This window comes from Anser brachyrhynchus, assembly GCF_964034855.1.
Source record: "Anser brachyrhynchus genome assembly, chromosome: 18".
NCBI lineage: Eukaryota > Metazoa > Chordata > Aves > Anseriformes > Anatidae > Anser > Anser brachyrhynchus.
Genome location: NC_137711.1, coordinates 5093717 through 6247149, shown reverse-complemented (window position 1 = coordinate 6247149; position 1153433 = coordinate 5093717). Strand labels below are relative to the sequence as shown.

At 40.2% G+C, this 1153433-nt stretch overlaps 11 protein-coding genes and 7 long non-coding RNA genes across 51 annotated transcripts in view; 10 read left to right on the top strand and 8 right to left on the bottom strand.

Moving 5' to 3' along the window:
- Positions 1-26758: 26758 nt before the first annotated feature.
- On the bottom strand, positions 26759-228121 carry CA10 (carbonic anhydrase 10). 2 transcript variants are annotated; one of them, XM_080560449.1, is made up of 11 exons: positions 227887-228120; positions 227125-227267; positions 226785-226872; positions 190854-190928; positions 148929-149071; positions 71400-71585; positions 39070-39165; positions 38530-38602; positions 31261-31415; positions 28740-28914; positions 26759-27960 (listed from the first exon to the last, which is right to left on the bottom strand). In XM_080560449.1, exons 3-11 carry the CDS (start codon positions 226843-226845, stop codon positions 27938-27940), a joined length of 987 nt encoding a protein of 328 aa, XP_080416575.1. In that variant the 5' UTR covers positions 226846-226872; positions 227125-227267; positions 227887-228120; the 3' UTR covers positions 26759-27937. The 2 variants fall into 2 exon arrangements, with proteins under 2 accessions (XP_080416575.1, XP_080416576.1); XM_080560450.1 differs by lacking the exon at positions 227125-227267 and having other exon boundaries at positions 227887-228121.
- Positions 149098-182368, top strand: LOC308179785. 2 transcript variants are annotated; one of them, XR_013940535.1, is made up of 3 exons: positions 149098-150426; positions 151494-151585; positions 181594-182368. It is a non-coding gene; the product is annotated as an uncharacterized lncRNA (long non-coding RNA). The 2 variants fall into 2 exon arrangements; XR_013940536.1 differs by lacking the exon at positions 181594-182368 and adding an exon at positions 168245-168792.
- Positions 228122-248781: 20660 nt separating the features above from the next.
- LOC308179790 lies at positions 248782-303211 on the top strand. The gene is made up of 3 exons (XR_013940541.1): positions 248782-248813; positions 289508-289610; positions 296667-303211. It is a non-coding gene; the product is annotated as an uncharacterized lncRNA (long non-coding RNA).
- A 59261-nt stretch (positions 303212-362472) lies between these two features.
- LOC308179777 (uncharacterized protein) lies at positions 362473-371907 on the bottom strand. Of its 4 annotated transcripts, XR_013940524.1 has the most exons (5): positions 370502-371907; positions 369957-370092; positions 369792-369848; positions 368537-368635; positions 362473-367372 (listed from the first exon to the last, which is right to left on the bottom strand). XR_013940524.1 is itself a non-coding variant. In XM_080560469.1 (4 exons), the coding sequence occupies exons 1-4, from the start codon at positions 370636-370638 to the stop codon at positions 368630-368632; spliced, it is 336 nt and encodes a 111-aa protein (XP_080416595.1). In that variant the 5' UTR covers positions 370639-371907; the 3' UTR covers positions 368524-368629. The 4 variants fall into 4 exon arrangements, 1 of the variants encoding a protein (XP_080416595.1); XR_013940523.1 differs by having other exon boundaries at positions 368537-369848; positions 370305-371907; XM_080560469.1 differs by lacking the exon at positions 362473-367372 and having other exon boundaries at positions 368524-368635.
- Positions 371908-476773: 104866 nt separating this feature from the next.
- On the top strand, positions 476774-893175 carry TOM1L1 (target of myb1 like 1 membrane trafficking protein). Of its 4 annotated transcripts, XM_080560434.1 has the most exons (17): positions 476774-476868; positions 543278-543520; positions 543894-544043; positions 666639-666826; positions 823565-823718; positions 877122-877271; positions 877725-877844; positions 879658-879765; positions 880367-880483; positions 883607-883740; positions 886933-886993; positions 888307-888427; positions 889283-889379; positions 889882-889942; positions 890761-890848; positions 891121-891193; positions 891927-893175. In XM_080560434.1, the coding sequence occupies exons 5-17, from the start codon at positions 823662-823664 to the stop codon at positions 891991-891993; spliced, it is 1254 nt and encodes a 417-aa protein (XP_080416560.1). In that variant the 5' UTR covers positions 476774-476868; positions 543278-543520; positions 543894-544043; positions 666639-666826; positions 823565-823661; the 3' UTR covers positions 891994-893175. The 4 variants fall into 4 exon arrangements, with proteins under 4 accessions (XP_080416560.1, XP_080416559.1, XP_080416558.1 ...); XM_080560432.1 differs by lacking the exons at positions 476774-476868; positions 543278-543520; positions 543894-544043; positions 666639-666826; positions 823565-823718 and adding exons at positions 867873-869066; positions 869163-869247; positions 871471-871549; XM_080560433.1 differs by lacking the exons at positions 476774-476868; positions 543278-543520; positions 543894-544043; ... (1 more) ...; positions 823565-823718; positions 880367-880483 and adding exons at positions 867850-869066; positions 869163-869247; positions 871471-871549.
- Positions 645774-650373, top strand: KIF2B (kinesin family member 2B). Its single transcript, XM_080561280.1, has one exon. It carries the CDS (start codon positions 646856-646858, stop codon positions 648851-648853), a length of 1998 nt encoding a protein of 665 aa, XP_080417406.1. The 5' UTR covers positions 645774-646855; the 3' UTR covers positions 648854-650373.
- LOC308179781 lies at positions 823725-835343 on the top strand. The gene is made up of 2 exons (XR_013940529.1): positions 823725-829122; positions 832972-835343. It is a non-coding gene; the product is annotated as an uncharacterized lncRNA (long non-coding RNA).
- Positions 893176-893314: 139 nt separating the features above from the next.
- Positions 893315-970433, top strand: STXBP4 (syntaxin binding protein 4). 5 transcript variants are annotated; one of them, XM_080560389.1, is made up of 24 exons: positions 893315-893855; positions 896661-896757; positions 898878-898990; positions 906516-906589; positions 906778-906873; positions 907422-907491; positions 908359-908433; positions 911779-911864; positions 912518-912647; positions 913213-913345; positions 916062-916168; positions 916574-916757; positions 917203-917281; positions 920024-920118; positions 920611-920707; positions 922501-922613; positions 923302-923388; positions 924484-924549; positions 930914-931090; positions 933312-933428; positions 934064-934113; positions 934737-934874; positions 953309-953366; positions 954941-956464. In XM_080560389.1, exons 3-24 carry the CDS (start codon positions 898953-898955, stop codon positions 955070-955072), a joined length of 2202 nt encoding a protein of 733 aa, XP_080416515.1. In that variant the 5' UTR covers positions 893315-893855; positions 896661-896757; positions 898878-898952; the 3' UTR covers positions 955073-956464. The 5 variants fall into 5 exon arrangements, with proteins under 5 accessions (XP_080416515.1, XP_080416516.1, XP_080416514.1 ...); XM_080560390.1 differs by lacking the exons at positions 893315-893855; positions 896661-896757; positions 954941-956464 and adding exons at positions 897479-897649; positions 967402-970433 and having other exon boundaries at positions 934737-934870; XM_080560388.1 differs by lacking the exons at positions 893315-893855; positions 896661-896757 and adding an exon at positions 897479-897649.
- On the bottom strand, positions 894029-897425 carry COX11 (cytochrome c oxidase copper chaperone COX11). Its single transcript, XM_080560457.1, has 4 exons — positions 897049-897425; positions 896805-896960; positions 896134-896259; positions 894029-895679 (listed from the first exon to the last, which is right to left on the bottom strand). Exons 1-4 carry the CDS (start codon positions 897352-897354, stop codon positions 895497-895499), a joined length of 771 nt encoding a protein of 256 aa, XP_080416583.1. The 5' UTR covers positions 897355-897425; the 3' UTR covers positions 894029-895496.
- On the bottom strand, positions 937264-987854 carry LOC308179784. Of its 4 annotated transcripts, none has more exons than XR_013940532.1 (3): positions 986301-987854; positions 944907-952930; positions 937264-937932 (listed from the first exon to the last, which is right to left on the bottom strand). It is a non-coding gene; the product is annotated as an uncharacterized lncRNA (long non-coding RNA). The 4 variants fall into 4 exon arrangements; XR_013940533.1 differs by having other exon boundaries at positions 937264-949869; positions 951843-952930; XR_013940534.1 differs by having other exon boundaries at positions 937264-951981; positions 952730-952930.
- A 143-nt stretch (positions 987855-987997) lies between these two features.
- HLF (HLF transcription factor, PAR bZIP family member) lies at positions 987998-1023910 on the top strand. 2 transcript variants are annotated; one of them, XM_080560437.1, is made up of 4 exons: positions 987998-988398; positions 989428-989763; positions 1016312-1016532; positions 1019670-1023910. In XM_080560437.1, the coding sequence occupies exons 1-4, from the start codon at positions 988293-988295 to the stop codon at positions 1019883-1019885; spliced, it is 879 nt and encodes a 292-aa protein (XP_080416563.1). In that variant the 5' UTR covers positions 987998-988292; the 3' UTR covers positions 1019886-1023910. The 2 variants fall into 2 exon arrangements, with proteins under 2 accessions (XP_080416563.1, XP_080416562.1); XM_080560436.1 differs by having other exon boundaries at positions 988047-988398; positions 1019667-1023910.
- A 2421-nt stretch (positions 1023911-1026331) lies between these two features.
- On the top strand, positions 1026332-1034646 carry LOC308179789. Its single transcript, XR_013940540.1, has 2 exons — positions 1026332-1030300; positions 1031055-1034646. It is a non-coding gene; the product is annotated as an uncharacterized lncRNA (long non-coding RNA).
- MMD (monocyte to macrophage differentiation associated) lies at positions 1034097-1052609 on the bottom strand. Its single transcript, XM_080560448.1, has 7 exons — positions 1052269-1052609; positions 1046144-1046225; positions 1039586-1039746; positions 1038671-1038745; positions 1038180-1038281; positions 1037302-1037371; positions 1034097-1036385 (listed from the first exon to the last, which is right to left on the bottom strand). Exons 1-7 carry the CDS (start codon positions 1052592-1052594, stop codon positions 1036185-1036187), a joined length of 1017 nt encoding a protein of 338 aa, XP_080416574.1. The 5' UTR covers positions 1052595-1052609; the 3' UTR covers positions 1034097-1036184.
- Positions 1052610-1057173: 4564 nt separating this feature from the next.
- Positions 1057174-1078117, bottom strand: SMIM36 (small integral membrane protein 36). 5 transcript variants are annotated; one of them, XM_080560474.1, is made up of 2 exons: positions 1077035-1078117; positions 1057174-1057215 (listed from the first exon to the last, which is right to left on the bottom strand). In XM_080560474.1, exon 1 carries the CDS (start codon positions 1077454-1077456, stop codon positions 1077127-1077129), a length of 330 nt encoding a protein of 109 aa, XP_080416600.1. In that variant the 5' UTR covers positions 1077457-1078117; the 3' UTR covers positions 1057174-1057215; positions 1077035-1077126. The 5 variants fall into 5 exon arrangements, with proteins under 5 accessions (XP_080416600.1, XP_080416599.1, XP_080416596.1 ...); XM_080560473.1 differs by lacking the exon at positions 1057174-1057215 and adding an exon at positions 1057229-1058356; XM_080560470.1 differs by lacking the exon at positions 1057174-1057215 and adding an exon at positions 1058373-1061106.
- Positions 1063440-1087050, top strand: LOC308179786. The gene is made up of 4 exons (XR_013940537.1): positions 1063440-1065668; positions 1066048-1066324; positions 1068838-1071719; positions 1085767-1087050. It is a non-coding gene; the product is annotated as an uncharacterized lncRNA (long non-coding RNA).
- LOC308179788 lies at positions 1080300-1082471 on the bottom strand. Its single transcript, XR_013940539.1, has 2 exons — positions 1082352-1082471; positions 1080300-1081282 (listed from the first exon to the last, which is right to left on the bottom strand). It is a non-coding gene; the product is annotated as an uncharacterized lncRNA (long non-coding RNA).
- A 38135-nt stretch (positions 1087051-1125185) lies between the features above and the next one.
- On the bottom strand, positions 1125186-1141633 carry TMEM100 (transmembrane protein 100). Of its 13 annotated transcripts, none has more exons than XR_013940518.1 (5): positions 1136603-1138649; positions 1134739-1134834; positions 1133821-1134005; positions 1129585-1130089; positions 1125186-1127991 (listed from the first exon to the last, which is right to left on the bottom strand). XR_013940518.1 is itself a non-coding variant. In XM_080560466.1 (4 exons), exon 3 carries the CDS (start codon positions 1130025-1130027, stop codon positions 1129623-1129625), a length of 405 nt encoding a protein of 134 aa, XP_080416592.1. In that variant the 5' UTR covers positions 1130028-1130089; positions 1133821-1134005; positions 1136603-1138619; the 3' UTR covers positions 1125186-1127991; positions 1129585-1129622. The 13 variants fall into 13 exon arrangements, 5 of the variants coding, with proteins under 5 accessions (XP_080416592.1, XP_080416594.1, XP_080416590.1 ...); XR_013940519.1 differs by having other exon boundaries at positions 1136878-1138649; XR_013940514.1 differs by lacking the exon at positions 1125186-1127991 and adding an exon at positions 1134086-1134194 and having other exon boundaries at positions 1128778-1130089; positions 1136878-1141633.
- A 3450-nt stretch (positions 1141634-1145083) lies between these two features.
- Positions 1145084-1153433, top strand: part of PCTP (phosphatidylcholine transfer protein) — a 17487-nt gene continuing 9137 nt past the window's right edge. The window contains exons 1-3 of one of the 2 annotated variants that reach the window (XM_080560456.1): positions 1145084-1146296; positions 1149496-1149613; positions 1153208-1153287. In XM_080560456.1, the coding sequence (XP_080416582.1) occupies positions 1146069-1146296; positions 1149496-1149613; positions 1153208-1153287 (426 nt within the window). In that variant the 5' untranslated portion in view covers positions 1145084-1146068. The remainder of the gene's footprint in view (positions 1146297-1149495; positions 1149614-1153207; positions 1153288-1153433) is intronic. The other variant, XM_080560455.1, reaches the window with a different exon arrangement.

The following is a 1153433-nucleotide window of genomic DNA, read 5'->3' as shown; positions in this document are numbered from 1 at the left end:
GTGAAGGTTTGTAGTACGTTTAAATGATTGTCCCTGAAGTGTTTGATGGGTGGTTCTGTGACTTTACAAAAATAAAAATTTGAATCAACTGCAACTTTGGACATAACGTTCTTCCTTTACGTACCTATTTTCTGGCTTTGGGGAGAAATCCTAGCTGTGAGAAATAACGGGAAGTGAGTCAAAACCATCTACCAGAGAGGGGAAGGTCTTATTTTGACACTGATAGCCATCCATGTCCTCACAGGTTGTTCTGTTCTCACATGGGTGAATGTGCAGTTGATGGAAATAAACAGTAACTGCCATCCACTATTATTTTTGTTTGCTGAGCAACAACTGACGTAAATGGCAGGAATGTACAAAACCGACTTAGCTGACTTTGAGTTATAAGATACGGCTGGAGATTTCATTGGAGTTAGAATATCAGGGACTGATTGAAGACCTGGGTTTGCCTTATCAAATTGTGCTTGCGCTACCCCGTTTCACTTGCTGTTCTTCCAGTCTGCCTACAAGCCTGAGTAGATCTGTGATGTCTGTGTTCTTGATGAACCATCTGGAAACTAAAACTTTGATAATCTGGAAGTGTTGGAAAGATTCAAAGTCTGTAATGGATCATTCTTCTAAGCCTTATGCTACTGTGCAACTGATTAATAATCCTTTGAATTGTTATATAACACTTTGTTATATAACTACAAATTATTTACACCTAAAATAAGAAAATGATGTTTTATGAGGCTCAGGTGATTCTCAGGAAGTGATATCATCTAATTCAGCGTGACTGACTCACTAGAAATGTCTCGTACTGATGCACTAAATGGGCGAAGGGAACACAAATACTCACAAGTGCTACTGAAATGAAGACATAATTATGACTAAAATATGTTTTCATGTTGTCTCACACATTCTTATGGACAGTTTTTATAGTTTTTTAGTTTCTATGTTCAGCTTAGTGCATCGAAGTCAGATTTTCTATTTAGAGGGTATCAAGCAATACTGTTCGCAGTCAGTCTTTTCTAAGCCAATACATGTATTTTTCTCTGACTGGGTTATATTTTTCTTCAAATTAAACAAAATGTTAAGTGCTTTGAGAGGATGATTAAACAGACTGCTTTGGTAAATGATTCTGACCTTGTCATTTACTTTAAAAACAGGCTGTACATCCAGGCCATATTCTTGTTCCATTTCACTGGGGATGTTCTCCACTTAGAGGCTGTGCATATATTTGTTATAAGATTTTCCACCAAATTGAAAGCTGTATGTAAATAGCTGCCTCTGGAGGAAGGATTTGAAAAGAGGAGGAAAAAAAAAGGCATTGAGTAGTTCTGGCAAGGTACACCAATACTGTAGGTGAGCGTAGGAACAGCAGTGGCTTTTTTCTGAAACTTGAAAAGAATATATTAACGGTTCTGTAGTAAAATCCCACTTTACAACAACAACAAAAAAACAATTAAAGAAACAGCCACAATGCCTTGAGCCTTGTCCCTCTCCAGTAAAATAACAAATATATGCTTGTCTTCCTCTTTTTTCTTCCTTTTTTAAAATTCCTAAAGCAGAACTCTTTCTGTACCGTCAGTGATATAAAGGGCACAACAAATCTCAGATATGTGTTCTGAAGCCTTAAGAAGTTGATTAGAACAAGTCTTGAATGGTAAAAGAGGTAACAATTATTAAGCCTTGTCATTTACAACTTTTTCTGTCGCTCCTCATCTGCATCCCAAAATTTGGGTTTTAAGGTAAATAGATTGGCAGCCTAATCAAGAGCACAATGTAGTTGTTCTTTTATTTTTCTTTAATGAGTAAACATCATATGAATTTTGGAACCCTTATGAAGAGAGAGAGTTTAATATTTTAAACTGTCTGTTTTTCATGTTGCTTGCTAACCAGAGCTTCAGTTATAATCAATGAGAAATTATTCCTGAACTTAGAACCTGAAGTATCTTTCTCTATCCAGTTTTTGGTAACATTTTGTTCTACAGCTAAATGATAATTTAAGTCCGTATTATAATTAGTGTCACTTGATTTTCAGAATGTTGAACCATTAGAAATGCTCTAACAGTTTAAAAGATTACGTAGTATGTAAGCCAGCTGGCAAAAAAACTAAAAATGGAATATCTGTTGTGATGCTCTTGGAAACAGCTGAGTCCCCTCTTGTATTTGGGTGTTTTTTTTAGGATTCTAATTCCTTCATAATACACCATATGAGCTGTTTTAATTGAAACACATTTTTACATTGGGAGATGTTTTTATTTTCCATCTTGACATTTTGAGTATTTGAGATGAGGAAAACTTCCAGTGTAGTACGCTGTATTCCCCCCTTTCTTTTCTTCCTGAAGATACCTTTGTGTACCACTCGAGTTGTTTGGTGTGCTCTTACCTATTCTTTTTTTTTTTTTTTTCTGTTGGATGGACCAGGCAGAGTCTCATTCTCATGAATGAGTCTCACTTGAATTTGTGAATGAAAGGAAGTCTTATCACAAAAATGAAGTCAAGCTGGGTAGTCGTATTCAGCTCAGTGGAGGCACTTGGCAAGTAGATTCTCCTCCATGGTTCAGATTGTTCAGATTTTATTCATGATCCTGGCCCCTTATTCATAGAAGCAATTCCTCTGAAATCAGTAACATCGCTAGTGTGTTTACTTATCCGGTGAAGAGGTAAATTGCCAGTTCATTCTAAAGCAAAAGTCAAAACTTGGCTTATTTTAGTATGCTAGAGGGTTAGCTTTGTAGCTGCTGTGCACTTAGTTTTTCCTCTTGAATTCCTCTGTAAATTATATGTGTGAGTCTGGTTATTTCTTAATTGTAAGCTGGGCAGGTCATGGGCTGCTTTTGTCTTACAGTCATGTACAATCAATAATACAGCAAGTAACTCCTGACAGTTATTAAATGAATTTTGGCATCCTTCTGTTGGCAAATTGCTTGTGAACAGATGGCAAAACTTTAAAATTTAGTAAAACATCAAAGTTTTTCCTACTATGCCACCTGAAACAATCAGATCTGAAGTCAGTTGGGTAAGTGTAAATTTACTGCCAATGTGTGGTGGAATAATTTATGCTCTTCAGTCTTCTAGATGACTTGCATACATAACTAATATGAACTTTATGGCAAAGGAGGATTTTTATGAGAGTTAGAGAGAGATCTCTAGTGGTTAGCTTTGTGGCGGTGTGTTGGTGAGTTCAATCTGTATTTCATGAACTTTGTTTCCCATGCTTTTCACTTAGTCTGATCTAACTTCCAGTGAAATAACAAGCTGCCATCTTCAATGAAAAATGCATTTATTCAAGTTCTTTAATGTGTATAGCATTTCTGTGATGGCATACACCAAGCCACGCTTCACAAGTTGAGTGCTGTGGACAGCAAGAGAGGGGTAACGCATCCTGTACCCCAGAAGTTGTCATGAGCTGAGGTGTCAAATACATTAATTAAATATACGTTCAAGTGATTGATAAACACTTTGAATAGTATTAAAATAACAAATGTATTGATGTAAAATAGATGCTTTACCCTAATTCTTCTGTAAATCACTGCCTGTTAACTTTATTCCACTCCCCTGTCCTGTCTTGCAGTTGTTGCAGTGTAGTACCAAACTGAATAAATCCCAAGCTATTTTTTTAATTAAGCGTGTGGACAAAATCTTGTTTGTGAGCAAAATTTATAGACAAAACTATTGGCTGCGTAAGTTATGACTGTTTTTCTACTTGCATGTATAAATTATTTTTGCCTATGCACTAGGTCAAATACATCTACGTGTGAGTAGTAAACTATGAAATGTTAGTTTGGCAAGCTGAAAAGGGAGTGTCATTAGAGAAAGCATATTACCTTTTTGCATAAAAGAACCCCTGGCTATTCTTTTTCAATGTATTTGCAGAGCAACATTTTAGCCATTCATCTCTTCACACACAGTCCAAATAGTCCTCATGGATACCAATAATGGAGATGGAAAACCCTCTGCTATGTGTCGTTTTGAGAGTTTTGAATAGAAAGAGAAGCAGTTCAGACTGAGACACAAAGAAAACACAGCATAGGTGGTGTGTTTCATGAGTAAATTGACTGCAGGACCTGCATTCCTCCTAAGCAGCTCTTTTATTCCTAGTTTTGCCCAAGAAAACCTGCAGCCAAATTTTTCAGTGAGGTAATTTTAATTGTAGATTATCCTTGATTAATTTTTTTTGTAGTAGAGAGAGTAGAGACTTCTGGATGAAATTAAGTGCCATTGTATACTCGAGAGAAGTCTGGTTTAAAAAAACATAAGCTTTTTGTGCATTGTGTGTGTTTTTGCATTGACATGGAATTGACATTTATTGTTGACTCCATTGCTGATTCATCACTCAGTATGGAACCATCTACAAGACAATCACAAGCTATGGGTAGTCATTTATATGACAGGTGGACTTGGATGAGACTGGACTTGAAATTTAGAGGCTGTGTTGGTAACGTAACACAGATGCTGTTTCAGTGCTGAAGGGAAAGCCAGCATGGCCATGTCAAGCGAGAGTTGCACGAAGCAATTAATGGTGTGTATTTCCATTCTTTTTTGTACTTCTGTGCATTTTGAACAATTTCAGTCTTTTCAAGTTCTAGGATACATCTCTGCATGACAAATTTGTGATTATCTAATCCAATTTCCATGGTAAAAAGGTAATTTCTTTATCCTCTGCATTACAATTCTTATCCATGATTTGGTAACTCCCTGTGAAGGACAGGTTCTTTTTCAGGGTGCTTAAGTCTGATTCTAATCTAATGTAAAAATCTAAAGGAACTAGAAAGTTCATAAAATAATACTTAAACTAGCCATAGCCATATGTATTGTTTTAAAGTAAATTGTGAACAAATTACTTCCTGTGACAATGTAATAAGCATAGCATTAATGATCTTGATAAACTGGAACTTTTCAAGCTGTGATCGTTGTAATTCAGATGACCAATACTGTGCATAGAGAGGGTGTGAGTGTGGATCTGCTGAGTGCATGCACTGCTGCACCCAGGATCACTCCTGGGATCTGATTTTCCAAGGGAGACTGTGAAATAAGGACAGGGTTGGGAGGCTGAAGAAATGGAGATGTGACCTGGCCTTGGGGGTCACCGAAGGGTTGGAGGCTGTAAGACAGGGTGAAAGCAGGGCCCATGGTTATGGGGTGGAGGCTATGGAAGTGGTCTTGCGGAATTGAAGCTGAATTGTTTTGAGAGGCTTGTGAGATGGTGCTTTATTATTATTTTAAAATTAACTATTTTTTAGGACTACTTATAGCCCAGTGTCCAAGTCTTGCTTGGAGTGTTGCTCTCTATCACAGATCATGAGTACGATCTCAGTGCACTTCCAGACTGGTATTGGAGCCTCTAGTGTCTACTTTGCTGTCTAGCAGTGTTCACTTTGCTTATGAGCATGTAAGCATTTTCGGCTATCAGCTCCAATTTTTCTCCTCCCCTGTCTCCTCAATTATGCCACGTAAAATTGTAGAAGATTTATCTACTTTCTCTATACTGTAGGATGAAGGCACCTTCAGAGTTGCAGCTAATAATGCAGCATCTGACAAAATCTCTGCCCTGGAAATATATGTGTGTCCTTGTGTGTGTAGAAAAGAAAAGAATGGTAGGCAAGAAAGGAATTAAATTAGTTTTCTATGAACTTTAGAGGTCATACACAGTCATAGCATACTACATATAACTGAGCTCTTGTGTGCAGGGAGTTTTATAAAGTTCAGATTATGTGTTTTAAATGTAATCACATAAATGAAACAATAGAGGAAGAAAAAAGTAACACTAGTCAATTCTAAACACAAATTCCAAGTGCACATTGAAAACTGCAATTCTTTATTGAGACTTGCCACCCAACTCCTAAATACTTTAAGGGCTTTCAAAGACAACATGAATTCTACTGCTGAGTTTCTAACGTATGATGGAAAAAAGTAATTTAATATTTTAGGCCAGATCATGTTTTCCAGCATTTAGAAATTCTTCTGAAACAGAATGGTGGGGTAGGAAGACAGTTGGGCTGTAATGATCTTGTAGATGTTTCTGCACCCTGCCCAGCTGTCATGTCAAAGCCCAGTCATTGCTAATAATTTTTTCCTGCCCTGCTGTAACCCCTCATGCCTGTCTGTTCTTCAGCTGTCCATCCAGTACGTGTATGATGATCTGTTCTTAAAATGTGCTGAATATAGTGGCAAAGTGGTCTTGCTAGTCTATAGCCGAAGCATATTTGGCATATACTTCTCTGTTGTCACACTATTACTAGGTGTATGCTGTAGGGGAATGAAACAACAGAAAAATACAGAAATACAAAACTAGTTGAAACCTCAGGAAAAAGAAAAAAGTAGTTGCAGGGATAGATCAGCAACTACAGGCTTGCAACAGATTAAACTATTGCTGGAAAATATATGGCTTCATCTTAGGCACTGCTTCAAAATGCTGCAAAAGGTCTTGACTTGTGGTAAAGTTAAGGAAAAATAGGTGACTTTCTGTCTGTGAGTAACTTAGCACTTACATGAAACACTTGATTTGAGAAGTTGAGAGCACCTGACAGATGTTAATAAAATCTCATGACCCTGCTGTGATACAGCTGTATGGCATTCTCCCCATCTAGAAGATGGATGTTCCCTAGTGTAACAAAACCAAGTGCTTGATGCGGTGTGTTGGGTCTGTCTGTGAACTTCTGAGCACAGCAGGATGACAAACTTGCAAAATGGGATATTCTTTGGAAGTTTTGACACTTTCCAAGAAGTCTCTTGATTGTTCTTTTAATCTATTTTTATTTCCACCGCCATTGCGCTCCCTGCTGCCCCCCAGTATGTTCTAGATGTAGTCATATTTTCCAGCGGTCTTCGGTTAGCAGTAAAAGGTTTCAGGGAAGAATTATGTCACATTTTAAAAATGCTGTCACTTCAGTTTGTTTCAGAACTGATACCAGGGTGTCAGAGAAGCACTAAAATGTTCCTAAAATGGCTCTAGAAGTGTCTTTAGTATTTGCTGAAATAAATGTAATGATACTCTGAAGCGTATAATAGGTTAGGATTTTATAGAAATCTTTCTTTTCCTAGCATTTGTTGATCTAAAAGATTCTATCTTTGGGGATTCCTTATAGGTATTAAGCATCTTACATTTTATTTAGGTCACGTTGCTCAGCCTTTCTTGTTTTGCCTGTTTATATCAATACAGACTCTACTGTTATTTCAGTCTGAATGCTAAAGGAAGCACCAAATCCTTAGTAGCAGTCCAAAATGAGTATTCTGCCCCACTTAATCTTGTCATGCAGTGTTCATAACTGAACTAACAAGTATACATACTGTTTCAGTTAAATTACTAAAGCTGTGGTTTCAGGAACACTCTAAAAGACTGCAGGTGGCACTTCTGCTATTTGCTTCTGGGCTCACTTACCCCCTCCCTTTGCACCAGCAGAGGCGTTTACTTGGGGAGCCAGGTTAAAATTAAATACATGAATTTGGTGGAGGTACTCTAATTTGGCTTCTTGATCTAGTCCCAATGTGTCACAAATGCTTCTAGATACTAGGGTCTGGGGCAACGCTGAACAATATGGGGAGGGAGCAGGTAACTGGAAAAAAGCTGTGATCAAAGTTGAAAGCTCCTTCTAACTTCAGTGTTGGCTTATGCAGCTTAAGGTGTTTGCAGAATCATTGCTTTGAAACCATGAGCTCAGATGGGCAAGGTCTGTGCTGTAACTACAGTGATGTTTGGGTACAGGAGCAGAGCAAAAAAGATCTAAGTGTTGAAAAGGGAGAAGAAAAGAAGCCAAAGGTGCTGTATGTGTAGAGCTATAAAGAGCTAAATAGGAGTGCCTTGATGGCTGATGTTGAAGCATGACCAGCCTCTCCCCCCTCAAATCTCTTCTGCTGTGGTAAGAAAGCTTAAGCTGTTTAAACTATGAAATCAGTGTTTAAATACATTGACTTGAAATCTACATCTTCTTTGTAAAACACCTCTGAAACTTCTTATTGTATACAACAGAAAACTAGACTTTGAATGATTTCTAAACAACTTAAATTCCACTTTCCAGCAATATATTTTTACTTCCCTTGTTGTATAAGCTACATTATAAATTAATTGCCTTGAAGTATGCAGATTTATACAAGTTTATTGCTTTGTACCTGGTTTGCTCATAAACAATTCGAAGTATGCTGGTATAGAAACACTGCAGATAATTTATGAAGTATGAATGCAACTAAGTGTTTTTGTGGGACTTGTTTGGATCATAGCAATGTAGTAGTTTGTTTGAATACATTGCCACGGTGTTATCAAACTCATGCAGGGTTTGTAGCTTTTTCCTGCAGCTCATGTTGTCTTTTTTCTCTTGTATCTGCTAACTGTAACCTCTGGCTATTTAGGATGAATTGAAAATGAGGATGGAAATGTATAAGCATATGTTCCTTAAATGATGATTACAGACAATAGTTTGGCAATCCATTTTCTGTACCAATGCAATTGTTGTGAAGCCAGATGGCTATCAAAAATCCTAGCAAACCATAACACTTATTGGTTTGCAGGATTTATTTTCAAGAAAATGAACGTGATGAATATTTAGCAGAAAAGTTGCAGGAAATATTAACTTTTATTTAATTTGAGCCATGTAATATGTTACCGTATGGTAAGTTTTAGTATGGCACTGCTGAAACAGATGTAGGCACAATACACCATCCACCTTGGTATGGTAATTTATGCGGGCTTGTGTTGCACTGCTTGATGTTCTCCATTCATTTCAGGTACACCATGAGCTGTAATGTTGCACACCACGTGAATATTGGTTTTGTGCTGTCACCGAAGTATGTCTTTGGTAGACCTTAGCACACCTAAGTCTTACTTCTTCTATTCTTTGATTTTTAGGTATAATTATTTTTTATAAATAACCATGTATAACAAAGATGCTACAGTAACTTAGTACAAAGGGTTCTTTATTAGCTTTTGGAACAGCTGAATGTCAGATTAATATGTACCAAGTCATTATTGCTTTGCAGCAAATGAGAGAAAACTACAAGTCAATTGCTATAGTTACTGTATGAGGCTTTCTGTTTAATTAATAAAATGTGTTGATATATTCATGTATTTTTTTTTTAAATGATAAAGCAATATCAAATCTCCTTATAGTAAAGAACACATGCAAGGATACTGCAGAGAGAGACATAATTCAATGATATTTATAACTGTTTGAAAACCCTGTAGGACAAATTCTGTGAGTGGCAAGTGAAGCAGGATGATAATGCTGAACTGCAGCAGGGTTCAGAAGTAATATTTATTGTGGTAGATTCTAGATGCACCTGTGAAGTTGAAGGGCTGTTTGCCTTTTTGCTTAGAGACCTGAATTTTTCCATTTTTGTTAGGTAGCTGTTTCTTACAGTGACGAATTCCCTTCTGAAGTAGTTAAGTAATCTTGCATGGTATAAATCACAGTGCACCTCTTACAATTTCTTCTTTCAAATACTAGATACGTATATTTCTATGTAATACGTATTGGGTTTGATCTTGCTGGCCAATGTGAGTTCTGTAAAATCAGATATCAAGTAATGCCCCACATGAAATTTTAATTTCTGAGAATGCTTGCTCAGTGACGTGTTTGTTCTTATATATAAATATGGTCAAATACCATGAGGCTGGGAACAGGGATGATATTAAGCTTGTTAATTCAAGGGCATAACTTGGTGTTTATAGTAAAAGGTGGTAGTATTTTTTTTTAGCCCCTGACGTACTAAGCATAACTGCAGCTACTATTAGCTCTTAAAAAATTAGAATTGTAAAAGTGGTCACCAAATAGTACTCGATTTTGGCTGCAATAGGGAGAAAAAAGTATCCTTGTTTACACAGTAGACATTGTTTATACCCACCAAAACAACAGTCACCTTCTGTCTCTGTTAGGTCACTCCTCACCTAAACATTCTATAAAAGTAGTGTTTTCTCCTAGAATTTGAAGTATTTGAAAGAACTGCTGTGTCTTTTCCCTTAGATTCTTCTTTCACTAACATAAATATTTAAGTTTTAGTTACAACAAAGCAAAGGCTTTAACTTCAATGGGAACTTTGAGGGGATGGCCTCCCCTCTTGCTTCAAAGGAATGAAGACCGCAGGTTCTTGGTGTATGAGAGGCTCCAAGCCATTAAACCAAAGGACGTTTCTATGCCTGTGAAAGAAATCTGATCTTTCATGCTCGGGACAGCTAAGGTGCTCAGCTCTATTCTGAGTGAGTGCAAGGGAAGCTCTGGGCAGTGCCGTGTTTGCAGTAGGGCATTTGATTTTTTAATGTCATCCAGGTGAGCGCCTGAGTGTATGCAGAAGGACATAAAATAGCTGCTGGGGGGGTTGCTTGATACTTCCAACTTTACTGTGGATTTCCTGGCTAATACAAATGAAGTGATAAACCATGTTGAGCAAGTGATTTATAGCAGGTTGGAGTCCAGCAGGGTGATTATATCTAGCACTTGAGGGAAGCAGAGGGTATGGAAATAAATGTGTCAGAAATATAATTAAATGTTTTGTGCTGCTGCCGATAGATGTATAATTACAAACACCACCAATATCATGTACCTACAGGGAGGAAACAATGAATAAGGCTGCTTTTGTCAACTTCTCACTCCATAGGAATTCCCCAGCTTTTCTCTTACCTTACAATCATGCTGTTCCCTTTTTAATTGAAAGGGAATTATAAAAGGTTTTCTCTAACACAAAGTGGAGTCATTCCAACCTATACGATTTTTTCAAAAGACAGTAACAAACAAAAAACCAAACAAACAAAATCTCACCAACCCAAAAAACAAGCTGTCAGCTGGGGTAAAGTTGTAGCTGAACAGACTGCTATTTGCTTTGGGATTGTTTGCCATGGCATTAACCTAAGCAGTGAATCTGGATGCTAAGCTTGACAAGACATCCTTGTTGAATGCAAATAATATGTGATAGTACCCTTCTGAATCCTGAATTAGATGATGAGCAGTACAATAACTTGAAGCTATCGTGTACCTGGATGTCCAGTCCTTCAGCCCACAAATACTTAAATGCTCTTTATTCTAAGGTCTTTGCTGTGCTGTCAGCAAAAACATAAAAATAAAAATTTGATATAGTGGTTCAGGCAGAGTCAAATACCCTCAGTGAAGACAAGATTTAGGCTTTTTGGAATGACTTTCTTTCTGTTTTTCTCTTCACTGTCCATTGTCTGGACTTGTAGTTCATCTGGCCAATCAGTGCTCCTGCAAAATTTTTCTTTTCTTGGTTTGAGTTTCCAAGCAATAGAAGGAATGATGTTCATCTGGAATTCTGGCAAAATGTAAATACAGATTCAGTTTTTGTGTAGCCTAATCCCATCCATACCCAGGATCAATCAGACTTTAAAAAAGACTTCTGCAGTGACAGCGTACAAGCATAAATACTGTTTTCTTGGAAGTAGCCTTTTGATTAATCAGAGTTGGGACTGTGTTAGCTAGCCATAGCCACCGTGCCTCCAGAATAACTAAGAACTCGCTGAATCTTCTGTGCATTTGACTTTGCCATTGCACTTGAATTAAAGGTCTGTGATTATACATGCTAAATGTTTGAACAAAGCGTATGTTTTACACTTTTTTTTTTTTTCCTTTTAGCTGAATGAGGAATACAGTGCAACTAGGATCTGGTCAATGCTTGTGAAGTTTTAAAAGGAAGTATTCTTTTACTGTTCATAATTCCTGGTGTAGCTCCTACTTTAGTGGAAGTTGGAAAAATCTTTCAAGTGTTATTAAATCTAAAATGAAACAAACAGGCTGCATAAATATCCTTGATATTAGAGCAGATTTATACTGCCCACTTACATGGCACTTTGAGTTCCACATGAACAATGATTTATTCTATTTTAGGTTATGGTTAAATTATCTTGAAGTTAGAGATGAGTATGTAGAGATTCTTTTTGTTAGGTATTTTATGCCATATAGAATTAAATTGGAGATCGAAAGATGGACAGGTCATAAGATCCTATGCTTCAATTTCTCAATGCTTTGAAATAGAGTAGGAAGGTTTTTGTTCCCTTTGTTTGGACAATTTTTCGAGAAAGTGTGGTTGCCACATTGTTCTGTTCTAAAAAAGAGGGTAGAGGGGATAAATAAAGTGTTTTAGCCAGCAGTGCATTGGTCGTGATATTTATGGTTCATCTGCTGGCTTACCTCTTAGGACACATCATTAGCTCACATCTTAGAGTGATTGTAAAAGGGTGCGCAGGTACCCTAAACTCTCTTTCATCATCTCCCCTTTGAAGAGAAGAAGTAGATCCTTGCAAACTGCAGTTTATTTTCTCCAGCAATTGTTTGTAGCAGTTCTTAGTGCTTTCAACGTATGCTTTTAAGATGTCAGTTTTGCTACAACACCTTTTGATTTGCTTTGCAGCTGTATTTACTGAATCCTTCAGTGACGAAGAAATGGCTTCAATATTAATTGTGTTACTGAGCATTACCCTGTGTACTTACTGGTATCTGAAGCATAACTTCAGTATATCATACAGTTGGATAGACGTACTGTAATAAAAAATACATTGAAGTTATTGAATGCTTTGGATCTTTTAGTCACAAGAGACATTGCATTTAGAAAGGGAAAATGAATATCCACTCCTCATATCTTACTTATAAACTACATTGCTTTGGGGTCTTAAGATGTAGTAATTATTTTTGGTAATGTAAGCAACAGTAGAATTTATTATTAAGTTTCCTATAATAAAAATATATTCACAATTTTTAAAATAGTGTTTCTCCATATGGGTTCTGTGTCTAAAGGTGCCTTTTGTACTCAGCTGATCTTGGTGTATAGAAATGTAGAATCTGAAAAGTATAGTTCTCTTCCTTAGTGAAATATCAAAATTAGCTGTATTAAAGCTTAAAAAAAAAAAAAGATTGATTTAATTAAAATATTGTTGAGCTAGGAATTGTGTGGTTGCTGAATTAAGTCTGAGTTCTCAACCCTCCTTTAGAAAAAACAAATGAAAAATGTGTGTCCCACAATATGTTTGTGTATTTAAAGGAGGTAAGGTAAATCATCTCCTATAGTGACTTTCTCTTTTGCTTTTACTCTCTAGGTGCCTTTTATGCAGAGTGGTGGTTGTATTTGTTCTTATAATGAAAGAGTGATTGTAGTTCAGTAATATGATACTAATTGATAGACTTCAGCCTAGTTTTCAACTGACTTCTGCCTTTGTAACAAAGCATTGACTTCATCTTTTCAAGAAAGGGGACAAAGACCCAGAGTAGAAAGTGTGCTGGTCTTTTATTCATCCACTGACTAGATGAAGAATTTAGCGTGGTATTGTATCTCTCTTGTGTAGGAGATGAGAACTTCTGTGCTTGTCTTAAATCTGTTTTGTATTTAAGTGAAGGACTCTAATCTTGATTCTTGTCGTTTGACATTGTTACTGGTACCAAGAGTCACTCAGTATAGTTAGCCAACTTTGCATTGTTACTTTCCACTGATTTCTCTGCTTCTGAAAGAAATTATAAGATGCTCTCTTGCTTAAAACAAACAAGACCCCATCAAGTGTTTATATTGAAACAAACCGAGAAATGCTATTTTTGATTCCTCAGTAGCAAAAATCTTGAGAATAAAAGTTGCATCCCATGGGGTTCAAGCCTTAATGCTAAAAAGGGTTATGGACATCAGATATGTGGGAGAAGTTGAGGACATGACCTATTCCAAAAGGTAATGTATATGGAATCCTAAGGAGAAGGAGGAGATAAGTGCAGAAAGCAAAGAAGATTGAAGGTCAGCCTGATCATGCTTTCAGTGTATGTGGAGAAAAGCATATCAGTGACAAAGATTTGAACTTTTCTGGAGACAAGACTTAAAAGCCTTAATTCAAACATCAGTTCTTTCCTCTACGCTGAGAGCATGAAAATCCTTCATACATACACATAACGTCATCAAGAAAGGAGAAACTGAGACAGCAACAGCTGTAACTTTAAAGGAATCTTTCCACTTTATTTTTTAAAGACACATTGGGGTTAGCTTAGGCTACAGGGATTTTTAATCAGAAAGAGTTTCTGGCAGATGTTGACCCTAGCAAACTGCCCAGCCCAGACCCTCTTCCCTTTCATAATAGGATCAACCCCTGTTACTTTATTTCAGTGCAATCCACAACATTCTTCCATGTCACAGCTGGCAGGAGATGGAAGCCTTAAAGATGTTTTTTGTTGCATGAGCAAACAGTTCTTGTTTTTAAGCAATGTATTCAATATCTTTGATCAAAATGCTCACTTGCTGTGTTTGAGACCTCTAGGTGTTTTAGTTACTGCCACATACTGCTTAGCTTAAGCTGCCTTGGTTAGTAGTAATACAGCCAACCTGAAGTCCTTTTTCAGGTAAAGCTAGCATGAAACACATTTCTGAGATGAAAATAGGGCCCTGGAGGTGTGTCTTGAGGGGAGACATCATTTCAATGTTGGGTTGAGACAGTGCGTTAACAGAATCACGCCCATTGAATTTAATGTGTTTAGTCCAAACTTGCAATGAGGTGTCCATTGTCTTTTTTTCTAAAAAGGAAAAAAAAAATAAAATCAAGCTATCATCACTGTGGGGGTATGATGTATTGGAAACTTCTCCATAAATGTTAGCAGCTGTTTATTACAAACATTGCCATCTGTGGTAATATCTGCACTGTGTATGTGTACAAGCCTACTGTGGTTGGTTGTTAAAGGGTCAGAAACTACCCACAGTAACTCCACAGATTTTCACTTTAACGCAGACCAGTGATGGCTACCGAAGTTACAATGAAGAGGTAAAGATAAACGTTCTCTAGAGCTGGCACTGTTTTTTTTTCATGGTCATTGAAAATTAAAAGTCAAGTGTCAGGAAAAAAAGTGTTTTAGTAGGTTTGCTCTCAGGCTGAGAAAAGCTATTCAATGAAAATTTTTGTGTCTGAACAAACTGCCATATCTTTTTTCAAACAAAAATAAAACAGGCAGATACGATTACATGTGAAGGCTCATCCCAAATGAGATTTTGTTAACGTTGCTAAATCTACTTGATCAGATGTTAAGATTATTAAGGAATTATGAGTGCTGTGCAGTCATCGTGATAGATTTGGTTTGAACTTGAAAGCTGTTTTGTTATTGAATTATGTTGTTGCTCTTGACGACTTGTCTGCCTTTTTCTTAGTTCTTCATTTTGCAATTAACCCCCCCCCCCCGCTACCTGAGCATCATATATTTGAGAGCTCTAGTATATATGATATTTTGACTCTGGTTTATATATTGGAATGCTTATTAGCTTAAAGAGGTATTTTTGGGAAATGTCATGTAAATTTCTGTTTACTGGCTGTTGAAAGGGAAGAGGAGTGCCTATTTTTCCTATAGAAATTCAACCATAGTATTTTTCATTCTGGTGATATTTGTAGTGTAGTAAACTAGCAGTGCCGAGGTATGGTATTTGTAACACATAATTACAATTTTGGTATAGCATGGAGATGCATAGGAAGTTATCAAATTAAATAATTCATTGATCTCTCACCTTTCCAAGTCTCGGACCAAAAAGCTGGATATTATTTGAATGTAAATGACCCATTTAAAAAAAAAAACAAACTTCATTGGAGAGGAACAGCTAATTGTACTATAACAGAAGTTAAAATGTATTTTCTCCATTGAATTTATTTACACCTTATAGGATAAATCATCTTTCTCATTATTTGAAAAGCTTTGAATAACTGAGGGAGAGAAAATAAATGTACAAAAGGCGACTTCTTGACAGTCTTGTCAATATACGTGTTTGGAACTGACAACATGAGAAATTATGGTATCAACCTAAAAAATGAAAATCCTCAGGGCTCTGAAAACACAAGATGAAGACAGTCGCATTTGTATGCCAGAGCTATGATATATGAATCCCTCTGTTATAGAAAGATCAGCGACTGCCACATGTATGGTGCACTCGGTATGAGTGTGTTTATAATTCAATAAAATGTTTTCAGGGGAGAGCTGGCATCTCTTTATTAATGCTAGTTCCTTAGCAAATGAGCACACAGGTGGATACAAAATCTCAGTTTTAAGAGAAATTTGTGGTCACTTTTAACTAGCATAGTACTGTAAAGTGCAAGATATTACCTTGATGAGATTTTTCCAGACTTTATCTTGTCCTTTAGAATGGTGTGTGAGGTTGTGGAAGGAAACGAATTTTCTTTGAAGGAATTAAGAAACAAATGGGACTATACAAGGAGAAGAAAATTTGACATGACAGTGATCCAACTTTGTTTTTAAAACTAGACTGTTGGTGGGTTTGTCATAACATAGGCACACTGTGTGGAATTCTATGGTAGCATTCTGTTTCACCTGCTTGCTAGGACATCACATGGATTCTGCAAAGCTTGTAGGTGCCTGGGATTTGCCACCCAGGATTGTTTCTAGGGATAAGTGTTGGCTGATTCAGTGGATGTAGAAGAAAAGGTTCTCCTTAGTTGTAGGTGATGCAACTAGAACTGAGGCTGTATTTCTCTCTCACTTACGCTTGTTTTTGTTTTCTGCCTTCAGTACTTGAACCCATGACCATCTGCTTCACACAACAAAGCTTCTTAAAACTGGAGATCTTGCTTTGTGTCTGGACAAACGAGAGTGGAGGATTCAAAGTGTTCCCCCACCTCTAAAAGTTGCGTAGACGTGAATATTTCTTAAAATTATCTTCAAGTAAGATGGATCATTTCACTTACATTAGTCTCCTTCTTAAGCACTTAACTTGCATACTTCTATTTTTTAACCAAACATTGTCTGTCCTCCCCTTATTTTACCAGTATGAAACAGCATCTGGAAAGGAAAGTATTCAGTGGTAATAATAACATTTCTAACTCTTACTCGTGTTTATCTGAATCATGTGCCATAGGAATAGTTTCCACTGTTTGTTTTGCAGTTGTTTCATATTACTATTCTTTCTTTATCCTTGAACTTATGCTTTTGTTTTAAGGTATTGTTTTCCTTTTCTCATAGTATTTTGTTTTTGTTTGTGGCTTTTTTGAAAGACTTTTCTGAGCCTTGATGAAACAGACCTTGGTGTGCTTTGATAATTTTTTCTTAATATCTGTTCTTGCTCAGCAAGCTTTCCGTTGTGCTTATCTTTATGATCACTGTGGGGGAGAGAAGAGATGCAGAGAAAATATACAAGCAGTGAAATGAACTGGAAACGAACCTTTTGGAAGTGCAGCCTGAGCATAGAACTTGTTGTTTGGTTGGAATTAGTTCTTTTGGCCCTCTGTCCTAGTCACTGAAGTCTATCTTGGTTACCTCACCTAGAAAGGTTGGCATGCAAGGCATATAGAAAATTCACGTCATTATGTAAATGCCAGCTGTTGTTACCTACGTGTTGCTGCTGGCTGTCGTTTGATAGCTCAGCTCTTGCTGGTTGTGTAGATTGGGCATTTCCTCATAGGATTGGATGGGGATTAGGTTTCTCTCTGTCTTTTTGGAGTCCTGTGTATTTTTTTCCTTTTAAAGAAGTGGGGGGAGTGATAGGAAATGCTGCCCTGTTCCAGTCACATCTGTGCTGTGAATCTCCCCAAAACTTTATAAGAGCTTTCATTACTGCAGTATCTGAAATATGTGGTTGTTCTTATAACAACCCTTCCCTATTGTGCTAAGGCTTTTTATCACATTTTTTAAGGTGCGAACAGAGACATAAGAGGGGGCAGTGATTTGTCACAGGCTGCAAGTACAGCCTCTGGTGGAACAAACGTCTCGCAAGCCCTGGGCTGTGGGGAAGTCCTAGAAAGCTGATTACTTCTCTTGAATGACCATATTTCCTATTGCTGTGCTGTCAGCTTCTCATTCTGTACAGTTCATATTATAAATAACACTCCAAATGTTGAATATTTTAAAAGATGGCTTCTCTTGCTGGGATCTATTCCCATGAAAAATACTGATGTCAATTGAGACAAGTCAGCCCTTTCAGTTCTTTTTTTTTTTAATAGTATACACTCTGGGTTCTTTTTATGTTTTTTTTTTTTTTATCAATATTTTTCTAAAACATTAATCATATTTGATCTTTCCACATCTTTTAGGTTACTTTAAAGGTAAGAGGAAAATTATGAGTATTTTCATGAATGAGTACCTTTAAGCAATATTCTCCATATTAAAAAGGGAAACAGATTTATGTTAGTGTATTTATCTGTGTTAATATAATGCCACTGTTTCTAAAGATAAATTAGAAAATATATTTAAAGTGAACCTGATTTCCAGTGACTGTGCATAATAAGTAGACAGGCTAAACGTAATTACATTTTTTAATGCACTGAAATGCAAGAATGACTTGGGATGTTTAAGTGAAATTCATTGAAAACTGTGGCAACTATGGTAAGTGCCTAGACTGAATTGTACATTAAAGGCGAAGGTGTTTATATTGTAGCAATACAGTCTGCTTTAGGAAGAACTTGCAAAAAGATAACAAGTAACTGTATGCTGTCTGTACCCAGTAATTTTGTCATATATTTTTAGCAGCACAGTGATATATTCATTCTTATGGCAAATAGAAACATTCCAATAAGATATCATATTTGTTAAGAACTTACTGGAGGCACAATGGAGTTGACATTAGCATGAGTCAGATTAAGACTTTCACATAAACAATAGACTGAGCTTTTGTTAAAATCGTATAGAGGATGCTGTTTTCAGAAGAAAAGCTCCATACAGCAAGTACCAAACAACCCTTGTGTGAAGCTAGTGCTTTCAAATCATAAAATATAAAGGAAATGGGTTCTGTTTTCTGAATTAATCAGGTGTAGGGCCTAAATAATAGCCACTCTTCAACACTCTTCAAATTTTTTTCTCACCTTTTTTGCATTGCTAGACTAAGACTGACGTTCAGAGATGATATGAAGTGGGCCTGTGTGCTGAGGAAAACCTGGACAGTGTGAGCTTCTTGTACCTCTGGATTATGAGGATATCACAATGGTCCAGGCTACACAGGGTATAGTGATTTTCAACATTAACCTCCTGAGTAGCGGAACTTTAAGCCAACAAAGCCAATATTTGGTTAAAGTATTTCAAAATATTCTTTTCTATGCATACAGCATGTTTAATGTGCAAACAGACCTGGAAAGTAGATGTTGCCATCTTTAAATAAACTCTGTAGTTTGTGAAGTTGGAAAAAAATAGAAAGCAAAGCAAACAAAAGGCAATTCAACATAATCCTGAATTTCAGTAGTATGCCACTATGTTATAAAAGATGCAACAGGGGGCCTGTTTTCTGTTACTTCTCTTAGAAACCGATTCAAGGTCATGGTTTGAATAGACAAGTAATTGGATTTGAGACACCATATGTTATGGGATGCTTATGACATCCCTAATGAATGTTACAGGGTACTATTTCTTCCAAAAAAAATATGTTGACATTAGCATTAAAATGACTGTTGACATGAAAACTTTCATTAAGAGAAACAACATGAAGTCAACCCCCCTCTGGCCCCCATCATAAGATGCCCACTCTAGCAATGCAGGGGGGTTGCTTACCAGCTCTGGCCTGTCACCATCACTCACCAAACTTTACTGCCCTTTCACAGTATCTTCTGATTCACAGTGACAAATCCTAGACCGTAAAAGCAACTAGATTCCATTGCTGTGTGTCTCTTGTTAGTCATTTCACAGTATTTACGGAGCTGCTTGCAGAGAACATTCCTGTGTTCTGTTTTGTAAATCAAATAAGGGTTAATTCTACTAAAAGAAAATGTATTTTAAGCCTGTAAGGTTTGGAGAAGCTTTTGTTTTGTGTTCATCTGTTTTGGTGTTTTTGGCTTTGTAAAGGATGGAGTTGATATCATTAGGTATGTCGCCTTCTTCCTGTGTAGTCTAACTTTGAAGAATCTTTTATGTAAGGAACCTTAATGTCATTTTCGTGGACGTGTTCTTCCCCTAGATGACCCAAACAAATGACTTTCTCTTTAACTTGTGAAATTGTTTTTTTTTTAAATAAAAACACCTGCAAGTAAATAACAAATATGAAGAAAAAACTTGATACCTTTATTCTGAGGTTAAAATTGGAGAGCTAATAAAAAAAATAAAAATCACATTAGCCATGCACATAAATATCATAAAAAAAAAAAAGCACACAGTCTTGATCTAACCCCATTCCTGCCTTTAACACAGTTGTTTCCTTTCTTATCCATCATATGTGGGTAGCAGGATCACATAGTCCTTTCCAGATCACAGCGCAGCATCAAGTACATGTAAATAGAGCTCTGTGCTCTATTTTGGCACTACTGAGTGCAGTTGCTTAAGGCTGGAACAGAGGTAAGGCAGGCCAGGCTGATTTGCTGGCTCCCAATACCTAAAGTAGCGTGGGCAGTAGCACAGGCAAGCTTTAACTAGCTTATGTGTTTTGCTCCTCGAGATAGCTGAATATTACATGATGGAAGCTTACATGGAGATATTGAGGCATGGATTCACAGGGAAGCAGAAGGAATACCGCGTATTCCTAGTGTTGTGCCCTGATAATGACCGTCACTGCAATCTCTGCTTGATTTTTGTGTGCACGTGTGTAGTGACACTGGATCGTGACAGCATGTCCATGCATCAGCTTTTTGATGTGTTTGTGGGCCACACAGCCAGGCTGCAGGAGACTTGCTTTCAGGCTTGCAGCCTCAGGCACTGGCCTGTGCAGATGAGCCTCCTGTGCCATGTAACTCCTAGGAAAGCATAACAATCCTGAATGTCTGTCACAAGGGTCAGCTGGTAGCTTACCATGTAATGATGTGAATTCTTGCTCAGAGAATTGAGCTTGCTATTTGCCCTTATCTTGGAGGTACCCGCTGTTTCCATATGCACTGAAAATCCAAACAGTGTTGTAATTGCTTTTTTTTTTTTTGAGCCAACCTCTTTTACTTAGTTTGGATTTTTTATTTTTAAAAGATACAGCTAATTATTCTTTAAACATGCTGAGTCAGCCCAATGACAGACAGCACTACATGAACATTTCAGTTCAGATCATTTCAATACAGAATCTCTACAGCAACATTTCTTAGGGTAACAACTATGTCCTCTGGTATTTTCCATTCTTACAGAAGATGCATTTCATACAAAGATGGTTCTGTCTGTTTTTAAGACAAGGTACAGATAAGGAGCTGGGGGAAGAGTCTATTCCCAGAATTTGGAAGCTGGGATTAGCCTGTACCTGCTTCATCATATGTGTTCTGAATTATGCAGTGAGGCTGGGATTCATCAAGGTTTTTAAGAGCCAAAGTCCTGTTGGTTTGAGACCTGAAATCATCTAACCCGAAGTTACAAAAGTGGATGTTTAATTGAATTAGTTCACGTCCTTTAAGGAGTGGCCACACAGAACAGTTCCTCTTCCCACTGCTTTACAGCATGGCTGAGTTTCAATGATTTAATTTTTAATGCAAGAATTTTAGCTGGCCATCTGTGTTGGAGGAATGAGGACTGTATTTGGGTGAAATATTTGTCGATGGAGCTCTATGTAAATTTTTCTGAAGCTCATAAAACCCAAATATAAATAAATGTTTAATGAATGGGACCTTCAGCGTGGCAAAAATTTGGCATGGATGTCTGAAAATATCACGCATTGCTGTCAATTTTTAAATTATGCCTGAAAGAAGACAGAAAGCTGAAATCGGCTCGCTGCTGTATTACTGTATCACTAAGGAAGAAATGCAGCACAGGGGCAAGTCTTTTTTTTTTTTTCTTTTCCCTCATTGAGATTCTCCACCATTCTGTATTTTGCTATTGTGCTTATGACTTCATGTTGTCTTAACATACCTGCACAAGATTTTTATCACATTTGAATAGTTAATTCACTGTTCGCCTCATCATTCCTACCTTTTTACTATGTATAGTTTACAATCACTCATTTTACAAGTTAAATCTGGCAGCTATCCAAAAGTCTTTTAGACCTTAATCTTGAAATGATAGCATTGTAGAAAAGTTCCCTTTCAAATGGTTAATTGCTTTTTAAAAAAACACAACCTCTTGTGTAGATGTATACATAAATACCACCCGCTTGTTCTTTTGCTTTTGGTCTAGTCATCAACTTTATACTGATCTTGGTACTGGTGGGAGAATTTCAGGCCTGTTTCTTTCCATTCTGTAGCCCTTGGATGGGGGAAGTCCATTTTTTACTGCTTTCCTGGTACTTCTTTCTTTTCTTTTGCTGGGGGCTTGGTCATTCCACAGCCAGGTGTTGGAAATTTCCTGCCACTTTTGGACAGATGGACCAAAAATAGTAAATAGTAAGCCCTGAGTCATCTTGAAGTGTTCCAGATCTCCTCACGTGTGGGAAAAGTAGGTGAGATAGTACCAGCAACCCTTTTTTGCGTGCTCTTACACACAATGCAGGCGAGTCCGGGTGCAACAATCACAGTTACAATGGTACATAATTAAGTCGTCCTTCATTGTTAATGTTTTGACTGCTCTCTCTTTTCCTCAGCTAATCCTACCATCGGTGAAATATGAGTGAGGTCTGCTTTGCTCTTCAGATGTTAGTTTTGCATAGGTTGTGTTCCAAGGAGGCTGAACTAAAGCAAATGTGTGCAGCGGGAGAGTAAGGGAAGCACAGCGTGAGGTATTTCTGGCAGTCTCAGATTTCTTTGCAGAGCACTAGACAGTCACAAAATCACCTGCTGTAGCACTGAGGGTGCACATCCAGAATGGAGTAGAGGAACTGGGAGAGACGTTCAGAATGTGACTCAGCATTGCTTTTCCCTGATCACGTAAATACATTGCCCGTCTATGCTTCAGCGTATGCCCTGGGTTTGAATAGTGGAATGCCATAGAAAAATGTGATCTCTTTTTTCCGAATTTCAGTGACTGTCTCCTTGTGCTGGAAATAGCTAGCCAAGGCTGAAGGGTCAGAGACTTAACCTAGGTGACCGTAGTATCTTGCAGCTGTAACTTTGTTCCACCTGGATTTGTTTTTGATCCTCGCTCTTTCTTCCCTTAGAGGGTGGGAGCTTCTGTCTAAATTCATAGACTGTGTCAGTTTTTTTCCCTCATATTTCTAAGGATTTTTTGCTCTATTTAAATGCTAAGGGTTATTTTCCCCTCCTTAGAAGATTTATTATCCTGTTTTTCATTTTCTGCTCTGAGTATGTGTTTGACACGTCTTTAGTTATTAGAATAGAAGCCTGACACTGTGGGAAACAGAAAATGTTTGCCTGCGTTAGGTTTCACATTATAAATGGATCTTGTTCTTTACCATGCAAACAGGCTCCTTGAATAATTTTACAGTATGCTGTTGAGAACTGTGTTAAGCCATTTACTAGTAAATCAGCATTTCTTACAGCGAACTCTGTTTTGTCAGCCATTACATCTAGGGAATAAAATGTAATAAAAATCAAAGTTACAGCTGATCTTCCTGAAAAATTTATACTGTTTTGAGTATAGGAACAAAGCATCTGGGATATTTTGGGCAGTGTCCAGTGCTTAAAGCTTTGAGCTGCAATAGAGAACATGCCTGAAAACATCTGCCTTTGTGCTGCATTTTCAACGTTTGTTAGTTTTCCCTCTAGTTCGTGACTTTGGGGGAAAGCTCAGCTCCTGAAAGGAACTGCTGTATAAGGGATACCCAAAATATTGGAAGGGTTTTATTTGCTTCTTATCTTGGCTTTCTGGGTGAAATCATATCTGATTTTCCAGCTCATCTTCACCAGTTAATAGGGGTAGCAGCTCACTTTATTTTTTTTTAAATTGTATTTATTTTATGGCAGTTTAAATGTACAAGGAAAGCACTTGTTACCAGCAAGAGTAAATATCAAGAACCTTGCCAACTCTTTTATTTCTATGGCAGTATTGCGGTCCTGTGGGGGTAAACCTTCCATGCATTGCTCAGAGCTGCTGATAATTTTAAGGCTTCTTTTGGAAGTAGCCAAGTGCGAAACCCTTGGAAGACCAAAATGGGGGCACTAACAGCAGGGTCTGTCAGAAGCAGAAAGATGCTGAAGTATTATCTCAAGTGTGTGGCTCTTTCTTTTTTGTTTTGTTTTAATTAAAAACAAGTGTTTTGAGAAGTCCTATGGTTTGAAACACTGTTGGATGCAAAGTACTTAAAATAACATCAGCTGCTGGCAACCCATTTTTCCACCAGGCACCCCCAGTTTCTCAGGTGCCTGACAAACTAATGTCATCCAAGCAGCACTTGTTAAATGGCATTTCTTAAGGCCATGGTATGGAACTGTGTATGAACACCCAGGAAGCAGTGCTATTCATTATAACAGAAATTTGCATGATTTTTAAGTTCTGATTTTTGCTGGCCAATTTACCTTTTTGTTTGGGTTTCTGGATCCACATAGGGGAGGACAGCCTTGCACACCTCCAAGGGTCATTGTTCCTAGACTTGCTGGGGGCAGCCAGAAGCTTGATTTTGGGTCTCAGTGTTCAGCACCTTGCCCCCATCTTCTTTCAGGGTATATACTTTATAGAAAAGTGAGTGGTTTTAAATGTTGAGAAAGGGTGGGTTTTGATTCAAGTGAGTTTGTTTCATTCTGAAACATCCAGGCTTCCAGGCAGACCCCTGAGGCGTTTACTCGCTGCTTCGGCTTTCAAGGCTGGAATAGAATGGCAGGACAGAAATGCACGGTATCTATAGGTACAGTTATACTGAATGATTTTTCATGTCTTCATCACACAGGTCCTATTTATTTGTTGGTTTTTTGTATAGAAGTAATTTTTTGCTTTCAATTAAAGGAACAGCTAAGCTTATCAAACTTGGCTAGCTATTACACTTTTTTGAACACTACTTGAAACAGGCTTTTTCAGAACAGTAAATTTGAATTTCTTCATTTTTTTATATAATTATATAAGCTTTAAGTTTTGTACCTGGCTAGATATTACGGTCTGTGACAGCAGAAGATCAAATTTGAGCGTTCACTCTGTGTTATGTTCTTAATGTCTGTCACCATCATGCCTTGGCAACATGGTCCTGCTTGTGGCGGTGATTGCTTGCACACCACTGCCAGGTTTATGTCCCGTGTCAGGTTCATGCCTGCTCTGAGCCTTTTCACAACTGAAGAATCTTGTTTGTGATCTGAGCAGCTCAGGCAGGGACGGTACGGAGGCCATGACAGCACAAATTCAGTTCTTACCACAAAATACTGAGTTTGGGCTTCGAGTACAGCCAGACTTCTTGTGAGCACCATGGACAGAAAAGACTCAAGTCAGAGGTTGCTACTTGCATGTGCTGCATGGACTCTGATTACCAGAAGATTGTCTGTGCCTGTTGTTTGTTAGTGATGCTTTATCTTTTTGCGTAAAGGCTTTGTGATAGGCTTTGTGTGGCTTTCTTTGGATGCCCAGTGTCTCCTGACACAGAGGAAAGTGCCCAATTTGAAATGCTGGAAATCAGATGTCTGGATATGAGCACCGCTTAAATGTGCGGGATGTACAAAATGCTTGATTCTAAGCTTTGGTTTGGTCTATTTCTACTGCAATCTGTTACTAGAACAAAAACCCAAAAAAATCACACCAAGATGGAGTTTATTGGTTCACTAAATGGACTTGGAAATGTTGACAAACATATTTGCAGTGTCCTGGTATGATTGCCACGTTTCTCTGTTTGCAGGGTTTCTGTATTGCAGCCTCACCTAATCCAAAGCACAGCATGACTCCTTCCTAGGACTAGTCTCTTCTATCATATCTCTCCCTACTCTTAAATCCCTTCAACCAGCTTTCAGTAAAATAGCACATAAGTTTTATTACTTAATAAAAGTTTCATAATGGAGGCCTGGCTTATCTTCCCTACCTTCTGTCACTGACAAACTTGGATCAACAATTGCCAGCTATTTGTCCAAAAAATATAGATTGAGCCATTCTAGACTGTACTCTCAGTAAGTTTACTCTACTCTTAATAATCCTACGAGAAGCTTTAAAAAAAAGTATTGGAAACAATCTGAATACCACAAATTTAAAAATTAAATTTAAGATCACTGTGGCATCTAAAAATATTAAATGCATGTGACTTGTGCTATACTTAGTTTTTATTAGCTAGGTAAATTGAAGGTAGTAACTCTTGCTTTTTCAGCTGCAGAATTTGACAGTATTAACCTGCAATCTAATGGTTACTGTGTGGCGCTTCTGTGGTTGTGTTGTAGATTTTTCAGGTTGCTGCAGTGTTAAGCTGATACATGCAAGCCATTTGAAATGCTCAAACTGAAGAAAGTTAGGGATTGGGTACTATATATGTGCTAATAGCATCCTGGACCAGGGTCATCAGCCCCAACTCCTGCTACAAATAAGGCATCAGTGTGTCACATCCCACCTGGGCTGACTGCCACCCTTCCAGCAGTGATTCTGCAGCTTTCACTGAGCAATTCAGTTGTTGACAGCTTCCAGGTTCCTTACAGGCTTCCCCCTATGTCAGTGTGCCTACTTTAAGAGTCCTCTGACTACCAACCTGTACATGTACTCGCTTTCCTGATCTTTCCCTTTCATGTCACAGATGAAATCATACAGTTTCCAGCTCACACACTGCAATCTTTCCAAACTGCTGTCTGCAACAGACTGCAGAGTTTCCAGTCCGATGCTATCCACGCTGTTCTCTTTGGCCAAAGATGAAATAGTATGTTTGGGCATGTTAAAGCTGCAACACAGACTGGGCCTCCAAGTTCTTTACAGCGTCCAGTCCCCTCAAACTTCTCATAGTACGTATTTTTCAATTTTGTACGAATACTTCGTAGTCCCTGCTTGGTCTTTTTTAGCTTCTTCATCTTTTCTGTGAACTTCTACTGTCATCACGTGTTGCAAAGTGAGTGTTAGGAACTGGATAGCATGATGAGGTCTGCCCACTCTCCAGAGAAATAAACAATTCAAAACTTCTTAATGTGCAAGAAGGCCAAACATGCGTTATGTGAACTTGTTAAACACATTTATTGAGTTCTTGACAGTAACCAAACACAGTGAATGACCATTATAAACAAGAAAAAAGGCATTCCCTTTTACTTGGTCAGCTCCTGCTTTATCTGTAAAGAAAATATATTCCTTTCCGCTACCAATTTACAGGGTTGAATTTGTCTCAATAATGGACTGAACAGGGAAAATGGCAATTTGAAACTGAGATGTTTCTTCTGCAATCTGCTTTTGAGCCTGGCCTGGCACCTCTTAATGATGGACCATACAGCACAGTCAAAGTAATGCTGGCTTTAACTGCATTTGCGATTGCCATTAACTAACTTCACTTGGCTGCAAACAAATAAATGAAGTTCTTTTTTTAAAAAAAATAAAGAGAAACAAATTCACAAACAGTGCAGCCACAAATATTTAGAGGCTTATTTCAGAAAGAAAATAAACCAAAGCAAGTTTACTAAATTAATTTGTTAAACACATTTATTGAGTTGTTAATAGTAACCAACACAACGTATGACCTGTTGTAAAACAAGAAACAGAAAATGGATCAATTCTGATTTTGGCAAATCCTACTACAGATATGTGACAAAGAGGGAAATATTTCAATTTCCTTTATATTCTGCAGTGATATATTTACAATACTTATCTCTCAAAGTCTGTCCCTTTTTAATTAAATGAACAGAAGGATCATAATCTAGAAATAAGTTTCCTCTACAGTCTTCTTGTTCTGTCTTGTCAGTATCCATTAATGATTGTGAAATAATGAGAGCTTTCCAAGGATTACTTGGCACACAGAACACAACTCCACTTTGATGCTGCACCGAGCCACCTTTTTTCTTTTTTCTTTTATTTTGAGGGAGAGGGGAAAGGAGGAAGAATTTCATATATACAAAGGCTGAAAAGTCTTTTTTTTTTTTTTTTTGTGAAGCTAAATTAGTTCAGGAAAACTGTATCAAAATTGTAATCACATTTACTGTAATATTGTCTTTTTACTTTTTTTAAAATTACCACCGATCATATGAATGAATTTTTAGTTGAGTTTCCAACATGGCAGCTTTTTTCCTACAGCATGCTTCCACATGCTGCCGTGAACCCAAAGAGAGAGTGAGGTTGGGTGCATTCTAGATTATGTCAATTCACAGTAGTAGCATTCCACTGAGGTTATGGGTTCTGCCTGCTCTGTCTTACTTGAGGAGCCATTCATTTACTGAAAGGAAAGAGAAACAAAAACAGTTATGCTTTAATAAACCCTACATATGAAACTGGCTAGATTTAATGCTCTTTTAGAAATTAAACAGATCCAGAAAAAGCCAGGAGACTTGTTTTCCTCCTTTTCTTGGAAAAGTGTTGCATCTGAATGATGGTTTCTCTGCAGCACTGCAACTCAGTCACCAGCCGTTCAGTTATTGGCAAAAAGGAACTTTTACACTTTTATTGAAAGTAATAAAAGTGTACGTGCACAGGCTAAAAGATGTATAGGATACTCAATGGAGAACCCCCAGCTGTGGCAGCGTAAGGCGTTACCAGCAGGTGACTGAGTTAGTTCATTTGTTTAGTGTCCACTGTGTAATACAAAACTTTCCAATCTGGGTGTGCATTATGGGGGTACACCTCCAAAGGGAAATTTATTCTTTTGTCTGTGATCAGTTGGCAGCAAGACTAGCTCATCCCCTGTTTTCTTTCCAAGTGGCTAACAGAACAAAATGCTCTTTGTAAGGTGAGAAGACTTTAAAATCAGGCTAGAAAGCTGAAGGCCTGTCTCATCTGCTCTTGAAAAATACCAGATGTCCCCAGCTGCTTTTTGTCATGGCTTTTCCTGGATGTTTCTGGGCAAATTTCCTCTTCAATGTCAAATATGCAATGTTTGACTCATACCGCTAGTCCCACAAGATCTGGAGTTTCATTTGTGTTTATCTGTACGTTTTGTTACGCACTTGGATTTTGCAGTGTGAGCATAGAAAGGATTATTCTGGAGGTGGAACATACCTCTATACTGTAGTTTCTGTGCTCTATTGTTTGGGCAATCTTTTCCCTGTAAACTAAAGTTGATATTGGTTCGGATACATCGATTGTTGAGAGGCTGGACTGGTCTGAAATTGTCGCTCATGCTCAGAAATATCTGTGATGGCTGATTCTGGCTTAGCAGTCGTAAAGAATGCATCTATACGAAATACAAAACATGGATTTTTAGTGCTGCTCTTTCCTGTAAGTAAACAACATACAACACTATTAAATCAGCTACTTAATAAATCCAAGTTAAACAGTTTCAGTGATTTGTAGTCAGAGGTGGGCTGAAAGAGTCAACTCGAAGTAAAACTTCCTTCTGCGGTCCTCTGTTTCTAAGCCCCATTTTAAACAGAAGTAGCTAGTTTTGTGTGGAGTAAATGAAAACGGTATGAGGTGTCCTTTGCTGAGCAGGAAACAAATGGAATAGGGTACTGGATGCTATCCATGCTCTGCTATCCAGAGTGCTGGATGGCAGCAGCTGGTGCAGAGAAAATGAACTTGATGAATGACAAGAGAATTTCCTAGAAGTTCTGTAGCTATTAGTGTAGCTTCCAGTTGAGAAGACACAGTTTTGGGTGATGATGCTCAAGGGCTGTGTATGGCCATACATCCAGTCAGGGTGGACAGGGTAACTGACAGTCATGTTGCTGAGGTCCTGAAATTAATGATGTTAAAAAACAGATCCTCTCTCCATTGACACAGGTGTATTTTGATAGTCTGTGGGATACCTATACAGTTTTTCTAGTGGACTCTGGCTTTCTTTTGAGATGGTTTCACAGATCGGTAGAGAGGGAATTACGGGATCACCCAGGATTTCCAGGTTGCCCAGCTGCGGTAAATGCAAACTACAAGCAGACAGCAATGGTTGTTGAACACATGGTGCACCTGTACCATAAGCACGTTCATTGGTTCAAGGCAAACCCTTTCATACTTTGTGTAGGAAACTAGAAAAAAAAAAAACATAAATAATTCCCCCTGCAATTTGTTTAAAAAAATTTTGGTTAAAAATATTAAATATATTTTTTATATCCATGTATAATTGGAATATTTAAGAGGTAGCAAGTTGATGCTTTCCTCTAGGTGGTAACTAAAAAAAAATAAAATATGCTTACATGAAGAAATCCGGTAGCTTCATTTTAGGTACTGATAATCTTTAGCAGCTTGCAGGGAAAACTTGAGCTGTGAATTAGCTTTTCAGTCTGAGTACACAATGTAATTAGTAAGTATTCCATGAAATCAGTTTGCAGCACTAACGTTGGAGATGTAACTAACCAGTAAACCGTGACAAGGATCAAGTGTCATGAGGTTATACTCCAGAGACACTGGTGTAGGCTCCAGAAATACTGTTTTGTACAGTAATGTTGTAACTAAAAATATTTCACGTAGGAAATTGTTCAGGTTCCCTGTTGGAAAAGTTCAGAATGCACAGCATGGGTCTATCTTTGTTCAACCATGTTATTCTTCCAAATTACTCATTTAGAAAAGGAAGTGCTTTCTCTGCATCTAGACAGAACTGGGCAGAAAGAATATCACAATGATAAAACATTTCTTGGACTTCGTAAAGGCATCTTATTTACAGTGTTAATACTTTAAATCTAAATGTAACATGTAGTTCTTTTATTTTCCCTCACTTCACTTCTCAGGCCAGGTTTCATCTCCTGTGAGCTTGGGACACGCAGACTGTGGTTCAACGGTTCCTTCAGGATTCTAGTATGTAAGAGAAACAGACTTTAGCTCAGCTCACCATTCTGCAGGCAACTTGTTGATGGAAGCTCCAGGGCAGAGTGGAATTGGTGCTGATTTGGTGGTTTTCTGATGTTAGGCCCTGGATTGTGAGCGAGTCATACAGAAATGCAGTCTTCATGGCTTTTCCACTAGTGTGTTTCCTCAGCAGCGTAATTTTGACTATGAAATTAATTGTATTCCTTTTGCATAATTTTTTGTCCCCTTTCTGCTAGGGTCTTCAATTTGTCAATCTGGCTTTTCTGCAGATACTTGCAATTTCTATCCTGCTGTCTTATTCTGTAGTAGGAAACAGTGGCTGAGTGATTTTTTCAAGACAGCCCCATGTATTGGATCTCTGTCACATCAACATGCTATTGACATGTGTAAACACAACTGTCACTCATGATTTGGGTGTTTCTTTCTGACCTTAGAATGGTCCGGGTTACCCTTCATAATGTCAGTTATTTTTGTACAACACTGCTCTGTTTGTTTCAGAATCCCCATTCACAGAACTGTAACTTATCAGGAGACCGTTTGGTTCGAACCCTCACTGAAAGTAGGGCCCACCTCAAAGTGGGTTGTTGTATAGATATTCAGGTAGCTTTAAATAGTTAAGATTTTTATTTGCCAAAAGACTCTTCTTTGCTTTTGTAATCTGTAGAAGTTGCAAGCAGAGATCCATGCAGCAAAGGGTTGAATCTAATTTTATGTATAAAGGCATAGATATATGTTTAAAATGTTCTTTGTACCTAGACTAGATCAAGTAATTTTTTACCTGCATCCTTGTTATGTAGACAGGTTTGTTCATTATTATCCAACTTGCTGTTTCATAGCAGGGTGGAATTGTCATTGACCCATCGTATGTAATGAAACTAGAGGTCTCTGGATAAAGTTCCTCAATATTAAGCCCCTGTAGTAAGTATGCATCATCTGGAGAATAGAGGGAGGAAAATAAAGATAAAACAATAGATTGGAGGAGGGAGGAAAAGGTATTTACAATTCTTACTTCAAAATATCATCATCAGTTTACTGATACATGAAACACATTTCTGAGTGCTCCAGCAGATTGGACAAGAATAAGTCCCACGAATTCTTTCATCCTGCTTGGGTTGGATTGTACTCTTAGATGCCCAGCACACCCTCTGTGGGAGTTTCATGCAAGCATTCAGTGTAACTCTGAACCTCCTTTAGGAACTGGAGTTAAATCCTTCTCAAAGTTATTGATTTAGATGCAGCAGTCTTTGGAGAAGACTTACCATACTTTGGAGTGCTTTACAATTTTTGTTCAGCAAGGCCTTGGGAAGGCCAGGAGTGTTAAAACTTCATTGCCTTTCTGCCACAGGAGGAAGTTGAAGTTAATGCATGATAATAATAATGTTCAATGAAGTCTGGTTGCCTTTCATGTGCACGGTGGGGGGCGGATGCGGTGCTAGCTCACTCGGAATGCTAAAATCAGGGTGGAAAAGTATGCTGGAAAGCAGCTTACTAGGGGCCCTGCTTCTTTCATAAGCCACTCGGGGAATTAATGAGGTATCCCTCTGCAACAGAATTCACTCTGTGGGCACCTACCAAAATAAAACAAGATAGGGATTTATCTGTTAAATCATCAAAATTCCTCAGTCTTTTTTATGCTATGGACATTATTTCCCTTGTGTAATGCTGGCCTATAATATTTTTGGCAGTGCTATCAAAGTTGGATCTCAGATTTTCCTGCCAAATCTTCATCTGTAGGAGTTCCTTAATAGGAAATACTCGGGAAGAAACACGTTTAACTTCTGATATGCTACTGCCATCGTGCCTCTCAGAGGAATCTGGGCTGGTTACAGGTAGTAATGCTGTGCAATCTCTGCCTGCTTTCACTTGCATGTAGTGTTCAATATGGCTTATTTGCAGAATGAGCACTAAGATGTGGGCAAGGAAGGCTGCCTTTTTAGGCAGTTCCCCTTTCAAGACACAAGAGAAATTGGCACTGATTTTAATTGAAGACAAGGATGTAAAAATGAAATAGATTACTGCTTAAACTAAAGAGAAATGTTTCAAGTCCATATTTTCAGTCAGTGTCAATAACTCAGGCATTCCTGCTGGATTCACTGGTATTCTTCATGTGCTAGTCACTGTAGATTTAAACAGTTTTTATTTTTCATTAAAAAAAAAAGCTGATAAACAATTCCTTGGCTATTGGGAAAAGAAGATTGTAAATGGAAGCAAGGAAAGAAATATGGATGATCAAGGAGAAGCTTGTAAGAATGAAGAAATAAAATAGAAATTTAACTGGAATTTAACATATAGCTGAAGGACAAAGCTTAGATGAGCAAAATGCTTGTCTCAAACTGTCTAATGGAGGAACACAAAGGACTCTACTGCATTGGGCAAAAGAAAAATCCAAGTACAGAGGCAAAACAAATATGACTTCTTTATTTTTATTTTGACATAGTGTGGTCGACATGCTGCAGCCTTCCAGGGTATAAGTATTAGTGACTACAGCGTCAGTTCAAGTGTCAAGGTGAGAGTGTAGTATTTGCATTATGTTGGCCAGTGACTTACAGCTATTCTGTATTTAAAATGCATTCGTTATTTTAGGAAAGATAGTCTAGGCACGTCCTTTCATGTTTATTAGCAGTATGGCCCTCTGCCACCTTCCTGCGCTTCAAGATAGTTGCCATGCCGTATAGCTGGATGCCCAAGTAAAGGGGAAAGTACTGGCTGTGTCTTACAGGTGACTGGCACCTTTGTTAACGTGCTTAGCCTTTACTGCTCCATGGCCTTGGTTATCAAGTCTGGTTTTAAACCCGAAATTTTCCAGATGGAAGTACAAAACTATTGCTATGGTACTGCAGAGCCAAAATGCTGTTACATTTTAACAGCTAGAGATGACTGAATACACCTGTGTCCTAAAACATTATTTGCACTGCAGCAGTAATTTTTCTAGAATTACATGAGAAGAGAATGAATGCATTTTTTCAAGCCAGTGCCTGTTTTCAATGAGTCATCACACTTCTTTCCCTTCTGCACACGAACATCCTGTTCATTATTTATGAGCCACGGAGACTGGTGTGTTAACTCCAAATGGCATGGAGTCAGTCTGAATAGATAGTTTCAAACTCTAAGAACCAAATCTGCTTTGTCATATCCATATTGACTTCAGTTGGACTAAAATGATTTAAGTAAGGTACAATTTGCCCTGAAATATTTACATGGGGATGGAAAGCTAACTAAAGATTAATGCAGATTGATGATATGTATTTTTGGTGCATGTTACATTCTAGTTGACTAATTTGTATTCAGAAAAGTGCACAGATTATTAGCAATAGGTCTACTTACCAAAAAGCAAGGTACAGAAGCAGATTTACTGCTGGCATTAGTGCAGGTAATCATGGGGATTTTGGAGTTGCCTTGCAGAGCATTAATGGAAAATGTAATTGAGTATTTTGATGGGGGCTTCTAACTTTAGCCTGTAGATTTAGTGTGTTTAGTCATTCTCAGAATATCATAGCACTCTGGGGTGGAATATGGTAGGTAACAGCATGGGAGCAGTGTGGGGCATGGTGGTCCTGCTCATTCAGGCAAGTCCAATGTATGCCAGTGCTCCGAAGATGAGGAGAGGTGGTTGTCTCTGTCTTACTGATTTTTGGATCAGCTGCTAGTTTACCTTGCTTGCATGCCGAGGACCTGCAAAATGTACTGCGCTCCTTGTGTTAGCCATCTTCCCCACCAGCTTCCTGCAGTGGAGCTGCATCAAATCTGATTAATTGCCTCTGTGTTCACTTGGAGTGTGTTTAAGGAGAGTCAGTGGATTATACTAGGTGTCAAAATCTACCAGGCGTAATTAAAGGAAAACTGAAGGAGAAAGTATCACTTAAGGAAAAAGGAAAATGGATGTGAATGAAATGAGTTTGGCTAAGTAGAAATGGTACTCATTCATCCCTGTATGTGGGTTATATTCCCAGTGAAAGTCAGAAAACTCCATGGGAATGGCCCGAAAAGTTTACAGAACAAACATTTGGTTATCGCTTTTCACATGAAGAGCTCTGCTCTTTTCCTTTCCCAACAACTTAATAAAAAAAAAAAATCCTGTACTGGAACTGAAGCAGAACTTGGGGGTTCTGTTAATACTAGGCTGTAACACTTCAGTGTGTTGTCTTTTTTGATGATATTTCCTGCAAGTTTGTGTTCAAGATGGTTGAAAACAGTGGGTGATAGCTTGTCAGTAATAAACTTCCTTTACTAAACCTGCTCAGCCTTTACTAGATTCTCAGCATCATTCCTCTCCACAGCCCACACTGTTTATCTTGATCTGCTTGTGCCTTGGGGTGATTCCTGAACTCACGAACTCTTCTTTATAAAAACTACATTTCATTAGATTTCAATTTCATTTATATAAAGGCCTCTGACAACTTTCTTAGCAAATAATAGAAATCCTCTTTTATCCTTAGATTTGTAACAGGTGTGTGGGGTTTGCTTTCATAGCAAAAACGTGTGTTCTCTTTAAAACACCAGTACTTCTGGGGTTTCTGTCATTCAGCTAATATATTCCCTATTTGATTTCTAAGTTCATACGATAATTCAAAATGGGACACTAAATAGAATAAAGGGTAAGGTATGTAGAGATCCTCAGTTATTTAACTCTGCATCAGAGTCTCTCCATTTACCAGCCTGCACAAGTCGCGCAGACCCAGGCTGAGAGTAGCAGCGACTCCCTTGAATGCCCAAGGTTGGTCTCCTGGGGCCTGGTTTGAGACAGCCGAGCTTTTACTGCTTGTGACAGGAGCTGCAGGAGCTCAGTCCTTCTGGCAACCTGCTGAAACGTGAACCTTGAGAAATTAGGAGTCATATCTCCAGATATCTGGATCTTAAGCTTTTTCAGAATAATCTGTTAAAATTGGAATGCTGTTCGCTTGTTATCTATAAAATGGCTAAAGATTAAATTTGAGGAAATTCAAAATTTTAGAGCTCTTCTGCCTAGCTGGGTATGTGTGAGTATTCTGATGGAGAATGATAAGCCCAAATTTCAATGCAGAGTTGGGGGAAGATAAATTGTTACTACTTTTTAGTGGTAAGCAAACGCTGGGCGTAGCTGTTCTGAAAGAAAGGTAACTTATCCCCTCCAATATCACACTTGAAGTAGAATATTAAAGCAGGTTTTCTTTAGAGAGACTCATATAGCTTCTGAGCAAAGTCTGTTTGAAAGAATCCTTGTTTCAACTACTTCAAAGTGGTGTGATCACAGAATAAAATAAGCATTTGAAACCTGCTTAAAAGTTCCTTGGGGTCCACTTTACCTCACTGTAACCATTAATTATCTGAGAGTAGAAATTCCCCTTTCAATCTACATTGCCCATGGAAATTTCATGCAGCATAGATCCTCATTTTTTGCTGTTATTTTAAAAGAAAAAAAAATCAGCAAAAACCATGCAACTTTAGTTATGTTATTAACTATCCTGACTCTAAACTATTCTCTGCTTATCATTTTCTCCACACCCTTATTGAGCCTGCTGAGTATTGCCTTCAGGAGTGCACCCCTAAAACACAACCTAAAAACCTCCAGCTGCTAAAAGCAGAACAGAAATCCTTGTGCTGTAAGAAGTAAAATTAGTTTTCAGCAATGATGCTATAATCCATCACACAAGACAACTGCAAAATTACTTTTGATAACACTCTTATGTTCCCAATTTGCACTAAAAAGTTCCCGGTCAATACTTGTTACTACAGTAAGTAACCCAGTGCTCTGCAGAATGGGGTGTCTGTTGTATCCACCAAAATTTTCAATTTAAGACACGCCTGTTAGTGATAAGTGGTTAGGAATTAGAGCAGTTCCAGTACACTTTGATTTAGCAATCTGTTATGCATTCATCTCAATATGAAATTTAGCAAACCAAAATTGTGTGATTGGAATTGCATTTTCTTTTAGAGAGACAAAACAACCAAGGAAAGCTGTTAGGATGCAGTCAGTCCCAGAGTGAAGGTGCGTCTGCTTACAAATGCAGTGCAAAAAGAAAATATTTTGCAGTGGGAGAGATGTGCTTGCCTGCTCGTGGGGATGGTGGTTGCACACTCATTCATGCAGCAAAGGAAAGGTGCTGCTGGTTCCTTCCAGCTCTGTGGTGTGTCATATCCATGCCTGTGGCCTCTCCTCTGCTCTGAACCACCGTAAGTTGTCCAGTCTTTGTTCTGCAGGCTGGCTCTTGGAGCACACGTGGCCCAGGAGCACAAGAAAAGCTGTGGTGACCATGTAGATGAGTGAGATGGGGTTGCTGTGATGGGAAAGATGAGGCAGGAGTCTTCTCTTGCTCAGTGTGTAAGACCTGGCAGGTCTCTGTGTGTGCACATGGGGAAAATAGCTTTCTCAGAGGTTCACTGTCAGATCTTCTGGCTGGTCCACAGAAAAAAGCCGGGAATACATAATTAGGGAGTGTAAGAGCCTGAAAAAGCACTTACAGCCTTAACCATGGTTTTTCCTGTCCCTCCCTGCAGCAGTGATGTCAGGCAAGAAGCTCTTACAGAACAGTATTGCAGTGTTTTTGTAAGGAATCAAGACTGGTGGTCTAAACTCTGGGCTAATCTCCTGCTGCTTCTATGCAGAGAAGAAAACACTTCACACAGCTGCAACAATCTGGAAAAAACGTTCTCAGGAGAATCCTCTGTCACATTCTTTCCTGTAGGTATTGTGGAGAAAAGAGCTTTATCATAATAGCAGCCTCTTATTTTCACAAAGATGTACCCAGGTTTGTTAAATGGAAGATGAAATTAGATAAAATTAAATGGGAAGAAATGTGTGTTTATAGTAGAGGGCGTGGAACTTCAGAATGGGTTGGATTTGCTCCGTTCCTCAAGTTCTGTATCGTGAGGCAAGATTCGGTCTTTCTACTGTTCTTTTGCTCAGGAATTAGTGGGTAAAATTCTGTGCTTTCACTTTACGTAGGTCTCTAATGCATAATTTTTTCTTTATGTAAACATTGTGGGACTGTAATCTTAGCTTTGCAGGAAAAGGAAAAGATAGAGTCCAGGCAAAGAAACCCAACTGCATACTTGAGGGAGGTGTACAGAAACCTATCCAAACATTTCCATCATGTCGAGTTCAGGGACTTTTGTGGAAATTAAATGGACTTTTTTGAGTTCTCTGGAGGTTCAGATATGAAGACGTAAACTGCGTATAGACTGATAGAGCTGGGAACTAAATCCTGCCGTCCTGATATCCAGTCTAATTCTAGTTATGAACAACTCTGTCCTACTCTTTGTAGACATGGCAGACTTACATAATATTTTTATTTGCTTATTTTGCTGTGTACTTTTACTGTATCATTTAGCTTATTAACTTAATGGCTGCTTGGAATTCAAGTGAATATTTGACAAAGGGAATAAGGTTTTCAGGAGAAAAGGTTTAATTTGTTCCGTTGAGATCTATGTATTTTTCATGACTTTCTCTAAATTACCCTAATTTTCACTGACATTTAAGCTCCAGTTTTCCACATTTAATATACTAACATGGAATTATTGAGCATTATCAGTTGAAGGCTTTCTAAATGTGAATACAACAAATATATATGCTATGTTGATGACCTCTTTATATATCCATTATATGCAGCAATAGTTAAATAGAGATGACATTTTTCTGAACAAAATGAAAGCGTTAATGAGTATTAAATCCACAGTTGCATGTTAAAATAGGTAATGATGCAGCATCTTGACATAATTTGATTTGAAATAATCCATGTTGCTCTGCATGTTACTTCTGCTGCTAACAGTAAGCAGTTTGTCCTGAGTATTGAGTGTAGTGTATATATATATTTGTTAATAAATTTGTTAATAAATTTCATTATTTTATTGCTTGTTCAAACATAAAATAGGCTTTGAAGTTCAAAATTCACTCCATGAACTGATGACCTTAGATTTCTTCAAGTTCACAAGTTTATCACAGAGTCACTGGTGATAAAAGCTTTGTGACTTTTTCCCATAACGAAGCGTCTCTTACTTCAGTGGATCACTAAATATGTTATTTGACACTAAAAGCATATAGCTGTTAGCCAACGTAAATGAAAAGACTTACTTTTATACGTTATTCTTGTTATAGTGTCTCTGTTAAGCATACGATTTAGAAATGGATTTGATGATTCAGATACCTGTAGAAGAGAAGAACGTACAGTGTCAAAACCTTCAGAGAAACATGCCTTTTCTGCAAATGTAGCTGTACTTCGTCCCCTTCTTCCATCCCAGGACCCCAGTCTACTAGGAGATGCTTACTTTTAATTATATAATTCATCTCATGCTTCATAAAGGAATACCAACTTGTGGAGTCAGTAACTTTAGTCAGAGCCACTAAACTGTTACAAATGATGTTTATGATACTAGTTTTTTCTTTCTTTCTTTAAATGTTATCCCTTATCCCTTTTCATTTTCCTTATGTTACTTTGTAAGTGCTTTTGAGCAGGGATTGTGTGTTCAGTTCCTAGGGTGATGCTGTCTCCATATTCTAGATCGGAGCCCCCCAGGTACGGCAGTAATGTAACGAGGAGTCCAGGTCCTAGATTTGCAGTTTGTGGGAAAAGTACATCGCCTACTGTAGGTGTTGATAACGTTAAATACTTACTTTCATAAATATGGAAACTACCACCAACCCATTAGGACTCTTTGCAGCTTCTGTGACATTTGTGTACAGCTCATGGTTGTAGTGGATTAGTTGAACCTAGAAAACAGAGGAGGGAAATATTACAATTAAACAGTAGTAAATCATTCCGTACACTGTTTGCAAATACTTTATGTACACCACTTGGTTTGTATTAGGATCCTATCAGCATTCAGGATATTTTGTAACAGTGCAATTTTTCAGAGATTTGCAGCATGCATGATTTTAATAATTTCAGTTACCATCTGGCTTCAACTGGCACAGCACCAACATGTTTTCTTCTAAATTGCCAGTAAGTGAATTTACCCACATCAAGTTATGAATTGCACTGCAGGGGTTGACATCATTTCCCCATTGCAACAGCACTTGCCATAGGCATCAAGTAATCCGTACTTTTCAGCCTGAAGCCAAACACAGGGGAGTCAGGGGTTGATATATTTGTAGAAACATATGGGATGCAGGGTTGGAACTGTTTAAAGCAGTACTTGCAGAATTCAAAATACTAATATTCATTGGCTCCAGATTTTACAAACTTGGTTACAAAAGCTCCTACAGTTAGGTGCTTACTGTATTATTGTTAACCAGGTTCTCCTTAGCTCCTACAGCTTTCCTTCTGCTTGCTAGTTTTATAATTTGCTGGAACTCATCAGAACATGTATTTTAATTTATGAAGGTATAGTTCATATCTCTCTCTGAGTAGAAATACATTACCCAGAACAACTCTGTTTTCATTTTTTCTGAGACCACTGGAAACAGTTACAGTTTATGTTGCAATTAGTAGCTTTTTTTTTGAGATGAACAATTTTAATGAACTCATGTGAGGCAGATAAATACTTCTAAGAAATTGGAAGACTATTTAGCTTTCCTTAGCCTGCAGATACATTATCTAGTTTTCAGATGTCCATTAGAAAAGAAAGGTCATTGTTCTGTTCATTCAGAATCGCAGCAGCCTGATGCACGTATTTAAAAATCAGGTGCATTTTCCATCTACTGGTGTAAACCTAAAGTTGGTCCAATGAAATCTGTAGACTCAATTTGATTTATATCTGGTAGTCATTTTAACTAAATAAATGGACAAAGACTAATGCTTGCAGCAAAGGAATTTTATCATATAGGGCTTTCCATGTTTGTAATGAGGAAGAAACTCCTTCCTCCATCCAACCAATCAACAACAAAAAAACACCACAAAACCCAAACCCACTGAAATGTTGTCTAGTGACAGCACTGGTGATTTTGCCTTTTGGATGAATGTGATATCTGGAGCATCACTACTGTAAAGCAAAATACAACTGCAATGAGTTCTCTCTACAAGAATGACTTCCCTATATAATCTGCAATGTACATTCAAATAACAAAGACAAAGCCTTGCTATCCGGATATGTTCACCATCGTGTATGCTAGCAGTGATCAGAATGATAACAGCATCCCAAGTTATTTGTAACCTACACCATTATTATCTCAGTCTATAACAAGTTGAGAAAAAAATGATGCCTGCGAACTCTAGGAGTATTCAGACAGTTCTACTTCCTACGCTCTGCCCTGACTGTAAAATGTACTTTTCATATGTTATATGCAAGTTACTCAGAATCAGATCTTATAGGAAAGATTTCCTAATGTAAAAATCCCCCAAGCCTTGTTTGCCCCCTGTTCCAATCCCTCAATAATGCAGTTTTAGTGCTTGGGCGCTGATGCAAAATGAGCAGTGGAAATTCTGAAAGAAAAGAGAGTATTTGTATTAATAAGATCAGATCTTTGGCACATAGTTTTATTATTTACAACTAATGGCTCAGACAAAAAAAAAATAAGGTAAGGGTCGAGATTACTGCTAGCATGTGTTAATTTTGGTTACTTCTGCCCTCATTGGATTGGGAACTGTTGGTCGACCTTTTTACAAATCACACAGTAGGCATTTTTTAAGGCAAACAAACCAAAATGGACCAAAAAGTAAAATGTCAAAGTAGCCAATGAAGTCATTACTAAATTCTGACAGCTAGGAAGCAGGACGAATGCAGTAAGTTTTCTAAAGGTCTTGTGAAGAATTACAGCATTTACTGTACAGCACAGAGACATTGCAGACTCTCTTGTGAATTACTGGGGAAATAAGGGATGAAGTCTGCTTTAGACTTGAATTGCTTCTGTACAAAGTTCCAGAATAACAATGGATTAGATAAACCAAGCTTATCTAACAAACCGAAATGTTTAGTGCAGGAATGGGTAAAAGGAAGGACCACATTCTTCTTCTACCCTTAGAAGCCCAGAGTCGATGTCAAGCTCTCATTTTTACTGATGGGACTTATGCAAATACAATTCCTAGTGTATATATGCCACATACAGGATACGTGTCTCAGACCCACGGCAAGGACTCTAACACGTGGTGCAGTTCTAGGAGGACGCTTAGCGCTGCAATCAGCAGTACGGGGTGCAGCAGTGCCCTGGCTCCAGTGGAGACCTCTCTCAACATCAGCAAGACACCGCTCAGTCTGTGCAAAGCTGGCATGCAGGCTGCAGGCAGTCCATAGGTGGTTGTGGGAATGAGTTAACACACTTGTAACAATTAGAAATTAGAGTAGTTATTTCCTTTGCAGATCCCACAGTGATCTCTCCGCCGTACGCTGCACTGTCTTTACAAGGAAAATACTTGTCGGAGAACTTTGTCATTCTTTACTAGTGCTGCAAGTGGTTTTCATATCAATTTTTCCATTCCTGCAGGTCTGTATGTGTCTGCCCCACTCCACCTCTCCTTATCACACCTCAGATTGGTTCTGAACAGTTTTGGAGAGTGTATTTGAGAAACCTGATTTCACTACAGTTTGAGATCGTCTCCCCTCGCTAAGCGTTGTTGTTTCTCAAAGCATCTAGTGCTGAATGAAGACTTCTTTTCTTCTGAGAACTGTCACATGCTTTATGTTAGTTGTATCCTTCCTCCATGCACCTGAATCAATTTTAAAGCTGTTTCCATGGCACCGTGGTTAAGTTCATTAGTTTTTTTAATTAAAAAAAAAAAGAGTGAAACAAGATTGCTGATGCAAGGAGACAATTTTCAAAGTTTCTCACATGGAGGAACAGACTACTTTAAAAAGGTACAAATGAATGGAAGTATCTTAGATACAGAATACTGTATGCAGGATTAAAATATAATTCCCTATTAAATTCTTTCATTCCAGAATAATTTCTTCTAAACTGCCTGAAATACCTATAATCTTGCAGTCTGCATTAAATATTATTAGCTTTTTCTATGAAGGTGAAACCACACAACTAAAATTGGTTGTATGTGGAAAATCTCCCTTTTCCAAATGATGACATTGTATTAAAAACAAAACACAACAAGAGCGAACTTGCAATACTAAAAGTCCCCTTTGGTTCTGCCTTGAGTTTCAAGGCTCAAACACAATAAAAAATCTTGTTATAAGCTATTGATTTTCTTTGGAAGATCCCCCCTTTAAGATTAATTTGCCACAGAACAACTTATAGCTCTTTGTTTTCCTCAAGCAATAGAAGTTCTATTTTTCAGGGAGTAGAGAATTAAGATTAATTACTCTCATTTTAGCCGATGAAAATCCAGAATGTGCCCTTGTTCCATCACCCAAAAATGCGCACTGGACCAGGAGCAGACGCAGCACTTTTTTAGACAGCTGATATTGGCGGTGCTGGGAATGTCAGCAGGAGCTGGCTACAGTACGGTAGGGTTAATTACTGAGCGTGCACTGCTCAGCCCCGTGGGCATCTCTGGGGCAAAATAACAGAGGCTGATTCTATGGCTAATGCTCTGGCTGCTGTGGGGAAAAATCTACCTCCCTTTCTCAACACACATGTATGTGTGTTTGGAAGGGTAATAACCTCTTCTTTGCCTGTACTTTGCTGAAGATTAGCCCTGCACTCATAGTACTCGTATTGTTTGCATGGTACTAGTTTTGCTCTGCAGTGCGTTTGGGTTTTTTGATCCTTCACCCAGGTGAAATGTGCATCTTGGGGCCGAGCTAGCAGCAGGATGTCTTCCCTGTGGCATTTGGCCAAGGCTCTGTGGCTAAGCAGAAGGAGGCAGTTTGCTGTGGTGATGATCGTGGGTGCTAAAGATTCCAGGGGTTCTTTTCAGCAATCTTTTGGCAATTTTTCTAACTTGAGCAAAAACCTCTGTGAATTACAGAACTCAGTTCTAGGATGCATGCGTAACACTTTTATAAACGTCAGATCACTGCAAGATGCTCTGCTGCAGTGAGGTATGGAGAAATATGAATTTAGGATATTACAGCATCACATTTTTTGGAAAGTCCTGTTAGGAGTAACAGAAATAGCCTTTTTTCTCTCCTGGAAATGTTATAATTGAGTGCATAAACATTTTGATTGGTAAATGACAAGGGTTCTAAACCGGGAAGTGAATGGCAGCAGGGAATGGGTAATCTGTAACTGCAATACTTGTATTATGCTGTGCTACCTGAAAAACTGTTGAGACAACTGATTGAGAGTGAGCACAAAGCACATTTCTAGCACAGCAGGGAGCAAAAGCAAATGAAATTGCTCAGGAAGATGAGTTCAGTGTTTGTTTTGATTCAGTGGCCAAGATCTCATTAAGGAAAATAATTATACATTTTTGATTATGTGAAGTTAAATAAAAACAGGAAAATAAATGTAACTTTAGTGTGGCAGACGTCCACTAACTAAAATAATTTTAGGTAAAAAATGAGTTTAAAACTCATGAATAGTGTTGGATAGTCCTATGTTAAAATATATTTGCCATTACAGGTTTTGTCAAACAATTTGGAAAGAGCAGTAACAGCATATCACCTTAGAGTTATTTAAGGCATTAATTTTGTCAGTCCAACCAGGTGTGAGATCTGAGGTCCTCACTTTGTGAGAGAGTCATGGAATTATAGGAGGGGCTGCATTGGAAGGGACCATTAAATATCTTAACGGGACATAGTCCAAGCCCCTGTCAGGAGCAAACCAGTTCTTTTCAGTGTCCTGATTCTAGGATGTGTAATTTGTGTGGCCAACAAAAATATCTTTAGATTTGTCTTAATTAAATTAGATGCACCTCGTGCTTCATGGAAAGGCATAGCACCATCTGTGAGAACACAAACTAAGCTCCTCAGCACCCGTAGTCCTGATTTGTCTCGTTTTGCTGGACCAGTGCCTGGCAGTGCTCCGCAAACGTACAGTGATGCAGGGGAAATGCTCCTGTCTTTGGCAGGCGCTTAACAACAGGACTAAGTATCTCGTGGAGTATTCAAGAAAGAAAGAAGTTCATCGTAGTTTGTTCATAGGTAGGCTTTGGAGATGGATGTTAATGTTGTATCTTCCTGAATTGCTGTAATGCTCAAACCTTGTTTGTTCACACACACTTCCTCCCATGTGAGGAGAATAGATTAAACTTGTACACGTTTAATTACTGCATTTTGGTGGTTACTCTTGGTCTGCTCAAGGCACAAGTCGTTGCAACTGAAGTGGGACAAGAACTTGGACGCTGGGCGAGTTCTCAGTCCCTTCTTGCTTTCAGTTTGCCTGTTCAAAGTAACAGCTGGAGAGCTGGGCTGGTAGCAGGCTCAGAAGAATGTTGTTAAAACAGTTTAAGAAGATAAAAATTAAGATTTATGGTAATTCTTTTTGGAAGAAAACAAAAACATCATTCTTCATGCACAAGGTACTCTACCAAGAAATGTTAGTACCTGCCAAGACAGTATTACCCCCATACTTATTAATTAACCCATAACTGTACCGATCTTATTTCACATGTCTGAGCCCACAGCAGTGAGGTGGTGTTACATGCTTGTAAATTGGTAACATAAATTTCACTTGACCACATAGACTTCCAGCAGTTTACTTAGCATTTTTTCAGAATACTTTGGTTTAAGATTAAAATCAGTTTAAAAGATTTTAGTTTAAAGCAACTAAGGAAAAGTGCCCGAACCATTTGTTTTAAATATTTTTTCTCTCTTTTCTATCAAAACTCAAGTTCTTTAGGCTGTTGCTGAGAAATGTTGTTTTTTTTCTGTACTGCTTTTGACAGTTATTTCATGATTTAGAAGAAATGCCTAGAAAATAGTGGTTTAATAGAAAGACTTGTCATCTGCGTTTATAGCAATATGCCAGCAATTGTATCCTAGATAAATAAAATATAATTCTCTTTTCTTTAAAAGACTAAGCCTAAGAACACAAGACAGGAACTCAGTTTTGTCCTGTTTATGAGTATATAACTGCATAGAAGCATGTGCAGAGAAATGCAACAATGCATTCTGCAGTAAAGTGGAAATGCAGTTTAGAGTTAACTGTACCTGGCTGTGAAATCTGCTTTCCTAGAAATAACTATATCCTAGGAATTAGCGCTTAAACAGCAAATGGTGTCTAACACTTCATTAGACCAGTTGGTAACAAGAATGAACGTGTAGTACCTCTGTTCAGCAAATGGTACCCAGTGAGACTTATCCAGGGTTGCACTGGAAGTAGTTAACGCTGTGTTATTTTCAGCATGTGACTTTTTTTTTTTTAAAGTAACATCTGCTCCTTTAGGTTTAAAGTAATTATCTCTAGTTGCAGACATACAATTGAAAGGGAAGTAAGAGTCGTGAGGTTTTGGGGCATCTGTTCGAAGGTGCTCAAACTGGGTGTTTTACCGTACTTATGAAAGAGAGCAGTGTGAATCAGATCTGAAGCAGGCCAGCCATTTTGGCTGCTGACCTGGTCTTTTACACCTGTGAGGCTACTAACAAAGCAAAACATACTTATCATATACTTATCCCTTCTGCCCTCCTGTTCAGTAGCTTGTTTATAGACAAACTGCAGCCAGAAAATAAAATAAAAAATAATCATTGACCTGAATGAAGTGTAGATGATCTAAAAGTATTTATTTTTTAAATATTTTAGTATGCTCTTGATTTCTTTTGTAAGCCTTACTCTAATGGATTTGCAAACAGGAAAATAAGCTATTTTAGCCAATATCTAAAACTTGCTTTTTCCACATGACTACAGTAAAAACTACAAACTCACCAGCATAAGAGGCCAGATGGGCTGTGCGTGCCTCAGAATTTATTAGGACTTTTCACCTATGTGCTAACACCAAAAAGTTAAGTAGATGATAGGCTAAAAAAATAAGTGCAAAAGGTGACGGATTGCTGCCATCCAAATGCTGCCAGAACTGTTCCAAGTGTCACAATCATTTGCACCCTTTCCCAGAGAGTAGGAAACACAATGAAGCAAAAACCCAAGCTGAGCCCCAGAGATACCTACAAGTGTCTGTGATGCTGGTTGCTGTGTGACATTAGGGGAATTTTTGACAGGGCAGTCATTGCTGAAGCCTTCCACTGCTGATTACTCTTACCACGGGGTATTTTTGGCTGCCCTGCAAGTCCACCGCTCTTGTCATTCATTGTTAGCAGATGAGCAAGAGCTCAGTAAACATAAATAAATGGCACTGTTCTGTGATTCACTTTGTGTGAGGATCAAAATTAAGTCTTATACTCAAATGTTTAATGTTGATTATGTCTTGGATAGTGTGAAATTTCACTGCAAGCTGTAATTTGGCACTGACCCAATCCATCACCAACAAAACCTGCATCTTAAGAGACAATAGAGGTAATGTGGGGGAAAAAAGGCTTAGATGAGCCTGTCATCATTCCTGGATTCGTGCAGGATTTCTGACTAAATGCTACATTTAAATTGTTTTCTCATTTTAAATACAACAGATGCTCAGACACCATGATGATGGATTCAGTATAAATGCTCAATTTGGGAGATTGTCGTATAACAGAGCTCTGAATTTCTGGGAGAATTCTGTATTTCTTTAGCAGTCAGTCCAGAATGCAGCAGAAATTGGTTCCTGCAAGTTAAAAACATGGCAAAATGGCCATCAATGCTATTTTTGTTGTTTGCTTTGTTACCCCAGGATAGTGTGTCAAAAGGATGCTTGCGCAAAGTCACTGCACAGTGACAGAGATGCATTAAGTTCAAACCTTCCCTAACAATGTGATACCACGACGGCTCTCAGTCTGCCTTGCCAAAGTGGGTGGGCACAATGGGCAAGAACAGAGAAATGTGACAGTGATGGATAAAAGAAGGAGCAAGAGTAAGTCAATACAATTTAGGCTAGCACAAACCCAGTTGTTGTTCTAGGGCTTATCCCTTTTGACCTTATCTTACAACCCAGGAGGCAAATAATAATAATAAAGAAGTCAAGCTTATTATACCCCATATAGCAACATTCCCAACAATCAAAGAAAAGGTTAGCGTTAGGATTACAAACCAGAAGCGGAAACTAAGCAATATATTTATCAATTTTCCTGGCTACTCTTGAAGTTAAAAATATGTTATTAAACCAAGAATATAATTTTCCAGTGGCAAAAATAAAGTGTAGGATTTTATATATAGAAAATGACAATGAAGTGTACATATGATGAAAGCATAGAATAACACTGAGGGTACATTTTAAAGAAGCTATCGGTGCGATGCGTCTGGGGTCCACGTAAGTCCTCGCCCAGCTTGTTTGGGCAGCGGCTCCTGCCTGCCTCCCCGAGAGCTGTCTTGTGTGGCCCTGTGTAGGGTGGGAGGGAAATTTAGCACAGGGTGTGTGAAAATTGGCTGCTCTTGCAGGGAGGAGGAGAAGGAAGGGAGATGGATCTGCTTGCCTTTTGGGAAGAGAAAGCAGTGCATAAATGTTGAGGATGGGTATGTGCATTTGGGGAGATCAGCTTTCTGTTTTAAACTAATGGGGTTGCAACCATTCGTTTAAGTAGTAGTATATCCACTAGAAGTTAAATGTGAAAGCACACAAATGGTCTTATGGGATCTTTCTGAATGATTTATTGGCATGGGCATTTTTTATTTTTTTAAGAATTTCCTCACCCTTTAGTGATTGGGCTGCTCCCATATGACCTGAGAAATTTAGGTTCAGCTCCGCTCTCTGCCTTAAGGAAATCTTCCTACCATTTCAGGTAGGAAGGCTTCAGCTTGGCAACCCTGAAGCAGGAAAGCTGCCCTTCTCTAGTAGCAATGTTGTGAGATGCTCAGATGTAACTTTAATGGCACCAGGAAAAGCATAGAGAGTACCAAGACAGATAATGAATGTCATATTATGAAGTTCAATTTTTGTTATTGATCTGACTGTATGTAACACATCACCCATAAAAGGTGCAAAAAGGAGCTCACAATAAAGTAGTCTTGGCAGAAAACTGCAGGATACTTGGATTTTCAGCATCTTAAAGAGCAATAACAGAGAAACACAAAGCCTGATAAAAGGGAGAAAAAATATGAAATGGATATAATTGTCAGCGATCCTACCATTAAATCTTTTAATGTAAGCTGAAGTTTCAAACACACAAAAGTTTGAGGCAGCCCTGCTTGACACACAATAGCCAAAAGCATTTCTGGAATGAATGTTTTATTGAATTATTGAAGTTCCTTTAGGATGTTAATACTGGAGTAGATGAGATGATATACCACAGAGTCAGATTTTTAAACATCATTTGAAGAAATCTCACACCAGGATTTCCTGTTTAAGGTGTAGAATCAGAGATGGAGAGGAGAGATGGCACAGATCTGCCCTGCAGGCAGAAAATAAGTTGTCATTCCCTCCCACCCCCCCAGTATCTTGGAGGCTTCTTTTAAATCTAAGGAAAGTACAGCTGTCTTTTGTTGTTTATGTAAATTGCTTAAGAGATTTTCACCAAGTAGTATAAAAGGTAAGTTTGAAGTTGAGGAATAATGAGTACAGCCAAAACAAGAGGACATGAATTATCTAAGAAAATGAGATAATACAGCTTAAGGCAGACAACTATAAAATTACCTTGTTGCTAAATGAATTGAGTGACATTATACTCAGTAGGAAAGATAACTTGCACTTAGAATTTATGCTCTAAGTCAGTTATCAATTATAAAGTAAGCCTTTCAGCTCTATCTGCAGATTTGGTAAAAGAAAGCAGGATATTGGCAAACTCTACTTAACAAATGCAGTACAGCATAAATTAAAAGGGCACAAAATGACACACAGCAGCATTTGTTTAGCATAAGACCACATTCTTCTGGGTACCGTGTAAAGAGTACTGAGAATTACTCTATGGTAAGAGCGGCTCAGTACAGCCACACAACTACAAATCAGTCCCGTTTACAAACAAACAGAGGAAAAAGATGATCACAGAAGCCTTTCCTGTAGCCTTAATTATACTGCAGCTGGTTGAAGTTCAAGGATCTAACAGTGGTTTTCTTTGTTAAAGGTATTTTCTGCAATATCCTGTTTTATATCATCTCTCAAAGCTGCTTCTCTGCATCCACGACAAATAAATGGCTCAGCTTTGTGCAGACAGCAAAAGCTCTCTTCTTCCCTTTGTCTCAAACTTTCTAATGACATATTACAGCACAGCAGCAATGTTTTTCTGAACTCGTTGGTAATTGTCACCCAGACTAGCTAAACACCAGTGACCTCTGCTTCACAGTTTGTCTTGCCTGTATAACACATGTGGTTAGCAACAAGAAGACACCTGAAAATCCCATCTAAACACCAGGAAGTAAAGCTGAGAGTTAGCCTCTGTGAATATGCCCTGAACCTACACTTATTCACAAGTTTTAAAATTGAATAAGTGAAGGTCAGTGAAAAATAATGAGAACCAATTGCAGCTCTTACAGAAACACGCTAGCTGCTGTGTCTGTTTGTGGGCTGTTTGAGCAGTGAGATGCGAAGGCTAAGCCAACAGAAGGGCGAAGAATGAAAATCGGTTATGCAGACAGGTTCGTCATGAAGAATTGAATAGCACTTTAATTAGAAATCAGTCCAAGGGCTGAATGAACATAGAGGGTGAAGCTAGGGTGCAACATCCCTAACCTTTAAAGCAGATCTGCCTGTTGCGCGTTGAGGTTTGTGGAACGGAGGCTTGTGAGCACAGACTGCTTTGGGGCTCCTGTGTGTGTTTTCGTGATATAATCTCTGTTTCATTACAAATCTCGAATCTTTAAACCGGTAATTCATCTCTTCACTGGAAAGGGAGGTGAGCACAGCAAAAGCACTTCAGATCTGCAACATAAGTGTTTTATGTGCCGTTCTTTAAAACATAGCTGAGTGCAAAGAGTGCTAAGTCGTTTAGAACTCAAAGTGTGCCTCATGGTCACGACGCCAGTGAAAGGGGCAGCGATAAAATCATGCTTATCATTTGTATCAGCAGGCTTTCCACATCAGAGAATAGAAGTCAAAGCTTTTCTTCCTATTAGAAAACACAGTCTGTATTCATTTGCAAGACAATTTATGTAGCTGAAATGCTGAAAATACTGGCATGGGAATACCTGAAAGGCCAGATCGATGTTTTTCCTTAATGAAAGAAAACCAGGGAATGTGCCGTGCTCCAAAATGTAAAACTCCTGAAGAAATCTTTAGTCTGTTAGACTTTCTGCTATTGGAAGAGGTGAATTTGGGTGATGATCCAATTAAAGGCTTTGAAATTTGTTTTGTCTATGCAGGAAACTATTTCCTGCTGGCGGACAGCCTGGCCTCAGCCATGTGAAAGCAGCTCCTTATTCTTCCTGGCAAAGGGCCTGGCCTTCAGAACGTCCCTGTGACTCCCATGCCAATACCCCACGCTGTTTACTTCTCGCTGCTTCCAGTTCCCACTGAAAGAACTACAGACCCCTGAAACACAACCTGAATGGGGGTCTGCAGAGCCACTGCCACGGGGAAATCACATTTGAATGAAGTGAGAGGCTGCGAAAGGAACAGCTGCAGCTGTGCCATGACTGCCTTTCAGCGTGCCCCATCCCAGCGCTCTTTCCTTTAGCAACGTCACTGATCCTAAGTGAGGAAGAGAGGCAAAGGGCAGTAGATGGTGCCTGTCCCTCTCCCCCCCTCGGCAGCAGCCACCCCTACCTGCCAAAGCACCACTGGCACGATAATTGTCTTAAAGAGTGAATCGTGGGTCGTGTTTTCCCAGTGCAGCTAGGGGTCTGTGTGCTTGCAGTGTGATTAGTGCTGGGCTGTGGCAAATACCGCGGTTAGCTTTGGGCCCACGCCAATCTCATAAAATTGAGCAGGCACAAATATTTACAACTGTTGGAGCATGGCAACTGGAATGGTCTTGCTCTTTGTTAGATGTGCAAGAAAAGATCTTTTAATTCTAGCAGCATCTCTTGTGGATTTTGTGTTATTTTTACCCCAGGAAATTATTATTCACAAATTTGACCAGCTGTGGTTTCTCCAGTTTGTCTTGACGCTGCACCTGCTACCTCTTCCTTTATTTAATTTCTTTGTTATGTACGTTATCCTCTGATGTGGCTCTTGCACAGCAAAAGAGAACCCTTCTGTTAGTGCATAGATGAAACGGAGCTGAAAATTAGAGCAGATAAAAATCGAGCTCTTCAAACTGTAATGTTAAGAACTCTTCAACCAGGGTAGACACCTAATTGAAGATAATGTTGACTCTATCCATGACTTCATTACTTTGTCAGGCTTATATCATTAAGCGTGTATTTGATTTCCTTACGCTGCAGTAAACAATTTTGTTGTTGTGATTATATGCTGCTTTGTAATGACTGGAGAAGTTGCATTGTACTTTAAATGTAGATAGTGCTGTCTCTAGATCTTGAGTTATGGAGCAACACTGTAATTATCGTATTACCTTGCTAAAACATCAAATTATTTGTCAGTGATGCAAAAAAATTGGAACCTAAATGTGAGAAATTATAATGGGAATCGGTACTTTAACAATATCAGTTTGCTAGGCTGTTCTGAGGAAAATATCCTGTATAAATCCCATATAAATTATAGCAATGGGGACTGTATATCACTAAAATGATACCTAACAAAAGATTGATTTGTGATTTTAATAAGTGTAGTGTATATGTGTAGTATGAGTTGGGCTTTATAATTCATTTCAATATATATGATTAAATTTTACTGCATAATAAGTTTCAAGCTGCTAATGCTATAGCCTTTGTAAAGCCAATTGCTGCAGGTTTAAAGGGGGAGACAAAAACAAATGAAAAGGAAAAAACTATTCTTTAAAAAAAAAAAGGCATTGAACTTTGAGCCCAGCTTACACTGAGGATTCTGTCTCCAGTGTTCCCTGATCTTCTCAAGCCAAGAAGTTCCCGAATACTATTAAAAATCACAGGTTTCTCTGCAAACAGCATGAGTTTTTCCTGGGAGAAAGGTTTTAATAATTACAATTAGCCAATACTGACGCACAGGAGATTATTTGATCTTGTTTAGAAACTGACACTTTCCAGAAGGAAAAAGAATGCAATCTCTAAAATCATTTTGTGGGAGTCAAGTAGAAGAAATTCACCTCAGAAGAAAAGAGGGCAACTCACCAGGGAAATAGTTTTGCTCAAAATAATTGTGAGCTTGAACATCAAGGTTGAGATTTTTAGGATTTTTCCAGAAAAAAAAGAACGAAACTGTAAGACTTGCAGGATGAGATGTAAAAATGTTTTTGTTACTGCTTCAGGGTGTTACAGCTCTCAGACACATCATATGAAGTTGCTGTTGGCTTTTGTGCTTCAGCCCAAATTTCGATTTGTCTACTTTTGCCCATGTAATTTCAACTAAAACCACCTGTTTTATCAAGTCAGTCTGTATTCCTGCACAGAACTGAAAATGTCCTCGTACCTTTAATAGGCTGAAATTTTGCCCTAGTAGCCCCTGCTACCTTTGATTACTTCCAGCAGATGAAAATATGACATCAGAAACATGCCAGCGGATGCACGTGCCCAGTAACAGCAGGGTTCCTTTTGGGCTGTGTGCCTTCCAGACTTCCCTATAACTCAGGCTGTGTTATTTAAGCCCATGACATACTCCTTGCCCATATTCTGACCCACATATTCCTCTGCCTTTATGAACACCAAACTTGTCCCCTGCCCTCCTCTGTCCTGTTTCTTCCTGTCACTTAAAATCCATCATTCTTCTAATGTTAGCACTGTTATCCAGCTGTGGCATTCCTCACTGCGCATTTCCCAGAGAAGCAAAATGGTCCTTGAATATATCCTAGTTTCCTTTCGCGGTGGTGTTAAGAGGTTAGTGAATATATGTCTAAAACCAGGCTGCTGCTTTTTCAAGGACTATCACAGTGGGAAAGCGCAGCACTGCTGCTCTGCTGTCTACATCATTTGGAGGATGTCACAGGTTGCTCATGCAAATGTTTCTGAAAGCACAGAAAAATAAGTTCTAGGTGCTCTGGCAGGTTACAGCATCACACCTCTTCTTTGTGCTGCCAGACTTTATCTACGCATTATGCTTTTTAGCTTTGATGTTGCGTAGTTAGAGTCATTAAAGGTCAGGAATGGAACAAACAAATAAGAAAACATGTTAATTGTTTTTTTAAAGTATTATTCTCTTTTTATCATAAGAGCAGAGCAACATTAGCATACAATCCAAGTGTGTGGTGCTGCAATTCAGAATTAATGCTCTAGGTGCTATAAAAAAACCCTCAATTTTCTTGACCTGTTTGATTACCCCTGTTTGATCTCTTTCTGTGGCAGAATAAAGGAAACATAGATCAGCTAAAAAACTGGAGAGGGAGGCAAAACAAGACTGGATGAAAAAGCAAACAAATGGATGTGCAACCAACTTTTCACATTTCCAAATTTTGGAGCACTAAACTTTGACAGTCTGTAATATTATAGCTAAGTTATTTGCGTTATCTGAAGTGCTACATCATACATACGCTGTTTGTATTGAATGAGAAAAACAAAACAAAATCAGCAGTGACACAGGACCTGCCTTTACCATAGAACATAGGCAGGACAACGTGCACAAGCTAAATGTATTCGTACTCTGAATAATGATGTGAGACTACTGCAGTTGTAGTTCTGATACATGACCTCGTGTCCTTATTATTTTTGCTAAAACTTCTAAGGTTTAATTAAGGAACAATGAAACAGAATTTACTTTTTAGCATTTTTCATGCTCTTGCTGTGCTTTGCGAGTGAAATAGTCAATACCCAGTAGCTGCAGAACATCGTGGAGTTGGGGCGTGGCAACTGCCAGCAGACATCAATCCTCCTGGCAGCGCTGGGAGTTTTATGGATGGCACAGGGGCAAGTTAAGCTTGCTCACAGGTCTGTGCACTTTTATTCACTCCTTATCCTTGCACTGTTCTCAGCCAACTGAAAGTCTGGTGAATAAACAATTTCACAATGGATAAAAGTAGATCTACACTGACACTGCCATGCTCTGTAGTTCCTACAACTTGCAAAGACCCTGATAAAACACTTGTTCCGTTGGCTGAGGTTCAATCACAGGTCACTGTTGCAAAGTAGGTGAGACAACATTATGTGGTATTGAATTGCTCCATTGCAAATGACTTCTGCATTATCTGCTTGTATTTTCCAGGAACTCTTTTCCCACTAAGTACCTTTGACCATTCACTCCCATCTATGCTGCAAAACCAAGCTCTAATCTCACTACAGGCAAAACTTTTGAACAATAACAGCAACAAAAAATTAGAATGAGGATGCTGCCATGGCAAACAAATCTTCAGTAAATGATACAGACTGGTCAGAGACAGTAGTAGCCAGCAGCCAGACTTCTGTCAGCTCCTCAGACACTAGCTTCCTCGCAGTTCATCTACTGTTAATAACAAACAGGGAAAATGGTTAAAATAACTAGCAGCAGTAAAAGCAAAAATGCCTGTAGCAGTTCCATAGTACAATCTACTTAAAATAGGAGCTTCTTCCATTGCTTCAGAATAGGAGGAGTAGGAGATTTTTACATGAATCAAAATACCTAAGACATCCTAAGAAAAAAAAAATAATATATATATATATATAATACATACATATTTTTTTTCCACCTAGCCAACTTCCACCTGGTCCATTCACTCACAGCAGCTCAGCGCAATTGCTGCTGTTATTGTTTTGTAAACATATAGCTTGTAGCTCTCGCTGGACTGACCACTCTAGAAAACTTGGCCCAAATCCTTGAAATCTGATGCATTGCAGCAGGTCACATAAGCAGACTTCAGATTACAAAGTCACTGTTGGTCTTTCTCAGTCAGTGACAGTTTTACTGTCTGCAGCTCGAGGTGTTCACAAGGCTTTTTTATTTACATAGTGCCATTGCTGGCACCATAAGTTAGATTTCCAATATGAATTAAAATTACGAGGGAAGACTGTCGTCATTTTGCTGTCACTGCTGTCTTGTTGTTTGTTTTGTAGAAACTGATATGGCTTCACTTTCCACATAAATGATTACTGTAAATAATGTATACAAATGGAATATGTGTATGTTAAGGAAAATTTGCTTTATTTGCTTCATTAATAGCAAAGTGATAAAACAGTTCTTTAGTTACAGACCTACTGATTAGAATCAATCAACATCTTAGAGTTTGAACGCTGTCGAGAAAATTAAATGGTTCAATAAATCTGAGATTATACTTTCAAACAACAATTACCGTGTATTTAGAAATATTTTAAATTATATTAACTCTATCAGCATTTCCTAAACTTTGAAGACGCATCTTCGTAAATTATTCTCACTGCTTCATTGACTTTTAATATCGTCAGTGCATTTCAAAAGAAAGTACTTTAAGGCTTACTTAGCTTGGCATATTTACCATGCTACAGACTTCGGTATTTGGCAGTGTTTTTATCTGCCTCTTTAGCTATATTTATATTACAAGTTTGAAGGTCTAGAAAGCACTTGATCTGAGATAGCTGCAGGTATAGATGATAAAAGGTTTTCTGGGTGGCAGAGTGTTGTGCATATGTGATGGGAAATTCATGATTGCCTTTTAATGGATTTGGATGTTGTAGTCTGCACAGGATGGTGTGAATTGGGGTGATTAACTTTTGTTATAGAAATAATTACAAGATCTTCCTATTCAAGGTAACCCATGAATGAATTTTGAGGAAGCAGGTAGGCAACGTTTCTGGGACTTTGACTACATCACGACATTTTGCGCTTTGCTCTTTGCTGTGCCATAGCCTGTTGTCATCGCTGCAGTTGACTCAGCCTCTCTCTCAGCCTACCCATTTGTAAAATCTGCAAAATAATTATACTGCAAGGTAATTGATAGTTAATGGGGAACGTGTTAATGACTGCAAAGCATTTGACAAAAAGCATTACAAGGGATATCATTATTGTCTGCAGCGAGCAGCTATCAGCATTTGTGAATATCCATGGGGAGCACGATGTGACTGCTTCCAAACCCGTCATATCTGAATTCGGTTTTTGGTTCGGGCCCAACTCTAAACAAAACAGCAAACTAAAAGGAGACAGATGGTCTCTTCCAGCTCTTTGCTGCACTTTTCTTTCCCTCTCACAAACATTAAAGGACAGATTTTCAGCCGATATAAGATGATACAACTCGGTAATTCTCTTAATTTCCTAGACTTTCCCCACTTTTTTATTTTTTATTTTAAACAATGTAGGTCTTTAGATTTAATCACAGGCATTCGCTTTGAGTTATAAACTGCCATTTTTAGAGCACAAACTAAGGAACACCGTCTAGCAATACACTGGTAAAATCAATGTACTTCAAGCTAGCCGAAGATTGTTTGATGATCACAAGTAAAATATTGATGAGTTTACAAGATTATTTGAAAGACGGATGGCATCACAAAACTGATGCGTTCTTCTGGGCTAGCAAGGAATTCTGTTCATTTTAAACAGAGGAATTTGTCTAAAAATAAGTAATAGCACGGTCCTTTTCATTTTCTCTTCAAACAGTGTTTCCATTTTATTTTAGAAAACTTAACATTTTAGGTTGTAAGATTGGAAAAATTGGTTCTGTGTTGTGCCCGAAGTACTGTGAGAAATTATTTGGTAATATATTATGTGTTTGTAGTAAGATTAAATGAATATGAAGGTTATATATAAGATCATAGTGGAGCCAAAACTTTTTAAATTTATATGGGTCTAAATCATCGATTCAACTATTTAAAATCCTGTTTTCCATCCTGCTTTCCTGGAATTGTGTCCAACTTTGTCATGCTCCCAAAAGCTACAATTGCATCATAAACATGCCCTACTGTACTTTTATCAGAATACTGTACATTTTATCAGAATGCCTTCAGTTCCACTTTTTTTTAATGGGGCTGATAATACATAAGAAGATTTATGGGAACAGACCCCAGAAATGTTGCCTGGAAACTCAAAATTCTAGCAGAAGATTTCCAGCTTTCTTTAAGGCATTTGTCTTCAGCACTGAATATATCTAAAATGTAGGTATGTATTTTCAAATAGGAAAAAGGATACTGAATTTTAGTTTTTTTTTTTTTTTTTTTTTTTTTACCCTGCCATTTTTCATTTCATCACTTGCCTGGATTTTTAGAAGAAAATCCTATGAGAATGAAAGAGATAGACATTCATTAGAATCTGGGAGAATAAAGGTGATTTTTTTTTTTTAATTAGCTGCCCCAGGGAATAGCTCTGCCAGTTAGGATGGAGAACAGTTCCTCTATTGTGCCTTTTGTGACTTAGGAATAGGAGATAGGGAGGCTCTAAGCTACAAATCAAACAGTGAAAACCCTCTTAACTGAACACACCCTTGGGCTTCGCACAGAATAAGGCCTTGGAGTAATCAGAAGCAGAACTAGTTGGGATTTTTTTTTTATTATTATTTTTTGCTGAAACAGTGTTTTTGCTGGAAAATGCTTATGTGTCAAAACCAAAGTACCTTGTGGAGGGAACTTGATTTCAAAGAACTTGCTGAAACACAAACAGAGGCTATGGGAAACCTCCCCGATTTCCTGCAGGCTTGTCTAGTGATTCAGCCAAGAGCCTGGGCACCACCCTAGCTTATTTTACAGTAATTTCTTGGTTTTCCTTTGGTGTCCCTCCCCTCAGCAGGGTTGGAAGTGTGCATAAGGGTTTGTTTGTAGGTACAGGCAGATTGTCAAAGGGATGATCTGGGCACGTACAACATGGGAGCTTTGAGATTTCTGCAGAGAACTCTGCTTTAAAGCAGAACAGTTAGGGAAGCAGGAAGGCACATGGGCAGGGATGAATTGCACTGTTCAAAACCCCAGCAGCAGCTTTCTCCCTAGCTTGCCCATTACCCACCTCCCTGGAAGCAACTCACAGCAGCCACTGCTCTAAAGGTAAAAATGGAACAGTATGTGCCAAAACCTGATTTAACTGGAACAATTTTGGTGCAGTAATTTGGTTTTCAGGCAAAACTGGCCCAGTAGATCAATGTCACAATACTCTTTAGAAACAATCCGCAAACCTCAAAGCCACAAAGTGACTTCACAAGGAATTCTGATTCACACAGAATCAGAGCTCTGACGATCTCTTTGGCTGTTTGTTTCTGTGTTTGAAGCATGGGCATGTCCTGATAAAGGCAAGTGTGATATAGAGGGTTTTAAGTTTCACCCATGATGGGTTGTTCTGCAAATACTTTATGTATTTTTAATTATGCTTTTATTGGGAGCATATTTTTCTGATATTCTATTGACCTTTCTCTGTTTTTTATGTGAAGAAAGCAAGAAATGAACGTTACCCTCAAACCACTTGACAGCTGGAGTACACTTAGTTCTAAGAAGCCTTTTATCCTTCTCTGAATCACATTTCCTTATTTCAGACAAGTGCACCAATTCATCGTGTATGCATATTACCATAAGTTTTTTGTTCTTGCTGCTTCTGGAGAATCTAGAACCAAATCTGAAAGCCAGAATCCTCTACTGCTTGATGTAATGATTTATAGCACAGTGAAAAAGTGCTGCAACGATACTTTGGTGGACTGGGGCAGGAGGAAGAAACTTCGCGCTACACAACCTCACTGGGGTGTTTCAAACTTCCATGGTATGAAGGAGAAAAGCAGCAGGTAATGAGAACTGGGTGGGTGAACTCTCGCAGCCGTGGATGCTGTAAGATTAAGTCCTGAATGAATGTGAAAAATAACGGGCCTCTGAAGGCAATGTCCGCCTGCTTTGCTTTGGACACAGACTTCAAGTTATCTGGCTGGGTTGGAGATAGTGGCTAGGACTGATAGCTAAGTCCTCGATCGCTTTGTGATTAGATTGTCAGAGGACCCGAGGAACTAGGAAAGCAATTGCTAAAGGTGAAAAGAGCAAAAAATCATGTAACAAAATATGCCCAGTGTATAATGTTCACATTGAATATGCCTTCGAAATAATAAAAAGCCCTAGTTTTTATCCATAGGAATTATGTATTTGAGAAAATATTACAGCTGCTTCTGATCAGTCCTATTCTGAAGGTTAAGCAGATTGGCTGTGTTACTGATTCTGTTATTAGCAGAATTTCCTGGGCCTAGATGGCAGCAGCATGTTCATATGTTGATAAGAAAGAGTAAATAAAAATTGAGATGATGGAAAGAGATGGACAGTAATGGACTTGCCCTTTCTAGCTAAAATCCAGAACTCTCTTTGCCTTTGATATAACTTCCAGAGTAATAGCTTGTGTGTGGTGCTTTTCTCATGTGCCCGTGGCAAATTGTAAGTTAGAAAATGTGTTCATGGTAGTTAGAGCAGAGGAAAAAAAAAAGGGGGGTGGGGGAGAGAAAAACCTACTGTAAAGTAACTTTCTTATTCTGTTAATTTCTGCTGAGTTTTAATCCAGCAAATCTTGGCAGATGTGTGAAATAATGTCTAGTAGTTTATCCAGAGATAAGAGTGCAAACAGGTAAAGGTGAAATGTTAGAAGATAAATGGAAAGAAAACGGACTTCAAGAAAAGTTTCAACCTTGTCAATTCTAATTCTCTGTAGAGTTAACACTGATGCTATTGTGCCTGCTATTGCATGCTAGTTTAAAGACAGGTGTGCTTGAGAAACTGGTGTAATAGTAATAACTTTAGAAGGACATGCCTGTAAAACAATAACCCCAACTTAAGTTTACTTCCATTTATTGTTTGTAAAACATCCTAATCCATTATCTATTACAATTATCTATCACAATTTTGTCCAAAGAAAAGAGTGTTTTAAACAATTTCTTTCTCAGTCTTTACTGAAAGCATCAAGAAACTAGGTGGTTAAAATACAATACCTCAAAGTTGAAGTATTTTGACTTTCTAGGAGGCGGCGTATACCTGTGTGCTTTTAATTAAGGAGAGGTCTGCAGTGATGGTGGAAGGTCAAGCCAGTATGCTAAATGAGAACTGTAACTCTGCAACCTCACAGCGTTCCCTGAACATGTAATAAAAAGTCAGCTAGAATCGACGTGATTTAGTTGGCTTTTTAGTAAGGCACTGTAACACCTCCTAAGAAACTATTAAACATAAGGTAAGGGACAAAGACCTAACAAACGAGGAGCTGAAGCTACAGAAATAAACTGAAGGTTAGAGAGTTAACGGTAAGGCTTCACAGCTGCTACTGTATATTAAAAAAAATAATAATAATTACCAGGGAGGAAGGAGACTTCAGGCCCCTCCCTGGAGATAGACTCCTGGGCTCATTCAGTCTCTGGAGGCTGTGCTCCCTGCCCCATTCAGGTCCCAGGGAGTGAGCAGAGCACCTGGGTGGGATGTGGAAGACCTCTTACGCCGTCTTTGCTCCTTCCTTTGCCTGATTTGGACATGAGTGTGAGCTAGGAATTCCTGCCTCCCCCAGGAAAGCCTGGCCAACAAGCTTGAAGTGTACAGAAATGGGGTCACAACTGCTGTCTGAAGCGCTTCCATTTCTACAGAGTAACCTCAAAATTACTGAAGACAGCTTCCAAAGTGAATCCCCGCTCACTGGGCAGTAAAGGCTGTTCTTGCTCTCTCTGGCCTTTAAGATCAGCTGCGTTTGACTGTTCTCAGGTATGAAAAAACTCAGTGCAGTCAAAATACATGTGGCTGTGTGAGTGCCCAGCACCAAACGTGCAGGTGTCTGGGGAATTTCACTGGGTTTGGTGGTGATGGATCAGTATCTTGAAAGTGTTCTGCGTCATCTATTACTTGACTTTGGACTCTTCTGTTACTGGTCTGATAGCCAGCATTCATCCTCCAGCCCACAGACAGTATCAGGTAAAAGAGACTGGGCTAAAAAGATTTTATAGTTTTTGCAGTCTGAGGGCAATGGTTAGTATGTACATAACGAATCATACAGACTTACCCAAGGCAAAACTGCACTGTCTTCATTAGAGTTTTGTCTAGGGAAATGATTGCAGTAATTGTTCCCCGTTTTTTATTCTTTTGGTAAATTGCAAAGATGATAAAAAATTCACATATGCTAGCTTTTTATTTTCTTTTGCGGTTGTCCAGGAACATTGCTGCAAGAACTTTTGCATAAGGAATTAGTTCGATTCCTCCTTCTCTGGAACATTACATTAAATGTATTTGGGGAAAAAGTTAAAATTTACAAGAAGTATAATGGAAAAATCATTACCAAGTAACATAAAACCCACTGCAGAATGAACACAGTTTTTTTGGCTGCAGAGGTAAATTGCTCTTTAATTAAAGAAGAATCACCCCATAGCAAGTAAAGTCCCCCCAAGCAAATTATAATAATTCGGAATAAGGCAAAATGCATACTTCATAAGTGACACTGGAGGTTTAGAGGGCTGAATGTTTTAATGTCCCAGTGGTTTAAAAGAGCAAATCCTACAGCTGCTACTCTAAGCAGAAAAACTCCACCTTATTGCTTTATGATGCTGGATTTTAAAATTGAGGCACCAAAGGGATTTAGATTATAGTCTGTGACAGACTGTGCTCTCAGTACATTGACACTCTCTTCCACTTCTCCCTCCTACCCAAAAAAGAGAACAGTTGGTAACTGAAAAGTAAACATGAGCAAAAAAAAATACTTATTACTAAAGGGATCTGTTTCACTCAGTATCTAAGTGATTCAACTTTTATTATTCCATGCAGCAGATATTTTGTTGTGTTGTTACATTAATACAAACTGACATTTTCATAGAGCTTGCAATTTGCTTGGACAGTTCTTACAGTTCTCCTAATGGATGAATAGAATGAATCCATCAGATTCAGAAAAGTAGTTTCCAAAGAAGAAAAGTTTTCTGGCAAGGAACACCCACATATGTGTAGATAATGAAAAAAAAATGCAACTCTAAAAATCTGCACATAAGTTTCTTAAATTTCAATAAATAGCAGATAGTGTCTGTGGAGCCTGTGTCACAAAATCTCAAAAAGCAATATACAGAAGCAAAAAATACTGGATTTCAGAAATGGAGCTCCTTATACCAAGCCTAGAATATCCTACATAGAATCCAGGAAGAATAACACTGAGAAATATAGGGAATTTGGGATTTGGGTGCTTTCAGAGTTAGGTGATGGAACAGCAAACATTTGCAGAAACATTTCTGATTCTTGCCAAAACTGACTTGAGAGTAGAAGTCCTATCACACATGAGTAGAAGAGGATTTTAATACCGCGTAGCAGCTGGTACCTTAGCCTCAACAGCTTTCCATTCTTTGCTTTAAGAATAACTCATATACGAAATTTTCTAATACATGCATGTTTAACAACGCATGTGCCTTCTATAAATCAGTTAATAATTTAGAGAAATCAGGTGATCTCAATATTGTTAGTTGTCTGAAATGTTAAGCTATTCTATTCCATTATTCCAGAAAGACTTGATGCAATTTGTTTGAGGCAAAGTCTAAATAATCAAAATGATGACACACTTATATAAATGCGAGGAGGTTCATTTATTTGATGTGATAATGAACTATAATTTTTCACCTGCACTCCTGGCCCCAAATATCACACTAATCTGATAAAATGTAAAAGTACAAACCTAAAGTTCAAAATCCTGTCTGAGTACCTGAAATTTAGTCCCAAATTTTATAAGTGGTTAAACACTTGTTCTAAAGCATTCAAACTCCAGATGGCATCTAATGATTGTTTGGGATTATAAAATTAAATGACTGTTTCTTTCAATTATATGTTATCATTAGTCTTCCTACTGAAAGAAATAAATACGTAATTTTCCCCACATATCTTTTCCTTAGTTTGTGTCCTGCAAAGGGCCATAGCTGCAGCGAGGCCCAATCCCGATTCCCTGTTTGTGCAGTAACTGCACTTCTGTGGCTTATACACCAAGAGAAACAGGCTATTACAATTCATTTCAAATAGAAGCATTAAACTTTTCCAGTTTTGTCTGTGCATTCAGACTTAGATGTATGATATAAACTGTAAATTCTTCCCCTTACAAAAAAAAATCAGTCAAAAAAATCATTTGTATTTCCACTGCTAATCAAGTTTCGGGAAGGTGAGAAATAGCATTAATGGTATTTATGATTTCAGAAGCTGATTGCACATGAAGTAAAATTCTTTATTGCTGATATAAAGTTTGAGCATATATAATTTGATTTGGTGTAATTATTTTTTTCCCCAGGGAAGGATAAAACAGGCTATTTCTAGAATCTAATTTTCCTTTAAAAATGGCAGCATGACTACAACTACAAAGTGTAAGACTGACTGCAGGATAGAGGCATTGCCAGCTATACAGCCATTCCGAGGAAACAGCTTTACTTGCTGCACTTTTTTTTCTATTTATTTATTTTTCTCTTGATGGTCAGCAATTTATAGTTGCTATACCTCCACTTGATTCTGTAACTTCTCCTGGCTACTGAATATTGGGATTTGTTATTTTATGAGCATCTACTACCTTTGAAGATGGCTCTCTATAGCCAAAAGTAGTACAGGGAGGAACATAAGAACATAAGTTAAAATTCAGTGGTTCTACTTCAAAAGTGTTAATGATGAAACTGTTTTTGAAGGTCACCAAGGATTAAGGTGCGTTTTTAGCAAGCAGCCGGTGTAGGAAGCACACTGTATTTTATTGTAAAATATGCCATAAAAAAATAATTCTTTTCATATTTCTGGAAATTCTGCTTTCTTGTGGATTCCAATAGAGTAAGTTCAAAAGGAGAAGCTTCCTTGATAAGAAACACTGACTGCATATTCCATTTTAAATATTGTCCATTTGCTGCTTACAAAATATCTGGATGTCAAAACATTATTCTGACTGCTGCTTTAAAATTGTTATTACTGCCACGTAGGCATGGATGTTCAGACAGTTCAGTTACTGCCTGGCTTTTCACCCATTTTCAGCTTTTGATTTCAAGGAATCTCTGTCATCTCCTCTCTCCACAATTCGTTCTATAATTCACATAAGTGTATATAAATGAAAACCTGCCACAGAAAAATAACACCAAAATCTAATGGAACATGAAATCAAGTAAATGGAATTCGGTACAGCAATTAGTTTGCATTTTAATCTGCAGACCTGTTTATTATCTGTCAGCAAAATAACCATTAAATGTGTGTAACTCAGATGCTTTGAATTGTTTAAGAAAGAAAAATAGACAAGAGTCAGAAGAAAATAATATGAGAAATCTGGGAAATAAACCTACCATTGCAATTTGCAGTGCTAGATTTTTCTCGGAAATTATTTCTGTATCTCATGAACCCTGCAGATATTTTGTGGCTTAGATGTCCCTTTCTATTTCCCCTGTAGCCACTGGGGGTTAAGTTACTTGTTGGTATGTGCCCAACACTTTTGTATCCTTCAGTTGATTGTTGTGTATTGTTTCATGTCGTGGTTCTGGAGCAGTATGATCCATACCTGACAGGATCCACACCGTACAGCGAATTGGAGTATTACCTTTATCTTCCCTTTCCATTCATACTGTACTGCTGTCACCTACTGTGCTATTCCTGGTTTCAGGTGCTGTAAACATCACCAACTCCTTTGCTTTTGCTTAGCAACTTGCTTTATGGTATCGCTGGGAAGTATTCTGGGAACATTTAAAAATAATTTTGATGAGTTTCACTGTATAAAATAGCATAGGTTTCCACTATGACTCCCTGCAAGCCTTGCTGCCTGGATTATCTCACTGGTCTTTTCCTTGGACTGTGCCTTCCTCCCCCACCCCCCAATGGACCACACTTTTAGATCCGACAAGATTTAAGGCTGTCAAGAGGGGTGTGTGTGCGTGTGTGAGCACGTAGTATTAGAGGGGAGACAACCTGGGCACTGCCCTACTAAATCACATCTCTGTTAAAATGCCTGATTTACTTATAGAGCCAACTGAGTGCAAAGGAATTTCCAATGGACAACTGAGAGCTCAGAAACTGGCAGACTACAGCCAGGTGTGAAATAACCCTTGTGCTGATATCGCTCAATCCTGTTTTCTGTTATATTAAACAGCAGCCCCACCCAACTGAAAATATGAAATTGATTTGGGTTTAGAAAAACACAATATTCATGTGTTAATGAATAAGCATATCTTTTGGACTGTAACTCTGCTTTTTATGTGCATGAATATGTTATAAAACTTGTGGTGGAATCCACCTAGAATCTTTAGGGTGGACAGAGGTGCACTCTTGCACTTAATGCACGCGTTCGTCTCCCACTGATTTTGAATTACTCACGTGAATAGCCTCCTTATCCTGTAGTAATGACAATACCACCACCTCTTCCTGATTTATATTCTGTTCCTCTAGCAATTTAATTCATTATCCTATTGACTTTCTCCTCTGAAGCTGAACATTAATCTGAAGGTTATAGAGATTTTACTAAACCACCCTTCCATTAGACATGTGTTCCCTCATCTGGTACTTTCCTCAGAGGCTGATTTTTCAACATTAATCAGCACGGGAGTACAGTAAACTTGTCTGCTGGCTGAAATACTTAAAAATGACCTGTATCATTTCATAGACAATTTCCAAAATGTAACGCAGATGGCCCGTGGCAACTGACAGATCTGAATTTCAGACTTTTTCTGCAGGTTGTTGGCAGGAGTGCCCGCGGCACGGGGCATAGCAGGGCGCGCTTGCGCCCTGCCTGCTGTGGGAAGGCAGCTGTGAAGAAGCAGGAGGCCTCTGTCCTCTGCGCCCAGCCTCAGCAGACCTGGGTGAGGAATCTAAATGTTGGGTACGGAACTGTGTGGAGAAACATGCTTTTGTGCAGAATGGGCACATAAGTCAGCACCTGAGCCAAATTTCACATGGGAGTCACAGCTGAACATTTACTAGGTGACAAGTTTTGGAAGAAGATGGGGGCTTTACCAAATGAAAGAAGACGCGGGTGGTTTGCTTACAGTTTCCTCTGACATACTAATCAGCCATGACCTGTTGTGTTTTGCCTACATAACTGAAGTCATAGTTCATATATGGCTACATCCTGTCTATTTCGGTAAAGTTTTTCTGTTTGCTATAAGCAATACCAACAGAAGCAATTTGAGGGAGACTATTTGGAACCACACAGGCAAATCAAAGGTGTACCGGAGGTCTCAGTGACAAAATCACTGCTGCTGATTTAACAATTGAGACCGTTCTAATTCTGCAGCAGGATGGATTAAATTATTCCAGCTGGCCTGATGCTTCTCATAGGCTGTTTATCTGTCAGTCCTGCTTCTAAAAATATCAGAAGTTGGATTTGCAACACTGATCTCTCTGATAAGTAATCCTTTAGTATCATTAGAAGTTCCCTACTCAGGGAAAGTTTTCCTGATTTCACATAGAAATCAAAGCAGTAGGAGAAGGCTGGTATTTCAGAATTTCCATGCTTCTTCTCCCACTCCTGTCTTCTTATATTTTACTTGGTTTTCTTAGGGGTTATTAGCAGTAGCAGAAGTAAATATCTGTTTCAAATGGTGTGCATAGAGTTCACTTACCTAGTTAGTGTTCTGGCTCTCATTTTATTTCTTATTACTGTGTGTTTATAATGTGTCAGTGGGTTTTCAAAAGGTAACTTGGTGGGCAGAGAAGGAGTTTTTTTTTTTTTTAATATATTCTGGACTACGGCCTCTTGTTTGAGAGTTTCTAGATATTGAGTATGTGAAAAGTGCATAACCCCAAATAATTAAGCTCCTTAACTTTCTTTTTAAAGTCTACTACTACAATGCATTACCATAAAATGATTGGAGCTCTCCTGCAGCATGTTTATTTATTTATATATATATATATTTTTTTTTGCTTAGGAAACAAAATGGTGTTGATTTGTAAGATTTTGCCACATAGTAATATTAGAGGGGCCTATTTTCAACATGAAGCTTTTGGAGATTCAGTTACCTGATCTATTTAATTTTTACTCTAACAATGTAGACAGAGCTTGAACAGCAGCACTATTCTGCCATATTTTCTGCTTCTTCTGTCTTAAAGAAGGGTCTTTTGTTAAATGATACAGACTCAGAAGGATTAGAAGCAGTTTTGCATAGAGTTATTAGGCAGCAGGCAAGATTGATTCGTGTCCTAGCTGGGGACCTTGCTTGAGCCAAGATTTTCTTTTAATTGTTATAATACAGTAGGATGCTTATGCGAGGAGTAGAGAATTGAATGCACTCAGCTATGTATCTGAGGGACAAGCAAATGCTCAATTTATTTAAATATTCCAAAGCCTTTCATTCTTTCCATGTTAGCAGTGTCAAACATATTGTCGATAATCTGATACACAATTTTAAAGCCCTTCTACTCAAGCTATTTAAGCATTAGTTCAGTTATTCTGTCTATTAAAGTTATAATTACAGGCTAAAAGGTAACCAGATTATTGTAGAGATCTCTCCTGACAGCCTTTAACACCTAGTTAGATGTTAAAGCCTGGAAATTACAAGTCTCTCAGTATCACTCAGACACAGTACTTCTTGAAGCAAATTGCTATTTCTAGATTGTTTCTCATTCCATGGTACTGCTCCAGTGCTCTCTAGCTTGCTCTGAGTGCCTGTGCGCTTGTGGAACATCTTCATTAGGCAAAAAAAAAAAAAAAAAAAAAAGTTCTAAGAACAAACCTCTTGCTTAGCATGGATCTTAGGTTGGATTTCCAGATGTGTAAACACACTGCTCCTAGTTCAAGATGTGCTGAGGCTGTCTGACAGCTTCTGCCTGCCTTCTCTGATTTGGATTTCACTTGGTGTGTTTGAGCCAGTCTAGCAGTTTGCCAGTGCTGCTGCAGAGGCACTGCTCTTTTGCCCAGCTGCCACCCAGGGTCCCTTTTCTCTCTCCAATACACTGACTTTAACGTGCACTGGAGAATTCAGCATCAGTGAAAGTGAGGGGACAGAAATGGATGGGGGGAGAGAGGAGGAGGAACAGCAAGTTGATTGTGATCTACTCGAGTGCATCACACTGCTTGAGTAACTTCATCCCTGGGCATTGTTTCCATGGCAAACTAGAGGTTGCAGTAAACTCCATACTGATCTTGTCCAACACAAATAAGAGCAGCAGCAACAGAGCAGTGTTGTGGGTGTTAGTGTGCAATTAGCAACCAAACAGTGTAATCCTGCAACGATTTTTCTCTGCTTGCCTTCACCTGCTAAAGCTCAGGGTAGCAATTCTTCATTGCTGTGGTTACCTGCACAAATTAAACTAATGCAGTTATGCAGTTATTTTTCTTTATCCCATCTCTTCTGACAGTATCACCCACCACAGAAGTGATAATAATTAGCAGCAGTGGACTTGAAACATGTTACCTTATACCGTCACGTACTCTGTAACCATAAAGTCAGGTCTATAGTTTCCTTATTATAGTTGCTGAGAGCTGTAAACATTACAGCTCCTAGTGTTGGGAGCTTATTGAAAATCACTTATTTATACAGACAGCACTTGTATGGATGAATGTATATCCGAAGAACGTTGTCAGCTGCCATCCTTCACTGAAAGTTTGCACCCATGCTAGTCAACATGATTGATTTGACTCTGTGCCTGTACTTTGGAAACAGTATGTGTTTTATTAATAAAACTTAACTGTGTAGATGCAGATCCACATTAGTAATTAATACTTGATCTTACTGGAGCTTACCTGTCTGGCTGCCCACAACAGCTATCTGAACCTTTGAAAAGTACATCCTTGAAGGATAGAATTCATCTCAGCATCTGAAAAGGAGGCATCTAGTCTAAGCTACTTGGCCAGCTGCTTGTCTCTGCTCCGTTGTCAGGGGAGATGCATTTCCACAGGGTGATTTGTCCTGTCCTAAGAGATATGTCTCTGGCTGTCAGGAATGATCATCCTCTGAAGATGCCAATCTCTCTCCATTCACTGCAGGAGGAATTCAGATAACTAGATGAAACCTGCATATGCTGTGGATCCAGCTGTGCGTGACTTACTGACTTACAGTGGTTTCCACTTAGCTGGATTTTATGCTTTTATTAATAAAAACTTGAGGTCTCTGTAAGCAAATAATACCAAATTTTAATAACAAAATGTATTCCTGCAATAAGTCAGAAGTAATAAGAAGGCAATGATCCTGGTCTAGAAACTCCTGAGGGAACACTGAGGGTAGTGGAAGCTAATCGTGCTGTCTCACTGCTGATGTTGGCAAACCAAGTTAGGAAGCTGACTTTTCTGCTCAGCCAGTAAATGGGCTGGGCACTGCCTGGAAAAGATTCAGGGCATTTAAACAAGGGCTCCAGCTGGCAAGTGTGACAACATAGCTCTGCATCGTCTAAGGTTCAAGCTCAGTGCTTTCACTGAGGACTGTGCTATGAACTCCAGCGGCTGTTCACAGGCAGTCAGGCATGCCTCAAACGGGTGGGCAGCTGGGTCAGCAGCTTCTGTAGCTGTCCCAGCCGAGCAGCTGCTTTGCTACTGTGCTCTCATCCAAGAAACCATCATGTTATTTCCACTTTGAAGTCTCACTGCCTCTTTTGGTATTTTGGTGTGAACCTTCTTTAAATCAGTTAATGATATTTCAAGCACAATAGGGCAGTGTCTCAAATATAGCTGTTTAATATCTGGTTGTTTCAGGAATCAAGATTTCCTGTGGCCATGTGGATGTTGTTTAAATTAGTATTATCCTGGCTACAGGAAGAAGAGCTGAAGGAGAATTAAAATGTCATAAACTGTCATGTCTAGTCTTCAGAAAAGAAAGTAAAAGTCTTTCAGTCCAGTGCCAGCTGCATTTATTACTGTACTTCAAAACTTCTGAAGCCAGAAGAGCCTAGTTAAGTATTAAGTATAGCAAACAAAATAAGTGCTCTACATGTTTACTTTTGTTATAGTCTATGAGTGATGAATTTCTGTCTTGTCTACTCCTTTAAAAATATCTGAAACCATACTGATATGTCATATCAAGTGCCTGGTATGTTTCAACCCCATTTTTGCTTTCTTCAGTCAAACAGTTTTCATTTGGATAGCCTTCTTCTGTAAATCTGTTTGGCAAAGCAAAGACCTTATTTACTACAACACTAGATCCTAACTTTCAGCTCTTGAAGGAGCAATACATTATAAGTCCACTTATCAGAACTTAAACAAGGCAATGGGAAGGCAGTTGTGTAAGGCATGAATAATTTCTTGAAAAAGCTGCCACTGGCTATATTAATATATCTACACAGCTTATCAAAGCAAATAATTACCATCAATTACAACATTATGTGACAATTCTGCAGTTAATGGCTTACTCTTAAATAATGGCCTACTCTTAAATAACTGCTGTTGCACAATGCCAAAGAAATTGCCATGCATTAATTGTCTCATCACCAGAACCTGTGATAGACAGCGCAGATGGTAATTTGTTTATTCTTCCCTAACAAAATAAGTTCTTTACTATGAAAACTATTCATTTTGGTCTTCTGAAAGAATGGTAACAGGGTACTTAAGAGTATCTTTAAAAATAATCCCTACAATAATTGACACCTACTCTGAAGCATTGCCTTATTTGTGGAGCAGAGTTGCATGCCAGTTCACAGTCGTGGCACGGGCTGATGGAGGATGGGGTGCTACAAAACCCGAGTCTCTTCTTGCTCGTACGTATGAAGAGTGAAAAGATTCTGCTTTGCGTATCAGAAAATCTGCAAACTTTCCTATATATCTTCAAATAGTACTCCAAGGCTAAAATGTTTATCCGACAGAAGTAATGAGCTGTCCTGCAAGTAGTTATCAAGATCATCTAATTATAGTCTTTTCTGGGACAATTACAGATATGCATTTAAAAGATAAAGTAAGTACTGATTCTGCTATTGTTTACTTGTGGGGTTTATTTCTTGAGCAGAGCAGCAGAGTTCTGTGGAACCATCAGTAAAATTAAGTTTCACCTTATTTCTTACATAAATTGAAGGCGGAACAATGGTCAATGTAAAATGTTACATGCCAGTGAGCAGTAAATCAGCATTTTATCAAAAAAAAATAGAGCATCTTCAGTGTTACTTCATGGTTAGTCTTGTATTTGCATTTACTAGAGAAATAGAGGACCGACCAAAGCATACTCAATTTTTTTACTTTTTACTTTTTACTTTGTAAGCTGTTTGTTTGTGAATGTATGGTATCTATGAGTGCAATTAATACCACGGTTTCATTTTTAGATATGACTCATATAGCAATGCATGGGCCAAAAAAACCAACACAGCCAACAACCAAAAAATGAATTTCTCACGGATAAAGTGGGGATTTTTATGAGTACAAATTAGTTTGCAAATACCTTCAGGCAGAAAAGGAAAGCGTGCCCTTTCAGGCTGGTTCATTTGTAACTCCACTTGTGCTGACATACCTCCCCAGAGAAAGCCTGTCCATTGAGTAGGTGCTCTGATCCCTGGCTGTCTTCGCTTCCAAAGTGTAACCGGATCTCCTCGAGGCGGTGGCTGTATGTCATCGGCCCTCCAGAGATGTTGACCAAATGCTCTTTGTCTAATCGTAGAGATACGTGTCTCCCTGTATTATACATTGTCCCGCTGACCTAAACAATATCAGAGAAAAAAAAAACACATTTTGTCAATATCATTTGTAAATCCTTGAAACCTGTTACACGTACTTCAAGCTTTTGCACCTTACACACCTTCATTTAAATGTAGCAATGTCTCTTACTGTTGTGAGATGAAATACACAACCTGAGGATATACTTCAAGTTCTGCTTTGAACCTTATACTGTATATTCAAATATTTTGCTAAATCTATGTGTACATGTTTTATCCAGGGGCATGTGGTTAACACAATGTATAGGATTATTATACTTCTAAATAAGTAGGCTTTTAGAATATTTTTTATGTGAGATCTGAATAATGACTTCATTACAAAATTTCTCCACTGAAAATGGGTACATTTCAGCTGGCATAAATTATTTAAGTATACTCGGAACAAATCTGAAATTTAACTCATTTTTTTCTTCTTTTAATATTTATAACAAAGTTATCCAAAAGTAAAGGTGCTACAAAAGCAGAGATATAATTATTCATAAAATAGGGAGCCCTATTCTTCCTGGTGCTGCAGGTAAAAACTTTCATTGTCCTTCTCTGCAAGACCCTGTTACGAATGCTTTATGTTTGCAATTGACAGGTATTTTAGACATAGTAGAACAGAATTAATTACAGTTTGATCATATGTTTCCAGTTCCTACTACACCTCAAGTAGCTATAATGCACTTTAAGATTCATCTTTATTTTTAAAAAGACTGAATGCTACGCTTCATATGAAAACTGATTTACAGTTGCTGTAATGAAAAAGAAAATGATTGTAGAAATGTTTAACATGGAATATATTTCTGTCATATTTCCCACTGCCAGGAAAGGTTCCTATAGTAAGAAGTTCCTTAACTTATGCCATTAGAAAGTGAAATACGCCAGCTTGGGTTAAAGTAGAATTGTGATTTAAGAACATTCTGCATGGATACAAATGGTACACTTGAATAACATTCATTTACTTTAAGAGGAAGTGCAGCAATAATATGCTTTGTTGCATTTCAATTTAAAATTAAAGACATGACTATTATGTATTATATCCTGTACTACATCAGTGCTATAGTAATTAACATTGCTGCAGTGTCATTTTATCTGTAATACTAATTACGGAGTTTAAATGACGTGTTTTGTTGCACAGTATGTTGTAAAAAGTTACACTGCACAGACTGTGCAATAGAATTAAATGGATGAGATTAAAACCGCTTTTGATTATCGTAGGTTTTTAAACTTTGATACAGATGTTCTATTTTTGTTTATTCCAATTGAAAAATAAGGAGGAATATTTTTTAATGAAAAGCAATGAACACAAATATTCCTATTCATTTCAAATAAAACACAATGATTTGGTTTGTAAATGCCCCTTAGTTTTCTGCTTGACTTTGCATGCATAATAATTAAATACCAAGTTTAGTTTAATAGGTAAAGAAGGTCAGTTTATTGGATTCAGTTTCAGTACACTGCATATGAATGACATAAAATTGCTTATCATAAGTAAGAAATGTAGTTTAAAAACAAATAGGGGGAAATGGTTTAAAGCCTCTTATTTGCATTCGGAAACTCATGCTTCGCTGAACACTCAGTTAAATTTAGAAACTGCAAAATATTCAGAATTCATTTTCTTACTTAAATTGCTACAAATCTCAAATTAGGTTACCATTATTTTCTCTCTCAAGGTAAAAGTGACCCAAATAACCTCTAATATGAATCAAATAACTCTCTGTAGAGCAGAGAGGGGAAACGATAAGAAACAAATGCATGAACAGGAGTAACATTTGTCTTTCTCGTTTTCCCCCTCATAAAAATGCAGTGCTTGTAATGAAATTGTATTGACTCTTTTAAAACAGAATTTCTCTACATAAGTGCAGATAAAAAACACCAGTAATGAAATGAAGTATCCGACATGCCTCATTTCTGACCTGCAGGGAGGGACGGACACCTGAAGTCAAACTGTAAGAGCCTCCTGCATGGACATAGAAACTTGTCACCAGGAAGGACAAAATCTAAGATCTTCAATGTCAAAAATGCAAGGTTTTGCCCCTTTTTTGAGCCTTTTCTGGCTTAAATGAAACACTGGCTTTCTGGTTGTGATTGTGTGCATGGGGTAGAGCAGCCACGTACACGAATCCAGATCCTGGACGCAATTGCACCGATGTGACCCTGCCCATTTCTTTTCTTGAGAGTGTCAAAGTCCCCCACCCTTACTTGTGACTTCTAATGGGCGTTTCTGTTGAGGGCATTTGCTCACTACAAGGAGAACAGAAGTGTCTTACATTTGCCATTTACTTGGAATACATACAGATAAAAGATGGAAATGTTAAGGAACTTTTTTAAAATAAATAAATAAATAAATCTGGAGACTTTCTGACCCTCAGTGTTTGTATAATAAGGCAGTGCCTGCTTATGGGAAGCGTTAACATATTGCTGTGTGAAATTCTCTATTGCAGTTCAGGATATTGTCTGGTTTATATACAAGCTCAACATCTTATGACCTTTAAAAGTGTACTTTTTAGTGTAACCGCTTACAGTTGTAGGACATAGTATTGCTTAGTGCAATCACCGGCTTGCAAGCTCAGAGTCTACAAATGCATTACACTCAGTAGGAAGGTGTCATGCAAGAAAGTAAGAAGTTTGCCTTGCATTTTTTTCAGCAGAAAACATTCTATGAAGAAGTAGGTTCTGATCTTATTATTTGAAGCTCCTGATAAATAGGGCTTTTCTATATTTTATGGTACTGAGCCTTTAAAGTGATGGTGCACAGTCACTTTGGAACATCAAACTCAGCTGGTCTTGCTGGCAGCAAAGTTGCGTGTGGTCTTGTAACAGGCCTCAGGCACAGAAGTCGGCTCGGTGGTATTCTCTGTATTTTGTACATTTTCCTATAAGATACGCGGTAGGAAGACAGGGGCGTCTTCTGAGAAAGATCTTGACTTAGCCTGATACAGACAACAATACCTACTACTCCACAGAGCATAGAATTAAATTTTTATACCTTTCTGTGGATCGGGTAAAATGTTACAGAGTAGTTTAAAAGGGTAATATAAAAGATCTGTTAAGATCTGTATAACTATTTCCTTAATTTGTCAAATTAATTTTTGGTGCTAAGACCTTCACAGTCATGGCCTTTGTGTTGCTTCTTGCTCTGCTAGTAACATTTTTGTTTTACCTTGATGTTTGACTTAATATATTATATTTTAACTTTACTAAAAAATGTTATGTAATGATAATTACATAGCAAACAAGCTTAGGGAAAAAAAAAAGGCAGTATTTCCCCCTCCTCGTTTTCAAAAGGATCGATATCGACGTTTACTTTATCCACCAGAAATAAGAGTGCACTAAAGAAAATATATATCAAAACATCAGTAAAAGTCTGCCTGAGAAAACAGCTGCATCCAACATTTTCAAAGTTAACGATCATACCACATTCTTAGTTGACCCAATTTTCCTCAAACATTGAGAAGTATTTCCAAACAGGTAATTTTACCTATGGCAAAATCCCCAAGTAGAACAGAGAATGTTGATGGGCTTTAGCCTTAATTGTGGAATATTTCAACTTTGGTAGGCTTTAATTAAATTATTAACATATTCCTGATGTAGTTATTTTCTATTTAATCTCATTCATTTTAATTCTTGCTTCACAGAGCTTTGTGCACATAATTCCCCAGCAGCATTATTCTCTCTCTTTATCTTGATGCAAGGCAGGCACGTACTGCTAATATATTCCATACTACATTTCTAAGGAAGCTCTCAATACTCATGCAGTACCTGTGTAACCTGCTAGGCCTACGATCACAAAGAAGTCCAGAGTCTGCTGCTTGAAAGGTGGAACACAAGTAAGATCAGTAGAAGTGCTTAACTAATAAACACAAATTCTTTGATGCGCGTTTATTTTGGAACTGCAAAGATCTTTATGACCATTAGAAAAAAAATTAACTGAAACAATCTTTCCTAATGTTATTCTTCAACCCTTCACGTATGAAAACATTTCGTGGTGTCCTAGTTAACCATCTATCTTGCTCACTTACTGTTTTCTTCCAGAACTAGTCCTGAACTAAATAATTTTCAGAACTTCTTTCATGTCCTACATCTTTACATTTTAGTCTATGATTAAACAGCCTTCAAAACCCCATGCAGGAAAGGTGACAGAAAGAGAAGCCTGTTTGGGGGCGAACCCATGCTAGGAGGGTAAGCAAGGAGTGCAAGAGGAAAGGCGAAGGAGCTGAGATGGATTCTTTGCCTTTTAGTCCCATACTACGGCAGCAGCTGACTGTCACCTTTCTTCAGCAGGCTCTCTGCTTCCCAAGGGTCTTGACAAAATAGTGAAATAGTCTCTCGCTATTTTGGATTTATTCAGGTAACAGTGGTCTGAAGATCAGTTCCAAGAACATTTTTTAACTTGTATCAGTACCTGCCAGTGGAGCAGCACTGAATGTAAGGAAGCGAGAAAATCAATTGTGTATGGCTCCCTGCTATGGTGTCCTTGGATCTTATCTGTGGTATTAGACATTTCTTTCTTTGGGATGAAAATAGGTACAGTCAAAGAAGGCCTAGCGCTGGGTAGGGAAGCAAATCACTTAGTATTGAAGAGTGTTTTGAAGGTGGTGTAATGCCCCAGTTTTCTACCCTGCAATAGCCACATTTCTGTTGCCTGCCAACTGGCTTCTGTACTTTCCTCCTGAATGCTATGGTTTATGGAATACGACAGCAGCTCTGCAAGCTCGGGGGGGTGGGCTTTCTGCCCCTTTACCAGCACCTGAGCTGTTAATGCCACTTGCTTTGTCTTGACTTCACTTTCTGCCATTCGGTGTCAATGTGGTGAGGGCAGCAGGTGACCCGGATCCTACCTAAGGGACACATCTTGTGCCAACAGGTTTCTGCTCAACTTGTGGCCCTAGGAGGCTCATGGGGGGACCAGGGCTCCATGGAGACATTAAAATAGTAATATTAATCTTTCCCTAGTATCTGCCATCTAGGGGTCCCAAGGTGCTTCACAAATGCATAAATAAATATGCAATTGTCTTCTGTCTCCCAGGTGTCAGTAAGCTTTACTACTAGGCTGTACTGTTTTCTGCCTGGGGATTGTCCTTTCAGCAGGATTGTCCCCTCCAACACTTCTGGCTGTAGCTCAGGTCACCCAAGCTTGAGTTTCTAAGTACAGCAGCAAATGATTAATGTTTTGTTGTTGTTGTTGTTGTTGTTTTTGTTTGTTTGTTTTTGTTTTTTTTTTTGAGTACTCCAAGCACTTTCATTTAGTGATTTTTGTTGTTGTTTGTAATATCTTGACCAGATGCTTTCTGTGATACAAATATTGTTCCCATTGATTTGGATTGATTGTGCTGTAGTAAGCTGCTTGTATCTCTCTTGTGCAAAGCAGAGACTGCTTCAGAGTTGGAAAAGAGAGTTTCCGTAGACTCCAGGGCATGTCTGTGATTTGAAATCTGACTTTAGGACTGTGACTGAGCATCACACCAAAGTAGGAGTTGAGATGTGCTAAGGCACACTGCTTAGTTCTCTGCACCAGGATTACCTTCCCTTATTTCAAAGCAGCGCCTAGAGAAGAACATACCTTTTCTTAATGTTGTGCTTATGGCATCCAGTTAGTTTTAGAAGTAGTTTTATGCTGCTGTTGTGATTTTCTAGGAGTTGTTAACAGGGGACTTATGATGGAAAATAAAAGATATTTCAGTGATATTCTTCAAAGGTATTTAACAGTTGTTTAAAAAAGTATAATTGTTTTTAAAGTCTTCTCTTAAAGAAGAGATTGATGTTAAATAGGAGACAACTGTTGTGCAGATTTTTTACAAACTGTCATGGAAAATTTCAGAGCTCTGTCCTTGTTCTGCAGTATTTCTGTACGCGTATGTAAGGATTGTATTTCTTTAACTGTTTGTAAGCAATTGCTTTCTACAGAACATTCAAGTGCATTTGATGTATCTTTGTACATTTGAATATTTATTCTTCATAACGCTTTTTCCCTGCCTTTATCTTAAGCTCAACATATGCAACATTATGTAAGGAAATTGTGGAAACACTGCTCATATAACATCATTTCCAGAATTATTTCTGAATAATTCTGAATTATTTCTGAATTTTTATTCAGCATAATAAAGAACATACTTTCTCGGACTTTTAAATTACGATATTTTATATATTTGCATATAGATGTCTTGGGGCTTTAGACATATATATTCAAAGTATTTCATGCTTATATTTTAAGGTAGATTCTAGCTGTTTTTCCTGCAACCTTTCCCTGCTACCAGCAGAGAGCACTGTTGACCCATACCATAGAGCTATCACCTCTATACCATTGGGACTTCCACGGCCAGGAAGAAAATAAGAACTAAAATCATTTGGTTGGTTGGTTGGTTTGGTTTGTGACACGGCTGTAATCCGTGCCTTCGGTTTCAGAAGTGGTAGTTTTGGCTGTGGGACAAAAGTGTGGAGTCTGTCACATTAGTCAAGCAGCTTTCTTCTGGTCTACCCCCCTGTGTTTGGAGGCTGCAGGTTCAGCAGGTGGCTTGGAGGCCACCAGATAAGCGACATATCCAGTGTGCTTTTTTTTCTGGAAAAAATACAGTGTTCTGCTTGCAAAAAAAAAAAAAAAAAAAAAAAAAAAAGAAAGAAGAAGTTTTCTGGGTGGGAAAAAAGTTAGAGATAAGGAAATCCCAGAGTTTTGATACAGTACCACGTACTGGGAGGGAGCTGCAGCGTCAGTGCTGAGCTTTGAAGAACAACAGGCATCATCATCAATATTTGATTAAAAAGGTCTGTATGAAGAAATGTAAAATGTAAGAGAGAAGGGTAAAGATTAAAATAATCTTTTCATCTTGCAAGTTGAAAAGTTTTAAAAAGGAAATGATGTTAATGAGTCCAATTAATCTATTTACCTGCTTAACATAACGTAGCATGTTTCAGCATATGGCATGACACACTTTTTTTTAAAGCACCATTTTCAGTAAGAATCTCTGCCATTCACTGATCTTCAGTTTTGCCTGTTTACTTCCCTTAAGTGTCTGATCTGTAAAAATCTTGGAGCAAACCTCATAAATTAAATATTCAGGCTTACTGGCTAATGAGCACAATATGTCAATTTTCAGTGATCAAAATAATGTGCTTCAATAATGTATACACCATTCTGTAACGAAAATATAATTTTAATAGAGGACCCGCAGGGTCATGGTTAGCCTGAGATAATTATATGCCACAGGATGTGAAGGAATGAAACTGCTCCTAGGACATTGGTAATACCCCACAGAGTGTATATGCCACATGCTGCCTTTTAGGGATAATAAAGTGTTTTATTATATTTCCGCTACTACATTAATGCAAAGGTTTTACCTTGTTAGTAACCATGAAGGCTAAAGCAGGTGCAGCAGAATGTATGGTGTCTAGCATTAATAATTGTTGTATGTGTGTTGATGTTTACTGCTCTCCCTTATTCTAAAATATTCCAGCTATATTTAAACCATATGTAGCAGATAAATTAGATCCCAGAGCTTTCACTAGATTTTAAAATGAAAATCGAATTAGTGAAATAGACGAGCAGAAAAACTGGCTTCTGTGGCTGTACAGCTTCCACCATTGCTGGCTGAAGCCTCAGGGACCAGTAAGGCTTTTAAGTGCGGGATATATCTTGATTCTGAGAGCTTCCTGCACATTGGATCCATTATATGCTGTTTGGTGTGAAAAAATAAATCATTAAGAGTGTTTTGCTCTAAGAAAGCAGGCTGGATCTCAGTGTCCATCTTCTGCTCTGTAGTATCCTGAAACCTGCAGCCTGAATACTTGCAGGGAAACTGAAGCATGGGAGACGAATGTGTGAAAACAAGTTACCTTAAAAGACAGTGTAACCTCAGAAGACTTCTTTGCATGCAGCAGAACTGTGCAGTATCAGTGTAAACAGCATGCAGTTACTCAGAAGGTAGGGTGAGAATAATCAGGTGTATCTTCAGCCAAGTAAAACAGCGAAGGGATTGTGTTGAGTTCGAGTTAAACGTGGTCATACGCAGAATGGGGCACAGCCTCCGTCCTGAGATCACTGGCAGGGATTTTTAAATAAATACCTGGTAGTGCTTCAACAGCAGTCACAGATGTGTCTTCACTATGGTAGATTCCGGAGTGACTTTGGTTTATTAGCAGAGAACTTGGGTTTGTTGTGAAGTGTCGTGTGCCTGTGTCATGCTCTGGTGTTTAAAAAAAGATGTTTGGGGGCATTCTAAACCAGACACACACTGCATTTAACTAGACTCAGCGATTCACAGCCCTGTGCTTCTATAGCCGCATTTTTACCACTGATGACAAGACTTATCCTTTGGTGTGACACAGTTACAAGCATTATATGGAAGAGAAAGAGGGAAAAATTACATTTGCATGCTCCTTTTTGTTCATTAACCTTATTTTAGAATTAGGCTAAGTCAATAAGTAATTGAGAGAGTAACTGGGGCTTAGAGAACCCATTACCTTAATTTAGTCTAGCAATCTGTAACAAGATTTTAGTTTGAAGAATCCGCATTAAAAACTGTGTTAGGAATAATTTTTGTCTCTGATGAAAGGATGTCAGAGCTGCCTTTTTTAAACCTAAAGGCTTAAGAACATTTTCAAACTGGTGAGAAATCCAGACAGATGAAAACTCACCCTGTCCATTTTAAAGGGGGGCTTAAAATGTAAAATTGAGTATGTTAAAATCCCGAGGCTCTAATTAAGTCACTATTTAATGAGTGATCTTGAGATGCACTGACTCCCGGTAGCTGCCTGGATTTCAGAGCTCTTTCTGCAGAGTGCTTTTGTTGAAATGCCAGCGGATTTCCAATGGAATCCCGATCGGATGGAAATTTATAGCACCTATATTGAAGTTAGTGGTTCACTTCCCTTATATTTTTCTTTAGTAAGGCAGACTTTAGATAATATCTCAGTTGATTGTATATTGATAAATGTATCCAGACTTTCTAATATCTTCATTTTGCTTGTATTTTCTCTTCAGTGCTTCCTTTCCTAATAAAACTTTCAGAATTTCCCTGCTGAACAGATGAGGTATAGCTAGTTGATTGATTTAAATTCTTTTTGAAACTGTTGCTTTATATTCTACTTTACTATTTGCATGTAGCGTTAACAAGAAGGCTGCACTAAATTAGTCTGGGAGATATTTTTCAAACTAAGTTGTAAATAACACTGTAGTAAAGTGTAGATTATTAATACACTGACTACTTTATTTACCTGCATCCATCCATCTATGCATACATATATATGCATCTGTCTCAAAGTATGTATTTGTATCTATACATATATAGAAATAAAATCTTTCCTTTTTTTACTAACTTCTGTGGATAGAAAGAGAAAGAAAAATGCCTGTCCTCACACCCAGGCCTGGATTAATGAGTTGGCAAAACCTTCTTGCTGTGGTGCATCCAGAGCATTAGCTTGCTGTCCGAATGACTGAGAAGCATACGGCTTTCTGAGCAGGGTAAAAGATGTGCATACAAAGTTCATCTGTTTTACACCGCAATCAAAACATACCATTATTAAGTTTAATGATACAATTTTACAAGAGCCTGAAAACCCCATTTCTCTAATTCTTTTTGCTGCTAGGAAGCTCTACGTTTCTATGCCTCTTAAGTTTTCATAAATCCTCTAAATTAATGAAGTGGCCGCTGCTGCTTTTTGATATCCTCTGACCACTTGTTCTGCTTTTTGCTGGGATAGAGCTCGTTTTGTTCCCAGTGCTGGTGTGGTGCCGTGTTTGGGATTTAGGCTGAGAATCACGTTGGTAACACCCCGATGGCTCGGCTGTAGCTGAGCAGTGCTCACACGGAGCCAAGGGCTTTGGGCTCCTCGTGCTGCCCTGCCAGCGAGGAGCCCGGGGGTGCCCCAGGAGCCGGGAGGGGACACAGGCGGGCCAGCCGACCCGGGCTGCTCAGGGGGATGTTCCCCACCACGGCCTCAGGGCTCAGCCCTGAAACTGGGGGGGCTGACGGGGGGCTGCTGCCACTCGGGGATGGGCTGGGCGTCTGTCAGTAGGTGCTGAGCAATGTCGTTGTGCATCAGAGAAGCGTGGCAATGCTTCACTGAAACTGGAAATCAGTGGAGATGAAAAGAAGAATCTATACAGCTCAACTTTTTAGCCAGGAAAGGGATAAAAGTATTATTAGCTTTTTTAGCAGAAGTGTAACAAGTTTTTGAGAGCAGTGTATTTCACAAGTTGCTTCCCAAATCACTGCCAAGGAAAAAATGCATAATTATTGCAAAACAATTTCCTGGGCCCTGTATCTCTGGAGGTAAACTAGTATTTAGATAACTTGAAATTTGACCTCAATAAAATTCATTATGTGTCAAGGCAAATCCTTTGTGACATGCAAAAATCATGAGCTATTCTGCCTAGTAGCATAGTATGCTGTTTTTTTAGTTTTTTTTTTTTTTTTTGAACAGAAGGGAGCTGTTTTGTTCTAGTTCTTTAAAGAAGGTGAATAACTTAGCTTTTCCAGTAACAAATATTACTGTTTCTGTTTAACAGAGGACCGTTTTACTTTACTCATTTTATCTGCCTCCAAAGCATTCGTGTAGCTTTTTATGTTGAGAATAGAGGAGCTGCAGTAGAGGTAGAAATAAAAACAGGCAAATCTTATCCTGAACTTACTTTTGTTTTCCCAACAATGCAAGTTGAAAAAAAAATAATTAAAAATTGGATCTCTCTAATGCTGATAGCTATCAATTCTAGTTTAGCTAGAAAAATCTCCTCTGTGTTTCAGCATGCCTCTAATTCAAATGTGTCTGAATTCAATGTGCAAGTTGGATGGAAGATGGGGAAGTTTGGTCTGCAGCATGAACTGGAGCTGCAGGCTGAATGGCAGCACGGGGACAGCCCTTGCCTCCTTTGGTGGTTCCAGACCTGGGGTTATGTGGTTATTTGTCATCATTCCAGCGGGTGTAGATGTGAAATTCTTCCACTCAGAAAGCTTCCTAAGGCTTCACTTATGAGCACTATTCTGCTAAAAGTTGCTCAAGAGATTTTGTGTTAATTCTCCTCCCATTCCACATTACTTGCTGTGCTTTTAGATTGCATGGCTAGGGGGAAAGAGCTGGTTGTTTGATATTCTAATCTTCTGTACATCTCTACATGTAGTGGAGTCATGAAAATTAGTATTTTTACAAGTGATCAAAATGACACAATGTCCAGAATTCGAAGAATCAATTTTTTACTCTTATATCATTCCCAAACATGTCCTATTTTATGCAGTGAACGATGCTTTTCCACTAGCTCAAATATAAAGAAATGATGAGACACTATTCTGAAAAAGGCTATTAGAAAAGCAATTTTTCCATCATGCTAATTTACCATCGGTTTCCCTCTGTTTTGCTTTGTCACTGTGCTTACCAAAATACAGATTTTTCTTGCTTTGCAAAGGAGTCCATGGGGAAAAGACAAAAAGGGCTGATGGGATAAAGTTAGCTAGGAATCAGCATAGAACTGAATGCTTTTCCAGTAGGGGTACAATTTAGCCTAGGTAGGGTCTTAGCTTTCCAGACATAAAAGGCAAGTTCACTTTTAAGGAATGTTTTATCATATATAGTCTAAAGAGTTTCAAGAATGTTTAATCTGTTGAAACAAGTTCATTTTTATTATCTTCCCAGGAAGAATTTTTTAAAATAGTGGCTTGTTGTCAGTTACGAATCAGCATTCCATTTATTAACAATTGCTTTTCCCCTTTTTTCTTACACCTTTTTCCTTCTCTACAGCGTGCAAACCACAGGCTGAAAAAGCTCGCATATGCTGCTGAAGTGGTATCTTCCCCACCTCTGGGTGTTTGCACACACACTGGTGTGTTCACATTCCTGTTCCTGATGAGTTACAGCCAAGAAGTTGAAAGGTACCAAACATTTTATTTACAATGTAAAGACAACCTTGCTCTCTTTATCCTAGACGAAGACATGTTTTAGAGTTCACTCTTACAGATTTGTTCTCCTGGCCTGCAGAAAAGGAAAATAGTTTGCGTGCTTATGTTGATATGAATTAGATAGAACTTCGGTAGAAGTTGGACTGGAGCTTTCAAAAATGAAGTCCTACAGATCAGAATAAGTATTTCTTACAAGGCATTAGTGAGAATTTTAGCACATATGGTATTTCTAACAATTTGATATGCGCTTAGATTCTGAGTAATGGGTCTGCCCATGAGCAACTGAAATTTGTGAGGAGTACCAGTTTTTAATATGTAATTGGTGACTGATATAGCCTAAAGTAAAGATAGGAAATACTGGTCTACACTCCCTGATGTAATTGAAAGATTTGTAAGTCTAACGTGGCTTATGTCTTATTATTTTCACACCAACTATTTCTAAGTCTAGATGATGCCTAATAAACAACTCCTTTAATCATCTTTAAAATGACAAACCTGTTGATAAATTGAATTTTCTCCAACAAGATATTGCTATATTGATTTTAGTACTCCATTTTTAATAAGCAGAGACTGTTCAGAATTGCTTGCTATGACAGTCTTGAAAGTAGGGCATCAACTGACTTGGCAAATGGCTGAATTTATTGGGGAAGTTTTTGCTAGAACTCTAATCCATTATCCTTTTATTGTTGACATTAATTTGCAATAAGGACACTGGGCCAAATCTGCTGCAAATAAAAAATAGACAAGTATGTCTACCTAAAAGTTTCTGCGGTACATTTGCTCTTTTCAGGAATAAATAACATATCCTTCTAACCATGCCTGAAGTCACCAAATTAAATTCTGTACATAAGCAGCCTTCCTGCCGACTCCCATCCCTAAGTATGGGCACATCACTCACTGAGCAAAGGGCTGCGGCTGCTTAATGCGGCTGCTGTGGTTAGCGTGAGCAGCAGGTATGCAGGAGTTTCTAGACCCTAGCGCTAGAGGTAACATAAGACAGCAATGCTGAAAAAAGGTGATGCTTTTTTTCATAACCTGGAGGTGAACCACCACGGTAAGGGAAGGAAGATGCTATTTTCCTTAATTGCAAAGTTTCCAACAACTGATTATTTTCATGTGTAGCAGAATAACTTCAGTGTCTTCACCATATAAAAGGCAGGTACATTCTTACCTCTGGCCTAGATTATTTCGCTAGAGGGTACACAAAATACTTTTAAGATAAGTTACGGCTAATCATATAACTCAGAAAAGGTGATGGAAACCCAGTGGCTGGGTCAACATGTAACATTTAAAATATTGCTTGTAATTGCAAATGCATTTTTGTTATTTATCTTTCTTTTCTGTGAACATGTGACACAATAATGAATATAATGGTGTTTTCAAACATCGTATGCTCAGTCTACTTACTGAAAAGGGGTTACTCGCCTTAATGACTGTTTATATTTCTCTTTGGTTAAATTGGCAGAAAATTTATTTGAACATAGCATGTCTATTACTAAAGAAAACATACAAGATGGAAACAATACAAAATTCTTGCACCCTTTAAAATAGAATGAAATAAATGTAGAAACAAACATCCTAAAATGTTTTGGTTTGAGATAAAGAAATATTTTTGATATTCTAACTTCCACCTCAAGTGTGAGTGTAGCTGGTGCATTAAAACTGTGCTTTTGTACACGTACAAACCCATTCTGGGACTAAAAGCATATCCGTAATTATCCAAATACATAGGTGCACATTTGCATGTCCAGCCAGTGGTATGTGTGGATATTTATTAAAGCATTGTTTTCTTTTTTTTCCTACCAGCTTATGCTTCCCTAACCAAAAAGGAAAAAAGGGGGGGGGGGATTACTGAACAAAATGTGATATACACAAGTTGACAACTGACAATGTAGTAATGGGTATTGAGTAAAAACCTGAATAAGAATGTCATGGCCAAACCACCTTTAAGGGATTTCAGGTTTCTGGTTTAAATACTGGAGCTTGTTGTCTTTTTCATTTATATATTAAAAAAAAGATTTAATACTCCTAAATCCCTGCCTCTCATCCCTTGTATGCCCTGTCAAGCAAAAGCAAAACAAAATCAAACCAACAACTTCTAGAATAAAAATTCTACCCTCTAGGTGAGTGTTCCTCAAACTCTGAGCCCTGATCCCTTCACACAGAAGTGGAGGCACAAAGCAACAAATGTCAGTAACTTATTTCCCCATCAATGTAGGACTGCCAGCTACCTTCACCGGTTGGCAGCAGCTGAATCCCTTCGAGGCAGTGGTGTCCACTGTGGGACCTGCAGACACGAGAAGACTGAAGAGCCCAAAGTGGTCCACGCATGCTGAAAGCCTGAGGAATACCGATCTAGGTCAACTTTTTCCACGTTCAGGCACTTTAGCAGACGTGACCTGATTCTCAGAAGTGCTGAGTAAACAGAATTCTATAAATGATAACGTTTCAACAGAGAGGGCTGCTTTTCGTATAACAGAGAACTCCTAAATATGTCCCTTAGGTTATTAGGAAAATGTTGATCCTAATGTTTTCATCTGTAGTTGTGTGAAGTGATTTTTTCACTTTATCTTTCAGTGATTTGGTTAGTTTGGTCCCCTTTTTACTGTCCTACATACTTGTGTAGTCTGCACTGTTATAATTGTAAGTCTGCTTTTCCTAAAATACCTGTTCCTATGTACCTCTGAAACAAGTTAAATACGTGCAGGAAGATCCCTAGGGTTTTCTGTTCTCCTGGGCAAAAACATTGTCTGTTCTGTGTCTCTATTTTTTGTGATGTTTGCAGAAGAATTTCCAAATGTTTTTTGCAGTATGCTGCCTGAAAGATACCTCAATCCTGACAAAACATGTAGCACAGGAATGTATGTTTTCTACCCAACTAAAAATGCCCCGTAAATGCCTTTCTTTTTCAAACTGTAGGGCTTCATCCAAGCTAGTGAACACATTTTTCTCCTGATAAAGGCTGTGCAGCAGATTATAAATTCTTATCTTATCTGAATGTTAATCTGGTAGTGCTGCAAGAGCATATGACACGGGAGAACCTCAAAATATAGGCAGCACTGACCTACCTTTAGTGTTCTGAGTTTAAAAGGTTGAACATATCCTTCTGTATCTATACCACAGTTACAGCCCTGAGATTCTCCTACTGAAATTATCAGAAGCAAGATCAGGTGATAATTGTCCAGATGTAAAAAAAAAAAAAAAAAAAAAAACAAACACAAAACAAAATGAAAAAACCTATCCATTTGGAAAACTCTTATTTAACTGTAGGGAAACCTAGAAGGTTCTATAGAAGGAACTTTAAAAAAGCCCATTGTGATTATTCTCCAGGATTCTGAAGCTATTTTGCAACAGTATTTTACAGAGAGAGAATAGTCTAACATAAATATGTCAAACATCCCAAACTGGGAGACTTCAGATTCTGCTACAGAATATCTGTGGAGGAAGATATTAAGAAGTCCAATAGAAAAGATTAATATTTCTCCTGTTAGGAATATAGGGCTCCATCATTCAGCATGCACTGCTGACTACCTGTCTCGCATCTATATTTTTTATATTAGTAAGAGAGTCCTATCCATTTATTTTCTGTATTCACATCATAAATTAGAAGATGCTATTCCATTAACTAGTAAGGAAAAAACCATTTTGGTTACATGTGGATAACCAACCAACATGTACTCAACACAGTTACTTGTGGTATTACTGTTCTCTTCTTCCTGAAATGTGCCTCCTACCCTAGCCACAAGGTATTCAGAACCCCTTACACCCCCTCACCCAGCCCCAGCATTTCTATGTACAAAGCTTTATTCTGGAATAAATGCACGAATAAAGTAGCAGCAGTTACACTAAAATGATTGAACAAAACCTCGTGAAGCACAGAAGAAAGTATGGCTTAAAACCCGGGATGACTGGGTGAAGTCCGTACACTTTTAATTAATATTTCAGCTGGATATATCACCCCAGACAGAATAATCCCCCAGTATTCCAGTATGCAGCTGCAGTACCAGCTAGCCTACTGACATGCTGTTTCTAGCAAATCAGGGACCTAAGGCTTAATCTACATCATCTAGAAAGCATGTGTGCAGAAAATGTGTAATGCCAGATCTTACTACAAAAAAGAAGATTAAGGCTGAAAAAGGATTAGAAATTAATTAAGGAGCTTCTTCATGTTTCCCACTATCCTTCTGATCTGTTACCAGCCTATCTTCAGAGTCTCTGCTACTGATGCAGTTGTTAGTGAGCGTTCAAACCACAAGCACTACAGAGGATTATCATTATGCTTTAGGACGAGCTGTGGCTTGGGGTTTATTTCCAGTTCCACACTTTCAGATTTTTGGCAGGGATCAGTGGGAGAGCTGCAGAGTCGGAGCTCAGGTATTGACAAGGCTTTCAGGTCTCACACCACCGCCAGCAAGCGGCCCTTCTGCGGGTGGACAGGGCTGCTGCATCCCTGCGGGACTGCAGCAGGAAGCTGATGCTCTGAAACAGCCCCAGCTGGTGGCAAGTGAAGTGGCGGGGGGACAAGTGGTTCAGGACCCTGAACTAACAAAACAAGGGGGAGACACAAGCAGCTCTCCGATCACTGCAGGCTCTTTAATTTTTCAAAGTAAAGCAAAGTTATTCCTGTCCTCAGTTTTGTGAGCATGACAGCTATGGGATTGTTTAGCAACCTACAATACAAACACAACATACAAGTTAGGTGCTAACATGAAAACCATCGCCTCTTAGTTGCATTCAAACTTTGTGGTGTGCCCTCTGAAAGTTTTCATCCACGTGTGCTCTACTTATACAGTAAGATTATGCACCAGAGAATATTTCACTCTGATTAATATTAATTAGTTCTAGTTAATATTAATCATTTTAAAATTAATTATGACATTTACTATGCAGACAGTTTCTCACTTATGACACGGGGTGTTTCTATTTTCTGAAACTTGATTATATTGAAAAATTCAACCTTCACCCCACTGAGGCACAGCAATCATTATTTTGTTTGAAATTCACAGCTTAACTTGCACACAAATGGAATTAACACCGCATGACTCTATGAGATATTCTAGAAACAGGGCCCTCAAGCTTGTTTCAGTGAAAAATCAAATGTATTTTATCACCTTTATGAATACATAGCTATGAGCAGGTTCTGAAGTAGAGAGAGAATCATATACACTGACAGCATTTATGAAAGCAAGTGGTGATAAAGGAACAGTAAACAATTTTTTGAGGAAGGTGAGAGTTTCGTTTCAAATGAAAACTCTAGAAATGAGCAGGGAAAAGCTGACTTGTCAAGCAGAAAGCCTTTTAGTGATTACGTCTATTCTAGCACAAACAAACAACACCCCCGAAACCCGCCCCCAAACTCATGCCATCAACATATTAGACAAACTCAAAAATAAGCAGCGTTAATGATGTCTGCAAATTACTATTGATTATTATTGCAGGATGCAGCGAGATTCAACATGAATTGAGACAACATCAAAGCATCCATTTCTTCTTACAAAACTTTAATAAACGAGTAATTCCATACAGCTGTCATGCTCAGCTCTGCAGTACTTGAACATTCCCTTTTCCAGGACAAATTCACAGGAGGAGCCTACCCTCTCTTGCATCCATCTCAAGAGTTGTTCAAATTTCCATTTTCAGCTGCAGGTTACCACATTTCCATATTGCTATGAGCTGGTTTAGCAGAGCTGAAACTTTCTTGTATTCTAACTTTTCTGTCACAGTGTTTGGGGGATAAAGCAGGACACTTCTGCTTTTCATCCACACCGGCACATTCATCAGATCCCACAAGGCCGTCCTTCTCTCTTTCCTCTGCTTAGCTTACTGTCACAGCTACGTGCTGCCCTCCTCTCCGTCTCTGAAGCAGAACGCTGAAGCCTTCAGGCTGGGTTTCCATAAGACAGCAGTGCTGGACTTACTCTGCTTCCATGAAATAGCAGTATTTCAGAGAAACAGAATCAGATCAATGGTGAGCATGTCCATGCTGCGTGATGGAGCTCACACAGGCAACTCGGAGCTGCTGCTAACAGAAGCAGCCCCAGAGCCAGAAACAAAACGATCCTGCTGGCAGCTAATTGGCCATGGTGAGCCGATACCAGAAAGCTCTTCAAAAACAGGCTTTGCTGAGACCTGTGCAGCCCTGGATTCATACCGCCTGTGACACGCGACCTGTCTTCAAAGTACTGTTAAATTGTGTTATCTTTGATAAGACCCCAATATATAAAATATCTGTGATCTGTGCAATATGCTGGATTGATAACTAGCAAAGCTCGCTTCTATTGTTTTTGAAGCAAAATCCTATTTACAGAAAAGCCTGTCATTACAGAGAATCCACATACTTTTAAAGAGAAAAACATCTGCTTACTACTAAAAATATATGGGAAAGGATAACTTCAGGGAATATTTAACAATACCTGCAAAATACAGAAAAGGATTCAAATCTGTTTCCAGTATCACATTTAAATTCCTATGAACTTATTCATTATGGAAAATACAGCTAGCAGCTGTTCCTCCTTGTCTTCTGACATTAAATTAGTAATTATTGTGTGTCATGTGTGTGTGCAAATATTTATTTACCATTAGGTTTGTTTCTCTTTCCCTTTTTTTTTTTTTTAAACCACCATAGCTATTCAGCTATTCTAAGTCTTCTAACAATTATGTAAAGATGCCATTTGGGAACCCTAAATTGTACATTTTCTCCATATGTGGCACACCCAACCTCCTGTTCTCACATATACATATAGATGACTGCATCAACGTATCTTACGTTTCATGCAGTAAACCAGTTTCTAAGAATTACCATATAAACATCAGGTGAAATATAGCACTGCTTAAAAGGGCTTCGTTAAAATGTATTTATCCAATAACTTCTGTCAGCTGGAATGGACTCTAGAAAGCTTCTTGCCAGTTATTTCCATGGAGTCTGGTGTTCTTTTTATCGGTGTCAATGGGAAACTGAGTGGTTCTTCTCTCTTTGTGGACTTACTGTAGTATAAATCCAAAGGCTTCAGTATAGCTACTTCTGATTTACACTATTGTGAGAAGAGATTCAGATCTATAGTTTATAGATGAGAATTTTTAAGTGACCATTGAAAAGATAAAGTATTCGATATGCACAGCAAAAGATGCCTTCTGAAGATAAATAGTCATTCTTTATGTATAGTTCACTTGTTTTTCTGCTTTGAATACTCAGTCAATGATCATTTATGGCAGAGTGCATATAAATCAGCCTTATGAGGTATTAAATCACGTTTAGGGTAAATTTTCAAGTTATCCTGACTAATACAGCTGACAAATTGTGGGCGTGTTTACTTGTACAAGTCAAGTGGCAACTCTTCCCATGGTGGCATATGCACACGTGAATTTAAGCAAATACATTTGCCTAAAAACTACAGAGGTCATCTGGCAATTTGGTCCACATAGCTAGCCCCTTATCTGAAACACACCACTTCCTTGTGTCCAAACATTTTGTTTTTCTTTAAGATTCAAAATTCCTTGGTGATTTTTTTTTAGATGAAATAACAAATTATATCCTGGCAGCACACGAGATCTGAGGATTATTGGCAAGAGGGGCGTTTTGCAGACCTGTGCAATGTTGAAGAATTCACAATAGGCTAATTAGCATGCAGGTCGTCCCGAAACAAAAAGCCAGGTTTGGATTCAGAAGCATAGCAAGATCAGCTGAAATCAGCCTGTTTCTTCTGGGGAGAGGGGCACCACTCTGCCCTCACTTCTTGCGATTTTTTGGGTGCTAAGCACAGCTTGAGATCTTACTTGGTTTTGATAGAAAGACCTCTTACCTTAGGGTGAAATGACATCATGCCAGCTCCATAACATAGGGCACAGACAGCAATTAGCAGTGACACCGTGTGCCATCCAATTTGTGGGGAACACGAGTATCAGCAAAGGTCCAGAGAAAGCGCTCTGTGTAGAGCATTGCACAGCACACAGCTGAGTGCCCTGAGCATCCCCCTGGGTGTGTGTTCAGGAGGGTGAGAGGCCTGGGTCTACCACTTGGCTGGCAGGGTCCTGGCAGAGTTAGGGCTGCCTGATAGACCTTTATGTTTAGAATTTCAGAAAGTAACGTACATATGAATAAACTATTGTGCAAGTTAAGATGTAGGATGGCTGTAGAGAGCCATGTAATCTATGGTTCACAGATTAAGATGTGTAATTTTACATAACCCTATGTATGAACAGCGCTATGCAGTTAAGTAGCTTCCTGCTGGGAGAAATGTGCAGTGAGAGGTAGGGTGCATCAGGTGGGGTAAGGTATTGAAGGGAAGCAGCCCAGGCAGGCATCATCAAATCAAAACTTGGCACAGCAATCTTACTCAGAGTTTGATTTCCCTTGGCCTAATGCTCCTCTGCCTGCTGCACCCTGCAATATGATGTGCCCTTAAAAGCACTTTATTTTTTGTTTTGTTTCATGTGGACTCCCACCATCTTCATATTCTAAATATATATATCATAAATATATCTATAAATGTATTTTTTTAGATCTGAAATGATGCCTTTATTCTAGAATGTCTTTATCTGGAGACTATGTAATAGTTTACATGGGTTTAAATTTAATGGATAGGAAACCTAAGTACAAAGCAGACAGATCATGGCTTAAGAGGGGCTGTATCAGTGTTACAAAATGGATTCGCTGTTAGATGAACTGGTACAAACTGAAGTGTAGGCTTGGAGTTCTGCTGGCATCAGTGGGAGCTGGGGAAGATTCAAGCCCAGTCCTTTTCACTCAAATGATGACAGCAGAGGCACGTATCATTTATTTCATTTATCAAGGGAGAATTTAAGAGGCCTGATCACTCAGAAAACGCAGGCCCTTGTCCTCAGCTGCACTGAATAAAATGAGCCTTCACCGAGCTCCTGGAGCATCAGAGTATAGATGGCTAAAGATTCCACCCACATGACCACAAACCTTTCAAAAGCTGGCAGCTAACAACAGGCTGCTCTCTAAGGCAGAACATTTGTGTTTGGATTCCCACAAGGTTTTCCTATCCCGTCTCTTATTCAGGATATATTTTGAACTGCTAGGGACTTAAATGCCAGCAATATTCACAAGACAGCAATCTCTACATCAATAGAGATAGTGCAACTGGGCTAGCTTTTCAAGTCCTGAGAGACATCATAACAGCATCCCTGTCTTGCCTTGTTCCAGGCAGCTGAATAGAGAAATACAGCTGAAAAACAGTCAAAGAACCAGAATTTTACTAGCAAGTGAATGGCATCAGTCATTCAGTGTAAAACTGTGTGCTTCTCAGAGATCTTAAGGATTCCATCCCTGTTCCTAAACACTCAAATGAGGTCAGTAACCTGACTACATAACAAACTGTTTGATCTTTAGGTGTAATAATAAGAGAAGGTGACATGCTCCTGCATATTGAGACAGAGACTCCCCACTAGCTAATGTTGGGGAAGAATTCAGTAATGATCTGAGTAGTATGTAGTACTTCCTCTAAACATAGGCTGTGGTAGATGGTCTTTGTGCATTTGTTATGCATGTTAATTCTGCTTAGCTTTGTGATATCCACTGTCTGATTAAATTGTGCCCTGAAGTAATACTAGCATAAAGCTGTAAGTAGTTATTATATGCAGCAATGCCTTAATTGAAGAGCAAAACCATTTACTGAGATTTCTACAACTGCAAAATATGTTGATATTACTGGGGAAACAGCTATTTCCAAGCTTCAATTAGGAAATTACATTTATTGATTAAGGGCTGACATCAAATAACTTGCAAAATAGACAGCTAAAGAAGCACTAGATCAAATCCCTCCTTGCATTTTCTGATTTCAGTCAGTACTTTTTCTTCCACTATGTGGAATTTGGTGATACTGTCACACTGTATTTCACAATTTGTTTAAACAACTAAAATAATAATTGCAACTCCATTATTTTTACAATGTTCATATGGCTAAAGACTTAAATAAACATGTTTAAATCTTCTAAGTAGGAATGGCAGGAATGTATGTAATAGAAGCAATGTGGGGCAGAACTAAAGGATTTTAAGGAAATACATACACTGCTTCTTTGCACAGTGCAGAGGTGAAGTCTGTAAGATCACCCAGAGCCCCATCTGCAGCTTGTTGGACACAAGTCCTCTCAAGGCTCAGTTGTTGAAGTTCACCATCCAGCTCCTTGCAGGGAAAAGAGGTGGAAGGTAGCTTCTTCTGGAGGAAAACTTCCCTTCCTGCCCATCCCCAGTCCCTGGAGAATGTCTTGCTAATGTGTGCTGGGCTGACAGTAACAGATAAGACCATTAATCATAATTATTTGGATAATTTTCTTCCACAACTATAAAATGGTAATGTAGAAGAAAAGACATTTGGAGGATTATTTAAAACCAAAACCAAGCTAGTGCCTTTTATAATACTGAACTTGTACAGAATAGTCAGGTACATCTGACAATTTATAAAGATATCATTTTTTGCTTATGCACTCCCTAGGCAACAAATTATAATGATCTAGAAAATACTCTGGAAGTGTCTAAGCAACAGAAGAAAACTGAAAACATTTACTATATGACTAACTGCATTAGAGTAATTGAATTTCCCTAAATGAAGAGGAAGAATTAAATTAATGGAGCAATAGTTTGACAAGTTTGGCTTCAGTTACTAGACATAAGCAAAATCATTACTTAAGCATATTGTTAATTATGTTCAAATCAAGAACAAATTGAGTGATAGCTGTTAATTAGGCTTGTGTGCACAAGAAAATAAGGGAAGCAATAACATTACAGCAGGCTATAAATATGTACATGTGTTTGCACAATACTGTTATACAGATGAGATGTGGGTGTGGGAGAGGGAGTGCTGGTGGGTGTGCACACATGGAGACAGGGAAGCAGGCACCCTGCTTGCTTTGTTTCAGGATGAAGTTGTTTTATTTTTTAATATATACGAATGAACACAGGATGCAATTCTGCCATCAGTTCACTCTGGGCCACTGATTTACCCATTTTTCAGTTAGGCACGCCAGCGAGGCCATGCAGAGCAGCTTCAGGATCTTTATGAAATGCAGCCTCATGCATGCAGCTATAGCCAGAGGCACGGATCTGGGTTCCATGGGAGGTGATGGCCTGGTAACTGGTGGGTCACGAGGCTACAGTCCTCTAAATATTTTGGATGTTTAAATATATAGCATCCTGCAGATGTAGTAAAAGGACATGTATGTGTTCAGATGGCATTAAAGTTTTTGATAAACGAAAAATAATTTCCTGTGAAAAAATATGTATCAGCTTGTATGGAGCATCTCCATATCCCTGCCTGCTTTTCTAACCTGCAAGTCATGCTAGAATGCACTTGGTGTCCACATGCATACATGTACATAAAGAGTCTAGGAAACAAAAGATGAGCTTACATTAAGTGATAGATTCTGTGAAGCATGCTGTTATTTGTATATACAGGCTTCTTAATTCAGCAGTTTAGCTAGAAGGATGGTAGCGGACATGCAGGCTTGGTGTGCCGCGTGAGCAGGGAACGGACATCAGCGTAATCAGGCAGACATCGGCTGACCTAAATCTGCACGGCAGCATCGTTGTACTCACAGCGAAGGGAACAGGACAGCTTTGTAGCAAGCATCATCTGAGAGAAATGTCTTAGGAATTTTGCATTTGACTTCTTGAAATTTCTGTTCTCAAAGTCTGGGCTGACTTGTGATCTGCGTGATTCTAATAAAAGTAAGGAAACAAATAAGTTTCCTTTGGGGGAAAAACCTGAAAGTGATATGCTTTTGTGCCTTCCTGTGTCCTTTTCCCAAATCCCACTCAGTAGATTTTCACTCACTCACTCACTAAAGAATCGTAGTCTTTCTATTGCCAGTTACAAAAATGCCTCCTGATGCTTCCTGTAAGATATTTCTCCAGTAATTTATACTTGGAAGAGTTGGTGTACAATTTGACTGCACCATGTAAAATAAGCCTAAATACATAAATAGGATGATACTAGCTTCGGAAAAGGTGAATATTCTCTTCATTGAGTGTGCCAAACCACAGCACTAGCCATGCAAATCAAATTGATTGGAATGACCCAGACTTCTTTGCTGTGCTATAAGAAATTACTACACAGGGAAAACTTTATTTGCTGTGGATAGACAGAATGGGTAAACGGGCTGTGTATGAAGGCTACTTATAAACTGTTTGGTCTTTTAAAAGATAGCTCAGAAATTTAGTTCGCAACTATTCAGTGGGACATGAAAATCCTTAACATTTCTAAAAATTACATCATCGCTCTAGGGTAGAAGAGATACTACTCCATATAATAATAATAGAATTAAACATACAAACAAGTGCCAATGAACAGTGATTGCGGGAAAACAAAATGTTTAAAGACATCACATAATAAAATTCTCAGCCATAATAGTGCATGACTAATTTTTTATATTCTTCTGATAAAAAGTCCTTCTGGTGTCTGCAATTTTGCTCTTACTACTTTTGTTGCTTCCCATTAAATTATGAAGGTGGAAGAAAATGAAAGGTTATCATTAAATTGCACGAGTTATAATTTAAATAAAATGTCAGTCAGTGTTAAAATAGTTTAAACGCTGAATAGACATTGATAGCTAAATTATTGTACAAAAACAAGCTATCGGTGGTGAAAAGACACTTTCCTCCTCCCTAGTGTCACTGGGCACATGCTCTGCATTAGTTGGGAATTCTTTCCTTGTGGTCTCACTCCTGACCTTTCTTTGTCAGGTGCTCAGCGAAGGCAGGGTCAGCGTTTCTCCACCTGCAGGACTCCCGTCTGCTTCAGGACAGCTCAGACCTTGGCCTCCTCATCACGCACCTGACAGACACGGTCAGTTTTTGAAATGCAGTTTATTTTATTGTGACTAGTGGCAGCCTGTAACTCATAAATGGGAAAGGGGGAGCAGTTTTGAGAAGCACCGCTCAAACTCTTTCATGTGATAATAGTTCAGGTGCTGTAACTTGCACCTTTGCCTTTTTGTCTGCTTCTCTGTTCAGCTGCCAGCACAGCAGGTTCAAGCTCATGTTCATATCTTCTCCAGTATGTGGACAATACTTGTGCTCTGACCAGTTTTGAGGGATATCCAATGAGGGTAAGGTTTGCAGAAGCATTTTGCAGGAACAAAAACCGAGAACAGAGGAAGCTACTGGGGGTTCAAGAGAGTGGTGGTTCAGTTACGGTGTTTGTTAACTGGGAAGTGAGCTACTTCAAAAATCCGATCAAAAAAAAGATGTGCATAAAATATCTGTCATTGCCTCTTAAGTATCCTGCTAAATCTAAAGACTGCTTCAAAGTGTTCAAAATTCCATGAAACATCCTGATAAGACTGTGGCTTAAGAAGTGATTATGGAGTGATTTTTATGTGACTTTTACTGTTTTCACATTATACTTTCATTTTTATTCCCACATCCATCAGCAAAGAGCAATTCTTTTAAAACAATAAAGGCTTCATTTTGTATATATCCTATCCTTAGACCAAACTGCAGGACTTTAAACAGTACATTAAACTGGGGAGGCCTGTTACCAGCACTCACTGAAAATCATCTCTTTTTTTGAGGGAGGGATCAAAGAAACAAAATTCCAGTATGTACTCGAGATACTACTAGGAAGTGTACACATCAAATAATATGTAAATTGAAAATAAACAACTGATAAAAGTTCTGAATTATAGCCCATAATATTAAAAGTACATTTTCTAGAGTTGCTAGCAGTAAAGAGAGGCAAAAACATTTAAATCCAAGCACAGCTCCCTTTTTTCTCCATAAGAACCAAGCACAGCTAAACTAAATTAACTACGCATTAGAAAAGAAAGAAATATAAAGATTGAAGGAAGAAGTAGTATTAAACTATATAGCGTACATGTAAAGTCAAACACAAGGCAACAAAATTTCAGCTTTATGAATGTGAACGTCTAAAAATGTCAGAAGGAAAGTAAAATTTTCATTAAATACTGTTAGTTAATGATAATAGGCAGCTCTCTTCAGGGGAAAAACAACCTACAGCTAAACAATGAAATTCAATTAGCGGTTACTACCCAAGGTTTATAAATACCATGCTCTCTTGGAAATGCACAATCATGAATTCTGATCCTTATTACCCTAAAGTAAATACAGAGTAGGTCCAAGAAAATTATGTGAACTCAGTGTAGATACAGACTGCCATAACTGGAAGTAGATTGGCTGTAATCTTTTGCTGGTAATTCCCACTGAGTTGATTATGCTGTTTCAAAGGCAGTCAATGATGTGCTAAAAGGAGAGCCCCTATAAAAATGTCAGTGCAAACAAAGGGAAGATTAGGATGATTTCCCCAAAGCTGATGGAGTTCCTGATGCTCCAGATGCTACTGTGCTAAGCAGCTAAGGACTTTTCTCTGGTACCTATAAAGGGATTTCTGAAGAACAAATGTTTTGCTAAAAAAAATCACTAAATTGCACAAGATCGAAGGTATTTTGAAGGCACTTCCCAGGGTGGTGTCTCACCCTGGAAAGTCACAGTTTTCCACTTGTTTCAAATCACTCAACACCTAAGTATAATAACAGTATTTGGAGGAATGTTTCCAATAGACGTGCTAACTGCATACCACTTCTTTGTGCTGCTGCGTGCTGCCTACTGGACAAGCTTATCTCAAGCTCAAAAGGAAAGTGGTTGAAATAATAACAGACTGAAATTGAGGGCACACTTACGCTACAAACTGTAGTGCTGTGAACAAACATTGCCAAAGTTGGCTAGTGAAAACATTCCAGCCACAGTAGTAAGGATACCCATGTGAGGGTTGTTTTTAAATATTGCTTCAGTGTAAATTTTATCTGTAGGATAAATTTGAAATCCAAGGCAAGGCACCAAATGCAACACAAATAAAATGTCAGCAATAGATTTATGTTGGATAACAAGGAGAAATCCAAATATTAAAAAATATATATTCTGCTCTCTTTCTTAGTAAGCCTCTGAAACTTACCACAAGGCATAGAGTAGCTTTTCCTAACTGCAAGATCTTGGATGAGAAGATGTGCTGTCTCAGATATCAGATGTTTTGGATTGCTGGAGGAGGGAGCTTTCTGGCAGAAGCATGTTTTTCAGATGCATCTTTGAAAGCCCCTGCCTCCCCCCTCACATCCTTGTCCTTGCTGTCTCTCACCCACAAACTCTGATGTAAGATTTTTTCTGCTAACTTGTTGGGTGGTTCCACAGATTTACTAATAGTCTAAGGTCAAAAAATAGTTTGGAACAATTGCGTCTGTATTAGTAAGTAGCACCGTATAAAAGGAACAGGTGTGTTAGGCAAAGTGGTGTGTGGAGGGTTAGCCTGGGACAAACTCCAGTCTGGACCCAGGCAGGGAACACCCGGGTGTGGCTGCGGGGCCCTGGACTTGCTTTTGGAGCACCCAGGTTTTGTTCAGTCCCAAAGGAACCTGGCTTGCACGCTCTGAAAACACAAGTGATGTAAACTAAGTGTCAGTAAGTGGAGATGAGCAGATTTGCTTCCAAAGCACCCTCTTGAGCTGAACTACAGCTCTAGAGTAGATGTGGATTTTAAAAATTCCAGATGACTTTTGTGGGACCGCGCTGTTAAAACAGATACAGTTTTTTGCTGAAGGTATTGACCTGCTGTTTACAGCTATTAGAAAGTCTGGGCAATGCTAGCTTGGCAGCTACAGGTGATTATACAGTTACCAATGGGTTATTAAATCTCCAAATCAATGCCTCTTCTTCCGGAAATGGATTAAAAAAGTTGGGGAGGTACAGAAACACCTAAGGGAATTATACAGAAACCATCCTATATTTTTTAAAAATCTAATTAACTGTAAAGTAATTTCACTCCACAGAGACCATAATAGCACAGACATAACAGAAGAAGCAGTAATTTGTTTTCCTGCCTATTGATTTCTGGAAGGTAACTGGAAGAGGCAGGTATTTTTAGTCCATCTTAAAAAGATAGTTTATAAGTAAAGCTTTTTCAGCGCCCAGGGAGAAAATCTAAACAACATTTAAATGTCTTGTTTTGCTGCACGCTCTCTTCAGACTTTGAAGTTTCATCAGTAAGCAGGGATACATACTTTAGAGATATAAAAACAGGCTGGTGTGTGCTTTGGTGTTTTTTTTTCCGATCCACCAGGAGTATTGACTTTACAGCCCCCTCTTCCCAATACCATATTGATGGAAGGTAGCTCTGCAGGCCTACCCAGTCACCTGCAGAGGTGCTCAGGACTGCGTTTTGCTGCTTGTTGTGCCGTCTTTTTTTTTCAGTTACACTGTCACTATTTTCCAAGGAACACTGAAAACATCTGCCAGCGTTAATACTGGTGGGAAGGCCTTTCCACCCCGAGCAGCCGCCTGTCTGTTTGACAGGGATGCTCACATACCCGCTCCGCAGACCGTTAGGAAATTCCAGGAGCGCTGAGGCACATCTCGTGCTGGCCACCACCGCTGCTGCTGAGGGTTGACACCTCCACTCTTGCAGAGAATGGCTGCCAAGGGGTGGCAGCCTGCAGTGAATTGTACATGAATCTGTCAATATCATACTTAATGTTACAATTTTGGTGCTCCTCAGAGACTTAAATCACCAAGACATCACCTCATAATTTACTGCAACAGAAATCTTTTGTCTAATATTAACCAAATTCTGCTCTTCTTTATGCCCTGTTGGGTTTGTTTCCGAATCATTTCATGCACGTACAGGAGGAACATTGCTGATGAACCTGATTCTGCTCTCAGTAATAGTGCAGGAATATTGATTTAAACACTGGTGTTCTGGCTTTCTCTCAGTCTAAGGGCACTTGTAAACACAGAAATTTCGAAGAATGGAGTCCCAGTCTCAAAATAAATACAAAATCCCTATTGATTTCGCTCAAGGATTTTAAAGCTAGAAGGAAGATGTGATGATAAAGCATAATATGGAAAAGGGGGTAATTTTAACCAGCGCATCTTTTTCAAGATTTGAACCAGAAATCTGTCATAGTTTAGGCTTTTCTGGGTCAGGAACCACTCATCTACTCATCTGCCACAAGGACAGTGTGAGCTAGATTTGAATATGTGAAATGCATGTTGTGCTTCAGATTGCTGTCAAGCATTCACAAAATGCATATGTAAACTTGGAAAGGATAGCAATATCCTTCCTGGTGCTGCCACGTCACTCTCTCCTTGCATGCCTTGATAACTTCCCTCACTGGTCTCTTAAGGACTCTCTGTTTAGCAACCAGTTTACGCCACTTTCCTCGCCCTCAGCTAGGGAAATGATTTAAAAACTGTGAGTCTGTGAGAAAGGAGTTTGTCATATCTTGAGTTTTGATTTTTCAAATGAGTTTCAAAATGCAGCTAGCTACTTGCATACCAGAATTTCTATGCAGGAACATGAGCTGCGACTCCATTGTTCACAGAAAAGCAGCTGCTTTGTGAAGACAGTGAAAGAAAGGGACAAGGTGTTGCACTGCTCAGAAGTCAGCAGTGGTTGACTGCTGCACTGGCAGGTCAGGTTTCAGACAAAGTCTCTAACGTTGTGAGGAATATGGTGTTTCTGAAAGGCCACATATTGATGCTTCTAAGCAAATATTTCATAGAAAATATATTTTGCGGAAAATGGGAAGTTACTTTACAAAGATTACAGATTACAAAAAAAAATTAAACAAGACAGTTTGACAATCTGTCTTATAGTTTGTCCACATCTAATATATCAGGTGAGCGTTTTCTCTCTAAACAAAGTGAGCTTTCCAACTCAGTGTCACAGCATCCTTGGTTGTGCTGTAGCCATAATTCTAGAATAAAAATCTGGTTTGATATTTTAAAAGTCACCTCTCTGTTAAATTAATCTGCCAAAGTCTGACTGCTGCAGTTAAACTCCCTCCCACAACTTATCACCCCCATATCCCCTCAAACACACACAGCTACTCCAGTTGTCCTATTTCTTGCAAGTAATAGGTTTTCCTTTGCATTTAACTCAGCGTTTTAATTTTATTTTACTTTCTTTTGAAACCGGAAGGCTACAGTTTCCCTAACCCTAATTTTTGTTCCATCTGCATCTAAACTTCAGGGTAAATATTCAGTGTTATGATAAAGTGAAGCACTTAGGGAAAAATTCATATCAAAAGTCGTGTTTCTCAGAAGTAAAAGCTAATATGCACTTTTGGGAGAAACATTACAGTTGCAATCCTGTGCACATAATGCGACTATTTATCATTGTTTGGCACTTTCGACTGGATGATTCAAGATTTACTTGATAGTTTTGAGACATTTACAAGAAGATAAAGGAGAAAACATTTGGTAAAAGATGATCCCATACGTTATAAATAATGACTTCTGTGGTGTCACCATAAAATATCTCATAATAATGAACCAAGGTGAATAATTCACACAATTTTCTATTGGCTTGAAAAATTAGATTATTTTTCAGGAGCTAAATGAACAATAAATTTCAGTTCCAAACGAGCAGCTTTGCAGATAGTCTACAGCCCTATGCAAATATCCATGGGTAAGGGAAATAATGGCCAACAGAAGTGCACATTGCTGGATGTTGTTCATATACAGTATGTCAAAGCAATAGGACCATATAAGTCATGGGTAGGGTATGCTCCACCAGTTTAATAATTTTTAAGGGCTTTTAAAATAATTTTCATATACTCCTAAAGTGGTCTGTCAGTTTTGTTAGAATTATAATTACTTTTCCAATGACAACTAAAGTATTAAAGCACTGCAATCAATGAGTTTGCTCAAAACTTAGCCTTTATTTTTCCAGAGAGGATTATTTTCCTCGCAGAGTGGTTGTTGCCATAAGTTGTTCAATAAATGTGAAGATTTGTTACTGCATTCAGTAGCAAATACATTCTTGTAAAATACACCTAGGTGCAACTAAATAAAGGTAAAGGCCGAAACTCTTCCTTTTTATTGTCAGCAAGAATGACAAGGTATATAGAAAGCTCAGAGGTTAATACACTAATAAAAGGAAAGTCAACCCCAGTGATTTGGTCTGATACATTGTCTGCTAGGTCTGTGTAACTCTATCCAGAAATAAATATCCTATTTGTTAGAAATAATGAGTATTCATATCAGTGTCCTTCTTGAGAATTGTTACATACAGATATCAAACTGCATTTGAATTACATGCTAGGAAACTAAAGAAGGAAATTTCAATTTTTATTTTTTAAATAGCCATCATTTTTGCAGGTTTAAACCCCAAACATGGAAAGCTAGCCTATTCATAGTAAAAGGACAGTCTACAAAATTAAAAGAAATCTTAAAAAAAAATAAATTTTTTGTTCAAGAAACTGATTCAATACTGCCTGCTGTATTCTAGAATTATGAGTTTCAATGTTTAGTACTGAAGAAAGACCTAATATTCATTAAGATGGCATAAAAATATAAGTTTGGTTCCATGTCACACATCCTTCATCTCCTCCATGTAACCAAAATTTTCCAGTAATGAAACCTTCCAGCTGCTCTCAGTGCCAAGGGAGCCAGGCACAAGACCGCTAGCTGCTACTGGAGTGGGCAGTAGGCTCCTTTACCTTATCTTCTCCCCAACTCAGAAAACAGGAATTTATCCTTCATGTTTAGATGTTTCCATGTAGCTGCAAAATATACCTACCTGCCTCTTCACATTTGGGGTCTGCTTTGCGTTGCAGATTTGCTGGAGGAGGATTAGAAGCAATCAGAATTTCACTCATGCAACTGAGACACTTGTCTCAGTGCATGTAAACACCCGGCAGCAACCAAGCTGAGCACAGAGGAGGTACAATACCACATGCGCAGCAGCCTCCAGCAGCAGCGGAGCTGTTCAATGACCAGCATGGAAAGCTTCACACCATCAGCTTTCAAATTCTCACGCTGCCTCTGCATCAGCAAGTCCATCAGTAAGTAGTATTTGGGTTAATAAGAATTTGTTCCAACTGACCACTGGCTTCTCTCAGATCTGGATGTAAAACCTTTCTCCATAGGGCCTGCCTATTGCTCAGCCTGTACGTATACCTTCATAAATTCTCTTCCTTGTGAAACCATTATTATTAATATCCTATTTTGACTCATAAAATTATATCCAGGTTTTGATTTTCTGGTTTAAAAAAAAAAAATATATATATATATATATACTTTCCTTGGCACTAACCAAGAAAAAATCCTTTGAAAATTAAAAGAAGTGGTTTGCTTGAGATGAATTCTCTAGATCTTGGCACAGCTACAGAAATAATTCCAGGCAAAACAGGCATCCACCCTACCCCCACATCTAACAACACTTGACAGTAGGAAAACAATTCAGTGCAAACAGAACCTTTTCAACTGCCAGGAATGAATCCTGGCTTACTGAAGAAAAAGAGACTTCTGCCATTGATTTCAGTGAAGCCAAGTTTTCTTTCCAGGTCATTTGAATCCATGTCTCACAGCTGGTTGCCCAGGTCTAGAAGCACCATGGAATGGTTTTTGGCAGTCACACACAGAACTAGAATATCCAGTGTCTGCCTGCTACTTTGGCCCGTGCATTTCATCAAGTCAGAGCTGGTGTCGAGCCGAATCAGGCTGCAAGCTGCCAACACAGAGAAATTTCCCATTCAGAAGAGGGCTTTTTCAGGTTTATGTGCACTACCAATCTGTAGGCTGTTTGTGTCTGGAGTCCCAGTACAGTGGCAGCTCATTGTGTTGATGAATACAGAATCTGCGTGATGCACAGCTTCTCTAAGTAACCACCAGTTTCTTTTATTTAAATATTAGTAAAGGTAAACAAAACTGCTTGCAGCTCTTACTGTATACTGCCCCTAGGCATAAAAGAATGTCCTCTGTGAACACAGTAGTAGAATACAGCAGGCTTCATATTGAATATTTCTATAATTAGTAAGTGATTTTTCATAATTTTTTTTCAGAAAGAGGTAGAGCCTACCTCATGGTCAGTGTTAACCTCATAAAGTCAGTAAGATGCCTGTTACTTTTAGCTTTTTATTATATTAGAACTATTAAGCAGTTATACAGATATTAAACGTGAGTTTTTCAGAGGAGCCTGAAGAAATTACATGTAATCGAACTTAAGCAGGGACTTGGTAACCAATTTTTAAAAAAATCTATCTAAAACGTACGCATTTTTGTGACTCCAAAGGCTTAAGAAATACAGGCATCTGATTTATCCTATAAATAGAATTTTACAACATCCTAGAAGCATCTAATTATTTTGGACCAATATTCTATAAGCTATAAGGAAGATTCCCCACAGCATTGTATCTCCCACAGTATTTTCTCATTTTGACTTCTTTGCATTTAATTCACAAATCTTTTTTCATCCTGATGCATTTCCCTTCCCAAGAAGAAAACCTACAACCCTCTGTTCTGTGTACAGGTAATGCCATTATGTAAAGCTTTCCAATCACTTACAAATTTTTGTTAGCTTTCTTCCCTTCAACACCTTTGATTGCCATTAAAAATATTATCTTATTATTCTGCAACAAGAATTCAGGGTGTTCACACGTACGCAGATATTATTTGAACAAAATGTTGACCATGTGATTTCCTGATATAGTGTACTACGGGGAATAAAAATAGTTTCAATAGTCTCTAGTCCAAAACCTTAAATGAGATTTAAGGAAATGTGTGGGGTGATCAAGCTGCTAATGCAAGAGTCTGGAATGACTGTGTTTCCAGTTTGTATGAATTTTTTGTTGCTAGCTCTCAAGTGAAACAAGCTGTTTCACATTGTAAAGTGTACTCTTTTAATTATGTTAGGACAAGTTATGTGTGTTTTGGAAAACTCTCAGAAAACAGGATTTGGAAAGATCTCTTGAGTTTTCACGTTAGGAGGCTTATCAAAAGTATATTTTTCTTTATATTCTATTCTGTCTGAAAAGTTACTGTGGATGATCTTGCCAAACAAAACATTTCCTGCTCCGTAGTTTAGAACAGAGATAGCCATTTATTGTAGAAAGAATTTGATGTTTAATGTAGTTGGATTCAGTGCTTCTCTGCTCCTTTCCCTTCTCGTTCACTCTTATGCATACAATTTCTCTGTAAACCTGTCCCAATGACTTAGGAAGCATAAAGAAAACAGAAAAGCACCCCGTTCAAATCTGAAGTTACTGCTTACAGCTTAGCTTTAGCTGCCAAAAACCTGAGGTGTTGCTGGAGAGTCCCTGAAATCCATCAGGATTTCTGCTACTGTTACTGAGTTCTGATGGTTTAGATGAGTTTAGACGCCAGAGTGATAGGTGGCTCTATAGCTACAAATGGAGTACTGCACCAGGAGAATTGCTTCTGTTCATTTAGCCATCATTGACTCAAGATTTGGACACTCAAGGGAGCAAGGTACTCAGCTGCCATTGAATTTCAATTACAAAATGGTGCCCAGTTCCACTAGGGACTTTTGGCCTAACTCAGCCTAAATTTCTAGGACCCAAGCCAATGAGTGGTCAACTGCTTATCAGCTGCTCTGCACGCTCTGAGCACCTCTCTGAATCCTCGAGTACATTTTAATGTACTCCTTTGCATGGGCCTGTGACAGGGGGAATCAGCTGCCGTTATTTACTGAGCTCCCCGAAGGAATTTGTGAATGAACTGCATTAAGAAGCTGCTGATACCTTGTGGGAAATCTCTGAAACACATCTTGTTTGAAATCGATTCTGTATGTGGCCTGTAGCATATTTTCTCTATTTCTTTTCTTCTGTGCTGGAATCCTTATGAGAAAAGTTGTTGCCTTTTTGGGGGCAAGATTTCCATTACTGTCTCATCTCTGACTCAATTTCCATGTCTAAGTATATGCTGTTTGAAGCAGCAATTAATGCAAGCTCTATTCCCCAGAAAGAAGAGGTTGGGATTTTGCTCACAGGGAGGAGGAATGGAAAATAAAGGAGACGCCTGCATTAGCTAAAAAATTTGTCAGCTTGTCTGATGAGGGTGCAAGAGAGACCTAAGAGAATGAGGAGCAATTTATTCCCTTCCCTGTATATCGCAGCTAGACATTTTCTAAACATTTCTTTCAATACTAGTAATGAGCCAAGAGCGTTTGAAAGTAAGGCTGCATACTGCAGTACTGAAGTATGACAGTAAAAATGGCATTGTTTAATTTATTTTAGTTTTTACAACACAGCATAGCACAGTAAGTGCATTAGATATTTTGGGATTCTACCTTCTCACATTTCACTGCTGTTATCTCAATAAAACAATATTTTAATGAGAACCTGCCAAGAATATTAGATGGGACCCAGGACCCTAACTGAGTTTTTCCTCTTCCATGTGACTACAAACGCTACAGCTATGGCTGGACAAGCTATGCCTTCAATTACACATAAGAAAATGTCCTTTCTTTAATTATATTTTGAATTACTGCCCCAAAATGTCAGTAAGGTGGCAGAGTAACCAGGTGCGCAGAGCCTACAGCACTGTTTACGTGCCATAATGGCTCAGGAGCTGGGGCACTGGTTTGGCAGTCAGAGGCCTGGCCAGCTCTCCAGAAGGGCTTTTCAGGAAAACTACGCCTTTACACCAACGTATTTAAGTTGATACAGAATCAGTAAGATACACTTAAATCTGTACTAATCCCTCACTAGTTAAATTTGCATTTCAGAGATGAAACACTTTAAAATGAGTATAGCGGGGCATAAGGAACATGATTCCTCAATTTCTTGTTTTTGAGGGCAACATTGACAACTGAACAAAATAACGGCAATTGCATTACAAAGGTTGAGGTGTGCGTATGTTTCTGATACTGAAATTATAAAACTGATGCAAAATCTTCCCTTGCATGAAATACACAAAGCAATAATGATAATTTCTTAATGATGGAAATTGCATTTTAGGATTAAAATCCAGTCCTAAATACAGCTAGATAATGCCAGTGATTTGGGACTGTGTGTAATTAAAAGGAAAAAGATCTTTGCCTTCTCTAAGAGTGATCAGGGCAAATCCCAGTTGGTTGCAAGAGTAACAGCATTTGGCTCTTTGTAACTGAGAAGTCTAATAAAAAACTGCTTTATCCTGCATTTACTACCGAGGTTCATACAGCTGAGCTGAAATCTCTAGCAGCTTTATTTTTGTTCAAAAATACCACTCGATATTTAAAGGTGTGTTACAGGAATAAGCTGCTCCTGTTGCCTGATCCTGTGCTATAGCTCCCTTCGGAGCCACTATTGAAATAAGATCATCTTCTAAAATAAATGAATACAAATGCATAAAAACATTAAAACATATGAAGCTAAACAGTTTCTACCATTGGAGTATTACCTGTAGGGGTGCTCACCCAAGTGATTCAACATTTATCCCTTCATTTGAAGTTGCTCAGTAAGTTACGTGTTCCTGTGTGCTTAACGCTGAATGCCTAAAGCTGCTGGGGGACCTGTGTGTGCAGCCACCGCAGCGGTACTCACCCCGTCCTTCTTCTGTAGGGAACTTCAGGGCTGGAGGCACATGCTGCTCACATTGGCTGAGGTACAGCAGTGCCAAGTTAAGAAAACTTGACAAACTATATATGCAGTATCTCTTTTTAGCCAGTGATTTCCATTTCCACTGACTACTCATACTGAAAATACTTCCTTTCAAACCATCACATTGCAACAATTGATAGGACAGTTTAGAACTATTCATTTGCAATTAATTCAAGCATTTAATTTCGGTTTTTTGAAAGGTTTATAGGCCCCAATGACCATAAATATTAATTTTATTCATACACATGTATCAGAGCCTTTCCAGAACATGGCAAGGAGCTCAACACCTCTAAGCAGCACTTCAAAATAGAAACGAGCACTCCATTGGTACTGAGAACGTAGTAATAATTCAAAATTTTTTTTTAATAGAAAGGCTGATTGTAGAAACAAAAAGATGCAAAATGAGTTTAAAGTTTCAAAAAGATTGTAAAAAGGGCAGAGGAATTTTCACCTTTGGTTTAAGTGCACAAAGGGGATGAAGTGAGTGAGAGGGAAGAGTGGAAGGAGGCTACCAAAAGCCAAATACCTTTTCATGATGTTTTTTCACTGCTTACATATTGCTTCGATAAGTGTATCTGACCGTTCTCAGGCAAATTCTCCCCTAGTCTCTCTTCCTGGTGGTTCCAAACTGAACATACAGTCGAACATAGTAAAGACCAGCATAAGTGCACTAAATCGAGAAAAATTACACCAGAAATTATTTCTGTCCTTTCAGTCTGCTTTTTACTACCTTTTGACGTGATTCATCCTTTTATTTTGTTTTTACATCTTCGTGTATTTTCTTTTTCATAAGTGATTTTTCTTCTATTTTAGAAAAATATACTGGCAACATGACTTTTAAAATTACACAAAAGTACACACAGTGAGAAGCCAGAAACATGAGGCTAGAAAGAAAACATATTTTAAATTGCTATCTTATTTTTGAGTTCTGAATGTTACCTCCAGTCAGAAGCATTTTAAAGCTGAGAAAGAATTGGTGTACACTTTTGAAGTAAGTGTCTTGGAGAAGGTGGAAAAAACAGAAGCATTAGAAGAACGAACCCTTTCACAGAAGAATCGTTTACAATTTTTTTTCTGATTATCTGTGATAAATGTCTACTGCCTATTATCTTAGCTGGAAACTCTAACAGTTACTGTGGCACAATGTAAAATAATATTACAGCTTGCTGACATTAATTTATCTTGATTATTCTAATAATTTTATATTTTTATTGGTGCACTGGAATGCAAAAAAAAATGCAGTATAATTTAATTTTCACCATCATATGTGGGGAAATCACTGGAGGCATTAAAATGATGAAAGAAGAGATATGCTAATACCACAAAAAAGGATGCAAAAATGATTTATGTTACTTTCTTCTCCTATTTGCAGTTCATTAAGTCACTGTCTTCTTGTAATGACCAAGTGAAAATTAAAGTACTTCAGAAAAGAACTTTAGGTTCAAGCATCATTAGAGGAAGAGAAATGGGTTCTTTGATGAACTTGACTGCGGAAATCTATAGAGCACAACTTAATCAGACTGCACATTGATCTTTGATGCTAGAAGGCAGACGTAAGATTGAACAAATCATTTTAATGCATATTTTTCCTTTAAAAAGTAGCATATGATGCATGAGAATGATTTATATTTAATATACTTCAAGTTTATAAGGTATAATTGTACACTGCACTTTCTTTTTTACTCACTTCAAACCAAAACCTAGAAAAAATAGGTACTTATAAGGTTATGCATTTCCCTGTGCATTCTGTATTTCAGAGGATCTATGACTTTGGGAAACTGTATTTTTTTTTTTAAACTAATAAACTCACAATTCACTTAAAACACATAATTTCCATTCCTTTGAAACGTGAACCATGAGTTATACTGTCAGTAGATAACTGTGGATAGTAAAAATATCTTCAACCTATTTGCTTTCTCTTCTCCAAAAAGATTTTTTAACAGCTTAATTAGATGGTAGATTGAATTTCACTCAGGTATTTGTAATGCTTACTTTCTGAGGTTACTGCAAGCTGAAGTAAGGCTGAAATCCATAGAAGTTGGTCCTCTGGAAAGAATAATACAGGGTTGCCTGCATCACTGTGGTAGGGGGTAACAGTGATTCTGATCCAACAATTAGTGTTCAGGAGAAAAATGTTTAACTTCTAAGTTACAATAGGAACACAGAAGAGCAGAATATGAATCTATATGTTTTCATTTTTTTTTGCCCTGTTGGAATATGAGAGGTGAATGCTTCCCTTTCTAGAAGGATCACATAACTTTTTGTGGTAATAGGTGAGAACATATGCCCATACTTAACCCATGCCAGTAACTCACATTTTTATATACGCTTTCGTCCTGAAGCATCCCATAGTATTATTCACACCTAATGAAGTGGGGTATGAATATTTCACATATTTCACATCCTCCACTTGTCAGTTCCACTCACAAAAAGAAGAGGTGCTAGCCCAGCAATAATAGGCTTTAAGATATCCAACATTCTGGGGGGAAGTTAGAGTTCAGAGGCTAACCATTTTGAAAATCTTGTCACTATTCCAGTTGATTGTTTTTTTTTATTATTTATTTTTTATTGGGTGGCAGTGTAGATAGAGAAGCTGGAGCCAAATGCATTGCTGCTATACGTTGCTGTAAAGTAGCTGTACCAGGACAGGATTGAGCTTTCTGAGCCTCTGGTATTTTGTTCTAATTATGCTTCATTCTTGAGAATCTTCCCTGAGCTATCATCGCAGAGGAAAAGTCCTCCAGTATTTTGAACAATTTCTAAAGAACCCTCTTCCTTCCCTCCCACGAAACTGTGATTGCTAGTCAGATAAATATATAAGAAATTAAATAATTTCTAAAATTACTACCTCCTTTTTCACTTTCAACTTCTCCAATTCCCCCTATTTTATTTGCTGCTGAACATGCCCATTTGATAGAGAAATCCCTTCTCAGCATAAACCAATACTGTCTTGGCAACAAAGCTGCTTGGTATTAAATACAGAATGATGGAGATAAATTTTAATCAGGTCAACGTGCTCTAATTACTATAAATTAGATTTTATTTCTGTAAGCAAGCAAACAGTATTATTTAGATTATTTTTAAAAAAGTGCTTTAAACAGTCCAAGTCATTTTGAAAACACAGATTATTTTAAAACAAAATTACATTATCGTTCTCGATGTGTCAATAACGTTCTGCAGAGTAGCATTTTTCTGAGAAAACAAGTCATACAAACCCCATGAAATTGAATTTAATACTTGTTGATACCAAACTTCCTAAAATTGTGAAGAAACAAAGATCAGGCATGAACAAATAGCAAAACTGACCTATGTATATGAAGTGTACAGTTCTTAAAACAGTGAGCATTACCTGTAAACCATCTCTTTTCAGTGGATGAAGTACTGTAAGCAGCACTACCACCAATCCTGCAGCTGGATTCCCTTGGCTGGATCTTTGCACCAGTGTAACCTCTTCAATTATTCCTGAGTTCAGAAAGTGCGCTCCACAGGACAGATTTTTGTGCCAGGGAAGCCACATTTAATGAGCAAAGATGTTTATCTAGAATCATCTCAATAGCTGCAATTTCAGACAATGTGAAAACACTTTGCAAGTGGTATTACTGATCTGCCAGTGACAGATTTTACACAGCAATATCCTACACATGGTCTTTTTGCTCCAAATTAGATACTGAACATAGATTTTTTTTTTTCTTCACAAAGGTTATCCAGTACTTTCCCAAATATGAAACTAACTAAACCTGTCTTTAATTTCAAGCTAGGGGAAACGTAACAGACACAAAATACAAATCCCATGTGTAACGGGTTTGTGTGGCAGAAGGTGTAGCAAACACTTGCTTACAATTTAATACAGATACTCTTACAGTCAAATGGTAAGGTTTCATATTTAGATAATGCCAAGTCTTGATTGTGGCAAGCAAGATTTTGTTTTCCTGCTAAAGTAACAATAGGCCTGCGTCTTATGGTTCCATTTTTGTAACAACAGCTAAGTACTCTGAAGGCATTGAGAACGGTGTGCCCCAGCAGCTTTCCTAACTGTTCAAGCCTGCTCTGGACTTACTTATTGCAGGCATTGTGCATCGTTAACCAAACCTTTGGAATACAAATAGGATGAAGCAGAGAAGAATTTAAGGCTCCCGCATAATTTAAAACAAACTTGTGTAAAATAAAAGTATGGAGATAGAAACAAAGTGATTTACGAGAAATTTATGAGCCAAGAAATGATTTAAGTTGCTTAATTTTTGCCCAGATTCTGGTATCAGTAGTGCTGTCCTTGACTCCCATCTTCTTCCCTCCTCCCACCTTGGCTTGTGGGAATAAAGTAAAGGATGATGTGAAAAACCTTTAATTTACAGCAAGTGAGTATGTGAAAGCTTAGGAAAACTTTTCTTACATGCTGCGTGAGCTGCCTCAAACTAAATGGGTTTCCAAGAACCAGAAACAGTCAGCAGAGACACCAAAGTGTAGCAGTTGCAGGAGCTCTGCCATTAAGAGGTTCTATGGATGGTCTTTGCCTTTGATGGATGTTGGTATCAACAGAGTGGAGACACTGCATTAACTGGCATCACACCGTTCCTGAGGTGAATGCAAGAAGTAAGTATTCAGGAGGCCCAAAGAGAAAATTTGGCAAGCTGAACATAGGTTTTTACTTCTACTTTGGCAATGTCACATACAGGAGTACTTGGAATATTTAATAGCCAGCCAGAACAGCAAGTGAAATCAATAGGTAGATTGTAAGCATATAGCATGGAGCTCTTGTATGTTCTCTATCAAGTACATTTAAATACTAAACCCTTTGCTATCTTCAGGTAAGGGGATTGGTGCCTTACAAGCCCTCTCTGTAATGCTACAATTCTAGTTCACAGCTGTGAGTGACAATGACAAAGCTTTCCACTATCCTTCTGCCTTCTTCCATCATGGCGTGTTTGTCTCTGTCTGTAACACTTACGACTATTTTATTAACAGATTTTCTGAATGTTACTCCATGACCAGCTGAATTTGAAGGAATACAATATTTGTATTGCATAATAAAAGAGGGGATAATTTTTATAGGTTTTATATGTTAGGTAATCAGCTTCAGAGATGATCAAAGATTAACTTTAAATGGATGCTGCTAAGAAAGATCTTCAGTCTTAAATCAGCTTTTCTGCTTTAAACCTTTCTCTTTAATCCTCAGCTTCAAGTAATTTTATAAATAGATAAAATTGGAAAATCTTTTAAACTATAGATGTATAATGTAATCAGATGAGCCTCAATGCTACCTTTTCTTTACTCGAGATAACTGTAAGAAAATGTAAACAGTTTGTCTTCGTAAAAGGTGCACTTTGCATCAGAACAGTGTAAAATTATTAATCAACAAAACCTGCATCATTTTAAAAAAGCGAACTAAAGCAATGTAAGTCCTTTCTCCTAGTGACATAATATTTCTGAGGTGCTTCTGTGTTAGGATTTAAAACCAGAGGCTGTACAGTGACACCAGCACCTACCAGCACATGTGTACAGCTCCAGGAGACTTTTCAGCTACAGTGGCCATGTGCCGTGCTGTATTTCTGCCGCGCTGCATAGTGCATGTAGGCAACCCGGCAGGCCCAAAGGCTGCAAGGTGCCACAGCAAAGATAGCCCCTGGCAACAATTACCTTGTGTGCAGTCTAAATGCTTCTGCAGTTACATAAATATTTGAAAAATGAAATCTAGAAGCTTTTTTTGGAGGAAACAGTTTGTCTTTTTTTTTTTTTCTTTTTTTAAAAAGTTTATTCAGGTATTAGGGCCAAGATTCATCTTGCCTTATTTGTTACTATTCATACCTAATTATCTTTTAAATAATTGTCTTAGCTACCTGTATACTTATTGGAGAGTGTCAGGTGCCTATCATTCACCTATCTTTGATCACTGTGTTAGAGTAGGATAAATTACTGCTGGAAATGCCCCCTCTCTCTGCATTGTTGTAGCCTGAATGAAAGTGGTTGGTTGAAGTACAGCAGATGAATCCCACTCTAGGAATCAGATCATTAACTCAGTTGCACAAGTATATATCTAGAGTAATTTGAACTCTTGCTGAATTTATGCTGTGTGACCCAAGCCAATCCAAACCTCAGTATGCTTCAATCAACTTGAGATATGCAGCTTAATAAGAAAGGTTTAAACACAGTTTGGATATGAAAACATATCCTGAGATCCTTGCCGATTTGTGAAGTTTCATATTCACAGTAATGAATAATAAAAGCAATAATAATAAAATGCTTTCCCTACTGCCAAAAAAAAATCACATAAAATGAGAGAAAGTGATTGTAAGACATGTTGTTAAAGGGGGGGGGAGGGGGAGGGGGGGTAGCCATGATTTGGAAAATATTTTATGCAAATTTTAATTACTTCTAGTGTTACTGATAGCAAGGTAAGTAAAAGGTAAACAGTTTCCAGAATATAACGGGATCTTTAAAACTACAATATTCTAGTATATGGAAGTGGTAGACCTGATTTTACTGACATTTAAATTGGGTTTGCAGTGATACCAGACCACTAGTTTAAATGCAGTTATTCCTGATGTGTATGAGTGTAAGTCAGAATACAATCCTACGCGTTTCTTTGTTTTGACAGTACGCATATTTTTCCATGCAATTTAAATAATAAAATCCCCTTTCCTTCTTACGCACTGGTCACATCTCATGAAGTCAGTGAATACTTCACAACTCCAGTAAACAGTAGAAAAGGCATTTAGAAGACAAACTATACATAATCATTAAAAAGACTAAGCATAAAAAACTACCAGAGCTGCAGGGCAGCAGTAATATTCACAGACAAACTCTACATTTATATTCAGCAATAAAAATAAAACCAGATAGAAACTGTCACATCCAGTGGTATGTAGGCTAGTCCTACAAAAAACAGACTTGAAAGAAATGCATACAGATGGTTATAAACTGGTTTTTGAATGTCATTAATAAAAAACAAAAGTTGCTTTGAAAAATGTTATAGAGCCCACTTAAGTATTGTATGTTAAAGCATTCAAGATGAGTGCTACAAGACTCGTGTTGCTAGGAAGAATGAATAAAGTAGGGTTGAGAAGAAATTTCAGACTGAAAATAAAATGCATTCTGTTGTGTAAAGGGCACCTACATGTACAAGCATGTTCAGGAAGGCTTCTCCTCTTCAGCATGCGTTGATTCATATAGTGAGAGAGCAACTAAATATTTTAACTGGATATTTTTAACCTCATATAATAGCAAAGTAAAGTAGCATCACTGACAAGGAAAGCAAAGGAACAGGGGCTTCCTGTCAAGGCTGTTGTGTCTTTCATATTCTCAGAGTATTTTGAGTACATCAGGAAAAAAAAGATCAGTTTGCAGGCATTCTTCGGCATCGCTCCTTACAGAACACTGTCCAGCTCCGTGTTGAGACTCTCAGGCAATAAGAGCATCTGCCATTTTGCACGGGAGACTTTCATAGTCCAGTAGCTCTCACTGTTGGAAAGTTTTTCCTGATATTCAGCTTCAATTTTCCATTAATTTCTTCCCATAACTCCAGTTATGTGCCACTTATGGCTCAGCAGTGTAACCGAGGATCACAGTCTTGGTCTTTCCTTTTACAATTTTACTGCCTTTTTATAATTAACAACCTGCAAAATTCTCTGAGGAGATACTCAGGTTACCGATCTGAAAAGACAAGACATTTCAATGCCTTGGGATTGTTACCTGAGGCAAGATAACATGCTATATATTTCTCTTCTGAGGAAGGGCATACTGACAGGCACGGGCTCTGCTGTCCTGCCTCTCTAACTCTGCCCATGGGTGGCATGAATTTTTTGTTATAATACACATCTAGGGCTAAACTGCACTCTGGTTCCCCTTTCCAGAGCTGTGGGCGAATATGGTGGAAACCAAGCCACTAAGCAGCAGTACGTAGAGCTGTTGTGATGGTTCAGAGCAGACAAGTAACATTTTAGTTTGCTTTAAACCTGAATCAGCATTTGAATCAAATGGAAGTGCTCAGAAAGTTTTAAATCCCTCCTCTCCCCCCCCCCACCGTTTTTTAACATTTTTTTTCTTTTTATCTTGCATCATCCATCTAGTGTCAACAAATGCAATCCACAGAAACAATAAAGGTGCCATGGCAGCTAGCTTAATTTATTGCTGGTGTTTGAATCTCATCTTGATGGTGTAGAATATGTTGGACTATAAGGAAATACAAACAAAAGCAGAAAGGTAGCAATTATTCATTCTGCTGGCAAGGTATATAAGTCAGGCATTAAAAAATGAACAAAGAGCAGTAAAGATTCTTTTGCAAAGCTAATACAGGTTTCTGAATTTCTGCATTATCAGGAATACATTTACACTTGCTACTTCCACTGGTGACTAAACAACTCTAAGCCATGGCACATTTGTCTCAACCCTTTTCCTGCTGCTCCCATTTTTATCCTCTCCTTGAACAACAGAGTATTCCTTAATAGACTCCCAGATTAATTATTAATGCTAGTGTTTGTATTATAAAATAAAAATGGAAATCTGGTCTCCTCTTTTCAGACATAACATTTTTAGCCTACTACTAAACCTGTGTTACTTTAGCACTTTATTCATTAATGTTTAATAGAGTTCCAGTGCGTGTTTCAAACATCCTTTACTCAGCCGTACTAAAAACCATATAAGAGAACTAAGTTTAAAAACGTCCCCTAAAAATCCAGTTCTTGTTAACCTAAAAGCAAAGGAAAATGTCAGTGAAGATGAGTGATACTTTTGCTTATTACTGCTAGGCAGAGTTTGATTTTGAGCCATTTTGACTTTAGCCCTGTTTGGATTAGACAATTTGGGTTGGGGTCAATTTGTAACTTACGGTAGAAGCCTGCAAGAGAAAAAGCAATGTGTTCATCCAGATAAAATATTCTCACTCTGCTTTCCAAATTCCTAATCTCTGTGCTTCATCAGCAGTTTACTTCTTACTGAATCTTTTCAACACCGCAGTTATTCTCCACTGTAAAACTTTATTACCAGATTGAGGATGGCGGCCAAGGAAGCCAAAGCCCCAGGCAGGGCTCCCCTCCCAGCCTGCGTGCACTCCTACTGATGCAGCTTCTTCCCTCTCCTGTTCCCCCCATGGAAAAGCGCTGGCATCAGGCACCAATGCTCTTCAGGGCAATAAACAGCATTATTGCTTTGATGCTTGTATTTTACAGCTCAGTGGAGCAGGTGCAACCTGGAAACAATACTGCTTTATCTTGGAAAGTCATAGCACTTGCTGGTTTTCAGTTTTGTTATCTCAACTAATTTGCTTCAAAATGCAGGATGAAACAGAAGGAGCAGGCAGAGCTGAGAAATATTTGACTCTGTTTTAACCCTCATAAGAACGTAGATTAACCCAGCTTAGGGATTTGTGGAGCAGTTTCAAGGTGAGTATTTCAAAAGGTCTCCCTAACGAAAAACCCTAAAGTTTCAGGTTCAAAAGAGATTGAAGGATATGCCCGGTGCTCGTTACTTGTGAGATGGGTTTGGAAAAATTATGTGAAAATAGTTTTGGATAGCTTTTTCTCAGGTATTTCCCTCTTTTAGCAATGACTACAAAAGAGACAATGTGACCCTTAGATTTTATTCAGCCTTTCCATGATATGTTCGGATTGTTTCTATACGAGAATCCTCCGAGAGTATCAAGCTGAAAGCTTGTAGGTGTCTTTTTGCTTTGTCTTAAGATAAGTTATGGGAGTCAAACTAGGACAAGAAGAAGCAAATCAAAGGAGCCTGACTGTGAGTAGTTCTGAAAACTGCCTCAGTATTTCTGTACTTCTGTTAATCTCCAGTATACAATCTTTGAATCTTTTTTTAATTTTTGATGATGTGTTTGTGGTCTCCACAAAGCAACTGCTCACTATTTGTATTTCTGTTGTGTCTAGGGACTGCTAACATAGATTGGGCATTGCTGCTACTGAGTCAGGCACCATGAAATATGTAATACTATTTCCCAAAGAGACTGCTTCCATTATCCGTTTTTCAAAACAACTGTTAAAACTCTTCCTGTAGCTGTCTGCCGTCTCAGCTCATTCTGGAGATGTATTTCTCAAACTGATACTTGAGACTGCTTTAAGGACTGCTGACATTGTATAGATGAGCACCAAAGAACAGTGGACAAAGACCACTGAATTGAAAATTTTCCTTCCACTAGTATACATCAGGAGTGACATTAATGTCTCAGCTGGAGGTACTGATGTGCATATGATGTGACCCTCTAGTGTTTTTGGTACGCAGCTCTGCTCCCCTTTCCTTCTTGAACACATCAGCTCAGAGTCTGATATCAGCAGTACCGCTAATGTGACTACTGTGACTTTACAGCCCTGCAAAAAGTGAGATAATGAGTTCAACTTTATTTTAATGGGTTTTTATTTTGGATAATCTGTGAATATATACAGAAGCTCTACCTATACAAATGCATAGAAGAGCATCCCAGCATAAATATATACCGAAAAACAACCTTGTTAAGAACACACTAGCTTTCTGAGAAAGCAGTGATAAAGAAAATACGTATAAATGATGCTATGGTTAAAACACATGGCTAAGTATATGTCGCTTTCAAACCACTCATTAGAAATGCCAGCTTCCTTTGTAAACACCTGCTTGGAAACCTGAAGAACCATACCACAAAGAGTCTGAAACAAGTTTAGATGAACCTGGAGGGGCTACAAGGGAATGAGAGTTCATACAGGCACCACACATCTAGCTCCACTCAGAAAAAACGATTTGCATAGCAGGCCACTGGATGAATCAGACTGTTGACATTTTCATGTGCAGAATTCCAATTAATTCTGCTGTTCATGGAGGAAATACTTGCTTTTAAAATGGACAAAAATAAGAATACTCAGCTGATGCCCATCTGTCATGAACATGGCAAACCCGTGGGTGATAAACCCATGGCTTCAACTTACCAGTACCCCTCCAAACCATGGCAGCTGCTCTCGCATCATTCTAAGATTTTCCAGATCTAGCTGGGAAGTTTTGTGATGCCAAAATTTTATTTTTTTTTCCAACTCTCTCTCCAGCTCTGCAAAATTCCCAGCAATCTTGATTTCTCCCTTTACTTTCTCTCCCTCTTCTCCCCCACCCCCCTTTTTTTTTGGTCCATTGTCAGCTTTAATGTGGCAGCTGAGTAGTGTGTGCAGGTATGATTTTACTTCCCTCAATTTTCCTGTAGGGCTGACAGGACAAATCTGCTCAAGAAGGCAGTGATTTGCCACTTGCGTCTCAGTGGCAGGCCCTTGGCTTTTGCATTATTACAGTGGTGTCTCCCGTTATCCATATAAATATAAGAAGCTGTATTGGCTTGGCTGGTTGGTTGGATATAAGAATAAGGAGCTGATAATACAGGTAAAAAGAGATACTTTTCTTAGGACAGCTTTTACAGTTGACTACAATGGGCTCAGCTGCTGTGGCAAGATGTCTGAAGTAGTACTTGAGAAGACAGCAGTAGTAAGAAATGCATCTTGAATGTCCATCTATTGAGGTAGGAAATGTGCTATTAGCACTAGACTCTTTTATACTGTGTTACGCTCTCAGATAAGAGACCTGGTAATTATCTATGTGGACATAGCAGTGGACATAGGGACTGAGATCTGGATGTAAGGTTTACAAGTGCGTTATACTCAATAACTTCTTTACTAGTACCTGTGATGGTCTCTCTGTTCTGACAGTAGGAAGTTACAATACCCTCGGGTGGCTGGACATGATTACAGATTAGGAGTTTTATCATCCTATTCTCAAAAGGAATGGAGATAAGGATAAGCCTTTTACTTGTAAACTGTTGGTGCTGGGTCTGTAAGCGTCAGTGAAAATGGATGGAATTAAGGAGAAAAAGGACAATCATTCTGCAGATGGGTTTACCCTTCAGCTTCTTCTGATGTTTCTTCAAAATGCAGATAAAGATGCGGCCCCGATGCAGCCTGAACAATGCCCCCTTTTCCCAAAACTCTGTCTGCCACTGTTTTTCCATAATTTCACCTCTATTATTCATAAGATCTCTTTTATATTTTCCTGCTTTCAAGGTCAGAATTTTGAAAATTGAGTTGCTGATTAGGGAATAGTTTGCCTTTTGCAGATTTGTATTGTGTCTTTAACCTTGATCCAAGATGAAGACAGCAGAAACAGCCCCTGCAGGGAATGTTTAAAGTGAATTTCACTGCACCTGGCATAGAGTCTACACTTTTAAGCGCTGAAGTGATTTTGGATTACATAATGACAACTTGCAGCAAAGGCTGCACACAGGCGCAGGTGGAGCAGGACACATATACAAAAGGTGTATAGAAGGCTGCTCTGCTAGTCAAGTTCATCTTGACAGACGGTTGCAAACGCACAGAGGACAGCTCTCCACACAACCAGCAGGCCGCTTCCATTAGGCACTCGTTCTTTTCTCAGCCTGCATGGCCACTAAAAATAGCTTTCTGTTATTATCTGAAAAAACACTGTCTTTCCTGTTCCTCTGCATTTTCCTGCACTACATCTGTTCTCAGTATTTCTTCGCAACTGTCCCGTATGAAATATAAACACTCCTGTGACATTCTCCTCACCAACTGGGTCACCAGTTTTAAACTGGAATATTAGGGAAATGTAGAAAAAGATAGAATATTTTGTTCTACAAATGCCCGTAGTTCCAAGGAGACATGTCTGTAACCTCTCTGATCACCTAATCAGTCAACTGTCTGCCAAAAAGAAGTTGAGCATAACAAAATCTAGTCAGTGGTAAGATGAACAGAAAAGTGGAAGAGGTTCTTATGGGAATTCCCTAAAAACACAGATTTCTGACATTTGAAACAGCTGTGAACAAATAGGTTTGGTCTGTGAATATTCAACAAAGCTGACGTCTGTCAGCTCAGCAACGTGACATGCTTAGCCCAAGCGTTTCTAAACACATCTGCAGTGTGAACTTTTTAACGTTATATTAATTCAGTGAACAATGGAAACTGATAGTGTCAGAATACAACTGTAGTTGTATATCTCTGGATTTACATCAGTAAATGTCTGTATTTCAGGGATTTTAAAAAGGCTTAACTCATGTTACGGAAGTTTTTTGGTTTTTTTTAATTAGCTATATATGGCCTATATTTTAAATGGTTCTTCCCTGAATTTTAGACATGTGAAATGGTTCCAACTCATTATGAACCTGAAATATGGTCGGCATACTTTTCTGAATGAATTATCAGGCAAAAATATCCCACAGTACCTTCTGGAATGCTTATGCTCCCTTGACAGCACAACTATTGATTTCTTAATCCTGTTAAAAAGGGGGTGGTGGCACAAAAGGCATGGTATGTGGAAACACCTTGTTTCACAAGTCAGCAAGGACACTTGATTTGTGTCAGATTAGCTGTGGATGTATTGCAGCAAAATTTAAGTTCCAGTGAAAATCTGTAGTACTGAGCAAAGGTTTGACAGAATTGTATTCGCAGCTCCCTGTAAGATGTTTCTGGGCCCCATTCTGATATTTCATTCCTCATTTGAATAATTCATTGAAGTAAACGTAACAATCTGTATAAGGAAGAAAAAGGTGGTTTGGGCCTCGCATAATTCGATTAATCTTCTGTAAATCAGAATATGCTAGACTTAATCAGGTTTATATTTCAGGTAGAGCCTTTTCAAGTCTACTCAGGGGAGTAGCTCTAACATGTATTACCAGTGATGTCAAGTAGGGGGGTGAATCTGTAAGTAAAACAAAACAGAAAATGCAAATATCTTCCAGAAATTTGAAGAGCACCCAAGAATTATTGCCCTGATCATCAAAAGCTGCTAGTTAATTTTATTTCCTAGATGTGTAAATAAATTACCATTTTCAGAGATGCTTACATTTCAGCCACCTTCACTGTTCTGAAATCATATGTGTTTAAAAGAGTATTTTCCAGTCATTTTCCAAATACAAGGCCCAATCCCAGAAATACTCATGCAGGAAGAAAGGCTTATGGGATTATTTATCATATACACAAATTTGAAAGAATGAGCCTCTTCTCCATTGTCCTAATTATTTTTCATAAAATGAAAATCTTATTTTGACAGGTGTAAACGTCCTTCTCACTGAGGTGGAAGTGGAAGACCAGGCCCACCAGAGGAAACCTACCTTGCAGGTAACATAATAACTGTAATTGAGCGTAATATGTCTCCCTCCTGATAGAATAAGGACTGATGAGTCATCCTTGCAAAACTTCCTACAGTCAATTCAATTGCAGTAATGTAAGAAAGTTTGTGTCATTTACCTTGTGCAGGATGCAAATAAAGTCTGAAAGCCACTTGCAGTTACTTAGACTATGAAGTGCAGAAAGGAGGAAAGATAAAACAGAAGAGAAGAGCAGCCTTGGCTACAGCAGTGAAGCACAAACACTCCTCCAATTAGCTATACACTCTGAATTTCTGTAACAATCCATAAAGCTGCTCTGGGCTTCAGAAAAATTTCTCTGCATTCTCTCAAAGCCCAGGCTGTGTGCTTTAGTGGCACCTTTTGGTCCCTAGCACTTAGGAAATGAATATGCATGTGCAAAAAATAAAAAAAAAAAAGATAGTATCTTCTGTAAAGTGTGACAGTGACATCCATCTTAAACTCTTGCTGGGGGGCGTTGGGTTGTGTGTATAAGCCCTTTCTTACCCACTGCTCCATGTGTGATGCAGGTATCGTCCCTCTGCTGGCACACCCCGCTGCAGAGACGTTTCCGAGCAAGTAAACCTGCAGCTGCGTCAATTTTAGCTCAAGTCCTGTGCTCCCATCCCGGCATGCTGCCTGCGACGTCTGCTGTCACACCAGCATTTGACAACATTTTGACAGTGACAATTGTTCTGTTAAGATGGGGTCTGACATTTATCCGTTGAGGAAGCTTCACAGGAAAGCTATAAAGCCCTCTGGTGAGTTTGAAAATCTATCCACCTACATTGCAAGCAATTAATACTTAATCATTATAATCTGCTTGTAAAATAGGTAAGTACTGTCATTCGCACTTCTCATAATCCAGCCTAAACCACTTCCAGGGCTTTTAGATGCTAACTGAGCAACTCAGAAAAAGCTGTGCTGCGTCTGGAAGAGAGAATCCCTTCCTAGATAAGCAGACAGGTCTTTTTTCACCTTCCAATTGCTGGCTGCGAAACACTTTGAAATGGATGCTCTCAGGTCAGGGAAGGTACTGAATACAGCCTCTGATGTCTGCTGTGCATGTTCCGTGTATTTTCCAAATATCATATAGGAAAATCTGGGTCAAACGAGATGTAAAACACTTTTCTAAATTAAGCACCACGTAAACAAGTGAAACTCCCACTTGCATCAAAAGCAGTTATGCTCACCTAAGCAAAGCTGTAATTTGGCTCCTCTACCCCCAAATATTCATATCTTAAGCAGTATCTTTTAAGAGAAAAATACTGTCTTGAAAAGTTGGCAAAATAATAAAAAATGCACAGGGAACTCACATTCAATATGAAACATTTGAAAATATTAATTTCTCTCTAGTTCATAATCAGACAGCTTATTTACATCAGAAGTGTAAAATGAGCAATGAACAAATACAGGTTATATAAAACGGAATAATAATAAATAAATAAATTTAAACCATACAGTGTACTCCTAACCATTTCAGAATCATATAAAGTAGAACTGCGTGATGAATCACCACAGAATTCACATTAAAAGAATGGATTTTTTCCATATCTTCCCATGAAACTCTAACTTTATTCCTCTGAAAGTGCTTTAATGAACTCTATAAACTATTTGCTTGGCAGAAAACTATATAAAAATGAATCACCAGCTATATAGAAAGGGGAAAATTGTAGCATATACAAAATACCAAAATGAAGAGACTTGCTGTTGCTTGGGATGCATATACAGGAATGGGACAGGGCTTGCTGGTAGCACAGCAGCTCTGGTGGTTCTGTGGCTCTGGGAAGCCTTACAAGGACGTTCCTCTAGAGTCACCGATCTGTCTCAAAGGAGGACAGAGCAGCCTTGGTGACCCTGTTAATACACTTCTGAGAGACATTACTTGAACGTTGAGCTACTGGGGATATTGCTAGTTGCAATTAGCATGGAAGAGCAGGAACAGTCTGACCAAAGAAGTGCAGGGAATGGAAATTAAACCAAAACAAGCGAGTGCTTTATTAACCCAAAGTTGTTGTTTTAAAGGAATTTATTCGAAGATGCAAGTTTCTGAGAAAGTGGAAAATATTCATGGGAAAATGGCTTGCTTTTCATCGATGACCTTGAATGTCACTGCTGGTTACCCTTGGCAACAGCCAAAGAACAGCTGGGTTTCAATAAAAGGAGAATGCAAGGGAGAGCAAGGACCAGTGTTGCCAGTGAGTTTAATTATCCACTTTCATGTTTGTATTAGTAATTGGTTTCTGGGGTGTTGGGCTTTTTTAATGTTTAATCCATATGGATGGTAATACCCTCTGCTACTGCTGTTCCTCACGCATGGGTGAGTGCTTTTGTGGAGACGAAACATGGAACTCCGCAGCCACCTGCAGAGCTTTGGGAACACCTGCCTCTGCACGAGGCAGCTGCCCCCTCCGTGTTGTGCTGTGTGCTGCCTCTACAGGAGGCTGTAGGCTCCACCGTGTTGTGATTTGCGGTCTCAGGTAGAAGCCGCTGTCTATTCACCAGCACATTTAAGAAAAAAGCAAAACACCTTTTATTTGAGGGAAGACATGCCTGTATACCGGGAAACCCAGGCAATGCAATGGCTGACACCAGGCTTGGTAAGCACAGTGGATGTTTCAAGGTCACCGTAATTGCCTATTGTGCTTTCCTTTTTTGCCCTCAAGAAATAATCAAATTAATGATCCCATTTCCTGGCAAATCCAGAAACTCTATTAATTTTAGTGATTCATCCTAATACAGTGATCACTGCCAAGAATTTATTTCTGTGTTTGGCGTGCAGTGAAGCTAATGTAATTTGAAAATTATAACATTGTAAGATATGTAGTGACATAGGATTGATTAAAAACACAATTTAAATGGATCACATGCTTGCTTCCCTGGAAAGATTAGTAATGGCCAGTAGAAGAGAAAGAGATGAGACTGAAAACAGCAAGGGCATGGATTTTAAGCAACCGAGACTCCACGTTTTGGTTCATCGTTGTTAATCCAGCCTATAACACATATGGTGATGCTTTTAAATCACTGTGCATGTTTGGGTGAAGACATTTTATTTGAGTATGAGCAGAATAACATCTAAAGAAGGTGTTCAACCTATTTCTAACAATAATCTCACTCTTCCCATTGCTAATTCTACATAGTTACAAGCCCACAAACATCTTGGCGATCTGCAGTCTTAAAATTAATCAGCTTTAAGGAAAGCTGGAATCGTTTGTCCTAAACAATTCAGTCATGTGATTAAAAGGAAACAGGTGTGAGATGCAAGAGTCAGAAAAGAGATTCTACTTTGGGTTTTTGTTTTATCTGAAAAGCCAGCCATCTCATCTGTTGCATTCATTCTCCTTTAGGAAACATTAATCTGCACAGATGGTGAAACCTAGTAATCTCTGCTACCAGCTGCAGAGTGGAATTTTTAATGAAATGGGAATTTGAAGGTTTTCACAGAAAGCACTAGAATCACTCCTATTATTTCCCGTGATGCCCAAATTACTTTGACTGTTATTTGACATCTACTGTACTGTAAATATAACAGCCGCATAGCTTCGGTCATAGCCCAAATACAATCATTTCAGAACGGCCTTTGTTGTTTACAAAAGCCAGATGCTGAAAGCATTTCAGTCAGAGAAATGTCATCCACCATCAGCACATCTACTACAGAAAGCTCGAGAACTTAGAACCTGTTATTTGGAACTTTATTTTACCTTTCTCTGAGATTTAAAGTAGTTTTAGCATGCTTGTAAGCCATGAAGCCAGAGATCAAACTTAAAATAAGATTTGTAAAGAAAGAAGACACCTAGAAAACACACAGTCACTGTCAGTTTTTTGGCCTTGTGATACAAAGGTTTTAGCTAAAGAATGTCCTCCAGCCCTTAGGTTAAAAACAACAAAAAAACAGTCCCGATCCATGAGGAGAATCATAAAGTAACAATTTGGGGTAGCAGTCCTAGTCAATAGTTACTAATTCAACCTGTATAATATGTATATTAAAGCTATGAAGTCAGAGCCATAAAGAGATATGAATTTTATCTTGATGTTAAGGTTAACCATACGATTTCTTTGCAAGCTTACACCTTTAAGAAAAGCATCAATTTCTATTAAAAAAAATCCTATAGTATTTATTTGTATAAATAAACACTAGCATTACAGTGCAATTGATCAGGTTCACTGAAGTGAGTAGGTATTTTATGCATGTATGCAGGGCAGCTGCTAGTCTTTGAAATTAAAGTTTATGAAGTTTCCATTCTAGTTTCCTTTCTGATGTGTATTTCACCACAACTTTCCATTAAGCTAGTTTCACTTCAGGGATTGCAGTACTATGCTCTATTGTAGTTACATTTAATATAGCTACAACTGAGGTTTGCATTTGTATCACAGACAGCACACGAGGTATATGCGTGAGAGCAGTCACAAAGGCCAGATTATTCTTGAGTAAGTTTACTTTGAGAAAGTTCTGGAAGAGTTATAATGAAAGAGGAACACTCATAACTGTGAAAAGCAGTAGGAACTTTTCTGCCAGAAGGATCAAATCTTCTGATAATACCTGGGTGCACCAAAACTCTCCTTATTTGTGACCATGCAGGAACATGGAGGAAAGGAAACGTAACAGATTAAAGGAAAGAAGTCATAAAATATACCCAGATTTACTTTTTTTTTTTTTTGTCCTAAAAAAAATTAAACACCTTTTTGGGGAAGAATTTATATTTAGGCTCCATTTCTGAGTAGTTTATTAAGGGTTTGTAAATGATCAGCACAAATTATGAGTATGGTAGAGTTCTAAGGTGTTCTATATAGAGGAAGGATAGTGCAAAATGTCTGCCTCTGGGAGCACAGATTCATGCTCTGTTTCTGCCTTCTCAGCACAGTTACCTCAAGTATTGCTGATAAACCAGCAAGCTTTTGGGAATAAAAATTTATCCTGCCTTTCTGCATCACAAAATTGGCAAATTCTGACATGGGTGAGAGCCAGTATTGCTCCTTTGACTTCAGCAGAAATGAAACCATTATGCCAGACCTGATTTGTTCCTTTCAGTCCGGAAAGTGAGAGACAGAGACAAACAAGCACCAAAAGGTGCTTCTGAAGTAAGACAACTTCAGGCCTAAGCTCTGAAGCCTTTGCTGCATTATTATGAACATGAGCATATTGTACAGCACTTTAAATAAGACATGTAAGTTAGTAAGGCATTTACACCTGGAGACTTGGGACTTGTGTTTTACCCGCATTTGCCTGGTTAATTTGGTCAGAACCAAAAGGCCGTAAGTTCACAAAATAACCTAAGGGTAAGATAAATAGTTTAGAAGTGAATCAAGTAAATGATTTGTGTTATATGTGTGCACTCTCCATGCCAAAGGTACTGTCAAAGTGTTGAGTCAAATCAAATCAATCAGTTAAAGTGCTATAAAATATGAATGCAGAAGGAATAGATGAGCTCCTGATGCGAATAAAAAAATACTCTATAAACTATCTGAAATAAATCAATCATCCTTTCACACAGCAAATACAAAATGCAATATACTTCATATTAACTGTGGCTGAAGTGAAAATGCATTCAGACGAAGATAAAATATTGGATGTCTATTTAATCTAGTGGAGGACAACATTGCCTTAAGTGATCATTTACTTCACAGAAGTCAAAGGGTCAGAATTTAAAAGTAATTCAGTCCTTAAGATACAAATAGGCTCTTGAAGTGATTTTGAAAGACAGACTCATTTTGGCACTAACTTCCCTTAATGAAAATGGGGTTTAGAACATTTGTAAATCCTCATTAGGTATGTAACTACCTTAAAAAAATGGTCCTAGACCTCTTAGAAAGTTTCCTCTGAAGTTTCTGTAATGGAAATGGCTTTATGCTTCAGAAAAAAATGTTTTAATAGAATACCTTTATTTCTCTTGAAAACATTCTTTACTGTGATATTTACCCCCGTAGTTCAGAAAATAGTCAATAAAGTACATGCTTTTCAGAATTCATGTTTTTAATTAAAGTGAGCGACAAACATTTTGATGGAAAGCACGATGGAGAAAAGAGCCCTAACAAATTTATTTCGAACAAAAACTCCCACTAAAAGCATCTGATTTTTCTGACTACTCGTCAGAAAAAGCATTCTTTTAGGTATATGTAATCCACTAGTCAAATGCATGCATGAAAAATGTTGATTTTCAGCAAAAAGGAGAATATCCATTTACAAAAACAGTTTTGGTTAACTCAAAATGATTTAAAAATTATAAAATACAAGCCTCCTATTCTATTTCTTTCAAACATGTTCCATCTATTATTCTGAGTATATTTGAAAGTATACAATAAATATAAAAAAGCTAATTGATATACATGACAGAGATTGGTAAAATAACAGTAAGAGAACAGAGACTGAAGATTAACCTTTGTGAGAAAAAATTCAAAACAGTCTGTGAGAGCTTCTTTCCTAAACTGAAATGGGAACAAACAACTCATGTTCCTTTTAGAAGGAAAGGAGGTTTCTAAAGGAAAGTCAATATTTTTACTCTCACTACTCTTATTTCCAGTTCTAAATGCTATGGGTGAAATACTTAACACATCTTCAGATGACACCCACCTTCCCAGAATATCCACACAAATATCTGCCAGTTATATTTTTTTCACATTCAGTGACTTTTATCTCTTTCTGCACTTCATCTTTTCTGCCTTGTGCAGATACAACATGTGCATGTTTTCCAGAAATGGTACAGCACAATCTGTGGATGAGCAGTTACCTTTGAATGTATTCCAGTGACTGTAGATTAAACACATTTTTCCTGTGTGTGTTTTTTCTTATTATTCAGAGTGTCTGCTCTGAATTTGCCTTCTCAAGGAGTCATCAAAAAACAGGGTATTCATCTGCATCCAGTTCTTACAAATTCCCCAAAGGGCTACCATGATGTAAATGATCGATCTTCCTGGTTCTCAATGAGGCTAAAGAATGTCACGTCTCCATATTTAGCCACAATTTTACTGATTCGGGATCTGGCCTTTTAGCTTTAGTTAACAGGGCACAATGGATAAAGATATTCAATAATAGATCTGTGTTTCAGTAATACTGGTACAAATCCAGATTTACACTGGATTTGCATTTATCTGAGACAAGAATATAATGTACAGAGTTTTTTAAATACTATTAGAATGTTTTTGTATGGGTAAATATTAGTTTCCATAAAAAATGTTACTCTTGTAGAAATGATTAAAGGACAAGATGAAAGACAAAATCCTCAGTCAGCTGCTATTTGGAATTGCTAACCAGATTTTTTTCTGACTATCACTTCATCTGATAAATTCTGTTTTGCAGCATATGGCTTCAATCTAAGCTAGTTACCAAAATTCTATTATTCCTTTCATATTTGCCTTTTGTAGAAGATAGAAGGGCAAATTTATAAATGAGAAACACTGTGCTGTAATTCACAGCAATAAACAGTAAAAAGGTTGTCTTTGTCACCCACTCCAAAATATTACATATTCCTTCCTCAGATTTTAAGCTTCCTTCCATTCATACTGTATGAAATTATAGACGTTTCATGAGAGTTACTGACCTATGACTTACTTTTCTGTTACGCATTTTGTGCTAGCTGTTAACTATAGTATCACGTAAGTGTCTAACTTGCACAAATAGTCATGGTAATATGTAAGTACTATGATGTGTGCCAGTAAGTTGGGGCTGAAAAATTGCAAGTGCAGTTAGTTAGATTGTCTGTATCTGATAGGGAGACCCACCGAAATATGTAAGAGTATATCAAATGACCTTCTGTTGGAATAATAATAAAAAAAAAGATTTTAAAGCAAATACTCTTGATAATAATATGTTTTAGTAAATTTTAATTGCTTAAAATGCTGTTCAGGTTTTGGTAACTCAGCATTACAAAAGCGATGCAATTTGTGTAGCAGAGATTCCCTAGCATTGAAAATATTGTGGCTCATAACAGTCCTGCTTCTAACCACCTCCTTTAAGTGACTAAATGTTTCTGGCTCCAGCATTATTCTTAGGAAATCTTTGAAGTGGTGAGGAAAGTAGAGGTAAAGATAACACTGAAAAAAAAACCACCAAACACAAAAACAAAACAACACAACAAAAAAGGAAAGCATGAAACAGAGACAAAGGGAGTAGCAACAAGAGGAAAAAAAAAGGAGTTGGGAATAAAGGGGGCCTCTTGTGGGGTGGGGAGAGGAGGCAAGGACTATCATCAAGAACCTCCACGGTGATTTAAAGAAAGGCATTTTACTGCTTTTATCCCAAGCAACTACACTGGAACTATCTCCTGTTACACCATATCTGACACAATGAAAGCCACCCGCGTTATTAAAAATGAGAAGGAAAGGATCTATTCGGTTACATGAAGGCAGCACTACAAAATTTCCCAGGCCTTGCAAAACAAGGTAAAGAAAAGCTTTTATTTAACATTGTGGCTTGTTGAGCACAGCTTCTCTTTGTGACGTGTAGCCTTGCTTACAATAAACAGCTTTTGGGGTTTTCAAATGCCTCAGCTTTGCTTCAGTGTGTTTAATCACCTGCAAAAGCTGTTTATTGCCTTGTATACTTCCCCCATCGTGAACATTATCCTTTAAGTATAAGGCTTTATGGTGAGTCGAAACAGACCAAATGATGTAAGGGTACAAGGCGGTATGAAAGCTATGTGCAAGCACAGATGAAATGAATCCATATGGGGACTACAGACTATGAAAGTAGAAAGATAAGCTATAGTAATGCAGTGAAATGATTTCACAGGCACTCTGGTTATCCTTTAAAATGCACCCTTGTTTTTGAGAGCCACACTGGCAATCTCATATGCAACTATCAAAGAATGACGTAGGCATTCAAAGAAAATTATGATCATGATAGACAAAGACAGAAAGGCTAATAAAGGACACGTGTACTTCTGAAGGCTTCAGCTAAAGTACATTAAAACAGATGCAAAAATAATAATAAAAAAGCAGAACACTGATTAAGTATTTAAATGAAAAAATGTGGTATTACATAGAGCACTTCCTTTATCAATAGAGATGTTTGTAAAGCACCTTCTGAAAGGATATCAAGACCAGGGACAAATAATCAAAGGCTTTTTATAAAAAAGAATAGCTTTTGCTCCTGTGAAAGGCAGAGAGAGATTGTTGAATTAAGTTCAGATATCTTTAAAGTTTTTTTGCAGGTACTTTTACTTTTGGTTAAGAAAATAATATCAAAGCATCTAGCAACTGGGTTGCTGCTGAGTTTGGTAACACCGATACAAAGTGGTAGCCAGCATAACATCAAAGCAATGACTGTGACCTACCTCTCTATTTCACAAAAAATATCTAGCATCACTAGAATTTTTGATTTCTGCATGGCCACTGTTTATGGAGAAGAAGAAAAACAACAAATTCAAGTGCATTAAAAATGGGAAGAGAAAACTGACATAAATTGTAAATTGAGAGAAACATGCTGGGCAAAATGACCTTGTCTTTAATGTCCTGAAATATTCCCACAGAGAAGGCATTTTACAGCTATTGACAAGCAGTTTGCCAATTCTTACTCAAAAGTTATGAATTTACTGTTCCCCTGTGTGTCTTTATGTTTTGTTTTGTCTTTTTTTTAAATACTAATCATCTCAAGGCACTATTGTCTCTTAGAGATGGAGCCTGGATTTCAGTGTCTAATTCTGGTTACTCACTACATGAAGGGACTTGGACTTTTAAATTAAATAGTACTAGCTCAGCCAGTAAGAGTCAAAGCCATAAATCTTGCAATACATGTTTATATTGTGCAATGTTGCAAAAATAATTCAATCATCTTGTTTTTTCAGGAAAAATAAATAAATATATTCATTGTAATTTCACTGTGCTTATAAGATGATCAGTTGAATTAGTAAGCTAAAAATTATGACATTTGAAATAAGTAGTGTTACAAATGCTAAACAAGTGGTGTAATTGCAAATTCAGCACGGGTTTCCATAAATTCCAATCCATTATGAAGAAAATATATTTCCAGTGAATGCTTCATCCTTTCATCTCATCAAATTCACTGAAAATTTGTCTAGCTACCTTTAATTTACAATGCATTTACTCTGAGTTGTCAAATACAGTCTGAACTACTTTATATTCAAGAAATGAAGAGGAAAATAATTATTTTTTTAACTGTAGCCATCTAAAAAGCTAGGTTTTTCTTAGGAAAAAAAAAAGGCAGGCATTTCCACAGGGTATTTTTAGATGTCTGTGTTAAAGCAGAGGAATACTAGTCAATGTTTTGGGAGAGAAACTAGAATTAAAGCAGCCGGAATCTGTTCAACAGACACAGACTCAGAGCAATGTTGGTTGACAGAGCTTTCTGGCATTTTCTAGTCCAACCTCCTGCCTGCTCCAAGTGGGACTATTGTCAGTCCTACATCAGGTAATCCATAGCTTCATCTAGCTGAGTTCTTTTGTTGAAAAGGAGAAAGGGAAGAGGGTTCACCTTCTACCTAGTCTATATACATACATCTCTCACTGACCTCAGTTTAACAAAGAATAGTCCTCGCCTTTTCCCTGTGACTTTTGCACACATTTGTAAAAATATTGCATAGATATGTACATATCTACAGGAAGGAAGATGCTAAATTTTTAGTTGTGGCTAATGAAATCCTATAAACAGCTGCAAGTCCTTTGCCCATTCAGTGACTCATCCATGCTCTGAAAACCCCCAAAAGCAAAACCTGTGGTAATTCCATTTTACCAAAACAAATTGGGATGCAAATTGTACTCACAGGACTTCATTGCATATATTATTACAATGAAGTGACAGCTTTTGGTTACAACTGTAACCACACTATCTACTTCTGATAGAACATTTTTTTTCCTGCATTTCTAAATCCATCAGCAGTGAATGTAGAAAAGCAAACCAAGTGCTTAGAGCTAATTCCTACTTGTTGGGTAGCTATACTGAACTTCCTCTCCTTTCTTAGAAGTCATACTGGTAAAGCCATATTTGTTACTATCTCTTGCTAGCAAATGAATTAAATTTACCACTTATCCAAGCATGAAATTATGTTTTCAATAATAATTCAATAAAAGCTGCATAAGCTGCAAACAATTATATATCTAATTGAAGAATCCTTTATCTCCAAAAGTGTCCATTTTAGTCATTAAATAAAGTGTGATTGCGTATCTATAGAACATCAAGAAAGAAAGCTGATCGCCCACTTAGCTGCAATGAGACAATGGAGGATGCAGGTAGTAAAGCTTATTGATTGGGCTCAAAATACCATAAAAATGTAATGAAATGTAACTTTCATTTTGCGAAAAATTGCAAAGTGCATCTCTTTAATGTTTGTGGGCTCTTGCTACCATAGCAGATCTTGAGATGAGAACTATCCTCATTTTGGAGCTGCTGTTCCAGTTTCCCTTTTCTTTGCAGCTAGTTTCTGCCAGCTCTAATTGGATGCTGGTCCTCATGCACTGTACAGTAGTATCATTGTTTTTAATAATGTTTGATGTGCAGAACTCCTCTCTCTTTTTGTCTTCTTTCACTATTAAAAAATGATTGCAGCCAGACTAACAGTAATTTTTATAAAGTTCATTGTAATAACTTGACACACTCAATTTTTCATCTAGTACAGCTGTTGGTTTAGAAAGATGATGGCAATGACAAAAAAAAAAAATATCCCCACAACCTGGAAGCTTTTAAAATAAATTTACTGTTTGCATAGATTCAAATTCTACAAGACAATGTAATTTCTTCCTACACTGCTTTAACAATTCTTCCCTTTAAGGTGTCAGGAAGATAAGTGGGTGATAGTGTATTGATCCAAAGCTGTTGCCTATAATTTCCCTCTTCTCAAAAATGTCACACAATTATTATATTTCTTTTTGTATCACCAATAATGCCATGATAATATTCAGTTCTGCCTGCCAATTCATTTTAGAAGTCTCTAAGGACCAAACTGGTTTTATAATTTGTAATTATGGAGGGCAGTTAAAACCTCTCCTGAACTGCTACCCAGAAGTTTCTGATGCATCCCTGGGAGGAAGCCAGTTTTATCTAAAGAACTGTCTCCAAAGATTATAGTAGAGGATTTGTTACTAAAACTCCCTCCATCATCAAACACTCGAGAACAATCACAGAAAAATTGTGTTCTATCTGATAAACTGCTTTACCACTGTGCCAATGCGACTGATTGACACTCTGGTTGGACAGGACAGTCACTCCATCGTATCTCAAGAGATCTACCTTCTAAGGAAATCTGGACTCAGCTGATATATCACTCTTTCATAACACTGGATATGCAGAACTGCTCTCTCTTTCTGCCTCTTTCTCTCTCTTTCTGCCTCCTCACCTATTAAACAGTAATTGCAGCCAGACTAACAGTAATATTTATAAACTTTGTTGTAATAATTTGCCAGACTCAATATTTCATCTAGCACAGCTGTTTTATTCTCCCATTACGTACACCAGATGCTGTAATATTGTTCCTAATTTATGTGTGGAGTGTTCAGTTAAAGGCTGCTGCAGAGTTCCACACGGCACCACACCAGCTTGCAGCTCAACAGCGTGGCTCTTTCTCCAGTAATCACCTCTATGCTGCTCACAGGAAAAGAGTAGTCCCAAGCCTACTGAAGATAACAAATGGTATCTGGTGGAAGCAGGAAGAAAAGTTAAGAGCTGGCATGTATTTTGCACTTCCCAGTAGCTCTTCTCTTTAGGAATCTCTTTAGTATATGGCTCACTGCACATCCCTTTATTCATGTGAATATTTATGGTGTACTAAAGGACAAACAATACTAGACAAATGATTTTAGATGTTGAAATGGATATGTGGTTTTACAGCTAAAATACTTTCAGGAAAAGATGAGGCTAAGTAGAAGAGGATATGAGCAAAATCCGCTGGCCAAAAATGCTTAATCCTGTCAATGTGATAATCAGCCCAGAACTAGCTGAGGAAAGACTCTGGACTGAGAATGCCTCATGATTAGCAGAGATCTGCAAATGAAACAAGTTTTTACCCAAAGAAAGATGTAGCTGCAAGTGAAATACTCCCTCACAATGATTTCTGGGTTCTTATTAAGTGCCTTGTAGAGGTTTTCATTAGCACAGGCTTCGATGAACAAAAATTTTGGAGTTTGTTGTCAAGAATATATTCATAGCTGTGTTTCCGATTTTATAGTTTTTGCTTTGATTGTAGGGGATGAGAGGTAATTGTTAACAGTCCAGGCAGAAATGCATACAGTATGGTAGTCATAGCACAGGAAAGGCTGGTCTTTCATGAGGGTATTATGCCTTCACTTGCAGTGGCAAGTATTTATCATGAAAGTGGTCTAAGACTTCTTTGTGTGAAATGATTTCTCCTCTTCCTATGCACTGTTCTGGGAGAGCAGGAACAGGAGGTGATAAAGCGGCTGGACACATATAAACATCTTGATGATATTTGCGGTGAAATTCTAAAGGGAACTGAGCAAACCTTCAAATTCAAATAGCATTTAAAGAACCTGACATTTGGAAAAAATATCAGTCCATTCAAATACCCTGAGCTGTTTCAGCAGAAGTTTTCCCCAAACCAAGGAGACCAATGCAGAGATGCCCACCATGGCTCTGTTGGAGCTCTGGACCAGCTGGGCAGTACCTGAAACTCAGCTGCCCAATTTTCATTATTTGAGCTGATACCTTTGCTTGTTCTTCTCTGAACTAGCTTGGGTACTTCTAAGCAGATTCTCCTGTAGTGCACCTTTGGCCTGTGAGACTTATCACATAACTGTATGAGGATTTCAGCTATGACCTTGCCCAGGATGAGTATTGTAGTCCTTACACATTCTTACCACCTTTGCAGTGGTTCCCAGAAAGCTTTGTCATGCTTAGCTCCCTGACTTGAATTTATCACAACCGTAAGAAGACAGCACACAATATATGTTCAAACGCTGCTGGATCTTCTAAACAGATGAAAACTCCTTGGACAAGACACAAATCTTTTGTATGCTGTTAAGATTTTTTGTACAAGCAATGTTACATTCTTATTAGTTTACTGACTTTATTTTGCTTAAATATTGAGTTACCAGTGCTGCACTCCCTGAAAGATACTGAAAACGATGCATTTCTGCTGGAGAAAATAGCAGCCAAACACTGATGTGCAAAACTACAGTACTAACAGCTGCAATCTACAGGATACAGAATTTCTTTAATATATATCTACCTTTGAAATTTCTTGTTTGGCGCATAAATCCCTAGCTTCTATAGCTCCTGCCTTCATAGACACACATGGCTTTCAATAAGATGCCTATGATACCACAAATAATTCATAATAATAATAACTGGTTTTGACCTGTTTTCTACTTTCCCTTCAGTAACTCCTGTATTTGCTGGCCAGTTTCATCCAACTTTGACAAAGAAGAAGATATCTAAGTGTTCTGTGGAAACTGCGTAGAAGGAACCAAAATATTTTGTCTTAGAAAAAGGTAGGTAAAATGAAGGTATTAGAGATTGCTGTTAGCAGCAGTCAACTGAGCAATCAGCAGGTGCATTTGCAGTATGGCTGGCACAAAGAGCTTGGAAATAGCCACAGCATCTGCTGCCTTTGCCTTCTAATGAAGGGGATTTGTGAAGTGGTAACAGGGGACAGAAGCTATAAGGAAGCTAACGTGATTCCATAGGAAACAAGGCTTCATTATTTCTTCTGTTTATGGAACATTTAGTGTTAAAAGAAAACCTGCATAACCTCTTGCCACAGAGAGCTCCCCCAGAAGGTCGAACTAAATACAAAAATCATTCCACTAATATGTAGCCACTTCAGCGACTAAGGGCATTTGGGTGATAGCAAATGGGCACTAAGATGGCACACAACTTTGCACAATAAGAGACGATGATTCCATATGAAATTTGACCACAGATGCTGGCATACATCTCCATGCTTCCAAACAATATTCTTCTAGTATACTTGTATTTATTTATACGCTTACACCAAGTAGTTTGGTGTAAGTTCTATAGAGCCTGGATACAACAACCATCTTGTCATGGGTAGACAGTAGCTTCCTTATAGCGAGAAGATGTCATATAAACAAGATAAAGCACCAAAGGTTTAAGCCTGAAGTTGAGATTTAGAGGCATGGATTTAGTGTTGTGTATCTGTTGAATCTGAGAATCTCTCCAATATCACTGCCTTCTGTCCATGTCAAATCCTTCTTGGTAGTGAGGTTCTGGGTGCAGAGTTTCTCTCTCCAGCGTTCAAATCTGTCCCTTGGCAACATACCGGGAGACCTGTTTAGCGGTATTTCTGCACTTCTAATTGAGCAATACCTGGTAAATGGCCCCAGATGTGTCAAGTAGGGATTTACATTCCAGTCTGTCTTCAGGCTATAGGAACCATGGCAGACTGTCATTTTTAATAACACACTGAAAGAAAAGATCACGAATGTACATTTGCATCGAAAGCTGAAGTCACTCGAAAGTAGCTATTAATGTCCATCACATAAATAATATGCTTTACAAAACTAAACACAAAAATACAGTTATACGGAAGGGCTCTGATAATATCAAAAGGACATTTGTGTGACTAAAAGTAATGCACATTTTGATCTCTCTCTCTTTTTTTTTTTTTCCAAAGGCTTCTTTGCACAGTACATTTGAACACTATTTTGGGTAGAGGTCTGAAATAGTCCTAGATGAAACAGGACTAGATGAAATACTTAGTTAAGGCTAAATCCTTAGTTAAGGCAAAGTGTCTTCAAAGGAGCTTTTATGTGCCACCTCAGCACAGCTGTACTGCCCTTGGCATAGCCCTGGAAGCTGCTGTGATCTAAATTCATCTCTGCGATGTATTTCTTTGCACTGTTTGTGTGGCAGGGAACAGAGGACTGCAGAATGCAAGAAGAGGGATTTAATGCTATCAGTGGCCAATTATGATGTTGATATGCTGCTTGCTGGGGCACAGTGGAAAGTATATGGGAGTAAAGGATATACACCCATTCCTTTTTCCTACATATCCCAAGGAAGTCACAATTTGTCCTTATTAATCCCTGTCTACTTTTCTCCTTCTTGCCCCCAACCCCAATAAATATCTCTAATGGATCAATGTGGCAACGTGCCATCTAAGTAAGTGTATTCTGTGCAACACCCTCTTCTGCTGAACAGCTTCCCTGAGACAGGTGGCACTGAGTTGTTAAGTAAGAGTGCAGTAGATTTTTTTCTTCTTTTCTTTTGTGTGGTGTGTCACAGGCTAGAGATTAGCACTACTTAAATTTATATGAAGTACATTTTCACCTTGGTACCAAAAGCAGTTTTGAAATAGTCAGACCTTGCAAATTCATAATAGCGACACTGAAACTAGGAGTCATCTTTCTTGAAAACACAGAATTATCTTTTAATAGTCACTACAGATGCTCCAACTTTCTTGTGAAATGATCCCCTCAGGGAATATAAGCACCCAAATGAACTTTCTTCAGATAGTTTTAAGTTATGATGCAAGTTATACAGATTTAAGTTAAAGATAACTTTCCAGAAGCCATCCCTTTAGCCATTTTACAGCATTATTCAGAGCTGGGGCTGATGCAACAGAGACTAAACATAAATTCAGAAAACAAACAGTTTATTGACTTTCTTTACAGATGATGCTGTTTCTTTAGACTGATGCTTTAATCAAATGTCTTACAGTGAGTTTCTGGATTCTGAAAAATTCTGGAAAATAGACTGCAGATGAAATCTTATATGCTTGTTCACTTTTATTTGACTGCTGAAATGATGAATGATAGGATACAGCCTTTAGGAAAAAGGTAAGGTGAGAGTCTCATACACGTACAGACAGAAAGATACATATAAACGTACTTATTTTTCTTTCAAGACAAATGTTGTAAACTGAGATAGGAAAGACAAATTGGATTCTAGAGAAAACTCATGAAAATGAGATTGTTATGTATTTGGATTTTTCTACTGATGTGCCAGAATTCTACACTTTCTTCTTTTATCCAAGTTTAGAAAAGGAGACATCAAAAAATGTTTCTTTAATCATCTTCTCCATATTTGTCAGTTAAAACAGACTCCCCAGTGTTTTTTGGCAGACAAGTTTAACTTTTTTTTTTTCAGTTTAGAAGCTAAGATTTCCATTGTCAGACTTAAATCGACAGTTTGGGACTGTGTATCGTTCAGGGACATGAGCAATAACTTGATAAAGAAGCTGGGTTTAAAACTATTTAGTTATAATTGCTTTCAGTTTAAAGGTACATACACTGAACTATTTATAAATTCAAACACTTACCTACATGACACAGAGGGCTGCCACACATCTTAGTAATAATACCATTGAGCTATGATTTTCTGTCATTTTCTGTACAGGAACAGCATATCCCAAATAAAAAAGGGTACATGCAAAGGATTATTTTCTCTTTCCAATTTCCTTGTACAGCTTGCAGTCCTCTGTAACACATACTGCCTCTTACATTAAAAACAATTTCTTGCCCCCAATTCGTGTACTTTTTCTTCCCCTGCTTCAGAATCATTTACTGATGTTTTTTTCTCAGCCTGTTGACTGACACACAGGTTAAATACCCCTACTGTTTCACTATCCAGTTCCCAGTTGGATGAGGAGCTGCTGATCACAGATTTGTTTTTAATTATTAGACCACTAATTCACTGGTGATAGATAATTGACCACTGTTTCAGTTTTTGCCCCTACCCTCCTTTCTGGCATCAAATTCTAAAACACCTTGATTAATTCTCCTATCTATAAGCAAACTGCCTGCTTCACCCTTCAACAATCAGTGATTAACAGTATCAGGAGGAAGAACAACGAACTTGCACTTCTCTCTAACACTCAAAGTTCTGAATGGCATATCTGACTACCACAGCAATTTGTATTTCACCCTGACAGCAGTGTTATTTATCCTTGTCTTCACTAGCTTGCAGCAGAATTGACATGTGTCTATTATAAAGTCCCTACTCCAGTTGCAAGACAGGCAGAAACCCCTGCCAAAAATATGGTGGTTTCTTGCTTACATTCAGTATAAAACAATGTAAGGAGATGCAACTGTGAGAACTGTTATCTGCTGTGCTTGAGACAAAAAAACAACAACTTTTAAAAGCACCAGTCTTGCAATTATTTTGTGCTAATTCTCCAGCCACAGAGCAGGTTTACTTGTCCTTAACTTTCTTAACTTTTATGTGAATGACCTGATGATAAATCTGTGTCAAACAGATTAGTTATTTCCTGATTGTTTCCTTATTTGAGATCGCTGCAACTCAACAAAAACACAGTTCATAACTTTAACCATCAAGGATGAAAGTAAGACCTAATGTACAAAACTAAAGGGAAACTTTTCTCCAGCTTCTTTAGGGGCTGTGTCTGATTCCAGTTCATTGGTTGCTGGATCTCTTACAGCTCATACTTCACAGCTGCAGCCAACAGGCCACAAGCTATCGCTGTGCCTGCTGTCTGCGTAACTATTTGGAAAGCTGACTTAGCACCTTTCACCCACAAACAGATCTTCAGCCAAAATGTATCTGCTGGCTACATGGGCAGCAGACACGTAGCATACATCATAGCCTCCTGTTCCCCCACATACAAACAGATTCCCAGCTACACTCCATTACAGAATTCCAGAGCAATTTGTTAATCATCTTCAGGAAAAATGGCTTGAATATAAACACATATTCGATGGGTGCAGGCTATAAAGGCTGAATGGCTAATAGTCAGCCTTGCCACCAACTGCCAGTGGTGAAGAGCCAAGTGCATTGTCAAGGTAGTGTCTTACATAAGCACTGTCTGCTATGCAGTATACTCACCTGCCAACTAGGAAGCTGCAAAGCTCAAATGTTTGAACTCACATAGGAGAATAAACTAATATTGAAATAAGAAGAACTGAAGAAGAATTATTTATGAACAGTTCAAAATAATTATTGTAAGTTCAAGTTGGCCTTACGTTGATTACAAAGAGAAAAAAGAAAATCTGTGTTGGATGCCGGATAAATTATTCTCAAATGTTTAAGAAACTGTTGCAATGCTGTTTTTAAACACAGATAATGTTAGCTACATTGCTGTGTAGTTATTTAAAATTCAGAATATATCACCTTCCTTAAGGACATTCATGGCACTGGTAGCAATATAACGAGTATCACACATTTGCTTAGAAAAAAAAGTCTCCAATATATATAACCAGGGATCATAAAAGCTTCTTTCCAAAGTGCAGTCTTTTGCCATTGAATTGAGAACAAAAAGTCATAAAACTTGGAGGCCATGATTTACCAGGAGGGAAGGTACGTGGATTCTCATTAGTTCTGGTTGGCATGGAAAGTGTTTTGCTTTAATTGACCTAGTGGCAGCTGAAAAATAATCTTACATATGCTAGTATCTTCTCCATATATCTTGACATCGATATGATTCATTCCCATTTATTACATCAGGCTGTCTATAAAAAGCATTTATTTAATATTATTCCCAAAATATCTGCTTGTAAGAAAACATTATTATATTTTAATAGGTTTCAATATAATGTCATACATTAATTACTGTATGTTTTTAATGAAAAGAAAGGGAAGGAAAATGAAAGAGAAAGAATGAATCTGAGACCAGGAAATATGTTTTAACAATGCTAAAACACAAACTGTATTCCATTTAAAGTACGTAGTGTTAGGAGACTTGTACACCTTTACTATGTGAGCAGTGCAAGAGAAAAAAAAATCTTCAGCTTTTTCATATAGCGGTTATAGCTTCAAGTACAGCATCAAGTACAAAGACAAGATATGTTACTTTTACTTCTGCAAGGTTTGAAATAAACATCTAGGTTTATAAATAGACTTAAGAGCAGGATGAAATAAATCCAAATAAGATACTATCAAAATACAGCACAATGTATATTAGTAGATAGAAAAAGACCGTTTAGAGCAAATTTTTACTTTTGAAAATTCCTTTGAATATATCAAAATATTTAGAAATCAGAGGCCAGCTGCTACTTCAGCCACCAAGGTACTTCTCTCCAAGGTACTAGAAACTTGAAAGCAATTTATTGGAAGAAACAATTGAAGAAGGAAAAAAGAAAGCGGTGGGCAAGACCTATGGCTGGTGTCAGTTAGCTCTGCTTCAGTAACAGCACTGACTTTTTAACCTTCTCATGGTTCTACTGTCCATTGTCCACATCAGCAGATCCCCTCGATGTTTCAGACAACATCACAAATTTTATCTAGGGTTTCATCAAATAGCCTCAAACATCCCACGAATGTTGCAGACTAACTACAATGTATGAGGTGTATCTGCCCACACATTTGTTCAGTTAAGTTATTGCATGCTTAAATCAGCATAGGAGAGGGTAGATTTGCCCCCTTCTTGTATATGTACATATGGCTTTTTCCTGTTAATGACATGGGAAGTGCATGCTACATGCATTTCCAGGTTTTGCATAACCACCTTTGCAAGGATACCATGGGTTGCTTTTAATTACTACATAATTGCAGCTGAGATACCGTTTGACATATCATTTGAAAGATGCTGCTGTCAGAATCAGGCATCCTGAGATCCAAGCCAGGGTACCATATAGCTTGTGAAATAATCCCATTAAATCACTTCTTCCTGCCATATCTAGGCTTTCCTAGGAAATTTCCGAAGGCAGACAAGTGAGTTTGTTTTATGACACTGGACAAGATTAAATGGCAAGAAGAGGAATTGTATTGCAGCAACAAAACCTCCATATTATGAAGAAGCTGTAGAAATGCATTCCAGTGCCCTTTTACAACTCCTTCACAATGTCAGTGGTGTTCCACCATCATAGACAACCAAAAATTTAGGAAAACACAACAAGATGCACATCTGAGTTCCCACATATTCCGAATTAATTCAATCTTAAGATAGGATCACTGAAGTGATAAGGAAGCAGAAGACCCTGTAAAGAGACAGATCTAGAACCTAGATAAATGCTTTTTCCTAAGTACTTCTGAAAAGATACAATTTTTTTCCTGTTCTAAACAGTGACGAGGACTAACAAACAACAGTTGCTTTAAAGTGCTAGTTTCATGTTCACTTACTAATATATCTGAGAACACGCAATGCTGTAGAAGTATTAGAAATCATTTAAGCAGCAATACTGTATCACATTTTTTATTCATTAAAGTTTTTGATGTTTGCATCAGACTTTTGACTTTCTAAAGCCACTCTAAATCAAAACATCATATTAGTAAGCTCTCTAAAAATTCATCACAAATCAGTTTACAGATGACATTGATGTCTTATTGCTATCCATTCCTCCTGGACCATTTCTAACAATTCATTTTTTATATTCCTGCAGTGCTGAAATATGGTTCACACCAGTATCTGTCCTTTTAGTAATCACCAAAGCAAAGCTTGGCAGTTGTCATATATTGCACTCTTGAGAAAAATGCTAGTAATACTCTGAATTGATTGATCAGTGTGGAATCAGAACTAGCTGGCAGAGAAACCATTAGCTGATTTCAATTCATAAATCTCTTCTCTCCCACCCTATTTTAGTTTAGAAACTGCTAAATATTACCATTATCTTGTGATGCATAGGATGAACCCATTATTTATAAATACATTAATTTAACTAATGTGTGATTGCATTCATTAATGCCCTTATAAGTAGGCAGACTTATGGATTTTACTGAGCAACTTTCATTTATGTACACTGAGCCAGCGAATGTATCTAACAGCCCTTGGCCAGCAGACATCAATCTGTTCATCTCCCCAGAGGTCAAAATCAGGCACAACGTTCTTCCTTGTCTTAAAAACAAAGTGATTTTAAACAGAACTTTACCTGCTGTAAACAACAATTTAAGTCCTCCAGCGTGACCTAAAATGATTAGTAACACAGGGCGTTGCTTACGTGACAAGGTTTAATTAATTGGCAGGGATTCACATTGTGTCTAAAGCAAATGCTGTTACTTAACATGTTTTAGGAGAAAGAAAAGAGAAAAAAGTATGGCCAAGAACAGGTAAAAAACTGCTAGTTGGTTAAAAAGATTTCCTGAAGAGATCTTAACATCCCATCAATAGAACTAAGTGCACTATCGCCAAGTACTTAAAAATCTAAAGGCAGAAGTGGCATACATGTAGTTTGAAGGTGAGTGTGAAATTACCCACTGGAACTTACAGGGAACAAGTTTTGGGGGAACAAAGGCAGAGATCTTGGAGAAGAGAGACTGCCAGCACTGGTGAATGAAGGAGGAAATCCCAGCAGAGGACTAGGTCAGTGCAAAATGAGGAGATTTGTTCATCTGCTACTAACAGTAGTACACACGTGATGGTCCAGAAAGCCCTGCTTTAGAGACTGAAATCCATAGTGCTTGCTGCCAAAATGGCACGAGCCTGCAGCAGCTCGGCAGTGAAGTTATTCTGTTGTACTGTGCTAGTTGCCTTGGTGTTTATGTGAATCCAAAGAAAAAAAGTAGAGAAAGTAAAACTGTATTTTCCTTTGTGACAGAGTGGAGAAGTGTGATTTGCATATTAATAAGGGTTTGTATTGTTTATTAAAAAGGGCTGTTTATCTGAAAAGGGCTGCATGTTAAATTCACTAAAATGGATAATCAAGAGACAAATCTGGGCCTGAGAGAGAGCTGAAACTTTGGGAGTTTCCTCAAAAGCAGCATTTCTTCGGGGGAATTTATCTGCATGTAAACTCATTAAGTATCTTGTGCTGAGATTCTGGATCTTGAAATCCAATTAGCTGTATCAATGATATTCAGCCTTGAGGACCTGAAAAGCTACTTTCTCAGGAAATGGAGAAGCACAAACATACAAAATAACACAGCACAATTCAGAATAACATCTGACTACTCTTGAATTGTAAATTGCATGAGCTGATACTGCACTGCAATGGTTTAACAGCATATAAAGCAACATACTGTTGCTCACTGGATCTTTACTGTGCAAATTGGATCAAAGATATATTTGGTAAATTGCACTGCAATCCCATTTGCTTCTGAATGGATTGGGAAGAAGTTTCTTCTCAGCCTCAGGTCAGAAGTATCAACTCACCTGCTGGGTAACAGGCCACAGGCTCCTGGTAGGCTGTGGAGTAGGTAGACAGTAATGTTCTTCCTTCATACTCTCCTTTTAGACCATTCCTTTTCTTTAGGAACACGAAAATATATATATATTTTTTCCCCAAGTGGTCTAAAAAAATGCAGGAATACCTCAATACAGTTTACTAAAGTGTCTTCCACTACTAATACTGAAATAAACTAAACTCTCTGTTGAAAGAGGCTAGAAAGGTGAGAATGTAAAGTGAAATTCTCAGTCCTGATAAACTGAGTAATGGAAATGGTTTGGAACAGTTTTGGTCTGTTGTTATAGAGACTGAGAACTAAACAGGTAACTGGTTTACAGAAATTAAGTAACACTCTCCAGCCCCAAAAAATAAAGCCGCAAAAGAAACTAGTGGTAGGGAATGAAAGAGTTCAGAGGAAATACTAAGTGAGTGAGCAAGTTGCCCAGCTGAACGTTACTTGAATTGCTCTAGACTGGGCTTGAATTCTGTTCCTGGGGTTGAATCTCTTCTGTTCTTTCTTAAGTTAATTAAAAAAGTGAAGAACACAAAGTAGAAATGTGGTTTTCAAAATCAGAACTCAAATAAAAACGATTTCTATGTTAACAGAAGAAATCTTTGTTAAAAATTTGAAGTTACTGTTTCAAGAGTAACTGGTATGAAAACTTCCTTCCCTCTAGCTGCTCTCCTAAGGCATGACTCCTCCAGCTCCCTTTTCACAAGCCATGTATAATTTTGTCTCTGTATGCAACTACCTGTCTCTTGTGTATTTAAGCTAGTTTATTATAACTTTGATTTGAAACCATATCAACCACCTTTTTATTTATTCATTTTTCTTAGGATCAGTTCCATAAATTTCTTTAGTGTACAGCATAATCACAGTAAAGTCTTGTCTAAGAAATTCCCTGGCTGCTATACCAATTGGTTCATTGCCCTGAAACTGAAGTGCTTCAGCCCAACTGAAACACACCTCAGTTTTTAACGTATAAAACACATTACCAAAAAAGTGAGCATAAATATACTACCTGCCAAATCAACTCCACACTGAAGCCTTAACTATGAGAAAAGATTTTTTAAGGCATAAAATTGCAATCTTTTCCTTAAAGGAGCATTTTGATTCAGCCATTTTAGAACTATCTCTAAAATAGATTAGCCATAACTAGAACAAATCCTGTTCTCATAACACGATAGAAAGCTATCACTGCTCGACAGCAGCAGGATAACATTTGTAAGATAAGAATATCTCATTACTGATATAACATCTCCCAGGCCCTTCATGCTTCTGATATTTTATTAATAATCAGACATTTGCTTCATCCTGAAATGGGATAAAAACCAGTTAAATTCTTAGAACTGCTGAAGACATTAAATAGTCTGAAACTCCTTGCTTTGATTCACTGACAATGCCCATGTAATACTGTAGTTTATAAAGAACCTGAAAAATGTCATTCTTTACATACATAGCAAAATTGATACAGCTTTTTTTTTGTATCAAAATGAAAAGTCTCAATGCATTTCTGTGTATAAAGCAAAACGTGCATATTCCCCTGAAATTTGGACCATAGTTGGGAGCATTACTGTCCTTCAGTAAGTAACAATACCACCATTTTCTCCTTTCTCTGAGGAAGTTTACATCAATTCTGGTCTACGTGCACATGTACCACCAGAAGCTCAATGGGAAGTACATCTACAACTTCCTCGCGAGGGGGAGTGGAGAGGCAGGTGACCTATTCTCCATTATCACCAGTGATAGGACCCGCGGGAACGGTGTTAAGCTGAGGGAGGGGAAGTTTAGGCTAGACATCAGGAAGAGGTTCTTCACCAAGAGGGTGGCTGCACACTGGAACAGGCTCCCCAGTGAAGTAGTCACTGCACCAAGCCTGCCTGAATTTAAGAAGCGATTGGACTGTGCACCAGTCACGTGGTCTAAACTTTTGGGCAGACCTGTGCGGTGCCAGGAGTTGGACTTGATGATCCTTATGGGTCCCTTCCAACTCAGGATATTCTATGATTCTATGATTCTATACAGAGCAAATTCCCATCTCACATTTTTTTCCAGAAGAAATCTAATTTGTCAAGACAACAGGAGAAGATAAATGATTTTGGAATATCTTTTGTTAGTCTCTGCTAGTTCCAATATTGTAAGTCACAGCGCTTTTTCATTTGCATTGCTCTGTGTTACAGGGACTGAATAAAAGAACTGTCCACATAGAATAAGCAACAAATCTTTAAAATACCATTTTAAACATGCCCACGTAGGGAAAGAAACAAACAAAACAGAAAAATTAGGAACTAATGATTGTTTCCAAGTGTACTAACAGACTCTACTAGGAACAAGATGTTTAATTTGTAAAATAATTTGAGATTTGAAAAATATAAACCCTCCAGTTGGATGAACAGAATTGATACATCATTTTTTTGAGGATTGCTCTTAAACTTCCATACTGTGAATGTATTCTTTAGTAAAAAAAAAATATAAAATCATTAAGGATAATCAAATTAATTTCAAATTAATATTTCACTCAGCATGGTAATTTTGGAACAAAGTATATCTCAGAAATGGAAGTGGCTGATTCTTCCAGTGCTGTCTGCTAAAATTTGTCTGCACCCCTAATTTTTAGTAAGTATAATTCTTTAGTAAACATAAAAGGGAAGAATGAATTAGTACCTAACCTCAGCGATGCAGAAAATCATTTTAAGAACCATGTATGTAAAACGTCCCTAAATATGCTACTGGTATGAACAGGAGACTATTAAGAGTGAAACATACTTGGGATCCAAATCTGCTTTCATTGTTTAGATTTCCTAACTTGCCACATTTTTTTTAAGTTATACACTGACATATAAAAGTTTTAATTCTGCTTATTAGCTCTGAGTCAACAAGCACAAATGCACATACTTGAGTGTTTTTTAAATTCATAGCCATAAATAATTTCTCGTGAATTACTTTGACCTATATGCATGTATTAGCACAACGCTACAATATCTGAGTTGCAAAAACTTGTAGAAACGTCACTGAGCTTGAGTTTTTTACTACAATAAAAAACTTGTACAAATTTTAGCTTTTACCATAACTTAGATACAGTATAAAAAGATCACTAATGAGGACCTATCAGTAGTATTCTGGTGTGTACACATACCTCAGACACCAATCTCCGCCTGTTTGAACAGCATGCATAGCTTCCTGAGCCACAGGTTAGACGCATTAGCTAACCCAAGATGACTGTGGTTGCACACCTCATTTTTTTAAGATAAACTTCCCAAATCTGTTTAAGCAAGATAAGGTTTCTATATACAACATTTAAAAAGTATTATTGGTCAGAAACAGAGCTTAACAAACTAGTCAGCCATGTCAGTCACTTTTCAACAAGGAATTACCATGCTGATTTTATCTGAAAAAAAAATTTTTAAGCTGAGAAAGTCTTCATCAACCTATCATTTCCATCTGATCCAATATCTTTGGAGATTTACTTATGATCTATTAAAATAAATGTCATTTTATTTTCTAATTAATGTATGTCAGGATATGTCCAATAAAAAAAAAAAATCTTCCTATGAGTCTAAGTGACAATACTCTCCAGAACACAGAAACCAGGTTATTTTTTGAACATGTTTATCTGCTTGTCCTGTGCCTGGATATGAATCACACAGTTCCCTTTATTTCTTAATACAAATAAAGTCATTCATCCCTTCCTACCCCTTAAAATGATGTTACTGCAATGTTATCCTGATTTAGATGAATAAAAGAAGGTTCTGGCCATCTTAAACAACGCTTTTAGAATAATGGCTTTAAAATGCCATTCAGGGTGAACACCAAATTTAATTATAAACACGCAGTTTCTAAAAGTGAGATGCTTTTCTTCCAGACAGCAGAGTTTCATGTGAAATTATAAATATGGGCTAGAAGACATCTGAAAATGTATGGCTGCTCTCTCTCCAATGGTGAATGAAATTGAACAATTTGCAAAGGATTGCGTTGCTCTTATTCTGCCTCAGATCCGACTGAGACAGAAGTGTAAATGCTTTAGAAATATAAAGTACAGCAAATGTTTGTAAGTCTATTAATGTCTTGTTTTTATACCGGAACATGATAGAACACCTACCTTTCTTCCCCCTGTGTTTATGCGAAGTGGTGTTAAGAAGGGATCAAAAATCATATGGCTGGTTTCAATATTGACAGGTGACTGTCTTTTCCCGACAGAGCAAAGATTCCAAGCTGAGTTCACCAAACCCCAAAAGGAGGGAACTGTAAAACAAAAAAAGTGCAAGTTCAAGAAAAGTCTGGAAAAAGTAGAGAAATACATGCAAGGCAGATAGCCAGACAATTAAACTTGTCATGCTCTTTGCATGCACACATTGGAAATGAACACTGGCAAATTCATCTAGCACTTGATATTTAAAACTTCCTACACAAAGACCAAAATATATTGTTTCATATATTTTTGTATCAGGAAAGAAGGTGTATTTTTTTGCCTTTATGAATGTACCTAGCTGTAATCCCAGATTCAATTATAAATAGCTTCTTTGTTGTCAGTCTTATAGAATATTTACTTAGCAATAGGTATGTGACTCATTTGTCCTTATGCTAATTTTACATACATACTATGTGTCATTGGACTGAAACCATTCCGTTTTACTCAACTTCATAAAAGTTTTTATATTTAGTAGAATTCATTAAAAAATACAGCTTAATTGTAGGAGAAACGCATAGTGTGATCCCAGAGAACAGGCCTGCTCTCTAGACAGGTTCTGTTCATTTCTATTCCATTCACCCAAGTCTTTCTTAAGTCAGAATAGGATCTAAAAAAAAATCTTGTTGAAAAAGCCATGCTCTGGCGGTGATGGTTCCTTCCCTGTATGTGCAACGGTTTGGAACATGGAGGAACCCCTGACTTTTGACAAGCTGAGTTACTTTAAAAGGTTCTGTGTCCCTGATTGGAAAAGGAAGAAATGTGATCTGATTAGCTATATACTGCTTCTCATCAGATAACCGCAGGTTGAAGGTTCCTATTGCATCTAATCTGCAGTTTACAGACAATGTCAGCCTCTCATTGGATGCTGAAAAAATCCTGACTAAATGAGCAATAAGCAACTAATAAAATACAGGGAGACAGATTCAAACTTAGGTGCACACTTTATCCCTGTCTAAAGTATATAAGGCAACTTTGACTTTATCAGAATTTTTCTGTGTGGTTTCGTGTAGCAGGTGGGAATTTCAGTGGTGCTCATGTTGCTGTTCTTTGTTGGTTTTCTTTTTTCTTTTTATGTTTTGTTGAAAGTTTTCTTAACCTTCGAGCCTCTCAGCATTCTTCTAATCAACTGTGTGACAAAGGCTACAAACCCAGGCTGGGGGAAGGATCCTGTGGCTGAGCCCCTGGGGCAGAAGCACAGGTGTTTTGCCTAGAGGGTGGAGGTGCACACAACCCATCGCTGCTTATAAAAAGCCTTCTGGTTGCTACAGCCTGCTGTTTGGAGGACTTTGTAGTGTGAATACTTGCTTCTGCCTGCAGTTTTTGGTTACTCTAGTGAGAACCTACATGGAGCGTTGCTTGGATTTGACCCAGATAAGTCCATTTGCAGTGGACTTAATGCATTGGGAAGGTATTTCTTTGAGGGGAGACAGGAGGAAGATCTATTCCAAGTACTGTAGCCTCAGGACAGTGGCTGATACTTGTGCTTTTGTGTTATACTTTATAAACAGCTCATTTTTTGCCCTCAAAGTTTAATGTTGACCCAATCAAAGTTTAATTTTAATCTGTAAGTTAGTATATAACTTTATGTCTAACTGTGCTACAAAAGTAAATAATCTTTAGGATTTCTCAGGATGTCGTTGCACAGCATAGCTTTAGCTTAAGTATCTACACAGAATTGATGAAAAGTGTTTTGCAGTGGAGTATCAGCCTATTGCAGTAGCTTACAAGCTATCATTCATAGATATTATTTCTTTTACAAAATTCCTGAAAGCTCCTTTTTCAGTGAAAGCTTTTTCTTTTTTTCTACTAGTCTCTAGTCTGTGTGCGCCTGCACCTCCTCTGTTTATTCTACTAGTCAATTTCTACTTCCATGGGAAATCTAGGTAACCTCGGGAGTTTCCAGAGTATACTAAGCAATAGCACTAATGCACTGAAAATGAATAAAATAAATGTAGTACAGTTTAAAGTAAAACAAAGTACGTTTCATTATTTATGTGACTTTTTTTAAGGGAAATACCATAGGATCTCAGTATGGATTTCATCAGAGAGAAAATACCTCATTATGCAGAGGCCTAAATTAAGTCTTGCTTAATTGAGATGGTCAGGTTTACCTTGATAGATCCCACTGTGGTGTTAATTCAAACAAAATATTAATGATGAAACTGTAGAGCTGTAGGTTCAAGAGAGAAAACATTCAAAAGGAAATATGTTACTGAGATGGTTTCCAAAAATCTTTTGGGCAAGAATACTTCTGGTATTGTTAAAAGTGCGTAGTTCTTTAGCAATCCTTTTAGAAACAAACAAGCCAGACATGGTAAGGGCAATAAAACGGTAAGCTAAATAGGGCAGTCCATTATCTTCAAGTTTGTATTACTTAAAGAACTTATGATGTAACTGAGATTGTCCCAGAAGAGCCATGATGGAAAATATCTTTTATGAGTGGATATTTCATAATGTCCCTTCTGTTCCTGACAGGTCAACTCTGCATTCTGTGCACTGCTGGTCATGCTGGCCCACTGCTGGGAAGTCAAGGAGGTGGAGCTCTGACTTGACGCAGCACACAAAAGGTTAGTCTTGTCACCCAGACATATAACTTTGTGCTGTTATCTCTGATGTCTTTCTAAATGCCTGGGAAGCTTATGCTTGAGCATCTCCTCAAGATGTGCTTGGTGCCATCTCTATTATATACGGTTGGACGGAAAGTACAGTAATGGTAAACTTTCCTCTGTGATCAGAAAGACTTTGCTTATGCTTCAACCAAAGGTTAATTAGGGAAGACTGACCTAAGTGTGCACACCTAAGTTAACTAGTGGATGGGGATATCATGCAATATTAATGTCTAATTATATTTAATTGAAGTAATTGCTGCTTAGATGCTCAAAGTAATAGAAAAGTATTCAGAACCATGATGGAAAAATCCCAGCAGTATTCATGTAGAAAACCAAGGCTTAAATTAAATGTAAGTACTGAATTAACTGATTAGCCTAAAGATATTAGTAGCTGAATTTAGGAAAACATAGCAAAATATTCATTATTCTATCATTCCAGGTTAACTATCAGGGAAAGTTCTACTAGAGAGTAGGTCCTTAATGAAACAGTACCTCCTTCATCACCATTACGTGCATTGTATTTCCATAAATATCTGGTCATGTGTGAGTGGGAATATGCTGCATCTTTTTGTGTGGACCTCTGAAGCATTCTTGACAGCAGCCCAGCTCCTGTGCTGTCCAGCAGCTGCTCTTATAAGTTAGTTTGCATGCAGCCCACACAGGAGTTTACAATCTCATTTACAAGATTCTCCAGCTACTGGTCCTTCTGCCAAAAGTTTCAGTATATTGATCATGTCATCTCTGCCTTTGTCTATAAATCCTCCTAAACTTACACTGTTTGAGCTCATTTCTCACAAACATGTTACACAGATATGAGGTGACAAGTTTTTGCCTGACCAGTGTCATGCCTTCAACCTTCTCATAACAGAAAGAAAATTGGATAAATTCAAAGTCTATTTACTTTGTGTTTGTGCACTATGGACAACAGGTTTTGTGTGTGTTATGTGGGAAGGAGGTGAGGGGATCACATTTTATTATACCTATGCAAAAATTGCTGATATCCTTATTCATAGCCTGGATCTTCTTGCAGCTGCTAGTTTTTTCAATTTACTGGGAACAAGTTATATTGAGATATGAAGATGCTCTAGTATCAGCATGACACGATAGAATGAGGGATTCTGATGGCTTTCACCAAAGCTATGCATAACAACAGTGAAATAATAGCAGCTAGAACAATAAAGTAAGGATTGAATGCAATTCTCCTAGTGATCACTGCTGTGGATTTGCCTGAATAAATGCATCTCAAGAGGAAAAGCAAAGCAATGAAAAGGGTGTCCCATAAGGACGCCCTTTTGTAGGTACAGTGAACTCGCAGATAAGTGTAATCATACTGTCTGTAGTGTGTGTTGGACATGTAGCAGTATGCACTCATGTTACACAACCACAGAACGGCTGAGGTTGGAAGGGACCTCTGGAGGTCATCTGGGCCCTGCTCAGGAAGGGTCACCCAGTACCAGCTGCCCAGCACCATCTCCTGATGGCTTCTGAATATCTGTAAGGAGGTAGAGAAGGCAGTAGTAACAAATCTCCACGCTCTGAGATGAGAGGCAGAAATTTTCCTAGTATGGGATCAGGGGTGCATGCTGCGTACTACATCTGAAATATTACTTGATCTTAGAAAAGATGTTAGATTGATAGGTCTAGGTCATGAAAGGGTTGGGGACAGGTAAGTAGTCTCCCGGTTTATTTCTCTGGCACTGGAGGGCTTACTTACAAAGCAGTTTGAATTCTGCCCTGTCCTCTTTCTGCATCTTGCTCTTAGCAAAGCCACAAGTCTAACCAGAACTTCTTTGAGGTGCTTTCTGAAGAGTCCTTGCGAGGCACTGGCTGAAAGAGATTTGGTCTAGCTCAGAGGAGAAGAGATGCAACCCTCAGAGTGGGGGACAGCTTGGCACTTCTTGCACGCATGGCTCTGGGGGCAGAGTGCTCCTGGGGCTCATCCTGTAGTAAGGCTGTTCTGGGCTGTCAGTTTGCTGCATGGAAATCCCAGATGTTTTTCATTCTGAAATGACTCTGACTCTCTGTGTGACTGCAAAGTTCTGTAATATCCAGGAAATACCCCAGTGTTTCTCACTATAGCTTCTGAGTAGGACGCAGTAGCTGTTCTAATACGTTCCTTGTTGCCTCATATAAGTAGATGAGATAGAATTGCACCAGAACAAATAGAGGATGTCTGGGAGAAAAGCATGATAAAAAAATAAAATAAAAATAAAAATGACGTTTTCAGTGACAGAACAAGCTGAGACTATTCTGGCACCAACCTCCTGTCTACCTCATGTGTCTTACTGGTCTGATCTTGCTTCCTGCACTGGACGCTTGGAATAAGTAGGACAGTAAAATCATTTCGGCATTGTTTTTAACACGTGGTAAGGGGAGCATTTGCTGTGCAAACCTTTCACTGAGGAAGCAACCTCTGATTTAGACCTGAGCAATGCAGAGACTCTAGTTTAAGACGCCTCTATAGAAGAGGTGCTCTGTATAATAGATACTACTATACTGAATTTAATATTTTCATATATAAATTAAAAACCCTTATATAGTGAATTTTTGTGTAACCACTTTAAGAAAAAGAACTAAATGGTAAAATGGACACTGGGACTGCTGGAGTGTAAGCCAAACTGGGTGTTGTGTGTTTATTCAGAGCCTCTGTTTAAATAGGGTCAAGGAAAAGTCAGTGTCAACAAAAATGAAGAAAGCAGCCAAAGTAAGAATCCTTCAAAAAATGGTGTTCAAATAAGAAAAATGGAAAAAATGATAACTCTGACATGTTAAATATAAAACTAAATAAGACAAGTCAAGAGAATATATTGAAGAACAATTTGCTAAAATCATAAAAACCACTAACAACTTCTCTCAAGTGTATGAGAGGCAAGGATCCTGTCAGAGTCTGTAGGACCAGCTGGTTGTTGCAAAAGAAGCACGCGAAAGATAACGTAGCAGCAAAGCTATATCAATTCTTCTCCTTATTGCTTACAAAGGTGCCTAGGGAGGTTCCCTCACAGGAGCTTCTTTATGGGGAATGAATCTGAGAAACTGTCTCAAAGTCGAGCATCAGAAAATTACTTTTAGTATAAACTGACAAAATAAACAAATTCACTGAGGTCAGTCAGAACTCTTGGATGAATACCATGGTGACTTGAATTGCCAAAATCATCACTTAAAATCTGTACTGCTTCAGAGGATTAAAAAGTAGCAAATAAGATCATATTTTTAAAGAGACTTAAGGAGTCTTCTACTTGCAGGTCTCCAGACCTAAAAGCAAACAGGCACGTGGAATTAATTTCCACCTTTTCCCTCCCCATGGAGAACAGGACTGAAGAATTGAGCTATTTGTTGCAGAGAAACCCTAAATAGCAACTTGCTGGAAGCAAAAGGAAATATTGTTTAATAGTTGCTTATTTTTCCCAAGGCTTCTCCTACTGGTCACAGTCCATAATAGGAGATGAGATCTAGACAAGACAGTGAAGTTATTTGTGTTACACTGAGACTATAACTTTCTCCTTGAAATTTGCCCAGCTTTCAAGAGCACAGATTTTGTGAATTTAAGTTACTCTAGAGTCCACAAGTTTAAACAAAAGGAGTCAACTTATTCATGCAGCAGTTCTTGTTTATATATTTAAGCTTTACCATCAGCCTTGGCAATAGCATGAAACACAATCAGATTGTATTTGTGCAGCAATTATTCTTGCCCTGTGTAATTACTGGTCCCTCAGATAAAATCTCAAGCTACTTTATTGAAGCTGGGAATTGAAACCACAGAGAGAATCAGCTATCTATGTACATCAATAAAGCAGTCCATTAATTATTTCCACCTACTCAACGTGAAGAAAATTACCATACTAATGCCTCTGGATAACCACATGACCTGCTTTGCTTCTACATAAAAGCCAAATGTAAAGTCATAAAGGCTTTGAGAGATAAATCAGGGACACTAAAGAAATGACAGAGTATAGAATGGCATTCATGTAAGTAATTGGTCACAGAAATCTCCAGACCGCAGTAATATCAGACAGTATCATAATGGCTTCAAACTTGAGAACTGAAAGTATTCCGATTTCTTTTTAACAAGCAAAAAGTTGATAGCTGAAATACATCACTGAGAATAAGACAGCACTGCCATTATCGAAAAGAAATAAATTTTTTCACCAATAGATCTTGAAACGTATCAAAAAATAGGAATCATGAAGAACTCAACAGCATCATACTAGTCGTTCCATACTGGTCTGTTCGAATGTCATCTTCCCTTTGTATGAAAAATTCTCAATGACGGGAAGTTCAACAACTCCACTGGCTAAATGAGGGGGGAAAAAACTAGAAAGGGTATATGAAAGGTTAAGATTCTGGAAATATACTTTTTAAAAGTGTAGCTTTAATACAGACACCCTGCAATACTCTTCTCAATTTACCTTTTAAATTATAGCTTCTCATTTCTGCCTAATTAAGCATTTTCTTCAATTAAAGATATTACCCAGAAAAAAAAGTATTTAGTAATCACAATTAGTGACCTCTAACCTTCCAAGCTTTTGCTTATTTTCATGTACACATTTGGGATAGCAGTGCAGATAACACCACGACTTCCTTCATCACACTGATAAGAACAAAGTAATTCACATTTATAAACAATGTTAATGATAAGGTAGAGAGCAGTTATACAACAGTATGTAATTAGATCTTGTGTCACAATGTGGACAGTTAACACGTATCTTAAAACTGTACAATCACACGCTACTTCAGCCTTTCCCAAAATACAGGTCAGCTACTTAAAAGGTACTTAGAGATGCCTTTCCCATTCTCTCATCTTTTGCATTATTAATATGGCAGTGGTGTGTCTACAGGCAGAGGTATGTCCAGGTCCAAGACTAAGCAGCTTCAGTAAGAATTTTCTAGGGTCTTTGTTACTACTGCTTTGAAAATGCAATGTGCTTTCTGTTGTTCAGAAAGGAGATACAGTCTTGGGAAAAACTGTTTGTCTCTGTAACGTTAGTGAAGTTTGCACTGCTGAAAGATTTAGAATAACTATGGCAAGAAATTAAACTGAAAACAGGTTCAAGGACAGTTTGCTTTAAAGGTTAAAGAAACTGAGCTGTTTAGTGGAGACAGCACAGACTGAACTCTAGTCTTGGATAAAGGAAATCCTTCTTGGTAGAACAGCTAAAAATTAAAAGATGGGATGGGGGGAAAGCACCACCCTCTTCCCCTTTTCTGAAAGAACACAAGATACTGAGAATCCATGTGGTCTGGATCCCTGCCTGCCTTCCATTCAGTTAAAACATTTGTCTCCCTTATGTCTGCCCATAATATCCCGGTGCCTGGGATGCCTGTATGAGTAACTAGCTGCATCAATTACCTGCCACTAGCTGGCAGCTTCTCATCGAGCCGGGTCAGTCTCTCAGTGATCAGTCACTGCCATGGTTCAACACATTCCCCTTGAAGCAGGCAAAGAACGAGTTGGCAATCACAACTGAGTTAAGTTTGCCTGATGTTCATTGTAACTTGTGGGGTGGAAAAGAGGAAGAGTTTGTCCTGGATTTAAAGGTAGACTGAAAGGGCAAAAGAGCTGTGATGGTCATTCTGTCCTTTAAACTGAAATGTAAGATACCCAGGTTTTGAGCATCACATACCTCTAAGCACAACCTTTCCTCTTCATGTTTCATCTTTCATTTTTCTGTTTGTGCTGTTTTTCATTCTGTAAATCTGGGGACTTTGTTGCTACTAAAATGAGTGACTGATCTGAGGCAGGGTGAGAGCACTAAGGTTTTAGAGAAGATCCAGAAGAAAAATTGAAGAAAGCTTCAAATAGATGAAATTGGGACACAGTAGAAAACTGTTCAGATAAAGTAATTTAAAACGTTTTTTAAAGGAAAGAGACTGCTTATTCAGCAATTATTGTCTATAGGTTGTTTTATTTTAATGTCTTTGGGATATTATTGATCCTTTTTCTAAAAAATAGAAATGAAAGAAGGAACAAATATGCTTTCTTGTAATGTTTTATTCTTCCACAAGTGCTCTTTCTGGAGTACTGGATACTGCAGTGCTTCACAGCAGACTTACTAAAACTCTCTGCTCAGGTAGTAAGTCAGAACCTAGCTATTTCTTGCCAAATTGAACATCCGCATCTGTTGAGCGCTTCACTTGTTCGTTAGCCTGGACATAACAAGCATCATGTTCAGAAACTGCAGGGCATTACATGATTCAGTTTGGAGAAGGCTGGCACGGAAACTTAAGGGCAGTGTGTAAGGAACATCAGTAAGGGTTAAGTAGTCCTGATCTCTAAAACATTTGTGGATGACAGTGGCCTCTTGAGAATTACTTGTAGCTGTGTACCACAAGACTCTTACAGCTAATGACAGCACGTAATGCAGAAATGTCCTGGCTCTGCTGACTTGCCAAGACAACCGAGGAGCAAGCACAGAGCTCACCACTGAGTGCTGCAGTTCTTATCTGTAATGACAGTTCAAGACAGTAACACTGATGTTCTATGCTCTCATATTTTCTAGAGTAATCAGATTTCTCTGACCCCATTCCACAGGGCTATGGCCCTGCCTGGGGATGCTGTTTCCACAGTGAGTTTACCAAAGCTCTAACTTTGATTGTTCTTGGAAAGGCCAGAAGTCTTTAGGACAGCTGACTAAATGCTCTTACAGCCTGAAAATATTGTTGGGGAAATACTCATCTATTAGAATTCCAACACAGTGCTGCCAAGCCACAACTCTAAACAGAGCCATTACTACAAAATGTTTTGGGATGGAAAGAAACCTTGGCCTCTCCTTAGCTGCTACATCAGACCACTCAGCTAACTGCTGTCCAGGAATTGATCTTCCAAGTGATCTACTCATTTTCCTAACTGCAGTTATGCTCTGAATCTAGTCACTGCTTTCTTAATGATTTGTACATGCAGCACGTGGTACATAGCCTCTGCAGATATGCTTCTGCTGCTGCATACAGAAGCTAGAGTTACCTAGGAAAACCTGCATGTGTAGGAAGAATTTCACTCTTACACTGGGTGATTCAGCTCAAATACTCATGGCTATTTCTGCTGTGCTGCATGCGCAACCAGGAGAAGCAGAAAAGGTTTAGTGGTCCCTCTGATTTAGGGAGAACTTGGTTGCACAGGAGCCCCAATAGCTAAGCATCTTCTAGAGGACAGTCTCACTTGCTGCCCTTTCCCCTTCCTCCAGAATAGGTGTTGTATCCTACTGATCTCTAGATTTGACAAACTCTTTACATAGGAATTCCTGTCTGAGATGTAAGTGGATAGCTGAGTGCAAGGGTATTCTTCTGGTTGATGCCACATTATCTGATTTTTGTATTCTGTATGTGCACCAAGGGACAAATACGCTGCATAGGAAATGTAACGATTTTCTACCCAACAGATCCCTGCATCATCAATCAGCTGAATGTCAAATGGTAACTAGTATAGTAAGTGTAAGGCTGGTCATTATTGGCTTAATTTTCAGAAATGCTGAAATATATTCTCAGAATTCTCTTAAATCAGAGAAAACAGGACAATGTGGAAGGTCACTTTCTTGAAAAACTGGGCCATTTACATAATCTGAAAATTCTATCTGTGTGCTGTCTTGTCCAGAAAAAATCTGTACAAACATAAATACTGAGAAACTGCTTAAAAAGGAAAGAAACTGCATTGGTACAAGTCTATCTGCAAGCCCCCAAACAAACCAGAGAAGAATGAAATTAGCCATTTGTTGACGATGAATAAAACGTACCAAAAGCTGAAGTGGCATCTCATGTCACTCACTTCCTCTTCTGCCACTGCTTGTTAGAGTTACTCAGGCAGGTTAGTCCCTGGTCCTGTTGGCTTCTGTAGCAAATGCCAGGCAAATACTACTTGTTTACTCACGGTTTTGCACACCTATCGTTCAACCAAGTTTCTGTAAGGAACTTGCCATTACTGGGAGCTGTTCTACTATTGGATTAATTGCCATATGTGTTGCTCAAATATACTGCAACTTTGTTAATGACAAGGTCATATTTCAAACCTTTTGGTCCACTAATGCATTCGGCTTTGAATTCTGCTGTGAATCTGAGCTCCCAAACAACCTTGCTGATCTTGCTGAGGCTGCTTTTGAAGAGAGATGCAGTGCATGAAACTGCTGAGTTCTGCTGTCAGTGAGAAAACATTTTGAAAATGTATTGGTTTTCACAAGGCTATGAAGGTTCTTAAATACTCACCTAAATGTGTATTTAATGACACCACTAAGTGTTTTCTTATTTACTTTGAAGTTTGTGTATTTGCGGTTAAATACAGAAGAATGTTCTGCAGCGCTGCCATCAGACAGGCAACTGGGAAGACTCTCAAACTGGTTTTGTCTGCAACCCTCCCACCCTTCTCCAATAAAAATAATCTAGAAGGGAGAGGGGGAAGGGAGCCAAGCAAATTAATACTCTGGCATTGCTTGAGAGTGAAAAAGGAAATAACTCTAAGGAGAGAGTGCTGGATGTAAAAGGAATGGCTTTGTGCAGGAATGTATAAAGCAGTGCAGGGGCAAGGCAATAAGTGTGGGGACAGTGAGTAGGTGGGCAGGGTACCAGGTGATCCACTGCTGTTCCACATATTTCTTAAGAAAGCCTACAGATTTCAGCTGCTGTAGACTTAGCCCATAGGGGTTGAAGTTTATGTTGAACTTAGCACAGAATATGCATTTTCATCTATTTTGCTGTTGAAATTTTGAATCAACTCTGGAAGGAGGTAAATATATATATGTGGATATGTTGCAGTTACTAGGTCTTTGGTGCTAAGAAATCTAAGTATGTAACACCAGGGCATACATGATTTTCTTAATGCTTTTTTTTTTTTTTATGAAAAGGCCTTTTCAAATGCTACAGTGAAATCTTAAATCAGAAGATGAGAGTTCAATGCCAAAGTATTGTCATAATTTCATCTAAAAATAGCCACCAGAGGGCAGACGGTGTGTTCATAAAAGGTTTGTGTTGGGCCAGGGAGCTGAACTGGGCAGGACCCTATTAATGCATCCTCTGGGTTCAGCGTCTGCAGTTCCCTTGTAAATGGATCTTGGGATGGATGGGGGAGAACAGGCCAGGGATTATATAAACAAGGAGCTGGAAGAGGGCAAGCACAGAGGCTGTGCAATAAGGCAGGGCTGTGCAACGCAGCAGCCTCCCAGCTGCTGGCGGGAGGCCAGGAGATACGTGACTGAGCATCAGGTCAGAGAGCAGACCCACAGGACAGCCTGTTCAGACAAGATTACTTGCAAACAGCTCAAAGAGACTGTTAGTGTTAGCCGAGGTGCCAGAACATTATGGGTACTCTGAAGATGGAGGCTGAAGGAACTATCTCCTCTCAGCGTTGTAGGGTGATGCTATCACACTTTTGTGGGATTCTAATATACTGCTGATGCTGTTTCTAATCTGGTCATGCCTGATGTCCCTGTTAACACATACATACAAAGAGTATGTTCCCAGAATAATTCGGAAGCTTCTGACTGCTGGCAAACATAATTCAATCTAGCAACTGAATCATACGATCGAATTTGTTCTCAATGTGCCAGTAAAAAAATTGACGCGGGCTATTGGCAAAGAGTGGACACTTCCTCTTGATGTAAGACAGGATCTGTAATAGTGCTGCAATGCTGTCATCAGTGCTTGAAAATGGAAATGCACCACCTCACATAAAGCCAACAGGACCAACTGAGCTGTGGACACCAGGTCTGTGATCAAGGTTAGATCAAATAGCTGCCCCAAGGAGAACCCTCTATTATTTCCACCTAAGAACTCCACAAGTTATGACTGCAAAGCTGTTTAGCACAGCAGTAATCCTTCCTGAACCCTTCCTTAGCTAACTGTTTTCTTAAGCTGTGGGTGTGTATGCGTGCCTCATGCTAGTGTCAGTCAGAGCACTACAGAAAAATGCTGCTCATCTGACCAGTACTGGTAGGTGGCACGAGTTTGTAAGGCAGTAACTGTGTGATGCTTTCTTTGCTTGCAGCGACTTATTTCAGTTTGTGAAAACTGACAGTAGCAAACATTAGGTATGTGAGAAATATAGCAGTGCACAAGCATCATCCAATCTGCAAGGTAACTGTTCCACATTGAAAAGCACCACAGCAGTACCACCATGTTTTAGCAAAGCAGTGGAGAGACCACTCAGAGGTCTGTTGCCCAGAATGCAAAATTGTAAAGCCACTCACAGGCACAAAAACTATAATCTACTTCTCAGAGTGTCACAGGGAGAACAGACAACCTGTAGCTCTAGAATGCTCCCGACAGCCTATTTCTCTCTGCCAGAGACTGTAACAGCTCAGAAAGAATGAGTATCAATTGCTTCCAGGGGAAGCATGTAAAGGATAATGTATGTTGCCTTTTTGGCAGCCAAGATTCACCAGAAGATAGTGCCTTGGAGGCTTTATTACTTGTGACCTTCACAGAGACCCGAATACATCTTATTTTCTGAATTATTCCAGCCTGTGGATACAGCATTTGATGGTCTTTCTAGCAGTATAAGAAAAATCATACCTTCCCTGAGAAAGAGGTTTAGGGGAAAGAAGTATTAAATGGTTACATCCAAGTGGGACAGAAAACTTATGGCTATGTACATGGAAAAGGCTGCAAAGGTGATTAATGTCAAAAGTACTTTCTAAGGGTTCTGAGCTCCTAAATCACTCCAAAATTCATTAAGAATATTATCAAATACGCTGGGTAATCAACAAAACATCATTTGCAGGCAAAAATTGTAGCCTCATAACCACTGAAAATGTAAGTTCAAGTTGACTTCTTTGTAACAGACTTGCTACCATTTTTAGAAATCAAAATACAAACTAATCCTGGAAATATGACCAACTGAACTAGTAATTCTGAAGTCTTGGCAACTATCAGATTGTAACCTTTCCTACCTGGTTTTCTTTTGGAAGCAAAAAAATTTGAGTGAAGTTGCCACTTGGTTTTTCAGTTTTATGTTGAATTAGTTGAATAAACATACTGAAATAAATGTTCTTTGTACCAACAGAGAAATTGCTCCTGTCTAACGATCATTTAGGACGATAAACTGGTTCCATACGGTTGGCCAGTGTCTATCAGTGCTCCAGTCTGGCCTTAACACTAGCAAAAAATACAGTACTCATTTTTAAACACAAGCTATATTAGCTGAATACATTTACTGTTAGTTGGCATGATTTTAGTTTGTACTTTCAGTGAAAATGAACACAAATTATTTATGAACTGAACATTTATTTTTGTATAACAGCCTTTTGTGCTTTAGATATATGGCAATGTGTTTTACTATTGTGCACTTCCAGTAGAAGTAATATTCAGAAGGCTTAGTAAGTACAGATTAGCCACCTTTAATGTTCTTACTTCTGTTTAAACTTGGTCTAACACAAAGCTACCAAAGCTAAGTCAGTAATCATAAATCCTATTACAATTGCCATGTACAAATACCCATTCACTACAGATGAAGTTTACTCTCAACAAGTTTTTCCAGCATCATCTGGCCAAATAAAGAAAAGTAAATACCAGGCTTACAATCAAAATTGTATTTCTTTCTGGTTCACTTCATTGAATTTCAGCACCGTCCCTGGCAGACGGGAAAGGGAATGGAGAGACTTGACAGGACAAACAGTTTTTCCTTTAGGAAAAGCTTTCTATGTTCATCTCACAACAATACATATAATTATTTTTCTGTCTGAGCTTTAAGAAGGGTATTTCAAGAATCAAAACAATACACTTCCTAGCCTGCTTTTCAAACAGCTGTAGTGGTGCACATTGAAATAAAATCCCTCTTGGTTTGCATTCAGCCTAGCGGAAGAGCAGCAGTAGGTTAGCAACCATGTTATGTGCAGTGACTGAACTTACTCCAGTACATTTGCATTTTTTCTTTAACAGAAAAGATTGAATATGTTACAAGGGAAATGGAGAGGAAAGTGCTTGTTTCAGGAATATTTTCTAAGTGGAAAGTTGAGCATGAATCGTAAAAATAAATAAAAACTAACCTCTTGGCTAGCATTAGGAACATTGTCTTCATAAAGTCCTACCTGAACAACTCAAAAGAACTTTGGCTACATAATTGTGGTACAAGAGAAACAGGGCAAAGTCTGAGTTTCCCAGCTAGGTAATTATCATTGGAAGCTTCATCTACATCAATAGTGATGCTTTTTCTTTGTTCTGCGCTATTAGCTGTTGTCAGTTAGGGCAGCTGATATATCTATTATGGTTCTGAAGAAAACCAGCAGAGCAATATAATGACAATTCCTGGAACACTTATCACTAGGCTACTACCTAATGTACAAGAGGAGAATTCATTTATTTTCTGTAGCATTAACTGTGGCCAATTTCATAGGAAAATAGTCTCTATACATCATTGCTTGGGACTTAGTCCAATGATTTGCTCCTCAGTCTTGAGATTAAACTTTTTGCTATCTTCACATTCAAATGTAAGATATTTCAATACCATAACAATGCTTGGTGTTCTTGTTAATCTACTGATTTGCTATGATTGTGGTTCTTGAGTAATAATCACGCTTTTGAAGCCTCAGTGTGACTTCAGTGGCAACACTTACTAAGTTTGAAGATTTTAACAGCTTCAAAAGGAAACAACTTGAGCACTGAGTATTTCCTAACAAGAAAGAAGTAGTAGCTAAAAATATTACTTGGTTTTGCAGAAAACAGTTTTAATCATGGTGATTCAAAATGGATGTCTTGCAATGTCTTGCCGTTTTTTGGTTTTGCTTTTGTTTTTTTTTTGTGGAAGAACATCTCATTTTAGACTATCTAAAGCACCTTCTCTCCTTTTGTGCATGTTTCAAAAAATTCTGATTAGTTCTTCAGCAAAACAGTCTTCAGTGTTGTTTGCTTCAGGAAAGCCATGGTTATCAGGTTATCTCAAATTATCTTTCTTTTCTGGGTGAAACTTTTTTTTGTTAAAATACAGTTAGTGTTTGTAGTTAAATACTTCCCTGAGCTATATAAACACTCTGAATACACATCACTTGCTAAAAGGTACTAAATTATCTACATCTAATTGCAAATTTATGCTCAATGTCTCTTACAATCTCTGAATTTCCCCTTTTTAAACTTCTGCTTCTTGGCATGTTTCTATGTTTGTTATGTAGCTTATAAAATCCAAGTGGACATAGCCTTTTAAGCAGACGGGATATTTGCAAATGGCTAAGGAAAATACTGTATTTTTGTTCACACAGTTGGGCTTGCCCGTTTTTAGTTTCTCTTCCTTTAAAAACATACACTGCACTTTGCAGGATGAAAAACTCCATAAACTGTAACCTCTGGGAATTTTCTTCTCTGATACCACCTGAAGTTTCCTGCTGCTATCACTGGTGGGAGGATTTTGTGATGCACTTTAAATCAAAAGTTCGTATGAAATGCCTGGATAAAGCAGTTCAGATGGACTGCCTAGTGTACAAGTCTGCAGCAGCCATCACCAACCTGCCTGGGTATCCCTAAAGATGCCAGTGATTACAAAGCCTCCAGTTCCAGAAGATTCTTTGAAAAAGTAGAAAGCACAGTTTTTGCAGCACGAGGAAGTTTCATTAAGATCTCTTCTCCCTCAGGTGACACTTTCTCATGACTCTTCAAAAGTCTGGAAATGCTCTATAACTCATTGAGCAGATGAACCTCATTTTTTGCAAAAACAAATATTACTTTCAAGGCAACTGAAGCTGCATAAAGCTCACATTTAAAACTGGTGTTAACAGTGTATTTTAAAACAAAACAAAACAATTTTGATGGACTCAAGTTTTCTCCCAGGAACTATTCATTATTTGCATGTTAGAGGTGTCTCCTTCACACATACATTAATTGCCCACATAAAAGTAGTCACGAATTGTACTTCCTAGTACAATGCATGGTCCTTCTGTAACGGCCAATGAGAAAATCACCCAGTGAACACACTCAAACCTAGGAGGAGAAAATCTCTTCAGAGATCTGATTTGAACTCCATTAGACCACTGTCACAATGTGCTTTTGAGTAACATGTCATTAGGTTTAGGACAATTCCTGCAACTTGCCAGTCTTTATACAAAAACTTACTGAGATGCACAGGATATATTTACTTTACTTTTAAGCTGTTTGTTCTATGTTTATTTTATTTCTATAGCCTCAGGTGCATCTAATTTTGATTGTAATAAACCATCTACTAGGCAGATTTTGATGAATTATATGGATGACAGACGAATGCAGATAGCTTGTCTGTTCTGTCTGCTCTCCTACGGAAAAATAAGTCTTTTAACTCAGCTATCTTTAAACATTTTTCTTTAAACTTAAGCAGTATGTCCCAGGATGTTCTGTGGCTAATACTCTAGGAAAAAATTTTCAAGATGGAAGTGTTGAAACTTAACCACTTACCAGTCTGCACACACATCCTGCTATTTTGCTATGACTGAGGCTTAAATTGAAATTCCTGAGTTTGTCAGTAGTTATTAATTTTTTTTCCTAGGTTCTCGTTATCATTTGTACATTAGCATTTCTAAATTACAAAGAAATTTGGTTAAATTTTGCCTTATCAAATTTCACAGAACCTCAATTTGGCAATGACCAATCTGGCTGCTAGCTGTACAGGAGCAGGTGGCACTAGGTACAATTAATAGATTTAAGATTCAGTATGCTGCTTTTCACCCCTTAAAAACCAGGTAACGTTTCAGGCTTAGGCTCAACATCAAACTAGCTGTAAAATTAAGGATGCTTCCCTGAATATGGTAAAAGTGCCTTAGAGTCAAATACCTGCCACAGCTCTTAAGAAAGCAAAATGTTCAAAACCACAAGCATGTTTCTAATTACCAGTGTTGCCTTTTGCCTTGACTTTTCCAGAAGGAGAATAAATTGTGATGCCAATTTGGGGGGTATTTCCCATTTTGTATCTCTGAATCTGTCTCTCTCTGAATTCGGGCAACTGCAGAAACTAGGTAGGCTTGTTCAAGTTTTTTCATTACCAGACTGATCCATCCCCCCTTAAATGCTGACAAAATCTGTCATTTTCATCTGCCTGTTACTTACTGTACACATATTGCTAGTTAAAATTATCGGTAAAACCGGCTTGCAGCTTATCTGTTAACACTTGCATGCAAACCTGTCAGTTCTTCACATTAAGATACATTTACTCTTTTCAAAACACATTCAAGCTGACTACTAATTCTTCAGTCCTTGACTTCATAGGCAGTATAAACTTTTAAATGGTAATTGAGTCATCTTTTGATGAGCTGAAAGGGAGAGCAAAGTATGATGTTGCCAACAGCACACTGTTGTTTGCTCAGCAGTAAAGTTTATGGAGTACTGCTTTATTCAGACAAATTATTAGGTTCAGTACAGGTGGTAGGTGGATGACACACAGTCATGATGTACAGAAAATCCATACCCATTATCTAGCAGCAGCATCTAGCCTTGGGATCTGTGAATTTACAGCTGACTTAGGAGCTACGACCAACAGTGACACTCAGCGTGCAATCTGTGCCCCTCCCCATGGAGGGCATAAAACTCACCAGTACAAAAGGTTGGCAGGAGGATCTACTTTTTGTGATAATTACTAAAATTGAGATTGTCTACTGTTTTTTTACGTTACTATTTAGAGTACAGATGGGAGAATGGGGGGTTTCTGTATGTCCTTCCACATCATGCACCATATTCTTTTGCTGCAGGGAGTTTTATGAACTTCTTATTCTTTAGTTTTTAAACTGTCTAAATCATTCATAATTACATAGCAGTGTATTTGTTGCCAGCTTTTATATCATTGGCAAATATAACCACTACCAAAAAAGCATCCTGCTGCAATCCATTCATAACCAAGTTTTCTCTTTCCATCTTGAAATACTACTTGCATTGGCACATTTCATTCTGTTCTCAAATTCTGAACAGTAACACTGTATTTTGATTTTTTTTCTGATCAATCTTTTACTTTGAATGTCACCAAAAGTGTCTGAAACTTAGAACCATTTTCTAATTCAGTTTCTCCTTCCTCTGTTGACTTTAGTGCTTAAAACATCTTAAAGCCTAAGCGCCTCTTAGTCTAGACCAGATTTTGTGTAGACACTATACTTTTTCCTTCAAATGATAATTGTTTCTTATACTTTAAATAGAAGGTAAAAGGGTCAAGTATGATTTAACATCAGCAGATTCGAATGTTTTTCCAAAGTGGATGTTGTTTTTTAATGCTCATTTAAGAGTTTAACATTTATTACCTGTGAGGTGTTTGCAATGTCATCACCTGAAAATCTGCTCCCTTTTAAAGGTTTTTCTGATATTAGAGCAGGAAATACTTGCTGCAAACTTAAGCTTTCTTCTCTGTTAAAATTCCTATCAAACTCATGGTATAGAAGACAACACTAACTTTATGAAAAAGATTCTAAGCTTCCGAGGCTCTGATTAAATAGAATCGTACTGACTATTGAAAAGGATTTGGTTCTCCATTACTTTCTCAGTTTTTAAAATATATCCAACTTAGCATTAACCATCCAACATTTTTGGATGAATTGCCAAATCCTCAGACGGCAGTACTTGGTGAACATATAGCATAAACAGCATTCGTCCTTATTTGGTACTTAATACATTTGGGTTTTCTGTTCATCTGAGAAAAGTCTGGTTGCTGTCTCTTGTTCTTATGTATTGTGCTGCACTTTATAATCTTCTTATCCTCAACAGACTTGATGCCAAAATCAGTGTTAGAGCTCCCAACAGAATGACACCTCTTCGAATTCAGCCTTGTCTGATATTTCACCTCAAATCGAGGAACTGAATGGTTATGGCACCTTTTCTTTACTTGGATTTCACACACTCCAGATGACAGGAATTACATTCAAAAGGCAAAGCAAAGGATTAGAATCTATTTTTGCAGAATCTGTTCAAGTATGACTTGCACATGCCTCTGTCCTGCAAAACATGTTTCTGAATGATCTATAGTTCTAAATTCCTTTTAAACAAAATTTCCCCAAAACTTGCGCTGTGGGCTCCTCACACTGTCAGGTAGGCCCCTGTTGTAGGCAATAATATATTTTTCTGACATCTTCATTTCTTTCCTTCTGTTAAGATTAAAAAGAAATATAAAAAATGCATGCCTTTCTGTAGTTTTTTCTATAATGTCATTTATCTTATTCTGATTCTCCTGACAGTTTGTAATGCTTCCAGAGCTTACATTTCAAAGAACTTTTCAGCAATTCAATCTCCTTTTGGGTGCCGTGATCCGGCCTTAATTCACCCAGATGAAACATGGCCAAGGATTTTGAGGAGCAGCAGAGATTTATTTCAGTACAGTTAAAGGTGGAATAAGCATCAGGCTGCCTCCACCTTCAGCAGTTCTGTAAGGTTTGGCTTAGTGCTTCTGAAGTTTCCTAAATGAGGTTGGCCACAGGTTGCATTGAATGTGATATATCCCCCCAAAACTGTTTTCTCAGCATCTAATGGGGCAGCCGTATCAGCTTCGTGAGAATCAAATTCAGTAATGGCAGAGGAGAAAGTATTTTGGAAACCTTGTCTCTTTTCTCTTCCTGGGGTGAAAGTGCATGGAGTACTACCAGCAGCAAATGGCACAGTTAGGGTTAAGTTGTTGTAACTGAGGATGAGATCCTTGCTATGTCTACAAAAGTAGACAGCAATAGAAATGTTCTTTAGAACAGAAGAAGAAATCAGCAATCTATTTTTTGTGACTAACAGAAATCCCTTTATGGCAGCCTATGCAACAAATTAAAGTTGATATTTAAAATTATTATTTAAATATATATAATAATAAAATATATAATAAAAATATATAATAAATTATTTAAAAATTATGCACTGAAAGCACATGGAAACACCATTTATAGTTGCTGCTCAAAAACTTGGATGATCCTAAAAACATCATCAAGAAAGTGGTAAGAAATTTAACTTATTCTACCATTGTACACTAATTAAACTGTTTAGTGCAGAGATCAGCATAAATAAGGAATTAGCAAACAATGATGAGCATAGGATGATTTGTAATATCAGTACATTGATGCACTGGGCTCAGATACTGTAATTTGATTGGCAGTGCTTTATTAAGTTTTGGCAGCATTTAAGTAGACTGGGAGTGCTGTTATGAAGCTCAAGCACATTAATCCAAGCTCCAGCTCTCATTAATACTGATGAGTGAAGGCAGTTAATTGAATTATGTATGAAGTGCCGCTGATTAAATAATATTTCACTCCTTGCTATAGAATTAACTCTGCTTTATTAACAGCCACTGTTGTCTCTAATAGTGAATGTCAGAGGGACCTTTTCTCAACCATCCGCTTTCATTTTTTTAGCCATCTGTTCAGGTTGCTTATGTGTTTTAATCTTTTCCTATCATATTCTACTTGTACTTGCCTTCGAAAGAACTATTTGAGATTTCCAGAAGTGTTGGTATGATACTGGAATTCTTTTATTCCGTTATAGAAAAGGTTTAGATTAAATTTTTCAATTCATTTGTTCTCATTGACAATAGAAAAGGATTCTACAGATTGTAGAAACATTTTTGATGCTATCTTATGAATGAAATATAACAGTAACTGAATATTTGTTTTGCTATGTTGTTGATTTCACCTTTTTTTTTTCTGCTTTGAAGTATTACATATAGAACCAGGGACACACTGTTGATGAGGGAGAGAAGGGAAAAGTCCATACACAGAATTTGAAGTCACAAAGAAATTGCAAAGCAGGGCTTCAGAAAATAAACTAATATCCTCTTAGGAACTCTTCTGAACAACTACAAGAATTACTGTCTTCACCAGTTGGCAGATGTTTACAATTAATCTCAATGGAAAGACACCTGAAAGAGATCTCAGCTATTTAGCTGTTCAAAGACAACATGGCAAAACCTAATTAGGAAAGTGGCAATGGCTTATAAACAACAATAAAAGCCTCAGCATTGTCAAGACACAGGAGTTACTCCTGGACTATACTGTCAGAAGGCCAGATCGTGGTGTTCTTTCAGCTTTGCAAAGAGATGTTATGAGTTGGCAAAACATTTGAAATGATATTAACTTAAACTGTGTACTAACATGTACATTAAAGAATACAGAAAGCAATATGCAAAATGCTGAAAGTAATAGCTTCTAGTTAAAAATAAGTGTTTTTAAAATATGCAATGTTGGAGGTCTGATAGAGAACTATTTTATTTTCAAAGCAAAAGATGCATACCTTTTCCATGATCAGCCTCAGAATATTCTAAGACTAATCTTTCAGGTGATTGTCCTATTCCTGGACCTATGTAGAAGGTTTTCAGTGAAAGAAAATGGAATACTGTAGTGCACAAGTGATGGTAACAGAACACAGAAAATTGGTGTTCTAGTATATCAAAACACATGTGCAATGTTTTCACTATTTTATATTACTTTGTATTCCGTTCATTTCTTAAAGACAATTGAGGTACAGTCTTTTTAATGTGTATTTGTAGAATAGAATGCCTGATGCTAGTCCTTTTTTATAGATGTATTAGTGTTTTGGTTTTTTAATTCCAGTGCTTACACTTGTGTGTCCCCAGAAATACAGAAATACAATTTTTCTAATTAAATTAAGTGGATGTTATAACCAGGAACCAAGATGGAAATGCTTATAAGATATTGTTTAATGAAAGTAAATCAGATATTTCTTAATTCAAACGGCAAGAATACCAACAATTAGGATCAGAGGGTACAACAAGGCCTCTAATTAAGGTTATTCACTGCTTTGACACAGTTTTCCCTTGGTACTCTAATTATGATGTACTAAAAGAAAATTTCAAGAATAGAAATACTGCCACTGAAACCCTGTTTCATGAAACAAGCTTGTATTTTGATATTGAGATGTCTTTTCCAAAAGAGCTAAGTGATGTGCATTTACAGTTATGAATAATGGAAATGGTCTGTGGATGGTGCACTGAACTCAGAACCAGAAAATCTGGGTTCCTTTCTACTCATCTATGAAGTCTTGTATAATCTGTATGATAGATGTATATAACTGACATGCTAGTTTGAAGCAAGTCCTTTCTCATGTGGGAATGATAGTCTGTGTTACAACAGCTAGGAATATTCAATGGAGGGAGACAAAAACAGTTAAATCAGGGCTAAGGGTGAGATTTCTCTTAATTCACCAAGCAACTCAGATATGACACATGCGAGTCTTTCAAAAAAGAGGCATAGCCGTAATGCTAGCTACTTGCCAAAGAGGACTAATCTTCAATCTTCTACTGAAATATGATGGTGCCATAGCCAGACTAAAAAGTGAAAAATTCCACTTTCACAGTACTGTGAAAAACAAAGTATCTTAATCAGCAGACAACAGGAGGTCCCCCTCCTAAACCATAGATGATTTCTGTATTTAAAGGATGGATCCAAGGAACTGAGTGCAAGGACCAAAGGCCCTATTAAAACTAGAGCTAGAAAATTTGTTTTTCAACTTAGAATCTGAGTCACTTTGCCACTGTAAAGTTTGTCTTTTACTTTGGTAGATATATTTGGGAGAAGAAAGTTTCTTGAAAAAAAGAGACTGGATGATGAAATAACTTTACCTTGGAGAGTGCAATCCCTATTGTTTGGGGATGAGGACTTCCAACACCAAGAACCATTGGCTAAATCCATGCAAAAAAGGAAAAAAATGGTTACCTACAGAGGCTGGAAGCATGCATGCCCATAGAAAGTCCAGATGTAATTTTCAACCGCCTATGAAAATATTGATTTTGGAGTCACAGGCTGAGGAACGGATGAGGAGGAGGCAGATAGCCATCTGTGGAGGAAGCTTTGCTTGCTTCTCCTAGGTTCCAAAGATCATGAAGTGCTGTTGAGGCTGCCAGCTGGGCTGTTGCCATGAGGCTTCTCTGTTCCCTTAAATAATCTCTGGGAAGTTTGCCTGTGAAGTCATAGCATATATCCCAAAACAAGTACCACTTGATGTATCTTCACTATGAAAGCCTGCTGAGAAGCAGGTTTTCTTTCCAAAGATGTTCAGACTTTAGGTCTTCTATTGCCTGATACTGTTGGGGGCAGAGCAGTGTCTAGGGAGTTGTCAGTAGTACTGTAGGTCTTAACACCTGGTGTTTTTTCTTTGATCATTTTGGATTGACGATCAGGATCACTTCCACATGTTTCTCCACTAGAGGGAAATGGAACCCTCTTCATTCTTGAAAAGAACCGAATATTGAGGTTTTCTGCTCTTATGAGCACATTTAATAATTAATCTCATTGAACTAACCAGATACGAACTTTTTCATAACTAAGCTGCATGTTTTCTCTTTTCTGTTCTTTAAAGAACGTTGCTCAAAAGTCTTATTAGCATAAACCAGCAGAGGACCTGGTACAAGCGACAAGGCTTTAACCAGTTGATTAGCTGCAATATCTACAAAGTTGATTAGCTGATTAACATCAGTTGCTTAGCTGATTAGCTTCAGTATCTACAAATTAGTTTCAACAGTACGCTAGTCAGTAGCAGAAGGGCAAGAAGCCACACACTAAGAACTGTGCTGTCTTGTGATGAGGCCATGACAGTGCAAAACCACTGCTGATAATTTTGACATCACTGTGATCGTATACACAGGCTTCTATCAGGGGTAGCTTAAATATTGCGACATACCTTAAGTACTTCCAATACTGTCTTTTGCTACTGAATGGCAATACCATGTAGAGCAGAGAAACGAAAGGGTATCTGAAAACCTCAAATACAAGAAGACAGCTGGTTCAAATATAAGTTCAAAACATAATTCTTTTGGTCAAAGATGCTTTGGGATGCTTTCAAAACAGGGAACCAACCTATTTTAATAAAGCATTTATGATCAGCTTGAAAATGGAGATTAGAATGGGAGATACATACTAGTCTAACATATTTATATATTATGCCCACCTAAAAACAAGAGGATAGTCATTTTTACTCATCTATTTTTACTTCTATATCTCATTACTATTATTTTGGCTGTGGTAGAATCCAAAAGCAATTCTCCAAAAACAGATTATTCCCCACACCTGTTATGCCAGGGCAAATCTGAGGTAAAAAACTGAGAAGAGACTTAGTCCCACAGCCTCTAAATTTAGAACAAGAAATACCTACAGAACATGGTGAACTCAGTAGGTGATTCATTTCCTGTAAAAGATGATTCCTAAAAGCTCAAGTATCTCCAGAAGGTCACTCCCACCTTCAGAAAACATACACAACAACTTATTTTTAGAGTTCTGTAGAAATGCCTTGCCCACACAGTAAATTGGACATATGTTCTTGGATTTAGCTGCCAGTTTTGTTAAATTCTGGGCCTACTGTTTTTACTAAATAAAATTCCCATTTATTTCAGTCAAAGCAAAACCCCATTTTGCATAAAACTATTGCTCATGGACCTAGCAGTTAGAGTGAAGTCTGCTGTTGACGTTCTTATACTTCATGGTGGGTTGTTGGTCCTCCTACAAGCCCATTCCTAACTTTAGATAGTGCATCTGGAAAGGATGTTGGATTAAGTGTATGCTAACTTGCATTGCTAAATCAAAATGAAAGTGGTTAAGTCTCTTCCTTTTGCTTTCATTTGCACAATATGGATATGCAGTTTCTGTAACTGAAATGTTACAAGAAAATCCTCGCTTTTCTGATTAGCCCTGTTAGCTCTCCATTGTGTCTGCACAGGAGTACTGCAATAGTGGTTAGTTTATAAATGTGGGATATAAATACCCAAATTCCTACGATCTTTTATCAAATGAATTGCAGTAGTAGATTCAATGCTAGTCTATTTCAATGTCTCTCCCTGGAAATCTTGTCTACTACAAAATCCCAGAGAAGATAGTCTTTAAAAATTAGTGTACTTCATCTTTGATCATTATGATCTTTTCTTCCTCATTTATTATCATTTTTTTAAAATTCATCTGTTATTGTCAGTTTCCCCTCAAAGTCTCTCAAGTTCACTATTTACAGAACACTTGCATTTATACTCTTAATTCAGTGGGCCCTCCTTTAAACATCACCAAATGGATTTCCTGTTGTTAAAAACATATGGAGTAATTTGATTTCAACTGAGTGAAAGAATTTTTTGCTCAACTGTTTCCAATGATAGAATATTGTAATTTCATCCATTACTTCTAAACCAGATTCATAAATTGACAGCAACTGACATGCGTATTTGATCTCTGCTCTCATTAGAAACGTACAAAAGTTCTTACAGTGTTCACCTTAAAGTTGGCATGTACTTTTGTATATGAATGTGAAATCGAGCTGGTTTGTCATTTGAAGGTTCAACAATCTATGTTTGAAATTTAAAATCAGTCCAAATCCTGAATTACAACTATTGCTGAAGACATTGTTTTGGATACAGTGCTCTAAATTGTTCACAAATGGCAGTGTACAAGCTATCCTTAAAATAGTAGGAGCATTTTGAAGGTACATGAAGGTAACTATGGTTGTGCATCACACAGTCTGGTACCTGAGAGCAATGAAACTGGAGGAAAAAAAATAAATCTGGAGTAAGAATTCTTTGGAAATAATGAAAAACAGGTAGACTAAAAGCTCTGGACAGGCATCAGAAGTTTCCAATATGGACCTCTCTTTTTACATCTGCAAATAAGATAATAGGCTTTTGCCAACTATTGTTTGGCTGACATTAATGTAGAATTAAATACTCATCGCTTTATCATATCATACTGATTTTCTGTGGCTTATTTATAGAAAACAAAATTTTAAAAGCCCAAATCATTTCAGGAAAATATTCCCTGAAAATGTAAAACAACGACAACAAAAAATTGCATAGATATGGTGACTGATTCTTGATGGGACAGAGATGGGAAAAGTTGTGCATCTCAGTAGTTGTTCCAATTCTTAAAAGAAATAAAACCATGATAATTTATTTGTGCATCTTCATGCAAAGATGCCACCTAGCATTCAAGGAGCAATTTATTCATCTCCACATAAAATTCCACAGAACTAACCCTCATTTTATAGTATAATTTACATCTGCTGTTCAACTACTGGATTAATTTCTGTCATAGAAGTGTTTTCTGCTGTTGTTACACAGCTGCAGATCTTATATAAGGAATGCTACAGATAAATGTTGTATGTGTCAAGCACCTCAGTGATAAATGTTAGAAATGTTTTGAATTATATACATATATGCACCTATATACATGCACACACACTGCAGAGCCACATAGTAGAGTAATTCTGAGATGGAACTTGAAAAACGCACCTAATTATCAGCATGAATAGAACAATTAATTTAAGCTGTTAAAAGTTTAGTGGAATTTAATATTGTGATCATCTCCTTTGGCTTGCACTAAGCACTGGCTGGTTGGAGGTTTTGGCTGTTTAAGAGGAAGAAAATACAAAAAGCAGAAATTGATCATTTCTTAGTGCAATGCCTAAGAATACAGCTATTTCTACTTATTCATTGGACTGGGCAGGTTTGTGAACACCACCAGCTAGCTAATGTCTCTGCTGAAGCAACAGGCACTAACAGAGGTTCTCAGGATAAAAAGTCTAGCTGAGCTCATGGTAAGGTTAGACTAAAATTTGATCATTTTTGTTAAGCTTGATAGTGAATTTAGACTCCAGTCAATTAATAGATTTGGGTGTTAGCTCAGGCAGCCAGTGAGCAGATGTAAATATATTTGGGATTATGTCCATTCACAATATGACATTTTCTATCTATTTAACAGTTACTTGCATGCGAAATATGTCAGGAGAGAATGTAAAATAACATGGCATTGTGAGATTGTCTTAACTCCAAATGGCTATGGGTATAGTGTTATCTTGGGGTCACTGAAAATATCTGTCAGGAAGCAAGGAGGACAGTTAGGGAGTCAAAATGTACCAAATCCAGAGATTCTGTGAATAAGGACACTTGAATCTAGTCCTATTTCTTACAGTTTTGCTGTAAAAGGAAAGTGCTTTGCTAAAATACAAATTTGTCTGCATGTTTAACACTGCAATATGGGGGACTTCTAGAAGTCACATTCAGTAAAAACTCCTTATAATCATAGAAGAATATATGCTGGGCTAGACAGCCTAATGCACTGTTTCTGACAGCGGACTCTGGATATAAAAGCAAATACATCAAGCCACAGAACAGGCTATTTGGAGGGAAGTGGAGCTTTCCTTTACGGACACAAAGACAGAAGTTCTTATGCTATTCCTTTTGTACAGAAAAGTATGACTAAAACTTTCATTTACTGTCTCTATACTGGGACAGCAAATGGCAGGGTTTTTGACAACTGTTCTATTTATAAAAGTGCTAGGATCATTCAGAACGCAAAGAACAACCCAGTAACCCTTTTTACACCTCAATCCCTCAAACACAGTGTTTGCAGACAGGTCATGTTGCAAGATTTAGCATGCTATTTCTCTGCAAAGGCAAATGTAACACAGAGGGTAACATTCTGTAGTTTAATGCAGTTTAGGAAATGTGACTGTAGGTGTTGTGATTGGTAAGCAAAAATACATCTATTAAATGGCTTTGAAAATATTTCCTTATTAAAGCCAGCTAACATTATTCCAACAGCTTTATGCTTAGGAGCCTGCAACTAAGAATCCCCCTTTCTCCAATTATGAACAGCACGCTCCACAAAATTCTCGCTGTAAATATATGGCCCAGCAACAGTAGTATGTATTAAGCAGTGGAACGTGTCTTTATGTACATTATGCATGAAAACCGATGCAAGCTCATGTTGCAGAACAGGGTCAAGCAGCAAATTGAAAATTAAATGCCAGTACTCAGTAACAGCTTCCTGAAGGGTGCATTAGGAACAGTTTACCAGAAATCTTCCCAGAAGGAGTCAAGAAACAAGAATACCTTTCACTTGCACCTATTTCTTCTGCCTTTACTGCCGCCTAGCAGTCATTTAATTTTCTCTGTATTTCCATTTAATATGTGGCAGGGTTTTAGGGGTAGGGGTTTAACTTAAACTTCAGTTATTCACACGAGTCAACCCCTACAAGAATAAAGAACAGTCTTCCAGGGACTAAATTTTCACTTAAAGATGATTTAGATACTTTGAAACTCTGCAGTGAGAATTACGACGGTCTTCAGGCACTGAATGATCCAGTAGGTGCCTACTGGGATCATCTTATCTTCTTCCCTAAGAAAGTTGGATGCTAAATTCCCAGAGCCTTTGAGAGACTGTGCATCTTACCTACTTAGCTCCTTTCCCTTGTCCAGTTGTTTGCATTTTAAACCATTTAAATAGAGTTTCTCAATCTGGCCATCAATCTTAAAAAGCCACTGGGACTTAGATTGCTAAACCACTTCTGAAACTGAAAACTGTTAGACAAAATTATCCTGTGTTTTAATCTGGACTTTCTAAATCAAGAAGTGTTGCTTATGAAACTGAGTAACTTTTCAGTATTTTAATATTCATGTTCTGGAGCTTCTTCATGTCTTTATCTTTGCAATCTAGTAGTGATTTAGGTAGAGTTTTGATGCAAAACCCACACAAATGTAAAGTGCTTATTATGTTTAATGGATACAAATAACCATAAATACTCATGACGTGATGTAACAACCTGGGAGCATTTCTGTTATCTTCAATAAATACTTGTAGCCCTATATGCCTGCTTAACTGTGTATTGGTGCCTGTCTGAATGTACTAATAATTCAAATAAGGCTTTAAGAAGAGTAGTTACAGAGTCAGCAACAAAGGAGAAACAATGGTAAGGCAGACAGGAACCTGAGCATCAGTAGTACAAGCAAAAAGCCCTATCTCTTTCATTTCAATGCAATTTTGCCACTTTAATCGCTACTTTCCCTTTGGTCCTTTCCAGAATTCCAACACTGTGTTACATTGAGTTAGATGTGTAGGAAGAGAGTCATGTCTCTGCTCACAATTCGCATCTCATTTCACATCTCAGTAAATGTATCTTCATTTTTTATCTTTTTGGCCTCTAACTATTATTTTACTTAAACTACGCATAGGAGTTTTATGAAAAATACTGTAAAACAAGTTGGGATACAATGTTTAAAAGTCTATCTAAAAACAAATTTGCACTGGATGGCATTCTTAATTTGGAAGCTATATCTAAGCAATTGCCAGAATAATGTGACTGCGGCCTGAGCCAGAGCCTGTTCAAGTCAAGTGGAAGACTTCCACTGATTTCACCAGGCTCTGGGGTAAGGCACCGTCTTCTTACCATTAAACTCTAGAATTAAAAAGCCACAAGTCCAGCCTCAAAGCAATATGCCCATAAACATGAAATTACAATGAGCAATAAAATCTTGAGAGATTAGTTTCTCTATTACTTTAATTTATACTCTTGTTAACCAATTTAAAATGCACATTAAAGTACCAGGTAATTCTAAAGATGTCAGTATCTGGATAATAGAGCCTGGTGAGGCCATGCAATGTAAGTGTTCCAGCCAAATCCTATTAAACTTCAGTCATTTATTTCCTCTTTATTTTAAGAAAGCCTAATTTAAAAGTAGGAAGAGAGCCATTTGAAGATGCTTAACTACTAGACAGGCAAAGCTAAATGGAATCAGAACTCGCTCCTGGGAAATGGCCCAACATGCAATAGTGAATGGGTATTCTGTAGGCATGGCCTACATAGTCTTGGTTGAAAATACAGCTCAGAAAGCTTAACTACATCATCCGGGATGCTTTCTTCTACGTTATATGCTATATCCTGTGAGTCATACAGAACAGCTAAATTCCACTGTTCTAAATTGGGACTAAAGCTGGGAATTAGCCATCCGTCATATCTGCATGTTGTAGAAACGCAGCTGGCTCATGACAGAGCCTTAACTACATCTGAGCATCCTATTCACCCTATATGGTTAGTGCTCCGGTACCAGTAGAGTGATCCCAGGTACAAAGATTCCTTCCATTCAGCCTCTCCTTCCCATGAGAAATAAAGGATACAGTATTAAAATGTGATATCCTGAAAATGTTTACACTGCAATTGCATTAATAATGTACACTAGAAAAAAAAGAGGTGGATACCATACTGCACAGCTGTGTAAATAAGTTAATTTCACTCAAGGTAAAGAAGTTGGAGGGAGTTTTTTAAAACATAGCTATCATAAAATGAATGCAGTCTTGTAAATATTGATGATTTTTAAAAGAACTCATTTCTGATGTCCTTATCAAAGGGATGGAGCACTTGACTCAATAAGCAAATCCCACTGGTTTCAGTGGAAACTATTTTCAGACAAAAGTAATAACGCAATTTTCAAAACTAGCAGTGGCTGGCTTTTGTACAGACCACTGTGGCAAAGACTTGCTTTCCAATACTATAGTGGTTTTTTTTTTCAAATAATACCTGGATTCCAGAGACATTATTGAAATAAATACAACATAAAGTCTTCCTTGTAAGCAAAGAAGAAAACTTTCATCTCTTTACCATCTGATGATTTTTACTGAAGTACCAGTGTTTAAATGCTACTGCTTCTCAACTTTCAGGTTTTTGAATTGAAACATAGCAGCTGTGCAACTGGCTGTTGCTTGGCCTGCACCTTTCTTCCTCTTCCTTTCCACTAAAGCTATGCCATACTGTGAGATAATGCCAAAACTTAACTGTGAGTAATCATGTAACTTTCATCAACTCTATTAAAAAGAGTCTTTGAAATAAAAAATCTGCTAATGGGCATGAAGTAGGTATGCCAAATTCACAGTGCCAATCCTGTTGGCTACTGTTGCTTCTCTGTTGGGACAGCTGTACTGCTTCACTTTAGGCAGCCAAAAGGCACGGGTTTCTCCAAAGGACCTGCAGGAACATGTTTTTTCTTTTCTAATCAACAGCATGGTGACCCTAGACAGACTAGCCTGATGATAACAGGCATCTCAAGTGGTTGGTTAGTTCTCCCAGAGCCTGCATTGTTACCTTGAACTCAGCTTATCTTTTCCGTTACCTACAACTCATTTAATATTTGTAAAATGACCTCTGTAAAGATCTCCATTTTCCACATAAATCCCCGTAACTGAAGCTCCTGGTTATTAAAGACATACAGAAAATAAGTTAAAGGGAGGTCATAAGATGGTCCTAAAAAAAAATATTTCTCCTTTGGGGGGCAACATCTATCAGCGATATGTTCTGGTGTCAAGTGAACGACTTCCAGCATGACCTGGTTATTTGCGTCACATATTTCAATATTTTTCTCTTTACACCAGATCCTGAAGGCTGTAGGCTGTGATGTTGTCTACATGCACTTGTGAATTATAGCAGTGCCATTTGCACAGCTGTAGTTAACGACCTGTCAGGTTTCCCATTATGATGTTACGCTGTTATTTTCAGGGTTTATGTCCTGACTATAAAGTTGGTGACTGCTTGGTCTGGAAACACTAATGCATTTTTGTACATTTTATAAATACAAAATGAAAAAGTGCCCTAATAAAAAATCACACTCTATTCAGAAAGCAAAAAGTGGCAATTCTAAGTAATATTTTCACTTGTTGAAAAAAAATAATAACATTAAGGAAGCTTCCTTTTTTTGGCCAGAGTCATTAATTCTAATGCGATTTACAGCTCTGAAAAGGGTCAGCAGGTAGCTGGAAATGCATTATGTAGGTGACTGTTTTAAGGTGAATTTCTTTGTAAGACATATTAAATGTCTTGGTGACTGCAAATAGCATGGATCCACAAATACCATGGTGGTATGATGTTATATGATAGCTTTATTTTAATATGTGTAAGTAACAGCAGTAAATTTTTGCCAAATAATCATTCCACATACTCTTAGGCAGGCAGACACGGCAAATGATGAGCATGGATTTTGCTCCTGAATTTGTTCAATGGATGCACGGTTCAGTGAATTCACAACTGACCTTTTTAGAGAGGTGCTACATGAGGAGGAAATTTTCACTGAGTACAAATGAGTGGTTTTAGACTATCAAGTCAATAGCAATCCCATAATTGAAGAGTAATCCTATACATACATGCACACGCTGCTTTTGGAAATAAATCTCTTGCAGGCTACTGAGTAAATACTATAATATTACAGTCCTCTGATTCCATATTTACAATTTAAATTATAGCTGTCTGTAAAGAAAGTACTTGCATATGGTATGACAGATCTCCTTTAGGCAAAAGTGTCATTTCCTTTTCTTTTTGACCTATTTCTCCCTTAGGCAGGGGACTGGATTTCACAAGGAAGTTTTGTGAGCAACAATAAATCTTTCATTGATGAGAAGTAACCGAGAGAGCATGCTACAACAGACCATATGCAGTGTAATGGTGTGATCTTATTCCACAGAAGTTTATTTTAGTTATAGATAAGTATGTGTCTGCAATTAGTATTATTTTCCTCTGTATGACTTGGCAAATTCTACCCCAATGACACTAAATTGTACTAATAAGATGTACAAACTGAAAATGGCATGCTGTATTAATAGGAAATCCTCAGTGGTGCTGGGTTCATCACCCATGTTAACACTCAGGAATAATCTCCCTGAAGACAGTGTAATAAACTGATGTAAATATGCTCACCAAAATAAGAGATGGATTCCTAGTTGTTACTTGCAAACTGTAACTCTTAAAATATACTTCTCTTCATCAAAGTGCTTTACAAGAGTGTTTTTGTAAGTGGGATAATGACAGGAGGAGTGGTGAGGCACTCACTAACTGTTTCCATGCTAAACTATGATCCCTCCCGGTTCTATTCCCCCCCCTACAGTTTTCTAGAAGTACCTAAGCAAACTTAAGCTGCAGCATTGTATCCCTTCTGTGATTAAATCCAATGACGTGCCATTACAGAAGAACAAAGAAAAATACCGTTTCTTGGTACTCTCAGTGACTTCTTTCTCTATAAGGAAAAGTGTGGATTATTAATTTAGAGAAGTTCTTTGGGTCTCTGAGATTGAATAGCCACTGATTCTTCTATCAGATTTCTTTGTGCTTCAATTCTGCTTCTCTAGGACATGGATACCATCAAACCCATATTGCTAAAGGGTGATATGAACTACTGATACCACAACTACTGTGTAAAGAGTAGCCTGTCATGGCATAAGATAAGAGAAGCTTACTGAATGTAACAACACGTATACTCAGCGGCACCAACATGCGGGAGCTTTGCTGGCTGGCACTTAAAATCGTTCTGAGCAATCCTTCAGACAAAGTAAGGATTTACAAGCTTTCAGTTATGACTTAGTCATGGACTACTGCTTTTATATTTGCAGCTTGTCAAGAATACAATAAACCTTTTCTGCTATATACCAGTATTTATATTTAGAATTCCTTCCTTTGATTTTAGGTCACAGTGAAGAACCTAAGAAAAACACTCCTAGTATCAGCCTTATTATTTCAGTGCAAACACCCAAACTTTAAATGATAGGTCTAAGGTCCTGTACAGCGATGATCGATTCTGTAATGCTTTTGACTCCACAGTGTGTAGGACAGCAGACCTTTTGGATACTTCTCCTTGTTCTCCTGTTTGAGGGTATAAATGTCAGCCACCATCTCTTAAACTTTCTTACATCTAGAAGCCATCTTCCACACAAGTTGTGATAGCCCTACCATCTACAGCTGTCACAAAGAATTAGTTATTTAGTTGTTCTTTCTTCTTATAACTCATACTAGTGTCACTGTAAGGTAAACAGAACAATTTCAAAAGAGTGGGAAAGAGGCATTTCAACTTCATCGGAAAGTAACTGGAGTTACTTTTCCCCAAATTGGCATCTGACCTTACAGTAAAGTGTGAGATGCAGTAATTGACAAGGATCTGCAGATAAGTGCCTTGAACATCTTCCATATTAGGGGGGATATTGCTTGTGTCTTAACAGAAGAAGCCTGCAGGTTCATTCAGCAGGAGAGGTACAAGACAGCTGGTAACACAGCAAGATACATCAGGCTATCCAGTGCAGTATTTGTTATAAAGGGAAGGCTTGACCTTTGCAGTACCTGACCGTGGCTAGAAATAGACAGGCAGACAACTTGAATCATTTGGTCTTTTCAGCATAATAAAGCAAAGTCCGAGACACATCTGTTACATGCAATTTTCATTCTGTGGATGTTAACTGTAAATTAGGAACAACAGCAACAAAAAAAAGCAGCCAAGAAAGGTAATTAGGCTGTTGATGGGAAAAGGGATTGGAGACCACTTCAGCAGAGAACTGTGGTCCAACCACAAGTACGGCAAGGTTTAAAATCTGAGATTTTCAGAGATCTTTACTGTGCTTAGTTCACAATAGAATGCCCTGGAGAACTGTGTAATGTCTTGAGGTCCTGTTTATCTTCCTCTGCATGGACTCAATATTTTGTTATAGTCTTCCTTTACTGCTAAGCAGAACTAATGGAGAAAGTGATAAAAAGCTGAAGTTGCTTTCTTCTGATTAAGAAATATTCTACCTATTACTATCAAGCATAGAACATCCATAGACAGAAGGTTCTCTTTGATTCTGCCTGCTCACACTACCCACCACTGCAACATTAAAAGTCCACAGGCCACAGATGAGGGAAGAAATCAGCTATGACTGGGACAAATAGTTTATCACAGTTTTTATAATGTATTTTGATCAAGATAATGTGACTAACACATACTTTCCCCATCAGTCTCTTATTTTATTCCCTTTCATTCTTGTCCTTCCTTCCTTTTGCCATACTACCAGAAAGGGAGTTTCCAAAAACCCCTCACTGCCTGTCAGCCTTTGCATCTCTGGACAAAACACCATCCAGAAGGCAGTAGTGGCTGTTTTTCTTCCTGGTTTGAGGCTGACCACAGTTATTAATTCAGGAAACAGTCTCTCAGAAAGCATCGAGGGAGATATCTAGGTAATTCAAAACTATCTTGAAATGAGGAACCGATTAGAAGAAAACTTCCTGTGCAGATTGGAAAGCCACTGCAGATGTTGGATATAGCTTAAAAAAAACATTCCTATTTAATGCAACCATCTTTGTTGGCATGCCCTTGTAAGGGCTAGCCACAGCCAACAGAAATGTCAGCAAACAGGGAGTTCATATCAGCCACAGTGGTTTGTGCCTTTGAAGTTTGTTTTGTACTGCTTACATGGTAGATGAGAATTCAGGATTCAGCTTGGTTGACAAACCCAGGGAAGGATCACTACCAAAGCTTTTAAGACAAAGCCCTTAATCCTGCTTAATTACTTAGAGTTACTGGACAGACAAAATACCACTGGGCTACAGCCAGATGAATGAGCACCTTGTGTGTTCTCACTGGAACTTGCTATGAAAGCGCTGACGAGCTGAGCAACTTGCCCCTAGTGCACATCCCAGAATGCTGTTAAATTTAAACTTCTGTTCAGCAGCAATTTCTTAAATGAATAAACTAATACCATTTCTCACACATACAGCTTCACACTTAATGTCAGCTTTGATTTTTCTACTGCTGCTGTGATTGTTATTGAAGGGGAACATTGCAGATCACCACCCAAATCGAGTATCTCATTATTTCTCCATCTATTCATGAAAGCAAGCAGATTCAGATTTGTATTAAAAGCAGGTAAATACATAAAACAACTCATGGTATTTATATTTGCTTAAAGCTTTGTGTGATCTAAAGTTCAGAGACACAGCTTGAGATTGTTAAATACACCTTCTGCCATAAGGAAGTATGGCATTGTTCTTAGTTGTATCAGTGACCTGCCAAGGGATATTTCATCTCACAGTAAAATGTGAGCCACTACATAACACGAGTATTGGAGGCTTTGCCAGGAAAATCTAATGCACCAAACCTTTGTCTGAAAAATTCAGAATTTAATTCAGACAGTACCCCAAAAAACCTTTCTTTCAGTAAGAATAAAAGTAGACTAAACCGGGAGACCAGGTTGTATCACATGGTATTATACTTCCTTGTGAAGGTATACTATTATGTAGAATCATAACCAGATCCCAATATGCTAAGTTCCATATTTATTCATATGTTTTCATATTTAAGTTCAGGGATAAATCAAACCATTGAGGTCTAAGTTGCCCTCTAACCAGCCTCTTTATATCTTTAAGATAAATACTCAAATTTTCAGGCTGATTCTGATGGTCTCAGTAAGCACAGTGCTACTACTCGTGGGAGAAAGTGATAAAAATGATCTCAAACTCAATGCTGTAATTTGGTTTCAATTCAGAAGATGAGCAAATGATGCTATATCTGGTATTAAAAATGAGGTCATCAAATGTCCACTGTCAATAATTTTCCTTTCTTCTTCCAAGTTAAAAGCAGTCAACTCACATGTTCCTTGCTATTTTAAAATAATAGATGGTATCAATTAATTCAAAAATGAGACTGGCTTTGCTTTTTATTGTATTTGACTCCCATAAAACAAAAAACACTACTTAGTTTCCTTTCTGATTACAGTATTTGTAAACAGTCCATTTTTGCAGAATCACCGAAGTAAAAAAAAAAAAAATCTATTACAAAATATATTTCCTTCAAGCTATCTTTAAATGACAACCAAAGCTGAAATATTGTATATACTAACCTAAGTTCCAATCAAATAAATGAATGCTTTCCAGAATCTATGCTTTATCACCCTGCAGAAATGAAGTATTCCAATATATTGCTTTCTAAAAGAAAGACTGCTATTATTGTTCCAATAAATAATTATATATGGCTGGTTAATTCTTCAGAGTTGGCACTAGACTGAATGATTTTGAGAGTGCATGCAGACTGTTTAAAACACTATTGTAGCTCAGACAGCACCACTGTTTTCACTGACAAGCAAAATGCACCAGACGGTGAGCAATGCTACAGCCTCCTTAAGTCCCAAAATAAGACAAGAAGAAATGTTACAGTTAGTATATAAGGGAGCAATGCGGGAATAGCAGTCAGTAGGTTTATGTTTTGTATTATGTAAGCAGCCAAACTAAATGAGTACTGACCTCAACATATAAAATAAACGTTCTGAAAAGCTCATGCACTAAGCCATCCTCCAGTTACACAGGAGTTTAAGATGTCTCTGGGTGTGAAGTTTCATACCTCAGTTTCAGGCCTTGGACAAATGGTTCATGGTTCTTACAGTGACCTATCTGTCAAAGGTTAGTTTTGAACATGTACATAAATTTGTAATTGAAAAGAAATCTTAATGACCACACAGGAGATACTGAAGACAGTTGAACTGCCTGCACAGGCCACAGCAAAAACATATTGATAGAGCAGGAAGTTTAATACCAGGTTTTGGCACTCATGACCACAATTGTTGGATATTTCAGGCTTCTTTTTCCTTGTAAATCACTACCAAATTCATGAATTTCCTTCTTGGAGGGAATTTCTTAGTGCTTCACAAGTCCTGGCCCTGTGTTCCTTTCGAGTCATTGTAGCTTTACCAGCTGGTCTATGTTAGGGCATAATCCCATCAACAGCAGTCTAGCATGAGCAGCATTAATATCTAGCCGTTTCTTCCCTTTTACAGTACAACGAGTTACAAAAGGAACTATGAAAAACAGATTTCTCATCTCAGAGAAATGGGTAGCCTTTGATTTGGTGATCTGTAGCCAGTAATGAATCACTGCGGAATTAGATCTTTATCTGGAGTGAAAGTAATTTTACAACTTCTAGAATACGGAAGGAGAAGAAAATTATCTGCTTCAAAAAAATGGCTTCTTCCTCATAGCTAAGATCAGCATTATCACCATGTAAAGTAACTTCACGCTTGCTACGATTCAGTAAGGGTCACGAAAACAGTCTCTTCCCAGGGCAAGAAACACTCATGCCCTTCTATTAACATATATTCCACAAATTTGGTAACAGGATGGAGTTTTGGCAAGAGAAGTCTATGACCACAAATTAGGTTTAACCACCTTTGTATTTTATACATACCACAGCACACTATTGTGATGTTACAAAAAAAACATGAACGTGATCAAGAGAATCAATACAGTCAGACACAAGAGTATCAAAGGTTGTGAGCATGTATCTGAAGTACAAGAAATGGTACAGAGCAGTTTGAAATATTATTGCTTTTGCCACCCTGAAAATGCTTGCATGACTGCAATACACAACATATTGAAAGTCACAGCAAAGCTCAGCCAAACAAAGGATATACCAAGAGAAGTATTTTAACCCATCATGAACTACTTTGATATTCCATACAAAGTCTGTGTAGTGAAAGTATGTAATATAGATCATTTGATTATTATGCAAATCACCAAGCTGAAAGAAAAGTACCCATTCTTCATCCTTGAACATTCCCTGAAGTTTAATTCAGAACTTAATTTGCATTCAATTAACATTTTAAAGCACTACTTCCTAGTTTGTTTGCCTACGTGATTTAAATCATAAGAGCAGTTCTTTGCTTTTAGGAACAGGTGAGAGATGGAAAAGATCTCTGGTATGCACAGAGACCCAGCCAGCCACTGAGGCACCCCCCTTCCTGTGCTGAGCAACTCTGCACCCTTAGCAAGTAAGGCTTAGCACTAAGACAGACCTGAGCCACAGTTACTATGAGAAAACTGAAAAACTTGACAGTCACCATCACTCTCTTCTCAGTTGAGCAGTGCAAGAATGGGGGGTTGAGAAGACACTGTGAGGGGCCTTGTAGCTCATCTCTGCTTATATCTCCTCCTAGCTGTGAGATACAAATCAGTGATTGTAACCCACTGGTTGATAACATGTAATTTAAGCTGGGAATTCAAGATTCTGGGAAAAATAATGTGTGCCGCTACAGGTGTTATGATTGGAAAGGGATTTAAAATAATGTTTCTAAAATCTGTCCCAGAATATACAGAGAGGGGAATGTAATGAAGTATGGTTTGATTTTATGAAATGCTCAAAAACAAATTTGTGCAGGATCCACAGCATTAGTTAGGACCTGAAATACATCCAAAACAGTATTCAACTGAAAAACTTATGAATGGAATATTCTAATGTAGGCACTTTGTGGTATACTCCTAAATGTGTACTTACATAGCTATAAATGAAACAAGAAGTAATAGTGCAAAATAAGACAGTGACTTTGCTTTGAAGTAGGCAAACAGTATTCATACAGCCAAGGCCATGACAAACTCCATCAACTCATCCTGAAGTGTTTCATAGTACAGTTACCCTCAATTAGTCATCTCTATGCCTGTGGTTTCTCCCCCAAGCAGATAGAGCTATATTTGTGTCAATCACATTGCTTACACTGACAAAAGATGCCAATTTTGAGCTGCAATGACAGAGGCTTGGACAAATACTCCTTTCTAATAGCTTTTGGGGCAGTAACTTCCAGCACAAGGACAGGACAAACAGCTGTAGAAGGGAAACATCTTTGCACATGGCTATAGCTGTTTGCTTCAGGCGCACCAGTCAGCACCTTCAGCTATAGCTCCTCAGGCTGCCCATCAGCTATCACCTCTCAGGTGTTAATTAGCATCTCATGTGAGATCTGATGTGTGACTGCTAGCATTATGTATGAGTTTAATATGCACTAACATATCCTTTGTGATGTGTTTGTCTGAGATCATAGCCATAAAATGAATCATTGAAATGCTTTAAATGTGGTTGTCAAAGACTCCAAAGTTGCTGAAAAGAATTAGTTGTTTGTTCTGTAAAAATTTGTGGGAGTTCTCTCTACTGCTGGGGCTCATAGGTTGTAGAGTTGAATTTGAAAGACGTGTGACGTTCTGCAGGGAAGGTGCCCCCAGATTACCCTTACTTTCTGCATGGCTACATCAGTGAGCTGTTCATGATAGTCCTTCTGGACCAATTATTCTTGATTATGTATGCTAGGTTAGTCCAATATTAAACATGCATTGGGTAATTCCAGGTTCTTTCAGAAAGGATGTCTTTCTCTGCACTAGTCTAAAAGGTCTTCCGTCTTGAATGTCTGAATCATGACTGTTCCCTCCTGATTCTTCTAAGGATATTCAGCATGTTCCCAAGCCCAAATTTCTCATGGTATTAAGACTGGAATACCACAAGCATCTACATGTTCTTCAAAGCTTACTATGATTTCCAGGTTTTCTTCCCCACTGTTAACATTAGGAACTAAACATGCACACACTGTAGTGTATGACAGGCCAAATGATTCTCAAGTAAACCTGAAAAGCAGCTTTGTATTGCATCGATATGAAATTAAGCTCTGGGCTTGTAGATGTTGATTTTTATATGTGTTTTCACATGACTTTCCATGCCAGAAACGTCTGCATTGAAATATTTCATCTAATTTGCACTAGCATTCCTATCGAGATAATCAACATTTTGGATATTTCTAATGACTGTCAGATTGTATCTGTTGTCACAACAGTGAAAATATCTATGATAGATTAAATCAACAGATTCTTAGGAATAGTTCGTATCATGGCAAAGTAATGTGTTCTAGTACATTGATGAAATAAAGATCGTGTAACAGTTTTTATGGTGCATTCATGACAGAACTTGAAGCACTGTTTCAACTTATAATACATAGCTAATATAAATAAATTAATACATGTTTGTCTCAATCACATTGAAAACATTGAACAAAATCAGTGAATGTCTCTGAGTATACAGTGAATGCATACTGAGCAAGCAATGAATAGAAAATGAACATTGCTAAAGTTTCCTGTACGCCCCCTCTAGTGGAAGCAACTAGTCAAATGGAACAGTAAAGGCCCAAAAAAGTCATTTTGTTTGAAAGGAAGAATAAAATAATTTAGAGAAATGGAGCACAAAAAGATCAGGTATCAAATGAGAGTCAAAAACAAAAAGAAGTGAGTCTAAGAACAACTAGTACCTCAGCCAGCTTGAATCCTGAAATGTTAGAGAGAGAACTAGAAAAGAGCAAGCTAAGGCCTAATCAGAGCGCAGGTTATTTAAGGAGCATATATCATTAGGATTCCTGGTATAAATGTTTTGGAGGAACTCTACCAGTATTGAGAACACTGGGCTACTGCTATCCTGAATTTCACTTCTGTCTATCAGGCAAATTCAGTAGGCATTGCTCATTTATATCCTTTTAGCTACCCACTGATTATTTACCATTTACTAAATCTTACTGAAGCCAAGTTAAGGTTTCGTCTTTTTCCCCCCCCCAGTGTTTCTTGTTTTGAAAACCAAAAACAGTGGAAATTTGCATGTTAGGTTCATGTTTCAATTATGTTGCTTGTTGTTTTCCTAATACACTCTATTTATAGAAATGGGATTGTCTAAAAGTGATAAAAGTGACATCACATAAGCACAGTCCTGCTTTTCAGTCTTCCCTTTCTCTTTCCTATACACAGAGTGCATTCACTGTGAGAAAACAGGAATGTCATCAAAGCAATTTCTCTTTCCCTGAAAACAGCGATGGTCTTCAGAGCATATATTGCTAAAAACTTTTCTACCTTTAATAATAATATGATGTTGATTACCTGTGTACTTCACATCTTTGCAGTCTATTAAAAAACAAACCTAAAAAAACTACGCCACCCCAAACCCAATTATACTAATTTCCAGTGGGGAAAAAAAAAAAGAAAAAAAAAAAGATTTTTAAAATGCACTTACCTGGAACAAAGCTTCCCTGGACCACCTCCTTATAAGCCCACCAGCCCTCATGGATTTTTGGTGAATTTTGTTGAGCTACAAAGAAATAAACAAATCATAAAATTAACACAAGGCATAGGAAGTATTTAATTACAAGAACTTTGGGAACTCTAAATAGAATATCATCGTCAACAGAGGAGCCATTCCTTAAGTTCCCAAATGATGTCTGTTCAATTTACTGAATTATGTTAGTGCCTCTATCTTAGAGCACCTTTTCCCTGTTTCTCAGACAGTAAAACATACCTTCTGAAGAACTGATCACTAAATGTAAAATTTCAAATAAAAAGTGAGAATTTGTAACACTTGTGAACACTTCTGTGCCAACCATAAATTCAACACAGTATAAAAATGCAGATAGAAAGAGTGCACTGCAATCATTTTTGGTAGTCAGTATCGGAGCCCAAGTTTGTAGACTGAGCAGCAGTTCTCCCCTTCCCTTCCCAAACTCTCCAGTAACCTCTCACTTTGAATAGGAAGAAACGAGGGAGTGAACTGCAGGCAACAGCTGTATCTGTAACTGTTTCTCCTCTCATCCCATCTGCCCTGAGTTCCAAAACTAGAATGGAAATGGGTAACCCATGGCTTTACAAACATTGGCTCATACTATACTGCTCAGGCAGGAAGATAAGGTTTTTCTGCCATCTTCTCTGTCCGCAGCGTAGCACCCACTGGTTGTCCCCACCCCAGTCATACTGTAAGCTAGGCAAGATGCTTGCTTCTGTTACCTATGACGTGCAACTCTACAGCACAGTGCAGTTAAACAATAAAAGCTTTCTCTGCCCAATATTCTGAATGCCATAAAGATAAAAATCTAAGCTTTGGATAATATTTGTCCCTGATGAGACCATTGCTTAAACAACTTCTTTACGTTCCCTGAGAAGCAAAGAATAAAAAGGTCTTGACCACTCCATGAGGTCATTGCTTCCTTTTGACTTGCAGGAAATCAGCACTGGCACAAATTTTATGGTTAAAATATAAAGTATTAATACAAAAATACACAATATAATAGTTTCAAAGCATATACAGACACAGCAAGACGAACGTTCAGTTGATTTCCATAAGACAGCAGATCAGACAATATGCAAATGTTCTGCCATCACTTGTGTTTTGCTTGATGTCTTCATGTTTAGAGCAACTCTCTTTCACTGAGCTACAGAAAGCTCAGCTAGGTTGTGTATTATTAGCTTTTTTTTTTTTTAAATCAGATACTTTCAATCCCTTGCGCTAGGTCTAAGAAATTTTAACATCTAGTACACAGCTACAAAGATGCTGGATTTAGCAGCTTTCTGCTGCAGTTTCATTTCTAGATCACATATTATATACAGAAGGCACAATTACCCTGGGAAAAGTTCCAATATAATAAAATTGTTGTTGTTGTCATTAAAACTTACAAAGAGAATGTGATATTCAGACTAAAAGGGATAAAAGATGAGGACCACTACACACTGTTCTATCAGCAACAAAATAATAGTTATGATTTAACTGACTGTAAATTGCAGAAACAAAAGTAAAGCTGAAGTTAATTAAACATACTGACAGAAGGCCCAACACTTTCTGCTTACCAGAAGCCTAGGCACACAGTGGAATGGGGTACTTCTGGATGTAGAATTCCCTTTGCAGTACTCACACTTGTGCCATCAGTTGAATGGTGACATGTTAAACTGAAAGGGCTGCCATACTGCGTACTCTTTGCCATCTGCAGATGACATTACCTTCACTTTTTAACCTCTGTATCACTGTGTAGAGAACTCAAACTGTGTCTGGCTTTGTTGTGCTGGACTACACTATAAAAACATTTGGAAAATGGCAAATCCCAACCCACAATCTAAAATATCTGAGCAGCAAAATATTCATACCCAGTCTGAACAGTGATTTTTGGAATCTCAGCACTGGTTCACAGAGGTTACTTTTATGCTTATGTGCAACAGAAGGCCTTAAAGATTTCAGGATGCTTCAGCAATAGGAGAGAACACTAATACGTGAGTCCCAAAAAGCACAGCAATTATTCTTCCACTTAAAATTCCCCAGAAAATTAAAGTGCATTCAAGTCATTGCTAATACACACATCTAAAAAGCTAGTACAGCCAACCGGGCAGCTGCATTTTAAGATTTTTGCCATATTTTTAAAAATCTGTTGCATTAGTATGGAAACAAAGACTGCACGAGATGAGCAAGAAAATTAGATTATCAAAGCTTTGTACTAAATAATTGGATGTCTGTGCAATCACTTCAGCTATCAAAGAAGACCATGACCTGGCATCACTCTGCACTTCCCCCAGATACCAGATCCTTATCTCTTCAATATACATGAAAATGAAACATACAAAAACGAATGCAATAAGCAAAATAATCTGCTTTTCCACAGCTATACAAAATGCCTAAGATAGAGCAAGAGCACTGGTGGGCTACTGCTGATTCACAGAAAACTGAGGCCACTGAGGAAATTGAGAAGAAAGGCACATTGTTGTTCTGAGGGAGGAGCTAGGGAGCTGCCCAGTGCCCTGCCAAGGCCTCCTGAAACCTCTATCTTTTATACCAGTTCAGGCAAAACATCCTGCAGTAACAGCACAGTGACTGAACACTGATTTTCACTCTGTCGTGCATATGAAATCTAGCTTGGTGCCAAAGATTTACTCCGATTGATCCTGCAGGGACTTTGCTTAAGAAAGAAGATTTATAAAGCTCTCATTCCTCTTACTGCAGAAGGAAAAGGGACTGGTAAGGGCAAGAAGCAGTGAGTGTCTTCTGAGAACTTCTCCTAACCCATTACCCAATCTGTCTTTTGAAAGTGGGCAAGTGGTCTGATCAGAGGAGCAAAAAAGCTGTTCTCTGTTTATGAAACAGACCCATACCTGGATTAGCAATAGAACAAAGGAATATAAAATTAGAATGAACAGACATATGGACAGTCCTTGCTGGGAATCCTATCTGGGCCACTTACACCTGATGCCCATACAACACAGGGTCTGTACAATTGGTGTATCAGTGCCCATCTGACAGCATGGCACTGTGCCTGGATAAACAGGTTCAACCTTATGGCTTAGGAATTATTGCCAAGGAAAAGGATTGTGCCACCTCATGACACTGCAAATAGCAAAATTCTCTCCACATCCTTCTTATTTCAATTAAAGAGAAACTATTGTACATCTTATTGCAATTCTCCTGCTTGAGGACCGTAAAAAGAGACATGCGTGCTTGCTTTGTGGCTTCTGGTATTCCTGCGTGCCTACCCCAATAGAGAGGTGCCTACATGGCAGCTCCTTTGTTTTGGCAGGACTTGTCACATAAAATACTGGGGAGGCAAAAGGCCTAGAAAGCATTTCTGTGTTACTGGAGAGGGTTAAGTATCTAAGTAAAATAAATCATTTCCAATACCTCATGGACTTATGCTTTTACTGCTGATTTCAAAATACCTGGGGTAGGAACTTTTAGAGAACCTTTACGTGCCTTTTGATTCCAAGAAGCATCATTGCTTCTCTAAGGCATCAAAATAAACAGGCCAAACCAAAAAAACACTTCGCTGTTTGGAACAGATCACAGGTAGCTCTGCAACAGCTATGTTAGCATCAACAAGGTATTCTGCATTAGCAGGGAAGATCCAAAATGCCACGTTTGTCCAAAGTGCTAGAGCATATTGGAATGACCTCCATTTGCTACAGTGTTCTCTCCCTCCTACTGAAATCACTAGTGTCTGAGATTAGTCATCATGCGGATATAACACCATTATGTCAGACCTATTGCAATGCAGCTGCTGTAGAGGAGACAGGATATTTATTCAGAGCAGAAATGACGTGTTGCTTTCATTTTGTCAGGTTATTGGAGGTCTATCTTATTGTGGAGTGTAAAATTAAAGGCTAACCTCTGCAAGGTGTCAAGCATTTTCGTTTCCTTGTGACTTCCATGTATAGGGAAGCAGCGCTTCCTATATTACAGCTACAGTGCTGTAAACACAAATGCCAGATGATGCCAATGCCACTTAAACTCATCAGTTACCTATGTCTAGCTTATTGGTTAAAACCTGTAGGCTTGCAATTCAAAGAGGAGCTGTGTACTCAGTAAAACTGTTTTAAAATCATCACAAAACAGTGTACCTGGTGTACCCAGTTGCTGAGTACAGCATGCAGGTGCTGAAATACCTGCACAAGAAGATTCAGAGATGTCTTCATCTAGTTGGATGGCTAATGCTAACATAATATAAAACATAATAATTAATATAAAATTCCCCTCAATAAATATGTCTATTTGGATTAGATAAATAAGTCATTCTATGATTAATTATTTACTTTCTCTATTTAAGCAAAAGATAGAATAGCTTGCATCTGATGCCATCCACACCTGAGCATAAGCCAGCAGCATCCTGCCAGATCAGAATTCTCCATTCCTTGACTACCATTTCACACAGATGAAAAATGCTGGACTGTGGAGAAACCTTTTTGTATTTGAATTTTATTGATCTGAGCTCTTCTGATTGATATATTAATCAATCATTCTGTATGTTTCTCTCATAACAGTCTTGCTTTTGATGACCTGATTAGCATTGCTCTGGCATTAAATACATAAGAATATATATTTAAACAAAAAAAATAAGAATAAGTTTAATATTTCTTCCTAAACTTCATTTCCAGAATGGTAGGTAATGTACACACTTTGTAATTATTTTAAATTCACAGTTTTAATTGCTACATTTTATATGGATCTTTTGCACACTGTTAAACCCAAGGATGGGTTGCCCAAATTCTGGAGGGAACAGAGACTTGCTCAATCTAAACAATCATTTTTGGCATCTTGAATCATACAAGTGCCAGCTTTTGGCTCACACCAACAAATGCCTCTTAAAGCAAATGGAATAGACATGTTTAAAGTGGACCAGACAGCAGGGAAGCTAAGCAGATGCAATTAGCTTAAGATTCAGCCTTCTAAAATTAATGTTCACTTTGTTTAAAACAAGTCTGTACATAATTGTAGCTATTATTTAAGACATTTTATGTAGCCTTTTATATATTAAAAAACCACAACAAACCTAACAACACATGCACTTCAGGCACTATATAAAGCATCATTTATAGATGAATACTTACAGGACATGAAAGGTTAGCCTGCTTATGAATATTACAGCCTACATTGTATGCATCACCATACGATGAGGGAGGAAAAACAAAACAAAGGATTATAAAGGGATCAATAAATAAAATACTTTCATCAGCTATGCCAGATTTTTTTTTCCTGGATAACATTTTGCTCAGAAAACATGCAAATGCTCTTTCATTAAGTTAATACTTTCCAATTCCATAAATCCTTCTTCCACTGTCCCCATGTGTAAAAGCTCTCACTGCTGCTGTGAATTGCAAACAGTATTCAACACAGGCAAAAGGGACGTGACCTGTTTTTATCATGTCTGAGGGCAAATGCAAGTACTACCATGGGAACTCTGCTATGGCACAGAGACTTGACTATTCTCTGTATTTTCTACTTATTGTAATTTTGTGTTCCAGTATGGCTATAATTAAAAACCTGGGCCAAAGGGTAAGATTTCATACCAGCAGGCTCATATGTATGCAGGCAGTAGTGACAAACTACATGGCATAATACCGCAATATAGCTAACAGCTGCATCTACTCTCCCTGTGTAGTTGGCTTTTGATGAGAGCCACCAAGTGTCCAGAGCCACTAAATACTTATTGAAGAACCTTAAACTAAGATGTTTGCAACTACTTAAGCCCAAAGTAAAAGGAAAAACATTCTTCTTACAACACTGTCTAACCAGAACTCTACAAGACTTTGGTAGTATCTGGCAATAGCCTGGTTTGCAGGACGTGCAACATGTATGTAAGGCTCAGCTCTGTTCTGTGGAGAGGCAGGTCTTGTGCAGGTATTACTCTCATCCCTTCTGGTCAAATACATTTGTAAACCTTTTGATTGAAGAATTTCAAAACTTAAAAGGGAGGAAAGGGGCAAAGGTAAGGGATAGCCAGTCTAGAAGCCACTGCGCAGAATCAGCAGGAAGGGCTTCAGAACTTCATTTCTTCCTTTGTTATTAATCCTGCAGGTGAGTGTGCACTTCCACTTACCTACCAGTAAATATGAGTTGTAATACTAGTTATCATCCTGTTGTGTTCGAGAAAGGAAATGGCAGTATTTAGTAGAAGGGATCACATGAAACTGTGCTTATTAGGTGCTTGTTAAAGGCATCGGTATAAATAGATGGTTTTCAGTGGTCCTAACTTGTAATAAGCACTTTTTCATAAAGGTTATATGCCTAACCGTGCAACCATTATTTAAGTTCTAATATATTGAAGTAATATTAAATTTAGTTGTATCTAAAGCTTTTAGTCAGAAAAAGTTGAAAGCACTTTGACGTACTCCTCCCTGAGCATCTAAATACACCAACGTAAATGATGGATTGCCTGCGGGGTGAATTTATGTCACTGCGCCCAATTTAACATGAAAACTGCATACTGTTCCTAACTCCAGTTGTAAAACATCAAACATCCCTGTAAAGACATCCTTTTAATGTGACTAATGCACATGTAAAATATGAAGTCCACATAATGTCAAAGACAGTATGTTAGCCCTCTCCAATTAGTTTTTGGCATTAATGGCTGGAATGCTAAGAAGAAGCAAGACATCTTGTGATATTAACTTCGGAAATAGCTCTTTACATTGTGCTGCATGCCCTCCACTTCCATTAATTTCAATGCAGTTTGGGGACACTCAGCAACTTCAAAGCAACGGCCTCAATATCCTTGAGCCTTTAAACTTCAATACATTATTAATGCTAAATTAATAGGGCTTCCTTTAAAAGGAAACCACTAAGTTCCTTCCACAGGAGCACACATGATATTGACATCTCATCGGGTTTCTGACCCTGCTTGCTCTCTGTACTCTCTAAACACAAAGTTACCAACCAGTAACAGAACAAACAGTCAGAGACCGTCCTGTTAAGTGCCACAGGCAGTTTTTTTTTTTTTTTTTATTCTTTTCCTTGGCTACAGTAAAGAAAAATGATTTCTTTAGCATTCTTCCCGTGAGGCAGCTGTGCCCAGAATTTAATATTTGTCACTGCTTAGGAAAACTCAAGGGGAAAAAATAAAGGTCTTCCAATTAACCTCAAGACAAACGGCATGGCATCAATATTAGGTGCTTGATCCTACAGAATACACAGCAGCCTCATATCACACTGAATTCTACAGCTTCATGAAACCTCCACAATGTGATATGGGAACATTCTGGAGGGCTATATCATACGCAAAGAATTAATAAATGCTTAACCAATCATATTGCAAATATTTCTACAGTCTTAACAGTGGGGACATACCTGAGAAAGAAGCAAGAAGGCTGCCTTTAATCACCCTTGAAAACTTAGCAGAACTATAAATGACACTCTGTAGGCCTTACACACATTACTCTAACTCCAGTTAATACCAAATGATGCACTTTCCTGAGACGGGAAGAGTTATGTTCTCCTGGCTAACAAAGCTGCATATAAACAACTGCAATAACACAATGTCATTCAAAAGATAATAGAGGGGAGGAAAAATTATTCTGATTATGCTGAATTGGATTCAGAGACCTAGATTTCTAGGCATACTGGGGTTGATAGTCAGGGCACTAATCCAGATCATCTCACAGCTCACTGGACTACTGAAATCCTCAGCACTTAAACCTTATGTCCTGATGTTTTCAGAGATCAAAAAGTCAAAAAACGTTTTTCTGACCATATAATAACAGCTTTGCCACCATCAAGAAGAAACCTAATGTCAGAGGATAAGCCAAGATATGGATCCATTTCAGGCAGTGGTATCAAGACAGAAAATTGAACCCATCATAATGTGACTTTCTTGCAATTGCTCTTCATCAGCACTTCAGTTTATTCGTTTCTTAGCAGAAAGTGGTTCTTGGTTGCAATTACTAGACATTTCTTAACAGAATACAAAAAAAACAAAACAAAACAAAACATAACTTTCTAGCTAATTTTTCTGAATTTAAAAGTGACAGCCTTTATGCTAATGAGTAGTAGATTACACCATAAATTCTTTCAGTGGTGTTAAAAAGATTGTGAAGTATTTTTCAACATAAAGTATTGTTTCAGACTGACGTAGATTTTGACTTGCTCAGAATAAAGCTTCTACATCGTGCAGACTTTCAGAAAAGCCTGGTTTGTGCATATCACCATCACTACACATGACAAGTGTAGAAGTCTTAAACAGCAATGAATTCACTAAATTCCCTTTAAACTGCCAAAAAGGGTTAGATTCATTGGGTTTAATTCTGTGTGCAACCAAACACTGAGATGCCACAAACTGTCAAAAACTCCAAGGCCCATGTTAACAATACAGGGTTTATATATACATTTCCTTCACTCCATTCCTGGAAAACTGTGGAAAATCAGTATATATTACTGGAGGCAAGAAAAAGGACTGAAGAAAGATATCTGCTTGTGAGATACAAGGGCAATTCAGAACAAGAAAAGATTTTTTAGAGACCCTGAAAAGCAAGGAAAGACTGGTCCTGCATCATAAAAAGGTATTGAAGGTCACAAACTGAGAGTATACTTACCCACTATATCATTAATGAACCCCAAATCATTTAATAAAACAAAGTGCACAGCTCAGAATCCCTGAAGTATTAACCTGGCCACAAGACAAACATGAACACTGTGTATCAACAGCATTAACTTACTTTGCATAAATTAAATTTATGATACCAGAGGCAACTTAGTAGAGAAGAAAATAAAGTAGTCTCATCAAAACCTCAATCCACTTACTTCCTTGTAACCTAAATGATGGAGAGTCAGCCTCTATCAATAAAATGACATGCATATATTTCACCACTACCTGTTTATCCTAAGTAACCGTCAATGTTAAGATGAAACACTATCCAAACTTAGAAAAAGTGAAGAAAAGCAGCTTTTTTTCAGAGTTCTAAACTTAGCAGCAGGAAACAACTGGGGAAAGTTGAACTGCAGTAGGAGAACCAGAGGAGAAGCCAAAGGGAAAAAACATTTGAGCCAGATCAGCTGCCAGGGTAGGACAAAACAGGTAAGAAACAAACATCTTACTGATCTCAGTAGCCAGCCATGTTGTATTGTATTGACATTCCAATTCCTTAATTACTGCTTAGCTATTGCAGTGATGATGACCATATAAATTCCCGAACGTATAGCTTTTAGTGGTTTATTTTGAATTATTTTTGAGAGCAGGCATCGCTCAAATTCTCCTCGTTTGGAAGCATTGCTTGTTTATCTCCCTGGTCCAATGAAGATGGGGAAGAAAATAAAAACTTTTATTTTTTTTTTAAACTTCATCATGCTCCCAATCTTGAAAGAAGACAAATCACTCTCTCTGCCTCTCCTCACCATTTTTGCTTCCCTGCAGTTCTGTGGAATATCCCTCAGAGATTACTTCTATCATCCATCTGTCCATAGTTGTATTTATCCACTGATGCTGGACAAAGTCATACCCTTCCCCCTCTCTGGACTGATTCCTGAGATAGCAGCATTATTCTGGCACTCTGCTACTATTCTGTTATTTAAGAAACATTTTCAACAACCACCCTATTCCAAGCAACAATACACTTGGCTAGAAATGATGCAGCTATGTCTACCTTAGGTGACTGTAGAGAACAGTTTATCCTTCCAAACCTTACTAAATTTCTTGGCTTCTTGGTCCTTGCAAAGGTGTCCCCTATTCATCCTCCTCAGCCACTTCTTCAGCCATTAGTCGAAAGCAGCGATATGCTTCTTTCCTCTGTCTCTTGTTCAGTTTTGAAGTTAAGATGGAAGACATTTCACACTGGCTGCAATACCTGTACCTTCTTCATTTTGCTGTTTTAGAATTTTAATCACTTTCTAAATTTTTGATGTAGAAATCCCAGGTAGGAAAAAAAAAAAACACCTTCATTTGGTTATCTCTGTTGTTCGCAGCTTGCTCTCCTCATCTTTGAGAGATGAGACTTTGGACAAAGATAAAAGAAATAAAAACACGGAAGGTAAGAATTCAAAAAATATATTTAGTTTAAGGGAACTGTATGGAGAAACATGCCACTGCAAAGATTTCATCAGGGATTTCCTAGCCTTCCTTCTTTTCATCTGTGTGTTCCTGTTTCTTCCAAGTCAAAACCCACAGAAGTTTCAGACAGTCTTTTATATTTGCCTGTAGCAAGAGGAAAGAATTTTCTTTAGTGAGGACAAAACCAACTCAGGACTGAAAATGGAAGCTGTAGCTTTTAAATGTGTATGTTTCCCGTCTTATTGGCCTTGCATGTCTGAAGCAGAGATGCCTGGCAGTTTCCAGTGTCCTTTGAAAACCAGATAGCATTGCATCTGCTACCCAGGTTTCCTCCATATTTTATTTATGTTTACCTTTATTCTGAAAACTTCTCAAGGTCTGCTTCTGTGCTAAACCTTGTTATTGCTCTATGTTTCATCTTTGGCCGAGACCTTGACTGAAATGAAAAAAAAAAAAAGAAAGAAATCCTAGAAGCTGTGAAAGCCCTGCCTCCTTCACGCTCCATGGGGCTGAACTGGTGACAAGCTGCAGATGGGATCATCCCAATAGCTCAGCCACAAACACCAACTGCCCACCATCCAATGAGCAAACTACTGAATATGATGGCAGTACATGAAAACCTGAAAGTACATGAAAGTCCATCGATAATACTCACTGCCTACATCATTTAATTTATAAACATGCTGAACAGTTATCCATCTATTGATATGAGTAGATACCCACTAAATCTCTACCTAAACGCAACCACAGTGCAGTACTACAAAGTAACATACTACCTTAGCAGTAAGCCCATGAGCCCCAGAACAGCAGCTTTCAAAATACCAGAGACAGGGAAAAACATCCTCAAATGCAAGGCAATTCAGAGAAGCTTTCCTTCTTTCAGTTAAGATCCTTATTATTTTAAATTTTTATCAGCGAATGCTTCAAAGAACAATTGAGGGTAACTCTGGCAAATTCTTCTATGCAGCTGCCTGCAGAAAACACTACATACCCTGGAGACACAGACATCCCATACCTGATTATGCACAAATAAATGCCTGCTGAGCTTTCCACATATGCTGAGCACTGGAGATGGGAACAGAGAACAGTAGGATATGCAGAACTACAGACCTAGTCCATAAACATAGCATCTAACAGAAATCAGGCCCTGATGTCCTGTACTTGCTTCTTTCTCTGTGTTTCAGCCTGTCACTTAAGCCTTTGATTTATGTATGCAGAATTGGTTGCAGGTACAGATGAAAAAGCTGCGGCCAAGTGGCGTGCCCACTTCAAAGCGTCTGCACTCTTGAAAGGAAATTACCAACCACATTCTGCTGACAACTGGCTTGTTGACATTGCCTTTACTAGGATTTGCCTGGAGTCACACACGGCATAGATATCCAAGCAGCTGCAGACTGCTCTGCCTGTCAGCAGTACCAGGCTAACTTGGCTCTACAGCTGCAGGATTAGACCTGGTCTGTGCCTGGGCAGTTAGGAGCACAAACAGATATGGGCTGGGTAGAAATGCCTGCGGATGTCAGTGACAATGCTAGCAGAAGTCAGACTTCTGGAGGAACTACGTTAATTACAGCCCTTTGCTCTTCCCACTAGAACGCACCAAGTTTTATATGTAACATCTCAGCTACTCTATAAACTCTAAGTCCACTTATAATAGCCTTCTGAATGTCAGACAAACTATCCAGGAGATTGACAGGATATTTGGAATAGGGAAATTAACAAAAACAAACTTTTGTTTGTGACCCCCCCCCCCCCCCCCCCCCCCCCCCCAAATTAAGACATTTTGACATTAGTCTCAGATATTAAAATCATCACAGCAGCAGCCAGGAGAAACTGACTGAATGCTGCACATCTCAGTTCTTCCCTTAACACAAATGCCTGCTGAGCTGTTCGTGAAAACTCTGCGCTAGCCACCAGGGAAACGCAGTGAGGGCTGATGAATAATGCATACAAATCAAAGTCCATTACATCTGGCAGGGTGACCATACAATTACGCAATGAACAATACTACTGACTCTGTAAGCTTGATTTTGAGCCCCGTTAGACAGATGCTAGGGTCAAAATTGGATGACAAAACTGGATGCATGGAAAGGATCTTACACCAGGGTCCTTTATCCAGCTCTCAGCTTCATACCAGGACAGGTTCACTGCAACTGGCATGCTACGATGCCAGGTTTTCTCTCAGCTACACAGACAACGGAGCTACAGTACCAGAAGATGCCAACTTATTTTACATTTAGTCAGACTGATCCCCACCCTTCCATACATTCTTGGAGTTGATCCAGCCACATACCTAAAAGGAATCATGTGTTTTCTTAAATCCTTATGGTACTGTGTATGTGGCATCTGTTTGTTTTTTCCCCAACACAACTTTGTGCAGCAATATGTTGATAAGACTGCTCTTATTTATTTTTTGTACTTTTCGCGGCACCGAAGAGTTGTAGAGGTCATATGCTAGAAACAGCATAAAACACAGAGGACCATCAATGTTCAAGAGCTTACGAGACCCCACTGGGTCTGGCTGGAGAACGAACAGCTTAATTGTGACTGTACCTGCTTTAAACTATTCTACGGACCTTCATAAGTTAGGACAAATCCTTGCTGTATGCATCTCCAGTTTGTAGTGTTTGCCAAAGCCCTGCCTTCACCTCCTGGTTCTGAAAATCAGGCATGTTTACGGTCTTCTTACTGGTACATCAATATACATAAGGAGCTTGAGTCTGTAACTCGCAGTAATGCAAGCAGCCCATGTAACTCAAAGGGATTTCTTGTACGAGTAAAGATTAACAAGATTTAACAAGACTGACACAGTGCTCTGCAGAACACAACGTTTTGATAAATGGTGCTCTTGTAGCAGCTTATTCTAGGCCCATTCTAAAAGATTCAAACTGATAGGAATTATTCTACTTCAGATAAGCTCTGAATAGAGTTCCAGAACACACATCTGGAGGGAGACCCATCTGTATCACCATCTTTCTTTTTGAGTTTGGATTTCTTTAATTGTGATTTCCCCAACTGCAACCCAAGGCAGAAGTGAAGAATGTGGCACTGGGCTTGTACTATTGCTACACAGCTCAGCTGGTTGTGTGGCTGTGCCATCAGCAGGCTTGCCCAGTGGTGTGTATTTCTTTTACAAACAGTCAGCATTTCTTTTCATTATTTTCTGCCATTAGAGGGTAGCCTGAGTGTATGGGAGATGTCAAGATAGTAAACAAAACAACCACCTCTGATATTAAAGAAGTAAGTGAGGTCTATTTACTCCCCAAGAACAGAAGACTACTTAAACAAAAATAATCAATTTTAGGTTAATGCTTTCTTAAAATACGGTTTTCTTCTACGACAATCCAAGAATTGTCAACATTTACACAAACAGTTGTTGTAGGGCAATATTTATCCTAGCAGTCTCTGTGGGGATAACAGCTGTTTGAGGTGAAGATCTACTCCTTTCCTTCTTCCCCACCCCAAAAACAGCACATAATAAAAGAACAAATTTTCTTCTTTGGGTGGGATTTAGTTAATACAATTGCAAAATTTTTTGGTGAATTTGGCATGAGTAAAATGACACTTTGTTATGACAGGCATTTAGCAAACTATTTTTACCACATTAGGATATCAACATTTTCTTTCTTGTAATTCTTTTGCTAGCTATTCTATGTAGAAGAAAAAAAACAACCAAACAAACATGTAAGGCTTTGTGGACCATCAAGCTATACTACTGAAAATTAAAACAAACAAAAACCCAAACGATTAGGCATTCCATTTTGGAAATTAACTCAATAATCTAAAAGTGATCACTAATCACTTGTCATCATACATCTTTAAAGGATTTTTAATTCACAATTATAGACTTGTCACAGATCAGAGGCTAAGTACACATTAAAATGTTAGGCCATAACTGTTCTGTTTCTGTTCAGCACAGTGGAAATCCACGGATAACACTACAGCAATTGGAATAAGTGTCAAGGTGATACAGATGCCTAGCAAATTTTAACTGTCTCAAAAAGCACAACAGTTCTCACATCATGTCACTTCTGATCTCAAGTGCTAATCTTTCTCTTCTTCCCCAAGCAACTTTTCATTCATCTCAGGTTTAGAAGAAGACAAAGAAATACTAGATATAGACTAATTAAGGAAAATGTTAAAGCCCAAATTCCAAACACCTGCTGAAACACCACCACCACTTTCCTTCCATCTGTGTTCAGCCATGTTCTTGAATTTAGTGCAGTATAATGTGCACAAGTGCTATAGTGAAATGGGGTTTGGCACTAGAAAATGATGTGGAGGACATGCACTGGCATATTTTCTTAGGACAATTTTCCCCCACATACAGGCATTTTGCATAAAAGCTGCTTCTTCATAATTTAACACCCCCTACTCTTCTCCTTGGCACTGTTTCTCAAAGAAGTTAATCTGCAAACCCAGAAGCTACAGGAACTCATCTGACATCAGTCAAGAGAAACTAGTACAGTACTAGTCAGATTAGCATTCCAGCTATAAACACAACCTTAAGTCAACATACATGAGATCAGAATCAACTTACAATGCCAGCACAGACATTTGTGCTGGGTTTAACTAACGCAATATAAAACTGGTATCATTTACACTATTTCATCTTTGAATATCAACTAGCCGTGTGCAGCCTTATCTCACGTAAATCTGCAGTAAAAACAATGGAAGATTTGGACCTGGAAGCCTCAAAACCCTCGAGGTGTCTTTTTATTGCTTTATAGTTTGTCTGGGAAATTATTTCTGTGCAATGTAGTGCAAAGCCCTGTGACACTGATTCGGCAGTGAGATATGAGTCCACTCTTTGACTTACCCAAAGAGGGTTCTGAGCAGCAGCAACTCTTTAATGCTCTGCAACAATTAGGGGAAAACATTTTGACATACCTGAGCAAAAGGTACTACAGAAAGTTCTGTTTAAATGAATTATATTTCTCTAGGCTTTAAGAACCACAATCCCTCCTAATGGATTAAAAGGTGAGATATTTTACTTAACCTCCTACCCACGCTGATATTAAAAGGCTAGCATAGGAATTCTTTAACAGTCCTCCATGCATTACAAGACCTAAATAGTCTTTACGAAGGAAGAGATTTCCAAACTTCACTCCAAATCACAACGGAGAAGAGGATTGCTACACTTCCAAAGCTCTAATAGCACTGGGCATTGCCTCGTTCTGTAGAAAGCGCAAAAGCTGTCTTTTTAAGAGCCTGATCCCTTTCTCCTCCACTGCAGTCTGGTCAAATGTAGGGTGACTTGAACAGAACAAGATCGGAACCCAGATCTGCACCTAGCAATTATGTAAGAACCTTGTGGTTCTTAGGTTAGGTAAGTTAGCAGAAACTCAGGGGAGGCAACACTCGGAATCATAGAACTGACTAAAAGGAGGGGACTGGTTTTGCTTTATGCTTTCCTTTGGATGGCTATTTGACTATTTTTGTCAACCTTACACTTGGGATGGAGATAGAAAGGCAGCTGGTTAGACTCTCAGTGTAGAAGAAAACCCTGAAAGGCTCATCATTATCTGAAGCCAACCCAGCAATGTTATGAAAGGCCACTTCAGTCATAGTCTTCCTAGCATTTCAGGGTAAAAGTATCGTGTTTTTTTTAAACACATGATTCAAACTCCTAAAATGTTTGATTCCTGAGCACTCCTGAGGAGGTGGTGTCCCCTTTTTTTACAAATTAATGCTACAGTCAAAGAAAGATACTCCCCAGATCTGCTTACCCAATTTGTGGCCTCAGTGTACAATTTTTACCATGCTTAGACTTGCACAGCACTTGATACATACAAAACATTTCTCCCATTGACCTCTTTTAGCTGTATCTCCTCAGCACTTCTGCAAATGGGGCCTCAGGGGAAAGAGGAAACATATAATTAGTGACCACCCTTGAAAAGTTTGATTAAAGTGAGTTGCCAAGCAACACAAACTCTGGCAGAGACAGGGATAAAATCCTATTCTCTAGAGAAGCCTTAAATTCCTATGTGACTATCTTTTCCTCTTCCTGCAGTCCCCTCTATTCACTGTGTCCCGCAACCTCTGCAATAAAATGAGAAAGTGCTAAACTAGTAACCGTTGTGCAGGCAACAATACTTCTGTTATTTCATACTTGGAGTATTAAGATAACTTTATATTGTGAGAGTGTATAAATTCCTCACTTGCCTCTCCCCTTCTTTTATTTTAGAAGAAAACTAAAAAAAGAAAGAAAGAAAAATCTACCAAATGGCATAATTCTAATATCTACCAACATGATCACAAGGTTAGGTCTTTCCTCTCCTTGCCATACCTGTCTCAGACCTAATTTTCTTCCTTCTCTCTCTGCCTCCCCCATTCCACAGCACCTCATTCAGGCACAGTCTCCTCCGCACCGTCTTTTCGTCTCCCCAGCCTAGCCCCAATACAGCTGTCTTCACCCAGCCATCCAGTCCCAGTTACAGCAGGTACCAAAATCCAGCCCAGAGCACTTCATCTGATAAACATGCGGGCTTTGTAACTTATTTGAAGCTTATGAGGGAGATCTGATCTTCCCAGATGCTGATTCCATTTTTATCACACTTACGTGTACATGTGTGTGACATGGTACACATCTGTTTACAAATACGCATAATATTTAGCACCATAATAAACATTCATGCACTTTACGTGAAAGTAAGAACAATAACAGTTCAGATCAAATAACCTGGGAAGCAACCAGTAGATGAGATGAATACTTCCTTTAAGAGCAGGTTACAGAGGAACTTGTGGGAGGGGGAAACACCCAGGGAAGTGAGCACATGGACCAGCAGCTGCAAGAAGCTTGAGGAAAGGGGCAGGCACTGCACTCAGCAAGGACACGACCAGGGACAACAGCTGTTGGAACACATTCTACTGAGCCCCACTGATTGTTAGTAAAGGTCCTGAATGTAATCCCAATAGGAGAAAACTGTGAACCAGTGCTTAAGCCTTAAGGCCTTAACACCCATGGACTGTCCTTGCTCACACTGACATGCTTTCTCTGGCAAAGGATTCTCAGAGCTGCTCCATCCCCCTTCAGCCCATAACCTGTATGCATTTTAAAGAGAGGCAAACAAGTTTGAGAACTGTTTATCTGCAGTAATAGCCATCAGCAAAAGCTTTGGAAAAAAATAAAAATAAAAATAGCCAGCCAAGAGAGATCCTTTATCTAAGACCTTCCAGCCATTGCAGCCAGAGGTTTAGGAATCTCCTGAGCCAGGGGTTGCACTCTATTAACCTGGGAATAACTGAGAGTACCAATAATGACTTCTTGCTTCAAGTTCCTTACTACTTGCAGAGCAAAATAAGGCCCCCAGCTCTCATCTCAAGGAAGAGACAGCCTACAGCTAGTGCGCGTCAGACGTATATTTAGCGAGATCAGTGGAGCTGAGCTGACTTACTGTGTACAATATCAGTTAAGCTGGAGTACTATCCAAAAGCTCCAATTAGGAGGAGAGCTCCATCCTGTCAGGCACTAGATAAATACCTACAGTCATGCATGCCCTATCCCAGGGAGACAAGCTAGGCTGCCTTCATATGCTTCTAATTGGGCTTTCCTTGAAACAGATCCCAAGTCTGCAACATTTGCAGAATGTAGTTGTTTGTTTACTCCACTGGACTGGAACATGAGAATTACTCTACTCTACCCCTTGCGAAATGCAGGCCTTGCCAACATAGCAAAGGATAGAACTCAAAGTCTAATAAGAAGGTATAAAACATACCTTCATTCTCCAGGCTCTAGGTATTTGACTGGCTCATCAGCATCTGTCCATCATAAAAAAACAATAAATAATTGTATCAGCCCTGTAGGCGCAAGAAACAGGACATTCATAGTTCAGGCATCTTCAGCTGCCTGCAGAAAGTTGTTAGCTCCATCCAGCTCTCTCAGGTGACATTTTGGCCTTCCTCTTCTTTCAGAGAGGAAATAGGGGAAGAAGGGAAAAAAGAAGAGACAGTGTACATCTATATGCCTTTTTTATTCTGCATCAGAAGGGAATTGACGTTTCTCTGATGGCCCACTGATAGCTAATTTGCTCTTGAGTCACCCCTTTCTGACACAGCCTTTCACTGTGCTTTTTTCATTGTCATTTACAGATTGTTTTAAACAGCTTGCATAAGTGTCTTCAACAATGTAGAAATGCTGAGCATCTAAATATGGTATGAGATCCATACTGTGATTTACATCATAACTCATCAACTCTGTTAGAGGAATCATTAAGCTCATCATAAATATCTTCAAAAAATGGTTTTGAGCTAGATAAAAGAATGAAAACAAAACCCAAGTCCCAAGTCCGAATTTCCGTCTTGTAAATAACAAGCAGAACATTCTCTTGGGGGCAGTGGGAACTAAAACTAACTGTTGCCCTTCTTTGGGAACAGCTATGTTAGGTAAGGCACAAGGGAAAAGAGGCCACATAAAACACTTGTAATGTTTCAGCATCACCAGAGTTTAACCTGGGAAAGCTTTTACTGGAATGCTTCCAACTCTGCCAGCTCTTTTTTACATAGCGGATTTTATTCCACAGCTGAAGACCTTCAAAATAACAAAACTATGCAAAGGAAAAGCAGATTGACTTTTTGGCAGGAAGTCAATGTGCAAATACTAATGAAATGATCTGAGTAAGCAGTCAAACTCCTCAAAGGTCAACAGCTACATAGTGAAGAACTTTAGAGCATTTATGTTATTAACAATTTTGTCTTTCAGGATTCTGACAGTTTTTGTGCTCCAACTTACGGGTTTAAAATCAAGATCTGATGACTGAACAGTCAAGCTCTCTATATTTCTATCTCTGTGATTCTTCAGACAAAGAGATTATCTTGTTCCTATGGAAGCCACCAGGCTCCTGAATGTTTAGGACCAGAACTAAAAGCAATTAGGAAAGTGGACTATCATCAGTGCTCTTTCTCATTTGTTTCTGACAAAGTGCACTACAAAAAAACTAATCCCAGTGCCATTTTCCATTGTCTACAACCTTGCTATTAGTATATATCCTCATTCTTTTACCTATTCCTCCATTCTTTTTTTTATTCCATCCACCACAACCAAATGCTTTTTATCCCCCTTACTGGTCTACTCCTGTCCTTTCTCTCTCCTATCTTAGAATTAAGGAATGGGTGCAAGCAATGACAGGAGGTGAAGAGAAGAAAATTATGCTCAGGAAAGCAAGTGTATGACCTCATACTCCCTAAGCTTTGAAATACTTTAGGTTTAAAATATGTCACTTCTATTAACAGTACATGAAAGAACATTTGCTCTACTCTTGGTTGGTATCATCTTCTTAAGTTGGGAATTTAAAGAATCTTTTATTTTTTTGATGCTGCTTTAGATGGCCCCCTCTTTTTGCAAGTCTCCATGAGTATAACTTTTGCCTCTTAAATCACAAGGAAAAAATGTGCATGTAAGGTTAGGCGGTCTTCCTATTTCATGCTCAGAAAGTACACTGGATAAATTTAAACTCTATTAGATTCACTTTAGGCCCTTTCCAAGTAAACACCCTAAATTAATACAAACAAGGTTTATTTCATTTTAGGAGTGCCTACACTACTTCTTGTAGCCTTTTAATTAAATTGATGTATTTAAAATCACTTTTTATTTAGGCTTCGCCTACAGAACATGAGACATCCTTAGCCAACAGAAAATCATAAATAAAAATACAAAATACTAGCAGAAATTACTGAATTTCCAATTCTCACTGCCCATTTAAACCAGCTGAAACACAAAAGGGTTGAAATGGTTCTTTCTGTAAAAACAGTAGGGGTTGATATCATTTCCACTTACTGTACTACCAACTTTTTAGCTTCCTTATCCCTAACACAGGTCAACTATAAAAGAAATGTGAACTAAATCTTAACCTTCCATGACCCATGGAATCAACAACAGCTTAACCTTTCTGATCCAACACTTACTAAAGAAAAGAAAAGATGAAGAGAAACAAGATGGGAGCACCCTATTTCTGGCTATATTGATGTGCTTGGGATTGCTGGTCAGATCCCATCAGTTCCAAATCAGAGTAATAAAGAAGCTGAAATGAGACTTCTTATCTGCTAGTTGTATTTCAGCATCTCTCACCACCAATCTGAAGCATACGGAAAGCAACTTCCATGCTGGCACGATGCCCTTCCAACTCACACATCAAAGTGCTGTCTCTTCAGACATTGGAATTGAGAAGGCCTAAAAGTAACATCTATGTATCTAACTTATTTAAAGAGTGTCACCACTGCAGGAGAAAAAGAAGAGCTAAGAATCACAGAGAAAGCAATCTTAAGGAAAAGCAAGCAGATGTAGAAGGAGGTGGGAAATTAATACAGGTATCTAGGTTTAATGCCCAGCATTAAGAACCTAATTTATATAAAAGGGACGAGTTGTTGGCTGTAACACTACCAAAGAATTTATGGCAAGTATGAAAGAATCACAGGCACCTTATCCAATCTGTGAGAAAATGGGACATACCTGGGCTTGGCTAAATCAGAAATATTCGATCAATGTATTTTTAACTCTACTGCTATAGTATTCAAAAGACACTGATTGTGAAAACTGATCGTGAATAGCACAGTAAGTTCCAGGCTTCTAAGCACTTACTGCAGTAACATGGTCTGTTTCCCAACATCTTTGCAGTCCTTGGAGAGGTGTAGATGCAGATTTAATGAGCAATGCATACCATCTGTTAATATTGCCTTTAAGAGCAACTGAGAAAAAAACAGCAATACCAAGAGTGCAAGAGATGGCAGAAGCTTTAAAAAATGGACCATCCATAACAGGGTTCTCTTTGCATGACTGCTGTAAAAACAAATCCCCCAAAATGAGCAAACTACATGTTTATTTGGTAACTGTTAGAATATTTAAGTCAGTCTTAAATCTGGATTAGAACCATGGAATAAACATTTCAGTTAGCAGAGCTAGTGGCCATATGACTTCCAATTCAAAGCCTAACTTGCCACACTGATGCATCCCAGATCCCAGGGCCTGATCCTGCAGCACACATGCTTTGAGCTAGCTCCTTTATCTTACAAAACAGAAAAGATCTTTCAAGTTGCACTGATTTACATAAACACAGGATCTGTTTGCTTGTTATTTTGCACTCAAGCCTAGAGGGTAAAAACTGCTGTAATTCTAATAGAGTAGTATTTCTCACTAACTCACTGGGGTTATAGCTACTTTGGATGCTAGACACTGGACAGTCAAGCCCCTGGTCCCTAAAGTGTCTAAACAGAGAAAGATAAGTCTGACAGCACAATACATTTTCAGCTATTAGATAGGGCTACTCAACTTAATCTCCTGAAGCCATTCAGTAGACAGTCACAAACAGAGGGATACAGAGAAACTACTTGGTGTTGCTCCACTCAACAAATGCCTCATTTGTCTGCAATGTGAACCTGATCAAGTGGGAAGAACTGCTCAGTGGCTGGCCAAAGTGCTAGCTAAAGATCCTACTGTGGGGCTGTAATTTAGAGCCAGGTCTAAAACCCTTGCAACATGTGGCTGAAGCTTCAAAGCCTTTCTGTGGAGCTGCAAACATTACTCAGACCCCGTATGTTGGGAGCTTATATAATGCCTAGTTCTCACAAATTAGTCTTCTAAAGAATATCATGAGACCTTGTATTTATATAGCACCGTGTATTTCCGTTTTAAGTAAGAAAGAGGACACTTTTCATTTTCACAATATCTGTTCTCATTGGTCTACTCACCTCAGTAGGTGTAACAGTTGTTTTCATTTTGATGATGAACTCTCATTTCCTGAAGGATAAGGACTGTACTTCCTAATGGCTGTCAAGACAATAACTTCTTAAGGGATCTCGCCTCTTTCATATAGTCATACATTTCAGTCTTACGTTAATATTTTTCTCTTTTTCAAGTGAGTTTTGAGAAATTGCCAAAAATCCATTTGAACATTTCAGGTTTACTTCCACAGTCCCAGTTTTATTTGAATACACTATTCAATCTGGAGGGAAATAACAGTAGGTCTGTAGTTTGCATGATGAGTTTTCTTTGGCCTAGTTTATCCTACATAGCTTTGTGACAAGAGCAGACATAAAAGCTCTTTGCAGTCCTTAATCAAGACATACTACTACTGTGATAACCAGAAAGCAAAAGGATAAGCCAAATCACCAGGGTTCAGAAACAGAGATGGTCACATGAAATAAAATGTTTACTTTAATTACTAGAATTCCCTGACAGAGTTGTAAGTTAATTATAAAGTTAAAGCCATGTTACCTTACTTTATGTTAGTATAAACATGTAGAATATATTTGTAGTAAGTTAATAATCATAAAATTTTATGACATAGTGACCCTTTAAATCAGAAATGCATTCGTTTTCAGTGAGTTTAATGGGTAATTAATTTATACTCCCTTTTCCCAAGCAGATTAATGCAATTGCAGTTAAAATGCAAAAGCATACTTTCCTATGACTTTTCCACATCTCCTGCAGTGAACACAAAAGCAAAATATTTCTGCCTGTTTTCAGCATATAATGATAGGAATCAAAACCCCATTCAAAGCAAGACATAATTAGATGATAATTTAAGCATGCTTCCTGTTAAAGAGTAAGTTACGTTGTGTTTTAAACAAACACCAAAATCTAGTTGTTTAAAGCTAGACTGTTGTCATTATTTATTCAATCAAAACCCATTTCATCTTCTGTATGTCATGTAGAAATTGCGTCTACACCAATCTGGCAGGCACCAGGTACTCAACTCCTTTCATCAAAGGAAATCATATTTAAAAGAATGTATTTTACATTCTCCTATAACAAAATCAAACTCTTTTTTTTTTTAATTACACTTTTAGAATGGAGTGTTTCAGAAAATTACAAACACTTGAAAGCCAAAACAATTCCAATTTGCAACTTTAAGCACAGATGTGGTAAATAGGGCCCAAAACACATAATAAGGGCCTCCATCACTCTGCTTCTCTAATATAAAACCATCCATTCAAATTAAATGTCCCCAGAACTCTCCCAGCCACTATCAATCTGATTTCTTCTGCATGCTGTTCCCTCTCCCCTAGTTCCAGTCCCCTCCATATTGTACTGATGAAGACCTGATAAAGCTCTCTTCATGCCTCTTCTTTATAGATCCCTGCTGAAAGCCAAACCACTACACTGTAGTGCCCAAAATTTCCTCATATGTCTCTAAATGGATGAACCATTTCTTCATTGCTTTCCTCTTATTTTTTATACATTGTTTATCATCCGAAGAAAACTTCTTACACCTGCACAGAAGTAAGTACTGAAATTAAGCCTAGCCACGCTAGATCTCTGGGAACAGCCCTGAGCCCTACTAATCCAAATCCTACACTGTTTTAGAAAATAAAATTTCCCCAAAGCTCTAACTAATTTTGCATTTTGCTACATCTTCAAATGCCAATGAAATCCACCTGAAGGTGGATTTCCACAGAGGGTGGTGAAATCCACCAGCACTGTTAGCGACAGACAGACTGAAGAGAGGTAGTGGATATTTTGACAGTTAGGAGCAGTGACCACCACTTCCTTGTACCAAGGAAGTGAAAGCAAGATCTAATTTCTGTTGTTCTTACTTGAGCTTCTACTAATAACAACTCATCTCTAAACAAAGTAAAACTTTCTATGTCCACATTCATTTAAAATGATATAAACTTTTACTGTGCTATAGAGTAATATAAATAAAAATGTATAAATTCACTTCCATTCAGGAAAAGCCCAGATCAGCATCTCAAAGAGCAATAGATAATGGGATACTACTAACACCAAACATCAAGAAAGACAGTTAAAAACATTACAAACCGTATCTCAGTAACCTAACAATCTATAGGTTCAGTCAATTTAAAAGATCTAGGAACAGAGGTTTAGTGGATTAGTAACAACAGACCATTAATCTCTGCAGCCTCAATTTTAATCCAGCAATGACCAAAGTGATTGAAAATCATTCTGACCACATGACTAGCAAAGCTTCTAAGCGTGGTTCTCTCACATACCTGAATCCCACAGCAAAGGTCACAGGGTGTTTTTAATAGGACTTTTTACCACGAGACCTCTGCTAAATACTTGACTAAACTCAATGCCAACATTTTTGGCAGAGTAATTCCATTGCATACTACCTCTAGGAACTAGGAGCTGATCTGAAGCTTCTATTTTAGACTTTATTTCAGTTTATATTAGCAAGGCTTGTACTTCCCCACCCTCCCCCCGGCAGAATATCCAAAACACATTTGTGTAAAACAAATACTTTTTTGTTTCTACATAAGACTTTTAATCAATGTGTAGGTATTGATGACTGTCATTCCAAGCAAATGCCAGGAGATTATTTCTGTAGCGTTTATATAATATGAGTGAAAGTAACATCCAAAACACTTAAGAGTTTTTTAAATGAACTAGTATTATGCTATGTACTCTGTTATTATACCTAAGAATGCTCTATTTCCAAGATTTTAGGTTCTGGGGTATTTAGTGACTAGAATCGATTTTTAGATGTCCAGCAATGTGATGATATTATGTGATCAAGATACAACTTCATCTTTTGGTCCTCCAGAGCAATTACCAGGAAATCAGTAAAGCAGCCATTGAAAGGGAGACCTTTCAGAAATGATTTATATTCCACTGTTATGTGCTGCGTTCTGAAATCTGAGTCACAAGTTCTTTTTCAGGAACGTTAAAAGGAAGATGATGACTATCTTGTCAGATATGCTCTTTTATTACTGTGAAGTAAGGAAGTATTTAAAAACATGAAGACATAGAAAGTCCCAGTCACAAAGAGTAATGAAGTTAAAATGGGAGAGGTAGGAGCACAAGTTATGAGAGTTATGTTTTTGTGTAGCACCAACTAAAACCAAAGCAGGATAATGGCTGGAGAAGAAAAAGGAGAAAGTTTGCAGGTTCCAAGCCCTTTGATAGTCACAGACCAAATACTTAAGTATGATGTAAATGTATTATAGAGCTTTATCTATCCATTTTTATAAATAGTGCAATAGTTAGGTAAACTTTCTTACCACAGTATAAATTTATTCTTAACACCACATATGAAGCCTGACCTCATTTAAAACATGAAGAACTTTTCAATTGATACATACTGACTATGCTACCACCTTCCCTCAGCAGTAGATAGGCAGTGTTTGGTTTGTTTTGTAACAGACAGAGGGATAGAATGAACCACACGTTTTTTTATATATTCCCCATGAGAAGTTCCCTGTATCAGCTTGACTAAACTCTGCTTTTGCAATTTAGACCATCCCAGCTGCTTGCACAAAATTGGCATGAGGTTTACCCAGGCACCGCTGTCCAGCACCCGGTATTGTGGGTCTTCCCTCATCACACAACCCAGCGGTGCACACAGGCAGCCCCACCGCCCATCCCTCCAGCAGGCACATAGGCAACCCCACAGCCCAGGTCTCTACACAGGATGTCCTCTTTATATCAGTACTTGAGGTCTGATCAAAATAAATTTAAAATTTGTACTGGAAAATAAGTGGAACAGAAAGTCACACATGAAAATGATTGTGTACTGTCACCCATCTCTTGCTATTTTTGTTTTTGTTTACCACAGTCTAGGGGTAATCTATTTACTGTTGTGAAAAATGGCATCTGTATCATTCAGGGCATCCATGTAGAGAGAGTTAACTAATTATAATGCAAATAATTTTAATTCTGATTGTACTCTCTCTTGCTATGTTAGTCATACTAGCAACGTTCACATCTTGACTTTACCACACAAAGAACTAATATGGTTTTACCTAGATCAAAACTATTTTCTATACAACTGCTTAACTTAATCAGCGATTATGAAAATTTCTGCTCATTTTAGCTGGGCATTTCCAAAGATTTTGCATTACTCGTTTATGATACCACTGCTAGTCCTTGATTCAGCAAAGCATTTAAGCACATCCTTATTCTAAGTTATTTTACACAATTGCATATTAAGACTCAGATGCAGCAAAACAATTAAGCATGTCTTTTACGCTTTGCATTTTGCTGAATCTATGTATTAAAGTATAACGATAAAATCTAAAAAGGATGAATAAGTTTTTAGCTGACAAGTATGAAAACACATTAATGTTACCTAATAAAGGTAAATCGTATTATTTATTACTCTATATTGCATCCCCTTCCACAGTGAGCTAAATACCCGTGACTCTAGAGCAAAGACACAATTACAGACTGGCAAAGATGAACTGTTAACACCTTGGAGAGAGCCAAGAGGTTTACTGAGGATAAAAATTATGCATCTGTGGGTAACTTTAAATCCCACTTGCAATTACTAACTGCCTCAGGATCATCTGGGCAAATGAGAGAAGACTGGAGTCCTTGCAGATTACTTTGCTTTCCAGCAGGCATGAAAACTTACTACAACAATAAGATACCACTTATAAATATGAATATTAACAAAAAAAATATATAAATAAATGGTGAAGCCAGGCGAATATACTGGAAAATAAAAAGCAGGAGTTAAGACATCATGAGCAAAATGCCCTGAGGCCACAAAATAAATTCACGTATATATATGCACAGCATATCCAATACTAGAGCAGTAAGTAAAGGAATCTGTTGGTCTGCTGATACCATGAACTCCAAAGAAAATGTAGGGCCAGAATCTGCGGTGCCCTCAACCTTCTGTTGTTGCTTACGCCAGCACAAGGCAGATGTGAAACATGAGGCATTCACGTAGGTGCTGCACTTCAAGGAACCTGTTCATTACTCCTAGTCACAATAAAAACTTAAAAGAGGCCAACTGAACGAATGTTAAAAATTTAAGCAGAATTTAAATAACATGTTTATGGAAGAACCTTGTAATATAGGACTGAATTTTACCTTAGTAATACACTAATTCCTGGAAAGCATGCAAACCAATTTAAGTTAAACTCTAATTGATGTGTTTCTTAAATACACCATAAATGTACTTCCTCATACCTTCACTGCTAGTATTATGAAGGAAAAAAATACCTTCTAATGGACAGGCAGAGAGAGGAGGAGGGATCCAGACCCTGAGAGAACACACCAGGCCCCATGCCGTGACTGTTGCATGAAGCCATCCAAGTTTAAACACCAAGGATAATTATGGTCTGAATTTTTGGGTAGACCTATGTGGAGCCAGGAGTTGGTCTCAATCATCCTTATGGGTCCCTTCCAACTGGGGATATTCTATGATTCTATGATAAATCTAGCTGAAGCAAACTACATGAGGCAAAGGAGCAGAAACTACCACAAGCTCATAGCCCTTCAAGTTTTGCAAGTTTGGAAATGGTTATTTTAAGTTTCTCGGGGGCAGATTTGCCTGGTTTTCATCATCCAGCTGCAGCTGTCCCCCTTCCAGTCAGAAATCGAGAGGCAGCTTAGTATGTACCTCAGAGAAACTGTTTCCAGGAAGATGTTTCCAGAAGGCATTTGCAAGCACAGGAAGCGCCACAGGGGGCAGTCACCTGCCTGTGGGGCACAGTGTCCCTGAGGTGAACAGCAGGTCCAGGGAGAGCCACGCAGTGCAGCCACCCTCCTGCCATCACCAGGCACAGCTGTGGCAAGGAGAGGAGACATGTCCCCAGCGAGAAGGTCCGCTGTCAAGCTGATTAATCCAGTCAGCGAGGCGAGGTGAGGTGAGGAGCAGCAGAGCACGCATGGCTGAGGGGCAGGCGGGGGGCTGAGGTAAAGGCAGTTAGTCCTGCGCCACAGAGGCACCACACGTGGCTTCTCTTGCCACAGCAGTCTGAGCCGAGGCTATGCGGCTGTGTAGGATCAGAAGTGACATGGAAGGGAGAGGCAGATCCTGGGGGTGCTGGGGTGAGGCTGCAGAGCCCGTGGGCTTGCCCCCCAGGGCCTGTCAGCACCATCCCTCCTGGCTCATGGGAACCCATGGGCTCCCTCATTTCACTGAGGTGATTCAGTGTCAGAGCCTGACCAGAAACAAGGTTTAAGAGTAATTCTAGTGCTTCAAGGTGGAACTGAGAGTGAAAATGAATTGTAATTAAATATTTATATTGCTGTTGGGAGATTTGTCACACAACATTTTACCTCAGATTCTCTGTTGTGGAAGTGTGACCAACACTACTTACTATCTGCAAATTCTTCTAATGTTTACGAATGAACCACACCATTGTTTTTTTCTTTTTTGTTGAAGTACAACCCAGTCTCTTCCCATCCATTACTTTCATTCTTGGAAAAATCCAGACTGCACAATCCCATTCAGACAAATCTGCTGATAGTGGCTGTTCACACCCTCCAAAGCATCAAACACCTTTTCTTTCAAGCAACAGTTGCCCTTCCTTTCCATAACTAACTGCAGCTTCCCCTATGGGAAATTACATACCTGCAAATGCTATGGCTTTCTACCCATGTATGAGCAAATAGCTTATTCTCCATGTAATTTCATTTTTAGAGGACTGTGCATTAAAGTATTACTATGATTTACTGCCAGCATGCACCAATCTTCAGTACCACCTTTCTCTTAAAGAGAAAATTAGAATCAGTTTCTTTTTTTCTGCCACAGTGGCAAATGCAAATTAACGCTCCTTCTAGCAGCCCAAGTATGTCATTTGGCCAAACAAAATTTAGCTGTGGCAGTAGCAATCCTTCCCACTCCTTCAGTTACCCAACTGCCAGAAGAGCTATCAGGCAGTTTGCTGAAAGGCATGGTCATTCCAACATCACTTTGAACGATGCAGTTTTGGATACTCAGGCGCACCAAAAGGCCTTTCAGTATTGCTCATTATCTTGCAGCATTAAAAAGGGGAATTCTGTAGGAGTCCTGCTATGCTAGTCTTTCTACCCGTGGCAGAACAGAAAAACTCCATTCTGAGGACTATTCTTGAAGCAGAACAGGGCATTATAGTAGTTAACAGTAGGAAAGAACTTAAATTGGAAACAACCCACAAAACTGACAAGATGATTTTGCAAAAAAACACATTTTCCCTCTAAATCCATCTACTCAAACATTACTTCCAAAAGCTAGAGATGTCAACACATTTAGAGTTTAGCTTCCTCCTCCCTGCATGTGCTTAAAAGCCACTTTGGACCAGACAGTGCACAACTCTGTTCCATGCTTAAAAGCCGGATGACAAACATAGGGTATTCTGAGCTTGATCAAGTTAAGCACTTGATACAGAAAGCAAGAAAGAATGTCAGAATGAATAGATAACATTATGGATAACACCCATCTTTATTTCATTATCTTGTTAAAAAGTACATTCTAATTATTATTTTTTTTTTATGAACTACAGCTGCTGTGATATTTTTCTAGTAATAACATTACAAAAGATGACACTGTGGGACATATTAATTTAGTATTATTTTACTACAGAAATACAGATCCACAAATCTAAACCACAAGTACTTTTGTATGGAAAAATACACCAAACAATGAAAGCATCTTTTGTTTAGTTCTGCCCATTACTTTCATTAGTCTGGGTCTGTGTGAACTAATCACCAATCATTTTTCAAGATAAATAAAAGATAAAAGGAAATATTTTAGGGCTGTAGCCCTGGGTAAAGCTGTACATGGCACCCCATTGTTCTCAACAGCAGCACGGAGATCTGCCATTTAAAGCTTTTCTCATTGTCAAGCATTAAGTTTTTGAAAGTTGTAAGGCCCAAATCTCATTAACACTAAAGCCATTTATAACATTTTCAGAGTTACAAGGTCTTTTAAAGTGGGTATAAATATAGGTATCCTTATGCCTTCTTACCTCAACTGTCAACTGCTAAGTACTGCATGAAAACCTTTCCCATATTGGTAAATAACTTAACACTGCCTATGACACAGCCAGTACTTGCCTGTATCACCAGAAAGGTTACTATGCTACACAGAACATAGGTCTAAAATGTTTCAGTCATCTATTTTTGACAATAATAACTTCCTATTATATCTTCAAGACCCAGGGGAATTTCAGTGGAAGACCCTTGATAGCTTTTTAACAATCAACTGTTAAATCAACAATAAAACATTCTACCTTGAATTCAAATGTAAACAGTTTGGGCTATAAATTACCCTATTACCCTGTTTCTAAAGAATGTATTTCCTAATTATTTAGCATTACTGTTTCAATTTATCTATCACAATGGAATTTTGTTCCATTTTTTCTCCACTGTATGGACAGGCACTTTTGCACCTTCTGATGGCATTGGGGGTTGGAACTATGATGATCTTTTAGGTTGCTTCCAACTCGAGCCATTCTATGATTACAATGGAAATACAGTCATACTAGACAATATTGTCTCTAAACAAGTCATTAAAAACTTTGTTGCCTATTTTCTGTTCCTCCCAACATGATGCATAGTTAAGATGAAAGGAAGATAGGATCAAAATAACACTTATCACAATATGTCAGTGTTGTCCATAACTGTCATCTAGTTTTGTCTAATGCTTGAGCTGGTAATAAGATGATGTTAAACAGGCTTATATAGTCTTCTATTAACAGCCCAGATGGACCGATCTTCATTCTTTGCCATGTTAAGTTTAGCAAAAAACAATTGGTAACGGTGAAAACAGCAGTTCACTCCTCATCTAAATGACAGCCTATCAGCCAAGTGGGAAAGCAATGCTTTGACCAATAGCAACAAATCAGAAAAGCAGCCTTTTATAGTAGGCAGAATTCCTTGTTCATTGTTATACAAGGAATATTCATAATGCAGATGGCAAGCCCTTTCAGTCCTTCCTGAACTCAAAATCTAGCTGTAACAGACTTTAAAACAAAAATATTTTCAAGAGCAAAATTTCTCTCTAACATCAGCTGTATCTTAAAGACTTAAAGAATACCTTTAAATTGAGAGTGCTTATTTGAGTTGGGGTTTTATTCTTGTTTTAAATAATTTTGTTTTGGAGGCTTAGTATGTAGATCAATTGGATTACCAATGAGGACAAGAGGTCCCTTTGAAAACTGGATATATTCATCACTGAGATTTGGAAAACAATAGCAATGATTACCAGTTTCTTCCCCTCAGTTTATTGGATGGAAAATAGCTCAGCATAATATGTGCAAAACTATTCATAAATGTTCCTTTCTACTACCTTTACATAGGCTAAAAATATTGGTGTTGTTTTGACACTTTAGCGCCTATCTGGTCACGCTGTAGCTGTAAAACTAACAACAAAAATAGAATGATGAAAAACACGGGACACACGCACACACAAAAAAAAAGTAAAGCAGACATTTATAGGAGACTACAAGGCTATTTCCATAGAATTCTAAAGCAGAAACATCTTCACACCTTTTGAAAAGGCGGCAACATCTCTGAAGTGAGAAAGCATTCAAATGATAAGAAACTGAGAGTCTTTGGATACAACATATGGCCTCCATCCTGTGTTTGAATGTGAGCAGGAGGATTGAGTCCACGTGGATTTTCAGTAACATCAACAAACCCCATGCAAGCATGAAGGTTTGCCCACACACATGAAGCTGTGGAGACAGGATAAAGCAGAAAAGAATACTATAGTGGATCGGATGCCAGAAGCTCTTAGTCACCAGATGCACCAGGCTGCATATTCCACATGCCTATGCGCCTAGTGATTGCTTTCCTCTCACATATATCTGTGCTATGAATAATTCCTTCCCCTAGGATATCGCATTTCTTAAGAAAAGTGCCAGAAAACGCTATTTCTGTGACATTATTTGAGAATAATTAACGTGGTTTCAACATTTTTGTCCAAACATAACAATGAAGCATTCAGCATTAGCTACCAGTGGACATGAGAGCCTTGGTATTCCCTTCTACAAGCACACATGCTGCCTTGAATTACCTCCAGTTGTATAAGGGCAGGAGAAGAAGAGTTATCAGACCTTACACATCATCATTCAATAGCTAATTCAAGCCCTGGCATAATTTAGAGATCCTATAGGACATCTCTGTGTTATGCCAGGTAATAAGAGCTCAGAGACCGAAGCAGAAGCAAGATGGAAAATGAAGTGCAGTTGTGCTCCAAGAACACTCATAGACCTCAATGCCAGGAGATGCTCAATACACAGGAGATTCCTTGATACCCAGAAGTTTTTTAATACCATCATAGTTGTTCATGAGACGTGATTTATGACTCCTGTGTGTTCTGTCAAACAGGCTGAAGCAGTTATATCATAGAAGGGATGTGCCCCTACCTGACTTAGGATGACAGCAAAGGATGAAAATGCTTTCAAATAATGAGAGCTGTAGGGCTTGCATGAATTTCATCCATATTAGTTCCCGCAAGCCAAAACAGTAAGAGATAATATATCAATTCATAGGAAGCCACAAGGATGTTGAACATGCAGGTTCTGTAAATCATTTTGTTGATGGATTAACAGAAAATGTACATAGATATCTTCTTAATCAATGCCTACTATAGTAGCACTTCCTTATTTAAATGAAGTATCCTGCAAGGGTTTGAAAACAGCATTCTGATTTTTATCCTGAAATTGATTTTTAATATGTAGAATCACAAAGAGTGCACACGGTTTATACAAATGACTATGCAAGCAAATGTGGCAGCCATTAAGGGATCAAAAACATCTCACTTACAGCTGAGAACACTGATGATAATTAATCTTAGGTAGTATTCTCACCCAGGAAGGATATTTTGGTCATCATACCAACAACTATAATTCTTTTTCTATACAAACAATATAGTCCTCATGCTGTGATTATCTGCATCTTCAAAGGAACAACAACCAGAGGGGTCTTATTTCAGCATTCTATGTACAGGACATCTTCACTTCAAATACTCTGTGTTCCCTTTATGCTGTGCTATCATAAAAAGGAACAAACCCTCAAAAATCATAATACAAATCATGACTAGTTTTCCTCAGAGACTACAACTCAAAGGAATAAATATGCATCATGACATAGAAGGAAAGAGAGGGCTTTTATTTCTTTCTAAAGGACAGAAATTGTTTTCCTGGTCCTTCAATGTATTCTTATTTCTTGTTTGCATCTGTACAAAGAAACTAGACTCTCCTTTCAAACAAACAATTTCAAGTAGCAAAAGCCTTAATTCAGTATGTCAGGAGAACAAAAATACTCCGTTTACGTTCACTGATACATCATTTCCCAAACATACAGGGTAGTAATTAAAAAATATATATATATTTGTAAATATCAGTACCATTTCTTCCAAACCAAGCAATCTAACATACACACAGGTAACTGACCAATAAATAATATGTTAGGTATAAAATATTTTGAAAAAATATATACCTCTTTTTAATAGATTAAATTGCTTTCCATATTCTAAGTACTCTGAAGGTACTACCAAAACTTACAGTCGTACAAAAATTCACGCAAGACACCAAAAAAACAATTGTATGTTATATTTTCATTATTTAATCTAATGAAGATACAGTGTATGTATTACATTCAGCACATTTTATGCGTAAATGTCATGTAAATACATACCAAAAGACAGTGTGACGTTACATCAAACCTATCTTTAATAAATAAGTTTACTAATAATGATAAATTACTCATAAGCCAACTTAATAGTCAATTCTGTTCAGTGACTAACATCATCCCTTTGAACAGCAGCCCTTAAAAGGCCCTAGTCCAAATATCCACTGAAATTAGTAGGAAGGCCATCACAGGTTTAAATACACACTGAATTTAATCTTTGCTAATGTTCAGGAAAGATCCACGCACAGAAGAACAGTCTTCATTGCTGAAACAATTAACTCACTAAGAAAAGAAAAACGCTACCACATTCCTTAATTCACGTTTCTGTAATTTGCAGCAATGTGCTCAAATAGTGTCTTTTTTAAGAAACATGTTGAATGAACGACCAGTGCTGAAGTGCTAAAAATACATAGTTCTGAAAACCAGTGTTAAGCTGCAGCAAACCTTAAGAGGCTTCATTACACTTTCTCTTACTTAGACTGTTATCCAAACATCCCAGCTATATAATATGCTACAAAACGTAGTGTAAAAAGGATGACAGATACAAAGCATTAGTGCCAGTCAGATATCTACAAATCTTAATCCTTTTCACCAAGATGACGAAGGATTCCTGAAAAAAATAAAAATCCCTAAGAAGAAAAAAAGGCTAAATGCATGCATTCATCCTGTGTGTGGTTTAAACAAATTATCTGAAACCACAGCTGTAACCATGAAGCAAAAACATCCTCATTCACTTATTGAATATATTCCTCAAAAAAAAAAAAAAAAAAGAAAAAAAAAAAGAAAAAGAAAACAGGCTGCTTTTAATGCTAGAGGGAGATGGAGGGTGCAGAGAGCCCCTGCAGGACTGATCCCACTCTCGGTTTCAGATGCCTGGGTTCCCATGTCTGAAGGTGAGAAAAAGAGGGGGGAAGCTTAGGAAACCCTGGCAGCTAAATGCGTGGCATAAGGACCTGCACAGAATGGGATAGCTTTTTTCTGTCTCGAGATATTACTGTCAGAATGGCCAAAAAAGGGATGAGAGTTTGTTTTTCCATTCTCACCGTGGTACTTACAGAAGTGCCTAATTTGAAGGGAACTGTACAGGTGGCATATCATGCTGAGCTAAATAGATAAGTGTGAGATTTAAATGGCAAGAGGCAGCAGGTTTTGCGGTTCTAAAGAGCGAGAAAGAGAATTATTCTGATGGTACCAGTGGGCACAAGTGGAAGGTCAGCTTGGGGTGCTGCCAGCGTCACCTGGGTGGCTGGTGGCAGATGGTGCTGGTCTGTAGGGATAAAAGAACTCGCGTACCCCGCAGGCTGAGAGCAAAAGAATTTGCTCAGGAATACAAGAAGTTTTGGGGTAGGCGCAGGCAATACAAATTAATGTAGATGCTGCCACCCCAAATGTCAGTACCAGTGTCACCAGTCCAAGGGTTGCAGGGGTGGATCAGCCGGGCAGTGCTGCAGAGAGCGCAGTCAGGCAGGCGCTCTCAGGGTGAGATGCTGCAGGCGCTGCTGGCTGGGTGCTGGGCCAGGCCCGTGTCTGCGCGGTCCCAGGGGAGCTCCGGAGCTCCCTCTCCCCAGGCACCTCCCGAGGGAGACTCTGTGATGCCCACCAGGATGCCCCGCTGCCCCCCTGCAGCATTCTGCCTGCTGTTGCTCGCGTTCCCATTTCTTGACTTACGCAACAACTCGGGGGCAGCAGCCGCCTGCAGGGAAGCGGAGCAGCAGGAGCCGCAGGCAGCTGAATCCCCACGGGGCTCCCCATAGTGTCCCAAACTAGAAAACTGGCCACCTCCCCTCCACTGCCTCCTGCAACATAATTATTCCAGCATGACTGACATGACAAATTAACAAGGCAGCCAGGGCTTTTGCAGCAGAAGGGAGTGTTTTCCCCAAGAATAAATTGTTCCAATCCTTTACGCTAGACACCCAGCCGTGCCTATTCATTAATTGGACAAGCTCTGGTGACAACTGAAATTACCTGATTTCTACATACTGGAGAGAGAGAGAGCATTTCAAGCTTAACATGAGAAGCCTAAAGCTGGAATCCCAGCCCCCAAGGCGTTCTTTGGATGGGCTTATTAAAAAAAAAATCATTTTAAGAGCATAGGCACAGCAAAGCTCCCGTTTAAAAGCAGAGACACGTTCGTTAGTATCATTCCTCCCTTTGCAGTCCCTGAACTGTGGCAGCAGAACATGACAAGTCTGCCAATGAACCGCAAACCTTGTAAGATCCGCAGATCAACCGAGTTTAAGAACTTCAAGAACTATGAAATTCTGAGAGTACTGCGATGGTGGGATTAATTATCACAGCCATTAGCACATTAGGAATTTTAAGCATCTCCTTAACCAGCACGCCGTGGTTATTTCTTGCAACCAACGTATCATAACCACGAAACAGGTAGTGGAATTAAGGGGGGCACTATGGTTGGGGATTTCTGTCACGTTCCACACATGATATGTTGTTCACGCATTTTTTGACTACTGATTTGACTTGGATGTAGCGGTACCTCTTGCCCCTTGCTAAGGGAAGCCCTGGGTACCCTGAAGGGTATTTCTCCCCCACACCCGCCTTTTCGATGCCGGTTGCGTACCTGAAATGCAGACGATGAAATTCGCTTGCAGAAGAAAAAGCACCTCCCAAACAATTTCCATCCTCCGATTCTCATGCCAAGTGCATCCCTCGGCGAAAAAAAATAACAAAGATCAATATCGCAGTTTGAACGATCCCAGCAATTTTCCTTTCGGACTTGCAGCCTGTATTCCCCAGATGTGCTGACAACACATGTCCGAGCTCTGTACGGCTCAAGCGAGATCCCTTCCCTTCCTTCGCCCTCCAAAAAAGAGCACGAAGCCGACCGCCAGCACAGGGCTCTTCCTCCACGAGCGAGTAAAAAATCCACCAGATTTCCCAACAAGACATAGACCACAAACCCCAACCGATCCGGTCCGGAGAGTGTCTCTATTCCAGGGCGGCCAGACGCGAGTTACCCCAAACTCCGCACGGCTCAGCGGGGCGCTGCCAACATGCCCGGGGCAGGGAGGCGGCGGAGGGAGAGGGCTTTCCTCTCCGGCTGCTACAAAACGAGCGGAAAAAGATTAATACCCGCTGCAACGCCTTCTCCCGCCCCTAGAGCCCGGGGAGGGCAGCCCGGAGCGGCAGCCGGCTCGGCTCCAGCCCTGCCGGGCTTTTTCTGCAGTCCCAGCGAGCCCAAGCGGCTTTCCGCCGCCCGACTGCAGGGGTCGGGCTTGCCCCGCGTACGGGGCTGCCCTTCCCCGCCTGGGCTGGCCCCGGACCCGGTCCTGGGTCCCCCCCCGGGTCGCCCCCGCCTGTCCCGGTGGGGCTGGGGGGGTTACATCGGCTCTGCCCCCCCCGGCGGCTCCGAGATGCCCCAGCGGGGGCTGCTGTCAGCAGCGGGGGCTGGTGCGCAGCGCCGGCCGGCTCCGCTGAGGCTGGCGATATTTTCAAACTTGTTTAAACAAGGAGGGAAAGGAGAGAACGCCGAAAAATAGCAAACTTCGGGCGGGTTTGGCGCTGGGGAGGCAGGCGGAGCGGACAGCCGGGAGTTGGCGAAGTGCTGGCGCTGCAGCGCGGCTGAGCGCATCCCGCACCCGCCGCGCTCCTGCAGAGGCACAGCCCCGCTCCCCGGCCCCAAATAACAGCGTCCCCTCGGGGGGGGGCAACCTCTTACTTACCCCAAATCCTCCCGGCGGTTAGCTCGCTCAGCTCACCCGCTGCGCCCCTGCTGCCCGCGGTCCCACAAGCGAATCGAGGGCAGGCTCGCAGCCGCTTTGCCGCAGCCGCCCCCCGCTCGCCCCCTCGAGCAGCGCGGAGGTACCGGGGTCGGCCGCCCCCCCCCCCCCCGGCCCTATCGCCGACTATTCGCCCATCGCCCCCCGGCCGGGAGCGCGCTGCGGGATGCCGCGGGGCGGCAGCGCCGGGCACGGCGGGGGCTCGGCGCGGCGACGCGCACGGGCGGGGGGCGGCGGCGAGCGCGGGGCTCGGAGGAGGCGGTGCCAGGGCGGGGGGGGGGCCGGGGGGGGCTGCGGCGGGCACCGGGCTGCTACGGCCGGAGGTGGGGGGGGACACACAAAAGGAGGAAGGTTCCGGGTCGCATCGGCTGTCCGGCTTCCCAGGGATGTTCTAAGAGCTGCTGCTCACTTTGGTTTAAATGTGGATCCATTTTTTTTAATTATTATTTTTTATGCCTTTTTTTTTTTTGCCCCAAAATACAAGGGCACCTGGCTCGGGGAGGGGTTGGGCTTCCCTTTCTGCGGAGATGGAAACCGGCAAGGAGCTGGGGAGCCGCGGGGCAGGGGCTGCCCCTGGCAGGCTCGGACCGGGAGGGCGAGAGGGGTCCGGGGATGCCGGCTCGGGGCAGAGAGGGGCACCTGGCTCGGCTTCCACTGCGGGAGTCTTCGTGAGCACCGTGTGGCAGAGGGAGGGGAGGGAGGGAGCTGCTTTGGGCTTCCAACAGCTCCCCCAGCTCCTGGCAGGTACGCAGAGGTCGCATTACAAATCCTCCAGCGGGGGATGCATGCATAATGCAGTGAGCATGGGGTGGCTTATAAACAGCACTCCAGCCCGGGGCATGCTTGTAAAATGCACCTTTGCCTGGATTCTAGCAAAATGGGAATGCCTGGATCTCTGAATGGGGAAGGAGAGGATCTTCAAGAGACGAAACCACAGCCTGGGTTGTTATTTTCATCGGCTCTGAGAAATGTGTAGGAGTCATAGGTTTCAAGTCATCCTGACAGTATTTAATTGCAGTAGATCAGGTTCCTTGAGTGATTCAAAGACACTGGATGGGACAAAATCATCAGTATTTGAAAGGAAGAACTGGACTGCAGGTGCTTAGTAGTCAATATAAATTCCTGTATTCGTTTTGGCAGTTTTTAAGGTAGTATAAGTGCTCTTTGCACTGCAGTAGCCTCTGCTGATGTTTACTCTCTCTCTTCTGATGGGTTAAAAGGGACCCAGGGTTTTAACAAACTATTTGCCGTCATCTGGGCAGTGAGACCAGCTAAGTGAGGCTGGTCAGGAGCCACTGTCATTCAAGGCTCTAAGGACAAATGACTTAACTTAAAGAATTCCCATAATGTTCTATGGATTTTCAGTAAACAGTGGGACTGTGTAGCAAGAGAGATTTCTTTCCTTGATAGGATTGCAGAATGCTGGGTTTAGTTTGAATACTTAAATTGAAGGAAGAGGGAATTATCTCTCTTTAGTAAAATTAATGTATAGGAGTTAGGGAACTGTGGGCGAGCAGGCATTTATTAAGGATGTCACAATATAGATATGCCTTTGGGCACCGAGTTAGTTGTCCAGAAGCACCAAACTAGTAAAGATTTTTAAAGAGGTTGAAATATGATTTGCATCTGGTTCTTGAAAAGTTAATGAAATAAAACTGCAGGGAGCCCTTCTGAATCATTCCTTTAGCATCACATTATCAAATGAAGACTCCAATAAGCGGAAGAAACAATTATTATTGGACCCAAGACCTTGTTTGTTCAGCATTCTGTGATTTCAGAATCATATAAAATAGCATACAACTCTTTTTTATCCCTTTTTTAAAAGCCAAGTTAACATCTCCTGCTCTGGCATTATGAAAGGAATGAGTGTCACTCTCGTCTAGACATATTTAAGCATGCCTTAGGAAATTCTCTCTCATTGATGCTCACTAAACTCCTTTACTTTAATTGATGAACATTTCCCATGGAGTTGGCTGTAAATTCTCTTTTGGACTTTCCCAATTCATTTCTTAAAAGAGCATCCCTATCCAGAACACAAAGAGACCCTTATCTTTTATAGTCATATTTACACAGTCACCCTTGTTCCTAAAACAGTGCCCTTGAAATTATGGCCTCATATGTGGGGAAATGAATGTCTCAAGCAAGTAAGAAATATGCAGGATCAAGATGCAGATGTGAAAGGCTAGCATGTCTTTTAACGTCTGTATTGAAATGACCTGTTGTAAAAGCGTGTGTTGTCCATTAAGCCAGCAAGGAATCTGACTGGTGACAAGAGAGAATGCCAAACCCTATGCAGCAAGCTCATATTTAATGGCAGGAAATAAATAAATAAATAAATAAATAAATAAATAAATAAATAAATAAATGAATGATGCTGGCTGCTAGCAGATAGCCAAAAATCCCAACTACATTAATGTTTGTTCATCTTTTTAGTCTGGTATGTTTATCCTATCCTCCTCATGCAATCCTCATGCTTATTTCAGTGGCCTGAGATAAAGAAGTAGTTTGCGTCTTAGACCAGCGAATCTAGGAGGAATGAAAGGCAAGTTGAAAATTTTTGTCACCTGGAAAATATAGTAGTGAGCTCAGAAAATATACACTTTTAAAAAAAATCTAGATAAATAGTAATGAGTTCCTTCTGCTGTTGTTCACTTGCTCTGATGTTATTTGACTGTCAGTGGCCTTAAAGCTTGGTTTTGAAGTCATTATGGCTGCATTGGCTGCTGCAGCTCCACAGGAAAGCTTCCTTCAATGAAGTTGAATGGATGTCAATATGGGCTGATTCCAAAACCCACTGAAATCAATTGAAATATTTCTGCAGACTTCGGTGACCAGGCTCTCACTGCCAAATTTGGCACAGTGTATTTGGTCCCAAGAGAGATGCCTTAATATAGTATAGTGTATTTGGGGGAGAAGGAAAAGTTACTATAGAGCACAATGCAACTCCCCTGCGTTTATTGGTGTAGTTCAAAATAGACAAAAATGCTAGTTGTGGCATCATTTTTTATTAAATGACTTTCCATTCAAAACTCCTTCTGTAACTCACTAAAATGAAGGGGTTTGGTATTTGCTGCTTTTATCTGATTTACATTCGTATTTGTACAGTTGGCTAAACTTCTTAAACCTAATCTTGCCAGCCTTTGAGCTGTACTGAAGTCATTGGACGACTCGTGTGCCTAGAGGTAAAGATGACTATAAAGTGTTCTTAGACAAGTCTCTGAACCACGTTCATATATTTTAATTGTGAGGATTTTACTGTCTGGAAGCTGTGGCTGGGATTTTCTGTCAGAATTTAAAAGTACCTAACATATTAATTACAAGCCAGACACTTAGTATCTTCAGGCCTAAGTTACAGGGAAATACTTTTTGTTTCAGCTATGCTAACAGAGTTCAAAAAGTACTCAAAAAATTCACATGCTTAAAGGTTTTTATACCAACGTAAAACATTCCAATTCAATAAAACAAAACTATGGTTCGTACCTTCTCAGAGGAGCCAGCATTTTGACTCATTTGACACAAAATGAGCTTGGATGGGAAAAGATCAATTGTAGAAATCGTTTTGGGCTGGGCAACTTCTGAACAAAATGGGTTGGCCGGTGGCTCCCGCTGTGTCGATGGAAGAGGTTGCTGCCATTCATCACTACCGAGCTGCCGAAGGTTCCCACTGAGGTTGTGCAGCAGCTTGCCTGTGCACTCCCTGGCTCATTTCTGTCAAAGTAAGTCAGATCAGCAAAGGCCTGCTATTGAAGTTGTCTGAAGCTTCTGGCATGTTTCCAGCAATTAAGCTGGAAACAACAATTCCTGCTCAGACTTGTTTTCCCCTGTCCCGGGGTTTGCTGGCCCCATGGCAGGGTTGATGGAAGAACTTGTGAGTCAGCTTCCAAATTGCCACTGGGAAGAGGCTAGGATGTAAGCATGAACCAAAATCAATGCTAAATCAAAATCAAAGAAAGGGCTATCGCTGCAGTTCACTCAGGTGGAAGAAAGCTCAAGGGTCTCCAGATCCAAATGGGGATTTGAAGATCATCCAAAACCAGCAGTCTATTAGTGTCCAGCTTAGGGAACCTCACCAGAGTGTGTAAAAGAACTGGACCCTGACCACTATTGAAATGAAAGTGGTTCCTTGGAATAAATTATCATAGGTATAGCACTGAGCCTTGCTATTGTAAATCATTTGAGTATGATACTGTTCTTCCTTGTCTTAAGTTTATCCTATATTTCCACTTATACTCCAGGTTGGACTTGCAGTAGTAGTTTTTATTGCAATTAACTAAATTGTTTGTAGAAGTAAGACAAAAAGGACTTTTGAGTTTAGGCTGTACATTTGAATGTCTTTCAGTGCGAGTTCCAAAAGACTTCAGATAAGGCAGTAAAATATCATAATAAATAGCAAAACCCTTCCAAAAATTTTCTATGCATTCTACGCAAACATTTGAAGTTATGATAAAGAATAACACACAGTTCTTTTAATATAAGAATCCAAACTTGTCTACTCGCACCTTCAGTTTTTATTTATTTCCTCTATAAAGAACTCCAATCTTAGGAAATGAGTATGGGATTAGGAAAGAATTTATAGTCCTGATTGTGCCAGCATTGACTATAGGGCTTTGGATAAGCTTTCTGTATCTCATTTTCTTGCATTTATAAAACAGGCTGCAATTTAGCAAGGAATTCAGTAAGACCTGGTTAAGAATTTGCAGTAAGAAAGGTGGTATTGACTTTCGCCACTTCAGGAGTAAGAACAGCTCACAAGTGCCCAAGCTCCTCTGAGGCTATAGAGCACCACCAGCCAGCAAGTAGGGAGGCAGTGAGGAACTCAGCCAGCTTCCAGGCCTTCCTTCCTCAGCTCTTGCAATTTTTTTTCAACACTGCTCACTCTCTAATGCACTGTGTGTTCCCTTCTCCCCACAAAAGCAGCAGCACTGTGAGGCCTGCTGCATTGGTGGTCCAAATCAGCCAAGGAGGATGAGGCTTAAAGGCTCTGCTGTAGCCCTGCTGGGATTTCATCATCGTCAGCAGTCTGTTGCCTGTGACAATTCCCTGCTTGTCTACATGTGAACACAGTCTTTGTAGTCATGTGCCTTATTCTAATCTTTTAGTTAGCCCCCTCAATTTCCAGAGATGCTAAAGTACCTTCTTGGTTCAGGTGTTAAGCGAGTTAACATTAGAAAGCCACTAGCAATAGGTGAGCTGCTGACAGTGTAACTATAAATAGTCCTAGTGCTCCTGTTCCATATATTGTTACTGCCATGCTTTCTTGTATTTTCTGAGAATATCTTCAGTGCTTATAAATAGTGCTGACCTCACTAAGGAAACTGATAAAAAATTTAATGTATCATTGTAAAAATACAGCTTCTAAGAATCCATCAGTGCAATGGACATTAAGGTAATTATTTTCTTGTATTGATGGTCTTTATCAAAACCGAGATGGAATTTACATTTTACTGGTAGAGATAATGATTCAATTTATTTGAAGTTAAAAACACCCCTAACAAAGGAGTGAGGAAAATGACTGGCAGTTAACTATTAAGTCAATCAATGTGTTTTTCCCATGACTTAGTCTATTCATTATCATAAAGACTTATTTTCAGTCCAAATCTCCTTCTTCATATCTGAACTCCAATAAACAATGTTAAGACATCAAGTATTCGTGAAATAACATTCTTCTAATTCAAAAAGACATATGTGAACTGCAGTGATTTAGTTTTCCTGGAAGTGAGAATTTAGTCAGAAGAGTGTTTAAAACCTCTTGCTGTCTTGCAGTTCCTCAATAAACCTCAGTAGGTTCCTAGGAGACTTAGCAGCTGTGCGCCCACAGGAGTAGGTTTTTCTGAGTAGGAAAGTGGAGTGGGAAAACTGTTTTTTTTTTTTTTCTTTTTTACTAGTATCAGTCACCAGATAAAATTGACTTCAGGTGATGCAGTGATTACAGTTCTTGTAATATTCTTATTTCCCTCAGCTGGGAAGTGTATCATTGATCTTGCCTTTAGAAGTAAATGAAAAGCTGAAAGAGCAGTGTTTAGAGGTAAAGAGGGGTTGTTTTGAGTGTAACTGACTGCAGTCTGTTCAAGAGTGGTGGATGATAAGCTGGGACATTCTTTTAATCCAGCACATGGATTTGACTAAATGCAGAGACTGTATGGACTGATATAAACTATGCCAAATGCCTTGTGTTCCAGCAGGGTTCTTCTGGCAAACAGCAGTTATTGGCCTGTATGGGTGCCTATGCTGTGTCCCCTTTCATTTAGCTGCACTTTTGGCATCACAACCACAGATGGGCTGGGTTTAGCACACTGCTGGGCTTTGCCCCAGAATCCATGCATGTTTGCCACCTTCAAGGTAAGTTTGGTTTGGAAAAAGGGCTGCAAAGTTGCTGTCATGTACCTCAGAAAGTCACTTTGTGTTTCTGATTGTTTCTAAAGCTACCTGCAGTGGATATGGGAAAGAGAACTTCTTGTTTTCCGTTTTTCTGCCACAATCCTCCTCTCTTGCAAGTTTGAATTAATTAAAAGATCAAAAGCAATATATATTTTTTGATATCAAGGATTCTTTGTCATCTCAATCTGGAAGAAAAGAACACATATCTTTAAAATGATTCTGATATGGATCTTACTGGTTCCTTATTACAGATTCTGACAGTCAATTGTCACCTAGTGCCTATTTAATATAATTTCTTATGCCACATAGAACAATGGTGATTGCACTATCAGATTAATAATATATATATGTGTGAGCCAAGGCAGCTATGTTGTAAATTTTCAGGCTATGCTCCTCTCAGAGTGGATTGAGTAGGGAGCTCATGTTTCTTGCTAGGAAGTAAAGGCATCTGTTCGCAGGGGATTTCTCCTATTGTGCTAAAATCTACTACCAGGGCATTTGGAAGGAAAGAGGTAAATTCTGAGCATACCTTGTTTCCTGCATGACAGCCCAGTGAGAAGTGCAGGAACTCATTAGAAGTTTTCTCTGCTGAGCTCCGTGCTTGAACCTAAAGGACATATATCTAGTAAAAAAGTCGTGTTGCTTGGTTTCTTTGTGTGCGGCTATTGTTTAGGTTTGTGTGCATGTGGACAAGGAGACACAATCTTGTTAAAATTGTCTATTTATATTCACTGTTTTTTATATTAATGCATGAACCATTTTGCTTTCTGTGGGAAATGCATTTTTTTGTTGTTGGTGGTTTTTGTAATTACAAATAGCAATTAAGAGGGAAAAGGAAGAACACAGTAAGTAGTATTGTTCTTGTCTCTTTCTGGATTCTTTCTTAGATTTTGTAATCAAGGTTTTTGTTAAACAGATCTTTATTATGCAAGAAAATACTTCTCCAGTATTTTTTTAGGCAAAAACAGTTAATATGAGTATTCCAAAAGCAGAGGTTAATACAATCATCGTAGCATTAGATGTTGTTCCCTGCTACTTTTCACATGTTGCAAATGTCCATAAAGCATCAATTATGGGCCTGAGCTTGGTTCCATTACAGCGAATGGGAGGTTTCACCCTCTGATTTTTACCACATTTCCTTTGAAATTAAGCCTCAGTTCAGCCTTTTGCCAGCTGGATAACTTTCATCACAAAAGTAATTCAGCAAATGGAATTATTCATGTGCTTAAAACAGATTATGCACTCAATTTTTTTTTTGTAGGAGGCATCCTGAGGCACAGCGTCTCATACTGCAGAACTGCAGTTTATAGTCAACAGACTGGAATAGCTGCAGTCTGCATGGCACTTCCTCAGCTGCTGTGTGAACCAATATTTTGTGTTCATTTGCAGCATTTCAGAAGAAACTAACCCTCTTGTAACGCCTTCCCTTAAATCTCACAGGCTCTGGGAAGAATTACTTGTACTAATGCTTTGTTTTCAATTGGTTTTGTCTCCCTTAGTTTTCCTTTGTAAAATGGGAATAATCCTCACAAGGATGCAAAAAAAGGTTAACAGTTAATGCTTGCAGTAAGGTCTGAAGATAAGAACCATGTAAGTCCTAGGAAAAGATGTTACTCAAAAAATTTCCTGGCTGGCTGATCTGCAAGTGCTGTCAGTAGAATTACAGGACCTGTGAAACTTATGCATTGTATCTTTCTAGAAAGAGAGTAGGGGAATTGGCACCTAACACAATTCAAAGGGTGAGAACGAGCCCTCAAAAAGAAAATAAGACTGTTCTGACTTTTAGAAATCTTTATAAACGTCATTTAGTGTCATTTTCAAATACCTTGAAGGGATCATAAAACTTTGCTCTTCTCTGATCATTGTACCACTTAGAAGAGGAAAGGTATGAACAGCCATAACCCTGGCACATTTTTAACAATACTCAGGACCAAAGGGGATTGTAAGATGGAAGCTTTGATAACAAAAACATAAAGATGTCATTGTCAACTATCTCAAAATATACGCGCTTGTTGTAAATGTCACATAAGCCTACAGCTAAGTGATGGATCACAGTTTCCTATGTTTTTGAAGTACTCATGTTGATGAACACTTTAACTCCTTCACGAACAAGTTATTCTTTGTCCCAAAATTTGCCTTCTGTCCTTGTGCTTGGTATCACTGAAACAAAATGCCTCATTTAATACGAGTCAGTTGCAAATACAGGCTAGAATTTCGGTTCTGCTCTGCACAGAGAAAAACAAATACTTGGAAAATGTTTGGTAAAAAACACGGATAATACCATAGATCACTTTGCTAACAATTAGATGAAATATTTCCTCTTCATTAAAATAATAATGGCAGTAAGTAGTAAGCTAAACTGAGTATCAGAGACCTAAGGGCTAACTTGTGCCCTAGTATATGTCAGCAAAGTATTTAACCATAAGATTAAAACTAAGCAATTGAATGTAAGCATCCTTGTTCAGCTCAGCACATGCTAGACTTCTTGGCCAAGTAAAAGGCATACAAAACTGTTAAGAACATCAGATACGTCAGGATAGATCTTGGCCCATTAGGTCCTGACCCAGTGATCACTCATATTTGCTTGTGTTTGCCATCAGACTGGAAATTCCTTCTAACAGGGATGTTCATTATTGCGGAGCCAGGTCCTATTGGTGATCTGGAGGCCTCAGAGGTTTAAACACTTGAGGATTGCTATCTTCTGGTGCCACCAAGCCCTGCTTCGTGCATACTCTCACTATGTGACATGGAGAACATGCTGCTTGGTTTTCTACATAATTAGGTAAGTCACATGCACACCCTAGCCCATAGAAGTGGAGATTAATTAATTGTTTCAACTTCTCTATCCATACTACTTCTGAGCTCTGCTCCTATTTTTTTATCTCGATCACCTGTTCTTCAGTCATCTTTACCAAAACCAAGAGTCAACAGTCCACTTTCCTTGTATAGTTTGCTCAGATAAACTTGTATTTTTTTTTCTCTGGAACTCTTGGACTTTATTTTGTTTCTACTCTGTAGCAGGCCAGTTAAAAAGTATAAACATCTCTAAACACAAAGAAATCATCTCTCAATAGAGAGCTACAGGTGCATAATATAGAAACCACGTATTGCCAAAATTTATTAAGTTCATTAAGTTTTTGGAAAGAAACTTCATCACATATTAAAATCTGTAATCCCAGTAAATTAAAAGATAATTTGGAAATTACAGGCTGGTGGGTAGTGTAACTCAACTGTTAAAAATCTGTTCTACAGATTGCAAGTCATTAATAATTAGTATTACAAAACCTATTACATCTTTGATTGGGGGGAAATGGACTGAGGCTAGTATTACATTATTCAATTAGATTTGATTCCATTTGGTGTGTATTTTGCTTTATTTCTATTGCAATCTGTAAAAGGATCATGGTAACAACCATCCAAAATGTCAATTAATTTGTGTATAGAGCAAATAGCACACATAATAATTTCATCATATAGTGCAGCTCTGTTGACTGACAGTGGAAGTGCTGCTAGGCTTACTATGGTTAATTAGATTTCTTTATGCATTGTACAGCAGCGTTACAGGCATAATTTATAAATGAGTTTATTAAAATTTCTATGTTCATAGAGTGAAAGCATGTTAAACTTTCTTAAATGTTTATGTTCTCACCTTTACACACTTTGCCTGTTCACTAGGAAAATGTAAAATGTAATACTATGAGCAGGGTGGGCTATATCCATCCAACCTCTTCTCCTTTCTACTCTTCTCCAAATTAAGGCCTTAATTCTTCACTCTGAATTTTGTTCTGTGCACTGCTCCCACATTTATTACCATCGCTTTCCTTGGGATACATAGCATCTTTTGTTCTGATGCTGCATCTCCATTAGTCTGAAGATTTAAATTCCTATCCTCTTTACTTTATCTCCTTTCACGTGTCAAGTTTTGTTTACTCTTTTATTTGTAATAAACCAATCCTACTTGCATAAAACTAATTTATTCCAAAAAGAATCTTAATGCACCATGAAACTAACAGGAATATTGTTCTCAAGGTGCTCAATAATCTGACACAGCACACAGACTATTTTATGGTGGTATTGCTATGTGCAATACCATATATAACATTCTGTATTACTTGATTATTATACAGAAATCATCCATTTTAGAACCTTGATCACTAGACAAGTCCTTTCATCAAAATATCTGTGCAAAAGTAAACATCAAGGTTGGGAGGGATATCTTTAAGATGTCTAGCACAGAGTTCTTGAAAATTCTGCTTGGAAACTGCTGCCTCGTGTGAGCTGAACATTTCAGACACAAAACAAAAAGGAACTGGCCAACAAGTTTAAGTGCATCTATTTGTTTCAATCATTTTCCTAGGTGCAAAGCATTGTTATACAATTTTGCTGGTTAATCTACCTGAGATTCAGGAGTATGTGTAGTAGTTGGTAACTTATGGATGTAGTCAAGCATTACTTTGAAATCACCATAGTATGTAAAAACTGAACTGAGCCTCAGTGACAAAAGTAGTAAGGAAGAGGACAAGTGAAAGACCAAAGCAAGGAGGTAACTTGTTCTTATTCTGGCCACACATATTAGCAGTACTGTAGTAAGTGAATCATTTTTATATTTAGCCTGTTGCACACACAAAAAAATCCTCCAGTAGAGGATTTAGTAACCATAATTGAAACATTTTTCAGTAAATTTCATATATCCAAATCCATTGCTTCCTATTCAGCACTACTATTTTACTTTTGTCCAGCCTGTTGTTTCATGCATGGCATGGTTCAACAAACTATGAAGTCATCCTTGTAGATGGTCTTCAGAAAGAGAATTGGTGACATATTCTTTGTTACTGGGTTTGTTTTAAGAAGTTGAAACGTAGCAACTCTTTGAACTAAGCCATGTGTTCTGCAAACTAATAAATGTATACAGTAATATAGCATAGCACAGGAGCCTTGACTCTCAGAAGTTGTTCATGATGGGAGATTACTAAGAGTACTAAGAAACTAAGAATTCTAGTACTAAGTACTCGAATTAACATGGCAATTCCTTACAAATTCCTGTTAGCCTAAGAAGGAACAACCAGGAGTTTGCAATGCTATTGTGATATGCTTATGGTCAAGGTCATTGTTACTGATTTTTCTGTGCTTATAAACAGTTTAGACATGAAAACTGTTCGTGACACACCACAAACTAGGTCCATATAGACGTTTAAGTGCTTAAATCCTACTGGGTAACAGAGCTAGTTCACTGTGATTAATAAAGCTCGCACCCATTTTCCCCTTAGCATCAAAACCCCGATTTCAGAAGGACAAATCTGAATCAAATGTCCCATCTTCCTACCTTAGACTAAATGGTCTGATAACATTCCAGCACAGTACATAGATGGGTACTTCATTTTTTTTTCAATATACATATGCAGACTTGTGCATACAAACTGGAATGGAAAAGAGGTTATTTTTATTGCCTAAGATATACTTGTAAAAAAAAAAAACACAACACATTGCTATATTTATTTTAACAGAGCTAAATCTGCATATATATTTTTCAGTCTTTGAGGCCACTTTCAGGAAGACAAATGTTGCACAGGGAAAAGTGGAAGAACTGGTGTAGAACTGCCCACACTACAGATGAGGAGCATGACTACAATATTTTCTGGCATGATAATGAATTACCGGGTACTTTAGCCGAATTGTCAGATATGAGACCTTAGATCCTGCAGGGAGCAAAGCTTTCACATGCATTATATTTGCATCGTAAAAATATGCTTCTATGAATATGCCTTGTAAAATTCATGCCCGTCATTCTTGAATCTGAATCCAGTTGCCTACAGATATTTAAATCACTGTTGCTACTAATAGGCTTCTAGCACAGGGACTTTCTCTTTTTTAGAAAGCAATAGCAAATTGGAGGGAAAAGAACTCTGAATTTTTTTGTGAAATAACCCAATTTTGCAGAATCGACCTGCCTTCTGCTACCATGGCATTTTTGCTCTGCTTGTTTGAGACAGTCCTTTCACCTCTGCTTTATTTCTTCTGCCTGCATCGAGTCCCTGTGGATGACAGGCTCTGATGTACAAAGCCTAGCACAGCTGGGCCCTGCTGTCATCTGATACTACTTTATGAAATGCCGCTTCCACTGCTGAAATTGCAAGTCCCATTGCTTTGACCTGTATTTCCCTGACAAATGCTTGGTGTATGGTCTGTTTTCTGGTAGCATTACTCATGGTCACTTTCTGTGAAAATAGTCATAAGCTATGTTTTTATGGCCTTCTTAGATGAACCTCCAGGAGGGGCTGTGATGTAAACTGAGGTGTGGGCACACTCCAATTTGAGAATCATCTTTCTACCACTTAGAGGTGTGCTAGTGGCCAGTTAGGGGAAATTTATTCCCTCCTGGAGATGCTTACCTTCCAATTGACCTCTGCCATATGTCAGAAGCTATAGTCCTGTGTCAGACACAGCATCATGGAAAAGAGGATTCTGTGGTGAGGAAAAATGAAGATGCTGGAAAGGCACCATGAGAATGATCCCAACTCATGGGGTTCTGTTATAACAGTGAAGACAACTGACTAAGTGACAACTGTCATCTCTTCATTTACCCTTCTGTCCCACTTTATGCTGTCTCATTGCTGCATGACTCTTCCTTTTCCCCTAAAGATGTGTAACCCAGAAATTGCTTTGTGTGGCACTCCAAAAGATATTAATTCACTACTGCTTGCTTTGAGTTCCCCACTGTTTTTTTGGAAATTCCTTAATGTAGAACACTTCTTGGAATCCCTCATGCTTTCAAGGAATTTCCTAGACCAAAACTTTCCTAGAATTTCCCCAGAACTTACTAATAATTCCTAGTTGTTAAGCTTTTCTAGCACTTTACTGATGGAGAATCCTTCTAGGAATTTTTGAAGAGCTTCTCAAATTTTTCCCAGTGGCTTTCCGAGAACTCATGGATCTAGTATCTCTGTTATGTTTACGTAGATCCCCTGATACCTAAAACCCCAGGAAGACCCTAGAACTCTACTGAGATGGCAACTTCTTGATCCTTGATATCTAGATCCCTTGGTGTGACTACCTACAACCTGTCCCACAACATCTACGTTTCATCTTACAGTTTTATGGAACCTTCTAAAAATGCAACATGGTGAAATGATTGCTTAAAAAAAAAAAAGACAAATTAAGTCCCATAAAGTACAAGGACTGTGACTCTTTCATGAGAGACATTATTAAAAGAGAGAAATGAACTTTTCCCTGTAGTTTACAAGTTACTAAAACTGGGGATAGCAAAAGCAGGAAGTATTGCCAGAAAGGAGAATCAAAACAGTTCAAAAGTATGGTATGTCACAGGATTTGAGTTAATAACATCTCCACCATGCAGTGAGGGTGGAGTTGCTGTTGATAAATAAAGTACTGAGAACAGGCCTGTAGTCAGAGCAGAACCACAAACACATCTGAAAGGATGAAAATGGCGTAAGTTCAAAACACACAGGCCTTCATTCCCATGTCACGTAGTATGTGACTTGAATTAAGAGCTTACTCTTCGCCCCTAATGTTCTCATTTTTTATTGAAGAGGCAATACTCCACAAATAGTAAGTGTAGTATCAAGCAATAGAAATAACACAAAAAAGCACAGGAGAGGACTGAGATATATAGACAGAATTGGAGATAAAACACAACCATATTAAAGTCACTGTGTTAAAAAATAAGTAGACCTGATTTTCTTCTGCATGGGAGCTTCCTTATGCCACTTTGTCAGAATAATGGGGCCATGAAGTGTGTATAACTGTAATTACTCCTACTCCAAAGGTCCTTTAAGTTGACAGACTGGTATAAATGGAGCATTGTATAAATGAGAACTGAGTTCCTTGTGGAGTAGATCGCATGTTCCTCTGAATTCCAAATGTATTCTAAAACTTTAGGTAGAAAAGTGACAAGGCTATCTCCCTCTATGGAAAATATGTGTATTTGAGAGTCAACATTTTTTGTATAGGAGAAGTTCATTGGGCTTCACTGTGCAACTTTGCCCTTCGTACAAGTACGGTCACCTATGCAAAGGCGGTGAAAATCTTGCAAAATCATACTGTTAAAATTCTGTAGCAACATTGTTCAGCTGTGACTGTAAAAAGACTCAGACTGTGAGATCTTACATGATCCAGATCAATTCAGAGGAATGTTCCAAGACTCCGGAGAAAACTGAGCAAAAAAAAAAAAAAAAGGAGGGGGGAGAGGACCCTGTCCCAGAAGGGCGTTAACCCTTCTTTTCTTTCAAAGGGTCTGCGGCTACCATTCCAGTTGATTCATCTGACAGTTGTTCTGAGACCAAAGGATGCTTTAATGGGAGATTCTCTCTTTCTACAGTTCCTTTCCAGACTGAAAGGCTGGCCTTCTGTGGCAGCACTTCTTAGGTATCAGAAGCATCAAATACTGCATAGAGCATGTTCTCTACTTACATAATAAATAGATGGCCAGCCTAGAAAGATGCTTTTAAAATCATAAGATTTCTCTAGGGGTAGGATGAGGTCAGAGGAGCTGGGGATGTAATATGTTTCCAACAAGGAAATTGAAAAGCAGGTGAGAGAAACTGCCTTTCAAGATTCTCCTTTATTATTTCCCTTTCTTCACTGAAATTCATATCAGGACAAGACCCACACAACACTTAAACAATCTTGTAAGTCTGCTAGAGTATAAAATGTGCTGATCTGCTCAGGTGAATTGTACCTACCGTGTCTGTATAGGTTAATGAAATCTAATCCTGCACTCTTGATAAAATCCATTAAGTAGTGACCAGCTGTTTTAGCTGGAATCCCAGCACTGCTCTATCTCCCCTTCTCTCCCATCTGTCAGTCAACAAGGTTTCTCAGGGAAGTTTTCCATTTTTGAGGTTGAATTCTGCAGCTCTGCTGCTTTTGAATAATTTTGAATAAATAAATAATTGTGTAAAACACAAAAATAAGGAGAATTTCTGGGACCTGGTTGTCAATTTGTTTTGGACTGTTTTATTCTGGGAGCAGTCCCTTGAGTGTGTATGATAAATACAAACAGGGTTATACCAATTATTCCCTATATTGTTTGGAAACGTTTCCTGGCTAGCTAGAGCTCTTACTGCCTTCTCAGTCTAAATACAAGAATAGCTGCCCTGGAGTCTTTAACAGCAAATTTCACCAGGTAAATTATCCTGATAAAAGTACATCTGGGAATTTGAGAGATCACCAGACTTCCGGCCAAATGCAAATTTATATGAGAAGTGTTAACCACCTCTGATTAGTGCTTCTGGAATTTTAGCTTGTGAAATGACTGCCAAGCCAAGATGCACCCACCAAAATTCTGTTCCTGCAAAGCACTTAGTCATGATCTGAAGTTCTTTGCTGAATTGGGACTTGAGGCTGAATAAGTTTTAAATGGAAACATAACCTCGACTGTTACATATACACTGGTAAGTTATGTAGAGAAACTTCTGTTATTATATTTTCATTCAGACAATCCAGCAGAATTAGTTAAGAGGAATAAACCTGCCATCACTGACAGGCCCAGGGGATAATCCCTGATTAGCAATGTCCTCCAAGGCCCATCTTTTGGTATTAGCCTCATTTTAAAAAAGGAGGGTTTGTGTTACAAAAGTGAAATTGAATAACATCCTGCAAATAAGTCTGAAATATGTACAGTCCAATTCTATAGTAGTCCTACCTACTTAAAAATATATTACGCAATTGTGGTGTCTCAAAAAGCACTGCTTATCTACAAAACAGACAGTAGGAACAAGAACCTGTACTTGAGAGTACTTTGGTGAGAAGAAAAAAAAAGGAAGCGATAAGGAAAATCCAGCCACTGCTTTTCTTTCTGCTGGAGAAATAGGAGAAATAGTGACGCTATGATCTCTGACCTTTTATTAACAAGGCAGTCTCTTCCAGAGGACAGTGATTCATTGCAGGCCACCTTATCTGCATTTGAACACTCTCACCTCCAAGGCATCCCTTTGTCATATACTGTAACTACAGATGGCAATAGATTCCTTGTACTAGCAGAAACAGATCCGTGAAGTTTAAAGTGCTGCTTTATCCCATCTGGAATATAGAAGAACCTTTAATGAGATTTAGAAAATTATGGATAAAGCCTAGTTTAACTTCTGTAATAAAACATACATCGACATCTCTAACTAATGTGTATTGTTGCGGTGTAAGCCTATAGAGAATAAAGGGTGTCCTATTTGCATTATAAGTTGATAAAAGGAATATGATACAGTATTTGAAGGTGATACAAAGGCTGAAATTTTCTATGGGAATAAGAAAGAATAAAATGACTTTTTTGATCTTGCCAATTGTATTTTGCAAATCAAACATTGGACTGTCAATGATAGGTAAAAGAGTATTCCTTACACAGAATGGGTAAAGGGATTCATTCTGACTGCCCTTTCAGCCGAGGTTTGGTATGCAAACTACTAACAGTGACACTCTGAATTATCCAAATGAGAAGTAATCATGGTTGAGACACCATTTAATTTTTTTTTTTTAAATATGAACAACACAAGTAATTGTGTAGTTACAGTTTGAAGGGGAACTTTTAACCTTGTAAATAAAAGGTTGTTTTCTTTTATGATATTTACCTAGTTCCTTAAGTTCTGGATGACTTTCGTTCCCACCTACACCTATGTATGTTGCTTCAGAACTAAGTGTTGGATATAAACGCAAATGCCCCATGATCCTATCTGGAGCTAATAGCTTTGCTACTTCCCTTCCCTGATTTACACATAATCAGTATGTGTAAATTATGTAAATGTCATTGCTGTTTCTTCCTCAGTACAGGCTATTTTCCCTTTGTTCCTAGTCACAGCTGGTTAATTGCCACTATCCAATCTGGATAGCTCATTTTAAACTCTCCAGATGTAATTAGGATTTCTAGTACATTCATATTAAATATTTTATCAGACATAAGTTATACATTTATTCTTTTAACGTTCGTGACCTATGGTGCATTATCATTAGCTGCACCTAAACTGGAGGGCTTAGGAGTGTCCCATAACTTGAAGGTCTGGGTATGCTTCCACACTCTATTGCTTGCTTTCTACTTCATGACCTTGTTTTCATCAGACCAAAACCCAGATGCAAATAGAGCAAGAGCCATGGCTCATTTCAGAGGTTTCCCAGTTTGGCTATGGGAAGACTGTTCTCGTTGTGAAGTGTGCCTCTTTTGTCATTTAAGTTTGGTGCCTAGAGAATGGATGTGACATATCAGCTAGAATGACAGAGCAGCAAGATGTCACTTGCTCTACATCTGATTAAGACAAACTTTGCCATCAGAAAGCTGTAGAAATTAGCTATTTGTAGTTATACCTATTTCTAATATGCATGTGAAGAGATGGCTCACATGGGGACTTCTGAAGGGGACAAGGCAGAACAGTGTGGAATATTCCTAACAGGGCAAGAATCTGATTTTGCTACCAGCAGCAGGTAAAGCTGATTCCATGTAGACAGCTGAGAACGTGGGAAGTGCAGTTCAATCTCTGTTGCCACTCTTCTCTGCCTCCAAATATCTGCCCTCTTTGATTTTTGTCTGTATTTCTTATTATAATATAATCCTATGTGTTTTTGAGTGTGTTTTGATTTAGTGGTCTCCTTGGGCACCTTCTGCTCTTGTGAGTAATCCTTACTCATAAAGAGCTCAGTTACAGTCAATAGTGGTTTTTTGTTTGTTTTGTTTTTTGGGGGGGAGGAGGGGAGGAACATTACTCCTTGTATTTACGAAGATCTATTCTTCTGAATAAAGATTTAGCTTATGGTAAATAATGCCGGCAGCTACAGTCCGGTTCCAGCTACACCAACTCAAATGAGCTGAAAACTCAACCCCCTGTCAGTTTTCCAACTTGGAAACTAAATAATTCCATAATATTCAGAAAAGTTTCTCCTCCTAGTAGATTATGAATTTTCAAAGTGATGCTTAATTAGTCTTGTTAGTTGTTAAGAAAGTGTGGAAGGATATCATAGGACTGGTAAAGAAGAATAAACCTGGGTATCACAAAGTAGCCAGGAGCTGGGAAGCAGAATAAACAAACCTCCATGCTTTATCTTTTGTATGACAAAATTCTTTAATTCAATTTGCACTACACACCCAACATCAATACAGTGCTAGCTGGGTAACAAGGGCGGTGCACTAACAAAGAATGCGACTGAAAGACCACAAGGAATCCACATACTTTCCTTACTGTTTGAAAAATGTTGATTAAAACTGGTGGTCATGGTAACTTCTGATGGGACATAATAAAAGAAGCATATTGTCCTTAGTCTGTAGCCCTTTTCTTTAACTGAATATATAGAAATAGATAGATAGATATTTGATAATTTGTGTTTTCTAGCTCTTCTACTAGTAGGATAGCGGGTTTGGTTCTGGTAATTACTGGCTGCCTTCTCTCTGTTTTTGGACTTACAAAGTCTGCCACATTCAGGTGACAAGCAATTGAAGAACTGAACAAGCTATGTCATTATATTAACAATATAGTTCATAAAGCTGTCTAGGAGAGAGAAAGTCAAACAGACAGTGTTGTTTTTTTTTCTTTTGGTGTGGATTGTTCTTACATTTCCACGAAACAGACATAAGAATGAAGCCCCCAGCTCTGCCATTTCCTCCTGGCTTCCAGTGACCCTTCAGGGCTCTCTGGCCATTGCTGTCACATTTAAAAAAGGAGCCTCACTTGCAGGATGGTGTGAGAGAAAATTAATACAGTCCAGAATTCTTATTTTTTGAAGGATTACTGGGTGGTGTGATATATTTTATCACACTGATCTTCTTCTGGCCTGTCCTTTGCGTGCCTAGGTAGCTTCTGGGCCAGGGCAAATGCTCAGTTAGGTGCAAGAAACGGATGGCAGAGCCCTGTCGGACAGCTCTTGAGCCCTTCTGCTTCTCCTTAGCCCTGCATCTCACTTGGGGGGAGCATGGCATGGAAAGGAAGGGTCTTTTCTTCACATTGATGTTAAAGATGTTCACAAAGTGCATGTAAGCACTTACACGGCTTTGTGAGTTAGGAGGAGCAGCATTACTTCAGCAGTATTTTTTAAAGTTTACGGATGGGTGTATTGTGAAGGAGAGCTGGTTTCATCCCTAGCTGTGGTACAGCCTTGCTGTGTGACCTTGGGCCAGCCACTTAACACCTGTGTTTCCCTATTCCCCGCTGTGTAAAATATTGCTGATGCTTATCTAGATTAAAAAAGAGCAGTGAGGCGATGTTCATTAATTATTGTTGGAGAGTGTTCTGAGATCCAGTCCAATAAAAGCATAGGATACAATGCTTTGCCCTTCTAGAACACATTCATTTGAGGAGGGTAAAGTATTATATCTTCCACTTTATGTGAAAAGAAAGAAAACTAAAACACCACTTGGAAGCCTTATTTTAATTGGCCTTTGGTTTTTGTTTTAAACTGTACCCAAGGCTAAACTCACAGGTTTTTATAAAACACACAAAAAAAGATGGAGACAGGCACCTTATGTGATTTGTATAAATAGTCTAGGAATCTGCTCCCAATGGAGTCAGGCACCTAGCATGCTTGGGTGGCTCCATCAGTCCCAAGAGAACACCCACCTACATCCTTAGGTGGCTAATTTTCTCTGTCAGTCTAAGCTGTAGATTTACCATTTATAATGCTTAAAGATATAGAACAAACGTAGGGAAAAAAAGTTGTGAAACTATTCTACAGTATAGCCCTCCATGCCATATTGGATTTTTGTAATATTTTGTAATATGAAGTTTGGGGGTGAGTCATTAACATTTTGCCCTTATTTCTTTCTGCACAGTGTACCGTTTCATTTCTGAATTGCATTGCTATTAGGGGAATGTCTTAACCGATTCCTTAGATGTAGACTCTTTCAGTACTACAAAAGCTGAACAGGTTGGAAAGCTCTTGGATTCTATCGAAGAAGTAGAGACTGTAGAAACTATTCTAAGATGAATCAGAATAGATCCATTTCTGTATTTTCAGAGGAAAATGTAAATATTTCATGTATTCTTCATGAGATAAGTATGTGCCTCCTTTGGATGTGCTGGAAGGAAATTCAGATTCTTTGGATAATTCAAATTTTTAAGGCAGTAGTTTATCAATTATTTTTGTATTTGAAAAAGAGAATAAATTTGTTGCACCAAGTTCTATTTTTTTTTCTGCATAGCAATGTTGTAAGGAAAAAAATACAGACCCTAGCTAATGTGACAGTGAGCTGTAAAAGTCTCCTTCCAAAACAGACCAAGGAGAGAGGAGCCATCAGTCCTGCGTGGCCTTCTGCACTGTGGGAAATAGGGCGTTTTATTACAGAACGGCAGGTTGTCGCAAAAGCTGATGCCACAGTCACTTCTTAGCTTGGCAGTTACAGAGTTAATTTTCTGGGACAGTATTTTCCCAGGTGGAAAGGCAGCAGAGAAGAGAAGTGTATCTGGGAGAAGAGGTATTGGGTGGTTGCATAAATGCTTCGATTGGAGCCAGGTGGGTTGGATTCTGAGTGCTATAGGAAATTCCTGGGCAAAGCAGAAACAGAGATGGTTGGGTCTGTATTGTTTTAACTATTTTGAAAACCTTCTATAATGCATGTATGCTTCTTTTATTTTTATTTTATTTTTATTATTATTATATATATATACATATATTTAATTTTGTCTCTTGTTGCCCTTCCATGGATTTCTGCTGCTCTGCTTTTGAATTGCTCTGTGGGTAACTGGTAAGAATAAGGGAATTAATGGTTGAAGATTGCAAGCTGTTGAGCAGGGTGTTTTCACTGGGAGAGCAGTGCTAACACGTGGTCTTCTTAATGTTTTATTGTTATAGATACTTTAAAAACTCGTATTCAAGACACAATGCTATTTTACAAGAAAAGTTTCTTAATGGTTATGGTATTCTCTTAAATGTGGTTTCTTCTGCAAATGTGTGTTTTTACTTTTTAAAAACTATTAGCACAATATGGGAGTGCACAATTCAAATGGAGAACTCTGAATGCTGGCATAGTACGTCAGAACAGAGGGAGTCTTCTCTTGGTATACAGCTGCATACTGCCATATGGCTGATTCTCTGGGAAAGTTCGTGTTGGTGGTCATGGGGACTTTGCCAAGTGTGCAATTCAGTGTGATGCTCTGCTTGCTCTGGAGAGAGCCTCTCCTACTTGGAATTGGAGAAACTCTTGAGGGAGGGGAGAGAAACAGGGAAAGGTTATTATGAAGGTTGCAAAGACTTGCTTTAAAGAGAGTTTTAATATTTGTGTACATATCTATTTACATTTGCACGTATATAAAAAGGCTATGGTGTTTTCCAGTCCCATGAAGATAAGAGCTTAACAGTAGTTGCACTGCTACTTTACATCCATTTCTGCTTTGATGATTATAGGTTCCTGCTCTGCTGTTATGTTTTGGCAGTCAGTGAGTCTGTGCATTCCCTCCCTTCCTCCACCATGCACCATTTCTTTCTTTGTGAGATGTGCTGGGAGTACAGTGATTGTTATCATCCTGAATACTTAGTACCAAATTAGATGTTTTTTTTTTTTCCGGTCGCTGCTCTGAGCAGCAGCTGTCTTGGTTGGATAATAGCTTACTTTGTTTGATACAGTTGGATGAAAAATTGAACAAAACAGGGAAAAATCAATAATTCTCCCTGTAATGAAAGGGATGTGTATCAAGGATAGTTTTTGTAGATATGTGTGTTGAATCATCTCATATGCGACCAAATATTAGGTAAATTCCTTCTATTCTTATTCAGAGGAGTAGTTCCAGATAGTCAAGAAGTGAACCTAAAGAACAGAGTTTAACTTTCCTTTCTGTACTATAGCTCACCAGAACAGGTACTGATAAATTTTTTAAGTGGCTGCAGATGTTTGGATATTTAGTATAAAAGAGACTTGATTTATCCCCCCCCCCCCCCCCCCCCCAAAAAAAAAAACCTACTACTCAAAAGTGCATGGCCTGTACACCTCTAAATTCATTTTGGAAATTTTAGGCTTTAAAAGACAAGTGTTATATCTTACACTGTTTCCCCAAAGAAATTGTTCGGTGTCTGTTTGTTATTATTTAATATTTGCAGTTCTCCCATTGCCTTGGATGTAGTCAAGATTCTTTGGGAGGGATGGGGAAGCGATATTTCTGAGGAAAAAAAAAATGACAGAAAATGTTAACCTTTTCTATCATTCACTTCCTTCCACAGACAAGGGAAGCAAGTTCCCTTCGTGTTTCGATTTGCTTCTTTTCAGGTTAAGTAAGACAAACAGAGAGGTCAGCATGGTTTTCTCCTGGTCTAATGCTAAACCTACAGGAGCTGTCTGGTGTGTGAACCCGGTGGGTCAACGCGGGTGAGCTTGTTCTAAAGTCTTGAAAAAAGAGACAGTAAAAATAATATAAATAACTTGGCAAATAGCAAGGAGGAGAAAGATTATTAAAAATATATGTAGAATCCAAAAGAGTCCAACAAATCTTGGAGACATATCACTTGGACAGAACCTGGTGCAGACACAGCCAGGTGGAATAAGGACATTTTCTTTATTCTTTGTTTCTTAAATCTGAGGGGGGGGGGAGGGGGAGAAGCCCCAAGACTAACAAGAGAGTTTGAAAGAGACCTGTGAAATCTTTCTTTCTCTTGTCCTAAAAGCCTTCCTTGTCCATGCTGAGGTTAAACTGATCAAGAGCCTAAATCAACAAGACCAATATGAGTGTCATGAGTGTCCAGGAAGTCATTAAGGGTGGTGTGATATTTTTCAAGCCCTTTCCTAACTTGGTGTTTCTGTTTTAATAGTACAAATTTTAAGGACAACTGCATGTGTGAAGTGAAGGTGCCTTTTCCATTTTTATTTTCCTCCCTCTCTTCTGTCTTCCTTTTAGAAATCTGTTGCAGACTGTCACCTCTAAATCATGCTTAGAAGCTTCTGATCTCTGCAATATACACTACGGTGGCTTGTGCCACTGCTTTCTATTGTAATATACTAAGCCATTTAACACATGGTTGTCCCTTCAGTGAGCTGCTGGAAGGCCTTCTTTAGCTTACAGTGTTTGGGAACTTGAGGTCTTGACTCTAAATGCAGAGATGATTCTAGTATGCAGAAAGCAATTACCAGCCTTGGAACCTGTCCAGAACGGTGAGGTTAGCAGCATTCCTCTTTTCAATAGTGCCCTGGTAATATTAATAATCAAAAGCTCTGTTAGTATATCTTCCTGGAGACATGCATTCTAATAGGCAGTCATGGTCATATACTTACTTTTCTCAGTTTTCATTTGAATATATATGAATACTTTTAACACCAGGCAGAGCAGGTTGAACAGGGAACTTGCAGATAGATGTGCAGCATGGAGACTTATGGAATACATGCCATGATAAAATGGGAGCAGGTAAATTATGGGTGCTGTAGTGTATAATCTGCACTATTATCATAATTGCTATCTGCATTATCTTCTGAATGGAGATGAAAATATTTTATATAACAGAATTAAATACCAGTGTTTGTTGTACTATATTTAATACTTTCATACCTGATAAGTAAGTTATGCTGTAAAGAATAACTCAGGTGGAATTTAGATCACTGCTTATAAAAGCTCTGAGATGCAATGTCTGAAGTTTGAGTGTTGCCAAGGCTTCTAGAATACTTTGTAAATGCAAGACCTTGAAATTGAATAGAAGTTAATTAAAGAACGCTACTAATGAAATAATAGGGTTGTTATTCTCTTTTACAAAATTGTTCCAAACTATGACTCTATTCCACTATCCTGGTGTTTGTTGTGATTAAATGTCTTATGGCCAATTAGCTCCTAAGTCTCGGTGTGCCATCCTGCTATAAACTATTTCCTTGTTTGTGTACTGAAGTGGGTTTTCTGCTCTGGTGCACTTAGCAGTAGTCAAAGGAGGTGTCTTTGAGTTTTCTGCTCACGAAGACCTCTGTGCCTTCAGCTTCACAACAGGCTATTGGAGTTCACAGTTCTGGGGTCAAAAATAAGCAGCTCTATGTGTGGGATTTGCAGCTGCTGATAAACAGCATTTATCTGGCAATTTTAAGAAAACTCTCTTGCAGTTGTATTTCGGTTCTTTCTAATATGTGACTCAAATGTTAATGCATTACATCAAAGGCCTGATAACACCTCAAAGACTATCTATGGTTGCGGCCTTTCTGTACGGACAGACTCAGTCTCCTCTGTTGGGGCATTTTCCTTGTGTTCTTCCCAAGATTTGCTGACAGCACAGGTTCTTGGTGGGTGTGGAAGACTCAGGCAGGATAAAAATGGTAGTAAAAAGCATAAATCTTACTTCTTCTGCAATAGCTGGGGATGAGTTCTGTCTTCTGGCTTTGTTAGCAAGGTTCTCATGTTCATTTTGCATCAACAGGGAAGGAGAGTAAGATGAAGAGGTTAAGCATTTAATCAGCCACAACTGTCAGGAGATGTTACCTCAAGCTCTGATGTTGTGCGTGCTTCCTCTTACACTGCCAGTGTCACTGGCATGGGTTTTACTCATGTATTTTGTGCTGTTCAGATGAATACATTTCAAATTGGTCAGGTGAAGGATATGGGAGAGAAATGTTTTACCCTCCATGTAACCATCCATTAAAGAAAAGAACAATCAAGATAAACTCATGGAAATGGGTGATAGAGTTGATACTGTACAGGAACAGCATGGGGTCTCCTGTGTTCACAGACACCGGTGTGATCCCTGCAGTAAAGCTAGAGTACCGAGTTTCTCATGGAGTATTAAATGCATATTTTACCCTACCTTCAAACTGGAAAATATCCAGTCACTCATGAGAACTGTTCACATTTTATGTACCTAACTTGCTATGCCTTTATGGCTTGCAGGCAAACTTACTGTGTACGTGGATGTCATGAAGCAAGCGGAGAGGATCTCACGCCTGGTTACCTTGCCTGTGTCATGTACGGACCCAGCTATTTCCATCCCCCTGACATGGGTGGGATGAATGGTGTTCTTTGGTTAGTGTGTGCTTCACCCTGAGTGGTGAAGAACTTCTGGAGAAGGTAGGGGAGGTGTTGGTTAAACCACGTACCCCAGTAGTTGTGTACTTGTGTTTTGGTGTCTGCTTAACACGACAGGGAAGTAGGAAAAAACTTGGAGGACCAAAAGCAGAAATGTTATGAAAAACAAAGAAAAGGCATCCTACTGTGATGATTGAAGTCGTCCCTTTTTCTTCATAATCTGCTCTGCAAGGAGCAGCCCTTCTGCTATGACTATTAGAGATGCTGCATGTTATCAGACCCACTGCCTGGAGCTCTTGGGACAAAGAGGTTTGTCTGTCTCACTAGTTACGGTCTGTTCTACTAGCGGTTGCTGGCGCGTGCTTGTGATAAAGCTCTTTGTATGCAAACAAAAAGCATGTTACGCTTTGATTCACAGGATATTAAATCTCATGTGGGCTCAAAGGAGCAATTTGCTGTGTGGCACAGAATGACCTGTCCAACTGTAGCTGGTGACCTTTATCCAAATGCAAAACCTTCTTACAAACATCTGCCTTAAATGAGGAAGATTTCTTGAACACTAATGTTGAATACTTAAACCTGGGGAACTGTAATGCATTTTGATTAAATGAGAACAGTTCCTGTAAAGTTTTGGGAACATTTCATTACCATATTACAAGCCACAGTAGAAAGCAGTAGGAGTTGGTTAGCTTTGTTCACTTTTAGATTTTCTTCCCAGTTACAAGCATGGATGCAGCATGCCCTGGAATTCTGGTGCTCAGGTCTCCAAGGACTTACCTGGTTACTGAAGTTTAATGGGTATATAAATGTCGTGCAACAATTGGATTCCAAAGGGCATGTAAAAATCTTGAATGGTATATAAACAACCAAAGCTGGATCCAAAGCTCATTGAAGTCAGCAGGGGTTTCCTAAGTAGGCTTTGATAGACGCTAGTTCTGTCACCTACTGATTTGGACATGTGTATGTGTGTCTGTTACTCCCCCCATCTACGTGGGTCACACTAAAGACGCGGGACTATGCCTGTGTGCTTCTAGTATAATATATGTAATTTTTATATATAATATATAATAATTTTACATATTTCATGACATTATATATTCTGAAATAAACTGAATACCTCATTTGGCAAATAAAAAACTTTATGAAGTTTGTGAATGTTTTTCATCAAATGTGCTAAATATCCAGTAGTTACTTCCATGTAAGTTCAAATGAATGAGATTGTTAGCCTGAAGATTTGAATGACTTGAATCATCCAAATGCGCAGTTAGGGGTTTATATTTTATCAGTAGTTTGTTAGTCTATAGTTACATGTGCACCTCTTTGCTCGGCTAAGCAGTTCCTTCCTGCAGGTGTTCATCCCTGCCTTTCATAAAGGGGCTGTACAGGTTAACATGCAGGGCCTTGGAGCAAATGGGTGGGCAGGGCAGCTGCTGCTCAGGCTGTTGTGGGGGGCAGTAATGTCTGACTGCGGTTTTGTTTCCTTTGGATCACTCTCTTACAAAACAATTAACAAATGGATAATATAATTCTTATTCTTTACACTTTTTTTTTTTTAAGTGATCACTGCAGACATAGTAGGATGCATTTGGAATGCTTCAGACTTTTTGTCTAATGTGCCTTTTTCCTTAGGCTTGTTTTCCTTCTTAAGAAAGATGAATTGTTGAATATATTTACATGCCGTTGTGCTTGCAATTATGTATTCGTGGATTTTTTTTGTCTACACACAACTAGCTGGGCGTAGATACCCATTTTTAATAAGAAAGTGGCAAGATTCCAAGACATTTTTTATAAACAGAAAATCAGAAAACAAAAAAAGTGTCATTCTCCCCAAGGAATTACAAACGGAGATGAGGCAGATTGAGGGCAAGCTTGTGGTAACAAACAACTTCTGAATAATTTCATTTCAGATACTCAGTGATGACTTTGAAAACTTTGCAGGTAAAACACAAACTTTTCAAGTAAAACCAAAACACATCAGATCAACAATTCCCTGTGTGTGCATGTTCATTTTGTTTCTTCCGCTTTGTTACTGTGCGACAAGAAAAATCTCAAATCATTCTGATACCCTGTTCATGCAGAAAACTTCAACAGTTGAATGTATTTCTGTTCTTAAATCAGACTTTATTTTCTTAATTAAATCTCAGATCTTGTGCAATAGTTTTTCTTGGTTTTGTGAGAGGACGGTAGCATTGAGATATTTGGAAAGAAGGCTTGAGAACATGCGATAAGCTATAGAATATTGAGTCTCTTGTTCTCATTGTTATCCCGCACAGCTTTGAAAGAAACTTTGGCAAAGTTCTTCGTGTATCTGAAACTTTTTAAAGGTGGTTATATAGTTAACTAAAGGTTCTTCCATGATGCTGGTCAAATTGGGAATAAAAGCGGTTTTTTTCAAGTCTACAAGCTTGCGTAAGAAAAGAATTCTCGAGTCTTCTTACCACCTCTTAGAACTAGGCTCAAGTTGTTTGTTCCCTGTCCCCTCCCCGTCCCCCTTTCCCCCTTCAATGCAGGGTCCTTTGGTTTAGTGAGACCGGTGGAGGGAAGCTGTCTGGAGCTGGTTTTGCCCGTTGCATCTGGCTGATCTACCCTAAGCTTTGTACGTTGGAACATTGCGTATCTGCTGTGGAGGAGCTGGCTGAAATAAACTGCCTTGCAGTGCTCGTCCAGAGGTAGTCAGCAAGCTCCTGACCCTGTTACAGGAGCAGCCGTGTGGCTGTTTAATAGCTCCATCCATTAGGCCTCACTGTCTTGGTTGTGCAGATGTAATCGATGTTCTGACCTCTCTGTCCTGAAGTTATCATAATCTTGTTTCCTACTGCAGACTTCAGTAGAGTATAAAGTATTTCTAAATTGGCTAATCTTTGGCCAAAGTTGTTTGTAAACCCATGCAGATCTCCTAGTGCCAGCTGTTGCTTCCACTGTTAATATCCCATAGCTCCTTCAGGCCAATGTCAGCTGGTAAGATATTTTGCTCGTTAGTGTTGAATTCTGAGTCCTAAAGCAGGTAATTTTTTTTCCCCCTCTCAGCACATTGTGCTCATCTCCTGGATGTTGTAGTGGAGTTAAAGCAGCATTCATAACTCATCTCTCACTGCTTTGAAGAAGCAGATATAATCATAGCAGAATCAAAAAATGAATGTTAAAAAGGAGGCAAAAGGGTGAAATATATTACACTGATGACATTATGGCAACATAATGAAGAAACTGAAAGGCACAAAATGAGATCTTATATTTTCCTTAAGTTTAGTAAACCCATTCTTTTGAGCTTTATGGATGTGATGAACATCAATAAGATTGATTAAAAAAGGCTGTAGAATGTTAAAATTATACCACGTTGCTTGCAGCTCCAATATTATTCATGCTTACAATGGGCCATTATCTATACGCTGTTCTTTACAGGGAAAATAATAAATTAATTGCTTTCCTCTGTTTTTACCTTGCCCAAAGCTTGTCAACAACTTGTCTTTAAAGATTGCTGCAATTACCATTTGCATAGTAAAATCGGCTTCTTCAGCTGGGCAGAATCTTTGCCATAAGCCTTGTTTTTTCTGAATCATTTGCTCTGCTTGCTTACAGCACACAACCTGCTGCAGTTTGATAGGAGCCATAGGAAAGGGAGTGTAGCAAGCGGCAAGGCGTACTGGGGACAGACCTGTCAGGGGTGGCAGGGGCTGGAGGGACAAGGACAACTGAGCTGTTCCAGCTGAAGCTGTTAGAAGCCTTGCCATTACTATTGTAACAGAAACCAAATCGAAGCCTATGGCAGCCGCAGGTCATGTGGCACTTGCTTTGTGTTTTGCAGGAAGTTTGATTATTTAAGCCTTAAACCTCATACTCCCATTTCCGGGCTGCAAGGAGCTTGCACAGAGAACGAGTTCCCCTTGGCTGCGTATCAGAAAAGTAAAATCTGTTTTCCTTCCAAAACATTTCTTCATCTGAAAGAATAATGAGAAGGACTAGAGATGATGTAAGGTTGATTTGAAGAGAAGCAAAGCTGAGGAGGAATGGTCAGGCTGTATTTATGTCTATTTAACTTAACAATAGGGTTGTGTTTCTCGGAGGAGAATGCTCACATGAGGCAAATGTAAGGGGATTAAAAAGGGAATTTAATCTTTCATCAATTTCTCTGTGGAGCTGAAAATGTTTGGGTAATTAAACTGTTTACCTATGTTTTGTGTGCCTGCTGTTACAGCTGGATGTTGTCACCCTCATTTTTTCAACTGTATAATTTACTGCATTAGCAACTTGCTGAGACTTGCAGCAAACACATCTACCCTTGGAACGAGAAGTCTTTTTGTACTTCGTGCACAGGCTTCAGGAAGCCTCTGAGGGAGAAGGATCATTTTGTTTCATATGATATGTACATTTTTAAATTATTTGTTCCGAATTGTGACTGGGAAGGCAAGAGGAACGCCTCTCCTTTCAGATGATGAAGGGATACCTGGGCAATTGAAGAGCTGTAGGGAAGCCAGCCAAGACATTGCTCAGAAACCTGCTCCTGCTACTCTGAGTGTCTGACTAGATACCCTGTAAACTAAAAAAGGACTATGTTTTATTTGCATCATGTGCGTGCCTCGTGATTTCCTAAGGTTAACTTGGGTAGTATCTTTTCTGAACAGGAGGCTGTTGTGCTCCTTCCACTGCTTTTTGCGTGGCGGTGTCGGGAGGGAAGGCAGCCAGGCCCCAGTGGGAAGGAGCCGTAGCAGGCACAGGCTGGCAGGGCCTCCTACAGCTCCCACAGGGCTTCACCCCCTTCCTGACCCCTCAAGTATTCCCTTAATATTTTTCACTCTGTACCGCCACCTCTTTCTCCAGTTCTGTTTCGCTTAGCCTTTGCTGTTGTTTTTTTTTTTTTAATTTCTTTACCTGATGTTTAATAACTCCTCCCTGCACCTGAGAGAAAGAGCTGATGCTTGTCCAAGTTTGTTTGTGTGATATTATTTTCCTTTACAAGAGAAGGTCTTCAGGGCAGGAAGACTTCTCTACCCTGGGTGCCTAGCATAATGGATTCTATTTATGACCGCCCCTTTAAATGCAACTAATAGGCTTAATTAACAACATTACTTGACTTGAAAAATCAATAGAAAATTAACCCTTACCACTCTGAAAACTCAAAATTAATTTCAAGAGCTGCTATTTTTAAAGGAGTCCGCTGCTTACAGCTAAAGAAAAGCATCTTTGGAAAGTATCAGTTTGAGAAGTGGGCGCAGTTTCTCCTTTCTGTCTTCTCTAGTAGAAATAGAAGCGCTCCCTTAGCATGTAAATGCCATAAGACACTTTCTTTTCTGTTTGTGTTAATGGTTTTCACAAGATTTATACACAGAAGCAGATATGAAAACCACCGTTTCACACTTAACTTGCTTTCATGTGCCTCCTGATGCTTTATGGGAAAGAGTGCCAAAGACTGCCAGTGAAATTAAACTTTTAGAAGCAGGCATAAAGAAATGAGACTTCTCAGCCACGGAAACATGGTTGTGAACATCTATGGCTTCTCTGTGAATGGAACAGCATCTAGAAAGCTAGCAAGCCAGAGTGATGGAAGGCAGACCAATCTATTTACTGAAGCTGAGCAGGATAAGATATGTATTAACGCACAGGAAATATTTGTATGCATTTAAGTTCCTTGAATAATCCCTGAGGAACAGTAGTGCTGAGACAGTTCCATGCCAGTCTCTGCCCCAGGCTAAGGAAGAAGAAGGAAAGAAGCACGGGACACTGAACAGTTTATGCAAAACCTGAAAACCAAACCAAAATAGCCCAGCAGATTCACAATGAACATCCTGGGCAAAGACAAGCCTGAGCCAACCAAACTCCTTTTTATCCTGATATGATGAGATACTTGCTAGGTGGCTTTGCAGATATCTCCTCTAGGCTGTGGCTGCTATTCCCAGCAGGACTGCTAATGCAATATCACACTGAGAAATGCCCGTGCAGCACCGTATAGGGGCCTTGAAATGCTTGAAATACGAACCAGGACTTGCTGGTACTGTGTCTGATCTTGATACAGTTTGAACTGGTAGCTTTTTTTTATTATTTTTTTTTTTTGCATTACATTTATATTAAGAAGGGAAATTCGTGTTCTTTGCTATTAAAAGCTTGTATGTATTTTTCATGTGGAGGCAGACTTGATTTCAGTGCTTATTTACTAACCTTGAAGTGTTTTTTTGGTCTGTTTCTACGTTACTGTGTATGTTATTCTACATTATTTTCTCCCTACCAAAAATCATACAGAAAACAGTTCAATTATTCATTTCAACAGACTTTGCAAAGTAAGAAACCAAGAAAGAAAAACTTCTATGGAGTATACTGTAATTAAAAAAAATAAATAAATATACTTATAAGTTGCTCCTGAAAAAACAGAAGCAAAACCAACCAAACAGTGTCTGAAGCTTGAAGCCCAATCTGTTTCTATTGTTAAATTGAAAAATACTTGGTAACTTCTAAAACTTGTGAGAAAAGCTGTCTTTTCAACTACAGCCAGTTCTGAGCCAGCTGTGCTCCACCGTGGGCAATGCCATGCTGATTTTATTCCTCGTATTTTGGAAGGTAGGAGTCAATGAGATATGCAGGTTTTAAACAACACCATGTGGTAGCATTGTACAAAGATACTAATTAAGGTAAAATGATTCTGGTAGAGATCATGCAGACACATAAAAGGGAGTAGTCCTGGGGAAACAGAAGAGTTTATGAATACTTATTTGGATTTATTGCATCTACAAAACACATTAGAACCCTAAAAAATGCCATACCTATAAAACTGAATGAGCAAACAAACTGTATACAAAGGTACTTAAGGTTGCTGAGGGCCACCTTCTTGAAAGAGAGAAAATAGGAGGAAAGAATTATATGTTCTTTCATGCTGCAGTGGTGCTGAGAGTCATTTGTTTGAGACTCTGAAAGCTTTTATTCCTCCTTGCGTGCGGTATCAATATTCATCCAAGTTTCTGCACCTCATCCTCAGCACAGGAGCCTTGTTGCAGCATTTATTTTATTTTATTTTATTACTTTGGGGAAGCTACTTTACCTTTATGTCAATGAGGATATTGCTAGGGGTTTGTTCAGCAGCTGATCTGTGCAAAAGCTCAGCAGTTCAATTATTTATGCTCCCTTTTAAGGGAGATGATCAAAGTAGTAGATGGGGAGCCGGGAGTGCACCAAACCAAGGAGGAAGCAAGTGAATGTGGACAGGAGCACAAGAAAATTTCCTTTTCTTCCTTCAGTCTGATCAGAGCGTAGGGAAGAATCAGGTTGGAAAGCAGCTGGTTTGTAGTCTCTGTGCGATGGGAAGCTCTGGCTGGTGATGATGACAGAGCCTTGTAATGAGAGGGCTCATGGCTCTGTTGTGTCCACATATACCTGAAACCTTCTGTGCTGAGAATGAAAGGGGAAAGGAGAATCCTGGCATTTGGGTTTAGTTTTAAGTGATACCTGTATGGTACAGGAATGTAATTACCTACTGTAAGCCCTGTTTTCACTTATCCCAGTGTTGGTTTTGTTATACAGAAGTGTGAGAATAGGCTGCATTATGTATTTGTATCCGGGTAAAATCTGAACTTTAGGAGCTTGTTAGCTTGTGCCAGTTCTCTCTGTTCTTGGCTTTTAAGGACCAAGAGGACCACCATGTTCATCCTGTCTGCAGTCCTGCAGGTGATAGGTTTCATGTAGTAATTCTTGGAACCAGACAGTAACTTCCAGCACAACTGGACTTTAATTTCATGGCTTCTGCAAGAGCTATTGCCAGATTTAACTACAGCATTTTACAGATGAAGGATAAACTTCTTCACGAGGCACTTCTTCCCTAACTGTACAAAACCTTTGAAAACAAACCATATGTGCCATGCTGTGCAGTTATTATAAACAAACAAAGCCCAACAACAACAAACCAAAGAAAAAACATACCAACCCTTTTAGAAATGTCTGTTGTATTTTTTGGGGGGGTAACCCCTGACCAATCAAGAGTTTAATTCTTTTAGATCTGGTGGCATCTAAGCTTTGGACTGGGGAGCTCTAATACACTTGTGCTCTTTTAATGCCTAGAGAAACTGTTTTTTGCAAATATTGCAAACTGTTGGCATTTCTGGCCTTCAGCAGGTCTATTTCCTCATTAGTGTGTTTTGGTTTTCCTTCTGTTTTGTTTTGGATTACACTTCAAATCTACACATCTGATATAGTTTCGTATCTGTTTTGTAGGTGGCAGCTATTTAATTTAGGAGAAAACTGTCTGCTCTGGAACTCTGCAGCTCAATTACTAGTTGTTTCTAATAGAGATGTTTATGGGAATTGATGCCTACTGCTTTCTCTAATGGTTCTACAATTCAAATTGCATGTAAAATATTTTTACTTTACTATGAAAAGTATTGCCTCCTTCCTACGCTAAATTGCATTGTTACCTGAAACTTAACATTCTCTTATTAAATGCTGGAGTGTTTCAGATGTTTCGTGTATTGGCTTCCTGAAGAAATGAGCCCTCTATAGTTTTAGTGTTCTCTCCTGCATTCAAATGCTTTCCCATATTTTATAGTAACTTTGAAGCATTGTTTAAACTAATCCCTTTGCATAAATTGCAAGCCATGAATATTTCACCATGAGGAAAATAGTCAAGTGGATCTTTAAAGGGGGAATATGAAGATGGGCTGGGGTGAGAATGAGCAATAAAAGCTTTTCCGTCTAATGAACATCTAAGCTTTCTGAAAATATTTTTCTCAGAGCAGAGATGTAAAGTTCAAACCTTTGAATGATTTGTGAACTGAATCTAAAAACAGTATGCACTAGGTTAATCAAAATTCATTTAGATATCAACTTTTTACACTTGGAACAAAGATTAAAAATACCCTACAATTTTGAAGTCCAAATGAAGAAATGTGTCGCTATATGTCAATACATGACTTTCCAGCAACTTAGTTTTTCTGCTTTTTTCTTCCAGAGCAGAAAATTCATCAGAACAATAAAAAATAAATCTTAAAACTGCTTCCACAAAATGATTAGCAAATAAGCATTTTTTAAGAATTACTTAAAAATTAGAGTAGATCTGGCTGAGATCCTTCGGAAAATGATGCAAAACCATTTGACCATTAACTAAGAACTTATTGTCTAGCATCTCCTTTGGTGATCCCCCCCCAAAACTGCCTGTATGTCTTAATCTTGAATGTTTGGTAATGTTTTGATGTTAGCTGCTACAACGTATGCGTAGTTCTTTCCCTTACCAAGTAATTTTATGTAGTCAGTCACATAAAAACTACCAAATATCAGACGAGATCCTTAAAGAATAAATGAAATATTACACGGGGAATTGCTTCAGCCAGGAAGAATTTCTCCTGAAAAGTGAACCTTGCTAGAGGAATTGCTGATGCCTCCCCCTTCCCAGCAGCAGTATATGGCACTCAATTTAGCATAGGAATCAGCTCATCAAATCACTTAGGAAGACAGGTGCTTATGTGCTGCTGAATAGAAGCTCTTGTCGTTGTCTTTTCTTGCTTCATCTTCATGTAGAGAAGTAGAAAGGAATTTCACGGTTTCCCAGGAATGCTGCAGCTGATGCCAATGCAAGGATCCTTGTTATTAGGGTGATTGCCTGTCAAGTGCGCTCACTCTCAGGCTGTAATGACCTGATGCTAAACACTTTGAGCATCCAGTGTCTGGCATGCAATTATTTGTTTGTACGCTACGTTCCTACCATGCATTTCAATCGATATTTTACTGAATTGGAGGCATTGTCTGAAAAGCTGAAAGCTATGTGTTTTATGTTAATTGACAACATAACGTCTGAATTTAGAAATACCTGGCATGAAGAAAATGTAAACCAGGATGATTGTGTGATTAAATAGTTGACTTTTATATTGTATATTAGTCATGCCATCATCCAATTAAAAGGATAATGGAAACAATAGTGATTTTTAATTTTTAAACCAGTGTGGGCTGTGTTAAGGGGATTATGGAGCTTTATGAAGTAATTTGCATAATATAATGATCGAGAATAGAATCTGAGTCAAAGCTGAGCTGCACATGGTAAATTAGGCAACTTTTAATTTCTCCTTGAGATAACTTCGGACAATAAATTTTGAATATAAAATGCAATGGGAGCGTCTCCAAGTTGCGAAGATGTTTGCAGAGCATGGTTGTCATTTGTGCTCTTCCAAAAATTCCTTTCAGGCCAGGCTTTGGCTTTAGCATGTGAGTATTGAGGTCAAGATGGCTGGCTGTGGGTTATGTGCTTTACTGGACTGGACTTTACTCTTTCTTCATCTGAGGCTGATCTAAATAATAGTGGCTCCTCAACGCCAATAGCTGCCCCTGTATCTGCTGCAGCCTGCTCTATGCAACTGTTGCTTACTACCATTAGTGAGCCTTATTCTCGTAATTAACCTGGTGATCTGCTGCTGCGAGATGGATAAAGATGTAGTAGTGTGGCCTCTGATACCATTGGCAAAGGTCAAAGGAGTTGAATGCGGATGTTTGCCTATGTGACCAAAGAGCATCAGGCACAACTCAGTGCAATCTGAAGTGCCATGGGAGAGGTGTTGCATCTCTTTCCCATCTCCTTTGACGTTGACAATAACCACTACTCAGTCTATTCAGTTCAATTCTGTTCCTTACAAGACAGGGTATTTCAGGTATTAGGTTGTTAGTGCAGTGGAGCTGACGTTTTTATAGCAAGGCTTTTTGGTCTTGCTTGTATGAAAGTCTCAGCCCTCACATAAATCTTGTCAAAGGCAAAATGTTTTATATGTTGCATAAAATAGCTGCACATCTGCTGTTTTTAATGTTTGCACATTCAGAACTCCTTTTTTTTTGAAAAAAAAAAAAAATTTGTAACCCAACATTTTAGATGTCCTTATTGTTCTATAATTCTTTAAAATTGTCTGATATTTTTATTCTGAAATTTCTTGATTATTATATCATGTCACAGGGATCATGAGTGAAACTGACTGGCAACGACCAGATTTATACCAGTACGTTAATTACCTAGATTAAATGATCCCAGTGCTCAACTGTATCACAAAAGAGAGAAACAAGCCTCTTCATTTTTAACAGGAAATCCCTAAATACAGCAATAGATTTATAGCTTAGCTTCTCTAAATTCATCACTCAGAGTTTTGGTGGTTTAACACAAAGATGGTCACTCTGGGGATACCTGGCTGAAGGAGGGTCTGAATTACTACTCCTGGAAGGGGATGATTTAAATGGCTTCCTCAAGTTGCAGGTGAGGCATTTGTAAAGAAGCCCTAATGATGTATAAAACTAATTGAAATGTAAAGCTGTTGTTCCTGATATTCTATTGCATTTGACAGTCTCTTTCCTCCTTCATTATTATATGTGAATATAAGGAAGAAAAAGAGAGAATGGGCTACCAGTCTGCCTTTTTTTTATTTAATTTCTGAGGCTGATTCTGCATATTTTTCAGTGTAGAAATGCTAGTACTATAAAGAAGATACAAACTGCCTGAGCTTATCTGTACAAACAGATACAAAAATAGAAGTGCTCTCTTTCCATGGAGCTGTGTTGGATGGTAGGGTGCATTTTGCAGAACCCTGGCTTTCAGAGCAGTGATACCACCTCCTTCCCTGCTCTCACCAGTAGCTGATTGCTGTAACTCGGAGGTGTCAAAGGACGGGGACATGAGGATCGGTGTCCTCTGTGGTTTGTTCACAACTCAGAAGACTGAGAAGTTCTTAGTAGCCCCAGTATTTTAAAGCATATAATAAGTGAACTGTTCAGTGCTATTGGAAAAAAATTGAGCATGCCTGGATGTGTCCTATTACAGCTATAGAAAGCAGGTGAGAAATGACCATTACAGTCTAAAAATAAAGCATTGCCTGAACATAGCAAGAGCCATGTTAGAGGAAGATGTCTGCAGAACAAGCTATGCACCAATTTTGTGCACAAAGAGCTCGAGTCTGGCTGCTATGGCACTGGCTTGCTGGGATTTCACAACATGAGGTGTTGGGGGGGAAAAAAGGGGGAAAATCAAACAGGTAAAGTTATAATGGGGATGTAAATGGCTGCAGCCTTGAGGAGAAGGTAGCAGATCTTTGTTGTATACTTGCATCAACAAGCTGCAAGTCTGACTGGGACTGGTGGTATGGTTGGTTCACAGCTCACTAAACCTAGTGTGTGTAATTATTTATTTGAGAGAGAGTGAGGCAGTAAGAGAAAAGATGCCCAAATGTGGGCTGTGCTCTGGGTCACCCTGGGGAAGGAGGGAATAAAAGCTCTGTGGAAAGGCGGGGGGGGGGCAGACTGGAGGGACTGGGGCGTTGGGCAGGAGTCTGCTGGAAAGATACTGTGATCCCTGAGAGGGACGGTGGGGGGGTCAGCTCTGGTCACAAAGCCAACCGAAAGCAGCACCTGGAGGAAAACTGCTGCAAAACATGACTGAAGGGACCTGTCATCTTCTTCGGTGCTGTCAGAGGGGTTGTCTCTGATCATTTTAGTTACTTTGTCTTCTTCAACAGATCTGATACTTCTTTATATTTAAGGGCTTATCTTCTACTTTATTGTTTATTTTATTTTGTAATAAAAATGTGGCTTTAGAGACTAGGAACTTTTTCCTGTCTTTTGGTGCCTCTGCTTAAAGGAGAGAAGGATGGGAAGAATAAGTCTATTTCCAAGTTTTAGCTGAGTTACGCCATCAGTCAGCCCTGGAAAAATCCTCTGCACTGTAGTGGAAGAGAACCAGGTCTGTGAGCTGACATTTCAATATTCAGTACTTTTGAAAATACATTTGTTTAAAGAGGCTGCTTTAGAACAACAACAAAAATTCAGGTTCCCAAAATGATATTGCCTGGGACTTTCTTTTCCCAGACCGTGGGCATAGCTGGCTGTTGAGTGACGGATGTCCAGGGAAATTTGCTTCTTGCTGTTGTGATGTGAATAGAGTAGTTCAGTTGGAAGGGACCTACAAAGATTGTTGAGTCTGACTGCCTGACCGCCTCAGGGCTAACCAAAAGTTAAAACATATTAAGGGCATTATCCAAATGCCTCTTGCACATTTACAGGCATGAGGCATCAAACACTTCACAAGGAAGCCTGTTCCAGTGTTTGACCACACTCATAGTCTAGATGCTTTTCCTGATGCCCAGTGTGAACAGCTGCTGTCCCCTGGTGCTGCGTTGTGCCATTCCCACGTGTTCTGGCCTTCGTTACCGGGGAGAAGAGGTCAGTGCCTCCCTCTCCGCTTCCCCTCCTCAGGGAGCTGTGGGAAGCAATGAGGGCGCTTCTTAGCTTTGTTTTCTCCAAACTAGACCATTCAAGTGTCCTCAGCTTCTTCTCATAGGACATGTCTCCCAGAAGGAAGGCGTTTACACTCATCTCTGCGTTAGCCAGGCACGGGCTGGAGTTTTATGCTTTCCTTTTAATCTTGTTCCAGCCTGGCATCAGTCTCAGAGTGAAGAATCGAGGACACCAGGGACTGCAGATAGTTTTGAATAGCCTTGACCTGATTCGCTTCATGCTTAGAAAAATACAGATATCACCCAGGGCACTGAAAATTTCAAATCAATGATTTCAAAGTCACATCAACTTCCAGTGACTTCAAAGGAAATGGGACTTGACTGCTTTTACTCCTCATCCTAAGAGTACATATTGGATTTCTCATACCACTCTCTTCTGCTCCCACAGCTGATAAAGCAGTGGTGCCATACAGTGCTTCTCTTCATACCTGCTAGCCCCACAGCAGGGCAGCAGGTGGTATGTGAGCAGTAGGGGAATCGAGCAGGGTTCAATCTTAGAAACAGTCATGTTGGAGGCACAGCAAATGGATGACTTCCCACAATGAAACATTTGGGTAATCCATTGCCATCTGTCTTTATTCTGCAAACCCACACAATTGGCCAACACATTCAAAATATCACCGCAATGTATTTCTCAAAGAGAATCTAAAAAAAATGAGATTTAAACCTGATAAAATTACCTACATGTTTTTTTTCCCTGTTCAAATTTCTTTACGTTCACATTACTGTAACGTTTTGTAAACTAGGCTTCTCTTGGACCAAAAACCACTCTGCAGTGGGAAGTGTAAATGTATGGTACCTTTCAGAAATGCTGTAATTTTGTTAGGTAACAAAATAAACTATGATAATGAACTACTTCTTCCAAGTAGGCTGAAAGGTAATGACTCAAGTCTGTGTCATATTTATTTGGGTATGGATGGTCTAGCACTTAAAGCGGTAGTATTAGCGCTTGTGCTCAGCTATCTTGCTCCTTCCCTTGCCTAAAACATGGAAGAAATTTCCATCTTCTTTTCATTTACATTAACTGAATGCCTGTGCCACAATTTTTTTTTTTGTGGGGCACATTCAGAATGAATGGCAGCAGCAAGTCAGATGACTTGCACAATCGAGCTGTGGGACCGCCATTAATTCTGGCTCATCTGACCGCCTTCTGTCTTAGAGGATATTACTGGGCAGTTAAGAGGTAAGGAGGATAAAGGAATGTGCTATTGGAGAATTAGTAATCCTTAAAGTTTCTTGAAGGATGGGCAACTTGAAAAAAATGGTTATTCTGAAATCTTTTCCTGTTCTTGGTTACAGCTTGCCTAGTAGCTTTGCATCTCCATGCACCAATTTATTAAAAAAAAAAAAAAAAGAAAAAAAATTAACCATTCTTTGTATCTTGCTTATGGTATTTTGCTGTAATTGCGTTTAAATGAGACAGAATTCTCTGAAACAAATGAAAGATTCTTGTGGCCATGTAAATATCTGCTGATAGATGTCCTAGAGAACTCTGAGCTTTGTGTTGTTTGTGTTGTATGCTCCCCGCACTGGACACTGTTCCCCTTACTACTACAATTGCCTAATAAACCAGGTTCTCCCCTTTATGGTTTTGACGTTATTTAACATTTTCAAAATTAAATATTCTAAGGAAAGCTGGGCTAAGATATGAAGGAGAACTGTTTGGGGGAGTTTGCTGGAAATCACATCAGGTAATCTTCAGTTTTCATAGTCTGTTTTTCTCCCATACCAGTTAGGTATCTGAGTATAAAACCATTGTTTTCTTCACAAGAGTGCTGGCAGCTATTTTTACACATCTGATTATTCTAGTATTCCTTCCAGCCACCTCCCATTAGTTCTATTACACTTACGATATGGTCAGATTTAACACTTTGGAATGCAAATTAAGTTATTTCTATCAATAATTTCATTTTCTTCATGCTGTACTACAGTGTTCAAAGTGGGCACGTCCAGAGCGCTTCTCAGGCAGTGCCCTCTCCAGTGGCAATGTTGGGCCCATTGTAAACTTTGTCTTCTAATGCTTCAAAATCAGCATTAGTAAAGAGCCCACTATTATATTTCTAAGAAGAAGAAGAAGATAACTGCCAGCAACCTTTTAGAAAAATAAATTTAAAAAAATCCACGTTCCATGCCTAATGATACAGTTTTAAGATCTAATGCCTCTAAACCTTCTAGGAATGAAGTGAAATGCTGTGTAAATCTGCTGAAAAGCAAGGTAATCCTTCCATTTTGCTGGTGTCTGGGAACCATATTTGTCTCTCTCTAGAATGTGCAAGATGCTGGACATTAAATCCAACACACTGAGAGCTTTGAATCCTGCCTATCTTGTGTCTTGGAGGACTATAGTTAGGAAGGAGGGGGGGCGGTGAACTATGGAAGGAAGTAAACTTTGGAAATATAATCTTTAAAAAAATTAACTTCTAGAAAAATAGTTAACTTTAAAACTCCCTGGAGTTAGGACTGTTACTACAGCTGAAGTGGGAAGCAGAAATGTCTCCCTATGGGAGTTTTTCTGTACCATCCTGATGAGCAACACCTTTACGAGGAGTGTACAGTTGCAACACTTACAGAGGTATGTGTCTTGCATGGCTGCGAAGGCCTGCATCTAGCTAGGAGGAGGAGGAGATTGTGCACTTCTGTTTGGTAAATTCTGAGCTTAATTATTGTCCAAAGGAAGAACACATCCAGTTGTGCCATTTGTCAGACCTCCGGGTGGCTGTCTTGGCATGCAGAACATACTCTGGAAGGTTAAAATATGTAGAATATTTTTAAAAAACACCACCACCACCAACAAACACAACCACACAAAATCATAGACCTGGTGCAGTCTCTAACCCTGTTCAAATATGCAATGAAAAGCTTATTTTGTACATCTTTCGCTTTTAGACAGCTAGGGAAATTAATGCTCTAGCCTGAGGCCTCTGTGTTAATGACCCCTAGCTATGCACTGATGAAAGGTTTTGTACATCAAGTTGCTCCTTACTGCTGAAATTTTTGTGGAGCTACCTCCTTTTATGCTGAGATCTTTAAAACTTAAAATTGTAAATGTATCAAACGTTGGCATTCTTCTGTTTCCGTCGTCCCTGTTTGCATTGAAATGTGATCATATTGGAGCAGATGTTTACTGGGGAGACGATCTCTTTTTCAGAGTGATGTTTATGGAGTCTTAATTAGTCTGGCTACTGTGCCCTGAAGATTAGGGTACTCCCCATAGATACAAAATTATAAAGTAGACTTGAAAGAAAGCATGATATCATGATTTTTCCAGCTGCCTATGATTCAGTAAACATCTTCCCCATCCCCCTGCTTTGTATCTATTGTGGATGGAGAGGAAAAAGCTCCCTGACTCTGCCCAGTATTTCTGGCAAGGCACTAACTTTACTAAAAGGCTCATTTGCTTTTCCAGTACAAAGCCCTTATGTTGATGCAGGGGTCTGTCTGCAGAATTGCTGTTCTTCTTTTTCTCTCTCTGTTCTACCCTGCTTTCAGTTTTACGGCATTATCTTAACAGTCCCTGGCCAGGTCCGAGAACAGTGGGAATACTGGCTTTGCGAAGGATGTTAGTCAAAATAAGGTACTTAAAGGCTCCATTTGGCTGTAGGAGGAGAGCATGCCCTATGGATCTCTGACAGTATCTTGGTGTTTGCTTGAAGAAAAGAAGAAAGTGAGTAGAGAATTAAGCATCTTGGATCAGTTCCGGCCTCAAAATAAGCTCGAATTTTGTTGACTCTTACAGATAAAGGTGCTTCAGACCTTATCCTGTGCACAGTATTCATTTATCAGTGTGATCATTGACACAATGAAAAACCACTTACAAAGCAAACTTGAATATAGGCCAGAGGAAACTGAATCCAAGCATGAGAAAATTTATAGCTCCTAAGGCCAAGAAGGACCCTTCAGGCTGGTTAGTCTGACTTCCTGCTGAGTGATTCATGTTTATGTGGACCTCAGCTTATTTTCCTAGTAAAAATGGCAGTTCTTTTTGTCCTTTGCATCAGCTGTAGGATAGCTATTAACCTCTTGAACTGGTATTGTATGTAAGGTATTGGACTATTTTGGTGTAGGTTAGAATGCTCTGGAAGGCTGTGTGTACCTCTGGGATACGCTGGCATCTCTCTTTCTAACGCAGCAATGTCTCAGCTACAGAAAGTATCAGGTGAGGGGGATTTCAGGGTATTTCTAATCAACTTGCACTAAATGAGGTCCTTGGCTTAAATGAATCAAGACATGAGTGCTAGTACAAATCTTACAGGTGGGAAGTCTTGCATTTAATTTACAATCCTTAACCATGGTATGAAGATGGACTTAATTTAGAACCAGATCATGATTGTTCTTAACATCTTTTTAATTACAGTTGTTCCTGTTGGAATGGGCGGTGGTGATTTTAAATGTGAAGTGCTCTGTTTATTGCATATGAACAGAGCTCAACTCAATTTCTTTTTTGAGAGTATTTTTGGGATGCTTTCTAAAGCACTGTGAAAACATTAATTCATTTCTGATTATCAAAGTTGTGTTTTTGAACACCATTTCCTTTGATCGACCTACAAGTATGTTTGGTTTATTTGTGGGGGAGCATAACAGGAAAAGGATGGTATTTGGATTAGTTAAATTGAGTTGCTGATCCTCTGCCTCGTTACAATTCTAGCCAAGTGAATAATATTAAAACTGGGGCTAAAAAGGGACTTTCTTATATCTTTAATTGATAGTCTGTTTTAGAAACTTGTTTACACTTAGTTTGCTTGCACAAGAATCTTATGATACTCTTCACAGACTCTTTGATCCCGGGATAATACAATATATTGATTTACTGACTGAAATTAGAGACTCGAAAACATGCTTTAATAAGGCCGGTTGTTTTTGCATGTTAACAAAACGAACATGATAGGCAGAACAATCAGCAGTTAATCACTGTTAATACCTCTGCCATTCATACAGGTAGCATTAATCGATGTGTTTGGAATGCAGCTTGTTGTCAGGAATTTCATATTAATTTAGAACTGAATGCAGAATAAAAGCTCAGTGCTACAGGACTAGACTTCAGCATGTCTGTATCACTGTACGCTACCATGTTCTGGGTACAGGAAACATAAGCGACTGAGTTGATCGCACTTTTGCTTTAATGTTCTTTGTAGCATAATGAGTGGGATGCGAAAGGGAGAGTTATCTGAAGAACTGCCTGAATTAATGCAATATTGTGGTTTGAGACTGCAAATGAGAGCTGCTCAGTGGCTGGACAGAACAGCGTGCAGCACCGTCCTGTGTGCGTACTCGCGAAGGATGCATGTTTGATCCTGAAGCTCTGCTGGCTCCTGTGTCACCTTCACCCCCAGCTGCTCATTATCTCTGTGCTGATTTAGCTCTGAGGGTTGGATGAATACTGCCACACTCCTCCCACCTGTAACAGCAAAGAAGTGTCCTGTTTTGATATTCATTCTTTTCTTTGTTGGTAATCAAATACTGCTGCTCTTTAAATTTGCGTAGTCTCGTCAGCTTTAAAATTAATATATCTTTATGATGGGTGGGTGAATTTATGTCTCAGTTGTTTCAGGCTTCTGACAGACTTAACTAATAAACAGGTTATATGCTGCTTGACAAGCATATGCAGATGCTAGACACTCCATAAAATTTATATTAAGAATTAGTTTTTGGAGAACAAGCTACCAGCAACTACTAACCATTTCAGCTGCTGACTTCTGGTTCTCTTACTGCTTGGTCTGTTTCTTTCTGGACAGCAGAAGGGCCTGGCAGCAGCTTTCTTGGGAAGCCTGGAAAGATGCATCTGTGATCAGGGTGTGCCTTGAACATCGCTGTCTGCTTCAACTCTCAGGCGTTTATACTGTTGATTAAATTTTAAATAAATAAATAGTTGCCATTTTAATCACAGCTATGTTCAGAGTTCTATGAAGAGGTGGTTTTGACATTTTTCACACCTCAATGTTTAATTAAAACACACTTGAAAACAAATAAAGAATTGGGGATGACATTTTACAGGAGGAGTTACCTGAGCAGAATTAGAAGGCAGACTTTTGGAAGCAACTATTTAGGATGTGGATGAAATGTACTATTTTGTGGCTCCGAGACACCTGTAAGAATAAGTCTCAGCAGAAACTAGCAGAATAATCAATATGATAAGCAAAAACTTTGGACAGTACAATGTAAGCTTAAAAAGTGGCAGGTATTGCCAAAATATTTTGAATAGATTTCATTTTCAAAGCTAACCCTTCCACACCCCAGTGCTCTGCACAATCAATACCATAAATTAACATGCAAAGCTGCCAGAAAAATGACAGATGAATCTATAAGCGGTGTGAGCTGACTGTGTGGTTGCAGCCGGAAAGAAACGTGAGCTTCTCTAGCAGTTCTGTCGGACAGCTCTGTTGTAGATTTAGGGTAATTTTTCTACTCCCAGGGTAAGAGCTGTGTCATTTGTGACACCATGGAGTTCAATTAGGCTCCATCTACGTTAAGGTGGCACTTGATGAAAACGATGGTTTTTAGTGTTGTCCACAGATGTCATGTAAAGCGAATCTATCAAATTGTAATTGGAAGAGAAATCAAGTCTTAAATAATTCTATGTGGCATCTTCGATTATATTTAATAGAGGATTTTTTTGCAGGCTAATACAGCTGAGAAAATAAAATGAGCTTGATTTAAAAACTCTTTTAATAGAGGTAGATTCTCTGTGAAGTTGCAAAGAGATGCAGGAGGAGTACAGACCCTTACAGCCTCGCATCCCTCAGCGTAGGCCAAAGGACATTTTGCTTATAAGTGGTATGAAATAAGAGGCTGCCATGTGGTGATGGCAGTATTTTAAAAGCATGTCTAGCTAGAGCATAAGTTCTGACACTTCTGGAGTTAGAAAAGGCAGTTTTGCTAATCACAGTTTGTTAGGGCTGACAAGAAAGATGCTTATTGTATGTTTTCATTTTTGCTTTATGCTCCCCTTTTGCCCTGGTTGCTTGACTGCAAGGCAAAGTTGGCTGATGCTAATAGGCATTTAATAAAATAATCATGACAGAATAACCACCGCACTGACATGTACCATAGCCCATGTTACATTCTTCAGGTTTTCTGATAATGGCCATTTATGTTGATGAGCTCATGTGTTATGATGTGAAATAACAGACTCTTACATGAGTCCCTTTTACACTGCTGAGGTATTCCAGGAATCTGTTGCTACACCTGAGGACAGATCCCTACCCGAGTTCAAATGGCTGCAGAAGTGTTGACAGCAGTGGTGTGAAACGGGGGCAATTCCCATTAATGTCAAGACCAAGGTAAAGTGGGTATCTCGAAATCTTAACTGTGTTCATGGGTCAGAAAAATCCCAACTCTATTTCCATGAAACTAAGGCAGTGAGATGCTCAATGAATTGCTAAAATGAAAATCTGGCAGACCAGAAACTCGATCCGAGTTCTTTCTGACAGTTAAAGGAATAAATCTGGACTACCTTTCTCTCTTATCGGAGAAAATGTTCAAGTGCAAAGCAGATTTCCAATAGCTAGAGCATGTCCAGAGCAATGTAAGGTCCAACATTGCTGATGCACTTGCTCTGACTTGCAGCTGTGTTCTGCTACGCGTGCCTGACCTACACTTGCCACAACAATTATTTTTCAGTTATCTCACTTTTCTTGCCACCAGATACTTAGAAACATACTAGATCAGCCCCTGAAGTAGATTGCAGAAGCAGACTTGATGGTAAATTTGGTAGATCTTGTTTTAGGTGAGGGATCCCTCATGCAGGAACTCTGCCATATCTAACTGATCTTATTTAAAGTCTTCCTTATAGAGAATCTACAACCCTCTTCAGCCAGGTGTGCCAATACCTAAGTAACGTGTCATTGAACGTGCTCAGAAACTTTCAGCATTTGACCTGTATTAAAATCTGTGAAAACAAATTAAAAACAAACAAACAACAACAAAAGAGTAAAATGTGCTGTTTGACTTCAAGATTTTACATTATTATAGTCTTGGAGTTTTTTGTTATGTGGGTATGATTTTTTTTAGCCTTTTTTTTTTCATGGCTTTATCGTTTGTAGCTTGAAATTAGTGATAAGTCTCTGATCTAACCTCCCTGCAAGAAATATGACTCTTAAAAGTACACTTATCCTGTTTACTGTCTGTTTTCATGGCTGCATTTTAATGTTTTCTGATGGTAGTCTACATTCTGATACATACAGTACAATCAAGGGAACATATTAACACACCCAGAGTGAGGGAAGACATTTACCCTATACTGTTGTAATGTCTGTTGTAATTCAGAAAACATTATCTTAAAAACCACAGCTGCACATCAAATTTTTCATATCAGTCTTCCAGGCCTGATTATCCTTCAATTTGCACCAATGTAAATTAGCAATAAAACTGTTGAACTCATTTGAGCTCTGCTGGAATAAAAGTGGTATAGGACAAAAATAACTGGTGTTTAGAAATAATTGAAACACTAAAATAAAATTTATACATTTAAAATGTATGTTGACTTGAGAAAAGGTCCTGGCGATTGAGTCAGTAGACTTTTATTTAAAAAATATATACACACAACACACACACGTATATAGTCTGGGATTTTCATTCTCATGCTTGTTGTTTCACAGAAAAAAAGGCTTTATTTCAGCTTTTTTGGAGTACCTCTTCTGCATTTATTTTTATATTGTTTTGTAAAAGTACATGGACGTTTAATCACTTTCTCAGTGAAAAACAGATTGGAAACCACTTGAGTGGGTTTCTCCAATGTCCTTTTATTCATGAGGGTTAAAAACTGGCAATCCACCATCACATTCAGAAGCAATCCAGCTCAGTTGTCATGGAGATAGCCAGGATGTTAGCGATCTGTTTTATTATTTAAAAACCACTTCCTTGTGTGCTGCTTCTTCCCTCTTCCTTGATCCTGAGATCCATCAGGCTCTGAAAGTGCAACGTGCTCTTGAAAGTGATTTGCCTTTTAAAAAAATTCCTTTGGCAGGAAGAAATATTGAGTCAGGGTACACATCACCCTTCAGCTCTGAGCCTTACCTGCTTGTGCCCTTAGGTTTCGTGCTGGAGGATGCTGTGGACCTCAGTCCATGCATATGAGCAGTAGCCACGAGTGTGGAGTGCTTTGTCAGTTTTGATACCCTCGTGTTCCTACGTGCATCTTCCTGGTGCGGGAGGCAGGGTTATGCACTTGCTTGTAGACTGTATCAGTGGTAGAGCTTGACGTGCCCCCATGGCCCAGACCCTGATTCCCCTGGGGAGTGTTAGGTTTTTGTGCCCAGGGAGCAGGGCTTCTACTGGCTGACTGCTGCTGGCTGAGCTGGAGAATTTGGGATGAGCCTTACTTTATGTGATAAGGTTAAATGTTTAATGATATCTGTAATTAAGTTGTCATTAGCTCGTATTTGGTACCCTGAAGCAAACTTAATTTAAAGCTTGAATTACCAAGACTGCTTATAGTTGACAAAAAGAACCTATAATCGTATATAAAAAACTAAAATAAAAATGAAACACCAGTCCCAAGATATGAAAGATGTTTTCCATGTGTAAATAGTGCATGAGGTGTTGACAAGTTTTAAAACAAACAAAACAAACCATAGAAATTGGGGGGAGATAAAAAAAAAAAAAGTGTGTGTGTGGGGGAAAACAACCAAACAAAAAGCCTTCATTTATGGTACCTGTCCTTGAAAGGTACCATGTAATGTTTCCTTATTTATTCATTCCACTCCACTTTGCCCTCCGCCATTATGCGGGCTCCAACAAAGAAGGTGACCCCCAAGTATTCAAAACAAGTCTGGAGTAATATACTAATAAAAATTCATGTGGTGTTTTTTTTTTTTAAAGAAAAAAGCAAAGCTCAAACCTTTGTTCAAGGTCCATTAAGATGTACAGATCATTCTACAATACTTTTGTTAGCAGATTCCTTGCTTGAAAAAGGCCTGCCTATTGTGTGATGAATCCCCAACAGTATTATTGACTGTCTTGTCCTCTCCAAAGGTAGAAGATAAAAGAAATAGTAGCATGGTGGAAGGATGATAGCTCTTAAGTTTCATACGCAGCCTAGCATATGATACGCATTAGCTTTTGGCAAACTCTATTTGACCCCGTCTCCTTTGGCCATTCGATATCATTGAAGGGGTCTATAACTCACAGTGGAAGTAAATGAAAATGCTAGCAAAGGTCTACATCAGCTTATAATATAATATTGGAGTCTTAAACAGAGCTCTTGTAAGGCTACTGTGATGAAGTAAAGGGCAACGAAAAATAGAGGTACGTGTGAACTTAAGGACTGGAATAATTTATCACGCCTGAAAACCCTTTTGCAAGAAATGATCATTTCAAAGGGGACACTTACATTCTAGCAGGTCTTTTCTCAGCTTTAGGGGCTAAGGGACTAATGTTGCTTAGGAACAACCTGAATATTTAAACACTGGTTTAAATTAAAATACTGCAATTCAGTTAATGAATACCAAGCTCCGAAACTCATTTGTGGACTAGTACACCTTGTCTAAAGGCTGTCTTGGCTTGCAAGGGTATGAAACCATACAGCAGCAAGTTCTCAACAGTTCAGATAAGCTGTAAGTTTATTCCTGTTTTGTTGTCTACCCATGAAAACTTGCTGACTAGTGTCATACCCTTTGTATTTCAAGTACTGTGTATACTTTCAAGGCTATGTAAGCAATTGGGCAAACTGAACTGTCACGATTTGGTGCCTCTACAACTTGAGAGCCTCTTCAGCTGCAGATAGCAAGCATTCCTGCCTTTGAATCCAGATTCTCGGTTTTCCTCTTCACGTTGACTTTGCATAATGCTGAAGTGCTGCACAATGCTCAGTGAACTGCTGTGACTTGGAGCATTGGAGGGCTGAGAAATTGCTGCTCGGTCTGGAGGCATGATGGACTGTGAGGATGCGTGCAACCACAGCAATACCTTTAGCTTTGCATCTTGATACTGTAATTCCGAGAGCTTCCAAGTCATCTAAAACCCATTCAGTAGCTGAATTGCAAGTATTTTAATTAGGTTGATAAGCATTTTCACAGCAAAACATGCAGGGGCTTGCTTCCTACCCCACGGCTGCTCAAAAGAAAAGAAGGGAACAGTACAGGTGATGTGACTACTTGGCATCCTCCTTCTCCTCAAACAATCTTTGCCTGATGTTGGAGGATAGCTCTCGCTGAATGAAGTTTCTTCTCAGGGCTATTAGGTCTGTGGCAGGTCTTTCCGATATATCCAGTTCTGTGAAAAGGATCTTTGCATCCTCGTGGAGGGTGGTTGATTTTCAGTTGGATTTGCCTGAAAGCACAAGTGCTTTTCCAGCTCATTTCTCTTCTGTGTTCTGTTGAAGGCTTTCTAATTATTCAATAAACGTATTAAAATGGAAAGGAAGAAGGGAAATCTAGAAGATAAAGGGCTTAGAATCAGCTCAGAGAAAAACAGTCACTTGTGATAAATGTAAGGTAGTTTGTAATTGATCACAGTATTGAAGAATTTTACCTCCATTAGCTTTATGGGCTGTTACATGCTTTCTAATCTAAAGTAAAACTAGATCCACGTGAGCTTTTTGTAAATAAGATCAATCAGGGCTCCTTTAAAGATTACCAACATGGTGAAGACATTTTTTCCAGTCATTGCTCTGCAGCCCTACTCGTATGGATTGCTGGGAAGTTATCTCTGCTTTCTTGTAGTGACTGGGGGCACTTCTGCCCAAGGTGTGGGGGTGAGGAGGAGGTAGGGGAGGGGAGACTTGGGCTTTACCTTATGTGTATAGTAGGAAAGGCGAAGTAGAATTTGATGAGCTCTGTGTCTTCAGTGAACACCACAGAACTTCATAGGAGACAGAGTTTAAGATCTGGCCAGGGTCCAATAAGTCTGGAATATGAGATCAGTATCAAAAAGACACGATTCCCCTAAAACGTGTACAAAAGTTTACTTTTTTGATTGCTTTTTTTTCTTGTGTGTAGCTTCCTATTTTCTTCTATGAGAAAAGGGATGAGTGTTCTTTTCATTTTTCTATTCTTGCCTTTGTGGCTACATTTATGCTTCCTGCTTACAGTGAGTACAGATTTCAAACATCATACTTAGTGCTTATTGCTATTATCCATCAACACAGTGGCACACAATTCCACTGATTTTAATATAATTGAAGCAAATTAATTTTAATAACTAAAATCTGAACATTAGCATTAGTTGAAATGGGAATAAAATTGCTCCCATCTCACACTTAAATTACTGCTTCTTTTCATAAATTTTAAAACAGCTGACTCTGAATTCCTACCTGCGTTTTGGGGGAAAAAATTATTACCACTATTTTTTACCAGGGATTCATGCCGAATTCTGTCAGGGGCTGTGGTTATGCTAAAGATGAAGTGCAGCAAGAGGGCTGACTGCTGCACCAGGAGTGTACAGTGGAGACCATTACGGTGTGATTTCCTAGTCCATAACTGTGCATCCCCAAAGGGGGGAACGTTGTTTTACCTTCTCAAGTGGTGTGAATGGATTGAACTGGAAAGAAAAATCAAAGCTTTCAGTCATTAGAATAAGATTTTATGTCAGGTTTTGTGGAATTAACTTGGTTTATTGTTCTTGTATAAAACCCTCAAACTGTTTGGAACAAAGGTCAAACTACTTCCAGCTTCAACTTACCATAACAATTCCATTAGGAAGTTTTGGCTGATGGTTTTTTCCTTTAGTGGAGAGGACATTCTCCTGATACTTTTATGACAAAATAACCAAGTTCTCAAAATGCTCTCATTTTGGTCTGATCCTTGCTGTCTCTTAGCAGTCTGATGTTCATGCAGTAGGCAGTGATCTACAGTTTTGAGGCTCACACCACATGCAAAAATAAGGGAGTTCTCAGTTTGTCTCCTTGCTCTATTCAAAAGAAAAAGCAAGTGAAAGACTTGATATTTTAAAACCATCTTCAGATTTCATTGCCCTGTTTTTCTATTGATATAGGAAGCCTCTGAATGTATCAGAGCTGTGGAGAACCCCTGTTACACTGCCAGCCTGTGCTGTTAGCGGTCCACATTTACAGATTTGGAAACTGAAGGCAAGAAAAGCTGGAGCTTAATTGAATATGGCTTTTCTTATTCAGGCAGACTGTTTTGTCTGCTTGTGTTGAACTTTATGGAACGTGTCTGTATTCAACACGAAAAATGTTTCTGCACAACTTGACGTCTCTGCTGTTTGGTATTTCACTTCTGTGCCACATTTGTGGCTCTGAGCAAGGCGAGTCTCTATCTGCGGCAAATAGCTTTGTCTGGCTGCTTGTATTGATTCGGGAAGTTACAGTGGGTGAGCACATTAGCAGAACTGTGTATTAGTAGAAAAATGTGGTTGGAGGATTTACTCTGGTTTCATCCTATCATGACCTGGTTGATTAAGCAGGCGATGCTCCAGACTTGTACCTGTACTAAGGAACTGTGCAGCCCTCTGAGGGTTGTGTTTTGATTGCAAGCATATCCTGCTCTGGCAGCACACGTTTGCACAGGCAGGACTCGCAGCCCGAGTCTGGGCAACCCTACTGAATTTTACATCGTGGTCTTGTGGTTTGGGGAGATGCTTCCCTGTCTCTGACATTCTGTAGCTTTTCTATAAGTAACTTAATCTCTCCTGCTCACCAAACTGTTTGCAAAAAAGCAAGAAATATAAGTCCGTGGTTTTGATGCAGACTAACTCTTAATTTGAGTTGAGCTTGACAATAAGTGTACCTTATCTCTGCTGAAATTAAGTGAACCTTGGAAGATTTTCTTTGCTGCCCTGCTTTCCTCAAGTGTAAAGGATACACACTGTTGGAGCGGTGGCAGAGGGGATCATGTGGCAGATGATTCTTGGAGCGAGAATTAGAGAGTCCTTGCACATGAGAACTGCTAGCAGTGCAATAGCATTAAACTTTAATGGCTGATGTGTGTGTGCATGAAGGGAATAGGCTGGCTTCTTAATTTGGGGTAGTGAATGCTGTTAACTTCCTTCATGTTTATGAAAATTAAACTTTAATTATAAGGCATTTGTTTTGAAGTTAATTTCTTTCTCTTTGCCTTTGTGCTCAGGTTGAGAACTGGAAAGCGAGATTACATAAATTGTTTAATTTAATTAGTAGTCTCATGGTAAATGTTCTGCAGAGCACTAGTGACTGACCTGTGCCCTGACATTATTGAACTATAAAGCAAATGCCCATGAGAAGAAACTATGGCAAATTAATGGATTTTCTAGCAAAAGCTGAAAATTAAACTCTTCTCTCATATAATTGTTTCTACAGAAATCCTTGTATTATTGTATCTGAGAATCTCTTACCTGAGGAGGTAAAAATTAGTTTATTTCAAACTCGTTATTGAACAGAGGGTGTTTTGCTTTATGAATCACTGCACCATGGGGGGACTGAAGAGGAGAGGCAGCCCCAGCTATTGGCCCGCCTGTGGCTGCAGAAGCTGACTTGATGGAGCCTTTTTGTCAATGGGGATCTTCCGCTCTGAACCAGGTTACCGGGTCTGTATCCTCTCTTCTGGCGTTAGGATTCAAATTCAAAAAGTGCAATTCAAAAATTCAGCTTTATACACACCAAATATCTGTTAATATCTGTTAAACTCTGAAGCACAGTTCCTGATTAGTCTTAATTGTTTGTACTTGCTGGGAAGTGGACTGGTAGAACTGCATTCTGAAACCTTTCAGTAAGGCTTAACCTGATTTACAACTCATTTATTCCAAAGGGAGGGTGATAAAACACCTCTTCTGACTGGTTTCTAATAACTCTAACCATTTAAGACATGGGCAAAATGTTGTGGAAGATGACGTGAATTTCAGCCACTTCAATAGTGTCGATTCACTGCAAAATTATTTTTTATTTTTTTTAAATAAAATCTGTACATGAAGCATAAGAGTAATCAATACTCAGGTGGATGTTTTAATGTGGGTCACAGTACAATTACAATTAATTTGGGTAATTTTTCTTTAGGGATCTGTTGCTAATAATTAATTTCTTTAATTTCACAAAAGTTAGTAGCATCTCATAAAGGAAATGCAAACTTTATTTTAGAATAAGGAGGGGTAGAGGTTTGTGTCTGAATGTGACTCTTAAATGTCATCTACCTAGGAAAACCAAGCCATCTTCTACGGTAATTCTGAAAGAAACCTGTGATAATTCGGTTTCAGTAGAAGATTAGACGGATGAATTTTCATCCATATTGAAAGCTCAATGGTAAGGAGCAGAAAGCCCGTCACTGCTTACGAGTATTTTATGAGCTGTGTTTTTGGTGTGTGGTTCGATTTGGCTTTGGCTTTTGTTTCTGTTTTGTTAGAATTTCCACTACTTCTTGCTATCTTGTTATCTCTTGCAAGGCTCCTGCAATGCTGGAGGTAATGGCGCTGATGGATAGACTAAGGAAGAACGTTATGTCTTAATGATACATTTAATGAGAGTGTAAAAACAACTTGGTATTGCTGCATAATCTCTCATTAACACTTTTACAAATCTAATTGCAAAATGTTTTTAAAACTTTGAAACCTTAATCTCAGACATCTTGTCTTCAATTCTGTTATAAAACGTGATGGTTTAAAGACTTCCCAGCATCCTACAAAGTGATCTTAGAGTTTCCCTTTCTCTAAAAGTATGGTTTCTGAAGACATCACCATTTACTTATTTACATCAGTTTCTTCATTGCATCATCAAAAAGCAAAATATGTATTATAGCTTGAAAGCAGCACGCGATGCAGTGATCAGAGAGTGGAATGAAACGGGGCTTTTGAACAGATTTTCCAAGAAGGTGCAATGAGGCTTCTCAGCGTTATCATTAGGTGCCAGCCTCATCCTGCTCTGAATTCTTCAAAGCAGCAGGGCTGTTGTTTCCTTAAAAGAATATATCTGCTTTTAAAGTAAGAGATTGTTAATTAAATGGTGAAATTTGCTGCCAAATATTGATAATATTTGAAGCGCTAAGTCAGGTCTTGTCAAACAGCTCAGCGTGCTATTTCTGGATGATGAAGGCCATCTACCAGGCTGGACAGACCATGGCACTGCCTCCTCCCTTCAAGCTGCCCGGGCTTGGAGCAGTTTCCAGGCTGGGAGCTTGAAGGTAAATCATTAAATCCATTGAGTCCAACGTGCATCTGCTGAGACTGCTGATGCTGGAGAATGAGGGATACCAGCTGGCTCCATGACCAGAAGTCAGCTAATTTCACATGCCTGCTTCTCTGGGTTGCTAATAGAAATGTTGGCATTTACCTGCAGGAGCTCCTGTGCACTTGTGACACAACTGTCACCTCATTTATTTTAATGGCAAACGTTTAGGTCAGCAGGTAGACATACATTATATATATATATATAATTATTTTTTTTAGGATGTTGGTACGTATCTGGAATAGAAGTTGAACTTAAAAGAAAATGCCATCCAATTTCTAGTACCTGAAATTCCAAAAACTGAGGGAGCTGTGTGTGTGGGAATTGCCTTGCACCAGCCGGGGAGATTAGCTTGGCTCTTTCAATTAGATTAGAAAGCCAGAGTTAACAAACCTCCCCCAGGAGCAAACAGCTGTGGTAACGATCACAATTTACAGTCGGGATTCTTAGGACTTCGGGGAAAAATGGGACAGGAGGGGAGAAATCTGCCCGAGTGCAGGAGCTGGCAGTTGTCTAGGCAAGCTTTAACTTCATAAGGCTTATCCAATTAATCCTTGTGACTCCTTGGCTCTTCTGCAATACCTAGCAGGTGGGCTTAATGTACTAAACAGCCCATGAGCAAAGGAGAGAGAGCTCATGGTACAAACAGTGTAAAACAGCTCCCAGCAGAGTGCGGAACTGGAGACAATATCATCTCCTCAACATGATGCAGTTGTATAGCCTCAAACAGTACACTTCTGGAGCACGCTGCACAGTAACTGAATGAAAGCCCTTAAGCAAACCAGGCAGAAAATATAAATTAGCTGAGAAGGCACATATATCTGAAAAATCGATTTAAATCCTGCAAGGCCCTTGCCAGCAGGACCACACACTCAAACTTTTCAGATCCAGCAGAAATGTTCAACACAAATGTATTTTTAAGTACTAGTACTAAATAACAGACTTCTGAGCCAGTGATCTGGAGTTCACTGAATTATCTTCTATCTCAGTAAGGCACATCAGAAATGTTCATAACTGGGCAGCGTAAATGAATGCAAGTTTCCATCTCAGACCCTTTAGAAATCGAGTTCTGCAAGCCTTCATATAGTACAGTAAGATAAAATTATGGCTTCACTAATGTTTTCCATTAGCTGCTATCTGCACCACTGCTGAAAGCATTTGTGCCTTTTGAATAGGGTAGAATTTGAGGCATAAGCAATGCCTTGTAGCTCCCAGCACTCCTCTCCCTTCCCTTGTGCAGGGTGCACTGAGGAGTGTTTGCTCCCTACTCGCTTAGCAAATGCTGAACACTAGAAATCATTGCGATGGTTATTAATCACTGAAAATCAGACATGCCCCAAGCAAGAGTTAAAGTGAACGCACAGCTCGCTTTATCAGATTTATCAGATGTCTGTGCTTTCAAAGTTCCAGTAAATTGCTCTTGAAATTGGTATCTGTACACAGCCATAGCTTGAGCAAGTAACTGGAGGGGCTTGGGCTGAAAGGATGGGATTTCCAGGGGTGGCACAGGAGGCAGCTGGCCATTCCCACTGCTTGTGCTCTGCCTACATGTGCCGAGCTCCTGTCAGACTCCGTACAGGCAGCATATATTGCATATTCTGGCCTTATTCAAACACATGCCTAAGTAGGAGCTGATTTTTCTTGTTACTTTTTTACGTTTGGGGGTGAATTCATTTATTAGACTTGACTTAGCAAGTTTATTAGTTTGCAGGGAGAGGAACCTGGAGAAGAGATACCTGATGCTGGTATTGCAAAAAAAAAAAAAAAAAAAGTCTTCCATTATGAAAGCAAATGGAGTAATGGGAGAAAATATACTGAGGTGACAGTTTCTATTACTTCATATTATGTGAACTAACTTCTAGCTATAAAATTAAGGGTTTCCTTTACAAGCGCTTCTGAACAAATACCACTTTTGCTCAGTTTCCTTACTCCTTCCAAAGGAGCCTAATCTCTGTCTGTGGCATCCTCCTTCACACGATAGTGATGTGGAAGATTACTGGGTGACACTGTAATGATTATGGAAGCTGAGCAATCAGTAGATGACGACAGCTTCCAGTTCTGTAGACAGAAAGTCCTCACCCACACTAATGACAATATTAAAAAAAAAAAAAAAATCCACAAACTTCCATCAGTGAGACTTTGGGATTCTTGAGAAGAAAAAAAAAAGGAAGAAAGATGTAGAACTGACTTACTATTGGACTTTTGATTGTGTAAAGATGGAAAGTGAAAATACAGTGAACTTCAGCAATCTACCAAGAATACTAGGAAACAAAAACAAGTACTGAGTTGCACTTTTCTGGTTTGAATAATATTTTGATTTCCCAGTTGCCTTTCACACCCACCTCCATCTTAATTGCTAATATTTACTGACCCAGATCCTTCAGAAAATATCTAACAAATGTGTTATAAAAAAGACAGTTTCTGCTTGCAGTGATTTTGTTGGCTTGGTGGTTGTTCTTCACTAATTAAAGAGAATAGCTCGTTATGTTAAATCTCAGTTCAGATACAGGTAATCAAAAATTTCCACGCTAAGGTTTCGTAACTGATGCTTATCCAGAGTGAAAATGCAACAGACCTGTTAAGAGTGGAAACTGGTAGGTGTCTGGAGGTATCAAATCATATAATCTTTGAAAAAGCTCTTGAAAATTAAACACGTTGAAATAAAACATTGATCAGAATAAAACATTAGCAATCCTGTTTTTGAACAATGTGGCTTTGGGAACATTAGAAAACTTTGGAGATGATTATTCTTAAGGAATCTATATGTATTTATGGAAACAGTATTCTTCAAAGTCTTTTTTTTGTGTGCATCCTTTCTTTTATACCTCTGGAGGCCTTAAATGTTGAGGCCCTAGAAGCCATCGAATTGTGATTATGACAATGATGAATGGACTGATGATGTAGTATTCACACGACAAGCAAGGCACCTATTTCTCTAAGGCTTTCACTGTAACAAAGTAGATGGTTTCAAATAGCAAAAAATCTGTTGCAATGTGATGGATTCCGTATATATGAAAGTCTTGTCTATCTTTTCCTATTTTAACATGTCCAAAGGAAGAAGAAGAAACAGCAGCCTTTCCCTAGACTCTACTAATAATGACTTAATAAGGGACTTAGAATGCAGCTGGAGACTCAAAGCTACGCTTTCATACCCAGGTCTCTTCGACTGCAATTTTGATATCCACCTTACATTTGAATTTTATACACAACAGTACATGCCAGCCACAACCAGCTATAAAAGTGTCATTACATTATATTATCAACAGTTTTGAAAAACCGTTTTATTTATGGCACTTTATAAACTGTTACTTCAAGAGAATGGCACTAATGTTTACAGCAGTGTTGTCTAATCTCTGTGGTCTCCTCGGCGTGGTAGTGAGGGGCACAGGCTCTCACTCCTTGTCTCCCCATTTCCTTTTGACGGTGAATAATCTTGTGCAGCCTGGTGCTGAGAGGGAAATAGCGCTGATCCCCAGGCACCCTCCACCAGTCAGGAGTTTGCAGAAGAGCACTCCCTGCAGCCTTTATATTCAACTCTCTGAGCACATTTATTTTTAGCTTTATATCATCATTTTATGCCAACTGAACAAATAATAAACAAATCCTTAAAAAGACTCTATTGTTCCTTGCTGCCAACCTGGAGCAATGCCAGAATCAATTTGAAGAATTGCCTCGACATCCCATTGTGCATTAAATTGAGGGCACACTGCTCTGCCAGCAAGGTGGGCAAGGAGAGGAAAGGCAGGTGGGGAACCTCTCTTGCTCCTCTGAGTAGCCCAGTCTGGCCCCCTCTGCATCTTGCTCAGTTCTCGGTGCCCTCTTTTGTCCTACCCAAATGTTCCTCTGAACAGTCCTTGTTGCAGAAATACTCAATGGGAGGGGGCAGAGTTTTGCATGTCATCCCAAATTGCTTATCTTAATTAACATTTAGACAAGAGGGTGTGGTTGAATGAGTTTGGGGACAACTGAAAATGTTCACCATTGTTTTCTCATCATGTTTAACTGTACTGTGTGTATGCTATAAATAGGATGACTGGTTTTGTTACTGAGGTCTGACAGTTTTTCACCATTCTAATGAAGGTACCCATGAGCCCATAACTTGGGCTTTTGCTGGAAGAATAGGGGAAGAAAGAGCACTTGTGCAATTCAAAGCTTTGTCCCTTAAAAACTAAAGACTACCCCAAACCTTGTATGCTAACCTGCTGATGAGAGAGAAGACACACAAACCCACAGACTATCAAAGCAAACTCCTTTCCATTATTCATTTCGCAGGCAGTTCACTGGTTAGCAGCTTGCTTTCAGAGCTTCTGGAACAGAATTTTTGCTTTTGGCTTGCTCAGAGCCTTGGAGAAACAGGCTCCAATTACTAACTGTCCTGGTTTCAGTTAGGACAGAGGTAATTTTTCCTCCTAGTAGCTGGTAGGGTGCTATGTTTTGGATTAGGATGAGAAGAGCGCTGATAACATGCTGATGTTTTAATTGTTGCAGAGCAGTGTTTACACCAGGCCAAGGACTTTTCGGCTTCTCGCTCTGTCCTGCCAGCGGGCAGGCTGGGGGTGCAGCAGGAGCTGGGAGGGGACAGACCCAGGACAGCTGACCCAAACTGGCCAAAGGGGTATTCCATACCATCTGACGTCATGCTAAACAATATATAGGGGTGGCTGGCCGGGGTGGGGGGGCCGGCTGCTCGGGGATAGGCTGGGCATTGGTCAGCGGGTGGTGAGCAATTGCGTTGTGCATCACTTGTTTCGTACACGTTATTAGTAGTAGTACTATTATCATTATTATTGTTGTTGTTGTTATTATTTTCCTGTCTTAATAAACTGTCTTTATCTCAACTCACAGGCTTCACTTTCCCGTTTCTCTCCCCCATCCCAGAGGGGGGAGGGTGAGTGAACAGCTGTGTGGTGTTCAGCTGCCGGCCGGGTTAAACCACAACACTAACACAGAGACGCCTCTCCCACTTGTACTTGCAGGTCACAGCTGCCATTTACTCAGCTCCTGCCTTTACATTTATGTAAGGTATTACTGCTAGGTTTGGGCAGTGTGTGTGTATTCATGTTTGCTCCTGCCCCCGGATAGATTGTTATATTCCTCTAGAAAAACAAGGTGTGTGCTCTTCTTACTTCAAAGTAGCTGAGCCATGAGTACAGATCATGGTTACCAATTCATCTTAAACCACCTTATTAAATATTCCAATTGTTTGTATTTTTTTAAACTGCCAGATAATTTTTTTCATTATGTTGGGTGAATTTTCAAGAAACAGCCACTCATCCAATTCAATATATACATATATATCTATGTATGCATATATATGTATATATATTTAGAGATTTTTTTTGGCTACTTTTATCTGAAATACGCATCTTTTTCCTCAACCCTGCAGTAACATTCACTACTTGATAAAGAGCAGCAAACATAAAAATGTAGCACTTTTACATTATTTCTCCTCTTCCAATTAATACGTGACACACCTGGAATTACTAATGTCATTCCTGAAATGACACTTGATGCAGTGAGAGTGCTTGATAAAAATCTTGTGCCCTGCTTAGACCCTGTTTCTGGGAATACGTGGGCCATGGCAAAGAGCATGCTGGCTTTAATTATACTTCAAAAAATGAACTCAAATTGCACTAATTGTGATGATGCTTTGCTGTCTGATCTGGTAAGATAATGAATAGCAAAGCGTAGATGGATGAGTACTGCCAGGAAAGATGAGTTGCAGGTGCAAGTTGCAAAGGTTGGGGTTTCAGCTCGGATGCTGGGGTGTGGGTCCCAACATGCATAGCCCCGTGCCAAGTGTGGATGGAGGATCGGCTCCAGCGAGTCCTTCCTCCGAGCCCCGCTGGCTGTTAGCCAGTGCTGGGGGCAGAGGCTTCACATGGGAAGACGGGGTTTGAGCAGGGTTACAGTTCCCTAGTTCTGACTGAATAGTGAGAATGAAGGTGGGGTTGGTTGGTTGTTTTTTCCATTTTGCTTTCAGGTGACGGTACTCGAGGGAATTTTGACTTTTTTCTTTGGCATTTGGCAAGCTGCCTATTTTTCACATAACATAATTAAAAACCTGAGCATTCAGTCTATGTTACAAAGGAGACTAGTCCATCCTCTGGGAATAGCCCTTTTTTGTTTATGCATAAATAAGCAAAGCACTGTGCACAATGGCTGAGCACGGTATATTTTGTTTCAAGAGACCTGGAGTGCCCACAGCTATACTTGACTTCAGCAGGAATTCTGTGTTCACTTCTTCTGAAAATTAGACCCTTTGTTCTTTTCCTAGAGCAATGACAATTTGTGTCTCAAAAGTAAAATCATGCTGCACCATAAGCTGCGGTTATAACAATATGCTTGTGGTTTTGTGAAGAAGTTTGCAAGTTAAAAAAAAGAAAAGGATTTTGAAAACATAGTTTTGATTAACACCTCCTTCAAGATTTTAAAATCTTGAGAGTCTTTATTTATTTATTTATTTATTTCCTAGCCAGTATTCCTAAGGGGGACTCTTCTCGCTCTATTCTGTTGTAATAGAGCAGCAGTAAAAAATGGGTTGCCATTGTGTTTTAATAATGGTCAGAAAGCTCTCTAGGTGCTTCATGGAGCAGAGCTGCAGGAAATGGGAAATGGGTAGTTCTTATTTTATTTTTACAGGTACTTTTCCTTGCTCTTACTAGTAATTGTTTGAGAACAGAATAAAATTCAAGCGTGTTGCCAGATCTCATAAGCATGAATGTAGGCACCCGAACAATTTCTTTGACTATTCAGATGTTCTGTGGTGGTTTTCTATAAAAAGAAGTTGTGCTCATTTCTGTGTCTAAAGTTTGGATGGGGGGGAATGTTTCCCTTACCGAGGTTATGATATGTGTTCGCAGTTACATTCCCACATTGGACATATGGAAACGGGTATGTTCACAAGGGCTTATTTCTTGGGAAGTAACATTTACCCTCTGAGTTTTGCTTACCTTTTAAATTTCCCCTAGGTATCCTTGTCAAGAAGTTTGCTGGATGGCAAAACCGCCTCTCCTGCGCTATCATTTTGTGGTAAAGAAGGTTGTGTTTGGATCACATTCTAAATAGGCAAAGGTGAGAGGACCAAATCAATGTGTGTGTCAGACTATCTCTTGGCTTATCTCTAAGACCCATACATGTTTCAGATTCTTATCTTCTTTCAAAATGTCTTTATTATTGACTGGGTTTTCCTAATCTGCATGTGCCCAAAGTACAAATACAAATTAACTAATAATTGCATACTTAAATCACTTACATTTGTTGTCTAAGGAGATAGTAAAAGAGATTATCTGGGGTTTTATTCCTTGAAGTGTTACAAACTGACAGTTTCAAGATCAGAAGCACAGCACAGAGTGAACCTTGTGCTAAGGACAGAAGATGGAGTTGGGGAAGGACCAGATGTTGGCGCATTTTACAGGGGTGGAAAGGGAGAACCAGTAGGAGGGAAGGGTGGCAGCACTGAAGAACCAGTTACGTTCACGTCATGCTGTAGAGTTGCATTTGGAGACTGACCTGGTGCTGATGCAAGCTGTTATATGCATGCAGAAGGCATGCAGCGGTATGTATCTATCTATGTAATACAGAGCCTCGCCTCTGGACAGAGGATGCCCCTGGTCCAGTGATCTCCTCCCAGGCTCGCAGCCCAAGCTTGCAGGTGCTCATAGTTTGAGGGTATCTGCAGTTTGCTCTGTTACTGTGTGATATGTACATCGGCCTGGAAACAAGGGCTTTCTGCAGCATTTCTACCAATGACTATGGAAAGAACCAACTAATGATTATTTATCAAAGACTGTGTTATTCTAGAGTGGCAAAAAGGATGACAACAGTCATGGTAGGTGGGATTGCTCCTTCTTCACAAGCCTTGTGTCCTAAATGTCTTAAGCATTTGTCCATGGAGTTTTGTCATACATACTCTCTATTTTTGGCACTTACTATTACATTTCCTAAGGCAGACTAAAGCTCTTTTAACTCACTTCTTTTACGTCAACACCACACACCTGGACCTTCTTCAGGTTGCTGAAATATGCAGTTCTAATAGTGCCTAAGTGTAACACTCGCTGTACATGCTGGCTGCATGTCACGTTTTGATGGATGCGTTGCGATTACTCTTAAAACAGTAAAATTCAATAACTTTATGAAGCTGTTTACATTGGTTACAAATAGTAATTACTGTTATATAAAATAATTAGTAGTATTCAGTTGAACTTCCAGTGTTTTTACTTGAACCTAATTCTCAGTGTAAGACTTGGTCACTACCAGTCATTTCTATGTTAATTTTAATGGGTTTTTAATAGTAATATGTAAAGTAAATGAACTGAACATTTCAGTAGAGATCTGGTAGAATGAATGGAAATTTCAGAATAATCTGAGTGGTATGTTAATTGCTTGGTAGTTACATTAAACTGAATAGCAAAGTGAATGGTATTCAAAAGAAGCTGAAAATACTCTTCTGACTCCAAGATGGCATGTTAATTTAAGTTTTAAAGGCTTTCTAATTTAAATAATTGTGTTAAATTTTACCGTCTGTCATCTTATAAAATCAAAGTAATGAACTTAATAGCAGAGAACATATTTGAAAACATCTTTGTTGGAGCTGACTGAAAATTTTAACATAACTGGTTTTGATCACAAATAGTAATTTCATCAAATAGAAATGTTATCAGAAAGCATGATGATTTTTTCAACAGAATAAAGTAAAATAATTCCTTTAGAATTTTTCACTTTCATGTTTTTTGAGATTCGCAAAGAATTTCTTTGGATGACTTCTTAGTTCTGGTTCTATGATAAATATCCAATTTTTTGTATTGATTTGATACTTTGAAATGGATTACTTTTGGAATAGAAATTTTATGACAAAGTTAAATCATATTAATCAGAATAGTTCTGTATTTTGTTTAGTGGCATGGTGAAATAACCAATATATTTGACTAGAATTGAATTTCTGAGTTCTTGAACCCATCATCTTGGAATAGGTGTTGGGATATAAAGCTTATCACTTTTTTTTTTTCCTTTCCTGTGAAGTGCTAGGCATGCTCCTTGACTGTTCTTCTCTGCTATAAAGCATCATGTGTAGAGAATTAAGAATGAATGAGGTAAGCACATAGTTAACGAAGTTCTGAAGTGCCTTGCTGAATTTCGCTTTGAGGGGAATTAGCTGGAATATGTCAGGCAGTAGCGATCATAAAGGTATAGAGCGAAGTACTAAGCTATTACTGAAAAATTACCATCTTTGAGATGTTTACTGTTGTAGCTAGCTAACTGCACTTAGCTCATTGGTAGCTATGTGAAATTTAGTGGTTTGCAATCAATGTCTAGCTTGCTGTAACGTTTTCATCTGAAGCTAAACCACCACATATACTTTGAAAAATAAGCAAAATTCACTGTAGGTTCAGGATTATTGCTTAATAGTGCCTTCCTATTTATTTTTGGTATGGAAAGTGGAAAGATTAAATTTCATTGGCTTTATTTACAGAAACAGAAATCCTTGCTTTTCATGCCTGTCACAGCAAATTGGTTTATTAGGAAAAAAAAAAAAAGAAGCAAAGAAGTTGGAGTAAATATTTGCCATTTTCTGCAGAGAAAAATGTTAACCGTGGAAGTATTTATTCACACAAGAAACCTGGTCTAAGTGTTACATTTATGTACTCACGATAGAGATGGTAATCGTGATTGCTCATCACACCTTGTGCAGTCACTTCTGTTTGCCTAAATTAACTGCATCAGAGCAACAGTGCTGCTGTGGCATGGGCTACATGAGGGACATGAAGGAAAGGGGGATTCCCTTCTGTATGACAGTTGGCTTAGCTGTTTCCTGGTGTTGTCTTTGGATTTTTGTCTGTGCACATTACCAGCCAAAACTAACCTTCATTGCAAAACCGACTTGGTACATAAGTAGATATTAAACCACTGAGCCCATAAATTATTTCTGTTTGCTCGCCTTCAGTCTGTGAAGGCAGATACGTAATATCGTTTTGGCACAAAAGAAAGTCCAGAGTGTGTTTGGCTGGGCCATGGCCATTCATGCTGCTTTAGCTGATGATTTTACCGATGTCCTCCTGGAACAGAAGGTTTGTCTAGACTTCAGTTAACAGTAACATCAGTGAGCGTCCCAAAGTGACAAGAATGAAGTCCCCCGAGTGGTTTGCAGATGCTTTGCCAGCATCTCCTTTGTTGTCGTGTTTCTTCTTGTTTTCTTACTTTCCTTCCATTTTTGCCATTGTTTAAATGAGCTTGCAGCAGCTTTTAATTACTGCCTTGTAAAACTCAGTTCTGTCAGTTCATGTGATGTTTGTTGAACTTTTCAGATTATTTCGGGTCTGTGGAGCTTATGCCTGGTGGGACTTGTGTGGAGGTTTGGGCTCATTAAGCCTTTGCATAGCAAAGCCAGTGTGGAAACAAATTTGTCAGACTTTATTCACCTGTAACTGCGTGTGTGTGTTTGATTGTTGGTTTTGGTTGGTTGGGCTTTGTTCTGTTTTTTACCTTCAGTTGGGCATCTCTGCATGATGATGCTTGTAAAGGGAAGTGATAGGACTCAAACAGCAAAAGAAAATCTGACACTGAAACCACAGAGTGTTGTGACCACCATAAAAATCAATTGGTAATTCTTTGCAGGGGCTTGAAACTCATTTTCCATCCATTTACTCTATTTACTTACCCTCTTTCACTGTGCTTCATCACCACAGCATCAAACACAGTTGATCAGCAAGAGATTTTACGGATGAAAATGAAATGATGAATCTTAGAATATTTTCTTCTCTCATAATTGTGGTAATTAGAATCTAAAAAAACATTAAAGCATAGTTCTGATGTTGAAAGCTGTGTTTGAATTGAGCTTCCAGTCTCAAAGTGATTCTTTTTGCCCAGCTCTTTGTGTTCCTTCTTACAGTAGATCAGTCCAGATTTCCATATTCAAGCATACTCAGCCTTGCAAAATTTAGCTTTGGACTTAAGTTGAGAACTTCCTAACAGTTTCTAGCTTCAAGTTGGTCATGGGATGATTCAAAACCTAAGTGAAAGATTTTGCATACCATTGCTCTTAATGGATCCAGACTGGGAAGACATGCAATGCAATTTCTCTGTTATTAATCAATAGCAAAACCAAATTGCCCTTGATAGTAAGGATGTTTCAGGATCATTAGAATGATCTTCCTGGTTGTTTTACTGGCAGTGTCTGTGTTACAGCATGGTTTGATTTTGCTGCCGGCCAGGAAAATTCAAATCTACTAACTCAGTGCCTCAAGGCATCAAAATTGTGTTTGTTGGGTTGGGAATGAGCTGGACTTGGTGCTGCTGCAGCGAGGGAGATTTGGCCTCATTGGGAGTGACTGTTGATGCACCCCCTAGGTAAGCAATCAATAATATTGATCTGCCTGGGTGAATTGTGTGCTGCTTGTGAGGCAGTGGCACATGCTGCAGACTAATAGGAGAACGAGCCGGCTCACCAAGCTGCTGCTGGCTTGAATTACAGGAATTAGAAGTGACGGATGTTGGGAAGGCTAAAGGATTAGCTACTACCCAGGTTAGTGCAGTCTAATCAGGGACTAAAGATGATGTATACACTTGGCTCTGCTGCCCAGTGCCTACCTGGGTGGTACACGTGGACATGGACCCTTGGAGGGGACTGGCATCTTCTACACTTGTGCACCTCAGGTGAGGCAGTGTGAGCTAGGTCCCTGTAAGGCAGCTGCGGTATCGCACAAAGAAAACAGAAAATGGAAGCTGACAAATTGTTTCTCTCTAAACTGAATATTCTAATAGCTTTTAGTTGCTTTCATTACTTTCCACGGGTACAAGGAGAGCTCTAGTATAAATATTAATATTATGAATGAAACATGAGTCCCTTTTATCTGAGTAGGGTCTTCAGATTCACTTAGTTTCTTTCTGGTAGAATGATTGATGGAATGTCTCATTCAGAACCAGACTGACAACAGAAATTATAGTTAAGGAATACTCTAATTTTTAAAGCGTTTAGCTTAGATGTTAGTAAGAGTTGAACACTTTTTAAATGTTCTGAAAATAATCTCTGCTAACACAATCTCACTGACAGTCATTAAGAAAGCTTCACATATTGGCAAACTTTTCCTTCTTTATTTCCCCATCCTGCTTCAGAATCTGTTTTTCTTTCAGTACAAATGTGCTATTTATGGAGAAGCTTTTGCTGGGTAATCGAAACAATTTCGTGATAAGGAACTTATAGCCACCTCTAATTCCAGTGTAAGGAGGAGGATGAAATCTCTACACTTGAATATACTTTTGATAATTCTTCGGAAGTACAAACAAATATTTTACTCACCTGTGCACAGAACTTATATGTGACAGTATCTAACTTCTTTCACACCCCAGATAGCACAGGGTGCTGACAAGGGCTGCAGATATTTGCCAAACAGATGTGACCACTTTCTCCAAAAGCCTGTTGATGTGCTGGCACTAACTGTAGCTAAAAGTGACTTGTGCCATAACTACCTCCTAGATTCTGTCATCTGGAGCAGGAATAGTCTGAGATCGAAGTATAGAAGTAACACCAATTCTTTGAAAAGAGGACAAATATAAATTTTTATCAAAGCGGCTAATAATTAAAGATGCAATTCCTGAAGTTCTCTGCTATGAAATCTTTAAGAGGCTCTAGAGAGTGTATGTGGCTCTACAGGAGAGAGCAGATTTCAGTAGTCAGTGGTAAAAGCCCTGATCAGGGGTTACATGGCTGAAACTTGTCACCGTAAGGATGGAGATGATCTTTCTGCTGAATCCTACTGTAGTAGAACATGGTTTTACTCCGTGGGTGGAGCAGCTTTCTGTGGAATTTCTTGTAGAGTCTCTGTATAATCAGCTCCTGTGTCTACTCCCCAGAAGAAGAGGTCTTTCTGATAATTATTTGCTTTCTGTAGAGAATGTATTTCTTTTCTTCACAGGCAGAAATTTTACTCCAAAAGCACCTAGCTCCCCAAATCAAAATCTCACATGATCCGTTCATTCATTCAACTAGGAAATACAAAATATACTTGCACGTTTTTCCACTGAAAATAAGAAGTGTGGTAATAGGGTAGTTATGTTTCAAACACTTTTGCGTATGCATTAAGACATGTATAAATTTACTTCCAGTTTAAATACTGATGTGCATATTTATATTTGTATGTGAATGTACCTGAATGCTTGTTTTTTTGAACAGATTTTTCCTCTATGGTATTGCAGAGCTTTGAAAAAATCAATTCTTTTGAGTTAAAGCAATATTGCTGGAAAGAATGATCATCACTGGCTTTAATGTGCTTAGGAACTAAGAGTTGTATGCTTGATCAGTCATAGCAGAAAGTCTTTTGAAGGGGGATAGGTATTTTATTTCAAGTTAATTATTTTAAATGAAAATCATACTAAGGAACAGCTAGCCAAGACAATATATGAACCTCGTAAGATAGGTCATGGGTTTTCCTGTCAAAAAATGTCATATAACAGACATCTCTTTTGACAATTTAAGTGAGTATATGGCATCACAGTCTGATTCTTTTTACTACCGTGATTAGTTTGCTTTAACTTGGATTTTGTGATCACATTTTATAGCCATTACATAGACTGTGTTCTCTACGTGTATTTATATGTTTAAAGCCTCATCAAAAACTTCTAAAATAAAAATAAAGCTCTAATAAATATAGCATTATTACAAGTTCTGCAGGATTTGATTTTTATGGTAGATTATGTATTTCTAGAGCTACATGATGGAATTAAAAATATATATTTGATATTAAAATACATAAAAATTCAAGATTATTTCTTAAAGGTATGAAGCAGAAAACAATTATACAGTTGTTAGGTAAGTGGAGTACCTGTAACAGTAGGAACAGTATTTTCATCTCTTATGGAGAGCTGTGTTGGCAGGATGGGCACTAACAGAATCTCTGCTGATATTGGACTGATGAAAAGCAGAAGTATAAAAATGAGGCTTAGTGCTGTGTTCAATTTGAAAAGATGTCTGCACCCTTCTCTTTATTCTACATTTTCCTTACAACATTCAGGCTTTCATTTAAAAATAACTTTCTCCTCCTTTCCTGCCAGGAAGTTATCAGCTATCCTTGTGTAAATCTGTGCTGACACATGTTAATTCAACCTTGCTGAGAACTGTCTACTTTTAAATTGCAGTGGCAGCAAATCCATAAACTCTAGAATTTACTGAGGGTCACATCAGTATTAAGATGCATCAGCACAGCAGTCTCAAACCCTGGTCCTGCAAATGGCCATGCTTACAGGCAACCAGCTGAAGCCCTGGAGAAGTTACGAAGTTCTTCCAAGGACAGAGCTGGAGCATTAGTCTTCACAGAACACGAGCATATTTATTCAGTGGGAATAAAGATCTGGTTGGACCTTAGTTCAGCTGTGTCATAACTGAACGACATTAAAATGCTTAGGGTCAATCTTGGAGGTGTGCAATATGATATTTAATACCTTGTGCAAGTCTCTGGTCCTGTGTATAATGGCACTGGTCACATAAAAGGTCACAAATGAGCCCATGTTAGGAGTAGAAATATCCACTAGAGGTGCATATATGATCATATAAATGAGCGTAGATGACCACAGAGATGAACAAATCTCACAAGCTGGCTTCTTGGCTGCCCATTGGTGCAAAGAGAACAGATTTTAATAGTTGGCAAATGAGACTTTTAACCTAATCACAACAAAGCTGTTTATTTGCTACATCTCCTGAGTTTGGCAAGGTTATACACGGAGAATTAAAAGGAGCTTATTTGAGATAAGCAGTGAACAAATGGGTAGTGAACAAATAGATGAGGCAAGGAGACAGCACTGGTCAGCCTCACGCAGTCACTAGCTACCAAATTTGCTGGGTATTTTTGGAGGGGTCACTAAAAAGAAGACTGATTTTTGTCTGTGGCTGCTGCACAGAGCCAGTCCAGAAAAGCGCATAAGCTCTGTTTAAAATCATTCCTATTTAGAAAAGCCATCAAGTTTAAATGCTTAGCTTTTAAGTATTGCTTAAGCCCATTGGCTTCAACAGGACTTAAGCTGAGGGTCCTTAAGGAACGGGGATAATTCACTGAATCAGGGCCACAGAGAACAACAAAAAAATATATTTTCTCAGGTACTGGATGTACTTCAGTTCTCCTCCAGAAAATATGCATTGCATGCAAAAGATGTTGCTTAATTTTTGAAGTAAGTAGAATCATAGAATCATTAAGGTTGGAAAAGACCTTCAAGATCATCTGGTCCAAGTATTTTTAAGCAGTGCAAGTGCTTGCAGTGTTGAGACCATAACTTCCAGGATGGTTTAAGTACGCTCTCTAAACAAAATCAAGACTGACAGTATATCTGAATGAGGAAAAAAAAGGGAGGGGAGGGGGGCAAGAAAACCTGTATTTTAAAACTGTGAAATCTTGGTGTCTATATGGATAAGTGCTTCATAATTCAGTAATAATGTAGTCATGCATTTAAAAAAATCTAGGATTAGAAAAGCATGTAATTACTTTTTCACATTTTGCTTCTTTTCCTATGCACACACCAGACCTTCCTTTCCCCAGCTAGTTGCTATACAGTGAAAGGTTTAGAAAACACCTGAGTGCAGGAAGATATACAGAAGGTAGAAACGTGCATATGCCTCTGTTTGCAGGTAGAGTTATGCAATATGCTTTTCAAAATCTGTTTGTTTGTATGTTTTTAATTGTACTGCAGCTATAATCTTCCTTACATTATATTTATTTATATAACAGCAGTCCTTTATCTAGCCTTATCAAGAATAGGGTTCTTTTTCCTTCTTCATCCATTGGCCTCTGATGAGCTTTTTTTGTGTCCTTTAAGAGTCTGGAACAGAGTTTTACCAATGGTGCTGAAAAAAAGGCTAACCCTTTATAGCAAGTAATACATTAATTTGTCCTTTCTGGAAAAATGTCTTCGCCTGAGGCCCTGATTCACCATGCTCTGAGGAAGAAAGAGTATTTTTTCCACAGGAGTAATGGTCCAGCCAGGGGAATGTCACTTAGCACCAAGGGATGTCAACATCGCAGAGCATTTGCTAATTTCATCAAGATTAATATAATCCTTGGCACTTGGTCCTAAATCATTGGCGACAGCTCATGGCAAAATGGGAAATATCACAGGGACCAATGACACTTTCTACAGCTTTCCCTTCAGCAATAACACTTCTGACGTATTTATCTTAATTAGCAGCAGCAGGAGAAAAAGAAAGAAATAGAGACAGAGAGAAATTTGATTGAATTTGAGAAAGATCATAATTTAGAGTGTGTTCTCTGTACAATTCCAAATGTAGATTTTTGACAGAGAGAAAGGAACACAATTCACTCAAATGAAGGGCAAAAAATGTCATGAAGCTTACTGGAATATATTTCATAATTTTTCCTTTTGTTAAGCATTAGCTCTAAATTTGAAATAATAAATACATCAGTATGTAACTTGTTCAGAAAGGCTTCCATTCCTTTATAGTAAAATCTTCCCAGCAATGGAAAAATAACAACAACAAAAAAGCAGTGTCCTTGCAGGCAGCTGAAAACTGAATATTTCAAGTTGTTTAAGTTTGAAATGCCTTTAAAATAAAAAATAAATGGGTGGAATGAAATATAAAATATATTCCTAGATGATTCAATTATCCCATTCTGTTCTGTGTTTTTGGAGTATCCTTACTCCTACAGCAGTAAGTGTAGGGGTGCTTCAGAGCAGTGTCATGAGGAGCTCAGCAAGCCCTGTCTGTTCATCCCCATTTCCAATGATATATGGTTGTGAAAGTGTAAGGTCAGTCAGTCTCAAGTACTTAAAAAAAGTACTTTTTAAAATTAATAGGATGCCTGCTTTTCAATCCACCAGGCTATCTCTAATAGTTTATAAACATCTATAATTTTGAATTGTTGAAATTGAAGAAAAATAGGAATTCTGCTGCTCCCAAGTCTTAACTTTGTTCTTCAAAATTTCTAAGTGAATCTTGCCCATCAGTGCTCTACAATGTGGGATTTTTTATTTTATTTTTTTGGTCCTGTTAAAGAAATAGAACAGCACAGAAACAGTTGGAAAGAGCAACAAAGGTACTGGAAAGAAAGACTGGTAAAGGGATGAATGAACAACTATAAAGAAGGATGTTCTCTGCCAAATTACTGGAAAAAGTGGTTTAGGCCTTTATAGAGGCAAGAGTGGGCAAAATCCAATAGCTCAAGATGTATAAGATAAAATGGTTCTGAAAAGCAGTTACAGAAGGACTCTACAGTAATAATGGCCTTATAAAACCCCCTTTCATGTACAAGGTTTTGAATTGCTTAGTCTGACATGCCTGTGCAAAATGAGGTACACCTCCTTTATAGAGGCGCCGATGGGGATTGCTGAATGCAGCTGGACGCACAAACCCCGCATGTACCTGTATGTTACCTGTATTGCTGTGGTAGCTTGCATATATCACATGGTAATTATACACCTAAGGTATCAAAAAACCTGCACTCTATGGGAAAACTGAGTTAGCTGAGGACTAACTTAGTGTGTAGCATTGCTGCTCACACCAATATTTCTGTTCCCTGACTAACTGGATTGTTTCTGGGAGGTGAGCAATATTAAAGTCATCTTTTTTCCCTGCTGTCAACTGTATCAGGTGCATTTTCTCCTCATTGAGAAGTATCTAATAAGCTCAGATCTGCTCACTTTCATCTTTTGGAGATACTGTACGTACATTGAAGGCCATTTGGTCTTGTAGACAGATTTCTCCTCCTGTCACATGCTTGGGAATCATAATATCCTGACCAGCTTTACCTTGGGAGGCAGATACTCATTATTACAATTCACTTGCCAAATGAACAGATCTTCTTGCAGAAACCGATTGAGAATTTATGCATTTTAAAGCAATAATCTTTATAAAAAGCAAACTTTCCCTGGGGAAGAAAAAAAGTGCATATGAGAATAAAATGTTTAACCATGCAGGTTATCACTGGTAAGTGAACTGTGAATATTTAAAAAATAATAATAAAAAATCCCAAAGCCAGCAGAAGTGTTTGGGTGTGATGCTCTGTACAGACAGCTGGCTGGGATATCTGTGCAGATGAGTCCATATGAGCATTATCAAATGTGTGAGCAATGGAGAAACGTCATGCTTAGCCTATTCTGAATTCTACTTGAATTGAGCAGACTATTTTAGGTATTAGAGTCAAGGCATTAGCAGTTTGTAACACCTTAACTGGTGGGTTCACTTGGTGGGTGGGAATAGACAAATGTTTTCAGCAAGCAGCTCAGTCTCGCTCAGTGAAATAAAATTGAATTTGGCTATCTTGCTAAAAATGTACTTGTGGATAATCCAGCTAGCCTGTATCATGACTCATTCTCAGTCCCTTGTTAGTGGGATGTCACACTATGGATGTGACAAAAGCCGTGGTGCTACTGCAGTCGCAGAGGAGAGGTCTCCCCTTTTGCTGTGAGGGTGTGAAGAGGAGGTTGGATTCCACCAGCACTGGTTCAGGCTTTGGGTTTCAACTATTGCCAGAATTTAGGTCCCTTCCAACCAAAGTTGTTTGAACTGATCCACTTAAGTTAAACAGTTCCAATCCAGCAAAATATATGGTCTGGTTATGGGAAAATGCTGAGCAGACTGGCATCGTTAAGTCTGAATGAACTCCTGTGTCTTGAGAAAACTCAACAGATTGCAGCGTGTGGAGAGGCAAGGTACTGCCCTGCTGCTTTGCTCAGATGCAATTTCTAGAATCATTTGGAAATCCCAAACCTGCCCCTCTGTAGAGCACATCTCCACGCTGCAGGTGCAACCACACCGATGCATCCCTGGTGTCTTGGACATGTGCTGGGTGTTGGGAGAGCAGTGCTGTGTGCTGTGCCTATAGAGCAGTGCAAAGAGGGGGTGCCTGTGGCCTCCTTGTTTGCAATTCATTATAATTAAACATTCAGAAAATAATCTGGCTTCGCTTTGGTGTATATCTTTTGTTAGGAATACTGGACCCACGTGAAAGGAAAGGAGAGATGTTTATATGTGTTCCTGAAATTTCCGGTTTCTCCACTTTAGCATTTCTTTGGCATTTCATTTGAGATTCTTATAACTTCCTTTGTCGTACTTGAGATTTATGTTCTCTTGCCACTTACCCAAGTGACTTTATTTTCATATCTGTCAGTTTGAGATGTAACACACAAAAAATCTGCCATCTAGCAATTAGTCTTTTGAAAAATTAATGCTTTTTCAAGACATACAACAGGACTGATTTTTTCTTAGTGGCTTGATCTCAATCTTAGGCTAGAATAAACTCACATAAACTAATAGCAACAATTAAAATCTATTTCTTCACTAGAATGTGCTTCCATTAATCACCTCAATTTTCTTTCTATCCTGTTCCTCAATTTGGGCTTTTTCAAAAACCTTCTTGTGTGAGATCTGATTTTAGTTAAACACCTATTTAGTACTTTATCAGCAAAATTAGCTTCCAGTAGAATGGTGATAAGGTCTTTAAGGCAAGTTGTGCAAACATCTAAAAGAAGACAATTACACTGCTTTTTGTGTTTTCAGTGAACTCTACAGTAAAATATTTGCTCTTATTTTTGAACAACTTGTATTTTAGTTTCCTGTTTGATTGACTGAGTGACACAATTTGGATTTGATTGCATCAGGATGCCTTTTTTCCCCACCTCTACTCCAGAAGTAGATACAGGACTAGATGAGTGAAAAATAATCCCTGTGGCCTAAAAAATAATTAGTGAGAGACTTTAAAGCGAGAAGGTTCACTGATTAAATTAAAATTCTTTGCACAATCACTGTGATTTTAGAGATAGGCAACAAAAACTAATTTTACAGTCTAGGGAAGGACAGGTTGAAGGTGTGCTCATCAAAAGAAACAAAAAAAAAAAAACAAAACAAACAAAAACCAAAACAAGTGGCAGAAGATCATATTGCAATATGAGTTACCGTGAGACCTGATGTGAAACTTAAGTGCTCCCACACTCACTAAGACCCCCATTTAGGAAAACACTGAAACGAGTGTAGAGCTATGCAAAGTAATTCTTGATAGTTGAGGATGGTATGCCTAGATTTGTAAGGGGTCGACCAGCTAACCCTGGTCCCACCTGAAATATTTGGGATGGACACTTTGAGGATTTCTTCTTTAAAGCACATAAGCCTCTGACCTGGAATTGCTACAGCAGGGTAGCTGCTTTATGCTGCAATAATTGCTATGGAAGTAGTTCAGCTCTGGTGAATCTGAGATACAGGGCATCATGCACCCCATACGTCACAGGCGAATATTGACCAGGGATGTTAGTAAGTGCCTGTCGCCTGCACACTCCACACTACGGCCTTGTCCCTCTCTGTGAGGGGGCTGTGCGATACAGGGCATGGATAACTGTGTGTACTGATAGAGCATTGCTCTTGTTTACATCTGGTGGCTCTGCCTTGGGTAAATCAATCTGTACTGCTTAATTATTCTGTAGATTTCCAGAAAAAGCACCATCGGATTTGAAGGAGAGGGAAAGATTAGCCTGACTTCAGTGAACGGGGGTTGTGTGCTGGTGGAGGAGGCACAAAGGCAAGGCTTAGGGCTGCTTCTGGAGATGCTCCACGGGGCCTGTGTTAAGGGCTCAGGTGGAAATTAAAGGTGCTGTGGGCCCTGTGCTGGTCCTTTGCACAAGGGTGAATTTTTCCTCGGGCATGGAAAGGGGCTACAGTTGCTGCCACAAACAGATTTCTCATTCAGCTTCTGGTCTCTTCATGCCTCACAGGTACTCCACAGGGAGCCTCCTCTGCTGTCGGCTCTGAGAAGTGGAAGGTTTTGTGCATATATTCAGTTCATTCTGAAATCTCAGATGTCATCTCCTCAGCCCATTTCCATAATTACTTATGTGGAACCACATCTTGCAGCCATGATGAAAATGGAAAAGAAAGAAAGAAAAGAGTAGGAGTTAAAAACAAAAGAAAGAAAAAAAGAGTGTCTAAAAACCCCACTAGTCTCTGTCTGCCCAAACCATGGAGCTGATGTCTTGCCTAGGGGAATCTGTGCAAAGATCTTAGTTCTGTGTCTTTTTAGCCTCATTCCAGAAGTCCCGATTTCAACTTGTGTGAGATAAAAGAGCATGTGTTTTTCAGTATGTTTTAATTAGCTGTGGTTTTCAGAATCTATAATTTATATAACTTTAACTATGAGAATCTACTGACACCGAGTCAATTTTTTGGATTTTCGCTTTTTTGGGTTTATTATTTGTAAAGCTCCTGGTTTTTAATATTTAAATAATCATTCTTGACTTTGAAATCGTTCCACATCTTCCCAGTTCATTTCTCTCTCCCATGTGGGCTGGACTCCCAGATCTCTTGTGATTTGTGGCAAATTTCCCACAGAACTCTGTGACTAACCCCAGCCTTACCAGTGTGGTTATTGCCTTGGTGACTGCTGGAAGCTGTACGGCACATTTGCAAAGGGAACTGACTGGACAACACGTGCTGCAGCACCCCCTCCTTTCTGTCCTCTCAGGATGCTGTGGGGTTTTGGTTTCATTCTAGAGGTAGTGATTAACTATAGTTCAGTCCTATCACTTTGGGAAGCAAATAACCCAGTCCAATTTTTTTTGGTTAATTGATGGGCTGAGTAGTCCATAGCAAGTGTTTTAATTTTGGTCTGTCTCTGAAGTTATTAACATTACAGAAATTAATTATCATATGTGCATAAAATTGCCTTAACCAAATTGCATTTCTTCCTGGGAAGATTACCGAGCAGATATCATTCTATTGCCGCAATTGTACTGTAAAGGCAAACGTTTGTATTGTGTTATCTCAACTAAACTTAGGAGTCTATAGTCTTGTTTTATTAAGTGTCTCACACAGATTTATAGTTTCTTCTAGCTTCGTATCAAGCTCTTCTCTGCAGGGAGTGAAGAAAATATTTCTAAGCCTATAATGTTCATCTTTTCCTGACATGCTTTATTGTGATATTAATTATATTTAAATAACATTCATTAAAACTGTACTTGTCCCTTCAAGATTTTAAAATCGGTGTCAGGGAAAATGAAAGCCTTTGTTTCAAATTCTCTTTCTGATTATCTTCTCTCTAATTGACTTTCACTCCTTTCCAGTCAAGTTTTAATTTCCTTGTGTGGCTATATAAAACTGTCCAGTTCTATTTTTCTTTCTTCCATCTTGCTTTGCATTTCTGGCCTACTGTTGTGTAACTGATCCATTTTCATTGCCTACTAAGTACTGTGCACAATGAAGACCCTAGGATGTGCCTGTGAAAAAGTTGTGGTCAAAGCGCTCTTTGCAGACCGATTTTTATTTCATATTAATTTTACTTAATGGATTTAATCCTAGATTTGTTTACTAGTTTCAACTATAAAACCCAGAAGATTTCTGATCCCCACTGAGGAAGAGCACATGTATGAAACTGTGTAACTTCACAGTCAACTGTGAAGAGGTGTAACACAATAATACCAAGACATAATTGAGATGCATTGGATGTTTATCATGACTATACTGACAAGAATTTGATCACCCAGTGCCATTTAACAGACTGTCTCCCAGAAGTTTGTTCTGCTTTCTAGGTTGTGTTAATGGTCTGACAGAAGTTCAAAACTTACTGCACATCTTGTTGGCAAAAAACAAAGGAAACAAAAAGCCCCAAACCAAAACTGTAACATGCAAATAGATACTTCATCAATGTATTCTTTAAAAGAGGAGTTATCAGTATGCTTTGTATTTTTAAAGGAGGAAAAATAGAACCACTAACAGGACACCCGGGTGTTGTGTCTCAGCTAAACAATATTCCTTCAAAAACATGCTTCTACTTTCATGGTGTTTCTTATTCACGGCTGCCAGATCAGAGTAGACGTACCTGTTGATGCTGACCTGCATGATAACATCCCTGTGAAGTTCAATAGCTAACGACGTGTCAGCAGACCAAGGTGCACTTTGAATATAAAGTCGGCAGGGAATTAACTGGGGCTTTGATTCCTTTGCCATCTGGTGGTAGTGAACTTAGCATTCCCTGAGGGGTGGGGAAGGAGTATTGCTCCTTTTGCGGTATTTTGCCTACTGGAGAAAGATACAGTTGATTGAATGGAATGCTTAAAAACCATTGCCACATCTGAAAGTATTATAAGGAGGAAGATATTTGTAAAGATGAAAAGAAGTTACCTTAATGTCAAAGTCAAGGCACAAAGTAAAAGTCAAAGCACAAGTAAACTGAGAGAAAAGGCTGTCAGAGAATGAACTCAGTCTTCATCGTTGATAAATATTGGCTTCATGAAGTACAGTGCAGGATGCAACATCTCCAAGGCAGAATTTTTTTAATACTTTCTTTGACATCACAAGGAGCTGTTGTATTCCACACTACATCAAATATATGTTTGCCAGCAGACTTTATTAACTTATTAAATCAGCAAGAAGAAATAGCCACTTTGTTCTATTTAATTTAAAACAATAAAACTAAATAATAAAAGTGTGGCTTCATAATGTAGTCTCATGTTAGATAAGAAGGTCCTTTATTCAATATTAGAATTTCTTTCAGTATTAATGGAGTTTTCTTTACGTCCATATGTTTAAGTACGTGACACTACATAGGGGCCTATATGTTTGATAGCATGTGCCATATAATTAAATGTGAAAAGTCTTTGTTGATGCAACTAATAAGGTTCTGAATTTAAATGCACACAAGTCTATAAAGTGAAACTTATACAAAATTAAAGAAAAAAGGAGACACGATTATTTAGGTTGCATATATCGTATGTGAAGGTATGATAACTTTGATAAGAACATCAAGCTTGTATTTTCATAGATTCACAGAGCTTAAAGCCCTGCCTACCCTGTTGTGTCCTACAGCCATAGACTTTTTCCAGACAACTTCTGTATTAGATTCATGTTGTCCATGTTGGGGAAATGTAAATTTGTGAATTTATAAATGAGAATTTGTAAATTTAATGAAGGTCTGAGTAGTCTGTTGAGCATGTCACCCTAAGATAATGTTGAAAACAGAATTTAAAGAATGGGGTGACATGAGGAGTGATAAGAATATCCAGAACTAGTAATTTTAAATCCTCAGCTTCACAATCTAACCTGTCCCCTAACTAACTGAGGTTTCTCTGTCAGCCGGTCACTTCACTGGTGTACCTGAGAGAATTTCTTGTACTTTCCTTCCAAGTCACCAACACTAGCTGGACTTGGACAGAAAAAAATTGTTTGAAGAAGTGATAAGGGTCTGATCTGGCAGTTGCTTTGATATTATGCTATATATATCTGGAAGAATTACATCAATTTTTAAATCCCGTTCTTGATTTATTTCATATGCAATGATACTGATAGCCTAGAAATCCCTCCAAAAGTACTTGGAGCTTAGCTGAAACACAGGGATGAATGGCATGAGGGAAGGTTATGCGAGTCAAAGCCTGAGTTTGGACCATCAAAAAAAGCCTGTGATCAGAAACAAAAAAAAAAGGGACTTGACTATCTGTTTGATTTTGACACTATATCCTAGAAGTTAGTGAAGTCCCAGTCGTTCCTATTGAAATATCAACTCCTGTAGCTTGAGAAAGCATCTAGAATTATATACAAGTGGCTTGGCTCTTCTGTAAAGAGAAGACCTACCTCATAATTCTTATTTCTTGAATTCATGTTAAAGCCAACAGGAGCTCTGGATACCTGGTGCCATGTCAAGGAAGTGCTCCGTTTGCCCGCTGCAACTCTGAGCTCAGACTCTTGGGTTGTAAATATGGAGGAACTTGTCAAATATCTTGTTTTGGAGCATGAATGTGTTTGTTATTCTCAAGTCTGTGACAGATTTGGAATAGCAATTTTTTGAACTGGCAAAAGCTTTCAAGAGCACCAACAGTAACAGCGTGTCAGTTTTAACAGTGAATTTGGTGTCTTCTGTCAATTTGTGAAACCCCTGTTATGTTATTTTAAATGTTTCTATGTTATTTTAGGTGTTTATTTTTGCATTTGATATAAATGTCTTGAAAATATTTGGAGGCTACAGTTCCAGCTTTTCGATTTATTCTCATGCTTTACTTAATCCACCTGTTTTTCTGCCTGTTCATGTAGAAGTCTGGAGCAGACACAAATAAATATGAAAACATAGGTGCATTGTAGCTTTATTTGTTCTTTTCAATAAATATAGTTTTGATCAACTTTAATACTGTGTTTGATGCAATAGTTTCTCATAACAGCTTCAGGAGCTGAGACTCCTGGTCGATGCTCCCTGTATGCTATAAAACCTGCATCTGAGCCTTCTGCAAAGTTTATAGAAATGGGGTTTGCAAATGAGATACTATTGCTCTGGAATAGTTAGGTGTTGCTATTCTTGCATTATTTTCATTCGCACAAAAGCATGCACAGCTAGGAGTTAGGTCTGCTATCAAAAACTAGGGAAGGGATTTTCTACCAGCACATGGCTAATCAAAATATAAAATACAGAATACTGAAAAGGTCACCATGGCAAACAGCTGTATTGTATTTCACTGAATATATTAAGCATTTCATTTCTAATGTCTCATTCCAAAGACAAAGATTTTAATGAAACTGGAAAATGGCATGAAGCTATTTTTATCTGGGTGTGTGTTGCAAAGCAAATAGGCAGTTTCAGAGTCAGGTTGCTATTATTTATCAAGATCTTTGAGGCCACAGGAATCTAACTGAAGCCAACCACGTCTTACATAAAATAGGCAGGTATTTGATTAATTTATTGCTTTTTTATTATTACTCAAAATAATTAACACTCGCTGCTTACAGTAGTTCCCTCTTTCCTCTTATTTGTAGTCTGCTTTTCAAAATGAAAGATGATTTCGGGAACCACAGCCCCTCTACCCAAACAGGAGGATCACTGTTCTTCACGGAGTTATCTGAAGTGCAGAGGGGTGATTACAAGTCTGTAATGGAACAGCTAGATGGAAAACTCCATTCCTTTCCCAGCTTCAGAACTCTACTTTTTGCCAGGTTTGCAGATGCTTTTTGAATTTTACAAGTACATTAGGAAATAAAACAAACTCGGTGATTGAAATTAAATGCCTTAAAGGATGTGCTTTTTATTTGTGCTGAGATCTCACTTAATGCAAAAGATGTCTCTCAAAATTCCTTATTAGTAGCTTGTCATGCAAAACCATGTACCATAGCCTGTCTCAGGGAAACAGGATAGTGAGCTGTCACCCTCCTGTTATGCTTTCCTGAGAGCCCCGCAGCCTGTCCCCCTTGGGCCCAGACACCTCTGTGTTCAAAGAGTTTTAAATGTGCCACGTACCATGGGACAGGAGTATCTGCAGCAGCAGTATGTGCCTGGTAGGTCACCATGTGGAGTGGGAATGGAGCTCCTTGCTCATCTGGCCATGTGGTTGGATCCTGTGCGTGGTAGAGCTGCTGTTAAGATGGATGTGCCTTGCTTGTGTGTGCAAGGAGGATGGGGATGTAGGCCCTGCCTTGCCCTTGGTTGTTTGTTGTGCCCAAAGGATTAGGTTAGAATTGTCCATAGGTGGGAATTACATGGGCAAAGGCTTTTGGTGTAGAGTACCAGTGTACTGCACGCTTTGTTTAGCTTGTCCTTCTTTCCTAAGAATCAGTAGAGATTTGATGAGGAGATATCACATTTAAATTTAAAAAAAAAAAACACAAGAAAAATCATAAGAGCAAATATGTTTTGTTTTATTGCTATATTTGTAGCCTTAGGTTACAGATTTGTGAACAGAAAGAAGTCTGGTGAGGATAAATGTTGTCTACTAGCCTGTTAAAAGTACACATCTACAGCGCAGTTTCTTTATGCTGAGATTCAGCTGATGTGGAAGTGGTCCATAGCATTCATCAGCCTGACAAATGCTTAATTGGATAATTACTAGGGTGAACAGGGATATTTTTGAGCAGTGATTTGACATGTTTCTAGTGTATCTACCTTTGTACTCCTCCCTTCCGTATAATTATATAAGAGACTTGATTTTGTTTTGAGTAGTTATAATTAAGAGTTCAGTCTGTAGCAGCTATAGATTATTCATGAATCGTCCTTTCTCTTCTGACAGAGAGCAAATCGTGCCACCATCTCAAATCTTACAGCAAATATTTCACATTTCCAGTCCTACTGGGACAAATGCAAGAAGCAAACATTTATTTTTCTTGTAAGTCAGGAAGCAGTCGTGCTGCTGGGGAAGACAAGGTAATGACATGTGCTCCGTGCTGTTTGTCATGTCCCAAGCTCCAGGGATCCAGGTTCTGCTCACTGGGCAAAACCATCCAGCAACGGATACACCTGTAATTGTAAAGAACGAGGGATCGTTTCCAAGAAAGCTGAATGTTTCAACAAAGCCCGTGTAGGTAGGTGTGCTGGAATTACGAGCAGAAAACAGCAGCCGTTTTGGCTGGAGTGCTGCAGAGCAGGGGCTTCCAGGACTCGGGGACCAGAGATTCCCACTGTTACCCTGGGGGAAGCCGCTTTCCACTGCCTGCAGAGAGCGTGCGGGGGCATTAGCGTGGCCAGGCTACAGTCGTTTTTTGTGGAAACACTCCAAAGCATCCCAACTAGTTTTGTATGCTCAAAAATCCTTGGTCCTTTAAAAATAAATAAACCCCAAAGAAGCCATGTTTCAGTTCATTATGTGTACTGAAAATTCCCCTTCCAGTTTTTGTCTGGATATGGATCTTTTGGGGACTGTAATAATGTAAGGGCAGTGTTCCTTGTTTTTATTTTCTGTTGTAAACTCTGGAGTCGTTATTTCTATATGTTGTTACACTGCTGGTTTATTTAACCGACATTTGGAGCAGAGAGAAGGCAGGTGCACTAATGTAGGTGGGATTATACGCTAAATACTGAAGACTGGCTGGAGTTCTGAAATTTGCCTCTCTGTGAGGTTTGATGAGCCAAAAGTCTCTTACTGAGCCTGATGAGGTTTTGTGTACATAAGGGCTTATTACTATAAAGCTAGTTATGGACTAAGAGCACAATCTATTTGGGGGGGGGGGGGGGAATATGAGCTTAATTAATTGTTTAAAATGTTTTTTTCGTGGCTTTCCTGTACAATTATTAGTGTCTCTGACATTCATGATTTTGAGACTTTTACTGAGGGGTGTGCTGTTGCTGCTATTGGACAGAAGAGGATATTTGCTTTCAGGCTTTGTTTTTTAAATAATGGTTCTATTTATTAATTTATTCTGTCTTTTTTTCTTTTCCCTTCTGATTGCCCCCTTTCTCTGCCAAAGATCAGTCTATAAAGTGTGGTCCAACCCCATCTGTAAGCTAAAAGCTGGGGACCTGAAGGCAAAACCGAACAATTAAAAAGAAATTAAAAGGATTTCTGAAGTTGATGATGTGGCGATTTTGTCATTTGGGGAACTGTTGATATATTTTATTCAATGTGGTTGGCAACAGTAATTTGAGAAAATGCTTATTTTGCTTTGTTTTTAAGACATCCACTAATTTAATGTTTTTTCTTTGAGTAACCTTTTGATGAATTATTGCTTATCTTCTATTTGAGTTGAGGTTTGCTGTGTTGTTCTGCTTTACTGTCCCCTGTGTCTGACCAGTTCCCTTGACATTTTCTTAATGAACCTGTTTTCTTCACACACTTATCCAGGGAATAAGCGTACTAAGTTGATACAGTGAGAAATGAGTGTTTGCTTTTCCTGCTCAGCTGATAAGATTTGTGTATTCACATGTGCAGGTATCGTGCGGTCTGCAACTGTACTTTGTGTTTCTCATGCATCAATACATAGGGAGGCAGACATAGTTGTGAAGTATATCCTTTCATTTTATTTTCTAATCTGTTCTAGATAGGTGCAGCTTGAGATGATTCATTTAGGAAATGGGAAAAAAGTGCACTGCGGAGTATTTTCGATGCCTTTGGTGGGACAATTTTCTTAAGTTTCTTGAAAGTTTTAGAGGACGTTTAAGGAAAAAAAACAACTTTGAGTTTAATACAAACAAGCGACCCATCACCCCACAAACTCATATGACTTACACTAAATAGATGTGCTTCTTAAATATTCTTTTTCATTATATCAACGACAAATTCTGTAATTCACTTTGATTGCAACAGATGATCTTTGCTTAGTTATGGAAGATGTGCACTAAGGAATATTAGAATAGATACACTGTTTCCTTCATCCTGCCTGCTTCTTTGTGTGGGTTGACTTAAAGTTGTCTCTGTTCAGGGATTTTGATGTTCACTTAATATACTAATCTGTAGATTTGAGGCCTCAGATTGTTCATCTTTTCTGCTTTACTGCAGACTGTTGTTTACTTGCTTCGCTGCTAAACAGTGGCCGTGCAAGTATAATGAATGCATTGATTAATCATTTCAGTGTATATCATTTGTATTCCAAATTAAGTGGCTTGAAGAAAAACTGAGAACAACTTTTATTTATTTATTTATCTTTAATTGTTTCTCTTGCCAGAGCCTGAGCTGTCAGCACCCGTCAATCCTACAAATCCATCAGGCACCTACTTCTTCCAGCCCCATTCCTAACCAGAAAAGTCAAACATCCCTACTAGAACCAGCAATAGTATCTAGATACAAAATTTACATGTAAAGAAAATTCATTCCCACTCTAATGTCTTTGAAGGAGAGGACCTTAGGATAACACAGTGTTGTGGTTTAACCCGTCCGGCAGCTAAACACCACACAGCCGTTCGCTCACCCTCCCCCCTCCCTCTCTGGGATGGGGGAGAGAAACGGGAAAGTGAAGCCGGTGAGTTGAGATAAAGACAGTTTATTAAGACAGGAATATAATAATAACAATAATAATAATAATAGTGATAATGATAATAGTATTAATAATAATAATGTGTAAGAAACAAGTGATGCACAATGCAATTGCTCACCACCCGCTGACCGATGCCCAGCCTATTCCCGAGCAGCCGGCCCCCCCACCCCGGCCAGCCACCCCTATATATTGTTTAGCATGACGCCAGATGGTATGGAATACCCCTTTGGCCAGTTTGGGTCAGCTGTCCTGGGTCTGTCCCCTCCCAGCTCCTGCTGCACCCCCAGCCTGCTCGCTGGCAGGACAGAGCGAGAAGCCGAAAAGTCCTTGGCCTGGTGTAAACACTGCTCTGCAACAATTAAAACATCAGCATGTTATCAGCGCTCTTCTCATCCTAATCCAAAACATAGCACCCTACCAGCTACTAGGAGGAAAAATTAACTCTGTCCTAACTGGAACCAGGACACACAGGAGGAGTTCTCTTTCTTTCTTTCCATGTTGGAAGAAGCACACACAAAGCCTGTCACCTCGGGGTGTTAGCAACTCCCAAAAGGTCTGAAGGCTCAATACAGTGTTTCCCTGTAATCTGGATGAGTATTTGGGTGCTCAAGCATTACAGCCCAGCACCAGTTAGGTAACTCTTTCACCTGCAGACAGTCTCTCCAAGTGACCTCTGGAGCCTTTTTGAATTGTCCTGGAACACGCTGCTATGAGTGCACTGTGCACTTCAGCTGGGGAAATTGAGACACAGAACAGTAAAGTAGCTATTAAAAGAGCTGGGAGTAAGACAGTTCTCTTGACTCCTTGTCCTGGGCTCTTTTCAAACTCTGCCAGACAAATAGACCCTAAGCACTAGATTCACAAATTCTTCTCAAGTCTTTCACATCAGCAGTCAGTGTGAGGGCTATCAGAATTGGGCCTTTGTGTCATCTCAAACCTGTTTGTTTGGGTTTGTTAGGTCTCAGAGCATAGTAAAGGCAAATGAGACAGTGGCTTTCTTAGAAAACACTATTTCACCTGACAAAATGTTTCTCTACAATAGCAAAGAACAGGTTTTATTTCTGCCAAAACATCTGCAACCAAATGGACAAAATTTATCTGTAGCTTGGCAGCCAATATGCATTATCCTCAGGTTCCTTGCTAAACTATTAAAATTAATCAGGTGGCAAACTTTCATTATGCCAGCTCTAATAAACAAGAAATCCAGGCTCCTAGCACTGGAAACATCAGTAAATAGAGCAGTACAATGAGGTGTCTGAGGAAACTCTCCAAAAGCTAGTCAAATCAAATTAAACTGTGCATATACCAAACTATTTATTTTTATATTGAATCTTTCTTACAAAAGTATCACAACCTATTATATGCTATATAATAAAGTGCAAATGCCACCAGTTTGGGGATGAGACTTTTCTGTGTACCCCTTTGGCAGTTCCATCAGCGCTGATGGTGATGTGGGAATCAGCATCTATGGGTAAATTATAAGGAAGTTAGGCTCAGAGAACATGCTTTTCTTATTAGATAAAGAAGGCTAAATAAGGCCATTGCCTAGGAATAGATTGCGATTTGACACAAGAGTCAGGAAAATGCAAGCAAAATTAATCAGGCAGCAAGAAGAGATGCATTCGGGGCATTGTTTAAAATAATAGAGTTAAGATATTGCGCTCACAAGGTTCTCAGGTCAAACGGGTCTGGAATGAGGATAGAAAAGCTGAAACTCTGGCAGTTAGAATCTGTTGGGAGCGCACAGCACCAAAAGATCAGTGAATTACTCAAGTACTGGATGGGTCCCTATTAGTTTAGCATCAACGAATGGAAGAGAATGAATCAGAAAGCATGAAGCTACTAAGAGACCTTGAGGTATTGTTGACTTTAAGTGCCTGAAAGTTTATGGGAACCTCTTTGAGAAGTATGACTGCATCTATAAAGCAAGAGAAATAATAGGTTGTAGTTTCTAAAGGAGCAAGGTAAGCCAAGCAGAATTTTATGTTCGTATGTGGCCATCTAACCTCCTCGGGGTTTTCTGAAATTTCTGGGGAAAAAACTACTCAAAACTATTCAGGTTTCTGGGATCCCTGGATTTAACCAAAGTACCCAACAAAGAAAATACTCTGAGAAGCTGATCCCCCCCCCCCGCCCCCAAAATAAATAAATAAATAAAATAAAAAAAAAATGCTGGGTAATTCCTGTGCTTCCTGATGCTCAGTCAGGGGAAGCCCAGTATAATAGGGTTTTTTATAATAGGGATTTTTCTGTGTCTGAGCCTGGCAAATTTTACCAAAGGTGATAGACTGAGAAGCAATGCATTTGTTTCTGGCATGCCTGTGAGGAAACTCATCTGTGCATGTGCAAGGCAGCCAATATCCACATGGTGGATTCAGGCAGTCCTGGCACCACCACCAAATCCAAAATAAGAGATCTGCAACACAGGGCTGGAGAGATTTGTTCAGGAAATTGGGATTAGCCTCAACAGCTGCAAAGTCTTTGTGGTTGGCACTTGGGGAATGATCAACTTGCTGCAAATGAGGGCTCTCACCTGGCAAATTAATTTCCACTTTTAAGTAGATCCACCCTGAGTACTGACTGAGTCTGGCTGTTGCGTGGGTTCCAGCACTACCTGCAGGTAGGTACTGCTTTGGTGCCACCTGTGCAGACTGCTTTGGAAATGAGGCAGAAGCTGCCTTCTTGTTTGTTTAATAACTGAAACTTTTAGGCACCAGTGGGTGCATTTATTCTGTTTTTCTTGGCACTTGCACATTTATTTGATTATGCTCCTCCCTTACCATGAGTGTTGATGGAAGGTGGCAATTACATTAATCATCTGTGCTGTCACCCCTTGTTTTGAATCTGCTCAGGGTAAGTGCTCTTCCCAAAATTCTGTGCAATCTGTTCCTGCACACGGAGAATGTTTACCCAGCAATGCAGGACCACCTCCAAAGCAATCTGTGAATTTAGTAAAGTCACCCACAAAGAACAAGAAATAGATATTTTTGTGTATGGGACTGGTAGCCAACACTTTCAGAAAACTAGTCTAATAAGAATTTTCTCTGGTTTTGGGAAAGTTTATCTGTTTTCCCCAAAGCCTTCTTGGTTGTTGCACAAGATGAGAGAGCCTTTGGGTTTAATGCAAGGCTGCCCATTGCATTCAGAATACAATAATTTCACATGTCAGTAGTTCATGGAGGGGTTTAAAGTTGTTGGCTTTTTGGGATAGGGGGGTGTGGTGTTTTTTTTTTTTTCTTCCCAAAATACAGACTAGGTATTTTGTGTTATTTGCAAAGGAGACTCTGACAGATTGGATAGAAGATCAGCCACTCATCAAGTGACAAATTAGATGATTAAGATATTTGAGTTTGCTTTTGGTTTGGACATTAAACAAATGGAATGACTCATACTAAAAGAGGACTGACTGCTCCGCAAAGTGTGCGTGGTAGAAAAGGCTGTGCTTCATCTTGCACAATGTGCTGAGCATATCAACAGCCCAGGCTGATTACGAGCTGGTTTGGCTGGCTTAGGAGGAATCTAGTGAGCGGGGGGGAAACCCATAACGCCCTGATCTGTTGGTACCTGAGTCTCTGCTCAGAAAGTTTTGTAAACCTGCCTTGTGGGGCAGACAGAAGAAAAAGCACCCCGTAAAAATTTTGTGTCCTAGAGAATATTCTCCTCAGGGATCACAAAATGGGATACGGAGAGTTGTGAGTAGCTTCAGGGAAAGGGAAAGTGTTTCAGCGTCCCGTCTAACTGGTATGGTAGGATTTTAGCTGACACTGGAGAGCCAGTATCCCCAAGCATATCACAGTCAGCTCAGTATAAAGAGAGAGGGATTCTATTATTTTGCATATATGTATCTTTCAGTTGCTGCAATGGAAAAAAAAAAAGGTGGAGAAATATTGGTGGATCCACTGTTAAGATGTTCAGGCCCTGCAATTTCAGGCATCAATTTAATCATGCTGATCAGAGTTAATGTGCTGGTCTGAAATGAGATAATACGTGGTTCTTAAGAAGGAAATGTTGGCAGACTGGAAGAAGCTGGATGGCTTTCTGGAAACATCTTTCTATATTTCTGATCTAGGAGGCACGGTAACCGATGGAGAGCCCCCTGCCAGGCCTGCTCTTTCTCTGATCAAAGCCCAGGAACTCGGCCCTCCGGTGCAAGGCAGCACTCATTTGGTTGGCTGCCAGTCGGCAGGGTCTGACTTAGTTAAGCTCTGGTTTCTGAGAGTCAGTTATGCTGCACCGAGTCCCAAGCAGAAGTTCAATCTGGGCAATGAAATAAAATTTACTTGCAGAACAAGCCCACGATGTTGGAGAACTAATACAATACAGACACCCATTCAACCTTGGGCAAGTCTTGTCAAATCTCATAACTTAAGCAACTGCAGGTCTGCATGAGAGACTGGCAGAGAAAAACACTGGAGCAGGAAGCAAGGCAGATGGTTCGGCTTTAAATCAGGTGCGCCCCACCAGCATGATGTCCTGCTACATACCAGCTCCTAGGTGTAAGGTTATATTCACTGTGCAGTGTAGCTGCAGACTGGGAAGATGACTTTGCGTTTGAATACTGAATGGTGACTTGGGAGAAATAAATTTGATTTGTGGCTTTACCACAGGCTTCCCATGTGAGTAGGCAGCTTTGCATGTTGCTTCTGTGCTCTGTGCCTCAGCTGTGAGTGCCATGCAATTAAAACCTGAGCTGCTCAGCTGGAAGAGTGGTGGTACCTTGAAACACAAGATAACCATTAATTTCTTCTCTTTGTATGGGAATCACAAAGCCCAGCCCTGAAGTGCTATTTTTATTGTGGTATTATCAAGCTGCCAACCAAGAATGAAGACCCAATATAGTGGGAACAACACAATGGGAGAATGAGACTCTATTTTCCCCAAGGTATTCGTTGCTTTAAAGGCTCATCTAAAGCAGAAACTTATTCTGGTATCAGATAAAGCATAAATAAAACCCTGTAAACCAGTACAGCATCATAGGGATCCTCTGATGCCAGATTAAGAGCAACTTCTTTTTGCTTGTATTTTTTAGTTTGTTTTCAATGATCACACTTTTTTATAGGACTGCTGTCAGTGAAATAGTTTAGACTGGCATGATTTACCTCCATAAACCCAAACGTATGGAGTATTCTCTTCATCTCTTAAATTTCAGTGTGTTGTGCAGCTGTTCTATATTTATATATGTGTGCTTGTGTGTGTATATATATATATGCACACACAATCTATATCCTTCCAGAGCTGGCTGTATTTTACCCGTGAGCAAAATGATTCCATAAAACATGCTCTGTAAAGAACCTGAGAGCAGAGCCTGAGAGCCTTTCAAATGACACATGCTCCATCAATGAATGGCCAGTTGTTACGGTGGGTTTTTGTGATACACGAGAGAATGACAAGATGAATTTTTCCAGGACAGGGATAGAAGGGCAGGAGGCAGGTGGCATTGAAATGGCTCCCAGGGAACAGAGGGGAGGGACGAATCCTCCCATGATGTAAAATAAACTGATTCATTTAAAAGTTACTTCAAAGACCTGACCCATAAGCTGCTCCAGATGCTATGACTGATGTAGTAGCTATTAGCTGAACCTGTTCTACAAATCTTCATCTTTATGATAAGCAGTTTGAGCTTCTTCTGTATTTTAATATTTGTATAATATGATTAAAAACATGAATTTAATTATTAGGGAGAAATTACGTGGTTTCTTTGTTAGTATAAGGATGTTGTGTCCAACCTAGTTCTGTATATATTAGAAAGGAAATAGGTAGGGCGGAGTGTAATGCAGTAGCCAGCTTTTAATATACTGTGAGCTGCTTATAGGGTGAGAGCCATTTGTTCCAGTGGTTATTTTCTCATTGTTTACATATTCAGTTGCATCTGCTTCTAAATAAAACTCACAAACTGATCTTAAATATTTCTAAGCCTATAACTATGAGGGCTATATTTTTAAAAGCAAACCCATCTGACTTAAATCAATACATTAAATAGTAGCATTTTAATTAACTCAGAAATATTTTCCCTTATTTATTGTCTTTTATTTTTCCTCTCTTACCTAGCTCTTAAGAGCAGAATGTTATGGGTTCCCCATGGAATTCTGTTACTATAGTGAAGGTTTTCACTGAAATTTGAACAGACAAACCCTTAATGGTATTGAAAAGTTTTCTGCCAAAAATTAAGTATTTCCAGGATTAATGGAAACACCCATTCCAGTGATTTGCTATATGCTATTCACTGTGCTTTAATGCCTCAGCAACTTGATTCAAACTTTCAAGTGTCTGTAGAGCGGTGTTGAAGATATTTCCGCAATGCTTGTTTCATTTCACAGAGCAAATCTATTCAAATAAACAGTATACACAATTAGGGAGCTTTATTTCTCTGAGATACAGCTACAGGACATAATCCTGAGGGAAGGGAAATTCTCAGCTCCTATAGACTTCTGTTGCTTCCAGGTAGCAACAGAGACATCTGACAGACAGCAAAAGCAAGAATGATTCAGGAAGTTGGAATACAAATAATTCTCAAATTCCATCACGTACTTGACTCAAGATACTTAATAAAGCACCAGGGAAGACTTCTGGGATTATGATCCTCGCATGGGAGGAGATAATAAGAAAACAGTGGCATCTGTGCAGTTCCATTAGGCAAATTCTTGGAATTTCATTAATGGAGCTTTAATGAGCAGAAGACATCTTGTCAAGGCTGATCTGCGTCTCTGGAACCTGGATATCAGCAGTTTATGATGGCCCTAATCTTCATTCTCTGAAGTCAATGGCATTGTGATCATCACTTATTTCCTGCACTTCTCACATAAAGTAAGTCTGTTTGTACTTTATACAAGAATTAAGGGCTTATGAAAAGTCTTGGCTGACAGCCCTAGAGACTGAAATTCTGTTTATTCATGGAGCAGGCTGAGCTTAACTGAGAGTAGTTCTGCCACTTCATCTCAACCTGTTGGGCTGGGACTCTCTCTATAGGCAGGAAGATACCTCAGCAGCAATTTCCATTCTCTTCTCACCTCTCCCAGAAGTGTTAAGGGAGGCTTCTAGCTACTGAGCACTGTTATTTTTCCTGGGCTACAAACAAGGGCAGAAATAAATGACCTTCTAAATTTAATTTATGAATATATATGTTTTACATGTCAGCAAGAAGAATGCATTACTTTTGTTATGGATATTTGGTCCTGTTCGGACAAATTTCCTCTGTCTGCATGAGAAGTTGAATTTTAAAGAGCCAGGTTTGCAGACCACTGAAGAGCCCTCAATGCTAATGGATTTCTGTTGCGACCAGCGAAGGGCACACTGGAACGATGACCTCTGGGTGAGAGGTTCAATATCCTCTTACCAAACCTCTGAGGCCTCCAGTCATATTGATGGATATCTTTTCATGTTGCTTAGATATTAACTGTATACTAGAGAAGAAAAACCTAAGCCATAATCTGTGAGGCAATAAACATCTTTGAAGACAACCAGAAAAATATTAATAAGTTTTATTAATATTTCTAAATAATAATACTTCAGTGGAGCTGTAAAAAAAGCAATGCACAGAATATAAAAATCTTAACAATTTTAAAGTGAGAGTTTTAAATATCCTTGGGGAAACCGACTGGAAGTTCAGTGGTTATTTAGAGTTTGTATAGTTTTGTATGAGGATGTCAGTTCAAACCCAAGTATAAGCTATAGATGCCTTAGTCCAAAAGTCATTCATTCGCTGGTAATTTGCCCTGTGACAGAATAAAATGTGAGAATTTTTTTTTAATGGGATTAAAATAATATTTCGGAGTGGATACATCTTGGGTTTTATGAGCTGCAATAAATGCAATTGAAGCTGTAACATTCATTTGGAAACAAGTAAATGTGTACATGTGTTTAGGAGGCAGAATTTGGTAAGCATCAATTTACAGCTGGGTCGATACAGTCATCTTCCCTGGGTTTCACGGCCGATCGGTAGCACTTCAAGGAGCTGGGAGGGATTTCTTTCTGTGAAACAGAATTGCATAGGAAGAGTGGAGCACGTTGGGGGATTAATATCAGGTATGGCCTGTTCTAATTGAATCACACACCAGTGCTTGCTCTCAGGAGAGAGGCTCATCCAAAGAAATGCATCTTGTTCACAATATTCAGGTAGTATATTTGAAATTTGCTGTTCAACATCTTATATTATAAGATCCTTATTTTTATGAAAAGTTTGAGGTATTACATGAACAATATATATACATAAGCCACTTTCTCCTATGATCCTCAAAATGTACTGCATAAATGCTGGTATCTCTTTCTAGAACTTGAGCCTAAAAAAGAATGAGATCCTACTGTTGCTCCCAGGTAATGGAGTTATTTTTTCAATGTCAGTGATACAGACTAGTATTTCTGGCATGCTGACAGACAATAATAAAGGTCATAACACTTGCTGTCTCCAAACTCCCAGTGACTTGAATGGGAGTTTCAAGTGCACAGTATTGAACTGAAGAATTATGGCTTGAGAGAAGCGTGTCTGCTAATAGTAATTTCTGATAAACACCAGGTGAAAAAAAAAAAACCCTAACGCTTCTGGAGAAAAGCAGAAGAGGGAGAGAGTGGAAGCTGTGTGCAATTTCTTCATTTCTGCTAATAATATTTAATCCTTGCACTGTGTTTTATCTGTGGACTTTGGATAATAAAGATGCAAGTACCATAGAATAATTTTAGGCACAGAAAAATGAGTTGATTAATCCAAGTCCTTTGATAGATACAGGAACTATTTCTCCAGCTTCTAGACTCTTGTGTAGCCCCAAGAGAAAGCCTAGGGTTTCAATGCTTCCTGTGCTAATTTCTGTATAATTAAACTAAAACATTTTGTGACAGTATGAATTTTTGAAAACTTTCTTGTAGTGATTTTGTTCAGGTAAGTAAAAAAGTTTTCAAATTGTTTTATTTATATATATATATATATACACACATGTATATGTATGCACACATTTATACACATATATATAAATGCCATTTTCTTTTTTTTCTTTCTTTGTTCCAAGTTAGTCAATGAATAACTCTAGATAAATACGATAATCTTACCAGATGTGTCTAAGGTGGGCAGTGGGGCTAATGTGCAATGCAATTAAATTATATTTAACAAAGCCCTTAGAGCTGCAGCCTTTATGGATGGATGATGATGGCTTGAAGATCTGCACAAGTTGATTCAGATAGTGTTTTTCCTACACAAACTAACTAGGGTAGGTACAAATGCTATTATGTAGCTGATGTAATCAAGCATAGCTTGTTTTCTACTCCAAAACCATACTTTCAAAGTTGGCTGTCAATGTTTTTCCAGGTTCCAATTGTTTGTCACTGAATGCCATTTATTGCAGAAAACATGATTATTTTCTCAGCATTTTGACAGGAAATACAGGGGAACTGTGAGTAAAGCTTCTAAAATATTCCCATTTTTCATCTGGGTCTGTCATGGAGTCAATGAATGACTCGAAGGCTCCCACCCTTCCTCTTCTCTTCACTCCCTCAGGCTCCACATTACTCCCAAGATCCTGGACACAGGGGAACCAGTGAGGCTTGGCTAAACTCAGGGGTGGAAAACAAGAAGATGAAAGGGGACTACACACTTCTTCAAAACTGTGAACCAAGCCTTATCTCAACTCTCTGAGCATCAGCAGAAAGGTGGAGAGAAGAAAAAGCACAGCCTATGGTTTCAAGCTGTATTTATCCACTGGAAATGGAGAAGACGCTAGATGGGATGTATTTGAGATGTTTAATAGATGCTGATAGAAGATATTGTGCAGTACCTGACATAAGTTCTGGGATTCTCTATTTAAATTGTGTTAGAGACTGGAATGTGTACCACAGTGCTTATTTCTTTTTTCTAATATCCACAGTTAGCTACCTAAACTGCTGTCAAGTGGGTGCAGGATTGAAAGCACTCCTATTTATACAAATAACCAAAAGCTTTGTGGCCAGGGAGAGAGAAAATCAGCTTACGCTAATTATCAGAAGCCAGCAAGGTAAGGCTTGCAGAAGGTAAATTTGTATGTCTGCTGCTGTAGAAATTGGTGCTTGTGGGGAACCTTTTAAAACCAATTTTCTCTGCTTTGTCTTGCATGCAGTATAATGGGAACTCTGTTTTCAATGAACAGAAGAGTTTGTAGAAAAAGATAATAAATTTAGTCATTTTCTATTTCATGGCATTATTATACATGTTTTATGATGACTGTACAATGTTTGCCTACCTAGTTCTTCCTCTGTCTTAGAGTGATTAATCTTTTTTATTCCTGGTTGTAAATTGGTTTGTTTCTTTGGGCTCTTGTTTTGTCAAAGGGATGTTTTGACACACTGCTGAGCTAAGTGAGATTATCCCAATTACATTTGACTGATAATATTTGTTGTCTGGTGCCTTCCATGTGAATAACTGCATGGAATAAAATGCTGCCTTTCATTTCTGTGTGATCTTGCTTTACTCATAGGCAATTTGTACACAAATTAGGATCTTTAATGCAAGAGATTAATTATGAAAATCAGTGACTAAGGCCTGAGATCAACCAGGGGTTTAAACACCCTAATCACTAAGAACAGGAATAGTAAGTACTGATGTGGGACTCTGGTATTCAGCTCCCTGTTCTTCCTGTGCTTATGGATGGTCTCTGGGAAGTCCCTCAAGCTCTGTGTCTCAGAAGGCACGTTTCAGTATTGAAAAGTGTCTCCTCTGGGGAGGGTGAACCTTCCTTAATTTCTGGATAATGCTTGCTTAATAGGGAATGTGTGAAAACAAACCTAATCGTAGTTTTAAACTGACAGCGGAAGTGCTACGGATGTACAGAAAAAAATTTCCTGGTTAAGTTTGGACTCTTCTGAGAGTGATCCAGGTCATCTGTTTGGCTTTACCAGTCTGGTAGACAGACCCGTAGTGCCAGCTCCCAACAAGAAAATATGCCTTTCCAGGATTAGACAGCTAATTTTTAGACAGCCCTAGGATAAGGGAGGATGTTGAAGACTAATTTATTACAACTCTATTAGCTTTTTCTAAATGAGAGCACAATTAAAAATGTGGCATTATTTTTAGAAAGTTACTGCTAACTGTTCTTTTCAGCAATCAGATTTTCCATTTTCATATTGTTGTGACATCTCCTATCAGGGTATGGCAGTTGCATGAATTAAGTTAAGTGCTGTTGTTCAGCTTGATTACAAGGAAACTGAAATATTCTCCTCATGGGCATTATCTGTCATATTGCTAAATACAAAACCAGCATACAGCTCTGCCTCATTCTGTAAAAGCCTTGCATGCCATGCTCTGAATGTTCTTCTGTGAGGTTCTGAATGTCTCACTACTGCCAATGTCCTCTTAGTCCAATACCTCGTGGTGTTAGACCTTATGGCTGAACTACATGTGGATGGTCTGATATCCTGCTGGAGAAAGTGACAATCTGGGACTCACGCTACAAGAAAGCTTTTTGGCTCTCAACTGGTGCAGTGTTGGAGACAAATCTCCCAACTGCAGCTGTGCTTGATGGCAGGGGAATGTGTAAATATTTTTACTTCTAGTATTCTTCAGTAGTAGCATGCCTTTAACGTGACAGAGCCCCCAGCAGTTTGGGGGTCCATTGCAATCTCAACACAGAAAACAAATAAGATGGAGACAACGGAGCTGTTATTCCCTTTGATCAAATGGAAATTTGAAGAAGAGGGGAATTAAATGACTTTAACCAAGTCACGTGCTGGATCTGCAGCAGAACTAGGAGCTTAACCCTGTACCAACCAAGCACAAGACATCAGGTATTTTCTCTGTTTTTTCCTCTTAGTAACTGTAGCAGAGAGCTGGAAATTCTTTGCAAGCAACCAAAAAATAGGTATGTCTTTTAAATAAACCAGACATTTTTTGTTTTATCTCTTTAAAAAAAAAAAAAAAAGGAATCGTTGCTTAAACTTGTTAGTTTTCTATAACATCCATGGGTTAGGATGCCAATGGGGTACATTAGCCATCCAAGTATTAGTACTGGAAGTGTCTGATGATGGGGAATGGATTGCTGTCCTGCAACACGTGGATTTTGTTGTGTCTTGGATTTCTGAGATTGCTAAAGTCTTTTACAGGAACACTCTTCAAATACTCTAATCCAGCCCCTTCAAACATGGAAATGACTTTTGCGTTCCTCCTGAGGAGGATGCAGGAAGTGTAACTCATAGCCTCTTGACATCTGTAGGCAGATGTTCCCCTCTCAGCTGTAAAACACAACATATTCATAATCCAGGTGGCAAAACAGAGTAAAAATTTTCCTATAATCAATAATTCCATTTATGCCCCCAAAGTCAGAGTCCTCACTTTTGTGAAGCACTTGGAGGTGATAAAAATATTGAGATCAAAATATTGTGGTTGTCTTTAATGATCTAAGTCTCTTCAAAAGTTTTGCAGAATTGTTTTCTTTCTGTCCTCCTTGTGTCATCTTTAACATGGCCTGTGTGCTCATGCCTTCTGTGCATTGTTTATTTAATACCTGTCCTCGTTTCACTTCTATGACTGAAGAGTCTATTTTAAGCCTCCCAGAATCTTTTCTCCACCTGGTTAGAGCCATGTTATTTTGCGTGCCCTGCTTTGAAAACATGTGCCTCAAGAATGACTCAGGGTCTTGAGGAGTTATAACATGGAGGCATAATAGTCCCCCTCAGACTGAGAAAATTGGCTGCTCTCAACTGTAAAAGCATGCTTTTGTTTCCCAGCTCATGCAGACCGTATGTGCAAGCACTGGCTAGCCTTACATTTTAAAAGAAAAATTGCACCTTTGAAATGTTTAACTGTTTGTGACAACCTCCACCACCTGCTTTATAAAGGATCTTTACATCAAAGAGCACATAAGGCCAAAACAAGAGAACTGATTCTTTTAATTCTATATCTCTGCTTTGAATATATTTTCCTCTTTCCTTCCTTCCTTTCCTTCCCCAGTGACCCAGTCATGATTTCACATTGTCCCCCTGGTCACGCACTCCTGACAATGTGGGCATTGTCTGGCTTTCAGGGTAGGACTGAGACCTGAACTGTGGCTGACTTTTATGTAAGTGCTGACTAAATGAGTTGACCCAGGTTGAGGTACTCAGAAAATAAGGCAGTGTATGTGACATACGTAATAAAAAGAGATTTTTGTCTCCTGAATGATAGGATTCCAGGAAATGAAAACTTCATTGCGACCTGATTAGAAGCCTACTTTCTATTTAAAGAAGTTGTAATTCAAACAAGCTTTGAAATGAATGAAGAATTTTGTACTTTGAATTTTCTGCGTGAAGGGCTTTCAATTTTGACTGTGTATGGTTAATAATACCTGGACAGAAAGCCTCTGTGCGGTCACATTCAGGGGCTGATGGCTATTTTGCAATCGAACTCTTAGCGAAGGGCAGAAAGGTTTGTAAGTCAGCCCCTGAGGAAGTGAGCGAAGTTACTCTCACCTTGTACCTCTGCTGTCCATCTGAAAAAGGAGGGAGTAGCTGTAGAAAATTGTTGCTTCCTCGGTGTGTGGGTGTGCGTGTGTGCCCTGTGCCTGTTGGTCAGGGGATGGAGCAAGGAACTTGAAGCTGTTCCTGAGTGCCTCTCAGCATGTTTATCTTCAAAATGTCCCTTGGAGGTGGAGTAGTGGTTTTGTTCCCACTTCCCACACAGGCTGCGGGGTGGTCTGCGCCCTGCGGGCTCTGTGGAGCAGTACTTGAGCTGACTGAGTGCTGGAAGCAGCGTGCCTACCTCGCTTCGGCCCTTCTCCAGAGGAGCAGGGCGTGCTAACCTAGGCAGAGCTTCGCAATTGTTATTGGTGCTTCTCAGGTGTCTGCTGCCTGCTGCTTACACTGCAATTGACAAAATCTCACTGTAAGTTGGTGCCCGTGTGTGGAACGCAGCCACTTCCCCGGCTCCCTGATCTGTACGTGAACATCAGAGCATCATCCTGGCTCTCCAGTCCGGCTGCGGGCACGCAGCCGGGGAACGTTTCTGTGGAAGCTGTTTCTTTCTCCTTGCAGGAATTAAGTCTCAGTCCCTCTACTTATGTCAAAAAGCCTTCATGCAGTAGCAGTCACGTTGTAGGCTATGAGTTGGGGTTTGTCTTAGCTTGAGTACTGTAGTTTCTTATACTATTAAGTAGGAACCTAATGTTGGTGCCTTTTCAACAGGTGACTTAAGAGTCTGATGTTAGCTATTCTAAGGAATAAACTGTGCCTCCTTTTGAAAACATGTAGTGTATTTATTTAATATTGACCTATAATCTTAGAAATGACTAGTCCTTCTGCATGGTTAACTTGACAACTTACAAGACCTTTCAGAAACAGCTAAGTGCTTACTCTCTGTAAACCAGCATCTTCTAAAGTGGCAAAAGATGGATTCCTAGATCATTTCAAAACAACTTTTAAAAAGCTAGGTGATTATCCTCAGAAGTTTAGGAGTGTTTCTACACATGCACTGTTTTCAAGCTGAAAAAGAATCCAACTGCTTAAAGGAACGAATTACAGCTATTAGCTAGCTTCAAAAAACATTACAAAAGGTGAAATAAAACAAAGTATTTTATAATAAACAGCATTGTTTCTTATCCAGTCATAGTTACTTAGTTTATAAAAGATGTCCTTGGTGTGGCAAAGAAACTAATGGATTGACTTACGTATTTTTAGACTGCACCCTCTGCTGTAGTAGTTTTAAGAGAAGCTATTGAAGAAGGAAGAGGAGATGAGAAAACTCTTAAGCCAAAAAATGAATCCAATGCATTAGTTTAACTAAACATGCCTTCGGGCTTTTTTTTTTTCTTTTCCCACAGGAGTAGGTAATCAAGGTATTCTGCTATGAAAAGTGCTTTGTTTCAAAAAGAAAAGAAGAGGGAAAAAAATCACTAGGGAGAGCATTAAACTTCTGCTTGACATATGAAGGTTTCAAGGCAAGTGATAGGCAAAATTTATGTGATTAATATTCTTGCTTTCATGCTGCACTCTCTGTCCTGTGACCAAAAAATTGGAGTACATTTTACACACCATTATGCAGTAACATAAGAACAGGGTCTACTTTTATTTTTTCTTGAATGCTTGTCTAGTCACTGTTTGCATTTTTTATTCCTTTTATGTACTGCTGTGGGACATTAAAATACACCATATTCCCTTCAGAGTTGTATAAATACTGAAGGTTAAATTGTACAAATGGTCTGTGTCTAAACACTTGATATCAAATCTATGCAGCTTACCAAGGAAGATGCTTTAGAGAACCAAATAAATCTCTTAGTGTTCATGTGCACATGTGTATTGATACAGATGTATTGTGTCCTTACCCTAGCCTTCCTGAAGTAAGAAAGAGCTCTGTACTTCCTGTAGTAAGGGACAAGTTTTGCAAAATGACAGGGAATCAAGATCCATGAAAGTCTGGCTTCCTCATGGTTGCACTTTGTTCACAATTTGCAAACTTGATTTTAGAACACATCTGTCATTAACTGCAGGAGAAAATTTATATTGCAGCCATTGTGACGAATGTAGAGTAATAGTAAACAAAATGAGTTGATGTCCATTCTGTTCAAGAAAGAAATCCAAAGATTTATTGTTACCTGAATTACAAAAGTGTTCCTCAAAACTTTTTCTCAGTGGGAAATAACACAGGGATTATGCTGTTTAACGGTTAAAATGCTGTCATACTGCAGGACAGCATTTTGACTGCTTGATTATTACTATTTTTAAATAAAGAATTGCATATACAAGCATTAAAAGAATAATATTTATCTCAGTATTGGGGATCTGGTTAACAATTTTGATTTATAAAACTTGATTTCAATGCTGTTAATAAATTGTGGGTAAAACTAACCGATTTCAGTTGTTTTACAAAGTAATATGTATACTCTTTATAAAACAAGCAACTTTTTCAAAATACTAATAACTATGAACCAAATTCAAACTTAAAATGATTCACTTCACTTTTTTATGGATCGTTGCTAACCGTTGACTTGCAATACACTAGCAGACGAAACCTACCTAATGCAATAATTTGTATATTCTAAAAATAAAGTTACATTTTAATTTGAATTTTAATCAGTTCTTGTTATTAGATCGGGAGTAGAAAAGGAGCCTAACAAGTGTTTTAGAATCTCTCTGCCTTTAAGTGGAGCTCTCAGAACCACGCAGCAGCTCCTGGAGGGATTTCTTTTTATCTCATTTGGAATTACATTAAGGGTGTGTACGTGCATTCAGAGCTCTTGGAAATGTGATGCTCAAAATCCAAAACCTACTGCAAGTTATTAGCAACAAAAGCCATTCTCTTCTCAGATAAAATATGTAGTATCCATATCCTATAATTCAGGATTTGGCCTATCATTTCAACCAGAATCAAATCACTCTAATTGCGAGAAGCAGTTTGCTACAGGACCAGAACTGTAAAATTCAGTATTTTTTGTACTTCTGTGTTGTTGATTCAGCTTGTCTGTATAAACAAGCCCAAGAATTCAGATTGGAATTGTCAAAGAACAAAAGCATTTCAGTATCTCACAGTGTGGAGCAGGAAGGGGTTTTCAAATTTGGTTCAAGATGGGCTCTTATGGCCTTTGGATTCAGCCTGTTTTCTCATCATGAACTCCAACAATGCAGTTGTTGGATTGTGGTGCTGCTATTTGAAAGAAAGAAAAAAAAAAGAAAAAAAAAAGCTTGATTGTACTTAATTTCAAAACCAGGGATGAGGATAAAAGTAGACATTGAAGTTATTCAGAGCTCTTGGTAAGGTTTCAGGGGAAATCACCTTCTTCCCTGCTTGTAACAAGACAGGCACGCTATTCTGTTTCATATATGAGTTTAGCATGACACCAAAAACATCCAAAAAAACACAACACATCTATGATTTATTTAGCTGAGATCAAAGATATACAGCTGCAAAGACTCTAATTAAAATTTGATGATGCAGCAGGCAGGCTACATCTATTATTTAATTTGGAGGTTGTGATCTTACACAAAATTAGCTGCCAGATTTCACTTGCACTCTTGGGCTACAAATACACTTGTACTCAATCATTTTGATATGAGGTTGAATTGCCAAAATTTCACAACAGATCCTTACATGTCCTATGTGGAATTTATTGTCAGGAAGAGAGCTAATAAATTCCAGCGCTGGACCAGCTGAAATCCATTTCTGACGACATGTTGCTTAGCACTAACACAGTTCAACTTGTTTTGCTCCAGGGACCAAAACTAGTGTGTTTTGAAAACATGGCTGATTACTGAGGCATGTTCAGAGTGGATTCAGACACAGCTTTTGACCTTCTCAAACTATTTAATGAGTTTCTGAAATAAGCTTTAGAAAACTTTTTTAGAAAAAGTTCTAGCTTACTGAATAATTCCAGCTGTTTCATGAAAAGAAGCAGCATAGAGGTCTACAGTCTAATTAACACTCTTTCTTGTTTTCTCCTTTTTCTTCTTTAGAATAAGAGAAAACATTTCCTTTCTACAATCTCATGATAGAAGACCAGGTAAGAAATTACTAAAATAATGAATTTTCATGGAAAATTGTTACAAATCAATCACATTATGCATAGCATTCCCTTATAAAAACAAGAAGCCCTTGAATTTTGGCTAACCTTGTACCAAATCAAAAAACAACCCTGGAGATTAACGTCCTTACCAATAGATATGATTTCCATATGTGGGTGGTGTGTGTTCCTCTAAGCAAGGCTTGTCTTTAGCTATGCTAGTAGCCAGCTAATTTAGGTATGTGATGCTGAAGCAAAGGTAGAATCTGGTGTAAAAAGCCCAACTCTGATCCACGGGCAGCCAGCTCTGTGGAATGGGACCATCCATTCTCCCTCTAGCCTTGCACTCCAAGTCAAGCATGTGCTAATTGGTCCCATCTCTCAACCTTGCTTTGTGCCCGTCTTCAGAATTATTATAGTTTCTCTCTACCTTGCTTTGTGTCCATCTTCAGAATTACTATAGTTTTCACATCAACAGTGGAATTTTATCTGAAGTTATAGACTGGCAATTTTAGTTCTGGTTATCTGTTCCACTGGAGATTTAAGCTAAGTTCTTTTATACTATAAAGCAGCACTCACATGGCTGGGCACTTCTTTTAGTTTAGAAATGGCCATCATTAGCTGTGAGAAAGGTAGCTTCTGCTTCTTAGCTGAAATTGATGTCTGTCTACAGGAGTATTCCTAGTTCACTTATTTGTGCTATTGTGTGAGAACACTAAGATGCTGCTATATAACCCAGCTCTGCATCTTTCAGGGTGCGAGAATGGAAAAAAATCTTGCCTGTCCTAATTTCAACTTCAGACCTGTACTTATTTCTCTGCAGCCACGACAGGGATGGTGATGACTACAGAGAAAGTGTAGCGGGACTCTGCTGTTTGGCTCTGAGGTTTAAGGAGAACAAAAGTAGGCTGAGAAATATTGATCTCACTTTCTTTAATGCTTTTACTGTTTGGTCTGGGAATTTGTTGTGAAATACAGATGATGTCACTTGTAGAATCCACAGGGTTTACTTGAGATCTGGTACCTTCGCTAAGTGCATCAAGGGAGTCTGAGAGAATGGCTGTCCTTCATTACTTGCTGAGATACTCCTCCATAAATCTCATTTCTTTTATGACCGCTGAATGTGTTTGTACTTCTCTTTTTTGAAGGTACCCAGTGGCCTAATTTTGGCTTTCTTCAGCTAAAAACCAATCCAAAATCAAACCCAGATGTTAAGATGACTTTTTTATATTGTTTTTATTTTTATTTTAACAAATAAGGTAGAAAGAAAGTTCTCTTTGCTGTTATTTTATTTCACTGCAGAGAATTTACACAAAACATATCACAGATTAAAAACAGGTTAATCATATCAATAACAACCTTCAGATTTCAGATTCCCCTGCTTAGGTATAAGTTTGGGGGTTGGATAATTAGAAGGTCATTGAGTCCTCTGTGTTTAATGTGTCAAAACAGAGTAGAAGGCAGAAATATACTTAGCATGGAACTACGGAAGTTAATGGTTTTGAGGAGGATTTTGCTGATTGGCAGACTATTTCCATGTGAGTTTAATGCTGTTGAAATATGATGCAAATGACTGAAATAAGAGATTTTAATAATGTAGAGTGGGCCTAAAACAATACATATTTTTGATTACTGGGCTGTTTTGTTTGTTTGTTTGTTTAGTATTAGGCTTAATCAAAGAAAAAACAAATTTCAGTTAATGAAAGGAAAAAAATGTGACCCAAATCTTTAGGGAGATATAACAGTTAATTGGATTTCAAGTACTGTAGCTACATTCTCAATACTGTTCCATTTTCTTTTCAGGATTACAGTTGTTTAGTTCCATTAGCCTAAATGCACAGGGTCAGCTTTTAAATTATACTGCATTAGTCTACCAGTTTCTTTTGCCTTATTCTTACTCTTTTGCCTCCATGGCTCCTCGCACAGCATTGACCTGCCTTGGCAGAGGTCGCTTGTCATAGCCACGAGAGAGAGCTGCCGCTGGAACTGACACTGCTCTGCCTAATGACTCCTGCCTCCGTTCTGAGCCTCCAGTGTGTCACTGAGAAGTTAGAGCTCTGCCTGACTCTCAAAACAACAAACCAAGGCTACTATTTGCTCGTTAAAATTAATGTATACCAACAAACCTAGTCTTCCAACTGAAAACAAAACAAAACAAACCCCTTCACTTGGCAGCACTCTGTAACGTCTGAACACAAACGAACAGATACTTCTGATTTATATTAAATTCCAGATTAACAAGAGAAATTATTAGGTGTGATGTTGGGATAAATTTATGTATCCTAGAAGAAGCATTTTCAGTGCTGGGAAGGATAGGTTCTTCAGCAGGGCAACTTATCAGGGTTGCATGTCAATGGCATCATGCAAGGCTGTTATTTGCATGGGGTGTTATGGCTTTCCATATCATGGGATTTGTTAAAAACATTGACTTTCAGTCTTTGAAACTTGTTGGCATTTGATTTTGACAAATACCAAGTACTTTGCCAAATTTGATTTTATTTTTATTTTTTTATGAATAATTCTCCCTTATTTTCAGTAAGCTCTCTGCATGGTGAAAAACAAGAGTAATGGATTAGAATGATGTTGGCCGTTACATTCATACTTCTAGAGTAATTGCAAAACAATTTGATAAAATATCTAGCAGATTTTTTTCACTCAATTCCTCCTTTAAATTTCCACATCCTTAAAAAAAGAGAAGCATTCCACCAATATGACTAAGAGTAAACACAGGTAGCAATGAGAAGAAGCTACAAAAGCACTATGAAAGTGCCAATCTCTAAAGGCAAGACATTTAGTTTACCATAAGTTTTAAAAAATGTGTCAGCATTGTTTCTCTTTCAAAGAAACATACAACGCTTCAGTGAACTTGACATCTTTTAGAGCTGACCCTATTAATTATTTTTGACTTACTGTGTGCTATACATCCCCAGGGATTTGCAGAGATCAAGTACACTATTGTCAAGGGCTTTTATTTCTCTTTCAAATGTACTTGTGTGTGTTGGAGAGTTTACATGTAAAACTGTCTATTAATGAGTGCTATGTGATAGAAGGGTTTAAAGAAATAAATGTATCCATCTTGAGGGAGAAATATGCATAGCAGATTAATAAAATGCACTTTAAATGTTTTATCTATACTGCTGAGAAGTTCAGACAGCATATAGACTACAATATCTAATTTTCCTGGAACTCTTGAAAACTTCTAGGACCAGTTCTCCCAGTAGAAGCAGTCTGGAATATGTTCTTCAACACAGAGGACCAAATTCTGTTCTCAGTTTCAAAATCTTACTCCAAATTAACATCGGTGTGACTGAGAACAGATTCTCTCCCTGATATATTGTTTGTTCTTTGGAGACCAGTGACACTGAGAAAGTGATAAAGGGATTGGCATATAAGGTACACAGCAAGAAGGGTAATATAAGTTGGGGAGAGTAATGAGTTGAGAAGAAACTCACACAGATGCTGAGAAAATTCTTTTTTTTTTTTTCCCTCAGTCATTCAAGGCAGAAAAGATGTGAACAATAAGAAGAAAAAGAGTGGTAGAAGGCAAAACAATAAAAATGTGCCTTTGTGCAGTGGAAAGTCATTTCCCCAACTCCCACACATGCACAGGTCTAAAGAACAAAATGTATTGCTTCATGTTTCAAAAAAAAAAGAAAAAAAAAGGCCAGAACAAACTAAGGTGTTTTATTTGGTTGTGTTTTGTTGTTGTTGTTGTTGTTTGGTTGTTTGTTTTTAGTGTATTTTATATCTATAACCATCTATCTATATTTATTTTTTTGTGCAAAGAGAGGTTCAGCTTGGAAATTAGGAGGAATTTCTTGGAAATTAGGAGGAATTTTGTCTCAGAAAAAGCCATGGGAATGGGTTGCCCTGGGAGGTGGTAGAGTCACTGTCCCTGGGGGTGTTAAAGAAAAGGTTGGATGTGGTGCTTAGGAACATGGTTTAGTGGGTAAGGGTGGTGGTAGGGGAAAGGTTGGCCTAGATGATCTTGGAGGTCTTTTCTAACCTTTATGTTTCTGTGATATATATATATTGATATATATATATATATAAAGGTAAACTTATATTTTTTTCAATAATTTTGCTTCTCTCAGAAATGCAGCTGAAGGCTAGGGTGCCATGATAAAGATAGCTTATATCCACAATAAACCCAGCATGGTTCTGAGTTTAAACCCTAGCCAGAGAAATCTGTCTAGGCCTGGTCTGAGCCAGGCCATACCTTGGCATAGGAGGATTTGGAATACAAGTTGACAAAATCAGGAATCACAGTGAATTGCCTTACCATTGTCAGATAACACTGATTTACGTTGCAAGACTGAACCTAAAAGAGAATAAGGGGGCACCATTACACTGATTGATACAATACTTAGCAGTATAACATCTGCCTTTTTTTTTTTTTAGGTTTTATAATTCAGCTGACAAGTCATGACATACCTATATGACTATTCTCAGTTGCCAAGAATGTGGGAAAGCATCAGTATAAATGTACTGGAACAAGATTGACTCATACAGCAATACAGTTTTGCAATACAGACTACCATTTTGGAGTCTGTTCTGTATGGATGGTCTCTTAATAAGAATTTTCTTACGTGAATCTGATTCCAGTGTTCAATCACTATCTTTTAATTGTTCCTTTTTTTTTTTTTCCCTCTGAGAAGTACCATTTCCACCTCTAAGCATTATCCAATTCATCATTTAGAAGCAACTGCTATAAGTAAAACGGTTAACGATCTGCTAACGGTTGCCTGTAGGGTTGCCTGTGCCAGAATTTTACCCTCTACTTAAAACAGCAGAGATGAACAAAAACTGAGTGCTACTGCAAGGAAAACATGGATTTCTAATGGCATCTTTATAATCAACTGGCAAAAACATAGAAATGGCATTGAAGTAAATGCACTGTACGTCTTACAAGTAATTGTGTGATTTCCTTTGCATGCTATACTGCAGGAGAGGAGATGGCAGCCCATGATGATAGTACAGAAGATGCACTAAGTCTGCTTTCATGGAGACAGTGGATTAACTGGAGTATAGCTGAGTAAATTATAATCTGTGTTTTACCTCTGTATACCTTTTAATGAGCTCTACAGAGAAGGACAGCATTACGCTAGCCTAACACCTTACAGATTTCTACTTGATTATTCACTATAGTGATGGGGTATAGTCTATAAGACTTCTGTCTTAGAACCAAATAGGTGATACAGAAATTCTTGAGGAATACTAAAACTGACTTTTTAGAATTCAAAGCATTGGCTCCTGTCTACCTGCTGTTTGTCCTTGTGGTCTGAAATCCAGCCAGCCTTGCTAGCAAAAGCTAGCAAACTACGTGCAGCTGGTATTCAGGCTTCATGGACTGACAAAGGAATGCTGAGAGAGCTTTAATGTTGTAGACCATGAGCTGAGTCAGTGACCTACTTCCTAAAAAAATGAACATAGAAGAGATTAGGGAACAGAGACTTCTGAAGAGTTATATTTGAAGTATTTAAATTAGTTGATGGATCAGCTCTGAATCCATACAACTATATTACAGCCACTCAGAAGAAACTAGCTATAAAGAGCACGGTGGATATTATTATCAATCAGATAGCTTCACACCTAAAAACAGATCTTGGCTAGATTATAAATTCTTTTTAAACATTGAAATACTTCAGGCTTTTTCTCTGATGGCACTTGTCATTAGTATTGCTTCTTTTTAAACCAAGAACAAAAGTTCACCAAAATGTTGTCATTAATACTATGTGAATCATTGTTTAATTAGATTTTTCAACTTAAAGTTCAGTACCTTCTTTTAAAATAAATTAGGTTGGCAGAATAACAATACTTTGTATTTTTTTCTTTGCATTTTTCTGCTAGAATATGCTAGAGCCTTGCTCTTCATATGAAGTGTTTAGTTTTAAGTGCAGTGTTTTAGTTTGGGATTTATTTAACATTTTAATTAAGTACGTATTAAAGTTTGCATAAAGATTTTTTTTTGAAATTGTACCGTTTTACTTTTAAATGTTTTTAATGAATGCCTCAGCTGAAAGAGATTGAAGAAAAATCAAATACTTTCTGATTCTCTGAAACCTGCATTTTTCAACTGAAGACAGACTGAGTGAATACTGTGAAAGACCCTAATTCCTGAAAGACTTCTTTCCCCCCACATTGTTCAACCAAGGTATGTATAGATGATAGAAAAAACAAAGTATACAAAAACAAAACAAAACACAACAAAGACTAAAACAAAATGAAAAAAAACCTCAATCCATGGGAATGAACTAATTCTCCTGTCATTCAAGTAGTTATAAAACAAGCCAAGCATATCTGAAGGTGAATGTTAATGACTAAGGAGGCTGACAGATGGTCCAAATTGTCTTTAGGTGGTTCATCATACTTTATTATTCTCAGAAAATTGTCTTAGATAAATGGGTATTCAATGTTAAATGGATTTTGGGGCAATGTATGGGTCACCTTTTGATTACGGTCAAGCAGAGTACATTTGATAGATTTCTGCCACTTCATGACTGGCCACTTTTTTTTCAGAGGTTATTAGTACATACTAAACTCCACAGTTGTTTCCTTAACTTAAAACCAAAGTGTCATTCCACAGAAACCATGGTTTGTATTGAAGTTTCATGTTCACGACATAGTGAAATTTTCATACTAATACGGTTGCTGGTAGTGCAGGATCACTACTGCAAGCATTGTTATCTCAAGGGAAGGTCTGGATCTTTCATAGAATATTTTGTATCTTGATCTTTTGGATATTTTGGATCTGTATCTTTCATAGAAGATTCTGGATCCTTCAAGAAATGCTTTAGCATTGCAAAGGACTGAGACAACCACATTCCTGTTTTCTAGGAGCAGGAACTTTTTTTTTCTTTTTGAGTAATGATTGCAAAAATGTATGCATTGCTAGCTAAACAAATGAAACTGAAAATTAGCTGGCTAGATACCAGATGCTAATACTGATACGACAAAGACTTTTCTTTGGTCTAGAGAAAGACAAGTAAGAGTATCTCAGGAAGAAGAGATGGCTTATCCCATGACATCTTCCCCTTCCCACTCTCAGCCGTACTTGCCATTGATGTAAAGTGTGGCTGAGGTCTGGCTGCAGTTTGGAAAGACAGTCATTGGAATTAGAAACATAGCACCTTTTCTCTAGCCAAATTTGTTTGTCAAGAGGTCAACAGTCACCCACTTGGCAGTAGTTTCCTTCTTTTCAATACAGCACAGATCCCCTAGTTACTGTAGTAATGCACATGGAAATTAGGCAAACCAGTATTTACAAGACTTAAGTTTTATGTGTTTTGCAAGTACCAAAATGTAGGAGCAACAATTTACTTGTAAAAATTGTATTTATGCAGGGGGAAAACAAGCCAGCTTTTTAACAAACTCCTGTCATTACATCTGTATGTCTACTTCCTACTTGATGGGAGTAGACAAAAAAAACACCCACTGACTCCAGTTTTGCAGTGTCACAATTCTAGGTGTCCTCTGCAATTGTATGTTATTTACCAAAATATTAAAATATTACTGTTGCATAGTGTGTAACATGTATTAGGCTTCCCATTAATGTATAATATTGTATCTGGCATGCTGTGCCTTGAATTCTTCTATCAATTCACCTGTGTAATTGACCAGCGTCTCATGGGTATAGATACTGCATTTCAGAGAATTTGAACTCCTGCAAGCTGGACAGTAAGATAGTTCTGGCCAATTTAATTATGCAAATGGAAATTCAGTTTCTCAGGAATATATTATCAGCGTTACTTCAAAGACTTGCATAGAATTCTCTCCTATCATCTTTTTATTGGTTCTTTTTCTTTGTTGAACAAGAGAAAATGAAATATTACAATACATTGAGAAAAATTGGTGAGAAAATAAATGAGCTAGATACATTTTCAAATGCCTCCTGTTCCAGTTAGAGGGTGGTAAGCCAGGAATAAGGAGATAGCAATTTTGCTCTGTCTTCCTTTCCTGTTGTGCACATATGCTTTTATGGAAAAATTCTTTGGAATTTAAATGGAAACAGCATTACAGGTATTTTAAATCTCATCACAAATTTAATAGAATGTTGAGGCTGTAGCATTCTAGTCTGTATAAAAAACTTTTTTAGAAAGAAATTTTCTCATAAAATCTTTTGTTCTGCAGAAGTTATTCTTTACAATTTTAAAAGATTCTACATTAAGCTACAAGGGTAACAAAGCTAAATATTTCATGTCCTTCAAAAACTAGCATTTTGAAATTAGCGTAAGAATTCAAGAATGAGTGGCATTTTGCACTACGTGGAAACTTGGAAGTTGTATCCTAATGCATATAAAGTTCTAGGAATATGAAATTAGACTCTGTCCACATTAAGTATAATTATGAACTTTGGCAAACTGGTGCAGCATCACTAGCATAATGAAATTAAATACATTGGGATATTTAGACAATTGTTTTATAATTTATTTTAATATTTTGGTGAACTATTCTTCTCTTTCCCCATGGTTTTCAAGCTTTTGGTCTTTTCTTAGTTTTACTAGGAGGAGACCTGAGAGAATCATAGAAAATCCTGAGCTGTAAGGAACCCATGAGGATCATCGAGTGCAACTCCTGACTCCATACAAGGTAATCTAAGAGTTAAACCATGTACCTAAAAGATTCTTGTCTGAACACTTCTTGAACACTGACAGGCTTGGGGCCATATGACAACTTCCTGAGTGAGCCTGTTTCAGGGAAGAACTTTTTCCAAATATCCGATCTGAACTTCCCCTGAGAGTATCACCCAAATGCCACAAGAGTGCCTGCTTGGCATGTTGGGGCTGAAGAAACTTCTCTACCTACTCTCTCTTTCTCTGCATTAGTGCAAGACAGAGGCAGTCACCTGCATAAACTTTGCAAAGTAGACTTATTTCTGGGACTGATTTTTTTTTCTATTTAAATTTTTAGAGTTGTATTTAATTAGTGCATGATTTCTTTTTGAAAGTGAATTCTTTTAAGTCATTTCTAATCACTCATAGAAGTGGACATATTTATCACTTCAGGTCTTGTTCTCAAGGAGTGATGGTAACCATAATTATAAGTGCAGGTCAAAGCTTATAACATATCCCAATAGCTTTGAGTGCTCTAAAGTCATAAAATACCTTCACATTTCCATTTTTATAGTATGAGAAAATCTTTCTACAATGTAAGATGACTTGTAGGCAATCAACCTGTTTCATGATCAGTCAAGAAGTGGACTTCTAAAAGTCTTTAAAGGGCAGGACCACAATGTTAACTCAGGGCAGAAAAAGAAAAGTTTTTTGCTGTCATAAACTCAAATTAAATTGTTCTGCCATTGAGACTAAGCTGACTGAGGGCCACCCTCTTGTGTGCTGCTTTGCACTGGTCAATCATTAACAGTAAGATTCATTTCCCCTAATTTTAATGGTGTAAAAATAAATTATCTTAAATAATTGCTTAAGGTCCCTCTTTAGTAGAGGAAAAAGTAATTCATACCTCCATAGTGTGAATTGTGTCACCTAGTAAAACACCTATGTTAGTGCTCTCTGTAATTCCAGTGAGAAACTAAATGAATAATGTGGATTAGGATGCTCTAGTTAGGTGAAGTAAAATGACTAGATCTCTGTGCTTTGCACAGAGATTATGGATAAGCTACTAAAGATCTGTTAGCTCTCTAGAACAGCCGTTCTCAGCACCTTGGTGTATTTGCATTTTACTGTGGTTTAGAACCAGGAGAAATGAAGAGATATGAAGTAAGACTTTGGCAGTAGTTGCTTGAAAAAAAATAAATAGTGAGTGATAAGTCATTTAATACATGATTTGCATAAAGATTAAGATGTGTTCCTTAAATTGACTTGTTAAATCCTTACTCATTTTATAGATTTAGCTCAAGTATGTATAGAACCAATCACTTGCTTAGCCAAGAGATCTACTTGGACTGTTTTTGTAACCTGACAATCATGTCTGTTTTGTTCACATGACAGGCATCTTTCCAGTTATTTTTTATTACTAATAATTTCACAATTTCAGACCGTCAGGCTAGTGACTAAGCTATTGGCTTCTGGGTTCTGTTTTCTTTACTGCCACCGATTGCCTCTTTAATCTTGCATTCCTTTGTCTCTGTTTTCTATAGATGATGAGACTTTTCAGCACAATGCATCATCTGGAGTACTGAGGTACTTGTTGGCTTTTAATCAATCATCCCATTTTTATTTATTAGTCCATTTTCCGTTGACACTGTATAACATAAGGCCTTCCCCAATGAGCCGGTAATGAAACCAGTAGGAGCTGTGGATAATCAGTCCTTGTTTGAGAGGTAGTCACTGTCTCAAAGAATTGTGCTAAGAAAGTAATTATAGCCCAAACTGTGAAACTCTCAAAGACTTTTATGAACATCCTATTTTATATGCACATTTCAATTTACAAGGTTCATTTGAATCAGTGGCTAAAAGGAATAATGCATAATATGGGTGACAGATACCCAATACTTCAGATTTACACATTCAGTTGATTCCTTAATGTCACTATTCAGTGACACCATCCATTTCTTCATTGTCTAGTTCATTGGTATAGTATTTTTGATTGAAAGACAGTTTGACACTCCTGCTTTTCCCCTGTGTGGGATTCTCTTACTATATCATACTCCCTTTTTAATTTTGCACCAAGAATCAGTGCAAACCTGGAGAAGAAAGCACAAAACTTAGTCTTCATAAATGCATGACTGAAAAATGTTTTTAATGTTTAAGATCAAGCAACTGGTGACAAAAGCTTGCTGGTAGTCTGCTCTTTAACATTAATACAACCTTTGTGATACACATGTATAGGAAAAAAAGTACTCTGTATTGTCTGGCAGCTAAACATCTTAAACCACTGTTTTGCTGTCTGTATGCCACAGAAACAATGTTAAAATGAGATTTAGAAGCCAAAAATCTGCATACCATTTAAAGTAAACTACATGTTAAATAATATTTCTGCCAGCCTTTAAATTGGCAAACATACCCATCCAGTTCTTGTTAAATATCATTAAAATATTATGCTCACTGAGAAATATGCATGTTAATTCTTTATGATAGTAGCTAGACGGGCCAGTCTTCAGATTGAAAGTAATGTGCCAAGACTGAACACAAACCACTGAGAATACCTCCCCCAAAAGGCCTACGGAATACAGGGAGGGCAAAAACCAGACAGACACAGAGACAGGGAGCAGAGGGAGATCAAGAAAACAGCATTGGCCAGCATTAAGTAACGATCTTAGCACAGTAATTGTCTGATGTCTGATTTTGATAAGCAGGACCATCTTGAGTTATTTTTACAGCATTTGCTGCTAATCAGCACAAATTTTGGAGGTGGACCTGCTACAGTATGAGCGGGCCCCAGCCCCTCAGGGCCTGCGGGCCCACCCCAGTGCCAGTCTGGGGCCTGTCCTGTCCTTGCCTCTGCCCAGACGAACGTCACCCTGCAGCCACAGTCCCTTAGGGGTGGCTGCGCCCCTTTGAGCATCGAGTCGTGACCCTGCACCCTTGAGCATCTGCAGCCCCAGAAAGCCCCAAAGCTGCCAGTCTGTTTGGGATTTTTCTCATTTTTTTTTTTGTGTCGTTTTCGTCTTAACGCTCTTTCACATACGGAGACAACCTCTCTGTGTGACTGATTGGAACTATGGAGCCCGGGTGTTTCTGGAGGGCTGCTGTGGGGCTGATAGGCGGTGGCGGTGACTGGCACTTGTCCCGGCCCTGTCAGCCGGCAGCTGCCCGCGCCCTCCCACCGCGCCCCGGAGCCGCCGCGGGGGGGAGCACGGGGAAAGGCGGTGGCAAAGTGGAGCCTCGGGCCTCTCCAAAGGTATTGGGCATTATGAAGTATTCTGAGAGGCAGATTTAAGAAACAAAGCGAGTTATGATTATGGTAAATGTTGGCAAAGCCATTTCCCTGCAGAAAGAATTGCCTTACTGTAAATTTTGGACTATTAAAGATTTGTTCTTTCACTTCTTACATTCAAATCATTATTATTATTTTTGTCAAGAAATGCTGCCTTACATAGTATTTGCCTACATGTTCAATGTCTAATTTAAAACATATGAAAGGCATGAACACACAGTCTGGCAGTGAGCAGTTAGTACAGGCCCTGTCCTCCTGATACTGCGCTGTGGCGCAGGTAAGGTGCAGGCCGCTATGAGAGTGGCAGGCTGTGTACATGATAAAATAATCCATTTTCTGACAATTACCATTTGTAATAGAATCATACAACATTAGGGAGAAAATAACATGTAATTCAGTAGTAATTACTACTAGGATTTTAATACTTGAGCTCAGACCTTGCAGGGGCAGAGAAAGATTTTCAAGTATTTTTTGTTACCATCCTCACTGCAGCATCAGATTAATACTGATATTTTTTCTGTTATCAGTCATTTCAGCCGCTCAGTGCTAGTAGCACTTGAAGTAAATACCAAAATAATGCCTCTTTAACAGACATATTTTGCAGAGTATGTTAAGGGACCAAAGCCAGTTATAAGCTAAACACAAAGCATGGTGGAAAGAATGGAAACGGTGAGAAGGAAAACGGCACTAGCAAATTAGTTAATTTTTATTTTATTTTTTCCCTTGCTGTGGTAGTGCCTGGGACTGGCTCAGAGACTGGTGTTCTCTTGCGAAAGGTATTGATCTGGTCACAGGTTAAAAGATTGGCACTACCCTGCCAAACTTACGGATTTAAGCAACAAAACCAGCAAAGAGTCAGGGACGGTAAATTGTATAGGTGACCAACTGCAGTGCAGAGATATTAAATTATGTGCCCTTTACTGTCTGGGCAGCAATGGAGTATTTCCACTGCAAATTGCAGTATGGTGCTGGGGTACCTGGGCTTTTGTGACCTGTGTATATAGCATCAGAAGCAGCTCACATCTGCATATGTTTCTTAGTTAGAAATGAAGGCCCATCACTGCTGTTACAATTCAGAATTTATTTTAAGAGAAATTATAAAAAGTATTTTAATTGTACTGTTATACATTAATATTAAGTCAACCAGTGAACTATAAGACAATTACTTTTTATGGTTTTATCAATTTATCATAATTTTTACTTGTATTTCATCAGCATCCACCATTCCCGAGTGTTATCAGAGCACCGCTTGAGATAGGAGCTGCATACAGGAGTAGTAAGTTGGTCCCTACTCTGAACACCCTACACAGTAAATAAAGCATGCCCTACGTGGAAGGAGGAAAAGAATTACAGGTTGGTCAAGTGGTTGCACTGCAGCCACGCAGGTATTCTAGCTGAAATAGTTACATCTCCTGGTTTGGCCGTGTGCGCATTCTGCTTTCGTGAATCAGAGCTCCCTGGTGAATAAAATAAATTTTCTGCTAATATATTTGTCTCTTAAAAGATTTTATTAACTAGGTTTCAGCTAAGGAATTGCAGTTTAGCCAGGCATTTATAAATGGTCTTCTTCATGTGGGATTATGTATTAGGCTATTCGGCAGCACATGATTTTTCTGCGTGTTTAGATGACTTTAAAACTAAAAGAATAAGTAAAGAGTATATGTGCAATATGCTTCTTCATTCAGGTTTTGAGCTAAATTATGTTTTTTTTCAAAATCTATGAAAACTTTTAATTTACAAATATTTACGTACATATTCTGGTAGCATTAAGTAATAAAAACAGTGAATTCACCACTTCTATTCATAATAATATTATTGAATCAATCTTTGTATCATACAGAAGACTGCAGTTCTTAAGATCATTAAGGATTTCTGATACTTTATATCACAAGAAAGGAAGAAATTATGGGAAGTTTTTCAATGGAAAATAAAAATATATGAAGGAATATATATATAAAATATAAAAGATATAAAATAGAAAATATATAAAAGAATATATGTTGCAATGTTTTTCAAGTGTACAGTTTACTAATTTTAGCAACCTGTAAAAGGAAAACCAAGAAAAGTTATACACCAGTCGAAGTAGCAATTGTGTATTTACAATGAATTGCTCATGTTTGCCTCTGAAAATTCATAACCTGAGGTAGAACTGAAAAATGAAAGAGAAAAACCAAGCATGTACAATCAATTGATGTGCTGGCTAGCTACCAGAACGTCTTTATTTTCAATAACCATGTTCAACCATGTTCTATATCTATTTATCACTGAACTCATTGGGCAGAACAAAAAAGGTGCTAATGTTAATACCTCATGAATATGCACAAAAAATGTTCCCTTTTGGTTAAATATCAACATTTGTACTAACCTTTTTGTTCTTTTGTGTTTAATAAGAAAGAAAGATAGTGGGTGCTGTGGGCTAAGACTTCATTAACATTGTTCTCTTGGGTATTCTTGACATTTAATTTGAAGACACACGTGAAATGAATGTAGATACTGTATTTAGTATGCATATTAAACGTCTAAAAAAGGCAAAAGTAGTGAATGTACAGAAATTCCATAGACTTTTTGAAAGGCAGATCCCCATTTTTAGGGAGAAACAGTGTCTGGTGATCAAAATGAAGTGTCACAAATGTTTGCTGGAATTCAGAAGAGAAGATGGAAGTTCCAGATCAGTGCGTTTGCTAAACATGCCATTAACATGAACAGCACATCAACATCAAGCCTGTTTAGCTTACAAACCTGTTTTTTTTGCCACCAACAATAAATTTAGTGTACCACTCTGTTTGGTGTGAAAAAACTCATGAGCATACGGAGAAGATGTGGATCATCCTTCAGGGTGAAGACATAAGGAGCAGACAGACAATGTCAAATAATTTCACATATTATAACAACCCACTCGTAGCACTTCTGCGTGTGATGAATATTGTTTAAGCCTGTCATCTGATCAGCACAAGCACGTATGTATGCATGCTCATGTATATGTGTTTCATGTAAGATACGGAGTTTTTTATAGTTCTTGAATATTTTGGTCCATGCCAGTGTCCCATCTGCAAAGCTTACAGCTGCCAAAGCTGGCTACATTAAAGTTAACCCTTTTAATTCATGCACAGAGACTGCTTGTAGAAATACTGTGAGAGTGGAAAAGATGCAGAAGCCTTTCCATCTCCTCAGCAGGAAAGCGTCATGCCTCAGTACAAAATGCATGTAAACCACCTACTTGCAAATGATGTAAGTGGTAGAAGTGGGTCCAGAAAGTCCAGTTCTGTTGATGGCAACATGCAGAAAGCAACTCACTCTTACTTGAGTTTGCCTTAGGTACTCAGCCTGTTTTCTGCAGGGTTCTCAATTAGTGTTGGTTGGATGTCAAATGTCTGTTAATCTGCTTTATCTCCACGTCTTCAGCTTGATTCCAGGAGAGAATGGAGCCATTCCCTCAGGAACAATGCAGGAGAGTAATCACTTATAAAAAGGTTTCTGTGTATCCCAAAGTCATTAACAATTGTGCTTGGCCCAGGAACTCAAAATTATTTATAGTAACTATGTATTGACTTTATATAATGATTGTGGACTTCAACCACATTAAAAAAAAAAATAATCCTTTGGGGTAAGTACTGGTTTGCTCTGTGTGTAATGCCAGTGCTCTGGCAAAATTACTCTCATGTGTTCTAGATGAGAAGATAACTGACATTAGAAAGCAGTCCTTGTTACACCAAACTTTGTTTTTATGAGTTCCCACATAAATTTAGCAGGTGGCCCATGTAATGTAGATGGAATACTATTAGCTGTAATGCCCTGATCCTGTCCTAGGGAGGAAGATGTATTTTCTCTTCTAAAGTTACGATCATTACAATTATTTTAAGAGAAAAACTCTGGGAAGAACTCACTGTTTTCCGTGTTAAAATACATGTGTAGTTTGAAAAGAATGATCTCTCTCCTATTTTTCAGTCTTAGGTTTGAGGGAAAGAGAAGTTGTGACACTGACACTGTCTTGATGTGTGGGCTTGTCTTGGTTGAATCCTCTTGTGTTCTTGCATCTGTTGTACAGTCTGCTAGCTCATATAAAGGATTTTAAAATACAATCACAAATGACATTTTATGAGTTTTCATCTTTTTTGAAGAATTGAAGTTTTGCTTGGCTTATACAGTAGATTTATTTCTGATATCTTGGAGAAAAAAATACTTAGAAAACTGTATAAATCACTTCTAGGCAAATAAATAAAAATTTCTTTAGGTGACACAATATATCTAATGTCTAATTTCACAGACAGCCATATGTTATGATATTGAGATACCAGCTTTCAGTAATGCTTGTATTTTCAAGCTTCTCTGTTTTCCTTCTCTTGCAAAGCTCAGTGCATTCTCTAAAGAAGAATAAATGTTAATAGTCTCATCTGAAACATGAGAAATTGAGGCATGAGTTGTTGAGTAATAGTCTAGCATCAAACATAGTATCAGAAGAAGAAAAGGAAAAGTAATGAGATGGTAACCTAAATGCTTGGGGTTTGCCATCTCATTTTGAGGATGAAATCTGAATAAAAATATTAGCATTAGGTGTTTAAATATTCTTCTTAGAAAATGAAGCCAAATGAATAAATACAGTTGAATAGGGGGGAAGAAGAGTATTTTCTCACAGAGCTCCCTCAGACGGTGTCTGTACGGAACAGCAGACTGCTTGTGTAATTTTTAAGAGTCTGAGGTTCATATGGAGACCGTCTATGTGAACCTGAGGCTAACACAAGCTTGCGAGTTAATGGTGAAGAAGAGGAGATGAGTAGATTATTTTTCACAGGGAAGTTCAAATAGTTTACCTCCATATTCCCTCTTTATTTCCTGTTCCTCTTTCTTCAACTTGGAGCGGAGAGTGGGTAAATCTAGATTTGTCCTGAGACCCCAAAGGGAAGAAGCAGTACTGTAACTTCTAAATTTATGGTAGAACTCTATTTAAAAGATGATAATTGTATCAACATAGGGAGGAAGATACCATGACTACTGTGCTCTGCAATGAAAAACAAGTCTTGCCCTGTCTGTAGTTACAATGCTAAGTGGGTTTTCATCTAATGTGCAATCAGAGCGCCCTGTGTGAAAAGAGATGCTTGCTGATGATCAGGCATTAGAGAAACAAGAGTGCTCTGCAAGTTTTAAGGGAAATCAGGTGAAATCTTCCTCCAGATGCCGTTGCTTCTTTATATGCTATATTGCACCGATAGCATACAGTGATAAATCATCTGTCATGCCGCTGTATGACAGAATACATTTGTGATGAATAATGTCCTAAACACAAATTTCATTGCACCATGGTAGAATTTATCCATCTTATACTCTCCTTGGCCTATACCTACGTAAACCCATCAGGCATGATTTTGCACAGTGCCAGGGGCACAGTATTGTTCCCATGTTAGGGTGATTGGTACTCCGTGGCCTCTGAGTTACCTATGCTGTGTTAATGGGATGGAGGCTCAGAGATAGGCTGAATAGTTCATCACAGCCTGAAGATCAAGTTGTGATGGGGTAGAGAACTTGACTGAGGGCAAGGATCCTTTATGAGAAAGCTGATTCCAGTGACTGCCCTTGCTTACAGAGTATCCACATAGAGCACGAGGCAGGGCTGCCCAGTTGTGTTCTGCAGTGCAATACAGTACGAGCTCTTGGTGTCCAGTACCTGGGGACATCAGGAAAGGCAGAGATGATACATGGAGCACATCAGGAGGAGGTGAGTGAAGCACTTCTGGAAGCTTATGTTTGCAGACAAATTCATTTGCATTTACAGAGGTGCAGTAGGATCATGAGAATTACCTCTAGGTTTCCAGGTTAGCTGTCTGTAAGCCTTGGTTTCTGTTCGTTTCATTAATGGCTGGATCTCAGCGTTGCTAGCTTAACTAAAATTTTTTGTTTGGTTAATTTAATGTCGAGAGTGTAGTCTCGGAAGGGAGGGGCTATACCAACCTGTCTTTTATATGAGGGAAGTGTTCAGTTGAGTCAGTTGAAAAATAAATGTGTGAACTGCAGAGTATCCCCCGGGGAAAGTGAGGAAACATTTTCCAAGTCTTACATTTTTCTTTAGTGGCTTCATAGAGTTGCACATGGGCTTGAGCTACCTGTTCCTGAACAAAAACGCGTTATAAAGTTCCACGGTCTCTTGCCTGCTCCTAGCAGACACAGTAGGTTGCTTTCCTGAGTTACCTAGGACTATACTGGGCTGGAATACCAGTATCTGAGTAAGGGAGAGCATTTGTGCTCTCTTCTGGGGGCTAGTGAAGTCTTGTGTAAACACTTGTGAGAGGAAATAGGGGCCATGCTGTCTTTTTCTTTTGACTTCTTTGTAACTAAGCCACTTGCTAGCAAAGGATTTGGGATTCACAAGGCAGATGCAAATGAATTTTCCCTGGGGAAAAAGAGGTTAAAGGCAAAACTTGAACCTGGGGAGGCAGAAGGAGCCTGAATTTCAGGTTGCTCCCTCGACCCCTTTCCCCTGTGCCAGAAGCTGCTCACATGCAGTGCATTTTATTTCCCATAGCTCAAGGCTATGCCTGAAGGCACCTTTTAGTATTACCCATTTATACTAAGGCTACACACCTGAGACTATCCACAATATTTGAAAAGATTTCACAGAGTAGAAATCCCCCTCTGCCTGTGGTTGTCTAATACAAAAAAAAAAAAAAAATCCAACTGACTTTGTTTATAAAGGGAATGTGTATTTTAAAAGCAAGGTTGCTTCCAACCTGGATTAACAGAAACATTCAAAAGCGTCCTTAAGAACAGCAACATCTTGCCACACCTGACTTCCCCCCACTCTTAAAAAAACAGGTTGTTTCTGTATATTTAAGTTCGCTAGACTTCCTGAAACATCTCCTGCTATTTTTTTTTTTAAATTCAGTCTATTTAATATGCCTGCTAGTTTAGAGATAGTAAAATATTTAAAAAAATGAATCTGTGATGCTTTTTTAGAAGGAGGTATTTTTATAGTGGCAGAATGATAGAAAAAGCTATCTGCTACAGACAGAGCCCCTTTGATGGGGAAAATTCAATCAGATCTTTAAAAAGTGCTTTACCAGAATTCTGCGAATCCTTTCTTCTCTCTGCCACTTTCCTGAATGTCTGCAGTTGGTACGTTTTGTGCTAGTTCTGTACGTAGGAGACTTGGGAAAGAAGCTCATGTGATAATGTTATTTTCTTTTTTGAAACTGCAAGAAACATATCTACCAAAATACAAATACTGTCTTAACATAGCTTGTTTTGTAGCGTTAAACACTAAAAATCTTCTGTCATATGTGAATGACTGGGGGCTTGTTTTCTCCCAGTGTAAGAAAGGGCAAGGTGCATAAACCTGCAGCTGCAGCAGAGCAGTTAAGGTGATAGGAAGCGTCTGGTCACTGTGCAGTCCCAGCCCAAATTTGAAGGCGACTTTTGCTTAGACAGGGTTTTTTGGCAACTAGTTTCCTAGTTACTGTCTTTTGTTGATCCCTAACTAAGCGATGATGCGACATTAGTAAATGCTGGTTGAGAGAACAGGGGAAACAAGTCCATGCCACAAAATGGCTTCCCAGGCTAAGTTGGGAGTAGTTGCTCAGAGTGAGTTGTTATCATTTCTTCTCCACCTGCTGCAATTCTGTGATTTATTACCATTTCCTCTGTGCTACGATGAGCATTAGTTAGGGCTTTGTGCTCATTCATGTGCAGAAGCAGTGTTTAAGGTTCTTCCATGAGGGCAGGAAGCTGCCAGCTCTTCTTTTAGTGAGGAGCATTGCTGGGTTGTCACTAGCCAAAACCTATCCCAGGTGGGCTTTCCTCAAAAAAGGCCGTGAACCAGGTAGGCTTCACAACTTGATACCCGGAGTGTGTATGTAGACTAAAGGTTTTTGAGCCCTACATGTTGAGGTTGCTAACCTGACTTTTCTGTGCTTTTGAATTCATTTTTTCATGTCTGCTCCTGAAGTGATGTGAACCTCCTTGCTCTGATGTGGCACCTTTCCCATGCCTGCAGCTTAGCTTCTTACCATCCTTTTGATAAGGAAAAAACAACAGAACAAATCCCTTTATGCAGTGCGAATGTTTTTGAGCTGCCTAGTAACTCAAGGCTGTTTTGATGGGAGGAAGGTGGCTTTAACAAAATGATATTCTTCAACCTAGGGCAAGTTTAACATCACTGCTATTACTAAACAGTTGGGGTTCTCCCCTTTCACGTGTTGCCCAAAGCACTTCTCAGGCTTTCACCTCAGCCTTACTGCAATTTTCCTAGGGATTTTTGCTAGTGCCTCTGAAAATAAACTGAAACATTAAAAAAAAAAAAAAAGTAAACTTGTTCTTTTTGAAGTCAATAGGCAGTCTTTAAAGGACTTGCAGTGTTCCCTGAAGTGCTGCTAGTAGAAACAAAACATATGGAAATAATATTGTCTTGGTACAGACCTCTGTGTTAGAGCTCAGACCCACTGATTGTGGCATTGTTCTCAGAACAGCAGAAAATCTCGGGTTGTGAGAAGATCAGGATGAATCCGTTTCACAGCTCTGAGTAAGATTCCTTTCTCTTTGCCTTATCTGAGCCGTACCTGGACAGGATAAGTAGGGCCACACAGTTCCAACTAGTATAGTAAAAATATCTACCTTAACATGTAGACTCTTTCCACTTTCCTCTTTCTGTTTAATTATCAGAAAGACAGAGATCTGCTGCCCTTTTCTGGGACCAGCTTCAGCCCACCTGGCTTTGTTTCTTGAATTTAGCTGTACTCAGTCACAGGTGACTTTCCTGAATTCTGATGCTTTTATGGTATGGTAAGAGATTAGAAGCAGATCCTATTATACAGTTAGAAGTCCAAAGGGCAAGCTATTAAGAAATGATTTTCAAGGAAGAATGTTAATATGCTGGATGCTCTATGAGGAATGCTGATAGGAGAAGGGAAATGAGGAGGAATTGAGAATAGTTGGCTGCTGCTGCATGCTATGCTGGTACAGAACTGCAGAAGATTGGTAGTAAGAACATGTTAAAACGTGGCATAGAAAGAAAGTATGTATAAAGGCTCGAAGAGGAGGTGTGTTTGCCAGTAGAGGAGGGCTGTTTCAGCTTCACAGAAATGGCTTTACTCCTTAGGGTAACAGTGCAACCAAAGAAAAGTTCAGGAGAGGAAGTGAAGAAGATACTACATCCTATTGAAACTGCAGGGGATATCCCTTAAGGTGAATATAGCTACCCATGCTGATGTTATCCAGGGTAATGAAGTAAACGAAAGGATCTCACAGGATTTGTATTACCTCCAAAATCACTCAGTCCTTACTGGCCTTGAACAAAATGATGCATCCTGCATCGCAGAACTTTCATCCTCATTAAGGCAAGGGACTCCACAAGGCCAATGTGTTAGTATGACTGTCAGGTTCTAAAACACTGAAATGGTATGCAGCTTCCCAGTATTCCCAGATACGTGCAGGAATACTGAGAGCAACTATGGTGAAATTGTTCTGAAGATTTGTGTCAGGGAACCTGAGCTTGAGAAAAAAGTATGTATTGTAAAGCTGAACAGAATATTCCTTCCTCCCGGGGAATATCGCACTTTAGGTCTGAATGAGTATTTTACTACCCATTCTATTAGTTTAAACTCACAAAAATTATTCAGCTTCTACTGTTAGAGACAATATTTGGCCCCATGGTAGCTAAAACAGGAGATAGTTTATTGTTGTATGTTTTTAAGAAACAGCTGTTTCTAGTAGCAGGAAGGCAATAAGAAAACAAACAAGCAACTCTGGTTCTATTTTGCTCCAAAAGAGGGTTTCACAGAAAGAGGGGGAACATGCTGTGTTTGGTAAGTGTAGCTTGCTGTCATATTTCTGCTGAGGATGAGTTAGGGAAACATGCATGGTGGCTCAAGCACCATGTTTTTGGCTGATTTTGAAGATGCTACACACCAAACAGAGCGGGTGGCCTCTTGAGGTAGGTGCATTACTAATACAGATGTGTATACAATGTTCTGCCCCAAAGCACTGAAAGATGGAGTACTCGTACAAAAAGAGGAACATGAGAACAGGCAAAGTGAATTATGTGACCGACACTACTTTAGCTTGTTTTATGGAAAAGAGTGTGTTAGGTAGAATGGTCACTTACTAACTGGTGCTTGATACTGCTAGTGATGTTGGATGATGAGTTCATCGAAAAAACCCCAAGCTGACTCGATATTCGTGATTTGCTCCCAAGACAGTGTACCAGTTGTGCAGCAGACCAACCTGCTGACGTTACTTGGTGGTAAGGCTTTGGCTTCTTAGTTAAGATGTTCCTTTTGCAAGTACGATGTGTAATTTCTGTACTGCAGTTTTGTTTATTTTACTGAGCAAAGCAACTTTGGTACCATAATGAATTCTGCTAAAAAGTGCTTATCTGATTGGGCTCAACTTGGCTGGTAAAGAGAACAGGCTTCGTACAACACCATGTCAATTATTTCCATTCTTGTTAGGAAACATGACCAAGAAGCTCTGAAAGCATAACCTCATATTGCGCTTCTGTTTGTTACAGAGATTTCAACAAATCCAGACTGTTGCACTGGCTGAAAAGAAAGAAAAAAATACATATTCTAAAATGCTACAAACACACACAAAAAAAACAGGATAACACTACTTCTTAATACAGCAGCAGTAGCTGACCCGCTGTATAAACAGAAATCAGTCTGCTGCTGCCCATGTTAGTTAAGCACTCCAGATACAGCAATGTGCAGGTACATTTTTCTCTCAGATAACAGAGTCTTCACTGTGGTGGTGTGTTTTTTCACCACTAGCTCTGATTCCCTTCAACATTTGATATCCAGCAATGCTCATCGACCTCCAGTAGTGCTTTATGGGTTATTTATTGGTCACTGAATGTGTCCTTTGTGGTTCTCTAATTTAATTGGATTTTTTCTATTTACCTTTGTTTGTCTCTTGTATATTGCAACACAGTTAATTGCATGTGAAAGTACTCCTAGAATAACTGTAATAGAAGCTAGAATATTAGGTTGGTTTCTCTATCAACTTATCATACAACAGCATTTATGTACTACATGCTTTTTTTTATGAAGAAGCACTAACACAGAGCTGAGTGGAGTGTGGAAACGTACCATAAACTGTTTTTTGTTGTTTAGATCAAAAATTCTATTTGAATATTGCCCTTCTTACTGCAGCCTAGTCCAAGCTCACTCAGCTTCATGCCCCTTTTCTCTGTGGCTTTGCAGTTATGTATCTGAGTGCTGTTCCTTGGTATACAATGAATCTCCTTCCAATGGTGATTAGTTTGGTGACTAGCCTACTTAAGGATCTCTGGCTCACAATATTATTGGTCCTTGTAGCTGAGTTTATTGGTAATATTTTGCATTCAGAAACATGGTTACCGTAATACCCCTCTCAAATTGCAGTCTGTGTTATGTTATGGCCTGGGAGCTTGCATCGAGCCATAATCTATTGGTACATCCATCTCAGACTTCCATGAGCCTTAGGGCGTCCTTGTGACCCGCTGAGATTTCTCTGAGAAATCTGACCTGGCTGAAGCAGCTCTGCCAAGCTTCTGCCAAGTTCTGCCAATATCAATTGCATGCCATAGGCTTTTAAGGAAATAGAGCTGTATTATTTCAGGCTGGCATGGAGAACATGAGCAGGGAAAGTATTTGAATGTATTTGCAATTATTTACTTACTGAGGTCTGTTTCTGTAGGGGAAAAAATCTCTAGGATCTCAATAAAATCAAATATGTTCTTTTGCCCTTTCCCAGTCTTGCCAGCAGCACCTCAGTCAGCTGTAAAGATACCTTGGTGATGCCTGCCCTGTACTGAGACACAGCATTTATTAGATCTGTGAGCTGCTGCTGGACAGTGGATTCACGATTGCTTGAGGATTCCACTGGTAGAAAGGATATAACAGACCTTTCCATGCCTTGGGGGATAAATTGCGCTTACTTGGAAGCTTCTGAGTCCCACCTACCAAATTCTTTTGATAGAAAAGGTAGAATGGAAGTAACTGGGAACTTTCTGGTAATGAGAAATGGTAATTTTACATAAACCTATTCCCCATAAACGCTGCATGGAAGACAGGGTGGAAGAGAGAACAGTAAGTACTTGCTGGTATGAGCGAAGCATTTGCTATCGCAAAGGTAATCGAGTGTTGCTGTTGACGGGAGTGTTAGATTAGAAGCCTGAACTTCTGAGGAAGGTTGTAGCTCAGGAGCATTTTGACCCGAAAATGTCCCAAATGCCACTAAAAAGCTGAACACTGATACCTTCATGGAGACTTCAGCATGTTTTGTTAGGTCCTTCTTGAGTACAAGTTACGATGTTTTAGAAATCTTATTGGGGGGCAAGTTTCTAAAAATACCCTTCTCCTGATGGTCTCTTCCTTGTTTTGATGTATGTAGATGTGCAACAGACAAAAAGAATGCAAGGCATGCGTGGCAGCTGGTTCAGTGGGATCAGAATAGTGGAACAAATGTCAGAATGTATTCGCCTTTTACCAGGAGGTGTGATTCAAGAGGAAAATATTATGAAACTGCTGTCGGAGTCTGGTGGGTCAGGGACTTGTAACATTTGTCATGCAGCCATTTTGATGTTTCTAAATGACAGTTGAGAAAAATGAGGCAGACTGGTGTGTTCATGACAAAGAAAATTTGATTTCTTTTCAGAACAAGTGTGGCTGTATAGTGCAAAAGTATTTACCGCAAGGTGCCTGCAGATGAACTGTATGTACTGTTACTTTTTGATTTTTATTTTTTTTTAGAATATTGTACAAAACGAGAGGATAATTTTAGACAGACTACATCTCAACACAGCTGGGAATGGCTACTAATTAAATAATTCTTATGAAAAGGTAAAAACGCTTCAAATATCTCTTCTTAAATCCAAGCATCCCAGAAGCCCAGGAGCGATTGCTCAGAGTTAATATATCTAGCAAATCCTCTTAAGTAGGAATGCCCTTAATCTGACAAATGGAAAGATGTTCACTACCGTGAAGTCTTTTTGCTGCATACTCCATCTGCTTCACGTGAGGGGCTGTCTGACTTGCAGCTTCCAAGAATCCTCTGAAGGTAGATGAAATAGTTGTCATACTTGTGAATAGTCTACTACTTGTGAATTTGATTCACATATATCTTTGTACCCAGCATAGTGTCTGGATTTCTAAGGATTCTCATGTATTCCTAGCATAAATTCAGTTTTTAACTTGAACTGTTTGACATGGACAAGAGATGATGATTCACACTTAACTTGGCTTGTAATTGCTTTAGGATTTTTGAAGACTTGGTCAGTAGGCCTTGAATCATTCATAAATATCCGAAGTTTCACAGAATCTCAAACTGTTTCGAGACTGTTCATTAAGGTTACCTACTCTTCGAGGGAAAGTTTCGGATTTGAGCCTGATAAATAGGAAGGCTTTATTTGAAATAACTTCAGATAATGGGCTGCCTACTAAAGGGTTCAGCTTGCCTGTGCTGTACCCACTGCCCCCCACACAAAGTCATTCCTTTGCAAAGTCTACTCCACCATGGGCGGAGTGATGGAGTTTACTCCATCAGTTCAGTTTTAAGAAGGAAATCTTACTGCTATTAGTTGCTTAAAGTTCCTTAGAATGGTTTAAGAGTGTTTGTATTAAGAGTAACTTCTTACTCTTGTTCTAGCCAGATTGGCATAATACCCCAAACTGCAGAAGATCAATCCCTGCTTTGAACTTTCTGGATCTATTGAGAGAGGGGCAGACATTTTATCTTGATAGAAGATAAGGTCAGCTCTTTTATAAAACTTGGCTCTTATGTAAATACAAATCCAAGTGGAGCAAAGAATGATTTTTCCTGATTTATGGTGTGACCCAAGTCCTGTAATGTCCTTCAGGTCTGATTTAATGTTGGCACAGTCTCTGGTTTTGACTTTCCAGTTATTGGCCATTCATCAAGAAAATGGATGAATTTGATCTATTGTTTTCTCAGGTGGGACACTGCTCCTACCACGTGCTTCACAAATTCAGAGGGATTTAAGCCAAAAGGGAGGGTTTTCTGATTTTTATTTTATTTTTTTTTGGTCTTAAATTTTAATGTGAAGGTTTTTAAAAAAATGAGAAACAAGTGTCTTCCATGGCTGTTATCCTCCATATAGGGCAGGCTGAACATAGCGGAAACACAAATACTATAACATTTCCGTGTGTCTAGATCCCCTCACTGTGAAGGAACCATGAGGAAGTAATGAAACAAAAAATATGAAAAGTTGTACAGGGATTTTGGAAATATTTTCTGGTGCCTCTTTCTGAGCAGATAGATGTGGCCTTTGGATGATGCGAAAGATCTTTAAGGGCCGTGTACTGATTTCAGTGTGGAAGAGCCACAGGAGTCAGTCAGTCAGTAAAGTGAAGCCATTTCCCACTGTTTAAAAGTGGATCATTAACATCCTGTCAAATATGCACAACTAAGATGAGGCTACTTAATTTGACATTTAGGTTGAGTTACTGTTTGCTCTACCTGGGTTCAGTTATAGACATTTAAATGTTTAAGTTAATTTCAGCTGAGGGGCAGGTGAGGGGGTTTGGCTACTAGCTTTTTGCCTCCTGGTGAAATGAGAGCTGTTCCTACAGCCACTGGAACTGGTGGCTCAGCTGCTGGGGTTATTCTGGACGTTGCTGTAGACAGCAAAATAGTAAAAATAGGGAGTTCTTATACTAGACTGTAGCAAAAAACGGGCTGTAAATTTGACTGCTAGTTAGTTTCTGTATGAAGAGGTAGGTATCTAACTTGGGAGGTAACAGCTGGGCCAGCTTCATCAAGGACTCTGACATGTCTGGTGCTTAGTCCCTAACCAAGAAGCCTCTAAAGCTCAATGCTGACAGACTGCATATGCTTAAGCTACTAAATGTTTTCACCTCCCACTGGCTTCGTGTACTTAGGCATGGAGAACCTTGCAGTAGTGAGCTCTAAATCAGTTGATGCATTGTCACAGCTCCCTGAATTAATGGCCAAGTCATAGCTGAATTTTATTAACCTTGCTTAACTTTAACTGCGGGGGCAAATGCTGCTTCTTTTGCCTTAGTAGATGAGGTGGAACCTGTTGGATCTTTTAAGTAACTGGGGTAGGACTTGCCTTTGAAGTAGTGACCTACAAGAATAAATTTATTATTATTAATTTGAATTTGGTGGGAAGTATAGAAAATATTCAGGAAGGGAAGACAGGCAAGCAGTGACTAAATACTGTCTGGTTACCAATGGAAATGATGTGCCACGCTGCCATTGAAGTTAATTTGGGAGAAACTGGAAGTGAACCATGATTTTAAACAACATAATAAGCAAAATGAAAGCATCAGTTATACTGCTACGGTCAGCTGGAAATCTGACAAATAGCAGGTTTTATGGCTGAGCCTAATGCATCCTGGACTTTCTGAGGTGTGAAGGTAAGGGTTACAGATCAGCTCACCTGGACCTGCTTGGTGTTGTTATAAATGGCAGTGTGGTTACAGAGGCAGGTGGGCTGCGGTCAGCCCTGCAGGGGATGGTGGGGCAGGTAACTGCCCACGGAATTTCTGCTGCTTGTCACTTTCTCTTGGGATCTTTGTCAGCTTCTGCCAGTTGAGTGTTGTAGTGATTATGACTAGACACCTTCTTATATGTGTACCAGGCTCCCAAAATGAAGCCGAGGTGTGGAGTTTCTGTACAGGCTCTGCAGGTGACCTATGGACTGGAATTTCCCATGACTTCCGTTATTAGTCAGTTCAGGTGATTAGGAATCCTGCTTAAGACTTAAGGCTGTATTTAAGCATTCTGTCAGGAATGAACATCAAAGAAACATGGCAGGTGTCTGCAAATGGTGTGGCAGGATTCAGTAAGGATAAAATGCAGAAAAGCACTTAGATGGATGTAGCATCTGAGGCAAGTAAATAACTTTTCTGTCTGAACCCAACCAAAAAAAAATGGTTGGTACTTCTGCTGCTTTTACAGCCAGTGAGATATTAAATTTAAAATGGTGTTAATACATGTTCTCGTATAGTTGGTGGTGTGATACAATTTCTGTAGCCTGCTAAATCTGAGATTACAACTTTAGGCCTCAGATTTAGGAACTGCATCATAAAACTTGAGGATTAACAAGTAATTTTGCCAAAAAAAGGTCTTTGACTTAACGTAAGGCCCAAAGGATTTATGGAAGGAAGGGTGTATCAGACCTCTCTTAGTCAAACTGTGCTAAGTGGCAATGGGAGTACTTTCACCTGGTCTCTGTATTGTCTTAAATCACCTTCATGTACTGTCCATGAGAATACATAAAATATTGAACGGCCCCTGCTAAAAAAGGAAAACCACTAGTCTGTTTCCTTGAATGGAAGCTGACCCATTGTGTATATACAGAAAGAAAAGCATTTAGTCCCATTGCTAACACAATACAGCAGGTTTTATCCCCCAGTCAGAGGTTTACAATCTGTAGTCAAAATTCTGTGATAAGAATGAGCCGTGCACAGATGGCAGAAGTTAATAGCCTGATCCTGACATCAGGACACATAAAAGAAATCATCAGCCATAGAAGATTGAACAGTTCTGATGGCTTGGAATAGATCTGTGCTGCCCTGTACTTTGTACCCTAATTTACATAAGTATTACCATTCTGCTGCACTTAGTATTATCCTTAAAATAGCATATATAGTTACACAAGGCTGAGGATAATGTGGAACTGCAAGACCAAGGCGAGGAGTCTGGCGTAATCTTGAAACGAAATGCTGCCACTCCCATTGATTTCAGCTGCAGTTAATGGAAGATACTACACTGACTAAAACAATATTTGAATTTGTCATGTTGACAAAACTCAATGAAATTCACTCGGATGCTTTCATAGCTCACTAAATGGGGAATGGCAGTGTGCTGTCCAACAGGGAAACTTCGGAACAAATACAAACCCTAAGAAACCCAAGTAGTAACAGAAACCAGCACATGTTCTGATGTGTTCTAGTTTGCTTAAGGTTCTTCTGGTTTTTTTCTGCTGAGTAGTCCAGACTTGACTTCAGCATTTCTGACCTGCTAGGTAATCAGAAGGGCAGGCACTCAGTATGTGTGATGGCAAATGAGTTTGACACCACCTGAATTAGCACAGAAGATGCTTGACCTATAATCTGGAGGTGATAGGAATAGTTATTGTTGGGCCCTGATTTCTTCAGTGGTTGACTCACTTGCTTTATGGTTTAGTCATTTACATTCCATTTGATATTTTGATCCACGTGACCTTACTGACTACTCTAATTTATTTAGAATGTGGGCAAATGCTTTGGCTTCCATCACTGTTTTGAAGTAGGAATAGAAACAGTTTCTACAGAGTGATTCATATTCAGTAGATCCCTTCTGTCCTTAAGATTAAAATAGCTCAGAAGGGAACACTCTAGTTTCCTGTGAATGTTTGAAGCCAGTGGAAAAGATACCGAGATCAAAGGAATCGAGGTCCATGTTTAACCTACTAGGTGAGGTAGCAGTATGCTGTGTAACTTGTAAACAGCAGCAGTAAATTCACTTACATGTGAGAAAGGAGAGTTCATTTACATAACTTTTAAAAATGAAAATTTTTTGATGAACAAGTAAAAACATCATTGCAGATGAGCCTGCACCTTTAAATTAGTAGTTCTTTTAGATCAATAATAAAGCTATAATATATGACAAGTTCTTAAATGAGTTAGCTTATAACGTGGTTTATAAGGTTTAGCAGCATGCTGAAGGAATTTAACTGTGTATTGAAAGCAAAGAAATAAATAACTGAGCTTAAGGTTATGTTTAAATCAGTACCAAGTGAGAGCTAGAACTCCTAATATAACCGAGTTTTCAGAGGATGCCAATTTAGTTGAATGACTTTTCACCTGTGTTTTTGATGGCAAGGAATGGCTGTGTAGTTAGATCAAATGCTAATCCCAGGCACTTGCATCTAATAGCCACCGGTGGAAGAAAGGTCACTGCCTGAGCCAATTTCGAGCCGATTTCCTTTCTGCCTGGGGTTGCCCTCTGCCCAGAGGTGGTGGGATGTGTCAAATGTTGTTCTGGTGCTACTGTCATTGGGGCTGTTACACGTTAACGCTGTTGTATCTATGTCTGGTTTCATGCACATACTGAGGAGAATGGAGACGTCCTACGTAGCCGATGCAAGACTAGTAAGTTCTTACTGCTTGCTCCTCGGATGCTTTTAGGGGTAAGCACTGCCATTGCGATGCAGGAATTTCTGCTTCTGTGACAACACTTGGCGATTGCCAAGTCATCTTTGTAACATAACCTTTATCCTCTACCATGAAGGGCTTATTTTGCAGAATTAGGAATTCTTTCCTCTTGCCTGGAAACTTAATTCTGAAGTACCCAGTGTGCTTGCATAATTCTTTGTTTACTTGAATCTGGCACTCATTGCTTTCCTTGTCGGGGTGCCTGGAGTCCAAGGTCAAAGTCAGAGATATGCTGCTGAGGGTAGCTTTTCAGTCCGGTTTCATAACACTGTCCTCGCATCGCTAGCCAGTGCTGTAACTCTTGTACTCATAAGCTAGCTTACTTCAACAAAACTGAGATAATAGATGTCCAAAGGAATGCAAGTTTTGTTAAAATAACTGAAGACAAAGAAAGACTGGTGATCCCATTAACAGTGTGAACATTAACAGTGCGGTGTAAGCTCAGTGCTTATTAGGCACGAGAGAATCTATACCTGTTCAGTCTTGTTTATTTACTGTAAGTAGAAAATCACTGTAGATTACTTCCCCTAAGCAGTTCTGACAGAAGAGGATATTTTTCATTTACCTGCTTATTCTTGCAAAAATGTTAGTCATTTTGAATTAAAGAGCTGAATGTGATTAGTTCAGCTGTTCCTTGCATTAAAAACTTTTCTTCCAGTGTTTTAATGGTTTTTAATGTCTCTGAATTTGCTAGAGTAATTTTTTTTTTTTTTTAAATGGGGGGGGTGGGGTGAGAATGGGATGCTTACATCTAGATTAGAGCCAAATAAAACATTGGGTCAGAAAAACAATAGGTTGTTTAGGGTTCAACTGAGGAAGAGCTGAAGTTGATGGCTATAGTAAAGCCAAAATGGCAAGCAGTGTGACTGTACAATCAATTATGGCGTGAGATTGCCATCGGTGGGGATTTGAATCTTGAATATGTATCCAAATACAATCTCTTTTCTCTGGTCTGATTCTGGGATGATATATTTAAACTTTCCTTCTAACATTCAGGACTGATTGGCCCATCTTTAAACTCAAGTATAAACACCTTGGATATTTTTTCCAGCAGTTGGCAGCACCCCACACCCGTTTCATGCCAGTCTTCGAGCACTCTCATGTACTGCTGAATAAGGATTGACTACTGAATCAAGAATGTAATCACAGACATAAGACTTCTCTTTTTTTCTTTTTTTTTTTTTTTCCAAGCAGAATTTTAATTATCTGTTAATGCTTGAAATAATAAGGAAGTCTTCACTCTTGGATGGCTTACTGAAATGCAGTTTTCCCCAACCAGTACTTGTACTGGACCTTTACATTCAGTGCTTTGTTTTCCCCTTCATTGTCTGGAAACTTGGAAGCATTGTAGGTTCCAGGTATTGACTAATAAAGGTAGATTCTTGTCAGAAATCTTGGTCTCTAGGGCAAATTCAGGTTGCAAATGGAATTAATACAGGTAGTTAGGAAGCTGAACAAAAGTCAATATAAAGAAAGAATTAAAAACCAAATTAGACAAATTTTGTGAAAGGTAAGGATGGTTAGTGGGATAAAGTAAAGGGATGAAATTATGACTGAAGCCTGGTGTTATGTAAATCAGTACAAATTCAGGAAATCTATCCAGTATACACGTGAGGAATATATTCATTCTGAAGAGCACATTAATAGTAGTCATCTTTCTGATGCCAAATTAGACTGTGTTCCTTTCCTGTAAGTATGCACATCGGGTACCACTAGTACAGATATTGGTCAGCCAAACAGTTGTTCTTTGGTAAATAATACTCCATGGTCTGAGTTTTTTATTGGATGCATTTGCTTCACAATGGCAGATCAAATCCAGAGCAGCTACCTTGGGGAAGGACATTCCAGTCCGAAGGCTGCCATTCTCATATCAGGGTTGTATTCTGCCCTTTTTATCAGCAGTGCAAACCAGAAATAATTCAGCAAAACCATTATTCATTGTTTTTCTGTTCCTGATTTTGTGAATCATATTCAGGCATGAAGTTTTCAGAAAAATGCTCCTGACAATAGCTCATGGCTGCCTGCTCTATTTGGTAAATAAATGCTGTTGCAGGAAATAGCAACCTGAGCAATTGCCACTGTGTTAACTGAGGGACAGCGAAGAATTAATCTTTTCTTTTGATTGGGAGAATTATTTTGCAACATACATTATCTCATATTGGAAACCTGTTAGGCATGAAATGACGAGATAATTTGTGTGACCATCACAGGGGGAAGACAGCTGGATTTCACTGTCTTTTTTAGATGGTGGGAAGCTGACTCTCCCCTGCCAATTACCAACCTAAATGCAACGAGTCTGAGTCTCCATTTGGTTTGGCAATGCAATTTCCAGGTCAGTTTGGATATGTGCATATGCTTTTGCATAGATGTAAAATTAGCACAACCCTGCCTTATGCAGACCTGTAGGAAATAAGCCTACAATCCACATATAGTGTTTTTTTTTCTACTTCCCAAATGATTTAACATGGATTTCATTTTGAATAAGAAATAAATTGCAGAAAATCAGCTCTATTCAGGTATAATTAAAAGGCAAAACACTGTCATTTCTGAAGGAAAATACTCATTATGAGTAATTTGTTTGGCTCTCATTAGTACAGGAATGGCAATTTCTAGTATATGCTGTGTGTAAAATTAGCTTAGAAATATTTATTTTTAATGAGCTACAAAAATGTTTCTGACTTTTTAACCGTTCCGTGATGGCTGTAGTCACTGTGCTCCTGGTGGTCACAGACACAGGATAGTATATCCTGGAAATACAATTATCTGTTTGGGAAATAAAAGTAGTCTTGTAAAGAAACCCCTTGAATAGAGATACAAGGGCTCTAATATGGGACATGTTTTCTAGGTTCCACTCATCCACAAGAGCGTACTGATGTGCAGTTCCTTCAGTGTAGGTATCCTAATACTTGGGTCTTGGGTTTTTGGTCTTGGGCAACTCTGGCTTCAGTCATACTTCCAGTAATTGTGCCGATTTCCATTTTCACAGAAAACATGCATCTGGATTATAAGTGCAAAGTTAGGACTTGCAAGGATTTGCATGTCCACTCTCATTTTATATGAGAGCAAGCTCATCAAAATAAATAATTATGCTTAGGCATTTCAGGAAACTAAGCAAGTGTGTAAACTGCTTGCATGATCAGATTGTCTCCATAAAACATCATCAAGGTGAGATGCTTGTTCTTAGCTGACGCGGAGATAACTGAAAATTTTCCTAAGCCAATATGTTGCCTATAACAGCCATGACAAAAACTACTGTTTCTGTCGTGAGAGGAAAAAGTAGCATGAAATTGTGCTGTTTTAAATGAGATTTGTCCTAAGGCTGACAGCAAGTGTGAAAGAGCTTGTAGTGAACAGAACCTGTGGCAAGAGCCGAATTTTTCCAGTATGTAGGTTTTTGATTCTTTGCTATCTATTTTATACAACATTTTAAACTGGCATTTCAATTTATGGCTCTTGAATTGCTTTCAAAGATCTGCTCTAGTGTGGTTTGAACTTTCAAAATAAAATAATCATTATTTATTACACTAATTCTATGGATTATTGCAGACACTAATGGAATATATGGACAGTATAATTACATCAGTTAATCACTTCCCAGGTGTACCGTAAATAGATTGTGAAATAGTTTGGAAATTGCTCGAATTTGAATCTTCCACATCCCTAAAAAGTAAGTTTAAAAATTTCTCATAATTTCTGTTATTTCAACATTATTTAACTCACTGAAATCCCAGGACCCTACTGGGCTCAAAATAGAACTTAGAGTTTTAGCCCCATTTAAAAATGTCATGCAGCACATGTTTAGGCAAAACTTCAACTGCAAATCTCAAACACAAGATACAGCCCCTTTGTAAAGCACTTCTGACAACATCAGGCCAGAAGATACAGGCAGATGTGAAATAAATCAGGAGCGAAACAGACTAGCTTAAGGAAGGAAGAATGAATGAATCAGTGTTTATCAATTTGGTCACTGGACAATGAACACTCTGATTCACGGTGACAGGGAAGTGAAACATCATTACAGATAAGTACTTCAAGAGAAGAATAACAGGAAAATGAAGGCAGGAATGGTGGAGGAGTACGTTTGGTGTTGAAAAGCATGGAAGCTAACAGAATACCAAACTATCGTGAAGCTAAGGATCCCAGTTCTAGCTGTGTTGACAGTTTTAAGCTATGTATTTTAACAAGTTGCTTACTGCTGCTTTGTAAGTTGCACCCAGAAAATGTAGCGAGGTGCACTACATTCTGCATTGCTCTGGCTTCCAGCGCTGAACTGGGGCATTACCACAAGCAGTGCTAATGCTTGGCTTTGTCTTGGGCTGCGCAAAATCCCAAGTTCTACTAAATGGGATCAGATCACCAAATTCTGCTTGGACTTTTCAAAGTTTGTCCTACCATAAGTAGACTACATAATTTAAGGATTCCTTATGCATTCAGGTTGTGTCTTGGTTGGCATTACAAACTCTTCCTACTATTTGAAGGCCATTCATTTTTAAAATAGCTTTTAAAGTGTGTCTTTGACTGTTCCTCTTTGATAAAGCTCTTTAAATTTTCTTTCTCCATGGAGTTGTGGATGTTTTTATAACTAATGGTGCTGCTGATGAGAAAGGGTTTCAGTAATACATGAATGGGAGTTGAAGGAAGGCAGCTCCCTAAGATGGGCAGCTAATTGGGAGCTTTGCTGTTTTGTGTTAGGGATTGGGCTATGGGAAGGATGTTACACAATAGCTTACTTTTGAATCAGAAGATGGTATTGTGATTCTCTGTTAATTAAGGAATAGAGATTGTGGCCGTATGTTAATGGAGTAGATATAACTAGATTGGAACGTATACAGAATGAATACTGGGATTGTTTTGGTACCAGACATCTCGGTAAGACACCTGCAAGGTTAAATTGTAATAGTAGTGTAACCATGGTAATGCTGTTGAGTTAGGATTGATGTAATGTTAAGGACTAAGACTGATGTAGTAGTAGATGAATAAATTTCAAACAAATATTCTTGAGTTACTATCAGGTATGCAATCTTTTGTAGATTAAAAAGCTCTGTTAAACATTAAGGCATAGAAAAGCATGTTTACCAGGGTTCTTTTCCACTTTTCTCCTCCCCCCACTCCCCACTGTTCGCAGTTACTATTCCTAAGGACAGTGTGTGAGAAATGTGACCTTGCAGCTAAGGTGGCCCTAAGTATCCTGAGCTGCAGTAAGACAAGCATTGCCAGCAGGTCAGAGGAGATGCATCTCTACTTGACACCAGTAAGACAGCATCTGGAGTGCCCAGGGCTGAATTTTCCAACACGGGAAGGGCATGAATGTTCTGGAATGAGTGCGGCCTTTTGGGCCATGAAGACAATTAAGAGGTTGGATTATCCAGCATATGAGGAGAGGCTAACAGAGCTGGGGCTGCTTAGCTTAGAGAAGGCTTGATGAGATTTTTCTGAATGTATAAATACCTGATGGGGGGGAGTAAAGAAGATGGAGCCAGATTCTTCTCAGAAGTGTCCAGTGAACAGACAAAGGCAATGGGCACAAACTGAAATATCCTATGTTTAAACAGAATTTCATGTATAACTTTTTTTTAATGGTGAAGATGATCAAAAACTGGAAAAGGTTACCCAGAGAGGCTGTGTAGTCTCCATTCTTTGAGATGCTTTGGGTGATTAACCTGCTTTAGCTAACTTCATTGTATCTGAGGAGTATTGGACCTGGACGGGTCCTCTGGAAATGGTCTAACATCAGCAGTTCTGATTCTATGATGGTGCCGTAGGTATCATGTTCTCCTGCCAAGATGATCAGGTTAACACTTGTGAATATGGAAATACATAACTATTTGCAGTCAGGCTTTCACGTGTCTCCATTTTAGTGGTAAATCCTTACCTATCATTTTCTGCTCTAAATACGTAGTGTTTCTTGCAATGACTTAAGTACCGCTGTTCAGAAAGATGAACCTAATAAAGCAGCAGACGTGGGCTCTGTGCAAGGCATCAAATGCTATATGTCCAGTCCAGAACATGTGCATCCACATTCTTCCTTCATTCTTGTAGCACGTTGAAGCTTAAATCTTGGATTTTACTCTGATGGTGTCTTCAGGACATACAGTGTCTTCAGGACATACACCATACTCTGGTGTATGATGGGCACATTCCTGTTATTGTCGTGGCTGCCCAAATCTGTTTACATGTGTGCTAAGGAGACTTGGAGGCAGAGACGTTTGCTTTCATCTGCTTGTGTGTGTGGAGCTGGAAGGGGAGCAGAAGGGTTGAAGCTTTTTGATCCTTTCTCTGATTTGAGTGGGAAATTCTTGTTTCAGAGCTGCAGTAATATTTGAAGTATACAGCAGCATGGGTTTTGCTTGAGGGGGGGGGGAGGCCCTTTCCTGAATATGGGTTCTACTGAGTTGCCTTCTTCACCCCAGCTATTGTGGGACACTAGCAGTCTTGGCTTTAGTCATGGGCAGCTTTTTCTCCCCTCCAAAAATAAGCTATAACAATTAAGTACAACAGCACTGGCTACAGAAAACAAACTCTTAATGTAATTTATATTAAACTATAATTCATTTTTCTAATAAACCTACTCTGCATTAATATCATATTTGACATTTTATAGTCCTATCTACCTTTAGAAATTTAGTTTAATTAATCAAGCCCTCATACTTATTTCCTGCTGCATTATTTGTTACCTCTTTGGCTCAGGGTACATCACCATTATTTACTTCTTTAATTAGCTCTGCATCATTAATCTATGCTGCTTCTCATCTTTCTTTAGATGGAGTAACAGTTCACATTTTGAGGGGAGCTAACAGTTAGCTGCTGGAGTTCTCTTGATATCTCTTAAGATGTGTTAAGACCTCTGTGCTTTAGTGCAAGTGAATATGGGATTTAGCGTCAGTGTATTGCAGCCAAAGGAGTTTCTTTAGTTTCATTAGGTAATGGTGCACCATCCCCTTAAAGCTGCTTGAAGGTGACTTATCCTAGTCAAATCTTGGGGTTTGTATGAAGCTGAGCTGTCAAAACAATTGGGAAAAATGGTGTTTAAAAAGGCTTAGTGGAGCAACTCTGTGGATGTCTATCGTTACTGGAACTTCCTGCACCAATAATGTGATGTTAGACTGAAGGGCCAGGTTATGCTTACGCTGCAGAAGTTAAGACTTTGAGCTCTCTGCAGCAGTACACAGTAATGTATGTTTTCATATGCTGCAGTTGATTTCTGAGGGGTCACCTCCTGTGCATTAGGCTGCAAACTCTGAAGCAACAGGTGGCTTGTCCTCGGGAAGCTTCGGATCGCCTGAGTGGTAGTCGTCTTCCCTCTCTCCTTTTGCCCAAGGCTGCTCTTCCCCTGGGAGGTTTGTCTTCATGCATTTGTGGGAAACGAGGCTCTGATACAGATGTCAGAGTAGTAAATGGAATCGTGCCCTTTCGCTGAGGCCTTCTGAGTTTGCTGTCCCCAGACTTTCTGTAGTTAGGATCTCTATCAAAGTTTAACTGGTCGTCTTGCTTGCCACATGTTCCATGTCGTTATTTTACAGACCATGTCTTTGGAGGAATATTTCTCTGTACTTGCATCTTGATAAGATCAGGTTCTTTCTAAAGACCAGTTCTGGCTTTTGAAAGATACAGATGATGGGTATGCTATTTTCAGCACTTGACTTTCAAGTCATCCTTCCTCTGCCTGCTCTGTATGTGAGGGGATTGTGTTAAGAAATCACCTCCTCTTGAGCCCAGCTCGTGTTCAGGATCTAGGCAGGAATTTTGTTATTTCTCAGGATTTTTCCTTGGTAAGCTTTTCCTCGTCTTTTTATTGGTGACCTGTAAATGAGGAGACGGGAAAACAATCAGTTTTCTTTCAGAACTTTTTATTCAGAGAAGAACTTTCCTGTCAGGATTCTAGCCATCCAGCTAGCTCCTACCGTGCTGAGCTATTTTAATGTGTAGCTGCAGTTACATGCAGTAATTAGGCAAAGGAGGCTTCTCTCTTATGTTAGAGAGACAAACCTCTCTCTGAAGTGAGGGGCACACTGCTGGGAAAGGGCCTGCTTGTACCTCCAGGAGAAACATTTATGCTACCATGGGAAATGTAGAACATACTACCAACAGCTTCTCCCAGTTTTATGTCTTGAAATGATTCACATTTTGCAGAGAGTATTTTGATTTCATTGATTTGTTCTGAGATCCTTTAAGTGATCTCAAGAGGATTAAGATGCACAGTTCCCATTAATTTAAATTGGAATTACCAACAGTTAAATACCTTAAATGATTGGGGAAATCTGTTTATTATATAACATTATTCAGTACAATTAACATGCAGAGTGGGAAACCCTGAGTGAGGTGAGCAGGTGGAATAGTGATTTGTGTTGGTGCCATTTTTTTATTTTATTTTAGTTTTTGACAAATCTGGCTTGATTTGGGGCTCAGGAGCTCTTGCATGGCCTGTGACGAGGCAGCATGTGCAGTAAAAGGGCTGCCCAGGAAGGTCAGCCACGCTCACAGCTTAGAGCTGCTCTCCCAGCTGATGCAGTTTCTTTTAGACCATGGTGAGGAGGGCACTGCAGGTGGAAGGTGCTCCAGAGCTGAGAACCAATATCTATTCTTAAAGAAATTGTTTATATAACATATATGATCCTGTTACCTATGTGTCAGAAACAATAAATTCCTGCTATGCTATCAGTGGTATGCAGGATAATCCATCCGACTGCTAGATTAGATTCTGCTGCTCAAAAAACATACTCTTGCCTGTTTCTTGCCTTACATTTTCTTGGTTAGCCTGGCTTTTCTTTTAGGTGTCTATTGTTTCTGTTACTCAAGAATAAATCACTGAAGCTATACCTGTAACTTGATCTGAGAGGGCATTGCAGTAATTTTTGTCAATAGCTGGGAACTTGAAAGACCCTAATTTGATTGCAGGCTTCCTGCATAATCTTTAGTAAGCTGTGAGCTCTTTCTGGCTTTCTTTTTTTTTCCTCCATTACTCACAGGTCATGCAGATTCCATGTATAAAGGAAAGGAGAGCTTCAACTGGGGTGCAGAGCTCTGATGTTGGAACCAAAGGAGCCAGTGTCTTCATCCTCAAACCTGTGGGAATATGTCCTTAGAAGTTTTAAATGGTACCGTCAATACAAGCCTTAATTGTGACAATAGCCAAATCATAATTTCTAGCCATTTTGAGTACAAGTTTGAATTCAAAGCATTTTTAAATGGCAAATTCTTAATGAAGAATATTAAAAACAAAACATTTTTAGATGGTTTGAAAAACATGAGCAACAAAGAAACAGAACTGAGAGACAGCGTTCTTAAAGAACTTCCTTTGTTTCACTGAACTTGTCATATCCCAGCAGAGTAAACTGTATAAGGGAAAATCAGTGTGAAATCCTCACCAGGCATTAGTAAAAAATTGCACTGGGAGATGAGGAATATTCTGAAATAGTGTTGGGTGAGTGGTACTCCAGGTAAGCATATGTTGGCATACTCTTCAGTTGTAAATTACGGGCAGAAATGAATGGTGCCAAACTGGTCTAAGTAAATGATCAGAGTGCATTATTTCCACAAAAAGGTAGGTATAGGCAAGAATCAAATTTCTCATCATGGGTATGAGAGCACTACTCTGGGAAATAAGTACATTAGGGCACACAGCTTTCTTAGCATCAGCTATTATATCCTTTTAAGCCATGTTTGAGAGTACATTTCCTTCTTGAAAACTGGGAATTTGTTCTATTTTTATAGAAATGAGCTTGTTGCAAATTGGCATACTCTGTTGTGTGCATGGCTTTCTATGCCACAGAGGGACCGCAGGGCAATTATCAGAAGCATCCACTGAAGGACTTGAGTAATTTGCCAAATGTTATTTTGTTTGCAGATAAAGTAAATAGTTTTAGTACTGAAGTGCATTTAAGTACTCTAACTTTTTGTTTAGTTTAAATTTTTTTTCTCTTACCCCTTTAAAAAAAGCATTCTTCTGTCTACTGACTTTTCTATTTTTATGTTCTCGAGCACAGTTATGTGACTGCCTGTAATGCCTCCTATGAATCTCAGCATAGGGGAGTTTATCCCAAGATGGAGCTGTGAATGGATGTTGATTTAAAGGAGGTCAGTTAAACTTCATTAAATTAAGCTTTTTTAAAAAAAAGATCATCTGTGAGGAGACAGAATGATGTTGTTGATAGCTGTGGTGCTCTCCTGAAATACAAACCAATGCCTGATAGGAATGGTTTCACAAAGGCTTGACTCACACCTGTAGTGGATTGTCTCTTGATTCTGCTCTTCTGATTTTTTTAAATGGCTCAGGGATCTGTTTCAACAACAGTAAGCAATGTCATGTTATGTGTTTTAATGCAAATCTTCAACACATACAAGCTGTTCCTTGGACAACAGAGCTAGTAAAGCATTGTTTACTTACGTCCAATGTTTCCTGGATGCAGAGCAGTCTTAAACCCAAATGGTTGGTCAGATGTATGCTGCTAAGCTGTTGGGTGAGTGAAACACAACCCTTCTTTTCTTTTAGAGCATGGTTTAGCCGTGTCTTTCCCATGAAGCTGTTAGGAATATAATACAATGACCGTTGCTTGGAATGGTGGTTGGCCTGGTTCAGAAGCCATTACAGAGGATTGACAGACTTTGTGATCTCACAAGTCTTGTTTTCGTAAGGAACCCAGTCTAAAATTACCTTCTTCAGTTACATGGTGTTGGATTACATTAATTAATGTGTGTCTTCAGGAAATGATAAATGCCATGTAGCTTACATTACCTGCGGCACCGAGTGCACTCCTAGTCCTTGTTACTGCAGTACTGCCACGAATTCCTAACACCTCTTCCTTTTTGGAAGGAGCCATGTACCTCCCGGTGCTGTAGAGCTCTGCTTTGTCAAAAGCTCACTTCCTTTCCTTTTAAGTTCACTTTTCTCTTGCTACTGGGGTACTAATTCTGTCATAACAGTATACTTACTACCACTTCCCAGCAGTTTCCCATAGACGAGCAGGTCTCTGTTTGTTCAGGGCGGGCAGTGATGGTTGGAAATGGTGCAAAAGCTTTTTGCAGTTGACTTGTTCTTCCCTTTTGCCACTGTACAGAGAATTCTCCATGCTGGCTTCTTTCCTCTGACTGCTTTATCACCTTCAGCAGCTAGCCTTACCTAATCCCAGCCTCTGTCAATCAGCAGTCCCCATCCTCCTGCATTTATACCTTTTCGTACTCCAAACTTTTCACTGTTTTCAACACCTTGTGTCTCTACTGACAAGTGCTTTTGAACAGATGCCACACTGCACCTTGTCAGAGCTGTTCAGGAATATGGATCTGATGACTTTGCTGCATGCAAAAAGAATTAGCATCCACATTTAGCTTTCTAAGTATCTGTTTGTTTAATACATTGAATGTAGTTTCTTAGTTGGAACTAAGTAGCTGTCGTTCTTGTGAGAATTTGATTTATACTATGTTGTGCTACTTTTTATAGTGAATTTATAATTATTATCCTTTAATATAATTAATTTTCCAGCTAAGATAATGTATATGGTAAAAGTGAAATAGTGTCCACCATTCCTAAAATGTTGAATGTATAAAGAAGATCGGTAGGTCACTTACAGTGATAACAAGTGTTTGAATTCATGGTAAATGACCCATGGCTGATTTTTGAGTTGTAGGTGGATTCTGTTGATTCTCCCCTCCTCCCCTTCCTTTACAAAAAAAAATAAAATCATGTGGGCTCTGCAGTTTCATTACCTCTCGGTTCTTTACCAAGTCATCTTGCCAATCTTTGATTTGGAATTAAAAAAAAAGTGTACCATGAATACCTTAATACAGAAATCAAATTAATAAACAGATGATTCTTCCACTTTGTGTAAACTTTTATCCCTTGCTATCTAATGTATTGATGGTGTTTTCTACATCCATACCCCCGTTTAATTTACCTTTTGTATAATCTTTTCCTGGGTTTTACAGATGTATCTAAATGGTGTTAACATCAGGATCTAAATGCTGAGTTCCTTTAATACCAGAATTTGAGAGCAGGATGAATGAATCCCTTCATCTAAAATAGTTCATGTTTTGGCATTATTCATCTCTGGCAGATTGCTTCTTTCAGTATAAAGGTGGCTGGATTGCACTATGCAAAAACAGCAGGCTGTGGAGTATGCAAAGCTTCATCAGCCTGTTCTATATATAGGTCATAGAAGGTGCACAAAGGCTTTGTGTGCACTTAAATTAATTTCATTACCTTTCTTGTCACAGTTGATTCTCAGTCTCAATTTTACTTCAGCTTTCCTCACCTCTAAAGTTGTCTTTATTGCAGAATGTTCTTGATGGTAACAGGTAAATCCAGTTTTCTTTCAACATTTGTATGGTTTTGTTTTGGGATTTTTATAGAATGCCTCACGGAAAAGAATTACTGTTGGCCAGCTGTTTTCTTTAAGAAAGCTTATTTGTCAGGCAAGTAAAGTGAACTAATCTGGTCAGCGTAGAAGGCTGTTTACCTTGTTTAATCTTTGACTTCTGAGTGTGGATCTTAGACTTCGCAGGGACATTTTGCTGTCTCAACAACTGCTTATGTGGCCTGTTCTTTTCCTGGCATGGGGAAGAAGTAAAACGTTTGCTGTGCCAGATGGTGTATATTAAGCTTATTCTGTGTGGTCCTGTTCATTCCTGAGTCTTGGTTTTTATGTGAGGTTTTATCCTCTACCATTGAAAAGTCTTGAAATAATCAGACACTGATGGTAAGTACAACAATAGCAGTGCAATCTTAAAACATTTTCTATAGCTTTATACTCTGTTCTTCACCTTTCGTGCCAGCAAAGACCTACATTTGTTCAGTGCATTCTGCTTTGGGATGGTGGCTTTTCACATTGCATCTTCTAACTGCTGTAGTATGTTTTGTGTCTTTGCAGATTAATTCTGCTGTGAAGTGTAATTTAACTAATGACCACCTTAAAATGAATGCTGAAAATCATTATTGCTGTCCCTTTAAATTATTTAATTTGGAAGATACTTGAGTGTATTTTGTAAAAGCCTCACCAGCCTGAGTTTCCCCTCAGAATGGAGCAGCAGCGATGCTTTGTGCTTTCTTATTGTGGTGGTTGCAAGATAGCAAAATTAATCTTAACGCTGAAGGAGCCATCAGATGAGAAGAAAAGCGTTAAGTTTGCAGTCTGTATTCCATTCCATGACTGATTCCCTGTATTGCTGAAGAGGGAAGATGGTTACAGGTTGCTTTCAAGGGATAACTAGACTGGGATATAAAGTACAGGCTGCCGTGGGCAGTTTGGTTTGTCTGATTCTGGGTGTCATGGAAGGAGAAAGTAATTAGAAGGTCTCTGACTAAAGACCAGAGTAGTTTTGAGGCATGATCCAGGGTATCAGTCTGTAAAAATAACAAAAAATTTCTAAAAGCTTCATTGGTGTTTGTCGGATCCTTTAGAATAGAACTTAGATCAGCTTTCAAACTCTAGCAGACCTTTATAAAAAAAAAACCAAAAAACTCATCTTCCACTAGAAGTTTTCTCTTCAGTGATTGTTTATGTCGTGTGCTAGGTGTGAGGTACCTAATTGTCTACTGATGGATAGGAGGGCCCAGCCTTTACACCTGCTGAGAGTGTGTTGGTAATCTAGTAATTGAGTTCATTTGGCTGTAATATGTGGTTGCTTTTAAAAGATGTTTTTTTATCCCTTTTAAAAAGAACACACACACACTCCCTGCCTGCCTGGGGAAATGAAAAATTACATTTAAATTTTTTAAATGTAAAATCTCAGGTTCAGCTTTGGAAACTGAGCACGTGGCTCTCAAGTGGAGCCTGGTGTAAGACAAGGGGGTTATCTGTTCATTTCCATTTGCATGGAACAGCATTCAAGATGGGGCATCAGCATAGTGTTAATCCATAGTGTTAAAGATAAATTGCAGGTAAAACTGATGATGCTGGTCACCAGTGAAAGCATTCCTCAGTGACTGAATGTTTACGTTAGGGCACTTTGTGAATGGGCACGGGGTCTTAAAAAACAAACAACATATTTTTTCCTCACTATGTAAGCAGTGTGGTTATGAGCACTGTCCTTGAAAGCAGGCAGCAGACAATCTGATTGCTTTTCAAATTGAATGCCTCACCTGCTGTTTGTAAACGTGTTCTTCTCTCATTTACCCTGTTACCGAACAAACAGTCATTGATTTCAGTTGCACGTGTGTTTTTTAAAGCAGCAGCATCCCAGATTGGATACGAATCTGGAGCCTGCCTGGTTAGTGAGATATCCAGCTTAAAACTGAAAACAACTTAAACTATAGGCAGTCCTTTTTATTGCTATTGATTCTGGTAATAAGGAAAACGAAGGCAGCTGAAGAGAACAAACAGGTCATTAACACACACCTGCCCTGGGAAGTATGAAATTCGGAAATTATATGAGTTGTGTTTGGAATATAAACGAAGGATAGCTTCACAGCAGACAAATGGTTCAGACTGTACTTCAGCCGGTCTTACCATCAGAGTAAGTTGTGAACTGTCCTACTGGTGCCAGTGTTGTGATGGAGGGCGAAGATTGTTCATTGTTCTGGAATAAGATCTACATTTTCAATAAGAAAAAGGCACTTTTTTTTTTTTAAACGTAGGCTTTGTACTATGTAGGGATTGTGCATATCCTTAACTAAATATATATTTGTAATTTGTTTTGCTTGTTGCCTTAGTTACATTGGTCAAATTGTCATGTGCATATCTGATCTGTTTTCCTGCCCCTCTCCAGCTCAATTTGATTTTGCAATAGGGGGGCTTCCAGCTCTTCTTTCCATTCGTGTTAGGTGCTGTGCACATCTGGAATGGGAGACAGGCTTGCTTTTCATGTAGTATCATTGCTGACACTCAAGACAGTATGGGGAAAGGAAATTCAACTAAAAAACAGAAGATGCAAAATAAAGGCTGGAGACTTAGGCTGTGATTTTCTATGGAGGTCAATTTTTTTTTTTTTGAAAGTATGCATAATAATTGAATCGTGCAAAGAAACAGGGTGGAATTAACTCAAGTGCTGAAGTTAGACTAGTTTGCCTTCAGGTTTCAGAAACTGAAATTCACTCATTGTTCTGATCAGGACTGACCCTTAATGTAGGTGCCAAAATTTCCCCATGGTTCTCCATTGACTATGTTTAATGTCTAGAATTGATTAATTATTTCCTAGAATCAAATGCAGAACTTGTGAGTTCATCTGGTGATGAGCCTTCTGCATCCTTAGAAATCCTGTAATTCATAAATGACAAGACACTGGCAGAAGACTGTGGTGTGACAATAGGTTTAATTCCAGCACTAAAGGATGCCTTGATTAGGCTTTTCTGTAGTTGGTTTTGAAAGCATTTCCCACTCTTTTTGAGAATGCTTATTTCCATATCTTTCTGGGAACAGAGTGGCTTCCCAGATGTGTCTAAAGAGCTCACTACATTAAGTTTATTCCACGTGTTAAAGAATGAATATTACAGCATTATCAGTCACTTGCCTTGGGCCATAAGCCACATTCATTTCTTCACAATAGAGTTACTGAGTACCACTGATGATACAATATATAGTTAAGGCGTGTGGAGTTATCAGGGAGAATATACAACAGCCTTGTATAATTTCATTAAAAGGTGAACTGCATTCTTCCATGTACAAATAGCAGGTTAGTGTGTGGTGATGAATCACTTGCATTCAGAGGAACGGTCTAAGGCCAAAACTTTCACAAGCCTCAAGACATGAAAATGCACCAATAACAACAAAACTGGCTGATTTAATCTAATGAAAGAAGAGTCAGTTCTCTACTTCAGATGACATGGGATATTATTGGTTATGTATCCTCATTCCAATACATAGAGCATTCTCCAAGCTCTTGCTGCCAACACGCTGACAGAACTGGTTACCCTTTGTATACGGCTCTGCCTTCAACGTTGTCCCTGCTAGAACGTTCTCTGCAGAGTGTACTTTGCTGCACAAGTCTGCGGACAAAGCAAATAACCCCAGTCTTGTCCAGCTGCCGTGATGCTATTCAGGCCAGCAGTATTTACAGAGAAAAGCAAGACCGGTCAGCCTTGGTCCTTGTATATGCTGTGAAGTTAACTGACAGTCTTCTTAATTATCCAAGCAGATCTAGACTGAGCAAAGACTCTTGTACTTCTATTGAACAGGTTAGCTCAAGTTGAGCCCCTGCACTTAAACGGCCAGCAACTTTTAGCCCTGTGACAGTATGTCCAATATTCAACAAGTCTGACCGTAGCACTGCATTGCCCTTATCAGTCAGATCTGGTCAACTGCACTTAATATGGATGATGCCCAGCTATGAGCTGATTACTCAGTGTAACTGGCGAGAGCCCATGTACGTACAGATCCACCAGCCTTACTTAAGCATTGTAATTCAGAGTACTCTTAGTGTGTTCACATTGCCGTAACCTTTGTTATTATTTGTTCTGGAATTCTTTGTGGTTTTGACGGAGGCTTTTTAAAGCACTACTTAGGAGAGAGGTTGAGGAACCCCTAGTTTGGGTCACCAGTGATAGACAACAGGAAATGTGAAATAAAATTGTATGTTTTCCTTCAAAGTTCTACTGTAAGCTTTTCTGAAACTTATTATTGAAACAAATGTTAAAACAAGCATTACTTTTCTAGGCCTTGTTCAAAGACTGGAGGAAAAAAAAAGGCAGCAGTGTCAAACAAGGTCTGTTAAAGCAGCAGGCAAGCATGAATTTGGGCTCACTTTTCAGGTCTAGCACTGCTTGACCATCACAAATTGTTGCTGTGACAATGTTAAGTAACGCCTGAGAATATATAAGTGTGTCTGTTTGTTCCTTAAAAATTAGATGCTGAAGTTTTCATTATGTATATTCTTTAGACATTATCTACAGCTGCTACTGTTCCTCTTACAGATACTGACTGTCAGTGAGATTCAGTGTGGATGCTTACAGGGAGCTTCAGCTGATGAGATTTCTGCATGTATACTTACCTCCAGGGCTAGCCATTTAATTGAATCTAAAATCAATTTTCAATTAGTGGTGGTTTAGCACCTCATATTAACTGCTAGAATTGTGAATAAAGGTAAAGAAAAAAGCATGCAAATCTATAATTACTTTTATCTTAATGAAATGAACAATAGCAGTATTAGGAGGGTCAGGTGCTGAGTGGTTAAGCAAGTTCCGTGCGTTCCTACTAGCCCAGTGTCACAGCATGGCCTCGCAGGTTGCTGCTCTGGTACCTCCGAGGAGGCAGCACGGAGATGGGCATAACGGCAGGGACAGGGGAAGTGCAACTGTCTCAAACTCTGCTGCTGGTATAACCTAAGGAGAAGACTAAAACTGAATTTCTCTCCATGAGAGATCCGTAATAGGAATAAGTATTTTGAATTCACTTATGTCTGTATATGGCATGCATGTGTTAGTGCCCTGGAGAATATAACAACTGCAAGGAGTTGCAATTGCTGGTCATCTTAAAAGTTTTTAAGGAGTTCTTATTTGTGGTTTTCCAGTTGATAGAGTGTATCGGTCCTCTAGTGCAGGAGTCCTAGCTCATTTCCTATCAGTAGTTATACCATGTTATAGTTGAGATCTGGTCAATAACTTTGCATTCAGTTCCATACTCAACATCTATTCCAGAGTGACCATTATTTTGCAACTATTGCCTTTTAGGCTATTTGTTTTAAATTGTTGCAACATAAAATCAATACAACCGAGCAGGGCTCAAAAGGTAAACACTGAAAATAAGAACACTGTTTCTCCTGCTAACCCTTCCACATATCTTTTTGGCTTCATTATTTTAGCACTGGGGATTGTTTCTTCCTCCAATTTCCAGCAAGTTTTGTAAGTGGTGTAGCTGAACTTCTTTCAAGTGGTTCATTAGAAAGTCTGCTATGATCTTTCCACTTTTGGGATATGTTTAAACACTGGCAGTGATGAAGTGATTGGAATGTCATGAGGACATACTGGGCAGTCTTCATATTTCACTTCTCAAGGGCAGTCACTTTTGCTCTTGATCAGTATGAGCCTCCAAATCTAAGTTTAGAGGGTTCAAAAGTCTGAAGTCGTGCAGTATTTCCACTTATATGGAAAAGGGCTTGAAGCTCTCCCACACCTGAGTGTCAGGACATTTTATCTACTTTTTACCAGGGCAAACCATCAGTCTGGCTGTTACACAAACAACATAATGTCTCAGGAGGTTCTGTGTAATGAGTACCTGATATTTTCTTCTCTGACTCTGTACTAGGCCCTGCATCATTAAGAATTTTTATCTGTGGAGACCACCAGCTGTGCTTAACTCACTGTAACATGTTAGAGAAACCACCCTAGGAAGACTGTTCGTTTTGGTTTAAACTAGAGTATTGGTCACACGATGATGGTATGGTCTAATTTTGTGCGTGGAGAAATCACATTCACCACAAAACTATTATAGTTCAACCACTTTATCAAATTAAGTTCCTGAAGGTGATTAACAGAGAGAAGTCGACTTCACATGTTAAAATTACTGTATTATATGGATTGTCCCATTGGAGTACAAATGGCTGGCATTACGAAACAACAACAACAAAAAATGCAGTCTCTATTAGTGAGACACAAGGTATGAAAGTAACTTAATGCACGTGTGACATCTGAAGTATGAATTAGTCTCTTCATATTAAATGGCATTATCTGAAAGCTTTAGATTTTTGGTTAATAATCAAATACTTAAACTACAGTTGTTGGGGATTTTTTTTGCTACTGAACATAGGATCTTGCTACTGCACACCTACTGCTGTTTCTTGTTTGTCTTAAGAACAGGAAGGGCATAGAAGTAGTCATCTTATTGCCATCTTACTGTGCACGTCTGAAAGTGCTATTATTGCTCTTAATGAGAGACTTTTCAATCTTGTTTAGGATTGTTAATCCTTGTATGGGTTCCATCATTCTAGTTCCAGCATGACTGCTACTGTGCTATTGCGAAGGACTGGACTTGAAAGGCTGTATCCTGTCCTGTAGCAAATGCAGATGAAGTACATTTGTGGAAAGAGGGTGTCATTTGGTCTCCTGCAAATTCTAACAGCACCTGATTTCTACTTTGGTCCCTTGTGAATGCTAAGCCAGCCCCAGAGCTGCACAGATGTAGCCTGACTGCTCATGGGCCCAGAACTATTCTGTGAGCAAGCGTTGAGCAAGTCGCTGGAGATTTCCACATCATACTTCCTCTTCCTTGGTTGTTCCCTTCATGCAGACTGGCACTGTATCGATTCTTTGCTACAGGAATGGTCCCTGGAGAACGGGCTGTTGCTGTTAGCATGCTGATCTATCAGCATCCTTTGCTGTTCTTCCTACTCCCCGCAAAATACAAGTAGTAGCAGAGAAGTTGCAAGAAAGTTTGAACATTCCTATGGATTTTTTGTCTTAATGCTGTTATCACCAGCTGACCAATTTTCTTTCAGGTATACTGTGGCTCCAGATGGCCTTGATTTAGCATCTGAGCTTAAACTTCTTCCAATTACATCAGTACATCAGTACTTACATCAGTAAGTTCAGTTGTAAGGCTAGGTCGTAGCTTTCTGACAGCCCCATTTCTAGCAGAAAGACCCTTTGTTGTGCTGCAGTTTAAATTGATTTCCTGCAAAAATGGAGTTGTGTGTATATATTGATTAGGATATTTTGGTGTATTTTAAACTATTTTTTTCCAAATAATTTGTTAATGTATATGTGACAGTTCTAAGGAGTAAGTACCGTTTTTATTAGTGTCTTTTGAGGCAAGTAGTAGGGCAGCTCTGAAGAGGAGATAACTTCTTTGAAGTCAGTGATTTTTCCACTACTGCTTTGCTTAAATAAACCTGCTGTGGAAGAAGAGGGGAGAATAGGTGATATTGATTTTCTGTATTAATTGCATGTAGTTAATGACTTTTTTTTTTTTTCCCTTCTCTGCTCTGTACATCCCTAAGCTTCTCTGTGGCTTTGTATTAAGTGTTTCGAAGGAATCCTGTTTGCACAGTCCGAAGGGGAATGTTTGGTCCTTAGTGCTGTGGTGAGCAAGTAACCTGAGTTATTTGTGTCAATGAGGATGATCTTGTTTGAACAGGACATAAAATAAGTGGCGACAAAGATTAGCAAGAATGCAGTATATTTAGGTAAGGCAGCTATAGCAAAGGCACAGTCTTCACCATACAGAAATTTTAGGTACAAGTTTATAGGATGATGCCTATCAAATTGCCTTAAACATGGGTCATATGGGAGACGTCTTGCATACTTCCTAGTGCATCTCGATTCTTCTGCATTGCTCCTTGTTAACTCTTACGTCAGTGCTGCAATTCTTCAATGACACAAAGGAATACCAGTCAATAAATACTTAACAATGGTATGAATTATGTAAAATAAAGCATGCAAGTATTACAGGAGGAAAAAGATTAATGTGTCTGGGTACAGAGTGCTATAAAAATACCCTGAATCTTTCCAAGGAAAACAGCATTAGCTGTGATAAAATGAATATTTGCAATTGTTCCTATGAATTTCTGGATGTTTATAGAGATGTTAAATGGGCTTGTGTGAGAAGCAATTGGCAACTGTAATTAAATTTTCCCTAAATATATTTAATTCATGGCATGCTTGTTCCCTGCAATAAGAGTTTAAAGGCTTAAGGAGCTTCAGATGAACTGCAGCAATGTCTTAAGCTTCTACATCTTACTCAGTGCTTCGACTATCCTTAATGACTTTTACTGTTGAAGTGTTCTAAAAGTTTATTTACCAGTCTGTTTACAATCATTACTATAGTTGTTTCAAAATAGAAACACGTACTGCAAACGCTTTAGCTCAAGATATCTTATTTTTGTCTTAAGTTCCTATCTGTATTGCTTCACCACAATTTTGATCGTTGATTTCAAACCTGGGGAATGCATGGAAATGTATGTTGGATGTAACTATGGATTTTAGCTGTCCTTTCTGCAGGATGGGTGTTGCTGTGACAGTCCTATTATTAATAAAAGAAATAAATGAGCTTTGAGAGGCTCAAAGAAAAGGAAAACCTTGTGAAGACCCTCCATGTCTATCAAACTCATATTAAGCTACTGATGGCAGATTAATAAAGTTTCTATTACACCATTTAAAAGGCTGGTTCTGGGCATGCTTGAAAATTCAGGTGTCCAACAAAGTTGTACTCCTCGTGCTGACTCGATTCTTAGAAGTTTTCTGCTGAGACCAATGCTCTGTCAGCACAGGTTTTCTGATCTGTGTGCACTAAGGTAACACCGGAGTTCCTGATAGAATTGTGAAGTGGATTATGCTTCTCTTCCTTCTGTGAATACGTAGGTGAAGTAGGGAGTGGCTTGCTGTCCTGTACCTGGAGAATTTATTTAGATAGGCAAGAAATATCCCAGATGTTAGCAGAGTCCTGGGGGCTTTGTATCACTGATTCTTTATTTCAGTGACAACTAATCCATATTGTGTAGCAACTTCTTTTTCAGTCATTTCCATCCACCGCTTTCATTGACAGAGTATTATTATTATTCTTGGAACTTTCAACTGCCCATGATAATTCCAGTGAAGAATAGTTGGTCTGGGAATGTTACAACTAGGTGTAATTTGCAAGACTTATTTCAGCTCTATGCATTGATTATTGCTACTTAATATTTAAAAATCAATGCTGTGACACAGAAGAACTGGTATGATAAATAGAAGGATCTTCAAGCCTTTTTTAGGTTCAGAAAGAACATGTGTGTATGTAAGTGCTGCAATTTGTGTAATACTGAAATACAGATAACAGTTCGCAGATATAGAATGGGCATCCTTATTACTCTTCTGGAGACTTCAATATTTTAAAACTTATATTCACCAGAGACAGGTTGTCTTGGATCATCTAATTCTACACTTGAACCTGACAATCTTTTACAAGCAAGAACACCTCAGCAAGTGAATATTAAATTGTAAAAATAAGGAAAAGTTCTTTCAAAGGGCAGAATACATCGGTAATGTCATGTGTTATAACCTGTAAAGTGTACCCATATAAATACTTGAAAGGCTGTCAGACTTCAGGTAAAAAATAGAATTGTTTCCAGCAAGTAAATATTTCTAAAATGTTTTGAGCCAGTTGAGGTATGGAGGAATTACCATGATCAGGAAAGTTCCATCAAACTTATTTTCTGTCATAACAGGTGTTATCAACAAAATTGGTGCTACACTAACAGTGGTGTCCGTAACAAAAACTAGCTGTTAACAAAGTCCAAACCAATTGTAAATGATTTCTGGAGACTGTAGCTAGATTTAAGTTTGGGTCTTCACTTTGTCCAAGATTTTGTATAATGGACACTTAGGTGTCTTAATTGCAGACCTTAATTGCATCTTTTGTGGGGTGAGGGGGAAGCACCTCCTTTGTTCTGCCTGTGTCCCACTAGTTCACTTGCCTCCTCACCTGTGCAGCCCGTTCTTCCCTTTGTGAGCCTTCCAAAGGTTTTCTGCTGCCTTGGGCATGCACGATGTTAAGCAGCCCCAAGAACTTTTGTCTCTTGTGTTCTAGGACTCCTTGAATACTGAGGAAAGAAAGAATACATGTTTCCATCTTTCAGGCGAAACACCGAGAAGGAGGTCCCTGTACGTGGCCTCTGTGAAGAGTGAGAGGAAGGGTCCTTGTCTGAAGAAGGCTTGACCGAACAAAGTCGCTGCTCCTAGCAGTTTGGCGTCTCTCACATGACCTGTGTTGAGGGTGTGATACGTGAGGCACCTTACTCAGCCAGAACTGGCAGATCTCTTGTCAGTTAATGCAACTGCAGGTGCTCCAAGGGGTTCTCTAACTGGACTCTGCTGTTCAGGAAGGGAAGTGTAGTGTATTCAATGACATAGATATACAGAGGTTTTCATTTCTTCTGAGCAGTGTTTTATTGTTTCTTTTTGATCCCTTTTCAAATTCCTTAACTACCTCATAGCTGCCCTGCGTTAGACAGAAAAGTCTAAACTCTGTGGGTAAAAAAAATATAATTTAGTGCTTGGGCAGCACTAATGCAGTTTTGGTCTTGCTATCCACAGTTTACTAGGAAACAAAAAGTGTACAAGCAAAATCCCTTCATGAAGTCCCATTTCATATGTGGAACATGCAAGTTTTGGCAGGGACTTGTAATCTGACCTTATTTTTAAAGTAGTAAAGTAGTCAAACCATGGCATACAAAACCAACGAACTGCCAATCCAGGGTACTAATGGAAGGCAGTAAGAAGGTATGCCAGAACTCCTCATTTCATGTACCTCCCTCTTGCTGAGCTGTAATGGAGCTTTACAAAAAGTTCTTCAATAAATTCTCACTCTGTAAGTGACTCATGTGTGCCCCAGTGCCTGGTCACCGTGGCCTTGTCAGGCGCGTTTAGTCATCGCCTGGCAGGATATGCTTAGAGACCTCCACAAGAACGTTGAAAATTTTCTTTCTTTAAAGAATGAGATAACTAGCGCCCTTCAGGCACATACTGTTAAAGGACAAGACTAATGCTGCCAATGTTATCCTTATTTTTCCATTACAGAGAAATTTTAACTTTGAGAACACTGTTATTTTTAGTTGCCTTTTTAGGCGGCTGCAGGTATGTCACTGCAGTCTGAAGGGCAAAATTTTAGTGGTGGCTGGAGGACTGAACTGTGTAGCTCAGAAAATTGGCTTTAAGTCATCTTTATACTTTCCCTAGGCAAAGCTGGAGGTGCTGAATTTACCCTCCTTAAAGCTTTTTTAGTGAACTGAAATGGTGGTCACCAGTTGGCTCTTGCACCATCTTGGTCACAGCTTTCTCTAATTGTAGGCACCCCTGAGCATAGCAGTGCTGTGGACACTCCTTAACTGCAAGTCATCTCCTTCCCGCACTTCTGGCTGGGTTAAAGGTTGCTTTGTTTTGGTGACAGAGGCTAGAACTGCCACTGTGGGTAACATTGGCTGAAAGGGTTTATTTTTTGCTTAGAAATTGGGTTCTAAGTGACTTTCAGATACACTTTGTGCATAGAAGATTTCGATGAGACTGAAGAAATGCAGAAACCAAAGCCCTTCTGACGAGCAAACTGGGAAAGCATCAGCAATACAAGTGTTGGTACCTGCTTCCCAGGTTATATTGGGAAGTCTGGAAGAGTCTGTGCAAACAGGTGGAGATCGAGTGTTCGCCTGAGGTCCACAGGTTGGGGCTGCTTTGGCTGGCTAGTGAAGGAAGCTGCTTTATGGAGATGCTGCAGGGGAAGATTGTGGACTTAATTTAAAATTGTGAAATGTGGGCATGCATCTCTGTGGTTATGGAAGATGTTTTTAACTTCTTCCTACTTATCTTTTGGTAAGTAGAAGGTTTTCAGTCAAAGTTTCCTCCATTTTCCCCATACATGACTTGAAACTCAGAAGCACAGGTTTACCAAAACATGACTGCTGCAAACAATCCATGTGCTTGAATGCAGGGTGGCCAATGTAACATGAAGTACAAAAGCTGACCAAGTCTGAGGCATCTCAACTGCTGCTCAGAACTGGATAGTAGAAGTGTTGAGCAGGGTCACAGAACTGGAGCACAGGGCAGTCTGGGTGCTAGGCTTGTTAAAATACCGTGTGTTCCCCGTCTCTTTAAAGGGCTGTAGTGTGGTTTCACGATGGTGCTGTTACGGTTGCTCAGGTCAGCTGGCTTCTGGCTTTTTCTACCTTGGAGAGCTTGGCTTTGCAGCCTTGATTATGCCATTTAAGCAGTAATTTGCATATTGCTTTTACAGGAGGTTCAGTGAATAATGATGAATTTTTTTTCCTTGATTTTGTACACAGTTAAAGGAATGTATTCCAAGAGAGCTTCCCTAAATTATTCTTGTAACTCTTTGGCTTTAATTGGTAAATTACTTCTTGCAAGTCTGAGATGTAGAGCCTCGTTTCCTGGTGTGATTTGATTGGCAATTTAGAGATGATTTGTTAAACTGAAAGAGTGTATATCATAAGATTAAATATGAAATTGAAAAACTGCTCGAGGGCATAATTGCCCTGCTTTCTCCTAGAAACATTCTTGTGCTGGAAATGTATAGAGCAAACATGTTTTTGCAACACTGGTGTTGGAAAAGAAACACACCAAGTTGCTTGGAATTGAGTTGAGCATCCACTTAATCCTTAAGCCTGTTCCTCTGCTAGCACTTGTATTCTAGATAACCCCCCAAAATACACTGCAAATAAATGAGCCCCAAACCGTAATCTCAGCAGACCTGTAAGTGATCTCTGTTGGACCACCTCAAGGTTTTTATCTGGTTAATGGTTTTTGGTTTATATGCTTGTAAACTGGGCTTTTAAAAACTTTTTGTACATGTATAAGAACTTGTTTTTTGTTAAGCAATAGATTTGGAGGTCTATTTCAGGGATTCCAAGAAATTCCAAGAAATTGTCTTCAGAGACCTGTGGCAATGAGTTTCACTCTCTCATTATATTGTTTAATTCATTGTTTTAATATCATTCAATCCTTTTAGATCTAGAATATTTAGAGTACAGTTCCTCATTTGGCAAAAGATGACCTCTTCAAATTTTTCTTTTTGCCCTTAGGCACGTTTTTTTCCATTCCCCTACACAAAGCAACATAATGCTAGAGCCCAGTTATACTACTTAAGACATTTTTGAATTTTTTCCTTCTATCTGAGTTTACTTTGTAGTATTGATTTCCACCCCCCAAAAAAGGAATGCAGGGAAATGATCAGGAAGGCTAAGCATATTAGTCTTACTGCCTTTAAAACTGTTTTCAGCAGTAAATGAGTGAGTTAATAGGATACCCAGGAATTTCTGTTTTTTGGTTGTAGAAAATTCCAGAAGCTATCAGCCAGGGAATTGGTAGTACGGACTCCAGTTTTCTCCCTCTGTGTTCAATAGCTCATTTGAAGTACAGCTTTGAACAAGACACACCCCGTGTGGAGTCTAACACCATAAACACTGTCCCTTTTAGGCTTGTCTCACACATCTGTCCCCATTCTCCTTTTCTGAGCAGACATAAGCGTTTTCTCCTGTGTATCGTGCAGATACTTTGGCAGGCCATGTTGCAGCCATTTCACATAGGTCACTGATTCTGACTTGTTTTTCCCATCCTTTTCGACAGCAACCTGGAAAAAAGGAGAATTGAGCCAGTTAAGTATCATGTTAACATGGGCATGATTTTGTTACTAAGAGGCCAAGAAACAAGCTGTTTTATTTTCAGTTTTAGATTTAAAATTTTTGTGTCCTTTCAAAAAAAGAAGTTGCATCCAACTTGCTAGATGGGAAGAAAGAAAGGCAAGCATGTAACTGGCCACTACAGAAGATCTATGCCTAGTATAAAGAAGTTCATTGATTCTAATTTTTTGGTGCTTCCTCTTTTACTATTCAAAGGAGCTAAAAGAGTGGTTTCTCTGTGCCAGCGTGGAGCCTACCTCTAGACACTCCAGCCTGAAAACCCTGACCTATAATTGTGAAGGGACGTACTCAGAGCCAAATGGAGTCTACATCAAACTCCACAATGCAGTAAGCAGATTCATTTACTGAAACTGGTCATTTGAGGTGACTTTTAGATAGCGTACTTAACAGAAGGAGCTGACTGCCACTCCTGCTGCCATGGAAGTTTATAAGGAGCAGCTTTTAGAGCAAAGACCAACGTAAACCACCCCATTACGTCACCAAACCAGTCTGTTCTGAGTTGTAATAAAGGAATCTCAGACTTTGTTTCCACATATCTATCAGCAGGAAACTTTTTTTCCCCTTCCCTCATTTGAACTTCCATCCATGAGTTTGTATACTTAAAGAAACTTTGCCTTGACAGAAGATTTCAGACTGTATAATGTTAATGCTCAAGGACTGGGCAGAAGAGCTGGGGTCTCCCATTGGCAGGAGAACAAGTGGGACAGGTACAAGTTGATGGAACAGGCGGCTGGAGGGATTCTCTGTGAGATCTCCCCCCAGTATTGCCTTTTCAGAGCAGACTTGAAATGAGCGTTCTGGGTGACAAGATCTCAAATTGAGAGATATTTTGGCAGCCAGGACAGAAGGAAGACATTGTGCCTTCAAAATGACTGATACAGGCTGCAAATCACTTACTCAAAGAAAAGATTAATGAAGGCCTGGTCATCTGTAATGCTTTGCTATAAGTAATTATCAGTAAACCATTTCGTCTCTTATTTAACTTGATATTGTCATTCTCAAATTAAGGGCCACTCAGTCTCTGGGACTTCGGAGTGCAGAATCTCTGCTGATCTGTTATCACTTATTCCCTGGGACATTAATAGGCTTTATCTCATGTTTCAGTAATAGGTTAAATATTGGTCTGCTGGAGCACCGTAGCTGTCACTGACTAGCCACTTAAACTCATCATTGATTTTTTTCCTTTTTTTTTTTTTAAGCTTTGGTATGCTTGATGTTCACAACTTAGGACCTTGTCATCATGTAACCCTTGCTTGTTATGGTGAGACCTTCATCACAGCTGCCTGTTTTTGCTGACAGTAATGAAAGCTATGTATTGTTATTCATGGCTCTCTCAAAAGTCTCAAGCGTTTGAGAATACTGTCATCCCCTGTCGGGCTATCTAGTCCCAAAATCCACTACAGTTTTTGAGTCTGTCAGGAGCAGTGCATTTTTCCTTTTGCATAGATAAATATGGAGTATTTAACTCTACAATTAACAGTGTTTATTTTTCTGTATTCTAGATGGTTATAATGTTAAACAAGTTTGTATTTTAACTGAAAGAGAAGTACCAGTGGGAAAGACTCGCTCCCTAGAGTGTGACTGGCCTGCTGCAGGTGCTGGAGGTGAGCCAGTGTCAGGACAAAATGCTTCTTCTCTTAGGCGTCTCTTGGTAAATCTTAGATTTTACTGTGAATTAAACCAACTGTCTCCCCCCATATAGTGAGGGAGGCCAATGGAATTTGGTAGGAACTGAGCACTCATCTGGGATCTTTGGCCTGCCCCTCAGCATCTCCGCAGCAGTGTGGGATCTCCGTGGGACTCCAAAGAGGGAGTTGACACAGGAAATAAAAGCAAACAGACCTCTTCTGCAAGGGAACTTGGTCTAGAGATGTTTAAATTCAGGCCTGTGATGAATCATCAAAATGACTGTGATAATGTGTGTTTTTTAAAAAAAACTGTTTGTTGCAGTTCTATTCATCAGCAGTAGTGGTAACATTGGAATACTTATTCTAAAATCTAGCTGATTTCATGTTGTTTTGGAAGACTGTAAGGTAAATTTGCATTCCTGCACAGGTAGGAAGAAGTTTGAAGATTTTTCTAATATCTGGCTTTGCTATGTTGTTAGCAATCAGTCTGTTACAAGCTATGGCAACGTTTTCTGAAAGCAGTTTTCCTGAGTTTCTACAGCTCCGGTTTTTAAGTGTATCTGGCTTTTCTTAAACGAGTGGGAGTTAGGTAGCCAGACACTTTGGGGAACGATTTAGAAGTTTCTTGAAAACTTGAACCTGACCTGTTTTTGAGGTAAGAAATAGTATTTGTATGTCACTTGAGTGGATTTTTTCCCCCAGCAATGTATACACAAACCTATTTGTAAAATTTCCCAGGGCTAGTATTTGCTATTTGTGGCTTTGGTTTTTGAAACTGAATTGTGCTGGATCTCTGAATCTCACTTTTCTTCTGAGTAGGGAGAACTAAATATTGGTCAGCTGATAATGATGATGCTTTTCAATTTCAGAAGGAAGAAGTTTCATAGAAAATGCTTTTGCCTACTTTTCATTCTAGTGGTGGGAAAGGCTGAATCTCACTTTTCTTCTGAGTAGGGAGAACTAAATATTGGTCAGCTGATAATGATGATGTTTTTCAATTTCAGAAGGAAGAAGTTTCATAGAAAATGCTTTTGCCTACTTTTCATTCTAGTGGTGGGAAAGGCTGAAATCTTCATTACATGCTTGTTTTAAGAAAGGGACTAAGAAATGAAGAAATAAACTGATGGGGCAATAAGGGGCAAAAATGAGGCTGTACTGGTTTCTATGATGAGATGGGAGTTGCAGGAGGAGCTTTTTTCAGTGTTAGCATTCACTGCCATCATGCATGGTGCTTGATCTCCTGAATCCCTGGTCTCCAAAGCCACAGTCAATGTCTCCATCAAAGAAACTTTTCCATCTTAACGTAATGCTGCTATCTGCCAAGCAAGCTAATACATTTCTCATGTAGCTTTATTTCAGGCTTTTCCCCTGCAAGCTCTACATGTGGTGAGCACTCTGAAAAGCACGGTGAGCCACGCGTTATCCAACGTTGCCTCCCCACCGCATCCATGCGTGATCTCTGCTTAGGGTCATTCTGCAGACTGGGCTCATTCTGTTGGAAGGGGCCATTTGGGCTCTGCCTAGAGGCCTCTCGTGGACGTTGGTGCACAATGACTGCACCTCCCTCACGCTAAGCAGAGCTGTGGTGGGTGTGTTTGTTAAAGTGAATTTCAGAGCAGAAGAGATATCCGTGTGCTCAAAAATGGGTGATTGTATTTCTTGATGTAATTCCTCAGTAAGTTGACATGAAGTGGGCCTTGGACTTATGCTCTAAGGATAGATTAAAAAGGGGTTTTTGAACTGTTATGCTTTGTTCATATACTGCAATTATCAGAAACAGAACAAAAACCTCAGACCACCCTTTCTCCGATAAAAGAAACTAGCAAAAATTAGGGGTAATTACAGTATTTTTAAGAAGCTTTGGTAGGTTGAATGTACCACCTGAACATTACAGCTGAGAGGAAAAATTTTTTCTGGCTTCTAAATTCCTGCTTTGAATAACTGGGTAATGCTAGAGGACACCCTGGTGAGGATGGATTTTTATTCTATGAATCTCCTATACTGCTGAAACTTAGAATTGACGTGAACCCCCCTAATTCTTTAGGTTACTATACCTCAGTGTTGGACCAAAAAAAAAAAAATCAGGATGGGATTCACATGAGAGCTTTTTATTTTTTATTTTTTTTTCCCCACCAGGCTCCCTGTAATAATTCTTAATGTGTGAAAGCTCTTGAGCTAGCTGAGAAGTTTGTTCCTTTAATAGGCAGTACAGGAATTGTAGTTTTCTGTCTGCTGTTGAGCTGTTTATGGATATTTGCTGTAGACAACCTGTTGACTAATTGGATTGTTTATACCTGGAGGCTGCTTGAAGCTAGCACAGCAGTGCCTAAAAGGGTTTGATAAAAAATACATTTCTCACATGGGGGTTGTACAGATAAGAGTCCGAATTCGCCACTGAGACCCTTTTTCTATGCTACTGCAACCAGGGAGAAAGGGAAGAATACAATGGGGAATCTGGCATGCTATCTTGAATCTTTTAAAAGCCGCCTTGTTCCCAATACTAAAGTTTCTCTCAATTGAATTGTTTTTCCTTCCAAAAATGTTGAGCTCTGCTAACATACCTGAAGAACAAAGTAGAAAATATTTTATGTCCAACATGGATAACTTAAATCGTTTCTGAAGATGAACTTGTAGCATCTGAGACAATACACGAGATGTAGCGTGTGTGAAGATTCCTGTGGAGCTGAATATAATAGGATAGAGATGTTGTAGATGGCTGGAAATAAAGCTCTGAGGCCTTAGCTGGCCACTTAAGGAAAAGGCAATGTCATCTTCTAGCCTTTAGCATCGCATTTCTTATTGCGTATGGGATGATTTCAGTAAGTGCCAGCAAGGAGCTATTAAACCCTAGCTCACTCAAGGGTTTGGCTGTTTTGTAGGGACTTCAAAAGAAATTGGAAAGTGAGGTATGAACAGAAAACTTTTTGTGTTATGGGATTTCATTTTGGCCCAGAAGCCACAAATCTCATTGCACTTATTACTGAAGTCCCAGTGGATCTGATAAATAATTGATAGAAGGGGACTGTTCTTCAAGGAAAGGGGAATGGAACTGCAAAGAGGTCAGCAGCAGGTTTGCACAAATACATGAGCAGTGACACCTTTTAGTGTTGTATTGATCAGAGCTGGTGAAAGGGAGAGATTTGTGTGGGGTCGGGAACTACATTATCGAGGGCATAAAAGCCTCCTTGGCTTTAGCCCTGTGAGATATGGAAGGAAAACAAGTGGTTAGGTCTGAGGAATGGCCGCTGCTTGGGAAAATGTGGACCTTGGCATTGGACCCACAAGAGTGCATTTTGTTATGTTACATGGTAAAGGGGAAGGAGGAGGATTAAGGGGGTTGAAAGAGTGGCATTGAAATGACTCAAATGGCTGGAAAGAGACCATAGAAGCCAAAATGAATGCAGTTCTTTGCCTTGTGTTCTATGAATATTTGTCTGCTGCTGACTCCATGATCTTGTTTATGCAGGCAAATTCCCCCACCCGTGCAGAAAGCCACTCCATGAGGGTAACACGCCAGCACTTGTACTGCTCTTAATAAGCTTGGAGGAGTTTCTTTATGCAACTCTTGTTTGCAACTAGTGTAAACTGAAAAGTGTGCTTTCTGATCAGCCATTTGATGATACTTAGAAATTCTCCATGTGTTTTCTGTTGTCTGTAATGAAAATTTTCTATAACAAATATTAAATATAAAATAGAATGCATTTTATTAAACCATCCACTGTTACAGATAATTGGAAAATATGCATGCTCCTAAACCAGAGATGAATCATTGTTCACAAGCATTTTAAAGCAGTATTAAATTAATGAAGAAAAGTGTACCCTTGTTATAAACATGAGGTCTATAGTAGATTTTTTTAAAATAAATTGTTCTAGGTTTTGTGTGTATCTTTGCCTTTATGGCAAAGCTTTCTGCCTAGCAATTGACAAAACTAAAATCTGCAGAAGTATTTTGACTGTCTCAGGATAAGAGAAGGAGCATCTACATGGTGAATAAAGAGGAATTTAGCTGCTCATTCAAGGCATCTTGAGGAAAACCCTAAATTTTGGTATGGTTAGGTTCTGCAGTATTTTCCCGAAGTCAAACAGATACTCTGTTTCTCATAGCTATGCAGTGGTGCGGTGGCATTGTGCTTTTATACTTGGAAAATTTGTAGACAAAGAAGGCGTCGTCTTCCAAGTACGGAAGAGTGGATGGATACGATGGTGGAGGGATTGTACACAGTAAGTTGATAATGGCTCAGCGTGATACACATGTGCAGTAGACTCTTTGCATCTTTGCTTTCCAGTTGTTGCTTTTCTCACCCTCACCTGTGTCAGCTTGCCTGACACACTTCTCGTGTTCTTTCTCTTAACCCTGCTACCCCATCGGGAGCCAGTTTCACCCAGGCTCCCTTCCTGGCTGCCGTGGTGTGCAGCAGTGAATTTCATCAACTCGGGATGACTTTGTGTCTTGCTGGGTCAGTGTGACATGGCAGAAAGCAAAGCTAAATGCTTGGCTGTTTGCATGAAATATGGTATAAAAGTGTTTATTGGTTTCTAAGTTAGCTGCAGCAATGGGAAATGGGAGCAAAGGAAAGGCGATTGTTTAGTAATAACCATTACGAGGTTTGGAGACTTTGTGGATTCATTCTGCTATAGCACACTGCATACAAAACGATGCAAAGCTGGTTAAGGAATAGTGGCTTTAAAAGCAGAGTTAAATTCTTAGCAGAGCTTGGGAAAATTTATTTTACCTGATATTGATGTAGGGTGATACCCTATAAATATAGGCTAAAACTAAGTATTGGGGCAGTTTGGTTCTGGTTTTATGCAACTCCAGCTCCTCCAGTCCTGTGGCTCTTTTTCAGACACCCCTGGGGGTAAGGACTGACACCTTGTGATATTTTAAGGCCTTTGCAGTGTTAGGTTTTGTTGGTGCTTTTGTTGGCTTTTCATCTAAAGAACAACAAAAAAATGTGCAATAGTCAGATGAGCCTATGGGGAGGCAGCCATTCAACTCTCAATGCACGGAGTGCCCAAACTAAATCTCACAGCAAATTTGACTTAAAATGATGTCATTAGCTTAGACGTCGGTTTTAGCCATAGCATGATTTTCTTTTCTATGCCTGAATAACTTACAAGCTAGGACAGACAAGTGAGCTCAGTATCGAGATGCTAAAAGCTACAGGGGTCCGTTCCATTAATAGCCCAGGTATTCAGATTAAACTCTTTAGGGTTTTGCCCAGCCTCTGTTCGTCTAGAAGAAACATGTGCTGTCTGGCTGCACCACGCTTTGATAGTATGAAAACAGAGTAAGCCCCAATATGCTGGCGACATTTGTTTGCTTTATTATAGGTATTCACAGTTACTTGTTTTGTAAAGGTGTCTGAAAGTTCACGTAGCAAGAAATCGTAGGTGGCCTGAGGTCTTGTTTGTATCATCACCCAGAAGCCTGGAGTGCCTACAGAGCAAGCAGGGTAAGGAATCCCACAGAGCAATTTTTCACGACATCTTGGTAGTTTGATTGGATAAAACAAGGGAGTATGAATACAATTCAGAATGGGACAGAGATTATCAAAGCATGGAGTTATGAAAGATTCATTTTGTCTTATTTGAGACACTGCTCAAAGACTTTGCAGTGCTTGTTAAAAACTTTAGAGACAATTTCATACTGAATTTTTTGACAAACTATTGTTTTTTATCTGAGAATGGGGGGAGATTCTACATCTAGAAAGCAAGAACTGAATCAGATAAAGAAAACCGTGCTAGTGTATAAACCAGAACATGTTCAGTGCAGCTGCGTGAGGAATTGCTGTAATAGCAATGGTATGTGGGCAGTATCCTCCAGTATTCTCTTTCCCCCAGTCTAGGATGGTGCAGAATGAAATCCCCCTCCCTTGCAGGAGCATTGGGATCTGAGCTGAATTCCCTTATCCTCACTGGGTGAACTTGACAAGGAAATTGGAGAGCACTGAAATGAATTAGCAGGGGCACCCTTCCTAAAAACTTTCCTATGGTTTTGTCTGAACTGTGTCCCTGTGCTGTGCTACCTTCCACACTACCAATACCTTCATGCTGTGTGTCCGGCTTGCTTTCCCCTGTTTTATCCACTTCTTTCCCTTCCCTTTCTCTAGCTTATCTGTTCCTAACAACCAACTGTATTTCCTGAGAGCAAAGTACAAATGGTGGCAGTGGTTAGGGTGTTTGCTTTATCTGTGTGTTTTGCCACTTTAAGCCTGTTGTGTCTGCCCTGTAGTTTGTAATTTTCTTGGGTCAGGGACTCGCAACAGTGTGTGTACAGTGCCTGACACAATTTGCCATTAATCTGGCTTGGGTGTTCAGTGCTACGTAATAATCATAATATGAAAGAAACCTTATCAGCTTGAAAGCAACGTGATAAACAATTGGCATGAAGTTTCTCACTCATGAACTTTATCTGAACTGAACAGCTAGGGATAGATAATCTGAAAAAAAAAAAAAAAAAGGCACCACAAAAAGAAAACCACCAAACCACACGTGCTGTAACATCAGAACGTTTTTGATCCTGAAACTGGGACAGTGTGATTAATCTGGTTTCCCAGAAGCTAGCAGGCAGACACTTCCAAATGTGAAATTATTCCTCTTCTGCAGAAATGAAAGAATTCAAAAGAGCTGCCTCAGCAGTTTCTGCTGGGGCTGTGCCCAGGGTATGGCATTTATTTTGTAATTTCTTTCAATTAGATTATTCACTCTTTTTCAGCTGTTTAATCTAATTCACTTGCTGGTTTCGTCCTGCTGGGGACCCTCTGTAAATCCAATAGTGCTGGCATAGCACAGACCTTGGTACACCTCCTAGAAGCTTTTGCAGTTTTCTACTGGCCATGCTTACCTGGACCAGGATCTGCGTTACACAGAATATTTCCATTCCTCTTTTTATTTAGCTGGGAAAGATTTGGGTGGAAGGCAGTGTCAGAATTGTATATATCATTCTTAAAACAGAGAAGCATTTCAGAAGAGAATTTCTTACAGGGTCACCTTCATCCATTCCTCTCTAGCCGTTTGTTCAACAGCCACATTTTTTGGTGGGAATGGCCCATTTCCAGGTTTGCTTGTGGCCGTGTGGCTTGGTATTCAGCTGCTTTAGAGATCCTCGTACAGCAATGAGGCTGTCTTAAGGGTTATATAGTACTGGAGTAGCTAAACATGCACCAGCAAAAGATAACATTGCTTTCTATCTGGTTTTAGATACTTAATGAGGATCATTAAAACTACAGCATGCTGTGGCCATTTTTGCTTGTTGCAACAAACAAGTAAACTGAGGACTGTCCAGCCCCTGTGGAAATATTTCCATTAGCTTCTGTGAGAAGTGGAATCTTTTTCCTTGTGAGAAACTGAGCTACTGAAAATAAGATTGACCTCCAGATCAGGGTATAACTTAGATGTTCTGTGCAACTTCATCACCATCTGCTTTGAGTTCTGTTCACGCTGCAGCAGGTCACGTACTGAAACTCAGGGTAGATTTCAGAAGTGCCCTGCTGTCCTCTAAAGGAAAACGTGAAGAATGGAAAACAAAAGGTGGTTGTGTTGCCAACTGGATGCTGATATAACTGTGGGAGTTAGTAATCAAGAAAATGTTATGTACACTCTTGGAGCTGTACTGGTTTTTGTAGATACCCAAGTAGGATGAATATGTTCTTTTTCTTGTGGTTATTTTAGGTGCAAATGTTTCCCAGTTCTGATTAGATAAACAATGAAACATGCAATAAATGTATACTGAAATTAGATAGAATTCCTCTTACCGGTTTGGGAATTGCCAGTGCAATAAGCAGTAACATTGTTTGTTTACTGCTCTCTAATTTTCAAATAAAATGTTTAGTACATTAAGATCAGTATGTTTAATAATGAACCATAAGCAATCACATATCTTTGGCCTGGTGCTCTCAGACCACATTAAAAATGATGGACTTGCATAGCTCTGAGTTAGGAAGAGGCCATATGATGCTTACATCGCTGAGTAGGGAAATGCAGACTCCTCTGGAGTGCATTATTTATTGTGTGATACGTATCGGAGATATAGGGAGCACTTATTTGATTCCTCTGTAATATGCTGACATGTTTGGGTGCTAAAAATTATGATAAAAGTCTACTAAAAAGAATGCAATTAAATGACCTGAGGAGATACATCAGCAGTCTGAACACCATCTTTGTCAATTTATGTTTGTTTCAGGAGGAACTGACTTTGGTGTTCTTGTAGACCTGGTTAATCTTGGAGGTTTTTTTTGACCATAAATGATGCTGTCACTGCATTAAAGAAAATGTGATTGTTACCAATTGCTACTCGTATATTACAGTATCTCTAGAGAGCGTATCTGCAACCCAGTGCCCACCAGTGCATCAGTGGCAGAAGTCTGTTCTTCCCGTAGCCCAGTAATCTGCAATTCATTTATCTTCTTCTGCCCGGGAAGGCTTCACATCATTTTGATCATGTAAAAAGACCATCAGGTAAATAACTACCAGGAAGCATTTTCCATTCTGATCATACAAAAAGGAGAATATATACTTTTTAAAAAGGAATTTGTATTGCAGTATTCAGGTGTAAAAGTAAGGATGGAAAAGTAAGTAAAATTAAAGTGTACTAGTCTAAAACTGATTGTCATTCAAACACCTGTAATCTTTTCTGGGAGGGAACAGGTGCAAAATGTTCCCTTTGTGCCATCCCTTCTCTTTTTGATTCTCTTCCTGTCATTTTCCTGAGCAGGTTTCACATAAATAGAACATGAATGGAGTTGCCTGCTCTAATCCAGATGGGAGGATACAGTGCTGGTATAATTTTAATGTGAAAGATGCATCAGCTTTCATTTCAGTGATGTAAATATGCATGTTCTTCACTGAATAAGTGAAGGCAAACTGGGAGGCGTAGATGTTTGTAATATATGGAAGGCGTGAACCCTTTGAATTAACACACACAGGGGTTTCAGTGTGCTGCTTAATGCTATGGATGAATCACTGACCTGATCTCGCAAACAATTACACATGTGCTTAGTTTTATTTACTTACATAGTACTGTTACAGGCAGTAGGTTAAGTGAATTTTGGGGTAAGTGCACAGTCAATAGACCAAGTTGGAATGAAATGTTAGACAGGAACGTGGAAATTGTTTGCAAGCATGTATTTGAATTCAGCTAATTTAGGCTCTGTTTTATGAAATTACTCCGATTATTGCAGAAATTTGGACCCCAGGTAATAGTATCATTAGAGAGCAGGCAGAAGAAAGCAACCTTGAGAATAATTCACTTTTTTCCTGAGGTGAATTCCAAGGCCTTGAGCCTCTGGGTTAATTTTTCTTCTGCAGCTGACAGTCCAAACCGAGCCAAATGGATGGGTCTGGCAGCTACACACCTGAGCATTTTCTAACGATGCCATACAGAGACTGAAATTTCATAGAGAGCAGTCAAAATTATTTTGAAAGACTCAAATCAGTGCATTGCTCTAACAGGCCTGAATTATTATGAAGTAAAATATGATACATGAGCTGTACAGGGACTAAAGTTCCATTTTGAATAGTAAGTCTATTTGCTGGGAGGGCTTGGAGAGAGCTGTGCACAGGTGCATGTATTCATGTTCCACGTTAGAGAAATAAAAGGTTCTCCCTTATTTTTAGCTTTTTTTTTTTTTCTTCAGAACAATTCTGTTCCCTAAAGAGAACTAATTTTAGGGAATAAAAATGTGACTTGGTATGCATGGCCACAGGAATAATTTTTTTCTGCAGTAACTGGGCGAGCAATAATAAACGTAGTACGTTCCTGTGGCCCAAAAACGCTAACAAATCAAGCTCATAATCTAAATGAAAGGGAATGTGTGTTGTTTCCCTTTTTTGACGAGTTATCTCACATTTGCACAAATGACTTTCTTCATTAGCTCTGATGAAGCTGAGAACTGCAGTGGTGCCAGCTGTGAAGATCATGACTGCTTTCCTTTATCGATTTAAAGGAATTTATTGATTTAAAGGCTTTAAAGGAATAATTTGAAATAATCTATTGACTTGATTGCCTTTTAGATATTGATATCTGTATATACTTATATATATATATATCAAATACATTGTGTGCGTGTATGTGTGCATGTGAACCAGTGGTAATAGTACAGATTTTGATCTGTGATATGAACTTTGTGCTGTTAGGGCAGGGCTGATTCCTGAGCATTCAGAAACAGACATGGTATTGTCCGTGGAGGCTTCTACAAAATACATATTGTTGTCTTTGATTAAAATATTTGTTGGGAAAAATGTTTTTCCTTTAAAAATATATATTTGGAATTAAGAAGCCACTCAACAGTGGAGAATAGGATTTGGAAATTGTATCATAGATGGTGTTTCTACAAAATACTGCATTTACAGTACACAGTATCTGCGTGTAGCTTGGAATGAAGGTTTTATTAAACAATTACAGTATGCCAGAGACCAATATAACTGCATTTGCTTTTTTAAAATTTACTTGTTTAATTAGAAATTGCTTCCTGAACATGTCTGGAGACTTTTATTTCTAGTCACTTGTTACTGATACTTTTTTAAACTGTTGTAGTATGTGATTAGCAAACATCAGAAAACATTATGCATATTTTATATGGCATATATAGTCCCCCATTTATAATTTACAACATATGTTGCTAAAACATTTATTAAACATTGATAGCTGGTTTCATGTTACTACTACTGTGTATTATAAATACAGTAAAATTACTCAAATGTGCCCACAACCTTTCTATCAACATTCACTTATTGTTAATATTTTTGCAATCTGTGGCAGCGTAAAAATGACCATAATGTATCATAAATGATTTATGAAGTAATCTCCACCTGCTCATTTGTCATTTAGGTTGTGCACCACAAACCATTTTAAAATCTTTTTAAAAAATAAAAAATAAATCAATCTGCAAGTATTGGAGAGAATCAGCTCTAGTTCAAGGAAATACTGGGGTTTTCAAACAAGTTTTTAGTAAGCAAGTCCATTACTGATGTGTAGCAACCTGGGTTTACCTCCTTCAGAAGACCAGCTTCTTTGGCAAACCAGCCTAATAGTTTTTTTGCCCTTGCCCTCAAGGGCTTTCTGCCTTGTTGAAAACCTTACTGCTCTGCAACTGCTGCCTTTTTTTTTTTTTTCTCCCCAACCATTTTTCTGCATGGTACTACTTTCATTTCCTGCTTTAGTTATTATCACATTATTTCCTAATCTGCCATGGACGACACTAATCTGAGGCAGTGAAGGAAGCTGAAGTTCCTCTGGTTGATGCTGGGCTGCTGCTCAGAAAAAAAAACCCTGCAGTGGGGCCACACAGCAATCAAATGGAGACCTTGCAAGTGGGTGAGCAAAGTACTCTTTGGAGAGCAAAGAGTAATAATGCTGTTCTTTTCTTCTTGCTAGTTAAGCTAAAAATCTCTCATGTGCAGTGCTCAAGCAGTTCTTGAAGCAGAAACTAGAGTTTAGGGACCTCGCCTTTGCTGGTGCATGGACAGTCACTCTTGCCTCCATCATCTCGTTAATGTGGATCAGAATCACAGCCACTTCTGTAGCCTGGCACATGCAAGATTAATGATTCTCCTTGCTTCTCCTATTCCTTCAAATCTCTCCTTTAGATAGTGCAGTCTAGATTGATTTGTGGCCTTTGCCCGTGCCCATACATCTTGATTCTGACAGACAGTTTTTGAGCTCTGCTTTAATGTACCTTTGCAAGTTGTTTTGCTGTACTTCTGATTTGATGCCTGCAGAGAGGAGTGCTTCTAAGGCCTGTGCAGGTAATTGGGAAACGTTGTAGACTATGCTGTAGCTGCAGCAGAACTTCCCATGTTGCCTTGGCATCTGGCTGTTTCATTACTGCTGTATCACCTGCTATGATACCTTCGCAGTGGTGAATGGGTATTTTGCAAATGTGGTCCCTGGACCGTTGGATATATGCCCCGTTCTGAATGTTGGAGCTGTGTCCCTGAATCAGAACTAGCCGTTTTGTGCCATTTTGGAGCAATGCTGGAATTCCTTGAAATGGACGCAGCACAATATTATTTTGCTAGTATCTGTTGTTGCACTGACTATCTCGTGAATGCAACCCTATGATTTTGTACAATTTAATCTCTTCCATTTTATGTGGTCCTAATCCAGTTAAATGTTACTGTCCAAGAAAGAATTTGCAGCCATTACAGGTATGTTAATGCAGCTGGAATTTAATCAAAATGATACGCGTTCAGAGATGTTGCTGTGCAGATGTCTGAATTATTCCATGGGCTATTTTTGATCCTACAGCGGTAACTAGAAGTAGTAAGGACCCTGAATGGTGTGTGTGAGATTCAAAGGGGATAACTTTGCTGCTGTGGATTCTCCCTAGCTAAGTGTAAATTAACTGTCCATATACAGCTTCAAATCATTAATTTGACATTTTGAAGCCTTTTCTTAATAAGGGAGGAAGCTTTGTAATCTAGTTAAAAATATGGTAAATCCACGTAAATATTAAATTTTGCAAGTACAGGCTCTTACATTTTCATGTAGAGTAAAGAATCTACGAAGACGTTGATTCCTTGATAGCACTTGCTGTGTTAACACTGGTGCAAATCAACCTGTACCTTTCTCTCCTGATCAGCGTTGTACTGGAAATAGCTCTGAGGGCTATAACAGTCATGTTTGTTTAATTCTGAAAATATGAAGAGGCTTTTTTTCTCTGGTGCTTGACTGATGGCTAGGAATGCAGAATGGCTGTCTGTGTACGGTTGTATTGTGTGGTGTTATCAGACCTCTTTTCTTCCTTGTTACTAGATTACAAAGAAAGGACTGCTGGAACTGCTCTGGCCTGAAGCACAGAAGTCAGTATATGTGACTTGAGTTTGCACACATAAATTATACATAAATCATGTTCCAGGATTAAGGAGATCTGGGTTTTAGAAGTTTTGAAGAGAGGAGTCATAAAGGCTTAAAATTCAGTTTCTAGCATGTTCCTTTGCAGAATCTCAATGCTGAGGCAAGCAGTGGAGAAAAAAAAATCCATAAAAACAAAACTTCAGAACTGGAGACGAATGTGATTCAAACATCCTGAGGCACTGTTCATTCTGAAGTAGACTCGTTCAAAATATTTGGAGTTTTCCTAGTGCATTCTAATAAACAGTGCCATCTTTCACCTGTTTGAGAGTTTTAGGTGCTTACAGCGTACTCTTCCTAGGAGAAAATAATTTCTAATCAAGTTTTAATGTTAAATTCCAAACTACTTTTCTCATATGAGTGAACAGAAGTCCAATGGTGATCTAGCTAAGTGTTGAAGTCTGCTGTGAGTTGCTCACTCTGAAAGGCAGGTGCTTTTGAAAGATGCATAGGTTTTCCGGAGGAACGTGGCAACCTTGGGGATTCTCCCATGCCACCTGGATGTGGTCCTGGGCAACCAGCTCTGGGTGACCCAGCTGGAGCAGGGGCGTGGGACAAGGCCTTGAGAGGTCTCTTCCAACCTCAGCTGTTCTGTGATTCTCTGATATTTTATTAATTGGGCCTCTGATTCAACTCTCAGACCAATGCTTTATTCTAACCTTATTTAATGATGCATTTGCTTAATTAGGCGCACTGAAAAATCAAGGTCCATTTGAAAAAACAAGACTTTTCCCTTTGCATCTTTTTAAACAAAAGGAAATAAAAGCAGAGAATTCTTCCATGAATTGTGTGATTTGTATTTGCTTTGTTGTTAATGAGCTGGGAAATTAGTGAGTGCATGGAACAGTCAAGAAGTTTGGGTGTTGCTTTGATTACTACTACTGCTATTGTTGCAATATTAGCAGATGAGAAACCTAAGTCAAGCCAAACAGAAATTCAATATCAATATTATTATTTTTTTAGATCTGGGTAATGATGTGCACAGTGTGGGACTCTAAAGAGCAGCCCTTGAGCCCAAGCTCCCATCCTAGATGTAGCAGCGCTTCACTTAGGCTAATGGGAACCGCTGCAATTAAAACAGCAGCAGCCCACTGAAAGAAAACCCAGGCTCGTGGCTAGGCAGCCGTCTTATAGGATGAAAACCAGCAGTTTTTCAAAAGATTGAGGGATGTGCCTGTCCGACAGCTGTCCGACAGCAAATCTACAGCAACTTCAGTGGGCTGTGGTTTATCTTTTTAGCGTGCATAAACACGGCTCTTTGTGCGTAGCTCTTAAATGAACTGCTTTTCAGTGTGGTCGGTGTGGTGGCCTTCCCCCCTCACTGACTGCATCTCTAACAAGGCCTCGCAGCTTTGGGGGAACTTACAGCTTTTCATGTGCTTTAGGTGCTGGTGGCTGTGTGACCATCGCCGTATTCAAAACCCATGGATGGAATCAGTGCCAAAGCTCCAGGAGGGCCTACATGATGCAGGGTAAGGCAGTGTCCCCATACCGTCTCACCTTATTTCTAATAAAAGTTCTGACTTTTTGTCAGAAGAGGTTTGTCCTTCTATCAAAACGTTTCACTTGCAAAGGTTTGATCACAGCTACTTTGTTGTGGAGTTTGAAGCTGCTGATGGGACTTCTTGTAACTGTGGTGCAGTTTGCTTTGAAACATAATGATGGCTCCAGATCGGTTTGTGCTGTAGGAGTATGAACTGATACTCCCCTCGTTGTTAGTGGGTGTATTTCAAATCACATTGATTTCTTGACCAAACTCCAGTCCATTTCCTTCCAAAGCTGAAAGGAACAATTTAAATTGCTGAATAACATTGCTTGAGAAGCCAAAGTTACAGTGCTCTACTAAAATAGGATATTTTGCTTATTAAAATGCTAATGGTAAAATGGAAGCTTGCAAAAGATTATATTCTTCTGTATCATTCTGTTGTATATTGTTCTGTTAATTAGTTGTTTTTTAAGTATATCCTCTATTTTCTTTTGGTGTTAGGATTTCAGATTTAATTTTGATAGTATGTAAGGACTTTGTAGACAGATCTATAATTATAGATTTGTTTATTTGAGGATGCATTTTCTATGATGACTGCTTTGTAAATTAGAGGTGAAGAACCAGACTTTACATATTGTAAGTAAGCAGGGACTTATTTAAGTAGGATAGAAACAGTGTGATGTGAAATACATAACATAGTACTTTGTGCTAGACTGGTGAATTTTCTTTATTAGGGTTAGGGAAAGGTCATCTAGCCCAGACTTGTAATTTGCTGAAAATCTGTAAGTACTTTATAATGTCTCTGTAGAGTGATGCTTGTGTTGGTACAAATTTAGAACTTAAAACAAATGAGCAATAAATGCTAATTGACTCAGAAATCCCCAGACAGCAACTCTGAAGAGCCCATTTGCAAACACTGGGCAGCCCTTTTCCCAAACACCTGAGGCTCCGCCTGTTACGCTGCTGGCCTCAGGGCTTCGCAAACTGTTGCTGAGGCAGGTGAGAACAGCAGTGGGGAAAGCCAAGAGTTCTTGGTGAAGGAACACAGATCTTGTTTGTATACAGAAGCGTGGGCTGTGCACTCAGTTGTTTTGTTGTTTTTTCACTGGGCTGGCTGACCTAGATAGGATTGGATCTCACAGCTTGTGGTCAGAAGTCTCACGGATAGCGAGCGGATGAATTCTGAATTACGGGATGGAGCCCCAAGCCACTGTAACTTTTCTCTAGCTGGAACAGTCCAGAGGTTGGTGTTGGACATTTCGTCTTCTTGCTGTGTCTGTTTCCTGTCTTACAACACAAACACAAGAACAGAATCTCATCGAAGTGGCATCACCTCATGATGTTAACATGTTACTCACAAAGTTTTCTCTAATGTGCTAATTATGTGGGTGAGCTGCCAGAACTGATGTTTTGTTTGCCCATTAATTTTATATCTGTAGATTCCCTACGAGTGTAGATCTTCTCGGCACGGCAGCCATAACACAGTGCAGATCGGGGCAGGGGTGACCACAAGATGCTCATGACCGTGGGGCCTCAGGCGTGACTGTGACTGCTCAGTGCAAGGAATGTGTCACTGTTCTGCTGGGCGTACCAGACACTTGTAAGTTCTTTAGATTAAAACAGGCTGTTGGAAAACTTTCAGGTGTTGAGTTTCTTCGCTCAACTACTTGTAAACCCATGTTTTTTTATCACGTTTAACTGGCACAGTGGTCACTTACTTCACTAGGAGAGGATCTGGGAGGAGCTGGGCTGCACTGATGTGATAAATCCCTTCATCCATGGGAACTCCTGATGGTTTTGACTGTTGCCTTGAACATCTGCTGTCTTCCCTTTTGCAAAGTCAATACTCAAAGGGAGCTGCTGCCTTGTGCTCTCTCTCAGGGTTTTGTGTGCTGGAGTAGCTCTTGTTTTCCACAAATATGGTCATTTAAGTAAGGTGTGGTGCTTTAATCACTGCTAAGTTGTAAATGTTTATTTTCTGTTGTTGTTTGTGACAGGTTATCTGTGATAATTTTGTTAATTGCCACTTGGAAGGATCCCAATTTTTTTCTCTGTATGTATTCCACACATAAAAATGTCACTTAACTTTACACCCATTTGCATGAAATGCTACTGCTGCTTTGTTGGAGGATTAGCTGGAACTGCTTGACAGGAGAGTGTGTTCCCATAACGGGTAGTATTCGTGCCTATAAATACATATAAACAGCAGAGCTGAGTTACTGGTGGTGGAGAACTATCTGCAGGAGTCGGCAGGCTGTTCTGAAGCTCGTAGGGTGGATGTGAGTGACAGCGTATTCGAGCCCTCTGAAACTGGCAGCTTTGGAGACCACCCTGGCTGCTCTGGGTGGGAACAGGAGGAGGAGGATGCGGTTTTGTGCTGTGTTCTTCCAGCTTTTTTGCTGGTGTAAAGGAATCGTGCTGGCAAAAGCTGGAGGGATGGGGCAGTAGGATCCTGTGCTTCCCCTTTTCTTTCCCCCACAACGTTGGTTAGAGAAGCAGAGATGGTAACAAATGCATATACAATTAACCTTCTGCTTCTTAATCTTGAGGGGGCTTAGAGTTGACAGCAACAAGAAAAAGTGCAATTGTAAGCTTATTTACTACATTTGTTAACCATCTGGGATATAAAACCTTCTAAAGTGAAGGAGCTGTCAGATTTCATTCTAGTTAACCCTCTGGAAGCAAACGATTTTAATTTGTTTTCATCAGGCATTCAGTTTAGTAAAAGCCTTGGACAAAAAGCAGTACTGATACAAATATTTCCTTTATGTCCATGTTGTCGTAGGAGCTGCCTACTGACAGAAGTCACCAATGGTCAGCAGGACTTCTGCTGGAAACAGGGGAGGAGGTCACCAGAGGGTGATAAATTCCTCCCGGACTCACGTTGTCAGGTGTTATAGAAGCTGAAGGATCCATAGCTTGAAGGCTGACAACTAGGCCAGATGCAATGCTCCCCTTCTCTAGTTAAGGGACTACAGTAAGCAAGTTTGGTCTGGTGGATTATGTGGATTTTCTGCAGCAGAATGAATTTGTTTTAATGGCTATGGTAGATGGAAAGTGAGATGCTAATCTGGCCTGTTGAAGTTGAGAAAAAGGAATGAACTTGGAGACCTCAGGAGGCTGCAGGATGTATTGAAGGTGCTGTGGTGTGCCGTGCAGCATGTTGTCAGCTCTCTTGGAATTTGCACAGACAGAATGGCCAGGATCCATCTGCAGTTTCATAAGTAAGAATGTAAGAAGAACCAGCACAAACTGTAACAGTTTAAGGTACTAGAAATACTACAATAAATAATGTAATGGGGATGGTATGCTTTGCTTTATAGTAGTGAAAAGTGCTCTGCTTTTGTTGCATGGCTGTGGGAACTGGGCTGAGCCCTTTTTTTTTTTATTTTTCTTGCCTGTTTAGACCTGTACTAGCAACGTTGAGAAGTGGTGCTGCTTTCCCCTTGGACACTAGTGATCAAAAGTAAAGAAATTAAGGAAGAGAAGTGACTCAATGGAAAAACAAATAAAAGCAGCTCACAGCAGGGATCCAAATTTTACACTGTAGCAACCTTGGCTTCAGTGGAGAGATCCAGTTCAGATGAGAGAATTTGTCCCTGGATTCTGAAGGAAGCGAGGAGAAAGATTCTCCAGTACAGATTAGAGGGGGGAAAGCCAGCATCAAGGATTGGGATGCAGGACATGAGATTACATAAAGCTACTGTAGGAATTCCCTGTAAGGTCCATGCCTTAGCAGGCATCTCTTCAGTGATGCACATACTCTCTGGCCTTGAGTTCTTGCTGGTTCATGCTCAGTTACCTTTCAGGAATGTGCATGAGATAGCAAGAGGTGTGGTTGCTCCAGGAGAAGTGAATAGGGGAAACTGTAGCCCTTTTGCTGTCTGGGAGTTCAGTGTTCTGCACTACTGAGAGTCGGGTTGCTTTGGTGCCAAAATATGGATTTAGTTGCTTAAAATTAAGTCTGCCTATGTCCCAGTTTCCCCATCTGTAAAATGTATTACAGCAATTTCAGCTAATCCTATTAAATTGTAGTACTAGTGTTTCACTATTAATATATCTCCAACGACATGCATCATGGTAACTTTACCCCATGGTGGCTGAAATGTCTGTGGTAGCACAGCATAAAATAACCAGAGCCTCTGGGACTCCAGAGCTCTCCTTTATTTTTAATTGGTTGACTGGAAAGAAATTATGCCAATTTTCTCCAAGCAAAGATTTGGTCTATCCTCGCCATGAGGGAGGGATAGAAACCTATTTTTCAGACTAAGATATTTTTACTTCCTCTACCCTGCTGTTTTAGAGTATCAAGCAAGCAGTATTTGATGAGAAAGCTTTGTCTTTTCTTTGCACATTAAACTTCAGATTTTTTTTTCCATCTGACACTGTGCAAGGAAGGACTCAGGTGCCTTCAAAATGCAAAGACTGCGTGTAATGAAAAGACTTCCTGCTAGGCAAGGAAAAAGCTTCAGAGGTAATTATATCTCAGTTTCTTCAGCATTTTGTTCCATTTAGTGTTTTATTAAACCTCTCACCTGATCTTTGGTGTGTGTATGATAAAAGGAAGTTTGTAGTACAGCCATTTCTGATAGATGATATAATCCTTTTAGCAGGCAGGATGTAAAATAGGTCCCATAACACATCGGGATTACCTCAGAAATCCCTGGCAAGGCTAATTATTTTTTTCCTAGCCACTGAGCAATTGCTAACTCTCCCACAGTTACTAAGTGCTTCTGACCTTTGATATTTCTTCTACACTTGTGCACAGATTGCACCTAGAATCCCTCAAGGACACAGCACCTGGAGTACTGCTTCCAAACAGCACGCCATGAAGGACATAGTTTTTGACTGATGCAGTTTCTGCTTGCTTGGTGTATTCCCTGAAGACAGCAACGTAACGTGTTTCCATAAGAGAGAAAAAAACCCTGTCTTCTTAAGAGTCCATTATATTAATAGAAATCATTAATACCCTGTTGATTGCAGTGGCAGTGCAGTAATTACAATATATCTGAAATGTCACTGTTGGAGGGGTTGTAGAGGAAGGTTACAGCATGAGATTGAATAAATCCCTAGATAAAGGGAAGGGAGTGTGGTCTAGATAACTGTGTCCCAAATTCTGGACAAACATCCAGCCTGGTGCTGAAGCCACAGTAAGTGACTGCTGCCTGCCTCCTTTGTGGTGTTTCTAATGTGAATTAAGAACCCAATGGTCACTCACATTTTCCTTGATTTAGGAGCTAGGCTTTAATTAGGGCAAGGATTTCAAATGTTCACCAAGATGTGGGAACATTTTGGATATGCAGCTTTTTTTTCAGGTATCTTTAGCTCTTCTGACTGCTTATGGATGCTTTGTAATGCTGCAAATTATTAAATAATTAAAAACAGAACTCACTTGCAAAAATGAGAGGCCTAGCCTTCTTGAAATATTAGTTGTTTTAGAAAATTAGTTTGCATTTAGATATCTTTACTGTAATTACTTTAAGATTTCAGCCATGTACGTAATTTAATGTGATGGGCAGGTGTTGAGAGTTTAAGACGCAGGTCGTATATAACTTAGAAATGAATATTCTACCTCTTATTTTTTATAAGTTAAACGTTACGTGTTGCGATGCTGTATTTGAAATCAGTTTCACTGGAGGCCAGGTCAAAATCATTCACCTCATCGTGTCCTCCAAAGAAGTTTTCTCAGACTTGAAGCTTGCTCTCTTCATAATGTTCTTTTGCTTCGAACCCTAATGATGAATGCCTTCCCCTTCTCCCCCAGCTTCTCCAGACAGCAGCTGATGCCTTGGAGCAAAACACCTGGGGTTCTCAGGCCTGTCTGTAGGGAACCTGTAGGTTCCTTGTGAATGGGAAGTCAAGACTAAAAAGCCAGGCTCCTCACTGTCGTAGGCACATTTGCTCTTGAAACATTACGGTGAAGTGTCTGATGGTACCATTTTAAATAATCACCAGGGCCACATTTCCATTCAGTTGACAGCCTGTTTCTTATCTCAGTAATTTTTATGGTTCCCCAACCGGAGCTCAATACACCACATACACAAAATAATTGCCGTGAAGCCAAGCGTTCCTTTGCCTTCTTTGCTTGGGTACATTTTTCAAACGTTCCCTAGGAGGGAGTAAAGCTGAGAAACTTTCAGTGCTGTTATAACTGTAACTGAAGCTGTAATTAGGCAATCAAATATTAAATCATTAATCAAATGTTCTGTATTGCTGTTAAGTTAAATCAGGAACACCCAAACTAAAAATAAATAACACAAGCTAAGTACATGATTGGTCAATCCCAATACATGTTTTTTTTACAGATCTGTCCCACTACACATAGAGGAGGCCTTATGTGAGTTTCTTACCACCAAACATGATTATAATGTGAAACCACTGAGAGACAGCACAGAGAAGACAAGATCATTGCAGACTGCAGTGTCTAGCACAGTACGGTCCTGTTCCCTTAGTGAAGACTATAGGCACTTCCTCACCTCACACTAATAATATACAGTGTCTATAAAAAACAATTCTTATGCAGGGTAGAACAACTTCACAGGTACTTAGCTGCAGCACAGACAGTGAGTGGCTTGCTCAGAGATGTACAGGGAACTTGAGCGCAAATGGCTTTTAAACCCAGCTCTCATAACTTCTAGAAACGTTCTAGAGTCAAAGGGAGTATCTTTCTGTTAAGGTGATTATTATAATAAATATTGCATGTGATACTAAAAGAGCTGATTGCCTGAACTATTCCAAAGGCATATCTGGGGTCCTTGCTAAAATGGTATTGTAACATCGGACATCAACAAAAATGAAAATAAATGCCCCAAATATATTTCCTGTCTAGATGCTGAGTTGTCTGGTACATGCAACAAAGCTTATCTATGCATTCTGGAACACCTCTTATTTATAATTCGGGTGTTTTTAACCTAATTGGGAAGTAAAGCTGAGCAGATTTTCCCAAGTATGACACCTTTCTTGACTACTTTTAAGGCCTTTATATTGCAGGAATAGCACAGTAAAGCTCCTGTGTAATGAAAACCTGAGTCATTCAAACTATTATATTACTTCTACCAGAGGTAATTTTTAAAAGCACAGATATACTCAGTAGGGCATGATCCTTGTAGCTAATGAGATCTTTCCCTTTCTTTGCATTTGCATGGAGTTTTGCATTTCTGAGACATTTCTGCGAGCTCTCTGTAGAGCGCTGCTTTGCAGCCTTTTCACTGGGGACCCAAGCAGTCTGTGGTCTACCCCTGAGAAAAATTTGCTTTCATTATTATATGTTGTGTTTGCTTTAAAGTAGGACTGAAAGTCTGTATTCTCTTTTTGTATTGATTTAATGTTTGTGACTTCAAAACTTGTACTTCTGTCTAATTTTTGTCATGGCTTAAGCTCCCATTGCATTACAAGTGAGGAAGAACGAATGGAGGCTTACTCCTCCCATCCCCTTCGGTTTGTATGTGGTCACTGGTTGCACCTGGACCCTCCGGTGGTCACTACATCTTGGAGGTTCCCCTAGACTCTCCATTTATAACTAAAAAGCCAGCGTTTTGCTCTCTATATATGCTGGTGATCTAACCCTAAAAAGTGATGTAGGTTGGAGTGTTCTAGCTGATAAACAGGAATTATGTACTTGTTTCTCTTTCAGACGCAGAGTAAAGCAGGCTCTGCAGGGATGCTGAAATTGCTTGCAGCAATATTTTTTGTAATATGAATCCAAATAAGTGAAGAGGCAAAGCTTTCCACAAGGGTAAACAGCTCACAGGGAAGGAGTTCCTTTCTCAGACTCCTGTGATTCATTTTTGTAGCAGGGGAACTTAGGAGGAGAACTGAAAAATGAAGGTTGCCCAGTCTCTGCTTTTGCTACAGTCTCATGTAGAGCCAACAGAGCCAGGTACTGCTGTAGCCCCCTGCACAGGCAGCTTCTCCTCTGCCAGATCCTGGCAAATGGTGTCCAGTGATGGGGTTTCCAGAGAAGTGTCTAGGGGAAGGGGAGTGTGGCTGGTTGAAATGGAGTTCTTCACACAGGGGTGCAGTGTATGCTTTCCCTAACTGTCCTTTATACAGGCAGTGGGATTTTTGTGTATCTTAGCAGTGTGACTGGGGGGCAAAGCCTCTAAGCATTACGTGGCAAAGGTGTGAACTTGTCCCCTATTAACGTCTGTCCAACTTAACTGCTTTGAATGCTTTAGGACATGCAACTAATGCCAGATCCTGGGGAACTTTAACAGAGTAAATTAATAGGTCAAATGAATGTTAGGGGATACTGTCAATCATTCAGAATTCCCTTATTTCCAGTGATTTAATCTTTTAAACATCAGTCCAGTATAACTCTGCATCCTGGATCTAGACTTTGCTACAGAAGTAACTGAGAAACAGCGGTAAATAGTCTTCACCATAAATCACATTTCCCATCTGTACACTATCACAAACTGTTTTGGTCTGGAGTGCTGGGTTATGATCACTAAGAGCGAACTGCGGGAGTTAAACTGGAAGCTCATAAGATGAAGGAAATAGTCTCTCCCTGTGGTTTCAGCACCTACTGGTGTCAAAACCCAATTCTTCACCTCCTCATTCAGGGGAAAGGGCAAGTAGCTCTCCTGAGCTTCTCTGTTAATTCTGGGCTCCTTCAGTTCATAGCAAGGTGTCAGCAGAAAATTGTATTTCTTCAGTTGCGTGCCAGGTGTTGTATCTTTCTTTTGTCTTTCTTCTTGCAGCTGGTAAAATTGGATAACGTTTTATTTGCTGCTTATCTCACTGGGTAACCTATGACAGATATCCTAGAACAAGAGCCATTGAGCAAAGATGGTAATAATGCATAGTGTTTATCCAGCAAGTTTTTATCTTCAAAAGGCTTTATTAGCAGAAATTAAGGAATAACAAGTGAATGAGCAAAAGTACCCCAAAAGTTCCAATTAGTCCCCCACGCACCACCAGTGAAGTGGTCGCATCATGGCTGACTGCATAACCGAGCTGCCAAATGCCAGCCAAGTGCTACCAAGCGAGCTGTCCTGAGCAGAGCCACAGCTGCACATCTGTCACCTCGTGCAGGCTAAGTAGTATTGGTTCTGACAGAGAACGTGCCAGCCTTCTGGAGAATAATTGGGCTTGATAACTGGGCTTCAGTGCCATGAAATGGAGAGAGGTAGGAAAATCCGAGTGCTGCTGTGCAAATAGCTGCAAACGGTGCTTGGGCGGGCTTTGGGGAGTGTTAGTGCATGCTGTGCTGGGCTGCCTTCAGCACCCTTCTCTAAATGTATTTGCACTTTTCACGTCAACAATTAATGTGGCGATTGTTTGTGACTCACTTTTTAATGCCTTAAGTAGAAGGCACCACCAATACCTACATCTGGTGGTATCTGCTGTCTGAAGAGATACCAGAGCCACTTCTGGCACCAAGAACAGATTTGGGGTGGTAGCACAAAGGCCTTCATGGCCCTATTTGAGGCACGTGCTTCCACGATCCAGCAGTCCAGCTGGTTTGGGTAGCAGTGTGTTGTTCTGAGTATGGGTCTATCTCCTGGGGCTTCTGTATGTATGCAGTTAGGCTCTGTCTCTGTTATGTCAGCCCAGTCTCAGACTGTTGTAGAGATGAGTATGCTTCTGTGCAGTCAGAAAAGGGAAATAATGGGATCGAACTTTATATTTTACAGGCTTCATGCCACAGAGCTTGATTCACGGAGCTTGAAAGGCCAGTGCATGTCTTGGCATGGCAATTTCGACATGTGCTAGATCTCTGGGGAGAGAGTGCATCTGTTAGCTGTTTATTTCATGTTGACCCTGTCATAGTCAATGAGTAGCTCATCACATAGAAATTATTTGTGCAAAGGACAAGGATATCTATTTGTTGTAAAATACCCCCAAAGCACTAAAATAATTCCCTTCTCTGTTGTAATCAATCATTATATAGAAATGTGTGTAACAAATATTGAACTACAAAGCGCTGTTATTGTTGAATCTAAGCTATCTGAAATTCTAGCTGGAGACATAATCATGAATCTATACAAATAATTTTATACTGCATTTCCTTTCAACATTAAAAATAAATAATAAAAAATCTGAAAAGGTTTTAATCACTACTGGCTTGGGGGGAAGAGTGTTTAGGATATCTTTTTTAAACTAGTTTAATCATGTATAACACAACTTAAAACTCTTTCACAAATAGCTTTTAGAAAGTAGATGCAAATTACCATTTAAATTACAGACAGTAAGAAGGAGACAAGAATGTAACAGAAGTTAAGCTAAGAGTTTTGAGGCAACCTTTAGAGATGTTCCAAAGAAACGTGTAATTCTGAGGCTGCGATAGGACATTCCTTTTCGGTGTTTAGATATTCAGATCCTCACAATTTTCTATCCAATCCCCATTTTCCATACAGGAATTCTGAAGAAAGACCTTTTCTCTGCATTTCAGTTTGTGGAATAGACCCCAAAGCTCTTTTATGCCTTGCTCCCACTGTCAGGACCATTCCCATCCTGGAGCACTCTGTGAGTACTGCTCTGCATGCATCTAGGTAACGGACCATTATTCTGAGACCTTCAGGACTGGGAAATAAATATACCCTTTTGCAGTGAGCTACCTCAAGATCTGCATGTCTTAAATTCTGAAAGTAGGGTCTGAAGTGCGCTATTCTGTACAGCAGGGAATTGCAATTCCTGAAACACCAGCACCTCAGGTACGAGGGTGTTAGTGGACAGCAGAGCTCCTTTCTGCTTGTGGCTCTTCTGTTGTGTTTGTCACTGTTTAGGGTAACAGCTTATCCAAAACCTCTAATTAGGGTCTCAACTCAGATGCTATTTTACAGTCCAGCTATGATCGTATCCCTACAGACTCTATAACTGTTAGGTGGAGATGGATGACAGAGCTCAAAAGTAACAGAAATAGTTTATCCATGCTGACTTTGCATTTTACACCAACTGGGAATAGTCCTCACCGTGTCATTTGGGGAAAAAGAAAGAAAGGGGTATGGGGAAAGACAGCCCTAACCTATTACGGGTCTTATCCCTTAGTCTCTGCTGAGAAAAGCTGTCATCTGCACTCAATTTTTTGTGAAGGAACTGTAGTTTGCTCCAGGTTAGAACACATCTACGCTTTTTTTTTTTTTTGCAAGCTGGACAACTGGGGCATGTGAGCTCTGGAGCGCAGTAGAGAGCAGCTGTACGGATGTGCCAGGATGTTCTTGCGACTGTGGCTGCTCAGAGTGTTCAGTTCAGTTTATGGCTAGCAACTGCAGCGTGTTAGGATCCTCTACATTTTTCATGCATGCAGTGCCATTTACACTTCTCAGTTTGAAGTCCAGGAATCTCATAGTTATTAAAGAAAATTAGAGAGCAGAACACTGAACTCAATTTGTCATGCTAATTACTGGAGGCAAACTAAAAGTGTGTTTAAACTTAACCAAAATAAATCATTTCTGAGCTTGCCCCTCTTCCTTGTTAAATACCGGTTCAAAACTCATTAGAAGCAGATCTGATACTTTGTGTTGTTCCGTAGTTGCATTGTCCATATAGCAATGGAACCCCACTCCTGCGTAGCATTTCTTTTCAGATTACACCATAATGGCCTCCTGTTGAGGTAAGAACATATTTGGATGTCGGAATATATTTTAGACTTTCTCTGAACGGTAGCATAATGCTTCTGAGATATTGCAAGAGGAATATTAGCATGGGCCAAGGCTACCAGATTCTGGTACAGTTGAACAGCCTGAGAAGTTGCTGCTGAATCAGAATTCCCAGGAGATTTGCTTCTATTGTGCTACAAGTTCCTAAGTCTGCAGTTAACTTCCATTGGTACTTTATTCCTATGAGTATCTTCCTGAACTTAAATAGCTGGAAGAAAAATTCTATGGCCTTTGTTCAGAAGTAGTTCTGCGTTTGCATACATCAGTTTTTGTTGTTTTGTGTGCATTCAGAGGAATAATTTCAGTTTAGAATTCTGCCAGAAGGAGTCAATACAAGCATAATCTATATAAAGCAATTCCATCAAATATAGGTTGGTTATGACTATTTCCTGATACTTGCTGAATCTACAATCCTTCGGCCTGTCAATATTTTTCCACTGGTACTGTCCAAATGCAGCTACTACATACGCAACCACGCAATATCTTCTGTCACCATTCCCACCTCGGCCTCCAGTCAAAAAATCTAAACTAGGAACATTAAACATGGAGCAGGGCTGGTAGTGTTGCATGTTGCTGTTGCTTTCCAAGCTACTTTTTACTTTCCTGTCTCTCTGGGGAGGTAAAGCCACACTATTACACTAGGAAGCTTTGCCTTGCCGAAGCCATTCTGTCTGAGGGCTCGCGAGGCCATCAGTGCCTTCCTGCTGCAGTGCCTTGGCAGGGAAAGCATCATTACTGTGGTGGCAGGGGACTGCTCGGTGTCTCCATGGAGCAGGCGATCGGAATGCTCTCCTGTTTAATGCCACGCAGGGCTCAGTAAGCAGTGTCCCCCACTGGACGCTGCCCACACAGAGTGGCACAAATGATTCCTGGGTAGCTCATTTGCAATTAAACGACATGTTTTGAGCAGCTCTCCCTCGCGTGTAATTGCATTGCATGGGCTTTGCAGTGGATGTGAGAGACATCAGCTGCTGGGATGGCATGCTACAATTATCTTAAACAGGCCTGCTAACAAGCGTTAACATTCTGTCTTCGGGCTATATGGGGACCTAGGCTGTATGGGAGCCAATATATCTCAATTCTATAGCTTTATACGGGAGTTCTGAAACTGTCTTGTATGGCACAATTTAGTTCCCTGTCAAACTGTCTGAAAAGAACTGGGAGGGAGGAATGGGGACCTGACATCATTTAGGAGCTGAGAAAATGCACAGACTCACTGTTGGTAGAAGTGGTTTTGTTTATGCTGCTGGTTTTTATTTTTTTCCCCAATTGATACGGTATTTTTATTTTAAAAAGATGCTTAGTCTGTACTATGTTATCCAAAATCTTGAACTTATGCTGTGTGGCTCACGCTCAGCAACATAATACTATTCCTGCTTCCTGGCTGAATAAACATTGCACCTGTAACTCAATTGCAGGAGTCAAAGCTTGCGGAAAATGTTTTAAAATATACTCTGAGGAAATTGTAGTGTGTCTAAAATTTTTTTTTTGAGTAGGGGTAGTAGAAAAAATGAAAATAACAAGAGATCACACATGTTGGTGGAAAGGTTGGAGGCAAGCAATCATGAGCAACATGAATTTGCTTAAAGACCTGAATGATTTCTAATGAAAAGTGCTTCATAGTTGTTGTCTGGGCATACAAGTGTACAAGGGGTCTGCTCGTGCTCTTCTGGCAAAATGTGATAAAGGGCTTGGATTATTTTTGCATTTCAGTTTGGAAATAATCATAATCACTCTAGAAAGTATTTTGCAAATATTAAATTAGAAATTATCAAGATTCTCTTTTCAGGAAGAAAAGTTATTGCTGCCTCAAGAAATTGCTAGGTTAAATAACTTGTCTAAAGTCAATGGGAAAAAAAACAAAAACAAAAAAAAAAAAAACAACAAAAAAAAACCAAGGCTCAGACCAGAGGTAGTATTGCAAAATGACAAAGTAAAACGTTTAGAGTTGCAGTGAAGTTACTAGCCCTAAATTCCTGTGCTGTCCAGAAGGCTTGGGGCTTGATGCTAGCTTTGTCCCTCGTAAACAGTGTAAAGGGAAGGCCCTTAAGATTCTGTGAGCTGCATGGTCAGGGGAATGGCACAGCTGGTGCAAAGCAAAATCCGTTGCAGTGTAGTTTCGTGGTAAGACAACTGAGTGAAAAGTCCTAATAGAGACACAGCACTGGGGTAGCTCTCACCATGCCAAAGCAAGGTGGGCTTGGCCCTGTTTCTGCAACCCAACTCCCACAGTTGCATTATGGTGGAAATTGTACAACTGTCTCTACTAGGATTAAACGTAGAAGATCTGGTGCCACTTACCCATAGGGATTTGATATTTTTGGCAGCAAAGATACAGGGAGGCTCTTGGGGGGGTCTTGGTAGCACTGGGTATGAATTAATAGGTTATGAGAGTCTGTTACAAAGTTGCCCAACGTTAATCTCATTGGGTGTATCTGTATTTAGAATTAACTGTGTTTCTGCTGATACAGGCTCACATAGGAGCTGTGTTTGTGTGCCTCCTCATTTGCATGTTAATGGGGTTCTCCGGGGTTTTTCCTTGATCTTTAACAATAGGAAAGATTGGCTAATTGAAATTTATTTGAAAAGGGTTTATTTGCCTCTTGGGTTAGGGACAATAGACTATGACAGCAGTGGAAAGCTGCAAAGCTCATGTTAGCAAGTTGGATTTTAATACCTGAGCATACCCACGCTGGCAGGATAAATTAACAAAGGGGGTGAATGGCTTACACTCATCCTTCTCGTGCGAACCACCCTAAATTGGTGTTGGTCCAGCCTGTTCTTGCATCGACAGCTTCAACACAGCTCAGGTGGGAAGCCCTGATATTAGTGAAACAAAGGACCCACGTGTAAAGCTGGTCATGGACAGTTGTGACCTCCTAAGAGATGAATCTGGCTCACGAATGTAGGAATTACAGTGTGCAGACATCTGTCCCAGTCACCATCACTCATACTCCCCCAAAACTGTGGGTTTTAACCTGGACATCTGAACTGTCCTTAAATGCGCTCCATTGAATCCTACCTTGGCTTATTGTCTTGGACTCCCTAAACCACTTATTTCCTCTGTTGCTGGGGCAAGACATTTCTGTCTTGGGTCCTCAGATCTTTGTGGAGCCTTGCATGCAGCCCCTATCAGAAGTGCTGGGAAGCAGTGGTGAAGCGTAGCAGTTGCTGGAGCGGATCACCACGCTCTGAGAATTACCTTCGGGCTGGGAATATTCTGATGGCTCAATTCATCAGCTGCCCCCTTTGCCAGCACCATCAGTCAAATAACTGGAGCTGGAGGTCAGGATTTCAGCGTGGAAATAACATTTTGGGTGAATGATGATGATTGTTTGTTGGGGGGAAGGGTTGTATATTTTTACTGCTTATTCTCTGCAGTCTGTGTTTTCAGCCAGCTGCAGCAGAGCTGTTGTGATGTGCACCTTCTGGGGTCTTTTAACACAAATATTCTGGTTTGTTCCTGTCCAGTTAGTCACCGAGAAATACTGCAGGGCCTGATTAACATTATACTAATCTCTGTGTTTTAGAACCTGCATGTGATTTAGCGGTCTCAGTCAATCTCTTTGCAAATATTTAACTACTGGGTCAAATATTGAGGGTTTTGATTATGAAGAGTTCATTATGTGGCAGATAGCACATTTACTGCTACAGAACAGAGAATAATCACAGCTGAAGCACAGCTGTCAGAATAAAATAAGCAAGTGCAGTTATTGCTGTAGTTGTGTTTACGTACTCATTAGCTCTGAAAACTTCACAGGCCAGAGTGGTTCTGCTGCTGCGCTAAGCACCAGGCTGCTGCTCTTCTGTATCCTGAGTCCGGCTGCATTTTGGCTCTGTCCTGAGACAGAGCTGACTAATGCTTGAAGAAGCGCATGGAGTTCCCTGGGCTCTTCTGAGGCAGGGAGAAATAAATGTGACAGAACACAGCAAGGACGAGACTGTCGCCCTGCCAGACGAGACAATAGCTAGTGATGGGTCAGGGCAATCAGTCTTAGGTAAGTTTAATTGTTACTTGAGGAAAATACTAGGTGCAACATGGTTTAGGTTTTGGCTTTTTTCTCTAAAAGTTTTTGGTATGAAGACCAAAGAAGGCATTAGTCTCCCACCTATGCCTATTAGTGAGCAACTCAATTGGTCTTAGCAAGAGCAATATGAGAGCCTGGGTTCCTAAAACACCCTGCTCCAAGGTAGAAGATTTGCATGGTTAGCAGTTAATAAGAACTGCCAGGTCCCAACAATCTCAAAAGTTCAGGTTTTAGGATTGGCAGCAGCTGATTGGATTATCAGTTGTTTTAGTCAGCTCTTTGGTGCAAGATGCACTGAAGCTGAGGTCAATAAGTAAATGCAAACCTAGTCCACTGGCCCTTGTGCGTCACAGCACGGACAATGCAGTATACAGAGAATGGCCCAGTGTTTGCTTGAGGTCAGATGGGCCATAATCACCAAGAAAATGTTTCTCTGTTCATTTGTTTCTTCTCCGTGTGTGATAGAACAGAATGACAACGAAGCAGACTAGAAAGCAAATTCCCACTGAGGAGGAACGGTGAGCACGTGTATTTGACTTCTAATAGTTCACTGGCATGAAGGAAAAAAAAAGCAGGTGCTGGGGTGGTTCAGACTGGCTGCAGACTTCAGCTTCATGCAAGCTATACTGCTTTATTCTTAACAGCTATTTCATTCATCTTGGCCATACATCACAGTGAACGTCCAGTCAGTCTTTGTAACATACAACGGAGGAAGTTCAGTCTTGCTGTAACTGGCAGCAGCAATAGCAAAGAGAGGCATGGCACGAGAAAGTCTGAGTTCTCTTCAGGTGTAACTCCACTACTGTATAAGCAAAGGAGGCTCAGGCTATCTAGCAGGGAAATGCAAAATAATATTCTGAGATGGATTTTACTCAGCTTTGCATCTGGTTGGGGAGTGTTCCTGCAGTTGACTGGAAATGGTGTTAAAGTAAGCAGCAGATGTGCATCCTGATATACTGAGGTCTTAAATCAGTCTTTGTTTTCAAAGTATTTTGGAAAGTTGAGGGAGAGAAATAGAATATTAATAGCTGAATTGGTTTGTAAACTCTGCAAGCACTTCAGAAGTACCCTTCAAAGAAAGGATGTGGTAAACTTTAAATTGGTCCTAAGGGAGCTAGAGAGGACCATCATCAAACCGAGCACTTAAATGAAAACGTGTCAGGGATATTTTTGTAACCAGCTGCTGTTTGGAGGCATGAAATTTTTCAGTTCCGTCCAGCAAGACCTATTCGCTCTGTACCATATACTGCAACTTACCTTTGTCATATCTCTGTGGGTTTAAGCTGGTATGTGCTGGAGCTTACAGCTTGTAGCTCCTGCAGTATCACTGAGTGCTGTAATGATTGCAGTGGCAAGTTATCCCATGGTACCCAGCAGTGTCCCCTCTGCCCAGCAGCTCCCACACAAAGTCAGTTTTTGACTCCCACCTTGCCCATTAATGCCAGCTGAAGTTTACTTGGGCCTTCAGCTTGTCAGGCTTTCATTCATGTACTTTTTGCTTGCATGTTGCCTCCTTGTGCTTTACAAGGGTTTCTCACCAATTCTCAGAGTTCTCCTGGAACTCTTCAAATCCTTTTTGAAAGCTGCCGTTATGATGTTTTGTAAAACTCAGCACTTAGGAGGCTGCTGGACTGTCTCAGCACCGCATCCACATGCTGGCGAAGGATTTGCCTGCCCGACGTGGGGTGAGTGGTGCAGAGATTTTCAAGCCTCTGTTAATGCAAGTGCCTGTGTGTGTTCACACAGTACAGCACCACCCAGAGAAATGAATTTCCTCCCAGTCACAGCCTGAATGCTGTCTCCACTAATAGGCCGTGGCTTTCTGCTGTATGTTGCTTTTATCTTTTTCTTGGAGTAGCAGCTCTGCTATGGGATTGAAATCTGTTGCTAATTATTTCTTTTTGTGGTCTCTTGACTTAAATTAAAAGGTTTTACTCTGTTTGTTTGGTGTGTAACAGAAATTTTGGTCCTGCTTAATGACTGGGGGTTTGAGGCTGGCTGTAGGAAGCAACGTTAGTGAGGGGGGCTTCCCTGCCAGCCCCCAGGTAAGAGTCTAGATATTGGAAACTACTGAGGCTGAATGTCAGTGAGATCCCATGCAGGCACAAGGCTTAATTTCAGAATTTAGTTAATGATATGCTTTGTTATGTTTATTCCCATTTAAAAAGAAAGAGGAGAAACAAGATTAATATTGCAGAGAAACTATTTCCCTTTACCATGGAGTTTTAATTAAGTACTGGTGAAAGAAACGTAGACTAAACTGATTTTGCTTGCCTGGAGTAATGGATCTGGAAGCTGAAATGAGTCTTTTTCTTGTCTCAATACATTATGAATAAATAGAGGATTGAAAGCAACAACAGTCCTTCATGTAAGCATTTCAAAAGCCTCATAAGGATAAGCCTTCAGAGGCATATCCTGCTACAAATTTTACTTTAAGTGTTTGTGCAACTGTTCTAATAGTTGATTTTTAATGTATGTTAGAGTTCATCTATTAAGCAATGGTTATCATGCATATTTGCACTTGGCAGACAGTGAAATAGAAAGTTTGACAGGCTTGCTGTGACTGATTAAATTCTTCTTCCACTTCCATTAGAGTTCTCAATCTCACCTTGAAAATCTCATCCCACACCCTTGATGTGATTTTAAAGTGGCATTTATGCTGTGCATGTGAAACACACTAACTTCTGTAAGCTCTGTGTTTAATAATGAGACCGAAAAAATACTTACAGGTTGCTCCTAGGAAATGGTAATGAGATTCCCAACAGAAGCATCTAACACTGTCAGAAATTGCTGGTGGTGGGTCTGCTCTCTCTCCTACATCTATGTGAGGTGCAGAGTGCTATTTCAGCAGGATTATAAAACAGAAAAGACACCTTTTTTTCAAAGCCATTTCTTGGCCACAAATGCCTGGATCAGCCCTTCTGGTTCAAGTTCTTAGAACTTGATGAACTGAACGAAGTGGAGTTGTGGTTGTTTGGGAATAGCTGCTGGTGGGGCGCTTGCTCCTGCAGTGATTTCTGATGAGGAATGTGCACCGAGAGAGCTGGGGTTAAATACAGGAGCAGAGTTTGGAATTTGCCAGGTGGAAGTGCAAGTTCCCAGGCTTCTGATCTGCTTGTGTGCATTCATCACCTCCACTTCAGTTATCTCTTCTCTGAAAGAAAAGAGTGTGCCAGTAGTTCTAGGAAACAGTCTTCTTCAGAACGATGATTTACTTGGTTTAATGATGTCCTGAATGATGATATTAGAAGACAGCTTTACGTGGAGCAACTTGTTTGTTCGAAAATTAGCTGTATTTGTGTAATACCAAGATGAGCATGCTTCGACAGAAGTTCCATAATGTGGATGCTGAGAAACCAGTAAGACGATTCAAGCATGTACATCCCTCCTGAACTGTGAATCCTGGACTGATTCCTGGGTTTTGAGGTGCCCATCGTCAGGATCCTAGGAACTGACGTTTGAGGAATGTGCAGTCTGGACCATGAAGGTAATTTTTTTTGACTGGAAATGTCTGTAGAGCAAAATACACAGCTCTGGCCAGTCTGCAGTAGTCTGCAAATTCACACGTTTTTTGAAGTTCTTGTTTTGGACATCCCCACCTTTAGGATAATCCTCCCTAAATGAGAACACTTTTGTGTTGCCCATTTCCTTTTTTCTTTAAAATAACTTTTTCCTGAAATAACCATTCTTTTTTTGATTAAAAGTACCATTAACTTCAAATTCTTCAACTTACATTTCTCCCACAATTTCAGCATACCCACAGCTTAATTTCATTTCAGATCCCAAGCAATTGGAGGTGAGGAAGAAGCAAAACATAAGAATTCAAAGCTATTATTCACCCAAGCTTATCTGCAACTCCCCTCAAAATCAAAGCAAAATTGAAATCGGAGACAGATGACAGGAAGCAATGGGGCAGCCAGAAGGCAATGAATCTCCGGGGAATCTTTGGAAGGCTGATGCCAGCAGCTTTACATGCACGTGGTGACAAATCCTCATCCTTTGTCAACTGGTGAAGCTCCACTGATTTCCCAGAGTCTGGCCAGAGACGTGCTTCTGAAGGCACACGGTTGCTCCACCAGGAAGGCCCTGCTGAGCAGCCCAGGCAGGCTGCAAGAGGCGGTGTCTGCAGCCTCCCTGTCTCCCATTCCCTGAAGGCACCCACTCACTTTTTTTTGTTAAACTTAGGATTTATTTGGGTTGCATGTAAGCCACTGCATTTTCAGATGCTGCAGGCTCCTGGATGCAGAGGAGGAGGGGGGCTTTTCCTGTTGGTCAGTGAAGGCCAGGAACGGTAGGTTGAAGGCTCTTCTCAGGCTATTAATGCAGAAAGTGTCTGTTAGCTCCAACTGACCTGTGAAGATGAGTGGCAGTATGCTTATCCCAGTATCTCAGTAGCATGATGGCAGCATTTGGTGGTGTTCTTACTAGAACAAAAGCTTTGGAATGCAGGGGAAAGAACCAGAAGCGTATTCCCTCATTCTCAGCCGAGCATTGCAGGTAGAATATTCTCCTTTCCCACCCTCTTCTGAAGACCTGCTGGAGATTTTTTTTAACCGTAACAGTGCAGCGGCTGGTTTCAGGCTTAACTGTTGTACATCTAGCTGGTTTTAATAAGACTTTGTTACTGATTCAAAGGTCAGTTGTTCCTCCACTCTCCCTTGACAACATGCTTGAATAAAATTCAACCCTGTGCTCTTACAAAATTTGAAGTGGGAGAAAATGCAGATGTTATATTTATTTCCAGTAGTTTTTTACTCCTGTTCAGGGAGACTGGAAAACACATCAGTGTGCAAAATGTGCCTGAAGCTACAGTTCTTTCATTTCCCTGCACAGTGCCCATAAGAATTATTAAACATGATTTTCACAAAGGCAGGCATTTGTTTTTTAAATCAGGATTGTAAGATACACTGGGGTTTAAGAGATTGATGTGCTATTGCTTCTTTTATAATTGTTTCTGTAAATGGATGTGAAAGTTGAATCACTTAGCATCGTTTGCTTTTCTGGAGAAAAGCAACGGATTTTAAACTGAGCTGATTTTCATAGCCAGGCAAGTGATCTGTTATTCCCAAGAATGCCTTGGTGTTAGGGTTTATTGTTGCATGTGTATTGCTGCCTTTCCCAGGTGGAAAAGGGGAAAAAATATATAGATGTATACAAACAGTAGATCATTCTGTCAAAACCAGGATGTCTAAATGTCTTTGAAAATGTGCATTTTTCTGTACCTGAGTAAGATTGATATTCACGAAGGATGTTCAAATCCTCAGCTCTTACCAATTTTGCCAGCTCAGTTCATTTCACTGGTGCCAATTTAACTTGCACCAGCTGTGAAAATCAGGATCCTGAATGTGTGTGCCTGAAAGACAGCAACTTCTTGCTCAACTATCTGTAATCGAATGTGTGTCTGTGTGTATGTATATCTAGCTATATTATGTATGGGTGTATATATATGTACTTATTTATGAGAGTGAAGTTTAACTCAACTATTTTATTGCCTCTTCACCTGTTTTTGTATATACATTATATCGCTATTATGTGTATAAACTTCTACATACATGTATATAACTTATATGGACATGTATATATGTGCATATATGCACACAAATAAAAAGCAAACTACTGTAAAAGAGAAAACTACAGAAATTCAGTCCTGTGCCCTCTGAGTGAAGCAAGGCTGTTCTGTAGCTGTTAGATGTTTGTCCAGAAATAGACCTGTGGATTCAAGCTTCTGTATTCAGAAGGAGTTTGCGTTAAGGTCAGCTGAGACCTCATTAAATCTGCATCCCAGTTCAAAGTATTTGCACTAGTGCAGTTTTCCCCACTTAAGAGTCCTGAGGAGCTGTTCAGAGGCAGATCCACAATTACAGGTGTGGATTAAGAATGACCTACTGCAGGACTTCCTCAGGGCAATGCCAAATTTTCTTTTTTTGCCAGCTCGTAAAAGCAGAGATCTGCATCACATTCACATCTTCGAAAGGGCTGTTCAGACTAGCAGTGAGGAGAGCAGGATGAAGCTCACTTACTCTGTTTGTATGTGTAAGGAACAACGTTAAGGAATGCTGCTCATCTCTTATTGCTGCTACAAATGATGAAGTAGCTGATTTTTGTGTGAGTGCAGCACCAAAACTGCACTGAAAATTAAATGTAGAGTGTGGCATGCTGAGATGAGAGTTGTCACATAATTACCTTCTTGGTCTGTCATTGCAAGTGGAAAGAACCTGACTTTCAGATGGAGCCTTTTCTGTTGTTTTTAAATGTTTACCGATGTGAAACACTCATTTTTTTGTGATGCTGAGACCTGTTAGAGTGCATTTTTGCATTATTCGTGATCTGGCCAAACTCTCACACAGACTGGCAGTGTGGTTTCACTCAGGAGTCCATATGCAAAAGTTGAGCATACCTTTAGGTCAGAGTTACTCAAGTAGTTTTGCTCATTATCTAAATATTTATAACTGGAAATTAAAGATGCAATTTTTCTTCCAACAGAGAATGAAATCTTACTTTAGGGACACGTAACGCAGTCAATGCTATTAATTTTGCGTGTAAAGATAAATAGAAATTTTAAATAATTAACATTAGGGTTTTTACACGTTTGTCCCTGTGAAAGAGAATTAGTTTAAGATACAGAGCAAAATACATTATTCATAATTTCATGGTAGAAATAAGAAAATTGATATGAGGATATTTGGCATGGACTATAAAATCTCATTAGCAGCAGTGTTCTGATTGCTTTTGTGAGACTTGAAGATATTAGTTATATTTCCTCTTGAAATGAATAGTGCACAGTGAGCAAGGTTCCAGAGTAAGTCATTCTGCAAAACAGCTTACAGACTTAAGCTGCTGTGTAAGCAGAAGTTTTCCTATACTATTTTTTGCTCTGTCACTGTTCTGAGCTTGACTAAATGAAATACTGTGGTTTCAAGTACTGGCCAGCTCCTAACCCATGGCTGCATGCAGTTACAAGTGTTGGCAGTGTTTTTTCAACAGTCTTCTTGGAGAAACTTTGCTTCCTGAGTCCCAAGAAAAGCTTCTTTCAGTGTATGCATATAGGCGATGTTTGAAACGTTGAGGTTGCCCTCCTTGGAACCTGCAGGCACTTACCCGGCAGAAAGATAATTAAGGCATTAAGATCAGCATTAAATATTCTTGTAATCTCCCAGTAAAATAATTAACTCTAGTTTGGCAGTTTGATACAGGGCTGAAGGTCTGTTTGAAGAACACGGTGTCACTAATTACTTTTTGTGATTGCATGTATTGATATTCTGGTACGGAGTCAGAAGGCAGGGATCTGTCAATGAACTGTGATTCTGGCAGACGACTGGGGTGAAGTCCCAGGCCTGCTGAAGTCTGCAGTAAAAAAACCCTTTAGCTTCCATGGGCCCAGAGCTAATGTGCTTGGGTGGTGGCACGCTCTCCTTTGGCAAAATTGTGCACCTTGAGCTAAATGCTGGAGACATCATGAGAAGTTACACTGACAGCAAGCACTGATAGTCCTTGGAAATGACCAGGGGAATATAAGGAACAAAGGACCAAGGAATAAAGGTGATACTAAGTGTTTTAACTGAGCAATAGTAGACACTCACAGCTGAGGCTAAGGCAACCCCTAGGCCTTACCTCCCTGGCTTTTCACAGCAATGTAAACCAGCACGTTCTCAGCGCGTGCATTTAGTACCGGTTTGGCATCATTGCTTTCCCTACAGCTGATGTCCCCTTAATCCGCTCCCCGATGCGCAGTGGTCGTGTCGCCGAGGACATCGCTATTTCAGTGGGAATTGTTCCATTACTGTCTGAACTCGTTCTGACCCCTTTGAGTGCACTATTGCATGAGGTGGATAACTGGGAGTGCCTAATGAAATACTAGAAAATAATTTATTTTTAGCAGTTTCTTGCACTAGAGACTTGTCTTCTGAGGTCAAGTAGCATCTTGTTTTCAGAAAGCACTGAGAATATGGTCACAAATTCATACAGCATCATGGAAAGCATTAAAAAGGCTTCATTTTCATAAAAATAGTCTTCAGAGGTTGCTTATGTTAGTAGTTCTTATTCTTATTCTTATTTAAAACAGCACTGTGAGACTACTCAGAATCAGATAACTGCTATTTATTTGTTTTTTCCAATAGGCTCTTAGCTTACTTGTAGGTTATTCTGTAAAGTAGGGGTTATTTAAAGTTGCCTGTTTGTTTTTGTGGTACCCAGGGCAGCAGAAATGTGTTCCTGATGAGCTCTCTTAGAGATGCTGTTATAAAATAAACTGCAATCTCACTAAAACTAATCTTTAAACACCGTTTTTACTTCATATGTCATAATTTGAATTTCCATCTAGCTATTGAGTCCTTCCCTCACTCCCTCTCCTTGTGTACTTGTGCACTTCTTGTAACCTCTTACAAAAGCTTCCTGTAATGGCCATTAACATCGGCAAGGAATGCTGCAAGTAAACACGATAGTGTACATTTAAAAACAGCATGGTTTTGTAAGAGTGGAAGGGAAAATTCACCTCTTTATGCTAAAGATTGATGAGGATCTGTCTGACTCTGGTAGATGTACTTGCATTCCAGTGGTATGGAGGACCAATTACATGTGCTCACTATAGCACAGCAGGCACATCATCTATTTTATTAAACTTGCAGCATCTAGCTTAAATGTTCTAGAGGCCCAGAAGTCTCTAGATAGTCCAGATGGTAGGAGATACCTTCAGAGTTGTGATTCAGGTTAGGTGTACGCTGGTTAACCCCTTCTCTAGGTCTGCAGAATGGCAGTTTTGATGCAAATACCTAGTTGGCCTGCTTGCTTAGGAGTTTTAAATGTTAGGTGAAGGGTTTCCACTGCTCGGTGAAAAGATTTGTTTGCATGCAAATACTGGCATCACAGAAGCAAGAAACTAAAGATTTTAGACACATCCAGAAAGGTGTTAGGGTGCCTGGTCTCCAGAAAATGATCCAAGAGTGAGTGTTAGGGGGTGACGTATGATTTGGAAATGTCAGCCAAGAGGTTTCTTAGTTTTGGGGGTATAGGCTACTGCTTCTTCTGCAACTCAGCTATGTAAAGAGCACCTGATTCCTCGACATCTAACCCTAGCAATTTTGGAATAGAATAAGTTAGTTCAGTTGGAGGGGACTTAGAGCCGTCAGAGTCCAACTGCCTCATGCCTTAAGGGGTAACCAGCAGACAAAACCTATTGTTATGGGTTTTATCCAAATGCATTGTGAACATTGACAGGCATGGGGCATCAACCACCTTGATAGGAAGCCTCTTCCAGTGTTTGACCCTTTCCAAAGTAAAGATGGTGTTTTCTAATATCTAGTCTCTATTTCTAAAGAAATGTTTCCTAATATCTAGTCTGAACCTCCTGTGGTGCAGGAGGTGACATTCCCATGCAGCCTACCAAACCTTGAGAAGAGAGATGGTAACATATAGATAGGCCCAGCTGGAAAATCAGCCATAACATTTACACATTAAATTCAGAGGAAAATGCATACTGTCTTTTTTTGCAGGAAAATCCGGATAATCTGAAATGTTTTGTGCTGACTGTAAACGTTGACGGGTTTTCTCTCTAATACATACACATGCGTGAGAAACAGAAATGCCAGGAACATGAGCACTACATGCACTGAAAAAAAAAAAAAAAAACCCAAAAAAAAAGTTGGGAGAGTCAAAAGAAGTTTCTCCATCTAGAGAAATCAGCTCCTCGGGGGATCTATAGGTAGCTGGCTGAGGCTGCTCTGTGCTTCTGGGCAGTCCTGAGACTGATCCGTTGTTACTACTCTACAAATCTGAGCCTTACATTTAAAGCCTTTCCTTTGGAAGATGTAGGCGTCAGTCTCATTATTCAATCATCCTTATTTTTAAACAGAGGGAACTATTCCATGGTGTTTTTTTCCTTTGCTGATTTGGTATTTGTAGCCTGTTAAAAATTTGCATGTAATTGACACTCAAATGCAAGGCTGTCTAAACCAAAATAATCATTTAGATAAGCTGTGTCCTCAAAACATTTTTTCCCTTCTATTAAGAAAGCAGTTTTTTGAATATTGCCATGTTCCTGCCTGACGCATCCCTTTCAGCAGCTTGCTCAGAAGCACAGTAGACACAACACAGTAAAAGCGAACAGCTATTTTGCCATTTTTCATCATTGACAATGTAGCTAAACCTTCCATGAAAGCTCTGTCTCTGGAAGAACAGGTGCCTGACAGAGAAACTGCTCCCGACTGAAATGAACAGAATTGCTTTCTCAGATCTGTGGACTTTTATTAGGACAAAAATTCAATTTCCAGACGTTTGCCCAGGGATCCTTCATAGGCCTTCCATTGCTCAGTGGCCATAAAGAAGCCTGTAGTGTATGGGTAAAAGCAATGCTCGTGATTGACAACTACCCATGAGCCTTCCTTTTAATTTAGGATGCACAGTGCTGGAATATGATTCCTGTATGCACTGTCGCTTAAGAATTGTTCTTTCAAAATGAAGGTCTTATGTGACCATAAAGTGGAAGGATTTCTTTGTGCCTATAGCATTCCATGTACATTTTATGAGCCAGGGGAGATAAACAGGAGAAAGGTGCCCAAGTCGCGATCTGTTCTTTGAATGTGGAAGAGCGTTCCCTGCCTTTCAGGAACACAAGCACGTGTTGGGGCTGAGAGTGGGAGCAGATGAAAATGAGATGCGCGGCAAGCATCCGAGCACCAGAGGCGTATCAACTGCCAGTGTTTACAGAAGGAACTGGTGTTCAGCTTAATGTCAGCGGTTAGAAAAAACTTCTTTAAATCTCTAAACGGGGGGTTTCAGAGAAGTCACTTCGGTACGTTTGGCAGGTCCTTGATCTTGTAATCTTAATGTATTAGCTGTGACAGAGAAGGGGAGAAGGCTGCACGGGCGTGGATCTAGTAAAGTACCCGCACTGTCATGCATGAACATGAGGCCAGGGTCCCAGCAGCAGTAAGTGTGCTCAGCATCTTTCAAGAGCAGACCCTTTTAGTGCCATCAGAGTTTATAGCTGTTAGCTAGCTAAATTATATAAATAACTACAAGTTACAGCCCTGTACGATACTAACTGTCCATCTCGGGTTGCTAAAGGCACTCAGTTCCTGTTGACCTCCAGCTGAACTAAATAAAAGCTGATGTCAAAGGGAGTTAAAAGCACTCAAATCACTTCCTTCTCTTTGGGAATAATTTGAGCCATAAGATAAGCTCTTATATCAGGAACCTAGTCTGATTTTTCTTTACTTCTTGAGTTTTGTTTATATATGTGAATAGGTGTGTATGGGTCATATGCATGCACATAAAACAGAGAAAGAATGAACACCAGAAAAGTGAATAAATGTGGAAAAATCCTAACTGACAAAAAGCAAATGTTTTCGTAGGGAAACTGATCGTTGGAAATTCCATGCTCAACTTGGAGAAAGTTTAAATTACCTAATGTGTATACCATTGATTTTCTTCCTGAGGCACAGCTCTGTAATCTAGATGTTAACACAGCAAGATTTGTGTGTTTGGTAGCATGGTTTGGTTGTGATTTTGCTCATGGGAATGTATGCAGAGAGTTCCGCCCAGCAAGTTTGAGGACAGTCTCCTAACAAGGAGCCTGCAGTTAGAGCTGGGTCTGTAGCTGCTGTTCGCTCCTCATCCCACTGCTGCGGGGTCTGCTGTGTTCTGGGGGCAGTGGTTGTTGGACAGGTGAAAAGTTTTGGTGGGTAACGTCCCAACCCACAGAGATCAGCAGTCACAAGGTACGTGTTTGCTGGGGGTGGACAAGGTTTAGAGAGTGAGCTCTCAAGAGGCAGCCTCAGGTGAGGGTTTGCCATTCAAAAGCTAGAAGCGAGCAGGGTTGGGTAACGAATGGGCTGGGCACCTGCTTCTCTGGCGCTCTTGTTCCAACACCCAGCCGGGTGTGTTTGCTGACCCGAGGGATTCGGAGGAGTGGCGATACAGATGCTCAGGACCTCGCTTTGTGGGACCATGATGTGTTAAGGTGGAGAAGTACCGCAGGAATCTCGAGAGAGCTGTGTTGTAAGCCTGCCAGTACCATCCTTGCTGTGACTTGATGTGGGCCAACTTCAACATGCGAAAACTGTCCCTTGCTGCAGGGCTGGTGTGGGGCTGTCAGCTGGCTCATAAGGGTCCTGAATCATGTACACAATTAGCCCTGCTGATGCTTCCCAGACACTGATACCAGCCCTGGTCTAGGGTGCATCTGTGTATGCAACGGACATCTCAGGCAGCTCGGCTGCCAAAAGAATTACAGCATCAGGTCGTGGTGGTATGGTTGGGTGTCCAGAGTGCTGGGCTGATGGGATCAGCTCCTTTCAGACAGACTGAGCACTTTCATTTCTAACACAAAATTCTTTGCCTTTGAACAAGGGGTTTTCCCTGTCTGCTTCTGTGTTGTACTCATGTATTGTGGTTTCTTTGTTCATGCCAATTAAAAGGCTATATTGCTTTTATTACACCTTTTTAATGCTGGTTTCCTGGATTCACTTAGTATTTCCAACTGCTGTTCCTAAAGCCCTTGTTGTTTAGCTAACAGAATGATTTAATCTTTTCTGCTTACACAATGTGGGTTGTGTTTTTTTGTTTTTTGGCTCAGTCCCATATAATTATCACTCTACCCACATTAAAAAGGGTACATTTCGGAGTTCATAATTTCAGAGTATGTCACCACCAACAAAAATCTGCTGTTGAAATATGCTTTTACTTGGAAAAAAAGTAATCTGCCTCCCACTATGTAGGCTGCAGTACACTTACAGCAGGGAAGGTGCTGTGGTAGAGCTAGACAGATGCTCCCAGTAAAGTCTTCAATAGCTGCAACTCTAAGTGCAAAACAGAATGCACTAAAATAACCAAATTTAGTGATCACTAATAAGAAATCCTTCAACACAGTAGCACGGAACCCAGTATTAGGCAAATGTGCAAAAGGTAAGATATCTGGAGGAAGCAAAGGACCTTCTAAGCAGATGAGCTGAAGCAGGCTTTATTGTCGTATCGAAGTTCTGTAAGTAACTGGGCAGTGCTGGGCTTGACCCACCCATGCTGGAGCTGCACCATGCTTGCACAGGGAGTAATCTGCCACCATGCTATTGACGTGGTGGCTCTAGTCCATCTGCTGTGTTTGTCCCTTCATCCCATGTTAGAAGCCGCTTCCTCCTCATTGCTTTCTCGAAGGGTTTTTAATGTTTCCTAATAAACTGAGGACACCTTTCCCATACTCATGTTTCAGATATTGCAAACTGCTTCTCTGTTTGAGCCTTTTCTTTATCATGCTGTTTTTTTCATTTGTTTGTTTTTTTATGAGTTTGCACTGTGCTTTGTATTTCTGGGCCATTAATTTTGAATGCGGTCAGGGATTTCTTAGGCGCATTTCACTTTGGTAAGGTAATCTGCTACTGTGATGGTCTTGCCAGGTGTCTGCTAGATAAAAATGATTCTGAAGCTTTGGTTTCTTTGTTTTTGTAGCTATTCCTTTTACATCTTCTGTTCTTTGTGTATATCTTGGTATGTATTACAAGGTCTCGTGAATGCACCCCTCACTCTTTGGAAGATGATGCTGTGCCATTTGTTGGAATCATGATGCTTTGGGAGACTTTGTTGTGGAATGTAATGTGCCTTGAAATAGCACCTGCCTTTGATTCCAGCCAGCTGCTCCTCACAACTAGATCACCAAATGAATCATAGCAGGTGCTTTTACTCTGAGTAGCAGAGATCAGTGTCCTATATAGTACATGGAGAAAACTATCATGAATCTCTATTCAATTTGCCTTCTTTTTTGTATTGTTTGATTGCCGTGTGAAACTTAAACAGTGTGGAGAAAGAGGGTGATGTTCTTACCGTGAGTTTTCCTGCATGCACTCACTAATGGTGCTCTTGATCACAGGAAAACACACCTTTCTATTAAAAACTCAAGGATTACAACACTTCTGAGGTGTTATTTCTGTTCATATGATCTAAGCTAAGTATAAAGGGCAACTTTTTCCTCTGGTGATGAAAAGCATAATCTTTTCCTGAATCTCTCTACAGGTAGGCTGTAGATACGAGATAATGCATATTCTCTAAGTTGTTGGGAGGCCGAAGTATTGAAAGGGAAGATATTGGCATAAGTTCAAGATCTTAACAATTCTCAGAATGAAAGTGAAAAATCAGGGAGCCCTTGCATATAATAACCTCCTAAGGGTTGAGGAGCAAAGTCATAGATACGTCTTAAAAAAATACAGCGGTTAGTATGAGTAATGGTTCGGTATTCCTTTAATTACAGGTTGTGAAACGAGAAATACATGCAAAATTAGTTAACATTTTGAGTGACACCTTGTATTGATTGGCAAGTTCTCTTTACCTCTTCTTTTTCCAGTCTAACCAAAGTCTTTATAACAGCTCAGTAACGACTGCATACTTACTGAGGTTGGGAAAAATTCTAAGGAATCTAAAAAGCTATGGGGCAAGAAGTAAATCTGTCATTGATAAGATAGTGGTAAATGGTTCAAACAAAATTAGACATGCTGTATTAGTGAAGCAAAGGAAATAATCTTTGAAATATCCTTTTCTATGGTGCAAGAGGATGAATGAATTACCTATTGGTCAGCTTTAGCTGGTGAAAGAATAGAATAACCAAAGCAGGCAAGGGTATAGACAGCACATAATCCAGGGAGTGTTCTTAATCTTCTGAGCTATAGTTTGCTGTGCATATGAAGGATGAAAAAAGACAATATGGATTTATATTAGAAGGCAGGAGAGGATGTCCAGCATGCATGTGTTTAAATATATGTATGTATATTAAGATACCTGTGGCTTTTGATTGTAACTTCTCCAGTGCCAGCTGGCAGCATGTGACTGTTTATCTTCTAATAACTATCTCAAAAGTGCAGTGAAAGCTGTTCAGTAACTTTAATATAAGAAAAAGTTTTAAAACGGGTCACAAAATTGCACTTGAAAATTGACTCCTTGGCTGAAAATACATTCATAAAGTTCAGGAAGCCTTGGGCAGAAGAGAATAGATGAGGAGGAAAAAAAAAAAGTGAATGAATTCCAATTAATATGTTTAACTCCCAATTTCCTTAAATTATTCTATTCAGTATGTTTCACTAAGAATCCACCCAATGAAAATACTTCATGTTTTGCAAGAATTGCTCCAGGAAAAAAAAAAAAAAGCAGAAATTGCTCAAGGAAATACATCTTAATCTTTTTTCAGTCATTGATAGTTTAAAAATTTAAGAGAGGGAGGAATAAGATTACTTGATAAAAATAATTAATCTTTCCTCCATTTAAGACTTGTAGAAATTGATTAACTTCATAAAAAAAAATCCATCCTGTTGTAACTTGCTAATTCCCAAATGTCATCTTTACAGAAAAACGCCAAGTATGACTTAAACCGGTTTATTTAGAGATCTGGAGAATTCTTCAATTCCTAACACAGTTTCAGTTAGGAAGAGAAGTTCATGGACACATACTCCTAAAATCTCAAAGGGATGCTGAAATCAATAATTTTTCACAGTGAAATAAAGTGAATATATGGTACTTACCTGTGTAGTAAAGTGACTTTTTATGTGCCATTAATTATTAGTTTCTGAAAGTAGGCGAGGAATGTTTTAGATGCTTAGATTATCTGTCTGGGATGCTCTCGCCCACAGTACTTGGGTATGATTTATCTCCTATCAGCCAGGAGAAAAAATTTCTTTAAGATTAAATGCTAAATTTCCCTGTAAACTTTGTGAAGAAACTGTTACATCCTACATTTCTCCTGTGTCCCTTTGTGTTCTGCAGTGCCCTCCTAAGGTATGACATAAATATTGCTCAGGAACTTCTTTTCAGCCATAATTCATTTGAAATGTTTCACTTTCAGCACATAGAAATACAAACAAACACCAGAAGAAAGGGATGTTTCAAAGGTGATTAATATTTAGGAAAGGTTATTTTTATGTAGCGAGGAATTTCTTTTGTTGCTTTGCACATGTGATCTTTGCAGTAGTAGCGACCTACAGCCCTTTTTCTTCTGCTCAAAATTAAATTTCAAGTCCACCCATGCAAAATCAATATATTTCAGTCAATCACATTTAAAGCTTTACTTGATAGCACATGTTCTTCCTATAATATGCTGGCTTATCGCCTTCAAAATTTGAGAGAGCCAAGGCTTTGGGCTGAGATAAAAAATATTATTGCGGCGTGCAGTTGAAACAAATCAATGCAGCACTCGGCCCCGAACGAGCAGAGTAAACAGTTGATTCTCATTTGACATGCAGCAGTCCCAGTACTTAGCTTGGCCACCGTTCCTGCAATTTGTTTTCATTTATGTTGAACCACTGAAGTCTTTTGCGCTGCCATTAGCACTTTGGAAGCATTAAGAAGGAAAGTGAGATGGATTCAAATCCATATAGGTAAAAAATCAAAGTAATCTTCTTTTGTAGCTGAAAGTGAAACTCTGAGAAGCTCAGAATTCTTCAAAGTCGCTTCTCCAAATTCACTGTTGAAATCATCAAAGCACTGTTTTTCTGCTTTATCTTGGTCTGAAAAGGAGAACTTACTTTTCCTGACAAGGCAGTGTGTTTTATATTCCAAATACAATCCAGCGTTTGCTCAAACTGAACTTATTTATTCCTCAGAGTTACAGATGGGAGAAAAATACATTGTCCACAAAATGACTACATAAAATAGCATCTGTGGGAGAGCAGAATATGGCTAACAGATCTACCATTTACCACAGAAATATAATTAAATATTTCTTTATTTTAAAGAGATTTTCCTGGGGTCGGCAGGAAACCCCACTGAATTCTCTGTCCTGTTTTGCTTTCTGTGCATGTTGTCAAGCTTGGTAAATTTTTTAGCAGCTGTCAAAGTAAATTTATTACAGAAGAGGTCTAAGTTCTTGTGTAATCCAGAAGGGAAAAGCCCTGCTGACTGGTTTTACTTCATCTTTTGTCTTTACAACACTTTAAAAGCCTCATGTAGTTAAGATTCAGGAACAGCACTAGTTGAACAAAATTTTCCATCTGTTAGAGAGGAGTGTATTTGTGTGCAAAATATGTCTGTGTTTAAAAGTAATTTCCTAGTGGCCTACTCTTGAATAGGTGTGTTTAAAGCATGTATGTTTTCAACTAATGACGTGCACTTGGAAAGCTGCGATGAGCATGCTGTCAACTGAACTGCTCGGAAACAGTGAATTTTTACTGATGGTTGGCTGAGGGAACGGAAACTTGTGTGCGGGAGGAAGGTTGGGAGGTACCTGACCAAAGGATCCGAGGTTGTGTTATCTGGGGGCTGTATTGCAGGAACTGGGCAGCGGGCCCGGTGGGACGTGCTGGATGTCAGCAATGCGGAGAGACCTCTTAGAGAACCATGTCAAATAGGAGAGCAAGCCAAATCAAGAAAAAATTACTGTGTCATCAGAGGTATTTATATTTATTAAATATCCTGGCACTGAACCTACACTTCATTCAGGAATCTGTTTGCTCAGGGGCAGGCAAGGACCATGGGTTACCTCTCGCTCTCTCTCCTGCTCCAGCCTTGTGTGAGGTGCAGCCAACTGGTCTGTGTCTGCCAAGTCACTTCTGTGCTGCGCGGCGAGGCTGGGTCACTGGCAAAGAAAGCACTTCGGTGTTGTCACTCTCAAGAAATTAAAGTTAAGCAAGGCACTTAGGAGCACTTAGGAGGGAGCAGTCAAAACGATGATGAATAGCAAGTAACAGGAGGAGGCAGAAAGAAATGGGAGAGGTTTAGTTTTTCGATTCATTTCTACAGGAAAGCGAAGAACTGTTTTCCTAACAACCTTCACTTAGATGAATGTGTCTGTGTCCCTGCCTATCAATTTCACCTCAAAAAAAAAAAAAAGCCTAGAGTTTACTTAAAGCTAAAGAAATACATTAAAAAAAAAAAAAAAGAAAAACCCACAAAATTACATAAATAGAATAATTTGAACTCAAGAAAGGATGTTTTATCTTTGGGGACTGCATATTCAGCTCTCCACGTGCTGCTGAGCTTCTGAGAAGAATGGCTGGCTAGGTGTGTGGACGACTACAACCTCCTTTTCAGTAGAGTCACAGATTATGGAAATTTGCTGACCTTAACTGAAAGCTTTTATCCTTGTGATTGCTCTTTGAACATCTGGATTCTTTCTTGGCATTTTTTAAACCATTGATCAGCATTAGCATTTCAGAACCTGAAACACGTAATTTCCCCCTTGAATCTGTGTCTATCTGTGAACATCATGCCTGGATGACTTGAGGCTTGCCAATTCAGTTTTACAGCAGGTTTAATTTAACTGAAAGAAGGTCAATACAATCAATCTGCCTCAAACTAATTTTATTTTTTTATTTTTCTCAGCAGGAGGTATAAATGAATGAGGGGAGGGAAGACTGGGAAGATTAATTCTCTGTGAAAGGTTGCATAATTTGCTACCCAACTCTGCTAATGAGACTATCGTTGTTATCATTTTTATGGTATTTACTACATCGGTTCTTTATGAACAGTGAAATAGTATGGTTTCAGGTTAGTTTTTAATAGTCATTGTTATTACATTTTGGGGAAAATAGTTATTTGCATAATACTGTAGTTCTTTATTCCTTGTCTGTGTCTTCCACATTTGCCATGTCTTGCATAACTAATATTCCTGGCATGTGAGATTGACCTACATTTGTATGTAGGTCAATATTAAATATTAAATACAATATTAATACAATATTAAAAATATTACCTTGATATATGTTTTAGAATAATTTATGTTTGCAAAGTATTTACTGTTTAGGAGATGTAAATAGAGAAAATTGCCCCTCTTTGCACAGTCTCTAAAAGAGATGTATAGTTCTTAGAAAAACAGTGTAATGTAGCTTTTAATGGTCCCAATAGACTTAAACTGTGAATATTTTATTTTTTAAACTTTTTGTGAATGTGTGAATTTGTTAAAGACTTCAGCAGTGACCTAACTCTGTTCCCTCTGAAGTCAATGGAAAATAGTAGTTGATTTCAGCAGAAGCAGAGCAGAGCGAGGCCAACAATAGGTAATTATGAAAATCATACACTAGTGGGAGTAGTCTTAAGTTAAATATTGCAAAGCATCTAAGTGACTTAGGACCTTAAGTTCCATTGATTTTCATTAAGGGTAAATATCTTATCTGGAATTCTGCATGCCTCTAGCATAAGGCTTGAAACTGCATTTCATTATTTTAGGATTAGGTCGCCTTTCAGATGAGTTTATGAAAATGATTTGAGGAAAACTCATTTTTTCTCTGTTCAGTTTTCAGGTTCAGTGTGTGGCCCATCTAGGAAGTGGGTCATACGTGCATACATCCTCACGATTTAGAGATTCACACTCAGTTCAACGACACTTAGGCAAGTGCCCAATACGAATAAGGGCATCAGGATAATTGGTATTGCTACTTTTCACAATGCCATAATTTGGAAGTAGAAGGCAAAGTGGGGTGTAAAAGGTGATAAAAATAAATTTGTGCATCAGCTGGAACTGCAGCCTCAAATCTTCTAATCTTTCAGGCTGTAACCTGCAATTTCTTCCAATTCAAAATTCACAGTGAAGGCACTGGGTCTATTTCAGTTCTTGAGCAACTCCACTGACTGTCATTATCGATGCTTATATCCAAACTGACATCTGAGCTACCAGTTCTGATTGGCATGAAGCCCTTTTACATGGCCTGAGTGGTTAAAGAGCGATGGAGTTAGGACACACAACATTTATGTCTTTATTCGGATCTCTGAAAAGGAAGAAGAATGGGAATCAGATGTGAATAAGAATCAGCACCGTTCTGATCTCAGTATGGCCAGTTTCAGGATTGTGTTCACATAGCTGCTACTGTAGATTTTATCTTCTGCTTCAGTTTTTTATCATCAGACTTAAAGTTCTCGTGGTTTTCTCTGTGACCTTGTTACCTCCAGGATCTCTGTATTAAATTTGCAGAACCACTGTTCCTAAGTTTCTCTAAATATTACAGATTTGGGCTCTGTTCTGATTTCATTGTCTTACCCACGTTTGCTTCCACTTTTCAGTCCTCTGCATCATGATCTGTATGTTCCAGTTATTAACATTCAAAGTGCATATGGGTTAGGGGGTAGGGGTGTCACCATCACTCGTGGGGCATCCACCTGTCAGCTCTGTGAATCTCAGGTTGCTTCTACACCAAGTTGGTTTTTTTTATCTAAGAAAGTTTGGAATGGAAGATGTCTGCAGTTTTTCCTTTTAGAAGGCTCAGTTCCTCCTGAAATAAGATGTGTGTTTGTGTAATGTTTTGGTTTTTTTTTTTGGTCTCAGGCAGAGATCCTGTGGACATTAGTTCATTGCATAATATTCTTGTAAAGTAAATAAAATCTAATCCTCAATTTACAGATAGGAAAACGTGGGAAGAAGCTAAGGCTTTCTAAGATAATGTTGGAAATTTGCAAGCATTTAGGATTTGAACCCTGCTACTTGAATTCTCATCAGATCATATTGCTTCCTTAATTATAATTCTAGTTAATCATAGATCTCTAGTTTATCAGCCCAGCAGGACTAAATTAAAGAGAACCGTAAGTGCCTGTGGCTTTCCAGCAGTACCTACCTTTAATATATTATATTCATGGAAGGCTTTAGAGATGTATTTGTTATCACTAAGGCTGTGTAGTTAGGAACTTTATAATGTTACCTTATGTTAATGTGATTAATAATTAACATCTTTTTGTTAATTAAACATTGCAAATATATTTAGGCAGCTAAAGGACTTTTTCTAGGGATGCTAAGTAAAACATCCCTTGATGCTGGTTAGGAAGACATAACTAGCTGAAGACATTACTTAGAGGCTAGGTAAAGCCCATTATGAATGGAGCCGTGTTGTGTCATCCCCCCCAGTACATTGATTTATTTCATGTTTGGTTGTGAACTTCTCTTGAGCAAGATTTCCTGTGTGATTTCCTAGCTCCTTGCAGCCAATGGCAAAACTTCCTCTGCCTTCGAAAGCATGAGGAGGGGAATGTCTTTGAGGATGTGATTAATAAGCATTGATAAACTGCTGCCAGAAAAATTAATGTTACTTAATGTTAAGTTACCTCTATTGCCTGGCACCCGTGAATCCACACAAGACAGAGCACTGGCCTGGCCCTGCAAGCAGTGTTTGAGTTACAAGGGAACAGACTCTTGTTCCTAGATGATATATTAATAAAAGATGTTGTGACCTGGAATTGAAAATCTTGGTACCAGGCATTTAAATTATGGCTTCAGATTATGCAAAATATTTGGATATAGCAATGACCACATTTTTATACCTATGTTCACAAAGAATCAATCAAGTAACTGTAGCACTGTAAGGTTAGGATCCAACCTATCAAATGAATCAGTCACGTTAATCGTGCCGTGCTGTACACACCACCCTCCTCTTGCCAAGCTTAATCCTTTCCTAATCATGCCTCTGAAGAACTAAAACAATCGAGATATCCTGAGGTAGAGCATTATTTCATGCACTTTTAATGGTAAATTTCACTCAATTCCCATTTAGCGCTGAAAGAAGAGTGGAAATAGCTCCCCTCTGCCTTTTTACTGGGAAGAGATTATGTCAGACATGAGGAGAAATTTGGTTGGCAAAGTTACTCTGCTGTTCTTTATTTTTTATTTATTTTTAGATTAGCTATTTTAATACCGAATTGTCAATATTCCTTTAACTTTGTGACTTGCAAATACAAGAAAGTTCTTACTAAAAGGAAGATCAAAACCATAGCTAAAGCCTTCCCAGTTGATCAAAATTCTTGGCATAATGTTTAAAGCCCCTTGACAAAGCTAGAGGAAAACTAGCTTTGTTTTTCCTTTGTTGAAACACCATCACAATTTTCCTTGAGTCTTAAGGTGATCACATCAACTCGAGCTCTGTGATGCCATGATATGTTAAAAGAAAACTGGTTTCTTCTTGGAGAAGAGCACAGTTTTGATTGACAATACAATGTTTATAATAATTTTTCCTAGAAAGTAGACTTGTAATAGGCTTTTCTTTCATCCAATGAAGAGAGATACAGGAAAATATTCCAGCTACAGAAGTCTGTAGGCTGACTTCAGCAGTTTATAAAAAATATTTTATTCTGTGATATTTTAGGAATCTCTACATATTCCCAATGCAGCATCTTTTTTTCTTCCAGAGCTGTACCATTTGTACAAACAATTTGTAAACAGGGAAATAGCAAAATTGATCAAATAAATTATTCACAAAGGAATTATTCACTCAGCTCAAGTATTTCTTTTAAACAAAACTAAAAGCTGTCAGCTCATATGTCTTGTTATAACAATTGAAACAGTGTTTTATTTAAAAGAGCTCTTTATGACAAAATAGAAAAAAGGAAAACAATCTATATGACAGAACTGCAGAGCACGCTGTTTTCCAGCTGGTTTGGGGTATCAACTTTTAAATTACATAAAATACAAAGCACAATACAAAAAAAGTATCCCATTAAGGGGATTCAAATTTTATTGTCCTTTCTGTGCATCTTGACTATAAATTCACATAAAATTTTGAGAAGCAACTACGTGAGTTAGAAAAATATGTTTCTTTGAGATGCGGTCTCCTTAAATAGTGGTTCATTCAAGAAATATTCCCTCATAGGCTAGGCAATAATCCTGCAGTTGAAAAGAAATAAGTAAAATGTCTTTCTAACTGTAACAGATTTTATCTATAGTTCTATAATCTATTGAAAAAGATTTAAACCAGTCCTTACTTAAAAGCTTTTTACAGAAATGTCTTTCAAAATTCCAAAAATCTTTGAATAACTTGTTGTAGATTTATTTGTTTTACCAGTTCTCCCAAACTTGTTTGTATGATGACTACCTTTCTCTAGTTTGCCTTTGAACTTGGAAGCAAAGTCAAAGCTTCTTACTTGCCCTGTAAACTTCTAGTAGATGGTGATTACTGGTAAAAGGTTTATTTAATTAAGCGTTTAATTACTTTATATCATTCCTAGGAATTAGCCTATCTTGTTTTTTTTTAGAACACAATTATGAACCATACCTGGACTTATGCAAAATGAGTTATTACCTGAAAATGAAAATATGAGGAGCAAAGCACATCAGAGAGACATTGAAAATTCCTTTATACGTTCTGTCCCAGAGGCAGATAAAACTAGGTTTTCTCCTGCATGGATTTTTTGACCTCTTTTTGGCTAACAGTAAGTGCTTAGCTGTTATTGGACCATAGAGGGGAAAATACTGAAGTAATTTACTGGCTTGTCATTTTGCCTGAGGGTTACTCCAGCGTATTCACTCAATAACCTGTTTTGTTTATTACCTCTACCATATTCTGAAGCATTTTTCCCTCTTTCACCGTTACTTGCACATCAAATTTTTATGTGAGGTGGAATATTGGAGCAAGCTACAGTCTGTGAAGACAGGCTTTGCAGTATATTGTGAATAAATTACTGGTATCGTTCATGAATACTCATACAAACATGAAAGAAGTAAATGTATTATAAAAGTAGAGGAAATGTACGTGTAATAATGCTGAAGATGTAGGTTAATATAGTGTTTCAATAAATTTATTGACTTAGCAGCCATGCATATGTTAAAAGAAAAAAAAATCTTAAATCAGAATTTTAGTACCACCCAGCCTACTGATATCATCATGCGAAGTCAAGCATTTACACCTCTAAAGAACCTCTGATATTTGTGTGGTATTGGCATGTAAAACAGGATTACGTGTATTTGCTGATTTTCTCATTTTGTTTTTAAACAATTTAGTAAATAATTGCTCAGCAAATAATAGTCACCCCCCGCCCCTCTCAGCATATTAAGCATTAAGAATTTTAAAGGAACGATTGTAGGTTTTTTTGGTTTGAGGGAGTAATCTGAGGGAATTAAATTTCTTTACCTACTTCTGTATTGGTAAATGCTTAACTAAAGAATTTTATAGAAGACTGGGTGGATAATATGTTGAACTAACTTGGGATATACATATATATGTTTAATCTTCCTTTCCCTACCAGCTTTCAATATGTAAGATCAATATAAAATATTTTTGTACAAAGCAAAGGCACAATGTAGGTGAAGATCCCTATAGTGCTACGCAGTGTTTTTATTCAAAAAAAGTTTTAAGCTCAGAGCTTTTTTTTAAAAATAAATTTAATGAAAAATTTAAAAACAACTAGAAAATCTAATCAATAAGAAGTTTTAATAAAAATTATATATTAACAACTAAATAGTCCTTTGATTTTAATGGTGTGTAAAATGAAAATATAATAATGTCAGACAATTTTTATGATCTCTCATTTCTTCTAAATTGTAGTACATCTGATCATGGAATTATGACTCCTTGATTATGGAGTTATGATTAGTCTATTAGCTATTATATGAACTTAGCTATTGTAACATGATGCACAGCCTTCAAATGATAAAGCTCAATTCCATTCCTTTCTTGAAATGCTTAGGCATTGCACCTGCTACGTAGTGACTCACATTCACTTGATCTGTTGTCACAATGATGGGTGGGCTTTGTGTGTTGAAACTTGTTTGTTAACAATATGTGAAGAGATAAAACCTTTTGATGGAGGAGAAACATGAGGTTTTATTAATTCTGCCGAGTTCTAATGCGTCAGATGCTCAGGGTGAACCAAGAGGAAGATTGAGTTGCAAACAGTTGATAGCATGAGTATATTACTACATTTTGGTGGCTGATTCAAGCTTTGTCATTCCAGTTGTCTAAGTTTGTCTTTTTTTTTTTTTTAAGTTTGCTCCTTCTTGTTTGGAAAGACTCAACAGATGCATGTCTAGATCCTGTTACTGTTTGCGTTCACATATGCCTTTATTGAATAGCCAGTCACATCAGAGTGTCAAACAGAATTCCAAAGAACTGGTTTCTGCTTTTATGGAAAAATAGGTACTATCAAAGTTGGAGTTTTAAGTTGTTTTACTCAATAGTTTTATTGTGCAGACTTTTAAATCTTTATTATTCTTTTCATTTTAACTTTACTGTAGTATAGCTATGTCTTCCTGATAACCTTATCTTCATTACAATGGGCCTATGGGAATGTATCACCAAGATAAAAATTAGCTGCTTCAGTAAGTTTAGAGAACTCAGATATATTTCTACTGAGATGTAATTGACAGTGAGAGAGCAACACATGTATAGAAAAAACTGATGCAATTATTATTTTGCAGTTGGGGCCCTCACTTTCTTTCTTGGTTTTGCATAAATATGTTAATTATACTTAACCTGACACATGGATCAGAAATGAATTCTTTATAGGTGGGGCAATCAGTCTGCTTTTCTGCACAGCTCAACAAGTAACTGTTTTGGCATGTATACTGGGTGTCCTGACACAAAAAAATACCCACTTTCTTTTTCCCAGTTATTTTTGCTGGCTAGTTCATATGTACAATAGTCATAGTTTTTTATTTAGCTTACTGTCTAGCTGAATTCAGTGAAAACAGTACATGTTCAGAATATGGTATTCTGTGATCAGTTCCTGCAAAATGCCTATTGATTTGAGGGTCATAGAGTTAACTTAAAATTAGGTTGCCTAAAGCAATTAATTTGTCAATATTTTAATAATTATCTACATTAATATTTGTCTAGCAGTTCTAGCTATGATTAATTAGAGACTTAGGATTAAGTCATTTCTGCCTTCATTTCTTTGTGGAGAGCTTGGCCCAGCAAGATCAGATGGGGCAGAACACGGCCTGGTCCTGGAGCTGGTGTGTTAGCAAATTCTGAGGACTCTTCAGTTGCAGGTTTATGTTTGAATTAGGGCCACACTGTTTCCGTGGAAGTTGAAAAGCTTTGCCAATACTTAGAAAAGCTGCAGATGAGGCCTTTAAGTGGATTAAAAATCATTAGTTATGGAAATGAATTTATTAACAGGAAATATTTTAGGTCAGATACATAAAACTTGGAGCAGCAGATGAAAAGTGTATGTTAGTTTAGTGATTCTCTATAGAAAAGTTATTCTAAATGTAAAAAAGAACCTGTGGGGGTTGCTGAGCCCTGCCACATTACAGGGAGGCCTCATGGCGGCCTGCATCTCCCTCAGAGGGGAGAGGAAGGGCGGGCGCTGAGCTCTGCTCTCTGGGGACAGTGACAGGGCCAGAGGGAATGGCAAGGAGCTGGGATAGGGGAGGGCCAGGGTGGGTGTTAGGGAAAGGTTCTGCACCCAGAAGGTGATCAGGCACTGGGACAGGCCACCCAGGGCCGTGGTCACGGCACTGTGCCTGCTGGAGATCAAGAAGTTTGGACAATGCTGTCAGACATGTTGTCTGCTGTCTGGGGGATGCTTTGTGGAGCCAGGAGTTGAACTCAATGACCTTGTGTGCTCCTTCCAACTTAGGATATTCTATGTTTGTACATTATTGATCGGACAGAAGCATGACAGCACTTCAGGGGTCTGGCCCAAGCACGTGCCTTGGATCAATGCCACTTGGAACAGAGCTTAAAAAAATGGAGAATTGCCTGTCTGAGTGCGGGGCGGCCACTAAAGCAGAGGTGAGGTAAGGAGTTAACAGCAGGTCATGGAATGTGTTAGCAGGCATAGTAACTGTAAGTAAACATCAAATGAGCTGCTCATGATCTACTGCCAACATAGCTAATTTGTTTTTCCAGAGGCAGAGTGGAGGACATTTGCAGCCTGTGTAAAGCTGCGTCTCTTGTCAGGATGAGGCATGGTGCATGGTTTGCTCCACTATCTTTAGTGATAGAACGATGTTTTAAAATCACTGGCAGGATTTTTAAATACAAAAGGGCAAGATAGATAAAGCTCCAAAAGAGGATGATATCTGTTAAGTGTGCAGTAAAAGTGGGATAGAGTAATAGAAAGTAATGAGTCTTGGCAGGCATCTTTCTGTTTGTTACAGCCGAATCAAGGCCTACACCGATGGAATCCTTGCATGGCAAAGCAGAAATGTGGGGGTTCCATGAACGAGGAAGTATTTCCTGATCAAATGTACTTTTCACTTTGAAATAGGTAAAACTATTTTTTGTTTGCTGTACTCCGTAGCCTTATAATTCATTAGCAGCTCTTCAGGCTTCAGTTCAACTGAGCAATTAAATCTGGTTTGGACACAGCAAAGTCCTTAAGAATTAGAGACTCTGCATGCAATTTCTGGCTAAAAGTTAGTGGGATTTTATGTATTTTTTGAGATGTTTTATTTCACTCATCAGTGTTGGATCCTTCTATTCTGAAAGAGTATCTTTGGACTTTTGTAATTGGGCATATCCCTACATCCAGGAATATTAGAGAATTTTAAAGCATGGCTGAATGAAAAGTATATAGTTTGCATCTACTCTGTTTTAAAAGGAAGGAAATGATTTTCAGAAAGATACTTGGAGAGATTTTGTTTTGACAATCCTAAATAGTTTTATGAGTACAGAGACATTTCTGCAACAATATAATTAAAAACATATATATTTCTTCAGAAAAAATAGCTTTGGACCTTTGTTACTTTTAACACCTCTTGTTACTTTTGCTTCAGTGTCACGGAAAGATATGGTATTTGATTATGCTGTCTCTCTCTTACTTCCAGATGTTGTTTTCTGTATTCTGTGTTTTCTACCCTCCTTTAAAACTTCTGGAAGGCTGTATTTTTTCTATCAGGAGAATTGTTTCTTGATAGCAAAAGTGGACATTCATATAGCTCTACTGTGCTGTCTGTGTTAAAACGCAAAACTTCTGGCTTTCCTTTCTACGTGCTTAACTTGTCCATAACTGGGAATGACCTTCTGCAATTTCTTGAGTACCACAGGTTAATTTGACTGAAATATCATCCTTTACAGGAAAATCAGATTTTCATAGTTAGTCTCTTCCCTGTGCCCTGGAGAGAGAGCACTAAAAACCAGTAAAGATGATTTCTATGTAGAAAGTATGAATTTCTCTGTGCTTCAAAATCCATCTTAATCATACACATTACTGCCTGAGTGTATCCACCTGAAACAGGGGCCTATCTGCCACTAACTTCCCTTGTTTTAGGAAACAGAACTGAGTGGGATTCATTCTAGGGGTGTATGGGTGTCACACGTGCTGAAAAGATGCTAGTGATAAAAAAGTTTATAGTGTTTTGAATTCATTTCTGAAACTGTCCATTCAAACACATTGTTGGAATATAGGTGCATACAACTGAATATATGAATAATTCCTTCATCTGAGATTCATAGTTTTCCTTTTTTTTTTTTTTTTTTTTGACTTACTGTAATGCATCATACCTAATTAAAGGGCACAGGGCTGTTATTTTATCTGTACACAAAAAATAGACAGAAACATGATTAGTGAAATGTTCAGTTTTATGGACTTCTCTGCAGGATGTGTTCCCTAAGCTGATCACGAAAGCATTCACAGATGCAAGATGTAACTACTATATCTAAGCCTCCTGCTAATGGATCTTAAATTTTTCTATAGCACCCATCACTGTTATGTATAAACCCTTAATCTAGATTTCTTAAGAACAGCATATTGAGTTTGATGACTGCTAAGTTCCTGAAGGGAGACGTTTAATGTCTTTTGTACCATACCTACTTTACTACATTAAAATGTTTAATTATATAGAAATATTGCTTTTGGTTGTTCTGATCTTAATGACTCACATCTGTGGAGGCAGATGATACCTGGGAAAATAAAGCTGGCACACAAAGGGGCCAATTTCCTGCAGCAAGAAAAGAGCTTCTCATATCTGATTGTAAAGAGCAGGTTAACTACTTGCTGCTTCTGCTGTGAGGGACTTTCATTCTTACACTTAACAGAAGCCCAGGATTAGAAGAAATATTATTTACAAACCTTTTTTTTTTTTTTTCCTGTTAATAGAAATCGCTCTGATGTCTAGACTGATTTGTCTTATGCGCTAAAAGAAAAATTAATCGAGCAAAAGGTGTCCATAGAGGTAAAAGAAAGCCTGGCTGAAGTGTATAAGGGATGGTGTAGGTAGAATACAATGGAAAAGGAATCATGTGGATGTAGAGTGTTCCTTGTAGCTTTATGCACCTCTATGGCACAGGGTTTTATTTTTATTTTTTAATGGGATCTATATAGTTCTTTAAGTTTTCTTCCTTTGTGGGTTACCCACAGACACACTGAAGTGCTCAGTTGTGATCACTGCGTTATTAGCAAATGCAGCCATCTCAAGGAATTGCTTGTGGTCACATACTTTATCCTTTATGGTTTTTAGAGGGTTTGGTGTCTTTCCAAACCACAGAGGTTTCATGGTGCCAAACTACAGCAATGCTGAGGAGTCCAGGCTCCCCTGTTTTTCACAGTTAATCTAGGTTAGAGGTAGATCCAGTGCCTTGAAAGTTTTGTAAGCATCTTCATTTTCTTTAAATTCAGATGTATCTTTAGCATGTTAATGGTATCAGATTGAGAACTTCTAGAGACCCAGAGTTCTACTTCCTCTTGAGATATATACGTATCTGTGTATACACACGTGTATATGTATGTGTGTATATATACATAGATATATAGGTATATTCATATATAGGCCTGAAGGGGCAAAAATTGCAGGTGGTAAGTAGGCTGTATTTGAAGGAGAGAGGCTGGTCCTATCTGCCTTCGCAAAACTGGTAAACCAGCTTGGAGAGGTTCCCAAACTGAAATGATACAGTCAGGCCTGTATTTTCAGCCTTGCCTTTAAAAAAGGAGTATCCAAGGAGTAGATCCTACTGCTAGGGAGCTCCAGGAGAGCTTTAACACTGAATTTTGGATCATGAATTGGGCCTGAAGTAAAACATAAGCATGTGCACCTCTATTTCTAGAGATTGCAATCTTGGTGGCCAGTCCTTTTCTGAAAGCCATGGGCTTTATAGGCAGCACATCCCAAATCCTGCTTTACTTTGCTGACTTTTTTTCTTTTCGTTGTGTGGCAGATAACTGAATATCTATTACTAGGGTGAGTGTGGGTGTACCTGTAGAGAGTTAGTGACCTGCAGTCAATATTCATTCAGGATTATTTGCAGGAATTACTGTTCTCTGATTGTATTTTCTCCAATTTTCAAGATGTTTTTACCTGTGTGATCTTCTAGCCTATTAGAGAACTTGGGAGAAAAAAATAGTTGTAACAAAAATAGAAGTTTCCTCAGTCGGTTGATCTCTTCCACTTGCTATATTGGTGCTTCGTTGTTTGATCGGCCACCTGATATTCCATGCTCCTGTTAAAATTTTCAGAGTCTGTTATTACTATGGGTCAAGTAAATAATCCATGAAGATTAGACAGTTGCTGATGTTGATCTTCATTTGTTCGTATATATGCCTTGCAATAAGAGTTTACAGGCAACGCTTACAGTTCTGTTGGCTGTTCGTTTTTCAAAGTTGCCTCTGCATAGAAATGTAGGCTGAATGGAAAATGCTTTCTCTAATGGAGGTTTTTCTAAATCACCTTTTATTTTTGCAGTTGTGCATATCAGTGTTAAGCAATATAAATGCCTGCTGCTTGTGTAACCGGAGAATTTTCATTTTCTAGAACTTACACAAAGAAAATAGCTGAAAAAGCTGCAAAACAAATGAAAATCAATGTTCCAACCTTTGTTCTGACCTAAGGAGATTTTTAAATTGTGCATAAGTTTTCATATGATTTTGGTACTTTGAAGGAAGCAATGTTTTAAAAGATACAAAAATATTCTGACATCATTCATATTTCAGTTCCTTTGTAAAAATAATTGTGTGGCTTTTCACTTTGCAAATGAGTTTTTCTTCAAACAGCTGAAAAATAAGCTTCTGCTACCTCAGAAGCTCCTACAGCTTTCTTCATGGTCTTGAATCAGAAATGGGGCGTGTTGCTTTTATGATATTAGGCCTTCTATTAGCAGGGGAAAATACTATAAGAAGTATATAATGTTACAAAGAAGACACTGCAGGTTTTATGAAATCACTTCTAGTTTCTTCCAAACATAGATAACCGTTGACAGAATTATTTGGTAGGGTCTTGTTTATCATTGTGCTCTTCATGCAGTTACCAATCAGAAACAAAGTCCTAGATACTTGCCATGAGCCTTGAACATGATTTGGGCTTGTTGCTACTGCCCTTTAAGAAGCCCAGACTTCCACTAGCTCTGGTAAGAACTCCTACGGAGAGCGTGGGGTCCTGGGGTGTCTGCGTATCCCTGTGCACTGCCACCCCTGGTGGCACAGCTCTGGTTTCATTGATGCCTTAGATACTCGATGAAGCTGTCATAAGTGAGCAAGCTGGCTTCTCCCTCCCTTCCTCTCTCAAAATTTCTGATGAACTGTTCTATGCTGACCCTGAAGAGACCTGAAGCGTATTTGAAAGGAGTACTCCAAGTGTGATCAGTGAATACAATCCTGTCTTTCAATGTCCTTATGAATACTATAGGATAAAAGGAAGTGTGGGTTTTTTCTTTCCCTTTTCTTTCCATAACAGCAATTCTTTGACTTGAGGAAGTGAAGCTCAAACTTATTTTATGCATTGCTTTCATCATCTGTGTAGCACCAGTTATTTTAAATGTGCTGGATTTACATCTCATGTAAATGCATAAAAATAGGAGTCTATATCCAAAGCTCGATAGAAATTCCATTTCTTACAAATCAAACTATATAATTTTTCAAAAGGGTTAGACACAAAGTGATAGTGACATTCTTATCTTAGTAATTTAACAAGCTATTCTTTCCCCACCCTCTCTGTCATGGTGGCCACCTCATTGACAATCAGGGTGTGATTACGCTGGGAGTAGGACCACGGGCACGAGACTTCTCCAGCAAGAGGAGCATTATTCAAGAGGATTTAAAGCATCTGAATTCGAGAGGATTTAAAGCATCTGAATGGCTGCAGATTGGCCTAGAAAGGGGAATAAACTTTTTTTTTTTTTTTTGGCTTAGGACCTATTCTAAGCCCCAAATTGGATACGGACCCCCCCCACACACACACACTTCTCTATTTAAGATACATGCTCACGATAATCATATGCTCCCTTCGGTGCCAAGTACCAGTCATTGTTCTTAGTGGCCTTTGGATCAGGCCCTAAACCCCACGGCAAAGGAATTGCCATTTGACCGTTCATACCAAAGGAATAATTCCAGCTCATTAGTATTATTTTATTCAGTCAGAATCGCTGATATGTACCAGATGCTTTGCACCACTCTGCAGACACAAAGCAAATATAAACCTGGTGAGGTTGGGTTTATGGCTGCAGCCTGTTGGCAGGATAATAGAACCCAGCCAAAGCATGCAGGTAGATGTGACCTGCTGTTAATTGAGATAGCAGTAATCAAAGATGTTTATGCTTATTCTTCTCATGGGGATGTAATGTCCAACTAATAGTTTTTGGGAAACATTGTGCAAAAATGGTGAAAAGATAGTTGAAATCTTGTATAGTGCCTATTGAATTTGAGTTAATTGTGGCAAGATTATACCTTGAATTGATGCATGCAGAAGCAGTGATGGAAATGCAGATCTGGTCAAATGCCACCACCCCAACTCCCAGTTACAACTGACAGCCAGTTCTTCAAACACTTGCTTTTCTGCCTAGGGCTTTACATGTGACAGACAGACTTTCTATGTCCAGCCTGAGACATACTTTTGTTTTAGCCTTAAATTTCCAAAGACAGCATACTTTCTTCCATGAGGCTTCCTCAGGTGTTGGTATTGGTCCCCTAGTTTCTTGCAAACTTCCTGATGGGTTGCTGAGTTCTGGGACATATTTATCCTTTCTATTGGGAGCTAAAACAAGACTGCATAAAAGTTCTTCAAAACTTGATGCAGCAAATCTAATTTGTAATCCAGGAATGGGGCTATACCTGCAAGCAGTGCAGATGTCTCACCTGGAGTGTGGATATGTTGAAAAACTTTTCAGAGGTTTAAAACTGTCATTTCTCACTATCTATCTTTCGGCTATTGCATTTTTCATCCTGTGATCATTCATGGGTGAAATACTAAGCTTCTCTCTAGATCAAATAGTTATATATATATCGTCCATAAAATAAGAGACAATATTGTTCTGCTGACTGCGGTCTTGAATGCACAGAAATCTGTGCTAATTCTGAGGATTCTGGAGTCCTAGTGTGGAAGTTGATTCTCTAGAAATCAAAATAAGAGCTTACTTGAAGGAAGAACTTGTTCTTGCTGAGAGAGAAATCAGTTCTTGGTTTTGGCCTACTATATTGAGAGGCAGGATAACAGCATGAAGTAGGAAAGGTATGCTATCCAGGTATGATGTATTACAGATGGTAAGGCTTCGGAAGATTTCTTTCTCACTTTCAAAACTTGTCTCTCTTTATTTTGGCCCACTCTCATGTTAGTAAGCATATTGACTAACACAGTGGGTGTCTACCAAGAGAAATCAGGTAGCTTAATTTTCTGGTGTCTGTGGTTAGAAGTTAAAAGCATATTTTTCAGCCCCCTGGAAGTCATTTTGTAATGTGATATTGAAGGAACACAAGATCTACAGGTATTCCTGCAACTAATTTTGGCAGAGAAATAGAACAGAGGAAGCAAGCTGTCCTTAAAGCACATCATACTAGGTTGAAAATGCAGGAGTCAAAAAAGATATAAGAACTCTGAATATGGGTAAAATCCCAGTGGGTGTTGAGATAGGAACTCTTTGGGGACTGAGTTAAGTTATTCATCTCCACCTACTGTTCCACAGAAGATACTAACCTCATGCAGATTTTTGTGTTATTAATATTTGTAATAACTTCCCTCATCCAGAAGAAACATTTAGCAAGAAGCATAATTCTGTGCACCTTTCTCAAACAATGTTCCCATTAATTTAATGTGGAATATGGAGTTAAATCTTCATGTTGTTTAAGAAATGCCGTCTTCTGAGGTACCTCTGCCTCCAGTTGACCCCCACATGTGCAAAATAAAATGCGAACCAAAAGGGACTGAACACCTAAACGGGATGTGTAAAATAGCAAAGGGCTCTTTCTTTGAAAAGAATTCTTCCTACAATTCTGTCAAAGTTTTTCTCACTATAGAAATGGATTTTCAAGACACAGGCAAGGAAAACTCAAGTTGTATGGAAAGAGGTTTCTTCGTGATTCAGGTTCTGATTCAGATGACCTTTGAAAGCAAAGAATGGTCTATGTTGAAATCTGGCATCTTAGGCAGAGGGAGGAGAACTTCTTAGTCACTTGATACTACAAGAATATTTCATGTGTTTTAGAATAACACTGTAACGTTGGTACCTTTCTAATGGTTGGAGGACCTGTCTTACACTTCACATGGAATAGTATGTGAGCACCACCACTCTGCAGACTTAAATATAGTTACATTTCATAGAGAAAACTGAGTTCTGGCTTGGGAAAAAGGAAACATTTCTTCTGAATGCAGTTCCTACAGCAGCCTGGATCCTGAGTTTTTCTTCCTGGTAATGTCTGTACAGCTGGGAAAGGTCACTTGTGATGTGAAGCCTGTCTCTGAAATCATGCACATCGTTTAAAAATTCTGCCACTTGTGACTTAACTGGGAGTTGCATACCATCTGGGGGGAGAAAGAAGCAAATACCATCCTTTTGAGCAGAACATGTCCTTTTCATATTAGGTTCTATAATACATTGAAAGGTTTAGATTTTAGACTAGTAGTCTTGCAAGGAATAATAAACCATCCAAAAGAGACAAACCATTCCAATTTAGGAAAAATATGATGTGTTAAAAGTAATTCTATTAAAAGGTGCTCAATCTGCTTTATTGTAAGTTTCATTTCATTATTGTTTAAACCTTCGTATATAGGTTTATATATATTTTCTCTCCCAATTTTCACAGAAACAGATGGTATATGTCTGACAATCGATCTGTCCTGAAGTGGCAGAGTAAAACACTTTTATTATAGCAAAAATTATTTAGAAAACTCCTGAGCTCACCCTTTTGTGTACAAAATTGACTTTTGGTGCAAAGCAAGTTTTATTGCTGCTTAAACTAGTATTGATCAAACTATCAAAGATTGTGTTATGGTTTGAGTGGTTGTTCTCAGAGTACCTACAAGAATGATTTTTTCTATCTGAATTCTGCAATCAATCCTGATCCTGTTGAATATCTTTTTTTTTTTTAAACTAATTTTAAACATGGTTACTTCTCTGACCTTTTACAAGATAAAAGGATAATTTGAAGTAGTGTTGCCCTTTTTTAATTTCCTCTTCTGAAAATAATTAATTTAAATGTTAGAAGCCTTTCTGCACACCTTCAGGGCAGCTTTAATTTTGGAACTAAAGGGGCCGCTTAAGACTCCAGTTATTAGAGACGTCCTTAACAGTAGTTAAGTCTTTACTTAATTTTAGTAAAAGGCTCTTTGTAAAATCTAGATGTAGACAAACTTTGGGCCCTAAATAAGTGCATTGGTTTTGATTATAGCACTTTGGCCTCTTGCCGCCTTAAGCAAAGAACTGGAACCTCATCCAGTCTCAGCTGTGCCACAAAAAAACAACAACAACAACAAAAAAAAAAAACCAGCAACAAAAAACACAAAGCACCAACACAAAAAGCTGTTGCACACAGCTTCTCTATCCTTCTCTATGTTAAGCTGTTTTGTAGGCTTTCAACTCCAGCACGTGTATCCTCTTCCTTTCTGCATAAATATAGTGGCAGAAACACTTTGGCATTAAAAACAGTAAGTAGTGGAACAGTTTGTGACCACAGAGAAGCTAAGAGTTTGTCGCTTGGTTGTGATTAGCATCAGCAGGTTAGCAAAATGGCTCCAGGGCTCTGGGTGGAAGCATTTATTGCTAACAGAAGAGATTCCAAATTATTTATTCCTGTCAAGGAATGCTTTCTGTGAGAAGACAGATCGATTGTAGTGGAAGTATCATTGTCAGTTTATGATCAATTAGACTCACAATCTAGCATGACAGAAGTAAATGAGGAAAATACATAATGTATAGATCTATATTCTGGCTGAAAACCTGGAAGCAGCTTACATATTCTTCTAGTACAATGGAAATGATTAAATCATTACATGTGAGAAACTAAAGCTCTGGCTTTTTTTGGGAGAGAATCTCACTGTTTAGATGTATATGTGGTTTTAGAAGAGACTTAGCTTTTAGGCCTGAATCTCGGAGGTCAGCCCCATCAAGGTTCATTTTCTCCCAAAAAAGTGGGTCGGGGAAGGAGAGAGGTATTAATTACAGTTAAAATCTCCGGAGAGCTTTCTCCAAATCTAGATATACCAAGGTAAGAAAAAGGTGAACTGAAAATGGCCTGATTTCTACTATTTCGGATAGTGCTGTTGACTTTTTTAATATAAATATCGTCAGGCATCTTGAAAAAGCAAGGACTTAAACCCACTCAAAGCATTGCCTTCAAAAGCTGTGCTTTTCAAGACCATGTCTAGAGGAATGCTGACGACTGGTGCATGTGGGGAAGCGCCTGTTGCACTGTGGTGACATGCGAGCACCAGTTGCATAGTGCTCCAAAAAATGGGAATCCTGTGAGATGGACCCTTACTGTGCTCTGCTTACTTCAGGAGATGCCTGAGACTCAGTGGTGAACCCTGAGCTCTTCCATTTATTTTCAAAAATGCTTCTTAGGATTGGTAAAATTTTATGATGCAAGAACTGTAGGTAATTACTGTATAAATATTGGCATAAATTAACCGGTGCAATTTTAGCACTTGATTAATGGAGTGAGTAAAGTTACCGAGATGTATTAATGTTTGCAGATGTAGACCTTGAAATAGGAAATGAAATCTATATTATCCAAATAAAATTAGCAGGAGAGTTCACATTAGAATTGTGTAAAAGCAGAGGGGAGCTCATGTAGCCTGCGTGAGAAATCTCTTTTATCCCTCAAAGCAAATGCAGACAGCCTTTTCTCACATATAAAGGGTTAAGAGGGAATTATGCCACCCAGTGCCAGATAGAGATCTGCCCCAGAATTTTAGTCCAAGGAACAAATAATTGACCTAAAACCCCATGCTCATTGCTAAGGGGAAATGTCTGTGGTTAATGTACTAGGTACTACTTTCCCCTCACATAAAACTTGATGCAAAAGTAGTGGCAGAAGGGCCTGTGGTAGCTGGCTGTGTGTTGTTCTGCGCAGAGGGTTTGTTCCACTAAATTGACATTCAAATGACCTGAAAATCAACTTCTTTTGCCTGTGTCTTTTCCCAGATAGATCTGTAAACTCCAGATTTAGTAAGGAAAATATGCAAATATTTGTTGAGGGGAACAAATCTGCTGTTTATTTTCTGTACTAAATTGAATTTGCTGAAGATTTAACAGAGCAGAGCAGCACCTGCTAGTCTAATATTACATTAATATCAGTCGTGCAGAGTGGGGCCCTGCTTAATGACTAGGTTGCTGTTTGCCTGTGCTCGGTAATTGAGATGCAAGAGTTTTACTCTGTGCTTTGCTACGGGAGCACTGTGTTTTGTTAATCACTACCTCATTATGGTTGGATTGCTATTCAATAATCTGTTTGATAGAGGGTGTGACTGACGAACGAAAGAAGAAGGTTAGTCTGGTAACACATTTGCTCCTGACTTGTGGCTTTTGCAAAATCAACACAAAGAGCAGATATTAACCTCTGCTCTGAGGTGAAAGAATTATACTTCTGCTCTGCTGTTAAATTGGCCTGTGATAATATCAATACAGGGTTATGGTAAGCAGCAAAGCATTTCTGTTGTGTTTTGAAATTGAACTGAAGTTATTTTTTAAATTGGGAACTGAAACACTGAGGATCCCCAACAATGCTTTTTTTTTTATTATTATTTCCCTTTTGAAACGGATGAAAAAGAAAAGTTATTTCCAAAACCAAAATGCTAGTTAGTACAGTAAGGAAGAGGTTGTATTTAAGAAACTCTCAGGGGCACTGGTTTCTGCTCCTCTTTTGTAGTGTTCCATTGCAAATTTCCTTTAGTTTTCCATTAGTGAGAAGAGGTATTTTTTTCCTCAGTTATGGCATCAGTTGTTATAACCGTTGTAGGACAAGGAATATTTTTTCATTGGTCAGTGGAAATACAGTTATGACTCTGATTTCAATTTTAACCTCCGGGTTGTAATGGTTAGATGTTAACACATGATAAGACAAGACAGAAGAAAGTACCCATCAGCAAAGAAATTAAGATGCAAGCTTTTTGGTCCAGTGGTATTATAGAGAAGAAAACTATGCTAAATATTGGAAATAAAATGCAATTTCCCATTTGGTTTCAACTGATTTCTCATAATTTACGTCCAGGTGATGGTGTTTCCGAAAGTCGTTGGTATCAGTGCTACAGACAGAAGGGACAGTGTGAGTGTAGAGATGGTGTGATGAGGACATTAATAAATTCTGCACAGGGAGGTTTGAAAAACAAAATAAAATGACTGAATAGAACCTTCAGGTTCCCAGGTGACTCCTTCGTGGCAAGGAGGAAGTTTGGCAAAGAGTTCAGAAAGTTGGCAGGATTTTCTGAGAAGCAAGTTCAAGATGATGCAGTTCTGGTGAAATGTACAAAACCACCAGAACACACAGGTATTGCCATTATTAAATGGGAAATGTTCTTCTTTTTCTCTGGTAGTATTTCTCCTCAATTGGTCCTTTTTTTTTTTTTTTTTCCTGTTGTGAAGAAAGTGTTTAATTTTCTGAGAAGGACTTCCTTGAAATGAGAACTCAATGCACTGCCAGGTATTTTCTCGGCAGGATCCACAATCGTCTAATAAAGAGTGGAGAACCTCTTGCAGTAATTTGGTGGGCTGAGATAGAAAGCATCTGATCTTATGGGGCTACTTACTCCAACATGGGCTCTAATTCTGTTTGGAAGAGCACCTGTTAATGCTGAAATGATTGTCTGGTTAGATTTCTGTAGGGCTCATCAGTGGTTTTTCTGATGCCAGCTCTGTTCAGTGCTGTGGCATGTGACAGTACAAGGATTGTGCCTGATTACAGGGAGGCTATTGAATGTTACGAGGTTTCAATCAATTCTTTTAAGCTTTGTACACAATTGTTAGATAGCGATAGGTACCTCCTGTTCCAGTGAATGCGGTCATCTAAGTAAGCTGTAAGGCGTTTCAGAGGGAAGCTAATTGATCTCATTTTAAGTACTGTAGTTTCTTGTCTGATAGCTCCCTTGTTCATCAGAAGGTTCAGACACAATGAGAGCTGTCCCATTTCTTCCTATGGCGCAGTAGGGATAGAATTTACTGCTTTGAACTCATTGTCTCTGTCAGTCAATATTAGAAATGATTAAAGATTGAAATGATCTCTTCTTGTACAAAAATAAATCCAAAGTAAAACACTGAAGTCACGTTAACCCAGCCAGTCAGTTCTATAGCAGAACTTAACGGTGTTTTTTTCAAGTTTATGAATGCTCTAACTTTTATGCTATACATACATATAAGTTTTAGTAAAATAAAAAAAGGAAAAGAAAAAAAAAGTAATTTTTGTTCAGCACTCCTTGCAGTAACAGTTTTCCCTCAGGTCAACTAATTCAAATTATACTCCATTCAGTTTTTCTTTACAAGCATATGGCATAGGTGAGAGATGGGCTAGGTATTCACTCATCAGCAATGCTAGCTTGGTCTGTTGAATCTCTAAAGGGTTATTCTGTTGCCCGACATAATGACCACCTTAAGATGCTCTTTTTTCAAGACATCTGTAAAACTACTGTAATGTAATAAAAAATAATAATAATAAAAAAGGAGGGGTGAGACCACTTCACACCTAGAAAACAAGGCCATCCCCAAAGTAATCCCATCTTGCTAATTCTTTAATTTAATTCTTCTATCCAGAAGTACCTTTCTGAATACCAGTAAAAAACGGTTTTAAAGGATTTTAAAGATTTTAAAGGCATTTAAAGATTTGCCTTGAGGTTTCTCTGTGTATTTCACTAAAGCTGAGAGAAGACTAGGTTTTATGGTAGAAATCATTGGTCTTAAAACATTTTGGTTCAGTTCCTGTTGCCTTCATTAAATTGTTATAAATCAACATTTCAAAATAACTGTCTACAAATAACTAGATTTTTAGAAATAGTTGATGTCTTAATGTAGATATGTCATAATTTTCAAAAGTTCTTAGGCACAAAACTTTCACTAACTTCCATGCAGATTGTGGCATTAAATAATTCTGTTTTAATGAAATGTTAAGTTCTTAAAGGCTTTAAAAAGTGTTATCTCAAGTTCTAAAGCAGTTTTGGAAACCAATAATTAAGCAGTTTGTCAACAAAACTCCCAAAGGAACTTTCCCCTTTAGCTTTTATTACAATTTAAGTCTCAGGCGCTTCTAAGCTTCTGTTTAATTAGCCTCAGACTCAGACCTGTACATTTAAAAACAATGAAACAATTTATTCTCATGTCCTGGCGAAAGGCTGTGTCAGCAATTTTGGATTTCTTCCCACTAAGATACAACCACTGGGGCTTTAAAGTTGGTGATTCAAGTATAGGGAAATAAACAATAACCCCCAAATCCTCAAGACAAACTAGAGTAAATTTCAGTTTTTAATTACTATTGTGCTAATGGAGACTGTGATACAATAAAGAAATGTTTCCAAAGGCTGATTAAACGACTAAAGCTGAATTTCTGAAATGTCAGTTAACAGCAAGAAGTGAATGTCTTGTCGTCCTTGTAAGCACGTGTAGAAGTGTGTGTTTTATTCCGGCTGGATGGTCCAACCCAACTCCACAGAAAGGAAATTCCAGTTTTGCAGGGATGTAGAATCCGTATCTGAGAGAGAGAGCGTTTGATAGCATGCAATAAATGATAAATCGGACTGTTCCCATGAGAAAGGTTTGGCTGCCTTGCTGGGAGCAGCAAGTCGTGGAAATTCAGGAGGCCCAAATCTCCTTGTTCTTGATGCTGGCAGTACAGAGGAGCGCAGAGGATTCTTGGTCGGCTGCGCAGGGGCTGTTTCTCAACAGCAGCCGCTGCCCTGGCAGGTCAGCACGCAGAGATTGGCAAACAGTGGCAGAGAAGGGTAGTGGAGGAAGAACAATCCAAACTGTTTGTTTACAGATAATGGGAATAATTTATTTTCTTTACAGTCTGTTTAAATTTTCATTAAACTTGAGTCCTTTCTCTCAGGTCTAGATTACTGTGTACTTACAGTCAGCTCTGCCACCAGGAAGGAATCTCATTTCTATGGAAATTAAAACCAGGTCTTCAATCCAGGATTAAAGCAGAAATATATCTTTGTTTCAAAGACCGCTACAGTAAATTGTCTTTATTTAAAGCTGTATTTCCAACCTGTTATGTTAATTACATTTTTGGTGATGACACTATGAAAGTGAATTGTATAGTCAAAAAAGATTCCTCTAATGTATTTGATTCACTATCACAATTTACTCTTGGGTAATAAAAATTAATTCCTGCTATCTTCTTCCCCCCTCCTTTGATTACCATTTTGCCTTTTTTTTTTTTGTCAATATGCCTGAGTTTTTTCTTTATATCCTGTCTGTAAAATAATTTGAGAGCAATGCATGTATGCTTATTTTGCTCATTTGGAAATTATTCAATTATTTATTCTCAACCTGACATGAACCTGGGGGAGAGAGCTTGGAAAAAAAAGAACCTGTAAATCCAACTATTTTCACTAAACTTTATATTTGAGGAAGAAGGAAAGCTTAAACACTTAAGAAGAATAAAAAAGTGCCCTTTATTGCTGCCCATAGAGTACCAGGATAAAGAGTTTGTGTTTTTTTCCTTATTCTAGTCTTGGTTTGAAAATATGATCTGTTTAAAAGCACAAGTATGTTACCCCCACCTGAGACCAATCCTGGATAAAGGTCACCAATATATTCCAAAACAATTGTACCCCAGTGGTGTGATTGCCCTCAAAACCTGTGCTGCTGGATAACCGAGTCCCCAGCCGCTAGCAATGGTATTAATGTTCCCCGGGGGAGGCTGCTGATTGCAGCGGTATTGCTGGTGCCTGTGTATCGTGGAGCCGCAGGTGATGGACATAATGCAAAGCTTAAGTATGGCAGGTGTTGAACAGTCTTTGCCTGTTACCAGTAGCTTCAGGCTTGAGAAGTTGCACATACTGTTCTAGTGCTTCGACAGATTATAAAGAGTATATATGTGTAAATATTTACATAGATCAGAAGAAAAAGCAGCAGGGAAAGCAGAAGCTGAGGCTTCCTCAGTGCTTTTCAAGAGGCATTTCTTTCCTCACTGGAGCAAACATCAGAACCCCAAAGAAAACTCTAGGAGTGGGTGAGCAAGAGAGTGCTTATCTCATCAGGGCTACCAGGTAAATACAGTACCTGTTGGGGGTGAGGGGAGGGAGGAAGGGTAATTTACTTAACTAAGAGCAGAAAAATACACAAAACAGAACCACAGTCTGTTAAAGGCCTCGCAGTTCTGATCTTCAGAAGCTTCCCAGGTGGGCACTGCTGTGATTTCTGCTAAGTTGTCAGCTCTGAAGTCAGGTCTTAACCTGAAGATGATGCTGGTTGCAATGGTTGCCTTAAAGTGGGCTTTGACAAAATCTTTTCAGAAGAGCAAAGCAGTTTGTTATTCTAATATCTGAAGTCTCCAGATGAGCAGCACTTGTAAATAATAGTAATGGAATATGGCATTTTTAAAAAGCCCATTTGGAACTGGCTTTGTAGTCTGTGCTGCCTGCTCTGTAGTCTGGGGGCGAGCGTGTCTGTGGAGGAGGGCCACTTCCCTCTATGTACTGGCAGTGTGAAGGATCATGTATCGGTATTCACCACTTCCCATCCTTTGTGATCACTTACTGTTCTTCAGGGTTGTAGTGATCAGAAGAGTCTTAAAAACTTTGTGGGAGAGGGGTTAGGCAGGAGAAAGGTTGAAGGAAGAGGTGGGGCAGTATTGGTCTGCGTGCAGCCATGTGAGCAGGTGTATTTTGGAGCTTGGATATCTCTTCAAGGCCTTTATTTTTCTTGCATTTTGGATTCTACAAAGTAGATTGTGCTGATTTTGCCTCACCCTTGTACTGCAGTACAAGTGCAGGAGTAAAGGTGACGAGATCTAGCTGCCAGTGCTTTAATAACTTACAGCATTGCTATCTTAGAAAGTGGCCTTTCCACGCCTAATTGCTACAAATAACTTATTCTTAAAGCCACTCTAGTGGGGTTTTATTTACAATGTTTTGTTATAGGAGAAAGACAAATGATTCCTGACCAGCTTTATACCTGTGACTTCCTCCATAAATTTATTGTCATGTTTAATTGGTCTTGTTGAAACAATTAAAATGAAAGAAAAATATGCTGATTAGGTGGAAAAGTCCAGTAGGGAAATTGACTTGGTGTTCTGTTAGGGATAAAAATAAACTGTATAAATCATACCTGATATGTTGAGAACTTGAGGAATATTTCAGTTTGGAGCCATTGTTACTCCTCATCAAGTCTGACAGTTGGGGCGTCTCCACTAATTCTCCTTGAGCATGATTGACTCTCTCACCGACTTCAAGAAATTTGAATCGATGCTGGCTTGCAAATAGATAGGTCTCCTATTTAACTGTCTGTCAATGGGGGAGCTTTTTCTTTCTCATCTCTACCATCATTAAACACATGATTATAGTATATGTATGTGTCTTGTCTTTCTACAGCCTGACACCTAAAATGTATGCTGTGTGACAATATAATTTACTTTATTATCGGAAGTATCAGCCATTCCTTAATTTCTAAAAGAGTAGTTTAGGCAACATGTTTGCTTTTGAACCTATACTGTACCTATAATATTTACTTACGATGTTTCTAAACATGGCAATTCTGATTATTAAGTGGTGGTAACAGCATTGTGCCATCTTTTGGCTGCTTGCTTACCGATAACGACCCAACTTCATAGAATTGTCTCTCAGACCAGAAATCAGAATTTGTACCGAGCACTCCTATGAACCTATTCCTCTGGTTTCTCTGTCAGGCCAGGAACCTCCTCCTGCTTCTTCCCTTCTCCATGAGGTTTTTTGTCCATTTGGAGTTTCAAGGTGTCTCTCAGCTGTCTCCTTGTATAAGGACGGAGGGTTTTTCCTGCCAGTAGGAAAACCTGTTAATACAGACACTCATTCTGATGTTGCATACATGGAAAGGTAACCCCAACCTTTGGTTGCTCAAGGTTTGAGTCTCTCAGGCTTGGCCACAACTTCTGTATTATCCTGATTCGCTGTTTCTGAGAAGAGGGTTTCCTTAACTTGTCAATTTTTATCTTGATTCACCTTGCCCCCAAACAGTAGACAAGTTTAATGGTAAACAAAGAATAGATTAAACAAGACTGGAGGTCAGGGTTTTCAGGGCAAGGTTGGAAACGAAAGATCACAAGTAAACCCAACGTAAAACACAGTCCTGGTTTATCGTTGACAATATTTCTTCCAGCCTGCTCCTGTATCTCTCATCTAGAATTCTGTGCCATAGCCTCTTCGCAAACAGCGAGCTCCCAGGTTCACAGAGGCGTTTTACTTTTCAGAGGACTGAATACCTCTTCTCCTAAAGCAGCCCCGCTTGCATTTCACTGAAATTGGGAGTGCATACAAATGTAAAAGCCCTGGGTGGCTCTGTGAAGCAAGGTGTGTTGGGTACCCTAATGTAATCCCCCCCCTTGCCTTGGTTCATCTCTCTGTCATTCCTACCAGAATAATCACACACCGCACACAAACACTGCTGGATTTGCTCCTAGGCCCATGTTTCCATAGGCCTCTCTTCCTACCCAGCTTTGTGCTAGCTGTTCGTTATCTTCTCCCCAGGCCTGTTGAGAGGAGCGTTGCATTCGTATTAAATGTTAATATTGTTAAATTCATAATTACATGTACAGCCTGTGAAGCTCATGATCTTATCTTAAAGCTAAACAGCTTTCAAAAGAGTTGTTATACTAAATATTTGTCATTATGGTTTGTTCCTCTGTTAGTGAGTTGCTTTAGTTTGAACATGTTTAGGAGTAGGATTTTTTTCCTGCTTTCCTTTGCATTCCTGTGTTGTCTTACACTTCTCATGTCCCCAAAACACTAATCCTGAAATGTATTTTTAGGAAAAATACTGCTAAAAATAGGAAAATTCAAGAGAAAAGGCTGTGAAGGAAGAAGCTCAGCTGAAGCAGCTACTGATGCTGACTTGATGCAGCATTAGAACTGCACGTGACATAGTGACTGCATAAGACAGTGACCTGAAAGGTATCTAACGACACACACACACAAAGCTGGATCTTTTAAATTCTACAAAAACTAAATGCAGAAGAGCTCACTTAGTTGTGCTTACAGGTATTCTAAATAATTCCTTCAGAAGATTTTGTTACCTTTACTTTGAGGAAAAAACAGCAAGCAGTAAGATCAGTGTTTATAAAAGAAGGAAGCCTCTGAATTTTCTTCTTCTCTTTGATTTTTAAATATACACAAGTGGTCTAGACAACTTTATTATCCATTTGATGACCTTTCAGTCAAAACAAAAACTGAACAGGCTTGAAATGTAAGTATTGCATTTTGTTCTCTTCTTTTGAATCTTTGTCTTCCTAGGCACCCACAGAATCATCTTTATTCTAACAGTTAAGTTTCCCTAGGAACCTGTAGGGGTTTTACACAGGGATTTTTCTTCACCATCTTTACTGCTCTACAGGAACCATTTCTGTGCAGAAACGGGCCAGATAATGCTCAGAGCAGACTATTCCCGTGTGCCAAGGAAATGCAGAGGCGACCAATACATACGCTGTAGGCTGAAGCAGGCACAAAAGCAATTGGGAAATGAAGAGCAGTGAAGCCACATGCAGGGTGGCTCTGCACCTTGGTTTTATTTCGAATTTACTCTGTGACATTACCTCCTTGGGTGCAGCCCACAATGGGAAGCAAATTTACCCCGTTGTCCTTCTTCCCATTTACCCCTGCCGTTTGGGATGGAGGGACAGAAAGGGAAGGTGGGACCAAACCTGCATTGACCTACGATGATTTGGAACAACGTCCTAATACAGTATGGCATGGAGGTGGAGAGACTTGGACTATTCACCAGCTGATTAATGACATCTCAGAGGAGCACTGCTTACTCTAGCCTTTCTTGCAACATTGCTTTTCTGCAACCTGTTGCTTAAAATCCTGTAGCAATGGAATTTGCAGGCTGCTGCTGTCACAAAGCATCTTCACATCAGATATTTCTAACTCCCTTTGGGGCTTAAGTCCATGATACTATAGGCAACATCTCTGCCTACTGTAGAGGACCAAAAAAAAAGGTTTAATTATTGGCAATTCTCTGCTTTTGCCCTACTAAATCACATAGCTTGGGACACTGGAAACTGACTGGCTGGCAGAACAGAGCTCAATCTCTGGTAATTTGCCTGTCTTATGGGTACTCTGACCTCCCCACACACTTACCCCGTTTACTTTTTAAATGACCAATTTAATCAGGCACATGTACAATACAGAAATGGGTGTGTGAATATCTAAATATATGAGAGAGAGAACTTCAGATGTTTTATCTTTCATTAGTTAATAACAGCAGTAATGACCTCAGCAGCACAGGATGTCTTTTGCAAAATTAATAACCACATGAGGGTTAATGGCCCAAGGCGATGAACTCTCTCAGACAATCATTAATCTACCTTGATGATTATTGCTTCATTACTGAACACTGAAACCTCCTTGGTGTACCAGTGAATGCCTAATTTCTGCCCTCCCTACTGATGTTCATAATGTGCCCTCTTATCTTTCTTCTGGGTATGCAGGAGAACAGGACTAAAGCTCCGAGATGCAAATGAAGGTAACCAGCAGGAGAGGTACGAAACTCATTTGAATATAGGCTTGGAGAACACGTCTCCCAGATGATTATCTGTTTTCTACCTACATATTAAAAAGAGCTTTGAGGGCTATTTTTTGTTTATGGTTTTAAGTAGCTGTAGTCTGAGAAGCAATACCATGGCTCATGAAGCAAAGGCTTTCTGAGAAGGTTACGTATATAGGCTGTTTAATTGGTTGGTCTGTGTATTTAGATAGTACCTATTAGTACAGAGTCCTTGTTTTTCTCCCTAGGAATAGCATCCTGCAGCTCAGAGCTGCAAACATATCCCTTTCATTGCTGCTATTGATCTGAATTTAACCCTGTAAACTAGACATGGAGAAATGGAAGCTGAGACATCCTAAAGAAAACAGCGTGTCAGGCTATTTAACACAACCAGGCCCTGCCACAAACAAATTTTTATGGCAACTTAGTCTTCTGTTTTGAATAGTCTATTTTTTTGGAGCAAGGCCAGTATCTATAGAAGGAAAGAGCTCTGAAAGCACATCATCTTGCTGGCTGTGTAAGATAGAAACTTGCACAATCCCACATCTAGCCTTTTTTCCTCCTTGTCAGCCTATGACAGCTGTGAACATTAACCTTCAGAACCTGTTTTTTCCTTTTTTTTTTTTTCCCCTGCTTTATCATCTCTGCTGCCAGGATTAGTTTTAGTTGGACAGTGATTAATAAAGAGAGGGTGCTGCATAACCAGCTCAGATTTGGATAGGTAATTAGGACCTCTGGCTACTAGCTCCAAGTTAGGAGCAGCTGCAGTTCACTTGGATTTTGTAGCTGCACAGCCCTGTTGCAGAGTGGATAAATCCAGAATATATATTTGAAATTTCTCTGTGTTAGTGGGCTAAAAAACATAGCAACTGTTTACACTTCTCTTGCTTTGTTTTTTGTTTGCCTTTGTAAAACACGGGAAGCATAGACAAGCATTATTGATGCAAAGAAACTGTAATTACCAACAATTATGATTGAAGATGGTTTATTGGCGGTGGGAGAGCTCTGTAAAACTCTTCAGGAACATTCTGATACTCCACAAGTGTAGCCTGCTGACATTATGGGAGTTTAACAAAACACTGAGGCGTCTGTATCTGAGACATAACCTGAGCACTGGGAAATTGCCATTGTGAGAATTCATAACCTCAGTCTGCAAGGTGTCTTTCCTGCATTTTCTGATAGACGGAGGCAATACAAACCTTCTTAACCAAGGCTTCATCCACTCAGCCTGTCCAAGCTTTAAAGGTGATTTCCTAATAATATGCAGGAAAAGTGAAGCGCACCAGGAGCAATAGTAATGACAGCAGTTAGCGCCCACTCCGTTCTGCACATGGCTTCGTAGTTTTGGCTGTTCTTGTGCTCCCCTTTTATTAGGTAGATCTATGTACATTGGCATCCTGGACCTCCATTAACTCATTCTTCTGTATTCCCTTGATCATAAGCCTAATGTGTGGTCAACAGCAAATTTGATGGGAGATTTTCTTTGCCCTACTCTCTAGTGAGTACTCAGTGTGTATCTAGTGATTACAAAATCTCATTCCATTACACTACTAATTTACAGGGAATTAAATCATAAACAAGGTGATTACTGAATGTTATTTATGGCCCATGTAATTATATAGCTGTCAAAGCAATGGATGCAGTTGAATTGGTTGCTGGTTTTTTTTTGTTTTTTTTTTTTTGTTTTTTTTCAAAAGCCTTGGTCTGCACTTTTTTCCTGGTCTACTGATTTTATTAATTGTCCACAGTTGAAAATACTTTTTTTACACTGCAAGATCACCAGCCTTTACTCTAAGAATGTAGCTGTAGCTGGTTATAATTAGCTGCAGAGCTGATGAGAAATTTTACCTATTGGGCTTGAAACCCCTTCAAGTAATGAAAACTAGTTTACTTTTTTGCGTACTGGTCGATGAAGAAAAGAACTTCAATTCCCTGAAAAATAGCTGGGATGCAACAGTAGTAAATAATGAAAGAATTACTTGTCATAACTGTTGCTTTTATAAAAGATACCTTGTCTACAAGCTGGTAGGACGTATGGTCATATATAATGCAAGGAGTAAATCAGAATGAAAAAACTGAACATTTGCTTTTGATAAGATTATTGACAGCATATGCATAATTTTATGATGGATTAAGCCACAAATCTGTAGAGACCTACATGGAATTGCTTTTCCACAAGCATTCAACCGGTGGAGAAAGGTGATAATACAATGGCATCTCCTCTGTTTGGAAACCACAAGTACACTTTGGAAATGATGGTAAATAAATTATATTAACTAGTATAATCCACAAATAAAGAATGAAACAGCATTGCACATAGGTCTGTTAAATAAACAACTAAACATATGTAGTGTGTGTATATATATACATATATATATAGTTAAGAGTCAGAAGTCTTGTCCAAGTCTTATTTGATAAGAATGTTAGGAATAAGATACAGAGAAATTACTGTGTCATTGCTGGGTTACCTTTATACCCTTCATCAGGCTACATCGATAGTTTTAATTTTCTGAAAAGAATTTTAAAGGAAAAAAACACATTTCCTTTAAGAATCTCTAGAAAAGCCTTGATTTATCTTTCTTATATATATATATGTGTATATATATATATATATTTCCGTTTTACGTATGCCAGGGATATGGTTGGTACAGTTTTGTATTTGCTTTTCTTCTAAGAAGGAAAAATACCCTATTTGATCATTGTGTTCATGGATGCAGACACTGTTTCGGTGTTTTCAGTCTAGCATAGACTTGTGTCTCCTGCTGAAGGGTGTTGAATTTTGTGCAGCAGTGCTACTCAGTGCACTAGTTCCTGTCGCAAGTGTAAGTAAGTCTTGCTCTGGGGGCAAAAAGTTCATCTTGGTTCTATTAGCACTTTCCTCTGAAATTTTCCTCTAAAATTGTTGTAACACGTCAATAACTCAAGGCTGCTTTAACTGGAGGCTAATTGTCAGTGATTGTATCATATGTCATACGTCATGGGGGGAAACAGGTGCATTTGTCACCTATTCACAAGAAGCTTGTGGCAGTGCCTTATTTTTTTGTTCACCTGGTGCTTAACTTATTATGACTGTGTTGAATCAATTTTGTCTGCCATGCCTGAGAAAGTATCAAAAAATAAAATCAAGATTTGACAAAAAAAATACTGATCAGTAATATCTCCGCGTGAAAACACACACACGGATTTCTCTACATCCGTAAACTGTTACTAAAATGAAACCTTTTACAGTTGGGTAGCACCACGTGGAGCTCAGTCCTGTCCCACAAAAGAAGCCTGAGTCTTCAGGAGTTTGCAAACACAGAGTGAACTGTATGAGTATTGCTTTTATATATATAGAAATACAAACGTGTGTGTGTGTATATATATATATATATATAAGGCATAGGTAGGCAGTGAAGCCTCTCTAGAGCTTGCAGTTTGTTTACAGCACGTGTCAGTGTTTAGGCTAAATGCCCTTAATTCAGCTATCAAAGCTGACATACAGTGTCTATTTATTAACGTCCCACCTTTGACCTTCCGTCCTACCTGCTTGGAGGACATTAAACACTGACTTAAGGAAATGCTTTGGTGTGGAGTTTTTAAATTAGGTTCTGAAGCAATCAACCTTTTAAGTAAACATTCTCCAGTGTACTTAGCTTCTCTGACTTCCTCCTGCAGGAGAGAGCTCACACTCTGATTCTCATCTGTTATTCCCCTTCTTACGCTCTTTTCCTAACATTAATACTAGCTTGCTAGCAATTGAAGTTTTATTCAGAAAGGCCTTTTGATGTGTGGCTATATTTGATGAGAAAGATGGCAGAAGGTTAAACAAAACAGACTTGTCTGCGTAGCGTGTTCTGCCAGACAGCTGCAGTATAAAGGAGCAATGTGTTGAACGCTTTGTGGTTGGAGATGTATTTGCAGCGTCATTTGAATGCCAATGTCCAAATCTTAGACCATCAGCTGTGCCTTTCACCTTGTGGCATGGTGTATGCTCCGGTATTCAGCAGTGATGTTTGAGGGCCATCCATCACAGAACATGTATTTGAGTACCCAGACATGGAAGAAATGTGTAAAGTGGAGCTAGTTGGTGTTAACATCAAATCTCTTTCTTAAATAGCTGGTATGAACTGGGAAGATTAAATGACTCCTTTTGGTGTAATCCCTTTGCCAGTAGTCTAACACACCTGGCCACAGACTGTTGTCACCTCTCAGTCTGCAGTCTGTTACACAAGATTTCTTCCTTTGTATTTATTTCAATATGACTGTCTACCTTTCAAAATATTTCAGATTCAAATCTGCTAATCAAGAAATCAGTCCTCTTAACTGACTGAATAAAGAAGACTTGAGTCAGAACGAAAGACAGTAGCTGTTAATGTTAGAGAAAGGAAAGTTGACCCTTCATGACTGTTTTTCTAGAACATAAATATGGCAAATAAGTAAATAAACTTTACGTTCAATGATAGGTCTGAAATCTTCTGGCTAATCAAGGCACATGATAAGAGGCCAAACGTGAGCATTCTCTAACGTCACGAGAGAGTGGAGCTGGATAGCAAAAGTCTCCATTCTAGGCTGGAACTGTGCAGTTTGCAATTAAAGCAAAGCTCTAACTCACCTTGGTGGGGGGGAAAAAAAAAAAAAGGAAAGGGTTATAACACAGAAAGAGTCACTGCTATATAATCTACTCATGGAAAGCTGATAGCCTGCAAGTAGCCTACAGCATGAAGGTCGTGGCTGTAAAAGGGAGTTAAATTAAGAATCCACAGTTTTCAGGTTAGCAGTGCAGTTTGTATTTTCTTATGTGAGCAGGTTATGAAAGGCTTGTCTGAAACTGGTGAGTGGGGCCAAACTTAGGTCAAGAACTTGAGTGGAGGTATTACCTGATTTCAGTGTTCTTGTAAAAGATATGTGCCTTCTCCCCAGCAATGTGAGTTGGGATAGCTGTATGTGGTGATTGCTGTTAACAAGCAATGTCTGCTAATTGTCCCCACACAGTATGGAACGCGTAATTTTCTCCCAGTCTAGATGTATCAAAGGATCTTCTGGATTGATCATTTAGTGGAAGAGAAGTGAAGGAGTGTAGTCCTAGGAAGACGGTTGGAGATCTTGGTTTTCCGTATATTTTTATTACAGCAGAAGACGATAAAGAGATGTTTCAAATTATCTTCAATTTATCTCAAAAGAAGCAAGTGACATGTCAGTGTAATAATACAAAATATCATTGTGCACCAGCAGTCTGGTCCAATTACCATGTTATATCATGATGGATTTTGTGTTAGTGAAGCCTCAGTAGCACAGTGATATGACACAGGGAAAATGTCTGGAGAAAAACACCTATTAAAATAATTAAAAAATTGCTTGGGTTACGTACGTAAGAATGGAAGCAATCACCAAATAACCAGAAGGAAAGGAAAATATGATCCACAGTCTGTTAAAGTTGTTGGAACAGCTCTTGGAGGCTGCAATATCCAACCTCAAGTTCATAGTACTCTGTGTACGGATCACTTTTCTTCCGAGCTATGTTTTTTGGTACGTTTGTGCAGACAGACTTTTGTGTATCTGTTTTATTATTTTTCAGGATTCTTATTGATTCTGGATTTCAGGATTATTTATTGATTCTGCTAACAAAATCAGATGTTCTCTAGTGCAACAGTAAAATTGTGTACATGATGTTCCCCAGTGAATAAAAATCTCACGCTATCATACAGGAGAAAAATCAATCATATATGCCTATTTTCCTTCAATGAAGGCCAAATTATTAGTATGAAAAATGACTGAGATGGTCTGTATGTTGCAGGACTTCAGGATGGGAGGTCTTTTTGGCTTTAAAATGTACCCTTTATTTAAAGAAAAAGTCTCTGCCAGAAAATGTGAAATTACATGAAGTAGTCTGTAGCTCTAGAGTGGGATTGCAAGTTGTCGGCTGGCTGTGCCACGTTGACAAAAGCACTGAGAAAGGGGGAGGCTCCTTTTGCCTGTGGGTTTTGTGGGGATTTTTTTCTTGTTTGGTTATCGATTCAAGGCTATTATCTTGGATGATGATATCTGGAGTTTCTGTGCTCGAATATCTAAAAGGCCCATTTAAATTACTTTGGGAAAATTACTAAGACAATTATGGGATTGTAATATAAAGTACCATAATTACACTTTTAATGCTTCTCATCGATTGTTGAGGTTTGTACTTTGCAGTAGCATGAAACAGTGAAACTATGTTTTCTTTGCCCACCCAGAAATTTAATGTTTTAATAGCACTTCTACAATGACAGCTTTTCACAACTTGGTGAGTAGGAGCTTGTGAGATGAGAGATGTGTGCTATATATATGAATGTGCACACACTTATTCATCCTGCTTTGAAAGCCATGCGTCAGTATCTTGTCTTTCAGGTTCTTCCTCCGTCTTTAAGTGGTCCAAAGGGGCAGGTGTGTTCATGTCCGTGAACGTCGGGATGGAGCAAAGCTCCCCAGGTGGGGAAGGGTGAGGTGATGCGGTGGTGGCGCTCATGCTTTCCGTGCCTAGAAGAGAGCGTGTTCTCTATGAAGGCACCAGGACGTGAAGAGGGGACAGGCTCTTTTTTTAAGCAATATTTGATCAGGGTTTCAAAATACCAGCCCTATCAGCTTTTTGTGGTGTAGTCGAAAGGCAGCTTCTGGATAGCCTTTTAGAAACCAACAAGAGGAGATTCAAAGAAGCTGCTTCCAGTTATTTCCAGGGTAATGTGTAAAGTTAAACTCTACAAAGAATGAAGGAAAAAAGTGACACTGTCTTTTTCTGTTTTAGTTTTCCAGCCTGGGAATAATGAAGTATCTCTTGCTTCTTTTCCAAAGACTTTTGTTATAGTGATAAAGGAAAACAGCAATGTTCAATCACTGCAATAATTCCTTAGCATTCCTGTGCTTTCAGTGGCTATTAATGCTGTGTACCTGTATCATCCCCTGTCTGCCACCTCAGAACTTGTGATTCCAGGACAGTCTGTGCCTCCAAGGCGGATACCATGAGGTATGGCCTTGCCTTCCAGTGCCACGTATAGGAATCTCATTCCCCCTGTTCCTGGGCTCCAGGCAGCGTTCACTTAACTTGTTGCTCTCCCTCAGATCTCTGCTTGAAACTTCTCTGTGTGCTGGTACCTCCAGCTGCTGGGTGATGACCAGGGCTGGCGCACAGATGCCGTCTCCTCAGTGGTTCCCTTTCTGCTGCCATCTTCTCTACAGTTGGATAGGGGACGGGGTGAATTTTAACACTGTTTACAGCAATTTGCCTGATGGAAGTTCTTACACAGAAGTATGTCTTGGCCTTGCGGTTAGTTTACAATCATTTATATGTATGAAATTACGGGAATATGAGAAATACTCTATCAGGTCCCACATGACAGGCTTTAACAGAGCCTGAAGATTTGCATTCGCAGGCCTTGCCTTCCCTTTATGAACTGAGTTATTCCCTCCCATCTGCCGCCAGGCCTCAGGAGGCTCCTCCGACGTCTGGATTAAGCTCTGCCATAACAATATTGATTGGAGCGTGTTAACGGTCAAGGAAGCAAAGCTGTCCTGTTCTCTAAATGCTGTATCATTATGCTATCAGAATCTTACCTTTTAAACTGTTGCGGTGTACAGTGGATTTGTCCTTCACTCGCACAGTGCACACGCATGGTCCTTTCTTCTTCCGAGGGTCGGCTGCCAGATGCACTTTCCTCCGTGTGCACGTTCACCTCTCCTGTGGAGCAAGCTATGAGCGTGCTGCCATCTCATGGCAGGCCACCGTTCAATTAGACAGCGCAGGACAAATTGGGATTATTATCATGCAAATGTGACCTGCCCAAATCTATGTAAATAAAAAATAAAAAGAATTCCGCCTGTGTTTTTAAACTGAGAACATTCTCTGATTTCCATGTAGTGGATAATGAGACCTTAAGTGGCAGAGAAGGTGTGGCTGAATCCACTGTGTATCCTTCTACATGTACAATTTTTGTGCCTTTAGAAAAATAAAGGACCTTGACTACACAGTATTAATATTAAAGATGTCTGGGATAATGCAGCAAATCCCACTGAACGTTACTATCAGTGCAATTCTCTCCTCAGAAAAACATCTTCCTTTACTTTCAGCAGCAGGTATTGGTATACATAGTAGAGCAAAACATAATTAAATCTATTAAGGTGACTTGTTGCAGAACACGAATGTCTGAATATTGATGGAAAAAGAAAACATTTTGTCTTTCTCTTCTGAGGGTAGATAACACCGTCTTTCAATTCTTATTTAAGAATTCTCATTCTGTGAGGCTGTTCAAACATCTGACATTTCTGTGTTCAGCTGGGATTTCTATTCTGCACCCAGCTCTGTGGTATCTGGCTGCTATCATGATGGATGTTGCGCTGCTTGAAATTGTTGTCCCGTAGAGTCTTCAGTTACCATCAAGGGTATTTTGGCACAGGGCCCTAGGGGAAAAACATGATTTCATTGTGGTTTGCTTTTGAGGTCTTTATTTTAAGGCAGTGGTTTGGCCACATGGTGTTGATGTACACTGCTCAGAGGACCTGAAATCCGGGATATCACCCAGAAGGACCACCTACATCAGTGTCCTGCTTCCAATAGCAGCTGTGGGTGGTCGAGCTGAACTGGCAGGTGCACATGTGCTCGTGACACAGTTCACGGGATTCCCCAAAAGATCTCTGTATTTTAGACAAAAATCCCAGTGCAGGTATTTGTCGCAAAGGCCAGGCTGTAGTTGTTCTGCTGGCTCCTGCAGCAGCTGGGAGAAGTGGTGGCACTTCTCTCCTCTCCTCTGTAGTCAAGCACTCCTATCTGAGGATCCCTAATGACATGGACTGTCCTCAAGTAAAGCACCCCTAGGGAGTATCTACCAGCTTCTTGTGTTTTCAGGGAGTGAGACCCTGTCACCCATGCAGGATCTCTTTCCAGTTCTTTCATGTTATATTTTGTGGACTTTGATCCTGTCTGTTGGTCCTCTTTCTCATTTACTGCTGACCAGAATTATTTTGTTTCTCACGTTTTCAGTGGGCTCCTTTTTAGGGCTAGCTTTTAGGTTGATTTGGAGAACTATAAGGAAGAGTGGGTGTATGCCGACACCTAGGACCAACTTAAAGGTCAGTCCTGAGCACTAACTTGGCTTGTCTGTGGTGGGTGTCAGTTAACTAGAGGAAGGAAGAAGGGCTGACTGGTATTTCACAGTGAATAAATTTGTGCTGTATGCTGCACATCTGAGCTTCCAATTAAGAAGAGTTAATGGATGGAGCTTTGCAATACATAAAGTTACATAAATTGACAACTGAAAAACTTCCTTAACCTTCTTGCAATTTAATCCTAATGCACCAGCAAGCTTGTGTTTCTGAGGCAGAAAATCATTTTTGCTATAGTCTTCCAGTCAAACATTTTACCCTTCTTATCAATGTAAACCCAGCTTTTGATACATTTGCAGGTAAGAATATATTTTCTGGGAAGTTGCTTCCCCGTTCCCCAGCAGAGTTTGTAGCTGTGTGTATTAATACTTGCAGCTCTGGGCTGAACTACTCAGATTTGCACCTACCATTCATCTTGCGAGCACAGAATTGCTGGGCTCTTTCGTACTGCACTTTTGTCTGTGGATTTAGTGCTATCTGGCAAAGCGAGTACGTAGGAGCAGCACCACTTTACTCATATTGACAGCTGAGGACCTGGTGTGCTCTTTCTGATGACTGTTGTGGATGAGAAGCTATTCTGGTGTTGAGTTCCTCTGCAACCTCTAGAACTATGTAACTGTTTGTTGCTTCATCCCTAAAATAAGGAAATACGATGTTTGTTTGTTTTTTTTTCCCCTATGATAGGAGTGGGAAGTTTTCCTAACTTCAGCTGATGAAATACAAGGATTACATTACTATGTCCATTCAGTGAAAAAATTGGAAGAACTTGTAGTCTCATGATTGACACATCTGTGAAGTTTCTTCTGGGTTATTTCAAGGGGTAAAGCAAGAGAAGATACAATTCAGTATAATTATCTCTTCCCATCCATCTCCATGCTCTGGGAATGTCTCTGGGTTGATGCAGGTGTTTTACACCCAGCAAATAGAAAAGCATGGCACTCCCCAGAGAGCTTCCTAAGCTGCATGCTCATGTTGGGCTCTAAAAGAATGCTGGCATTCTCAGATCGCGTTACAGAATCCAGTGTGTGAAATAAGTTTTAAACTCCTCTGGACTTTGACAACTTATATCTAAAAGGCATATTTATTTATTTTTTTTACCTAAAGACCAACTCTGTCAAAATCCAAGCCTGACACCTGCTATTAAAAGGCTAGTGGGAACTAGGTTTCATTTCCTTTATTTAAAAGAAATCCAACCAGTCAATTGGATTACAACCAGTGATAGTACCCAAAGCAAAGGGCAAACAGTGCTGCCTACACCTAAGCCTTGCCACGGGTGCTCTTGCTAATGCCAAGTGGGGTGAGATTTCTCCTAGTGTGCGTGCAGTACCAGGAAAAGGAAAAATACAGCTCTGAAAATCTGCATATTAGTCCTGTGTATCAGGCCTCCACACTGATACCTTCATTACTGTTTTTTTGTTTGTTTCCTTTCAAAATTGTCTATAAGTAACTCTTCTGATGATGGCCAAACTTAGAGAAGACAACTATTCAAAATAAGAGTAAAGTTTTAAGTGACAAAATTGAGAGTTGCAAAACGATAGAGTAAGCTGAACAGTTTTTTTTAGGATGTTCTTGGCTTATTTAGGAGCCTGGTGACATGCTGCCTGCCCGTCTGGGAGTGAGTGATACAGTTTTTCTCCTTGAATGCACGTTCCCCTTTTGCAAAGCACAGCATTCTTTCTTCCATCCGTGCTCCTGTTCTTATTGTCAGTCTGGCATGTGCTGCCATTTAGGGCTTAATGTAATAAATAGGTCTCGTCCTCCCCTTTCTCAGGAAGAACCTTAGTTTTAAGGCTGTGTTCATCTTTTGGCATTTACCTGTCCTCTGCACATTCCAGTATTGTATGAAACGCATGTATGGTATTTTTGTGTGTGCATGTTACTGGATTCGCCATCTTTCAATCACTCTTAGCTCTTCTAAGAGGTCATACTGGAATTGTATTACACAGGGTGGACTCAGTGTAGACAGTGATTCTTCTGAACTGCTTTTCCTTACCACAAGCCTTCTTTTATCAATTTTAGGGGGTCATGCTGTCACACCCATTCAAATAGAAATATTCCGGCAACTTTACTCTACTTAGTCTCTTTGTGCTTCTATAACAATAAAAATTATGAGAGGTTATTCATTGTAGCTGATGAGAGGAGAAAGCATTGTGGAAGGCGGTTGTCATTCCCCCAGGATGATGCCATATGAATAAAAGATTTAGGTGCATTTCCATGTAATAATACATTGCCTTTTTCATTAGACATTCAGTTCTGCTTCTGATATACTGAATGGAGATGTTGGCATTTCCCAGTCCAGCTTGAGGGCTGAAGAACAGGAGTTCTTAATGGCTTATTGTCAAAGCAGCTGCCTCTGCTGCATCTAATGCTCCTCAGGCCATGGCCTGCCATCGTAATTGTGGATCAGACACCAAAGATTAGCGACTCTAGCAGATTCATGGACTTTATTGCTTCATGATTATTGCAGAGATTCACCAGGCGCTAGGAAGACGTCAATCCTTTTAATAGATGTCAGTACTTTATCCGAATCTCTCCTTTGCCCAGCTGAACAAGCAGACCAAGTTAGTAGTTAGTGTTTTTTTAGTTTATTTTTTTTTCTACTAAGACATTTTGGGTCTATATTACCCTGCATGTGGATCATAGTGTCTTCAGGACACCTCCAAAATCGTCTTTTAACAACTGATGCCAGAAACATTCCAGCTGACAGCACTGGTACAGCAGCAGTTGTACAGTGCACACCACGGCTGGGACTCACAGCAGACCCTTCATTGTTCCGCTGCACCTAACACTCTTAGGTTGGTTCGTACGTAATGAGCTAGCTCCTACCTGTTCATCTCGTCTAAAGTATATAATTTTTAGTCTGCATTTTCTTAAAAGTGAGTTTAAGAATTATAGGGAAGTAGAGGTGATCAACACCCCTGAAAGTCAGAAACCATTTTTCTGTGAAAACTTGTGGTATAACATTAAAAAAAAAAAAAAAAAAGGGAAATGGAAAACAGACATAACTTCTCTTAACTTGTGTAGCATTTGTTTTAAAGGGACACACCTTGTCGTGTTAGAACCTGAGCCTTTTAAGAGTTCTGAACCTAACACAGCACTTGAAAGAATTGGATAAATGGTGTCATTGTTACATCCTGACACTTTCAGGATTCATTGTGTGAGAGAGACTATACCGAAACAAACTGAATACAATTCAGTTTGTTCTTTTCCACTGTAAGGGAACTGTTTTATCCTGCTTAGAAAATGGATGTGTTATAAAATTAGTAAACCAAATGCAGGACAAGATAAGGGGTATAAGATGTTGTATAGTTGTGAAAGCCCAGGAAATTGTTTTAAACATTGTTTTTATCCCCAAGACTGTTTCGTAGCAATGCTTTCTAGCAATGTGTGTTTTATTTTGTAAACAATTGTTCTGATCTTCACTGATGTTAAGTATGGGGAAGCCTTTTCTGTATTATTCATTTCTGGAAGTAAGGTACATGATGTGAACGAAGCTGTCAAAAGATATTACTTCATTCAGAAATGCCCAAGTTGTTTCACATGGCATAGCAATATGTTGGAAAACCATAAATGTGCAAATCTCTCTTGCACCATATGGTTACGTATGGTACAGTACAGAGACTGACCTGATAGTATTCAGTGGCTGGACTCCTACTGATTTCATTGCAATAGGGATTTCTACTGAGATGTTAATCCAAAGCCCCTATGTTCTTCTTTTTCGTATCTTGCTTCTTCTGACCCTAGCTGGGTCTTTTATGACGTTTGGAGAGCTGGCTTGTATATGCACCACAGCAGAAGATTTTGAACTGCATTGTGGTCGAAAATCAATTTCCCTAAATTAAGGAAGGAAATAGATTAAGAAATGATCAGAATTTTAAAAATAGTCTCCTATGAAGTATTTGGTTAAAGTCTTGTGAAACCACAAAACATAGGCTGAGATGTCCTTCTCTCATTTTCTTCCCTCAATAAAGCAAGTTACACTTCTGGTGCTATCACACGCAGACAGTTGGGAGGTCTTGGGTCAGACCATCACTCGGTCCCAGGATGGAGAGCAAGAAGGCTGCAGAACATCTTTTAGGTATGCTGACATCAGGGCAAATGATGTCTTCATTATTTTTCAAGAGTTGTGGATTATAATTCTTTCAAGTTAATAAACTGAAATTTGTATATTTATGTCAGGCTAATGGCATCAGGGAAGACTTTAATATCATTTGCCAGATGTACCCAGATAGTTCCACTGACTTCAGCAGTATCAGCTGGGTGAGGAGAATGTGTGGCATATCACCTCTAATCTCACCCATCTCTTTCCTGCCAATTTTTAGAGGGGAAACAAGATTGCCTGAGGCCAGATTGCAGCTAATGTAACGGGAGAGACCGGGAGGTGCTAATAATTCACCCACACATGGCAATATTCGGGTTCAGTCCTGACCCCCTGCACTGTCTATCACAGGAACTATTCCTTTCCTGGAGCTCTGTGCAGTAAGAGGGGCTCATTGTGGATGCTCTTAGGAACCTGCCTCTTCACATCGATGGGCTGTCTACTTCTGTTAATGCCTCCTTCTTGTATATGTCAGAGTTCACTCTTGCCATCCTTACATTTTCAACCTCATCTCTCCAAGTTCTTTTTGTTCAATCTACTGAAGGAAATAGCAAATCCATCTTCCTTGCTCTCCTTGTTGAAGGGTTTAGTTATCTTCCTCGAGAGAGAACTTCATTTGTGGTGGTCCGGTGAACAAAGTTGAGGATGCTAATTAAATTATCTGTGTGGCTTTAGTTTGGGTAGGATAGGTAAATGGGTAAATCTGCACAATCTCAATGAAAACTTAGTACCCAATTTACCCTAAATTTTTTTTGGTCACTCTAAGTATCCAGCTTTTCTGCTTAGCCATCATTACAGTGAGCTTCCTCAGTTTCTTTCAGTATTTGCCTGGAAAACTCTAACAAGTCATTTCTGTTGAAGGCTTCTAAGTCTTCATCAGACTTAAATCAGGTCCTTCTGATTTCATCCACTTTTTCCTGTAAGCCTGATGAGCTGGCAGTGTTTCTTCTGTTCCTTCTCCTTTAAAGGAAAAAATGCTGAGAAATACATATTGGGAATCAGTTATTCATCAACTTTTGCTGATGATGCAGATTACCAATTGCCTACAATTAGTCCTGAATTTTCTCTTTCCCCTGACACTACTGTCCTGTAAATTTTCATAATAAATTCTGAATAAACACTGCTAAAATCCCCCTGATAATAAGCAGGATTAATAGCAGCAAAGCCCAAATTACTGTTGTGTGCTTTATAAATTAACACAAAGGTGAAAGATATCAGAAAACCACTTATTTGTACACTGGGGCTGATTCTCCACTGCTTTACAACTAATCTTGCCATTAATACTTGTACAGTGTTACAATGTAAAGTTAAATGGTATATTCCAGTGCTACAGCTTGTACTTAATTAATATCGGGACCCCATTGTGTTGGATGCTGTACAAACGCTTCATAGGGAAGCATGAGTTTACCATTTGAATAAGAAGACCTGAACTTGTAAGCAGAGACACAAAAAAGACTCAATTGAAGCCATGTGTCGGATCAGTAACAAAGCTGGGGGGAAAGTCGAGTCGTGACTGATTGCTGCAATGGCTATGGGGGCTCCAGGCAGAAAACCTGAGCCAACTTTGTCCTTTTGGAAGAGTTGTCTATAGCTGTGTTGAATAGGAAGGCTTAAAATGTCTCTAGTAAGGAGAGCTTCTACCAAGCTCTCTGTTTTTAGAGGATTCTTTCACAGGTGTATCCAGTCGAACAGTACTCTGTCAATCTTCAGTCAGTTGCTTCCATACCATCTTAACAGGGGCCTCAAAGGCATTCATTTCCCTGAGAAGTTGTTTCGGTAAGGCTTTAGTCAGAACAATTAAGTGCTCTCATTCCATCCAGAAAATAACTTAGAAAAATGGTGTGTTGTATTTTTATTTATTTTAATGAATGGAATGTTATCTAAATACTATTTTTTTATTATTTTTTTTTTCTATTAGGCCTAGTGGTCAGAAACTTTTCAATTGCATACTGAAGAATAATAGTGTACTTCTCTCAATTCACAGCTTGGCTTTACAAACAAACAAAAATCTAAACAGGTTCCACCAAATCAAACGCTTTGAGCAATAATTTCCCACTACAAATAGCTTATATGACATGCTGGAAGGAAATAAGATGATACAGGAAAAAAATAATTTTCCAATCTAATTTATTTTGTGAATTCTTTTCTTGGCAGTTTTAAAGGCGCCACAGGTCGTATTTTCAGCTGATACCAACTGATGCATTGCTAATTGAATGGGGAGGTGCCACATTAAGAAACCCAAACTTCTGATTTTTAACTCCTTGTACCCATCTTAACGAAAACGTGTGGGCAGCTGCATCCCAAGTGTGCCCATAAAAGATCCCTCTGTTTTCTTCCTGGGAACAAAATCCATGTGGACTTTTCTGAGTTTTCTTTGAGTTAGTAAAGCAAAACTTGTCTACTCTTTCAAAGCACTGTGGAGTCTCTCTCATACATGCTATTTTATTTTGCTGTTTATGAATAACAATCTTTAATAATAACATGAATTCACAATCCATATGAAGTATTCTCTGGGGTCTCAGTGTTTCAGTCTGAATTCTGCTTGTCTGAAAAAGTTATCCTAGTTACTGTTGTAATTTTGTGCGGGTTGGTGAAAAGAATTTGGTCTGCTGACAGTTTTGGGGTTCTTTTTCAATTGTGCTCTGGGGTAGCCATTTTAGAAATGATGAACATTTTTCTGTAGTCCTTTTGTTGTAGGTAATGGAACCATCACTACTGATTGTGAAGGAAGCAGGTCAGCTGATACTGAGCATTTTGTAATGTCCCTCTGTGGCTTACCCTGAAGTATGGTATTTCACTCTCCTTGGCTATGGCAGCTTGCTCTTATGACATTTATGTGCTGTGTCAGGGTACCCTGCAATCACTAATACCTCTAAAGAAGGTTCTGTGTGAAACACCTGTGGTGTCCTTCCTTTCTTTTTTCTTTGTACATAACAAAGGTACAGGAATGATTTTTTTTCCCCTATGTAGTTACACTGATGCCTTCCCACTGCCATTTCCTTTGAAGGAAAGCTAGCAGATCATTGCAAAAATGAAAATTACTTAAAAATATCTGAAGATGATGTCTCCTTACTCAGATAAATACCATCACATAGTTCTTATCCCAAATGTGAAGAGACGGTGGTGTTTGGCCATTCTTATCTTTGACCAAGTGTAACGTGTTTGACCTGAATATAACTATTGAATGAATGGACTGACTAAGCAGGAGCGCTAGTCACACTTGAAGTAAAATCTTAATTATATTTAGTGTCTCTGCAAGCGTATGTTTTCTGAAATTAAAGTCTTGTTGCTAGTTCAGGATAGCTTCTCCATATATTAAAGGAAGCATCACATTCTGTGACCTCTGTGTTGATGCCTGTTGATTTGCCTACACAATATCAGCACAAAGGACGGGCTGTTTCAAAGCAGAATGTGAAGTTACACGTGCCACTAAGACCAGTGTCTCCTACTGAAACATGACTCTAAGGGCTTGTAAATACTGGGATTTGTTCCTGGCTTGCTTTTCCGAAGTATGAAGTCTTACATTCCTCTTTGAAGACTCATTCTCCATGAAGTGCTTTTCTTCTAGTGAGACTGTATAATTCATTTTTGAAAGTGGTTAGGATTAAACTAGAGAGAGGCAGTCATGTTCCAGCATAAAAGTTTCCTACCTGGAGCACTTTTAAGTTCACACACCTGGCTTTGTTCCAGAACAACTTTTATGTGTAGACAAGACTATATTTCCCTACAAGACGTTTCCAATCAACTCTGGCCTGTGGGCTCTCTCTGGGAGGCAGAGTTGCATGCAGAGAACTTGCTGGATTGGGTCCGTTATGTCAAGCTTCCTTCCTCTCACCTTTCAGAGTAATTCTGAAAACTCACGTATTGTACAGAGCATGCTGGCTGCAAAGACCATCCCACGCTGTGTGCTTTCTCTCTTTGTAATCTGCTTCACTGTATTGAAACAGCTTGCATCCTCCGATTACAAACCCTCTAGGGTAGGGACATTTTTGTTACTTGTTTTGCTCAGCTCGCCTACTATAGTGTTCCTTGTTCATCTCTTTTGGAGCACAGTGTATGCTACACCAAAATAATATTATGTTAAAAGAAGTTGAGGTTTTGAACACATAAATGATAAGCTTTGAGTTTCTCATTTTCATAAATTTTAACTATTTTATTCTGTATATTATATGGCAAGACACACTACGCAATGAGAAGGACTCTGCTCATGGCTCTTCTATGAGTTCAGAACGAGAGTATCTGATATTGCATTGGGCTGTGCTGACATACTGGATCAACGCTGACGTGGCCTCTGCTACTTCAGGCAGTGTAATGGTTACACTACACAACATCTTGGGAGACAGATTTAAGCCTTATGCTCTCTGTTGAAAAGGAAATACAGTTACCTGGTGTGTACTGCCATACGCTGTTGCTTGTATGGGTAGCTGGCATAAGAAGGTAAGGTACAAGGTTTTTATTGCCCTGCCATAGCTTGGGTCATCCCTTTGCCTATAGGATATGTGCTGCCACTCTGCTTCACAATTAAGTGACTAGTGTAGCTTTTTTAATGTGTATTGTCTTTGTTTTTATGCTAAGGTTCTGCATCATGACTGTAGAAATAGTGTGGATCTTCTGGTTTTTAAAAAGCCCTATAACACGCGGAATGTTTTTCTGCACAGGAAATATTCTCAGATCTGATTTTGTGCCCTTTGATGCATATCTATCTATGAATTTATGCTGAGGACTTCACTCCTTTTATAGTCTTATGGGACACTTTGGCACAAATGATTGGCTTTAGTTTCAGCTGGAGTCAGGATTTTTTCTATTCTTGTGTATGCAAAACAAAGCTAGTATGGTTTACATACATGAATATTTTCAAATATTTGAATCTCCTAACTTCTGAAATATTGTTATTTCTGTAAATGCATACACAATGACCTGAAATACTTTCCTGCTCTATAGAAGGTAACAAGATGTAATTTGTATAGCTGAACTCAGAATACTTCTCCTATTGTCCATTCAGCTAAAAATGTGAATTGCTTTTCCATTTGTCCCCTTTCTCATTCTTTTTTATTTCTTGAATAAACTATTTTTATTATCTTTTTAAGCTTTTTATCTAATTCTATTCACTGGCTTTATTGTGCCCATTGCACAGTCTTTTTATGATGGTTCTCCCTCTTTTTAAAGTCTTATATTAATGCAGCACATATGTATATTCTTTCATTTCATTTCACTGTGTTGCATTTTTTTTCTTGCTGTCCCTTTTTTCTCATCTCCAACTCATTGTGATAAATACCATTTTTGCATTCTGTTTGTGATTCTTGGTCTTTACAAAAGGCAAAGATGCTCATTTGACATCACAAAGAAAATGTCAGTGTTTAAACATCAAGGGCTTCATTTTGTAAAGGTTGAGAGTGCGCACAGTCTTCAGCAGTTCCACACTGAAATATAGGTGCTCACTTCTGCAAAATTGGTTTTATTGCCTTACTTTTTAGCTGATAATAAACTGATAATGAATGCAGGACATTGCTGAATAAACATATTAATCATTTAGTGGCTGTACAAGACTTCAAAACGTGAAAGTATCAAACGAAACGCAGAGATAAAACTGGGCATCCTTTGGGGGCTAAGTCTGCCCTGTGTCAAGTACTAGCTCCATTTAAATACACGTAAATGTCACCATTACTTTTCAAATGAATGGATGTAAGCTGTGGACACCATTAGCATGAGAGTTAAGGTTTCTAGAATTAGCAATATTTTCTTCTGCCAATACATGTAAAGAAGAAAACCCTTCAAATGAGGGGAATGCCATGTCTGTTGTTTGAGAACGCCTTTGGTGTTAGGTAGATGGTGACTGCCTGGCACTGAACGTAAGGCTGCTGAGCCCTCAGGGTGGGCTTTGATTAAGACTCAATCATGTAATCTATTGACTGGAGTAATAATGACCTAGTCAGAGACTTCAATAATGCAGTCACAATCCTTTGTAAGGATTATTTTTCTTACCATGTCCATGTTACCTGCTTTGCCCTTTTTTTTTTTTTTTTTTTTTTTTAAATCTTGAATTTCTGACATTGTGCCAGCAAAACAATTCAGCATGTGCTGGACTTCAAGCATGTCGTTAGTGGGATGGGATGTGAGGGTGCCCTTACCAGCACTGGATACAAGAGCAGCTTGTTAGCTCTAATACAGTCATTTCCAGCGTTGCTTTGTGGTATGTGAGCTAGGACAAGGCCAAGACTCTCGTAAATGTGAATAACAATAGACATCGGCAGATGTTTGGGAGTTACAGAGAATGGAGAGCTAGGATATTGTTATTAAAATATTTCTCCAGCTTTATTCTTGCTGAAATTTTCTATGTCTAAGATGAGTATTTACTGTGCAATCTTTGCTGTTGAGCTCTGCCAAAACCTCTCGTTCTCCTACTCGTCAGTGCTTGTGTTTTCCTCCCAGACCTCTGCTTTTCTGGAGAAGAGAGATCAGCTGGCTCAGTAATAACATATCTGATGCATGTTCTGCCCCAGCCTTGTAGGTCACACTCAGGTTGTGCTCCCAGGCTGATGGGTTTTGCTCACCATCGAATAAAATAAAGTTTCTTTATTTCTGAAAAGCCAAACAGTTACTGTAAACCTTTCAACAAGGGCCTCTTTTTTTTTTTTTTCTTTTTTTCCTTAGGTGATACCTGGGTTAATAAAGGATTTGTGCATTTCTAAATTTGAAAACACATTAGCAATTGTTAGGGGTTTGTTTGTTTTTCAGTTCAGATTCCCTCACTGTCATCTACTTTATTAATTCTGCATACTGCATTCCTTCCATGTTTATTCTAAAATGCTGTATCGTTTACTCAGGTAAATTAAGTGGTCATAGAAACTTTGCTAAGTATTAGGTCTTTTCTTACCGTTTGGCAGTATATTTTTGATTTTTAAATAACAGTTTCTTTTTTCTCTTGTGCTCTATGTTTTTTTCTAATAGATCTGCTTGAAGTAGTTGTAATGATATGAATAGGTAGTTCTTCATACTGAGCCATGTGGAGAAGTATAACAGGCCCTCAGTTTGAGACTGCATAAAAGTAGCATCCAGAGTCAGGTGGCAGGGAAAAGAAGCATTTTGCAAGCACATTGAGCTTGTCAAATTATTTTCCTTTGGTGCTTTGAGCTGTTGTTCCTATTCTCTACAGTTATTAAAATAATGATTCATATATATATATATATATATATATATTTGCTATTGATAGAAAAGAAATCCTGTAACTATTTGAGCAAACAGGATTAGGTGAAGATTTAAATAGCCATCTTTCATGGCTTTTTGATTTCCAGTCTTCTTGTTTCAACAGGTGTTCCATCTGTTAAGCTCTGCTTCAGGAAAGCACTTAAGCAAATACTTAAATCAGTCAATACAAGGAAGACCCATAAGCCTGGATTTAACTAGGTGCATATTTCTGAATCAAGGCATTAAGCTGCTTGCTCAATATGCAGAAAAATTCATCATTTTAATCACAGTGATTGTGTACTTCCTTATCAACATGAAGTGCCATATACAAATATTAACTACTGAACTAGCTTGAGTACAATGGGAAGTATGTTTTCTTCATGGAAAACAACAACTCGGGATGTAAGTATAGCCAGATATTTTGTGATGATAAGAGAAAGAAATACCACTTAGGTTTTAGCCTTACTTTCATTGACTTTTGCTCAATAATATCGGATCAAATGCATGCTGTGTTTGGACCAGTTTGTGACTGGAATTAATGCGTGTGATGACTTGGAAATCAATTAGATTTACTTGCCCAACCAGCACGTTTGTCTCTTCTTGCCTTGTTTTCCCCATTTGTTAAATACCACTTCTTCCTCTCCATGGAGATAGTTGCAGAAAGCATAATTTCCCATAACGTTACTTGTCATTACTAACGTAATTTTCTGATGTGTTTAAGTCTTCAAAGAGAATGAATGATAGACTCTTCAAGATTTAAAATATTTCAATGGTAAGTGAATAGAATGTAAATAGTGGGCAAACATTGCTGTATATTACTATATTTTTCTTTTAAGCATACTACATGTGAATATACACAAAGCAGTCTTGCTGCACAGCATTTCAAGATGTAATGTATTTTCTTTCTGTGGACCTTCAGTTCTACCATTATCGATCATAGTCCATGTGTGCTCTTATAAAAAAGAAAATGTCTTTCTACTGTGGGCTCAAATGAGAGCATACAGTGTCTCTCTTGCTTCAGAGTTCCCCAGAAAACAATGAAATGTGCAGCTCAGTGGCGTATACTAATACAGGAGTAGTGCAGTGATAGCATTTTGCTGTCGCAGTAGTAACTTCCATTAGGTAAGTTTTCATTAGCAGCATCAACCAGCACACATTACTGTTCCCACGTTGAGTGCACGCTAATATATCAGGTAGAGAAAATAAATTTGGTAATCCAGGTTAAGACATGGATCTCACTTTTACCTTTGAAAATATTTCCCCTAACGTACAGTGTTGCCAGTGAAAGGTGGGCACCCAGGCTGCTGTTTCATGTCTTCGAAAATCCTCTTGTTAGACCTTTGCAGGCTTGATACTGTTAACATTTAACACCTTGGTGTGTACTACTTGCATAGCCCCGTATGAACTATTAATGGAAAACAAGTTATTGTGCTGTATTTGTCTGATTTTCCTTTAACAAAGAATTTTTGCTTCATTGGAATCAGAAGTGATCTTTAGGAAAGCCTTTCCATTACAGGTTACTTCACTGTTCACTTGAGCCTCTGGCTATAAACAATTACTAAAAGAGAGAATAGTACAAGAGTTGTTCTTTTCATATGATGACTTTTTTGTAATAATATTCTTTATTATGTGTATTTAGATTTTTTTATTGTAATAATTTTAAATTTCTAGATAAAATCAGTAAGTGTTGTTTATGGCCTTTGTCCTTTGAATGCAGCTGTAGGCAATGATAACTAAGGAATAAATAATCTGTGGAGTCAGTGGAAGGTACACTTCTTACCTTGCTAAACTGTTTTGGATGCACGTGTGGCTAATCGATGGACTGAATCTGTGCCATGTCTGCATGTTGTTTTCTAGCTGTTGCTGTGAGCTAGTGGAGAACAGGCAAGCTCTGTGTTGAGGAATCATCCAGAACTTGCCTAGGATCTGTAAGAGGGACGGTGTGCTTGATTCATCAGATTGCCATTCACTTTATGTTAGTACTCATTACCTGGTGCTGCCAACCCTTCCACTCTGCCAGCTGTGTTTAGTGCAGAATGATGTTCAGTGCTGTTCATATAACACTGCGAAATGGCCATCAGTATATCATAGGGAGAAGGAGGAAGCTGCATTTAACCGCAGTTTGAAATTTATTCCCTTAAGAATGTTGATACAGAAAAGCTCACTAAATAACAAAAAAACCTTAACAGCCAGACTTGCAAAAGCTGCCCCAATTTCAGTTTCTGGTAATGAGCTACATGCAGGAGCGTGCTCACAGCAATAATAAACCAATTTGCCAAATTTGGGAGAATTTGGGGCCTGTTTTCAAGAGTGTTTAAGTGTGTGACTCTTCGGTGCTGTCCAGGAATCCTGATTCAGGGCAGGCTTTTATCATCCCTTGGAAGTTTAGAAAAAAAAGAAATCTTAGAAAAAATATTTGTCTGTAAAGGTAATTAACTCAGTGGAAGAATGTGAAGCCCACTAAGTTACTCTTTTCCAACCAGTATTGGTCTGACTACTCTGTGCTCCTTCCTTCTTATTTCTTCTTATAAATTAATTTTAGATCTGGTATCACCTCTGACCACTACAATTAGTTGGAGGAAGAGAAAGTACGGAAGAACAGGGGAGAAAGAAGGGAGGAAATGTTGTTCTTACAGAATAAAACTCACTTTCTGAAAATACCACCGTTTTTTGTTTTTTCCAAAGCAAATGATTAATCAAAAGTGAAATAAAGGAGACCTCAAATTTGTGATTCTGCCGTTGGGTAAAGCAAGCAAAACCCATGTAGTTGTTGGTGCTCTGGCTTGCAGCACCCTGGGTGTGTTTAGAGCCACAAGCAGCCTGTGAAAGTTGCGTGCGGTTTTGATGTTCCAGCAGGATTGGTGGGCACAGGGAGCTGCTGTACGCAGGGTTGTGGCTGTGACAACCCATAAATTTTAGATAGCAATTTTGCCTGGCCATCCTGCAGGGTTCCTGCACCACAGCTCCACCTGCCCGAGGCTGGGACTCCTTGGGATGTCCTTGTCTGCTCCGGGTTGTGAATCACTCCGAGCAGCTCCTTGCTCCTTCAGTCTCTGAGGTGTGCCATGTCTGCTGTCGTCGGGGAAAGATTTAGCTGTGCAGCTTAGAGAATCAGGAATTTTGGCTGTTCAGTCTAATGAGCAGGAGTATTATGTTCCTGTAATGTTCCTCGCCACAACTGTTCCCAAAATGAAAACAAATGTGTTGTTTCCAGATGTATTTTACCAATTTTTATAGCATGGAAAACAAGGGAGAAAGAAGCAGCTTAAAACGGCTTTGTTTGATTTCTATTTAAACAATCAAAATAATTAACTTAAGAAATTACTGGGTGTTTTAAGATGGCCAGATTGTTTATATTTGAAAGCCCTTTCTGGAAAGATGGCTTATTCGCTAAAGACTGATCTTTTAAATGCCTCCTTGTAAAACATATTTTACCATGACACCTTATAAATATTAGAACAATGGGCTTTGCAGAACAAACAGATCCAAAACCGCAGAAATACACAACAATGATTCATTTCTTATATCAGTCATTCAATACATTATTAACTTCCCTGTGAGCAGGAGGTGCATTACAATCTTTATGCCCTAAGAGCAGAAGTCAAAATATTCCCAGAGCAGCAGAGAGAAATGTATTTTACAGATACTGGTATTGCATCTATTTGCAAGGCGTCTAAATGCAGAAATCTGAATGCATCTATATTCAAATCTAGAATTAAACCCAACAGTACACTCTATTAAGTTTTCCTGTGAGGTTCCTTTCAGCTCCTGTTACAAATTACCAGCCTTATTGGGAGTTTGTAGTGCAAGCAGAAGAGAAGTCTGCACAGAGCTCCACTGGCCTGGAACGTCAGGGCAGTAAGATTTTTATTTTTCATTCCACAAAGGAGAAATTGTTTCTAATAATCTAACATATAGTCAACTCCTTTTATTTTTACTTTTTAAATTAAGCATGGAGCATGAGAAAAATCTGTGGTGCAGTTTAATGACACAATTCACTCCTTGTACTTTTATAGGATTAATTAGCATCTAAACAATTTTTTTTTTTTTCTTGTTACAGCTCTAAGCTCGGCTTATGCAGAACCAATTATATCTCTGCATTTCGGTCTGTTAGAAGCTCGTGGCACAGCAGTTGTTCTGAGGAGGTCAGCAGTGGTAATAAGTTGTTCTTAGGGACTTTGTCCACTATTTGCATTTTGACAGTTAGCGTGCACTCTATTTATGCTGACAGGTCCTCTTAGCATCCACAGGTATTAAGCCATCTGTGTCCTTGTCCTTCCTGCACTTCTTTGGCAGAGATCTGACGCTTACAGGGACCTGCGTAGTACAAGCACTGTTACTTGTGTTAGTGCAAAGTAAGTCTAAAATGCACGTAGCAGAGTTCAAATCAGGTAACGTTGTTCTTGTTCTGTATCGGTGGAAAGTGTATGGGAAGTCAGGGAACACTTAGGGCTACTCGCCGTACTGGTCCGAATCAAACTCAATTCTGTAATGTGCAGAGAGCATTTGAAATGGTGCTGGTTGATGTTAGTATGCAATAGAAATCAACCAGAGGGTAAATATCGATGGGGCTCTGGTTTCCAAATCCTGACATTGGAATACCTGTTACCTCTTTGCTCTTCCTCTCTGAAAATATCCAAGAGCAGAATTCACAATAAGAGCTAGGCTGGGGTAAGACTATACGCTACAATCCTTTCTGACCCATAGATCTCTAAGATGTAGTGTGGCTTCTGGTTCTTATGCAAGTATAAACCATAGCAGTGTCACTAATCGATTTAAAAGTTACATCGGAGATTAGAGGAATTACCACTTCTAATGGCAATTTCAAGAAATCCCCAGGTTTGTGTGAAATTGATACTGGGTGAGGCGATCATCCTGTGGGTAGGGAACTAAGAGGATGTCCTTTAGAGCCAGTTCACTGGAACGGCCTGGGTGAAGAAATGATTTTATTTAGGGTAAGGATGTTGATGGCATTAGGCAATTAGCTTTCTTGCTAAAATCCATATATTTTTAAATTAAAAATTCCATTTGAAGTGATCATCAATAGTTATGCTAGATGGGAATTTTTCCACTCTATAGTTATAAGTTGCCACAGTTTCTTGCCAGATACCCTGGTTAATTACAGACAAGTTAATTACTCCCCAGTCATGATTTACTGTGGCTACTGGCTGCTATTTCCACTTGATTGCTACCACATCTCAGAATGACAATGAAAAATTATGCTCCAAATTAGATGTGAAAGGAAAGAGAAATCCAGTTTAAAATGCAAAACTGAAAGAGCAGCAAACCTTGGTAAACTCACTTCAGAATAGAAAGGCTGGAGAAAATCATTCATTTTTTTCCTCTGCCATTGTTGTGGATGCTTGAAACTACACTAATTACCAAACCCATGAATTCAGAATAGCACATTCATATTTGTCCACCCCCTGACCCTGTGTGTCTGGTATTGAGCTACTGCATCTTGTCATAAATTATGAATTCTCTGAAACAGGGTCTGCATTTGTATCAATTCTTACAATGCAGAGCAGGTCAGCTTGATCCCCAGGTTTGGCACCTGCAGTTACAAACTGCTGCATCATATCACAGTGGCATCTGTAACTAGAAGTGATAGAAAAATATTGTAACTCAGATCCCTTCTCTTGTATGCTCTGATTGTCTGTTGCTGATTAGATATTATCATGGTGTAATATTTGTGTGTCAGCTGGAGGCATTTTCATGGTGATTTTTGCCCATCCTTATTGGGACAGCTTTCTGCTTTTGCATCACGTGCAGTGAACTGAAGGTGGGCACTATCCAAACTGCCCATGTCTGGTGGCAAGTCAGCCTCACCTAGAGGCTCTTCCACCACAGCCGTGAGCCCAGTTTTAGATCCACGCTGCCTTTGAGAGCAGACAAAAATGCTTTCAGATAAAAGGAGATGGAAGGGAAGGCAGAGAAAGGAGAAGAGAAGGAATAGAGATCTCGTGTGAGCAAAGAGAGTGATGCCTGGGACCCCACTACTGGGGTCGGGGGGAGAATGGGGAACAGAGCCCCTTGCTCTGATGGAAGGAGCTCTTGGCGCTGGGAGGAAAGTTTGTGGTTACAATGTCATGAAAAGGATGGGCGAGCAAAGACGTGAGGGAAGTAATGGAGATCAGCAAAGAACTAGTGTGTACTCTGTGTCTTGACCTGTGGTGGCTACCAGTGTGTTTGTGCCTCTGGCCTGCAGCATTTGCTCAAAGTCTGGCTGTGCTCCAGGTTTTGTACGATTTGGTGAGATCTTGCTCGTTCTGGTCTCTCCCTGTTTGCATGCTGCTGACTTGAGCACTTTCCCTTGTTTTCTCAATGTGAAGGATCAGAGTTAGAATCAATTTATGCTAGAGTAACAATTTGTCAAGTGTGGGCAGACACAAAGGGTTTTGCTTTGTCATCAAAATTTTGCAATTCTGAGAGAATTTGACCACTGAGACTTTTTGGACACCAGCCTGTTTGATCTGTTCTCTCTTCACTGGGTTTCTTGAGAATTATTTTGAAAACATATTAATGAGAATGTCAGCTCCAGCCATCACTAATGGTTAAAACGACAAAAATGTGTCACAAAAAGGCTGAAAACTTGCTTTACCTTGAGATTCCCAAGGACATTTATGTACACGTTTCCTCTCCTAAAACAGACTCTGAGTTTCCTGTTCCAAGCCTGTTCTTGCTGCACCCAAGCATTCATGGAGAAAATGTTTGTACAGTGCTTGCAGCAACTTGGGTACATTGTGTATGAGGAAGAGAAGTTGGTTCTCATTAATTAATCCAACAGTAAAGGCAATTAGTGAAGTGCATCTTGTTAGGTATCTGCTAAGATCCTACTTAATGGCTCATTACTTGTAAGCAAGCAGTCTGGTAACATTTCTAGGAGTATGTATAATAGTGTGAGATATATGGAGAAGCATAAGGAGGAGCAAGCAGTGCTGTTACTAATTTTCATTTTCTCTTTACTTCTCATAATGATGGAAAAATGAATTAATTCTGGTATGAAACTGTATTGAATCTGTCCTATCCCACTCCTTCAGCCCAGCAAGCACAGCAGTTCTTTTTACTTTGTTCGGTTAAATACGTAGGATACCAGGTTTCCAGGAGCCTTGTCTGATTGCCTAACATTCTTCACTCCCCCAGATTTATTCCTTGCTCCTTTAGTTACTTCATACTCCTTAAAGAGAGATGGAGGCCTGTGAATGAGAACTGCAGTGATGTCCTAAACCTGTCTCTCACTGCCTTGGAGAAGCAGCGTAAGCCGTGTGGGTGATGGCTTGTGGGGTTTGTTAGCAGTGAGGAAGAGACGGTTTGCATTGCCATGCAGGCACAAGCAGGTCATTTAATCTGTACAGTGTCTGACTACTGGTGATCGTTTCCTTGTTTGTTCAGGCAGGGTTGAGTAGGCAAAAGAGACTGTCTTGTTTGGTGGTTATTGCTGGCTAATGACACAACAGGGATCTTGCAGTTATTAAAACCCTGTGTTTCCCTTTATCACAGTCTGCCTTAATGCTTTTCTGCGCAGGCAGTCAGCTACTCCATTATTTTTTGCTCCATTAGATTTTGTTGTGGTGGTTTGCAAATAACTGGCTGCTGGATAGACAGATCCTTCTAAGCAGTGGCTCTTCCCTCGTGGCAAAAGTGAAGCACAGGTCCCTCCCTGAACGAGCCTGTGTCCCCGTACCTGCAATGCCAACCTGCAGGGACAGGACACCGCAAAGCCAGCTAACAGCTGGAATTTCAAGTGTTCTTGAGATTTCCCTCATACAAAACTCCTTTAAGAGATGGAGCTCAGTCAACTGCCCTGGTGTCTGAGCAGTCATTATCCCGAGGAGCCCCACAAGCAGGTTGCACTATTTACTACCGTTACTGCCAAATAACACAGTGCTCTGTCTTGCTTTAAGAAGGGTAGTGATGCTTTAAAATGAATGGCTGCTAACAGGAGTAATCCTATAATCAGGATAATGTTTTATACACAAGTCTATTTTTGTACAATGCCACTACAGTAAATGAGCCTATTCTGATACCATTGAACAAGTACTACAATTTTCCAGGTGGGCAACTTTGATTAGACATTGGTCTTTTTCTTTGTGAACCTGAGGTTCTGCTAAACAACATACTGTGCTAAATTAGTTAGCACGTTGAGTTTAAAATAAGATAATTCCTCTTTATAAATACTTGTCTTTCCACTGTATGCCCAGAAAGACTTTTTTTTTTGTCTAGCAGTGTGGGGTTATGAATACTTAAATACCTGAGTACTCTGTCACAGCACTGCCTTCTCCAGCAGTATAAAACTGAGCACATAACAAGTTTTTAAAATTTATCTTGACTGTAAACATGCATGGTTAGCATCACTTTTTCACCTATTTTATTGAATTTAAGTCGTTGGTTTTGGAGCAAAACCAGCTCAAAGGTGCAATTTTATATTTTGATCTGAAAGCCATGAGATCTGTGGTTTCCAGTGCTGTTTGCCATGGCTGTGGAGGTGGTGGGGAGAGGTGGGCTGCTGGCATGACCTTTTCTGGAGCAGGCAGCTTCCTTCCCCTGGGAGAAACCAGTCCTCTGGGAAGGAGGAGCATGCACCTGCACCTGCACCCAGCATGTCTGCAGACTTGGCCAAGCTGACACAGGGCTTTAAATTCAAGATCAGTCACTTGCATTTGGCTCAGGTGTCTTTGGGGAGCCACAGCTTTTAAAATGACAGTGGAAAGTGGGGGGTCTGGACTCTGTCGAAGAAGGGAGGGTGGCTGCTCAGCAGAGTACAGGGACATCGAAGTCATAGGCGTAAAATTACGTATTCTTAGTTAAGGTTTGAAAATGGATTTCCATTTTCTTCATCAGCCATGATCTTGTTATATAATATAATGGCTTTCAGTAACAAGTGCTGGAGATTAAGAATTAACAGAGCCATGCTCGGCACAGCCCAGCTGAGCAGCAGTCAGACGCAGTGACAGCCAACTTGAGCAGCTGGAGCTGCCCGCGCTGAGCATCGCCTGCATGGTGGCAGCGTCTGAGCCCCAGCAACGTCAGTTCTGCATTGAAAATGTTTAACAGGACAGTGTGCTTTCTGGACTTCATGGGTCTGTGGGAATCCAGATCTCCTCCTCTGGGCTCGCTCAGTGTGTCAGCATTACACCTTCATATGCGTGTAGGAAACATGCACGAATGTGCACTATCCATTTTAATTACAGATAGACTCCAACTCGGATTCATTGTCTTAGTTCCCTTCAAGACATTTTTCTGCACTTTCTTTGTGCTTTATGAGTATCATTTTCATGGTTCACTCTGTAAGATTTTGCTTCCCAAATTAACATCTGAATTTGACATTTTCTTGATAATAAATAGGTAGTGTTATGATGAAAGTACCCAGGAAGGCTGCATTACATTCTCTAGCAATTTATTTTAAAGACATGTGAAGTGTGTCCTTCTTTCCAGGCAGAGCTGATGCTATTCCATATAGCATATCTCAGTGCTTTTAAATCCTCAGGGAAATTATCTTTTAAATTACTTAAGGGGAAAAAAAATAAAAAGGCAGCATGCCTTGACACCAAGGATTAACTGCTCCTACATAAGTTAATTTGGTTTAAAGATGTGATACTTTCTGGATATTGATTTGGATATTTTAGTTCTATAACTCATAAATTATAGGCAAGCTTAGTACATTATGAAGATACTTGGCTGGATATTAAAATTTTAGAAGTACTCATGAAATAATTGGTAAAGTCATAATTGCTCTGATATTCGGGAGTTTTTAAAAAATGTAAAAACAGGGAGTAATACAGGAGAAGTGGGAAATAAATCCAGTCCTACAAAGACCAGCATCATTCATTAAAGCAAACAAATAAATCCCACGTTTGGGACACACCATCTGTGTCTTTGTTGTCTCTCTCTTTTGTACAAGTTATGCTGAGTCTTCTACAACTGATTCCAAAGAGACGTGGGAATATATGGCAAGTGGAACGTTTGCCTGTGGAATATTCAGCTGGGAGAAAGTAATATAAAAAGCTTGCATCTCTTGCACAATCATTATCAGTAATCCTTGACACATTTTTTTCATTAAAGAGATTTTTTTTTTTAATTCATCTGGAGATTTAAATTAGTGCTCAGTGAAAAGAATGAATATTTTCAACAGATAAATAGGGTTTGAGAACCAATAAGACATTGGCAAGGTGTTTGTAGAGTAAACTATTTAATGGAAATGGTCTTAATAGTAATATTAGGTAGGTAATGACAAAGGAAAACTGAATCACCACCATCTCCAAACCCTTACACAACCCGAAAAAAAAGACAAACCAAATCAACCACCACCAAAAAAAAAAAATTTTTTTTTTTATAATATATATGTAAAGAGTAACTGGGCTTTTGTAAAATATGAATCTCCGAACCCTGGAAGTGATGGCATTTGGCATCTCTTAGTGGCCAGTCATGGGTGCCACTATTGCAGCTGTGGATTTTTGCCATCGTAATTTTCTCGCACTGCTGAGGCGTCGTGGCTGTTGGGATGTTCCACCTAAATCAGACAAGGCCAGGGGACGAAGGCTGTGCAGCCTGGCTGGGGAAGGGCTGGCGGGGTTTTTCTTCTGCAGAGGCTGCTGCTGGTAGGCAGAGAAGAGCCAGAGCTGAGACGCGCTGCCCAGGCAGGGGGTGCCTTCCAGCAGCGCCTCCAGGACGGGGCTGGGAGGTGGAAGGGAGCCCCAGAGACGTGTACCTATTATTTTCTACCTTTGCAGTGATTCTGCTGCTTTTGCAGTCCCTGTGGAAATGAAGTTCAGCTAATTAACAGTAATGAACACCATGCTGTGAGCAATGTTGCAAATAAATGAAGGTTTATAGAACAGAATCGAAGACAAAGTCTTGTTTTTCAGCACTACCAGAACCTGCTGATCTGAGATCTTCCATCGCTTCTAGCCTGGCTGTAGTCGCCATCACTTCCTCTTGCTTTATCTTTGTCCCTTGCAGTAATAATTCCTCTGTACTGAATTGTAGTCTGCTTATTTAGCAGGGATCCTTTGATCACGTTTGATTTCCTTCGTGCTTCAAGATAGAGATTATGGTGTGCTTCTGCGGAGATTCACACTTCAGACTACTTCTCTACTTTCTTTTTAATTGTCATGTGCATAAATTACTGCTGATCTTCTTTCATTTGTAGATTTTTGCCCTGGAGTTATGTAGTCTCCTACTGACGTTTCTTGTTGCTTGGTTTTGAAACACCTGTCACTTTGTGAGGATTTATTTCAATGTGTCTCAGGTTTTCTTTTGGCTTCCCTATGGAATTAATGCAACTTTCTTTTTAATGAGAACAATTATTTCTCTATCTCCATGTCATTATATTTCGTTCGCTGAAATGAATGTGTCATTAGAATTCCCTTCAAATAAGTCATAAGGGCTTCCCATATATTCTAGGTGATATACAGATTATGAATTAATAGAACAGTGCTAATTAATTTCTTCTTTCTATTTTTCTCCTTTAATTCCACAGTATTACGTGAGTAATTGTCAGAGATTCAGGATCGTTTCTAGATTCAATGACTTTATTTCTGTCACTTCAAAATAAGCACAAATTACAAGATGTTGATGATGACATAAGTTGATCGTACTCTGGAGTCTGCCGTTTGATGAAGTTTCTAAGAGGAAATTTAATGCAACAAATACTCAAATCTGTAGCATACAAAATTACTAATTGTTCTCAATTTTTAAGTAGACTGACATTTTTTTTTTCTGTTTCTCTTTTCAAGTGGAACTGGTCCATATAGTCTATTACAAACATGTAAAAGAGAAACAAAAAGTTAGTAGTAAAAATGAATATAAGCTCCTTACATGGACATCATCTCTCCAGCATAGCATGTCCTGCACTGCAGTACTTTAAGCGGTGCCCTGAATACAAATCATTGAGAATCTGAAGCCTTTTTTCAGATGTGGGTTTACTGGAGAGTGAAGGGGGGAACCTGGAGGCACTTGAGCATCTTAGCGGCAACCTCTTCTCAGATGAGTCTGTGGAGTGGCGATCTGGGCTGTTTTCTTCTGGGAGGGAGATAGGAAGATAAAATAATGGGGGACGTTAGCCAAGTTAGGCAATGCCCGATTGAACAGTACACGCTAAGCTGATGAATGTGGACTATTTTTCTCTGTAGAATCAAATCTAATAGAATTCCAATATTTTAATTAAATTAGGTAAAATTCATATCCCCCTTGCAGCATAATGATTAAGGCACAGCATCAAATCACATTGATCTGAGACTAGAAATGATACCTTTCACCTTAATTTTATGCTTACCTTTTTCCCAGTTATTAGTCAGGATTCTCAAAAAAATTTGATACAATTTATTTGAGAAAGATAAAATACAACAACATTTATCAAAATATATCAATATCAATATATCTTGTTCATTTTCTCCCTTTCTTTCTTCCCTTTTAGCAGCTTAATTGAAACAATATTTGTGTAACTTGTCATCTGATTGTCTCATGGGCTTTCTGAGTTCCCACCCTGTCTGAGGACCCAATATCCTTTTCCATATGATCAGAGCAGGCACACATCATCATTCCCTTTCTGTCTGCTGCGTGGTCAAATAATTTGAAACATTTTCCTCTTGAAAATTCTATTGTCATATTCTATTCTTTTCTTATTAAAATAATTATGAACCTCTACTATAATGGATTTTTTTTCCACTTAGGCTTGTTTAAATAAGTGCCTAGCAGTCTACTTTCAAAGGATCTTTTGTTTCCTCATTCAAGGTGTACTGGAGTGTTCCCTGAAATAGCTCAATTAGTTTTCATTCTTTTTTCTTTTCTTTCCTGCAGCCCTATCCATTCACTTTTGTAGTTTCTTGATCTCTCTTCAATAATTACATCTTCATCTCCCCAACTTTTCTTTTTTATCAAACAACCTTGAATCAGTGTGATGGTGCTATGAAACTGAGTTGGTTTCCCATTTTTGTCTACTCCCATTTTTGCACATTCTGTATTAATTTTCTTTCAAGAGAGCTAGTATGACACTGCTTTCCAGAATGCTTTGCGATAACTTTTTTTCCCCTCAAATTTGAGGATTTTGTTACTTCTATTCAGGTTGAGAAGGAAGATGTCGTTCAGAATACTATCGTCCATGTTAGAATACCCAGTAGCCCATTTTAGACCATTTGTCTTAAAAACACGGCTTTTGAAGTCAGCCTCTGGCTCAGTAAGATAGTGTGTTCATGTGGGTCAGAAGAACTGGGGTACTAATAATCTGGTTCTGGTACATAATCTGGTTCTGTAGCATTTCCTACCCTTTTCTCTTACTGAAAGCACCAGGAGAACGCCCCATTTCTGGTGTCATGGTTATCCTTTTACTGTACCAATAAATGCTTTAGACCTCAAAGCCTTTTGATTAAAACGTACCAGAAGGGACCACTTCTGCAAACAGAAATTTGGCTTTGAGACAGGATTAAAAAAAGTACAAAAATGAAACCAAAACCAAACCAGAAAAATGCTGGTTCTACTTGTCAGGTAGCAATTTCCTCCATGAAAAATGGCAAGTGGCTGGATCCTACACGCCAGCTCTGCAGGAACGTCACACTTGTATGCTAACGGCTCTTTGGTAAGCTGTGACAGCTGTGAAGGTAAGAACGATAGTGAAAAGCTACCTAATACAGAGGAAGGGGATACGAGTCTCAAGACCAGCCTCATCACGATAGTCCTATATCTTGCCAATTAATAGAAGGTACAGTGAGTGAAAATAGCACAATTGAGAACACAGCAGGGAAAGCAAGTGCTATTAAACCCTCTAAAGCTACCAGAGGAAATACATTAGTTCTTTAATCAGCAGAAATGGTAATTTAACAATGCAAGAAGAGGCAAAAGAATCTATTATTTAAAAAAAACAGAAATTCTAATGCAAGTGTGAATCATAGAATGCCATATTAGACTCCATTCTTCATTAGGCGCAATGTGGACAAGGTTGCTCCTCTCCAGCTGTAGGCTCTGGGCTCATGCTGCTGGAGCAATCAGGAGGACGTCAGGCAGAGAGCTGGATGCACTGAGTGCTGGATCCAAATCTTGAAGGATGAATTATTGGGGCTGCACAAAGGCATTGTATACAGGACGCTTTCTGACCTATAATGTAAATAATGCAAATCTCTATTCAAACATAATTTTTTCCTCCTTGATGATGTTGCATTTTGTTACAATTATATATAACTTGCAATTGAGCAATATTAGGATTTTATTGTGTATTGGAAACATATAAAATTCAGGGATTTGTAAGAATCCCAAAGACCACAAAGCAACATGGTAATGCAAAGTAAGTATCCATCAATGAACATAAAAATGACTTCTAGTAAAAAACAAACAAAAAAAAAAAACCTGGTAGTAGTTTCAGGTAATGTAAACAAGCCACAGCTATCCAGGTTGGCAATTTAGTCCTCTGATAACTTCTTTTACTTTTGATTGCTGGTTTGCAAAATGTCTGTCATCAGGTGTATAGAAAAGATAGGAAATCTAGCAGGTTCCTTCGTCATGCTGTTTGCTGAAAGAGAAATGCTGTTCCTCCAGACTCCCCTTAATATCTGTGATACCTGGGAAACTACAGGTAATTTTTGCAGGCTCATGTGGATATGCACCAAAAAGTCTTAACTGTCCTGGCCAAATCCAATGCAGCTATCAGAATAAAACCTAAATTAATTTTGAAGGACTTTTATAGGTCTTGATGGCTGGTGGATCAAATATGTTATGATTCTTGGGCTGTCATCTTGTTTTTGTTACTTATTGTTGTCTATCTATATAGTTGAGATTTTATCCATCAGGAAAACAAACAAAAAAATAAAATAAAACTAAAAACCACATATGTAACCACTTGTCTTCCAGTTCTTAACATTTCTTAAATAATGATTTCTGCTTTCAAAAGAGAGGGAAGATTGAAGGGAAGCGCATGCAAAATCTCTGACGTTAAATTCAAGGACCCCCTTAATAGCATCATGTACTGGGGTCACCGAATTTCCCAAACAGAATTGTGGGAAGGAGGGGTTGAATGTTGTAACTACGATGCTGTGAGAGCATGAAGCAGTTAACGCTCCTACTGTATTAATGGCTTTCCCCCCTCCTTGTATAAGAGAATGCAAAATTCAAAAGTAATAGAAAAGCAATATAAATGTGTTACAGTGACACCGATGATAACACTGCCTGTAAAATTTAAATATTCTCTGAATGGATGTAAATTAACAGCTCTTGGAGCTGTGCCTTGTAAAACTCACTCATATGTGACTTAATTTTATTACATTCCTGTTGCACATACAGAGCTGAAATTACACATGTGAAGAACATTTGTAGTGGAAAAAATGAATTACTGTGTGTGTTTAACAGTTAAGATGTAGTGGTTAAACAATATAATTATGATAATTGTGGTGTTAGAAAGCTGTGAATCCATTACCACCCCTGCTTTGCATTTTTTTTGAGCACTTCTCCATGAAAGCCATCAGCAGCAGAAAGATTGTCTGGGAGAGGATGCCAGGAGCAGAGAAAGGGGAAGGGAAGATGTACTAGATATTGATTAGATGTGTTTCTCATTAATGTAAGCACACTTACATGGAGGCGTGCCATATTCTCAGACTACAAATTTAACAAGCGAGGCAGGTAAAGAGATAGTTAACCTAACGATGAGTGGGACTAGTTCTTTAGCAAGGGCAGGGATCCTTGTAATGAATAATTATCTAAGGACAGTCTCTTGTACCTGATTTAATTAGGATATGACCTGTCCTGTTCGTTGAGAAACTGTTTGGCTATCTGTTCCTAAGTAGGACTGTGTGACCCAAAAGCATACGACTAGTATTTGCAGTGGTTTAGGAATAATTCTACTCCTGAAAATCTAGCTACCCCTGACCAAAATGCTACTGAAAGAGCTGTGTAATTGTCAAATGGTGGTTTTCTTTGAAAGTATAGAATATACAAAATAAAGGGGCTTAACATTTTGGAAGCCAGAGCTGCCCAAAATATGGAGGTTTAGTTATAAGTTCATTTAATTTGAATGGCTTTTTGATTTCACTTTCTGCACCAAAAATTTTGTCAAACTTAGTGACTGAATATTTTGCTCTGCAGAAACATCCAGAAAGCTTTTACTTGAGATGAAACACTTGATAGAAACTCAAATGTATTCACAGTAGGATTAAATTTCCAAAATGTAGTGAATACTGCTTCTCTCAAGGAGTAACGCCAACAGGGAAGGGTAATAATTTTCTCTATTTTTTGTGTATGTGTGTGCATGTGAAGCAGGTGTTAAAAGCTATATTGCAAGCACACAGTTTTAATCCTTCTTTCCAGTCGTGTACTGTCAGATATAAATCTCTGCCAGGAGGAAGGTGGTGCAGAGTCAGGCCCCTTGGGAGCATGGCTCCTGACTGCGTGGTCGGACAGTGATGCAGGAATGCCCGGAGGGATGGCTCTGCAGGCCACGGGATCGCTAAGGGTCTTAGTTCTTCGGAAGGAGGTAACTTTCCTTCCTCTCACTGCTCTCCACTGGCAGCTCAAATCTTTCTGTAGTGTTTTAATTCCAAAATGGTGAAATTGGCTTTGTGGAGATTATTCCCATCATCATATTATCTGCGTCCAAAGCACAGCGAAGTCGAGGACAGCCTTTCATTCTCAGCAAAGTACAGTGTGTGTACTGTTATCTCTTTGGGGAATCCGGAGAACCTTACCATGGCCCATCTTCTGAGACAGGGGGAGATGTTTTTTTCTTTCTCTCTCTTTCATGGTATAGTTTCTCATATAATAGCCATAATCTTTATTGCTTTGTGGTGTATAGTGCTTGCCATCAAGATTGATTAAATGCCTCGGCTTCAGTGTGCCTCCCATAAATGGCTATAAGGATTGATTAAATGCTTCAGTTTCAATATTTAATCAAATATTTGCTCACCAGCTGTCTATTGCTGTATACTACAAAATCATGAGATTATTCCTTAAATAATATGCAATAAACCAAATAATTCATAAATCAGGTACAGTATGGTGTATCTCTATAGCTTATTTCCTTTTAACCAAGGAAGAAGAGAATGGGCAATGTTGACTGCCCATGATAATTTTGCATCGTAATTTTTAAAAGTAGCACTGCATAAAAACTGTTTTCTTTTTCCTAACATTAGTGTGAGAGAGAATTTGTTGTCATGTCTCTACCAGTTAAAATCAGAGATGTGTTAGATTAAACCCACTGAAGGTTTCATGTTCACCAAGGATTTTTTAATTTATTTTTTTTTTAAGACATTACTTGTTTTGCTGTGAACCCGTCAGAAAAAGACTAATGGGATCACTAAACCACTGGAGCTTGTTGACTTACTGAAGGCATACTAAAAAGCCAACTTTCCTGTTAATCGAAGTAGCTTCTGAAAGTAAAGGTATGGCCATGGTGAGGTTAGAGAAATGAGTAGTTTGACAAGCGTGTTAAATCGTGAACAAACCCTGCCCATGGAATGGAGCCAAAATAGGGTGCTAAGCAGTGTGAACACCCTGGTGGTTTTCTGCACTGAATACTGTGAGTTTCTGTTAATCAAGCTGCTAAAGCTCTTGCTAAACTTTCCATCTTTTCCTTGGTAAAACCAGGCCACTTGACATTAGTAAATCTATGAACCATTAAGGCTGTTCAGTACAGTCCATGGGACTAAGTATGCTACTTGTGTAGACATGGTCCTCACTTTCTATCTCCCTTGAGCCGTCTGAGCAGTTGTCACTGTTTTATTTCTTGGTATTCTTTCTTCTTTGTGAAGAAAGGCAGGAGGACAGATGCCCTGTTAACCTCTATGCAACTGATTACATGGGGCTCCTTAAGGGTGGATATTGTCCATGTGTGAGGATTTGGGAACTCAGCACAGCTGGTCTGAACAAGGGGTTTAATCTAACTATCTGCCTAGGTGCCTGCTTTGGCACACGGTGCCTTTGCCATACAAGTACCGCTTTGTCCCACTGCTAAAGGGAGCCTGGACATCAGGGCGGGTGTGTGTTGGGGCCGTTTGACTCTCACCTGCAGTATCTTTAAGGGAAATGGACTTGGCTGGAAAGCAAATACTCATCTCATAAAAAATTTTTGTAATGTAAAAGTGAAAAATGCACATTCCTTCAGGAATTTTTGCACATCCTTAAGAGTAAACGTGTTTTGTTTTGTATTGTTTTGCTTTGCTTTGCTTTGCTTTTGTCTTGTTTTCCCAGTCATTTGAGAATCTTATTATGGTTTGGTTGATAAGCAAGACACTGAAGTAGCATCGGGAAATATTTGAACTCCTCTGTGACGTGATAAAAAAAATTAGTAGAAGTAACATTTTCTTGCAATTTAAAGAGAAAACTTCAGAAGGTTTGATTTTTTTAATGGGAAGTTGATAAGACACATTAACTGTACGTGCTGATAAATCAGAGGTTACTTTGGTCTTCTGGTTATCTCTAAAAAAAGCTCCAAAGTCTTTATTTGTACTGAAGCACATTCCTACTTCCCTCAACATGTCACTGCTTTAGGGAGGTTGTAGGAAGGTTATTTTCATTGTACTCATGTTATTTACTTATAAATAACAAAACAAGTTGAAAAAAAATACTACAATAACTGTTTATAATGCTAACAAAATTTGGAACAAGAAATATCAAACAGAACAATTTAGATGAGATAATACAAGTTTTCTGAATTAAAAGAGAAAAAAATGAACTAGATTATTTATAAAGGTACTTTTTTTTTTTAATCATGTCACTGCTGGGAAATAAGACTCCATTTATTTTTACACGAATTACTATCTGTTGTTGATGTTATCACATGAATAAATAGCTAAGTATTCATTCTTTATGTAGACTCCACTGTGCTACAAATGAATTCATAGCTTGTAATTTACGTTTTATTTAAGTACCTGGTGGTTGAGCATCAAAATATATTCAGCAAATCCTCCCGGCTAATTGCTAAACAGGAATAACTAATTGTAGTTTATTTGAACGTGGTTAGGCTAGGCGCAGAACCATGATTTCTGAATAACTGGGGAAAAATTGCCAGCCATCATCACGGTCCTTGTAGGTCAGGGTGGCCTGCTGTACATTGTCCAGGATCAGGTGATACCGGTGTGAGTGGAAAACAACAGCATCTCCTCAGGTTCCTACTGGCCTGAGCTGCTGTTGAGGCTCCATCCAAGAATCATTCATCAACCGGAGTCATGAGCTCCACTGGGGATTTGGTCCTGCAGCACTTTATTAGCCTCTCACTGTATTTTAGCATTATCAATTGCCAAAAAGCATTCTGTTTTGCAGCGAGGTCACTTTCGAAGGAGAGGGAATTGAAAAATGAGGATTACTTTTGATGGTCATTCAAAGAGGGGTAGATGTCTGTAGATGGGTGTTTGTGGTGATACAGTAAAGGCTATGTAGGTAGCAGATAATATCTGAAAATGGCAACGGAGTGATAAGTAAATGAATACAAGGAAAACTGTAAGCGAACAAGGAAACAACGGTATGAATTGCTTAGTGCTAAATTAGCAGATCACTGGACTCATAATCAGGGATTAAATCCTAAATATGGGTGTACTTTGTAAGATTTGGAGGATCTGTGTATAAATTGTAGGAGCAGGATTTGGTGTGACTTGCACTTTCAAACAGGAATTAGAATATCCTAGCAAGACACCAGGGACCGAAGATGTAAATGACAGAACAGTTCAAATACCTTGGTATTTGTGTAGATCTAATCTCAACTAATAACAGTACTCCATTTAGGGAATTGCTAAATTCAAACAAAACTCATCCTGATTAACTGACGTTCTGTTGTAGTGGAGATGAGACAAAGACCAGAGGAAGAAAAAGAGTATATCAGCCTTAAAAAAAAGAAGTAGCTGACAAATACTCTGAAAGATGTTGCTTTCAGGGAGAGGTGCAGCTCACTGTGCTTCCTCCAGTGGGAACGGGAGCTGAGGCAGGATGCTGGCAGGCAGTGAGAGACAGCAAGGACTGACCAAAGGTGAGCATTAGAGTTTTACGAACAAAAAGGGCACAGAATAAAATAGCTTAGCTTAAACCGTATGCCAAATCAGCGGTGGAGCAAGGATTAATGCTCTGGTTTTACAACAAATCTGTGCTTCCATGGTTTGTGTCCAAACACCTAAATTTCCCCAGCTCCTAATAAGGCCATTTATTCCCCCATCTGATCCCATGTACACGCCGTGTTTGTTAATGTTCGTTAAGCATCGAGCCCGTTAGTTGTCACTGAGCAGGAGGTGAAGATGAACTGAAGGTCATTTTCTTCCTTCTCCCCCTCTACATATTGCAGTGGTATGGCTTTGGATGCTCACGTCCCCAAGATCTCTGTAGGCCTAAATATATCTACAGAAATACATGTCCATATTTTTGTGTGACTGCATTTCTTTTCCAGTTACTATCTGCAGTATTATCTGACTGTATTTTACAATCCTCTCTCACATTTTCGGTGCCGTATGATGATAAGCCTGTGCAATAAACGTTAGCAGAAGTCTAAGAGTTAGGTAGGAAAGATTGTTATTTAGTGTTTTGTGGTGGTCTTCCCTTCTTGAAATATTTTTGTGTCATGAAGTGATTTTTGCCTGATGCAGAATTATAGAAGAAAAGTACTTTTTGCTGTAACACATTTACCAAAGAAGCAATTTCCAATTGAGGAAGTACTGTAAATGCTTTTAGAAGAAGTCTTTTTCTTTTAAACTTACGGGCTAAGTTAAGTAATACTGTTAGAGGTTACCCAGACTATTAATTATGTGCTCTTTGGGCAGGACTTTGCTTTCTTCTGTTGTGTGAAAAATAGCAGGGTGCTTGTGTTGCAGCCTAGGAAAAAGGAAAATCCATAAATAACGTTTAATAATGTACTTTTCTATATCAAATTCTTCTGAGGTCATGAAGCTAGAGAAGCTGAAACCTGTTGTTATTCTAAAAAATTTAAGAAATACAAAAGCAAAATTTTACTATATCTGGCTAAGAAGTAACTGCTTTTGAAGTGTTCATCTTTATAAAAAGAAATATTTTCTTTTTTTTTTCTTTTTCTTTTTCCCCCTTGTGGAAATTATTCTTTTTATTTAAAGAAAGGTTTTAAGTACAAATCATAGATAGGAATTTGCATTAATATAACTATTTTAATCTGCTGCCGAGTTTCCCTTAGATCTGTTGCCAGCTGGGTGAGTGTGTGTTTAGACCCAGCATGGGGAGCAAGGAGAAAATGGAATTTTATAGCACATTTTTATTCATCTAAATGTTAATTATATATTTTTATTAATTTGAAGTCAGTGGTGTTGGGAGTCATAGCAGTAATTTCTGAATTTTCCCCATGCAGAATCACGTCTGGCTGTGACATAATACTATGCTCCCCACCAAAAGCCTAAAAAAAAAAAACAACTTTCAAATAGTTGTGGCATTGCATCATCGTCTGGATTGCATTACTTTTTTTAAAATGTACTGGTTAAAGAAAAAACAAAGTATTTTAATATGCAAGTTTGAACTGAGAAAATATATACATAGTTATTCAGCCATAAGTGTGTTTTGTTAGCATTTAGTCTTAAAAGGAAAACAAACCTTGTTGACTAGTTTTGCCAAACAAACAAGCTAAATCTCTTCATGTTTATAACTAGTTCAAAAACACATTAAATCAATCAAAATATACTTAGCTGCAAATTGTCCAGCATCTTCCAGCAAATTTTCTTTAAAATCCCAGAGAATAAACTATGTGTCTAAAGGTGTACTATAAAGTGGTGAAAGCTTATTTCCACATTACGTGATCCTACAGAGATAATTCACCACATTTCCCCACTATAATTCTATTACATTTAGGGACTCATTTAATGCCACTTACCTGTCTGATGTTAAACTGGGCATGACGTAGCTGGTCTTGCAAAACTGTAATGCTGGAGCACAATTTACCAACAGTGCTTAGAAAACTCAAAACTGTATGGACCTCTTCCTTTGAGTTCATTAGAGAACCTTACACAGGTTCTGTGGCAATACTGAGGGAAAAAATAAAGAAAAAGAGACTGTCTACCATTTGTTATGTGAATGAGCAAAATAATGGAGCTGTAGGAACAACTTTTCTTCATTGCTCAAAGATCATGAAGCAGCTTAGTATGGATATGAAGACAGTAGAATTAAAAAAACGGTGTGTGTATATATGTGCTAGAAAGTAGTTGTGTCTCACTAGTTTACAGCTGATGGGATGAATGCATTAATGTAGTCTTCACAATTTACAGCGTAGACAGAAGAGACCATTGTCTCCATTTTACAGACAGAAAAATATAAAAGAGGAAATTCATCACATAATGAATATCTAATAGTTTTTTCAGCCTAGAATAGAGTTGAGCAAGGAACCATTCTTGAGTCCTTAAATTTTGTATTGAAAAGGTCTGTTTGGTGTTTGGTTTTGGTGTAAGAGAAACCAATACTGCAGATATCTAAAGACTATTTTTCTTCATATGCTGTCGGGGAGTACTGCCTCATTAAAGTAGGGTCAGGTTCCTCCTCTGAGGATCTATGATTTATCTGAAATCCCCCTTTTGTTTTTGAACTTGATGCTCGGATCCTAGCAATTCCCTTGAAGTTCCCAATCTAGTCTGTTTCCTCCCTTTTCTGTTCTCCCAGCGTGGCATGGAGTCTCCTGCCTCCTTCCTTCCTTCCTTCCGTCCGTCCGTCCGTCCTTCCCCGAGGTTTCTTCCTCCTCCTTCCAGAAGCATCCTCCCTTCTGTAAGGGAAACGAGGCCACCTGCTCCTCCTAGGGAGCTGCCTTCCCTTTGGGTCTCCTTAAGCACATGGGTAGGCCTTGCTGGCTAAAATACAAGGAAGAATTTATAATTCCAGAGGTGGAAGAGGCACTGTGGAAACTCCTTCCCTTCTCCTGTCCATCCTTTCTTCTCCAGTTTCACAGAACAGCGGCTCTGAATGCCTGGAGGTGAAGCAGTCCCTCAGCAAACCCCCAGCAGCTCCTGACAAGAGGAGGCAAAGCCGGCAGCCCTGCTCGGCTGGTGCTGAGGTGGCTAGAGAGGGCTACAGCAGCGGACTCTGCCTGGCAAGCAGACATTTTAATCCACTTCATCACTACGTTTAATAATGTTTCTGCAACCTCCTGTAAAATCAGGGATGATGGAGGCCTTACGCGAGCTCTGTGAATAGCGTCATTTTGCTGAGGAGCACGTGACGTGCCTCATTCTACTGTATTTTCTCATGGCTGAATCTTGACTGTGTGGGGAAACACCCAGACAAATCCGTTTAAGGTTTTTTTGTTTTTCTCCTTTTCTCCTCACTAATGGAGGAGCTGCAGAGAAGGGAAGAGTTCCCTCAGTTAATGGATAATTTTCTAGCTGACAGCCACAGCCAAGTCGCTGGTGTGAAATGCTAGGAGAAGAGAATCCTGAGTGAAAAATAAAAATAAGAATAATTAAAAAAAATTAAAAAAAGAAACTAGCTATATTTTGCTCCATAACTTACTACTCCTATTTAGGCTCTAGAGATTGCTTCTCAAATAAATACCGAACAAGTAATTATGTTGCGTCGTGAGCAACAACTGAAAAGAAAAAAAAAATAAAGTGTTCTCCTAGGCAAGTGGAGAGGAAAATACACTTGATCCTTTGGATAAATATAGGACCAAATCTTCAGATAATAGAGATTCTCAAGTAATTGCTTTAAACTCCAAGCAACTGTAGTGGGATGAATATTTTGCCTGTTCTTCCCATGAGTTAATGAATTTTTGGATGACGACTGCTGCTTCTAGGAGATGTCCTCAGTTCAGAATTCTCCCAGTAAGGCAGGAAATACCCTTCTGCGTGAGTTGGGACGATGTCCCAATTCGCATTTAGTCAAGACAGCCCGGCAAATGGTGTAATAAAGGAATTAGACGCAGCAAATGTTGTTAGCAGTGTTTCTGCACCGTACAATTGCGGAGATGCGATATTTTAGGTTCTCTCCCTCACTACTCGCAGTTGAGTTGAGCATGTTGATGTGACTTTGGATTAGGTTCAATGAGACGTAATGCTGCTTGTACTTGCATGACAGTAGTTTTATTCTGAGGTATAAAATGACCTGACTCCACAGTCTGGAAACTGGCACCTTAAACTTAATAACTGGAGGCTGAATTTTCTTTCTTTGGGTGAACCATCACCTTCAGACCCTCACATATAGAGTTCCATAAATAAATTTTTGAGGTTTATTTCTTCCCTTAAGAATCTAGAATCACATACTACTCTTGCTTCCCCATCACCTTTCCATTAAATTCACACATGAGCATTAAAGTGTTAGAAATTCAGTGCAAATTTATCCTCCTGGGATTATGCTGAATGGTGATATTCAGTTACCGTACCTTGATGTCAGCCTGACTTTGGGGGAATCTGCTCTCTCTCCAACGTGCACAGAATACCCAATTCGGATATTACCATGAGGATCTGAGGAGGAAATTTTACCTCCAATGCCTGGGTGCCACTGGGATTTCTCATGCTATGTATAATGCATGATGCAAGTTGCTGCAGTTTTTTCCCCTCATTTTTGTCAATAGCTCTAATCCTTTTGACCAGACTTCTGCAGCACAAATACCTGTGAAAAGACTTTGTACTGACACTTAGTAAATGCTAATAAATGTTCTTTAAAAAAAAAAAAATGCAGTGGAGGTAGCTAGTGAGGCTTGATGAAAGTGCAGTTTGCATTCATGTAAATAAAAGCCCCATTATAATGAAATTTTGACCACCGGACAAAGGTAGGTCCAGAGATTTAGCGTACTGCAGGGAAGGAGAGGGCTCTTACCTTGCTTGCTCACGTCCTGGTTGGATGCAGAAGGTGGCAGTTGGTGTAACAAAAACAACTTAGCATCTTGAAATGACAAAATTGAGTCCGCTTTTAGTGAAATTCAGAGTCTGCACATATTTCAGCACAGAACTCTGTTCTGAAGGAAGAATTGCTTGGAAAATAAGATCAAGGTTTTCAGTCTGTAAGTGTGATGCCTTAAGAGAATAACCTCATTCGTGTCTAGAAAGAGGGGAAAAAAAACCTTAAGGATATGTATATCTTACTCATTAAAGCAAATAAGGCTACTTAATATCCAGCTGCAGCACAGCCTAACGTTGTGGCCCAGTTTTAAATTCTGGAATCGATCCTGTTTATGGTAGCGGGACTACTCGTGATCCATATTCAAGCACATAGCGAGGTGTTTGCACAGGCCGTAAGTGAAGGGAGAGCTCTGCACGCTCAGGTCCTTGCAAGCTAGGCATCTGGCTCTCCCTAACTTGACAAAGCTTTTATTTAGGCTTTTATTTATTAAAACAAATGATTCACTAGCAGAATTTGTGTTTTTGTGAGTTTTGAGTTTTCAGAAAGGCCTTTCAGTCCGGAAGTGGTAATGAGGTGAATAAAGCTGTGTGATGCTTCAGGCATTAGCGATTCCAGGCACAGCTTGAGAAGAGTAGGCCTGGAAGTTCACCGTTAATGCTTTTGAAAATTGATGCTGAAACACGTGTAATTTAGTCTAAAAGATTTTTTGTTTGTTTATAACTCTGCCTTGAGGATGTTGGTGTTCTGTGTAGGTTTTGGCTCTAATACCAATGAAGTTGTGTAGGCTTTGGGGAGTTTAGCTCAACCAAGTGCTAGTAATTGCAGCAGGATGAGGAGCCAAACGAGCTGTAAGGCTGATGAGTTACTGAAGGCCATTCCCACCTGTCGCTCCAGCCATCTCTGTTTGGTGGCTGTAAACTGGGATTTCCTCTGGTGATCCGCTTTTCAAAGACCTGCTCAGTAAAAAAGGAAGGGTGGAGGTAGCAGGTAAGTGCCAAACAGAACAGGGTGGCAAAGGGATTTCTCTCTTCCTACAGAAGCAAACTTGCTGAGTGACTAGCATGCTGTAAATCAGGAGGTGGGTAAAAGAGCAGTGGGCACAGACCAGTGCTAAATTATGAGCGTTATCATTCTTGTAATTAAGAAATTAAGCAGATAGCTAAGGTAAAGGGGAGCAAAAGATAAGTTGAACCTCTTAGGGGAAAAAAAAAGTAATTTGGAGAGAAGCTGAAGGAAGGGTGGGAACTTGCCTTGGAAGCTTTTTGTAGCTTTTTGACTGTGAGTAGATTCAAGGAAATGCTTGGCAGAATATTTATTTGTAATGATTATTTAAATACTTGGGTTATATGCTGAGAAATACTATTTCTTGCGCTTCCATTTTCACAAAAAAGATGCTCAAAATGAGGAATTGTTTCTAAAAGCATGAAGGAATGTTTTCTTACATAAAATCTCAAGAGCTGAATGTTTTCAGAAAGTGCCTACAAGCTGGCAACTTCAACCCCTGGTCCCAGTTAATAAAAATCATCAAGACACTGGATACAGAGAAGGAGGAAGAAAGGTTTCTCTGGGAAATGCCAGATCACATTCCTTCACATTCTGGCAAAATAAATGTAGCTCTTGTCAAAATTGAGTACAAGCACACTCAGTAAGTGCCACACAGAGTAGTTAATGTTTCTCAAGGAGATCTGTGTGTGCTCACGTGGTGTTTGTTAGCTGCTCTACACTGAACACCTTTAAATATGGTTAATAATGATGCATGCGGGCTTATTGGAAATAATTGCAATTGCAGTTCACATGGGGCCTTTAGATTCCCAGCTGTGGTCTGGAATGATGAGTAGCTATTTCACCTCACGGGGAGCTCAGGAATGTACCTGTGTGGCACTTGCCTGCAATATTCCTGCTGGTCTGGCCCGCAGAATACGTGAGCTCTCCAGCCTCTGGTTGGCCTGCCTCGGGAGCTTGAACAGTTGGAAATTGTTTTCTGAGCTCTTCAAGTACCTTGTTCAGTCCTTAGTGGTAGGCAGCTTCACATGCAGGGGAAGTTTGGGGATTTATTTTGGATGAGATTCTGGTAAAAGAAAACGGCAGGAGTTGAAGTGCATGTGTCACTTCGCCGTTCTTCTTATGCCCTCCCAAGAGGAAAGGAGAGAAGCTCCTGAAATTCGCAGCCAATAAAGCGCACGTCTCTGACTGAAATCTTCAAACCGGGCTATGATGGCTGAGCCCCGCTCAGGAGCATACATTCTTGTCTGTTCCAGGGACAACTAAGTGTTGCTCTTGTTCTTTCACACCTACATCTTCTGTCTCTGCCAAGATGTTTCCTTCATCTGTGGCCTTATTTAGCATGCTGTCCACCTACTAGCTGCGTTCTCATTATGTATTTTAAATGAGCAATAAAATACCCATTTGCATAATGAATACATTTATATTGATATGTTATATAATTTAGAGATGTACTTAATTAAAACTTGTTTATAATTAGGTCTCTTGCTATGCCAGCTAACTCTTGTGTTATTTATAAAACTTCAGGAATAGTAGAAAAACATGAATATTAGAATGTGAAAATAGACTTTGTTGTTGCTTCATTTGTAACCCTTTTGTGCCTGTTTCCATTTATCTTGGGGTGTTCCTCTTTTGCTGGGATGAATATTCTTTGGAAATACTTTGAGTATTTGCTGGTGAGGACATACTTCAGAGAAATCATTGATCAGTCATTGGATTTAATTTTGTAGTTGTTTCAGATCGAGGGTAGAAATGGTGTTTGGTTTGAGTTTTTTGTTTGTGTTGTTTTTAAATGGGCATGACTAAATCAAATAATGCAATCGTTTGGGAACTTTACACCTTTAGAAACTTAAGCCGGAAATGTACAAATGCTCCCCAGAGAGGTGGACACCCAAGCATCTTCTGAATTTCTTTGATACAGCTTTTATTTTTATGACCCCACTCGTCGTCATCTTGTAAAGTCTTTCTTGTGTTGCATTAAAATGAACAGAGACGTGATATGGATGAATAGGAACAGTCTGCAAATAAGACTTTGGCTTCAGAGAACTGATTCTGAAGCTCTAGCTGTTGTAAGGAAGCAACCTTCAGACCTTCGATGAAATGGTGCATTGGTGAGAAGCTTACCTCCTTACCAAATGAACTCTCCTAAAAACGCTGAAGACGTGCTTCCCAAATTAGTGAAAACTATCGTAGTGTTCAGTTGGCACTTTCTGCATGCGATGTGCCTTAACCAGAATTATCACCGAGGTCAAACAGCACTCTTGTTTAGAGGGGAAAATAATTTGAGGTTTCACACATTAGCTATTCCCAGCTTGTTTATCTTTTGCTGAAGCAATGACCTATGGTGCCTGTCTTGCTGAGCGTGGTTTCCATAGAAACTGGCTGACTTGTAGCACGGCTGTTCTGGCAGCAGCCTACAATGGTCTTTAGCCACGTATTGTGCTAGGGAGAGCAGTAGTTGGGCTAACCATCGGGAAAGCAGCCGATGGTCTGATACTGAAGTTGAGTGTACCAGAGGCCAAGAACTGCTGTGCTCCCTTGCTGCGGTTATAAGCGATGTGTCACGTGCAGGTAGCACTGTAGGCCGTGGGTTGTGCTGGGTGGGCCCCCCCAAGAAGGACACGGAGCTGTTAGAGCAGGTCCAGGGGAGGCCAAGGTGGTCAGAGGCCTGGAGCACCTCTCTGGTGAGGAAAGGCTGAGAGAGCTGGGGCTGTTCAGCCTAAAGAAGAGATGGCTCCCGGGTGACCTCATTGCAGCTTTTGGAGGCCTAAAGGGGGCTTATTAAAATGAAAAAGCAGCTTTTTGCTCAGTCACATAACGACAGAACAAGGGGGAATGACTTTAAACTAAAAGAGGGGAGATTTGGATTAGAGGTGAGGAGGAAATTCTTCCCTCAGAGGGCAGTGAGGCCCTGACACAGGCTGCCCAGAGAAGCTGTGGGTGCCCCATCCCTGGAGGTGCTCGCGAGCCCGCAGGATGAGGCCCTGGGTAACCTGATCTAGTGGGTGGCATGGCAGGGGGTTGGAACTGGATGGTCTTTAAGGTCTCTTCCAACCTGAGCAACTCTGTGATATGCAGAAAGTTGAGTTTCAGTTTACATGGTGAAAGTTATTTTTGCAAAGGTCGTAAACAATCACCAATGAGAAATAGAGCATGCCAATAACTAAACATTCAGCACTTATTACCAATGAAAAATGACAATTTTATATCGAGGGGCAGCCAGTTTTCGCTGAAAGGTGAATTCGGTTTGCTTATCACATGTGGTTCCCCCTCCTCCTTTGGGGAAAATGCAAATTCAAAAATATTTCAAACTGAATTCTGAGCTCTCTGTGACTCTTCTAAAATTAAATAAGGCAGGTTGGTCTGTGTTACCCAGTAAGAAAGCTAGAACATTCCTATTCAGTTTCTACTACACCTCTTTAGCTTCTTGTAGAAAAAGATATGTAGTGAAATGTCTAGAATTTTTTTTAAAAACACTTTTTACAGAGATAAACTGGAGGAATGGACATAATTGGGAGAGCAATCACCCATCTGCAGAACATGTTTCAGAAAGGAAATGAAAACACTTGAAAATTTCTGCTCTGTAAAGTAATTTTAAGTTTAATGTTGGACAATTGACGAATTTTAGTTAATATCATAGTATGGTCAATGGGCCTCTATGTTTTAACAATGTAGAAAAATAGCAGATACATATCAAGACAGAACTGCTGAAGCATGTTGCTCGAATTCCTAACAAATTTTCCTTTAATTTTAATTCCAAATAATTAATTGGCTCTTGGATTATCACACATTGCTTTTTGCTCCAATGCAGAGCTGTATTTCTGTAGAGGGTATGCTGTCCTCTTCAAGTAGTACAGACCGACCTGGCTTTTGCTTCCAGTATGTTACATCTGCCTTGTGTATTATAATATCTTAAATGCCTTTCTAGTTTTTAGCTCTTCTGTTTAGTTTTGATTGGAAACAGGTTTCACATAGTTTTGTTTGTTTTGATTGTTTTTAACTTTCTTCCTGGGATAAGTCTTCTGACTGCCCATTGTTTCCCAATTGATTGCTTTTGTGAATGTACCTTCTTGAGAAAGAGGTGCTTTTTTTCTTCCCTTTAAAAAAAATGCCTTATTTTCTTTTAAACCATACTGATGAGCTAAAATAAGAAAATAGAATATGGAAACAGTTAACATTTAGTTTAGTGTTGTTTTTCTTTGAAACATATACAGAATAAAAGAAGCGCAGATTGTAAGGAACCTCTGCCAGTCTCTGATCCAACCTCCTGCTCAAAGAAGGACCATCAGGTCAGCCATGCTTTTGTCTACCTGAGTCTTGAAAAACCTCCTAGGGTGGAAGACATATGTAGTAGACTTGTTCAGATCTCCTTGAAGTGTATAAATCTTTATTGTTGATGCTCTGCTTTTCCTACATACCTCTTCTTCAGATTATTCACAGGAAAAAAAAAATGAGTCTGTTTGCATATTTGAAATAATCTCTTAGAGGAGTTCAGGTTTCTGACCACAGTAGCAGAAAGAGTTTTATTTTTTGCTTGTAAGTGGAAAGAAAGGACTCCCTCAGTGTTAACGGAAGATTTGTATTTTGTTTCTAAAGCTTAAATTTGAATGCAAATTCAATAGAAATCAACCTCTTTCTCTCCCTAAACATGCTCTGGAGAATTATGGCCAAAATCCAGGGCTACGATATGCCTAACTTGGCAGCTTATTTATTGCTTTATTGATTAACATTCAGAGAACAGCAGCACTAGTGAAACACTCAGTGCAGTTTTCCATCTCTTTAGTCTTATTTTTCCCTCTCTGTGGATTAACTCATGTATAATCAGTAGAAAATGTCAATTGTTCTGGTATCTTGTATCTCAAAGAACAGACCAAAGATTTTAAGCTACTTAGCTGTACTTCTAACACATCATACCTATAAAGAAAAACAATTGGCAAAAATTGATCATTTTCTTGGTTTGGTTTATTTGAAAGACATTCATACAAAATATCAGTCGTATAGTACTCCAAAGAATAAAAGCAAGAAAACAAGCTGGCAGACAAAATAGCCGCTTGAATGGATTATAGTTTTGATTTGGTACGGTAGTATTACAGGTAATGGTCTGTGAGAGTCAGCACAAGTAAGAATTTGCATAAGAGGTGTTCTCCATGGGAGTGATTTGCAAGAAGAGAAGGGAGGGCGTTCGGTGAAAGGAAATGGGAGTCTCTTCATTGTATCGAGTAGTCTGGAAAGAGTTTCACGGTTGAATGGCTGGGAGAAGGACAAATGGGGCTCTTGTGGGAGAAGTGTGTGTGACATGTAGGAAGAGAACAGGTTAGACATATGTGGCATGGAACTGCATGCTGCTGTGATTTCTGGTCTCTTTTCTGTAACAGCATAATGGAGCAAAGAAAATTCTTAGGATTATATCTGGATGGAAAGCCATTCTTCTGTCCTCTAAAAAATTTTAAGTTAAAATGTGCCTCTGCCATCGTTATGGATACTTCTGCACTGGAGGCTGCAACTTAAAACACTTTTGGAGGTTGTTTTAAGATAATGTTTTTTGTATCTTTTTCTCATGCTCCTGAAGCAGACAGTTATTTTATTCTCTGCAATAAGGAAGGGTTTCCAAAGTTGGTTGTTTTTAGATTGCCATGCTGGCTTTTTGATCAGTGGGAGTACACGCAGGACTAAATGTGCACAACTAATGGTAGCACTGAGAAAAGGCTAGAGCATAACAATATCTGCATGATTACATGAATAAACACTCCCAGTCCTTGTTAGCAGGTATGTCAGAGTGACGCAGGACTCGACTCATTTGAGCAACACAGACGTGCCAATTGAATAGGACTGCACTGGAGTCAGCGTAGTTGCTATTTGGAACAAATTACACTCTGTGCGTAGAAGGTGAGATGCTGCGTTACACCCCAGATAATGAGGGAAAGATATGGCCAGGCTATTGTTTAACATGTCCCAGGAGTATTTACACAGGAAGACCAGAGGAAGCTTTCCCCATCAACCAAAAAGTAGGGGGTAGAAAGAAAGAGATCAAAGTGTCTCACTGGCTCATTTTGAAGACTGTGAATTAGCTCTGAGCAAGGTGTTAATTAAAAAACGACCCAGAAGAAAGTTTCAGGATTTGCGTTTTGCAACAAAACTTGACTTGAGTGATTTGAGAAGTTTATCGCAGGTTAAGAGAATTTTCCTCTAAGCCTGGCTTGGTGTGCGTTTCAAATAAATGATGCAAAACAGCTATCAGCAAGGATCAATGCATTTGCCACATCAAAACTGCGCTGTGTGATTTACGTTACCTGGGACTGACAGGAGCCTGATTTATCAGAGTAGCCCAGACATAAAAGCCTCCTTCTGGAGTTCCGTTTATAATTTTTCTAAACCATTTATTGAGAGTATTTTTGTACCTTTTCTCCCTGTCACACCGTCTTTTAAGAACATAAAAAGTGAAAGACTGAACAGTCAGGATTCAGGGGAAGTTTTAAGATCCAGTGGGTCTTAATTTGATCTCCTGTGTGCTGTTGCTGCTTTGTGATTTATTTTTTTAGTGATTTGTCTATTGAGTAACTTGCTGTTCTCAGCTGTGTTGGTATGAATAGAGACGTGCTTCAAGAAAGCTTGAGTTTCATCACTCTTACTTGAAACCCAAGGCAATTTCATTACAAAGAGAGTACTTTACCTATTTTGAAGGAGTCACTTAAAAAACTGGTAGTGATGTGCGATGGCAGGAGGGAGGTCTGATTTGCATTGCAGGCTTCCTAAGAGGTGTTGAAGAAGTTGTTCAGTTTCACTGGGCTGCTGTTCTCTGCACAAACAACCCTTTTCTCCTGTGTATCTGACTTCTGAAGCCACCAGGAATTAGGTGAAAAGAGAAGCAGGGAGCCACTGTGTACTGCTGTTTTTTGGTTTGAGAAATTAATAATAAAGCACTTCGAATTTTTTAGTGTGCTACAGTAAATATATTGAAAAAGACAAGACAGTAAGTATTGTACTTAATTGATATAGTTGTGCTTTTTTTCTGTTGTTTCTACAGTGTATCCATGCTGGCTCTCACAGGAGGCACCCCTTTTCCATTAGCTGAATTTTAACTAGCAGAGCTTCCCAACACTGTGTGAGATTTATGATCTCATCTCTCTTCCAGTGTCTCTATAATTAAGCAAACCTAAGGGTAAGATTTAGTCAAATGAAGCTGAAATTAAACTCATTCTGCATGTTCTGAAAGACTCCAAACTTTATTGAAGCCAGGATATTGAATGTAAACGTGCTGCATTTTAGCCTGGTTTATTCTTCCTTTAAGACTGATGGAAAGAAATTGTTTTTCAGCATTTCTGAAAAGTAACAGATCCTCAGCAGTAAAACAAACAAACAAACAACAACAACAAAAAAAACGGTTCCTCCATACATGAAGCCTCGTATATGTTGTTTAGGATCTAGAGATGCTATTGCATCTTTCTATCTAGTTGTATGCTTTTTGGAGCATGGTATTCATGCATTCTGCTGTAAAAGACTATGGTATCAAGCACTGGCTTGACCTCAGAGCTTGTAATCTCTCACGTGCTTTATTGCTTCAGTTTGAAGTGATTCTAGAGCTTCTGCTCTGTGCCTGTTGATTTTACAGTGCAAGTTGGAGTCCTTTTTCCCTCTACTTCGACATGGAAAGTGGTTGCTGTTATTTCCTGTTTTATTGTTGGTAGGATAACGGTACTCCCTGGTGAAAGAGTACATCATACTGGTGTGATTGGCTAAAAATTTTTGCATTTTAGAAAATGAATAAATAGGATTGTTTGTTCTTTTGTGAAATAAGAGGTGAAAATATCTTCTGCAAAGTATTCTGAGATCTGCAAATAACCATTTTTCATGTACATTTCACATTGTATTTCTAACTGTATGTATAAGAAACCTAGGTAACTCAGATTTAAGTACAAGATTGCTGTAGATAGGAGAATAAAGAAGCCCACATTTCGTTAAGTCAGACAATACAAGTTCTGGAGGAGGCTAATAAGTCCACCAATGCCTACGGTGCAATGTGACTCACCATGCGTTGGAGAAGAATGTTTTAAAGTGCTGATAGGTGACTGACATAGTTTTGAGGCATCGAGTGGAGAGAGTTAACAGGAAAATTATGGCTGAACTTCTCAGGGTAGCCATGGTGGAGTTGATGTTCCCACTGTAATTACAAGATACAATGCAAGTTCTCTGAGTAGCCTCCAAAGTCTCAGTTCCTAAGTGTATGTATTCCCTTCTCAAGCATCATTTTATTTATATTGCTTTTATTTTACCCTTTTTTCATTGCAGTGGTGCTGAGTGACTATGAAATCATTATTAGAGTCGAGAAATTTTAGGGCGGTCCCATTTCAGCATGATGCTGAGTCCAGAATCTTACCAGTAACTTGCTAGCAGAACTCAAAAGGCCTTTGGCAATCTTTACTACAGTGCTTATTTTTAAATATTTTCTACAGAAGTAAACTGCTGATTATCATGCTTATCTCAATGCTAATGTGCTACCCTTCTGAGACTGACTCTTACTGTAACAGCAACTAGAAAGGCTTTATTCTCTTCTTAGGAAGAATTTGCTAGGACACTAGGTCTGAAACCAAGTGGAGATTTTGATTTGACTTTGATTTAAGGAAGGTTCTGTGCGTAAAACTTAGGGTTTTCAGAGAACCCAAGTCCCTCACAAACTTGGGATAACTGATTCCTGGACACACGAGGCAGACTTGGCTCAGAGTGCAAGGTCTGTCAGCTTTGAATAAACGCTGGCTTCAGAGCTCCCTGTTAGGCAGGAATCCTTCTATTTAATTTGATAGAGGTGCAGAGGGAGAGCGGAGTGGTCTCCGCCTGCAAAGCAAAATTGCAGCGAATGATGTGCCCGCAGTGAAGTACTTGCTTCAGCTTTAGATTCAAGTTCCATGGGGACTTCATTCTGTGTGTTTCTGTACAAAAGACAATAATTTTCTACAACAAAAGCAGCATGTCTGAGCTATTTCAGCCTATCTGTTTCAAGGGAAAATAGAAAGTGAGAAGAGCCATCAGCATATTTCAGTTAGTGCGGGTGCTGCGTGTAATACAGCGGTGTCGCCACCTCAGGTGGAAGTTAGTTGCTGAAGTATAAAAACGGCAAAAAAGACAAATAATATAAGTCACGGTTATTACTTAATGACGTTACCATCTATATATCAAAATTATGAAAGAGGTGGGAGACAGGACAACACGGACCTGAAAACTCCTTCAGCTCCACAGGTTGTTGAAATATGGAAGCAGCTGCTAAAGGAAGGGCTGGTGTTGGAGTTCAGTGCTGGCATTTGTCTGTGCCTGAAACTTAGAGCGTGCCTGGATTTATTTGTTAGCTTTAGATTGGGCTAACTATAATGTCATTACTTCAAAAACTGAGAGAGCTATTGCATCAGTTTTTGTATTGTCTTGTTCTCTAGCAGTGTATGACTGCAATGTGTGGATTAGAGGTACATGCTATTGAAACTTAAATGTAGATTGATTTATTTTATATGAGTATAGGCAAGCAAACCCTGCAGTAAGGAGTTGCAGCTTTCTCCAGTGGGGCGTCTTGCCTTCGTATACCCACAGGATCTTGTCAGTGGGTGGCTGACTTTTGGATTAGAATGCTAGCCAGTAATCCTGCGGATGTGTGATGGTGGTGGTGCAGTGGTGCCTTTTTCACCCTCCTGCTCGTCCAGGGCCCTGGGAGCTCTGAGATGTCCCAGAACAGAGGTGAGCTCATGCATGCAAGAGCGGAGGGAAGCAGCAGCATCCCTTGCAGTAATGCCCTGTCCCTGCTCCCACCATGGCTTCTCATAACCTCCTTGGCAAGCTCTCTGTTTGGGGGAAAGGGAGAATTTCTGTGTTAGTTTTAAATTGGGTATTGTGAACGCCACAGTTGGAAAAACCCTGTTATCATTTAACTGCTGCAGACGCTCACAGTACTGACCTGAATGGAAATTAAATTAATGTAAACGTGATGTTTCCAGGATTATATTAAAATGACATTTTAACTTTCTGCACATTTTTTCAGTTCATTATTGCCCAAGCAACTTCATTATTCTGCAGTGCTGTATCAGAAGCCTCCCTCAGGTGATGCTTCCTTGGAGTGATGGGCTCAAGGGGGCTGCCTTGGGATGCAGCACAGGAGTGGGCAATGTGGCAATTAGCAGAAGGGCAACAGCTGTATTTCGAGTAACACTGGTCCAGCTATCCCCCTTTGTGAGGGTACGGGTAGAAAAGAGCTGGGGTATTGACCTGCTGCTGCTTTCTGAAAGCCATGACAAACTGAAATGGACACCCTGATCATATAGGTAAGGAAAGCAATTTCTCATGTAAGGGAAACACCATAAATGATTCATAGTACCCATATTTCTCATGCTTATTTCCTGTGGGTGTAGAGAAGCAGGGATTAGAAATGAATGGCAATGCTTACTGCTCCTAAGGGGTTTGCCTGGAGGTGATTTTACTTTAAGCTTTACAATTAACTCTGCAGATGCCAGTCCTAAAAGCTAAAGTCTGAAAACCCTCCATGAGCTTCAAATATGCAAGAAAAGCCCAATAGTTGGGAATTAAACACAAAGTGCAAGTATTTTGGGAAGTGTAGGGTGTTCGAAAAGTAGAGGTGTTGCAGCACCAGCCAGTGGTGAGCTGCTGCGAGTACAGGAGCAAGCGGTACGTAGGGCATGGGAGGGGACTGTAAAAGTGGGAGTGGTTGCTGGTATGCAGCAGAACTTCTCCAGATGATACTTTGCTTCTGGTGGTGGTGGAGTCCGTCATGGTCCTTTGGGCTTAGTCTTCTGGTGGGTGACAACTCATGGAGAGGAACAGGCAGGCAGATTTCCAGGGCTAGCATCCAGCATCCCCACTGGGTGACCCTATGCAAAGCCTGTGGGATGTTTTTTTTGGTTTTATTTTTGAAATTTGTTTCTTAATCCTGTTTTCAAAATAAAATCAATCTCCGTCACCTGGAGATGAAATCCAGTACCAGTCTGAAATCTCTACCCTACTTTCAGCACTTCATGATGGTCTCCCTGGGGTGACGTGAGCTGATCCACTAACTTTGCTGTGAAGGAATTTGCTCAGTACCGTAGTTCCTGTTTGCCATACCTATCTGCAGGATCAGGGCCAGCAGGCAAATGGTATTTTACTAATTACATCAGACCAGAAATTTTAAATGATTTTTCCCAGTATTATGTACAGTCTGTGACACAAATAACATTTAAGCCCTAGTCTCCTGAGCCCCAGTCAAGCACTTTAGCCATAGGATGAATCCTATTTCTTTGTAACACAAGTGTGGTTTAAATGCAAAGCAATACACATGGGGATGGGTGGAAACTCTGTCTTTAATTTTAATGGAGATTTATGTGGTATAATATGGCTGATATTGGACTCTCTCCTGAGAGAGTGGAGATATTGCCAGGAATAAAAATGTGCAGGAAGAAGATCATAGATTCTATCAGTGAGCAATTAGGAGCTTTGCAGACTCTGTATGTTTTGCCTGTATATCTGAATGAGCAGTATATGATATGCTAGATATACTGCACAGACTCCATAATCTCTGAAGTTGAGTACTGCAAACCAGCGTTCACTTAATTTCCTTTTAATTTCAATTTTCACTTTAAAAAAAAAAAAAGACGCATCATATAAGGAAAGTATTGTAATATGTGCTTGTTTTTGTCAGTGAATTTGACACTTGTAATCAAAACCTTTTTCAAAGCATCCTTCCTCCCCATCATTCTGTGTACCAGCACTAGAAAGCCTGCTGGTTTTTTTCAGTATTATGTTTTGCGAAGACCTCCTCACAGAGAGGTTTCAGTTTGTGCAGGATGTATATTTAGCAATCAATAGCTGTCATTTGCTGTTTAGAATAGCTTTGGTAATGTCTTAAATCTGTCCAACTAGCTGTCATTAAGTATTTTTTATTGTGCTAGGAAAACAAAATAATTGGTATAATTCTCCGTAAAACCCTTAATAGTCCCAAGGGTTAGGTTATAATGCAGCTTGATGGTGTGCATGTACTCATGCACAATGGAGTCCCAGTGAAGGTGTTACACAAATGCCTTCTTTTTGTTTAGGAGGAAGACCTAACTTCTCGTGTCTGCTTTTTCAGAAAGGATTTTGCTGGCTCTGGACAGCTCTGTACCTTTCAGGAATAGGTCAGGTTCAGGCAGGCCTGAGATGTCCGTATGTTTAAATCTCTGTTAAAGCAGATTAGGTTGCCTTTAATGTTTAATTTAAATTTTCTCTGCTGAGCAGCTGCTGAGCTGCTCTGCAATGGTTGCACATCACTAAGTATCAATGTACTGCAAAATGAAAGATTATATATGTTTATAAGCTGCCCTGCTTATATCTGCTGCACAGGCACTGTAGTATTGGAAAACCCATCTCAAAGCAAAGCTTCAAGCTGAAGTCTTTGTAGAAAATGAAGGGAACACTTTCTGTTGATATTTCCTCTTGCTGTTGCAATTTGTGACAAAACAGCCTTTTTTCAGCAAATTAATTGCTATCAGGGTGAACCGTGCTGCTTTTCTGCTTTTACTGTATTTTTTAGGAAGTGCAGGCTTTAAGTATGACTTCAAAATAACACAAAACTTCAGAGGATTTACCAATGTGAAAATATTGCTCCCCCCCCCCCCCCCCCCCAAGATTCTGCTATATCATGGTGATTTCCTGAGGGAATAAGAACAAAAAATAAGACCACTCTCTAAATATTTGGTTTTATTATCAAACATGATTGTTAACTCATTAGTGTTTAATAGTTCAGCAATGTAGTGATTTCCAAGATTGAGATTACTGCGTAAATGACAAGGGAAATGCTGCAGTATCTCCTGTATATGCGAGTATGTGATCCCCTCACTTGTCTGTTCCAGAAACTGAAGACAGCTCTCAATGACACCATTGTGCGTTGCCCTTCAAGGGAAATACATCTGAGCATGCTTGAGACAGCTACATGTTGACAATTCATTTTTACATTTACATTTAATGAATACGTTTCTGGGTGAGATTCCTGTTCTAGCAAAACCTGTCCTAGGATCTTTAATAATCACAAATAGATGAGATACATCTTTGGAATTTCATCCATCTCTTTTAGGAGAGGTGTAAGTTTTTCTAAGCCTGGGTAAATAGTTGTTGTATTTCATGTCAAACTTGATGTCAGTGTAAAACAACAGCTAACGAGCTATTTGTTGTGCTCTAGATTTCAGTAGCTGCACGGCACTGATTCACATGATACTCGGATTGCTTGATTGAGGAGATATCTAACAGCTTCTTTCTCAGGGGCTTCCTTCAGCATGCGAGAGTCCTTGTGTGAAATAGGTCATGCTACAGCATTGCGTGACCTTTTACCACAGCAATACTGGAGCAGAGGCTCTAGGCAAGGGAAAGTAGACATAGCCAGAGAATTGGAGACAGAAACTTAAAGCAAAATATCTCAGGTAAACCATGCTGTTAGGTTTTCCCTCTTCTCTCGTTCATGCTTCTGTTGTTCATGCACCATGTGTTCAACGTCCCACGTGTAGAGCTGCCTAGAGCAAACAGCCCCACCAGAGTTGGGTGGGGAAGGCTGATCCCCTTCAGAGGGTGTTCAACTATTTTTGGTTGATACGCTCTCCAGAGTATCTTCATTATGTATTTAAAAAAAAAAAAAAAAAAGTTCGGTACATATTATATCCAAGTGATTTGATCTGATGTAGAAATGTTGAATGAAGCCAGGTGTCCCCTGGAGTCTGTTTTCAACTTCACAGGCCTTGATCTTAAAAAGACTTAACTTCACATGCTGTGCTGGTACTTAAGTATAAATAATCCTGTTGATTTACTGTGCTTATATACATGCTTAGTGTTGGGAAAACTAGGACACTAATAATAATGTGTGCTTAGGATGGGTTTTAATCACAGAGCTGTATCTACATACTGTAAGATAATTTTGCCAAAATCACAACACGTGAGCAGACGAGAATGTGTATTTCTTTTTTTCCTTGTAGCTATTGCCAAGCACAAGTATAATTTGTGAAAACTTACTTTGTTTAATGACGTACTCTCGCTTCCTTGCTGCTTGATTTTAAATGGCTTTGCCTTACAGTTGAAAGAGGCTGGTGCATTGCATTGAGAGCTGCTCTCATGGCAAGTCATCTGCAAACACAGGTAACAAAGACATGAAGCTAAAGGTTAGTTAATTGTATGCAAATATGCGAAACTGCTGTGGCCTACCTTCAATTGCTAGGTATTTCTGCCTTCCAATACAGGTTGTCTGTGGTCATTAAGAAACCGCATGAGAAAATTTTGAATAGGAAGACTGACAACAGAAATGACTACAAAGAAGCCCAGATGTACCCAATTGCACCTTGCTGGCACTGCCACTTACAGAGCTAATAGAAATGTCAGTCATGGTAGCTGGCAGGATAGGTTGTATTTAGGGAAATCAAGATTTCCAAAGTCTGTTGCTTTTTTAAACTTGTCCTGCACTCAAATTTACCAACAAACTTTGCATTTAAAAACAAAAAAACAATAACATATTGTGCAAGGTTATTGCAATTTATTTAGGACCCAACCTTGCCATGGGGATGTGGGTGGGTGCCAAAATGGCCCATGACAGTCCAGCTGGAAGGTGGGTATTCAGTGTGATGCCTCTGCTCCAGGATCAAAGATCTCCCTTTTCTGTTCCGTGTTTCATATCTAGATGGCAGAGTACAATTCTAATTCATGAGAGAGTGGTGATTTTTTGCTGGTTTTCCTTGGTTGGGGATCTGGCTTGTAGTCAAACTGGAAGGAAGCCTGGTTTACAATTTTTATTTTGTCTTTTTGATTTAGACCCAGGAGAGCAGATCTTTCCAGATCAGTTGCCTTGTTGAGATTTGTCCTTAGTTAGACTAAAATGTCACTTGCTTGAGTTGTGAGATTTCAGTGGAATCTAAAACAAACGTAGCGAATGACTTGGCTGTGTCAAACCTGTCTAAAACCTTGTTGAATCGGTCTGGGTCTGATTCTGGATTCCAGTGCTGTGTTTACAGCCTTTGTCTAATTACATTTTAAGGGCATAAACAATTCAAGGGGAAATACACAGCTAGGGGAAAAGATATCTGAGCAATATGCTCCTCAGTAATGAAATTCAATGGAGTATTGCTGGCGAAGGGTTTTATTTTTAAATGCGTTTACCGTGTTTAACTGCACTTATTTAGCTTTTCAATATCTTATCCTAGCCAGCATTTTACTACTTTTTTTCAGTGTTATATCTGTGTTTACAGGAAAAATCACAACTTGTCCATTCTTCAGTTGAATAATCCATTGGAATTGCAAATGCTGTTCAAATGATCTAGCTGAATCTCCAGATGTTCCTCTAATTGCATCCAGAAAAGCTATATTCAGTTGCATATAAATCTCAAAGTTCATTTGAGAAGCATAGGCAATTTATTAATCCACCTGAATTGTTTCTTCCAACCCTGAATTTAGTCTGATGAAAATTCAGTTCTTTTAAATGTACCTTTATTTTTGTCCTCTAGGAAAACAAATACTTGTTTGCATAGAAAAGCCGCGCTTAGCTGTGGTAAATAGCTTCTTTGAATCATGGACAGAAGCTTTATGGGACTCCTTGTGATTCCACAGGAGTCTTATTTTCATTTACTGCCCTACTAATCATAAAAAGTTGGCAGTCACTGGAAAGCAAAGTGACTAATGTCATCTCACTGTTCTTCACACCACGACAAGAAGCATATTCCTTTGATCCAAATTGCCATTAGAATTGCTGTTCGGATAATACCAGTGGGAGATTTAGCTTAGATAGTAGGAAAACCCACCATCTCTAAGGACACATGAGGACTTGCACAAATAACGCGGAGAGCTTGTTATATGGCTTGCGCTGAAAGTTTTAAAAAGAGGTTAGACAAATATTTGAGAAAAGGGTATAGTTGACCTTGTCTTGTGTCAGCAGCGATTGCCAGGATGACTTCTGGGCACTTAGAGGCTCCAGCTCTACATGTGCATGATCGTGTGCTGGCTGTGACATGGGCTGGAGTCTGGGAGGTAACACGAGGCATTGTGTTAACCAAGTGCCCTGGGGTTGGGAACAGACCTGCTCCATGCAGTGGGCAGTTTGGGGTTGTTTCCTCTGTAGGGACCAGAACACATGAGCTTTCTCAGGGGCTGGTACCCAGGTATCTGTGCCACTGCTGCTCTGCAGCACGTGCTGCCAGTCTGTAACCACACCGAGACTGCGAAATGACACCGCGGTGCTACAACAGAGGTCCTCTGCTGTGCTCCTGGCTGTGGGACAAGGTGTTCTCAGACTGGGGGCACCACACTTCGCTGTCACGGGAACGTGAATTTCTAGAAGCAATTGAAAATGTTTAACGTGCTTTTTCCACTTTTAGAACAGAATTATTTTTGCCTTGCTTGCTTTATATTGGCTACTTGTACAGTACCAGCGCATGGAAACTTCAGCTTAATTCACTTGTCCTGAAGAGGAGCATAAAAGCCTGTGCATCAAAAGGCTGGATTTAAAGTGTACTCCAATCTCAAAATACTTTATTTTTTATGCGTAAGGGTAAATGTGATATGCATTCAGCAAAAATGTTGCCGTTTCAGTTGCATCCAAAGAGATTAAAACACTGATAACAGTCACAGACTTTCTGGCGTAACATAAGGGTTGGTTATTGAGAATTAATGGTGTCAGAAGTGGTACTTTCAGGGAAAATAACTTTTAGGTTAGGTAATACGTTATCTGCTGATTTATTTCTCTTGAGGGAAAAAATAACTCGGAGCTCTATTTTGAGAGGCAGAAATAAAACTAAAGCTATCAGATTCCCATCTGAAATGACCACCTCTGCATTTTGTTGCTTAATGCAGGCAGAGGAAACTAATTACAGACCTGTGTTCAGAGAGAGCACTTCAGCCCGTGTAAACCCAAAATGCGCAGACAAGGTTTTTAAATAGGACTCCAGGAGCTGATGAAAGCATACAGGTGTGTAATGAAGGCTACAGAGCCTTAGAGCGGCTTTGGAAAGAGCGAGCTGCTGAGCTCCCAATCAAATATGTAAATGTATGTGTCAAAAATAACCTCTCCCCATTATGTTAGCCCAGGCAGGTGTACAGGCGAGAGTTTGGGTGGTCCTGAGATGGCTGCCTCTGTATAGAAAGGGAGAGCATTAGGCTTTCTTAGGATATTGAAAGAAATTAGGAGATGCATATTTAATCATGCAATTTAAGGCCTTTGCCATGATATTTTTTTTAAAGAGCTTATCTCTAAATATTACCCTTATTTCTGAAACATCCTTATCACAAGCTACTACAGCTGAACAGGTGATGTTGTGTCAAATCTATTCTTGCTGCACACCACGTACACACTTTGATTAGTAATTTGCAACAATGGAGGTGGGATTTCAAGCTATTTTCAATAAAATATGCTGTTGGACATCTTGCTGCTGGCCCATATTTTCTCATTCCTAAAGGTTTGTTTAAAAAAGAACTAATGAAATGCCAGCTAAAAGGACTGCATTTAAATCAGCCTATATTTAGCACTGTTAAGTTTCAGAGTGGTATCGGAAAAGCAAGGATGGTTACCTACTGACACTTTGTTTGACAGAGAAATGGGGGAAAAAGTTCTGTGCTGTTAGAAGATGGTATCAGTCACTGGGGCCTGTAGATGTAGAAAGGATGGATGAGAGAACCAACCACTCAGTGTGATTTTTGGGTCCTTAGGGCAGCTACCAGCACAGGGACATGATAGGGAACATGGTGGCTAACACAAGGGTTGCCACGAGAAACTTCTTTTTTGTCATATATGGTGTCACCTTTTGAGTTAGTAAGGAGGAAAAAGCAACAAGACCCCACAAGCCCACAACAGTGGGAGGTGGGGAATGGAAGCAGCTTTGGGGGGTGAGTGTGGATGAAGGATTTTTGCTTGTATTTGAGTACTTGATACAAATCCATCTTCATTAGTATTAGCAGCCTGGGAGATAAATTATAGGGAAAACCTTAAAGACAAATTACCTAGAAATAATAGAAAGTAGTGGTTATGCTATAAAGGGACTTGCATTAAATGATGCTGATCAGCCAGTATTTGCTTTGGACTCGGGTTGGGGTCAGGCTCGTGCCCTCTCGCAGGCTGTGTCTGCTTCACTCTCTGGGCAGCAGCCTGCGGTTTCTGGCTGTCACCTGCAGGGCTGAGCGATGTGCCACCAGACCTTGCATGCTGGGGCAGGGGCTTCTAGAAATCCCAGAAAAATGACCCCTGGAGGTACATACAGTGCATACAGAGTGTCGCTACAGTGAGAGTATTTCCCTTGAATCCTGATGAACTTCAGCCTAACAGAGGCTGATCTGTTGGATCTGCCTCTTCCAACTGTGACGACACACAGTGTAGCCGTGCCTATGCAAAGCACTGTGCGTTCCCCCTGCTTTGGCACTCTCACAAGGTAATATCATTGCTGCGATACGTCTCCTATTTTTGGTTCAATTATCAGATCTTTGGCTCATAGTCTGCAGACTTTGATTGTAGTTTTTAATAAGTGTAATCTTAGTAGCTTAGACCATATGAGCTGCTAGGGAAGTGGAGGGTAATTCATCCTGCAGTCAGAAAGAAGCTAGGTGTTCCCCACAGCCAGTTTGAGCTCTTTCTGGCAAATGTGCAAGGTCTCATTGCTCCCCATACACAAGGCCAGACAGATGGCAGGTGCAAATGGGCGTCTCTGCACAACTTCCCAGCACTGTGATCATTGCAGTCCTGCCCAGCTGCATCCCTGGGTGTCCCCGTTTGAAGAAAGGGGCAACTGCACACCAGCGTGCATCCCATGCTCTGGAAGAGGACAAAACTGCTCTCTTCATTTTTACCGCAGCAGTTGGTGGTTTTATTTTCCTTAACAGCAACCATTTCAAAGAATTCTTTTCCATAGTCCCCTTGAGATGAGTTTTGTGTCCTTTCTAATTAGTGATCATGTTAGATAGCAACGAATGCGGTCTGTTACATATTGTCATTACTCTGTTATCAGAAATACATCATAATCTATATTATGTTATCGGTCATGCAAAAGATACGTTTCAAAAGGTAGTGTGTTACTGTACTGGTACCAGTTTAAAAGCAAAACTTGGCTACTATCTAAATTTCTAACCAAGCAACATGTTAATGTATTTTCCCTATGCTCCTCATTACTTGGCAGGATTCAAGGTCTGAATTCTATAATGTATTTCGGTATTACTTGGCACGTGATGCTTCAGAGGAAAAGAGCCTAATGTTTAAATAAGGTAAACAAACATAGGTTGGTAGGTTAACCCAAGAATAGGATTAGGGCTAACTGTACTTTGCTGTGTTATTTCAAGAACACTATGTGATGTAGCTTTGTTTGCCATACTCCACTGAAAAAAACTGTTTAGTAGGAAAGCTTTATCTGACAGTTGTCTGTCCTGAAACGTTCTCTGAAACGTTTTTTCATTCTTCTCTCCATCCTACCCTGTATTTCTCTTATAATAGAAGTGTAGGGGAATAGGAAAAGACAGAAAATAAGATATTTTTCAGGAACATTATGAGTTATTCATGAAACTCAAAATCATTTGTTTCCAAACTAAGCATAAGATGTTATGGGGAAAAAAAAAGAGCCTTTTTGCCTTGTTTGGAGGGATTAAGCAGGGCTAAGGTACATATGCACTTCACCTTTGCATGAGAATGTTGCATAAGAATGCATTGTATGTATTTTGAATAAAACACTTTCTGTTGGAAGTGTAGGACATCTAGAATCTGTTCTGTCCACTTATACCCCTTCAAAGATACTGGTTTCACCTTACAGCCTGGGTCTGCCAGTATCTGCCCCATACAGTGCTTGCCCTGAATTTGGGGATTTATTTTTCTCCTAAACAGCTTGCACAGTGCAGCCACTGCAGATGTGTTCTGAGCAAAAGAAAGAAGCTGGACAAATTCTTTGATGTCTCCCTACACTGTTACTATTCTTGACAGAACAACTATTTATCAGCAAATGAATTCCTAAAGGAAAGACAGCATATTGGATTTCTCTGCATTTTATCTTTCCTGTAATGTAGCAGAATCATCAGTATATGCACCAGTGGAGAGCAGGGAGGCACTTACTGAACTCAGAGCTGACTTGCTCCAAAACCGCATGTTGTTATAATTACAAGGTTTAAAATTTTTAAAAGTCGAAATACTTACTTTTTTTTCTCAGAGAAGCTGATGAAGTGATGTGCTCTATTGCATGTTGAAGATGTTCTAATATACCCGAAGGAATAGGCCCTTCTGCACTTTCTGGAATTTAAGAAAAGTGTTAAAATGAAATTGGTATACCCTACTTTCTACTCTTAGGAGTAAGAAAAGAAAAAATCCTGTCTAAGACACTGTTTTCACTTGAGATGTAAATGACAGGCTCTTCTCAATAGATTCTGCAGCTGTGAAATGGATGGTTGCTCCATGTGTGCTAATATGAGGCTTCAAGGGCAACAGTCGTTTCAGAAAGCTTTCTCATTGCATGGTAAGGAAACTTGTTCAGGAATAAAGTATTCGCCTAACTTTCAGGCTTTCCATATGGAGACATCTTTATTTGCGAATATATTTCCCCTCTTGCTCCGTGGGCAGAGCAGTTCAGTTGCACACATGCCAGAGCCTTGTTTTGGTGTGTCTGGATATGTGACACCAGTCCACAGGGTCGCAGTCTTTAGCCACCCAAATTAAAGAAATGTCTGAAAGCTGCCAGAGCATCTCGCTTTACTAGTGATCCTGTCTAGGACAGGAGGAGTGAATTAGGTAACCTTTAGAGACCCTTCCAGCTCTGTTTTTCTTACTGCTCCAAGATAAGAGCTTTCAGGTAGGAAATTGGGCAATCAGCATCGTGGTCCAAAAAAAAAAAAAAACCAAAACATAAAATAATGATGAAATCCCTTCTCACTCTCATGAAAAAACTTTGGAACCTGTTTGGCCTGAGCCCTAGAAGTAGCTCTCACTGGCCATTTCAGTACACAGAAAATTACTGAACTGCGGAGAATTGTGCATCGCATTATTTAAGCTGGGAATTTTATACAGAACTGTTTTGCCACAGGAGGTGAGAGGTTGCACAGTAGTCCTTCACCTTCTGGAGACTTCTTTTTTTTTCTTGCTGTTTTGATTTTTCTCTCTTGTTTAAAATATATATAGTTATGATGAAGTAGGAAGAAAGTTAACATGGGAGAAAAGTATATTGCAAACTCTTAATCTGCACTCAAGGAATGTCTTGCCAACCTCAGTAAAATCTGAACTATGTTTTCTGTCCTGATCTCTTGACTTCTTGATGCAAATTCCTCCCAATTAGATTTCTTTAGAAAACCTCCTTATAGCTTCTTTCAGTTTTATTTAGTAACACTGAAAAAAGCTAACTTGTTTTGCATGAGGTGCCTTTTAAAAAGTTTTAAAAAGTGAGTTTCGCATTGTTGTGGGTTTTTTTTTTTTGTTTGTTTGTGTTTTTAGCACCAAAAACGTTAGGACATTGTGCCAATAAAAGCTCATCAGCTTTAAAAGCAGGTATTTGAATTTGGCTTTGTGGGTAAGCTTATCTACTTCCTCAGTCTAGCTCTTGTTTTTATAAATTGCTAATTTATGGCTTTTCTTAGTATCTTTATTGGATTTCATTGCAGAACCATGGCTCTGCCAGCAACGTGTCTGCATGCCTCAAAGAGAGGAGCACCAGTACTCCGAGCAGCTGTTGACAAGTTATTTACTGCTGAAGCTCCCATGTTGTTCAGTGCAAGCAAAGGAGTACTCTTTGCATGCTCCCTGCTCTATAATTGTTGGTTTTAGTGCTCTGTGTCTCTGGTCAAATTGCTGCCTGAGGTGTCAGAAAATCAAATGTCTCTCTATTGTTTCTCTGCAGTGCACAGCTAGAAAGCCCTAACTGATGTGCGTTCAACCTCTGTGCTGTCGATTCCAAAGACGATAGCATCCTTAAAAAGAACAAAGCAGAATAAAATGGGAGCCCAGAGTTTGCATGTGACATCATTTTGGGGCAGCAAACACCTCCGTTCAAGGAGGCTGCAGAGGCCTGAAGGTGGTGTTTCCAGGTATCGGCTTAAAAATCACATGGGAAGTAGAGGTGAGCACGATAAAAAAAGCTTTGTGATCCTGTGCCAATCGGATTTGTCCTTTGGCGAACTAATTCTTCAGTCTTATATAGTGGACTGCTGCAGGGACTGCACCGACGACAAACTGTCGGATGTGGCTGTAGTGAGATCGAGTGAGATGCTGGGTGTCAGCCGCTGAAATATGGCTAAGGTGAAAAACACTTCCAAGATGCTTAAATGATGACAGTTTGTACGTTTGCTGGGAAGGAAGGCTACCAGGAATTTAGGGTAAGGGAGGTTTGGAGTTTGAAAATTCATTTGCAGGTCTTGTACTGTTGACCCTCAGGAGAAAAAAAAATCATAGTATATATGTTTGGCTAGCTGTGATCCGGTGCATATTTATAAGCTGAGGAGACAGCAATCAAAGTTCAAATGTTCCACAGAAATACCATGTCAAAACACTGTCAAGGAAAAGAGAAGGACAAGGGAAATTTGTGACATTTTGTGGTGCTGGCAAATGTAAAGTAGCTGGAAGGTTTAGATAGAACGAGATTCTTACACGGTATAAATCTTTACTTCTAGCGGTGCTCAGACTCCGCATGAGCAGAAACCTGGCCATCAGACTGCAAGCTCTTTTTCTTTCTAAATCTCTGAATATAACCAAAACCAATGTTATCAAGAGCTCACGTTTAAAAACAAAAACACCGAAAAAAGCAAAACCAAAGTGACCCAGAATCTGCAGGAGACAAGGACAGGCTAGATGGGACCAAGAAAAGCAAAGCAAATCAGAAGAGTGGAGTTAGCAGTGCTGAGTCATAATAAGACAGCCAAGGAGGAGAAGGCTGCTGGGGAGAAAATCCATTCCCTTCTTTCGCTATCTGTCAGGAAGATAAATCTTTCTCTCTGGGGTAGCGTTTCAGCCCTGTGCGCCCCACTCTATACTCATTAGAGGCACAAAGCCCCCGCTCGGTGCCAGAAGTTCAGCGCCTCTCCTCTCCATCCCCACAAGCAGTTGGCTTGGGGTTAGTGGCAGATCAGTACTTGGATATAAACAGGCAAGTCTGAAAGCAGGAGCATGGATTACAAATTCAGGTGGTGTACCCGAGGTTCAGCCCCATCTGGGGGTGCTCTGAGATGCAGGCTGCCTGCAGGGCTTGTGTACGAGTCTGCGTGCAGAGCTCACGCTCCCTGCCTGTGGTTTCTTCTCATGTTCTTCACTAATTTATATCAGCCTGCTGTTTGCATATATTTAATTCATTTACTATTTTTCATATCTTTTCTGTAAGAAATACTTTCAGTTTTCCAGAATAGGAACTGTTGCTCTGGCAATAAGAGTGGGGAACCAGCATCAAAGCTGCTTTTACTGAGACTGCCTGATTTTTATTCTCTGCGAAACTGCAAATATAGATTTCAGGCATACTGTTGGATAGCTTTCCTAATGCTCGCTGCAGCTGCACAATATATTTGCAGTGCCTCTTGCACACACTGATACATACTTACATCTATGATGTAAATGAATAAATGTATCTGTGGTCTGTGCAATTAAAAATGAATGGCCATGCAAAAATGATAGCGGAGTTGTTTCCATATGATGGTGATACCCATAAAAACAGATCATTGCACAGTAAATGGTCTGTTTATGGATGCAGTTTTCTTTTTTTCTTTAAAATGCCAGTTGGCTGAAGCACATTCCCACCTCGACCACCTGCTTGAGTTATTATTATGGGCTTTTTTCCTAATACCAAACTAACATTGAAATATAAATATATTCTTCATTCTTTGAAGTTCTGGCACTCACAAGCAGTGGTTATGTGTCTGTGTGGGTGTCTGTAGGTGGACATTGCTATGCAGCTGCTGAATTCACTCGTTAAATTACTAGGAGGAAAGTCCTGGCTCTACCAAAGCAAGTGCATAATTTCTGTTACCTCAAAATTCATCCAACTGTCATTGTGCCCGAATAAATGAACAGTTGAGGCAGCTTTGACTAATCTCACTATTTTATTTTATTTTTTTAGATTAATCTGTGTTGTCCACCATAGTAATAAATTGTAGTGCTCTAACAGGGAGTTAATACCGCTTTTTTTCGAAGGAGTGAGATCTAACTGCAGCTGCAGCTGTTAAGGCAAGCTGCGAAACTTGTCCAAGTATGCAGAGATTTTTGGCCAAGGGCCGAATCAACCATGAGGACTGTCTGAAATCTGGGAAGGAATTATTCTTTAGAAATAGATTCATAAAGTATTGTCAGTGCTGGAAAAGTCCAAGTTCATTAGGAACTTTTTTTAGGATGCTAGGAAGATCCAGATATTAGCGTAATAAGAATTCTTACAAAAAATCAAAATAATTGATTTAAATTTAATGTCATTTACTTGCTGCTCACAAGGAATGTTTAGTTGAATAAGCTTGCAAAGAAAGGAGGTTTTGGAGGAAAGCAACAATTGGTGGAGACTAGATATTCCCAGAGTTGGTCTCTTCTTATTCAGCAATGCTTGTTCAGTGTTTTATGAAAAACTTAACAGCAGCATTAGGTAGGAAAAGCCATCTGTCTTGAAAAATACATAATATCGCTGTTTAGCTGATTGACAGTCATAACCATTACCAGCTCTCATACCGAGGAATGTTTGGGATTCTAAGAAATACTCTCAGACAGGAGGCTGGACCCCAGAATGCAGTGAGGTGTGCATGGAAGCAGCGCTTTGAGCTCAGCTATTCAGCCAGGTCATTTTTTCTCATAATACGTGCTAATTCTGATGTGTACATGCTGATGCATGTAAATAGGCAGCGACTATATTATGCTAAAAATACTTTTTTGGGTTTTTTTTCCCCTCTCTGCTCTGATGCTTTCTTTCTTATTTTTCTGTGTTTTGTCAATGTCGATGTTTGTTTTGTCAAATTTAGCGGCTCGAAGGATGGAACCGCTAGTGGATGACAACACAGTAGGTTTCAGTCGTATTGTTCAACATTCCTCAATTGCCAGTGTCATTTCCAGCAGAAGAATATCTTGAGCAACGTGAACTAGCAAACCATTTAATTGTATCAGCTTTACCTGTTAGAAAATGCACACAGATTTGGCAGGGATAGGTCTTTAAGAATGTCAGGATGTTTAAAGCAAACTTTAAGCAGGCAAGCTGCTAGGTTCTTCCAGCTCATAGTTGTAAGCCTATTGTATAAAAGTAAAATGAGACTTTCAAGACCTGAATTGAAAACTTTCCACTTTTCTTACTTTCATTTGCCATGTGTTTGTTTATCATACATGTCTACGGATCCTTTAGAGGCTTCCTTGTTTGCATGAGTGTGCAGAACAGCACAGACTCAGCACACCAGCCCTGCCAGGCTGCACGTTCTGCTGTCAGACTTTCCTGGGACTGTAGCTGTCATGCTACCACTGTCGAGGTACACAATCATTTGCAGGCTGTGCTCAGTGGACGCATGCTAGCAAATAGTGATGTTGTTGCACTAGCCTTACAGAGAGATTGGGTAACTCTGTTTGCATCACTGCAAGCATCAACCTCATGACATCTGAGGGAAGGTGTCAGGTGTCTGGATGCAAGATTGGGTTTTGAGTTGTTTGTTTGGAGCTGGAGCCCCCTATTCCCCCCCCGCCCCCCTTGCTGTGGCACTGCATTGATATTTGTGCTTTTAAAATGCCGCATGGGTGAGATGCTGTGGCATAGCTATAAATGTTACAAAATAGAAAGTTCAGCATTGCAAATGAGACTAAACTGCCAGAGTAACACGCTCATCACTGGGAAGATAAATCATGTCAGAAATTCCAACAAGTCTGTCTCCTTCCTGCAAGCAGAAATCTCTCAAGTGATCAGCATGGATTTCCAATAACATAAAATGAGAATATTTTACATTTTAATTCTATTTTTCCATGTATTGACTTCGTATTTAAACTTGACACTCAGGAATTGTCAGGGAATAGAAGATTCTGTTACTTAGACACATGAGCATTTATTCAGGTACGTACCTAATTATTCAGAGTTCTTACTACACCTCATCAAAAGGTGCTGAACCTGTTGTAGGCATAATTCCACTGAAGTTAGTTAGTTCTTTGTGGGAGGGGATGAGGGGATGATGTCGTGATCTATTTATGTTTGTTGTTGCTGGTGGGTTTTTTTTGTTTTGTTTTTACTATTTGTGCACAAATAGTGCATTTTTCCTGCCTTTGCACATGGCCTTTGTGATTTTTCTCCACTGTAGATCTTTCAAATTCTACAGCAGTAGAAATACGTCAACATCCCCCACATTATGCATTGGATCAGAGCAGGAAGGGATGCTAAATCACTTTGCTGAGGGCAAAGAATGATGATTTGAGTAAGAGGCCTTTGGATTTCTTATGCAAAGACCTGAAAATTAGCTCATAATTAAGCTGATGATTGTTTCTAGTGAAAATGTTATAATGGTATCACAGGCTTCTGTTTAAGATGAACTGTTTCATTTTCTGAGATGAGTAACTTTTCCTCCTGCTGTCATTCACCATACTTTGATCCTTATCTGCTCTAGTGAATCAAAGGTCTGTTTTTGGCAATAAGTTCAGATTTTTTTCTTTTTTTCCCCTCCCTGAAGCCTCTTGAGAAGCAGCATCAGAAGTTACCTTCTCTTGTTGTTTACATCAATGATATTTTTCTTTCCTGTAGCCAGGAAGTGGAAAATTGCAGAGTGCTTCCCATTCTGTGAGTGCATGGGATGCTTCAGACTGCCCAGTGGTTGGGCTGTTTCAGTTACAAGCCTGAAGTCCCTACGAATACACTGAAGGTCCACAAATGCTTGGCTTTACGCACTGTATTTGTGACTTCTCTCAGTCCATTTTTATGTGCAGTAGATTCTGACTTGCCAGCTGTTAGAAGAGCATATTGGTGTCAGAAAAGGGAAAAACTCCAATTCTCTCCCTCATTTGGGATATTATCGCGAGTTCAGCAAACAGCAAGGTATGCACTCAAACCAGCTGGGGAATGCCAGGGAGAACACGCGGCCCTGTCAGCCTCAGAGCTCGGCTGGTAACAGCACGAAGCCTCTCAGAGATGTGCAGGCCCAAAGGTCCTGCTGGAGAGCCTCTGGGCCGGCCTCCTGCTTGGTGGGGTTATTGCCACTGCTGCGTCAGGTCAGCCTTGCCATTTCTTTGTCTTTAAAGCCTTCGGAGATGTAGTTTCCACAGCCTCTCCTTTAGGCCTTTCTGAGGGCCGTGGTGCCCTGTTGGTGAAAGTCGTTTCCCCTGTACAGAAGGGCCAGCGCCACGTTAGGCCCTAAAAGCTGAGCTGTGACCATGAGGGATGTCCCTCTGAGGCAAAAATCTCACCCTGCGCAGCCTTTCCTACAGCCACCTCCTGAAGAAAGGGCTTTCCAAATCCTCTGCAGTTTCTGGTAGGTAGAGGTATGTCAGGGAGAAGAGCGTAACGTGAGCACGGGTGGCTTTGCACAGCAGGCCTCACTGAAAGCGCTGCTTAGTCATTGCTTCTCTGCTGCTGACACGTTTTGTAGTGCTCTTTATAGAAGCTCACTGTGGAAAATCATAAGATTTTTGTAGACCAGTACAGCAATGTTATAGCAATATATTGTTTAGTAAACAGACTTTCATGCAGTCTGTTTCATATTATCATCACATATTTCGGTTCAGCTTTCAAGGGTCCTTTTTTCTTTTCTTTTTTTTTTTTTTTTAAGCCTAGGTATCTAATAGTGATGTCTGTGGTTATTTGTAAACAGATTTGCAAGCAGTTAGAAGGGTGACTTTATATGTATAAGCACAGCACGCATTTTTGCTGGAAGTTTCAATCTCCAATAGGTAGCATCGACTTCCTGCTGTGACAGATACAGATACACAGAAGATAACCTCTTCCTAGCTTGGGCATTCAAAAGCTCTCTGATACAGACAGGACTAGCTTGACTTTTCCAGTATTCAAGCAGCGTGTTTGAAACATCTCCAGCAAATACAACGAAGCAGGACTTTGATACTGCAGGAATTGTGTGTTTAGGAACCCCAGAGAGGTCAAAACAGGAGTATCTATGGGCTGGATTGTGCTTGCTCCAGAATGTACAGACTGAATAGCTGCAAAGGGACATAGGGATGTGCAAAGTGGGAAGGTTGATTATTGCTGACAGTCCTGCTGTGCCAATTGTTCTAAGAGAAATTGGTCCTCCTGATGCAGCAGCTCTAAGTTGCACTTATAAGAGTATATCCTGAATTACTGTATTATCTAATAGTTGCAGAAACTGGGAACCTGAGCTTTAGGTTCAGTTGTGTTTAAAAGGATGTCTCTAGAATAGACCCTTACTTGCAGCTTGTTTTCAAACGAGGCAATGATTAACCCAGATGTAGCTTTTTCGTGTGGTGTATTCATTGCCTAGAGCCAGATGAGTTAAGGAAAAAGCGCTGCAGTGTGGAAGCACCATGTGTTAGCAGACAGCATCAGAGTTGCATGGCCACGACTGTGCTAGAGCTGCTCCCGATGAAGAGAACTGACTTCCAAACAAGGCTTTCACATCTTATGGACAAAGTGAAGTATGTGGACAAAAAAAACAGCATTTGAAAGTGAATGTTTAATCATGACTTGTCTTTACCAGAATGCTTTTATTCATTTGTTAGCTCATTTGTTTATTCTCTAGCACATTTATTGGATTGCATTGGAAGGAATAATTGTGATCTGCTTCTGGTCTTTGACAAGGACCTTTCTGTTATGTTTTATTTGGAAGGAGTTTCTGTAGCAAAGGTGTCAGGCAGCATCTGCTGACAAGTATTACAATAATTGTCATTTCTGTAACATCAAAACCACTTAACTAGCAGCCTTGTTGGGTGAAGAACTTTCTACTCTGCTGTTTATGAGAGCAAGATAATCATTATTTTGTTTCAGAGCATGACAGGATTTTCTCCTAGTATCGTATATCTGTGCAGAATCTTCTCTTGGGTGCTACTTACATAAACTTACCTTTTATTTAAATTGTGTTACCACTGTGCTCAGTTAGGGGAAATAAATGAAACAACGCAGCATATTGCTCTGCTTTGTTCAATTTTAATTTTGACTAAACTATTCTGTTTGGCACTGCAAGTAATCCTTGGTCGCAAACAAACTGGAAGAATGTCTGTTGTGATCAAGTTAACAGCAGTAGTTTACATGTGGTCTCAAAGCAGCATCAACTTGACAGATACAACAGTTCTGGGATTTTGACTTCTCTAGATAAATTCTGGAGGGAACTGAAAAATGAGAATTATAAGAACTCATTTCTGAAGAGAAATCACAATGGGAATTAGTATATTCTTGTTAGAACTGGGAAATATGGACAGTGGTCTGGGGATGAGAAATGAAACCAGGCTGACATTTCAGACTAGACTGGTTGCTTTGAATGAATCTGGGGAATCCTCCTGAAAGGAATATCACTTCTTGAAATGCAGATTAATTCTTGGTATTTATCTGGGTGGAACAATTTCCACCCTAGAACTTAAAGGGGAGCTTCTGTGAAGTAGTGCAAAGAACAAGGAAAATTTGTCTTCTAACATTGACTTTATTGCAGACCAGACCGTTCAGTAGCCATCCTCTGTGCAACTCTGACTTGTTGCAGTTTATGTCTGGCAAGTATTGTGTTGGCAAAGTAATAAATCATGTTGGTTTCCAAAATGTTTATTATGACTTTGATGTTATCTAAATAATAATGATTGTGAACAATATCTGTCAACTTGCTGTCAGCTAGATTGTTCTAGAAATTCTAAAATTAGTGAAGGGCACCAGCTCTCGTGCTGCTACGAATGATAGTTGACTTGTATTTGGTTTACTTCTCACTCTTTTAAAGCAGTAACTTTAAGTCTATTGGTTCTGTTTTTCAAGTCTTCCCCCTCCCACAGCCCCTGTGAGAACTGTTGAATTGCATTTCATCCCAACCAAAATCGATTTCATGTGGCTTTACTTTCCAAACTCTTGTTTTTCGAAAAAGTTATATAAAAGTTATAAAACATTAAGAAGGTATGTTTGTAGAGGTATGTTGTAGTTATGTTTGCTAATTGAGAGGAATATTTTTCTTTGCAGTGCCAGTGAAACAGGAAATAATTGTAGTGAACATCTGTGGTTTTGGTTTTTTTTGGGACACGAGACATTGTCTCTCAGGGCTTGTGAACAGTACCTGTCCGTTGTCTTCCTTTATATAGGAAAATAAAGGGCAGAGGTTTTGTAGTATTCCTGTGATGGTCATTTGGCATGGGATTGGCATGATGATGAGGGATGTCACTGAACTAAGTAGCTGTCATGTGTCAAAGTGATCTTCCAAACTTGTAATAAACATCTAGCTAACGTTTTGTTTGGGGCTTTTGAGAAAACTGTGCTGACAGGTAGGCAATTTTTATTTTATTTTTTTCCTTTGAGGGAAAAATATCAGTCCGTAGAAGTGCTATAATCTCTTGTGTCATTCTGTACAAATGTTTTTAATCCATTTGCTTTGAGCATGCATTACCAATTGCCGGGGAGTGCAGCTTCAATGAAAGGTCTGAGTTTTGTCTATTCACCCTGCACTGTATGTAGCAATTACCTTTACATATTAATAAGTGCTTGTAATTTGTTTTTATTTTCTTTCTTCAGACATAAAAGCAAACACTTCTGAGAGGGAAGAAATACTCCTTTGTCAGGAGCTCTGGTAATTAACAAATAAGCAAACTCAGTCTCTCCTTGTTTGATAATGATGGTTTTGTAGGTGGAGTGTTTGCTCCCTTAAAATGGAAGAATGTCAGGGCTCTGTGTGGAGTTCCTGTGGTGGCAAAGGGAGGCAGAGAGGACGTAATTTCTTTAACTGGCTGATTAGCTGGTTTGTTCTCTGCATTTAGTGAGGACTGCTTACGGCGTGGGGAGTGCTGCACAGCTTGCACTGGAGGAAATGGAGACAAAAAGGGAGGAAAAATACAGTGGGGGGCAGGAGGAAGGAAGGTTCTGTCTTTGTTGTGCTGGTCAGAAACAGTGAACAGGCGTCTCATGCCCTTCTGCCATTTATCATCTTGTTAGGAATCTGAAGTTTCACATGATTTTTTTTTTTTTTCCTGGCTTTCAGGTGTATGTGAGCTGTTCCTCTGTCCCCTGCACATTTTATTATTTTTTTTTTATATCTTGTTAATTCTCTTTGAGCTTATAATGGGTTAGGTCCCTTGCAGGCTGCGCCGTGACTGACTTGAGCTTGTCTTTGTCACCTTTCCTCCTAGGCTGTGTTTTTTGGTGGGATGTAACAAAAAAAGTGAGCTGATTGACTGATACCTTGTGGTGGGTTATCCAATTTTATCCTTTTTATACATTAAAAAATGCCACCTATGCATGAACATGAAAAAGCTACACCTTGTGCAGATTCAGTGCCAGTTCAGCAGATGAATAAGAAATATATTAATAATACAGGGACTGAAAGGAAGGGCAAAACCCTAGATATTCCCTGAATTACCACCAGAGGATGAACTAACCTGATAAAGAAGAGAGCTGACCCAGGCTGAACTTGGGCGACCTGTCCAGACAGGCTTTGTTGTGATGTCCTAAAAAACCCCCACCATAAATCCCACATTGTTGCATTATTAAGTGTCATGCCTGTCCTGAAAGATTTAGGTTTCCTGAAGCTTAGGTGCTGTTTGAAACCAGGACTCCTTGTTTCCAGCCCAGCCTGCTGCAGCATGTAGGAACTGGTTCTGTGCCTACTCTGTGCAGGACCAAGCTTCTGCCACTCTGCTTTCATAAGCACGCCGCCAAAGTGCTCAGGAGCTCTTGAACGACTCTTCTGCAAAGTCAGCTTGGCTTGCATCTCACTAGCGTGTGCTTTGGGACTTTCTCACTGCTTTTCTTTTTGATCGTTATTTTCACAGTTCTACCGTCTGCACATTTTATAACTTCTGTATTAAGAAATTCATCTGCTTTAGCAGCTATTAATCAGAATATTTTGAAATTGCTGTGGATATTGCCCGTTTGCTCTTGAACAGTTTAGGAATCATAAATGTGATGTGATATAAATCTGTAAATGAAATATTACCTCTCATATAAAGCCTGTGCACATATATATGGATATATATATTTTTGTTTCGCTTTGGTAATTTTAGTCTCTGCTCGGTGGTCAGTTATGTATCATCAAGTCTGAAGATACATGTCTCTTGTATATATAAAAAATTCCACTAATTATTGAACAGTCTCTCTAAGTGAAGCCAAATCAGAACTTAATGACTTCTCAGACTCAAGCTTTCATCCCTCTAATATTTCATACATGTTTTAATTGCTGTTTGTCTAGTTGAAATACCCTGAGAATGTCCACAAATTGATGTCATTTTCTTTTCTCATCTGTAATCTCAAAACAGAGAACAAAAATTACCCTCTTTGCTGTGTTTTTTTTTTCTTCTCCATTTAGTTTCATTTGAACACTATAGACAGATATTTCTTTCTGTCATCTGATGTATCAATATGCTTTGGGCATTTCAGGTCTTTTTAAGGCTGCGATAAATTAAGTACACCTCTGATTTTTATGCTGAGTAAACTTTATAAAAATAAAACTTAAAATTTAAGATCAGTACAGACTACTGCAGGTGTTTAATTGAAAATATTTGAGGCTGGGGAAAGTCTCTAGAATTTTTCTTAGCCAGAAATTTCATAACAGCACTATGCTGTGTGAGGTAATTCATTTTACAAATGAGATCATTTGAACCATTAAGAAGCTTTTAGTAGTCTTGAGAGGAAAAAAAAAATAGACCTTTGCATTTTTCCCTTTCTGTACCTTATAAAGTTCCTGGAGGAGGGACAAGACGGCATAGATTACCAAAAAATAGTGGTGATGTCTAGGACAGAGGCCATGATTCAGTTTGCCTACTGCATCTCAAAAGAATGATGATTGATAGACTGAGCACAGCTATGTTTCATCACTATAAATCTGAAACTGCAAATAACTTTGGCTTTGCAGTGGCTCTGCCAGGCTCAGAGTGAGCTGACAGAATCATGAGACTGCGACAGTGAACGGACCTATGACAAATTTACACCAGTGCAATTCAGAATAGAGTTTTATAGAATATTTCTTAGACAATAACAATGATTTTCTGCTGGCTCTTTCTACAAGTCTGCAGGTCTTTTTTGTATGGTAATGAATGGTTGAAAGGATTTGCTTAGTAAATGGGTGTGCCATATACATTTCTTGATGATGTGATAGCAATGTTTCTAATCAGAATAAATGGTAGTCCCATTCACAATATACCTTAAAATGAGGTCAGGAAAGTCTTATTAATTATTCTGAATATTCTCTGAATTATTTGGTTTGATTGCAAATGATACAAATTGTTTACTACTTTATAAGTGAATGTAATGCCTAATACGACGTCTACACTTAGACATTACATATATGGAAATATTAATGGGCTTTTGGGACCTTGGACCGTATTCTTTAAATAGCTGCCTTAATGTGCAGGGAATGTGGTGACCGATGCGCTGTCAATAACGTGACTGACTGTCCTGCCTGATTTATTTTGCAGTCATCCTGGAGAAATCACTTTGTGGTTACGATTCAGCCAATGTTGAGGAACGTACCTCTCGCCAAAATTACTAAACCTGAAACTGGCTTGCTACTCAGCAGAAAGAAGGAAAACCAGGCAGCTGAAGTATGCTGGAAACAGTATCCATTTGGGATTCCAGGAAGAATCAAGTGAAGGATAAAAAGTAGTCTGCAAACAAATCAGGCATATTAAGGGTCATGCAATACATCAAACTAGAAAAAGGTGAGCTGACATTTCTGGTTATTTGTATTATAATTCCCTAATTGATGTTCTTATTTTAAGTTGCGCTAGTCAGATTATTTTGACAAACCATTCTAACAATATTTTATTGTGGTCAAACTTTGAGATCATTCAGTGTTGTTATTATCAAAATTAAGAAGTTTGAGATGACTGCGGCTCTAGCATAAGGAGAGTTACTGCAGGGAAGCAAGCGTCTGTTCAAGTTGTTTCTGCAAGGTCTTTATAGTCTTTGCTAACAATAACCAAAAATAGCCTGACCCTCAGTAATTTTCCACCTTAAGATTAAGAAAATCCCTTTGATTAAAGGATTTGTGATTTATGATTTTTAACCCTTTTTTTTCCTATTATATTTTAGGATTCCCCAAAAACAAGCAAGTGGAAAACTTCCTGCAGGAAATGGGAAGGAAGCACCTGAGCATTTTGCAGACCTGAGATTGCATTCAAATGCATTTGCAAGGATCCAGGCAAAAAGACTTTCCTTCTGTCCTTTCCAATGAGACTTCAGGTAAGAAATGGATTTCACAATGCTACTTCCTGTCGGTCCAGCTGATAAAAGAATGCAATATCCACCTGAGTGGCTCATCGCACAGAAGGGTGTGAGTACATCAGCAAGGTCCGCTTACGCAGAGCTTCTGTCTAAGCAAATTCAGACTCTTCTGTTGTCCAAATACCTTCTGTGTTTCTTTGATTGCAGTCATTTACGTTAGGGCTTTAGTCACCCAGAGTTGGACCTGGTTTTATTTTTTGATGTTGAAAGCATTCTTCTAGTTGGAAAGGTAGAAAGTGAGTGAATTCCCTTGGAAAATATTGGTCAGGTGTGGACTCAACAAACTTGGTGTATGCACAGAAGTTCTATCCTTAACTTTCATGCATTTTGAGGAACATTGTTCCACTCCGTGTTCTTTGTGACCCAAGCTGTGCTCCATGAGTGCACCTAAGCTGCCACTGCTACTTAGAAACATAAAAAGACATCACTGGAAGATTGTTGTCTGTTCAGTATATGGCGATTTTTATGTTTGAGTTGGAGATATTTGTAACATTGCATTTTTTTTTTGAGTATGTTTCTTCTCTAAACTTTTTAAAAACAAATTTCTTCTAATCCTACTCATAAATCCAAATAAATGCACATGGCAATGATTGGAGCTGAAGGTTTGTAGTGATTAGCCCTTTTAGAACACCAAAGACGCGAGAAATAAGTTCGGCTCAGAGGAAGCCAGGCAGAGAAGGAAGGATGCAAACAGACATCTGACTAAGTACAACTTTCTGAAATTAAATCCTGTAGGTCAAATTAGAAACATATCTGTCAAGGTATTCTTATCACATATAGAACAGCTAATTTAAACACCATTATAAAAATTTAATTAAGCATAATCTGCAAAAACCTGAAGTATAAAACTAAAGGACTAAAATTAATAGTGTAAGAATGAGATTCGTTGAGTTTTAAACTAATGGTTTTTACATGATATCTCCCGTTAAACCATAGACTCATTTGGGGACTGCAGGATAGTAAATTTTTATCAGCATTTAATTTTGTTTAATTTAGAGCAGAGTTCTATAATAACATTTACCATGGAATACTCAAATTAGACTAATAACGTGTGTCAATTTTTGTCCATAAATCATTTTTAAAAATAGACTTGGGACACAAGGTGGGTAATACGCTACATTAGTGATAATGTATTTTGGAGTGGTGTTTATGTTTGGATGCAGAAAAAAACGATGGTGCTGTTCGTTGTGTATTTGTAAAAACTATAAAGACACGAGAGGAAACAACAGAAGGTTTGATGAGAAGTCCCTTGATTAAGCAAGGCAGGTTCTCCTGAATGGCCATGAATCAAATCCAAAACAGAAATTAGGCTATCCCTTGGAAATGATGTACAGAACGTGTCCTGACTGTGTTTCTTTACAGTGATTGTAAACAGCTTTTCTAAGAAAGCAAACATCAGTCATTTTGTCAGTCACTTGAAAACCTTTTCGTAAAGTACAGGTATTGTATGTAGCGTTCCTCAACAAGTGGATAACAAAAGGGAAACCTTCTGAGCTGCAGGTGTTGTCTTGTTGACAGGGTTGTCTAACTAGTGGTTCGTATAGCACGTTTGGAAAATGAATCGGTCCACCAAATTGCTCTTTTATTGAAAGATGTTTCTTTTCCTAGCTGTCACAGGAACATATATTTCTTTCTACCATGAAGATACGGGCAAACATCACCTTCTTTTCCAAACGCAGATAACTGTTTTAAAAATCATTTAAGTTACTAAGTGACCGCAGCGTACTTATCTGCCATGTTATTTACAAATCTCAGGAAGTTAACAGCTAGAAAATGATTACTTAAGGGATGTCATAAATCTTAACACAGCCCACACAGTAAGCACACTGGCCTGAATCCAATTCTTGCAGCTGGCCAAAACACATTCTTTATGTGACCCAGAAAAGGAGAATTTAAATGGCTCAGGGTGGAAAAGTCACCAGTTCTGCCCATAGCACAGCCTAAAGTACGTTCAAAGTCCTTGAAGCCACAGCTTTGTAGCTTCAGGAGATGTTCTTGAACATAAGGAGCACTGGGATAGTCTGGTCAAGCAGCAACCTTCAGGAGCTTGATGCCAGGGACTGGGAACGGGGCTATTGTGTGACTAAGCTGTCAGCGTGTCACCAAAGAACAAGTTCATCATGTGGAATAAGTCAGAAGTTTGACAGAAGGGGGGTAATAAAGCCCATATAGTGGCTTGCAATCAGAGCAAGAAATCTGAGGCATTTTCCTGATGAAACGTAAAGAAAGATTTCCTCATAACCTAACTCTGACTGATAGTTACTGGCATGAGGTGTGGTATTAGTTGGTGTGATTTTGGTACTGGAGCATACTCTTTCAAAGGGGGGGCGTAAAGTGCACCTGCAGCAGTGCTAGTGGGTACAGTGTAGTTTTGTTGTATATAGCAGATTCTGACAAATCTCCAGGATGAATTCAAATTCCAGTAGAAAGCCATTCACTGGATTCCTAGAAAGTAGATCTGGTGAGCCGGATTAGTCGTGTAACCATTGATTCATCTGTATAGTTTATCTAATCACTTTTATCACCTGGATCTTTTAAAATCTAATTCTATTTAATACACCCATGTTTTCTCTAACAGTCCTTTTGCTGTGTTATCTTAGTGGTGAAGCTGAAATCAATAAATGAAATGGCAAAAAGAAAGGGAGATTGATTTTCTTTTATTTTTAATTTTACATTCTTTTCCTTTTATTCTTTGTCTTCTACTTTCTGTTTTCTTCTTAGTACTCTAGAGAAAGCTTGTTGATTTTTTTTTTTTCCTCTATGTAATCCTGGAGTAGCTAAAAGCTTGTACTTAATGAGGCAATTGCCAATGCCCAGCAGAGGCCCGATTTGTCCGTGCGTTGTGGGTAACTCCATTAGCTGCAGTGAGATTGCAACACCCATTTAGGAATTACGGCTCTAATCATGTTGTGGAACGTAGTTTTGCTGATGTTCCCAGAGAATATAGATTTGTCTGTGATAGAGAGCTTGTGTGGCATAAATACACGTGCACACAGCTACAAACAAATTAATATTTGTGATGGAGCAAAGGGTCGTAGTGCAATACAGAGAAATGATGGGAGCTCAAAGTGGGGAGTGTCTAGGGAAGTTGTCCTGTTCCCACCACACAGGATGATGCGAGGAAGCAGCCAGCCATTGACCCCCAGTGTGTCACAACAGGGACCTGCTGGCCAAATCTTCCAATTGGTCACATTGCTTGGGGTTTGAGGAAGGAAGCATCCCTTGCTGACAGAGCCTTTGCATACAATATCAGGAGTTCCTCCGCATACAGCACTATTGCAGACAGAAACTATTCCCCTTCTGAAGACTCTACCTGGTGTTTTTGTCCCACACGACTCCCAGCTGGCCCATCCCAACATCACTGCAATGTCACGTTCCCAAATGGCTGCAGGTTGTTCTGCAAGAGAGACAGAGCTACTGTTGATGAATTACTAATAGGGTCATTTTCTGTGTTTCACTGGTTTTCAAGGGACATGAACGTCATTGAGATGTGGGTGGCTAGCCTTCTTGGCATAAGGCTGCTCTGAAATTTGGAGATTTGTTTGCATCCTCAGGGACAGCACCCAGACCTACTTTAATCTGGTAGCGAAAGCGTATCAGCACGGACTCAGCATGGCTACTGACCGGGCTGCATTCTGAATTCCTGGAGAGCTCATTCAGACCCTGCTCAGCTCCTTGTCACGGTTGCTATTATTTCCTAAACTGCTTCATTTGAAGTCTGTGCAGATGTGCCTACACCTACCACAATGAAGACTGTACACATACCCCTAGGCTCCTGGAAGGGCTGGTTAATGATGTTTATTCCACTCAAAGACCCTTTAATTTAGCCAGCAACAACATAACGTGATCCAGTGTCTGAAAATGAGAGTTGCAAGCCTTCAAGTTGGAAATAAAAGGCCAGCTTTTTAACAGTGCAGGTAATTAATCATTGGCATGGTTTATCCAAATATTAATTCATTTTTTATGTAGTTATTTAAGAAAGGCGTGTAATACTCACTTAAAATATAGGAGTGTCTTCTTGATGAAACACCTCTGTAGTAAAGGAGCTGCTACAATTACCAGAAGAACATCAGACTCATTCCTCTTCAGCAGCAGGCGTTAGGGCTTTGTACAAAGGTGGATGCGTAGTTGTATGTGGCTTGTGAAAGGCCCAAAGCCAGACCAGATTTTGGTCTTCGCTTTTGGTCATTTACAAACAAGAGACAGGTGCTTGTACTATCAGAGATTCATGTTTGTGTTTATCGAACGATTCTTCACTAATATGAAGTGTAAAAGTAGTATAAAAAATAAATCCATCTACTTGAAAAAGTTTTTGCTTCCCTAGTGCTACTTGAGAACCAATGTATTAAGGTATTTTCTTAAGAAACAAATCGCTATTTATACTGTTTCTGTCCTTTTCTTACCTAGTCCTGCCTATTTCCCATTTATTCTCTCTCCTTGTAGCACAGTGCTAGCTGTTTGTCAGATACAAGGCTTCACTGCTGAAATAATAGGATATGCATTGCTAGAAGCCTGATAATGGGTAAAAGATCAGTCCTATCTAAAAGTGCTTTTGGCTTTGAAGAGTTGTGGTCTTCTGTAACGAATGTGTTCTGGTCTTCTGTAACTAATTTAGTCGATATCTTCTTAAAATCAAGTTTTGTACTGGCTTTGTACATGTTCATCACATTGCATGCAAATTTCTGGTGTTAGGTAGCAAGTTGCGAATAATATTTATTAATTGGCTTACCTTTATTTTGCATGTGATTCTTCCCATTTCACTACCAAATTTCAGAAGTTGTGTTTCCACTGAAGTCAAAATACTATTGAACATAGGAGAGAGAAAATTAAGTCTCAGTAGTTCTTAATGAGTTCTGAATGAGAGGTAAGATCCAGGCTGGCACTCTGCACAGAGATGTTATCAGCTTTCTGTTTCCTTAACTCCTGTGTTCTTTTTGAACACACCTCCATGTACACACTAGTGTCAGTCCAGTAGACTCAGATAAGAGTTTTCCATTTAGAACTAGATCCAAGTAATGCAAGAGTAATGAGATCAATTTGTTCTGGTCTTTCACTGACTTTCTGATTACTTTTAGCTCTGGCTAGAATTCAGCATGGATAATTACATTCTTTCTACCTAATTCCCCTTGTAGCTTCAGTTGCATATGGCATTCTTTGGCTTTTACTGATTTTTTTTTTTTTTCTGTTTGCTGGAAGCTATTAAACTGTTCTACATTTCACCCCCGAGTTGGCTGCATTTCAGTAGCTCGTGAAGTGTTTCATATATTCTGCTGTTTGTAAACTACCTTGGGACTATTTTTGGATTAAGGGTCCTATCTGAATTGAATATATTGTTTCCATCCCTGACATCCTTCATAATGTGTAGATCTTGGAATTTTGCTAAGTACTTCTTCATGGAATTGCTGAGGTTGGAAGGAACCTCTGAAGACTGAATGGTCCAATGCCCTGCTTGGAGCAGGTTGCTGAGGACCGTGTGCAGTTTTGTTTTGAGTATCTCCAGAAACGGAGATTACAGTACCTTGCTGAGCAACCTGTTCCAGTGCTTGGCCACCTTCACTGTAATAATTTTATATATATAAAAGATAAATGTTTTAGCAGAATTTCCTGTATAACAATTTGTCTCCTCTCGATTGACTGAATACCACTGAGAATAGTGTGGCTCCATTTTCTTCACAGTCTCCTCGCAGAGATTTATACATCTTTTATACATCTTCATAAGATCCCACTAAGCCTTCTCTTCCTCAGGCTCTCAGTCCCAGTTCTCTGCCTCTCTGCGTGTGTCAGATACTCCAATCTGTCCACTGTCTTTATGGCCATTTGCTGGACTCCAGTCTGTCTGTGTTTTTCCTGTACTGGGGAGCTCAGCTGGAGACACAGCACTCCAGATGTGCTCTCCCCAGTGGGTAGAGGGGAATAATCATTTCCCTTGGCTGGCTGGCAATGCTTTTCCTAACGCAGTTGCAGGTGCTCTTGGTCGTCATCTGCCACAAGGGCCCAATGGTGGCTTCTCATTCTGTGTTTTCAGAATTTTTTAAAGGGTCACCCTCCTTTTACTCATAAATACTTCACTTCTTTTTGCCCTTTGAACCATCACAAAAAATACAAGTATTGTTTTAGCACCTCTTCATTTTCAAATCTACCTGCTGTAATTTCTGTAATAAAGTTTTTTATATTCTGGCCGGTAAAGTAGGTCCCAAAGCAGAAATTTCAAGAAGGCATGTGAACCTGAAAAGCTTTATTTCTCCCAGTACTTTGTAGAATTTGAGAGTTTGCATCAAATTGTGAGTTAATGAAATAAGACTGCAACTGGAAAAATTAGTATTACGGTATTACAGGCACTGTGATTCAGGCTTTCTGGTGACTGAGGCTGTCCTATTATGTAGTTTAGGGCCTCTGAGGAGGGTTTCAGCAGCATGAAGAATTGATTAAAAATAATATAACCTATAACACATGTAAAAATCTAATTAGAGCAGTGTAAAGGTTTATAGCAATCTGGCATTCATTTCTAGCTCAACTGCAGACCTGCTGAATAACTTGCACAAGTCATTTATCTTTCCAGGTCTTTATATCTTTATCAGTAGAATAAGGAGGGAAGGCATTCCTGGATGCTTATTGTTACTTTAAAACCAGGGGAGGGGGAGTTCATCCTTGTTTTGCAGAGGTGATCCAGAGGGGAAAAAATCTGCTTAATTATCAGTCCTTCGAATGTTACAGTAACAAGAGCTGTAGATATGCATAAAATTATGTATTGAGAGATACTGTTAAAACTTGTGTTTTCTGATAAGCCACAGTTGTCCTTCATTTTAAATAGCCTATGGCCAGCATCATCATATTGTACTGCCTACTTGAAATGAGAATTTAATTTACAGCTCAAATTCAGGGAATAGTTAGGGAATTATGTGTGAATTCTAAAAAAAAAAAAAAAAAAAAAAGGAAAAAAAAAAGAAGTAAAGGTTTTTTGGGATTCTTGTAAAGCCCATTAAATGGCAGTTATAAAACCAGTATAATAAACCAAAATTGTGGCACGTTTCTCATTGACATGCACGACAACTTCTGCAGTTATTTTATAGTTGAAAATTCACTTCTAAGGTGCATTAATCTCTAATTCATCTTATGGACTTTTGTTCCGGCATTCTGAATTGCCAAAAATATAAAAATACCTGGCTTTTGTACACTGTCACTGCTTTGTCTAACAAGTTAAGATCTTTATCAGTTGTTGGGGTAGGATTTATTTTATTTTTGTTTGTTTGTTTTTTAATAAATAGAGTTTATAATTAGTCTAGCAAAAAAAAGTGTCCACAGGCATTTTCAAACCTTACCTGTCAGGATTTCTTGTTGGTATTAAGCTTACGTGCATCCATGCGAGGATTTTTCTCTTCTGTTTCTAATTAAACTCATGGGAAAACTTAGACATAACTTCTGCAGAGCTAATTCCCTGTCCAAATCTGATCATTGATTTTATCTTACTTTTTTGGCTACATTCACCATGGCAGACTATTGCTTGCACAGTACCTGCTCCATACTTCTGAGAGCTTGCAGAGCTTTTATGATTTTCAAGTATTAACATCACATCTTTCCTAAAGTGTAGGACTTGATTGCTTTTAGTTGCAGTAAAATCATTTTGCAAATACAGAATTTCACTCAGGATTCCCAGGCTGCAAAGATGTAGATATGGTCCCAAAATAGAGAGCTGAATCTGAAACCTGTTGAGAAGCAAAATCGATTTTTAATTCTAGCTACCCAACAAAGGTCTCTTTCTTTTAGCGTGCCTTGATCTGAAAGGTAGTGCTGTGATTCTTGCAGTAAGTCTACAGTTATTTGAAAGATGAATTAATTTTGTTCCTTTCCAAAACAGAAAATAGAGACTATGAAGATACAAAATTTTGTACAGAGTGATTTTAAAACATGATTGTTCTCATTTGTAATTTTAGGCTGTCGAATAAAATCTGTTTGTAGCAAGTTAACCTAATCTCTTATTACAAGTTATGTAATGTTTGTGCTACTGTTTTTTTATAAGATCAGTGTCATCTCCCTGAGACAGGAATGTTACCTTCTTTAAAGCTGGTGTTCCTAAAATATCTCACTTTAGTAATAGTTTCTGTCACAGAAGGTGACAGGAATGGCACTATGTCTCTGACAGTACTGGAAGAGTTATTAGTACACAGAAGGTGAGCATTTTGAATGCTGCCTTCTACATGCAGCATTCATTTTTCAGTCTTGCTGTATCCTGTGGTGTTGCTGTTTCCACTGTAGCAATTACTGTGGCATCATCCCAGGTTCTGTTGCTTGCAGTATTTCCCAGTCCAGGAGAGTTATTTCTCTATTCCAGTGATGATTGTTAAACAGGGGTATCCATTACATCTCGATGGTCATATTTGTAGTAATTTAGTTAGGGTCAGTGTCCTGATGAACCAAACAGAAATCTCTGGCAGGCTTTGGCTCCGGCTCCAAAGGCAGATCATATTCTCAAATCCTGCATTTTCTTGGGAAAGCCCCAAGTCAATGGAACCTGTCTAATCTGGACTTGGAAACTTCACCTGTTTTCACTTCATAACATGAATCAAGTGGGTGTGACTCACGGTCATAAGTATGGTTGTATTAAGATCCAGCTAAGGCTGTGAGCCCACATTAGCTCATTGCCAATGTGTAGCAGTGGTTTATATGGTAAATGAAAGACGATGCCCATTATTCAAAAGGATGCAACCTAAAAGTGAGTAGTAAGATCATCTCTCAGACATTACACAAAACTGCAAGACTGTTGTTTAACTGAGTTCGCAAACTATGACACTCAAGATTTTGTGATTTTTTTTTTTTTTAGCCAGATACCTTTGTTAGTAATTTCTTGAAAGAATTCTCATTTTCTGTTAACAACAGAAGAAAACCAGATCTAACACTGAACTGAAATATTTTAACACTATCAAAACAGAATACTTGACCATCCTAGAGGCATGTAGACATCCAACCTATGTAGAAATTTTGAGATCTTGCAAAAAGCGAGTTCTTTCAATGTTTTTAAAATCTCAGATGTTCTCAGAATTGGGACGGGGGGACTCTAAGTTATCAGTGTTTCAAGTGGTAAATTTAAACTGTTTTCTGAACCACAGCTCAGTGTGATATGTGAATTTTTTCCTTTCTGAAGTTTAGAAATTAATCACAAGTCTTGTGTAAATCCCTGTGCGTACTACACGTGTTCCTCTCCAGCAAATTCTCCTTTGCTGTTTGGGTAATACGTGCTAACCAAAGCTCTTCACCTTGCTTTCGAAGTTAATGGCACCTTGTGTCTGGTGGCCTCATCCCTTTGAGTCATGAATGGTAAAGACTGGAGAGAGTAGTTAACTGCCTCATGGGAGCAGCAATTTGGTAGGGAATATCACCCGTTGCAACCCTGCTCTTTATCTTTTGACTGAGGCTTGGGGGTTTAGACTTGTTTCTTAATAGCTTTACTGTAATTCACACTTCTCGTTGTGATGTGTATCTAGGAGGCGGGTATTAAGTATTAATAAACCGGCTATTTAGCTTGGTTTTGCAAGGTAGGGAAAATTGAGATTCTTATTTGTTAAGGCATTTAAAAGCATGTTAAAAGTCCCATTAAAATCAGAGCAACTATTTGCGTGCTTAAAGATAAGCCTTTATAAAGACTGAGACCACTGCTCAGCACTTGACAGAATATAGTCCTCAATATATTGTCTCTATATTACCACACACTCAAGATTTGCACATTAAATAAATCAGTCATCCTTACAAGATTACAGATTGTAATAAAGCGTTTAGTATCTGAAAGCCTTCACTTTTTCATCTTACACAAGCATCATGAAATCTTAATGTTATTAGAGGTTAAATAATTTATGTTGCATGCGTAAGAGAAAATGTCATAGAGTGCCCATGGTCTGTGGGCTTGATTTTTTTCTACATTTCTTTTACTGACAAAATACAACAACATGTATTTGAATCAGGAAAGTATTTTTCACATAAAAAAAAAAAAATGCACCACCACTAAAAACAGAACAACAACAAAAAAGACCAGAGGAAAATAACAATATAAATCAAGAAGACAATTCAAAGAAGAAACAGATATTGTGACAGTAGAGCTCAGTTATTTTCTAAAGTGACATTGTTTTTTCTATGCAATAGTAGATTCATCAGTCATTAAGAATTACACAAGTATCTGTTCATTCTTTCCTTTAAAAAAATGTATTGCGTGCCAACTGAAATATATGTGGACCAAGATTTAATGGTGCGCTCTACCATCAGCTGGGTTGAAAGATTTACAAGAGAAGTTCTTGCACTTATTCAGGTAGAGATCTTACTGATTTTGTTTCAAGGTTGCAGTCATCAACAAGGAAGGCATTTAGACATGAGGCAAATGTAGTTTATAGATCTGTAGTTGGACTGGGAAATTCAGAAAGTCATATGCAATGTCTGCAAATAGCTGTCTAAGCAGATAGTTTAAATCCCATAAATTGTGCAGAGAAATGAAGAAAGGAGATAAGCCTTTGCTGTTGTTTTTTTAACTTGCTGATCTGTTTCCTTGTGTAGTACTGGTTTGGTTTGGGGTTTGGACATCTATTTTTATTTATGTCCTTATTTTGAATGTGTCTGACTGGAAAATTACATTATGAAACAGTAAAGATTCAAGTTAAATTCCAAACAGGCCTGTGATTTGGGTTCGGATTCAAATGTTCCCAAGATTGTGAACATAGGCAAGGTTCCGGTGCAGGGAGATCAAGAATTTAAACTTGCCTCTGAAGTTGAGCTCTGAAGTTCAAATTCATCTTTTTCCTAAAGTACCTCAAAAACTCTTAAACCTTCAAAATAAGGTAAATTTAAGAGAATAAAACTGAGGAAAAGTTTCCTCTGCCATCAAAGCAAATCCTCTTGCTTCATTCAGGGCTTGTGTTTGCGATTTCAGTTTCTCATCTTCCAAGCAAACTGTATTATCTGAATTTTGAGTCTAATATGCTTGGTTGTTTGTGATAAAGAGCGCTTTCTCACCGTACACTTGACTGCTACAAAATAACTAAAGCTAATAAATGCTAATAAGGAGAAAATTAATGATGTTATTTACTACTTCTAATTAAGGACATTAAAACAGATGTGCATCAGGGAGGAAAAAAAAAGATTAATACAGGCCAATAATTGCAATGTTTAAAATGAAAGCAATTTTAAAATATTTACTTGTGAATAACTTATAATGGAATGCTTAATTTAAGAAAAAGGTACACAATTAAAAAATCATTGTACCCTACTTTCATTTTTTTGGCCATAAACCTGATGACTTCCAGTAGGTAGAAGTCTAAAATGTAGGTCCTATCTGCTTAATTAGAATTCTGTTCAATTAGAACAGCGTGATGCAAGGATTTGAATGATCTGATTTGAAGAATTTAGCCACCAGCTTTACTGCAGTGTAAAGAAATTATAATCCAAATGCAAAATAATACGCAGAGAGCTGGTGAGAACTGCACATTTAAAGGCCTGAAAATTCATGAGAAATTACTTGATTGTGGTGACAGCCAATAGATACTAGAAAATTGGCCTGCAGTGATGGAAGATGACTGAGTTAAGTAAAAGTTTTGCATGGATGCCGCTGGATAGAGCCTTTACCTGATGTTTTAGCACAGAGTTTGAAATGGGCGTTGTCTGTGGGTGCTGCCTTTTGGGACGGGTAGCAAGAAGTTTTTGCTATCACATCTCATGCACATAAACACATTTTACAGATGAAGGCACCCAACTTACACGGTTTGTTCAAAGCTGTAAATGTAGTCTTCAGTGGTGGAGCTGGGGAAGAAGTAAGTTCTATTGTCTCTTGATCGTTGCTTCAAAGTCAGCTTTCCTTTTCTTTTATCCACTCTATTTAAAATAAACAATATATGTATTCTAGTTGAATGGCTTCGTTTAATGGGAAGTGTCTCAGCTCTATGGTAGGCGCTGGGAAGGTCTCAAGATGATATCAAGCACTATCCTTTATTATTAAGAACAACTTTTATGAGGGAAGTAGAATGAAGATGCTTGGAAGGTGAGTCTTCAGTGACCCTCTGATAGTAATGTTGTATGAACAAGTTGCTTTTTTGTAGTTTGCAGACAGTTGATAGACTAGATTTGGGCTATGGGGGTTGTAGCCTCCATTTGAGTAGTAAAAGGAGCGACAGCTCTTCTATGAGGCCCGCACTAGTTGTAGAAATCCAATCGCTCCTGTGGGTAAGATCGTGAAATAAGTGGAGAGTTTCAGGCTATCTTGCACAAAGTTTTGTTTTTACGATTTTTTTCCCCTCCTCCCTGACTTTGGAAAGGAGATTTTGAGTCAATAAAGTGTATTTCTCTTTCCTGCTGCAAATACTTCAGTGTTGAGGAAGTCTGCTTGCTTGGTTGGTTTTTCTTAAACTTTTTGGTTGATTCCCTTGCCACTCTGCATGTTTTCTGATTGGACCTCTCAGAATTACAGTATTAAAATTTCCACACGGAAACAGTTTTTTGACAGAGCAGTTGTAAAATCTTTATTACTGAGGGATTATACTTCAGTGACTAACACTGGAAAACATACTGTCCTTCAGGTAAAGTGTCTCTACTTTGTATTTTTCTGTCTCTAACAATTAAATGTTATCCAGCTCTGCTTAACAGAAGCATGTGGTACCTTCTCCTTGTGAGCCCCATCAATGTCAATGAAAAATCTATTACTTCTGTGAGTTTTAAACAAAGCCCAGGCTCATGAGAGCATCTCCATCCCACACAGGCAGTAAGGGGGGGACTTGCACTTAAGCACAGAAAAACAGTTTCATTTGAAAAATCTGAGACATCTCACTTGCTCAGGCTCACCCAAATGATTAAGTACTTGGCTGAATTTTGGATGTAGTTAATGAGAATATTGCCAGAGGTTTCAGTGGTTACACAGCCCGGTACAATCTGATAAAGACAACAGGCAGAAGGGTAACATGCTGTAGGGTCACCTCGCTGTCTGTGTGAATTGTCACTGGTGTCAGAGGCACCACGTCCTACTGTTGTCAGTGCAGTTTCAGTGAGAATGAAGCAAGTCTCTGAGGCTTTGACTGTGTACGTAGTTTATTTCTTCTTATTGGAGTGGGAATAAACACTTTGAAGGAATAGCTTTGACAAGTAAGCTAACACCACTGAATGGTAGTAGATGGGGTTAGATGGCTGGGGTTCTGCTTCTTCCTTGAAAAGAATGGGAATGGAGGTTAGTGGAAACAAAGGAGATTTTAAAAATAACATCTAATATGCAATTCAGTATACAGCCTCAAATACTTAAATGTACATATACGAACTGCAAGTACCTTAAGGCATATAATAGAAACCCTAGACCAAAATCAGCTGGTGAGCAAATCAAGTGACATAATCTCATGATCTCATGTGTATGTGCTTACCACCACGCTTTGAGTCAATTCCAACACTATTTCTGAATTTTTTTGGTGCTGGACACAGCAATGGCAGAAAAATAAGTCAGTTATTTTGAGAGAGCAATGCCTTGCATTGCTTTCCACACTCCAGTGCCTTGCCACTGTTTAAACATTTGTATTTGAGGCAAAGTGTATTTCAGCCTTTTTCAAACCTTGGGAGCAAGCTAACAGGTGCCGTTTGTACCCTATCTTCATGCATTTGCTTGACTTGAGCTCCAATTCCCAAACGTAGTTTCACAATTTCAGTTCAGAAGAAATACAAAGCAGAGACTGCTCCATGCAATGGCAATTACAATAATTATTATGGTTCTGTTCCTCTGTTAAAAATCTCATTTTAGATTGGAATCTGAGAGCAAGGGCTGAAAATATATGCCTTTTGATGGTTTGTTGGCTTTATTGTCTGTGACTAGCCAACACAGTGCTTGAAAGAATGGAAGATTACTCTTTCAGTCTTAATTTTGGTCAGAAAACAATCATAGCAGAAAAGCTTTTATGAATGGATGAGCAGTATCAAGCATCAATCTTTGTTAACAGTTTATCAGTGGTAAAGCAAACCCCTAGTCGATAGATTTTAGCAGAAATAATATTGAGATTGAAGGCTGCAACAGTGGAAATAAAAAAGGAAAAAGAAATGACTATTAACATTTAGAAGGAACGAAGAACAAGCACATAGACGTGATGGAGATCCATCAGCCATTGCAGTAAGCATTAATTTAGCCTTCTGGATGTAACACTTGGATAACTCAGATGTAAGCCTGGTGTGGAAAACAACATGCACATCGCTGTTAACTCTGTCTGCTAAAATGTAATAGCAATTCTTTCCGCTAACTTAATCAACTGGTATCAGGTTATTAGATGCAGGCTGCCAGGATGGTATGTTGTGCAAAATGTTGAGTTTAAAAGAATAAACACTTCTCATGTCAACATCTATTGGAAAAAACAGAAATGTTTTTGAGCTTTCATTTTTCTGTGTGTTTATCAATAAGTTTTTAGGTTTTGGTTTATTTTGCAAAGGGGAAATGGAGCAGGCTTCTGAATGTTCACAGTGCCATGAAACGGAATTTCAGTCATTACGTAGGGAAGAGAAGCCATTCTATCCAGTATGAGCAAAGCTTTGGGGTTGTTTGTAGGCTAAAGGAAATTAAAATAAGTGTGCAATGTTTTGATTTAGAGGCATAGGAGGCAGGGTTGGGGGTATCTGAGGACATACTTTATTTTGCAGGATTATTTGAGAGCATAGAGGTGGATAGAAGCTATTCCAAACTTAGAGTCTAACTCACTAGCACTACCTTCTGCTCCAAATTTACTGTGTAGTTCAACTGAATGGTTCACTGTGAAGACACTAACGTGCTGGATCTTCATCTTCCTGAAGACAGCAGAAGCATGTGTCCTCAAAGGCTAATGCCCATAGGAGATTATTTGGTGAGAGGAAGAGGGGGAGCAGGACAAAGGGATAGGAAAAGGAAAGCGTGAATAATGTTGCCAGATTTTGCCCTGCAGGTCAAGTAATTACATGGAAGTCTCGACTTTCTATTTTTCTAGCTGTACTTCTGATTAACTTTCTTCCATTTAAGTATGTTTGTGTCCTTAAGCATGAAAACTGCAATCTTAAAATATAAGATCAAAAGTTCATTCTTTGTGATACTGCTCAGAAACTAAACTAATGCACTTTGGGGTTAAAATTAAAAACAAACCTAATTTAAAACAAACCCAATCTGGCAACAGCTTGCTAAATTTAGGATAGGAAACTCCTTTGTTGGGGGGTTAAACATAGAGCTGTGCCCCAGTTAACCCAGGAGTGTCCCCATTCAGCCAGTGCCTGCTAACATAGCCTCTGAGGATCTGCTCCTGAGAGATGTTCAGCACCTTTTCCTTGTTCAGTCTCAAAAGAAGGTATGCAAACAAACCTAAGGACTTCTCCAAGCTGGTCTCTGAGACTTAGTTCAAAAGATATCACGTAAGGGCTTCTCTGAAAAGTATATGAGATTCAAAGCATAGGGGCTAAGGGGAGGGAGTAAGGCAGAGAAGGAGTGTGTAATGCAAAAAGAAATGGGAGCAGAAATATAGCTATGAGGAGAAGTTTTGAAAGTGAGAAGAAATAAAAGCTTGATCTTGCTATGTCAAAGAAAAGAGGAGTCAATGAGGAGATCTGAGGATTTCTATAGACTTCCTAATCTTCAAAGGATTTTTAAAATATTAAGTTTTTTATCATTTATAACTTACTATATGGGACAAAGCAGATATAAAAAGCCTCTAGGCATGTATAAAACAAAAATACTTTTTAAAAAATCAAAATACTCTGAAAAGCAGCCCAACTCCTTCAGATAAGAGGAAAGAAAGACAGATTTATCATCTTATCCAAGATGAATAACCTAACAAAATTCTAGCCCTGCTCAGTGGCAATTCAGAACAGAAGGGCAGTAGTTTCCAGAATAAATTGTGAGACAGATGATTGTCAAGTGGTGCAGGTAAGCACAGCCCCTTGGACAGATTTTGAACATGGAAGCCAGTTATTATAACAGAATAAACTCAGCATGCTAAACAAAACTAAAACTCAGAAGCATGCCTGGTCTTCCTTTTTGCGATTGATGCTTCTGATCCCATGGGAACTGTAATGAAACAATATACTGCAAACTGTCCCAGTTTGTGTTACTGTGTTTATTGATAATGCTACTTGAAAGGAAATTGTGCTTGACCTTTAACTGGGTAAGCTTACAGTAGAATAACAAGGAGCTGACAATTAGTAACTGATCAATAATGAGCATCATTGGCTTGGTAGTTTCTTTCCCTGCTAGGTTTATACTCTTCTCCTTCTCTACAGATGTCAGTAGTTTAAGTTCCTCCAAGGCCTTGAAGGTGGACACCTGCGTAGAGGCAGAAAGCAGTGCTGATGCAGCTCAGCTTCCCAGCTTGACTACTCAAATGCAGGTGGTGAATGGTACTTGTATTTCTGCTGATGTATTTTCAGTTGCTTAAGAAGACAGGTTTCCAGAGTGTATCAATGCACTTGTCCTCTGAAATCCAGGTTTCTGTAAGGGCTCTGTTGGTGAACACTGAACCCACACTACTTCTCATGTTTTAAAATAAAAATCTCTTTGTTATAAATGTCCAAAATAATTTCTGCACTGTGCAAACTGGTATCACAGTGCCACTGTGTTTGCAAAAGTGATGAGCAGCACTGTGGGAATATGATGAAAAACAGCCTTACCTCATGTGAACTTAGTAAAATTCTAGAACATTTGGTGTTTTGCAGTCCCAGAATTCTGGATGGCTACAGTATACATCTCTGCAGGTTGACGTTTTGATGGTAATTGTCCCTGGAGAAAACACTTTGCCTCAAAAGGTTTCTCCAATTAGTGTAGAGCTTACAGAAGGGACTCTACACTGCCCCTTCCAAGCTGCATTATAAGTAAAATGTCAGAAACACCTCAGGGTGAAGAAGAGGTCAGAAAGGATATAGGATACTTCCAAAAAACTTAAACTGTTGAAGCTCTGAAGGTAACATGACATCTTTACTCATCAACCCTCTCCTATTCAAGTGTGTGGCTGAGATTCAGGATGCGGGCTGGGACAGTGCGGTGTGTTTGGTGGCAAAGAGCTCACCCAGCTTTGGGGCAATAGAGGGCATCAGAGGAGAACACTATAAATAGGGAAGATGTTTGCAGCAAGCTAATGGAATGCTATCTAACTGCTTGTGGGAATAAGTAGTGTTTTCTTTAAATTACCTGATTCAAGGCACTACCAAAAACCTTTCTGTACTATGAAAATGTCCTTTTTCTGCCATGAAGGCTCATATGTGAAGTAGTTTTGGTAGACTGTTGTTTATTGGTTTTAAGCTAAACCACAATTGAACATGGTGTATTGCAGTTTTAGATGAGAGGTCAATCTAATTGCCAAGTAATTGTCTGAAAATTACATGAACAATAAAACAAAGTTGTACTCTTTGTAACATACAGTGTCAGGCTGGTAAGAAAGGTTTTTGCATTTAATTGACATTTAGCAAAATAATTACAAGTCCTTCAGGATAATTAGAATACACACTGTATTTGCAAAGTGCTTAAAATACTAGTTGACCTTTAGTAAGTGTGTTAATCAATAACAAACATATAACTTGCTATTATGCCAATTAAATGCCTATGTATTTGTTTCAGATATTTAAAGGTGAAGGTTAAATCATGTTAAATCATTACACTGTCAGGTTGGGCATTTTGCTCTGATGCGTTGCATCCAGTGAAAGCATGCAAATATCTTCTGAAATGCCTCAGGGATCCTACTGGCGCATTTTAAAATTTACAGCAGGGATTTTAAAATCTTTTACTCGTGTGAGCTACAATCCTGGGACTCGTTCTTAAGATGCATAGTTCTGAAGAGATGTTCCTTCTTGTGCCTCTATTTAGTCTCCTTAAAATTCAAATGAATTTACATCAAAGGGCATGTGTCTGTGCTAGGTGGTGATCTCCAAGTGTCCCCGTTAAGCTTCCAACATCCAGAGAAATATGAGGTGATGGCAAAATTGCCTTGCGCATAATGCCTCTTTCACCCAAGAGATGATATCTTTTAAGGAGACAAATACCATGATGTTTCATGTGTACTAACAAGTTAATACAGTAATGCTTAGCGTGGAATTAAAAGATATTTGTGTTGCTTTCCTATTACACTCAGTGCATGACCTTATGGGTAAGAAGGGGAAATGATTGGCACATACAAGTACAAGTGTTAGATTCTCTGCCAAATTCAATGAAGAAGCCAAAAACAAGAAAGAAAGTATAATCTTTCTTTCTGCTTTTGTAGGATTTTTTCCAAGATGTTCTCTTTGGGAAAAATAATCTATTCACGGTACAAATGAGCAAGAGCAGAACTGTTGCTCATGTGATGCTTAGCCATTGCTCTACCAAGCTATAGCAGTTTTAATCTGTTGAAGATCTGATTGAATGCATTTTAGAGAAAGGTGCAGTAAATTAGTATGGCCATGCTCTCTCTTTTTCAAGAGTAATATACTTTTGACTTTGCATAAAGGTCAATGGAGTGTTAAATTGAGGGTGATTAAATACAGTGGGAAGGATATGACTCCAAGAGCAAGAATCAGTCAGAAGAAAAATGTGAATTAAGATGCAATAAAAACAAGGTAATTGTTGAATAAAAAAAAACACCTTCTGATATCCAGAGTCTAAAGCTGTGATCCTTTGAAGTAGCACATAGACCACTGAAAAAATCAAACAAAACTCTCTCCTCTTTACGTAATTGAGGCTTGTAGTCACATGAAAAGCATTTGGCACTGTCCCTGTAATGTAGTGTTTTTACAAAAGCTATGAGGCCAGAGAGCACTGAAATTCTAGAGCAGATGCTTTAAGATTTAGCTTTCTTTTTCTCTCTCTGTTTCTTATGAATGATAGCATGAAAAGAAAAACTAAGTAAAAGAATTTTGACATGACTGTAGGGATAAGAAACTTCTCAGTTAAGGTGCCTCATATATCTTGTTTATTGTTTATAATGTACTGCTGTAACGTTTAGAATAAGGATTATTCAATTTAAGAGTTGAATTTCCTTAGATCCGTGGTAGTTTTACTCTACTACTCTTGCTGGAATTGGCCACAATGCTTCTCTCGCTTGAGACAAAGCACACGGTAGATACATTTATATTATTGTATCTGGTTGGAAGAAAAGATCTCTTCCTACTCACGCAAACACAAGCATCAGGATTTTGGAGTATTGATACTGTATGTAGTTGTAGGTTCTGTAGTCAACAAATATTGTTGCATGACTCCTTAAATTGTATAATTCTGCCCAGGGATGCAGTCAGGAAACTTAGTGAAAATGCGGGGGTTCTTTTTTCTTTAGTCTAGAATTGGTTCTCTTTCAGCTGTGGAATTACAACTTATTCTGAGGTTTCTGAAGCCTATGGTGATCAGTGATATATTTTAAAAGGAACGGAAAACAAAGGCATTGAGTCAAGGAATTCAGATCTATGCTTTTAATAATATAATCCCCAGGCACAGTGCTTCCAGGAGAATCCCTTTTCTTAACTGTATAATGCTTCCATTCCTGGCCCTGCCTTTACATTGCTATCACAATGTAAGTTGGCAAGATGCTTATCTTTAATTTGGTAAGGACATGCAAATCAGTAGATTTTCCAAGTGGTGTGTAAACTGTAACCATTGTAAAGCAATTTCTTTCACAAACACTAAATTTACCAAAAAGGATATGAGGAGCTCTGTGTTGTCTTAAGATGCCATGGAGTTCTCAGTTGATACTGAGGCCATTTTGGACTGGAGGTTCCCGTGTTGCTCCAACATGGACTGGAGGTTCCTACGTTTCTCCAACATGAGGTTATGGTACAATTCCTTGTATTCACTTGTAATATCTGTTTATTGTGTTTTAAAGCGTGGCACACAAAAGAAAGCGGACTGTCTATGTCTATATTACCCATGTGAAATAAAGCCTTATTTTACAGATACTGCCTTGTGAATAAAATACTGCTCCCAAGACATAATCTGATTCCCCAAGCGTAAGACAGAATTCTACAATGAGGTTGATGAAACTAAAGTCAGACTTGAATCAACAGAAACTGTCCCTAAATATTCCCTAAAACATTCTTAAACTTGAGTAGTATACTTGGGGTTCAGTATACAAGGAAATAGAGATTTATTGTCAGTGAGAAGTTGATGGTGAAAAAGTTGAAAGACATTTTATGAGCCCTGAGGCAACAAAATGCCAAGTGCTGATATCAGTCAGGCCATTTGAAATAAAAGCCCAGAAATCACTCCCAAAGAGGGCTGCTGATGTTCCATGTTAATAATTGATAAAATAATGTACAAACATCTTAGCTGGAGTTGTAACTGCCAAAAGCTGTGAAGCTGCATTAAAACAAACTGCGTTTCTCTCCTCCAGAAAGTTCAGTTTTCAGGATGATTGCTGATTCCGGTACCATTGATTTCCATCACGTATGATTTGGGAATCTTATTTGCAAGTTGAATTCCTTCTGGTTGATGTGAAGCTTTAAAGTGTGACCCTCGTTGGATGTTTCATGCAGAAATGAGCTACTAATGATCCATTCGTGAAGCTGTCCCAGTCTGATGTGATCTTTCCTGAGCATTAGTGCATAAGATGGAACATGGTACTCCAGATGATATTTCTCTAATGCTCTGTAGAGTGGCTTTACACTTTTTCTGTCTGCTTCCAAAATGGATCATGTTACATTGGCTTTTTCTGAGCTGTTCCACTGAGTCCCATCACTCCCATTCTCTTGTTAAAACTTCGATAGAAAAATGGGTAGGGTGGAGAGAGAGGAAATGGTGTTACCCAGTAGTTGCGAAACTTGCCTAAGGAGCTTGGGATTTATTTATTTTCCATAGTCTGTAAGTCTCTTGTATGTGCTGTTTGGCAAATTATAGATCAAATCTTGCAAGGCAGTAGTGTTTTTCCACACCTGTCTATGGCCAAGCCACTGTACTTTTTGAGCTTTGGCCATCACCTTCATACTTCATTCAGAAAAACCATAAACTGGAGTTCCATGAATAGTTTCTGGAGTGACAAGTGCCAATGAAGCCTAATCTTTACTGGGGGCCATTTGAATCCACCAAAATACAAATAAATGCAGTGGACTGACAGAGGTTTCAAATCATTGCTGATCCTTTATCTTTGCTGATTTATTTACTGTCCCAGTCTATGTCTGTAGTCTGACCAATATTATTACTAAAACTAGAATTAATTCAAAAGTGAGTGTCTTAACGATCAAAGAGCTACATCTCATCAGTATTGCTCTGTGTACAAGATGTGAATGTTTTAGCAGACATTAGCAAACACACAGGCATTTAAAAATGCATCAGGGATGCTAAGGACCATGTGATGGCCGTACAGCAAAATGTTCTTAAGCTCCAGGGGAAAAATATTGTTGAATAAGAAAGCAACTTGAGAGTAAGTGAACCGTAATGGGAATTCAGCATCTAATTCTCCCTTTTGCACTGCACTGAGGATGTAGTGACTTAAGAGGAACAATTGCTTCAATCCCAGAGTAAATGGTAGTCAAGAAAAGCTGAAGGAATTTAATATGCCAGAAATAAATCAATGACTGCTTTCATATGGCTTCATGTCAGGCTTCTGTTTAGTTTCTACCTAGCAGCTAAACTAGGAAAGACAAAGCTTCCTTTATAATTCCTTGATACCAAATGCCTGCGTGGTGTAAAAATGGAGCAGTTCCATCAAAGTGAGGTAAGGTATTGAATGAATATTTGTCCCAAATTTAAAGTGTTCATCACTATGTAATCTGTTACAAGAGCCAAAGGAAGTTTTATGGGCATTTTGTTCATCATATTTAGCCTGGTTCTTTGTCTGCCTAAAGTGTTGTACTGAAGCCTCAAGGAAGAATTATGGTCTCAATTATTCCTTCTGCATTGCTCCTATATTAGTGCTGAATCCTGAGGGAAGGGTTACTACTGATAATTAATCTTTCCCTAGTTTCTCCAAGTGAAAGTACCAAACCTGCAAACAAGGGAGGGTATTTTTTAAAGGGATGACTTTGCTGCTGTGTAGAATTCAGATATCCATGTACAAATGTAAATGTACCAAATAGGCTGACATAAACTAATTACTATATTGCTTCAGTTACAACATTTAATTCCAAACTGTTACTCCGAATTGTAGCAGTCTTTCTGAAATACAACAGGCAGATTTCACATGTTGGTTCTGTCCTGTACTCACTCAGGTCAACCATTTCAATAAATCACATGGTAATACAGAGTTCAGATTAACATGTACTGATACCCTCTGCAATAATTATTGATACTTGAACTATAAATATGCTACTTAACCACCATTAGGTTATCACCACTTGTATTTGTTTTTTTTTGTCCTTTATCTGCATGTTCATAGTCTCTCTTAGCTTATATAGGGAGAGGTGAACATTAAAAGAATTGGATGGTAGGTCCAAAGAGCAAATAGCAGGCAGACTGACCTTTATTCTGCATATTTACTTCATCTCTTGTGTGGAGGGCCGTTATACATCCTATATACTGCTTAATTGCTAATGGATAGTACCAGGGTGAAACCATAATTAGTTGATTTTATGCTTCTGTCTGGTCAGTAATTTATGTCTTGTAGTGTATACGTTTTATTTAAAAACAGTCGGAGATCTCATTCCTTTCCTGCTTGCATTCTCCCACTTCAATAATTGTTCATAAACATGGACCAATTTTTGTTTTCTTGGCAAGATGACAATTACCTCATTTGAATTTGCTTCCGTGTTTAGATTTCAAGGAGCATCTGGAGGTAGCAAACAGAGCTCACGTTCGTTTCAGCTGCGCTTATAGACCAGAGCCACTGTCAGGCTATGCTGAGCATTACCTGCGTCCTTCAAGGCTCCGATCTTGTTACCCTCTGCCGCATGTGTCACTGTCTAGAAGAATAGCTCTGCTGCTTTCAAGAGTGTTACACCTGTGGGCTGTAGAGAGAGACCCAGCACTTTTATAATAGCTTTTAGAAAAGCAAGCCGCACATCCCCTTAGAGTTTGAGTCACCATATTTCACCTTGTGATGTGGCTGATACTAGGGTTTTCAACTCTGTCAAGCTCTTGCTGAGGGCAGAACAATGAAGGCTGCTGGGTGGTAGGAGCGTGGGAGCTGGGTAACAGCATGTTGCTGCCGCCATCCTTTCTATAGAAGCATTTTGCTATTCATAACCTCAGCAGTATGGCCATCCACCACCATGGAAATAGAATGCTGGAAGCAGTGTCAGGGCTTATGAAGTACACAAGAGTTAGCCCTTTTGAATCACTTTCTACTCCAGTTCTATTTATTTATTCATTCATCTCCTCTCTGTTCATGGTGTAGATGGTGGTTTGACATCTGAGCCATCTACTTGCTTGGGCTCTGGCAAAGTTTGGGGTCTCGGGTTTTAGAGACTTCAGCTTGCTGTGGTGAAATACTGATGAGATGAAAATATCAGTGCAGTTTATGCAGGAATCTAATCTACTAATGCCCCAAATAGAGTAAGGTTGTTGTATGTACGAAAATGGTACTTTGCTGAGTTTCTGTAAATGAATTTAGTACAATTAACACATTTACTTTTTAAGTTGTAATACTGCCAATTTGAGGCTCTGACTTCTTCAGGTATCAACTTTAGCAAAATCTCTTTTACTGCTTTCTCTAAGTAAATATTTGTTGTTAAAATGCATATCATTATTTACAATTTGAAAGGTATTTCTTGCAGAAAAGTAAGGGTTTTTGAGGTTTCTGAATGCGTCCTGAAAAGTGGTGTAACCTTTGTCAACTCGGTCACCCTGACTCAGCTCCAAAGTAACTTGAAATCCACTGGAAAGACTGTCCTTCACTCCAGTAGGCTTTGGGACAAATTTTATATGCAGCCATTTAAGTCCATCTGAAGCTTGCAGGTTTCATAGTTTTAGATGTGAAATTTAACGTTCTTATTGATGAAGCTTTTCCTTCACCTCTTCTTTCTTACTCTTTTTAGGTAGCATTTGCAAATTTTTATTTATTTGTGTTTTGCATTTTGTATATAATTGCAATGCCATTTTCTACAAGTACAGTTTACTGCCTTTTATTCTCATAGGATTGTTTTTTTTTTTCCCCTTTTGGACAGTAAAATAATTTATAAAACTTTTTAGAAAGTTTACACACATTATAACAACTCACACGTGAAATACAAATACCTTGAGTTAGGTGCTTAGGTACACTGAAACATTTACAACCACTCAATAGAGTTATTCAGATTTGTGCCAAGGTAGGGTTTTTTTCTTTCATATCCACAAAACTTATATCATGTTAAATAAAAGTGGCAAGTTTTATGCAGCTATCAGTGAGAATTTGTGTAACTTAAAGCAATTAAAAGCCTAGAGGATTCAATCTTAATGTTACTGGTTATTTTTAAAGGTACAGAATATTCATGACCATCACCCTGCTTTTAATTCAGAAGATGAACACTGGTGTGTTGTCCTTGAATGGGGATAAAATGAAGGAGAACATGTATGCAAAAGTGAGTTCAGCCACTTCCCTTTATACTACTTGAGAAGTTTCCTCAGAATTAGTACATCTATATTACTATTCACAGCCATGTATGAGACAGCTTAAAATCATGTTGAGATGATTTAAAGTTGTGTGTTTTATATATTCTTACAAAGAAATAGATTACACAAAATGAGTTGATATCTGCCTGCATCCAAACAACTTTTTTCAGCTAATGTAATAGCTAATTACATGAATTTTCACTAGTTCATATAATAGGTGATAAATTCACAATCTGAGCCTCATTTAAATATTCTTCCTTTGCTTCAGGGATTACTTTAAATAGAAAAATCAAAAAATATGGCTCTTAGCCTTGCTTTGGTGAACCTAAGGCGCGATGGCTACTGTACAGTGACTGGGAGCATAGGGCCAATCTGGGGGATCCCTCATGGACCCCATCAGAGGTAATTGTGTTAAGTGAGGGTTCTCTGATTCACGATCCAGAACCATGAAATGAACGTGGAATCATGAACCCAGCCTCCGGCACCACTGCTGTGCACTCAAAGCCTGTGAAGGGCTCTGGAAATGTACCCACATCTCTCAGTAGTCTGAAGCAATCAATAAAATTAACCTAGGTCCTCTTTCATTAGGAAGTATTACCTGATCAGTATGCTTAATTTCAGAGCTGCAAGTATGCCTGCCAGCTGTGACAGCCACCAATCCCTGACATCCCAAGTGGGTCACACAAGGCAGCCGAGTAGATGTTTCAATACAGAGTGAAATGAATTAAGCCATTGCTGATTCCAAATTACCCTTGCTTTTAGTATTTACATTGGCCCAAGCCCCAGGACAAATTCATCGCACAATGTAAAACAGAGTGGAAGCTTCAAAGGTAAAGTTTGTTCTCTGCTCTGCATATTAAACTCTTGGTTTAAATTCTACCTTTTCCACAAGGTGTATGTTAAAATAAATGAAAATATAGCAGGTCTGATTCTCCTTTCAATGAGATAGATTTCACAATTCAAGCTTCCAATGCTTGCAGTAACGGCTTTGCTGGCTCAAATTGCAGAGGAGAAAAGAAAAATCAAACCACAAAATACACTATTTAAAACTGGACAAGAAATAGGCTAATGGCTCACAAGGTTGACCGAACCAACATAATAGCCCATAAAGCATTCTTTGATGTTATGTGCCAAGGACAATCTTAGAATTTGTAGAAAATAAGATATGAAATGAAAAGCTCAGCCTGATCCAGACATAAATATACGGACTTCTCGGAGAGTTTCCTTTATGTCCAGCAGATGTCAATGTGGTGATAAACTAAAGCACGCTGGGAATCAAAAACGAGCCCGTCTGCTCTCAGAGTAAAGATAGAGTTACAGTTTGCATCCCAAGCACCAGACTCAGCCATGCTCTCACAGCATGGTAGAGCACTCATTTAGTTTTTTGGGATTCCTTTCCAAAAATGGTTTTGTTTTTCTCCACACTGTCAACATTTATTTAAGCACGGTTTAAAATGTGTTATAACTTCTGTGATGTAGGACATAGCTTGGCATTTTGCTTCCCATATATTTTCATCTTCATTTCTTGCAAACATGATGGTCTTGTTTTCTCCCATGTGTACTATAGTTATTGTAGGCTGCTGTATCCATGCCCTCTCTAGTGCTGGGCAGACCTTCCCTCCAGGCTTACCCTGGGAATTCCCTATTGTGATATTTATTGTGTTACGTGTGATTTCAAATTATTTATATTTGAGTGTATAGTTCACTGATATCAATTATGTAGGAAACGGGAACAATGGGCAGTAGTTAAATTTTTGTAGGTGAATAGATTGTTCTCTTAGTAGTAGTTCTGTTTAGTTTTTAGTGTGGTTTGAATACTCCATTGATTTTCTGTAAGTTCATTATATTGTTTAGATGTTTTTTTTAGTCTACTGTACATGATGTTTGAGTATTGCTGTATTGATTTCCCAACAAGCCATTTTAGCTTCAAAATATTAATCACTCAAACTATAAGTACTCATACATAGGTTTTCTGTTTCATAAAATCATGCAACGATGATCAAGGAATAGGAGAACTTCCTGTGCGTCTTGCATTTTGTTTGGAAACATTTCTCTAGAGCAGTGGTTTGCAGTAGGCTTTCGATGGAAAAATAGAATCTGTCACAGAATTGATAAGGAAGTCGTTATCTGGATAAGATACCATAAATTGAGATAAGATACCATAATCATCTCTGTGATGATTCACTGAGCAGAGTACTCTGGTGAGGACAAGCCGTGAACGAAAGCTCAGAGCTGATGTACCGCAGACATCCAGCAGGTGCTGGCAATTGTCACCTACAAACAGGTTCACCTGGATTTGGTAGGGGTGGCAGTTTTTCCTCTATCTGAATGCTTTGTGTCATTCTTTCCTGTATTAGTGGTAAGGCTTTACGAGAAGCAGAGGAATCAGGTGTACTTCGGGATAAGTGTGTCTGTTTGGTGTGGATTACCACAAGGCTGTCTGAAGCGAAGTAAGCTTTGGTGTAATTACACAACTTTCAGTTCTTGCCTCAGACTGTCAGTAGTACTCCTCTGTGTGCCGAAAGCTTTATTCTCCAAAGTGAAAATAGGGCTACACGATGGCTCATTACAGAGTTTAAATGTAAACTCTAAGGCTTGTCTTTTTGAACACAAGTGGAGGACTCCTCCACTGGAATGCAGTTCAGGAGGAGCAGTTGTGTCTCACAGTTTGTGATCTACTCTTACTACAGTCAGCCTAAAAGTAATGACTCAGAATCTTTAAAATATAAAGGAAAGGATATTTTTAGTCTCTGTCACATCACATCTGAAGCTCCTTTCTTAGCAGTGCTGCTTAACTGAGGCCACTTGTTATCTCTGGGATTTCAGAGCCATGGTCGACTTTCTCCAGTGTTCCTCTCTCCCCCGGCTATTAGCCCTGTGCTTGGATTCTCCGGGGAATAACTGCTAATAAATAACGATAAAAGAAGGAGGAGACCTCCCTCCCATTTTTGTTTCCCTTACTCCTGACCTCTGTTTCCTTGGATGAGAAAGTGGTGATAAGCGCATAAAAGAACTGTTCTCTACTGTTGAATATTTCATACCAGTTTCTTGTCAAAAGATTGATTTTTGCCACAGCTCTCTGACTTTACTTGTCAGGATGAACACACACACTGTTTTGGAAACGTAAATATGGATATTTGCTCTTTTTTCTGTGTCAGAGAACCCTCTGACTATGGTTTGTTGTGCGCCCCCCTTTTCCACAATAATTTGCAACCTGTAAGCAAAGAAGTTGGGTTTAAATTGCTGTTCAGTGCAGTTGAGTTGAGAACTTTTCACACCTGTATACGTAATGTTTGCATAAATTATTATAGTCAAAGACCAATGTTTGGCAAATCACACAAAAGCAACAAGATGACACAACATACTACAGAAGATACTCATATTAAAACATGTCCTTCTTCCTGGCACTTGCTGTACGCTACTATTTGTGTATCTTGAGATTTTCAAAACCTGTACTGTACAGTTATGTTTTAGCATAGTATCATACTTGCATTAAAACAGAGTTCTTGCATAATAGAGTTTCTCTGACACCAGCTATCATAAGGGACTAAAACAGGAGAAATTATATTACTCCATAATGTGAACACTAGACTTGATTTTAACAGCCTAATAAATACATTAGGCCTGCAACCTTCTGCATTCAGAGTTGCTCTAAAGCGATCTTTAAACACCATAGTGCATTTCATTTATTGGTTTTGTGATGACCTCAGCTGTTGTGTGTTCTTTGGGTATACCGACTGCAGAAATCTGAAAATGTTAATAGGATCTACTTTCAATAGCAGTCTTTTTATTTCCTCCTTCAGCCAGTCTGCCAATTTTATTTTATTTTATTTTTTGCTTCTTCTCTGGTGACTTTGTGAGATGTATTTGGCTCGATTTGTGCCCAGTCATCAGTTGTATTTGTTTGTTTTAAATTTTCCTATGCCCTGCTGAAGGTTTTTATAAGCTACTTCTCTAGCCTTTTTCTTGGCCATTTGGAGTGAGTGGAAGCAACGTCCCCTGCTGCCAAAGGAGGCGAGTATTCAGCACGCTCTAGCAGTGAGTAGGGTTACGTGAGGGTATAACCCCGAAGTTGGTCTGAGGGGCTTGAAGTGCTGCTCTTACTGAAGGAGAAGCCCTATATGCATCCCCAGCTTACGGAGCTCTAACTAAGCGTGCAGTCATTGGGGATTGCTAATTTTCCAATTATATTTTCAAGAGGATAATGTGCTCTTCAGAAGAGGTCTTGAGATGGCACTCACAATCACTGTACCCAAGACAAAATGATAAGGAGTGGGAGCACTGGAGAGGCAGGGCAGGACACTGCACAGGCTGTGCAGGATCACGGCCAAAGAGGCAGTGGACAGGGCAGGAAGGTAAGCTTGCATAACCTTGCAGTTAAGGCTGTAACTTGCAGTCATCCTGATTCAGCGGGGGGTGGTGTTTTTTAAATCAAGCTGTGTGTTTGCAAATACCGTAAATCCCTTATTTTCAGAGGAATAAAAATGCGTTGCTTTTTTTTATTATTTTTATTTTTTTATTTGCGTTGCATTGCTGAGTGCTCCCTGTGGGTGTTGCCAGTCCAGCAAAGCTCTCTCCATCCATGCCCCAGGATGTGGCCCCTGCCAGCAGAGAGCTAGACCTGCGCAGCAGTGCTGCCTTCACCAGGACGTGCCCCGCATGTTAGTGCACCATGTCATCTTGCGTAGAAGAGAAGTTACTTGCTTGTTTGCCCTCTGTTAGTCCTCAGCTGTTAACCATAGATTATTTTTTTTTTACCTAATAGCTATATGGAACCTGGGGGGCAATACCCATTGGGATCTGTCTGCTGACTTAGATCAAATTTCAGTTCCAAATATATTTACTGTCACTTCCTCTATATGGGACTTGTAAATCTTTTCATGTAGAAACAGTGTGGAACTAAAGGTCTAAACTTTCCCTTTGATGTCAGTAAGAACTTCACTTCTTACTTGGATTGAGCTATAATAATATACTTCCACTGAAAAGAAAAAGTTAATGGGTTGTTAGAAACTTTACAGGAATTTTTAAATTAAACTTTAAGTGAGCATATTGTTAAGGTGTAGGTTGGGGAAACATACATAAATATATATATGATGAAATCAAAAGTATAAGTCATCTAGATATTCCTATTTTTGTGCAACAGACTTTCTAAATCAGCTATATATATGATTTAAATCGTAAATGAGCTAAGGATACCATATGGTTTCAGTATGCATCCAAACTAGCAGAATCCTTCCTGAGGAAATATTATTAAGGGTATTTTATTCTAGGCTTATTGCAGTATTTCTTCCGAGTGAGAAATATATTTGGAGCTGCTCTTGAATTTAGGCATGTTGTGCATTCTGTAAAGGAAACAGATGTGTTGATCTCTTCCTTATATACAATACCCGTGTGGAAAAAAAAATCTTTTAGGGTGTGGTAACTACTCTGGATCCTATTAATGCCTCTGTCCTATATCTCATGTTGGGGTTTTAAAGGTAATCACTGAGAAGTGTGCAGGGAGAATATTTATTCTCTTCTGATAAGTATACTGATAAGTATAATCACTACACCTGGTCAGATCCTTTTGCCTTGACATTTTTAAAGTCATTTCCAGAATCTTCCCCTATATCAAGATATGTAGACTTTTATTAGTGCCCTAATACTTTCTTGTGTATATAAATTTCATCAATGTTTTTATATATTGATCTTCATGGTTTGGTGCATGTAATGAGGTTAGTCCTTCCTTACTGCAACTGCTTTGAAGAATGCAAGCTTATATAAATATGCTGGCTACAAGAGACACTACTGTGTTGTGCAATGCCACGTGGGTTAATTTAATTCCTAAACTAATGTAGGCTCATCGCGAAATATATTAACTGTAGATTTTCCAGGATACTGATTTCACATGACTATGGATTGATTAACATGTAATTGAGGAAAATAATAATTCTGTGCGTTAGAGCTCTGATACTTACACTGTATCATATGCAGTGCTATCTCTAACAGCTTTTGCCGTTTTTCTTCTACATTTTCTCCATTCCAAAGCAGCTGAATGTGCTTTCTTAAAAATGAGTATTTCAGTTGTCAGCTTTTCATAGTGCAACAGTAATGGGGGAAAAAAGGGAAAATAAGAACAGTAACTTCTACTTTTACAGCATCTTTCATCTAAGAGTTTCCAAAGACAAACATCAGTAATGAGATAAGTCCGGTGGTTTTATTTCTGACCTACATCAAGGCTATGTTTGCTTATATTTCTCTCAAGATAATTAGCTAACAGAGAATGGGTGGCTGGCCAGGAAGAGCTTGGGTGTTACCAGAAGTGCCGCTGGGTACTAAGGGAGCTTCTCTGATTTCCCCTCTTGTGAGAAAATGGTGTCCTTCCCTGGAAGAGACCTTCTGAATGGAACATAAAATTGAGATTCTAACACGTTAAGTCATTAAATATCTTACGGATTATTTTATGAGAGCAAGGGTCCATCCCAGATAATTTCGTTTCAGCCTCTGATGTTCTTCCACAATTTAAGTGAATAAATTTTCTGCTTTCCAGGACTTAATTAATTTGTACTTGTTTAGTTCTGTTGTGAGGTATTGAAAAGCCTCTGATCTCATCTCAAAAATCTGCTGTGATTCCTGCCTCTGTGATGCAGCAAAGCTCATTCAAGTAGCAGAAAATTTGGAAATATTTTGCTTGGTAGCATGATACTTCACAGCTCTGATTCTGCTCTTCTACCAACTTAAATCAGAATCTGCTCTCTAAAAGCAGTTGTTTTTTCCCTCGTGCCAGTTTCAGATCTGACCCTGTGTTTTCCCACTGGTGATGTTGATTTTCATGCAGACAAACCAAAACGCAGCAGCTTAACTGAACTGACACTGGCAGATGTTCCAAGATAACGATGGTGCTTGAATACAGCACCGACACACACCCCCCTGCCATCCTCAGAGGTGGTGGGAAGAAACTCAACTCACGCTGATCAGACCTTTCCTCTGATGGAATCTTAGCTAATGATGTTGTCATTACCAATAGAGTCCCTATTGATCCAGTTCGTCAGACTTCCACCAACTGTTTAAGAATAGCGTTGTTCATATAAACAGTGTCACTAAAGCTTATTATAAGTTTGTGCACTTTCTGCAGTGATGCTGATCTTGTCTTACAGCTATCATGGTGCGGAGTGTTGTCTTGTTTGTTTTTTATTTCTCCTCTCCCTTCACCTTTTATGCTAAGGATATAAACTATGTAGGTTAAGAAAAAAATTTGTATGGCTTATGCATACTAATGCCATCAGGAGATTCCAATCCACTAGCTGGGGGCTGTTGATTTAACTGCAATATAGGTAGAAAATACAAGATTTGGTTCATATCAATTTGAGTAAAAATCTTGTGCAAAAAACAAAAACACATCTTTGCATTTGGAAAGAAGTTTAGCGATGGATTTGTCACTAAATTTCTGGTCTTTGTCTATTTGATGGGAATGAATATAGCTGATATTTTTTCAGTCAATTACCACATCAAAACTATCTCTAAATACACTGAAGCTTCAACAACAGAGTTATCAGTACACTTTGGTGTGGTTTATGGTGTGGATAGAATGCAGATACAGAGAATCCAAAAGAGAAATGGGGTTCCTTTGCACTTCTGAAATATGTACATCTGTTTCTGCTGTTGCATAGAAAAAGAAAATAAAGCAGTGCAATGTGAATTGGAAGAGAAGTATGACAGTCATTCTTGGGTTAAAGAAAGGGGAAAAAAACGTGTGTGAAATCATTTTGCTATCCCAAAAATGACAGGGAGGAACATTATGAGCAGGGTCTCATATTTCCCCAGTAACTAAATATTGCTTTGGCTTTATTGCTCAGTTGACTTACAGAGAATGGATTTGTGGTTAGAGGAAAGAGCTTTAAAATTGCAACTAGATTGCTTTTTTTTTCCAAAGATTTTTTTTTGGATTTAAAATGTCTTGAAGCTTAATTCCATTTTTTTAGAGGAGCTCTTTCTTCAGTCAGAATTTCACAAACATTTTTACAACAACAACAAAAAGATATTAAATTACACACTGATGTTAATTTTGCTCTTCTTTTGCCACATATTTTTAAACGGAGCTCAAAGGCAAAGCTAATTAATGATAAGCACATACATAGAATGAGTTCAGAAGTACAGAAATCCTGATGTCTCCTCAGGTTAAGAGACTTGAACATGATGAGCTAAAGATAGACTGTTTCACTGAGAAATTTGGGTCTTAAATTCAGACCTTCCCCTTTGCCCTCCTTTCTTTCAAGTCAACTTGTTTAAGATAAATCGATTGACCAAGGTGGAGTTTTCCTGAGTGATTTGTGGTTTGAAACATCCAAGTACTTTCAGGCTCTCTCTTTTCATTTCCTTAAAGTCTGAGCTTTGAAGTGAATCCTTCCATCTCGGGGCAGGTGGAGAACAAACCCTTCTGATTTGAGAGCCTGGGAGAGATGGTCTGAGCGAGTTATCAGTGGCTGTTGAAGAGATGGGCATGCCCCTGCTTTTACAGAAACCTAGTCCTGATCAATAGGAAAGAAAAAAAGAGAAATCAGTATGCAAATTTTTGAATACAAACTAAAGACTTAAATATAAAGATTGAAAACAGCTGATAGGTTGTACTTACCCCTTCTTTTACATGTTTGTGATCCCTGGGCAGTAGATCTCCGCATTTTGGAGATCTTTATGCTGTTTGTAGATTCCTAGTGCGACAAGAGTTGGAAGCTTTGAAAGAAACCTTGAAAATGCAGCTCTTTCACTGAAGGTAAATCCAGTTACCACTGAATATTTAATCTCATTGGTCAACCAGTGTATAGCATGATCTTTTGCAAGCTGAGCCATGTGACTCGAGTTGGGGATAATGGAAATTGAAAGCAACCACGAGCATTTCTCTGGGCTATGAATATGTTGCCTCTTGAAAAATGTGAATATGAATTCACATTTTCATCTTGGGTCCTTGTTCCTGTGCCAGCAAAACATGTGATATCACAATAGAAACGAGTGCTTTATTTATTGTAATGTGCAGTTGGAATCATTTTACTTTTTTTTTTTTTTTTTGCCACAACCAGTACAACTGTACCTTAAACTGACAGTGCTAAATGCTGTGGTAAATCTGAAAACAGTTCCTTTCTTGCTTGATAAATTAAACTGACCTAAAATAAGAATCCCATTCCAAAAATATGTCCAAAGTATTAATATAAATTTGTCCAAAATTCAGAAATGCAAAATACAAGGCCAAGTACAGTTTTCTTCTGCATCTAACTTCAGTGACGCATCTTTCCAAGTAGGTTTCACTGGCATAATGAAAAAATTGGGATAATAAATCTTTTCTTTCAAACATGTTTGGCTGAGTATTGGAAAAGGTTGGCTGTGCTGTGCCAGGCTCTTGGAGGCTCTGTGCTTCTGTAAGTGTAAAACTCGATTGCAGGTGCATCTCTGACCCCCCTCTGAAGAAGGGCTGAGGGCACCGAGCATGTGTAGGCTGCACCCATGGACATCTGTTAGGGATTCTTCCAACTCGGGGTAAAATCTTTCAAGAAAATGCATAACACGTTTTGGATTATAGAGGCTTAGCCAAGTTTTTCCTTATGTTATCCTCCTAACGTTTTGACTTAAAAAGAATTCACCATGGAGAGGGATGCTGAAGTCCTACAGGGCAGGAAGTGCTCCTTGCATTTCTGTGGCTTTGCTTTTCGTTAGGCAGCCCAGACTCGGTGTGCCTCAGACTGAGGTTTGCCTGTGGTCATGTCCAGCGCCTGCAGATGGCCCAGCACAGTGCCTGCACCACGTTTGCAAGTGAGGCTCCATGGCATAATGCAGAAGGCGAGGCTGACTGGCAGAGTGTCAGAGCAGCATGCTGCAACTCCCTAATACTGTATGAATGAGTCAAGGCTTGCTTGGAAAAGCCAGGAAAGAGAGTGATGAGCAAAAGGACAATACTGAGCAGCGAGAACCCCAGGTGATGTTGAACTTGAGCAATGAGCCCAGAGTCCCGTCTTGCAGACTAATGGGAGCTGTTCCTGCAGGGTAAGAATCAGACAGGAAAACAACTCTGCTTAAAGTATGCTTTTGTCATCCAGAAACACTTAAGCTGCATGAATAAAATTGCATTCAGTTTGCCACGGGCATGAATAACTCCACACACTGAAGAACAAGTGCCTAAGCTTGGATGATTACCAGTGTCAAGATAGCAGGCACCCCTAACTATTTACAATGGAGTTTTACAGAACAAGAGAGGAAAACAATGTCCGTGGCTAGGAAGTGGGTCAGGCACACAGAGAAAAAAAAAAAAAAAAAAATCCTGGAGAGCCCACAAGCTGCATCCCAGCAGCTCTGAATGTAGGGATGGAATCCGTGCAAGGACAAATGCCATTTTTCTTATCCTCAGCAAAACCTGGCAGACCTCCCAGGCTGCTTTAAAGGAAACTTGCCTTGTCCAGCAGCTTTGTTAAGTACCGTGCATTAAATGCTGCAGCCTCTGCTTCAGGTTCCTAAAGCTTGATTTCTGACAGTAGAGAAGTGCTTTCTCCTGTTAAGCGGGGCAGGTCTCTGACCTGGGAAAATCCTTAATCCTGGTAGTGATGGTTCCTTTCAACTCCCTGGGTCAGGCTTAAAATAGTATTTCTGTGAAGAAGAGAGCTTGATGGATGAAAACAAGGCAGCTCATCACTTCATTGTGCCTGGTGAGCTTTCACTGTGTTTTGTTTAAACCACAGAAAGGGACTGAGCATAGAGCTGCCTGTCCCTGCAACATGGAGCACTGTAAAGGCTTGGCCTGATGCTGTGGAAATAAATAGGTGCGTGTATTTTGTGCTTCAGGTGATGTGTTATTTGTATGCAGACTTAGAGCACTCAGAGGATCAGGGTTTTCCCCCAGTCCAGCCAGGGAAAGAGCTGGGTAAGGCAAAGAAAACACAGAAATGGCCTTGTAGAAGTACAAATGGAGAACCGTCCATCCGTCTGCTGCACCACCCCTCTAAACACCCCAAATGAGCACAATTTAGGGTATTTTTTTCTGCTTTCTTCATGCTTCCTTGTCTTTTCCTCCCTGGGCAGATTTGATCGTGCCTCTCCTGAACATGGAAATGACGCCTGATGGTAGCGTGAGGCTTGGGTTTGGGTCCTTCTTGTACCCCAAGCTACCCATGCAATCCTGAGCAAGTCAGGGCTCGGTTTGTACCCAGTAACTGTGCAGAGCATCAGGCTGCACCTGATGGGTCTTGTGGTAACATGAACACCCAAACAAGCCATCCATGGCTTGTGGCTCGGTTGTTCAGCTCTGAGCTGCCTGCATATCCCTCTCACCAGCAGCTCTCCTGCAAGCTGTGGCACAACCCCAGTGTCGCTGCAGGCCGAGGTTTCGGGCTGAGGTCTCACCAAAAGCATTAGGTTTACTACCTCTTCTCTTGTAAGGCTGCTTCTGTTCGCAGTGGCTCGTGTGTCACCCTGAGCTATAGATCTTCATCTTACCACATGGTGGTTATACAGGCGCTTTAAGTGACAGCTCACTTTCCCATCTTCCCACATTTTCATTTTGTAATTGAAGAAAACTTATGATCCTATTTGCAAGTTGTTGTTTATTTGTGTTCTGTGTCGAGAAGTTATGGCCTTTTGATGGATGTGTTATGTACATGCTGACTGATTAAATATGACAGTAATGAAAATATATTCAATAATACGGGCTTGGGATGGCAGCCAAAGTGTTCATGAATACATCCAAGGAATGACAGAGGACGTGTGGGTAGGGACATACAGGTTACGCTGTGCCCCGCAGCAGGGTCTGGGGTTGGAAGAAGCGTCAGGTCCAAAGAGTCGGTCCCGCTAACGGGTTTTTAGAAAGTCACACCCACCAGGGGTTGGCTTGCTCGGTACTGCACCTGCGATGGAAACTCCCCTCTGTGTACTTCTCTAAAAGAGCCTGATTTCTGCCCATTTGTTTTGAATCCTAACAAATGGCAGTGTTGAAACCAAGGCCAGAAGGGCTGGGGAGGTTCCCCTGCTCAGCCCCAGCCTCTGTGGTGGTGTGCCCATCCCACTGGGTTCAATCTTTCCCAAGTCTCCTGAGGAGTGGCCGTGCCTCAACTGTCCTACAGCAAAAAGCAACTTGTTCAATTAAATCCCCTGCCTTCCAGGATCAAAGCCCTGTGGGATTGTTCCTGAAGCCTGTTTACAAACCTTGAGTTGTTCACAGAGCGCACAAATCCAACAAGGCCTGTTTTACCGTGGAGACCGAAAGGGAAGCATTAACGCTTTCACCATCAGAGTTTAGGTGACTTCAATCTATTTTTCTTTCATACAAGTACCGAAATACAGGAAAACTGTGATGTCAGATTGTAGTCTAGGATGAAGATCAGGAAGCTTTTTACAGGTGAGCAATATTTTACCGTGTTCATCCTTTCTTTCCCCATAACCAGTGGTCTGCAGAAGGCTTTGAAATGTTTGAAGTAGTCTGTATCTTCCCATGGCGCTGTTAACGTTTTAGTTTCATAGGTCCCTATTCAGCAAAGCTCTTGAACACACACTGAGCGTCAAGGGTGATCCCAAAGTTCTCTGGAAGGGGTTTACACAGAGGAATAGCACCCTGGCCCAGTGAAAAGCTGTCACCAACAGAGGGAAAAAATTATACCTTTGGTATTTCGATACTACAGGTTGGAAAACCTGGATTAAAAAAAAAAAAAAATCCTTGAGGAGGAGAGAAAAAGCTTGAGTCTTCAAATTACAATAGCAAATGCAGACACTTTCCATCCTTTTTAAAGGAGAGACATCACCTCTGCTGTCAGTGACCTGGATCTTGTTTTGATAGACAGCTACGTGTTAGCTGTGCCTCTAGTTTAAGATGTGCTCTTCTGGTCTGCTCCCAACCTTTGTACCCTCCGACCATACACAGCACAGCTTTCTTGCATCCTCCCCCCCGTATCTGTGCAAGCTGATTACCTCAGCCCCGTGCCACGGTGAAGAACAGAGCTCAGTCAAGGCTCAAACGTAGCGGAAAGAGGAGAAAAGTCATAAAGGGAAAGTTAATGGCCCAGCAATCTCTATTGGGAGCACTACCGAAATGGGCTCTCTTATTTCTGCCATATCAATCACAGCTCGCTTAGGGAAGCCTTGATGTTTTCCTTGCTGCTGCTGCTCCTGGGGGAAGATCCAGGTGAAGAACCCCCCAGAGCTCGGCTGCCTGCTGTGGGCTCATTCACTGGGGAGGGTCTCTGACATTTATCCTGGCGTCACCCTGTAGTGCTCAGCTCTGCTCAGCTGGCAGAGCAGCTCCATCTACACCGGTGTCTCTGGAAGCAGTCGTTCACTCTAAATTAATAGTTGCTTGAGTGCTGACAATCTGTTCTGGGTGCAACAAGCTGGTCAGGGTGCTGGTACAGAACAAAAGGTTACGGACAGGTGCTACAGAGCAGTATTAAAAATACACAGAGCTTTTATTGATGTTCTTTCAAGCGGTTCGGCTTTGTAGTTAGTTTATATTTGGAGAAGCTTCTGGACCAGTTATAAAGATCACTTTACCTGAATTTACTAGACCTAGTCATGGTTACAGTAGCTAATGAGGATTTGTGGATGCTAACATATTTAGAAAGTAGTTCTTGAATGTAATGATGGAGGTCTGTTAACGATATGCACATTTTAAATCAAGTAAAAAATTAAATCTGAAAAAGACTTAATTTTCCTGGATAACACAAATGATGCGTAATGCAAGCTGTAAGCTTTGTATCAGAGTAATTCTTTGTATTTGTGGGCGTGCTATGAGAGAATGTCTAAAATTTCACAAATAGTGATACATCTTTAATATCCTCAGTTACTTGTTGTTATTTTGAATATTGCACTTTGATAAAGACAGTAGTACGGAACTGTTTGTGCCTTTCCTTACTTGGCAGGAGTATAATGAAGCAGTAAAACCGTAAATATATGTTTTGCGTAGGATTCTACAAGCTTGGGGAGGAATAAGATCCTCTCTAAGCTTGTTTTTCCCTGTTTTATTTCTATGCATTTGCATTAGTTATAGCATTGTGGTTCAGACATTCCAATATAGTTCCGTGCTCACAGAAGAACCTGATGAGACCTGGATTACCATGGTTTTTTATTTGACTTCCACTCTAAAGCCTTAATATTTGCAAACATGAGTATATACAAATATTTGACTACAAGCTTCACTTCTGGGCTTGCAATTGGGATTTGCTTTGAAAACGTCTTTTCCTGGCTTCTCTTTCCAGCAAGGAGTGTGAGATCTTACAGTAAGTCATCAGAGGATTATGGAGTCTCAGGGTTGTAGTGTTCATTGCTGTTCCTGTTGGGTAATGACTGAAGTGAGTCCAAAGCAAAAAGCTGTTGTTCAACGCTGGTAACTTTCTGCTCCTACAACTGACTGTACAGAACATAGGGAATGGGAACGTCTCTTTCCTGGAATATTGCTGCTGACGTTTGACCAGAGATGGATGGAGAGGGAAGAGGAAAGGTTACTGTTAATGATGCTTTCACTAAGAAATGTAACCTGGAGCTTTGGAAGTGTTTGTTGCACGTATTCTTTGCAATTTCCCTGTGTTATGTTGTAGCCCCTGCAGCACGCTGAGCAGCGTAAAGCAACTGTTTAAAACTGACTCTGTGAAGGTGTAGGTTTGATGCGTATTAATGACTTCAAGATTAAATTTTCTGAAACTACTATTAAATTGTATTTTTCTAGCTGAAAATAGAGCTGCCAGAAGGTGTGTGTGTCCCACTAGTCATCTCTTCGGAGTAGCACCCTAAAGCGTGTAACTGAGGACAGCTACTGAGCACGGCACCTTCCAGCAAGGCTTGCTTAGGTGTGCCTGGTGTGATCCGCAGCACAGGCAGGCTCCCTGTCAGCTGCTGACAGTGGCCAACACATTTATATCCCGGAGAGGAAAAGGCCCTTGTGCAGATGTACATCTGCATAAAAGAGGTGGAGCTGCTTTGGGGGAAATGCTTGCCATGCCCACAGGTACTGTGCCATCTGAGCCACAGGGAAGCAGGAAGGTGTTTGGTTTGCAAGGATTATAAAAAACCAAACAGACACTTCTCATAGAATCATAGCATATCCTGAGTTGGAAGGGGCAAACGGGGTTTGTGCTATGCCTGTGCTGCCTTGAGGCAGAGCACGGGGACTGCAAGGAACCCTGGCCGTTGCCCTGACCTGGTGAAACCCATCACAGCTTCCATTAACTTCAGGAGAGCTGTACTGTTCTGTACCAGCTTGCGGTTTTCCATCAGTCTGTCCAAGAAGCTGACTCGCTTCATGAAGAAGCGAGTTCCTCCATCATGAGAAAGTCTTGGTGCTAATTTTGGGTGAGAGCTGAGGGTCAAGTAGGAGAGTCCCAGATCTTATCCCTGCACAGAGCCCTCACGCTGGTCGCTAGCAGTATAGCAACACGCCAGCCAGCATCTGTCTTGGTAGTTTCCTTTTTTCTGTTGCTGCTGCTAAATGACTTGATGTTACCTAATGAAGATGCATATACTATACGCATATACTGTGGAGAAATTTGTGGTATACATGTGAATAAGGAACACTATTTGGAGCCTTGGTGCATAGAGGGACACAGGGGAAAGTAACGGTAGATTGCCTGTTGCCACTGTGACTGCAGTAAGTTGTGCTTAAAAAGATTGAGAGGATGGATTTAGTAATATAAACTGCTGAAATACAATGTTTAAAGTGGCAAGTTATCATGAAAATTATAAAATATATTTAGCCATTACAAGGGCGCTGCATTTAGTGTATTATTATTCTTAGACTCTCAGTAAGCCACTCACACGCTGCCTTATGTTTTCTGACATTTCCATTATTAAATTCTGGTCATAGTCATAAATAGTATTGCAGAATAACAACCCAAAACCTGAAGAAACCAACTCAATTTACCTTCAGGTTTTAAGAACTAATATCTATGCATATGTATGGGGAAATAATGGCACATTATTTTACTGTAATAAAGTCATCACTTTCTCAGCATCCAGACAGCAAGCTGTTGGCTAGTGACAGTGTTTCAGCAGTGGTGGAGGGCCACCCCAAAGACTACAGAAAGGGAAACCCTGAAGTAGTGGAGACTGCTCCAAGGGCAAGACCACCCCATGGGGTCAGATAGCAAAGCTCACAGGAGATAAGCATAGCCCAGAGATGTTGTTCGCTGAGTTTGCATCTCACAGTGATTTTTCCTTGGTATCCCTTAGTGAAATGAACCTTACCTTTTAAAACACATCATAAGCCTGGCGTGAGTGCCACCCCACCTGCCTTGTCCCATCAGCAACGGTGGCAGCAGGAGAAAGGAAGCACGAGCAGGCTGGGCTGGCCTCAACGTGGTGTCCTGCAGCCCTCTGAGATGCAAATCCTGGGGATGTGGTTGGGAGGGAGTTAGGTTTCTCATGCTGCTTATCTTACAGCATCATCTGCAATATGGCTGGCTACATGGGAAAAAGAAATACATGGAATAAAATTCAGATTGCCATTAACTTCTTTGAAGTTTAATGCAATAGGAAGTGTACCAACAAGAGCGAATTATAAAAATCACCCCTCCCTGACTTTGATGGATGCACCCCACACAAACACACCACATACTGTTTTATGAACGAGATTATTTGCCTAAGTCATCAGCATATGATTGATTAAAGGAGCAGAATGAGTATGTAATCACTTCTGCATATCTTGCTTACTACAAATAATAAAGTTTTGTCCACCAATTTATTAGAAGCTGATGAGATTAAAATAAATTGTACAGTTGGAGCCCTAACAAATGCTTTTTAGCATTGAAATACTCGGTGATTAAACAGCGTAGCCAACTGAGTACTGATGCTTTCATGTCTGCTGCAGCTTCCAGAACTGTACCGTCAAAACAAGCCACCAAAATGCTGGGGCAGGAAATATTGGCTACTCGAGGGGCTGGGAGACAGTAAGTCAATCCATTTTTCATGTCTACTCCATTCCGACTACTGATGACATCTGTATAAGAATTATTCCTTTGAGAAGGAAGGAAAAGTTCTTTCTTGCTGAGGTTTTTAATAAATGGGAGATAGGATTGGTAGGGTGGAAACAAATCCTAAATTGTAATTTTTCAGAGCTCTGAACTGACAGCAGTTTTTTAACGTAGACGTCCTTTTATGATATAAATTTCAAGTATGTGGAAAGTATGCATATGTTTTTATTAAAGCGTGTGGTAATACAGTATCTAAATAAAATGTTTAATCTGAAATCTAGGATTGAGGCTGGGGCACATTTGTTCCTCTGTCAAAGGTTTTGAGTTACGCATTTGATCTGCAAATGTAGAACAAGTACTGAAGTGATGTAATGTAACTTGTCAATTTTAAGAAAAAAATGTGGTCATAGTAAGCAAAAAAGATTAAAGAACAAGAAAAATGATATTATATTGAAGAGCCATAGATTTTAAGTAAAATATACTCCCAAGGTATCCAAAACTGATTCAACCTAATGTATAACCAGTCCTGAGTAAGAGGGTAAAATTGACACTTGAGCATTATATGAATAAAAAACCATCTCTGGGCAAGGTCCTGTCTTTATCAAAGTCTTATAAACTACTCAGTTTGCTTTCAGAGATCAGTCTCTCTCCCTCCCCTCTCTCAAATTATAAATGATGGGCAAATAAGTAAAAGAAAGCACTTGTTCTCTAGCTAGAGAGAAAAGATTGTCTTAGGTGTTGCATTACTTAACGTGTTGATGGGCACAATATAAGTGATATGATTTCTCCTCCACCTGCTACGATGTGGGGGAACGGGTCTCATATTCCCGAGTTATTCTCCAAGAACACAGTCATGTTCAAAATGAACTTGCCCTTGGCAAGTAATGCCTAGATATCTCTGTTGTTGTAGCAGAAAACCACAGGTCCATCTCGTTCAAATCAGTTGCGGTCATGAAAGTGAGCAGAATTTGGGCCACTATTGACATGGGAAAAGGCATGTATATGTCAGCTTATTTTTTCTAAGGGTGACTGAAACAGAATTTAAGTGGTCCTGAAAGTATCATGTGTTAATAACTGACCTACACGGGGTCCCCAAATAGTATGAACGCTTCTTTCAAATTAAGTTAAAATCCCTTTGTTTTAAATAAAAGGGATAATTTAAATTTAATAGACTTTTCTTTTTCACATGGCATTTTTTTAACAGTTTCAGTAAATTTATAAATTCTTCTAGCCATGCTCCATCAATCTCCTATTTTCTGTGAGCCCATTTTCAGCAGAAAATATTAAGAATAATTCAATGGCATGTAGTGAGACCTTAAGTAATTCTAACTGCGTAGGCTTGTTTGTTAGCCTTAGATGCAGAATGATTTCTAAATCATTAAACTGATGGCTACTCACTTAAATGGCTTAAAGCTAAGTATGTGTTTTTGTTGATTGATGGACTGCTTAACAACCATTTAACCACCTAGCTGGCTGCAGTTTTTGCAGAAAGTGACACAACACGTATAAAGAGGCCATGGTCAGTGTGTTACAGCCTTATTTATCATTAGGAACGGAGCTAACTGAGCTATTGTTTTTAATTCATTTTTAATTTATTGTTTTTTAATAGGGGAGAAAAATGCCCAATGTTATAGTTGGTACAGTTCTGTAAAATGTCTACCTGTTATCCACGCTTGTTTCATGTAAAAGACAGGCTTATTAATGTCTCAGTACTGTAGATTGACGCAACACATCATTAAAGCTCAGACATAGTCATTACCCTGTGCTGCGGTGCTTGGGATTATTAATATTTTCAGTTCTGTGAGGACACAGGAGATGTGCCGCTGCTGCACGCATTTCTAAGCCCTGTGATGGATTAAAAAAAGGAATGCCTGGATACAAAGCCTAATAATACAGTGCTGGCCCTTTTTAAAACAGTCTTCTTTCAACGTTCAGGGAGACTTTTCTATTGTTCCACTGAGTGTGTGCTAATTAAACCGATGGGAGGACTGAGAGCTAATTGATGGCGGCACCGGTCTCCAAAAGCACTGCGCTAAAGGGAGCAATATCAGATGTGCTTTTGAAGATTAAAGTTCTAAGTTGGGACCCATGTAGATTCAGTAGACCTTACACTGAACTGGAGCCTAATCCCCAGAAATTCAGTAGTGAGGCTCTCAGTACGTTACGAGTTCATCTTGCAGCGTCTGGCAGACATACTACAGAGCAAAGAGGACAAAACACTTCACATGTTCTCTTCTTCCTAGACAGTCAGTTGTGACATACTGCACATGGCCATTGGAGTAAGCAGCTCTGCTGTCCGCGGGGTGCAGGGAGAGTTGTGCAGCGCTGTCCTAGAGCATGCTACAGACTGCTGAATTTCTCTCTGGACTCAACTGGAGAGGCAGGTGCTGCTGGGTTGAACACATCACGCTGTTACACACATGTAGCCTTTGAAGCATAGGTGTTGGTTAACCAGTTCGAAATTCTACACATTGTAGAAAAATACAGGTGCATATACTACTGTGCCTAGTGCCAAGATGAGGTGCAGGAGAAATCCGCGCAGGAGGGATTTTAGTAACATAGCTGATGCTATTCCTCTGCTCAGAATGGATTTCACTTACAGGTTTGTTTAGGTAGAGCAAATCAGTTGCAGTGAGGTTTGTGACTGTGTCAGAAATGTCTTCTAGGCTAAGTTAGGTATCCAGAAGGGTTGCCTACTGTGCTGCTGTGCAGAGAGAAGGTCCCTGCCTGGGGACTGTGTGTACCTTCCTCCAGCCTAAGTACCCCTTCTACCTTTTGGTTTTGCTCAGACAGATTTCTTGAATATGAAGGTGCAGATTTTTATGACTGACTGACGTGAGAACTCTGGTTCAGTGTTTGGCCCATTGAACTCTTCTTTGGCACCACAGTGGTTTTATAATTATTATTGACTGAACTGTCCTTTTCAATACTTAATTCCATTGTATTTTGCTGACCAAGGTAGATGCTTTAGTTGTGCTCTTACCTCTGATGGTTTCTATAGACACCTCTTGAGGTTTCTATATTCGCTCCTTGCCTGCAGAACAATCCTTGATTATAGAAGTTTCATGCATGAAATGAATGAGAGAGTAACCTCACTAGAAATGTGTAGTATGATGTAGAGAGAGCAGACCTCTGAGACACTGGAAGGGAAATTTAGTCTTACAACCTTTTGTACCAGCTTCTTTTGTTGTATTCTGCAAAGTTTAGAAAGTGACTGAGCTGTGTGCTCTCTGTTCTGCACTTTGCACATTACCTTTACCCTCTTGTACTGATGCATTTTAACTATCAAACTTCACAATTGACATTATCTTTTCCCTCTCTATAGAGATTCGCAAGGCTAAATTCTTGGGTGAGTAATTCCACCGAACTGCTGTAGTTGCAGTGAAGTTAGTGGACTTTTGTTTTCTGTTAGCTGATAACCTGCGCCACCCCTAATGGTACAATATTTTTTCATTGTGAATTACTTTTTAGTACAATAGTTTCTCTTTAACTGAGTGGTGTTGACTTGCCATAGGTTTGTGTCATACTTCCATCGTAATGGGAAATGACTACCATGTTCCAAAACAACTTTCCAAAAACCTCTTTGACAGAAACTGCATCAAATACATTTTGGCTAGCACATATTTGGAGAGAGAGGAGAAACAGCTCCACAGAGCTGACATTAGCTATTTACTGATTGTGTAAGATAAAAACAAAGCAAGTGAGAATGAGAGAAAGCCAGGAACAGAGCAGTGTGAATAAACCGTACAGCGTACCAGGTTGCCATCCAGACCGGAGATACTTCAGCTACTACGTGTGCAGAAAACTCTCCTGTCTCTTTCTGTGTAAGACCAGCCAGCAGCCTCAGAGGAGTTGTTCAGTTCTGGCATTTTAGGATATCCGGACTTAAGAGCTTTCCAAGAATTATATCATGTGAACTCACAGATTCCCATTAAGCTTCTGGCTGTTTTACTTCTTTTCTGCAAAATAATAATTTCTTGCCTAATGGACCATTGAGCTAGTGTTTCAGAGAAACCCGGAGCAGTTAGGCATTTGGCACCCATTGACTTTCCACCTTAGTTATTATATTGGTTAATCCAGATCATTTACATCAGCATTGCAGAAGCAATAAGCTCCCCATTTCAACGAGTTACACTGCTGTCAGTGTTTATTGACTGGTTGACAACTTCAGAACTGTTATCTATCATGATTCCAACAGCTCAGCAGGTAGTAAACATTCTCTTTAGTGTAGCATATTGAACAAAATTTGTATGCAAGTCTATTAGCAAAGCTTGTAAACACTTGACTAAACTGTGTGGCTCAATTAGCAAAGAATAATGGAGCAATAAGTAAAGTATGTGCAATTTTATCAACTCCTTGCAGCTCGGCAAAGTCTACACCATTATCAGGAAAGCATAAAGAGCAATTTTCAATGTATCTCACTGAATATTTGCACATTACCTTTGACCGAATCACAAAGGCATGTCAAAAAATCTGAAAAAAAAATTATTAATGGCATCAGCATGAAATGCAGTGCAGTCAGGTGCATATATTCATTAATTAGCAAGTGTGTACTACTTGTTTAATTAAGAATATAAAATGTAACATCTGAAGTGTGCTGTTTAATGAAATAACAAGGTTGATCACTAACATATTACACAAACAGCTCCTTCATGAGAAGTATATATACAGCACAATTTTTTAATTACGTAAGCATGGACACAATACTGCTCTATAATCAGCATATGAAATGGATACTGGCAGGAACTTCACTGAACATAAGCTCTGCTTGCCCTAAGGTTCAGACGAAGATTTGAAGATGAAGATTTTGGTTCAGCTGTATCAAAGTATTGGCAGTTGTCCTTAAGTGTTTCATCTTCCAACAACTTCAGTTGCTTTTACACCTGATTCATTAAACAGACACATTTTGTTTTCATCCATATGAGCTGCAGAGACAAAAAAAATTTCCATTTTATGCTGATGCGAGGTTGTTCTTCGAGGAGCTGTGCTGCAGCTCTGTGCTGTAGTATTAGAGGTCAGTTCTCAGCAGGCTGTGGCTGCCATCGGGTCTGTCACATACAGAGGCTGTTAAAATGAAGGTGAGGGGTGTGCTGAGACAGCCCAAGGAGAAGGATGTGTGTCCACCACAACATAAGACATGCAGAACATGTGGTGCTCTGCTGGGTGCTGTCCTGCGGTCATTTGGAGGAGGGGAGAGAGGAATTATGGTCTCCTCTTCCTGCCACCTACAGTAAATCAGCTCCCGATTTCCCTCTTGATTAGAGATTGATGGCAATCCAAACGTGTGTAAGGAGATGATGAATCTTTCTCAAAACACAGCAGAAAAAGAAGAATGAATGCTCCAGGTACATTTCTGTGCCCCACCAGTAATGGTCAGTTCTTGGTGCTCTGAGATGAACATGCTAGGCACCCTCAGCATCTTCCTCTGCAGTATTTCATCTAGCTCAGGTGCCACAGAGATCGGGAGAAGAAGCAGTATCAAAGAGACAGGTTGGGTTTATTCTTTGACATCTTTGAGAAAAAAAATCCAGGATCTGGAGTAATATAAGAATTAAAATTGTATAAAAGTCCTTAGCAATATTTGAGACCTTTACAAAATTTACAGCATTAAAAGATACCTTGGTAGTATCAAGTATTTTGAATTTAAGACATTTAAAGTCTGGATCGTTGTGGGATTCTTACCCACGAGGTAGCTGGAGACTTCTTCTTCCCTTGAGTTTACTCCCCATTTTCTGTCCAGGCTTACCTGGTTCAGGGGCTGGGGAGCGTCAGTCTCAATAGGACGTGTAATGTCAGAGAGTATTAAATGTGTTGGGATCTCTTTCCCCTGTCCCGCTTCCTATCTTATTCTTCCCTCCGAGCCCGGTTTCCTTTACTAGCCTGCCATCTTTGGGTCCACAAATTTGCTGCAGTACCAGTGGGAGAGCATGTCAACAGATTTTCCAACTGCTGGTAGGGGGACAAAGAGAGGAGAAGAAATACCAGAAATGTTATCCAGCCTGCTTCTCTTCTTTTTCTGCTCAGTGTATCATCCCTTCTCCTGCCATGATTGCTGATGAACTTACCCATCTTCTTTAAGGATGATCATATACAATATTAACTGCCCTTTCTTTGTTGATCTGTCTGTGAGGACTTCTGTAGCAGATGTACTGTAAGCACTGGAGTTTTCTGCCTGATGGCAAGAGATTATGAGGAATAGGCCAAGATTAAAAAGAATATTTAAAATGCCTAAATCTTGTGCTCTTTGAAGAGATGACTTCACGTCTTTGAAGTTTACAAGTGTCTTAATGCAAAGCAATGTCTTCTCATGCAAAATCAGATTCTTTAATGTAACTTTAAATCTAGAGAAGCTGTTAGTTAAGGGCTTTCATATAAAATGGCATTCTCTTGGTTTTGATATTTTTTCCTTTAAATATATATTTCTTTAAAAAAACTATGTACTGATAAAGAACACATGATTTTGATCAATAGTCTCCCCTGGGGTGCATAAAGTCTCTAAAATTGATCTAACAGCTCCACGAGGTGATTATGGGTAGGGAGGTCGATACAATATCTTGCCAACTAATCTTCAGCTGTAGAGGGTTAAGTTAAAGAGCTCGCACTTCCAGCTCAATATGTATTCATTCACACGGACACGTTTTGATCACAATCATTTTTCTAAAGCATCATTCTTATGTGTATAGGAGAGACGATATCAAGTAAAGGCAAGCACAATAACACTGAAACCGTTATTGGTGTAGTCAGTAAAATGGCAACTCTCATGCTTACTAGGACAGTTCAGAAATTAATTCCTTCTGTCCCTTTACTAAACCAATACTTACATTTAAACCTTCCTAAAATTTTTTTTCAGACAGGCATCTGGCACTGAAAAATGACATGATAAAATGTGCAGGACAATAGCAGTTACGTGGGGCGAGGTTCAGCCCTTGTGAATTACAAAGTCCTGATTTACACCTTAAAAAAGCCTAGTTCTAGGAGTGTGCCTTCAGCTGAAATTATGATCCCACACATTCAGATGTGCTTTGTCCTCCCACCTGGAAAATTCCCATCTTTCTCATCAACAGCAGATAGCTGCTAGTTTGAATATATGGAAATAATTTCTCACGATACAGGCAAATTGTCTAGGAATTACCAGAAAATCCCAAGTTAATTATTTTTTTATTGGCAGCAGTAGAATTCTCTGTTTGTCCTTGGAAAATGAAGTTGTAGAGGAAGGCTTGGACACTTGAAATTACTATTGCAAAAGATTTGGATCAACTACCTAGAAAATAATATTTCATGTTTTTGAAGTAGACCTTGGTATTTTGAGCTTGTTTTTCATATTTGTGACTACTTGGATTTAAGTAATTTATCAGTTCTGAACGGAAAGGAGGGGTCTCATCTTCTTTGGGAAGGGCCTTTTAGCCCAAACTCCAGCTTGCAGGCTGGAGGTAGATTAGGGAAGAAGAAGAAACAAAACACACAACCAATTGCCAGGAATAATGTGTGAAATTTACCTGTAGGGTATCTCAAGTGGAGGCAAGAGAGTTACAGCAGGAATGCAGGAACTTGACCCGAAGTGTGTTTTTTTTTTTTTCAGGTACAGAAGGGTTCATTATTTCATATATCACTCAAAGCAATGTAATCGTATAAGTGTAGGAGACTTCACAAAGGTAGAAAGCATTTTTCTCTATATACTTAGGGAATTTTGGTTAATATATCTGTCATAGTATAAAGAAACAAGACACTGGTAATATCTATGAATGCTTTCTGTTGTGGTCCAACATTCAGAATTCATTGTCTGAGGTACAGAGTCATAAAATCAGATCTGAACCATCAGGGAATTCTAGTATTTCTACTGCTTTGATTCATCCATCTGAAGGCCAAGGGCATACAGGGGGCTGAACTTTTGCTGTTTTTTTTTTGTTGTTGTTTTTTGTTTTTTTTTTTATAACTGTTGTTGTTACTGGCAGCTAGTGGTAGCTGCCACGTGGATTAGTGATGGATAAAAGCAGTAGCAGGCTGGAGTGCCTGACATTCAGAAACACAAACAGGTTCATCTCTTCTTGAAAGAGGCTTGTTAATTAGAATTAAAATGCAAAGTTAATGTTTGCTTTCTTCATTAATGTTGCCACAAAGAGCTTCATTAGGGTCTCAGAGAGTCAATCTTGTATTTATGGCTGATTATAGCAATGTAAAAATTACAGCAGTGTATTTATGTAAGTGTTTCTGTTCTGTCTGGAAATAGAAATGTATTTGTTGAACTCTTGACCTGATAAAAGCATCCTATCATCAAAGAAAAAGTGAAAGCGTTGTTGCACAAGCTCATTTGCCTTTTTAATGTTCTTTAGCTGACTCCTGTGATTGACAAACTCTTCGAGGAACATTAGCTGTAGAGGTACACAAACAGCGAACAATTCCGGTCATCTCTATCCTCTCACTTTAACTGGAGAGGAGGGAAATAAAATATGTTGATAGCAGCTCACGAGTAACTTCAGTGGATTTATTCATCTCTTTTGCTTTAGTTGGGCGTTAAAATATGAATGTTAAACATGAAAATCAGTAACATCCGAGATTCTTGAATGGCACTAGGTTGGCAGTTGTACAGAGGCCATGGTTGCTTGTTTTGCTCGAGGTCAAGGGAATTACTTTAAATGCAAATACAAATTGCTTTCAAACTACATTCGTGGAGATTATTTGACATTTACGGGATATTTCATGTGGTGCTGCCCCTATGATTTGCATTGTCTAGTCCTACTTCAGGGGACCACAAGGGTCAATGCAAACCTTTTTTTCATCTGGAAGAAGTGTGTGTGCATGTTATGTGTATTGTAAGGGAGTTTCCTGCTCTTCTATGTGACATCTCTCTGGCTTTGTACCTAATTGCACTGGGAACAAGTGGCCTGGGTGAAAAACATCAAAATTTATACGTTTCCAAGGTTTTCCTCAGTAACCTGTAATCTGTTGGTGGACTTCATATGTTGCCTCCATGAATCCGTGAAAGCGCTGAGAGGTGAGAAGCTGGGTAGCTGTATGAGCTTAGTTAGCTGAGTAGGGAAAAAAAAAAACATTTGAGTAGTTTACAAGTCAATAAACCACAATATAAAAATCTAGAGGAGATCAGGCATCCTTAGTTCTGCTGATTACAGAACTACTTATTAATAACAAGATGGTATAACGTGGCCTTGAAGAGCCAAGGTGCTTGGTGCTAACAAGCTTTCGTCATCTGCAAATCAAGGCATCAGGGAGGATGCCATACCATCTTAGTATTGCATGCAGTGCCCAGGTTCTTCAGGGGGCAAGGCATCTTTGCAGGGCACTTCTGTACTTGGTGGATTTTCTGTGCCTGCAGCCACGGCTGTAGACAGGCAGTTCAGTGCCCGGCAGTGCTCTGCAGTGTGCTGGGAAGCTGTCAGATGGGCAGTAGCTGTGCAGGCAGCAAAGACCATATGACTTATAAGTGACTGACTTTAAGGCTGGTTTAGCTTAGAGACTGAGGCCTAAACTGGCTCCTAGACAGAGCCCAAAGACCTTTATGTGTTGCATGTCTCCCTTCAGCCTTCAAGGCTGCAGTTAGAGAAGACCCATGTGGTATCTGGGACTTGTGCACTGCCAAGGCTCTGTTTTCTCTTTATGTGTTTTGTGGTACCAAGTATGATGTTGAGCTCACCGTGGAGCTGGGTAAAAGGTTTGCGGCTCCCAACTTCTCTGCTGCTCATCACTGCCCTCCTCCCAAGGTGGGTGGAAGAAGCGCTTATGACTGAAAATACCCATGGGTTAGGATCATGTTGGTAGGATTCAGATTGCTTCTCGACCTTGCCCAGCAGCAGCCAAGCAACCCTTTCAACTCCAGCCTTAGTTTACTGTTTTAATGGCCTAAGGGAGACAACTCATTTCTAGCATGGCATTTCATGTGGAAATAAAGTGGAGAAATAGAGAGAGTGCAATATCCAGGCTTCATTCACTCCCCTGCACTTACAGAGAAAGCCATTTTCAGTGGTCCCATCAATAAGGAAATTAGAAACATTGCTTGTTCTACTCTAACATGGGGGTGAATTTAACTCCTAGTTGTTCATCAACCGGACTGTCAAGTAACAAGTTTTACGGTTTTATCCAGCCGCTGTATTCCCATTTTGTTGAACTGTATGGCATATTCACATGTGTACTTTTCAGTTATTCAAGCTTTTTCTCAACAAAATCAAGTCTGCCTGTACCCAGGCAGAGTAGCGATCTGTCACGCTGCATTAGGTGACTGTATTTTTTATGATAAAGAGAACAAGATTCCTTATGGACACAATAAATTGCAAGAGAGACCTCTAGAGCACTATGCATCTTCAGGCTAGCGGGCTTTTTTCATCATGAAGCCATTAAGTATGGCATTAACTACAGCATATGAATGGGTACCACAGATTATAGCCATAGGAGGTACTGAGAATCTGCCCCCTCTTACACTGTTTGTGGAAATGCACTCATGTTGTGACGATTTATGTTTTCATTACTGAACAATTCCCATAATGACAGGCATTGAATATGGATGCTTAATGTTGAGTACAGGGGAAAAAAATAGAACTACACTTTGAGTAATAAGTTTTGATTGAATGAATGGCTACTTTATAAACTTTCATTACTGTGATTTGGTCTGAGGGAAATAGCAGCTTGTCAGAATTTTTCCAATGGAAAATTTAATCAACAGAAAATGACGCATTAGGAGAATGAAAAGGCTATCAGCGTCATTCTGCTGGAACCCCACGACTCTGTCTGCCTTTCTAATGCTTTGGCAGCTTGGGCTTTCAGGCCATGCACCCTGTTCCTTGGGCTTTTGATGGGATTGTAGTGGTGGGTGTACTGGGAGCTGACAGAGTCTGCAAAAGGTCTTGAGAGTTTTTTGGCTACCTTCATGCAAAGTGTGATTTTTCATCTTTTTTCCCCTGTGCTTCTCCTGGTTGAAAACTCCAATTTGAGAGGAATCTTTTTACCCAGTGTTGAAAGCTTTTTGAAGGAATCCTTCCATATCCAACCTCAATCCTAAATGTTCATAGCAATTTGCTGGTGGCTTATCTTTCATTTAAGTTGCTAAATGGCTTCTTTCCTCTACTGATATACTGTCATTTTTTTCCAATTATCCATCAGTTTCAGTAGTTTTGTGCTGTAAAGATGAACAGCAACTTCAGCCAGCAAGCTGTATTAAATTATTTGTTCTGCACTCCTAATCAGGAGACTATTAATCTACAAACTTAGAAGAAATGTAGAAGTGATATATATAACCTAGACTGGGAACTTGAGGATTAATTATACTGGGTCATGCAGATAAATTTACCATATAAAAAAGTGTTTGTACCAATATATGTGCAAGAACCTACAACACAACTGGGTCACAGCACATTCCAAACAATGACTAGAGAAGTACATGTATTGTGGATCCTCATGTTTTTTTGTCTTGTTTCAGTGTTCTCTGTCAAGTTACACTTACATCTAATAGTTTCTCCCCTTACTTAAGCCGTTAGTTGGCTTCACGCTTTATATTCATTACGTACACAGTTTACGCTGCAGCAAAACAGCACAGATGCATTGTAAATGAAAATCCACAGTTTAGGGAGCATGTTTTTCCATCTTAGTATGTTACCTATAATATGTTGTTGTGACTGCAGATATAAATAAAACGCTAGGGTAAGTTTAGCGTGACACAAATATGTCTTATCTTGAATTCTGCTTGGCCTTCTAGAATAGTCTGTAACACAAAATCTGTCTTGTCTCTGGCAAGAAACCCTAATCAAGGAGACATGCAAATCTGGTCACTGACTTCAAGAAAACCTAGACTTTGGGTATCATTCTGTGCACAAAGGGCAGCTTCTCTGCTGGTATAAATTGAAGCTGCTCAGCTGAAGTAAAATATTTAAGACACTCATTATGTAATTGCTCACCTGTTGGGTACATGACCCTCTCAATCACTGCCTTTCTTTATCTGCTTCTCTGATTCGAACAGCGGGTGTGATCCTGCGTTCTCACAGTTGGAGTTGAGCTCTTCATGCACCTATTGCATATGGATCAGTGAATGATGCTGCAGATTTGCTTTCAGCTATGGAATTCACTAACTTGCATAGTAAAAAGAGCACTGTACTGTTGTACTGTTTGTTAAAGAAGCACGTTACTTTTATTTTGTCTCATTTTTCATGGAGACAGCATATACAGACTAAATAAAATAACATTTGCTCTTAAGGCATAAAACTTCTAGCTGGGCCAAACATAGAAACGTCTAGTGTGCTCCTTAACGGTTTTCTCTGCTGGTAGATTTGAAAAGAAGTTACAAACTGATTTCTTCATAAAATTTTGGATAAGTCCCTGTAAGGTTTGAATAATCTTTTGAGGACTTCAGTCTGCCACTGGCAGAGGAATGATACGTTCCCATGAGTTACTTGCAAATTCAGTTCAAATCTATCCAAACAGGACAGAAACTGAACATACCACATAGCAAATGACTGTCTTAACCTTTGGCCTGTGAGCTTGTCTTCAGGGACTATTTGTTGTTTCATTTCAGTAAAAATCCTGAAAGATCTCTTGCTTCTCATTTTGGAACCAAACTGAATTTCCAAGCTCATGCTGTTGACAAAGTCTCTGTTGGTTTCTGACTGCCCTTTGTGGCCACAGCACAAGTAGTACTCTCCCAGTCAGTATATTTGTGTTCAAGAGCAACTTTGACGTACAGAACTAGCTGAATCAATGCTATACTGGTGCTTCCCAAATACCTCCCAGGTTAGGACTTAGGGAAGAGATCAGGAAGTGTGTATGACTGTTGATAAATTTAATTTGTTCATAAATGAAGACCCACGTTTTCAAGTCTGCCATGGTCAAAATGTTCACACTGATAAACTAAAGGCATTTGAAAAAAGGGGGATGATGCCAAGGAACACAACAGAAGAACCTACATCTGGCATGTATTGTCTAGCCAGGCCACAGGTTATTTTTGACAATCCACGTGTAGTTTAACCTTGTGTAGTTTAGGTGGTAAGTTCTCTGCTGCAATTGCAAGATACTATTCGAGCTATACAGAAACATTCTTCACAGAGGCAGCTCCATTCATCCTGCTCATCTGAAGTGCTGCAGTATGAGTCAAAGAGCTACAAGGACTAATAGAAGAGGAAGAAAAGTTGGGACTATATCCTATATCCACTTGCATGACAGGCTTCTCATGAAAGGTTTCACATTGGTTTGTTTTTTAAAGTCTCTGCTTGTGCAGGGCTCGATAAGGATGTGCTTGAGACCCCTCTGTCGCTTAGGACAAAGCTCTTTCAGTGGGAACAGCAGGAACCAGAACGCTATTGCTCATCTCTCCCAACAGCATTTCTAGCTTTCAAAGCAGAGGATTTAATCACTATGAATGCCCTTGGAGCACTTGGAAAAAACTTCATTGGCCTTTGATAGGGGTATCTTCAGCTGCTAGGAGGATTCTTACTACAGAGAGGTTTTGTGGCCTTTTTAAGTCTAGAACCTGAAGGCTGCTATTGATGTGGTGAGGCAGCTGAAGAGACCAGTGCAGCTACAAGAGATGTATCTCCTCTGCATGAGCTCACTCCTAAATCCTCACCCTGCTTGGAAATGCTCTCTAACGTTAAGCACTTACGAAATACAATCCCTAAGCAGTATTTGCTCAAAAAGCATTTGTTTCCAAGTGTCCCTGTTTCATTCTGCTAGTGATGCTGTAAGTCAGAGTGACTCCAATTTGCCATGCGTCCAGCAGCTGTGCCAGCGTCGGCAGGCGTCAGAGTGGCGAGCACAGACCAGGCAAGCTGTCCCAGCACCCAGGCAGGTAGCGTGAGCAAACCAGACCCCAGCGGGGCTCAAGGCAGACGTGGGGCACAGTTGCTCCTTTCACAAGCTGCTGTTGGGGTGAAAGAGCTCCAGCGGTCTCAGGTCAGCCTCAGGAGAAAGATGGGTTCCTGGGGGCCTGCAGCAGCCTCAGCTTCTCCAGTGTGCTCGTGTGATCAGGGAAGCAAGGAGTTGGGTTTATGTGAGTAAGCTTTAGCAGGGATACATGCATAATTCCCAAGTCAAGTTAAACTGATTAAATTACAAAAACACTTGTCCACTTCAGCAAAGCTTTCCTCTCCCATCCTTGGGGGAAAGTTCACATCCCTCCACATTGCCATAATCCCTGTCAGAAGTATTTCCAGGGGAGAGGAAACATCCTTGCAAATGTCTTCTGAAATTAACACTTCAGCTTTTGCTGATAAAGCATTTCCTTTAAAACAAGTCTTCAGAAAGTTTGGTTGGCTAGCTTTGACCTCTGCTTTTTCAAGGAGAGGTCTTACTACCTGGAAAGCACTGGCTACTATTTTTCTTTGGCTCTCTGTATGTAACAGCAGCTCTTGCATACAGGGCTTTGATATCCCATGCACATCTCCTTTGAAAATATACATTCCATCTCTTCCTCACCTCCTACATCACTTTCCTTTGTGATAGAGTGACACCAGGCCACTTTTTGCTCTTATCCTGCCCTTTTCTTCTTTCAAAGGATGTGGAGTTCCCCAGTTTTTCATTCTTTGTGTGCACATCCCCTTCATTGGCCTTTGTTTTTCTGTTTGATGATTTATTGATAAATAGAACGTGTCGTGTTTCTCTATATGATTTTGATCCTCAACCAAAACACCACAAAGCTAAATAAAAATCCAAGCCAAAGAAGTAAAGCCAGTAGATGGGGGAAGACAAAAAGAAGGGAGAGTTTTGTAATAATAATTCTTTCTTAATGCTATTGCCCCTTGCATTTTTGTGAGGCTTTTCTAAACCCCGTACTGCAACTTTGGCCATGAAGTAAAGTGCCAAATCATTCTGTTTCATTTACAAATGACTGGAACTTCCTTTTTTGATGGCCTGAATGTAGACAGAAGAGTATTTACAAAAGATATGTGTATTTCTCATTCTTCTATTTAATTAAGGAACTTGTGGCTTGTCCATCAGATCCAAATCTTTGCAAAAAATTAAAAATTTCTCTCCGCAATAAAAATGGTGAAATATCCAAGCTTTCAAATGAGACCCTCTGTGCAAGCTCTGTAATAAACACACCTTCAACACATTCTGACCTCTTCATTTTTCATTGCAAAGATTAATAATAGGTAGCTTAGCAACGATGCTGTATTGTCAGCACATGTTAGAGACTTGGCAGCATTCAAGGTCGATCTGCAATAAGCTTAGATTGAATGCCATTAGCTAGATGCCACTTTGCCTCTGGAGTTTATTGCTAAATTTTTATTCCAGGAGGGAAAGAAAATACCGTGCTGACACAGTTAATATTTGGACCACAGCGGAAAGGTCCGGATCACTTACATGACTCATGTATTGAAAAAAACCTATTCTAAATTAGATCTTAACCATTTGAAAGCTGAATCTATTATCATTTATTATTAAGTGCAGAGGTGATTTCTGCATGGAGTAGTCAATAAAATCCATACAGTTTTGAACGCAGTGGTTACATTATTGGCTCATGAGAATTAGGGTTCAACCAACAACTCTGAATCTGGAAAATCTCATACATTTGATCATTTTTTGGCTCACTTGTATGAGAAACTGTCTCCCTTCTGGGAAAATAAGATCCACAAAGTGGTGTTAGTGCCTAAAAGCAGAGATGATGTACCTACATCCAAAATTTGTAATCTTGAAATCCTCATTTAGCTGCTGTCCAACCCAAGTGCACTGAAAGATCCATTGGATAAAATCTGTAAGCAGGCCTTGGGGCAAGGATGGATTTTGCTGAAAAGGAATAAATGATGAACTCTGCTTATGGAGTAGTTCTTAGAACTGGAAAGATGCTCAACACAGGGGGAAGAAAAATGAAAACAAAAACCAGGAAAGAAATACACCAGCTCACCTTCATGGGCACAAGTGAGATACAACCTGTAAGTACGTGCTTGATCAGTAATCTTCACCTTCTAGAGACAGTTGACCAGATTTAAGGCAGTAATAACCTTTAGTTGACTTCTGAGGGAAGAAGGGTTTCACCCCAAAACTGTTTGACTAAGACAGAAAAACTGTCAAAACTCTGGAAAGGTGCACGGGATGAAATTTTGGATATGGAACTGTTGTTGTTCACAAAGCTTTAAACCCTGCAGTGACCAGTCATGCATGCAAAGCTACATCATTTTAGGATTGTTTTCAGAACACTGAAAAACACAAGACAAAAGGTTGGAAACTTCTTTCTGATGCTTTAAAATGCCGTAACATTTAAAATCAGTAGTATGCTCCCATATGTAAAGCTTGATATGGCTGCTTAGCAATGTATGTGAGCTACAAAGATTAGATTGTGAGGAAAGATTAAAAGAAATAGAATAGATTTTCCCAATCTGTTATTTGATGATGTAAATCACAGCTGAGCCATCTGATCTCTCTGCTCTATCCAGAGCAAGGGTTACTGCCATGGCACTTGGGTGGCTGACTCACTTTTACCTCCAGAAAGCCCTGAATGTTTCCTCTAGGCGAGGCATGGAAAATCACGTGGCTGGCTTGCACTGCTCCACTTGGTAAATGTATCAAGATCTCTTCTCCCAAGACCCTTTCCTATCCACTTTTTTCCTCTCCGCCCAACTTTTGTGGCTTCTCATGGCAGGAAACTAGCTGCCTCAATAAACAAAAGGTTTTTCTCTGGCAAGAACTTGAGTACATGAAGCCTTTGTTCAGATGTAGCCTAGCTGTAATACATGATTCAAGTGTGATGCAGAGATGGGAAAGCAGTCTGCAGGTGGGGATCTGGCATAATAATAATGTTTCTCTTTAAGACAACAGGCATTACCTAATTTTTTTAAGCTAAGTCAGTTTCATAGTCACTGTGCAATTTAGAATTTGTGGAGGGATTCGTGGGAGTCTTCACAGTTGTCACAGACATTGAACCATAGGATGGTTTGGATTGGAAGGGACCTTAAAAAACATTTAGTGCCAACCCCCTGCCGTGGGCCGGGACACCTTCCCCTATACAGGTTACCCAAAGCCCCCTCCAGCCTGGCCTTGAGCACTTCCAGGTAGGGGGCATCCACAAATCCATTGGTTGAAATTGTTGTGAAGAAAACAGAAAGCAGCAATAGAGTGGTTTTACGTTGTGAGGAGAACACAGATAGCCGTGTTGTCCCTTGTAATTTCCATGTTACCAGTGTAAGGAATCATTTGAGAATGAAAAAACAAGAGACTAAGGACAGTTAAAAATAAAAAGATAAAAAAAAAAATCTGAGAAATAACACTTGCACTTGGTGTTCCTGCTATCACACGGTTAATAGCATGACTAAATTTTTCTTTCCCTTGCAAATATTTATACTTGGTAAAATGTCATTTCTTGTAGTTTTGAATAGAGAAAATGCAATTATAAATCCAGATCCTAATGCATAGTCTTCTAATAAAGTCAACTTTCCCCACTGTTCCTATACTACAGCCATCCTCTAATTTATTTCTCATTAGGCTATGGCATCGCTAGGTAGGAGTAAAACATTCAGAAGTACATCAACAGGCCTGAGAATATATTTTTTTTAAAGAATAATTATTAAAAAGATACAGAAAGGTAAATTACTGAATGATGGTTATGCTTTTTTTCTTCATTTTCTAGTCCAGAATTTAAAAAAAAATCAACTCTCCCTCCTTGTGGTTGTTGTTGCTTTTTTGTTTTACATTTTATTAATTTGTACCCTGGGTAGTCTGTCCCAAATGCATTTATCTTGAATGGTTATCCGAAACCATTATCACCAAAGGAAATCAAATCAAAGTTTATTCTAGCTACTCATGTTATGTTTCATATTGTATATTCCCTGTGGACTAGATAATGAGTTTTGAAGTCTCCTTCTTGAAAAGAAATAGCTTGCGCTGGTTGGCAGTCTGTCTGGCATTCCTGTTTTGGAATCAGACATATAGTAGTAGTTCTTCACTCCTTATGTGGCATTCAGTATATTACATACAGGGGAAAAAATTCAAATCAGTCAGCATGCGAACTACTGCCTCCCTTGTTTAGTCTTATTATATAGCAGTCCCTTTTCAAGAGCACAGTATAACGTGGGACCTGGCTCTGGTCCCATTTATTGATGCTTTCAGGCATGATCCTCAATCAAATTTAAAAAGACTCATAAAATGGAGTATAGTCTGAACTTAATTCTTCAGTTCCATCCCGGAGGAATCGCTGCTATTGGCATTGTGCGGGTTGTTCTTGTGTCGGCGCACAAAAGCTTGCCAGAGGACCTGTGCTGTGCGGGGAGTTCGAGAAGGCAAAGCCTCCAGCGATCAACAGGCACTGAGGGATGCTTCCCAACCTGACTCCGGGCTAATCAACAGACTGTAATTGCCCGTATTATGTTCAGTGAGTAAACAGAGTGTAGGAGAGACTATTAGCTAGACGACTTTTAAAATCAATATGATAACCATCCAGACCGATGTATACATAGGAAAAGTTGAAAAGCTTTTGGATTTGCAGAAAGTACTGCATTTCAGTCATTAATTGCCCCATTGAACACCACTGTTTGTCTTACGGAGATTATGAAACCAATGCCCAAAAGCAGCACAGCACTATTGCAACAAAACTGGCATTTCAGGGTGATCTCAGATCATCAGTGCGGTACCCCCTGCATCCTTAACATCTTATTAACACACATTTCTAGAAGTCTCAGGAAATTATTGAGGAAAGACTGAGCCTCACCTTTAGTTCTACTCTTGTGAAGACTGGCAGTGCTAAAAGAAATTGCTCCTTTGCAGAACACATAGTGACCCTTCACATAAGGGTTATGTCGGTAAATCCTGCCTTGTCTGTGACAGATAGGAAGGGCCTTGCCCACAGAAACCAGTAGGCCAGGTCACTTGTTTATTATCTAATGCAACAAAATAGTGAAAAGCATGAACTGTTATTTTGGTACAAGCCAAGTAAAAAGTTGAATGGTACAAGTAATAATAATACAACAAGTGCAGTGTGCTATCAAATCACTGATGGTGACGGAACTGTAGCAGTAAATAGGCAGTTAACTTCATAACCACACAAACCATTCTGCTTTATTTGTGGATTACTTTTCCCAGTGTGTTGTGATAGCAATAGCAAGTTAGCAGTGATGTATATTATGAAAATAACCCACTACAAAATGAACATCTGCTTTCGATTAAACAGGTGTATGGGAAATTCAGCACATTCATAAGCATAATTAAAGATTGTTATTACTAGGAAGTAGAGAGATACTTCAGTAATTAAATATAGCTGAAAATTATTTCACTTTTTCTTTATAAAGATATTATCTTTCTTGTTTTAAAAAAGTATCCATGGTTTATTGAACTCAAAAGCTACATAAAGCCTCATTTTGCAAGCTACTTAGCATAAAATGTTGACCTCCGAAGTGAAACTGATCATTTTAAGGAGTACATTTATAATGTAACCAAAATTTGGGAGTAGAAATATATTATCTTTAAAACTCACCTTACTGTTTTGAGATTTTTGACTAATAACCTAAGGTCGTTTGCAACTTCAGTGCCCATCTGGGCTTTACTACGAGAGGCTGTTACCTGCTTTCTGGAATACTGGGCCCTAAGTGCCAAAAGTTCAGCATCCACAAGTGGAGACACCTGAAACTAGTATTCATATTAGCAAATGCTGACCTTTTACTCATGTATCTCCCTAAAGGCATTTGACTGAAGAATTCCTGTGTGAGACAGATATTGCCTAGGGATTATGGAACAAAATGTCAGAAGTGCCTGGAGAAATTATTGGTAGTGAATCTGGTTTTGATGAGCCAACTAGAGACAGCCAAGCAGTCATCGCTCCCCAGAAGAGCAAGCTTGCAGGGTTTGTGACATGAGTTGTAAGCTAATGCAGTAACAACTGATGCAGATAGTCAAAGCCAGACCAGGATAAGAGCAAATAAGTAGTGTTACAGGCAATTATTTTATAAGCAGAATGAAAAAGAAGTTACTTTCCTTTTAGTAAAAAAAATTCCAAGTATCATGCAAACCGGCAGAAATGTACTTCAGAGCAGTTTTGCTCCAGCCCAACATCTGTTAGGGGCTTCCTTGCTAATTATTGGATGATAGACGTGGGTAAGAAATACTGAAGCTCTCTGACACGTAACTGTTGTGTGAGGTCAGGTCGTTGCTCTCTTTGGTGTTCTTTCCAGTGTCCCTTCCTTCCTTCAGTGTTCCCTCCTTCACTCCTTTGGATAGTCTGCCTTTTTAAAATAACGCAATAAATACTGGTTTTGTCTGCTCACTCATGAAAGAAAAAGCTCTGTGGTCTCATGTCCAGTCTGGAAAGCCAGACAAATAAGAATCTGAAGCAAGTATGTGTTATTACTTCATAAAATCATGGTAGCTTTCCTTGACTTGCCAATGCCTGGTATGATGGGGAGAAGAGAGAAGAAGAAGAAAAGAAAAAAAAAAAAAAGGGAATTCTTGATATGGTGTCACTTCATTATAGTTTTTCTCCTCTGTTGCTAATAGTTTAATTGATCCCCTACTTTACTGCAGTTACTTGGCAATTCACTTGTACAGCTGAGTTTGGTTTTCATTCCTCTGTGGTTTGTGCCCAGTCATCATCTTTGGCTACATAAATTGTCTAACTTTAAAACTGCTGATATAGACCTGTCATGGTCTTTTTCTTAGCTTTATAAATGATGTTTTCTAGGTGAAGGACATTGTGTTCATGGACACCCTGTATATGGCTGCTCCACTTCAGACTGTTGTCTGAGAGATGCGAGAAGTCAAAGTGAACTTCACACTGCTGAACATAAGCAGGGAGGAAGAGAACAGCAATATCTGAGAAACCCTACAGTATGACCAGAAAGTAAGCCTAGATCTTTGTCCCAGACCTGTACCCAGCTCTCTCCTTGTATCTTACCGAAGAATGAGGAGAGAAAACACTATCATTAATTTTCATACTAAATGAGCCTTAATAGCTTCTCTAGGTACTTGTGCAGTGGGGTCAGCTGCATGGTTCGTTGGCTGGGCTGTCGAAGCACTGCACAGAGCATTGAGCCAGGTGGCAGCTTTAGAGCAGTGAAAATAGAGCACTCAGCTCTGCCTTTCCCTTGGCATTAATGCAGGAGATCTACACTCATCTAATGAATTTCTAAAGGTTTCTACCTTCATCTAGTTGTTCTCCCTTGTTTCCCCTGTTGTCTGTGACGTGTTCATGTAGAAGCCATGTTTTTTTCCAAACTTAACTATTTATCTTCCAGTGTGTATTTTCATTTTCTTTCCCACTTACACAGCAGACCAAATGTTGAACCATTGAGTTCAAGTAGAGGTAACAATGAAGAGTGAATGGTTGAAATACTGTCCTTGTTCACTCCGTGTAAATCTGAGGTAATTACTAGAACAGGCTGAAAATGCAGTTTTCATCCCATGGGCATGTCCTTTTAATTTAGAAACCATACCAAATTTAAGAGAGTTGAAGGAAGCCGAGTTTAATGAGACATTTTGATTTCAGAGAGTCTCAAATATTGTTTCATTTCAGTTATTTCAGTGTTTTCATTGGATAATATAGCACTGCTGAGACAATGGAAATGAAATGCTTTGCTAACTTCCTATACCAAAGATTAAGGAATCTAATCTATTACCATGTGCTTTGATTTTTGTAGATCAGCATTATTCAGTGGAACAATGATCTATAGGAAAGCTTTCAACCAATTTTAGTGTTTACCTTGAATAAATAGGTTAGATCATGTTTTCAGAGAAACGTACTGCCAAAGTAACCTGACTTACTGTGCATACCCCAGAGTCTCTCACAAGCACCAGTGCCAGTGAAATCTAGTCCAATAAATCCATTAACATTTTTTTTCTGTCTCCCTTCACCACTATTATGACGGTTATCGTCAATGGAAGAGCAAATTATTAGGTTCATTCAGTTTACAATTACCTTATCTTTAAAGTAATTAATTGGCACTTGCAATAGCCAAATTTAGCTAGTTCATTATAAAGCCTGAAATAACTCCAGGTATTTTGCCTGTTGTTCTGGCTTCATTGCATGAAGGCTTTGACTGAAGTCTGCTTCAAACTACTGTCAAGTATTCACAGATCTCTGTTCTCTGTCATTTCCCCACAGAGGGCACAGACTATTTGAGTATGTGTTTATTGTCAGAAGTTACTGGTGAATGAGATTCAAGGCAAGTTGGAAAATGAACAACATTCATTTTCAATATCTTGAAAAAGAGCTAAGCAAGTTGTAAGTACATGAGATAGTATATGTGCAATTGATTTTTTTCCCATTGATTTATAGCCAATTTACAAGGTGCTTTTAAGTAAAATAGAAAAAAATAAAGGCTTTGAAGTCATTTGGAAACATCTCTTTGATAGGTGTAGTATTTGGGTTCAGTGGTAAACCTGCATTTTTTTTCAGTATTCCAAAGTGAAGTGTCTGGAAACATTTATATATTGCATATGAAAGATCTCGTACTTGATTCTTAGTTCAGTGGAACTAAGTCAGACACTTTTACATATGGGTTTTTGCAGGGCTTTTATTTATTTCTTCCTACCATCACCATAAGTGACCTAAATTTGAGACAGAGAGAGAGAGAGCAGTTTCAATTTCTATTTTTATTTTCACAGAAGTATGAGTGTTCATCATACTTCATAATATGACAAAATGATTAAATTCTGCTCTGACTTGCACAGCTTTTAATTTGGAGCAACTTCAAGGGAGTTAGTCCAGACTTAAATATGTAAGTGGAAGTGGGAAAATTTGACTCAGTATGTGTTTGATTCTGATTTCAGCTGTGATTGTCGACACTGTAGCTCATATTTGATTCAGAACCTTGTGTTAAGTGAGCTGTGCAGTAATGTACTTTTTAGCTGGAAATTATTGCAGGACCATTTAAAGAAAAACTTAATCAGGTGCCATACAAACTCCTGATTAAGGTTTTTAAATAACAAACTTGAAGTTAAAACCAGCAAGGCATAAGAAATTCCCAGAGCAGTGAATACAAAATCATTAATCTGAACCACTTTTAATTTCTACTCAGAATTTGTTAGTAGAGTGGTAAATTAAATTGTGGTCCTGGTTTTAGAAAATACCTGCCGTGAACGTACACTCATTTTTGCTAATCAGAAACACGAGGCAATAGTACTCATAGGAACAACTTGTCATTTATCTTCAAATACACAATAAAAAAATCCCATGGAAAAGATTTTCTTTCTTATGGAGAGCAGTCACTTCAATGTAAGACCAGCGAGAACATCAGCAGGAAAATCCTAATGCCTGGCAAATGACAGAGTAATGAAAGACAACGTGGGGGGACCAGGACTGAGCAGCGTCCTTTGGTATCAATAATTACATGTGGCTCCTGTTTGCAGTGGTATAAAGCAGAGATAACAGACAGTCAGTGGGATGATGCTGATGAAAAATCAGAACCAACAAGCTCAGAGTCAGACCTATGAATTCTCTTGTATTTCTTTCTTTTCACTATCTGGGTTTGCTTCTATTCCCCATCCACTCTGCGGAAGCTGCTAAGCCCATGTGCTGGTTCCACATTTGAGAGAACCAAAGCGATGCTTTGTATTCCGGGCAGTGTCTTCTGTGTCTTCAGTGTATGGAGTAGTTGGGCATAACTCAGCTGCAATTTTATCTCTACTAAGAAAGAAAGCTTCTGATGTGTCAGTCATGTTGATGGGCTTAGTCGTTTTGCTGAGACTACCTGCATATGCATATTGGCCATCAGCAGGAGGGCTCGCAGGAGGCTCCTAGGAACCCATGTTGTCCTGGGAGGGAGGTAAGATAAGACAGCATTAGGGTGGTAAAGCTGTTTCTTCAGGAAGAGAAAAGCTTTGCCTAAGGCATCATCTTAAGGAGATTTAGGTTTCTGTGAAGCTTGTTAGTCCTCTAAAGAGGTTAAGTGTTAATGGTCTTTGGTGTTATAAATAAACATGGGAACTTAGATGAAAAACCTGTAAATAACCACATTAACTGCCTCTGTGCTGTGCTCTGGAAAAACTTCTCTACTTGCCTTCCACTGCTGTCCCGTGCATGTTTCCTCAATCTGAATTCTCTAGCATGCAAATTTGACTCTCTTCTGCTAAGTCACTGGGTTTTGAAGAGTGCTATTGCAATTTTCAGAATATGGAGGTATTCTCAGCACAGCATGGGCCCCACCAAGCCAAGTATGATGTTTCTGCCAGCAAAGACCATATCCTCACCACTGATCTTTTGAATGTGTAGAGACAGCAAGCACGAGGATGCAGCCAGAATCTATACAGATGGTCTCTCTTGTTCTGTTTGTTGGTATCTGTCCAGGTCTGCCATGAAGTCAGTTGAGACACCAATTAAGATATGCCTTCATATCCAAACTTCATGGTTTCTTCAAACTTCGTTGAGGTCTTGAAGTGAGAAAAGAAATAGCACTGCTCAGGAAGAAGGGAACTCTTCTTAGTCATCTAATAAAAACAACTGTAGACTCTAAAATGAAAAATCAGCCTGTTGTTGGCTCCCCAACAGCATGTGCTGTGGCACTGTGCTGAGCTCAAACACCAGATCCATTTGAGACAGCTTGCAGGAATTGGCACAAAAGGACAGTAGGCAAAAAATGTTACTCCATGAAGTCCAATCCAGACTGATGCTGAAGTACCACCAGCATCATCTCCTGAGAATCACAACCCCACAGACACAATGCCTATCTGTAGGCGTTGGTGGCTTGGTTTGTGTTCTTTTGTTGTGTTTTTGTTTTGTTTTCCCTAAATTGAGACTAAGCAGAGGAAATGCTTAGCGAATGGCAAATTCATCTGGCTTTAGCAGAATGTACGTTTAAAAAATGGGAAGGAAGAAGAAGGGAGACCCATTTTCCTCCCCAGGAAGACTAGGGGTTTCCTCCCCAGGAAGACTTAGAGGTTGGACTAGGTGATCTTGGAGGTAGGTCTCTTCCAACCTAGAAGATTCTGTGATTCTGTAAAGAGCTAGGAGTTCACTTCAAGAAAGCCTCGTCCTAGAAGTCTTGTGCTGCATGACTTAAATCAGTGAGAATTTTGTCAGCTCTGGCCTAATTGCCTTTCCTGTGTTCAGTAAACGTGCATAGCTGAGTTTTAAGCATGTATTTGGATCCTGCTCTCTTTAACAAAGCACTTCTGTGTTTATTGGAGTTCTAGTAATTTGAGGTCCCTGTGAAATGCCTACTGCTACAATTTCAATTTAGTTAAAAGGCGGGGAGAAGGCTCAGCCCATCTCAGGAGGTTCCCAGCTGCTCTTTACAGGACTGTCCCTGTAGCATGAATTAGGGGATTTCTTGGACTCTCCACGCAGCAGAGCTCAAGCATGCAGCTAAGAATTAAGACTTTTATATAGGTATTGTTACAGATTCATTAATTTAAGGAAACAAGTTTTCCACAGCAAATAAACACAGGGTATGTGCAATGAATATAGCACTGCTTAAAAAAAGGAAAGAACAACAACAAAAAAAAAAAAACCACCATAATATGTTCTGTGTGTGATTGGAGTATCTGCAGTGCTTATTTTTCAATTAAGTGAAAGACTGCAGAAAAACAGAGAATATGTAAAGAGTATCTGTGCAGTCACATCCAGGATATTGGTAGAAGCAACTACAATAATTTTTGTCTCACAAGAGTATTGTGAGAATTAACTCATATATACAAAAATACTTTAGTTCTGGAACGAAAGACCCCGGGCAAATATAAAGTATTTTAATATTTTGAAGCAGTCTGGTAAATTTTCTTACATTGAATAGCACCTTGTGCTATAATCCCGTTACTTTTGCTAGAATTACTTATTCCAGTAGATGGAAATAAAAATAAGGGTATTAAGGACGTTGTCTTTTGTTGCATATGAGGGAAATCATTGCTTGTTTTAACTGCAAATCACCTATAGCAGTGAAATGTGCTTCTGTAGCGTAGCCAACACTGGTGTCATTGACAGTCAGTGGGTTCTTACCTCTAAAGGTTAAAGATTAACACAGGTCTGTAGGCTCCCAGCAAGACAACCAGTAGTGGTGGCTTTCAGTGGCATCTCCCCATCCTCCACTAAAATCTGTGTCTAAAATCACTTGTAAGCTGCTGAGCTGTAAAAGAGCGTAATGCATAGACGTAGGGTTTCTAGAGCACACTGAGAAGCTATTTTTTTTATTTCTGAAGCTGAATAGAAAGAGTCTGGGACTTTTTATCCATTCAGTGCATTCCTTACGGAGGAGAGTGATTAAATTTACTGATTAATTATTGAGCCAAAAGAGAGGCTGTGTTGAAAAGAATGGAAATAGGAAATATATACGTACGTATATACACATACACAGGGAATGAATCCTGAAAGCTTATTCAGAACTAAACTTCAAGCTCAAAACATTGTATTTAAGGATTTCATTGGATTTTCCAGTGGGCTGTAATTTACTCTTCTGAATGCTATGAGCAGCAGGAACTGCTGATGTTAACGTTTTGTTTCTAGACAAACAAGCCATTGTGTGTAGCCTGGGCAGTGGAGCTGCTCAAGCAGCGTGCCGTGGGTACGGTGGGAGGGCACCCTGAAAATCAGAGTGAACGGGGAGGAAGATTTCAATTTGAAAAAGAAAGAAGGGGAGGGTTAGATGCAAGGTATGACAGAGGGCAGTGGTCTGATTTTGAGGCACAAGGAAAAATAAATGCTTCAGGAGCTCAGCAAGAAGTCTTTATTGGAAGTGGTTATGGTTGTCTGTGAACGGTGGTTGTCAAGGATTTGACAAGTGGCTATTAATCCTCAGTCATAAGTACGAATAATCCATTCCCAAGAGAAAGCATTGAGTGTGAACCATGCAGGAGCTGAAGAATTCCTCTCTGATAAACCAGAGCAGATGCCCCGGGAGAGGGGAGACTTGACAAGAGAGGTCACTGGACACAGCAAGAAGCTGGTGTTATCTGGATGGCCGTGATGCAAGGCATACGAGGACGTTCAGAGTTCAAAAAAGGTGGAATAACTCTTTTCTTTGGGAGCTGAGTAAGGAAAAAAAAAACTACTTCTGGATTGCAAGCATTTGGATCTTTTGAGCCAACCAATTCTTTTGGGTTAATTAGAACATTTTTCTCTCTTTCTGGTATATTTTGGGCTTCTTCAGCTTGCTTTTCTCTGTGGTTAATTTCCAAGGACATCTCAAAGAAATGATACTTTTACAAGATCTTAAGGTCAAGCTTCCGGAAGCTGCATTTTGATCTGGATCTGTGTTAAAGAGGAGGGAGAAGTTTCTTGTCCTGAAGAACACAGAGAAGTTACCAGAGCGAAAACACTGTCGAGAGCTGTTTGGATCCTAGAAAGGGAAGGCGACAATTCGATGGGCTTATGTGTCACTGGCAGTGCAGACAGAAGAATGGGTTCTATCAAACCTTGTGCTTAAGGACTGTGTTTCCCTAAGTTCTAAATGTAGTTGCCATGGAGGTAGATGGGGATCTTTCTGGTTAGTTAAACAATAAGATAGTGCTTGAAATCAGTTAAAACATAACAGTTTTAGGCTTTTTATGATACCAGACACTGACTTTTCACACACAAGTCAGAATTTGGCACAAGTGCACAGATCAGTGGTGCTTGTGTTGGTCTCTCAAAACTGCACACAGAAAAAAAATGTTAAGTAAATATGGTTTTGAAGCCTAAAAGTAGAAATACTAACTTTGAAAGTGTGATATAAAGTAACTAATCTTCTAGAGAGTCTGTTGATACGATATGACAGTGCATAATTTTTATCTCATCAGTGAGTGATATTTTGCATATGAAATTTGCAAACACAATATGTTTTTGTCATATAAAATACAGTTAATTTTCCTCATCGCCACAAGGGAAATTTTGAGGTAATTTTGTCAACATGCTCTGTAACGAAATGAATATGGGGGCTCACAGGCTCAGTAGTTTTCTCCAAAGAAGAAATAACACTTCTTAGACTCACTCTGAAGGTTGCTGGCAACTGTAAAAACTATAAATATTTTAAATGGTAGCATTTTAAAAGGTTAGAAATGAGCCATGAAGAAATTGGCTGCACTTTCTCTCATTTCAGGAATGGGTAAGAACAACAGCAAAGGGAAATGGGGGAGAGTGCTTGCACACGAGCAAAACCTAAAGAAAATGAACCCAATTCAGAGCAAGGAGACTGAATTTTAATAAAGAATGAGAGTAATTCTTAATCATTTCTGCAAGGATGGATGATCCAAGACATTGGCAGCATGTAGGTATCACATCTGTCTTAAACGGCTGGTTCACTGGTGGGTACCCTGGTTTGTGTTGTATTTACTGTGGTGGGTGTCTGGCACAATGTCCAAGGTTGAAATTCAGCAGCTGGTCAGAAGGAGCGGATATCGTAGTGGAAAATCCATTCCCTAAGACATGGTCTTTTGGCCCAGGCCCAGGCTATCACTGCAATTCTTGCATGTAGCTACCTATCCATATGTAACACTCTCATTTTCGAGTGATCTGAAAAGTACTGAAATGCCTTCAAACACAAAGGCACTGGCATGGTATGTGAACCACGAGTAAAATGGTTTGGGCATTGGGGTACTCATGTTGCACAGGGGACAGCGGAGGTGCAGGCAGGCTGGCTCCCAGCAATGCTCTCCCTCTTTAGCAAAAGGCCCCGACTGCTTCCACCTCTCCTCAGGACCACTGGGCTTGGTTTTGTGCAGCTTCTTCATGCAGCAGAGAGGTGCTGTGACATTCTGAGGCGCAGGTGGGACGAAATGAGGCCCAAGTATTGCTGTGCCAATGTTACATAATCTCAGGCAAATTAAAGTTTAATTATTTGACTTAGGCAAGTTTTGTAAGCCATGAAGGTAGCACACTTAAGTGCTAAATCTCCTTGCTCCATTGACTTTAATTAAACTCATCTGCAGCTTATGAGTTTTGGTGAGCTCATTACAAACACACACAAACAAAACTTGGCTTGTGTGGCTGAATTACCCCCAACTCCCCATTTCCACATTTTGCTACCTCATGTGGCCTTCTGAATAAACAAATTAGAAGTAAATGTTAGCCAAATTATTGCACTGGTGGTGTTACTTGAGTCAGGATTGATTGAAGGGCACGGAAGACTGGCTACATTCTGGTTTTTATCAGAAATACGTATTTGCACTGAAGTCCTCGTGGGCATGAAATGAGAAAGTGAGCATCCTGGTTTGATTGTCAGAGTCTGGATCTCAGGCAAATGCTCTTAACAGAGTCTGCATCTGATAAATTATGGGAACTAGGGTGGCATTTGAGGTGCCTGGATAAAGAGGCAATAAAAATATTTTGTATTTGTTTACACTGAAAAATATCATATACTGAACTGTCAAGTCTGAAAAATTGATGCTTCTGACTTCACAAATATTCAGCAGCCTAATAGAAATGTCAGATGTGTGTGGTTTTGAGAGAGAGAGAAAAAAAACGAAAAATCAGCCACATAACAAAAATGTTCATTTAATTTCATCAGATTTGATTCTCTCTCACATAAGTGATGGATCCAAAGACCAGGAAAATTTATAGGACTTTTTGTCTTCTTGATTTCAGTGATTTTTGATTAAGCACCATAGACTACTAGGGGTGAGTAGCAGCTCTTTTAACATCTCTAGTTCTTCTTGCTGATAAAATGGGTGTCACGTGGATCTAGTTGCATGTCATTGAAGGGAAACTGATGAAGCTGACTTGTCACAGCCTCTCATGTGAGCAGCATGTGGTTCTGGTGATCAGGTAGAGCTATCCTGGCTGTGACTGCTGCCTTCACGCACATTCACTGCTCCAAAATGCCTCATTGGGAGCCTGGTCCCTGCTCATCCACTGGGATGGTGCTGTGCCTACTCTGACAGGGCGTGTTAGCTCCTGCCGGTGTAAATGCCATGCAAAGGTGAAGGCAGATAGGATGTGCAGATTGCAAAAAGGTCTACCTGCCTTCTGGCTGCCATAAAAAGCCCTTCTCTATGGAACCTACATGGATGTTGTGCCAAATCTGACCCTATTCACATGAGACAGGGGAGCAGTGTAAGAGGGAGAGATATTCTATCCTTTCATGGCTTTAAATTTTTTGGTAATTTACTGCTGCTTTGTGCTTTAGAAAGGAAAAAAAATGAAGTCACCAACCTTAATACTGAGAGGGTTTAATTTATTTTTCATATGATTGGTTGAAACTGTAGTGTATTGAATTACAGCAAGTACAGATTGCGCATGGGTGGCAGGGAAGGAGGGTAAACATGCAAACAGTAGTAACAAGGGGCTTTTGGAATACAAGGTTAAAGGCTAGGAATACTGAAGCTGGGTCATTTTGATCACTGTGGATATGAGGATGGTCCTGGGCAGGAACATCAGCAACTGGTGTGAATCGGTATGCGCTTGACATTCTGCAGGTGTGCTGTGGCTCTAGATATCTCATGCATGTAGTCACCTACAATGAGACAAGAGAAAGGTAGAAACTCTGGTGTTAAAGCCTGCTAGAATACAAGAAAAAGTCTTATTCTTGCTCCTTTAAATTTCTCTGAAAACAGACTTCAGCCCCTAATTTCTAAAATGGCACAAGCCAATTTGGATCTGTTTTATGATGGTCTTTGTTTTCTGGTAATAGCTTAGAACAGATTATCCTTTGGGCAATATCTGTGTTTAGGTTTAATTATGTAATTAGAGCGAACACATGTAAATCAGATAAATGGGACTTAATCAGTTATAGGATTTTGTGGCAAACATACACGGTGCATATGAAGTACATGATTTTAAGGTTCAACTAATGGAACTGTCAGCAACCATTAAGGATGATAAAGCTGCAGCTTTCAAGACGTGGCTATAGGGAACGGGAAGAACGGGTATATACTAAAAATGTAGACCCACATGGCTTTTTCAGCTGGCAGTGTGGAGAGGGTAGGACCAGTCTGTGTATGCCCTGCTGCTGTGGAAGGAGACAAAGGGATTGGGGTTTGGGGAACAAAATAAATTGCAACTTGGGGCAACCTGGATTTTGAAGGCTATATTTATTTCCTGTGTGCCATTTCTGTGTCAGAATAATGTTTGATAAACTAAATTTCAAAAGGGGTGTGGTAGCAGAATACTGAAGTAGGTTAAATATTAATTTCTTCTCCGAGGCAGAGCTTTAAATTTTATCTAGCCCAAGCAACCCGCTCTGTGTACAAAATGTCCCTGGGTATAGGAAAGACCAAGATAGCAAAATACCGAGATTGAATGCCACTGAGAAGAAGAATATTGTTCTTATTTAGTCCTGTTTACAACAGCTACTTTGAACCTAAAGCCATTTTGAACTCAAACCCAGAATAAAGACGGCAATTCTTTACGTACAGACCAAGAGCTGCATTCTCACAGGAACTTATTTACAGGGATGCTTATTTTGGTCTTTGACCTAAACTTGTTCTTAAATCCTAAAGACTTGCTGGGAATTAAGTCAAAGCTTACAAGATTTGAAATTACTCTGTTTAATTGTTTCTCGTTTGCTGGGAAAAAGATGGCCTTGGAAAAAGAGCCTGGGTTTGGATGAACGGGTATTGTTGTGGGATAACAGCCCCTGACAGTCTGGAACTTTTGTTCATGCAAATTAAATGGTACAACTTTTAATTACGGTAATGCTCAAATCACTGTAATGGATTGCAGGATCTTTATGTTGTTGAAAATCTAATTCAGTTCCCAAAAAATGTTTGATGGAAACTTGTTCGCAGCCATACTGTCATTATGCTGCCGTTCGTTTGAATAGCATTGAGATTCTCAGGGCAGAGTGGCAGAACTGCACAGATGAGATATTGTCGTGCTCCAGCCATGCTATAAATAGCTGATTGGGTTGTCTTTTGTTTGGGAGCCTGAGTTTTGAAATTGCAGCAGTTGGTATTCCCTTCTCTGCACAGTGATGGCTGCAGGGGCACGGCAGCGTGCGCGAGAGAAACAAATGTCCTCACACTGTGGTTTGCGTCTGGCTTCTCGGCTGAGAGAGGGTAATCTCCTTGCAGGAGTCTCTGGAGGTATCCCTAGCTGACTCTCCCGCTGCAAGTAAAGCAGTGTAGTGTTCTTAAAAACCAGTATATATTACTCCTTGAAAGAATGTTCTAAGTTGAAAAATAGGTGCCTTGGACTTTGGGACTATTGAAAGGAAGAAAAGAAAATAGGAAAGTTGATTGAGGCAGGTTATATTGAACTGCCTGGAAACTCTGTGGAAGTAGTGCTTTGGAAAAAGCAGCAGGGGTACAACAGATAAATAAATCAGCAGTAGAATTGCCAGCAACTGTCAAATCAAAAGCCGCAGTAAAACAGAAATATACAGTCAGTATCAGGCTGAGTACACATTCGTTAAAAACACCAAGGACAGACAGACAGTTGTGCGGAGCCATAACGTCAGTGTTTTCAAAAGACAATTGTTCCTGTGAATACTGGCTGGTAGTCAGCGCTCTGCTCTGATGAATATGCCTATTTCAGTCAAATGAATAAGGAAACGACACCATGAAACTATTTTTAAGAGAAGGCAGTTCACGTGTTAGTAGTGTTTGATGGAGTGATCCTGCAATCCTTTCTTCACTGAGAGTTTCCCATAATGGAGTCTGCTCAGAACGGAGCCTGTCAGGAGGTGAGTGCAGTGTTTAGGGAAGTATCCATCAGCTGGAGACCCGGCCTGGTGCTGCACTCCTCGGGTGCTGCAGGTAGCTGGAAACATTCGGTTTCCCCACCACAAATATTCTTCCAAAAGTCAACGGTGGTGGGTCTCTCAGGTAAATCTGTACAGCTTTGGTTCATGCACACAGCAGCATTCCCAAAGGTGCTATTTGGTAAGATTTCGCAGGTGCAGACTAGCAGACTACCTTGCATATCCATCCACATCAAATGCGTGCTAGAGAAATGACCAAAAAAAAAAAAAAAGGTGTCACTGACAGCCCACTGCAAAGCTGAATTTGACAGAACATTGTCTAATGTGTAGGTAACAGACAGGGCCTGTGACCTCTTGGTGTCCATATTTAAGTAAAGCTGAAATCCATGCTTGTTTGTGAGTTTTCCAGGCTGTTAACTCTGGCAAGCTCCTAAGAATCTGGCTTTTCCCTGGGCTGCAAAGGACTGGTGAGATAGGTTTGGGCAGTGGAGAAAGGATACAGCTGGGGATTTCAGCCACTTCACCTGCTAGTAAATATGGGGCTCTGTTTTATTAAAATTAGAAGTGATTTTAGCTGGATGAGCTAATAATGTAAGACCATCCATCTGTAGTTTCCCTATAATGACTCGCTTTTGCAGGGCATCTCTAAATACACTTGCCACCATTTGTGCAAGTCGTCTGACACTGCAGGAGCAGGCCACCTGAAATGCTCCCGGAACAATCTTCCCCAGTGCCCAAACAAGCTGCTTTGATAAGGGTGCTCACAGCATACTTCTGAAACAGAAGGCAGCAATTGCATACTGCTGCATTCATGGTGTGGGGAATATTTTAGAAGATTCTTTTTAATGGCCTACTTTGTTTTTTCATCTGGGATTACATCTGATAAGGACAAGCTAAAACTTTCTCTAATAGTTAAAGTGAAACTCTATGCAGATGTGAGCTTTTCTGTATGAAAAGGTTCTCTAAAAACGTGCAGCTTCTAAAGCCAAGCCAAGTTGAGAGAAGCTGTGGTACCAAACGTGCATCATCAAAGTTCACAGCAGTTGGGGCTTTCTTTTCCTTGTTCTCATCCTTTAAGATACTGAGGCAGCACGCTTCAAGGGTTTGACAAGAAAGAGAAATATATATTCCCTTTTGTGCAAATCTGCTTGATGCTCATGAACACTATTCATTCTGAAACACCCTTAAGATACTCTCCTAGAGATGTGGCTCTGACAGAGGAAAACAGAATGAAATCTACAGCTAAAAAAGAGCCATCTTGAAAATCTGTTACTCCAAAGAAAACATTAATTAACATACCCTCATGAACGGGGTAAGTGGCTAAGATTATTCTTTTTTTGGGGGGGGGAAGTGTGTCCAAAAATTAAAGTAATACAGCAGAGGCGTAGGCTTCATGAGCAAAAGTTGCCTGGCCCTTTGGAGCCTGGTCCAGAATGCAGCGTATTTCAGAAATTAGTCTCCTATGCAGTGCAAGCAGAGTGAAGCTCCTCACAATGAGAGCTCCTGAATCCTCCTTTGAGAAAGCCAGTCTCTAGGAAAGCAATGAGGGATTTTTCTGAACCCTAACTTCCCACTTCAGGTGCTGTACTACCTCTTGGTATGTGACCTAGACCTAAATGAACAATTTGGACTCTTTTGGACTTCCAGTTGATGTTTTTGTCACCACAAGGTATTGTGTGTGCAGGTTCCTTAAAAGACCTGCTTTAGAAGACCAACAAATGGTTTACAAATGGTTTACCAAGGAAGTGTGTACCTGGTTATTTGTACGGTTACACATCACATCTCTGTAGCCACTCATCAAATATGCATTATGTGCACCGCTGTGCAAGCAAAAAGGCTTCAGTACCTAAAAGCCTACAAGGAATTTCACAGAAAAGGAGGCAATGGGTGGACTCAGGCAGATGAGTAGTAGGGTAAGACAGAATATAGGTTAAGATAATTCAAAATAACAGACCTTAACAGAAAATGCAAGTTTTGATAAACTGTTTCAGAATGAAACAACTCCTTTCACTTTCACATTAAAATATATAATAAATAATATAAAAATAAATTGAAATGTCATTTAGAAACAGAGGACTGATTTCAGTCTTACAGTCAAAATGTTTCAATCTTATTCTTTGTCTTGAGATGAAATTTGCCAGAATTGATATATTCTGCAGAATATTTCAATTTTGTAGAAAGCTGTTTTCCTCCAGAAAAGTAATAATTGCAAATTTTTGTCGCCTGTTATAATCTTGATATTTTAGGATTTTATTTTCTCCCTGAGAAAAAAAGTTGGGACAATACTCTGGTCTCTTTTGTGCTGTGAAAACCAGGTGTAAATGTACAAATATAGACCTGAACTTATGGTTTGATTCACTTTCCTGAGGTTATCTCTGCTGTTCTTCTGGTGAGCTTTAATAGTTTATTGTGACTGATCATACTTCCCATTAATGCATATATCATAGGAAGAGGTGGCTCAGTCTGCATATTCAGCTTTTATCATCTTTTGAGTATGTGGCAACTAATGCAACGTAGTAGTTGTGCTAGGAAAAGTGTCTGGCTGAGAAATTGTTAAAAATATAGTGTTTGAAAACCTCAATAAATTACTGTCTTTGTGTATATTCCATATGTAAAACAACTGCTGTGACTTTTGACAGCTGGTTTTAATAATTCTCAAGGTTAAATTTTCTACTACTGCAGCTACGGATGGTTGAATATTATTTATCAAATGAATTATTTAACAATATTTTAAATCAATTATCAACTTATTTATCAGGGAGTATTTTTTCTATCTCACTATGCCTCTCCAAGACCATCTGAGTAAACACAGACATGATACAGTATATTTCTTATAATCTTTTTAATTAAAAAGATGCTGAAAAGAAGACACACCAAAAAAAAAAAAAAAGAATTGTGATCTGTCAATACAGCTGCTGGTGTGGGATTAGTCACAGTAGCCAGAGTACCAAATGAATAGGACCGAGTAGGAGTTAGACTGCAGTGATGGCAAATGCTCTGGCAACCTAAAGACCTTTGCCCTTGCGTGTCTTAAAGCTCTGGTTTGCAGTTCCTCAACAGTCAGATTTTACTTGTTTTAAAAAAAGTGAGACTCAAAGATGCATTAAGTTCTTGTCACGACAATCTGGACGCTTTTTGGTAACTTCAGTCGCTGTAAACCTGTAAGTTGCGGTTTAGGCACCGTGGCAATGCCTGCCCTTCTGTGGTGGAGCTACTAGTGTCTGGGGTTTGCAGCTGCCGGTAGTACCTCTCAGAAATGTGTCTTCACTTGAAGCATCCACAAAACAGTAGTTTCCTCAGGGATTGTACCATGTAATTGCACGGTTTACTTCCGTGCGTCAGTGACAGGCGTGCTTCGTTCAGCTTTAAGTGAGTTCCCACGGTGGGACGTGGGGCGTTTCCCTGTCTGCATCCCTGCAGTGCGGTTTGGTTTCTGAGCTGCTCCTGGGTACCCGCTGCAGGCCTCCCTGGGAGCAGGACTCAGCCCTCTGCTGAAGTTCTGACTCTACCTGTGGGCCATCACGGGACTGCGGATGGTGCCTTGGAGCAGCAGTGAAATAGGCAGTCCGACATAGGATAGGGGACCAGTGCGTATCAGGAAGGCATTCCCATCCTTCCGGCAGCTGCTATGGCAGTGGCGTTGTCTCACCATGTGATTGTCTTATTAAGTAAGTACATTATTACCTGTGTCTCGGCGTCTGCTTTTGTTCCTTCCCACTGTGGGAATAGAAATGTTGTTTTTGCAGTGTTACATTGTATAGAAGGAAGGAATGTGGTATTGAGATATGCTTACAGTGATAAGAAAGCTCAGCAGGTGTCCTCCTAAAATGCAGACAACCAGACTCCTTAGAGCAATCAGGTGAAAATCACTATGTTAAGTCAAGCCAGATAAGGGGAGAAAACATTACCATCTCAAAAACAGGCCGGCAACTGAAGGCCAGGCATTGTCTGTGAAGCATCAGGTAGATTGTGAACCTGGATTACCCACTCCAGTGGGGAAACAGGGGAGGGTCCTGTCATCAAAAAGTATATAAACTGTGTTTTTGGAACTAGTAGGTGCGCTCTCCTGCTTGTGGGGCGCCCGCCATTGCAATCGCGAATAAATTACTACTTCACTGAGATCCTCGCCTGAGCCTAAGTTATTGGCTACGGAGTGTTTCTCACAATTGGGGGCTCGTCCGGGATCCAGTCACCTACCGGGGAGCCCCACCGCCGCAGCAGCAGGAAGGCATGCCCTGCTGATTTCAGCAGTCCTGTGCATCGACGGTGGCGGCTCTGCGGAGAGCTGACAGAGGGCCCGAGACTGATGAAAGAGGCAGGATCCGTGAAGTAGTGGGGAAAAGGAAGAAGGTAGGCACTCAGGGTTTTAAGAATTGATCCGGTAACTCTGTGCACAGACCAAGGTAAGAAATATTAAGTATTGCCTCGGGGGTCGGGTGAGACTCTGTGTGATGTGTGATGTGTGATTGAGACGTACTTTTGTACGAAGCGAGTGTGGAGTCCTGATCCGCGGTTCCGTAGCTCCGCGAGGGGCGCGGCCGGAGACGGACGAAGCGTGAGATAAGGGAGAGAAAGGAAGAGTCTCGGGAAATTTGGTGTGCGGTAATCCTTGCACGGGGTAGTGCTCGGAGTACACCAGGGAAATTTGGTGTGCGGTAATCCTTGCACGGGGTAGTGCTTGGAGTACACCAGGGAAATTTGGTGTGCGGTAATCCTTGCACGGGGTAGTGCTTGGAGTACACCAGGGAAATTTGGTGTGCGGTAATCCTTGCACGGGGTAGTGCTTGGAGTACACCAGGGAAATTTGGTGTGCGGTAATCCTTGCACGGGGTAGTGCTTGGAGTACACCAGGGAAATTTGGTGTGCGGTAATCCTTGCACGGGGTAGTGCTTGGAGTACACCAGGGAAATTTGGTGTGCGGTAATCCTTGCACGGGGTAGTGCTTGGAGTACACCAGGGAAATTTGGTGTGCGGTAATCCTTGCACGGGGTAGTGCTTGGAGTACACCAGGGAATTTTGGTGTGCGGTAATCCTTGCACGGGGTAGTGCTTGGAGTACACCAGGGAAATTTGGTGTGCGGTAATCCTTGCACGGGGTAGTGCTTGGAGTACACCAGGGAAATTTGGTGTGCGTTAATCCTTGCACGGGGTAGTGCTTGGAGTACACCAGGGAAATTTGGTGTGCGGTAATCCTTGCACGGGGTAGTGCTTGGAGTACACCAGGGAAATTTGGTGTGCGGTAATCCTTGCACGGGGTAGTGCTTGGAGTACACCAGGGAAATTTGGTGTGCGGTAAGCCTTGCACGGGGTAGTGCTTGGCAGTACACCAGGGAAATTTGGTGTGCGGTAATCCTTGCACGGGGTAGTGCTCGGAGTACACCAGGGAATTTTGGTGTGCGGTAAGCCTTGCACGGGGTAGTGCTTGGCAGTACACCAGGGAAATTTGGTGTGCGGTAATCCTTGCACGGGGTAGTGCTCGGAGTACACCAGGGAAATTTGGTGTGCGGTAAGCCTTGCACGGGGTAGTGCTTGGCAGTACACCAGGGAAATTTGGTGTGCGGTAATCCTTGCACGGGGTAGTGCTTGGAGTACACCAGGGAAATTTGGTGTGCGGTAAGCCTTGCACGGGGTAGTGCTTGGCAGTACACCAGGGAAATTTGGTGTGCGGTAATCCTTGCACGGGGTAGTGCTCGGAGTACACCAGGGAATTTTGGTGTGCGGTAAGCCTTGCACGGGGTAGTGCTTGGCAGTACACCAGGGAATTTTGGTGTGCGGTAAGCCTTGCACAGGGTAGTGCTTGGCAGTACACCAGGGAAATTTGGTGTGCGGTAATCCTTGCACGGGGTAGTGCTCGGAAGTACACTAGGGAATCTGGTAACTTATAGGTGTGCGGTAGCCCTTGCACGGGGAAGTGCTTGGCAGTACACCCCCATTTTCCAGGATAGGAAAAATGGGAAATATGAGTTCCAAGGGACAGGGAGATATCCCTGGGGGAGTGCCTCCCGACTGTCCTTTAGGAAGGATGTTGAGAAATTGGAAGAATAACCCCAAAACTAAGGAAAACGATAGGAAGAAAATGGTTAAATATTGTGTATCAGTCTGGACGAAAGAACCAATTAAAGGAACTGCAGTATTTTGGCCAAAATACGGGTCTGACAAAGATTGGGTATGTCAGGCCTTAAATTTTTATGTTAATAACAAATTTCCATTTTCGGAAGAAGAATCTGAGTATGCAGCTTGTTGGATACAAGGAATAAATTTGGTTTTGAGCAAAATCAGAATAAAGAGGGAAAGAAAAAGGAAGAGACAAGTGATAAATGGGACCTTCTGGATAACTTACCTCCTCCTTATAACCCCCAAGTTGCTGCAGCAGCAGCGGCTGCTGTAGCAGTTCCTCCGAAAGAAGAGACAGGAACTATAGATAACATTAGCTCTGGGAACAGGAGGTACCCCAAACTGGTAAAAGAATTAGAACAAGGTAGAAGAGGTACTGAAAATTTTGCCTTCCCTGATACTAACAGCACTAACACTAACTGTGTATCCTCTTAAGTGAACTTCCCCCCCTCCTTACCAGCAGAGAGGTTAGGAGTTTCCTAGGACCTAACTTATACTCTTGGGGAGGGGGAATTATGTATATAAATATGTTGTTTACAGGGAAAGAAATGGGAATGATCAGGAGGAGAGCTGCAATACAAAAATGGGAAAGAACTCATCCTCCAGGACCAGGGGTAATACCGGCAGGGCAGAAATAACCACTTGCCGATCCTGGCTGGAAGAATAATAGTGTGCAACACAGAAATCATATGAGAGACTTGGGGTCAGAATGAGAAAGTACTTGGGATGAATCCTGAGGACCCGGTATCCCAAGGGCTCTTGAAAGTTCATTTTGTGATTGAAGCCTGGCAAGATGCACAGAAAATGCTCCAGAAGGTGGGGGGGATGTAGTGAACAGTCACTGGGGGGCCCTCCTGTGGGAGGCCCTGAACGTGTGTCAAGAGGGGAGATGAGAAGGAAAAGCAGAGAGTGAAACTAATGGTATTGACAGTGTAGCAGGTAGTGAGGCAGAGGGTTGGAGAAAGAGGAAGAAAATCTTCAGGGGGAGTCAGGGCCAGGATGGAAAAGAGGGGAAGAGAGATGAAGGAATGGCAGGCAAGGAAAGCTACCCGTGTTGTGACCTGAATCTTAGCAGGGACAGGCTTTGATAGGATGTTTTAAGTGTGGGCAGGCTGGCCACTTCAGGTAGGAATATCCGGAGTGGAAGAAGGAGGAGAGAAGGAAAATGGGATGAGGGAGAAAGGTATGGAATTAAGTTGGCTAATGACTGAGACTTTGGAGAAAGTACAGGCTGGAGAAAGATAGGAAGAAGTGTTAAAAAGGGTTATTAAAGGTGTTAAAGGTGTGGTATGTAATGTTTGACAGAGCTGTTTTTTTGAATGAGTTGGGAAAGTTGAATGAGCAGGGAAAGAGGATGTAGGCATTATCTAAGTAACCGTCTAGAAGTTTTGGTATATTTGCTGTGGTGTTTGGTCAGGTTCCCAAGTATCGAGAAGGGGGGGGGCAGGGGGGGCAGCCTGCTCCACCAGGGGCCTCTCCACAGGCCGCAGGGGGCTTCGGCTCCGGCGCCTGGAGCGCCTCCACCCCCTCCGTCTGTGCTGACTTTGGTGTCTGCGGGGAGGTTTCTCACTCCTCGCTCTCCCAGCTGCTGTTGAGCAGCAGGTTTTTGTTTGTTTGTATGTTTGTTTTCGTGGATGTGCTCTCACAGAGGCACGGACTGTGTTGCTCATGGCTTGGCTCTGGGCAGCGGTGGGCCCCTCTGGGGCCGGATGAAATTGTCCCTTATCTGCTACGGGGTGGTTTCTGGATTCTCCTCGTGGGGGCTGCCACTGCAGCCCCCTCCCGAACCTTGCCATCAAACACAATACACAGGGGCAGCTAGGTCATTACTGGCCTGTAAAGTATCAGGGATTAAATTAACTAATGAAACCCTAACAAGTGATGGGGGTAGAAGGGGCTGGGGTAACAGTGCCACCTTTGGGGGGTACCAAGCTGAGACTAGGGGATAAAATGATCTCTGGGCAATTATTGTATGTACCCAAGGCAGGGACTAACTTGTTGGGAAGGGATTTGATGATGAAATTGGGCATTCAAATAGTAAATTGTTAGACTGGAATAACAGTGGTATTAATGGAGTGCTCTCAGGCCCTGAGAGCAAAGATATATTCACCTCTGACTGGAAAGACTCTGAAGTGGGGGCGGAAGCAACAATACATATGGACAGTTTTACCTCAGGGGTTTACAGGGCCTCTGATTAATTTGGGCAAAGTTCTAGAACAGATTTTGGAGCAATTCCAACCTCCCAAGGAGGAATTTCTGTTACAAAATGTGTATGATTGTTTATTGTCAGGACAGGAGAAAACAGTTGTGAAGGAAGCTACTAACAAGCTATTCAACTTTCTGGGAAAGCAGGGCTTGGGAGTATTGAAAAATAAATTACAATACGTAGAAAGAGAAGTCAGGTATTTAAGGCATCTAATGTCTGAGGGAAAACTGAGAATAAATCCAGAGAGGATTCAGGGAATTGTTGAAAACTAAGAAAGAACTAAAAAGTTTTTAAGAGAGATTTCTGTAAGGAATCAGGAGCCACGAAGCCTGAGGGAAAATGGATACTCCCTGATGGGAGAGAAATGCTGAATAAAGCACCAATGAGGCAAATATGATGTTTTACATCAAGAGAGTCATTGGGAGATGCAAGCAATGTGTGATGTTGTGCTAAGAAAGTATGTCTGTGTAGGAATATACACTTTAGTGAAGCAAATATGCAGAGGATGTACCATATGTCAAAAAGCAAATAAAAAGGTCATTTGTAACTAACCTAGAGGGGGACGGGAGCCAGGGATTCGACCTTTACAAAGTATACAGGTAGACTTTACTGAGTTACGTAAAGGAGGGAGATTTAAGTACTTGTTTGTCCTAATTGGCCACGTGACTGGATGGGTGTAAGCTTTCCCCTCTTATCTGCCACTGCAAACACGGTGGCTAAGGTATCACCGGAGCAAATAGTCCCTAGATATGGGATAGCTGAAAACATTGATTCAGATCAAGGAAATAATTTCACTTCACAAGTACTGCAAGGGTTAATGCAGGCCTTAGAGATTGAGTGGGCTTTTCACACCCCCTGGCACCCCTCCTCTTCTGGGAAGGCAAAGCGAATGAACCAGACATTAAAGAAGCAATTAACTAAATTAGTGTTAAAAACCCAACTTCCTTGGGTAAAAAGTTTACTTTTAGCACTCCTCCAGGTTCAAACAGCACCAAGAAACAATATAGGAATTTCACCGTATGAGATGCTGTTCGGATTACCCTGTCTGGGCAGAAGGGATGAGATACCACAATTCGAAACAAGAGAGTTTTCTTAAGAACTGTGTTCTGGGGTTGTCCTCTTCTTTGTCATTTCTCAGGACCCGTGGGAAATTGGGTCCTGATTCAGACCTGGAAAGGATCAACTCCGGCCCGAATGGGAAGGACACTTCCAAGTACTACTAACCACTGAAACAGCCATAGGAACTGCGGAAAAAGGTTGGACTCACTATACTCGAGTGAAGGCATCCGTCGACCCTAGTACCTGGGAAGCTGTTCCTACAGAAGGCTTGTTGGAAGCTGAAATCGAAGAGAAAAATCTCATAGTGGACACTGAGCGGGATAAGAGCTTGCGATTGTAAACTAACCTTTTATTTTCACAGGTAACTAATGAGTGTGACTTGTGATTGAGAGAAAGGACTGGCCTATAGTGAATTGAAGTGTTCCCAAGGGGGGTTTGTTATGGTAGTAGTGTATATCTTATTCTTTGTATTGATAATTATTTGGAAACCTAAGGTTTAAAAATAATGACAGGGAAAAATCAATTATTAATTTTGTTTTTAGTGATTATAGGCCTCAGAGAAAGCCTTGGTCAATTGGCAACTTGGAAAAGGCATGACCAGATAATAGTAAGATGGGATACCCCATAAAAATATGGGTGAATGTGACAGAGGGTTATGTACCACAATCTGTCATGTTTGATGTTTGTGAGGTGTTAGCTTGTGGAGATTTAAATGCCCAATGACAACTGAGCAGAGACAACAAATAACTGGGAGAGGCCCAACAGCCAGATTGAGAATAGCTGTATGGAAACAATCCTCTATTGCCATCAGAGAAAGGGAGAAACTCAAGGAGAAAACAGGAGAGAAAACAGGAGGCCCTCTTTGAAATGCGGCAGTTCAAACATTTGAGATTGAAACAGGGTATGGGGTTGTGAATGCCTGGATAGAATGGGTCAAATATACTGTCCAGAGTCTCAACCATAGCAATTGCTATGCTTGTGCCTCGGGATGACCGATTGCCCAGATAGTGCCCTGCCCATTGGGGTGGACCAAGGATTCCCAGGGAATGCGATGTATGATTGCATTGTACCAAGAAAAGACTGCCTGGGGAAATGAGGCCTGTAAGTCTCTCTCTTTGCTATTCCCTTCCTTGCATGATAGCAGTATCAGGGCTCCCCCTGTATTCTCCACAGCTATAGGTAACCATACAGCTTGCCTCTCACGGCAGGGTGTGAGTGCTACCTGGCATCTGGGAGAATTTGCCTTGTGCACGAGGACCTTGAATGCTACCGAGGACTTGATGGGAAACTATTCAAGATTTGAGATCCCCAGGGCAGATCTCTGGTGGTACTGTGGAGGGAAGATCTTACGGTCCACCCTACCATCTAACTGGGGAGGCACTTGTGCACTTGTTCAATTAGCTATACCCTTCACCCTGGCATTTGAAAGAGAAACATCACAAATACCCAGAAGAAGTAAAAGAAGCTTAGGAGTATCATTTGATGATAGAGCGTACGTAGATTCTATTGGGGTGCCTAGAGGAGTTCCCGATGAACAGGAAGCCAGGAATCAAATTGCTGCAGGGTTTGAGTCACTGTTCTGGTGGGTAACAATCAATAAGAATGTGGATTGGATTACTTATATTTATTATAATCAGCAGAGATTCATAAATTATACAAGGGATGCGATACGAGGAATCGCTGAACAACTAGATGCCACCAGCAAAATGGCTTGGGAAAACAGAATAACATTAGATATGATTCTTGCGGAGAGAGGTGGTGTGTGCATGATGCTGGGCAACCGTTGTTGTACTTTTATCCCTAACAATACTGCCCCGGATGGCACAGTAACTAGAGCATTGCAAGGGCTTACCACCCTTGCCAATGAATTGGCAGAAAACTCAGGAGCAGACACTTCCATCACAGGATGGTTGGAATCTTGGTTTGGTAAATGGAAAGGGATGGTAGTGTCCATATTTACATCCTTGATTGTAGTAGCAGGAGTTTTGACAGCCATTGGTTGTCGCATTATCCCCTGTGTAAGGGGACTTGTTCAGCGGTTAATTGAAACTGCACTTTTGAAACAAATGACCATGGATCCACCACCCTACTCAGATAAGATGATGATATTAGAGGAAATGGAAAGCAAAGAAAGTAAAGAAGAGGAAGACATCTACCAGATTACATCTTAGAGAAAAATTTTGCAAAAATCAACAAATTATAAAAAGAGAAAAGGGGGGAATTGTGGGAATAGAAATGTTGTTTTTGCAGTGTTACATTGTATAGAAGGAAGGAATGTGGTATTGAGATATGCTTACAGTGATAAGAAAGCTCAGCAGGTGTCCTCCTAAAATGCAGACAACCAGACTCCTTAGAGCAATCAGGTGAAAATCACTATGTTAAGTCAAGCCAGATAAGGGGAGAAAACATTACCATCTCAAAAACAGGCCGGCAACTGAAGGCCAGGCATTGTCTGTGAAGCATCAGGTAGATTGTGAACCTGGATTACCCACTCCAGTGGGGAAACAGGGGAGGGTCCTGTCATCAAAAAGTATATAAACTGTGTTTTTGGAACTAGTAGGTGCGCTCTCCTGCTTGTGGGGCGCCCGCCATTGCAATCGCGAATAAATTACTACTTCACTGAGATCCTCGCCTGAGCCTAAGTTATTGGCTACGGAGTGTTTCTCACACCACCTTCCTTCTCTCCCCTGGATGTGTGTAGTTATTATTTTAGTAGCACCTCAGAGCCTGAAACGCAGCAGGCACCCTACTGTTTTAGGTACAGTTAATTAAGTTTCTCAACTCTCTCTTTTTCAAATGCTTAATACCCATTAAGTGTGCATTGTCTGGCACACAGGAGCCCCTGGCAATGAAGCAAGACCCCAGTGTGGCAGATGAGCCTGCTTTCTCCCTGCTTTATAAATCCTGGGTAGATGAGCTGGGATGGGATGGCAGGGAACAGCCTCGGTTTTGCTGCAGACACTGAGGATGCTTTTCTCTGGCAGTTCAGTTTGGAAAAGCGATGACTCGGGGTTGTTTCGGGTACCCTTTTGGTGCCCTTTATTTACTCCCCACCGAGTAACATTTTATTTTCCTACTAGACCCACTAAAATCACTGGGTGACGGGGGCAAAATGGAACCCAACATTATTAAAGAATCAGAAATGTGCCCATGTGATTGAGACAGTCTTTTTCCTTCCATTTGATATATTAATTTGATGCTGGAGAGTTGTGGAAGGTTTGCTTTGGGATTCGTTTTCACTGATTTTTTTTATTACTGAAAGAAAAGAAGGAGTGAGAGAAGTCGTGAGTGAACGCTGATTGTCGTACCGAGAATTTTAGCTTAGGCTTCCTCAGTGGAGTTGTATGACCCTTTTGTAATCCTGCTAAAGTAGATACATTATCTGTGGACCACCAGCTGCTTTTATCAATGCTCAGACATGTAACGGACTCAACACAACACAATGTTGTCCAAAATCAGGGCCCATATAGGGACCCAAGGGACTGCATTTTATTTCTGTGTTTCCTCCTGCAAATACATTTGATAGACTAGCATTAAGTGCCCTAGGTGACATAGTAAAGGTTTCATTTTGGGGCAAAGTCAGTGACAAAATAGATCTGTATTTACCAATCTGGTTTCATTTATCTTTCTAGCAAAGATAAATATATTAATTTGTGCAACTCCAAGAGGCAGTAAATGTGAAGACAGACAACCTTAAAAGGTCAGGCAGGGTATGATCCAAGTACAATTTTCTGCATAATATCTGCTTCCTCCCTAATTGGAAGGGTAAGCAGATATCATGCTACTGCTTTCTTAACTATTTAGGTGAATACATGGGTGGTTTTGGTAAAAATATTACCATCCTAATGATCACAGTGCAAGCAGGAATCTTTAGAGTGTTTATGCATCCTGCACACGTAACAGCTTAACCTCTTGTTAATATTCTTGGCTTCACTAATGGGTGGCAGAATGGTAATCTAAACACAAAATAAAATGCCTGCTAGTACATTTCTTTTCTCAGAACGATAAATAAGCCTGTTTTTTGGATGGTTTTGGTTAAATTTTTCATTGTATTTTCACTCCTTCATGTCTCAGTGGTGTATGCTGACTGCCATCTACTAGATCTTTGATGGCAACCCTTGGTGACAGACGTGAGCTTTTCTGGTCCACGATTCTGTCTGGAAAAAAAAAAAAAAAAAGGAAAATTACAGGTCCTGAATGAAAGCCCTTTTTCAGCTGGTATATATTAACTCTTTTTTCATTGACATCTATGGAGCTGTGCCAATTTGCATTAAAAATGTGGCCATGTATATGTCTGTATTGATTTTTTGCTGTTTTCTGATTCGTTCTGCGTCTCTCTTCTGCCCCTCGCGGTGCTGCTTTTCACTCCTGGCTTATTAGGTTGGCTGAAAGATAAAGCCATGGAACACTGCCAGCCTGGGAAATTATAAGGCTGCTTTTAGCTGTTCCTGGTGTACGCAGTGAAAAAGTTAGAGGGGGAAATAATGGCCTTCCATAATGCTCACCTGAGAAAGCCTGCCACGTAAAAATGAAACCGCAGAATGAAATACTGGAAATGCCCAAGGAGAAGTGATACACAAAAGAACCTGGTGCTGCTGAGAGCTACATATCCCTGCTTAGTGGGGAGAGGTGCAGATCTATTTCTTTTCTCTTTTTTCTTTTGTCTCTTTTTTTCTATTTATCTGTTTTAACTTTAACTTCAGAAAAGATACAAAGAAAGAAAAATAAAAGATTGATTCATTGGCTACAGCAAGCTGAAACCGAGCTCCTTTACTCTGTTCATAACCCTGTACAAATCTTTAGGTGTAGCAGCACCCTTTCGTTTCCCCCCCCTTACAGTGCGGTCTGGGGGTTGAGTTCCACACATCCCAGGTCCTCGTGGATCTCCCAGCATTTGTAGAAAGCGGGGACTGACTCCTTGAAATGACAGTGCATCGTTTGGGAACCTTCTCATCGAGAAGGCAAGTGCCAGCATAGATTGGCAAACTCCTTTCCCATTGCTATCAAAGGCAATTTCTGAGTAAGGCTGCATGTTGGCTCCTGAATGAAAAACAAACAAAACACCTTCAAAGTAGTTATCCTGCATGAACAACACAAACCCCAACCTCGTCAGAATTCCTCTGCTCCTGAATGCCAGGCCAGCTCTAGACATGCATTTCAATCTGGCAGTGATGGTGCACTCCATCCTCTTTTCTTATTCTTTCTGAAGATGCTTGTTAATGAACCTTCTCGAAAAGACAGAGGAGGATAAAAGGCCAGGGCACTGGGCGGAAAAGCAACGCAGATTGGAAAAGACGGAAAGCTTATTTAATTCTTTCTTTTCCTGATCTCAACTCCCTCAAGTTATCTTTAAAAGGATGTTTAAAGCTTACAGTTAAAACTTTTCTGCATTTAACTGTAATAATTAAAAGCAGCTAAGGGAGCATTCAGTTCCAAAGAGAAAAATTTCAGAACTCATTTCAGCCACTGCTGATTATGTGGTTGGGGATGGATGGGATCTTTAGAAGAGTTCACAGTGGCATTTTTACCTTGTTTTTTTTTTGTTTTTTTTTTTTTTTAAGTCTGTTGTGTTCAAATTTCATTTGTTAAGCTTTAAGGTCTTCATCATGTGCCTGTAACTCACCAACCCTCTGGATTCGAAAGGAGGAAAATGGGAACTAATGAATCACAGTGACACCAACCTGAGCTTTGTTTGAGGAACTGGTTTTATTACGCTTCCAGTGAAGCAAAAGATGTGGGTTGGAAGGAGAAGGAGGTGGGGATGTGGGAAGAGTAGAAGGATTGCAACAAGCCTGATTAGGTCCTTAGGAAACGGTACCGCAGTTTGCATGCTGCTCGCCACGTGGAGCACTGTCCCAACGGGATGCTCAGGATTGACTGTTTCTAATGAGAACATAAACCCAGGAAGTCTGGTATCCTGCCTGCATCAATGACTAATTCCAGCCAGATAAAAGGACATAAAAAACCTATAATGAAGCTACTGATTCTGTAAGGAAAGGGAACTGCCGATGTGATATTTGAAATACCAAGATCTCAGTCAACATAATTCATGTTCAATCACAGCCATCATCTGCATTTCAGAGTGGATTGTTAAAGTGTCTTACATGCAGATTGAGAGTGTTACAGGGGAATGTCTTCAGTTTCTTCCGGGGCAGACTGGGGTCACTGGTCTAATGGCTTCTGGTCAATCTGAAGTTTTGATGTTGTAGTACCTCAAGGGCTCAGTTTAATCCTGCATCACTTTAGATCTGAAGAAACAGGATAAAAGGTAAAATATTTCTGGACAACGGCCAATGGGATATCACATACACCTAGAGTAGGGGTTAGACATAGGGACGGCCTAGAGACTGGCACAGTTTGGGAACAGTGGTGAACAGTATCTTCACAGCTTTTCTATTGCTGTTAATCCCTAGACATAGGATGAGTTTGCCGTCAATTCAAGTAATTTATATTTCTTCTCCAGGTCACTGCTGCAGCTATGGGTTAAGACAGTAGAGTACTGTTAGGTTAAGGTTAGGGTTAGAGGCAAAAAGGCTCTGATGAGAGCTGTGATGGACAGGAGTCAGCACTGATCTTGAACTGACATCCTTAGCAGAGGTGCACCGAGCGGAGGAAGTAGAGACTGTAGTATGGAGCTGCATCCTGGAAAATACTCAAGCAGAATTAGTGTTGGCTTCGATATAACTGCTTAGATACGCAAAGGTAAGCCCCAGTTCAAGCAGCTGGCTGGACTATTGCCTGAGGTCTCAGAATTGCCAGGGAAAACAACCTGCATGTGGAATTGTTCAGTATGAAACTGTCTTTCCTATTAACAGCAACATCTTCTGGAGTCTGAACGTGCAGCACAGGATTTTCCTCCTGAGGTGAATTCTGTAGTTCAGTTCTCAGCTCACATAGAACATCATGTAACTCTCATTACTGAAACACTGTATGAGTATCACGTCTCAGTAATTAGTATGTAGAAGTAAACTATTAGTAGAGCTAAATGCAGTTTCTCAATTAAAATATGTAGATAATATATATAAATCTTTCCTACTGCATCTCTGAACAGGGAACAGTCACGGTGTTACAGTGGTTGGATGGAGAGTGACTTGGCCAATCCCCTACTCAGAGCAGTGTCAGCTAGGGTAGGTAGCTCAGGACCTTCTCCAGTTGAGTTTTCTCCAAAAACGGAGATGCCACAACTTTGTTGGGCCACCTATTGATGTTTTCTGGATATGTTAAGGCTCTAAATACAAACACACAAATTAATCTTTGCTGCAGTTGCTTTGAAAACATTGAAGTTCGGACTAGCAAGCATTTCTCGAGAAAGTTCATTACTCTTGTTTGCATTTTTATAGGATGTCTTGCTCAGTCATACTATTAAAAATATATTTTCAAAGAAACATGGGGAAATATATATTTCAATACATATACAATTGCTCAAATTTATTAAAAGTACAGTGAGCTTTGTGTCCAAAAAATAAATCATAGGAAACAGTGGGTTACTTGCAGTTGGCTCTGGTACTGAGAAGGCTTCAGCAGCAGGCATCTCTGTGTGGATGCATGGCACAGCACTGCTTTTTAGTTGTTCTTTTCAGTCTCGTTTTATTCCACAGCAGTAAAACTGCAATTTTAAAATTGTGCACTGATCTTTTCCACCAGCGCACATTGTACAAATCTGCTGAACTAACAGCAATTGAGAGAACACAGACCTGTAGGTTCATCTGCCACTGAATCATGATATTTAGTGTTTTTCAGGTACTGTGTCTTGTATAAATTGTTAGCATTGGAGTGCTACTAAGCCCACATCTTTCTTGGACCTTTACCTTGCACAGGTTATTCCCCATGTGTAACTTACCACACAAATCACCATTTATGCATTAACACAGCCCTTTGACCCAAACTGTGTGGGTCCTGCAAAGGCTTGTTCATTGCAGCACTAAAATCCAAGAGAGTTGTTTCAGGTTATTAATGCTTCAGTAGGGATGCAGACAAATCCCTTTAATTGCTGATGGCTTTCCACTACCCTCCCTCCAGCCATTCCCTTACCTGGTGCTCAGGTCTGACATGGGGGTTTTTCCCCACATTTTTCTGGAGTTTAATGGTAGAGCGCTAAGCTCCCTGACACACAGGGAGGCAGGGCCAGCCCCCAGGGTTGTTCGTGGGTCACTTTGGCTATGCCTTTGCCTCCAGGCTCAGCTGCTGTTTGGTTCTGAGCTACTTGTCCAGGGAAGGCTTCAGTCAGACACAGGAGCAGCAGCAGAGCTCAAGACCCCCCTGCCTGGTAAGGGAAGTACCATCCTGTATCACAGGTGCAGATGTGTGCAGAGCACCATGCATCACACGGGGCACTCCCTTCTGTTGCTCTGCAGTAGGAAGTGGACTCAAAACAGCCTCTGCCTGCTTCTCCAGTGTCTCTCAGGCTTTCTCCCGTGCAGCTCCTGCATACAAATTGCAAATCCACAGCCCAGGTAACAAAGCCACTGCCCCTTTCCCTGTTTAGGTGCCTTGGCATTTCCATTGGTAAGAGTTGGGGGCAGTCGTTGATTTTATATGGACGTACAGATCATAAATAATGGCTCACCAGTTCAAAGGAAGCCACCAGTGTCAAATCACATCAGCTAAAACGAAGTCAGTCTCCCAAGATACCAAGCAGAAAAAAGTACTCTCTAAAACAGAAGCTTTCTTTCCCGGGTCCCTATGCCTGTTCCACTGCTTATGTATTTAGACTGTAAAATACTTCAGGCAGGGATTACCTCTCCCTGCTGTGCTTTACTCAGCACCACATGTACCACTGTCTCTTTATGCAATAATTAATAATAAATCTTCTAGTAATCTTGTTACAGCACAATTTTCAGACTGTTACTTCCTCTGTGTGTTAGATAAAACAACCCAACAGATGATTTTTAGACTGAAGTAGTGCTAGGTATTTAGGGTTTTTCAATCACTTTAATATTGAGAGACTTACCAGGAAATCTGGATTATATGGTAGAATATGTGTTTGTCTGCTGTTGCTGTTACACTGGAATAACCTAGGAATAACTTTTCTGAAGTTATGAGAATTTAATATAATCTTCTTAAGGCAGAAAGCTTCTCACGTAGCTATGTATCATCACAGGCAGTGAAACTAAAAAAATGCTAATACCTAGCCCTTTGTGGTTACTTCATGCAGAGTATAGGTCTTGAAACTGTTTAAACAGTGCCTTGTTAATGAGCAGCATTAGCCTTGTGTTAGATCTCAGTGATACACAGGCCTTTTCTGGGCCTCTGCAAAACACTTTGTGGTACCTTTCATGAAATGGTGGACATCATAATGCTACATGGGCATTTATTGTAAGATACCAGCTTGGTATCGAAGCAGGCAGCTCTGGACATGGAGTTCTCCTGGCACCTTTTCTACGACATCACACCTGGAGGTCTGCAGTTTTGGTTTCCACCAGCTCCATCAGCCAGCACAGGCTCGTCTTCTCCTTATTCCTGTCCTACATGTTCTGAATTGTCCCATTTGCAAAACCAGGGAAGGTTGTGGACAGGTCTGGTTTGGAAACAGTGCAAATTTGCATCGGTGTCTTATTTGCAGGGATAGTCAAATCCCATGCCTGCTTGTCTTGGATAGATTTTTGCTGGGAGAAAGCAAATTTGTGTATTTGGCCAGCTAGAAAGGGAAAACACTGCATTTCTGAGTGTGTATGTAGCTGACATTTAATTTGCTGCATTATGCAGTCTTCTAATTCCTTCCTTCTGCATGTGTATATTTAATACCATTTATGTATATGGACGGAGAGAAAAAAGGAGAGAAAATGAAGCTGACTACCTCCAGAATCCTGGTGTAAAATGGTTATCCCTAATGTCTGTACAGTCTGTAATTTAGGAAATTGTTGTAACTGGAGTGAGGTTAAGGAAGGGGTATTTCCGAAGCTCAAGTACTGTTTGTATTTGCTGATTAATTCCAAATGAGGGCAGAAGCACTTAAAGGAATACTATAAAGGTGCATTTTCTCTTTTCATTTAGAAACATAACATCTGAGAAGCATTTATTAGCAAAACATCAACTCTATTTGCACATTTCCAAATAGAATATTAGAGCAACTGAATTTTAATTTTCATGTCTGTAATTTGTTAATATAATTATGGTACAGTACAGTTAGGTGCTTTCAGATCTTTCAGTGTTAATTAAAAAGCTAATAACTTGAAAAGCTATAAATATTGAGGTAGAAGGGCTAGTGCTTCAGGCAGTTAATCCTTTATTTGTCATTTACTAAAGATCCATGCACTAGAAAGCCAGGCTTTACGCCGAGCATAGCACTTTGTGGCTCGGCTCCTCCTTGCTCCCTGATAGGTATTCCCACCACACACAAGCAGCCCAGGGTCTGATTCCCTAGCACAAATCAGCACATGCACAGCTAAATGCAAGCAGAAAGCAGAAGACATCCCACCACTTTAGTCCATTAAGTTTTCTTCCTTGTCTGATTTCACCTCCTCAGCCCGATCCAGCCCTGCCTCTATATATATATTCACGCTGGCACGATGTGAAACAGTCCATTTGTGGCTTCTTCTGAAAGACGTACCCGTCTGGCCACGAATAGGTTTGTGTAGTCTGTTATGTAGGAGCCATGAGAAACTGTCTGAAATGTTGTCAGCTGCACCAGGCGTAGTGGTGTGTGTTTGTCAGAGGACATGTCCTTGTGCTCACAGGGGCTCAGGCCAGCAGATTTAGGACATACACCTCAGTCAGCTCTGGTTAGAAATGGTTGGGATATTTACATTTTCAAATTTGGGGAAATTGTTCATGGTTCCAAATTAAAAAAAAGGAAAGCCACTATTCACACTTCCTTGCTGGAATCTTGATTATGAGTCTCCCAAAACAACCCGCTGGGGTTCCCAAGCAGCACGTGCCTCATTGGGACTGCCCAGGTGGCAGAGGGGTCAGTTTGTGCCTCTGTGCTGGTGTGAAGCCTCAGACCAGCACGGGGCTAATCCCAGCTAAAGGGAAAAATGCTCCGTGATTGTCATGCGGTGTCTTAAAGTAGTTGTCTTTATTCCCTCACAAAGCGCTTAAATTCTGGTAGGCTAGAATATGAAATGGTTTCTGTCCACACAGTGCTTACTCTTCAGTCAATGGAAATGGAAGAAAGATTTTATATAGATGTAGTGATCCTGTTTCTGAATTAAACTTAACTGGATATAGCCTGGTTTGAATAGAGTGACTCCTGATTGGTGCTGGTAGGGGAGAACAGTGTTTTGCATTAAATGCACTGTGTTCTGGTGCTGATTGTTTTAAATGCTCTAAAATAAGACATCTACTTTAACAGAAAATGGACTTGCACTTCAGTTACGTAAATGAAGCACGAACAAATGAGGATGTTGTACCACAGAGGAGGAAAAGCTATGTTTTAAATTCTAAATGGTACCATTGTGCCAGAGAGCGTGCACAGCCAGATACACGCACACATGCCCAACACAAAGCGGCTGTAATTAAGAGAGTTTTTAAAACAGCCAACAGGACAAACATTGGAGCTGGGAAATGACATTCCCTCTTACAAAGGCAAGTGTTTGAGAGTGTACCTCAGCTTTGTTTCAGCACATAGTTATTTACCTTACGGAAATCATTAATTCTGCCCAGCGTTTTTGAAGAATAGCTTGATGATGAGCTTCCTAAGAGGCACTCAAAGGAAGCATTGCTTTCTGTAGTTGGTTCAAATTGTTTAATGTTTGTCAAACTTGAATTGCATTCGAAGGATACATTGTGAGTAATGGATTTCTCCTGCTATTTACACATGGGCAAGGCTGCACAGCCACTCCATGCTGCAGTTTATTGCACTGCATTATGTATGAGGTGGTTTTGCAAGTAGACACGTAAACACAAAAGGGGGGAGGGAAGAAAAACACAAGAAAGCAGATCTGTGTATTGTCCAATATACAAGCATTAGGAATAATTTAGAAAAGTTTTAAACACTCGTGTATAAATGTTTGGAACTATAGCACCGAAATGTTATTTACTGCGTGCTTAGCAGAAAACATGGGTAGCTTTACCATGAAGCTGCTCCTCCTCTTGTTAGAATTAGTTTATAGCTACTGCAGTGTTGTTACATGACCCAGGCAATCCCAACAGCCTTTATTGAAAATATAGGGTCACATCTTAAAAAGAGCTATGCTGTTTCATTTCTTATTGCTTTAAGGGGATTTTAGGTGCTAAGTCCATTTGTAAACCTGCTGCTCAGAACCATTAAGATGTAGGTGTGTGGTAAGTAAGAATCGGCAAATGGCTTAAAGACACCCATCACGCTGTGATTTCAACAGTCATTAGGGTATGCTCTGCTTAGGGATTTATCGCTAAATCCCCCTAAGCTCCTATCTGTACTCTCTAGGTAGTCAAATACCTGTGCTGTTCAGGCTGTGAACACCAACGGGAGATGTTCAACACCTCACAGACAGATTCACCCAGGCTGATTGCACCTTTCTGAGTAGCGTGCTGCTGATCCAGTGGGACCTCCTTCAAGTCAGCTCATTCCCTTGGTAATAGCAACAAAAGTGTAACGGCCTGTGAGAGTCACTGCTCACCCCTGGGAGTCCCCAGAGCTTACAGCATGGCTCTGCAATAGGACTAATCAGAGTACCTTCCTCACGTGAAATGATAACGGTGTCAGGATTTGATTCTGTCACTAGTAAGGTTACTGCCTTGGAGTTTGGCATCCTTGTAGCTGGCAATCACCACTGTCTGGACCACAAGATAGCAGCATCTTGTCAGTACGGTTCCTTGGCTTTGAGAGCTTGGAAGGGTTCGTTCCTATTTCTTTAAACCTCCCAAATACCGTGCTGGACTGAAGGTGACTATGGCTTTCCTGGGTGAGCTGTGATGGATAGTGAAAGGAGGACAGCACAGTGCATACCACAGCTGATATGTGGGCACTTGGTGTCTGAATATGAAATCCAGTGTCAGACTGTGATTTTCCAGGCAGCAGTCTGAACATGGATATGTTGTCTTGGGTATAAACTTGTTTGTTAGTTCTGGAACAAGCTAACTAATGGCACTACCTTGGTACAGGAGTCAGGGAAATTTTTATAAAAGAGATCCAAAGGGATCTGACAGCCATTACAGTGAACGATACCAAAGCTACTTCAGCAATCTTTGTGCAAGCTCTAATTCAGGTCCCAATAGTTTTCTGTGACTATTTATCCTCAAATGTTACATTCTTAATTTGGCAGGAGAAATGAACTTAACCAACCAAAGACGTTTCTAAGCCGTACCTGACAGGCTGGATCCCTGGCAGCACTTCAGCCCTTCTGCAGGTTGGAACTACTACTAATATAATTAAGTAATACTAGTCCATGGAAGAAATATATTAACTTTAGACAGTCTTAATATTGTACACAAGAGCCTGAGGATTGATAGTCCTTGTAATCTCTTATCTAAACATAGGAGGGCTGCATATGCTGTTCATAAAGCGCTGAAATCAATCATTACAGTGGCAGGCAGGTAATTGGGAAGCAAGCTCCTACTTATGCAGACCGTGAGGGGATAACAGCCTTCAACAATTTTTTTACAAATATTATTATGTCTCATCTTTCAAACTTCAAAATCTAAAGTGAGTCACTTAAAATCCATTTGTGAGCACTTCACAGGTAGCATAACTTTGAGAACTACAAAAACTTTGCATTTCCCATTACTTCAGAGAGCATGAGGGCATCCAGCACTTCAGGCAGAAAGATCTAGAAATGCGGGAGTGCCAGAGTTTGACATCGATTGCTGGAGCTTAGCACAGACCTGGTACGTGACTGCAAGGAGGGGGGCTCAGAATCATAGATCCAGGTAACAAATGAAAACCAGCTCTTAGAGCAGGAGCAGATTTTAATTAACATTGGTTAAGTCCTTTGAAATGTTAAGGCTTAAAACAATTATATGACTGCAGAGCTCCCTAAGTTTTTTTTTAAATGAAATTCTTGTACAGGGGATCTTGGAACATTTAAGTACAAGACTGTTTACACGTTCATCCAGTTGAAGATAGTCAGAAGGATTCAGTAATTGGAGTTTGTTACTAAAAGCTTCTCCATGTATTAAACATTAGCAGAATGTTTCTAGCTATGAAATGAATTAGGCCTAACTAAACCGTTGTGTGAATTAGCAGTATTCACTCTGATTTTCAGATTAGTTACATTAATTTTAAATACTGTTTTCTGCTGGGAAGACTAGTAAATACATGATAATAAAAATTGACTGTGTCCCATTAAAACATTGAGAAGAGAATATACTGCTTTCATTGTTTTTAGTAACTCATTGTAATCCACAACTTGCATTGAGTTCGCTGGAATTTATCCTCTTTTATAATGACACCAATAATTATCTTATTTTGTTTTTTATTACTTCATAAGATGAATGAAAGTTGTTTCCATTGCTCAGAGGAGCACAGTTTAGCTCTATTAGAAATGTGAGGAGTTAGCAGTGGTCCCACTTCTCTACAGAAGGATGCAAGTCCTTTAGGCTCCTCGGCATGGTAGGCCCCATCTGTGCTTCCCCACCTGAAGAACAACAGTTGTTTCCCTTATGAAGGCTTGGGGTTTTTTTGTGTGTATATTTTCGCTCGGTTTCTTCTTTCTTTTTTATAAATTACGATTCGTATCTTGGTCTTGCAAAAAACTTGTGTGGGCAGATCTGAGCATCCATACAGCTCCCATGAAGTGTGAAATACAAACTGTTGTTTGCCTCATCACGTTTCATCTGAATGCTGTTTTTCTGGCAGGAAGGACTGGTTGTCTGTATTAATGTTGAGGGTTGCGACCACAGCTTTTTGCACATAGGGCGAGCTGACAGTTAGCTGGGTAGCAGTGGAAAAGCAACAGAAGAAATGTGGGACGTTTTTTACATCCTGTGATACTAAAGCATCTTCTTTTAGCATTATATATCTTCGCTGCTGCACATTGCATTTATTCTCTGATGACTCATAGCAGGAGCAAATCCTTTACTTCTTTCTTAATGTGGTAGTATTTTATAAAGTACAAACAAAAAACCTCATGTATGTTTGCAAATTATTTGAAGGGTGTTTGAATAAGCTACAAGTTTTTAAGCTGCTGCACAGTATGTATTAGCGTTTGTTTCAGGGCTTCTGTGTAGATAAACAAAAGCTTTAAAGACTCTGGAAAAAGGCTGATCCCCTCTCCTCCCAAGAGACACCATCCTCTTCGTTTCCTTTCCTCTCCACTTTGAAATTACTGCCTATAACCCCAGCAAAAAACACACCGAAGAAAAATTGTCTTTCTCTGGAAATATTTACATGCTGCTTAGCACAACAGGGTCCTGATTTTAATGTAAGGCCTTTAGATGCTGCCTTAATGCTGGTCGGTAAATAACCTTTTCTAAAAATACCTGAGGACGTGAATCTTGATTACACTGTAGCATTCAGGTCTGTAGCAAAATTTCCTTTTGATGATTCTTCAATTCTAATCCAGCATAAACTTTTTGCCTTGTTATAGGGATAACTATGTTATAGGGCTAACATGATAAGAATTCAGCGTTTTTTGCCAGGTGTGTGCTTTTCTTCTCCAGGACATTGCAGGGAAATTGGAGCACTATGGCAGCAGTTTCAGTTAGTTTGCTACTTGGGATCTGAAAACAGACAAAATGAACCTCACAATGTCCTCTTCCTTTGAGTCCTGATTTAAGCTGGCACTTGGCTGGGAGAAGTGGAAGGGGACTTTGGTGTCTCCACATGTTTGGGTTGGCATGAGAAGCTCCTCTGGTGTCACAGGGCACCTGGGACATCGGATTAGGGCTGTGGCTGTGACATTCCACATTTGTCAAGGACTTAAGCACCTCTCTAAGGTAACGTGTATATACAGGCACTCTTGTAGTTCAGGAAGAGGATTTTACAGTTTAAATTACTCTTTTACATTCCTTTAAATTACTGGTTAATTGATCACTGTGTTGGTCTAATCTCTCGTTTTCCTCATTTGTGTTTGATGATAAAAGCTTGCTGAAAATGCATAGCCATCAAAACCATTAATAGTTGTCAGAGTTTAAAACATGCAATCTCAAGCCAAGTACAGGCTTTCTAAAAATCATACTCTATGTGATGCACTTGCATAAATATTAACTCTCGTGTACAAAAGCACACCAGAGAACTGCTGCAATTAGATGCCAACATGATGAGGGAGCAGCAAGATGCTCCTGTGGGTGACTTATGGAGCAATAATTCACAAGAAGGTACTGTTAGAGAAAGGCAGAAGGCCGAGTGCTGTTAAATGCAGCAGGTGTGAATTACTGCACTATAATTCACAGGCTTGGGTGTCTTATTGGAATTATAAAGTAGCCCTATGCAAATATTTCTTAAAGATGCAAGGACAAATAATCAGACATAGCTGGGCTGTCCCTCACCTAAGGATCTCAAAGTCTTAGGCAGCAACAAGGTATTTCATCAGAAAAGTAAAGGAAAAAAATGGGTTATTTTAAACTGAATAAAATAACTGAATATGAGTACATTAAAACTGTTAACTTCTAGTTTGTCTGCTTTTTCAGTTAGCCTCTGAACTTGCCTGTCATGAACTCTCCAGAGCTCCCCTGTTCAGTTTTGTCCTACTAGGGTCTCTTTATGGTGCAAAGGCAGCTGAAGTGCCTACAAAAACAAGGTTCTGATTATCCTTGTTCTAGGAGCTTCCTCACAAGGATTAATCCATTCTATAAATGACAGGGGCAGATGGACAGGATCGCTGTTTTTAGAGGTATGCTCTGGTTTCGAGTACCCACCTTTAATACTGTGATGAATTTTTACTCCTACCTGAAGAAGAACTCTGAGAAGGCTGCAATTATCTGTAGCCTCTGTAAATAAGGCTGCTTCGTTTCCCATTAAAATGTTGAATCTGTAGGTTAATGACAAGTCAGCCATTATCATTACATATACAGCCTGAAAATCGAAGCCATCCCCTCTAAAACCAAACGTGTTGATAGATCCAAGCACATTCTTATTGTTATAAAAATACTCAAATTTCAACAGATGGGCTCTCAGGAAAGAGCAGTTAGCGGTTTGTTTAAGAAAGGACAATTGATGAGTGCTTACTGTGAAAGAGGGGCTGGGATGTAGGCTGAGCTCTTGAAGAACTAAATCAACTTCAGGTTGTGTGGCTGTGCCAGGCAAACAGAGGAGCCTGGTGCGATCTAATGAGCTCAACAGCTGCTAGGTGTCAATTTGCAACAATGCTATAAAAAAATGATTTGATGTTTTGTCTCATGGGGGATTCGTATTTAAAACACATATTTGGATATTTCTGTTCTTCAGAATGCTCCCCAAGAAAAGGTCCAAAATGATCTCTGATCAATAGTATTATTTCTCAGTTTGTTTGGTTTTTGTCGCTTTGGGTCATTTGCACCATTGCTAATTTGCAGGTTTTGTAACAAAAACAATATGTAGTATTGTTATCTTTCTACGCTATTTTTACTTAGCCTGTGGTCCAACCATGAGAAATGGTGGCATCTTTGGCTTCTTTTTGGGTCGGAGTGTTTGAACTGTAGTTATGTTATTCCCTAGGTGTGTTATCAGAGGTCATAAACAGTCCTGGCCCCACACTGGCCTTCCATCTGTCACCATTTCTATGTAGGCAATGTGCAATTGGCAGCATGTAGAAGTGTCCAGTATTTCTTCAGTATTTGTTAGTGATGAGGTGCTTTCACTTTGTTGGTGATTATATTTTAAGAGCATTGGAAAAAGAATCTAGATCTAACCAAAATTCCTTAGCAAGCCTCAGTCAGCCAGGCTCCTTTAAAAAGCCATCTTTCTGTGAACAATGCTTTAATAAGCTTAGTAACGCTCCCCAGATTAGCTTTCTGCTATGGTTATTTGGGGCTATTTCAATACCTTTATGAAATTGAGTCATCTTCTCTTACAAAGATGTCACTAATTAAAACCAAGATGAGCAACTGCTTACACAGTGTGGTGGGTATGATTGCAGAGTTACTCGAGCGCATGTGACAGCATATGTATCCTCTAGGAACATCCCAGGAATAAAAGTTGGTAAGCTATCCAAGAGCGAATGTCAAATTCGTCAAGCAAAGGCTTGACTGAACTGTGATGCCCATCAGAGATTCTAAAAAGATCTCCAAACATCAGACAGAGAAGTCAGCTGGCTGGAAGGATCGATTTCATTACGTCCCTCTGGCCCGTTCCTGGGATGCTGCCTCAGCCTGCCACTGCAGGGTGTTTTGACCTCTGGATCTGACAAAAGAATTTGCCAAGACTCATACTAACGGAGACAACATTGCCATGGAAAGCAGAGCAAACCTTTAAAATCAAACCTTTGCTCTACCCTATATCCTTGATGCTCTGTGTTTCTTCAAGCTTATTGAACAGTGTACGTGGCAGGCTTTTATCTCCGAAATCTAGGCAACAAGTTGCTGTCATTTTACTACTCTGCATCCTTCATCAGGCTGGCATTTTCAGGCAGAGACCCTCTATAATAGTGACATAATTTCCCCCCACAAAATTGTTGGGTTACATTTAAAACACATGCAAAGGCATGAGGATTTAGTGGCACACAAATAGATGAAAGGAGCAATAGCCATGGTGGCTACATCCCCAGACAAAAATGTGAATGTTAATTGCTCCCCTTTGAGAAATTATAACACGTGTTAATTGGCATTTTGGCTCCAAAGGAGGATTGGTAAAAAGGATATCCAGGATTGTCCCTATTGTTAAGGTTTGGTGATGTCAGCCTGCCTGAATTCATCATTTTAAGTTACCAGTCAACAGGCTTAATGGGGTTAATTAGTTACCTTCTCAAATAAACCTTCCAAGCTGGTTTTATTTACTTCAGGGTTATGTAAATTTACCACTATTTCTGCAAGCGTTCTTCTGAGGGCTATTACGGCATTGCTTATTTTTGTAAATAACATTCCTTGTCACTGAATGTATGTATCTACCTGCCAAAATGAACCAAAAATCTTTAACAGACAAGCTGTTAAAAAGATTTTCTTGTAGCTAGAACTTTGAAATTCTCTATTCAGGAATCCAGATGATTGAAGAGCATTACAGAAATGAATTAAAAATACCATCAGTTGTTCCACTTATCAAAATGGTATCAAATCCTTCCTTGTGGTTGCAGACGTACCCACTGCACTCATACGGCAACTCCAGTTTTCATTCATTTTCTCTTAAGCCCATATTTTGTTCAAGCAGGATTTCAAGGCATGAAGAGGCCTTTAAAAGAATTCAAAATTTATATTCAAGGTAATTGAAAACAACATGTTGCTTTCTGCATTTTTATGTGGCCACTGCAGGATGAAAATGCTCTCCTGAATTTCCTTACTTGTGTCACTGCTGTAAATTCTTGTGTCACCAGCACTGGCTTAACACAACGTGACTTACCTAATTGGACACGATGTGTCACAGCAGCTGTGCGCCAGCCTGGATACACAAATAGGCCTTTTCAGGTGGTGGCAGCTTTATATGTTCCTTCCACCTGTAGCAGCTGGTTAAAAACACATATATGTTCAAAGCCGACCCCGGTTCTGTAGCCATGAGGGCCATTGTGACACGGTGCCGGGTGCTGGAACACAGAGCCCCAGGGGACTCCAGCCCTGCCTGTCCCAGCCAGGGGCTCCTCCACTCCACAGCTGCAGCCAGGGCCCAGGGACAGCATGGCCGGGGAGTTTGGGCTCATCCAGCCGGGCAGCTACGTGGAGATCAAGCGCAGAGATGGGCGCATCCATCCAGCACTGGTGACAGAGCTCCATGAAAGCACCTCCAGCATCACTGTGGAGTGGATTGAGAAAGGGACCAACAAGGGTAAGCAGGTGGATCTCCAGCTCATCTTTGACCTCAACCCTCACCTGGCCCCAAGGAGCCCATCCACGAGCAGCATCAAGGCCCCACTGTCAGCCAAAGGAGACCAGAGCCTGGTGAGTGAAAGACGGCCACAGCCCATCAAAGTGGAGAAGCCGTCTGAGGACAGCAGGGGCCCTGTAGCAGTCCAGCTTGGCTCCAGACCCAGGTGGACATCACCAGGCGTGTGGCAGATTGAAAGGCTGCGAGAACAGCGGGAACGCCGTCGGCTGAGGATGCGGGAGCAGCGAGCTCAGCAGGCCACCGCGTCACTCCAGGCCAGGGCCGATGTGCTGGCCATGATCCAGGAGTGCCGCAGCCAGCTGGACTGCAAGGCACTGCAGGCCTCCATGCCCCGGCAGCCCCATCGCATCTGTGTGTGTGTCCGGAAGCGGCCGCTGAACCAGCGGGAGGTTGAGCTCAATGACATTGATGTGGTGACAGTGCCCTGCCAGGACGTGGTGATGGTGCATGAAGCCAAGCAGAAGCTGGACCTCACGCAGTATCTGGACAACCAGATCTTTCGCTTTGACTATGCCTTTGATGACCATGCCACCAACGAGCTGGTATACAGGCACACCGCCCAGCCCCTGGTGGAGACCATCTTCCAGGGGGGCATGGCCAGTTGCTTTGCCTACGGCCAGACAGGCAGCGGCAAGACACATACCATGAGGGGAGGCTTCTCTAGCCAGAGCTCTGAGTGCTCCAGGGGGATCTACATTCTGGTTGCTGAGGACGTCTTCCGCAGACTGAAGGACCCTAGCTGCCTGATACTGGAGCTTCGAGTCTATGGGGCCTTCTTCGAGATTTATGGGGGCAAAGTGTTTGACCTGCTGAACTCAAAGAAGCGGCTGAGGGTGCTAGAAGATGGGAAGCATCAGATCCAAGTGGTGGGCCTTAGGGAGGAAGAGGTCATGAGCGTGGAAGATGTCAGCAAACTGATTGAAATGGGCAGCAAGTGTCGCACGTCAGGCCAGACTTCTGCCAACACTCACTCCTCCCGGAGCCATGCCATCTTCCAGATCATACTCAAGAAGAGAGGGCATTTGTATGCCAAGTTTTCGCTGATTGATTTGGCTGGGAATGAGAGAGGAGCTGACATCTCCACTGCAGACAGGCAAACGAGGCTGGAGGGGGCTGATATTAATAAAAGCCTCTTGGCACTCAAGGAGTGCATCAGGGCACTGGGACGTAACAAAGCTCACACCCCATTCAGGGCTAGCAAACTCACCCAGGTCCTGCGGGACTCATTTATAGGGGAAAACTCACGTACCTGCATGATTGCCACTGTCTCTCCAGGGATGAGATCCTGCGAGCACAGCCTTAACACCCTGCGGTATGCCAACTGCGTGAAGGAGCTGGTGGTGAATTTAAACTCCCTTGGACAATCCCGTCAGGAGGTGCCCAGGTTCCTGCATCAGCTAAAGGACATGAAGAAACCCTGGGCTGTTCAGAACTCCCCCAGGACACCTGAGTTACAGCTGTCTGGGGTACAGCCTGACAAGGAGGTATCACCCCAGTTATTTACTTTCAATGCCAAAGGAAAACCGCAGAAGAAGAGAAAAGAGACAGATGAGAAAGTGCTTCTGGAGGAGCATCAGGAGTCTCTGCGATGGTTGAAGGCGTTCTTAGAGGTGGCTGAAGAAATAGACTACAATGTGGATTTTTATGCTGCGCAGTTTGAATCAGTCCTGAGTCAAAAAATTGGCACCCTGACCGAGATTCAAGAAAAAGTCAAACTATTCCGGTCAGTTCTTTGCAAAGAAGAACAGGGCAGCAACCAGAGCTGCATGAAGAGATCTCGTGTGCTGTAAGCTGTGCTGGAGCCCCCCGGCCCCTGGGACTGCTGGGCGATGAGAGCGGTTAGATACCAACGCTTCAATTGCCTAACAAATCCAATGCTTAAAAAAATCTTAAACAGTGTCTGCAGGGATATTCTGTTTGTTGGTTTGTTTTTATTTCTTGAAAATAATGGTTTCATCTTGTGGGAGAACAGTCCTGTGTTTCTTCCAGGAATTTTTCACTGCAGAAGGTAAAACTATGCAGTTGTGAGGACCTAACCTGTAGGAAAAGAGTTTGCAGAAAATGTATCTCACCTCATTTGGGCAGGTTTCCCTCTCATGCCTGTAAAACATATACCCATATACATTTATATATGCCATCCTCGATGTGGCCTGCTATGGGGTTCTGTCAAACTGCACCAAAATGGAAGTCCCATTCCCAGGGTAGAAGGCATTTTAAAAGATTTTAAAAGGTGTCTGAGTGCAAAGCACCATCATTTCTGAGCTTGATACATTTGGGAAATGAGGGTTATTTTGTCATGGCATAAGCAGTGGCTTTTTATAGCATTTGCTCACTTTTTTTCTCTCGCCCTCTCTTTAAGTATGTTCTCATGAGACATTAAAAGGAAAAAAACCCTAGAAACTGCCTTCATAAAAAGCAGACTAACGAGTATGGCAATTGCCTGGCCTATGGGGAGAAGATGGGCCTGCGGAGTTTGCAGAGGGAAGCAGGGGAGTCAGTGCCCTGTATCAGAGACCTGACGAGAGATTTGCCAGACCTAAAGGGTCAGAAAAGCTGCATCTAACAAATCCCCACCTGCTATGGTGTGTATCAGTGCAGTGGCAGCACATGGGGTGAGGCAGCGCTTCGTACCTGAGGGTAAACCCTGCAAAAGCTGCTTTCTGTAGACAGGTTGAAGCATCAGGCTCACGTGTATGCATATTATTTAATTTGGAAATTAATTAGTATAAATTCTTAAAAGGGTAGCAAGTAAGTTGAAGAAATTAAATAGTATAAATCATATTTAATTAATCAATGATCTTCCTCCATTTGCTCATACTGTCTTATCGCTCTCTGGCTGTTGGTCCCATCGACCAGTTTATCCTGGGGAACATTTTAACCATCTGATCCAAAGTGTGATGAAGCCAATGGAAGAACTTCAGCAGTCCTTCACGCAGGCCAGAAATCTGTTTTCAGCGATGAAATCATTAGACACCAAACATTGTTTAAATGCTGGTCATCTCCTAGCAGTAGTAATATGCTGTGCTTTTCAGCTTCAGTGCACTTTACAAGCATTTACGTATTGGCATCCTGCTTGTTTTGATATTCCTAGTTTCAGCCGCTCATAGCATTCAGAGATGCAGTGAGACATAAGTACTACTTGCCAGATTAAGATAAAAGTGTGTTCTATACAGCAGGAATTTACCATGGAAGGGTTTTCTCATTTCTGAAAAGAAACGTCTTTGAGGTTGCTTCCTTAGCATTTTCCTTAGATTCTTGTATTTGAGGTGCTGGTCACAGTAGCAGACCAGGTTGTGAAGCCCAGGTACCCCACCACATGGTACAGGACGTGAAAGCAAGCTGGCTCCATGGACCGTTGCCTGAAACTTTCTGGCAGGGTCCCTTCTAGCTGGAGTAGGAAGCGTCTTCCATGCAGGACACATGATGGATTCACACTTTTGGCTGGCTGTGGTGCTTGCTCCAGGTCTAAGTTCTTGCTGCTCACATGCTGTGGCCGCGCGTTAGTTATAAATCATTAGCATGAACTGTTTTGGCAAAAAGGGCTATGAATTAATCGAGTTGGGCACAGTTCTAGAAACACAGTTTTAATGAGCTGGAACAAAGTCTTACCAGGGTGTGATGGTTTGCAGTGAGTAGGAAAATGAATTTTATTCTCCCGTTGTTTATACTCACATATTCAGGAGGCTGTTTTCGACTAAGCTCAGAAAGTGACTCATGAGCACACCCTACTGCTCCTTAAAGCAGATGCAAAAGGAATTAACTAAATTAGCCTTTTTTTTTTCGTGCTTATGTGAAATGTTGATTGACCTCTTTTCTTTATTTGATGATCTTCATCTACATAGTTTCCTTTGCTCTCTAAACATAAATCCTGTGTATAGAGGGTGCAAAACCCATTCTGCCTATTACCTGGACTTTAAGCATGACTTCTTGTCTGTATTTATGAGTTTGTAGCCACAGAATACCCCTCTCTTTAGAGGGTTTGGAAATGTAGGTTAAGCATGTTTACACGTGCCCACAGAGCCCAGCCTATACAGGTTCAAAGGTACAGTGAAAATTCTTCCTAATTTTTATTGGACCAAGTATGCCTTTGTAATGAAACCAGAATCAGATAAGTGTGCTGAGTTCTAGGTTTGCATTGCTCTGGTGACCATGAATGTTCAATTAAATAAAGATCCTTAATTAATTATAGCAAGGTCAGCCGTTCACTTAGCCTGTTAAACAACTGAAACACTTTTATGGAATGCATCCCTGTTTATAAGTGATTGTAGCTGAATGAACAAGAGAAGCAACTGTTGCATAGACAGAGCCTGGCTAATTTAATCATTCTATGCCTGATAATTAACCATAAATATTGCTATTCTGTTATGTCACAACGATTGAAGCCTGTTCTCTTGCTACCTTTGTCATTTCTGGGGGAGATTTCACTGGTAGTTTTGATATAATAAATAATTCTTAGGACATCCACCTCAATGCTTCATATGCCTCTGCTTGACTTCAGTGTTTCATGGGGACTGAACATACGTACCCAGAACCTCCTTGGTCACCAACTGACAGTAGTTATATATATATATACATATATATATAGGTCTAACTTTCCAGCTGCTGTTTCCTAGTTCTGAGCTTGGAACAACAGAGCTTGGAACATCGTCGGCTGCAAAATATATTCTTATTTCCATACTTCTCCAGTGTTTGCCAGTTAATTTTGTCAGAGCAGTGCTGCAATGTGTTCATAGCTTGATTCAGTCTCTGTTGAACTCCTTGTTAGGTTTTCTCATTGTTTGTTCTAGCTCTTGCATGTTCTTCTGCAGTCCTCAAAGGTTTGAATTCCCTCACACTTAAAGCAACTGAATGGCTGTATGTTCCCTTGAGCAGTCAGGACAGTTCAACCCATAACATGTCATGCATCAGCTGAAAAATAAAACTGATTCATCCACTAGTTTTTTGAAATATTCAATTGCTTTGCCCTCTGCTCTCACATTCACTTGCCTTCCTAGCTACTCTTCCCATTCAAACTGCCTTTTTAGCTGTGTCTCTCCACATCATGCTGTCATGCAGTAATTCTGTTGAGTATATCTCAGAATCTTTCCTTTCAGAATTTTTCAGCATTGCCAGCTCTCATGTCTCAGAAAATACATACATTTTTAATTCTTCTAGTACCTTCTAGAATTATTTAATTTTTGGAATCATACTTTTTTGAGGGTGTGGGGGGGCAGTTAATTAATCTTATAGGTTTCTTAGTAGCAGGAAAAAACTTGGAAAGGTACAATCAGAATGCTACTAAGCTGGAAGGCCATGTTGAAAAATACATTTACTGAAAAGTGTGTGTTGTGTGATAGGAAACGAGTGAGGTACAACCCCAGCACGAGCCCCCAGATTCCCACACTGCAGCATTTGGAGTTTCCAGTTCATTTCTGAGGTGTCAGGCAAAATGGGGGCTGCGATGGATGGATCAAAATAATCTGTACCCTGCAAAGACAATCTGGGAGAACAAGACGCCTTCTGGTACTGCCTCTGCAGCAGGCGGTATGCAATTTGCTCAATTTAGCATCAAGTAAGCATGGCTGAATTTAGCCCTGTATTTTTGGCTTTATTATTATCTGAGAATTACAACTCAGCCCGTTATCATGAGGCTAACTCACAAGGTTTTATTCAGATTTTTCTCTGTTTTTCTGCTCAGACAAAGCCCAAGGCAACTGGGATTTTCCAGAGGAGAGACTGTCTGTTGTCACTAATAACAGCTTTAGTCAGCAACATATGTTTAGTGATGTACATCAATATTTCTACTTTCACAGATGCTTAGATTTTGCATTTTGGATATCATCGTGTCCAGGAGCATGCTTTATCTTGGTGCTCTAAAAGTACATGTAAAATACTGAATTTTCATACCTTTACTTCTCAAAGCTGGAAGCCTGTGGCTGAAATTCCTCAGTGTTGTCAGGCAACTTTATATTGCAAAACATACCATTTCCTAGTTTGTACCAGAACCCTGTAAATCTTTGAAATATGCATCTCAGCTATGATTTATGAGATATTTGTATTATTTTTCTTTTATTTTTCTGCAGAAGCAGGCAATATCTCACAGGGTATGTTGAAAGACATTATGTTTTGAAGCAATTCACCTGGTATTCTGCCTCTCTTGCTCTTTAACACTATAAGGAATGCATGATGCAAACAATGTTGTAATTTCTCAGGAAGTTCCTTGAAGTTTTCCCTTATTTCTACTTTTATATTAAGTCATTCTTCTTCCTCTGACCTCCTAATCATTTCCTCAGCAAGAGATTGGGATGTGATGTGCAAGGAGATCATTTCAAATGAAGAGGAAAAAAATACACCAGAGAGGAAAGCTGAGATGTAAGGATGCTGTTTACATGCACAACTTTCGGTAGATAGGTAAATAAATACAGGAAGGTTTGATTCTGCATCACAATATTGTCCAAACAGCAAGCACAGACTTGCCTGCAAACTAGAGAGAAAATTCCTGGCAATTCCCTCTTGTGCTGGACTGCATGGAGAGATTTGCCCTCCTCATTATAATGCTATTTTGAGGTTCAGCCCACAGCAGCAGCATTTAACCACAATGCAAGCAAACAGGAGGAGGAAGGAACACATGCAAAGCCAGATACCTGGCCTCTACCAAGCCTGGTGGGGGCCATATTTCTGCTCCCCTTCTTGGAAAAGTGAGATTGGGCTGTCCTTGTAGACCCTCTCTGTAGCCCTCATTCAGTGCAGAGGCTTTTATTCAGCATGGTCAAATCTACATGGTTATTTGCATCTGTACCCTAAATACCTGAGGAAAGTTTTGGCATTTATTCACATAACACGAGCAGTTTTGTTTGAAAGAATACCTATTTTTGTGTGCAGTTCAGATGTTGTCTATCCAGAAATGTTAATTTGCCTCCATTGTGGAAGGAAAAAAGTTTACTGAAAATCTGGCATGTGGCTTTTCTTAGTTTTATAGACTTAGGTTTTGCTTGAATTAATTTACATCTTCCAAATTCATGTTAAGAAACAAAAAATTCAGGAACCTTCTCCTTATCCTAGCAACTGAACAGCACTGTGCACCAAAATGCTTGTCCACTTTTTCTAGTTGTATCAATGGGTCAAAAAGAAGCATTTTGTTTCTTGTGTTACGACTACAAATAGGGTCCTACAACCACTGAGCACAGACATTTTCTCCCAGTGTACTGTGTTATTGGTATTGAGAAAGTCAGAGCAGTAGCTGGTGAACAGCTGCTGTATAATAACCCGCCTAGTTTCCTCTCTGTCTCATCCTGAAATTGATGTTTAAACTCATTCTCATTTGTTAGACTTCACTGGTTTTGCTCATCACCTGAGAGCTGACTCTGCACAGGCCTCACTTATAGCAGAGCAAAAGGGTACCATGCTGGTCCGGAATTTCTTATATTGCTTGCAGTCTAATTTTCATAATTTTATACTAATTTCAAGCAGTGTTAAGAACCTTCTGAGACAGGACATTAGAGCTCAAACTTCACCTGGATACTTATTCTCTTCGCTTGCAGACTATTCCTATCTTACTGTTGTGGGATGTGCCTGTGATGCCTATTCCTCTTTTCTTGTCTCTCTACAAAGCATGGCATATCCTTGGTCTTTACTGTTGAGTGAGTTTGTACCTGCCATCTTCCATGTAATCATTCAAAGGAGAGGAGATTAAATACACCACCACTCACCCTTGAAAGAAAGAAGTCTAAGCATAAACGTTTCCATCTCTGACATTTCCTCAGTTAAGCTTCCCACATCCCTTTTTCTTTTTCTCCCCCTCATGGTAACTTTTGGGTAGTGGTCCTATTCTTGTGTTTACAAATTTGCATAAAGGCATAGGAAGATATCTTTCTGATTTTGTTGAAACTGGCTTTTAAAATCTTTTACAATTTTTGTGTATAATTTGACAGATGAAAAAAGATGAGGAGAGGCAGGATCCATGTTTTAAAAAGTATCTTGTGTCAGTGAGTGCCCTGGCTTTTGCAACTTTGTGCAATGGAGTTTGGAACTACCAATAACTGTAAATATAACCCATTTTTTTATTGGCAGAACAGTGACATCTATTGTTCGATATCACACATCTGTGACACTCTAAGCAACTGCCTACAGGTATTGAACTGATCTTTCTCGATTTCATAAGATGCAAACATGCACGGTGAAATTATTGATTCAAAGAATTATGTAATAACACATGTACTAATGCTACTAGACAGCTATGCAAAATTAAGTCTAATTCATTTTGTCATAGCATAATTAACAGATCAATGTGGACTGATGCACAAGAAGAGAAACCTTCTGTTAGTGAGAGTGTCAGAAGATGCTGCTTTATGAAACCTGCATATCAGCCACACTGCTGGCATGTCTGCAGCAATGCTGCGTCTTCCACACTGTGGACAGACAGAGGCTGGCAACACCCAGCAGCAGGCTTCTCCCAGGAAGAATGCCTTTGAATTCATCCACAGTGCAACTTCATACTATCTGCCCCTCTACAATCTGGATCTAACCAAGGGAACCCTGAATATTCAATTGCAAGCAGGCAAGTGTTGTGGGCAAGCAGTGAAAAACATTGTAGCTTGTTTACTTTTCACTGAGCGTTTGCTGTGAGGCAGAACCACCTAAGCCAGCACTGGGTCTTACCCAGGCCCCTGAAACTTGTAAAAAACAGCCCTGGGGGTGTACAATGGCCACAGCTTGCCAGGTACTTGTTCTGGGTATTTTCAGTCCAAGTCTTGCACTGGAAGCTGCATTCCAAAGCATCAGGCTGGGGGAGTTAAGAGAGAGTAACTTTTTCTGTAAGTCCTTTCTTCTTGTCCTCTTTTGATTATCTCTTCTCTCTCTCTCTTTCCTTTTAATAGAGGATACAGAATTCATATAGGAAAGATTTTAATATAGCAGTAATGAAATACAGGGGCTATCTAGTGTGTCAGACACTGTGGCTGATTAGACTTTCTGATTCGTGAGCTAGAACTCAAGGGAACAGCAACTGTCTCTTTTACTGCCTTGTCTATGAAAACAGCAGAAGGCTATGTATGCTCATTACTATTTTATGTGATTCTGAACATTAGAGGAGAAGTGGAGAGAGCAGAGCTATAGAAAGATACTTTTAATAATTTTAATGGAATACCACGTTTCATTCTTATATAAGCAAACTCTGGGTAAGCAATTACTCTCAGTAAAAATATTTGATATTGGTAAATGAAGCAACATAGTTCCCTTCTTTTTATGCCATAAGTTTTGATACAAGGATGCAGAAATGTAAGAAGTGTGGGTAAAGGGAACACGTTGCCTATAGAGCATGCTGTGAAGATAACACTGAAATACATCCTAAACTACCAGCTGACACTTAGAGTCTATCAGTGTATATAAATGCTGTCTTGAATAGCCATAGCATTTTCCTAAATGGAGGATGTAAAGATGGGGAATGTTGCATAACCTACCTGGCCTACCATTCTTTGAGAAAGAAACGAGAAAATACGTGTCTTGTCTTCAATGGATCTGTACATAGATGAGCTATTCCAGTCCTCTGTTCTACAGTAAAGGCTGTAGGATGAAAAATTCATATTAAAAATCTTGGATTAAAATCTGTATCTCAAGTTTTTCATGTATTGTCCTCCAGAGTGATGTAAACTCACATCTAATTTCCTATGTTCAAGCTTCCCTTTTCAGATGCTCTCCACACAGTAGCACCCAGCTGCAAAATAACAGCAGCTGTATTTCTAAAGGCCTACGTTGAACTTCTGTGCTTTCCAAAGAGAGCAAAAAATAAATGATATAGGAACAAGTAACAGATTTCATAAATAAACAAGTTTCCGAAGGTCTCACTGTTCCCTCAATCAAAAGGGAAAAGGAGGGAGCATAATGAGAGCTCTGAGTACGTGCAGTGTGGTAGGGGCTGGAGATGCAGACATGCACCAAACCCCACTGGGCTAGATTTCATGAGATGCAAATATTCACAAAAGCAATGAAAGATGTTGTCTGTGCCAAAAGTTTACAGACTCACCAGTGAAGAATTAAGAGATCTTGTGGTGGCTGGAAGGAACAATGGGTTTGCTATGGGGCAGTAAGATGAGCAGTCAGCAGCTCAAGCTCACTGCCCAGAGATGCCTTACTCTGTGTCTGGAAATGTGTGGAATGGTGATAGCAGCTGGTGCCACAGGCCAGGGCTGCAGTCAGGGGAACAAGAGAAAACTTGGAGTCTAGGCAAAGGCACAACCCTGGGAGTAAAGACAAGCACCTGCCAGAAAAGTCAAAACCAACCCTGCAGGAGTTACCTGCCGTGGTGAAGAGGCCTCTGTGGTGGGTGCTTTTAATAGCTGTTGTTAATTTAAAATGAAAGCCCCCAAACGGCTGGTGTACTACGCAAGGAAGAGCTGTGTGTGCCCGGGGATAGTTAGTGGTGCAGCTGCATCAGCACCACTTGGGATGCGGCCGGCTGTGTAGGTCTCTTTTTGGAGGAACGTTTTCTCTGACAAGTAGGAACATTCAGCAACAGCACCCTGACCACGGTGCTGAGGGCAGAGGCCTGGCGGAGCCGCAGGAGGGGAAGGCCCTTCACCTTCAGGAAAGCTATCCAAAATTAAACGGCTTAAGATCAGGGCCAATTTTGTTTTTTGATTTTTTTATCCCTCAAAAAAAAAAAAAAAAAGTCTTTCAGGAAAGCAATGCCCTATGGTTAGGAAATTCAGTTTGCTAATACATTTTTAAACATTCCCTGCTCCATCTCTCCATCTGCACTAGCTTTAGAGCTCTTTGGAAAATCTGGCCTGTGTGAGAACTGAGCTTTTTTTTTTTTTTCTTTTTTTTAACCTCACATGTGCCTCACATATTCACCCAGCAGGTACCAGAGGGACCAACAGCTTGGAGAGAGCCTTATCCCTAGCACTGTCAACAACAAGCTGACCAGTCCCTAAGGGGAATGTGAAAGAAGGAAGCATTTTTAACTGCATCCCGACACAAGGCAGAACTAACGGCAGTGCCAGGCTGGCAGCAGCTCTTGAGGAAAGTGTTGCTAACTTGCGGCGCTCTCAAAGACCCTGAGCAGCCGTAACAGATCCTGGCCTCTCCAACCTCTAGAGAGGCATTTCCACTTCATTTTCTTTTTATGGGCAAAACCTGAGATCTTTATTCAGTCCCTGCTTGGTCCCTGCTTGCGGTGCCAAAGCAAGTAACCGTGACTGGAATGAGTAAAAACTACGAGTCAGGCCTCGGCCTGGAGGTGGCCTAGGGGAGGAGCCACCCATTTCAGGTGAAGTTTCCTCATGTTTCCCCTCACTCCAGAACAGATTTTCTCATCTTCTTCATGTCTGCACATAAGGTAAGTGTCCCTCCAAGCCACCCTGCCTTCCTGTTGTGGAGAAACTGAGGAAAATGGCTCTTCCCACCGACTGCTGCTGGGGCAGAGGTGTGAGATTTTTCAAAAGACCTGAGGGAGCTGGGAGCTTGTGTCACGCTGAAACTCAGAGGGCGCCACACAGTTAATTCCCCACACATACCCTTGAAATCCCAGTCCTCTGTATTTATTTATTGTCTGTGAACTTGCATCCCTTTAAATTGCAGAAGCAGAGCATGAGTGATAGTAGGTTCTGAAAAATCGGTGTTAGCAACATGCAGGCAGCCCCCAGTCTGAGTGGAAAGCAGTAATTTATTATCTATTAGGTGATCTGTCAATCAAAGAGGACTAACAGAGCAATAAACTTTGAAGAGATCTGTGGAGCTATGCCCATACTACTAGCTGGCTATCAGAAAGGTCAGGTTGGTAAGATGAATGGTTTCCTCTTCTTCAGACACTACATCTTTTACTCTGGTGGCACATGCAGCTCTCTCTCATCAAGCCAGATTGTCAGATATCTCCTGTGGATGCAGTTGACTCCAATCCAATTGTATATTTTACTGTTTCAAAGGAAAGAATTTATTTTATTTTCTTCTGACACACTTTCAAGTGAGGCCCCCATTGCTCTGCTGCTGTCAGAATGGAGCCATCTCCTCACAAGGCTAGTGTTCCCGAGAACTTCCAGGGTGGTAGCCATATGCTGAAGCTGTGAAGCTGCAAGGAGACTTTGTCAGAGACATTATTCCCCTGTGTTGTTCCACTACAATTGGTGTGTCTGGGCCCAGGTGCCAGACCTCTTACTTAGGATTCAAGGAGCACAGGCTCATTTTGTTTGTCTTTCACCTGATTCATCATGCTGAGGGCTCCTCCAAGGTCAGGCCCTGATCACCCTTCAGTGAAAGCTGAAATTCAGAATTCACTAAGCCAGGAAGAAAGCATGAGAGATTTATATACCTCATCTCTGGGAAGGATGGGAAACCTTAGATTTTGGTCCAGGACCGCTTCAAATATTTCATCTCACCCTTATTCCCAGTAATGCAAAAGCATTTCTGGAGGCAGCAAGTAATATGTGTTTTGAAAAGGTTTCTCTAAAGCAGGTTGCAGAAGCTGTCCCTAAAACGTGAGTATTTCATCATACCACTCTAAACAGACAGTCTCGCTCCTAGGATGCTGAGGAACTGTATTTCTTTATCAGACTTTTAACTCATTTGAGAGCTCCTCTCTGAATGCACTGCACAAAGCAGCCCAGAGCACTCTTGTGGTGGGGAATTAATCCACTCTCTGACATGCTCTCTGGCTCCGTCCTTCCTTCCTTCCTCACTCCTTATTGCACTGACATTTGTTACCATACTCTGGCTTGCAGCTACAAGGAAAAGTGTAACCGAACTTTCAGGCCCCTGGGAGGGAAGTGGAAATTGTCCCAGCCTCAGATTCCAGCCTGAAATACAGTTCTGGTATTCCCCATCCTTATTGTCATTGCAATGTTGTGTACATGTTTATTTGTCATACTCTAATAAGCTGTATGTGAACAGCAAGCTTGTTTATTCTCTAAGGATAGATTAGAGCAGCTAGTCTCCTCCAGGAATAAGTGGAAGTTGAATTATTTATTTTCTTTTCTTCATAAGAAGCTTATAGCATGCTGGATGAAAGGTCAGAAATAATTAAGAAAAATACTGTTCATTCAAACAGAAGAAATACGTGTAAACCAGCTGAAATGAGTATCGCTACTATACCATTCATGCGTAACAGGTCACAGCTGGTCTGAGTGTGGTCTTGTGATGGGAAGGGAGGATCTTTTGGGTGTTACAGGAGTCACACTGGAAGGATGCAGTGATGTCTGTTGTTTTATATGAAACAATTACTCATGTCCACTTTCAACAGCATAAAGTAAGTTTATGGATGATGCCTTTTATCTGTCGTCGTGGAACAGTTTTACCAAGCAGGCTACCATCATGATGTGCATTTTAGAAAAGAGGATACTGAAGCACACAGAAGGAACAAAATTCTGCAACTTGGAACAAGTTAGCTCTTTAATTACACTTTCAAATTAGGCTCTTTATTTTTAAAATATGGTTTCTTTAAATATGGTTTCTTTTATTTTTCATGCAGACAGTGTTTGAAAATACTCCTCCATTTATATTGCTTTTATAAAGGACTTCTTTCTTCTCCAAAATATTGATACCTTCCATAAAGCAGAAATTTTGCTTTTATGAGTTTTTATGCATTGGTCCAACACCTCGAGTCAGTGTTCTGAGTAAAAGATAATATTCTCAGCCACTGAAATTAGAGCTTGTTTCTAAGGTGTGGACTAACACCTGTTTTAAAAAAAAAAAAAACTTACTATTGCTTTACTGGTATTGCGTTCATTTTACATTGCCCTAATACAAGGTTAGGTGTGTCAACTTGGAAGCATTACATATACAGAAAATCCTTTAATTATCATTCTGATCACATGAGGAACACAATTTTCTGAAACAGATTTAAGGAAAAAATACCTGTCACGGACTACATTCTCAATAACCCCAATTGCTGGAATTCCATTTGGGAATAAATAGCCTAATGTGCTCACTTCAGTTTAAGAAAAAAATACATTAAAGTAAAGGTATTTTGAATGAAAATGTAATCTCCTTTCCCATTTCAGCACAAACTGAGTCCATCCCACATAATCATACTTTTTACTACATACAGATCTGTGATTGCTCATAAAAACAGATTCTGTAGGTTTAAAGCCAATTGCTGCTCATAGATAAGTGAAATTGCTATTTTACCTGAGGGACAGCAGAAAATATGCATCTCACCTTATTACCAAGCCCTTAGAGTTTAATTAATGGATGTTGAAGTGCTTTGAGATCCTCAGATAAAAGATAGTTCCTAAGTGTAAATGTGATGAGGACTGCCTTGGCTAACCTGACCTGGAGATCCCTGGAGTTGAAAGCATGAGCTGCTGCAGGGGAGGGAGAACAGCAGGGCTGTCATGAGGGGCTTTAACAACCTCACCACTACGGATCCAGCACAACAGGGAACCTATAACCAGTGGGTTACACAGTTACTGTTATTTACTGCCATAGGCAGAGACCTATTAAACTCAGTAGGCCAGTAGATTAAGCACATACCCTTTCATTCAGACATTTTTAAGGTTAAAATCCTATGGAGTACTTCAGAGCTATGAAATACCTGTATTTTGCTAGAGCTGAGCAGAATCCAGCTGTTCAAAGAGAAGAGTTTTCCAAGAGCTCCAAAGTACTTAGGTACCCAGCCTCCAGCGCAGGTCACCAGATATTAACCCAAAACTTTCTTGGAGTCCTTTGAAAATCGTGGATGTGATCAAAAACAATTCATGAAAGTTTTTAGCTTCTCTGGGAATGGGATCTGCGTACAGCTGGGAAAAAAAGTCTTTTGTTTTTTCTATGTAAAGTAAATAATTTTGTATATATTTGAGGTTCCATAATTTATTATTACCGAACTTCATAATTTACCATTCTAAAATTCATTACATTCTGCACAGGCAATGTCATATTCTCTTCTGGGCACCATTGTGCTGTTGGCTTTCACAAGTTCCTTTAAACCAGGTTATTGAAATGTCCTCTTGGCTGAGGGTTTTTTCTTTCAAGCAACCTCCTTAGAACAGCCTTGAGTTAGTGAAATGTATCTCCAGACATAATGTATAGCAGTATATGGGATATAAGATTCATTGACTTAGCCGGGTTTAAAAAACTAATCCTTGTTCCCTAAATCTTGGACAAAACATTATTTTAGCTTGAAATGTTATGTGGCATGCAGTAATTCTTCCTTGGGCATAAAATTTTATTTCTACTTCAAGCCTGTTTTGGAAACCTTGGCACTTTCAGCTTACTGCAAACAACTGCCACAATGTGAAAAGTCTTTTGTGATGCTGGAGAGCAAGGTGCCCCAATGCTTTGTGATGTAAAAATTCATTTAATTGTAGGAAGAAACAATAGATTACAATTTCAGAGTTAAAACATTATCAGTGCTGGGAACATTGATGTGAATCCTCTGTTGAATCCAGCATCCACTGTAGAGGGCTGACTGATGGATTCAGAGGACTGCTCTCACCCAGTGTTGCCTGGAACTTGAGTGGCTGTGTGGGTTAGAAGACCCGCTGGGAACTGGTTCAGCCTCCCGGAGCTGCATACACTGACTGCTGTCTGTGGGAGCATGGTGCGTTGAGAGCAGCGGCATTGCCTGCAGCCGTCGCACCCCACCCAGCAGACGCGCCCACCAAAGCAAAGCACTGTCACTTTCACCAGTTAAAAAAGAGTCTGAATATTGTCAAGAGCCCATCCTTGTTTCATCTGAGCTGGTGCCTGATGGTTCAATCCACTAATTGTAAAGATTTAGCTTACAGCGGATCATATTTCATTGCTTTGAGAACTCATGCTCATTTTGCAAATTAAAATAAATAAATAAATAAAAAGACAACTATCAGCTGCCTATTTTGGGCAGCTGTTAAAGCCAATACAATCCTAAACAGAAGAGTGGAGATTTGGGGACCTCTCCTTTGTTGTTTTTGTTTCCCATTTAATTGTTCAGCATCACCTATATTTGATTTGTGGTCAGATGTCCTAAGCTCTGGTATAGGTATTATCCGTATTACCATTGCACATTCTTATTTAATATTTTTTAAGCATCCTGACCCATTTATAGAATAAAAGTCATGAATGAGGTTAATGTATAAATAATGAGCATGATGACAGCTCAGAATAATGATGAATGAGCTGAACAGGAGATCTGAGAAGCTGTCCAAGGTCAAAGCTCATGTGGGAGTGTTAATGTTTCCTGACACAGCTTTATTTCCTTCTGATTTCCTATTTTAAATAGATTTGTTATTCTTACAGAGCTGTTAAGCCATTTAAAGTGATATGAAGATGTTCTGTGACCTCTGAGTAAGGAGTGCATCTTGCTGCTAACCCTTTATACCATCTGCTGTGAAATACCAGATCCAAAATCCATTCTTCTCTCTTGAAAGAGAGACAGTTTTGAGGACATTTGATCTGAGGGAGGAAAAGAAAACTAACAAACAAACCTAAAGACTAATTATTGACTAATAGAAAAAAAATGCATCAATTCCCATATGGCAAATATTGTTTACTAAAATAAATATTTATTGATAGACCACAAACATCATTCCAGACTGATTTTTGAAGAACTCCTGGCCTTTCTAATACTGGTGAGAGTTTTGCCGTTGTCTCTGGTGAGGCCATGAGCAACATCCCACATAGAATAGCATTTGGCTGGTGAGGGAGGTATAGAAATTGTATATTGATGCACAGCTGGACCCCATGGTTTAATTCGTATAGGTAAAGTACTGTCCTGTGATCCAAGCCCCCCAGCTGCCACTGTAATCTGTATGGTACTGGCAAGTTTTACAGCAGCAGCAGCAATTAATTCCGGCCTTTCTCCTTACTTAAAGGTGGGCTTGTTCATCAGTAGCCTTCCCTGTGAAACAAAACATTATGGATGATGGATGGACTGCATCTCAGGATTGCTCTGAAAACTATTTGTGTCTGCTGCCTTTGGGGTTTGCTACACTGGACCATGGCCCAAGCCTGGTGGGTGCCGTGAAAATTGGCAATTTGTCTAGTTGCCATGTTTTCCACACGGTCTTAATTTACTCTTGTCTCAGGGAAGGAGGAAAGGTTTTCTGTCTCTCTAATCATTTGCTATGTATGCTGCTGCTACTTAATTTATTTTCTTTGGTCACTCTTGTCAGAGTTTGTACTCCTCTCTCAATCATGCATTGAGTCAATTGAATGCTGATACGCTGTCTTTCCACAAAAAGGGCGCCGAGTGTTATGCAGATTCAAGAAAAACTGTAACAAAATGCTTGAAGACTATTTTTTTCCAAAATTGCTTTTTTAAAAAATGGCCTGAAACTTGTAGTTCTTATCACAGATGCTCCTCATGCAAACATGCTATTTTGTTCGTATGGCCAGAGCCAAAAAGGAGGCTGTGAACCCAGTACAGAAATACAGCCTGATGTGAAAAGAGGAGCATGTGGTTGGAGCAGACTCTGCCCCACACATATCCCCTCAGAGCTGGAAGAAGGCTGTGAGCATTTGGATCACCTGTGGTACCTGGGAGATGCAGAATATTTCTGGCCAGCAGAAAAGCTGAAAACATTATATTTCAGGCCACTCAGGAGCATAAACATGATTTCCTCCAGTGTTAAAGGAATATAAATCCTATAATTTGTTGACAGAGCAAGTGGTATAAAGATTGTGCTAATTTTCCTTAAGGAAAAAAAAATGTATTCAATATGCTTTTATGCAGTATGTTAGAAGAATAGGTTCCTTGTAGTGCATATCTGTTACTTGAGAGCTGGGATCACAACAAGAAAGGTAGGCAAAGGCATGGAGATATGTAACAGCTATTGGTATAAACCTACTGAATGAAAATAATTAGAGTAAAATTAGAAACACAAAATAATGCTCTGGATAAACTGTCACTTATAATTTATATGATTTAGAGTGAATTAACGTAAATCCCCAGCATAGCATATTTAGAAATTGCTTTCATTTTATCATAATCATAAGCTCAACTTTTGCTTAGATGAAGATGAATTTAACAGGACGTTTATCTGATGATGATTGCCTATAAATAGGATAAATGCAAACTAGAAACAACAAAAAAAGTCCTTTGTATTTCCCAGAGTGCTGTATGAACAGTGGTGTGTCACCATTCAAACATACAAATGCACACTGTGCCTTTCTAATTTTTAAGTTGAAAGTTTAAAAACAGAACTGAAAATGAAGAAAAAAGGCAAAATATAGCACATCTGTGGCATTATATGCACTATACAAAAAGAGCGACCTTCAGAGTCGCTCAGGTCACGACACACAAGACAGTTCCCATTTTATAATTCTGGAACAAAAGTCAGAGGAACACATGTGTGACTCTTCCACGGTTAATATCAAGGAAGATACCTGCTGTGACGTGTTCACATACCCCAGGACTAGGTGCTGATTTTGTGTGGTTCTGTTGGGCAGACAGAGGGTATCGGTGCCCCATAACACGGCAGAGAGGCTGTGCAGGCGGGTACAGGTGCAGACTCGAGCAGTTTGTGCAGCTTTGCTGGCCGGGGCCCTGGCTTTGCTGGGGCTCCAGGTCACTTTCCTACGTGTTCCATCTCAGCGGAGAGCAAAGCATTGATCTCGCCCAGCTGCAAAGCAGTGAGGATATGATAGTGGAAAGAAATTAAGTTTACTCTGCTTTTCACAGTACTTTTTGTCACTCTAATAACTTCATAGATATGAAATTTTGCTTGGAATAAAACACAGCCCTGTCAGAAGGCTGGCATTGGGGACTAAGTGCCCAAAACATATTTCTCATTTTCTCCAGCTGGATTTTTCCTTTTTCTCCCTGTATTTTCTTTTAGCTGCTAGGCTCCAGTTGACTCACTATTCGGGTTAGGTAAACCTCACTTCCTCCTTGGAATGGGTAGTGTCCTGTTCATGTTTATTGTTTTCTTACAGTACTAGTCCAGCTTTTTTTCTTTTTTTTTCTTTTTTTGCCATGATGCCTGCTGAAGCAATATCTTAATAACAGGGAAGAAAAGATAAGTAATACCTTTTCTAAGAAAAAATATTCCTGAATTCAAGCAAATTTTGAAATGTTAGTTCAAAGAGTAAACATTCTTACTTTTTAATGCGGACTTTTCCACCCATTTTGGAAAGGGCACATCCTCTGACGTGATACACTGTGGTTTCTAGATATCATTAGATAATGACTGATCTGATAGCACCCTCCAGGCACAAGATTTTACTTTGATTGGGATGAGTTGCCATCAAGCACAGTTCGTTAGGAGAAAATCAGAGAACACCAGTCTCACTGGTACAGACCCAGCTGGCATGGGTCAAATTTAAGCAGAGGAAGTCACGATTGCAAGAACTGTTCTTTCTAAGCAGTAACAAGAAGTGCCTGGAACTGGAAACAGGGTTGAGATTTTCCAAAGCTGGGTGGTCTTTGCTGTTTTGTTTTCTTTGTTTTGTTTTTTTTGAAGAGGGTAGAATGAGTGGAGCTGTGTTATATTCTTTTTAAAAGTGAAAACTGCAATAAGCAATGTCCCACTTGAAAAAGATGGTAGCATTTTGGAAGTGTGAGATGTGTGGGCCATGTGATTTGTGCTGGTTGCTAATTAATCATTCTTGAGCAGTGTTAAAAGGTGGTTTGAGGATTTAGAAGCCTAAATAGCTAATCTATTTCCTTCCTTTTGTGTTTCTTTACAGAACTGTGACTAAACCATGACGAGTTAGAAGCATGTGTAATATATGCATGAAATCTGCAGCACCCTTCCTTACAATTAATGCAGATCAACAGACCCTGATTGTTTTGGACCACAGAGCAAGAAGCAAGTCCTACAGACAAGTCCCCTGCCAGCATTCTTCTCTGGAGAGCCTCAACAGGAAAAGATCAAGTATGTGAATGTTTCTGATTATGTCCTTAGGTTGTTAATGGGAGAAAGTGGAGGATGAGCATTGGTTATCCTCTAAAATTTTAATATAAATTGCTTTCCCAACAAGCCAGGAAACTCTGGGTCTCTTTGAGATGGGATGGTGTGCTGGGTCCAACTGGGATGGAGTTAACTTTCCCTGCAGCAGCCCATACTGTGCTGTGCTCTGCAGCTGAGACAGCCCTGGTACCACACCAGGGTTTTGTCTGTTGCTGAGCAGTGCTGGCGTGGCACCAGGGCTCCCTCCAAACCCTCCAGAGCCAGGAGGCTGGGGGTGGGCAAGAGGTAGAGAGGGGATATCACCAGGCAGCTGACCTAAACCATACCGTGTGGTGTAACACTCAGCAGTAAAAGGTGGGAACGGGGAAGGAGGGGCTCTCATTATGAAGACATCTGTCCTCCCAAACGACTGCACATGTTGAGGCCCTGCTTTCCAGGACACGGACAAATATCACTTGTTAAGGGAAGTAGAGAACAGTATTTTTTCCTCTTTCTTCTATTTTGCCCTTGTTTTTGTTTGTTTTTCCCTCTTTTTTTTCTCTTTAATTAAATTCTCCTTGTCTTATCCATGAGCCTTTTTCTTTCCCCCTCTTCTTTTAAGGAGAGTGAGTGAGAGAGGGGTTGTGGTGGAGTTCAGCTGCCCAGCAGGGTAAAATCACCACAGACAGATGCTGTATTTGGTTTGAGTGTTATGACTGATTTTGAAGTCATCATTTCATGTGTTCATCTGCATATGTTTACTTCATATGATCATGTCTCAGTGTGTGGAATTGGAGAAAAGCATGTAAGAAAGAAGCTGTTATTCTTGTTACTGAACTAGTTCTATGCTACGATGTAGTATCAGAAAGGATTAAGAGGATTGGGGTTTTTTGTTTGTTTTATTGGTTCCTTCCTACCCATTGCTTCTTACGTAGCCCTTGCAAGAACCAAAACCAGTTTCCATTTCAGTACTTCAAAGATGATTTTTTTCCAAAGCTTGTTGGTTCTACTGTATTCCAGAAAGTGCAAAGTTACCATTTTAGCTCTCTCTACACCAGGAGTCACATTCACTCTGCATTACGAGGTGTAGAAGTTTAGATAGAAACTGAAAATATGTCTGTATGAGTTTGGACACAAGATTGCTGTAGTCCTTTCTTGAACAGCGGTTTGTAGCAGGGACTTCAAATAAGAGGTACATGAATATAGCAATGACTGAAGTGGAATTCTTATTATTATGAGTATTTTCATGCTCAGCAGAGATCTGCTAAGGATCAGCATTTTTGCGAATAACAGCTTTTCTCATTGCAAACAGAAAAGAGCAGTTATGTTCTCAGGATCATGCACTAGTTCTGGTCTCTTGGAGCTCAGAAAGTTGTTCTTGGCAAAATTTCACATAGTTGAGATTACTGTTCAGCTCCAGATTGAAACCTTGGAGTCTATTCCAGTTTGCTAGTTTTGATAGTTATTTAGAAATTTTTAGTGAAATTTGCACTCCACATTTTAGAAGGCTTGTTCACATCATAAAATACACATCACCCCTTGCCAGTGACTCCTCTCAGTGCCTTGTGTCTAGGTGTAACCTGTAGATACCATTTTCCCTTTGTACTTGGCACTGTAATCTCAAATAAACCTTATCCTTACAAGACAGCAGATACTGAGGCTCAAAATGGTAAGTCAAGGGCAACAGAAGTCCATGGCAAAACCTTAACCCAGGTACCCTGATTCTCGCTTTGGTAATTCATGGCCTGGACTTTTTTTTTTCTCTGTAACTGGAGTTTAAATGTTGGTTTATTTAAAAAAAAAAAAAAAAAAAAGCCAAAGAATTTGCAGCCAGATGTATCTGTTCTCTCCAGCTGCTTTGTGCCATGCCACTGATTCAAAGTGGCTCTAAACATGGCCTAACTAGTTAATGGGCTGCATTTGTAACTTATTTGCGTAACCAAAGATATAAAGGCAGCATGTACCAATGAATCTGGTCTAACATCCTCTGTAAAATGCTATATGGACATTCTGCTCCTCCACAAACTTCTTTCCCTCTCTTTACTCTCAGGGAAGCCAACAACACCGTAATGTTATGTCCAAAGCTGCTGTTCTGTCTATCCTATTTCCCAAACAAAGTCGTTGCAGCAGCTTCAACAGAGGCTGTTCCAAGTTAGTAATAACCTAATAAAAGCTACTTGCTCTGCCTCTCATTTGTGCTAGATATAGTTAAAGACTCTTCATGAGAAAATAGTCTTGTCCTAAGTGTTGCTGACAAAATGCATGATTTCCCATAGAGGCCTAACTGGAATAGCTGCAATTCAGCAACCTGGTTGTTCTTTCAGGTTCTTGATGAAATAAATAATTCACACAAGGTCACACAGTAAGTCAGTAGCACAGCGCCTGGTGCTATTTGAGTGGCTCGCTGCCTTAGACTGACAGAATATGATTCATGCAGATTTCAGAAAATTCAGATTACGGGCAGGACTGTAGCAGAAATAATCTCTACTGATAACAATTTCTGCTTCAGATCAAAAAAGCATTGAACCTAAACCAAAGGAAGCTGAGTTAGATGTACAGAGATTTAGAAAGTGTTACAAAGCATCCCAATTAACAAATAAAAAATACAACATTCAAAAGGAGTTTCTCTTTACACTGTATGGGCAGAAAGAGACTTGTAGAGAAATTCTGTGATAATCCTGATCTGTTGGATGAAATTTGCATATACCATACCTTTATTGCCACATGAAGAACACCCACGCACACTTTATCTTTGTGTATCTGTACAGGTACTTATGGAATTTGGAAATGTTTGTTGTAGTAGCCACATTCCATTAAAAAGTCCTAAAACTGCAGCAGTATTTCAGTAAGAGAAAAAACAAATCCTGCTCTGCACACACAGATTTGCAAACCCTGGGGAAACTGAATACATTTCCCGCTAACTGTTCACATGGCAAAAATATTCACTTCTTTTATTCACATGTGCTTTTTTTATTATTTTATTTTCTAGCTTTCCTAAGCACAGTAGTCTCTGCTAACTGTTGGTGCTGCTCATTTAATTTGATATCTCAGTACTTCATTTGAAAGTTTGAAGTCCTTCTACTGTTACCCCCAGTGATTTCTTCATATTAATTAATTGAAAGCCTGCTGGTCCATTAGAGGAGTGGTTAACGACTTCTACATTCAAGTCACATTTGACTAACACAGCTATTCTACAGCATTTGCTGGATAAAGCATGAATGAAGAATGCCCTTAATCATAATAACAACCTCACTGACCCTAAACGAATTTGATTAAAGCCAGAAAGTATGTCTCAATAATAAAAAGGTGAAACCCTAAAAACACTGTACCTCCCCTTCCTATTTCCAGTTTCTGCAGATTAGGTCAAACCTCGAAGTTCCGGCTTAAATCAGCTATTAAAAGGAGGAGTCCTTGTTCCAGTGACTCATTAAAACAGAACGGGGAATGCTATCAGGCAGACTGGTAGGAAAACGAGAAATATCAGCCCTTTTTCACTGTAATGGGGAATTTACTTTTCAAAGAGTAGGTTCACTTCAACTCTATATTGCTCATGAAGAATTATGAAGTGCATTTAGACCTCAAATCATCCTTTCATCAATGTAATTTAATAATTCAGTATTATTTTAATGAATTTTCCAGCACTGTCTTGTGGTAAAAGCCTAAGGTTACCAACGAATGATAAATGAATAATCAATACCTGTTACATAGACACTTTTATTATTATGTTACACTTTATTGTGTTGCTTAATTAAAAATAAGCTGAACCCTTGGAGAGCTGAGCAATTACTTTCAGCTCAGTGACTATAGAGGGTCTCTTCTGAGCAGAGCTCAGAACCATAGAGGATTTTGGATCTGAGAAAGTCAGGAAAGGTGCCTCTTCCCTGCAAGAAATTTGCAGAGATTTTACCATTATTTTCAATCTGAAATCAGAACAGAGTCCATCTGAAATGGTTTCTTTAACTTGGCAATCCCAAAAGGCTGTCAGCTTGGTTCAGTGAAAATATTTTGATTTGAAAGTTTTGAAATATTTTAGTTTCAAACTGAATTATTTATTCCATTCTTTTACATGCGTGTGCACACATGCGCACACACACCAAGAATTTCTTTAAAATTCAGGGGGGAGGAGAACTTCTTGTATTTTTTAATGGTGTAGTTTTTTTTGTTTGTTTTTCTTTTTTTCTTCCACCTGCATCCTGCCTATAATCTGCCTTTCTGCTGTGCTTCTGTTTCAAGTCAGTCTTTCTCCTATCTTCCCCTACCTTTTGTGGTAGAATTCAAAAACTCCCCAAATGAGCAGACTCAGGAGGACTCAAAGAATAAGTCACAAGGCCACTTCCAGCAGCACTTTGAGGGCGTGCAAGGCACTGAGTAGAACTTCATCTTCTTCCCTTTTAAAATCTGGTATCCTAACAGCCTCCTAACCTTCATGGGAAATCAGTCCTGAATAGTTTTTCATGTCTGTCTAAATAAGTTTCAGATGGATAAACACTCGCATTCCTAATTCAGGTGCTGGGAGTTGACTCTCTCTTCCAGCTCAGTGCGTGGCGGTTAGAGAAGTGATTAACAAGTTGGAGCGCAAAGTCTGCTGAAGCTCGCACATGGAGAGAGCTGGTTGCCAGGGCTTAGAGCCATGCAGGCATGAGGGAAAAATGATTCTGCTTTTTTTTTTTTTTTCCTGAGCGTATTTGCCAGATCCTGGGCTCTACCTTGTCAGTAAAAGCTTGGCTTCTGAATAACACTTTGGGGTGTTCTTGTCATTGATGCTGTGAATATCTGCAAAAGCCAGAATCATTTGGAAAAGCCCATATTGTTTAGCTATCAAGGCTGTCTAACATGCAGAGGCTTTGGGAAGATTTTGGTCAACGGTAAGAAAAGGTCTTGCTACGCTTTCTGCATTGAAATATGGATGAAAAAGATACAGGTTGTCTCAAGTAGCATTTGCAATTTTGCAAATAAAACTTCCCTAATCCAGCTTAAATGTAAGCGTTTCAAGGAGCTGAAACTGAGAGATGCAAACAAAACTGGAATTATTTGTCAGTGAAATTACTTCCCTTTAGAAAAAGAGTGAATGTTTTTTCTTGCTCTTTATATTCAGTTTTCAGATAAAAGGCTTGATGCCCAAATTTGACAAGTTCTCTGCTTGTTTGTCATCCTTGGAATATATTCACCTGAGTTATAGAATGCGTACACACTATTTTTATTTTATTATTTATTAAAAACTTGCCACGTTGTGTGAGTAGAAAAACTAGAGCCTGCTTCTTCCAGCAACAGTATCAGCCAGCCTCAAAGAACAGAGTGCAGATGAAAAGGGACATTCCTGAAACATCCTGGGAATTTATGCTCCTGGCTGGGGCCATGGGACAGGTTTCTAGCCCGTGCAGAGCTGGCAGTAGGGCTTCGAGGCTGCTTTCAGTGTGATGGGGTATTCCCTTTAAAAACCTTTGTTCTGCTTAAAGAAGGCGCAGGCCTTGCTGCCTGCAGGTTGGATTTGGCATGACAATACCTTTGGCCATCTGAGCACCAGTGTTTGGAGTCACAGCTTAACCACCTGCCAGTGTGTTAGCAGATGAGAGGGCACCACTGCTTTGGTGGCAGGAGAGATGCACACCCAGACGTGTAACGAGGCAGCGATTGCTTCGTGCAGACCCCAGTAACCCAGGTGAGCTCATCCTTCACTGTCTGGATCCCGATTTAATGACAAGGCTTTGAGGTCCTGATATGTCTAGAGAAACATTTCCCAACTTCTAGAAAAGTTCCAGTATTCGATACGGAAGAAAAACATTTTTTAAAGCTTTGGAAAGTTTCATTTTTTGTTGTTTGGTTGGTATTTGTTGTTTTTTTCCAAATCAGAACAGTCATTTTGGGGCCAGCTGTACTTGGCAGTTTCTGTTCATGGGAGGAGATGCTGAGCTGGGGGTAGCGCTTGGCAGAGTTCTGTAACACCCTCGTTATTGTCTGTGTTCTGTTCCCTCACTAATTTCATCTATTAAATAAATAAATGAGTGATTATGCCAGATGAGTTTGGTTGGTGGGTTGGGTTTTTTTTGTATATCTTTTTCTAACATTGCCATCTTGTAGTGGCAATTACGCAGTCATACAGCTGTTGCCTACAGGCAGGTTTGAAATGATGATTTTGTAAGGTGTATAAATCACACCATAAAAATAAGAGACAAGTAACTAGTCAGAAGAGATAAGTGAAATAAAAAAGCTAGGGGTCTGGATTACAGAATACCTGGACAGCTAAGGCTGCCTGTAATCCGAGTCTGATTGTGATGTGGTTTTGGATGATAGCAAAATCAAGCAAGGCTCAGTAGTTTAAAAAAAAAAGAAATGTACATGTGCTGAAGTGTTCATTCCATGAGCAATTCAAGCAAGTTATTTTCTTCTGCTCAGATTCACAGTGCAGAGTTGAGGAAAAAATCGTGATGCAGGAAGTCAAGTAGATGTGTCATGTTTTGGAGGATAAAAGCAGGCCAGCGTGAAAGCTTTGAGGAAACCCAAACCTCAGACAGTCCCAAACTCACGATCTCTGCATGCAACACTTAGCTAACACATTGACTCATGCATTTGGATGAAGATCCTTCCCAACATATGGTCTGAAATGGGTCTCTCCTGTAAATTTCACAGAGTTATTTTCTTTATAGCTTCACTCTTCTGAAGCCTAGTAAAAATGCCCATTTTCTGTTTATTCTGGCTATTTAGTCTAGCAATTATGTAATGTTCATGAAACAGAAGCAGCGCATAATTTTTATGGTTCATAATATCTCTCCTCAGCAAAAAGCTGGCCACTCGGAGGAATTTTCTTATTCCCAGGATGCTTTTTGGTGTTGGCTCTTTGGCAACACCAAACTGCTGCAGCACAGAGGGAGTCATTTTGTAACTGATTGACTGTTCCCTTCTTGCTTGTGAGTGTTCATAACTTCTCTTGCTTCTCTCCCTTGTTTTCCCTTTCGTATTCCTGAGGCGACGATAGGAGAGAAAAGTCTAATTTTGGCTTATAAAGCTGCCAGATTTCAGGGTGATTTTGTTGTGGGTGTTTTCTTTTTCAGGAGATATTGTGTCAGTGCATTTAGGAAAGGTTTAGAAACTTTATGGATGTTTTCTATCCCATGTTATAGTTCAAATGTGTTTGCACTGTACAGCTGTGATCATATCATGGTGTTTTTATTTAAAACCACGGGACACTAACCAAGATATGTGATCCCTAACTCTGCTCTCATTTTCATGCAAGTTCGCAGTAGTGCCAGTGAACCCAATGGATAAGCACTGGTTAAAAGGAAGAAGACAGCAAAAGTGAAATCCTGAGTCTTCTTGTTTAACTGCTGTGAGAAAACGGTGAATCTGAATTTTAAGGAAAATACAAATTAACTAGAGAAGGCAGTTGAAAAAAAAATGCATGATTTGGTTGGTATATGGAAAATGGACATGGATGGAGATTGTAACCTTTATTTGAATGGTGACTGAGGTGACGGGGATGAATATTTATAGGAAAGATGTGAATTATTTATGGATTCCAAGATAGCAGAGTTTAATAGCATCCTTCCCCTGGATTTGTTACGCTGTAAGCTGGGGGTCGCATGCACAGTGTTATTGTAGCTGATACCAGAGGATTTGTGTTGGACATGAGAGACTGCGTTAGAGGGAGGGGAGCAGCTCTGTTTGAGTTAGTATTTGAATTAGGTGCAAAGGCCAACAAAAGCACACAGCTCTGAGTAAAGAACATTCAAGGCCCCATAAATCATTGATCTAATGTTATTATGCTACGATGGCAAATTACGCTGGTTTTGTCTCTGCAGTTAGACAGTGCAACAGATGGCAAAGATTTGCACAGCCAGTAACATGCCTGGCAAAGCAAATTCTATGAATTTGTAGCTGAAGAGTTAGTTGAGATACGCTGGTGCACTGGAATATCTGTACCAAGTGGGGGCTAGGGGGGACAACCTACTTTTTTTTTATATATATATAATTTTTCCTCCATTTAAAAAATAAAATAAAATTTGACATATTTGCCTAACAAGCAGTGCTATTATACCAGCGTTTCCATTCATGCTTGCATTATGGTGGGGAAAACTGCCAGCCTCAAATTATCCAGGAAGCTGTTTCCAAAGAGGAAGTGCAGAGCAGGGAGCAATTCCAGGTGTTAGGTCTGCTTGGGAAAGCCGGCAATAGGACACGTCGTGTTTGGCTGCACAGAGCACCGGTCTTGTTCTGGTGCTTATTTACAGGCTGGTGGTTCCCAGCTTTGGCACTCTCAGCCCGGTAGGTGTGAAGGAAAGCCAGGCACTATTCCTGGCAGTGGAAACACAAGGGGAACAGTATAGAAACACCTCATCTAACTACCAACTAGTCTATATTCTGACTTCTCATCTTTAATTCATTACTGTGTTATAGTCATAATTTTACACTACAAAGACTGTAATTACATTGGAGCTTTTATTAAAGCTACAATGCAATTTCAATGCATTTTTAATACATAATTATCCGTTAATAAAGCTGAACTGTTAATGCTTGGAGTACCTTTTACTCCAAAAGAATAATTCTGAAACATGTACTGTTAAAATCCAGGTATAATAACAAAAATGCTCCCGTAATTCTCTGTTACCCAGTGAAGGGAATTGGTGCTGATTTTAAGAAGTGAGTGCAAACTCCCGTTTACCAACAGTGCAGTTTCACAGTTGTGTTACAGGGCATCGTGCTCTGCCAATTGTTTTCTGCACTGCACGTGCATATACAGAGCCGTACGTAAAGCTGCAAGGAACGGGACGTGGGTTTCCTCCTGCACTATTTGTTTCTTGGATGGGTTTTTACAGTGAGGTCAGTGCTCTTGCAGCTCTGCCAAGAAGCACGTCCACCTGCTGTGTGAAATGTGCTGGAGTGGCTGTATTTTCTCAGCATTGTGTGTGGCCTAACCTTGGTAAAGCAAAATGGAGAAACTTGTAGGCCAGACACTGCTTCTCACTGGTGCCTTGTTCAGATAACCTGGAAGGAACTGAGAGGTCTCCTGTCTCTGCAACACTTCCAGCCATCGATCCTAGCCTGAGCAAGGCTTGGGACTGGGGCTGACGGTGGGCTGTAAGGCCTTGGGAGGTTTTCCTGAGAAACCTTCATGCTTGGGGTTCTGCCTGTGTCCCGTGGTCAGCCTCTGGCAGGGCTCAGCCCAGGCACGAGGAGGAGGATTAGCACACGTGGTGGGACATGCCTCCCAGCAAAAGTCTAGCCACAAAATACAGAATACTCGTCCTTGAGTTCTTTGTTGGAAGAAGAATGGACTGTTATTCCTCCGAGTGCCATCAAACCTAGCTTCAACCAAGCTAGGGCTGTGCTGTCGTCTCACTTCCCTTCAGTTTTAATTTGTGTGTGTGTCAGTAAGATGCTACCCTTCTGGGGAAGGGTGAAAACCAACCTGAAGATAAAACAGATATTTGTTCATTTCTCTACCAATTCACCTTCAGAGAGAAGAAAGGCAAGCAGCCCAGCCTCACTTGAGATAGTGATTTTTTCAATGCTTTTGATACATTTTTTTAGAGATTTTTTTTCTCTAGGTTCTTCTGTATGATCCCTGCATGCAAAACAACTTAAGTCAGTTGTGTACTCGGCCCTACTCTGTCAAGCAGCACATGCATCTGCCTAAAGGATGCCAAGTCCTTAGTGACTGGGGCCTGGACACAGCTCAATTTAAGAACCAAAGTCCCCCAGAAGTCAGTGTAAGCTCGGTATCAAAAAGATCTTAGGGAGTCTGCTTCTGTGTCAAATTTGTGTCAGAGATGAGTGAGCATGCTGTCTTGTAGGATTAATTGGGAAGCAAAAGAATTTTTTTAGTGCTATGACTAAATCATTCTCAATTTGGTGACCCTGTAATGAGGCGGAGAATTTTCTTGGTTATTGTCATTCATTCTCACCAAACCTCCACGAGGGCAGACCGGTGATGTTTGACTTTGAGCTTTAATTTTACCTGGCTGTTTCCTGGATTTACGTTACGCTATGCTATTGACTTCTTTTATATTTTTTTTAGCTGTAATAATCCTGAGAAAAATGTTGAGCCTTAATTTCCCTTTGCAGATAAACTGCGTGTCTGTAATATGGAAACAAATTGCTAACATTCCCCTCTTCTGATCAGTAGTTGTTTGGAACAGTTCTTTATATTTGCTCAGCTTTACAGATTTCTACCTAATACTCTCCATAACCTTCAAACACTTTGGAACATTGCTGCTGAGACAAAAAGTTTTTCTTCAATTATCTTGTTAGTTACAAACTACTGAGTGCCACACTACTGGTACTAGTTTTCAGGTTTGTAAAATTTTCTGTGGATTTTCATCTGCCATTTTGTCATTGTTTCAGTGAGTAACTCTGACTTTACATAGCCTTCTATTGAATTTGTAAAGGGTTTCTAGCTATGTTCCGGCAAAGTAATTTAGTAGAAAATTTGTTATTTTTAATCCCAAATATAATTTTATCTTCGTTTCTTACAATGAATTAGAGTGATACTTTTCCCAATATCTAGCTCCAAAACGCACATGCATAAAAGAAACATTTTACCTTTGGAGCTGGAAATAGTCCAAATAATATATTCAGAGTAATTAAGAATAAAATAATTTTTGGCTGCTTACAACAATCCCTAAAGCCTTCTAAGGCAGACGTACAATAGGAATTCTTCTCTTTTAACGTAGAGATTCAAAACATTCTGCTGCTTTGTATCGCAAGATCTCCCGGTGTTTTGCCCTCAGAAAGAAAAAAAAAATCCATCTGTAAAAGACAGAATAGAAGCATCACATTTTCCCCTTCACTTTAGTTCTACATAAGCCTTTTTTTTCCTTCGGTTGTTGTTGCCAGAAGCTGGAATAACTTGATTTGATGGCATTACAGAAAAAGTTTCTTGGGTTGGGATGCAATCATCTGGGTCTAATATGATCCAAGTCAATTTTCAAGAGAAAATCTGATCCTCAGACTTCTCTTGTTCCATTTTTATTACCAACTTGCTGTGTAAGGTGTTTCTCAGCAACCTGGCCCATTTTTTCCCCTTATTTGATAAAGGTTCCTCTTTTGACACGTTCACAGGAACAAGTAGGGGTGGGGGGACAGAATCAAAATGTAAAAGCGTGCCCAGCTGGGCAGGGGTTGTAGAGTGTTGTCATGAACTTTGTAATGCACAGCTGATCTCTCTAAGGATATGTATTCCAGTTAATTGGAGATCTCCCCTAAATGTTCAGTGCTATAATTGAAGTTTTTTTGTTAAGGACAGAAGCAAAATTAAATCTACATGCAGCAGTTAGCTAAATGAGCAGATATTCCATGACAACATTTTTTTTCATAAAGTAATTTTCAAAAGAAAGAATTAAAACTGCATTCTTCTGCAATTCAAGAAATAGGGCTGAAAATAGTTCTATTATAGGTTTGACTTCTCTAAATTTACATTACTTAGGGGACAGTCTTCTCTGTCTTTAGAAGTAAAACTTTAGAAAACTAAAAAAACTAAAAACTAAAACTAGAAAACTAAAAACTAAAAAACATCCTCCTTTCAACTCCATACAAAAATAGTTCAGATAAATGTCTTTTTTTTCTTTTTTTTTAAGGATCCAGTGACTTAAGTAAGGAAGATTAGAAAGAAATCCTCACACCGCTTATCTGCCCAAAATGAGTAATAAGAGCAAATTAAACAATGTCAGGTAGAGGGACCCTGGGGAATAAATGAAGGTCATCGCACTTGTGAATAATTGCCTTAGAGGGCACAGAGGGATGCAGCCGGCCACAACTTTCCCAGAACAATGAAAGCTTTGGGGGCTGAGGTATGGATGTTTTGTTGCTTTTCAAAGGCTTCTTTGATGGTTTCCCTTTCAGCAAATAAGAAGATGCTGAGAGGCAAGTGATTTCTAGTGCTGCCTTAATGACTGCGTTTAATTTTCTTGGTAAGTGCTTGAAATCTGAAACTGAGAGGGAGGGGGAGAAGAAAGGCGGCTAGATGAACAAAATCAATGACTTTTAATTTTCTCTGATGTGTCTTTGGATAAAAATTAAATCTTCTGCAGCTGAATTTGTTAAAATAGGAATTGATATTGCTATTCTTCATCCTGTGCGACTTTATTTACTACTAGAGAATCTATTTTCTTCTATTATGGCAAGGCTTCTATTTTTAACCTAATTTCCTGAAGTACCAATACTGAAGAGATACTCATCTCTTCCTTTATCCCCCACTCCTCTCCTCAATGATTTGAGTCCATTGACTGAACTCAGCCTAACCTGCAGAAGGGTAGAACTGTCCCAGAGGCAATTAACTGTTGTGGATTTCACAGGGGTAGGTGGCTGGGTAGAAATTGCTGCAAGCACTCTTTGAGGGAGAGGCTAAATGGAGAGCTCAGACCCTTTTCGAAGTCTAAAATAATCAGCACAGAGGGAGATGTTAGGAGAGCTTCAAATGCAGGGAGAATCTGCAATTGGAGCTGGCATCTTATCAGACCTCAGGAAAACAATCCACAAGATGCGGATCCAGAGCACTCCAGCCCTATTTAATTCTGCTGCTTGCAGAGCAACCTGTTTGCTACGTAACTCTAAATGTGGGAGTACTTTATATTTTCACAGCTTTGCATCAAGGCTTCTTGCTGTCCCTTTCTGTCAGCCTTGTTTTGTGCAGGTTGCTAACAGAAATTCAAAGCAGGATTTGAAAGGAGGATGTTGACACAGATGAAGCATCTGACTGTGATGATTAGATAGAGGCAGGCTGGCTTGGCTGCCTGCAAAAGAAGAGACCTCCTCAGGGCTCTGCGTCTGCTAAAGAATTGATTTCTGGCTCATAGGTGAGCTCCCCAACTCTACAAAATAGTCTTGTGAGTCTTTGCAGTGTTTTTCACAATAGGAAATGTGCTAAGAGTACATCAGTACATCGGAGCTAGGAGGGGAAGTGGGGAGTGGCCCCAGGACCCTCGCTGTATGTCACCTGCCCCAAAGCCTGTTGGGCCTTCAAAGGGTCAACCAGGGGTTTATTGTTAGTCAGCCCTGGTCAGCCAGGCAGGGATAGCTCTGGTCTTGGCAGTCCTGGCACTGTGGAGAGAGAAAGGAGAAAGGCAAAGGGTTGTGGCTTTGCTGTGGTGCCTCCTGCTGCGGTAGCACAAGGTTAGCAAGCCCCAAATGCTGCTGGGCTGAACTTCTCCAAGCAGAGACAGATGAATAGTTTTGAGCCAAAAAGAAACAAGTCTGTTGTAAACGAGTAAAAATCCCTGAGATGAGCACCTGGGAAGGAATAACTAATAAAAATGTCTATCCTGAGGAAGAATACCAGTTCTGAGGCTGAAATGCTATCCGTGCTTTAAAGGCTGGGACACTTTGAACACTACTAAACTGTCTGGTTTATATGAGAGGGTGAATTCCATCTTCCTCACAAATTGAGTCCATGCCCTGAAATCTGTAGTTAGTTTTTGAGTTGGGTCTTGTTAGGTCGGTAATCAAATAATATCTTCATATCTTTTTTCCTGTTTCAGAGTAATTATGCTTATAAGCATAAATATTAATTTCTGCTTAATATATATATGCACTCTGGAGTCCCTAGGTGTGAATAACTGTCTAATTGCAGAAATTAGAATATTCATTAAACTCTCTCAGATAATCTTTAGATGGGTGTATTAAGATTCAGATATGTGCTAGCAGGAGGCTGTTGTGCAGAGCTGCTAAAGGCTCTTTGAAGTTTCCCTTTAGCCAGGAGGATATCACAATGTACAACTACTAGCACGAAGGGGAAAAAATAGGAAAAAGGCTTTGTGTGGCCAAAAAGTCTACATATCTACAATGGTACATTAATGCTATGTTTTATATAGTTAATTCTAGCTTTTTAACACCTTGATTAGTATTTTAAAACCAGTATTTTTCATAACCATTGCAAGGTGAGCTACAACGACAACCTTTATTTCGTGATAAACCAACACTCTTCTAAAAATGATGTAATGTGGAGTTTGTTTCTTTCGTTGTAATTATCCTGAATCTCCAGAAACTTTGCATATTGTACTAAAAGCAAGGTGAAATGTGGATTGGACTGTGTGTGCTCATTTGCCACTCAGTAAAGTCAGTTTTAGGAGGGCTTCCTGAACTCATAGGAAATAAGATGGAAGGTACCCAAGGAGCCAGTCTGTGCCTTCCCTTCCCTGAGCCAGGACCAGCTATGGAGGCGTTACTGCTCCCTGATGTTTGACTTGGCATTATGATGCTGCACCATGTTCATTGTATTTATAGAAGTATGCTACTTTCTCATTTGCAAATGAGAAATCTACATAATTAATAGACTCAGCATGTGTTTTGTCTCTCTCTTTCTCAAGTTCAGCTTCCCGTGTAGTAAAATCCTGTGATGAATCATACAAATTTAGGCACTTTATAACCTCTTGTTTTCAAACTTGTAAGGATCTTGTCTGAAGATCAGTGGGAACCTCCCCAAACTAAACTCCCAGTCTGTTCGTAGTTGCTGAGTGGGTTGGGTGAGTTAACTTTCAGAACGAAGTCTGTTGGCAGCTCTGTGAACGCACAACAGGTGAGGCAGTGCATCCCAACCTTGTTGTTGAGATCCGGCAGCCTTACACCACTTACTGTATGCTCTGCAGCGGCAGTCCTACACAGATTTGCTGCAGCTGATGCACCTTTGAGCAAAATTCATGGGCGTATTGTTTATTTTATTTATTTGGGTAGACCTGTGCGGTATCAAGAGTTGGACTTGATGATCCTTAAGGGTCCCTTCCAACTCAGGATATTCTATGATTCTATGATTCTATGATCTTCTTTTTCCTGCTGGAAGAAACAAAGTACAAAAAAAGTCCTGAGTCGTATGTAACTCAGAAAGAGTAGTTTATAACATAAAGACACAGTGCAGGCAGTCTTAAGGAGACCATCTAATAGGCTAGCTTGTTGGTTTTTTTTTCTTTCTCTTTTTCTTCCCCTCCTTTCTGAACATGCTAATAGCAACACTTACCTGATTTCAAACTGAGATGCATTTTGAAAGTCAGGTGAGTTACTCATTTTGACTGGTCACTGTTTAACTCTATTCTGTGTAGCAAGAGCTTTGAATTTTTTCCATGAATCTTTTTGCTAAAATCATACTTCTCAGTAACCTGAGTTTTGTATTCTTTTTCTGTTTGCTGCTGACTACTAGTGTGTGGAAGGATCTGACTGGTTAATTCAATCAGGTGTTATTGTTTCTGATTTCTGACTAAATGCCCAAAACTTTTTAAACAAGGGAATAACAGGCAGTTCATAGTGAATTACCAAGCACTCTTGATCCCACAGGAATATCTTTGTTTGCATGAGAATATATTCATACAGGAACAGCCACTCCCCAACCATTTGTGCAAACAAAAACATGTTCTCTTGCATATTCATGAACAACAAGGGGCACAAACGTGGTTGAACCAAGCAGCTGCCGAGAATTCATTCAAATGTTTTGTAAACACCGTTTTGCAGTATTTGACCAGCTCTAGGTACCGCTGTCAAACAGGCACACAAATGAGCTGAAATGTCGACAGTAGTAACAGCAGATTAAAAATAAAAAAATCAGTGATACATTTACATTCTCGTTAAATCTTACATTGTTAAATTGTTAAATCTCATAAAGGCTAACTGTGATAATGAGACCAATTCAGATTTTTTTTAACTTTGATTAAATACACTAACATAATAACACATCTCATTGGTCAGGCACCTTTTCTCAGACTGTTTTTGCTGTCTCATCTCTTCAGGTATTTTCTTACTTCATTATCTTATTTCCATTCTGCAGTCTTGAATGCTGGAATAAATTAGTTGCTTGAAAATTCATCCTGCATTAAATATTCTGCTTGATTTCTTAATCCTTTTTTCTCCACTGCTGTCCATTCTTTCCAGCTGTGAGCAGAATTATGCCCTAGGACTGGAAGTGGAGCAAAAATTATCTTTTTAGTCTGTGCTGTCGTGGCTGTCTCTTCATCAGCTCCCAGGGATGATACTGCTCTTCTCAGAAATGCTGGTGTTTTAGCTGGAGAGAAACAGGATGTGGCTGTTTAAAACAATGGGTAAAACTCTCCAGGTTGGTGAAGAAAATTGCAAAGAAAAATAAGTCTCTGAGGGTTTTGATGAATAAAAAGGGAGACAAGTTTTGAAGAATAGCCTGGAAGCTGTCCTCAATTTGTTTTTGAACTGCTGACTTCCAAAACCAATCTAGTCACTCATCCATGAAGCCAAATAGACTTAGATGCCACTTTATTTCTAGGAGAGTTGTGGAAACTTTTTTTTCTTTTTTAAATGTACTTGTAATCACCGTTGTTTTTTGTACGTAAGTGTTTCCTGGGATTTCTGGACTCTAAGTGAAAAGGTATATGAAATCTAAATTAAATTCATAGCTTTAAATTGAGAAACTCCTGATGTCTCCGGTATTTGTAAAACAAAAATCAAATTTGGCATTGTTACCTGGGGGATGTGACATGGAAGGTCTGTGTTTTAGTAGTTGCTCTGCAACCAGCCTGCTGTGTAAGTTTGCAAACTGCAGTTTCCCTGTTCACAAGAGTAGGGGAAGAGAACTGTCATTAAGAGTCAGCTGCAGCTTGGGCAAACTAGTTGAAATTGGAAACCTCAAAGAGAAAGTAGTTGTTACCTTCTTGCTTGTATGATTAATTTTTTGGTTTTATGTGGAGCTGAATTAATCATGAAATTTCTTATCTCCCTGTGTGTTTTGTAAAAACAAGTAAAACTTAGTCGTGATCCTTTATTTTTTTTCCCCTTTCAACCATGTAATCTGTTACCGGGGATAATGCCTGTGCTCCATCCAGGCTGTCCACCTCCTGTTGAGCGCTCAACGTTTGTTGATGTTGCTCAGTTACAGTTATTAATATTCTGGCAGCAAGGCTGATGCAGGAACTACAAAGTTGAAGATTAGTACAAAATAATACAAATAAGTTGGTTCTGCTCAAGCAGTTTGCCACATTAAGTAAACATTCTTGGGAATTATTCAGCAGAAGGTGGAATATATTTAGAAAAAAATGCGTATTTGCATAATGCAGCAAATTTCTTAGCTTTTGTGTACCAGTGAATGTAGATGAGATATTCATTTAAGAAGTTTACAATTCTGCAACCAGTCTGATGTCTGCTTATCATAAATAACTGCGAATGTAGTTTGAAAAGAGGAAGGTGATCTCTACAGCCCTTGGCCATTAGCCGCTACCAGCCAGCTACATTTTTAGCATGCTCTGTTTATATTGAAATTAGAGGTTTACCATGGAAACCTGTGTTACAATATACTGTCTCGTTCTGAGGTACAGGAGAGTTAAAACCATGAATATACCATCTAGTGCTTTTCTTCTGAAAGGATCTATTCTAAATATTATTTTTTCATATTTCTGTATGCTTTGATGAGATTTGCTCTAATTACTCATTTCGTGCAGAGGATGGGAAGTCCCATCTAGAGAAGACTAGCTTCCTTTGAGTCCTCTTCTCCCTCCAAATTCAAGACTTTTCCATGAAGGGTTTCATCTGAAACTGTTGAGCAACCTGAGGCTGTTGGACGCTGTTGCTTCTTTAGCTAAACCTCTGAGCAAGGAGGAGCAAATTTGAGCTTTATGTGACTGAGCTTTGTGACTGAGACCAGTGATTACAAGTATGGCTTCTTCCATACCTTTGGGCCTTAAAGCAGCTCCTGCATGTATTTTGCTGTTTGAATTTGTATTTTAACGTATGTCAAAAATGCCTTAGCAGCTATGGACTTGGACATTTTGCCTTTTGCTGAAATTCATTAGAATGTAAAAAGCCAGCAATCACATCATTCTCTTTCTTCCTCTGCTCTCTGATGTAGAGGAAAATTAAACTATGGTAAGGTGGGGTGGCAGGGATTCAAAAAATATAAACTGAAACAACAATAGCTTTAATAGCACTTTTTTTTTTTCCCTTTTTTCCCCCTTTCCCTCACCACCCTCTCCCCTCTCCTCACCCTAATCTCAACTTCTAGCTCAAAATTGTATCTGGTGGTTTGTACATCGCTTGTCCTTTTTGAAATATTTTATATGAAAAAGTATCTCAGTGAATGAAGGGGGAAGCAGGGCTTGATGCAGCCAAAATAGATGAATAAATTAAAGCAATAACTCTTACAGAAAGCAGTTTAATAACCAGTGCGGCAGGCATTGCTAATGTTAAACCCACTTTGAAGTCTGTTATGTAGTTAAACTGGGATTTCACATCAAAAAATGTTATTTACATTTGCACATGCTAGCCCAGCTTTTGTTAACAGCACTAGAAGATTAGATGTAAATGATCTGAGACCAGTAATATAAATGCAGTAGTCTGAAGGCATTTCTCAAGGAGGCTATTACAAGACTGGGGGGGAAGAAAAAGTATTCAAATTCCTAACCATGTTCCTATCATTCAAAGCATATTTTCAGATGCCAAAGCAATCTCAGCAAGCAAAAGTGAAACTTACTTGCTCAAGATTCCCATTTGCTGAACTTTACTAACAAGACACTTGAGACTTAAGTTTACATTTTTACAATGAAAATTAGATGGAATGATGCAAAGCCCTTCTTGATGTCTTTTCCCTTGAAGTCTCCACTTCTGATATCAGGGGGTTTAACTACAGTAACTGCATCTTACCCTGGACTGTAGTGCTGTTCTGATTGCTACTTGGGGGAAAATAATTCTTGGAAGTAGTGGGATTTTTAGAGAATAATAGGTAATGTAAGGAAACTACCACATTGTTTCCCCATTTCAAACCTTGGAATTGTATTGGATAAGATGGCACGTTTTGATTTCTTGTCAGTTCTGTACCGTGAGGCTAATGCTTTTTACCTAGGCCCAGATTCAGGTCTCAGATGAGGTATTTAATTTTAGGCATCTAGATTGAGAGCATGTAAGTTAGGAAGTCAGTCCTCACTAGCAGTTTAGGTGCAGTGTGAATCCTGTGTGGAAGCAGGGACCTCCCTCTGATTTCTAGGGGGAGCCCAGGTTTTTGTTACCAACAACCTGATTAAGAGCAGGAAGGCAAGTAGGATACAGCCTGTTCTCCTGAGGTAATTGTGCAAACAATTACGCTATTTTTCTTCAAAGCCTTCTACAAATATCAATTAATTCTCACAAAGGACAGTCAAGATGAGTGGGACCTTGGGTCATATTTTGACACGAATCCATTCTTATTTCTGGTTCTAGGCAATCTTCAGTAGATTTCTCTTTGCCTAACATGAAAAGTTCAAATAATAATACAGCTACTTAGAGTTAGACTTGCTCTATTCTCTCTTGCCTGAACAGCCACCGCCTTCTAGAAACCCAGGAATGAGGTTACATTCTGAAAGTAGGCAAAATTTTCTGTGGCTTTTTCTTTTCTTGGTGTGGTGGTTGTTGTTTTGTTTTAAGGCAAACCACGATCTCTCACCACTTTTGAACCACTTACCAGATTCTTTCTCCATGAGAGATTCAAGTAGAGAGAAATAAAAGCCTAATTCTTCTTTCAGCAGGAACAATAGGAAATGAAGGGTTATTCCACTAAGGATAATTTAATTTAATTACTAGATGTATTTTGCAAGTGAAAATCATGTTTACTGTCAGGAATAAAAGTTAAAATGAAAAACTGACAGCAGATTAAATAAAAGTCAACTGAGACTCTTCTAACCTGTTTTTGAGAAGGTCTTCATCAAAGGAACCTCAGTGTTCCTGAACATCAAACCACTACTTCTTAGTTTTAAACAACTGATAGGCATTTAGGACGTATTTAAGGAATTCGTCTCTGTTGAAAATCATTGGAAATTTGGCACCGATTTCCGTTAGGTATCTTTTGAAAAATCTTGCTCTCTGTATTTTATCCTACTTCTTAAATACCTAAAGTCATTTCATTCATGGGCTATTTGCTGATTATAAGGTGAAGTCTGGTATTTGAGGCACCTAAACAAATTAAATTTCTTACCTGTAAATTCGTTTGGTTGCTTTTTCTTTTGTTGGTTTATTTTTTCACTCATGTCTTCAAAAAAATTCATTTTAATTGTCATTGTACTTTTTTCCACGCTAGGGCTACGTTGGTTTATAGCCCTGCGCTATCCCTCTTTCTTTTTTTTTTTTATCAGGAAGATACAGCATAGTTCTCAATAAATAAACTTGATGGAAATTCTGAAATGAAGGTTACTTGCATACTTTATGGAACCTCTGAATAGCATCGGATGAATAGCCCAGTGATTGATTCTGATCACAACCCACATATTAAAGAGGTTTGCAGCTCCCTAGAATTTGCGTGGCCTTTCACAAGAGTTACATGTGCATTCGTTCCCTGAAATGTTCATACCGTCAGACCTTGGAAATGTAGCTAGCTTGTATACAAAGAAGCAGACCATGGAAAAAGAGACTATTTGGGTCAGTCTCAGTCTGTAGTATACTAGCATGAATCTGGCCTCATAAACAGAGGAAAAATAGATAATGTTGTCCAAAATTTACTGGAAGAACATCAAATTGTACTTCACCTGTCCTTATCCAAAAACCTAACACTGTACCACTGAACACATCTGTGCCATGTTCATTAGTCAGTTCCCTAAAAACACGCTACCAATGAGGATGGATGCTTATCCCTATAAAGCTCTTTTTGTTATATTGTTCATTTTACTTTAAATAGCACAACTTCAACAGTGGAAGTGAGCTGAGAAGTGGGAATCATTGAGAAGAAAAAAGAAAAAAAAGTGGCTTGGGATTTTCAAGAAACCATGGAAATGTCACTGCCTTTTTCCCTTGGCTTGGGCCAAGGGCATGGGCTTGGGCCAAGGGCATCAGCTTGGGCATCAGACTTATTCTGGGCCTTTGAAAATGACAGACTCAGTGCATTTATGCTTTTTTTTTTTTCATTTTCTGTTTATCAAAATAAGAGAATTTCCATCTTTCAATTGTCAGTAGTGGTGATGAGCAAAATCAGATAAACGTGGGGAAATTCTTATTCGCTGGACCCTAACTACATAATGCAGCCATTATCTTTTAATAGTTAACATAAAACAAAATGGTTGTTTGGCTATTTTTGGAAAGCAATGCATGGCAGGAGGGTCATCCATTTGATTAAATCAAAACATGTTTTAACCGTTAATTTGCACTAGCTGCTACAGGCTGGAGAGCATGGCAGCTTGTGCGGAGCATTTTGACAATATTCTTCCAAGGCTGCTACCGAAGCTCTTGCTGATGCCATCTCAGCAAAGATGTCAACAATGGCACAGGTCAAATATCAGGTATTTCCTGTTGTAATTCCATAAAATGATTTACCAAATTGGCCGATTGGTCAGCTAATTAAATGGACCATTAATTGGCAACATGCATGTTATGCAAAAGGTAGAAGTGGTCTTGCATGTCCCTCTCAAGTTAGGTTTGAGGCAAGTTCAGTGAGCTGCTAGCAATGAAAAGAACACCGAGTTAGCCTTTCTGCAAGGTGGTTTTTAATAGATGGTGGATGTTCCCGGTGGTATGTAGGAAGGAGAGGCTAGCAGAAAAGGTCTTCAAGGGAAGGAAAACTAGGCTTGGAATGACTGTGCTTCAGTCTGTGCAGTAGCTTGGGGAACAGTGGGAATAGGTTCCCCTAAAAGGAACCACCCAGCAGGCAGATGGCTACTGCTCAGGTAGTTGCTGCCTCACGCTCCTTCTGTAGGTGACTCTTTGAAGGAGAGATTCATCTGACTTATTTTCAGTGTCTACTTGAGAATGAGAAAAATCTTGACCTAGAAATGCTTTTGTCTACTTTTTGCTTAGATGAGGTTGGAGACTATTTCAGGGCTCACCATCTAGCTTCAGTCATTCGTTTGTACTTAAAGAATATGAAAAGGTATAAGGAAATTTTAGCTTCTACAGCATATGCCAACATATATTATTATAAATATAACAGTTTGGTTTAAAGCAAACCAAACAACCCCCCCAAAAAAAAAATCTTCCCAACTAATTCATATTTTGGGTCAAATCCCAGTCTTCTCTCATCTGTGGACACAAGGAAGCAGCGAATTCTGTACTGGGAGATGCGTCATTCTTGGTTTTTCTTTTTTTGATTTCCTTTGCCCATAAGTCGGACTGGATGGCCACAGATAAGGGTCCCTCAAGCAAAATCCCTGCAAAGCATTTGACTGTCTCAGGAGAACAGAATATAACTTGCCTATATAAGCAAAGGAAGAAATCAAAACTCATTTGCAATCTTGACAGTTAGCGATGTTTCTCCTGTGCACTGTTGCCTCTGTGTGGCAGCTGAAATAAGTAGAGAGATGATTAAGCCCCTGTTATGGTATTGCCATATACAGATGTCTGATTTCTGCCACTTGTATCTTCTGTCACTATTCAATCCCTGCAGTGATTTCTCAGAGAAAAAACTTTTATTTAGCAGAAATAGCAACAGCGCTTCATGGCTGGTCTGCTGCAGCTGCGTAGCGTGGCTGCCCGTGGTGCTGCTCCCAGGGTGCTCTCCTGCTGCATCTAAACAATTATTTCTTGATCTCTCACTAATATTATGTTGAAGGAGGAATTTGGGGTCCAAAGACAGAGTGGGCAGATAATCTGTTCTGTGTTCAGTTCAGTGTTTCATGCCAAGAAAGAACAAAAGGGATAATAATACCTTCCCCCTCAATTCGTGCTCTTTCCCCTCCATGCTGATGGTGCTTAAATGATAATTTTCAAAGCTTTTCTTACACATGTACGCAAGTTAGTATCTTCAAGTGGGATGTCTGGTGATACCCAAGGATGTCAGAACACATCCTAAAACATCTGAGCATGTCAGAATGTGTCCTAAACCTTCTTTTTTCTTTTTTTCTTTTCAATTTTAATTTTCAGTAAGTCTTGTTGCTGTTCTTTTTTCCTTCTTACGCTTTAGTTGCAGTATTTATCATCTGCAGCTAAATGTGAGCAATATGCTGGAGAAAGATCCACCAGTCATATTGATTCTCTGTTTCTTCCCTTGTCACTCCCGGGCGGAGGACAAAATCAGATGGCAATTTACAGTTGTCTTTTCAGAGCATCTCTGCATTGGTCTTGTCACATGTAGAACGTGAGTAACATTTTCAAGTTCCGTGTGCTAAGTGCCAACTTGCTTCCCTGCTCTGAAGTTCCTCCTAGGTTTTAGCTAAATGGGATGTCTCACAAGATGTTGGCATACCAAAAATATAAGAAAATCAGCATCAATCTTTGTTTTAAAAATCAGAATTTGAGTCTTCTTGAGCTATATTACCGTTTCCTAACAAAGATTAGATGAGGGGTAGTTTTAAAGGAAATGTACCTGCAAAGGATCTCACTGAGGAGAGTAATTTTTAAGAGCAACAGCCATTCTAGGTAAATGCCTTACACTAGAAAAACGGTAGAATTCCCCTATTAAGCTACAAATATCCTGACATCAATATTGTCATCAAAAGCAGGTTTCTCTGTGACACATCATTATTCCAGGAAGTAAGCAGAAAGAAAAGGAGAGACGTGGTGGCAGATTTTAGGGACCTGAAAGAAACTGAATCCAGTTTCCTCTCATGCTTATGTAGTTAAGTGAAAACAATCATCTGAAATCCCAAATTCTGTGGAAACAAATCCAGCTACTGATTTATAAATACTAGATGCCTCTTTTTCTGGGGGGTGGGTGAAGGGGAGGAAGGAGGTGAGATTATAGTACTTTAAATTGTTGATATGAATATAAGAAATTGTTGTCTGTAACAGACAAAAGGATACACTTCCTACCAACTTGTTCCTGTAAGTGTTTCCCTTGCTTTGGTGGGGCTCATTCTCTGCCCACAACTCACAACCTTTTCACTTGATGGGCTTCTAACATACCTGGAGAAGTGAGCCAGAATAAACTCCAATAGCTCTTAAAAAGCTTCATTCAGAGAATGGAAAAAGTTTTCCTGAGGTGACATTTCCCCAGAGCATAACGTGCGTTGTCAGAACTGCACCTTTCTTTAGAGAGACATACAACAAAGCTTCAATAGCACACAAGCACGCTTAGAGTTGCACATGGTGCAAGGATTATATTTATACATGGTTGCTGCAGTGTTTCTACAGAATTATTTACTCTTTATTTTTATTTATTTATTTATTTTAAATTAAGGTAAGAGTGTTTCTGAGGGTTTTAATCTCCAGTATTCCCCATGATTCTGACAACGTTTTTTTCAGGCGCTTTTTCAAATGATGATTTTGTTGTGTTCCTCTATCTAACTGAAGCCTATAATCTGCAGTGTGAATTGGCAGCTTGCCACACGCAGCAGATGGACTTGAGCATGCTTCTGCCAGGGAGCTAGCATGTGCACCAAGCTCTGCGCGTGTGGCATCCATTTCCTAACCAGAATGTCAAAACAGCTGTCTGTGAAGGACTTCTGCATCTGTACTAACAAGATCTGCCAGAAGTTCTGTAATTTGGAGCATGGTTTCTATCTGAATAGTTTGAACAGTTTTAATGTGCCCAAAGCTAGAGCAATGGTCTCTGAGCTCTGTGATTTATAACAGTTTGTAGGAGGATTATCCTGCGGGATGGTAGGAGTTTGTGTCTAATGCCCATCTACCTAGCTGTGTTCACAAAGGTGCTGAAGAAGAAGACTCAGATATCTCTTGGTAGCCGTTTTAGTGTGGTTTCAGAAGTTCCTGGCTTCCTCAAATGGGACAGAAATGTAAAAATCTGTTTGGATGAATTTCAGAGGATTTCAAGGGAAACAGGTGCAGCAATAGTTGAGTGAAGGAAAGGTGCATTATCAGCAACTGGCAGCTGCCAGCAGGTGCTGGGAGGGAGAAAGCACTGTTCCTGTCCAGTGATGCTTCCCAGCCTGGTGGGAAGCAGTTTCTTCATTCAAGGTCCCTGCAGTTTTACATAAGCTGGCGTGCTTGCCTGCTTGGCTTTCACTCTCATTCAGGGGATTATTTTTAATGATTGCCCCCAGTTTTTTCTTTTATAGGGCGTTTCTCTTAATGAAGAAACAAAAGTTGAAGTCTGCATTCTAAAAAATATTTTGTTTTCTCCATTTTATTAATCTATTGCTGGCTGTCTGACCTTTTGTTTCCCAGTACAAATAATCACTTGAATTTTCTCAGACCTTATGAAATGGCTGTAATGAAGGCATAGCACTTGCCCTTTGGAATAGACAAGAAACTAGCCATTTCTGTCTGTAGCTGCATCTTATCAGTGAAGTTAAAAATGTTTTCGAACCTTTTTCTCAATAAAAGTTGAAATAATTGCCCTATTCCAAATGTTTTTTTCACCTAATTTTTCTTGTTCTTTTACTCTCACAGGCCAAATGGCAAATGAATGTTTTGTTTCCTCTTTCCTTCCCTAAAATATATGGCGGTAACTTCTACGAGAGGTTTCTGAAGTGACCAAAAATGCATTTGTCTAATCAGTTTTACTTTCATTTTAAATGGTTCTTCTTGAGATGTGCAGCAGATGATCATATTACATGATTTCCTCTGGTATTTGATCATGTAGAATGGGAAACTGGGATTAATGGTTTGTTGTAAGGTCAAATAACTGTTCAGATCCATGGGATCATGTTCTGTGGCATTGCTTATCCCACACCAACACCATGGACTTACGACCACTCTTTCATTAGACATGTTAGCCATGTCCGTGTAACACATCTTTATGTGTAAAAGATGTTAGTAGTCATTAGAGGTCCAAAGAATTTGGGATGGATTACTTTGTGCTGTTTATTTGTCCTTGCCTTTTATTTTGAAGAGAAGTCTCAGATCCTTAGGTATCACTTTTCATTCCTATTTGGCTTATGTTCCCTGTCTCTGTAAATCTCGTGTACTGGCTTTGACTTCAGATAGATGTAGGGTGACCATTAAATTGGCTTGTAGTAAAGTGAGGGCTAGCTAAATGCGTTGAAACTGCATCAATATGTTGAAGCTAATACAAACCACTTGTAGAAAAACAAAGTAACCTGAGGGTGCTATTAATTTTAGATTAAGAATGCATCAAGGAATGAAGGCTAATCCATTAAACCAGGATTGTTTTGCTATGATTCTAATGTAAATCAATGTCAGAAAAGTAAAGATATTTGCAGCAACTAAGCAGTTTCACCAAGATCAAGCCAAAGCTTGAGAGACATCCTCTTCACTTTTGTGGGTTTGCAATCCTTTTTCTTATTCCTTATACAAAATTAATTAGTAAGACTGGAAATAATTCATCTCTCAACCAAAAAAAAATCCTTTGGAGACTAGCATGATGTCTACATAGAACTCATAGAATGACACAGGCTTATTAGGTAATTATGTACAAGAAGCAAACACTGAAAAAGTAGTAAAATAACAAATCAGAACTATATAGATAGATTTTTCTATTTTTTTCCCTGACAGTTATTTTAACTATTTGTGCTTTCTACAACCACAGATCAAAACTGCAGGGAGGAGTGTGACTTTTAAGACAGAAATATCCTTTAAATTTTTGCAGTTTATTATGTGTCACTTTAGCTAGTAGAGTGGATTGCATAAAAAATCTGTCCCCATGTGCCTCTGTGTTAGTCTTTGAAGGTAAAAGGCAGTCACCTGCCATGGGAGGCTGCAGACAGTCTACAGGCTTCACGAGAACAGCTCCCGCTTCCTCCCTTTTTTAGGGAGAGCCATTTTGTTGAGGTAGTCCCGATTATTATTGTTATTATTTTTCCCTTTATCAGAGTATTCTAGCAGTTTCCTGTCCATTCTGATGCTACAGCGCATTCAGGCAGAGCTGGGATGAGGCTCCAAGCAGCCACTGCCTTTGACTGGGCACAAAGGAAGCAGTTTCCTTGGCAACTGCAACCCCAGAAAGGTCCCAAAACAGCATTTCCACCTGCCTGAGATTTCTTTTTAATTTAGGAGTTTGCACATCGGCTTTGCATGGAGAATTGGGTTCTGTCCTAAGGTTTTAACTGAAATTGCTTACAGGAATAACATAATTTTTGCATATGCATTTATACTTTGGACTGACTGGCTTACAAGAAAGACTGTCAATTTATGTAGTGCCAGTGGATGCTGCAGTAACACGTGGTAGGATTCAGAAAGGACACACAACACTTAAGCTACGAAAATTAAAACACCACAAGAGAAAAAGCCCAGCTAGAGAGGAATTAGCTTGTTCCTATGTCTATGTTAGAAATCGTGAGATCACAGAAACTGCCGAACTTGCTTACATCTTTGGGTTGTACTAGATTTGTCAACTTGAAGCTGAAGCAGCCAGAGGGAAGGCCCTTGCATAAAGAAGTGCTACAGGCAGGTGAGGCGACTCGACTGCCCTGCGGGCCGGGATCCCCCTGTTCTTCAGCACCACTGCTGAATTCACAGAGGAATGGCCGGTTTCACAGAGAGGGGCTCATTTCTGCTCCTGAGGTCACTCAGAGCAGCTCCTGGCAGTTTTTTAATTAGGCAGTTGTTGTGAGATGTTGTGTGCACAGCCCCCTCCCCCCCCCCGATGAGGGCCAGGCTGGGCCCTGCAGGCCCACGTAGGCCGCAGTGCCCCACAGCCTCCCTTCAGCTGGAACCCGGCCACCCACAGGGACCACAAGCTTCTCCTCCGGAGTGCAGAAGGATAAAAGGAAACCCTGGCAGTAACTGTGGAGTTGAAGCTCACTGTATCTGCCACTGAAAGAGCTGGAAAATATCTAAAGTGAAGAGCTACTGTTGTGGCACTGTGCTGGTGCCGTGTCAGGCCAGCAGAGCCCCCAGGACCTGGACAAGGCTGGTGCTGGAAGAAACTGAAGGATGGTCCTCTGGCCTCAACATCTCCACGATTAGCAGGTACAAACTAAAAAATACCACAAATGCTATAAAAGCAGGCCCCAAGATGAGATTCTCACGGCTGACCCCTTCACAGCCATTTTATTTCGAGACACCAATGAAATTTGAAACCAGAATGTGTTTAATTTGCTTTTGGCTTTCAAATATTATCAAAAATAGCTACATGGGGAAGGAACTGAGAACGTGTTTCTTGCCCACCGCACTGTGGAAATGCAGGACTGTCTTCTTAAGACAAAATAGCTGTGCCACGTAGGTGACACCAATTAGCCCCAGTGCAGGCCCTGACGAGCAGGAGGAAATTGCAAAGAGCTACAGCAATAAGGAGTGGGAGCTGGGGTAGCGAGGTATCTGACTTAAGGGAGAAGAGGTGAAGGAAATAACTTTTGAACTCCAAATACAAGTGAAAGCAGAGCATTAGCTGTACAGGCAGTAAAGCTTGGTAGAGTAAAATGCTGCCTGTGATTGTAAGCCAGACCTGGAGGACAAAGGTGAAGCCTGCAATCAAGGTTTCTTAATAAGACAGATGTTCCTCAAAGGTATGTTGTTGCCTTTCCATGCTGTATTTTTAGTTTAGTTTTGCAATACTGTTCTCGCAGGGAAGTTTTTCTCTGGTCTGACTGGTGCTGTTGGTGCATCTGGTGGTACCTATTTCTGCTGTAAAGTTGTTGGGATTTCCGTGTGTAGCAGCAGTTCTGTTGTTCTCCTGTGGACTAAAGCTTACTAGAGTATGTTGAGAAAGGGAGCTGCAATCATTTTATGATTCTTTGGGCGTTAGGTTGCTTCTTTAGCTTGTTATGCTTTTCTGCATGTCTTTACTTCTATGAATTGGCTGTCCTAAGACCATTTGCCTGTACAGATTGTATGTCACCTTCAGATTTACCAGTGCTGAATTTTGTAAGCAATTAACGTGTGTTTTTTTTTTCCCTGTGTAAGAGACGTGCCTTTGTGTAGCACATGAGCATTCAGATCTGAAGTAAGGGATTTCTCAGTCATTGCTGCAACACAGAGAAATAGCAACAGAAATCACGTTTTATTGCTTTGCCAAAACAGTGTTTATGTTATAAATCTATGCCTGATGTTTCCCTTTTCATGAGCTGCACCTTGAGAGGGGCTACTTAACTTTATGAATCGCAGACAGGTAGCCCCTCTAGCAGCTCTGGTGAGTGCCTTGAAAGCAGAGGTGCTAACTGAAGCAGCTGAAGGTGATAACTAAAACTAAGCGGTGTCACTGTCCCTCCTCCACCTGAGTTCCCAGCAGCCAATTAATATTTCTTGAACTTGAGTGATAAGGCTCAGTGTGACTCTGTGCTTAACAGGGAGAAGAAAAATTCTTCACAGCTGCAGCAGCTATTTCAGTCCCTCTTTGGCAGATCTTTAATATGACATTCTTGTCTCCCTGGAAGAGCCAGATCCCACTAGCATGGAGGTATGTGCCATCTTGTCAGGAGAGCTAATGACCTGGGCTCTGTTGTTATTATCCTAATAATTAATATGTCATTTACTTGGTAACACTTCACAATATAACTTGTTTTGCTGTGAATGAAATAAAGTCAGCCCCAGAAGAAGGTTTCCACAGCCTCCAGATTTAAGTGTGTGCAGAGGGGAGGAAACATTTCATGTCTTTTCCCAAGGCTCTGCTCAGAGAATGACTCTAATACCCGGTGGAAATGCTCTGTCAACAGAGAAAGACTAATGAAAAGGCAGAAGTTTCCAGGTACAAGAAAGTCAGAGCTCTGTCAGCTTTCCAAAGTGGTAGCTTGATTAGCATCTTCCATCCTGGTCACCTACATAACAACATTTATCCATTTCATATAATGCCTCAGTGAAACTCATGAGTCTTGAAGCTAAATACTGGCATATGTAATCTCCACATATTAATGTCTCCCTCTGGTTTACACGTCACTAAAATATTGCAAACCTGCTGGGTTTGAGTTATATGTATGTGAGATAACAAATCAAAGAAAATAACCTGTGTGACAGTGATATAATGAGGAAGGCAATGACCGGCCTAATGGGAGGATCAAAAAAGTAGCCCAATAAATAAAGGGGAGTTGGAAGTGTCCCCATCAGTGGCAAGCTAATATGTACACATATTGTTGTCGGTTTACCAGCTGAGCCCCTGCACAGCTGTTGGGGATCAGAAAGGCCTGTGTGCTATTCTCTGCTTTGCCAGTCTGTCTGAGCTCCCAGTGCTCTGCTTCTCTGGCAGTCAGGCCCCTGACTTCTCTCTCTTCTATCCTTGCTGGAAAAAGCAAGGAAAGTGGTTCTTGCCTGAGAGAGGAAGCATGCGTTACTTGCCTGGTTCTGCCTGAGTTTGCTTCCCCTGCAACAGATCCTGCTTGTAACCTCGAGTAAATTGCTTAGATGGTCATGTCCTGATATGGATTTTGGCTGCAGGGTGTTAGCGATAAATGTTCCCATTTCTCCCTCTCAGAACTGTGTTTGGTAGGGACTTTACTTTCTAAAATTAAAATTCTTCTTGTTTCTCTTTGGCCTCTGGTGCACGGAGAATTTTCACTCTGGCTGCCCTGGTTAGTGCTTAGGTGTGGTTCAGTCTTCTTACTGATGAAGATGCTTAGCTGCCTTCTTGATTTCTAGGGATATAGAAGTTGTGTTACAGTTATGTGATGATTTTTTTTTATTATTATTATTTATCTCCCATTCCCCAGTGCTTCAGATCCTCATCTAAAAGTGCAATAATTGTTACCAACACCACCGTCTTTTTGGGAATATATTAAGGACTGGATATACTTGATATTCCATACATATATAAGGTTATGAAGATACTGCAAAATAAAAATACCACTTCTCTGCCTTCTTTTTGGTAGGCTAACTAAACCGATGTCTTCTAGCTGCATTTCTTATGATGCAGATTCATTAATTCTTCATTTCTCATCCTTGTAGTGTTCATCCTGTACCTCAGTTCCAGCTTGCCTCCCACATTTAAAAAGAGCAAATGCAGTACTTCGTATGGCTTTTCAGTTACGGACTGGCATAGTGGCAGTACCCACTGAATGGATAGATGGATAGGTGCATTAACGAGCTTTGCACGAGGCCTGTAATTTCATGTGGCAAGGGGGTCACTAGGCTTCCAAGACGCAATATGTGTGTTGTTTGTTGGGTTTTTTTTTCCTATTTATTTCGGTGGTGGTGGCTCTGATTTGTTTTATCCTGTTCCACCCCACCTTTCTGAGAAACAAGATGTGTATATAGCTTTGTTCTTGCAAATAGCTGTAGATTGTGCATGTATGGATTTAGTCCTAACATGGGTATCTACAGTGCTCTGAATTCTGCACAACTCTTGTGAACACTATCTTAATATCTTCCAATTTCTAAGAAGAAGTGGTAGTGGCTGAGCACTAGGAATGCATATAACACTGTCTTGCAAATTTCCTTGCCTCTTAGCTTTATTCTGATAACAATCTAAACAAAATTGTTGTGAAACTCCCGTTGCTGATTTCTGCATTGTTAACATCAGCATATTTTTAAGGTGTTTTAGGTAATGGAACTAGATGAAGGCTGAACTTTGAGGTAAAGGATTTTATCTCTTTGTAGCAAAACAGTAAACAGGCATTTAGGAATTACCTCCCCGTAGACAATGCAGAAATGAACAATTCTGCCTGTGCCACGTTCCCTGCCTGTGCCACAAGTTCCTTGTTTAAGTCTGTTACTTTGGGACAGTGATTGTGGAAATCTTTCTGTTTCATGTTACTTTGGACTTGTACATGATCATAAATGCGATCAGACAATGGTTGTGTAGAATTAGAAGAGTAATTAATTAGCATGAATTATTAAGGGTTAATGATGTGTGTTATAGCTGCAATGTTCTTATTAAGAAGACTAAGAAATGTGAATGGTTTCATTTTTACATTCTCTGAGTACACCTATGAGATTTGTGATAGAGAACATTACAGCAGGTAATTTTCCAATTTACTACTTTGTCTTTTTGGATGCTTCTATTTTTCCTAAAGCACTATCTGGTATGTCCTATCATTATTTGGGCCTTATTATACATGTGTGCACACAAACAATGCATGAGCCAAAGACAATAACCAAACAAAGGGGTTGGGGTTGGACCATGATCCCTAATTCACAGGAAGGAAACTGGTGTGCAGTGAGAATCCTCAGTTGATGTAGCTTTTTCCAAAAGTAGTATACTCCCTGCGTACACCAGTACTACTTCTGCACTACGGAGTTAGAGGTTTCGTATGTAACCTTGCCCTTTGTACCTTTCTAATCTGAAGTGCCCCTGAGAGGAGAATAATTTCAGTATTTAGTAATGATGATAGTGGACATCATAAAAATATGTCAGTGAAAAGTAGATCCTATACATCTTAATAACTTTATCTTGGGTCATCTGAAGCTTGAATAAATTGGAGAATTTCAGTGTTAAAAGGGGGTAGGATGCGTTAAAGATTAAACTTGAAATTTCACATTTTTATAGAAATATGATAGACAACGTTACAACAGATGACAGACCATAGGGCAGATTATTCATATACCCCAGGAGTCCCTAAAAGAGAGCAGCCTTCTCTTACTTTTGCATTCAAGTTATGTGGGAGAGCTTGTTGCTTTTTGCTGCCCAATATTTTTGCCTCTTCTGCCTGTTCCATTTGGATGTCAATGTCTAATTAACTCGATGCCAGGTAACCTACTCTGGCCAAGGAGAACACAGCACAAAATAAATTGAGGAGAAAAGAAACCAATGGTGACCTTTGTAAGGTTTCAGTCTTAGGCTGGCTGTAGATGGTTCTTGCTGCCATGTTTTCTTGCTTGGGGAACTGTCGTTTAGCACAGACCACCTTTCACATCTTCTAATTTATATGGAGGTGCCATATCATGTTGCAGGATACATTCAAAAGACACCACAAAATTAATGGTAATTCATCTCAGTGTCAAGGAGACGATCTTCATCATGCAAATGTGAAGGTGAGGCGTTTGTAAGGACCTACGGTGAGGAATGAGCATAGTGATTTTTATTTTGTGGGGTGGAGGTGTCACTAGCATGGTGTTAATCATGCGTGTGCTCTACTTCTTCATGAAAAGCACATGCAAGTACTCTGGTGAAATATTTTGTGTCATATCATGTACTCATAGCCCACTTCTGAGTGCTGTGCAGCAGAGAGATAGACCAGGCATATTTTTAAACTACTAGGAAAGTTTGTTGAAGTACACAAGGCTTTCAAAAACAAATGTTATACAGAAGTAAAAGCCATTAAATCAATGCTGTGCTACCATTCAGTGATTTCTATGTATCTTGTGCTGATACCAAGATAAACATGATTTTTAAAGCCAACAGGTTCATGAACATTGTGACAACCCTAAATATCTGTTTATTACAAGAAGATAATCAGCAGATCAATAACCCTGTCTGAAACGGTTGTCTTGCAGTAGTATTGGATTTTATTTTTTGCACTAGTCAGCGTTTTCTGAAGGGATGATTTTCCCAGAAGAGGAGTCACGTAACCAGTTGCTGGGTCATTGCTTTGTATGGCTAAGGAAGAGGAAAGATCTGCTCTGATTGTAGCTCCTAATTAGCAGGGAACTTGGTCTGACCCCAAAGTTTATTTGTAGGTCAGCAAGGATGTCTGAATGGAGGAAAACCTAAATCTCAGATGACCTTTGATCTGTACTATGCGTGTAGCGACCCTGGTCTCCCCTGGCTTCAGCTGTGCTCTTAAAGGAGAGCTGCACCCAATGGTGATGTGCTGTGGGGAAAAGGCCCACGTCTGAGAACTACTTCTTAATTCTGGCTGTAGAGAAGAGAAGACAGAGCGGAGGTTGTAATCCAGTTTGGATTTTTACTCGCTATGCTTCAAAAGCGTGCAAGGAGATGGAGGACAGATTAGCACATGCAGTTGCTGATGGCTTGAATTGATGAGAAGATGCAGGTGCTGTAACCCACAGTAATTCATCCATGCAATGGTATAACTTGAAACATTGCAGAGTCAATAGAAATCAAAACAGTGTTGACTTAGATATCAGCATTAAAAACAGACTCGGATTTAAATAAGTACCAAAGGGGACAGGCGGTTTGTAATAACATTATCCCCACAGTGCTGTACTGTGGCTTCAGCAGAGATACGCATGGAAGCATCCAACAGCTGGGATGTTTCCACAGTGATAAAAAGCAAAGCAAAACCAGCCAAAGTGGGTACAGAGGGGAAAAAGATGGTTCACCTGAAGCCGAGGATTTTGGTGCAGCCTAGAGAACCTTCTGAGCATGCAGAAATTACTTAGATTAATGCAAGAAATTCATATGCGAAGAAATGCTTGGCTAAAAACTCACGTTGTGTGAAATTTCGAGTACTTTTGCAAACAGCAAAAGAAATGGCTGGGAGCTTCTGATGCCTGTATTTTATAGTAGTGGAAGTAAGAGAGGGAATTCAGCATAAATTGAGAAAGGACATTTAATTAGTACGGAGCCAACTAGTAGGAAATCAGTCCAACTAATGTATTTTAAATTTCTTACTTGAAGACATCAACTATCATAGAAATTTCATTAAACATGATTAGTTTAATTATTTTGTCCTTAGTGAAGAGTGCTAATTAACTTGGGTATGATAAATATGCATCTGAATATCACTTTGAAATCCCTACAGATCCTAATTATTCTTAAAGACTGAGGTGTAGACTCTCTTATTATAATCCTTTTCAAAGTAAAGATTTCTTCAAGGGTACCAGATATTTCAAAGGTGAACAATTTTTCCCCTGGAAAAAAAGAAGCAAGTTTTGATCAAAATCTGAGGTGAAATTATGAGGGCTCTGAAAATAACCTTGAAGTGTGTGTCTTCTTCCTAGCCATGGATCCTGCCTATGAATTGAGACCAAATGAAAATCTGCAAAGAGGGATTGCTTAACTGCTAACCATTGTAGCAGCTTTGAATATGCAATCAGGATGTACATAAGAAAAGCATTACTTACCCTTGAAGGTAAGAAGGAACAATATATGGCAAACCAGTTTAGCATACATTAGGCCTTAATTTGGGGCCATTGTTTTGTAATCACAATGGAGTGAAGATGTTCTTCCAAAAATCAGTTTAAAATCCTGTATGAATGCTTTTTCTGGTGAGCTGGAGTTCGCGATCTCCCTGACTTTTGACTAGATCTAGGACTCTCTTTGAAGACTGAGTCAAGAGGAGGAAAAACAGAAAGTGCTTTTTCTGACAACTTAAGTGCCTGTTTGTTTTTACCACCCAGAAAACTTTTACTAGAACAAGCATTTTTACATTCAAATAGATGGACTAATGATACTGTTAGGCTATCTGTTCCACAGTTTCCTCGTTTGGCTTCATGACAAGTATAAAAATAAATTAAAGTAGATGCAATTCCTTAAAGTGGAAATGAAGTTAAGGTGTGCTAATTAAAAATGGAGTCAGTATAGGTGTACAAAGGTGTTTTGTAGGTTTGTTTGTTTACTTATTATTCAAATCTCTACATGTCAGGATATGTTAGCTTCTAATCCCTGACCCTGTCAGCTAATCAAACAAAAGCATGTCTGTCTTATAATTAACAAAAAATTTCCCTGGTGGATACAGATGTTCCTATAAATCTGAGATAAACATCGGTGCAATTAAAGTGCCGTTCAAGTTTCTGAAATTTATTTTGGAATACCAAAATATATTGAGTCTGTAAGGAACTGATTATCACTGAAATGATTTGCACTGATTTTGTAGTAAAAAGGAGTGTTTTGCATAAATTTTACTATCAGTAATAAAAACAGTGCTTGACCACATTGTGGCTAGAAAATACTTTTGGTTCTCAAGTTGAGATAATTATAAACAGAAAAATATAAGATAAGTGTGATTTTTTTGTCAGTGATCTATCACTGGAGCATCTTAAAGTTGCAATGATACAAGGGACATGAAAAGCAAAAAGGATCTAAGTGCCTCGACTTACAATGATAATGAGTACAACAGTTTGCTGGAGTAGCTGTAAATCAAATGTACTGTAGCTATAAAAAGCCCATAAGACATTTGGATATGATCCTGGACTGCTTCTGCAATATAGAAGCTGTGCATACAAATGAGAAGTCATCCATATTGTATTATGGGGAAGACTGCATTATTGAAACTGGAAAGATGATAATAGGAAGTTGTTTTTGGAAAACTACTGAAGCTGAGCTTCGCTGCATTGGCACCAAAGTAGGGCAATTACATTTGGGACAACATCAATATCAGTTAAATGGAGGAAATGTAATAAGGAAGGAATATGTGATCATCAGGAGTATAAATTAAATTAAATTCTGCAGATGAGAGGACTCTATATTTTAACTTGATTTTAGCCTGATTATTTTTGCTCTCATTACTTATTTCACCTTATGCTTTATTACTTTTAACCTTTTTTCTTTCTTTCTCGTGGTCTGGTTAATGCTTATGACACCTTCATCCTGCATAGTGAGCTTAATTGAACTTTATATAAAGAAAGCTCTTGGGAGAGACATTTAAAAATCAATGTCCCATATATAACACATATTTGAAAATGAAGGAAGATGGACAGTGCTGAGACTAAAGGGATTGCTAGAAGTTCACCTGAAAACACATTTTTCTCAGGAAAAACATGCCTAATGATTGAGGTAATGGTCTGGGAGTCAGAGTGTGTGCGTTCAGTGCCTGACCCCCTCATTGCATGGCACGTAATGTGTGTGTGTAAAAGCAGAAGAGCATCCCCTCCTCTTGCCCAGTTCCTACATAGGCCTTCTTCCTCTTTTAAGTCTTTAATCACTTTTAAGTGGGGATTGGTTTTCACAATGCAGTGCACTTAATTAGCATGCTGATTGCATTTGGAGTTTAGGTGTTAATTCTAGTGTTTGTGTTATTGTGACAGAATTTAATATTACCTCTTGTTGTGGTAGTATTAATGGATTTTTTTCATTTGAGCATTATGTCAGGATAAGGATGGGACCGTGTTCCTACTCTGGTCTGGGAGGATCTGTCCCATAATGGCCATGCACTTGATCTACTGGAGGAAAAATCTCTGAATAGGAGCATGGTGACCTGGATTCTGTCCTCGTCTGTGCCCCCGCTGTGAGCTGGCAGGCTGGTTCCCTGGTGCTGTGTCTTGGTTTGTCAGTGTGTGGGTGCACAGTAATAGCTCTCCTGTAGGGTGAGGTCTGAGTACTTGCTAAATGTTTTGCGCTCTGGAAGAGGATGCCTTAACAGCATGCTGTATTGGAGCTGCCTTATCTCCCAGTGACCAGTTAAGTAACTCTCACAGGTGTTTTGCTTCAGCTTTTTTTTTCCTGCTACTTTATTTTATTTTTAAAAAGTACTAAGAAAAGGAGATGTGAAGAAAAAGGTGAAAATTTGGAAGTAAGTAGCAAGACTTTGACTTGAATGTGTTGTAGGTTAAACCAATAACCATTTTCTTCTGCAGGATCAAGGTGGAAGCTTGCTTTTAGATCCCTATGTTCATAAAGCAGCAGTGATCTTTTGTTCATGCAAGTTCAAGATAAGACTTACGGTGATAAGGCTTCCCTGGGCAGCATGTTCCAATGCCTAGCCACCACTTCTGTGAAGAAATTTTTCTTGATATCTAATCTAAACCTTTCCTGGTGCAGATTGAGGCAGTTTCCTCGTGTTCATGCATAAATGCAGGGTTTACCCCAAAGTCCTGTTGCTGTTGATACCAGTTAGCCATTGTGAGGTCACTTTTTTTTTTTTTTAACTGTTTCTCCTGGTTTTGCAGTACTCCAAGGCAGAGAGAGTTATTTTTGACTCTATTTCTTTTCCAATCTGAATTTAAAAGTTGTCTTGAAGGCAGAAAGGCATGGTATCCACCCAGAAACCCACTCAACCCTGGCTGATTATTTTTTCAACACATGCAGACAACTAAAAAGCCATTTAAAAATGTTGCAGTTGAACATTTGATTCACAGATTAGTATGTCACAAAGTAATTGCTGGAACATGATTGTGTTATATCAGGTAACTTGAGTCTAATTTGATTTAACTACTAACCCTCCCCTTTCCTGAAATGCTGGCTTTTGAATCTTTAACTTCTCACATTTGGAAAATGCCAATAGACAAAAGCTTGCACTTTAGAGTGGGACACGTGAAAATATCAGGTGTAATATGTAGGTGATAAATCTATTGGGCTCTTTAACAGCTTTATTGATTTTTGTCTGGTGATATTTCTGTCAAGAAGAGACATCTAATCCAACTTAAAGTGGTGTTACGTATAGCCCTAGCAAAAATAATCAAAACTTCTTATCTGCAATAAGTATATTTATGTACTATCCTCACACCTTCTGTACTGTTCTCTCAATTACATTGGAGTGACAAAATAACCCTGTTCCCCAGAGGCCAAGTGAATGGTATTGGTATTTTTATTTGTTCTTTCCATACACATGGCACCCGTGATGATTAATGGGAGCCATGCACATTAACCCCCACAAAACACTTATTTCCTGATGGATGGAACATCCCGGAATTGACACGGGAGGGCCAAATTCGGACAAATAGCTTCTCATCGAGCAGTTTTACAGGTGTTGCCATTGATTTCTTTCCTCTTGGAAGAGACAAAAGAGCACTGAGTCCCAGCCGCTATGAGAGTGCCCAGAAGCAGCCTACGGCTAGGTAAACACCCTAAGGTGTGCTGTAAAAAAGAGTCACCTGCAGGCTTTCCCTGGCTTTATAATACCGACTCCAGCTTGTCTGGGCTGGTGTGTAACTGCAGGGTTTTCTCCTATGTTTCATTCTCCTGGAATCCTTTGGTTCTGTTTCCCCTTCATGTGTTTCTCAGCCCAATGGACGCAGAGCGAACGCCCCCAGGTAGACAAGAACTTGTCGTGGTATATCTTCTTCCTTGGGAACCCTGTCGGTGGCAGCAGATAGGCAGGGAATGGCAGAGACGTGTGCCTGCAGGGCAGTGTGGTGGATCTTCTCAGACTTGACTTGGGAAACTTAGGTAAAAACTGACAACATTTTTTGCTGGAAACATTTATTTCCATGTGACAACATTTATTTCCTTATAATGGTAATAGTAAGTCCCAAGTCCTAAGTCCCAATCTATCTACCATTTTGTCTTTTGTTTGCTCGTTGTTAATTAACCATTACAGCCAATCAGCTGCTCTCAGACAAGCTCTAATTCAGACTGTTGTATCTGACAGAATGCTTCCTTCCACCTGGGTATTCTTTAACAGACAGTATAGGGCTTATCTTTTCCTTTCAAATCCATTGATATTATTTACTACTTGAAATAGCGTTAGTCTCCTGGGCCTCCTTATTTTCATGCTAGAGCTAGTTGGCAAGGATGGATACCTGTCATGACTTAACACACACATCAAAATGAAATGGGAACTTTGCCATTTGTCAGTAACTGAAGCTATTGAACGTGAAACTATTCTAACATACAGGTTTTTTTATATATTAAAAAAAAAAACACCTCTCAATGCTAGAGTACATAAAAGAAAGGATTGTTAAAAATGTTGAAACTTCATCCTTTTTGCTATCCCTTCAGAGACGGGCCGAAACAAAAGCTGCTGTTGTCTCAGCAGTGAAGTTGGATGCACGCAGAGGGACCACAGCCAAAGCAGCGTGTGCTGGCGCGGGTCCACACCACGTTAGCTTGCTCAGTGGAGCTGCTCTGATTGTGTGTTTTGGTCAGGATACTGCCCACCAACTCCTGACATCTTAAAAGTACTGATTCCTCCAGACTGATCCTTCAGTGTACTTGAACAAGAGCAATTACAGAGAAAACAAGGATATTAAATTCTAAAAACATGGTCTAAAATTATTGTTTCTTGCAGCTTCAGCTGATTTCAGTAGTAGTCTACTGATACCTGGGATGGCCAACCGTGATCTCTGAGAAGGCTGAAACAAACAGTCATCTGTTTTCTGTTAGAATTAACATATTCTGATCTAAAATTGTGGGTAACAATTGGGTACAGGGAGCCACCTGCAAATGCATAGCACCAAAATTTGTTGTGGAGGGCACTTGCAGCCTGTTTTCCAACAAGACTAAGTCACTCCTTCTTTCTCCTTGCTGTTTTCCCAGAGCAAGCACATCCCATCTCTTTTTTGTGTTTTTTGTCACTTTTATATTCAAACATATACAGTAGTCAGGCTCCTAAAAGAGTGACAACTGCACAGTGATGTATAGTTACCAGTTATAAAAATACAATTGCCATAAATTAGGTGTGAGTGGGAATAGATATGATAATACATATTTTTAAAACACATAAATGTCTTAGAAGCTAAACATAGATGAACGCCCTTGGTGCCAAAACACAAAATAAATTGTGAATGTTAAGCCAATTCCACACTGTAGCTGATGCCAAAACCACTTTGGGCCACGCAAGAGATCTGCAGTCCCACCTCATCTGCCTGCAACTTCCTGCTGGCAAGGTGAGTGACACTGAACGGCTGTGGATTTGAGGAATTTAGTTGTTTGTGTTTGTTCCATAAATGGTCAGATTCTTTCTGATATGTACAAAAAGTATACTAGAGAGGTCCAATTAAATGACAGCCAATAATAAGCGACAACTGCACATACAATAGGGCTCTTTATCTTAGAAGAAGACACTGCAAGATAAATCCAGTAGCTATTGCAGAGCAGCAGTGCTGGTGAGCAGTGCCGCTAGCAGTGACAGGGCAGAGATGAGCCCAGTTCTGTTGGGAGAATCATGGTGGGGAGGACAAAAAAGCAAAAAAGAGCAAAAAGAGACCTCAGAAATCTGAGTTGTTAAGCTCATGACTGAAGTAAGAACGGGTGTTCGTGCTGAGGGACATCATATGCATGTACTTCCAGGCAATGAGAAATAAAGCTGCTCTTCCAGAAGCACAGCACTTCTTGGGGGTGATTTAGTTTTAGATATATTCATACCCATAGTCAAGATGCTGAATAAATTGATCAGCGTGAGCTAGAATGCAGAGCGGGATGGATGGAGAAGATACAGACACAGGGGAAAGAATAGACTTTATTTTTGAAAGTGAAGGTCTGAAGAACAAATGGCCAGACTGATGTTCACAAATACTGCATGGAAAACAACTTCCACTAAGAAAACACCTTGTGGCACTGTAAGGACACACTGCTTTTTCATGTTCAGATTAATGCTTGCTGGAGTACTGTCTCCTGCCTTCCCTGCAGAGCTGCTCTAGATGGTTGTCCTAAGCCCGGTGTTGAATGGCTTCCTTCTGTCCCACATGCAAGATTTTGCGTTAGAACTTCACGAAGTTTCTGTCGGCCCATTCCTTCAGCCTGCTGAGATCCCTCCGAACAACAGCCTTGGAATGGCATCAGAATATTGGTTGCTTCTCTGATTTGGTGACACGTGCATGTTTGCTGAGGGTGCATTCAGCCCCCCTGTCCAGGTCACTACTTGAGCATATTAAGAGTATCAACCACCAGTGACCAGAGGCCATTTGGACTCGAGACTGCTGACCATTTGTCCTTCAAGCCAGCAGTCCAGCTGGTTTTCCACTAACCTTTTAGCTCACCAGTTGAATCAGTATCTCAGTAGCTTAGATAAGGGCGCTCTCTGCTATAAGGATACTGTGGGAGAGCGTTGAAAGTCAAAGACTGGAACATTTGCTCTGATGCTCTCATCCACAAAATGTGGTTATAGAAGGCAGTTGGGTATGATTTCCCCTTAGTGAATCTGTACTGGCAGTTCCAAATCACTGCCTTGTCTTTCATGTGCCTAGAAATGGCTTCTGGGAAGATTTGTTCCATAATCTTCTCAGGGGCAGATACTAGGCTGACAAGCTGGTAGTTCCCCACATCTTAATTCCTCAGTTGTTGTTTGGGAGCAGCAATGGAACTACTTTAAGGGGAGCAATTAGAATAATGAGATTACCTGGACTTCTTCCCCCACCCCTGTAGGTATTATATGAGGGTTATGTGTGAGCTCCCTCACTGAGAGGCTCACTGTATATATGTTGTGCTTGCAATGACAGCTGTAAGGAGGAGAAGTGAAAATGGCACTAAGACCAGCCAATTACTTACTGACCTGTAAATGCTGAAATATTGTGAGCAAGTACCAGTAACATCCAGACCCTGATGAATGCAGCAAATGTCCTATAAAGAAGAAAACATAAAGTCTCAGCAGGGAAAATTGAAAAAGAAGGGAGGGGAATGTAGTGTTTATCCTAGATAATAAGCCATTTAGGGATAAATATAGAATTGTTCTTCAGAGGCCTGTTACAGAAAAAGTACAAAAATATACATGAATGTAACCGATACACAGAGTGAGCAAATACCCACTCCAGAAAATGTTAATCTGTCATTTGAATGTCCTCTTGTGCAGTGAGCTGAACGCTGATGAAAACTAGGACATAAATCTAGGGAAAACGAGAGGGGAAAAAATGCATTTATTCAATTTGTTTGAAACCTGCTAATGATAGTGGGTGGCTTTCCCTGAGATGCTGTTGTTAAAGCAAAGGAAATGCCAGATTATTTTGTACAAGTGACTTGCAGGTTTGGATTCATGACTCTTATCCTTCTTTCTGATGTGTGAAGGATACAGCAAGCTGCTCATTGCTTACGCCTTTGGTAGCAAGGCTGTGGGCATTTCTGAGGCAGACAGTTTCATTCAGAAGTTACTGTGCTTACATAAAATCCTTGGGTGAGTTTCTGGACATCACATTAAGTGTTAGTCAGTGATGATCTATCACTACAGTACTTGTGTAGCCCCTAACACTGCAGAAGTCAAGTGGCTCCTGCTGTGTTTAATCTTCCTAAGCCTATGAAGAAGGGAAGCACGATCAGCCCATGGTTACTGATGAAGGGTCTGCAGTGATCATCCTGGAAATACTCAATGTGCAAATGAACATGATGATGGCAGTGCCAGGCAGTACAGTGTCTAACATCAGGCACAGCTCCAAGCTCCTTGCCACCCAGTTCCTCCTGGTGGACGTGGCAGGATGGAGGGAGTTCCCTGGGGACAAGCTGCAGCACATGGGAGGAACCAGGCATCTCGGTGCGGGAGCTGTTCATCACTGTGCTTGCAAGTCTCACTTCTTTGAGGTGGTGGCTGCTGCCATCCAGAGACTTGGCTCAAAATCTGACCCAGAGAGGAAACACAAAATTGAGATATAATGCCAAAGGCAGAAGGTGGTGTTTCTGAGAGGAAGTTAACCTAGTTGTTGCCCTGGGTAAATAGCCAGTTTCAGGCCTACTGCAATATGAAGCAAGATGGCTGATGTGTGCTAGCTGTTTGCAGAGCTGAGAATGTTTCTGCAGAAAAACAGAGCCCTCTTCTGTTAGCTGGCACTAATACCAGAGATGATAGCTTCTTTGTGCATTAGCAATTAGATAGAAACATTCACAAACACTGAGAAGTCATCCATCATCGGGCAATGATGCACGTACATCCTAATGCATGGCAGTACTTCTATTATTTATCCATTAGCTCCTCCAAGAATCTTTCCGTCAGTATTCAATGCCAATGTTTTTGGTGTTACAGTTTGTTTTGCAAGAAGCTCGAACTGCGCCTGTCCCTTTTATGAATTTGAATTGTTAATGTGAACATTTGAGCTCATTATAACTCTGAAATGTTGCCTTTGTTACCAGTAACTGACAAACCTGCACACACTGCTCTGAAAACAGTAAGTGCTATTTCTAGGATTGTATTTTGTTCACTGCTGTGCACAACAATATGCTCTTGCCTTCGCTAATGAAGTTTTTCTTTAATGAACACAATTAGAGCTAGGCAAACAATGCAAAAATATTTTCCATGAATATTCATCCAGAGTCTTAAATGAATCCCCTTCAGTTATGTTTGCACCCATTCATTGTCCTCCTTTAGAGAAGTCTTCCAAGATTTAATCTTTGATGCTTGAGTAATGAGGGGAGAAATTAAGTTTCAGCTCAGGGGTTACCCTTCTAATGTTGTCTAACTTGTTATTTCCTATTGGTACGTGCATTTTTGCAAGAATATCTGGATGGGAAAGTAGCACTGAACCAGAAATGTGTATCTGGCCACTGTTATAATGAGGTTGGAGATGAGACCCAGGTAACAGAGCTAAAAGTAGGATTTTCGAGAGGAGAAAGACAGTCAAGAGGTATGTACAACTACTTACTCTAACTGAGGGACAGCAGCCGATGAAGACAGCCTTCTGTGAAGGTGTTGGCTTTTTCCTTTTCTATTTTTTCTTGAACAAGCTTTTGAAAGAAAAACAACACACACCAAGAAAAACAATGCTTTGCTGTTGTTTCTGAACAGAACCCTGATCAATGCACATATGCATACGGTATATTGAGAGGTATTATGTTGCATTTCCATATTTAAATGGAAAAAAATATAATAAACCCTTAAACTTGGGGGAAATGCCAGTGAATAACCCAAGATAACAAAGAAAGCTGAGGGGTTAGTGAGTTGGTTTTAGATGTTTTCCTGAAGAGAAAAGCAGCAGCAATTAAATCAATTATAAACTCTTTGCTAAATTCTAATTACATTTAGCAGTGTGGAAGAGCGTAGAGCCTCTGCCGAGGATTGTAAGTGGGTTTTGGAACCTTTCATGTCTCTGCCACTGGTGCAGGCATCTCCTCCGGGACCCCCTGAAGTCTCAAATCGTGTCAAGGCTGCTTGGTGGTTCACAGGAAGCCCCCGGTCAGGCTGCAGTGAGCAAGGATCTGTCTGCAGCAGGAAAGAGGCGACTACACGAGCTCATGTTAGTGTTCACATTATAAAGGAATTGCCAGATGAGGCAGATGTTACCCAGAAATTATAGGATCGGTTCTTTTTCCTTCTCTCATTTGCCTCCTCGAAGCAAGAATCGCACCTTCAGCATTAAATTTCCCTGTAATTTATTGGAGAAATGGGTTCTCTTTTAAATTCTTCCTCCCTGTTCTTCCAAAAGCTTTCCTGTCCCTAAAATTTATTTTTGACTCTGCTTGGAGGCTTCCTGATCAGGATGAGTCTCTATCCACTTTATGCCTGTACTGTGAATGTTCAATGGTTAAATAAGAAAATGAGTAGATACAGTAACCAAGATCAGGAAACCTGGCTAGTTACTCTAAATTGTCTGTATTAAACATGTTTGGTTGTTGGTGGTTTTTTTGTTGTTGTTGGTGGTGTTTTTTGTTGTTTTTTTTTTTGTGTTTTTTTTTTTTTTTTTAAAGGGAGGTGGAATCAAACACTTGCAAGGCAAATGGTTACTGGTTGATGCCTGAATCATTGCATTTTTGCAGCTTGAAGGTTTGGGGATAGGGAACAATATTGAAAGATAAATGTGAAGACCTCACTGTAAGTACAGAAAGCTGTTATCTTGAGGGCTTTGGGAATTAAAACTTAAATCCAACCGGCTGCTGTATAAGCCAGGTGTGTAAAAGCAGATTATTATGTATTTCATATAGAAATCTCTATCAAGGTCACTTCAAGTTATAAGCCTTTTTTTTTTTTAATTTTTAATTTTCTTTCTAACACAGTTCTTTCTAGACCTCAAGTTTAGAGGCATTCAATAAGTATGACATGAGCAAAAGATGCTTTATTTGGCGTGGTGCTGTATCTGATCAGAAATAGAGGAACCTCAATGGAGAGAAGATTGAGATGGGTTTGGATATCAAGGTAAACAGCTGCAGAAATCCTCTTACTGCAGAGACGTTATTAAAATGAAAAAGCACTAAAATATTCAGAGTACATTCTTTAATATCATGGTATTTGGTGGTGGTTAAACTAGCCACCTCTTTTTTGTTGTTGTTGTTTGGGTTCTGTTTTTGTTTTCCCATGTCTAAGTATACAAGCATGTATCTAAATCAAGAAGGCTGTTGTAATGACTTCTAAATGTTATTTAGATTATAACTTTGGCACAATGTGCAAGCTGGCTTAATGTGAAGAGCTACTGCACTGTGCTGAGTGAGCTGGTTGTAGGGCAACACCTGAAGTCTGCTAAAGGTATAATTACAAGGTCTGTTTTCTGTGGTGTGGGGGGAGCACAGGTGAGCATGGCTTAATTCCCTGTTTGCTCACGTAAACCAAATATTTTGTAAGGGGCACCAGGAGAGGGGACAGCATAGCTGCAGCTGGAGAGGGCTTCTTGTAAGTTGAAAGAGGGTTGTTGGGAAAGAGGGAGATGCACTACTTGCATCTGTGAGCCTGAATATAATAAAGCACTAAAGCATGTGTTTAAACTCATTCTTGTTCAAGAAAAGCTTTAGGAATGCATGCGACCACCTGGAAATGCAGTGCCTGGGCAGCTGGAGCTGCTCGCTGAGCAGGGCCAGCTGGCAGCACTGCCTGGGTGCTGTCTCTCATCCTTCCTACGGGATCCTTCATGCAGGAACCCCTGTCTCTGGCTCCTCATCAGACTGCTAGAAGACAGTGCCAAGCTCAGATCTCCACGTCCTCAGCTTGTCTTGCTGCCTCCGAACTGGTTGCTAAAATCCTTAAGCTTTTGGCTAATTAGTGTTACTAAGCTGGGTCTGGTATCTGCAGACTTAGGAGCAGTAATTACCTTCAGTAGCGTTTGTGGAGATTTTTAATGGGAAAGCTGGTGTGTAGCTCTGTGCAAAAATAAGGCACGAGGTTGCCCTTTGCCACAGGGATGTGGCATTTGCTCTCCTGCCCTTGCTCTATCTGTAATAGTCGGCAGAAACCTGGCTGTGGGCAAGCCTCATGCACGCTGCTCATGGCCAGGTACGACCTCGGCACGGTGAGCTTGTTTGAGTGTGTTTTTATGTCTGAGGTGCACCATTGATCTGTGGGCTTGAGAGTAATTCAAGAGAGCTTGAATTGTTAGGTATCATCATTGCCATTTCTTGTTAGTGCAGTAATGGATTTAAATTAAAAAAAGAAAAAAAAAGAGAAAAGATTGGGCTTCTCTTGGTTCAAATAAGGTTTGGGGCATTTTGATTTTTTTACAATGCCCTCATTTCAAAAATTCTAGTTTGAGACATGTTTCTTGCAGTATGTAGTAGCAGAAATTGGTAATCTTTCATAACACCTGCAGAGGGATTGACAAGAGATAAAAATAAACATTAGATCATCTCCCACTCCAGCACCTTGTTATGCTCAGCCTTTCTAGACAAACACAAGCTACCTCTAAACTGTATGACCTATGGATTATTTTGGCTCAGTATCTGCTTTCTTAGAACAGACTCTCAGTACAATTGTTTTTAGATCCCCTTTCAAATTCGACGTTGTGACAGAAGGTTAGTTGGAAATGATTTTCCTATCCCGTGAAAGTCTGGGAGAAGGCAACTGTGCCTTTTAAATAATAAATTAATAGTAATTAAAAAACCCTGGTTCTGTCCTGTGGCTGCAGGAAGAGAGGAGAAAAAAGTCAAATGCATCAAAAAAAAAAAAGGCATCTGCATCACAAAGTCTTTGGGTTGAAGAGAATTGCTTTGTCTGGCTGATTTCCAGCTTCCCCTGTGTTAACATTGACTGTGTTTCTCCTTGGCTCCTTGTATCTCAGTGTCAATAATCTACATTTTACAAGGGCCTTTTCCGAATGCTCTTCCAAAGTCCGGGTAAAATACTTGGAATTATTTTCAGTAAATGTAAATGATGAGTACTTGCATCAAATATATCTTCTGTAGATCTGCTTTGTGTCTTCTCCCCTTCACTTGCCCTGGAAGGGTTTTTGTACTAGCCAACCTCTCAATGCCAGTTGTTGTCAGAGGGCTAGTATTGAAGCCTCTTGTTGAGGCAGTTCAGTAATAAGCAGTCAGAGAAACAGAAGTGGTTAACAAAATGCTATTGAGTGGAAAGAATTTTCCTTTAAATTTCTTTTAAACAAAAGTTCAGTGGCTGCTCTGAATTATGTTCCAGGAGAAATGACTTTTTGGAGAGTCCTTGTACTAATGGAAAATCTTTTCTGAAACAGGCGCACAGAGGCTGTTTGTCATAAGGGAAATACACCTTTAACTTCAGTAAACTCCAAGAGTTTGTATTAATTATAAAAACAAAAGAATGGGATGGGCGGTGCCCTACTAAGATAACTGCTCCAGCACAGTATTTAATCTGAAGCAAGACCCTCATAATTCAGAAGCTACATTGCTTGTTCATGTGCTGTGCCGTGGCAGGGTCCGATGCTGGTGATGATGGGCACTGCTGCAGAGCTGCTCTAGCCCCTTTCCAGGAGAGAGTTTTTAGACTATTGCTTCTATGAATTAACATTTCTTCGTTCTTTTGTCACCGGTGCGTCATGCTGCCTGGTTTGTTTTGAAAGGAAAAATAATCAACCAGCCTGGCATAGTGACAGCTGCAAAGATTTGTTCCACAAATTACAAGCAACAAGTTTCCTGTCTTTGACATACAGCATCAAAATATGCAAGACATTATTAACTAATTACTGCGTGGGTTTTTTGTTTGTTTTTTAACCATTCAGCAAAAGATGTGAGCCATGACTGTTGTGCCAGTTTAGCATGTAAATACCATGGTAGTTTGCATACCTACAAATCATCATTTCTGTATTCCTCTTTGGAACCAAAGAGCATCTTTTGTTAGAGGTGCTTTTAAAGCACTAGGTATATTATTAGAGCAATGCGAGTGATAAACAGCATTCACATACACTGGGATAATACAGCACGACTGTGCACTCCAACAACGGTATTCCATCAGAAAGGCCAACTAAGTCCCTGCTTTTAGATTATTTCTCTCCTTTTTATGGTGAAGGACCTGCAACAAGTGGAAGGTCAGAAGCTGTGTTCTTCTTATTGCTCCAGCAGGTAGATCATACACCAATGGGACTGAAACGAACACCTTTTGGATGTTTCTTGGCAGCTTGCAGCGCTTGTGCAGCATGCATTATTAATGAAGCCCAAGAACTTGGGGGTTTGAGCTGAACGAATCAATTCACACTTTCATGCAAATCAGATCAACTTTATATAATTTGGAAACATCTGAGCTGAGTCATGGAAGTTTTTTAGAGCTTTCTTCAGTTAAGTGAAGATCAGCTGTAATTCTTGTTGCATGGGAGACATCTGTCCTTCGGTGCCTTCTCCTCTCCCACTCTGTACTGTGATTTGCTGTGGGAAGCCACCATTTATGAAAGGCATAGCCTGGGGAAAGGTGGTGCTAGAGTTACTTACTGACTGCTCGGCATCTTCTCCCTATTTGTCTTCTAACACTGTTCTGAATTTACCAACATTTTTGTTCAGGTTAATACAAATTTGGTTGCTGCTTAGTTGTGATGTGTGGAGGCAAGGGAAATCTCTGATTTGAAAGTTATTTTAATGCCATGAATTCTCTTTTCACTGAGTTTCATGACCTTTGTTTCCCCTACCACTTATCTGTCTTGCCCCTGTTAATGGCTAAGAAAACAACTAAATCAGCAGACCTGAAAAATGATATTCAGTTTGCAGCAATATGTGAATTTTTTTCCCTTTAAAACAAAAAGCAATGGTTTCCATGGGAGTCTTTTTTCCAGAGCTGGGTGAATAGTGATCTCTTCTCTTTATTTTTAATTGAATTTTAAAACCGATTATGGTACTTTGTTTCTCTGCACTGTGTTGTATTTTCCCTGTCTAATATTTTAGCAAATGAGTTAATTGGTCAACCTCAATTGTGCTCGCCCTTTGTAGTGTAGCCAACCCCCTAATCATTTCTTACAGGAATTGAGGATTAGTTCCAAGTGGCACCTTTCCTCAGCACCCATCCTTTACTTCTTCCCCCCAGCCCCAAGAAACTTCTGTCCCCACCAAGGCTGTAGTATAATTTAAAAGAAGTCTGAATAGTAGAATCATAGTCATCTAGGTTGCAAAAGACCCTCAAGGTCACCAAGTCCAACGGTGACCATGACCTACTGAGTCCTGTCACCGAGCCCTGTCCTGTAGTGCCACAGCCATGTCTCAAACACCTCCAGTAAACACCTCCAGGGATGGGGCTCCACCACTGCTCTGGGTGGCCTGTTCTGGTGCTTGACTGCCCTCCTCATGAAGAAATTCTTCCAAATGTCCAATCCAACCCTCCCTGGTATAACTTGAGATCCTTTCCTCGTGTCCTGTCACTTACCACCTGATAAAAGAGACTGACACCTTTCAGGTGGTTGTAGAGAGCGATCAAGCCTCCCCTCAGCTTTCTCTTCTCCAGTAACTTTTAAGTGAGTTTTTAAAATAAAAATGGAAGTGTGCTTTCTTTTTTTACCTGTACTGGTTGAGATACTGCTACTATGCTGGAATTAGCAGTGCATCCTCATAGACTTAAATATTCAAATCTGTTTAACTACGTTCACATGCTTTTTTCTACAAATTAACCAACTTATGTCTTTATGTTTGCACATTGTCAGAGATGCTGGGTAACTAACTTGTCAGTCTAGTCAAAACAGCGCCCCTTTTGGTGCCTGGCTAAAGACCAGAACCAAGCCCAGGAAGTAATTGGTGAACAGTTCCAGTAAGAACTGTGCTGGGAAGACTGTGACCTGCTCCTGCAAAACAACCGCAGCTGCAGACAGCTCTCCCTGTCCCATCTGCCTCCTGATGTGTTCATGCAGTCATTAGCATGGGTTTCTCCAAATTCTGTTAGCACACTTTTTCTTCCTATTATGTACTGTTCTTTATTCATCCTAGTAGGTCTGCAAATATGTATCAGGGTTGGCAGAGATGCAATGAAGGCACCTTAATTAGCCATTAGTGTTCGCACATTTTATTGTCTGTAGTTTTACCTCTAGTGTCAAAAACCACAGGCGAGGTCCTTCAGGATGAAGAAGTTCAGGGCGTTCACTAAGGGTCGTACGTTGCTATTCAGCCCCCAGAATAAAACTCCGTTCAGTCTAATTAACACGCAGATTTACTGGAAGGGTAGTTTCGTAAAATTCAGATTAAGTCACTGGAAGATGCTGCAGACAACTCAAGCAGTCTGCCAACAAAAGGCATTTTTATTCCAGCTAATTATTTTTTAATGATGCTATTAGCAATTGGAATTCACTGTACACAGCATCCTCCAGATAGAGATCTCAGCAAGTTTTACATAATAGGAGTGTGAAGCTTCAGAACCCATTGAAGGTTAGGGGAGTGGGATTTTTTGTAGCCATAAGGGGCATAGCTGAACCAAGTTACACCTGGTAACTGGTCCTGAATCACACTGCTTCAGAGGCACTAAGCTCGAGCTTGAGGGTCGCATGGCTCCGTGTCCCTGCCTCTGCTCCCTGTTTGACTTCATTTGTTTTGCTCCCTCAGGGTAGTGGTTGTCATTCTCGCCCAGGGACTTGGATACACCGATTTAGTCCTGTGCTCTCCAGCGGGTGCACCCCGGCCCTTCACCCATGCACGAAGGCACCGCTGCAGGTCTCCGTGCTGGAGCAGCCACATCAGCCCTGTGTGAGCAAGCACAAGTAGGGAAGGAAATCTTTGCATGTAGTCTGCCAAGGTTCAATTTGTACTACTTCACCCAGGAGCAAACAAGAAGCCAACAAATTGTGATTTTGCAAAACATTAAGCTGCTGAAGGAGTAAAATGAAACCTAAGCAGGGTAACCTGTTCTTATGCTGCATGCCTCCGCTCTGAGCGCCATGTGGCCTGGGCCTGCCCCTGCCTCCAGCTGCCTTTGGGTGGTATTGTGAGGATTTCTGCCCCAGCACTGAATCAGCTCGCGGTGCACCAGAGCAGCGGTCTTTCTCTTGCCCACTAGGAAAACCTATGCTGTGGGAGCAGGTTTGGTTATAAGGGGTTTGGGCTTCGGGTGTGTTTTTCTTTTGCCTGTGTTTCAAAACACGCTTTTTTCCCCCCCACGCTTTTATCACTTGCACTTTTTCTTTCTTAAAAGTTCTGTGTTACCCCATGTTAATTAAATTTTTAATTAGACCTGGTTAGAAAAGCTGTGTTTTAAGAGGAGATAGGACTCAGCTAGACAGAGGAAGAGGATGGGAGAGACGACTGGTCTACTTGAAAAGCCTTTTGGCTTTTCTGTAGGAAAAGCATCTTACCAAAGTACCAGAGAAGTCTTTAGGGATAAGAAACTCAAGCTGAGTACAGGAGAAGGACTTGGCTGAAGACTTATTTATGTGCCCGGGGCTAAGACTGGGTGAGAAGGGCCTCTGTTTACTACAGTAGGGCTAACTTGGAAGATAAGAATTCGCCTCTCTCAGTGTTTCGTGAACAAAAGCAGCCCCCAGGTATGGTTGGTTCCTTTCTTCAGAGGCGCTCTGACCTACTATTCCACATCTCTTTATTTAAAGCTATGCAAAGATAAGTTTGATAAATAACGTTTCTGAACCGTTGTCCCTTCCATGTAAAATAAGCTGTTCATATGTTCATATCCACTTCTCAGAATTTAACTCTGTACTTTTATTCTGTGGTCAGGCTAGCCATAAAGCGAGTTGTTTTTAGTGATGTTTGTAATGTCATAGTCTTCACTGCAACTTGTAAGAACAGAGGTATTTTCAGTGTTTAAATTTATGCAGGCAAGAACAAATTTCCTTTCTTGCTGTCTTATGCAGAGATGCTTCAGCTTCTTAGCTTTTTTCATCCTTAAGTCATGGACAGACATTCATGTATAAACAGAGGAAATATGTAGACTTTGGGGTTTTGCTTTTGTGCTCACTAGAAAGTGAGATTCAGTAGTCATTAACTCAAAAAATGAATTCAGTCCATTTTAAAGCTATGGCTGTACGAGGTGGCTTTTGGTTGCTAAGCTGTCTGTACATCTGTCTGGACTTGAAAGATAAACTATAGGGGGAGCATTCCTGCCATATCTCATTCTGCTTAACTAGTTTTTATCTGTGCTATCAAAAAAAAAAAAAAGTAAAGAAGGAAATCAGCAATGCCAAAACCAGGTTTTGGTGCTGATCATAAAGTCGTGTGCTTGCAAGAGTAGCTTGTGTTTGCAGTACATGCTTACCTAGCACTACTGAAGGAGACCTAATGAGTAACGCTTTTCACTAACTGATTTTGGTACTTTGGGAATAGAAATACGGAAGTAAGATTGCACTTCAGAAGAAGTGAAGATCAGTGGGTTGTGTCAGCAGAAACTTAGAGGTTTCTGCACATACAAGGATTATATGAATAGAAATATTTCATGCATCATACAAGGATTGATTTAATAGAAATGTTTTTGAAACTCTTTGCGAGTTTTACTTAATATTATTGGAAGGCTGTTATGTAGATAGGGGGGACAGGGAGGAATAAGAAATTAAGTCCAATGCAGCACTTGTCTAATAATTATAGCTTGGATGTACAGCCTAACTGGAGAGCGAACTGAGGACTAGTACGCATTTCAGACACAGAGCTATGTTACATTTGACTTTTAAAAGACAGTAGAAACCTATATAGTAAACTAAAAAAAAAAAATCTTCTTCAACCCACATCTTCTACAGAAGAAGGTCACACCAAGTGCTGTCAAACAGAGATCCAGAACTGAGTGAGCAGAAGCTTTCCCATGCCTCACCAGGGTATCAGCACGTAGGATGGAGTCCAGGGAAGTGAAGTGATGCGAGCTAACTTACATGTGGTAAAGCCAGATTTTAGCTTAGCTTTGCAAGGCAGCTTGCCCAGCATTAGTTGGGATTTAATTGCTCTACGTTTTTAAAGCAAGCAAATCTTGACAGGAGCATCTGTGATTAAAAATGAACTGAAAATGTCAACTCTTGAAATTAAACAGCCTGTCTTTTCAAGCCTTTTTGTTCTTGGAGATCCGATTTTGTGCTGTTATACCAGGTTCAGTTCTCATTAGTTCATGTGGAATTACACTTGGAAGTGAAGGGCAGATTTGACCTCATGGCTATCATTTTCTTCACTCTGCAATTACTAACACGGATAAACCTGGAGAAAAACATTAGCCTCCTTTAATTTTCATGAACAGCTGAAACATACCACATTTCTAAAGAGGACAAGGCCTAGCAAGCACACTTCTTGTCTCTCTCTTTTCTATTTTATTTTTAATGTCACTTGAATGCTATTGACCTCTCAGTACTTAATCAGGATATCCTTAATTAGAAAATCTACTTAACTGGGACATCTTCCAGGGAACTGAGTTAAGCCTAGTGGTATTTAAGTACATTGCTTAGGAGAGGTTCGGTTTGTCTTCTGTACGTGTTCAAAGCCAGTGAATTTTGGAAACTCTTCCCTTACTCAGAACACTACTCTGGGACAAACTCTGTTGATCAAAGGGAATGCTGCTCCTAGGTTCTGCTCAGTCAACCTGCTTCATTGCCAGAACATCTTCGGTTTTATGCAAAACAGGATCCCTGGCCAGGGTAAAATCCACCACTGCTCAAGAGCTCTGAGCAGGCTGATAGACCACAAACAGTGGGTTGTTGAGACTGAAGTAGTGCACAGACTTTGTAACTCTGGAATTTAGCTGTGGGTCCCTAACAGCACTATAGAAACTTTAGTCCACAAGCTAATTTTATTTTTTTAATGCAGTTCCTTGCCAAATAAAGCTGCGTGGAGAATATCGTAGTACAGCTTGATCTGAGCTTTAAATTGGATCAGAAGGTATAGACCTCTTTGAAACATAAACTTATATTCAAATCCATGCCTCAGTATTTTTCAAGGTTGTTGATTATGTCGCAGTATGATAGCACACAATTCAAATGTAAAGCAGAGGGGAGGGAAAGGCTTAGATGTATCGCTTCTGACACTAAAGCCACACATGTGACAGTGAAAAATGAGAATTCAAGCACCGGTGCTGCTGCTAGAATTAATTTGTGGTTCACAGTGTGAACTGTTGATGTGTGATGACCATGTATTTATGTTAAAAATGTCGTTGCAGTAGAACATTGCTATGGTTAACTAGGTCCATTTTCAAAGGAAAGCATCAAACTTGCAAATCAAGCAGTTTGTTGTTAATTGCTGTGTTTTTATCTCTCTTCTAATAGAAGAGATTGTGTCTTTTTGCATGACTCAAAAATTGCTCAACTAGAATGCTGGACTTTGTGCCAGAATTATGACTTGTGTTTAAAGGTATGGTGCTGAAATGAAATAAATCTGAGCTTCCCTCAAATTACCACATATGGAAGAATTTTACTGATGAAAATGTATTTAACAAATACATTCTTCAAATAATTTTATTTTGAGTAAGTTTTGGGGCATCCCTGCTTTCTTAATTTCCTAGCCTGCCTCCATGTGGTTTTCATAGGTAATTGACAGGAGCAGCCTGAACCAGTGCAAACTCGATTTAAACTGGCCAACTGGCCAAAGAGCAGGCTGCACTGAAATAAGATTTCTAGCTGATTGAAAACTTACGCAACTGCTGAGCATAAGCACAGCTGAAGGTCAAACTCAGTTCTATTTCCAAACATCTACCTGTGAGCACAGCCTGCCTGTTGCAAGACATTTTTGTCGATTTTTCATGGAAATTGTCCCATTGATAATAACGAGTGTCCTGTCATCATTAGTTTTGAAAAGTAGCTTGAAGTAAATTCAGCAGCAGGCGAATGCTGGAGCTGGGCAGCCAGCCAGACTGGTCCATCTTTAACGAGAAAACCATATTTCCCATAACATTTGAGTGAAACCATTAACCGAGCTCATGGTGCTTTGTGCTCTGAATTACCCTTAAAAACAATCTACCTTTTAATCCTTTCATTCTGGCTTTCAGAAGCAGCATTTAATGCCAATTTCAGAGATCAGCAATTGCTTTGGACCTGGTCGTATCAGGAGTCGAGGCTGTGTCTATGGCAGTGAATGGGGAAGCAGCCCAGCTCAAACCCAAGACCAGATGCCCCGTGAGCTAAGGCTGCTTCTGCCGCTGCAGTAAAGGTTTCTGGCAATTGAACAGCACAAACACAGAACGGATTTGAATAATTGCATCCTTGGTTATGCCCAAGTGGTACATGGTAGATATTTACAAACCAGGATGCTTTCCAGACATCAATACAGTTCTGCGTTGGGGAGGTGGAGTTCCACTGATTTCATTTTGTACAGCAAAGTGAGAATAAGAAGTGGAATTAAATGAGGTAAGGTACTGATTCTGTGTGAATCTTCATGTTGTGGGTTGTTATAATTTAAAGAAGAATATGCAGCCCCATTCATGTGACCTTTATGGATGAGATCCAAGACAGCTTTATACATTGGATCTTGTAATGCTAGGCAAAACAGATCACTGGTGCTTTAACCAAAAGCAGAGTTCCAAATGAGTTTTGATCTTGGAAGCCATTTCCACAGTTAAGCCTCTGACTCAGACTGTGAAAGTTTGGGAACAGAAGATTTAAAATCTCTGGGTTTAAACCTGGTTCTGCTGGTTATTCACTCTGTTCCACTGGAAATGTGTCTGAAAATCAAAACAAAATTTTCAGGTATTCAGTAGTCCACACTGGTTCTGAAGGGGAAAAAAATGAGATTAAAGTTTTTTCTTCTTAGAACAGGATTGTTTTAGTTTCATTCAGACGTATTTAAATAGAACATTTGACTTCATTAATAACGAAGAATTCACAGAAGTGGTTAAAGGAGAGTAAGTAATTTCATTTCTGGGGTATTTCACATTGTTTTTTGAAGAAAGTAATTTGGTCTGAAAAATCCCATTCTTTTCTTGGTTTTCTTATCTCTGTGTTGGGTTGGGAATCATGCATCTCACCTTCAGAAAGAATTAGATATCCTACCTCTGAGTAGCACGGAATACATGATATTACTTGACTTTATTTTTTTATCCACAAGGATATTGGAAAAGACCAGCTCTTAAAATTAAGCCTTCAAGCTACTTTTTTTTGTTATTGTTTTTAAACCACTTTTAAGAACTGAAAGATCCAGCACCCTGCAGCAAGTGCACAAAAGCACTAGACAGCAGTTGAGCTGATAAATGGCAAGGGCTGTTGGAGCTTTGGGGCAGAATTCGGTGCCATGGAGGAGCGAGCTGGTGCTCCCAGGGGGGTCAGCTGAAAGCAAGCACACCTCTGGGAGCGGAGGGAAGAGGAGAACACAAACAAACGGGACTTGTTGCACCCTTAGAAGTGCAGCAGGTGCTTCCCTGTGCGAGGTCTGGGTAGACTCTTGGATTTGGGGATAGAGTAAATCCCAGGGGAAGGAAACATTCCCTCCCCAACTAATCGTGGTATTTGCTTGAGTCTCCACCAGAGCTGCTGTGGTGACCCTAGCACCTTGCTGTCACCATTTACTTTCTCTGTGTGTTCAAGCAATCAGGTTTTATTTGCACGAGTGCCTGTCAAAAGCACTTTTGCAGCTGTGTTGTAGAATACAGGACAGGCATTTTCTGAGACAGTAACATCAGCCCTCCCATCTGTTCATGCTCAGATTCTTTCTCCTTTCTTACTGGCCCCATCCCATCTCTGAGAATTTTAGTGACCCTATATCACACAATTTTTGCTCAGGAAATAACTTCTATTGAAGCCCTAAGAGAGTCTTGCCTCTGTAGATTGCCCTTTCCCCTGTTCTACCATGTGAATAACTCCCCTAGAATAGAAGCTGCTCATAAGCTGCGGAGGCAGAATGGGGTCCCAGGGTTTAATCTAGTGAGCCAGTGCTTTGTTATTTAAAAGGCTTTCCTGTAGAGGGAAAAAATGTTTCAGAAGTTTAATACTTTGTAGAGATAAACTGTTCCTTTTAAAGTCATTGTTGTCTCAGTCTGATACATCATCTGTGAAGAAATAATTCAAACACTTTTATGTCCATCTCTGTGCTGCCTGCAAGTGAAATATTCAAAGCAGGTTGCGTGCTCGAATGCTGAATTCAGAGAACAGAATTTGGTGAGATTAGGGCTCACACCTGACTTTTTCACTATTTTTCTTACCTGTGCATTTGTTTTCTCAGATTATCCTATGTGTTAGAGGAGGTCAGAGCAAACACGAGGTACCCTTTTGAGAGAATTTCAGCAAGGAAGGACATCAAGTAGCAGTAGCAGTTCTGTTCTGCACCTTGCAGCTGCAGAGTACTGCTGGTCCTCTTCTCCCATCCAGCGGCAGCAGCGGTAAAATTAGAAGGGGCCCAGCATCTCCATTTCCTGAGATATCGTGTGTTTTGTTTTGTTTTGTTTTAAGAAAAAAAATAAAAGTACTCAAAATGGGAAAGAAAGCCAAGAATCTCCACCTATAAAATGAAATGAAATATTTTAGGCCCATTGTGATATTTGACATCAGCAGTGTAGCTGTACCTTAAAGGAAATGTCTAAACAAAGTTATTTGAAACAAAAGAAATGTACAGTCTGCCCAGCAGGTATGTTTCAAGGAAACTTCATTTCATTATCAGCATGCTTTTATGTATGTCCCGAAATGAAGTTTCCTTGAAACATACCTGCTGGGCAGACTGTACTTCAAACAAAATAGCTTAGAAGAGAAGCTTTATTTGAGAATCCAAAAAGGACTTAAAAAAAAATAATCACAATCCTGTTGCTATAGTGGAGAAGTCAGCTGCAGATTGTGTTGAAGGGGAAAGGCACCGCTCCTCCCAGCTGATCCTGGGGCCTGTGTGCTTTGGCGTGCCTTGTGTGCTCTTCTAAAGCCTTCGGCTTTGGCTCTGAGCTGGTGGTGCTGCCTTGACACAGCAACGAGGCTGTTCTGTTCCTGAAAGAACCTGAAAATATTGGGAAACAGGACATTTTACTATTAGCTGCTTCAGCAGTGAGGCTGTTCACTGGTGTCATTTTTGCCTTCTGTAACCTTCTCAGCCACGATTTTGAATCTTGGCAAATTATTTTCATGCATGTCAAATGATCAGATTGCCTACGCCACAAAACGTGGCAGTGTACCAGGAGCTGGCCTGAATTCTGAATCTCATCTTGAGTCAAACAAAGCTAGAAAAAGTTTTGGTTTTCTCCGTGAATGGTCATGGCCAGAGGTTGGGATTAGTGGTTTGCAAGCAAATGAGCAGCTTTCCAGTGGGTAAAACCAGCAGAGGATGGAATCAGACCAAGCCTGAGGAATGAAATACTGCAGACCTCTATTGAGGATGTGCATCTTGAAATGCATGGCACCTGAGGTCTTGTTTAAGACTGGGCGTGTTTCCAAAGAATAATGGACATTTCGTCTTTTTTTCAAAGACAGCAATTCCTGGCAACCGCAGAAAAGGGAGGACAGCATTGCATTTTTGAACTATGCTTTTTAGACTTGGAAACTGAGAGCTTTTTACATTTGATTCAGACTTAAGAGGTACAGGTGGTGATTTTTCTGGCCTTTTTGGACTAAGAGTTTCCCCATGCATTACGCTTTGAAGGCTGCAGAGTTTCACTTTAAAAGCTAAATCACATTTAAATTGTGAGGACATATAATAGCCCATGAAAATGCTAATGCTATTTTTCTGCTGTTTAAATGCCAGCCAGCAAAAATGGAGCCAGGGACTTGTGAATCCCCACTGAGCAGTCTAGTCCTTTTATTTTGTTTTTTTTATGGCTCTTGGCAAAGTGCAACTTTCTTACTAATTTCCGAAGAAGAAAATCGCTTTGGGACTTAATCCTTCAGCTGAGGACTTAAGCTCATTTGCAGTAACAGCATAAGCTTAATTTCACATAACCTGTGGTTTACAGACATTTAGCATCAGCAGACCATCTTTGGGTTTCCTCAAAGAAAATGAATCCTCTTGTACATTTGAAAAACGTACTGGATGAAAAGATAATTACACTACTTTGTATCTTCACATATGGGTGAATATAAATGGATCAGGCTTGATCAGGCTTGCAGGAGACTTGGAGATGCTAATTTGGGACTACTAACCTCAAACTCGTTGTGATGCACCAGGCTATGTCAGTTTGAAGTTTTGCCATACAAACTTCTGAACATTATTCTTTCATAAGGGTATGACTTCCCTGTCAAGCACAGAATATAAGTGGAAACCTCTACATTAGATACAGCAGTAGCTAACTTAAATGTTTAATGTGCCCTTTGCGTTTCTATCAGTCATCTGTCAGCAGCTGCAGGCAGCTATTTAGGAAGAGATCAGTACGGGGTATAGCAAGGTTTGATCAGCTCCGAGATGCACGTGTGTGACTGCGTATGTGTTGGGAACAGGTGGGACATCGCCCATTCCAGTCACTGAAGAACGAATCCGGGCTCCCTTTATGTCCCCAGATAGATTAGTTTCTAAATGGCAACTTAATAAATAAATAAATAAAAGATTTTTTTTTTTTTGACTCATTTCTAAAAGTAACTTGGGATGCTAAAAGGATTGGTATACCTTCCTCTTGAAAGCAGGTTTTGTCTGAAATAATGAGTTGACACCATCTGGGACTGGTTTAAAAACCAGCCTGTTATTAGGTGCTGAGACAGCAACATGCTGGGGGTAAGGACACTGTCAGTGTGTGGGCAGCTTCGGCACCTGATTAATTTAAAGGGTGACTACGCTGAGAGAGCAGGAAGGATGTGAAAGAGTGCTGTAGAAAGGTGATGTATTCAGTGGCGATTCCTGCCTAAGTCCAGGTAACATTGCTGCTGTAGACACCGAACATGGGACAGGACTGAGGCCACAAATGGGTGCTGTGACCTCTGGGATCTGGTGCACAAGGAAATACCCACCAAATCCCCTGCCAGTGCTCCCTGTTCTCCTGGCAGCTCAGAAGTAGACCTGAAATGGTGTTCCTCTCCTACTGCCTAGGTACAATGTCATGAGGAAATATCATTTTCCACTTCAATTCGTAGGATCTGTCATGCTTTCCCTTGCAGTGTCCTGTTCCTGGCGCGACAGCGCTAATGAGAACAGCAAATGACAATTAGACATGCAGGTGCAATCAATGTAATGAGGAATATGGGTCAGAATCGTCTCTGTTGTCATTTCCATCACATTAAATTGCAAGCCTGGCATCTCTTGCGCCTTCCTGCGATGCTGATTTTGAGCATTAAGGATGAGGCTGATGGGACCTCCTCAAGCAGCTGTTTGGTAATTCTGGACGGGAAGCACTCCTCCCCGCAAGCAATATCACACTGCTCACTTTGTTAAATACATGGTGAGGGATTCACAGGCTCAGGCTAGAAGAGACTGGTTGTGTAGCTCTATATCATGCCAAAAGAAGAAAAAAAAAAAAAAAAAGCCTCCAGAGATAATGATCCTTTCAAAAGTTCTGTGGTGCAGAAGGTGCTGGGCGCACACTTCCCCCTCAGGGTGCAGTCAGCCAGCACGGAGGGTAGAGTGAATAATCGTTGCAGCCTTTCTTGTGCTCTTCAAACAGACAGGACATGGTATGAGCTGGAATAGTGTATATTACTGGTGGTGATGTTATCTGCCGTTGACTTATTGCTAACAAGGCTAACTGGTCAGTTATCTAGGAACAGACAACAACTGCTTCGTTTGTTATGGATTTGCTCGGCCGGTATGCCAGACTGACCAAAGCAGTGGTAAGACATCTTAGAAAGAGTCCTGCTTGCCTTTGGATATACATTTACTCTTGAGAGGTTGTACATAGTGGCTTCTCTTTGCTCCAAAAAGACTCGTCTGGACAAACCCCAGCGCACATGAAAGTGCCTATCCTCCTTTGGGGAGAGTGGCAGTGGTCAGAAAGAACAAACGATACAACTCCAGTTCCTCACGTAACACCTCTTATTACCCAAGTACTAGTACAGCATGAGGGTGCAGGGCAGGCTGTTGAATTGAATTAGATCTTGTGCTTTTGCTGTTTTCACTCAAGTTATCAAGCCTCAAGTGAGTATGTGCATTTGCCAATATATGTGCTGCAAAAACACCTATATAGCTGTGTTAAGAGGAATACTCCCTCTTGTTACGGGTTACAATTTTGCTTTCTTGCTAACAGGTTTTTGCTGTAACTTGAAAATAGGTTTCTTGGAAATTGCCAGTGTGGGTCCTGCTGCTCTGTCGTATTTCCTTTCCAGATCTTTCCTTGCATATTAGCTGAGTATTAAATTGTTCAACAAAGCATGCCAGTTGGCAATGTAAATATATCTTTTATTCCCCTGCAAACAGCTTTGAAAGAAAAAGAAAGTACGAGGCAGTGAAAATTAATAGGAAGGCAGTATTGTATGGGCTAATTCTATTTTACCTCTGTTTCATAGAAAGAGCAGCAGGCTTCTTATTTTGCTAAGGCCTGTGACTTGGCACTGTAATTGGTGCAAACTAGCCTACCTGGACAAACTTGATTCAAATAGGATCCAGCCCTGGGAGGTGGGAATGTTGCTGTGTGGAGAGTCTGAGAGGTTTTGGAAAAATCTGAAGTTGAAAAAAATTCCCAATGTGAACAGTGATGCACAAAGCAACGCAAAGTTTCCTTTACGCTTTTTCCTTTATGCTTTAGGAGAGTTTTAAATGGAAAGGCACAGCAATAATAAAACCCAGCTCTTCATCCTCTTCATTGTCTCCAGCTTCCACAGCTGTGACTTCCCAGCTGCTCTGGGATCTTTGAGTCCTTGTTCACTGTGAACTTCACCCTTGAATCGAATGCTTGTTACTCCTCACAGGTCACTCCTCACAAGGGCTCAGAAAATCCCTCCTGGGGATGAAGCTGAAGTATTAATCTTTCACCTGTTAAGTGGCACTCCTTCTTCAGACACCCAGGTAAATCCCTCCCACAGCCACTCTCCCCGTTAGGCGCTGTCTCTGCTCAAGTTACCACCTCTCACTTCTGCCTTTGAGCTTTCCTGGCCACCCTCGCAGTAACAAATCTGGTTGACCCCTAGTGCTCTATGTACAGCAAATTCAGCTGATACACTTAACACTCCCCTTTTCTCTGCTGCCCAAGGTGGAGGTACAGGAAGGCTTGTTTAAACCATCAAGTGGGTTTCTCACTTTAAAAGCCTCCTGCTTTTCTGCAGGATCACCTGCCTGGTCCCACTCACCTGCAGCTGCACAGCTGCGAGCACTGAGACAGGGAAGAGGGGTGAGGAGCTCAGAGGCAGAAGAGGGGAAGAGGAAAAGGCTGTCCCATTAATCAGAAGCCTGGTATTGAATCGGTTTACGCTGAGTGTAGCTGTGCTTTTAACATATGTTTAACTACATAATCCACTGTGGTGTGAAGATACCTGAGCTGGCTTTGAATGAGCTGCCTTCCTCATTTCCTAAGTCCCAGATGCGGTATAGCTCCATTAGCATGGCAATACACCCAGACTAATGAGTTTGGGTAAAGCTGATGCTGCTATATTGCCTTCCCTTCTGGTGCTAGCTCATTGCCAGCCAGCTCAGATATTTCTTTAGTGCTGTTTTGCATGATACAGATAAACCCTAAATAACCTGTGCAAGGCAAACATGTAGTCCAGTAATACACTAACAAATCTCTGCTTCCTGGACTATCCCTCTGATCACCAGACCGGTTAACATCCAAGGTAGTATTCTGTATGTAAGGTAGGTGTATGGCTGCGTGCAGGCATTGCACTACTTACCATCTTCCAGTAGTATTGGGAGTTTGCTGATCTGAGCAGAAGGAAAAGGACTCAGGCAATTCTGAAGTTGAGAGGAGAAATTTCTCACCGCAGTGTCTGTTCATTTGAGGTTTTTCATTTTCTTTTCTTTTTCCTTTTTTTATTTTTTTTTTTGTAACTACACTTACCAGATGTTGAAAACATTCGTTGTCGTTCCTTAACTAACTTGAAAGCCTCAGGTATTCAGTGCTCCTCTAAGCCGTAAATCTGGGAAGCCCCTTTGGAAATAGCAGCTACAATATGCTAACAATGACTGCATCACACAATACATTGAGATGAAAAGAAGATCGTTTCCTTGATCTCACTTCAGAAGACTGGCATGTCTCTTGGCAGAACTCATTTGGAAGTTGCTCTCTGTAATTAAGGAGTGTATCATCATGCATACAGGGCTTGGTTGAAAGAAGGTCTCTGGGAGGCTGAACTAAAGTTGCATGGACAACCTTAATTTTTGGCATTTCCTAATGTTCAAATACTTGATTTGCAACTTGAATGGTATTTCTTTCTGTGAAATTTTTACAGACGGGTTCCTTAGGGTTATTGATTTTCTCATTTAACTTAAATCTGCCATCAAGTAACATGTAATTCTTGGTCACATGAAACATCAGCAGGGCTGGACCAACTTGTAAATTGGATTGTTTACAGGGTATCCGTGGCTGTAGGTTGCCATTCCACATCTGGACCTGTGCTAATTTGAGAAAGGCACGTAGCCATTGCATTTAACCAATGGTGCACATCAGGAGTGAAGAACCTTGGTTTCTGGTTTTGGTGCTTGTCTACTCAAACTTTGTCCTTTTTTTTCCTTTATTTTTGGATTACGAAGTAGTGCATCATTCTAAGAGTTTTAAAACCAGGAGTTACCATCTTCTTCCCTTATAATGCACTCCTCCTCTCAAACCTGGAAGAGCTATTTTCATCACTTCACGTTTTAAATGTCTATCTGTTTATGATTATTAGTGCAATCAACCCCCTTCATTCTTGGACTAATTAATTAGGATAGTCCTGGTGATTTTCTCTGGAAGCACAAAAATAACTTGGAAAGGCAGAAATCAGGGGAAAAAACTCCAGATCAAGATGTTCTTCAGCATACCAGTCATACTATGTGCACACACTTATGGCATATATAGTGATTCTTTCCATAAGTATTGTACCGTAATAGTTCAATGTGGAAGCACCTCTGTTTTCTCAGTAGCAATCTATAGGACATAAAGCTGAAAATGCATCTGCTACATTGTCACTCTGTTGCTTTAAATCAGGGGTATTTGTCTGTGCTTGTGTAGGTAGTGTTTCCTTGAATTTAGTGATTTTTGGTGGGGTCCTGTAACAGTATTGCAGTTCTGTCTTACTGCCACGTGATGACAATTGTTAATATCACAACAATAATTCCTAGATAAATGCAAAAATAGAGAATAGTTGCAGGAAAAATGCTATGGTGGGAATGCATTCAGTGGCTTTATGCTGCACTGTTAATTTTAGGACCTTGAGGTCCTCAAGAGTGAATTAGATGAAGAAGAATCTTTGAAAGAAGGATTAGGTCATCTTGTTTAGACGCAGGCTACAAAATTCTTCCTTTGTATTCCTGGACTGAGGTCAAGCAACTTGCTTTTCTCTAAAGCCACTCTGTCAGAAAGACACATGAAACTCCTGGAGGGAGAGAGACTTCATGATTTCCCCCTGGTTAGTCAGTGCAGGAGTTAGGGGAAGGGGCAACTTGGAAAAGGCAGTAAAGAGGTCCAGGAAGCGCAGGGCTCCTTAGGTAACTGAAGTCTAGTGTTTTGTCTGATTATTTCAATTAGGGCTTTTTAGATTTAAAAATCTGAACAATGATAAATGACAGCTTTGAAGACAGAGCATTCTGTTCCCTTAATAGTTCAGTATAAGGTAATGTAACATCGTCTACGTCATTCCCTTTTATCATGTCTAATCAATGTTATACTTAATGCAGCATGACTTTTCAAGTGATTAAGGACCTGGTGGGGACATTAACAATGTAAAACTTTATTTGCATTTACACTAATGATTTTATAATGAGAGTTTTATTATATTAATGAAGACTGCTGAGAGAGGAGGGGAAAAACAAAGTTGAAACTCCCCTAATGTCTTTCTTTAATAGAGTGCCCTCTGCTAACACTTTGTTGACATAGGTGCTTGTTTGCGTAGAGGAAAATATGGGTGCTTGGAACTATTAATTACTGAATGCTCTGTGGACTTTATGATAATTAAAATATTGAGTTATTTTAGGAGGGTTTTTGTGGAAATTATTTATACCACAATTCAGGAGGGGGAGAAAAGTTTTAAAATAGCTGCATTTGTATCATCATGTTACCATGTCTCAATAACAAAATATGGGATAAAACTACCTGTGAAAACAGCTTACCTCCAGGAAGATGTATCCAAAAATACCGTAAACTGCCATCCCTGCTACATGTTGTTTCAGTGGGTTACAAATCTTTCAGCTGGAATGGAAAGCTCACAACCGGAGAGCTGCTGGCTGTGAAGCCCAGGCATTGGCAGGACCTCCCAAGGAAGGTAGCTAGTCCTGGATGGGACTTTTGGGGGGGGGGGGAAGGCAACTTCTCCTGCTTATTACCACTTCCAGATGCTTCCTGGAGGAAAAGTTTAAAAGCAAGAAAACAAAATACCTGAGCAAAACAAGCTGAATTATTGGAACGGAATACACTTTTTTGAAGAAAGTTTTGTCCAGTGCTAGACAACCTAATAGCGTAAGAAACGAAGTAGCTTCACTCAACTCCTTTGATTTTCAGTGTCACTCTGAGTGCAACTTCATGCAAACACCTATGCTAGCAGTTTGCTATGTTTTCGCATCATATTCGTCACAAAACTCTTCTGAAAGTAGGAGATCAAAAAATGTTTTCTGTCTTGTAGCTATGTCAAGTATAGCTCTGGCATGAAAAAATGAAGATATGTTGATAAAACAGAGAAATCCACCTATCAATATTGTTTTCATTCTATTTCATGGCTTCACCTAAACTCTCTTGCTTTGATTTCCTCCCTGCCTCTCCCTCCTCCAGTACAGTTAGGACCAGCAGGCTGGTTTTCTGTAATTCCTGCAAATGATTGGTTGTAGTAATTAGGTTTCTTGGCAGACGGCCCTAAAAGTCAGCTTGCTGTCAAGAGATTTAATTTCATTGCATCTTACTCTAACACACGTGATGTGACCTATATTAATTAGGAATGCTAGGAACAGAGTTTGGGGAATTAAGAACGCAGTCAGGCATCATGAGACCATAAGGCTCCTCAAAGAACCAGAGGTTTGTAGCATGAGTGTCTTGACAGAAGCAGAAAAAATATCAGGTGAGGTCTGCCAGGACCCCTCACTCTTGAAGAGCCAATGCTCTACAATAACTCAAGTGATGCTGCTGGAAAGGTGGTTCAGTGGAGGAGGCAGGTGACATTGGGTGGGACTGCAGGCACATGCTGGCTGTTGTCTGGAATCTGCAGTGGCAGAAAGGAAGAGCTGGGAGAGAGAGGGCCCAAAGTCCAAATTCTTTTGAGGTCTTTTCCTAACAGCATAAATCTTGATTAAAGGACAGTGAACTTTGAAAACTGTAGTTCAGCTTCAGCTATGACATAATGTGATTTATAGCTCTGAATCAAGTATTCTCTAGGTACCTCTTCCAAGGACTGCCAAAGTGAAGACAAAGATAGCAGTCGCATCCAGAGGCCAGAGAGGCCCTCACAACCCCAGTCGAATCCAAAGGAAGTCATTCCCCTGGCTTCAGTGGGTGAGAATCTTTAATTCCTGAGTATGCTTCATATGTACAAAACTGTAACAATGATTTTAGGCAATGATGTGTATGTTCAGTACAGATTATTCAGAGCACAGAATTACTATGGGACCAAATGAGTGAAACTCTGAAGTGGGTTCTGTTGAAATCGTAGCTTTCTTACAATCAGTGCTATTTTTAACGCATTGAATATCATAACAATATAGCAGCATGAAATAATTCCCTAAAAACTGTTTTAAGTAGTCTCTTTCAAATTAGAGATGGCTAGTTCTGAGCTTGCAGCACCCATTAATTAGCTTGTGTATCAGACTGGTTCTCCAGCAATTTGCCTCATTAAAAAAATGTTATGTAGAAGTCTTCCTGCATGAGTTACCAGAAACAGACCATGATCCAAAACTTCAACTTTGTTGTCTGGTGAAAGTAAATATTTATGGTCCTGGAAAATGCATGTTGTCATTTTCCATCCACAGCTCTGCATAAACAGAGCATTTAAGTGGAAATGCAAATGTCCTTTCTTCTGCACTTCTGTGAACACCTGAAAGATGTATAATAGTGAAGTGCGTTTTTTTCAGAGGGTTTCTGGAAATCAGTTTAAACTTCTCTAAAGATTCTAGCAGGAGGCAGCTGAAAAGAAATGAAAAAGAGTCGTGCCAAGGAAATTACGTTACTGTCATTGTTAATTTGGTTTAAATAACCGTGAAAAGTAGTAGTCCATTCTCTGTTAAAATTTCCTATTGGCTTAAACCAACCGGTGAATATTATATTTTATAGACTCTGACATGAAGTCTGTGTTTAAATATTTATCTTCTGAACAGCTATGTTTACAGCTAAACCCTTCCTCCAACTTAAACTTCAGCAATAATGGGATACATTCCTCTTCTGAAGTTGTTTCAGGTGAAACTGTATTAGCAGGTCAGGTTTTATAAAGTTCTCCAGACCTCCCACATTTTTTGTTCAAACAAAGGTCGGTACTTTTAAAGGTCAAAGTAAAAATACATGCATTAGACCTCATTCACCCTTGCTTGTAAATTGGTTGGAGCCTTTTGGACTCTTCCATGAAACACCTTACAGTATTGACTGCATTGCATGCAAACTTCACTGCAGCCTTTTGAATGAATAGAAGAAATTGAGGTCTTATTGCCATCCTGTGAATTTGCCAGCTTTCAAAGCCTTTTTGCAATTGCTGTTGATGTTTCAGTGTCCAGGCTGTGATGCTTCAAAGCCATCAGCTTAGCACTGCTGAAAGCCCTTGTGGATGGAGGACAGGCCATTGCTGAAATACCTGCCTGTGCTTCTGCTTGGTTTTCTTCTCCTTAGTTCTGTTTTCCAAACCGTGAAATACTTGTGAGTTCCGAGACATCTTGCTTCCCTCCGCATGCCATGTGAAGGAAGCACTGCAGTGTCTACTGTCATATACAGAAAGGATCCTTCAAATTTATTGTGTCTACAATCGTGGTTCAGAGAACATGCTTGAGCAGGTATAAATTTTGGTGGAGAGTCAGTGGGGCCTCGTAAAGATGCCACTAAAGCCTGCAACTCTTCAGTACTGAACTTGTTAGTGTTGTAACACCAAGGGAAGATATAAATCTGGGTTAGGTGCCACATCTATCCCAAGCGTATGCAAGTTCATTTGGCACTGGATTCTGTTGTTACAATGTCAGTTGTAATTAATTCAGGAAAGATTAAAAAAGATAATGTGTTTTAAAAGGAGAACCCTTGACATTAAGGTCAAAAGAAAGGACAAAGTACGGTGCTGCGAGCCTCAGGAGGCCAGGCAGCACGTGCAAGGTGGCAGCAGGGGCAGGGATGCTGTGAGCCAGGGCATTGTTTGTGGCAGGGGGTGGTGTGGGAGGACAGACCAAAGTCCTTCTGCACGTCCAGGTCTTGGTACTTCAAGGAGCCTTTGCTTTTACGGGTGTGGAATACAATTGCAAATCCTCCAAAACAGCTGGGGGACTGTATTTAATATCTTCACCTGGAACAATGAAATCAAAATGTCTTTTCAAATTATGCTCCAGATTCTGCTTTTGCATGCAAAGGCACTTTTCCCAGTAGTGAATGTTAAGGCCAAATAGCTCCAAGATTTCTTTTACGTATTTTTTTTGTGTTAAAGTGAATCACCTTGCTGAAACTGGTATGCGATTTACAGTATCAATATGTATCAAGGAGCTCCTCTGAAAGGCAAGCCCTTTGCTCCAGGTTTTTTATCGCCACTGCTAGCAAAATAAATTGATTGATAGCAATTAGTCGTATTAATGGCACAAATGCTAGCCTTATGCTGAATAAGTTCTGCTGGCTTTGTCTGATTTGATTTATTTGTGTCTACCTGGGTTAATCAAATATTTCAAAGAAAGGTGATCAGAGAATACCAAAATCTTTGAGTCTATCAGTATTCCGAGCAGTTGTCCCTAGCTCTGCAAATTCACTTGAGCTGATGTACATCTATTAGGTGCAATAGTTACTGTCCATTCAGATTCTTTTTTTTTTTTTTTTTGTAAATGTGGTGGTCTTGCAATTAATGAAGCTCTTAGTTAGAAGCTTTTTGCACGAAGCAATGTCCTTCACAGAAATACCAAAGTCATTTCACAAAGAAAACACATTAGGAAGATACGGAAGAAAAAGCTGCCTGATGCTCAAAATTGCACTAAGTAATTTTGGGTTTTGTGTATTTTTAATTGAGTTATTTCTGAATTTCATCCCAGTAACTATAAACAGAACCTTCTAAGTGCATCATATGCTTTTCTCTGATCTTGAAAATGTGATTTTCTAATGTGTCTTTAAATTGCAGAACTATGTCAAAGTATATTTCAAAATAAACAGTTTATTGAATAAACTTCTGGGGAAAAATTGCATTTCCTAGATAAGAATATGTGAAGCATTCCTTGCTGGCATCTCAGAAGTATGACATTTTAAGGATTGTAAAGGTGGAATCTAAATAAAAGTCACTTTTGATTAGAGGTACATTTGCTGTGGTGATGCAAATGATTTTTCTAGAGGAAAAACTGCAGTCGTTTTGTTCAGTGCAGAGTTTAGAAGACAGAACTTCATACCACTAATAAATTTTGAGGTGTGCAGGAGAGTTTTTCCTAATTGCAAGTGACACTTCTGCTTTTGACGGTCAGCTTCCTAAAAGGAAGTGATACCACGTGCCGATATCCAGATCGTCCTTTACATCCTCGCTGTTTTATCCAGTGCTCTGCTTTGGCAGCTCTTGCCATATGTGCAACCTGAAAAACGCAGTTGCAATTTAAAAATTAATCTTGGGCTCCAGGCGCAGTCCGTGTGCTGGACGGAGCCCCTTCCCGGTGGGGACCGTGCTGTTGTGCCTGCTTTTAGGGCTGGCTGTGGGGCTGGGGACACAATTATTTGCATCTGTTGCTAAATTCTTAGTTGAGCATTAGCAGTTGGGTGGTTCTCCCCAAACCCCCCTATCATGGTGGTGACGGCCTTCAGCCACAATCCCCCACGAAGAGAGGAGTTACCTACACCCGCCCTGCCCTGGAGCATCCCTGCAGCGCTCAATCCCATGGCAGGGTGAAAAATGCCAGCCGGCAGGCCAGAGAGGAGCTGAAGGTTTGCTTAGCATTCGGCGGGGAAAGCAGGGAAATTCCATTCTTTACTTTTAACAAGTAAAAGTTAAATAAGAAAATAATTTTATTAATCTCATTAAGGTTGCTTTGTTTTAACAAGCAATAAAAATTATAAATAATTAAACAACCAGGGAAGCCATGTGCTAGTGGGTTATTAATGCAGGCCTAGGGCACATTATAAGTCATGATGGTGAAGGCAAATTGACTTTAATCAAAAGGCCTGCATTAATTACTTAGTAATTCCAGGCCCTTTCCTTTCCTTGTCATGATAATATCAACTTTTTTTGTTTAGCTTTGCTTCACATGAGCAAACAAGTACATTTTGGGGACAAAAAAAAAGAAGTTGAGAATCTGCAGTATAGATTTGAATTTAATTAAATTTACTGAATTTGAGCCTGTTACAGTCTCCAGCCACAGTACCTAATTTTCAACTTCCATGTAAAGAGCTTCAGCCCTTCTGGAGCTCCCCCAGTCCAGTCCCTGATGATGATGGACAAGGTTTTCATGCCTGGTAATTTAATCAAAACCTCTTCTGACAAAGCAAGGTAGAAGAATGCTGCCTGAACTTGTGTAAGCCGAGCAGAGAGGAGCCAGGCTGTCCTTGGGTTTGTACCTGGAGGATTCCTGCTTGTTGCTTTGCTGCTTCTTGGGCTTGGCCCTCCTTGGAGGCCTGCAGGAGAGCTGAATGTAGCCCTGGGAGGCAGGCTGAGCGGGAGGCTGCTGCAAAGCACAAACCTCATTTAGGCTCAGTTTTGAAACTTGAAGCATTGCGAAGGCCTTGTCCTGTCACTGTCCCAAGGGCTGAATTCCCTTCAGGGCAAGAAATCCAGACTCCGTTACACCAAAACGCTGACGTGGGCACGTGGAAATGTTTTTTCAGGCCTTGATTTAAGAGTTGAAGCAGACTGGAAAGGGTGCCTCCAGCTTTTAAAGGGGAAGGTGAAAGCCTTTCGAAATTACCTCTGGTCACTGCTGCTACACAAATCACAGAGCTAGGTGTATTTATTTATTTATTTAAACAACAGTTTAATTACATTTGAGGAACTTGAGGGAAGCTGAGGTGAAGGGCTCTCAGGAAAGCACGGTTAGGTGGGCTCAGCTTTCATTACTGAGGTCTCAGCACCTGCAGAGCAACATCTGCCCAGTTTCATTAAGGTGCTTGCACAAGAAATTAGCTCTTCTGGCTATCTAGCCCCAAATTCAGTTACAAATCTAGTTTTTACTGTTTTAATTTTGAAGGCAAATTTGTAAGACCTCCCTTTTCCCCACTTTGTCCTTTCTGTCTTGTAGCCAACCCACCAGCCTTTGGAGGCAGTGAAGTTGTCCAAGTTTTATTGTTTTAGGAGGAAATGGGAAGCTTGGGGAGCTAAGGGAAGGTTACCTGTCTGAAACAGGTAACTGTTACTGCCATCAAAAGCTTTCCTGAGGGGAATGGATCACGTAGGGCCTGAGTCCAGCCAAACTGTCTCTTACAGAAAGGTTAACAAATGGAGCATTTACAGTCATAGTCAAAATAAGAATAAGGCTCCTCCTATCCCACGAAGTCAGCTTCAGAGGAGTTGCGATGCCCACAGGGAGAGCCTTTCCTTCCCCTTGGGGTAAAACCCTGCAAGCATCAGTGCCACTTCCCTTTAGCTGGCTCCAAAAAGAACTTGAGAAGAGCAGAAACCCTGGGATACTCTTAATGCTAAAACGGGAGGCTAATTCAAAATGAGTAAGACTCAAGATCTTTCACCAGCTTCGTGTGAGGGCAGATTGAAGATAGTAGAGAGGAAAAAAATAATTTATCTGTCATCGAGGCAGACTGAAGCTCAGTGAAGAAGCTTAGAGAGAACTAGAGCAGCAGATAATTATCCTGGAGCAAACATACAGATGTAGGAATGATGGTAACTTTTCCCATGAACTGTGGTACCAATAAGGAATTAAAGTATCGAAGCGATATGAGATGACATGTCCAGATAAGTATAGCATGCCTCAGGTAACACTGTGAAGTGGCTTGACAGCAGGCTCGCATTTAGCTTCTACCAGGTCTTACACCTTTATCTATCAATCTCAAGCGACTTTAATCACCCAAAAATGCATTGCCCGGAGTATCTGGTGAAGGAGCTTGAGACAAGTGATGAGAACAGGCAATTTGCCACCCAGAACCTCCTATTTTCTAGTTCGGTTTCCAGCCTAAAATAGGCCATACTGTGTAACGTAACATACATGTAGGAAATGGATCTCATGGTGTGCAGCTGCGAGGCTGCTTTAACCAGGCAAGCAGAAGTGCAGTACCTTGCTGTTTAAGGTGCTGCATCACGGCTGAATGCTTGCCGTGGTTGCACCATGTGGCCACGTGTCCCGGCTAAAAGCAAGCAACACGTTGCCATAGTGTACAGCTGGCTTGGAGCTGCACCTCAGATTGGAAGTGCAGAGTCAAAGAGGAGAAAAGGATATAGTATTATTCTTGAGCATACTGTGTTTCTTTAAGAGACGCTGATTTGAAAGAAAGGAAATGGAAGACCGTCTAGAAACATGGCAGAAATTTGCTTAGAATCCACGTTTCTTCTACAAAAAGGAGTTTACTCAGCCTGTGCCTGGCCTATCACCGGTTGCTCAGCCAGCAGCACTGACAGCTGACAGTAGGAGGGGTCCGGCTCCCATTGCTATTCCTTAGGAGCAGGGTGGCCTGCTTGGGCTCCGAGTTTATTTGAAGGCCTCCGTACCAAAACCTTATTCTTTATTTTCTGCCCTGAAATTATATTCCGTGTTACTGCTTCTAGACATCTTGCAGTTAGCCACAATGCAAATTCAGAAGGCTGCTCTCGGTGCTGTGCTAGTTTAATTGCTAAATGAAGACAAGCACCTGACAAAAATGTTAGCAACATGACTTGTACCAGATGCAGGGATGCTTATTCATTCAGATGAGGCAAGACTGGTAATTAACGGGAGCGGATTTGATTGTGTAGGCTGTTCAAGCTAGCGTCTGTCTCTGTCTCAAACCTTCGTTGCAGGAAAACCAAACCCTGTCCTTTACTGCTGAAGATCTTTGATGCAATGCAGTAAATTTACCTGGTGAAATAAGCTTCAAGACTTGTGATGACCGATTTGTTGGGTGTCACTTGATTCCTAGATTCTGTGGTTAGCTTTGGATAACTGTAGGTTCATACAGATAAACGGGATTTCTTTAGTATGTAAACAGTTATGGTACTGGGTGGTGTGGGTAAAAATGATCTCTGCGTGTGGATGGTTGTGAGTCACACACCAAAACACAGTTCTGCAGTCAGGACCCTGAACTTCCAAGCTGATACTAAGTTGAACAGTGATGCCTAAGCAAGGATTTAGGCAGAAGTTAGGCAAGTGTAAATGGTGACTTTTAGCAGGATAATATCAGCTCCCAGTTCTTGCAAGCAAGAATAATGTTCTCGGAAAAGCTTGCTTGGTTTCATGAGTTTGACATATTCCGTGCAACAACATTCAAGAGACAATGACGAATCATGTTTCTGGAACTTCGCCTCGGGGGGGGGGGGGGGGGGGGGGGGGGGCGGGGTGCGAATGTTAGATCTGCTTTAAAAGAAAAAAAGAAGTGTTAATATAAGAGAGACATGCAGCTCCTCTAGAGTTCCCTCCACTTTATTGGAGTCATCACAACTTGATAAACACTTGATAACAGACACATCGGTAAGTGAATTGTATAGACAGAGATCCTTTTACTGACATCCTACAAAGCTTTAAAAAAGCTCTCTACTTAAACTGTAATAAAAACATCAATGGAGATACATTTTGCAATGCCCATATATCTAAAATGACATAGACTGGACTAGCTCATTTTTCTGAGGTTCCAGGGAATCTACATTCTCATATGCATATTTTACAGCTATTTTGACAGCAACTGCATAAGCATACAGAATAAATACAACTCTTCAGCTAAGAGTATTCCTAGACATTGTCATTTTCATTTAGGTTTGCTGATGGTATACAAAATAATCACAGGAATATATTTACTGAGACTAGTGCAGGTTGCTATGGTATATTATAATATTAAAAGTACAAATTCCCTCGTGGAGAAAGAAGTAAAATATGCAAAAACTTCAAACAAGTGGCAAAAGCTGTCACCGCCTATCATTGAAAAGGCTTCACCAAAAAGGTGATATGGTCAGGTACTTGATTTCGTGTACGGAGAGAAGTACAGAGCAATGTCATCCTCTAGACCTGGCTCCTAGGTGGTCTGTACTGCTTCACAGTACCATTGCCATTCATTGCCACTTCCCAAGTGTTAGTAAATCCTTTATCCTGTGAATTACTTTCTGTCTTACCAAGATCACTTAGAAGTGCTTACATGCATGCCTTGCTACCTTATAACTAATAAAACAGTTCATGGTACCACAGAAGATTGATATGCCCACTCTGGTACGATAGTCCCACTCAGGTGTAATAATTACTCTCCAAAAATGGGTGAATGCAATTAATGCCGAAAAGACTTCGTAGAAATGGTAAAGTTGAGGCTTTAAGGAGCATTGAAAGGTTTTCCATCTTTTCAATTGTAAGGAAGAAAACAATTACATGGAATGTCTGTTATAAAAATAAATGTTGAGTACATTCATACTGTGCTCTAATTAAGAAACTTGATAGAAATTATACCAAGTAAGGCCTTAACATCCTGCCATCCTATTGTGTAGCACCTACTACAGAGCACTGCAAAGGCGTTATCAATAAACTTCTGTACCAGAGAACACGCCTGTACTGGGTGGGGAACAATAGAGAGCTACCTTTTTGGATGCTGCTAAGAATGTAAATGTGGTTTCCAGAAGCTCTTTAAGAGGACGACTCATGCTGACTTCTAGTGCAGTCTTTCCTAGCTACCTGACTATAGGCACCCAGGGGTGTTCCTATGAAGTTAGCAAGGGGTGCAAGTTTGCAGCAAATTAGGTGGTCTGTGGCAAATCTTCCTGTTCTTGGTCTGTCTGGGGTTTGCCTCATCCCGGCTTGACCAGGAGGGAAGTCGCTCTCCCCCCTGCAGCCGTTCTGGCAGGGCTGGGAGTAGCTCGCAGCGGTACCGTGGGCTAGCCCGTTCCTGCGATCCCTTGTGCATCCCCACCACGTGGGTCATGTTTTTCAAAAAGGAGCGTGAACTCAAGAAGCAGTGGATTTTAAAAATCCCCTCCCCATCGCACTAGAGGGACAACATTTTCATTTCCACCTTTTGTAAGCTTATTCCTGTGCTATTTATAAGAACTTGTTTTATAATCCCAGTGCTTTATTAACCTTAATTACTCTGAAATGCGCATCAGTGCCCTTTATGTGGGTTATGTAATGCACACAGCAGAACACACTTCTGCAGCATAGTCACAACAGGGATGAGTCTGGTGTGCTGTATGCAAACCAGAGAGTGCAATGTTCCAACTGCTTTTTGTTCCCCTTGGTCTCCTTCCCAGCATGATAGCCTAGATTTGGAGTATACCCATTAATATTATCTACTAGACACAACACACTGAATAAGAAATTGAGTGGTGTGGTTTTTTTAATTGCCATATAGTGTTAATGATTCATTTAAAGAAAAATGTGCAATCTCCCTATTAATTTTGGGAGAGGAACATGTGGCTGTTTCTTAATTCATTCTAAATTCACCATGTTTCACATTCTGTACCTTTATGAAAACACTTATGCTCCCTTCAGATATACATCTGTATATGAAAGACATTTTTAAAGCTGAAGAACATCTCTTGCCCCCAGAATGAAGAAGGAATATTATTTAGATTTTATATATGGCTTTGGAAATCCTAGCTCTATAAGAAGAAGACAACAAGACATTTGCATATCCATTGCTTCTTTCTGCCACACCGCTTCCTTCAGTCTTATGGCAGTCTTCCTGCACTTCTTCCATCTTTCATCTTCTTAATATTTGCTTCTTGGAGCCTAGAAGGAGAAGGTAAGTGTTGTAGCCAGCATTTTACATATAACTACGTATTTGTATTTCTTCTTACTTCTGCAAATTATTTATGCTTTGTACTAATTAAATAGGGTTAAAGTCCACTCAAGGTTTGGAAAAAAAAACGCTGTAGAAATTGTAGGTCATTTGAGAAAGTGGATGGTCAACAAGAATTTCTGTTTTCTTTTCTGTAAACATGTAAGAGTCCTAGGAGCGCTCTGAGTGCATTGGAGGTGGTGAGGGTGGCATTTGAAATGGCTGATGACAAGGCCAGATGTATTTAAAGTGTCTGCATGATAACCTGATGTGCAAGATGATCTCACATCTGGCAGGCTCAGAACACCAGTGCTGTTCCCTGAAACATCTGGCTGCGACCAGGAAGAGCGCACAACACTGCAGGGACCTTTTGTCTGATTTGGTATAGCAGTTTCCAGAGCTGAATCTGAGCATTTTCCACTTAGCATATATTTGGTAGAGAATCAATACATGTGTAAAATCATGTTCTATAGGGTGATTTTTAGGTCTTAGGCATCTTGGTGTAATTACTGTACAAGCTTTTGATAGAATGATTTTTAAAAAAAAAAAGAATAAAACTACTGGACAATTTTGGGGCACTAATATAATAGTATGAAGTTGCTGTTAAATGCTCAAACATCTTAGTAAACTGAAAGCTTTAATTCTTCAGTTAGATAGCACAATCTGTTACCCTAAATTAAATTTCCAAAGGAGTATTTTTTCAGATATTACATACTTCATAGCTGACAGGGACACTATCTAATTAGCTATTTATATGCAAGGCATACCAGGGGATAATTAGAAACATGGATTATGCAAAGGCAATCAGACTGACAGAGGGCAAAGGAAGCTAACATATTAAATCAAATTTGTATATATGCTTATATAGTTTATCATGTGTCGTTTGGGTTGTATTACATTAATACTTCATTTAATATGTTGTTACGCATATTACTGTAATCCACTAATTTGTAAATTAAACATGTGCCCTCCTAAATACAGTATCTGTTGGCCCAGTGAATCAGTTAGGCCTGCAGAAAAATGCTTAATTAAGTTACATATGTATTCCGCCTCTCGGGAAATGCCCTGCGCATCCCTAATTGTGTTTGTTGTCTGTGTTCAAATACAGTCTTTATGGGTTGTTGCTATCCCTAGCACATCTTATTACATACTCAGTATTTCTATTGCCAAAGCAATGGTGAGCGCGCCTTGAAATGCGTGGGAAGTGGTTGCTGGGTCAGCCGAAGGCAGGGTGAAATGGGGAAATGCTTTTTTCTTGAGTTGCAGAGAGGAGAGACTCCATGTGTTTGAATTGAAGCAGATGGGAAAAGACGGTCATTTACTTTGTAAGGATGTGTAACTTCGACGTGCAACCTGGCTTATGTAACTAATGGGAGAGGCAGGCTCCGAAATCAGCCGCTCGGAATTGCTGCGTGTAGGGAGTTGATTAGTTGTTGCCCTGACTGTATGGAAAGTCTGAGGGGCCTGGCCAGCCCAGACAGACCCAAAGGATCAGCAGCTTGAATATCTTCTCAGGTGTGTGCCTGAGAAAATAAGGTGGTCATTTGTGACCACCATGGACAACCAAATGTTTTAAATGAAGGGTGGTTTGGGATGTGTCAGGCCTATGGCAAATGTGCATACACCTACACAGATCTATACAGGTCTTTGTAGAATGTTAAAAAGCAGGCAAATTGGTTTCATTGGCGTGAAAATTGGTTTCATTGGCACGAAAGGGTTAAAAAGCAGGCAAATTGGTTTCACTGTCATTTGGCAAGTCAACAGGAAAGCCTGATGAAATCTAGGTGATTCCCCTACTTTTAATGTAGACTTAGCCTAGAGTTAAGAGAATACGTCTAGTGCTTTTGTTAAACTTTCAGAAGAAATTCTTTCCTTTTTGTGGCGAAAAAAGGGTAAATTCTTTTGAAGGTCTTAGTGTAGAAAAATCATGCAACAAAAGCAAAGGATGCATAAAAGCAAGAGATGTGAGTATTTGTTTGTACAGTACCTGTGAGACTGGTGGCCTTTTATCTGGAAGGAAAGAAGAATGTGTGTTGTATTTTGTCCTCAATGACACCTAAGGCAAACAATGAAGGAAAATGCTTTTTAGGTTGGTTCAGATCCATCCCTTCTGAGGAATTCCTTTTGTTCTCTTCCATTTTCTTCTTATAAAGTGTGACTCTTGGGTAGCCATCAGCAGCGTTTTCACCGTGAAAGAGCTGATGTGATCATGTAGGAGCCTAGATACACCTGATGTTGAAATTGCTTCTGAAAAGATACTCAGATAACATTTCTTCCTCCTTATATCTGTCTAGTTCTAATCTATAGTGACTCCATGTGGATATTAATGAATTTGGGGGGGGGGGGCGCAGCAGGGATTCCTCTTCATGAAATCCTTCTGATAGTTCTTACAGTGAAACTGGAGCCATCCTCCAGCTCATTTCTCACGGGAATTGTCCATATTCTGCTTATGAATAGCGTGCCTCCCAACTGTCGCAGACTCTGATTTTATTCATGCCATAACCCTAACTTAAATAATTTTACTGGAATATGATCCTTGGCATAAATTAATGCGGAATTTGCCTCCTGGACTTTTGTATGCTTTTAATATTTATTCATTGGTCTGTAATAGAATATTTGTCATCTTAACTGGATTTCTGGATGGGAATCAATGGATCATTAGTTTTAATTATAATATATCAATGTCATACTAGTACAATTTATATCTAATGAAATTAACGTCTATGATATACTGTACTGTCATTGCTAAATTCTTCATAACTATAAATACAAAAACCTGTTTTCTTTACAATACCTACAGTATTCATCCAGTACAATCTAATTAGACAGACAGCATTTTAAAGGTGACTGCATATAAACATTGAATGAGGTACAGTTATCCTGGCCCATCCAGCACTGAAAAAAGAACATCTTGCATAGCAAGAAAAAGGTAGACCATGTGGTGCGGATAAAGGGTTGGACTGGGAATCAGGAAACTGAGTTTTGTTCCTGCTACTGATACTGTACTATAGATTATCTTTTCCAAATTATTTGTATCTCAGCATCTTTATTTGTCAAGTTGCTATTTTTCATTGTGAATTTCTTTGATACAAACAAGAAAAGCTGCTATCTAATAGCTATTTGTTGTCATTGTTAATAATAGTGTGTCATAACGAATATGTTTTACTGGATCAGGCTTTAGACACTGTTACCCAAATTGTCTATAATGATTGCCCTCAACTTATATTATATATCCTGCAATTAAACTATCCCAACCAATTTCACTTTTGCAGATGACAGCACAAACAAATGTCAAGACAAATAGACTAAGTTAGAGGCCACTGACAGCCAGATAAAACAGAACTGATTAAGGGTACAATAAGTCATTTTTATTACTGTCTCACAGATGGGCAACAATTATTTAATTGGTTAATAACAAAAATAAAGCAAGATTAATAGCTTGCATTAAATGAAACTAGCTAGTATTTTACTATTTTAAGAAAGAGTTTTTAAAGTACATTGAGCACTCACCTGCAGCACCACATACACTGAGTCTAATGCTGATGCCACAACAGAATTCACAGCAAAGGTTTCTCGAGAAGGGCACATACATGAAGCATTCCTCTGAAAGAATATAAAACTAGGCATGTAATGACTGGGGTTTTTTTGATCTCAAAGTGGAACTGCTAGCAGAGAAACAAGGTTGTTTGGGGTTTTATTTATTTATGACCAGCTGTTTTCAGTCCACTCAGCTAGGAGAGAAGATGCCTGTTCACCAGAATGCATCTAGACAGAGTTTGGTGAACTTCACCTTGTGTTGGCTGCTGCTGTGTATGATGGATATTTTTTGCAAGTCTAGATGGTAATGATGCTACAGTAATTCATTGGCAAGTTCTTGACTGCGCTCTACCAAGATGAAGGCATTGAGATCACTTGTCCATTTGTGTTACAGGATTAAGGCCTTGCTTTGTAAGCATGTACCGGATTTTTGCTATTATTTCTTTGCTTTGTTGTCGCTTCCTATCACTTGTTTAATTTAGAAAACTGGCAACATAATTGAGGTATGCACATGCGCGTGAAGTAGTGCTGCAGTATTTGCAGCTGGGCGTAAGTTACCATTTACCTATCCGTGATCTACTGAAGGAGTTTTACCACAGCCCTACCTCCCCAGCTTAAAGAGACCCAGTTGGAAACTGTTAAAAGGCAAGAAAAACCAAACAAATCGGCTGGCCACTGATAATATGCAAACAAACAATCCTCGGGTGGTGATCTCCTCTTGTAGGAGAATGTTAAAGCCATCCAAGGTGTTTGTCTACGTGTACGGCAGTAGCAGCAACTTCATGCAGATTCTTTGCATCTTTCATCTGCAAAATCACTCCCAAGTTCTCTGGCAGAAGGACCCTCATACTGCAGGCTAGCGCTAGCCTTTGAATTTACGGCAGTTTCCTCTCATGATGACTGTATCTGTAAGTGCTCAGCCTGTAAATGAGGTAAAGCTTGAAAATTAGTGGAAGGTAATTCCCCCCAAGCAGTCTTCTAGAACTCTAGGATCTACGTGAACATCTGGAGGCTCAAGTGATGACGCTTTTCCCTTAATTTCTGCAGTTCGAGAAAATGGTCATTTCAAAAGCTTTGATTTACTCCAAACTAACATAATATTCTAGTCTAAACACAGCTTCTTTTTAATGAGATCCGTTGTTAATTTACTTGCCTCTGAGTCTTGTTGCTCATAGTTTCCTACTCTTGAAGGCTAATTAATTTTAATATGCTCTGTTAGAATAGTTCTATCTCCTGCGTTAATGAAATATTCTCTTGGATAGCTCAGAATATCCAAATCACTTTGGCAACTAGAGGTATGGAACAAGGTATTAGCGTAGCCCATGTTTATTTCCCAACTTTTCCTAAATGAAGTTTGCAACTAACTGTTCTTTGCTGAGGAGTGGTGAACAGTGTACAATAATGAAATGACTATCTGTCTGTGTGAGAGCATCTCCCTTCCCTTCTGCCTGATATGTGTCTATATTTTGTTGAATATAATTATAGGCTTCCCTGGGAGAATACTTTCCTGTCTCTGAATGGAACTGGAGAAATAGTCCTGTCGTAAATTTGTGTGTGGAAGGGGAGTGTGCCTATGTGGGAGAGAAAAAAGCAAACACGGCACATCGCCATCACTGGGGATATCACAAATAAGCGTGCGAGATCACTGGCAGAGCTAGCTGCATATCTGTGTGCATTTTATGGCAGCTAGTTCGTCTCTGTAGTTCCAGAATTTGTTTCCTCAAAAATGGAAATGATATGTTTTTATTTCATGCTTGGAAATGTTTGGTAACAGCTAAAATTTCTACACAAATTTCCAAGAAAAGTTGAAAAGGTGGCTCTACCACTTCATCTCTTAAGTGTTATAACTTGAGGAGATGGAATAAGATTTTTTTTTTTTTAAATAACTAATCAGGGATGGGAAACAATTGAATGTGGATTCCTTTTGAGAAATATTTGTAAGGAATATTCCTCTCTTCCCTATAGTACCTGAGATCCTCTGAAACATCTCCAGTTTTGGCTTGCAAAGTTTCACAAGAGATTTGGGCAGAGTAACAGTGAAAAATACTGATGTGTGAACAGTCTGGGACCCCACTTGCCTCTTCTCCCAGTATATAAAAGGTCCCATACAGGATTCTCCTCTGCTCCTAGTCCAGGACTGGTTCCAAGTGTACTGATGCTGGAAGTAAGTCTTGCTCTGAACTTTGTTGCCTTGCAGCAGCACTTGTCTTGCATTGCTGTTACTGCTTCTGTCATCCAGACCAAATCAGGAAACAGAGGTAAGAATCATGAAACTCATTCTTGTTATACATAGTATTCCTTCAGTACAAAATGTCTTCCCTAGTCCACTACATTCGTCATGTTTGGATGTAGTTTGTTATGGTCAATAATCTATTACTTTAGGTATCTGATTATAGAGAGCAAGGAGTGCTGGTATTTCTCTTTGGCAAATGGAATTTCCTGCTGTTTTCTCTTCCCTTTCTGCTTAGGTGAAATATTGCGGCTTCATAGATGGTAAATTAAATGTCAAATATAATTTGGCATCCAAACCATGAAGTCTATTTCTGTCCTCAGAGCAAACCTGACAGATGCCTTCGTGTACTGGCTTTATAGAGAGCTATACTGGATGATAAATCACTTTTTAGTATGTCACCACAAATGGTTCAGCTAAACTTCTTTATGAAAGTTTAGCATTTTTATAAGTGCCTTAAAAAGAAACATATTTTTATACAGCTAGTAAAGTCAAGTCCTGGAGCGGCTTCAGTCAACTTCAACTCTCCTATTTGTTTTCTCCCTTAACCATGTAAACATGCATCTAGTTTAGACGATTGAATTAAAGCGTGAAGCGCTTGGTTCCTAAGTGTTTGATCACAACATTACCATGTGAAATGCCCGTAATTCCTTTTTTAATATAGAGCACCAATAAAACAAGGAACAATAGGAGAGTGATAACTCATGTAAGAGAGGACCCCAGAATTCCCTACATGAATCTTCTTACTTAAGAAGAGCAATCTGCATCACTAAGCAAATCTCCATTTTGTTCTGTGAACGTGGCTTCCTTAAGGTTGTCAGTGATGTATCTTCAGCTGTTGCATCACATTCTTTTGCCCACAAGCAGAGGAATATCTCAAAATGCCAAAAAAAATCATTATTAAATGGTTTATAAAACAATATCAACGAACTACCCCCAAGCAAACAAGCAATAAAACCAGCCCTACACCAGCATCTATGCTAATGCTGGGAAAACATAACCAATATTCCCAATGAAAGAAGTGTCCTTATTGAGGAAAAGAGGAATTGGGATATAATTGACATAATGGTTGAAAATCATGCACATGATCATCTGGTGGATAATTTGACCACAAATATATTATCCAGCAATGCACAGTGCTTAAAGTAATGTTTGTCCATGCAGAAAAATGTCAGTGAGTGTCTGAATCAATAGTGACATTTAGAATTGCAATAAACTACATAGTCGACCAAAATCATTGTATCTGGGTAGATCATAACAGACTTTAGTCATAGTGGACTCAGTAATGTGCAGAAATCCTGAGTTATCTAAGTTGACAGGAAAAATGATTTTTCTTTACCTAGTGTTTATTTTGTCATTGTTTTCTCAGACTCCTTAAGTACATGTCAGCATTGACCGTTACAGAGATAAAGGAGCCTGAGTAGATCAGTATCTAGCCTCAACGCTGTCTTCAAGCTTTCAAAATAGAGAGATTAAATTTGTATGCTGGGTCATTCATGCAGTAAATACGATGAAGAAGCAAAGCACAATGTTTTATATAAAATTGATAGTATTTTCAGAACAGAAACATGGGAGTTAATGTATTGGATCAGTCCAGTATCTGTGTAGGCCAGAGCTGTCACAGATAGGTTTAAACCACAGGTTTCAGAGGCAGACCAAAGAAAAGGCAATTGTAGTCCAAGGAGCTCTAGGGGAAATATTTCTACTATCTTCAAAGACAGGAAAAACACTTGAAACTTCCCCTGAAGCATGGGAGTTTATATCACTTCTACAGCATTTGAAGGCTGAGGCTTTTGTTTGTTTTGAATTTGTAATTAGAACTCTAGATATTATTGATATTCTTGCAAATGCATAATCTCTCTGTAGCTCCTCCTGAGCTTTTAGACTTGCAGATATACTGAGTCAAGAAATCTCACAGTCTGACTGTTCATTTTTGCCATCCTTTTTGAGAATGACATCTAGTGCTGCTGGCAAAGAAAAATGGGAGCTCGTTAGCTTTATTCCCCCTCTGCAAAATGGGACTAGTAGCACAGTTTCCATAACAGGCCTCCTTTGTCTCAGAATACCTGTTCCTCGATACAGCAGGAGGAGCCACATTGGTTCCTAATCGGTGGCTCCAGGCAGAGGGAAGCTAAGTGTCCTTGCTAGATTTAAGCACCAGGTCAGTGGCAGCACTGGGAAGACAGCCCTGCTCACCGGGGCCACTAAGACGCTCGTTAGACCAGTGCCTTTGCCAGCCACTGCTCAGTGATAAGCATGACAATGTATGTAGCTTATCTGGTAGTATGGAGTAAAACACTGTGCTTTATGGTTCTTTAACCTCTGTTTTTATGGTTGTGTATGAAATTAACGGGGGGAGTAAGAGCAACATGCCAGCAAATATAATGCAGAAGTCTGTGCTCATAGTGTTAATAAACAAACTAGCGTGCCAAATGAATGTAGCTAGGGAGAATAGAGCAAATATTTTATTCATTTTCTTTCTAGCTGCCGAAAGGTGATTTTTATACTGAATTGCATAAAGCACATGCAGATTGATATCTCCCAGCAGCATATTTACATAAAAGGAAGTTGAAACAAAAACCTTCCCCAGGAAAACAGTGTCCAAGACCGTACTCACATTCATTGTAACTTACTCACTTGTCACCAAATGGGTTACTCCTGCCTTCCTTACAGTAATTGATGGATAACTCTCCTCCCTCTTGCAAGGATGTAATGCAAGAAGCTATGTAAAATGTAAGAAGCTTTTGAAGTGTCAGAACTAACGCGAAAGAAAAATCTAGTCCCTGGTCTGAAGCCTGCTGCTGGTGTTTAACCATCTGTATGTCTCACAGAAATGAAGGTTGCTAAGTGACCGGTACATCTTGTCCGACACGGGATCAAGGAAGGTGTTGGTTATCCCTGCCTCTTTCTGTTGTGGGGCACACTTGGGTTTTCCAGGCATGGGTCCTTACTCTGCCGGTGTCCGCTAGGCATGGCGCACACAAGTGCAGCCAACGCCGTCCTTTGCACTTAACTTCAGCCAGTAGTTTCCCCTCAGGTTTTCTAGAGGTTGCTGTGAAATTCATGGCAAGCATAGCTGGTTCTCATAACAGCCCTTTGAACAAAGGCCTGAAGGCAAGCAACTACTTCGCTATGTGCTGTCGGTGTGGGGGCTACAAAGTTCTGTGTTCCCTTCATAGAGATGGCCTGGGAAGGCGTGTGATAACATACTGTTACTAACCAGAAAAGGATATTTCCTGAAGTATTGATAGAGAAAAATCCATCCTATTCATGATCTACTCCATCTCTATTATAAGTCGTAAGGACTATGGCTACAGTAGGAACTTTATCTCTATATTCCCAGCGTCACAGTATGCACCATAGGAATGCTTTCGTTGGCAGATGAATGTAGTAGCTAACTAAAGGAGGAATGAGGATCCGAGTCTGCTCCTAGCTGTGCAATGTACAGATGACCCTGTGCTCTGCATCAGCAGTGTGGGCATAGCAGTACCTGCCTTGCTAGAGTGCTTTGACAGGTCTTATAAAAGAGCATTAGTACGTCTATCTGATAATACCCAGACACATTTTTGTTTTATAAAACAGTAATGAGAGAGAATTATGTGCATATATTTTGGTGAGGTGATAAGATGTGGCTTCTTAACACTAAAATATTCATAGCTAGGGGTACCTTTCCCATCAAGTGACTGTAAAAACTGAGGTAATGGAGTTTGAGATTTATTGTCTTCGTGAATAGTTTTGTGTGAGTTTTGTTCTCAGTTTGTAGCTCATCAGAAGATTGTTTTTAAAACTACAGGTATTTACAATGCAAACCAGATCCTTCAGAGACTGTATAAAAGACCCTGTAGGCAGATTACTCTGAGAGCAAACTAGGGTTGGGGTGAGCTGAGGATTCTGGAAGGGAACTAGGACTGGGCTGAATTAGAGCTGGAGTTGAGGGCAGCCCCAGAACCAAGTGGATATTTTTATTGACTGACCTGGGATCAGCTTAGATGTTGATTGCAAGATGTGGGCTCTGAATGAGTTGAAATGGAAGCCGCGCACTACAGCTAGGTCCTTGCGCAAGGTTCATTTAATGCTCATTTCCAGTGTTTTAGCTGAAGTCATGCAGTACACATACTTAGCCTGCGTGTGACCTGTTATGAGATTGGATGATATATTTTATGATTACACTTGTCAGTTATGTCTAAGTTGTCATTTATTAATCTAGCAGGTCTATAGCTCCTAGCTCTTTTTATTATCATCTTTTTCTTCCTTTGATATGTGTAACTATGAGGCATGTTCTGTGGGACTGCTGTTCCCACTTCTGTATTGTCCACGATGGTATATTTTCCTGCTTCCAAATAGCTAGTAATCCTAAAATGTTTCCATCCCAGTGTGCTGAGGCACATCTAGGGTGTTACAGTGGCGGCCATAGGCTTTCAACTAACAATCTCTTGAAAAAAAAACTCATGAGTCTTCTTGAAGCAGTAGCCATGGCTCTCTTGTTGATTTTTGGCCAACTCTTCTCACGTATGCTCTTTTCCTTTAGTGTTTTCTCTGTGTTTGTCATCTCATGTTTTTATTATTTAGCAGTGTGGTTACCCTTCACCTGAAGAGTCTATAAAGTTTCTGGTTATGGGAATATCCAGTAATACACACTGCATAAGGAGGTGTTTTGACAAAGGTACAGAACAAGAAAGGTAGTTTTATAATCTCGAATTACCCAAAACAGTAGAAGCTGAATTACATGAGCAACCGTATCTCAGACCCTGAAGGATAACTTGGGTTCTGTGAAAATAGTTTTTCTGGGTCAGACCTGATGCATCTCCCCTCCAAAACTCCGAACATGGCTTCCTGCATGGTTCAGTGCAGCAGCGTAGCGTTCAGCCCCACTCCAGCGCTAGACTAGCGTCTGCTCCCCAGCCTCGCGCAGCTGCCGTGCACCCTACAGAAAGTACCGTGCAGAGCGGATGGCGTGTTGTCAAGAGTGCGATGTGATGAATCAAGAGAGCAAATCACAAGACTGCTTCTTTACCCTCCAGTTAATGAGCAAATAGGCCAACATCTCTTCTAAAGGAACGTTCATTATAATTCTAATTAGTAATATGTATAAAATTGATTTCCATATCTAAAGGAAGAAAAACTCCCTCTGAGAAATGCTAGAATTACTGGCTTAGGAAAAATAAAACACGATCCTCTGAAGCAAATCTCATATTTTCTGCTGCAATTAGCTGGTTGCTTTTTTATTTATTTATTGTTTATTCTAAGCCTTTAAATGCCTTTTAAAGTATCAAGTGGCTGACTTTGTACTTGGAATCGAAATACAGCTGATTTCAAATCAAAAGGGTTTTAAGATTCTCCTTAGCAAGCTGTTCTGATGATGCAAATCTTTGAGCTGATATTATGTCAAGGTAAACTGACAAAAAGAAAGCCAATACACATATTTTGATATTTCTCTGCATTATGAAACAAACGAGGACAGAAAATCTGTCATTCTCTCTGTCTGTGGAGTATCAAACGCCTTTTCATGATTCATAAATAATGAATAGTACGAGTATTTGTTAAAATCATATTACAGGAATAATCCGTGACATTCACGTAATGCCTTGCATGATCAAGTGCTTTACAGACATTAATTAGAGTTGATTTGAATCAGTAAAACAATATTGAGACAGGTCTATTAAACAGCTCATAGTGAATAATTGCAATATCGAAATAATACATAGCAGTGTTTTCAGCTGCGTTATAGGAATTATATACATGATCTGTGGGCATTAATAGTGCTTACTGGACTGAACAATGTTCTGAGTTCCAGTTCTTTGTAATTAAAACCAGGCACAGAAAATAAGAGTGTTGTTGTAACTGTAGCTGTTTGTTTTATGTTAGAAGAGATACGGAACGTTTAACATATGTTGAAACAAGACATATTTGTAATTCAACATGTATTCAGTCTTTTAAAGCAAACGTGTGGCAGAAATATCTCTAATCTAATGGCAAGGAACTCAAAATTCAGCAGAACTGAAGACTCAAGCAGTAGCTCTGGAAAAATGTTCAGAAAATCACTCAAGCATGATCTTTCCTTCTAAGCCCTTCTAAGCTTTCAGTTCTAGCAGTAGTCTTTAATTTATGTTTTACAGCCTCAGAAAGCAGTGTCCTGCTCCCCGGCTAGCACTCTGTGAAGCTGTTTTCATACAAATATGCGATTTAGAGGAACGACTTCCATCAAATCATTTAGGTTTTAATACTCCTTCCTGAATTTAGGGTTCCTTTTAAACCTTTATTCAAACCTCACAATTGAAATGCAGCACAACAGCGTGCATCAAAATTCCCAGTGACCAAGTTGTTCTGAAGCGTAATGGACTTTTGATAACATGTTGTGATTTCAGAGGGAAAACAATAATTTAGCCTATAGCATGGTAGACGAAGTATTTTTATTTTATTGCTGTGTGTGCGCCTAAGTGTGTGTGTATATATATATATCCACATAATATTCCTGCAAATGTAAATGAAAACACAGTCCGTTAACACGCTGTAATTGTTCACATTCTACCATGTAAAACACTAATCCTGGTTTGATCTGCAGTTACATACACATGTACTGCTTGATATACAACCATTGCTTCACCCACTACTCTGTGACAGTGCATAGCTTCTAATTGTAATGTAATACTGAGGCTCTGAAAATTCAGGCAAACAATTTTCTTTATTTCATAGCAAAATGTGCAAACATAGTTGCAAGAAGCGTAGATAGCTGTCTTCACCCTGCCTGCTGGCAGGGGGAAATTATTTTCTAGCTTTGCCAGGAAAGATGTTGCTAGGTTATTTGCTTGTTTTATTCAGGGATATCACTTGAAGTTAATTTTATCAGATAATATCTATGAGGAGTCTGATATTTCTTTTCAAAAAAGAAATACAAAGCCCAGCACAAATCCTAAGCCCACCCGCAGCACATTCATATTTATTTGTGATAGTAACTCTAAAACGAGAAAGCAGACTGAGCCATCCATCAGTTGGACACATCACCAATTTATCATTATTATGAAAATGTGGATTGATGGCCAGTGAGTATGTTTCTGAGTTATCCATTCTTCCACTGTTCATATCCTTAGTAAAAGGGAAGCACTGGCTTCTCAAGGTTCTTACCAGAGAACATAATCCCAGTCTCAGGTTTCAAGTGGCAGAGAAGGTACTAAGATAATGTTGATGGGTACACACCTCGGAGGTATCTCCTGTCCCGTACAAGGACAGGAAGAAAAAAATTACGTGAAATTAGTCAGCTGTTGTTTGGAGTGACTTATTATGTATTATCCTCCATAAATGGTTTTTCTCTTTCTTAGCATGTTTACTGAAAGAAAGACATAAAATGTTTCTGCAAAGCTGTATTCCCTCTCTGCTCCTCTCCTCTCCTCCTCCTCTCGTTTCTTCTCCAGCCTCCAGTGCAGGCAGTGCCCAGGTCAGAGCGTGTGCAGCACCACGAGTTAGCAAAGACACTTGCAAAGCGCAGTTGTGCACGTACAAGCCTGTCATGTCCTAGAGAGGCTTCTCTTTTAGTTTTCATTAATTCAGGGGAAGGGAGGAAAAGAGTATCGGTGTTTCTGAAACCATAAATTTTTTCATATATATGACTACCCAGAGTACATATTGTGATGAGAATAAAGCTAAGAGGCCAGGGACTATCCAAGACCATAGGAACTGGAATCTGTAAACAAGCTCATCCAATATATTGTCAACAGGAGACGTATATTTATGGTGAAATGGTTTTCAGAGTCGAAACTATTGGGTCTTCTTTTTTTATCTGTTCTCTGGCAGAGGAATGATTTAAAGAGAACCTCAACTCGCATTTCAAATAATAGATGACAGGAGCTCATCCATTTCAATATAATTCATTGCACTGCATATGTATGGGGGAGATTTTTAAAGAAAACCAAGGAGTTATATTTCCAAGTGAGCCTCTAGATTTTTAAATGTGGTATTTCCTCCTTGTTTTCCTTCTATTAAGTTTATTGCCTTCCCTGAGTAGAAGATTACATTTTTGTGTTAGATATTGCTTTTATCTGCTCTTGTTCTCATGCCAGCTCTAAAGCTGCGGGTGCAGGGTAGGGAACTTTTTTAGTCTTGCTGTTCTTACTGTTATTGATAGCTTTTTGTTGGTGATGTTGTATGTTTTGTTGTTGTTTCTGAAGTATTAGTTTCCTACACTACTATTAACTTTGCAGTAAAGCTGTCAGGTCTCAGAGCTCTCTCCTTCCATGTGTCAAACACGTGAACTCTAATTCTCTCCAATATCATAAAACTGAAAATAAAGTCATATTGTTTGAGCTTTCTTCAGATTTCAGGGTTGGGTTGTTGGAGGGGAGCATTTTTTTATTAATGTTTTATTTAAATCCTGCATAATGCCACTTGTTCTCTATTGAAAATATTCCTTGAAGTCTTTGAGAATCCCAGATCAGAGACTGAGAGTAGCCAAACATTTCCAGTAAAAGTAAGCAAGATGAAGGTGCTGGGTGCACCCACAGCCCAGTACTCTGTTTGGGTGAAGAATCTGAAACCTTACGTTTTTGTTGGGGGATGATGTCCAGGCTTAAATCCCATGCATATGTTGCATGTAAACCAAAGCAGATGCTAGCATAAAAAGTGTCAGAGTTGCTCTAGGAGAAAAATCAGTCTTTTGTGGTTCCAGGCAGTTTTCCTACATGAACAGAATGTTTTATTTTTTAGAGACAACTGCTCTATGACATGAATGACAGATAGGCTTTCTTTCTGAAGGAAACAAAGTGCGTAGTCAGTGTTTTACTTTCCATTGAGCTACAAACTTATGGTGATCTTCAGCTGATGAAAACAAAAAGAAATCATTTTAAAATGATGAGGGTCAGAGCATTTTGGCATAGTAAAATTGAAGGGTATTGCCATTATAAATTGCTGCATGTTAGTGTTGGCTGGAAAGGCTTTCATCAACACATTCACAAAACCAAAAGATATCACAGCAATCTGGGACCTGGCAGCCAGTGAATTCTGGGGCAAATAGGATAAGAGTGCCAAACCAGCTTAAGTGATCGTGTTCTCCTTGTAGCCATTTGTTTATCATCTGCTATTCTTCATAATTCCTCTTTTATTTAATTCATTTCCCCACTCTTGGGAAAAGTCAAATTTAATAATGCTAACCTGTACAGAAAAGTATATGCATATTCATGAAAGCTCATGAATTATTGGCAAAATCAAAATGAGTCAACATTGATCATGGCAGAAGGCAATTAAATCTACTTGTCTTGTAAAATAATCTATCTCAACTGATTTTTTTCCTCGATCACCTATAACGTGAAATGCATTTTGATAAAAAATAACACTTTAAATGGTATTGATTAAGGACCCCGTATTTCCTGTCTGTAAGTGCTCTATTCTTGTTCATAAAAGTAACGTGTTTTCAAAACCTAGAGATAAAAGGGGTTTTAAAAGTTGCTCTGGGGTTAAAATCTAAATTCAGAAATCCCACCAAGTTTGCAGTGCATTCAACTTGACCAATTCTAGTGCAAGCGTCTTCTGTCTCATTTTGTCATTCTAGGGGAGCTGACTCACTGTCTGTAGGGAACATTTCCCTGACTGTCACAGGATGTTCAAGATGTGAGGACTAGCATGGGTAAAAATTCTTGACACAACAGCGTCCTGTCAGAAAATACAGATTAATCAAAATTTAAATGTCTCTCAGGGATGCTCAAACTTCTTCCAAATTATAGGTGGAAAAATGTCAGTAGGTTCAACTTTGTTATTGCTTTTCATGCCTTTCCGTTTGGACTTTTATACTGATTTTATTTTCCTTTCATTGAAATGTTTCCATGCTTTCAGCACTGTATTGCTGGGAATTTCTGCTCACCTGAAAATTTTGAGAAGCTGTTATGTCCTGATCTGACAAACAACGTGTTTCCTTCCATTTCTACTGGAATGAAAATTCAAATTTCCAGTTGTGGTGTGGATTTCCAAATCTGTTCTCTGTTTCTATGTGATCAAACCTGTGCTCACGGAAGCCTGATCCATCATATAGCAACTGCTTTGAGAAATCCACCAGCCAACCTGTTCAGCACACACGCTCAACAGTTCTGCAAACCATTTCTTTTCATGAAATGCTCTGAAATCAGAGCAGAGAACGGGGGCTGTTTGTTGCTTTATCATGTGCTTAGCCTGGTCCATGTCAAATACGTGTTGGTCTTCTTGTCCCTTCCGTTCTCTACATTTGAAATGTTTTGTTAGGATTTCATTGGTATAGGGATTACATAGAAATTCCTACGTTATACCACTGAAATAATGTAGGAAGTGTCCTCGGCAATGGGGAAGTCAGAGTGGTCTGGAAAGAGTCCATCCGTACACTTCACAAATGCAAGATCGAGTATCCTTCATGTTCTGGGCTTTGGGCTTTTACTCCAGCACGAGTGCCGGAGCTCATTCTGGGCTGTCTGCAGCTGCATCCTTTGTGCGTTATGTAAACCCATTAAGATGTTGTAAAGCTTTTCTGCAGTAATCTGCTGAAGATTTTTGCCTCAAATATGCCTTATGAGAACATCTTTCTGGAGTTATGTCCTATATTGCAGCAGTTCTAATATCAGACTCCCAAAGTCAAAGTTGCGCTTGGAGGAAATACAGAGTTTTTCTAGTGCTGCTAAAGGAGGAACACGGTGAGTCTTCCCTTGAGGTCTCTGATATTTCCTGGGTACACAAAAGCCATAGACCAGTCTTTATGCTATAGAAAAGACCGTACATGGCTTCTACATGTGTTGTGTTTTTTTTTTTTTTAATCATATTCTTGTCAGTGTCCACATTTCACAGTCAGAGGAAGCTACAACAGGTAGTCTACGATCGTGTTTATGTAGGTAAATTTAAATCACTAATTTGCATTTCAGGTAGTTGTGTGCAGCTCCTATCGAAACTAATGGGATTTCCACTCATAAATTCCATCACATCAGCACGGGAGTACATCCATTGCCATAATTCACGTTCTCTCTTTCATTTGGGATCTTTTTTTATTCAGTCATTTATAATTTATTCTCGCAAACTAGCTTTGAATCTCAACAGTGGTAACTCGAAAAATTACATTAATCTTTTTGAGGTGAATTAACCTCTGTTTCCACACTGTTGGTCCATGAGTCAAATTTCCTTGATAAGACACCATTACTTCCGCTGGCTGGTAATAGTGCTAATATTTTATGTCAGTTGTAAGATTTCTGAAGCATGTATTTTTAAATTCAATGCAATCTACTGCTTTTAAAAAAGAATTTTTAATTATTTAGCATTTTTCCCCTAGAGACAGAGCCACAGGATTCTTTTATTATTATTATTGTAAAATACCAAATGGCTTATATGAGTTTGTTGGATAATTTTCTTCACTGTTCTTTCATGTGTGCACTCATTTCTCAACAGGGGGATCTGATCTGAAGTTCCTGGGGTCATTCACGTGAACAAAGACCGCTTTAGGACTGCTGAGTGCAATTACCGGCCTGTGTGCACACACCTCCGTACAAAATCACAGGAAATTAGGTAATCCTGAGGAAAGCCCAGGAGTTATTAGCTCCAGACTCTTCAAAAATTATTCCCTCTCCACCTGCTAGTAGATGGTGTAAGTGAAGCCACATGGAGAATTACCCATGGGGAAAAAGACCTCCTTTGGCTGCTGTTTCATCAACAGTTCCTACAGAAGTAAATCTAGGGAGTATTCCAAGTTAGGTGTCTGAAATTATGGCTTTTTTCCCCCCAAAATACGCATATCTTTTTAAAAAATATACTGTTACAAGTGGGAGGCCATTTGTAAGTCTATGTAGGTTTATAGTTTTTCAGGTGTCAAGCAAATGTAACACATCTAGTATAAGAGCATTCAAATCATCCAGATGCATCCCTAATATTGACAGTAATGCAATCTTCAGGGTTCTTTTCTATTTTTATACCAAACACTGCTATTTTCTCCCTTGTCCTTCACATCACTCAAACGTCTCCTTTTCCACCTTCTTTACCTGTTCCAGTATCTTTACTTCTTCCCCTTATTTTATCCCCATACTCAGTGAACTTAATCCTTGGGCTGGCGAACTGTGCACAGTCGCAGTGAGTGAGTTGCTTTGGGAGCTCTGCAGGTGTGGCTAGATGATACACGGCTGGGATTAGGAAGCACTGAAGTGAGGGCTTTCTGATTTGCTCTCTGAGATTTGGATGTGTTGGCAGCCTCATCTGTTTTCGGACCCATGCTGCAAACACTGTACTGCATGTTTTGAAGGAACAACAAGAATATCAGTTTATAGTTTCTGCTCCTAATAGTACTCCTTCAGGAGGATGTGTTCTGTTTAATCATGTAAAAACACTCCTACTGTGTGTTCATTTGCAGGGTAGAAGAAAGCAGAATGAAATGCATAGCAATTAGTGACTGCCTTATGAAAACATATGCAGTAATATTCTGGTTTTAGAACTGTAGCTTGCAAGCAAATCTGGGAGGCGTGGAAGGGGTTTGCACAGGGTATGATCCCAGAAGTTCTTATAATAAGCAAGAACTGACATTTATTTCCATTATCTGGAATGTTTGTTGCCACTTTTAGTAGCCTGTGTTCTACACAAAACTATGAATTCCATAGTTGGACACATAAATGTGGTCGTGTTTTATGTTCTTGATGGTTGACAGAAAGATACTTTTAATAATGCAAGGTGGCGTTTGTTAGCCATTCATTGGGTGTCAAGCTTCATTGTTTTTCCTGCTGTCATTTTTCTTGAAGGAAAAACTGAAGGATAGCATGCTGAAGGACATACTTACAGCACTGATTATAGTTGTATTTCTCCCATACACCAGAAGACACATTCCCACTGAATTGCTCTTATTTTAGGTGAAGAGCATCACAAAATGAGGGAGTGCAAAAATAGAGTTTTCAGAAAAGAACATGAGATGAGCCAGGTTCTTATCATCACGCACTTGACAGTCATGTCTGGACTTCTTGAGTAAAATGCCTGTAAACTGCTCTTCAGGGAGAAAAGCTATGATTTACGTCTCTTATGAAAAGAAATAATTGACCAGCAGGAGAGATAAATGTAATGTGCATATCTCTTCTCTAACAATCTCCATTGCAGTCAATACAAAATGGCTTCTTGTCTCTGTATTGAGACAAGTCCTTGGTTATTTCAAGGTGTAATGTAGTAAAAACAAACTAGTTGATTTGGGTGGTTAGTTTTATAAAACAGATTTTGAGTATCTCCTGGCTTGTTGTTACGTAAAAGAATAACTTCCTTGAGAAACAACTAATCAGGCCAGTGCAGTGATAAATTCCCTTTTCCCTTCATTATCATATCTCTTACCCCCTTGACTTGCTGGGGTGTTTGATCCTGTAATGATTACTGTAAACATGTGGGTGTTTTTTAGGAGTAGAACGGAATTCTCAGTCTTTGTGCTTTTAAGAGCATCCCACCAAGAGGAGCTGGTGCCTCTCAGCAGCACAGAGGGACCAGTTCTGTGAGGGCTTATGCAATTTCTGTATCGTCTTCAAAGTTTCTGGGGACAGAAGGGTTTTCACTGTGGCAAGGATCTCCCAAACCTTCTTACACCCAGAAATGCAAAGCCACCAAGCTGAGCAGTACTGCATCTAGGTTGTCTGCAAGGGACAGGGGATTTGATACACCCGGACATGTCTTTACAGCTCCGTGTCCTGCTTGTGGAAGCCTCAGGAAGGGGAAAATGCTAACCCCAGGGGAAAGCATCTGCTGAGGACTGTTACGGACTAGTAGGGCAAAGGAAGAGAGTTATCTGCGCAGGAAAAAAAAAAAAAAAAGAAGGGAGAAAGCAGAAACCAGAGGCTAAAAGGAACTGTAAATAGCAATGAAGCGTTAAATATCAGGGCTGGAGAACAGGAGCCTCACTGTTTTGCAGCATGCCCTTACTGGACCAGAAAAGATGAATCAATCTTCCATGTGAAAAGCTGAGATATCTTGTATAGCAAAACTTTAGCAATACCTAGGCTGTACACAAAGTCATAAGGCCTGGTTTAATGGTTGTTGAGTCTGTCCTTCATCCATACGTGGCTAGCCATTTTCATGTGCTTGCAGTCAGTTCCTGACTTGGTTGGTGCGCTAAACCAAGTGAAACAAGAACAGGAGCTGGGAACAGAAATACAAATGTGATTTCATGGCACTGTGATCAAGGAGATACAGTTCCTTGCCTTCTCTCAAGCCTATATGAATAGTGTCAGAGGAATGAAAACAAAAATGCCCTCAGATGGTTTGCATAGTGATGTTTCACTTCTTCATCCAACATCAGCAATAGTTTCGTACACCAAAGCAGGCCTCTCGCTACCTGCGGACAGGCTCTGTCCATGGGAAACCTTCTCTGTGTTTGTGTTTCATTTGCTCTTCTAGAAATATAAAACTTCCCGTGTTGTTTTCTCTGTAGAGTTTGTTATTAGATTTTAAAACTTCATTTATAAACAAAAATTAGATTTTAAAACTTCATTTATGAACAAAAATTATGCCTTTATACTTAGTTCTTGTAATAAATATCTCAGTTTTCAAATGTATGATTTAGACACTTGTAAAGTGTTGAAAAGTCTATTTGGGCTCCTGTGGGATCCTTTAAAAACCTTTTTGTAACAAAAGGCTGGTGTTTATAATATTGTTTTAGAGATTAGAACGCTTGATTTCTTTTAAATTATTGACATTATTTTAGGGTGTTGACACTCATGACTGTCTACGTATCTTGGGTTCAAATGCAGCAAAGGTCAAGAGTTACCAGAAATTGCTACATCCTCTGTTGGTGAATATTCGTGTAACGTAGGTATTGTTAAACAGACCTCCTTGGTATCAGAGACAGGTAAGGGCTGTAGGCGGCGGAGGAGGGAGGGGAGTGCTGGTGCTGGTTTCAGCCTACCTTGCTGAAGCAGATTTCTAGGTCCCACACGTCAGTTAAGGCTTTGGCAGCGGCCTTTTTTGCCAGTAAATGGATTAGTGAAATCAGGACTCCGTGGCATTTGCTTTGGACGTGTTCTTTGCAAAGAATGGAATATTAGAGGATCCAGATCTCGGGGTTGTTAGGCTGCTGCTTTTCAAGCAGACTAAATTCAAATAGAAATGGTTCTTAGCCTGGTGCATCAGGACTTGGAATGTAACAGCTTTTTAATCTGGAGATGAAACAAGCACTCCAGGTTATTCAGAAACAATAGAGACTCTGATTGTTTAATACACTGATAATTTATTTTTTAAACACATTCTTATCTGCTAGCTGCTGGGATTGCTTGAAATTCCATTAAATGCTAATGAGAGAAGGCATCGCAGACAAATTAATAAACACCCTATGCACCAATCTAGAAAACACCAGCCTCAAACCTTTGATGCTAAACTGATTAAAATGAGAAACATATTTCATGTGAAACTGCTCAGCATATTTCAGTGTATTAATTGAGGCATAATGAAAATGGAAGATGCAGCACAGAAAAGGAAGAAGTCACTGTAAAGTAGGCAATAGTCCTGCAAAACGCATACGCAAATGCACCCGTAGTTCATGCACATGAGCAGCTCCATAGGCTAGGAAGAGCACAGGAAAAAGTTAAATATATTTGCCATTTAAGAGCATTTTGGTTGACGAACTCGATGATTTTATTTCAGTGAATTTGTGCGTGTGTTACAAGATCATAAATTCTTTACACATCTGAAAAATCTTTAGTCCTGCATCTCCCATTGGTCCTGAAGTAGGCTTATAAAATGTGCTGGGGGAGGAGGGAAGGGTTGAAAGGAAACAAAGCTGGATTTAAAAGACAAATCTCATGTATTTTACCTTCCTTAGATTAAGTATAAATTAGAAAAGGAAGTAAGAAAAGGAAACTGGTGGCGTTAAAGCAAAAAGGAAGGTGCTGGTGCATCTGTTCAAGGCATTATGAGCGCTCAGTGCTTTGCGTTCGATGAGCAGGGGTTGTCCTGACAACCACCGGGTGTGGGGAGATGCAGCACGGCTCTGAGCAGAGATGCAGCACAACTCCAAAAGAACTGGGGTGCCAGCCTGTTGCACCTCACAGAAAACATTCTTTGCATGCAGAGTCCCAGCCCAGGTCGTGTCATCAGGGTCCTCATATGGAGAGGGGCCCTGGCACGGGTATTTCTCTGTCCTTCACGCAGAGGGAGGCTGGTGGTACCCGCGTTTGTTCTCTCAGGGAATGTGGCTGGGGGCGTAGGCATAAGTCGGGGATGTCATCTCCCATCTGGATAAAACAAGGCAATGGTTCCGAAATAGTATCTTCTGCTTCCATGATATTTGTGGCGTAGCCATGGATGGAAAATCACAGTTAGTCTGGTCCAGCTCCAGAGCTGTCAGAATGGGGCAGAGAAGCCCCCAAACGAACTCGGAGTCAGAGCTCCCTCCTGGACACTTGCAGCACAGGCATATAGACTTGTGTGTGCATGTGTTCCTTTACTTCTTTTCAGATTCTAAGTTTAAGTATTGTTCAGGAATCTTGTTCTTTAGAAATAATTTAAACTAAATGTTATGTATTTTTAAACAAAAGTGAGTGCATTCACTGGACTTAACAGCAAACTAAGCAGCTGTTCCTCTTCATCTAGTCATTCTTTTTGACCAGTGCTACAAAGTTCATTTTTAACTGTATTCTTCCACAAATGAGAAATATTTTTCTTGTAGCATTTGGAAAACTGGTATTTTGTCTGTGGTTATTTGTATGAATCAAGCCTGCATCAGTGAGGTGTGACACACAACACAAAGATTTCTGTCAATGCAATCAGTAGGAGCAGGAACATCCCATTATTCATTTTTGATGAAAAGGGAAGAGGAATAAACACTCCACAATAAAAAAATAAAGTGGTAGAAATGAATAAGAGTACCCTGAACACCAAGTTTGTGCTTGGAAGTCTCTGAAGCAGGCCTTTCTTCTGGTATTCATGAATCTTATTTTCTGGACGATGGAAGAGAGTTACATTTGATGGTGCTAGAAGTTCTGGTTTTGCTGAAGTAATAGAGTTTATTTCAGATTGAGCTATTTTAGGTACAATGCATGTTTAATAGGACTATCAGCGACTAATCAGAAACAAAGGTTTTCTGCATCTTTAGTTACATATTTTCATCAAATACATTTCATAGCGATCATACTACATCTGCAAGATGTGAATGTATTTATTTTATAGTACTTCAGTTTTACGCTCGAGTCAGGTCCCTGTCTGAAAGCCAAAGAACTGAGTGTGTTTTAATGTTCAGAAATAAGATGTACAAAGCTTCTGGCAGGAACTGTATATGCTGTCCTGGGTACTGTTCACTTTCCTTAACCAAGCTTTCTGTATGTTAATTGAAGAATCCAACACTTCTACATTGAAAGATATCATGTATTTCTTTAAGAAAAAAAATATAGTTGTGGGTAATGTACAGTTTAAAAGATATTAAAATATTTAAGGAAAGGTACGGGTATTTAAACTGAAGCCTCTTGGTTTTGGACTTTGAGTAGGAAAAGAACTAAAAGAGTGATATGGTACAGAATACTTACCTGTGGTGTCCAGAACCCACTATTACCATTTATTTCAATAACAGTTTTTATGGTTGACTGAATCTGTGGAGATAATTTTTTTTTTTTCATTAGGACCAGTTTGCATCAGCAGTAAAGGTAGTTTCAGTATAATTTTCAGAGTACGGGCACAGTTTCTGAGTACAGGCATGCTGATTTAGGCAAATGAAAAATTGTTTCCCAGTTCCATAGAGATGGTTCCTTTTGGAAGGCTATTGCATCCTTGGTTATCATTTCTGTATTATTCATAATCTTTGTGCGTTTGTGCTTGATTTGATGAAGCCAGAACCCTAGAAGCGCCATGAGACCAGGACTTGATGCAATATGTAAAGCTTTATTTGAAACAACAAAAAAATTTATTATAGCTTTTGTCTTGCCTTCATCCTAGTTTGTGCTGGAAAATCTAAACTAGAGCCAGGCTTGAACCCCTTATTCAGGCATCGCTATTACCAAAAGCAGCACAAAAGGACACAAAGATTTGGTCATTAATGATACATTGGGTTGCTTGCCAGAGCAATGCAATAAAACCCCTCAGTGTGGAACTGACATAGTGTCTCTGAGTATATAACCACCAACATTGCAGGTCTCTCTGAAACAAACAATAATACATTTTTCTTACATCTTTCTCATTAACTTTTTAAAGCCTCTACTGGCTTTGTGGGCTTATTGCAGTGAGTTTGAAATGATGTATGAAATGAAAAAGGAAAGGCAGGTTGTACGCCACAGTCACTGCTGCGCAGTGTTGGGTTGTGTTATACTGAGCTCATAAAAAGCCAGGACAGGTCTGACTTTTATGAGACAGAGAAAGAAAACATAGGTACTCCTTCACACAGCGAAACTGGCCATGATCGGTGATTGCCTCAGTGCTGTGTCTTTGCTGAGTTTTTCCTGTTCCTTTCTGCTGGTCAAGTCTGCAAAGGTCGTCTTTTGTAAGCTTGTACCCACACCAGGAAGGTAAATCTATACTGAACTGACACCCTCTAGGGCAAGACGTAAATTATGAGTGTGGCGATGTTTTCCTGCATGACTGTGCCCAAGTTATTTAGGGAAAAAGTACCTACAGGTAATAGCCCAGTGCCAGGGATGGCTTTCGTTTTTTATTCAGTGACATACCGAGCACAAGTTCTACTTGAGCTCATTAATAATATTTTAGTTGATGTATTTGTTTCAAGACTTTTTATTTTTTGACTCTTGATACTCTTCCATCAGTTCCCCACATGCAAAGGAGAGTAAGACAACAGCTTTTCTTCCACTGATCATATTCTCTGTTGGACTGATGGACTTTTTAGACACTTTCCATTTTTTTTCCCAGCTCTTAACACCATTGGTCCCCCCCCCCATTTTGTTTTGTAGTAAAAATAATAGTAGTAGTTGCACACTATTTCATACACTATCTCTTTATGGCAAATGGAGTTTTATTTGGGAGTATGTACCTGTTCAAATGTCAGTTGAAAGAGTCAGGTGCAGCCAGAAACAAAAGTTAGAGGAAGGTATAAATAGGTACAGTAGGAAATGAAAGAGAGAAGAGGAAATAATATGTATATGCTCGTTTGAGTGAGATCCATTTGTGTCTGTCTTTCTGGATCTTGTTGATCTATGATGTTGAACCTGTCGGTCAGACTTTATCTGAATTGTAATCAAGCCCATCCATGTGTTTTTGTCACGCTCTTTGAGAGATGCTGATTGAATGTTAATTTGGTGTGATGTAGGGGACAGGAAAGCGGAGCATTGATAACAGTGAAAAGTTCAACCAAAATGCATTTACTTCCAAAATAATGGGCAAGCTTCGGCCTCAGCTGTGCAAGTGCGTGTGCCTTTGATGGATGTTTCAGCTGCTCTCAAGGTTCATCCGCAGCGAGATAAGCTCCACTGAATTAATAACAGGCTCTGGTGGCTAACGAGTGTTCGGGCACATCACGCTTCACATGCCTCTTCTCTTGTCCACACAGAAGGGGCTAAAGAGCTCCCAGTAACACATGTAGGAGGAGCACTAAGCACTTAGCACTGGAAGTTCTTACCCTGGTTCAGAGCGATCCTGGGGAAGTGGAAGGGGAATTGTGGAGGTTGGTTTGGAAATGTAGTAGCATGGCAGGAGAGGAACCTACCCAGCTGTGTGGAACAGGAGTCCTTGTCGTTTCTTACTAAATGCGCTCTTCCAAGTCAGTATGAATCATCAGTCAGGAGAACTTTCTTTTACACTGGTACCAGATAGCTGGCACCAAAATTTACATATTAAATGTAAGAAAATAATTATGGCTAATCCCTTCACATTCAACATGAGTTCTAAATCTTTTGTCTCTAATGATACTGGCTTTTATTATGAAGTATGTTAGAAGCTTATAAAATAAAGCCAAGACGAAGCGAATATAAACTTTGAAGAAGCCTGATGATCTCCAGACAGTTTTGCATAGCAATTTGAAGTAGTCGGCTGTGCCGGTTTCATGTCCTTTTCAACAAATTAAATCTTCAATTCATGCACAGTCACAAGCCGGCTGCAGACGTCTCACAAAGGCCTGTATGATCACCTCCCAGTCCTTTTCATTAGCAGGTTTTTACGTTTAAGTTAGGAAAAAATGAAGACCTTATTCTTCATTTCAATCCATGATACCCTTTTTTACTGCGTGTATGTGCTACTTAAGTCAGTTCAGCACAATATTAAAATTTTATTGTAATTGCAGTAGGGGAAGGCAGTCACACAGATTGTTCCAGTACTGACAACTTACCTTGTGAGGTGCTGAATTTCCCCAGGAGACTCCAAAAAGAAAAAGACTAAATATTCATTAAATCACCCAAGATTGGATGCATTAAGAACTAAGTCCCCAGCCACAGCGGAGGGCTTTCCTTTTAACTTCATCACCTGCTCTTCTGCGCTGTGCTTGTTGCGCAGTGAGTGGCACCATCTGCTTCTCAGAAATGTCTAGACATCCTTGAGTACCATTTGAGAGAATATCAGAAGTGGATTAGAGATCCCTTTGTAGCTCCATTGCAGAGAAGAAGCGAAATAAGCCTTCCTGCTACCGAGCGAGTCAGGTAGGCTGCTCCTCGACTTGGTGGGCCCCTGGAGCAGCACATCTTGTACGGTGCCTGGTGTCCCAGGTAAGGGTGTGCAGTGCCAGGCAGTGCTGCCAGGAATGACCAGTGCCTTCCCCATGGATCGCAACAGATCTTGTCAAATTCACAGTAGTTTAAGCAGTCTTTTGTATTGGTTTTGGTATGGAGTTTTTCTCCTCATTTATTTTGAACAGAAACGACTCTTGTTCAGCTAATAACAGAAGAACAATAAGCTATTCTATTATAACAGGATATCTTCTATATATATTATATTATAACAGTATATTATTCTATAACAGTAAGATGCTGATGATTTAAGGTTTGGTCATTAACTGGGTATAAGGAAAGAGGAACTGAATCTTCTTTACGCACACGAATACGGACACGTGCGTTTCCTTTGAAGGCCACAGACAATATAATTAGCTGTAACATACGATGTGGAGGCTTTCATTTTTATATTAATAGAAGCTCTATTCAGTATAATTGAAAAGTAGATTTGATGAGGTTTGGCAATCTCTTCTTGGAGAAGCTTTGCTACTTTTTTTTATGAGAGGTAGAGGCTTTTCTTTTTAATCTCTCTTTGCCAATAATATCACCATCTTTAAATTTGACCCTCACCTTTATTGCTGAGACCGTACACTTCATCCAGATGCTCTCCTGTGAATGCAGAGTAAGTTGGAGACATGATCAGAGACCCTGGAATGTCAGAAAGAGGAGTTTTTTTCTTTTTTTCCTAGCTACTTGCCTTTGGAGTAAGCCTCTGGTGTGTAGTTCAGCTGCTTGTTAACAGGTGCTTCACACCCTACACATCACACTATCGCATTGTAGGCTATCCTCAGGCTGCCTGTTAATTTTTTAGAAAGAGTTTAAGTTGTTGTTTATTGGTCTATAAAACTCTTAGAGGTTGGGAACCTGTGTCGGATTCCCTCTGAGTGAATCTGCGGGGTTGGGGGCCAGCACCGAGGCAGGAGAATGAGGGGTGTTCTCTGGGCGAGGTGCTCGGGGCTGGGACTGCCCGGAGAGAGTCCAGGTTGGGACTCCAGCTGGGCCTGAAGAGCCTCTTCTCGGCTGTGCAGAAGGCAGGGCAGGGCTATACACAGTCAGGGCTTTAGAAAGAATGACGGCTGAGAAATGTCTATTACAGAGTGGTAGGGGCCTTAGCTGATGGTGTGTATTTTCCAGTTCTTTGGGTTTGAACCCACAACGTGCTGAAGTAGTCCTGGTGTTGGTGTAATGTTTTGACTGACCTTATGTTTAAGCTGACGTGCACAAATTTATACTTCGAGGCTGATAGACACCTTTTAATAAAAAGTTGCTGTCTTTGGTGTGCGTGTTTGGGTAGGCAGAGATTTTCTTCTAGTGGTTTCTCACAGAAAAAAATCATAAATTTTCCTTCTTGATCAAGGTGTGAAAGTCTCAGCATTGATTCCCTTGATAAATGTGAGCTGATTTCCTAGCGATTCAGTCATGATCATTTCTAGTGTATTGCTACACCCGTACATTGAAGTTGTGAACCTTTACAATAAAATTCAGTTTGAATCTCAGCATTCCTGCCAAATCTCGTTAAGCACAGGGATGATTTGCTGACACATTTCAACAGCAGGCTCTCAGGAACGTGTCCCTGTAAATCCTCCTCTGTCTGTTTGGCCAGTGATGCTGTTTGTAGAGGGGATGCTGCTGGGTGCTATCTTGTGACTGCTCTTCAAACCACGATGCGTGCGCTCGGCCTGCGGCTGAAGGAAGCCAGCAGCCCGGGGAGTATTTTATAAGGCGAGATGCATCTTTTCAATATTAAAGCCACAAATCTGTAAGGAGTGCAAATATTCTGTCACTAGGATGCCGATTCCCTTTTAAGAGTCCCTCAGTAATTACGGAGTAATATTTATTACAGAGAAGTATACTAGGGAAAACGTGGGTTTTGTAGCTGGGACCAAAGTGAAGCTAAGGTGCTTGATAGCAGTGAGATCTGTTTGGTGAATCCAGGAATGTTCCTGAAGTAGCGCAAATCAGGCAGGAGTGGATTTTAAAAGCTATCTTGTGATAAAAATAAGTAGTCAAAAGTGTTTGCAATGGATGTTATTTGGGATGCAGAGCACAGCTTGTACTTCCTTGCAAAATTCTCTTCTGCTGCCCCACTGCTCCAAGTGGGTTTCATCTGCCATGAGGAAATTGCGTGAAATGAGCTCGATTTCCATCAGACTGCTTTGACCTGGTGGGGTGGCTGGTACCGAGAACGTGTACGGAGGTTGTAAACTTCTAAGGGTTCAGACACAAAGCGATTGTGTGAGCAGATCCTAGCACAGTGGGACTCTTATCGCTGGCTCAGGTTTCTAGGCACCAACACAACACCAGTAATACCTTAGATTTTATTGGCATATGAAACTTTAAGGGCAGAAGGAACCATCAGGCTATCCTGTCAGTGCACTGAGTTGTTATTGTCCTTCAGAGACTGGCACAGACGAGATGGTAGTGCTGGACTGGGGACGGAAGAGTCAAACCCAGGTCACCCAAGTACAGGCCTAGGTGCAATAAACACCTCTTCTGGGGGATAAAATCCCTTCTGCAGAGTTGTGTTTGCCCATTGTCACTGACCTTGGCTGGGATTTCTAAGTCTTGCAGTAATGCTGATGTTATTAAAACTGGCTACAATCTTAAGAAAAACGTGTGCAGGGGAAGTGAACAAAAGCTATTTGTTTCTACCCGTCATTGCTTGTTTTCCTTTCCAAAGGAAGCTTGTCACAAAACTGTGCAATGAGGATGCAGAATGCACATATTTGCAAATGTGTGCATCCATTATATTTATCACCTCATATAGTTTGTATGTATGTATTTTAATTTTTTTATGTGCATGTATGAATAAGCATATCTACATGTGTGTATATATGCATGCACGTGCTTTATTTCTTTCCCTTGGTTGAAATTCCAGCAACGTGAATGTTAAAAGCTTTGTTTAAATGAAGTTATGACCTTGAGCAAAACCAATAAAAGCAGTTTAATAGGAAAAGAAATGACTAAACTCTTCAGCCTAAATGTAGAATATCACAGTTATTCATTTTTGCTATTGAATGGCATCAAGTTTGTAGTGACAGCTGAAAATTTCAGCCTTTGCTGAGAATTTCCTGGCTAGTCTCAAGACATTAATATATTTTTCATTGTTTAATTATATTTAATGTTTTAGGGCTGACTAAATTAAATGGGTATGGTAAGCTTTTAAGATTCATTGATGCTATCTCATTTTAGTAAATGCGCAAGGCTGTATGCAGGCACGGAATAATGCCCTAAGCTGCAGCCCTTGTGCCAGTACTTCACTCTGAATATCCATGTCCATAAAGACAGAAGTCTTATTCCACTCCTTCTATGATACATTAATATTTTATGGAGCAGAACAACACAGAGTCAATAGACAATTTCATATTATGATCGTGGTGACATAAAGCCCGGACCTTGGTATGCCTTTCCTCTGCAAAGCCTCCTGCCTGCACATGATTCAGATTATCTCTGGCTACATCCTCGTTGTCTCCAGACATTGATCTGTCTCGCAAAAGGACTTTCTGCAGGGAGGTGCTGGAAGCGTGTCTGGCTACCTCCAAATCCCCTTCCGTGCTCAGGTAAGCGTGGTCCCACCTCCTCTGGTGGGACTGCAGCACGTGTGAGCATCTGTGCCAATGGCCACCAGCAGAGCTCTGCGTAGAGGAATGGCCCCGAAGATGAAAGGAAGGAAGTTCCTTGTTCAGGCCACTGAGATTAACATTGTCAGAAGTGCACTGGGCTCCTTGGCTGAATTTATAAATATAACTAACAGTACTTAATTAAGGGCACTTAAGGAGAGGAGGAATTACTCTGAGCTTTGAAGTGCAAGATATTCTGCAGAAGGAAACTGAATTTGGAGCAACAGGGATGGAAATGAACTGGGCTCTGCAACATGCTATCGGACTGGTACAGGTGTGGGTGGCCCAGCATGCCAGACATTCCCTCTGAGGAGCCTGCAGGGTGCAGCGGGGAGAGTAGATTCTTCCCCTTCCCCACCTGGAAGGAAAAGCATGTTGAAGCAGAGAACCAGCTCTGTGCCACTGCCCTGCTTAGCCTCCGGTTAGTGCCTGTTTAGAGAGGTCAGGGGAGGGCACAGGCTGTCCACTAGTTTGTTTTACCAGGATGAAATTTCAGCCTGTGTTCAACTTCAGTCTCTATATACCTGATCTATGACACGTGAGAACATAAGACATGTACCTGGGTCAGAAAGGGGTTCTGAGTATCTCAGGTACTCAAATGTTGACAGACAAGCCACAAACACTTTGGAAAGGCATGTAGGATTAGGGTAAAAAAGGAGAGAGCACCGTGTGGCACACGTTCTCAGCTCTCCACCATGGCACAGTGTGCTGTTCAGATGAATTCAGATATTTCACTAATATATCTTCAGCTATTGAACAGGAAAATGACAGGGAGAAATGAAAGGTCTTTCCTGTGCTCAGAGAAGGATGCTTACTGCAGGCAGTATTAAGAGAGCTCAATTTCCCCACTCCCTCTTTCATCCTGGCTTTCTGCCTAAAGCACATGGCTCAGTAAGCTGTCACAAAGACAGCAGCCCTTTTATTTTGGAAAACAATCCACAGTTGTTGGTTTCGATTTGATATTTGTTTTGCTTTGGTGTTTTCCTCCAATATTTCTGCTCTGCTCCTGTTGGAGGCTTCTTTTCTGTAGGACTGCAGGATATCTTAACATTTTGGCCTTGGTTGTGGCGTGTGTGTACTGTGATTGATTGTGTTCATTAGGAAGGTTGACTGTTGTTTGTTTCACTATCGATAGATATGTTAGCAAACAAGATAAGTGAAGACCAGCAAACTTGCTGTAGTAATTACTGTAGGTTCAGATAAAGCATGTAGCACTGGGGCCTCACCTTAATGAATCCTCATTGACGTGAAATAGGAGATTTGTTACATATTAGATGTTGAAATCTTTCCCCAGCCAAAGTGGAAGAGTTGAAGAGAGAAGAAAACACCTAGTTCTTTAGGTCAGCGTGTGCAGCACTTCAGATAATGAGAGCATAGTTAGTGCATGGCAGCAACTCTTGGCTGAAGCATTTTTTGGGAGATCGAGGAACAACAAAGTGTCTCACAAAATTGGATCAATTTTGATGAAATCTTCGTACTGCAAAACATGGCAGCAGCAAAATTTATTTCACTTCAGCACATCTTTGGACGTTGTTGTTTACACCTTCGCATTTTGAAATATCCTCCTCTTTTATTTAAAATGCAGTCTAGACCTTGAAATTAGAACAAAATATTTTCCAGGCACTTTAATGTTCTTCACTAAACCCCCCAGCCTCTGGGTTTTTTGTTGCTGGTTTTTCCAAACCCTGACTCAGCATCCCTATTGCCTGCTTCTTCGTCTCAAGCTGTTTCTTTCCACCGGCTCTCTTGTCCTCTCCTGCTGAACTGGAAAGAGCAATTGCAGAGAAGTGCTGCTCACCCCAGTGTGCTCAGAAATGCCTCTGCCAAGCTAACAGCTTCGTCCTCGGCTGTGCTAACCAAGCACTCTCACAGCCCTGGGTCAGCCAAACGGAAACAAGAACTTTGTCTTGTTTTCAAAAGCAGCAAAAGGAACATCCCTGCAATTTATTTATTTATTTATTCATTTATTTGTAGTATGGCCACAATTTTGTGTTGTCTGCTTCCTGGAAGCAACTGAATGGTTTAGTAGAAATTCTAAAATAAAATAAAATAAAATGTCTTGGGCAGGATGAAAGTGTACAAACTTCAGCCAAAGTGGTTCAAGGCTGACGGTAAGTGGCCCAAACTTGTCAGGAACCTTACCTCGAACCTATAAATGGCAAATCAATAACGTGAGATATTTAAATCTTGACCCCAGAACATGTTCTGTTCAGTGGAGATGCCCTTTCCTAGAGATACGATTTTGGTACACTCTGGTTCTACAGACAAAGGACTAAAGAGAGGAGGGTTAAGCAGGCAGAAAAAAAAAACAACTGAGGTTCCTTAAGTGGGACAATGTCTGGGTAAATACCAACCAGAACATGACAAGTTAATACAAAAGAAGAAGAAAAGAAAAAGGCGAGTCTCTGTGGTTGTGCGTATTTCAAGCACTCAGAATCCCAAAGACTTTTTATGCCCCAAAAGGCAAACAAGCAGCACGTTGCTAGCAGATATAATTTGAAAAAGCATAAAACGTCATGATCTTAATTAGTAACAGTAGCTCAGTGTCTGCCAAACTTACCCCCTAGTCACTGTTTAACCAGTAGTGCAGGGGGTGTTTATATGTGCAGCAGGTGAGGTAGGTGTGTATTCCTGCATTATTTTTAGCGATTCCTGATCTACTTGATAAAGATTTGTAGCAGCACTGAATAGCTCTGATGCTTTAAAAAGCTGTCAAGGAAACTATGAAACAAGAATTTGCAGTCCTACACGTTATATCTACCATGGGAAGTTTTAAAACCCGGTAGGCAGAAGAGAAAGTACCTTAAAATAATTTATTTTAACACCAAAGAGGCTTTTGGAAGCCATTTGTGATCATTATCCAGCTCTCTTATCTCAAGCATCATTTTCTGCAATGAGGTGCAAAGAACAGATGAATAAGATGGATCTCAGTTACCTTCAAAGGGTGGGGGAGAGTTTCACAAAGAGGACAGAATATAAGACAAACGAGAGAGCCCACTGAGAAGAGAGCTACAAGCATTCAGTACCAACATCAGAGGTGATAGGTGAAGTGGTGCAAGTTGTTTGGCCGTAATTGAGGCTCCCTGATGCCTGTGCAGACTCATTTAGATCTCTCACCCTCTAACTGCGCATGTAGGAGTGATTCTGAGGGACCGTAGGTTGCTACAGTGGCTATGCTGAAAAGCCAGAATGAAAGATACAGCAAAGATACGTTATAAAGGCAGTCATCCTGAGAGCAGTCACTGCTTAGTCACGGCGTTATTTGCTGCCATCCGAACTTCGGAACCCCAGGCACGCGAGTGGCATCAGCTTCGTCTTACAAGTGCTGCAGAAGTAAGGCGTATGTGGCATGAGCCTGTAAGTTAAAATAAATGAGTCTTAATAAGCCCCAAAATGATCGCTTAGCCCTACATGCATTCGGAGTAAGAACATATAAATCAGAGCTGTCATTCTGGATTTCCTCAAGTTACAAATCAAAGCAGGAAGTCCTGAAACACAGGTGGGAGCTGTGCTGTGGTGCAGGACAACGCAGGAAGATTTCAACGGTATCAGTGCAAGGGGACCTGTGCAGTCTGTAGATTTCAAGTAGCTTAGAAAAATCAGTAGTCTTACAGTAACCTGGTCTAAACCCAAAGTTCAGTGGAGCTGTCATGATCCACTACTGATCGCTATTTTTGTGGGTTACTGTGAGAAACTGAAGCTGCTGACTATCTGTGTGTAGAGACCGTACTTGACTTACGTATTTCATAAAGAGAAGAGTTTTATCTCATGTCATGCTTTTAGCTTTACTTTTTTTAAAACCTAAACAGCACTTTTTCAGAGCAAAATAATAGTCATATCAATATAAACCTAAAAATCGTTGACTTTTATAACCTGAGCTCTAAGAATTTAAATAAATTTACAGAAGAATTCTGTAAGAAGGTTGTATCCTTTCTTTGTTTAACGTCTTAACATGGATAAGACATTCGTTATGACTGTAGAGGAACCACTCTGGCACCTTCAGCAACATTTGTTCAACATCTTGTCTCGAATCAATGGTTTAAGGTCCGGGGATGCCTTAGTGGTGTGTTTTTAAGCACTGTCTGTCTGACAAGTCTGAGCTCTTGTGCTGAGCCTCTGAATTTGGGCACATGCTCTGCCTACAGGCCAGGGCTGTAACAACGGGCATTTAATTATCATATTATAGCGAAAATAAATGCAAACTGTTCTAGTATCAGTTTGTTACCACCGAGCTCTGACTGGTTGACATTGGATATCAATTTAGCTGCATGGGAGTTGGAGACAGTCCTCACTGAGGTTGTTAAGTGGATGATCCATTAAGCACTGAATGTTGTCCTAAGAGTCTGTTACATCTCCTAGGAGAATGGTCGGCCGAGCTGGCCACAGTGATTTCTCCTGAGAATCACGTAAGGTGAAGCTAGCAGAAGTTGGGGTGAACCGTCTCTCCCCGTAATTTGTTTGGCTTTCCTAGGAATTCTCTCTTGAATTGCACTACTGTCAAGTTAGAGGTGTCAGAGAGCTAATGCTGTCTGTACTGCTTTAAACAGGGCAGCTTTTAGCCACACTGCCTACTGTGAGCCCGCCTTTCTGTTTGCTCAACTTCCCGCACCCCTCTGCACCCCATGGAGCATTCTCATTGAAAACCCAGCATGATAAAGCTGACTTAGAATTTTAGACCTTCCCAACTGGTACCATGCCCTCCAAACGGAAGTAATTGATTGGCATATATCTTTAATGGCCTATAATACGCATTATGCTCTTCAAAGAGCTTCCTAGCCTACTTTCTGGCAATGTTGCTGCTGTGTTTTTGTATAGCTATTTGTCTTTCTTTGTGTTACTTCTAATGATCTCATATAAAGCTGGTCATTTTGCTTTACCTTGAATATGAATTATTTTTAAATGGTGGTGATTCTGAATGAGATTCATGCTGGCCTTCATAAAGTATTTTTTTTCCTATTAGTCTGCAGCTATTCTCTGATGGTATTGGCTCTGCTTCATGAAGGTAAAAGGTAGATGTGAAATTTTGTCAAATGACTTCCAAAATGTAAAAATCCAATCCCTCATTACAGTGACTCTAACACCTTTACAAATTCAAACCACTGTTGTGGTGTGACCTTTCTTGTCTCAACTTGTTCCTCCAAAGAATTCTGACCTTAATATAAAGTGTTTGCTAAAATGTTTTCTGTAAATTGTAAGCCTATCACTGTACTCAATTCTCTCTTAATGGGTCTGTACAAGATCTGCCAGCACCTTTTTTAATCCCATCATTACAGTGGTTTTTACTAAACCTCTGTCATTTGTTGTTTTCTTTCAGCACTGTATCGTTATTATGTTGTTCCTTGGAAAGATCCTATGCTGTTCTGAAAGAACCAGCTTTTTCCTCTCTTCATTTTTATGGACGTGGCTCATAAATGCCCCGCTTCTTTCAGGAAAACCACATCTACATTTACATCTGTCCATTCCCTTCTTTTCTGAAATGGAAGCAGTTGCACAATTGTTAGATATTTTTCATTTCCACCTGCCTTCTAATTAAAAACTAAATAAGTGAACTAAGATCAGACTCTGCCTTGAGATTAATTTGGGTTTTGCTTGTGTTGCTTTTACTTCAGCGTTGTTCAGCTGATGTTGGCAGAGTTATTTCTGATTTGTAAGTGTGTAAATTTGAAATCAGAACCATACTTTGAGGCCTCAATCCAGCTAAGCATTTAATTCCCTTATTCTCCGTAACAAGTTTATGCAAATAGTCTCTTGGTTGGCTGGTTGGTTTTGTTAATGTATGTTGTGGGCCCTGCGTGTTAACGGAGAGCTGCCTGTCGGTGGTAGCTTGAAGACATGTTGTCAGGGGATCTGGGCTGAAATGGTCACCTAGAAAAGCTGCGTTCAGTAGGCATAAACACAAGAACCACAAACTAGGGCACCTTGTTAGCTGTTATGAAGCTACTGAGTTTTGCCAGAGCCGAGAAGAAAGAGATGGCAAGACACTTATTAAATATGTGACTGCTGAGTGACAGGAGGGACGTGTTGTCAGGGGGGCAGCACAGGGGAAGAGTCAGAAATGTAGGATGTTCCAGAGACGGAGTGGAGGGGAAACTCTCAAAAGCTTTTGAAGAAGCAGTGGATAAAAAAAAGAAAGAAGAAACAAAAGCAGCCACCTTTACGTACTTTATATTATATATAGTCTTTTATTTAACCTGTGCTTGGTGTGGTGTGTATCTTTTGGATGAAACACTTCAGGATTCTTGGGTTTGAGGAGGATTTTAATTTCAATCTGGATCATCCCAGGTTCTTAGGAAGCAGGTAAAGGCGCAGAGCTCAGGCAGGACTCCGGGGCTGCTGGTGGGATGGTGTGGCTCTTCCCACAGCATCACGTACAAAGCCGAAACCACCCCGTGGCTGCAGCCATCGCCCTGAACAGCCCATGGAAGAGCAGCTGAGAGGCTTCCAAGTATTAGTTTGGCTGGCACTTCTGACACGTGCTTGCTATAGGAACCTCATGATTTTTCTTAACCAACATCTGTTAGTGTCAGTGAAGTCCTTGTGCTTCAGTTTGGCGTTTGTTACGAGTCTGCGAAACTGGGCTTGAGTCTGTCTGTGGCCTTTATCTCAGCCTTCCTTCTCTGCTCAAACACCGATGGCAGATACAGACATAATTCCTGAATGCCCGCTGATTTCACGGAGAGCCTCACCAAACCCAGAAGTACGGTACCACGCTGTCCCAACAAGGCAAAAAATTACATTGCGCTGCTTAGCCTGAACTTAGCCAAAATGGAAGGCTGATCCCTTGAACAGCACACTAATCCACTGGCTGCTGCAGGTACTGCTTTAATTTCATTCCTCAGTCAAGGCTTGTTTCTAGTATTCGCTGACTTGGTTCAATGTTTGTTTAAATCCACTGTGGGATGAACTAAAAGAATATCATAAACGCGCACCTTCAGTTGGTGCTGTAATTAAGTTCTAGAACAACAGACAGGTAAACCATTCGTGCACGGCACAAATGCTCTAGTTTCAAAGTAGTTTCTAAGGATAACTGTTTTCTTCTCTGGATCTTGGAGCAATGGCTAAAGAAAGGACTATTGCCACGAGCAGCACATCGTTTGCTTTAGAAATGCTTTAGACGTGGATTGCACTACATGGTGTATTTTTGTAAAGAAGTCACTTACATGTTTAAAAATTACTTTCCACTCATAATAAGCTGCCCTAGGTGACCGTGAACTGAATTATTCAGTGCGAAAATTAACAAATAAGGGAGGTCTTTGATGTTAGAAGATCAGTGTTTGTCACCAGCGAGCCCTCCCAAGCTCTGCAAGCTCCCGATAAAAGCCTAGGAGCGGCTGCAGCCTTCCGGGAAGGAGAGAGGAAGGAGCGGCGCTGCCTCTGCCTGAAGGAGCGGCGCTGCCTCTGCCTGCATGCCCCCGTGGCTGGCAGGTGGTGTGGTCTGAAGAGATGTCACGTCTGGGGGCACTCGGCGGTATGTCATTAGTTTCTAAATATTTGGATATTAGACTGCGCCCTGACAGTGAGCCACAAATTAGCAATTCTGATCATGGTTGTATCTTCCTTTGCTCTCTGTATTGAGTTTTTGTATAAATTAGAAGAGCATTTGATCCAGGCTGCACTTACTATTCGTCTGCTCCTCACAGGCTTCTGTTTTTAAGGGACGTGCTCTTGGGGTTAAAGTTAAATGTGTAAAATAACAGCGCCCCGCCGATGGGCTGTTTTATTTAGAAGCCTAAGACTTCTGAAATTGATTCCCAAATTAGCAAAACCTAAGGCAGTGCTATGAAGGTGTGGGTTTATCAGGCTGTTTTATCCCTTTTGAAATGGCTGCATTGCTTTTTGGTGAGCGAGGGAGCTGTGGAGCAGGGAGGGCTGCTTTGGGGTGAGGCTGCCAAGGCTGGGCTAGGGTTTGGGGTCTGCGCAGGCACCAGCCCCACGGGAGGCTGCAGCTCCGGCGTACCCTGGGTAAGCGAACGCTGGAAACCAAAGGTGCTTGGGGGGGATTCTGGGGACTGAGTGAATTTCAGTGTGGAGCTTGAATATCCTTCCGTGTTTTTTTTTTGTTTTGTTTGTTTGTTTGTTTTTCAATTTGTTCCCTACTCTATTAGAAGGAAAAGTTGAGCTTGCCAGAAAAATGAACCTAAAGCACCGCCAAGGTGGGAACCTGAGGCAGGAGATGGCTCTGATGCTCCTGTCCAGCCACTGCTCCCAGTTCCCCTGGTTTGTGTGTGCAGGGGGTTATGCTGCAGGGGCAGCTTGCCGTGGTGAGCCCTTCTGTCCTGAGACAGGGAGTGGTTGGCAGAGCGGGGCTGAGGCAGGAGCCCAAACCATGTTAGATGCACCGAGTGATGTTATTACAGCAGTGATGTATGTCTCATGTCCAGAACTAAGGAAAAGTTTTAAAGATCTATTTACATTTAAATACCTAGAAACGTATATTTACCCTCTACTTATGTTACCAGGACCAAAGCTGAACTCTGTATTCATTTCCTTGGTTCTTCAAATCCTCAGATCTGCTCTTTGTCACAGCGCGTTATTAGGTGATGTACACATTCACGCGCTATCTCACTTTCTGGCTGGCTACAACAGGAGCTTTGACAATGTTGGCAGCAAGAAGCTAAGACTAAAACTAATACCATAAGACATGAATATGTATAAAGATATTAAATTCAGTTCTGGTAGGGATTTTTTTGTGCTTTGTCGAAGGCTCTAGTGTTGTGGAATAAAGATTTTCTTGCAGCAACTTTTTGATTTATATTTAATTGAGTTTCTGTAAAAATCATCTGCATTTTCATATCATGTTTTCCCCACAAAACAATATGCACCTTTTCTGCATTTTTCTAATAATGCGATAAAGATTACATGTAAAATGTACAAATATAAAAACAAGACAGATAGGAGCATCTATTCTTAGTAAAGAGCTATTTCCAATTCGCTTATTCATTTTGTTCATTTGTTAGCAGGTCAGCTTCTTTAGTTTGTTTAAAAATCAGCAGAGGGTGGAAATTTTTTTTTTTGAAAATTTGTTGCTATTTACTTGTTAAATTATAGGCTAATTAAATATTATATCAAACCTTAATTAGTTAAGAATTTATTCCTGCTTTGGCCCATCAGAATGCAACAGAAATAGAGGTTAAATTTCTGTTCAAAATGGATAACTGCCCCCCCCCAAAAATAGATAACACCCCTGATATATTCATCACCATTGCCTCAACTTAGTCCTAAAAGATCCTTTTGTCTCTTGAAGTCTTGTAAATAAACAGAGGCCTTTTTCTTTATTCAGGAAAGCTTTAGTTTGAGGTCAGAGCATCAGCAACGGAGGGAACTTGCCTAGAATAACAAGAGGTATTTCTTTGTAATTGAGGAAACCTTTCCTTTATGAAACTTGTTCCGACCTGCTACAAGTCACAGGCTGTAGCTGTTTACTGATAGGAAAGGCTGCTGCCCTTAGGAAAATTTTATTTTCATGATCCGTTGCAGTGAGCTTTAAACTTTTTGCTTCCGGACTTGTGCTGTAAGGAGGATGCTTAGAAAGCACAGCAGCGAGCTGGTGAGATCTTCAGGGTGCTCCTGCTCCGGGCCAGCCCCGCAGAGCTTCCTCTTGTGGAGCAGCATCCGAGCTCAGCAAAAATGGGGGCAGGATTCAGGAGGCAAGCAGGAGATCGTTCCTGTTTAGGAGAGAATAAACAGTTCATTTCTGTGCCCCTGTATGAGGTGCTGCTGCTTTTTTTTTTTTTTAATGTAGAAGTAGCACAGCAAAACTTCAGCTTCACCTCCACTGATGCCCAAGTTACTTTTCAATCAGGAGCTTCCCTGTTCTCCCCTCTAAGTGCTTTCTGCCCCATACGGCACGTGCACATTCCCTCTCCGACTGTGTGCTTTGACTTTCTCCCAGCACAAACACAGAATCTAATACCTTATTCAGATGGCAAGTGGAAATATGAATATTGCATTGGATGCCTACAAAATGAGTAAGTGATGAAAAAACTCTGTGTATGCACACCCAGAGCTCATTTGGAGACTGTAGACTGGTTCAGAGATGCTACATTTGCTTCAGAAGGATCTGCAGTATTAAGAGGGAGAAGGAAGCGAGGGGACGGCGGGTGAAGACTGAGAACAGGCTTCAGCTGGGAACAGGGGAGCGGTTCAGTAGGTGGAACTCCAGCCCTGAGTAAACCTCAGTGATATCATAAACCACCTTTCCTATTGGGAAAGTTGTTTTTCCGTATCTGTGAACATCTTCCTGTTCACTGTGGATAATATCCGTTACTGAGATGTTAATCAAAAGAGCTTTTACTAAAACTGAGCTTTCTGAAGTGTTTGCTTTGGTTGTGTATCCTGCTTTATTTATTAACTAGCCAAATAGAACCAGAAGCATGTCACCCTGCAGGGTCATGTATATATTATGCTATAAAAGGGTTTGATATAAAAAGGTTAGAAACCTTTTGTTTCTGATTGTCAGTTATTTGGAAACTATATGTAGTACCTCTAGAAATAAAGGGGATGATTACATTTTATAGGCAAGAAGGGATTAATAAAACTCATAATGCTCAAAGAAACAGCTGTTTCTCTGTTCTGTAGTGCTTCTAAACCCTCATCTAACGCCGAGCGAGTCAGCTGGGAGATGCCACTAGTGTTAAAAAAGAATTAAATGGAAAAGTAGTGGTTATTATTTGAAAACAATTATTCTCTAATTGTGCTTTGAGGGGGGAAAAAGAAGAAAGAAAACTGCTGTTAAAATAATTTATAATTGGAACAAAGTATAGAGTAGGAAGAAAAGATCTGTTAAAATAAAGACTTCCTAATCCATAAGCAGAGATGAAGTGACAGCAGTAATGTTTTTATCAGCCTGTTTTGGAGAGGCTGTGTTGTTCATCAGTGGCCCTGGTGGAAGCGAGGGGAGCCGGGCTACTCGCGGAGCTGCCGGCAGGGCAGGGGGCTCCTGCAGCCTTCGCAGCCCTGCCATTCCTCTGCTCCACAGCTGGGTGTCCAACATTTCTGCCATCTCCTCGGCCCTGTTTCCTTCTGTCTGTCTGGTTTTGGGGGTGTTCCTTAAACTGTAGAGGATTTGAAGCAGGGACTCATGATACGTATATGCAATCGTAGAACCATTCAGGTTGGGAAAGACCTCCACGATCATCATGTCCAATAATGCACAGCTTCAGCTGTTGAGTATGAAAGGTGTTTGTATTTTTTTGTTTTCATGCCTTTACGTATTTTTTTTTCTGTTGCCTGGAACATTGATGTGATTTTGCTGTCTGAGTGGCAGAGGGAGAAAAAAGCTTCTATCTCCATTAGGCACTTTCTATTAGGAGCACATGTATGTAATAGCTATGGCTTGCAGTGACCTTTAGGCAATTTTTAATAAAGGCAGAATTCCCATCAAGTTTGGGGGTCGTCAATGTGACAGATACCAGGATTTAATCTATTAGATTATAAAATATCCTGCCCTGGTGCCTTACCTGCTTTTGGTAATCTGTTTTAATGGGATCTCTGGAAAAGCAGGAATACTCTGTGATGATTTGATATATTAATGGACTTTTCTAGTGGTTTTTGAAGAGAAGTGTGATCACATAAATACCTCTAGATTTACAAAAGTTATCTTCATAACTTATGTGCAGCATTCGTAACTTGTGTGCAGCATGACTACTTTCACCACTTGTCCTTTTATTTTTTTTTCCATTTCATCTCCCAACTCCAACATACCCCTCTGCTCTTTTTTTAGTTTTTGTTTTGTATTTTGAACTAAATAGCCAAATCCAAAGCATGGCAGCAAAGGGAAATAAATCTCTGTTCCTAAGTTTTCTAGGGAATTGGCATTCAGACACTTACATTTTACTCTTATATGAAAAAGAAAGGAGAAAGAAACTAATAAAAAGACACAGTCATTTCATCAATAGCCTGAGAGCCAGAGGAAATGCTGCTAAAGATCTCAGTGCTTCTTTTTTATTATTATTTTTTTCCATTTTTTAGCTTCTTCCCTTTTCAGTTGCCTGTAAAAATTTACCAGAAACTAGACTGACTTGAGGGCTGAAGAACCTGACATGTTTTATATAATTACAGGCTGTGTTAGCGTTATATGAGTGATAAGGCTATAAAACAGAGATATATTTGGAGAGACACTGGGTTTCCCTCCTCCCAGTTGTCTCTGGGATAAATATCGGGCTAGCAGCCCTCCTCTGGCTTTGGCCAATGATACCAAGCCTGGATTCATGTTGTGGAGAGCAAGCAGAGACTAGAAGTTCAGCAGCTGGTGCTGACCTTCTCCCTTTCAGCTTCCCTGGGTAAGGTGTGATCACACTCAGGATAATTCTGGGCATCGGTGGCACTGAAGCACAGCACTAAATGGCACCATTGCCATGCTCCAGTGGCTCTAGGTGACCCGCAGGAGCTTTGGCTAACCTTCACATGCTTATCTGGCAGCATTTTCTCGTTTGGCCTGGCTGACATTCAGGGATGCTAAAATTTACAAAATTTAGTCCTTGGCTGCTTGTTAACAACCAGTTAATGCAGTACCAGGACTTATTGTCACTGCGGAGCCGGCGAGTATGTTAAGAGGTGTCAGAAGGTCATGAGACTGAATAAATGGGATACTGTCTCTGTCTATTTATTGCTATTTCTAGAAGGAGTTGCAACATTACACTTCTTAAAGTTCACTCATAGGGAGGGTGAAAATAAATGAAGAAGACCTTCTTGAGGCTAAAGAAAAATTCTTAGTCCCGAGGGCTGAAGTATATAAATAGGAAGGCCTGCATGGGGCTAAAGAAAGTAAATTAAACATTAAAAGATGCTATTTTGGAGACAAAGATTCATCATTTGAAGGTGTGTGAGGGCTATGCTCGTATTCCAAAGTTTCATAAAGGAGCCTCTTTGTTTCTTCTCTGTAAAATCCATTAGGTTCAGAAATACAGAGTCCACTCTGAATTTCCTAGTACCTGCTGTTTCCTCACTCCATCTCGCTCCTGGAAGAAATTGGTGTTCTCTCTTTCTGTGAAATGAGCCTGCTATGCTATTTCCTTTGCAGGTTATTTTGCATAGAAAAAAGGAAATTGTGCTATTTCGGCTCTCAGGCCATGTGGCAGGCAGATGTGCTGGTTTGTCATTCACTCTCATGAGCACACCATGGGGGTGTTCAGGGGTTTATCATTAAGATTTTCCTGTGTCACTAGAAGAACTGACAGTTTATTTAATTTTGTAGCAGTCATAAATGGCTCCTCGTCAGCCCAATGTGCGTGATTAGTCTGGGAGTAAACCTTAATTTCTACAGTATTTTGATGGATATATTTCAACATTGCTGGCTTCATCCTCCTGCTTGGCGTGCAGAGGAGCTCCAAGAGCTCGGCCTGGCTGCGCTAGGGTTTCCAACAGTTACTCCAAAGGAGAGGTAAAAGCGAGTTAGAATGTACAAGGCCCGGATCAAAGAGTTCAGCATTTACTTTATTTGACCTTGCGGAGTGTGCTGTGTTAAATCAGCTCTTCAAGACCCAGCATCCCCAAGAACATGCCTGCAGGGCAGTCAGATCTCTGGTTTGTGGTTTTGCCGCTGGCTGACAGCTGTAAAAAGTGTTAACTAATGAAGTATTCTAAGTGGGTAAATAAGAAAGGAAAAAAAAAATAGAGTTATAGGAAGCTGCCCATCCAGCACAGAATGAATTAAAGCTTTCTACCTGCAAAATTTACTTTCTTTTCGTACTTGGGCAGCAATTCTGTGATCAGCATGTAAACCAGCTGTGAGTCCAGAGCAGTAGGCAACAAAACCCTCGTTAAGTCCCTCACGTTCATTTTGTTTTAATTCTGATCTCAAGTTTTTCCTCTTGCACATCGACGATTGCTTTCAGTACCTGGAGGGTACTGTTTTTAAGATGCTATAGTCAAACTTTTATCTTTGTGAGTGCACAGATCATGCCTTCTGTAGCTGCCAAAACTTAGAGAGGGAAACCCCGTCCCTGGAGCTAACCCAGGCTGCGTTCTCCATCGGCTGAACGTGTAATCCCAGCAGTCGTTCTCCACCAGGCAGAAAGCATCTTGCTGCAAAGCGTCACCTCCTCCAAGCTTAGCTTGCTCACACCCCTGGCTTCAGAGACCAGAGCCAAACCTCCCACTGGGTTTTTACCCAGTTCTTGCGTGACTTCACCTGTCTGCTCCTCTTCGAATGGCCTGCAGAGGCTCCGCGGGCAGCAGAAGTGCCTCCTGCCTTCAGAGCTGAGTATCTTCACCACTGCCTTGCTGAGGGCTGACCATTTCCATTGCAGGAGCTGACAACCAGGACATGGGGCCACCTGTACACCGTAGGGGCCCTCACGGTTCAGTGGGCACTCCTCCGAGCAGCTTGTCAGAGGGAGCTTGCTGGCACAGACATATTAGTTGAGCTGCTTCTCTTAGCAGGTGAGCTTGCAATTTATAGGGAGCAGCTGGATGCAAGGAAATGGCCTCAGGCTGTGCCCGTGGAGGTTTAGATGGCAGATAGGAGGAAATTCTTCACAGAAAGGGCAGTTAGGCCTTGGAGCATGCTGCCCAGGGAAGTGGTGGAGTCCGCATCCTCGGAGGTATTTAAGAGAGGTGTGGATGCGGTGCTTGGGGATGTGATTAGTGGTGCACTTGGTAGTGGTAGGTTGATGGTTGGCCTCGATAATCTTCAGGTCTTTTCCAAACTAAATGATTCTGCGTGGCCACAGCTGGCAGAGCTGTGAGCCAGCCCTGAGGAGAAAAGACTTTCCTCCATCCCCTCCCCAGCATCTACCATGAAATGTCAGAAATATTACAAATGACTGTAACCATTGCAGAAAGTTATGGTGCAGTTTGGGTGGGCAGACCTTGTTGTTTGCTAAGTGCTGGCATTGTATTTGGTGCTCTTCAAGAAAGAGAAAATGTGTCTCTGTGGCCACAGGGCATGTAGCCACATAGGTGAGGGGCCTGAGAGGACCCGGGGAGGTTCTGCCTTGTTGTGGAAGGGATCAGAGGCAATACAGAAAGCCAGAAGAATACTGTTTTGCCTCACAATAGCATCCAGAAAAGCTCTGTCACCGTAGCAATGAATAATTAAGCAAGGCTGTCTCCCCTCAGATATGTCACTTACTTGCCTGAAGGAATTTTCTATTATTTTTTGGGTGATATCAATCAGATTCAGCCTGAGTTATGTAACGTTATATAATGGAGATGTCTGTTTTCACTACTCCAGTGATATACAAATGGTTTCTTTAAACATTTAACAGAAATTGACTTTTGGGGCAAGACAAGAGTACGGCAGGCCAGATAATGGCTTTGTGAGTTATCAGCAAGGGAAAACATTTATGATCGAAGAAATCTTGCAGCCTAACAGTGGGATCTTAATGTGCTCCACGTATCTACACAGAAAAGTAGTGGATGTTTCACAAGTAGTAATAGAATGGGAGGAGTCTCCACATGGCCATTCCTCTTCCCTTGTGTAGATACGGAGGTGGAGTTCCAGCCCTGGTTTATTAAAACACCAGCACTGTGTAAGCCACGAGAGAGGAAATGGGATGCCCTGGGAGCTGCTGGCACTGCTCTTCCAAGCAGCATTTAACCACTCTGAGCCTCTTGTTTTGCTCCTGGGGGACTCAGAGCTTATGAAAAAGATTTTGTACTCATCGAGAACCATGACATGTTGCTTGAAACGGCTGCCACGTCCATTTCTGACACTTGCTGAAATAAGGAAATAAGTTTCCAGTTCCTCATTTTCCTGGCTATATGTTCATCCTGGGATGTGAAAGTCAAGCTGATTTTTAACCCGGTTTACATACTGTTGCTACTAGTAATGATGAATTATTAAGTGGGAGCTAAATGAACGAGCTTATTGATGAGTGCAAATCAGAAAAGAGTTTAGTTAACTTCCAGGAGCTTTGCTGCCCTGGGGAATTGGTTGATACAGAACAGAACTGCCCCAAGCTGTCATGTTGTGGGGGCTCCTTACTTTTGGAATTTGGTCTGGAGTGAAATTTTCTAGCAGATGAGACATTTTTGCCTGCCTCTGTTTCAGAAAACACAAAGTATAAGGTCGCTATCTCTTTTGCTGTAAAAAAACAGGAGCTCCTCATTCACCTTATGAAATATTGTTGCTTTGAGGAGAAGTAATTCAGTAATAGCATTTGGCTCATTAAAAAGTGATGACCGGTGTAACCAGTTTAAGCTTGATTCATTTCGACTATGCAGAGTCCTCCTGGAATCGGCGTCTCTGTACCTTGGTACGATCCACTGCCATGACACAAGGGTTTGGCTTTCTGGGGGGCGAGGGGTGTTGCAGCAATAGAAGTAATAATTGTCCAAATGAAACTTGACCAAAACTGCAGGCTGCTCCTGTTGGGAAGAGTGCCCAGAGCTTTCCTCTTTGTCTCCTTAAAGTGACAACAGCTATTAAACATTCAGTGCCACGTTTCAAAATTCAGCTATAACACTTCCAGCCCAAGCTCCACAAATACTGACTAGGTGATTTAAAGCCCACTGTGTTTTCTCTGTCTTGCAAACTCCTGCTAATGCTGACTTTCTCCTGCATGAAGTTGATTTATATGCATTGGCACAGACAGATGTGTAGAAAGGGAACTCTTTTCAAAAGGAAAGTAAGACTAAAGACATTCTTTCTGCTTTTCTAACATGACCGTTAGCAGAAGTCACAGCACAGAAAAAAAGACTTCTTTAGGTTTTCTTCCATGGATCGCGCCATCCCACTTGTCAGATCTGCATGCTTAGTTAAGAGTTAGCACACGTAGTCAGATCCAAGGTTTTCACTATTCTGAGGTATTAAGTCTTTTCTGCTAACTGTATTTTTCTGCGTGAAAAAAATAATCATCTGCTGCTATTTGTGCATTGAACACAAGTAGTGTGTCTTCCCTCAGCCTTGTACCTAGTAAACAAGGAAAAACATTTAGCCAGAGATCACAAAAATCGATTTAAAATTCATTTGCTCACCAAAAAGCAGATGTACATTTAGCTATACAGTTATGAACTTGTAACCTGTGGAGCAAAATGAACTTTTGCCTTGTAAGATACGCTTCCTGCTGTCATTTCTCCCTCTTTCTCTTTCTGCGTTCAATACTTTCTGGGGAAGCACATCATAAAACCCACAGAAGATCAAATCTTTCCCAGATCTGGTTTTATTTTATAAAGGCAGTGCATTCAAATAATTTGTGTCGTGCTGCTACCCTGCACTCACTTGGCATAATCTCCTCCAGAAGACATTAACAAAAGCACAAGTGTGACATCTATTGACAGTGCAGGCCTCGCACGCAGCTAGCAGGAGGAGCAGCCCCGGTTGCCTGCAGCTCACTGCAGCAGGAGCGGTGGAAGGTCTGTAGGAGCACACCCTGCTGCAGGGCTAATCTCAGAGTGATAGCAGAGCACGGCAAAAGGCTAATCTTGTTTTCGAGTTGCATGTGTTTTTTGTGTTCTGTTTAACCTAGGTCTTGCACAAATTTCTAGAAGAATAACCCACCCGGGACCATGAGACAAACAGATACCGGCTCTGTCTCAGGAAATCTTCGATCCACAAATTGCTGCAGGAGTGCAGCAGGGAAGCCGTGGTTGATGCTTCTCGGGTCCATATGCTTTTCCCTAGATATCTGCTATTGGCTAATGATTAATGCATCCATCCCTGGAGGTCAGTGCTTATCAGCACGTGTTATCTCTAGAAATACCACAGTTATTCACGCCGGAGCAGCCTAAGGAGCCATGATCTGCTGTTGCACTGTTGGCCTCTGGCAGAAAGGGGGTACTGGGCAAGTCAAACCTCTCTTCTGACCTGGTCTGATGTTTAAGCTGAGCTGTGGGGATGCACTTTATTTACAGTTTCACAGTACTTCTCTGTTATAGACTCTGTATAGGTAGTATTTTGAAGTGGCTAGAGGAGGCTGCTTGGAAGTGTCAAAGCATCTAACTGCAGGACTTCCGTTCCCTGTGCTAAGCACAGGGAACATCTCGAAGCTGCCTTTTAAATTTCTCTGGGGCATCTTGCCCTTTCTCTAGCAGGGCCCAGGTTTTCTGCCAATTCTCTTAATTTCTGTCAAATAATAAAGAAAAGCATTTGCACTTCAAACAGATAAGAGTTCTCTTAGACTCTTTATAACGGGCAGAGAGGTGGTCTTCTCCTCGTGGTGACTTCACGCGTCAGACCTGGACTCAAAGGCAAAGTTTTCTATATTTCACTTAAGTTCTGCTCCTGGAATTCCAGTCCCCCAGCTGCCCTCCCAACACTCTGACCAGCACAGACAGCTCCGTCCATTACAAGCAGCCCCTGGCCTGGCAGCTTCTGGAGGATAACAACACAAGTTCGGACAGGGAAAGGTTGGCTTTGTTTTTGTTTTTCCTGAAGGCATTAAAGGGTTACAAGCAATCAGCTGGGAATTAATTACTAATGAGATCACTGACACATCTCAGGGGCCTTTAAAGGGACTCGTATGCCTGTAATCATTTCAGTATTTCTGAAGGTAAATCACCTTCTGAACTGTATTCTGATCTGACTTTTATCTGCTTTCTAAGGTGTAATTGTATTTACTTTGGTGGGGAAACTCATGCTTTATGTTGATATACGAAAGATTACAATCAGACTTATCTCCAACGCAGCCTGTTTTTGCTGAACCTTTGGAAGGGATTCTTAGGATGGATTGCCCGGCGTTTTCAGTGGAGATAGCTTTAGGCAGAATATTTGTATCTAGATAGATCTTGAGATTTTAGGCCTCCTTCTTCATTACATTCCTATTATCAGAGGGGGGTTGATCTGAGCTTAAACTTCGATTCTTAATTTAACTAAACTATTGCCATTAATATTATTTTTCACTTTAAAAACAGACAATTAGAGTTTTTAGACAGTAAGAAGGAAAATAAGCCCAGACTGGGGACCAGGTTCTTCATACGTTTGAGAAAAGATGCGTCCTAGTTAAAGTTAACATCCTAGTTTATTTTAGCCTACCTATCTGTGATACACCTTAATGCGCCCAGCACCATCTGAGTGCCAAAAAGCACTAAGACAGTGGTCTGTTATCTTTCCCTTGCTCATCGGTGGAGAAAAACACATCCATGCTCATGCTGTGGCCTCCCTTTGCACTGGGACCATGCAAGGAAGTCTTTTAGTGTGTTCTAAAAGACAAGAAAAAAGGCCTCATTCTGATCTCAGTGAGCGGTGTGCTGCAATTTTCTTTCATTGAAAAATGTTCTTTGTCATTTGATGGGTTCACCTTGAGTCCCTTGGCAAGAGCTTTCCTGGGTAACAATTTCACCCATGTATGCCTGAAAGCAGACAAGCTTCTACACATGGGAGCTTATTTGTCTGAACTCCACTTTCACCCCATGGCAGGAACCCCGCTGGGATCGCTGCCTTTTTCAGAGTTACACGCAGGAGATGTTGCTCCCTCTTGGAAAACAAATCCAAGGCATATCTGAAAGCATCAACAGAAGGATGTAACCCAGGGTCAAAGGTACAACTAAAGCGCCTTCTCTTCTTTCTATTTCCTCCTGTGTTGCTGATTCTTAAAGAAATGTTCCTTCAGTAAATTAGCACAAGATGAAAATTTATGTGAGAGAACAGAGATAAAATATGCGTAATTTCTAAATTTGCCAGTTTTCCAAGCCCCATATGTTTGGTACCAAAATAAAATCACAACACGGGAAATTGGATGATGTATCCAGGACATGGGGGGAAGATCTATGGCTATTAATTTGTAATTTTGTTTTGCTAACTGTGAGACAAGAAGGCTTTCTGCACACTAAATAATGATAGTATTTGGAGTGATAAATCTGAGCATCCTTGTGCTGTCTCCTGCTGCTGAATAAATCTGTTGGTCTGTTACAGGCTAGCAGTTCTGGTGATGATTTTAACCAGGCTGTTTCACAGAAAGCTGGCCTCTTTCCTGTTAGCCCCCACTGAGACTCTTGAGGAAGCACAAATGGATCCCAGCCCATGCAGCAGGCGTGGAGGTAGGCTGTCAGAGGGTAGCGTGTCCTTAGTCCTGCTCTGCCCTGGAGATTCATCATCCTTAAACTCTCTGTTACCCCCTGCTTCTCACCGTAGCACCAGTTAGACATACTCTTCTTTCACTTGGGAAAACTCAAAACCAGAGCACTCATTAACTGCTTACATTAAAGCCTCAACAAAAGCCATGTCAGAGTGGGAAAACTCTTTTACACCTGGCGTAAGGGAGCGTTAGTTAGCTGAATGGTTACAAGAAGTGTGGGGCCAGTGAAGAAGCTTTGGGGAGACAGGAGAACTCCTGTAGGGGTGTAGGAACCACAAACTGTTTACATCACTGCATGCGTAAAGGAGGTGAGGATGTTTGGGTTTTTAGCTTTCTTTTTTTTTTTCCTACCAAGCTTCATTTTGCACTTGCTAGCAGCTGTTGCAATACGCAACAATATGAGTCAAAGAAGTGGCACACGTTACACGGGTGCATACGTTGGTTTATCACAAAATGACTTGCTCTTGTGCTGCCTTCGTCATCTATGTATTTTCAGGCTAACGTGAGAATTTTAACTGAAGTAATTCAGGAACGGAGAGTGGCCATGTGTTAAATTCCTTCAGGAGGAAGCAGCGGTGGCTGTAGCTGGTGCTGGCTGTCTCAAACAGGCAGTGCAGGAAATGTCAGACCTTGCGCTGAAGCAGCACATTTTCAAGTGACAATCACACGTGCTGTCTGCCAGTAAAACACTTGTTCAGAGGACATGGTGACGGTTTTCACAGAAAAGTCTGTTCAGATTGCTTCAAGACAGGTAAATAGGGTTTCAGAGCTGTTAGTTTGGCAAATTATAGGTTGAAGTTGTTTGGTTAATTCATTGTCAGATGTAACTTACGGGAAGGTGATAGGGTGATGGCATAGTGAAGTTCGTTATGAATTTTTTGAGGCTTGCCCTTTGTTGCACTGATGAAGTACAGGGGCAGAGACTGTGCTAATAACCTTCCTGTACTTCCTTCCTCCCTTCTTTTGTCAGAGTAGTTCCTCTGTTGATAAACAGTTGGAATATCATCGTTGAATGCATTTGTGTGTGTACCTACACCGTGTTCACTGTGACAGCCCAGTTCACAGGGTGAACGTCTGATCCTTAGGCTGTTAGATGTATCTGCCCGTGTTTTAGAACACAAGGCCAGTCCGTTCCTAGTTCTTCGGAGGAGTGGTTGCAGAATTGTGGGTATGAATCCCAAGGGAAGTAGCAAGCTCTTTAGCACAGCTAGAGGTATGAAAACCTTAGGGAAAGAGCAACACTTCAGTCCATTGCCCATCTTCAACTTACTGTGTAGCCTCCTTCTGAGCATGTCAAGCTGGTACGTGAGCAATCTGAGCGCCCTTGGGCAGTCATCCGGGATGGCCCCAGATCTAGGGCAAGTTGTGTGTCAGCAAACAGAAGTGCTCCGCTGGGTACAGGTGTTCTGCTGGTACAGCCTCGTGCCTCAGACCTGTTGAATTCTTGGTTCTTGTAGGCGCAAATGTTCGAACCCAACTGAAAGCAAAGGCTATAAATTTAAATCGGCCAAAGGAATGGGAGGAATAGTTGAAATAAAAATGAGCCGATCATTTGAAAACATGCCAAAAATACACTCTATTGTCTGGAATTCATTTGCTAAGATTTTACCGTAATTAGAGCTTGAACATTCATTAATTATGCTGAGTTTATTCAGAGTAAGTCAGGTAATCGCCGCTTTTCACAATTACTCATGAAGGATTGCAATTAGAGCCCTTGCCGTTCTCAGATGCTGTTAAAGTGACTTGCCCTGCGTTGCAAATCCCTGCCCAGCTTTGCTTCCGCCTCCCTCCACTTGGCAGCGTTGCTCAGAGCTGTGAAAAGGTGGCACTCTTGAGAAGTGGCAGCGTTTAGAGAAGACCTTTATGTTTTTCCAGTTTGGGGTACTTTTACCTTGTTGTGAGATTTTTATTATGCTAGTGTTACTTAAGAGTGAGCTGCTCTGGAATTTGTATATTTAGGGGACAGGGGAGAACCAGCCTAGAAGTGTGTTGTGTTTTTTTTCTGTTAATCACCTACAGCTAGATTTTAATACATTTTATAAAAACTACAGCCGTTGTGGATTTTTGGAAAGTTAATAGTCATATGTAAGATTAGAAAAATCAGAGCTGGGAAACAGTTAAAACTTTATTCATGATGGCATAGCTATCCCTAATAGAAGAAATTTGGAAGAAGTCATGAGGGAGGTTGTTACAGAATTCTCCTCTGATGAGCTTGTTTGTGTCTTCTGCAGCACCTGGATGCTGTAGGAAATATGTTGGATCATGGATCACTGTGACAGTCCCTTCTTTTCTGAAGTTACTGGCATAACATGTAAATTGGTTTTTTTTTTTTTGAACTGAAGACGTGTCTGAGGTCTGTCTTGACTGAGCATGCTCACTAATTTTCAGTGTGATTTTTATGGCCTTACTGAGGATAAACATTTCATTGTTAACTATTGGAAAATGAGGCACACACGGAGGTTGGTACGTAGGCTCTGTATTGTCAGCAGAGATAGGCAGGCAGCTCCAAAAGAGCTGGTGAAATTCAGCTTTTAAAAAGAGCATTGGAAAGGGCAGAGAACATGAGAAGGAATCCAGGACACGATCCCTGTGGTTAAATTAATGCCGATATGCCAGTGACACTGTGTGCTCTTTTCATAAGTTCACACTCCTGCTACCTCTCTCACTACCTGTATTGTTTTAAAGAAGTCATTACAGACTATCGTACTGATAATTCACTGCCTGGAAATCCTGAAGTACATATTTGCATTGTTCTTATTGTAATGAGTTCTAAAGGAGATGTTATGGTTCAACATGCCTGATAACATTTAATCAACAAGTCACAGGTAAGTCTGTGAACACTGTGAAATTAGATAAAAGGCCATAATCTTTCCTATTATTATTTTTATTATTATTAAATAATTCTTAAAATAACAGGTTGCAGGCTCAAACCTAACAGAGCACAGAGGATCAGGCAGTGCCGAGGCATGAACAGAATTGGTGAGGATGGTACAATTCAATTAGTTTAAGGAAACTGAACAGTAAATGAGCAAATGGCAGTTAGGTGTTTTGCAACAGCAAACAACTGGTTGCAATACACTTCTAAAAACATACAGTAGTGTTGCAAGTGGTTCCACGTTGATCCTGTGTTGCTCACCTCCTTGTCCAAATGTAGATCTTTCAGAATTCCCATTATCTCTGGTAGGGACCAAATTCCCTGGGATGGTCTATGGAGAATGATGTTATTGAATATTGCAGGGGTGGCTAGATCTAGCTGAACCTTGTTATCCTGTAGCTCCTTTGGAGTAGAGTGTTTTGGTACTGTTTTCTCTGAATTTCTAAGATACAATATTGTTGATGGTTAGGCACACATGATTTTGGAATGGGATGCTGCTTAAGCTAGGTTTGATGGCGTTATGTGAATAAAAAGTTGATATATATATTGTTGTTATTATTTTTAAGATGATGGTTAAAACTTGCAACCACCTAATATTCTTCCAGTTTTCATTTGTCTTTGGGGACCTGAAAAGAGCCTTGAAATGCAAGGAGGAGATGATGAATCAGACCAAGAAAGGTCCCATGATACTACCAGATCAATTTGACAAACCCCAGAGCTTATTACATCATTTGGACAAGTGTCATCTGAATAGCTGAATGCTTTTCTGAGACAACTCCCTGGGGCAGATGAATGCGATTCAGCTATTACTACTACTGAGTCTGATTTGCTGTCATTCTGGCTGCAAGCAAGAGGAAAGTCCACTAGAAATAACAGCCCCAGAATTATAGGACCAGGGATAGATTAGAAAGGAGTTATTGCTGGCACTTTCTGTTCTCTCTTGGCCCACACAGCTATTTATTATTCACTTTCCTCTGTGTCTGGATTTATCTGATGACTGACATTCCAATACAAATTGAAATTTAAGCTTTAGATATATGTACATAGTTGCCTCTTCAGGCTGAGACGGTGTGAGTTAATGGTTAGTCCCTCAATGTCAAACAGAAGAGGAGCCAGACTGTGAGGGAAGAAAGTGGTATTATATTTGGCAGATGTTCTCAGTCTTCACAGCAAAGACATGACACTTACAGTAAGTAGAATTTCCCACAAATTAATGAAATGTTCTGCAAACTTGCCTGTCTGTCCTTTTAAGTCCTTGAGGTTTTTACACTCTGAAAATGATAACAAGCGCTGGAAAGTTGGAGGCCGGTTAATGTTGTCACAGGAGAATAATACACAATGAATTCTGTCTAAATGAGCACCTGATATAAAAGACGAACAATGATAAGACTAAGAAATCCATATTCACTATCCACTGTGCTACTCTCCAGTGGTAATGTTTATATGCAGATAGCCACTTAAATGAATATCTTATGAATAACTCAAAGTCAGAGAGAAAAACAAGTCCTTCTGTAAATAGATAAAACAAATTACAAGATGTCTTTTAGGTTGAATCTCTTTGAACGCATTGTACTTGAGGGGCAAGGGGGGAGTTCAGTATTTTGCAGCTGTACTAGAAACGAACAGAGAGACATTCCCCATTCTCATTCTGAATTTTTTGTTTCATGTGATATGGAACTGGATTTGTTACAGCATTAAAGTCAAAAGTATAATATTTAACCTGCTGTGTCGTCCCCATCCATGGCCCTAATAAGCATGAAACAAACCCTGGTTGTCCTCATTGTGTCTATGGAAATCAGAGGTTCTATGGCAGCTCTTAGGTTTTCTTCAGGTTTGCAGAGGAAAGACAAAGAAAAAACGTGGTCCTCTGGATCAGATACTGAATTTAATAAAGATCTTTTCTATGGTCCTGTGAAAGGCATAGGGCCAAATTCACTGGTATCCAAGAATTAATCAAGTTTAAATCATCTTGTTGCTCTTGTAGCAAATACATTGTCAACTTTCCTGCTGCTTTGTAGATACTGACAGCAGTTATATGGACTATTTAGTTTTAAATAGAAAAAAAAAAAATACATATTTAGGTTGCAAAGTCAAGCATTCAAAAATTCATCAGGCTGGGGTTGTGGCTCTGGTTACTCCCTCCTCTCCCCTGAGCGAGGAGGGATGGGTGCTAGAACAGGAGGCAGTCCCTGCAGAATTCAGGTCAAAGTCGCAAGTGGCAAAGTGAAGTTTTTCTCACAAATTTACTCTTCTTTGTTACCTGGTTTTCATACCCAACACTTGTTTTGTATCATCAGGTAAAAATTCCCCTGCTATACCTTCACCACAAGACAGCATTTAGGTGAAAATGTCGGTGCCATGCAAACATCCTTGTGCTTGGCCGTCCCGTAACGAGTGGCCAGAGAGCCCTGGGGAACCGCGCTTGCTGCAAGGTGGCACTAAGTCACCTGTTACACAAAGCAGCTCATCCTAGAGCCACGTCCTCTCTCACCTGTAGTCCCCTTAGTTCAGTAAAACCCAAGCAAAACGGCCAATACTTGCTCTCCCAGTAGGCTTCAGGTCTGGGGACCACGTTTACCTTTTGATCTTCACCAAAGAAACATTTATCTAAGTTTAAAAAGAATTAATATCGTGCAGCTAAATCTGAGCCCGGTGGATTAGATTAAAGTTTATCCAATAAGATCAGGAAGCCTGATCCTCTGAATATAAATGACTGCATCTTCTGCATGAGATTTAATTGAGAAAACTGCATCAAAAAGGCAAATTAAATACCAAGAACACAACAGATTTTCCACAGTGAAACACCGTGGGTAGTGAAAAACCATCTGTACAGGGAAGAACAGGATGACATTTCTGCATCGTGTCAGCCAGATAATATTTTCTCTTTCATACATTATCTATGTTAAACATTTTGATAAGACAGATAAATTAATGTACTTTTGCCTATCACCTGACATTAGTTACTGTGATGAAAAGATTATTGCAAACTCAAAATGACACGTGAGTTGTAAATGATTTCAAATTTACATTATTTCTCTAATCTTGTCTAGTCAGAGAGACGTAAACCTGCAGATTGTTAGGGGTGCTGTTCAGAATTTCTGTCAAACTTCCAGTCTGGGAGAATAACTTCGGAGCCTTAGGTTTGCACAGCTCCAAGGTTTCACATCACATGTTTCGTAAAAAATGTACCAATATAGTTTCATTAGGATTTCCAGTTAAATTAACCCCACCATTAATAAATATATTTTTTAAAAATAAAATGTTTTGCAGCATGTGTTTCAAAACCCCAGAAATGCTGCCATCTGCTTTTTCTTGGATAGCCACGACCAAGAGATGCTGTAAAAACCCTGTAGCACCCATACGCCTTTAAATCAACAGGCACGTTTGAACCAGGATTTCCAAGCCCATATGGAGTAATGTCATTTTGTCATTGTTTCTAATGAAACCTGTGCTTCAGGCATGTGTGTCCTGGTTCCAGCCTCACAGTTCAATAGAAAACCCTGTACTCAAGTCTGTGCTCCTCATCCCTTGCGGACTTGTAGTGTTAAAAGAGCAGCATGAGGTGTAGGACTTCAAGGGGTTTTGAGTGCATTGCTAGATTTAAGAATGTTTTCTCTAAAGCAATGTGATATTAAGTGTTTTTTCCTGCAACAGTAGCTACATCTTTGCAATTGAGGTTCTGAAGCTTAACCAGGCTCCCTTCAGAAGGACCTAGACGAGGCGCAGCTGTTCTTTACCTGCCGTTAATTTCTGTGCAAGGCAGAGTAGTACACACTGTGCAGGGAAACCGGGCAGTGAAAAGAGCTCGCTTGCTCTAAGCTGTCGGCATGCCTCTGGAGCCTGCAAAGACTCTGCAGAGTTAAAAATAATGAACTGAGGTATCCAGACGATTATTTATTTTCAAATTGGTGAAGTGCCATTTTCTTCTCAGTTCAGGAAATTAACCTCCCCAAAAGCCAGCTTGCTCTACACAAAATTAATAAAGCAGAGCATGCTGGCAATAACTTGCACATGTTTATTTATGTGTGATGTCTCCAGTTAGAAAGGCTAAGATGAAAAATTGACTCAAAAGGCTGTACTCTTAGGGGATTTACTCCTGGTTTGGGCCCATTTTCATGTTGTTTGAAGTCTAAATTGATGGGACATGAATCTCCTCTGGAGCCTATAAAAATTAAGCTCTTTTATTATCACCTGTTTTTTTTTATCGTGCCTAATATTTTCTTTTAGACAATAAGGTAAAGAGATTTGCCATGCGATGCTAAAGGAGAACAGCAAGGGTAAAAAGGTGGCGAGGGCTGCAAGAGGAGCTGTTGGTACTGAGCCCTAGAAATAATTTTCTTTTTGTTCACTGAAGTTTTACATGATTTAAATTGAAGTTGTATTCAAGTTAAGTGCAGGTGAAATGTTGTTCCAGCACACGTACTTACATAGGCTGCTGAACTGAGCTGTGAAAGGCACTTGGAGAGTTTGTAGCACTGCCATGTCTAAGGAACGCTCTCCCAAGGCAGGTCTCAGCTGAAAGTTCAGCCATGGCCTATAAAGCTTGACGAAGGCAGGTGGTACAGTGGGGCTTAGGTACTCCAGAATGAACTCTTTGTCAGCCTGCTTTGAATGTGTCATGGAAATGAGGATGATAGAATAATTTCCCTGTGATACCATTTTTGCTTTGTTGTGTTTACCTTTTATTGTGTTTTTCTTGTTGGGGAGTACACGTTAACAAGAATTCCAGGTTGCTTTCTGTTCAATGTAGCTCTTACTCCCTTTTCTTCCCTGATGGCTTTTCATTGTTGGCACCAGTCAGAATATTGGATTTAACCAAGTTTTAGCTTTTGGAAATTGGATTTGAAGAAGACATGGTATTAATTTGGGGTCACATCGGACGTTTTTGGGGACCACTGTGCTTTTATTCAAAGTGGAGCGTTCAAGCGCTATCGTATATTACTTCTCAGTTCCTTTTTCAAATCATATCGTTTAGCACCAGGCATCAACAGGGATGACAGCCCATACAGAAAGTGTTTCAGGGTGAAAACAGGCGGACAGCATTTCATAAACATTCAGAGTGCCGCCACCCTCTAATCCTGCCTAACCTAATTACGCTGAAGACTTGTCTTTTGTCCAGAATAATCCCACCTGACCGTTCATTCAAAGTGAAGCCAGTTCATCCAAAATGACCACCCTGTCAAAGTTCCTAAGTATAGAAACGTTGTAGGGATTTCATAACCTCAGGGAGAGGGAGTACTGCATGTAGTAGGTCTGACCCAATTTGCCTTTGAAATGTGTTCTTTTGAAAGCGTAATGCATGCTGCTGTAATCATGTCAGAAGTATAGCTTCTGTGCAACCGAAATAGCTCCTGCTTTGCCTGCAGACACGTAGACTCCAGAGACACTCAGACAGATGCAACACCGAACACGTGAATCAGGAACCAAATACACATCCACCTTTCTAGCTCAGATTGCTGCAGCTGGCTTCATCTTTAGTGTCTGGAAGGCACTAAGGCACCAGCTCATCTCCTCTCATCTTTGCTTGGGTGTATCGTCAGGTTTGTCTGTTCATTGGCAGGAGGTTTATTCTTTTACTACCAGCAAGCCTGAGAAGTACCACAGGTGTCAGCTCGGGTAGCAGGCTTTGCCAGTGCTTACATAGCCAGGAGTTAGAGGATGGGGAGGGAGTGCACAACTGAGCCGCCAGGACAGAAATGAGCTTGGAAGAACCGGGCGTGTTTTCTCCCTCTGGCTGCGGGTGGCTGCGAGCCTCTGACCAATTCTGTTCTGCGGTTTGAGGAAACCTCAGGAAGGCTTTTGTTACGTTTTATCAAGTCAGTGTTGCACAAATGTTATTTCTAATACCTCATCTTTGCCCAAAAGTTTTCATTTTCATGCCGAAGGTGCCTAGAAGGGCCTTAACTAATGTTAGCATCTTGTTATGCTACAAGATAGTATGCTGCTAATGTATATTGTTAGGGTACACAGTGTAGTGAACAACAGTTCCTTCATCTGGTCTCATAGAATCTAAATAGAAAGAAGTCCTTTCTGCCCTTTTTCCCCAATACAGAGGATGGGTGCTTGGAGAGTGAGTTTTACCCAAAGTTATGGAAATGCCAAGAGCCTGATAGAGCTAAGTCTGAGAGCAAAGCCTTGTCAGGGGACAGCTTAGCTAAGAATCGAAAGGCTACAGCTACCTAACCACGTTGAATGGTGTTGTTTCCTGGACTCATCTGAAATGAAAAAATGCAAAGAATACATGCTTATACCAGGATTTTCTTTTAATTAGTTTTACTCCAAGAATTCAGACTACCTTTTGGGCAGATGCTTTGATTTCTTTTTGAACTGAATCCATGCAATTGCAAGGGAAGGCAATTCAGTTTTGTTTTCATTGAAGTCAATAGAACTACTGACTTCAAAAGCAAAAGCAGGCCTCAAATTAACACAAGACATGCAGCTCATTTGCTACATCTCTTGACCGAAATTACCATTGTTAATGTGCTTCCATTGAGGACTTGGACCACCGTTATTGCTTAGTTTCCAGGGTTCAGTCCAGTTAGGAGGATAACTTAACACCAATTATGTGATAGCAAGTGAAATGAAAGTCTCATTTTCAGAAATCATGACTAATTTCTGACAGTTTTCAACTCTCCCCTCATTAGAAATACTGTCTTTCATGTAGTTGCCTTTATAATGATTTAATCTGCAGCAAAATTTAATGTATTCTTTTTGATACCCTTCCTGCAAGTCTCAATCAGAATGCTCTCGCAAGCGACCTTAGACTTTGGTCTTTAAGAATCCTTGAAGTCCTTAATACTGTCAGGGCGTCAAACATGCGTTTCTTGGTTTGATGCAGATAATGATATTGATCACTGAACTGTGAACCTCATGGGGTACATTTTATTTACTTTTTTCAAATGGAAATAGTTGCCGTTCTTGCAGTTCTAGGGCCAGAATTCAAGGACTGTGGAGTCTTGAGGCACCAAGACTTAAAGGAGTCGCAGGGTCTTTTGTTTTGGTATAGAAGTGAATGGAAAGTTAGACTGAAATCAGAGGAGACACCACCATCTGGGAGGATGGTAAGGAAACCCTTACGTTTCTTACAGTGTCTCCAGATGTGAGTCAGTTCAAGCAGTGCGTTTCAGTCCCACAGTAGATGCAAAAATTTCCAAGCATGGAGAGAGTGATGGGGAAGGTGCTGATTCTCACTGCGCTCCTCAGTCTGCTCTTCCGACAGATGTTCTGCTTAGTACCCAGCAAGTGCTTACAAGGCAGTTGTAGGATGCATGTTTTGGCAAGACAAATGTTGGCAGTATTGTTTATGTGAGTGCTTCCTGATAGTTTACAAGGAACATTTTGGCAAGTCTTACGAGCATGACAAAAGAATTTATATGCTAGGTTCAGCATTACTTGTAGAAGTTTTTTTAGGAAATTAATTAAAAGCATTTATTTTCACTTGAAGTGCAAAATATTTCTGTTATTCAAAAGGCAGTTGGAAGGAATAGGTATTTTAAATAAAGGACTTACATGAGCACAAGTCAAGTACTTGTCTTTCTGACTGATTGTTTGCTGTGGATTTATGTTGTTGAAAGGAGTAATCATTAGGTCTTCATTTATACAAATGTCTTCTGTAACCTCAGTTGCTTGAAACCATTTTGTCCATCAGTTCAGCTGTATGCATAATTGTGTTCTGGGATAGTTGAGGTAATTACATTTGTAGAAACTCTAAACGGCAGCACTGGAAGGCAGGTGTCTGTTGTATGACCTGCTATATGTGCCTCTGCCTCCACTGAGCAGACTTTGCTTAATGTGGCATCCTTCAGCACCACCCTGACCTTCTGCAGTTCTTCACAGATAATTGAATCATGAATATTTTGGTCCTGTGATATGCCTGAGCCTAACAAATGAGCCTCTTCAAAAACCAGTACCCTTAATGGATAAAGGCAACAAATCCAGCATAATATCTATAGTTCTCTTAGCAACCTCAACTGCAGAAGTACTGGCTAACCTACCTCTCACCTTGCAAGCCTTTTTAATAGTATTGATTTTTTTTTCCCAGAAAACTAGACAACTATTGGATGAAAAGCAGCTTGCTCTAAAAAATCTGTGTTCTAGTTGGTCAGAACATCGATTACATAGTTCATAGTATACTCCTCCCTGTTTTTCTAAATAGATATTGAATTGACACCAGATTTTCTCATGTTGAGCCAAGATAATTACAGTGATGTTCCAAAGTTGTTTCTTTTCTTACAATATGGGCCCTTTTCTTCTCTTTCCCTAGTTTCTGCTATCTGATTTTCCTCTTTCAGTCTTCAGGCTCTGTTATGGGTAAGCCTTTTCATTATGTTGGGCATGATTCTCCTCCTTTCCGTTCCCAGGAGTTTGGGATGAGATTCATTTATCCTAACATTTGTGCATAGAAATGAGACGTCTGCATTTTAGAGAGCCAGACTCTTTTTATAGTCAGTGGAGAGACATAGATATGTAAAATTTTATACAGTCCCACTGTGTCCAGGAGTGTGCTTCAGACAGTAATGCAGACATTCAGGAAGATTTAATCACCAAATGTGGAATTTGGCCAGGGCAAGAAATTTGATGGCTATGCTTATCACAGCATCACAGAGTGGATGAGGTTGGAAGGACCTCTGGAAGTCATCTGGTGCAACTCCCAGCTCAAGCAGGGCCACCTGGAGCAGGTTGCCCAAGACTATTTCTAGATGGCTTTCAAAGATCTCCAAGGAGGGAGATCTGTTCAGTGCTCCATCACCACACAGTAAAGAACGTTGCTTCTGATGTTTGGACGGAACCTCTTGTGTTCCAATGTATGGAATATAATTTATATTGGAACATTATAATGCTGTGGAACATTAAAGATGACGTGATTATGACCTTTGGTTTTTGCCTAACTGTTCCTTCTGTAGGAGTGGCTGTTTCTCAGGCAGATGTGGGATGGCCACTCGTTTCAGAGGGGAGAGTGGTGCCTCCTGAAAAACAACAGCAAACACCTCTCAGGAGCAGGAGCTTAACTGGAACATGTTCTCCAGTAGCATGAACCAGCTAAATGGCAGATTAAATTGCTTTCTTATTTAAGCAAATACACCAGAATGAGATTATCCATTTTGTTTTATACTTCACTGTTGTATGAGGCCTGCTCATTAGAATTCTGTCCAAAATATGGACAAAATATGTCCAAAAATGTCCCTTCATAGGTGGTTATTCTGACAGCCTTAAAAAAAGACTTTGCACAAACGCTTTGAAGAGAACAGCGAGATTATGAACTTAAATGATGAGCTCACTTTGTATTTTTAGCAAGAACCTTTCTGAAAAACAAATGTTCAGTAAAGTAAGAGGTTGCTGCTCACCATGTTCACCCTGGTATTTTGAGATGCGTTTGCAGAATTACAGTGACATGGAGCACAAGTGTGCAGATGGACTATTATTCCCATGATTCATTGACTTTTAATTTTCTCTGAATGCATCCTGGCTTGTAGCTCTTGGATGCCACCTGACATGTATGTGACTCAAAATAGAAGAAGGAATCCTCTTTTTCACTAGATGCACTTATAATTAACTACTTTTTAAATAAATTTAAATAAGTAAAGTTCTGCATTGTTAGTGGGCTCAAAAAAACTGAGAAGTAGAGAAAGATTCTTGACTTTGGCAGGTACTTGCACAGGAAGGCTTCTTCATTTTGTGTGTTATTGCTGACCTTGGGTCTGAACTGCGTATGTCTTGACAAAGATTGTGTGCATATGTTTTATGTATACTTTTATTTTTCAATTTTACAGCTTTGTAGGTAAAAAGAAAGACTAAGTTTTAGTATTAAAAGCGTAGGATACGTCTCTTATGTATAATGATGCTGAATACTGGGAATCAGTATACAGAGAAAATCAACTCATCTAAGATTTTGTTTCCCCATGTATGCTTTAAAAAGTTTAGAAAATGCACATGATTTTAAATTCTCGGTGGAGCAAAAAAAAAAATGCCAACTTTCCTTCGTTTCTACCTAACCTATGAAGATGAGATTTGGAATCAGTCTTTCAAAAAATCATGGGATCGGTAGTTTGTTTTAGGTTCACCTATTTAAAATAGTCTTTATATACTGTACTTTGGTATTTTTCCTATATAACATCTTCCTGTTTCTTTGCTGCAGTTAAAGTAAGTTTTTATTCTATTTTAAATGTGGATGTGAGCCTTGGTGCTCTTGTTGTAGATTTTTCTACTTTAGTGCTTCTATTTGGCTTGCTAAGGACACGTTTCTGTGGCCTCTTTCACCTATCTGGCAAAATGGAGTTGACACCATTTCCAGTAAATGGAAAGGCCAAAGCTATTCAGGGAATATTGCTTCTTGGTGTTCTTGTTATTCTAAGTAGTTGTCCAAAAGAAGCAGATTTTGTCATCTCTCATAGGAAAGTTCTCTGTGAGACTTAGAGCACGTAAATCCCGAGACCAGATCCAGAATCAGTATGGCTCCGTTGGAATCATCACAGAAGGGCCTGTTTCCTAGCATTTAAACCATTTAGACTTTAACAGGTCTGCAGATCATTATTTCTGACAACCGTTCCCAAAGGAGATCTCTTTAAATGTTTTTATGTTGTTCTGCATTCCTTGTGGCAGTCTTGGGTATGAACCTTCCTGGTTCATTTTCCCTGTCAAGAAAAATGAGCTTAAAAAAAAAAAAAAAAAGGTGATGGAAAAGCATCCAAGAAAGACTTCTGGTAGAAAAATCTCAGTGGAGATGCTGGAAACCCAAATCCAGATTTGGCAGCTGTTCCTGGTTTGCATGTCCAGATACAGGATGAATAATTCCTCCAAGATGAGGAGATAGCATCTGATCACTAAGTGTATATGAAGCCTTAGAAATGCTTCTGTCATTCAAACTTCCACAAAGGAAATATAATTTGTGGTTATTCGTGCACTGCATAGACAGATGGAAGCACAGCAGGTAGATAAATACTGACATTCTCTTCTATGAATACCTTCAAAAGAAAGGTCAAAGGTAAGACAGCGAGGAAAGTGAATGTAGATTAGGCAGAACATCTGGTGAAGGGGGATAGTAGTGAAAACATTCATTGATTTTCAAACAGAAGTTCTGCTTAAAAATATTTATGGGCATCTGCTTAATTATAAATTCATTGCCATCCTTAATATTAGTCTTTCAATAAAATTTAAAAAACAAAGAAAAAGGAAAAGCACCATTAAGCCCAAGAGATGATTAATCTGTTTCCACTCTAATACCTGAATTTGCTTGGACTAGAAATATCAGAGGGTGGCTTAGGAAGTATCTAGAGTACAAGAGGTGGGGACGAAGGGCAGTTTGGACAATGTCAGCACCTTGCTCATTGTCAGATTCAGCAAAATGATAGAATGGAATAAATTCTTCTTGGCTGTTGCCTTGGCATGATGCTCCTAGCAGGACATTGCCCTTCTGCAGGAGCAGAACAGAGCTCTCTGTATTTGTTTCACTCCAGAACCAAAATCAGTGATATAAAATGTGCACAACACTTATCCTCCTACAACTACCCTGATCCCCATGAGCTTCAGAGCACGAATGAATATAGGCTCTTTTCCATAATTTTATATGAAGAAAAAAATCCCACTAATCAAACTGAGTGTGTGAAACACAATATGTCACTGTCTCCTCTTGAACTTTTCATTGATATTATAGTTCTCCGGATTGATTAAATATGGCCAAAATAATCATTTCACTTTCATCGCTCTGATGGTCCATTTTTCACCCGTCTCGGCTATCGATTTAGCATGTTCCCCGTGCTGGAGTTTTATTGGACCAATTGTTTGTAATGGGTGAGTAAACAGATGTCAACACAGTTTAAAGAGAGTGGGAAGAGGCACGAATGGCACTTGAAAATCAATAGGATAGAGGTTGAAAATAGCTCTTTGTGGCATGGAAATTCTCCCCACAAATCGTTCTTGCATCCAGATCAGTTTAGTCCCTCAGGAACACTTAGAACTGATGCCTCCTTGGTCAGAAATGAGCCCTGTTGCTTGGGCATTAAAATTCTGTAAAAATGGGAAGCGTGTAAACTCCCTTGAAAATGCATCTGGTAAAACTAGTTATTGTGCTAAGCAAGTAAATCCTGGCTCTGGTCTCCTAATGAACTGAAGAGAGAGACAGGTAAGCCCAAATGAACTTTTAGGTAGATTGAACGCCAGGAATTTGTTTGCATATAACGTCATGTACATATTTTGTATGCGTTAGGCAGCATTTAAAATCCTGAGTGAGGCTTGTAAGGTACACCCCGTCGCACTTTCATTGCTGTGTGCGCAAGCTCATGGGAGGGTACCGCTGCCCTTAGATTGCTGTCTTGGCACACAGCTAACGCAGGTGTTATCTGCACTGCTGATAATCAGCTTCAGATGTGATCAGAGCTCTGCAATCCTTTTCCTCCTGACCTTTTGGCCATAAAAACCCCATTCAATATCAGTAAGAAAATGACTGCTAATATTATAATGACGTCCGTTAATAAGGTGCCTGTCAACCTGGAGCAACCTTTACATCATTCCACGTAGGACTGCAGCTGTCTGAAGTTAAACAGCAGTAAAGAGACTGGGTGTAAATAGACAGCTGGCTTATTCCATAATACTGATGTCCTGGTTTTAGCCTGCTCCTCTTGCCAAGCACTGAATGACTCCTGAAAATTGAGAATGAAACAGAAAGGCTTTTCCCTTCATATGTGTGTGTGTCCATATCCACACACACACAAACACAACGCATTTTTGGTTGGATTCTGAACAATGGTCATTGCTCTCTGTGGTCTGCTGACCGGGACTCTCCTGATGATGTTAGTTAGCTGTTTTCTGTACATTTCTAACCTGCTGGCTAAGACTTCTCCATACACGTAGTAGTTGTAGCACTGCCTTTTGGGATGGAGGAAGATATACTTGGTTTTCACTGTGTCCGGCAGCTGGCCATTTCCATCCGGAATCTAAAAGCTCCTTGTCCACCAGCCAGGGATGTGGGTGGGTGGGTGGGAAGGTGTCTGATGGTGGCAGTTGCTCCCCTGGAAGCCAGTAGGCATTTTCCATAAAGAGAAGAGAAACAAAATTATTGATTGCACAGTCAGTAATGTTTTGATGCTCTTAGCAACAGTTAATGTTTCAACAGGGTTACATAGCTGTACCTTCCGTGCTTCATTTCCTGTCTGGTTTTATTTTCAGACACACTCCCCTTTTCCCCCAAAGATATAATATCTAAGGATTGTCCAAATTAAAGAGTTCTCCCCTGTAAATTAATGTCTCATATCAAGGACTGGGGAAAAAGCTTTACTCTTAAATACTTCACATAGCTGAAGTGAACATTCCTTGTTCAAATAATTTCCATCAAGTGCCTTCCCTTCCACAGGTCTTGATTTGCTGGAGGTAGTGTCCGGCTTCAAAGTCTCTGGGCTCCTGTCCAGGCAGGGGCCCTGCCTTCCAAAGGCTGTGCTTGCTATGGTCAAGGGAATTTAACGCAGTGAGTGGGGAGAAGTGCTAAAACATGGCTTTAAAATTTGATGCTGGTCTGAGATTTTACTACTTTTTTTTTTTTTTAATCAAAGCTTCTCTCTGATAAACACGTCTTAAGAGAATCTATTTCCAGACTATGCTAAAGAAAGGACACAGCAAGTTATTTTTTCTTCTCTTTCCTGCTAAATAAGAGAAATTCAAAACCCGTGAGATATCACTATTTGCCATATCACGTACAAATATTTAGCAATAACCATATGTTTCTGTGTTTTCTTGAAGGCTAAAATCATTTCTTAAATCATCCTTTCTTTTCAACTTCTGTGTTAAAGTGCCTTTTTGGCAGCCTAAATTGCTGAGTGTTTAAGTGAAATTTGTTTCTAGAGAGAGCCTTTATATCTATGTATATTTGTTGTTTATGCATCTGAGTTCATTATGAAATAGAGCAGTGTGATGACTGAGAGAGCCAGAGACCTGTGTGGTCCAAAAACACTCTGATTCAGCCAGGCATGCGGGGCTGACCAGGTGTGTCCCATTAGTTTCAACTCTAGAGCATAAAAGGATGAGTGATGAACATTAAGTAAAGTTAGAGAGGGATGCTGGATTGTGTAGGGGGAAAAAAACAACACCGGAAGAGCCTACTGGAGGAAAAGGCAGGTTCGTTTTATGGTTGTTGTAAAAGTTGCAAGTAAAGAACCCCTTAGGGTAAAATTCAGACAATAGCCCATTGTGTAATGAGTGGGGTCGGGACCTCACCTTTTAACAATTACCTGCAAAGAGCAAAGCCTTCGTGCATCGAACAGCACTCATAAATTTTGCCAGTCTCGAGCTGCTGTGGCAAGGTGCCAGGAGCTGTAGGGTTGAACCTGTTCTGCATAAACCTTCGCCATTCGGAGAGGAACGCGCACGCAGAGAGGTGACCAGGCTTGTTTAGATGCACTTTGAAAGCCGTGTTTCTAGGTGCTTAGGTAAAGCTGCAAGAGATGAAATGAAGAAAAAAGAATCCACGCAATTAAGAGCTAGAACGCAAGTATAAAACAAAGATGAATAGAAGATGGGTGGAAAATTCTCCAAAAACTCTGACTTTATTCTTCCAAACGTGATAAGCCTCTAATCCCAGAATATTGCAGTAACCATTCTACTCTGAGAAAGGGCTTTGTAAGAGACCCTGCATTTGGTCCGTGATTCGTAACAGATTTGGAACCACTTCAGTAACTTCAAGTTTTCAAACCACTCTTTAATTGAATAGAAAGTTGTCTTACTTTCTGAGATCAGTGTGACACATCAGCAGCTTGAAATAGAGTTGCAAGCTTGCATGTGGAAAGAAGATTCTTGTCTGAGGATGTCAAATTTCAATACAACCTACTTGGCATTGTCAGCTCTTGGGAGAATCCGAATTCTAAACTTGTAGGAGTGTTGAAGCACCTTGCAAAATTTTCTCTCAGGCAATCACATTAGGATGCATATTGGAAACCACAATGATATAAATATTTAATTCTTATAACTAGGTTCTAAACAGGATAGAAATGCTGGCATAATTAATTTTCAGCCACTATCTTTTTTCTTTCCCTTTCTAATTAGTAGAGTACAGCTGAGATGCTAGTGCATAATTGATAAAAATGATGTTTTTAATTGTGTATATATGATCGTTCTTACATAGTTACATCAAATGAATTAAATGTCACTGCCGCCTTTAACACAGCCCAAGGGCTAGAGAGGATATAGCAGTCATTTTTTGCTGGCAATAGAGTCATGTTAATGCTCATTGCTCTTCATCTGAAGATATCAAAGACCATTGCAGAGCTGAATAGATTATTCTGCTTCCATAGATGGGGCAATGGAGACAGATTAGAAGACATATTTTGAATCAGGACATCCTTCAATCAAGAGATTAAAATAAGTGAATGATATTAAAACCCCAGCCTAAAAGATTTAGGGAGCAAGCAGAGCCCTGACCCAAGCCGTATCCCAGTGCACTGAAACACGTTGTCCATTGCTCAGGGAGGATGTCCAGGCAGGCAGCATAAATGGCACACTTGATGTTTGCGAAGACACCAGTAATGGCTTTGCTTTCTGGGAGCGCTACGTGCCCAGCCAGGCCTTCCCAGCTGTCCGGAGCTGGGGAAGCGACAGGCACCTCAACCTGAATTGGAAGAGCAATCCTGGCAACGCTGGCTAGGTCTCGATCCAAATTTACTAACGAAAAAATATTTGGAGATCTAGAAAACATCAGAATCAGTCTTTTGAAGCAAAGGATTTGAGAACCACAACAGTTTTTCTAACGTGGCTTGGAACATAAAAGTAATGATTTCTTAATTTACCCACCAAGTTGAAAAAATCAATTATTGCACTCCTCAGCTCTAGTGAACTGTTTGTTCCTTAAAGTAACGACAATCGTCTTCCAAGCAAATTAAGTCCAGCAATACTGAAAATAAAATATTCATTAGAAAAGTTATTAGAAAAATAGATCAAATTATATTGAGGCAGTTTATTCTCCATGTTGCTACAAGGTGCTTGTAATAGCGTGTTGTCTGATTTTAGGTAACACCAGGACAGCCCTTTGCTGTTCCAGGATGGAATGTTTCCCATCTAATTTCTGGAAAGTCCTACACTGGAGGTAAAAGCATGCACAGTGGTATTTATTCTGCATGACCTTTGCTTCTATTGAGTACAAGAACTTAGGAGGAACAGAATGTAGCATCCGTGTCTGGGGAGAGAAGGGCTGTAGTGTCATGACAGTTGTGAAGAGAGGACTGAAAGCTGGATTTTAGACTTCAGGCGTATCCTATCTGAAAAGCAACACAAAAATTCTTTGCCTTCTGAAGGCACTATGGAGCTGCATATCATTCTGAAGGATGGAGGGGTAGCTTAACACAATACAGAAGGAAACATAATCAAACTTCTTGCTGTTCCCTTTGGGTGCACAAGCTCATGGCTGTTTTGATTTTGTTGTTGTTTTTTAATTTTGTTTTTCCCCCAAACTGGAAAAAAAAAATGGAACAACAACAAGGTGGGTCTCCTACCCTGCCAGTGCAGCTGGCACAGAGTTTTAGGCTCCTAGCCTTTAATTCTCACCTAACATCCTGGAGATGGCAGCTGAAAACCCGTCTCCTGAGTACAACTTGGGTGCCTACATCTATTTTGGGAACTTCTGAATAAGAAAATGCATGTGCTAAAATCCTGGGATCTCTCCCATCCCTTCCTGAAGATGTGCTTGCCTTTAAACCGACATGGAAATCAAACCAGACTCATCTGAAAGTCAAGTCACAGCGAATCTCAGCCATCACCTCTTCTACTCAAAAGACAACTTTCTATTCAGAGCACAGCTGCCCTGACACTCCTAGACAATTTTAACTCATCCAAATAATCCTTCAGATTAATGTTAAAGAAGCAGTGCAGAGATGGTTCCTGGAAGCAAAATTGGGCTCGTTTGACAGAATTTAAAAGGAACAGTTGTAATTATTCTCTGTGATCTCTCTTAAAGTGCAGGGAGAAAGACAGAGAGAGAAAAAAAATTACCTTTATTTGTGTGTCTGTTGATATACTGTGACTTTTTCCTTCCTTCTTTGCATGTGGGAATCTGTAATGCAGCTGACAGTGATTTAGGGTTTTTTAAGTGTTGGAACTAATCTCTGCTTTCTTGGGAATTTTAAGATATATATTGCCCTCATGTTCACTGACCTAGCTAGCTAATGATAAGAAAAAATATTTTCTTTATTAGTTTGAGTAATAATGGGCAGTGTCTGAATAACTGTTAATTACTGCAGACGAGCTCAGTTCATGTGATGAATGTAAACATTGTCTGTGAATAAGAAATTGCATTTGTCACAAAGCAGAGAGTAATACGGACCTGACCTGAGAGCCATTTTTTTAGATTAATTCATGACCTACTTGCAGATACACCGAGCAGTCAGCCAGTTTTAATTTTTGGTAGGAAGTATTTTAAATGTGTACCAACTCCGCAGCAGATCGCGCATTCTGCAGGATTGCTTTTGAATAGAAGAACGAGGTCCTAATTTGGGCTTTGGATAAACAGAACAGGTGGAGGAAATTCTTCCTGGAGATGAGACAGCCCTCGATGTTAACGAAGTAGTCAATATGGGTATGTCTTTTTGTAAGCTGGGCCATATCCAAAACCCTTCTCTGCACAGAGCGGTTTTAACAAGAGGGTTACCCACTTCTGTCACCGCCGGCACTAACCAGCCGCTCTGATTAGCTGCTGTTAAATGGGGAGAAGGGGCTGCAGCTCCACGCTCCATTCAAGGCAGCAGCCCTGTTAGGAAGGATTCTTGAATGCATGCTAAAGTTTAAAGACGTTTTTAAATGCTTTTCAGGGTGGTTTATAGTATACGGTAACTGCTTTTCCGCCTCAGGGCTTTAATTAGGAAATGATAGTGAGCATCTGTGCTTCCTGGCGGGTGTAGGAGACGAGAGGATAGAAAAGCCTCGCGCAGTAACCAGAGCTACAGCGTGGCGGCTTGGTGCCTGCTCGCTGTACAGGGCCGAGAATTTCATCCTCCAGAGATGCCTCTGTCTCTCTTATGTCATCTTTCTCTTATTATGGAACCATGTACTGAAAATGGGTAAGATGTATTTGATCGAAACCCTCTGACCTTAACAGGGGGTTAAAGCAACATCCATAGGAAGGAGAGCGCCGCGGGGGGCTTCACCTACAGACAAAGCAAAGCCTGGTTTGTGGGGCCTGAGGGGGTCAGGCCAAACAGCTCAGTCCACATGAGGTGGGGATAGGTCTGGCATGTGTGAAAGCAGAGCTGTTGTTTCCTGGTGTCCTGGTAAGAAAACCCTTAAATGTTGTCAGGGCAAGGCACGGGTTTAAGTGCTGCAGTCTGGGGTTGGTGCCTGTGCTAAATCCAGGCGCCTTGTGGGCTGCCCGCGGTTTGCTGTGTAACAAAGCCTGCCCCAAGAGCTTGTGCTGCGGGAGGTGCTGTGCAGTAGTGTAGGAACTGTAGAAATGGGAGAGAGAAACACCCCCTAATTTTCTGCCATGTGCCCCTTAAGATCACTGACAAGGGCCTGCTTGTTTCCTGATGAAATATTGTGGGTATGTTTTACTCTAATTTTTGTTCTCACGTCTGAAAGCAGGCACCAGTGACATCTGCCAGCCTGTGATTCCTCGTCCCTCTCCAAGCTCAGGTGTCTGAGATTGTGTCCATACAAATTAAAATACTTGGAGCATTTCTGCTTGAACTTGTATGACATCTTTTTTCAGGTAATTGATAGACACAGATATTGCCAAGACTGGCTGAACAGCGATGGTAAATGATATTGGTGAAATTCTAATAGATCTTTCTGCTGCCCGTTAACAAGAATGAGCACTGTTCAACAGCAAGGTGAAAAGAGGTGCAATGCAAGCTTTATATCAAAGGGGCTTTATTGTCCCCAGAATTTCAAAAGAAGCCATTTCACTACTTACATAGTGTATGGAGAATTTTATCTCTCCCTAAAAAAGTAAAAATCAGAGCTAGAGATGTCTCCGAAAGAAATGGTACGATATTTTCGTATCGACAACAAAAGCTAGTTTGTGCCTCCATTCATCAACGGTGTACGATGATGTGTCATTCTTTTCTTCCCTCTGGTCAATAAGGAGAAAAACAAGTTCAGTGTAAGCAGCATTATAAAAGTCAGCAAAATCTAAATGTGGGTTATGTCTCCCCTGCACCCCAAGTGTCAAATTGCTCCATGTCATTGCTGCAGAGGTAAGCAATGCTGTTTGTGCTCACGGAATTCTCATCAGCATCTTTGCCCTTAGCACCCACAGCTTCAGGAACAAGGCAAGGGAGAAATGATGGAGGAAATTCCCCTCTTCTTCTTTCCATTTGATCCTTAAGCCTTAAGAATACTTTTCTGGAAACAATGCCAAAGACTGGGCATACGCTCCACGTTCTTCCATTCTTAGTATGATTTAATGCTCACAATATTGGCATATTATGCCAGTTATGCCTTAAACACTCAGAGATCTGTACGTTTGTAGTCCATCATTTGAGGCATTAAAAGGCAGTCCCTGTCGTAGAGAGTTTGCAAGACTGAATGTCTGGTGAAGTTTAAAACATGTAAATAGATGCAATTTAAAAAAAAAAAAGAACAAGAAAAGGGATTTAGTAACAAAAATAACTTCTGAATACCCAAAGCAGTTTGGCGGAGGAGTTGATGCTAAGAGCTTCTGCAGAAACCGGTGCGTGGGGAGAGGAGCAGCCAGTGCCTGGGAGCAGCAGCTCCCCCCCCGTCCTGTCCCCAGGAGCTCCCAGCTGGCCACAGTGGTGGCAGGGCAGGGACGTGAAGACAACGCAGGGAGCTGAGGGGACACGGGGCACAAAGCCAGTGCAAAATGCATTTTGTCAACTGGATTGCTCATGATTTTTTTTTTCCCTGTTCTGGCAACCACTTTTAAGATACCCTTCCCTATTGCTTTGTTGTACGCATCTGCTTACAGTTTTCAACTGGCCAGCTTATATATGAGCTTGCAGTTTTCTCTCTCCTCCTGTCTAATATGAAGCATTTGGCCTTTTGTTCTGGATTGTTTCTTGTCTTCATTACTTTCTTCCATTAATCTATTTCAATAGTGTGTTTCTCTCCCTTAAGTGCAATATTTTCACTTTCTTGAGCAATCGACTAGACCTTTGTTTTTAATAAATTGGTTTTCACAACATTGTGACTTTCCCTGTTGTTTTCAGGGAACTCTCAGGTAAGAAAAGGAGGATTTGGGAGAAGGAGAGTGAGTTTCAGCCATCTCTAGGCTAATTGAGACTAGGGATGAGGGAAATACAGTGCAGTGTGGAACTTGTACCCCGTATACTTTTCATTTGAAACAAATAGTGAAAGCAGTGTATAAGGGGAGAATTTCTCCTCTTGCTGGAAAAGCCTGTGGCAGTTATTTTGGTGTTGACATCCAAGCTGTTTTTGTCCCTCTTCAGGTTTCTTCCTCTTCTGCTTTGTTTTCAGATGCCTGGTAATTTGCATTTATTCTGCTGTGAATGGAAGCAAAATTTGTCACTGTACAATTCCGGCAAAGAATAGGCTGTATAGCAGGTGGGGTGGATGCCCTCCCTCATACCTCAGTTGCCTTCAGACTTGCACTGAATTAGCTAAGCCAGTTCAAGCCTTAAGGGGTTGTGAAAATGGTGCCACAGCTGCTTGGGTGAGGTGTTGCTGTATCAGTCTTGGAGAACAACGCAGTGAAAAGTTTCTCTTTTCTCCCATGACATCCTAAAATATTCTACCCAAACAGGATTTAGCCTAGAAGATGAAACTACCTTAAATCTATGAGTCTCTGGTAGTGGGGAGCAGCAGCATGACCAGATCTTGTCTCCTACCGAAGGACACAGCATAAGGCAGTTCTAAGCCACTGCAAATCCCCTGAACTAGTGCCAGCCGTGGACAGGATGCGGCACAGCAGTGTCCACTTTGTGTTGCCTCCAAACATAAATGAGGTGCTAATCAAAGCCCCCGTCCTTCCCTTTCTCTTTCAGGCTGGTTCTGCCAAAAACAAGCCCCCCTCGCTTTCTCTCACTTTGCTGCTTTTCTTTCCTGTGGGGAGTTAATTCCCCTGGGTCTCAGCAAAGAAGGTGCTGGAAGAGAACTCCATCGTGTTGAAAGGACACTGTGGAGGGATTTCCAATGTTCAAAAATCATTCTGCCTTACCGCTAGGGGAGAAGGAACCAAAAGGGCAAGCACGTGACAGTGACAGAGCTGAGCAAAGCGTTCACAGCCTCCAGGCCGTGAGCAGTGGGGCTGAGCTCATTGCAGTTTGCACTGTGTTTACTGGAAACTTCGCACGAGGGTCATGCAGTTTTCAGGTGAGCCTTGGTTCAGTCTGTCTGCACACTGGGTCCCACCAAGTTATTTAACTCTGAGATCCCTCCTTGGAGCCTTAGAAAAGAGGTATATATGAACATCTTGCTCGGTTGGCTTAACCCAGCAAAATCAGAAGCCCTTCCTTAATTTGAAGCCTGTGTAGAGCATGTCCTCTCTTAAATACAACCACAGCCAGTAACTGTAAATGAAGGCCATGCTCAGGCTGTATATAGCTTTACCAAATAACTCCAGCTGTAAATGCAGTGGCTAGAAACTCCTCCCATTCCTCGGGCATGTCTTTGTGCGAGGCTGTGCCAGGGATATTCTGGAGGTAAGGATAATTCTGGAGGTGAGATGGAGCTGTGAATCTCCCCTGGGATACTGCCCACACAGCTGGACGTGGGAGCTCCTGGGGGAGGTAGTGGGCACCTGCTCTGCAAACTCGCTACCCACAGAAAGAGTGATGGCAGTAACCACTGTGACCTGAGGCTCAATTGTCTCTTTGCAGGCAACGTTGATCCTGCAGAGTTATTATTGTGCTGGCTCTGGTAGGAAATACAGCAGATCTGGGTTCTAATTTACGTGATTCTCCTGTCTCCTCTACCAAATTCTTGGCTTCTTTTTCTGCTATGTTTTGTATTTAATTGTCTATTCTTATTAGTACTAATACCCTTACATCTCTTGAAAGCTTCTTTAAGGTTGTTTGGTTTCAGCAGGATGGTAACAGCTCTCTGAAAATAAACTCGTGCATGAAGCCACATATTTATCTATCAGTTGGCTTTGTCTCCCTTTCCAGCTCTTTGCAGTGGGAGGGCTTTTCTGAGCAGGCTTTGACTAGGCTGAAGAACACAGCGTGTGTTGGTTGTCTCCACTCCCCGAGGCCTCAGGGGAGCATCCAAAGCAGAGCGTGAGCGAAGCCTAGGGAAATCAGGTAAGTTGCAGATGCCAAAGTACAGAAGCGCAAAGGAGCTTAAAACTTCCTCCCCTGCTCTTTCCTTATCGCTCTCCCCAAGAGCAGAAACAGAAGAAATTAGAATCAAGATTAACAACTTTAAAGGGCATACTTGGTGTGTATGTCAGCTGGTGAAGTGAAATGAAAGTTGCTTTTAAGGTGCTCAACAAAACAAACTGCTCGAAGCCCTGGTAAGACGAATTAGTTCACGGAACAAGTTATCCACTGGGTAGGTAGGAGGTAACTGCACTCCCGAACTTGAAGGCTGGTATATCTGTTTGATAGCTTCTCCTGCAACACTTGGATTAACAGCTAAAGCTCTGACCTTTTCCTTGCACTTGTCAGTGTTCAGCACATGCTGAATGTGTTTACATCTTTTTTGTGATTTACTTGTGTTCTAATACTTTTAATCTCTTCAGAAATGCTTGGCATGATCCAAGTCTGTCGATGCTGGTTGCAGTAGACTTGCCAGATTTTTCTCTCCTTTTCTGAGCAGTTGCTTTGTATATTTTTCATCCCGCACCCTTGTTTTTGAAATTTGAGTGGTCAGAAAAAAGCATATTGTATAGTCATTATTCAATAAAGCAAATAAAGGATGCCTTACCCAGAAAAATAACACAGAATAATAGAATTAACAGCAAATAGCAAGTACTGAGCTTATTGGAATTTTCCTTCCTCCCTAGGATTTGAATTTTTATATTTGAGTCATTCTTTTGATTCTTCCTAGGGAGCTGCTTGACTGACAGAACAGGATGTATATTCTAAATAGTTAAAAGCTGTTGTCATCTCATGTACCCATGGCGCATTAACAACGGATATCCAGAGCCGTACCAGGCAGGATAGGGGGCTTCCCTGTCTCAGGAGCTCTCCCGAGGCTGATAACAGAAGAGGATAATTATGGCTGAAGTCTGCTGGCTGCTGCTGTAGCCCAGCCCTGCGTGTTACACACTGCCCTACGTGACGGATGGAACATTAAGGGCTCAAAACTATACATCACCACGGGTACTGCATCAACAAGGGGGAAAGCACCAGATCGCCTAGAGGGAAGAAAGAGGTCTAGAAACAAACAAGCAAAAACGTGGAGGTTTAGAAGCCCCTTGGGTAAATGAATTGCCTTTTCTGAAGTGTGATTAGCAATCAAAAGAAGACAACCTGAGCAGCAGAATTGTCGTTCCTAACCAAATGGACTGTCACATAGCAGCAGGCTCTCTGTCAGAGACTACAGCCCAAAGAAACAAGAAAAGGGGTAGAAATAGCAGGTATTTGACAACTGAAATGATGCTTGCTGTATTGCCGTTGTCCCTGGATTTTGAAAGGCCAGAATCAAAATATTGTGACTCCCCAAATGTCATAATTAGAGTATCTCAGCTCACACTTGTCTTCTCTCTGTGCCTCAGACCTTATGTTTCATCTCTTTAATGTACTATAATTACATTTTCAGTGTGGATCAATTATCTCAGAATAAGGAAACAAATTACCATCATTATCTCCACTTATTCTTTACATTTTCTTCCAAGCTTTTTTTGTTGTCTAGTTCTCTTCACTAGTGACAAAACTGTAGTTCGCATTCGTGCTCCTTTGTTGTTTTTCTTTTGCCTGAACATATCTTTGGCAGCAAGTTATCTGTCAAGCAAGGAATTGTCCTTCCCTTTGCTCCTATTCCCCACTTCTCCTTGGTGGGAAACTCATTACTTTCTGCATATTCCAATAGGCTTGTTAGAAGTATAGCTCTCAAATAAGACAAAGGATCAGGAGCAGATAGATTCTTTTTAATTTCTTAGGTTCCTCACTAAAGTACTTACTTAAAATTAACATACACTATTTCCACAAGAATAACATTGGTGTCTGCAGGAGTTGGGTTTATTGTGACAGTAATTCACAGGTCAAAGCTCACTTCATCTGCACTGATGTGACAGCTAATGGTTCCTATTACACCAGTGATCCATGAATTATAGAGTAACTTGTTACCATCCCACTACAACTATAAATAAATCTAATGAAATTAGTGCTTTGAAGAAGTGCATTAGGCTACAATTATAGTTAGAGTCAAAGGCACTAAAGCAGAGAAACTCTACTTCTGAATTTCAGCTGCATCTTGTGATTTGATCATTGGAGAAGAGTCACTGTAACACCACGTACGATGCTGCTGTATTCTGCACTCCCAAAAGGAAAATCTGGTCCTAAAACTCAGTCTTGGTAGGCTTTTTCACCTAAGTTATTAACTTCAGTCTCCAGGACAATTTATCTGAATAAGATAAACTAGATTATGTATGTAGCTTGGGATACTGTGAGAAAATGATTTCTTGTGTTATACTGTTATTATCTGTTCAGGTCTCAGCTGGAATCTGTCAATGAAGCCGAGGCATTCAAGCCTTGCAAAATTCTAAGTTAAGATTTTTTTATGATTTTGCTGCAGGGATTATGTCTTATTTCTTCTGAATCAGCCAAACTTACTTCCAAAATGCTGCACTGAAAAATCAAGTTTACTACAAAAGGAATTACTACTAAGAAAGGCTTATAGTGGTAACTCTTGTAAAACAAACCCTATCTTCCTGCCCTCCTCTCCCCACTTTATGTGGTACCTTTTCTCTTCTAAGTGCTTTTCCTTCCAGTTCTCCCTGTCCCCACTGCACACTGAGGCATTAAACAACTGCAGTGCATATGAAAAAGGCATGCACTTAGTTCAGAATTGCATCCCAACCTGGCAGCTGCTTGAAAATAGTGATTTCTATCAACTGTATTTCAGATTAAAATGCTGAAGTGCTGGAGAAACGGGGTGCGGAAGTACTTTATTTGATAACAAATTATGTTTATGGGTTGAGAAAATGATGTCTTTTCAAAATGGCTCCCAGTGTTCAATGCCTACCTGTTTTAATTACCCAGGTGTGAAAAATAAAAAATTGTGCTTTGTTGAGAACATTTCAAGGACTGCTGATGTCAACAACTAGCAAGGCAGCAGCAAAAACCCAGATGGTTAGCGGGAGGCTTTCCTGAACCGTCTAAACAGATTTACTCGAAACTCTTACAAATCCAGAATCCAATACAAAGATTAAAGCTATGCTTTCTTCTGCAGCACTTTATTAGCTTGTGTCGCAAGGCATGATTTTAAAACTGAGGCAGAGTGTAAGATTTGGGCAAATCGTTAATGGCATTTTCTGTTCTTCCCGTTTCTCTTCGCTGATCTGCGCTCCTCTGGGTGACTCGTGTGAGAATTTGATATGCAAAATGACAACAAAGGTAAAGATGAGCACGCTGCCTGGGTTTAGGCTGTAATGCGGGCATCAAAAGCCGTAGTGATGTGTCAGCTCTTTACTTCAGAAAAGTTTCCTTGCTGCTGTTATTGGCCTGAGCTGCAGCAGAACCCATGAAGTCTTGGGAAGAACAGGGGCCACGCTGCAACTACAGCTGCACAAGAGAAAAGGGGGGAGATTTTTCTTCCTTTGTAAACCCTGTAATTTATGGTCTAGAATGTTCTTTAGTGAATTATTTATTATGACGGGCAGAGACCTGATAGATCAGTGATCCCTGTAATGTCCTGTTGTGGGGTTTCTCTGCCGTTGCATGTTGCTGTGCCTGCAAGGAGGCACGGCCGTTTTGCAGTAAGTGCAGAGACGATGCAAGCCCACTACACCTGTCTCACATGGGCAGCCAGTTTGCTTCAGGGAATGATTTTAATTTGGGGATTCTCTAGGAGGGCTGGAAATTTATTACCTGGTAGGCTCAGCCACTGCGGTGTCTGGCTCCCACCTCTGGTGTTTCTCCAGGGTGCTCCAGGCAGCAGGAGGCCGGAGCTCACCCAGTGCCACCTGGCTGGGGGAGAGGGCATCAGTGCTGCTCTTCCATTCCTTTCTCTTTGTGCACAGGGAGTCTGCTCTAAGACAGACAAGTGCTCTGCTGTGGGCTGGACTTTGGCCTATGTTGTCTTACTGAAGTGTAGTATTACCATGTCTTTGTGTATCACCATCCGCTCGCTACAATAAATGCCTTGCAGTTAGACAAAGCTTGTGAACGCGATAGCATACTGACTGCAATCTGTATGACACTAGCAGAGATGAAATTCCAAGGCTTTCCCAGTATTTCTGGGGGATTTTGCCCTCAACCAGCTGCAGCTGAACTCACAGAAGCTTGAGGCTTGTTTTGAGATCTGCAAATGGTATCTGCAGTGCCCTGTTAGGGAAATGAGTGATGCCAAGGGGACTCCACCAGAGCTCTCTGATGAATGGTGTGCCAGAAAGGAAATTGCTGGAATTGGCTCTTAAGGAACAGGAACTGCTTCGTGGCTCCAGCATCAGGGCTGAGTGGTGATATCATTAAATGCCTTTGGCATTCATTACCTTCTCCAGTTGGAAGGGCGGTTACCAGCATTGAAAATGACGGTCATATATTAGGGTCATGAAGAGCAATCCCGTTAGAGAAGTAGGAGAGAGAGAGGCCTGTGAAACCCAGGCTTAATCTGACAAATCTCTCTGTAATGAACTCCTGTTGCTTCAGGGATTAGTCTAGGTGAAGGTATTGATGGAAACACAAGTGTTCACTAATAACCAAAATATGATCCCAAACTTATTGTTAATAATTGTATGTGTTAGTGTACTGGAACTGCCTTTGTTTTCCAGAGCTCAGAAATAAAGGCTGCCGGCCCTTCTGAGGAGGCTGAGGGTTAAGTGTTTGTCTCGGGGAAGTTTCCTGAGAGTAGTTGTCTAATAAACACTCCGTGCTGGAGGGGAAAACAAGTGATATACATTGCAGTACAGCAATATAATGAATTAGTTAAAAGCAAACAACCCCCAAAACAGTAGATTGCCAGGGCAGGTCTGTTTCTGCCAAACAATATTTCTGTGCCAACTTCCCAAACGAAGCACAGCCAAAAATAGTAGTGCAATAACTCATCGTGAAGGGAGAAAGCTATTACAAGGGGGATGAAGCAGCAGCAGTCTCTCACCGGTGACCCTAGATTATGGGTCTGATTCTCAGTCCTGGGGCTTGTGCAGTGCCTTACTGCAGTCCTGCACGCTGTGTAAGGTGCTAACTAGGCAGGGCAGTCTTCTGCCTCTCTGCATAAGTGCAAAGTTGAGCCAAGTGGCCGAGGAAGAACTGAACTCAGTGCTTGTTTGGCTGATAGTACTGCTGCATCGGTAGGGCCAGCAGAAGTGATGGGAGTAGCTCCCGTGTGCTTACAGGTTTAGTGCCTTTGCTCGGGGGGTGATGCAGCACTGGCACTGCTCGGTGACATCAGGAACACCTGAGGCGTTTTACACCACGGAAGATAAAGTTGTCTAAGGTGAAATAGGGCAGGTGTAAAGGGTGACTTCTGCAGTCTGCTTTCCTGTTACGAGGCTGCAGTCGTTGCTGGATCTAGTGTCAGCAAATTAAGGTGAATCAGGAGGAACATTGGCCGGACACAGCTCATTCTGGTCGCCCTGCCAAAGCCAGATGTCTCCATTCACTCCTTAACAAAGAAACAGCCTGTCTTGCCAAACAACTAAAATAAGATTCATCAGCAACATGAAATTCAACTTATTACACGCCTGAGTAACCATTAGTGGAGGAGAAGGTGATGCACGATTGCTGCCTGCAGTGTGTGGTTAGTGAGGGAGAAGCGCCGGTACCTCAGTAGCGGGCAGTAACAGCAAACATCTGCTTCATTTGCAGTTTCAGCGACGTGCAGGATCTGTCCTCTGACATCCGTATTCAGAACCAGGTCGTTCTTCTCATCAGACTCCTTTGTGCCATCTGGATTTGCTGAGAAATGATTTTGCAAGAAAAAAAGCTGGGGGGAGGATCATTACGCAGCTGTCGGTGGCAGGTAACACCCGTACATACGCGTGCTGAAAAGGTCACGGGAGTTGCAGTGTTAAGGGGCTGCTACAAAGCGTACGTACTGCCAGGCTTCCTGGGCCCCAGCTGAGGCTTCGTGGTTCTTGCTAGACCTACCAAAACTGAAAACTAGTATATACATGTGGAAATAGAGGTTACCTTGAGAATTTAAGTAATAGTAATATACCGAGGTTAAAATGGACCTTGAGTGCATTTCCTTCTCCTTCCATTCCTTCCTTTTTTCAATGCATTCTTCTCCCCTAGTCACCAAGTAACTTCCCTTGAATATTTCACAGATATCCCCTGCTTCAGGGGTGAACTGCAAACACTGTGATCTCTCCTGTGAAGGAAGAAAGGCCTTAGTGGAGAAGCAGAGGCATTTCTGAATCTGGGGAGGGAGGCACTTGAAGTAATCCCTTGAATGTATGTTTCATGACCACAGAGTGCCAGAATTTCAGATGTTTCCCTTAAGTTTCAATTTCTCAGCCTGATATACCCAACTCTGAGGCACTGGACATCACATACCCGACTTCTTCCATTGCCTTAGGTAAAAATATTTTATAAGCAGCATAAAGAACAGGTGTTTTTAGGACCATGCTGTGAGTAGAGATCCTCAGCCCTTTCTGCAGTGAAAATAGACTACTCTCTCTGTTTGCATCCTCTCCAAAGGTATTTACTAAGAGATGCTACAGCAGGACTAAACAGCTATCTGCTTCCTTCTGTGCTATTGTAGAGAAGAGGTTGCAAACAAGGGCTAATGCGGTGGTTTACCTGACTGCAGTGTGTGGGATTGCTTCTCTTGGTTCATCCCTTGGATGCTATAGTCGAAGCAACAACCACTGTGGTTGCCAGTCTGGTGGTGCATCAAATATTTGGCAGTTACTTTTGTCAAGAGATCATGAGTCCATCCTGCACTGTAAGCAATTAAAAAAAAAAAAAAAGGAGGAAAAAAAGCTCATTTGCCCTTCCCTTCCTCAAGTTTTCACTTTGGTTTGATTTGTTTTTCTGAATTTATTCCTATTTTCACCATTAACAACACCAAGAATTCAGGATGTGAACTTTAATGGAGTCCATGTTTTACTCTGCAGTCATCAAGGGGGGACGGGACAGGACGTCTTTCTGTGTACATCTCTTAGTGCTTCAGCACCACACCGAGTGGGAGCCGTTCACACGGCACAGGCTCTCCCCCGCTCCCCCATGGGCATTAGCTCATTGACAGCAGCCTTGCAATTACAGGATGCTAAAAATCATACCCCTGGGCTGCCAAACTGCCAGAAAATGTCAAACCACTCTGTGTGTAAAAGCCAATAGTAAGACACTTAGCCAAAAACACAGAAATTGGCATAGTGTTCTGTTGCTTCAGATCTTTACTGCTATTTCACATGAAGGGTGAGCAAGGTTGGGAGACACGGTAACAAGCTGCCAGTTTTTTTCCGTACCTCCCAAGGGAAAGCTGCATTTCTAGAATAAGATCCACCCTCTGTACCCGGTGGTGCAGGATGCACAGTAGGCACTGCACTTTTCACAGAAGCAAACTGGGATCTGTCCTGCTTCTGTTTGTAAAGGACAGCCCCGGCCAGTCTCGTGTAGCCCCTGGGAATCTGTTGCATTGTACTTAATTGGAAGATGAGATGGCATGATAGGTTTTTTAATTTTGTTCAGTGTCTGAGAACAGTAGGGAGAGGAGCAGCAAGGGTAATCCATAAATTGGAAATAAAATATTAATAACTCTGGAGGAAAGTTCTTAGGGACTCTCCACACATATTGTGGCATTCATCTCCAGCAGGGAGCTGAGCAGAGCACCAGCAGGGAGGACGCTGCTCCCTCTCCAGCTCTGCCAGCGACTCCTTCCAGCGCCCTGGGCCGCTCGCTGTGACAAGGCTCGTTCCCATCCTGAGCAGGAGCTGACCACAGCCGTAAATCGAAATGCAACCATTCATAATGATGCTGGAACGCTTCTCGTGGTTGTAAAGTGATCCAGGACCCTTCGATGTGAAAGGTGCTCTGGCAGCTGTGATATATTGTTACGCATTTTGGCTTGCAAGCAGTAATCTAGTCCCAAATAAATGGGAGAAACATGAGCAGAATTAGAAATTGTATTAGAGAGGGAACAAAATTTGGGATAAAGCCGCGAGAAGTCTCGAGTAGGAACTATTCTGGAGGAGAGGGGATGTGTCATACTGCCAGTCTCAAGGGATGTTACTTAGAAATGTGTGACAAACTCAGGGCTAGCCACATTTGTGTGCTGAGTAGTTAAGGATTTTCTAGATGAGCATGTTCTTTGGGATTATGGTTAACTGGCATGCTTGGTATTTAGATCTATGACATCTTTCACAGAACCTTTGTACGGTGTTCATGCAAATATGTGTCCAGTATGACTTTATGCAGCAGAGTCATATTCAGCACTCCAGAACAGGGATTTGCAAATTATTATTTTTTTCTTTTTTTTTTCTTTCTTTTCTTTCTTTTTTCTCTGTCTGAGTGTCTGCAGTTTAGTAAGAAATGATAGAATTAGTCACCCACATGAAATTACATCTATTTTTACTTAGCAGTCACTGAAATGCCAAAGTATTCTTAGCTGTCTTTGAAAATTCACGTAGGATATTAGGTAAACACTACAAATTAGATGTAAATGGAATCAGAGAAACAGCTGTCGCCTCTTTTGCAAGCTGATTATTTTTTTTTCTGAGCCATAATAATTATATTTCAGCGTGTTCCCCCCATCAGGCTCTTTAAACACTGGCTGCAGTGGCTGCACCTCCTGCGTGGAGAGGCTGGGGGGCAGTTCCCTGGCAGTGAATTTCTGTTCATCCCCAAACCGTTCGGCATGCCCGCACCTCAGCAACACGTAGCGCTCTCCCCGAACCTTCTGTGGTGGGATTCTGTCTGCTGCACGCAGGAGCCACGATGCATTGAAACGTGGCCACTTATTTAGCGACTGAATTTCCTGGAGCAAGTCCCTGCAGCCCCCCAGCCTATTTCCAAGCCCTGTGCCCATTTGCCAGGCATTTCTTAGCTTCCACTGTCCTCTAGTGGTGCTTCATTCAAAACCCTCCTGTCGGCTGCTGGCTGTGCTGCACCCAAGCCTGCCCATGCCACCTGTACTCGGGGTTTCTTCCCAAGCTGGATTCGGACCCAGGCTGGGGAAATGAGGTGCTGGAAGTTTGTGGGCTCCTGGCAGCCGGGTGGCTGTCTCGGGTGAGAAGTGCCGTCTGAAGATTGCCTTTCTCCACCTCCTCATCAGCCCCTTCCATTGAGACCCCGGGCTTTGCAATCCAGCAAATGAAAAGCTTGAAGGCGTGCCTCCACCTCTTCTCCAAATCTTCGTTGTCTCACGGAGCGGTGTCCAAGCCACTGGTTTGGAGCGTGGTGTCCTAGCTGGGGATATACGTGTGTGCTAGTACAGATACCGCCACAGTCAGTCTTCCCAGTTACAATTTATTTCAGTGAGAACAGGTGTATTTTTTTTTTTAATTTTTTTTTTTTGACCCAGGCTGTAATTATTAGATTAGTGTGGATGTGAGCAGCAGCATGTAGATGAAATCTCCTGGCTTGGTTCTGTGCCATACGAAGGGAGCACCGGAGCTGCTGCCGGTGTGCGGTGTGGCAGCGGGTGCCCGGCTCAGGGCTTTGCAGCTGGGACTCGCCAGAGGGGGGCTGCACTTCAGGTGCACGGAGCAGCAAAATGCTTCAGGGCAGTAACAGGAAAAGAGGCTTGCAAATATAAAATATTAACTAGCCTTTGCTTTTAATAAACCTGATTACTCTAAGGAAATCGTTAATGTTTGTTGCAGTGTGACTAATTTTCTTGTATTTCCTGAATTCGCTTTATGAGTATGTCTTATTCCTCATCTGCATTAGAAAACCAGGTGAATATTTTACAAAATCACCATTTCAGTAGTATTCAAATTATTTTATCAGTATTCCTACAGATGATGCAATCGTCAGAATGAATAATTCTCAGACAGCTTTTATTCAACAAGCCTAAGCCCAAATTCCACAGAGACTTAGGTGTACACTTAACATTTCTCAGGGGAGCAATCCTATTGGATTCAATGTCAATATTTGCATGAGTGAAAGTCAACACATTTGTGGCTTTCTCCTCTCCTTACATAATATTACAACCTTGAATTAATTAGATGACTGATACATTGATTTATTTTTTTTTATTTCCTCCTTTAAGCTGACTGTGACATGCTAAACTGCCAGTTGGGTTGGTTGTGAAAGCTTAGCTATTGCCTGTGATCTTGGTGTTTCATGTTGGGATAAAACATACAAACACTTCTAACAGTGCTTTCATGCAAGGATTTCCTAGTATTGTTGCTTGGTTGTTTTGTTGTGGGTTTGGTTTTTTGTTTGGGTAAAAGGATGGCAATCCATTAATTTGCCTGTTGTTGAACAAAGGATAAGGTGTTCTCCAATCCTTTATCTGCCTTTCCTAGCACACAAGATCTGCAGTGGATATGCTCTTCCGATACAGATTTTGTATCCCATCCTAAGCTTTTATTATGGAATTTAGCCTATAATATTGTGAAATTTTAATATAGGTTGTCTTTCTCTGCAGTTCCTTTTCTTGAGTAGTGGCAAAAAGTGGGATACAGCAGAGTGACTGGTGAAGACAGGTTTAAGGATACAGTGACCAAAATGGTTGTAGTAGGAAAAAAAAAAGAGGCTAATGGTAACATCTGACTCCAAGAGTACCTGAGGCTGTGGTTTCTTAATTGCTTTACGGTGATTTGAACACAAGTTGCAGCCTGTCTCATGCAGGTGCCTGGATGCTTGTGTGGGTGACTCAGGCCAGGATCAGTCCTAGTTAAAAAACAATTTAAAAAAAAAGTAGAAATATTGGGGTTAACTTACAGAAGATGTGAAATGACACCCCAATTCAGGTGTTCTGAATCAGTATCTGAAGCGACCTGAAGGCTGCCATCTGTGTAGGACCCAGACTCCCAACCTCACATGCTCTGAGTTGTATCTAAACCAAACAACTGAAATAGATGGGGTGAGGCCCTATTCGTAGCCATTAATTTACCTGGGATACCTCTATAGTTAATGAAGACAAAATCCTGCACCTCAGAGGCTAGGCAGAGCAGAAGCTTAATTTAGCTGCTGAGGCTCCTCACCTGGGAGGGCCTATCTTTCTTTATTTGCTGCAGAAAGGAGCCTAGGGAGTTCAAACTCACCGGGCTGACAGAAGTCCATCTGAATCCCTGCTATCTCTGCATTCCCTCAATTGGTGTTTTTTTTGTTGTTGTTTTGTTTTGTTTTGCTGTGGCTTGCTGCAGTGTAGTCACTGTTTATAATGGATATAATGCCCTCGGGAACTGCAACAAGTGCATGCAAACTTAATACCAGGGGTGTAATGGAGGAACTCATCTACAGCATATGAACAGGTACAAGAAAGACCTATGCCACTATGACCGTACTGTTTTCTCTCCTGCAGTGTTGTTTGGATATGAATATGAAGGATATTTACTGTGCTCTTCAGCAAATATTGTTGACGTCAATATTTACGAGTGCATCAGCTATGGATTAGCAGTATTCATTCTCTCTGGAATAATGTTTTCTGTTCTCACTGGAGAGCCTTCTAAAAGAGGACCTTTAACCTTTGCAAGCAGCTTTTTCTACCCTTTCACCTCCCATGAGCAAAAGAGAGCATCTGAGTGTTAATTAAATTGGAGAGGGGGAGGGATTCAGGGACAGCCAAAACACCATGAGGCTGCTGGAACAAATTAATCTTTGGTGTAACTCAAAGCTCCTCGAAAAGACCCACAGGAGTTAGTGGGATCTTGCTGTTGAAGTCCTTAGCTATCCAGGAGAAGCTTTGTCTCCTCTATAAAACTATAGGTCTTTAAATGTGCAGTAGGATTGCATGTTTGGGTATCTGAGCCGCCCCAAGATAGGGGTCCTCGGAGGTGTGACCCCCATGCACTAGGCAGGAACGGTGTCTGTCTGAAGTGTCCAAGGTATTTTTAATGTCAGCAACCAAAATTAAAGTGTTCTTGAACACAAGGAGAAATAATCTGAAATCTCCAGTATTAACTGAAGACCGGTTTTCTTTCTTAACCGTACGTTCAGTGCTGCATTTCAAGGGGAGTTAAATATAAAATATATCTTGTTATTTAGCCAACACTTTAGTATGCCAGTGTTAACACCAAAATGCTGCTCAGGAAAGTGCTTGTCTGTGTGTGTGCTTATGTGAACTTTTATCCAACCTGTACAGTTGTTGAGATAGTTTAGGAGAAATAACAGTAATTTCCCTCATGGTTTCATTCCGGTGGTTTATTTCTCCAGGTTATGCCATAAGCTTCTTCAGGGGAAACTAAAGAGCCAGACTTATAAAGGGAACGGATAATTTCATTGCAAAAAAGAAAACAACAAAACTAGCATTATGCATGTTAAGTTAAGGGTAAACAAATCTCATGCTTCAGGGCACAAAATGATTTCCTATTGGGCTCAGGAAAGATGTTTTTCTCCATGTAAAGCATTGTACGGTTGGCTAGACGTATTACTAAGGGGTTTATTTGTTCTTTTGCTGCCCTCTGAAGCATCAGTTTAGGAAGCTTCGTTTTAGGTTATGCTAGAGGCAGGATGCCAGACATTGTTATAATTTTACTTAGCATCAAGAAGCATGCACTATAAACTTCCTGCTCCAGCAGACCTGTGATGCCTGCAGATGAATAATGAAGGAGTCCCTCAAAAGCAGGCCAGGCTCCAGCTCTGTGATCCAGCATTGGCATGTCCAGACAGGGATGGAGCTGCTACTCCCTTTTATATTCAGGGAAAAACAACAAAAAAAAAGGTTTCATCTATCCCATTTTCCTTACTCTTTTTCTTCTGCTGCTTGTAGGGCGCAAGAAGTTGGAGTTACTGTAGGTGCCTGAGACTCCCAAGATATGTTATTAGGGTGGTCGTATTCAACCATGCCATAACGTCTGCCTGCCAGGTCCACCTCAATACCCCGAAGGAGCTACTGTAGGTGAAGCAAACAGATTTTTGTCTGTTTTCAGCTGAGGGCCCCAAGCATCCTGCCTGCATCCTACCTGCTCTGTGCAGAAAGTGCCTGCAGCTGCTGCTACCCAGGACCGCCTCCATGCTGCCTGGCTTCAGGCGCTGCCAACCCACGGTGCCTGCAGTTGTTCAGCCTGGGACTGCAGCACAAAGACAGGCAGACATAAAAGCAACTTTGAAAGTCCCAACGAGAAACACCCGTGTTTGATACCTGAAGTCAGAGTTTCCTTTAAGGAAATGGAAAGAAAGAGGATTCACTCTAATAGCCTTGGTAGTTTCTGCTTCTAAGTGGGCAGACCACGTAATTTGGTGGAAACAGAAGGAAGCAAAACCTGTGAATGCAGAAAAAGCCACAGGAATTTAAATGTATGTAGTTGGGAAATTCAGCAACAGGAAAAGGAATGCTTTCAGTTAAAACATTTGCATATACCATATGAGCTCAAATTCGATTCTGGTGTTTGTCACGCTTGTTCTGTAGAAGTCACCTCTTCTCTCTGTGCCTATATTCTGCATTTGTAAAACGAGGGTGACAACACCACCTTTGCCCAATTTAGGTTGCAAGCTGCTACAGCCTGGGGCAGTTGCTGTATGCAGAGCTTAACACAGTATTTAGTACAAACAGCCACACTGCTTTCTAGACAGGAATGATCTTGTTGAGAATAAGGCTGAAACATTTTTCCCTATCTAAAAAAAAGTCTGGGTTTTCGTTACTGTCTGTCATTTCCTCTTCTCTCTAGCTGGACTGTTGTATTTTTGAAACCTCTGACAGCTCCAGAAGTAATCGCAAACATCAGCCTGGGCACAGCTATTTTTGTAGTGATTTTGTAGTGATCGGTATTAATTTGCTGGGGGGGAGGTCTGCATGCGGATCCATGAGCGTTTTGTTTGGGTGATGGATGACGAGCCTGACAGCTCCGTGTCTCAGGATCTGTCATAGCGAGGATCAATTGCGTTGAGCTGTAATTGCAGCCTTTAAGATAAAACCGCCTTTCGCAGCGGGGCTGGGGACATCTCCATTACTGCAATCTCGCCGGCACCGTTGTGCGGCTCAGCCAAGGCTATCTCTGCTCTGCACCGGTTCCTGCAGACAGGCAGCTCAGGCTGTGGCTGTGACAGCTGGAGTACAGCACGCAGCTCCTGTAGGTATAGCTGAGCTACCTCGGGTGGCAGAGTTCTGGCAACTGAAACTTTGCTGCTAGTTTTCAGTGTGTGTGCAGGAGCTGGGGAGCTGGCAGGACACCAGTTCGTGTTGAAATCCTACTGGCACGTCCTTCTGCAGGCCATTTAGATGAAAGCAGGATCACGTGCATCTGGGTTCACCCCTTACAGCCTGATGTAAATTTATGTTCTCCATATCTCCTAGGTCTCCTAGGAGTCTTCCTAGTGCCATGTAGACATGTTTGACTTGGGCAGGGATGAGAGGGAAAGAGTCGGTCCTGGACCAGAGGAGAGGAGAGGAGGACATCCTTTGGCATGAGGGTGTTGTGGGATGGTGAGGAAGATGCTTCCTCATGCAGACGATGTCTGGGGGGTTTAACATTGCCCTCTTCCAAATGTTTGCCTTATAAGTTATCCATGTGCTCCACTTGCTGCACAGAAGAATTGGGATGAGTTGGACCTGAGAAGGACTTGGTTTGAGAATGGAAAATTCAGTTGCATGTAGCAGGATTTGCATGTTACGAAGGGAGGTGGCCATGAAATAAGATCAACAGCCACTAGTGGCTGGAAGAGAAGCCTTGTTTGAAGGTTAAATGGGTTACTACTTTTATTTGAAATACATTTATACTCTGCTTGAGGCACTTTTTTAATCATAAAACTACATATATTTCTTTTCTAGGGAAGGTAGCTATAATTTCCTGAAATTTAAAACTTCTGAAGAGCAGCAGATTGCAATTTCAGGGGCACCTTGTCCTTAATAGATACAAATACTGCATCTCCATTGAGAGTTGCTCTTCAAATTAGCAATTCAACCCTTAGTCTTTCGATCAAACAGTACTAAATAAAAACAGCATTAAACTTTTGCTGTCACTCTTCCTTGAAATGGAACATAAAAAGGAGAAACTCTGCTGCTGGTGCCTGCTCCAGCAATTCCACATTACTTTGTCAAAACCTTTTAATGTTTTAACATGAGTTTCTGAATTGCAAATAGCTGGTCTTAGCAGTAATAAAGAACTCCTACATCACTTCTACCACGGACCTCAACACCTTGTACAAATGTTACTTTAAAACAGGCCACTTAGATAAAGAGGAAATTGAGGAATGGAAGACAAGATCAACCTGGGAGGAGCTGTGTTACCACTTGCGGTGCAGCCGAGGCCACAGATCCCACTGAGACTTGTACCACTACAGCACGGCATGATGTAAGCACCACCTAAAAAAAAGGTCCCACCTTGAAGACTTTGTGCTCCACACTGACAGAAGGACAGAGGGAACTGCAGTCATCAGTTTGTAGCTGGGAAGGCAAGGACCTTGGCAAAAATCATGCCAAGAGTCTGTAACGGGAATTATGTTTTCCTCATGAGAGTACTGGTATCTTAATCCCAAGACATTGTTCCTTCTGCTCCTGGTACAGCTCTTCTGTACAGAGGATGGGACCTTTAGCCTTCAGAAAATCAGCTCCTTGTGTATGGAATTAAAGATATCCATCCGTAGATGTCTACCTGTCAGCTGGCTGCCTAGGAAAGCTTTATAATCAATTGTGAGAACTGGGAACTTCTACATTTATCTCGTCTTACCTTTTGCAACTAGATTGTAGTCCATAGCAAAAGCTGCAAAGCGAGGTTCCTGTCACAACTGCTGTAAGCTGACTTAGATGGTCAGGTTTTCCAGGTGCCGTTCATTTCTGTGCAATGCCCTCTCGATTTGACACCATGCATTTTACCCTTACCAACAGCAGGAGACCCTCACAGTTCTTGGCATGGAGCAGGAGGCCTCCCGTCCTTCCCTTAGTAGTTCCTGTTCTGGAATATGGGGTAATGTCTTCTCCACAGTGGTTGAATGAGGCCATAAATGCAGCAGATGTGCCCACCAGGAGGTAACCTCAATGTGTGGAAGTATCAAAAATAAAAATGTGGAGGAGCAGTTATGGTTAGAGCTCTGCAGTGCTCCAGCTGCTGCAATAGCTCCTGCAGCTTGGCCACAGCAGAGCACCTTAAAGCAGTTCTCACTTGGAGATACTTAATGCCACAAATCAGGGAGGAAAGTGGCAAGGTGAAAAGGCAGGAGTCACTGTGAACCTTCAGCATAGTTTGGGCAGAGGAGAAAATTGACTGAATACATTTTATTCTTCATCATGTAATGCTGTGCTGGATTTTTTGCATGGAGCTAGTTCAGTATAAAAGAAAAATAAGCTCTGAGATTCAAATGTCTCCCAGTGTAAGAGTTTACCTGAAGGGGGAGGGAAAACATTAGGTCAGAAACAACTCCTGTCTTTTTCCGCTGCCAAATTTTGACGATAAAGGATTCTTGCAGGAGATGTCAAACCAAATTTGTATTCGACTTCATTTACAAACATATGGAGAATGTTCTGAGGAAGATAGGAGTTGACTGGAAAATGCTCTTCCAGGCAGATTAGGAGGCACTGAGCAGTTGTGCCAGGTGGCACATTCGGAGGACATTTGCTACCTGCTAACGCGGGTTGCTTGAGGAGCCCACCCCAGGCGGGGCACGGTTGCTGCAGGAGCTGGCAGGCTGTAATCCAGCACCGGGCTCTGCGACAGCCTGGAAAGCTTTGTGTCAGGGTTGCTTTTTCCACAGGTTTTCACCCAGTTAAAATAACAATGAACAAACCAAGTGTTACAAATTTGAAATACTTTTGACAGGATCAGCGTTTTAAGAAACAGTACAGGCAGATTTTTATTAGTAAAGGAAAGACGGCTGCAAGTAGAGTGACTGACGCAAGGGAAAGACCCTCTCCCCACATTTCCAGTCAAGGACAGTGTGAGTTCCCTAGACCCATATGTGCAGTCAAATCAGCAAGCACTCAATTTTTATGTATTTTTTAAGATGACTTAAGGCCTGAGATATGTGAGAGGTGTCCAGGCACAGGACCAGGCCCTGGCTCTCTGTAGGCCTCACTACATTTCTGCAGCCTGAGTCTGCAGGCCTTAACTCGGGCCTGTCTTTAAGCTCCCTGGGGCAGGACTGCCCTCAGCAGGGCCTTAACTTCTGATTTTCTGTTCTAATGTGTGTGTTCATCGACTTCTCCTTGACAAGATTTTTAAAAGTTAAGACCCTTCAGGGAAGCAGCTGTTGAATTCTTCCCAACTGAAGGAGCTCTTTCTTCTGTTTGTAAGTACCCACAGTAATAGCTGTTTCTCCTTAGCACCAAAAGAGCTTAGTGTGGTCTAGCTCCTTCTGGGGCTTGCACATCATCAAAAATATTTCTTCTGTGCTCTAATTTTTCTTTTTTGAGTATCGGTACCAAGTAGAGTCAGCATAACTGGGGGCCATGTAATAGGCTCTGTAGGCAGACAGATATAACATCTTTTGTTTTGTTACTGGCAAGAGAATCACATTGAGATTTGATTTCTGAAATTGAAAAGTTGTTGGCTTGTCTGAAGATTTATGAAACAAAATACCCAAAATAAAAATTAGACGACTCCTTTGCTCGTTTCTTCCTGACTGCTCATCCAGTTTGTTCTCACTGTTGCAGGCTCCCTTGGAAGCCCTCTGTCATCTCCATCAGAGTCTGCAGAAAGTCCTAGTGCTGCTCCCGAGGGCTCTGAGGGTGTTTGTGGGGAACCAGGGTAGTTACCCCCACTTCCTCCTTATGCCAGCAGCTGCCAAAGAAACATCCCACAAGGAGTTTTTACAAAATCAGGAGAAATTCTTTGTCTGTCAGTGGTAATGAATTCAAGAAAAACAGCCCCAAAAAGAATCTTTTATCCAAACTCCCTCTTTCTCTGCAGGTTGGGGGAAACCAGAGCTTGGATGTTCTGGCTGGAGGCATGGAAATTTATTACATCTGCCACGTACTGTGAGGGCAATTTTCTGGGAGTCTGCTGCGTGCTGAAAACAGCTCCATCTTGGTTTTGCTCCAAATGTATTGAGAGAAACACACTGTGCTTTGTCATTGTGCTTACTTCTACATCTCAGCATCTAAAAATAATTTAAGCTGAAAGGATATGAATTTTGTTTGTGCATGGAAAAAGCATAATGGTTTCAAATACTGTGATTTTGGAGGAAAAAAATGACAACTTACAAAGTCAAAACATAACCCAGTCTGCCTGTGTTGTCTATGGATTGAAAAAATGCTTAAAGCAAGGAAATTTAGAGCCATTTTTCCCATCACTTACACCTAAACAAGTGAAGTCAAAGGGAAGCATAAATCAGTACAGAATTGTACCAAAGAAAGTAGTTGAATAAAACAGAAGAGACTGGCAATTGTCTCAGAAAGAAAATGGCTTTAGATTTAAATTCAGTATTAGAAGTTGGTGGAGTCAAGGTGGAGAGCCTGTAGTTTTGTTTTAAGCCTCCTTGTTTTTTCCTTTTTCTTCTCTACTGTAGCAACTCCTTAGGAACCAATATGTACTGTAGATGAAGCTTGCTGAACTGGAGAGCGGAGTATTTCCCTGGTGTCTCTGAAAAACTGTGGAACAAATTGGACTGGGTATGACAAGCTGCACAGTGTTATTTTAGTTGCTGTAGATAACTGAATTCCTCCTCCTAGGCATGAAGTGTCACTATTTCATGTATTAAGAGTCAGATTCTGCTGCCAGCCACAGAAGTGCGAGTGTGGAGGGGCTCCAGCATAGACTCAGCAGTGACCGGAGAAACTCCGTGTTTGTCGCTGTGCCATCCAGAGCGGGGGCTGCCTTCCAGCGCTCCCACGTGAGCAGCTGTGTGGCAGTTTGCAGCCAATTATAAACTTCACTTACCCTTCAGGGCTGTGTGAATTCTTGTCTGCTTAATTTGGAATAATTTATTTGTGTAGGTCCAGCAAGGCAGTAGAGTCAAAGGGGCAGATTTTCTGTTGTCCTGGACCAGACCAGGCTGTCAGTGAAGTCCTGTTCTTGTGATTTGGTTTTGTGTCTGCAGCACTTTGTCTACATGTGATGAGTTGTGCAGCTCCTCCAATACCTCCTGTGTACTGGAAAAAGGAGGTTATTGTGCTTGGGAATGAGGGAGCCCAGTGACTTTGAGCCAGGACTGATATTAAAGACATCTGGGCTCTTTTCTTGTTGCAGCCATTGATTTCTGGTGTGACCTTGAGCAAGTAATTCTGCACAAGCCAGCTCCAAAAACAGCAGCAAGATAGCCACACGAGGGTAACGGTGCTAATTAGCCCTGGTTTTGGACCTGAATAGTGCCTTGATGTAGTACTGTGCAGTGGGCAAAACTGCTTGTGGCAGCTATTAGACACAAATACATATTCCCCAAAGCTGTTTTCACCGTGCTCCATTGCACAATGCAGACATGTCCTTAATCTCTTTGTAGCTCAGTCCCAGGTTATTCTGCTCATCTTCTGGTTTGTTATGGGGGGAAATAAACGGGTAGTTAAGTGTCTCACAAACGAAGGTGAGGGGGAGTTAACAGCAATACACAGCGAGATGTATGAGAGAACAAGCTCCCTTCCTCATTGTTTAAACTGGGCTCTCTAAAGGGCCATATAGGAAGTAAGACAAGATATATGTGAGCAGTACTTTGAAAATGAATTAAGATAATTCACAAAAAGCCCCATATTTATAATCATGTCATTGGTTTGTTGAAGTAGTGGCAGTGTTTAAAAGACAACACATGGTTACTTGTGCTTAATAGTTGCCTCCAGCAATTTACATCTGCTAATGCAAAAATGGATAAACTTGTCTCATGGATACTGGTGACAAAACCTGGCGTCAACTTCTTCTTTAGTACATAAACATATGCAAGATTTTATGAATCGAGAACAGTGTATGCCATTCCCAAACACACACCGCAGTAAGACGGTAGCCAAGTTTTTTCTTTATTGCACCTTGAGGTACTATTTCATTAGTAGAGGAAAGAACAAATTTGCTTTTTATCTCTTCCTTTAGTCTGAATTAAATCATGTGCTTTCAAATTATGGACCTGAAATTACCAACAATTTGGACTTGTGCAGTTTCCCATAGAATGTGCTAATACTGATTTGTGTACTTCATGCTGTTTCAGGTGGATTAATATATCAAATCTGCATTCATTTAGTATCTCCTTAAAAGTTTAAATGTATTTGATCTTGGAGATTTATATATTTTACGTAAAGTGGTGAGATGGCAACATTTTTTTGGATCTTTCATATACGTTTGTATCACAACCATTAAGGTCAAATAGAAGTGACCACCACAAGTCTCATCGTGTAACAACTAAGTGCAAAAATAAATATTTGCTACCAGAGCTTACCACAAAACTTAGCTCCGTGTGCAGTGTTGAGATAGGGCTGTTTGCTCATGAATTTGTTTTAAGGTTGGGCTGTTTGAATTGTTTTTATCCACTGGACTGTGAGAGTTCCAGTTCATGGTTAATAAGAATACTTGTCCTCTAATTTTTGGGGACAGGTGTTGACATCATATTCTGTTAGGCTAAAAATAGCTTCTAGCTTTGAGAAGGCCTCAATAATATATGAAGCAAAGTCCTGACTAACTTCCTCTGTAAATGCTAGAGTATACATGTAAACAAGAGCTTACCTCCTGGCTGTGTGCTAACTCAAACACAAACACGTGCACGAGTGCAGGCCCTTCTTGGGTTCCCAGCTTGTTTTCCCCAGCTACCTCCAAACATGAGCATCCCCGTACAAGATCACAGAGTGTGGCCCAGAGCTGCTGAAGTGGAGGCGAGCCCTGGGACAGCCCCAGGACCTGTGCGTTGCATCCCGTTGGTAAACGCGTGCTCGGTGAGGAAGGTGGAGGAGCTTGCGTGTTCCCTGAGCATCAATTTTACGTGATGGGTAAATGCTAATGCCAGAAATCGGGGGAGCAGCAAAAACAGGAATGAGTTTTGCAAAGGTTTATACTTTGCTTGTCTTTATTAACTGCTGCTGGTGAAACTTCTAACAGCTGCTTTGGAAATTGGGCGGACAACAGGGAAAAGCAGCAAGGATCATAATCTTCTGAAGGATGCCATAAAGATGAAACTAAAACTCCCACTGAATTACCTTTCTCACACACGCACACATTATAATAGAATTAGTAACTCTCATGATTCACCAAAATGACAGTTTCTTGCCCAGTGTGATTTAATGGGGTGGTTGCTTTCTGGCAGGGGCTGCCAGCTAAAATACTGAATTGATGAGCTAGCTTGCTAACTAAAACTCTGTAAGCTCCCATGTTTTTAAACCAAGATCCTTGAATAATATAGGTTGGTTCTCTCACATCTGGGAGGAGGCATCGAGAGGTAAAACAAGTTGAATAGAGTAGACCTGCAGAAATATTTCTAACACGAATATTCTCCTAATAACCAGTACAGCCATGACTGCAATATCTAGGCATCAGGGAACTGTATTATTTTTCATTTCCGTCTATAAGAATTTAATCAAAAAGCCACTGGAACTTTTTTCTTTCTTCTTAAGGACTTTCACCAGGTGCTGTTAGCCCAGCTTTACCTCCAGAAAGTCTGATACAGTGTTAGAGAAGACTGATGAGAGGGAATTTTCCTACTGAAATGAGAATAAATCCTCATTTTTTCATTCTGTAAGACCTGCTTGTACAAATGGGATACTGCTACAATACAAAGATTTTTTTTATTTTATTTTACTGCATTTGCTATGGAGTCCAAATTACCTTTGGAAGTTGCAAGTTGAGGTCTGTCGTCCAGGTGATTTCTCAGACCGAGCTCCCCAGCTCACTGTGCCAGATGGAGGAAAAAAATTATTTCCTTTTGTAGTTGCAGGACCCTAATGGCTGTTAATGGAATAAGCAACATATCAGCCGGGGTTGTAAAAGCCAAATATAGCTTCAATTTTAGCAAAGATTGAAGTTTGTAGCGCAAGTGTTTGTGCTCTCTCTTGTCAAGCAGTAAAACAGGGCAAAGGGTTGGACTGCCAGGACAGCCGGGGGCAGTGGGCTGGAGCCATCTCATTTACAGGAGCTCCCTGGGAACCTGCGTCCCTGGGGTTTGAGAAGGGGCAGGAGCACTCAAGGGTTTAAATACAGGAATTGTGCAGTCAGTGTTCCCATAAGAGCAGGGAAATAAATTCAATGACTCGGAGCTTCATCTGTCTTGTGTCTCTGGAATTACCTGTTGCTTACAGGATGAGGGTAAAGACAACATCTTGCTCTTGGTTCCTGCCCTGCTGTAGGCTGAGAGATGCTGATTATGTGATTCCAGCCCAAGCTGTCAGAGGTACTTAGACAACACAATAAATAATCTGTTGAGATATTAAATATAATGAACTTTGAAGCTATAATTGCTGCACTATATAATGTGAACATATTATAACAGTATTTTTTACCAGTGGAGATAGGTCCTAGATTTAGCTGAGATTATCTGATGAGGAGCTCCTGTAATATCTGTTAGATCACTGCAGACTCGGGTACAGAGCTGTGCAGGGAAAATCTGGCAAGGTATCTTCTTGAAGAAGCAGAGACATTTCTTGCTACTTATCTGAGTTGTATCTATCCTGTTTGTGTTACCTCCACTGCTGGAACATTCCACCTATTGCTGAATACATAAGCACGCTATATACTGTGCTATTGTAGAAAGAGCACGTTTTTATATCCAGAAACTGAAAGTGAAGCTGTGGTCTTTTTAACAAAGTCTTAATTTTTGTTGTGCAGCAAATAGGTTTCTTAGGAATTGCTACAACTTTAAAGCAGGTTTTTTTATATTCTACGTACGGACAACCAATATAAAATCTAATTGTGCTAACACTGCGTCTATTATCACACAATAAATCCTTTATGCTCTGCATTGCATTCAGATTTGTACATGGGACTTGACTGAACTCAAGGTAAATGTAATACTTAATATTTAATACATAAATGTAATACTTAGCAGTGTTGTATAGAAGAGGGTCTGTGAATTCATTGTGATCTATGCCCAACTGTTCCGTTTTATAGCTTACCATGCCATATGGGGTCTGCGGTTGGTCATGAGTAGAATGAGAGTGCGACATATGAGAAAGCTATGTCTGAACATTTCTTGTGGGTTAAGTGGAATGCCAAAATAATGCATGTCCCAGTGCTTGTGTTTAATTCAAATACTGGCTCTCTTCTTACTCTGGAGTAGCAGACTTTGCTTTGCAGTGTCTTCCAGCTGAATCTGATACAAAGAGCAAGACCCATTCTGTCAGCAGGATGAAGTATATAGAATCCCCCCTTATCCTCCAAGAAATGGTAGGCTACGTTTATGTCCCTCTGGGAGTCCCACCAAGGGACTGAAGGGTCCAGGACCTGGCATGAAATTCCTTTGCTGCATTGCTGTTGCTAAACTGTAGCATAAAATTCAACAGAGGAGAACGTTTCTGTAATCGTAGTAGCTGCAGGAGACTTTGGGGATGGTTATGATGATGTGCTGAACTACTGTGGAATCAAGAGACAAATTATACAGGCACTGACTCTTACCATCATTATTTTTAAGTAATTTAACTAGGAGCAGTCCACACCCTGTCCTTTCTCTGCTTATACAGCAGGTGTATTGTGGAGGCCAAGGAACTGCTCAGGTCGTGCAGTGAAATAGCCTGATGTGTACTCAGCAGGGGTGGCTGCAGGGAGCAGACTGCCTGCCCAGCTGGGTTGCAGAGAGATGGATAAACTCCCTTCTCTCTGAGCAAATAGCCAGTTTGCTGTGTGTGTGTGCTGAGAAGCGTGCAAGTATAAAGCTGCTGTTGTCAGCTTTATGTTGTATCACATAAAGTTCTTTGTTCTTGAAATGTTACATTAAAAAGGCCAGGGCATACCTTTATGGTGCCCAATAGCCACACCCTAGTTAGTTTTTGTGGATACTTATTCTTCTGTTCAATCAAAGAAATGAAAACTACTTACCATAGCAACCTTGGCATCAGTGGTAGCTTTCAGGTATGGAACGTTTCTTCAGGAAGAAACAGGCTTTAAAATAATTACTTTTATGTGCCCGTGGGTCAGCCCGAGTCCTACACGCTGCCTTCTGCAGACCTTCCAAGTCTGTGAACGTGAGACTTGTCTGTTGGCCTCCACCTTGTACTTTCAGGTGACAGAGCTGCGGGCATGCATTTTGGTCTGTCTCCCTTTTTAGCACCCCATGCACCCTGTATAAATGAGGTGACCTTGTGCTGGAAATAAATTCCAGAATGGCTTCAGGAAAAGCTTTATATGTACAAGTAACCCAGATGATATCACATGTGGTTTCATAGGTGGAAAGCTCCAGGTTTAAGGAGTTTCAAAGTAAGGGACTCAGCTATTAATAACAGAGGAAGCACCAACGGGGATTTAGACTGGCATCCAGGACATCACTGTAGACTTTCTTCTCTCTCCAAAAGTATTGAATTACTTCCTAGCATAATATATTCAGGTATAGTAATGAAGAAATACATCATCCAGACTTTTGCCGTTATTCCTTCTTACTGAGTTTTAAGCATTCTGTTCGTGCTGCTTCAAGGACGATATTAACATGCAGCTTATTTCACTACAGAGCTGTCTGCAAGTGTTTTCAGATGTGCACAGTTATATAGAGCTTCAGCTCAAAACTGCAGTTTTTGGGTCTCATTATTTGTTTGTTTTATTATTCCGCATTGTTGTTTTTTTTCCCTGAAGTGAACTGAGAATGTTTCATGTTTGAATTTCTTCCATTCTTTTCTTTGAAGATATTAACTGGGGAAAAAAGGGGGCATGAATCCAAGACAGGTCCCTTATGACATAAGAATTCATTCCTCCTCCTGTTAGTCTTCCAGACAGCTGCTGTCTAAAATGCTTAAAGAAGTCTCTTTAAAATAGGTAACAAGAGCAGCCCGCTCTGCTGGCCGTTCTCAGCGCGTGGTGGGATGCCACCAGGGACATGCTGGGAAAAGGGAAAAGCAAGGTAAAAGTGGTGTTCTGCCGTCCCCAGTGATGTTGGCACCAACGTCCTGCACACATATGGCACCAGCAAAAGCAATACCGGGGAATCCCTGGTATTACAGAAAAGGGAAGGGGCCGCTGGGGGCTCCCTGAGAGAGATGAAGTTGTAGAGACCGGGTGCTCTGGCATCTGACTCCTCTTGGTTGTGCTCCTTCAACCTCTGTGCATCCCTGAGGATCTGCTTCATCCCTCCCCCTCCCTCAAGGGGCTAGTGGGGCCTGCTTCCTCGTAAAGCCCTTTGGGATCTCTTTTTGAAGGAACTGGGTGTTACTCCATGAAGTTACCAAGGGTTATGGTTCTAGTTACTTGTCTGTGTCAGCTCCTGACTTTTTCATCGAGCACTTGGAGGCAAATGTGCTGAGCCGTGCGTGCCTGGCAGAGCACGGCAGGGACCTGCGCCCCTCGGCAGGCTGAGCACCCAGCTCTGCGCCCCGCGAGCACCCAGCGGCCGGAGCTCTTGTGCTGCTGGCATGGAAAGAGAAGGGTGGAGGTGGCCACGGCAGCTAACGGCACCTCTGGGGTCTTCTCTGCTGGGCTTGAAGGGGTGAGTCTGAGCAGGAGCAACCTGGGCTGAAGCACGGACTGGCCCCGGGTGGCCGGAAGGTTCCTGCTTTCCTTAGGAGTGGCAAAGAAATAAGAAGGGAAGCACCGATGGCTTTTAATGCGGGAGGGAATTAGGTTTGTGGTGCCTTGATTCTTGCTGTGCCATCCTGGACAGAAATTGCCACGAAAAGTAACATCTCTTATTTCAGTATTCTTCCCTGCAGTGTGCAGCCTTCTTCCTTACTTCTAGGTGTTGCAAACCATGATTAATATTTATAAATGTCTTTTTTGGTCTCTAAGGGAGAGACCAAATTCCAGTGCAACACTAACCCACCACAGCCCTCCAGTTGTGCTTTCTGTAATTGGTGTTCCCCTGCTATTCCCCAGACCTCCCCGATGCCATGGCAACATTATTTAATTGCAGAGACAACCGGCCCACTCCTAGAGATAACTCCGCTGTGCCACGGTGTGCTGTGGTTCGACTGCTGTGTTGATGCTGGTCTCAGTGCTCTCAGGGCTAATTTCATGTTTTATTCTAAATATGTAATAATTATAATTTCAAATTATCAAGCAGAAAGTACTGAAAAAGGAAAATAAGTATGATTAACTTCTCATCAGTGTCAGGGTTAAAAACCAGGCTTTCAAACAGTAAATAGCATAAGTGGGTAGTAATTCGTGGTGCCTTAAGAGATGTCACAGAGGGACACAATTCTAAAGCAACATACAAACAAGAGGGTTGGGGACCCCATTAACTTAATGGAAAAGTCCCGTTAGTTTCAATGGGAGAAAGAAAATGCTTGTGTGTCAGAATATTACTAAATTAAAATTAAATAGGGTTAGAACATTACTGGTGTGTGGTGCTGACACTGGCTGGAGGTAAGCAGTATTGCATTAGCAGCAGATAATTTTCTTGTGGTAGCAGCCACCTTTCACATAGCAAGTTTTCTTCTTTTGGCAGGAGAGATGCCACAATGAATATTTTAATGTTATTTTTTACTTTCTGGGGCTATAAAGTTGTTGAAGCCATTATTTTATGGGTTGCTTTTTCTTCCTGCAGAACAGAATCAGCCATCCCAATCAGGTATAAATGTGCACACGTGGAAACGGCAGGAAAACAAGCTAAGACAGAGTCAGCAAGGGGCATTTCAGCCCAAATGGTTTAAGCCTGGCAAAGTCATGAACAACAGAAAACAAGGTCTGGTAATGGAAAATGTCGAGCAGTCTCACTCATAGGTATTGCTACCTGACCTGCCTGAAGTGGGTGTTTCACGTAACCAGGTAATAAGATAGCCATTATTTTTCTTTTTATTCCCATTAATCAGTGCGCTGCTGCAGATCCGTAATGCAAGTTGGCAGGAAGTTTTGTCCTCACCCTGTTCCAAATCTTCTGAAATGTCATTGACTCTGAAGGGGAGAAAAAGAGAAAGCTTTCCCCCCACAATCTGTGGTACATTTAAAGGGCTATTTTCCTTTCTTCAGGCCTATCTCAGGACTCTTGTATTCAGACGCTGCCAGCTCTTCTGCCTCTCCAGCTCTCTGATTCTCCTGATCTTCTGCCCAGAACATGCTGTTGTTTCAGACAGACTGGGAGCTCTCGTAATTAAAGTAGCTGTTTTATTGGAGCTCACATCCAATTGGATCCCAAATAATTTGGTCAGGGAAACCGGAGTTGCAGGAAAACACCCACTCTTCATTTTTGATTGCTCCTCCCTTCCTTTCCGTAATTCTTTAATCTGACCCTGATTTGACCCGGTGTAATTCAGCAGGAACATATGCAGCACCTTGCTCTGCAGTTCCCCATATGGCACAGTGAAGGAAGGAAAGCCTGTGCCAATTGCAGATCCAATTACAGCCAAGCAAGGTTGCTCCATTATTGCATTTGAAGCCATAATTAAATTTGCTAACCGTGAAGAGGTGCCAAACCTGCCATTTCTTCGGAATATGGGACATCTGTTTAGTGCTAATGCTAACATGGGATTTGAGAGGAAACATCAAAACTTCCATCAGATTCTGCTGTTTCATTTCTTCATTAAAAAAAAAATAAAAATCTCCCAGTTAGTAGCTCTTTGGTTTCAGTTTTACATTTCTTAAGGCATTTCTAAATTGACGGTTGCAAGAGCTCTGGCTTCTGTGCGAGCCAGATCCCTTCTGAAAATGTGCAAAGATGCATAAAGCAGTGCTGTTCCGGAGCTAATATACCCCTTAGTGTTTTGTGTGAGCACTTGGAGCTGATGCAGCTAAATGCCTTCTATTCTGCCAGCTCCGCACACAGGAGCTCTGCCTGTACCCATCCTCCTGGGCCTTCCTAATTGTGGGCCCTCACCAGATTTTTTAAGAAATGCTTTTCTTCTAGATGACAGCATCTTTAACTGTGACCAGGGTTTGCGCTCAGAGCAGCCTCGTGCTCCACAGCATCCGTGGCCTTGTGTTCCTCTGTCTGCTTGCGCTCTGCCTGCCTCTGCCCGGAGCTGCCCCTTGCCTTTCCCTGAAGGCGAAGCCATCCTCACAGGCTGCTGGTTACAGCTACGTGCATGCTGCATGAACACCAAAGCTCCTTGTTGTCTGATCCTGGCACCACCTCACTCAAGGTCAGCAGGGTACAGGGCTTCTGATGGGACGCTGTAGAAACCCTTGCACTTTGTAGACCTGTTACACCTTTCATTGCAGGCATGCACTCCACCAAACTGCTGTGCAAAATAATAGAACAGCGTTTTTCGTGCATCTGGCAGCATGAGGAGAATGTTTTCTTCTGTACATCAATATAGCTGAAGTGGTGATTTTGCTGCCGTGTGACCTGTTGATTTCAGTGCAATGTGAGGCAGATTTTGTGTCCAGTGGCCCTTTGCAGCCTCGAGTCTAACCATGTAAATGGAGGGCTGGAAACCTCTGTGTAGCTCAGCAAAGTAGAGGAGCCATGGCCCTGGCCTGCTCTGAGCAGGATAAGAAGGAGGATGAGCAGCAGCAGGTGCAGGGCAAAGCCACCATGTGAAAGCTTTAAATGTATTTCAGTGAGTGGGAGAAACCTGAGCAGCACGTACTGCTGTTACCACCCAGGCACAGCGATAGCTTACCCACTGCAAGAACGACTCTTCGAGGGAAATGAAAAACAGAGCAGTGCCAGGGTTCGGGCAGTGACAGGTACATGCACAGGTGCAGGGAGCATTGCACCCCTGGCAGGGCCAGGGCTGCGTGCTGGCCCCCTCGCTCTGGCATCATGGTGGCTGCTGCTGTGTGTTGTTGGGTCGGGGGGAGCAAAGCAGCAGGTGCAAGATGCCCCTCAGCATTTCAGCATCCATGTCTTCTGTGTGCAGGATAAAGCTCTGTGCTTTGACACTCGGTTCTGACATCATTTTAAACAGTTAGATTTGAACATCTATTTTTACGTTTTTCTTCTTCACATGCTTTGTACTTCCCTGCAGTTGTTCAGAGCATGGGTTGCTCACTCTTAAAATGTTAATACAATTTAATAAATGCAATGTCAAAATACATGAGGGAGTTAGATGTACTCTCTTCATCTATTTTTCCACCAATGAGTTAATGGTTTTTATGAGCTAATGTCCTTATAGTTAATACGCAGCCTGGTAATAGAAAATGAAAATACAGCAGTTCCATGTAGGAGCAGGAAAAAAACAGCAAGGTTTAGGTAAAATGCCTCTAGAGATTCAGTTGTAGACAGGATGATGGATTCAGCCATATATAACGGCTGTGAGAACAGGGACTGAAAATATTGGAAATTAAAACATGGATTTCCATTATTGCCTTCAAATGGCAGTTGAGAAATGTGTGAGGTTTAGGGTTGAGAGTGCATACATTAAAAGCTGGCCTATGAAAATGCTATTTGCTGTCGACAGATATCAAAATGCAATGTAATTATGCTTCTAATCAGACGTGCGTGTTTCATAATCATATGACACTTTCAAATACATTTTTCCTAAGAGTTTTATAGAAAGCAGTACAACTTAAGACCCAGAAGACTGCAGTATAGGTGTATATTTGTAAGGACTTCTAAGCATGCATTTGGCTGGCAGCCTCAAATGTTGAAAACCAATGCAGTTTGCAGCATCTGCCTGAAAAGCGAGATTTCGTGATTCTGTTCTCCTCTTTTCCCTGAACAACTGGGTCTGCAAAGATGCCAGGTAATGCCTTGGCTCTTTTTCCTGGCCAGCCAGAAATCCAGAAATTCTAGTTACCCACCGGAGTCTGAGTGGTTAAACAGCATCCTCCAAAATCACAGTCCGTGATGAATTTTGGCTCTGAATCATTCACAAACATGTCTACTCTTTATTTTAATTGTACTAGCCTTTATGTACACTTCTCTGAAAGCTGACTATAAATGGTATATATTATTATATATGGTATAATTCTTCCCTTTACATTTTATTAGACATCTGCATACAAAGAGTCTTCGGAGCTGGATACATAATTCAGTTAAATTATCAGTGGGACAGTAGACCAAGGTCAGTGCTTCCCTCTGTTCATTTCACAAATTCTGTTTTTTTTTTTAATTCACTTGCCAAAGCGTTAGAAGAACACCATTAAGGAAAAAGACTTGTACAAGTACAGTTGGGTATGGGTTTTAGTACAAGGACTTCTCCTATATGGTGAAGTGCAAACTTGAACAGTATTTCCAACCAAAGAACATAAAGGTATGATACTGCTCCTCCTCCTTCATGTTTTGCAATGTATTTTCCTTCCTTTTTTTTTTCCTCTGTCTTCTTACTTATTCTAGAAAAAGAGGTAAATTTGCAAATTCACTGACTTGTTGGTACTTTTTGAAACATTTTATGTACAAGATTCTTTCCTGATCCCAAATGGTTTTATAGCATCTCATTTCTTAGGATTCCTTGGGGCATTTTCCAATTCAGTTATGCCCCTGCAACAGCCTCTGTAGTGACCCAGGAGTTGATAAGCCTTGTGGGTCCCTTCCAACTTGGAATATTCTGTGGTTCTGTGATTCTGGGAATACAAACCTGCTTTTCTTTGGCTCTTTGTGTAGCCTCAAAGCAGTTCTATTTTGTATTGTCTACCTCTTGCCTTTAGATATTCCATACTCACTCTGAGAGACATTATGGTTCTTCCATGTGGGTTAATAAGACACTAATCAACCACAGTAAAATGTCTATGGCCAATTCATTTACAGAATATCAAAGGAATAAAAATAATGGTTCAATAGTGCTATTTATATTATAATCCCTCGCAACTCAGTAATTTATAGTTATTTCTCCCAGCCTGCTGTGAGAATAGGAACTAATGTCGCCATCTGTTACTTTTAGGGAGCTCCTTTCGCTCCCTTGTGCTTCAGAGGACATGCACGCAGCCCCGAGTGTCACTCCTGGAGACATGAAGCCACATTTTCAAGTTCACAGTGCATTATACAACAGCAGGGAGGGCGCCGAGGGCACTGGAGCTTGGATGAAAAAGGCTGCCAGGGATGTTTATTTTTTAAATGACCCTGCAGACAAGACAGCGCACATGGACACTAATGTCTTGTCCATACGTTCAAGCTTTGAGCTCATCAGGCGTTTGTGATCTGAATATTTGTTGTGTGAAACCACACCAAGTCTGCACCAGTGGCATGACACTAGCGCACTGTCAACGCTTTTCAGCTCTGTTTTATGGCGTAGATTTACAGCATAGATTAGCTTTGAAGCCTTTCTTTAGCTCTGACAGCTTTTAGTTTATTATGGGATGGTCAGGGGGTTGTAACGCCAAGGGTACAGAGCTGAAGTCAAGCTCCTGTGGATATTTCTGTTTTCAGTGTGTTTTATGCTATTTCCTACATTTGCAGGGAAGTGGCTCAGTGACCTAAAGGATCCTTTCCTGTCACCAAGATGAATGTTTCTGAATTGAATCTATAATGTTCCAATTTCATGTAATGAATCACTGCTACTGGCTTGGCATAAAACAAAGTGAAAATCTGCAAGATGACAAAAATATAAAATGATAAACCAAATATCAGTTTTTCATATCCAATTTCTTTTATTTCCAGGACGTTTTAGGGTTTTTGTCATGTTTTTGTTTCAACATATGTTCGTACTTGTTTAGAAATAGTTTACAAAACAGAAGTTCCAAGATTTGACAAGCTCTATGGAGTAAATAAGAGAGGTTTGAAACATGCATAACTTGGAATGGCAAGATACAACCCAAGCACGATTTCGTGTGTGGTTCTAGCTAGAGAGATGAGCTATTTCATGTCTGATATTTTACCCCTCAGATCATTCATTCTAGCGTATCTGTTCCTCTGATGTCAACTAAGTGAAAGCAGCAAATGATTATGCAACCTCTTAGCAGGTCTAAGCACCCTGTCACTAAGAATAAATCTGTTTTCCATTGGTGTTAACTTATGAAATATCCTGTATCACCTTTTCAAAGGATCTTTCGGAAAACCCGTTCCTCTTGTAATCCAGCAGTAAGCTCAGGGCTGCTGTCATTCTTCAGCATTGCAAGTGATGGAGGTGCCATATGCGAGTACTCGGGTCAGCCTTCATGTTTTAGCCATTGCTTCTTCTCTGAAGCTGCACAAGGTCAGTCCAGGCAGTAACACGTCTCTTAGCAGGGAATTTATCACATGGAAGGGAATGTTGCATATATGCCAGCTTCTTGTTGGACTTGCTTGCTGATGGCATTAATTTTTGAAAGTCATTTGTAGTGGATTCGCAGGGTGCTAAGGCATTAACTTGCAGAACTGATGGATGTCCTGCTCCGTCGAGGAGCTTGGGGAGCCCTTCTTGGAGGAGCAGGGCAGTCAGTGGGGCTGGGTTTTCAGGTGGCCGTTAGGGGCAGAGGCCCATGGAGCATCGATGACATTTTAGTTCCCAAATCAGTCTTAGTCTTCTAAAAATTCGTCTGTGGGTCCAGTCATATAGCAACTTAGAGCTGTGAGCAAGTGAACTTTTAAGTGCTAAAATTTCCAGAAAATAGCTGCCTTCGCATCTTCTTCTTGTTCTTTTTTTTTTTTGCAAAGAGACTGGCCTTAAAGAAGTATCCAAGTCAGCAGATTAAAAGGGATTGCTCACAACAGAGTCTAGTGGGAGGAACTTCCCTGAAATAAGCTGTTAGGGGAGAAAGCCAAGTTAACGTTTTATCAGTGCTATAAGAAGGCAGCAGTGGTGCCCTAATTGCCTGTGGTTATCGAGCATCGCAGCGCTGTACCAGGGAGGACAACAATCTTGGGTCTTGTGGCCATTAAAGATGTGATTTTTTTTAAATGATGCTAGGGTTTCAGTCTTCGGGTTCTTGATGCCACTTGCTCCCTATCAAGCCAGCCCTGCAATGCAGGTACCACCCTCATTAGCCATTGCAGGGCCCAAACAAGAACCAGACTTCAAGGCATGAAGTCCTGGAAATGAAACTTCAGCATTTCAGCTGTTCACAAAATGAGGGATTTTTCAGTTAAAAATAAAAAATTGGCTAAATGGTGGACCAAGAACATGATTTGACCAGATCTTAAGCTGGTATGAAAAGATAGAGACTGTTGATGTGTGTTGTTGGAAAAAATCATCTGAAGCTTTAGCCAGAAAATTTTCAAGTAAGCACATAAGCCTTAAAGAGTGGAAAACAATAATTATTTCCAAAATGCTAAACATCTTTCTCCTAGGGAGAATCTTTAATTTACTGCTGACATTATATTAGGTTTTTAGATAACTGCTGAGGTGATGCCAATATTTGCTAATGAAGAAGCTTTCAGAGAAAGTAATAAGTCTGCAGAGCTCATCAGCTTCATTTCTGCAGTCTTTGGATAATGGTAGCCAGTGCATGCTTCAGCTAGAGAGCCTTATCTCTGGCGTGTTGGTTCTTGAAGGTTGCGAGTGGATGTATGGCCGTACTTCACCAGGGATAGCTGCATCACGTTTTTTTATTTGTTTTCACTTGGAAGGCAGGGAATAGAAATACATTGATTTAGTAGACAGAGCTGCATGAGAAACAGAGAATTGTGTTTTTGTGAGCTTATATATTCTGGACTGTGATAGGTATTGGATAATATTATTGTTTCATCTATGAAACTTTGCAAAATGGATTATCCAAGCTTTTGTTCAATTGCCTGACTTTGGAAAAAAAAATAAAGTCCTGAGAACAAATAATATCTCATTATACCAAGTCAGATTACATTAGAGTAAAATTGATGTGATGAATAAAATCAAGAATCAATTTCTATGTTTGAAATTAATTTTATGAAAAGGGAACCACTGAATGTTGCAATAATTAGTGCATTTGTCATAAACTTATTAACGCATCTTTTTCAGGGCTGAATTTACCAGATAGTTACAGCTTCTGATAGTTAAGTGCTCGCCATCATCAGCCAGAATTTCAGGAGCACAATTTGTAACGTTGGCACCAAGAATATGGCCAGTGCATTTCTAGGTCTAAGGAGCTCACTGTAATTTTATTTTCAACTAGCCCGGCTTCATTAATCAAAAATGAGGTTACCTTTGGTTCGTTTTCTGGGCTATTGGTGTTCCTAGGACAATAAACAGGTCTGAGGCTAACAGGAAAGGGGAAGACCATACATTTTCTCATACAGGTTTTCAGTGAGCGGTTTGGGGTGGACCATTGATTGCCCATTCTGCCCCCATGCTGTCTTTGTCTACAGGAGAGTTAGCATTTGTGGTGTCACTCAAAGTGAATTTTTACTGCCCACAACAACCTATTTCTGTAGCAAAGGTCAGATTTGTTATTTATCAGGATGTAGCAGCACAGTGGAATAATGAGTTGCCTCAATGAACTGGCCTTTTTACCTTCTGAATGGGCTTCTAAATCAAGCAGAGGGAACATTGACTGAAAATCATTGGGTCTGTCTACTCAAAAGGTCATAGCCTGAAATACTGCAAGATAATTTCACCCTGGTTTATACAGCGAAGCAGTCTGTAGTTCAAAACCCACCACCTGCACCAGTTGTTCATTTCTCTAGCTTTCTTGGGATTTGAGGTGATGATTAGGGAAAAAGGACTAACCAGACCTGTCATAGACCTGAATTAGTCAATGAAAGATAGATAACAATAATGGCTTGGCATTTCCTTTTCCTTCCCTCTATCTCTCTCTCTCCCTCTCTTTTTGGTATCACAAAAGTTACCATAGCTTGCTGTGACTTTCCTTAGGAGGTACATAGCTTCCTTCAAGTCAACGTAGTGCTGTCTTACTGACTTCCCTGGCCAATGCTGGAGAATACTGCAGCTTGTGTGCAGGTTGTACATCTTTCCAGGCCTTGCTTTTTCTTTTTTTTTTTTAATTTAGTCTTGCTCAATACTCAATTATACTCATTTCCTTCCATCCTTACTTCGCATTTCTAAGGCCCTTTGCTTTACACCTGTTGGTCAAGATGTGGTATTCCTTAAACACAGGGTTACAACTTGCAGTGTAGCCAGCGAAGTTGCATCCTCCTCATTTAATGAGGATGCCATTCACATATTCTCTTGGCCTGTGACAGCAATCTTTGGCTTTTGATTACAGTCAAATGTTCGTCAATTTTGTCAAGTGGTGATGCTACATCCACAGGTGCATAAAAGCAATGCTCAGCATTAGGCAAGTCAAAAATGAACTTTGGGAAGTCGTAAATTAAGCTCTTAAGAAATAAAACTGCTGCTTGACCTGTTTTGGAATGGTGCTCACATCTTGGCATATGGGTGAGCATCAGATACAAGGCAAAAATTTCTCTGTCTTACCTCTAACTCCCATTTCTTTTATGGGCAAGCCAAACAAAGCTCATTGTCAACAACATTTGAAATAACAAACAAAATCCCGCTATTTAAGCAAAGAACGTCACTCTAGACAGGGTCCAGTTCTCTACCTGAAACTAGTTTCATACTGCTGTGTTATTTAACTTCATGATGTTGGGTCTGTACTCCCAGCTTTTTCCAACAGGCTTAAGGATATCTAGTTTTACTGCTGCAAGACAAGATTATGACTTGCAGAATATCTTGAGCTCCTTGACCTGAGAATTTCACCTGAATGTATTTGTCTCATTGACACAAATCCTTCTTTGTTGCAGGGCAATTTTAACTCTTTGCTGCAGGAAGCAGAGGTTTTTTGGCTACAGGTCTGAGGCTGCAAAGCAAAGTACCATGTGTAAAGTACCACGTGTCACATACCACGGAGCTTTCCACCTTCCATGTCAAAACCCACCAGGCCTCTGTGACTTACTCTTTCCCTCACTGAATACAGAGCTGTGGGTAAAAAAAAGGAAAAACCAAAACCACAGGCACCCTATGAAAATAAAACAGAGCACTTCATGTCTCACACAGCTCTCTCCAGAGGCAGGATGAAAGAAAAAGGAATAAACTGTGTCTGACAGATTTTAATGAAATGCAGAGACTCATTTTAATGAAACACTGGAAAGCAGCCAGTCTATTGTAGTTAGGACGTTATAAACCAAACGGGAAAAGTAAAGGACAGAAAGAATTTCATCCTTTTTTAGAAAAGTATCCTTCTTTAAGGATATTTGGGAGATATTTGTATGGTTGTCACAGGGCATTTCCATGGATGTATGAGCAGAAACCCCTAATTCCTGAGAGGCAAAAGGAGTGCTCCAATGACAGTACAGTTCTTTGGCACCAGAACAGGTCCAGCCAGATCTGCTTGTTAAATCCTCCTGGAGCTGCTTGGGGAACAGTTTCAAAAGGTCAGTAAGCGCCACAAATTCCAAATGACAGTTCATGAATTTGCTGCAAAAATAAGTGGCTGGATTTTTCTCCATTCTCCCACTGCAGATGCTGTTCAAGCAGTTCCTTGGTTAAAATGATGCTGCAGAACAGCTCTTGCTGAGGATACCCAAAAAACCTCCCACCTTTCTCCGCAAATCTGTCAGCTGGTGACACTGGCTGCTGTTGCTTGCAGCAGTACAAAACTCTGCCTGGCTGCTGTGAGCTGGGTTTTGTGCTGCATGCAGCCTGCTTTTGTTTTATCTTCCATCACCTGGGGTGATTATGACATTTAAATGTAATACACTTGAAAAAATATTAGGAGGAAAAATATATTAAACTAAATGTAATAAAGAGATAAAGAAACGTGCACCAGATAGAATGCTAACTTTAAATATTAAAAGAAGGAGTTGAGGGAACTTGTGGTCCACCAGTCTCAAGATTTATTCCACATTATTATATTAACTTCAGGATTTAAATTTGACTTTTGTTCCAGGTAGACTCCTTAAGGGGATGTGGCTAATTTTCAACATATTTAAGAGTGTACACTGAGCTCTCCCAAATGAGTAATTTCATTAATTGCTTGGTACTGCTGCTGCTGCTTGGACTTGTAATCCTTTTTTTTTAATCACAAAGTGTATTCAAGCCAAGACATCTTCCCTATATGCAGCACCGTAAAAGATTACCCTGCCTGATTCTGCTGCTGTTTACACAGTGGTCCTCTGCAAATTTCATGATATTTCTGGAAAGGGATCTGTTTATAATAATATTAATGTACACATGATTTCTACAAGCCTTTACTTTAATCTTGGCTAAATAGCCAGGTTATTAAGTAGTAATTCCTGGTGGTGGAAAAACATCGTCGTCCCATGAGACAAAACAGGAACAGGAAATATTTAAGCCACAGGCATTTTAAAGCTAATTTAAGGAGGATTTACCACAACTAGAAAAAGAGATAATGAGGGATATATGCAAATTGTCTGGCTAATAGCAATCCACATTCTACCCCATGCACACATGCTGAAGTGTAGGTGAGAAGGGCGAAGTCCTGCCCTGTGTGCAAACACTGCTGTGGCTGCCACGGTGCCAGCAAAGCACCTCCGGCATCACTTCTCAAAGAACCAGTGTGAGAGCAGCTGTGAGTAGTATTTAATAGACTAACAAGACTGAAATCTCATTGAACAGAATGAGAAAATGTCTATTTCTTAAAGCAAAATAATTAACCCTGCCTTCAACTTCGGCTTTTCTACAGGAGGAATACTTAGGATAAGTTTTGCACTTGTGGTTTCTGCAAAATAAGGTTTGTTCGAAAGCGGAACACTAGCTTAGGTCGTCATGTTTAAGAATCTGTTTAACTAGAGAGGAGTGTTGGTACCAAGTCAATGCCACCAGTACTCCACAGGCTCGAATCTCAAGCCTATCTTCTAGCACTCATGGTTCCTAGTCCCCTCCCAGTGGTTATATAGACATTATTCCTGTCCGTTCCAAGACCGGGTTTTCCCTGTAAGGCTACAAGTGTGTGTGTGTGTGTGTGAATGGATCAAAAAGGGAATGGAAGGAAGAAAGGAAAGCAAGCAAACAAGGCAGACGGGCAAAATAGTAGGGTTTCTGAGCTCTTTCCAGAAGTGGCATTAGTAGACAGGGGTGTGAGAATGGCAACTGGGCTTGGAAAGAGCTGAGCTAAAATTGGATCAATGGTGGGAAAAAGGAGGATTGAGCCATGGAAAGTAATCCATCTGCAGCTGACAGACCTTGCAGAAGACCTCTGCAGGATCTGGGGATCCGAATACACTTACAATTCCAAATACATTGGCTCATCCATGTGAGGTGGTTTTTAGGTCTAATGAAAACCCCAGGAAGATTCCCTAAATAGGTATAAAACACATCAGTAGCATTGGTGTCAGTATTAGCAGATGCAGTTTTTTGTTGCAGTGTTGTTACATTTTGCTGTGTGTTTTTCCTGGGAGAGGAAATACCAGGATCTTCGCAACGCATTAGTCCAAATTTGGAGTGCTTACTTTATTCATTGCCTCCATGTGGCAAATTAAATTACAGGGCAATCTGAATTAGGTTTTGGAGCAAGTAAAAGGATCAGCCTGAGGGTTTCCAGCCCTATCAATAATGGAGCTTGTGTTCTAATATAATATTAATTCAGCACATCCTGTTTTACGTGGATAATTTAACACAGCAGCTTTCAAATGTTCTGAGACTGAAGGCTAAAGTCTCAATAAGTCATTTGAAACATTTTCAAAAAATTGAGATGTAGCAATTTTTCAGCTTACCTGTCTCACCAGTAGGTTTTTTGCCAAATAGACTCTTTGCTCCTTTTTAAGCCTGCACTATTTAGAGTCCCTACTGATTTAATTAAAAAAAAAGATGCAACTATAAATCGTTTGTTGTGACTGATAAGCAGTTCAGCAAGAGACATACTGTGTCTCTGTAGCTTCCAAGTGTGCTTACTACTATAAAAACAAGCCTGATGCAAACTTAAACCCAAGCTGTTGATGCAGCCTCCTAGCAGGAAAGCCCCTGGAGGAAGGGATGTGTGTGGAAGAAAAGTGGAGTTGATTGAAACAAGGAGGCCTGAAATTAAATGTGATGTTTCTGGTCTTTGTTATGAAATCAGGAAATGATTCCTTTACATCTTGAGTTCTCCAGATTTGTCTGCTGACCTTATTATTCTCCTGCTGGTCTACTTGTCTATATTTTGTTCCCTGAAATCATCTAGAATTTTTTCAGGAAGGTTTTGGTTGTGTTTGTGGCTTATTGTAGGTAGGATAAAAATTCCCTATGTGTTTCTAACATGCTTCAAATGTATTTAAAACTTAAAAGTTTGATCCTTTATTCCCTTTCTGTGTTAACTCTGTTTGCTAAAGTCTTACTGCTGCTCTAGAGAAGCTGGATTTGCCCTTTCTGTACTTCTGTAGAACTAAAACCAGGGGAAAAGCAATAGCGATATTAATCTTCTTATGCCAAGGGGAAAACAAATGTGTGCCCTTGTGGTCCGTCTCCGGGATGGAACTGGAAGAGCTCCCACTTTGTTCAGTGCAATTTAAACATGTCACTGCAAATGGATTTCAGCCAGCCTGGTCACAGCCTGTCCCTGCTGCCCCTGCAGCCTCCTGCAACTTCAGCTCCTGCTCCGGTCTCTTTGTAACAGATCCTCATGCCATTCTCCTCACCTTGGAAAGTTTCAGTACTGCATGCCTGACATCTCACAGGCATGGCTTGTTCCTACAGTAAGTACCGGGAGATGGCAGTCAGAAATAGATTGCTCGCTGTGCCACAGGGGGAATGTGCTGACATAAATACACTCTCGGGCTCCTTTAAAGTTTGGGCAATTTTCCCCTCTTCCATCCTTCTGGTCCCACAGCTCTTAAACTGGGTAGGGAATATTAATGCAAAATAAGTAACCAATACAGTGCAAACGTTCACATAGAAACACACAGTTACCGAGGTCTGAAATAACGTGGTCTTGACATAAAATTCCCACCAGGTAAGTAAATCTGGCTGCCCTTAGCAAAGAAGGGTTAATATACTGCAAATCGTGCTTGGAGCAACAGTGACTACTATAACAAGACCAAAAACCATCTCCAATCCTACAAATGTTTTTGGCTCTTGGGCTGTTTTGGTTGTTTCTTCATCAAATTGGCTCTCTAGAGTCAAGATAAAGATGCAGCTGTCTTGGGCATGTTTACACGGTGCAGCAGAGATCTCTGACCTGCTCTGTTCCACGGACACAGGCGTGCACAGCTCTGCAGGAAGATGCCAGCCCTGGCCCTGAAAGCAAGACGTAAGCTACATCTGTGCACACCTTGGCAGACGCCTCAGGCTTATTTCTCAGCGCGGGCTGTAATTGCAGTGAGGCTCCCCGCTTCCAAAGCCAGGCTGGCACTGGACATGTACAGATCTCCATGTTGTCTGAATTTTATTTTCCATGTTTTCCAACAGTTGCTTTTGATTCTGAATAGGAGAGTTTTCATGTCTCTTATGGAATAGGGCCAATTTGAAATTTTGATTCTAGGTTTTTTGTTTGTTTATAAATACATGGTTTTCCAAATGGAAAGGGCCGTGCCCGAGCCCTTCTGAGTGCTGTGCTGGTGCTGTGCCCTGCTGCCTGGGGCAGGAGCTGTACGGGGCCAGCAGAGTCTGACCTGCAGGAAGGCGAGGAAAGGGATAGGGCAGCCAAAAGGTCTCACTGTGAATCTAAGAAAGAGTAAGGCTGTCTTCACAGCTATCATGGTTCATGCAGCTAAATCATGGGGAGTTGCTTGCTTTCCCAAATGTGTTTTAATCCAAAGGGTTCAGCCTGCAATATATTTTAAACATGCAAGAAATATCCATAATATCTGTCGCTGCACGCTGGCATGCTATGCCCAGGAGGTAAATCTTCCACTAGGTCTGTGTTCTGGCAGGAGCCCGTGGACGGACACGTCGCTGTAACTGTGTGCTTGGTTCTGCAGAGCACATCTGGGCCTGCCTGGAACAGGTCTGCTAGTGAGCAGCATCTGGGAGCATCAGAGAGTTCTAAACAAATACAGGATTAAATCAATCTGTCCATCTGAGAAGTATTTTAGTTTCTTTGCTGTTTCTATTTATGGGGCAGTTGTTCTTTTACCACATGTAGCTTGTGTAGAGAAACAGATGAAGCAGAATACATAAGTTCTTAATTTTTTTCATTGAAGAATCTAAGTTACTAAGTCATTTAAGCATACAGCTGCCTAACCTCACTGGCTTTAATAAGATTTAGCCACATACTTAAGGTAAGTAGGTACTCAATGCCTTTTGAAAAAAGGGATATTTAAGGAAAGCACCTAATGATATAACAGTACCTTTTTGTGTATGTAAGAGGCTTAACTTCAATGCAGAAGCATGGTATTTAACTGCAGAGATCAAGCTAGTTCTCCTGCATGCTGCAGGGAGGGAGGGAGAGAGAGAGAGAGAGAGAGAGAAGGCAGTCATAGTTGTCCATATTTTTATGTCTTTTATAACGATAGTCATCTGAGCCCGATGGCCAACCCACCAGCTCCTGCAGCCAGGGCTGTGTCTGGATAACCCCAACTCTTCCAGCTCCCCACCGAGCTGCTTTGAAAGGGGGTTCTTCCCTCAGTGTACGATACCAGTTATTTGGGTACTCACATTTCATGGCCAGTAGTCACCTTCATGAACAAATTTCTGCTCGCAGTGGCCTGGCCTCTGTTTGCCCAGCGGAGCGTGCTGCAGCCTGGCTGGGCTCTGTGACACCGGGACACGTGCGGGACAGTCGGGTAATGATGGTGTGAGGGAAACTGCTACTGCTTTCCCAGCCGAAGGTTGTCAGCTGTGACAGCGTTGGCTGATGTCCAGTGAACCTTATGCCATATTCTAAGGGTACTTAGTACTTGACTGTCTTACCTGCCAGGGCAATTCATGAGTGGTTTGTGAGGAAAAAAACAGCAGGGCTGAGGAGGACACGTGAAATTTTAGAGAGAGAAAAAAAAAAAAAAAAGGTATGAGGCAATGCTTGACTCATCAAAATAGGCCATGAAATAGGCCATAGAAGAGATGAAACAATAAGAGAGGCATCATAGTGGAAATAACTACAGCATCATCCATGTCAATCTGATGCATACTTCTCACTGGCTCCCAAACCTGCCTGATTTGAAAACAGTCTTCGACATTTGTGCTCCATTTCAATATTTCTTGCCAGGAGATCGCTGAGTAGTTTCACAAATATTATTGAAGGCTCACATAGTGCCTGTGAGGTAGATCAGTGAAGTTATCTCATTTTTCCAGATGAGTAAATTACAGCTTAGGGTAGCGAGTGATTTTTTTTGTTCCTCGTGACCACAGCGCCAGCTTTAAAGCTAGAAGCAAGATCCCAAGGGTCCTGGCTCCTCCAGCCTGCTTCTATAACCCGCACTGTGCCATCTCGGATTTAACAAGAGTCTTGATAAGTAACATTAAATACTTTTTCTGATTCTGAGTTGTGATTCAGAGATCAGCATTGTGTTCTTAATCAAAAAGAAACCCCTAATAAGTTTCATTTTAAAAAGCAAAGGACAAAGCACTAATATTTCTGGCTAAAATATATAATCAACCATTAGAAATGAAGAAAGAACTGGAAAAAAATATTGGGGGAATAAAGATTGATTCAAGTGGTAGCTAGATATTGAATATTAATAGTGTTCATAAGAGTGAGGCCAATTACCAAGGGCTTGCCAAATGGAATTGTCCAAAATGACTGACTGAATCCAGAAGTTAAACATCCTCGTGCAAAGCCAACTATGTGCAGCAAAGGTTGTTGCCATTTCCCCGTAGGGTTTCACTATTTCACTTTGCAGTTGAGTTTGTGTTGGTGGGGTCTTTTGGTGTTTTGTTTTGTCATATATTTTTTTTCAAAAATAGCTTTAGTACGCAGACTTAAAGGTCTTGGTCTGCACTAAGTAGAGAGGCTTTGAAACCAATTCCCTCTGCCTACTGTTAAGCAATACTAACAGGTTATCAGGAGCAGCTTTGCTATGTGGTACTGGATGTGAAGGCTACAGCAGCCACGCAGTGGTTAAAGATCAGAGGTTTAATTAGCCGTCTTTTTCTGGTCCTGCCGTTAGGCCTCAGAAATGAAAGGATGGAAAGAAAAGCAAAGGAATGATATTTTTTGTCTTCTATAGGAGCAGTCTCAGGAGCACAGCCTTCCAGAGTGCTCTGCACCTTGTCTGGGCTGTTACGCCTATTACCAGTGTGTTACTTTTTCAGGATGAGGCAGTAGAATTATTTTCTTTTATTATATCTATATTATATTAGCACAGAATTTACTGAAAAAAATAAAATAAAACTGATGTGAAACACTGAGAAACTAGCAATCACTTTCCTGGTGTGTAAGTAAACATGCATCTATATTCAGGAGCCTGCTGATGACATTGCACAATATTGCCTGTTTTCTGCAACAGATGGGAGCAACAGGGACAGCAAGAGTAACTGCAGCTCAAGCAGCCTGCTCACATGATGGTGGTGCACTGTTAGCTGAATGAAAGCTAAGATTAAGCACTCCTTGAAGCTTATTACCATTCAAGTAAGACCAGTTAAAAAGCAAGCACTAATTTGGAGCTGGCGACCTTGAGCTGTAAGTGTTGTATTATTAGATGCAGATGAATATGGATTTGGCTCAGCTAAGTTAAATTAGGAGTAGGCATGAACTCCGTAAAGAAATTATAAGTAACCCACCACTGCACAAGAGGCTCTCTCTGTCTTGCTTTCAGTCCTCATTCCCTGCAAAATCAGAAAATTGATGGTAAGTGCACAACATCTTACAGTCCATGGGTGGTTAGAGAGTTCCAGATTGAAAGAGGCTGAGGTTATTCTTGCCTAGGTGGTGAAACGCTAACTATATTTCAGAGCATTCGTGTATAGCAATGAAAAACATAATTTATCTTGGAAGTCAGGAATGACATTGCTTTTCATTAACCTTAAATAATGACGAGGCTTGGTTCTATTACTATGTAGGTACATGTACTGTTGGTTTCTATGCATAAATGTAGATACAGAATTAAGATACCATTGGGAATTCCTCAAAGCCTTGCTAGGGTTAAGAGCTTATAGCAGGTATTTATTTTATGTTTTAAAAATTCAGTATACTCCAGTTAATCTACCCTCTGGTAATCTGTAGAATAGTGATTGAGCCAGACACTTAGCTGGTGTAATGCAGTGAAACTCTTCTGAAAGCAACAGTTAGGCTGCCTCTCTAAGATATAAGAGGCTTAGGCTCAATTCCCTGATTTACCACAGATCTCTTGTGTAACCTTGGGCAATTTCTTGTTTCGAGATCCAATAAAAGGTTTACAGGCATCGAACAAAGTTTGAATCCTGACAGTGCTCAAGTTTCCTCCACAATGCGTAAGGAGAATGAGGCCGATTAAATGGAATGCAAAGTGAAAAATGCAGCAGCCAGCCCCTAAGGAGGCACCCTCAGCATCCTCACATAATTTCTACATGGCTTCAGGCAGCCACTTCTATGAAAGATAGGCATAATCCTGCATGTTTCCATTGAGAACCCTCACGTACTGCTTACACCCACAGAGCAGCACTCTTACTGCTTACTCTTACTGCTCCTCTCAATAATGGGCCAAACTACTTGTGTCAGTCATGACAAAAACATTTGTGGACAGGCACAGAAGCCAAATTTTTTAGCCTGTGGTCAAGCCACAGCTGAGAGCGTGTATCAAGCATCAGATTGCTGGAACTAGGCCTCGGATGAGCGACTTTGGGGAAATCAATGACTAACTTTTAATCTGTCTGTTGTTGCTATATGACCTCAGTGTGGAAGTGGAAGGGAAATGCATTAAGGAGCGTAAAGCACTCATATTCTGTAGCGATGGGGACCACATAAGCAGCTAAAATTAATAGATGCTGTCATATATAATTGCTGAGAGTTTGAGCACCAGAGTGCATTACGAGCGAGTACAGTAGGAAGGTTTGAGCTCTTGGAAGTTGCGAGACTTGTATCTGATCTGTACCGGTGGAGCTGTCTGGGAGTGCACTGTGTGGCGATGTGCCAGGCTATAAAGGTTGATCCTGCAGACAAGACTGCAGAATTGGCACCTTCAGAGCAATGAAGCATGATGTAGATGCTCCACAAGCAAGCAGTCAAGTGAGCAGTGATGTCAGCACTCATTTCAAGGCTTTGTGTTTAAGTTAATGGTGGAAGGAATCTTTATTGTGGACAAAGCTCCAGGAATAAGTGGATGGAAAACATTTTAGGGAACAATTTTGTCTAAAGAACGAGTGGAGGAGTGGGCCTGGAAACACTTCTACTGGCAAAGAAAAAGAAAAGGAAACAAGCAGCAGAAAACATTAAATCAAATGAGAAGTGTATGGCGGTGTATGGCCTTCCATGAAAATAAATGAATATTTTGGGGAAAATTGTGCAAAAATACCATGGGACATGTAACTATGGAAGGTGAGGGTGTGAGTGAGCATGCGTTCAGTACCTCAGACAAGTGTCACACTTGTCACCTGTGGGACACTGTTTTGTCAAACACTGTCTCACCACAAACTGAAAATTATTTGCTCTGTGCTACTTGCTCCACAGCTGACATGTTTTCCTTATTCATTTTAAGTGCTGTTAAACTGCATGAAGTTCCTACGAAATCAGTGTGAACAGCATTAGTTGTCCCCGTAGTAGGGACTTTTCAGGCAGGGAATTCCTGTCCAAACTGGTAGTCCCGAGCAGGCGTTTGCCTTCCTTTAAGAAAGAGTCCTTCCTTTAATCCTTCCTTGGTGGCTTTTTAGGCCATCCCTGTCCTTCCTCTAACGCATGTTTGATTTGCACTAACATTTTTATAAGCCTCTTTGTCAAGCACTTCCAGTTATTATTAGAATTACAAAAACAGTTGTTGTCCCTTAAAAAAGATAGAAATTAGTTTTCTACTTCATGCTATATATGTTCTCAGTTTGAGTAACAATAACTGTAGTGTAAACAGCTAGTTCCTTCACTTACCTTGGCATCGCACAAACTTCTTTCTAACAATCTAAGAAAATAGTGGAATTTATTTATAGAGGAAAGGGAAGTAAAATGAACCCAGCAAAATTGTAAACCAAATTAAGAATATGCATTCATAAGCTTCTTTACATTTAAAAATGAGACAAAGCAAAATCTGTTGCTATTGTTATTCTTATCCTGAGAAGTCACCCTGCCCTACAATATACTGAAAGGTACTATGTGTCCTGTTCACTGCAGAACAGCTAAACATCCCTGAGTCATTTGTTTAATCATTTCTGAGTTTTTGTGCCAAGCACCTGCCTTTTAATTTGCTACGACCAACCTGAAACATCTGTCAATTTTTTCCCCATGAATTAATAACTCTGTAATTAAAATCCAGCAGAGAGCTCAGCTGAGACTCCTGGTTAATTAGGACAGCAGATAGCCATGTGAGCAGCATGGTATTACATTAGTTGGAGATGGCTTGGATTTGAACCGGGGCTCTGGGGGTGACACCAAGCTATCCGTTCATTGTTCAACTGAGAAGCTTTTGGATATTTGTTCCAGTAGCCAGTACTTCTGCTGTGGGCAATCAGATCTTGCTGCAATTATTTAAAACGGACTCAGCACTTGAAAACTATTTGCTTTAAATGCGTATTTTTTCAAAGGATCTGGTTTTAGCTATTGCCATTCTCCAAATATTAAGAAAGTGAGAGGACACAGTGCAGAACTAAGCTCTTGCCCGGAGCTGCTTTGCGAAGCGGCAGCAGGAGTGTCACTAAGAGCAACGTGACTTTCATGGCAAAGGCCATACCCACTGCTAATGTGCAAAGGTATTTTAGTTAGAGGATTTTAGTTTCTTCCAGGATTGCTTTCTACACTGATAAGTACAGTGGTGTCCAAATAATCAAGGTTGTTGCTGGTACTGAAAGTATCGGGTCGATTCAGGTTGATTCCTGCAGCTTCTGAGAGGATTCTTATACCACATACTTGATACATAAGGGTTTGGGAATTGTTTTGTTGATTTTTATTTTGTTTTAAAATAGCAGACAAAAATATTTGTTATATCATGTTTAGTACAGCTGTGGATGCAGGTGTCCTATCTGCACACCTCATCTCTTGTCAAGTAATTTTTAATTTTATGAAGTGCACCAATTAATAACAGAATTTTTCAAGTTTGTTCATTGGAGGCAAAGAAATCTGTATTACAGCTGAGCAAGATGTGAACAACTTTTATTATGAACTTAAATAGCTTTGAAAACAAAATCAAACTAGCCTTGTAGCACACAGCGATGTACACAATGCTCTGTACCACAGAGACGCAAATTATCATAACTCGAAGGCATCCCTGTTTTAAATGGACAATTGTGTTCTGTTACTGAGAGAATTCACAAAGGAATCCCTATGAAAGAAACCTCTTTAAGTAGCCTCTAATATAAATAAATGTGTGGCAAGTTCATACATTCTTTATCGACAGCATGAAAGTGAACCAGTTACCTGCCATTTTCCTCTGCAGACAAGATGACAGGGAAGCTCCTCACTTCTCATATGCTAGTTTGCTGTGAAGCTGAATTACCAAGTTCATTTTATTTATTTCAAATTTATTTTCTAATTAGTTTGTGACTCTTATAGCGTGCTATTGAAGCAGGATGTTTTCCACTTGGGAGTCTCGGTATTGGGGAGAATACAGATTTGCCCAACATCGCATCAAAGCTGCAGGATAGTGAGGGTGTGCTGAGGCTGCAGGGTCCAGGAAAAGCAGCCCTGAACTGAGAGTGAGAGAACCTGACTTGGTCAGTCCTGCGAAATACCACATCCCTTCCCTCTTTTACAGTCAGAGAGCTTTGCATTGCATGCACAGAGGTGTTTTTTTTGTTTTGTTTTGTTTTTCCCAAATGACAAGACAGCTTTATAACATTAAAAAGCTGCATCTGACCCCCGCTACATGTGCAAGAAAGCTTGATGTGACCGATGGGTATTGCCTTCCCCATGCACAAGCCCTCGCTGCCATCAGCTGCAGCATGAGCAGTGGGAGCTGGGTTGGACAAGCGTGCCCCTGCAGACCACGGCCACCTCCCTGCAGCACTGCTTCCCCTTCCTCCATGGGCAAATTAAAACTGCTGCTAACGTATCTGAGGTTGGATTTTTTTTTTTTTCCAATAAATAGTAATTACTTCAACAGATATTTAGGGACGGCTCTGTATTCCTAGCGAGGCTGGGTCTCAAATAAGATGAGCATTAATTTAATTTGCCCAAATGGCTCTTGATTAGGTTTGCTGTTATCTGAAGGCAATAAGCTAATGGAGATTATGCAGAAGGGATTTGATCTAGCCCTCTGGCTGTTTGTTCAAGCTCAGCTTCCAGCACAGGACATAACCAGCATCTGGTCTAATGAGCTACAGAGAGAATCCTGCTGATTGTATCTTTGTTGTACAGGATAACGAGGAAGATTCGGACAAAAACAGACTTCTGGTGAATGCTGGGGGAGTAAATGTAGCTCTTGGGAGACAGGGGAAGGAATACTTTGCAACTCCTCAACAAATCTCTGCAGAAATAAGGATTTCTTTAAAATCTCTACTGTTTTTAAACTGTTCCAAAAGTCATCACCATGGTTTATAATTTACATACAGCAAATCACAGCAGTTACAAGTCAATACCATAGATCAGTCTATAAATGGGACAGCTATTCAAGTGAAATACTTAATCTGTTGTGTGTACATAAATCCTTGAGAATAAGACTGAAGACTAAATAAGGTGGTGTGATTTTAAAAAAAAATAAATGATATATAATTAAAAAAAACCAGCAAAACTAGATTAATTTTTAAAAATATATCTCTGCATATCTATGGCAGTTAGAGATGTGATTTTTATTTGTAATTGACAAGGCAATGTCAAGAAAATCTCTAGTACAAATAAAGTTATATTGACAAGCCTGCTTATGCTGGTATAAAATGTTCAAGAGGCAGGCATAAACTCAAGAGGCAGACATAAACTATGCCACTAGACACTTTTTTTCCAAAATATTTTCCAAAGAGAAATTTTTTAGCCTTACAAAAACCTTAAAGGTTAACCTCAGATTGCTAAAGATGGAGGAATTCAAGTGTGCAGGTAAGCTTTATGTTATTGCATGTGAGTTTACTGCAAGTATTGCAAGAATTTCCAAAGTCTGTAGGTATCTGATACCTCAGAACTGATAAGAGTAAGGCTTTTGAAATCTTAAGTGTCTTGTCAGTATTTTTAGGAGTTCTTTTGTGTTTTGTTTTGTTTTTTTTTTTTTCAATGACAAAGTTTAGAACTGAAATCCCACTTTGGTTCTTAATTTCAAATGTGAGATGTTTGATACATCTGCTATGATAGAACAGAGCCTGAGGAAACCTAAACTTCACAGGGACTTTGAAGAAGCTGAAAGCTATTTTTCTGTACATTCTTGAAAAGACTGAATATTCTCATGCATGTTTGGGATTCTTTCCTGTTTTTGTTTTAGGCTCTTCCTCCTTTCTTGCTCTTTTTTTTTTTTTTTTAAACGCTAGTATATATACTATGTGTGCTTACAAAAGATTGAAAATGTCCCTTAATAATAATAATTAAGTATAACATTTCAGGTACAATAATAGTAAAATTGCAAGGATCACTGAGTGCTAAATACCAAGGTCTCCAGTCTAGAGGAGGCTGAGGGGTCAGGCAGGCACCTTCTGTGCAGACCCATTCCTGAAGCTCTCTGGATGTTTATAGTTCTAGACCAGTAGCTGATTTCATTGAATAGCATTAAACAGTAAATTCCAAAGAAAAAGGGCTTCATTAATTTTTTTCCTCTCAGCAGTGCAACAAAATATGCTCTCTGAAACAAGATCTGACTCAAATTGCAGGTTTAACAAGGGCTAATTTAAATAGGCCCTTATTTCAGTTTAGGTTTTAAAGAGTAAATGAAATAAACACTAACTTTAGAGGATGTCTTTCTAAATTCTGCATGCAAGAATAAATCAAGTCTGTCTTTGATAGATGCTGTCTGGTTTAAAACCAAATGACGAGAATAACAGAAGCATAGAAAATCGAGACATGATCATTAGAAAAAGTCTCAATCTATATGATTAATGGCACCCATTTATTATAGAAAGTGTCAGAAAAAGACTCAGCTCCTAAATTCACTGTAAATGCAAGAACTTACAGGCAAGTTGATCGATAACTTGCATTTGTTGAGATGTTTGTAGGTACACAAAAAAGTATGTTCTTCTCCAGCTTTTATGTTAAAGCTGTCCAGTAGATGGAGCCATAGAGTTATGCAAAAGCAAGTGAGATGCGTTTATCCTAGGAAGAACTCTCACAATCAGTGCAAATACGGCTTTGTTAATTCATGAAATTCTAATGCCAGGCAAATTACTTATTTGGTTATATCATGTTTTGATGTATGACTGATTAAGCTGTACTCAAATGCAGGTTAAAATGATTCCATGTTTGTTTGATACTGAAATAATTACAAGTCTCAGTCAACAAAAACTACAGCTGAGTTTTTAATTTTCATTCATGCCACATTCCTTCCCGGGTATTGTACAGGTCTGAGATAAAGTCAAACTCGTGATGAAGTGGCACAATGGAAGACATTGATAGTAATTGTAGCAAGAAAGTCCCACATGTGGAAACGTGTATGCGGTGAGGAATGTGTTAGCGGTTCCTGCGGAACACAAAGGGGGTGACTTCAAGGATGTAACTTGCATGCACTGCTTTTTTACTGCTGCTTTGAGACTGGTGCATCGGCTCCTTTTCAGCCCGTGAAATGGAAAAAAATATCTGGGTTTGAGAAACGTGGGCAGCCCTGGTGATTTCATAGTGGTGTTTGAAAGTTTGAAACGTGTGTGCAGTGTAGCGTAGCAGAGCTTCTCATTACTGCTTGTGCTATTCCTTTAAACTAAATGAATTGTGTAATCAGTTTAATCAGCAAATCGCATCAGGTATCAGTGTAAAAGTGTGAATTCTATTTTGCTGCATTTGCATAGCCTCCTTTCCTGTGGTGTCTTACCTCAAGTGCAACTTTTATCACTTAGCTCATAAAGCTGAGCTTTAGATCAGCTCTGCTATGAGAACAGTTCTTTAACATAGCTGCAAACACACAGTAAGTGACATAGTTTGTCCCACGGCACCGATGGCTGTAGGTGAGTGTTGCAAGGCAGACTTTTCCCCCGCAAAAACTCAAGTCCCCACGTCCCGGGTGCCACCAGGCAGAGCCCCTGGGGCAGCGGCGAGCCGCCTCCCACCGTGACCGAGAGTTTGCGGTGGGCTCGGCGGCCGGTCCCGAGGAGAGGAGGGCTGAGGGAACCCCCTCTGCCGCCACCGGGGGGCTCCCGGCCGCTCCCGGCGATGGCTGAGGCGCCTTCCCGGGGTAAGCCGCGCAGGCCGCGGCCGCCCGGCGCCGAGTGAACGTTTGTTTGCCCAGGCGGGGCGGGGAGCCCCTGCCCTGGGGGCGGTGCTGCCCTGTCCTACCCGGCCCGGCCCGGCCCGTTCTCGGCTTCTCGCTGCTGGTACCTGCAGGCGGCTCCGCCCCGGCCCCACAAGGGAGCGCCCGGCGGGGGCAGGAGGCGAGCGGCCGGGGACGGGACGGGACGGGACGCGACGGGACGGGGCTGCCGCCGCCCCGCGCAGCCAGCCGGCAGCGGCCATGGCCTTCGGGAAGGCTCCGAAGGATCCTTTCGGCACCGCCGTGGGCAGCCTGATCGGTGAGTAGCGGGGGAGCCGCGTCCCGCCCGGCCGTGAGGGGGAGCCGGGGGTCGCCGCGTCCCGCCCGCCTGAACGGGTCCCCCTTGGCCTTTCAGAGCGGGCGACGTTCGGAGCGCTGCAGACGGAGGAGTGGGGGCAGTTCCTGCACATCTGCGATGTGATCAACGCCACGGAAGAGGGGTGAGCTGCTAGGGTCGGTCCCGGAGAGGCTCGGGGCGCGGTGGGGGCTCCCCAGGGGCTGTCGCCTGCCCGCCGTCTCCTGCGGGAGGCGCGGTGTCCGGGTTTCCATGTTCGGGGCAGTTCCTACTTCGTACCGTGCTGCTCGAGGGCAGGACAAAGTCAAGCAGGTGACATGTGATGAGCGTATAAAGTTGCCTAAAACGAAATAACAGCGGAGAGCAGGGATCTGTGCCTGTCCCGGTGCCCCTTGCTGAGCCACCAGCACTCTGAGGGGTTAGGCTTGGGGGCTCTGCCCCATGCAAGGTGTTAGCTTAGGTTTCTCACCTGCGTCTGGCGTGTTTCAGGTAACCCGTGCTGCTTGTCAGGCTGAACAGGTCCCCCCCCGTGCTCTGCAAAATCCCAACTGGGAAAAGACCTTGGGCATTTGTTCTCCTGCAACACGGTTTTAAACACTGTGGCCTTTTAACTGAAGCAGGTTTCCCCACGAGGCAGTGTCGCAGCCCACCTGCCCTGCAGCAGCAGGGTGAAGAGGCTGGCGCCTGCCTGCTGAGCTCCCCAGGTCATGGGGCGCAGGTGGCCCCTAGCACCCGACAGCCAGGTTCTGGTTTGCTTGGTCACTTCCTTGCTGTCACCTGTAAAAGGGGGAGAAGAAAATTAACTCCTGTGTAAGATCTGCCGCTGCACCGCATTGTGAGCACTCACTAGCAGGGGCATATTTTAACACTGACTGGAGGTTTTTCTCCAGGAGAACAAGGTATGCCTTAGTTTCTGCACAAGTATCTTCTTTTATATCAAATTTTCCTTCTTTTCATTTTTTTTTTCATGATTTCATGCTCTCACCTGGGGCTCTTAGAGCTTGGAGGGTCGGTAATAACTCCATTCCAGTCGCTGCCAAGAGCTACAGCACTCTTTGTCCCTCTTTGTTAGTTTTTATGTGGAGTTTCTATGCAACAGAGCTTTTTTTAATAAACTACTTCCTCTTGTGTACAGCTTATGCTTACAGAGGAGGTCCTTCTAGGCAACTGCTACTAGTCCCAGTCTGTAACAGGATGTAAGGAACAGCAGAACTGCTGTATGTAATTAGGCAAATGGTTATTTTAACGTAATACCCAGCTCCTGACCAGAGCATTTCCAGATGCTTCAAAGGGGGAGCAAGAAGCAAGAGCGGTGTCGTGGTGTAGCTTTCTGCAAGGGGAAGCTTTCCTCTCCCGCTCCCATCCATCACGTGCATTTTGAGTTGATACATGGTACTTGGTATGGCAACTCTGCTGCCATAGGATAAAAAACATAGAGAAATCTCTTTTCTTTTTAGTATGAAGTACAACAGGCCTTTCAAACTGAAAAACGCAGTAGTGCTAAGTACTCATTTAAAGTCAATGACTGAAATTTTCAACAAAGATTTTTTTTTCTTATTGAAATATTCAATTTATGCATATGATTTCATCTTAGATTTTAGAGAGATCCTAAAGAGGCTTTAGGACATCTTGTTTTTGTTGATCATTGAGCTGACCCTAATAGGTGTAATATCTGGGTACACTATGCATAGTCCATATTAATCAGCCAAAATTATTTCCCACATGTGGTAAGCTTGATACCATCTTCCACCCTCTTCCTCCTACATAGATATTTAAAAGATATGGGGTGTATATATAGAAATGAAAATGACTAGGATGGAGATGCCACTATCTCTTGGGTGGAATGGGTTGTCCATCTGTACATGGTAATTACTCAGATTAGTTAAAAGCATTCAGCAATTATAAGATTGGAAGTTAGCCAAGACACCCCTACTTCTTACAGCACTCTCTGGAGAATATTTTTGATCGCATCATGTATGAAAAATAGGTACCAGCCAACTCTTGATACCTTTGGCAATTCCTATTCCCTTTCATAGCAATGAAAGTTAGATAAGTAAATCTATTGTACAGCAGTGAAATAGCATAATTTTGGAGGAGACCCTGCAGAGAAGAATCTCTGCACAAGCTCAAGAGTAACGCACAGCCTGCAGTAACAAACCTGATTCAGTGCTTTGTTACTCTAGTTCAGTGCTGAAGTGATTTTGCTGGAATCATTGGGGCAATTACTCTGTTTTTATGTGGGTGTAAATACAAGAATGAATTTGGTTCCATATCTCAGACGAGTATTTTTAGATCTAGGTTGAAGTTATGAAGTAGAAAAAAACGTCAATTTCACGGGTAACCTTTTCTATTTAATTTCTTGTCACAGACCTAAAGATGCAGTTAAAGCGTTAAAGAAAAAGCTCTCCAAAAACTGTAACCATAAGGAGATCAGGCTTACCCTGTCTGTAAGTACAGCTATATTAATATTAATTAGACACTAAGAAGGAAAACATTTTAAATGATAAGATGGCATGCAAATTAGTCACTGACGTGACTCTACAGGACGTTTTCTGTCTTTGTTGTTTGTGTGTATAGAACTACCAGCGCAGGCCAGATGGTCTTCTGGTGCTCATTTTTCCTGAATTTATTGTTGCTCTTTTTTTTTTTTTTTTCAAGCCTGCACTGAATAGGAATAGTTTGGTTCTTATTTACTCCTGGGACTGTCCCTTTGTGAGTGCTCCACCTGTTTGTGAAAGATACCGAACTTGGGATATTACATAAAAGCCACATTTGACTGTTCTATTACTCACCTTGTGGTACTGATCTTGGTTAAACTAAGTATGCTGTGTTGTGTGGTGGAATGTGTGATACTCGTTTTGTAAAAGCGTTATTGCATACAGTAAGAAATTTGAATGAAGGGAAAACAATGGTGAGCTAAGAGAGGCAATAAGACACAGGATAAGCCCTGCAAGGTTCAGATGTTATGACTAAGGGTTGGAGTGACCGGGAATATCCTCGCTTGAGATAGATACCCTAGCCTTCAGAATATGACGGTGTGTTTCAGCTTTCCCAGAGTTTGGGATTTCGGTCAATTTAAGATTTACTGTAGCACGCTAACATAGTTCTCTGTTCTCCACTACACTGATAATGGGGGCAGTAGCAAGAAGTTCCTAACGCTGTCCTAAGTCCAGAAGTCCCTACCTGAGTTGGTCGTGGCTGACAACAGTACAGTTGTGAGAAGAATCATGTTGGTTTTGTTTTAAGCTACTGCGGATTTGTCTTTTGTTATTTTGTTTAGAAAAAAAAATACATATATATACACACTATATAAATATATACACAATTTCCTTTTTTAAAAAGTGTATGAGGGTATAAGGGTATAAGAGGCTTGTCTGCATTACATTGGGTACTATTATTCACAGGTTTGGTATTTGTTGTGCAAAATAGTTATCTATATCAATACATGCAGAGAAGTGATTAAGGAAGATAAGTGATTGATAGTGTTGAATTTTAGGTCACTTAGCAATTGCCTAAGTGTCACTTGACAAGTTAGAGATGCAGATAAATGTGTTGCACATACCAATGTATACCTGCAGCTCATTCCACTTCCGCACTTCTTCCCTGATTTCCTCCTCCACTGTCTCATGAGTCACCTTTTTGCGTGTTTTGTGTGTTTGCATAACAGAAACACTCGGTTTCCGCTGCAGTTGTAATCCCTGTATCAGATCTGCATGCTTTCTCCTACAGTCTTCGTGCACCTTAATCCTCTGAACATCTGATACGGTCAACTGGAGTTTTGATGGTCCAGTGCTTAAGATTTCGGAGTCTTTATTCGGATATTTACTCAGCAGACATGCTCAAGGTGCTCTTCTCATAGAAACAAGAGAAGGATCATGTGCCAGGTGTATCCAAGGAAAAGCTTTGTTGTGTTTACCTGGAAGCTTTTTCTATTTGCTTAGAGGTGGAGTGTGTACCGGGTTTCAGCTGTGCTTCTAGTTCAGCACTTTCTCACGGTCTCTTTACAGTTGCAGGCTCTTTCTCCACGTCTGTTCTCACCCACTCCCATGTACATATTTAGCCATGTCTGCCAGGCAATCACAGCTTTTTGGCCTAGCTTCATATTCCTTCTCCGCGTGTTCCTTAACATTTATTTTTTTAAATAAGTGCCAACGTTTCCTCTAACTCTGTCCCTGCTTTTGTTCTTCTGCAAGACCTTCTGTCCTTACCTCCTTTCTTTTTTTCTCCTTTTCTACCTGTACTGCTATCAGTTTAGCACATGTAAAACCTTTCCTTTGATCTCATTGCTAACCATGTATTACTTTAACTCCTTTGTTTCTAAATCAGTCCTTCTGTGTGCTATTTTTCTGTTCTACTTTCTTGATTGCATGAATTACATTGTTCCTGTTTCTCATTTTGAAGTGCTTGCATTGGAACAATAAGTCATTGCAAGCAGAAAAAAGCAATTTTCAGTTTCTAAAAAAAAAAAAAACCACAAGACTACCTTCAACTATTATCTTTTAAAAATCATTCGTTTTCTCTCAGATTTCTCCAAAAATAAGGTCTCCTTTTTTAAGAGCTGTACTTTAATTTAATAAAGCTTTGCTTTATTGCTTGTGTTTCCTACAGTGAATGCTGACTTCATGCTTTTGAGACACTGCATCACATTGTCTCTCCTACCTACAGTAGATGGAACTATTAGAAGGAAACAGATCTAGAAGCCACTTCTGCTTTGAAATGTTCCTCGTTACACATTTGTTTACTCAACTATAAAATTTGGGAATTTAGTCTTTCTAATGAAACTGCTTTCTAAAGAATTTCCTTCCCAGAGAAGGTACACAGAGTGAAATGTGAAAGTCCTCGTCTGAAGTAGCATGACTGCATGGGTTAGCCCTGATTCTGTCATCAAGATGTGTTAAATCTCAGCAGTGTCTGCCTCCTCGTGTGTCTTAGATGAGTATTTATTTACTTGCAGGAAGAAGGGTGAGTGCCAGCTGTATAATGTGTTGGCTGTGCCTTAACTCCATGTACTCTGATCTAGGGAAGTTACCTGGTGCTTGTGAAGTCACGTGGATCGAGGTGTGTGCATGTCAGGCCGTGAAGTTGCGTTGTGCTGTCTTTGGTAAAGCCAAGTGATCAGGCTTGGCAGTGCTGATTTTGCAATCAGGGAATGAAGAGGATTAGAACTTTTAGGCAGGAATCCAGCAAAATGTGTGTGTTACCTGCCTCCTTATGATTAATAGGCTTTGGATATGTAAAATCTGTTTATGTAGTTAATGCTGAGACACCTGTTCAGATGTCTCTGTAGATCTCCCTTGATTTTTTTTAAAGCATTTACTGCCGTGCCCCAGTTCTGAATCTTGTAAGGTCTTAGGAACTGAACAGCACATGGGGGAGTCGTTTATTAAATGTGTCCTTCTCTGCACCTGTGTTAACACACACACTTACATATAAAGCTGTGGGCAGAAATGTAAGATTTTATTGCACTTTATGGTGCGTATGGACAAAGAGAAAAATAAAAGATATTGAGTGGGAGCAAAAGTAATCTGTATTTCAATGCATGTTTTTTGAAAAATTCAAGACATTCTGAAAAATCAGTGTTTTGAAATGCAAAAGTATCTTTTAGGAGTTGGCACCTAGAAATAGTGTCTGCTGTTCAAAACCTCTACTGGGTAGGGCATCACTATAAGTTCAGTAGAGTATAATCCTGGAGAGGGATTGACAACTTATCTCTCAGAAATACTAAAAGGCAAACTGTTCGTCTGTGTTTCTTGCATTCACATTAGGTTTGAGAGGTATCTGTTGCAGACTAAATCCGTTCACTACAGCTTTTGGAAAACATCTGGCTGCTTTAGATGAGCAGTTAGCCCTACTAGATTCTTAGTAAGGCCTGTATTGATAAGGAATATAGTTGACTTTTCTTTTGTTATCCTTCATAGCTTCTCCCATCTTGTTTCTGCCATACAGTTTTTAACAGTTTGCCTTTTATCATCTCAGTTTTCTGTGAACCCCAGGGCTTTGACTGTGCAATTCTCCCTCCTTCCTGCTCAGTGCAGCTCTCTTAGCTGGATTTCTGGTATCAGTTAGCCTGGAACATAGCAGCTCTGTCAGTTCCAGCAATCATCCAGAGGAAGGTTAATGAGTTGATTCAGGTTAATTTGCCATTTCTGTTATTAGAACATGTTTCTATTGAGATTTCGTTGCGCTATGTGAAGCACTGCTTGACTTGGCCCCCTTGGATCCATTTGTTCCAATGGAACTGCTCGGGAAGGTGCAGTCCTATTAGCAATGATAAATAACCATATTGAAATTCTAATGAAAGGTGTTATTAGTATGAAGTGGCTTGTTCGTGAATGGTCCAGTTAAAAATAATTAAGTCAAATTCTTCTTTCTCTTACACCAGCTTAGTTTCACTGTAAGTGGGCTGGACTGGCATAATTGAGTGGAGGATCTAGCCCATTAGCTTCAGTACTTTCATTCAGAGGGTAAATACTCGGTCCCTTATATAAAGAATTAATAATAGGGAGTAGCATACCAAATTTCCCATGCACTGGGCTGAAAATGTTCTACACAAACCATCTTTGAAGTACTGCACAGGCAAATGACTTGGCTTATTAGCATGTGTTTCATGTACTCTTTCAAATGAAAAATAATGATTTGAGCCAAGATTTTTTGGTAATTATCTCTCAGTTATTTTGCACAGCAGTCTGCCAATGTCTCTTTGTTCTACTCTCTTTTCATTTCAACAATATATCTTCTTCTGGTCTTAAGCATCTTCTCCCATAAGTTCCTGATAACACTGGGAGGAAATCCCCAAGTCCTGAGGCTGGGAAATGAGTTACTAATAGGACTTCAACATAGCCGAATGTAGTCTGCCCTGAATAGGAGAGCATATTTAACCTACTTCAATCATGATTACAGTAGCATTCTTAAAAATCCATGTATCCTTTTGCAAATACATCCTGTCTATTGCATGATTCTGGGGAAGTTTTATGACTAAAACCACAACATTTTGCAAACTTCTGTGAATTCTACCCTTTGCTTTCACTTTTCCATTCTCACTCTTAAATTGGGAGAGAAATTAAAAATAAGGATGATGAGTGAAAAGCAGAAGTGATTATTTTTCTTTACATGGGCCATCATAGTCCTCTGGCTGGCCTTCAGATTTAAGCCAGGTGAGGTGAGTTCTGTTCGTAATTCTGCACATGATCCAATCGGCCTCAGTTTCCGAACAAAACTTGTATGGGGCTGATTTCAGGTGGTTGGGACGTACTGACAGCCTTTGATAGCTCTTCTGTAACATGGGAATTGCAGCCAGCTACCTCCAATGTACAAGGGAGAAGTCTTACATGACGGTGACATGCCTCTGTACTTGGTAGGGCAGACATGCTGCTTGCACGGATCCCATTCTGAGCATTCCAGGCAGTTTTTAAAGTAGTCTTCTTTTGTGAAGATGAATCTGACAATTGGAGCAATTCACTTGTTCTGCTTCAAATCAATGTGACCTTTAAAACATATGGAGAAATTGTACTCTGAGTAGTTGAATTTGTTCTTTTCTATTTTTTCATTAGTCTCTCACTTTAGAGGACAGATTAGAAGAGGTGCATTTAGATTCTGAAGAGCTCTCTGGGAGAAGAAAACAAGCTTACTATTAGACTAGGGTACCTGTTTGCTAGGCATTGAATTAATTCTGTTACTGAATCCGTACAAGTCATTTTTTCAGGCTATGGACAGATTTCACGCTATTAAAGTACTGCGTGTTCAGTAACTGCTGTGACATGCTTCTCTGTTAAAATAGTTTAATCCTGGGTAACCCATTTCATTTTGTATCTGCATAGGAATAGCAAAACACATAGTGAACTTATGTTTCCTTCTAGTAACCTCCTCAGACAACGTGGTGAGACTGTTGGCAGTAGTCCGTTCATATCCATTAGTACTCTTTCTCTACAACACCTTGGAACAATTTAAACAAAAAGAAGCAAAAGCACTCAAGTTTTTCTGTTCATAGCATCTTTGTAACAGAAGTTTTTGTATGCGCAGCTGCTTGACATGTGTGTGCAGAACTGTGGTCCTAGATTCCAGTCTTTAGTTGTGAAGAAAGACTTTTGTAAGGACAAGCTGGTGAAACTACTGAATCCAAGATACAACCTGCCAATTGACATGCAGGAGAGAATCTTGACTTTCATCATGGTAAGTCTAGAGTAAACTGAGTGTTGTGTTTCTGCTGTATGGTAAAGATTTAATGATGCAGCCAGTTTCTGTACTGCAGTGTACCCATGGGAACCTCTTACTAAAGTGGACTTTATTCCTCTGCATCTGCTTCATGCAGTAGTAGCACAGAGTGGAAGACAAAAAGAGAGAGCTAGAAACAGTCCTGGAAAACTGTCAACCTCCACTTTTTATATTCATCTCCCAGTCTGTGTGTGTGCTTCCTCTGTGAGTGTAAGCAGGGTGAGAGGGAACTTCAGAGCTTTGGTGGTGGTCCTCCTGTTTTGAGTGGAGTTAGTTGGATTGGGTGGGGGGAGAAAACATTCAGTTCACATGGAGGGAATTGCCTGCCTTTAGGACTGTATGTTTTAGAAGGGCTTATCTGACCCTACTGGCTGTCCATTTCTGTGACTGTTACTGTTGTTTCAAATCCAGACATGGGCACGAGGGTTCCAAGGAATGGTGGATGTGACCGAAGTAAAAGAAGTTTATCTAGAATTGCTGAAGAAAGGAGTGGAGTTTCCATCTGCTGACACCAGCACAGGGGGACCTAAGGTGGGGATACACAAGGATACTTCATTAAGTCATTGTAAATCAGAAACAGGATGTGTTAATTGTATGAGCTCTGTGGACATAGAAGGTGTGTTTGTTTTTGTTTTGTTTTTTAAATGCTTCAGGGCAGAGTATGACCAATCTGCTTGAACACGTGAGCAGAAATCAGTTTCAATTATAACAGCTAAGATAACAACAAAGAAACTTGGCCTATATACTAGTGTCTTTATTTTACTTCAAGCCACAAATTAGTATGTTCTCAAAAAAGAAGCATGTGTCTCTTAAGACTTCCAAAGCATTTAAAGAATTGAAGTGTTTTCAACTAAAATGATTAAGATTTTCATGAAAGCACATACCATTCAGAATTTGAGCATTGATACAATCATAGAATGATTTGGGTTGGGAAGGAACTTAATGATCACATGGTTCCATCCCCTCTGCCACAAGCGGAGACACTTTGCACTAGATCAGGTTGCCCAGGGTCTCATCCAATTGACCCTGAACACCTCCAGGGAGGGGGTGTCCACAGCCTCTCTGGGCAAATTGGTCCAGTGCCTCACCACCCTCATAGTGAAGAATTTCTTCCTAGTATCTAATCTAAATCTGTTCTTTTTTGAGTTTAAAGCCATTACCCTTTGTCCTGTTGCTACACGCCCTGGTGAAGTCTCTCCCCCTCTTTCTTGTAGGCCCCCCTTTATTTGTTGGAAGGCTGTAATAAGGTCTCCTTGGAACATAATCTATGTTTAATTTTTAAACTGAGAGAGGTGTAAATCTGTAAGAGAGGTCTCTCAAGTTGTTTGCACATCTTATACACAATAATATTTGACCTTGTGGCTAATCTCTACCTTTGTTATTTAAGCATATATCATAGATACCATTGTGTAGTGTCTAGGATAAATTAAATGTAAATATGTTCTGAGCTTTGGGCATTGGCTGAAAATACAGTACATGCTTTACAGCAATTCTCTCCAGAATGTGTTTTCTAGCAGAAGAGTTTTCACAAGACTTGGGGAAGTGTGAAAGCATTCACTATTGGGTAGAACCTTGCAATTATAGAATTAGATGTCTGTAATCAGCGTAGACAGGAACGATTCAATCATCCTGAGCTTGATTTGATGACTGAATAGTGAAGCGCACAAAAGCTCGGGTATTTATGGCTGTTTGAACAAGCTGTATTTTGAACATTTGAAAGTGCTTTCACTGGACAATAAATCTTTCCTCACCAATTGCAGTAGAGACAATTCTGTGTACCACATATATCTGTCCGTTAAAGTCAGTCGCAAACCTTCCATTGATCTAGGCAGCAGCAGACCTGAATGCAATTTTTAGTTCAGCCTCTAAGAGATGAAGGATGTGACCTATGCAGTTTTGTGCAGGGTCTTTTTTACTGCAGTCAGTTCAACTGTAATACAAATGGAAACACCCCAACCTTGTCACTGCTCCCAGGCATGAATGTGTTCTAAACTAGTCTTTGCTGTAAAATTGCAGCGGCACTTTAGGAAGGACTCTCCCTGTTAGATGGCTTCAGAGGTCAAGGAGACAGCCTGTTCTTAGCCATTCCCATTTTATCTGTGATGGGATTTGCTAGCAAACCCATTTAAAAGATACCTGAATTCCAAGCCTGATTTCATTACAAAGTAGCTATTAGATTTATTCTTATAAATAGACCTTGCTCAACAAATTCCCTGGGAGCATTGATTATGCGAAAGCTAATGCCCAGTTGTCTAGTCTGACAGACGTTTTGTAGCACTCTCATCTGGATGTCAGTTTCAATTCTTTTGTTAAACTCAAGCTCTGCTCTTTTGTCTTTTAACAGTCTTCATCTCAGCATCCTACAAAGTCATCACCATCTTCTGCTAATCCCACCAAACGTTCCCTATTGCCTCTTCCCACGGGCCCAACATTACTGTTGACTGCTGAGCAGGTACAGTACTGCAGGTTTGGAGGGGAGGGATTTTCTGCTTGAAATGTGCTGGTGAAATTCTCCTGAAGATGCTTTACATGGTGGTTTGCCAAAGCAAAGCATGCAGAAATCACTTGGATAAATGCCAGGTTGTACTCAGCCAGAAAGTGGAATCATTTACTTGAGCATGAGAATTTCTCATGATCTCTTATGATGTTGTTATGCAAATCAATAAAAGTTACTTCTAAGATAAGAGAGAAAGCCAAACTTACTTTTACATAAGACTAGTGTCTTATGCAAATAAGAGATTATTCTTAGAAAGAAAAGGACAGTTCATTTCTGTTCCTGCTTGGCCTGTAGTTAACTAAAAAGAGTAACAGTCTTCTCAGTAGTGAGAGGCACTAAGTGTACAGAAAATAAGTAGGGTTATCAGATTTAGATCTTAGTGTGATTGGACATAGAGAAGCTGAGCTAATTCCTATTTTCAAGGGATGTCACTGGAGTAAAATAACGCTAATTAGCTATGTTATACCTAATGGGGAAGAAAGTACATATTAGAGGTAAGAATTACTCTGCTCGCTCTGTTCACCTGCACAATATTCTGTCATGTTGAACTGAACAGATTGGGAAACTGTACAGTGAACTGGATATGGCAAAAATGAATGTGAGAGTCATGTCATCAATATTAAAAGAAAATGTTCCTGGCTCTGAAAATCCGGATGATATGAATCTTTTACAGGTATGCACTAACTCTGTCATAGGAACTCTTCATTTGCTCAAAGCTGATTTTAGAATATGTTGTACCCTTTCTCATAATATCTGGATTTAATCTGCAAAATGGAAACCAAAATCGGGTTTCGATCTCTGGTTTTGCTCAGCTTTCTCTTGTCTCCTTCACCTTCCTCTGACATCTAGATAGTCATGAAAGGACAAAACAGCTTGCAATATAAATTTAAGCTCTAGGGAATTCCAAGGGCAAAAGAATTTCATAATGGAGCGTTCTCTGTTAGGGCTGTTTGACAGAACATGCTTGAGAACATTCCAGGTGAACGCAGTTGCCTTCTGGGAAAATAGGTGATGACACAATCTCTCATACCCATCCTGGAGTTTGCAGGGCTCTCTTTATTATTACCAGTACCTTAAAGGCAAACTGAAGGACAGTGAAGAATACGAAGCCTTGGTTTTGTGTGTGTGACCTCAAAGATTGGGAGCTTGCTGTGCAATAGGTGAAGCCACGTGCTCTTTAAGTGTAGCCTGAAGGAAGTCTATTGCAATAGTCGTTTAGATTTGATAGCAAATATGCATACATTCTACTTGCCCAGGCTGTTTTCTGTTTTAGAAATTAAAAATGTAGTATTACTTTAGCATTTCAATAGTGACTTATCTTAAATGGACTTTTTGCTGTTTCATATTTTCTGCAAGAATTCAAAAAGCTTTTATCACATCTTTCTGTTTCTAAAGTTACCTCCAAAATTCTATGCAAAGGAAGCATTTTTGGTAATTTGTCAACATCAAATGCATTGAAGAACTGATCTAATTTTTACAAGCCTTTGGTGTGGTTGTCTTGCCCAGTGGAGAATTATTCCTTCGCAAGGAACTTTTTATTGGGTACTCTTGGTTTGCCTTCAGGGTTGTGCTGTTCAGCTGTGTCCTTTTTTGGATGGGTTCTCACTGAGATATGGAGAGAGAGCAGTAGTTGGTCCCTGTGTATCATCATCAGTGATGGGCAGCGCTGCTGGCCTGGGGGAACCAGATAGGAGACAATCCATCTCTCAGCGGTTTCTGCTCCCCCAGAAATTCCTGACATCATCACCACTGTCTCTTTTGAAGAGCTCTGTGAGGCTGCTGGTCCAAGGGGGTAGAGGTGAAACAGAAAAAGTGTCGTTTGTTTCCTGGCTCCTACAGCATGGCCCTTCTGCGTGCGGGTATGCATATTAGGTTGCCCACAGTAAGCCGGTGGATTCTTATTGGCACTCCCAGTAATAAAATTGTTGGCAAAAGTTTGAGGACAGGGTGTGGAGCTCCCATTTGTGGGGGAGTGCCTAAAAACTCATTCCTTCTATGTTAATTTCACTGTTCTTTTCCTCCATGCACTGAGTGGTACAGAACAGCAAGCATGGCTAGCCTGTTTCTTTAACTATGCTTAATGTGCCCGTTTGTGGCTCTACCTGGATTGCTTGGATTAGGCTTTTGTTGTTGGAGAACAAAGTCCTTTATTAAAAGAGCTGCTTGTTTAGGCTTTGAGTGAGTTGGAGAGATGAATATCAGTCCTACTGAGTATCCAGGGTTTCTTAATGAAAAGTTTAACAGGGTAAACTTTATCAGTGCAACATACTTTCGGTTCTGTAGCTTTGTTAGTGACTAGCTCCTCCCTTTCTCCACCCTGTTCTACAGAAGGCTTAAGATAGCAGATTTCTCTTGAAATACTGTGCTTACCAGTAACAAAAGTTAAAGAACAGCTGAAAGCCAGTATCAACCAAAAGAAGTAACAAATACTTGTACCGGATAGCAAATAGACATACTTGATGGACATGCAGGAATTTAGGTCCAGATCATCAGCTGGTAAGCATTAGCACAGATTTGTTGGAATCACTGATTTTATATCAGCTGGTAGTCCATTGTTGTAACACTCCAGTTTTCAGAACATTAGAGTACATGCTTCATGGTGAGTAGGAGCAAAGCCTAGCAAATTCATGCTTGAAATGAGCATCTCAATTTACTACTTTATTGCATATTGATTTTTTCAAAGGAACCTGTCTGCCTGTGTAATAGATTCATAAGAAATACACGTTTTTTGGAATGGGGTTAATGTAATAAGGTGTGGAGTTGAAGAGGTTTAAAATTTAATTACATGCATTAAACTGAACACATTTTTGTGTGTTTTATCCTGGGCTGTGAAAATATAATACCAGGAGATACAGTATTGTGTAATCCTTATGCAGATTTGGCAAAGGGGTATAAGATTTCTTTTTACACAAGTTCCGTGTAGATTTTTTTGTGTGTTTTCTGAGAAAAATCAGATCAGTTTGAAAATAATGCCAGAGTGCTTTTTCAATAGCAGTGTGCAAACAGAGTAAGTTCCCCCCCTCCCTTTTTTCTTTTTATCTTAAGCAGAGACAGACAGCATTTGCAAAATATACTGTGGAAAAAAGATTTTGGCTGAGATGAAGCTCTTGATGCTAAAGAATGTGTTTCTTTGAACATGCAAAATCAGCAGGGGAGAGGAATGTAAATAAACTAACTTCCATTTCAATTGGCAATAATGTAAAAATCTACTCAGTAAATCCTCATACATCTCCTGTCAGCTGATTCTGCTAGGTTTATATAGCTTTCTCAAAAAAGTGCATGAATTAAGTGCATCCAGACCTCCCCACTCAGAGGAAGAGGCAGAGACTTGTGTCACATAGCACTTCTGTCCTGTACAGTACTATTGTCTTTTCTTCAAGCAGATGTTGAACCAGGATCACGTTTGTTACAGCCATGTGAAGTGTCCTACTGTGTTTAATCAGCTTCAATCAGACTCAAATCAAATGTGCTCTGCATCACCCAGAGGGGTCTTCATTATTTTGCAATTTGAAATTTAGACTTCAGAGACAGATGGATCTTCAGAAATGAAGGTCATAGGTAGGGGCTCCATAGGGCTAGGAGTGCTGGCAGTGATGGTAGTTGTTGTCAGCCTGGCTCTGCAGAGATCAAAGACATGAAAATTACACTATTTGCAACTCTTGGTATGTGTGGTTTGTATAAATTAAGGGATGTTACCTGTGAGTCTGCAGCACTCGACTGTCTTATCATTCTTCTCCAAAACTGACAAATTAGGAGACCACAGTTGTGATTTTTTTTCTTCCCCTCCCTCGGGCAGAAACTGTATAAGACCTGTCGGGTGATGCAGGAGAGGATCATGGAATTGTTGGTGACAGTGGAAAATGAAGATGTGATAGTTGAGTTAATACAAGTAAATGAAGATCTGAATAATGTTCTCCTGGGACACGAAAGGTAAGTACAGGGTCTCTTTTCTCACATTTGGTGTCCTACCTGGATAAGCACACGTAATGGATACAGATGGTCCATGTGACTAATGCTGAATCTTTACAAGGAGACATTTCTTTCCTTAAATCCAGAAAAGAAAGTTGACAACAAAAGGAGTAAATTATTTATTTGCCTTCCCCTAAGCATTTCAGAAGCAGTTAATAAGCTAGTTAGAAAACTATTAGAATGTGGTAAAACAAGTTAACAGCGTAGACAGGAAATTAGATGGAGGCACACAAACAAAAATAATTTTGGAATTTGATGCTCCTTTCTGGTTGAGCACAGTGAATTTAACATCAGTCTGCTACAAACCCTTTGGTCCTGGTGATGGTCCTTACTTTTGTTACATGTATACGCTTCCAGGAAAGAATATTTGCTGTCCTTTCTGTACAACTTTGACAGCTTACTGCAGAAATCAGCCGTGGAACAGCATTCAGTTTTATTGCATGCTTAAGAGAGTCGCTTGCTTTTCTCAACTGAATTGAAACAAGCTGTTCTACCTGCCTTACAGCAGAAAATGTTTTTCTTTCACGCATGGAAGCACTGCAATACTTGCGTTGACATCCTTTGAATTTGCCTGTTATGTCAGTGGTAGCATGACTAGATGCTAGCAAAAATGAAATGAAATTTAAACTCAAAATTTCAGTATTATCCCCCAAAATATCACAGTGAATATACTCGTGGAGTGTATTCTGGTTTAATAGGAACTAGCCTTCCATGTTAAGTAGTTTATGTCCTCCTTGCCTAGGAAATATTCTAGAAGTACTTTTGTACCAAGTACAATGGTTCCAGGAGCAAATTATAATTTGCTTTATGCATTTGAAAAATGGAATCTTCCAGGGAGACCTGAAGAGTTCACTTATGGGGTTTGGGTGAGTTGAAGTCCTTTAGCCATTAGACATTCCTCCATCCCTTACCTCTTATGTCAGTCAATAGATTGGCATTAAGGAGACAAATTTTTCAGGTAGTAGTCCTTGTACAGAATGCTATAAACTTCTGACAGGTGTTAGAGGTAAATTGACTTATCCTTTACTTTGTTCTAAAACCTAGACATATGAGAAATGTGTTAGAAGGTATTCACGTAGTGCAGGATAGAGGAAAGGAAGGGCATTCCTAACAGATACTTACCTTACCTGTAGTTTTTAAAGCAATGATTTTCTAAGACCCTTGTTTAAGTCATGCAACGCAAAGCAAGAGGCAGGAGTTTAACATGCTTCAAAAAGTGCTTCCAAGGTAACAACTAGGTACACTGCTGTTCTTGAAATCCTTTCCCCTTCTGAACAGACAGTGAAATTCCACGTCTTTATTCTTGTTCTTCAGTGTAAGTGAAGAACGCTGCGCTCGATCGTACTCCTAGTATCACTTCCACAGAGAGAAATTGTTTGCTCTATTTCAATGGAAATAAGCGTTTTAAATATTGCAGTATGTGTTCAGAGTTGGGATGGTTCCTTTGAGACACGTGGATGAGATACTATGAACAAAAAAAATGTAGTAACTTTTTGGTTACTAGAGCAAGGAGCACTGCTTCAACTTGAAGGTCAGAGGGCTGTCAGTAAAAAAAAAAAATTTTGTACAAAATATTGATGTGGCCACTTGACAGTTGTTGTGGTGATGACTATGCTATAAGGAGCTGTGGTAATCTACACTTTGTAAGCCTATGACCCTTCTGCCAAGACAAGAAAGCCTGGTCCTTCAGAGTTTTAGCACTAACTTTAGTATTCAACTTACAACTCATACATAGCTTTTCTTTGGAAGACTGCTCTCATTCAGATGTCTTAACGATTAAACACAATAGATTTAGAGAGCTTCTTCATCTTTTCTTTTTAAACCTCTTCTGACTGCTACGCTCAAAATATCACTTGTTCTTCTAAGTGTCGTGGCACAAACTTTGGGCCTAATCTTGACAACATTTAGTTTTCACATATTCTTGTGTCTCCAGCAGCATCGTCACATCTCGCACTAACTGTCTTGAACAAATTCTGTGTTCACTTATTGCTTTAGGAAGTGTTTAATTTTAGTAAAGCAAAAATAGAATTCTGTTGAGCATCTGTAAATCCACGTTAGTCAGATGTGGGGATATATTTTTAGGATGGATGGATGCTAGCAATGCCAAGAACTTCTTGAATTATGAATAATTCAAAAAATTCCTTTTGGAAGATACCAGGTGATTGAAGGAGCAATTAATAGGCCATTGTGAAACTGGACAGAAGGCTTATGCATTTTAATACTATAATGTTATGGTTTGTATGTAGCAAGTCTTTGTGAGTGCACATGCATTTGCACTTTACAGTTGTTTAAGCATTAAAATTTATTTCATTAATGTTTGTTGTGGAAGGTTTGTTTTTGGAACTCCCTCTGAACAATGAGATGTGTAAAGGACAATCTGATTTTAACTAGCTGCATCCGTTTCGTACTGTGTGCATTGTTTGAAGACAAGTCATGCTGCATTCTCTGTTTCTGATTGTTAATGTAGAGTCCAAATTAAATCAGGAGCAGTCACCATTGTGCAATAAACTGGCCTCATGTATGTAACGATAACTCCCTCTAGTGGCCTTAGCAATTTTCAATTTCTTATTGTATTTCAGATAAATATTTGTTCTGCAGTCAGAACGTTTTTTTTTCTTCCGCTCCTCCCTACATATATATTATCTTTGTAGGCCTCACCAGTATGGTAACCCTGAATACCAGGCGCAGCTCTGTGGATAGTCTCACGTCCATGCCACCCTAAGGGTCCAAGACCCTTGCTTCTCTAACAGATTGGCTGTACAGGTGCTGAGTATCACCTGACTGGGCCTCAGTCATCACCTTCTTGGGACACAGTTGGTCAGAAGGAGTCAGATTTGGCACAGTACATGTTCACCATCACCTGTCTGGTATGAACAGAGGCAAACTTTATTGTCAGCTGTGCCTTGGCTTGTTTTGGAAGAAACAGATGGCTGTCTCCAAAAAGTGAGCCCAAAGACAAGGTAACTTGTGGTAGTAGGTCATTGGAGGACCACAGCCCTGGAGTAAAGTGAATCAGATTTCCAGCACAGCAGTGCCCCAGAGAAAAACACCTGTAGTGCTTGTCCTGTGTCTATCTGCAGTCCTTTGATAATCAGGCTTTGGTTAGAACTGCCAGCTTCTTCAGAACAAACATCTAGCTTTGTAATTTAACAGGTTCTCTCGAAACAGAGTTCGTTTCTTGGAGAATCAGAGAATACAGCGTGAACGTGAAGAGGTGAGTAACGATACGTGAACTTGTGAGCTGCAGGACTAAGAACATTCCTATTTCTGTTCATTGTGAAAAATATCTTTCAAGTATAAGCAACATTTTATTCTCTAATTGAGAGGTATAGCCTGCTTTCTCCAGCAGGATGATGCTACTCTTACTGATTTTCAGAAGTCTCACTTGCAGAATTTCATGCAAATTTGTGTAACTAAAGTAACAAACAATGTCAAATCTATGATGTAAGCTTGACTGAGAAAAACGAGGCAAAATGAGAGATCTATTCAAATTCCATTTTATTACTTCTGTAGCTAAGCACAATTAATTATCTGCCATATATGAAGTGAGGAACCATAATGTTTTCTTTCATTTATTCTCTGTAAGTATTTAAATACCAAAATACTACTACACTATCAGAATTCACTATATCTGATATTTTTTTCTCTCTGTGAAGTTGAAGCTTTTTGAGTTGTGAATAATGGCTTGTAGCAAGTCTGGCTGTCCTTTATTGATTGATAATTATGGTTGTTAATTATATTGCCCAAAGTAGTTTTGCATGTTTCAGCTTCTTGTAAGACATAATTGAACAGTCATCTAGGGCTCAGAATGAAAATGACTGCATTCTGAATGCTGAAATACAGCTGATAATTATTAAAGAAAGGTAGAAGACAATCTTGTTTTCCTTGAAAAACTGCTGTTACTACATCCTGGTTATGTAGGTAGATGTTTTTGCTTGATGAATGGACTGTTGGATTAGTTTGTAGTCCTAATGGTGCAGCCTGTGTATTTTAATATTATTCAGGCATCTCTAAGTTTAAAATGCCTTTTTTTTTTTTAATCTGGTGTGGCCAAACCCATATGATTCAAGCATGTGGTTTTTATTAAAATCTTTGGCTGCTTTTTTAATTCTCTCACATTCACATGAGAAACAAGGGAAACCTTTCTTCTGTGCTCTGGGAAATTCTGTGATTCTGAGCTCTTCCTATCCAAAACAGAACTGAAAAAAAAACCTCCTAATTATTTATCAAATCACAATAATACACGTAAGTAATATGAATATAATTTTACAGGGTTAAGCAGAAGATCAGTATCAGACTTGTATCTAAACAATCTTAAACTTTGGAACTGAGTCAGTCCCGTATCCTACTATTGAATTTTCCTAAATTTTTGAAATGGCAACCTTGCTGAAGCTCATGTTTTCTAGAAAGCTTTTCTGTTTCATTAGTTATCACTTTCACACACATACACACAATTAAACTGCTTATTTAAAACTATACATGTTTCTTTTTTTTTTTTTAATAATTTATTCCTTTTTAAATGTTAAGCTGTACAGGAAACAGCCATCTGCTCCCTCAAGTGATCTACTTGACCTCTCTACAGATTCTCCATGTCCTGTGTCAACTGCGTTGGGAACTGACTCTGCAGCGTCTCAGTTTTCAGGCCTTAGTAAGTGATGAATGCATATTTCCCTTGCTGGCTGATTTCCTAAAACAAACCAACACAAGCTTAGTGGAGGGATCAAGACTTTCCTTGTAAGAGAGTAAACTAAGATACTCCTTAACTTGAAGAAACATGAGAATTGATGTGCGTACATACATTTAAAAAAAACAGCATAAGGTTCCTTGTAACTAGTTTACAGTGGAAGCAATAATCTTTCTCCCCCATTTCTTAAATTTGGGAAAAAAAAAAAAAGTTTTCTGTACAATAAAGCTCCTGAAACAGTGTGATAGTTGCTTGTTCTGTAGGCTTGGAAGAAAGAAATGGAGATATGCTTTTCTTGTACTCCCTTGATTTCTTAAGTTTTTTTAAGGAGGCACTTGATGTTAACAGCAGTTCACTCTGAGAAACATATTTACCTCATCTAACTTTAGGCTCCTTTCATAGGGAAAGGAGTGATTAAAGCTCCTATCTTTGGTACCCTGAATTACTGATTTCAGAAGTCCTCGTCTATCCACTCTTTAGGGGAGTCCATACACCTAAGTTAAAGGCATGAATATGTTCCAAAAAATAAATACAGATAATTCTATTTTAGTTTTTTAGAAATAGTGGAAGGAGTTTAAATTGGTATCTACCATATATAGCACTACTGATGTTCTGACAATGAACAAGAAAATAAATATATTACAACTAATATATTATCAGAGTTGTTATAATTTTCTTTCATACGATAAACAGACTTTGTTTCATGTTCTTGATATGCCTTCCAAACAAAACTTTATTCCCTCAGTGATCATAGTACAAGTAATGGAACACTTCATTAATAATGTTTAAACAATCATTAAATATCACTTTGAATTTCAGATTGCATATCTGCACACCCTGAAGATGCAAGAAGGCACCATCCATCAATTTATCCACAGCTAGATTCAGCAACTACTACAAAAGCTCAGCAATTCCCGTGAGTAATCTCTTATCAAGAAACGTTAGCAGGTAAAAGCTAATCAGAGCTATTAGTCCTCTGTAATTGATACAAAATTTTCATAGTAAGCTCTGAGAACAGAGCTATTTAATGTTTCTTCTACACATTAGTCAAGTAAAACAAGTGAAAACTACCTGTATGCTAAATACACAACACCTGCAGCACCTTTTAAATACTGACAAACATAAACTTAGTTCAACATATTTGCGATATATATGACTTTCTGCTTGAGTCTTACCAGTGCTGTGGTTAAAGGGAGAAATAGATGAATTGTACAAGTCAAGAAGAACAGTTTAAGATAGGAAAGAGAATCCTTGCAGATTCCCACCTATTAGGTAAATGGAACACTGTCCCACTTGCTCTTGCTGCTCATAGTTGTGACATAAGGTGAAGACAAACCAGTTAAAAAAAATAATGCAGCTATTGTGATATATAGTTTTAATACGTTGAAAGTAACTGAGAAACTATTGCTCTCTCCTAGATTTACAACTGAAGCACAAAACAATAGTGGAATCACCCCAGCTGGACATATATATAGCAATGTGAGTAACGCTCATGTTCAGAATAATCTTTCCTTGCTGGCAACTGTCAAAAGGAAAACTGTTCGGATTTACCCTGACTGCTGTCCAAATGTGATTTAAAGATCTGCTCTGTGGCACTTCTCCAGACATCAGGGAATGCTCTGTATTTGCTGACCAGGCCAACTTTCCTGTGGTGATACCACAGGTGCCAATGTGGAAGCATATTTTTTAGGTCTAGCATAATCTCAATGGAGTTTGCAAAAAGTTGCTGTATTGTTTGTGTTTAATCTGTTACTGTGTGAAGCAAGCTGTGATCTCTTCCTCTTGCCATTATGTTACGGTGGTGTATTTCATATCTCAAATAAGCATCTCTAAAATAAATAAATTAAAAATCAAATACAGCATAGGAAAAATGTGTATGCTGCAGACAAAAAAGCCATGACAGAAGGAATACAAAGAATATGAACGGATTTCAAGGTATTGTTTTGAATTTGTGGTAGGCAGTATGAAATAGAAAAGAAGCAGCCCCACAAACACACACTCATACTCCTTATTTTAAACTGCAAGTAAAATGAGACAGCTGTACTGCCACCTTTGTGTAGTGTAACAAATTACACAGAAGTAAATTATACAAATGTGCTATAAATAACCCTAAAAGATGTTTTGAACTTCATTGTGTGGGGAAGGGAGGTTAATTAGATTTATAACTCTTGACCTGTTTTTGGAATTTACTTGTTACAGTCTGAGAGTCTAAAGATAAGTCAGCACTTACGCAAGTTAAGTCAAACGGGTTCTCCTAGATCAATCTGTTTATGTGCTGTTTTGCTTGATTTCCTCAGTTGGCAACTCTTTTAAGCCCAGTGCCTCTGAATCCAGTAAATCTGCAGACTGGACATACTACATCATTAAATGGATCATCACCAGCAGGTAATAAATACTGCAGGCCACTTAATTTTCACAAAGATCTATTTATTTATTTATTTTTGTTAGCACTTAAGTGCTTTATATAGTGCCTGTTAAAGACTAGGAGCAGCAACTAACACTGACAAAAATCTTACATAGCTCATGGCTTCTCTGCCCATTTAAAGCAACTAGATAAATGGGAGAAAATCTGCTAGTTTCAGAAAGATATAAAAAATATGCATTAAGTGTTCTTTCAGTTACATTTCAATCTGTATTTAACTGTCTTTACCCTTCAGCCACATCAAAGAACAAGTCACAGTCACCTCATTACTACGAGATAATGGAATTTGATCCTTTGGCTCCCACAGAGTAAGTAGTTTTTAAAATAGATAATTTACAGTTCTCTTAGGTGCCAAACAAGAATTCTGAGATGTCTTTTTCTTCTGAGAGAAGACCACACTATTCAGAGCAAGTTTGTTGACCAACTGGATTGCTAATATAAATTGGAGATCTTTAAAGGTCGCTTCTAATCCAAACCATATTATGATTCTATGAGCCAATCTAATTTCTGTTCAAGACGACCTTGAGTTTTTTAAAAACGTTCTGCTGAATCTCAAGGAAGTCCTCTATTTAAAATGGATTTGAGGAATCTCCAAAGGACCAAATAGGCAGAAAACTAGTAAGAAACTTAAATTATCATTTTTACCAGTAAACTGAGAAAAAAATGGAATCATCTGCGTAAAACTTACTTTGAGGAACCTGAGGTAGAAAAATCTCAGCAAGGCTTTCTCTCTTTTTTTTTAAGTAGTGTAATAATTACGTGTCTCATGGCATGCAGGCCATTTGCATTTTGCAGTCATGTTTCCAAGTTTATTTAATCAAAAGTGATGATGTCCAGAGATTTCTCATTAAATGTATAGTCACAAACGCACCATAGGACTGGCTCTTGCTTCTGTAGAAAGCTGGGCAACCTGCTGCTCATGTTATTTTAGTATGTAAACAACTTAAACTCTTGGCAGTTCCTTATTGGGCAGGATTTCATTGGTGCATTTTGTCTAAATAAAGCTGTGATGAAGGAGTTGCCCTGTTCTTCTTCTTTCAGAGCTATTTATGAAGAAATTGATGTCACTGTGCTGAAGCCAGAAGTTAAAAAGGATACAGAATGCTGAAGAGGGAGGTGAAGTCTTTTACTGAGCACACAAGTTACTCTCTGATGCTGGTCCTGGGCACTGCTTCCTATCATAAAATTGTATAATATCCTGAGTCGGAAGGGACCCACAAGGAACCTTTTTTTTTGGATTTTTACACACTAAACGATAAGTATTGGAACAGTAAGTTATGTGGAAGAGTTACTTGGATCCACACCTTGAGAATTTGTCTTAAATGTTTGTATATTCTTCAAGGTGACTTACATTATTTATATTTTTATTTCTCTAAGTTTTGGAGTCCCTAAAATATGTTTTTCAAAGTCACCTGCATATGAAGTAACTAACACCTGATATCTGGTAAAAGTAAACTAAAAGGACTCTCACAGCTATAGAAAAAAAGCTTTTCTTCCAAGTTAACTGTTCCTTTGGACTGCTTATCCCTCCATATGGAGGAAACAGAACGTCATGTTTAAAGAAACTACGTAATCCAATTTCTATTTTGGCCTCACTGATATCTGTGTTAATCTCCCTAGAAATTTATAAGGGTTTTTTGATATGTAGGACTTTTCTAGAATTGGGCCTCTTGATAGATATCTCAAGTACAGTGGTTACTTTCTTATATTCATATTCTGAATACAGATTTTGTTTTCTTTGTAAAACCCTGATAAATAATAGGATTTTTGTTTAAATAAGAAGCTGTGCTGGGACGTGAGGTGCTGTCATCCATGATTAACAGAACAGAAAAAAGCTGCTTGTTGCTATGTTGTTGTTACTTTTATTTACTTGGTAAATATTGGAAGGGGATCAGTCATTTCTTCCAACGTTCCTGCCCTGGAGAGATTGTTTTCTGGTGAAGGAAAAATAATCATCTACAATGCAGATGAGCATTAGTTATCCATTTATTTTAATCAAATTGTTTAAACCTGTTGATAACAGTTTTATCTTTTAATAAATGAAGTGCCTTGTCTATTTTAATGCTGAATGTTAAATCTGCACTTTAACAAGTAGAGTTCTCTTAACTTATAATTGATACAAATCTTGAGAACTTGGTTCGTGTTCACAACTGATAAGCTAACTGGCTGCTTTTAAGTACTGTGTTTTAAATGTTCATTGTTAACTGTTAAGTGGTAACAAGTTCTCAGTCTTGTGCAGTTTTCGTAGTGTACAATTCCCAATAAAAGCAAATGCTTATTGAGTACTTAACCCCCAATACTTCCAAGTTTTTACCAGCTGACATGCATATTCAAATAATGACTGTTTTGTAAGTATTTGAGAGTGAAGCCATGGTGTTTCAATTATCCAGTTAGCAGTTTTGCAATTAGCTGGACCAATAGAACACCGTGAGGAAGTAAAGGTTTTTTTTGTAAGCCGAGGTGAAAAGGTAAGCCTCTTTACCATTATTCCTCTTTTATTATTTGCAATGGTCTGGACAGCAGCCTGAGAAAACTGTAGAAAATAGGATTTGAGGTGGATTCGTTTTTCTTCTACATCTTAATTATGTTGTTAAAACCCTAGCATGCCTAAGTGTAACAAGTTTAAATAGGCTATTTCAATATGGTAATCCCTAATGAAATGATTGCGAACTGAACTTTTCCATATTTAAAGATACAAAATTACAGATATGAAGGCCGTGTGAGAAACTGGTTAATTACTGAAGTTAGAGAGCTTGTTTTGTTGTTGGATTGTGCTCAGTATCCATGCAAACTTGGGCTTTCAAACTCAGCGGAAGACTCACATTTTTATGAAACTGGCTTCATCTTTATGAAACTTGTCAAGGGGTGATTCTTTTTCTTCTAAAACACATGGCCAGAATAAAACAACGCGTAGAAAACTTCCAGAATCAGTTCACCTTTCAAAAAGACAATGGATTAAAGAGAATCCAGGTAAGATTTTTTTTTTTTCCTCTCGTAGATTCCAAGATTAGTTTTGATAGCATTTTTTTCTGGAGCACAACCAGAATTTTAGATTATAAGGCTTGCTGATATATTCACAGAGATGCTTTTCACTTGTGTGGGATCCACACTCTGCTGGATAAAATGCATGAGATATGAAAGCATTAATGAAAAAGTTTTAAAACTTTAATAAGTACACAGTGAAGATAAGACACTGTCATCAAGAATCTTTAAACACAAAAGATATTTGGTACAAAAATGCATTTTAAACATAGCTTCCATTTATTTTCAAAGAAGGGCACTGTTTTTTTAATTATTGTATGCAAACATAATTGAGTCTGAAGTTACTTCCATTACCTTTTTAGTCTTAACAACCATTAGTCTTAACCTTACTAGATCTGATCCGCTGAAAAGGGTAGAAAGAACTGGCCTATTAGATGAGATGCTATGTTGAGATTAATTCCTGTCTGAAAATGGGTACGTCACTTAAACCTGCTCTGCAACTCACTCCTTATTTGCAAGACTATGATAAATTATTATTATGCCTATCCCATAGATAATGGCAAAAAGTTACATAAATACAGGCTTACATGTTCCAGTGGTAAACACTGAGTAGTACCTAGGTGGACCTCAGATCAACTGGTACGCTTCTGGACAGACTTTGTCAGACTCTGAATGGGGTTGACATTCTTTTGTTTTTTTCAGGAGACACCTCTGCTATTAATTTAGCCTGCAATTCAGAGCAGTTGATTATGTACCGCCTTTCCCTTCAAAGCATTTCATATGTAAGTCTAGCTTCTCTCTGCATAGGTGTGCCCAGTGTACAGCCCTCTCAGTGAAAGAGGAATTATTAACAGTTCTGACACTCTAAATGAGTTTTCTGCATAGAAACCATGCAGGAAATATGCAAAGACAAAAATAAGATTATTTTCCTCTCAAATCACATGCTTCTGCAAGCAGTCCCCAGATTTGAAATGCTTACATTTAAGTTACTGTTCCCCGTTTGGACATCAACAGTTTTAGAGCAGTCTGCTCTTACCAAATGAACTACTGATTCAGTAATAATTCAAGAGAGCACCATCATCTGAATCATCCTATCCTCCTATGCTATGGGAGGGTTACAAAGCAATACAGTCTAACTTTGTTTAGTTTTGAGATTTCGTGAACTGATTAAGTTGCTCTATAAAAAAGTAAATATCTTTCACTGAATACAGGCTAGTTATTTTTCAGTCAGCAGTGCAATTTTAGATATTTAATAAACTGATTTGTTCCTCTGTATTTAAAGATCTTAGTTTACGCTTTGGTTTAAAATTTTTCCTCATAGAATTCATTTAACATGTATCATCTGATAGAAAGACGGCCTTGAGACAACCTTCTGTGTTCCATTAACAGTTCCCTCCTGCTCTCTGATGGAGAAATATTTCTAATTATTTCTAAGAAGTAACATTCCAACTACACAAGTTTAAAAAAATAAAATAGAAATACGTTTTCGTAACACCAGCATATGTCCACAGTAGTTTAATAATATAATTTCATATTGCACAGTACTCCAGCAGTTTTTCCTTTCATAGAAAAATAAGTTTCAAAACTGGTAGTCAGGTAGTAGAAGTCAAATTGTGTAGAGATTGCCCGTTACTGATATCCAGGAAGTGCTAAGTGCTGTCCTTCTTTTGCTTCAAAAAATGTGTAGGAGAGGGTGATCAAATCAACTTTAGCCATTTTAGGGTCCTCTGCAAATTCTGGATCAATGTAGAAAAAGACAGGCATGTCTACTTCCTCTTGAGGATTCAGACGCTGTTCTTCAAAACAAAAACACTGTATGGGGAGGAAAAAAATAATTAGAAAATACTGTGAAATTTCTCCTTGACAAAGTAAGAGAAGGCTTCATTTTTTTAAATCAACTCCCCTTCCATGTAGATCTCTAAAACCCGAGGAAGGATCATCCATACAAGCAAGAGGACAATTCTGTTCCTCTTGTGTGACAGGAAAAAAAATAGCTTTAATGAAATGTCTAAAAGCACAACTTGTCCAGGCTAGTTCTAATGATTACTGTCTGTCCACAGAGTAAATTGTACTAAATACCATATACTTGGGAACCACTTTAACTGGACATGTAGTCAAGCTTTTTATGGAGATAAGGCTAAAAATGAACTGATGCATTGTAATTTGAAAATTTTAAGGTATTTTCTTAAATGGTGGCACACACAAAGAATAACATTCAGGATTAAAATTAGAAAAAATCATTTATTATCACTTGTCTCAGACTTACTTGTATTTTATTGAAGTACTGTCCTGCTTCAAAGGGCACTACATTATAAGTAGAGATTCCAATTATGGGTTTGTCAGTAGGATTTTTCGCTTTATAAAAGGCCAGTGCAGTCTCTCCTGGTACCACCTGTATGAAGTAATTTCATGGTGATTATTAATACCCTGCAGCCCTCCAGTCCTCAGAGTCCTTTAGAGTTTAGCTAGAATGATTTCATTTTCTCTTTTGCCATTTCAAATTGATTACTCCACTATTTCACAAACATTTTGCCTATAGACAGCTCACCCCCATTCTAAATTAAAAGCATCAGCGATATTACGTGTGTGCATTTTGAATCTTAGCCGGTTTGCCACTGAGGTATTATTTCTTTCAGCAGCTTATCAGCATGCAGAGCTATTTTAATATGTGGATTTATACACAGCATTTGGTAGCTTGAGGGAAGGGTCAGGGGCAACTACAATTTAACCAAGAGGAAACAAAAGTTTACAGAAACCCTCCCCTATTTCGGCCCCAGCTGTGTTTTCTTCCAGATCAGCGCCCAAATGCACAAACCGAGCGCCCTGCGGGAGCGGGACGTGAGGCGACAAAACCGCGTGAGGCAGAACCCCAAGCCTGCGAGCTGCCTTTGTGAGTATCGCTCCGTTAGAGGGACGGAGGGGAGGAAACCCACTCACGTAGATTTCGCTCTGCTGCGGCCTGAAGTTCCACTGGAGGCTGGAGTGCACGTCGGCGTTGAACGTGACCTTGACGACCCGCTCCTTCACCGCCTCCATCTCCTCGATCCTCGCCGCGCCGCGCCCCGCGCCCGTCGTTCCGCCCAGCCCGGTCGCCTGGGCAAAGGCAAAGGCCGCGCTCAGCACCGCCGCTCGCTCCCCGCGGCCCCCCGGGGGCGGGCAGCGGCCGTGGCCCCCCCGGTACCTGGCAGTAGAGGCGGTAGAGCGGCACGGCCGCGTACGACATCCCCACCATGCCCACGGCGGCGGCGGCGATGTAGGTGAGCGCCGTCCGGTTCCGCCGCCGCCATTCCTCCTCCTGCCCGCGGGTGAAGGGGTTGGAGCCCCGCAGCCCGCGGGCTCCCCAAGGGGCCGCGCCCCGCTGCGTGGCCGCCCACAGCCCGTACCGAGCCCCGGCCGCCAGCCTCGGCGGCGCCCACCCGAGCGCCATCGCCCAGAGGCAGCGCGGCCCCAGGGCCCGCCGCAGGCGGCCACCGCCGCCCGGCCCCATCCCGCTGCCGGGCCCCTATCGCGAGATGGCGGCGGGGCCAGGGCCGCGCTCCGCCTCCTCCACACCGCTCCTCTCCGCCCTGGGGCGGCGACGGGGCCGGCTCCGCGCCTCACGGAGCCGGGGAGGGGAGAAGCGGGGAGGCGGGGACCGCCATCGCGCCGCTGAGGGGAGGGAGCGCTGCCGCTGGGGGGTCGCTGCCGCTCGCCCCGCTGAGGCGCTGGGGGGGGGAGGCTCCCGGAGGACCCCGCCGTTGTCTCTTCCCTTCCCCGGCCGGGCGGACCCCTCGGGCGTCGAGGTAACCGAGCCGAGCCCCGTGCCCGGCGGGCGGCCGCGCTCCGACCGGGCTTTGTCCCCGAGGCGGCAGAGCCCGCTCCGAGGGCGGCCGCTGCCCTCCCCTCACCGGGGACTGGGGTCGCGCCTCAGGGCGCCGGGACAGTCCCAAACCCCTTGGAAGTCGCCTCCCTGCCCTCGTCCTCCGCACAGCCCCGCTGCCCTGCTCCTGGTGCCGCTCCGCTTTTTGTTTAGATGCTTTAAGTAGGGGAGTAATGAAGCCCGGAGCGAAGCCGTGCTTTGTAGCATTTGTCCTGTGGTTTGGGGCGTTATTTTTGCACCTCCAGTGAGAGATCTGAAAACTTTTACTACTATCTGCTGCAGGAATACTTGGTGCCTTCCAAAACTAAATTTATCACTTCGTACAGGAATAAAGTGCCTGTATGAAGCTGTGTTACTGCGGAGGCTGATGAGGGAATACGCATTGCTCAGGAAGCAGTGTTAGGGGCAAACATTTGCCCCCTTTTACCACTTGTACCGTGTCTCCAGAGCAACGGTTTGCAGTCTTTGGCCACGTGAGGGTTTAGCCAGAGAGCCCATAAGGTCAGGAAATTTGCCAGCAATACAAACACGTATTTTTGCATTGGTGCTTTTGCAGAATTTTTTCAAATGACTGTAAATCAGTACGTTTATAACTGCATTTCTTAAAACCTCTTGTATGAGCTAGTAAAAATGCAGTGCGTTGGTCCGTAACCCCGTCTTGCATGCCTTGTGGCCCATGTCTTACGTGCTCGAAGTCACAATTCCAGAGGTACTGAATACTAGATGCCAAGTGAAAAAGTAAGACACACGGAACACCTCATCTTGTTCATAACGGTATTACGCTCACCTGGCCTTCGCTAGAGGAAAATCAGACATTATTTTTATCTTGCACAATTATTTTATCGTGGTATTTTAATCTCAATTATGTGTATATATATATATGTTTTTAATCACAGAGTGTTCAGATTTACTTCTACTTCCTGACTCATGAATTAAAAGGAAATTAGGTTGTCAGATGTTTTGGTACAATATACAGCTAAGTCTGAATTATCTGCTTACTGTTTTCACCATTGAAGTGTGTCTGGTTTATCATGAAAATTCTCTTCTCCCACTGGATTTCTGTTAGACAGTAATAAATAAGAATTGTTATCAGTGCTTGAAAATAAACATAGCCGTATAAATTTCAAAAAGTGGTTTCTCCTTTTTTACAGCGATTTTTGTCTTGGTTATGAGCCAGTGCTTCGTGTTTCAGAATTCTTCATTTTGAATTTTTAATAAAATTGAAGATGTCCAGTACAGATCCCCTAACAAACCTGAATAAAAAGTAAGTACTCTTTTTTTTTTTTCCCCACACACATACAGGAACGCAAAAATTACTGGCTTGTAATATGAAAATTCTTGAAGTTTCCTTAGCAGGATCTTGTTTTGCTGGTGTCTTAAAGAAAAACTTTAATATTGAAACAGTTTGAAGCAACTTCTTACAAAAGGTAACACCAACACCAGTGAATTTAAACATAAAGCGAAGAAATAGCTCTTATGCTTTTCATCAAGTTAATCGGCACTCAGTTTAAATTGGTTCTCCAGAGATAAAGCCCCCCATAGAATTTAATACTTTTGAAACTATAAAAACATACTTGTAAGGTATATAGTAAATGACGTCCTTGTGTATATGGGGTAACTACATCAACATAACACACTGAATGGAATTTATGAATTATAATACATTATTTTTAAAGAATAATAAGTATGACTAAAGTGTTTTATGTGCAGTGCTTTGGGACCATCTTTTTGTTTTTTGTTTTAAAAACAGTGCCACGGGATATATAATGACAGTTATATGAATTCCATAAACAGTAATGTTACCTACTTAAAAGTTGGGTCAAATTCTAAAGGACAAAGTTAGATTTAATCATGATTAAAAATCATAAGTTCAGACTCCTCCCAAACTGCTAAATAACCATGCCAACACTGTCATAAAAAACATAATTAAAAACAGGCGTAGACAGCTTTTATTCGACTGTATGATATTTACTGTGTTTATGCAATAGATTCCAGCTAGTAGTACTCAAAGACATTGTCAAACAATTTAGCATAGATTTTGAATTATACCACTTTGTGAATAACTTGATTTAAAAAAAATCACAAAGCATTTATAAAAAAAAATAACTCCTTTTTCCTGGGATTTGAAGATGCAATTGATCTGATTGTCTAATGGAAATATGGGGTGTGTAATACAAAGGTATATCTTTAAAACAGCTATGTTTTGCTAGGTCCATATGTAAGGTATATTGTATAAATAGTTAATAGAGCACTGTTTTCTGAAAGCAGCTTTTCAGATAAGAAATTAACGTGAAATTGGTGCATAAAACCATACTTGAGCTACATCATGATACAAGACTGTGATTTTCTATACCTTTTTTTTTCTCGTCTGGGAGCCTGTATCAATGTAGAATGCTTTAAGACTGTAGTTGATCAGATGTTAATTGAGGCTTACCTAAACTTCAAATAATACATTTTTTTCTCTATGCAAGGGGTTAGCCTCAGACCATTCATGCTTCTACTTAATTACAAGGTTGCTCAAGCTTTTTTTTTTTTTCCATGTTTAACAACTGCCATATAATGATACATGTTTCCTTTTAATCTTTATGACCTAATCAGCAAAATACATTTTTGAATAATTAGTGTTTTGGGATAGATCAGAAGAAAGAGTTTGTTCATGCTGTCTCTTGGCTCTGGTCCTTAGTGTCAAAACGAATTTTCACCTTTCAGGGTTTGTGAACCTGAAAGGTTATGGTTGCATAACTCACTTGTATTGGATTTTCATAGAAGACCTTTTCTACTTATGATAAATGATCTTGTGAATCTTGCTGCAAAAGATTATGCAGATGTTTTTTTACTGTTTACTAAATTATCCTATAATTCATCTCGGTTGCTAAAGCATTACAAAATTTCTTTTGGGAAAGGTGAGTCATAATTAATAATGTTGCCAAAGAGAGTAGTTTACTGTCTGTTTGAAAACAAATCTTGGTCTGCTTGCTGCACAAAGTAACAATCTCTCTTGAAAAATTTAGTCTTATTTGCAAATATTAGATTTTATGGTGGTCTTTTGTTGTTGTTGTTGGTTTTGTTTTGTTTTTTAAGTGTTACTATGTTCCAAGCTCCTTCTAGGAGTAAAAAGTAATTTGAATTCCACAGAGTATGTTCTTGAAAGGCAGAGAGTTCTCTTGAACTGGCAAGAGAAGCAATACCAGTTTTCTATATGACTCCGTTAGAAAAAGCAGCACAGCAACAGAATTTTAAGGTAAAGAGGGACAGAAGCCTTGGGGATGAGTTCAGGAAGCTGAATAATGTATGGTTTTACCTTGAAGAAGGAATGGAGAAGCAATTTTTGAACAAGTGATGTATTTCTGATAACCAAACTCTAGAAAAAAGAGGTTGGAGAAATAGGGAGGTTAATGCTACTTTACATCTGCATATGTTGTTGGGAAGTTTGTCATGTCTGGTTTAATAAAAATCAATTTTTATTTTTTAATAATGGAAACGCATAGCCTTGATTCATATTTTTAAGTGTGTGTGTGTGTTTCTATTGCAAAAAGCATGACACTGTGAAAAAGCTCTATTGTTCTGAGTGATTTGTTCTGACAAATGCTCTATATACTGATACCACAAATTGAACTCCACTGGTGTTAAGAACAATTAAAATTTTGTGGTAGAAGAGCTATTGGTATTTTACTGGCCATCTTCTGTAACTTTGCCTGGAGCTAATCAAATTGATACGATGCTTAAAATATCAGTGACTTTTCCTTCTTTGGACTAACACCAGAAGCCGTAGCAGAATTAAACTGGTTTAGGAAAGGCTACAAAGGCACACGTTTTCATCACTAAATGTATGTGAGCACTCTAAATGAGGCCAGTGGGAGTCCTTCGCTTTGTGGGCATTGGGAAGGTTGCTTTTATGTTCCCACTTTCATCACTGGACTTTTCCTCAGTCTTTTGTAGGTCACGTCACTTTTCTGCCTGTCTTGGATTGCAGACACTAGGGACTGACCTCAAAATTCTTGAACACCACATAGCACGTTGCTTATAAGCACGAATACTGTTTTCCCAGAATGATTACATGCTAATAAAAACACAGTTACTACAACTTTAAAAAAAAAAAAGTGCATTAGCTAAGCATATGCATTCCTTGCGTAGCCAAGCTGTCCCACTGTGCGGCTCTAGACGCTGACAGATGCTGTCTCATCACAGGTTTACTCCCTGCTTTAGACAGGATTCGTCTTTCTATTTAAAGGCCTTAGTGAACGTGGAATATTTGGTTTTCATTTTAAAATGCAATTTTTTAAGATCTTTTAGAAAACAGGGCAGTAATGGGAGTGTATACTGTGATATAAACATGGAAGAAAACAGTAGGTAACTAAAACTGCTGTCAGAAGCTCAGAACTTCCAAAAATGTGCATATCTCTGCAAAGACCAAGCCTCAGGTCGGAACAGTCTTACCTCTGGAAATACTTGTATAGTTTTTCTTTTTGGAACTATTCTCAGTGTAATGATAGAAATTCATTCCTTCAGGTGTTCTTCTGATGTTCCATTGGGTTTGTTGAAATAAGAAGGCCCTGCAAAGCTTTGTGGCTTTTTTGATAGCTCAAGGACAAAGGATTTCTGGAAGTAGGCATTGAAATGTAGGGGATCGTTTTTGAGGCTCATTTAGATTAAGAATGCCAATTCTGAGCGTTCAATAGGAAGTTAAAATGTTTTATGTTTAAAAGAATAAGCCTCAGAAACAGAAGGTTCACGGATCATTTCTAGGAAAATGGGACTTAGAGTATCATATCTACTGTTCACCTATTCGTGCTATAAAAATCATCAGGATATGTAACAAAATGCAGTCATTTTTTGTACCAATTTTACTTGCTTTCACAAAAAACAAACATGTCAATGTCCATTTCTACTGAAAATATATAGCCCAAGTTCTGTGTAAACTTCTGATTGTTGGATACTGAAAGACTAAAAACCAAGTTAAAGCATGCCACAAGTCAGTACTGTAACTGAGAACGCGAAGTAATAGCATAATGGCATTTGCTTAATGCTTTCAGTCTGTCTGCTTTGTGGGCTTTCCCTTTTGTGTGTGGATGTATATAACCCAGCCTGCTAGGCAGGTTGCTTTGGAAAGGTCATGAGTTACTGCTTTTGACCTTGTTTGTAGGGAGCATGTAAATAAATAACCGGAAGAACATGAATAAATAAGTTTAATTATTTCATCTGCTTGTTGCTGCTAGCTATAGATTGCATAATCCCAGTTTTAATAAATGCAAGTAGCTTTTCCCTCCTCTGCATTTATCAGTCTTTAAAGTTGCTACAAATTGCCATTTCAAACAGAAAAAGTAAACATTGCCTGGATAGCTGAATTAGCCTATGTGACGCAGAGGGTTTCAGAGAAGATTAAGTAGGCAGAGACGCTCGTCTCGGGCTCTGTCTGTTTGACTTGTTTTTTTGGTTAGTAGCAGAAATTGTCCTGCTGGTAACCTTTATCCCGTTGAACTGGAAACCTCCAGTGTATTTTGGTTGCTTTACTGAAGAATGTCCTTACTCTCACCGGGAGATGAAGACGAACCGGAGCGTTTCGATGGTCTTTCTCTCTTATACTGGTATGCTTAACCTTTGGGTTCTGATGGTGTTTCTCTAGCCTGTAATTGGGAAGGGTACAGTTGAAATCATTTAAAAGCTGTAGCCATTTTCAGCTGCTTCTTTCTTTTATCGTTAAGATTTTGAATAAGTGCCAAGTAATATCTATTCTTGAGGGAAGGGTATTATTCTTCCATTGATAAGTCTAGCTAAATATTTTGTTTGTGGACATAAATGACTAATAATTTCTCAGGAATACAGAACAGAATAATATCTAGAGCCACTTATCTGGTAAGTCTCTAGAAGGTATAAAACAGAAAGCTGTTGAACTTCCTTGTATGTGCTGATAACAAAGTAATAGAAAAAAAGTATCGAAGACTTCATTTTAATTGCCTTTTCTAGAACATCTGCACAAAATGATACGCACTTAGTCTATTAGCATTCCAGGACTTCAGCTGAAGTGTTGTTTAATATTTTTTCATAATTTCAATGTAACAAAGTCATGGTCTTGCATGTTGATTTCAGCTATTGCCTCAGCTTTTTTTTTTTCTTCTGTGTGCTAAAAGCTTGCATGCAAGTATTTTTATATGACTTCTATAGGAAAGAGCAGTGACATTTAATTGATTATTTAATTTGCATCTTTTTCTACAAAGAACACGAATTATTTTTGTTACTGCTGCCAATTAGTTTATATTCTCTGTATCCTCTTAGTCAGAATCAAGTTTACGTTAGATCTCTTTGGGAAGCATTGCCTGTTACTTATAGAAATGTAGATCCTTTCGTATTATGTGCTCTGTGCCCTGATTTGATAATGTCATGATCTTCGTGTACATATACTGTACTGTGTATTCCTTTGAAATATTGAAGACTTAAAATCTGAGATTTGATCTTCTAAAGCTTCACATAAATAAACTGTGTAAAGCTGAAGCTCAACATTTGTTCTTTCTTTTTCTTTTTTTTTTTCAAACGTTATGGTTAAAGCAATAATATTCTGTGCATGTGTTGAGATAGGTTGATTTGCTACTCTTCATTCTTCACTAGTAATACAGAAGATAAGGAGAAAGTACAATATTCTTGATGGACTATTATGGCAAGTGTGTGCACGGAGAAATTAATGAGGGAAAATGCAGTTGAGATCTCTATTACTGGAAAAAATACATATTAAATAATAAATGATAGTTGTGTGCGTCTCTGCAATGTACGAGCCAATGACTACTATGTGAAAACTGCTAAGAGTATGGCAGCACAAGGAACAGCAATAGTAAAAGGCAAAACAGGAAAGAAAATGGAAAGAATAATTGCATATTTTAAAGATCATTTTTTCTTGTCTAAATTTTCAAAGATGGATGCAAATCAGGACAGCTCTAAAGAAAGTGACTAGTATATTGTCTTTCAGCCTTAAAACAGCTTAAATTCATGGGATAATTGAGATGCCAGTACTCAGCAGTAATACAAAATGATCCACTGCTGTAATATAGAAGTAGTTTACCCAAAAAAAGTTTTGTTAAAGAAGTAACGGACTTTGGGGTTTATTTGTCCTTTCAAACTATGAAAAAATAGAAGTGATTTGGTTCACTTTTAGCCTTATGAAGTATGTCTTATGCTCTGTCACAACGTAGCAAGGTCATGTGCAGTCTTGGCAGTGGCAAATTACACTGACTAGGCTTCATTGGTCCTTTTTAGCCTATGGAACAGATACTGAGAGGAATAATGCAGTGAAAATTATAGGACGTTTGACATGTAGGCTTCCAGGTTATTTTAAAGATTAATTATTAGGTCTGTTCTTACGGCCAGTCTTTCTGAAGCAAAGGCTAATTTTGCAAATACTCGGGAATTTGATATTGTGGAAAAAATTGTCGTGTTTTGTTTTTGTTGTTTTTGTTGTTGTTGTTTTTTAAGTGCTTACTCCTTGATAAACGACTCACACAGTTTTCTTACACAAAAGCGAAAGATTTGGGATGTTCTTTAGGACCTGAATCTCTTGCCTTCTGCTGGAATTTAGGAACATTTGGACCTTCTGGGTTTCTGTCTTCCCTGGCAGGACACCCTTTAATGGCATGTACTCCAGATTTTGCAGAAACACCAAGTTTCAGGCTAGGAGTTGAAGCTGCGTGCTGGATTTGGTTGCATGGGAGGATTTGGGTCACTATGTCCTCCATTTTGATACCCCCCGCTCCCCCCCCCCAATGAATTCTAGTTGTTCCATTTCACTTCAACATCATGCTCTAGAAAATACTACTTGTTATCTAATACAGAACAATATGTATGTAGGTCAAAGCAGAAAAACCTAAATTGTGCTTCTGCTTTTTTGTAGAAGGTATCTGATGAGTCTTCTCCAAAAATGCTATAGTGGGAGGACAAAGGATCTATGACACAACTTTTTTTTCTATGCTAGTTCATCAAAATGAAAATTCACAAGTGGTAAAGCGTGGTCAGTTACTCTGGATTTAAAGGAATTCTTAGTGTTTTACATTCTCACAGCAGGACACTGGAAATGTTTGTGATGGAGTTGTAAATATGGGTTTCAAGGCTCTAATTTTACTTTGTACACTTATTTAATTCTTTCCCATTATCACGTGCCTACAAAACGTTCATCTGCCTTTAGACGGCTGCAGGTGCTATCGTGGAATTCTGACCTGGGGTTGGAGGGTACACAGAGGAGCAGGCAATAGCGTTTGGAAAGAAGCCTTTATAAACAGAAAACTGTTGAATAAGAAATGAAAGACTGCAGGGAAAAGCTTACGTTCATGAATAACCACAAAGTTGTATGTTAGATATCTTAGCAAATGTTTTTGTATGCACTGTCTTGGCTGTGATTCTGTCTTAATATTCATTAGCTGATCTGAGATGTTATGATGTGTTTTTCTTGCCTAAACATTAAGCTGGACCAGGTTGTGGGATTTTGCTTCTATTTAATCAAAATCCTTTTACTATAAGTAAAGTGGGATTCAGAATTCAGCCTAAAGTTCTTTAGGGAGAATGGAAATAAACTAAGCATGCTTTATTTTACCCTTATCATCTCATATTTATGATGAACTTTCTGAGTTTTCACTGGAGGGGAGGGGGTGGCACAAAGGTATAAAATAATGTAAAGTTGACAGTCAAGAAGACTGGTTTTGGTTTGTATTAGAGTTAAAAACATGGTCACTGTAATTTCTTCTGTATTAACATAGCTTTATATACATTTACGTCATTAGAGATTTAATGATTTTTGTTTTATTTCATAGGACGATTATGGGCCCTCATGGAATCAATCGAGCTGTTCACCGCATTTCTTTTTCTGATTGTCAGAATGGATTAGGTAATTAGATTGCACATTCTGTTGATGCAGAGTTAACCAGACCTAAAAGCACCTGGTCTGCTTTTCCAGTTCACACTGACATCTGTACAAGTTTAATTTATCCAAATTTTATGGATTTGACTATAAATCCATTTAGCACAGTAGATGAAATAACAATTTCTTGCCTGTTTCTTTTGTTTGTTGTGCAGGAGTTAAAATTATTGGAGGTTACCGGACACAAACCGCAGAAGATTATGGGATTTTCATAAAGAGAATTCTACCTGGAGGGGTTGCTGCTGTAGATAGTAAGTAATTTAAAATGTATTTTTGCAGACGTGCTGTAAATAAAAAGCTTTTTTGAGATTCCATCTTCTCTTATACAGATTGATCATTTAAAATAATTACTTCAAATGTGATAGTTCCTACACTTGAGACTTGCAAAAGGTTAAAAATAAAAATGGTTCTAAAAAAATATTTTAGAGATGTCTTTATCAAATATAAAACATAAATGTATTCATGCATGGTAGCTTACATGCATGGTATCAGCAACATTCAGCCAAAAGTTACTTCCAAAACTATGAATTCCGGTGCTGCAAATATTTGTGCTATAGTACAAATAACATTTATTTTCTGTAGCTGTTCTGTGATTAGTAACACTGAGTGATTGTCATTTGTCTTATCACAGTGGCATAGATAAATCAGGATCAGAACCTAAGCTGCTGAATGTCATAAGGTTGTTTATGCATTAGATCACATAAAATTGAAAGAAAAAAAAAGCTGTTTTATTACCATGATATAATATGTTCACCACTTTCCTGTTGATTCATGAGTGTGCTGTTGATTTCATTACAAGGCCGTTTGCTCACGGGAGACCTCATTTTGGATGTCAATGGAGAAAACTTAATTGGAGTAACCAATGAAAGGTATGTTTGTACTGTTGACTAGATGTGCATTAGAGCTTGAAATGTATTTATTTATTTGTGACTATATCGACCACTGATTAACGACCGCAACTCCACTAAGGTCACAGGAGTTGAACTGGCAATGAATTTATCCTAAAAAATTAATCATGTAAAACTATCATAGAAAAGTGGCAGGAGTTTAAATGCTTTTGTAATGACAGAATAAGATAGTTTTGTAATGATGCAGATTATAGAATGTGTGTGAAAATACCTTTAAAGCATATTAAGCTGTTATGATATTTTATATTTACATGTTGGTTGAATACTGGTGAGAATAAATGGTACAGTTAACAAGTATCATTGTAATGGGATAATTAAGGAGGCATTGCTTAGGAAAAAATGTAGAATATGTTTGATGGTTCCTGTAGCTGGATCACCAGAAATCAATGTGAAGCCTAGTTTTTGAGTAAGATGTGGAATTAAAATTCAATGCAAAATTACAGTATATGTTGGTGAGTGAAATCCTGAGCTATGGAAGGTATCTGAGCAGTATCCTTTCTCTGGTGTAGGCTGTTAATCGTGAAGAAGGTCCAGCGTCCAGTAGGATGGACCAAGGAGAGAAGGGGACAAAAGGGAAGGGAAAGAAAGAACAATCCCAGTTTATTCCCATCATCAGACACAGACTCACCACAGTCTGTTTTTTGCTCAGTTCTCCAGTGCTTAATTTGGGTTATGCTGCTGACAGACTTTTCTCTCTGTATCTGGCAGTCAAAATTATTAACTACATTAAGAATTTGTTCATTTTCCCATCATTTTTGCATTACCTACTGTGTACTTCTTGACAGAACCCTGGTATATTTACTTTATTATTTTTCCCCCTCCTTCTAGGGCCGTTGACATCTTGCGAACAGCTTCAGCCTCTAATCACATGTCTCTGCTAGTTGCCAGAGATGAAGAAGCAAAGTAAGAGAAAAATAAAGCATTGCGTTAACCTCAAAACTGACAAAATCCAATGCAGTACTTAAGTCTGAGAAGGCATTTTTTTTTTTTCAGATTAGGATTAATCACAAAATTGCAGCACTTGTCACAGTTTTCAATGTTATATTTGATAGCAATTCGTTTTGTTATTGTCCTGGGCAGTAAGTGAGAAATGGAATACTCATTTTAATGAGACGGCTCACATCAATTAAAGTGGTAAGCTCTGGCCAATTTCAGTTCAATGAAGAGGATTGAAATGTTATGTTACCAGCTAATACCCTTAGAATTATTTGCTATAATAATAGTATTTTTTAACACATCTCACATGTTAAAATAAAAAATGAGGAAATGCATTACACCTACAGTACCACAAAACGGTGATTTAAGCTGGTCTTGCCTTCTGAAAAGGCAAATTTGGTTATTGTTTCACCTCAGTAGTTTGCTTTTCAGTTTCTAATGAGCTCTGAATTAGTTTGGATAAGTAGGTTAAACTGTTCGCTGCAGCAGGTAGCCCAAAATACCTCCATTATAAGGGCATATCTCTTAAATATCCCTTTAATCTTGTTGTCTGAAGTTAAGCATATAAACCAATATTGGCACAGAATCATAGGAAATATTAGGATCTAGGCTTGTATCCCCTTTTGACTTCAATCTCTGCAGGAAATTGCTGTTACACAACTATATTTGATAATCACTGTGAGAGTAGCTGCTGCTATTTGCCACTGCTAGGATGTTCCACTTAGAGTAGTCTCTCCATAAAGGAATTTTGTCCAAATTCCTTTAGTCTTTTGTCTGACTTAAGGGTCCCATTTCTGCCCCTTTATTTTTGTATTTAACAAATTTAAATGCCTCTGTACTGTAGCCTCTGATCTTTCCTTTTTTCAGGCTGCCTAGATACATGAGGTCCACTCTTAATCTGCTTTTATCTAAAGAATACTGACCTAGTTCCTCTAAACTCCTTGAATAATTAAAACCCATCAGTCCTTTTACCGTTCTGGTAGTATGCCCAGTGGCCTGCACAGAATGTGCCACTCCGTACAGTCCTTTACTTCGACAACTCTGAAGGAATTTTTTGTGACTGTGATAAAAGATTCAATTTACACTGAACTGTGTTTGTGTGTGTTCCCTGGATTTGATGTTAGTTCAATAAATTTTCTCTGTCTCTTTTTTTTTTTAATAATACATCCAACAGACTTCAATAACCCTTTGCGGTCACTGGAATTACATGGGAATTGCATTTACTGCAATCAGTTAATTCATGTCCTCTCTCTCTAATTCTGTAATAGTAATTTGATGATGCTGCTGGCTTATACCATTCTATATTTTATTTCATTTTTAAATCTTTTATTACTGAGGTAGTCATAGCTCAGATTATTAAAAATGTTTTTTTTTATATTAGGCTGCATTTAATATTAGATTATTAAGACTATTACTACTTGTTGCTTTTTTAACACATGTAATACAGGATCTTCATCTCTGTTGCTTTTTTGTCAGCTTGTTATTTCTGCAAAGAACTTCTATTTTTGATGATTATTTTTTTCAACAGTGCAACTGACCATTTTTTCTTTCTGTCAAAAATAACGTTTTTGGTTAATTGATAAGTGCCTTCATCAGATTTGATTCATTTAAAAGCTTCAAATACATATTGGTCTTAAAAGAAATGTAATTATTAATCAGTTTTAGATTACTGCTACGAGCCTCTAACTTGAGCTCAGTAGCTGAATTTTCTTTTTCCTTCTCAAAACTGGAATGCATGAATGAATGAAAGAGAAAACCTGCAGTGTATTGAAATAAAAAGTGTAGCATTGAATTTTACCAAAATATTTGAATAAATTGGCAATATTTCTAATGAAATCTGTTGTAATGAGATGCAATAGATTTATATATTAATATATATATATATGTATATAAAATAAATCAAAAAGTGTAAAAAGCAGGGTCAGGATAAGGTTTACTTCTTAATCATTTCCACTTTGGATAAACTGATATGGTTAAAAACAAGACAAAAATTATCACAGTTTATGTTTCAAAGTAGCTCTTACCAGAAGAAAAGAAGGGAGATCAGCTTGTTACTGTGACTTTACTTGCTTTCCTACTGCACAAAGTATAACGAGAAGCAAGACAGGATAGCAAAGAAAGCAAGACTGCCTTTGGAGTGAAGATAACAGGCAACAGAGAATGTGCCTGCCTAAATCCTGTGGATCAAGTCTGAATTTATATTTTTGTGTAGGAAAGAAAAAGATAAATTCTAAAGCTTTACACAGAAAGATGAATCAGAACTTTCTTTTCACCATTCACCATGAGGTTGAAAGAAGAGCTATTTGCGACTTCTGTTTTCGTAAAGTGGGCATAGCTTTGTGCGTTATTACAGCTAAAGCTCTTGTTTTTGGTCCATCTTCATATGTGTATGTTGTGATAGATTTTTCAAGGCATGTATAAGAAAATAATAGATAGTAAGCAGACAGCTGTTGGAACTATTACATATTTCAGATGGATAACATTTTTTCACAGATGTCTTCCTGTTCGATTGTGACTGGTGTCACTCACCATCCAGTCAACTAGTACTGTAGAAGAAGGCATTACTGTGAATGAGAATTGATAGCTCAAATATTCATGCACAGATGAAGAATTGCCCTTTATTTTATCAGTTGGAGATTTTTAAAAGATTTAATCATGAAAAAGATAAGCAAAGCCCAAGCACATAAAATATTTAATATATAATGATATCTACCTCTGATGAAATGGACCACATACTTCTGAGAAAGCTAAGTAGAAGTTAAGAATTTGTATCTGTTTTACTTCTTCTTGTATAACTAAGAAATATTTATTTCTATACTCTTTTTGACCAGGGCTAATGCCACAACCTCGATGGCCATTCTCTTGTGGGTTCTCGTTCAAACTAAATGAAATAAAAGCATTCTTTAAAGATACAAATATACTATGGGTATATTATCTGATTCCATCTAATGTAAATAATTTGTTTTGGACCCAAGTAATACCACTTGTCTTATTATCTGTAGCTGACTTGAACTACAAGTTTTGAAAGTTTTGAAATCCAGGGTAAAGAGAGGTAATAATTAAGCTTTTCTACCAATAGTCTGTTTCATCCATAGTTTGTTGCTATTCCATCCTTATCCTTCTGGATTACATTACCTTTTTCTTGTCTCTTCTGAATGTTTTTATATCTGACAGGGCTTTCCTCTTTCAGTTGAGGGAGAACTTTGCTTTCTGAGGAATTGTAACTGTTCAGCAGAGACACTAGCAGATTACGAAGGGTGCGTTTAGAACTAATGCCAAGTCCTGACAAAGAGGAACTTTTTATTTCCACAGGAAAGAGTTTCTTGACCTGATGGATAAGTATGGCTCTCACAGTGACACCAACTCTGCAAGAAGTTCTCCAACACAACTATTAACTGGTGAGAGATTGCTTCCTATCCTGACATAATCTTGTAGGACAATCTTCATACTTCTGTGGACTAGACGCCAGCACTGAAAACTGTTTGGGGGAAGGGTGTATTGGAGCAAGAGAATATCAGGCTAAGCACATGTTTACTTATGACTTTAACATTTACTTTGTGGTATAAACATCTAACTCAACTGGTTTGTGTGTCAGTTTCCCCAGCTCTAAAATAAATGTTCTACCCTCTACTTTCAGCAATTTTAATTAATGAATAGTGTGAACTGTGTTTGATATTTGTAGATGAAAGATAACACGAGATTACAAAGTAATAATAAAAAATTGGACTAGAATACCATAAATTCTAATGCTCCTGGAATTGTTGCCTAGTGAGAATGTCTTTATACAGCATAGTCAATTACTCTTTAGGAAAGACAGTTATGTTTTTTCACCCAGTTTGAAAAAATCATTCTTTGCTATGATTTAAAAAATTATTCTTGGAACCCCTGGCTCAATTTTTAGCTGCATAGACTTAAACTTTGTTGTGGTTGCCTGATTGCTTATAGTTTTCTGCTTTCTAACATGAAATTAGGCCTATGATTTGAAACTTCGTGCTTTTTCCCAAATGTGTGTTTTACTTTTTTTTTTTTTTCATCCTTTCTATTCTTATAGGAAAACCTGTAGACAACCTTTCGTCTGGGTCATCCTCAAGGTCACAGAGTCCTCAATTGCATCCAAAGGATATTATTACTACCATTAGCAGAAATAATTCTGTCCCAGCACCATCACCAAAGCTTCCAAAGTAATTCCCAAAGCTGATTGTAACTCTCTTGTGTGAGATGTAGAAAATGTTGTATTTGGCAGCTCAGGAAAATTCTGGGTTGAGCATTGAAGTGTTCAAAAATCATTGTTTTTTAAATCCTGTAACATAATACTATTGATATTACAAAGTTTCGGGTTTTGCAAGTTATTTTTTTCCTCATTTTATCTCATTTATTTATTGTTTATGTGGTATAAGTAGATTAATCAGGTTGACTGTTGATCTCAGTACCTTGTAACAAATTAATGCTTCTCATTTACATTGTAGCTAGGTCATCCCTTGGGTATATATAGAAGAGAAGTTTAGTCTTGCAAAATAATATATTAGTTACTCTTGTAATTGCCTGAAGTAACACCTGAAGTTGTTGATTTTGTAATAGGGTAGGCATGATAGCCTTTGAACATAGAGATTGTGTCCATTTTATCTGTTTGTTACTGTGGTACATATTTGTGAATCAACAAGATAGACACTGTATCACTTGTGGGTCTCTAGTGAGTGTCTAAATCTGTGAAGTAACTCTACTTTCCTTTTTTCTTTCTCTTCCTAGGGATAGTGCGTTTCAGATTATCTCTGTTTGCAAAGGAACAAGCCTAGGTTTGAATATTGTTGGAGGAATTGACAGAAATGAAGGGCCTTTGGTATACATTCAAGAAATTATTCCTGGTGGTGACTGTCATAAGGTAGATAAAAACCTCTTCTTGCTACACTGTTCAGTCCCCTGTATTTTTCCTTCGTTTTATACCTACCTTAGTACTCTATACATACATTTATACTGTAAATACTAATTTCATTTGTGTTTCTTTTGTGTTTCTCCTTGCTGTCTCCCTAAACAGAATTATCTCATTACACCACAGCATGGTTACATGGTAATGAAAATTATTCATGAGTTTGTGTGAGGTACATGAGGATCTTATTTCCCAATTTCCAAAGCAGAAAGTAAGAAAGCAATTTTTTAAGAGGTTACATGAGACTAGCTAATCATCAAGGATGGGACAGACATACAGTTTGCGTATTTTTTTTCACAGGATCATAGAATCACTTAGGTTGGAAAAGGCCTTTAAGATCATCTTGTCCAACCTTTAACCTACCGCTGCCAAATCTGCCATTAAACCATATCACTAAACTATCTCACTACATCTACACAGCTTTTGTCACTCAGACATTCAAAAAATCACTTTTCCCTTGGACTTGGTTTAGCTGAATCCTTGCAGTTGAGAAGTATTGTATAGGGAAATAAGAATTATAATTAAAAAAAAAAACTGATAGTGCAGACTAATAAAACATATGAATCAGTACTGATTACTATTTTCATTATGACAACTGCAATATGTAAAACAGGAGGTCTTGGAGGTTTTTAAAAAATGAATAAATAACAGCTGTCTGGTTCAAGTACACAGAACTGTTTATCCAAGTGTCTTCTTGTCATCCTATGTTATTATGGTTATTCTGACATGTAGATAAACCAGTGTTTGCCATCTGCCAAGCAAGAGTGTACAACTTAATTTCACGACCAAAGAGTTTTGCCCCCAAAACAGTCTTAAACTATTTGTGACTGAATATTTGTAGATTAAGATTAATCCCAAAAGACAGAGATTGATAGAAAAAATGCAACGTTTCTCCCAGACTTTTTAATAAATAAATGGTAATCATTCTTCTTTTGTTTTCTGCTGTTTTGTTACAGCTTTTAAAAATCTTTCAAATTGTAAATATATATAATTTACAGTCTCTCATGCTTATAATTGATCGAGTGAGACCGAGCCATCAGTATGCAGTAGGTTCTAATATTAGCAATATTAGAGGTAATTTCCCGAGCTTGGTTAGGTGTTTGAGAAACCTAAATAGTGAGTGTATTTTAAATCTTTGCCACAAGAGGGCAGCATTGAAATTGATATTTTAGCAGGCTTTCTGCAAGAGAAGTTGTAGATCTAGAGCTTTTCTTTGTGATGGAAAATATAGTGAAGTGCTATCATAGGCTGAAATAACATAACTAAAATTTGATGTATTTTTGTATCAAATATGTAAAATTATACTGGCCTTAAAAAGATATCTCACTTACTTTCTACAAATCTTCCTCTGTACATAGTTTGTTTCACGTGGTTAGTTTGCTTCTATGAAATATTTCTTAAACACTGAAGAACACAGACATATTATGTATAATTTCATGTGTATTACGTTACACAAATGTCATAACACTGTAACCATAGGTATGGACCATGTATAATACATAGGTGAACAACAATCATTTTCAGTTAAATTGGTAAGGCTTCTTTAGAATGTGAGTCAAAAAAGCTTTATATTAGTGAAAAATCTACCCAAGCATATTTAAAGTCTTGTCTTATAGTTTCTGAGGCAGAAATGCGATATGTTACTGTGTTTGCTAGAAAGTTTGCAATGAATAATTCAACAGAAACGCAAAGTTGACAGTTGACAGTATTATTTCTAAGGTATTTTTGACTGGCGAATTCCTAATAGATGAATCTGTTGTTCTCGTTAAGATGAACATGGATAGTAAGTGCCTGAAAAGTCCCATGTATAGCCAAGAATGTCTGTTTCTTGAAAAACAAATTAATTCAGCTCTCAGCTGAGTTAATTAGCAAAGAAATTTCCTGTAGTCAGATGGGTTGGTACTCCTTGCTGAAAACAATTACTTTCTGTGGTTTCTTCTTTTTTAACAGAAGTATATCCCTTGGTCCAGATTTCTTGACACAATTTCACTGAGATCCATTCTGTCTGATGAAGCTTTTAAAATGATTGCTGTCATGCAGATTAAATGATTACAGTAAATTTAGAGAATAGAACATCTGCTTTAGTTTCTCACTTTATTTAAAAAAAAAAAAAAGAGTATCTGTTACGTGAGGCCTCAATCGCGTTTTTTATTCAGGTGAAGCCCAACTATGTGGGAATATGAGTTGGTTTAAATGGAATTCTGTACCATCTTGGGAAGGTTCCCACCTTGAGAAAACTGAATTACATCCATGTACTTAAGACAATTTAGTTTTAGTATTTATTAAATGAAAATCTAAACAACTAATTAGTTCTACTGAGTGAAGTAGTTGTTTTCCACTGTTAATTAAGGGGTACATAAAATAAATCTGATATCAGATATCAGATAAATCTGATATCAACGTGAGATACACAGTGCAAGCTGCTTTTAGGGTCCTGACATTTCCTATGTCATTAATAAGGAAACCAATGGTAAGCTGTGTCTTTTTATCTTCTTCCATCATTTGATCTACTGTTTGTTTCTGGAAAATTGTTAGGCAAAATGTGTAGCCATTTTTCATATCTCATGTCTTAACAGATCCAGAGTGCACGCTGTGATTGTATAGTTCTTCCTGCAGTGTTAGTTGTTAACACAAAGTCTGTGGTTTTGGTTGTTTGTTTGCTATGGGTTAGGATGGACGATTGCAGCCTGGAGATCAACTAGTATCCATAAACAAAGAGTCAATGATTGGCGTCTCCTATGAAGAAGCAAAAAGTATAATCAACAGAGCAAAGATGAGGTATCTGTTACTAACAAACTGCTAATTCCAAAATGGGTTACTATACAATATTAATTATTGCATTACTGTGAAAAGTCTTGTCACGGGGGCTTAGAGGAAATACAGGGTATGTTCATGTTTTTGAAATGATCAGTTGAAATACTGTGCCATATAAAAAGACTCAAATGAACCTTTTAGCACTTTAAAATTATGATATATTCATTCCTTTTTGAAATATATATATATATATTTTTAAAGCACTGCTTACTTGTTCTAATGATAGAGAATAGAATATCCTTTTAGAAAAATAAAAAAGAATAATCATGCACATTGTCAGGGAAAATATAGTTGTTAGTCTAGTAATATATACTCTTATGAACAGAATAGTATACAGTATGCTAAAAGTTTTTTTAATTCTAATTCTAGGTTTGAAAGTTTTTGGGAGATAGCTTTTATAAGACAAAAAAATATTCCCAGTTATTCAGAGAATCTGCCACGTCCTTCCAGTCTCTTAACATCTTCTGGAACATACGGAGGACAACAAGCTGCAGTCCTTAGTCCTCTAGCGTCTCCTGATGGAAAGTTTGTTTCAACATTCACTCCTAATGCTGTGAGTATTTATATTATTCATTAATATAAACTGAGAAAATAGTTGAATAAAATAAAATGTTCCTTGTCAAACAGAGTCAAAACAGGTGATTCTCAGTTGTTTTTATATTCATACTCGAGATTCTTGCCCACTTTTGTTTCCCGTCAGAGCTATAAACATTGAAGCAGGCTGCCTAGGGGCTATGCTGTCTTCATCTGTCAAGTTCTTCAACCCCATCTAAGCTTTTGATAAGGCCCCGATCTAAGTTTTGAATGGCATACCTTCTCACCATCCCCATCCCATGCCTTGCATTTTCTGCTAGGGTTGTTTGGATGTGTCCAGCCCTATTTCCCCCCCCCCTAGACTTCCTTCCTTTCTCTCTCTTTTAGTTTAATGTGTATTTCTAGTCTGGCTTGTGACCTATTTTAGAAAATGGTATTTCATGACTTCTGATTTTCTTTCATAGATGGAAACTGGAGTCAAAATTGAAGAGCAATCTCCAATTACTTCTGCAGAGAGCAGTCCTACTGATGTGTCAGTTCCTGGTAAATGCTGATTTAATTTCCTGTCACACTTTTGTTCTTCAATAATTGTCTTAACAGAAAATAGTACATAGGCTTCCAAAAAAAAGTAATATTGCACCATTTTTGTAGTACTAAATAAAGGATAAAGATCAATGGATTGTGCAGTAACTTCTGTCAGATATAACAACAAACAGCTGAAACCAAACAAAAATGAGTGATCACAACATTTGCTATATAGCAGTAATGATAATAGACTCAGTCGAAACCAGATAATGAAGACTCACATATAGATCAAGATTAGGTTACCATAGAAACTGCTTTCTTGATTTGATGAAATTCTGTGGATATATACCACTTGCATTTTTTTTTTTAATCAAGGATTTGGAAGGATAGAAATAACATGCAGACCTCTTTAAGACTTTTTCAATTAATAACAAATAGAATGCATATGTGTATATTTATATATGAGAGCCGTGGCATTCAAACTAAGAAAATAGTCCCTTTGATTGTATCTTTGAATATATCTTATGAAAACAACACTAAGAAAAAATAGAGAGGTTCTAGAGTTTGGTCAGAACCAAATCTGAATTGAATGGTTGTAATTCCTCTGGGAAACCAGTATGCATTGTATTTATAGACAGTGAAAATACAGGCATAACCATGCGGTTCTCAAATAAAAAAATAATATAATTGATCCTGTTTTGTATTTCTATATGAAGACTTGAACTATATTCTTTTTCTTTGGGCAGCATTAAGTAAGAATAACCTGTGCTCCTTGATGTCTGAGGGGAAGACTGATAAGGTGAAGGACAAACATACAGAATCTGATTCATCCTAGATATTGCTTCAGTGACTATTTAAATTGTACTTGGGCTTATTAAGGTCCTAATTAGATATCCTAATTTTAAATGAAACAGTCTCCATATTGCAAATCTGACCAGTTTGCTTCCTTCCCTGAAGGGTGAGCTGACTGAATGTGAACTTCTGAAACTGATAAAGTTGTATTATTGAATACAGCTGGCATTTAATGATCACACAGTTTTCTCGTACTGATGATGAAAAACACGCTGATTAAATCAAAGGCACAAGAAAAAGTCTTATTTCTGAATATACTCAGAATATAAGGCTCTTGATTAATATAATGCAATATGCAGGAGCTTCATTCTTTTTTAAAGAGACTAAGAAGACCGTAGTTTCTTAGTCTATTGAAATAACGTAGCTAATAGAGTAGGAAGCAGAAATTCTTGCAGCTCCAGTTTGAAGTTTCTTGTCACTTTTCTTTTTTGTTATAGCACATCCTTAGCCAAAGCTGCCACTTCTCTCATGCTGCCCCTTTTCAAGGATAACCTTGAAAAATTGAAGTAGCTCTTAAATTTTTTCTAAATGCTCAGAGAAAAATCAGCACAATTTTGAGAAATTCTTGCAGAAACTCATACACAAAGCTTTTTCATTCTGAGTTGAAAGAAGGTATGCCAATTCATCTGAGGTTCTAGCCCAATGTCTTCAGAATTTAATATAGCATGTGAGAGGTGTTAGTGTCAGAGATTTTCAAGATGTTTTCATTTATGCTTTTGGCATATAAAGAGGATGTAAATTACTTTGAGCTTGGAAACAGATATACTGTGAAATTTAAAAAAAAAAAAAAAAAATCTGTGTGATTCCTTCTGTTCCTTTGGAGAGGATCTCAATCTGCATGGTCTTGTAGTTTTCAAATGGTGTTTTTGCTTTGAGTACCTCTGTAGTCCATTAATGAAATAATTAATTGAGATGTAAATTACATGTATAAATAATGAATAAAAGCAAGTATTTTATTTTCTTCTGGAAAAAAAACAGGCAATGAATTTGTTCTGTTTATGTAGTGTAATTTATCTAAAAAAAAAAAAAAGTTGTCTGTGTTCAAGGGCTTCCAAAGGCTGCTGTTTCTTTTGTTTGAAACATGACAAAGCTGTGGCTGCATTTTTCAACTTCCATTAGAACAAAGAAAAAAAAAAGGAGCGGTGTTTTTGAAATCTTGCACAGGGACTGCTGAGTACTGCTAGCTTCTTTTCTTCTCCTCAAACTAATCCTCTGTAAATGCTGGAAATGAAATAGATTCACCATAATGCATTAATTAATGCAACTAGTTAAAATTATGTAAAATCGTTGCATTTCTGATTGAAATAATTGGACAGAAGGTGATGAACACTTTGGATACAGAGCTTAACGGATGGTAGTCCTTGGAAGAGAGTTCCTCCCCACGAAAACATGCAGAGGAGCCTGTTGGAATGCAGTCTAAAGTAATTCCATGCAGCCCTTAGTTGGTAACAGGTCATTCCCTCTCTTTCACAGTGTTTTCCAGATTGCTAGATAGGTTTTTAGGAACTGTTGATTATGCGGAGGGTGTGTCTTGAAGGTCTCTCTTGAAATTCACAAGTGTGTTTCCCCTTCTGTTTCCAGAGTTACAGAGAGAAAAGAAAATACCACGAGTATAAGCCATATGCTTGATGAATCGCTTGAAGTTATTCCTGGTTTCTCTCTGCTAATTTGCTACTTGTCAGTTTTTGATGGACAATTTCAAATAAGTTTGTTATTGATACCTATATTTTTTGTTTATTATTAGCATTATGCCACTTTTAAAGAAAAAGTCAACCTAAATATTAGTATTTGTTGTGGCAAGTGGGTATTTAGCTGACATCCATTTGAAGAACAGAGCTACATAACAGATTTTTCAAAGCAAGCATTACAACAGAATCATTTCATATTTATATTTTTCTTTTGTTCTAGTCATTGCACCCGGCCAGAATGGTGATTATGAGCTGCAAGGAAGGAAGACTTTCTTGAACTCTACTATTCGTCTCAAAGCAGAAAAGCTGGAGAGGGTAAACACTTCGCATCCTTTAAGTTTTCCTTTCTCCCCCTTTATGATATATGTAAAACATCCAGAGAATATTTCAAGGTTCAAACTTCAAGGTATAAGCTACATATGAAATTACCTGTTTGGGTAGTTGTTTCAGGTTGTAGGCCAATATTTCATTTTATATATTGGGCAAATTACTGTTTTTGTTAATCTAATTACTGATTAAGTCTTCTGGGAATCTGAACATCCCTCCGGATTTTTAAGGAAGTTATTAAGGACAAAGGGTTTCGCTTATTACGCTCACCAGTATTCAAGGTTAAATAATATCTGAAGATCTCTCAATTAGAAAGAAAAGTCACAAAGAGTCTCTGGAATAAAAGTGTTGTCAGTGAGAGTGTACTATGATACAAAAGCTCTTTGAAGTGCAGCTCTTTAATTACTCCCCCATGTCCCTGCAGTCATTATCCATAGCCTTTTTTTTTTTTTTTTCCAAAATAAGTTTTTTTCCTTCCAGGCATTGAATTATCTGGGGATTCAGCCCACAGTTGAACAGCAGCAAACCCTAAGGCAGCAACTTCAGAAAGATTCTAAAGGAACAGTGTCTTTTGGAGGTAATCATTTGTTAATTACCCTGAAAAATAATGAAATGTACAAATATAGAAATGATAGATAATAACTGTTAATACATTTTCTGTCAGTATTGGGTTGCTACTGCAAATAAAACAATACTTTGGGGTAAAAACCTTACTCTAGTTTATAAAAATAAGCTTGGCATTCTGAAACTAAGTAATTGTAAATGTAATTACAGATTTAATTAACAGCAACCTTGAGAAAGTTTTGGGGTTTGTGCTCACAAATTTTTGAATTTTTGCCATGAAAGTAGAGTATTTGAATAGCGTGAGTTTTTTCAACAGACGTGCTTTCTCCTTAAGATTTCATTAAAATATTAAAATGGTTTGCATTTTAAACAACTAAGCTGTTTATTTTTATGTTTTAAGAAGCAGCCAGATGATCCTCTGTTAATAGTGGCTTTCAGTTTAGGTGTAAATAATTGTAGAAGATAACACTCTTGAAGTGTTCTTAAACTATTGTGTCCAAGTCAATATGTATATACAGATAAAGCACACTTTTTTTTTTCTGAATTATCAAATTTTATTGTATTTAAACTTAGTAGAATGTAGCAACAGTTTAGAAAGATAAGTTATGGGATTTTTTTCATGCTCGTCTTCATTTACGTACATAATGTTCATATGATTTTTTTATGACTAAAATCAAGACCCCTTAAAATGTAGAGGCCTCTACTTTTTAGGATGGATACTGTGCTACTTTCTAGGACAGGTACTGTAATTGTTCCAAAAATTCTTTGGGATAGTATTGGTGATTAAAGTGACTTCTTGAAGCAACTAACCTGACTGACCATTTAACTTGTTTGGTTTGTGACAACCAAGAACCTTTCAGCTATTGCATGTGGAGAGACATTTGCATAGAGACCATCACAGTCTTTTTTCTAGCTAAACCTAATTCTGATGGGAATGAGTTTTTTTCTGTTGGTTATGACAATTTTGGTAGGTGACGCTAACAGTTTAAGAATATTTGTGTTAAACTGTGAGACATGGTAATTTCAATTTTCCTGAAGTTTATGAAAAACAGCACCAGGCACTGGTTTAAGAAAAATAATTTCTTGTACTAAACCATCTAAAAAGGCACAGGATTTTCAAGTATCTTATCACTAGAGATGGTAGATCTTCCATCAGGTTTTATGTGGTGTATACTAACTGATCTTTAAATTTCCTGTTTTCTCTCAGATCGTAGCAGTAAGTTTTCTTTTATACATTCAAAATGAATAGCTATATTGATTAAAAATGCTGCAGTGTCTATATATAAAACTTTCTTGCTCAGCATCAATTTTACCAGGTCTCTCTATCAGTGGTTTAAAGGACTTGCTTGCAAATGTAAAGGTGAACTGTGAACTAGCCCAAAATTGCCCCTTTTTCCTACAGAGAGACTGTCTCCTCTGGGAAGATCAATCCACTGAGAAGACAGGTGTAAAACAGATGTGCAGGTCTCTCTTAATTTTTCACACAGGCCTGCCAAATGTACAGCATCTCTGACCAGGTACTTTGAGGTTGAACATCGTACCACCTTTTGTTTTCCTTTCTCCTACACAACTGAAGAAGCATTTCATCCCAAGACCTGTTCTGAATTTTACCAGCTTTACCTAATGTTTCTATTCAGAGAAATGTGTCGGACAAAAATGTAAAAGAATTATGTTTTCCTTTAGGAAGGTGAGGGAGAACAGACACTGCATTTATAAAGAGTAGGCCTTACATGGTGATATTAGCAGTTGTGTTGCATCTAGTGATGCTGCTACTAAACTGAACCTGCAGGCTAAACTGTTTTTTAGATTTCATTGAAGTTTCAAGGAATCTGTTCTCCATGCAACTGAATGCAACAGATGGTGGCCAAAATCCTGTAACATTTGGGATCAATGAAATTGCCGGTTTATTAAATTCACAGGTAAAATATGTGTTTGTACAGTGTTTAGTTGTTTTGAGGAGATTATTGGAGAGCTTAGTATACGTGAGATTATTCCAAAGCTTGGGCAGGTTTTTAGAACAGCTCTGTATCATGCTGTGCTTTAAGATAACCTAGTTTCTGTGAAGCTTTTTAAAGCAACCTACTTTGTAGAAAGCAATTCATGTAATTATGTTGTGAGTCGTAAGTATGGACAGCAGTGATTTACCAAGGTTTCTTAAATGGAATATATATTGCTACTACCTGTGTGACTAATAAACAATTATGGGGCCCATTGATGTGAACTACTGCTAGATGGAATATTGCTTTATTCTGGAGGTAACTTTTAAGAATGAATGCTGAAGTAGTCTATTTGTAGCATAGGAATACTTGAATAAAATTATGTATTATTTAAAATATTGAAGAAAACAGGGACCATTAATGTGTATTCTTGGCGAGTTTTGTTAATCTTTTTTAACAGGAAAAATAATTAATCCTTTGGAAGATAAGTTGGTCAGAATTCCTTTTAAAATTCTTAGTGTTTTCAGTAATGTTTTCCAGAGCTTTGAATTATTTTAAAATTAAGATTATCTTCTCATTTTATTAGCAAGACCTTTTAAGATTGGATGTAAAAGATATAGAAGATGTGGTTAGCACTAGATTCTAACCTGGCCTATTTAATTATGCACAGTTTGTAACCTGTGGTTCTTTGGAGGATGACATGGAAAAGCTTAAAAAAGAAAAGGATGAAGCTTTAAAAGAAATGAGCAAGTTAAAGGTAATGCTTAATTTCAACTTGTTTTAATTTATTTTAGAGACTAATTTTTTGAGTGTACATATTGTGCGCTTTACTGTTTTTCTTTTGAATTTTATGTGCAATATTTGATGAATAAATAAAAAGGCAGAGCAAACAGCCTAATGATGTTTGAAGTTCATATGCTCACAATGTATTTCTGGAAAACATGAATTATATTTGTTATACTGAATACTAACACACTTTTTAATCTGATTCGCAGGGAGATGAGATTAAACAGACATTTCACCAAAGTGAATTTGGAGAAGTGACTGATTTGCATAGCAATTTTATTTAGAAATGTGTGATCCTAGTAACCAGAGTGTCTGAGCATATGCTAATGTTTTTGAAAGAAATTAACTGCAGGGTGAATTAATCTGTTTGCAAAATTAATATAGATTTTCACATACACTACAAAATACGTAAAACAAAAGCAATTAGTATGTTTAGTTTTACTTAAAACTTGGGTTACAACCATTTTCAAACCGATGGTTACAACCATTGTACAACCACTTTAAAAAAAAATAGAGAAATTTTTTAGAACTTTTAACCTTCTGAAAGTGGTGCAGCCTGCAGCAGTGTAGCCTTACTACAGGCTTCTGGTGGAAGTTGGCAAGTGAAAATGTGGTCAAACGTACAAACAGTATTGAACACTGTTGAACATTCCTGATGTGAATGTTAGGTTGCACAACAATCTATTAAAGTCACAAAAAAGTCTTTATTCTGCACATTTACCAGGTGGCTAGGTAACAAGAGACTTAGAGTGTGTGTTTAATTTGTATTGCAGAAGTGTTCATTGTATAATCCTAGAATGCTAAAGAAACCTAAACAGCATATTATCAATGAACTCTCTGAAAAAATAGCTTTTAGAGATTAAAAATTGATTTTGTCCCAGGTATAGTAAAAGCATTTTGATTATTTATTATTTCCACCAGAACTTTTCAAATAAGTGTGTTTGCGTTTTTTCAACATTATTAGTGGAGTGTGGCATGACCTAGAAACACAGCAGTTGTAAGCAAGTTGGTAATACAACCTCTCTCTTGCATAACTAGTTATTTCTTCCTTTTTTTTTTTTTACAGGAAGAATTGTCTGAATCTATGAATTTACAGAAACAGTTAACAGAGGAGCTACAAATAGTCAAGCAAGTATGTTGAGTTTCTTTAAAATAAAATCTCTTTGTCTTGAAAAGGAGGGAGGACTTCTTGCGCTCTTGATGTTTGTATAGACTGTACCTTCACACTGATTTCAACTCAAAGTGTTTCTTTTGCTACTACAAAGCTTTTGATTAGAATTGGAGACTGTATATCCAATTCTGTAATTATATCCAAATTAAGTTTTTGAACCAATGATACTTTTTTATTGAACTGAGTTAGGAACCATAGGAATCATAAGACAAACTGGATCAGGTTAGTTGGATATCAATGTAGTACCTTTCTCATGTTAAGTGTAAATGTTCTTTAAGTGACTTTGCTGTTCTTAGGTGACAGTATGCATAATCTACAATCTCAAGTTTTGCTATTTTATATGTCAACCAGAAAGCCAGGTATGAAATAATAGATATGTCTGACAATGCTACCTGGTGTTTACCAGGAAAAAAAAATGGTAATAAGCGTTTTGCGAGAAATGTCTTCTTTCTGTCTCCATATCCGTCTATAATTGTGAGAGAAGAAATCCAAATTTCTTATGAAATTTAACCTTCTTTTGTGTCTCTTAAAGTAAGTTTCCAATTATATTTAAGTCTTACTTTGTTTATAGCCCAGATTCAAAACCAAGTAAATTTCCTGTTTCCTTCTTCTACGAACATCCTCCTGTCAGCTCTTCTTCTGAGCTGGTCAGAGAGAAGAAATCTCTCTCATACTGCTGCACACATTCCTTGCAGGTTCCTCAAGGCTATCTGTTGCATCAGATGTTCTTGTAAAAATGCAAAATGTAGTTTAAAAATCTTAATGTTTACTGTTACGTTAAAATTACTTTTACATTATGGCTCATATATGCATTTTTTTGTTTAGCGCCTTGGTCATCTTTTACTCCACGAATATGAGAGAACTGCTTGAAAGCTTTCTCTGTTAATATTGTGGTGTTGCCCTCTACACTGTGAAACACCAATGAAAAAAGATAGATTATTTTTTGGATAAAATTTAACTGGAAGTATGTTACAGTAGTGGTCCTCATGTTTCCATTCGCTAAATGAGTGTTTAGTCTATCACTCCAGACTAGAGTTGATGTTCAGTCCATCAGCCTAAACTAAAGCTAGTGGAAGGTAAAAACCTGAAAATGCAAACAATATGGACATTGGGTCCTCCACATAAGGTGTTTCAATTCACACACCTGCTCTTACTGGGAAGGTAGACTTACACAGAAACCATTCCAGTTTTAATTGGAAGCAATACCTATTTTCTACCTCACAAGGTCCTCCTACCTTAATTTTTCTGTCAAGTACTGTCATGGGATTGTGAAGGTCAGCTTTGCAGGGAATAATACAGACCTCCAGATTTTCTATTGAGTGTTTTAAGTAAATGCTGTTGAAAACGTTCCAGATAGTGAAATAGAGAAACAATAAGTTATGTGTAGTTTCAGCAGTGCTTTAGCCTGAGACCTATTTTAGGAGGTAAAAGCAGGCTTTTGATCGAAATTGTAGTTCTGTTTATACTTTACATATTTTGTAGTATTTTATATATATGTGTCTGCAGTTCAGAACCAATGCTGACACTGAGATTTATGGTAATACAAAGTTCAAAAAATAATAGGCTACATAGTACTAATTGCCATGTAATTGCCAGCCTTCTTATCTGAACCTCTTTTTGAATCCTCAGACATCTAGATATGGCTACAGCCAATTACTCTGCATTGAAGGTGCTCAGGGTTTCAGAAGAGGTAGTTGTGTTTCCTACAGCAAACACTTGGATGTACCTTGAAAAGTACAATGTACAGTTTAGATTTAAACTTGAGATACTTATCCACCTATAAGCGTAAAGACAGAAAGACTGCACATAACCTTCTGAAATATTATGGGTGTGATGTCTCTAAGGTGGTTTTATTTCAGGAGAAATAACATGAAAATTCGTTTTGTGAAAAATCAAGGTGAAAAAAGCACGAGTGACTTTTTTCTTGATGTACTAGCTAAATCGACCTCTCAGCCTTCTTGCCAGTCTGGAAGAAGCCACAACCCAAATGCTGCCTTTTTCTTGCATATCTATTAAAAATAGATCTTCATTATTGGAGTTAGTAGTACAGTGGAATTTTTCATCACTGTAAGTCAGTTGAGTCAGCATTAAAGTTATGGTTTTTTTTCTAGGCATAGCTGTTTGGGGGCTATTTTATAAAAGATTCTGCAACTTTCTCAGCTGTGTAAGTAGCCATTTCAGGATTTCTTTTCTTCTGTTCTCTAGTATGCTCTTAGTTCAGGAGGCAAAGAGAGCTTAGTGTCAATTCAAAGAAGAAAGCATCTGTAAATTGAAGAGAAAATCTCAAGAATGGATGAAATAGTGTACTTTGAGGATTTCCTGCTTCAGCTCAAGTTAGTGAAATGAATTAACAGGAACATTACTGAGAGCTAATGGCCCATTTCAAAGTAAACAAATACAATTTATGGGCTTAAGGTCTTCTGAAATCAGTACAATTTAAACTTTTAATTCATTGCTTTCCTGAAAAAAAACAAGGCTTTAAATGAGGATGCAGGCTACCAGTCATATACAGGAGTATCTTTTGTGGTATTTCCATTGTCTGCTAATTGTGAATCCCAGAGATTGCAGCTTAATTAGGGCAGGCATACAAATATTCTGTTTAATGGATGTGCTTTGTCAGTACCCATTCATTAAGTGGTGCTTGAATGGGTAGCTAACAGGATAAATAGAAACTCTCAGGATTAGAAATATAGCTAAAATATTTGAGATTGTGATACTGCTCTCCATAGCTTTGGGTCTTCCCTGAAATCTTAAGGAAGCTGAAATTGGCACAAAACATAGAGTGGTGCTTTTGAGTACCTGAAGTCTTGTCAGTGTTACAAATGTGAGATCTGTAATGCTGAGATTTATCTTCCTGGAGGAGTCTGACTGTATTCTATAGTGCCTGGAAGTCCAAGGTCATACCAACCTGAGTGATCTCATCTTCACTACAGCTTTTTTATGCAAACATTATCAGCCAAAGCACCTTAGCTAAACACAGTAAATGTGAAAGATGCTAAAGTTAGGGTAGTGCTTGTGGCATCCCATTCCACTGGACTTTTATTTCATAGGCGTTATATTTGCTATTCTGTGCTTCTGTTTTCTAAGAGGAAAAGTGGTGCTTTGAAGACTCAGACTTGAATGGCTGATATTTTGGAAGCAGTATATAATTTATTTCACCCTGCCTGAAAGAAGCATTTGGTTTATTTCTATTTCATTAACTTTCTAATTCTAATATATAATAAAAATAATAGAAGTTCTTTAAATGATGTTTTCAACATGTTGTTTTTGTAAAATGAATGGATAAGCATAATTGAATCGTTGCTACACTTTTTCATGTAGTTTAAAGAATGCCTTTCTTCCAGTGTTTGTGGTGGCTGCAGTATTACTCAGATGAAACCTACTTTAAACACTTGAATTTATTCAAGGGAAAAAATACCTGGCTTTGTAAGAAACCTGCACACGAATATATTGATTCTGTAAGGATTCAGTTTCTCTTCTCCAGCCTGCACTTTCTTATTTGTTGTGGTGGCTTTATACCAGATTAGGACAAATAGTTCCATCAAGCATTTATATGGAGGACGTATTAGCAGCTGCAGATTCCATTTCTGTTGTGTCTTCCTTGATACCTGCAACTGAAAGGGACTGAAAGAGAAAGTGTTGCTGAAGCATGCTGTAATCCATCTCTTCTTCTCTGGTGGATGCCCCTTACCTGCACGAGTTAGAGAACCCACCAAGTCACTGCAGTGCCAACTTCAGTAACTGTAGAACTGGGAAAACTGATGGTATCATGTGCTTTGTGCCTCCCTGCTCAAGCAAAGAGCTCTGGTTTGTCAGAAAATTCTGCAAATCCAGTGATAATGTGGATAATTGTTTCCTTGTAATATAAGAACCCATTGTTCGTTAATTATTCCTTTAGGTCTTTCACTGTTGAAATCTGGTCATACTTAGTCTGCTATTACAGGGAAATTAATATTCAGCAGTTGGGTTTCTGCAAAAACAATGGATGAGTAAAGGCAATTCTGGGTTATAAGAGATGAAACCCTTAACTCAGGGAGGTCTTATTTCAAAACAAAGACCTTCCTTTTCATTATAGCAATTTTCCCATGACTTATTTGATGTCAGTTTATATAAATAATTCCCATTTGTGCATTTTTATGATACTATCCTTTGTCAAACATCTGTGTTCATTTATATTTGGCAAACTTAATACCGAAGTATTGTTTCACTTTTGTCTCCAAGAGTCTTTTCCCCACCTCTAGCCTATTACTGAACGATACCTTTGCTACTTAAGGCTATGAAAACATCCTTTATATCAGTAGGGCCCACCTTTTCTTGCTGATGATTCACATTGTTTCTTGCAGTCCCTGTACAGAGGCAGTAAGTTTGATTTCTATGCGTATAGATTCATAAGTTCTTAGGAGTCCTTGCTGGATTATTTGGAGGTAAAGGAATTGCTGTGAGCCACTTGTAGGAGGGACGGATTGTACTGGTGGCCTTCATGAGCCACAGCCAGTCTTCTGGTGAGTGCTTCGGTACTGTCCCCTTGCACAGCTCTTAGCGCTCTGCAAACATGAGTGTTAAACAAGCTAGGTGAATAACAGAAAGACGCAGCAGTAAGCTTTCAAATAGTCTGCTTTTCCAGGTATAGATGGCGGTCATGTAGAATAGATGAATCTAATGCTTCTTGTGCTTCTAAAAGAAAAAAAAAAAAGTACTTGCTGTCGAATTAAAGGTTATTTAAATGTATCTTTTATCGCTTATAATGGAAAGCTCTATATTATATAAACCCAGTGTCATCTGTATTCACTAATGATGTTGCTGTTTGCTACATGTATGATTACTTCTTTTAATGCTTTATTTTCTAAGAGACCAGAATGCCCCTGGCAATTATCCAAATTGGTATTATGTTGCTAAACCATTGTAAATGTGAGGTAGGTGATGTCCTATATATGTCATTCAGATTAGTTTACTTATAGCATGAAACAAATATATATTGTTTATAAAGACTAACAATTTATGGGTTAAAAATCATCTGAAACCGAGACTGGTAGAACTGGTGGTCATTTTACAGGAAAAACATTAAGACAAAGCGTAGGAAAATCTGGCTTAAAGAATATTGATTGCAAAGAAGAAATGCTTCTGAGGAAATAATAGAATTAAATCTTCATTTGTAAGTTTAACTGACCTCTCTAGACATTTATATTATAACACCCATTAAATATTATATGACATTTCTTCCACAGAAAATTGAAGTTGTGGTCATTTAGATTTTTCAGGAAAAGTGGTTTCAAGTCCAGGCTACTTACTACTGGTTATGGATTCTCAATGTCTGTTTCTCCTGTTTCCCCTCTAGTCCCATTCCCAACCAGGATATAGCTATAATAATAAGATATAACAGGTAAACTAGAAATAGCCTATATACTTAAGTATCCTTAGCTGAGGAATTTGTACAAAGAATTTCTAGTTCTGTGAATTTTTCTATTTAAAAGTTGTAACTGTAATGCTTCAGGAAATTCATATAAAGTATTTTCTCTAGATTAAAAAAAAGCTAAGGGTTTACTGCTTTTGGTGCCAGTGAGCCTGTAGAGCCTGTGAGCCGTTGAGCAGTTCAGTCTTTTATAGTGTAAGCTAAGCTGTTGTCTAGACCTTTTGTTTAACTTTTTTGAATTTACAAACCAAAGTGAATTTGAATTAATATTCAGTAGTAAAATGAAGTGAGCAATATCCTTCTCTGAATTGGATTTTACAGCATTTATGGTTTACTTCAGGTGAATTAAAAGTTAACAGCTTCTTTTTTCTAGTTTTCCTTACTTTATTTATATATAAATTTTAAATTACACTCTTCTGTGATAACACAGAATAACAATATAAGAGTGGGAACTGGGCAGAAAAATTAAAAACAGCACTAATTTTAAGAACAGTTTAGACTGAATGCTTGCATTAGAAGTCCATCTACATGATGTGGAAACTCTGAACTGAGTGTGAATTCAGGCAATAATAGTTAAATATCAAAAAACATTAATTAAAAGTAGTTTATCTTGTACATAAATGATGGGACAAATTAATAGCATCAGATACATTTCTATAAAACTTTTCATTCAATTAGATTTGCAGTAGTCATAGAATTAATGATGTACTTCTCAGGAATATCATCTCTGTAAAAACCTGTTTTTTCTTTGTGCATCATTCATTGTAAATTCAGGAAATGAATTGGCTAACCACGAATCCTAAAAGGTAGCCCTACTGCCAACTCCAGTACTTTTAAGCTAAATCTGCACTTTTTTTTTAAACCTTTGTTGTTAGCAGGAGTTGTAACTTTTCAATTAAATTTTGTAACCTATAGGAAGCCAAGGCAGCTGTAGAGGAGACGAGAGCCTTGCGAAGTAGGATTCATCTTGCTGAAGCCGCACAAAGACAGGCTCGTGGAATGGAGATGGACTATGAAGAAGTAATTCGCCTGTTAGAAGCTGAAATCGTGGAGCTGAAGGCTCAGCTCACTGATCATTCTGGCCAAAATAAAGTAAGCAAAGCAGCCAGTCTCCTGTCGTAGTTACCATGGTTTCCTTGCTGTTGTCATGTATCTTGTTTTCATTTTCTTTTCATCTGCTTTCCTAAAGTAGGTCACTGTTTGTCTTGTATTATTCAATAACTGGAATGATGCGGAGTGAAGGGGGTAATGTGAAGTGTATGAGTCTTCCTTTATCCAGATATCTTTGGGCTGCAAAAACAGGAGCTGGAAGCATATGTGGGTCATAGGTCAATATGGAACATCTCAAGCATTAAAGCAAGGAGTAGTTTCTGGACTGCAGATATATCATATGTAAAGCCTATACGTGTATTTGTATGCTTTTGTGTATATGTACAAGTGGTCTTAATATTTTTATGTTTCTGTTAGACAAATAATAGTGATAATAAAGTCCAGCACTGTTCTTAAGTAAATTTGGATTTAATCAAGATAATCACCTAAAAGCTACTAACAGTACTCTGCCAGAGAAATTTCTTTTTTAAATTCAGCTTCATATTTTAAAACTACTTCATTTTCAGCAAGTCGTTTCAAAACATGTTAAGGAATAAAATAGTTGAAGCACTTTTTAATTTTTCCCCATGATTGAGGATCCATTTTCTACACACAGTTTGAAAAGCTGCAGACAGGTTGGCATTTGTGTGTTTACCTTTTATCATGAAAAATGGATGTGCATAGGAATTAATGGTGAAGGAAACCTGCTGAAATGGTGCCTTTTTCAGCATGAGAATTAGTTCAACATTAAAAGGTTTTAAAAAGGTTAAACAGACCTCTATGGTGTACAAGCTTACAAAGAAGCAACATAGCCATGATGTGTAATTCCCAGGGAGGAATTCCTTTCACCTAATTGTGAGTGTGCGTGATAAGATGTATCACACCCTAGAAGTTGTTCTTTCTGAACATCTGGGTGAGATGCCCCAGCTTTTATGTTTTTTTTTATGTTTTTGTGTGTTTTTTTTAAGTTTTGTTTGTTTTCTAGGACTTGAATAAATATAAAAATATTAAGAAATTCAGAGCATGTGGGTTGCTGTATTAAAGATTTGTTTCTAAGATGCTAGCTTGAATTCCTGAAATTCTGATTGAGCACTTGAAAATCTGAGGTGAGATTTGGTTCTGTGTGTTTCTTATTCAAAAAAGCACTGTCAGGTAGCTATGACCGTGTAGAGTTGATATAAAGTCTTTACATATTTTTATGTAGCTGATTTTTTTTTTTTTTTTAATATTAAAGAGTATGGTTTCTCTGAGGGCTGACCAGCTCCTTCTCCAGGAGTGGACAATGAGATTACAAAAAAAGATGTTTTAATCGACAGGTTCTCTGGCATCCTGAGTGATGGTGATTCTGCTGCTTTGTACATTATTCACAAACAAACGGGTGCATTCATTTGTTTCAAGTAAAGATAATAAAAAGTGGCTTTTTGGAGTTTTAGTTTTAATAACTTTTATGGTAGGTAGTGGGCTTTCAGAAAAGATTACCTACAGGATGTGAAAATTTGTTTTAATGATAGTGATATTTTCTTAGTTTTGGAGCATATTTTGGTCTAGACCGTCTGTTCAGCAAATACCTTACCTAAACATACATGCCCATGTACATGTGAAGACTTTACTCATGGTCCTCACACTTGAACAGTAGTACCAGGGACTCAGGCCAGAGCCTGGGGCCTCCAGAACTCAAGCTAATGAGTCAGACTCGGTAGCTGAGGCTCACGTTCTCTGTAGCTGAAGTAGAGAAGGGATGCATAACACTGATCAATAGGTTATACAAGTGCATGTAGAGAAATCCTAGGGGGTAATTTTCTCCAAGATATGCCGTAATTACTCTGTTGGCCAAAGGATGTACAGATGCAAACTAGTGGACTGAGCTCGTTCACACGCTGGCTATTTATGCCACCCTGCTGACAGGTACTGCCAGCATCAGTTTGGTATTTTTCATCCATTCATGAATCAGTTCAAACAATCCGAAGTTTCTGCCCTATCCCTGTTGTTAGCTGCCAATTTCAATTTACCTTGATATCATAATCCAGAATGTGTTGTTGTTACTTACTACTAGATCAGGCAAACATGCCTCAGGAGCAGTTACGTTTTTCAGAAAGGTAGAAAAGATGATGTGTTAAACTTTTCAGACATCCATTTTAATTCACACCTTGTTTCTTTGTGAGCCATGGAAGAAAATTATTAAAATAAAAGCCTTAAAATAGCGTGGACCAAATCTCTTTTCCAGGATAACATCCAAGACTTGAGAAAGAGAGTTACAGTGCTTGACTGCCAGCTGCGGAAATCAGAATCGGCTAGGAAGACCTTTGAGGTGGCTACTGAAAAATTACTACAATTTATAGAGGTAACTTTGCCTATCATTTCTAGCAGCATTTTATTTGGAAAGTGTTGTATTGATGTTTCTGAGGAATAAACATAATAAGCTGACTGTAAACTATAGTTTGTAGAAACCATTCCACAGCTTGATGCAACGTGCTAGAAATGGTGTAGAAGTGTACAGGTCTGCGTAGGAATTTACTTAGTCTTTGTATCTTGCTGTACACAGAACAAATGAAACTGGACAGATATTTAAACATAATTTTTCACAAACATCAACTTCTGTGAAATTCCCTGGGGGGGGGGAAGCAGAAAAATAATATTTAATAATATTTTGAAATGCTGTAACACAAACAAGAAACATCATGGTATTTATTTCATGCAAAGGGGTTATCTTTTTTGTTTGTGTGTTTGTTTTACTTCTGCCTTTACTGCAGTAATCCATTGTGTATCATTCTGTAACTTCTGATGATATTTTTTGTAGCCAAGGGTCAAACTGAATAGGAAATAGTTTTAAACATCTGGATGGGAAAGACTGGACTCCCTAGTCTCTTGAGATACAAATCAAATCCCATGTCCCCAAATAGAGCATCTAATTATAAGGTATCAACTTATTGATTGTGTTGATTTATCAAGTGTTAACTTTTTGACTATGGCCAACAGGTTGTACATGAAGTACTTTCAGATAACTCTACTCCCTCAACAGTTCTAAGGTAGGCAGATCTGAGCTCTTTTGTAATGAAATGCAGTTATTCGTATAATATTGAAAACCTCTATGATTGTTTCAAAGTCTCCAAAAATTGTTTTGTAGCTATTTTTTCATATAGTTTTCTGCAGTATGTTACTGAATGCAATTACAATTGTGGGGAAGAATTAAAAACTAAGCTTCATTATGCTGCTTCATTAAAAAACAGAGTATTAAATTAAAAGAGTTAATCGCATAGTTATGGCCTATAACTATGACAAGAATTATATAAGATATATAAGATAATATATATAAGATAAGAATTAGGTACCCTAAAGTAGTGGCCCTTCTTAAATGTTAATATGAAAATTAATTTTAAGGAATTTACTTTTCTGACATCTACTGAGGTTTTGACACTACTTTTTGAGTCATGAACTACATTGTTCTAACTGAACTATCCAACTTTCCTAATACCTTTGTTATACAGACAGAACTACTTCTGAGACAAATTTATATTTGGTGGTATGAATCTTTTAGTTCATAGAATGAAATAACACCTATCTAGAAACACAGCTTTACTTTATTAAAAATAAATCTTTCTATTTCTAGTCTTACAAACAAACACTCTTCTTTTTTTTTTTTTCCTATTAGTGACAGAAGAATAACCTTGTCTTCTAAAGCACTTCTTGCCCGGTTGGGAAGGATTGGACCAACTGTCACCACAGCTCTTGCAGCGGAAGCCAGAGACCTTGCCAAGTCTGTCCGTGCCATTTTGGAAGTAGATTGTGAGTGAGTGCATGTGTCTGTGTTTGTATATACACACATAAATACTTCCTTTCTTTCATCAAATGTTGTAGCTTTAGCATCTTGGCTGCCAGTTGAGACTACTGGTTTTTTTGTTAGTTTTCAGTTTAAAGTTTCATCCATTTATACTAAGCCAAGGAAAGAAGTATTGCTCTTTTTTTTTCCTTTTTTTAATAAGAATACCTGTTTAATAAACCAAGAAATTACTTATTCTGAAGATTAAAACAGGGAGTTGGTAGACATTTCTGAAAATACCTAATAATTCAGAAAGATACAAAATATTTCACTCCATTCTGAAAGGGTTGACTTGGCAAGTGATGAGCGTTATGCCAGCTGAAATTAATGACTTGTAATAGAGTGCAGTAAAGCCAGTGGCTGGTAATAGAGACATCAGTGATTTGCCACCACATGGCAGATCTCTTGGAGATACAGTGATCTCTCAGTGGATCCAGTTTTTCTTTTTACTTTTCTTCGGTTTCCTTTGCCTTTTGCACAGCCTTTTTACTTTTGCATTCATCAACAAGCTCTTATTTAAAAAACAGCTTATGAAAAGAAGAAATGGAAGTGTAATATTAAACAGTTATTTTAATTCTGTTCAATAGCATTCATCGCTCTTCGAAAAACATACACCAAGGACTTTATGTGGTTTAAGATCGTCTTGCTCTAATCATTAGAAGGAAGTAGTCAGAAATAAGCATCACATGGGATTCTAGAGACCCGAGTTTCATTGTCTCAAGAGGCATAATCTGAAATTCATTGGTGGGATATTTCTGTTGATGTTTGTGGGCTTTGAACAAAAAACATGTAGTGAATGCAGTCTGAGCTGACAGGGTTTTGGAATATTAGCTTTAAGATCTCAGTATCTTAAACCACACAAACATAAACCCTCTTCTGAGACGCAAAAGATGCATCAGAATGAGTAGATTTCTCCAAATCTTTAGAAAATCTGAGCATTATTAAGAATTTTTAAATGTGGACTTGTGAAGTTAGGAAATGTCTTTAATTAAACAAATCCTCCAGGGCTTTTAAATCTGGTATCAATTCAGCAGCAGAGTACATAGATGTTTTTGTTTAAAATTGGGTGTGAACTGGTAGAATAAATCATTCATAGCACCAAAGCACAATGCAGATTCAGTGTCAGCTGAGTATGCACCTTTATCAAACTATAATTAGAATATAAATCCCTGGAAAAATTAAAGCAGAAATTTAATGTCAAGATGAGGAATATGAAAATCTCCAGAATCATGTAAAACCAGCAGAATTTCCTGACTATGATGTTCTATTTTCATAAAAGAGTGTTTACAAAATATTATTCTGTTGAATTTATGAGAACATTTATCAACTGGAGTCTTAATGAAGATTTTATTGCTTTAGGGAGTGAATGTAGCCTGCAGTTTCTATTGGAGATAAGTGTATTCCCTCAGTTAGGTCATTAACAGAATTCTGTTCCCATTGGTCAAAATTATGCTAGTTCATGACCAGTTACTGTAATAAACTGTATGCAGTTGGAAATCTAAGAAGCAACTGTGGCTTATTAAAGGATTCCCATGGTTGCATATTTTGATTGTATTTACCTCTAGATGGGCTGACATGTCAGTTCTAATCCAGATTAGATGGATTGCTTTGCAAAAATAAAACAGAAATGGTCCAACATATCGCAGGAGTTTTTTGAGAGCTGGAGAATTATGGTGACAATGATGGTATCGAATATTTTAATATCCTTTATATGTTGATTGGAAATTAAATTAGAAGGGGACTGCATAAGTATATTCATTGAGGAAACGTTTCAAAGTATGAAAAATGTCTTACTTGCATCACATATTTATGCATCATGTATAAAGGAGAACGAAGCAAAATAAGAAGATAAAGAAGAATTACCCAAAATATTAGAATTAGAATGACTGGAGAAGGTGAAAAGAAAAACAGTGGCCAGGATAGTGGGGAATTTGTTTTCCACCAGTTACGATGGAAGTACTCTGTCACATTAAGTTGTTTCTATCACACTACACAGGAAATCATGCAAGGAAAACATTTAGTCCTAAATGCAATTGAATTCTAACATGTGGTTGTGTCAAAAATTATAGGTAGGATACATGTTAGAAAGCTCTAGAGCCATAGCAAAGATCCGTTTTATGAACCTGCGGGTTAAAAATAGCTCTGCAGAGAAGGATTTAAAGATTGAACGTCATCCTTCTGAGTTCATTCTGATTTGGAGAGTATTACAGATAGACTTGTTCTCTGACGAGCTTGTGTGTAAGATTAAAGCTTTAAAGCTCTCAAAAAAAATTGTTAAAGCAGAGTAACTGTTTAATAGCATTCTGTCTGCAGTCCTCTATGCCAGATTCACACAATACATTCCCCATGTGATCTTCTGTTTTCTTGCAGATGGGCTGTCATAAAAGGGGGCTTTCATATATGTAGCACTTCATAAATATCATACATTTAAAAAAAAAGAGTATAATAGACACTACTTTGAAGACTACAGGCCATACCATTGTTTCCAGAAAGGAGTCTTCAGCATAACAATTTGTTAATGAATTCTAGGAATGAGAGAATTGGAGTGAGTACTTTTGAGACTGCTAAGTGGATAAAAATGTATTGCTGGGCAATTATCGTAATATATTTTACCTTCTGAATGGATCTTCTCTTTCTGTATTTGTTTCATTTTGAACAATGAGAAGTAAAGGAGCCCTAACAAAAATACCTTATAAATTTATTTACAATACATGAGAAACACGTCTAGGTGTAAAGACAAGTTTGTGGAGCATTCTTCCAAACCAAAACTGACTTTCCTGCTAAAAATCATCCTTGACATCCAGGACAAAATGGCATACGTATGAGTTAGCCACACTAACTGTCCTCTTCCTGTGTAAGAGCATCACATTTTCCCTGAGGGAAGAGGTTTAAAAAACTTCAGTGTGTTCTTGAAAATCTCTGAGTACATATTGCTTTGTCTGTAATAATGCTGCAGATCAGTTTTCAGCTGTGTAGGTTGAATGACAGCTGTGTGACATCAGTTTGGCAATTCTTTTAAGTGAGGAATCTGTTTAAAAACAAAAACGTTTAAAAAAAACAAACAAACTTGTTTTACAGTGCTTACTACTATAGGATCCTCAAGATCCAGAAATGCAAATCAAAGTAATAAACAGAATAATCAAGCTTATCCCTTGAAAGATTCGTTCTTCTTCATCTTGAAAAACTGTTAGCTATTTTTAGACACTAAGTCTTGGGAGGCCTTTCTCCTTTACAGAATACTAGCATCTCCTGAAGACATAAAGAAAATTACTTTCATCTTACAAAGCATAATAATGCCTCGGTGAAGAACTGCAGCATTTAAAAGTTGCTGGCTGCACTTAGTAGTCCATATGGTGAAGATCATGCTAAAAAGAACTGAGAAAGCGTTTTCTTCTTTTCTATTACAAAATTAAAAAAGAAATATACTTGGTACTGGTAATGGTAAAAATCTGATTAACCCTGGAACACACTTCTCTTCTTAAAATAGCAGGCAATAGGCATTTTGAAATGTGCAGTCGTATAATATAGCTTTCAAGTATTTTGACTGCTAATTTCCTCGCTCTGCTTCTGAAATTTCTATCCAAAAATACAATCTTGCTCTTGTTGATATAATCCCAGTCATCAGTATCTATTAAGTGCTATGACGCCTGCTTCTCTGATCAGCAGGAGCTCAAGCAATGGATCTTGAACTATTTTTTCACCTCATTTTCCTTTAATCTGTTGTCAGCCTGAAATCTGACACACGGCAATCATGCTGAAGTTTACTACAATGAGCTCCAAATTAACATATTGTCCAAAAATCCTGTTTACCTTCTTGATATGGATCTCGTTAGATGCCATAGCCTATACTTAGGAAGATCCCACAGGCAGAAGTTGAGTTGCCTAGACTGTGCCTTCATTTTTCATGTATCCTGACTGGCTGTAAAAAGAAGGCAATGGAAAGTGCTGGTTGTCAGTGCCTATTAGTGCTTGTTCTCTTGATAGTTAAGTTGCTGTTACATTTTGTACCACAGACAAAGTCTTACATCCCAGGCATTAACAGCTGAAATACGGAGCCTATCCATTTATTTGGTTTATCTTTTTAACTATATTATAGTAAGTTGCCACCATAATTCCATATTCAGCAAGCTGTTATTTGTCTTTTTGCATTCCATTGACAAAGTTATAAGCTGGTAGCAGAAAGTTATAATATAAGGCAGAGTAGCACGTCCTCTGGAATAACAATTTTGCTATTTTGAGGAGAGTTAATAGTGCTAAATATTCATATTCTTTTTATTTATAGATTGCAGCTTTCGTATGTTTATTGTAATAGAATTAATGCCATATACATTATTACTGTTTTGTTCTTAAAACTAAAGATACAGCAATGCTATAATTTCGTACAGCTTTTTGGCTGTAGTTCATCAGGAGAGTTCTGAAAACGCTGATGTGTAAGCATTGGATGTTCCCCCTGCCTTTTTGGTTTATGTCTCTGCATCCAAATCCAGCTGTAATTGTAACATGGGTAGGCATACACTGGCTAACTTGACTTTTATTAGTTGGGCTAGTCATATTAAAAATGCATTTGCAGAGACCAAATATCAAAATACTACTCCTCCAGTGACCCCAGGAGTATTATCTGATCGCTGACATTTGCTGAAACTCATGCTGCTTTGTCTTTCTATCTTTTCAGTATCAGGGAGAGAAAATTATTTCCTGCAGAATCATTTTTTCTGGGGACAGTTCTGCACTGGGAGGATAGCATACCTATAATATACTTCCAGATAATAAACTAGAAATGTACCTTTTCTTCCTGACTGAAAGGAAGCATATAACTAAAGACATAACTCTGTGTGTCCATTGTTCTGGCAAGGCCATAAATATTGCAGTGAATTACTGAAATCAGAAATAGTAGAGAGCTATTAAATTGCAATGTACATCCTTAAAGTATCTGTACAGCTCCTATTTTTAATAGCTTTTGACTAGTAAAAGAAATAAATCTTAAAATCAATGCTGTATACTTTAAAGATATAGAGGTTATATTTGTTAATTAAATATTTTCTGGCACAATATTTCTACTAGGAAATACTATTTTAGTGAAATGTAAATGTGCTATTTCTTTGAAACTTTCAACAACAACAAAAGAGGTGATTTTTACTGTAAAGGAATTTATCAATTCTTTTATCCAGTAGAAAATTTCAGTTTTACTAGTCCCTTAAGGTTAGAGAGTTGTTCCTCAAAACAAAAATATTTCATGGGAGGGTAATTTCATTTTTATAGACAACAATACCTTTAAGTTACTAAATGATTTCTTTTGTTGTTGAATGTTTTTTGAGTTGGCAATTAAATAACAACAAAAGCAGCAGCAGATAAATCTGAGAATCACACTGGTAATTTTAGAATATGGCCACATCATCAGTATCCATCCACCCTGCAGAATCATGCTTAATTTTGACCTCATGGGAACTGCTCTCTTTTGCCACAGACTATCAGTGCTGTATTTCTCAAGTAGCATCACAGCGTTATACCAAATGTCAACTTCTCAAGAAGGATGTTCTCAAATCCAGTTTTCTTTCTACGAGGGCAGGAGTAAGTGTGCCTATAGCATGTCCTCCTGGTCTTCACTGGGTTCTGAAGTCAGCGTGAGCCATAAAACCTCTTCCTTATGTAGCAGAAACATCTCCCAGTTTGTCTTGAATTTGGAATTTAGTTCCTTTCTTGTTTGCTCAATATCATCTTGTAGTGACAACATAGGGCCAGACAAGACAGAGCAAAAAAGAAGCTTCTTGCTGTTGCTGAATGCATCACTTTATTCAGTTTCTGTGGGGCACTTGTATTGTGGTTTCCAGCTCTGCTCAGTGGAAAACTTTATAGGAACTAGGAGCAGCTGTCTTCCAGTTCATCGTGTGCTCTGGCTTGTAGGTCCCTGCTACCAACCACACACTGTGGTAAGTGACGCTATGCAGAAACTGTGGGTGCTATGCAAACTGATAGTTTGTCCAAATATTAAACTTAAGATAGTGAGAAATTTTAATACTACTTCTGGTTAAATTGAGGAGTACCCATGTTTATTTACTGATCTGGATTCACTGCTAGTGCAATGAGGAAATATAGTTTGGGGATTAAAGTAAATTTTTCTAATTTTCTTTTTACATCTTCAGTGATGTAAATTGAAAATAACCTTGATTTCATTTTAATTGTTCCAGTACATAAAATCAAATATATATGAGATAACAAATGGAGGCCTTTTGCCCTGCAACATAGACAACATCGTTGAATTTTTGCCTCATTCTGAAAATTGGAATGTTTCAGAAAAAAAAAAAAAAGTTTATCAGCAACCCTTCAGGTACCCTGCAAACCAGATAGAAGAAACCCAAAGGTGAACAATGTATATACCTTCAGAAAAATCAAAATTCTAAGTTGTGTAACAGGCCAAAGAACAACAAACAAACAAAAAAGCAAATTTAATATAATTTTGCAAGGACAGAGTCTAGATTTTAAAAGCTTATTCTACATATTCTACATAACTGTTCCCTGCAAGATGTTGAATTTTCTGCAAATTGTTTAAACTTGCAATTTTGTCTACATGATAAATAAGAATGAAGATTTGTAATTTTGCCAGTGTTTGTAGAAGTGTAATTCCAAAAAGAAAAACCTCTCCAGGAACATGAAAATGTTTCATTGCAACACTAGAGAAGTGTTCCGCTTCAGAAATGTAATCATGTACAATATTTAAAATATTTCCAATATAAATGAAAGTAAAATTAGTGTGCATGAATATTAAGTTTAAAATGGTACACTCCATTTTTAACTTCATTGGAGTGCCTGTAAAAGTAAATAAGTAAGTAAGGCCAGTGAAGCCAAATCAGTGTTTTAACGGTTTTAGAAAGGTGGCAAACAGCAAATAACTTTCACAGTTTTATCCTTGGTGGTTTGGTTTTGGTTTCGTTTTGGTTTGGTTTGGTTTTTAGTGTGATTGATGGGGTGTGCGTTCAGGTGCTATCTGGCAAGCCTTAAAAAAGGAACAAAAAAGCCTATTTTTTTGGCCAGGATTGGTTTGATTTTACAATAAATACTTGGAAGGAGACAAGTAAAGAGTTGTTTGGTAGATGATCTGATTTAAATGTATTACTTCTGTGAATACAAGATATAAAAATGCCTTGCGAATGGGAAGCCGAAGAAATGTCTACATGTAATGTAAATCACACACAAGTTTACAAAATTAGTACTCAGATAGTACTTTGCCTCCAAGGAATTCAAAAACATATGACTAGAAAGAGTCTCCAGCAATTAGGTAGGTAGTGCATCTATCTGCCTGCCTCCAGCAAAATGAGTTACATCTGCGTGAATCCAGCCAGGTATTTGTTGAATGTATTCCACAGCTTTTCTAGGCAAACTGTTCCCATGCTTAATTGTCTTTGCCGTTAGAAACCTTTGGCCTAAGTCCTCCTTGTTGCAGTTTAAGTCTATTACCACTTTCCTTCATCCCGGTGATTTTTGAAAACATCCTTCTACTTTCCTCTTTGTGGCAGCTTTTAACATTTGAAGAACATAGTGTGTCTCCATTCAGTTTTCTGTTCCCCAAAATAAGCCAGTAATACCAGCTCCTTACAGAGTTTATCTTCTGCCCATTTTATCACCCTTGTACGTCTCTGGATTCTCTCCAGTTTGTGCATATTGCATTGTGCTCTGTAGCTGAGACCTTCCGATGGGAGACGAAATGGACTAATAGGTTGGTTTGTTTTAATATATAGCACACAAGCTCTTATGTCCCAAAATGATTTTCCTTTTCCCTGATAGTTTCCTTTTACTGATTAATATGAGGTCGGTGCTTTCCTATCCTTCCAGAGCCTTTTTTCCTGAACCAAAGGCTAGTTAGATATACCCCACTTGCTTTTGTGCAGTTGGTTATTTGTACCTAGGGTAGTACTTTGCTTTTGTCCTTATTGAATTACACCCTATTTATTTCAAACATCTGATCCAGTTAGTTGAGATCTTACCAAATTCTAATCCTGTTTTGCAATGACATTTCAAAGAAATGTCTGTTCACAAACGGCTTTCAGCCCTGAACTCTCCTGACATGGACTAAAATCACGTTTTGGTGAATGTGAGGAGTAACAGTGTTTTCACCTAACTGGCCTTACTTGTGGGTATTATTACAGGATCTAGAAATTAGAACCCATTGTTTAGTTACCTGTCACTTGGTAGTAGGTGACATGTATAAGGACAGAATAATTTTATAGCCTGATCATATCTAAACGATTGAACATGTGTGTTATTCTCAACGTTTCACAGCAACAAAAAAGTCAGCTCAATGTCTAAAGCCTGTGTTTAAGAAAGTTCTTTAATGTGACCTAGATTTTAGAACTCTGTTGTTGCTGCTAGAAAAGCAATTTATTCCCTCTCCATTCACTTACCTTTAATGAGAAAAGATGAGTCAGCTTTTGAATAGGCACTGTCTGTACTGACTTTCAAATCAAAACATTTTAATAATGAAAAACAAGTAAGTGATATTATTATACCTTAAAATGCAGATGAGCTAACAAGATTAGGAGAGTCTTGTTAGGTTAATTTCCAGCATCTCTGATAGAAGACTTCATTAAAGAACAGACCTTTAAAAGTCTATGGACATGTTCAGTTCATACTGTGACCCTGCTATGAAAAAATTAATTGACTTTGTGCCTCTTCCCATACAAGTTGTACTTGCTCTTGGTAGCTATGGAGACTGAAGTCAAAACTCTCTAGAATCAACAATTGTACAGGATGGTAAGTACTTCCCAAATTCCCCCTATATGAATTTCTGGTGACATGACACTTAGAATTTTGTTATATTAATATAATTGTAGTATAGTGTCTTTGACAAAAGAGGGGGAAAAAAAGAAATACTGAATTTTGTAGCATGGAGATGCAAATTGCTCATAGTCAGAGGAAATAGGTGAGACCGGAATTGAACCATGAGGTTCTCAATCCCAGACCAATATCTCAAACTCAAGGCTACCATCCCTCTTTTTATGATTTGCAAGCACAGTTCAGACACAGTGTGCTGGTTATCAGGAGAGGTGGGTGGCAGATGTCTGTCTGTGGGTATGTGTGTCTGCACACCAGTCAGGGAGTGACTGTCTCATTAGTTCAGGTACCAAAATATAAAGCAACCATTAAAAAAAATTAATTTAAAAAAATAATTTTAAAATTAAAAAAAAATAAAAAATAAAGCAACCATGAAGCTCAGCCAAAGGAGTTGTACTTTTGTGCAGTTAATGGTGACTTAATTTTCCATGGCTTTAGCTATGAGCATCCTGAGAGAGCTGGATTAAAGCTGGTGAAGGGGGGGGGGGGGTCAGCCCCTTGCTTAGAATGTCAATGAATGTGAAAACTATCAGTGCTCATCTTCTCTAAGAGGGATGGCATGCTTTCTGTCAGTTCCTTCAGTTGTCACATTTCTTCACTTTTTTTTCAGTAGGTAGGAGTGAGAAGCTGAGGGCTAGCAGAGTTACTTAGACATATATGGTGCACAAGTGTGATAATTTAAATGGAAAGAAGTACCGAGAAAGTTGATTGCCAAGAGTGGCATAGGAAGATTTCAAAAGTATATTTTAAGGAGAATTTGCAAGAGCAAAACATAATTGCTTGATGCTTATGAAGGAGACCTAATTGCATTAGTGATTTGTACAAGTATTATGTTTGAAGCCTTTACAGTTAGGATAAAATAAAGTATGCTAATTTCAGCACATGGAGAATGTTTTTCTTCAAAATTTTTAAGAAAAAAAAAAGAAAAGGAAGGTACCTATTTTAGGTTCTAGGAAAGTTTGACAATTTTTTTTAATATGCTGGTTCTGAAGTCATGCTTGTCTCTAACTTAAACCCTTCTTTCACTTAGGTGTACTTACAGCGGCTTTTGTAACAGGCTGAAAGGTTGTCTTTTGTTAATATATTTTCACAATTCTTGCAATATATTATTTAGTTAATATATTTTCACAATTCAAAACAAAAAAGTATTTGATTATTGCTTTGGTCTGTACTTACTGTGAAATGAGCTCAGCAGAAAGTAGTTGTGTGTCTCTTAAATTGTAGGTGGTTCGTGCCAGCCCCCTGCGCAGTTTAATTTCATCATCAGTGCATAAAAGTAAGATATTGCTTAGCAGTAAAGGTATATCATGTAATAGTATTGCTTTTTAAATCTCAGACAATTTCTGCTCGATTCTAATTTTAGACAGTCATTTTAATTTGTTACCAATGAATGCTTTCTAATTAAACTTATATTTAACAATCACGTGCGTCAGTGAGCCCTGTGAGATGACAGTGATGGAAGTGGGTGGGTAGCACAATAGACGCTGACAAGAGAAGATGATCCAGTAAGGAAAGGAGACAGATGAATTCCAGAACAGAAAGAGTAACTGAGAGAAAGGGAAGCTGAGGAAAAAAGAAATGGTTTAGAGCTGGTCCATGCAGTGAAGTATTCCAGGCTGTTCCTACTTAGTCCTGGTGGTGAATGCCCTGTCTGCAGAGGCTTGTATTTCTGAATGAAGAATGTGCTGTTCCAGATTAGTTTAATTAGCTGGAAGTGGCTAGTACCAATTCAGAACAAGAATGTTCTCAAGGGATCTGTTTACTTCTATGAACTTAATGTTTTTAGCTTGTGGAGGAACTTAGGAACCAGTACTAAAATCTAGTATACATGGCCTTCGTGCAGATTTCCTCAGTTATGGACCATTTCTCTAATTTTATAATGCATATTGTGTTTCCTGCCTACTCTTCAGCGGTTTAAAGAGAGTCATAGGCGTAAACAAAGTGAATTTCAAATTAACTTAATAGTTCAATGGTTCAATCAACGATGAAAATAATAGTGTGTTCTTCATCAATCACAGACACTGTCATGTTAACAGTGTAGAAACATATACATGCAGACTGCAGAAAAGAGTCTGCAATTAACTGATAGAAAGGAATATTTTTATTAAAATGTTGCTTTATTAGTGCAGAAGACTGAAAAAAATGCCATGGGGAAGATGCTTACCATTTTTAAGACCTTATTGGGGAACACTATTATCTATATGATCCTAGAGTATTGTATTTCTGTTACCATGTCATTAATTGAGACTCTGTTATTGTAGTTTTTAACATTAAAAGCAAAATAAAACATCTTTAAGTTGGCAAATTAAAGCGAATGGGAGCCACTGGAGGATAAGGAGCACTGGTACGATTTTTTTTTTCTTCACAACCTTCCCTGTGAAAGTGGGAGATTTCTGCATTCTGCAGCTTTCTGATTTTCTGCATTGCCTCCACCTTATCCACAGATGCTTCAGTCACAATGAACAAAAGAGGGTGGTCGCTGCATTTTTACAGTACTGTCACTGGACAGCCAACAGCATTCCAGTAAGAATCCGTATAGGTAAAAAAACATTTTTAAAAAATGTCAGATAATTAGTATCTTTAAAAAGCAGATAATATCAGCTAGATAGGTTATGCAAAATTCCGTGTTTGGTCAGAATAAGCTAGTCTCAAACTCCTCCCTGTTTTCATTATCCCTCACCTCTAAGGGCTTATGCTTTATTGACCTTATGATTACACAGACGTATTATATTCATGACCCAAATAGATATATGTTGAAGTAAGTACTGCTTAATTATATCTTGGCCTCCTCACAACTGATTGTTGAACTCCTGACTATCCAGTACGTGGAACGTGAAAAGGCACTGGAGGCCCAATGGGATACATATTGGTTGTATTATAAGCAGATTGAAAAATAATTCCTTTTTTTTTTTTCTGAAAGGTGATTATTACATTACCAAAATAATAATCAGTGGTGTTTTGAGTTCTCTTTATGTCAGAATTTCAAGGAGTGCAGTCTCTCTTGGGTGTTTGCATGGTTAGAGACATTCCCAGTTTCATATCAGTAGTTCGTATAGACGCACAGATTCTGGCCAGTGACTAGCTAATGGCATGAATCATCTGTTTTCCCTCAGGGCTAAAATGAGGATTTATCCAAAGGTCAGTGTTTGTTTTTGTTTGGTTGTTTGGTTTGGTTGGTTGGTTGGCGTTTGTTTTTTGTTGTTTTTTTTTTTTTCAGTTGCTAGTGGCTTATTTACCTTCCTTGTTCTCCCAGAAATATTTATCTTCTCCAGTGCACCTTGGAAGAACAGCTTCCATTTGGTGAAACAGACAGGCTCAGGGCTTAATTTGCTGCACTCTTTCTGCTCCCCTTGAAAGGCAGTCAGAATGTTTTATAGTAATGCTATAGTACTGCAAGCTCCATTGACTTCTGTTGTTTCTGTATAATTGGTTGTATACATTTGCTTGCCATCAGCTAAGCAGAAGAAAGCATTTTATTGCTCTTGTTAAGTGTGGTGTGCTTATCTTGTACTTTCACTACTGACCTCCTGCATGGATAAAGATGAGCCTCAGCTAGACTGTTCACTTCTCATTTTAATAACAGTGTAAATAGCTTAGAGCTTACAGAACCTGAAGCTTTATTTGAAAGGAGAATATTAGTAGTTAGTTGAAAAATATGTATTTTTGTTTTAAGTAGTATTTCCAGCATTCAGCTTCTGAAAATATACATTTTTAAAGTAATGTCTCAGGAAGATAATTCTTTCTCTTGAAGACGCATATCAGCAACCACACTGCTTGGATTACTATAGCTCTCACTCCTTTCTGAAGAACTTCAGTATGCACGCTAGGCAGAGTTTGTTCTAAAATTGGATTTCCTTATTCCTTAGCTAGGAAAAAAGTATGTCTATAATAATGTCTGATTCCATGTACTGAACAGAGGTCAGTCTTATTTCCATAAATATGTCATCTGACTGGCCATTGTTGATATCTTAAAAGTTCAAAAGTTCCATTGTTTCCATGCTGTTTCTGATTACCTATATCAAAACAGTTCGGAATTTTAAAATTACCATAAGGATTTTAAAGTTAATCATATAAACCAATGTTCTGATAAAAATGGGATCTTTCTAAGCTTTCGCCATGAGAAGCAATTATTTTTTTTTAACTCTCATACTAAACAGTCACTTAATGTGGCGTATTTGTCTCACTAAGAGATGAATGTGTTTGCTGACATATTGGGTCAATATCTTATGGTTCATAGGAAATGGGAAAATACAAGGTCATCTTTCACCATGCCCTGGATAGCCAAAGTAAGGAAAATATTTTTCTGAAGTGTGGTTTCTAGGAACACTACTGAATGGAGACAAGCCAATCTGCCAACCATACTCTAAATTAGCATAAATTTCAATTACTAGTATTTCCCAGATGTCTCCACTTGAAAACTACTTACTCTGTCTTTGTTTTATTAAATCAACAAAAGAAAAAGGAACAGTTTCTTTAGAACGGAATTTGATATGTGAAAGAAAGGAATGGAATGGCCCCTTAGCAGAGTATTATTCATAAAATGAAACGCATTTGTTTGTGGGAAGAGCACTTGAAATGGTCTAAAGAATAAAGTGGCACACAAACAAAGCCAGAAGTCCGTATTCTCTTCTGAAAGCTGTTTTTCTGAACCTGATTTTTTACAGTTAATTTGCAAATAAGTACTAAAATAAATTATATATTACTGGCAGCCTCAAAAAAGAGTCATTTTATGCCTGATCTCCACTGAACACAGTTGACAAGCAAGATGGATATTCCTCCACAAATTTTTGTTTTAGCTGTGCCAAATTGCATAACTCACTGAGGAGTTCCTCTGCAAGTTTTGCACCATATGAGGTCTCTAGTATCGTATCTGGGATGTTCCCATGTTCCAGTAGTACTCAGGAGTCCAAGACCAGGCATCAGTTAACCAACAAGTTGAGCTTTCAATTTTTTTTCCATCTTTTCCCATCTTTTTCCTTGCATCGCCTAGATAGCTCAAGGAGAAGAGCCAAAGGCCCTGGGAATCTTAACTAATGAATTTTGCATTATTATTGAAGCCGCAGGAGGAAGGTTTGAGTGCTGATAGGCGCATCTGGCTGAATTGGTGGATGTTGAAAAGAGATCAGAGTTCTAAACCTCATTTACCAAAAGATGGAGAAGAGTGTGCTTATAACGTCCCTTAGTGAGTCTTTTCTATCTGAAATATTTTTAACAAATAATTACTGTTTCTTCAAAAACTTCATCATTTTGCAGAATTGTAATATTTAATATAAACAAATCACTAGTTCTGAGGTAGATCATGCCCTGTTACTTAAAAATACATGCGTAATTGCAGAAACCAAGCTAGGTAAAATGATACGTAAACAGTGACATTCGTATTTGTTGGTGGTCAAAAAATGCGTTCATTGTGAAACTGAATAAATGCACCATGTGGTTTTTGAATTCCAGATAGATGTTGCATCCCTTAAGCTTGATGCCTCATTAATTCCAGACGAGGTGGTTTAATGCTCCAGCCATGAGATTGTTTAGCCCTGACAAAAGATATAACTTGTTTTTTTTTAATCATCTGAATAGTCCCACTTTGACCAAATCTAGATAGAATCCTAGTGAACGGTAAATTTTTGATCAACTCTTACTATAGTCTCTGAATCTCTCATTTCTTTGAGTAATTTTGTCAGAAATAAGAAAAATAAAACACAGCAGCATTTAGCTGTTAGGGAAATAACTGTCGCTTTTTTCACCTGAATGTTTGTGCTGTGGTATCTGCTTTTATTAGTCTCATCTGCTGATCTCCACATTTCTTTTTCTATAATAGTATCTCTTAACTAGCTTATTGAAGAAAAAGAATAACATTATGCACTACTTACAGGTTTGAAAACTGCCCAGTAAAATGAGGTTCTTCCCTAATTTCTGTGCTTTCCCCCTTGTTCCTTTAGTGGCGTACCTTGATTGATGATGCAACGTTTATTCCAGGAAAGCTGGACTGAAGCACAGGGGAGGGTATATGCATTCTGTCTTAGAAATAACAGGCAGGATCTTCCACTTCTGTCACTCCATCCGAGTTTATAATTTGGCCTGGTGTTTATCTTTCTGTTTGCTGCAGCCAGCCAAGTATCAATGCTGGTGTGTTTTCTTTGTCCTGTTCACCCAAGGAAGTGATAAAGATCACTGAGATCCACACCTTTTGAAGTATCAGGAAAATTTTGCAATCCCTAGGGTTTCATTCCCTCTCTGCCTTACACAGTGCTAACTTTACAACTGTGGATATTGCAGCAGGCATCTTGCAGCTGAGAAGGCAAGCAGTCACCGGGGATACCGCCGTGCCGTGACCGTGCCAGCTGCAGCAGTACTGGCACACATGCACACATACAACAGCAAGTGGTTTGTTGTTTTTCTTTCTCACAAAAAATTATATACTTCTCCTTTGCATTAACCCTAATTAGATGCATATACTCTGAACAAAATAATGGTAGGTTGTAATGTATTTTGGCTGACGTGGTCCCTTGGGAGACTAATTGTTCTATTTGGGCAAAGGGTGCTTTGGACTGTATTCCAGTTGTTTTGAATGCATAATTACTTTTGCATTATTACTTTATCCTTACCTTGCACAAGATAAATAATCACAAATATTTGGATAGCAAAAAGCCTTGTATTTTCTGCTGTAAGGAAACTACTTTTAAATACAGTAAATCTGACTTTTTTAAAAAGATTATGTATGCAGACTACTGCAGCCAAGATATATTATTTATGAAGTTTCATCAAAGAATGTAGCAATTCGCAGAAGAAATGATAAATATGTAGGAAACCTAAAGATTGCCACAGTTTTTATAGGCTAAATCCTGTATGTTTCAGACTACGTTTCTGTTTGAGCTCCTTTACCTCCCATTTACTCCAGATGAGAACTTAGCAACATTTCAAAGCAGATCCTAGGAAAGAAAGCAACTCTGACCCGGGGGGGGGGGGGGTGATGAAAAATTATGGCACTAGGAAGTAGATCAGCTTATGAATGATTCATGGAGAAAGTGAGCTTGAAGTAAGTGGAGATGATGTCTGGGGAAATACAGTGCAAAACATGAGAGCCTCCTGGCTACCATGGGAAATACCAAGAAATACAAGTACAAATCTAACAGTGAAGGAAAGGCATGAAGGGAACAGAAGTGAAAGACTAGTAGTGAAAGAGTGAAAATGTTGAAAATAAAGGCATTAAAAAACACATATATGTAGGTGGAACTTTGAAGCATACGGAGGCTGAGTTGGACATTCAACCTAATGCATATGAAGTCAGCAAGACAAATAAAGCTGTGGGGATATCTCCAGAGTTTCATTTGCAGCTGACAGATTTATTCAGTATGTATGAAAAGTGTAGTTTTTCATGGTTAAGAAAAGAATACAGAGCATTGGTTATCATTGCTACCTACTTACAATTCTTCATTTAGAAGGGAAAAAAAAGGAAATAAGTTCAGTCAAATTACTAGTGAAAAAAGTGTAATTATCACTGTTGAATGAAACAGGTGATGTACGGGATCTGGGTGAGCACAGAGCAGCTGCCGAGATTTTATTCATAACTGAGCGAGTGTGTTGTCATTTATTTTGGATATGTATGTTTCATGCAGGAATGAGGAAAGGCCAGGGAAGATAAAAGCAATTGAAGGATGAATCCTGTTCCCATTCAAATCATTAGAAAATATTCACGTTGAATAAAGAGGAAGGAAGAACAAGTGATCAAGTCTAGTGTATTTATAATTTAGAACACCCTTTTCCTACCTTCCTTCATAGAAGTTAGAGCCTGAAAACTGTTATACAGCAACTACCATGTATTTAAAGGGAAGTGGCTGTGTATTATTCTCAAAGCAGTAGGTGGCATCTTTTAAGGAGCAGATTGTATAGACTTATGCCAAACTGAAAATGGGAAGAAACCTGAGATTAGCGAGTAACATGGGGTAAAAGTGACGGGAAGAAAATTAATCAATATGCTTTTTGCTTTTAAAGCTGTACAAACAGTGATGGCACTGTTCTACAAGTACCACTGCTGAAGTTACCTTTCTGAATTCTGGAGTTTCAGTAGACATACTTTTTATTGTTCGCTTGGTGCCTACCTACAGTTATAATTACCTCTTAGGTGGTTTGTATCTACTTCATTGTCTTCATAATGATTCAGTAGCTGTAATGAACTTTGTTTATCTTTGAGAACTGAAGTCATCCCTTTCCAGATATTTGAGAAGGACCACACTAGAGACAAACGTGTGACAATCTGAGAAAATAAGAAGAAAATAAGCCTTTTAAGAAAGAAGTTTAAAAAAAAAAAGTGCTCACTTAGAGCATGCCTCAGTATGAAGCTTTCAAACAGCCTATGGTGCATGCAGTCCAGCATGATTTCCAAATACAAGTTTTAAATCTAAAGCAGGCTCACAGATGGTTCTAATGAGCTGGTGTTTGAGATGGACTGTGGCTTGAACAAAAACTGTTTAACTCCTAAAACACTAACATTTCCAGATGACTTTCAAGCTAAAGTACTTGCGTAACTATTTCCATGCATCTTTTAATTTCATAGATATTTCTAGTCTACAAAAAAAGGACCTTGCACTTTTCCTTATCTACATTACAGTACAGTATCACAAAAGCATACATCAGGAGCACTTTTCCACACTGACTGATGGTTCTTTCTGCAGCACTTTTTAAGCTCTACATGTCATTTGGAACAAGTAGTAATAAAAAAGTAATTTTTTTTTTTTGTGGTATAATGTCCTATTAAGAGTATTACTCACCTTGCTCATGGAAGGGACTTCTAAACTAAGAACAAAATCCAAGACTGCATTTTCAAAATTAGCATGCTTGATAATTAAAAAAGGGAAAAGGGTAGCAGTTTCTTAATACATGTAAAACACCACCATTTCAAAATTCATTTTTAATTTTTGCTAAATGATGCAGTGTTAAATATTTTAACTCCCAGAATTGTTAGTGTAAACCACAAAAGTAAGCAATGCACTTAGAAAATTCACCTTTGTCAAGATCTGTAGACATAGAAAAGTATCCATATGCATATCTGTATGTATTTTCTCTGACTCTCTAAGTATCTTGGAGTTCGTCTAAATTTCCAGAGTTATGTATAAACACAGGAGGTGGTGATAAACCAGACAGCAGAGGATTTGATTCAGCCCAGACTCCTGCCTCATATAGTCATTGGCGTCTGTATGTAGTAGCTGTAAAAACAAATTAAAACAGATCTCAGTAGACCACAGGCATGGTTGGTTTTTGTTTTGTTTTGTTTTGCTTTTTTTTGTTATTATTATTTATTTAATGGGTGTGAATTACAATAAAAAGTTCAAAAGAGTTAGCTGCACTCCAGTTTGACCAGACTGTCAGCTTCTGGAAAAGAAATACCAGAAGTATCATTGAGTTGTATATAGCTTTGTAGCTCAGCAAATATTTATTAAATTGCATTGTTTATATTATTACCTATTACAAAAAGAGTGAAAAGTCTTTTGTAATCATTCTATGAAATGGCTTGAACTTAACACCACTTCAAAACCTTGTGTCACCTAAGCTTTGAGACAACTTATTTCTTTATTTCGTCGTAGGTCTACCTTATGGATGGGAAGAAGCTTATACAGCAGATGGAATCAAATACTTCATCAAGTGAGTATTTCTGAGGGAAAATGGGTCAGAGCTGAAATAAAAGCCCATCAAACTAAATGTATTTTTAAACCTAGAATTAACAGGAAGAAAAAAAAAGGCAAAATAACAAAAGTGTTCATGTGTTTTCTATATGTCTGTATTACCAACATCACTTACTCTTTCCTGTGGTTTAGTACTGCGCTGTCCACAGGGTCCTAGAGGGCTTAGTCAGAAATCCTGCTGAAATTCAGGGAGAACTGTGTGACTCAATCCTTCAGATGTCTTTGAAACCCTCAGTCCACAATGCTGAGAACTTACCAGGTTATGAGTCTGACCCTGTAATGGACCTAGGAGATACAAAAAAAATCTCATCCCCTAAAAACTTTACAAGTATATATATGCATTTTTAAATGTTCTTGTATTTGGGGGAAGTGGAAGAATTCTAAGAGCCAGATTTTTAGAAAATAACAGTCTCATTTAATCCATGGATTTCAGTTCCATTGTGGCTTTAAGGAGCACAAAGTCCAAGAGTCTTACCAAATTCATCAGTTGAACTAGTACCTGGAGTTTTGTGTCTGCTCCTCTGATTCTGCCAGCACACCTCGTAGTGCATTATAACTAGAACATCAGTAATTTTCATTTTAGCTCCTGTCCTGAATGGGTGTCTTGAGGGGAACTGCTTTAACAGTTAGTTCTGCCTTGTCTCTGAACTATCTCTAGCCATTGATGTTTTATTCTTGATGACATATCCTGCTTCTTTCTGTGGGAATAAGTTGTTCTGTTGCTGCTAGATGGTGAATGAACAGGACTGAAATCATTTAGTTAAAATCATAAAAGAATCAAGAGATTTGTGACTGCTGTACCATTCATTTAGAAGAAATCCTCATAATCTAGACATTATACTTAAAATGCTAAACAGCAGCTTACAAACTTGGTATCACAGATTATTGACATTTCACGTTGTCATTGGCTGCAGGTTAAGCAACTTTTATTCCATTGATAATGCCACTGAAGCTGTACCTCTTGCAAAAATCTTCTCTTGTATTCTGCATATATACTGTTTTTGTTCTTGATTTCTACCCTATGAAAATTATAAATTATACCTACAGTTGCAGTTTCCTTAGGCTTTGCTTTATACATTATAAAGAGGGTGCCAAAGATTAAGCTTACTAATAATGCAGTAATTGTAATAGTGAGTAGTTGTTACCCTCCTCCTCCCCCCCAAAAGAAAAAAAATACAGAAAAATAGGTCTGTATCGAGAGATACCTGCATTTTTTTGGAAGCTATTGCAAACGAATAAATTTTTCAAACTCTCCAGAGATTAGAGGAAGGGTGATACTGATGTTACAGTAACAGAGTGTCTAAAGCATAAAGAGAACGTCTACAAAAGCTTTAAAGGCAGTAATCATCTGAAGAGGTGATCATGTGAAAAAAAAGCACTAAGATTGTGACCTTATTTTTTGCTTTTTTGCTTTCCTTAATTATAAGATTTCTGTAATGATTTCTGAAAGACTAGAATAATATAAAAAAAGCTGTGTAAATTCATTATTTACCAACTCAAAAGTATAGCTTATATCCTGCTAATGTCTTACAGGTAAAGAATTGGAAGCTTCTTTGGAAAGACCTACTTGATAAAAGCTATAGGAATTTGTGGTATACGTTAGGGAAGGTTCTTTTCAATTGTGTTCCCAGGTTTTGGAAGAAAAAATGCACAAAAAAGAAGTAGCTCACTGTATCCTCCAGAAGCTTCTGGAAGTGAATAGCACAGTGTGCGCTCCCCCCCCCCCTTCCCCCCCCGAATATACTGATAGCTAATTCATATAATAGTTTTCTTTATTATTCCTCTAACAGATTGAAATAATTGCTGAAAAAATATAGTTCATCTCCATTCCATATATCTCATGAATCATTGTTTAATTAATAGTTAGATATTCTGGCTGCTGAAATTTACATATTCTTTAATTCTTATAGTTGTGATGAAGACACTATTTTGCAGGTGGACTCACTTCTTAAAAGACAGGAAGGGCAGCAAATCTTTGCACTGAGATACAATTACTTTTATCCCAAACTCTTGCACAAGTCATGTTGAAGTTTATGTATTAGCTAGCCAAGAAAAGCAGGGACATTTTTTTTTCTTTTTTCAAACACACAGTTCTGTTGTCCTCAATTCACCCCATGGTGCCTTGAGCTAGTTGTATTAAAGCAGACGTGATTTTTTTTTTGCAGAGGTTCCCAAACACACCATATATGATAGCACATTCAAGCTCTAATCAAAACGTGGCTTTCATTTTCACATAGATGTAAATTCTGGGATTTATACCAAAAATGTAGAAAAATAACTTTATATAGAAAAATAAAGGAAATGAAAATGAATCAACAGCCAATTTCATTGCAATGGAAATAAATATGAGAGCCACTGTTAAAATAGAGGACTGCTCCCTTGGTCTCCATCTGTTGATAAAGGGAGCCATTATAGCACAGTTGGAGTGTTAAGGTGAATGCTGGATTCTGTCCTGGATAAAACATTTGCAATTGAGGTCTATGCCAGCATAATTGGAAACTGAGCTTGAAGGTAGTATTATGCAAATAATATAATAGCAAATACAATCTAGCAGTAGAATAGAAGAATTCTCACATTCTTGAGACATTTCCCCTCTTTTCTTTTTTTTCTGGTTTTGTTACTAGTGTTTTTCATACAAGTACTTATCTGGATGACTCGGCAGAAGCTAAACTTGCTAAATATGCTCAAGAAATTTCTTTTAAGATCGGCACTTGGATGCTGAACTGTTGCAGCTGTAACAATAAGGTGCTTATTAGTAACAGTAGAATCTCACCTAGTCTATGTGGTGGAATCCTAATTTCACAAAACTTCACATGTTTCTCATATTGTCTCCACTTGTTGAAACTACAGATTAAAACTGAGTAGATCACATGCTTTTTCAGGAATTTTTGCATATCTGACGTTTGATCAATAACAGATCATAAATGTTCTTCCCTCTTATTAATGTGCTCCTAGCATTACAAGTGATAGAAGCTCACATCATTGTTAGTTACCTTCTGTAATCTGTCCTATGCAGTTCTCCATGACAGTCTTTATGCGGCAGGCAAGGAATATCTATCTGTTTTAATTGCAGAGAAGGGAATGAAATCACCCTCCGTTTTCTTCTGAATGGAACAACCACCTTTGTTAAGAGGTCTTAATTGAGTTCATTGGAATGGAATTAACTGAACACTGGAATAAGACATCACAGTAATTAATATTCCTTTTTGCCTATTTCCTAACATTGCTTATGTGACTGGTGACAAATGTTTGTACAGAGCATAAACTAGGCTTTTTGTATGCTTGAAAATTCGTACCTCTTACTACTCTTTGTAATGTGCATGAAATCCGTCTGGGAAGTTAACAGTTCAGAGCAAGGAACAAGGGTTGCAAAAGTCTCTTGTTTCTAACAGTTTGGTAGAGATTTCAAGATGAAAATTCTACCTAATGTTGAAAATATCCTTTTTCTAGGAGGAACTTAGCTTGACTTCCATCTTTATCAGCTGATCCTTTTCAGTAGCAGTTAATCAAATTGTTTAAATGAGGATTAGCAGAATAGTTGATACTTTACTATCTTGGTACTAGTACTATAGACTTGTTCTCTTTGGCTGTGAATTTCAATCCTTTCATTCTCTGGTGTTTAGAGCAGCCAAATCTTTGAGGGCATTAAGAGTTATTTCAACACTAGCCCACTCCAGTGTATACAACCAGATAGAAAAATGTGTTATAATTCTCTAAGTGTAGCCACAATTAAGCTGATCTTATATGTGGATTGTCCCTTTTCTTACGCAGTTATGCTATGACGCAATACAGAAGCTGCAGTGGCTCTGTTCAAATCCACAGCAGTTTTACAATATGCTGAAGACAATCAAGTATTATTTTAATTAGTAGTTGCCTTCAGTTCCAATGTGTTTTATTAGGCCATCAACTAGTTGAGTCCGTAAATCTATATGTTATAAATCTAATGCAGTAAACACCCCAGAATGGAATCTTAATAGCGCATAAGCTTGAGACCGCTTGCTGTGAAATTTCCATAAATATCTCTGAGGGGGGTGTAGCAATATGAAGTGCATGAGAAATCAGAGTTTAAAAGAAGCAAACCAGCTGGCTTGTGTTACACACTAAAGTGAAACCCACTTATGTGAATAACTGACATGAATAAAACATTTACATGGCTATATTCCTAAGGAGCTGAACTGCTCTCCACCTATAAGAGAAAGCTGCTTCTTGTCCACCAATTCTCACCTTAAGTCAATTTTTGAAATCACCTCTTCTACTCAGCAAATCATTTCAGTCTCTCAGTAAATTATAATCAATCAACCAGGTTGCTAAGGATCAGTCAAAAACTACTGGCAAGTGTGAGAAAATTAGCTTTTAGACAGCTAGTGTGTCATAAACTCACATGATTTGGTGCTAGGCATTAAGGTCATGTGTACAAATTTACCATGAAATATCAGACAGTAATGTAAGCCTCTCTGATTTACCATGAAGGATCAGACAGTAATGTAAGTCTCTCTGAGTTACATCTCAGTATGCATTGGAGAAAAAGAACTTCTAGTGTCTAACAAAGATAATATAAATTGACAGTTATCAAGAGGACAAAAATTACACCAGTAGACTAAAAGGCACTGATCAGCTTCATTGGTAGTATAGCTGTGCTTTCCTCCTGCTGGAGAGTAAAAGTTGAATTTGGCCACAGATATGTTTTGAAATAATGTGTTTTGAAATGGTGTGTTTTAAAGTAAAGGAGAGGCAAGCATTATTTTATTTTGCATGTAGCAATACCATCAGTCATTCACACACAGCCCCAGATTCATGGCCTGTCAGTTGATGTATGATAGAAATGCATTACTGGTGCCTGTTTCCTCACCAATTTACACTTGGTATTTCTATCCCTGTTTATATCAGCAAATTTGATCTAGAAGAATTGAGATCCTGACCTCATTAACTCAAATGGGTTAGCAATCGTAGAAAAGTCTAGATTGCAATAAATCTCTGGAGATCAGCTAGTCAAACCTACTGTTGAAGACTAAATTATACAAACTAAGACTTGGATATTTCCAGTGATGGTGATTCCACCACCTATCCAAAACACCCTATTCCAGTATTTAATTCTCACGGTGAAGATTTTTTTTTAATCTAGGTAGAATTTCTCCTGATGCAGCTTATGTCCATTTCCTCTTGCCTGTCACTGTATGTCCTTGTAAGAGTGCCTCCATTTGCTGTATAACTACCTTTTAGGTACTGGAAGACTTTGATTCCACCCCCCGAGCTTTCTCTTGTCTAGGCTGAACAAACCCAGTTCCTTCAACCTTTCTTCACGTGCCAAGTTCTCCAACCCTCTAGATTCTCCACTGAATCCTCTCCAATTTTTCTAATGTTTGTCTTGACCTTGGGGGACCAGTATATTGAAGAGATCCCACATAATAAGGTAAAGAAGTTGGATATTAATGAGTTTTACCTATTAGATGATTAAGACCCCTCTTCTGTTGTGACAAATTCAATTACTGATGTTCTAGTAAAAATTCCTGCCCCGAATAGAAATTTTATCTGTAAGGCCAGAAGCAGAAAAGGACTAATGAGCCCTCATCTCACCTGCATTCAGATTTGTAGGCACTTAGCAGTCAGCTGGGTGGCATTAGGATGGGAAAAGTTTTGTAAGAGAAAGCAAATCTTGTTCACTTTTAAAGCTGGTCATATGGTCATTTTTGCCCAAGTTTAGTTCACAAATAATGTTGAGTGAGTTTACTAAGTGTTGTAACCACTGCTAGGACAAAATTTCACTTTAGTTGTATGATCTGGTAAAGTCCTGTGGAAGTCACAGCACAGCACCAGTGCAAACAGAAAGACAGCATATTCTGTCATTGAATGGGTTTTGTGATTTAGTGACTTCTGTGTTTGATTTTTATAATAGGTGAAAGAGTCTATCCAGAATTTTGCTCCCCGAGTATCAAATATGCTAATTAATTAATGGATGTACACTGGTTGTTTAGAATCACACAGGAACAGTATAAAAAAGCATAGCTGGGACACTAATTTTTTTCCCAGAAAACCCATCAGAGTTAAGCTCTTCCATCCTCCCACTATGTTCACCTTTAACATATGGCAGCTCTGTATCATGAGACTGGCACCTAAAATTAGGTAGGGCCTTGCTATTCTCCCTCCCACTCCCACCCACTCCTTGCATATGTATACAGTTTGTAAGGACCAGCTGTGAATTTTGCCCCTGTAAACACTGTTTTTCTAGCTTTTTAATAGGGCTAGATTCCACCTATTCCAAATTAACTGTTACTTTTCTCAAGAACATTTATCTTAAATTAAATTTGCCTGAAAGACAAGTAGAAGTTCCCAAAGATGTTAATCTTTTGGGATGTTTTCCATTAGATAAATTAGGGCCTGTGATGTTTTCTATCTTATACCAAAAAGGAAACAGTAATGTTGAATTTAGTATTATCTTTCAGTAATTTACCTAAAAATCAGAAGCTTCACATTGAAGCATTGCATACTTCAGCATGACAAAAGAGGCACTGAAGGTGCTCTGACCATATATCAGTATAACAGAATAGAATTTCGTTCACATTCAGTAGCAACCTAAAGCCAAACAATACTTAAAATACAGATTAATAAAAACACACATGATGCGTTCTGGTAGCTTTTGAAATGATATCTAACAAATCAAGCTTCCACTTTGAAAAATAACAAATCATACTTAGTTTATCATATTCTATTTTGTTTGGGTTTGCTTGGGAAAGAGCCATCATTAATTTTACTGAAAGCTGGGCATTCACAGAAACTGTTTATGATTTTATGACTGAACTAAGAATAGCAAAGCATGTTTGATAGATGAACTTCTGTAGTATAAACACTGATGTTTTACAGCACTAGAGCTAAAGGTATCATCATAAAAGGAAAATAAATCACAGTTGATTTTACATACTGTATGCTAAATTGAAAAAAACAAAGCTGTTCCTTTGATAAGTGTACTCTACATTTCTATTTCTACTGCATTATAAAGAAAGAACCCAAAAAGCTAACATATCGATGTGTGTTCAGTTTTTCCTCTGCTATTCCATTGCAGTATATATATGCTAGTATATTACAATATACTAGTTAAGCGTAGGTTCTCTAAGTAATGGTTGGAGTGGCCTTTCTTAGAAGAAATCAAGTTCAATAAAGTTCAAATTCTAGCAGAGGTGATCCAGGAGTAAACTTCTGTATGTCCCACTAACATTTATGTTTCAGTGACTTCAGAGTAGCAAGCTAAGAAAAACTGTGATCTGCTGTACTGAACATGCAATTAAAATCCCCATGGACAGAACCCAGGACCAGCTCTGCTTCTAACTCCCTCCATAGCGGTAGGCAAGTCAGTTGCACCAAAATTGTTATTTATCAAAATCATTGTGGATGTCCTCATCTTATTAACTTCGATGATTTGTGAGCAGGAGTGGATATTTTGAGACACAGAGTACTCTGTTTCCACTGAGTTCAAAGAACGATGCAGTTTTTTTACATCTGTGAAATTGGGCCTTTCCTATTTTACACATCACTCAGAAATAGAGGTTGCTTTTGAAAATACTTCCTTTTACCTGTCATCCTCAAACCCTCCTATCTAAAAAGAGAGGAAAGAATTGTTATATAGTCACAAGAATTTGCAAATATTTAAATAAAGCTGGTTCGGAATAACCAAGTACTAACTATTACTTTCAGATGTAACTGTAAGAATTCGGGTAATCCTGACATATTTCCTTTTGATTTTTGGATGTCCAGCTTGTGACATCTCAGAGAACTTTTATTTTCACAAAATCTTAATGTCTGGCATCTGAATACATACCCCTTTGATGTGTCTCAAATTGGTCACTAGGAATAAATATATACAGAAGTAATGTTCCTCTTCAAAAATTGTGCCCCCTGGTTGTTCTTTGTTCATTGTCATTGTTGAATGAAAACAGACATTAAAAGAAACAGCAGTGATTTAGTGTAAGACATTTTGCTAACTAAAAAATCATGAGGGCTTAAGGATAGCTGGGATAAGATGAAAATTCAAAATAATTTCTAAGGTTTGGAAGTGGTTTGTTGCCAGATAATCAAGCTGCGGGGAATTCAGTTACTCTGATTTCCACTGAAATCCTGTTGCATGAGTATAAGGAAAATGGCCTCAGATGTAAAACTAGGAAACTTGGCATTGGATTTTATGATAACATGAGCTTGTAATACAAGAATGTTAAGACCTTAAGCTGCTTTTGGTTGGGTAATTTTTTTTCCTAAGAGGTTGTTTGTTTTTTAATTTCAAGAACCAAAACGGAGAAACATTCTTTCAGCTTCCACAGACACTGCACACTCTGTCCAGGTTCTGGTCTATCATATAAGACATCTGTTAACGTTTCCTCAGTGAGGAAATACTTGAAGCTGAAATTATTTTTTGCTCAAGACTTGTAAATCCCGCTGAAATCAGTGTGTTGATTTCTGTTACCTCTGCTGGGTAATTTTACTCTTAGACTGGTGTGATCAGAGGTCGAGTTTTCACCCATTCAGTTACTGCTATGAATAGAACTGGAAATTTGAAAGTTCAGACTCCTAGTAAGGTTTCCCATGTTGGGGCAAGATTTGGCACTTGTGGGCTAAGCCGTGTCTTCCTGGGTTTTGAGAAAGCCGTCAGAAGCAGAACTGTGCACAGCAGGGTTCTTTTCTGTATGCATTTCTTCTGAGGCACTCAGGCTTTAATGCATTTCAGTACACACATAGTTTAAATAACCCTTGAGCATGCTCTAGGCTGTAGTAGGAAAAAACTTACATCATCTTGGCCCAATTCTGCTTACCAAGGTATCAGGCCCACAGTAATAAGACAGGACTGATGCAAACTGAGCGTGTTTGTACAAAAGGCCCCTATGTCCCATGCAGGATGGGTGTAGCAGGGGGGCAGGCTGATGGACCCTGGGGCACCCTGAGAAGAGGATGGGTTGTCCCTCCCTGTTGGAGCGGTGGTAGTGGGGCTGGAATAACACTGCTGGTCTAAAGCTAACTGCTGGTCTGTGTGGTATGCTGCTGCTGCAGAAAAGCTGCACCAGAGTTTTTATGATGTTCACTTAACAGACACAGGATTGTGAGTTACTGCATATTTTTAAAGAGCACTTTTAGGGTAATAGCAGATGGCTAATACCAGGGTGAGGTAGATTTCAGATCATGCTTTAAAACTGCAAGAGGTGCATATCCTAGCACTCAAACCTTTGGGCTTATTCAGCCTTGGCTCAGATCTACCATTAGTACTGTTTTCATTTTCGATTAGCCTATTAGTTTGTTGTGAATATTTTTTAATGATCTAGCACACTATTTAGATGAACAAATCATCCTAGTGGTAACGGCCTTCTGAAATTGCTCATAGATTTTTCTTAGTAGATAAGTGTTTTATCAAGGAATAAATAACGAAAGTTTCATCTGGAGTTTCACTTTATATCCCTCAAATTCTAATTACTGTTCAAGCAAAATCTTCAGTCCCTGAATGAAATGCAAATAATAATTATAATAATAAAATTATGGCACCTTAGGACACAGTTCCAAGAGGTGACAAGTGCTCTCAATCTTATTACAGCCAATAAAAGGTAAGGCCTATATTTATATGCTGTGTATGTTCTGTGCCTTGAAAGAGGGTCCAGTTTTAAGCCAATTTTAACAAAAGAGGGGGAGGGGGAAAGAATGTTTAATTTCATATCACATGATTTTCATAAATACAATACAAAAACCCTTCCCAAATTACCTGTAGGTTCCAAGTCTGGAAACTGTCTTTCCCAAATGCTCTTGGAATTGATTGATTGTACTTGCATCAACTTCACTTGGTTGTTTTATTTTATTCTAATCCCTTATATACAAAATTAAAATCCTTTAGTTATAGCTAAAAACTAGTTATTCCTTGCAGAGCCTCCCAGTATCTGTTCCTCAAAAGACAAATGGGTCTTGTACAAGATTGCTCCTTTTAAGTAATCCTGGTGGAAAAATTCAGCCAGGTGTTACGGATGTGGTCCTATGTCAGACGAAAAACAAAACTCCAAAGAATACTGCATGACTGCTTTGTGGCTTAGCATCCTGCACAGTGACTTACAGCAGCTGTGTTGTCTGCAAGGCTCTTCGCAGTCCCCTGTTAGGATCCAGAGTTTAGCCCTAATTGGAGAATTCAATTCAAGGTGAAAGCAAAGTTTCGAGCATTTTGATAATGTTCAAAACCTAACAAAGACACAGACGTTTTTACACAATTTTGTCTTAGAATTTTCTTTGAATGCTGCTTTTCTTGAAAGACTGTCTTAAGTTTTCATTTTAAAAGAAATCATTTTCCTTGCAAAGAAGTAAGAGCCATAAGGAGGGTAATTATATTGGGATTTTAAATAATTCACTACCATTTCTTTGCCAGAAAAAAAAAAATCTCATGTTTTTCCAAGCTCTAAAATTTGTCCTGCAATTTGGTAATGTTAAGAAGATAAACTAAGCTACTGACATATTTCAAGATCAAATGTTTTTGGTTTCTAACAATAACTTTGGCTTCCCTCTGATGGCAATAACGTGTTTGAAAACCTGCAAGTCTTTAAATATTGTTAATTACTCTGAAAATTTGAAATGGATCTTTTGAACAAGAACATTTGCAAACGGAACACATTTTACATTTAGAATGTGTAGTGCTGGCTTTCTATATCTTCTTTTAATATTCAGAACAGTTTCTTCAATTAGGCAAAAGTCTAGAGGTAGGTTTGAATTCCCTCTAGCTCATACTGATGGCCCTAACACACAAATCAGAGAGGATGTATTTCTAATACAGGAATGTTCTGCAAACCAGTAAATCTGGGATTATCTCCTTGGACTGATTATGTCAAAGCTCTTTAGCCACAGCACTTGTGGGGAGCTAAAAATAAATAGCCAGGGGTTTATATATTTATTCTTTACCTAAATAATCTGTGCATATTGTGTGTGTCTTTCTACAATGGGAGACGTGTTATCTGGACTTAATGTTTATTTATAAGAGTTCTTTTCCTAGTAAGGATTTTAACAAAGGGTTTAAAACAAACTGTCCTACAAGAAGCATTCATAGATAAATCTAGTGCTAGTTTAAAAGAACTGAGTTCAAATCAGAAGCTTTTACAGTTAATTGCCATTAGAGAAAAATTTGGCCTCAGATTTTGAAAATGGATGAAAACTAGTTCTCTTTTATCATACTGTTGATTAACCAATGTTATGCCACTGAATATAGACAATTTTATTCCACACTTTAGTGCCCCAATTCTGCATTATTAAAGGACAAAATAATTTTTACATTTATGTGTATAAGAACAAAATCAGGTTCTTAAAACAGTTAACAAAAAGGCATGCTGTCATTTGCTTCCTGGTCCTAATGTACGAGGTAAATCTCCTGAATAATAAACAATTAACAAAGAATTTTTAATTAGTTACATCAAAGACTCATGAATGCTTTTTTCCATAACTCTTCTACTCCTATGCAGTATCTCCCATTTCACAGGACTGATACAGCATGCTCATGAGAAAACAGAGCTAATGATATAGGTACACCACAGGTCAAGGCATGCTACAGGGGAAAATCAAATGAGAAAAAAGTAAGATTTTAAAATAATTTGGTTCTTGTTTAAATTCAGTAATAGATTGCTGAGAAATGGCTTGATAAAAGGAGGCAATATAAACACACAAGATAGTACTGCAGGCAATAAATCTGACATTGGCATAGATGGAATGGGTAGAGTCTAGTTCATTTAGCTCCCGTGATTCTGCAGGTATTGGAAGGAGTTCTGTGTCTTAATGAAGATAAATGTTATCACAGGCTGGAACTTTAATTTAGAGTGCTAACTTCAGTGTTAAGCTATAATGACTGATTTTTTTAATGCAAATAATATGTTGATGGCATTTCCTGACATTATAGAAAACACTACAGAAAAGTACAGCAAAGACGTTTTCCTTAGTAGATTTACAAATACAAGTATATTTATAATATAAATACAAATACATGTTTCCCTGTGTTGGGGAGTAATGGGAATGATGCTCTTCATTAGATAGATTTCCTCTTAAAAGCACATTTTATTCACAGTTCTCTCATAAAATATTGTATAAGGACTGTCTTCATATTCTTCATACTGGTTATTGCCATACTTTCTAAAGGCAAACGTTGGAAAGTTGTGTTCATTGCTAGTAAAAATGGTACATCCACTTTCTTAGAATTAAATCATTGCAATGGTTACTGTACTTGATAAGTATCTGCTGTGCTGTGTTTGCTCTAGCTACATGTTCACTCATACTTCCTGGGTTTTAACTTTTGTGAAATCCATCTCTGCAGCTCCAGTGAGGTGATGCACATGTTTGTAATACACTCAGGAAGGAATGCAGTCCATCCAGTGCTGCTCTGACCAAAAATCCAACCACCCAAACAAGCAAAAACACTTATGCATTACCCTTACAGATAACTGGAGCTTCTTGTTTTGTTTGATTCGGTTTGGTTTTTAAGGATAAGAACTGAGGGTTGGTTTGTGTATTTTGTTTTCTTTTTCTTGCTTGGTCCTTACTGAGACACTGCCTCAGTTGAATTACTGGCTACATTCACGGATTACCAGTTCAGAGATAGATTAGCTAAGTAATGCAGCTCGATATGTGATTTATGCTAGCATCATATTTTCCTCTTAGGGAACATTATCGTTGTGCTCATCACATTCAACTTAGTCTAAGCTCAGTGAATTCAAATGCAAGGTGTGAATGCAAGGTAAAATCATAACACGGTCATGTTACTGGAAAAGCAATCCCCATACCAGTAAGTCAATGTAGTGGAACATTGTCTCAGAAATTCCTACTTTAATGGATTGATTTCCACAATCAGATATTCAAGAGAGCATTCTTGAAGACAGAAGGGGAAAGTATTTTCACTTGAACAGGTAAATCTAGAGTAGTTCCGTCATGGCACTTCATATTTAATTAAGCTGATGCACCTGAAAGATGAGTATAGGCATGGGCTTTAGGTACAAATTATGTTAGAAGTTGTGAGACGTACTGAGAGCAACTGTTTGTCTTTTATGGTGTATATTTTATGTGTCATATTTTTCAGCTACTTTTTGTAATGAACTTGTATTACAAAATTCATCTTTGCACTGACTTGACTATAAAAACGGTGAATTTATTAGCAAGATTTTTTTAAGTGAAAAGAAGCTATTTCCTTTACCAAGAACATATTATTCCAGAAGGGAGAAGAGGCTGTGTCTTGCCCACACACAGTATGGCTAGCATGCATACTACCAATCATAAGGTGTACAGTGTTCTCACCCTCAAACAGTAAGCCCATTCCATTTGTCTGTCCTTACTGAGCCTTGAGGAGGTTCTTTCCATTCATGTAGAAGCTTAACAAGAACTGTAAAGCAGCTTAGACTGCATTTCAAGTATAGGGTTTAAGCCTTTAAAAAATAACACTCCCTTTTATTACTTACATGTGTAAAGGCTGTGGGAGCAGCCCCAGAAATTGTTCTACAGGACGTGTAAAGTGCATCCTTTTTTAGGTTTATTCATCAACTTTTTTTTTCTGCAAGAAAAGAAATATCTTAATGATGAGCATTTGGTCAACTTCCTCTTGTCAGCTGTGCCTTAGTGTCTACCTGGTCTGATGGCAATGTTAATATAATACCCTGCTAGCGTCTTGGAGTTTTGTAAGACTGACAGTCTGGGCTGTACATTGTTTCTGGGTTAATTGCCTACAGTTCTATTAATTAACAGGAAATGTCACTAGTCTGTATCAGGAGTCTCTTACAAAAGCATTCTCTCGTATTTATTTGGAATTGAGACCTTCAGTCCAGGTTTTAGCACCCAGAAGGCTCCTCATTTTGTTTGTAAAATCTCACAGCTAGCAAGACAAAATGAATTCTATATTTGAAAGTGTTGTAATGATCAATATGAGGCCAGAAAGTTGTGGATTCCATCTAGTACTTCTTGTTTCTGAGGTTGGTAAACCTCTTCTGGGTTGCTAATAGCATTTCTTGGTTCTTTTCTAGCCATGTGACCCAGACAACATCATGGATCCATCCTGTAACCAGCGCACTAAGCTTGCGTTGCTGTGAGGATGACAACGATGGAATAAGAGAGTCTCCTGGGTCCAAGAGCTGAGGACATTCTGCTGACAGAAAGTAGTTTGTCTAATTTCAGTACATTAGTGAGAAGATGCACACTTTTTAATCTAATTACTTTCTAGTCTGATGTAATAGTACCCGATGACACTTCTCCCCTTAAGTCAGAGGGAGCACTGCCGTTTGTTTAGGTGGGTTTGTTCTTGGGTGCCTCAAAAGCTGCAGAAGTCTCAGTGCAGTCCTTAACCTGCCCCAGTTCAGTGTGCAGGGCTCAGGCTTACCTTGGGAGCTGATCCAGTCTTTTCATGACTTCTGTATTGGCATAACTCCATTGACCTGAAGTCAAGTTTTCACAGTTTTGACCAGCATGAGAGTTAGATTGGGCCATTGGATGCACTTCACCTGGTAAATTCCAGCTGATGCTTTGCTGAAAGGTGTGAGGTGAGCTTTTTCTTTTTTTAACCAATGCTAGTGAGTGTAATTTAGATAGATGCCTTTTGTGCAACTACTGAATAATCTGATTTTTATAGAAGTTTGTGAAGGAGTTTTGCTAATAGAAATTTGATAATTTATTACAAGTACTGGAGTCCTGATGACTTTTAAAACAAATACTTTATTAAGATCGGTGGTTGGACTTTAGGAAAATGAATCTTTGGTAAGTTGTCAAGTAAAAAGAAACAGTTTTGGTAGAGGCCACCATGCTCTGTCAACAATATGAGGCCAGAAAGAAAGTGATTCTACTTTTGTGCTCTGCTAAACCGATACATACATGCATCAAATACTTCAGTGGAAGCTGTGAAGTTTCAAGTACAATGAAACCTGTGAAACCACCTCCAGGATCAGCAGAAATCAGTCACCTCCTCAAAGTTGATCTTTAAGTAGAACAAAATCATTTTGTAAACATTGGTGATGATTTAAAGAGGATAAAGAAAATGACAGGGAGTGCTACTGCAATCTAATGAACAAGTTTCACTGTACTTCAAAAGCACAAGATATTTTAAATCTCATTATTCACAGCTCAACATATGATGCCAGCTTTGACAAATATATGATTCTATGCTGTTGTGTTTTTTTTCTGGAGGCTCTTTGTGTGTGTGTGTATTATATATATTATATGGTAGGTGTTGACTAATGAATGAAAGAAGGATCTGAAACTTTGCAGAGGCACTGATGAATATCCCAAAGGAAAACCCTCTCTCTGATCTTCAGGCCAAGAAGGAGAATAGTATTTTAACAGGGTGAGAAAGGCACAGGCTACAATCTGCATTTTCCTAAGGTGCATGCTTCAGGATTTCAAAACATCCCTGAAAAGGCTGAGGCACCCATCTACACTCCACCACATCCTTACTGGCTGATACAAAGAAATGAGGCTGTACAGCCACATTTTTTAGAGGTCTGTATCCAGTAGGTTTGTCATTAGAGTTAAAAATCCATGCAGTCAGGGGAATGGATATAAAGACCAGACCATGCCAAGTCAGGCACACTGTGGCTGTTGATCCTTTTGAACCAAAAATGATACACAGTTTTAACCCAAGTCAAGTCTCTTTGAATAGCAGTGCAGCAATTTACTGCATATGGCCTGTGAGCTGCAGAGCACATCACCAAATGTTCTTCCTGCAGGAACAAAGTGCAGCTCACAAAAGAGTTTTTTGCAGGCTTTGCTGGAAGAGGATGTCAGGATATTTTGAATAAGCAAATAGGAAAAAATGTTTTGTACTTTTAACTAGGTCAGAACCAAATTATCCATGAATCTACACAGGTGGTGTGGATTAGGAGGAAGAGCTTGCTCAGCAGACCCACAGTAACATATATTTCTGAGAAAATTTCTCATAGCAGTAACACTTAAATGCTTGTTTGTATTTCGCTCCAATGGCTCCTACGTGCTTCTTAGCCTCCTTTGTGTTCCCCAAGAACAGTCTGAAGGCACAAACTATGTGCTTCAGTTTCAGGGCCAGGCACTCTAGATGCACCTTTATTTAAATCCCTTTTCTGAAAATGGCATAGACTCATGTCCCATAAACTGTACGTAAGGTTCTGAATTCCTTGCAATATTTAATGTAACCTTAGTAGTAATTTGACTGATTAATGACAGGCACTTCTGGTTCATAATTCCATGATAGTATGCAGTTCCAGATCACATACAGACTCCAGTTTTCCAATTCTGTTTCAGAGAGTTTTGAATCTCCACTTGACCCTCGCAGTCAATTTATTCTGCTAGTGGCTTTCTGACAGCTAGCTGGGTGTTTCAAATAGGCGAAGCTATTTAGGGACAGAGACTGTGGATCAGGCAGGCTTCATCAGCAGAGGCTTTATAGAGACCTAGCAGCAATTTAAAGCTGTCCTTCTGCTAGATCAGCTGGAGGAGGACAGCTATGCGCATACTGCTTGCCCTTCCTGAGGAGCTGGTAATGATCTCTTGCTCCGAGCATGCAATGCACAGCCTGCTGTGCACGAGAGGGGGAGAAATCAAGACAAAATGCTGGCGTTCTGCTGGCTTTGCTTACTGCCTCCACCCCCAGATGAGAACATTTCAGAAACCTGGAGACTATTTCTCCCTCTCTCTTATAAATTTGCCTAGAAATTAAAGACATTAGAAATAGATCTCTGCATCTATCTAGCTTCTTCTCCAGTAAGCATTATCTCTTCAGATAATACACTAGATCAGATTCTCTGCTATTGAGGCTACATTTTCATACCTAGAATCTCCAAATGTTCTAATCTATTTTTGTATGCTGGCATACTTGTTTCCTAGGTTATTTCTCTCTATCTCCCCTTGTCTCTTCCTTTCTGTGAAATATTTTGTGAAATTATTTTGAGTAAGGGGAACTGCGTATATTGAGAAAATGGTTCTAGGATAATTTAAAAAGAATTTGTAAAGAGCAGTTGTCAAAATATGCAACACTGTAAACAATAACTTTTCATTTTTATTGCAGAATAAAAAAATTACGTGGAAAAAAAAATGAAAGTGTACTTTTGTAGCATTTAAAATAATGAAACTACGGCTTTAGAAGGGAGTGGCAATCAGGCCATAAATAATTCCTGTACCTCCATTTATTTTCCATGTAAAGATGACACTGAAAAATACTGTTCTAGAACATGCTGGTGTTAATCTTTACCTGAATACTTGCACCACACTGCCCTTCAAATACTGCAAATACTCCAGTAAACTTAAACTGGCACATTCTCCGTCATCAAAGCAAGTAGCTTACCACAAATGCCTACATAGATATATTAGATACTCAGCCTCATAGATGCTAAATAATTTCCTTGTAACACTACTCAGTGTCTCAATAACTTCGATGATCCTTTCAACAGCCCTACCCGATAAATACATGCACACATACATATGTGAGCTGGCTATTCCATGGGCATTGCATAAATTTTCAGGCATGTGCGCTGGCTGGTGCACGGCCACACTGCCTAAACTGTCCTTAGCTACTGGTGTTTTACAAGCAGGTTAGTGTAATGGCTGCACTGTAGTTTTCTACAGTAAAGTCTATAGAAAAGATACGGATATTATGTAAGCAAATACATGTAGCCTCCATAGATTTTTTATGATCGATCAGAAAAACAAACACAGTTGCTGTTTGTGCACGGACATTTGATACAAGGTAAGGGCCATCACCTACATTTATTTGGACACGACCTTACAGCACTAAATCTGTTCTGACACTGATTTTATTTGGAGCCTTCAGGATTCACATGGGTTTGCTGTGGTGCTAGACTGCACTGAGAATTTCAGTTTCAGTTCTCAAGTAGTTTCTCTCAAAGGGTGATCCTACTCAGACTTTGCCTAGAAAGCCCCCTGCTTAATACTGTACACTTTAAAACCATAAATGATGCAGATTACCACTCCTCTTTGTATTTAAAAATGTTTGTGCTGGTGGAAATCTCTTGTGTATTTGAAAGTAAAGATTTCAGTGATAGAAAGTACTTGCTTCTTATGTGGTTACCAGTCATTTCATCACCTACTACTCAGGCTATGCAAGCTACTGAATCAGCTCTTGTGTATTTTCTGGAACTGTTGTAGGCATGTAATGGGACAAAACCACAAGTCGGTAAAGGACAGAGAGGACGGATCCCACTTTTTCTGCTTTAACATAAAATTTTTCATATTTTTAAGACCAACCTTTAAAGGAAGCTTGAAAAGCAAATCTAGCTTGCTACAGTTTCTGTGCAGGTCTGTGTGGAGCCCCACATAGTTTACTTACACTCTACCTGGTTGTAGTTTAAGGAACAGAAGCCAGATCTGGAAATCCATCGGCATCTTTGGCCTCCATTATAAATGAAGGAATAAGAAATTACACTAAAATGAGAAACACAATAAAACAGGGGCAATTCCTGTTTCCCTAAAACTTCCTATCTGCTACTGATCGTTGCAATTAGCTGGTTTATTTCAGCACATACTTGCTTCACGGACACTCCCTGTAGCGTGGCCTCATCGGCACCTCCCACAACACAGGGCAAGGGTGTCTGCAGGCATAACCTGAAGGCAAGGGAAAGGCTTTTAAGAAAAACGTTTGTGGTTGTGGAATAGGCCAGGTGGTGAAGGACTGACTGGAGGGAAAGGCTTTCCTGTACCTGCACGTTCTGTTGTGACGTAGCCTGTGAAAGTCTGGCTTTTCTGGGAACCGATGGGGTTCTTAATGCTCTGCTCAAGAAACTCCCCGAGAGCTACCCAGCAACCTTCATGCTGGTTCCAAACCTAACACTGAAATTCGGTGCCCTTTTTGCAAATACTGGTCAGAGTGACTTTTGCAGAGTTCTAGCTTAAGTCTGCAGCAAACCTTCAAGTCAGCACAGGAGTCTTTGTTCCCTTCTGTGCTCCCGGTCCTCATGTGTCGTCCGCAGCACCCTGCTCCAAGGGACATCCGCTGGGGCTGCAGCAGCTGTGAGCGAGCACAGCCCCATCAGTCTAAACAGAGGCGCCTGGCTGCTCCAGCTCTGGGGCCAGCTTTACAAAGATGTCAGCAGCTTAAAGATGTTGATGGAGTTAATGGGAATTAGGCACCTAACCTACGTAGATGCTGCTATAAATGCTGCTATTCATGTTTAGGTACCTAAATACCTTAGTAAATCTTTTCCCTTACTGCCTGCAATGATAGTGCGCCAAAAATCAAATACTAATGAAGAAAGCCTGCCCTTTGTCCTCTGTAACCAGCTTTGCCTTTCCCTGGGAATTGTTTTCATATAATACTAAAAATACTAGCTGTCTCACAGGTAGTACCATCCAGATACTTTTCACATTTTTGGTGGCTTGATTATTTGTTGCTTCTCCCAGCTTTTTTTTTCCCCAGGCAGTAGCTGATGTTGCCACAGATCTAATAGTTTGACGCTCTTGCAACATTCTTTTGAGATAAATTATTTTACTACAAGGTAGAAGTATTGAACTCTCTTCCCAGAAAGATGCAAGGTGTGTATTATTCAGTATTAAGTAATATGGTTGAAAAAAAAATGGAATGGGCCCAAACCTGTTACAAGTAGAGCCTATTGTTTCCAAATATTAGGACGGGAAGTTGAAATCTAATAACTAATACTGATTTTCCTCTCCTGCTCACAGTTATACCTTCTTGGAATTGTTCTGGGAGGTTTGCACATCCCCTGCAGATTTTGTCCCTGAAGCCACAAGGCCATCTCTGGTCTTCTGTTTATGATAAAGATCTCTATTTACAGCTTCCAGGATTATCTGAGAGTAAATATGTACAGGGTTAACTACTCTCTGAGCATATTTTCTTGAAATAGGGCATATATGTCTCTTATGTTCAGCTGTTCTCAGCATGACAGAAAGGACAATGATCTGGTTTGTAGTTACAGCAGCTTCACTGCAGAAGCTGCTCTACAGTTAGCTTTTTTCGTGGCCTTATGTACAGGAATTCTTAATGGGAAGAAATATCTGTAATTCATGAAGAAAATGGGTTTAGGGTGGATTTCTTTGTTGTTTGAAGACAAATTAGAATTTTATCTGGCACCTTTTCCAAACCATACATAAGCTGTGTTCTCCCTTCAAGTTATAAAGGACATTACAATATTGAACTGCAACTATATGATGACTTATTATTCACCAGGGGCTGCAAATGAGGGAGGTTGCTGGGTGATCCTGTCAAAAGGGAAATGCTTGCTGTGCTTGGCGAGGAAGTATCCAGCTTCTCAAGAAAGTCACAGAAGCCTGTGGTTACCTGGAAAATGCAGCTGTACGGAATAGGAAATACTGTTGTCTTTGAAGAGAAAGGTTTGAGTCAGAGTTGTGAGGAGTGTTTTCTTCTACCAGCATCCAAGCCTTTGTTCATTTTCCTGCACAAAGTTTGCAGGGTCAGAGTACTCCAGGAGCTGGTGGTCTCTGTGACTGCTGCAGAGCCTCCAGCCAGCCTGCCCCAGGAGCATCACAGCTGAGACAAGAAGCACCTTTGGGCAGGTAAGCTGCAATTAATACGATGTCTCTGATTTAGGAGACCTCTTTTCAAGAGCCGTGTCCCTTTTACATTGCCTCAATAACAGATGAGGTGAACTAATGCAAAATTGGTAGCTGATACCATTATGGGGAATGTCTGTTTGATAGCTAGACCTTTGGGTAAACGTAAACCATAAAAAGTCAGCAGTTTTGCCACAGTTTGGGTAAGTCATGATTTCACCCTGACCTCCAGAAGTCACAAACCGATCAGAAATGCCTTAATCTCTTTTAAAGTACTCTGCTCTTTAGCTATTAAGCAGTCAATATTTCCCTATGGCCCAATTATTATTATCATTAAGAACATTCCTTGTTCTTGTATCTGAAGAGAACTCATTAAAACATGATTAAAATGGAAAAAGAAATAAAATGATGTTTGTGGTCTAAAATAAAAATACAACAATAATAGCACTGATATGAGAAAGAGAAAGGATCTCTGGAAAGGCAAAGCACTGTGGTTCCTTCTAATGCTTTCATTTTTATTCCAAAGAGTCTGGTAATGCATCGCCATTCCTTTCCAACCCCAATAGCCTCAGAAAACCCAGAGCCCTGAGCTCTCGAGGGACAGTGAAGTCTTCAGTCCCCAAGCAGTAGGCTGAACTGCATTTATTAATCTCTAGGCTGTGTCACCAGGGACCCTAACGTTAGGTACTGTAATTAGTCACCATGGGGGTTACAAATTCCAAGTCAAAGACAAGTGTACATAATTGATGTCATGGCATGAAGAGGAGCTGACGAGCCCATTAAGAAAGCTGCCTGTCACTCTCAGAACATACTGTTCCTTCAAATTAACTACAGAAGTGTTGTAAATGATAAAGATGCGGAGAAACAGGAAATAGGACACCCACTGTGTTAAAGAATGACTGTCTTGTTGCTGGCTATTTGGAAGATGCAGCTAAAAGGAATCATCTTGTTAAAGGCAAATGTGTGGATGCAATTAATCTCATCTTGTTCATGTAGTGTCACTTCAACCTAAGTTCTCAAAAATATGTATACGCTTAACTAGTTTTGATTTTATCTGCTGAAGCAGCACGAAAGTAGCACAGTAATATGGGCTACGGTGTTCCAGTAACCATTTAGGTCCCTGCAGTAAATGATATAAAAAACAAAAATCAGCAGTAGATGCAAACCAAGCGGGAAGTCCTGTGGCTGGCCGAAGATAACTGAAAAGTCAATTTCACTGCTGTGCTCGGAGATGTTTGCTACAAAACTCTGGCATTTATTTCAGTCAAGGTTTCTTATCATTGCTTGTCCTGACTGTTACCTGTACACAAATTAGCCTACTTAAAAGTGAATACAGTGTCAGGGAAGTAAGGGAAAAGGCCTTAATAACTTCAGCATGTTCAGAAAATATAGTTTCCCTCTTATAAGAAAACTGCTTAGCCTGCAGGAATGAAGTTTTGCCACAGCACAAGAGGGTTCTACAAGAGGACTCCCCCAGGCGAGGGACAACTACTTCGCGCAGAGGTGAGCAGCACAGCAGGGTAATTAGCAGTGTGGTTTCTGGTGTGGCTGGGAGAAACTGCTGCTCTCCAAGTAAGGAGAAATTTTGGCTGCTACAGCCAAATTGGAATGGCAAGTCGGGGCACTGGGTGCAGCTGGGAGTGCAGACCGTTGCCTGCAGCCATCTCATCCTTGTTCGGGGCATCTCATCCTTGAACCCGCAGCACGTGAGGTCTGGTTCCTGAGAGAGGAACATTACCAGGTACGCTCCTCCTTGCTCTAACACCTTTCAGCTTTTCATAGTGGAGAGTGCTCACTCCAAAAAAAGCATAGGTAGTGACAGATTCTGATTCTGGGCAGGAGCCTTAAATGAGTAGAGGTGAGCAGAGATACCACAGAAATGCTTCTAATTCCTTGTAAACACCGAGAGCACTGCACAGCCTCCTGAACACTTCCAGTACTGACTGCCTTTAGTAGTTATTCACGGTGCTGATGCCAACGCAACATCTATCTGCAGCTCTCCTTTCTCCCTGTCACCTACCATGTTTCCAAGGGAAAAACTGCATCTCTGGCACCTCCCAAACAGGAAAATTGAGTCTGCAGTAATCCCAAGTACCTGTGATAAGAAGCTCAGCTCTGCCATGGAGGCTGAAGGTTTTGAGAGCAGGGAAGGACAGCGAGTCAGCTGGACGTACGTGCATTATGCCATGTCCCTGCCAGGGCTGGAGCCTAATTGGATTGCACAAATGCGACTTGTGTCTCTTGATCACAAAACCAAATTAAACCTCAAGAACTTTCAAACAAATCCCTACCTGAAAGTTTGCCTTGAAAAGAAAGTGCTGATAGCTGGTATCATTTCAGCTTTTCCTCTTCTCCAGAATGGGAGTAAAATGAAAACTCCAAACTAAAACTATCGCTTTAAGGCAAATTAGAAGAGAACAGAAGCAAAGCAAAGCACAAGCAGCAAATCTGCTGAACTCCTGGATGCACTGAACAAAATCAGCCGTGTGGTAATGATGGGATTTTCTAGAAGACCTTTTAGGCATGCAACTTCTGTATTAATCTATTCAGAATTCCCTAGAACATCTGTTTCTTCTCTAAAATGAGAATAACAGCCACTTTTTACAGTGCAGTGACAGCTACAGATGAAAGCACGGTAATTACCACTAGTGACTACTGCCTATCAGATTTTCTTGCAAGTTTCTCTGACAAGATTCTTTTTTTAATCTACACGCGGATTCTGGATAAGAACCTCAGCCATGATAGCCCCAGTTCATGCAGTTTTGGGAGGGAGGGGGGATTAATATTGAAGCCTCTTGAATCCAGGACACAAGCAGGCTCCCCCTTTCTGGATGTTTGTGCGTGATTCAGAGTGCAGAGACGATGACGGCTGCTGGCAGGCTTCCCCTGGGGCCACCCCGGCAGTGGCTCAGGGTCTCCAGGGCAGCCTCTGCTGCGTTCACAGCAAGGCCAGGACTCGTGAGGACACCCCAGTTCGTCTGCAGAGTGTGAGGCAAGCAAGCATTGCCCTCACTGTGCAAAAAGCAAGGCACACGAAGTCACTAAACCTGATTAGTTTGGTATGATCCCAGCGCTCAGGCAAAAGCTTGCCTCTTGAACAACCCCGTGAGCATACCGCTGTGGGTTCACTTGGCACTAGGCTGTTCTGATCTTTATGCAGCTGCATGAGCAGCTGCAAGACAGGGACCAAAAAGCCAAGGGACAGGGAAACATGGAAAACTTTCATGCAGAGCAAAATTCTGCTGTAGGAAACCTGGCTGACATCTCTGTGTGCAGCAGGGAATGGCAGCTATTGGAGCAGAAAGAAACCCCATGCCTGAATGAAAGCGAAGAGACCTTGGGGAGGCCCCAGCTCTGGGTGTGCGGGGCCAATAGGTCTGGGCTGTTGGGGGCCATGTGGAGCTCGGTGCCACGTCCTCCTGCCAGGGCCCAACAGCTCCTGCCCTGCAGCACCTGCCGCCTGGAGACAAGAGAAATCAGACAGCGTTTTGTAATTTTGAGAGGAACTCCTCCAAATATTGGGAAAAAAATCACACCTCCTGTTATCTAGCATAAAAATGGAAAGCTTAAAATTATCTTTTTTTTCAGCAGTTGACTTGTAGATTCTCATTGGTGCTCTCTGTGCTGATTTCCCAATCATAAGGGTGTCTCTGAGTGCTGAAATATGTGCTCTCTGAATGAACCAAAAGTGCAAAGTTTCGCATCTGTAACTGCAACATGTGTTAGAGCTACAAAATCCTACCCCAGGAACTCATGCGTATTTTACTTCCTATTAAAATTTACAAGCAACTTTAGAGGACAGGAAAGTTCATATTTATAATAAAGCCAGTGTTACCTTTTCAGAAAAGACGGATCCTTTTCTGACCTGTATGGCAGAAACACAGTGTTTCCCCAGATGTATTTGATTTTAAAAAGCAGTCTGCGTGGCAGTGAGGTACAGTACCAGAGAAACTTCAACAGCCCAGTGAGAGTGAACTGTTTCAGCAGAGATTACTTATGAGCTACTAATCTCACCATAATCTTGCCTTTGACTGGCTTCCAAAGGACCTTGGTGCAACTCGTAAGTAAACCGGGCTTACCTACCAGTAACCCCGAGCAATCAGTGCTTTCTTATGGGCAGTATCCTGCACAGATTTCCTTTTCAAGTCATCTGACCCGCGGCATAGGGAGTGCTTCCACCTCCCTCTGATGGGCTGAGGACGGCTCAGCCCTGGAGAAGAGTTCAGTGCCCGGCAGGATCGAACCCTCTTGCCCTGGCAGGGCTCTTGGTTCAGGTTTCCTGCGAGGAGCAGTTATCAGACAATTCGTCTGTGCTAGCGAAGTGCAGCAACCTGTAGCGCCCAAGATCAATACCAGCTTGGGTGCTAAGCAGCTGCCATCTCCCAGCCTCTGAACCACGCATTAACAGGGCTTGAGAGAGCAACAAGAAGGTGCTTGTGTGAGGTGCAGGCAAATATAACGTACTGCTGCAGAGCTCATTGCTAGAAACACGTACCCGGCTGATGTGTCCAAGAGGCTTGCAATCTGTCAGTGTCTCAACAGACCTTGTTACCTTACTTATACATGAAATCACATAGCTAACTCCTGCAAATATTCACCTGGGCTGCTACTCTTGAGATCTTCCTGCACCTTTCAGAGCTGTGGCATGCTTCTACCCACCCTATTAGGATATCCTTCTTGAGGGGCCCTGTAGCTCTAGGGAAACCCATAGCAGGTGTATGTTACTGCTCTGCATCCCCCTCCATAAATACCTAGTACCTCCTAGATGTACTTGTGCCAGTTTCCCACACAAGCATTCTGGATCTGGTGTCCTTTCAAAACTATCTGCATTCCTCAGTGGCAGCCTGATTCCTGCAGGTCAAGCTCCATTCTTCCTTGACTGTAATTTGATGCTCTGGCCTTGTCACCTGATTTGAAAATGCTGGGCTTTGTTTCCATTCTGGTTTCCAAAAGACTTTCCCACTTACAGACAGTTTTGTTTCCTAGTCTCTGAGGTTAAAACCCCAGTGTAATGGATTATAAGCAGACCAAGGATGACCCTGTTTCTTAAACGTATGACCAGGGCACAGGATGCAGACAGCTGAGAGCCCATGGATGCCCAGGTCTAAAGCCTACTGCTCAAGCAAATTTCAAATAATGAGACAATATGGCACTGCTCACAGAAGGGACAGCTTTTCCAAGGTAGAAATCACATAACAGTTGGCAAGTCACATAGATAATGACCAAGAAAAAAATAATGGTGTTGGATGTCTGAGCAAAATACAGAAATATTCTAAAAAGCTTGCCTAGAAGCTTGCACCAGTGGGATTTTTGCTGCTGTTGCATGGAGGCTTTGCGGCCATGGAGACATTTCAAGTGCCCTTTGGCTTTGGTTCTGGCCGGGACAGGGGAAGAAGAGTCTGAAGGAGCACAACAGGCAACACTCGGTCCTACAAGTGCCAGTGCAAAGTGTTGTGACAAGCTGAGTGTACCGAGCGTACCTAATGGAGTTACCGCGTGAAACGCTGTATCCATGGTATCTACGGAGGTGACTCATGTCACCGCTACAAATTCTAACTTGCTTGCAGAGAATATATCCGAGTAAAATCTGCATTTGTACTGCACTCGCACAACAGTCTTGTGCTGAGATTCCAGTTCTTCCAAACGCTAACGGCACACAGTGATGGATAGCTCGGAGGAGGACGAGGCCCAGGTGTAAAACAGCTGCGGCCCAACAAAAGCTGTGCTGGGTGTGCTCTGCCTCTCCTGTTCTCTGCTGGAAGCACTCAGGGCTGAGCACCGGGCACCGTACCCCTGGCAGCACGCAGCCCTCCCTGGGCTGGGCATTATCAGGCGTTGCTGTCTGTGCATCAGATCAGCACGGGAGCCTCTTTGTGTACGTCTTCAAGAGCTTAATGCAGTAACTGCAATTCAAAGCATTTGCTCCACATAGAACTGAGTAACTGACTCCTCTCTGACATCATTAATGCTTTCAGCTGTTAGGAATATAGTGATGCCACCTGGAAAGAAACGTAGCTGCAAATGGGATAGCCATTAAATAGCTGCATGCCAGCTTATGTGGATCTTTCCTGGGAAGCAAGAATGTTGCAACAGAGAAGCTGAAAGTTCCTAGAAGAAACAACAGCCCTCGTAAGGTAAAGGCATCAGGCACAACTCCACTGACAATCTGGAATTCACATCAGCGAATAGCTTTGGATGCTATTTGTCTGGCCTCCACAGGGGAAAGAAAAAAAAAAAAAAAGAGGGGGTGGAAAAAAAGACATCCAAAATGGGAGAAATGCTGTTCACTTCTGAGCTCAGTGCCACTGAAGCAAATACAGAGATGTCAGTTGGTTTCAGATCAAGTTGTCTACCCACCTAGCTTAATGAGCACGGACATGGCCTCCCTCTCCTTCTCTGTCAAAATGCTGAGGGATGTGAGTAACTCCAGTGGGGAAGTACTGTGTCTGTTCTGTAGTCAGAGGTCTTCAGGTAATATGAATAGGATTTTTAATAATATACTGAATTCTTAATGATTTGAAAGACAATTAGCCAATTCTTTGGAAGAAATAAATAACTTTCTCATTACGAGAACCTGCTTCTCTCTCCTTAAGAAACATTCCCTAGCTTAGTGAGGGTGGAAAAAAGTCAGGAAGATGAGTTAGTTCAACACTACAAAGTTTTGAAAAAATATTAAATTGATAGACAAGCGCTTCTCCATCCACATTCACAAACCAGATAAAATCTAATAGATCTATTAATTTTCTGCGTGCATCATTGTATGCCCTGTGATTCTAGTAAAATTGAAAAATAATTTTGGATTCCATCAGCACCTCCCTTACTATGTACCTTTCCTAAGATTAGTAACTTAGCAGTGTATTAGATTTCAGGTTACCCTGACCTTGGTTAGCTTAAATGTGTAACAGCATTTGATTCAACAGTGAAGGACGGGTAGACAGTATTCCAACATTGCTGTGAACATCTGTTATGAGTTACCAAAATTCCAGCTGAAAAACAAATATTTCCACTATAAATCAACCAAAACATTATCCTGAGTGTTGTAACAGATGCAAAATGATTCTGGCTCAGTCTGTCCTGTGGTTTGGCTCCTTCCTTAAAATTGCTGTGAATGTATTTATTTACACACTTCAAGAAATACATGTTTGAAACGGCTATTTAAGCTTACTTAGAATGTGTCTGATGTTCGTTCAAAGACAATGGGCACTTGATAGACTGTCCTTACTAACTACAGATACTGCCAACTACCATAAACTCTACCTGCGGCTTTCCAGATAGACCTGGTCCAGAGCAACCCTTAAGGCACTTTTCTGCCCAAGTGCTCTGAGCACTTCAACCCAATACCACTTGAGTTGGTGATTCGGAGTTTGAGCAAGGGGGGGCTGCTTGGGTTTTTTAATTCTATTCCACTGTGCTCTAGTGTGTTTGGTGGTGGTGTTGTGTGTGTTTGTTTGTTTTGGTTTGTTGTTTGTTTTTTTTACCCCCATTGTTACTGCTGCAAATCATCTTTAGTTTCACGAGCCAAATGAATCAGAAATGATGTGGACTTAAGAGGGATAAAGAAAGGAGATTTGTTTACTATACATGAAATTTGGAAAAAGGCTTTGCAAGAGACTTCCTGTTTAATGGTCTCAGTTTGTGAATAAAATGCTCTGCTTAAGCAGATGTTGTAATTCCATACTTTTAGGTGTTTAATTGCATTAAGCAGCATATGAGCAACTTTAATTAAAGATGCTTTCCTTTTTAAAAATGTTTTGTGTGTTTCAGGTAAGTCAGTCCAGGAGGGAACCGTAAGTAACAAGAAAATCTTGCAAAGGGGAAAGAGAAATGTCATTTTGGTTTACTCCTCTTTCTTTGCGCAATATATACTTTGCTGGGGAAGAAACAATGCTGTGTTTTGAGGATGATGTTTTGTAGTTGTTAATCATTTTCTGTCCTAAATGCTCGGAGGAAAACTGTGTGTAGACTAAATATAACTGTGCCTTTTGTGATGGTTGGGAAATGGTAGCTGCAGGCTAGTTATCCAGCCCACAAAGAACAGGAACACATGGTCCATCCAAAGATGTGATGATGGCAAATGGAGTACTTAAGGGAAGTAAAAGGGAACAGCTTACCCTGTCATTGTGACTGCAGCATGTGTTGGACGGCAGCTTTCAGAGTCTGTCAAAGTGAGTGGCAATCAGAGAGGGCTTCAGCCATAAGCACTCGCGTTATTCCCCTTCAGAGATTTCAAAGTTATTATGAAAGTATAGGACCTTATTTTCTAAAGGCAATTTGTTAATTAATGCATAACAGTAAAGAAAAACCTGCATATATTTAAGCAGCATAAAAATGTGTATTTTGCTGAACAATTCTATTTGTGAAGAGATTGAAACACATCGTATATAAGAGACAGCAGGCTGCATCCCCTTTATGGCATTGTATATTTGCTTTATATATCGTTAATTAGACCTAATTTAGGACTCGAAAAGAAAAAATCTCATTAAAATTCTGATTAGTGATGTTGGCAAGCAGCCATCTAAAAAGCCTCTCTATTTCTTCCTTTGATAAGTTTGAAACAACTATAGCAAACAGTAGAAATAAGATCACTGCCTTCTTTTTTATGCCAATCAAAATAACGTATTCTCCAGGTCATAAGCCATTTAAGGGAAAATACAGGAGGACGTCTTTATTTCCTTGCATGCACGCTGTCAGATGGCTGTAAGTATGCTTATGCCTTTTGGCATTAAAAAATAAACAAACACCACTGCCTATGAAAATGCTAATTGTGAGCCTTCATGAACATCTACTCTGCAAGGGAATTAATTAGTTTAAATATATTTTTTAAAGACTTAAAAAGTGAATGGGAAAAAATTAATAGAGAACTGTTTTAATATGACACTAGTTATGTCTGATGGATATGTCAGGATAGGTTTCTGCCTGAGGCTTTCAGTATAGCTTATAGTCTAAGTGCCTGACCAGGAAAACATACAAGCAAGAACATCTTTAGTCCAAATATAGTCAATTATGCATCTACATTTCTGCAGATCAGGACAGATAATTTTAAAAGAAAACATGAGTCTTAAAAAAAAACAAGTCAAAGGCAGAATAAAGAAACAAGCAAGCAATCTTTCTATGGTTTCTTGTGTCTGTATGAATATTTAGGGTTTATATGATGCAGCTGTCAGCTACCATTGTTTTTATTTAACTTATACATTTCACTAAAATGCATGAAAACAATTTACAAAAGCTGAACATGTTTGAAATGGCAACTACTACACATTTCTTTTAATGTACATCTTTCCCATACACATCTGCCCTTAAGGGAGATGCGAGTAATTCATCCAGTCTTCTAAAAGAATGTATGGGCAGCAGGACTGCTGCAGGGGGCTGCTGACTACAGCTGAAGGGAGAGGGAGGAGGACTCGTGGTGCCCAGCATCTGCTCCTTGCACTCAGCACAGTTCCTGGTGCGCTGCTGCTCCATCCTGCGTCACAGCAAGCGGCAGCACTGGATGCTGCTGAGGCAGAGCCAACAAATGATTATGGGAAAATACCTCCTCTTCTTTTGATAAACACTGAAGCATATGACTGAAGCACAGATCTTGGATGCTCAGTGAGCATCAGTAAAGCTGATTCTATGTTTGGAAATACATTTAAAAAATCCAAGTTACTAATAGTCTTTTTTTCCCCAAGCCCTTTTAAACTGTAATCTTTAGCAATCTAATCAGAATTGCTCTGTCAAGTAAAGTATGGTGATACATGCACAGGATCCAGGGTACATTTTTGTCTTAAAATGGTGTTCATTGTTCATCCCTGCATTATGGCATTTGCAAAAGTAGGTTTCCAAAAATACAGGAACCTGCTACGCTGCTATTAAACATATTTGATGTATATATTCTGATACTGAGAAAACAACTGGATTCCAACTTAAATATCTGGTAAGATATTTAAAAAATAAAATGGGCCATAAGAGAGACATGAGGATAAAATTTAAGGAAGGGTGCTGCAGCCTGACATTGATATTGAGAACCTTTTCCATTGCTGCATGTAACTGAGAGTGGGAGTACATTTAAAAAAAAAAAAACTCATCTTTCCTAATGAGACATATCATGACTTAATGCCTTTGTTTGCAAGCTTGATTGCTGTCTGTTGTAAAACTGGGAAAAGTCCTGCAGATCAGGCTTCCTGCCAAAGAAACGAGGTTTACTGTATTTCTGGGGTCTTAATAATACCATGGGATTAAAACTGGTTTGGGTTCTCTCTCTCTTTTTTTTTTTTTTTTTGAAGAGGGGAAACCCAGGAGCGAGCCGAGTATTGCAGAACTGAGTGCAGAAGTACAGGACAGACAGGAATCCCAGGCTCAAGGCAGGGGCCTTGCAGGACTGGACCCCAGGGAGTACTGGTCTGGTACAGGGTGTTTGGTATCAAATTTTACAGATCCAGATCCGATAAGCCTATGCATGCAGAATACTTCTGGCTAAATTCTGCCTGACCTTCCCCAGCACCATGCCTCTGGCAAGCTCACTGAAAACAGCCATTTGAAGTCAGAGAAATCTGGGTCACTGGCTTCAACAGAAACTGTGAATAAGGAGGAGATGCTCAGCTCCTGCACCTTTCACTCCTTCCTCCTTTTCCAGCTCTGCCTGTTTTATTCTCTGCTCGTGGGTGCTCTTCCATCTCCAGTAAAACCAGCGCCAATTTCCAAAATCAAACAGCCTGAGCATGTAAGAACAGCTATTTCTAACTGTCTTCCTGCTGCATGCAAGCCAAAAGTGAGAAAGGACTAGGAATGGAATGCAGAGGAATAAATGGAAGGATCGAGTTGTTTCTCCCATTGGCACCAGCTGGGAGTTGTCCTTATTCAGAGAAATGTCCGACTGCAAAACAGGCCAGCTACTTCTTTATCACTTGTCTTTGTCCAGCTCTGTCATCTCATTTAACTGGTTGGTTACACCTACTGGGTTTAAATAATCCCCCAGGGCACCAGGCACTTGAAACAGGCTTGGGAGGCTGGTTAATGCTTTACAAGGTTACGGTTGCTTTAAAAAGCATAGCAAAGTATTTGTTCCAAAAATGCAGTCATCATTGAGAGTAACACTTGCTGGGTTCAAACCAGGTCAGCTGCCCAGGCACGTACATGTATTTGATCTACTGTCATGGTGAGGGCTGACTGTAAATGTTGGCAGAGAAAATTATTAATCTTTCAACTCACAGCACATAAGCAGCGACTACTAATTCTTATTTTTCTGAGAACTGGAACGTCTTTTGGAACCACCTCAGATTACTTAAGAGAAGTTCCTCTGCCATCACCCCAAAGCAGTTCCAAACCTGTCTCTCCTACATTCAATTAAATTTAAAAAAAAAAAAATCTTAAAAAGGTGGGGGCAGATCACGGTTCTTCCTCATGCGAGGTGCCACAAGGGCTTGCTCAGCTGCACGCCACGTGGGCAGCAAACGGCCGTGGAAGCGTTGAAGGACCGGAGGCTGTAAGGACTGGGGAGGGCCTTGGCTGGGGCAGCCAAGCAGGGGCCCCTTCCAGAGCCCTCGTGATGCTGCCGGGAGCGCGGGACAGGCGTTGCTCCCTGCGGAGGCTGCCGGTTTTCGGCTCTGGTGGCAGTGAGGGCAGCCAGGCGTGGCGCTTTTTGTGAACCTGAGTAACGTGCCAGCCGCCCAGGGGGAGATGTAACACCGAGGCTGACACGGGGCTGTTTCGCTGCTTTAGGGCACATCAGAGCTCCAAGAGGCTGAATATATCCGTAGGCTTTCCCGCTCCTCCGCGCACTTCCTCCCCGCGCCTCGGGGGCCCTTCCCTCAGGAGGCGGCAGCACGCGGCGGGGCCGGGGCCCCCTCAGGGGCCGTGCGCGTGCCCGCGCCGCCGCCTCAGGGGCCGGGGCCGCGCGAGGTGAGCTGAGGCGAGGCGCGAGGCAGGGGGCGGGGCGGGGCGCGGCCGTTGCGGCGGTTCCAGGCTCGCCGCGCCCCGCCATTGGCCCAAAGTAGGTCAGGCCGCGCGCTCACGTGACGGCCTCGCGCGCCTAACGGCCCCCTCCCTCCGCTCCCCCCTCCTACTCCCCCCCCCCGGCACCGCCGCGTGAGGGGGGCGGACGTTGGGGCGGCGGGAGGTGAGGGCGGGGCTGTGGGGAAGGAGCCCCGCACGTGCCCGTTTGTGAGACTCCCTGCTGAGAAAAAAACAAGGAAAAAAAAAAACAAAAAGCACAAAAAACAAAGCCTGCGTCAGCTGCTGCACTGCCGCTGAAGTCCGTGTGTGCCCCCAACACCGCCGGAGTGCCTGAGGCACTGGTATCGGGCCCTGGTGTGGAGGTGGAAGGACGCCCCCCATGTGGCGGTGTTGGCAGCTTAAGTGGTCTTTTCAAATTGTCTTTGCTAGAGGATAATTAAATAATAATAAAAAAAAAATCTCAGAAAGTGATATATTAACTTACATGTATGCAGTTCAAAAAATCCGATCTTTGCGCCGTGAATCTGATCACATTTCGGTGATGGAAACACCAAGGGCACGATCACAAACGTTGGCTGAGGGCTTTTGGTTTTCCAGTTGGGGACCAGTCAAGGTGCCTTCTATACAAAAACTAAATGGCTGTCACGGTCCTTCACAAGCCATAAACTTGCTGTGCGTGAATGCTAAGAATACACACCAAGTTGTACTTTCGGCAGGTTGGAAAACGTAGAATTCCAGTTAGCGTGCAATTCGATGGGTCTGGGTTGTGTTGGCCAGACCTGGGGTGTGGTGTGAGGGGTAAGCCAGGGGCTGAAATAGCACGAATGAGCGGTGGGCCCCTCGAGAAGGTGCAGCCATCAGTCACCAACGGGCAGGTACCTGCCCACAGTCCGCTCGGTGTCCTGAGAGCCTGCGAATTGAGGCTGGTTGGAACGAAACCTGCCTGTGTGGCAAGACTGGAGTTAAATCACTGCTCCTGTTGCAGTGCGAAATTGAAGAGCACAGCTCCAGCACCGCCAGTACTTGGGTACTTTTCTCAGTTTTTCTGGCTGGTCCATGTATTGGAAAGTGTTGTTACAGCTTCCTCAGCCAGGAAATTCCCAGCTCCTGCACGGTCTGTAATTCTGTTTGGTCCTCGGCATGTCTTGTTGCTTCTTCTTGTTCTGTGCTTGCACAGATCTAAACGTAGTTTATCCTGTTCAATGCCAAGTGGTGAAACAGTACAGTTTTCATGTCATTTGATTTCATTGAAAATGCTACTTCTCTGGCTATATTTTGTCTGAAATGTCAGTTACATCAATAGCCGTAAAAACTTCAGTAATTCTGCCCAAGCCGAGCTTTCATTACATCCCTAGCTAATCTTGCTTGTTACTGGCATTACCCAATATCCCTATTACTTTTACATCTTCTATTTCTGTTTACTCTTCTTTGTTGCCTACCAAATCTCCTAAACCTATTTTTTTCTTTATACTGCACAAAAAAGCATTGTGCACCACGTCTACACATGGCTTGCCAATCATTGCCCTCTTTACGTCCCTCGCTCTGTACTTTTGTAATTAGAGCCTCTCAGTAACTAGCAATTTGGCCATCTGGGGCACCGCCGGTATGTGTACAATCACTTAATAACCCCCTGCTCGTTTTCCTGCCCGGGCACCACACATATTGCTGTGCTGTTACCCCGTTCTCGCTCTCCGTGCCGGGTGGAAAGCTCCTTCACAGCCGGTACCCCCCCGGCTGCGGGCCAACGCCGCTTTCCTCCCGTGCTACCGGCGAGGGAGCTCTGTGGGGCCTCCGGTGGGAGGCTGGGGGAGGTCTGATATCCCTGCAGGGCGGCCGCAGAGGCCCTAATGACGGAACGGGCAGCGCCCGATCCCCGGGAGGCCGGTGGGGGGTTGCCCAAGCGGGGGGTGCCGCCGCCGGTTCCCTCAGCGCCGCGCGGGGCCGGCCGTTGGGAGGCCGCGAAACGGTTACCAGGGAAACCGCCCCGCCCCGCCCCGCCCCGCCGCGTGCCGCTGGGGGGGGAGGAGAGGGGCTCCACCCCTCGAGGGGCGGGGCCACCGCGAGGGGGCGGGGCCACAACGAGGGGGAGCGGCCACCGGGAGGGGGCGGGTCCATTAAATCGGGGCGTGGCCGCCCGCCTGTCCCCCCGCACCAATGGCGAGGCCGCGGCGCGCCTGACGTCAGCGGCGGCAGCGCCTGCACATGGGCGCGCGGCCGGGGCGCGCGGCGCAGAACGGGCGGCGGGCGGGCGGCAGGAGGGCGGCAGGCAGGGCGCTGCGGGAGGGAGGCAGGGCGCTGCGGGAGGGAGGCAGGGCGCTGCGCGGCGGAGGCGCCTCTCCCGCTCCCCTGCTCCGGCGGCCTGCAGGCGCCCCGAGGCCCGGCCCGGCTCTGCCCGGCTCCCCCCCCCTCCCGCTCCCGTCCAGCAGCCGCTCCGCCAGCCGAAGGGGAAGGAGCCGCCGCAGAGGCAGAGCCCACCATGTCGCGGCCGCTCCCGCTGACCCCCCCGTTCCTGCCTCCCACCTACGGGGTGCTCAAGTCCCTGCTGGAAAACCCGCTCAAGCTGCCGCTCGCTCACGATGACGGTGAGGCTTCCCCCGGCAGCCCCGACCCCCCCCCCCCCCCAGCCCCACGGAGGGGCAGGCGCCCCGAAATGGCGGCCCCCGCCCCCATATCGCCGGTTTTATCCTCATTTTGTGCGTCCCCCGCCGGCGGTGAGGTAACGGGCCGCTCCCGGTGAGGGCCCGAGGCACCGTGCTGCTCGCCGAGCCCCTGCGAGGGCTGCCCGGGGCTGCTGGCGGCGGTCAGGGGGGTGCCGAGGCACGGCGGGGGGCAGGAGGCTTTAGCTGTTTAAAGCCTTGCAAATATTTGGGAGAAATCCCGTGTTTCCCTTAAAACCGTTTGTTGGAGTCACTGGGTGTTGTTGTAGGGATAGGTAGGAAACGTGATTTTAACTTTTATTTATGCTTTCGTTCTACCCTTGAATTTTTTGCTAGCTGTCCTGCGTGTCAGAATACCTCTTCTGTCAGGCTTTAAAAAAAGGCTGTCAGTCTTAACTTAGTGATGCTAAAACATTAGTAAGATTAACAGCATCATCATTTATCTAAATAATACGTTATTTTGTAACTTACTGCTTAGTATGAGGCAGGCAAAGCAAGCAAAACAGATATTTAATTTGACGGCTACTTTGCTTGCTGTGCTTGTATAAGGACTAGCAAGGCTAGGGCCTTAATTATTTTTTTTAAAGCATGACGAGATAATAAATACCTAAGGTTGAGGTCAAGACTATTCCTTTTCAGCAGTATATAGCAACGTCTTCCAGCTTGTTTTAGCTCAAATGCTTGCTTTTAAGTCCATTAGTATTTATTGAAGCTGACGTTCAAATCCATGCATGCAGTGGAAATGTTAACTAAAAGCAGGGGGAAGGTTGGATCCTGCAGAGGTGCTCAGTTGATACGACTTCTATTCTCTCCTAACCAGAGTGAATCAACAGAGTTATTTTTGTAAAGCAGATATTAATTTTCTGTGTTTCCTAAGAGTGCAGGAAAAATAAGTAGTAGCAGTGATATTTTCATTACTCAGTCCTTATATATTTTTTATGTATTTTGTTTAAGCATTCGGTAAAGAAAAAGACAAAGAGAAGAAGTTAGATGATGACAGCACCAGTACCACAGTCCCTCAGTCAGCTTTCTTGGGCCCAACATTATGGGACAAGACACTGCCATATGATGGAGACACTTTCCAGTTGGAATACATGGACCTGGAAGAATTCCTCTCAGAAAATGGCATTCCACCCAGCCCAAACCAGCACGAGCATAGCCCACACCAGCCAGGTCTCCAGCAAGCTACCTCAGCATCACCTTCTGTCATGGACCTCAGCAGCAGGGCTTCTACTTCAGTCCATCCAGGCATGGTGTCGCAGAACTGCATGCAGAGCCCGGTCAGACCAGGTAAATCAGCCCTAAGAACTTCCTATGGATTTTGGCGTGAGCCTTCCTCCCCACTGTAAATCATTACTTCTCACTGTACGGTTGACAGTTTAGAGAGGGCCAGTATGATACATTTGCATGTTAAAAAAAAAAAAAAGCTCTAGATACTGCTAAGTTGCTCCACAGGGATTTTTGGTTAAATTGTGTCAGGAAGCTGCAGGAATTCCAAGGAAACTCCTGTCACCTTTTCTTCATTGGTAGCCTAGCTGTTGGCAAGTAAAAAGCACACAAGCAGAATAGTAATGTGTAAATGCCGTGGTGTTAAATAAACAGGGAGGACCATGAAAGTGAGCATTCCTTTTCTTGACTAGTATTTGATGCAAGAACATAGGAGACTTGGTGTGAGTAACTATTTTGAAGATGAAATTTAGAGACAATGCTTCCTGTTTGGAATTTTGCCTGCAATCTTATTCTGTATTGAACACAGTAAAATTTGCCACAGTACGTGGGGCAGGAACTAAATTTTGTAACTGCATTATAATCTTGGTTAGAGCAGCATAAACTAAGTATAACTCTGACCAGCATTGATAAATTACCTCTATAGTTAGCTTAAGGTATAGGAAAACAAAGCATCATGGAGCCAAATTCTGGTCATAATGTGTTTCCAACCTGTTTGGTATCAGCGGAAATCTTTTATTTGTTTATTGACACTTTAAATCATCCCTTTAGAGGCTAGCACAAATCCAGAATAACTGCTATGGCTTGACACCAGCATGGCTGAGATCGCGGTTTTGGGAGTTTTGTCAACATGAGAGTTTGGAAAACATGGAGCTTTGCTTTTTTTTATTAAAAAAAAGCGTAAGGGTGACTTATTGTGCTCTTCTGCTCACACAAGGTTTGCTAGAGCAAAGTGTGCTCTTAGGAGCAGGAAACCACTCCTCTCCCTTCTGCTTGATCGTTTGCCATGCTCAGCGTGCGAAGTCATTGTCAGAATCATCTGATAAGGAGGCAAAATAAATAAATAGAAGGACAAAAGTTGTGGAGCAGGATGAAGTGGAAAAGCCTTAAAATCTACAACATTCCTTTCTCATTAAAAAGAAATAAAATACCCCACAAAACACCCCAAACCTGTCAACAGACTCTTTGGCCCCACATCAGATGTGTGTTTAGTCGTGGATTTCATTTACTCATGTTATGTGGATTTTACTTTTTTATTTCAATTTCAAGGCATTTCATAGTTAACCAATAACTCGTAAGGGTTTCCAAAGTTGAAATATATTTGGAGTTGGCAAGACTGGAATATTAAAAAAAAAAAAACCTACCCTGATTTTCCCAAGCCAGTTCTTATAAATAGTGTGGGTATGCTACCCCATTTTCTGTCACTTCTACACGCAAAATTAAAAGCAGATAATCTGTCCTCATCCTTTTTTTAAGGGAGGCTGGTTTTGTGCCAGGCTTTTAATGATCACCTGTCAGAATTTATTTGTAATCAGCTGCCTGCATGACTTGCTTTCATTTCATTGATTTTTGGGTTTTTCCCTGAGTTGTTTGCAGCTGGGGGTTACAAACTTTTCTCACTAAAACTGAATGCTTATGTATGGTTCTAAAAGGAGTCGGGTCTCTTGGGGTACGATAAAGCACCTTAGCTTGAAGGTGTTTTTTTCTCCATACCATCTTGTCCTAAGAATAATAGGTTTGGATTAAACTCCTTTTTTTGAAAGGGTGAGCTCATTCCATTTCTTAAGATTTTTTTCCTCTGTTGCAGATAGGTACTGTGGCTTAATTAACAGTAGTCTGGTTTATTGTCAGATTAATGGATTTTTTTTGTGCTGTCATATAAAAATCTGACAATCTTTTTTTGTAGGGATCGTCGTGGATTTTAGTATTTGAGCAATCTTTAAAATACACAGTATTAAAAACATTTCTCGTGAAAATAAAAACAATCATTTAAAGTTGTCATAAAAGTGTTGAGGCAAATGTGCTGCTTTGAAATATTAAAGCTAGTCTGGAGCTAAATGTTAAAATTATTATAGTGGAGCCTTTTGGTTAATAAATCCTGTAAGACCTTTAAAGACTCTTTTAAAACTGTCATATGAAGAAAGGTTTTTTTTAATTGGTGTGAGCTACTGTTTCAATATACATGGCTGTTGTGATTTGTATTATTGTAATAAACCCAAGACAAATAGTATAAAATACACAATTTCAATAAAAATTAATTCCACGTGGTTGTATTATTTTTAGGAAAACTGAAATTTCCAGGAGATAGTAGTTCTTCTAAAAATGTTTTATCTCCACTGATTTTTATCTTAATTTTTTGATGGCCTTTGTGAGTATGTGGTGTGGACTCGGGCTGAAGCAAGGGTCAAACGTTGTGCTTCTTGCATCCCTACTTTAAATGACTCCGCAGCATTTAGCATCAGTATATCACGTGTAGTTGGGCAAAAATCTGAGACTTGCATAGGCTGTGTACGGGCAAGGAGGTATATGTGAGCGTGGAACACCAAACGTGGCTCCCATGCGTGCGTGGTGTAACTCGGACAGAGAGGTCTACACAGAAGTGACATGAGAAGATTTAATTTTGTGCATGTGTTGAAAGGCAAGCCTTACCTGTCTTTAGAAACCAGTGGTGTCACCTTGATATGTGTTTTATACTGCCTGTGGAAGTATGGAAGAGATCTGAAAATTTGCATTGCTTTTCAGTGAGAACTGGGGTCAGGTTCAGCAAAGCTGGACTGACCATGGCTCTAAACATATTACAAGATCCTTGTGGATCCTTGTGGATCTTGTAATAGTGGAAAGCTAACAGACAAAGCCCAAAACAACACTGTCTGGTTGTTGGAAAAATGTTTAGTCTCACCAGTTTGACATTTATTCTCTGGACTATAGCAAATAACAAAGTGAGCACCCACTTTCTTGTAAATTTCTGTTTGGGCAATCTATGCAAAAGCTGGTCTCCTTTGTGAAGAGAAGGGATGCAGGATAATGATTTTTTTTTCAAAACTGGAATCTATAGTACTGAAGTATTTCTTTTTCATAGTATCACTTTAAATCAAAATGCTACTTATTAATTTTAGCATTGCAGACAGTCATTCATTATAACACAGATGTATCTGAAACATTAATTCTCCCTGTAGTGGGTGCCGATTAGTCGGTTGAAAATTAGTCTTTCTCAGTAAAACAGTTATTTTAAAACTAGCTTTTAGAGTTACCTGTTACTGCAAACATGTTCTCTTATTTCTCCATCTGTTGCAGATCTTTTGTCTTTTGCTGTTTTTTGGTTGAATGTAAATCTGTGTTTAACTGTAGTGTAATTTAATGAAATTGGGAGTATTCATAGCTGTTTCTATATAAAGGGAGTATCATATTTTGAAGTTAGATAGGGGGTGGTTGCTTTTACCTGTCTGTTTTTTTCTGTGGGTAGCCCCTATTTGGGTGAACAGGATAGCAGCGTAAAGGGTTCGCACGGAGTGAATTAGAGTTCAGAAGCATTAGCGAAGTCTGGTGGAAGACTAATTAGAGGATTTCTGTTCTTTGAGATTTAGATGTGAATTTTCTGTTTGCAGCAAAAGCCTTGGCTACAGGGCTACGTCAGAGGGGGATCCTGCTGACACAGTGATGTCCCCTGTGTTGTTACAGCCCTGCTCCTTATGGAGGGTAGGGCCATGGGAAGTTTAAAAAAAAAAAAAACCCTCCTGTATTTGCATTCCTGTGACAGTGGTTTTCACTCTGCAGTGCCTGGATTGCTGGGTGCCTTAAACTACTTGCAAAGGATCTGCCAAAGATTAAGGGGAAAAAAATAGAAAAGCAAGCTTTGTAATCTGTTGCAGAAATACAGATGTGAGATATCTGAAAGTCTTTGCTTTCAGTGACAAAATAAGATTCAGAGGTGCATTCATCAAAAAGCTGAACACCATTTCTGTTTGAAGTGTGCTCCCCTCAGCCCCCCTCTTGGAAGAACACGAAGATTTATTAAATGCTTTATTGTACATACTCGGTAGAGAGATTTCATCTAGAGCACGTTACCCATTGCCTTTTACTTCTTGCATGGATACTGAATTGTAACAACTGACAGCAGGCAGGATTGGGTGGGTTTTGGTGTTTTTTTTAACTTGTTTGCGATAGGCGTACCGCCGATGGGGATGGTTTGCTCTTGCTCCATCCGGCTGCTCAGCTGCGTACTGGGAATGACTTGGTGAAGGGGGCAGCCCACAGAAGGGTGTGTGCAACACTCCCTTTATTGTAGTCTTCCTTCCCCTGTGTTTCTTAACGTGACCTCCTCTTCCAGCACAGCCTTTGTAGTGTGAAGGGCAGCATTCCCAGCAGCCAGCTCGTCTGCGGAACCCTCTCCTGAGCTCTAATCGCTGTTTACAAGCGGTTCAGGGTTACGTGAGCCCTGGTCCTTAGAGGTGAGGGCTTCTACCTGCAGCACCGAGAGGAGCCGGGCGCTTCCTCACCTTTGGTGTCCCACGTGATAACAAGGGAATGACCGGCTAAACCGCCCGGCAGGCTGTACCAGAGCTGCTCTTCACATTGACTCTCACGTGAGGCTCTGAATGCACCACCATGTGCTCCGGGCACGTGGCAGTCCCCTGTGCAGGCTGCTCAGCACGGCCTGTGCTACAGCAGCAGGCACGCGTGCGTGGCTGCGTGCTCCTGCCATTACCAGCCGGTGCCGAAATTGCAGTCAAGTGGAAAAGCGCAGCTCTGTGCGCTGCAAGGGGAAGGCAATATCCAGGCAAGCCTCGCATGCTGCTTTCTGGATCAAAGGAAGATGCAAAATATATTCTGGCAAATATTAAAAATAGCCTGTCACATGATAACAAGGGGAAAAAGTGCTGAACGAACAAGCCTTGTTAATGCTAGAAGCAAGAACACTGTGTCTCTTTCAAAAGATCTAATTTTAATATTTGCCATTAAATGTTGATTATTGGTTAAATAATTGCTCAACTACGTGAAAGAACTTGAAGTTACTTAGGAGTTCAAACAGTAAACAGCAAGAAAGTTCTTGGGTTTTGTACTATGCTTTAAAAATGTACCTGGCCTGATGCTTGAGTTCTCCTGTGGAACGGTGCCTTCCACGCAGATCCAGCCGTGTAAGCGTGTAAGGGCTGTCTGGTGTTAGGAAGAGGATATGCAGAGGGAGCAAGCGTGGGTTTTGTCCCTTGAGGAAGGTGTTTCAGGAATGCCAAGAGCTGAACTTGTTGCAGTTACCTAGGAAAATGCTGTGACTTTCTCCTAGCCCTGCTTCCCATCTCAGCGTGTTTGGCTGACTGATCGTCTGGTGCAGGGGTTTGATTTTTAAGAAGCGAGTACACCCTGTGGTCTTTCATGAAACAATGTTAGAGTTAAGAGACAAGACGTCATCAGGAGATGTATGTAAAGACATTGATGCTATCTGATTAGATGAAGCTACGAGGAAACATACTAAATTGTTGCAATCTCTACATATTTATATGACAGCAGATTGGCAGTTGTGGGAGCCAGCAGCGGCCAGATTCTGCCCAGCGAGTCTCAGCGATGAGTACTTTACTTCTCGTGCGGTGCCGCTGATTTCAGCACAGCTTGTTGACTGCCCTCCTTCAGCAGCTACTAGGTGGACCAGCAAATGTCACCATCCATTCTCTTCTCATTGATCTTTCTGGACTTTTTTAAGGGGGGTAGCTGGTCTCAGCATACCAGTGGAGTTCCCTCAGAATGGAAGGACATACTTGTCATCAGTAAAGAGTACTTTAAATCATTATGAAATCAGAAGCTTGGCTGGCAGAACGCCGTGCAGCTATTTAATATTTGTATTACGCACTAACGTAATCATTAGCTTGCTTTTGAAAAGTCTTACTTTCATAAAATATATTGCAATATTTTGTCAGGATTCCACAAAAGATTGTGAGGATCAGGAAGGAGCATTTCAACTAAGTTATATGCAAGAAAAACGGTGGTTTGAGCTATTTTATGTGAGGTAAATGGCGAAGGGTCTGGAAGAAAGCAATTGTTTAAAGCAAACCTCAAATCCAGTAGGAACTAATGGAGTAAGTTATATCTGAGGAGTAAATATAGAAAATGGATGTTAAAATGCACATCTTTGTCAAAATGAATACAGTATAAACAGATTTTGTAGCTTGTATGGCAATGTTTCATGAGCAAATGGCATCGAAGGAGCCAGCAAACAGCGTTAAAGAAGCTGTCTGTCACAAAGCTGAGCTGGGACCTGAGAGCTTCAGATGTAACGGGGGGAGAGCTAACACAGGCAGGTAAAGCAGTGTCTGTTAGGCATTTCATCATTTCTTTTTTCTGCTGGGGTTCTTCAGGGCACTTCAGCTTTGTGTAACTGAGGTGCCATCCATCAAGTTTTAAATGACTACAAGTTATTGTTCAACCTAATTTTCTGACCAGCTTTGAAGCTGTTGTATAGTTTTGCTTCCCTGTCCCATTCTCTGGTTGAACTAAATCTTGCCAGGGCTAAATTCAGCCCAGATTTTCATTGTACACCATCCAGCACCCTTGCTTAGCGTCTCTGATGTGGCACTCTTTTGCTTAGGGGTTCTCTGCTCAACTTTTAGAGAAACAGCTTTAGCTCTTCATCTTACTGCTGGTATTCTCTTGTTCATATTATTTGCTGTTTAATGAAAACAGGCATCGAGGATTTTGACACCCTTTGCTCGTAAGCTTGTGTTTTGGTGTGGCCACTTGTAGAACAAAGAATAAAAAATCCAGATTGTGTTAGGGTCCTAGAAAACTCAGGTCCTCGTTAACTGAAGTGAAAATGTAAGTTATTACTGGAACATAACTTGGCAGGTACCCATAGATCAATGTTTTAGCATGTGTTTACTACAAGCAGATGTCAGAGTGAACTATGGCAGTAGCTCGTCTGTGACAAAATGTAATCCTTAGATATTCAGGTGTATACACAGAGAAGCGAAAATGCATTTTGTGACAAAGATTGGCTGAGGATGGATAATGGTTTTAAAGGAAAAAAGTTCTTTTCCAATTAGCCTTAGGGAGCTCAGCTTGCTATAAATTCTTTGTTCTGGAACATGGCTGTGGACAATAGGTCAAAGATTAAGTAATTCATTACAGAGCTAGTTGGTACTCCTGAATTTAATAAACAAATGAATGAACAGGGCTCTCCATCCCCAGCAAGATCCATTACTTTGTGTGGCAATGACTGGACCTTAACTTTTTTTAGAACACTTGCAAGGCTCGCCACTCTCTTAATTCCTGTATGTGGATGCAGCGTTATTTGAGGTGACCTGATAACTCTGCAATAGTAATGCAGAGGAAGGCATCCAAAACTGAGTTTAAATGTGGTCTCACTAGGAACTGCTTATGACTTGAGATTCTGAGGAGGCAAGGAAAGAAACTGTAGATTGCCTTTTGGAAAAGGGAAGAAACATTAACGTGAAACTTTGAAAGACAAAATACTCCTGCAGAGCTGTTTTATGGAGCAATCAGTGTTTAGAGGATACTGCAGTAATAGTACTAAACCTTCTCGTAGAAGCCTATGTTACTCAAGGCTATGGAGTATAGAACAGACTCAAAATGAGAGGGGCTGCACTGAAATAAAGGAGATGATTTAAAATGGTTTGGTCACTTTCATAGACTCACCATTGCAAGGTTTGGAAGTGAGTCCCACTCCAGCAAGAAGTCAGTTTCAAAACCAGCTAGGTGCTTAGTAAGCAGGAACTGGCACTTAAAAACAAATCCTGCTCCTCATCACAACAGAGAGGGTTAAACTGACTTAATTTGAAGGAGCCTGCAGCAATCAGACATACCACTGTGTTCCCTCTGTCTTTGTGCTGCATAGTGGAAATACAGATGTTACTGACGTCTGTAATCCCTGCAGCTGTGGCCCCATGTTACAGCGTGGGGCATTTGGCCATTTTGTGTATGTAACTCTTGCAGCTCTGTCGCTGACTGTGATAGATGGATGTTGTGGGTTTTCTTGCATGATTTGCTGTGAAAGCAAACCTTATGCTAGGTGTGTATGGCCTCTTGTGTGCTCCTGATCGAGATTTTTGAGTACATAGGCTGATTATAGGCAAATGTGGCAAGCAAGTTGAGATTCTGATAGAGTAATTACACTGCTAAAATGTCATGAAAATAAATGACTGGATATGATAGGAATATGTTAGTGAGCAGGAAGAGCTGTAATGTTAATGTGCATTTTCTATATCAGAGAATTTACATAAAAACTTTAAAATGCCTGATGTGTGCGAAGTGCTTCGGTGAGAGCTGACACCCTTCTAGACACCATGAGATGGTGATTCACTTTGAGAAACAAATCTACAAGAAACGAGGTTTAATTGGTTGCCAGCGGGTGTCAAACTTTTTTCCACCATTATTCTTCCTTTAAAATCCTCATCTCCTGGAGTTGTGTGATTACATGACTCTAAGGTTTCATTTAAAAAGAGAAGTTGGAAAACCAGCTGTATGATTTGCAGGCGAAATCCCCAAAGCACCAAATGCGGGTAATGGAACAATCTTGATCCTCTGAAGTTGAGCAAAGTTATTTTACCTAAAAAGCTGAGCATTTATGCAGCCTTGCTATATCCTGTTCCTCTGGTGCAGCAGAAGTGCTCCAGCTCCACTGCCCAATTTGAAACTCCCTTGTAGTCAGCCAAGTTTAAATTTGAGGCCTGTTATCTTATCACAATTATTGCAGTATCACATGTGGGCACACGTCCAAGTGACCTTGTGTATGTGTCCTGCCATTCATTCTCCGCAGTGCGTTTTAGCCCGGGCGCTCTGCACAAAGCTCCCTTTTACAGCTTGTTCTAATCAGCGTAACTTTCCATCGGGGTCTGGGGTGGAGGTGGGTTAGAAGTGAATGAGAAACATGGGACAGTGAGAGTGGGCTAAAAATGTTCAGGGATCAAAGAGAAAAGTAGGTCGTGGCAGGGTATGTGTGCTGGGAGGAGGAAAGGGGGAGCAGGAGCTAGGGGAAGGCTTGTTTTCCTATTGGCTTTTTGAAGTTGTGCAATTTAAGAATTGGATTAACCTGATATGACTTTGTTTTTCTGCCAGATTAGATATGTTGAGTTTCTTGGCATTGTGAATTGTACAGTACATTGTGTGCTGTAAATATGGGTGTGTCGGGATAAAGCTGTAATGACACAACACGCTTGCAGTCTAATACGGCGCTGCTGGATCGACTCCCCTGCTCCCTTCGCATCCCCTTCCCCCTGCCCTGAACGCACATACTTGTCAGGGCATTTAGGAGTCTGTTACAACAGAACCACCTTCTGCTTCCAGCCCAGCACCGAGATGTTTCAATACCCTTTTTGGTAAGGTAATGCTTACCTGAGTCCTGAAAGTACATTTGGTCTGACACTGGCATCATACAGTGGTATACACTATATGAAGTGTCTTTTTTAAAAAAAAAAAAAAAAAAAAAGGCGGGGGTTGGGGAAGAAAGCTGTATGGAAACTCTCGAGTTTCATCCTGCTTTCTCAGAATTAAGTTGGCGAAATTTTATATGGAAATGTTACAATTTTTTTTTGCTTTGCCTATTTTTTTTATTTTTTGTTTTAAGCTAAGTCTAAGACATTGCCTTGAGCTTAACGTTGGGAGAGTAAAATTCAGGTGCAGTTCTGAAGTTACTGCAAGCGCCGAGCTCAGTGCCACTTGAGGTTCATCACAGCAGCATATGGATGTCTACGTTAAGTTTTGACGACAGTATATATTTTTTATATGTTCCATGCATTGTGAGGTAACTTCATGTGGTACACCCATCGTGTACATTGGGCCAGCCCCACGGAGGAGCCCTGTTCTCTTTGCTTACGGCAGGGTGAGGGAGGAGCAATGAGGACTCGGGATGCAGGCAGTGCAAGTCAGCACCTGGAGCTGGGTGGTCAGGCTGGTGAGTGCTGCTCTGAGGAGTGCTAAGGAGTGTGCAGGCACTGGGGAGTGAAAATGAGAATTGTAGGGCACCTCTGTTTAATTCCCACTCTCACGTCTCCAGCCTTCTCCTGGGACTGCAGCTACCTGAGCAGGTTAGTCCCAAGGCCCTGACCACAGCCTGGCCTTTGTCACCAGCTGTGTAGGGCCTGCCCTCTGCACCACTGTGAGTACAGTGATAAGCAAGAAATTAATTCCCCTGTTGGTAGTGAAGACTATTTTTCTTGGAAGAGAAGAGCATAGATATCCAGTATGGGTTTAAATCGGATACCAAGATTTTGCCGTGTTACTTAACTGTGTTCTCCTAATGCCTTACTCTAATTCACACAGGACAAAATGCAGTGTATCGATAAGGTGCAGGTTTTTCTGAAGTGGTACTGGTCTGGTCCTTATGGTGATTGAGCCATTTGTTGAGAGTAATACAGGCTGAGTGAATGGGAGCAGGAGGTTGACCTTCTGAACACCTGCATCACTTAAACTATGAGAGAATTAGGAAAGAGTACAGCATAGTTAAAGTTCACCTGTGTAGCCACCTTTTGAGGAGGTTAGACCTCAAGCCTTCAGCTACAAGTGTTGGACAGCTGCAGTTTGGGTGTCTGTCTATTTGAAACACCTCTGCTAAGTTGGTATCTCAGCACTTAAAAAAAAAAAAATCAGGGCCTAGATTGTCCACGCTCTGAGACCTGTGATTGTCCCTTCACAATCACGTGGCTGCTCACGGAAGGGCTGATCTGTTGGACTGGACATACCACCTGGTTTAGGACACACTTCTCCATATTCTTATCTGTTCAATTTTCTCAGTGCGATGCGGTTGAAGTCATTGTTGAAAGTCATGGTAGTTTCTGGAAGCTCTTCTGAACACGTGAAAAGAAACCATGAGCCAAACAGAAGGAAGGAGCTGGAGGTGTAATTGTCAACCCGTGCGTCTCTGATTTCACCGGCTACCGCACGTGTCTAGGTTATCAATTTATTTCTGTTAGAAAGTAAACAAATCTCACTTTTCTTAGGCACTCTCATGAGCGTTTCATCTGAGTTGCTCTTATCTGCAGCAGGGATGTGCTTCTCAGGGCTCCTTCGGTGGCTTCTCTTTCTGCTCCCGCATGCAGCGTGCTCTCAGGCGTCACGTGCACCTCTGGTGCTGGCCAGGGATGCTGTTGATCTCTTCCCGAGTCGGTTACTTGAAAACGTTATCACTGCTATCAAAATATACTACCTTATAATTGGGGCAGCTTCTGGCCCATTATGCCCTGTATGTTTTTTTGGATTGAATCCTCTGGCCAAGTTTTATCTCACTTCATGAATGTTCCTCAGTGCTCAGTACTACTGTCTGGTGGCTGTTCCAAGTAGTGTCAGCAAAATCTGAGCCATGGGGGACGTGTACCACCGTCAGGTTCATAACTTTCCTTTACTGGGCCCCATCCTGAGAGGCCTAAGTACCTCTAATTCTCCTGCATACGGGATTTGAAGTTGTGCAGTGTTTTTCTGAGCTACTCACAAGAGGCTCTCCTAATCCTGTACTGTGAAGAATTCAGTGTTTTTTCAGAATCAGGTCCTTTCAGGGTCTGCCTGCTTGGAGGAGACGGTGTTTAACTGCTTATGTCCAGGTGAATGCACGGTGCTCAGCACCTTCGTAGCATGTGCTGAGCCCTGTGAGCCCAATCAACCCCTACTTAAAACACAGCCCTGTCGACATGTGTTTAAGCAAAACCCCTTAAGTGATTTTTCTTCTGCCCTTTAGTTTATAGCCCGTGGCTTGTTGTTTCCCACTTTCTCACGTTTTCCCAAAGCCGCTGGTGTGTACAGTCTGAAGATCACATTTAACCAACACAAGGAAATCAGCTTGGCCCGACTGGCTTCTTTATCACGTGGCTGAGAATGTGTTCACTCTGTTCTGCCAGACTATGGCTAGCTGAGCAAAATACAGTGAAGCTCTGGGCTTTTGGCCAAGCTTTTATTTCAGTTTGGAGCTTACAGCCACATATTTGCTATTTGGCAGGACATCCACTGGGGTATATTTGGATAGTAATCTAGCATTGTTTTGCTGCCTTTTTCTTCCTCTTTTTTTTTAATACACAAATAGTATAATCCCAACACTTACTTTGGCCAGTCTGTGCAAGATTTCTCAGTGTGCACCGTTATGTACGTGCAGTCAGAACTTGTAGTCGTGACCTTTGGTAAATATAAGTCAAAGCAATTAACTTTCTTTTATTGAAAAATTCTTGATGTCCTACTCTTTGCCCCCTGTGTGCCGATAACGGAGCTATGTTGTTACTCTTTCCAAGATCAAAAGCTTCACTAGGGTTTGATTGAAGTCCAATTATGGAAGGAAGTAGCTTTGCTGGAGCTCTGAAAATAGCAATAATTGTTAAAATAATAAAGTCTGTCCTTGTGTGTCTTTTATAATCTGTAAAACTTCTTTTTGGGGGGAAGAGGGTGGTTTTCCTCTAGTTTTAACATGAAAATATTAGCAAATATCTCGGGGAAATAGGAGTGTGCTGTTAGAAGAACAAGTATCCCACTCTGGATTTGGTACTGCAGTCCTGTTCTGCATCCCAAGCTCGCCTTCCTCCAGAGCTGTTTGCATGCAGCCTGACTCATGCAGGAAAATAAAGCTGGATTTGATTTTTAACAGTATGGGAGGCTTTGGGTTTGGGGGGATAAAGCCTTTATGATGCAAACTGATTTATTTTTCTGTGAAACAAAAATGGGCTTTTCAGAATACAGTGTGTTTTGGAAAGTTGGCTCTGGATTTGAAACCCTAACATCTCGGATGGCACCCTTGAATGAAAGAATAGTACAAAAGCACAAGGCTTCAGAAGGGGGCACAGAACATTATCACAAGCAGTGGTGTTACTTTATGAAGGGCCATATGTCTCTCTTGAAGTGTGGGGGTTTTGGGTTGGTTTCATACAGGCAGTACTCAGCCTGGAACCCTGTTCTTATGGCTACTTTATCAGACTCCTTGAGCTGTGTCTGAGCAGATGGGCACTAGCAAATGCTGGCATACATTTTTCCCCCGAAGTCTTTATGTTGTTCTGTAGAATGTATTTACAGATGCCTTCTCTTAGTGTCTCCTGCATCCTCAGAAAGAAGAGAGCCTGGGAGAAAGAAACCCCTGGGAAGCCTCGGCTGGTGTCGACTGACAGCGGCTGATGTCGACTGACAGCTTCAGGCAGGGAGAGCTTGGTTCTTGATGTTAGAGCTCGGCTTGTGTAAATGTCCGTTTATCAGCACTCGGTTAATTGAAACATCAGGATGAATAAATACAAGTTGGGATGAGAATATGGAGGGTGCTTAATGAATCTCTTCCAGCGTTTTTCACTGATTGCTGTAGGTGCTGCTTTGATAATACATTTATGTCTAACTAGAGTTTTGAACTTGGATAAGCTGTGGAAAAATCTTGTTTTTTTTTAATCTCATGTGCATATGCATACAGCTTATATAGGACAGTATAAATCCCCGTGTGAAAATCAACTCTTGTACTTTCTCTTTAGACTCAAACACTAATTACTTGAGTAAAATCTTTGTGTTATACATGAATGGTATTGATTTTTAAGCCCAGAGGATTTTACAGATCCAGCGAAGCCCATTGATTGTCACGTTTGTCACATGAATCTTTAGAACTATAATTTTCTTAGCCCCTTAAATTACCAGGATAGGACCTGTTACTTATTTGTGAGAATCTCGCTGTTATGCTCTGTCCATCGCAGTGAGAATTTAGTCGTCATTTGCTTCAGCATTTTTGAAATGGATTTCTTCTGACCATAGGATAGGTTTAAGATCACTTTTATGTCTATATTAAATATTCTGCCTGAAATAGTTCAGTTCCCTGCTCTTACCAGGTTTGGATGGGTCACCGCTCTATGAATTGCTTCATTGCCTTCTGAAAATCTTGGCTGGAAAAAAAAAAAAAAACAACCACCTTAGCGAGGGGTACCCTGTTGGTCGGCTTAAAGATGTTTATACAGTCAGCAGCTCTAGCTGCTCTCCGAAGCAGCCTTGCCTGATCTCCAGGAGCTGCTGAAACTCATCAAGCAGGTTCCTGTTAACCAATTATCCAGTTAAGCAGAAAGAGGAAAGGTGTTTCTCCTGCTTGTTTTTCTTTGCAAAGTTTAACTCATTCTTCCCCGAGCTTCCGTTATTGTGAGCATTTGTAACTCTGCAATAACAGCAAGGTGAGTAAGAAGAAGATTAGGAGGAGTCTCTGGTCCTGCAAATACTGAGCTGCGTCAGTGTCTAGCCCCCAGCTGGGCAGAAACGTGCAGTTTCCAGCATAAATCTAGACACTGATTCTTAGCTGTAAGTCCTACCCAGTGTTCATCATCTAGCTTTTTGTCCTGCATTTTAACAAAATATTTACAAAAACAAGTCAAAACACTCCCCACCCCAAAGCCAATAATGAATGTCCCATTGCTGCCAGAACAAATCTGTTGGTTCCCAAACACTCCTGCTGGGTCTTATTGGAAGACTTCAGTTGCTTGCTACATAAGTGGTGCAGGTGATTCAAAAAAGCTCTTTTCTCACACAGCTTTTAAATATATGCTGGGGTGCTACCAGACAGCTTGATTGTCCACATCTGACCATCTTCTGCAGTGATTGTTAAGACAGGACCTGTCCATGATGATTTTAATGGCTATCAGTGCTAGATGTGTCTGCCGAATTCAGAGGGATTATCAAGTGATAGGGCAGTTGTCAAACAAATAATTTCGCTTGTGATTACTGGAAATAGTAAATGAGTGGGTGGGATAAGGTGAAAAGACTCCTCTCATTCTCTGCTGGAATTACGAGTATAAGTGACTTTCATGACTGCCATAGCAAATGATAACTTGGTAAAGATTTTTCTTCCTTCCTATTAGTTCCATGAGTAGCAAAATCTCCATGGATTCTCTGACATGTAACAGAGATCGTGAGGGCTTCTTTTGGTCAGGGAATTAAGAATTTCTTTGATGTATATTGTTTTCACAAAGCTTGTTAGTAATACATGTTTGAGACTGATATACCTCTGCCAAATTTGTTTGAAATTGGCCAACAGCTTCAAAAGTTTTTGGGAAGAGGCTACACGGTTGTGCACAGCATGCACACAAAATTTGTTTCTTTAGGAAATTGATCTAAAGAGTAACTGTAGTTGGGCACTGAAATGAAGCTTACAAAGTGATCAGCAGAACTAAAGGCTGTTTGGCATCTTAATTGCGTACACAGCCTTTAACCAGGGACACAAGACAGTTCTTGCCCAAGGGTTAGATCCACGTAGGCAGACTTCCACCTGCCCAGGGCCTGTCCTTGTAGCAATGAGGTGCAATTCGGTGACTGGATTCGTCGTTTTGCAAGGGACTGGAAGAGCTTGCAAAGAGGCAGGCACAAATACGTACGGGCTTAGGCTGTGCCAGAGCTTGAGCTGGTGTCTGAGCTGTGCTAGCAGCTCAGGGCTTCAAAATAGCCTTTCATTATCAATAGGTTTTCTCTAGTATCCTGAGTAGCCAGAAGGAGGAACTGTATATTTACTAATGTTGCTTATTTTTTTTTATTTTTTAAAGGAAAAATCTGTGAATGTTTGAGTTGGAATTCATGTTAATAACAAAAATTCAATAGAGCCTTTCAGTCATTAGTATTTTACTGAGTTTTACTCGTGCATGGAATATTCGAAGACCTTACCCTGGCAGTGAAATGGAGGCAAACAAGGTTGAGCAAAGTTCCTGTGACAGTCAGCCAGGGAGCTGCAAAGCCGGGGTGGCCACCTCGTGCCCAGCGGGTAGGAGAAATGTTCCCAAACAGGTGAAAATAAGGCTGCTGCTTCAGTAGGTGCTGCTTCCAGGCTGCAGGTTAAGCAGCTGAGGTATGTGAGCTGAACAGCATACTGTGTGCGGTGGATGGAAGTGTCATCTAAGTTGGGTGTGAGCGGTGCGGAATGTATGTACATAAATAGACCCGGGCATGAGGAAGCAAGGTGTTTGTACCTGTGAATGGATTAGTTACTTCTGGTGAAGTGCATGAGAACACAGGGTTTGCTTCTGTAGGAAAAACCCCTTAAAGGTAGCACGAAGCATCTTTATCATGAGACCTGCTCTTAATTTATTTCTGAACCTCTGGAGCACCGTAAATATGGTCAATGCTATTTTCTTTATTCCTTCTGCATATGTAAAAGGAGAACAAATAAAAATGTTACAGACTTCACTACATTTTTAAAAGTATCGTTTATATGGTGCCGCTCTGTTTTCTGTAATTTTTTATATCCAAAATAGAGAGCTTTAGAACAGAGGAAGAACTGCATATCTGAGTTTAAGATAAAATAAGATGATCTCTGTGACAGAGACAGCAGAAATGATGTGATATGACAGTTGCTGTAGCAACACCACCTACTTCATGAAAATCAGAGTTAACAGGAGTGTAAAAGGTAAAGCCCACATAATTTTCCAAGCCTGTGAATTGTTGCTGCCCTCAGCTTGCAGTGCTTTACATCTCTCCAATGTTTCTCCTTTCATTTTGGCACAGGTACATGGCCAGCTCCTGCAGACCTGTGCCTGCATTCAGCAGGGCATGTTGTGGAGCTCTGCACGGGCAGCACGTGGCCTGCTGTGAGCAGAGGAACAGAACGCGTAGGGTTGGGCCCCCCAAAAAATCCGCACAGAAGCCTTGGACAACAAAGTACTGTAAGACCCATGCTGTCTGTTAGGTATTCCACTTAGAGAATACAACCACCGTCATAAAAAGGAAGCCAGATCATCCAACGGTGGGAATCAGCTTATTTGTAGGAAGGCACTGTTATATTTTAATATAAATGGTAAGGATTGTTGAGACCGAAGCTGTCAAAGATAAGTACACCATCCCTTTCCTCCCTCCCAGATAAACCCTAAATAATGGTGTTGCATGGCAGTGATACATTGCCCCTGAAAGTAGGAAAGCACATTGTCTTTGATCGGGATGGTGTTGAGCTGCTTGTTTGGCTGCTGCCAAGCGTCGAGCACAGCACACAAAGGCCTTTGTTCACTGGCAGGCAAAATTACTATATTTGAAGGGGGTAGAAGTGTCTCTGTTAAAGAAATGTTTCAGTGCCAAGATATTGTTTGAAAGTTGGGATGTCTGGATTGGCAACTAATTTTGAAATTTGCAGCTATGGCTACTGGAAGAAAAATGCTGTATTAAAAATACATTTACTGTAAATAAGGTTGCCATTGGCTTACAATTAATGGTAACTTTCAGAAAACAAAGTCCTGTTTGCTTATGTATATATTTTAAATGCAGACATATTTAAAAGCTTCCGTACTATGTGAATTGCTAAGCGATTTGCCAGTTCATGTTGCCTTAAAGACAACACTCAAGCTATTTAATATTTTTGAGTGCTTGGCAGTGGAGGACCAAGCAGTGTGCAAAAAGTAAAATCTCCATTACACGCAAACTGGGGGAAAAGAGGAGGTCACAAGAAGGAAAATAAGTATTAGTAATTCCAGGGTTTCTTCAAATAATATTCTATCATATACCTATTTCATGACAGCTATTTTTAAAAGATAAAAGCTTAAAGATCTTGGTAAGTGGTGTTTTCATTGGTCACTTTTCTCTGAGATGTTTTGCTTATTTTACCTTCATCTCTCTACGAAAATGACTGCAGTTCTTGAGTGCAGAAATCACTGCAGGCATCAGTTTGGGTTTTGACACTCAACACCGTAGCGTTTTCAGCTATTTTCTGGTGCTAGATGACTCTCTTACATATAAAAGTGAACTTATGAGACGATGTCTTGCCCATTGTTCAATGTCGTCATATCTTTTTACCAGACTTAATTTTGCAGCTCCTTGTTTTTTGTCTGCATCTGATGTGCTACAAAAACCTACGCTGTGCAGCAGCTGTAGAGAAATACAGGCCCACTGGTAACGTCCATATGCAACAGTCTGGTCTCCTGGAATTTTCCCTAGGCCTCGGTTACATTTTCCCTTCCTCCTCTGACTTATTTTTCTACACAATGACTGATGCATTTCTATACTTTATAAATGAAGATAAATATATCAATAGGGAAGACACAACCACACGCCCTTGTGCTTTCTTTGTCTGTGCTTACTGAGAATAAAACGAATATGTGAAACCAAATTAGGCCTCTGTGGCTATTGGGCAGTAAAAAAAAATAAAAGTTTTGGGGTTTTGCTGCTTGTTTTTTTTTTCTCCAACCGTGTTAGGGGGTCTTAAATTAAGTTGAAGAGAAAAAAAGATGTACTAAGTGTTACACAGAAGGTTATGGGAACAATGCATCCTCCTCCTGGCATCTCTACTTCTTAAAATGTGATTGTTACACAAATCACCCTTTGCAAAGCTTTAATTTTGTCACCAAAAGAGTGTAGTTTTTATAGGGAATAAATGTAAATAAAATAAAAAGCTAGTGCAGTAGTTCAACTTTGTGCTGTGTACAGAACAGCTCAAAAGAGAAGGCGAGATTGCAAGTTGCTGTAACTCTGTCCAGTGACCCCTTTTTCGTAAGGGATATATTCAGAGAGCAGCTGATAGCATCTGTTGTCTGTCTCTCAGGCCTGCCATTAGCTACTGACTGGGAGTTAGAGGAAATGTACCTGTTTCACGTGGCTTTTCCATGCCATTTGAAATCTCACTCACCTCTGTTTTGATAACACACCCAAACAAGATGGGCTTGGGTACCAGAACTGGGTAATAGATACATGACTCATGGGTGGCATATGCTTTCAGGATTACATGGTGGCTTTGCGAGACCTGTTTACTGACTGGGAGCGTGCTGTCCTGGATGTTCATTAGCCAAATAAATAGAACAATGTGAGAGGAACTTGGTCGGGAGTCTTGCAGAGAACATTGGCAGTGACACGAATGCAACCTGGGGACAAGTGCCATCTTTGTTTTGAAAGGGGTGTTTATGGATGCCATATGTGGCTGTCACCTAAAGCAGAGGCTCAGCTAAAGTGTGCTGGTTGAGGATTGACTTACTAAAGCTGGGTCTAAGGAAAGAGAAATGGATTAACAGATTAACAGTTCTGATGCTTTTCTGGATCTTTCCCTTTAAGAAAATAAGGAAGAATTGTACCTTCTCAGGAGCCTTACTATATGCAAATGATACTCAGAAGGATGTCACGAAGCTCCAATGCACCAGAGAGTACCAACATCTTGAAGTGAAACGTGCTTCTGAGCCGAGTGTGAATTACAATAAAACACCTGCGTCCCTACAGCTTCTCTTCAGGCCCTGTCCCCACTAAATGTCATCTTGGCCTGTCTTTTGTAAGGAAAGCAGCACCCTACCAAAAAATGAGTAGTTTAAGAGGAGTGTGGATTTTGGGCTTTTCAAGGATCCCAAAGGTGAAATGAATTCCTGTGACTTGTCCCAGGAGCAGGACAACCCCCTTGCTTTCTGTGTAGCATTTGTGCAAGTGAAATGTTCCAAATGGGGTCTGCTACTTCCAGCGTCCTGAACAGTGGTTGTCAGGAGCTGCTTTGAGTGGGGTTTCCTGGTAGCTGTCAGAAATGGGGCCTCATGGAAGAAAGTGCTGCCTTCATGCGCGTTCAAGGGTAAGATTTTCAGAGTGTGGATCTTACAGAAGAGCAGAGTCCTAAGTACAGTAGACATTGTGGAAAATTTTACCTGGTGGTGCCTTGGATTTATTTATTGCTTTTGAAGGGCCATCAGGCATAGCATATTACATGCACATAATGCTAACCACATGCAGGAGTTGCAAAGTCAAGCCCTCAAAAGCCTGCAGACACCAGAACGAAGGCCACGTGTGCAGCTTCAGATAGCACAGCCCTCTCCTTCATCTGCTCTGAGATACAGGCTTTAATTACATATCCTCTTTTTTTTGCCTTTCCCTTTTGAATGCAGAGGTCAGACCAGCTCTGGGTTGAATCAGGGCTGCATCAGGAAGGAAGCAGTTGTCTGTAGGATCTTGGATCTTGACCTCATTTACTGCAGATGTGACAGGACACGAGGAACTGCAGGAGAAGGGAAAGTCTGGCAGTAACGATGGAGCGATTTTGTCTGGAGAAACTGGATTTTGTTACTTCCTTTGCCATGAAGTTTAGTAGAATTCCGAGCAAGTCAATTAATTACATTAACTTGTCACACTGAGTATTTGCTTCCCGTTTCGTGAGGAGCTCAGTTTGAAACCCTGGGTAGCCCTCACGTATATCGATGTACAGCCCCCAGCCTGCAATGGGAGTCAGTGACAGATGATGTGAAATGCAGACAATGCCATGGCATGTTGAGAGGCTGCGTACATCTGATTTAAAGTATCTATACCTCTCTTCTTCACCTGCAGAGAGGAAGGGCTGCCCCTTCTTTCCTGTGAGGATTGAGGGGAAAAAAACCTCTCTGTGAAGCACGCAGATGCAGGAGTCAGGAATGCTGGAGCGAACTCCTGAAAAGTTGCTGGTTGTGTCTGCAGAGGAGGTTAGAGTAATTTGTGGTGAATAATGTGTGGGTCCATCTGGATAAGTCAAAATGGGGGAAATGAGTGAGTCCACAACAACAACTACTCTGTGGACAGAAGAATTACGCGATCAAAAGCTTAGAGATTCTTGTGACCATGACCGTGTATTCTTAAAACCAGTCTTGTAGAATCGCCTGAATTTAGTTTTAAAAGTGAATGGAAAAGACGACCTGCATTTTCTTCCTTGCTACCCTAATGTTGCGCACATTGGCAGGGAGTGGGCCTAGACTGGGGCCTGGCAGCGGCCCTCAGGCCTGCAGCTGGCACAGGGGCTGTGAGGGGCCGAGGGGCGGCCGGGGGCCCTGGGGCTCAGCACCGGCGTCCTGCTGGGGCTTAGCACCAGGGGGCTCTGGGGTCAGCACTGGGGGGCTCTGGGGCTTGGCACCAGGGGCTGCGCTGGCCCCATCAGACCACTAGCACTGTTTGGTGAAGAGCTGGCCAGAACTTTTTAACAGGTTCAAAACAAAGTATTTTTGCTGAAACTTTTTCGGGAAGCTGAGGAACCATTCTGGCAGAAACATAAATTGGCGCATACAAATCCAAACAGAACGGTTGTAATCTGGCAGAGGTCTAAGGAACTGAAGACGGCATCCTCTAATGGGAAGTGTCAGGCAACCTTAATAAGACTACCAGTCCTGCCTGTAATAATAGTGCAGAGGCCCAGAGCAGGAGGCACACAATGCTGAGAGGGGAAATTACAATGCTTTCATAATTAAATGCACAAGATTTGTAAACAATGCTGATATCTTAAAAAAGTACATGTTTTAAAAACACTCTCAAGTGCCAGTCTTTTAGTGTGTGTTAGGAGCAGTGAATGTCTTGTGGTTGCGTTGGATTATGATACTTCTTTCCGCAGGAAGGGTTTGCAGTCACCCCAAGTTCTGCAGAATGAAGTTTGTGTAAGATAAGAAATAGAGGAATGTCTGTGGGGGTTGGAGCAGTGGGCGAAATACGCTATTGCTTTGGAAGAAAATAAAGCTCCTCTAATAATTGCTCACATAAATGCACCCGAGGGTGAGGTATCTTCGTCTCCCCAGGCAGAGTGGCTGGTTTTGCCTGTCCATGTGAGGGCTGGAAGATGAGGCTGTGTGGCTTGTTGTGCAGGTGATGGTCGTAATGGCCACACAGATATTTTGGTTTCAGGAAGTCACTAAAATCCTAAGAGCAGGGAAATCAGACAGGAAGGTAAAATGCAGCTTATAGTGTCATAACTGAGGATTTGTGACCTGCCGAAATATTGTCTGTGGTTAAAAGCCTCCAGAATACTTTAATACCTGGTTTTTGTTTTTTTTTTTTTGCCTCTCGATTCCTAAACTCTGCCTTGTGCTGTGCATTAAGGGACTTTGCCTGGAGGCACAAAGAGTTAATGCAGAAATAGATGGCAGATTAGTCTGGGACAGTCTGTGATTTGGAGTGAGAGAAGTATCCCAAATAGCTGGCCAGCCACCAGCAGGATAAACGGTTTGGAAATGGTATCAACAGAGCAGGGGGGTTCTCCAGAGCAGCTCTGGGTGAGGATTATGTGTCAGTGCACTGCCGTACTATTTAGTATAACAGACATACCCAAAGTGCCTTTAGTTTATAAAAAGAAAAATGATTAGCAAACACATATTTTCTCCCTGGGCTGTTAATAAATTGAATAAGAAACTCCTCTTTTCCTTCCCTCCAACATCATATGTGTAAAAAATAGGGAAAAATATTTTGATTAGAACATTTCCACTTCCTTTTCTTTTCTTTTCTCAGTCGATGTTTTCCATCCAGCTGTTGAGCTGATGACAAGTGTGGAAGGGCTGTGAGAAGGGAGATCTTCTGAAAATCAGGCACATTTCTATGGGAGTTGAATGATTCAAAATTGAGTTCTACATAATTCATCAGGGATCTCTTGCAATACAAACAATAAGTCTGTCAAGCAGTGGTACAGTCGAAGAGGTTATTTCCGTCTTAAGTCTCCTGGGCACAGCTGGTAGGATGTTTAAAGAGGGAGAAATTACTAATCAGGATACCATGATTGAGCTCCCCACAATACCTCTGTGTTTTGGTTTTGTAGGTATATACAAGTACTTTTGTAGATACATAAAATGTTACTGTACTTTTGACTTGTGAATTTTAATTATCACAAGCAATTAAAAGCTCCTTTTTTTTTTAACCAGCTATTCAGTGACCTAGATGACATGAGTGAATGGCCTCAGTCCATTTCTCTTTGAACAAGGAACCACACTGAAAATATTGCCATTACATTCGACTTCCTTGCTGGCAGTCTCAACTGGGAGGAGAAGGACTGAAAGGGTTAGAACAGCCAACTTTCGTTCAAGTCCTTCCTTCTGGAAAATTTTCCGCTGTTGCTAATATGAGCCAGAGCAACACCAAGAGCATTAGCGAAGGCAAGATGTTGGGGCAGCTGTAACTGCTGGGGTTGTCAAAACCTGCTGCTTTCTCTGCCGGGAGCGACCTGGAGCTGTGTCTACCCTGGCATACTCGGTATTGCTTGAGTGGAGCTCTACAAGTGGGAAAGGCTCCAGACAAAAGGCCAGTGTTGACATAGTTGTGGTCTCTCCAGGCCATGGTTGAGACACATCACTGGGGTGGTATGAGGGGAAGTTTCCATTAAGCATTGTTCCCAGCTTGCTTCCACCACCACCACCGTGGAGTTCTGCAGCTGGATTTCCAAAAGAGCTCAATGCTCAAGAGCTCTCATTTCAGCAACTTAGAGGGGCTAAGTTCTTTCCAAAACACTTGGCAATCATCAGCCCCCATTGAGAACAAAGCTAAGTGCATTAAACAGCCCAGCCACTTCACTGTTGTGAAAATTTGGCCGCTGTCGTGAGTGCAGAGTGTTTAAATAATACAGAGACTGGCAGCAAAGGCATCTGGCTCCTGATGTTGAGCAGAGAGGGGCTTTACCTTCACCTGGCCTTGCTGGCTGGCACTGGAGGCTTCCTCCTTGGCTGACTGCTTGCACATCACAGCCTCTGACCGGCTCTCTCTCTGGATGTTGTGACAGCTGTGAAGCTTGCTGATGTGAGGATTAGTCGGCTGCTAGGCACATGACGTTCAGATTGCTGTTCTTATTTGACCTACCTCTGATTGCGAGGAATTTAGTGCATAAAAATAACACCCTGAACAAATTTGGCAGAAGGATGCACAGCTAAAGTGCCATGCACACAGGGGGAGAGGAGGCTGGAGAGCAGTGTAACGTGAGGCCACATACTGTACTTGTGCAGTAACACCAGTGCCAAGTCCGGCGCAGCCCACGCCGTCGTCTTGGGTTACGAGGAGTTCCAGCACCACATAGATGCAATGGCCATTAGCCAGTAAACTAACGAAGACAGGTTCCTGGCTTGTATTATTGGCAAAACTTGATAGAATAAATAAAAAGATACAAAGTGCCAGGAGTTGCCTAATGTAAAACACTGGACAAGGAAATACTGGTTTCTCTGCCTGGGGTTTCATACACCCTCATTAACTCTCCTGTGCTCAGTGCAGTTCCTGATAATTCGCAGAGGGCACCAGAACGGGGAGCAAGCGCAGCCTGGCAGAGGTGTGCAGGTGGTGGGACCGTGTAAGTGCCGTACAGCGCAACGGGCTTCAGCCTCCTAGGTGGCAATGTTCAGCTCAGTGCGTAATTTTGTCAGGTTTTGCATTAGTGAAAGCAGTCACCTTGTATGAGCCTTGCGCTGGCAGCTGGGACGTCTCTGGTTGCTGGAGGACTGGGCCTTTAGTGTTGAGGGCTTCTTAGACTGGGCAAAGGGAAACGGGCGCAGGTAGGGAACAAGGCAGTTCTGGATTACTGGCGGTTCTTCTCCCAGATCACCTGGAATGCAGTGCTCTTTGCTTTATTGAGTTTGACGTTTTTTTTTTTTGTGTGTGTGTGCTGTTGCATTGGGCAAGGTGCAATACTTTGTTTTCCCATGTTTGAAAGGATCATTTTTGCCCTTTCCTTCTTCAGAAAGATATTGTAAAATTTCTTGAGACTGCTGATTACAAACCTCATATAATTATGTAATATGGCTCATTACAGATAAATGACAATACCTGAGCTGATACCATGTACCTAGAACTTCAGCAATATTTCAATACCGGCTCTTTTGTTTAGGGCAATTAGAAAGCTGAGGCAGATTGCACAATCTCCATGACTTGTAGGAACACCCTGCGTGCTCACCAGAAATATTACGAAGTAGTCCGAGCTGGTGGCTTGCTTCATTTTAGCTGCATTACAGAATTTGCAAGATTTGTACATGCATATGTCTATATATTTGTATGCATTAAAAAATAGTCTGGTTGCTCTGATACAAGTGTGCTAACATCAAAGGAAGCTTTCCTGCATTTAATCCTTTAAATAAGCCTGTTTCTGCCAGCCCATGTATCTGGAATGAGATTAGCCACCCGCTCAAAGCAAGGCTACAAAAATGCCTTGGCTTTGCGAGTCTTTTGGGCTGGCTTTAAAATGGTTAATAGTCACCTTTAAAGACATAAAAATGTTTTAAACACACACCTACGTATCACCGTTATCTCCGGGGCTAGCTGGAAAGCCTTCCCATGAAAACTTCCCTCTCCAATGAGTCTCACCACAGCGTCCTGCAGCCCGGCCCCTACAGCCAGTGTTCACCCACCAACCGCTGGCAGAGGCCCTGAGCGGGCCCAGGCGCCTGCACCGAGCACCAAGCACCAAGCACCAAACACCAAGTACCAAGCACCAAAAACCCAGCACCCAGGTCCACCCAGCGAGGCCCCTCGCCAGAAGCATGGCCGGAACCACGGCGTTTTCAGCACCCGGGCCTTGGCAGCAGCGCGCCACGTCCTGCGGCAGGAGAGGAAACGCGCAGGGCTGGCACAGTGCAGGCAGACGAATTCTTTCCTCTCGCTCTCTCTCATACAGATATATATATATTAATCAAATAACTTTGATCCTCCTGTTTTCTTCTCCCAGGCCTTTACTAACCTTTCCTGGAAGCTGATTTTATCAGTGCTATTTTAAAATCGGAGTTACAAAAGACGAGCTCTCTGCTAGTAAGCCCCGTTTTGCGCAACGCAATTCCCTGGTGCATTTTCTGTGTGGCTCCAATATTGTTGCTGCAATCTTTTAGATTAAAATAAAAACTACATTGTTAACACTGGCCTTGTTTTGGAATTAGAAATGGCGTTTAATGTTTACCATTTTACACCATAAATATTGCAGATACAGACACAAATAAGGAAATACTATGCAGTCACAGGATGTTTGTGTAGTTATTATGAAAGCCATCACATCTGTAAAGACAAAGTGAATTAGCTAGTAGCCAAAATTTTAAAAGAATATATCCTTCAATCACTAGGCCCTCTTCTGAAGTCTGCGATGCTGGTACTTCTGAGGCATGTGAAAACTTCTGAAAATTCTGCCCATGGGGACAGTCTGTGTTTAGGCAGCTGAATTTAGGATCCTATTTTTGGAACCTTTGGCTGAGATTTTAAATAGGATTTTTAGTGGGAATGGTGCCTGAATTGGTGCTATAGCACTGAGGTCTTGAAGGCTATATCGAAGATTAAAAAAACAAAAATACGGGATATGTAGTGCTTTCCTGGGGGTAGGCTCCTTTTAACTAGATTTTATATATCATAAAAGAGCAATGTCGCGTAAATAAGTGTTCTTCCATTTTTGCAGAGCATTTTCAAGCAGTCATTGTAGCCTTTCACGTTGCTAGTTTCCTTCACTGACTTTTAGAACATTGCCAGTAGGATTTCGTAGAAAACATTTAGCAATCTCCTTAGTGGAGTGCTTTAGCACAGCTTGACAGTACATTTTCATGAGATTTTTGTCCTATTGCAAATACTACACACTGTCAGATTCTAGAAGTCTGTGTATGAGAAAACTGGGAAGGATTACGGCATAATGGATAAATCGGACCTAAATTACAGTACTTATGATTTGTTCCTGAGGATGTGGTCTTGAGGCACAGGTTGGCGTGGTAAATCCTGTGCCTGTATTCGAGTGCAGCTCTGTTGGATTCATTGATCCTAAATGGGCATTCAAGATTGGCAACCAGAATTAGGAACCAATCTTGAAAATAATGATGTGAGCATGTCTGGACCTGAATATACACCCTACAAAATGAGCAATGTAATACTTAACCAAAGTAGCTACCAAAGTTGCAATGAAAGCTTAAAGAATTACTGCTTGTAAATTATTTACAGAGTCTCTAAAAGTCATGTTCAGTGATATTATTTACATAGTTTCTTCTAACATAGCTGAATACATGCTTTGTTTCTGTAGGTCAAATCTTGCCAACAAACCGAAACACACCAAGTCCCATTGATCCTGAGACTATCCAAGTTCCCGTTGGCTACGAACCTGACCCTGCAGATCTTGCTCTTTCCAGTATTCCTGGCCAGGAGATGTTTGACCCTCGTAAGCGCAAATTCTCTGAAGAAGAGCTGAAACCACAGCCAATGATTAAGAAAGCTCGCAAAGTCTTCATTCCAGATGACCTGAAGGTAAATTGGAACTGGTGACAACATTGTTTGTACACACTCTGTGACAGTTGTTCTCTCACATACATGTTTATAGCATGAATCTGTTTTTTCATGTAATGTAAATCTGCCATACTAATTATGACTTTGTTGTAGAACAAAACTCTTAACATTTCTGAAGAGGACTGAGGCGAGAATGCCCCTTATACGTTAATCAACAGCTGAAATTCATGAGATCAATATTAATTTCCTTTGTATGCCAGAAACTTCCTGCGTGACCTTGGACAAGCTTACTTTGTCCCATATTTCCCACTTATGAAACAGTCTGATCATGTTTCCTTTTCCTCCACTCTCTGTCTGTCTCATCAGCATAGATTGTAAAGTCTTCAAGGAAGAATCCTTCCCTCACAGGGTGTAGTCCACGGAGGCCCCTGATAATGACAGAATGAAATAGTTTGTCTTGTTCGGAAGTTTCTTTAGCTCTGCGTATAACAATGAATGGGAACACTACACTAAATACTACTAAACTAGGTGAAAGGATCTAAGCTAGTTGAAGGGAAGCAGAACAAAATAATTCTGCCAGCAAGCGTATTTTAATACAATATTTAAAATATAATACAACAATAATGTAATAATTAAAAAGAAGAAGAACACTTGTTTATGTTTCTCATTGCTTCTGAGATGTGAAGAACAAAGAACTTGCTAGAAGAGAGCTGAACAAATTGATCAGCTGATTCAGTTTATCAAATAACTGTGAAAATTGTCATTATTTGCAAAATTCTATTCCCAGTATGTGATTTCCAAGAGGGTCTTTTTTTATCAAAAGTAGTCAGTGAAGAATTCTGCTGTGGCCCACCAAGATACAGACTGAAAGCCTGTTGGTGTTGGTGGGAATCTTCAGCTGTGCACACAGAGGCTGGGAGGGCATGTGTTTACACTCAGTGATAGCATTAGGGAAGGAAGCTGATGCTCTTCACTATTTTCGAGGATAATGTTGTGTGAGCTAAAAGAGCGCACAACATCAGTAGTGTCACTATGTGGTGTCCTCAGTTTTCATTCAGAAAGATTTCTCTGCACTGTGCCATTATTTTTCAGGCAAATTTTACTGCTTCTGATGCTCTGCTGGCATTGCAGTGTACTGAGGTCTGCCTAAAGAGAGGTGTTCAGTACAGAAATGGCTACGCAGGTGTAAGGAGACCGGAGTTTGCCCCTCAGTGTCATTCATTTTGTGATATCTGCTCAGTGTCCTTATATTGTCAAAGCAAGCTTTTGCCAAAAGTGCCCTTGGACTGCTTCATACCAGATGTGGAAAATGTCTTGCATGCAGCAGTGGAGCACCCAAGTTCTCAGCCTAAGACTGAAAGGGTTCAGTTCAGGGTCCCTCACTTCTCTGAGATACTCACATCAGATGCCCTTGACTCAGTTCAGAGTGCTTGACCCAAGCGCTGCTTCTGCCCTGGCGTGTGGAATGGCTGTTGAGTTCTCGGGGCGGGTAAGCAGATTAGACCAGTCAATCGTCTCTGGGTTGCATGTGATTTTGAAATGCCAGCCTTACCTCTTTTGGGTCTGGATTAAGGGATTTGCCATAGCAATTTGTTAAAATAAAGATGGATGAAGCCTAGGTGGCACACTAATAAATTGCTTAAAGCTGATTTTTTGGAGTGGAGTGAGATGGGAAATTATAAACAAGATTTAGGTCATAGCTTTTTGCTGCATGCTTGTTTTTAAGAGGATTTTTGGGGGGTGGTCCTATCTAAGTGCAGGTGAAAAGCAATTTAGAGATGCACTGACTCCAAATCATCTTTGCTGCACACCTCACAAAGCTAAACTAGTATAAAGCAGTTGTAGAGTACTTGTAGCAGTTGTTTTGCTCTTGCTTTGTCTCGTGCAAGCAGCGGCAGAAGATGCAGAGCAGCAGCATTTGGCCTGGCTTGTTTCCTGCAGAAGTATGAGGCAGTGGGGGGGATTTCCCTGCTCAGTGCAGTGGAGGACCAGATGGCTCCTGGTTCTTGCCCTGGATATGGGGCCGTGCTGCGATGCTTGATGAAGCAAGGGCTGCGCTCAGACTCTAAGCAAATGTAAGCGTATAAAAATGGAGGAGTGACTCTGGGAGGGCAAGTTTGAGCTGGAGAGCTCGACCAGGCAGTCTGAGTGTTGAGTGGCTCTATCGCTCTCTGCAGGGGATGGAATTTCCCTTTTCCTGAGACACTCTGCCCACTTTGTGTTCAGTGAGTTTCCAGATTTCTACGGCTTAATTTTCATAGCAGTGCAGAAGCTGCCATTTCACTGAAGGCCATTTCATTAGAAGAGCCAAAAAATCAAGTGAAATTAAGTAGTGACTTGCAGTCTTTGATGCACAAATGCAACTAAGGTGATGTCCTAGAGACAAAGCTTTAAGGACAAGATTTTGGGAATGTGTTAGCTTATGAAACTTTAGAGATGAGTGGACCTATTTCTGGCAAATGCTTTTTTCTTCACTGTCAAAGCCTATTGTACTAATCTCTTTGCGGACAGTACCAGAGCAGCCGTCCTTGTTTTGCCATTCCTGAATTGGCTGCGAAGCTGTGCCAAGGGATCCTTTTCCAGTGACTTGCTGTTCTAGAGTGCAAACGTGAACCCTTTGGGATGTTGTAGAGAAAGGGAAAGAGCCGAACGACAGAGGACATGGATGGTTCCAACAAGCAGAGCGAACCAGGAGTTGGCTGGCAAAACAGATGAGCAGGGACATACAAGAAGTAATTAGTACTGCTCCAGCAACCGGTAGCATGAGTCATCACACGTGAAGCTGGATGTGCTAACTATAACTAGGTCAGCGGAGACGTGCGATGGGTTGTACTGCTGGAATAGCGCTTCGATTGTGCTTGGAGGAATATATGCTCAAGAGGATGAGGGGCTTAGCCCCTTTCATTTTGGCAGAAATACAGACAGCTCTCTGCACTCGCTGCCTGGGTTATGCCGTGTAAATCTGTAACTTCTGTCCCAGCAGTGCCTGGTGTTGTTGGGGCTCGTAGGCCTGGCAAACAAAAGAGGCCCCGGCCAGCAAAATCCGCGGTGTTAAGTCATGCCTAGCCCCGAGGCTGTGGCCGAGAGCACATCCTGCTGGCTGCTCAGTTTACTGAAATCTAATATCTTGTTTGTTTCCTTCTGTGTTTAATGAGCAGGATGACAAATACTGGGCAAGGCGCAGAAAGAACAACATGGCTGCCAAGCGGTCGAGGGATGCCCGCCGGCTGAAGGAGAACCAGATCGCCATCCGCGCCTCGTTTCTGGAGAAGGAGAACTCGGCTCTCCGCCAGGAGGTGGCCGACCTGCGGAAAGAGCTGGGCAAATGCAAGAACGTCCTTGCGAAGTACGAAGCTCGACACGGCCCCCTGTAAAGTGAAGGGAGGGGAGCGGGGTTTTTTTCTTTTTTCTTTTTTTTTTTTTTTCGGTTGAGGGTTGGCATTTGAATAGATGGACAATGTGTTTCCTGTTTGATAGCACCACGCCCAAACCAACCTTTCTGTCTTCAGCACTTTACCAGAAGCAGAAACAAAACTGACTTACGTTCTTTTTTTTGTTTGCGTATGCGTGTACCTGCGTATGTGTGCACGTGTGTTCACACGTCTGTGTATGTGTGTGTGTATGTTGTGTGTGTGTGTGTGCGTGCGCACGCATCTCAGCACTTCCCATTTTTACGAAGCCCTCTTCAAAGGGTGCCACATTTTTACCTGGACTGTTGAGAACCGCCATAGTAAGCTTTTTATTATATTTTTTCAGTGCTGCTTCAGATTAGGGTTTTTATGTTATTGTAACCAGTTCCATCCTCCTGATTTACTTGGAAAGATCCCAGTATAAATTATAAAAAAAGGAAAAAAAAGAAAAAAGAAAAAAAAAGTAGATCTCAGTTTTTCGAGAGTAACAAGCTATTGTTTATGTCTAATCAGAAAAGTTAACGCTAATAAAGTGCACAAATAATAATTTAGTACTACACTGCAGAGTTATTAATTTATAGATTGCTTTTGTTGTATTTTAAGTTTTGGTGATAATTGTCTTCAGATTTAAAGTGCTGTTAGACTGAGTTAGCTATACTCATTATAGATCCCATAATGGCTTCTCTATAGCTATTAAGGTTCCTTTTATTTCCACAGACCCCAGGTAGATAGGAGTACTATTGATAGACCACAGCGTGTGTATTTTGCACTGTCTGTACCTGAAGCAATAATCCTATTGTACGCTAGCGCGCATGCTGCCCGGATGTTCCTAGTGGACGTAGGATGGTTTCCCTACTCAACAGAAGTATTCATGTCTTTAACAAAAAAAAAATTTAAAAAGTAAAAGTCACATTAATGTGAGCATGCTAATTGTATCCCTGCAATGGGGAACGCATGTATAAGAAGCAGGATAATTAGTTGAAACAACAAAATTAATAGTATCAAATCAGATCCGATGTTGAAATCAGAGGGGCTTTTCTGTTTTCAGTTAGTTATGCATTTCTTCAAGTTCCATTTTGTGATTACAAATTAAATAACCTAAATTCAGTTGTTTCTTTCCCATGTTTTGTAATATACTTTCTGTGGATTATATCTTGCTGTTTGAAAAATCACTTTTATTCAGTTAGAAGAAGTCACTGGTTTGCAAAGCCCATTTTTCCTAGTGATTGTTGTTTTGAGTGTGACATGAACTGATGGTTCTGAACTTTAGTGTTTTAAACTCTATTTGCTTTTGAACACGTGTTCTAATATAAAGTGGACTTCTGAGAAATGAATGTAAGAGACACTGGTGTATTTCAGAAGGGGATGGTGTTGTCATATACTGTGGTTAATCCAATCAATCTAAGTGTTTACTATAGACCAAAAGAATAGATATTATAAAATGTATAAAGTTTATACAGAATAATTATAGTATGTTCGTTTTGTACAGTATTTTTCAAGTACAAATACTGACAATGTATTTTGAAAGACATATATTATATATAGCAAAGAGAAAAAGCTATTCCATGTTTAAAATATATAGCAAAGATATATATTCTCCATTATTGTACAGAAAGGAAATGCTTAGGGGTTTGTTGGTTTTTTTTTTTTTTTTTTTTTGTAATCTTTAATATTTTAAGCCTGCCACTGGCACACCGGCATGTTCTGTGCTTTAAATTAAATTTTTATGGAAGTAATACGGCTTTCAAGGATGTTCCATATTACTGAAAAAGAGAGACTTTATTATTTTCCATCAGAAACACATAAAGAATCTGTTTAATAGGGACAAAGCACAATATGGATTTTAGTCAACTATTAATTGGACAATACAATATTTTATAAAGGCAGAAAAACGGTATATAATAAAAAAACAGTCTTTTCTAATTCTGCTGCTGCTGCTAGAATCTGTTTCCAACTGATTTTTTTAATATATATCTCTGTTCATGTATACAGTTGTACGTACTGCGTACAGTTATTAACATGTGAGGAAAATATGGTGCTACATGTCTTGCTCACAATTTTCTAAGTGTTTTCACATTATTTTCAAATAAAAAGGTTGTTCATTCCATTAAATAATTATTCATGCTTCAGGAGATTTTTGCGAAGGACCCAACATTTTGTTCAGTATAAAAAAAATATCCTCACATCAATGGCATTTTTTCAGTATTTTTCCTCAAACGCACCCAACTTGTCCCTTAATGTGCAGTACTCGCCTGTGGACCATTTATTCAGTGAACTGAATTTCCATGTGCTGCAGCAAAGTTTAAAGTGTAGTAAGTTATTTTCTAGAGGTCAGTATAAGCCACTGGATGCATGGGTAGAGAAAGGAGGCTGACTGTTTGGTACAAGTCAGTGTATCTACTATATCCCCTATGAAATAAACCTTAGGTTTTTCCTTTGGAGTAGGTTGTGTGACAGTGAGGGGCTCAGCCAGCCAGCCACTGCTATGGATACGTTTTTTTTAGCAGCAACATGGCAAAAAGCAACAGCTTTTCATCACCCTTGCTATGAGTGTTCTTGGGGTGATGCCTGAACAGCAGAAATTAAGTATATGAAATGGGCTGGTATGTAAATAGCTAGAGCCATCAGTGCACTGCATTGTGACCACAACATGTTCTTTAAAATATAAAAGGCAGCTTGGGAAAAAAAATGCAGATGATTATTTAGTTTCTTTTGGGCAGGGAAGGGGTGGGAGATGGTAGTTCTGTAGGTTGCCTATCGCAGATTTATTAAGTCATGGCCACAGAGGAGCAGAGGCTTCCAGCAGTGACCTCGTCCAGCAGCAGCCCTGCACCCTCTCGGAGCTCAGTGGGACGAGGCAGTGCCTGGGCACCCAACCGGGGCATCGAGAGGCTTTTGGGGGACTTTCATAGGAGCCTGTGGGGCTTGAGCACTCACCTCTTACTGTGGGAGCTCAGTACCCAGGCTCAGCTAGAGAGAAAATAAGTGTGGGCTAAAACCTGGAAAAAAGCCACAGGTTCTCCAACCAGGCTGTCTCCCCAGAATGGCAGTATCAAGGAAACCCAGAAAGTTTAGTTCATTTTCAGGTCCTAAGGTCAGCTTAGCTGGGATCATCACGCCTCTGATGGCTTTGAAGGAGCTTGTAGGCATAAGAAATTCTAATTTTATAAAAATAGAAATATATATATTTGCAGAATAATTACTATTGTGTCTAAATAATTCACTGACCTCTATTAAAACGTAAGCATTGGTAAAATGCTTCTTTTTTTTTCTTTTTTTTTTCTCTAAGTCTTAGAAGTGAATTCTTTCTTTTTGAGAAGGAATGTCCTCTAAAAATAAATTGCATTTGAGATGTGTTTGTGAATATGAGCACCTTGGGACTCTGCTTGGGAAGGCACGTGGCGGAGAGTAGGAGGGAGTTACTTTTTCCTTTTTGAATGGTGCTAAAAAGTCACTAAACCAAGCACCATGGAACTAAAGTTTTGACTTGAATCCACATAAGCAAGAAACAGAATGCAAGGGATGCACGTTAGCTCGGCTTCCTGCTTGACTCACTCAGCTCTGCCTGCACCTAACAGCACAAATGCTGCAGTGGCAAGCTGGAAGTTGGGTGCATTAAGCAGTGCCGAAGGACCCCGAACATTTGATTATCTTGCCTCGGTGGGTTTGTAATAGCCCCAATTATTGCTTTAAATCTATTTTTGCATGTGATTTATGATAGAGATGTGCAGTTTATTTTTATTTTGTTGATTTTTTTTATGTGAAGAAAGAAATATGTATGTATTAAAACTTACAAGTGATCAACCATCGTATTTCTGGCAACACCACAAGACAGCATCTGTTTAAATACAAGTTTAATAAATAAGATCAAATTAACTGTATGACATGAAATGGATTGCATCCTGTATGCTGTTCAGCCCAAACCTTTTTTTTTTTTTTTGGTCTGTTATTCTTAATGTTTAATAAACTTTTAAATTTTTCTTCTCTCACCTGTGTGCTTCCTTTGGTCTATCAGGGCTTGGGCTCAGGGCCTTGGGGGGGGGGGGAGGGCGGGTATATTTTCATTCCTCTCCCCCATATACCCATCTGTGAGCTCCTGTAGCCACCATCCGTGTCCCACCATGAGCATGCAGCCATTAGGAGGGGGTCCCCAGGTAATGTGGGGTTTCTCAGCAAATAGCAAATGTACGATGCCCCCCAGCTCTGCTGTCACCAAGCCCCAGAGCAGCACTGGGGGCCCTGCCGCAAGGTGTTGATGCTGGGTAAAACCACACCAAGTGTGTATTTAGATCAGGTAATGTGCTACTCCTTGAAGCATATGTAGTAGCATTTTCTATTTTATTTCAATAAAATATATATAATCATATAAGTATTAAAATTATATATATAATTATACTGTGTAAGCTATATCATATACCATTTGATATATAGATATAACTTTATACACGAGTTATAAATAGTGCATAGTATTCTACATTCATATAAATACTGTATATTAAGCAGTATTTTTATGACAGTATACAAAACATTTTCATTATATTTAGTAAGAGAACAGCAGATAATACGTATTACATGCTTTCAGCTATATATTTTATATATAATATATAGTATGCAATAGACAGTATAAATAGCTTACAGTTAACACTTTATACAAGTTACTAAAATGTGTATCTATATATGTATATAGACCCATAAATTACTATAGAATAGATGAGAATTTTACTTAATTTTTTTATATATATTTGTATTGATAGATATAAAGGTATCTATGTTATATATGATAATATTGTCATAAGTCTATATAGAAATTTAATAATTATATTTTCATATTGCATATTTAGCAGAATTTATTTTAATACTGTTATATTGATTATGTATAAGACCTTAGAAACATTGAACCATAAGATGGTTTGGGTTGGAAGGGACCTTAAAGCTAGGGACACCTTCCCCTAGCTCGGGCACTCAAAGCCCCATCCAATCTGGCCTTGAGCACTTCCAGGGAAGGACGTTCAGTTTAAAGCCATTCCCCTTTGCCTATCACTACGCCCCCTGACAAAGAGACCCTCCCCAGCTGTCCTGTAGGCCCCTTTAGGTACAGGAAGGTCTCCTCAGACCCTTCTCTCCTCCAGGCTGACCAGCTCGCAGCCTCTCCCCACAGACAGGGGCTGAAGGCCTCTGAGCAGCCTCACCGCCTCCTCTGGCCTCGCTCCACCAGCTCCGCAGCCGCCTTCTGCTGGGGGCCCAGAGCTGAGTGCAGCGCTGCGGGGGGGGGTCTCACGGGAGCAGCGCGGGGGGGGGGAGAATTACCGCCCTCACCTCCACCTGCTGGCTACAATAGCTAGCAGATAAAAAATGACAAATTTCATACCTAAAAGACAGATATCACTGATATAAAGGTCTGTTTTAATATGCTGCATATTATCTACAGTGGAAATTTATTACACAGACACACACACATGCTCTCTCTCAGTGTCTAGCCATATAGAAATGAACGATCTTCATCAGGCATATTTAGCTAAATTTATTTAAAAATGTTTTATATTTATATATATATATAAAATATATATGTATGTATATATATTAGTTATATATACATAAAGGTTTGGGGTTAAAATATATCTTATGCACAAAATATATTCTAATAATTCGTAAAAACATGTGTATGGATAAAAGTTTAATATATTTTCATATATGTTATTTAGTAGAATTTATTTTTAAAAGACCAGTTTTATATTTATATATATATATATATATACGCACAGTAGATTTTATTAATACAAAGATCTATCTATCTATCGAGATATAGAAAAAAATACTTCAGGCACAAACTTTACTTGTTCCACTATACATACGTGCACATTCACACTCTCTCTCACCCCCTGTGTGTATATATATATATATATATATATACACACATATGTATCCATCTATATACCTATATATCCATATAACTAAATATACAGATTCCATGATTATATTTTCATGTAGCATATTTAGTAGAATTTACTTGATTAATACAGATTTATATATACATACACGTTTACAAAGAGATTTTTGTTTTACTGATATAAAGGCGTGCTTTTACTACGAATGTTATAGGTTATGGACAGTATGTGCTTGCTATACTAAATACACACACGCACTTACATGCTAACCTCCACCTCCCACTCTGTGTGCATTCACATGCGCCATCCCATATACATGTCTGTGTATCTACATACAGATATAAATTTAATTTTTCATATTGTGTGTTTAACAGAATTTACTTAATTGTAAATATTATATATATTATATATAATATACATTAATAGATTTCATTACTATAAAGATTGATTTTCCTTTTATGTTACATATTATGCACAAAATAGTGTACGTGCTGGCCAAAGCCCCATCCTACCTGGCCTTGAGCACTTCCAGGGAAGGGAACATCCGCAACTCCTCTGGGCAGCCTGTGCCACGGCCTCATCGCCCCCTGAGTGAAAATATTTCTTCTTCTTATCTCATCTAAACTGACCCTTTTTAGTTTAAAGCCGTTAACCCTTGTCCTGTCACTGCACACCCTGACAAAGAGTCTCTCCCATCTTTCCTATAGGCCCCCTTTAAATTCTGGAAGGAAACATTGTGTGTTATAGATACATAATACAGATTGTAGTGCGCGATAAAACTTACTGATAAGTTGTATGTATTCACATTTTTAATATGCATACATACGTGTATATTCTATATTGTGTGAACACACTGCAAGATGTGTACAGACATCTATACAGAGAGCATCCCTGACCCCGCCATGTCCCTGGTGCCATGAGGCCTGGGCCTGCCCGTCCCTATGGCCGTGTTCTGCGGCCTGTGTCCTGGTTGCCTTTAACATCACACCCTGTGCTGTCTCTGCCAGCTGTAGCGCCCCCAAAAGCACCTCTGGCAGCTTGTGTCGATGGGCTGCTTTAGGTTTTTAAGCAAAAAACGGGGGCTGTGCTCAGCGTGTGGCCTTCGGCCAAGCCAACAGAACCCGCACCCAGGCTGGCGCAGAGGCCGCATCTCCGACCTGCGTGAGCAATGCCCGGCTCCTGGCAGCCTGGCTCTTCCCCACTGAACTACAGCTTTGTTCGCTATTTTTAGGGGATTTCGGCCTTTCTCTGAGGAGCACCTGCTGCCTCAGGGTGCCACCGAGGTCCCACTTCAGCTAAAGCTGCCCTTACCGCCTCCTCCCTGCCCAGCGGCACGCACGGCACTTGACAGCCCCCTCCTCTCTGGGAAAGAGGGCCTCTAAAAGCAGCGCCGCGAACTAATTAATGGCTGCTGCTGAATGCAGCGAGCCGCGGGGTGGGCGGCTGAGCCCCCAGGGCTGAGCCCCCAGGGCTGAGCCGGACGCGGCCGCTGTGCGCCCCCCGCTCGGCTGAACCCGCCGGCACCTCCACCCCAGCAGCCTCACAGTTTCCATCTGCCGGTGCCTGGTGCCCTCTGGAGGACACCGGAGACCTCACCACGGCCATGGCCAGCCGCGGCCGTCCCCGTTTCAGGGACAGAAAAGCCCCACGAAGCCACGAAATACAACGTATTTATAAAAACTGCCTCCAGAAAGAGCCCACGGGCAGGAAACTACGGCACTGTAACCTCAGCACTGAGCACTGGGTCCTGCACTGCCTTATGAAAAGAGTCACGCTCCTGGCTCTGTCACACACAGCGTTAGCTCCAGTTCAGGCCTAGCTGAGTTGCTGGAGTCAGACGGCTTCCCTTTGCCTCTGGACACGCAGGTCAGGGCTCGAAGTGGTACATGACAAGGCTGGGCTGGGGTTTGCGTTGCTCCAGCCACCATTAGCAGGGCTCAGCGACCTGGGTGAGAGCTTCCTGCTCATCCTCTTCCCCAAAGCACATAAGATATAAAATAAATACGACTTTACCAGGCACAAAGAACACGTCCTGGATCAGCAGCATCAACAGGAGTTGGAGTCGATGATCCTTGTGGGTCCCTTCCAACTCAGGATGTTCTGTGCTTCCACGATCCTATTAACACAAGGGTGTCACTTATTTACAGTGTTTTAAGCTCTGCTTGCTGGCAAGGAGGCAATGATGGCTTTGGAGACCTGGGGGTCTAATGCTGACAGGGCTTAGCAGCCATTTTGGTGCCCTGCTCAGTGTTCGAGCACTCCTTGCAGCCCTGCCATCACTGGGGTATCCCGTCTTTTTTTTTTTTTTTAACTCAAGCCCTACTTTTCATGAAACCTGTAGGAATTTAAAAGCTTTAAGAGTTTTTTAACCCTCTATTAAACTTGTTCAGCTGCTTAAAAAAACATTACTTTGGAGGGAAATAAACAAGTAGGTGCATGCCTGGCAGCTGTGTTTTCCACAGTAAGACAGGCCTGGAAAGAAGAAAGAGAGAAAGAGAAAGAGAAAGAGAAAGAGAAAGAGAAAGAGAAAGAGATAACAGAGCCTTAAAGTGGTACTTTAAAGAAACAAGTAGGACTCACCATCATGACTGAATATGACCTCTCAGTTTCTGCTGCATATTTGCTTTTCATTTCTACATATAATCATACCGCAAAGGTGAGTGTGCATGGGAGAAATGGGAGATACCGTGGGTGTGAATACAGAGCTGCATGTCATTGCCAACTACAGAGAAGCCTCTTGAACAACTGCAGCTGCACTGGCACAAACCCTCAGTCACTGCTGCAGGGGGGACTCACAGCTCCAGCGCCGTGTGCCTGGCTGGGGATGCCAGGCCCCATCCTGCAGCACTGGACCCTGCCAGCTCCAACACAAGGGGTCACGCACGAGCTGTGCTCAGCTCCTGAGAGCCGGGCTCAGCTCCAAACCGCCTTTTTTTTTTTTTCTTCTCTTTATGGCTATCATCTCCCTAATATATTTCTCTCTCTGCGATGCTGCAGCAGGACAAGGGACCCTGTGAAAAATGTGGGGCCAGGGCCTCACCAGTCCTGCTAGCGAGGGGCTGCAGGGCCAAAGGCCAAAAAGTCACCAGGGCCAGGGGACTAGGATTTATCACCACATCAACACTACAACTTTGTTCTGTACTCAGCCTGATGGCACTGGGACTCTCCTGAAGCACAGGCACAGTGCTCCCTGCCTTCGCCTGAACCAGGAAGCCCAGGCTTCAGCAATGCACAGAGACAAAGGGGCATTTAGCAGGAGATGGCCATGGGTGGGACAGCCACTGCCCGCTCCTGGCACAGATGGGTCCTGAGGTCAGGTCTACAGCACCAGCTGGCACGCGACGGCCCCCTGCATGCACCCCAGGGCAGGCCTGGTAATGTGGCTTGCCTTCCTGGGCTGGTAGATGCTGGTTTTGCTTACTTAATTCCTATCTAGGTTCTTGTAGCACACCTACATTAAGCACATATATACGTACATATACTCGTATGTACACATTTGAGCTTGTGTAAGCATTTATATACACATGCATATGCAAGGACTCTGTGTAAGGTTCAGTTCAGGTTATACGTGCATTGAAGTGTCATAACGCAATGATCTGTGTTGCCTGATTAGATAAGGTGGGGCATAGGGATGCTCCTTGGAAAGGGACCTTCCCATTGAGAGGTGGGTCAAACTTCAAGCACTGATGCTTCAGCACAGCCTGGGACATGAACTCCAGGGCCCGAGGCCAAAGGAAAACCAGCATAATTTAAAACAAACAAACAACTATATCAGATAGTTTATCTGAACTGCTTCCAAACTACACACATACTAGATGAGATAAGCACAGAGCCCCAGTGCTAATGAATGCAATCCTGCTGCTCTGTGCAGGCACAAACAGCAGGGATGTCCCCAGCAGCTGTGCCTAAGAGGGAAAACCAGGCCCTTTAGAAAAAAATCTGGGCCTCCCAGAGCTTCAGCCCACCAACTGTGTGGGTGTCTAGTACTTTTTTTCCTTTTTACCCGTTGACCAGGGTTTCCAAGCCTTTCTCCCTCAGGCCCCCACAGTGGATGGCAGCCTCTCACACTGTGCTGCAGCCGGCACAGATGGGATCCAAAACAGCATCACCACCAGCTACGTAGGAACACATCTCCCACTGCAGCCCTTTGGTGCTATGAAGACAAAATCTTGGGGTCTCTGTGGACCTCTTGGGATTCATTCATTGCTTAGGGGACACCTGGATCCACATAGGCTTTCTTCTCATGAAACACAAAAGGTGTACAATCCCCTGCAAATTGCAGCGTTACTGGAGGGTGGCTGCACTGGTTGCGCTTGGCCAGTGCTGCCCTTCTGCTGGTGGCAGGAGTGGCCCAGGGGCAGGGAAGGAAGCATGGCTGTAAGAAGGGGGCAAAGCACCAAAAGCACCACGCCCTCCTGCCCTTGCACCCTACAGCTGGGGGTCGCCTTATGAAGAGCAGAAGAAGGACAAGGACGGCTGGAGATCTGATACAAGGTATAGAAAATATAGCCTGTGAAAAAAGAGTGAAGGAAGTGTGTTTGTGTGAGTCTAGGGGAGAATAAAGGAAGGGAAGAAGCAGCTGCCTGCAGACACAGAAAACCTCACTGTAAGGGCTCTTCTCTGAGCACACCGCATACAGGACTAGGAGTAATGGGCTTAAGCTATAGCAAAGAAAATACAGTTTAGATAGCAGAAAAAAAGTATGAGGGCAGAGGGTGAAACTGAAATAAACTGCCTGGGAGGATTGTGAAATCCCCATTGTTTGAGGCTTTTTAGAGCAGGTTGGACAAGCCCATCAGGAATGACAAGCAGAGTTCGTCCTGCCTGCAGGCAGAGGATGGGCTAAAAATACCTGAGTCCCTTCAAGCTTTATTTTCAGTGATTTAGCAGAAGGCTGATTAAGCTGCTCAGCACCACCATCAGCTTCAAGACAAAGGCTGCTTTCATTCAGTCAAATACATTCATAGATGAAGGCTTATTTATTTCTTTTTAAAATCTGCATTCCCTTCCTAAACTCATCCTTAGCTTCCCAAATGTATGGTTTTTAACTAGAGAAGATGGTTGAACTCCCAGAGCAATGACACTCAATCCTTTAGTGTGCATCACTAAATTGTTGCTCATTGAAGCCAAATGTACCATGGATTCCCTAAGTTCACTGGGTGTTGTGGGTTGGGTTTGGGTGTTTCAGCATATTCAGTAACTAGAGCTCTCTATCCAAACAAGCCTGTGGTCTGATCTGAATGTCCAGGTGAGGTTCGGTCCCCTGCTGACCATGTCGAGGAAGCTTCATACTGTCACCGGTCACTGCCTGCTCCCCAGACCTCTGTGTCGCTCCTGGAACCAAACACAACACACCAGAAAGCAAGAAGAGCTCTGCTGCAGCTAAAGCCACTAATTCGGTAGGTCCCTACTAATGGCTTTTCACCTACATGAAAATTTAAGGGAGATTTTCAAAGGCACCTAAAGGATTTGGGAGCACAAATCCACAGCCAGCATGGCTCATGCTGCTAAGCAACAAAGACATGAGTATATCCTTCTGAGAGCACCCGAGCCTCATTAGAGTCAATGATGTAACTTCTGTTATAAAACTGGTGTTGACTTAACTGCTAGCCTTTTGCAAGAGGATTTTGGTTCCCTCGCTTATCCTTAGTAACAAGAGCCCTGGTCGTACAAAGGGAATAACATTGCCACCCTTACTGCATGCAGTCAGACTCACCACGTACAGGATGGAGACACCTGGTGTGACACAAGCCATCAGACACCCAGTTCAGTAACAAAACGTCAGCCTGTTGCAACATACTACCCCATCAGGAATTTGGAAAACTTCTTTCAAAGAACCCCCTGCTTTTCCCTAGAAGTAGACCCTATAAAAATTATATACTGCATTATTTCAGACTGTATATTGTATGGACATTCTAAGGGTCTTCAACTTGAATATCTTTGCATTGAATTTTCAATGTAGGCTGTAGAGCACATCCAACACCCAACATGGGCAGCCTGGGGACATTTAGCTCCAGGCATGGCACTGCTGCTACACCACTGCTCGTGCCACAGTTGGGCCAGCACAGCTATAATACCAAATTAAAAGCATTCAAATGTTTCCAAATAGCCACCAGTGAACATTTCAGGCACCTTATGTACATTCCTTTTTAAGACTATGACAGCATTTCGTGAATTTAGCCAGACAAATGATGAAAATGGAAAGCAAACACTTCAAAAATAATAAAAGAATGACAGCAAACAGCCTCTAGCTGTTGAAGAACAACTGTCCATGCCACAAGCTAATCAACCTGCTTAACTTCACAGGAAAGGCAGGGAGCAGGCAAGCGTCCGCCTTGTCCTCCCGGTCATTCTTTTGTTAACTATTTTTAGATTTAATCTTCTGACACCTATTGACAGTGAAAGCAATTAATGAGCAGAGACTAACATCCTGCATTCTTTTAAAAATAGCAAAGCATGGAGAAAAGATTTAGTCAAGCACATGATGTGAACATGACAGACTTAGCCTCCAGAGAAATCATGTAGCTAAATACACCAGAACTAAATAAAGAATTGTGTAGGTGACTCAGTTTTCCAAACATGGGGCAGGGTCCTGACTGTGAGGAAGTTAAACAAAAGGATTAAGAGAAAAACGTTTATGAAAAGCTTAGTATCTTCTGTTTAAATGGCTCATTCCGCACACACGTTTCAATAAGAAGCAACACTAAAAGTGCTATTACACCCGTGTGACTTACCAGTTCCAAGATCAGCATGTAAGAGCTCAGAAAATCATGCAGTAAACTATGCATGTCTACCACAGTGACAGCCCTGAGCCCTATAAGTGTGTTATTCCATTCAGTGTACTACTGATACTGTGGCAATGCTGGGATATGTAACAAGAGTGCTGCCTAAGAGACACAGGCTTGGCATTTCAAACTAGAAAAAAATTTAAAGAAATAGAAAAAAACTTGTAAAAAACATTATATATAACCATCTTGTATCTGCTAATGTTGGGCCATTCTGAATATCTAGAATTTAGGTATCTTTAAAAATTTGGGGAAACTGATAAAAAAGCTTTCAGTCCAATAGATACAGCAGAGGCTGCAAAAGCCATTTTTAGACACTCGAGACTCCTTTGAACAGACTTTACTACTTTCCTAGAACTCGGAGACAGTAATACAATTTCTTATGATAATCAAAAATAATTAAGAGGGATGTGGGGAAGACAGAACTGAAAAAGAAGTCTCTTTTATGACTGCTTTTGTTAATAGAGAAAAAAATACTTGAAAAAAATCATTGAAATACAAAAAACAAACAAACCGCATACTCTAGCATAAGTTCTTCAGTGAATCCCTTCAGGTAACTCACGATTAATTCACTTTCAGAGATCATAGGAAAATAACAGCAGCAGACTGCATTTCCAGAGTGTAAAGCTTTTGGCTTAACGAAGACTCAGGAGGGAGGGACAGCTACTGCAAGCATATCAAATAGCAATAGTTGAAAGAGGTCAGCAGCTTCTCATGACAGCGTGCTGGATTATTTTTCCTGTCCACAATCAAGACTGAGGGTGCCATTCATCAGCAGACATTTTACCATGAAGGTGCAGAGCTCCCTAGTACCCAAAGTACCTGTTGCATCCTGGGTATCTCTGGAAAGATCCATTTGCAAAACTAAAAAGCTCGTTATCGCTGCTTCATTTAGACCCAGTGTACTTGTTGCAATTCTAAAACCTAGAGACATAGAAACTAGAGGAGCAAATGCTTTTAAAAAGTTTGCTTCCAGAAGATAAAGAAATCACATCTCTGTTACTGCAGAAAGCATTACCAGAAAAAGCACTATTGTTACTCCTGGGACGAATCAGCCTGGAGAGCTCAATTAGCTGGCAGAGGGGGGTGGGGAGTGGAACACAAAAGGCTAATTGACATAATATTTGTTTTGCGGACAGAAATGCATTTTTCTTTCAGCTTGTCTATAATTTATGCAATAATACACCTACAAGGATAAGAGGAAAATTATGTATTTTAGTGTTGTATATTTGAACAAAACCAGTACAAATGAGAAAGCTGAACTAAAATGGCAAACGTAGCAAGGTCCCAACATTGACCAAAATTTACACAAAGTCTTCTCCTACACCCACAGCACAAATGGAATCATTTGAATTGTAATCCTTCCTACATTTTTATAGAGTTAACCGTGCAAATATGATGGTTGTTATGTTCATACCTCCTGCATCAGGAACAGCAGTGTTAGTCCCCTACTTCCCTGCCTAAGTATTGGAGAGGGAAGATATATTAATACAGGAATACAAGGGTTTCCAAATTGCACAAAATGTTTATTGTTAGTCTAGTACATTCAATATCATATTGACTAGAATACAGTAATTCAAAATATTTTTGGCGAATTGAAATTTTTTAAAAACCATTTCAAACACTCCAAAAAGCAATGCCATGAAAAATTAACTTAAAATTAAAACAAACATATTCAAGCAACAGTTTCACTTTTGACTACAGAAAACCTCTACATGTGTTTTAGTGGTTTTAACAGTACTGCATTTAAACAAAATATATGAAATCACAAAAAGTGGAAAATACTAAAATACACAATGTTAAAAAACTGAGGCATCCAGATGTGTGAGACTTGTACTTGGAATTACCTGCCCAGTTGTCCCGTTTGTACTCTTTTGGGGCAGTTAATTACTCTGCTGTAGTGGTGCTGTTTCTCCAATCATCTGCTAACACTGTACAGCAACTCTTCTTCAATGCCTTAAATCTAAAGTTTGTCCCTCTTGTTAAGTTCCGTTTACAAATGTATGTAATCTAAAATATGCAACCCACTGACAAATCTAGGTGCAATATTAAACGGTACCTTGAAAAACATCCCTATCTTGCTACTTATCATTTGAAGATAGGCAATATTCAGAACAAAATCTGAAAAAGGCAACAAGTTTTGCTTGTTTTTGAATACTGACATGAAAAACAGGAAATTAGAAAAAGGATAAAGTCAATCTTAATATAAGACATTCATTATATAGTGGGACAGATTACAATTATTGGATAAACAGTATTACAATGACTCTTCTACAACTGGTCATTTAATGCACATCTACAATCGTGACTTACTACCACATTTTGTTTTCCTCTATGGAAAGACAGCAACACAATTGAAGACCAGTTTTACTCTGTGTTAAGTCCTAGAATGACAAGTGCCACTGAATCAAGTTCTTCACTCTTTCCTCCCTAAAAGGCTGTGCTTGTGAAGAACCAATAGCCATGAATTCAAAGTGGTCAGCAGTTGCTCTCTACCTGCTGTTCTGATGAAGATTTCCCAACAGAATGTCAATCAATCACCCCAATCAATGTTGGTGGGAAGTGGTTCTGCTGGCCAATTTAAATCCCCTTGAAAAATCCAAGCCTTAATATTACAGCACCAATATACGTATACATATTTTGGAAAAGTTACTAACCGTTTTGGATAGAGCGATATTAGCTGGGCACCTTCCTTAATACTGCCAAGGTCTGATGTCAGCTTTCATCCAAACTGCTGCTTTACTGGGCAGCACAGAGTTGAACTTGGAATCTTGAGAAGAAACTTGTGTTAATTATTTCTTTAAAGCACTTCATTTCCATCACAGGTAGAGCCAAATTAAGGTGCTATTTAAGTGGTACTATAGATGAGCAGAATATTACCACATTCAAACTCAGCAGATGAGCATTTATATTTCAGTTTGTAAAAGTGGTTACTATAATTACACCTATAATACAACCCTTGGAAGAGGTACATTTGCTTGTCAGTACAGTATGTGGAATGTAACCATTTCTTGCAAGAGATTTTGCAACATGAATAACTGCATAGATGACAGTTGTGTGTTTTCAGTTCAGTAAATGTACTTTTAAAGTTTACAAAAAACACAAAAAGTTTCTATAAAAGTCACATTATATCAAGATAATGGGTGGTAAAAGATCATTCATCTGTGATTCATGTTTAATAAATGACTAGTGGAAAGGTGACAGAAACCAAGTTCAAATCAGAAGTTACATTTTTGCTATTGCACTGACTTCACTTGAATCACTAATTTAGAAAAATTCATGTAGTTAAAAATTGTAAAGTTAAACTAGAATACAAAATTTATTTGTAAACATCAGGTAGCCAGTTCTACTAACATGGAATGGACTCTTAGTACTGCAGTACAGTATCTTAGTTATTTACAGCACTTGCCATACGAAGGACAATTCCAGGACACACACAACATCAGTTCACAGTAATTGTGTTCAGAGAACTACCAATGTCAGTGCAGTTTTTCTGTGCAATTTTCCGATTTCCCCGAATTCCTTAAGTCAAATAATACTGTTACAGAGGCCAAGTGCAGATTACTCCCCCCACTCTGATATATATGTATATATCATAAGTGACGAATGATGTCTGCAGGACTTCTGTAAAGGTACTTCCAAATGGCATAGTAATGAACAGCAGCTGCTGTGGCCACAAATACGTGCCAGATGGCATGGGCAAAAGGAATGACTCCATCGCTCTTGAAGAACACCACACCAAGACAATATATCAAGCCTCCCCAGGCAACCTCCTGAAGTCCATCGGTGTTGCTCTGACAATTAACAATTAACAGACAGACAGACAAATTAGAAAACCAGTATACTAACATTTAATTACACTTGTGAAATACTTTATACAATATGTTTCGATAGCACAATAGAACTAGTAGTGGGATAAATCAAAAGTTAAAACAAGTCTGATATTTTGCTTCAGGCTTGTTTTGTTAGCAGAGCAGACAAGCATGAAAAAGCCAATTGCTGAGAAATCATGTTTCTCAAATACAATGCATTAGTCTGATAGAGTTCAGCTACTTCTCATCCACTCAATTTTGCCCTGCTTCACTGAAACGAAAAGCCTCTAGTAAGAGACAAAAAGCTAGCTTTGTTCCACATAAGTTATTTTTAAAGGGGCAAGAGTCAATTTACTTCCCCCATCTTGACCTAGACTGCAGAATCAATTAATTAGATTTTACCTAAAGCTCTTCAACATACCAAGAAAAAGGGACAATTTGTTATCAGAATTTCATTCTACTGTCCTAAAGAAAGCTTCTCTCCCAACTTCTAAGTCTTGAGCAGGCATCAGATACATTCATGAACAGTAAAATCTAGAAGCATTCCATGACAGGTTAATGTATTTTGTATCTTCATCATTTTTACTAAAATCAAGGTAAATTACATGTTACATTCAATATCCTTTCAGAGGTAGGGATCTTCATGAAGTTTGGAACCCAAGCTCTTTTTATCTAGACTCCGTGGCCCAGGTTCAACAAAAGAAGGTAACATTTCACTGAATGCAAGCTATAAATCCAAAAATATACTTGACTATATTTGGTTCTTCTGCAGGGAAGTTTATAATTATGGTGGACTAAAATTAAGATCTTTTCAGAAGAAACAGAGCTACACCAGTACTTAAATCAGTTATAAAAGGAAAGTTTGTATATTTGTAATGTCAACAATCACATTCCTTACCATGGAGGTCACTACCAGAGCAGGAGAAAATCCCATCGCTAAGTAGAAAAAGAGTTCAACGATCTTATACCTAAAACAGAGCAAAATGAACCATTTAAGGTGGAGTACATAAAATACAAACATCTCCTTCAACAGTAAAGAAGATATATCTAAGATTTTATGTTAGCATGAGTCCATTCAACTTCTCAAAAAGCTTTTCACACAGATATGTTTTATTACGACAAAGCTGTTATTTATCTCTGTGCATGCTACAGTTGCAGACAATACCTTCTTCACTGAATACTGCCTAGATGCATTCATTTGCATTAAATACTAATGAGAATAAAATATTCAGACAACTTATATTCTCTTATTTGAGAAGCTCAACAGCTCATTGCCAAAACAAAGAACAGTCTGTCTTGCCCACTGAAAGTACATAAGAGCAGGCTCTAGAACTTGCCGAACTCAAGGACGCATATTTCAAATTAGAAACACTAGTACTACTATTAGAAGGTAGCAGGAGTTAGTAGATCTCAATATATATGCAGTATAATCTATACATATTACTACATAAATTAGTGGCATAAAAAAGTTCACTTTTTTTTTTTTTTTACATTACCCACTCATTCCTGTTTTCTTGTAGTAAAGTTAAGAAGTTTTAAAATTGGATACTTCCCTCCCACCACTTTAAGAGGAGACAGCAATATACCCTAAAGGCAGGTTATGACAGAGTGAATACACTTATCATTTGACAAGATAGAATTTTGCATCACTCATCACTTATTTCCACCATCTCAAAGGTCTTATTTCCATCTATGAAAGGCCAGGTACTTTAAGGAACATTCAGAAAGCAAGAAAACCACAAAGTTTAAAAGTTGAATGCAAATAATAATTCTTACTTTTCATGGTAGAGAAACACATAAATGGTTCCTCCAGCAGCCATCAGCCAGATAAACCAACGCATGTGAGATGCTAGAGGTCCAAGCTCACGTAGATTTAGCCTGGAAGTACAGAGATTTCAACAGACAAAATTAATGAATGAATGAAGCATATTGACACAAGAGTAGGAGGCTTGGTAAAAATAAATATTCAGAGCTATAACGTAGGCACAATGAGGGAGAAAATATTTGGACATACAGAGGTAGAAGGTATGCTTATATTGATGTAACAACAGCACAATGTGGAATACACATAAACAAACAGCTTTCTAGTGCTTTCAAATACTACTTCCTGTTTTGCAAATCCCAGGGGATTATTACATTCCATTGCACAATGCAGAATGTAGTCAGTTGCTTATATGAAGACACCTATAGAATGTGAAATGTCACAATGATAGCCTGTTTACATTGGAAAAAGCTTTAATTCTGAAGCTGTGCTTCAGACTTCTTACCATGGTGCATATGATGCTGCAATGAAGACGTAGATCATCATTCTGTCACACATGTGAAAGCAATGCTCCATTGTCCTAGTAGGAGAAAGAACAAGTTCATCAAGTAAGATACTGGAAAGATTTTTGTATCACCACATTTTCCTGACACATTTTGGAATTACTTTAGGGGAAATGCCATTATCTCCTTAACCTCTTAAAACCATTTGGAGGACTGTCGACCTTTATTCTACTTCACAATGTCATAAGCAAGACACGTAGGAGATGAGCGCTCTTCCATCCCTCTCATCGTACATTCTGCTCACTGTCAAGGAGGCAGAATGCTGTCACATCAACCCTCTCTAATCCAGAAACTTATCCTGTTACTACTAGTTAAATGCTATTTATGGCCCAGAATTATATAGGGGTAACAAAAAATACAAAGAAAATCACACCTTAGTTTTCCTGTTGCACCCTTGCTCCCAAGGCTGTTAGCCGTGTATCGCATTTCATTTCTCTTGGCAAATTCTGTGTTAAAGTATTTGAGCATGCCATAGTCCCAAGCTGTCCTCATTTCTAAAATGGGCTTATATCCACCATGCACTTGTATTATGTTCTTCCAATGCAATTGCTAGATTAAGACACGTTAGGTTATCAGTTGCGTTGGAAGAACAAAAAAACCCTTCCCAAAAGGCACCAAACATTGCAAGTTTGTTTGCACATGAACTTGGCTCATTATTTCTTCCAACAGAATCAAGGTTTTAGTTCATTTTGTTTTGCTGTTTTATTTTGTTTGTTTGTTTTGAAGTGATTCAGTACAAGGCACTACCCCAACCTTCTGTAAAATCATTACTTTTTGACTACTTTAGAAATACAGTGTTAAAACATCACAGAACATGAAAATAAATAAAACATCGCATACAAGAGCTATAATGATACCTTAAGTGACTCTTTTTCCAAGAAACTATATGAAATACCGTGGAGACAATGAAGAGCGCACAGAGCCCCATGCCATACATCCATGCTGTTATCTTTTCCCATCGATCATCAGAAAGCCGGTGGAGAAGGGCACTACCCACAATTGCAGGAACAATAAGGAACTAAAAACCAAAACAAAATACAAACAAATGTTAATACTGTACTTGCTACCAACATAGCTACTACCCACAGTACTGTAACAGCAAGGTGGATGGTTTTATGGCATGCTGCAGTATTACATGTATGACATTTGATGGCAGCCTCCCAACTGGCAGGAACTTTTCATTTAGTTGCAAGTTGACACACAAGGGTCTAGACTTCGGCAGTGTCTCAGACAGCTAGGTTATACCTGCCTGTGATAAGTTTCTCCTCACATGGAACTAGCATAAGCTACTAGCTCCTCTAGCCATGATACAAAATCAGACAAAAGGATTTACAAAGTCTGACTAGTGGTGGTTTTTTTTCCTCCTCATTCTGCTTTGTATTTCTATAAAGGTTTTCATCTAACTCTAGGCTCAGATCTAAACCACCACTTGTGCACAGAGGCTAAGCACAGGACAGACCAAAAGAAACTTAAATCTCAAATGAAAAAATAAAGTATTTCAAAGTGTGCAGTTAAATAGAAGGTAACAGAATTAATCAAAGGCTTTGCAGAGCTTGGGTTTTAGATATAAGTTACCTGCAGACTTATGAAGATTCTAAATGCACAAATATGAAGTTCTTATACTGCAACGTATCCCTGACTGTTTTCCTTACCATCTCCCTCTCAAGCAGCTTTAATACAGATTTTCCAAAGTGACCACTGCTATAACATCATGATGGAATTAGCATGCTCACATAAAGTATCTAAGAGGAGGGCTGCAGGTTTCATAGAATCACTTTCCTCTCCAGGATAAATTACCTTATCTATCTTTGTCTCATTCAGGGGGAAAAAAAGAAAAAAAAGAACATGTCAAATTAAGTATTTAGAGAAAAGAACCTGCTGTCTCAGACATTTCTACCTGTCTCCTTCTACTATGAAAGAGTATCTTTGTCAGCCTTTAAGTTAAAAACTCTGTAGAAGTTCCTTTTCAGACCCTACTGTATATCTTAAACATGAATTAAGTCACTGGAATTGGAATAACTTCATAGATTAAATACTTCATAGGTTAACCTAAGTCTCACATACTAAACAAAGCTAGGAACCACTAATGTTTAAACAAATCTGGCAATTCTGCTCTGCACTACAGGTTTGATAGCTTAGAACACAAAGTGCAGGCTAGACCAGAACTATCTTTGTCCTGTGTCTACATGCAGACAAGAAACTGAGGCTCTCATCACAGCTATGGTTCAAAAGATGCACAGCATACTGAATGAATCTGTAAAGCAGCTGGTTAATCCAGAGAAAGGGTTAAAAAAAGACAAAACAATTCTTTTACTTCTGGATTTTGAAGTACCTCACCTGTCACTTCATTACTGTTATAGCTTCTTCCTTTCTGCAAAGCTTGGTACATTCAAACCAAAAGCTGTAGAGCCATACAAATGAGAAGTATGGCATTCTTGTGTCTACAGCATTTGGACCAGAGGTGAAAATACTTTCTGAGTTTTGCAATGAGACTATGGAAGTTGACCTCACGCACTTTAAGGCCAAAAATAGTCTTCCAGTCTGGCTTCTCGTTTATCACAAACCACAGATTTCCATGTACGTATCCTGGAGAGCCCTCAAATTCAAGTAAGGTTAAAAAGTGTTTCACTCCTCTGGAGATTAGTCACTCCTGATTTCCACATATGGCATACAGTTTAAAGTGTGGCTAAGGCCCTTGAGACAGCAGGGAACTGATTAGATGTGACAGTTGTTTCATTTCATATTTGCAGGAGACAGGAAAATGCTAAGCTCCAGAAGTTGTTTTTTTTTTTTTAGCTGGGCTTCTTTAAGCTGCAGGATCATGCTGCATCCACATTTGTCAGCTTGCTTCCCAATTTCTGATATAAATTTCAATTTGACTAAACTTGACAGAGAACCGAAAAGTTTCAGAGATATTCTGTATCCACAAGTGTCACAAGCATGACAAATCCCTACTAAATCTCTGTTACAGGCCTAGGCATGAGCTGCTCAGAGATTCCACCTGGAGCTCCAATTGAGACCTTCTCATAGGAAGGAAGGCCTCCGAGGAAACTAGATTTAGATATTACAGAACATCTTGCCTTTCTTATGGAGGTATCCCAGCTTCTTACCAGTCTACTAAAATAAATGTTTCACAAGATAAGCTATAATGCATAATGCTCAAATGGACCAACACATAGTTTGCTGCCAATCGCTTTTTCCAAAAAACTCTTGTATATAAAGTTTCAGGATAAAAACAAGCAATTTTCTGTTCCTCTCTCTTTGCACCTTCAGAGAAAAGAATACAGCCAGAAATGAGTATGTGGTTGAAGGGCTGAATTCATCTCTTTTCTGCTTTGTCGGTCTCTAACGAATGATTCTATTTCTCACAGGGAACAATACCATACTAACATGAGAAGGATTTATTGTGTTTTATTTTTCTCCCTAAGTATTCTATTTGGAAACACTTTGCCTCTGTGCCCAATATGCATCATGGGAACAGTTAGACTAAACAAGAGATGTTCTATTGCTTTTTTTCTGACCAAAAATAGCTAGATTAAAAACAAAATCCAGAAATGATACTCTGCTGTTTGAGACAACTGGATAGAAGTTCTTTAGGTTCTAACACCATACCACATAACGTGATACAATGGACTTTATTAAACCTAATTTATGTCTCACAAAAACAAACACTAGTCAGCTAAACAAGACATCTTCATTTCAAAAAGTTGCTAGCACAAAAACAGTATTCTTCAGAATAGAGAAGCAATCAGTCCTTTAAAAGGAGTGGTATTTACCAGAAACTTAGTCAAATAACCAGAATTGATAGAATGAATGTGACTGTGCTGTGTCACTTTACAGGAATGACATAGCATATCTAAGTTGCCAACATTCCTAATAATAAAATTAGCCAGAAGTTAAAGAAATTTTGCTTATTTCATCATGAAGTACAATTCTTCCAAATGAAAACCGTCACCCACCAACTTAATGTACTGTGAACAAAACAAGACCGATAATGCTCCGATTTACTGACTCCATTGCCTTCACTAATACTTGCTAAGGCAGAAATGGGACTGGCAGAAGGATTTACAGAATGAGAGAAAGGCAACAGTTTCACTAAGTTTTCTAGAGAAATGCCAGAACAAAATGAGCCTGAAGTTACAACAACAATACAAAAAGACGACAAAGGATTAAAATGTATTTATTTACAGCTACAGGATGGAATCTTTAAGAGGCAGCTTAGGTGCAATCCCCCCATGATATGTTTTGCAGAAACTGACTACCACAACCACTGCTGTCACAAATAACAGCCACTGTAAAAAACTAAGGCACAAAGAAAGATCCAGAAACAGTAAGCTGTAGACCTGAGCAGTCATACTTCAGTGAAATTACACTCTCTAGGTATCAGTTTATAGGTATCTCCCATCTTTTTGGGGTTGCTGAGAAAACTGGTACTTTGGTCAGTATTTTATCTGTATTTCTTTCATATTTCTGTAGGCAATCTCTCCCACAGAGAGGTTTAAAAAAAAAAATGTTAAAAATTGCTTTTGTCTGGAACATTCATGCCAACTTAAATTTGGACATGAGGCTATGCAGCTCATATAGTCAACAACACAAACTTTGATGCACAAGCCACTGTGGCAAAGCATGTATTACCATGGAAGAGCATATACATGGCTCTCACGTGCCCTTTATTGAGAGGGAAGTGCTTATAGCATAAAGATAGCCCCTACAGTTCCTCTTTGAAAAGGAAGACAAAGACCGACAAAGCAGCCAAAAAAGCCACGTGACACTTAGACAGAACCATGAAAGACTGCCCATCTCAAGCTTCCTGCTCCACAATCGCAGCCCTGAAGCCATATAGTCTCTCTTTACTCATGAATTTTCTCTTCACGAATAATGAGACAGGTGTCATGGAATGAGAAGTCTACTGGTGACTTGGGTTTTGCACTATACAGAGGACAGAGAAACTGCTACTATCGGTCAGGTAGAACTGAGACATTTTCATCATAAGAGCACTTCTGAAATTTTGATGATTCCTCTTTCCATGCTCCAATGGCCTGGAAAATGCTCCAAGCCTCATTTTTGAAATATTTACTCTTTTTCCATGCACTTCACAAACCAAAACTAGAACTTATTTTAAGAATAGTTCCTCCTTTCAAGGCAGTTGGAAGCAGCTTTTAGAGCAGTATAACACAAATTGTGGCTAAATTCTGAAGTTTTTATATATCAGAACATGTCTTTTGTCTGATAAACCTTACAAGCACTAAAAAGTTTCAAGATGAAACAGCAACTTGCCCAATGCTTTGATTTAGCTTACCTTACAATTCAAATGCTTATTACTCCTGCTTCTCAAACAGTTTCCTTCCTGTTCTTCTAAACAGAGAGCAGTTTTTCTGTCTCTACATTCAACTGCTTAGCTGCCCTTCCTGTCTCCTAGTGACTAAAGACAAGTCAGTGCTTCGTTTAAGGTTAAAGACATTTTAAACAGCCTTTCTAGTTAGAAATTTGAAGCCACCTTACTATGCTACAAAGTTATCTTTTAAATTTTGAATCAAAAAGCAATATATGGGATTCTGTATCCCCATTTATGAATTGACATTTTTGAAGCAGGTGCTTAAACTGACCACCATATATTTTTAAACCAAAACCAGAAGAGATACCTACCTGAGGACTACAGTTACGCTCATAAAATACAAGTTGACTATTTTCTGAATTGCAAGTAAAAAGAAATAGGAGGAAAATGGAGAATCATTGCTATTAACCATAAGCTATTTTGTATATATTATGTCACTGCCCTAATTGAAAACTTATCTAGCAACTACTACTCAACTACTTGATCTTCTAACATTTAGTAAAACAGGCTGTAACGTGGAAGAGGAAAAAAAGCATCTCCCCAGCTTTTTCCGTATAATTCATTGTGTTTTCCCAGAAGAGATTTCTATCTCAAGGCTTTAGATTTTGATTAAAAGATATTTATTGCATACAATTTTATTTAAGGAGTAATCCCTCTATTGTACTATACTTTATACTATATTTTCTTCCAAAGCGTATGTTAACATATGCCCAAGTTGTGAGCAGATCACGGTAGATTTTAGCATGTAGCTTGACTGTTCAGAATTAGGATTAGACAAATTCACCATAAACAGCATTATACCACAAAACACTGATATAACAGCAGCAGGTTACAGCCAAGGTAACAGGCAGGAATATGACATGCCTGTTGTTCAACTGGATGAAGCTTAGAACTGCTAAGGAGTACAGCAACTTCTGCCAGATATCTTGACAGCCAACTTTTTGGCCAGGATTTGTACAAGGATTAGAAGATAAACTACATACTTGTGCAAACTAACAGAATGTTGCTTCATTTCTCTAGACAAATAAGCACATATTTACATAATGTTGTACAAGAGACCCTTGGCTTAAACACACACAAGCTTCAGTCAGCTTTTCTATATGTAAACCAAGAAGATTCCATTTCTACGAGTAACACAGAGCTGCATGTTTGTTATTTATAAAATACACATGAAGGATCTAGGAAGAGCTCTGTTCTTAAAGGACTGAAGAGTCCCATGCACCACACCATGAGCATTTGTATCTGTGGCTCACTCAGACACATTGGAGGTAAAAGAATGTAGCCAAAGTCAAACCTACTTCAAATGTTTGGAGTAAAACACGAGATCAATGACAAGCACTGGCTGCCTTTATAAAAGGGCAAATGCTAAGTTTAAAAAAAAAGTTTAAGACTCCTTTCCAACTACAAAAAAAAGTGGGACTGCTTTCATTATTTTGTATACATATCACATATTCAAATCTAGTATGGGTCTTTACATGACAAAAATAAGGACAGACTAGGATTTTTAAGAGGGCTGTCTAGCGTTTATGATCAGCATTGTTATTGTCCCTTTCAAAACAGGGAATTGAAGAGAATCAAAGAATCAGTTTACAGATATTAAGTATCAGAACTAAGCCATTTTAGCTCTTCTAGCTATTATTATCCACATTATTATGTGTTGTTTTTTTTAAATGAATCTTTTGCATTCTAACCTGAATAAATCTCTGATACTTCCAATATAGAATTCCCATATTACTACATGAGCACAGCACCAGGAAATCTGAGTTGCAAGATTTACTAGTATATTTATTTATTTGCTTATTTGCAGTCATCCTTTCACTGGCACAAGGTAAAACCACATAAAAACATGAAATTAACTTTGGTAAAAGGGAATCTTGAAAAGCATTTGGAACTTCTGGAGATTCAGAACAAGGACTAGTGATTACCAGCCATCTAGTTAGTGTTACATTTAATGGGCTGTTACAGCTGAAGCTTACACAAAAAAAAGCAGAATAGTTATAAATATATGCTTGGGCAAAGCTAAGTATTTAGCCATGTAAAAAAAATTACTGAAACACAGTTCAAAAAAAAAAGTACTTACTGCATGTGTGTAACAGTTAGCAGCATGTTCATAGCAAGTGGGTTTGTAGCGGCTGTTCGCTGGAGCTGGGTGGTTCATGAACCTGTTGAATAATTAAGGAGTGTTGTTAGGAAAGTTAATAAACCATCTCCTTGGAGCATCATGAAGGAATACCTCCAACCCAGTAACATTAAAAATACGTGTACAGACACGTTTAAGGTAACTGTTACAAAATTCAAATTTTTCTCAAATATGTTCTCTTACCAGAAAGATCAGTTGACCATTCAGTACACAGACAGTCACAGAAATGTTTTTATCTTTAACCAAGGCTTTTCTCATTTAACAGAAGTTGCATACAGAAGTCATACTCCTCCCCTTTTCCACTTGCTTGGTCAAATAAAGAATTGTCTCCTGTTTTAAATACATAATACTCAAAATTTTCTTGAATTATGGCCCTCATGATAGCTGCCAAGGGTTACTCTTCTTGAAAGAAATTCTTGAAACTCCAGCAATATTCCAGTTCTATAACACTTCAGAATAAGCCAACTTGAACTTTGTCTTTTCTACTCCCATAGCAAGCAACATTTGCTGTTGGAGTGTCAGATGGCTCAGTTTTTTCTTTGTGGCTAGTGCTATCTTCTGTCTGTAACTAAAAGAAGTCACACAGAGAAGAAAGGATATGCTAATGGTTAACTCAGAAGAGGAATCATTTCAAGAGCATTTCCATGACATTCCATCTTTTTCTCTAAGAATTTTCAAACATTACCTAACAAACAATCAATCTCACCAAACAAAGCCTATGCAAGTCAAACCAAGTATGATGAAACTTGAGAAAGTTGTGGAAGAGCTAGCCAAAACAAATGTTGCGTTTAACTATTCCAAGGAGCCCAACATTTGAGTTGTTTCTGTGAAACTACAAAAATAAAGCGTGTGTATAAAAACCTTGGAAAACCAGCACGCATCCATATGCAACCAGTCAAAGATCAAAGTTAGAAGCTACCGCAACAACAGTACCATGTGTGTTAGCCCAGCACAGCCTACTATCATACAAAAGAACTGCTTTCACTAATAAATTGTCTTTGTATATTCCAGGTTATGGCAGACTATTATAAAACTAGGCATTGGCAATTAGTCAGGTATCCAACAAGGCAGGGAACAGCTTCACAACAAATACAGAACATGTCTATGTTCAGAACTGAGAACAGCTTTATTAGCAGGATTTATATACAGGGCTTGTTAGAAAAACTTTGGTCCTGCCTCACGTCCCTCCTGGTTTAAGTGAGAAACAATTCTATTTTTGGGACATCTATAAAATATTGACTAATTTCAAAACAGTGAGAAAAAAGGGGGAAAGAAAAAAAACCACATACCAAAAAAGCCCCACTCAGCCAGAATCTTGTCGTATGAGCAAGCAGTTCCTGATTTCTGGGATAAGATACTTGGTTTACAAATCATTCAATAAAACCTTTTTTCTTCTAAACTGATATATGAAAATTTGCTAAGACTTAAACAGCCTTGATAAAGTAACACAGTATCATCATGTCCAAATTATGGCAATTTCAAAAAAAAATGTTTCAAATGTTATGAATGTAAAGGATTAAAAAATGTGTATTTTAGTCACAGAAGCTGAGTATAAAATGTTGTTACAAATGAATAGTTCCAAGGAAGTTAATGTATAGAAATGGCAATTTTTTTGCCAGTGAAAAATAACACTCTTCTCTAAGAGGATAATGCAATTGTAGTCATATGCACAGGCTTGTGGAACATTTGGAAAACAATATTGTTGCCCTGTGCATACAGATCTTCAACAGCTGCTGAAGACCATCTCAACATCATCTAAAGATGGAACATTCAGTTCACTCAGTTCTGCTTCCAAGTTTGGAAAACATTTAAAAATAAAAGCATCTGTTGGCTCAGTTGAGTGACCAGGATTAGACTGCCCTTGCTCAACTCCATAGACTCAAAGTCACAGAAAGCCTTCCACTGATTATGTCTAGAATATTACTAAGTTTCTCCAGAGGCCATGGTGGTACCTTGGAGGTCTTACAAGAAGAGAGAGGCTACAAAAACCTGAAGAACACAAAGGAATAAGCTTATCCTCAGCGTCACAATTTCTATTGTTCAAAACTTCTGTATATTATCATCTAATAAGCTATAAATAATTGAAGGTAGCCTGCTAATGGGATCTTCCATTACCCATTAGAGGATTAGAACACAAAGATATTAACAAAGCTATCCTTTCTCTATTATCTACACAAAGGGCGTTTTCCCACTCTTGGTGCCAACACAAGAATGATGCAAATATTCATTTATCTACATGGTAACTTTGTCTGAAATCTGATGCTTGCCTGCTTTTCCAGGCAAATTTCACACATGCACCTTTACTTTCAAAACATTTCAAACATCCTTTTTACATTAAAAAAATATTTCATTTCTATTCATTTAATTTAAAACAACTTGCTTTTCTTCCAGAGTTCTGGCAGAGTAATACCATTAAGAATACTTAATCCATCTCTTCACTTACATGTTTATACCACCACCAACACCAGCATGTTTTGACAGGTGCCAAGAGTTAGACTTTACCTGTACTTTAACAAACAGGCTCTCCAAACAGCCCAGCACCTAACTGCTTTACATTTGACATACTTGCACTTCTTTCTGAAACGTGTCAACTGCCATAGACTGCAAGACCCAGACAGCAAGTGCTGTGGCATATTCGGTCAGGTCACTGCTCATGGACAGCATTTTCAGTAAAGCAAAACTTCAGTTATCTCCCTGTGCCTTTTTATAAGACTATTTATAAATGTTACAACTTCTGAGGGAAGATCATCCAAAAAGTGGTCGAACAGGGGAATAATCAAATGCAGCCAGTGCCACCCTTGAGTTTGCTTCATTTCCAATTGACTGTTCATGTTCAATGCTTTGAGAAACAGACCTGACATTTGAAGATAGCTCCTTTCTATTAGTACGTTGAAGAGCTCATAAAAAGCAGGACAAATCATTTTGACACATTCAGTTTAAGAAGTCAGTCATTTACTCCTCTAGTTAGGTACACATAGGGCATTGCAACACAAAGGCAGAAGAATTTGGTTGTAGACTTATTCACAGTGTGGAGGCAAAAACTGCTCCATTCCTTCTTCAAGGCAAATGAAGAAAACAAACCACACCACGGGCAACAGCTGCTTTTGTTTTCTGCAATGTGAATAGTGCAATACAAGGAGATTGTTTTGCCCACTATTTACGCGTCAAGTTTGCCTCTTCTGAAAAAAGGATAGTTGTGAGGAATACACACCTTCCTAACAGAGGAAGTTTGAACGACAGCACCCAAGTGCTATTTACTCCTAAACAAAGGCTCTCCATAACACAGCGAGTAAGGTTATTACCAAACGCAGGACAGTCTGAGAAACAGCACTCCAATTTATAGGAAACATCTCTAAGTGAATGCTTTTGATTCTCAAACAATCATATTCTTTAACAGCAGCCCTAGTGAAATTGCAGTCATTCATCAGGAGATATACCAAAGTATCTCACAAGAAAGGACATATATGTCTCCATTTAAGACAGTGACAACCTAAAGTCTTTAGCATAAAATACTAACTCCTTCAACATCAGAAGACAATACGGATATAACTACAGAGTCTGAAAAATTAGTCTGAGCATCAGGATGCAGCATTTTCAGCTTAACTCAGCTCAGCAGGCTTCGCTGCCTGAGGACAAACACATTGAGCCAGGACAGTACCACTGACTGCTCAGACACAGCTGCTCCAAATTCTACATAATCTCTTGGTACTATGTTCAGTTCCTTACAGATAGCCATGAAGAATATAAGCATCTCCAAAGTTTCCTGATTTACTTTAGATAAACATGATATATTCTGACTTTCTGTACTAGAACTTGAAATTTCTGAATCTAAGACTAATAAGTACTTGGGGCCAGCCATGAGATCATAATGCTTTTGCATTCAACTCCTTTATAAGTTTAAGTAGCAAAAAAGTTTAAAGTAGCCATGCTTGGCGGCAAATAGATCTTGAGCTTTAAGAATGTTCCAGCTTTATAATTTTGCATCATATAAACAACATTCACTAACAAGTACATTCCCAATAGAATTGGAAAAGACAGTGAGAAAGACATGCGACTTCATTTAGAACAGGGGAGAAGAAACTCATACCCTTGTTCCCTTTACATAACCTGAACTTTGATCTTGAAATACTTCAAATAATTAGCATTTTAAATATATAGACTAATCTGTTTTTCTTCCCAGAGACCACTGATCTCAAGTTCCTGTTAATTTCCAAGGGGACAGATGCTGTATGACTCACTGTGTCTCTTAATTCTGAAATCACTGCATTTGGGAGAGAAAGGAGGAGGAAAATCGGAGGGTCCTTAATGCTTTGTCTTAGCTTGCAAACCCAACTTAAAAAATAATAATAAAAAAAAAAGAATCCTAAATCTATCGCACATACTTGTGTGGCATATGTTCTCTGGTATCGCTGCAGTTTGTACCCAAAACTGCAGAAGAGAAAACACCTTTCAGATCTTGCTTTGTTCTTGATTCCCGTCTGCTGTATGAATTGTTCTTTGAAGCATGAAGCAAAACATCAGTAAAAACAGCAAACATCAATAATGGTCTCAAAGATCTAGATTTCTGGGGGTGTGGGGGTTTCTTTTCAGGAAGTATATTTCCTTTATTCAGATCAAAAGGCCTCATACTTCCTTTTTAGCAGCCTAAAAAGCTCATTGTCTCTTTTTATATCTTTTTTTTTTGCCTTGTGCTTTCCAGCAGCAGGAGAGACCAGTGAGACCCCATAAGCCACAAATAACAGCGTATCTCCAGAAATTGCAACAAGATGGGGACAACTCCACAAAAACAGCAGTAGCATACATTAAGCTGGGCTGTATATTTAGATACCAAAACAATTTGTTACGTTGTCTAAGCTCTTTGCTTTTGAGAGGAAAAGCAAAAACCACAAGCAGGTCAAAATTGATCAGCATCGCATTCTCATTTATAACCGCGTAGGTAAGGTTTTGAAGAGAAATAAGCAGGTTTATAAGCAGCTTGATTCTTTCTGACCAAATCAGTAGATATGGCCTTTATGAATTCAGTCTATTTGGTTCAAAACAGAGGCATATTCCTCTGGACTTAGTACCTTCCTTCCTGGATTAGAAGGTATCTAGTCGTGGTTTGCAACTATCCAGATAATTTATCTTTACTACTGCTGAACAACTGAGTCACAGAAATAATTTTGATCAACAGAAGCAGACCACTTGTTCAGAAATATCCATGAAATTACGTATGTAAAGATTCATGTTACTGCATGACACTAAAGACTACATGAAATCAGCTATAATCCAGGAATCCATCCATTAACAATTGTGGTACCCTACACGCATCAGGTCCTGGAAAAAAAAACGTCTGTGCACCCCACTGACTGCCCAAAGGATTCCTTAACCTCCTGGCAAGTACAAAAGGCAAAAACTCAACTGAAGCGCGGGCAGAAGTCACACCGGGTGCAGCACATCTGGGCGCAGGGACAGGCTAGCACATCACCCTAGGTGTGGGTGGCTACAGAAACGAGGTCTGATCGCACTAGTATTTCCCCCTTCCTCACTTCCCTTTCAGTTTTATTTTGCTTTTAACCCCCAAGCTTTGGTTTCTTGAGCGAGGCGGTGGAAGAAGAGCAGCCCTACAAGAGCCTGGCCTCACCTGGCGGCAGGCTGCCTCCCAGAAGTTACCAGCCCTGCTCCTGGGCTTCGGGTACCCAAACCCCCCGGGTACCCGCGTTCCCTTGAGGGCCCCCCCGTGAAGGGGAAGGCGGGCAGCATCCCACAGCCGCCCCGACCCCACAGAGAACCCGAGCGTCCCGGGTCGGCAGCCGGGTCTGTGACACAGGGCCGGATGCGCGACCCTTCACCCAGTTAAAGAGGGGAAAAAAAATAAATAATGAAAACAGACACACGGGTTCCCCTCCCGCCCCGCTGGAGAGGCGCTGCTCGCGGCGTGTGCTTGCCCGCTACAGCCAGCGATGCCCCGGCCCTCAGCCCCGGCGATACCGAGAAACGCTCCGGTGACTGCCCCCAGCCGGGCAGCCTGACCGCGGGGGCAGCCGGGGGTCCCGGCCCGGGCTGGGGGGGGGGGGGTCCCTCACCTCCTAAACCTCTCCTGGAGCCGCCGCATGGATCCTGGCCGCCCGCCCCGGCCAGGCGGCGGCAAGCGGGGGGTCGGGACGGGAGGCTTCGGGCGGCTCCTGAGGCGGCGAGGGCCGGAGTCCGGGCCCTCATTGGCGTGCGAGCCGCCGCGGCGCCGTCCGTCGGCGAGGCGCGGGAGCCGAGCGGGCGAGCGGCGGCTGCAGGCGGCCGCTTTAACCGGCCCCTCGGCTCCCCTCAGCCCGCCCGGCCCCCGCTTCCCTCCGCCCCGGCCCGCCCCCGGCCGCCCGGCCCGGCCCGCCCCTCGCTGAGGCGGTGGCGGGGCCATGGCGGAGGGATGGCGGCTCCCTCATGGCGGCAGCTGCGTGAGGCGACCGCCGCCGCACCACGGCACACAAACAAGCACATATCTGAGGGTTTGGCTATTTAAACAGGCCTGATTTTTAAACTACAGAAGCTGGAAGAGCACTTCCGTGAGGGAAGCCGGGTGGTGGCGGGCTCTGAGCACCACACAGGCCTTTGTCCCTGTACCACGCTCGGGGCTGCCCAGCAGAACAGGCTCCTCCAGCAAAGCTGTGCCTCTGCTGTCGCATAGAGCTGCACGTGGGGTGATTTACTGTGCTTTAAGCCGAGGTTACAGCGGCTGGGCTGCTGCTGATAACCTGGCTAGCTGTTTTACTAGTTTTCCAGCTGTAAGCCACTGAGGTGTTATCTACTTAAACCATAAACTTTTCCAAGCAAGGGTTATTTTACATGAATGAAGAAATGTCAACAAGATTTCCGTGAGATGAATGTGGAATTGCCTTCCACAGCACAAACTGGAGCATGAATTAGGAGAATATTAAATTCTTGAATAAGCGTCTGTCTGCTAATCTAAGACCTTGTTTACAATGGGATTTGAACTGTTAGAGCCCTCAACAAAAGCAATTAGTACAGGCACACCAAAGCAAACCACCGGTTTAGACAAATAAACTATATCCGGCATCAATATCGTTTATGGCAGGGCAGAGACAGATGGGATCTGCTGGCTGCTGCCGCCGTGGTTTACGAGTTGCCTCCCCAGCTGAAGGTGCCACCTCTGCCAGGCAAACACCTCCACCACAGGCTGCAGAGGGAAATGTGGCCGTTGTCACTTGGCTAGCAGTCAAGCTAAATCTGGCTTTTCATGGCCCTCAGTCCCTTTTACTAAATCTTCCTCCACATCAGGAGTTAACAAACGATTAGGTGGTAACAGCTTTGTAAACTGCCACAGCAAGACTTGCTTGACCCTTGGTTTCTCTCCTTTTCCGATGAAGTAAGCTCTTCTGGGACGAATTGCAATTTTCAGTTTCCCACAGGGGCTTGCTGCAATGATAGCTGGGGCTGGGCCAGGTGCTGCAGACAGGCCATAGCTCAACTTTGCTCCAAGGCAAGGGTAGAACATGGGGCTGGAAAGGAGAGCTCGTGAAATGCAGAGCCAAGCTAGTTCCTGGATGCTTCTCCTGAGTTTCAGGAGGGCTTAAAATACTTCCATTAATCTCAGTGAGGTATCACTGTTAATAAAGTGGTACAATCTGTCATCTGATTTAAGTGTCATGGCTAATAAAAGAAAGCTCCATGTTGTGGAGGTACATCCTGCTTATGTTATCTATTAATCCAAAAAGAGCAAAGCCTGAGGACTCCACTGAAGAACCCAGCCACACACGCATGGCTGCATTTTATTGGCATCCCAATAGTGTGGCTTTATTTTGAGGTGGAACTTGTGGTAGTACAGCTCCCTTCCTTAACACCACATACCCATCCTTGCATTCCTCCACTACTGCCCCAATAATTTGTTCTTTCAGGCTGTAAAAATGTTCAGGAAAATAAGATTCTGTGGACACCGGGACTGCAAGACTGGCTTTTTGTGGTTCTGGTAAAAGCTGGACTGACTCCTGTAAAACAAATCTTCTGTGACCTTCAAAGGTGCCCACAGAGTCATCGCATTTTGTCTCCATCTTCTCTCACTCCCTCTGCTCTTCTTTGGCTGCTTCTTCTGTCTCTTCCTAAACCACTCTCATTATCTTTTCCTTCCCTGCTGCTTTTCACATTTGATCTAGATTCTACCAGGAAATGTGTCACAGAGGCTTTTTCTCCTCTGTTTTCAAAGCCATTTTTTCCATGTTTGTTCTGTGGTCACAGATATCACACACCATGAGATCTTCAAAACAACAATTACTGTAGCTTCCTGTTGTTGGAGCATCAAACATTTACAAATTAAAGATCTAGTTCGAATCACTGTTTCAGACTTGTTTCTTTTGAATAACAACAAGAGCATTCAAACCATGAAGCTTGAGAGAGTGGAACCAGGTTAAGCAGACCACCAGCCATCATGAGAGCTGTGATGAGACTGGAAAGTTTTGACAACACTTGTATTGAACTGAATCTCCATGTCTCTTAAGGATAACACTAAATTACTCAGCATAGATATTTTTAAAGTGGTCCTGGCCAATAACATTTTTTTTTAGTACCAGTGACTCTGGTTGAACTCATCACTATAATTGCTTTTTATGATCTAATGACTCAGAATACTTTTTTTTAGTTATTATTATTTAATATTAGAACAAAAGAAATGCCTTATTATGGATGAAATGACTATTAAATGTAAATCCTAAAATTTGGCATTAAGAATACAGAATTAAGGAAGTAAAAAATCTTATTAATTTGATTACTTTTATCAACAAAGTATGAAAGACAAAAAAAAGAACTTTAAATACAAGTGCTTTTTTGATTCAAAAGTGTTCTCAAGGCTAGACATATGTGATGGTAAGCTCAGCTGGAAATGTATTTTAATAGATGAGTCAGGGTTACAAGAAGATGGAAGAACTTTCTTTACTGGATGCATTGCTGCTATAGGGGTCTCTTATGAAGTGCATTTAGAAGAAGGACCAATGGAAAATAAATGGAAAAGAGCTCATTAATAAGGAATTTAACTTATTTTTTTCATTGGACAAAGAGAATTTAATTCTGATCAGTGCTGTGAGGTATTCATAAAATGGATTTTACAAGATGAATGAGGCAATCCCACTTTGATCCCTAATAGAAGGTGTTTGCATAGCAACCCCGTCACTAATTGCACTTCTTGACAGTCTCAGCAGCGTAGTAAGTGACTGCAGGAGCTGTGTGGTTTGCCCTTATTGTTTCTAGGTCAAATTTTACCCGCACAGAATCTCCTGCACATCCGTCACAGGAACTATCTACAACCTAGGGACAGAGGAATTCGTTCTCCTGGACATTTAATCCATCACTTTTATGAGCATTAAATTGACACAGACGTATGTCATTTCTTAATCTGACATCAAGTATTTTTATAGTATTATGCAAATATGGACATAAAAGTGGGGTCTGTAGTTACAGAAACGGTGGTTTTCGCTCTATTACAAAATTGTCGTGGGTTGCACAACCCTATCAAGCCAATAGGCAGGACTTGCTGAAAGCTTCCTTTTCCCCAGCCAAGGTGAAATTCTAAGTGCCACATGAGATGTCTGTGGGGAGTGAAATTCTATCAGGAGGTTAAGCTAATAAAACTAAACATCTCACACAAAAACTGAGTTTCTTCTAGCATTTTGGCACAGGCGAGTTATTACCATAAGCCTCCACAATAACTACTCTCCTGATCTGTTGAACAGATAGCAGTCACACAAACATTTGTAAGCAGCTCCACAGCTGCCAAAACAGCTGCATCAGGGACATGACACCGCTAAGAAATGTTCCCAGGTACTCACTTTTCGGAGCTGCTGGTGCTGACGGGCTCTGTCAGAGCAGCAGGACGGCACGCGGTGGCTCGGGAAGCTCTCAGCCAATTTACGCAGCGGAGGCGAGCTGAGCAGCACCAGGCCCTTAATGAGGCACGGGAACAAGTCTGACAGGTGAAACTCCTCTCCACTCCCAGTTTACATGAGAGAATAAATCAAGCGTTTCTGGTAAATAAGGGTGGGGAAAAATACCTTTCTGCATTCTTTTTACTTCATAACAAATAGAATATGGGAATCCAGCCTTCGCCTTCCTGCCTTAGCAGTGTATGTGCTAATGGATGAAGCTGATGGTTTGACAGGGGTTTGATTTAGAGGCTTGAGAGGCAAAGCTCCTTCCCTTTCTTAGGTTTAGAGTACAAATTCAGAAATAAATAAGGCTGTCACTGAGTGACTGCTTCAAACGTGCATGTGGTCATGGTAGATATGCAGTCTGACAAAGATCTTCTTGGCTGGTAAAACAATTTACTGATGCAATTTTTGAAGGAAATCCTATTCTTCAAGGTTCTAATAGGAAAACTGGTTTTGCAATAACGCTGCCTGTAAGACCAGGACAGCAACAGGTCCCTCGTGAGCCCGCGGCGAGGCTCTGAGCACTCCACCGAGCTCAGACTCGCACCCCCTTGGCTCGTGCCCAGGTGCATCCCCGTGGCACGCAAGCTGGCAAACCAACCTGGGGTCCCTCAGAGGTGGGCCTGTTTTTTTTTGACATGCGTGGGGACACGTGGCAGTGGAACGTCCTGCAGTGGGCTCAGCCACAGTGTGGCGTGGCCTCCTCAGGGCCAAGGCTGCAGGCTCTGTGGAGGTAGCCCTCTTTTTTTTTTTTTTTTCTTGCTGCAAACTGACCCGGATTTCTGCTTTACGGAGTCTTTTTTTGAGCATAGTGCGAAGGAGAAGCATCCCGTACTGAAATGCATGTCAACAGTCTTGTGAAACAAGCACCCCTCCCTCCCTCGGCCTTCCCCCAGCCTAACTAATAAGGTCATCCCACTGAAGGCAGCTTATAAATAGCTTTCCAAACACTAATGGAATTAGTTCTGCCCTAGACAACTTTTCCAGGGTGACACAGGTATCTAAGAAGGGCTGGCTGCTTGGCATACACAGCCACTCGCAGTGGAAATAATGTTGAAACATAAACATTTACCTGATGTCATAGCACTCTTGCTGCCAGCATTAAACCTGAAATGGGATTACAGCATTACTTAGTAATATAATAGAGAAGATTTACTGCAAGTAAAACAAGTGATTTTAGAGGGATGTGCGTTGTAGCAGATTAGATTAGGTTAGGCTAGATAATTACATTTAAAAATCTGCTGAAGGTTTCTTTTAGTCAGTGTATTTGAGAAAAGGGTATTTTTCATGGCTACAGAACCCTCCAGATTTTGTGGGGACAATGAACAGCTTTGTTGGGGAATAATTCAAACGTACTTCAAGTCAGTAGGAATCTTTAATATTATGGCAATCAATGGAAAATGAGTAGGCTAGCTATAAAATCTCAGAGTGATGTTTTAAAATTCTTTTACTACTTAAATCATCTGTGAACTGAGCCATTGAATCCCTTTGAAAGCAATAGCTGAATTACGAACACCTTAAAATTTGGTGTGAGATCTACAATTTTATACTAAAACAAAAAATGATTTGTTTAGAAAAATTACACTAAATTTCAGAGACAATATGCATCAATTGTTCACTGATGTGGGGACTTCAAACCAATTAGACTTAAGCTCCTAAACAAGAGACAGACATGAAATTATAATTTGATTATCTATGTGACTAATGAAGTTTAATTGCATCTTCAGGAAAATAATGCAGAAACATTATTTTGCAGTCATTTGGCCTGTGTATCAGATAACAGTCCTGCCATGTATTGCATTTGAAGATGAGCCTGTTTCACATCATAAATAAAATTACGTAGATTTCAAATTACACACTGAGAAAAATAAAGGTCAAATTTGATATTAATCTATCCTTCCCAACAAACAAACAAACAACAATATGAAAAAGGCTTTTTTGTAAATGTGATAATATCCCATGGCACGCTTAGTCATAAAAACACAGCTTCTCAGATACCAGTCGTTGACATTGCTTTTAAAACATTGAGACTTTTTCATGTTGTGATTAGCAAATGTGTGCTCATCTGGATTCACAATGTACCTCAAAGGTATTTCAGCCAGGTACATTTTCTAGTAGGGTTGCAGTGATGTGTCTTACAAGAAAACTTTCTGTCAGATTGAAAGATCAAATTTCTCCTGGTGGATGTTAGGCAATCAACCCTCTGAGACGAAGAAGCTCCCACAAGGCCAGGAGGTGCTTTGTGTGCCTGAAAGGAGATTAGAGCCACAGAGAACAAGGAGAGAAAAGCAGCACTTGTTGGGCTGGGTACTGGCCTTGGACCAGCTGCACACATTTCTGAGTCACCGGGTGAACCGAGTCTGTTACTGACGGCAAAGAACTTGTATTTCAAACAGCACAGAAATATCCTGCTTTCCAATATTGATCCTGTAGTATTTCCTTTGTGAAACGTTAGTCATAATGTACCAGAATTCAAGGCTTGTTTAGAAACAACAAACGTCTGTTTGTTTTGGCTTTCAGTAACCGTACTGTAAGAGAGATGATCAGGGATTTCAACCTGCTGCTTACGGCTGGGTAAGTGCGGAGCCCTTGGAATCTCTCTTAGGTCTTCCAGCAGAAATAAGTATGTAATTTAAGCTAACAGGCAAATGGCAGTTTTTTTAAAAGACAATGTAGTAGTTAAATTCACTCATAAATAGAATTTTATACACAAGACCAAATCAGGACAACAGGACCTGGGAGCTAAGCAGCTGCTGCTGTATTCAGGTTTGGTTTGGACGGTACTGTCAAGGATCCCTGAAAAATTACATTTCAGGTTTTTAAACCAAAGGCATAATAGAATTCAAACTCATGAGATTTGGGGGTTTAGTCTGTCTCTCGGAAGCCTACAACAGCGAATAAAGAATAACTCTGACTGTGCTACTTTCAGTGTTTTTAGAAGCCTTCTTTTGAACATAAAGCTTTGACAGATGGTGACAAGAGCTTGTCTTCCATCTTTCTCTCTTGGGGTCAAGCATGAGTGGGGAGAATTGGATCTGGCCTGAAAGTGCCCATCATTTTCACCCTCTTAACCCTGCCAGTTAGGCAGCACTGGGCGAGCTGCCTCTCCTGGGGCTGTGGCAGGGCAGGGGAGGCAGCGACTTACAGGCATGGAGGTGACGTGAGATCAGTGCACCTCTTTCCAGGGAGTTCTCCTTTGGCCCCACGAGTGGAGGCTTTTGAAGATTTTTTTGTTTTTATCTATCTATATATTTATTCATTTAAACAACGTGTTACCCATGCAGAACAAATTGTTTCTCTTTGGCCCCGGTATTTCATACCTATAAACATTTTTACTTTCTAAAACTAAATGGAAAATGTTTACACTTATACCAAAGCTGGAATAAAACAGATCTACCTTTAAGTCCCTTCCCACAGACAAAGCAGACTACTTTAACTCATGTTAGGTTAAAGGCAGTTTGCATGGCATTGACGTACAAGAACTTTTATCCCCCTTTTTTCTTCTTGCCATTGTTTTTTTTTTTTTCTCTGCAAACATGTCTGCCATCCATAATCACTCTCCATACCTCATTTTTGACATCACAATCAATGAAGTGAAATAAGCTGTTACTTAATGGGTCTGACATAAAATCCATTTAAGTTAAAGGAAAAATTCTCATTATTTCCTATCAGCTGTAGGTCAAGCCTAAAGAGAACAGAGGGAGTGGAATTTAGCCCATCATTTGTCATCCAAGAGGAAATGGTTTCCACATCCCATTTGGACTACTTAGAGATTTTAAACATATTTAGCGAAAGAAAACAAATTGATTTCTTGTCAGTGGTTAAATGGTTGGAGTTTTACTGTGACTGGATATTCTTTCATTTTCAGATTTTTAAAATAAGTTTGCCTGAATTGTATTATTTTTTATTATTGTATTTCTGCTTACAAAGCTACTTTTTTTTTCCCCTCAATATTTAAGAAAAATCAAGTACAGGAGTTAAAGCCCAAGATGAAAGGAAGCCAGCAATACCAACGAGGAGCCTGGCTGCCTGCATGGCCATGGAACACCAGCTCGTGCAGAGCCAGGCAGCCTCTGACCGTGGGCTGCACCTCCTGCCGCGACCCTGCCGGGCTTCTCGCAAAGCAGCTGGCAGTCTGTCAGTTTTATTTTGTGCGTGTGTTTGTGTTCCTTAAATACATTTGGAAAGGGAGAAAACATCTATCCTCAAATGCACATAATTATCTTGGGTCTTCTAGGTTATATAATTAGAGTTAGTAAAGCACGAATCCTTTTTTCTCTTTTGCTCACGATCTTTTCTAAATGTAACTCAAAAGCAAAATGAACTTGTGTGTTACTAGAGGCCAGCAAATGCCAGACACACTGTCCCTGACATATCTCCAGCCTAAACAGCACTTGTTAGCCTTGCAAAGAGGGAGCAGAGGGGCTGGCAGGGACAAGACTAGCTGGGTGGTCATCTAGCTTGGGATTCTCCTGGTTAAGTGGAGATTAATTTCTTTCAGTGTTTCTGCAGAAATAACCTATGGAATTCAAGGACAAAAATCCAAATGCTCTCTCTCTTGGTTGTGGTATGCTATGAAGGATGAAAGGACTTCTGTTTCACAATGCCCCTTCTGGTCAATAGGAAGCTCCTGGTGTGTAGCATCTAATGCCAAGCTGCCGGGAGTCATGGCACTTGCAAGAGACGATGACACAGAGGTGTTGAGGGGTCTGACGCTTGATTTAATTCATCTACTCGGCTAGCAGGTAGAGTGATTGCAAAACAAACATCATTGCCATCAGCAACCTTCGTGGGCTTTGCCTCCACCATCCAGTTAATTTTCACCACACCCTTGTGAGAGGGTTGTAAATTGTATTATCGTTGGTGGAAGGAAGTTTCCAGGCAGATTCTGACCTGACTTCCCTTTTGGTTGTGGTAGATGAAAGCCTGCCGAGATCTGGTGGTAGATCTGAGGTGGCTGAACTCATGCTGCTGAAGCTCTGGCCCGTCGTTTAACAGCTGGAAGGCCCAAAGTAAAAAAAACCAAACAAACAAACAAAAAAAAAACCAAAAAAACTAATAACAGGGAGGTTTTTAGATGCCAGCTGTACAGAGAGTAGGCAAGCAACAAACCACAAGGGCACAGCACCCCTCGAGCTATTTTTCAGGACTGCAAATTCCTGTCCTCCAGATTCCTGGGTTTGAGGCTCAGACAGCAACATTTACAAGGAGAAGATAAGCTAGTTTAATAGACTCAAGAAATAACAGACAATGCCCCTGCCCAAGAGCTGAAATAGGGGTAACTGCATGTACACAGCACGGCTTTTCAGAAACTGTTCCTTTGGAGCAAACCAAGGATTGGCAAACCTCAGCAAGGCTTATCTTGTTCTGCCGCACTGGACGGTACAATCTTTTTATCTGTATCTTGTGGATGTAAAATCTCAAGGCCACATTTTTGGGAACGGAATGCAAAGCCTTGGAGAAAGGCCACGCTTCAAAATATGTTTCCTGTGTAGCTTCCCCAGCGGCTGGGATGCAGCACTGGCAGCAGATCACAGCCCGGGAATTCCTGAGCTTTGCTTGGACCATTCCTCTCGGTTGAGGTCACACCACTCTCCGTCTTTCTGTTTGCTTTTAGCAGGATCAATTTTATAAATTACAGGGCGAGATAGAGCGCCGGTGTGAGAGCGAGCCCGGGAAAGGCGCGCAGCTGCCCGTGGAGCGTCACGGCTAACCGCGGTGGCAGCTGGCAGTGCCCTCGGCCGGCCCCGCTCTGCTGTTATCAGCTGTGCGTGACTCACTGCAAACAGGCTCACGCTTAAAAGGAGTGTTGGTTGCCGAACTGCTACCGATTCTTTGTAATTTCACTGCAATCTTATAATGGTTTTTTACTTAAATATCGGTGTACATTATAGTCAGAAAGCTGCGAAGCTCTCAGCACCCTTGGCACAGGAAAAACCTCTGCAGAGGTCTCAGTGACATGGACAAAAGTTTTTAGCTGAATTTTCAAATCTGATATTTTCAGTTCTGGTGCCATATTGCAATTTTTCAGTGAAAACCCCGATTCCAATATGTCGCCAGCAAAGCTATCTGGGATACATTTGAACTAACTTTAATCATTTAAAAGATCTTTAGAGTGCTTCAGGGAATCTCCTTCAGGGAGAGATGTCTCAGCACACAACTGATCCCTCTCCTCTTCTTCCAGAATTTAAGGGAGCAGACCCTTAAGGTCTGCAGATTTAAGGCCAGCCCCTGGGCAGTTTCACTGACCTGTCCAGACCGAGGGATGCTCTGTGGCTCTGTGGACACACTTGCAAAGTAGAAGGTTAAAACAAATGGACCTTAGGCTGTGCAGTGTAATAGCTGTTAGTCATCAATAGATTGCTGTTGAAAGATGACTGATACTTTTAAATATTCAGGTTATGAATGAAATGTTAAAAGAATGTTTCCTTTTCACTTGAGATTTTATGATATCATGCAGCCATTTCCATAATTAAATAAGTGCTCAATTCTGTCTCCTGTAAAATAGATATTAATGGGGAACTTACTAAAAACAACTGCCAGAAATGTCCCTGGACTTAAACTTCAAAAATATCAATATCAAATTACAGTGATGGTGTAAGTCTGGTGTGAAATCACTAAATGAAATTAAGGTTAAATGTTTTTGGTTTTGAAATCAACCAAGACAGTTTGTTCCAAGTGTTATTTTTGTTGAAGCTTTCCTCCAGGCTCCAGCAGAGACCTGTGCTCCACCACACAAGGGGTGGCTTAAAAATGAATATTTCGAAACACAAAATCCCTCCACCTACAGCACAAAGGAATCATGCTGAAGCTGCAATATCAAAGGCCTTAACATTAGGTAGTATCAGAATCAAAGTCACTCTTAGTCTTTCTGTACATGTCTGTTATGGCACAATGTTTAATGCCAAAATCAAACCGTATTTTTCCTGCAGGAAAAATGACACACCGGGCAAACTGTTCACTTTGGAAGCAGCCGTTTGATATTTCATTTGCTCTTTACTTTTCAGTTCATGGCCTAAGGTTTTATCCAATCTGGGGGTCTCACCAAAAGCCCTCCTGACAATCTAACCTCATCCTGGGTCATCTGCAGAGCCATCCTAACCTAACTTGGGCACTGGCTGTGCTGTTGCTTGGATGCTTACGGCTTGATCCTGCGTTCTGGCGTGCAGATGGATGCTTGTGATAACTAGGTACAGACACAATTGTACTCGTGGCTGGGGATCTAAAGGTGCCCTTTAGACTGTTGCCTCTACCCAGTGCTATGCAGCAGTAGCTGAGCTGCATGTTACACAACCTACGGAAGAGAGCCAGAGGTCTGTAACAGAAAAAAAAAAAAAAAATGATCAAGATTTTTGTAACAAGAGAGAGGGACCTTAAATGGAGATGTTGTTTGTAGGCATCCCTTTGCTGCTAAGGAGCAGAGAACAAATATTTGTACAACAGCCTTCACAAATCCCCTCCCCCCGACAATAACAAGCTGCCAAAAGCTGCTTCTCCACTGAACTTTGCTGCAGGTGATAAGCGTGCCTGACTCCGAAAGCGACCGTGGCACGGCAGGAACGAGCCGGCCCTTCTGTTCGGCTCCAGGAGCTGTCGCTCTCGAGAGCTGCGACCCAATGCACCTTCACTCTGACTGATCAGCTCTGCTGCTCTGTGTCCCAAATCCTGCTTTTCCTGTAAGCTGAAAAGTAAAAAACTCAACGGAACTGTTCAGGGTGGTATTTGATGGAGGAGGGATGGAAAGCAGTGTCACGGGTGCACCAGCTCTGCCCATTGGCACTGCAGCCTTAAACTCATGGAATCATCTGGGTGGGAAAAGACCTTCAAGATCAGCAAGTCCAACCATCAACCTGACCTACTGAGTCCCACCACCCAGCCATGTCCCTTAGTGCTATGTCCCACACGTCTCAGATACCTGCAGGGAGGGGAACACCACCACTTCCCTGGGCAGTCTGTTCCAGTGTGTGACCTTAGCACCCACCAGGACAGGTCAGCCCTCGGGAATGCAGCCTGGTGTCTGCTGCTGCTGGTGGAGAGTTCCCAGCTTGGAGGGGGCAAAGGGAGGATGCCCGTCCTTCCTCCGATGCTCACACTGATGAGGGAATGAAACCATCCTTTTTCTTGCCAGAAAAGGGCAGGGTGGTGGGGACAGCCTGTGCTGAGTCGGCCCGGGGAGCGCTGCCAGCTCAGCCCAGCCCTGACCTCGCACAGCCCGGTGACTGCCGCTCCTCAGTGCAGAGCAGGGCTTGTTGTGACGGCCGGGTAATTAATGTGCCTCGGCTCCCTGGCTGTAAAATCCCCGGGGAGACGAGGCGTGCATAATTTTACTGCGCCACAGCTAGGTGAGCGTAACGCAGTATTCCTACTCAGGGATGGCCGTGCTTAGCTACCTGACTGTAAAACAGCTGCTTCCCTCGTTTAGCATTGGCAGAGCTGGTACCCATTAACCATCCTGCTTTAATAAATAATACCAGCTTCCCAGAGAGGGCACCGTCAGAACCTTTCGGCTACAGCAGGCTGGTTTTTGACATGGCCAAAGAAACTGCGATCACTTTGTGGTGCTGGGACTTCAGGCAGCATTAAAGGAGCAAGCCCTGTCCCATGCTGCTCTGCTGGCGAGGTTTGAAGCTGGTCTCTTCCATTATAAAATGGGAGCTACCACCAGTGTGGCGATGCCAGAGCCAAGAAGACCTCGACTAATGGCAGATCCTGCTTTGTGCAGAGAAATCCCACCCTGGTGCAGCAGCGCTGAGACTCCTGCCATGATTTAGGACCTAAGGGAATCCTTATATATGCACATACATCCCTACATACAGCAACATCCATGTCTGCAAACTTCTGCTCCATCCAGTTGCTACCCTGGTTTCATAACAATTCCTGTTTTCTCCTCCTTGGCTCTCCTGGCAGCTGAACTGTTCTGCCCTGGTTTGGGACTGCTCATCACCTGCATAAAGGCACTGAAGCAGCATCAGGGAAAGGTTTACTGACACTTCTCCTGTATTTCTGTACAGTTTAGTTGTGTTCTCTATGATTTATATTTTGTTTACTTTACCATCTATTTTTGATAATAGAATCTGCAAATATACATATAGAGCAAGACTGTTTTGTATCTGTATTTGACGTTGATAGAATAAATTACCTTTCCTACAGATTTTCAGTTATAAATCTGCTTCTATCATGTGCCGCACAACATCAACACGAGAAGGAAACGTTTGCCTTTACAGCCCTTTGCAAACATGGTTCTCTTCCAAGCTTTCTGCCTTGCTACTAAATAAATGTGTACACAAGATAGCGCATGTGTGTGTGTGTTACTACAAAAGACTATTATTTACACAACATCCAAACCTGTACAAACTCCAGTTGAAGCAGCACTTTCTAAGCCATGCGGCCATGCCCACACCACCTCCAGGACCAGAACACCCGCATGCAGCAGAGCCCAAACCTGCGTTCCTCTGCGGAGCCTCTGGCACCTGGAGCTGCTGTCCGCCAGCCACTTCCAGCACCGCCTCGACACTTTGTGCTCACTAAAGCACGCGGCACAGCAGGAGCCTGATTTAAAGGTCAGAGGCTGTTTCTCGCTTCACAGGCAGGCAGCAGCATGGGGCGGCTGGGTCAGGAGCGTGGGGCGAGGAGGGAGAGCTGTGTGCAAGTCACGGGCTGCCTTCAGCCGACTTGCACAGGACACCTCGAGGAGATGGAAACAAGAGTGAAAAGGAGTCATCCCTCTCTGTCCTCTCACTGTCCCTCTTGGCACTGACACTAATGTCTGAGGGACTGTGGGACCGCAGACCGGCAGCACTTCCAGGTGCCGGGTCTGACCCCACAGCAATCGTGGTTCATCCTGGCTGCGGGATGCAGGGAAAGAGGAAAGCACTGAAATCAGCATCTCCTGACCTCGTGACGTTCTTACCGCCATTTGTGCATTTTCCTCCGTTTTAGTTGTACAAGCATGTTGTCAGCTCCTGGAAGCCTTGCAAAGGTGTACGTGTGTATGCACTGAAAGGTGGCCTGTGGTTTGCCATCTAGATTTGGCTCCAGGAGTGACAGAGATGGGAGCAAAGACTGGGGGGATTTACACCAGCTGAAGACCTGGGCTATATGTTGCAACATACCTCTCGCAAAGTAAACATGGCCTTGCATCATAAACCAGAGGCTGGGGCCAAGAAACAGCTCAGCTGGAGAAGGCACAAAATCAGGAGAGCACAAGCCCGTTCAGGTGAGAGAGCTGTATCTAAAAACATGCCCTGACATACTCGCAAGAGGAGGGTAGGTATTTCTGAAGCTATTTTTTTCTTGCAGCTCCCCAAGCCTCTGAGCTCATTAAAATGAAGACGCTCTAATTTCCAGGAGGGGCCAAGAGGGAAAGGTCAAGGAAGGACTGCTTTGTAATGTCAGATCTCAGATTCCGGCAAGAACAGCAGCAGAGTTTTCATTAAGCCACCGTCAAATGCTAAATTACTGTGCTACTGACAGAAAGTAGGACGGCCACTGCCTTATATGCAAAAGGCAGTGAAAGAAATGACCTGATGGTTTACTGCTTGTGTACAGGTCTGCCTTCTGCGATGCACAGGTCACTGTACAGGCCTACCAGAAATGAGACCTCAGCTTGGCAAAGCCGCAGCTCTGGTGGCAGCAGCTGGCCCTGCCTGTGTGAGGGCAGCCAGCACCGCTGTGCCCGCGGCGTCACGCGTCCCCTCCACACCAGGGGCTTTCATCCACAGGAGCCCAGTTCTGAGGGCACAAAAACACACAGAGAATGAGGTGCTTTGCCAAATACTGAAGTCTCTAAAACAAGCAAAGGAGCTGTTTTCGTTGTTGCGCCAAGCCTGCAGCAATGCAAGGAAGCCCAGGGAACCCAGTGCAATCTCTGCTAAGGGGCGTGCTCGGCCTCTCGGGGGGGGCTCAGCTGTAAGCCCAGAGCTGCTGCTTGTCTCCTTGGGCTTTGCATTTCCTGACAGGCATCAGAGGAAGGCAGTCGGATTAGACAAATTCCAACGGAAACAAATATTTGATTTCCTTCATCCCATCTGCACTTTGAAATTCCTGCCTGGCCCAACGTACCTAACGAGTAGCAAAAGCCATGGCCTGAGGCCCTTAACGGAAAGCAAAGGGAGGGGCTGCCTCCCAGGGTGCTGCCTGCTCCTCTCAGCACAGCTGTCCTGTCTTTTAACAGTTAATTAGCTGGAGCAATTAGTGGTCATGGTGTTGTACAAAGAGCAACATGGAGTGTGAAAACCACAGAGAGGTGCTGGACCTGAAACCAGGGCGCAAATGGCAGAAGCCCTCGGGCAGCTCCCCCAGCAGCCCCATCACGTCCTGACACCAGCCACACGGTCACTGTGTGGCCCCATGGGCTCGGACCTTCTCTCCTGCTCCCTGTGTGCTTCCAGTAGATCACCAGCGTGCAAATCCTGGTGGTCCGTGGGGAGACACAAAGCACACATGGGGGCTGTGCCTGGATCCCAGAACACAGTTTTGGGGAAGATGATGCTCAGGAGGGCGACTGCTTCATGCAGCTGACTGTCAGAGCACCTGCACTGTGGCATGAACTTTTGGGAGAAGGAAGAGGGAGATCCGAGGGGCAGGGAAGGATGAGAATCAAGCTGGGGTGACTTCTGAGTTAAAGTCGAGATACCATAATACCAGGTGAAAATAGAAACACCTGTGATCTTTATACAACAACCTGTAATTATGTGCACAAAGGCACACGTCTCTGAGTCTGTAGGTGTGTGCATGCATTATGCATTAACGTGTACAACAGCCAAATAAGCTGGCAAAGTTGCTTTTCCTTCTATACTACCTTTAACTAGGAGACACACGTTACAAATGTTTCAAGTTTTCAAATCCGTGGCAAACATCACAGCACTTTCTGTCTTCTCTTTGAAGGCCAGAACCTTCTGCTTTGCTTCCCCCCGTACCCGCTGCGGCCACCCCACTATGACAGGGTGCAGTGCTGCTGGGCATCCCACATTGTAAACAGGAAAGCTGATAGTGCAGGGATGCAATAGGGTGGCACGGGGAGGCAGTGAGCCCTGGCACATCATCTTCCCCTGTACAGATTTGGTGGGACACAGCAGTCCCTGGAAATCTGCCTGGCACAGGTGGGGGCTGCGTGGGGGTCTTGTGGGAGGCTGCACTGCCCCACAGCCAGCACCGTGCCTACAGACCCGCTGGTGACATGCGGCCACCTCACCCTGCTCCGTCCCGGGCACCGCCTGCCCCCAGCGGGGTCACCGTCAGGCACACTGGTTTTAACCCCAAAGTGTCCCTTTGAACTCAGAGCTTAGCTGAGCCCTCGTTACCTTCTGGCGGGTTATTCTGCGAGCCTGAGCTGGGCATGATCTGGCCAACGAAGCTTTATCTGCTCAGGCAGGGAAGCTGGTGCCCTGCAGGAGCAGAGCTAATCTGGCAGGGTGGTGCCGAAACAGCGAACGGCAAATTTTGCCAGGTGCGAGATGATGCTCTCAAGGGCTGAGCAGGATGTGGTGCTCAGGAGACCACCCCATGCCCACGGCACCAGCTGGGTAGCTCCTAATAGCAAAGCTGGACCTGGCCTAAACCAGGTAAGAGCAAGACTTTGTGAAGTGTTATCGACAGAGAGGCACACGGAGGGCACAGCCTGGCCTTTCATCATTTTCCTTCACCTTTTCCATCCAGTGAGCATGCCTTCACTTCTGCTTTAAAAGACAGCAGCGATCTGGGCTCTCCAGTTTCTGTGCTCTGCTCCAGGTTACCCCGTGCACTCCCCAGCACAGACAGCACAGCAGGCCCACGGCGCGGCACGCCTGCTCCCCACCAGCTGTTCTACTTCAGCAAAACAGGAAACTGAGATCCTACGACACGACCGCGCTGCAAAGCTCTGCCCCTGCGGCACGCACGCTGTAACTTTCGGGGGAAGCTGCAGCGGGTATGCTTCAGTCCCTCTGATGCTGCACCTTGGTTTTGCCCTCTTGCTGAAGACACCTTTGCTTGTCCCTCCCAGATGCAATGCACTGAGCTGGGGGTAGGGGGGGTGCTCCCTCCCACTGCACGCCAACATTTAGGATCAAAACCAGGCATTCACCTTCAGCAGATGAACTGGGGAAAGCATTTTCTTTTTGCAAAAGAGGAAGACTGGTGAGTCCAGCTGCAGAGCCATTTCCCATTAAGCAGCCCACAATATCATCTTACATCCTCCTAGTGACAGTTTGTCTGCTACCCCACAGAGCAGCTGGACTTTTGTAACGCTGAGAACACAAAATCCCAAGCGGAGGGAACCCTGGGGATCTGCCATGTTGCAAAGCTGGTGAGACAAAATCAGCTGGAGAGAAAGGAAAAGGATCCCTCATCCCTCCAACGCTATAAAGATAGCAGCAGAAGAGGAGCACGCGTCCTCCCAGACCCAATAACCTTGCCCAGATGGTCACAAAACCACGCAGGCTGGATGATGCCAAGCCATGTCCTCCCTGGTGGCGGCTGTAAGCTCCCCCTTGCCCTGGCAGCTCCCTGACCCCTACCACAACAAGCTGGTAAAACCGCTGTCCTGCCAAGGAGTGCAACCACCAGCACGTTTCGTAACTACCCAGCCCAGGGTCATGGAGTTAACACTTCACAGTTATTTTCTCCATGCCAGAATGAGTTAAGGTAGGAGCCTCTGCCCCGGCTTTGAATTTCCTGGCTTTCCCCATCTGCGTCACAACACGATTCTTCCCAGCCAGCCTCTTCCTCAGATGTTCAGAGTTAGCGTTGGGAGCCCAGCCAGCTCTCCTTCCCAAAACAAACACGGGGCCTCCTGATGCCAGAGATTTGACTTCTATTCAATACCCCAGGGACAAAGCTCTCGGCTTTACAAGCACTGCCCCGATTCTCAATTCTGCAGAGGTATATAAATAAAAATGCAGCTTTTAGAGAGCCTTGTCTGCACTAGAAAAGACTTGATGGCATGTCCCTACAAGCTGCCTCTCTGCATCAACCGTAAATAGAGCCTCAATTAATTAAAGCTGTTCTTTGCCAGGTTAGCATACACTGTTTTAGCAAGGAAAATAAGGCTTATTGTCAAATTGTTTTTACCTTGTATGACATCTGCCTTGGAGTTTTTGCTAGTAATAAAACCACCCACCCATTATTAAACCACCCTGAAACCTAATGCCTAAAACTGTCTAAACCTAATGCCCCGAAGAATGATAAAGTACCCATCTTGATAGAAAAGCTTTGCTTTCCCTTCAACAGCTCTGGGTTCACATCTGCTCTGCTGCTGCTACCTGCGTGCTTTGCCTGGAGGGCCAGCAACTGCAGAGCTGCTGGTGGCTGATGAGAAGTGATTCAGTGGAAATCCTGCCATGAGCCCTGAAGATAGCAAGCCACATCACCACACTGCCGCATGCAGGCAACAAGCTGAAATCCAGAGTGATCCACCCTCTGCGCTAAGGGAAGTGCCCTCAGCCTCCAGCAAGCCAGGGCTTCCCCTTCTTTTGGAAGAGGAGGAGAAAAATACGTGACTCATGGCAAAAATTTGCTTAATATGCTCCTGAAAGGGGAAGAACATGCAGAGAAAAGGAAAGAAAACACCTGTAATAAATACTGCACTCCTATCACTATTAATATTCTCCCATCAAGTAGTGTCTTTTCTGTCGGTTGGGGAGGGTAAGAGGCAAACCAGCCATACCCAACAAACATGGCCCGTGCAGACATTACATCACGTGCTGCTACTTTATTTGATCCACCTTTCCTGTGTGTATTGGCCTTGATCTATGAGTGCCCAGTTTCCAGCAATAAACTCAAGGCAACTCCCCGGAGCGTCCAGGCCTCTGTGGCGTCACCTGAAGGCAGGCGTGGAGGGGGTGCCGGCCTCCTGCCTCCCCTCCCTGTCTTGTGAGGCTTAGGCCCAGAACTGGCCTGAAATTGTAAATCTATTTTATTTCAAAGTGGTGTGGTTGGGATAAGAAAATAACAAAAATATTACCTAATGAAACTGTATGAAAATATGAATGATTTAGGCAACATCATGAGGTGGATGCTAAGCCTGTATTCTTTGCTCACGCTGAAGTCAAGAACAGCTAAGCTCAGTGTATTTTTAGGGTAATGAAAAGCTATACTGTGGGCCCAAAACACTGAAATACTGAAAGAGCAGTATGTGGGTGCTTCAGCAGTACATCCAAGTCTGCTGTGTGCTCCAGAACAGGCACATGTCTAATCAGAGTAGATTAATAATTCATAATTAACAGTATCTCGATAGCACCACCCATGACAGAATCTCATGTTCCTTCATAAATATTAATTAAACCAACCTGACACCCCAGCTGTGTAACAACGATTACTGCCATTAGCAGATGGAGGAACTGGGGCACGGTTTCCCTGCCCACACGGGGCACCCATTGCAGTGACCCAGCGCAAGCCCAGGGTGAGGGACACGGCGCTGGGTTCGGGTGCCTCGTGACAGCCACCTGCCTCCCAAACTGTCACCCCGACTGGCACGGCGGGGTAGAAGGTCTTCATGGAAGGCTGAACGCCAAGCACTGCCATTTTGAGAGGGGGCCGAGCAGCAGCATCTCCGAGGAGACCAGAAGGCCTGAGGAGCAGCGAGCGAGGAGACAAAAAGAGGAGCTGCGGTAGGAAGCTAGAGATGGCAGCAGGTCTGGTTTTCCCATTTTTTGTATTTCTGGGATGGTTTTCTCTTGCTAAGCTAGATAGCTTTCCACTGTGAGTGTCAGGGTGATTTGTAAACGACTCGTTTAGCTTTCCATCACCCCAGCACTGGGGAGTGAATCGCTACCCAGGGTCCCCCCAGCTGCCCCAGGAGCCCTCCCAGGCAGCGGCAGCTGCCCGCAGACACCAAACGCCCTCTCACAGCTTCCTCACATGCACATCCTCACCACGGCTCCGGCCATCACTTCATCTGGCACCAAAAAGCAGTTATTTGGGGTTCAGGCTGCAAAAGTCCTCTAGGGATATCAGCGACATGCCTGCACGTACTTTCAAGGCCCAGGCCCCTACAAAACAGGACAGACGCAGAACAGGGAGTTGGGCCCTTGCGAGAGACAAACGCTTGGGCTGGAGCAGGAGCCACAAGCTAATGCTTTGCCTTGCAGAAAGTACAGAGGTAGCTATGAGACGTGCAGTTTCTAATCCACCTAGAAGATGGCATGCCAGGCTATAGGGCTGCCCTGCACCTTAAGCAGTATTGGCTCCTGGCTGGGAGGACAGCGCTTCTCATTAAACACCCCATATCAAATCCTCTGCCTCTCGGTGCTCCCACCTGAGTGGCAGCACTACACAAGCTGAATAGCTGATATGGCAGGGGAGGTGGGTCTGGGCAGCAAAACCCATTCTTAATCTCTTCTTGCAGCCAAGGGGTTGTACTTGGATGTGTTACTGGGCTTCTATACTTAGCACCATCAGAGGATGAGCATTTGCATCACAATAACAACGTGCTAATAAAAAATGAGGGAAAATTTATCCCTTTCGAAATTCTAAAAACCTCACTGCATGGGAAGCAGTTCTCCCTTGTGAACGTGGGTTAGTCTGTCTGGGCTAATCCCCTATTCATATGTAGTGGCTTATTAGGGATTTTAAAAAAACACTGAAGGCTTAGACAGTATATTTACAGTGGAACAGACTCACACAAACTATATATTTTATTTAAGCAATAAATTTAATGATACATTTGACTTGAATTAATGTTGGAGAAATCTAGAAATCTGTTCTTTTCTTTCCTGTTACTTCTATGAAACCCTTTAATAAAGGCTTTACAGAAGCAGTAATATATAACTTTAAAAGGGTATTAATGCCAGTTGAAAAAGAGCCAACACAGACTGAATTCCTGCCTCCTGCAGAACAGCAATAAATCCTCCCACCGGCACTCAGTTCCATTCAAGCCACAGAACTGCAGCCTGTCTGAGCCCTGCGGTGACCACAGCTCACTCGAAACAAGAGCCCTAAGGGCCCTATGGCCACATTTTCCCAGATTTACAGCAGCTCCCTCACCGACTTCTCTGCTCTCTGTGATTTGGGTATATTTTGTTTTGTTAGAAACTACTGGGGGTGGTTCATGGAGCAAAATTCAAGTGCAGCCTCTGCATGCCAACTCTGTAGTGACCCCGTTGTGAACCCCACAAATGTCTGAGAGAAATCTCATTGCAGAGGGCAGAGAGAATTAATGTGAAACAGAGCAGAGAGAAGCACAAGGGGAACATGAGCTGCCAGGGATGCCCCACAAGCCAAGGGCAGAGCTGGAAACAGAGCTGGTTTCCTAAATCACTGTCGATTCATCCAATGCTCTCCAACTCATACTGCTTCTGAATAAATGCTAACACCATCTTTATCACCATCTTATTCATGTGGCACTCTAGTTCAAAACAGTATTTCTATGCTAGATATCCAGGACTTGCAACATTACCTAATCCTCTAGGCAAAACACATGTCCACAGGGGGACAGTTACGATTAAGTGAGGCCCAACTCCACAGTTAGCTGAATGGCAATGGAAACGCCAGATATGGAGCATGTGCAGAGGGCTACATGGCAGGTCCAGCAGCAAAGCCTGTTCTCAGGATGCTTTTTATACCACGGCAATCCCAGCAAGGGATGTGCCCTCAGTCCAGCACATTTTAAGGAAAATGGCTGCACTGCACAGCTACCCACACCCATGGCAGAGGACCACAAGCACTCAAGGGACAGCAGCTTCAAGGGCATTTTCCTGCGAGCTCAGCCTGGTAAATGCCCATCTGCAGGCACTAATCCTGCCCAGCCACAAGCAAAGCGCTGTAGCAGAGACCTCCATAAAGCACTAACACCATTCACAGTGACTTGGTTATTTGTGATTCTCTGTACTTAGCCGAGGGTGCTCTCCCTGCTTTAAGTACACCAATGCTGTTCTACTACAGGCAAAGCTTTAAGAAACCCATTTTTTCCCCACTGGGTACACAAAGTCCTGTTGCACTTTAGTCCCTCATCCTCCGGAAGGGGATTTTGCCTGCTGTTCATAAGTCCTATCAGGAGGAAAATGTCATTTGCTGCTTTTAGCTCCACGTTTCAGGACAGAGTCCACCAACTCTATCACAGCCGATAAGTTTTCATAGAGCTAAGCGCTGTGCTCCTCAGAACTGCTCCCCTGCTCGCAGCGCCCCGGGCACTGCCTGCGGCATCGCAGCCCGGCTTCCTATCTACAGCTTTAGCAAGGAAACAACCACACCAAAATCAACAGATTTGCCACTGATGATTCAAGTAGCCAAGAGTTTTTGGTTGATATACACAAAATATTTGCTGTTAGAGAAAATTATGCATCGGGAGAATTTCTGCTATCTGAAGTATTTATTAATGTAGCTTTGCAAGTCTCTGTCTCTGTATGCATAACTGCTTACTCAAGCACACATTGTGTCAGAAGTACAGCGGCTGGGTTGTGGTACCATTGCACTATTTCCATGACCTTTGACAAAGAACTGTAGACCTTTCTGCTGGCATCGTGGCATTTTATACATCTCACATCAATAAAGAAAACAGCTGTGATGACACTGATATTTTTGATCTGTTTCGTCCCCTCCAACTCTTCTCAGCGAAGATTATTATTGCTGGTCCCTAACACCAAGGATCCCTTATCACTGAGGAGGCTCCTTGCATGCTAGATGATGTACACACATGCATCAAAAAGCTTTAAAGAGCTTACAAGCTAAAGATAAGGCAGGCAGGAGAGCCCAAGGAGTGGTAACGCTGGCCTGCCTGGGTGCCACAGGCCACAACATACCAGCAGCTCAGTCACTGCCAAACTCTGCCAAAAGCACCAGAACCTGCAGTTAATTAACTGAACTTTTTTAGTGCTAAACAAGCAAAACAAGGCATTCAACATAGTTATTTCAGTACGATATGTGGCAGAGGACCATGCCACCAACAAAATTTACCAGCTGTTTCACCATGTTGTGGTTTTTACTCCAGTCCCCAGCTCTCACCTTCCTTCCAAAATGAGGTGCACCTCTGACACACAAGGCTGCAAAGGACAGCTTGAAAACTAAATTCTTGAGGATGAGATCAGGTTTTGACACCCCTTCTTTCTCCCCCAGAAAAACAAGCAACCACCACCATCACAAAAAAAACCTACATTCTGCCTGTTTCTTTTTTAATTCAGAAAAATACAAAGCTACCCTCTGTCTCAGGATTTCTTCTCCAGCGCCAGGATGCTCTGCAGCCTGACGCGTAAATCAGCATGGCTGGGGATGCAGCGCAGGTTGCTGCCCAGCTGGAGCACAAACTGTGCAATCCAGCTGACAGCTTTACTCAGTCGTGGTTTGAATTTGCTGCAGTTTATTTCTGGAGGCGTTTAAAATGCCTGTCTAGAAGGTGTCAGGACTGCTGCACCCAGTGAGTCATCCACTACGCCTGATGTAGGCTGGTAATAAATCTGCCCCAGTGCTTACTAAAGCTTTGTACAGGCCTCGGCAGGTACTTCGCACAAAGATGACGTAAAACAGCGAATAGGAGAGATAACTGCAACTGTGTGGGTCTGGTGCTATTTTTCCCTTAATAATCTTTTGTTAGGATCTGCCAGTTAAGAAGTGCTGTACACAATAACTCCAGCCATCTGCCCCAAGGGATGCAGTAACATAACATCAAGCATCCTGCATTAGGATTTCAGAGAACAGATTTCAGTTTTCTGCGCTCGGGTAGAACAAACCAACTTACATCATGAATTTCCTGTAGCCAAATTAGTGATATATATATATATACGTATGTACACGCACACACAAACATATATATGTATAAAAAGCTAGCTTGGCCACCAGTAGCAGAGTGCAGCAGGGACCAACGGGGCCAGTGGCTGCCCAGCACCCCGGGGGGGTTGCAGCCCGGGCTGGGGGTGCAGCAGGACCCAGCTGGCTCCAAGCAGCTCGGAGCATCTGCACAGTGCTGCACCCACTCCAGTGGCTCCGAGCTCAGCATCCCTGTTGTCTGCCCCTTTGTGCTTCACCTCCAGGACAAAGAAAACATTTCTCTTTCTTGTGGGAGACAGTAACTTCAGGGCCAAGAGGGAGAAAAGCAGCAAGATGTAGAAGAAATTAGTTGGCCAAAGAAGGCCCTTAGCTTGTAGCTCCTAAATTATGGGAAGAACAACAGGAGCCAATGCAGATTTACTGGAGATACAACACCAGCCTTCTTGTGGCCCAGAGACACCCAGCTGAAGAGGGGCACAGCCAGAGGAAGGCTCAGAGGTGAGAGGGATGCACAGAAATGCGCACAGAGAGCCGGGACGCGGCTGCATCGCTGCAGGGCCTGCTTCAGTGGGGAGGACAGCGGCAGTGACTGATTCCTATGGCATTACTGGTAAATCTACCCCTGTTCACACTTTCCTTGGGGAAAGAAGCATTGTACCAGGCTTTGCCAGGAAGTATTTTGTGTCCTGTCACATTCCTGTGGGTCTCACCGTGGCAAGGGGCTGCTGTGTGCTGCGCATGGGGGATGAGTGCCAGGACAGGCTGGAGCTGCCCTCAGGGAGCTGACAACAGCACGGGAAGTATTGAATTCTGATGGGAGCAGCAGCTGGCTGCTATCAGAAAGGCGCTATCTCTAACCTTTTGAAATCCTTAAGCATTTCTTTTCTCACTGGAGAGATGAACAGCCTGCCAAGGTCATTTGCACTTGGAAGATGTGCAGAGGCTGCAGGGCAGTGCAGCTCAGCCCATCGGGGCTGGGATGCTTTGCACAACACTACTCCTGCAAAAATAGTGACACCAAACACGACCCGCAGCTAAACCAAAGGCCCTTCTCCAATGCCGGAGCAGGTAACGCGTCACTGCCTCCGGCTGCCAGCAGGCTGCGAGGCAGCACCAGCATAAATGGAAATTAGTCTCGTTATGGATGACAGGCAGCAGTGCAAGCCTGTATCAGCACAGGATACAGCTGAACACAAAACGACCCCTTTGGCAATAGCGCTGTAGCAAATAAATTGGCATCTCAACTTACCTTGTGAACGGGTTATCCTTTTGCAAACGGAGAGTAAACATAGCAGACGAGGCAGGCTGATCGGCAGGAACTGGAGCGCAGGGCAGGTCCCTTCACACAACAGTAGTCCTTTTCCCCGGCAGGTCGGAGGCGTTCTCGTAGGCAGAGACGAGTCCCTTTGCCCAGCGGGTGCCTGGGGAGCCCTGCTGCATCACCACCAGCCGGATGGGAGGCTGGTTGTTCGCAGGGACTTCGGGAGCATATTCCTTGCTGGGATCCTTCCCCCTGCAGTCATAGAGCACGCAGGAGATCAGGAAAACCAGGAGCAAAATAACATAGCTAGCTACCAGAATGATGAGATTCAAGGTAACAGGGTCAATCTCCAAATAAAACTCCATTTGATCCCATACTATGGAGTGCAAACCCGGACAGTGAAGTTTCATATGCACGAGTGAGCGAACGCTAACTGATCAGAATAGATGTATTGGCTTTGCGGTAAAAATACATTAATCCTCAGGTCTCCTGTAGCAATGGATTTCCCCGAACTGGATGATTAAAGCAGCTCAGTTTAATAACTTAAGCTCCTTCTTTTAATGCCACATTGCCTACAGTGGCAGAAGCTAAATTTGAATGCTATATTGACAGCAAAACATCCCCCTTGCTCAGGGACTCTATCTTTCCTTGACAGGCAGGCACCAAACCGTGTTTCCTCTAAGGGCATTTTGCAGGCGCTCCCCCCTAAAGGTGGGTTTGGGCCCCAGACCAAGTCACTGTGGCTGTGGGCTGAATAAAACCGAGCCATTCACTAGTAAATGAGTACAGAGATAAAATAGGGAGAGAGTCATTTGCAAGGTAACTTTTCTCAAACACTAGTCAGCCTGATTCTGATTTCAACAAAACCTTTGTGCCTTGCCCCTGGGCTATAAAGGGCCCTTGAACATGAATTAAAAGCTTTTATTGCCCACTTCCCCATTAGCAGCCCCGGGGACACATCTCCCACTGCCGCAGGCGATGCCCAGCCAGCACTCACAGCCCTGTCCCAACCAGCCAGGTCTGTTGCCACCACAGCTTCTCCAGCCCGGGCAGCACTAATTTCTTTTCCCTACACAGCCTCCCTGCTTGCCAAAAAATGGCCAAGCTGGCAGCGTGGCTGTCCCGTGTCCCGTGCCTGGGAGCGGTGCCAGGCTGCCCAGCCACAAAACCAGCAAGAACTTTTCGCACCTTCAAGGTTTGCATTTCTGAAGCTGATGAGGGAGCAGCGATACACACGCAGCTGCCACACATTGCCTGCTTGTTTCCATGGAAAAGGAAGCTGGAGAGAGCATCCCTCCTCCAAACAGCATTGTACCAGGTGTAGGACACCAGGAAGGCAGATGGGAAGGGCAGGAGATGATGCCAACGAGCACCCAGACCCTACGTCAGCACACTCGCTGCTTCCACGCAAAACTCCAAGGTTTTGGTCAGCATTACAGCACAGGAGGGTCTTAGTAAGAGATTAGGCTGTCTCAGTCTTAGTGCTGCCAGAGCTGTGGAAAAGGGCTTTACGTGTCAGCGGGAATCCGATCCGGCACGTCTAAGCTGTAAGAAATATGTCATGGGGCCATCCGGCTGCCGCAGACCTCGACGCACGCCGCTCATTTTAAGGCCAACATCGTCTGCGTCCCCCCAGTCTGCCCTCACGGCCCTGTTTAGCCCTTAAGACATTCGTATCAGGGAGAAATAAACACAGAGCCGGCACTGCAGGAGGCATGTTGAACGGAGAGGAGGGGAGCCTGCAACAAGAGGATGCGCATTGACGCAAGCCTCGTGCTGCATTTGTCACCCATTACACACACATCCAAAGCCGACTAAACTTGGCTTTTGAGCATAGTTTAGACCAAAACTGTGATGTTTCAAGACAAGGTAAGGCGTTCCAGTATGCAGTTCTCCTCCAAAGCAATGATGAATGGAGCTGGGACTTGGTTTCAGCTTCTAGCTGGGAACATTTGAAAGTCTTTTTAAAATCCCTCCTTAATGACTCAGAAGTACAAGTACCTTTGAAAGGCAGAAGGGTTCATGGTTTTAAAATTCAATCACATTGCACTACAAAAAGTTAGTACCAAAGTAATAAATTATATGTAGTTCACCTGTTGGCAGAGATTTGTGAGAATACACATTTCAGATTATGTTTAGGGGGATTTTGAATTAGTTTAAGTCTTTTAGATTAGTCTCCAAATAAAGCCTAGGCTCTGTAAACTCAGTACCATCCTCACAAAAGCAAGTTGATGTTGTTTTTCTCCCTTTTATTTAAAGATCACCAGAAGGTGAATTTTCTCTAACTCCTCCCACACTGATAGCCAGCACTCAGATTTCGATCTGATGTTGCAGCCAGGAGATGCACGATGTTAAGCATTTAATTTAGCAAGCTTTTAGAGGGACTTGTCAAAAAGTAAAATCTGAAACTTGATTACTGCACCACCTCCTGCCCGGCAAGAGAAAAGCCTCCCCGGTTCTACATCTCTGCAGCTTCCCGAAACAGTGCCTTAGAGCGAAACCACGCCGCGTTTCCAAAGCGCCTCCTGACGGCTGCACCCAGGCCCGAAGCACAGCGAGCAGACCTCGCATTCACGCTTCTGTTGCGACCCCTGGGGCCCCATCCCCGAGCTGCTTGCAGCAGCCTGTGCACTGGAAACTGGAGTCTGCAAGTGGATTTGTCCAACGCACATTGCTTCCTCCCAGCCTGAGTCCAGAGCATGAGAGAGGTGTTGACTTTGATACTCCTGAGCCAAGAACTGCCAGGGTTCAGTACTGTGGCTGGCACCCTTGCCAGGAATATCACGCCTCTCAGGATCCCGTCTGCACACATCCCCAGGCTCTGGACGGTGCAGTCTCACTCCAGCAAGCCAGCATTTCTCCCTGGTCACCATCCCGCCGTCCCCCCTGCCCAGCCCTCTCACCCTGCCCGTGCTGTTCGTGCCACACACCCCGCTCTTAAGAAAAACCTTCCAGATCTGTTTGCGCCTCTACTGATGGAGCGCTGACACCTCTGAGGTGAGCGGGTGTGCATTTCTCCCTGAGCAAATGGGAGTCCTGGAAGTTTTGCAGGATTTGGAAGAACCCAAGCAAGCTGGCACATGGGTTGGGGTGAAGTGCTGCTTTTCTGCAGGACTGGTGTTCCTCGGAAGTCTGCGGTTCAGCTCCGCTGTAACTGCTTCAGAGCCAGATCAGCTCCGCCAGAGCACAGAGAGGGCAATTTGCACAAAGCCTCTGAAATACCCTCTAAAATTGGATTTGCCGGAGTCTGCTATTTATTTTTTCTACTACTTATTTATTTCACCATTCTACCATTTAAACAACAACAACAAAAAAGAACAAGCCCATCCCAGGGTTCAGAGCTCTGAGCTGAAGATCTGAGCCCACCAGTTGCTGCCAATGCAACTCCACATTCAATTCTTCCTGCAGTTTTTTCCTCTTATTTCATCCACATTGATTTATAGACGCTTCTGGATGAAAACACCTTTTTTTATAAGCAACCAATTCAACTGGGGTGAGATATAAAGAAATAAAATGTGCACAAACTGAAAGTTATGTATCTTTAAAAATTTTGCTTGAAATCACTGTATAGTGACCTTCACAACAGATAAGTTCTGAGGTTATTAAAAAAGGAAACAACTCCTCTATGATCAGAGAGAAATGATATTACAGCAAAAGCCTTGGGAAAAGGCCCCAGTGGGACAGTTATAAGCGCTCCCCTTCCTTCAAGTGCAGCCACGGCACAAGTTGAAAGGGGACACAGGCAATGGCTGAAGAAATCAGTCTGCAGGGAAGCACAGCGTCATCTGGTCTGCCGCAGAAGGCCAGCGGAGCAGTGTTTGTCCAACTTGGCCAAGTGAAGCACTAGGTGCCTGCTGTGCTGACTCCAAGCAAAGCTGGTTAGGGCTGACCCCATGAGCATTTCGGCTGGCAGATCCCAGACACAGCAGCCTGGATGGGTGACACGTAGCACAACACACTGGGACGATGCATGCAGCAGAATATCCCAAAGAGAGCAGCCATATGGAAACAAAAAGCAGCATTCAGACCCGGTGCTTCCCAGATGCAGCTGAAGCAGTCGAGAGCACCGGCAGAGCCTGGTGCGTTGCGGGAAGCACTGCTCGACGCAGCTGACCCCATTCCAGCTGGCTGCACCTTGGAGCTGCCGCCCAGCGAGAGCCATCGGTGCTGGGCTTGATTGGCTTATCTGCAGTGTCACTGCTAAAAATAGCCCCTCGTAAATAAATCTCTTCAATCCTGGTGCAGCGTGAACAGAGGGGAACATGGACAACAGCAACAATAATGAATTTCAAACAGAACAACAAACAGGCTGAAATGGGGTGTCCAGAAGGACAGACCAACCACAGGGATCCCATCCTGGCCTTTGCAGTGGGGCACACCAAAAGCCAGCGTGTGGGTTGCTGTCCCAGCCCGTTGGTTCCCCCCTGCAGAAGGCCGCAGCATCGGAGGGAAGTAGCCCACCACGGTCAGCAACCAAACTCTGGTTACTCCAGAACTTACAGCCCAAATCCCAAACGCCCAGAGCAAACCCAGCGAGGGCAGCTCTGCAACACACACGCCATGGGGAACTGATGCAGGGCACGGGACACCTGGGGGGCGAGCGGTGCAGGGGCTCGCAGAAGGGGCACACACCCCTTCGTGCTTAGCCTGCGGCGTGGGGGGGCTCTTTCCCCCCTCCCCACGAGCCGGGCTGGCAGGTAGCTGCCCCTTCACCTCCATGCCCTTATTTCCCATGGGTCCCTCAGCTCAGCGCTGCTCAGAGCCGCCCCCCGGCGCAGCACTGCGGGCCGCCCACACGGGGGCGCCGGGATCGGGGGCGCCCCGGGACCCCCGCGCTGGGCTCTGGGGGCAGCGGGCTCCGTCCTCTGGCAGCGCGTGGGGGGAGAAAAGGTTTTTCCACCGTTGGGGTTTTGCTATGCGCCCTGTCAGGAAGCATTTAAGCACTATGGTTAAAGCATGTCCTGCTCTGTCTATATACATATATATAATATAATCTATTTGATCCCTACAGCTTTAGAAAAGAACTGCTATAACACTCCTCTTGATATGTGAATAGAAATTCAAGAAGATAAAAATGGAAAACACAGCATAGCCACTATGCACAGGACTAGCATACTCAGTTATCTGGGTTGTGGTACCCTCCCAAGACCCTAAACCCACACAAATCCACCAGTCAGCAAAGCACCTGCCTGTGAGACTACGGATGATCCTACAGAGGTGAAAGAGGCAGCTGGCACTTGAGGTTAAGCATGCCCTGCATCTTGCTGAAAAAGGCAGAAGCTCAAAACAAAGATTTAAGCCTTACCATATCAAGCACTGCTCACAGATATTGCCTGCATGACTCCAGCTCCCATCCCCAAACACTTAACCTCCACTACTCCCAAACCCACAACCCCTCAGCACCCAGCAGGCCAACATGCTGGCTATATCTAATTTTCTTTATCTGCAAACCAATTTACGAGAGAGGACTCAGCTGGAGGGGATTTGGTCCTCAGGAAAATGAGCACAACTGCCATAAGGTGGCAGATGCTGCTCAGCTATCTTCCTGGTTGTGCTTCCTTTGTCTCAGGGCTCCGGCTGAGCTGTATGGGATGGAAGCAGGGTGCTGGTGTTTACTCCCACCTGAGCTCCTGCTGGAGGGCTCTGCTGGCATCCGTCCTGCTCTCGTTGGTGCTGCACAAAGCAAAACCCAAAGGGATCTGATTTTGTACCGCGATATATTTTTTTTGGATGTAGATTTTGCAGGCAAAATAATTTTCCCACAGATGACTGTGCACCCCTCCAGGATTATGCATGGCAAAGGAACTGAGGGGTTGGAGAGCTGGACCCCAACCAGCAGGTTCACTAGAAGGGGTGGTCAGGCAGCACTCTCATCACTCTGTTTGTGATCTTTAGTAAGAAGTAACTCAAATGATGCTGAACTTTTATATCAATTAGCTTAACATTTAATATTTTGTTAACATGGAAGTTACGAGTAATTTGAAAGGTAAAACTAGATTTTTAGAACTGTGTTCCAGATCTACATGAGATAAATCTCTATAACTTTATCAATGTGCCTGGACTAGTAACAAGAGAGTGGGTGCCTATCAGTCAGTGCTACTCTGTAGGGTGAGAACATACAGAGGAATAACATCTGAAGAAAAGGAAACATGCTCTTTTTTCATCTCTAGGTAACTTTCCAGCGAGAGCCAAGGAAGCAATGTGAGGGTTTTGACATCTACCCAAGTAAAAGAAACCTTGTCTGTAATGCTGCACCCATGACGCAAGCAAGCACACGAAACTACCTCAAACTGTGGCAAATCTAATTTCACTTGCTGTGATATATTTAGTCAGTCCACATGTCCTTGGCTGCTTGAGAACCATAGTAAAATGTAATTATGTCATTATTAATGTTGAAATGACTTGAAATCAGGAGGAAGAAATTAAAATGCTTGATATTTAATGCAATTCTCCTGGAATGGGTACAGGAGAGCTCAAACGGTATTTCATTTCTGTTGGAGTCAGGCTGCTCGCTTGGTTTGTCTTCTGCCCCATAGCATATTTTACGCAAGAGTTAATAAAGATAATGCACAGATAAAATCAGAACTATGGAGAACAGTTGCATCAAATCCAGTGCATCTCCTTTTGCTTATCCCAGCTGAATTTACTCAAAATTGCACCATATAAACTATCCCATCCTCCCTGTTGTTTCCACTTTGTGCTGCACAAATCATTTTAGCCAAGTCTCTAAGGATACACTTCCCTCATGTCCCTGCCACTGAAGTACATGCTCGTGTGCCTTGCAGAAGTGACATGGATTTAGGTGCACACAGTGTTCAGCCCTGTCATGCACGTTGAGCTGAACCTGGGCTATTAACTACATTGTGGCTGCCAGAAATATAATTACTAATGCAGGTAGTAAAGCACTTAGTATGAGCAAGAGCCATAGCTTCTTGGTGTAGAGTGCTACAGCTTCTTGCTTTGTTACTTATGGCTATATTTTTTCCTTCTGTTTTTTCCCCAATAAACGCGGATTTTGCTAATCTGGCTCCCTGTGACTGCAGCAGGCTGGACAAGAAGCACTTGTGGTCACCTCTTCATGGGCACAGCTACAGCCCAGAAGGGGAAAGTGGTTGCTGGCACCCTTGGGTGACTTCCCAGAAAAGTCAGGTGCAAAAGACGTGTAGGATAAACTCCAATGCCCAGCCTGAGAGAGGGAAGATGAGGAACTGAAGGCTCCGACTTTTTGGCAATGCTGCACACCATTTCTTGCCATTAACAAAACGTGCTGCAGAATAGTTTCCCAGCCTGTTTGGCACAAAATCTATACCTACATCTTTCCACAGGATGACGTCTGTGTATTTGCCTCTCTGTTTGCCTTGAATAAACCTCTGTGGGGTGGGATGTAAGGAATACATCACTATTCCTGGGGCATGTTTGAGTGCTGGCGTGATCATGTTTCAAATCTGCGGGCAATAAATCAGTTTTGCTTCTGAATTCAATCTGCTTTTTCTTGATTTGCTTTCAAGACTCTGCTACCCTGGGACAACTGGCAACACGTAGCTAACTTTCAAGGAACCAAAGGACTTGTATGAGCTGGGAATAGGTAAAAGCTCTTTGCCCGTATGTGTAGGTTTAGAAAGGCAGAATAAAACACAAGTCACTGCGGTCATGAGCAGCCCCTGCTCAAGTTGCTCTGCAAAACCAGTGGCTTCCAGCTCCTGATTGCTGCCTTGCTGAGTGCCCTGCTGGGAGAAGGAGACAGAGAGGAGCTGGATGATGAGAAGAGGAAGGGTTCTCTAAAAGTTACTTGGCAAAATCAGCCTCAGAAGGTCTTGCAGAGCTCTCCGCTTGATGCAGCTGGGGTGCAATGAGAGGGAGAAAACCCCTGAGGTTTTCTAAAGCAGCTTTCCTTGTTTGGTTTGATTTTTCAGGCTCCTCGCTAGGATCTCTGCAAATCTGTATAACATACCGTGTTTGAAGGCAGCAAACTAAATTACCTTTGCCTGAATTTAGCTCTTTTAGGCTTTTTCAGGGAATACAGGCCTCAAAAGAGGATACTTGAATACCAGTCAGACACCTGGTGAACAAGCCAGCTGTTCACAGCTGTTCTTTCCATCTCTCTTTTTCATTGTTTGCAGGAACAATGAAGTGATCGAGGACTAAGAGGGTTGAACTGACAAAAAAAAAAAAAAAAAAAGACCCAAGTGCCAAGCTCTTTAGTGCTCTTTGTAAAACCCAAATAAATGGAAAAATAAATCAAGCTTAGACATCAACAGGAAATTGAAAAGTTACATCAATGGAAGGACAGAAATGTATACGTCAATCATTTGGCTGGAGATGTTGTGGTATAAACAGATTTTTATCACATATAGCTCTCTATTCAAATAATTATGTCCTAGATTTCTTTTGTAAAAGTACACAGGGTACAATTTTGCCAAGAAACCTCTGAGAACAAATATGAAAAACAGAGCAAGACTGGCTTTGCTGTCCCTGATTTTAAGTTTGCAAAGTATTTAAAGCACGAATTTAATTCAGAAAAACAGAAGAGGCTTTTACACAATCCTCCACCAAGTCTTCAGGACTTGTTAGATGCCTACAGCTACGCACATGATGATGTGTTCTGCTGAACAGAGATGGTCTCCTTGAACTGTGCCAGCCCCACCATGTTCAAACCGAGTCAGTGTTGTCACTTTCTCTCTTGTCTCTTCTCATCGTCTCTTTTCTCTCGTTTCTTTTAGTTACTTCGGAAGCCCACAGAGAAAAGTTGAACGTGACAGCAGCCCATCGCCAACCGGGCGCCTGGAGCTCCTGTCCCCGTCACCGCACCTCGCAGCCGACACACAAGGTCAGCCTGGTGCCACCTCCATCGAAAGGACACCGTCCCTCATCATGGGAACCATGCTGCTGCCAGTCGCCCTCGGTGCAGATAACCAGCCCTCGCGGACAAAGCCTTTGCCTTCCTTTTGAGATGTAAGATATCGGTATACAAACAGTAATAAATAACCAGTGTGTCAGCCTGAACTGAATCCTGTTCCCCTGCCTCACCCACTTCCACTCCATTTACCACCAGGATTTTTTTTTTCTTTCTCTGCTTCTTCCACACCCATGTTTTTATTTCTTATTCCCTTGGATAAAAGCGGCTTGCAGCAAGTAGCATCTCCTGGGAGTTTTCCATTTTCAGTGAAGAGGGAACCATATCCCCTGTTGGGAGGTTTGGGCCTCTGGTCTCCTCCTTCCAGCATTACTCCTGACACTTGGTCTTTCTCTCCCCATTGTACAGCGGTCAGTCCTACCATGCTCCTTGGATTTCTTTCTTGGCACCAGGCACATTTTTCTGCTGCAAATATAGCCCAAATCATTTTTGCATTGTTTTCTCCTAGCTGCTATCTTATCATTGCTGCATTGTTTCTTCTTGGCTTCCTCTGTGGTTCCTATCTGTCTTCTGGCTTTTTGTATATCACTGTAGGCTTAACTTCAATCAAGTTTTGATGTCATTCATCACAGCTCTTGTTACCATTATTTCATAAACTTCTGTTTTCACTCTGTTCCTGTCCATGCCTATCAACCTCTCTTACTCTGCTGAACTCAAGTCAAATGTATCGTTCAACTGAGTGAAGAGCCCTGAGCTGAAGTGGAAGTCCAGGTTGTGTGAAGAAGGCTATGAAAATGTTCACAAGCACAACATGAAATGTGGACTTGTTTGCCCTGAGCTCGCCCCAGAATCTCGGAGCTGAGCCCATCTGCCTGAAGCCTCTGTCATGTTCTACATCCCCAACTATGTGACCTTCTGCCAAAGTACAGTTCTGTTTTGAAATCAGGTGCTGCTTATTGTTTCACACATAATTTGTTGAAAAATCCATTTAATACCCATCATTCTGGCTGAGCTCTGCACTGATACTTCAGGTTGCTTTTCCCTAAAACTGTCAATAGTAACACTTCCATATGTTGGTAGGACACAAATGCCCCAACTAAGATCTGCTTCAGTCTGGAAATGAAATTGAAATGCTGAGACCAAAATAAATTACGACTCCACAAAAACGTAGCTAGATGTCTATGTCAGCCCACTAATCAACACACTGGTTCCAAAACAGAGAGTTCATACGGATGGAGCCGTGCAGGTGTCTCCAAGGTCCCTCAGCTGCTCCAGTTCCAGCCAGAGGCTCTCGCCTGCTTGTGCTGACATTTACTTCTACTTACTGCTGTAGAAAGTCTTGCATGGAAACGCTGCCATGTCTCCTGTCTCCAAGTGACTGCTGAGATCCCAGTTTGCCAGATCTTCAAGCCAACTTGATGCACATTTGAATAAAATTACTTCTCTTTATGCTTTCCTATAAGTAATCAACTACCCAGTAGCACTTAACTGTGCATTGGGTCATCCAATGGAGAAAATTCAGAAGCAAAATTGACACACACACGATATTCTGAGAATGGTTTCAACTTTGTTAGCCAGTTGCTCAACAATCTCCTTTGATTAGTGGCATATTTAATCTTCATGTAGCAAAGGTGGCCAAAGAGGAAATTTTGAGAGCTTAAGCTTTATATCCTCCAGGCATTAAATCCACAATTTTTGTCAGAAATAGGTCATCCTGTGTAAAGGGAGGATGATACAACTGTTTATGTTCTTAGACTGAGTGCCAAACTATATAAGGATGTCTATGTTCAATTTAAGAAAGCAAACCTTTCTTTTCTTTAATGTTTAGTGGCTCTTGGCCACACTTATCCACAGATAACCAATAATCCCTTGGGATCAAATTCTTAGCTACATGCCTTGTCTGATCATGAGTCAATGATGCATTCCAGAAGCCACAGCCCACAGAAGCACGTTTTGTGCAGAGACATAACCAAACCAAAGGGAAGCTTTGTGCAATGCGAGACTGGTACACAAGAACCTGTTCTCTGGTGTCACTTCACACTTCAGTTACATGAGGGCTGCACCTGGGCACTGATGGCCAAACCTCCTGATAGAAAAAAGCCTGAACCCACCATCGGTATTGTCCTGGGATGAGCAGTACCTCAATAAACAAAGTCCAGCCGAATGTTGTTTTCATTCTTACTCTGACAGATCAGCTAATTAGAGCACAAAATTATATTCTCATGCTTGGCAAATCCCTTTGACCTTGAAAGAACTGGCCTCCTTTTTTGCTCAGACAACATGGAGACCCAGTGCTAAACGACACAAAACAAATTAAATATCCAATTTCAAACAGTTGGTCTGGAAGCACTTCACTTTTTTTGCCGTGATTCAAAAGAGAAAAAAATGATTTCATTTTGAATATTGTAATGCTTTTTAAACAGCACATTGGCTGACCCATCCTGGATCATGACCTCAAGAGCTTCACATACTTGTTTTTGAAAATAAGTTTCACGCCTTGCCTCAAAAAATGGGTGCTTGAGTTTCACAGCTGCAGTAAGGGGAGAGGAGTTGCCCACCTGCCCCTCGGTGCTGTTTCAAGGGCGACACGCGGAGGTCTGACGCCCACCCCAGCTGCAGGGCCCTCAAGTGCAAGGTAGTACAAGGAGCCTTGCAGCAGATATGAGAAGTTCTTCAGTGATGAAGGGAACAGTTCACTTGTGAGCATGGAGGACGTATCTTTTCCACAGACACAGCAATTTTGCTTAAGGACTTTCCATCCATCCCACTACTTTCCAAGAACCCTCTCTCCTTTCTGCTCACCTAGCCCAGCAAAAAGGGCATTTTTCAGACCCAGTGCTGAAGCCCCACAAGAAGGCACAAATCCCTACAGGTCAGGTGGCAACCAGCAGCCATTCCCCAGTACCCATCCTCCAGCTTCACAAAGGGCAGAGCTTTAACGCAGCAGCACCACGGCTTTCAGAAAAGTCTTGGGACACAACAGGAGGTAAATGAAATACCTGATCCTGCAGAGGAGCTATCTGTACTCAGAGGCATGCTAAGTTTCACAAGACCCAGCACGCCGCCCAGGCTCCACACGGACCACCCAGCTGCACGGCAAGAAGCCCTTTTTTTTTCTCATGGTTTCTGCCATGTCTTTGCGGGACTGCTGCTTTTATAGCTCTCTTGTTTTCCCAGCTGGTTTGTGTGCCTGAGATCAGGTCACTGAAAGCAAAGGGCTTGCTCAGAAGTAAAACAAAATCTCTTTTAAGTTTAAAAAGAAAGAAAAATAAAAAGCCCACCTGCAGGGAGCCCTCTTTCCCAAGGAAGAAGAAGCTGCCTTGGGGACCTTTCTCCAAGAAATCCATGCTGAGGTGGCCCATAACCAACGCCACCAAGGTGTGTGGGGAAGTGAGGTTTGACTGCCTCTTCAAGAGAAGAGAATTTCAGGAGAAAAATTCAGCAACAGATATTTCTGACCAGGATTTAAAACAGGGGATCAAAACCTCTTCCTGATATACAGATGGCAGAAAAACTGAGAGGGCGCACAGGACTGGCAAAAAGGAGAACGATACTCAAACGGCTGCACCCGCAGTGTAGCAGCTCAGCTCCCACCACAGCCACAAGCATCACGTGTGAGCATGAGAGCTGCTGCAGTGAGGAACCCAGGCCTGGCTGCAAGGTACCGGGAGCTCTTAGGTCACCTGAATAACAGAGGGACAAGGGAGAGCCCAGCCCTGGCTCTCCCCCCCTTCCTCGTCTTTGTTCACCAAATACCCTGGGGAGCAAACGAGGAGATGTTTCTCTCAGTTTTGTTTTTCTTGGAATATGGGTCAGGCCCCTGCTCTGCAGGAAAACAGAGGCAGGCCCATCTTGCACTGTTCAGAATGGGCAGTCCCACCCCAGACAGCTGCTGAGCCCTCTCAGGTAATTTGGGACACACCAAAAGTAACTGGTCTGATTTTACTCTTCGAGACCAAGGTGCACAACCTACAGCTGTGAGGAAGTGGCAGCCAGCAGCGAAATCCCCTCTGCCCTGCTCGGAGGCAGTCGGGGCAGACAACTGCACCAGCACCTCCAGGCCTCATTGTCCCGAGCACGCTCAGGCAACTGGTCCTGGGGGAGGACCTGCAGGATATGGCCCAAGGGAGGAGGAGCTGTAGCACACCATCCCCAAAGGCAGAAGCTTGGACCTAGGCTCTGCCCCCAGCGTACAGGGAGCTGCCAGAGTGAAGTCCCATCTTCTCTTCAGGCTGTGCCACTACCCAGGTGCTCTCCCGGCAGCAGAATCAGCTCAGCCACGAGCAGTGAAATGGAGCTGCACGTCCCGGTGGGACGGCATCTCCCCAGCACGTCTGGGCTGCAATGCTGAGCAGCACGGAGGAGCTGGGGTGGAAGTTTCCCCAGGCACATAATGAATGCATCCAGCTTTACTGCTGGTCAGATTTCCAAGAAACAGACTCTATAATCAAGCCATTCAATGGCAGCCTTTTTTTTTTTTTTTTCTGGAGCACAGAAATCAAAACTTGCCTGGCAGGAACGGAAGAGGCTTTGAAGGAATGAGAATTACTGGAGAAAAATGTACAGCCTTGAACGTCTTACTCAGAAGACCAATAAATGCCAGCGCTTGGTGGGCACGTTGGGGTGTCGTACATCCATCCTGATATAAAATATGTTTTACACATACTGTCTTGATTTTTAAAGAACTGCAAGAGCAGAAGTTTTGTTCCCATGGAAGCTATTTTTTATTGCACTCCTAAACCTAATCTTAATTCTTCCAAGTGTATTTTGGACTGTGGCCAGCCCACGCACGTGTTGTAGGAAGCTGCCTCGCAGAGCTCCCTGCAAAATGGGAGAACCGAGAGCAGCTCTGCGGGCTCCTGCGACATCCGAGGGCACGAGGAGGAAGGAAAGGCAGCAGCAGAAGGCAGGGCCAGCAAGGAGGGGGCAAGTGGCACCTCTTGGGGACCAGGGAAGCGGCTGCTGTCACAGTAATGGGGTGGGAAAGCAGCATATACAGATTAAAAAAAAAAAAAAAGAAAAAGCTACAGCTACTATGATAGCCTTAATATCACAATCAGGAGAAACTTCCTGGCCTCATATTTTCCATATAAACACTCTCCACTGGATAAAGTTAATGGTTCCCCAACTACAACGCAGAAGGGCTTGATCAGCTCAATTGACGTCACAGATTGAGTATTTTAATGAAACGGGCTGTGCTTCCCCCATTTATATGTTTGACCCTAACCTTTACCAGATGTTCAATTCACACTCCTGCACAGACACTGGAGTGCTGTGTTTCGGAGGCGCTCAGAAATCTGAAATGCTGAAGTGGAAATAAAACGCTCTGACACGGAGTCTGCGGTGCGAGTTGCTCCCTGCCACAGCACAGAGGGCTCTGCTCCCACTTACACAGGAGACTGTCCAAGAGAGAGGGGGGAATAAGGCCAAAAGGGTTATACTGTGCATTTCGTGCCCGTGCGGGAGCGTACAGGATTCCCCTATTGCTGAACTGGGCTGAAATCACAGCTCTCCCCTGTGCCACCCTCAGGCCGTGTCTGCAAGACCAGCAAGAAAAGGGGATGGAGTAGAAAAAGGAGTGGAAAAAGCAAACTCAGCATTTGCCTCTGCCATGTCTCCTCACACAAACTGCTTCTGCTTCTCAGCCTTGTTTCCCAGCCAGAAAATGGAAAATATCCCTTTGCCCCATCACACCCTGAGGTTGTCAGGGGCTGGGCAGTGGCCACACGCCTGGTACCCCAAAGGATTTCTTGTGCCCTCCCCAGACAGCCCAGGGCTCTCCTTGGGCATCAGCAAGCCAGTATCAGGAACTGCAGCCTCCATGCAGTGCTACACGGCAAATCTGCTCCATCCTGGGACTTCCCTCGGCTGCTCTACCTCTACCGCAGTTTGTCGCTGAGCTTTGCAAAAAGCAAAAAGGAATCTAAAAAGCAGCTTCCCCAGACTGGCAGGCCTGTGTTATTCTCACCACAGAAAAATGGAAAGCACGGATCCCATCTGAGCTCTGGGCACCCTTTAGAGGTTGCTGCTGACAGCCATGGAGCAGCCTCACTGGTGTGGAGAGGTGCAAAGGACCAGAGGGGAGTCCGAAACCGCCTCAGTGATTTCAGTCTTTCAACCAAATGCCGTCAAAAATTTTCTGGTATTTGATGCTCATTTGAAAAAAAATAAAATCTCCAGCTCATTCTTTCTACAAAGAGAAGATAAACGACGGAGTAAGAGTGGGTTAAAAGGAGGTCCATATTCGCAGACCTCAGTTTGGTTTTAGATCAGTTCATTTCAGATAACTTGGAGGCTGAACCCAAGCCACACTTCAGTTCTGGGTTTGGATTAGCAAATTGAAAGTCACAGAAGAGGTTTTGCAAAACCAGACCCATATCCTCCTTGGCCTGCTCCTAGCTGAAATGGAGCTAGCCCCGAGCAAAAATAAGTGAATCACTCCTTCAAACGCACACACGAAAAATGCTGAACTCAACAACCACAAACGGAGGGAAGGAACACACAAGAGCCTGTGCAACGCGCTCAGTCCTTTTAACCCAGGAAAGACCAAACTCGCAGCACTGGCACTTTGCAACACGTTAGACAGTAGGAGTATTTGGAAGTGTTTAATAAATAAAAATTGATGGATTTTTTTTTAGTAACTCCGTTTATAGTTATACAACCAACGTATTCTGCAGCCAAACAACTTGCATCTGTCCCTGAGCAGATGACAGCGGCTGTTAGCACGGCAGCCTCAGACCAGCCTGAGTTTCCCTTTGACATCAGCCCCACAGACACAGCTGAGGGGGTTCAAGCAAAGAGGGGCCAAGGCTCTCCTGACTCTGGAATTAAGACGTCCACACATAGAGCCAGACCAGCACAGCAGCCCTAGCCCAAAACAGCAGAAAGGACACATCCAAGCTCCCACCGCAGGATGGACCCTGCATTAGTTTGTCCCCTGGCTTGCACCAGCGTGCTGTGAGGATGAGGAGATGCTCATGAAGGACAAGTCCTCCCCTGCCTGTGTGCCACAGTGTGCAGCAGGGGACAGGACCCCTCAGCCGGGCACCAACAGGGCACATCCATACAAAAACCCAAGCTCTGGACACGGGCTTGTTCCCACGTGCCAGAGGAGACGCGGCAGTGGGTTGGGGTTCAGGCTGCCCACTGCCCCAGCCGTGCCACCGCAGCGCTGCCAACGGCTCTGCCAGCCTGGGGTTTTTCTTCCCAGAAGTTGCACAAAGAAGTGGGAATCGGCTGGTAACTCAAACCACATGGCACGAAGCAGCTGCTCTGCCCGCAGGTCCGTAGCACCGAGGTGCTGGGGGTTTGCTGCGGGGCAGCACAGGCACAGGCTCACGCGGCTGCTGCAGATTCACAACAGGTACAACCTGAGCATCTGTGGTTGGAGAGTTGAACCAGAAGCAATGAGAGGGAGTGAGCAGGGAAGGAAATAACATCTTAGTTGCATTAGGGCTGCAAACTCAACCAGGACATCTTCCCTGCTGTACCGCACACAGCCCCACAGCCATGCCTACTGGGAGTGATTTCTGCAGCCAGGCAGGAGACAGCCACACGACCCTCATGAGCCTGCAAGGGATCACAGGCATCTGCCCCCAAAACGCCTCTGCCTTGCTGGTAAGAAGAATGTGGAGGGTTATTTTTCCGGTATCCCTTAAGCCCTTAAGCTCAAACTTACTGGCAATAAATGTTCCATTTCTCCAAACACTTCTTTGATATTGGTTTGAATTTTGTTCACTCATTTGTTGTGACAGGGGTGACAAAAGACTCTCTAGGTTCGCCACATCACACACCAAAGCTGACTCAGGGTGTGTGGCTTTTCAGAGGCACTTAAAACTGCTTTCAGCTGCTGCCCCCAGCCCCTTGAGGCCATACCCTGCGCCAGCCTTGCTTTCCTCATCTCGCCTTCCTAAGCACGACTTTTCCACCAGCCCTTCGCCCCGTGGAGGGACGTAGGATCGGTTCATCCCGGAGCTGCCCGGAGGCATCCAGCCTCCATCTGCAGCTGCCAAAAACCATCCATGCGGAGTAAGGTCAAAGCTAGGCACTGCACAGAGAACTGCCCCATGGTGCTGCAGGGTAGGACGTGAGCTATGTGCAGTGCTTCAGTCTCACAAGAATAAGTTGCAAGGGGATTTAGTAAGCCCAGGACCTGCAGGAGGAGGATTCTTCTGCCTTTCTCATGTACACTGTAGTTTCTTGGTTCCCACTAACAGAGGTCAGGCTCACCAATAGGAATTTGTACCCTACAGGGAAGAAAGTCAAAAAAAGACTGAGCAGCAATTCTTTAAATTGCCAGAGAACTTGAGCATCATCTGGCACATATTGTTTAAGGACCAGATAGGTCTCCCCGTTGGTGTACTTCTCTCCCTCCCGGTTAAAAAAACACCGAGAGCAATAAGCCATAATACCAGCCAAACTCAGAGGTGGGATTGCTGTCCCAGCTGATGCACAGCTCCCCGGCAGCAGCCAGCTCCCTCACTGCCCCAAATCTAACTGCAAGAGGGACTTGTTTCAATGAAGGGAAGTGGAGCCAACAAAGCAGACAGCAGTGTACTTTTTCTTCTGTTTTCACAACGGGGCACAGACTGACAATCTGAATTTATGGCTGGGTTTACAGCCTTCGCTGCCTCCCAGCAGCTGTTGTGCAAAATAAACCACCACCCAAACCAAAAATCACCGAGTCAAGACCACTCCTCCTGAGACAAAAAAAGTCAAGCAGTTATTGATAAAATTAGTTAATAATAGAAAATCCAAGAGGAATACACATCTATCATTCTACTGAAGTGAGATATGTAACTCTTTCTTCCTTGCATTCATTAATGGGTGCACGCTCAGGAGCCACACTTGGCAGCCCCAGCACTTGTCTCGAGGTTTTCAATAAAGGCTTTACCCAGCCCTCTGCTCTGGATAGGGTTGAACTGGAGGAAGATACTTAGAAAAACGTGGGAGAAAAGAGTATTTAGCAAGCCTCAAAGAAAAGGGGAAAATGCAAGGAATACTTGGGCCTTCCTTGCCAGGTAGAGCTGGACACAGTACCCAGCACCAAGGTGTATCTGGGCTCCCACGCGAGATGCACAGATCGCAGTCCAACGCATGGCATTTCAAGCCCTGTGCACAAAATGTGCCAAAAGCCTGCAGCTCCACACAATCACTTCAAAATGTTCAGAAAGATTTGGGAAGAATTAAAAAAAGAGTAGTAGTGCAACAACAGCACAGAAAAAGGTAGGCAGAGGGTTGGTGTGAGGGTTAAAGCACAGGGACCAGTTTGGGGCCAGCACCAGCAGCGAGCTCCCCGCTCCTGCAGAAGGAGCAAAGGAGATCTGAGGATGGCCATCGTAACGGATATGCCGAAGTCACTGCTGATTTTAGGCCAGAGAAGGATGATCTGGTGCCTCCCCAGGCCTTCTTGGCTCCCACTCATAAAGGCACTTAGAGAGCTGTTTAGCTTCAAGTGCGTGCTTAAGTGCTTTGCTGAATTAGCCAATTAGCATATTTACTTGCCTGCAAGTCTTTGCAAAAGTGAGAAATTGAAAGCATGGGGATTTTGATGACTGCGTTCGATGATGTTTGGATCAGACCACAGGCACCCAGCCTCCCCTCCCTGAGCCCACCTCCTCGGCTTGTGGCAGCCCTGCCCTGCCAAGCTGCTGTGCCAGCAGCACCTGAGTTTTGCTGCTTGTCTGTGCCCATCTGTCAGTGACACCAAGGGAATTTTTGTGATCGGCTTCGTTGTGTCATGTGCAACACTCGGTGCCCTTTGGAAACTCTTGGCTGCATGAAGCAGAGCTCAGTGTGTCCTGCCAGGAATGGGTTTAAATGCTTATATTTGGAGTTTGCTTTTCCTGCTAACTGCAACTTTGAGCTCCAATGATGCTTTTCCTTTGATTTAATCAAGGGAAGCAGTTTCCAAGGAATTATACATAAAGCTCACATCAAAGACTTCAACAGCAGCGATGCACCCCGAGATGCAGCGGATGTGATTCAGGGTGACTCACGGGCTGTGTCCAGCTGCCAAGTGAGTCAGCATCTGCAGCAACCTCATCATAACCCACGGGCCAAAATTAAGGACTTGCAGCACCGCATCCATGCCAGGTGGATGGAGATGAGCTCCAGCCATCCTGTCACCCCTTGGACCACAGCGCACAGCAGCCGCCTGTCCCTGTCCCATCCCCATCCCCCGGACAGGTTCCAGCAGGACCCGCAGGCTCTGTGCCATCACAGACAACCTCCCCAGAGAGGAATTTAAAATCTTGCCTTGCTCACATCTGTTTTGCTCATACGAAATGCAGCAAAAATAAAAAGAGCTGAATTTCTGGTGAAAATCAAGCTTGGGTGCAGAAGACCTCAAGTCTTCTCAGCTCGTTAAAAGCCAGACTCCAGCCAACTCCAAACGAAATCGTAGCCAAATGAAGTGCTGAAACAAGTTATTTCTGTTAAAACTTCTGTGGAAGCAATACTCTCAGTGGTACAGCCCAAGGAGGAAGATCACTGTGCTGGCCCAGGTACCCATTCCTCTCTTGCATTTGCCAAACTGCAGCAAACAACTGATATTTTTTTCCCCTTGACGGAAAGTATAGTCTGAATTCTAGCCGATTCTTGTAAAATCTGAAAGCTGAGCAAGCCTGGCTTTTCCCCACACACTCTCAGGAGCACACACCCCATGTAATTCGTGATGCATCTCTGCAGATGCAGGGGGAGGATGGCAACCATCTGTTTTTCCAGACGGGAGAGGGAAAGAGCTGGGAGGAAAGTTCTGGTGAGCCAGTTCAGTGTGGGGCTGTGATTTATAGCTGTTAATATAACAAATCCTCTCCAATTGCCCTGGCGTTGCTCAGGAACCAGCATCCAGCTAATGGAGTAACCCGAGGTCAGGCGAGTTTAATGACGACCTATTTGACTGGGAAAGCGAGGGAAAGGCCAGCTCCGTTGGTGCCCTCGGGGCTGAGCTGCAGCCGCAGGACGGAGTGACTGGCACCAGCTCCCAAACCCGAGGCTCCGAGTGGCCGTGGCGAGGGGCAGCAAAGTCCCATGGAAGCTTCAGGCACTTCTGCAGTGACAGGGACGTGTGCTTGTGGGGCACCCCACTGCTCCTGCTCCACGTTTGCCAACCCTGAACCTCCACCAGGGCCATTGGAGCCCCCTCTCCTGCCCCAGACGCTTCCTGGCCCTGTCTCTTCTCCCCTTCCTCTTTGCTCTGATTAACCCCCCTTGTACTTTTCTTCCCTCCATTCTTTCAATTTACAAGGAACTCAGCTGCTTTTCAAACAGCATTAGGTTTCATATTGATTTCTCTTCCTATATTTCTTTTCCACCTCCCCCTGGAAGGCAAAAATCTAATTTGCCATTTACACCCGAATTCCCCTAAGGAGGGAACTTTCGCATTTCTGCTACTAATAAAATATACAGCAACAGCTTGAAATAAATGAACGGTATTAATTCTTCTACTAAATTAAATGTTGAGTGTATCTGCCGAGTGGGGCAGCAATAGGGCAGTGGTCAGATCTGCCCCAGCGTGTGTCAGTGCAGCCTGCAGTGTCGGCAGTCCTGAGGAGAGCAATACTGGCATTCTCTTTTGGACAAGAATTCGTAACAGATCCAAAATTTTCATCTTAAATTTTGTGGGTGTATTTTTATTATTATTTTATAACTAAGTTGAAGAAAATGCTGAAGCTGTCTCCACCACCCTGTCCCAAAATGGAACACCTTATTTCTGAGAACTAGAAGAGGACATGGAAGTTATTTTTAGACAAAAAAAAACCAAACAAACAAAAAAATGTAAACCAAAGGTTCAGCAAACACAACGTAGGGTCAGAAAATAGCTCAATGACACCAAATCTGCACTTTTCAGTGGAAAAAGCTGCATGAGAACTGTTTGCCTGTGTTTGCTGAGGGCTGATTGGAACGGACAGCTGCTGCCACCCCTCTAGGGCCTGTACCTGTCCCCTCCAGGCTGGGGACACCCAAGACACCCCGTGTCCCTATCTACACCGCTCTGCAACACCGACACCCAGCCATCCCTGGGGGCACTGCAAGCATCCAGCAGGCTACAGCAAAGCTCTGGGGAGAGGGACAGGGGGCACAGCGCTAAACCCCAGCTAGAGGGCTGCACCCTGGGCTTTCCTCACCCACCTCGCCCCTGCAGATAAACCCTGCTCTGGCAAGGCCTTATTTAATTTCGTCCATACTGAGCACTGAGCCTCACGGAGCAGACGGGCACAGGGTAATCTCAGACAGGATATCCTCCAGGGAAAAGCTTCTGCACAGTGTACAAACAATAGAGCTCTGCCTTTAGAGGCACAGGCATTTTAAAAGACGTACAGAGTGCCCAGCCTCTCCTCCCCACAAGGCTGGGATGTCCGTTATCCGCACAGCACTCAGCGCCCCGTATCAGATCGACAGTGTAATTTATTTCCTGCCGTCTGCCCGCAGTTCCCTGCAGCGTCACGGGGAGTTGGGTGGGCTGGGTCCCATGTCTGCCTGCCCTGGGATGCTGCGAGAGCTCCCTGGTGCCTGACAGCTCCTACACATGGGGAGCTCAGGGGCAAGGGCAATATTTGGGGATGAGCTGGGATTCAGCATCTCTTGATCCATGACCCTCTCACCATGGAGTAACCCAGGCTGCGTTTTACAGGAAGATTTTAAGGGTCCAGGTTGGTCATAAAACAGCAAATGTGCAAGCCGTTGGTCACAGTCTCTCTGGTTTGGTCACGATAATTTGAGGGAGTTTGATGGCTGTCAGCTGAGCTGCTGGGCACTATTCTGCTCCCAGTTGTGTCAATGCAAGTTTGGCACAACCTTATTGCCTTTCAGAGCATAACCTAATTTAAGGGAAAGCAGGATTTGGTGTGCCTTCTGGATGCATGCAGCGTAATAGGGAACAGACCTGAACCTCTGACTCATTAGCGAGAGAACATTTTGAAATTAAAGACAGCAGACAATGTACCGCACCACACCGCTAGGTTTGTTAGTAGAGCTCCTCAGGGCAGCACAGATCAGGCGTGAAAACCCCACGACCTCTCAGAAGACTTAAAAGAGATTCGAGTGTTTGTTCCTCAGCACTCATGTTCACCTACGGCCCCACAGTCCCCGCCTCCCCAGCACCATGAGGCCTAGCCCCCACCTGCCCCTGCTTCCCATGGCACAAGGACCCACCGTGCCGAGGGCTGGTAGGAGATGGCCGGGCTTTGTAAACCGCTCTTCTGCTGCTAATAGATTTGTTTGTACTTGCTGAGGACGCAGGACACCCCCAACACTATGAACTCTATGAACTACAAATAAGGAGCAGATCATGTACATGAATAAACTGAAAGAAAAATTAAAAAATCCCTCAAAACCGACTCCACCGCAAGCAGGACCCCAGCCTGCGCGCTGGGTGTATTTCACAGCGATAGCAGCGTTTCACTTCATCCCAAACAGGAAACGGCCAATCCCGCCTGCGGTTTCTCTGCTGGGTACTTCTCTCTCATTTCTCATCCCCGAGCCAGTGCAGGATTTGCAAACATTTAATAATTCCAAGAACAAGCGCATTAACGTCTCAGAGCAAGGGGAAAACCCTTTTCCTGCCAAAGAGGCATGTTATTGTCAATACCCCATTGTTGTGCTTGCACTCACCACCCCTTAAAGCCATTAATGGATAAATCAGGGGTTTGTCTCTGGCATTTCTGTGGGTGGAGTTTATTCCCATCCTTATCTGAGCAGCGGATCTTTCCCACCACTAACCTGGTGCCAGGGTGTCCCACAGCCCGTGACGCTGGAGCACACTGCAGAACAAACAAACTCAATTATGGGAGGATATTTACAATTGCTGACCAAACTCTCGATTTCCTTGGTAAGCTCAAGACAATATGCTTCAGGCGCTGGCCTCCAATTGTACTGTCAGACATTGATACCCAAGAATGAGAAAATATTGTGTTTAGATTTGTGATAGGCAAGCAAAACAAGCAAAAGATGTTTTTGGAAGGTTCCCTCCCCCTTTGTGTTTGTTTGTTTTTGTAGGGATAGGACAGAATAGGGCGAGCCAGGGACTCCCCTGGCACATCCTGGCCAGCAGCACTGGCAGCCACTGGTGCCACTGCCCCAGGAGGGTGAGGAGGAGGAAGAGGATGTGCCAAGCACAGCACCAGACCTTGGGCACAAGGCTGGACAGTGGTAATGCTTGGGTCTGCCAGGAACAAGGAAGCCAAGCTTTGCTCCCTTTTGACAGAGGTTCCATCACGGTTTCAGCCCTGTCCCTTCCAGACCCAGCTGGGAGCAGGGGACATGCACCGAGACCACCACCCCACATCCAAACCCACGCTGCAGTGCCTGCCACAGGCTGCTGTCAAGTATGAGACTCCTCAAATGCTTGAACGTGTCTGTGCTTTCCCATGGGCTGCTTAGAAATGCTGTGTTATAGGCAAGGTCTTCAGGGGTTTTGACAGAGCAACTTCGGTGCAACCTTCATTTTTGCCCTAAGCAAAAACTCAGGCTTACACCTGCACGTACCTGGAATCACAGAGTTCAGCTCTGCACAGGTTGAAGGTTTAATCTTTGGACCAATTCTGTTTCTTATTATGCCAAGAGCAAATCCTGAGTGACAACACTGGAAGTAGTGTTTTCCAGATTTGCCCCAGTTTAATGAAAACCAGAATTTGGCTCTACATCTTAGGAGATAACACTCTCTGTACTCATGGCCAATATGTTAATGTCTTCCAGCATTATGCATCTTTCTCCAAAACCTTTGTAAGCCTTCCCGTATAGGTTATCCAGGGATCAAGGTCTGCAAATCCATAAAACAGACTGTCTGTGGAACTTCTGCAATTAGCACAGCATGGAGCTTCTTATCACTAGGCCCTCCCATTTGACTGAGGATCTCCATTTGTTATTTAGGGAATTAGGAACATTCAACAAGGAAAGGGAAGAGGGGCAGGTTCTGCTAGCAGCAGGACTTTAACTCAGTAAAACACGTAAGTAGAGGCATTACTCCAGGTTTACACCAGACTAATACCAAACTTCAGCCCAGAGATGGAATATAAACTAGTTAATAAGAACTGCATTCCAAGCGCTGGTCTGGGATCCCCTAATATTCATGTATTCTACTTCTCTCCTTGTTCTGTTAATTGACTGCAGGCCACCCAGGGTAACAATGAAGACGTATGACAGAAATCTAATGTATATTTATGTTGGCTCATCTTGCTGTAATCTCCTTCAGGGTATGACCCAGCTTTAATAACTCAGACTTACCCTATCACTTTCTGGCTTATTTCCTTATGGGCTTATAACATATACAGTGCTTTTCAGTTTATTCCTTCAGTACATTTTTGGGGAAAAAATAGGAGATGGAGAAAGAAACCGGCTACAAAAATTCATTAAAATCAGTTTGAGGCTCATTGCTTAGGGTCTCCTCCAAATATTTATTAGCACAGATCACCTCCTGACAATGTTTCCCCATGGCCAGTATCAGCGGCTTCAGAGAACAACTGGACGTTGTGAGCGCTGGCGCCGCTTCCAGCCTCAGTGCTCTGAGAACTATAAACATCTCCAGGGCCGGGTAATTCATCATTTTGACCATTACAAAAGGCTGTACAAAAAAAGGCAGGAGTTGAAGTAAAATCAGGTTATATTGTGGGAGGAAATCTGATTGTAAAGGCATACCAAAATATCTTCTAATACATCAGCTTTCCTAATGACTTGCAGTGGCTTGTATATCTAGTTCTCTGTAGGAGAGGCTGTATAAATTGATTTAAAACTCTTTATTTTCAATTCTTCCTGTACTTCTGCTATTACTACAAATTGCGAGGTGACACTACTATAGCTATGCTGCTAAATATGCTCAGAGAAGCTATCCAAATTTAATAGCAATTTCTGATTTGTTACTGGGTTAAGAAGGAAGTCTTCTGAAACAAGACTTCGGAGCTGAGGAGCAGACTGGAGCAGCTGGGTTATTGGACTGAAAGTCCATAATCTATGATTTTGCCTTATGGTCCACAAACAGGGACCAAAAGCAGCTCCTTTAGATCCTACAAGCCTGCATTCCACATTATTTGTCCAGCCAGTCTTGAAGTGGGTGGATTCTAGAACCGAGATTAGAAGTGGTGAGAGTATGAAGATAATTCAGGACTAACGGGGAGGCTAATCCCAACTAAAAGGACAAGAACTGCCAGCCAAAAAGAGGAGAAAAGCAGCTGTGAGCAGGTTGAAGGGGGTGATTCACAGGCACAGTTGTGCCTTTAGGATGCAATTAAAGGATTCAAATGAGTCAAACATCTTGAGGAAAGAAAACAAAAGAATTGGCCTCACGTGAACTTCTATTTTGTCCAGAAATTTCACCCTGGATCAAGAATTACAGTGAAAGTTTAGTTGGAAACAGCATTTTCCTGTACAGAATTTCAGCTTCAGCAAGTGGGAAACTTTTCCCCATGAAAAGCTAGTTTTGCCAAATTCCTGGCCTACTCTAGTATAAATTCAGTACAAACAAAGGTGCTTGACTTTTGTCCATAAAGTACCAGACATGTTGGCACAGTTATCTGGGGCTGACAGGGCAAGGCACACAGGGACCATTTAGGGAGCCCCTAGCAAGTAGTCTGCCAACAGTCCTGCAAGCAAGTTTGGGGGTAAAAAGAGCCAGAAAAGAAGGCAGCTGGTTCACATGGAAATGTAGACCTGCCCCGGGATCTGAACCAGGAGGCTGTGAAGCACAAGAAGTATTTGAGACCTGGGTTAGAGATACTGAATCAGGAACTGGCATATTGCTACTGAGCTTGGTCACCTTCCTATGGAAGGAAGGAGCTCTTGGATGGTGAGGAAGGAAGGAGCTACTGCAAATACCAAGGAAGTACTGGAAAAAAGAGGGAAGAGTGAGTAGAAGCTGTTGGGTGCCCCAGTGAGCCACTCCAGTACAACATAGCAGACAGGTGGTCATGGACAGGCCCATGAGTTGCATCCCATTACCCAATAAAATTTTACATCTCAGAGTTGTTATGAACTCTTCTTTATATGAGCATAAAGCACACTTACAGTCCTCACAGAATCTGAAGACTTCATTTGGTTTATAGAGATGAGACACGGTAGATTTGTTACCTTCTCCGTGCGGTTTTATCTATTGACATGATTTTCTTTGCAGATTCTAGTTGCCAATGACTTGTTATTTTTAGCACAGGAAAAGAGAAGTGCAGAATGACGCCAGTTAGCTCTGCTAGCTGTTCTTCAATTTGCCTTTCAGTTGGTGCTCTCAGTTCTGAATAGATTCAAGAAGTCATTCAAAGTCTGAAATCTTTTGTCCAAAGGTGCAATCATAATCACTTGTGCACTCAAAGAACTGCATGGGGAATTCTTTACAAAAATTACCCGAAGTAGGATGAAAAAAATCTGCCTTTATCCTTTTATATAGAAGCATGGATCAGGAAGAGATCTACAGAATGCCAGACAGTTGTGACATGTGGTTGCTCACATATACCAAGCTTCATCTTAGGAAGAAAAAACAGTTTCTTTCCCACACTCCTTTAACTGAAAGTAATTCTCTCCTCTGATGGGGAGAGACCTTCTTCCAAATTCCAACCCAAGTATATTTATGGCCAGTCTATGCTCATTTGTTCTTGTGCCAACATTGTCCTGTTTAAATAGCTCTTCTTCCTCCCTAGTGCTTACCCCTCTGATGTATTTATTACCCTCATGATATAGTTAAATGAGGGTTGTTTGTATTCAGAAAGCTTTTATATCTTTCCCATTGGTTGCTTATGGATAGAAACAACGTGCTCATCCCAAGCCACTCAAGAAGTAGGGGACCAGTGCAGTGCTCACTGTGCCTCACGGCTCTCTGAGCCAACAGCTTGGCAGCCACTGGCTATTCAGGATCAACTCAAACAGCTTACAGTCAGAAAGAGCTGTTATTCACTGTTAACCTCTCTGAAAATAGATACAGGAAGAGGAAGTTAGGAAGAGGAGGTTGAGTTTTCATAAACCTACCATTAAGTTAGTGAAATCCCAATATTTATAAAGAACCCAGGCAATAAGACATAGTACTTCCTAAACTACTGGACTTTCTTAGAAAGAAGTCCACCGAGATGTAAGCTGTAAGTGTATAACTCTATCTTTTATCTTCCAACCAGCGAACACCACCAGAGACAGGAGCCAGTGGAGCTACATCATAGCCCATGCCATTTATTCCCAGGTGCCGTTGGCATTCATGCTTACACAGTGCTAGGGCTCCAACACATGCATGTACTGGCATTTCAGAACAGCAGAAATGCAGTATACCATCCTGGCAAGAATTAGGGTACAAGCATAATGAAAGGCCAGTAAGAGCCACATCTCGCAGATGTGAATACTAATTTTGACTGCCTCAAGATCTGAGGATGTTCATTCCTGAATGTTTTTGCTCAAGCTGCAATTGGAAAGGAATTAGCTTGGCACATTCACACTTGGTGCCTTTCTTTTGCAGTGATCCTATTGTTCTAAAACATAATAGGGCAGAGCTTTCTATAGTCCCAGTGGGACTGTATCAAAATCGACATCAGTAATGAAAAGCGTGCTGTGTAATGCTGCTGCCTACTCTTAACACCACAATTTCAGCCAAGAAAAAGTAAGTTATTCACATTTACTCCCAGTGAACTGGAAGGCCTTTTATTCAGGCTCCACATGAAGTTTCAGCTACCCAAAACAGTCTCATTCTTATTCAGGTCAGTGCTTTTGACTTCTTAGGCTTGCACAGTTCCCAGAGCAGCTCAAGCCTGCAGCAGCACTGAGGAACTCTGTTTTTTGTGCTGTTGTTACTCAATAGCATGTTGATTTAAGGCACTGGTTTTATTCAGACTCCTTCAATCCATATCCAGTAAAGGAGCATGGAAAACAAACTAGTCAGACATTGTATTTTCCCCCAAATTCTGAATTCTTAGCCACATCCTCACCTTTAACATCTCCTTAGATCTGTACTCTAAGCTAGAGCTGATTTAAAAATGAGTTCATGCCTTCAGCCTTGCACCAATAATACTGGTTGGGGTTAAGTCCTGTAGAAAGTCAGAGAACTGAGCAGGCTGAGAAATAGATATATTTCAAATTTGCATGCAATGAACTCTTGTGAAGCTTTCCTGGAAGCTTCCTTCCTCCTGGACATGCCTCATCACGGTAGAAGCCCTTTCCCCACATCCAGGGTCCCACCAGACCGACACAGCACCATATACCCACGCTGCTGTGAGCAGCACCAGCTCCCAGCTGGGTGAAGCCCCGGGGAGCTCTGGGCACCCCACGTAGAGCACCGGGTCAGAACTGAGCAAAACCCACAGCTGACACCAACGGCACAGGCAGAGAGCAGCTGGGAGGAAGGCGATTAGCTTCCTTCTACAAGATCAGCCAAGAAGGTATTTAAAACCAAGCCTGATGCCATGTGATATGTCTTCATGTGCTACAAAGGATAAAGCACGGACACACCTGAGCTCGCTTGTCTCCACTCCACAGGTTTGGGTGTTGGAAACCCCCAAAATAAAGACATGGGGGAATTTTGGGACCTGGGGACATGTCAGCACCTGTTTGTAAATGCAGCTACTCCAAAATTAGCCAGGAGAAGTGGAAGAATCATTTGTCAGCTCCTGGTCTCCTCAGCCATCTTTAAAAAATGTCACAGATACATTGACACTTCTGCTGTCGATTTAAATAGCAGCCACCATCCAGGATCGGCTGCTGGGCGAGGGGCAACGCGTAACTCCTGTCTCCAACTCCTCCTGTATCAGATGACTCACCAACATGCCTGAGAAACTCCCTTCTGCCACAGACTCCAGTAGCAACCCCACAACAAACAGTTGTCCAGGGCTCGCAGTCGTCCTCTGGGGTTTAGGCGTAATCCTGCCGTGCTTGGGGAAGGGGCCGTAGGGTGGCAGCGCTCCGCGGCTCACTTCTCCTGCTCCCCATGGCCAAGCTGGGGGACTGGGATGCAGGTGACATGGAAACCCCTCATTTTACCATAATAGCCTCAGCCCCCCAGTAAACTGTTCATTCGCTTGGTCCTGGTTCTTCACTAGTAAAAGAGCCATGGCAAAGCCTTCTCCTTGTTTGCCTGGTTGACCCCTGACCTCCTTGAACAGGAGGATGAGGCACACATCTGCATCTAACTGAGTATTGTGCACTACTCCAGCTGGGCCAGTGTCTGCTGCTGTCTGGGCCATGACTGCTTTTGTGGAGCCCCACTGGAGCACCTTGGTGCACAGATGTATCCTCAAAACACTCAGCTTGTTCACAAAAACCATTGTACCCCAAGAAAGCTAGCAAAGCCAGCATCTCCTGTCAATAAAACAAGCTCAGAGAAGTTTCTACTCCAGCCAATGCTTTGGCAGCATGAGCTGCCAAGCGTGCCTTTTTAACATAAAAACAGAGAACTCCTAGGAGTGACTTGGAAAATCATTTCCCCTCCACCTCTCCTATCAAGCCGAGGGCAGGAGCCGTGATTGCAACGCTCCCAGCCCTACCCCGGGAGAATTGTAGCTCTACCTCCGAAACGCAAGCTAAGTGTCATGACTCTGCTGCTGCCCAGCTCTGGGGAGGACACTCCTAAACAAACACTTCTCTCATCTGGGCCCAGAGAAGCTACAGAGCTTCCTATGACCTCATTGTGATCCTCACCATGACCCTCTGCAGCTGCACCAGACACACCTTTGTCCCTCCCTGCAAGCAGCGCTTGTGCCTGAGCTCCCACAGCTTCGCAGGAGCTCTCTGCTCGCAGTGTCACCGGGATTAGCAGAGCTGCACGGGCAGTTAGGGGCAGCTCTTTAATACAGGTTCTCAAGAATAGGCACTCAGCCATCTGAGCTGTCCTAGCAAGATCTTAGCACATCGAGTATTTTCTCTGCATCCATCAGGAGAACTTGACCGGTATCCAGGGATTTCTCAGCAACTCTGGGGAAGAACAGAGCTACAGATGATGTATAGTTTTCAGTATAGCTTCAACAATGAAGCTATTACATAAATGACTCCAGAGCCAATACAAATCAACCATGAGGTTTTCATCTCTTCCAAATGAGATTTTGCTCTTACCATGCCAGCTCCAGTGTTCTATAATAGTTACAGCAAGGGATTACCTACATTTTAATGAGAAACAAATAATTTTGGTAGAAAGCCAATTGCTGGAATAAACATTTTCAGTTTCTAGAGTATAACCATTAGGCCGAGTAGCATGATCCTTCTTAACATTAGAAAAGAAGGTAATCATTTGTAGGCAACTTTCAACTGGAGCTACAGCAGAAAAAGTTGCAGAATAAAATGAAGTATAAAATGAGCCATCCTTTCTGCTCTAAGCTTCCAGTTTCTAAATGCCCACTAACTCAAGCTAATAGATTTAAAAGTTTACTTTGCGGAAGTTTGTAATGCTTTGAAGAAAGATAGTGTGTTTATAGCTAAAGTTCTCTTTATTTGGAACCCAATTCTTCAAGCAGATAATTATGTAAATAGTTCCTGGTCAGCCAAGAAAACGTCTTCAGGATTTGTAAGCTGCGAGCCAAAGTTCCCAATCTGCTGGAACTCTGCGAGGAGAACGCCCGTGACAGGCACCAGAGCAGCAAATGCACATGCAAGACCTGACTCGGACTGGCCCTGTTTGCCTGTATTTATTGCCCATTTAATGCTCACCCTCTTTTGGGGAGCCAGTTCACAGGGTCTTGCTCCCCAGATGCAGCAGGGTGCACAGACCGGTGCTGCAGCTCCAGTGCCTTTTGGTAACCGCTCGTTCCTCACCAGGCAGCAAGCACTGCCCCTGGAGCACTGCTAAGGAGCGGGCACCTCTACCATCACTAACTGGATCCCTTAAACACACGCACATCACAGCCAGCAGCTCAAGTCCTTCCTGCCCCAGGTCAGAGACCAGTCCCACCAACCCCATACCCCATCCCTGGTGCCAGCGGCTCTGGGAGATGGCGGCTCGCAGGCGGCCTCGCAGTACGTGATATACAATTCATTGTTCTCGCGTACCCACGAGAGACCCGGGTCTGTGTATACATTCAGATGGAACCGCAACCCTTTCTTACTGCTATCTACCACACAATGTTTATCAGGGCCTACAGACCACTTCCTTTTTAAAACCCTTATTGAAATTTGCACAATAAACAATTTACCCAATTTGTTTTAGGAAGCCCTCAGCCCTTTTCCTTTCAAAGCAAAAACAAAACAGATGTATTTATTATATAGAAGTGGGCAGGGCTCTGGAGGGGCCAGGGGAGGCAAGCAAGAGGGCTCAAGGCTATGGATGCAAGCACAGATGCTAGGAGGGGATGTACCTGTCCTATGAGGCTATCAGACCTGAGGAGACAAGGTGTTCATCCTCTGCTCCAGACACCAAAAAATCCAGATCATGCATCAAAGACCTTGTTCTGAAGCATGGCAGCAGCACAGGTTTCCTGCAGGCAGGGCCTCATGCTTTGTCACCCCACACTGCCCATCAACCAGTAACCACAGATGGAAGTGTGCTTACTGCCACTTCCCCCAGCAGAACGTACAGCATTCACGTAGCTCTGGTTTGGATGATGAGGGGACCACAAAACTGCTGCTTCACCGCCTGCATGCAAAGCCTCTAAGTTGCTTGAGCTCACTGTGCCCAAGTGCACTGCAGCCAGGAACTGCTCTGCCCCCAGCTGGGGCTTTGGTCCCTGGATTTTCCTTTTAGAACTGCCAACAAATCATCCTTTACCAGATCAGGGTGCCACAGCTGGAAGTAGAGACACTTTCCCAGTTGACCTTCAGTTATCTCCCAACTCTTCCAGCTGCAAAACACTGCATGAATGTTACATCCCCCTAGGGTTTGCCTACCTAGTGGGGGTAAGGATTTGAAGGGCAGGCAGTATGAGCCAAGCATGCAGGCATTGTGACTTCAGGGCAGCGCACGGGAGGCTATGAGAAAGAAAAGGAGGGACTTTCTTAAGAGCGAAGGTTTATCTTCAACACCACTCATACTGAAAAGATGGGACAAGAGAAGCAAGCTAGTACTTGTTGCTCAAAGAAATGGCCCACTTAAAGTAAGTTTTCAGAAAGCCATGTAGCTGTAAGGAGGACTCAGCCTTGTTTTCATCTGAAAGATACAGAAATTAAATCCAAGTCAGGCAAGGGTCAGTAATATCAGTGCAGTCACAGGGAAATTTCTTGAGCCTACGGCAGCTCACAAGTAGAGAAGATTCTTGTCTAGCCAAGAGAAGAGCAAGCATCAACTCACAAGCAGGACTTCAAAATATCAAAATAAGGAACAGGAAAGGACATAGGATAAGGCTCAGACCTTCAAGGACTTGGTGCCTCTGTAGAAACCCTGCAGATGAGCACCAGAACCAGTAATACCCTTGCTGACCAGGGGCTCTTACTGTCTCCCGGCACTCAATGTGGGCATATTCCTTTGCCAGTGGGCTTCATACCATTGCCACAAGAGAGGAGCAACAGAAGTGACCCAGAAGTGCACACTTTCTCCTGTTTCTTTGCTAAAGCAAAGACTTCCATCATCCAGAAGCCAAGACCACTTCATCTCCCTTTTCTACCATGGAAGACAGTTGTGGTTTTGGTGGCATTTTTACATTTTTTTTCTTTCTGAGTCTGCTTATATTATGGGATACAGAGGGGAAAATACACATTGATAGTATAAGTGATTTACTTTATTTTTCTCTTTCTACCTGATATCATCTGCGAGGAGCAGAAGAGCCAAGATTCCCTTCCCACACCAAGCTGGGCAGAGAGCTGGCATGGCCAGGAGCTCCCAGGCTGCCCGCAGATTTCAACTTTTGCCCAGACATTTTCACACCTCAACTAGTGGAAATACATTTGCTAGGGAAGTGCAAACCTTTTTGCATGGCAGGAATTCATGGTAAAGCCTTGAACGTGAGAAGAGCAGCAACACTCAGTAAGAGATGCCGTATTAATTATACGCTTACCACCGACAGAGCAACTTTCTTATTAAAGAGTTCCATGCTTTTTTAAAAAACTTCACAACATTCACAAATCTTGTGTGAAATGCAGCCACGTCTGGAGGTGAAGGAGTTAATCACCCCTTATCAGACACTGCAGACAGACGGGGAGAAGTCAGGGGTGGATACAGTGGCAACAGGCATCTATCAAGTGCAAGATCATTAGTGCTTTCAGAAAGTGCTTTCAGAAAGAGGGCAGAGGATGGATAATTTTGCTGGAGTGCTTGGGGTAGGAAGCATCACAGCTGGAGCTGGGATCGCTCAGTCTTGCAAAACTCTGTTTGTATTCTCTCAAGGCAATGAATACTTGCTGGACAAGCCAAATACAATTAAATCATGGTAAGAGTTGGCAAGTACACTTCCATCCCCAGATTTCCACCCTTCCCCTCCATCCTTACACACATATTCTGCCTCCAAAAATATATGCTCATCAGGAAAGAAAGTAAGGAGGAGTGCTGTGTCCTGAGCTCCAGCGCTGCCTCCAACATTCAAGGTTTCCCAGAGTCAGTCACTTATTCTTTCTACTTTGGCTGGTTAGCTTCTCTCTGGGAGGGAGTAGCAATTAAATTCACAATTAATCACAATTTTAAAGCTCTTCACTATTTTCTTAGAGATTCTACATATGGGGAAGTGCTAGAAGTGAGCAGTAAAATGCAGTGATTAAGCACCTGAAGGTCATGGATGTCCTCTGCATGTAGGACAAACACCCCCACCCCCCAATCCTCCTTGATAGCACAGATTAAAAGCAAAGCCAGCTGTTCAGTCTGGAGTGACTTTAGTTTAAATCTGTGTCTTGCTCAATAACCCTTTCATTATAAGCTTCCTGCTGGGAAAGTTTGTGAGCCAAGGCATGCTACTGAACATACAGCACACTGTCGGCAGAGGACAAGCGCCTGAATCCACATCTTTGTTGAATTGTTACAATTTCAGCATCCGATGAGGCAAATTGGAGGGTGTTGGTTTTAAAAAATTAAACCTTAACAAGCCATTCTCCATGAGAAATTAATCATGCACTGGAAGGTTCTCTAGCAGCTTGAAGCAGCAGCTTAGAGCAGAAGGAAGCAGATCAGGGATTTGTGTGCAACACACTGCAGGGCTTGTTTCATTTGTAACACAGCCTAATTGAAACAATTTGTTCACCTATGAGCTAGCTTCAAAGTCCTTTGAGGTCTGTAGGAAATTGCCGAGATCCTAGATAGGCTTTTGCTCAAGTTCCCAGTTGTTTGCATGAAGGGAAAATATGGATATTGATATAAACCCAGCAATTTAGAGGCCTTGCTATCAAACACTAGATCTGGACAAGCACTCGACTTTCTGTGAGGGCAGAGAAATAAAACATGGTCAGAGAACTAGGGTGGTTCACTGAAAGCATTTACAACTGCTCCTTGACTCTGGTGCAAGCCTGGAACACTTACAGTCATTTTATCTGGTATATAAACCGCAAAATCCAAGAGAGTCCCATGTAGCCTCTAAATGCCTTCTCTGAAACACCACTTCAGAGGACAGTGCTAAGTCACTCACTCTGGGGCTAGGTGACATGACGTGGCACAGAACAGCACTACTTTCCACAGGTATACACCTGCCGGCTTCCAGAACTCCAGAGGAAGCTGTCATGGTGCACGGAGCCTAAGCAAGCTAGCTGTGGGCTGTGATCAGAGGGACATTGCACTCAGGGAGAGGCTGCTCGCTAATGCCCACAGAGTGAGAACACACACGAAGACTGAGAGCATCGAGCCTTCCACCTTTCAAGCATCTCTAGCGCTGTTTTCACTTCGGCTGAACCATAATTAAGTCAGCGACCTCCAATAAACTTCAGATCAGTCCACGCAAACTGTGTTTATTCAGACTTGTCAGCAACTTCAGAAGGCATACTTAATCAGGCTGACTACACCCCAGCAAAAACACAACACTCGTTTTCTCTTCAAACACTTCCCAACCCAACATGCAGCTGAAACCAGAGAGCCCACACCAGCCCTCCTCCCCCAGGCACCCGAGCTGAGTAACGCTCAGCCAGGTCCACCACCTCCGTCCCCAGAGCTGCCACCTTCTCTCACCCAGTTACTCAGTTCTGAGTGTATTTATTTGCCCTGTGCTGGACTGACCCGTGCCTGCTGACATAAGTGATCGCACGGCAGCCGCAGCCTCTCCCACACACAGGGAACACGCAGAGCGTGCTGGGGCTCTTTGGGGGTTTGCATGGCCCAGACCTCCCAGGCAGCTGGGCTCAGGTCTGTTTGTGTTGATCAATCTTTCAGAGCAGTGGCTGACAGATTTGTTTTAACGCAATTGTCTAAACAACAAAAAATCCTACTGCTCTTGTAGTGCAAGAGTAGAGGGAAAATTTTTCTTCTGCAATGAAAGCTGAATACAAGATCTGTTTCAAATGATAGAAAACAAATGTTATGATCTTGGAATTTAGTATGCAAGTGGAAGAGAATATGGCCTTCTACCTCAGAGAGAGATTCCACTGTGCAGCTACAAAAACATGCCGGGGAAGGTCCGGTCAATGCCAAGTCCTGATGACTTTCAGTAGCACTGCAGCACACCCTGAGTTTTACTGCCAGGGCAACGTTCTGAGAGGTCATCACAGTCCTGCATCTAAGGGCCTCTAGGCTGAGCCTGAGCAAAACACCATTCCCAAGATTTCATCAGTAATTTCTTCACTTTGCCAACAGCCTAAGCTAGAATATACCTTTTAAGACAAATCACATCCATAAAAGTTTCAGAGCAATAGAACAGGCTGCTTAATCTCATGTCCTAAAGGCAAAACAGTCATTAAACAAGTCAGTAATGTGCTAATTCAGGGGAATATCTTTTTTCCAGAAGGCTAGCATTACAAAACAGTGTCACTAAATACTACCAGAAAAACAATCCAGTCGTCTCTAAAGTTCAGCAGCATCCATGACGACATTCCTGTCCTGAGACTGCCACCGAGATGTTCTCATACAGCTCACTCATATGGAAATCATAGCCCATGCAGAGCAGCTGTGTTTTTTGGAAGTGACTTCATATTTTTGGATGTTGTCTACCACATGGAATCTGACATCTTCAACAGCAAATAAAGCTCTTCCTTTCATCCCATGCCATGTTTCCTCCATGTAATAAAGGTGGTAGATGATTTTTAACTCTACAATGACTTTTTCTTTTTTGCTTTCTTCCCTTAAAACACAGCAGCTGTGTCTCTAAATGCCTTTGCAAGCTTCTGCTATTTCCAACAAAATTTGAGCTGAGATTTTATTATATAAGGCCATAAGGATCCTTCCTCCCACTTACCTCTCATCTGCACTGATGTGGATATTCTGACTCACTCCAAAACAGTCACTCCTTCAACTCAACTCCTTTCCCAAACCACAGTTCATAATGACATCCCAGCTATCTTAGGGAGAGGTCCAGGCTGCATGGGACGTGCCAAAACACACCCCTGGACCCTGTCCCTGTGGCCAACAACTTGGAGAGCTTGGTGGTCACCAACAGCTGACATCCCCAGCCTCCTGTTGCTCAGGTGCTGGCTGCCACCTCTTGCAAGAGGTCAAAGAGCCTGCAAGGCAGGCTGCAGTGACATGGCAAGACGGAGGGCTGCGGTTGATGCTGTGCATTGGGGGAAGCTGGAAGGAACAAGTTACCAAAAGCAGAATTTTGGTTCTCACTGATGCCTCACCCTCCAGCTGTTCCCATGGGTGCGATCCATGCAGGGGAAGCAATGCTGCTCCCCACACATTTAGGCTGATGAGCCTTGGTGCAACGCCAGCCTGTGGGGTCATAGCACATTTCCCACAGACATCAGCCAAGGCAAAAGCTAACTCTTCGGTCATCCCCATCCCCCTCCTCCCCAGCTTTACGTGATAGCCAAGTCATTTCTCAGTGTCCCCTTCAGTAAACACTGCTCAAGCCTTGCTACAAACAATGCAGTCAGAGAAATGTCCTTTTATCTGCGAGGAACATATTTGACAAATAAAAACAAACACTTCCATTTGGAATAACAACCATCTGTACATACTGCAGTAGTGTCTCTGCCATTCTGCCTCACCAGTCAGCCGCTCACCCCTGGAAAGTGGCTGGATCTTCACAAACCGAAATGGACATGCACCATGGGGAGCTACTGTAGTGCAGGGAACATGGCTCAGACCCCACAGTCAGGAGTTGTCCCAGCTCTAATGTGAAAAGTTGGGTGAGCAACTCTTGAATCCAGTGGACCTGCAGGAAGTGAACTGGAGTAAGAGCCATAGGCCAGGTGACCATATTTACTCCCTGGAGTGTCAGGTATAGAGGAAAAAGCATTTAACTTCAGCATTTCAAAGTAACCTCCAGACACGCCAGGATGTTCACCTGGATATATCAGACCAGCAATAAACTGCAGACTTATAGAAGCATCTGAGGACCCAGATGCTCAAAACAGTGTCAACTCCAAGGATTTACTTAGTTTTTGAAATCCCCCAAAAGCCTTATATATATACCTTTGTGTACCTTTGAAAATTGGAGGTGTCTAGGTGCAAGCACTTAAGGCACTCAGCACCTTCACTTCAAATGGACAGACCGAGAACATCAGGGTTTTCCCTTAAGACCTCCTGTAAGTGCATTTGCTTTCCAGTATCCATACATTGAGAACACAACTTTAGACCAATGGAAATCTGATCCTATTAACCAAGTTATGAAGTTCTGCATACAATGATGAAAAGATACAAAAGTGTGAGGTTTTGAGCCTTTTTTTTTTTTTTAATCTAGTTTAAAACCCAAGGCAGTAAGAGAGAAACCTTCTTACAAAAAAGGTAATAACTTAGGATAGATGCAAATATCTAACAGTTTAGGTGATTAGTCTCAGATACATTTTCTTCGTATAACTGCTTGGGTTTGGAGTGCCTGACCTGAGGCCTTGGTGAGGCTCCCACTGCAGCACCAGGTAACAACCCCATCTTGCACAAGCACAAGCCCATGCTGCAGACAACAGTAGTTTTCCCGTTCACATCCTCTGCAAATCAGGCTGTGCAGCCTCAGTAAGAGTCATTGCTTACAAGATCACGTTAAAAATATACTGCTAACCTCCCCATATCTATAGGGGATGTTTATAATACCCACAACAGAAGTTACAAAAAGTGTAACTGAAACAGTAAGGAAATGTTTTGAACAAGACTGGTTCTATTTATCTACAAGGTTGTGCCAGACTTGCAGAGAGATCTTTGCTCTTACTCTTTCAGTTTTTACTCAGTTTGCAGGGCCGCAAAAATTGAAGCAAAGCAAGCTTTTGCAGTGCCCAGATGACCCCTACGAGTCACTATAGCCAGCCAGCAAGAAGAGAGCTCCTGTTACTTCAGGCTCACTCCAAAATACTTGTCTGCAGGTGCCCAGTGTCAGCAGCAGGATCAGCAGGCCTTGGCCAAGCAGCCGTGCTTCCCATGGAACAAAGTCCCAGCAGCGTCACTACAACATGCTCACAACACACCAGAGATTCACTAGATGAATTAATAAAAAGCACAGAACAATATGGGATGGTCTTCTCCACCCAGCCTTCACAACACAGATTTCCCTGTAGACAAGGAGCAGAAATCAAGGCAGGGACATTCCCCCACAAATAGCTCTGTGGCTAAAGCAGTGACCCAGGACTGAAGAAAACAACACCGTCCCTATTTGCTTCAAGATTTCCTTACAAGCAAGACCAGACATACTTACAGAGAATTATTTGGTGCAGAAGAACCCAAGTTTCCTATTACCTAGGAATGTCGTACACAGTCAGGCAGAATCTCATTAGTGTGGACTTGCATCTCTGTTTGTTCTGCTCTACCCCATCCACCACTCATTATTTTATGTAAAGCAGAATGTTTTCCTTTAGGAATTCAAAATTCAATTCAAAATACTTGTCAAGATATGGTAGAATGCAGAACCATTGCCTCTAGTCATGCTCGGGGCACTTGGGGGGCTGAGACCAGGACACCCACACAACGGGTGCCGCAGCACCCAGCTGGGAGGCTTTTAGGTGGCAAGTCCCAAACACCCACAGGCTCCAGCAGCTGTCCACCTCAGGGAACATCATTGGGGTGGCATGGATGGTTCAGTCCTTCCACAGATCTAACCCTGTAGTGCTTTTTGAAGAGATACCCAGATTGTCCTGTTCTCTTGGATAAGACCTGTCTAGAACTGAGAATTTGCATACATACACAAATATATATGCAAGCAGCAGCTAGCTAAGAGGGAAGTAAACAAGGAAGCAGTCAGGAATTGGGAATAGCAGCGTGGCTTTTAGTTATTTAAGGTACTAGCTGAGCCAATGGGCATGCTTTTCCTGTTTTAAACAGACACAATAAGATAAAGGTCAGCAGGGGAATTGGTTACATTTCTCTTTCCCACATATAGGTGTACTGCTGTGGAGGATGTAATCCTGCCCAGAACACCTTAAAGATTTAGAATAATTTGGACACTTCATTAACCTCATCAGCTCCAAGTACAACATGTTAGAGGTACTAATCCCCTGTGAAAGCCAGGGGAATCTGGGCATTTTGATATTTAAAGAATCAAACTGAAACCCTGAATGCAGTTAAGGGATCCCCATAGGAAAACCTTTAATTTAAAATCAAAGCTCTCTACCCTGTATGCTTATTTTGGTCATAGAAAATCTCACATTAAAGGGAAAAAATGTTTTTAATCAGCTTCCTTATGCTTCAGCAGCCAATTGAATTAAAAATTAAAATACAACAAGATGTTCAATAAATATCACCAAAATTGATAGTTGCTTGGGCCAGGCAACAAGATACTCAGTGGCATTCTTTGAGATTTATTAACATTCTGACTTGATACAAACACAGAACCCATCTCTGTTTTACTGGCCTACCACCTTAAAATGAAATCAAAACTATATTATTTCAGCATAGCAGACAGCTACAGAAGTAGCTCTACAATACCGTGATGTTACAAACCTACTGAGATCAGTAAGAGCCTTCATTTTACTGGGAACTCAGCCTGACTAGCAATTGCATTTATAATGCATTCTGCTTCATTAGAAACCAATTAAGATCACTGGCAGCTATAAATAATTCAGTTAATGAATTGCTACCTCAATCACCTTAATTTAAAATGCAAAGAAAGGGATTGCTCTAATTATAAAAGTATCTTCAAAGATCGTATCATTTTTTGAAGGGAGAATATTAAGTATTGGTTACAAATATATATACACACACACATATATGTATACACACATGTATATAAACTCAAGAGACTTTGATTCATGGAGAAGCATAGAAGGAGCCATGGGCCTGTTACATGGGCCATATCCTGGCCATTGCTTCCCTAGCCTTAAACATGAAGCTTGCGACTGACCTTGCAAAACATCCATTGGTCTGCCTGAGCCTCAGAAATGTTGTATCTTGTATATAGGTTCAGTTTTACCATTTCCTTATTGCTTCCAGAAGCATTGCTCTAGAGAATGTGCTGGTAACTCAAAAGAAGTCAGAATTCTGCTGTCAATATCCCAAGGAAAAGCAATAACAGAAGACAGATCTTAAGGTGTGATGTTCTTGGAATGTTCCTGAATAAGGAATTTAAAGCATTTGTGTTGTATTACTTTTGTTTTGGAAAAAGAGTTATGAAACATTACTCTGAAAATCCAAAATGAACAAGAGATCCATTCCCACCCTTTGTTGTAAAAAACATATCTTGCAAAATCTGTCTTAATAGCTTATTCCTTGTCCAGGGATTTCAAAATGTATATGGCTGTTCTCCAAACCTTCCTTGAAAGACATGAAATAAGCCTGTGTTATGTTTCAGCTTAGAAAAAAATGTTCTCATTGTATGCAAATTCCTCCCCTAGCCTATGGGAAAAATACATCATAGTGACTGTGAGTTGTGAAACCTTCACTGTAAGAACCCTGACATGCAATTTGAAAGCCATCGTATTTCATCTTTCTGCCCAACCAGTAGAGCTATCAGTGAAGGACAGAGGTACAAGGTGCAGAAGGGTGTTTGGTTCAGGAGTTACATGCATTTGCTTGCGCTTGGCTCAGCACACCATTAGCACCCGAGCTTAACCTCAAGCATCTCTGTTTTCTTTGCGGAGTTTGCAACAATAGCAGAAAATCACTCCACGCTTTTTATTTTCTCACTTTCTGGCATGTAGGTATGATCACTAATCACGCTGGAAGAGGCTGCTTTGTAGAGGTACATACTCATTTACAGACTTAAAAACCCTTTCAAATGACCTAATGTTTTAGAACACATTCTTCCCCTGTTAGGAGCCTTGAGCACTTCTCTTAAACTCAGAGAAGGGGCGGCCTCAGAAGTGCAGCCTGCACAGTCGCTTTTATCTAACAAAATGCATTCAATGGTTTCCAGAGAAAATACGTAGACCAGGGAATAGGGGCATTTTATATTGAGTTCAATTGTTATTTTCTGGATGCATTTGAATAATACTGGTTTTTGGAAAGGCTGCTTTCTCAGCTCATTGTGGTACCACCAAGAACCTCTGGCATATGAACAAACAAAACGAGCATTGAAGAGGAGTGAGAGGGCTTTGTGATATGGCAATTTAAAGAATAATGGACTTCTAGTGACAAAATCTCCACGTTGTGCTATTATGTTAGCAATTATTACAGAGGAAGTTTGTTTAGGATTTAGGCCCAAGGTTCCCTAAGTGAGGCTTGTAAACAATGTGGAAGTTGACTTTCCTGTTGGTGATAGAAAGATTGACAATTAACAGCAATCTTTTGTGTAGCAATGACAACTATGATTATTTGGCAGTTTCACCGCAGTGTGATTAGGTTGTAATTAGACTGTGGCTCCACTGGATTTTTGGATTGCTTAATTGATGGCCCCAAACCAAATGACTTTCACTATGAGAAAAAAAAAAAACTCTGAAACTTGAATTCCCTGACATTTAATTGGTTTAACATGTTCTAGTGCAGTTTAATGCTTGAAGCAAATGTACCTTCTTTCTTTATTCCCTATGGATAAAACCCACAGAAGTGTGGGCAGATCCACTTATGGATTCTGGACCTGTGTCCAGGTGACTCTGCCACAGGCATCTGTTACTTAAAACAGATTTTAAACAACCTCAAATTTGGTTGAGAGAAATGGTTTTCTATTTTGATGTAGAGGAAGATACAAATTTCTTTCCCCAGTTCCATAAAACTGTCATGAAGATAAAACTCCTGTTACAATGAAAAAGAAGTTGTCAACAGAGACAACCGTAGGGAAAATCTTGGTTTTATGGGAGTCTGAAAGTTTTGTTATTATCACCAGTGAGACAAAGATATCAGCTGGTGGATTCAGAGTGATGCAAGCTTGGTAGTTTCTTTATATCACATATTTTTATGGGTGTGTCACTCAGGGCACATTTCTAAACTTGGAAAATTAAGATTTTCAACTCTCCTACTTCAGTGACAGAAGAAGTAAGGCATAATATGATGATTGTTTATATGCACAAGAATAATATATGTTGTTTAACTGAATAGATGTTAAACACACAAAAAAAGTGAAAAATATAACTTTGAGAAAACCAAATTGGAATCAATTTAATCATTTAGGAGGCAGCGTCTAATGGGAAGTATAGGCAATGAGCCCATCTTGGAAAAATTTAAAATATATCCAGAAACTTGAATGACAAGCTTGTGTTTGGCAAACACTACACAAACAGCCCGTGCATGAGAAAGTTGCCTATTTATGCTTCATATATCATATAAGAGGATGGACACATGCCAGTATTTCAAAAGATCCTAAAAAAGTAGAGACTTTTCTTCCCATTCTCCGCAAGAAGCAGTAAATTTAGAGAAGATGATGACAGGAGCGGAGTTCTGCTCTTGGACCCACTATCAAAGTCCCCCTACAAACACAACCCAGCTTTTTATTTTCTCACTTTCTGGCATGTAGGTATGCTCACTGATCACACTAGAAGAGGCTGCTTTGTAGAGGTACATGTTCATTTACAAACAGACTTAAAAACACTTTCAAATGGCCTTATGTTTTAGAATACATACATCCTCTGTTAGGAGCCTTGAGCGCTTCTCTGCAGCTCAGCACCATTGTTTAGCAGCTGCCAGCTATGCTCCAGGCCCCTCTCTAATCAGTCATTCCATCGTCACTTTAGGACACTTGTAATGCTTGACAGGACTTCAATATAAAACTTCCCAAGGCAGTTGTCAGATGGCCATGAGTTCTGACCATGATATAATTCACATGTTCAGGACTGTAATTTCATGCTATGCATGTTGCTGAACTGCAAGCTTTTAGTTCTGACTTCACGGTACTTAATCTTTTCCATGCCAAAAATTTCTTCAATAGCATCTTTTATGTTCAGCTGAACTGCTGCACTAGCCCAGGGGAAAACTTTATTTCAAGGTGGATTTAATTTTTGCTGGAAAAAAAAAATATAAAAAAATCTAATCAGACTGTTTAATACCCTTTACACTGTTGCTCCTCCTGCCCATGATGCGCAGGGGATGCAGAATGGCTCTGCCCACCTCACCTCTCTCACGGACCAGCACACAGCCTCTCTGTTGCTGCTTTTCTTCTGGGAAGGAAGTTAAGGCTGACTTTGTGGGGTGTCCTTCACATGGCTCAGACTTGTCCCTGTGATTAAATGATCCCTCTGCACAGCTAGGCCAGCCCAAAGCAGCTAAAAATGAGTGGCTGAGTGAGATGGAAATAGCAGTTGTCCCCACAGGTGGTGTGTCAACATCAGGAGCTAACTGTGCCCGATGTGAGCCTCACAGCTCCTGATAAGGGCCGGCCATTTTTCCCAAGAGCTACCCAGAGAGCAAGCTGTGACTACGGCTTCTCTCTCAAGCATTTCTCTGTCTCACTCACTCCGAACTGTCCTTCAGCCCAACTGGATGGCTGCTGCCCTGTCTTCAGACTCCAGCTTCCTGCAGCAGGGGCTGGTTTCCCAGCCACATGATGTTCGGGGCATGGTGCTAGGGAGAACTGAGCAGATTTCAGTCCTTTCAATTGACGGATCTGTGCAAATGAGAACTCTCGCAAAGTACTCTGCAGAGCTGATGCCAGTCACATTTGCAGAGTTCCAGCATTTAACAAAGACTTCACTCTGGGGACGGGAGCATTGTCCCGCAAAGGAGACGGCAGAAACGTCAAATCTATATGCCAGATGTCGATGTTGTAACTTGTCCTGAGACTCCTTTCTCTTTGTACACTTGGCCCCACTGCCTGCAATGTGCATTTCCCAGCTGGAAAGACCTCGCACACTTCTAATACTGGGAAAAAGAAAATTGCCCAAAGGGAAAAAGTACAAAAGATTTGCCTCTGCTACAGGAAACTGAATCTGCCAACAGTCTGCTTTGCTGAACTGAGTACGTCGGCAGAATTAGGGTTTAGCAAGGTATCTGCAGTGTGTGCACGGACAGAAACAGAGAGAAAGAATTTCCCAAGTCAGGTTATTTTCTCTCAAAACAACAGGGCAAACTGCACAGAGAAATAAAAATCCAGGGTTTAGAGCTCTTTGCAGCCTGGGATCTCAGTCCATGAAGAGTTCCAGATTTGTTCTCATTTTGTTACCTTCCCAAACTGGGATGCAAATCTCAGTCTCAGGAGTTTATCGATGGATTTAGGTATCTAGCTTTCATATATGTCTGTAATATTTCATTTCAGCAAGATGAAAATGTTTCATGCCATCTTTCTATTTTTGACATTTTTAAAGCAATGCAGGAAAATCAAATGTCTTAATATGACTACAATTTCCTGTAAACATGAATAAGGAACAAAATTGTTACACCTCTGTGAAATGTTTTGAGTTAATCCATGCGTCATTTTCCAGTGAAGGACTTATTCATTTGGGAATTTCTGACCAGCTGTAACTCCAGCATTTGGAAATCTTTCACCTCGGAAAATTAAAGAACATCAGAAATGTGAAAACGTGGGAGCGTGGTGAAGTGCTTGTTGGGACACTGCGGGGAAGCCTGCCGCTCAGGGGAGCACCGGCATGCTGAAGTCTTCCTTTCTCATTCTTTTCCTCAATTTGACACCTATCATACCTCTTAACAAAAAATACTTTATACATATACATAATGTGTACAATTAAAAAACAGATAAAACTCCAGTAGATGGCGCTCAAAAATATCCATAATTTGTGTCCCTGTATGCCTCTAATGTGCCCTGGTGCATGCAAAGGGCTTCTTGTGGACAGACCAACCAGCACCTCTCATCCGGGCAGTTTGGTGCAAGGTGCTGGTCTGCCCCAGCGATGTCATGTTGGGCCCTTACGGGAGGCAGGAGAGGACCCAAACTGCAGCACCCCTACACAAAGGCTGGCTCAGCACTGGCAGGCAGCTACTGCTCGCCCATGCAATGGGAAATGGAACCCCACACATGGGCCAGTTTCCCCTCCTCTGTCATGCAGAGCCACCAGTTGCACTTGCTGGTCACTCTCCATCTCAGTGTGAAGCTAACAGAAAATAGACATAAAGGTAATGGATGAAGAGATCTCAGAGTCCTGTAAAAATGAGTGAAGTTTTGTAAAAGTGCTGAGATCCAGAGCAGTAGTAGAACATGACTTGCTGTGTAGGGGAATGTCTGTCTGCCAACCCCTGTGCAGTTGTATTGTTCAGTAATGGCCAGTTCTGGTGCCAGTTTTAAATTTTGCAGCTCTGACTGCAAAGGACTTGTCGTACTACAAAGACAATTCAGTAGTAATTCTTCAACAGAAGCACAAATGGTTTTACCACCCAGGGAACAGTTTTTATTCAACTTGACCAAAGAGTAGAGTGAAAGTTGATGCCATTTGACCGAGTCCCTAGCTGGCAGCCCATGGGAAAGGATCTAGCAGCCAGTTCCTCCGAAGCCCCACAAAGCCACTGCCAGCAGCGCACTAGCAGGGACACGCTGTGAGTCATGAGATGCTCCAGGGTGTCCAGCAACACTTTGTGCGGAGCCCAGATCTCCTGACTGTCATCTGCTTTATACAACATAAAACAAAGCCCTTTCTCTAGCCAGGGAACACATACATCAGGGTCTGCAATGGTGAAAGTTTTTCCACACTGGTTGCCGATGGGCTTCAGTCCTCCTCTGAAGTACTTACCTCTGCTTTAACTGCAGCATGGGCAAAACACACAAGTGTATGTGGATTCTCTTCTTCCTGATTTTTTTTTTTTTTAATTTTTATTTTGGTCCATTTCTGAACTCCAGGCTCTATGCTTTTCACTTCTGGTCACTTCACAGCCCAACTGCACTTCCCCGTGTCTGGGGATGAGTGCTTCCAGTCCTGCCTGGCACAATTGAGCAGCTACAACAAGGCTGCAGTGAGGAAGAGGTGGCTGCTCAGAAGAGCCACCTTAGCCCTACCACTGTCAGCACACTGTGGGGCAGGACTTTAGCAAGTCAGTGAATGTGGAGCGGACGCTGTGCCCAACATGTACGGTTCACACCTTTCATAGTACTTGGAGCTGGTGGCAAGTGAGACAAGGGCACTTATGTATCAGCTGCTGTGACGGGGAGACTGAAATATTTTGGCAAGGGAAGAATAGCTTGTTTTCTATATATTTTTTTTTTAAGAGGCAAATTAAGCTATTGATCCTATTATGTATAATCACTCATTTTGCAAGAGCTGAAACGTAAGCAATAAGGTGTCTCTGATCTTTGCACTGGAATGACATTACTTAGCACTTTTTGCCTTTGGGCAAAAAGGGTATGGGGTGACAGGGTGGTTTGCTTCAAGCCTGAATTTCATTAAATTTCATCTGTACCAGTTTTGCTTCCAGATCAGGAAACATTTGATCCAGTCATTGGACTTCCCTATGAAAACTCTCTATTTATAGGGAAATAGCTACGAGAGCAGGATGTTTCTTTACAAACTTATTTCACAAACCAGAATGATGGCTGAAAACCCCTGTGCTTGTGTGATAGCAGAGGTCATCCTCTGAAGCACCATCAGTCAGTAGGCAAAGAATGAAATTTTCTTTGTCTCTATCTAGCTAAAAACAGAAACAAAGCAGAAGTAGCAACACAGATGGTCATACACAACATACCTCATCAACTCCAGCGGGACTAACCCTATTCGCACTGACTGTATCTGACCTCAGCACTCTTAGATGAGGAGCTCTTGAGCTGCATGATGTGAAACAGTGGGATTTCCGCTTTTCCACTACATGGGAGACGAGGATAAATGACCGTGACTTGATTCAGAGGGCAGGAGCTGGCTTGTGGGATCAGATATTTCTTAACCATCAGTCTGCAAAGGGAGTGAGAATGTGGTGAGCACTGGTTGACCAACTTTTGTTTCAGCTGCAGCCCCACCATGCCGAACCCTTCTAGCAATTATCCCGGCTCTTGGCCATCAGTCCTGGGAAGACGCTTCCTTTGGAGAACGCATCTCTATGCTGCAAGCATTAGGAGTATACATATCTCAGGTTATTTGACCCTACATGTATTAGCGCCGCACATGCTCACTTCAGGGATGATTTGGACTCCCCTAACTCACCACTCAATCTCCCAGCAGTTTGTCCTGCACGAATACTGAAATGAGCTACCTTTTCCATTGACAACTGTGCAGTACCAGGAGAAAGTTAGCTGCAAACCATTTCAAGCTGATAGCTCATTTTCCCTTGCCAGTGTAATTCCCTAGGGAAGTGGTGAAAGTTGTTCAATGGAGCTTTTGTGTTCTTTTGGGGAATCTTAGCTAATTCACATACAGGCACACTTTGTACTTTTTTTTTCTTTGTAAAGCAGCCATTGTACTATCTGCAGCACAGTGAGAGCGCGGGCGAAAGAACAAAGAGCAGCAGGCAGCGAGAATGTGACACCATCTCTTCCCATGCAGCTCTGTTGCTGCGGCTCGGCTGGCTGGATGTTATTTTAGTGGCTGTGCATCCCACCCATGCGTTTCTGTGGGCCCAGAAGCTGCGCTGCTGTGACGCCTTGTGAGCTCGAAGCTTATTCATGTTCAGGAATGGGAGGGTCAGGGCCATCGACACACACCAGCATCCTGCTGCCTATTATTTCCTGCCAGCGCTGGCGTCGCACCAAGCCCTAACATGACAGGTGGATGGAGTTCACAAGGAAATAATGTCATGGGCCAGTTTTCCAGGAAAGCTGTTAACTCTATTCACAAACTCGGGCCCTCAGATTGAAAGGGAATGTGACTGAGAAGTGTTGGTGGAGGACTGCTCTGGTGTTATTTACACTTTTTTTTTTTTTTAATAGATTGTTCACTGACATCTCTTGTAGCAGCACAGAAATCTTCACCTCTATGTAGTGCCTACTTCAAAATTAGACTGTGCCTGAATGCTGTATAATTTATAAAAACACAGGGGCATTGCCTCTGCAAGTCCCAAATGGCTCCATGATTTCAGTTAGATTGCAAAAGATAGTAGGAAATTAAACTTCTGCTTTTTCCTGGGCAAACTAGTGCCTGGGAAACAGAAAAGAAGAAAAAATACGAGGTGAGATCCAGGACTGATGTTAATCTGGGGTCTTTAAGCATTTTATAAGAATGAAACCAAGGATACAGCCAAGAATGTAACAAACAAGACTTACATATTTTTTAAAAGTTTCTGTCTTTCAACAAGGCACTTGTGTAAAGTTCTGCTATCCCTGCACGACTCTATGCAGTGTCCAACATTTGCTGTGATGTATTCTTCTCTTTCTTTTGCCTTTTTCTCTCTGTTTTTGAAGCTTAGTACTATTTTCTCTTAGTCTAGAGAGCACAGAACAGTTAAGAAGTGAAAGCAGTTAATCCAAAAATGTGTTTTTCAAAAATGCCATGTTTGTCACAAATGCAAATCTTTGGATGCACACAGTTAGGACAATAGCCTCCAACTGGCTGCTCACAAGAGGAAGGATTAGGTCCTCTGTCATGTTAATAGTGACATCAACAACCTGAATAAAAGCCAACAATTCAAGTCTATTCTGCAGTTTAAGACCATTGTTCTCCATATATTTTAGCCTGTAAGATTTAGTCTACCATAAAGTTTTACCAGTTTTTACAACAGTTTTACATCATGCAGTGCAGTTCTTTATTTGTTAATGTACTTTTACCTATAAAAGCCCTTTGTAACTGCCAGAGATTATACTGAGATAGCTAAAACATCCTACAGTCTAAAGGCATCAGAAGTATTGGAAATGCATATGCAAAATGATGGCTATCAATATTGTTCTGCTCTTCTTATTTCGGAACTCATTGCAAAAACAAATTAGGTGAAACCTGCCAATACCTATGTGACCACCTCCATCTCCGATATAAAAAGAGCAGTAGCCCTGGACTTTGGCTCTAAATAAGCAAAGGTGAGACAAGAATACAGAGTATTCCAGAGAGCTGGTTCCCGGCCTGAGTCTTTGGGATCTTGCTGAGACCCTCAGGCCTTTCTTTTTTTACTACTCTGAGCCTGGTTCCTATGCTGTAGAGCTGCAATAATGCTGTACATTTGTTATTTGATAACAGGAGCTCTCCCAAGTGTCTAAGGCAGTGAAATCTTTCTAGACACAAGTCCAGAAATTAACCTTTCTCTCTCTTTTTGCGTTTTTGTTTGTTTTTTGTTTTTAACCTGGCAAGTTATGGTATTAGAACCACTGTGACATACAAAACATAACCTGTTATGCGGCTAGGGACTCGTAAATTGGGCGTTTGGACTAGAAAAAATATTAAGCATTGTCATACTAAACTGATTATTATTTTAAAATTCTGTCCCAGGCTATAACCGGCTTTGTGTACAATAGCAATACAGGGTGTAGTTACAGACACAATTTCCTGTGCTTAGGTTTTGAAATTATTATTTAAGATCCCTGTAACATTTGCCCGGTACACCACTGCAATTCCCCTATTAGATAATTTTCTATCCTTGTGAGGGCAATTTTTCTTACGCAATGCTGCCGGAGCTTTCAGGAAGGGAGAGACAAGCAATTGTGACAATAAAATTTGCATCAGCTCCCACCCAACCTCTCCCACATCTGAAATACCATTTGTTGCATTCAAAGCCTTTTCACACCAGAAGGGAAGGTGTTTCTGTACTGGAAAGTCATTGTGATCTCCACAGGGTTGCATCCTCCAGGCTGACTTTCGTCTTTCGGGTTCCCACGATAAACACCAGGCAGCAATCGTGGAGTTCCAAATGGCTTTACATCAAAGACTTGGATTGCACGACGCAGCATCCAGGCATGAAACCCCAAACCTACCCAGGCTAGGTCATGAGGCTATAAAATTAAAGCAGAACTTTTGTGTTTGTAGCTGACCAGTTTTGGGGGGGAGTGGGGAAGGTGTTGACTATTGTGAAATCATTGGCCTGTTTGCCCTTGTAAAAACGTTTCAGATGTAGCAGTATCACCATTTCCTGGTAAGATGAAGGTGGTAAGCCTGACACACTGTACTCTTGTAGCACCTCTCCCAGTATGATTGTTTTTTAAGCATGCAAAAGGGTGCAGGGAGACAAATGATAATAATGAAAATGTCTGTAATATATTGAATACAGGGAGGAAAGAAAAATACACACTGTGAGACTCATGTTGGGTATCATCATTGGCCATTAAGTTGCCAATAACAACTTCAGATTAACCCAAAATCAAAGACAGAAACTATGGTGGAGAAGTCTGTGCCGGTTTCCAATTCTATGAGCCAATTCAGCAATGAAACATGCAGAAACATCTTCAACAGCACATGAGATGTCTCACTGAACTGTTTATAAACTCTGCCTTGCTCCTGCAGGACACCAGGACCAGGTACTGGGACCCTTCCCCACAAAGTTACCATTTTGCTTCCCTGAATACAGATACAAGTGAATTCCTGTACAGACTTTCACCAACAGCTTGATATGAAGATTCTTGTTCACGTACCTTGTCTCACTAGGATACAGCCAATGCTACTAAGCGCAGCAGTCTGTGCTAAGGCAGTCCCATATATAAAAAGAGCAAAGATATGGGAAAGGAAATCTCCTCTAGTAGTAGCAGAGCAATGCTTACTCAGTCTTACTCCTGCAAACTTGCTGTCGTAAACTGGTTGTCTCTGTTTTCATTTGACTTGGAGCAGAGCCTCATCTTGTACCTCTACTTTCTTTCTACATGCTGCCCACCACATGCAAGCTCGTTGGCATCACAGCAATGATGAAGGGAGGACCCATGCATGGGAAAAACTTCTGAAGAGGGCAACAGGCCTGCTTCTGCTCTTGGCTCAGCCTGGGAATCATCAGGCTGAGCTGCTACACATGCGTACTGGAAATCACTGCTTCTCTACAGACCCAGAAATTCTCTCCTTGGCTGCCTGCAAAATTCCACTGAGAAAAGAGAAATGGGGAGGGGGAAGAAGCAGTCAGAAAAACTATTGTGTTCCCAGGGGAAAAAAAATAAACAGCCGTATTTAGCTTATCCAGCTTTGTTAATGTCAATCACTTTTCTCATTTTAAACAGGAAAGACACCACTTTAGTCCACCTGTTCCATTATTTATCATGCTATGTGTTTCCTATGAATTGTCACTCATGCAAACCTGTACATCGTAAGGGGACACCCTAATATTTTTAATGACCTTAAGCAAAGTGATTGACATTAGACACCAGTGTCAGATGTTCTGGTGACGCAACATGTTCTCCTAGCAGCAGGAAAGCTTCCTGCCGTGATTAAGTTGGAGCTATGGAAGTGCTAAAATGTGTTGTCAGCTTTCCTCTGATGCAAGTGATTTTATTATAGCGTCTGGTAACCATGGAGTGTGGCAACGCAAATACTGACTCCAAACATCCCCTCCCGTACATATAGCTTGCTCTATTTAAAACACGAATTGCACTTTGCAAATCCGGGGATAAGTTATGGGTGTATCGAGCTTAAACCATGCAGGGTAGAGGAAAAGTCAGCACTAAAGCCAGAACGGTTGCATGATTTCAGCAGGAGAAGCATATGGCTTGGGGACGACCTGCAGAAGGCAACCCGCTGCAGCACAAGTTCAGCAGGTGCACTCTGAGGTGGCATCGCTGCAGCCATCGTGAGAGCCAGCGGCTCAGTGGTATATGTATTCACAGTTATTGTCAAAGATGTTGTTCTACAAAAAAGAAAAAGAATCACAAAGCAGTTGAAGATGCAAGCTATCTTGATAGCAATAAAAAAAAAGCTTTTCTAAATGTCTAGCAGCACCGAATATTATTTTAATGAAATTTACTTTTTAATTTTATAGCAAAATAATCAAAAGTGCTAAGCCTGACCACTTTAATTTACAAAAAAAAAAAAAGTCTCATATTTTAAGCTATAACCATACCTCGTTATTTAGGTTAGACAATATAATTAATCATTTCTACCTATTGCTATTCAATAGTATAACAAAATTAATATTAGTTGTTTAAAAAAGGGAAAAGTACCACAGATATTGGGAGAGGGAAGTTATGAAAAATATAATAATCAGCTTATTGAGCAATCTGCAGTTTGATTGGTTGTTATTGCTTTTTTTTTTTTTTTTTTTGAGCAACAACTTAAGTCACAGACAATCTGGCCATAAACTTGCAGTCATTTCAAATGCTGTGACTTCTCCCTTGGTCAAATGTCACAGTGTGTTTTAAGGAGATCTCTGGCATTTCAAGTCAGTTCAGATTATTTTCTTAGTTCTCACAAGTTCCCTTTCCAACATGTTCATGTTGGAGCAATCAGCATGTTGGAGAATGCAGTTATGATGATGGCAGTTACAACAGTTTTTATGCAGGAAAAGGTTTTTTTTCCTCTGTCATGGAAAGAATCACTATTAAGTCTGCAGTAAGAAAAATGTTAAGAGCATTTGCAGAGTTGTTAAGAGCCTTTCTTAATCCATTCTGTTTCCATTTCAGTTCATTTCCAATGTTAAATTAAAACTTGCAATCTGTCCTACCGATAAATAGTCAAGTTGACTTACAAGGCTCTATCTTCTGTCCAGCCTTCTTTTGGTTGTCTTTAACCAAACAAGGTTCGCTGATGTGCCACAAGTGCTGTCTGGCTCTCCCGTCTCTTTGCTTTCTTGTTTTGCTGCCTGATTTTCCAGCACACTGCACTAGAAGCCAACAAAAGGAGTCCTGATGACAAGAGGACTAGTCCAAACACTGAGATGATTGATCCATGGGAATTGAAGCTGTATGCCACAGCAGTAACCACGATGCCGGCTATGAGGATAACCACGCCGAAGGGAATGGTGCAGCGGTAGCAGGAGAGTTCTGCTCCCCCTGTGGCTGCAGTCAGCTGGCATTCGCTAACAAGAGGGATGGTGGTTATCACACAGTCATTGTTATTACTTTTTTCCGTGGTTACAGGCTCAGGATGTTTTGGAGTGCCCAGGATCTCTTTAATAGGTTCGTTTGTCATCTTGATTCTCTTGACTTGGTTGGTTCTTAGGCTAGAGCAGGCTCTGCTGAACACACATTGCACTGTGGAGAGAAGAGCGTGAGTTCAATAAAAAGCATTGCTGTTATATGACAAAGAGGGACAGAGAAGTATCTCAGTCATGATGGCAGACAAGCAGAGGCTCTGACCCCATAAGAATTTATGCACAAGCTTGACTCTAATCCTACTGATTGTGGTGGATCTGAATCAATTCTTACAGTAGTTGTAAACGTGCATAAGTGCTACATAGAAGAGACTCACAGACCTAGAAAGACACCAACTTCAAAGTGTTGTAGGATAACCCCACTTTACGTTACATCCTAAAGCCAGTAGTTCTGGATGCAATTTAGATTTACATTTTCTGACAAGGAAGTGAAGTCCCCAGACTTTTTTGGTTAAAAATTCTGTTGTTGCTCACATACCCTTTTCACAGTTTTTCTTTATAATATACACCTATGCTACACACAGTACACAGATTTGCTCCAAAGTGCATCACAATAACATGGCAAGAGCTGCCCCAGCAAAAAAAAAAACAACCAAACAAAACAAAAAAAACAACAACAAAAAACAGACTTGTTTCTTTATCAGTTTGGTTCTTTATACCATACTTGGAATTCTTATGTCTTTTGGTTTTGTTTTTCCCAAATCTAAAATAAATGACAAATCAGTGCTGGAGCACAGATCACCAGATAGTGAGTCTGAATATTATAGCTTGCGTAAGTGTACACAGCATGCATACTCCAAAGAATTGTATGCACACTGGTTTCTGGACTTGATTACAGCTTGACAGCAGATTTACATAAGAAAAAATTGATTTAACTGTTGTAAAACCCTAAGATGTACTCACCTACTCTCATGAACCCAGTGGAGTAAATGTGTGTAGAACTGGGATGTAACATAACTGTCAATGCAAACAGTACCGTTTTTTGTAATCAGTTGCCCCCCTCACTAGCAAAGTATCCTGAGAGAAAAAGTTTAAAGCTTCACATTTCCCATGCAATGAACAATAACAGATTTTTTTTTTTAATTAAATGATATTTAAATCACTTTCTTATTGATCTGTTGATGTTAGTATCAACAACAGCTGAAGCTACTCCCATGAGTACAGATATTGATGTCTGTAAGAAAGTTTTCTTGCCCAGGGACTTATAACTATTGATCATAGCTGAGTTTTCCAAAGAGCTGAAGGAAGTCACACATGGGAGAATTCAGTACTGCGACACTGCAGACTCCAGCAACAGTGCCAGGTATAGAGTGCTATGGGTAGGAACTGCTGCCTGTGTTTCTCTGTACAGGACAAAACACTGCAACTCAGATTGCTGGGCCAGGGACAAGTAATCTGAGACCTACTGCGGAACTATCTTCCTGGAAAAGTCAAACTTCAGCTCATTCTCTAAACCAGTCCAATTCATCTCCCTCTTTACATGCTGGTTCCGAACTCCTCTGCTCATCTTTTATGTCCAACATATCAAACTTGCCACCCACCGAGGCAGCATAGCTGTTCTACCATCACTGAACAACGAACCATTTCTCAAAGCAAATGTTACTTTGCGAAAAAATACAAATGGACATGATGAGGTGTGGGTGCGAGGAGAACAGAGATGAAGACAATTTCCTGCACTCAGGAACTGCCAGCCCAAAACCGGTGAACCTACTATTACAACACCAGTGCTGGACTGTTGGCTTGCCATTTAAATCCGCTTAATGGAAAAGTAATAGGTCCCTTATAAGCCCATGAGATCACATCCATGTTACTGTAAAAGAGGAAGTTTTGCAGCCATATCCACTCATCTGAATTACAGCAGGTTGCTTTCCTCCTGTCTCATATCAAAAACACACTATCGGCCCTACAGGCAGCATGCACAGTTTGATCGTATCTGAACCATAGAACAGAACAACTTTTGGTTCCATGGAGCCCAGCGCAGAACTGGAGGACACCCGATCACAGCAAGGCCGGCCCATGGCTCTCCACTGCTCCAGCTGCAAGGACAAACCTCTGCCATCCTGCTGGGACTCTGCTGGTCTGGAACTACTCTACTACTGCTGTACTGCCTTGGACCAATTTGGGTGATCTGTGCACGCCACCACACAAAACAGAGAGTGGAACACTGGGAAACCACTGGGTTTCCCTGCTGGGAATAGCTCTCAGGACTCCTCCACCAGCCTCCAGACAGGCTGTGTAGCTTTTACTGTTACAAACAGCATGGTATGCAGCCCAAAGAAAAAGGAAGAGTGTTGGCAATGCAGTAATGCTTTTATCACTTTTATCACCTTCACATCTGTGACTAGGAAGTTAATTGCCAGATACTTGTATTCTCCTTTTCCTTTCCCACCACTCCCAGCTTGGTTGCTAAGATATATTCCTCCATTGTGGAGAGCCCTTGGTTTTGTATCTCACTACCTCGTATAACTGATGGTGTGTTTTGCAAGAAAGAAGATTTCTCTATTTTTAACACTCCCACACCCAGACTATACCATGTACCTAGTCAGAGAGTTTGTGTTTGAGTTTCTTTGAACACTATTGAGAGAAGGAAGTTCAGATCTGGTTTGACAAAGTTTTGCTCTACTGTTCTAAGGAAGAGCACTCAGCTCATTATTTTCTCTTGTGCACAGCTGTCTTCAGGGCTCAGTCCTGCAGGATGCTCAGCAGCTACCAGAATGAGTAGTCTTTCCCTCCCTAATGACAACACTGAAGGTACTTGGTATCCCCAAGGGCAGGCAGGGGGATCAGAGCAGTGTTTAGCGGACAAAGACAAAGCAAATACGTTGTGCTGGCACCTTATACGCCTTACAGTTTCTTAGGAACTGTTGCTTTTTACTCTAAATCATAATGCATGACTCAGAACCTTTCTTATCAGTTGAAAGAGACTAGCCATGGATTTGTGCTAGAATGCCAAAGATCTGTCTCCAGACAGATCTAAGCCCAAGTTCAGCATTTTCTATGATTTACATGACAGTGAGGCTCACACTGTTGACACTATGTTGCTACATTACTTACCCACTAAACATTTCTGAACTTCAGCACAGTGGTAGAATGTGTCCACACAAATGCCATCTTTTTTGATTTTACCATTAGTAGAGTTCAATTTGTTCAACGACTTATTTTTAAATTTGTGGGGTACCTGTTTCCAAAGTCCTTGTCTGTCTGCTTCAGATACATCCCCAATGAGCATTGTCTTTTTGACATCATTTAGAGATTTATGAAGCAAGAAGAGATATTTATACAGTCAAAATTAACATGGATTGGAAAAAAAAAAAAGAAGAAAGGTCTCCTAAACTACTGAAACTACATCAATGACAAAATACCCACTGACTTGTGAGGAGCACAGTTCATGCCCGTAATAGAATGTAAGCAGACAGGCATTCATATAAAACAAATAAACAAACCTCTATAGAAATACTGTAAGTTAAATAAACAACAGAACCTATTTGAAGCGTGAGTAAAGGTATTCATCCTAAAAAATGGCCCTAGATCCTCAATGCCAGCAAAATAATTTCTGACTTGCGCCAACAGGTGACTTAGTTCAGGTTTCAGGGTAAGACATTGAGGCAAAGATACTGGGTAACACCAGCATCCTCTCGCTGATCATACTGGAAGTACTTTCTTAAGGAACTATTTTGACTTGGAGGAAGAATGTGTTTATGTGGCAATCTGCGGCTAACATGGGATAAAGGAGAGAGAGCAATGTTTTACCCTGAAGCATACCATACCCGCTAATAGGTGTAAATGGAGATTTGCCGAAAAGACATGAAATTCATCAGCATGCACACCTACCAGGTCCACGAGAAATCCATCACAACAAATCCCTGGTTTCAGCAAGCAGAGGAAGACATCTTAAGATGTCTTGTCTGTCAATTCCAGGCAGAGTCAGGCAGCAGAAAGAGCTGTTCCAGGCTTTGCAGTGTCAGATATTGCTGAGTGATGAATCGGAGGTGACGATGTTCTAGTATGGAGGTTTCCTACAAGAAAAGTGGTTGGATATATATCAGCTTCTTAAGAATAAAACTCCTGCATGGAAAAGTTCCCACTGTGTGCTGACCAAAGCAGATGTTCTCTCTCTGGCTCTCCTAGTGGTTTCTGTCTCATTTCTTGGCAGCCTTCACGAAGTGACTTCTCAGTGCTGAGCGTCACAACCCAGGCAAGTGCCCCTGAAAGAGTCAGGCAGGAAAAGGGAATGCACATGAACTACTGCAGTTAAAAGTCTCTTTAACTCCATTTCTATCACACACTTCACCTTTGTGAATCAAAGAACCAAATCCCAACTCAGAATACTTGTGTAGTTGTCTCTTTTATGTTTCCAGCATCTTTGAGCAAATCACTTAATCTCCTGTGTCTCGGTCTTCCTAGCTGTAAACTGACAGTGACAACATGTTTCCCCCCAAAACTTCCTTTTACATCTATTCTGCTAATAATAAAAACTAGGTAATATAATCCCCTAGGTAAAAAATTAGATAATATAATAATAATATATTATAATTATTATAAATAACACATTATAATGTAATAATAATTATTATCACATTTAATATTCTTAATTTCTATTATCTTTAAAAAATAATAATCATAACTCAGACAGGGACCGGGCAGAATCTGCAGCAGTGCAGTGTGACAACTTTGCAGAAAACAGTGATGGAAATAGCTATCAACTGCAGAAACTTCAGCAAAACCACAAGACAACTGGGTAAAACTTACAAAGCAGCAGAGATTTATGTTGCTGATCTTATTCAACGTTCCCTTTCTATATGGGCATGATTATGGAGGATCAATTTAACACTGAAGCAGAAGCTCCTAAATGGAGATGAAAATCAATGCATGAGTTCATATAATGATTTTCTTAATTTTCTTTGCTTTTTAATTTCTGTAGACCATGCTAACATTTCACAAGCACAAGCAATCACAGGCACAAACTGCTTCTGTTGTTCTGTAGAGGACCCTAGGAATAAGTCTGTGACATATCTAAAATATATTTAGCTGATCATTGAAGTTAGCTAATAATAAGGAAGTCTCCTTGCTTCTCTCTAGACTATATTCTTGTGCATGCTATCTAACAATTAGCTTGACTTTTTGAAAAGCGTGGAAGAAAATGCAGAAATACAGACTTTAGATGAATAATCTAGATTATGTTAAAACAAAAGCAGACCTCTGAAACTGTCTTGCAGTCAATTTCCACTCACATTATCAGAATGGTTACATTCACTTGAAAGTCTCTTCCTAGTGCAATTGTGCCCCCTAAGCTACTCTCCAGCTTCATTCTTTGGGAAGATGAATTGCTCTGTCAGTAATTTATTTGTATTTGTCCTTAAATACATGAGTTTAGGTGATTTTTTTTTTAAATTAATGACTTTATAAGAAAAAAAAAACAACAAACCACACACTAACAGTCAGAGCAACTTTTATAGTCAGGATTTCTTCCCTCATCCTTCTCTCACTCACCACAAAGCTGAGGAGCAGAAACACATGAAATCCATACCTTACAAGTCCAATGTTTTAACTCTGATTCATTTCAACATAGCACTCTCAGGGGGCTTCCCACATACTGAGGATCTCTGTGTGACTGCAAAGAGCTGGTATTTCTCAGCCACGATAGTCCTTTCCCTTTTTGCATTTACTCCAAACCAACAGGACACATTAAAGTTTTCATGTCTTCAGGCTCTGGACCCGATTCCCTGTATCTTGCGTAATATTGCAGGCACCCTTTTTTGCTTATGTAAAATCCCAATTAATCATAATGCCCATGTTTCACACTTGGTTTTGCATTAGACCGACTATGAAAAACAGCAACAGGAGTCCGGCTGTACTGAGAGGAGAGCCAGAACTGGAATTCAACCCACTAAAATAATCCTATATACAATCCCACAGCTCTTCCTCACGGGAATGCTCCTGGAAATACAGAACTCGAATTTATACTTACAAGATTGCAGGATCAGGCCCTTAATGAAAGGAGCAGGAGAACGCCTTACACCCCTACCAACTGCCTGAGCCTCGGGATGCAGGTAAGTTTCCACCAGCAAGTTTTTAGGTAAACTAATTGCCAGATTCGCGCTCTCACGCACCTTTTTCATTTTTCAGACCGAGTTAGGGGACAGGAGAGGAGCCAACCAACCCCCCCAAACCCCAACAAACTTTCTTATCAGCACATCGCGAACCCTTCAAACAGGTCCGTGAGCGCCGCGCACACCTGGGGCGCAGCACGGCGTGTCACAGCGGCCCCGGCACCTCCCGGGGAAGGAAGGGACGCGGCCAGGCGCGGAAAGCCCTGCGGCTGCCCGGAGCCCGCACCGCTGCCTTGCGGGGTTGTGGCCCGGGGGAGCCCGGAGCCGCCCGGCGCCAAGCACGGCTGGGACCGGCCGGCTTGTGCGGGGCCGGTGCTGCGAGCCGAGCCGTGCCGAGCCGAGCTGAGCTGCGCCGAGCCTTTCTATGCCATGCCGAGCCGAGCTGAGCCGTGCCCTTCTATGCCATGTCGAGCTGAGCCATGTCCTTCTATGCCTTGCCCTTCTATGCCGTGCCGTGCCGTGCCGTGCCATGCCATGCTATGCCGTGCCGTGCCGTGCCTTACCTCTCGACCGCCAGGCAAGAACTGCAGCGGCCAGGAGCCTGCAGCGAGCCTAAGAGGGGGATGCAGCTCGCTGCACAAGGGACTGTAAACAAAGTTCTCGGTGCGAGCGAAACGAGGCAGGGGCCGGAGCAAATTCAGCGGCGAAGCAGCCGCGGGCGGGGCGGCCGCTCCCACCCGGGCAGGTCCCGCTCGGCGCCGGCCGGGGGAGGGCTGGCCCTGGGGGGCCGGGCCGGGCCGAGCCCGGAGAGCGGCGGGGCTGGGCTGCCTGGCCCTACCTTGCCCTGCCCTGCCCTCCGCGGGCCGGGGGAGCCGAGCCCACGCGTGCCCGCAGCGCCCGGTGGGGTCCACGCGTGCCTCCCGGCTGGCCGGCCCCTGGGGTAAAGCAGAGGGGCTGCGAGAGCCCCTGCAGGTGGCTGCGGCACCAAGGGCCGGCCTCGTCCGTACCGGGACACGTGGGGGGAGGCCGGGGTGCAAATAGCTGGGGTGCTGCAGGGTGCTGCCGGATGCTACCAAGGCGCAGCCCCTGCCGCAGTCCCTCTGGGACTTAAACAAGGACGAGCAGAGCTTTGGATGCCCTCCGTAGGGGATAAAGCCTCATGTATCAGCCAGGAGCGTTTTAATGGGACTTTCCGTGCTTTAATCGCCCGTTGAAGTGGAACGCCAAATGCCACAGGGGTTTGGAGCGGGTGGGTGCGGGTATGTGTTATTTTTTATTGTGATTTCCTTTCTTTTCAGATAAAAACCAGACATATCTTGCCTTTAAAGCTTGTAAAAGGGCATGTTTGAATTTTGTGGTTAAGTTTACCCGAAGCCTGTATTTAAAAGGCTCTATTTTATCAATGATTGATAAAAGAGCAGTACACCAGCTGTATTTAATCAGCCCCTCTGTCTCGGAAAGCATGCCTGTACTTTTGACTCCCTTTCCAGGGTGAAATCCTGGCCCCGCAGAAATTAACAGCAAAACTTCCATCAGCTTCACTGGGGCCAGGATTTACCCTGTGTGCGTTATTAAATCCTCCCAGTGACAGAGATCCTGCCAAGGGTTCATCTCCAGCCGAATCAGCCAGGGGGCTCTGGAAGAGCTCCACAGCTTTATACAAGAAACTGGCATTTTTTCCCCATTTGCTAGTGTTCCCTCCAAATACATAAGCGTTTCAGCAGAAATGACAAGCAACCAGATCTGAGGGGAACCGTCATTACAGAGGACATTAGAGAAGCCATCACACTGGTCCTTCCTAATACTGGCAGCCATGCCAGGTATCATCTTTATGAGTTTGCCAACTTCCACCTCAAATCAGCGAGGTTTCCTACTTCTCCTATTGGAGACCGTGAGCCTTATTCTGCTGATACCTAGGAACGTTTGTCTTGCCCATAGCTGAATGTATTCACAATTATGTATGGATGAACAACCCTCCGATGTCCTACGAGGTAGAAATCAGATTGTCTTATTTTCAATCATCAGTTTTCCAGATGAGGTTTCATCTTTATTTTGTGTGGAAGCATTTTCCCGTCTCTATCAGAAACAAACATTTCACAATTAAACCGTGATTGTTCACTATATTTGGATTTTTCTCCAGTATTGGTTCCTTTCAGCACCTTGTATCAGAAATTCTTGCTGTTAGCACACATGTGCATGACCTAAATTTCACCCCACTCCTATTACATCAATTCCTCTCTAGTCCTTCCAGTGTATTGTTTGTTATATTGGATATATCTCCTACACTGATAAGAGACCTCCCTCCCCTGCTTACTCCACCATTTTCATTAGTACATTCTTACTTTTCCATGCCAAGTATATTACTGAAAGTATTACGTAAAAATACTGAAAGTTTTGCATAAAATAACTCCTGATGCTGATTTTTGAGGAACTAATCTGAAGGGCATATAAACAAGCCTTGAAGCTGGTCTTACAGTTCATGTGTTTTGGTACATGAATGCCCTAACACTAGGCTAGAAAGTCACTGTCTCTCCTAGACCCAGTGCAAGTGTAACTCCTTTTAGTGAAGCAGAAAAGCTGCAAGGGGAAGTGATGAGAAGGATGCCTCCCTCTGCTGATGGGAGATTGATTACTGGACTCTCCCCTAGAAGGATGGGGCTGGAGCTCCCAGGCACAGAAGGGCTGCGGAAGACTTGGGCACCACCCCTCTGGCCATTTTAGAAAAGGGTGACTGACACCTCTGCCTTTTAAGGTCCTGCTGTGTTCTGAGCATGACTCTCTGAGGATATATGGACAGAAGAATGAACCATGCCCTAAGCAGCACGTTTGGCACCTGTAAGAAATTCAGTGCAAACAGCTGAGGAAACTTCAGGACTAAGCAACAGCTGCGCTGAGGGGTTACAGGTTCACACTTTTGGACTGCCATGCCTAAACGCCACATAGTTCCCCCTTAGGACCTGCCCTAAATGACAAAATCTCCTCTCTGTGGCCTTAACACAGCTGCTTCAGAGGAGGTGCAGCCCCAGCAGCTCAGACGATTCGCAAGAAGCATGTGTGATTCTGGAACTCATGCAGTCTATTCAGAGAATGGAGTTTTACTCCTAAATTGAGCAATGCTGTTGCTCTGCCTACTAAGACACACTTGCAATACTTCATGGCTTTCTTTGAGCTTCTGGTGGTCTCCTGGGCCTTAAAAGCACAGCAAACAGTGACTCATTAATCTGGCAAAGTGCAACCACCATGGGCTTCCTATTCAATTAGTTCTTCTTGCCTTTTCCCTAACCCTCCACTGACTTTTCCTTTGTTTCCTTCCTAAGCCCACACATGAACAAAACATACCAGTTGATTGCACTTACTGGAGCTTTTAGAATGCAATCTTTCAACACGTTTATGTTGGAAAAATTGTCCCAAGTCATGCCGTGTATGTGTTTCGTGGCTGGGAAGACTCCTTAACAAAGCCAGTTTAGCCAGAGAACCAAACCTCTATTTCACATAAATTGCTTTAGCTCCCCTCTCATTAAAAGTTTGCAGCACATGGGAGGGAGTTCAGCCCTGTTGGTTGATAGCGGTGCAAACCACCTACTCCGTGTAATCAGGTTCATGAAATGGATGTGCTTATAATGACAGAGGGAGACCTCTTTGGTGAACAGGAATATGCAAAGGAATTTTCTTTGAACTTCATTAGATCCTACCAGTACTTTGGTCAACATCAGTTATCCTGCTGAGCATTTGAGCTTTATTATTGCACTACTTGACTTTCACTTAATCTTCCTGCAGCGCTGAAGAAGACAGACATCTGGAACTGAAAACAATTATTTTTATCTCCTACTGATTTCATAATTACATGAAGTTCTCATCTGAAGAGCTGCATTCCTTGTGTGGACATGTGCCTTCAATTAACAGAGGGATGTGCCACACCACCAGAAGCCAAATCCTGAATCTTGCACAAGTCGGTTACAGAACCTCTGAGTCTTTAGCTGACATGGCAGCTTTCTGGCTGAGCTAGGGGAGGGCTAATAACAAACACGAGACAACGTAATTTCACCACAACTCTTCTTTGGTACATTGTTAGAGACTACAGTCGGATCCAGCAGATTCAGTCACGACCTAAGTCAGGGTAGGTATGATCTCTTCCCATGGCTCTGCAGGGGGCTTTTCTTTTTTTCACCTGCACTGAGTGCCCCAAAGAATTCACAGAACACAAAAACACGTAGGGAAATGCAGAGAAAGAGCTGAAAAAGGGATTTGTCCAAGGTTACCTAGCAGATAATGTCAGGAGATGTTTTGTATCTTGTGTTCCTGCTCTGCCAGTAGTTATGGCATAAAGAACACACGCTGTTCCCTCTCCAGATGGTCAATGTAACGAATATGGAGCACTTCAGCCAGTTCTAATTGACTCTCCATCAGGAGAAAGAACATTACAATCTTTCAGCTAACCTACACAGACCATGAATTGAATTACTTTGTTTGAAACAGGTTTCTCCATAGGGTCCAGACAGCTTGGGAAAGTTGTTGAAAAGGGAAGGAAAGAGTTGGGGGAAATAACTGCTTTCGATCTATTACATCCTGCAGAGCTCCATTAAGAGTTTTCTGCCAGCATATTTATTAACTCCCCCACCCCAGTTCAATATGCACAACCATGCACGCAACAGGGCTGCCCCAAACTCATGCAGGCGACCTTTCTCTTTCAATACATCATACCGTTTACACTCTTGGGGCCCACATCTTTCTTCAGACACAAAATGTAACATGGACATATCTCACAGTTTGGCAGCAGGCTTCCTTCCATTAAGCTCCATGTAAACTATTTGAAGCCCTTTGTGCTCGGGATGGAAGGCAAGGCCAGAGGAGGATGAACTATAACTATTTCCCTGACAGAGGGAAAACACAGACAATGATTTAGTCTCTGCAGGGGCTCTTCATCTTTAAAAGTGCTTCTTAACTGCTAAGTGATAGAACTGAATCTGTTTTAGCAAAAAGTGCTTAGGGAAAGTTTAAAGACAAACACATGCTTAGGTGCTTTTCCAAGTGCGGCTGGGTTTAAGCAGATTAAGTCTGGACACAGTTCAGAGAGCTGCAGCAGCCCTTCTCTTGGTCTTCTCCCAGCTCACAATGCCTACTGCTATGAGCCAGCAGTTTGTCTTCCTAGGCCATAGAAGCAGCAATAGCTATCGCCTGTGAAGGAAATATGCCTTCTTTTGGCAGCCCCTTTTGCCCCTCTACTGTTGCAGTCATGGCTATAGTTTAATGCAGAACTTCAGACTTGAGGCAGAAATTCCTGGGTAAAGTTATCTTTAAACCTACCAGTCTTTGAATTATATTAATCAATTCACTAGCTCAGGATTGGTTCCAACCGAAAAGGAAAAGATCTGTTCTCCACGGGAATTGCTAAGTGTGCACAAGGGTTTGCAGGACACAGAAACTTAAAGTGTAAATTCCCCAGAGAAATGATCTGATTTGCCCCTGAGATCATACAGCCTGGGGAAAGGCCTAATTCTGATCTTTAGACAACTGATAGAATGAATGGTAAAACTGCAGATCATTGGCTTTACAGAAAGCAGACATAAGGCACTGGGGCGCCCTGCTTCGCTATATTTACTTCAGTCATTAATCACCAAGGTTCAGAGGAAGTTTCGTGCACTGGTACTAAAAAATAACCTACAACAGTGTTTTCAGTTTTTCCTCTGAAACATTTGACTATTGCCACGGTGGACGAACTGTTTTGTGTTTCTACATCAGTCAGAGGTTTGCTGTATCAAACCGTGTTACTCTGTTGGGAGTAACATTTAAGTGGCTTATCAGAGAAACATCAATAGCTATTGATGCACAAGTAAATGAGTTTATGGCCAGAAGAAGCCTTCAGATTATCTTGGTTGACATCTTGCCTAACACAAAACATTCAATTTCACATTCTGTCCAAGATCTCTACTATAACACCAGAATTTTCTCCTTATCTGAGGTTCATTTTTCACATAATCATCCAAACAAGATGGAGAATGTCTTTCTGGTTTGTTCAAACATTACTATCTTCATTGTTAAAAGGCTGCATTTTCTTTCTTTTTTTTTTTTTTTTTTAATTTTCTTTTTGTTGATTTTAAATCTTTTGGCTTTTACCTTTTCTGACGAGTCTTTTTTTGTCCTTCTCCAATACATTCCTTGGGACTAAGCTTATCTGGAACATCTATCTAAAAGACTGTATACAGCTAAAAAAAATATATAACATTTTTTCTCCTATATAATAGATGACTTCTGTGAAATCAACAGCAAGTCAAGTATCTGACCCAGGGGATAGTACCACAAAGAAAGAATTATTGCAGTAAGACCAGTCTTGAATATTCCCACAAAAGAAAGCTTTCCATATATATTATTTGACTTAGCATCACATGCTGAAGGAAATGTTTAGAAATATTGCTATATCCACGTAAACAGGTTAGGAGAGCAGAGGGTGTGGTAGTGGGAAGCATGTGCCAAATCAAGATCTAAATAGCCTTGTTTATTTTTTGAATGAGTCATTTTAGGTCATGCAGAGGATAGTGCAATCCTTTCTTTCCTTCAGCTAAATTTTAAAATTCCTCTTCTTTTCTCAAGGCCATATAAATAGGCTGCACCTCACAATCTCTTGTTTATTTGCACAGGAAGGGCATTACTTTCTTGGAACGCTGTGGCTAAAAATTGTAAATAACAAGCAAACATGACCAAATGAAGGAGGTGGACACCAGAAGTCCATATTATCTTTATGAGAGATAAAAATATTTGGTATTAGAAAGCAGGAAATCAGCTCTGTTGTAACTAGATACTCAATACAGATATAGCCGTGACTTGGGATTAAATTCAACTCCATGAAAAAGGCCACAACAAGCCAGTGTTTGATGGCCACTTAAGACCTCTTCTGATAGCTCAAAGCAGAATGTCTTATGCTAGTTCTTTGCAAATGAGATGATCATCACCCTGGGTGCCCTTATTGCCTCTATAAAATGTAAAAGATATCAGTGTGGCAAACATTTGCTACATTTGCTGCATCTTCTAAGAGTGTTGAAGAAACAGATTTCCCTTTGACTCACACGGGAGAGGTGAATACAATTTGCCTTACACATGTACCTCTCAGGTGGGAGAGGCTGTTGTTACTTTTCAGCTTTCTGGATGAAGAGCTTGCTTGTTGCAAGCTGCAAAAGTCATGAGATAATTTGTAACAAAGGCTTTTATATAATGAAGTCAATAAAACAACAGTAGCAGAAGCCTGTAATTAGTTTGGCTGTGAATAATAGAAATGTGAATGTGCATACTGTATAAATGGTATGTCAGGACTATTCAGCAGTTTTGCAAAGTTTTTGGAATGCACTGAATAAAATGAAATGACAATAGTATATCAATGTCTGCACAGCAGTTGAGTCCATCAAAATCCCACATCTTTATTCCATTTTCAAGACTTTCTCAAAGTGCACCAGTGCCACACTGAGACAGATGCAGGAAAACACAATATAGCTGGTAGCACTCTCTCACATATGGATACTCATGTCCAAAACAAACACAAATTCATCTGGGGCCTGAAAACATCAATGTAATGTTCATTGCTGTTTGCATTTCTGGCCACATATGATTTCCTGATGGAGTGAGGAGTTCTCCAATTGACTGGTTAGATTCCTCCCTGCAGAATTCAATGGATTACTTGATGTTGATTTCAGCAGTAGAAAGGTTAGGTGCTAGGGTGGAATTAATAGAGATTGCTCCCATTGTAAATAACAGGTGGACATTTTCGTTGCATTAATCCCATTCAGAGTCCAGATCTGAAAATTTCCTTTGAGGCATTGTTTCCCCCTGAAAGCAGCAGCAGCTAAATACCTAAGAAATACTAAGTATGTGGGTCAAGTCATGTGGGCACTTCCAAAACTCCCCCTCATTGCCCCAGAATAGTAACGGAGTATTTTCATTCAAGTCAGTATTTAGGTCCCTGACCCATGTGTGGGACTGGATCGTGCTGTATCTAAGCTGCCTTTGGTAGCTGTGCTCAGGCTTGGGTTCATGTTCCCACAACCAGCTGCCCTGAAGCAGTTGCTATCCCACTGTCTGTTGGGGCAGAAATGTTAGTCTAGGAAATGTTAGTCCCCACTGCATCACGACTCACCCCAGACTACAGCCACACTATCTAGCACTGCAGATATCAAAGGGTTTGGGATCTTATTCTAGCTTCTGTCCCTAAGCTAAGGGCAAAGACATGGCCATACAAGCAATAAAGAATAATGCTTACATAAACAAAAATGAAAATAGAAAATAAAGTCTCCTTTCAGAACTGTTTGTGCTTTCTTAGTAAGCACCACTCCTTATTTACCAAGAAAAAAGGTCACATATTAATGTCATTTTCAAAACACTGGTCCCTAGAGTAGCCTTGTGAGATAAATCTCTCTTTTTCCATGAAAATGCCGGGGGGAGGCGAGAGTGGCCAGCCAGCTGCAGCCAACTTAGTGCTCTGATGCCATGCAGACAACCATATAATGCAAAACATTACCGTAAAACAGCAGGTAACCCTGAGCTGTGATCACTTTAGTTCTGTTGCACAGACAAGGCTCCTTAAGAGATCATGAAATCTCTCAGGCTCACTTACAGGCATGTGTCCTTGCCTGCTTGTTAAACAGCAACTTTTGACTCATGACTCCTTTTTCATATGCGAGACTCTCTACAAACAAGAGCCACAAGCTCTTTCAGTCTTGCATGAGTCCTATATCAAACCATGAATGGGATTTAAGTGAGATAGAAATTTGGTAAAATTGCCGCAAAAGTAAAATTACTGTTTAAAGAAATATTTCTGCAAGGTAGATCAGTCTCACTTAGAGATCACCGCCTCATATTCCATTTCAAAGTCAGGAGCCTCAGAGCAGCATAGCTCCACTGAAGCCAACTTAGTTCAGTCATACAAAATGTATTGTCATCATGTTTTGGAGAACCAGCTGGGGCGACTGAAAGCACGACATTGTAATTCACAAAGAACACAAACAAAAATATTTATACATATTGTATAAATATTAATAATAAAATGCCATAATACATGTAAACATATGAAAATAAAACAAAAGAACTGGAATGTTTGCACAACAGCTTCATTGAGACGGTGGGAGGAGGTACAGAGGTACAGAGGTTTATTGGCATTCATGACATCATTACAGACAGAAGCTATAGGTTAAATTCTGGCATTAAACCTGGGCAGGAAAGGACAGTGGGACACCATCCTGCCCTCCACCATGAGCTTGTCTCCAAAAGTTTTCTGGAGCTCTTATGAACCCGCTGTGCAAGGATGACACTCAACTCTTATGCCCCAAAGAGAGTCAGCCAGAAATCCTCATGCTCTGCTTGCAAACCAGTTGACTGGAACTGGAAGGGACAGCTGACATAAGTGAACTCTTTGTCAAAGAAGTCAGCAGCTTGGCAGAGAAGCTGGAAAAACCTAAATGTTGCCAGACTTGCATAGAGGTTACCATGACCAACGCTGGGCTAGTGCTGGCAGACAGGCTAAATTTTAGTAGGTTTGATGAAGCCCCATACCCATGGGACTGAACCACAGGAGGTTTCGTCGCCTTATGAAAAAGAACTGCTTTACAGTTCGGGCGACAGAGCACTGGAACAGGCTGCCCAGAGAGGCTGTGCAGTCTCCTTTGGAGATACTCCAAACCCGTCTGGATGCCATCCTGTGTAACATGCTCCAGGTGACCCTGCTTGAGCAGCGGGGTTGGACTAGATGACCTCTGGAGGTCCCTTCCAACCTCAACCATTCTGCGACTCTGTGATCTCCACCCTCGGGGAACACATCAGGAGAGGCCCAGAGCCAACTGGATCCAGCTCTGGGATGCGACAGCTCCCGGCCCCATTTGCTGCCTGCCTACCGAGACCCCACCGGGGGGCCGCATGGCAAAAGCGCACGGGGGTCGGCCCTAAGCTCTCGAACGCCCCGCGGGCTCCCGGCGGCCCAGACCCCAGACCCCAGACCCCGGACCCCAGAGCCCTTCCCAGCCTCGGCCCTCAGCGCAGCCCCGCGCCGCCATGACAGGGCCGGGCGGCCCGGCGGGAGGGGCGGCGGCGGCCATTGGCTGGGCCCCGCGCTGCCGCCGCCGCCTCCCGGTGCGGAGAATGGAGGCGCCGCTGCCTCGGGGCTTCTCCGAGGAGCAGTTTCGGGCCGCCTGCCGGGAGCTGGACCAGCCGGCGCCGGTGGCGCCCTGGCAGCTCCTGGTGGAGAGCATGGGCGTCAGGATCTACCGGCTGTACGACGAGGTGGGCGGGCAGGGGAGCTCCCCCGCACCGCGGGCGGCGGGGCCTCGGGCGCTCCCCGGCCGGGCCCGGGGCGAGGAACCGGGGCCGGGCCTCGGCGGGAGGAGCGGGGCGGCCCGGGGGCGGCCGGGCTGCGGGAGGCGCCGCCGTGTCCCGCCGCCCCCAGCTCGGTTTCCCCGTGCTCCCAGAAAGCAGCTTGCAGGGTAATGCTATTAACTGCTGCCGGGGAAAGCCGCTCTGCCGCGGGGAGCTCCAGGCTCGCCAGCAGCCGGGGTCGGGGCAGCTCCTGGGGCAGCGGCGGCCCAGGGGTGCCGGGGGACCCCTCCTTGCGCACCTGTGCCAGAGGCTGCCGGCTCCCTGCCTTCTCCCCCTCTCCAAAATCCCTTCCGAGCTGAATTTTTCACCTTTCTGCCCCTAAAATCAGGAGGTAGTTCAAAAACGGTGGGGGTGAAATTCCGCTTTTATATGGATGGACTGTTAAGCTGGCTGAAAAACATTCAGGTGTTTTGTTTTGCCTCTTGTGCACTGACCCCGATTTAGGGTAGGTGGAAGGACTGGGTAGGCTGCAAGAGAACGGCACAGGTCCAGTCTTCTGATTTTGCTGGGAAATAAGTCTCTTGTTTATTCTGTCATTCAGTTGCCTTGAAGTGCCCCAGGAAAAGAAGAACCATGTCTTAAGAGGAGGGTCTTCACTTCAAGTTGTTACTGGAAAAATTGGTTTTTAACACTTACTGAACTGCACATCAGCTGTAGCAGTGGTAGTTCAGGAAGCTAAAGGCAGCATTTATATTTCCTGTTGCCTTCTCTTTCCATCTTCTCTTCAGACTACACAAATAGATCTCCCAGGCTTTCCTGTACACCTTTTCCCACAGCTTTTCAGTGCTGTATTCCAACCCGCTGATCGATTCCCCTGCTGATAGGCCTCTGAAACCTGAAACATTTGACTTGTTTTAATTTTCTTTTTGTAAATGGCTGTTTTCATTGACTGTCCTTGTCTTACTTGCTGCAAGATGTACTGTTCAATTGTCAGATCATGATGTGTTGTTTCGTACTCTCTCAAAATACTGTCTTTTCAGTAAAAGATATTCAATGAGGTATGGCACAATTTGTCCAGCAGTGGAATGCTTAAACTGGTAGAGAAGAACAGCATCATTTCTACATGAATAAGTTGATCCTTCTGGAGCTGTAGTACAAGAACTTGAAGGCTAAAGATGACAGAATAATTGGACTGATACTGTGAACCAGCTGAGCGGCTAACTTTGAATGTAAGGTAGAATCCTATGTATTGGGTGAGGAGATTTGTAGCAGTTTCTGAATTCTTTGGCAGTAAATTACATCATTACCAGTTCTATTTTGACCTCTGTTGGAAGTTCTGCCTATAGCAAAAATGTTTTAAAGACCAATATTGTAAGCATATCTTTTGATAGTCCTTGATCAAAAAGTATTACTGGCACTTCCAGCTGCCTGTTGAGTGGAACATAAAAGCTTTAGAAACAAACAATACGATGTAATAGTTTGTGTTCCTAAAGCTTTTACTCTGTTTAGAAGTGTGAACTATAGTCTATTCTCCTTAAATTATGAAGCATACAATTCTATACAAAGTCTTTGAGGCAAGCTCTGGTAGCTTAAATGAAAGAATTGCTCCATGGCTTTCCTCTGACAAAAAGAGTTAAAGGATTAAGAGGAGCTAAAGGATGCAATGGAACAGGGGGTGTGCTGGTGAAGAGCTTTATATATTGGCTGCGGAATTAATGTTTCAGGTGGGCTTGGTTTGTTAACTCTCAAATACAGTTGTAATTAAAGTCCAGGAAAAGAACAGAAAAATGTCTCTTCAGTGGAAGAGCAGCTCAGTGACAAGAGAACATAAGACTTATAAATTATTAGAGAGTGAGGAAATTGGTGGTTTTTATAGTCTCGTCTTACATGACACTTGATGTAAGTACACATACACGTAAGATAATCCATATAGCATGTCTGACTAGTGACCCTGGAATGAAGTAGTGCTTAAGCTAAAACAAATACTTTTGAAGTACCAGCTTAGTGCTTTGGCATAGACTGAAAGCATCCCTTCCAACTCGGGATATTCTATGATTCGTACTGGTGGTCTTGATACAGTTTGAAGTATGATATTTTCAAAATTACCTGTCTTATAAAAAAGGAAATGCGGATGCCTTTCACAAAGATGATATGAGTTTATGGGGTTGCATATGTGCTCAACAGTTCAGGATTGAAGCTAGGGATTTATGCTTTAACGGTGCCACAGCGAAGATGAGTAACTTAAGTTTCTTGGACCTGTTATTATCTTCCAGTACAGCATCTTCTAGGGTTGAGTTGTAAAGTGTGAAGAATGGAAAGGAAGAAAGATCAACTATTCACTAACAGAATGTTGTATAATCCTTCCTTCCCTTTCCCTGGGAATGCTTGAATTTGACTCCTACACTGTATTCTCAAAATACTCTCATTGTTATAATGTAGTCATGAACCGGTACTAACAATAGTACAGCATTACTCTATAGGCACAGATGTAGTTTCCATATGTTTAAAGAAATATTAAAAGTATTGGTGTTGGAGATATCCTGCACCCCACCCTTTCAGTGCAGGCAGTTTTCAGAAAGAAAATAACTAATAGGTACTCAAGGCAAATATATGTAGTGCATCGTATATAAGCATGAACACTATAAAGCATTCTTATATCACAGTCTCCGGGATGAGCATACCTAACTTTCAGGAAGGCATATTCTGGATCATGTAGTACTTGGTAACCTCCTGGAAATGAATGAGATCCTTATGTCCATTACATAGAGCCTTGAGGCTCTGCCACAATTAAATGCTCATGTTCTGGTATGCTTTAATGTGGGCAGGATTTAGGCCACACTGACCACTGGAGATGAAAAGGGGTGCGTGTGCGTGAAGAAACATGGTCCCTCTGGAACTACTTATGAAGTAAAAGCATACTGGTGTAAGGGAAGGAACAACCATTGTGCTGGGCAGGTCAGCCTGTCTGGATTTAAACTTTCATGTATACATCAAAAAGTCGAGAGGTTAAAGACTGAATCTTGCATTGTTTTTTCAACACTTGCTTTCACAGCTCCTGAGCGTATTTGTAGTATGTGCCCCACCTAACTTCCTTCAGCTGTTCTCTCTGCTGCAGAATACTTCCCTTTCCTGTGTGACTTTTCCTCTCCCTATTCTGTTTCCACAGCAATCAGGACTTTATGAGTATAAAATCTTCGGTGGGCTTGCAGACTGTCCCCCAAAACTGTGCGCAGATGTCTATATGGATTTAGATTTCAGAAAACAATGGGACCAGTATGTTAAAGGTAAGCCGATCTAGGCAGTTTAAAAGCAAGTTTTATGTCCACACCGACTTCCCGCTAAAGCTTTCTTCAAAGGTATTTTAAAGCTGTATTGTCCAAAGATGTTGGGACAGACTTGCTTGTCTTTTGGGATAAGGTTGCACTCTGCAGCTATACAAGTAAACACTGATGTGGAACAGCTAACATCTCACCACCACAAAGCTTCCTTTTGGAATGATTTTTTTCCATGTCGGTTAAAGCATATAACTTTAACATCAAATTTACTTTAACATCGAATAACTTTAATGTATAAATTTAACATCACTTGTTATTCTGGAGCACCTAGCATCTTCAAATACTGTTGTAATTCCTTAGTTAAACTTTAGTAGGTGTTCTGTACCTTCTGTGCATCTTTGCATATTGTAGCAGGGGCTGGAAGAGTGCAGTGGGTTACACCAGTTTGATGTGTAATTTATTTTTCCTGAAAGTGGTTGTTCTTGGCACCTTTTACAATCAGAAATGTTTAAATCCAGAGAAGAGTTAGTGATTTGGGGCTTTCACAGAGAAAGGAATAGCTAATTTAGTTTTGTATGTTTAACGTTGTCTTTGAAAAAGGGGGTTGGACCTGGATATCCAGATGATGTTAAAACATCTTAAATCATCAGGGACAAGGCAAGGATTTAACTGATGCAGGTCTCCCATAATCCATTTATTTAAAGATAAGGAGACATCCTATTTTAAGTCTGTGCATAAAGTAAGTTCAGGCCAATAAAAGTGAAACACGTGTCTTGCTGAACAAAGAACAGTGTTACAAAACCAAAGAATTGTTAAATGTTGTGCTTGTTACATTGAGGACAGATCTATTGTGAATGATTGCTGGTAATGCCTTTGGCTGCATTTTCATAGAGAACCACTAATTTGGTTCACATCAGTACTTGGTTGCAATTCAGAAGCTGTGTCTAAATTAGTAAAGGTGTTATCTGTCTAAATGGGCAATAGCTTTCCTGTAGCAAAGGCTGCTTTTCCACTAATGAAATAAAAAGAGATGGAGGTGGACTCTAAATACATAAACATTATCATATTGGATGTCAAACACCTTGTGTTAAAGTTACTTCAGTAGTCTTTGGTTTAAGTTCATTTAGGAGAACTGAATACTTTTTAAATAAGGCATTTTTTGTAATGCCTTCTTTGAGAAAAGAAAGGAAGCAGTTGGGGGAAGCTACACCCTTAGGCAAAAAACTAGATAATGTAGCAGAGCTGGAGTTTTTATCCTTGCTGACCATGATATGTTCGTCTGCAAGTTCATACGTGTGCTCGTATTTCAAGTACAGTGTTACACAGAAGTTTACTGTTTAAGGGCATAAACATAATATTTAGGCTTTCCTTTTAGCTTAAAATTTAAGACATGCCTATCCATTCCTTAGAAGTGTACTTACAATGAAATAGTGCTAGCAAACGTTTTTAATGTAAATTATATAAGTTGTTTTTTCTGCCTTCACATGTAGGGAAAAAATGTGAAAGCTTCCACTCAGAGCCTTCTTGCTCTTTGTTTTACTATTTGTATTCCTTGTTGCTCTTGCAGCTTGACAGTAACGGCAGTCCAAGGAGGAGTTCTGTGCTGAACTGCTGGCTGGCATTGAAATAAAAACGAGTCCAGAGTAGCAGTAGCTGACTTTTTAGTTGAAAAGGTAACTGCTCCTGCACTAATTGTGAGAGGAGCTAACCTCTATCCTCTGGTTCTGTTCAGCAAAACTTTTTGTGAAGGCCTGACTGGAGGCAGATATGAACGGGATTCCCGTGAGTACTCTAGAGGCTCATGCTTTGATCTCTTCTTGCCAAGGATTTGCCCTTGGCCTCTGAAATGTCACTGTCAGTCTGTTACTGCTGTTGCATTGCTGTTAGCACCCCGGCTGCTTCCAAAGCAGGCTCCTGGATATCCACGAGAGCAGCACCTCGCAGCTGTGATGGGGATATCTTGAGGCCTGGGGGCTTGGCCTGTGCTGCAGCTGCCAATTTATCAGGGAAGCTGTGACTAAACGGTAGTGACTGAAGGACCACATGCTCCTGTGGTATGATACAAAACAGTTGGGCCTGAGCAATACTGAAACTTGTTGCTCCTAATTGGAACACTGTCCTGACTGAGATCATACTACCCAGAAATTTAATAGTAGTAACTGACTGCTAAAGAAGCAAAGGCTGATGTGCCTATTATGAAGAAATCAGTCTGGTGATACGTTGTAGGTAGGTGAGTTAGTTGCTAACAGTTACATCAAGGTCTTTAAATCAGTGTCTTAATTTCTTTGAAAAAGGAAAGCTCCACAGTTAGAAATGAAAGTAAAGCTAATAAACCAATGCTCCAGTGACCTCTGGTGGCAAGCATAACGCTGTAGCTTATTACAGCACTGGGAGTATTGTGCATCTGATACTGCTCCGCTTTGGAGAAGAGGAGAAGCTGTTTTTGTGGGTAACAGCTGACTGGAAGGGCATACTAATAGAAGCCTAGTTGGGAGCATGTCATATAGGGAAATAATCTGCCACTTATGGCACTCTTCTTGCCTTAGCAATGAAGTTATCTGTCTGTTCTAGACTTATTTTCAAAACCACAGAAAGTGATCCGGCAGGCTTGCGTTAGCTCTGAAGGATTTGTAGTACCTCAGACAGAAGTCTGCCCTAATGGAGGAGAAAAGTACTCTGCCTGATGATGTGAACCACCTGGTCTGGATCAGTCTTTATAGCTGAACCCATGAAATGACAAGTCCCTGGACAGGCAAGAACTTACCCCAGCTCAGGTCTGACACTTGTCATATCCTTACCCTGACAATGGCAGTTACTGTCTGAAAAGATGGTGCTACATAGTAGACGGTTCTTAAAACTCAGTTTTGTAGTTTGATTTGAACTATTTTTCCCTCCTTTATGCCACACTACTCCTGTCTGAGTCACTGTCATGTTTTGGGGGTTATTAGCTGTTTTTTCCCCATTCAGCTGCCTTCTGATTGAGTTTCCAAGCAGACTGAAGGTTGTGTAATGGAGGCTCGTAAACTGTTCAAGCTTCATGTTCACTGTTGCTTTTATATACCGCTGTGAACTTCTGAATAGCTTTTCCAAATTTCATTAATCTGTCATGTAAGACCTCTTAAGGTATTAGAAAGCAGTACTTGTCCGAGTTCCATAGTAACTCAGAATCATTTACAAGGATAATGTCGTGCTTCTGAAAAAGAATGTTCTCCTTGTGGTTCAGAGTAACGCAGAATATGCATCGGTGAGGAGAAGGCTTTGAGATGGAAAGGCTCAGACTGAGCTAACTGTCTGAAAATAAATTTGACTTTGCCTCCTCCCAAATTTATTCTGTTCATTTTTTCTTTTTGCATCAATGAACTGAGTAGCAGCAGAAAAAAATGGGCCACCTGTGTTTGTGTGTTTGGTTCCTGAGCAATCTTGCTACAGACTTATTTTTTTTTAATCATCTACTGCTACAACTTTACATGCATATCAATTTTGATGTAAGGGTTGCGTGCAGAATGGGTTCATGTCTGAAGTGTGAGCAGTCCTTAATGCCATATATGCTTGTGTTGCACCGGAAATTAAAAATATCTAACAATCTTCCTTTCTCAACTGTAGAACTGTATGAGAAAACTTACGATGGTGAAAAAATAATCTACTGGGAAGTGAAGTACCCTTTTCCTCTCTCAAACAGAGATGTATCCTTTCAAGCTTTTTGCTTTCATTGTATTTTTTGTCACCTGGTCATCCAGGGATCCTGACGGAGTGCTGACACTACAGCTCTGCTGCACTTGATCTAGCACCTCACAGTCCTGGTGTTATATCAATATGTATAGCAGGAAGC

Excerpts from the sequence above, each read along its gene's own strand:
- CA10 (XM_080560450.1), bottom strand. The coding sequence starts at position 226,845 with ATGGAAATTGTTTGGGAGGTGCTTTTTCTTCTGCAAGCGAATTTCATC. Across the intron at positions 28,915-31,260 it reads TCTACATAACAAGGATGCAG|ATGCATTCTTTACGACTGCT; the intron begins GTAAAAAATTAC and ends TATTTCGTATAG. Across the intron at positions 27,961-28,739 it reads ACAGAAACTACAGTATAGAG|TAAATGAATGGCTCCTCAAG; the intron begins GTATGTTCCACC and ends CTTTCCTTTCAG.
- LOC308179777 (XM_080560469.1), bottom strand. The coding sequence starts at position 370,638 with ATGGAGAATTCTCTGTACAGTGGCAAAAGGGAAGAACAAGTCAACTGC. Across the intron at positions 370,093-370,501 it reads GAAACTGCTGGGAAGTGGTA|CTTCATGGGAAAGACACGGC; the intron begins GTAAGTATACTG and ends TATTCCTAACAG. Across the intron at positions 369,849-369,956 it reads GCATCCAGGAAACATTGGAC|ATCCCTGAGCCATTTAAAAA; the intron begins GTAAGTAAACAA and ends TTGTTGAAACAG.
- KIF2B (XM_080561280.1), top strand. The coding sequence starts at position 646,856 with ATGGCCGGGGAGTTTGGGCTCATCCAGCCGGGCAGCTACGTGGAGATC.
- TOM1L1 (XM_080560432.1), top strand. The coding sequence starts at position 869,009 with ATGGCCTTCGGGAAGGCTCCGAAGGATCCTTTCGGCACCGCCGTGGGC. Across the intron at positions 880,484-883,606 it reads ATGATATGAATCTTTTACAG|AAACTGTATAAGACCTGTCG; the intron begins GTATGCACTAAC and ends TCCCTCGGGCAG. Across the intron at positions 890,849-891,120 it reads AAATGGATCATCACCAGCAG|CCACATCAAAGAACAAGTCA; the intron begins GTAATAAATACT and ends TTTACCCTTCAG.
- COX11 (XM_080560457.1), bottom strand. The coding sequence starts at position 897,354 with ATGGGGCCGGGCGGCGGTGGCCGCCTGCGGCGGGCCCTGGGGCCGCGC. Across the intron at positions 896,961-897,048 it reads TCTACCGCCTCTACTGCCAG|GCGACCGGGCTGGGCGGAAC; the intron begins GTACCGGGGGGG and ends GCCTTTGCCCAG. Across the intron at positions 895,680-896,133 it reads AGTACTTCAATAAAATACAA|TGTTTTTGTTTTGAAGAACA; the intron begins GTAAGTCTGAGA and ends CTCCCCATACAG.
- STXBP4 (XM_080560387.1), top strand. The coding sequence starts at position 903,244 with ATGTCCTTACTCTCACCGGGAGATGAAGACGAACCGGAGCGTTTCGAT. Across the intron at positions 911,865-912,517 it reads TCCAACACAACTATTAACTG|GAAAACCTGTAGACAACCTT; the intron begins GTGAGAGATTGC and ends CTATTCTTATAG. Across the intron at positions 920,708-922,500 it reads AGGAACAGTGTCTTTTGGAG|ATTTCATTGAAGTTTCAAGG; the intron begins GTAATCATTTGT and ends ACTGTTTTTTAG.
- HLF (XM_080560436.1), top strand. The coding sequence starts at position 988,293 with ATGTCGCGGCCGCTCCCGCTGACCCCCCCGTTCCTGCCTCCCACCTAC. Across the intron at positions 988,399-989,427 it reads GCCGCTCGCTCACGATGACG|CATTCGGTAAAGAAAAAGAC; the intron begins GTGAGGCTTCCC and ends ATTTTGTTTAAG. Across the intron at positions 1,016,533-1,019,666 it reads TCATTCCAGATGACCTGAAG|CAGGATGACAAATACTGGGC; the intron begins GTAAATTGGAAC and ends GTGTTTAATGAG.
- MMD (XM_080560448.1), bottom strand. The coding sequence starts at position 1,052,594 with ATGGCCCCGCCACCGCCTCAGCGAGGGGCGGGCCGGGCCGGGCGGCCG. Across the intron at positions 1,046,226-1,052,268 it reads CTCCAGGAGAGGTTTAGGAG|GTTCATGAACCACCCAGCTC; the intron begins GTGAGGGACCCC and ends ATTATTCAACAG. Across the intron at positions 1,037,372-1,038,179 it reads GTGTTTCTCTACCATGAAAA|GTATAAGATCGTTGAACTCT; the intron begins GTAAGAATTATT and ends GCTCTGTTTTAG.
- SMIM36 (XM_080560474.1), bottom strand. The coding sequence starts at position 1,077,456 with ATGAAACTTCACTGTCCGGGTTTGCACTCCATAGTATGGGATCAAATG.
- TMEM100 (XM_080560466.1), bottom strand. The coding sequence starts at position 1,130,027 with ATGACAAACGAACCTATTAAAGAGATCCTGGGCACTCCAAAACATCCT.